Source organism: Narcine bancroftii, chromosome 1 (genome assembly GCF_036971445.1).
Source record: "Narcine bancroftii isolate sNarBan1 chromosome 1, sNarBan1.hap1, whole genome shotgun sequence".
NCBI classification, from domain to species: Eukaryota; Metazoa; Chordata; class Chondrichthyes; order Torpediniformes; family Narcinidae; genus Narcine; species Narcine bancroftii.
This window is the reverse complement of record NC_091469.1, coordinates 339,620,487-340,770,453: the sequence shown is the minus strand read 5'-3', so window position 1 is coordinate 340,770,453 and position 1,149,967 is coordinate 339,620,487. Positions and strand designations below refer to the sequence as shown.

General features: G+C 40.1%; 4 protein-coding genes, 5 long non-coding RNA genes and 1 other non-coding gene across 18 annotated transcripts; 2 read left to right on the top strand and 8 right to left on the bottom strand.

Annotated features, from left to right (window-relative positions):
- Positions 1 to 13,581: 13,581 nt before the first annotated feature.
- On the bottom strand, positions 13,582 to 103,640 carry LOC138752342 (uncharacterized). 2 transcript variants are annotated; one of them, XR_011350540.1, is made up of 5 exons: positions 103,574 to 103,640; positions 88,461 to 88,583; positions 71,057 to 71,134; positions 69,262 to 69,341; positions 13,582 to 13,703 (listed from the first exon to the last, which is right to left on the bottom strand). It is a non-coding gene; the product is annotated as an uncharacterized lncRNA (long non-coding RNA). The 2 variants fall into 2 exon arrangements; XR_011350545.1 differs by lacking the exons at positions 71,057 to 71,134; positions 88,461 to 88,583 and adding an exon at positions 94,297 to 94,389 and having other exon boundaries at positions 103,574 to 103,634.
- LOC138752120 (U6 spliceosomal RNA) lies at positions 14,521 to 14,628 on the bottom strand. Its single transcript, XR_011350392.1, has one exon. It is a non-coding gene; the product is annotated as a U6 spliceosomal RNA (small nuclear RNA).
- A 121,515-nt stretch (positions 103,641 to 225,155) lies between the features above and the next one.
- On the bottom strand, positions 225,156 to 227,569 carry LOC138748913 (uncharacterized). The gene is made up of 2 exons (XR_011348319.1): positions 227,375 to 227,569; positions 225,156 to 227,270 (listed from the first exon to the last, which is right to left on the bottom strand). It is a non-coding gene; the product is annotated as an uncharacterized lncRNA (long non-coding RNA).
- gmds (GDP-mannose 4,6-dehydratase) lies at positions 227,414 to 888,484 on the top strand. 4 transcript variants are annotated; one of them, XM_069909795.1, is made up of 12 exons: positions 227,418 to 227,482; positions 235,525 to 235,813; positions 361,818 to 361,862; positions 364,271 to 364,358; positions 369,405 to 369,514; positions 484,424 to 484,616; positions 485,381 to 485,485; positions 489,960 to 490,087; positions 769,125 to 769,243; positions 818,587 to 818,683; positions 885,611 to 885,679; positions 886,001 to 888,484. In XM_069909795.1, the coding sequence occupies exons 2-12, from the start codon at positions 235,715 to 235,717 to the stop codon at positions 886,061 to 886,063; spliced, it is 1,116 nt and encodes a 371-aa protein (XP_069765896.1). In that variant the 5' UTR covers positions 227,418 to 227,482; positions 235,525 to 235,714; the 3' UTR covers positions 886,064 to 888,484. The 4 variants fall into 4 exon arrangements, with proteins under 4 accessions (XP_069765885.1, XP_069765917.1, XP_069765896.1 ...); XM_069909784.1 differs by lacking the exons at positions 885,611 to 885,679; positions 886,001 to 888,484 and adding an exon at positions 873,485 to 873,898 and having other exon boundaries at positions 227,414 to 227,482; XM_069909806.1 differs by lacking the exon at positions 885,611 to 885,679.
- On the bottom strand, positions 642,471 to 645,670 carry LOC138752333 (uncharacterized). The gene is made up of 3 exons (XR_011350535.1): positions 645,537 to 645,670; positions 645,170 to 645,442; positions 642,471 to 642,974 (listed from the first exon to the last, which is right to left on the bottom strand). It is a non-coding gene; the product is annotated as an uncharacterized lncRNA (long non-coding RNA).
- Positions 832,158 to 844,817, bottom strand: LOC138752329 (uncharacterized). The gene is made up of 3 exons (XR_011350526.1): positions 844,615 to 844,817; positions 833,836 to 833,911; positions 832,158 to 832,556 (listed from the first exon to the last, which is right to left on the bottom strand). It is a non-coding gene; the product is annotated as an uncharacterized lncRNA (long non-coding RNA).
- Positions 862,252 to 900,507, bottom strand: LOC138748892 (forkhead box protein C1-B-like). The gene is made up of 2 exons (XM_069909773.1): positions 898,670 to 900,507; positions 862,252 to 862,550 (listed from the first exon to the last, which is right to left on the bottom strand). The coding sequence occupies exon 1, from the start codon at positions 900,237 to 900,239 to the stop codon at positions 898,818 to 898,820; it is 1,422 nt and encodes a 473-aa protein (XP_069765874.1). The 5' UTR covers positions 900,240 to 900,507; the 3' UTR covers positions 862,252 to 862,550; positions 898,670 to 898,817.
- A 128,093-nt stretch (positions 900,508 to 1,028,600) lies between these two features.
- On the bottom strand, positions 1,028,601 to 1,033,275 carry LOC138752317 (forkhead box protein F2-like). The gene is made up of 2 exons (XM_069915236.1): positions 1,031,950 to 1,033,275; positions 1,028,601 to 1,029,336 (listed from the first exon to the last, which is right to left on the bottom strand). The coding sequence occupies exons 1-2, from the start codon at positions 1,032,929 to 1,032,931 to the stop codon at positions 1,029,173 to 1,029,175; spliced, it is 1,146 nt and encodes a 381-aa protein (XP_069771337.1). The 5' UTR covers positions 1,032,932 to 1,033,275; the 3' UTR covers positions 1,028,601 to 1,029,172.
- Positions 1,033,276 to 1,053,827: 20,552 nt separating this feature from the next.
- LOC138748883 (uncharacterized) lies at positions 1,053,828 to 1,083,258 on the top strand. Of its 5 annotated transcripts, none has more exons than XR_011348297.1 (5): positions 1,053,828 to 1,054,106; positions 1,076,888 to 1,076,962; positions 1,078,668 to 1,078,757; positions 1,079,575 to 1,079,648; positions 1,082,017 to 1,083,258. It is a non-coding gene; the product is annotated as an uncharacterized lncRNA (long non-coding RNA). The 5 variants fall into 5 exon arrangements; XR_011348296.1 differs by having other exon boundaries at positions 1,079,859 to 1,083,258; XR_011348295.1 differs by lacking the exon at positions 1,082,017 to 1,083,258 and having other exon boundaries at positions 1,079,575 to 1,079,837.
- A 4,736-nt stretch (positions 1,083,259 to 1,087,994) lies between these two features.
- On the bottom strand, positions 1,087,995 to 1,089,869 carry foxq1b (forkhead box Q1b). Its single transcript, XM_069909746.1, has one exon. The coding sequence runs from the start codon at positions 1,089,587 to 1,089,589 to the stop codon at positions 1,088,627 to 1,088,629; it is 963 nt and encodes a 320-aa protein (XP_069765847.1). The 5' UTR covers positions 1,089,590 to 1,089,869; the 3' UTR covers positions 1,087,995 to 1,088,626.
- Between the last annotated feature and the right edge of the window lie 60,098 nt (positions 1,089,870 to 1,149,967).

Sequence of the window (1,149,967 nt, the reverse complement as noted above, 5' to 3'; positions counted from 1 at the left end):
GATCGACAATGAGATAGACAACAGACTCGCCAAGGCAAATAGCGCCTTTGGAAGACTACACAAAAGAGTCTGGAAAAACAACCAACTGAAAAACCTCACAAAGATAAGCGTATACAGAGCCGTTGTCATACCCACACTCCTGTTCGGCTCCGAATCATGGGTCCTCTACCGGCACCACCTACGGCTCCTAGAACGCTTCCACCAGCGTTGTCTCCGCTCCATCCTCAACATCCATTGGAGCGCTTACATCCCTAACGTCGAAGTACTCGAGATGGCAGAGGTCGACAGCATCGAGTCCACGCTGCTGAAGATCCAGCTGCGCTGGATGGGTCACGTCTCCAGAATGGAGGACCATCGCCTTCCCAAGATCGTGTTATATGGCGAGCTCTCCACTGGCCACCGTGACAGAGGTGCACCAAAGAAAAGGTACAAGGACTGCCTAAAGAAATCTCTTGGTGCCTGCCACATTGACCACCGCCAGTGGGCTGATAACGCCTCAAACCGTGCATCTTGGCGCCTCACAGTTTGGCGGGCAGCAACGTCCTTTGAAGAAGACCGCAGAGCCCACCTCACTGACAAAAGGCAAAGGAGGAAAAACCCAACACCCAACCCCAACCAACCAATTTTCCCTTGCAACCGCTGCAATCGTGTCTGCCTGTCCCGCATCGGACTTGTCAGCCACAAACGAGCCTGCAGCTGACGTGGACTTTTTACCCCCTCCATAAATCTTCGTCCGCGAAGCCAAGCCAAAGAAGAAGATATATTCATGTAATCGCCAATTCCACATAATAGATGACCACCCTCTCCCCTTTTTTGGCCCAAACACCAGGTGTTTTTTGATGACGTGTAAAAGTCGACCCCCTATTTTTCACCCCAACTGCCCACCCATCTAAGCTCCTGGTGCCCCATCAGTGGACCTTTTCCTCGTCCGCCCTCCCACAGGAACTTCTAATGATCCAACAGCAGATCGCCCTGGCCACCCACCCATTGGAGCTCCAGATGCCACGGCTGCTGCCCATCTGAGCTCCCGACCTCAGATCCTTGTGCTGGCCACCTGCCCATCTGAGCTCCCGATCGTGGATCCTCACCCTGGCCGCCCGCCCATCCAAGCTTCTGACACCTTGGACTCATGTACTTATAAGGTTAAAAGTTTGTTCTGTGTAAAAGTCAACACCCCCCCCCCCCCAATCTCTTTTGGGCCGAAAAAGTGGTCCAAAATTCAATGATTACAAGAGTACCTACAGTATATACCCACTTGATAGTCATCACCCTCTCTATATGTTGTCTATTATGAAATTTTGGCAATATTACACCAGGGCACTGCCAATATTGGTACAGATACCACAGAACCACATGTTATTGATTTGTACCAGTAATTCAGCTTATTTGAAGGATCCTAGTCATTGCTGAAATTTCTGGATAAAGAAAGGCTAAGCAAAACCCAAATGCTTCTCAATAATCAAAGCTTACTTTGATGCATCTTCTCACAAGTACTAAGAGGCATCAACATTGCAACTGTCGCTTGAGTGCATAATGGAGATTTGAAAGTTATGTGGTTGATTATGAGGCCATGAAAGAGAACAAGGAGCTGGTAATAACATTAAAATACACAAACCTTGCAACATGAATGTGGTCATTCACTTCCTTTTTATACTGCCCATCACTTCTCTCAAACAGCAAAAATAGTGCACAGTACATTGGCAAACCTTTGCCAGGCTAGCCTGCTAAATTTTCTTGGAGCAGTCCTAAGAATTTAAAATCCTTGTTACTTCACATCAATGAGGCATGTATCCAAATCCTTCTCTGCATCATAATTCCAGTCATGATCCATCATTCTTTTGACTGAGAAATGGAATTTTTATTACAAACATTTAAATAATTTACACACACAACACACAAATATACAAACATTTATAAGATTTGGGAAAATTAATATTTGGGAATTCAACAATCAGAAAATGAAAAAATTAAGGAAAGTACCACAGACTAACATTCACGTAAAGATTATTTAAGAAAAAATAAATAGCATTCAACACATTAAAAGAAACTTTGCAAAATAGGATGCTGTTACTTTAAAGCAGTGAATTTTAAACTGTCCCCTAAACCCATATTCCACTTTAAGTATTCCCTATGTCATTAGTGCTGTGATTAGTAAGGGATTGCTTAAGGTGGTATGTGAGCGGAAACAAAAGGGTTTGAAAACCACTGTTTTAATCATACCTAATTGACATATATGTGCACAGATTCATAACTCCAAAGGAAATGGGCCAATGACAATTTTTCTCCAGTAAAATATTTCAGTAACAATTGGGTCAGAGAACTTATGGCATAGGGATTGCTTAAGATGGAATGTGACTATAGGGGGCAGTTTGAAAACCATTGCTTTAAAGGATGCCATCAGCCAATGACAGGTTGTGCCATGTGAGTAGACTGGGTTCGTACACATGAAATTTGGCATGTCCTCACTGTCTGTCACTAATCTTTATTGATAAACCACAGAAAGTATTCTGTCTGGATGCATCATAGCTTGGTACAAGAATTGTGTCGCAAGACCTCAAGAAGCTCTAGAGTTTCCAAAGTTGCTCAGGCCATCACTCAAACTAATCATCCTTTCATTGACTCCACCTTCACATCCTGCTGCTTTGGGAGAGCAGCCACCTTATGAAAAGACACATCCCACTCCAGTCACACTCTCTTCCCCATTCCCATTTGACAGAAGAAACATTAGTTTCAGGCTGAAAGCATGAACCTCCAGATTCCAGGAGTGTTCCATTCTTACTGTTATCAGAACCTTGAATAGACCTCTCATGAGTAAAATATGAAGCCTGGAGCTGTTTAAATATACTTTTCTCTTTAACACTATACCATGCACCTCAAGCCCAAGTTCATTGTTTTTTACCATTTTATACCAAAGTGAAGTGAGAACATTTATTTTGAGAGCAATCAAGCTAGACATCCCATACACAGTGCAGAAAGAAAAACACAATACTGCAGACAAGAGATCAACTGGTACAGAGCAAAAGTAACATAATTTATGCATGTATTTTGTCTTATGTAACATTATGCCCTACACTTTATTTTATTCTTGAAAGACCTGCTATACTATGCATAGATTGACTTGCCTGAATGGCATACAAAAATAAATCTTTTCACTATATTTCAGTATGCATGAAAATGAATATTTGGTTCAAATTAAAAATTCAAAGCAACCCCAGCAAAAATAGTCTGTACCAAAACTACTCCGGCTCGTCTGCAGGTGGAAGCTGATCATACATCTCGAGGCTTGAGGTAAGAGATGGTTCATTGTGGAGGATGGAAGGTTACACATCAATCCTGAAGCTGGAATTCACCTGTCCACTGTTTCTTGGGTGAGACCAGATGCCTTCATCTAAACCTTTAAACAAAATCCCCAAATATGTTCCTTACCTTCCGACTCAGGTCCCATCTTACTCCCAATCTACAGTAACAATCCTCACCTGAATTGATGATCATCTAGGCAACAACTGATTTCTGGCATACAATTCTTCCACCCAGAGATTGGTCCCAGGCATCATCCATTGTTTCCAGCTCCGAGCTCAGGATTTACCCATTTTCCTCAGTGTGTTCCAACTTGCATAGTGTATGCGAGAAAGGCTTTACCTTGTGCAAGTCTGTGGGAGATTGGACAATGCTTTCAGCACTGCTGAATTTCCTATGTTAATTGACTGTCTATAACTGCTAAATGTTTCTTTCTGGGCACCAACAAAATCCGAGCAAGAGTGCCATTTGTGCAAAAGAAATGAGCAATTATTTGGTATGACTCTTCGTACTATACCACACGAGAAATGAACAATTTACTGGTTATTACAGTTTATGATAGAAATGTTTCCCATGTGGTCATTTTGGTAAAAAAATGTGTGATGTCTTATCATCAACATAAAAAAAGCTATATCACAGAAATTAGCCTTTTATCTTTTGTTCTGCATTCCTTCAATTAGTCGAGTCTAAATACACTGCTTTAAAACCAAAAATGGACTGGGCAGACGGACACAGAAACAGTTCAAGATGAAAGGGGGATTTCAGAAGCCTAATTAAAAGCAACTGAAAAACTGGTATATGATACAAAGCTTGCTCACCTGAAAAAATAAACGGAAACTGTAGCATGGGTTCAGTGAGGCAATCTGGGAACCCAAAATGAAGAGCTTTCAGGAGGTCAGTATAAGGCGCTGCTATGCTGGAGTGCAAAATAATTCCCGGTCCTTGCAGTTAAAGTCAAAAGAAGGTCAGATTTGCTTAATTCTGTATAAAATGAGAGGCTCACATAGCAAACCCAAGTAACCAAGAATGCTCGCTGCCAAAAGATTTTACTGTCCATGTATTCACCAAGCCTACTATTTTCAAGGCTTCTGACACATTGGGGCTTTGGGGGAATAAACCTCATGGTGAATTTATCTTCAGATGTTTGTCTCAGGGAAACACTAAGTCTGAGTGAGTGCCTGAGCTTTGCTTATTCCATTCATTTGAGAACTGCCTGCTGTTGAATCACGTTTCAAAAAGAAAGATACCTGTGGAAATTTTTCTCCTTTCTGGACATTGCCTTCCAGCGAATTTTCCCCATGCAGTTAAAAGATGTATCAGTACAGAAGGACATTACAATGTGGGTTTCTGCATTAGACTGCCCAAGGATTTCCAAAGGAGCTCATAACAGGATAAGGTGGTCACTGTTGCTCCTGGTAACTTCGTCAAATTTTCATCCAGTAATGACTGTTACACATCTGACTGAGGATGAATGTGCACATTCTGATATTTGAAATCTCAAAGCTTGCTGGATCTTGGAACACCAACTTGGTTGGCATGGATGAGTTGGATTGAAGAGGCTGTTCTGTACTGTACAATTCTATGACTCTGTCCAGAGACACAAGTTCAAATCCCTTCATGGAAGCAGAGAATGTAAATACATCGATTAAATAAGAATTGGTGATAAAAACCTTGGTACAGTAAAGGAGAGGGGTGTGTGGTGAGATCTAGATCCTGAAGTTGGCAGATGAGTTTGAAGGGAGTATGGCATTCATTTTGTTCCATAATCATTAGATTGCTTCTTTTTGTAAAAATAATCTCATCTGTCCAGGTACATTTTTTAGTCAAAACAGGATTAATGGCAGATGACAAAAAGGGGTGTGTTCATTTAAATTGCTGTACTGTTTGTTGACATGTAAAGGTAAAAGGCTTAATGAACAGATGTTTTTACTTACTGACAGTGCTACAGATAATTAAATCAAACCCGATTACCTCAAATAATTAAGTTAAACCCAACACATTTACATTAATAAGGATAAAAACTTCTTTGTTGGTGAAACTGAGGAAATTGTGGAAAAATGATTAAATGGTTCGTGAAACGTGTTTTATATTGCAGTCTCACAGTATTCAGCTCACAATATGTTCCAATGAGTGGTTTATGTTTTGCTGCAAATGACCAAAATGCAAGCATGTTTGGTTACAATTTTGCAAATTCAAGTCATTCTGGTTATTTTATATCAATGCATAAAATTTCTTCACTGCTTTGGTAAAGATGAGGTTGAATCTCTTTAACACAGACTTTACCTGGTGTGAAGTGTCAATCTCCCCTCTAAAAGATCCTGCTATTTTAAATGTTTAGTACTGGAGGTGGGAATGCCCAATGCTAACTGATCAGAAAATTATGCTTGATAATAGGGAATATAAATTAGAGGAAAAGAACCTCTGAAACATGACCTAAATCATGTGGAAGCCTTTATTCCTTATAAATTTGTTCCTGACTATTGGAAATATTTTGTGGCTGCTTATTCATCTCACCCAAAACTGTTTGACCCGTGACATACTACACATCAAATCCACCCCACCTCCACCATACTGCTCTCTGAATACATTGGCTCCTAATTTTAAAATATTCAGCTAAGCACTATCTGCTGGAGTAGCACAACAGGTCAAGCAGCATCGGTGGGAGAAAATGAATGGTTAACATTTCGAGCTGAAACATTTTATCGAGACGGGCAGGTGAGGGTTTAGAAGTTGGTGTGGAGGGTGATGAGAAAATGTTTAGTGGGCAGGAGAAAGGCAGAGAATGGGGAATTCATTTGAATTCCACTTAATTTAATGCTAGAGGCTGTTCAGCTAAGGTGGATAAAGAAATCTGCTCAAGATGTCATAGGCATTACAGAAACCCGGTTAAGAGAGTGACACGAGTGAACATTTCAGGGAACTGGTGCCTCAGGAGGGACAGAGGTAGGGGTAAAAGAGGAGGGGATGTTGGGTTATTGGCTAAGTAGAATGTTACAGCAGTGGTCAGAGTGATATTACAGACAGGGAAACTTGTGAGGTTATATGGATGAAGCTGAGGAACAAGATAGGCATGATCACCTTGTTACGAATGTAGTATAGGCTCCCAAATAGTCAACAGGAATTAGAGGAGAAAATATGCCAAGAGATTGCTGCCAGCTGTAAGTCAAATAAGGTTGTCATAGGGGATTTTTGCTTTCCAAATATGAACTGGGAAAGTCAGTGAGAAATGTTCAAGTGGAGTGAAATTCATCAAACATGCTCAGGAAAGTTTTCTCTGGCAATATGTAGAGAATCCCACATGGGAGAGAGCAATGCTTGATCTTGTCTTGGAAATTTGGAATGGCAAGTGGATGAAGCGTTCACAATAAGCCTATGGAGACCAGTGTTCATTGCTCTATTAGGCTTTAAATAGCTGTGGAGAGAGGCAGGGTGGGACCTGGAGTTAAAATTCAGAATTCAAGTTAATAAGACAAGTACTAACTCAAGTTAATTGGCACAGATTGTTTGAAGGAAGAGTAACATTAGGAGCATGGGATGTTTTTAAGAGTCCAGGACATACACATTACTATAAGAGTGATCCACATGCAAGCATTCGGAAGCTAGGATGAAGAAGGAAATAGAGACTCTGATAAAGGCCAAAATGACAGAACCTGCTACAAAACCTAATCCGGTGCAGGAAAAATTCACTCCCAAATGAATTCTAAGCCTTCTATGGTTGATTTGACCACAAGAAAAGGAAGAACCGCACTGTGCTCCCCTATGATCCTTGATGATCCTTTCCTGTCCGTATCTGAGGATAACGTGCAGGCTCCCTTCAGGAGAGTGAATCTGAGGGAAGAATCCAGACTGGACGGAGTACCCGGCTGAGTATTAAAAACCTGTGCTGACCAACTTGCCCATGTATTGATGGATATCTTCAACATCTCACTCTAATAGGGGATGGTATGCACCTGTTTCAAACCTGCCTAAATGACTATCAACCAGTGGCATTAACATTCACAGCGATGAAGTGTTTTGAAAGGCTGGTGGTGAAGCTTATCAGCTCCTGTCTGTAGTGGCAACATGGAACCATTCCAACTTGCTTACCATAGCAACATGTCTATGATGATGCCATTTCACTGGCTCTACACAAAACCCTGGAACACCTGGACAGCAAAGATACATGGCTACAGTTCAGCATTCAACATCATTGTCACCTCAAAATCAATCAGCAAACTCTAAGACCTCAAAATTCCACTGTAAAATTGGATCCTGGATTTCCTCACCACCAGACTACAATCAATGAGGACTGGTAAGAACATCTCCTGCACAATCTCCATCAGTACCAGAGCACCAGAGATCTGCATTCTTTGTCCCTTGCTTTGAAAGCTATTCTCCTATGACTGTGTAGTTCAAAGTGACAACAACACCATCTACAAATTAGCTGATGATACCACAGTAGTGGGCTATTCAAAAAGGGGTGATGAATCAGCATATTGGAGGGACATTGAAAACTTGGCTGAATGGTGCACCAACAACAATCTCGCACTCAATGTCACCAAAACAAAGGAGCTAATTATTAACCAGGAAGAAAAAACCAGAGATGTATGAACCAGTGATCATCAGGGGGATCAGAGGTTGCGAGAGTGAGCAAGTTTAAGTTCTTGGGAGTCACTATCTCGGAGGATCTTTCCTGGACCCAACACACTAATGTCATTGGGAAGAAAGTACGTCAGTGCCTCTACTTCCTCGAGTTTGCAGAGATTTGGTATGACATTTCTACAGATGTGTGGTGAAAATTGTGCTAACCAGCTGCGCCACGATCTGATATGGGGACACCAATGCCCCTGAAAAAGGTAGTAGACACAGCCCAGGACGTCACAAATAAAATGCTCCCCACCATCAAGAGCATCGACAGGGAACGCTGCAGTCAGAGAGGATCAGCAATCATCAAGAATCCACATCACCCAGCACACACTCTGTTCTCACTGTTGCCATCAGGAAAGAGGTCTAGGTGCCACAAGACTCACACCACCGGGTTCAGGAACAGCTGCTACCCCTCCACCATCAGCCTCCTCAATGACAAACTCAACCAGGGACTCATTTAAGGACTCTTACTTTGTCACTATTGATTGTTTTTTTCTCTCTGTTTTGCACAGGTTGTTTATATTACTTTATTTACATGTATGCGTATCTTCTTGAGTTCAGTTATTTTTTCAATATCAATAAGTGGGAATTCTGCCTCATCTGCAGCATAAAGAATCTCAGCTTTGTATGTGATCTCATGTATGTTTTCTGACAATACATCTGAGCTTGGAAGAGCAAGGAGGAGACATGGGACAGGTATAAGCAGCTGGGATCAAGTGTATAGCTGGAGGAGTTTCAGGAACTGAGAGCAAGCTAAAGAAAGGAAATCAGGTGAAATGGACAGTCTTTTGCTCAGTGTAGGGGAATCATTAACCAGAGGACATCGGTGTAAGTGAGGGGTAACTTTACATAGAGTGTATGGAATGGGCTGTAAAGGAGGTAATTGAGGCAGGTACTATTGTAATGTTTCAGGAAAATTTGGACGGATACATGGATAGGGTAGGTTTAGAGGGATACGAGCCAAACACAGGAAGGTGGGATTAGTGGGGGGTGGAAATTTGATTGGCATGGGCAAGATGAGCCAAAGAGCCTGTTTCCATTCTGTGTGACTCTATGACTTGAAGTTTTTGTTTTGGGGATCTCTTCAGATCCAAGGATATAAATATTTTCTTTTGTGTTCTGGAAAAACTCACATTAGTGAAGAGGAGGGACTCATTCTACTTTAGTGGTCAAGTTCTGTATAATCTTATCCACATTTCAGCATGCAGTGAGGCTAATCAGGCTCCCAAACACCCCTCTGAAGGAAGAAATAATACTCTTGTGGTGGTACGCTTGTAGGGAGTGGGCAGACTAACACTAACAGCTCCTATCTTGTGACAACTAGACACAACAGCCTCCTATCTACTGGCAACTAGCCACTACAGCCATGAGGCCTAGTGACTCAGCAGCACCTGTAGGTCTACTGAGGCACCCTGGGCTAGTCAACATAGCTATGTCATGAGGTCGTTAGCACTTCAGATGTCATGGCGCCAGGTCACATGTTGTGTGTCTATATTAAGCTTGATAAGACTGTAATAAATGCTCTTCTCTTAGCTGGCTGACAACTTCAGGTGTGGTCTCATTATTTCAACATGATAGCGCATGAGCTCAAACATCATTCGCCACATTCTTCACTACCATTCAGGGACTTAAGTGGCCCTTCCAGTTGAGGCAGAGATTCACCTCCACCACTTTCAACCTGGCCCGTTGCTTTGGTACTCACAATATTTAAATATTGTGACCATATTGTGGAGCAACTGCACTCTGTCTGTATCAACCACCTGAGTTTCTGGATGTGTGTCACATCAACTCCCCTTCCGAATCCCACACCAACTCTTTCTGTCCTTGGCCATCTCCACTGCTACAGTGAGGCCAAGCAACATCTCATATTCTACCTGAGTGGCTGACAACCCATGATAATAATGTTGCATTTTCCAATTTAGGCAAATCGCAGCCATCATCCTCCATGGTTCTCCCTCACTTGCTTCAACTTTTCAATCTCCCCTTCCCATTCCCTGCCTGGATCCATCTGCCCATCATTATCTGAATCCACCAATCCCCTATCAGCTCCCATCCCAACCCTTCCCTACAATGGCTACCTTTCCTCTTTCCCACACCAGTTCCAATGCATGATCCAAAATGGCAAAATCTCAGGACCAACGTTTGGTGCTCCTTCGGAAATCATTGATTTCCTCTTGCTGCCTATTTTAAAACAAAGATATACAAAGGAATCACAAACTCTAAATCTTTTGTAATCTCTAAATGTGAATGGTGGACTTATTCATATTTTGGAACATTGGTAAATTGATTGAGCCTGCTCATATTATTGACACGACCCTGATGAGAGCAATGACCTAATGCTGCAGTCATTGTCAAGGCTGAAAATAATTGTGTGCTTACTGCTGCTTGAAGCAGTGCTTGGTGATTTAAGACTTCAGACTTGAGTGTTATGACAGGTTACATAAATTGAGACTGGAATTGTTCAGTTATTTTGATTAAAATAAACTATTATGTTACAGTTCGTACGTTTTATTGATGCCAAGAGATTTCAGGTGAAGGTGCCAAGACAATATTGAGGGAAGAGGACTAGCTGTTTCAATTTGCTTCAGGTTTTTCACCATCTGATGCACAATTACTATTGATAGAAGTTTTATTTTCCCAGCTGAGGCCACCAGCTTGTAAAACTACGGGGGTGGAAATTCATCCGCTATTGTACTTTTACCCAATTATCACATCTTTATTCATATTTATACTGACATTGACAGACCTTCAGTGCTCTAGCTTTGATGAAAGAGGTAGAAAATGGTCCCAGTTGAACATGCAAAGTTTGGATCTCACCTTGAACTCTGCTTCCTTTAATTTCCACAGAACTGAATGTTAACCCATATGGTAAAAGAAAATATTCTGTTCCTATAATATTGAACTGGTAGTAGTGATACCCTGTATCAGGAGCGGCCAGTCTGACATATACCTACTATATTGGCATGTTTACATTCATAAGGAAATCTTGCACCAAGGAGCATAATTTCAATGTCTAGAGCCATTCCCTTTCACGGTGAGCCATATGCAAATTAGAGTTATAACATTCCATTTTCAGCCTACTTCATCTACAACTACAACCCTATGGCATAAATGTTGATTTCCACAATTTCAGGTCATTCTTACCCTCTGTGTCCATTTCTCTCTCCTTCAGAACTACCTGGGTTCCCTCACACACTCCCTTCTTTCCAAACAACCCTTCAAACCACTGTTATTCACTCTTCCCCATCACATTCCAGTTACCTATCAGCTATACACTCAACCCACTAGTCTCTCATCACTTCTCCCATCTGGCTTCCACACCTTATCACCATCCTTTTTTTTTAAAAATCAGATTTCCTAATCTGCAGCCCTTTATTTTCTCCACATCTCCAGTCTCTCTTGCTTTCTCTACCATTGCCCTCACCATTCTGGCTCCATCTGCCTTTCAAACCTTCCTCACCTTGATCCATCTATCACTTGCCTGTTGTTGCCTTACTCCTCCCTCCCTCTCCTCCTCTCCCTCCACCCATCTCTCTGCTGTCTACTGATGACCTCTCCTTTACACTATCAGTCCTGATGCAGGAACTCAACACAAAATGTCTCCACAGATGCTGTCTGACCCACTGAGTTCCTCCAGCAATTTCATTTTCCCTTTTGTTAGAGAATCATCAATTTGAAATGGAAATACAGACAACTCTCTTCTCTCAATGGACTGTGAATATTAGGAACCTTCTCCCTCAGAGGCTCAAGGAGACTGAAGGGAAAGACAGGGCAATTTTTGGTGTATAAAGAAGTCAGGGGTTATGAGGGTCAACTCTGCCACAAACTTGTTGAAAGGTGGAATTAGCCTTGAAAAATCAAATTACCTCAATATGCTTCTTGCATTCTTATGTTGCTTCTCTCCCTGCTGAAATTTCAGTCCCTCTCTCATGCCAATCCGATTGCAAACAATGTTGACACTCGTGTCACAGGAGTGATTGAACAATGCTGCCTGCACCAGTACTGACGGATCTTGCGGAGGCCCAACGGTGAAGTGGTGTAGCCTGGTGTGGCTGGGATCCAGTGAGTCTCAGAGAAATCACTTCTTGAATCCCACTCTTGGTTAGATGCAAGAATTGACTGATTGCAATGTGACTTGGCACATATTGAGGAAGAAATTTGCTTTTTATTTGGTTTACTAAGTTAATTGTTTCTGGGTGTTCAGAGACACCCAGAAAGTAAAGTAATTAACTTTACTTTTATAAAGTTTATTTATCTTTATTTACTCCAATAAAGGCTGTTTTTTTTTAAATCTTTTGATTTCATAGACATCTGACAGGATGAAAAATCACTGATCGCTTCAGCAAAAATAAACAGCTTTACCAGCTGTCAAATACTGTAAGGGGTATTTTGAAGCAAGGCATCACCTGATGACCAGCTTGGTCCTCTGCAGCATACCCATTTCATTCACACTGCCAATTACATGCAAGTTGACCCGGGTAATTTACCAGGTCCGTACCTGGTAATCGCACAGATTGAAACGTCCCAACCTAGCAGGGGGAGTTAAATTCAACCAGGTGGGGGAAAATGTCAGACCATGCCAGGTTAACTCACTAATCACCTTCTGCGGGCAGTGTGAAAGAACAACCTGCTCTTGCATTGTCACTGCTGGAGGCAGGGCCCCCCTTAAAATGCTGGATTGCCGAACAACCAGGTAAATCATGGTGCAGTGGGAAAGGCTCCCAAGTGCAGCATGCCTGGTAGGTTTTCCCACTCCTAGGGGGGTTGGCAGAGTGAAAGGGTCTATAACAGAATGAATTTACAGATGCCCAGTTTGCAGCTATTCTGAATCCGAACCACTGAGTTTGATGGAAGGTGTCCTGCTAACAATTTATCATATTTCTGTAAATACATAGTTCCACTTTGGACCTTAATACGCAATGAAGTATGGACCACAACAATACAGAAAAGCACCAGAAGAAGTCAACAGGTCACATAGCATCCATGGTAAGCAACAGACAGTCAACATTTCTGGTCTCAGGCCTTCATCAGCCCTAGTACATCTAATTCTCCAGCATCTGCAGACTTCTTGTTTATCAACATGGGTCATAGACAGGAGAGCAGAGTCTACCAGAAGAAAGCTTTATCTGAAGGGATTCTTACCTACAATGTCGTTGCTGAGAATATTATAGAAGACATTGACATGAGATTCTGCAGCTAAGGCTTCTATTTTTGGAAGACTGGAGGTCCCGGCTGATTTGATCATCTCCCTGGAGGGCCAGATTCACAACCACAATATCCAATTTAGGGTCAAAGAAGCAAATGCCTGTTTATGCTATGTGCAACGGGTTTGACCATCATTCGCCCACCAATGGTTTCATTCAAAATCTTGCTTTACGAGATCTACCTCCAATTGGCTGTTGTGCAGGTTAGAGAGCATATTGTGCGTGAACTCCCAAAATTGGTTAACGTGTGCAATTGTGCCAAATATCTGTGAACCACAATGCTTGGCAACATAATTATGCACACATGAACATCCAGCAGCCTTGGATACTGCAGGAGCAGAAGGCAATTTTCCACATTGTGGAGTAGATGTCAGAGTTATAATTTTACTGGAACAACTTCACTTGAGGTAGCCACACTGAATAATTTCAGCCTATGTTTTATTTGATGAGTGGATTGCTGCAATCATATTTAAACAGTTTATTGAGTTGCGTTTTGCTCCCATTTTGATTCTTAACTGTGATGTGCAAATTCTAACCATTCATTGTATTATTGACAGCAATCTTGTTGATTGTCCCCTGAAAGAAAAACAATGAAGAAATCAATGAAGGTGTTCTTAATTAGTGGATTTCCTGAAGTACTTGAGATGCTCTAAATTTATCAAATAATTACTAGACTCAGCTGCCTGAATTTTTCCCCCTCCCAGTTGATTTTAACTCCAAATTCATTCATAACAGCTGTTGAGGATTAGGGAATTCATAACAGCTGGTTTTAATTGTAGGGATCTGGACAAGTGCAATCTCTATATTCTAGAGATTACAGATAAATGTTTGATGCGGCATCTTAAAAAAAGGATTCTTTCTGAGTTAAAACCTAATACGGAGAGATGTTGAATTCTGGCAAGGTTCACAAAACAATCAAATCCCAACATCATCCAACATGGGAAGTAAAGGCCGGCTGTTCCTGCAGAGTTCAATAATATCATACAATTGCACATCACAATTTGATATTTTATTACTGGCATCGATATGGAAAATGAGAGGTAGTTAAAATCAAACTCATTTTTCAAAGAATGCAAGAGCAGGAAGATGGTGTGGATGGGGGTGTTGTCACCTTATCAAATGATTAATGGTCAAGTTTCAGTGCATGACTCGGTTGTTGTCAATATCCCCTCTTGCCCTAATTCATCATGATATACAGAAAGATCCTGATATTGGTGATATCTACTGATTTCTACTGCCACTTGCAGCTGCCTTAATCCCAAAAACTGCAAGCTAGGTTTGATCATAATTTGCCAATGCAAGCCTTAGTTATCCTAAATGCACATTCTTCCACTTTGCCTTATGTAAGCAACCCACTCCATTCACCTGGCATTTGCTCTATTTAATTTTTTTTTTAAATATGGAACGCTTCACGAATTTGCATGTCATCCTTGCACAAGGGGCAATGCTAATCTTCTCTGTATCGTTCCAATTTTAGTATATGTGCTGCTGAAGCGAGCACATATTTGCTCTATTGATGGCATTTTCCACACCAAAGCTTCTGAGGTATTCATTTCTTCCTCAACCAGGGCCCCCCCCACTGACATAGTGGCCAAAGTCCTTGATCACATCCCATCTATCTCCTGTTCTCACCCTTCTCCTCTTGGACAGTGCATGAACAGAAAAGAATCTGCTGGAGGAACACAGGGGATGAAAGACAAATATTGTTCAACATTTTGGGCCAGAACCTTTCAAGACTAGAACCTCCTGATAAAGGGGGTTTCATGTTCCAGCATCTCCTGTCTCCCCAGAGCAAGTATAGGCTCCTTGCTCCTCATCTCGCTGTCCTTCACCACCTGCTGGTCCTTGTGGTTTCATCCTCACCAAGCACTTCCCTCCCGACAGCACTCCCATGCAGCCACAGGAGAGGCAACGTCTGTTCTTTCACCTCTTCCCTTTCCACAAGCCAGTCACCAAATCTATCTTTCCATGTGAAGCAGTGATTCAATTGTACTTTCTTCTCATTGAATGTACTGCATCCAAGTCAAGTCAAGTCACGTTTATTTGTCATTCGTACCATAACCATTACAGTGTCGAGTGAAAAATGAGATAGTGTTCCTCCGGACCATGAAGCTGGTTATTTACATGGATAAATTACATCAGAAACTTTTTTAAAAGCAATAACATATCACATAAATATCAGGTTACATATGCTAGCTCTGTGTTCCCGGAGTTCAGAAACTTGGGGGAAGCAACTGTTTTGCAACCTGGTCGTGAGGGCCCGAATGCTTCGGTACCTCTTCCCGGGATGGCAGAAGGGATGTGTGGAGGGATGTGTGGAGTCCTTCACAATGTTTATGGCTTTCCACAAACAACAGTCATTATAAATGCCCATCATGGCAGGAAGAGAGGCCCCAATAATCCCCTTATCAGTCTTTACTATCTGCTGCAGGGATTTGCATTCTGGGATGGTGCAGTTCCTGAACCAGGCGGTGATACAGTTACATAGGAAGCTCTCAATGCATCCCCTGTAGAATGTAGTGAGGGTGGAATGTACAATGTGGTGTCCCCTCCAATGGAGAAATCAAATGCAGATTGGGTGATCACTCTGTGACAACCCAGATCTTCTGTTGTCCTGTCACTTTAAATCTCCATCCCACTCAGGCCTAGTTGTCTGTGGTTTCTTGCATTGTTATAGCAAGGCTCAATGTAAGATTCATCTCTGGCCTCAATATCAACTTCTGAAACTTCAGGTCACTTTTCTCTCTTTGTATCAGATCTCAACATTTCTGATATAACCCTTTGATCTTTGATATTGGCTCAGTTTCTCTCCATCAGCACAGCACGACCTGTTGCATAAGGCCCACTTTTATAACTTTTCACATTCCTTTGTTTCTGTTATCAGTCTCAGAGTTCCCCTGCCAATGACCTCACAATTTATCTACATTGCAGCCCTGGCCTCATCCTATCCCTTTGAACAAACCATTCCTGACCTGCCCTCTCTGTACTTTAAAAACTAATTTATTTTTTTCTCTTTCACAATTCCAACAAAGGAACCTCAACCATTTGTTAACACCATTTCTCTTACCACAGATACTAGCTGACCTGCTGAGTCTTTTCAATATCTTCTGCTTTATTTTAGATTGCTTGAAGTTAAAGATTTATGATTTTAAATGAAGGGTACATTGCCAGAACTTGAGTTTGAAGACAATATTTAAAATGTGTCAGAAAGTTTTATGGGGCACTGTCAAATTTTGGAAAATCTGGAAATTTTCTGCAAATTTCAGCTAAAAGGGATCAATATACTGTATATTATTCTAAACTCCTTTCAATTAACCATTTTATCAGATTCACCAGAATAAAAAAAAGCACTTGGACATCAGAACCAATGTTTCAGTTAACGGCACAACCTAACATTATTAAAAAACATAAGATGAACTCTTCCATTCTTTTTCAGCAATCCTTCCAAAAAAAATGTTTGTCTGTTTGATCACATTTCCTGGAATATAAAAGGTGCTTGTTATAAAATCGATATTGATATGTATGGCTGAATGTAGTAAAAAGTAGATCAAAGGTTATTCCAACAAAACGAATATAACAGCTTCTTTAGAAGGAACAGTTTACTCTTACCTCTTTCCATGTTAAACAAAAACAAAACCCATTGCAATTTGACCATTATCCATAATTATTTGTATGCACAAGATACCATCTAGTTTGAAGCAGAAGGGCAATATATTTTAGTTTCAGTTATTTCTGAAGAAAGCAGCTGTAAATTTGTTGCTGAATGCAATCAACCTCAGCGAAATAGAAATGTTTCAAAACTTGCTTTGAATTCAAGAATATTACCATTAGTGATAATACTATGGAATACAAAATATTATACACATTTATCATTTATGGTCACTTAGAAAGTCTTATCAATGGAAATCCTGCAGTCATCAAATTGCAATTATTTAAGTGTGCTTTCATTTATCAATGTCCTTTCCAAATATTATTCATCCTGTGGTACCTTTTAAAGCAGAGCTGCAAAGGAAAACACCGACTCGCATTGTAACCAGCAAAGAACTGTTTTAATCTCTCGTTAGACTACTTTTTAAGTCACGTGGTTCAGCCACTCTGAAACCAGACGTGACATCATAAGACTCCTGATGCGCTTCTCAGCCTGTGAGTTTCGTCCCAGAGGTGGAGGGAGTCCAGCGCCATTTCAGCGTGGGCCCAGCGCCATCTCAGCGTGGGCCCCCGGGACTAGTGGTTGGCCGACATTACAGGGACAATTTGAATGTGAAGCCCCGACCCTGGCTGCCGTTACTGTACCCGCCCCCCCCCCCCCCAAATCATCCCCCGGTACAATAGTCTGAGTACTAGGCTTTTTTTTGGGGAGGGGTGACCATGGTGATGCAGCAGTGGAAATGACACTGTCTCGGCAGTGTCCATGTGGGCAGGTTTGAGCCAGTCCATGTACACAGCTCGTGTTTCTTCCCAATGTCCAACAGCGGGCTGGACCTGTTGTTTTTTAGCACTTTATATGGTCCAATGATTCGGAGCCGAACAGGAGTGTAGGTATGACAACGGCTCTGTATACGCTTATCTTTGTGAGGTTTTTCAGTTGGTTGTTTTTCCAGACTCTTTTGTGTAGTCTTCCAAAGGCGCTATTTGCCTTGGCGAGTCTGTTGTCTATCTCATTGTCGATCCTTGCATCTGATGAAATGGTGCAGCCGAGATAGGTAAACTGGTTGACCGTTTTGAGTTTTGTGTGCCCGATGGAGATGTGGGGGGGGCTGGTAGTCATGGTGGGGAGCTGGCTGATGGAGGACCTCAGTTTTCTTCAGGCTGACTTCCAGGCCAAACATTTTGGCAGTTTCATGGCCCTCTACCGGCACCACCTACGGCTCCTAGAACGCTTCCACCAGCGTTGTCTCCGCTCCATCCTCAACATCCATTGGAGCGCTTTCATCCCTAACGTCGAAGTACTCGAGATGGCAGAGGTCGACAGCATCGAGTCCACGCTGCTGAAGATCCAGCTGCGCTGAATGGGTCACGTCTCCAGAATGGAGGACCATCGCCTTCCCAAGATCGTGTTATATGGCGAGCTCTCCACTGGCCACCGTGACAGAGGTGCACCAAAGAAAAGGTACAAGGACTGCCTAAAGAAATCTCTTGGTGTCTGCCACATTGACCACCGCCAGTGGGCTGATATCGGCTCAAAACGTGCATCTTGGCGCCTCACAGTTTGGCGGGCAGCAACCTCCTTTGAAGAAGACCGCAGAGCCCACCTCACTGACAAAAGGCAAAGGAGGAAAAACCCAACACCCAACCCCAACCAACCAATTTTCCCCTGCAACCGCTGCAACCGTGTCTGCCTGTCCCGCATCGGACTTGTCAGCCACAAACGAGCCTGCAGCTGACGTGGACTTTTTACCCCCTCCATAAATCTTCGTCCGCGAAGCCAAGCCAAAGATATGGTCCAATGTAGGGATGCTGTAGCTGTGTCCCGTGTCGAGCGATGGACAAACACGAAAGGTACTGTTGAGATCTGCCGGGACATGCATGGATGGTGAGCTATGACTTTGAACTGGGTTGGGGCCAATGCCCCCAGATGTTGGTGCAAGCATCAGAGTACTTCCAGTGCCATGTAATCATCACCATTGGGCAGGGGTGGAATGACAGCTGGCACCAACAGGGAAATGCCATAAACCAGCTCAGGTGACAAAACCTGCAAGTTCTCTTTGGAGCAACTATTTTCAGGATATCATCCAGGTAGATGAAAATGAAGGGAAGGTCTCTGGAAACTGCATCCATTAGACGTTGAAATGTTTGCGCCGCGTTTTTCAACCCCAATGGCATTCTCAGAAATTAAAACTGCCCGAACAGGGTTTTAATGGCCATCTTAGGCACAAAATCTGGGTGTACAGGGATTTGGTGGTAACCTTTCACAGGGACCACTTTGGAAAAGAACTGTTTCCCATGCAGGTTTGCAGCAAAATCCTGACTGTGCAATATTGGGTAGTGATCTGGTACCATTGCACTGTTCATTCTTCAGTAGTCTCCACATAGTCATCAGCCCCCGCTTGCTTTAGGGGAGACAACCAAGGGCTGTCAGAACGCCTGACGATGCTCAGCTCTTCCATCATTTTAAATTCCTCTTTGGCTTGTTGTAAACGTTCAGGGGGAAGTCTCTTCACCTTGGCATGAATGGGTGGTCCTTTGGTTATCACATAATGTTGGACTTAGTACAGTGGGGTGTTCATATGAAAATCCAGAGCAAGGATCTCAGGGAACTCAGTTAGGGCCTTTGCGAACTTGTTCGTAGTCAGGGTCTGTACGTGCAGGGCTGGCACGTACTAGGCAAGAGTGGGCATGTCTGGAAAGTGGAGGTATGGACTAACCGTCACCCCCTCACATCGACCAGTAGGTTATTGACCCTCAGGAAATCCGCTCCCAGGATCAGTTGGTGTACGGCTGTGATAGTGAAATCTCACCTGTAAGCCAAGTCTCCTAGTAGCAAACGGACTGACTTGATGTATAGGCGTCCCATTTGTCATGAATAGATTGGACTGCTTAGACTGGGCTTCTCGTTCAAAAGTGTTTGGTGGCAGGATGCTGCGTTTGACTCCCTTGTTGACTAAATACCTTTGTCTGGAGATTTGGTTGACAGTGCAGAAGAGGCCTGTGTGTTCACCAAGTGCCATGGCCATTACTGGTGGCTGGCAGTGCCGTTTCCCTGGGTGTCGGCTGAGTAAGTGCATGGTGGGATGCATCAGCGGGCATTCCGGCCCCACCTCCTATGATAGAAACACTACCCGTCCTGCTATTTGCCTTTGGACCCTCCTGCCTGTCTCAGGGTTGTGACAGTTGTCGAAATGAACTGTTGCGACAGAATTTTTGGGAACTCTGTATAGTCTGTCTGCTTCATTTGCCACAGCCTGAGGGTCAAAAAAGTCTGTGTTGAACAGGAACATGGCGATATCGTGGGGGAGGCATTCTAAGAATGCGGCCTTGAACATTAGGCACTTGGAGTATCTGTCATTTAGTGCGAGGATTTCAGTCATTAGCTCGGAGGAGGACCTGTCCCCAAGTTTGTCCAGATTATAGGAGACAAGTGCCTCTCTCCAGCTTGGTCACAGTGAAAGTTTGTAGGATGTGGGCCTTGTACTGACCTTCTGCAGAGGATTGCTTAGGAAAAGTTCAACTTTAGTGACCAACTCCTTGTCTAGCGATGTAACGACGTGCCAAAATTTTGTAGCCTCGCTGGTGATATTGCAGAGGTTGAATTGTACCTCCACCTGAATGAACAATGCACATGGTCTGTGTGGCCAGACCACTGGGAGCTTACTGACCACTGCGCTTAGCACTAGTTCATCGGCCATTGTCCTGGGTTCAGAGACAACTGAACTGTTGGGGTCACCAATATGGTGCCTTTTAAGACAAAGCTACAAAGGAAAACATTGACTCCCATTGTAACCAAAAAAGAACTGTTTTAATCTCTCTTTAGACCACTTTTTAAGTCACTTGCTGTTCGGCCATTCTGAAACCAGACATGACGTCATAACACTCCCGAAGCATTTCTCAGCCCGTGGGCTTCATACCAGATGTGGAGGGGGTCCAGTGCCATCCCAGCGTGGCCCCCCGGATCTCGTAGTCAGCCAGCATTACAGGGATGATTTGAACATGAAGCCCCACCCCCACCCCCCCATACATCCCATGTTTTCCAACCAAATTAATATACTATAGTAAAATATTCCTATTACTGACAAATTCTGCTTTTCAGAAGCAGTTGGCATGTAAGCACATTATGTTGCAAACATCTCATTGCCTTATTAGGAAAGGTTGTGTGCTCACCTAAAGGAGATAAACAAACAAATGGTACAATGGATTCTCAAAAAAATCCAAGTACTGGGCTCAAGCTGCTCTTCAGAGTGGAATTGAAGCTGTTCTATGAACTTGTGCCACTCTTTCTGACACCTCTCCCCTGCATGAGAGATCAGCCACAGAGAAGGGAAAGAAACAATGGTCTGATTGTTCAAGTTATCACCCCCACATAATGCAAAGACAGAAGCTAAATTCTCACAGGTCGGACCGTCGGAGAATGGCAGATGTGTTAAATTAGTTTTCGTAACCGATGACTGGTCAAATTCCTGGTCCAGTTTAAGCGATGTCTGGAATCTATGACCATATGTTGAGATCAGTTAGGAATGCATAACAAAAAAACTCCAAGATAGATAAATGAATTGAAAAGTGGTTAAAAAATTAAGTAAAGATGCTGAGAAATGAACAAGAGTCCATATAAAGATCAATATTAGGAGGCTCCTTTGTGCTTCCACACACATGCAAGAAACATAAGACAACATTAAAATGATCATTGTTGATTACATCTAATCAATTATCCAAGCAACAGCAGTATTGATAATTAAAAGTATCTGGATACTATGCCATTTAGGGTTGCTGACAAAGATACAGATACAGGCAGCCCAGTAACATCTGTATGCCAAGGACACCTACGACAGTCTGTTATTCATAAACTACAGCTTCCATAGTCCTTAATAAACTCATTCCCATATCTTAGGACCTAAGCCTCAGCGCACCTCCCCTCCCTACTGTTCCAAATCCATTTTCAAGTATGTTGAAGACATCACAGTAGTGGGTTAGGTATCAAATAATGATGAGACGGAACATAGGAAAGAGATTGATAGTCTCGTGGCATGGTGCTAAGGTAAAAGCCTCTCTCTGAACATCATTAAGATGAAGGAGATAATTGTGGAAGGGGGCACAATCTACACCCCTCGTGCTAAAGTCGAAGGAGAAGATGGCTTCAAGTTCTTAGGAATAAATATCTCCAATGACCTGACCTGGGACCAACACACTGACGTGATGGTCAAGAAAGCACAACAACTCCTCCACTTTCTTGGAATACTAAAGGAATTCAGCTTGTCTCTCTGGTCCTTCAACAGCCTAAATGGGTGCCCCATCAAAAGCATACCCACTGATTACATCACAACATGATATGGACCCACTCTGCTCAAGATCAGAAAAAAGCAACAGAAAGTAGTGAATGCAGCTCAGGACATAATGCAGTCATTCCTCCCCTCCATGGACTCGTCAAGTCACCTTTATTTATTGTTGATACCATGCATTACACAGTAAAGACAAGATAGCAGATTTACATAAACAGAAGTTAAAATATTAAGACATATACAATAAAATTCCACATCTGTTCAGAGAATTCAGGAGCCTGAAGGCTTGGGGAAAAAACTGTTGCCCAATCTGGGCATAAGGGCTTGAGTGCTACGGTACCTCCTACCAGATGGCAGAAAAGTTTATGTGAGGGGTGTGTGGAGTCCTTCACAATTTTTATTGCTTTCCGTGTGCATCGTGTATTGTATATGTCCTTCATGGTAGGAGGAGAGCCCCCAATTATCTTTTCCACTGATTTCACTATCCTCTGCAGGATCTTATGGTCTGAGGTGATACAAACTCCATCAACATATCCTACTGCCTATGCAAGGCTGCCACCATACTGAAAGACATGCATCCCCAACACACTCTCTTCTCGATCTTCACATTGGGAAGAAGGCTCAAGACTATGAAAGTGTGCACCAATGGGCTTAAAGACAGCTTCTTCCTTGCAGCCACCAGGCCTCTGAATGAAGGCTATAACAGTCCTTATGATTCTGCCGTTGCTTAGTGCAAAATCATCTTTCTTTTTTCATTGAAATCCCATATCTGTAATTGTGTTCTTTACACACAATATTAGATATAACCTACAACTCATCTTGCAGAAGAACCCTTCTTAGTATGAATTGTATGTCAGTTTTTAAGGGCAACCAGGTTCTAAGTTCTGAGAAACGAAACAGCTCTTTTGAATTCACCGATAATTAATGCTCATGTTTTTGAGGGGCTCATCACATTGGTTTGAGCTCTTCTATTGGCCAGACCAGGTAAGGATAGTAGATTCCCTTTCCTGTAGGATATTAGTGAACCTGATGGAGTTCTGTAACAATCTTGTAGTATTGTGATTCCATTACTGATCTTTTTAAAATAACCTGAGCAAAATTAGTTATTTAAGTTTAAATCTCCCAGCTGTCATGGTGGAATTCAAACTTGCATTTCTGAATTAATGATCCAGAGTTTTTTCCAGTGGCTGAGTAATTTGATCATTGCATTGCAGTTGAGGTTAGGAAGCTCAGGATCATTCTTAGAGGAATGTTTAGCAAATTGTATTCAATGTAAGGTAGAGTTAGATTGCAAGAAGGAAATTAAGACAAAGGCGTGTACAGCAGCTTCAAGGTTGAAAGGCGAATTGTAACGTCAGAGAGGGTACAATGGGAGATGTAAAAATAAAGTCACAGGATTTGGATAAGTCAGGGCCAGAAATTGGAATCTGCTATCACACCGGTGTTCTCCAACTTATGTTGACCCAAATTAATCTTTCATAACGTTCAGTCCCACCCTACTTCCAACTGTTCTCCCAACTGTAATATCACGACCTCTGCCTTTCTTACCAATCCCCACACTCCATCCCATCTATGTCAGTAGATATTTAATGTGTTTGACTCTAAACTCCTGAATATTCGTTTTGAGCTCTACTGCCTTGCAACCAATCTTGCCTTGGAATGTTCCCTTTCTTCCGATGTCCTCAAAGTCACGTCCACTGAATCTTGAAGGTTTATCTCATAATTTTTATGCTGTTGTGTTGAAGGAAGCATGTCTTTTAAAAATAATTCCTCTACATCCTGAAGAGACGAGCTAAGGATGCAAGGGTGGGCTTTCCCTGAAGGAGAAACAGGCTATCAGGTGAGCAGGGAGGAGAAGGGGAAATATTGACAATAACTGATCGCATCTGTTGTCTCTCGTGTCTCTGATTGTACAGCTGTGAGTTGCATGCAGGATGTACAAAGCAGGTCCAATGCAGGAAGTCAGTTTGTTGAAAGGTAGGTAAGAAATGATAATTTATATATTTCAATATGGGATAGTGGGAAGATGAGTAGCATTTGTAGATGAAGTTTGTGGCTATCCCAGCACCCGAGCAGATGGTTTCAGGCGGAGAGAAGGAAAAGTGCACCCTCAGATTAATGTTATCTAGAATGATAACAGGGCCAGAAAAGATTAGTAATATTATGATAATGAAATTAAGATCAGCATTAATTGCTCAATTGAAGTGGAACATGGAAATCCTCAGAATCTGTGATTGTAGTAAAAACATAGAAATGCTGTAGGAACTCGCCCATGTCCTACCCAAATCCAATTAAAACTTTTTGTCTGTTGATCTCTACTCCTCCCTCTCCCTTTCTTCCCTTCTCCCCAGCCATTTAATTAAGGTTCCTACCTGCACTTCACTCGTAAGAGGGGCTCAGTTCCGAAATGTCGGTTATATATCTTTACCTCCTGTTGAAACTGCAATGCCTGTTGAGTCCCTCCAGCATTTCTGTGTTTTTAATTACTCACTTTATCAATATTAACTAAATAACTAAAGAGTGATTCTCTCTGCCACATTCCCTTTTCACTCCCTTTTTGCTCTTCACTGATGAATTTTCTATACAATGACCTAACACAACATCTAAATTTAGCCAGGCAATGTCATTCTTTGTAAGTTTTTATTTGTTGGTTTATCTTATTATAAAGCAAAGCTTGCAATTCTTGCTGTAAACATGTACATTTGTGTCCTTCTTTCAGTCTGCCTTGTACAACGTGATTTTTCATGAAGTTCTGGTGCTAGTGGGAAGATTCAACTACTCCGAATATAGCCACAAAAATGTGGATGCATATATCAAGAAGATTGGATGATCTACACATAATAAATGGAAAATCCAGGAAGGTTTACAGACCAGTTGCTCTGCAAAAGTAACTATGGGCGTGACACTCAACATGTTTCCTGTAACATCAGTTTAAACCAGAATTCACACAGGCTGTTGGCTCTTCTATTGCTAGTTTCTGTTCACCCTACTTTTGAGTTTTTTATGCTTCTTGGTCCAAAGCAAAATAATTTCCTTGTTCACTAAATCCATACCTATTAAAATTCTTAGTTTCAGACAAATGAAAAAAAAACTCAGAATGCCTTTCTTTCAAGGCACTCTTTCATTTGAATTTAAAAGGAATAGTTTGATGTGAAGAAACATCTTTGGATCTGATATTGGAGAATACAATTCCTTGCGCTGTTCAACTAGCTGTGGGTGAAGTTTAAATAAATAGACTGTGCATGCAGACAATGTAACGTGGTATATTGGCCAATACTGTGTCACCGTGTCTGCTCAAGTTCAGCCTGTTACAGGACAATGTGAGAAATTAGAACATTCTAAACGTATTAGTTTTGGACTTGATTCAGATGTTTTACAGCTCACACATAACATTAATTAAACCTGGGGTCAGACTGGGTGCATAAGATTAGGCACAAAAGCTTCATAAACATTAAATGAATATAAAAGCAGCTGTTAGAAATAAAGGTTGTTTGTTTATGAAACCTATTTCAATGGATATGTCCGTTAAAGCTCAAAAGCTTGTTTGCAATCGATTCTTGCACAACACCAATAATCAGAAGCTGCTACAGACTGAAAAACAATGTTGGCTAGCGCCAGAGTGACCCTTCCAACACAATAATCAATACCACTTCAAGTTAGCTTACTATACGTAGCTAGGCAAGAATAGTGACAGTTGTTGCCAAGGTTGATATGAGTTGCTCTGGCATCGCAATCTACACAATAGGCTGAACGAGGAACTTACTGGATCACCCAAAATAATTTTCCAATTCTAGTCAATATATAGCCCTTTTTCCACTGGCATTCCAGTTAATTGACTGTGTAGAGTCCTAGGATAGGAAGCCCTTTGTGCCATTTCCATTGGGCCACCCTTAACTGGGACACTAATTGCTTTTCCACTGAACACAACTCATCCCCGGGGATCGGAGTGTTCTACTTTCAAGTAGAAAGAGATGACTTTCTGCAATCCCTTTTCCACTGGTTTTATCAGCATGCCACCGTCAGCAAAAGCCAGGGATATGAACAGTGGTAATTTCCGGCGTGAAGTGGCATCATTTGACATTGTCTTTTGGACAATGTTCCTTTTCCACTGGACCCCATTCCAGTAAATTCCCAGTTAATTCCTGGGACAGGGTACTGGTGGAAAAGTGGGTTATGGTGTTTATTAGATGCCAGGTGCAAATGCAAAACTTCTGTTCAGTTTTTTGTGAACAAACCCTTGATAAAATGTTTATGTAGAGTTCAGTTATGAATCAACTCTGATTCTACTGAACACTGGAGAAGACTTGAGAAGTTAGACTTAATTGTACACTTATGCTCCCATGTTCATGTAATTTTAAGACCACCTCAAGTCATATTCGATACAAAGACTGCCCAAATGTGAATCTCTCTACTGGTGGGATGTCCAATAACAATTTTTTGGTGTAAGGGACAGAGCTCCCTTACATTTGAGGATTGTTTGAAGCTGTCTACCAATTATTAAGAAAGAAACTGGAGCTGAAAAAAAGCAGAAACATTGATTTTATCCTCTAATTGTGAGGAAGCTTGCAGTTCCAATGCATGCATGTGCAAAAGCAAAAGCTCCAAACTGGCACTTGTTCCATCACTTTATTCAATAGTAAAAGTCGGTGGTAGCTGCTTTCTTTATTGAATTGGAACTATTTTAAATATATTTGACTATTTTTGAATATTTGTTATTGTTTCTAAGCACTGTGGTTTTCCTTTATTTTTAATGTTTCAATAATTTTAAGAAGTTTTAACAGTATGCATTATTTTTTATAGTTTTTGAAGCCACTTGATGCTTGACAGTCTGTTTCAATCAGTTATCAATAGACTTGTGTAGGTGTGCAATGAAAAAATGCTGGTGCAGACCTGTCTAGAGCAGGAAGTGGAGACACAGTGTTCCCATGGGGTCCAACTGCTGTCAGTTCTGCACAGGCTTTAAACACCTTGTTAATGGAGCCAATGATGGTTTCACTTTAAAAAGACCGCGGGCTCTGCACCCAAGATGGCGGTGCCTGTGATCGAAGCAGCCACGAGGGGTTGCGAACTCTGGGTAAACAGAGGACTGGCATAGGACACCAGAAAATGGGGGAAAACACCCTCCCCCCACTTGAGAAAGAGAAGCAGAGGAGATGACCATGTGACAGTGACCACAGCGACGGACCAGTGAGGGGTTCTGTGGCCGCGGAACACACAGGCTCTCCTCAACAGGTGGGCCTGTCTCCAACAGTTGAGGCTGTTGGAGACTTGAGGTGAGGAATTTGCACAGACTGCAGGCAACTGAAGTTGAGGGATTCACAGCGGACAGGACTTTGCGTGACTGCAGGGGCCGCCACAGACACTCGAGGACTCTCATTTGCTTCTCTTTTTCTGACTTTAAGAGGCAATTTCTGCTGATGACGAATCTGTCTGCCTTACGGCAGATTAAAGCAAATCCTGTGTAATATACGGTCTTTATTACATGTCAATAAAGGAATCTTGACAGCCTTACCACATTTATGGCAAGTTATCGATGAGAGGTCTAATCAAGGTTCAAGGAGATTTTGTAGGTGGACTAAGTAAACAGCTCTGTGGAAGCTCCAATAAATGTAGAATCAATAATGGCACTTCTCACAGTCAAATTATTTTGTCCTCATCCACAATCTATAAATGCCAATTTCTTAACAGTAGGATATAATATGAGGTATGAGATGTGCTGCAGCCACACAACATGTAAGATACACCAACTACAACAGCAGAAATTAAATTACTGTAGTGCACCATAAGAAAGCAAAAGAGATAATAAATATAGAAAACTGATAAATAAATATTCATAGTTCCAAAGTTTAGAGTAGATTGTGGTGGTTATGTGATCTCTCTGTCTGGAACCTGATGGGAATGTGGATTGCGGAGAATCATGTGGCCTCTCCATCTGGAACCTAGTTGGAAGACATCTCACCTGCCAATTAAGGTCAAGCCCTGCCCACAGTTTACTGCACACCTTGTCATTGGCTCCTTCAATTGCCTCATTGATACCTGGACTGGACTCTCCAGCTGATGGCACCTTAAAGCCCACCACATGTGCACTATCTGCCTCTTCTCTTCTGGGATGAACCCTAGCTCCACTCTAGGTTTTGAACCGTGGGTGATTCTGGATAGTCATTGGTATCGTATGTTGTAACTTAATTATAATGTTTTGTGTGTGTGTGTGTGTGTGTGTGTGTGTGTGTGTGTGTGTGTGTGTGTGTGTGTGTGTGTGTGTGTGTGTGTGTGTGTGTGTGTGTGTGTGTGTGTGTGTGTGTGTGTGTGTGTGTGTGTGTGTGTGTGTGTGTGTGTGAGAGAGAGAGAGAGATCCCTGTTGCGACTCCCCAATACATGTAAATAAATAAAAACACCATCATTCAGCCTCATTTCTCCTAGGGCTTGTCAAACTTGCTTCTTCACACACAATGCAAAGCAACTGAAAGCCAAGCAGCAATAAGAATATTGCCCAATGCTATTTTCCCAGTGAGACCGATGATTGTAAGTCTTGCTAACCTGATATTTTTTGATTCACTCATGAACTGTAGATATTGTTAACATGTATGGTTTTTAGATTGTATTGTTGGGAAAATTGCAGAAAAAAAACATAATTACTGCCCATGTGGTCATTCACACTGGGGGCCTTTTTAGATTGCAATTACCTGAGTGCAATGGTCACAATGGTTAGATGTGCAGTAGAGTGGATGACCGCCAACAAATTTTTCTGGTATGATTTACACTGCAGGCTTCTTCCAAAAAGTTGCAGGAGTCCTGCAGGATAAATTGTGGTGCAGGAATTAACTCAAAATTCCTGCACATTCCTTTTCAGACTGCCTGTGTAGTGGCAAAATTCCTTGATTGTGCTGTTACATGCCTGCAGTCTAAAAACCATAAAAGTCATCGCCTATTGCCCATCCCCAATGCTACCAGAAATACAATGGGTTACTAGACCATTATTCAAGCAGTTAAGGGTTAATCACGTTGGTAGGATTGGAGTCACTTGTAGGCTAGACCAGGTATGGACAGCAGATTTTCTTCTGTGAAGGGCATTAGTCATCCAGGTGAGTTTTTACAACAATTTAATAGTTTCCTGTTACCATAGCTGAAGCTAGCATGCTTTAAAATAAAATCTTCATTGATTTAACCACTGCAGTTTAAATTTCTCTAATTTCTAGGGTGGAATTTTAAACTAAGGCATTGGGAAAGATATCCTCAGTCTTTGCAAACCATCTCACCCCCTTATCACCATGCCTTTTGCCGAAGGGTATTGAGATCTGTTTGTTCAGTGAAAGTTGACATTTTTATGTACTGGCTCTTCAACAGACAGAATCCTAACTGGTAATGCAGCTCCTAAAGCAGACCCCAAAGTGAATATTGGAGAATTATCACCAGGTGTTACTGCCACATCACGAGAAGTGAAATATTCATTCTTGGCTGCAAATTTGTACTAGATGTTCTCATAAAAATGTTTTGTAAGAAGTGACCCCACCCACACGTCTGTGACTTCCTCAAGGCTGTTTTTGTAGTCTTGTACAATTTGGTGCAATGGGAGGAGGATAGCTCTTCCCAATAATATACTGAAACATTGACTGTGTTCCACTTTCCACAGGCGCTGCATGATTTTCTGTTTTAAAGTTTCTTATTTTCAGCATCTGCAGTTGTTTTGTTTTCATTTTCAGCCTTTTCATCACCCTTGAAGGCCTTAGGATGAAGGGTTCTGTGACAGCATGTTTAAAAGATTGGTTGCTTCTGTGAAAGTTCTAGGAAAACGATGTTTTGCACTCTGGTAGCAAGTGTACAGTCATATTCACCAGGGCTAGTATGTGGATCACTAATTCTCTTCAAATTACTTGTACGGATGTAGAGAGCACTATTTTCAAATGTGTAAATAGAACCAAACAATGAGACATTTAGAATAATAAGGGCGACAGTATTACATTTCGAAGAGAATCTGATAGGCTGGTGGAATGGGTTTTCATGGCTGGTTGCAGACTTTTGAACTGTTACTATTGGCCTAGTCTTGTCAAGATGACTTTGTGGTACTATGGTCAATATTGGTTCAGTGAACAGTGGTTGTGGAGCTACTCCAATAATCCAGGTCTCCATTGAGGTGAATGTTACTCATAAGCTCAACTCAAGGCTACTCAGGTTTTTAATGTTTATTTCACTCCCCTTTTTAATTTGAACCTTCAAATATAGACCAGTTTGGCGGGTTGCAAAATGAAATAGCATATTGCAATATGCAATGTATGAGGGAAAGAAATGGTTTTTTTTTCAGTGAAATTTTTGTTCTTGTGTCATTAATAAAGGCACTGAGTACAAGATCACAAAAATATCATAAAACCAATGAGCACTTCATTGTTTTTCTTTTTGATTGAGCATGCGACATTAATCAGAGTCATGGCAAATGGTGTACCTTCCTTGAATAGTTCCTTGGAATCAATATGTCACCTATCAAATCAAATGTCTTCCTATGGAGCAGCAGACTTTCATGCCTTCCCAGATTTTGGAAGCAATTTCAAGTTCACCACTTTCTTACAGAACAGGCAAGAATACTTCCAACTGAGTTTAACTGACACTTCTTGACAAGCTGGCAATGCAACAGTTTTGCATGTTAATTTCAAACCTTTACTTCAACTACATAAAGATCTAGGCCAAGTTAATAATCCACAAAAATACATGAAATATTCCTGCCACTATTCACTTGTTCTTTCATTCTTTTATTAATAAACTTGTTTTCCAGTTAAAGGCTAATTAGAACATCAACAACTTTAATCTATACATGTCCTTTAATATGGTAAAGTTCCCTAAAGCACTCAAACAAGAATGAAAACAAAGTTTGACACCTAGGCACATAACAAATTAATAAGACAGGCGCACAAAATCTCAGTCCAAGAGGCAAGTTTCAGCAAGCATCTTAAAAGAAAGGAGAGGAAGACATTCTTAAAAAGGGAATTCCGAGGCCTAGAGCCTTGGTAGGAAAAGGCACAAGTTCCAATTGTTTCCAAAATGTGTGTTATTGCCTTCCAAAGATCAAAAATGATCATATAATAACCAAAGTAAAATAAAGAGAGTTGCCTACTTCCTGACTTCATTAATTTAGTTGGATTTTCTGGCAGTGAGGACCTAGGATTAACATGTAGGGGCGGTCTGAGATACACAAATGTTGAAGGGCTGAGTGCTGGGAATGTCCTCAGGGCTTTTTGCTCTCTTGCTCTATAATTCTGGCAAAGATTCAATGGAAACCTTGTTTGGTTAGAGTTTTCAACAAAACATTTCCGAAAGGTACAACAATGGAAAACCAAACATCTAGACTTCAAAGGTGATATATTTGTACAAGTTCTACCCCCCAAGTTCCTCAACATGGTTATCCAACTGCACGAAAACCAACAAGGTCGGGTCAGATACAGCAATGAGCTCTCCGAACCCTTCTCCATTGAAAACGGCGTGAAGCAAGGCTGCGTCCTCGCACCAACCCTCTTTACTATCAAGGCTGCGTCCTCGCACCAACCCTCTTTACTATCTTCTTCAGCATGAAACAAGCCATGAAAGACCTCAACAATGAAGAAGACACTGTTTACATCCGGTACCGCATGGATGGCAGTCTCTTCAATCTGAGGCACCTGCAAGCTCACACCAAGACACAAGAGCAACTTGTCCATGAACTACTCTTTGCAGACGATGCCTCTTTAGTTGCCCATTCAGAGCCAGCTCTCCAGCGCATGACGTCCTGTTTTGCGGAAACTGCCAAAATGTTTGGCCTGGAAGTCAGCCTGAAGAAAACTGAGGTCCTCCATCAGCCAGCTCCCCACCATGACCACCAGCACCCCCACATCTCCATCGGACACACAGAACTCAAAACGGTCAACCAGTTTACCTACCTCGGCTGCACCATTTCATCTGATGCAAGGATCGACAACGAGATAGACAACAGACTAGCCAAGGCAAATAGCGCCTTTGGAAGATTACACAAAAGAGTCTGGAAAAACAACCACCTGAAGAAACACACAAAGATCAGTGTGTACAGAGCCATTGTCATACCCACGCTCCTGTTCGGCTCTGAATCATGGGTCCTCTACCGGTATCACCTACGGCTCCTAGAACGCTTCCATCAGCGCTGTCTCCGCTCCATCCTCAACATTCATTGGAGCGACTTCATCTCCAACATAAAGTACTCGAGCTGGCAGAGTCCGCAAGCATCGAATCCACGCTGCTGAAGACCCAACTGCACTGGGTGGGTCACGTCTCCAAAATGGAGGACCATCGCCTTCCCAATATCATGTTCTATGGCGAGCTCTCCACTGGCCACCAAGACAGAGGCACACCAAAGAAGAGGTACAAGGACTGCTTAAAGAAATCTCTTGGTGCCTGCCACATTGACCACCGCCAGTGGGCTGATATTGCCTCCAACCATGCATCTTGGCGCCTCACAGTTCAGCAGGCAGCAACCTCCTTTGAAGAAGACTGCAGAGCCCACCTCACTGACAAAAGACAAAGGGGGAAAAACCCAACACCCAACCCCAACCAACCAATTTTCCATTGCAACTGCTGCAATCGTGCCTGCCTGTCCCGCATCGGACTTGTCAGTCACGAACAAGCCTGCAGCAGACATGGACATACCCCTCCATAAATCTTTGTCCGCGAAGTCAAGCCAAAGGAAAAAAAAACTACATAACACATTATATCTATACACTATTTTTAATGTTAGTATAATTATCATGTTAAAACAGATTACAAACAAAAACAGAGGCAGAACAGTGGCTCTGAGGCTGAAGAATATATAAGAGGCGGGCTGTTCATGTCCCAAGGTGAGGTGCCCACGTAAGATGCGAGCACTGGCAACTGCTGGGGTCAAAGGACTCACAATAGACTGCTGGAGAGGTAGCAGGTATCGGAACCAGGATGTGAGAGGGCGCTGGAGGCTTCCCGATCGTGTCAGAGGTGTACATCTGGAGCTCAGGTTGCTGATGTTTGGACTGAAGGAAGGCTGCAGGAATGCAGGAGGTAAAGCCATGGACATTCAGTGACTTCTGGGGGACTCTCATTTGCTTCTCTTTCTCCAGCTCTAAGGGGCACTCAGCAATTTTTGTTGAAATCAAACCTTGTCTGTCTTACGGTAGACGAAATATCATATAATACATTTTCTGTTTGATTACATGACAGTAAAATAATCTTGAATCTGGAGACTAAAGAACCATTTATTTGGGCTCCTGCTATTCATATTGTTTGTGTACAGATTAGTGAGGAATTTTAAAGTAACTTTAAAAATTCTTGAACATTCTGGTCACATACTAAGGAAAGTAATATCAGCCATTAAAAACAGAACTAGTGTACTCTTTATGTGACTGTCTGTTCATAGATGAACACCACAATCTACTCTAAACTTTGGAACTATGAATATTTATTTATCAGTTTTCTATATTTATTATCTCTTTTGCTGCCTTATGGTGCACTACAGTAATTTAATTTCTGCTGTTGTAGTTGGTGTATCTTACATGTTGTGTGGTTGCAGCACATCTCTACCTCATATTATATCCTTCTGTTAAGAAATTGGCATTTATAGATTGTGGATGAGGACAAAATAATTTGACTATGAGAAGTGCCATTATTGATTCTACATTTACTGGAGCTTCTTCAGAGCTGTTTACTTAGTCCACCTACAAAATCTCCTTGAACCTTGATTAGACCTCTCATCGATAACTTGCCATAAATGTGGTAAAGGCTGTCAAGATTCCTTTATTGTCATGTATTGTCTGTTCATAGGGTATTTTGTGACAACTAAATTTAATTTAAAGACACCTATCAACTTTAGATAATATTACCTGAGAGAAAAATACATAAAAACAGGCTTCATCAACACAAAACCTGATGTTATTGAAATGTTGTGCATTCTTTACAAAACCTTTTAATATTCTAAAAACTTGGAAAGATAGTTAAGAATTTTGAAACTTGACACAAAACCATTGATTTACCTAAAAACACAAAATGCTGGAGAAAATCAGCAGGTCAAACAATGTCCTTTATGTCACAAAGGTAAAAATACATAACTGACGTTTCAGGATTGAGCCCTTCATCAAGGTATGGGAAAATGCCGGCAAGCGTCCAAAGAGAAGATTGGGTGGGGGTGGGGGGTGGGGGGGGTAATGGCAAAGGCAGGAGATGATATGTGGAGGAAGGAGGGAGGAGACAGTGGCAATGAGGGGGAGAAGGGTTGGCTGGGTAGATAAGAGGGAAGGAAGGGAGAACTGGAAAGAGAGGGAAAGAGGAGGGGGAACAAAAAGGCAAGGAGGTTTAGTAGAAAGTAGAAAAGTCAATGTAAATGCCACCTGGCTGGAGGGTGCTCAGATGGAAAATAAAGTGTTGTTTCTCCAATCTGAAGGTGGGATTGTACACAAGGCCATTGACTGACATTTGAGTGTGGAGTGTGATTCAGAATTGAAATGATTGGCCACTGGGAGGGTGGTTGCTGTTGTCGCAGATGGAGAGGAGGTGCTGAGTGAAGCAATCTCCCAATCTGTGACCAGTCTTTTCGATGTAGAGAAGGCCACAAAGGGAGCACCAGATGCAGTAAGTCAGTCCTGTGGATGTACAAGTGAAGTGGGAGGAAGTGTTGCCGGAGGTTTGGCACCTCCTGTAGGCACAGGGGAAGTTGCTGGGGTGGGGGAGAGGGATGAATGCATGAGGGAATCGCAAGGGGAGCGGTCCCTGGGGAAAGCCGAGAGGGGAGGAAAAGGAAAAATATGTCTGGTGGTGGGATCCTGTAGTAAGTTCCGGAAATTCCAGCGGATAATGTGTTGGATGTGGAGACTGGTGGGGTGGTAGGTGAGGATGGACGAGGGGGATTCTATGTTTATTGTGTCTGGGGGCAGAGGGGGGCCAGGGCAGATGAGCGGAAATTGGAAGAGATGTGGGTGAGAGTTGAGTTTTGGAAAAAAAGCCACATTTGTGGAAGAAGGCAGACATTTTGGACTGGACTAGAAGACCACATCTTGGGAACAGATGCAGTGGAGACAAGTGAAATTGAGAGAAGGGGATGGAATCCTTGCAGGCAACAGGGTGTGAGGAAGTGTAGTCCACGTAGTTGTGGCAGTTAGTGGGCTTGTAATATATGTCAGTGGAAAGCTTGTCTCCCAAGATGGAGATGGAGATATCCAGGAAGAGGAGAGTATTATTGCTGTTGGACCAGGTGAGTTTGAGGTCAGGGTGGAATTTGGCCACAAAGTGAATGAAGTTGACAAGCTCATCGCGGGTGGATGAGGCAGCACCAATGTAGTCGTCAATATACTGGAGAAGAGTTGAGGGGTCTTATCTGTGTAGGCTTGCAGCATGGATTGCTCCACAAAGCCCACAAACAGGCAGGCATAGCTGGGACCCATGCGGTACCCATGGCTCCTCCTTTGATTTGGAAGAACTGGGATGAGTTAAAGGAGAAGTTATTTAGAGTGAGGACAATTTCTGCCAAGCAGAGGAGGCTGGTGGAAGAGGGTGACTAGTTGGGTCTTTGGTTCAGAAAGAAGCAAAGTGCTTTTGGACTTTGTGTGGGGGATAAACATTTTTCCTTCTCCTCCCTTCTCAGCCTTCCACAGGAACCGCTTCCTCCACAATTCCCTCGTATACTCATCCCTCTCTACCCATTCCCCCCACCTGGCAACTTCTCCTAAGCTTGCAGGAGATGCAACACTTGCATGCACACCTCCTCCCTCACCATGGTCCTCAACCCCAAACAGGCTTTTCACATGAAGTAACACTTCTCTTGTACATCCACTTCGCATGAAGCAACACTTCTCTTGTACATTCAGACGACTTATTTACCATTCCCTTTGAGGCATCGGAGAGTCCGGTCACAGAACGGACCTGCTAGTGGCCAATCATTTTAATTCTGGGTCACACTCCTACACTCACATGTCTGTCCATGGCCTTATGTTCTGTCCCACCCAGACCATCTGCAGATTGGAGGAAAGACATCTTATTTTCTGTCTTTGCGCTCTCCAGCCAGATGGTATTAACATTGACTTTACTGCTTTCTACTAAACCTACTCACCTTTACGATCCCCTCACCCTTTCCAGTCTTTCCAATTTTCCCCTCCCTCCTCCCACTCAAAGCTGCTGTCCCCTCCCCCCTTTCTCCATCTATCATCTCCTGCTTTTGCCACTGAAGTGCTAGTTGATGAAGTAGACAAAGACGATGTGGTCAAACCATAATAATGGCTTTTATTAGCAGATGATACAATAATGAAAGACAATGGATGCATATACAGTTATATCCAAGGAGAATGTCCTTAACAGTAGAGATAATGCACAGCCAATGTTAGTACAGCAAGGCTCGCCAGAGGGGAGACAGGCAGCTTGGCAGACATTCACCACAGTCTCCCCCGGCAGAAGAAGGGTTAAAATCAAAAGGACAGCTGCTAGGAAAGACTGAAGCAAGCGATACATGGATACCATGTTTGGCCTTGAGCTACTCTAACAGCCAAAATATGGCAGTATCTAGTAAGCAATTGAAATATAATGAGATGTTTTATAAATATGTCAGTCTATCAGGTTGTTTACAAATTCTGGTGCTTCATCTCAAAACAGGTGGCTCCTTTGCAACCTTGGGAATTGGTACAGGTCCTGAGTCTGTAGTGTGGGAAGGACTGGCTTCTGGACCCACTCCACAATCGCTAGCGTGAGGCAGTGGAGCCTCAGCCTGGCCATCTGAAACCTTACTAGGGGTCACAGGCTGGGGGGGTGAATCCAACCTCTTAGGCTCACTCTGAGTAGGGGTGCAAGGAAGGAGTGAACCAGGCGAGGCCAGATCTTTTAGGGGTACAGTGTCAGTACTCTCATCTGGGAAGTTAACATGAGCGTATTTGGGGTTAGTATGCAGTAGCTGAACTGGTTGGACTAGGGAATCTGTTTTACATGCCCGAGCGTGGCTCTTCAGCAGCATGGTTCCAGGGTCAGATAAACAGGCTGGCCAGTCCATCACAGTTCCTGATTTCCTAGGAAGGGCAAACATACATTTGATTTGTTGCAGTACACAATAAAGACTGAATAGAATGTAGTGCCTCAGGCAGCACCTCCTGCCACTGGGTAACAGGGTAACCATGTGTTTTTAAAGCAAGATTAACAGTCTTCCAGAATGTAGCATTAGCCCTTTCAACCTGCCCATTGCCCTGCGGGTTGTAGCTCGTGGTACAGCTGGTGGCAATCCCCTTTCGAAGCAGAGCTCGCCACAGTTCAACGCTCATGAATGCTGAGCCTCTATCGGTAAGAATGTAATTGGGAAAACCAAAAATACTGAAAATTCTGTCAAGTGACTTAATGACAGACACTGACGAGACATCAGGGCAGGGTATCGCAAAGGGAAACCTGAAATATTTGTCAATTACGGTAAGGAAATATACATTTTTGTTGTTGGAAGGTAACGGCCCTTTAAAATCTAAGCTAATCCTCTCAAAAGGTTGGGTTGCCTTGATGAAAGTGGCCTCTGGAGCTTTAAACCATTGAGGTTTGCATTCTGCGCAAACAGGACAGCTTTTAGTTAGTTTCCTGACTTCTTCCAGAGAGTAAGGCAGGTCGTTAGCCCTTATGTAGTGGAAGAATCTCATGACTCCTGGGTGGTACAGTCTGCTATGGATCTCTTTTAGCCCCTCCAGCTGAGCACCAGCAGCGGATCGTGACAATGCGTCAGAGGGATCATTTAACCTGCCTGGTCAGTACTGGATCTCATAATTATAAGTTGAGAGTTCTATTCACTAGTGTGCCATCTTATCATTCTTGATTTTACTTTTCTGTTTAGTACTGAACATGTAGTCTACAGATTTCTTATCAGTGACAAGAGTAAATTTTCTGCTGGCTAGAAAGTGTCTCCAGTAGCGAACAGCTTCAATAATAGCCTGGGCTTCTTTTTCAATGGCAAGATGTTTAAGTTCAGGACTGCGTAATGGGCGGGCGAAGAATGCCTCAGGTCTGCCCTTTTGATTAAGGGTTCCTGCCAAGGCACAATCTGAGGCATCAGTTTCCACTTGGAATGGGACATCCTTGTCAATGGATGAGAGTGCATCTTTGGCAATATCAGCTTTAATTCTCTTGAAAGGCATCAAGGCCATTGGAGAGAGAGGAAAAGATTTAGTGTCAAACAGAGGGCGTGCCTTCATGGCGTAGTCCCGAACCCATTTGCAGTAGTAGGAAAAAAATCCCATACTCCTTTTAAGGGCTTTTACTGAATTTGGGGGTAGTAACTTCTTAAGGGGGACCATTCTTTCCGGGTCGGGGTGGATTTCGCCCTTGCGGACAATGTAGCCCAGAATGGGTAGCTCTGTCGCATTGAACACACCTTTGCCCTTGTTAAATATAAGGTTGAGTTCTTTAGCTGTTGCAAAAAATTTCTAAGTTGTTGTCGTGCTTAGCCTGTGTTTTCCCACAGATAGTGACATTATCCAGATAGGGAAACGTATCCTGTAACTCATACGTCCTAACAATCTTATCCATTTCCCTCTGAAACACCGACAGACCATTAGTGACTCCAAAAGGTACCCTTTTAAACTGGTATAACCCCCATCAGCCTCAAAGGCTGTATAGGCTCATTCCTTTTTTTTAATGGGGATATGGTGGTAAGCTGCCTTGAGGTAGATAGTGGAGTACACTTTGTATTGTGCTATCTGATTAATCATTTCATTGATGCATGGCAGGGGGTAGGCATCCAGTGTAACGGTTGATTGTCTGGCTGTAGTCAATAGCCAGTCTTTTCTTAGTGTAATTTTTCACAATTACCACCTGGGCTCGCCATGGACTCTTATTGGGTTTAATCCTCTTTGCTGTAAGAACGGCTCTTAGTGGCAATCGGCCGACATTCGGGGGATAAATTACTGAAAAGGGAGGGAGCTTTGATCTTTAATGTTGACAGACCACAGTAACTAGCGCGGGGGATGGTAAGCATGTGTATTGGCCCATGTTGGAATCTAGGGGTTAAAACAGTATGAAATAAATGATTAATTAATAAGTGTATATTTACTGCATGGTTCAGGGAAAAAGGAATGTGATTAAGTGGCAATCACAGTATGGAGCAAAGTTGGCTGAGCAAAATTGTCTGCTCCAAAATACAGGGAGAGGAAATGCATAAAACGATTTAGGAGGAATGCTCAAACTGAAGGAGGTGGTGAGTAGCACAGGAGACACAGGCCAGACCAGAACAAAGAATGGCCTGCAAGAAACAAAGGGAATGGAAAACCAGTCTAGGAGGAAGATTAAGGCATGAGGAGGTGTTAAAGAGAACAGCAGAAATTGGCCAGACAAGAACAGAATGGTGATTAGAAATATCTGGGGATGAATTAATTTCTGATCAACACAACAGGATAGTCTGGCCTGGAGGATTAAGATGGGAGTGCTACACCCCAGGTATCTGCAAAACAGGAGATGACTTGTGATAACCCTTATGCAAAAAGATCTAGCAAAGGAAGACAACTTTTGTTCTGTATGATAATGAAATCTAGCAAAGGAAGCCAACTTTTGTTCTGTATGATAAGGTTGACCTATATAAACTGAACCAACTGGACAATAGGGGTCAGTCTTGGGGAGTAGCTCACTGTGCAGGTGACCTATGAACTAATGAGTGACCCAGAGCTCTGTTAAGTTTTATTCTTGTGCTGTGTAATAAATTGACTGTTGAACCGAATACCTTCTCCTATCACTTCATTCAAAGAACACGCTGGACTCAGATTACACATAGACTAAATTAAGAGTAAGGTAAAGCCAGAGTCCGACACCCACCGAAATTTAACACTACACCGTTCATCTGAGATTGAATATCTAACCCCAGTACCACAGGGGCGCAGAGCTCTGGCATAATAAAGAGCCACACATCAGCCAGGTAATGTCCCTGCAAATTTAAAGTAACTTTACACTCGTCCCGTATAGTTTTTGTAAGTTCACTACAAGCCATCGATATCTTTCGGTTCGTTGGATATCTCCGCAAATTTAAGGCTCTGGCAACTCTCTCGTGGATGTTGCTGTCAGCACTTCCTGAGTCTATTAGACAATCAAGAGTCTCCCCCTTCATAGTCGACCATTCCAGTCCATAACATCCCCCAAGCTTTGGAGTCAATTGAGCTATCACAGGGGATCTCACCTCATCGTCACTTGAAGTCAATTCAGCCTGCTCGTCTGAAGATTCCCCCTTTTCACAGTTGTCTTCCATTCCTGTAGCTCCAGGATGCATTTTCTTGGTGGTTTTCTTCTTCTCCTTCTCACTGGGAATACTTTTCACCTTACACGCTTTAGCAAAGTGGTTGAGTTTCCCACAATAGCTGCAGGTAGCAAATCGAGCCAGGAATTTCTGTCTGGGGTGCCAGCTCTTATCACAGAAGTAGCATTTTTCAGGAGTTCACCTTTTTCTTTCCTTCAGGAATCCAGCACTCCTGGATGTTTCCTTTTCGGTTTCTAGCATTTCACTGGACCGTATGGCACTTCTCAGTGTTTTGGCTAGAGTGACTGCCCGGTCGTAGGTTAAGGGCTCCATCTCCAGCAGCCTCTGTCAGATGTAACTGGAGTCAATCCCGTTGACTAAAGCATCCAGATGCCCTGACATCACATTCATTTGTCAGTGAGTCGAGAGCCAGTGCATAGGCAGTGTCAGTTTCCCCGGGTTTCTGGCGTCTAATCAGCAACTGGTGTCAAGCAAGTACCACTTTCTGTGGCACTGCACAGTAAGCAGTCAGACGTTCCCGGGCTATAGCCAGAGTGGTAGCTCCTTGCGTTACGACGAAAGGAACCTCACCCAGCAGAGAGTTCAGGTGACCCCACTCTATCGCCTCATTGACCACGTTGTTTCAAGCCATGTAGTAATCGAAACAAGCAATCCAGTGGTTGAGAATTTCTCTGGCTCTTAGGGCAGACTGGTCGATTATCAGCTGCTCTGGTGCTGCATCCACTTCTGCTAATAAAATTGAAGTGCCAGTTGATGAAGTAGACAAAGACGATGTGGTCAAACAATAATCATGGCTTTTATTAGCGGAAACTCATGGTACAATAATTAAAGATAATAGATGCATATACAGTTATATCCAAGGGGAGTGTCCTTAACAGAAGAGATAATGCACAGCCAATGTTCGAACAGCAAAGCTCGCCAGAGGGGAGACAGGCAGCTTTGCAGACATTCTCCACAGCCACCCCCATACTCTTTTGTTCAGATACCTGACGGCATTTTCTCATACCTTGCTGAAGGGCTCAAGCCTGAAACATTTATGTATCTTTACATTTGCTACATAAAGGACACTGTTTGATCTGCTGAGCTTCTCCTGCATTATGTGTTTTTTTTACTTCAACTATGGTGTTTACAGATTTTCATGATTTACTTTCCATTGGTTTACCTGAGGTGCCCTCAATTAAGAAATTATTTTAAGGTTCAGGCTTATCCATTTTAAATAATGTAAAAGTAACCATTTGGAAGAGCTGAACCAGAGGAAGGCAGGGAGGCGAGAGATTGCGGGATCGTGCCAAGAAAGGATATGAAGAGAACAGACATCTTTTTAAAGTCTCACTAAAAGAATACTTCTGTTTTTCTGCAAAATAACCACACTATGGCCAGTACAGGTGAAAGTGCTACAATTAGCTCATTTTTAACCTGTAACTTGATGCAACTTTAATTACTTAAATCAGGATAGATCATGCTTGCCATCATTTCCAGGTGAAATCATGTGTCCAACAGAGAATTGTCCTGGACACTGCCATGAACTATTCACCTTATTGTGACTGAGATTTTCCAGCATAATATGTACACCAAAAACATCACAGGTCACATGGTGCACGTTTGTTCCATTGCCAGCATAAATTGACATTTTTGGCAACATGATCCTGACAGATTACTCGGAAAGTAATTTGGGTTACATCTCCCAGGGTTGGACAAGAAGAAAATGATGATGTGTCTGCATAAAGATGCCAATGACTTGTACATGACATCTGCCGAACCCGGTCTTGGGTTAAGGAAACCTTCATCATTTCCCACAGCCTCCTCACCAGAACGGATTTCCAGATTGACAGTGTTTTGTGTTACTGTATCTGGCTTAACTTGCTAAAATGGCCTGACTCAATATCAAACAATATATCAATATTGTCGAGTCAATTTAGACATGAAAATGGCTTATTGTTCATCAAAACCCGACAGTTTACTTCTGATTATATTAAAAAAAATCACAGGAAAGGCAAGTTGTGATGATGATATTCTGATTCTCAAAAAGGATAAAGAGAGATTGAATGGGTGAAAACTTGGCAAATGGAGTGCAATGTAGAAAAATGTGAAGGCATCTACTTTAGTAAGAGGAGTCAAGAGGCAAATTATTACCTAAATGGGGGAAAAAAATCTGCAAGTAACTCAAAGTGCAGAGAGAAGTGAGTGTTCTTGTTTTATGTGACTCACAAAGTTACAAGCAAATACACCAAGTAGGGAAAAGAGAAGATTACACATTGGTCTTTGTTGCAAAAGTGATTGGAGTTTAGAAGTACGATAGATTTATCACAATTGAGCAGGGTGCTGGAGTACAATACACACTTTTAGTCCCCCAATCCAGGAAAGGATGGAAAAGCCTTAATATGGGGAAAAAGTCCAACAGGGATTCACCAGGTTAATCATGGGAGAGAGGACGTCCGATTAAGAGATGGTAAACAGGTTGAGAATGCCTTCTTTAGAGTTTAGAAGAATGAGGTGTGATCCTATTGAAATATAAAAGATCCCAAAAGGACATTAGTAAGATCTAAAACCAGTGCTATGCCCAAACAAGAGAGTCTATAAAGGGCTGCGGAAGGAGTTGGCTAACATAAATTGGGAACTCAGGTAATATTGTGTGACAGTTGAGGACCATTGTATCATTTTCAAAGAGATTTTTCACAGGGCTCAACAAAATATATTCCAGTTCAAATTAACAACAGTAAGAGGAGGGAAGAAATGAAGGAAGGCATCAAATTAAAATCTTGTGCGTACAAAGTCATAGAGTATAGGGAGGCTGGAAGATTGAGAAAACAGTTTAAAAAGAAATATGAAACACTAAACAATCAATAAAGAGAAAGTAAACTACTACAGAATATAAAAAAACAATAAAGGTTTTTATAAATATATCATGTGGGAAAGGGTGTCTAAAGTTAAAACAGGTGAATTGGAAGAATAAAAGAAGGAATTAATTATGAGGAATGTGGAAATGGCTGAGGCCTTGAACAGCTTCTCAGTGGAAGACATAACATACCGAAATTCTGGAGGAACTCAGCTGATCTTTTCAGTATCTATAGGAGACAAAGATATATTGCTGACATTTCAGGCCTGACACCTTCTTCAAGGAAAAATCTGAAAATGTAGAAGCAGGATATATCAGACTCAGAATTCAGATAATGGAGAGGAATCCAGACCAGCAAAAGGTGTTAATTGGATATGATAAGGGACTAGATAGAATTTATCATGCCTGTGCAAAAGGAGACAGGTAATGGAGAGACGACGGGGAAGAAGGGGATGGATTTTTTTTAAAGCCTGAGAAATCAATATTGATGCCATCCATTTAGAGGGTGCCCAGACAGAAGACGAGGTGTTTTTCGCCAGTTTATGCATGGTCTCAGTCTGGCAGTACATGAGACCACGGACAGACATGTCGGCAAGGGAATGGGATGGAGAATTGAAGTGGCCGCCCATTTCCATTCTCCATCCCATTCCCTTGCCGACATGCCTGTCCATGGTCTCATGTACTGCCAGACCGAGACCACCTGTAAATTGGAGGAAAATCAGGGACAAAACATTTTTAAGCCAGGTTAGCTAATGCAATGTGTCAGTAATGTTTAATGTTTAATGTTTCTCTAACTTTTTCCTCAGAGAACTGGAATCTACAACTAGAGGCATACATTTGAAGTGAGATAGAAGGGATCCAAAGGACCCCCTTTTGCAAGGAGGGGAATGGGTTTATGGTACAGGCAGCCAAAGGAAGTGGTAGAGGAGGGTATACAGTCATTGTTGCATTTAAAAGATATTTAGACAGATATATTGACAAGAAATATTTAGAGGAGCATGGGCTAAAAGTAAGCATACGTTGACAACATTATGGACATGTTTTGCCAAAGTGCCTATTTCCATACTGTAAAACAGCATGACTCCATACTGACGTGTATCATTGGGCATCACCAAGCAGGTCAAGAAACTGAATCTTTGTTTTATTAAATAAAAACACAGAATTCAAGGGCTAGGTTGTCATGATGAACATTTATAAAACATTGGTTTGGCTACAATTGAACTGTCCAGGTTTGGAGACCATACTTTAACAAACATCTGATGCTTTTGGTGTAGGTGCAGAGAAGATTCAATGCAATGCTCAGTTTGGAAATTACTGAAAATAAAAACATTGCAATGTCCTGTATATTTTTGTCGATTTTTTTTTAAAGATAGTTTGAATTTACTGGAAACAATACAGTAAGTGATGATTATCGACATACTATGGAGAGTCATGCAGTGTTTGCTCAATTTAAATTATTAAATCATTTATTTCTGAGTAAATAACAATTTTACACCCACAGGAGCAAGCAGTGGTCTTCTAAATGGCACAATAAAAAGGCACTCCAAGTTCAATTCTGTATTAATTAAATAGCCACGCAGTGCTAATGCAAAGAAAATTTCACGTGTGTAAACAGTTACTATTATTTCCAGAAGATAGTTAAGTGATTATTTATTTAAGGTCACCGGAGGAATAAAAATACTTAAACGCCTCAAGCTTGGCTCTGATATCCATCTGTGGTCTTGTTTTTGTTGTAATCGCAGTGTTACTGTGACCTTGTTCTGAAAAGCACTCTTCTACTTTTTTTGTTCACGTACTGTAACAATTCTCCATGTAACAGAAGTTATTAAACTACAACAGCCACAGTAATCTGATTGTGGCACTTCAGTCTGGGATAGGTATGAGGAGGGGGGAGGAAGTTTGGGGTTTTCAGGATGCTGACAGGGTGAATGCTTTGGCTGGGTGCTGTGAAGGGGTGGGAGCATTATTAAACATTCCAGTGACTGACCTCGCTCGATATTATTTGAGCAGGGTTGTACCAGGTGATGAGGGAGTCTAGACAATTGTAGTCTACAACTGGGGCATGTGAAGGAAATAAACTTTGACTGATTATGGGATGAATATACACACATTGAATTTCTTGGGAGTCACTATCTCGGGTGATCTTTCCTGGATTCAACACACTAACATGAACAAAGCACGTCAGCGCCTCTACTTCCTCAGTAGTTTGCAGAGGTTTAGTATGACATCAGAAACCCTGGCAAATCTTACAGGTGGTCGAAAGTGTGCTGACTGACTGCATCATGATCAGGTGTGGGGACACCAATACCCCTGAGCCGTAATGTAACAACTACTGGTGCAGAGGCCAGGGCAACACTGGCCTCCTTCATCCCTATAGAATGTTTTCACTTGAATCAAAGGGCTTCATCTTCTGTACCAACCCATTCCACAGAGTGATAGAAGGTGTTAAATAGGCTGTTAAAATTATCAGGGTCACTTGTATGATACAGAACTCCATTTAACACAAGTAAGGACCCTGCCACCTGAATCAAGAATATCATAGTTACCCACATGAATCTGTGAAGGGTAGAAACCTTCCTTCCTTCTCCTACTGAGTTCACTCCTGTTTCACAGGGAGAAAGAAATTTAAATCAGCCCCAAAGTCATGAAATTTTAATATTTTCTTGGTTACTCGTTCCCTCTTTTTCTCTGCTCTTTTTCCTATAGCTTCCACTTCCTGCAGATTTTAAAACTGGTTACTCACTACATTCCAATGGTTTGTCTGAATTCCCATTCTCAAGTCTTGACAATGATTATGAGCAGCCTGTTCAACAGTGGTGGGCAAAGATGGCAAATATAAGATGCTTTTAGATCAGTGGTTCTCAACCATTTTCACCCCCCCCCCCCCAACTCACATGGCACCTTAAGTAAACCCTTACTAATCACAGAGCACCTATTGCATAGGATGTCATAGATGCTCTATGGTTAGTAAGGGATTACTTAAGGTGGTATGTCAGTGGAAAGAAAAAGGTTGAGAGCCACTGCTTAAATAGACAAATGGTTGGAGAAAGAACCGGAGCAGATTTCACTATTTCACCAATGTCTGGAGCTGTATATAAAAGTGGCACCAACTGGATGAACAGTCATCCAACAGAGATCAGCATGAATGCAGATGTACCAGCTTTCCAGTACCTTGCAGACCTATGTCATCTAACACTAAGTAACTTAATAGAATCAGATGAATAGGAATACCATTCTGAATCCTCCAACCACACCCCCCCTTCCCCCCCCCCAGATTCACCTGCAGTTACATCAACCTGATTTGGAAATAGAATAGCAGTTCTTTCACCGTCACTGGATAATAGCATGTTTCCCTGAAGGAAAATGATGACCAAGCAGAGGTTCAGAGATCTGAATGGCCTACTCCAACTCTTATTCCCTGTGCTTCCTTGTTTCTCTGTAGGTCAACAGAAAATCGATGATGGAAATTTCCCCCCCAAAAAAATGTTGCAGGCTAGACTTCAGCAAAATAAATTTGAGAAATAGTTCCTCAATTCCCTATCTCTGCTTTCTTTGGCTACACTTTATCCTCCATCCACTGAGGAATATCGCTCTCCATATGCTCCCTGCCCACAATGGGAGTAACTGTCTGAGGTGTCAGTTGATTACCATTTTTCCAATGGCAATTAAGGATGGTCAATAAATGTTGGCCGTGTCAGCAATACCACATCCTGTTACAAATAGCAGCTTGCAATATTTATGATAAGCTTCATTGCTGGAAATGTATACATTTATATCTTGCTCCGTAATAACAAGTTTTCATCCAATGTTGAAAAGTTGACGGAAAAATAATTGATGGAAAAACATGTTTCTTTCTGATCTGCACCAAATTTTGCACCTTTAACTGTGTAAGTCACCCATTGATCCATAAAGTCCATTGCTAACAGTCAGGATTCAAAACTCAACTTCATTGAGGTCAGTTTTATAGTTGCTCGCCCACAGACCTTGCAGGAACTGCACATCTGGAAAAGGGGGCGGGGGGTGAAAAGTTGGCAGCAGAGCATCCCCCGGAAAATCACTGAGGGCAGCTGTTATGAAGCCAATAACCCAAATAGTTCTGCCCACTAGGGATGGGGACGAAGTGTAGCCAAAGAAAGCAGTGATGGGGAAATGGGGAACTATTTCTTAAATGTATTTTTTTTAAGAAGAAGTCTAGTCTGGAAACTCTGAGGAATTTTCCATCAATGAGTTTCTATGGACTTCAAGATTTGATGACAATTTGTTATTATAGATAAAGACTTTTTGATGCAAGATATAAATTTATACATAACAGCCATGAGACATTTCACAAATATTACACTAGCTAGAGGCATGTGAAAGAAGGGGATTGAAATATATTTTTAAGCATAATTACTTAAGACTTGGTGGGCCACAATAACCAGTTTACAAGAGTAGTAAAATGAAATTTGGCAGCCAGGGTCAAGAGGGGTTCATTTAATTTTACATCAGAAAACACGCAGGCAAAATCTGATCCTGCTAATGGCTTTTTATTACTTCTAATATGCACTTCTGCTGCCAAACAGGTGAAACTGATTTATGCCAGGGCTGTGAACCTAAAGGCCAATTTCTGAATGGCAGTTTTGTGTAACGAGCACAAACCTCTTTTGGTTCCCATCCTGGGTCTGAAATTCTGGAGAATTCAATTTATGAAAAAAAATCCCTTTGAAACTTCAAGCTGATCCTGAAGACAAACTATATGAACAAAATCAAAACCAGATGTACTTAGCAGCTCTAAAGATAACAAATAGCATTTCGGGTCCTCTTGGAAGACCACCAGAGAAGAACTTGAAATGACTTTTCTCCATGACATTCTAGCACCAATACATGGATACATGTTGGTGCTTTCCAAATTTATAATGAGATTTTTTTTTCTTGCACATAATGTGCCTTGATGCAGTGACCAGTTATTTGAGAAGGTTAAAGCGAAATTGGAGCCACATTTCTGAAAAAGTGAACTCTTAAAGTGTGCCTACGGTAGAGGATGGTTTGTTTTGGCAAGGAAAGCAGGTGTCTGCCCTGCTCTAAGAACTGGATTGTCAGCAATGACCCCCAGGACTTGGGTGGGCCATTTCACACTCTCTTCCCCTCCCTCAATAACAGCCCCCTCACCCACCCCACCCCCACCAACCATCAGCGTAGCCATACCACCCACACTCAATGAGGCTGGGTAAGTTCAGAAGCACACAATGTGACTCAATCCAGTCAAGGTCTTTGGGGCTTAAAATCAATAGCTTTGAAAATCACACCATGCAAAATCCATTTCCTGATCTCACTTGAATTAAAATAATAGGGTAAATTAACTCTCAGATCTTAATGTCTTTAAAAATTCCATCTCCACAAAATCCATGAACATAAAACTTTTCAGAAATTAAGCATTTTGAAGCAAATTCAATGTTATTTCCTGAAATCCCCTGAAAAATCCCATTTAAAATTCAGGTAACATTTTTTTATTGACACAATAGCAATGACGGTGTGTATTCCAAAATGGGCTTCATGTACAAATGCAATCTTAATAAATTAAAACTAGATAATTCCCATTATATTGCAAATGCATACGTATCTGCAGCTGCACCTCTTCACTGAACTGATTGTTAATTCAACACAAAATCCACTGATTAATACAGGTACTGAAGTATTGTAGGATTTATATTTTTATGACAAAGAGTGATTGTTCAACATTTTGAATTTAATTTAGAGATACAGACCCTTTTGGCCCATGCTTCCCAATTACATCCACATGACCAACTAGCCTACTAACCTCGTATGAATTTAGAATATTGGAGGAAACCGGAGCACGTGGAGAAAACCCATATGGATATGGGGAGCATGTTCAAGCTCCTGACAAACAGCGCCAGATTCAAAGCCAGGTCACTGGCATTGTAATAGTGTGGTGCTAACTACTATCTGCTTGAACAAAAAAAGTGTTAAACCTCAACCTCAAGTCAAATATACAACACAGTTGGCTTCCAATGTTTGACAAAACCAGTTCAGGTTGCAGACAGCCAGATTAAATATTTTAATGAGGGAGGGGATAATTCTCATATTAATATTTTCTATAGATTTAATCTAAGTTTTCCGACAGAAACACATTCCCCTCTGCCCTACACCCCACCCACCACCTCATCTAACTCAGAACACTATGTTTCTGTCATTATCAGGCCACAGTGTAAATAAGATATGACCTTCAAAGAGTTCAGAAGATGTATTTTAAGGTGAAGACTTCAGATGAGTGCCTGGAGTTCTCACCCGCCTCCGGCAAGATGACATTTGTAAAAAGCAACTAGATAACATATGGACTAGATGCAATTCTGCAGATTGCCAACAATTTCTCGCTGTTCCTATGCATTGAGTTGCCTTGAAGCTCCAGTCTAGTACCTCCAGCTCAGCAGCTACAAGCAGACGATGCTCACCCCTACAGGTCATTTCACTTACCTTTTCTCTGCTGACCCTCATGTCTATCTATACTAATCCCACCTGCCTGCATTCATTCTATCTCCATTAATTCTATCATTCAAGTACCTGTCTGGATTCCAAGGTGAAAGCATCTGGGCCCATAGCCTGGCATGATTCAGATCCACTATGGGCTTTAATAGTAAATCCAATAGCTGTGAGGGTGCCACATTGACGTCCTGCTCAATCCTGACTTGCAAGTTGCAACACACTGAATTTGAGAGGGCAGGGGAGCTCAATCAGCTCAAATGCACATTATAAATTTTGATCTGATTCTTAGTTTATTTGTGCTGAAATAAAGGTAAATTGTGCCATTGACTAATTAACCCATTTTTCCTCAGTGCCTCAAAAACTGAAGAACAATTTTGTCTGTTTTCCTCTAAAAGTGAGTTTCTCCAAGCTTAGCATTGTTTAACATTCTTCATTAATTTTGTTTTTTCTACCTTACTCTTAAAAGTCAGTAATTTCTCTGTGCATCTTGACCTTTTATTTTGGTTTCACTGCTTATACATAGTACAAAAACAAATACCATAACCAAGAACGTTAAGAAAACATTGAAACAATTTTGTCTCTATTTTCAAAACTATGCATATTTAATTTATATAAAATCTACTGTTTTTACTAAGTTTTGTTTGCTGAAATGAATTAATTTTATTGTTAATAACTGATAATTGCTGTCTATGTCGGAGGAGAATTTAAAAAGTCAATTTTTCCTCTTTTCGATGCATCATTCAACTTTCTCTGCATCTCTAAGAACATCTCTCCTATATTTGAATATAGCTTCTTGATATCAAAAATAAATCTTTTAAATTTTTGACAAGAGTTATGTATTAAGTTGAGGAGATGTTTCAAAGAACAGAACTTCATAAAATCCTCTGATGTCATGAGACAGTTTCTTGGTAAATGATTTGAAAATATTAAATTTCATTTCAGGAATGCTTAAATAGGACCAATTGATTTTGTTCTATTTTTAAGTTCCTACTCAATTTATTCATTTAAGGGATGTCCATGTCATAGTTGAACCAGTTGCCTTGCCAAGCCTTTTTCAAGGGCAGCTAGAAGTCAAAACACATTGATGAGCGTGGAGTCACAGAAGCATCAAACTGTGATATGATAGCAGATTTCTTTGTCAATGAAGACATTTTTCCAACCAACCACTAGTTTCAAAGTTACCCTTTTTGAATTATATTTTAAAATCTATTCAATTAGTTAAATTTAAATTTCCACCTGCCACAAAAACAAAACATAGTTTTAACTTATTTTTATAGTCCAAGTCTTGAGGTTAATTGTTCTGCCATTCATCCAGCAAGTTACCATAACCCCAGGCTTCTGATGGCAGCTGTATCCTCCTAACACAGCTGGTCTTCTGGCACCATGGTGAGAGTTGATTGAGGAGTTGACAAAGTGTTGGTGTCCTGAGATCCTGGGAAATGGCAACAGATGCTGATCTTGGGGGTGAGGCTCAACACTTGCATTTAGTTGTTGAGGGCAGGTGTCCGAAGATGGATGAAGCCTTGAAATCCCATTCCACTTTCTCTGTCAATGCAGCTTCTCAAGAGTAGTTTTGAGCTCAGGTCATGTATTACAATGAACTGATTATTCATCAAAGCTGCAAAGGCTGCAAATATGGACACTAATTGTAAAGGATGAGCTACAACATTCCTGAAGATGGCTGAAGTCCAATGCTGGATCTTTGAGGATAAAAGCAGCATCAGGCTAATCCAACAACGTTAAGTAGATAGAACACTCTCTGTTGGAAATGCTGTCTTTTGGATGAGATGATAAGCAGAGGCCCCCTCAGGTGGATGTAATTACATTAGCTCGATGAAAAGTTAACACTTGTATCTACCACTAATATTAATCTACAAACAATTCAGTATCACAAGAGCAAATTATTGCTGTTTGTGAGTGCAAAGGTTGTGAGTGGGCAGCACGGTTTATGGCGGTTAGTGCAACGCTATTACAGCAGCAGTGGCCTGGATTCGAATCTGGCACTGCCTGCAAGGAGTTTGTACATTCTCCCTGTGTCTGTATGGGTTTCCTCTGGATGCTTGGATTTCTTCACGGGATTTGTAGGTTAATTTGTATTTTGACAGCACGTGTTCATGGGCAGGAAAGGCCTATTTACTGTGCTGCATGTCAAAATGTATACATTTAAAACTGTACGTAATTGCATTTTCTACCTTCAGCAGTAAAAAAGTTGAAGGTTTGGCATATGTCTGTCTTTTCCAAGGTACCGCACACAGGCTAATATTCCTGCTGGAACCATCATGCAAACTGGGAAGTGCTTTCTCCTCATTTTCAGCCATGATGGTGGAACTCTTTGATAAGCTACCATTTGCTTAAATGAACAAACCAAGCTGGGTCCTGAAATCTTGCCTCTTGTCAACTTCTATGGAAGTGGGTAAATGCTGCGCTCTCAGCTTTCCTCCTACCTTCAGTCCCTGCCATTCTACATTATTTTGTGGTTATCCACCATTGATTTTTTTTCATTTACACCTGCCAGATGATGATACACTGTATCTGTTGAAATTCCATGTTATATTAAATGCTGCTAAGAAGGTTATACATGGACAAGGGATATGGAAATCACCAGAAATTAGATACAGTAAAGTCCCTGGTATCCGGCACCTGTGGAGATTGGTATATGTCGGATAAGTATATTTTCCAGTTGGTTGAGAATCACTCTTACAAAGCCTGATTAATACACCTGCATTAAGAATCAACAGTTTAGAAAATGAAAGACAAATATACTATACTGTACTTGCACTGAACAAACTTCATTTGCATTAATATATAAACCTTAAAGTATTTTACTTTATTTTCAGTCACATTCTTTGAAAACATTTAATCGTCACTTCATCTGCGGGTTCATCCCCCTCCACGAAGTCACCTCAAAAAACAGTAACATTATAGATAATTAACAACCCCTCCCCAAGTTTACAGATAAAGAGTCTGACCAGGGCTACTCTTACTGAGCAGGCATAAGGAGACACTTTAATAAAAGAGTCGCCCCAACAGTGAGCAGCATCAACCATCCTGGGTGATGCCGTTTTATTCAAACACAACTTTATTCAAACTTTATTCAAACAGCTGCTCTGTGCAAAGCATGACTAGGGCGATCTGCTGGCAATCCTTCCCTAGGTCTCCTATCCGCTAGTTCTGTCTCACTCTCTCTTCCCTTTTCTTTCTACTCTGTTCCTCCAGCTCTGCTTCTACAGAATCAAAAGCAATCATTTAATTTTCACCTATCCCTTTTCTTGTGTCCCATCCATTCTAATTAACACCTTTTTTTTCTGTTGGTCTGCATTCCTCCCTCTCCCATTCTTCCCTCGTCCCTAGCTTTTTAATTCAGATGCCTGCCCGTGCTTTGCTCACACCTTGAAGAAGGGCTCAGGCCCAAAATGTTGGTTATACGTATATCTTCACTTCCTATGGATGCTATGCTGTGAGACACTTCTAGCACTTGTGTTTTTATCCAATCCATTTTGCTCTTTTTGGAGCCCACACTACAAGCTATGGGTTGAGGGCAAGGCAAGTACACGACCCACCATCCTTGTGGTGTTTAGTGTGGGAATGATGAGGGGAGGTGATGGTGGTGATAAAGAACATTTCTCAAGGTTGATTCAATGATCAACTGTTTTATTCAGGCAACCTCCTCCACTTCCCCTATCCCCCAACAACATGGCCATTCAAAAACCACTCCAATGTTTCAAAGTCCCAATAATGCATCTCTTAGTACCTTCAGTCCTCTCTCCAATAATCCTCTACCCATTACTTTCTTCCAGTACACCCTCCTTTCATGAAGGCATTCACAAATGTTAGGATACAGCTGTGAGGGCACAAGCCACTCGTGCTTCAGTGATATTCATCCTCCGTGAATCCATTTAGGATTAACAGCTGCACTTACTGATTTCACACACTCTGACTGGGCTCTCATTTTCCACCTTGTATAAACTGGAGGCCCAAAAGTTTGCAGTCTAAAACCTAGAGCGCGGAAAGTTTCATTCATCCAAGGTTTTCCCCCATCCAGCAACTCTCATGCCATGAATAGTCTTATTGAATCTGCTTTTGCCATTCATTCATCCAGTTCTTTCCAGATCATACATTTTGTGTCAGAACAAAGGGCTGCCAATTTTCTCTCTGAACTTTGCCCACAATAACAACTAGTTCAGACTAAGCTGTTGAATGTAAAGTATTTGGAGACATTTATGAAGGATATGATACAATACTGGAGAAATGTATATTCCTTCAGCCAGTGACCATAATAGAGATTCCAAACTGGCTTTGTTGAGGAAAGGAGAAATTAATTAAAACTCAACATATGATTTTTATTGGGTTATATTAAGAAATTAAGTTTGGAATTAAAATTAGGTAAGTCTCGAATTGCCTTTTATGAGATTGGCCTTAGCTGTGGCTAGAAAATGTTTGGCAGTTACTTGTAAAAATGAGACTGATTTGAGTATTCAATGGTGGCATTTGGAAATGAGGCCTTATATTCCATTGGAAAAGATAATGCACAATTTACTTAATAATTATCCTTTCTTTGTTAAAGTTTGAAGCCCATATGAGATATATGGGTTTGAATTTGTAATAGTATTTTTTCCCCCACGGTCGTTGGGGTTTCACTAAACTATGACAATATTTGAAGGTTGTTATGCAAGTTGTTGTCCTCTTCTACTCTTTTTTCTTTCTTTTTGGGTAGTTTAGAGGGGGCTTGGGAGGGGTGGGGGATTAGATGGGATAAAAAATATTATGTATTTACTTGTATTCTTATTTTGATTAATAAATAAAATTTGACAAAAAAACAACTCAACAGATAGCAGTAAAGCAGCAGCACTGTTAAGTGTTCAGGCTAGGCTAAGCAGCACAGATGCCAAAATGAAACTAACATTATTATTTCATGCCTATATTTGTAAAATATCCAAGGGTGCTTCATAGGAAATGATCAAAAACAATAAAGTCTGCAGATACTGGGGTTGAGTGCAATACCCAAACATGCTGGAGAAACTCAGCAAGTCACGCAGCTTCCACACGAGAGGAGAAGAACTTCTTCAGGGTAGGCCTCTCCCACTGCTCCCAGTCTGTAATCTCGGCTTGGTCTCAAGCCCTTTGGATGTTGCGAGACCTGCTGAGTTTCTGCAGCACATTTGTGTATTAGATGCTGGCATGCATTGTGAGGTACTGAGTCAAATGACTGCAAGAATGAAAGGGAGTGTGGTTAACCAATATTATACTGTGATTGGCTTCTGCCAGCTCGACACGCCTCCAGAGACTGATCCTATCCATTACCCCTTTGCATGCTCCCACTCTTCCTTCCTGAGGTTGGTTGTTGCTCCAGTTTAGAGTCAATAAAAGCCCATCAGATTCACAACCTGAGTCTTTTGTGGTAATTGATGGTGCATCAGGGAGGAAGAGAGAGTGGGGTTAAAGAAGCTGAAGGAAAGTGGTTCAACATAGGAGTGCTCACAAGACCTGAAGTTCAAGTTCATTTAGTATCATCTGACTGTACAAATTCAACCAGATAATAGTGTTTCTCCGGACCATGGTGCACATAATACATTTCTTCACAAAGTGTATAATAATCACATACATGCTCCAGCAAAACAAGTGAGTGAATGGGATGTCTGGGACTTGACGAAGTTAGAATATTGATGCCAAACGTTGGAATGACCACAAATAAAGTTCAAGGAGTAGAATAAGGGAGGATTGTAGGGGGACAAGTACAGAAGGAAAACAGTGGCAATTCTTTTATGAATTCTCAGTTTTCATCTTCTTTAGCAACCACCAATCAAATCCCTCCACCATTGGGGACTCCCCCAAACTATTTTCACTCCAGAACTCCCTCTCAAAATCTTTCCACTCAGTCTTTCCATTCAAGGCATTTCTTCAAACTTACCTCTTCTCCAACAAATGGCAATTCTGCCAATATCTACTTCCTTGACTGCTTCCAAACTTTACATCTCTCAAACACTTTCTTCACATGAGCAAGTTGATCACCCCCCCCCCCACCCCACCTCACCCAAAAACAGAACATTAAACTCAAAAAAGTCAGTTTGTTCTTTGTAAATTTTGAATGGCAAAACCCAAAACTGCCTCCAATGAATACATTAGTTCAGGGGATGCTGTGGAATGGATAGTAGATGCTGGAAACATTCTCATTCTATGAATACACGCAGTGAACCCATGGTCAAGTCTAAAGAGCTTTGAGGAGATATTGGGCAACACAAGGGACTGAGAAGAGTAACTTCAGTCTTCCAATATCTCTGTTACAGTTACTCAGAGAATAATAGCTTGAGTCATTAAAACATTATCTCAAGTTGTTTATCATTTAACTGACAAATGAATTCACAGTAAAATGGTTTTTGAATTTATAATCCGCGCTATTAGCACATTTGCAAATTTACTGTGCATTTTTCTTGCCCATCCTTTGAAGTCCTTGGCATGAATGTTGGCTTTAATGTACTGCAGTGCAGAGAAGAGTCAAGAAGGAAATGGTCAACTCTGATGGATATTTCCATGTTTTCCAGGTAGGAGGTCACCAAGAGTACCACTCCCTGAACTATCAACCTGTAATGCTTTCTGCTTTGGCTCCATCAGGAGCTTGTCACAATCTTAATATAATTCATCCCTGCCTCATACCAACCATATTGCAATGTCAACTTTGTAAAATACACAAGTTACAATCATGTGGTCCACTTTAGTCAGGAACACAAGAACAATCCTAAATTCAGTTTCACCCCATTGGTAGATCAAGTGTAGCATTCCAGTGAATGAGTCAACAACTGTCAACTTCTACCCCAAGCAGTTCTGAGGATGGGGCAAAACAAAAAACAGGTGTGAGAAAAAATACACAAGTTTGCAAATGTGATCACAGTGTTGATAATAAATTAAAAAACCATTTTATTGTGAATTAATTTGTCAATTGATTGATAAACAACTTGAGATAATCTTTCAATGACTCAAAATATCATCCTCTGCGTAACTGTAACAGAGCTAATGGGAGACTGAAGTTACTCTTCTTAGTACGTTGTGTTGCTCATGGCCAATATATCTTCAAAGCTCTTCAGACTTGACCACAGACTTACTGTGTGCACTCATAGAATGAGAATGTTAGCAGCGAAGCCAGCATGTATTATCCATCCCACAATACCCCCTGAACTGACACATTAATTGGAGGCAGTTTTGGGTTTTGCCAGTCAAACTTTACTAAGAACAAACTGACTTTTTTTTTTAATTTGATGTTCTGTATTGGAAAAAAAACTCTACTTGCTTATATGAAGAAATCTTAACCTTACAAACTATCTCAGAGATGTGTAGGTGTAAAATTTGGAAGCAGTCAAGGAAGTAGATATTGGCAGAATTGCCATTTGTTGATTTATTTTTTGAAAAATGCCTTGAATGAAAAAAAGAGTAAAAAGATGGAAAGATTTTGAGAGGGAGTTATGGAGTGAAAATGGTTTAAGAGGGAGTCACCAATGATGTAGGGATGCGATTAGTGATTGCAAATGAAGGTGAAATCAGAAAACACAGAATTCATAAAAGAATTGCGACTATTTTCCTTCTGTACTTGTCTCCCTCCATTCCTCCCTTATTCTACTCCTTGAACTTTAAATGTGGTCATTCCAACTTTGGCACTAATATTCTAACTTCATCATCCTATTCATCCCATTCACTCACTTGTTTTGCTGGAGACTGTCAATGCTGGGATTTTTGGGGTGGCTGTGTGCAAGGAGTTTGTATGTTCTTTCCGTGTCTGCGTGGCTTCCCTCCAGGTGCTCCAGTTTCCTCTCCCCCTACAAAACATACGGGGGACTTTAGGTTAATTGGGGTTTTTGGGCAGTGCGGGCTCATAGGCGGTAGGGCCTGTTAGTGTGTAGTATGTCTACATTCAAAAAAATGATAGTCTCAGGACATCATGTTAATGTCTTGAGATTTGCTGTAGAGACGCAGATTTTGATTCATTGAGGTTCTTCAGCCACTGAATTAATCTAGAGTAGCTTTGCTTCTGATCTTCTGTTCTACTGGAGATACTGTAAAAAAAATTGGAAGCAGAATGCAAAGCTCAACCACCGTAATTTGTGCATTTAGCACAAACAACTGAAGATGTATCTATAGGTCTGCAATAAGAATGGAGTTAAAAACAAAAATGTGAACACAAAGTACAAAATTCTTGAAAATGAACTTTACAAATTCATTCATTGTTAATTCTACTTCCTTTAAAAAGGAGCTCTGGGTTTGGTGCTAATTAAGTAGTATCAATGAACAAGGTCTTTGCAGAATGAATGAATTCAGCTTCTCAACATCTGGTATTTTGAAAGGAACCAAAGGAAAATGTAAAGGTGACCTGCAAACTGGGGAAGCAGATTTATGGATGTAAGGGAATGGAAACATGAAATCAGAGTGCCTGGAGTGAGTGTTTCTGCAAACCATGAAAGAAGCGCTAAAATATAATGGTACTTTTGATAATTGCATTTTGAAATGCAGACTAGTTCTGGGTATTATATGTTTTGTGAGATTGATCGGCACGGAAAGGTACTGGGAAACAGATGTGGGAAGAGATCCAAATTATGGCAAGAGAAACCAAGTTCCTAAAATTGAGGGCCAGATAAACCAAGCCAAAAGAGGGAGAGGGAGAGAGAGAGAGAGAGAGAGAGAGAGAGAGATTAAAAAACAGCGACATTATGTTGGCCTACAATATGAAAAGAAATGGAAAGGAATATGTATTTGTGTGAGCCCAGCTCTTGCAAAACAAGCTCAGCAGGATATAGATCAGATAAGGCAGGGCATTGACAGATGTAATTTAATCCAGACAAGTCAAATAAGGGTAGGATGTAACTGTAAATGATAGAGTAGCAAGGAATGTTAAAGAAGAGATGGACCTTGGATTTTGCCCATTGTTCAAGAGGCAATATGGTGATGAAGAAGCCATATGGAATGCTTGTTTTCATATGTCAGGGCATACAATATAACAGTTGAGATATTACATTGTGACTTTACAAAATATTTTGTTTGACCCACTTGGAATACTGTGTGCAGTTCTGATCACAACACTGAGGGAAAATATGAAGCAAGAACAGAGTAGATTCACCCGGATATTGGCTGGATTGGAGGACTTTAGTACAGGTAGTAGGAAGGGGTGCAGTGCTGCCGGAGCTCACCAGAGCATTGCTCCGGCCCCTCATTGAGCCGCTCTGGCAACTCATGGGGCCGTTCCAGGCAGCTCATGGGGCGGCTTGGCACCTCCTTGTCACCATTTTTGGTGACCTCTGGCACCTAAAAAATTAGCACTGCACCCCTGGTTGTGGGGAAAGATTGGATTGGCTTTGTTTGTCAAGTCAAGTTTATTGTCTTCGGATTTTACAAGTACAACCTGACAAAACAGTGTTCTCTGGTCCTCAGTACAAAACATGCAATCACACAACTAGACATAACACACATATAGGCAAATAATACATCTGCAGGACAAGTATTTTATCTATACAAATAAATAGAATTTGCATTGTACAAATGAGATTCTTGGATGGTTACTGTGACCAGTCCCTTTGGTCGTGCAACTTTCTTGAGGTTTGTTTTCCCTGGAGCAAAGGAGGTTGAGGTAAACTTCATAAAGGTACATAAAATTATGAAAGGCAGAGAGATGGTAACTATTAGAATCTTTATTTCAATGGTGAGGGTAACAAAAACAGGAGGGCAAATGTTTAAAGTGATTTCAGAGGGAAATGTTTTCACACAGAGTGGTTGATAACTGTGATATTCCCAGAGAAGATCACTACATTTAGACAGATACCTGAACAGGCAAGGCTTTGAAGGATGTGGACCTAGTCCAGGCAAATGGGGCCAGAGTAGATGGGCAAACATTTTGACAAAAACATTGAGAGCCTAATGGCCTTTTTCTGTATTGATCTGCAGCTTCGTGACTTCGATCTGACAGCTGTGCCTGCTCCCTTTTTGCTGCATTTTTTGAAAGACCAAGTTTTCTTCAACAATATAATGCCCTATTTAAAAGTTCCTAAGAAGACTCCAAATATTATCAATGGGTAAAGTTTGGCTCACAATGCCCAAGAGAGTGTGAAGTTTGGACTGAATTGGTCCAATTCAGCTGGACTAAGAAGAGTGGCAATCAATTTGACTCTCAGTGATGTGCAGCTGGGGAGAATAAATTCAATTGGCCAGTGTTCCTGTTTTTGGCTGGTTTTCATTGTCTAGACTCCCACATGAATGATGATCACTTGAACTAGTTATGGGTGGGCTGCAATTGGCTGTAGTGTTGTATCCCAGTAGGAGCCACCACTTTCAGGGAAGTGAAGTATATCTAAATTAAGCAGCGTGAATGCTCTTGTTGTTTAATATCAGTACTGAGCATGAAATAAGTCTGGGATAGGGAAAAGGTGCAAGTTATGGCTGGTTAACTCCATTTTTTTTATCTCTAGCTTTTTTGGAGAATCAATCGACAACATACTGTAAATCTATCCACACTGCCACAATTCCATTAACATTACATCTGTACTCTGGCAGAATAAAGTGAATTGCCTGTTGTGTTCTAATGCTGAGCAGTTACAGCGTATGCTGCAGAGATCTGGCAAGTCTTTTAAAGGTACATTGTAGCCTGCCGACTGATCCAGACACCTGAAATCTATCTTTGCTTGCCAAAAATCTGCATGATCAGACCCCATATGGATTGCTATGGCTCATTTATGTTCGGATTTATAACTGGATTTGGAAACTGGAAACTTTCTCATCTGGACAAAAGGAGTGGAGTGTCACCAAAACATTCTTAAACCTTTTGCCTATATTAGCTAATCAGAAAATAAAACAAATACACAGGGAGAGAAGGTTGAGAAAGAAATGTCTGCCATAAAATAAGGCTAAGTCATTTAGAAGTTAAGTCAGGCTGCTCACTGACATGTAACATGAAAGTCGAAGGCTTTCCTCACACTTTTGAGCACGTGCGTTCAACACTTATGGATCAAGTCCATTATAGATTACAGAATGAAGGCTGCTGGATAAAATTAAGATATTGTTGTAAATAATGGCAAAACAGTTTTGAAGAGCTAAACAGCATCCTCATTATACATAGTCACTCATTTTCTTCCTTTCAATGAGTAGCGATATCTAAAATTCAACAGGATCTCTGCTAGAACAGCAGTTAAATCAAAAGAACTCCAGAGGTTAGATTTCTGTAACAGTCTTCCCGCTTTATCACTGCTGCATCATTGGGTTACAGCAGACAAATTGGAGAACTCCAGAGAAATTAACCCCCAACTACTCCCCAATGTCCTTGTCTGAAATAAGAGAAATTGCAATGATTTTATAAATCCCAGAGCAATCCTGGGAAAGTAAGCTAATATTTATGGACAAAACGATGAAAGGTCTTCAGCCTGAAACCTCAACACTGTTTTTTTCTTTTTTCGGATGCTGCCTGGCCTGCTGTTGTTTTTAATCAACTCTTCTACATACATTTGGGGTCCATGTGCTAAAATAACGAAATTAAAGTTATGATATTTTTTCCTGATCAGTGAAGTTTTCCCTGAAGGTATAATAATTTTATGATATTTTTGAGGTGTCAACTGATGCATCTGAATTAATTATTTGTAATCATTTTATAATGAAATATCATATATTTTAGTTTTGGGATTAGACTCGTTTAGGGAAGGGTGGGTTAACAAGGTGTTTCATTTTTATTTGTAGTAAGTAGTTTTTTTTAACTTTCGTTTTTAGATATTAGATTTTAGGGTTTTTTTATATATACTTTCAGCATATATTTGTTAACATTCTATTATACTATTATAGTATATTGTTGTTAATTACTTGATATTATATGTTAAATAAATAAAATGTTTAAAAAAACTTCTACATATTAGGACAATTCACTATTTCATGAGAAAGTCTATGAAAGAAGCTTTGGCCAAAGCTGGTTTCAATGGCTTTCCTGCCTGCCCAGGCTGTATGCAACAACTTAAAGACCTCAGCTTTATTTGATTTACCAAATGAATTCCATTACAGAGAAACCACAGGTTTATTGCTGCATAAACTTTTTGAAATCCTCTTGATTACCAAAGACAAAGAGGAGATTTGATAGAAGCATCGAAAAAAAATCATGAATGGTTTAATTAGAAAAAAATACAAAGAAATTGTGTCAATTTTGTTACAACTGCAATTCTGACAGAGATCCCGAAGGTTCAAATACAAAAGACCACAAATTGAAAAAGAACTGGAGGTAAAACAAAGAAAACCTTTTGAAATAGTGAGTGGTACAGATTCAAAAAAGATTGGATAAATGATTGAAGGAGGGATATGGGAAAGAGGGGCAAAAAAATTTCTAATCGACTGTCATTAGTAATTCATTCATTTCAAGGCTCTCGGCCACCATTATGTCAACCTTCGACAGGAGTTATATCAAGAATGTCCCAGCTGACTGCATCACAGTGTGGTTCAGTTGCTCCGGAGATATGGATCGGAGGTCAATCCACAGAACCATCAGAGTGGCAGAGAGGATCATTGGAGACTCCATTCCGCCCCTCCCCCCATCCCACCATTGACGTGATCTACCAGGATCATTGTCTGAAGAGGCTGCTCCTGTCAGGAAAGAGATACAGCAGGATCAGAGCCAGCACCACCAGGCAGTGAGAATGTTGAAAGACCAAAGGAATTACTTATATTAACCATCTGCGACACTCATATTCAGGAAACAATATTTATTTATATATTTGTATTTATGAATAATTGTCCTCCATATGTATTGTTATGAATGTGTGTTATGACTGGTGGTGGATCTGCATGTTTTTCACTGAGGACCAGAGAATGTTATTTCGTTAGGTTGTATTTGTGCAATCAGATGTCAATAACCTTGACTTGACTTAATCTGCTCCTTGCTAATATAAATAGGCCAGCAGTATTAATCCTAACTGTTTAAATGGGAGGCCTGGTGACAGAGTGCTGATCACTGACTTTGCAAACTACCTAGCCACCAGTGAGGTTAATTCCTTATTGCCTCATTGAGAGCTGGAATTTTTTAGTACTTGTAATTGTTGGCAAGCAGCAATCCAGGCTGTGCTGAGATATTCTGGCACAGCTGGACCACTGAATGAATGAGCGTCTCTGACTAAATGAGATCCTAGGTATGAAAAATGATGTCTTCCATGCAAGATCAGCTGAGATGTCCTCCTTCTTAAAAAACATGGATTCCCCTCTACTGCCATCAACCTGGCTCTCACCCGCTTATCCTCAATTACCCACACATCGGCCTTGGCCCACACATCCACCCTGGACCCCTAACGTCCACGCACAACACAGACAAGATTCCCCTTGTCCTCACCTACCATCTCACCAACCTCTGCATCCAACATTTCATCCTCCACCATTTCTGCCACCCACCGAGTGATCCCACCACCTGGCATACCTTCCCCTCTCCTTCCTTCACAGCTTTCCTTAAGGACCAGTCCTTAATATCATAGGCATATATAGGGTATGGCAGCTTGGCCACTTGAAGGGGGATGCCATTGTCCTCACCTCACCTGCCCAATATCCGAGTCCCTAGCCCAACAATGAATCTCCATCCCAAGGGTGCAGAGCTGCTGGGGCTCATTTGAGTGCCCCGGACGACCACTCCGGCAACTCACTGGGTCGCTTCGGGCTGGCATCTCAATGGGCCACTTTGGGGCCGCTCCAGCACCCCAATGTTCAATGCAAGATCAATGGGTAAAAATGGCCATCTTCCTTACCCAAAATCCCCCATGCAAATGGAACTGTTCTGCTAGTGCCAGCACCAGGGAAACATAGAGCAGTACAGGGGACAACCACTGTACCTGCAGGTAGGAAACCTGGGAGGTTGGCCTCACCTACCAGCTGTCATTCACCGGCCTGTATAAAGACTCAAGCTGGCCCCTTCAGGGTCAGTCTGACACATGGAGCTAGCAAGATTCTGTACAAGTTTAAGCTAATTAAAGCCTGTTGTACAGTCTGTGGATTTTGCGTCAGAATTATTCGCGCAGTAGCGCTCACAATTTAATTAGCTCAAAATTAAAAAGATCACGGAAAAGTTCCTCACCATCAAGGGGCTGGATATTCACCCTCAACACCCAAGTGCTCCAGCATACTTCGAGATCTGGAAGCATGTGACTGAGGTGATCATCCACACACAGGCTGAGGTCGTCAATACAAACGAGAAAAAACTCATGGTACTACACTTCAAGCTGGGCCCGCGCACTTTCCAGGCTATGTGAGACTGCACAGATATCGAACTAGCTATGGTTGTCCTGGAAGCCATGTACCGGCCTCCGATGAACATACTCTACACCCGGTACCTGCTCAGCATTAGGGAGCACCATCCAGGAGAGATGGCAGACGCTTACCTGGAGATACTGTAAGAACTAGTACACCCATGCATGATCGAAGCTGGGGTGACTGCTGGGAGGTGGAACGACTTGTTCGAAATGCCTGCGTGCGAGGGTTGCAGTTGAGGGTGACCTGACAAAGACTGTTGGAGGAGAACAATTCATCTCGTACAAGGATCATGGAGGTGGTTCGCTCCCTAGAAGCTATAGCTCACCATGTAGAGCCCTTTGATGTTCACCTTCCCCAACTGCTGGCCTGGCCAATGCCAACAACAGCAGTTGCTGAGGAGCCCCCCATGGAGGAGAGAATTGCAGCCGCTGATGCAAGTACTGCAGGTTCCGGTGTGGGTCAGACAGGTGCTCCCGAAAGAACTGCCCTGCTCCTGTCCTCCTATCTATGTCTAATTATGGCCTTTAGCCTCTTGGCCTGTACTCCCCCACCCACTCTATTTTCCCTCTTCCCCCAGCCTTTTTATTTATGCACCTGCCTGCTTTTTGCTTTTTCTTGACAAAGGGCTCAGATCCAAAACGTTGGTTATATATCTTTACCTCCTTTTGATGCTACATGACCTGGTGAGTTCCTCCAGCATCTTTGTGTTTTCACCACATTTGCACACGTCCCACCTTTGAGCAAGGTTATCCAATGGGTAGTATGGCAGGGATGGTCAGCCATAGGAAATGGTGCACAGAATGCCAAATATTCTGGTTATCAGCTGGTATTGGGTGTCATGAAAATCAATAATTTTGACAATGATTTCTTTGAAGCCTTCAGTATTGACCGTAAGTATGCCTGATGATATCTAAACCTCAAGACCAAAACAAAGCAAAGCAGTTTGGGATCAGGCAGCAGTACAAGATTCTCAAACTGATAACTTTGTGTTTGGGGTTATCAGTAAACTGGGTCACTTAAAGATTATTATATTGTTTAAACCAGTTTGGAATGGATACAAACATATGGGAATGAGGCTATAAAGGAAAGGAAAGTTACTGAACTTGAGTTCTAGCCCCAAATTGCTCTGTACTTGGAAAAACATTCAGTATTTTCTATAGAAAGGTTGTATTCTAATTTGCAAAGAGCGGACATGATTTTAAAAGTTAAATTTTAATTCATTCTGTCCACTGCAATATGGCAGTATGCAAATAGGGGTCACAGACTTCATCAAGACCTGCGTGGATGAATGTGTGCCCACATGCAAATACCAGGTGTTTCCCAACCAGAAGCCCTGGACGAATCAGAGAATTTGCAACCTGCTGAGGGTGAGAGCAAGGGCGTTTAAGGCCAGAGATTGGGATCTTTACAAGAAGTCAAGGTGCAACCTGCAAAAGGCTATCACTGAAGCAAAGTGACAATTCCGGAGGAGGCTAGAGACAGAGTTAGATACACTGTTATGTCTCTGTGTTACTTGGGAGGGTTCTTAAAAATAACTTAGAGATATAAGATTCAGATAACAAAACAGATTTTACTTGCTGATGCCTTCCACCATGTCAGGAAACTGTTCACACACTCACATATACATATTCATACGTCCTACGATGGTGCACTACAGTTACTACAGTGAGAAGGGTGTATTCTTACACAGTTACAAATAGTTCACATTATCTAAACTATATAACATCCCTTCTTCTCAAGATAAAGAAAAATTTAGTGTTCTTTATCACTTTGTTTCCAATGCAACTTAAGTAACTGAACTTGGTACACTAGTTTATTTACACAACTATTTTTAAATAGTTTTTATTGCACTGGGGGCAGTAGATTGCTTCACCATCTTGTGGATTTGGCTGTGACTATTAGGCTCTGTGTTGCTGGTGCACATGCAGGTGATGTAGCTTGTTGTGCTCCACCTGACAACTGCTGTGTTGATGTTTCGGTATGAGTGGTTGTGGTCTCTTCACTTTATACCTCATTTTCTATTGGTGTTGCAGGCTTTGCTGGTATTAAAGCTTTCCGCTTCATCACATCTTGTGTCGGCCGGATGTGAATTCTGTTCCTCCTCAGCTGATTGCCAGAGTCTGTCTCGGCTATGTATGATCTTGCTGTCTCAATTTCTCTGATGACCTTAGTTCTGCTGAGATGTCTTCTAGTGTTGGTATTTGGTAGTGACTCCATTTTATTGCTTGATTTAAGTCTTTATGGTCCAGACATATTCTCAAGTGGCCATTTGGTTTGTCTTTGACCACTATGGAATTTACCCCGTCAGTCACTCAGTCACTTTGGCTTTGACTTGAATCCTTTCCATGTCCTTTAGTTCTTGCTCCAGCTTCTTCTTAAGCTCTAGTGGACCTTCCCTTGGAGCAGGGATGACGGGTTTGCCATTTGGATCTATGGAGATGTAATATTCAAAGTCTCCAAAACATCCAACTGAATCATCAAAACATTCTGGGTACATGTTGCTTGATCATGGGTCCACCATAGGCTGTTAATATGACATTTGCTGTTTCCAATGCACCGTCTTTTGGATATCCTTTTATTATGTTCTCTGGGAACATCTGACGGTAGAGTCTGAGTGGAAGGACGTTACTTTGTGATCCAGTCTCCAGCTTCACCTTTAGGCTAAATATCATTGGCTTGTTGCGGGTTGTCCTCTGTATTTGGATCCTTGTGTGCAACTCACTTCCTTCTTTCATCTCACCCAATATCTCGTGAAGGTGTATGGATTTTACGTCCAGTATCTGGGTGTCAGAGTTCTCATTGTTGTTTCCTTTTCTGTTTCCTTCTCCTTGTCTTTTTTCTTCACTGGTATTACTGTTTTCTTCATACCAATCTTGCATATCTTTGGCCAATGGTTTGCTTTACCACAGGCTCTCCATTCAGAACTGTAAATGGGGCATACAGTTTCGGTCATCAAAGGAGTGTTGTCTGCCGCACTTCCTGCAGGTCTTGGGGAGCTTGCATTTCTCTGATTGTGTTCTTTATAGCATCAACCCTTCCTTCTCTTTGCTGTGGGTGGGTCTGCATACATAGGGATTTCATTTGCGTCCTCATGGCTCCGAAGGCTCTGGGTGTGTCTATATCTTTAGCCAGCTTCAGGCTATCCTTCCCTATAAGAGACTTTTGCACTTCAGGATGGGCACTCCCCCAATATTAGTTGATAAACTAATCTTTCCTCTATATCCTTAAATCTGCATTTTGCAGCAACAATTTTTAGTCTAGTTTTATCAGTCTCTTGCATTAAGCCTTGAAATTCATAGTGTTTAATTCTATGATTAGACCTGGGTTCAAGGTGAGAAGCAAACTTTGCAAATATCTGCTCTGAATCATTTTTCTCCACCTCTGTAAGCCCCCAGCTATTAAATAAGTCAAGGCCTCACTCCCCTGTCCAGAGAAGTCTATAACTGATCTTCTCTCTGCTGTTGCATTTTTTAAAATAGCTTTTGAATGCTAAACTGTACTTCTGCTGAAACCTTTTAAACGATTCCACAATGTCTTCAGCCTCCCAGTCCATCACTGGGTGAACTGCTGATGCTCCAGCCATTTTTTCCAATAATGTTTTTCCTCTTCTTCCCCTTCATATTTCAGTGACTTACAATCAATTGTATGGCTTTATTCCTGTTCTCTTATACCGCTGCCACCATGTTATGTCTCTGTGTTACTTGGGAGGCTTCTTAAATAACTTAGAGATGCAAGATTCAGATAACAAAAGAGACTTATTGATGCCTTCCACCATTTTCACGTTCACATATACATATACAAACTCCCCACAGTGGTACACTTCAGTTACTACAGTGAGAAGCATGTATTCATACGCGGTTACAAATAGCTCACATTCTCCTGACTATATAACAAACACAATAGATGGCTGTGATGCTTCACTACCCAATGAGCTGAACACCTTCTATGCCCACTTTGAGAAGAAAGACTAGAATCCCTAAAAAAAGCTGACGACCCTGTGATATCTGTCTCTGAGGGCGACATTAGAATGTCATTCAAGAGGGTGAACCTTCGCAAGGCATCACACCCTGGTGGTGTGCCTGGCAGAGTAATGAAAATCTACACCAACCAACTAGCCGGAGTGTTCATGGACATTTTCAACCTCTCACTGCAGCAGTCAGAGGTTCCCACCTGCTTCAAAAGGGCATCAATCATCCTAGTACCCAAGAAGAGTAGCATGAGTTGTGTCGACGACTACCACCCAGTAGCACTAACTTCTACTGTAATGAAATGCTTTGAGAGGCTGGTCATGGCTAGAATTAACACCTACTAAGCAAAGATCTGGACCCACTGCAATTCGCCTATTGTCACAATTGCTCTATAGCAGATGCAATATCACTGGCTTCCACTCAGCTCTGGATCACCTTGAAAACAGCAATTCATACATATTCATACATATGAATTGGAAACAACATCTCCTCCTCACTGATTATCAACACAGGCGCATCTCAAGGATTCGTGCTTAGCCTACTGCTCTACTCCTTATACACCCATGACTGTATGGCGAAGCACAATTCCAATGTTATCTACAAGTTAGTCGATGACCCCACAGTTGTTTGCAGAATCACAAATGGCAATGAGGAAGCGTACAGGAGAGAGACAGATCAGCCTGTTAAATGGTGTAATGACAACCACCTTGCACTCAACATCAGCAAAACCAAGGTGATGATCGTGGACAAGGAGAAAGTCAGGGGAACACGACCCAGACCTCATTGAGGACTCAGTAATGGAAAGGGTCAAGAACTTCAAATTCCTGAGTGTTGACATTTTCGAGGATCTGTCATGGAGCCTCCATGTTGATGCAATCACAAAGAAGGCTCACCAGTGGCTATACTTTGAGAGGTGTCTGAAAATTCAGAATGTCACCGAAGACTCTCGTAAACTTCTACAGGTGTACTGTGGAGAGCTTTCTGGCTGGTTGCATCACTGACTGGTATGGAGGCGCCAATGCTTAGGACAAGACATCACAGGCACCAGACCACTCCATTGTGGACATCTATATGAGGTGGTGTCTTAAAAAAGCAGCCTCTATCCTCAAAGACCCCCACCACTCAGGCCACACCCTCTTCACTCTGCTACCATTGGGACAAAGGTGCAGGAGCCTAAAGACAACCACTCAACAGTACAAGGACAGCTTCTTCCCTGCTGCCATCACATTCCTGAATGATCAATGAACCAAAGGGACTGCCTTTCTTTCTGTGCACTATTTTGTTTATATAGTAATGTTGTAAGATGGTCATAACTTGTGTGTTTCCTCTATGTCGCTGCTGCAAAACATCAAATTTCATGACTTATTCATGACAATAAATCCTGATTCTGTTTCTGATTCAAAAACTGAATTTTAATCACAGAAAATGTTAATAAGTTTGACTAAGTAATATAAAATAATTATAAAACTTATACCTTTCTCTCTAGCTCCTTAGTCCAGAGGTGTTCTCATATTAGTTAGCTTAGTTCAAATGTGTTCATGATTTTCACCCAATCTGCCGAATGAAGAATAACACATTGAGAGTTTACAGGTGGTCCCCTATGTACGACCTATGCAACTTACAACCATCTGTACATGTGGCTGAAAAAAAAATACTGTATAAATGTTTTTAAATGAAGAAAAAAATAGATGTATATATAAAAATTGTATATATAAAGATCCAGGGGCTGTTTATTTTGACGGACCAGCGTGGCGGCGGCCACGTCCAGGAGGGCGCCGAGACTCTGCTGCCACCGAATATGTTCTATTTTCGGGACACAAAGGCAGAGACAGACCCAGTGTTTGAGATGGGAGAGGTGAGCGCAGGCCAGGTGCCGGTGGTGGTGGACAGTCTGGGCTGAGGACAAAGTGCCACGGCTCCAGTTTAAGAATGTGTTGGCCAAAAGGAACATATGTCTGATTTGCATTCATTTCAAGATCTGACCAGTCAGTCAGAATGGAACTTGAACATATGTCAGGGACCATCTGTATTTAATGATGGTACAAAATGCCGATGAAACATTTTATCACTGTTGCTAAAAATCCACTCTAGCTCCATGTGAAATGAAAAGCAGGAAGATGGTTATAACCATTATGTCAGTGGCCTGTGAGATGTGATCATTGATGATCAAGATTTTCCTTCTTTCACTACCACGATCATCTCAATGATCTCTTCACCAATTCTGGACCTCTCCTTGCCAATGTATATTCTATGGTTTTGCAAGTGAATTATGATAAAATTATGAATTCCTTAGTATGCAGTCCATGCAGTGACCATCAGCAGCTGGAAAAGAAATACGGTTGACAATCCAATGATCAAAGTGGCAATGGTATAAATTCATGGTGAATAATGAGAATACATGCAGGTGGGCAAGGTGGACAATATTTCAGTTATGCACTTGTTTAGTTACCTAAAACCTTTTTATGGTGATAGCAGGTTTATTCATTTTAATTGTAAGGCTTGGCCTCAGAGCACTCAGAAAAAACTCCAGGAAAGCAGTTATGGAGTATGAGGAAAGAAGGTTCTATATAATTTTCCACAGTCATTGTAATGATTTTCCTTTTAATTTTGTTGTTTTGAATGACTCCTGTCAATTTTCTCCATCCTCAGCAGGTCTGGGCTACCCAATCCCAATGAAATTGGAGCATACAAGTGAGTACTATTTCTGTTGAACTTTCATACTCAGATGAAGCTCACCCATAGTTATCATGTCATACAACTTTGTAGAATCTTTTTCTGGTCTACTTTCAGCTCACATTTCTAAGATAATAACAGGATCCTGGCTTCTCATTGCCACAAAATATGCAGCATTATTGGGTTAATATGATTTTATGGGACTGACTTGGGTTAGGGTTAGGGTTGGGGGGTTAGGGTTAGTGTTAATTTTGGAGTCTGGAATCAACAAAGTACCAGGACAGCAACTCGCATCTATTTTTAATTGAATTCCGCATTCAGCATGGAACTTCAGAGGCACGATTCTGCTTACAGAAACTTGTTTGGAAATGGTAAAAGAAAGAAATGTTGTAGAAGCAGCCGTTGAAATAGTTTTCATTCCTAAGAGATTATGAATTATATCCCATGTGTTTTATGTAATAGAATGCTCATAATTTTAAATATACTGAATTATTTCTTCTCTAGTATGAGAGGACCCTAGTGATTTCTCCCAGCTCTTCCAAAACAAATATATTCTATAAACCTTACACTAATAGTAGAAGTTAACAAAGGCTTACCATACTGCAGTAACACTATATCACCAGCCTTCTGCCAAAAAACAAACCAAACACCATCTGCAGATGCTTTGAAAGATTCTGTTTAATGCAGAACACAGCACAATTTCAGAAAACAAGATTAGGAACACAGAAGTCTGAATCAGGAGCACCACATTGACCAAATATCTAGCCCTCTAATTGATTACAATCTGTTAATTACACAAACAAAAAAATTGCTTTGGCAGGGGGAAGCAGGGATAGATCATTTGAATCTTGTTTCATTTCTTTATTAGGGTGAAAAATCAGCAAAAGTTAAGAAGTCTAAATCCACAGAAAGCATTGGGAACACAGTCAATAGATTGAGAATAAAAGTTACAGATTGGTGTGGGGCTGGACAAAGTTCTTAGGAAAGTGCACACATGAAGTATTTACTTCTCATTACCATGGCTATCAATCTTCATTATAGTAAGTGGACTGACATTACAATAAATATCTCACACTGCTAACATTCTGACTAAATCAGAGATTGGTGGTGTGAGAATCGTGTGTCTTGCAACTGCAGAAAATGTTTGTAATGTCCGCAGAGAAGAGAAAAAAAGCAATGTGAGGTTTATAAATTTGGAAGGGGTGGGTTTTGATGTCTCAGCTGCTATTTACTAGCTTTTTACATGTCAGTCACAGAATCCTCAGTTGTCCAATTTGGCATCTGATGATGTTAGGATGAAAAATCACCCTTCACAAAATCCAATTTGTTAGCTTCAAAAGAATGCCTGGCACCTGAATTCCTTTCACTATTTAGTAATATGGGAATAAAATTTTACAAGTTTAAATCAAAAAAAAAGTTTAATTTAGCCAAGTAAGGATCTCAAAAACTATGAGATTGCATGAAAACGCAATGACGATAATGAATTTGTTGTTATATGCATTGTACAATTTACATATGCACCAAAATTCTTACCTCCCACAGCACACTTTGGCCTCACCAATGCCCTATATGATTGGAGCAGAACCTCTCTGGTCTTAAATTCAACCCCTCTAACAATGAAGGCCAACACTCCATTTGCAATCTTGATTACCTGCTGCACCTACAATCAACCTTTTGTGATTCATGCACATACACTCCCAAGTCCCACTGCACAATAGTATGTGGCAATCTTTCACTATTTCAATTATAATCTGATCTTCTATTTTTACAGTAAGCATCATGGTTAGTGCAACACTATTACTGCACCAGCAACCTGGGGTTGAATCTGGCAATGTCTGTAAGGAGTTTGTACATTCTCTCTGTGTCTGTGTGGGTTTTCTCCAATGCTCCGTTTTCTTCCGATCCTTCAAAACGTATGGGGGTGGTAAATTAATTGGGGTAATTGGACAGCATGGATTCTTGGGCTGGAAGGGAAACATCCATTTCTCCCAACTCTCTGCCCTCTAATAGTTAACCAATCTTCTATCTATGCTAATACATTACCCCCAGCTCCATGCATGCTAATCTTATGCAGAACTCTTTTATGCAGCACCTTACACTAGACAACAGTTTTTTCAAGATGTTTGCTTACTTGAAATGAAATTGGGGAATATGATAGACAACTTCAAGCTGAACACAAAGATAATTTCTGATTTGCTGTATCAAATAGGAAGTTGGAGGAACATTAAATTAACTTTTATTGAATTTAGTTTGTTTAATCGCAAAATGATGCTGACATCAGTGTTCCCTCTCAGCTGTGTGTGTGTACACATGCACAAACATTCTGCATGCACGTGCGCACTTGCACAAAATGGACTGTGTATGTGCGCATGAGTTCAGAGGTACACGCAGTGATTTCCTTTGTGTGCGTGCATACTGATCATTTGGGCACACGCGCACAGCTTACAGGGAGAACTGGCTGACACATTGTGTTAGTTCAACTGACCTAAAAATGATCATAGCTTTGGCCAAGAGCTGACATATCCTGAACTGTCAGACACATTGCTAAAACCAATCCAAGTGAAAATTCAAAGCAACATTGGAAGGCTTGAAAGCCTTTTAACATTTGGTTTAGTCACTGTGGTTCTCTATTATAAATAAAGCTTTGAACTTGGATAAATTAACTCTGAGTGGGAATTGAGAATTATTCAGAGGAGTACTAGAAACTATTAACTTTTGGTCAGGTGATAATAGATATTGATAGACTAGAGGCAGGATAGTGATCAGCAACTAGAGTGGGTATCTCTGACTGCCTTTCTGATTACACTGGACAACAAGTTTTTCACAAAAGGTTTGCTTCCTGAAAAGAAATTGGGGATTATGATAGACAACTTCAAGCTCAATACAAAGATCATTTGCCGTATCGTGTAGGAAGTCGGAGAATTATTAAATTAACTTTTATTGAATTTAGCATGTTTAATCACATAATGGTGCTGACACGTTGTGTTAGTTCAGCTGACCTAAAAATGTTTGCTGCTGATTTTCATTTGTACTCAGCATCTGATGCCTCTCATGTCAGTGTCCAACAATAGTCAGTCAACATTGATGGATTCCAGATCCCCTGATACTGCTTTTCCATGCTCACAATGTCCTGATGAAAGCTTTCACCATGTTCATCACCGACTGCACCAAAATCAGCAGGGAAGGAGTCCAAGTACGAATGCAGAAAATGAATTTTTAATGACATGTTGTACTTCATGGTTTTGTATGCTTGAAGTCAGGGTTGGCACCATAACATGTTATAGGGGGGCATTAGTGAGTTAGAGGGGGCAGGGACTGACCTATTGGTGGGGGGGGGGGATGTTAGCAAGAGCATACCTATTATTGAGACTATTCCTTCGATGTTGGATAGGAGGGTGCTCTCTTTATTGTGTCAAGCTACTGATGCTTGACGCATGCTAGTGACACGACTGGAGGCAGGTGAAGAGTCGCTAGCATGCATCATCCTAGACGCTATAGATGCTACTGACATGGGACGGAGTGGGGCCAGGGATTACCATGACTGTATGGGGGGGGGAGGGCACAGGACTTTGTTGGGGGGGTGGGTGAAAGTCTGCAAATGTCCCCACAAGGTGCCGACCCCGTTTGAAGTAGACTTAAAATATGAAAGGAAATCACAAAAACAGGTTATATGTAAAAAAAATAATTCATGATAAGAAAATTTTAAGGTGATTTTTGTGATCACCAGCCCAAAATTCATAAAATGCACCCAAAAGTGTTCAGGAAGTAAAATCTTCATTGTCTAATGTTATTAAATGGCTTTTGGAAATCCAAGTATAAAACATCCACTTGTTCCTTCTATCCATATTACTAATTGTTTCCTCGAAGAACTCCAGTAAATTTGCCAAACATGACCTTTCCTTCCTGAATCCATGTCTGCCTGATAGAACAATTTGTATCCAGATGTCTCGCTATTTCCTCCTTAATGATAGCTTCAAGGTATTTCCTCAATGACAAACATTAAATTAACTTCCCTATTAACCTTCCTTTTAATTAACCTTCCTTTTTCCTTTATACTTTTTTAAACAGTGGCATTACATTTGCTGTTCACCCATCTGCCCAGAGATCAAGAGAATTTTGGTAAATTATTATGAACTCCTCTACACATACTTTTGTCCTTTTTTCAGTACCCTAGAATGCAATCCACTACCTCTTTAGTGAAAGTGATTGAATACTCACCTCCATTTTTATCTATAACTCTCTCTTTGGCATTTTTGATGTTACTTCCACTGCAAAGGCCGACACAAAGTAATCAATCAAAGCCTCAGAAATTTACACATTACCCAATATTAATAACCTTCCTGAGGCAAAGTGGCCACCTGTACTTTTCAGGGCACTCTCTTCCATTGCCAGGAAGCAAGTAAAAGAAGACCTTCTCTAGGTTGTTTATTGGGTATGAGTTACGGCTTTCTCCCTTTCTACCTCCTCACTACTCACTGTCAAGTCCAGGTGAAGCTGTGATTCTCTCACTGTTCTAACCTAATAACTATTTTTGCAACTTACAATGCTATCTCACCTGCGCCTGGGAGACTAGAGGCAGATTAAATAACGACAACACATCAGATCTCTCACTACTTCAATTCTCTATCATACTTAAGCCTCTGAAAATTATCTAACAAAATTTATTTGTTGCTTTAATTACCTCGTTCTCCCTGCCTCTCTCTCTCCCTCCACATTACTATAACTGTCTCTGCATTTTTCTCCCTCTCCCCCTTTACAACCCTTGTTTCTGACTTTGTCTCTGTTACTGTCACAAACTGTTTTATGCTTACCACTACTCGTCTTTAGTTCTGGCCATCTTAAAGACCTTAATACAGACATTGGCAGTGGAGGGCTGATTTTTTTCAGATTGGAGGCCTGTGACCAGTAATGTGCCGCAGGGATCAGTGCAGGGTCCACTATTGTTTGTCATTTCATTTTAATGATTTGAATGAGAATATAGTTAGCATGGTCAGTAAGCTTGTAGATAGTGAGGAAGGTTGTCTAAAGTTACAACACAATCTAGATCCCTTGGGGAGGTCAATCAAGGAATGGCAGATGTAATTTATTGTGGACAAGTGTGAACTGTTGCATTTTGGAAAGTTAATCTGGGGCAGGATGTCTACAATAAAATGGCAAGATCCTTGAAAATGTTGTGGAACAGAAACCCTTGGGGAATAGGTGAAGAGTTCCCTGGAAGTGGTGACACAGGTAGACAGGATGGTGAAGAAGGCATTTGGCACTCTTGCCTTCACCAGCCAGGGCACTATGTGCAGTGAACTGGAATTTAGTGTCTATATATAGATTAGATGGCCGACCCCTCCTCTTGGTTCCACCCCTGTCAGTCCCAATATACACCCTGTTTTCCTACCTTATCTCCGATTTACCTGGACTATTGTAGATACCAGCCATTAGTTGTAAGCTAATAAAACCATGTTTGTGCCCCTCACAAGTCTTCAAATTCTATCGATCATGTTACAATTTTAGTAGCTTATTTTTGAAGATGGGAAGGATGCCCTATTGAGACCAGGCATGCTCCAGGTCAATCCTCTGTCCCCAGAGGCCCCGGAAGAATTTGTCTACTAGTTGGAGTGCTTCCAGTCCTACAAAGTGCCCACCCAAGAAATCTTCCATTCTGACAGCATCTGGAGATCGACCCTCCTCTCTCAAGTCGGCCCCAAGGGGTATGCAATGTGTGAGATGGCCATTGAAGGCCTGAAGGCCCACTACATGAGACCCCAGAACGATATGCAGGTGAGACACTGACTCTCACAACGTCGGCAACAACTTGATGAATCACTGGACAACTACATCCTGGAACTATGATGAGAAGGTGCCACTATGAAGCAGTCTCAGCCAGGGTGAGGGAAGAAGAGCAAGTCCAAAATACACTCTTGGCAGGAGTGAGTTTGAAGTACGTGAGGCAGTGACTATTAGAATTGGGGAAGAAGGACCTTGCCAGTATGCTCGATCAGGTGAAATCCCTCGAATAGGCCCAACTGGGAGCAGACAACCTCGGTAATATAAGCAGCACCTTCTCAGAAAGCCAGGCCTGCAGAGCACAACTGTCCCAGGTACTGACTACCACGGCCACATGTGACTGGACAGGCCAAACACAATTGCGCCAGATGCCCCACGGAAGAGTCCATGAGTTCAGGATGCTGTAAGGGGGGCACTGGGCGAAAGTCTGGTGAACAAAGGGAAACACCAGAAAGGCTACCATGTACACAGCCCCCAAACAGTCGTACACCCCATGCCCAAGCCCAAAGTTGTGGGCCCTCTCCTCTCCATGCTGCCTGCCGCTGCCATCTTGCTGTGTCTCGTGGCAGAAACCACTATTGGAAGAGGTGCAATAGTGGGAGCGGTGGCCATCTTGCTGCTCCTTGTGGTTGACGCCACCTTTCCGGCCTTTGGATTAAGATGACATTGGCAGATGCAGCCTCCAGAGCGCTGGCATCAGTCTTCCTCGATCAAGCAAAACCTCATCAGCTGAGCAACTCGACGCTGGAGGAGAGGGTAAATGGACATCTGACAGACTGCTTAATAGATACTGACTTGACAGAGAGCTTTATAAACTCTTCGACTGCTAGGCAGTTCAGCTTAAAGATTTACCCCATGGAATATCATATCTATCTAGCATTGTAATCATATTTGGTGACTATTCAGGGGTATTTAACTGTGCACTTAACTGTAAAAGTGGGGGAATTTTACAAGTTCCGATTTGTATGTGTTGAAAGATTTGTGTGCTTCTGTGTCACCTTAAAAGCATGACCATGGAGTACTAAGGCCCACTTCCCCCAATCATGGTGCAGAACGGAAAGACCCAAAATCCAGACACTTCATGCGATCCCTCCACACTGAATATCGAAACCACCCCCCCACCCCCACCCCCCATTTCAGAACCTAATTCTCGACTGTAAGCCGATAGCTACAAAGAGCAGGCAATACAGTGCAGGGGAACAAAAATTTATTAGAGCTGAAATACAGTGCTGCTTAAGAAAAAATAAATAATTGAACATACCAACAGCCCATAGAGAGCCCAGGTGGTAATCGTGAGAGGGGAATAAAAGCCCAGGCTAGTGATTGACTATAGCCAAACTATTAATCGTTTCATATTCCTGGATGCGTACCCCCTCCCCCAAATCTCGGTCATGGTGAATGAAATTGCGCAGTACCGGGTCTATTCAACTATTGACCTGAAAGCAGCATATCACCAGTTACCGATCCGTTCCGAGGACCATCCCTACACAACATTTGAGGCAGATGGATGGCTTTATCGGTTTCTGAGGGTCCCTTTTGGTATTACGAATGGGGTCTTGGTCTTCCAGAGGCAGATGGACGAAATGGTAGATAAGTATGGGCTAAGGGATACCTTCCCCTATCTCGACAATGTTACCATTTGTGGACACAATTTGGAGGACCGCAACGCCAATCTCCAGAAGCCAAATCCCTGAACCTCACATACAATGTCAGTAAGTGCATGTTCAGGACCAAACACCTAGCCATCCTATGTGGTGGAGAATGGCATCATTGGCTTAGACCCTGAGTGAATGTGGCCCATCTTTGACTTCCCTATCCCAAGGACCATAAAAGCACTAAGGAGGTGCCTGGGCTTCTTCTCATACAATTTCCAGTGGGTACCTCATTACGCTGACAAGGTCCAGCCCTTCTTAAAATCCACCTCCTTCCCATTGTCGGCTGAAGCCCAGGCAGATTTTAACTACGTCAGGAGCTATATCGCAAAAGCCACCATGCATGCAGTGGACAAAAATGCACCATTCCAGGTGGAGAGCGATGTCTCTGACATAACTCTGGCTGCAACTCTTAACCAGGCAGGCAGGATGGTAGCTTTCTTTTCCCGCACCCTGCAACGCCATGAGTTCCGGAACCTGTCTGTGGAGAAGAAGGCTCAAGCCATTGTGGAGGCCATCAAGCACTGGAGGCACTACCTGGCAGGCAGGAAATTCAGTCTGCTCACTGATCAGTGATCTGTAGCATTCATGTTCCATAATACGAATAGGGGTAAAATAAAGAATGACAAAATCATGAGGTGGAGGATCAAACTCTCCACCTATATCTATGAGATAGTGTATAGGTCAAGTACTCTCAATGAACCTCCAGATGTCCTATCCTGAGGGAGTTGTACTGCTGCACACACCAGCCAGTTTCGGTCAATTCACAATGAGCTCTACCACCCAGGAATCACCCACATGGCCCACTCGTCAAGGCACGCAACCTCCCCTTCTCTATTGAAGACATCAGGGAGATGACCAGGTCATGTCATGCCAGGTCTGCGCTGAGTACAAACTGCACTTCTACCGCCATAACAAAGCGCACCTGATAAAGGCTTCCAGCCCCTTCGAACGACTCAGCATCGATTTCAAGGGGCCCTTTCCCTCCACCAATGGAAACATGTACTTTCTCAACTTTATCGATGAGTACTCACATTTTCCGTTCGCTATCCCCTGTCCAGACATCTCCACCGCTACAGTCATCAGAGCTCTGAACTCTATTTTTACCATGTTCAGGTATCCCAGTTATATTCATAGCAACTGGGGCCCATCGTTTATGAACAAAGAGCTACACCAGTACCTGCTCGCAAGAGCCATCACCTCGAGCAGGATGACTAGTTACAAGCCCTGGGGGAACAGCCAAGTTGAAAAGGAGAATGCAACAGTTTGGAAGGCTGTAAAATTGGCTCTCCAGTGTAAAGGCCTTCCAGACTCACGCTGACAAGAGGTTCTTCCCACCGCACTCCACTCCATAAGGGCGTTCTTCTGCACCACAACCAACGTGACTCCTCACAAACTAATGCTTGCTTTTCCAAGGAAATCCACGTCAGGGATCACTCTTCCAGCATGGTTAACAAAACCTTGACCAGTCCCGCTGAAAAACCATGAGGAGCAAAATGGATCATCTGGTTGAGAAAGTGCACCTACTATACACAAACCCTATGTATGCCTATGTAGCATATCCGGATGGCAGGAAGGACACGGTCTCGGTTAGAGATCTGGCACCTTCAGGATCTGAGGTCCCAATGCCCTCAATAGGCCAGAAATCTCCAAATACCCCGCACAGGGTTATTTACGACATGGTTCCAATGGAGCTACCATCAAATCTGGATCCCTTGAGTCCTCCTTTAAGCCTGACTATCCAAGAACCACAGGAGGTACAGGAAGAGCAAAGTCCACCAGTACTAAGGCACTCGACCAGAATAACCAGGCCCTCAGACAACCTCAATTTGTAAATAATTGTAAAAATTTGAGTTGCTGAACGTAGTCTCTGTTTTCACTCGCAGGTTCTTTTCTGAAGGGGTGAATGTATAGATTAGACCGCCAACCCCTCCTCTTGGCTCCGCCCTTGTCGGTCCCAATATAAACCCTGTTTTCCTGCCTTACCTCTGATTTACCTGAAGAATATTGTAGATATCGGCCATTAATTGTAAGCTAATAAGAGCACTTTTGTGTTCCTCACAAGTCTCCAAGTACTATCGATCACGTTATATTATGTACATAGGGATAAAACACGAGAGTCTGCAGACACCATGGTTGAAGTAAAGCACAATGTTGGAGATGCTCAACGGGTCAAACAGTGCACTTTTTATAGCAAAGATAAAAAGATACATAACCAATGTTTTAGGGTTGAGCCCATCAAAAAGATATGACAAAATGTTGGCAGACACCCAACGAAATGGGGGGGGGGAGGGCAGACCAGAGGCAGGAGGTAATAGGTGGCTAAGGGTGGAAGGATAGACCAGAAAGCAGGCATGGCATTGTGGATGGAGAGGGAAGGGAAAGGAGAACTGGAGGAAATATGAAGAAGGGAAAGGGAAGGGAGGGAGAATGGAGAGTAGGGTATCAAAGTCTGGAGAAGTAGATGTTAATGCCATCTGGTTGGAGAATGCCCAGACAGAAAATTAAGTATTGCTCCTCCATTTTATGGGGGTCTTGGTGCAACAGTACATGAGACCATGGACAGTCACGTTAGTGTGGGAGTGAAGCTTGAAATTGAAGTGGTTGGCCACTGGGAGATCCCTGATACTGATGTGTATAATGATGGTGCTCAGCAAAGTGATTTCCAAGCCTGTGCCCAGTCTCTTCAATGTAGAGAAGGTCACAGTGGGAGGACCCAATGTAGAAAATCACTCCCGCAGATACACAAGTGAAGTGTTGCTTCACCTGAAATGACTGTTTGGGACCCCGAATGGTGGCAAGGGAGGAGGTGTGGGTGCACGTGTGGCACTTACTGCGGTCACAGGGGAAGGTACCATGGGGGCAACTGATGAGATGGGATGACTAGACTCCTTCTCCTGTCCCTCCCCTCCACCATTTTGTTCGGGTCCCTTCCCACATTTTGTCATACATTGATGAAAAGCTCAAGACAAAAACATTGGTTATGTATCTTTCTCTATGATATATAAAGCACTCTATTTGACCTGCAGAGTTTCTCCAGCATTGAGTTTTTACTTTTCACTTAAGTATACAATTTGGGTCATCATGTTACAACTGTACAAGTCATTGATGAGACTGCATTTGGTGTATTCTGGGCAGTTCTGGTCATCCAGCTATCAGAAGGATATCATTGAGCAGAAAAGTTGCAGAAAGATTCATCCTGTTACCTTTGGTGGGTCAGAAGTCTTGTCTGACATCTATAATTGGATGAACGCATTAAATAATAAGGTTTGACACCACAAACTATGTATCCCAAACATCAATTTCATTGCTCACCTTAAATCTTGTCTAAGACTGAGGCTGAACCAGAGTGCTTGTAATTGTTCTAACAATGGTAAAAGAACCTGATATCATATTCCCTCCATCACTGAGATGGCCAACATTCATCTCCAATTCTTTGAATTATGTTCCTGCCTTAGAAAACCTGCAAACTCATCCATATCTTTGTTATTTCTTGATGTGACTAATATAGCAGTCTCCTGACCATCTTGTCCTTCCACATCTTTAAACACATGTAAAATGAGTCCTCCCTTTTGTCTGCAATCTCTTGACCACCTATGCATGTGTTCTCACTGACCTGCACTCCCATCTTTGTCTTCTGTCTATCATTCTTGACCAGGTCTTACACTTCCATGTCTCAGTCACATCCTCATCCTCTAATCCTCCGTGATCCTTGTACTCTTCTGCATCCTTTTTCATTCAGACTTTCATTGCCCCACCGTTGGCAGCTGTGTATTTAGAGCCTACATGTTAGTTTGCTCTCCTCTCTCATTTCTCTATCTCCCTGCTAATTTCTCTGCTTTTCAGCTCTTCCTTAACCCTTCCTTTTCAACTTGCTTTGTCCACCTGTCTCAAATCAGTATAAAATGTTATTCAATATCACTACCAGGAGGTTTTAGGAATTTTAACCAAATTATATGTAATTTACAAAAAGTAAGATGTTCATGAGTTTAATCACTCAGTTATCTCCCTTTCACAGAATGTTTCCTTTTGTACTTTCCCTGTCCTCTTTTTTCAGGGTCAATAGCTGTTTAAGGATTTCTTATCTCTAGTATCTCCCAGCTCAAAAGGAATATTGGGTTGATCTGATGCTCATTCTGTTTCTTTCTTCAGAGATTCTGCCTCAGCCGTTCAGAAATACCAGGCATGAGAGTCTAACAGCACATTTCAAAGACTATAATTTACCTCAGATTACATTGATCACTTATAGATGATCCACTGTTTAAAAATAAATGGTTTGGGAACATCCTCACACAATAGAGAGTTGCTGTGCAGAAAACACCCAGACCTGCTATTAGCCACGTTGCACTGCCCTTGATAGGTATGATCACTGCAGGGTGTGGTGTGATCTGTCTGTTCTCGTTTACAACTTATTTTTCCGAACTCTGGCTTCACGACTCGGCTGCTGTAGGTCGACCCTGAGTGCATATTTTGCACATCCTGTATGTTTGTAATTTGCTCAATTTATCAGATGTGGGCATTTTTACCAGGGCCAGCATTCATTGACTATTCTCTCATCTCCCTTGAAGTTGACTGAACAATTGATCTTTTGCAGCTGAATAACAAATTCATATTTGGTGTTTTTTTTGGGAAGTGTACAACTGACTAACTTGCTGAGCCACCTCAGAAAACACACAAGAGCGAAGCATATTGGGTCATGAAGTCACACAGCAGATTTAGTGAACTGGTCCAGAAGCAGGGCTTCAACCTACAACTTTGTAGGACCACTTTTCTGCATGGATGCTACCTGACCCACTGAGTTCCTCCAGCAATTTGCTCTGCTTTCCAACATCTTCAAGTCCCTTGTCTCTTGAGTGAACTGGTTATTATTTCATGACCATCTGATAGTTTTATGATCTTGATTTTTTTAATACAAGTTTTTCATCTGCCATGGTGGTATTTGAACTTGCTTTCTCTGAAACTCCGGCCCTGAATTACGTTTGGTAACATAACTGTTATAATAACAGTTACCATAAAAAGTTATATCTTGCTTCCTCCTCCCTCAGCAAAAATTATAACCAAACATTTATTTTCACAATGAAAATATCTATTTTGAAAACATCTGTTTTCACCTTTTTTTCTTGCTAATAATCTCTTAAACTAATAACAAAGAAATAAAATGTGTTTTGTTTCTCTCCCACCAATCAATAGAAGTTGCGCAATTTAAATTTAAACCTTTTTATTCAGAAGATGGGGTTCCAATCCAAGGTAAGAACATTAGTTTGACATAAGATTTGCAAAGTATACAAAATCCTTGATCTCCAAGAAGAGAAACAGTGAATGTGTGAACACAAATAATTCTGTCAGTCAGAATTCTATTTACTGAATGACCCTGTACCCAATGAAGCTCACAATGTAGCAATCCCATGAGATGCACATTAATAGAGTTGTTAACTTTTGCCCCTTGCCTTCCTAATTGGAAACAGGACAAACTATGACATGCTTTCAAAGACTTGTGAAATATGTATGTTCCATTTTCCCATGGTTTTCAATAGATAACAATGAAAAGAGAGATGCCGAATCCTTTCCAACTGGATTAACTCTCAGAAAATATTGTGAATAAATCACATTTATTTTCACTTTCAAAAGAAAATTGAGAGGTAAAGCTTAGAGAAGTCACTTTTGCTCTATTTTTTAGATCTACTCTGACACTGTTCCTTATCTTTTTGGGTATTCAGCAATAGGCCAAAAGCAAGATTCCAGAATTTGGATACCACCATGTAGGGAAATGTAGCGTTACTCAATATTTTAGAATCTTAAAATAATGAATTTATAAGACTTGGTTCCAGCCAATTGAATGAAGCTCTCAAGGAGACAGCTAAACTCCTTGCATTGTTGAAAATCAAAAGTAGCAGAAATAGAATGTCCACGAATGAATGAACTCCCTGTATCTTTACTCTCAGAAAAATCATTCAAGAACTGAGAACAAAGAGGTAGTTCTTTAGCTGTATTAAATATTTTCCTTATTGATGGCAGGCCCATAAATAATGTATAAGAAGTAATGATTATGTGTCACTGGGTGAGGCAATGTTGAGAAATGTTGTTATGCTAGATATCTTCTGTGTTGCAATTCTGGACTTTCAGTCCAAAATGGTTGTTTGCTGAAGTAAATGCAGATTGCCTTGTACAATTCGTGCAGGGATTAGTAGCAGGCTGTCAGAGTGGGGGGTGGTGGGGTGGAAGCGGGGCAGTGGGGTCAGGGTGGGAGCTGGTGGCAGGCTGTCAGAGTAGGGGGGTGGGAAGTGGGGCAGTGAGATCAGTGTGGGAGCTAGTGGCAGGCTGTCAGGAGGATGCAGGGCAATGGGACCAGTGCAGGTGTGCTGGTGACACAATACTAATAAAATTTAACAACTTTTGGTCATTACTAATAGAATTATAACTCAACCACGCTTAAACTGGAAGTTGATGCCATTCTACTTCCGGTCGGCTTGTTGGTTCCTAACTAGGTGTTGTTTGTAAATTAGATGTTTTTAACCTGAGGGCTGCCTGTATTCTTATAATGACGACTTGTAAGTTAAAATGGTTGTGATTTAGAATTAAACCAGATAGCTTTTTAAATACTCATAAATTAACAAAGGAGCATTAGAGGATGATCCTTTTCATAAAGATTGTTTTCCTCTCTAAGGAAATTAATTTTCAGAAATCACAGGCAAGACAATGTCATAAATCCATCATTTCCTTAACAGGTTAGGAATATAATGTTTCCCATTTGAAAAAGAAAAATTTCCAGCTCATATGTTTCATCTTTACATTTTATAAACAATTAGCACTGGTAATGAAAAGTCCAGTACTGCAATTTAAAAGGCAATATTTTCATGCACTTTTTCTCCTTGTTCACAGAACTTGCTGATTAAGGTGGCTTTTAGTTTATCACTCATCCAGATAATGATAAATTTTAGAAGCTCTACTTATATTCAGTAAAGGAAATGGAGAATTTGATCTGGTAATAAACAACCTCAGTTAGAGTAGTCTGTGTGTTGTCGGATGGTTTACAATTGTCCTCAGTATAACTAACTGGACTGCAGGAAATTTCAGCATCACTTTCTATTGATGAATCATTGCCCATTAAAAGCCTCATAGCTATTGAAGTGTGGAAAAAACTTGGTGTGGGTTCAAAGACAAACTTCACTTGGTGATTCTTTGCAGCATTGGGAAACCACATTATGAGCAGAGCCAAGTGAACTGTGCTTTCATGAGAAAATGAAATAAAATTGAGGGAATATGGAAAATAAATTGGTGGTCTATTATTTGTATTGCTGCCATCATTTACTCTTGTTCTCTTTCTCGCCGCTTCTTTTAGTTCAATCGCTGTTAGTCAAATATTTTTCCCTACATTTCTCTACACCAAATAACAAATTCATCCTTAAAATATTGCTACGGCTACGAAGGTGTACATTTGTTACTGTAGAATCTGAATTATAGAGGAATAATCCTCTCTGTATCAATCCTTTTTGCTTTTTTAAATGCAGGTAACATTAATATATGTGTTTCCAGATATAGATTGATTGCAGTGAAGGAAATTTTGAAAGCAAAGTATTTGGCCCTGAGAACAGTACAGAGCAACAGGGCTGCACATGAGAGTCTTTTTAGGTCTCTCCGAAAAGTGGTGAACTCCCAGGAGTGGTTACTGGAGCTAATAATATTCTGCAGAACCTAAGAAAAACATATTTTACAGAGGAATCTGCAGTGCCTAACCTTTTCTTCAGATCCCAAGTTCTTTGATCGCACTGAAGCGCTCGGCTCCTGTGTGGCATGACACTTGTTTTTTTTTACGCTCCTCACAGTTCAGAACATGCCATACTGTTTCACCCTGTGTGAAGCCTTCAGTTATGCCTTCCTGCTTCAGCCCTCATGATAAATGATTGCGTTTCTCCTATCTCTAGTGCAGTAGTGGAACCCCTTTCCCCCTTGACTAAGAAAAATAGATGAAGCTGCCAGGACAAATAACTGAAGAACAAAAAAAAATGTTAATGGTTCACAATAATTGCGGTGTTTATACATTCCCATGAAGTCCAGACATCAGCTCTGCAGTGCAGGATATCTGGGATGTGTAGCATTCTTTAAAAGTGACACAGTCTCTACAGCAATAGTGCAGCAGACAGTGAGCAACAAAGACTCAAATTTCCAGAGATACCTTGATATACATTTTAGTCCCTCACGTCCAGAGAAGACCAGGAATGTCAGTCTCAGAAGGACTGATGCAGACACCTGCCTTTTCACCTCTGCTCCCTCCCTAGAGACGCTACCTAAGATACTGAAAACTATATACAGCTCAGCTATTATTGCACTAATCAGTGTGATCCTAGAACTTCAGCTATTCCACACCAAAACATTTCACGGAAAGTGCTAATTTTAATGTAAATAATTCCTCCAAACATTGCCAGATGTATTCAGATATAGCATTTGCTACTTTTTAATACAAAGAATTAACCCTAAAAGCATTAGTAGCAGATGAGCATAAATATCCCTTGAGTTGCCCATTTTATTTTAGGGTCTCAGATTTACCAAAGCTGAAAATATTCTTTTATACCATATCAATCTCAAGTGTAATTTTATTATTGGACTAAGCTGCATTACATTAATACAGTAAAACCCCTGGTATCTGGCTCCTATGGAGATTGGCAGATGACCAATAAGTGTATTTTCTGGCTGCTCAAGACTTGCTCTTACCATAGCTAATTAATACACCTGCATTAAAAATAAACAGTTTAAAAGACAAAAACACTATACTGTACATACACTGAACAAACTTCAATTGCATGAATACTTAAACCTTAAAGCATTTTACTTTATTTTTAGTCACATTCTTTGAAAACATTTAACTGTCACTGCATCAGCAGGTTCCTCCCCCTCCACGGAGCCGCCTGAAAGACAAATCATAATATTATAGAGAATGAACCACCCCCCCCCCACCGACCCCCAAATTTACAGATACATTCTCTGACCAGAGAAACTCTTACTAAGAAGGAATAAGGAGACATTTTAGAGAGTCACCCCAACTGCGAGCAGCATCAACCAGTTCTTCATCCTGGGCAAAGTCATTGCTGTTTCATGCAACTTTATTCAAACTGCTATGAGCAAAATAGGGCCAAGGCAATCCACTGACTGAATATTTGCTTCCAACTTCATCAAAGATTTACGTGTTACTTCAGAGAACATTTACTTAATGTATTTTTTACCTTTTATTTCATTCTTATATATTTTTACAAAGGTATTTATTTTCCTCAATTTTTTTTTGCCCGTTCCTTAAGACTGCTGGACACTTGAATTGCAGATGACCAAAAGCAGTCAAATGGGATGAGCTTGGGTAGATGAATTAATGGCATGGACAATTAGGCTAAAGGGTTTCTTTCCATGCTGTAAAACAATAACTAATTGTTGAGTAATGAGTACTTCCATTAGACAACGTTGTGAACCGACCAAAAGCAAGAATTTTGTTCTCCTGTGAGCTTCATAATCTGTGGTATTCTGTTGTTTATTATAGTTAAGAGAGAATTATAAGAAGGAAAATGCAAGAACTATATATATGTACAGTAAAACCCTAAACCTTCCCTATCAATGTACCTGTGCAAATGTCTTTTAAATGTTACAATTATACTTGCCTCTACTATTTCCTCTGGTAGCTCGCTCCATACACCCACCACCCTCTGTGTGAGATAGTTGCCCTCAGCACCTTGCCAAATCTTTCTCATCTCACCTTATATCTATGCCCTCTAGCTTTTAGACTCCCATATCCTGGGATAAAGACTTTGACTATTTGCCTCATCTCTCCCTCTCATGATTTTATAAACCTCTACTCGGACCCTTCTCAGTTTCCTACACTCCAGTGAAAAAAGGTCCAGTTTATCGTATTGAGGAGTTTGAAAATGGTGGGCTCCACAGTTTAAGAAGTTGCTGACATCATAATATCATGAATGTCCAGTTAGATGAACCCCAGAGAAGTGACACTGACATGTGTATTAGTAACCTATTGACATCATTAAAGGATGAAAGATAGTGAGGACGAGCATGACTTTTGGTTTAGATGCTAAAGCTGTTGAAAATATGAAAAAATAATATTCTGGAAATGCTCAGTGCATCAGGCTATCTGTACTTATCCCACCTCTCCCACCACCTCTTCCCACCCCAGAAGCACATTGCCCTCAACCTGGTTTAAAGTCTCAGTAAGTCAAAAATTGAATATTTTTTTCATCTTCCACTTTACCAAATATTTATTAAAATATGTTGACAGCTTCTTCCAAACCTGCAACCTCTACTACCCAGAAAGGCAAAGACACTGAAACAGTACCACCAGATGCCTGTCTGCTTTTTGCCCATACCTTGAAGAAAGGCTCAGGCCTGAAATGTTGATACCTTCTATGAACGCTGTGTGACCTGCTGAGCTCCTCCATCCTCCAGTATTTTTGAGTTTTTACTGCTTTTAACCACCACCAACAATGGCTGGTTCTCCACTAAGTTAAGCATTATCTTGATACAGGGAGATTTTGCCCATCCCTTCTTCCAATGTGGGTCAAAGTATATAACTACCTACCTATCCAGCAGTACTGTGAGATGATCCCATTGCCACAAGAACTACCACAGCTCATGCAGGTGGCTTGGGGCCACCTCACTTTGAGCAATAACTTGTGACCTTGTCAGCGAATCTGCATCAAATCTATGAGCACAACAAATTACATCAATTGGAGCTATAGTTTTTAGCCAAGCAGCAAAATTTAACAAGAATAAAAACAGGAAATGTTGGAAATGCTCAGCGGGTCATGAAACACCTTCAAAGATGACCTGAAACATTGTTTTCCTCACCTTAGATTCTTGCAAATCTGTTTATAGGTCCTGTTTTTACCTTAGATTTTCAAGAACTGTCATTTATTAAACAAAAGTATTAAATCGTGAAGTTAATTTTGGCCTTAAGTATAAAACATAAAATATTAAACTGGCTATTCAATTTAGATGGAATGAAAAACTCAAAAAAAGACGTTAAATAATCACATGCTTTACATCCTGCTATTTTAGAACAAATCAGACAATTATCTAAAACCAAGGCACCCTATATAAACATTAAGTTTTCTGTAGTCACATAAAAAGTGATGAAATAAATTGGCCTTTTAGGTATAACCCAAAATTAACAATGGCCAAAATGAATGAGATTTTATTTTCCTCCCTTTAAGACCCAGGTTTAAAGCCAAACCATACAAAATGAATAAACATCTGCTGATTAAATGTTCTTGTATGAACCACTGAGTTTGTCACTAATTAAGAATCACTTGGAGGCCACACAGTGGACGTTGAGGGAAATGGAAAACTAATCATCCTTATGCAGTTGGCACAGTTAGTCTAAGGAGGGTGCTGCAGGATTTTGTCAAGCAAATCTGCCCTGTAAGTCTGGCTTCATTTTCACTTGGGACATAGCTATAAGACCCCTTACCTTGACAAGCAAAATAGCTGCAATTACAAAGGCAGGCCAAAAAAAATACATAAAAGGTGAACATTTTGTGATTCTGGATAAAATAACAGTCAATAAATTCTTTGAATGTCTTATTTGTTTGTTTAGTTTTTTGAATGCACTGATTAAAGAAGACTTCAATGTTTTTAAAATCTTTAATCAAGTGAGAAACAGACAATGGAACTCCAATGAACCCAGTAAATAATTCTGAATTATATCTTTAAAATTATTTTCAGTTATTTTTAATCTGATTGACCTGCACCAATTAAAAATGGTTCACCTTTAAGGGTATATCCAGCTTCTATTGCACTGGTAAACCTGCACCAAATGTCATTAAAATGCTTCTCTATCTTTTAAAAAAAATTCTTCAGGATTAACTGGTGGCACCAAACACTGCAGTCATGCAAGCTCAGCTTTCTGGTATGCAAGTTCAAATTATTTCTATTATGTGGATGCAGATCACAGGGTGCAAAGAGGTTTTACAGAATATCAATGTAGTCAGGATGTCATTCCTCCAGTAGATCATTCATATTGCCAGGAGCCATACTGGTTGGGGAGGGTGGGGGGTGGTGGTGGAAGTGTCAATATCCCACTTTCGCTTAATCGATACCTGTTAACCAACCAGGCCAAGTTGCTGCTGCAGTTGGGTCTTTTATAAGGAAAATATTTCTAGGTCATTCTCCATAGCCACCACAGTTTTACCCACCATCGGCAGCCTTTCACCAGCCATGCTAAGGTCACTTGGCTATGACTGATGGGACAGAAAAGAGCAAAGAGAAGACTTTTGCTGAAGGGATTATACAAAGGTGATTAGTTGACACATCTGTTTTCGAGCAGCTTTTATAGAGTCAAAGAGAAATTCAGCACAAGAAATCTTTGGCCTTCCGAGACCATGCTGACCACCCTACATTATATATAATTAATAACTTTGCACATTGCAGTACCTCTAACCAAATTCAATCACTTACCCACTCACCAAAACACAAGGGGCAATTTACAAAAGGGAATTAACCTCCCAACCTGCATGTGTTTGGGACACGGCAAGAAAGTAGAACACCCAGAGGAAGCCCAAACAACCACAGGGTAATATGCGAACTCCACATTGAACCTGAAAGTTTCAGATTCAAGGAGACACCTCATTCTATGGCTGTGCCACTGTGCTGCCCTTCCAGAGATGTGTCGGTAAAATTATGGAATATATTGGAGGTCAAATGTGGGCTCTTCTGCATCTCACCACCATTCCTGGAATCATCGTTGAGTCAATGTGTTCTGAAACCTACTGAACTGAGGAGCAGGATGCACATTGTATATGGCCCCTCATCTTAAAATCTTTGTTAGAAGACCATCAGGATAAATTGTGTATAGGCTCTCACTTCTGACGTTTGCAACACTGCTGACTGCTGACAACTCACTCTACTTCCCAATACACCACATGCTGTGAGCCTGGCTGGATATTAGGAGTTGTGCTCGACTGAAAGGTGAATGTAGCAGTGGGACCAGCACTCATGGCCAGGCTGGTGCATCGTGATCTAACATTGGGATGTCAGAAAGTGAGTCACCCATCACAGGGTATTCAGTCTTTAATCTGCTTTGGCAAGAGGATTCTTCAGTCAGAAGGTTGTGAATCTGTAGAATTCATTGCCATGTACAGTTGTTGAGGTGCAGTCATTGGGTATATTTAAAGCAGACATTGATAAGTTCTGGATGTGATAGTATGGGATCCTATCACCTCTGTATATATTTGTATATAGTGCTAATGATTGGCTGAGAGCCGTAGCCACACCTACTGGCCAGGTCATAAGGTGCTGCACCTAACCAGATCCAGGTCAGTCTGGACTGGTCAACCTCGATGTACTACATTCCAGTCTTTTGGTAAATCGTAGCGCATCAAATGATTCAAAGACTTGTAGATTCAAACCAAGGCATTTATGGATGTCTGGGACTGGTAAGTCTGCATTCGAGGCATCGGGAGTTTGGATGAGTGGGTGGCTGGGGTGAGGATATTGGGGGTACAGGTGGGCAGGCAGCCAGGGTGAGGGTTCACGGTTGGGTCATCGTGAGCTCTGGAGTTCATGTGGCTGGGGCAAGGGTCTGCAGTCGGGGCTTCAGGAGCTGATAAGTGGGCGGACGAGGTGAGGGTACGTTGTTAAGGCTCGGATGGGTGGGCAGTAAGGATGTTAGGTGCTTGGAATGGACAGGAGGTTGGGGCCAAAAATAGGAGGCTGACCTTTAGACAGGTCATCTGGAAAACAGGCAATTTTTGTGCCAAGAAGGGATAAACTAATACTTTCTTTTAAAAAATATTTATATTGAGTTTAACACATAGCATAAATACATAATTCATTTGTATACAAGAAAGCATAAAAAGCCAATGACAAAAATAATAGATAAAACTACTTCAATATTGCTTAAATACCTCAAAAACATTTAATTGAAATGATCTATGCAACTATGTCAAACCCAATTTTTGAAATAACTTGAATAAAATAAAGAAAAAGAAAGAACTAAAAGGGATTGACTATTACACAATGTTAAGAGCAAGGATGTAATGTTGGCACTGGTGGGTCCTCACTTGGAGAACTGTGTACAGTTTTGGGCCCATATTTGAGAAAATACATGCTGGCATTGGAGAGGGTTCAGAGAAGATTTACCAGAATGATACCAGGAATGAAACGGTGAGCATATGAGGATTGTCAGTTCTTAGACTGTACTCGTTGGAGTACAGAAGAACTCTGAGGTGGCACAACATCAAACACAGAGGGCTCTCCAGGACACTGGTAGTTTTGTTTTGTTTTTGTTAAACAGTATAATTAAAATGTTATTAAGTTACATAGTTTTAGTTTTCATATTACGGCCACCGATGGTATAGCCTACAATATTTAATTTTAAAATGTTTCTATTCACATCCAGGAAGATCTGCGGGATGAGCAAGGCGACCAAGGGCTGCTGCAGTGGCCTCGGGATCACGGAGAAAAAGGAAGCGGAGCATGAGGTGGAGGAAGTGCGGTAAGCGAGCAGGGTTCCATGCTAGGCTGAATGTGAACCTCTGCCGCCTGGCTCACCTGTCCATCCTGCTCGCCAATGTCTGCTCCTTGGAGAACAAAATGGATGACAATTGACTCTGGAGATCTGCGTAGTGTGAGTTCAGGGACTTCACAGGAACGTGGCTCAGCTACAGGGTCCCTGATGCCACCATTCAGCTGGACAAGCTCACTTTATTTCAGGCTGACTGAGATGCTGCTCTGTGTGGTAAAGTCCATGCGGTGGCCTGTGCGTTTACATTTAACATGGAATAGTCCAAAAGCTCTGCATGAGTCTCCGGTCACTACTCAATGCTTGTGGAATTTGTGACTGTCAGATGTAGACCATTTTATCTACCGTGGAAATTCACCAGAGTCCTCACAGTTGCAGCGTACATTCCCCCCACCACCCACCCCCCCCACCCCCCAATCTGGGAACTGTATGAGGCTATAAACAAACTGCAGACTGCATACCCTGATGATCAGTGATAACTGATCATTATCACTGGGGATTTCAACCAGACGAACCTTAAGTCAAGGCTACCTAAATTTCATTGCTATGCGGACTTTGCTATGGGAGGGGCAAACACATTGGACCTTGTGTATATGAACATTTCTGAGCATCCCTCCCCACTTTGGATACTCAGATCACATCTCTGTAATGCTGATCCCAGCATACAGACTTCTTATCAGATGCTCCAGACCAGTTCTGAAGCAAGTTAAAACCTGCCAATGGGGGCCATTCATATACTTCAAGACTGCTTTGAGTGCACCCACTGGAACATGTTCAAGAAAGCAGCATCAATCTGGAGGAGTATTACAGTATCAGTGACCAGTAATATTATTAAGTGTTCTGATCATGTCACTGTCCCAAGAGAATCAGAAGCCATGGATGAAGCAAAGGTACATGTGCTGCTCAGGAACCAAGGCACAGCCTTCAGAGCGATGACAAGGTAGCCCTAGCTATTACAAGAGAAAAGCTGTCTAAGGCCATCAGCAAAGCAAAGCGTGTGCATGCCCAACACATTCGTGGTCACTTCCTGGACAGCAAAGACACGCAAAACATGTGGAAGGGCATCCAAGATATCACAAGACCAAACCACCTGCCTGTGCTGGTGATGTATCCCTCCCAGATGCACTGAACTACTTCTACACTCATTTTGAGGTGAAAAATGTCATGGCAGCAAAGAAGACTCCTAAGAACTTAAATTTGCTCATCCTCTCTACCTCTGATTCCCCCACTGATTATTAGATTGTATACCTCTGATTTTCTCTTTCTGAAGTCAACAATAAGATCCTTGGTTTTGGTAACATTGAGTGCGAAGTTATTGTTGGTACACCATTTGGCCAAGTTTTCAATCTCCCTCCTGCATGCTGACTCACCACCCCTTTTTGTAGAACCCTCTACTGTGGTATCATCAGGGAATTTGTCATTGTTGTCGTACAGAGCCACACAGTTATAGGTGTAAAGCAAGTAGAACAGGGGACTAAGAACACAGTCCTGTGGTGTTCTGGTACTGATGGAGATTGTGAAGGAGATATTCTTACCAGTCCTCACTGATTGTGGTATGGAGGTGAGGAAATCAAGGATTCAATTACAGAGTGGGGTGTTGAATCCCAGTTCTTGGAGTTTGCTGATCAGTTTTGAGGGATGATGGTGTTAAATGCTGAATATAGTCAATAAAGAGCCTTCTGATGTATGCATCTTTACCGTCCAGATGTTTCAGAGAATTGTGTAGAGTCAGTGAGATTGCATCCACCATAGACCTGTTGCTATGATAAGCAAATTGGAACAGATCCATTTCATTCCTCAGATAGAAGTTGATATGTTTCAACACCAGCCTTTCAAAACACTTCAAATATTCATATATACAAAAAATCAAACAGACAGATAAATAAATACTTACATATTTCATGTGTGATTTCATAAAATCATGTCTGATAGTTGGGTTTGAGCTGCACTATTCACTCTTAATCCTTCTCACTTGTCACGTTTAAAGCTACATTTAAAATAATGAAGAAGTCTGTGGATTGATAATTGTGGTTTTGGTTTTTGAATTTGTTTAAACACATCTGTTTTCAGGTAGGTCATCCTATAGCAAATTGCTAGTGATTAAGTTTGGAGAGGCTTCCCCCAAAACTCCCCTCATAATAATAGTTATTATGCAATGACGCCATTTTAAACTTATCCACTTGCCAAAAGTATGGGACTTTGGTACGAAATTAATTAGGGCAAGGGAAGTGCTCCCCAAAATTTCCCTGCCTTTGCCTTCATTTACCACCCCTGAGAATCAATGCCATTGAACAATGCCTCACAGGCAAGAAGGGATTCAGGAAAGTAGAAGGTCACACAAGGATGCAAGATGGTTTTGCTAGATATCACATCCTCTGCTTTGAAGCTACAAGTTCTGAGCATTTAAGGGCATATTTTGTGAAACGTACAAAGAGTTTGAAAGGAACTGAGCTTGATTAAGTAATAGATATCCCTCTGGGAATTTCATTGTTGTTGTGCCTTTGAAGAAGTGGATGAATTGGACACAGAGAAGGAACGGATGGCTATACAAAAAGCAAGCACGTAGACAACAGCAGAATGCCAAGTACTCTGCACACTACAGAAGTCCTGTCCTATAGAATGTTTAAGGAAAGGCCAATTTTAATGTGGTGATTGACTTGTTCTTTTCCACCTTCCTTGAAAGCAAAATCTGAAATTGTTGGAAACACTCGACAGGTTCAGCAGAGAGAGAAGCTGCCAAAATGTAAGATCAATTACCATATCGTAAGTGCATTGATGTCAGAAATATAGGTGCAGCAGTGGGAGGGCTGTTAAAGTTGCAGGATTACAGAGATCATGAGGGAAGAAGTTGGAGAAAAAAAAAGGAGTGCCTGTGACAGCATATCGGCTGGCATCAACAAATTAACAATCACTTTAAAATCCAGCAGTTAACAAGAGAAGTGTCATGGAGTCTAGAGACTTAAAGCATAGAAACAGGCCCTACAGCCCAACTTGACCATGCTGACCAAGTTATCTACACTAACTAGTCTTAAGCCTATGAAATTTAAAGTTTTCCTGACCATTTTGGTATTTAACTATTTTAAAATTAAAATTAGGCATTCAGCAAACAATTTTGGTCCACGAGTCCTTGCCTCCAAAATTACACCCAATAAATCTACATCCTCAGTAGTTTTGAACGGTGGGAAGAAACCGGAGCGCCTGTGGAAAACTCATGCAGACACATGGAGAATGTACAAACTCCTTATAGACAGCACGGGATTCGAAACCTGGTCCCGATAACTAGTGCTGTAAAGACATTGCACTAACTGTTGCACCAACCATGCTGACCTTGAACTATTGTGCCTATTTCTACCACCTCCTGTGGCATTCTTTTTATATATCCATGACCAATGGATTCCCCTCAGGTCTCTTTTAAATCTTTTTCCTTTTACCCTCTGTGGTGATATGTAATTACACCACAAGGTCACCAGGAGTCATCCCATTGACCTTGTATATAAAGCAGTCCAGAGCTACAGTCTAGCCTTCCAGGTTCGTCTTGCAGAGAGACAAGACCTCTTAGTGTACATATTAGTTTATTAAAACTATCTTATACTTGCACTGCTGTTGTGGTTATTGTCAGTCTTCTTTCTTCTTTCTTCTTTGGCTTGGCTTCACGGACGAAGATTTATGGAGGAGTAAATGTCCGTTTGCAGGCTCGTTTGTGGCTGACAAGTCCGATGTGGGACAGGCAGACATGGTTGCAGTGGTTGCAGGTGAAAATTTGTTGGTTGGGGTTGGGTGTTGGGTTTTCCCTCCTTTGTCTTTTGTCAGTGAGGTGGGCTCTGCGGTCTTCTTCAAAGGAGGTTGCTTCCCGCCGAACTGTGAGGCGCCAAGATGCACGGTTTGAGGTGATATCAGCCCACTGGCGGTGGTCAATGTGGCAGGCACCAAAAGATTTCTTTAGGCAGTCCTTGTACCTCTTCTTTGGTGCACCTCTGACACGATGGCCAGTGGAGAGCTCGCCATATAACACGATCTTGGGAAGGCGATGGTCCTCCATTCTGGAGACGTGACCTACCCAGCGCAGTTGGATCTTCAACAGCGTGGATTCGATGCTGTTGGCCTCTGCCATCTCGAGTACTTCGATGTTAGGGATGAAGTCGCTCCAATGAATGTTGAGGATGGAGGGCTTCCACCAGGCGTTCTAGGAGCCGTAGGTGATGCCGGTAGAAGACCCATGATTTGGAGCCAAACAGGAGTGTGGGTATGACAATGGCTCTGTATACGCTTATCTTTGTGAGGTTTTTCAGTTGGTTGTTTTTCCAGACTCTTTTGTGTAGTCTTCCAAAGGCGCTATTTGCCTTGGCGAGTCTGTTGTCTATCTCGTTGTCGATCCTTGCATCTGATGAAATGGTGCAGCCGAGTTAGGTAAACTGGTTGACCGTTTTGAGTTTTGTGTGCCCGATGGAGATGTGGGGGGGCTGGTAGTCATGGTGGGGAGATGGCTGATGGAGGACCTCAGTTTTCTTCAGGCTGACTTCCAGGCCAAACATTTTGGCAGTTTCCGCAAAACAGGACGTCAAGCGCTGAAGAGCTGGCTCTGAATGGGCAACTAAAGCGGCATCGTCTGCAAAGAGTAGTTCATGGACAAGTTGCTCTTGTGTCTTGGTGTGAGCTTGCAGGCGCCTCAGATTGAAGATTGTCAGTACAATTTAATAAACTAATATGATAGCTACTAGGATGGAAGCTGCTTCTGCTCCAACTCGCATCCCCGACCACTTGGAGACTCTTCCTGAGGAATGGAATCCAGGGACGACTAGCATGCACATGCTTCCGAGGACTGAGACGGCGAGGAACCGCTGTACTGGAATCATGGTGGAATGCAGGGAAGACCACAGAAGTATGATAAGGCAGGTAAGAAACAGCCAAGAGCCCTGCCTGCCCGTGGGATCGCCAGTACAGGTGCTGCCAACCCTAAACCCCGGTCCGATCAGAAAGGGGCCACTACAAGTGCCGGTGGAAGGATCTCCACAAGTCGTGCTCCTGATTGCCACGTATGTGCAGAATTCCCAACCACTCCAGAGCCAGGGAAAGCAGACACCGTTACTGTCACTCCCCCAGCAGCAGTTTCCCCAGTACCACGGAGACCTGATGCTACCGCTGGGATGCCCCCTAAGCCCGCTGCAAATGTCCCAAAGCCAGAGACTCAGCCAACAGCCCCAAGCACCCAGGTTACTCCTCCAGCAGACACAAACCCCACAGAGGCTCTACCAGCAGCTCCCAGTACCCCAGGGTCGACCCTTGCAACACTTAAGGGACCAGAGACTGCGGTTTAGCCATATGCTGCAACCAGACAGGCTGGAGCTCGACCCCAAAAATCCCAGAGCCGGCGCGCACTTTGGCTGCTGGTAGAGATGCTCTCTGAATTATGTGGAGGGTGCTGAAGCATCAGATAAAGAGCTATTAATGCTGCTGTTATCCCAGCTGGGAGAACACCCTTACTCCCTTATACAGGATGCCAGGTCCTACCAAGAGGCAATGAGCATTTTACAGAGGCATTACAGTAAGGGGCATAGTGAACTCCACTCCCGGTACAGACTCATGACCAGGTCACAACAAGTAGGGGAGTCTGCCAGAGACTTTATAATCTCTCTGAAAGACCTGGCGAGAGGCTACAACTTTAAAGCAGTATCAGCTCAGGAGTATGTGGAGGACCTTATTAGGGACAGAGTTGTTGAGGGCATACGATCCACTGAGATGAGACATCAATTGCTGGAGAAAGGATTGGTGGGTATAGATGAGGCAGAGACTATTGCAGAAGCTTTAGAAAGCACCAGGAAAGAATTGGAGGAGTACTCACAGGTCCCTGGGGCTTGGACAAACGTCACACTGCTGGACTTTCTGGTCCCAAGAAAAGAAAAGTATGTTGCCTCACAGGAATTCACAGCAGCAGCAGCACCTTGAGGGTCCCAAGTGCTTTTTCTGTTAACAAAGAAAGCACCCCAGAGCCCTCTGCCCTGCCAGAGAAAATGTCTGTTCAAACTGTGGAAAACGTGGCCCATTCTCATGCTAATGAGAGGCGGGAAAGCTCTTCTTTCTCCACAGACAAACAGAAGAAGAAGAATGCCATGTACAGTTGGCCATCTTGGTCAAATGCTACAAAGCAGAGGATACAGTCTTCAGGAGATGAATATGACACCGAGTACTATCGGATGGAAGGACACAAAGGACACGCCAGACTTGCTTCCCTATGCATGAATCAGGCGAGTCCACACAATTTATCTGACGCCACTGTGTGCATCAAAATTAATGATGGAGGGTAAATTGCTTAATAGATAGTGGAAGCATTGACCAGGGGTTAGTCAACCGCCTTGCCCTCCCCACATGCCCGAATGAGCACCAGATCCTGTTAGCAGCCAGCAGCCTTGCGGCTGAGGTAAAATAGTTTTGCAGGGTTACTCTAGAAATTCAGGGCACAAAATACAAAGGGTTCAAGTACTAGTACTAGTACTCCCTCACCTCTGTGCCCCGGTACTATTGGGGTTAGATTTTCAGTGCCTGTTAGAAAGCATTACAATAGTGCACAACAGGCCTCACCCCCCACTACGCCTTACGAAGAAACAAGCCTGTCTGTCCTGAACATAGAACCCCCTCCACTGTTCACACACCTGACCCCAGAATGCACATCAATAGCCACAAAGAGCAGGAGGTACACCCCGAGGGATAGAGCCTTCTCTAGGACAGAGGTCTGCAGGCTACTACAGGAGGGCATTTTAGAGCAGAGCCCCAGCACCTGGAGAGCCCAGCTGGTTGTAGTAAAGTCAGGAGAAATCTGTGCATGGTAGTGGATTACATCCAGACAATCAACAAATTTACACAACTAGATGCCTACCCCCTGCCACACATAGCAGACATGGTCAACAACATTGCGCAGTATAAGGTGTTCTCCACCATAGACCTGAAGGCAGCATACCACCAACTGCCCATTAGAAACAGCAATCGCATTTACACGGCATTTGAGGCAGACGGCAGGCTGTATCAATTTCTGCGACTTCCCTTCGGTGTCACCAATGGAGTGTCCCTGTTTCAGAGAGAAATGAACCGAATAGTAGATGAGTTCCAACTGAAAGCAGTGTTCCCCTATTTAGACAATGTGACAATCTGTGGCCACACTCAGGAGGATCGTGACACGAATTTAAAACGTTTCTTCCAGGCAGCCAAAGAAAGGAACCTAATGTACAACAGTGACAAATGCGTCTTTAGCGCCAGGAAGTTGCCAATCCTGGGCTACATAGTACAGAATGGGGAAATCAGCCCAGACCCAGGTCGTATGCACCCTCTCCTAGACCTCCCAGTGCCACACACACTGAAAGCACCAAAAAGGTGTTTGGGGCTGTTCGCTTACTATGCCCAGTGGGTCCCCAACTACGTCGACTGGACCCGCCTACTTATAAAAGCCTCAATTTTCCCACTGTGCCCAGCAGCCACCAGAGCATTCAGGGTCATTAGGGACCATATTGCTAAAGCTACTATGCGGTCCATGGATGAGTCAATCCCATTTCAAGTAGAAACAGATGCATCCGATGTGGCTCTGGCAGCCTCCCTAAACCAAGACGGACGACTGGTGGCCTTTTTCTCGCGAACCCTACAGGGGTCAGAAGTAAGGCATTCAGCAGTAGAGAAGGAGACCCTAGCCATTGTGGAATCAGTAAGGCACTGGCGACATTTTTTGGGGTGCAAACACTTCACCCTCACCACGGACCAATGGTCTGTGGTTTTTATGTTCAATAACCAGAACAGGGGGAGAATTAAGAACAACAAAATCCTGCGCTGGAGGATAGAATTTTCTACATTTAACTACAAAATTCTATACCGCCCCGGGAAACTCAACGAGTCCCCGGAAGCAGTGTCTAGAGGCAATTGTGCCATCCTTAACCACACGTGCCAGTTGCAAAACTTGCACAATGAGCTGGGCCACCCGGGGGTCGTTAGACTGTTTCACTTCATTAAAACCCAAAACCTCCCATCTTCAGTAGAGGAAGTGAGGTCAGTGAACAAGAGCTGCCCCATCTGTGTGGAATGCAAACCACAATTTTACCGCCCAGACAAAGCCACCCTGATAAAAGCTACCAAACCTTTTGAGTGCCTCAGCCTCGATTTTAAAGGCCCGCTCCCGTCCAATAATAGAAATGTCTATTTCCTAAACATAATAGATGAATATTCCCATTTCCCCTTTGCTATCCCATGTTCTGATGCATCAGCAGCCACTGTTATAAAATGCCTCCAACCCATCTTCAGCATATTTAGGTACCCGAACTACATACACACAGACAGGGGTGCTGCATTCATGAGTGCAGAAGTACAGCAGTACTTGCACGAGAGAGGGATTGCTACCAGCCGCACTACAAGTGACAATCCCAGGGAGAATGGACAAGTCAAAAGGGAAAATGCCACTATCTGGAAAATGGTCCTCTTGACTTTAAAAGCAAAAGACCTGCCTGTTACTAGATGGCAAGAAGTGTTGCCAGAAGCCCTACACTCTATATGTTCTTTGTTGTGTACTTCCACTAACATGACCCCACATGACCGTATCTTTTCTTTCACAAGGAAAGCCATGACGGGCACAGTGCTGCCTAAATGGATGATGACACCGGGACCTGTTCTCCTCCAGAAGCACTGCAGACCCCACAAAGTGGACCCGCTGGTGGATCAAGTGGAGTTGAGGCACGCAAACCCTCAGTACGGCTTCGTCACATTCCCAGATGGAAGAGAAGACTCGGTGGCCACCAGGGATCTCGCGCCGGCCGGATGTGTGAACAACGCGGAGGAAACACAGATGTCTACGGATCAACAAGGAGCGCAGCAGCAGTCATTAGAACAGTCGTCCATCGAGTCACCCCAGAGGACGACACCACCCACCCCGGAAATCAGGACCCTGGGTATGCCTGCCCCACAAAATATCACCACCCTAGACTTGATGGCAGGACCTAATCCCATACAAGAGGATCCCCAGCCCACACGGCCACATGACCAACTAATACTTCCCACTCCCACACCTCCACCAAGAAAGGCTGAAAGGCAGACCACACTCCCACCCCTATTCCCACTACCGAGGAAGTTCAGAAGGCAATGAAAGCCACGAAAAAGTTTGGACTTATGAACTTACAAACAAGGGAAGGAGGACGGGGGGGTGGGGGGGGGGGGTGGGGGTGGAGAGATAATTTTTTAGGGGGGGGTGAATGTGGTGATATGTAATTACACCACTAGGTCACCAGGGGTCATCCCGGTGACCTTGTATTATAAAGCAGTCCAGAGCTACAGTCTAGCCTTCCAGGTTTGTCTTGCAGAGGGACAAGACCTCTTAGTGTACATATTAGTTTATTAAAACTGTCTTACACTTGCACTGCTGTTGTGGTTATTGTCAGTATACCCTCTTTGCCCTCTAGTTTTATACACCCCATACCCTGACAAAGATGATGAATATCTACGTTATTCATCCACCCTCATGATTTTGTAAACATTTATAAGATCCTCCTCAGCCTCCTGCACAACAAGGTGAAAAGTTCCAACCTATTCAACCTCTTCTTATCACTCAAGCCTATCAGTCCCTGTAACATTTTTTGTAGATCTTTTCTGCATCCTTTCCATCTTAATCCTCTTTACAAGAGTTGGGTAACCAGAACTACACACTATATTTCGGAGGTGGTCTCACCAAGATGTTTATAATTATAACATGATGACCCTACTCCTGTATTCGATGCTCTAACCAATGAAAGAAAACACTTCAAATGCCTTTCTCACTGCCCTACTTACATGTATCAGCACTTTCATGGAACTATATACCTATACCTCTTCCAGGACCAGATTGTTCACCACCTAAGTCCTGCCCTGGTTTAACCATCCAAAGTGCAACACCTTGCACTTACCTAAGTTAAATTCCACCTGTCATTCCATGTCCCATTTCCCCAGTTTATTTGGTTCTTGTTGTATTCTCAGATAACCTTCTTCACTGTCCAGAGAAAGGAGAGAGAAAGAAGAAGCAAAAAGAAATGGGGAGAAAAAAAAATCAGCCACATCGGTGGTGAGATTTTCTTTTTAAATGTGGTTTCTTTAAATTTCGATACAGCAAGAGCATCAGTGTGTCTGAAATGTGGATAATGTGCTGGAGATCAAATTCACATGGAGCACTGTTGGACCAATGCAGGAGACCAATAACAGATTCATCAAAGTTGAAGTGGGATGGAGAATTAAACTAATGGGTGATGAGATATTTAAGGTCATCCATAAGAGGTCTGGGAAATCTTAAGCTTCCAGTGTGTCACTTTAATTCTTCATCCACATGCAAGCTCAGGGAGCAGCATTCCTCTTTCCTATCAACACATTGCATCACTCAGGACTTACCTATAAATTTAGCAATTTCAGGTAATTGCCTTCTTTTCTCCATGGGCACAGCTGTCCTTGCTTAAAGTTATCACCATTGTCCCTCCTCTCTCTGAAACCACTTGCAGCCTTAACAACCCCTGCCTACTGTGCTTTTTTCATGTATTTTTTTTCACACCAGAAGCAGTAAATGCTGAAATGCCAGCAGTGCTTTAGAATCACTAAAGGTTTGGCAAGGAAAACAGTCAGATACAGGTTATACTTGTTTTAACCATCCCTCATAAAACTTTATGCCAGGGACACTCCCTTCACTGGTGTCAAAAACATCTTTGGAAGTTTATTTCTTGTGTGCACCTAATTCTCTGTGTGTTCTGTATTCTGATGGCTTGAAAAAGGTTTAGAAAAACTTTAAGACTTTAATTTTTCATTTTGTTTCTCCCTATTATATCCTTGCTACTTATCGTCTGCTGCAACATTCTTCACATAGTGAAGTGCAGCCATTCTCAACTTTTTTTTTTTGGCTATGGCCCCCTTAGGATCCTGTTCAAAGTTTATAGGCCCCCTTCCCTTTGAAGCAGTTGTTTAGCTGATTTCTTCCATAGTTCTCTCCTACCAGTAACATTAAAAAAATATGATTTCATCCGTGGTCCCCCTTTAAATGTTTGTGGCCCCTGGGGTGGAGGGAATAAAGGTCCATATCTCCCCTATTGAGAGTGCTGGTGAAATGACTCTTGCTCACCAACACATGGATCAATAATGTTATTGTCTTTAGCAGGAATGCCACTACATCCAGTGCAACCCCTTGCACTTACCTGGGGTGGAGGGAATAAAGGTCCCTATCTCCCCTATTTTCTAAGTAGACAGTGACTGAATACAAATGGAACCCAGAGAGATCAAAGAATTCTCAAAGAGAATATGGTGTTACACAACTTTGTTATACTTTGTTTCCACTTGTTACATAAACCATGGACTGTTCTGACACCACAAAAGGACTGCCTGCACTGTTGTAGCATTGTTTTTTTTTTCTCTTGCAACATGGCAACTGCTGTACAAATATTTATACTATAGTAGTTTCTTCATGCAGTACCTATTTGGCTACAGCAAGTCAGAATTTCAATGCATATGTACATTGTACAACATATATGATAATAAATTAATCATTATTTCAAAGTTCAGATTTATGGTCAGAGTACAAACATGACATCACATACAACCCTGAGATTCTTTTTTTTCTGCTGGCAAGGCATAATTTCTACTTGTAGGTAGCGGAAAAACTACATTCAAGAAAACATGTATACAAAAAAAGAGAAAAGTAAACAAAAAAAGTTAACAACCTGTGTGTGCAATATAGAAAAAAATATTTATTAATAAATAATGTGTAAAGTAAGAGTCCTTACTGGAGTTTCTCCAGTATTGTGTTTTTATGCCCTTAAATAAGTAAATGATTGAGTTTGCTGTTTAAGAGATTGATAGTGAGGGTTGGTAACTGTTGGACCTGCTAGTACGAGACTAATGGCAGCAACGAGAACAGAGCGTAGTCTGGGTGGTGTGCATAGAACATTACAGTACAGAAAACTGACCTTTCTCCCCTTCTAGTCTGTGCCGAACTATTATTCTGCTTCATCTCACTGACCCACACCAGTCCATATCCCTCCATACACCTCTCATTCATGTATCTCTCCAAATTTTACTTAAATATTAAAATTGTCCCGACGTTTATTACTTCAGCTGGCTGTTCATTTCATGTTCCCACTTCTCTCTATGTGAAGAAATTTCCCCTAGATTTCTCCCTAATCTTTTCCCCTGTGTAGTGTGTGTTGAAAGAACCAAAGACTTGTTGGTCCAAACCAAGGCTTTTATTAACTAAAAGACTGGAGTACATAGGTTAACCAGTCCAGAATGACCTGGTCTGGCAAGGAGCAATCATTTAAGACCTGCCAGTAGGTGTGGCTACACTCTCAGCCAATCACAGTCATCTGTACATATGTACATATACACATTGGTGATAGAATCTGTAATATCACACCATGTCCTCTGGTTTGTATCTCACCAAACCTCAATGTAAAAGCCTAGTTGCATTTACTCTGTTTATATCCCTCATAATTTTGTGAACTTCTGTCAAATCTCTCCTCATTCTTCTATGGTCCAGTGAATAAAGTCATAACCTGTTTAATCTGTCCCTGTAACTCCTAGTAAATATACATCCTAGTAAATCTTCTCTGCACTTTTTCAATCTTATTGATATCCTTCCTGTAGTTAGGTGACCAAGACTGTAAACAATACTCCAAATGTGGCCTCACTAATGTCTTTCCAACTTTACCATAACATCTCAACTCCTACGCTCAATATGATTTATGAAGGCCAAATGCCAAAAGCTCTCTTTACAACCCTATATACCTGATGACTGCTGCTGCTCTTCAACGGCAGCGTTCCATGTAGATTTTCTCGATGGTGGGGAGAATTTGCCTGTGATGTACAGAGCTGGGTCCACTACCCTTTTTGCAAGGCTTCCTGCTCAGAGGTATTGATGGCCTTGTGATGCACCCAGACAGGGCACTTTCCACCACACACCTATCGAAGTTTGCCAAAGTTTCCAATGTCATACCAAACTTCCGCAAACTCCTGATGAAGTAGAGGGACTGATGTGCTTTCTTCACCACTACATGTTGGGTCCAGGAAAAGTCCTCCAAAATAGTGATTCCTAGGAATGTAAATTTGCTCAGCCTCTCCACCTCTGATCCCCAGTGATCACTGGCTCATACATCTCTGGTTTTCCCTTCCTAAAGTCTACACTCAGCTCCTTGGCTTTGGTGATGTTGAGTATGAAATTGTTGTTAGTGCACCATTCAGCCAAATGTTTAATTTCATCACCCCTTCTTATATAACCGAACACCGTGGTATCATCTGCGATTTGTTGATAGTATTGAGCCACACAGTCATAGGTGTAAAATAAGCAGAGCAAGAGGCGAACTGTGAACTGGGATTCACTGTTGTGCTCTGGTACTGATGAGATTGTGGAAGAGATGTTATCATTATCATTACACAAAAAAATTATTAAACACATCAGAAAACAAATGACACATTGACCCTCATTAGAATGGGTTCGGGAACAGAGAAGTATTATTACAATTGTATAAGGTTGTGATGAGCCTGCTCCTGGAATACTGAGTGTAATTTTGATCTTTTTTTAAAGAAAGGATATACTCGCATTGGAGACAATCCAAAAGAGATTAATTCAACTATTTCCTGGGATAAGAAGCTTGTCCTATCAAGAATATCTAAAAAAGTTAGATTTCATTTAGTTGGAGTTGGATCTTCCTGAAACATGATGGATCCTTGGAGGGCATTACAGTATCAATGTAGAGATGCTTCCATTGGTGGGAGAGCTTTGAATGATGGAACAATGTTACCAGATAAATGGGCAGTAATTTAAACTGCATATGCCTGGGGATTTCTTTTTGCAGATAGAGGTGAATGCATAGAACTCTCCACACCAGAAAGTTGTGGACTCTAGAGGAGACTGATAAATCTTTGAAAGATCATGGAATGGTGGGCTTTGATGAACTGGCAAAGAAGAGGAGTTGAAGCCTGGAGCATAATCAGATATGATCATATTTACTGGCTTGAGTAATAAAGTGAATGACTCTCACTCATGCTTTCTTTTAATTTGTAAGTTTGTAACCAAATGAATAGGAACTGTGCAGTTATGAGTAACTCAAATGTTAATGCTCCTTTTTTGTGGCTTGTTGCTTCAACAGTCACATAAATTTAACCATCAAATGTTTGCTATGGAAGCTTTATATCATCTTCTTTTGTTTGAAAGCCACTGCATGATGTCTATGTATTATCTGAGTTGTCCTTTTCCATTTGAATTCTTAAAGTTTTAGAAGTCAAGGTCAAATGTTTTTCAGCATCCCCATGAATATTCTTGACATTTGGCTGACAGTACTCTTGCTATGAATCATATAACCATATTTTATCTTCACATTTTCAGATATGGTTCAGTTCCATTCAAGATAGGAATTCTATATCTAGACACAGATCCTTTGCTTTATCAGCAGAGGAGGAGCAAGACATAGATGATTTAAATGAAGTGACATTTGAAGTGAATCAGCCAACATCAATGGTCAGGAACTGGATCTTTGACTTCCTCATCAGAAGACACAGTCAGTACAAATTGGAAACATCTCCTCCTCACCGACAATCAACACAGGCGCACCTCAAGGATGCATGCTTAGCCCACTGCTCTACTCACTGTACACCCATGTCTGTGTGCAAGGCATAACTCAAATGTCATCTACAAATTTTCTATGGTCATCGGCAGAATCACAGACAGTAATGTGGAAGCATACAGAGTGATTTAGATTAGCTGGTTGAATAGTGCTACAACCTTTCATTCGATGTTAGCAAAACTAAGGAACTGATTATGGACTTCAAGAGGGGGAAATCAGGAGAACACAAAAACCAGTCCTCATTGAGGAGTCAGCAGTGGAAAGGGTGAAGTACTTCATATTCTTGGGTGTCATCATCTCTGAAGATCTATTCTGAGTGCTTCCATGTCAATGCAATCATGAAGAAGGCTTGCCAGCGGCTATACTTCATGAGGAGTTTGAGAAGATTTGGTACGTCACCAAAGACTCTTAGAAACTTCTACAGGTGTACCATGGAGAGTATTCTGACTGGTTACCAATGCACAACACAGGAAATGACTCAAATTGGCCAGCGCCATCATGGGCATCCATCTTAAAACCATTAAAGACATCAACAAGAGTCGTTGTCTCAGAAAGCAGTGTCTATCCTTTAGGAGCCAGCCTCACCACCCGACCATGCCCTCTTCTCACTGCTATAATTAGGAAGGAGGTAAAGGAGCCCGAGGACAAACACTCAAAAGTACAAAACCAACTTATTCCCCTCTGCCATCAAATTTTTGAATGGATAATGAACTGCAGACTCTATCTCACTTTTCTCTTATTTTGCATTAATTTATTTTTTAAAAATGTAATTTATAGCAATTTTGCACATTTAATGCTGCCATAAAACAATGAATTTTATGACATGTCTATTCTCTGATACCTCAGTGGTTAGAGCACTGGTGTAAACCAGGGGTTGAAAGTTCATTCCTAGATGGGGCCTCATTTCTGTGAGGGGTGCATGACTATGTAGTGACTCTTTGTTTTCATTTCCATAGACAAAGTTAAAAAAAAGTTCATGTATGCTACATTCTAAATGTAGTTTTACATGACAACAATGGAACCTTTACCTTTATGACAATAATTCTGATTCTGAAAATCTTGGAAAATCTTTTATTCCAGCAGGGGGCTATCTTACAAAAGGCTTCAATGATACAAGAGTTATTTAAAATATATGAAGGAAAATGGTGACCACAGGCATCAGTAATTATTTATACAACTATTTCACACTTATAGCTCAGCGCTTCAGAAGCATGGCTTTGAGGACATTAGGTACATGCACCTAAAAATTAGACTGCAACATAAATCAAATTTATATTAAAGCTCAAGTGTGAATAACTATTGTGGATTTAGATCATGGATCAAAAAGTCTGCAATTATCATTCCTTTTTTTCTGGGGACACAGGGATCTTTGGGTTCCAGCCAGAGATGTACAACACATGTCTGGGTTGCTCTTCATTCATGATGGAATGTCCATACAGTCTGGAGATAAGACCAGTTACATCCCTCAACATTCACTTGACCCAACCTAGTTTTCCTTCCCCTAGCTTCATCCTGACCTACTGATTCTAAGAGTGCCTCACTCCCAAACCCCAATCTAATCATCCATGATTCCCAGAACTCAGCCTCAAAGCTAGACATCTATCTATTTATTTATTTATAATAATATTATTTCCATACATTTTATTTATTTATTCACTAAATAAATATTTAACAAGGAAATTATTAATTTATTTCTAAGATGTATTACATATTCTAAAGTGAGGGCCCAAAAGCTGGCTTTACATAGGTTGAGGAAGCGATGGGAGCCGGCCTTGGGTACAACAATCAATGAAGAGTGGTGGCAAGACCTGTGTCTGGGCAGTGTGACAGGGGGGAAGGGGCAGGTCATCAATCCAGATACAGGTTGGTGCAGTACAGTCTCTTGCACCAGTTGTACCTTACACCACAAACATTACCCAAATCAAAACCAGAAATTTCAGAGATGTGTTTTAGATGTGGTGTGGAGGTAAGAACTTTTGTCCACTCCACCTGCTATGTGCAAAGGTAAGAACCTTCTGGGAAGACCTGGGGGACATTCTGAAAAAAATTACATAAGTGGATTTTCCATGGGATCTGGAGTTGTACCTCCTGGGGTGTACAGTTTAGTCTGACCAAATGCCAAATTTTGTTTGTGAAGGTCACCTTGGTGGTAGCCAGGAAGTGTACAATGGTTTCATGGAAATCTGACTCCCAACTAAATACCACATGATAGGATGTGGAAATCCTAAGTTGCATTCCCCTGGAGAAAATCACATATAACCTAAGGAAGAAACATGACACATTCGTTGGAGTATAGCAACTTTATTTGAGATATATCTGTACCCAAATGGATTAGTACCCCCTCTCTAGAAATAGAGATACTGTAATAATCAGACCCCAGTAGGAAAAGAGTGTACCTAATGAAACAGGATATGATGTGCTTTTTTTTTCGTGTTTAGGGTTTGTAGGGGTTGATGGCCCCAATGATGTCTTTATTAACATAAATTATTTGATGGTGTATTAAATTGTTTGTGGGAAGGGGGGAAGGGGGGAAGGGGAGGGGGATAAATACAGACTGTATATATGCAGGAATGTTGGAAAGATTAAATGATTTGTTAAGTTTTGTGTCTATGAAAATCATAAAATATTCAAACTGTAAAAAAAGAATATTGGCAATGTTTCTGACAACATCAGGTTTACATCTGATAGAGAGTTTGGATGACAATAAAATTATTTAGAATTGATAAATACAAGAAGTGTTATCCTCAGAAGATATTAAATAGATTGATGTTTCTGAAAAGCTGCATATACATCTGGCTGACAGATGAGACAGGAGATCATTGGAGAAAGAGAGAAAGGGTATAGTGACTAATATAACAGACAACATACATGCAGATTGAACAGGGTCCTCAGCTGTGTTTCCTTTCAGTTTGAAATCCTATTTAATAGCTCACGTGGGATTACTGTGCAATGATTTCAGTGGAAAAGGCTTGGTTAGATGAATTGGGAAAAGAGACAATTCATTGACTTTTACCAATACTCAATATTGAGCTTGGCAGTTTAATTTTGCTTACAATCTCTCTTTTTGTTTATTTCTCTGTTAATTGATTTTGTTAATTTCTTTCTTTCAATCTGCAGCAGTAAAAAATACAATTATTTATCTCCTCTGATAAAATTTGCCTTTGTCAAATGGTCATAGAAAGAATGAAAAAAAAACAAGAATGTTGCTTCTCCAACTATCTTCAAGCTGGGAACTATTTTATTTGCTCACTTGTTCAGGATGTTGAACATTCATTTTGGCAGGATAACTGAGAAAAAAATAACAAGATTGTAGGGTTTTTCACTCACTGCAACACATCTCTATTTCTACTTTGTGCCCATGGCAATAATGAGTAAATAAAAATGCCCATGCAATCAAAAGCTGTCCACATTCTCTGTAGTCTCCTACTGCATTACTGCTTGCTTAAATCTTCCACTCTCATTTTGTTTGGGTACTGATGTCAACACTGTTGGAGGTTTGCCTCCTGAGAGTTCTGTTAAGGAATTCTAATATTTGAGAACTGTCCCAACCATTCAAGGAAGGTTCCAATCTCAGGAAGGTCTTCATTTGTCTTTAATCGGAATTGGATTGTTTGCAATCTTTCTCCAGATATCCTCTGTTCTCAATGTCGCTTTTTGTGAATTTGGCCTGTTTCCCAGATCAATTAGTGATTCAGTTAGGCTTCATGTAATGGGCAATATTACACACAGTTAGTCGTGCATATCCATATAGTGGTAGTGGAAATTATTCAAAGTCGCTCATTGTGTGGAGGAATTATTGATCTTGCATACTGATTCTAGTTATGTTGCCCTTAAATTCAGCATGTGTAAATCAGGCAAAATGCATGAAACTATTTACCTTGGTATTTAGTAATATAGTTGAAATCTGCCAAAGACCTCCTATGATTAGCAGTCAAGTTCAATCAACTTCTGTGCTAGATTCATACTGATGAGCTGTGATTAGCAAACTCATTACTTTACTGTTACTGGATGACATCCAAGTTAACTTTTCATAAAGAAGTTTAAAAGGGCCACAAAGGAAAATGGTACTGATGAGAGAGTGGCAATAAATCAGATTTATAATTCTCTTTAGTTGCTGCCAAATCCCTTTAATAGTTTGCACAGTCCCACTTGGTCATCTATTTGTAAATTCACTTCCAAGTTCGTCACTGATTGTATCCATAATCCTTAAGTGTATATTCAATGGACGTCATGTAACTGAGGGCTCAGTTTTAGAGAACAGTGCTCAGTACATTATTGCCAAAAACACTGGAGGCTGCTGTTCGAAGTCTGTCAGTGGCGAGAGAGCTTGAACAAAAGAAGGTGAGCCTCAAACGTAAATGGCACTTTAATAACTTCTTGACCAATTATGGAAACTCTGAGGTCAGTTATGATTTATCTCAAAAATTTCTCAGTGGCATGAAGGAAGAAAAGCCATCTCTTTAATCTATAGTGTATGCTCAGTGGCAGTGTGCAGTGTGGGAATATGTAAGCTCATTCCATGGCAGAAAATAGTTGGCAGATAAAAAATTGAACTACATGATGCACTGAAATTTCTAGAACATTACAACTTAATTTAAGTAATCCCTTTATAAAATAAAGCATTTCCAGATTCTTCACAGTGGTGAAGGTTCATGGAGGTGATAGTCAGATATTTGAAAAAGAGATTATATACTAACCATCCAATAAAATCTGTGAATCTGGATAGGAGATGTCTTAAACCATTCAGAACCCAGTTACACTTTTTATAGTCTCCGATTTCATAACCACCATTATTGGTGCTTAGTTTTCATTTCACAAATTATGACTTTATCTAATTAAACTACAATGTTGAGATTTGAATTTACATCATCAGATCCTCAGTTGAGGCTGTTTGACTGCAAGAGCAGTGAGCATGGGTTTCCATGTCTTTATCAATTATGCTAATTTCAGTCAGCTGTGTTGACCCATGTGAGTTGACCCTTCATCTTTTGCTTGGGATGCCCCTTTTGACCATTTGGTTTACCATAAGCTATCTTTTCTCCTGAGCACCATCATTTTATTTGTAAATGCAATTCTTTATGATGTTGAAAAAGTCAAAAGTGGGAAAAAGGAAAAAAAAAAGAATTGAGCATTGTAGGTCAATATTTGGACATCTTTTTTTCTGACTCCCAAAACTCTCCATTCAACTGAGGATCGTTGGGGTAGATAATTTCACAATGATTCACAATTGTCTGAGAGGAGAAATTCCTTTCCATCTCACTTGAATATGTGACTCCATAATATAGGGCTCTGCTTTAGCTCTGAACATCCCACCAGGGAAAACATCAGGCTTAGAAATCCTTGCTCATAATTTCATGTTTCAATGTCCAGCTTTTTAATAGTTCTTAACATCAAGAATACGAAGTAGAAGTAAAGACTTTGCTATACGATGGACTTGAGAAATGTTACATACTCAAGACTAGATCTTTGGTTAAGAATTAAAACCTTGTGTCCTATTAAAGTGAACATGTTTAAAGCCTCTCATGATTTTAAGTACCGCCAAACCTTGAAACTTTTTCTGGAGGATCTGATAATGATTTAGCTGTGTGCTCCACCTAAACCCTGTGATTGTTTGACCAAAAGCACTGCCTTAGTGCACAAGAGGTGCAGGTGAATTATGGCAAGATAGTGCTATGGGAAAGTAGTGACCTCAGAGATGGGTAATGCAGGGTTTAAGCCCTGTCAGTGATCAGATGCAGACTGTAGTCACCTTTGGGGATGACCTGTTTTCACTGCAGTGGAGCAAGTTAGTTAGCAGGCCTTGCATTGTTATTGTGGTTGTGTAAGAAATTTCTGGCTATGTCCCCAGAGTATACAGTCATTGGAATGAGAAAAGTTTGGATGTCTGAAGTAGTAAAAATGATTTGGAAGAAATTACAAGGAAATGTTTGTTTCACTGCCTCATTTGTATTTTCTCTGTAAATTATTGGCATATTGAATTCTGATGGCAATCCGACACTTTGAATGCAATATAGCAACATGAGACAAAATTATCAATGGGTATGGGTTTCTTCCTGAAATCATTGATATCAGGAAGAAACCCATACCCATTGATAATTTTGCTTCTCTCTGGCTTATTAGACAATAGAAATAGTACATTTTGTATCTCTCAATTCACTTTTTAGAGAGATCCTGCAGATAGTATTTCAAATAACTGAGCCAAAGACAAAGGTAATTTGATAATGTCAATACACACAAAATAAATCATCTGTAAGTGTCTAAATAAGATGGAATATAATTATTCCATATGACAAATACAGAGGATTACAGTAAATATTTTACTTTATCTAAAACTTAAGTTGGAATCACAGGACTATGAGGACCACATAATTACTTATAAACAAAAATCAATATTATTTTACAACAAATGTAAAATAATTTTAAAAAGACAAAATAGCAATAAAATTAATTTAATTTAGCACCATGGATGTCACTTTTAAGAGTACACAAGGAGAGGGAGACTAAGCAATGATCATGGTTAAACAGATACTGTTTATTCCTTGGCAACTACATCAGAACAGCCTCCGTCTATTTTTTCCCTCTGAATGCCCCCAAAAATCTAAGTTAAGAATGGAAGAACATATTCAAAATCTAAGATCTTATTTTAAAAGAAACAACTGAGAATACATTGATGGTACAAACTAACAGAATAAGACTGAGTTTACTTCATCTAATGCTACTAGCTATTTCTAGAAACCTTGGGGGGGGGCAGAAAAAATAGTTGGTCAATTATCTTACCTTTACATTTCTATGCTTTCCCAGTTTCTCCAGTTGAGCCCCATAAATAAATCCTAATTCCTGGAATCATTTTAGAAAATTTCTTCTGCACTATTTCTTTATATCTGAACTAAAGTCTCAGACACTAGTGAACAAATCAGTGAGCTGTAACAATTCAACATGACTACCTTGCTCTTATGCTCAGAACCTTCTGCTCTGCACATGCGGATTACATAAGAACATCATAGGAATATAGGAAATAGGAGCAGGAGTACACCATCCGGCAATCAGGCCTGTACCCCATTCAATAAGATCATGGGCTGATAGATTAATTGGCTCAGCTCCACTTCCCATTTCATAACCCTTAATTCACATCTTATTCAAAAAATCTATTTATGTATGTCTTAAATACATTCAGTAAGGCAACTTGCACTGCTTCCTTGATCAGAAAATTCCACAGAATCTCTGCTCTCTGTGAGGAGCAGTTCCTCCTCATCTCTTGACTTAAATCTACTGCCCCAAATCTTGAGGTAATGTGCCCTTGTTCTACTATCACCTGCCAAAGGAAACAACCTCTCTGCTTCTGTGTTATCTATGTCTTTCATAATTTTATGTTTCCAAAAGATCCTCCCTCTAATAAGTGTGATTCCTCCTCCTGAGCTTAACTTTCATCTCAGGAATCCACCTGGTTAACCTTCTCTTCACCACCTCTAAAGTTAGTATATCCTTTCTCAAGAAAGGAGACCAAGCTGTACTCTAGCTATGGGCTAACATTGCCTGCATATACTAAAAATAGAAAATGCTGGAAATATCCAGCAGGTCAGGCAATTAACTTTGTTTCAGATCAAAGAATGGCTTCAGTGAAAAGCTTTTGATCCAAAATATTATCTGTTTCTCTTTCTGCTGAAGCAGTCTGACCTATTAAGTATTTTCAGCACTTTGTTATTTTATTTTACATATCAAGCATTTTGATTTTCACCAACCAATGCATGATCTCAATTTTAAGTTAAAAAAAAGAGTTGGAATTCGAAATAAATGTAGGTCATCAAAAATTCAGATAATTTAATTCATAAAAACTACCACCATGGATTCTGATGATGAAACAACCAGGCACTTATAACCTGAGAGCAGAGTGAAGACTATTTTGCCAGGTGGCTATTGAATGATCTGAGCTAGAGCTGGAAATTTTTGCAACATCAAATAATTAGTCATTTATTGTTACTTGACGAAAAACACTGTACAGTATATCTCCCATTTAAGTTGACCAGGCCAGTTATAAATTGTGCCCCTATCTATGTTAATTAGCCCCATGCTGAATCAGGGAGCCCATGAGCATCAAAGCTTGATACTGTAAAAACACAAAATGTTGGAGAAGCTCAGCAGGTTAAACAGTGTCCTTTATGTAGCAAAGACAAAGCTGCATAATGACATTTCAGGCTTGAGCCCTTCATCAAAGTATGAGAAAATGCTGGCAAGCTTTGAAACAAAAGAGTAGGAGTGGGAAAGGGGAGGGGGAGGGGGTGGCAAGGTAGGGGATGCTAGAACTCCATACTATGAATAAAAAAATGCTACACGTACTCAGTAGGTCAGGGGATAGTAATAGGTGTGGTGCACTGAGGAAGCAGCGAGCAAGCACAAACTCAGAAAAGACTGTACAACAGGCTTTATTCCAGTAAAAGTCTGAACACCAGTTCATACCTTGATGGCTCCCCTTGTGACTGGCTCAGGAGGGGTCAGTTCAGGTTTATATTCAGGTCAGCTGATTGACAGGTGGAGTTAGCCCTTTAAGTGGCCTTCCTGCAGGTACAGAGATCGCCCCCTGCAGTAGGCTGGTGGTCGTATCACCACATTCGGCCCCATCTTAAAATGAAGTCCTGGGTGTGTAAAATGGTGTCGGGTGGTATTTACAGATTCAGATGGTCCGGCGGCTGTCAGAGTATCTGGAACTGTTGCGGGGCTGGCTTCTAGTCAAAGGTTAGCAAGGGTTGGCTGGGTCCGGTGTAGCCATGGTGGGCGTCGGTGTGGGCAGAGCAGTGTCTGTCTGTCTGTATGTCTGTCCACAGGGGGATGGCTGAGTGGTTGTGGTCTGCTAGGAGTGGAGCCCTCTGGAGGAATGGAGAGAGGAGGTCAGAGCACGAATCCTGGGTGGGCCATGGTGGGGAGGTTGGGTCGGGTAGTCGTGATGCTGGGGGCGGATGGGACTCCTGCTGGCGCCAGATCCCTGGTAGAAATGGTGTCCTCACGACCACTGGGGCACCTGACATAGGCGTGTCTGGTTGGTGTGGAGTGGGCCCGCACATGTTTGCAGAGGAGCACCAGTCCTGGAGATGTGAGCCAAGTTGGGAGTGAGACCCCTGTTGCCGATTTCCTGGGGAATGAGAAAAGGTGCTTGTGAGTGGTCTGATTAGTAGCTGTGTACAAGAACGACCTAATGGCATGGAGTGTCTCGGGGAGGGGCTCTTGCTAGTAGTCAATGGACCAACCTTTGGATCTCAGGGCCAGGAAGACTACCTTCCAGCTCACCCCGTTTTCACACTCCACCTCCCATTGCCCCTCGGGTTGCAGCTAGTTGTGCGACAAGCTGCAATGCCTCGCACTACCAGCTACTGGTACAGCACCTCGCTCATGAAGCCGGACCCCAATCACTGTATCCGAACATGGTGAAGATCTGCACCAGTGCCATGATAACGGTGGCTGTGGAGGTATCAGGGCAAGCAATGGCAAAGAGAAAACGGGAGTATTCATCTACAACTGCGAGGAAGTAGATGTTCTTGTTTGTGGAAGGCAGGGGGGCTTTGAAATTGATGCTAAGCTGTTCAAAGGACAGGGTGGCATTGACGACTGGACCTGTGGCGGGTGGAAGAAATGCAGTTTGTACTCCGCACAGACCCTGCATGACTCCGTCATGGTATGGACTTCTTGAACGGTGAAAGGGAGGTTTCGGGACTTGATGAAATGCTATAGGTGCGTGATGACTGGCTGATAAAAGGTGTCATGCAGCACCTGCAGTTGGTCAGACTATACACTGGCGCAGGTCTGGACAGGGTGTCGGGGGAGGCGTTGAGCTTCCCCAGCCTCTACTGGATGTCATAGCTGAACGTGGCCACCTCAACTCTCCAGTGCACAATCTTATTGTTCTTGATCTTGCCCTTGTGCTGAACGTGAAAGTCACTACGCATTGATCAGTGAGGAGGGTGAACCTCCTGCCTGCCAGGTAGTGGCCAACTGCTTCCATGATTGCCTGGGCCTCCTTTTCAATGGCGGAGTGCCCGAGCTTGGAACTGTGGAGGGTCCTGGAGAAGAAGGCCACGGGTCAGCCCCCTTGGTTGAGGGTGGCCGTGAGGGCAACATCAGAGGCATTGTGCTCCACCTGTAATGGGGTGTCCTCGTCCATGGCATGCATCGTGGCATCGGTGATGTCCTGTCTGATATAAATGAAAGCTGCTTATGTCTTGGGGGGAAGGGAAAGGTGGTGGCTTGGGCCAGTGGGCAGACCTTGCCCGAAAAATGGGAGTAATAGGAGAAAATCCCAAGGCACCTGCAGAGGGCCTAGAGCAAGTGGGGGAAGGGGCAGTTCCATTAGTGGATGCATGTGTTCTGGGGTTCTGGGTCAGGACCAATGACACCATGTTCCACGATGTACCCTAGGATGGTGAAGCGGATGGTGCTGAACATGCACTTCTCTTTGTTGTAAGTGAGGCTCAGGTCCTGGGCCGTCCAGAGAAATCTCTCCAGGTTGTCATCGTGGTCCTGCCGGTCATGGCTGCAGATGGTGACATTGTCCAAGTATGGGACAGTCGCTCATAAGTTGTGTCAGTCTAGCATGCGGTCCATCTCCTGCTGACAGAGACCCCATTGGTGACCCCAAATGGAACCTGGTGGAAGTGGTAGAGGAGTCCGTGTGCCTCGAAGGTGGTATATAATTTATCCTGGGCATGGATAGGGAGCTGGTGTTAGGCCGACTTTAGGTCAGTTGTCGAGAAGACCTTATAGCGGGCTATCTCATTGACCATGTCGGCTATTCACGCTAGGGGGTAGGCATCCAGTTGGGAGTACCATATTTTTAGTCTGGCTATAATCAATTACCATCCTTGATTTGTTACCCCCTTTTACCACTAGGACTTGGGCTCTCTAGGGACTGGTGCTGGGCTCTATGATATCTTCCGCCAGAAGCCACCTCACTTTTGCCTTATTGAAGGCCCTGTCGGCCGAGGAATAGGGCCACCGTGGCATCTTAAATAAGAACATAAGAAATAGAAGCAGGAGTAGCCCATCCGGCCCGTCAAGCCTGCTCCACCATTCAATAGGCTCATCTCCACTTGCCTTTTCACATATGACTTATTCCCCTACTATGTAAATATCTATCCAACTTTGTCTTAAATATACTTGCTTCAATGGGTAGTGAATTCCATGGATTTACCATCCTCTGGGAAAAACAATTTCTCCTCATTCATAGTATTTTTTTAAAATTGCAGTTGCTGTATTTCTGAAACTAAAGCAGTTAATGTTGAAAACATGCAATGAGAATTATTTAACACTTCAGGATTGTCCTGTTAATGGGTCCCTCACTTGAAACATTTTATCCTTCTACAGATGCTGCTTGACTTGCGTGATATTTCCAGCATTTTCTATTTTTTTGCTTCAAATTAAATTTCTTTCTCATTATCTCTCTGGAAATATTTCTATTGTCTTATAGTCTCATCTCAGTAAGCAATTTCAGGTGGCCAAAATACCCCGATGTAAAGCCACATATTATACCCCTGTGCAGCTGTTGAGAGGCCACCTGAAAGTGCAGGTGGCGTTTGTGAGGCGAACTTTGTAACCCTCCTCTGGGAGGGATAATCGCCGGACCATTGAAGTCCCCCCAGGCACCTGAATGCAGCCACCTAAAAGCGGCTCCTAAGATGATGACAATCAGCTGGCGAGTGCCTGACAGCCCCCATCCCCGCTGCCTCTGCCCCCGGCGCGGGATGTCAGGGCTGAGGCGGCAGGCACAGGATGCTGTGGTGGCCAGCGCAGGCAGAGCAGTGGGATCAGTGTGGCAACTGACATGGGGCTATGTGGAGAGAGAAGAGCAGTGGGATCAGTGTGAGGACTGAGACAGGGCTGTGGGGGGAGCACGGGCTAGTGGGAACAGCGTGGGGACTGATACAGGGCTGTGGGGAGAGCATGGGGCAGTGGGATCAATGTGGGGACCGACACAGGCTGCAGAGAGAGAGCAGGGCAGTGGGATCAGTATAGGGACTGAAACAAGGCTGTGGGGAAAGAGTGGGGCAGTGTGATCAGTGTGGGGTCAGGCCATGCCAGCCGCCCCAGCGCTGACAGCCCGCGCTGGCTGCCCCAAGCCTGACAGCCCGAAGGGCAGGAGCTGGGGTGCGCTCCAGGGTGCCTCCTGTGCAGCGGTCCCTTTCAGGTGGTCAGCGCTGTGCTTTCAGTGCTGCCACCTGAATGACCATTCCACAGGTCTGAATCTGCTTCTGCAGGCACATTCTTAGCGGAGAATGCACCTGAAAGCAGCTATTGAGAGTTCCAGACTGGAGATACTTATTTAAATTACAGAAATATGAAACAACCATGGATATTCCCTTTGCAACAACAGTTACCCTGAGACAAAAATGAAATAAAAGCAGAAAGCTCTGGGAAAATTCAACAGTACAGGCAGTATCTGTAAAAGAGAAACAGCCAACATTTCAGGTCTGCCACCCTTCATCAGAATTGGGAAAGGGAGAGATATAGCTAGGGTTTTAGTAGGAGCGAATGGGGTGTGGGGGTGGAGGAAGAGGGTCCTGAATATTTCAGAGGGTGACTGAAGAATAAATATCAGCTTTAACATCAGTGGATAAACAGAGAGCTCTTTTTTGAAACAGGGCCCTGGGTATTAACCCAGCTGACACAGCCCAACTCTATCTTATTCAGAAGATATCTTGTAGGATGGTGAGTTAGAGACTGGGGTTGATAAGTTAGTTGCAATATAGGTATTAAGAACTAGTTGCAATACTAGTTGCAAGTTGGAAGTCCTTGACTGCTGTGGTTTAAGACTGTTTCATCACACAAAGTTCAGAATTCATTTTTGTGCATAGATTCAAGTTTTGGGCGTTAATTAAATGAAGACTACAGCCTTATATCAAATCTTTGGTATAAGGAATTCTATAGTATTGGAACAGCTCTTACGATGTAACCAAAGGAAATCCTTTGTGGCTCTGACCATACTTGTAGCGCCTGGATTCTCCACTGGATTTTGAGAAATGGTGCTGAACAAATTCACACATACATAAGGAACCGCTGAAGGCACTGCTGTACATTACAATAGCTCCTCAGCGATTGGCTTTGGAACCTTCTACAAATAATTTAGCAATTCAGACAACAGATATTGACATAATGCTTACAGAGATAGCAGCCTTAAAGTAACAGCCCCTTGCAAATAAAGGAAAATATGATAAATTATGTTATCCTTCGTAACATATCTGCAGCTGTTGACAAACTGACTATATCATCCTTGAGTAACATCTCTCCTCCATTGCCTAGAATTTGCTCTCACTAGTATTCATTCAAGTTTATCATCCGATTGCACAAGGGCAACCTGACAAAAAAAGCATTCTCCAGTCTCCGATGTGTTGTGTCACAGACCAACAACAATAGAAATTCAGCAATAAAGTGCAATTTTTAAAACAATATATTTATTAATAACTACTAATAATTTAACATCTTACTTAAATTTACCCCAACTATGCACAAATATATGTTGGTGTGTGTGTGTGTGTGTGTGTGTGTGTGTGTGTGTGTGTGTGTGTGTGTGTGTGTGTGTGTGTGTGTGTGTGTGTGTGTGTGTGTGTGTGTGTGTGTGTGTGTGTGTGTGTGAGTGAGAGAGAGAGATACCCAAACCATTACAGCTTAGGCACAATTCTGGAAAGTCATTCCAAATTTCAGTCTTAGAAATCCTGTATTGAAACTCAGACTTTTAAACTGACGCACAGAAGTAATCACGAAGGAGGTGGGAAACTGAGTGATCTGACTGCCGAAAACTCATGAATCCTTGCTGAGTTGCTTCCAAAGAAATGTCCCTTCAGATGAATGGTTGTCACAACTCCTGTCATCCTTGCATAGGGGAAACAAAATGAGTGACTTTCATGATGCTTCTGAAACCCAGGCACAGGTCAGACAAAATGAGCATCACAATGATCACGATCCAATGAAGTAATTCTCCTGCTTCTTTTACTCAGATATGGGTCAATCAAAATGACCATTACAATTGTCATGGTGGTTCAAGGAAAATTAGCAGAAGTGTCTTTTTCACACAGAATCACTTCACCTCTGTGTTTAGCAGATGGCTGGCTGATCAAAACGGAAAACTGTTTCTTGAAGTGACCCAATCACATGACTCTCTCACCATCTGTTTTTCCTGAATAAACAATTATTATTTTTTTCTCTTCCAGAGTATCAACTTTTGTTTATACTCAATACTTAATGGTGCCACTCCATCTCATCACAAGCTGTGAATGGTTGCAGCTTGCAATAATTCTTAAAATGACAGTCACTAAATGAAATGTGAGCTTGTAATAGATGCAAAACATGCAAACACACAACCAGACATAACACACATTCAGACAAGAAATAGATAACAGGACAAATATACATATATAAAAATAACTAAATAATGTTTATTAAATAGTAGCATCTCGGATGGTAAGTGTGAGCAGTTCATTTAGTCGTTCAGCATTCTCACTGCCCTTGGAAATAAACTGTTTCTCACCCTGATGGTGCTGGCTCTGATACTCCTGTATCTCTTTACGAATGAGAGTAGCTGAAAGATGCCCTGTAGGGTGGTAGGGGTCCTCGACGATTTTGTGTGCCTTATTCAAACAACGATCCCATCTGTCCAATTGCAAGATGAGCATCACCAGCAATGTTTCGCTACATTTATAACTTAGCTTGAAGAAACATTTGAACGTCTATCCGCAGGACTCCTGAATTTTTATTTTATCCTTTCTGACCCCAATGAGCCCAATTTGAGCCCATATTTGCAAAGGTTTAAGAAATCTGACAGTGATTTGAAAAGAGAATTTTGAACAACATAAATGTGAAAGAAAAATTATAGATTTCAGCCAGTGTATTAATTGAAGTTGCATTGTTTTGTCATTTGCTGTTTTGTTCACATATTTAACATCATGGCATCATGACTTAAGTCAAGGAGACTCCCAACCCACAAACTCTGGGCCACCCCTAACAATGCCATCACTGGACTCCTACTGCTATCTCCTCTGACATGAGAGCATCTCCACGGATTTGAGGGACCGTGCTTTAAACACTGTTCTGCAGTCATTCAACACAGGAACTGATGTGCCTGCTGGGCATCTGACCACCATTACTTCAGGCTCCAGACAGTACTTTGTGTCACCATAAAAAAGAAAGGTTCAATACTGCTGAAACCTAAAGGCCGCTGATCTGTCACAGGAAATAGATGCCAAAATCAAGTCATCTGAAAAGTATTTTAACTTAGGAAAAGGTGATTTTGGGTGTAACATGTTCTTTTAGTAAAGAGTATTACGTGCTTCCATTTTTAGTTCATTTTCCATTTGTGTGGGACTGTCACTTTAAGAAAACAAATTTAACAAAACCCCGCAGGATTTGGAGTTTGACTGTGAGCTGACAGACAGGCTGAGGACAGCGTGTTCCTAAAATGGATACATCTGAAGAGAGAGGAAGTGGCCCTGGAAAACCCAGGGGCAGAGACCATGTGACCAATAGATTCAAGACACAGTACACAGTTTACTTAGGGACCATTTTAAGGAAACAGTATTGTGGATCCGAGCTCTTACATGTAATACAGTACTGAAGTGGCCTCGTGTATGGTTATAGACAACTTGACTGATTTCTCCATGCTATAGGTGAATGAGTAGTGGCCATTTTAAGTAGACAGTACTTGAAGAAGCATCCTTTGAAGGGATACTGTGCTGAATGTGGCCTTATGTGGTGTGTTACAAACCATGCATAACAAGCAGCAATAGGCAATGAACAAGACAGTGATTAATTTTAAAACATTAATTTTATTTCTAACTCTTAAACTATAGTCTTAACTTTTAAACTATCCTGAACACTAAATCTATCCCCAGCTATGCACAGATGTCTAGTGTATGTGTGTGATATACCCAAACCATTACAGACCAGCCCATAATCCAGAAAGTTACTTCAAAGTTCAGTCTTTTTTATTCAATGTTGAAGTGTAGGCCTTTGAAGTTTGATGCCCAGAATTAATGTTGAACTGATGGGAAGACTGGAGTTGTGGCTGCTACAGACTCATGAATTCTCCTTGTGTTGCCTTTGAAGAAATGTCCATCCACCTGAGCTGTGGTCACAACACTCCTGGTCCTTTTGAAGGTGAGACTCGAACTGGGCAGCCACCATGAAGCTTCCAAGGCCCCGGCACTGGTCTCTCCAACTAATTTCATTGCTAGTCACACTTTAAATGAAGCGGTCTCTCCAAGTGACCTCCACTGTTAGTCACAATCAAAATGAAGCACTTTGCTTCCCAAAAAGACCATCCTGGTACAGGCCAATCCACCAAAAAGTCCAGTCATTCACAGAGCATGCTTTGCTCTGAATTCCACAAAAAAATGGCGGGCTATGAGCTGCTTCAAAAAGCTATTTTCTCTTCAGCAGTCATGCAAAATCACAATGCCTTTGCAAATGTATTGAATTTGGAACATACTGTGACAAACCTTCCTTCAGTTCTTTCATTGTATTGAATTATCACTTGGCTGTGACTTGTGTTGTGCTTGTTAAATGTTAACTGTGACCATTCAGTCCCTCCTGTCTCTACCATCTCTTAAGGTGATAATCCCATATCTCGTAATAGGTGATAGACAATTTGTCTGATTTCTCCATGTTATAACGGAATGAGAATACCACTCTGTGAGCAAAAAAGTGAAGGCTACTGTGAAAGACTGACCCACAGAAAGGGTTTGTGGAGGCTTTATGAAAATCACGTCCTCCATGCCAAGGAAATGCAGAGTTTAGTTGTCTGGAAAGGTTATTTTTCTGGAAGCAGCTCAACAAGGATTTCATGAGTTAATAAACAGTCCGTCACCCCGGTCTCTCCCAGTTACTTCATGAATTTCATTGCATCCATCGAAAGCCTGCATGTCACATCCATCTAAAGCCTGCGTGTCACATCAAATTAAGACCTGCATGTGTCAACATTGGATTTTCTGAGACTGAACTTTGAACTCCCTTTCCAGTATTAGGCAGTCACACACACACACACACACACACCACACACACACACACACACACACACACACACACACACACACACACACACACACACACACACACACACACACACACACACACACACACACACACACACACACACACACACACACACACACAAGTATGTTTGCACCTAGCTGGCATTAAGTGTAGATACGTTTAGAAAAGTGTAGATAAATTAGATAAGGTGTTATATTATTGTTAATTAATAAATAAAAATATTATTTTAAATATAACACTGTCTGGGTTAATTTCTATTGCTGCTGTCTGGTATGTAACAAAGAGGAAAATAGTACAATGACATTTTAATCAAACTATCTTTTTTTAGATTTTAAAATAAAACCAATAATTAAATGAAAATTGTTCCGAGTCCAAAGGATCCCAAAACCCAGCAGCAATAGATATTCACCAAGACAAGTAGTTACTCCAACAAAAGTTGTTTTTAATTATCTTTAAACATGAAAACAGAATAAAACTTTAACTTATCTCTATTAACTTAACTAAACCCAACTTAACCCCCTTCTAATTCTAAGTGCATGTATATGTGATGTGTGTGTAAATGTAAGAAAAGTTCTTTTGTTCACAGTTCAATCTCACTTCTCATTCTTCCAAGTTCTCTAGTTGCAGGCAATTCTTATACTGTGCACAGAATTTAACATATATAAAGTTCACCAGGCTTTGGTGCTCGAAAGGTAAATGGTTACTACTCAGGAAGGTTCTTGTAGGGTTTGCAGAGAGATATTTGTTGTTCCAGGATTTCCACAACTGAGGTACCACCATTAGTCACCTCAATGTCTTGCTGATGAAACATGCCCCATCAGGGTTCTCTAGATGATAACAGAGTTCCTTTCTGTTCCACTTATTCCAAGAGAAACATCAGTCAGATAGCACTTCCAGACATCTACCACTCTGGAGTTTTCTGTTTCAGTTCCAACAAGCTTCTTCTGCTTGTTTCAGCTCTCTGTTCAGTCTCTCTCTCTCTCCAACTGCAGAAAGCACATGCGACTCTCTCACTTGCAAAAGCCCTGACTTTCTCCAGCAAAAAATTGGAGTTAGTCTTCTTGGTCAAGCTGTGGTCTTTAGGTAAACAAAAATCCAGGAGAGACCTTTCTGTGCACTCTGTCAAAACCCTTGCAAAGAGCTTTTAACAGCCAGATTGTCTCCTGCTTGTTGCTTTAATAATGTCATTTCAATTAGCACCTACTTGTGAAATGTGCACAGCATTCTTCATAGTTTCTGTAAAGTTATTGAATATGAATTCTTCAATATTTCAAATAAGATCTGTTTTAAAGTGTGTGTATGTATGTAACCTACTCTAATTTTACTCTAGTATTTGCCAAAGCCCTTTCCTGCTCACGGTGTCGAAGGCTTTGGTGAGGTCAACAAAGGTGATGTAGAGTCCTTTGTTTTGTTCTCTGCACTTTTCTTGGAGCTGTCTGAGGGCAAAGACCATGTCAGTGGTTCCTCTGTTTGCGCGAAAGCCGCACTGTGATTCTGGGAGAATATTCTCAGCGACACTAGGTATCCAACTGCACGAAAACCAACAAGGTCGGGTCAGATACAGCAATGAGCTCTCTGAACCCTTCTCCATTAACAATGGCGTGAAGCAAGGCTGTGTTCTCGCACCAACCCTCTTTTCAATCTTCTTCAGCATGATGCTGAACCAAGCCATGAAAGACCCCAACAATGAAGACGCTGTTTACATCCGGTACCGCACGGATGGCAGTCTCTTCAATCTGAGGCGCCTGCAAGCTCACACCAAGACACAAGAGAAACTTGTCCGTGAACTACTCTTTGCAGATGATGCCGCTTTAGTTGCTCATTCAGAGCCAGCTCTTCAGCGCTTGACGTCCTGCTTTGCGGAAACTGCCAAAATGTTTGGCCTGGAAGTCAGCCTGAAGAAAACTGAGGTCCTCCATCAGCCAGCTCCCCACCATGACTACCAGCCCCCCCACATCTCCATCGGGCACACAAAACTCAAAACGGTCAACCAGTTTACCTATCTCGGCTGCACCATTTCATCAGATGCAAGGATCGACAATGAGATAGACAACAGACTCGCCAAGGCAAATAGCGCCTTTGGAAGACTACACAAAAGAGTCTGGAAAAACAACCAACTGAAAAACCTCACAAAGATAAGCGTATACAGAGCCGTTGTCATACCCACACTCCTGTTCGGCTCCGAATCATGGGTCCTCTACCGGCACCACCTACGGCTCCTAGAACGCTTCCACCAGCGTTGTCTCCGCTCCATCCTCAACATCCATTGGAGCGCTCACACCCCTAACGTCGAGGTACTCGAGATGGCAGAGGTCGACAGCATCGAGTCCACGCTGCTGAAGATCCAGCTGCGCTGGATGGGTCACGTCTCCAGAATGGAGGACCATCGCCTTCCCAAGATCGTATTATATGGCGAGCTCTCCACTGGCCACCGTGACAGAGGTGCACCAAAGAAAAGGTACAAGGACTGCCTAAAGAAATCTCTTGGTGCCTGCCACATTGACCACCGCCAGTGGGCTGATAACGCCTCAAACCGTGCATCTTGGCGCCTCACAGTTTGGCGGGCAGCAGCCTCCTTTGAAGAAGACCGCAGAGCCCACCTCACTGACAAAAGGCAAAGGAGGAAAAACCCAACACCCAACCCCAACCAACCAATATTCCCTTGCAACCGCTGCAATCGTGTCTGCCTGTCCCGCATCGGACTGGTCAGCCACAAACGAGCCTGCAGCTGACGTGGACTTTTTTACCCCCTCCATAAATCTTCGTCCGCGAAGCCAAGCCAAAGACTCTAATTTTACCAATTTATCTCCCAAATGTTCCATTAAAAAATTAATTAATTTAGCTGACATTTGCTTTTAGTTCAGTGAGTGTAGCTTGTGGTAGCACACAATATTGTCTTGGGCCTCCAATCCTTATCCTGGCCCAATTCCCCAGTTCCCAATATTTCCCAATCCCCTATTCTCCAATACTGTTCCTCATCCCCAACTTGGAAATATCCTTTACTCATAGCTGACTTCCGAGATGATCCCCTGAATCAAAAGTAAAACACAAAAGTCTGCAGACACTGTGGTTGAAATATAAACACAATGCTGGAGAAACTAAGCAGGTCGAACAGTGTTCTTTAAATTACAAATATAAGGATACATAACTGGTGTTTTTGTCTACAATTTGTCATGATGATCACAAGCAGTGGATGGATAGAAATTATTGCCAGTGAATATTGGAAAGTCTAAAGTGACTGCCTTTTACTTCTGGTCATAAACTTGGTCATCATTCCTCTCCCTAGCAATCAATCTTTTAGAAATCTTTCTATTTTCTTTTATCCCAAGATGAATGTCTGATCTTCCATATCCTCTCTAGTTTCAATGCTATTTTATTCTATCTTAATCACATCTATTTCCACCATTGAAATCCTCCTCTTTGCATTTTAAACCAAATACAACATTGTCCTGACCAGATAATCTTGTTGATAACTTATCCCCCAGTTTTATCCTATCATGGACATTCCCTCCCCTACCCACCCTGCGATTTTACTAGTTTATTTTCTCTCCTTCCCAGTTCTGAGGAAGGCTCTTCAACTTGCTAGTCCAAGGAGGAGTCACGTGATGGAGTAGTGGCCGGACGGTGAACTCCAGCCCTCTCCAGAAAAGTCGGGAAAAACAAGAGAAAATACAAAGGCACAGAAATACAAGTTAAAGAAAAGTGAGTATAAAGGTGGAAAGAAGATGGAGACAAAAGGAGAAAAATCAAAATCAACGGAAAGAAGAGAGGAAGAGAAGACAACGGAGGAAAAAGGTGAAGGCCTTACCTGTCCGAAGAGGCCCGCTGTGGAGAGAAGACCCCACTACCTCAGGTCGGTAGAAAGAGAACTACAACAATGGCTCACAGAGCCGAGTAAAAGTGCGCAACCGCGCATGCGCGAGGAGTCGCGCATGCGCGATGCGCATGAAAAAAAACACACCGACGGGAGGGGGGACCAGCTGGGGAGTCGATCTCCACAGCCGGCAACGACAGCTGCAGAACACCTGCAGCAAGAAGAGACCACAGAAGACAATGGAAACAAGAAAGAAGAGGAGGAAAGGGCAGCAAAGAAACAACAGATGGTCAACCTAGAGGAAGAAGAAGAGGAAGAATACAGTGAAATAGATAAAGGGAAAGGCAAGGTAAAGGATGTACTTGCTCTTGTTAGAGGATACATGGAGTCATTTAAAGAATGGCAAACACAGGAATTCAATGATTTAAGAAGAAGAATAAACAACACAGAAAAGAAAATAAATAAAATGGATATGACCTTAACAGAAATGGGGAAAAAAATGGACAAGATGGAAGAACGGGCAATAGCAGCAGAAATGGAGGTAGAAGACTTAAAAAAGAAATTGGAGGAATCTAATAAAAAAACTAAAGAGACACAAGAATTACTAGCCCAAAAAATAGATATAATGGAAAATTATAACAGAAGAAATAACATAAAGATAGTGGGCCTTAAGGAAGATGTAGAAGGCAAGAATATGAGGGAGTTTATAAAAGAATGGATCCCTAAGGCCCTAGGATGTCCAGAACTACAGCAAGAAATGGAAATAGAAAGGGCACATAGAGCATTGGCCCCTAAACCACAACCACAACAAAAACCAAGATCTATTGTAGTAAAATTCCTAAGATATACTACAAGAGAAAAGGTACTGGAGAAGACAATGGAAAAAGTAAGAGAGGGCAACAAACCACTGGAGTATAAAGGGCAAAAAATCTTCATTTATCCAGATATAAGCTTTGAACTCCTAAAGAAGAGAAAAGAGTTCAATGCAGCAAAAGCGATTTTATGGAAGAAAGGATATAAATTTACACTGAAGCATCCTGCGGTATTGAAAATATTTATTCCAGGACAACAAAACAGACTATTCTCGGATCCAGAAGAAGCACGAAAATTTGCAGAACAATTACAAAAATAGACTGAGGGATGAAGACGGGTAATGAGAGCAAAAATTATCACGATTGATATGTATGTGGGTAAAGACAAAAATAGACTGAGGGATGAAGACGGGTAAGGAGGGTAAAAATGACCACGATTGATATGTATGCGGGTAAAGAGGTATAAGAGTGAATAGAGACAATGGGCATATGTGAAAGTATCTGTAATTAGAGGAAAACATAGAGAGTATAGACAAGAATTAATAAGGGAAGGTAATGGAATAGAGAGAATAAGGAGGGAATTAAAAGAGTGACCTTTGTGACATATAAAAAGCGAAATCTTTTCTGGGGGGGGCTGGGTGGGGGAAAAGAGCGGTCACTGCAAAATCAGTTGACGCTTGCGAGTGGATTCGCAAATCCAAATGGAGAGGGGAGATGTAGTTGTCCGACAAGGGATAAAGGGCAACTCAGGAGGGGAAGGGGAGATTGGGGATAAAGAAGATAGAAATAGGAGAATAAGGAAAATGTTGGATGTTGTAGGAATGTTGTCTGGTAAAGAGTTGAAAATAAGAAAACAGAAATGGAAAAGGAGGAAAGGTAATGATGGAAAAACGGAAAGAGAAGATAAACAAAATATAAAATGGCTACGCTGAACTATATGACTCTAAATATTAATGGAATACATAACCAAATTAAAAGGAAGAAACTACTAAATTTACTGAAAAAGGAAAAAATAGATATAGCATTTGTCCAAGAAACACACTTAACTGAATTGAAGCATAAGAAATTAAAGAGAGATTGGGTAGGACATGTAACAGCAGCATCGTATAATTCAAAAGCAAGAGGAGTGGCTATATTAATTAGCAAAAATGTGCCATTTAAAATAGAAGAGGAAATAATAGATCCAGCAGGGAGATATGTTATGATAAAATGTCAGATATATTCAGAGCTTTGGAATCTACTTAATATATATTCACCTAACGAAGAAGATCAAAAGTTTATGCAAGATATCTTTTTGAAGGTAGCTAATACGCAAGGGAACATACTAATAGGAGGGGATTTCAATCTGAATTTGGATCCAAATATGGATAAAACGGGGGAAAAAATTAACAGGAAGAACAAAGTAACCAAATTTATAATTAAATCAATGCAAGAAATGAAACTTGTGGACATATGGAGGAAACAAAACCCAAAAGAAAAGGAATACTCATACTACTCGACTAGACATAAAACATACTCAAGGATAGACCTATTCCTGTTATCAGCCCACGTTCAAGGGAGAGTTAGGAAAACGGAATATAAAGCTAGACTATTATCGGACCACTCACCCCTGTTATTGGCAATAGAGCTAGAGGACATCCCTCCAAGAATGTATAGATGGAGATTAAACCCCATGCTACTTAAAAGACAGGATTTTAGAGAATTTATTGAAAAACAATTAAAAATGTACTTTGAAGTAAATACGGAATCAGTGGAAGATAAGTTTATACTATGGGACGCAATGAAAGCATTCATTAGAGGGCAAATAATAAGTTATGCAACCAAGATGAAGAAGGACTATAATCAGGAAACAGAGCAGTTGGAAAGGGAAATAATAAACATAGAAAAAAAATTAGCAATAAAGGAAGATACAACCAAAAGAAGAGAATTGGCGGATAAAAAAATAAAATATGAAACATTACAAACATATAAGGTGGAGCAGAATATAATGAAGACAAAACAGAAATATTATGAACTAGGGGAAAAAAACACACAAAATCCTAGCATGGCAGCTTAAGACAGAGCAAACTAAGAAAATGGTATTGGCAACAAGGAAAAAAGACAAACAAATTACATATAATCCAAAAGAAATTAAGGAAAACTTCAGAGAATTCTATGAACAATTATACCGAACCGAAAACGAAGGGAAAGAAGGGAAAATAGATGAATTTTTGACTAAAATTGAACTACCAAAACTACAAATAGAGGAACAAAATAAATTAACAGAACCATTTGGAACAGTAGAAATACAAGAGATAATAAAAAATTTACCAAATAATAAGACACCAGGAGAGGATGGACTCCCAATAGAATTCTACAAAACATTTAAAGACCTAATAATACCACCCCTCCTGGATGTAATCAACCAGATTGATGAGACACAAAACTTACCAGATTCATGTAAAACAGCAATAATTACAGTGATACTAAAACAAGGGAAAGATCCACTCTCACCAGCGTCATATAGACCAATATCTCTGCTAAACACAGATTATAAGATAATAGCTAAACTATTAGCGAACAGATTAGCAGAACAGGTACCGAAAATGGTAAATTTAGACCAAACTGGATTTATCAAAAAAAGACGCACAACAGACAATATTTGTAAATTTATTAACTTAATTCATGCAGTAGAAGGAAATAAAGCACCGGCAGTAGCAGTTGCTTTAGACGCAGAGAAGGCCTTCGACAGAGTAGAATGGAATTACTTGTTCAAAGTATTGCAAAAATTCAGTTTACCGGAGAAGTATATTAATTGGATTAAAGCATTATATAAGGGACCATTAGCGAAAGTGACAGTAAATGGACATGTATCAAAGCAATTTAACTTAAGCAGGTCAACGCGGCAGGGATGCCCACTATCACCATTATTGTTTGCGCTAGCTATAGAACCACTAGCAGAATCGATAAGAAGAGATAATAATATAAAAGGAATAAAAATAAAAGACAGGGAATATAAAATCAGTCTGTTTGCGGATGATGTGATAGTGTACTTAACAGAACCAGAACTATCAATAAAAGAACTATATAAGAAATTGAAGGAATATGGAGAAGTGTCGGGATACAAGATAAATGTAAATAAAAGTGAAGCAATGCCTATGAATAACGCGGATTTCTCAAAATTTAAGGAGGAATCCCCATTCAGATGGCAAACGCAGGCAATAAGATACCTAGGTGTGCAAATAAACAAAAATCTAGGCCAATTATATAAACTCAATTACAATCCACTAATGAAAAAATTACAGGACGATTTAGAGCATTGGAAAGAGCTACCACTAACACTGATAGGAAGGATAAACTGTATTAAAATGAACATTTTTCCAAGGATACTATACTTATTTCAGGCATTGCCAATACAACTGACAGAAAAATTCTTCAAAGAGTTAAAGAAAATAATAAGGAGATTTTTATGGAGAGGGGGGAAACCGAGGATAGCACTAGATAAATTAACAGAATGGTATAAACAAGGAGGCTTACAATTGCCAAACTTCAAAAATTATTATAGAGCCGCACAATTAAGGTACCTATCAGATTTTTACCAAACAAGGGAAAAACCAGACTGGACGAGACTAGAATTAGATAAAATAGGGGAAAAGATACCTGAACACATATTATATAAATGGGACGAAAAATTGGTACAACATAGAACTTCTCCAGTATTACACCATCTCTTCAATATATGGAAGAAGATTCATGTAGAAAGAAATAAAATAAATTACCAAATACCAAAACTAATATTGACGCAAAATAAGCTACTCCCTTTTACAATAGACAACCTTGCCTTTAGAAAATGGGAAAAAAAAGGGATTAAAAGAATAGAAAATTGTTTTTCAGGAAGTAGATTCTTATCCTTTGAACAAATGAGAGATAAGTACAATATAACTGGAGATACAGCGCTGGCATATTACCAACTGAGATCCTACTTGAAAGATAAATTAGGAAGCAACTTGAGTTTACCAGAGGGAAGTAACCTTGAATATGTGATTACAGATACAATGTTAATCAAAAGATTTATAAAAAATATGTATATTAAACTGCAAGAAAAGGAAATGAGGAAACAAATGGTAAAACTAAACAAAAATGGGAACAAGATTTAAATATAAAGATAAAAAAGGAAACATGGGAGAAGTTATGCTCTGGAACGATGAGAAATACAATAAATACGAGGCTACGTATGATACAATATAATTGGTTACACAGACTATACATTACACCGCAAAAGTTAAATAAATGGGACCCAACAGTATCTGATAGATGTTTTCGATGTAAAAAAGAAAGGGGAACAACAATTCATGCAATCTGGACATGTGAGAGAGTAGAAAAATTTTGGGATGATCTCAATCAGATATTAAATAAAATAACAGAAAACAATATACCAAAGAATCCAGAGATCTTTCTCCTAAGTAACATAAAAAATAAAGAATTTGGAATTGACTTGGAAGATGCACAAAAAAGATTTGTCAAGATAGCCCTAGCCGTAGCAAAAAAATGTATTATGTCAACCTGGAAATTGGAAGATAATTTGAAAATACAACAATGGTATATAGAAATGAATAAATGTATTCCATTAGAAAAAATAACATATAGTTTAAGAAATAATATTGAAATATTCGAACAAGTATGGGAGCCTTACATTAAATACAATAGCGAAAACCTACCGGGAACAAACATTACCTAAGTTGATGGAAGGAGAAGAAAAGAAAAGAATGGACTCAGTAGAATTTCTGGTGTATTTTTGTTGAATGACAACATTGTCTAACTGAATTAATGCAACCTAGATTGTATACCTAAAATGGATGAGAGGGGGGGTGGCTTGGGAGGAGGGAGGGGGGAGGGAGAAAAAGTCACTGTAAATGTGTGGAAAAGAAAAAGTGTATATCATGGCTATTGTGATTTATGGTGTGAAAAATAAAATATTTTTAAAAAAAACTTGCTAGTCCAAGATGGTGGCGCAGTAGCAGCCCCCAGCAGCTTCTCCAGACCTAGTGCGTCTGTAACTTTTTAAGTAAGGCACCATGCACAATTTTAAATTTGAATAAATGGTTGGTAGAGCATCATGATACATTGTTGCAATATGGAAATTTCCAAGCAATAACAAACCTTTAGGGAAGAAGCTACGAAGCTACACAGCGTCAACTGCTGTGGGTACCGAGCCTCCAGTCTTCGGCATTGTTTGTTGGTGGTGGTCGAGGTGGGGACGTCATGGCGTGTTCTGCAGAGGGTGTGTCATGGTGTCCAGAGTGGCTGTATCATGTGCCTGGATCGGGGCTTCTGGAGGTTGCGCCGTTTTAGATCGTGGGGCTCTGGAGGTCGGTTGAGAAGGTTATTGGGTCTTTCTTCCGCCATTGCTGGCATCCTTTTTAACGGGCACCATGTCCATGGAGGCTGGCAGCATTAAAGTGCATATCTTCATGAGAAGTCTTCTTCTTCTTCCTACTGCATAGGTGTTTAAACTTTCGGACTCCTATGGATTGTGAACTGTGTGACGGTTTCTTCAGTCAAGTTATCAGACTTTTAATATTCAGAGTCTATTACATTGTAACTTATCTCTACTGTGCCTATTGTCTAGTTTTTAATAATTACTGTATTGTTTGCACTGTTTTATTCACTTCATGTAGCTTCAAGTCTAGAGTAGTTTTTTTTGTTTTGTCTTGCGTTGTTTTTGTGTAGTCTCGTGTCATTTTACATAACTCCATGGTTTGGTGAAATATTGTCTCATTTTGTTTTACTGTGCACTGCATTTGCAGTTTGGTTTTAAAAGGACAAATAAAGGTTACTTGAACTTGAATTTAAACTTGAACATATATTAGCTGTTTCTTCACTCACAGATCTGGCCTGACCTGCTGAGTACTTCCAGCATTTACTATTTCTATTTTAGCTTACACATTCCCAATGGCTGTTAGCTTCATGAGTGGCAGACGAGTTTACTGCAAAGGCAAGTTAAGGATTGATTGGAATGATTTCATGAGACAGCAAGCATAAAACTAATTTCAATATTATCGTAACCTACTCAAATTGTTTTGGTGTGTCTGATGAAGACCTGATGCACTAACCTGACTGACTATAACAGGTGACACACTTTCTGTATGGGTTGGCTACACACTCAACATATCAGAAACTTTGGGGCTTATTTTATGCCTCGAATCAGTGCAACAGCAGCATGTGCCTAGGTCACGGTGGTCTTATTGAGTCTCTTTCAATACATCAAAATGGTTTGAAATGCTGTAGCTTTTTGTTTCAGTCACTAGGCTCATTTCCACACACCAAAGCATATCAACTGGTGTGCAATGGAGTGATTTATTGGTTTATGATAAAAAAAAACCTCTAGCTTGAGACACATCTTACTCCTAGATATTATTTTCGGCAGACTGCAGGGGCAATTTTAAAATCACCACTGACGCTTGTGCTTTCTGGAGAGTTATGAACCATGGCTCTGCATAGCTGCTATACCAGTTCAATGAGTCTGAGCACACTCAAATGATAATCATCAGCTTTCGTGAGAAGCTTTCTGTCACAAATGTCTTAATTCACATTTTAATTTGACAGACATGTTAAAATAAGGTGAATCCAGAATGACTTTGAAACTGCTGGAGGCAGTTTGAATTTCTAGTATTGCAGCAAATCTGCCGTTTAAAATCAAGCTCGCATATGGCATCTCATGATGGAAGTTCATTAATTTTCACATACACTCATCAACTCTGACAAGAGTTGCTATTGAGACTGCATTTAACAATGTATTTCATATATCTTAATTTTAGAATCACCTTTGCACAAAATTCAGCATTGAGACATTATAAAAAGGTGACGCTGAAATTGCATTCCTGACTATTAACCTCTTTTAATTTACAAGATGAATGAAACTATTCATCTAACATTCTGTAACCACAATTTATTCTGATCTATTCTACTCAGACCTAAGTAAATTTGAACAAGCTTCGAAAAATGCTCCTTTCTTTTTGATACAAGTAAACCAATGCAATGCACTGTGGTACCCATGTTCTTCCTTGTGCTAAAAGATTCTCATCACATCACCACATCATATTTCAAACTGTGTTGAACTAAATTGTAGAGTAAGAATACTAATCGACTGTTGGCAGTCAAGAAGCTACCTGTGAACAAATGTTGTCACTGCAGACTAGCATGCAGGTTCAGAAAGCTGTGAAGAAGGCTAATGGCATGTTGGCTTTCATAAAGAGGGGATTGGAGTATAGGAACAGAGACGCCCTTCTGCAGTTGTACAGGGCCCTGGTGAGACCCCACCTGGAGTATTGCGTCTAGTTCTGGTCTCCAATTTTGAGGAAGGACATACTAGCTATAGAGGGTGTGCAGCGCAGATTTACAAGGTTAGTTCCAGGGATGGCGGGGTTGGCATATGCTGAAAGGCTAGAAAAACTGGACTTGTATCCGATGGAGTTTAGAAGGATGAGGGGGGACATGATTGAGGTATACAAAATTATCAGGGGGATAGACAGGGTGAAGTCGGATTACTTGTTCCCAATGATGGGGAAGACGAGGACTAGAGGGCATAGTTTAAGAATACAGGGTAGGCCCTTTAGGTCGGAGATGAGAAAACATTTTTTTACTCAGAGAAGTGTGAATCTGTGGAATGCTCTGCCACAGAGGGTGGTAGAGGCAGATTCGCTGATTATGTTCAAAAGAGAGTTAGATAAGACTCTAGTGGGCAAAGGAGTTAAGGGTTATGGGGATAAGGCTGGAAAGGGGTACTGATGGTAGCGATCAGCCATGATCTGTAAAATGGCGGTACTGGCTCGACGGGCCGAAGGGCCTACTCCAGCTCCTATTGTCTATTGAAAATGTCATTGTAGAAATTATTAATATTTATTTTGCTGGTTTTTAATTCATCCTATTCTATTCCGATTTCAACAGCATAAGTGCATCTGGAAATAATTGTCCACTTTATGATGAATGATTTAGCAGAGCTAAAGGATGAAACTTAAAGCTCCATCTCTTCATGCATATTCCTTGGTAAAATTTTGAAAGCATTTTGATTGTGAAGCAACATTGCTGGAATCAGCATTGCTTAACTGCAATTGATGCTAATCATAAGTGGCCATTACATGGAGGGAAAGTGATTATGAAAGATCACTAGTCATCCATATCTTTTCTCTCCACCTATTTTTTTCTTCTTGTCAAACCCAAACATTTGATATATTCCGGATAACATTCCATGATGTTGTGTTCTCTCAGGTCTCTCCTTCAAATGACACTTTATTTTTGCATGCATAAAGAATTATCAAGGCACTCATTCACAATAGAACATTGCAATTGAATGTTTTCCTCTCCTAAACAACCTTCAAATGCGCACTGGAGTAAAACACGAAAGTCTGCAGACATTATGAACAAAGTAAAAACTCAACGCCGGGCATACCTTGATGAAGGGCTCATGCCCGAAATGCTGGTTATGTACTTTTATCTTTGCTACACTGTTTGATCTGCTGAGATTCCCCAGCATTGTGTTTTTACTTCATGTGTGCACATCCATCTGCTAATATGGAGCAAAATTTGGGAGCTGGACACTTGGTTCAGGGACACAAAATGCTTGCTGTCATTGTGGTGTGGTACCTTGGGTAGTGTGGAATTTGCATCATATTAGTGGATTAGTTACTAGGAATAATGAGACAGAAATCCTACCATACCAGCAAGGGAAAATAAATTCCATTAATTAATCTAAAACAAAACAGGTGACTGAATGCATTGAATCCCTAGTATTGCAGCAAACGTGCCGTTTAAAATGGAGGAGGTGGTGGCTTTATTTAAAAATTCTGTAACTGCGGGGTCTGTGCCTATGATTAGCAGCAATCACAATGGGTTGCAGACTCCAGGGAAGCAGAGTGCTGATGCACAGCATCAGAAAATGGGGAGAACAACTCTGTTTAAGAAGACAAAGCAGAGGAAATAACCCACAGATAGTGACCATGGTAGTGGACAAATGAGAGGCTCTGCGGTTGAAGAAATGCACAGTCGGTGGGCTGTTGGTGACTTGAGATGAGCTACGCACACGGGGTTCACACTGAGCTGTAGACTGCTGGAGACTGGCTTAAGAACTGACTAAAGTGGTACCAGTTACTGGAAATGGGATCCAAGAGGGTGCCAACGGCGCTGAAGGGTTTCCTGATCGCGTCAGTGGTTGGGTTCTGAGTTCGGGCTGCTGATGGTTTGCAATGGACTCTGTGCATCTGTGGCTGCAGAAGCTCTGGAGGCAAATCTATGGACACTCAGTAACTCTGGGGGGACTCTCTTTTGCTTCTCTTTCTCTGACTATAAGAGGCACTTCAGGCAATTTCTGCCATTGGCGAATCTGTCTGCTTTACAGCAGATGAAAACAAATTCTGTGTTTATTACATGACAATAAATTCAATCTTCAGAATCAGAATTTATCGTCATGAACAAGTAGCAAAATTTGTTGTTTTGCAGCAGTATAACAGGGCAAACATTCTTATAAACCACCTTACAAAAATAAATAAAAATAGTTCACGAAAAGGTGAAGTAAGACAGTGTCTTTGGTTCATTGACCATTCAGGAATCTCATGGTAGCGGGGAAGAAGCTGTCCTGGAGCCACTGAGTGCTCATCTTTAGGCTTCTGTATGGTAGCAGAGTGAAGAGGGAACATCCTTGAGGTTAGAGATTGCTTTTTTTAAGACACCACCTCATGCAGATGTCCTCGATGGAGCGGAGTCTGGTGCCTGTGATGTCGCAGGCCAAGTTAACAACGTTCTGGAGTATTTTCTTGTGCTGAGCATTGGCACCTCCACACCAGACAGTGATGCAACCAGCCAGAATGTAAATCACAAAATTCTGTGGACACAGTAGTTGAAGTAAAAAACACAAGGTCAAATAGTGTCCTTTATGTAGCAAAGGTAAAGAAACATAAACAATGTTTCAGGCTTGATCCCTTCATCAAAGTATGAGAAAATGCTGGCAAGCATTAAAACAAAAGAGTTGGGGGGGGGGGGGGTTGTGAAGGCAGAAGATGAGAGATGGAGAAAGGAGGGAGGGGACAGCAGCAATGAGGGGAGGGGGCTGTCTGGGTTGGGTGGATGGAAGAACTGGAAAGAGAGGAAAGGGGGAGGGGAAAGAAAAGGCAAGACTGTTTAGTGGAAAGCAGTAAAGTTGATGTTCATGCCATGTGGCTGGAGAGTGCCCAGACTGAAAATAAGCTGTTGTTCCTCCAATCTGTCGGTGGTCAGGGTGGGATAGCCAGAATGCTCTCCATGGTATATCTGTAGACCCTTTCGACAGTCTTTGGTGACATACTGAATCTCCTCAAATATCTCACAAAGTATAGCCACTGGCGAGCCTTCTTTGTGATTGCATCAACATGGAGGCACCAAGACAGATTCTCGGAGATGTTGACACTCAGGAATTTGAAATTCTTTTTTTTTTCTTTTTTTTCAATTTTTTATTTTTCACACCATAAATCACATTAACCATGATACACACTTTTTCCATTTCACACATATACAGTGCCATTTTCTCCCCCCCCCCTCCCTCCTCCCATCCCACCCTCCCTACCTCCCCCTCCCGTCCATTTAAGGTACAAAATCTAGGATACATTAAACCAGTCAGACAATGTTGTCATTCAATAAAAATACACCAGAAATTCCACTGAGTCCATTCTTTTCATTTCCTTTTCCTTCCATTAACTTAGGTAGTGATTGTCCCCGGTAGGTTTTCGCTATTGTGTTTCATGTAAGGCTCCCATATTTGTTCGAATATTTCAATATTATTTCTTAAACTATATGTTATTTTTTCTAATGGAATACATTTATTCATTTCTATATACCATTGTTGTATTTTCAAATTATCTTCCAATTTCCAGGTTGACATAATACATTTTTTTGCTACGGCTAGAGCTATCTTAACAAATCTTTTTTGTGCATCCTCCAAATCAATTCCAAATTCTTTGTTTTTTATGTTACTAAGGAGGAAGATCTCTGGATTCTTTGGTATATTGTTTTCTGTTATTTTATTTAATATCTGATTTAGATCTTCCCAAAATTTTTTTACTTTCTCACATGTCCAGATTGCATGAATTGTTGTTCCCATTTCTTTTTTACATCGAAAACATCTATCAGATACTGTTGGGTCCCATTTATTTAACTTTTGAGGTGTAATGTATAGCCTGTGTATCCAGTTATATTGTATCATACATAACCTCGTATTTATTGTATTTCTCATCGTTCCAGAGCATAACTTCTCCCATGTTTCCTTTTTTATCTTTATATTTAAATCTTGTTCCCATTTTTGTTTAGTTTTACCATTTGTTTCCTCATTCTCCTTTTCTTGCAGTTTAATATACATATTTGTTATAAATCTTTTGATTATCATTGTATCTGTAATCACATATTCAAAGTTACTTCCCTCTGGCAAACTCAAACTGCTTCCTAATTTATCCTTCAAGTAGGATCTCAATTGGTAATATGCCAGCATTGTATCTTGAGTTATATTGTATTTATCTTTCATTTGTTCAAAGGATAATAATCTATTTCCTGAAAAACAATTTTCTATTCTTTTAATCCCTTTTTTCTCCCATTCTCTAAAGGAAAGGTTATCTATTGTAAAAGGGAGTAACTTGTTTTGCGTCAATATTAGTTTTGGTAATTGATAATTTGTTTTATTTCTTTCTACATGAATCTTCTTCCAAATATTGAGTAGATGATGTAATACTGGAGAACTTCTATGTTGTACCAATTTTTCGTCCCATTTATATAATATGTGTTCAGGTATCTTTTCCCCTATTTTATCTAATTCTAATCTGGTCCAATCTGGCTTTTCCCTTGTTTGATAAAAATCTGATAGGTATCTTAATTGTGTGGCTCTATAATAATTTTTAAAGTTTGGCAATTGTAAGCCTCCTTGTTTATACCATTCTGTTAATTTATCTAGTGCTATCCTCGGTTTCCCCCCTTTCCATAAAAATTTCCTTATTATTTTCTTTAACTCCTTGAAGAAGTTCTCTGTCAGTTGTATTGGCAATGCCTGAAATAGGTATAATATCCTTGAAAAAATGTTCATTTTAATACAGTTTATCCTTCCTATTAGTGTTAGTGGTAAATCTTTCCAATGCTCTAAATCGTCCTGTAATTTTTTCATTAGTGGATAATAATTGAGTTTATATAGTTGGCCGAGATTTTTATTTATTTGTACACCTAGGTATCTTATTGCTTGCATTTGCCATCTAAATGGTGATTCCTTCTTAAATTTTGAGAAATCCGCATTATTCATAGTCATTGCTTCACTTTTATTTATGTTGATCTTGTAACCCGACACTTCTCCATATTCCTTCAATTTCTTATATAATTCTTTTATTGATAGTTCTGGTTCTGTTAAGTATACTATAACATCATCTGCAAATAAACTGATTTTATATTCCTTGTCTTTTATTTTTATCCCTTTTATATTATTTTCTGTTCTTATCAATTCTGCTAGTGGTTCTATAGCTAACGCAAACAATAAAGGTGATAGTGGGCATCCCTGCCGTGTTGACCTGCTTAAGTTAAATTGCTTTGATACATGTCCATTTACTGTCACTTTCGCTAATGGTCCCTTATATAATGCTTTAATCCAATTAATATACTTCTCCGGTAAACTGAATTTTTGCAATACTTTGAACAAATAATTCCATTCTACTCTGTCAAAGGCCTTCTCTGCGTCTAAAGCAACTGCTACTGTTGGCGCTTTATTCCCTTCTACTGCATGAATTAAGTTAATAAATTTACAAATATTGTCTGTTGTGCGTCTTTTTTTGATAAATCCAGTTTGGTCTAGATTTACCATTTTCGGTACATACTCTGCTAATCTGTTTGCTAATAGTTTAGCTATTATCTTATAATCTGTGTTAAGTAAAGATATTGGTCTATATGACGCTGGTGTGAGTGGATCTTTCCCTTGCTTTAGTATTACTGTAATTATTGCTGTTTTACATGACTCTGGTAAGCTTTGTGTTTTATCAATCTGGTTGATTACTTCCAGGAGGGGCGGAATTAATAAGTCTTTAAATGTTTTATAGAATTCTATTGGGAATCCATCCTCTCCTGGTGTCTTATTATTTGGTAATTTTTTTATTATCTCTTGTATTTCTACTATTCCAAATGGCTCTGTTAATTTATTTTGTTCCTCTATTTGTAGTTTTGGTAGTTCAATTTTAGTTAGAAATTCATCTATTTTCCCTTCTTTCCCTTTGTTTTCAGTTCGGTATAATTGTTCATAGAATTCTCTAAAGTTTTCCTTAATTTCTTTTGGATTATATGTAATTTGTTTGTCTTTTTTCCTTGTTGCCAATACCATTTTCTTAGCTTGTTCTGTCTTAAGCTGCCATGCTAGAATTTTGTGCGTTTTTTCCCCTAGTTCATAATATTTCTGTTTTGTCTTCATTATGTTCTTCTCCACCTTATATGTTTGTAGTGTTTCATATTTTATTTTTTTATCCGTAAATTCTCTTCTTTTAGTTGTATCTTCCTTCATTGCTAATTCTTTTTCTATATTTACTATTTCCCTTTCCAACTGCTCTGTTTCCTGATTATAGTCCTTTTTCATCTTGGTAACAAAACTTATTATTTGCCCTCTAATGAATGCTTTCATTGCATCCCATAGTATAAACTTATCTTTCACTGATTTCGTATTTATTTCAAAATACATTTTAATTTGTCTTTCAATAAATTCTCTAAAATCCTGCCTTTTAAGTAACATGGGGTTTAATCTCCATCTATACATTCTTGGAGGGATGTCCTCTAACTTTACTGTCAATATTAAGGGTAAATGGTCCGATAGTATTCTAGCTTTATATTCTGTTTTTCTTACTCTATCTTGCATACGAGCTGATAACAAAAATAGGTCTATTCTTGAGTATGTTTTATGTCTAGCCGAGTAATATGAATATTCCTTTTCCTTTGGGTGTTGTTTGAATTTGAAATTCTTGATTCCCTTCATTACCGAGTCTTTGATGAGGACTGAATTGTGTTCTCCTGACTTCTTCCTGAAGTCCACAATCATCTCCTTGGTTTTGCTACTGCTGAGTGCAAGGCTCTTGGCGTGACATCACTCAGCTATCTGATCTATCTCCCTCTTGTTCACTTCCTCATTGCCATTTGTGATACTACACATACCATGATAGTGGTGTCATCAAAAAATTTGTAGATAGCATTGGAATTGTGCCTGGCCACACAGTTATGGGTGTATAGTGAGTAGAACAGTGAGCTAAGCACACATCCTTGAGGCACACCTGTGTTGATCAGTGAGGAGGAGACGTTGTTTCCAATTCATACTGACTGTGGTCCTCCAATGAGTAAGCCAAGGATCCAGTTGTAGAGGGGTGTGCAGAGGCCCAGAGTTTGGAGCTTCTTGACCAGCACTGGGTGTTGAAGAATCTTGAAATTCCAGTCAGTATTTCTGTTCTCACTTAATCCTAAGGGCCAAATACTAATTCCTTCTTGATGAAGCATTTGACTTCATGTTGATCACTGTTGAATTTTATCCACCACATTTTCACAGATTAACCAGCAGGCCCAACAGGCCAGATGACCTACTCCTGCTGCTATTTCTTATGTTCTTATGTGTCATCAGTAAATTTGTAGATCAGGTTGGAGTTGAACTTGACTGTGCATCATGAGTGTGAAGGGAATAGAGTAGAGGACTAAGCATGCAGCATTGAAGCATCTCTGGGTTGATGGTTATGCAGGAGAAGGTGATGTTGCCGATTCATACTGATTGGGTTTGCTGATGAAGAAGTTGACAATCCAGTTCCAGAGGGATGTGATGGTGAGAACAAGTTTGGAGAGCCGAAGAAGTGACGAGTTTGAACATAGTTTAACCACAAATAAGGATTTTATTTAAATGTGGGGAATATCGTATCAGGGATTACATTAACACACATTGACATTGACACTACACACAATCCATGCACATTGGATGCTGGTTAATCACTGATAATCGCACCTCTCAATAAATCATTGATAATCTCAACTCATAATTATGAAGAAGGCTAAACAAATAGTACCCACCACCCATAGGCACAACTGTCCTTTCAAGGTATGCACCACAATAGCCCTTCAGTCTGTACTGGCACACACCTTACAACTGACTCTCCAGCATCACCAAAGGCTTGCAACCTGTAAAGGAGCTAGGGTTCATCCTCAGGGGAGAAGAAAGAGAGCTGCTCCACTTGGTGATCTTTATGAAGAAGCCAGCTGGAGGGGCTGGCTCAGGTATGCCCAAAATAGGGAAGGTGATTAAGGGAGCTAGTGGTGAGGTGTGTATACATTATTCGGAGCCAATGGTAAGGTGTGTGCCTACCCCTACCTTGATTGGCATTGGGAAATTACTTTCAATCTACCTTGTCAGATGACCTTCCAGGAGCAAGCACATGGATTATCCTTTGTTCAGAGCAGTTCCCTGTCCAACCTATTGGACAGGGAACAAGAGACGAACACACTCCCAGTTCCTTTAGCTTGCTCACATGCTTTGCTGCATAATTGTGTTGATGAACAACAGCCTGATGTAGGTGTTCCTGTGGGCCAGGTCATTTAAAAAGAATAGAAGACTAGTGAGATGGCATCTGTCATGCACCAATTGTGAGAAAAGGTGAATTGAAGTGGTCCAGGTCCTTCCTGAGATAGCAGTTGATCTGCTCCATATCCAACTTCTCAAAGCACTTAATTACAGTAGACATCAGTGCCATAGGCTAATCATTGTTGAGACAGATCACATTGTTCTTCTTGGGCCCTAGAATAATGAAAGTCTTTTTTTTAGGAATATAGGGACCTTTCACCATTGTAGTAAGAGGTTGAAATGTGTGCGAAAACTCCACCCAGTTGGTTCCATGTCTTAAAGACATGGCCAGGTACATTGTCGAGGTCAAACACTTTTCAAAACTTCAGCCTCTGGAAAATTCTGTTCATATCAGGGTCAGAAACTGGGAGCACAGGTTAATCAAGGGCTGTGGGGCTCATGAGGGTTCTTGATTGTTTTCCCTTTCAAAGCGAGCTTAATGATACAGCCTTTTCTCACCATGTGGGATGTAATGACATGCAAATCATGCCAAACTCTCTGGCATCTCTCTAAGATTTGATCCAGAATGGTGATGGCCTGCTGGAAGTCGTACTTAAGACCAGATATTATTATTTTGAAGTATTTCTTTCTTTAAATGGTATATCTATTTATTCTGCACCTTTGTCTCTTCTGATTCAGAATTTCCATTGCTGATCTGATAAACAAATAAAATGAGTGATGGGCTGTGGGAATTGTGGAAATTACTCCAAAGAATGGATTTGTTTATGCTGATCTCACCATTTCTCATGTAAAGATATCTCTCTTTTTTTTCTTAAAGTCATAAAATTTTCTTGGGAAAGCTTATTGGTCTGATGTTTGAACTTGGCAAGTCCAACTACGTTGGACCCTTCACTCAATTCAAACTTTAATCTGTCTGAGATACCCTTTATGGCTTATCCTTTGAGAGCTGTTACAAAGTGATGCATTCTTGAGTATGTTACTAGTCAAGTGAGACTGATTTCCTTATTTGGACTACAAAGAATCTTGATGTGTATGTCTGCAATAATCAAATATTTGACAATGCACACACCACTTGGAAAAATGAGCTGTGTTTTTGCTGCAAAATGAGGCCACCATCTACATGGATTATATGCCAGATCACTCCAATCTTTAAAATTGGCCAACTATAGTGAAGTAAGGATTAAAATATGATTTGCCATTTTGTAGTAGAGTCCAGTACAGGCAACAATATAAACACAATGCTGGAGAAACTCCTCAGGTCAAACAGTGTACTTTATATAGCAAAGTTAAAGATACATAACCGATGTTTTGAGGTTCAACCCTTCATCAAGGTATGGATCTGAGGTTCCTGCATAGCATTGACTGCTGCTCTCTCAGCTTCTCTTGCCTCTGCAGGCAACAGTATCCAGGGTAATTCAATGAATGCCTGGATGTCACATCCATGATTTTCTGCACTTATTCAGAAGCAGGTTTTCACCAAACTAATATACTCTGTTTCATTCAGTTTGTTGTTTAAAAAGGTATTCTTTAAGTTAAATACTTATTTCACTGCTCTTCCTCAATTCACCAACCTTGTGCCTATTCTCCATCTGAAGTCCCTGATAACTAAATTACGTTTAAACTCCTACCATCCCATCATGGCAACCCACCTCTTCCTATGGCCCCATTATCAATTCCTGCCCCTACCCCTTTATTTATTGCTTGTCATGACCTCTGAACCTCCTGCTACCCCATTGCACCAATCCTCTAATCCATGACTCCTCAGCCCCAACTCCAGACATAGCTGATTTTTATCGTGTTGCACAGCACATGGATGAAAGGCTTTTGACTGTGCTTTATTCAATATGTTTAATAGTTTATATTTTGAATGCCAACAAGCAACTTGTTGAGTTTCTTCCTTTGACACAAGAGCCAAGTTGGTTTGCGCAACTGAGCTGATTTCCTTTGCACTCTTGTATTTTGTAGAGTGATACAGTCTTAGATGATAGAACAAAACCATGATTTTGTTTAAAATCCATAGTTCTGCATGGGGGTACAGGATAAAATGAAACATGAATAAAGAAATGAAATTAATACTAGTAATAATTATCTCTCCCTGCTGTTGTGTGCCATACTTAATCACAACCACAGCGTCAGGAAATTTAGATTCTTTCCATCTTGGTTGCATCCAAATTGAGAACTTTGAAATTCTTAGTGGAACAAACAACAAAAACAATATAAATTCCTTGATCATTTAACAAGACTGGTAAATTTAAACTATCCAGCTGATAAAGCTTCTTTTCATCATTAATTGCACCAAAGACCAATTGAAAATATTGAGGCATCGCAACAGACGTGTGAGAATGAGACCTGGCTTACTGAAAACACACAGGACTCCACAATCTGACCAGAAGGTAAATTCACAGACTGGATCAGAACTTGGATTCTGGCAAAGAGAGAAGGGCGGTATGTGCTTCTTATTTAACACCAGCTGGTGCACGAATGATGTGGTTGTGTCAACCTTTTCTTCCACTCACTTAAATATTGATCAAATGCAGACCCTTCTATCTACTCTAAGAGTCCACATCAGTGATTCTCAGTGGAGATTATATATTTCCCAATGCCAATTACAAACAGACACTTGGGGAGCTGCATAATATGGCCAGTAAACAAGAGACGGTCCACCATGATGCACAAAAACATCATCACTGATGACTTTAACCAAGCCTGTCTCAAGAAAATCCTACCCAATTATCACCAGCATGTAACCTGATGTACCAGAGGTCCCAGCACATTTGATCACTGCTACATCAATATCCAGAAGGCCTATCGTTCTTTCCTGAGACTGCATTTTGGCAAGTCAGATCACTTGACGATGCTCCTTCTTCCTGCAAATAAACAGCACCTAAAAAGAGAGATTCCAGAGATCAGGACAGCCAAAACCGAGTTGCAAGAAGCTGAACAACAATTATAGGATTGCCTTGAGTCAGTGGATTGGGCAGTGTTCAAGAACTCAGCTGAGGATCTGAATGATTACACCAGGGCCGTAACAGACTTTATCAAAACAGCAGTGAATAAGGGTGTTCCCCACCAAATCCTTTAGGGTTTTCCCAATCAGAGCAATATATGAACAATGAAATCCAGAACCTGCTGACAGCCAGATCACAAACATTTAAGTCTGGAAATGTAAATCCTTGTTCTTATTCTTGAACTCAGAATATTGTTCCAAAAGATCTTCAGGGTAATCCTGAGCCCAATCATCTTTAGCTTCTTCATTGATGACCTTCCTTTCATCAATAAGTTTGAAGTGGGGATGTTAGTAGATGATTGCACAATGTATAATTCTACTCACAATTCCTCACGTAGTGAACTAGTCTATGCTTGTATGTATTCAGGCAATTTTCAAGCATGGGCTCAGAAGTGACAAGGAATCATCATACCACAAAAATGTGTCAGGCAATGACCATCTCTAACAAAAGAAAACCAAAGTTCAAAGTTCAGATTTATTGTCATCACAAACAACCCGAGATTCTTTTTACTGCAGGTGAGATAGAATTACCACTTATTGGTAGTGCAAAAAAAAAACGGTATTCAATGTACACATGTTAACAAATAAAGAAATTAAAACAAACTGAATGTTCGGTTGGAGAAAGAAAAAACCCAAGAAAGTGCATAAGAAAGAGTCCTTAAATAAGTCCCTGATTGAGTTTGTTGTTGAAGAATCTAATGGTAGAGGGTAGCAGTTGTGCCTAAGCCTGGTCGTGCGAGTCTTGTGGTGCCTAACCACTAACTCTTGATGTGACGATAGCACAGCCATGACAGAATCTTTTCTTTTAATATCTTGGGATCCACCATTGCTTAGAAACTCAAGATGACCACATGAATACAAAAGCAGGTTAGAAGTTGGGCACTTGGTGGCAATAGCTCACCTTCTAACAGTTCAAAGACACTGAATGATCTACAAGGCCCAAGTCAGGACTGCAATAAAATATTCTCCCATGCTTGGATGAGTGCATCACTAAGAATACTAAACAAAAACTAAACACCATCCAAGATAACAACAGTCTACTGATTTGTACACCATCAACTGCCCTTAGTATATAATCATTCTGTCACCTGTGCATAGTGGCTGCAGTGTGCACTTGCAGTTACTTGCTAAGCTGCTCCAACACCACTTCCCAAATACAGGATCTTTACACCTAAGGAAAGCAGCAGTCTGTATGTTCCCCTCGAAACTGAATGCCATTTTGTTTTGGAAATATTCACTGCTACTTTATGATCTCTGGGCCTAACACTTGGAAGTGTCTACTAAAAATTTCTTTGGAATATCTTCACGAAAAGGACTTCTATGGGTTACGAAAGTGGCTCTTCACCATCTTCTTAAAAGCAATTATGGATGGACAATAATGCTATGGGTCAAGATGCAAGATTTTTTATTGTCTACCATAATGTAGAGAAAGATTTGCTATCAGCAGAAATTGCCCAGTGCCTCTTACAAACAGAGTAAGTCAAGCAAAAGAGTCCCTCCAGAGTCATTGAGTGCCCATGAATTCACCTCCAGCTCTCCATTAGCTTCTGCAGCCACAGAAACTTTAGTCCAAACTATCAGCAACCTGAACTCCAGATCCAAACCTCTGACATAATCAGGAAGCCCTCAGCAGCTTCGGCACTGTCTTGCATCCCAGTTCTGATACCTGGTACCCCTTCTGCCACTCTCGAATCAGTCTCCAGCAGTTTGTAGCCTGGTGTGAGTCTTTGGACTGCATTCACCAGCATCACAGCCTACTTGGGTTCCTCACTTTGAGTCACCAACAACCCACTGCCTTTGTCTTCTTCGGCCTCTCACTGGTCCACTGCCGTGATCACCATCCTGTGGTCATCTATTCTGTCGCTCCTTCTCAAATGGAGGTGGGGAGGGGGTGTTCTCTTCCCTTTTTATGGTGCCCTGTGCCAGTCCTCTGCTTCCTCATAGTCTGCAACTCCTTTATGGCCACTGCCGAACACAGGTACCGCCATCTTGGCCCCAGAGCTTGTGTTTGTGGGATTTTAAAATAAATCAGTCATCTCCTTTAATAGGCCATTTAAAGCCTATACCAAGCCAACAACAGTCAGAATGGGTAGGTGGAACACACAGTGGAGTACTGTGTCTTTACTTCCTTCACTCCATGGGTCCGCACCAGCAGTGCCTCCTTTTCTCGGTCAATGACAGCCAGAACCTGAATTCATAAGGGAACAAAAGCAGTTATACATACCATGTAACAAAAACCTCTGGTGTCAATACCTTCAGAAATATGATAATGTTTATGAAGATCAGTGTGAGACAAAATTTTGTCTTACAATGTTTTAACTGCCTATCTGCCAAGCTTTAGACTTGAGCAGATGCTCAATATGTTCTCTGATAGTATCATGCATTATGTTTGTGAAACAGATGTAGATAAAAAATACACTGAATTTCACTTACAGACTGTAGCTTTTATGCTCTATTTAATCGCATTTGCATGTTCTTCTGTTCATTTGAGATTGGACTTTGCTGTTAAGTGAATTTCCAAAGCAGAATACAATGTGCAGCACTGCATTATTGTACATTTAGCTCCTCTGGTCTGGTTGAATTTCCATGTTATGGCGTTTAAACTAGTACCAATCCAAATTATGAGAATCATTGAAATAGAAAAAATAACAGAGAGCAGAGACACAGAGCTGCTCCAAAGGTTTCAATGGCCCTATCCCTAATGCTGATGGTTTTGTATAGCCTTTTAACAGGCTGTTAAAGGAGATGATGGTGATTTATTTTAAAATTTGACGTCTCTGCCAAAGGTGGAGGCCCCTGTACTCGGCAGTGGCCACGAGGGTTTGCAGACTCCAGGGGAGCAGTGGATTGGCACAGGGCATCAAAAATGGGAAGAACAGAAATAGAAATAGAGGAGACAACATTATAAGATGGAGATCACAGCAACAGACCAGTGAAGGGCTCAGCAGCTGAGAGACCACACAGGCTGCAGGTGATTTATGGTCAGGGGACCTGCACGGGCTGAGAGCTGCAGGACACTGACTCATGGAAACCAAGTATTAAAGCTGGGCTTAGAGAGATTGCTGAGGGGAAGAAGGGCTCCCAAAGGATTGAGAGCACTGCTGCGCGAATAATTCCGATGCAAAGTCCACTGACTGTACAACAGGCTTTAATTAGCTTAAACTTGTACACACTAGGTCTCAGTACATAACTGGCTCCACATGTCTGACTGCTCCCAAAGGGACTGGCTTGAGTCTTTATATAGGCTGGTGATTGACAGTAGGAAGGTGGGGCCAGCCTCCTAAGTTGCCTACTGCAGATACAGTGGTTGCCCCCTGCAGTAGGCTGGTAGGAGTGTGGTTAGTGTAGTGATTGTATCACCACAAGGACCTCAGGAGCAGATAGATTGAACAGGAGTCAGTGCAGCTGCAGAGATTGTGGGAGTTCTGGAGGTGAATCCACAGACACAGTGTCTCTGAAGGGACTCTCTGCTGCTTCTCTTTCTCTTGTACTTTATGGGGTGCCAAGAAATACTAATGACAACTCTTTGCCTTACAGCAGGCAAAAGTTAAAAAATATCATGTATGTTAAATTTTTAATGCATTGTTATGTGACAATAAAAAGAACCCTTTACCTTGGGTTTAAAAAGTATTTTCAAATCTTCAAGCCACAGTTAAATATTAGAACCACAGATTAGAAAAGTTCCACAACAAAATAGGTATTGGGGAACAATTTGAGATGTTAGAAACATGCCTTGGATATCTTAATTTATGTAGTACAGTAATACTTCCATAATTAAGATATGAGATTATGAGTTCATTTGTAATGGAGTTACTTTGGAATTAATATTTGAACTTACAATAAAGTTTTCTGCAATTTTGAAAGTTCTAAGGATTTGATAAGTATAATTTAATAATATTTATTCTACCTTTTACATCCAACCATAAAACAAATCTACAAAGCAAACATCTTGAGACAAGTTATCTTTGCATGGATGTTTTTTTCTGGAGTCATTTCCCTTCAAGTTTCTGTGGATTATGAAGCTGCATTTCCCAGTGGGTCAACTTCAGATAAGCATTCTGATTTAGCAATAATAGATACTCATTTGTGCATGTTTGAAGGGCATCTCAAGGGAATTTGGATTGGGGAAAATTCTTGGAGAAAGAAAAGCCACAAGTGCCTTTTCCTTAGATAGATAAAAGACTGCAGATGCTGGAATTTTGAGAGAAAAATAACAATTTGGTGGAGGAGCTCACAGCATCAGTGGAAGCAAATGAACAATTAACATTTTAGGTCAAGAGCCTTTATCTGCACTGAAAAAGAGATAAGGGCTACATCAAGACATAGGGGGAGGGTGGCGACAAGAGGTAGCATGCAATTGGTGGATCCAGGCACAGGATCAAGGATGCTTTTGTCCATAGTACAAATCGTTATCATTCTCAAAAGCTCCTTTTATCCATTGGAATGCTTCACAGAATCATTTCTGGATTGTTTGGAAAGTATCTATAAAAATGTTTTAACACTATACAGATGAGAAAAATCTGACATATGCATAGAAACCCAGTCTGTCCATTGTTTATGAGATTGATGTTGAATTATTATATTTCCTTGAGAAACCTGGTCACTAATTTTTGGATTATTGTCAGGAGATAATTGTCTTCCCAACTTTCCACTGAGAACTAGAAGTGCACCCTGCCCTCCCTTTCCATTTCCAACTCTCAGCACTAATCCTCAGCATCTCACCTCAAGGAAGGCCTTGTTCTGTTGCTGGCCTGCTTTCGAAACATGTCCCTTTAAAGAGGTGTTGCATTTATAACTATGTTACCTAAAAACTATTACCAAACCTCTCTCTAACTGAGCAACATTAAACAAATCAGGAATAACATTGTCAAACCAAACTTAGGCCACACAGCAAACAGGAACTTGAACTGAGATGGAAGTCCCTCCCCATTACTGGTGGGCTCACAGGGGTCTACTGTAGATGTTACCATCATCCTGCTGATCTGAGTTCTCTCTCTCTTTCTCTCTCCTCCCCCCCCCCCCACCCCCACTCTTTCCTAGTTCTGACAAAGGGTCACAGACCTAAAACATCAACTGTTTGTCTTTCACAGAGGTTGAGCTTTTCTACCATTTTCTGTTTTTATATCTGTGTCAGAAGCTTTGTTTTAAATGGAATATACCGGCTGCATTATAGAGCTGACAACGTGCAAAGGACAAACAAAGAAGGATGATGCAAGACAGGATATGTCTCCTGAAGCATAGCTTCTGGCATTGAATGTTACCCTGACATTGACCTTGACTTTGAGAGAGTGCAAATACTATTGCAGTTTTGCAAGATAAATCTTATGTTACAAAAAACTTTGCCTGTGGATCCTTGCAAACATTCCACCTGAGCCACCCCACATATGATACTTCACTGCTCACTGATTGCTGCAGAGGTCAAGGAAAACTGTACAGGTGATCCTGAAGTGAGAAGCCCTTGGTTTTTCATAATTGTAATAATTGTATTAACAACTGAATGGGGCACTTGGCTCCAATTTAAGACTGTCAAAATTAAGCATTTGCACAGGACATTCTAACCTTGACAGACAGCCACCTGTCAATTTCCTGCTAAAAGTGCAATTTTGTTTTTAGAGATGATTTTCTCCTGGCTTTTTTTTAAATGCTGAGATCATTTGGATGACTAGACATCATGAACAACAGTGCTATGATACATAAAATATGCAGGCCAAAAAAGTCTATTCTTATTAACTCAAAAACATAAGCAAAACTCACTTTCACCTTACTAATGTAATTTTTATCAGCATAACACTTCTATTGGGGCATGGCATAGACAGATTTCTAGGCCCTTTTCGTGAATTATAAGATTATAAAGTATTACCTTCTGCTAGTATTAAAAAACCCTTAGATATTCATTGTTCTTCCCCATGTTTACTTCAAGCCTATCATAAATCAAAATTGTGCAATGTCCCTTCTCTCAGACATCCTTAATGCTGCTTAAAACATTCCACAAAATTCTTTCAAAACAATAATTACTGTGAAATTTATGGAATAATTATTCACTGTCCCAAAGGAAGGCAGATGCCAGACAAGCATTTGCAGTAAATTCCATAATGCTGTCATAATGTTTTTAGAGATAGGACTTGTACTAACAAGAGAAGTGAAAAGGACAGGAAAAGTTCATCAAAGGTAGCATTGCATTAATTTTATTTGAAACAGTTGACAAAATAGTTGAAGACAACCCTGCAGGGAAACATAGTAGAATTAATTTAGGTGTCAAAATCTGATAAATTTAAATATACTTTGACATTGCACTTGTATTCTGCATAAACTGACAGAGTTTTGAACTTTCACAAGGAAAGTGAGATTAGAATAATGAATTGTTCATAAAAAATTTCTATAATCTTATTTTACATGAATTATTTATTTATTGATTATGTTTCATTGAAATTATCAACTAGTTCCAAACCCATTTGGATGGTATCTACAGCCAATATGGAAATTGTACTTTGCTCTTATATTGATTTACAATCTGATAATATATTCTATTCAAATTGCTTCACCCACAATTATGAGAAGAAATCAAATGTCATTGCTAACCTTTGCACAATTATCCTGTTGGCACAAAGTCAAACAGGATGTTTAATTTTCCGTGTCCCTCTCTGTGGGAACAGTGCTTTTAGGTGCTTTAAGATTCTAAAACAGGATTTCTCAGAATGAGAATGCTACTTCTTAAGAAGTCATAGAGTGATGTAGCACAGAAATAAGCCCTTCAGTGTAACTTTGTCCATGCCAACCAAACTGCCTGTGTGAGCTAGGCTCACTTGCCCACGTTCATCCCATCTCCCTTTTAACTCTTTCCTTTTCATGCACCTGTCATAATTGTTATCCACCTCTCCCACTTACTCTGGAAGCGAACCAGTCTCTGTGTGAAGAAATTTCCCCCAGGTCCCTATAAAATATTGCCTCTCTCACTTTAAACTCTGCTGCACGTTTTAGCCTCTGTTATGCTGGACAGAAGACTGTGACTTTTAATCTTATCCAGTCTTACCTTAAAACCAAACTTTTCAATCTATGTAACATCCTTGTGAAACTTTTTTTGCACCCTTTTCAGTTTAAGGACATTTTTCCTCTGGATAGGTGACCAGACTGCAAACAGTGATCCAAATATGGCCTTACCAATGTCTTGTATGCACATGAAAGCCGAAGGAACCTTTCTTTTTTTACTGTAACTTGTCCTAACTCCTGTACTTGATCTGAGCAATGAAAATAAATATGTGAAACATCCTGTCTACTTGCTTGGCCACTTTCAATAAACTATTTACTTATTCCCTTTGGTCAGTGGTTCTCAACCTTTTTCTCCACTCACATAGCACCTTACCAACCACAGAGCACCCCTGGCATCTTATGGTGGTATGTGAGTGGAGAAAAAAGGTTGAGAACTACTGCCTTGGGTCTCTCTGTTCTACCTTGTTTCCCAAAGCCATTCCATTTACTCCAAAAGTCTTGCCCTGGTTTAATTTACCAAAGTGAACCACCACACTTTTCTGAATTAAACACCATTTGCCATTCTTTGGCCCAATTCCATAGAATGCCACAGATGTTCTGTGATTAGTAAGGGATTACTTAAGGTGGTATGTGAGTGGGGAAATAAAAAGATTGAGAACCGCTGTCTTAACCCTTTGTCTCTTTCTTCTCTCATTATTTGACTTCCTGGTTTGTTGCTTATTTTGGTTGACATTTCTTGCTTCAGGTGTCACCATGTTTGTGAATAGTTCTTCAACTGGACTGGTTAGAGAAATGGTGGTAAGTTACCAGACAAGGAAGCATAATTCTGCACCATTAATCTGGTTGATAACTATTCAAATTCCAGCATACAGGTTGTGAATAAAAACTCAATCGATCACATAAAGAGAGTTAAAATAGTGTCAGTATCAATATTTATAAAACTATCAGATTACAGTTAAAGTCTGGTTGAATAACGTACTTCAGAGAAGAATATCTTTCATCTATGAGTCGAGATTCATCTCAATGCAGTTGTCCCCATGGTTCAGAGAGTTACACTGGACAACAATTTTTCAAAAGGTTTGCTTCATGAAAAAAATGGGGAATTTTGAGAGACAACTTCAAGCTGAACTCAAAGATAATTTCAGATTTGCTCTCATGTAGGAAGTTGGAGAAACATTAAGTTAACATTTACTGAATGTAGCACGTTTAATTGCATAGTGACGCAAACACATTGCTTTAGTTCAACTGACTTTAAAATGTTCTGCTGCTGATTTTTCATTTGTATCCAGCATCAGATACCTCTTATGTCAGTGTCCAACCATAGCATTGAAGGATTTCAGTTGCCCTGACACTGTTGGTCACAATATCCTGGTGACACTGTTCACCATGTTCGTAACTGACTGCACGAAGATTTGCCGGGAAGAAGTCCAAATAAGAACGCAGAAAATGAATTCTCAATGACATGTGACACTTCATGATTTTGTATGCTTAAAGTAGACTTAAAATATGAAGGAAATCCAAAACTAGGTTATATCTAAAAAAAAAAGGTACTGTACATGATTGGAAATTTCTTGATTGCAGCCCAAAATCCATAAAATATACCCAAAGATGTTCAGGAAGTAAAATCTTTGTTATCCAATGTAATTACTGATGGATAATAAATTTTGGTTTAAAGGATGTCCACACCCCATGAATTAATAGTCAAGTCAAATTAAGCTCATTGTCATCGGATTGTACAAGTACAACCCAACAAAACGGTGTTCTCTGGTCCTCGGTACAAAACACGCAACCATAAAACCAGATATAGCACACATATAGACAAACAAAACATATGCAGGATAAGTATTCATCTCTACAAATAAATATTGTTTCATGAATATGAGAGTATTGGATTGTTAGTGCAAGCAGTTCCTTTGGTTGTTCAGCATTCTCACTGCCTGTCAGAAGAAGCAGTTCCTCAGCATGGTGGTGCTAGCTCTGATTCTCCTGTATATCTTTCCCGACAGGAGCAGTTGAAAGATGCTGTGTACAGGGTGGTAATGGGTCCACAATGATTTTGAGCACCCTCTTCTGATAACATGAATGGGGGTGGGGGGGGGGGGGGAGGGAAGAAAGGAAGGGGAAATAGATGAAAAATAAGTTATTAATAACTCCACCTGCTTATGCCAATCCTAAAATATTTATGTAGATAGCAATATGCTGCTTGGACTTTTAACTTTCATTAACCTTTTAAAGCAAAAGCTCAGAGATAACATGGGAGCAAGTCCATCCATCAAAGTGTAATGCTGTTTGCTCACTGCTTGCATTTTCAATGCTGATTAATTTTGTAATAATCTTTGCATTAGACCAGCAAATTTACAACAGAAAAAAAAACAACTTACATTTTCAGGAAGTTTTATTTTGTCTCCAAGTTAAAGGCATATTATTTTCTTTTTCCTCACATTTGCAAATTCTGTAAGATAATATAGGAGAGGAAGTGAAATGTATTTCTCTTAGGGATCAGAAATTAAACACTTTTTCCTCTTTGCTTGAGTGCTGATAGTTTGTTTTCATCAACTTTAATCTCTTTTAGACATACTTATTAGAAACAATTAATATTCAAAATGTAATGACTTCAATGCAACCTAATTAATGTGCTCACTGCTTTAAAAATTAGCCTTCATCTTTGAGAGAGAAAAAAAATGCTTGTGCTATTTTATGAAAAGTGAAATTGTAAAATGCACTCCTTTAAATCTTTTGAGAAAAATAACAGAAAATTAAATAGATGAAAGGAAATATAATGAGTAATTAATCTTTTCATCAAAATGGAAATCGTGTGACATTTTCACTTTGTTGAGAAACAATGTCAAAAAATTAAATGTAGAGAAGACACTTGAATGCATTATTTTTATTCAATGATTCAAGCAATGCCACCACTTTCATTTTTAAGATGTTGTGATGTACCTTGTAATATTTATAGTTATGGTGCAATTTCACATCTGTTTCACAGATAAGATCTTAGGGAAAATTGGAAGTAACTGATGAACTTCATCATGAAAACTTCCTGAGGTGGCATTTCCTGTCCAGACGTTGCTGAGTTGATGGGACTATTTCAAAAACACCAACTCAGGCAAAAAAAAAGTGTAAAGAGTGGTAATGTTAGATTTCTAATGAGGAAACAGGACATGTTCTTATCGCATAGTCTCATTGACTGGGGACGATAATAAAAGGAATGTTTGGGCAAGGTTTTCTTGTGTCTCTGCTGGGGAAAATAAATTACAGAAAACTCTGAAAGCTATTCACAATCAGCCAGTTGATACTGGAGACAGAAACTAATGTCAGCTGAAAAAATGAGCTGGATAAACCCAAAATATTGATACTGATTATTTTTACCATTTTGCTCTCAAATATTCAGGGATTGGAACATTGTCTGAAAGGACACCAATATAATTAAACATAATAATAAATTAAATATATACTCTAAGATATTGTGTGAAGCTATGGTAAATATGTGGAAGCTCTGCAGAGATATTTTTAATGATAATGCCAATAATTTATTGTCATATATATCGTACAATGCACATATGCACCAAAATTCTTATTTGTTGCAGCCAAACAAGAACTTCAATAGCATACAGTACCTTAAATCACTTCAGTCCAGAAAGAGATCATAAGGATAGATATAAAATATTATATTCACAGTTACAGTTCGTGCAATAAAAAAAAAGTGGTGTTTCAATCATGCAGACAGATATTTTTGTGGTCCTGGAGTAGTTCATTTTGAGGAGAATAAAGGTGCTGAACCAGGCTCCTGTACCTTCTTCCCAAAGTTAACAGCAAGAAGAGGTTGTGACCAGGGTGATGGGGGATCCTTTATGATGCTGGTTGCTTTCTTCAGGCAGCATTTAACATAGATGTCTTCTATGGATGGGAGGTATGCGCCCATGATGGACTTGGCTAAGTTTGCTATTTTCTGCAGACTTCCTGAGTGATATTTGTATTACTGCTAGCCACTAATGAGGTGCCAGAAGACTGGAAGACTGGCCAATGTTTTGCATTTATTCAACAATAGCTGCCAGGGAAGCCAGTGAGCTTAATGTTAGTCACATGACCCTCCACAATACATTCCACCCCTTGGAAGTCACACCACTTGCCAATCATTTAAAAAACAAGTAAAAACACATTACAAAAAAGAGAAATTAATACATTATTACAAAAGGTAAATACATTGTTACAGTGCAAAAACCTGGTTAAAAAAAACAGATAGGCACAACAAAAGGGTGAAGGTATTGTTTCAGAAAATGACAACAACATACCAATTCCCCATGGAACAAAAATGTCGTTGTTTTCCCCATGGAGTGTCAAGCTACAGAAATATGTTATTGATGTGTGTATTTTTTTAAAATCAGCTGCTGCCTTTCATATGTGGTCTTGCCAATTTGCCTGAGATGCATATGCAGTGCATCTCACCAACAGCAGCACTGATACTGCTTTCATTTGCGATCAGGTAGCGCAAGATCATCTGGCTTTCCCTTAATCCGAAGTACCACAGCCCTTTATTTGCCACCAGGCAACCCCCCCCCCCGAGTAGGTATATATCATTGTCAAAACAGAGAGAGCTCTTTTTATTTTGGCAAGGGAGAGACCTGATGTAGTCTTTCTCCCAGACCTAGCCTGCTCCCGTGCTGTGGTGAGTGATCAGGTGGACCTGTTGGCCAGCCCCACAGGTTTGACCTGTGGCAGGTAGGGCAATTGCCCACCACAGATCTGGCCTTATCATCAGTGAGTATCACCCTTAAATCCTCTGCCTGCTGTCAGACACTAGATCAGTGGCATAGCTGGAGGAGGAGCAGGAGGACTGACCACATTCTTCAAAAGTGGCGCCTTTCCAATGATTTTTTAATTCTTTAGTTCCCTTGTGCGATAAACGCCGAACTTCATTATGTTTTATTTTTTTACTTTATCGCATGGCCTTGAAAGAACTTTCTTGATTCATTTAATACTTTATTTGACCAACCTCCTGGTGTTTTGAACTGTTTGCTCAGTCTCCTGTGGCTGGCCACATAGATCCCATTCTAGGAGATAGGGAACCTAGTCTGCACATTGGGTGGTCCTGTCACTGACTCCTTCTGGCGGCACTCACAAGACATTGTTAACTGTCTATTGTTAAGACAAACTGCCTTGAGCGCTTGCATCCTAATGAGACAGCCGGACATTGGGGGCCCCTCGTCCCACAGCCATTGCAGCCATGTGGCTAGTTGTTTGCTCAACCGTTGGCAGTGTTGGTACCCTAGCCCAGTTAGCTCCTTGGCAGAGTAGTTCCAGATCTCTGCAATTTCACAGTGACTGAATGCATGCCCATCCAAGGTCCTCCCATTTTCGGCTACCTCCTGTTTTGGAGGGTAAGCAGGGTGCCCTTGTGATAGGCCTGGGACTACGTGTTCACTTTTCAGGCATGCAAAGGTTCAGGCACACAATGGGGGGGGACGTGTCCAGTAGGACAGTTTCCTCATGGTCATCACAGTCCATCCACACATCCCCATCTCCCGACCACATGTTGACCCCTCTTCCTCCAAATGGACAATGGCTCGGACTTTGACAGTGTCAAGCTGCCAGCCAGTCTAAGGAGCTGCTTGCATTTTAATCAGCTTGCAAGCTGCCTCTATGCCTTTCATCTGTAGATTGGTCACTCTTGCTTGGGCAGTCTGTGCTGCCTCCTGTTGTGCACAACAGCATTGTTGGAGAGATTCTATCTCCCTATCTTTCAGCACATCTTGTTTGCCTAATTCTCCTATAATTTCTCGTTGTTGTGTCAAGAGAGATGCCATAACCCAAAGCCCCCCCCACCCCCATGACTCCCCTCAGTTTCTGAAAATCCCAACTTCTCAAAGAGGGAAGTCATGTGGTGCTCATTCTTCTCTCATGGGTCTAAACTGTCAGCCCAATCTGCAGGTCTTCTGTGGTCCTACAATAAACCTGCTAATGTACCTAACCCTATCATCGGCCCATCCGGGAATTCAACTTTAATGCCCTAAGGCTCCCTCTGCTGGTCCTGTTCACGAGGAAGTATGCCATAACACACACTCACCCACACACACACACACACACACACACACACACACACACACACACACACACACACACACACACACACACACACACACACACACACACATGCGCACGCGCGTTCAAACATCGTGACCGCGCGTGTCTTGCTGAGGCTCCTTGAACTCTGCTCGCAACTCCAATTGTTTGTGTGGGAAGGGCACAAGTTCGACGGCTTCAAAGAGCAATGAGTCTGATCATGGTGAACTCAGGATCTTTATTAAAATACGCATAAAAGGATCGCAACAGGGATAACACACACTAGTACTCTCAATCACACCACACAGTATATAATCAGTCACCTCTGACTTAACACTACTGATACTAGCTCCTGCTTACACTCATACAAACATAGTATAATCACTCATTTCAGACATAATACTACCAATAATAGCAACTACTTATACTCATATTAACTCAGTACAACTCAGTCACATCGGACTTAACACTACTGATACTAGCAACTCAGTACAGAATTTATAACAACCATGGATTACCAAACACAACCGTTGTTCCTTGTCTAACATGGGCATGGCTCCGATTCTATCTACAACACTAATATATAACAGCCCTGATCCCTATGTAGTGCACACCTTACCAATGACTCCTCCAGTATTGTCCACTGTTTGTGACGTAGAGTGGAGCAGTGTTTGTCTCAGGACAAAAGAGAATAAGCTACTGCATGTGGTGGTCATTATAGTGCAGTAAACTGGAGGGTCTGGCCCAGGTAATCACTAGGTGTGGTGCTAAGGGAAAGCAATATTGACTGCTAATATTATGGCGAGTTATTGAAACAAGGGTACTCCGTGTTTTCCTAGGTGAAAGATCTCATCTCTGGTACTACTTTAAAGAAGAACAAGGGAATTATCTCCAGAGTCCATGACCCTCTGACAACACCACAAGAACAAATTAGTTGACCTTTATCATGTTGCATATTACAAAATATATGTCATATTTTCAACATTCTAAAGTACTTCCTTGGCTGCCAAATGCTTTGGCAGAACTTGAGGCTGTGAAAGGTGCAGTATAAATGCATATCTTTCATTAACTTCTGGACTCCAGTTTGCTTAAAAACAACATAACCTGCAGGTGTGTGGGGCACTTTCAATTTGACAACATCTGAACTGTTTCTGATTTATATCATACATTTAGCTGTGGTTTCCTGGAAAATAAAAATGCAGAAGCTGAAAGAGACTGTAATGTAATTCCATTCCATATTATTCCACTTCCCTTAACTGGCCATTGGGAACTCATTGTGCCCCACAGTGCACCAGACTGTTTGCCCACTTGCTTCTGAAATTTGCAGCAGAGCATGATTCTGATTAGATCCCACCCTGTTTCTTGAAACTAGTCATTTCAACCCAATGGAATTTCCACCACTTTCCCACATTGGGGTACCTTTTTTTTTGATAGCTATATATACCATCAGTACATCATAGGGTGAAGAGCCTGTAATGCATTGTATTATTCTATATTTATATACATTACTGGGAAAGTTCTGGTTTCATTTTAGAATTCAATCCAATGGGTTGTCACGTGAGGAATTTTTGCCAGCTCAAAGCAGAAGCAACTTTCTGAAGAGAGACCAATCTTTTGGAAACAAAAGTCATATTCTGGCTCAATTCACTATAAATATGCAAACATATCTCCCTTGATGTCCAAAGATGAAAAGATACATCTTTGCTTATGAGAGAGAGCTTTCTAGACATTGCCTTCTGCTCTCAGAAAAACACAACTCCAATGTTCCAGAGACTATCAGGACAAATGTCATTGATGAGGCCTTCCAAATGATTCCATCACCATGGTGCTATTTCACAAGAAAGGATATTTTGACATCATTGGTGTCAAAGAAGCCCTTTGACACCATGATAATTAAATTCAGTTTATGACTCTGCAGTTGCTTTCTGCATGTTTGTTTGGTATATTTTTTATTCCAATGTCCCCCTAAGGAGAATATACTTTGGGATTGGGGCTTGTTGTTTTATGAGCAGAGGATGAGGCAGAGTTGAAAATGAATGTCAGCCCGCAAAATTGGTCAGACTCATGGAGGCTGACCCAAGCACGACCATGTTGCTAAGCACTCATAGAGTCTGAGAGCTATGCCACACAAGAGCAGGCAATTCACTCTGCTACTTTAGTGTCGACCGTTTTGCCTATCTACACTACTACTATTTGTTTGCATGAAGTTCATAGCCTTCTATGCCTTGTCATTTGAAACACCTGAACAAATGCCTTTTAAAAATAATGATTTTACCTACCTCCACTTCTATCTTTGGCACCACATTCCAGATGCAATATCAACCATTCTCTGGGTGAAGAAATTTCCCATTTGATCCCCTTTAAAGGGTGGCACAGTTGGTGTAGTGGTTAGCGTAACACCTTTACAGTGCTAGAGACTGGGACAGGGGTTCGAATCCCATACTGTCAGGAGTTTGTTCATTCTCCTGGTGTCTGCATGAGTTTTCCCCAGGGAGTTTTCCCCAGTTTCTTCTCACCATTTGAAATGTACCGGGGGTATAGGTTAATTGGGTTTATATTGGGCAGCATGGACTTGAGGGCTGTTACCATTCTATATGTTTAATTTTTTTTAATTTAAAAAAACTCTTTCCTCGTAATTTAAACCAATATCTTCTTGTTTTTGACAACATTGCCATAGGTGGTAAGAAAAACTTCTATCTATCCTACCTAAATTTTTTTATATATCTCTTTCAAGTCATCCTCAGCCTCCTTTGCTCCAAGGAAGACAAGCCTAAACTATTCAATCTCTCTTTATAACTGAAGTCCTGCAATCCAGGCAACATCTTTGTGAGAGACTTAAACAGGTAAATCTGCAGATGCTGGGACTGCAATAGAATACACAAAAGTACTGGAGAAAATCAGCAGGTCAGGCAACATCCAAAGAGTAACTAATATTTTGGACCTGAGTCTTTTGTCAAGGTATAAGCAAAAATCAGGCAGGCACCTGCATAAAAAGGTGAGGAAAGGGATGAGAAGAGGCAAAGGGGGGGGGAGGGGCAGGGGGAGAAGCATAGACTAGTAGGTAAGAGCTCATTAGTGGATATTGGTAGGAGGGTAGAAGAGAAAAAAGATGAGAATTGATGGGGGAAGGAGTATCTCTCTGGATCGAGATGTAATAAAAGTGGGTGGAAAGAAGACAGAGGGATAGAGAAAGTGAGCATCTTTAGGGTGTGGGTTCAATGGAAGGTGGAGAAATTGATGCTAATGACTTCTGGTTGGATAGTGCCCAGATGGAATCTCCTTGGCACTCTATCCAGTGCACTCCTTAGCATAGCTTTTGATTCATCTTAGACACTCAGAGAGTTCTGATGCCATCAAAATATTGTGCCATAGATCTTAATACCCAATATGATAAAGCTAAATAAAAATTTGTAGACTGAAGCCCAAAATCTTGACATCTGGGCCTAGGTATTCAATTGATTAGAACGAAAAAATAAAAATCCATGCATGACATACAATGGAAAATGAACCATACCTTTCTAAGCAAACAATGAGGTTCTGCATGAAAGATGCTGGGTGTCTTGTAGTGAAATTAGACAGTGTGAATAATTATCTGGGATTGCGCTATGAAACAATGGAAATCTGGCTGTACCAAGCTTAATTAGCATTCTTTAATTGAGACAGGTAAAAAGGTGATGGGAGGATCTATAGTTGTGTCATTGCTACTGTTTATTTTTTATTTTACTTTATTTTAATGTTGCTGTGCAAAAAATGAAAAGAGAAGCAATTGGTTGCTGATACAAATCATCTCAGTTGGTGAACTGTTTTCTATATTTACTGTACATTTGAACTGGGTGATGGATGACAAATCAGAGAAAAGGAGCATTTTTAAGGGGAAATACTTTTCCTGGTATATAAATGCTGCCTTCATTGGTGGATGTCCATGTATATTTAAATATTAAAACTCTATTGCAAACTAGATCATGCAAATGAATTAATTCAATATTATTGTAGTTAATGTTCAAAATGTGCAAAATATAATACTAATTACCTTGAATGAGTAGATGAAATTGAAGGTCTGTTGTAAATTTCACTTATTTTACTTCCAATTTTAAACACCTCAATTATAAGGACAAAACTTCTTGTTGAGCATGATATTCATGAAGAATTCACAATTCTGGGAAGACATAGACTTGAAATGTCAAATTGTACATTGTCTGAAAATTTGATAATCTTGGCTGATGTAATGATAGTTAACATAAAATTTGAATTTTGATGGGGAAAAAAATCAGTCACGGTTGTCTTGAGATATCACAAATCTGTCAGCATTTTTCCTGCTGAGCTGTGATTTCATTCATCAGTACAGGTTCACCATTTGGCTTGTGTGGCTAGTTACAATTCAAAACAGATGCTGGCTATTCAACAATGAAGCTAAAACTCCTCAGAGGAAGGTTTCAGTCAGACAGAAAACTCGGGATAGATCCACAGAGCCACAGACAGCAACACTAATCAGCTCTTTGGTTATGTTTGTTCTGCGAAGGACATGAGAGTTACCAAGCAGAACAACCAGAAGATTGCTTGGATGCGATTGGACAAGAATGCTGAAGAACAATTTAGATTAATTGATTAACCACCCTCTGGCAATGTGACAGAGATAAATGATTTGTTGAAACTCAACCTTGAATTTTCTAGTGTTTTTGACAAACAAGACAGACTGATTGGGATTATAAATTATATTGACATATAGAGCCTCTGTGGCCTTAACGTCTGCCCAGAGGTCACTGACATTGGCAGGCCAACATGTTCAGCAGATGATATTAAGCCAGCCTTGGGGCCTAGAGATGTTTCCTGTGGTCATAGTTCTAAAGCCATCCAGGAAGAATGCATTTTTGCACTGGCTATGGAAGAATAAGAGAGTTGACAAATGATAGAGTAGATGCCCATTATTTTATTCTAGAATTTTAGCACACTGAACAAGGTTTATGGGCTGTACATTTTGCTGACATCATCTTGCGTCAAAGTTTCACAAGTAAAACTAATAATTGTGAAATCCAGCTACTTGAATCAACCAAAACACATTGAAGAAATGAGCAGCTATTATTGTTTAATGGAATACTTCAAATGGGGGGAAATCAGAGAAGATGGAGGGAAGTGATCAAGATAAATTTAAATTTTTAATTGGAAAGCAAATGCTTCCTTGCTGGTATTAAGCCACATCTGGCAGAAGTAACTTGCAGCTTTAAAGTTTCTTCAGAGCTGCCAGGCCATTCCATGTCCTGAGAGGCCTGACAAGAAACAGAGCACTTGAGACAATGGAAGAAGAATGTGAACCGAGAAGGCAGCCAACAATCATAAATGACCCCCATAACCCAGGTCATAACCTGTTTTTGCTGTTACCTCTGGAATGAGGTGCAAAAGCCTGAGGTCTAGCACCTCTACAATCAAGAACAATTTTTAATCCAACAGATATCAGGCTTGAACTTCCCCGTACTACCCAAGCTACCAACTCTTTTGGGATCAACAAAAGATCTGTTTTCACCTTTGAAATGGTACATTTTTTTTCTTACACTAACCACAATTATCAATATTTATCTATGTATCCTTTTATATTTATTATCTTTTTATGTCTGTATATTGCAATAATTTAATGTATGCAGGGTACTATTTTAGTTGATCTAGCTTATGTACCTGTTAGGCTGCAGCAAGTAATAATTTCAGTGAATCTGTACATTATAATTTTGGATATGAGAATAATCTCTCATTGCATAATGACATTGAAACATTGTTCCATCACTTCTGATCAAATATAGTTTTTTCTTGAATGACTGCAAATTATTGAAGTGAAACATGAAAGTCTGCAGACACTGTGAATGTAGTGAAAACTTGAAGATGCTGGAGGAACTCAGCAGGTCATGCAACATCCACAGGAGGTAAACCAAGGTTTTGTTTGTTTGGAAAGGTAAAATATCACCAATAGCTACCTAGTAAAATTGAAGCAATTTTAGATACAAAAAGCTTGAGACTTTTTTGGTTCATCTAACTGCGTGTGGAAGTCAGGAAAGAGACTGACATACACTTTGAATGCTTGCCAGTTTTTGACTAAATGGTTTTGAACAAAAGAAAAGCATCAGGGAAAACCGAAACCATCACGTGTTGCAGGAGGTCGACAGACTGACTGATAAGGATTTCTTAAATATGTAGTCTTGCTTCAGATTTCAATATGCTCAAAATCAAGCAATTGCTTGCTGATGAAATGGAAAACTCACCTGATGTCATCAGGAATATGCCAGGCAATTTTAATTCTGAAGTAAATCACAAAAATCTGTAGATACCATGGTTGAAGTAAAAACATAAAATGCTGGTGAAACAGTGTCTTTATGCAGCAAAGGTAAAAATAAACAACCAAAGTTTTGGGCTTGAGCCCTTCATCACAGTATGAGAATATGCCGGCAGACATCTGAACAAAAGAATGGGTGGGGGGGGGGCAAGGGGTGTAGAAAAGGCAGGAGATGATATGTGGAGAAAGGAGGGAAGGGACAGGAGCAATGAGGAGGAAGAGTGATGGCTGGGTGGGTGGAAAGGAGGAGGAGAAAGAAAAGCCCAGCAGATTTAGTGGAAGGCAGTAAAGTCAATGTTCATGTCATCTAGTTTATGGAAAATAAGGTGTTGTTCCTTCAATCGATGGGTGGTCTGGGTGGGACAGTACAAAAGGCCATGGACAGACATGTGAGCACAGGAGTGTGACTCTGAATTGAAATGGTTGGCCACTAGCAGGTAGCTGTTGTTGCAAATGGAGAGAAGGTGCGGAGCGAAGTGATCTCCCAATCTGCGTCTGATCTCTCCGATGTAGAGAATGCCACAAAGGGAGCACTGAATGCAGTAGATAAGTCCTCTGGATGTACAAGTGAAATGCTGCTCCATGTGAAAGGCCTGTTTTGGGCACTGGACCGTGGTGAGGGAAGAGGTGTGGGTGTAAGTGTTGCACCTCCTGCGGGCACAAGAGAAGGTGACGAGGGTGTGATAGGTGGGGAGGGATGAATGCACGAGGGAATCATAGTGGGAGTGGTCCCTGCAGAAGGCTGAAAGGAAAGGAGAAGGAAAAATGTGTCTGGTGGTGGGATCCTGTAGTAAGTGCCAGAAATTGGATGCAGAGGCTGGTGGGGTAGTTGTTGAAAATGGGAGGGATTCTACGTTTGTTGCATTCTGGGGGCAGATGGGCCTGCAGTGAACTGGAATTCACTGGTAGGGTGTTGTGCTGATGGCTGGCCCCCATCTGCCCACATATAACCTTGGTTTCCTGCCTAAACCCAGAACCCTTCTGAAGACTACTGTTGAACCCTTCCCTTAGTTATAAGCTAATAAAAGCATTTGTTCTCCCTCCAGTCGTGAAAGCTTTTAGTCATGCTACAATTTTATTAGCTTATTCTCTAATGATGGAAGCGCTGCTCAAGCCAGGTATGCTACTAATAGACCCTCTGTCCCCCAATGCAGCTGAGGAGTTCACATAATGCTTCCAGGTCTACCTGAACATGACCAGAGAAGTCTTCCACTCCGATGAACTCAGGAGGTCTGCACTCATTTCGAGGGTAGGAACCAAAGGGTACGCAGTCATCAGGGACTGCTCTATGCATTATGCTGCTATCGAGGCATCGAAGGCAAGGTACCTGAAGTCGCAGAATTAGGTCGTAACGAGACACTGACTCGCTCTACGTCGCCAATGGCCAGGAGAGACCATCAATGACTACCTGCTGGATCTGTGGACATTTGTTAAGAAGTGCAGGTATGAAGCAGCTACGGGTTGTGTTTGTCAGGAAAAACAGATCCGGGACACTCTAAACACAGGGGTCTGCTTGAGGTGCATGAGGCAGCGACTGCTCGAGTTGGGTAAGAAGGACCTGGCTAGTCACATTGAGCTGGTCAAATCGATGGAACAAGCCAAGATCAAGAATAACGACCTCAAAGCCAGAGAGGTCACCCACCCAGGTGAGCCCTTCCAAGGACCGACTGCTCCTGCTAGCGTTACCTCTGCCCTAACGGCTGCTGCTTCCTGTGCCAGGGAGTGATTTTTTTGCGGCAAGAGCCAGCATCCCCGATATCATTGCCTAGCAAAAGACTCTGTGAGTTCCAGCTGTGACAAGAAAGGACACTGGGCGAGAGTTTGTCATGCGAGGGGAAGCCCAGGGAAGTCCTTGGCCTGTACTGCTCCCGGATCTGATTCCAGCCTCAAGTCGTCTGCCCCGAATTCACCAGAACCCGCTTCCTGCGGTGAGTAAATGGCACAAAAAGGCTTGGTGGCCATCTTGCGCGACCTGAATTCAAATTCAGCACTTTCATTGTTGGAGGAAGAAGGAGGCTGGCCATCTTGCCGCACCACGAGGTCAACGTCATCTTACCCACGCAGGGCAACCCAGGATGGTGAGGGCTACTTGAGTGAAGATCATGGAGTCTCCGGGGAGCTAGCCTTGATGGTCGTAGATTAGAACAGACCTCACCAGCTCAGCAACTCTATAGTGACTCTAAAGGTGAATGGACATTCCACTAGATGCCTAATTGACATGTGCTCTACTGAGAATTTTCATAGACTCACAGAATGAGCAAAAATACAATCTGAAGATGTATCCTTCTAATTACTGCATATTTTTCGCATCTCAATCACATTCTACATGTGTACAAAAACATTGACTAGTACCTCTGTTGTTCGTAGGAGAGGGTATTCTGTAAATTTCAATTGTATATTCTTGATGAACTGTGTGCTCCAATGTTGTTGGGTCTGGACTTCCTGTGTCACCTTAAAAGCATGACCTTGAAGAATTCTGGTCCCCTCCCCCCGTAACGGTTCGAAACGGAGGGTCCTTAAAATCAGAACCCACATGCAGCCTCTCCACGCTGAATATCGACCCCCCCCTCCTCTCTTCCCGAATCTGTCTGCAGACTGCAAGCCCCTCGCTACAAAGAGCAGGAAGAACAGCTCAGCAGACCGAGAGTTTATAAAGTCAGAGACTCAGCGTCTGCTGGAGGAGAGAATCATCAAGCCTAGACCAGTCCATGAAGAGCGTAAGTGGTAGTAGTTAAGGGGGAAAACAAGTCCAGGCTAGTAATTGACTATCGTCAAACCATTAATTGGTACAATCTCTTGGACGTATACCTCCTCCCTTGTATTTTGGACAGGGTGAATGTTATCGCGCATTATCAGGTCTATTTGACCATTGACCTGAAAACTGCCTATCATCAGCTGCCAATCCGTTCCGAAGACCATCCATGTACGGTATTTGAGGCTAACGGTCATCTCTATCAATTCCAGAGGGTCTCTTTCAGTATTACTAATGGGATTTCTATCTTCCAGAGGCTGATGGACAGAATAGTGGATGAGGATGGGTTGAAGGCAACCTTCTCCTATCTCGATAACGTCACCATCTGTGGTCACACCTTGGAAGACCATGACACCAACCTCCAGAGCTTTCTCCATGCGACGAGAGCCCTGAACCTCACTTATAACAAGTGTGTGTTCAGGATTAAATGTCGGGCTATCCTTGGCTACCTGGTGGATGGCACCATTGGCCCCAATCCCGATAAAATGTGCCCCCTGTTAGAGCTCCCTGTTCCTGGGACCTCAAAAGTTTTGAGGAGATGCCTGGGGTTTTTCTCATATTACACCCAGTGGATCCCTCAATATGCTGATAAGGTTCGCCCCCCTCTTAAAATTCACTAATTTTGCCCTCTCAGCTGAAGCCTAAACGGCTTTTAACTACCTCTGAAACCACATAGTAAAAGTCATTATACATGCAGTGGACAAGAATGTACCTTTCCAAGTAGAAAGCGACACTTTGGACATAGCTCTGGCTGCTACTCTCAATCAAGCGGGCAGGCCGATTGCATTTTTCTCACTGACATTACAAGTCGACGAACTCCGGAATCCATTGGTGGAAAAGGAGGGTCAAGCCATTGTCGAAGCTGTAAGGCACTGGAGACACTACATGGCTGGTAGAACATTTACACTCCTCACTGATCAGCGCTCAGTCGCATTCATGTTCAGTAATGTCAAGAGGGAAAAATCAAGAATGACAAAATTGTTAGGTGAAGGATCGAACTTTCCACCTACAATTATGACATCACCTATTGGCCAGGAGCTCTTAATGACCCTCCAGTGCCTTGTCCAGAGGAAGCTATACCTCAGCACACACCAGTCAACTGCAGTCTCTGCATAATGAACTCTGGCACTAAGGGTCACCGCATGGCTCATTTTGTCAAGGCTCGTAATCTGTCCTACTCTGTAGAAGACATCAGGGAAATGACCAGGTCTATTGCCCCGCAAAAGCGTACCGGATCAAGTCATTCAGGCCCTTTGAATGGCTCAGCGTCAATTTTAAGGAACCTCTCCTCTACACCAATGGGAACACCTTATTCCTCTCTGTCATTGACAAGTACTCCTGCTTCCCTTTCGCCATTCCATGCCGAGACATGTCAACCTCGTCTGTTATGAAGGCCCTAGACCCCATTTTCACTCTGTTCAGGTATCCCAGCTATATCCATAGTGACCGGGACTCAGCCTTTATGAATGACGAGCTGCATCAGTACCTGCTGGTGAGGGGCATCACATCCAGCAGAACTACCAGCTGCAACTCCCAAGGGAACGGGCAGGTTAAAAAGGAGAACGCCATGGTCTCGAACACTGTCAAACTGGCCCTGAAGTCAAAAGGCCTTCCAGACTCAAGCTGGCAGGATGTCCTCCCCATCGCACTCCACTCTATCCGGTCGCTACTATGTACCGCGACCAACACTACTTCTCATGAGCTTCTATTCACTTTCAAAAGAAGGTCAGCATTGGGAACTACACTCCCAGTATGGCTCACCACTCCTGGTCCAGTCTTTCTTAAGCAGCACATGAGGAGAAATAAGACCAACCCCCTGATGGAAAAGGTGAAACTGCTCCACGCCAACCCCACATACACCTATGTGGAGTACCCGGATGGCAGGGAGGACATCGTCTCCATCAGGGACCTGTCACCTGCCGGAAGAGAGGTTCCGTTGCTTCAAGTGCCTTGCGAGCCACAGAGCTCATTTTCACTGTCCCCAGTCAGGGCCTTGGGGGATCCGGTTCAGAAGGAAACTGTATCTCCCTCCATCATCGAGCCGGAGACCCAACCCACCACTCCTCCCTCACAAGGGGACCAGGAGACCCAATGAGCCCAAGGCCTCCCGGTGCTAAGGCACTTCACCTGGATCTCCAGACTGCTTAATCTATAAATATGTAAATAACTGCATATTTTTCAACCATTTTTTTCTGAACCTCTGTTCTCTGTCTTAATTCACAGACCCTAAATTCAACAGGAAGGGGTGAATGCAATGAAGTGGGATTCATTGGTAGTGTGTTGTGCTGATGGCTGGCCCCACCTCCAAGCTCCACCTCCATATAACCCTGGTTTCCCACCTAAACCCAGAACCATTCTGAAGACTACTGTTGAACCCTACCCTTAGTTATAAGCTAATAAAAGCATTTGTTCTCCCACCAGTCATGAGAGCTTTTATCCACACTACAGGGCCAGGGCAGATGAGCAGAAAATGGAGGAGATATGGGTGAGGGCTGAGTTAATTGTGGTGGAGGGGTTTTCTGGTGGCAGAGGGAGCCAGGGCACATGAGCGGGAAATGGAGTAGATGTGGGTGAGGGCTGAGTTGATAGTGGTGGAGGGGTTTTTGATGTCAGTTCCTGAATGCTAGTTCAACAAATATCTTAGAGCTATGCATCATTAAACAGTCTGAAAATGAGTGTTTTCTGTTCATTTGCTTTTTGAGTTCCCACCAAGTCGTCAGATCCAGAAACAAAATAGTGTCATTTAAAGCCAAGTTGCATTTCTCTTTTCCTGATTTGCATGGTTCAGTTAGTTACAAGAAGGATAAAATAACAGAATGAATTGTAGGCTGCTCACAGGTGTTCTTGAGATTCTACTGAATTAGGTCAAAGAACTAAGAGATGAGTTTAAGCTAAACAAACTCTGCTGCAGGAACTCTTCAGGTCAGACAATACTAGTGGGAGAAAAAGAATGGTCAATGTTTCAAGCCAAAACTCTTTATCAAGGATGAGTTGTAGTGAGTGCCAGAGTGTTGTCTACCAGATTGCAGATGAACTGTCTTCTTTCTTCTTTGGCTTGGCTTCGCGGACGAAGATTTATGGAGGGGGTAAAAAGTCCACGTCAGCTGCAGGCTCGTTTGTGGCTGACCAGTCCGATGCGGGACAGGCAGACACGATTGCAGCGGTTGCAAGGGAAAATTGGTTGGTTGGGGTTGGTTGGTTGGTTGGTTGGTTGGTTGGTTGGTTGGTTGGTTGGTTGGTTGGTTAATAATGCTGGAATTATCTATTTTTTTTCTGCCTTGTAACTGCTCATTATTTTGAAAATTATTATTTTTAACAATGCAGCACAGAAGAGGGCCCTTCTGGCACGTGAAATCCATGCCGCCCAATTACCCTACCAACCCGAGACATTTTGGAGGGTGGGAAGGCCCTGGAGAAAACACATGCAGGTCACAGGGTGAATGTGCAAACTCTGTATAGGCATCGCTGGATTTGTACCCGGGTTGCTGACACTATATTATGGCATTGAGCTAATTGCTATGCTAACCATGCCACTTCATTTTAGAACATCTCCTCCCTGCTACATTGGTTCCATACATTCTTCAAGGAATTGGGTGTTCCAGGTGAACACCTAATTTTGGAAACTCATTGATGTAGTGTCTTCCATAATATTTAGGAAAAATACACTTTTTTTCATTATTTGCCTCTGTGCTCCACGGTTTTAAATTTGCAATCAAACATGCAATTGAAGTGCACATTCCAAATATTATTCATTATTAATTGTGTACATTTTGGTTTGACCATGTAGAAATTACAAATTTTTTTTGTACAGAGACCCCTCAGTTCAGGGCAGCATAATGTTTAGGAGATTGGATTTCACAGGTGTTTGTGAGTACTCTGTGTGTTTAATTCCTTTATTGGTGCAGGTATAAGAGAGCTAGGGTTCCTTCTAAGCTGTTGATCACCTTTGGAGTCTCTTGTTACCATTTTTCAACATGAGTTTCAAAGTTGTGCCAATGAAAGAAGCCATTATGAGGCTGAAAAACAAGAATAAAACAGTAAGAGCCACCACCCAAACCTTTGAATTACCAAAATCAACAGTTTGGAACATCATTATGAAGAAAGAGCGTACTGGTGAGCTCAGTAATTGCAAAGGGACTGGTATTCCAAGGAAGACCTCCACTACTGATGACAGATGAATTCTTATCATAATGAAGAAAAATCCTTGAACGTATTTCTGACAGATCAGAATCACTCTTCACGAGACAGGTGTGGAAATGTCAATGACCACTGTCCACAGAAGACTTTATGAAAAGAAATACAGAGGCTAGAGTGCAAGATGCAAACCATTAGTTAGCCACATAAAGGATGGCCAGACGTATTTAAAAGACCCTGCAGAATTCTGGAAAAAAGATCCTGTGGGCAGATGAGACCAAGACTAATCTGTATCAGAATGATAGCAAGAGCAAAGTGTGGAGGCATAAAGGAATTAGCAAAGATCCACTTTGTATAGGTTTGCATCTTGCATGGAGCCTCTGTTTTTTTTTATTCATGAATTCTTCAGTCATTAGTAGTGGAGGTCTTCCTTGGAATACCATTCTCTTTGCGATTACTGAGTTCACCAGTATGCTCTTTCTTCTTCATGATGTTCCAAACTGTTGAGTTTAGAAATCGTGATGTTAACTTTGATCAAATATAAAGAAATGTATGGCAAATAATGTAAATACAACACATCTTTATTAGCTTTGCAAAAAAAGATGCTCTGGTACACAGGAAGACCTGTTGTAACCTGCAGCAGGATCTTTCTGCAAGAAATCCCATACACAGATGGGCACAAGCCTTTTTATACGGTCTAGCTTCCCATTTTTACAGCCTGTTCATGACTATTCACATGACCTATAATCATTTGTACTTTGCAGACTTTAGCAAAACATCTACCATGAGTTTCAAGATTAGCATGGCTTGCAGTTGTGCTATTAAAAGAAAACAATTTCTTTAACAGACTAATAATTTCCCATAAAAATGTTCTTTTTAAGACTTTTTCTTGCAGCTGAAATTTATAAAAAGAAAAGAAGCAAATAAAGCAATCTATATAATCTATGCTATAATCGATCAGTAAGATTTGGGTGATGTCTCTTACTACTTTATTCTTGTTTTTCAGCCTCATAATGGCTTCTTTGACTTTCATTGGTCCTCATGTTGAAAAATCAAAACTACAGACTCCAAAAGTGATCAAAAGCTTAGAAGCAAGCCTAGCTCTCTTATACCTACACCAATGAAGCAATTAAACATACCTGAGTAATCACAAACACCCACAAAGCCGAATGCCCCAAATATTATGGTGCCCTAAATCAAGGGGACACTGTAATAAAAAGTGCTGTAATTTCAACATCATCAAAACAAAATGTATACAATTAACCTTGAATAAAATCTGAAATGTGCATTTTAATTATGTGCACATTGTTTGATTACAATTTTAAAATTATGGAGCACAGGGGCAAATAAAGGAAAAAAAAAGTGTCTCTGTCCCAATCCTTATGGAGGGCGCTGTATTTTTGAAAGTGCACAACCACCTGAAGATGTGGCGCCCTGCTGGATTCATCATCTTTCTGTTTGGTAAGGTGCCACGGAAGAAAACATGCAGTGATTACAGCTTGGTGATTCAACTTCAATGAGCATCCATGACTTAAACTGAGCAGATGTCTCAGACACTGTACAAAGGACACAGAGCAGTTCTCCCTGGCTTCCACCCAGCTAAGGAGTTCCCTAGGTAACCCCCATAATTCCTTGAATTTGAGGTTACAGGCAGATAAAGCTATGAAAAAAGCAGCATTGATTTATTAATAGCAAATAATTACATTATCATTGGCTTTGAAGAAGATTAAGCATAGAGTTTGGGAAGTCATGTTGTTGTGGTGGAAGGTGTTGATTTCAAGATCTTCAAGGTTCCTTTATTATCTTGTGGTGGAGGCCTCTTGCAGCAGAAATCGAGCCAGCACTCTGGGCGGTGAGCGCAACCAAAGGCCAGTAGCCTGTGCAGTGGCACTGGCCCAACAAGTGAACCGGTGGGTGAACGGCAAGGGCAGCTTAAAGGCCAGCGAGCCCAAAATGGCATTGGCCTTGCTGTGCAGCCAACAGACAGGGACAATGCATGGGGTAGAAGGGCATTGTTATGCAGAAAAGTACCCGCGCACAGGAAACCCACTTTTGTTATGCATGTTGTGACACCAGCCAAGAGGGGGCATGGCAGGAACAGTGCAAGTTTAAAAGTTGGGCCTGAGCCCTAATAAAACTTAGAACTTAATCTGACTATGCTCTGTGTGTGTGTCTTCTTTCGAGTAGCATGCAGCTACAATTGGTAACCCTAACAGTTTAGATGGCTTCTAAACCCAGAGATGAGTGAACAAGCAGCAGTCAAAGTGATCGCTCTCAAGCTGCTGACCTTCTGGACGAATCAACCACAGTTCCAGATCCGGCAGAACACAGCAGAATTCACCCAGTACTACCACGTGATGAGCTCTCTGGACCAGGACACAGCAGGCTAGGTGGCCAACTTCATCCAGGAGCCCTCATCAGAAGGCGCATACTCCGCCTTCAAGGACCTGCTGATCGAGACCTTCAGGCTCTCCCAGTGTGAGAGAAGGGCACGTCTACTGCACCTGGATGGGTTAGGGGACAGGCCCCCATCAACACTCATGAATGAAATGCTGGTCCTCCTGGGCAAACACAAACCCTGCATCATGTTTGAGCAGGCATTCCTGGAGCAACTGCCTGAGGACTTACAACTGCTCCTGGCTGACGTAGATTTCAGCAACCCCCGGAAAGTCGCAGCACGGACGGACGTTCTGTGGAAACAGAAGAGAGAGTGCTTGGCATCTGTGGGGCTCGTCACTAAACCCTGCAGCCATACCCATGCAGAGCCGCCAAGAGAACAGCAGTGCCCCAGAGGAGGTGATCCACACGACCAGTGATGTTTTTACCAACAGAGATGGGGCATCGGAGCCCGCCGGAGCAGAGCACCATGCACGTTTCAGGGAAACACCAAGGGCAGCTGTCGCTAAAGGCCTTGACAGATGGCCAATAAGATAGCCTCCTGTATGTTTGGGACTGCCAGTCCGGACGATGCTTTCTCATGGACACAGGACAGAGGTCAGCGTCCTGCTCCTGATGGGAAAGGACACCAGGAACAGGCAATCGGGCCCCGCACGGAGGGCTTCTGACCTTTGGTACCCCCGCAAGGCCCAACTACAGTTGGGAGGCAGCCTCTTCTTGTGGGTGTTCATGCTGGCCGCAGTGGAACAGCCACTCCTCAGGGCAGATTTCCTACATACCCACAGCCTCAAGGGAAGGAGGTTGGTTCACGCCAATACTTTTTAAACTTTCTCCTTCAAAGGTACCAGGCCCCCAACACTCCACCTGGACTCCATACCAAGATTGGACAACGGGTACACCAGGGTCCTGGCCAAACTCACTGCAGTACTCACCTCCCAATTCACTATGGTGATGCCCCAACATGGAGTACAGCACCACATCCTTACTTAGGGGCCGCTGCTCCATGCAAGGGTTAGACACCTTCCTCTGGAGAAGCTCCAGCTGGCGAAGGAGGAATTCAGGAAGCTGGAGGAGCTCGGCATCATATGGCAGTCGGTCACCCCATGGGCTTCTCCCCTGCACATGGTAACCAAAACAATGGGAGACTGGAGACCATGCGCCGACTACCACACTGAATCGGTACCCCGAGCCGCACATCCAGACTTTGTGGCTATCCTGCATGGGGAAAGGATCTTCTCCAAGGTGGACCTCATGCAGGGATATCATCAGATCCCAGTACACCCCAATGATATTCCCAAGACCGCCATCATCATCCTGTTCAGCCTCTTTGAATTCCTCTGAATGCTGTTTAGGCTAAAGAATGTCACACAGACCTTCTAGTGAGTCATGGATGCAGTGGGCCAAGACCTGGATGGACCTTCATGTACCTGGACAACATTCTGGTGGAGAGCAGGAACCAACAGGAGTATATGGCATACTCCACAACCTCTACACCCATCTGAGCGAGTTTGGCCTGACGATCAGTTTGGATTGGAGGCCATCGACTTCCTGGGTCATAGGATAACCAGGGAAGGAGCCACACTGCTATCCAGTAAAGTGGAGGCCATCTGGAAGTTCCCCAGACCCAACATGACAAAGAGACCTTAGGATTTTGTGGAGGTGATTAATTTCTATCACAGGTTCATCCCCTCAGCTGCCCGGATCATGCGGCCCTTGTTCACCCAGATGATAGACAAGGCGAAGGACATCACCTGGGACGAGGAGTCAGCGAAAGCCTTCATGAATGCCAAGGAAGCCCTGGTGGATGCTGCTCTCTTGGCACATCCCACATCAAATGCTCCAATAGCCCTGACTGTGGATGCCTCAGAAACAGTGATCGGCGGAGTTCTGGAGCAGCAAATCGAAGGAGGTTGGTAGACGCTGGCTTTCTTCAACAAACATCTGTGGCCTCCAGAACTGAAGTACACTGCTTTCGTCAGAGAGCTACTGGCACTGTAATTAGCCATCGGCAATTTCAGGTACTTCCTAGAGCGCAGGTCCATCACGCCTTTAACAGATCACAAGCCCCTGACTTTTGCTTTGGCTAAGATCCCGGACCCTGGATGGCCCGCTAGCAACCACACCTGTCTTACATCTCGGAGTACACCACAGAAGGAAGGTACATCTTCGGCAAGGACAATGTGGTGACTGACACACTGTCCAGGCAAAGTATCCACGTGCTATCAAGGGGAGTGAACTTTGTGGTACTGGTGGAGGCTCAGCAGAAAGATGAGGAGATGCCCCAATATAGGACTGCCATATTGGGACTGCAGCACCAGGACATCCCAGTTGGCACAGGTAACACCACCCTCCTGTGCGATATGGGCACCAGTCAGGTCAGACCCATTGTCCCGGTGGCTCGGAGACTACAGGTTTTTGAATCCATCCACAGGCTGGCTCATCCATCCATCAGGACAACGGTCTGGCTGGTGGCTGACAAATATGTGTGGCATGGATTGCGGAAACAGGTCAGCGGGTGGGTGAAGGTGTACACGCAGTGCCACACAAGCAAGGTACAGCAGCACACCAAGACCCCACCTCAGCACTTTGAGCCTGCAGAACGAAGGTTCTACCACATCCATGTGGACATAGTAGGACCCTTGCCGATATCCCAGGGTTTCCGCTATCTGTTCACAATGGTTGACTGCTTCACTAGGTGGTCAAAAGCAGTCCTGCTGGCAGACACATCCACACCTCATGTGGCAGGGCCCTCATCTCATCCCACATCTCATCCGAAAGAGGGGCCCAGTTCACTTCCAGTCTGTGGCCTGACATCATCAGCCTGTGGGGTGCCCAGCTGCATCACACAACAGCCTACCATCCACAGTCCAATGGGTTGGTGGACTGCTTCCACAGGCACCTCAAATCACACAAGGACCAACAAAACCAAAGACCTGAGTATGTTTTCATTCGTAGGGGTCCACATTGTCCACTGCTTCAGAGGCCATACAAGGGTCAGTTCCAGGTCATCTGCAACAATGAGGCCATGTTCGAGCTGGAGGTTAGAGGTCTTCATCACAGACAGGCTGAAACCAGCATACCTGGACCAAAAGCACCACGTTGAAGAGGCAGGCCGAAGCTGCAGAGACTTTGTCTCCGCACAAGGACAATAACAAGGACAATACTGCCGGTTCTGCCGGTTCTGGGTGGGGGGGGTGTGTGTGTCATGTGGCGGCCCGCCGCACACAGGGAAGAAGGGCGTTGTTATGCAGAAAAGTACCTGCACGCAGGAAACCCGCTTTTTTACGCATGTTGTGACGTCAGCCAATGGGGGGCCAATGCAGGAGCAGTGCAAATATAAAAGTCAGAGCCCTAATAAAACTCAGAGATTAACCTGACTACACTACATGTGTGTGTCTTCTTTTGAGTAGCACGCGGTCACAATGTAATAATACAAAAAATACACGATATACATCAACTTTTGCCTGCCGCAAAGGCAAAGAGTTTCCATTAGCATTGTCCAAAAATAAGAGAAGAGTTCCTTCAAAGACATTGAGTGTCTGTGGATTTGTCTCCAGCGTTCCCACAGCCTCTGTAGCTGCACAGACTCCTATTCAATCCATGGCAACCCGAGTTCTAGATCCAAACCTCCGATAAAATCAGGAAGCTTTCAGCGCCCAAGATCCTACAGGAGCCTTTCTTGCCTTGAGCACCCTCTCGAATTCCGGTTCCAATACCTAGTTCCAAAGAACTAGTCTCCAGCAGGTGTGAGTCCTTCAACTGTAAATCAGCAGCCTGCATGAATCTCCATTTGAACATTATGTTCAGTTTTGGTCTTGGCGCTGCAGGAAAGATGTTGTCAAGTGGGAGAGGATGACAGAAGTTACAAGGATATTGCCAGGACTTGAAGGCCTGAATTCTAAGGAGAGGTTGGGAAGGGTAGGGATACAGGAGGATGAGGGGTGATCTCACTGTGTATACAAAAGCATGAGGAATAAATCAGATGAACACAGAGAATCTTTTGCCCAAAGTAGAGGAAATTGTCAACCAGAGGACATAGGTTGAAGGTAAGGTGGGAGAAGTTTAATGGAAATCTGAGGGGTAAATTTTTTTACTCTCCTGTTTGACAGCATCTTTCCTGTAGCACTGTGCTCCAAGTGGGTCTCAGACAGTCTGCAGGTTGCTGGCGACTTGCAGATGAAGAACTCACATCTGCTGAAGACTGGCTCATTGGAACCAGGTACCTGAACTGGGATCTGAGAAGGTGGTGAGTACATTGAATGGGCTGCCGTAGAAGGTAGTCGAGGCAGGTGCTATTGCAACATTCAAAAAAAATAACAGGTACATGGATTAGATAGGAAAGATTTGGAGGTACAGGTACATGGGCAAGTGGGACAAGTGTGGGAAGGAAATTTTGGTTAGCGTGGTCTACTTTCATGTTGTATGACTCTCTGACTCTACGTTGCAGAAAGGATTGGTAAATTTAAAATAATTTTGAAATAAGAAATTGGATGAAAGTGACAGCAGGAAGTAGTGAAAACCCTGCCAAATCACACAATTTTGAATATATTTTACTTCACAGAAAGCCACTAACCCAGTGGTTCTCAACCTTTTTCTTTCCACTCACCTACCACTTTAAGTATTCCCTATGCCACAGGTGCTCTTTCATTAGTAAAGGATTGCTTAAGGTGGTAGGTGAGTGGAAAGAAAAGGTTTGAAAATCATTATTTTTATTGTACCTAATAGACTTGTTATGTGCATAGTTTCACAACTCCAAAGGAAATAGACCAATGATCACTTTTCTCAAGCAAAATATTTCAGTAACAATTGGGTCCAGAGCAGTGATTCTACTCACCTACTACCTTAAGCAATCCCTTACTAATCACAGAGCACCAATAGGATAGGGATTACTTGAAGTAATAGGTAAGTAGAAAGAAAAAGGTTGAGAACCACTGCACTAACCAAAGCACAAAAATGTCTGTCCATCAGGTTTGTATCTCAGGGTTGTAGTGGAGCCACTGTGTAACGGTTAGCATTGTCTAATACAAATGTATTTTATGGGCTGGTCCGCCCACGTACCTGTAACTCCACCCCTCAGAATTCCCATAGAGGCAGTCATGCCCAATCCCCTCCCTTGGTACCTGTCTTGGAACTGGGCCAGAAACCTGCGAGACGTGTCTGCATTTTATGATTAAAGCCTATTAATTATGATTTCTGGTTTGACGTGAGTTATCGATCATGTATCAATTTAATCATTATAATTTCATGCCATGGACACCGACCCTAAAGCTCTGGAGGCCTCCATAAAATTCCATAAAATTCAACCAGTGGCTGCACTGCCTCAACGAGGTGCAGAGCGAAGAAGATAAACGGTACCTGCTCTTCGCATAGGTTGCCCACCATGTTTTTCAAATGATCTGAGACTGCAGTACTTACATGGCTGCTATGGAGTTCCTGCAGAAACAGTACTGAACCCCGATGAATGACATCTATGCCAGGTATCTTCTAGATCATCACAAACAACCACCTGGTGAGTCATGGATGAGTATATGCGGGACCTTTGGGAGCTGGTGCGAGCCTGTGACTGCAGAGAAGTTTCTGCTGCCATTTACATACAGAAGCTGATCTGAGACGCATGTGCAGCCAGCTTCAAGTCAGATCACATCCAACAGAGACTCCTAGAAAAAGGCAATCGGAGCCTACATGAAGTTGTGGAACTGGCCAAATGCAGAGGTCTTCTCCTCTGGCAATGTGGCCACTGCATGGGGAGCACAGATGCTACCATTGTGGGATACGGAATCCCAAGTAACGGCTGTCGAAGTGACATTCTACAGCCACGCGAAGCATCCACGTAGGAACTGCCCAGCCAGAGATGCAACTTGTTCCAGCTGCAGGAAGAAGGGGTACTATGAAAGGGTATGTAGGTTCAAATCTTCCTCCAGCAGCACTGTGTGCAGGTGGAAACCATCGCCATCTTGGACCACATCACTTCCAGTTGGTGGAGATGGTTTGGCGGGACCATGGGGATGACAACCTGGGATGGCACCACCCTGGCATCACTTCTGGCAGCGAGGAATAGTACCGCATGCTTGCCATGGGGGCCACCATCTTGGAGGGCACCACCGAGCCAAAACAGTATCAGTGAGTTGGACAGCGACCAAACATTGGCCTCAGTCATCCTGGACCAGAACAGCCCGCACCAGCTAGCCAGGTCCATGATGGACATTGAGGGAAATAGTGGAAAATGTTCAATACCGGGAGCACGGAGAGCTTCATACACCTGGTCACAGCATGGTGCTACTCTCTTGCAGTGACTCCAGTTAACTGCAAGATCTCTGTGGCCTCCAGATCTCACTTGACCGAGATCCACAGCTGCTGTACCATGCGTGACACTGAATTCAAAAACTTGAAACTCTTCATTGCGCACCGGTCATATTAGGACTGGAGTTTCAGTGCAAACTCAAGAGTATCCTAATGGAATATGATGGGCCTCACTCTTTCCTCATGGTCTGCAAAGACCAGTTTTTAAACCATCCACCCTCCTCTCCAAACACGGGCAATTGGCATCATGAAATCTGCCCATTGCACATGACTTGCGGTTTGTCCACCCTCCGAGTTCCACCACCACCTGTGCTCGCGAACCTCACTCCAGTCACCACCATAAGCAGGCGATGTAGTCCTGGGGGTAGAGCCTTCATTAGAACGGAAGTTAAATGACTTCTGGCTGAAGGGATTATAAATCTAGCACCAGCCTTTGGAGGGAATGTGGTAGTGGTAAAGAGTGGGGAGAAGCACCACATGGTCATAGATTACAGTCAAACCATCAACCGATTCCCCCCCCCCCACTGGATACCTACCCCCTCCCCGCATAGCCGACATGGTGAATGAGATTGCCCAGTACTGGGTCTTCTCAACCTTCGACTTTAAGTCCCGATCTGCCCAGAAGACAGCCAGTACATGGCATTCGAAGCACACGGCCATCTCTACCATTTCCTCCAGGTTCCCTTTGGGGTCACCAATGGGGTTTCTGTCTTCCAGAGAGAGTTGCTTCGGATGGTGGACAACCATGGGTTAAAGGCCATGTTCCCCTATCTGGAAAACATTACCATCTGTGGCCATGACCAGCAAGATCATGACACCAACCTATAAAATTTGTTTAGACGATCAAAAAAGCTCAACCTCATAAAACCAGACAAAATGCATGTTCCACACTTCAAGTCTGGCTACACACGGTTGCATTGTGCAGAATGGAACCATTGAGCCTGTCCCTGACCGCATGTGCCCCCTGCTGAAATTCCCACTGCCCCAGAGCCTCAAGATGCTGAAAAGGTGTTTGGGGTTTTTCTCCTATTACGCCCAGTAGGTCTTTAATTACACAGATAAGGCCCACCCCTTGGTGAAAACAACCACCTTCCCTCTGTCTACAGAAGCCCAAGTGTCTTTCACATGCATCAAGGACAACATTGCCAAGGCGCCGATGAATCCATCCCTTTCCAGGTGGAGAGTGATGTGTCCGACTTCACCCTGGCTACCGTGCCGAACCAGGTGGGCAGGCCCGAGGTCAATTTTTCCTGCACCCACCAGGGTCCCGAAATCTGGCAATCAGCCTCTGAGAAGGAAGCCCAGGTTATAGTGGAAGCAGTGCCTGGCTGGCAAACCATTCATCCTGACCAATGTGCAGTCGCCTTTATGTTTAATAACAAACTGTGTGAAATAAGTCAAGAATGACAAGATCCTGAGAAGGAGAATTGAACTAACAACCACCAACCACGAGGTCTTGTACCGGCCCCGTAAACTCAATGAACTCCCCGATGACTGTCCCAGGGGACATGCAACAATGTGCAGACTGACTGCCTCCAAGCCCTCCACAACGACCTCTGCCACCCCAGGTCACAAGGCTCTACCACTTCGTTAGAGCTTGTAACCTCCCTTACTCGGTCAAGAACATCAGGGAATTGACATGGAACAGCTTGGTTGTGCCGAGTGCAAACCACAATTCTATCAACCAGAGGAAGTTCACCTAATCATGGCCACCCGCACCTTTGAACATCTGAGTATAGACTTCAAGGTCCCCTCTCCTCCACCAACTGAAATGTGTATTTTCTCAACGTCCTTGGAGAGTACCCACATTTCCTGTTCGCCATCCCCTGTCCAGACATGACCATGGCCATCAAGTGACTGTGCAACCTGCTCACTGTTCATATACCCCTGCTATATTCACAGTGATCACGTGTTTCTTTTTTATGAGTGTTAAGTTGCACCAGTACCTGCTGGCCAAGGGTATAGCCACAAGCAGGACCATCAGCTACAATCCCTGAGGGAACGGCCAGGTGACCTAGCTCTCACGTTGAAAGGTTTGCCCATTTCCCAGTAGCAAGAGATCCTCTCAGAGGTGCTCCATGCTGCCAAGTCCTTCCTCCGTGCTGGTATAAATGTTACCCAGCGTGAAAGGCTGTTTTCCTTCCCCAGGAAGTTGGTGTCAGGAACCACGCTGCCATTCTGTCTGATGACCCCAGGGACAATTTTGCTCTGGAGACACACAGGAGCCATAAGACAGATGCCCTGCTCAAGAAGGTCCACCTCCTCTATGTGAACTCCAAGTATGCTTACATGGAGTACCAGGATGGGCAGAAAGACACGATTTCTGTCCAGGACCTAGCACATGCAGGAACCCCACAACCGACCAATCAGTACTCCCCCCAATGACTACCAGCGACACAATCGGGTACCCGGCCCCACCAATGGCAACCAGTGTCCTGCCCCAACCACAGAATGACAACCCACACCCTCCTCCCGATCCAATTAGCCCTTTTTAGCCACTGAACACCCAGCCTATCATGCAAACCAATGCACAGGAGCCAACAGCTGAACGACAGCTGACACTACGATGGTCGCAACCTGTCATTGACTTTGACTTCACCCTGGTGGACTCTGTTTTAAAAGGGGTGAATGTGGTGGAACCACTGTGCAACTGTTAGTACGGTCTCATACGAATATATTGTATGGGCTGGTCTGCCCCGAACCTGTGGCTCCTCCCCTCAAAATTCCCATAAAGGCGAAACCCCTCCCTCAGTACCTGCCTTGGAACCGGTTCAGCAACAAGTGAGACATGCTTGCAGTTTATGGTGATTAAAACCTGTTAATCATGATTTCTGGTCTGATGTGAATTATTGATAGCCTATCAAGGGTCCTCCAGTGCTTTTGCGGAAACTGCCAAAATGTTTGGCCTGGAAGTAAGCCTGAAAAAAACTGAGGTCCTCTATCAGCCAGCTCCCCACCATGACTACCAGCCCCCCAACATCTCCATCAGGCACACAAAACTCAAGACGGTCAACCAGTTTACCTATCTCGGCTGCACCATTTCATCAGATGCAAGGATCGACAATGAGATAGACAACAGACTCGCCAAGGCAAATAGCGCCTTTGGAAGACTACACAAAAGAGTCTGGAAAAACAACCAACTGAAAAACCTCACAAAGATAAGCGTATACAGAGCCGTTGTCATACCCACACTCCTGTTCAGCTCCGAATCATGGGTACTCTACCGGCATCACCTACGGCTCCTAGAACGCTTCCACCAGCGTTGTCTCCGCTCCATCCGCAAAATTCATTGGAGCGCTTTCATCCCTAACGCCGAAGTACTCAAGATGGCAGAGGTCGACAGCATCGAGTCCACGCTGCTGAAGATCCAGCTGTGCTGGGTGGGTCATGTCTCCAGAATGGAGGACCATCGCCTTCCCAAGATCGTGTTATATGGCGAGCTCTCCACTGGCCACCGAGACAGAGGTGCACCAAAGAAGAGGTACAAGGACTGCCTAAAGAAATCTCTTGGCGCCTGCCACATTGACCACCACCAGTGGGCTGATATCGCCTCAAACCGTGCATCTTGGCGCCTCACAGTTCGGCGGGCAGCAACCTCCTTTGAAGAAGACCGCAGAGCCCACCTCACTGACAAAAGGCAAAGGAGGAAAAACCCAACACCCAACCCCAACCAACCAATTTTCCCCTGCAACCGCTGCAACCGTGTCTGCCTGTCCCGCATCGGACTTGTCAGCCACAAACGAGCCTGCAGCTGATGTGGACATTTACCCCCTCCATAAATCTTCGTCCGCGAAGCCAAGCCAAAGAGATCAAGGGTCCTCCACCACGACTCTGACAATTGGGTGGGACTCTCCAAGCAGGTTTGCCAAATTAACAACTTCAAAAATTGTTGCCTGTATCAACTCATTGTGAACAACAGATCAGCTGCATGACAACCTTGAAAGAACCTACCATGCATAGCTGAGACACACGTCTCAAGATCACCCAAAAAAGGCTGGGCTCTGCAGCCAACTGAAAAGCAGCTGCCGACAAAGGAGGCCAAAGCTCCAATGTAGTACAAGGTCTCTAAAAGGTCAATATTCATACAGAAAATTGGGAAAGTTTTCCCCATAGCTGCTCAGTCCGGAGGAGCCCAGTGTAGGGGTGTGCAGTCACTATGGAGATGTTGAAGGTGAAGTCACACTGACAGATAGGACCAGTAGAGTTTGTCCCTAAATAACTCTCTCACAATTTTGTGCTTGCTGACAGATGAAGAATAATATAGAAGGGAATGTGTTTTTTTCTTGTCTTAATACAAGTTTTTCAGTCAGATTTTTAACAATAAATGTTTGATTTTGAAAACTCCAATTCTCACATTTGGTTCATAGCTGAAACATGAGGGAACATGTGTCTCTTCATGGAATTTTATGAAAGTAATTGAAATCACAAAGGACTAACCATTAAATGCGCAGTTGGTGGGGTGGAACCCGAGGACAAAGGGACACCTTTCGTCACCTGCTGAGAGGAGAGGGAAGAGGCACAAGAAATATATGAGATGTGGTTCAAGAACTTCATAAATGATGGTAGAGGGAAGACTTAGTCAATGGTGAAAAAAGATATCTCTGGGGTACTTGTGCAGGTCATCATCAGAGCATATGAAGTGGAGAATAGAATGGAGTGTTTACGGGAAGCAGAATAGGCATAAGTAAAGTTAGCATTGCTGCAGAAAGCTATGGGTTTATAATGGTTAATGAAAACAAGCCCTGAGATGGAGACTGAAAGGTTCAGAAAAGGAAGGAGAGATAGACTATGTGAAAATGAGATCAGGATGGAAGTTGATGTTTGACATTTTCAAATTTGTTAGGCTGCAGGAAGCAGCAATAAGGCAGTCAACAAAGTGTTGGAGAAAGTTTTAAGGAAGGCGTCCTCCGAATAGGACCAAAACAAGGATTGTTCTATTTATCCCAGAAAGACATCTTTGGCAGAGGTAATCCTGAGCTTGCAATTTTATCTTAATTTAATTATTTATCCACTTCTCACACTGATGTATCTGTCTCTGGCTTTCTGTTTTGTTCCAATGTGACCTAGCATAAAGCATCTAATCTTACATATAGGCCTATTAGAGCCTCTGGGACTCAATATCAAATTCATCAAACATAAAACATTACAGTACTGTACAGGTCCTTTGGCCATGATGTTGTGCCAACCTCCATTGCAATCAAATCCTTCCCTTGTTCACACTCATATTTTTCTTATATCCATGTGCCTATCTAAGAATCTTTCAAATGTCTCTATTGGATCGGTCTGCACCACCATCCCCAGCAATGCATTCCAGGCACCCACCATTCTCAGTAAAAAAATTACTTCTGACATATCCACTCACCTGAAGCAGATGCCCTCTGGTATTTGGTATTTCAGCCCTGGGGAAAAGATACTGGCTGTCCACCCTATATACAGTGTACACTTCATAATCTTATAAACCTCTAATGAGTTACCTCTCATCCTTCACCATCCAAAATGAAAATCCCTATCTCTGTCTACCTTTCTTTATAAGGCATGTTCTCTAATCCAGGGAACCTCCTAGTAAATCTCCTGTGCACCCTTTCCAAAGAACTACAGCCTCCCTGTAATGAGGCAACCAGAACTGAATGCTGTACTCAAAGTGTGGTCTAACCAGTTTTATAGGCCTGCCACATTACCTAATAGCTCTTGAACTCAATCCCCTGACTAATGAAGGCCTTCTTAACCACCCTATCAACTTGCATGGTAAACTTGATCAAACACTAACCCAAATCCTAAGATTCCTCTGTTCTTCCTCAGTGTCATTAACCATGTACTCAGCCCTGATGTTCAAAGTTCCAAAGTTAGATAACTCAGTTTTTCATTTTGCATCAGACCTAGTCATCTTGGTTATAAGAGTGTCAATTGTGTCCATGTATCTACCTAACAAACACAAGAGATAGCAGATCCTCCCATCGAGAGCAAAAATAATACACAGTTGGAGGAACTCAGAGGCATTTGCGGAGGCAAATGGATAGTCAATGTTTTGGGATGAGACCCTGCATCCAAACTGAGTGTAGAATGCCAGTTAAAAGAGGTGAGAGAGAGGGGTGAGGCATGGGCAGGCAGGTGATAGGTAGAAGCTGGTGAGGAGGTATTGATGTGTAGATAAAGTCAGGTGGAGGGTGGGGCAGAGCAGGAGGTGGGAGACAGGAGTCACATGGAGACAGATAAGGAGAAAACAATTGGGCAGAGAGAGTCAGGTGGGGGATGGAAAGGATGGAGGTAGTGGCTTGAAGGTGAAAAATGAAGACATGAGAGGCTGCAGATGCTGGAATCTGTTATTAAGAAAGGAGATAATTAGAACCTGACAGGGAGGGATGATGCACAGATGGAATCAGGTGAGGAAGTGGAAGTGGAAATGGTCATGACATTGGAAACCCTGGCAAATTTCTACAGACATATGGTGAAAAGTGTGCTGACTGGCTGCATCACAATCTGGTAAGGGGGGGGGGGGTCACCAATACCCCTGAGTGTAAAGCCCTGCAAAAGGCAGTGGACAGCCCAGTTCATCACAGGTAAAACTCTCCCCACCATCACATAACATTGCCGACGCAGAGTTGAGGCAATCATCAAGGATCCACACCACCCACAACATGCTCCATTCTCGCTGTTGCCAGCAGGACAGAGGTATATTGTAGGAATATCTATGTCAGGTTGTTGGTTATTGACTATAGCTTGGTGTTCAATACTATCATAGCAGCAAAACCTATAACCAAATTAAAGGATCTGGAACTCCGCTCATTGCTCCGCAACTGAATCTTCAACTTTCTCATTGGAAGACCCCAATCAGTTCAGATTGGCAACATCATCTCCTCCATGCTGACCATCACATGCTTCCATCACACCCAAGGCTATGTACTTAGTCCCCTACTTTATTTCCTGTGCACTCATGACTGAGTAGCAAATTTCAGGTCCAGCTCAATTCACAAATTTGCTGACAACACCATTGTTGTTGGTCAAATAAATGGAGACAATGAGTCAGAATACAGGATGGAGATCGAGAATTTGGTTGGGGAGGGATACCATAACAAAAATCACCAAGACTAAGGAACTTATTGTTGATCTCAGAGAGAACAGGCTGAGGAATCAAACAGTTGTCTGCATTGATGGGATAGAGGTAAAGTGCATTAGAACCTTCAAATTCCTGGGAGTCCATATTTCAGAAGACTTCTTTTGAGGAGTATGAGAAGATTTGACGTGTCTTCAAATGGTCTCTCAAACTTCAACAGGTCCACTATGGAATGCATGCAGACTGCATTGAAGCCTGGTTTGGGAATTCAAAAGCCCAGAAATGCAGAAGGCTTCAGAGGATAACAAACAGAGCCAAGTCCATCAGAGAGAGGATCTGGCCTCGAAATAGCAATGTGAGGTACTGCCTCAAAAAGGCCAGAAACACTATAAAGGATCTCCTTTACCATGGTCACATTTTCTCATTGCTATCTTTAGGCAAAAGGTCCGAATAATATCATCTCTAGGTTGAAGAGCAGTTTTTTTCCAACAGCTATCATGCTCTTGAACCTCATCTTTTTACACTAATCAGGGATACTCTGACACAACACAAGGAATGTTTGCACTATTACTCACTCACTTTTTTAGCATGAGGATAACTATATTATCTATCTAGTTTGTATTTATTTTCTCTTTTGAACTTAATTAAGTACACTATTGTTTCTTTTTAACTTGCAGCATGCAATGTATATTAATGTAGAAAATAATTTAGTAAGACAGCCAGATTGTAGAATTTGTTTCACAAGCACAGGCACCCAGTAATTCATGGGTCCTTTGGGGTTCATGAGGGTTACTCGGCTTTGAAAATTCTGCATTCCTTTTGTTACCATTGCTTTTGCTTTTTTTTTAAAATGTAGATATCAATCTTGACTTGATAAAGTAACAATTTGGCTGCAGCAAGTAAGAATTTTGGTGTTTGCAGGCATTGCACAATGCAGATGATAATAAGTTCATTATCAATCAATAACTTATCTAAGTGAACTTTGACTCCTAATTTTAATTTTCCAAACTGTAATACAAACATAAGCCAAAATGTGATGGATGATGTAGAGCATGAAAGTGAATAATGAAATGTGTGTGGTCTTTTCTATCCATCATTTACACTTGATAATCAATAGCTCTTTTTACACAGTGATCCTGCAATACTGGCGTAAAGAAGACTTATCATTAGCCTGCTTTGCTTGTTTAGACTGGAGCAAACAACACCAGCATAATGCTGGGCCAGTGTGTCATTTTACACAGCAAACAGGAATTCTGGGAGCAAAAGAGGCAGGATTTACGACATCAAGTATGATATATAACATACACATCCTGCCGGTTCACCCTTTTTACACAGACATCGATTTGGCGCTGTTTCTACCTCCTTCTTTTCTTTCTTCTTTGGCTTGGCTTCGCGGACGAAGATTTATGGAGGGGTATGTCCACGTCTGCTGCAGGCTCATTGGTGACTGTCAAGTCCGATGCGGGACAGGCAGGCACGGTTGCAGCGGTTGCAAGTGAAAATTGGTTGGTTGGGGTTGGGTGTTGGGTTTTTCCTCTTTTGTATTTTGTCAGTGAGGTGGGCTCTGCGGTCTTCTTCAAAGGAGGTTGCTGCCCGCCGAACTGTGAGGCGCCAAGATGCACGGTTGGAGGCGATATCAGCCCACTGGCAGTGGTCAATTTGGCAGGCACCAAGAGATTTCTTTAAGCAGTCCTTGTACCTCTTCTTTGGTGCACCTCTGTCTCGGTGGCCAGTGGAGAGCTCACCATAGAACACGATCTTGGGAAGGCGATGGTCCTCCATTCTGGAGACGTGACCCACACAGCGCAGTTGGGTCTTCAGCAGCATGGATTCGATGCTTGCGGACTCTGCCAGCTCGAGTACTTCGATGTTGGTGATGAAGTCATTCCAATGAATGTTGAGGATGGAGCGGAGACAGCGCTGATGGAAGCGTTCTAGGAGCCGTAGGTGATGCCGGTAGAGGACCCATGATTCGGAGCCAAACAGGAGCGTGGGTATGACAATGGCTGTGTACACACTGATCTTTGTGTGTTTCTTCAAGTGGTTGTTTTTCCAGACTCTTTTGTGTAGTCTTCCAAAGGTGCTATTTGCCTTGGCGAGTCTGTTGTCTATCTCTTTGTCGATCCTTGCATTAGATGAAATGGTGTTTCTACCTCCACTTCCAACTTAAAGGTGGGACTACAATGACCCTGCCGTTCCATGTTCGTAACTTTTATACAGAAGGCATGGCCAATAAAGGTGCAATATTCCCACAATGAAGTGGCTGTGTAAAAGGGGCTTTATGTTCATTGTGCCTCTCTCTTTACACATTCTTTCTCATGCATAATACAACAATGTTTTCTTTTCAACTTGCAGCATGCAATGTATTTTATGTAGAAAATAATTTAGTAAGACAGTCAGATTGTAGAATTTGTTTCACAAGCACAGGCACCAAGTAACTCATGGGTCCTTTGGGGTTCATGAGGGTTACTGGGCTTTGACGAATCTCCATTCCTTTTGTTACCTTTGCTTTTGTTTTTTTTAAATCAATTTTGACATGATAAATGAGCTTTTAACTGGAAATGTGAAAGAGAATATTTATTTCTTATAATTGACTTGCTTCAAATTGCCATAAAAGTTACAATACTTGTATGGTAGATTTAGAGCATCACTGATACAGCACCAGTGACCCAGGTTCCAACCTGGCACAGTCTGTAGGGAGTTTGCACATTCTCCCCGTGCTTGCGTGGGTTTTCTCCCACCCAAGTGGGGGGAGGGGGGGAGTTGCAGATAAATGGGGTATAATTGGGCAACACAGGCTCGTGAGCCTGTTACCATGCTGCATGTCTAAATTTAACATTAAAAAACTTAATATGGTTTAACATTTCTGAAATACAAGCTCTATTTTTGCACATTTGCGCAGTATCTGCAAACAATGCGGCAACACAGAGCATTTGTTTGATCTGAGAAAGCTGACAGCTTTGTTGGTTTTAATTTACTGGCAACTATTACAGTCACACCTCACAGACTAAACATGGTATGGCAGCCATCCAGTGTAATTTGAGCCACCTGCTAGAGACCTAGGGCCATGAGCCAAACCATTTCCTTCTAATTATGTAAAATATATTACATCCCAGCAATAAATTGAAGTAATTGTCTTAATTCAGTGCATTACATTACAGTATTATCCAAAGGCACTTACCTTTGTTTTTTTTTGCAAATGATAACATTTTAGTTCAGAATAATGAAGGCTAAGAGAGTACAGGTTGAGTATCCCTTATCCAAATACCCGAAATGATCCAAAATTTTAAACTTTTTCATCCATGGTCCCATAAGGTAATACATAATAGAGTTCAGAAATCCTGATCAGAGAAAGGTACATAGCAGACGTAAGTAGTGCATTATTGAGTGTAGACTTTTCAATATATGTCTACTTCAGTTAATTTTTGCAGATGTAAATATTTGTAGTGTAATGTGAATGCATGCATCTTTAAGTCTGAGTGCATTTTTTAAATGGTGTTCCAAAATCTGAAAAAAAAATCCAAAATACGTCTGCTCCCATGCATTTCATGATATTCCTCAGCGTGATTCTTTTTGGAGCAGGATATACTGCTTGATTTTGTGGAGCCATAATTTTAACTGTTTCTCCGATGGAGTCAGAGTGGGTATTTCTCATAGTTACATTCATTTCTTGTCAGATGTTTTGGTGCCGGTGTAGTTATACAGGGTTCTTTCAGATCCTATCAGCACTCTGAGTGGAGAGTTACAATCTGAGCACTTATGATTGAAAGCTACTTTCTTTTGGAACCAGGCATTAGAGGGCAGATCAGATAATAATGACCTTTGGGGAATCAAGCATCATGAGATTAGGAATTTAAGGGATTTGGGCATCAGAGAGTAAGGTAATCAGGGGATTGGGGCTTGGGCCAATCAGAAGGTTAGGGGTGAATTCAATAGTTGGAAAGGTTTGTACATGGGAGGGTGGGCATTAACAGGATCCCAGTCAAACATCATGTATTGAAAACATTAGCGTCAGCTGTAATCAATAATGTTTGTTCTGAGGACAACATGGATCAACAATTCCTGCTCAAGTCCAAAAGGAAATATCCTTTGAATTTTCAGAGACACACAGTATGATCTGGAAATACTCATTAATGTGTGTCATTCAAGCCAAGGTGCATTTTCCAATGTCTTGGTTATAAAATAAAATGACTTAGCTATTAAATCAATTGTATTGTATATATAATGGAAGATATGGATGGCACAGAATGAAATAGCAGGTGCTTACAATATCAGACTTTCTGATACTTTCAAGATTTAATACTTCATCCGCAATTTCAATTTTATATGCTTTTCGTAAATATTCTTGGATCCTTTGGTATTTTTATCTTCATAATTTGGCCTAATAATAAACTTAGTTCATTCCAAAACCTTTCCACTTTTTCACAAGTCCACATTCAATGCAAAAAAAATGGTCCCTATTTCTTTCACGCATCGAAAACACTTATTTGAATAATTAGGATCAAGTCCATTTAACTTATATGGAGTATAATGCAATTTTGATGAAGAAAATTATATTGAACCATTTGATATCTAACATTTACTGTATTTGTAACACTTTTGTAACATAATTTTGACCAAATCTCCTCCTGAATTGTATATTTAACTCTTTCTCCTATCAGATTTTTGATTTATATTAATCTTTTTTTCTTTACAGTCTCTTGTAATTTTATATACATATTAGTAATAAATTTCTTAACCACAAATGTATCTGTTATTATATCTTCAAATTGGCTTTGTTTAGGGAGTCTCAAATCTGCTCCCAGTCTCTTTTTCAAATACATTTTTAATTGATAATATGCAAAATTTGTATTATTATGTATATTGTATTCAACTTTTAATTGATCAAAAGTTAAGAAAAAAATCATAAAAACCCATCTTTTATTCTCTGTATACCTTTACTATACCAGTGATGAAATAAAATAAAATCAGTTTGATCTAAAGTTATTAATTAATTTATTAATTTTGGCAAAAATTCAATTAGCCTATTAGCTAACAATGTCGATACAATTTTATAGTCTGTATTCAATATATGAAGAAGGCTGTAAACAATTTTTCCATTTTTTTGGAATTACAGTTATTAATGCTGTTTTAAAAGATTCAGGTAGATCTTAAACCTCTTTCATTTGACCTAATACCTCCATCAATGCAGGTGTAACTAGCTCCTTAAACCCCTTATAAAATTCTGGTGGGAAACCATCTTCACCTGATGCCTTATTATTCTGTAGAGACATTAGTCTCATGAACCTCTTTTTCTGAAAAGTTCTCAGACAGTCTTATCTTTTAGTCCTCCTTTATCTCCGGTAATTTAATTTGTCTCAAAAAATCTCTTATTTTATTATCCTCTCTCTTAGACTCTGAACAATAAAGTTTAGCATAAAAGTCTTTAAAATTATCATTTATTTCCTCCATTTTATAAGTTATCTGTCCTGATAATTTCTTTGTATCAATTATTATTCTAGAAATCTGTTCCATTTTGAATTGCCATGCTAAAACTTTATGGGCACTTTCAGCCAACTTGTAATATTTTTGTCATGTTCTCATTATATATCTGTCCACTCTATAAGTCTGCACAACATTAAGACTTAATTTTTTCAACTCTAACAATATTCTCTTCTCATCTTTATGTACTTGAATTTCCTTCTCCAATTTCATTATCTAATTGAGTTATTTCTTTCATATATACTCTTTATTTTTGAAGTATAACTTATTATTTGACCTCTCAAATATGGCTTCATTGAATCCCATAATACAAACTTACTCGCAACTGAATCCTGAAAAAAAAATTATCTGTTGCCTCATAAAACCACAAAATTCCCTTTTCTTCAACAAAATAGTAGTTAACCTCCATCTATACCTTTTGTTCTTCTTCCAATGAAATACACAAAATAAAAGGTGAATGATCTGATAAAACCCATGCTTGATATTCCACTCTTTGTACTCTATATTGAAGTTGTGTAGAAATTAAAAACTTATATCTCTCCACGAATATGTTTTAAATTGAAAAGAATAAAAAGAATAATTTCTTTCAATTGGGTAGATTTTTCTCCATATATCCAGTAAATCCATATCTTTCATCAAATCTGTTACCATTTTTGCTATCTTATTTTTCATCATTCTAAATCCTGATCTATCTAATTTAGGGTCTAAAGCAAAATTAAAATCCTCTCCCAATATAACTTTTCCCTTGGCATTTGAAAAATTCATAAAGTCATGTTGCATAAATTTGCCATCATCTAAATTTGGTGCATATACATTTATTAAGGTCCATTGTTCCAAATAAATCTGACAATTCACCAGAATGTATCTCCCTGCTACATCTATATTAATATCCAATCTTTTAACTGGTATTTTTAAATTAATTAATATTGCTGTACCTTCAGCCTTTGAATTAAAAGATGATGCTATTAGTGTTCCTACCCAATCTCTTTTTAATTTTTGATGTTCTTTTTCCTTCAAATGAGTGTTCTGTAAAAAAGCTATGACTGTTTTAATTTCTTTTCATATAAACTAACATTTTTTATGCTTTATTTGATTCTGAATCCCATTATTATTAGCCATCTAAGCTCTCATAAAATCCAATAACTGTTCAACTTTCCATCTGCACTCCTCCTACATCCAAAATACTAATCAAATATTTCATAATACAATTATTAAATTTAGGTGTATTAAAGAGAAAAAAGAAACAAAGAAAAGAACAGAAACCCTCCCCCTCCCCCCAAGGCATATGCTATTAGCAGTGCGTCTTAATACCCCTGATCTATAGGAGTTGTGATCAGAAACTGCACCTGCCCAGTAGATTTTGTGGAGGCCAGGCTCATACTCTCACCTAACTTCCCCGAAATTATACTATCTCTTATGCCTCAAATCTACTCAAACTTACAATGATCAATTCATTTTTTTTTAAACACAGATCTATCAGGTAAAAACTGTCCTCTCTAATATTCTCTCCCCTCCTAAAACTTATATAATTTCATTATACATCCCCAACTGCAATCTTTCCACTTCCTCTCTCTCTTCAAATATCTCCCAGTTCTCATCTCATTTTCTCAGACAATGAATCTGCAAACACTTTTGCTTCATTGGGTTCTGTAAAAAATTTATTTCTACCCTCAGGAATAAAAACTTTTAACATTGCTAGGTACCTTAAATCAAAAGTGTAACCTTTTTCCATAGCACATTTTTAACAGCATTAAATTCTTTTATTTTTTTTCAACAAATCAAAAATTACATCAGGGTAAAAGAAAAACTTATAATTTTAAATCAATGGCGATTGTCTCTCCTTTGTTTGCTTCGCAGCCAGCTCCAAGATCTTCTCCCTCACTTCATAATGAAGCAACTTGACCAGAGTCGAACATGGCTTCTGGATCTGGGTGTGGCTTCTCGTTGAAATTATATTACTCCCACAGTTTGTGGAATCCAACGTTGTAAAAATCTCTTCATATCTTGCCCTTTGACATCTTCTTTAAGTCCAACAATTTTTATATTATTTCTTCTACTGAAATTTTCTAACATATCAATTTTTTGAGTTAATCATTCTTTTGTTGCAGCTGCCTCAGCTTGAACCTTCTTCATTTGCAGTTTAACATGCTGAATTTCAAATTCATAACCTTTAATTTTTGTGTCCATCACTTCAAATTTTTGTTCCATTTGTGACCGCATTTTCTCCACCTTCTTCGTAGAACCCTGATTTTCAATTATACCATCATTACATTTTTTAACTTCTATTGTTAACTATAACAAAGTTTGCTGGAAAGAATCCATATACTTCTTCATTTCAGTTGTAGATATGTAAGACCTCTTTATTTTCTCCTGTTTTTTTTTGGCCGAAACTCCCTGTTTAACGTACATTTCTTCTACCTGCTCCTCTTCTTCATCACTGGAGCTGGAGGCTTCTTGAGCTTTTTTTAAAAAAAAATTGCCTCCATTTTTTTGTGCTCTATGTATGCATGACTCCTCGCACATGCTCAGTGTCACTTCTTCAACCAAGGCAGTTGGCCATTGTCGGGGGAGACCTTGGACAGCGATGTAGAGTAGAGAATTCAAGTCAAGCCCCACATCACCACATGGCTCGCACCCACCCCCCCCCATTACTTTTAATTGTCAATGATTTTTAAGATAGAATTAGATCCTTGACTTGAAACTGCAGTTTGTTTTTTCACATGAAACAGATAATTTTTTATTGGGATCTATTAGAAAGGTTTAGCTTTTAGCACGTTGATAGCCAGATGGGCAATTTTAATGAAATGGAAAGATGAAAAATTAAATCCATGCAGACTTGTTAAGTTGGACATAAAATTAACTTGGTCACAGAAGAAAGGAGGTGAAGGATGGGTGCTTTTCTGACTGCAGGTCAGTGACCATTGCTGGGACCAGATCTATCTACGTAAAAAATGCAAATGATTTACCGTAAATATACATGCATAATGCGTTTCGAGTATAATGCGACCCTCATTTTTGAGGGGGGAAAAGGGAGAAAAATTTTACCCCCATGTATAATACAACCTCCCCTTTTTATTGGCCCAAAATCATCATGGAAGTGCCACTTTGACAGGTTGTTTCGAATGGTGGCCACCATTACCACACTACATTGTGGGAGAAAAGTGGCATGCTGAATGAAATTTCAGAAACATAATAGTAAACATAATCAATTTATTGTTCAAAATATATATGTAAATAAAAAGAAAAACATTATTTATTTTAAAATCAGATTCATCATCAGCTGCTCCAAAAAGCACTTCCCATTCTTCGATCTTTTCATCTGTGTCCCAGCCTGTTGTGTCTGCTATTTCATCCTCAAATTCATGTTCCTAGTCTGAAGTAGTGGTGGTACTTGCATCACCCCATAAAACATCATCTTCAGTCTCATCCATTTTGTTGCTGATTCCTGTCTTTAAAAAACTCAGGGAGACCATATTGCTTGGAAGTGAATCCCAGGCCTGCTTTACCCAGGAAACAACAGTGGATAGGCCTGGTTGCTTAAGATTTCCCCCTGCTGTTTTCTCCACTTGGTCTGAGGCCATCCAGGATATCTTGGGTCTCTGTCGTGTGGCCAGGGAGTGACTCTTCATAAACCTCTGACACCAACCATTTGACACCGTGAATGTGCCACTCACTCTAGATTTGCAATCTTTCTGCAGTTTCCTAGCTGGAAGCTGGATATGGAAACAGGTGACAATGTAGCCATTCTCTGGCTTTCTACCCAATCAACCAGTGCCTTCTCCAGATCTGGATACAGAGCCTGCTTTCCCCTATGAGCATGTTTGGTCGTAGGCAACTCGGCTATCTCTGATTTCTGCTTCCTCCAAAGCCTGGCATTACTCACAGCAACATCAGTTCTCTGGAGGCCGCGCAGTTGTTATTGCTTTCTGCGTATTTGATCACTTTCAGCTTAAATGATGCATCATAAGCATTGTGTTTTCTCTTCATTTTAGGAGAAAACATCATGGATAGAAATTAGAACAACAGCAAAATACACGTATCTAGAATAACTATTATTTTCCAGTTTAACGTCCATTTATATAAGCGACATTAATGTAATTACCTCTCTTTATCGTGTACTTCAAAGGTTAATGGATTTGTTACGAGTTTCTACTTATGTAGTTAATCGTAGATAGCTACATATGTAGATAAACGTGTCTTTTTTTTTAAATCTTGGTTTCATGTGACCATGTACCACCAATGTAAACAAAACCATGTGGTAAATCAGTCAATGTAGGCAGCTGCTAATAATCTTACTGATTGTTAATCCTGGCAGAAAAACTTGTTAAAATAATAACCTCATGTATAATGTGACCCCCTACTTTGAGCTCAAAGTTTGGTATAAATTTTTCACATTATACACAGATATTTACAGTAATTTTAATTTAGTGATACACTATGGTAACAGGGCCTTCTAGCCCATGAGCAATTACACCAATTAACTGGGAGGTGGGATGAAATTGGAGCACCCAGATGAAACCCACTCTGGCTTCAGGGAGAATGTACAAAAATCCCTACCGACAACGCCAGATTTGAACCCGGGTCACTGGCACTGTAAGGAGATGAGCTAACCACTATGCTAACTATGCCATGATCTGCTTAGTAAGTTTGCAGATGACACAAAAATGGTGGACGTATATAGGATAAGGATGATTGTCTCAGGATAGGGCAGGATATAGATTAGTTAGAAATTTGGGCAGAGAAATGGGAGATGGAGTTTAATTGGACAAATGTGAAGTGATGCATTTTGAGACATCAATTGCAAAAAGAAAATATCAACAAAATGACAAAACCCTTAGCAGCATAAGTACAAAGGCATTTTTTTTAAAAATAAATTTTATTTATAGATTTAAAACCACACAAATAAAGCACATAAAAAATAATTCAATTCATAACAAATACATGTGGCATATAAAAAGAAAAGATAAGAAAACCTCCCTATATACCACCCCCTCCCCCTTCTATCCCCCTTGAAAGAAAGAAGAAAAAAGAGAGTACGAAAGGGACAAGAGATCCTTAACCTGTAACTTAAAAGTTTCTTATATACTGAGATCTTAAGGAAAAATGGAATATCAGAGCCTCAATTAAATATTAACACCCATATTTTGTAAACAAGGGCTCCATATCTTCCAAAATATATATATTTTGAAAAAATTATAAGTAATTTTCTCAAGTGGTGTACAACTCTGAACTTCAACATGCCATTTTTCTACACACAGATCTGTGTCAGACTTCAAAGTTATGGGAATGCATTTTCTTGCTATTGCTAAAGAAATTTGAACAAACTTCTTTTGATACATATTAAACTTCAGTTTAGATTTCACACCCTTAATATCACCCAATAAAAGTAACAATGGATCATGTGGGAATTTAATCCCCGATATTTGTTCCAATAATTTATCTATTTCTAACCAAAAAGGTTTAACTTTAGGACACTGCTAAGTAGAATGCAAAAATGTACCAATTTCCTGTCTGCACCTAAAACATAAATCCGAAAGAGTCTGATCCAATTTTTAAAATTTATATCGAGTTAAATATAAATGATAAATAAAATTATATTGTTCCATTCTATTTCTCACATTCATTGTACTTTTCATATTTTCTCTATATATCCCAATCCAATCTTGTTCATCTATTTGTTTATTCAAATCTACTTGTCATCTTTGTCTAGAATAATGAAGCCCTATGTTTTACGCTTTAACCATATAACCATAGAACCGTTTACAGCACGGAAACAGGCCATGTCGGCCCTTCAAGTCCATACCTGTTCACTTGAACAACTTCTTTTGTATTAACCTATACATTATTGAAATATATTTCTTTATATTTCCATTACATAATAATTATTCAAATTCCGTCTCTACTGGTAATAATGACTCTTGACCATAATTTCCATGCCAAAATTTCATGACTTGATAATAATAACAAAATCTAGTATTTTCAGGTATCTTGAACTTTTCCTTCAATCTATTAAAGGAAATAAATTTTCTTGTTTTAAAAACATCTTCTATCTTCTTAATTCTCTGACCTTGCCAAATCTTTTAAAAAATTACTTCCCATGGAAAATGGAATCATTCTATTCTGAAATAATGGTGTTTTTCCAGACAACAAACCTCCACCCCCAATTTCTTTATCAACCTTATTCCAAAGCTCAATTAAATGCTTCAATATGGGAGATTCTCTATTCATTGTTCATAAATTCCATTTATAAATAAAATCTTGTGGGTTTGGTTTCCCTATTTTGTTAAGTTCTATATATACTCAAGCTGGAATTTTGTGTGTGCTTCTAGTTTCTCCACTCTAAGAAAGATCTCCAGGCCTTGGAGAGGTGCAGAATAGATTCATTAGGTATTGTGGATTGTCAAAGGTTGATGGGTAACCTGATAGAAATATATAAAATTATGAGAGGCAGAGAAAAGGTGATTGTCTGAATATTTTCCCAGCGTGGAAAGATCAGATACCAAAAGGCATAGGTTTAAAATGAAATTGGGAACATTTAATGGGGATTAGTGAGGCAAGCTTTTTAGTCAGACATATACTAATATGTTCCTGCAAAGGACCTCCAGGGAACATTATAAAAGCAGATATGATATCTATGTTCATGAGGCCTTTAAACAAACACACAGACAGCTGGGTGTGGAGAGATATGGGCCACATGCAGGAAGATAGAATTAGTTAGATTGCCATCCTGGTCAGCGCAGACATGGCAGGCAAAAGTGCTTGTTTCTGTGCTGTACTGTTCTATATTCTATGCTCTATTTTCCATGTCCTGTGCAACAGCTCAAAGCTAAAGAAGCAGACAGCCCTGAAGATCAATATATAGAGTTGAACATGTACCTCACTACTTTCAAGAAGTTCATTGCCAATGTGGTTAAGATCAATGAATGGATGTTGAAATTCTATATCCTATTAATGGAATCATTTATCCCATCAGTCTGTCATTGCTTTTTACATCATATCCATTTTCTTTTCTTTTAAAAATATTTTTATGGAGTTTAACATATAAGCATAAATAGAGAATTGACAATTGCATAATAATTCATTTCATACAAGCATGCACAAGAAAAAAAAGTTGACAAAACTATATCAATAATTGCTTATAATACCTCAAAAACATTTAATTGAAATGATCTATGCAACCATGTTAAACCTGTTTGTTGAAATAAAAAAGAGAAAAAAGAAAAACTAAAAACTAAAACTAAATCTAATATATCCCCTTCATCTAATCAAGGTCACCATATAATTAATTAAAAAATCAACAATGTGGAACCACTGGTGACCCCCAGAGAACAGGCAATGAACAGTAATTACTAATTCTTCTAATTATTAAAAAAAATTCTAAGAGGGGCTCCATAATTTCATAAATTGGAACTTTCCATCTTTAATATTATATTGTGGCAGTCTGCCACCGTGGAGATTGAGCCGGCCCTTCGCGTGGCGTGCACGGTAGTAGACAGCAGCATAATACACTGTAGCACTTCACTTAACCTAACAAACCGGCTTGGTTGAAAGCTGGAGCGGTACAAGACCAGCAGCCCTAAAATGGCACTGGCCAAGCTGCCCAGTTAACAGATCAATAACAGGCTATTCACATGCAAGAATGTTCCCGCAAGCTATTGTTATTCATACGGCTGATGTCAGCCAATCGAACAAATGGTGGGAACTCCAACTGTATAAAAGGACCCTTTCCAGTCTCTATCTCTATAAATCTCAGAGCTTAACCTCCCACACTGCGAGTGTGTGTTTCTAATTTTCTCTAAACTTAAATAGGACAATATGTCATATAACCACTCTGCATGAATAGGGGATGAATCATCTTTCAATTTCAATAAAATTGTTCATCTGGCTATCAATGTGGTAAAAGCTAAAACTTTTCATACCCACTTTCTCATCTTCCAACAACCTCTAATCCAGTTGGTTTTATACCTAACTTTCACACTCTAATGCACTTTTGTGCAAATCAATGACTGCAAGTCTCAGCCACACCTCACAAGTTGCACAAGCTACCAGTTATTCAACGATGACAGCCACATTACACAAGTATATTGCACAGCCCCCACTGATTTACTTCCTCATTCTTGCAGCGAAGGAGGTGCACAAAAGGTGAGAGCAGTAAGTATCCCAATGGTACAGGCATGCCTGCATGTCCTTATACCATGGAAAGCTGGTGGCCTAAATAGAAGCAGCATCATTGATGCTATGCCCTACAGCAGTGTGAGTCATCAATGATGAAGTATTTTTATTCTGTTCATACCTTAGCATACTCTTTTTATTAAGATGTGGTAAGCATGTATCTCTTACTTCCCCATTCTCAGTACCACATCCTTATCCATCTTCATAATTTATTTACTCAAGATCTGCAACCAGAAAACTAGGTTAGGGAGAGAAACAATATCATGATGACAAAGACATATCAGCAGTTGATTTTCTTTTTACTCAGTGCCAGCACACAGATACTGACATTGCATGTACCATAATTGAGAGGTCACTGCATATGTTGAGACTCGAGCTATGTATGGGATGTGGTCAGGGAATCAAGAAAAAAAAAAGAGCTGATGGCAGCATCCTGAAAGGTGAGGTCCCATGCAACATCTGCTTCAGAGGATTCAGATGAGAACTTTGAGGGCAGACCATAAAGAAGCCTTTTTATGTAATATTGACTCAAATGTAATTTGGTATACCATATATTTCTTCCAGACTTGACAATACTGGTTATCCAATACAATATATCACACATTTCCTCCTTAATGACATCATCAGCATGTCTCATATTTTGTCTTAAGACAGCTCCAAAGTATTCATTGAGATTTTAAATATCTCCTTCAACTTCACAGATGACTCTTTTAATTCCCTAGCTAACTGTACTCTTTAATTAGTTATCCTTCTGTACTTAATGTAAAATATCTTAAAATTTTCTTTGACTTCTTGTCAGTGTTTTTCTCATGCCTTCACTTTGTTCCATTTCCTTCATTCTTCTATCCTTCCTGCGATATGAAGCTATCTATATTCAGAATATTTCCTTTTATATAAATTCTTAAACCAGTGATGATTATTTATTTATGCATTGAAGTAAGAGTGTATTGGACAGATACAAGAATTTTTTATTTTAATAATTCTATCTGAAGTTAAAATTACAAAAGAGTTCATGAAATGATTGAAGACTCAAAGTTCAAAGTTATTGTCAGAGTACAAACATGACATCACATACAACCTTGAGATGCCTTTTCCTGCAGACAGAATTTCTACTTATCAATATCTATAAACTATACTCAAGATTTAAAAAAATATGTACACAAGAGATAACTGTAAACAAAGCAAGATTTAGAAACAAACAGTGCAATACAGAAGAAAACAAATATTCAGTATTAAATAATCTGAAAAGTAAGAGACCTTAAATGAGTGTCAAAATGAATCTGTTGTTTAGGAGGGGTAGCAACTGTTCTCAACCTGGTGATGTAAGTCTTGAACAACCTATAGCTCTTTTCTGATGGCAGCAGTGAGAACAGAATGTGTGCTGGGTGGTGTGGATTCTTGATGATTGCTGATGTTCTCCGACAGCAGTTTCCCTAAAGATGTTCTCGATAGTGGGAGATTTTTACTTGTGATTTACTGAGCTGTGTCCAATAGCTTCTGCAGGGCTTTCCACTCACAGGTATTGATAACATCATGCCAGGCTGTGATGCAGCCAGTCTTTCCACTTTCCACCACACTTCTGTAGAAGTTTGTCAAAGTTTCCAATGTCACACCAAACCTTCGCCAATTCCTGAGTAAGGAGAAGCACTTAATGTGCTTTCTTCACTATGCCATTAATATACTTCACCCAGGAAAGGTCCTCTGAGATAGACTCCCAGGAATTTAAATTTGTTCACCCTCCCCACCTCTGATTCACCCAATGATCATTGGATCATGCACCTCTGATTTTTCCTTCGTAAAGTCCACAATCAGTCCCTTAGCTTTGGTAACATTACGTGAAAGGTTGTTGTTCATTAACCATTTAGCCAAGTTTTTAATCTTCTTCCTGTATCTGACTCATCACCCCTTTTGCACATCCACTACCATCATCAGCAAATTTGTACATGATGTTGTTGTATTGAGCCACATAGTTGCAGATTAGGCCTTTTTTGAAACAGATGGGTATTATGCCCCGTCAGAGTAAGATGCTGAAGATATCTATGAAAACATTAGCCTTCTATTACCACAAAAGACTGAGGTGGTGTAACTGATAGGCTTTGATTGACTATAGACTGGAGCAGCAAATATCCTCATTGACTGATCATAGAAGGTAGAGTGGGAGCATGCAAAGGGGTAATGGATAGGATCATTCTCGGGAGGCATGTCCAACCGGTAGTATTCAGTCACAGTAGAACAGTGATGTGCAATATAATTTTCTGATCAAGCATACTGTGACAGATTATGTTGTGTTTGTATTGTGCATCGATATGCTTTTGGGAGATAAATTGGGGCAGGTTTTTTAGTGTAGGTCACATACAAATAACATCTGTTTTAAAATACTGGAACTCTGCTAATGCTAGATATATAGGTGCCAAGAGCCTTTGTAAAACCTTTGGAGAGTGCCCAAGAGACTTCACTAATGGATTGTTGTTTACAAAAATTCAACAGATGAAATAACTTGTGAGAGCCGCAGACTGTCTGGAGTAGAACTTGCTGTTCTAAGAGGGTCATGTGGTTTTGCAAGCAGTGAGAGTAAAACAGGTTTTCTCTCTCAGAGAGAGAGAGAGAGAGATCAGTTCTGCAGTTTTACAATCAGCAGCAGCTGCTGGGGCTGGTACAGGACAAGCTTGTGGAAAACACCATTTTGGAGGATGGATTGTGAGTGCTTAGTTCAGCCTGGTCAAAGCCCTTGTGATTCATGCAAGAGAAGAGGACTGGCTGTCTAATGTTTCCCTTGAAATAAGGAAAACAGAAAGGAACTCTGTGGTGACCTGAAAGGAAGAGGTTATCATCTGGAGAATCCTGAGGGGGCAAATTTCTTTAGCAAGACACTGAAGTGGCTGATTAAAAAATAATCAGTTGTGGGTGTCCAGCAAACAACAGATCTCTCACTGAAAACCAACAAGAACCTTCCTGAGCAGTAACCGTTTACCTTTCAAGCACCAAAGCCTGGTGAACTTTATAAATGTTAAATTCTGTGCACAGTATAAGAAATGCCTGCAACCAGTGAACTTGGAGGAATGAGAAGTGAGATTGGACTGTGAATCAAAGATCTTCTCTGAATTTACACACACATTACATACACGTGCTTAGAATTAGAAGGGGGTTAAGTTAGTTTAGTTAAGTCAATAGTGATAAGATAAAGTATGATTCTGTTTTCATGTTTAAAGATAATTAAAAGCAACTTTTGTTTAAGTATCCATTTGTCTTGGTGAATATCTATTGCTGCTAGGTTTTGAGATCCTCTGGGCTTTTAACAATACATATTGGCTGTTGTACCCGTGGGTCCTCCCCCCCAGGCTCTTGTATAAAGATGATATTCCACAGTCCCCTGCAACTCAGTGCAGGACAAATGAACAGGAGAGATATGCTTTGTTCTCAAGTGAATTAAATCCTATTGGTTTCTCCACAATAGTCTCCTGAGTGATTGAAGGTGCATCAATTTAATTCACTTGAAGTTTCTATAATGGAGCAGATCCTCAAACCAGAAAAAATGGAAATCGAACCTTAATCGCCTGAGGCATCTATCAGCTTTAAACTCTGGTTGCGCTCTTTTGAAGCATTCCTGCAGGCCTCCTCGACAATTGTGTGATCAGAGACTGACAAACTTCAAGTACTACACTCCCAAGTTCAGCACCCTTGTGTACTCCATGATAAGGGACGCCACAACGTACCAGGAGGCCATGGATACCCTCAAAGGCTATACCTGCATAAAATGCCACGTGACTAATTGCTTGTTTGATAGCAGGAGCACAAAAAGTTTTATACATCTGGACACAGTGCAGCACCTCTCTCTCACAGTATTGCCGGTGAACCAGAAGGTCACCTTGGCATCCAAGTCATTTACAGTGGACGTTAGGGGTATCTGTATTGTGATTTTAACAGTGCAGGGTATTGTGTATGACAGCTTTAGACTGATGGCAATGTTGCAGCTCTGCACTGCTGTACTGATAGGGCTTGATTTTCAATGTCATCGTAAAAGCATGATGATGTTTGATGGGCCCCATCCACCCCTTTTCATTTGTAACCAGCAATTCAATAGCCAACTCCCTGCCGTACACACCCACCAACCAAACCACTCACCATGCATGACTTGTGGGCTCTCCACACTTAAAGTCTCCCCTCCATCACTATTTGCCAACCTCACCCCCAACTGCAAACCCGCCACCACTAAAAGCATATGGTACAGCGCTGGGGATAGGCCCTTCATCCAGGCGTAGGTACAGGGCTTACTTAAGAAAAGGATTATTGAAGCCAGCAATAGCCCTTGGAGAGCTCAGGTAGTGGTAGTCCAGAATGGGGAAGAATAGAACAGTAATTGAATACAGTCAGACCATAAATAGATACACTCAATTGGACACATACCCACTTCTGCGAATCGCCGACATGGTCAACCAAACTGCCCAGTATCCTTTTCGACCATCAATCTAAAGTTGGAATATCATCAGCTAACCATCTACCCAGAGGACCACTAGTATGTGGTGTTTGAGGTGGATGGCCACCTCTACCACTTTCTGCGGGTACCCTTTGTTGTCATGAACGGCATCTCAGTCTTTCAGCAGGAGTTGGACAGTATGGTAAATCGCTATGAGTTGTGGGCCATTTTACTGTATCTCAATAATGTCACCATCTGCAGGCACAATCTGCAGGCCCATTATGCCAATCTCCAGAGAAACAAAACCAGGAGTCACAGTTTAAGGATAAGGGGAAAGTTTTTTAGGACTGAAATGAGGAAAACTTTCTTCTCTCAGAGGGTGGTGGATCTGTGGAATTCTTTGCCACAGGAAGCAGTTGAGCCCGGTTCTTTGTCAATAGTTAAGAGCAGGTTAGATTTGGCCCTTGTGGCTAAGGGGATCAAGGGGTATGAGGAGAAGGCAGGAACCAGATACTGATCAGCCATGTTCATATTGAATGGTGGTGTAGGTTTGAAGGGCCAAATGGTCTACTCCTGCACCTATTTTTCTATGTTTCTAGATTTCTCGAGACAGCCAAGCTCCTTAATCTGATATACAACAAGGCCAAGTGCATGTTCTGCAAAACTCACATGGCCATTTCCAGCTGTGTCGTCGAGAATGGCATCATTGGCCCAGACCTAGACCGCATGCAACCACTTTGGAACTTTCCCTCCTACACAGCCTCAAGGCCCTGAAGAGGTGCCTTAGGTTTTTCTCCTAGTATGCTCAGTGGGTCCCTAATTATGCAGACAAGACCTGCCCTCTAATCAACTCTATGTCCTTCCCTCCGTCGGAGGAGGCTTGGGCAGCCTTCAACCGCATCAAGTCTGACATCGCTAAGGCCACAATATATGCCGTGGACAAATCCATCCCTTTTTAGGTGGAAAGCGATGCATCAGACTTCGCCCTGGCAGTCACCCTTAATCAGGCTGGCAGGCCCAACGCATTTTTTTCACGCACCCTGCAAGTCCAGAGATTCGACACTCCTCAGTCAAAAAAGAGGCCCAAGCCATTGTCGAGGCAGTGTGGCACTGGTGCCATTACATAACATAACATAACAATTACAGCACGGAAACAGGCCATTAGGCCCTTCTAGTCCACACCGAACCAAACACCCCTTTCTAGTCCCACTTCCCTGCACAATGCCCATAACCCTCCATCTTCTTCTCATCCATATACCTGTCCAACCTTTTCTTAAATAATACAATTGTCTCCGCCGCCACTATTTCTCCCGGAAGCTCATTCCACATGGCTACCACTCTCTGAGTAAAGAAGTTCCCCCTCATGTTACCTCTAAACCTCTGCCCCTTAATTCTTAACTCATGTCCTCTTGTTTTAATCTTTCCTCCTCTTAACGGAAATAGTCTATCCACATCCACTCTGTCTATCCCTTTCATAATCTTAAATACTTCTATCAAATCCCCTCTCAACCTTCTACGCTCCAAAGAATAAAGACCTAATCTGTCCAATCTCTCCCTATACTCTAGATGCTTAAACCCAGGTAACATTCTGGTAAACCTTCTCTGCACTCTCTCCATTCTGTTTATATCCTTCCTATAATTAGGCGACCAGAACTGCACACAGAACTGGCCAGTAAGAGAGTCAACTTGCTGACTGATCAACATGCTGTCGCTTTCATGGTCAACAATTAGCAGTGGGGCAAAATCAAAAAGGATATAATACTCTGGTGGAAAATAGAATTATCCACCTATAACTATGACATTCTATATGTGGGCCGGGTAAATTTAACAAGCCACCAAATGCCCTGACCCATGGGACTTGTGCTCGCGCTTAGATTGACCAACTACTAAACCTCCAAAATTACCTGTCATTCCGGAGTTACCAGGTTTTTTCACTTCGTCAAAGCACGCAACCTGCCTTAATGCATTGATGAGATCAGGACCATGACAAAGAACTGCCAGGTCTGTGCTTAGTGCAAGCCGCACTTCTACCGGCGAGACAGGGCACAACTTATTAAAGCCACTTGCCCCTTCGAGTGACTCAGTGTCGACTTTAAAGGACCCCTGCCCTCCACCGACCGTAACATATACTTCGTTAACATAATCGACGAATACTCCTGTTTTCCATTTGCCATATGCTGCTCCAACATGACCGCTGCCACAGTCATCAAGACCCTGCACAGCCTCTTCACTTTATTTGGCTTCCCCAGTTACATCTACAGTGACCGTGGGCCTTCCTTTATGAGTGAGGAGCTGCACCAGTACCTGCTGGCCAGAGGCATTGCCACGAGCAGGACCACTAGTTACAGGGTGACAGACAAATGGAGAGGAAGAATGCTTCGGTCTGGAAGGGAGTCCTCCTAGCCTTGTGGTCCAAAGGCATCCCAGTCTCCCACTGGCAGGAGCTTCTCCTGGAGGCCCTCCAATCTATCAGGTCCCTGCTGTGCACTGACACTAATGTGACACCACATGAACACATATTATTCTTCCCCAGGAAATCTGTGACAGGGACCACACTACCGGCATGGCTGATGTCCCCAGGACCCTTCCTTCTCCGGAGTCATGTGAGGAACCAGAACACTGACCTATTGCTCAAAAGGGTCCACCTCCCCCATGCCAAACCCCAATATGCCTACATGGCATATCAGTTTCCATCAGGGATAGCTCCCTCAGGAGCCCTGGAGACCACTGCTAATCACCCTACACCATCCTCACCATTGACGCACACGATGCACCCGACCTCTGGTATCCTGCCTCCGCCCCGAGGGAGGATACACCAAGCATGGTGCCTACCCACAATATTGATAAATACGAACAGGCGCCCAAGTCCGTCCAGGACTCCACTGTTACACCGCAAGCAGTTCTACAACGGTCTCAACAAACGACAAGACCGCCTGATAGGCTGAACTTAAAACTTTTAAACTGTAAACCTGTAAGTTCCACTTCACCCCGTGGGTCTCTTTTTAAAAAACAAGGGGTGAATGATATAAACCACTGTAATGTACAATTATCTGGTCAAACATGCCTATTGGCCAGTTTTATCTGTGGTCCCTCTCCACAGGCTCCTATATAAAGGTGACTGTTTCACAGCCCCCTCAACTCAGCGCAGGGCAGCCAAACAGTAGGGATATGCTAAGTTCTCAAGGGAATAAAAGCCTATTAGTTTTCCGCAATAGTCTCCTGCGTGATTGACCACAACTACCTATATTCTAATTTGTACCAAACATTTTTCACTCATCAGCACTGTGCTAAATGAAATAGTCTCACTCCACTAATAATATAAATTTAAAACCATCAGCCTTGCTTAATCAATTCATATCCTCATTGCTCTCTGTTTCTGTAACTTGATTCATTTCTAACTTTTTCCGTGTTGCTCCATTCTGGCCTTTTTTAAAAAAAAATGTTCTTCACTGGTGGCTGTACATTCCTATCTCTAAACCTTTACATTTAGAAACACCTCCATGAAATCTCTGTGTCCCTACTTATGTCCCAAAAGAATGTTCTTTAAAAACTCTATCTCTGAATAAAACTTAAGGTCACCTGTCTTGATATCTCCTCATGTGGTTTATTGTATAATATGTCGGATTCTATTCCTCTGAAGCAGTTTGCGATGCATTGCCACGTTGATGGTGCTATATAAGTTTTTTTGTGGTTGAGGAATGGCATTATTATATGAACTGAAGATTCAATAGCTCCGTTAAATTGGCACTGCTTCTTTTATATATTGATTTAAAAGTCTCAAAACCACTTAAAATATAATTGAATTGAGATGCCAATGGATTAATGCATCTCAGAAGTATATAAATGAACAGAAATCATATCCAAATGTTGGAAGATAGAGAAGGGAGATGTCTAGAGGGTTGAACTTACCCAACTATAACATGTATATCTTCTGCAGTAAAGCATTTAATATAGCCTCATATGTTAGTCATGAGTATATTCAGGTTCATTTAACTTTAATAAATCTTCAAATATTTGGCTGCATGTTGAATCCATCCCTGGAATATATACATAGGACCACTGACTTTATATTGTACTACTACAAATTCATATGATAGTTCAAAGTCAGTTGAAATAACATTTTAATAAATCATGAGAAAAGATTCAAATGATAAGATAGTTACAATAAGATAAATTTGATTGAACTGAAGGCTTTTCAGATCTTGTAAATTTTGTTGTGAACTCATGCACTTGAATTGTACCAATGTAATCCAAATGTAAGAGAAATGCTGACTAATGGAATGCTGAAATATCGATACAGACAGGCGAGAACATAAGCAAACACTGGAAGAAATTGTACAGAGGAGTAAGAAGGGAGTGGAGAAAAGGAGACAGGCACAGGGAGAGGTCTATTTCTTGGTATATTTTGCCAACAAAGTATTTATAAAAGTCAGTCTGCTCAGGAATAATCCACAAAGATTGCAGTATTCTCAAAAGATTTAAGACATTTTCTACCATCACACAGTGGTGAACTATTTATTTTACCTTATGTACTTTTTTCAGTAAAATCTTACAAGATTATACTTCCTGCAATATAACTTCCTCTGGTTTTAAAATCTATCTGTAAGCCTGCAGAGTCAAGTTGACCCAATATATCAAATATTCAAGAGTAATAATTTATTTCTCCAGGTTAATGGTTCAGTTTTATTGTTTCTGATCTAATGGAAGAAATTATGATAAAATACACCAATACATTAAAATGTAACAGACTAATCAATCTCCTGTAGCCTTTCTCATGGGAACAACAATTTTCAAATGTCCTTTGTTCATTTCTTGTCTGAAAAACATGCCCATGGTATTTTTAAAAAAATGAAGCATTCTCTTCCAAACAAGATGCCTAGGCTCTCTGGATTAAAGTGTTAAAATTGGCTTAAAGTTGTGTTTAATATATCCACAATAAACAAATTGGTTTGCTCTCTGATTTATACCAACTGGGGACCAGTCTTACAGAGACTTGTAAAAACACAGAAATGTTGGAAGAACTTAGCCGGTCTTGCATTGTCCATAGGAGGTAAAGACCAATGTTCTGGGCCTGAATTTTTCTTCAAGATACTGTAAAAGTAAAAAAAAAGCAGAAGGCATCTGAATAAAGACTGAAGAATAAAAGGGGAGGAGTCCAGACCAATAAATATAGTTTATCGAATATGATAAGAGGAAAGGTGAGAATTGATTTTGGCTTTGTGAGAGGAGACAGAGGGAAAATGGAAGAGAGAGAGAGAGAAAACTCAGATCAGCAGGGTGATGGTAACATCTACAGCAGACCCCTCTGAGCCCAAAGGTAATGAGGAGGGACTTCTATTTCAGTTCAAGTTCCTGCTTGCTGTGTGGGCTAAGTTTGGAGTGGCAATGTTATTCCTGATTGGTTTAATGCTGCTCAGTTGGTGAGAGGTTTCAAAATAGTTTTGAGAACATAATTATATCATGCCCCTCTTTATTATTTATGTTTTAATAGTATCTCTGCAACTCCAACTTGTGTAATGGTCTTTGTTCTGAGCCATCATGGGAAACAGGAATTCTGATCTACAAATTTCCTGAGTTATCTTGTATGGAGTTCTTAACAAACTTTCACAATTCATTTGACTTTTACCTGGATTGCTTCCCTTATTGTATGCTTTGCAGGTTTACTTGTACTTTTCTCTTCTCAGAAACTGAAACTGCTGCTCAGTTTTAATGCTTTCATGATCAAACTTATATCAGGCCCGTTCTAGACTTATCATTCCCAGCTCACCTATTTCCATTTATCACATACCAACTCCTGTTTCACCTCACTCTCACCTCTTTATACTGTGTAGGGGGAGCATAGAGTATAGAGGGAAGATACTTTCAGTCCTTATTCAGGGTCCCAGGGTCCCATCCAAAGCATTGACCATTCCTTTGTATCCACAGATGCTGTTCAACACACTCAGCTTCTGCAGCAGATTGTTTTTGATCAATAACCAGTTTATTTTCAAGTTTATTATTAAATTGTGTATATTCAACCAAACGAAACATCTTATTATCAGACTAATACAAACTAATATAGCACCTAATAGCCTGAATACTCCTGAGATTGTCTGATTTCTGAAGCTAAGCAGGGTCAGGACTGGTCAATATTTGGAGGGAAGACCGCCAAGGAACACCAGTGTTGTAGATTTCTGGGAGAGGCACTGGACAAAGTGGTGACTCTCTGTCTGCTTTACGGTAGAAAAGTTAAAGAATTTCATTGTTACCTTCTAAATGTAGTGTTACGTGACAATAACGGAACCTTTGTGGCGGTGCATATCTCTTGTGGCGAACCGTCCCCTGCTTGTATGGCTGCATCGGCACGGCAGCTGCGGGAAGATGGCGCCATCGGGGTATCTCAGTGCCTCATTGCTCAGGCCACAGCGTGTGCTTCGGGCAATGTGACGAAGTCACTGCCCGCGCGGGGCGGAGCTCATGTTGCCCTTAAAGGGCACATGCAAAGTTCAAATAAATCAGTTCAACTCAGCATCCTGTGGTGTGTTTCAGAGTTTGTAGCTGCCACTACATTGGTGACCCCAGCGACATGAATTCAGCAGCAGTCAACGTGGTCGTGGTGAGACCCCCCCCACTTCTGGACATATCGCCCACTCACCTGGTTCGGGCAGGCGGAGGTGCAGTTTCACCTTAGACAAATTGCGTCAGACTCCATGATGTTTGACCATGTCATGAGCGCTCTCAATCAAGAAACTGCTGCCAAGGTGGATGACTTGATCAACTACCCACCGGGGGAAGGTAAATATCTCGCCCTCATAAACCTCCTCCTCGGCACCTTCAGCCTTTCCCGTTGACAGCGCGCTGTCAGGCTCCTGCACCTGGATGGCCTGGGCGACAGAACCCTGTCTGCCCTCATGAACAAGATGTTCACACTGGCAGAGGGCCACAAACCTTGCCTGATGTTTGAGCAAGCCTTCCTCGAGCAGATGCCAGAAGACATCCAACTCCTGCTGGTGGACGAGGACTTCTCAGATCCACGGAGAGTTGCAGTCTGCGCCGATGTACTCTGGCGGACCAAACAAGACCACCCAAGCACAAACCAGAAGAGCCCCACGCCACCTGGTGCTTCAATGCTGGGGGGCCCCAAGCCTGCAAGTGCAGGTAGTCCAGCTCGTTTCAGGAAAATGACCCGGTCAGCTGCCGTTGATGGCTGTGACAGCTGGCCACACTAACAGCCTCCTGTACGTAACTGATAAAACCAGCAGCTGATGTTTCCTGGTGGACACCGGAGCCGAGCTTCCCCCAACCGCCCTTAAGAGCTGCACCCAAGCACGAGACCCCATGCTACGAGCAGCCAATGGATCAGTGATCAAGACCTGGCACACGCAGCATCCAGATTCAACTTGGCAAAGACATATTTTGCTGGAGGTTCGTGCTGGCCACGGTGGGTACGGCGCTCCTGGGAGCTGACTTCCTCCGGACACACAGCTTGTTGGTCAACATAAAAGGCAAACGTTTAATGCATGCCCACACTTTTCAAACTGTCCCCTTCGATTCCATAGGCACGTGCAACTAGGGGATAGCTACCATCAGCGCTCCCAAAGATGAATATATCCACATACTTAACAAATTCTCCACCATCTTGTGGCCTCAGTTCACCTCCACCATGCCCCAACACAGCGTCTGCCACCATATCTCGATCCAAGGTCCTCCCTCCATGCCAAAGCCAGGTGGCTGCCCCCCGAAAAGCTACAACTGGCGAAGGAGGAATTCTCCCGACTGCAAGAGCTGGGGATCATCTACAGGATGGATGATCATCCCTTGGGCGTCCCCCCCTCCACATGGTCCCAAAGGCTTCAGGAGTTGGCGCCTATGCAGAGACTACCACCATTTAAATGGCATGACCACACCGGAGCGATATCCCATCCCTCACATACAAGACTTTACGGCTGACTTGCATGGCGCCAAAATTTTCTCGAAGGTTGATCTGGTACAAGGTTACCATCAAATCCCGGTCCACCCTGATGATATTGGCAAAATTGCCATCATCATCCCCTTTGGCCTATATGAGTTTCTGCAAATGCCCTTTGGCCTTAAAAACGAGGCCCAGACTTTCCACCGGTTAATGGATGAAGTGGGCAGGGATCTGGATTTCGTGTTTATTTATCTCATTGATATCCTCATTGCTGGACAGGACCACAATGAACACAAAGTCCATCTCCTCGCACTATTTGCCCACCTGGCAGAATTCAGCCTCAATGTCAACATGGCCAAATGCCAGTTCAGCAAGAGTCCTTGCAGTTCCTGGGCCACACCATCTCCGCAGACATGGCCGCTCCATCACTGGAAAAGGTTGTGGCCGTACGCCAGTTCCTGAAACCCTCAAGGATCTACAAAAATTCACCGGAATGGTCAATTTCTACCACTGTTTCATCCTGGGGGAAGCCCGCATTATGCGACCATTGATCGCATTAATCACCACCAAAAATAAGACCCGAGAGTGGACAAAAGAGGCTGAAACAGCCTTCGCCATGACAAAAGATGCCTTGGCGAGCGCCACCCTACTGGCCCATCCGTGGCCTGATGCCCACACTGCTCTCTCAGTGGACACTTCAGCCATGGCCATCAGGGGAATCTTAGAGCAATTGGTGAATGGCCAGTGGCGCCCACTTGTATTCTTCAGCAAGCACCTCCGCCCTCCCGAACTTAAAGACAGCGCTTTCGACAGGGAACTCCTGGCCCTCTACCTTTCCATCTGGCACTTTCGGTACTTCCTGGCGGGCACGCCGTTCATGTTCTTCACTGACAACAAGCCGCTCACCCAAACCCTCACCATGGCTAAAGACCACTGGTTGGCACGCCAGCAGTGATACTTGTCCTACGTATTGGAATTCACTACTGACACCGGGCAGGTAAGGACAACGTTGTTGCCGATGCGCTCTCGTGGACCACGATCCACAACCTGTCCCCCAGCCTGGACTACGACGAACTAGTGCAGGCGCAGAAAGGGGATGAGGAAACGCAGGCCTTTCGTACCACCATCACGGGCCTGCGCCTCGAGGATCTAAAGCTACCGGACAGCACTGACATGCTACACTGCGACGTCTCCACTGGCTTGCTGCGCCTGGTAGTCCTGCTGCAGCGACTTGGCTCACCCTCTATCAAGGCCTCGGTGCGCATGGTGGGAGAGCGTCTCATGTAGCACGGCCTCAAAAAGCAAGTGGCCCAGATGGTGAGGAACTGCACATAGTGCCAAACCTCTAAAGTGCAGCGCTATGTTAAAGCTCCGGTGTAGCAATTCGACCGGCTGGCCAAGAGGTTTGAGCACATTCATATTGATATAATGGGCCCCCATCGGTGTCCAGGGACTGCCGATACTTATTGACTGTGGTCGACTGCACAACGATGTAGCTGGAAGCCATTCCACTAAAAGGCACTTCCGCCGAGTTCTGAGTCAGAACTCTGCTCACCCACTGGATCGCCAGGTTCGATGTCCCAGCGCACACTACAAGCATCAGGGGTGCCCAGTTCACATCCGCCCTGCGGTCGCAGCTGTCGAACCTCCTGGGGATTAAACTTCACCTTACTACTGCTTATCATCCTCAGGCTAATGGACTCGTAGAGCGTTTCCACTGGCACCTCAAGTTGGCTCTCATGGCGTGCCTCACTGGCCCCAACTGGATGGACAAATTGCCCTGAGTCCTGCTCGGCATCAGAACAGCCCCGAAGGAAGACATACAGGTATCATCCGCAGAGCTGTTCTACGGCGCACTGTTGTCGTTGGCTGGGGTGTTCTTCAGCCCAAGCATGGGCTCCAGGACAGAGAACCAGCCCCTCCTGGCAGACTTCTGGGACAAGCTCGCCTCACTTGCACCCCCGCCACGCCAGGCACCTGACCTGCTCCCCCAAGGAGCTGGCTACAACAGGCTTTGTTTTCGTCCGGTGAGGCCTACACCCTGCACCACTGCAATGCCCTTACAGGGTTTCTATAAAGTCCTGAAACGCTCAGGCAAGACATTCACCTTTGACATTGGGGGATGGAAAGAGCTGTTTATGGTCGATAGATTCAAAGCGGCACACTTGGACCTTAGCCAGCCAGTGTTAACGGCCCAACCCAAACGATGGGATCAGCCATCCAAGCAGCGAGATGCGCAAGCTGGTTTTGTGGGGGGGAGGGGGGTTGTGTGACAGTGCAAATTTCTCATGGTGATCCGGCCTCCTCTTGTATTGCCACGCCAGCGGGGCAGCCATGGGAAGATGACGCCGTCGGGGGTATCTCAGTGCCTCGTGGCTCAGGCCACAGCACTCGCCTCGGGCAACATGATGATGTCACCGGCTGCGTGGGGCAGAGCTCATGCTACCCTTAAAGGACGCGTGTGAAGTTCAAATAAATCAGTTCAACTGAAACCCCTTAGTGTTTCAGAGTTTGTAGCTACCTTTTACCTTTTCCATGACACACACAGGAAAAAGAAACATATGATCCACAGTACATAATGATCACATAAATAATCAAAATAAACTTAAATTAATATTTGGAATGATTTACATGGTTGGTACCATTGAAAAGAACTAGAAGTTCTTTCTCAGGCCAATGTCATTTAATGTCTTCTTTAATTTCACAAACTCTTTTCCAGAGTTTAGGTTTCCAAGAAATAGTGTAAAAAGATGAATTACAGACTTCTGGATGTTGCATCATGTAGGATGCATCTTTGCTTTGGCATGTCTTTCCTTTGCTGTCACTTCCCACCTCAGGTTGGTTCATTTGTTTGTTTGGGTTTGTGCTTCTTGTCTCTACTCCACTGTGTTGAATCAAAGATTGTACTCATGATTCCGTTAAGAAGAGATCTGGTACGGTTGCTGCAGAGAAATGGATCGGAGGTCAATCCACAGGACCATAAAAGTAGCAGAGAAGATCACTGGAATCTCCCTGCCCCAAGAGAACACACAAAATCATTGAGGACTCCTTACACCCTCCTCACAGCATCGTTCAGCTACTCCCATCAGGGTATCAGAGCCAACATCAACAGGGTGAGGAATAGTTTCTTCCCACGGGCAGTGGGAATGCAGAACGACCAAAGGAACTGCTCACACTAACCATCTGAGACTCACGTTTGTACAAAACAATATTTTGTGGCGACACATATATTTGACGGCTAGGCGAACCAGTTCCATGTATCAAAGATAGAGCTGCGCAGCTTTCTATTCCGGCAGAAGCTCAGAGCCTGCATGCGCGCGGGTAGAATTCTGATGAGCCCACTGAGTTCTGGTCTCATTCATTTGCTCAGTTAACTCATTCACTACATTGATGACCCCGAAAAGTCCAAACATTTTTTTGGATTGCTCAACATGGACGCCGTAGTAGTAAGCGCTGTTGCACTAAAATTGCCCACCTTCTGGACACTACAACCCTGTACATGGTTTGGACAAGCGGAGGCATAGTTCCAGATTTTAAAAAAAATTCTTCCAACTCTACCAAATACTATCCCGTGGCCAGCTCCTTGGACCAGGAGATCGCAGCCAGAGTAGATGACCTCATCCAGGCCCCACCGGAGGAAGGTAAATGCAATGCGCTGAAAGCATTACTCATCAGCACATACAGGCTCTCCAGATGCAAGAGGGCAGCCAGCTTCATACACCTGGATGGCTTGGGGCACAGAACACCATCTGCACTTATGGATGAGATCCTCACGCTGGCAGAGGGTCACAAGCATGTTCAAGCAGGCTTTTCTAGAGCAGCTGCTTGATGACATTCATCTGCTGCTAGCAGATGCAGAGTTTGAGCAGCCCTAGAAAGATCGCTGCCAAAACAAACATCCTCTGACTTACCAAGTGAGAAAAATGAGTCCACTGTCAGTCAGCTGACCAGATCTCAGGTAGAGCCACAGACCAACCCCACTCATCCCGAGACCAACAAAGCCCCCCCTCCCCCAAGCCAATCAAGTGAGAAGACAGCAAATGGTGTTTCTACTACCAAAGGTGGGGAGCAGACGCCCGTAAATGCAGACAACCATGCATGTTTCTGGGAAATGCCATGGCCAGCCACCGCTGATGGCTTCAGTGGCTGGCCACTGAGATAGCCTACTCCATGTTTGTGATAAGATCTCAGGCAGTTGGTTTCTCGTTGACACAGGCACAGAAATCAGCATTATTCCACCAAAGGCACTCAAAACCCTTTCAAGACACCACAACCCCACCCTACAAGCTGCCAACAACAACCCAATAAAGACTTTCGGAAAACGACGGGTGGTGATGCGGTTAGGAAGTGAGACTTTCAACTGGGTTTTCACACTCGCCTCTGTGGAAAAGCCACTTCGGGGGCAGATTTCTTGAGGGTGCATAGCCAAAAGGTTGGTCCATGCTGAGACTTTCCAAACCTTCCCTCTAGGAGATGCCAGAATGCCAGCCCCTCAACTTACCTCAGTTGCATCTTCCACTTACAAATACAGCCACATCTTGGCTGAGTGCCCATCCATCCTCAGGCTGCAATTCACCTCTACCATGCTGAAACATGGGGTTCAACACCATATAACCACCCAGGGGCCATCCCCACCCCCCCCCCCCCCCCCCCATGCACGTGGCTGATTGCTACCACCAGATAAACTGCACCTGGTGAAGAAAGAGTTTAAGCTCATGGAAGAACTGGGCATCATTCGCAGATCTGAGAGCCCCTGAGCATTACCATTACACATGGTCCCGAAGGCCTTCGGTTGCTGGCAACCATGTAGAGACTATAGATGCCACCACTCCAGACCGCTATCCTGTTTCCCATATATACCATTTCACTACATGGGGCTCGCATCTTCTTCAAGGTTGACCTGGTGCACGGTTACCACCAGATTCCCGTACACCCTAATGACATCAAGAGACAGTCATAATTACCCCTTTAGGCCTCTGAGTTCCTGCGGATGCCATTCAGCATCAAGAACATGGCACAAAGATTCCAGTGCCTTATGGATGCGGTCGGTAGGGATTTGGATTTCCTGTTCATCTACCTGGATGACATCCCCATCGCAAGCAGAGATTGACAAGAACTAATTTCCCACTTACATCAGGTCACAAGATCACAAGACAAAGGAACAGAAGCAGGTCACTAGGCCCATCGAGTCAGTTCTGTAAATCTACACTAAGCTACTCTACACTAGTTCCAATTTCTGGACTTTTCCCCATATCCCTTGATACCCTCACTTGTCTATTTCTTGTTTAAATACTCCCAGTGATCTGGCTTCCACTGCAGTATGGGGCAGTGAATTCCACATATCCATGACCCTCTGGCTAAAGAAGTTCTTTCTAATCTCTGTTTTATATGGATAACCTCTAATTTTCAAACTATGACCCCTTGTCCTCGAATCACCCATCAAAGGAAACATCTTACCCGCATCCACCCTATCTAAACCTTTCAAAATATGAAATGCCTCTATGAGATCTCCTCTCATTCTCCTATACTCCAATGAATACAACCCAAGAGCTGCCAAACGTTCCTCGTACGTTAGCCCTTGCATTCCGGGAATCATCTTAGAAAATCTCCTCTGCACCCTCTCCAACAACATCACATTCTTTCTAAGATAGGGGGCTCAAAACTGCACACAGTACTCCAAATGAGGTCTCACCAACGCCCCATAGAGCCTCATCAACACCACTTTACTCTGATACACTATTTCTCTTGAAATGAATGCCAACATAGCATTCACTTTTTTCGCTACCAATTTCACCTGGTCATTAACTTTTAGGTTTCCCTGTACGAGGACACCTAGATCCCTTTGCACATCCGAGGTCTGAATTTTCACCCCATCCAAATAGTATTCTGCCTGTTTATTTCCACTGCCAAAATGTACAACTGTACATTTCTCTATGTTAAATCTCATCTGCCATAATTTTGCCCAGTCTCCTAATCTGTCTATATCCTTCTGCAACTCTACACTTCTTACTCCGCCACCTATCTTGGACTCATCCACAAAAAAAAACATTCATACCACAATCCAAATCATTAATATAAATTGTAAACAACAGAGGCCCCATAACCGACCCCTGCAGAAGACCACTAGTTACAGGCAGCTATCCAGAACGGAACCCTTAATTTCAGCCCTTTGTTTCCTGCCTATCAGCCACTTTTCTATCTAGTTTAATAACTTTCCTGTAATTCCATGGCCCTCATCTTATTTAGCAGCCTAATATGCGCCACCTTAATGAAAGCATTTTGAAAATCTAAATAAATAACATCCACAGCCTCTCCTTTGTCTATTCTACTTGAGATTTCTTCAAAAAAACTCTAATAGGGTGGTCAGACAGGATCTACCCTTTAAAAACCACGCTGACTTGGACCTATACTGTCATGCATCTCTAGGTGTTTCATCACCTCATCCTTGAGGATCAACTCTAATATCTTCCCAACTACTGATGTCAGACTAATCGGCCTGTGGTTTCCTTTCTTCTGTCTCCCACCTTTCTTAAACAGCAGAACTACATTTGCGACCAGCAAGTTCAGCCTCACTGTTAATCTTGCCAAGTGGCAGTTCGGGTTGGGGGTCATTTGCACCACATGATCACCAGGGATAGTGTCACACCCCTACCGAACAAAGTAGAAGCCATTCGCCAATTCACCAGACCTACCTCAGTAAAAGGCCTGCAGGAGTTCGTAGGTATGGTTAATTTTTACATTCGTTTCATCCCAGCAGTCGCCAGCATTATGCGCACGCTCTTTACCATGATGTCCGCAACAAAGAAAGATTTGGCATGCGATGAGGATGCTGCAGCATCTTTCCAACTTACCAGAGATGCCCTAGCCAACACCATGATGCTTGTACACCCAAGAACGGACCTCCCCACCCTAACTGTTGATGTTTCGAGCATTGCAATTGGGGGAGTACTTGAGCAGCTTGTGAGTGGCCTCTGGAGACCCCTGGCGTTTTTCAGCAGACATTTACGATCACCAGAGCTGAAATACAGCATTTTTGACAAGGAACTGCTAGCATTTTACCTTGCATATGGCATTTTTGATAATTCCTGGAGGGGAGGCCATTCATGGTTTTCACAGAGCATAAACCTTTAACTTACATGTTTTTGAAAGTTTCAGAACCCTGGTCAGCCTGCCAGCAGTGCCACCTCTCTACATCTCTGAGTTCACAATGACCATCCGACACCACTCAGGGAGACAACATGGCAGCAGACCCCTGTCTAGGCCTGCACTTCAGACGTTGTCACAGGGTGTCAATTACTTGGAGCTTGCACAGGCTCAACAGATGGATGTGAAGACTCGCAGTTTCCACACTGCAATCATCGGTTTACAGCTGCAGGCAACCACTTGGCAAGGCGACAGGACATTGCTCTGTGACGTGTCCACGGGCCACCCCCACTGTTGTTCTAGCACCGTGGAGAAAGAGGGCATTTGACTCAGTTCACTGCCTTTTGCATCCCCCCATCAGATCCACAGACAGGATGGTTTCCTCTCATTTTGTATGGCACACTAAAGCCCCTCTCCAGCAGTTCGAAACACAACCCTCATGTTCACTTATATACATATTGACATCATGGTTCCCCTGCCAGTCTCGAGGCTACTGGTACCTCCTCACTGTCGTCAACCAGTTCACCAGATGGCCTGAAGCTGTTCCAATCACTGAAAACACAGCTGACACCTGTGCCAGAGCCTTGCTGGCTACATGGGTATCCCGTTTTGCCAACCTGGCATATTTAACCACAGACCAGGGAGTGTAGTTCACTTCCATCCTTTGGTCAGAATTAGCCAGCCTATTTGGCATGCAGCTACACCACACCACAGTCTACCTCCCCCAATCCAATGGCCTGGTTGAGCATTTCTATAGACACCTCAAATCAGCACTCATAGCCAGATTAACTAGCCTCAACTGGGAGGATGAGCTCCCGTGTCCTTCTCGGAATCCACACGGCCCTGAAAGAAGACCTACAAGCGTCATCAGCTGAAATGGTTTATGGCGCACGCTCGACAGTCCCTAGTGAATTCCTGGCAACCAGGAGCCTGAAAACATCACAACCACGAGAAACTAAGTAACCTTGCACCAAACCACTGACCCATCATGGACAATCCACCTCCTCCATCCCCAAAGACTTAAAAACACTCCGAGTTTGTCTTCATCTGCAGAGGCATGCACCATTCACCCCTCCAACAACCTTATGAAGGCCCTTACAAAGTGATACAGAACAACGGTTCTACTTTAACTCTGGACATTGGGGGAAAGGAGGAGTTATTCACCATCGACCATTGAAACCAGCACACCTGGACTTAAGCCAGCCTGTCTCACTACAGCTGGCCAAGTGCAGGGGTAGACCCCCAAGTTAAAGACTGCAAACCTTGCACTCAGACACTAGCGCTTGTTCCGGGGGTGGGGGAAATTGTGTGGTGACCCACTTAATTGATGGCCAGGTGTACCAGTTCCAGGTGTCGCATGCGTGCATCAAAGATGGCACTGTGTGGCTTTTTTTTCCAGCAGAAGCTCGGGGCCCACATGCGTGCTGATAGCGCGCTTGCATCACGATGATGTGGTTTCCAGCATGCTGGGGCAGGAGCTTGGAATGCCTTATAAAAAAGCAGCACGCCAGCCAAAATAAAGTTCACGAGTTCAGACGAGCCCACCGACTGCTGGTCTCGTTCATTTGCTCAGTTAGCTCACTCGCTACAATTTATTTATTATATTTTGTATAGATAAAATACTTGTCCTGCATTATGTATTATTCAGCTGTGTGTGTGTGGGTGTGTGTTATGACTGGTTTCACGTCTGTATGTTTTTGCACTGAGGACCAGAGAATGTTGTTTTGTCAGGTTCTACTTGTAGAATCAGATGACAATAAATTTGACGTATCTATTTGCTTCTTGTCTCCTTCAGCACCCGTAAATATTGAGATCAAAATATTCAACTGATCTAATCCATTCCCAACCCATTTCTCTAGGTCTGGGTATGGCCAGTTATAATTAGCTACACCTTGATTTCACTGCACTTCATTCCAATCTTATACTTCAACCCTCCCTCACAACTTTCTCTGCAATTTTCCAGAGAATGTGCACAAGAGAATGTTGGTCTTAGTCACTGGGACCAGGATAACACTGTAAGAAGTTCCATCTCATCACTCCATGGTTCCTGCTGTATCAATTTCATTGCAAGGCTACGACCACTGAACTTGATAGTAACTTTAAATTTCTCTTTATGCGAGTGGTTTAAATGCTGCAAAAGTCGACATATTGAAGGACTCTTCTGGAGACAGGACATCAAGATAACTGTGAAGAGGGCACACAAGTGTTTCTACTTTCTCAGATGTTTGACAAGATTAGCATGTCATTGGTGTACCATGGAAAGGATTCTGTGAAACACAAAAATCAGCAGATGCCGTGTCCCTATCCTTTGAATACAGACACTTGTTTCTCTTTTTTACTCATACTTTGAGGAGGGTTCAGGCCTGAAACATCTGTAATATATCTACTTTCTATGGATGCTGAGAGACTTGCCGAGTTCCTCCAGCATCTGTGTTTTGACTATGGTGCATGGAAAGTATACTGACTGGTTGCACCAGGACCTGATTTGGTAATTCAAGTATCCAGGAGCACAGAAGGCTGCAGAAGGTACCAAGTATAGCTGAGCACATCACAAGCTCGGAACTCCAATCCATTGAAAACGTGTGTGAGATACTGCCTCAAGAAGGCAGCTAACATTACAAAATACCTTAATAACTCTTGTCACAACCTCATATCATTGCTACATTCAGGAATAAGGTATGGAAGTCCAGCACTTCCAGGTTCAAGAACAGTATTTTTCTAATGGCTATCAGATTCTTAAAACCTTCTCTCACTGCCTTCATTATAATACATTCTGATAGCACAAAAAGACCTCTCTAGACGATTGAGACACCACTTATTTTTCTTGCACCAATGTAATTTTGAATTTTTTTTATTTATCACATTTATTACCTCTTTCCATACAGTAATATTATAGGACTTTTTTTAAACAAAGTACTTGTTTGGGTCCAGCAAGTAGGAATATTAGGCACATGCACACACACACATTGTACATATGTGTACAACAATAAACATTATCATTAATATGTATTCCTTAATTGTGTTGTTTGATGAGGTTCCTCTCGAGATGTATTCAGAAAGGCATAGCTGTCAAATGATAAAAATATGGAAAAAAATTCTCAATGTCTGCCACACATTCAGTTTGCATTTGCAAACCCTTGCAAATTTCTTTCCCATTGCAAATAGTGCAGCGTGTTGTATTAAATGGCCCTGATGGCTTCCTTGGCATTGATCGTAGCTTTCCCTGCTTTTTCCATTCAAGTTCCTGTGGTTAGCTAGTTTCCTACTATCATTGACCTTTACCTTCATTTCCTAATGAAGAGGACACAAATGACACAGCCATTTCTGTCACCAGCTCATACTTGTGGTCTGAACTCTATTTGTTCACCACCCAATCCAAAAATATTGTTCCATATTTCTTTGCCGGACAATTGCAAAAGTCCAATATTTAGCTAATCCTATTAATGTTACAAAATATAATCATCAATGTATTATCTTCTCTGGATCAGTTTGAATGTGTGGTTTATGGGGTTCTGCCTGCACTTGTTCAAATAAGTAACTCACATAGAAGTATGTAGGTTAATTATTTACCTGAAAATAATAGGCACTCTTGGAAGTTAATATACTGTATATGAATCACATACCAACATTCACACATTTTTCTTTGGCCTTTCTTCGAAGTGAAGATGACTTGCCTTTCACTCTTGTTTGTAATTTCTGAGATGGTTAATGAGACCTCATTAGGGAACACAGATACTTCCACTGATGGTGGATGATGGAGCAGGCAGGTGGTGACATTTCCATCACTTATGCAGAATTTCTGTGCGTTCCCGATACAAGGCCTTGAGATTCTCCATACATTCCGAATGTTCCTTCTCTATTTGGAGTGATGAGCCACAGGTTGCCAGGAGTTAGCAAGTGCACTGCATTTCTTCAAGGTGGCTTTGAATACATTTTTGAATATTTTCCTCCACTCAGCTGTTCTTTCCATAACAGAGCTTGGAATAGAGTGTCCGTGTGGGAGACTGGCGTCAGACACAAAGTACATGGCCAGCTTAATATAGGTGAATGAGTGTAATTAGTCTTTCAATGTTGGAGACGTTTGCCTTTTGTAAGATATTTCTAATGAATCTGAAGGATGTTGCAGAGTCAGTAATTGTGGTTCTGTTCACTTTGAGATGACTGCTGAAAGCCAGTCTCAGAGGCATTGTGGCAAATCTGAGATATTGATTCATGAGCTTTTCCCCAGTTGATGCATTGAAGATTGTGGAGAAACTCATTAATGTCTCTTTTTACAGAGAGGTGGCCTCAGAGATTTCTGAATTAGACCACATTTTTCAGCCTTTTTGCTGTGGCCCTACATTATTAGAAGCCAAATGTGGTGCAGCAGGGGCCGTGGCTGAGGATCTTTGTCATGCAGATTTTGAGTGTAATGTCCACCTTCTTGTATGCTTCGTTGTAAATGCTTTGAACTTAACTTCTGAGTGTATGCAGAAGTTGATCAACTACATAGGTTCAGGAACCCGAAGGTAATACAGTCATCATGGGTTGAACACCTTCCCCTTAGTCTTGAAGATTTGATCCACTGCAACTGGGAATCTATCGGAAACCAGATACTAGAATCTGGAGCAAAATACAAGTGGCCAGAGACTCAGTGGGCGAGGCAGCATCTTTGGAGGCAAATGGAGAATTAATGTTTTGGGGCCCGTTGAGCCAACTGCGAGCTTCGTTGGTGTCCTCGGTGGGGGGGTGGTGGGGAATCGACGCTGCCGTTCTGCGCCATGTTGCATCCGCGCATGTCCTTTTCCTCTCTCGCGCATCTGGCAGTTGGCGCGGGTGCAGTGGGGTTCCCCTCCTGGGGATGGTTTGGCGCATGCGTGGAGGCGCGAGAGTTTGTGAACTGGGGTGGCGGGTTGTCCGGCCATGGTGGGCGAGTGGTGCTCGCGTATTTTTTGTTGTTGTTGACTGTTACTGATCGAACATGAAAGAAGATCGTTATTATTGGAACATTAAGTATTATATATAGATCGCTGCAAGTTCTTTGTGTGTTAATAAATAAACCATTTAAAACTCACCAGGACTTCGAGGTGAATCAATCGAAACTTGGCCCCCACCTAGCCTCCAAGCAGCTTTTCTGTGTAGTACTCGCTCCACCCTTCAATGAAGACATAAATTTGTTAGAGGTGAGACATCACATTCTTTTAATTTTATTTCCGCACACCATTCCCACTGACATGTCTGCCCAGGGCCTGTTGCACTGGTAAATTGGAGTAACAGCACCTAAAATTATGTCTGGGCATTATGCAAGCCTGTGGCATCATCATTGTCAGAAATAAAACTTCTCACACATGAGTCTCTTTAAAACTGATGACACGACAAGCTTTATTTACAAGTCTGCAGAGTTGGACTCAACTGGTTTCTCACCAGTTAAGCCCCGATACATACAGTGCATTGATTTTTATACCCTTATTGTTTGCCCTTCCCCTTCTTATTAATACTGTTTTAATTGGTTAGTATTGCAAAAGCATTCTAAGTATAACTGCATTTTTAATTATCACGTTCGTTACGTACGCTGTGAACTCTACATACACTAAATTCTGTTTCTCACCCTTCTTATCAATCCTTTGTCTCCTGCATGTCTCTCACTATGACCATGAAAAGATAGGTTTTTAAAAAAACATATTCAACTTTTGTCCTTGGCTGCTAGTAAGCTCCCTGTCCGTTCTGGCTTCCCTTTTTATGATTAATCATCACATTTTAACTTGAGTCATTTTAACCTAAATTCTCTATATAACAATCCACCCCTTTCTCTCTTTAAAATGTGTGTAATATATATAGATATGAATTCATCCGTGGACCCCCGCAGACCCAACAATTGGTTACATTAAAAGTTCCTGCAATTTTAGTTGCAAGATCTACAAAAAGGTTATTTCCCCCAACTGCATGACCGAAACTTTCATGGTTATTTGGATGGACTCGAACTAAGTCCGGCTGTCTTAAAGGGACAGGCAATTTCGGGTGTGGAGTGTAACTTCTCATTGGAACAGTACGTTGGTGTATGCAAAACCAGAGTCCATCAGGGCATGGTGGGCTTGAGTCACCTTTCCAACCGTTAAGAGGGAAAGGAGTGGTATTAGGAATCTGTATATAATGACCCATATTATTTCCTTCTTTTTCCACACAAGGGGTATATGGATGTTGGGTGGTATTTTCTGCCCAACATTTCTCAGGAACTGAGGTATGGGAAATGAAATTACCTTCCTTTCTTCCCCAAATGTGGTCCTGAAACAGGACCACTGTATCTCTGCATTTCTTACATTTCACACCTGATAAAGACATAGGCAAACTAAGAAAAATCAAAGAACATAACAATAACATTGTGAATTAAGTCTTTTTGCGAAATCGTAAGGTAAGAGGTTTTTCTCCAGGAATACAAGTCCAATCTGAGTTCGTATCAGGGTCCTGTGGCGCCTCTACAGGTCCCTTAAATCTGGATGCGTGTGTCCACCCCTTCTCTCTTGTTTGTGCTGCAGCTTCTGTAGTTAAGAGAACTTGGTATGGACCTTCCCACTGGGGCTGGAGTTTTTCAGTTTTCCAGGTCTTGATGAGAATCCAGTCTCCTGGTTCCACTTTGTGTAAAGAAAAGTCTAAAGGCGGTGTTTGTGCCAATAGTCCTCTCTTTCGTAAATCTGCAAGAGAGCGTGACAGTGCCTGTAAATAGTTCCTAACAAATATATCCCCTTCCCCCAAGGTGGGACACCCCTCAACTGTACTCCAGAAGGGAAGCCCAAACATCATTTCATAAGGGGACAGCCCTACATCTTTTCGTGGGGCAGTACGAATTCTCAATAAGGCTAGGGGCAGACACTTTATCCAAGGCATTTTAGTTTCCACCATTAACTTTGTCAATTGGATTTTTAGTGTTCCATTCATACGCTCGACCTTCCCTGAGCTTTGTGGATGCCAAGGGGTATGTAATTTCCAAGAGACCTGTAATGCATCACAAATCAATTGTTGGATTTTTGAAGAAAAATGTGGACCCCTGTCTGAGTCTATAGAATCCATTATACCATATCTGGGGATTATCTGCTCTAGGAGGAGGCGAGCTACTGTAGAGGCTGTAGTATTTATTGTTGGGAAGGCTTCTACCCATCGGGTAAAGTGATCTATTATCACCAACAGATATTTCCATCTTTGAACTTGAGGTAACTCTGTGAAGTCGATCTGGATACGTTGAAAAGGGCGTATGGCTAATGGTTGACCTCCCATGGTCCCTGTCCTCATTATCTTCTTATTAATTTTTGTGCATAGGTAACAATTTTGCACCTCTTGTTGGGCCAAGGTGTAGATTCCCTTACACACATATTCTCGAAGCACTGTGTCACATAAGGCTTGGGTGCCCCAGTGGCTCTGTTGATGCAGGTGTTTTAAAATATTGCGAGTTATTTCTTTATTTAGAACAATTCTTCCATCTGGTGTTTTCCATGTTCCATCAGGTAACTGGCTTGCGCCCAGCTGATCCATGTTCTTTTCTTCTTTAGCAGTGAAAATGGGAGCTGTCTTTATGCCTTGCCTTATTGGGATTAAAGTCAGCAAACGGACTTCTTGTTGCATGGCTGCTCTTTTGGCTTCTTCATCAGCCAGTCTGTTTCCAATTGCTGTCGGGTTATCTCCCCTTTGATGGCTTGGTATGTAGACCACTGCTATTTCTTGGGGTAATGTTAAGGCTTCTAGAGTCAGAGTAATCATCTGTTCGTGTGCCAATTCCTTTCCTCTTGATGTAATTAGACCACGCTCCTTCCAGATCTTACCAAAGGTATGCACTACTCCGTATGCGTATTTGGAATCTGTGTAAATCGTTCCAATTTTCTTTGCCAGTATTTTGAGGGCTCTCTGCAAGGCATATAGTTCACAGGATTGTGCTGACCAGCTTCCGGGTAGTCTCGTGGATTCTACTACTTTCCAAGTATTTCCTTCTATTATAGCATACCCATTTCTTCTCATTCCGTCAACACATCTGGCGGAGCCATCAATGTAGAATTCATATCCTTCTCCCAGCGGAGTATCGCAAAGGTCTTCTCGGGTCTTGGTCTGAAGATCTGTCAACTCGACACAGTCGTGCTCCACCTCTCTCTCTGTTTCACTGCCGTATAAAAACTGAGCTGGGTTGCAGCTATTAATCTTTGCAAACTGTAGATCTTCTCCGACCATTAAAATGGTTTCATACTTTAATATGCGAGAATCAGTCAGCCATCGATGGGCAGTTTGTGTTAATAAAACACTCACAGAATGGGAGGTGTACACAGTCATCTTTCCTCCAAAAGTAAGTTTACGTGCTTCCTCTACCAACAGAGCAGCAGCCGCTACTCCCTGGATACACGTCGGCCATCCGCGAGACACTGGGTCCATCATTTTGGAAAGGAAAGCCACTGGGTGTCGCTGACCGCCTTTTTCCTGTGTTAAAACTCCCACAGCTGTTCCTTGGTTATGAGTGACAAATAGCTGGAAGGGCTGTTTTAAAGAGGGCAGAGTGAGTACTGGGGCTCGTGTCAGGCGATGCTTCTAGTCCTCGAACCATCCCTCCTCCTCCTGGGTCCATTTCAATGGATATTCATTTTCATTTGTCAGTTTTTCATACATAAACTTCACCAAAGCTGAGTAGTCCTCTATCCATAACCTACAGTAACCTAAGAGTCCCAGGAATTGTCTTATTTCCTTCTTATTACGGGGTAACGGCATTCTAGTGATTCCCGCAATCCGTTCAGGGGTAATCCGTTTCTGTCCTTTACTTATCTGGTGTCCCAGATATATCACAGTTTTCTCAACAAACTGTAACTTGTTTCTGGACACTCGTAGACCCTTTTTCCCCAGATAATTCAAGAGTCTAATGGTCTCTCTCCTCATTTCTTGTTCCTTGGGTCCTGATAATAGTAAATCATCCACATACTGCATTAGTTGGGAATCATCAGATTGTGGATAGTCCATCAGGATTTGTTCTAGCATTGTCCAAACAGGTTTGGAGATTCAGTGAACCCTTGGGGCAATACAGTCCACCGAAACTGTCTCCGTCTACCTGTCCATGGATTTTCCCATTCAAACGCAAACATATCTCTACTTTCCTCTTCTAACGGACAAGTCCAGAAGGCATCCTTCAAGTCGATAACACTAAACCACTCATGGTCTGGGGGAATCCGACTCATAATAGTATAGGGATTAGGCACCACTGGGTGGCGGGTCTGAACAATAGCATTCAAACTTCTTAGATCCTGAACTAGGCGATAGGATCCATCTGACTTTTTTACTGGGAGTATAGGGGTGTTATAAGGTGACATGCATTCTTCTAATAGTCCGTCTCGTATTAAAGTCTCAATTACCGGCTGTAGCCCTTTTCTCCCTTCCAAAGAAATAGGATACTGACGTTTCCTTACCGGCTGATGACCTGGTATTAATGTGACATGTAAAGGTGGGATGTCCAGACCTCCTCGATTTCCCTCCTTATACCAGACTCTCTCGTCAATCTGCCGTTCATCCTCTTCCTTTAAAGCGCAAAGGTGGACTCGCACTTCTCCGTCCACAGGGAGAGCACCCAAACCTAGGAGAGCCTGTAAGTCCCTTCCTAGGAGGTTAAATCCAGCCGAAGGTAATAACAAGAGGTCTTGTACCCCTTCTCTTTCTTCCAGTTTCACTGTTACTTGGGGAATTATTGATACCATTCTGGGAGCTCCTTCTATCCCAGAAATTGTCAAATTACTTTTTATAGGCTCAGTTCCGATTGGCACAGTTATTACACTACTTCGTTCCGCTCCTGTGTCCACCATAAACACCACCTCTTCTCCCTTGGGACCAATTTTTAGTTTTACCAGGGGTTCCCTCTTGTATTTGGTCCCTAACATTTGGAACCCCTGACACCCCTAATCTTCTTCCATAAGTTCGAGGGCACGCAGTTCCCTCTTGTATCGGGGGCATTCCCTCTTAAAGTGTCCTTCCTCATTGCAGTAATAGCACTTAACGAACCTCCGGGGTCTTCCCTCTCTTGGATATCTTGGATTGTTTAGAGGAAGGTTTTGTTTTCTTTCCCCTCTGGATTCAGCATTCATCTGTCGGATAGTCTGTACCATAACCTTTGTCGCCCTCTTTTGATCTTCTTCTTCTCTCTGCACATATACTTTTTGCGCCTTTTTTAACAGGTCACTTAGGGGTTTTTCGCTCCAGTCCTCCTCCTTTTCTAGTTTCTTTCTAATGTCTTGCCATGATTTGGAAACAAATTCAATTTAAATAAGCTGTTCACCCATTGGTGTACTAGGGTCCACACCAGCATACTGTTGGACATTCTTTCTCACCCTCTCCAAAAAATCAGTAGGGGACTCGTCTTTCCCCTGGTGGTTCCCAAATGCCTTGGTAAAATTGTGACCCTTTGGCACAGCCTCCCGTATCCCTTTAATTGTCCACTCTCTATATTGTCTCATACTTGCCAATCCCTCGGGTGTTCGTTTGTCCCACCTGGGTTCATTTAGGGGATATTTTTGTTCATGGGGTCTAGGGTCCCCAGGTTGTTCATATTCCCACATGAGGAGGGCAGCCCGTCGAATCATCTGCCTCTCCTGGGGTGAAAATAATGTTCCCATTATTGCCTGCATCTCTTCCCACGTATATGTGTTTGGTCCCAAGAATTGGTCAAGCTGTTCAGCCAGTCCTATAGGATCTTCTAATAACTTTTTCATTTCTTTCTTAAATCCTCGCACCTCTGTACTAGTTAGGGGAACATTCACATATCCCGTTCCCCCTCCCGGTCCTCCCATAGGAACTTCCCTCAGGGGATTTAGGCTTATTGAAAATTTTGATGGTCCTGGACCAGTCTGGGATCTTGTCCAGGGTCGGTTTACCGGTGGAAGTTTAGGGTCCGACTCCCTTAATTCATCCTTTTTATCCCGGCCCCCTTCGGGGCAATCAGATTCATCACCTTTCCCCTCCGGTAATAAGCTTTCCTCGGGCGCAGTAGGCACCGGGGGAATATAAGGAGGGGGAAGGTTGTCCAGAGGTTCCCATTTCTTTTCTCCTGCCACTCTCAATTTAAAACATTCTGTTAAGGATCCTGGCCAGGGAACCCAACAAAATGCATATGCTGACTCTTCTTGATTCACCTTTGGTCTCGAATTTACATATATGTTTAATGCTTGTCTAACCCAATCCTCATCAGATCCAAATTTCGGCCACCAGACCGAGGAACCTTTAATAGGTTGTTTTGACCAATGGAGACAATATTGGACCATCTTTTTCTTGTTTTTGTCCCGATATCTATTACTATCCCAATTTTCAAACATTCTCCCCAAAGGGCTGTCAAGGGGTACTCCCAGGAATTGTCCTGAATTTTCAGACGAGCCCTTAGATTTTGATCCTCCCATTTTCCCACCTAGATCTGTTTATCGTTGCTGAGGACCCTCTCGTTCTGGACCCTACTCCCTTCTTCTCAGACGCCTCGTCGGAGGTACTGTCCCTCCTTCGGTTACCGCTGAGGTTTCCCTGGGGTTGACCCCTCTCTTCTCGGCACTTCGTCGGAGGTGCTGTCCCTCCTTCGGTTACCGCCGAGGTTTCCCTGGGGTCTATCCTAGAGTCCCACGACAGGGTCCTCATGCCACGACAAAAGCTCTATACCTGATCTATTATGTTAGGTTTTTTTATCCAAACAGGTGTATCCCGTTACACCTGTTACCCAATCCCCACACCACAATCGTAAGTCGTCACTTACCGGTGTCTTCCCGGGGATTGAACCGTCACCCTTCTCCTCTCCGTCTTGTCGTGTCACCCTGTCCGGATACCACTCACTCAAGCGGCCCGAAGCGACGAGCAAGGGACTAGGAGCCGCTGAACTCAGCGGGGTGCACCGCCTCCGATGTCCCTCTTCTCGCCTCCCCTCACGGCCGGAGTGTAGATCCCGGACAAGCCCCCATTTGTCAGAAATAAAACTTCTCACACATGAGTCTCTTTAAAACTGATGACACGACAAGCTTTATTTACAAGTCTGCAGAGTTGGACTCAACTGGTTTCTCACCAGTTAAGCCCCGATACATACAGTGCATTGATTTTTATACCCTTATTGTTTTCCCTTCCCCTTCTTATTAATACTGTTTTAATTGGTTAGTATTGCAAAAGCATTCTAAGTATAACTGCATTTTTAATTATCACGTTCGTTACGTACGCTGTGAACTCTACATACACTAAATTCTGTTTCTCACCCTTCTTATCAATCCTTTGTCTCCTGCATGTCTCTCACTATGACCATGAAAAGATAGGTTTTTAAAAAAACATATTCAGCTTTTGTCCTTGGCTGCTAGTAAGCTCCCTGTCCGTTCTGGCTTCCCTTTTTATGATTAATCATCACATTTTAACTTGAGTCATTTTAACCTAAATTCTCTATATAACAATCATCGTCTTCTCCAGTTTTTGTTCAGCACCCTTTACCCTTCCCTCACCACTTCTTGGCTTTTTAAAAAAATCCTCCCACTCATTTCCACCCATGACTTCTTGCCCGTACTCCTGCCCTGCCCCTTCCTTCCTCTTCTCACTTTTTTTTAAATTAAAGCGTCTGCCTGCTTTTTTTGTTGGTTCATACATGGGCAAGGGATCAAGGCCGAAACATTGGCTCCCTTCACTGCTTCCAAAAGCGGCGTGGCCTGCTGAGTTTCTCCTCTACAATGACCGGGTCAGCAGACTTTGCAGTTGAACTACATTTTTGAAGAAGGTGCCAAAATTTGGTATTTTCTTCCTTCGTCCCGCTTTATCAGCGTTTCCCCCCACCTTCAAAACATTCTTTAAAACAACTCATCTTTCATCCAAGCTTTCTGTCTATCTATACCTAGTCACATCCTGAAATCTTTAAAAATACATGATCCAATTAGGACATGCACTGCCCTGATGCTTGTTCCATAGAAGCAGCTATCATGTTATGTGTACATTTGCAGCAGGGTGATTTCGAGATTGTTTAAAAATACATGGAGCTCCAATATTTCCAAATGTACGTTATCCCGATAGTATCAAGTCAATAAAATGCATTCACTTTAAAGCAGAACAATTAATGATAAGAACCACAACATTCTATATGTCCTCGAAATTTTAACTCTCTTTCTCTTTCCACAAATGCTGCCTGATTTGCTGAATTTTCCAGCATTTCTACTTAATATTTCAGATTGTAGATTTTTTGATTGCAATGGAAGCATTTCTACTCCAGTAGGCGTCGCTGCCGTTGGAGGACCAGGAGTAGCTGCGGAGGCGGTTGGTTGCTAGGGTGGTTCAGTCCGTTGCCACTTAGTACCGGTCCGCTTCCTTCGCTACGCGGAAGTGCGAGTCGCATTAAATCGGGGAGAAGAGACGTGAATTAGGAGTCAGTGGCAGGTACTAGTGGGTCCGCGTTAGTCACAATGGATCAGCTGAGGAGTGCAACAGCAGCGAGCGGCGGCGATGCGATTGTCTCACCTGGAAGGAAGAAAGTGGCCATAATCACCGGCATCACTGGGCAGGTACTATCGAGGCACGTGCCTGCATCCCACCAGGGCTGTGACTGTCCTGGCGCAAATGCAGTAAAACTGCAGAAAAAAAATCATGTTTGATACTTGCTGTGCTATATCTGCTACTTACCGTACATTTGCTTTCATTTGTTCTCTGACCTGCTTGATTTCTTTGAAATGCCAACGTATTTTTCAGTACTGTACTTTGATAAAGTATATAGTTTTAAATTGGGATATTTTTTGGTGAATCTGCTCACCATCTCTTCCCCCCCCCTACCGCAGCACATGTAAAGTTTATGAATATGACTTAAAGTTACAGGCCATTTGTTTATTTGACTGCCCTTTTACTTCTGTTGCAGTTGTCAGAAAGCCAGTGGATTTGATTTTAATTGCAATTTTTACCTATTAAAACCTGAATGTTGTGTTTATTTCTCTCTTCTTTGAGAGAATGTGTTGATCGTCATAATTTATATTACATATTTGTTGACCTGTGTTGAGTGAGTATCCCTTTGTTCTGTATATTATATGTCATAGTTTGTATTTTAAATTGACTTTTAAAACAAAAAAAATCAAGAAATGGGGGTATGTGATCATTGGACAAGAATGTTGTCTTTTTATCATGCCAATTAGCACCTCTAATTATGTCAGTTAAACAAGAAAGTCAGCAGATGTTAGGGTTGAGTGCAATATACAAATATGCCTGAGAAACTCAGTGGGTCACTCAACATCCATAGAAAGAAAGGGTAATCGCCTGGAACCCGGGTGCGATTTCTGGGGTAAAGGTGCTGGAAGCACCTTTCAAGTCGCAGGAGAATCTAGCCACTAAATCGCCAACATGGTGATTTAAGGGGGGAATCCCGCCCCTGCGATAACATGTCATGCACTCACCCGAAGTACCACCGGATGTTCGGATGCTGGCTGTCCAGTGATGCACGCAAGTGCTGACGTCACCATAATAAGTGGGTCAGCCATTTTCCTGTTCAAATTGCCTGTGGATATGACCTAAGTTTAACTGGGTTCCCTGACCTCCTCTGAGGTAGGTCAAGAACCCGGTTGGATTCTGGTGGGGTTGACTGGGTTGGACCCTTTCTAACTACTGTGTAACTAGGGCAACTAACCAGGCAAATTGGCTGGTTAACTCCATTTTACACGGCACTTTGAATGGGCCGAATGTTTTGAGCTTGGGCTGTCAACCTATGTCCTCTTAATCTGTAAGCCTGTGATCTTCCTTCTACCCATTCCTCCCTCCTCTCCTCCTGCTGCCTCTCATCACACTTTTATTCAGGCTTGTTTTTGTTTCTACCTAATGAAGAGCTCAAGCCTGAAATGTTCCTTACCCATTACTTCCAATGGATGCTCCATAACCTGCTGAGTTTCTCCACTATATTTGTGTATTGCATCCTTATGTCAGTGCATTTAATGTGTTACCATTAAATGTTGATCTATTGTTGTTTTAAGTCTTTTTTTGCATTTATATTTTGCTCAATAAACGTGTTCAAAGGATATTAAGAATTGCAATGCAATATATCTGATTATGCAGTTGAACCATTTTCTATTTACATTTTTTAATCTAATAGTTTTCATTTACAAGATGAAATATTGAAACAATTACATAGAAAAGTAGATATTTGTGGCATTGAAATAGTTGCCAATAAATATCTTAATTTGATGGACATCATACAGCTAATAATAGCTTGTGGTGAATTAGAGCAGCCATCAGAAGCTGCAGGAGTCTCAGGATCAGTACCCATGGATTGGAGGGTAGCTAATGTTACCCCACTATTTAAAAAGGGGGGTAGAGAAAAAGCAGGAATTATAGGCTGGTGAGCCTTACATCAGTAGTGGGCAAAATGATGGAATCCATTATTAAGGATGTAATAGCGGAGCATATGACTAGCAGAGAAGGGAACGGACGGAGTCAACATGGATTTACAAAAGGTAAATCGTGCTTGACAAATCTATTGGAATTTTTTGAGATGGTGACAGGTAAAATAGATGGGGGAGAGCCAGTGGATGTGGTGTACCTGGACTTCCAAAAGGCCTTCGATAAGGTCCCACATAAACGACTGGCTTACAAAATCAAGGCTCATGGGATTGGGGGAAAAGTATTGATGTGGATTGAGAACTAGCTGGCAGGTAGAAGACAGAAAGTTGAGATAAATGGCTTGTTTTCTGAGTGGCAGGCGGTGACCAGTGGGGTGCCACAGGGATCTGTACTGGGACCCCAGCTGTTCACAATTTCATTAATGATCTGGATGAGGGGATTGGATGTAATATCTCCAAATTTGCAGATGACACTAAGCTAGGAGGGGTTGTGTGCATGGAAGAGGGGGTCAGGAAGCTCCAGTGTGATTTGGATAAATTGAAGGACTGGGCAGATACATGACAAATGCACTACAATGTGGATAAATGTGAGGTTATCCATTTTGGTCATACAAACCGGAGGGCAGATTACTATTTGAATGGCAATAGATTAAGAGATGGGGAAGTACTTGTACACCAGTCTCTGAAGGCGAGCATGCAGGTACAGCAGGCGGTTAAAAAGGCAAATGGTATGTTGGCCTTCATATCAAGAGGGTTTGAGCATAGGAACAAGGATACCTTACTGCAGCTGTACAGGGCCTTGGTGAGACCACACCTGGAGTATTGGTCACCTTATCTAAGGAAGGATGTTATTGCAATGGAGGGAGTGCAGAGGCGATTCACCAGGCTGATACCTGGAATGGCAGGAATGACTTATGAGGAAAGATTGCGCAAATTGGGATTGTACTCGCTGGAGTTTAGAAGATTGAGAGGGGATCTCATAGAGACATATAAAATTCTGGCAGGACTGGACAGAGTGGATGCAGATGGGATGTTTCCAATGATGGGAAAATCCAGAACCCGGGGCCATGGTTTGAGGATAATAGGCAAACCATTTAGGACCGAGATGAGGAGGAATTTCTTTACCCAGAGGGTGGTGAATCTGTGGAATTCATTGCCACAGAGGGCAGTGGAGGCAGGTTCATTAAATATATTTAAGAGGAAATTAGATATATTTCTTCAGTATAAAGGTATTAAAGGATACGGAGAGAATGCGGGGACGGGGTACTGAACTTTAAGGTCAGCCATGATCTCGTTGAATGGCGGAGCAGGCTCGAAGGGTCGAATGTTTTTATGAGTGCTGGATGCGAATTCATGGAAACTCAGCATTCTGAAGAGACTCTTTTGCTTTTCTTTTTCTTCTTGCTGGGGTGCCAGGCAATGCTAATGGTACCTCTTTGTCTTTACAGCAGGCAAAAATGGACTTTATTCAAAAATTGTGATATGTATTGTGAAAACAATAAAGCATGAATCTTGGATGACCCAGCTAGTAGAACATTTTAATCTTAACTCCAGGATTATGGATTCAATCCTGATCTCGAATGCTGACTAGAGTTTGCATAATCTCCTTGTGACTGCATTGGTTTCCTTTTGCGTACCATAAATATGCTGGTTGATAGGTTACGTGGCTGCTGTAAATTGGTCCTAGTTTTGGTGAGTGTTAGAATCTGGAGGAAATAGATAGAAATGTGGGGGAATAAAATTGAAATGAACATAGATTGGTGTGGACTCTGTGGACCAAAAGGCATGTTTTTTTGCACTGTGAAGATGTAATTTTACAGACTTTCACTCAGTCCCTGAGGATGATTATTTTTGTATAAAATCTTCAGTATAACTTTGTGCATGTGAAGTAGGACTAGATGTTAATGTCCCTCATTGCACTCCTGAGACTTGCTGCCTGGACTCTGCTGGGTAGCCAAGTGACTGGTGGAGTCTTCTGGGTTATCAAGTGGGTGCCCTCCTTCCTCAGTGTTTCGCTGATAGACCCACAACACCTCTGGAGGGTTCAGCAGTGAATCCCGGAGTCCTCAGCACATCCCTAGATGCCATTCATTCACTTGGGGGCCCATATAGAATCCTTGCTCCTCATCCAGAGCCACTGACTTACCCTTTTCAGCAGCTCTGGAAAGAACTGTGACTAATTATCAGTGTATTTTTCCTCACACTCCCAACTCCTTGAGTAGCCTTGATGTCGATGGGGCTATAAATCCTCTGCAACCTACTTCAACCAGTCGGACCCTTGTCTTCCAGCCATGTTGCTGCACATCAGCTGCAAGCTCATCGTACCTCAGTTTCTTGCGCTCATGGGCATTCTCCCAGGGCACTGTAAGCTCGATTATATAAACGAGATGAAGTGAGGCCAACCACAGCACAAGATCTGGTCTGAGGTTTGTTTCTTCATTTTCATTTGGAAAGCCCAATTTGGGAACTGAGGGAAGTCATCTAAGAGAGCCTTGAAAAAGGATTTGTAAACTTGCAGCAATGCAATACCAGTCATTTCTCTCTCCAATGTTCAATAAGATACCCTTGGTTACCAGTTAAAGAACTGAACTTGGACATTGAACTTTAAGATTGAATTCTGTGGACTCTTTTTGGCTGACTTACTTGACTGACTGACCTGGGTTGTTATTTTTTTTTCTTTTGAATAGTGGGCACAGATTGTAATGGTCTGGGTTTTTCACAAACAAACGTTTATAAATATATGATACTGTAGCTGGGTTGCTATGGTTATAGCTTGGATGGAAAGAAGACTTGCACACCAAGGGAGTGTAATCGACACTGACTTTATTGGGCTGCAGCTCTGCCTTTTATAGGCAGCTAGCTGTGTCACCACCGGGGCGTGGCTTGAGCAAGGCCAGCTGTTGATTGGTTGTCCTGGATGAACAGGCCTGGATTGGACACCCCTGCAATCCGCTGGCTGCGATGGGCTGATTCAACTGCTGTTCCTGCGGCCTATGGGAGTGGGTGTCTCCTCCCGCGTGCTGTCTGCCCGATTGCCGTGTTCGATGGCCGCTGTGCCTGTCCATGGAGTGGGCCGCTACAATATTACAATATCTATATTTGCTATAGATACTTATAGTGGGGTTAATTGGGTTACGACATTTCATTGTTAATAGTCATTAATAAATATAGAGTTAAAATTTAATCCTTTTGAATTGCATCTTCTGTTGTTGCTGGTTTAAGATGTAGCAGTGAAGATCATGGCATTTTTTTTAACTAAACCAATCCAATAACATTATTCTTGCATTATAATCGAACCAGATTGATTACTTACAAGATGTAAAATAGTTGGGGGAGAAAAAGGAGGCTAATCAATTCACAAGATTTACTCATCAATAGAATGCATTCTGGTCAAATAACCTGTTCTACAAGATTTTTTAATCTCGGATGGGGGAGGGGGGGAGAGAGAGATTATGGATAATATATAGCAAAAACACAAAATGCTGGAGAAGCTCAGCAGGTCAAACTGTGTCCTTTATGTAGCAAAGGTAAAGATATATAACCGATGTTTCGGGCTTGAGCCCTTCATCAAAGTAAGAGAAAATGCTGCAGTCGTCCGAATAAAAGAGTGGGGGGGGGGGGTGCATAGGCAGGAGATGATAGGTGGAGAAATGAGGTAGGACACAGCACAAGTAAGTCCCCTCAACTCTTCCTCCAGTATATTGACGGGTACATTGGGGCTGCCTCATGCACCTGTGATGAGCTTATCTACCTCATCTGCTTGGCGACCAATTTCCACCTTGATCTCAAACTCACCTGGGCCATCTCCAGTAACACTCTCCCCTTCCTGGATCTCTCTGGCTCCATCTCGGGAGACAAGCTTTCCAATGACATATACTATAAATCCTCCATCTCCCACAGCTACCAGGACTACACTTCCTCATATCCTGTTCCCTGAATGGATTCGATCCCTTTCCCTCAATTTCTCAGTCTCCACCTTTTTCTTTCTCCTCCTCTCTTAGTCTTCCGCAGGGACTGCTCCCTCTGCGATTCTCTCATGCACCTTCCCTTGTGCCTGCAGGAGGTGCAACACTTGCACCCACACCTCCTCCCTCAACACGGTCTGGGGCCCCAAACAGGCCTTCTAAGTGAAGCATTGCTTCACTTGTACATACAAAGGGCTTATTTACCGCATCTGGTGCTCCCTTTGTGGCATTCTCCTCATCGGAGAGACTGGCTGCTGATTGGAAGATTGTTTTGATTAGCACCTCATCATCATTGAGTTTACAGCTTTCCATTCTACCTGCTCACATTTTCTTTCCTCTCTCCCATTTCCTGTCTTTCCAGTTCTTCCACCCATCATTGCAGCCATCTCCCCTTCCTTCTCCACCTATCATTTCCTGCCTTTGCAACCCCCCCCCCCACTTTTGTTCGGATGCCTGCCAGCATTTTCTCATACTTTGTTGAAGGGCTCAAGCCTGAAATGTCGGTCATGTATTTTTACCTTTGCTACATAAAGGAGACTGTTTGATCTGCTGAGCCTCTCCAACATTTTGTTTTATTTACTTCAACCACAGTATTGACAGATTTTTTTGTGAGTTAATTATGGATAGTATATAGATTATTTGTATCCCATCTTAAGATTAACCAAAGCAAGGACTTAATTGAAGCATTGTGGAAGGTAATTGTGCACATACTAGATTCCTCAGTTGTGGAGGTAATGACAAAGGTACTTCAATAAAAGAATGGGAACACATGAAGTGGAATTTCTAATGTACTATGTATTTTAAAACCATGCAAGTCTTCAACAGAGCTGATCAAAAGTTGATTAGTAAACATTTGAAGCCTACTAAATGTTTAATTTTAATGATAGAACACAGTAGAAGGCCCTCTGGCCCATAAAGTGCATGCCACCTAATTACACCCAGTTAACCTACCAACCCTATGCATTTTTGGAGGGTGGGAGGAAACTGGGACACCCAGAGAAAATTAACACAGGTCGCAGGGAGAATGTACAAACTCCTTACATACAGTGTCAGATTCAAACCCTGGTTGCTTACGCTAACCACTATTCTAACCATGCCAGCTAAATGATACAGGTCTATGGGAGAAGCTAGAAAGTTTTACTTTTGGATTGAAGCAAAATGTAGTGCTGACCAATAAACAATGACCTGAATGATCATCTCTGTGTAATAACTATTTGTGTTCCACCTTGGTGGTTTAGCCCATGTTATGAAATTCTGAGTATTTGCTTTATTCATTGATGTCTAAATCCCATATCTTGTTCCCATTGTGATTCAGTTCTTTCAGCCCAATGTTCAATTCTGAAAGTTTTCCTTCTTGGACACTTTTTTATACTTCTAGTATCATGTCCAATGGCTACCATAGATATTGGGATTTGCATAAATTACCTCACTTGTACTCTCCAAACATTTCCTCTTGCATTGCACTTCTGACCAGCACTCTTTAAATATATGTGGTTCTTGTCTTCAGTATCACTTTTTAAAATCTTTATATGATTTTACAATACACATTAGAAATTCTATTTCTGGTGTTCTCCATTCTTTTAACTTTTTTTGGAATGTTGTATTAAATACACAATTTAAATGTTGGTTATACACAGTTCGTGTCGTCGTTAACACAATATCCTGGTGCATATTCGGTGCTGTCTATAAGGAGCTTGTACATTTTGCCCTCATCTGCATGGGTTTCCTTCAGGTGCCTTGGTTTTCTCTCACCCTTCAAAATGTATGGGGTTTGTTGGTCACTTGGGTGTAATTGGGTGGCGCGGGCTCATGGACTGAAATCTCCCCCTTCCGTCAACACTGAGACTAAGTTTTGAGGTGTGTCATGGTGGGCAAAGGTGAGCACTGTATTATGGGGCTGATAGCTTGTTGCCATTGTTCTTTCCATGACTCAGAAGGCCCAGTATACATCATTGCACTGATGTATACTGGGCCTGCAAAAAGTTTGACTCTGTTCTAAAGGCATTCATATTCTGCTTGCACTCTCATTTACAGAGTAGTTATGGGCACCACATTTTTCTCTCCTCATCTATAGTTTTTCTGTGCAGTTCATACTTCCAATAGAACTGGTCAGGCCATTGCTGTTTGAGTCATACTTTGATTTTTGGACAATTTGCTAAGTACTGCTGCAAGGTCACAGTTTTGTGCACATTGTGATTTTTTTTTTTGTTTGTTTCCTACTTAAATTCGGACAGCTTGCTCAAAATAGTATCAGCCTTTCAAATATGTTTTTAATTCTACATCTAGCGTTGGGTTGTGGTTTACCATGGACCCAGGGCAGCAGCAGCACTTGTTCATCGCTTCTGACTCTACTGTCAACCCTAATAGTTGTGCAGATTGAACCATTTGGTGTGTGTGGGGGTGGGGGGAGCGGAGGGTGGAATTTGGTACCTCCATGATTGGTTTCACCTCGTGTCACAAAATAAATTTTAGAGGCAAGAGGGAATGTATAGCAAAAATGTTTAAGGATGATGCTGGAAATGACAGGTGGTTGAAACCTTTGGGGAAAGCCTGTACCTAACCTTTCACTCTGGAAAACAGGGTTAAGGGTGGGTGTATGAGTTCCTGATACTGGTCTTGAAACGTGAGGAAAGTAGATGTACAATGAAAGATGCATTCAATGAGGAATTGCGTTCACAATTAAGAGAGTGTAAAACAGACTGCAACCTTGGCAAACTATTTCAATACATTTGAGGAGAAGCCAGATAAGTACATGTAAAAAGTTAATAGGAGGATCTGTAGATAGAGTTAAAGGAAGTGGGATGGGAGGAGTATCCTGCTGAGCATAAACATTGCCACATACTAATCAAACCCAATCTTCTGTTTCTCTGGCATTGTATTCTGTACTTTTTGTTTCTTCCTCATACATGATCCATTTGCTGGACATTGTAAGTCACAATTCTATATTATTCAGTACTTCGAAACAAAATTGCAATATAATAAATACCATGGGCTGAAAGTAACAAAATTATTTTACTGTTGCTGTTAAATTTGCACCTTGTTCCTTGAAATCATAATAAATAAATAAAAACAGAACTCTGGAGCGAAACTGGCTTGTAATATTTCTTAAACTGGTTGTTTATTTCCATTTTCTTATCAATTTTTTTTTATTGTGATCAGATAGCTCTCTTTGGATGCAAACTCTTTTCCTTTGTAAAGTTCCAGGCTTGCTAATAATTACTTGACACTTGGCGAATTCAAAGACAGTATCTAAGAAGCCTTGATCAAGATGTAGATACAACAGGTGAAATTACATATTTAAAGGGGGAAAAGAAGCTTGGGCAGAGGCCCAGAGATGATAAACGATAGGTGATGTGAGAGGTAGAGAGATAGGAAGAGCAAGAAACGATGAGGAGGAGGGGAGGAGGGTCGGGAAAGAAAAGTTGGAGCAAAAATGTAAGCACAGGCGTAGGTAAAAATGGGAAAATTTTCCCCCTCACTTCCTAATCATGTGGTATGTTTGGATTTGAATAAGAAAGCTTGATTCCTTCCTCTAACAAATCTGGTAGAAACATATTAAGTTCAGAAATACCCTAATTTTTGTGAGAAGTTTTTAAAATCCTGAATGAAAGCATATTAACGCTGCAATAATTTGTTATTCAATTATTTAGTGATACTGGTGCTTCAGTGTTTAACTAACCAGTTCCTGTTTCCCATGCTCCCTTGAAACTCATCAAAAAGCCTATTGCATTACAATGAATTAACATGGTTTGAAAAAAAAATAAAATAATCCATTGGAGTATAATGGGAATATTATCCAAGAGTTCAGAAAATCTGCTAGTTCAGCACTATTACATTTCCAATGTGCCAGATTAATGGGGTTCTCCTTTAATTGGTAAAAAATGAAAGCTTGTAGAAACATTCTTCCCTTGTGACAACTCCGTAACAAGTTGGATTTTTAGAAAAAAAATAAGATTTCTGCCTGACACCCATAAGGATCACTTTGCGTAGATACCATTGTAAATCCTGGGAAATGCAAGCAGGAAATATGATAACATAATCTAATTTATAATGTAATAAATTCAATAAAATGTTATGAATTTGTGGCAAACCATTTACAAAATGTATTGTTTGCACATGAGTTAGACACTAGATACATCAGAGTTCATCAAATGAATTGGATTTCCTCTATGAGAAATATAGTTTTTTGAATTTTTCATTCATTTTAATTTGGAATTTATTACCATCAATATTCTGACACGATGTCTGTGCAATGCATACAAAACTGAATTAACAGAAAATATGCTGTTGGCAACTTTTTGGACATTTTAAACAGAAAGCACAACTAAAAAAAATTTGCATCAAATGGTGCTCATGTCATTTGTTATAAAGATATCATTACTTCAGTTCTGATAGTTGCATTGGCCATCTGTCAGTTTTATTCTATAACCTCACCTTGTCAGACTAGTGTACTAAAATTGCAAGCGGGAAACCAGGACATTTATGAGGGAGTTCCTGTTATTGACTAGGCTTGAATGCCAAGTCTGGTCTGGGTTTGTTCTGAAGTGCAGTATTGAAAAACTGCTCTTCAGACTTTTTTCTTTGTTAAAGAAGTTGTGTTTTAAATGTTTGATTTGAGATTTATAGTTAATTTATTTGGAGCCTAATTCTGGTAGTTTAATTCTACCTGGTGATCTCTTCCCCCCCCCCCCCCCCCCTTTTGTGTTTTTGTGTTTTTAAAATGCTGGTACATTCATTATGTTTTCTTATCAGAGATTTTTGTTTTAATGACTCTATTGATTAATAGGCGTCACACAATTATGTTGAAACTCATAAATGTTAGCTTTTGAATCTTGTCATGAGTTGAGGATAAGATTACTACAATAAATTTTTGGGTTCCATGAGAAAAAATGGGAATCAGCCAAGATGGTTGTTCATGATTAATATCCGAAAGCTCGAGCAGCAAGCATATGGGTTGATGGTGGGGAGGATGAATTAGAGGTGGGTTGGAGAAGAGTTTTCAGCTGGAGCAGAATTGTGATAGGTGGGTGTGGGTGTATAGGGATGAACATTGAGATCGGTGCAATGGATTATGTTACATTTTATATTGTATATAGATATGTTTTAAAGGAGATAAATTGTGGGGAATTTTTTAGTATAGGTCACACACCAGGACTTCACAACACAGATCTCAGTTAAAATACTAGAGCTCTGCTCAAGCCAGACAGTTCAGACTCTCGAGTGCCTTTGCAAAAACTTTGAAGAGTACCTATAGAGACTTCACAAGTAGGTGTCAATTGGACAGGCTGTGGAGTAATGGAATATTATTTTGGAAAGCAACAGATGAACAGACTTGGAAGATTGGGTCCCATGCCACAGTCTGTCTGAATGCAGTTTGCTGTTCTAAGAGGGTCATGTGGTTTTATCTGTCTGTGTGTGTGTGTGTGTGTGTGTGTGTGAGAGAGAGAGAGAGATAATTCAGTTCTACAGTTAGCAGCAGCAGCTGGGACTGGAACATGACAAGCTGGTGCTTGTGGGAAAAACCCCATTTTTGAAGATGGGTTGTGAGTTCTTAGTTCAGCCTGGTCAAAGCCCTTGTGGTCCATACAAGAGGAGATGGCTGGCTGTATAATGTTCCACTTGAAATAAGGGAAACAAAAAGGAACTCTATGGTGACTTGAAAGAAAGAGGTTATCATCTGGAAAACCCTGATGGGGCAAGTTTCTTCAGCAAGACACTGAAGTGGCTGATCAGAAAGAATCAGTTGTGGGGGTCCAACAAGCAACAAATCTCTCTCTGAAAACTGACAAGAACCTTCCTGAGTGGTAACCATTTACCTTTCAAGCACCAATGCCTGGTGAACTTCATAAATGTTAAATTCTGTGCACAGTACAAGAATTGCCTCTAACCAGTGAACTGTGAGAAGTGAAATTGGACTGTGAATCAAAGAACTTTTCTGAACGTGTATACACATTACATACACATGCACTTAGAATTATAAGGGGGTAAAGTTAATAGTAATAAGTTAAAGTTTGATCCTATTTTCATGTTTAAAGATAATTAAAAGCAACTTTTGTTTAAGTAACCATTTGTCCTGGTGAATTTCTATTGCTTCTGGGTTTTGAGGTCTTCTGGGTTGAAATATTTAGCTAAATAGCAGCACAATTTTTTTGAATAGAAGTTTCAGTGACAAATTTGGGGAGCTTAACCTGTTGAAGGTTTCTGGTAAATGGGGTAAATATTTGACTGAGAATCATGCCATGCTGAAATGCCTTCTATTATTGAATGACCTCATGATGAATTGGTTTTCTTGTCTTTAATTTGGAAATATGTATTGGTTCAACTGCTTTTTGGATGTTTCAATAAACTAACACATCTTTATTTGTTTCTAACTACTTTAGCCTTTCTAGTAATTTTTACTGTCAAAATATAGATTCATTGCAAAATGGATTTAATTACATTTAGGATTTGGGCAATCTTGTAATCAGGCAATCTCTAATAGTATATTCATTTTTATAAGCATGCAAAGTGCTCAGCTTTGTCACAGTTTAATTTCAAACTTAAGTATTGATCTGATTGTGAAGTACAGGGTGTATTTGTAAAATCTCTTGTTTGGATGTAGCTCTCTGCATGAGTGAGCATTGAAAATTTAGGCACCAGCTGATTTCCTTTAATTTTATTTGGTTCTTGGGAGTACTTGTCCATATTCTCCAAAACAATTCTATTGGCTGATTTCAGAGCTTGGAGAGTGATTTTTAAAAAAAATATTATTACTATTACAAAATTACTGTATAAATTCAAGTTGGCCACTTGAGTTTTCTTGGCCAGAACATATGGATGCCAGGGCTCACATGGAACTCGTGGCAAACTTTTCCTCAATTAAATTCAACTTTGTGTTAACGAAGTAAATAGAATTTGTGGCCATTTTAAATGCAATGGCACCTTTTGTATTTCATACCCAAGATGCTTACTATCTCTTGCAAGTCAGTTTCAATCATTTTTGTAAGTCTTTACTAAAAGCAATTTATGCATTTACAAGAATCTGCTCAATTTCACTCATGCATTGGGAATGAACATGCAATTTATGCATTTACAGGAATCTGCTCAATTTCACTCATGCATTGGGAATGAACATGCAATTTATGCATTTACAAGAATCTGCTCAATTTCACTCGTGCATTGGGAATGAACATGCAATTTATGCATTTACAAGAATCTGCTCAATTTCGCTCGTGCATTGAGAATGAACATGCAATTTGAGCAGCAATATTTTGGAAGCAAAAAGTGTTATCTTCTCTTGAAGGTGCATGATTACATTCTAAATTTCTAATTTCTTTACAGTTGAAAAATTGTGTCCATACTGTGGAGTGCGGAGATGAATCTGGCCAAGTGATTGTTTTGTGCCAATCCATTGCATCAAATTCCAGAATCCATTCCATGATAAATTTCTTGGGGGGGGGGGGGGGGGGAAGAAATACTCTCAGGATAAAAATTGCAAATTTTACTTTAAGATCTCGTTCCACTCTTGACAGCCGAGTAAGTCACTATGGTGTACATCAAGATAGGAAAGATTGGGTTTTGACCCCTGCTGTATGCTGTGTTACCAAAAATATGAAGAGGTGCAATGGGCTACTTTGGTTTAGCCCTAGGGTCTAGCATCTGGGAGAATGCCAAATGTACTGTAATTTTAGAGGACTTCTTCAGGTTCTGATGTAACTTTATGCAGTTGTGAGAGATGAGAAAAACTGATATTGCAATATTAACATGAAGAAATGAAGAAAATAAAATTGATACATAAGTAAATGATATTAGAAGGCAGGAAGCTGACACTGTCTGAGTAATCTCCTAGAGATCAGCAAGTTCACTAACTGAAGGAGATAGGACAGACAATTGATGATAGAAGTAGAGTTAGTCTGAACGAGATAAGGGTCTCCATGCCCCAGATAGAATTAGCAAGGCTTGCATAAATAATTAGAAAACCTTAGACAGTATTAGCCAGTTCTACATATATAATTAGTAAGCCATACACAGATTTATCAAGTTATGCATATTTAATTAGTAAACCCTAGACAGGATTGGCGAACTCTGCATATGAAGGGACTGTAGCTCTGAGAGTTGGAAAGGTGTGAATGGGGACAAGGGCAAGGTTATCAATAAGGACAATGGGGATAATGACATGAGAAGACACCTACAGGATACCCCCTGGTCCTCCAAGTGCACAGAAACACCACGTAGGCAGGCAGGATTGCCTAATGCCAAACCTCTCCAGCAGGAGGCAGAAGAATGTATGGGGGGGGTTATTCCTATACTGAGATAAACTGTAAAAAAGTTGGGTGAGCCCCAGTCTATGTGTGTATTCCCAGGGTAAGGGGAAGCACCCAACTTTGCATTGTTGTATAATAAATGTTCTTTGTTCTCAATTTTTGTCTCGAGCAATTTCTTTAAAGGTAATTCTGTTTCTAACAGTTAAATTTGCTTTGCTGTTACTTTTGAATCAGCAATGCTTTAATTTATTGAAACTCATGGGCCAGCGTGGTGGTTCTCAGAATGCTATTACAGCACCATTAACATTTCAAATCCACTGCTGTCTGTCAGAAGTTGGTGTGTTCTTGTTGTGTTAGTAGGTTAATCCCATGGTTCGTGTGCTGTGGCCAAGCAAGCTGGGATGTGGCAGCGAGGTCCTTGGGTCGTAGGTTTTATATCGGAGTGTCCTTCTCCTATGCAGGTTTCTTACCCGGGCTGGAGGGGTCTGCCTCCCCTCTTAGGTCGGTCCATACTGCCCGGACCGAGGCCGAGGGCGCCGCTGCTCTCCCTGTGCCCTGACTGGGGCCGCCGCCTGGGGCCAGTACTGCGCGCACAGCACTCCACCTAAAAGCTCCTTTGCACAGGCCCGAGGACAGGTCCACGTCCTCCCCCTCCACGCCCTCCCCCTCCACGCCCTCCCCCTCCACGCCCTCCCCCTCCACGCCCTCCCCCTCCACGCCCTCCCCCTCCACGCCCTCCCCCTCCACGCCCTCCCCCTCCACGCCCTCCCCCTCCACGCCCTCCCCCTCCACGCCCTCCCCCTCCACGCCCTCCCCCTCCACGCCCTCCCCCTCCACGCCCTCCCCCTCCACGCCCTCCCCCTCCACGCCCTCCCCCTCCACGCCCTCCCCCTCCACGCCCTCCCCCTCCACGCCCTCCCCCTCCACGCCCTCCCCCTCCACGCCCTCCCCCTCCACGCCCTCCCCCTCCACGCCCTCCCCCTCCACGCCCTCCCCCTCCACGCCCTCCCCCTCCACGCCCTCCCCCTCCACGCCCTCCCCCTCCACGCCCTCCCCCTCCACGCCCTCCCCCTCCACGCCCTCCCCCTCCACGCCCTCCCCCTCCACGCCCTCCCCCTCCACGCCCTCCCCCTCCACGCCCTCCCCCTCCACGCCCTCCCCCTCCACGCCCTCCCCCTCCACGCCCTCCCCCTCCACGCCCTCCCCCTCCACGCCCTCCCCCTCCACGCCCTCCCCCTCCACGCCCTCCCCCTCCACGCCCTCCCCCTCCACGCCCTCCCCCTCCACGCCCTCCCCCTCCACGCCCTCCCCCTCCACGCCCTCCCCCTCCACGCCCTCCCCCTCCACGCCCTCCCCCTCCACGCCCTCCCCCTCCACGCCCTCCCCCTCCACGCCCTCCCCCTCCACGCCCTCCCCCTCCACGCCCTCCCCCTCCACGCCCTCCCCCTCCACGCCCTCCCCCTCCACGCCCTCCCCCTCCACGCCCTCCCCCTCCACGCCCTCCCCCTCCACGCCCTCCCCCTCCACGCCCTCCCCCTCCACGCCCTCCCCCTCCACGCCCTCCCCCTCCACGCCCTCCCCCTCCACGCCCTCCCCCTCCACGCCCTCCCCCTCCACGCCCTCCCCCTCCACGCCCTCCCCCTCCACGCCCTCCCCCTCCACGCCCTCCCCCTCCACGCCCTCCCCCTCCACGCCCTCCCCCTCCACGCCCTCCCCCTCCACGCCCTCCCCCTCCACGCCCTCCCCCTCCACGCCCTCCCCCTCCACGCCCTCCCCCTCCACGCCCTCCCCCTCCACGCCCTCCCCCTCCACGCCCTCCCCCTCCACGCCCTCCCCCTCCACGCCCTCCCCCTCCACGCCCTCCCCCTCCACGCCCTCCCCCTCCACGCCCTCCCCCTCCACGCCCTCCCCCTCCACGCCCTCCCCCTCCACGCCCTCCCCCTCCACGCCCTCCCCCTCCACGCCCTCCCCCTCCACGCCCTCCCCCTCCACGCCCTCCCCCTCCACGCCCTCCCCCTCCACGCCCTCCCCCTCCACGCCCTCCCCCTCCACGCCCTCCCCCTCCACGCCCTCCCCCTCCACGCCCTCCCCCTCCACGCCCTCCCCCTCCACGCCCTCCCCCTCCACGCCCTCCCCCTCCACGCCCTCCCCCTCCACGCCCTCCCCCTCCACGCCCTCCCCCTCCACGCCCTCCCCCTCCACGCCCTCCCCCTCCACGCCCTCCCCCTCCACGCCCTCCCCCTCCACGCCCTCCCCCTCCACGCCCTCCCCCTCCACGCCCTCCCCCTCCACGCCCTCCCCCTCCACGCCCTCCCCCTCCACGCCCTCCCCCTCCACGCCCTCCCCCTCCACGCCCTCCCCCTCCACGCCCTCCCCCTCCACGCCCTCCCCCTCCACGCCCTCCCCCTCCACGCCCTCCCCCTCCACGCCCTCCCCCTCCACGCCCTCCCCCTCCACGCCCTCCCCCTCCACGCCCTCCCCCTCCACGCCCTCCCCCTCCACGCCCTCCCCCTCCACGCCCTCCCCCTCCACGCCCTCCCCCTCCACGCCCTCCCCCTCCACGCCCTCCCCCTCCACGCCCTCCCCCTCCACGCCCTCCCCCTCCACGCCCTCCCCCTCCACGCCCTCCCCCTCCACGCCCTCCCCCTCCACGCCCTCCCCCTCCACGCCCTCCCCCTCCACGCCCTCCCCCTCCACGCCCTCCCCCTCCACGCCCTCCCCCTCCACGCCCTCCCCCTCCACGCCCTCCCCCTCCACGCCCTCCCCCTCCACGCCCTCCCCCTCCACGCCCTCCCCCTCCACGCCCTCCCCCTCCACGCCCTCCCCCTCCACGCCCTCCCCCTCCACGCCCTCCCCCTCCACGCCCTCCCCCTCCACGCCCTCCCCCTCCACGCCCTCCCCCTCCACGCCCTCCCCCTCCACGCCCTCCCCCTCCACGCCCTCCCCCTCCACGCCCTCCCCCTCCACGCCCTCCCCCTCCACGCCCTCCCCCTCCACGCCCTCCCCCTCCACGCCCTCCCCCTCCACGCCCTCCCCCTCCACGCCCTCCCCCTCCACGCCCTCCCCCTCCACGCCCTCCCCCTCCACGCCCTCCCCCTCCACGCCCTCCCCCTCCACGCCCTCCCCCTCCACGCCCTCCCCCTCCACGCCCTCCCCCTCCACGCCCTCCCCCGCCACGCCCTCCCCCGCCACGCCCTCCCCCGCCACGCCCTCCCCCGCCACGCCCTCCCCCGCCACGCCCTCCCCCGCCACGCCCTCCCCCGCCACGCCCTCCCCCGCCACGCCCTCCCCCGCCACGCCCTCCCCCGCCACGCCCTCCCCCGCCACGCCCTCCCCCGCCACGCCCTCCCCCGCCACGCCCTCCCCCGCCACGCCCTCCCCCGCCACGCCCTCCCCCGCCACGCCCTCCCCCGCCACGCCCTCCCCCGCCACGCCCTCCCCCGCCACGCCCTCCCCCGCCACGCCCTCCCCCGCCACGCCCTCCCCCGCCACGCCCTCCCCCGCCACGCCCTCCCCCGCCACGCCCTCCCCCGCCACGCCCTCCCCCGCCACGCCCTCCCCCGCCACGCCCTCCCCCGCCACGCCCTCCCCCGCCACGCCCTCCCCCGCCACGCCCTCCCCCGCCACGCCCTCCCCCGCCACGCCCTCCCCCGCCACGCCCTCCCCCGCCACGCCCTCCCCCGCCACGCCCTCCCCCGCCACGCCCTCCCCCGCCACGCCCTCCCCCGCCACGCCCTCCCCCGCCACGCCCTCCCCCGCCACGCCCTCCCCCGCCACGCCCTCCCCCGCCACGCCCTCCCCCGCCACGCCCTCCCCCGCCACGCCCTCCCCCGCCACGCCCTCCCCCCGCCACGCCCTCCCCCGCCACGCCCTCCCCCGCCACGCCCTCCCCCGCCACGCCCTCCCCCGCCACGCCCTCCCCCGCCACGCCCTCCCCCGCCACGCCCTCCCCGCCACGCCCTCCCCCGCCACGCCCTCCCCCGCCACGCCCTCCCCCGCCACGCCCTCCCCCGCCACGCCCTCCCCCGCCACGCCCTCCCCCTCCACGCCCTCCCCCTCCACGCCCTCCCCCTCCACGCCCTCCCCCCCTCCACGCCCTCCCCCTCCACGCCCTCACCCCTCCACGCCCTCCCCTCCACGCCCTCCCCCTCCACGCCCTCCCCCTCCACGCCCTCCCCCTCCACGCCCTCCCCCTCCACGCCCTCCCCCTCCACGCCTCCCCCCTCCACGCCCTCCCCCCTCCACGCCCTCCCCCTCCACGCCCTCCCCCTCCACGCCCCCCCCTCCACGCCCTCCCCCTCCACGCCCTCCCCCTCCACGCCCTCCCCCTCCACGCCCTCCCCCTCCACGCCCTCCCCCTCCACGCCCTCCCCCTCCACGCCCTCCCCCTCCACGCCCTCCTCCCCCCCTCCACGCCCTCCCCCTCCACGCCCTCCCCCTCCACGCCCTCCCCCTCCAGCCCTCCCCCTCCACGCCCTCCCCCTCCACGCCCTCCCCCGCCACGCCCTCCCCCGCCACGCCTCCCCCCGCCACGCCCTCCCCCGCCACGCCCTCCCCCGCCACGCCTCCCCCGCCACGCCCTCCCCCGCCACGCCCTCCCCCGCCACGCCCTCCCCCGCCACGCCCTCCCCGCCACGCCCTCCCCCGCCACGCCCTCCCCCGCCACGCCCTCCCCCGCCACGCCCTCCCCCTCCACGCCCTCCCCCTCCACGCCCTCCCCCTCCACGCCCTCCCCCTCCACGCCCTCCCCCTCCACGCCCTCCCCCTCCACGCCCTCCCCCTCCACGCCCTCCCCCTCCACGCCCTCCCCCTCCACGCCCTCCCCTCCACGCCCTCCCCCTCCACGCCCTCCCCTCCACGCCCTCCCCCTCCACGCCCTCCCCCTCCACGCCCTCCCCCTCCACGCCCTCCCCCTCCACGCCCTCCCCCTCCACGCCCTCCCCCCTCCCCCCCTCCACGCCCTCCCCCTCCACGCCATCCCCCTCCACGCCCTCCCCCTCCACGCCCTCCCCCTCCACGCCCTCCCCCCTCCACGCCCTCCCCCTCCACGCCCTCCCCCTCCACGCCCTCCCCCTCCACGCCCTCCCCCTCCACGCCTCCCCCTCCACGCCCTCCCCCTCCACGCCTCCCCTCCACGCCCTCCCCCTCCACGCCCTCCCCCTCCACGCCCTCACCCCCTCCACGCCCTCCCCCTCCACGCCCTCCCCCTCCACGCCCTCCCCCTCCACGCCCTCCCCCTCCACGCCCTCCCCCTCCACGCCCTCCCCCTCCACGCCCTCCCCCTCCACGCCCTCCCCCTCCACGCCCTCCCCCTCCACGCCCTCCCCCTCCACGCCCTCCCCCTCCACGCCCTCCCCTCCACGCCCTCCCCCCTCCACGCCTCCCCCTCCACGCCCTCCCCCTCCACGCCCCTCCCCCTCCACGCCCTCCCCCTCCACGCCCTCCCCCTCCACGCCCTCCCCCTCCACGCCCTCCCCCTCCACGCCCTCCCCCTCCACGCCCTCCCCCTCCACGCCCTCCCCCCTCACGCCCTCCCCCCTCCACGCCCTCCCCCTCCACGCCCTCCCCCTCCACGCCCTCCCCCTCCACGCCCCTCCCCCTCCACGCCCTCCCCCTCCACGCCCTCCCCCTCCACGCCCTCCCCCTCCACGCCTCCCCCCTCCACGCCCTCCCCCTCCACGCCCTCCCCCTCCACGCCCTCCCCCTCCACGCCCTCCCCCCTCCACGCCCTCCCCCTCCACGCCCTCCCCCTCCACGCCCTCCCCCTCCACGCCCTCCCCCTCACGCCCTCCCCCTCCACGCCCTCCCCCTCCACGCCCTCCCCCTCCACGCCCTCCCCCTCCACGCCCTCCCCCTCCACGCCCTCCCCCTCCACGCCCTCCCCCTCCACGCCCTCCCCCTCCACGCCCTCCCCCTCCACGCCCTCCCCCTCCACGCCCTCCCCCTCCACGCCCTCCCCCTCCACGCCCTCCCCTCCACGCCCTCCCCCTCCACGCCCTCCCCCTCCACGCCCTCCCCCTCCACGCCCTCCCCCTCCACGCCCTCCCCCTCCACGCCCTCCCCCTCCACGCCCTCCCCCGCCACGCCCTCCCCCGCCACGCCCTCCCCCGCCACGCCCTCCCCCGCCACGCCTCCCCCGCCACGCCCTCCCCCGCCACGCCCTCCCCCCGCCACGCCCCTCCCCCGCCACGCCCTCCCCCGCCACGCCCTCCCACCGCCACGCCCTCCCCCGCCACGCCCTCCCCCGCCACGCCCTCCCCCGCCACGCCCTCCCCCGCCACGCCCTCCCCCGCCACGCCCTCCCCCGCCACGCCCTCCCCCGCCACGCCCTCCCCCGCCACGCCCTCCCCCGCCACGCCCTCCCCCGCCACGCCCCTCCCCCGCCACGCCCTCCCCCGCCACGCCCTCCCCCGCCACGCCCTCCCCCGCCACGCCCTCCCCCGCCACGCCCTCCCCCGCCACGCCCTCCCCCGCCACGCCCTCCCCCGCCACGCCTCCCCCGCCACGCCCTCCCCCCGCCACGCCCTCCCCCGCCACGCCCTCCCCCCGCCACGCCCTCCCCCGCCACGCCCTCCCCCGCCACGCCCTCCCCCGCCACGCCCTCCCCCGCCACGCCCTCCCCCGCCACGCCTCCCCCGCCACGCCCTCCCCCGCCACGCCCTCCCCCGCCACGCCCTCCCCCGCCACGCCCTCCCCCGCCACGCCCTCCCCGCCACGCCCTCCCCCGCCACGCCCTCCCCGCCACGCCTCCCCCGCCACGCCCTCCCCCGCCACGCCCTCCCCCGCCACGCCCTCCCCCGCCACGCCCTCCCCCGCCACGCCCTCCCCGCCACGCCCTCCCCCGCCACGCCCTCCCCCGCCACGCCCTCCCCCGCCACGCCCTCCCCCGCCACGCCCTCCCCCGCCACGCCCTCCCCCGCCACGCCCTCCCCCGCCACGCCCTCCCCCGCCACGCCCTCCCCCGCCACGCCCTCCCCCGCCACGCCCTCCCCCGCCACGCCCTCCCCCGCCACGCCCTCCCCCGCCACGCCCTCCCCCGCCACGCCTCCCCTCCACGCCTCCCCTCCCGCCCTCCCCTCCACGCCCCTCCCCCTCCACGCCCTCCCCCTCCACGCCCTCCCCTCCACGCCCTCCCCTCCACGCCCTCCCCTCCACAGATGCTCACAAACTCAAGCTGGAACATCAGAACCATGCTAGACAAGGCTGACAGCCACCGACCTGAATGTCGGTCTGTCCTCATTGCACATGAACTCCTCAGACTTGACATCGACATAGCCGCTCTCAGTGAAGTCCGCCTGGCAGATGTAGGCAGCCTCCAAGAACGCGGCGCGGGCTACACACTCTACTGGTCTGGCAAGCCTTCGGATGAACGACGCCTATCATGGGCGTCATGGTCAAGAACTTCATTGCCTCCAAACTCGAAAACCTTCCGACAGGCCACTCGGACTGAATCATGTCCATGCGACTCCCCCTTCAAAACAAGCATTGCATCACCCTCATCAGTGTCTATGCTCCAACCCTCCAGGCGGAACCAGCAGAAAAGGACAAGTTCTACACTGACCTGCACAACCTCATCCAACGCACCCCTACAGCCGACAAGGTTGTTATCCTTGGCGACTTCAACGCTCGCGTCGGCAAAGACTCAGAAACCTGGCCAGGAATCCTGGGCAAGCATGGCGTCGGCAAGTGCAACGACAATGGGCGCCTCCTGTTGGAGCTCTGCGCAGAAACAGCGGCTTGTCATTACAAACACCCTTTTTCAGCAGAGGGAGAGTCTGAAGACTACCTGGATGCATCCCCGATCCAAACACGGGCACCTCCTGGACTACATCCTGGTGCGAGAAAGTGACAAACGAGATGTGCTCCACACCAGGGTCATGCCCAGCGCGGAATGCCACACTGACCACCGGCTGATTCGCTGCAAACTCAACTTCACTTCAAGCCAAAGCCAAGGAACAGTAAAGCCCCAGAAAGAGGTTCAATGTTGGAAACCTGCAGTTAGACGAAGCGAGAGAAACTTCAGGCAAACCTCAAAGCAAAGCTCGACGATGCAATCCGCCTCACGGACCCGTCCCCTGAAACCCTCTGGGACCAGTTGAAGACTACCATACTGCATCCACTGAAGAGGTACTGGGCTTCTCCTCCAGGAAAAACAAGGGACTGGTTCGACGAAAACAGCCAGGAAATCCAGGAGCTGCTGGCAAAGAAGCGAGCTGCCCACCAGGCTCACCTTACAAAGCCGTCCTGTCCAGAGAAGAAACAAGCCTTCCGTCGCGCATGCAGCCATCTTCAGCGCAAACTCCGGGAGATCCAAAATGAGTGGTGGACTAGCCTCGCCAAGCGAACCAGCTCAGCGCGGACATTGGCGACTTCAGGGGTTTCTACGAGGCTCTAAAGGCTGTGTACGGCCCCTCACCCCAAATCCAAAGCCCGCTGCGCAGCTCAGACGGCAAAGTCCTCCTCAGCGACAAGATCTCCATCCTCAACCGATGGTCAGAACACTTCCAATCTCTTTCAGTGCCAACCGCTCAGTCCAAGATTCCGCCCTGCTCCAGCTCCCTCAACAGCCCCTAAGGCTAGAGCTGGATGAGGTCCTCACCCAGGATGAGACATATAAGGCAATCGAACAACTGAAAAATGGCAAAGCAGTAGGTATGGATGGAATCCCCCCCCAGAGGTCTGGAAGGCTGGTGGCAAATCTCTGCATGTCAAACTGCATGAGTTTTTCAAGCTTTGTTGGGACCAAGGAAAACTGCCTCAGGTCCTTCGTGATGCCACCATCATCACCCTGTACAAAAACAAATGCGAGAAATCAGACTGCTCAAACTACGGGAATCACGCTGCTCTCCATTGCAGGCAAAATCTTCGCTAGGATTCTCCTAAATAGAATAATACCTAGTGTCGCCGAGAATATTCTCCCAGAATCACAGTGTGGCTTTCGCGCAAACTGAGGAACTACTGACATGGTCTTTGCCCTCAGACAGCTCCAAAAAAAGTGCAGAGAACCAAACAAAGGACTCTACATCACCTTTGTTGACCTCACCAAAGCCTTCGACACCGTGAGCAGGAAAGGGCTTTGGCAAATACTAGAGCACATCGGATGCCCCCCAATGTTCTTCAACATGATTATCCAACTGCACGAAAACCAACAAGGTCGGGTCAGAAACAGCAATGAGCTCTCTGAACCCTTCTCCATTAACAATGTCGTGAAGCAAGGCTGTGTTCTCGCACCAACCCTCTTTTCAATCTTCTTCAGCATGATGCTGAACCAAGCCATGAAAGACCTCAACAATGAAGACGCTGTTTACATCCGGTACCGCACGGATGGCAGTCTCTTCAATCTGAGGCGCCTGCAAGCTCACACCAAGACACAAGAGAAACTTGTCCATGAACTACTCTTTGCAGATGATGCCGCTTTAGTTGCCCATTCAGAGCCAGCTCTTCAGCGCTTGACGTCCTGTTTTGCGGAAACTGCCAAAATGTTTGGCCTGGAAGTCAGCCTGAAGAAAACTGAGGTCCTCCATCAGCCAGCTCCCCACCATGACTACCAGACCCCCCACATCTCCATCGGGCACACAAAACTCAAAACGGTCAACCAGTTTACCTATCTCGGCTGCACCATTTCATCAGATGCAAGGATCGACAACGAGATAGACAACAGACTCGCCAAGGCAAATAGCGCCTTTGGAAGACTACACAAAAGAGTCTGGAAAAACAACCAACTGAAAAACCTCACAAAGATAAGCGTATACAGAGCCGTTGTCATACCCACACTCCTGTTCGGCTCCGAATCGTGGGTCCTCTACCGGCATCACCTACGGCTCCTAGAACGCTTCCATCAGCGTTGTCTCCGCTCCATCCTCAACATTCATTGGAGCGCTTTCATCCCTAACGTCGAAGTACTCGAGATGGCAGAGGTCGACAGCATCGAGTCCACGCTGCTGAAGATCCAGCTGAGCTGGGTGGGCACGTCTCCAGAATGGAGGACCATCGCCTTCCCAAGATCGTGTTATATGGCGAGCTCTCCACTGGCCACCGTGACAGAGGTGCACCAAAGAAAAGGTACAAAGACTGCCTAAAGAAATCTCTTGGTGCCTGCCACATTGACCACTGCCAGTGGGCTGATATCCCCTCAAACCGTGCATCTTGGCGCCTCACAGTTTGGTGGGCAGCAACCTCCTTTGAAGAAGACCGCAGAGCCCACCTCACTGACAAAAGACAAAGGAGGAAAAACCCAACACCCAACCCCAACCAACCAATTTTCCCCTGCAACCGCTGCAACCGTGTCTGCCTGTCCCGCATCGGACTTGTCAACCACAAACGAGCCTGCAGCTGACGTGGACATTTACCCCCTCTATAAATCTTCGTCCGCGAAGCCAAGCCAAAGAAGAAGAAGCGTAGGTTAATAGGTTACATGTGTGTATTTGGGCGATTGTGGGCCGAAAGGGCCTGTTAGCATGCTGCATCTCTTGGTTGGGGTGGGGTGGGGGGGAGATTGGTCCACCCTTGTAGTATTTTGATAATGAATTTACTCAAATTGTGGTCCAAATAGCACAATTTTTACACTTTCATGGTGCTCATTCACTTCGGTAACTCTGTAGCTCAAGTTTTTAAACTGAATGAATCGTAGAAATCTTCAGTTTGTTAATAATATTTTGCCCCCCAGTATTCGTTTGCTAATAAGGGACCAAAGCTAATATGCAAACAGTGCATTTTATTATTATTGTTAAATTGAATTAATTATTGTGACAACCAAGAGTATAAAACACTAACAGGTGAAATGCTACTTGTATTCATTGAATCAAATGTGAGTAATGGCACTTTAGCTCTGGGCTTTCATGATGAACTTTTGAAATCCAAGATGTCATTTGTTGCAACCTTCCAACACATTGGCTGATAAATTGAATTGTCAGGGCTTCATTTTGGCTGCAATCAGTCCACTTCAAACACAATTCATCGTTAAAGGTAAGCACATTTACCAGAGTGTGAATGATTACTCCAATTTAATACAATAATAAAATGCACTATTTGTGGAATTAGGGCAATCCAGTCACTATCTACCAGAGCAGGCAGGTCATAATGACAATCATAGTGGACTATTTATGCTAACTCTTTCTCTTAACCAGCAAGGGTAAAAAGTGATTTGCAGCACAATATATACGTTTTGCTCATAAATGATCAGGAGATGACCGATTCAGGAATCAGAAACTAAATTAAAACATCTGGAAGAATTCAGCAGATTAAATAGCATCAGTGGGAGAAAAAGAATAGGTGACATTTTGAGCCAAAGTCTTTTATTGATTAAAGGACATTTTGGCTTGAAATGTCGACCATTTTTCCCCCATTACTGCTCGACCTGTTGAGATTCTCCAACAGATTTTGCTTGGGCTAGTACATCATAATTTATTAGTTGCTGGTCAATTTCTTCATGCTGCTGCATTGCTTTTTAAAATTATTTGGCACTGTTTATAATTGCATCACATTTTGTTTAAATCTACTTGGAATATTATGTGTTGTGGAGAAGTACTTCTTGCAGCTTTGAGCCTGTTACAAGTTACACGGAATTCCAAAAATCAGCATTTTTTTTTCGGAGATGACATTACGCTCAAGTAACATTAATGTCCCATAATGAAGTCCCTGCCACACCTACCCCCCACTTGGGTGGAAAGAAAACTCTCTGCTCTGAGCACTCAGTGGGAGAAAAGCAGGCAACAACTGGCTCAATTTGGGAGCAGTGGCCTTCCTTACCCATTATCTCCCACACATCTGGAATTACTCGAGTGGTGGCAGGGTGGTTCCAGCTTCATGGGGGATTATGGGTAATAAAGTCAGCCATTTCTCCAGCATTGAGCCATTGCCGTGATCTGGTGTGGCACTCCTTAAACTCCAGACTCAGCAGCACTTCACCCCCTCTGCTGTGTCGGGAGTTAAAGGGGATGGGTGCCAGACGGCGCTGCGCTGCCACGGTGTGCCTGAGGGCCAGCCTGACAAGCTGGTGGATCATCTGAAAACATCTGGTGCTTGGCACCATCATCCCAATGGCCCGGTCTTCCTGAAAGTCTGCACCTCGTGTATGGCGTTCTGGCACGATTGGCCGCTGGCTCCAAGCAACCAATGCTGACCGTCTTTTTGGATAAATTCCTGAGCCATCCCGTCACCTCTGACCTCCACCTGACCGACATGCTGGTCGAGAGCCTCCTGTACAGAGCACGTTGAACCCTGCCCCCGCTCTCAGCCTGGCCAAGGGTGCAAAATAGTCTTGCACTGGGGGACAATGGGCAGATGGGGGAGGGGGCGGCGGACGGTGGGGGGCGGCAGACGGCCAGGGGGGGGGTCGGTGGACGGCCGGGGGGGGTCGGTGGACGGCCGGGGGGGGGGCGGGGCGGACGGCCGGAGGGAGGGGGGGGGGGCGGGCGGACGGCCGGGGGGGGGGGGCGGGCGGACGGCCGGGGGGGGGGGGCGGGCGGACGGCCGGGTGGGGGGGGGGCGGGCGGACGGCCGGGGGAGGGGGCGGGCGGACGGCCGGGGGAGGGGGCGGGCGGACGGCCGGGGGAGGGGGCGGGCGGACGGCCGGGGGGAGGGGGCGGGGCGGACGGCCGGGGGAGGGGGCGGGCGGACGGCCGGGGGAGGGGGCGGGCGGACGGCCGGGGGGGGTGGCGGGGCGGCGGATGGCCAGAGGGGACTAGATGTGAGGCATTTGCTTCAAGGGACTGAAATCAAAATGATTCAGAAATCTGGAAGATTCCAAATAACAGCAGGTGTCCAGTCCCGAAGATTCCAGATAAAAGGTTAGGCGCCTGTATTCAACTTGAAAGACAGCATGTCTGAGAAACTAAACAGGCTATAGGATAAGGAGTGAGAAAGACTCTCAACTGAGAACCATATTGTGAAGTAGCAATTATTTTATTTATGAACTCAATCTGGATATTTAAAAAGGAATATTTCACGCAAAGAATTGTGGAACTAAACAGAGAAGGCATTGTCAATGACTGTCAAGGTGATGACTATTGCTCAAGTTTTATTAGGTTGGGGGGGTTACCTTTCTGCTGGATCTGCGTTAGTTGGTACATCTTGTTGGTTACACTATTTAGTAAGAACTGGTAATGTTATTGAACACCTCTAGTATTTAAAATAAATCTTTTTGAAATGTAGGGACAGCAGGAGCAGAGAGAATGGCTTTGTTTGTACTGTATAATTGCCCCATGATCCAAAGTGTCTTTGGTCTTGCAGGCTAACTTGGATGTATACTAAAAGCAAATTTTTTTTCATTCATATTTTTGGGATCTAGGTAACAAGATGAATGTGTATAATCCATTCCTAAATCCTTTTCAGAAAGTGATAATGTTTTGAGTCACTGCAGTCTTTCAGAGAAGGAATTCCAGGATCCATGTATGGATAATGCAAATTTGGAGTGGAGCAAGTAGGTGGCAGTGTTCCAAAATGCCTGATGCCCTTTTTCTTGGTGTAACCAGATTTTGCAGGCTGAAGCATAATATGAGTAGCCTGACCATGCAGTGCTATGTATTTTGTAGTTTGTGCATACTGCAGCCATCATGGACTGGTGGTAGATGGGATGCCAATTGAGCAGAATAATTTATGATGGATGGTGTAAGATTTTCTTGAGAATTATAGGAGTGCACTAATCCAGACACGTGGAGGTAATATTATCACACTGCTGACTTGTACCTTGTAGAAAATAGGAAGATGTTCCAGTTCCTTCAATATTCACTTGCTGTGCAATCAAAGACTGTATTACATGCCAAATAAAGCTGCCAATCAGCCAGCCTATAAGACAACTATCTGAGCAAGTTCCTTGGTGCGCGCGTGCGCGCTGATCTTGGAGGTTGTGTTAGACTTCAGCCTTTTTCACCATTCCAGTGAAGGCAGGGAGATCAGAATGGGATGAAAACTTGGTGGCAGAGAACCAGAAGCACAAAAAAAATGCAGATTACTTTTTTAATTATGCAAGTTTGAAAGGTGTTGGTGTTCACAGACTACTGGGTGTTTTCATACATGTTGGTGAAAGTTAATGTGCTGATGCAGCAAGCAGTTACAAGGCTGGGCCCAATTCTAAGCAGATTTGAGTCCAAGAATAAAGGTATCCTATGCAATTATACATTACCCTGAGGAGACTGGTATCTCTACCTCAGGAAGAACCTGCATGTGATAGAAGTGCAATAAATGTTCATCAGGTTAGTTCCTGCAGTTGGGGAGGAGACATTCCACACACAGGGTCTATATTGTTATTAATTTTGAAGAATGAAGGACTGTTTCATTTAAACTGAAAATAATTTTAAGAAGTTGGATATGGTTAGGTGGGTAATGTTCTAGAACCAATTTTTAAATAAAGGGCGGCAATACTCTGCTGAGAAAATATTTCTTTACTAGTTGAATAGTGAATCTTTCGAATTCTGTCACCATGAGAGCTTGGAGGCAAAATTGATGAGAAATAAGAGTTTATTATCATATGTAAGTACAACGAGCATATGCACTGAAATTCTTACATGCTGCAGCCAAACAGGTACCCAAGATGCACCAATTACAATAGTGTTGATTTAATTATCATGACATGCCAACACAGAAAAAGATAATTAATATAAATGTAGAGGTAGAAGAATCCACAGTTACATTTAGTGCAAGAAGCAAATGTGATACTTCAATAGTGCAAACACATCTTTTATGGTTATGATCATACGAGGAGGTTCAGGAGCCAGATAACTGTTATTGAACAGATGCTGGACTTCTTGCTTCTGCACCTGTGGTCTGAAGGTAGCAGCAAGAAGAGGTTGTGACCAAGGTAATGGAGCTCTACTACGATGTTGGCTGCCTTCTTGCATCATACATAAATATCTTCAAAGGATTATGGCAGGGGGAGGTGGGGTGGTGGTGGTGTCTTTGATGGACATGGCTTGGTTTGCCACTTTCTGCTATCTTCTACATTTCTGTCCTCTTTAGTTACCAAACCAGACCACAATAGAAGCAGTCACTATGCTTTCCACAGTGTCTTTGCAGAGTTGTTGTGACATTGATGAGATATTTCTGCTGAATTGAATCTTCCTTAAGACAATAAATGCTATTAAGTACAGAGACCATGCTATTGCTTGAAGAGCATGCACGTCAACATGCGTTCAATCTATATCAATGTAATGCACAATGTCTGTATATGAGCTGCTTTTGTAGCCTATCCTGACTAAGCATGCCCAAGCACAATACAACGTTTGCATAGCCCTGCACTGAGTGGATCCCCCAACGTGCGTGGACTGACCAAAACAGCTCGCTTTGTGGACAACATACAGACAGGAAACAACAAAAATAGGTTATAATCTTAAAGGTACTTGAAAGGAAAATATTAAGGTGATTTTTGTGATCAGCAATCTAAAATACACCCAAAAATGTTCAGGAAGAAGCATCTTCATTGTCCTGTGTTATAAAGGTATGTGCTAATGATTTGTATATCACATTTTTTGAAACAAAGCATTCAAAGATCAACTTTTTAAATCTATGGTTGAATGAAATATAATTTTGCTTGCTAATTTGTATACATGGACAAGTAGCTTAGTGCATGCTCTAAAGTACACATATTTCTCAGGTGTTTAAATGTAATTGTATCCTGACAGCCTTTTAGTTACCGTATATTTTGGTGTACAAGTTAACCATCAGATAAGTCAGGTCCCCATTTTCAACCTATATGGTTTTATCAATCCTCAAAAATCGTGATGATTGAGCTGCTGGACGTTGGCTGAGGGTGGTTGTTATCATGGAGACTTCAGCAAAATGATGAAAGTATGAAGCGAGTGGTAAGTTAAAAGTAATTGAAATGGCCAAGAAATCCAGCAGTTGAGGTGCTGGATAATTTAATATATATGAGAAGTTGGTAAGAGATTGGAGAAATAAAGAAGAGACTTTAAGAAAAATACCAAAATGGAAATGTTTGATGAGAAGAGGCCAGTTGGCCTGTTTGCTGCTAGAGCTGGAAAATCACGTCGCAGCATGGGTAGGTGAACAGAGGCGAGATTGCTACATAGTAACGGAAAATAAAATAAGAGCATTTGTACTGAAGTGGGCAAAGTTGCACCCAGAACACAATAAAGATTTTGAAGCTACAGTAGGCTGGCGCAACCATTTCATGAACAGGAAAAATCTGGTATTATGTCAAAAAACAAAAATTGCTCAGAAACTGCCAAAAGATCTTGATCATAAAGTTGAAAGTTTTCACCAGTTTATTATATGAAACCGGCGGAAACACAAATTTGCGTTGGAAAATATTGGAAACGTGGATAAAAACCCCATGAATTTTGACATGATAGGCAATAGAACAGTGGAATGGAAAGGTTTGAAAACTCTGCAAACCAGAAGTACAGGCAATGAAAGGACCAGGTTTACGGTGGGGCCATGCATGGCCGATGGGGCAAAGTTAAGACCCAAGCACAAACTTAAACCTAAAAAAAATCACAGCAGGTATTTTTGTACATTTTCATGAAAAAGGATGGATGAAAATGGAGTAAAACAATAGATTAACAATAGAACAGGAGGCCAAACGGTTTACGCAAGGAACAGTTTGCTGATCTGGGATATATTTCATAGCCACTTAAGTGAGAAGACTAAAAGTAGATTAGCACTAAATAATACTTGCATAGCAGTTGTCCCAGGTGGTTTGACGTCTCTAAAGCAATCCCTTGTTGTATGCTTGATCAAGCCATTCAAAGACCATGTGTGTGAAGGATGGAATATGTGGATGACGAGTGCAGAAAAATTGTTCACAAAATGTGGGGCAATGCGTGCTGCTTCACTTGATGTGCTGTGATTGTTGTGCTCAAAAACATGGGATAAAGTTTGAGAATGTAATAAAGTTTTTAAAAGAAGTGTACCTCTTGTGCAATTTATGGTATGGAAGATGATTTATTGTGGGACATGGAAGACAAAGCTGAAGCTACCTCATCAGATACAGATTGGGATCTGTATGATGACAGTTTAAACAGTGAGAATAGAGATGGTATATTCTAATTAGTATATATTATGGATATGATTTACAATTTATGTGTGTTAGTGTTAAATGGAATGTCTTATTTTGAAGGATTCTAAATGGTTCTTTTTTTTCCCCCTCAATACTTTTTTTTTGGTTTTGCAAGGGTTGAATTGTGCACCGAATTGGCATCAAGCATTTTAAAAATTGAATGTAAGGTCTCAAAAGTATATCTGGCGTGCAGGTCAACCCTCATTTTTGAGAGATTTGAAGGTTTCAAGACATGTACACTGTTATGTGTAGATTTATTCCATACCTCCAGAATAGTTGAAATGGCATGAATCTTTCAGGGTCATAAGGTTTTATACTGAAAGTGATGGTGAAGTTACTGGTTCATGCCGTTCATATTCCACAAAACTGCCGAATTTCCACAAACACACCACTTAATTATTTCTGTATAAATTTGCCCCATTGTTTCTGTGCACTTCTCGTGCTGTGATGTGGCAGCTTTTACTTTTGCAAAAAAGAACACTTTTATAATTGGCAATAATAATTATTAATGAACTTTTTAAATTACCAATAAACCTAAATACCATTATTTTTTGATTGTTTTTATTGGATACCAAGTAGGAGAAAATTCTTCTCAAGAAAAGTGCACACCATTTTAGTTCAGTCATAAATATTTCAAAGTAAGAGGATTTATCAAACTGATGGGTTCAATGTTTTGCCTAGTATATGATATTTGGAGTTAATGATTTGATCATAATGCAAGTTATGGATCCTTAAGCAAACATGGTTAAGAAGTGTAATGCAAATTATGATGGATTTCAGTTGATAGATGCTAAATATTGAGCACATTGAAACCAATTTTATTGCTCTCATATCCTCTTGTGATGAAATTGACCCATATATTAAAAATGAAGACATCAGTACCTTTTGCAATGCTAAAGCAGGACCCCAATGTAGCAGCATTCAAGGGGGGCGAAGTTTCAGTCGCCAATCATCCCCGTAATGGCAGCCAACCACACTTTCCAGGAGTCCGTGCTAAGATGGAGCTGGACCCCCCCTACACCTCTGGCATGAAGCTCGCGAACTGAGTAATGTGTCGGGGGTGGGGGTCATGATGTCACTTCTGGTTTTGGATGGCTGGACCAGAAGTGACATAAAAGTTGGCTGGAAAGAGAAAGTTTTTCCTGCTCATCTCAACCTGAGCCAGGCGTTTTCTTCTGTAGCTTTGCTATCTGTGGCGCTACACCCAACACCATCACTCCTTCGATCCTCAGCACCTGGCCTCCCATGACATCTGGGTGCAAAATCTTCAGTTTACTGTTCAAAACAAGTTTTGGACAAGTGATGATTGAGCACATTTGGCATCAATTTCATGCCCAGTATTTGTCATGCTTCTGCTTAATGTATGAGGAATTTGTATCCAATTTTACTGAAATTTGCTACTAAAACATTAGGTGCCCAATTATGATTAGCATAAATGTTGTTCTGCATTTATTATAAGATTTGGCATCCCGAATATGTCAGCTAGCCTAGGGCTTTCGACCTTGGTGATTGAGGAAGTTTGAGACTGTATAAATGGGTAAATACCAGTTCTTTTTGGATCTATTGGCAGATCTCTTTTTTTTCCCCAAAAGATTGACACAGCACCACTACTGTAACCTAACTAACATTTTCCCTGGAATACCATTACAAACCAGTTTGAGTACAATATTTGCAGGTGGTTATCTTTGCTGTTTGACAATATGGCAAATTTGAGATCAGAATCTCTATTACCATCTACAGGTAAATGACAAAAATAAGGAACATTCTGGTCTTCCCTCAAAGCTTCTACAGGGACATTGACTGTTAATTTTCTGTTTTTGTTCTGGGGGAATAAAACTAATATTTTCCTGTAATTAATTATTTTACAGGGCCCATTTTCTAATTTTACTTGCCACTGTTCATTTTTGATCCTGCCATGGCTTTTATTTTTTTTGAGGGGGAGGGCAATATACTGCATAAAAGAAATCTGTAAAGAGCAAGCCATCTCTGTCCATTCATTCACCTGTTCTTTCCACAAATTGTTAGTTGACTGAAATTTTGTACTTTTTACTTGCTTCAGATTATGTTGAAAATTTGCTCATTGCTTTTGAAAATGCCTTGTTCTAGGAGAGGAAGTGCATGTTTTGTTTCCTGGTGCTTTGACAGATTTTGCAAAAGAGCCTCATCTTGCATTTTACAAACTGGTTCGTTTTTTTTAAATTTCTTTTTTAAAATTTTTAATATTTTTTAATATAAGCTTGTCCTGTCCATTTTGCAATCACTCAGTGATAATTTGATGCTTTATAAACCCACTATTCACAGTTACAGTTGGAGGAATGTTTTGTTTTAAATTTATGATTATGTGTACATCATGAATTCTAATGTATATTTATGTTACTGTGTCAGTAGTAACTCATCTTTTTGAAATTTTAGATGTCCACTTTAAAAAAAAAAAAAAATTATTGTCAAGGAATGCCAACTTTCTTTTGAAAGCATTAATTCTGCAAACAAATAACTGGAGAAATTAATTCTGCTGCCTGTGGTCAAAACTATTTTCATTGTTGTCCAGAGGGAAAAACCTCAATTCCAGCTATCTTTTTTTTTGCATGTCAGTAGTAATTTGTTAAGTGCATTCATATTAGCTGAGCATTGAATCTCAGAATTGCACAAGGCATTTTGGGGTAAAATAAATAATAATTGCTTGCAAAGGACCTGAGTTTCATCTCATTTTCACTGGTTTATTTAGGTGGTCTGTTTAATTTGCAATATTTACGTTGAGGCAAATCTTGACCAAATGATGGTCACTGCTCATAGGACTCAGCTACTTCATTCCATATTTGTTTATATTGTGGTGGTATGAGCAGTGGAAGAAACACAGCCACCACCTTGAGGGTCATTAATGACTGTTTTTGTTCAAATTCACCACGCCCCTTTAGGGGCACATGAGCTCAGTCACCTGGTGCATTGTGACATAATAATCGCTGCCCAAGGTGCACACTGGAAGGGATGCTGGAGTCGGAGAGAAACCTCAGATGACGCCATTTCCCCATGGTTGCCCCACCATGTGGCGATACAAGCGGGGCCTGTTCGCCATGAAGGTGTGCGCTGCCACACAACCCCCACCAGAACCGGCTACGTGTCCTGTCGCTTTGGCGGCTGGCCCTGGCGCTTGGGCATGGCCGTCTGCACCGGCTGTGATGTCCAGATGGGCTGCCTTCAGGTGGTCCACCGTAAAAAGTTCCTCTCTTTCCCCCAACGTCCAGGGTGAAGGTTCCGCTGGACCAGTGCAAGACTTTGTATGGCCCCTCATACGGTCGCTGTAGCGGTGCAGGTTGTGGTCCCCTCTGCACAAAAATGAACTGGGCCAAGTCGAACTCTTTTGGGAGATTAAACGGCCGTGTGCCGTGGTGTACCAGGGGTGGGGGGGAGCTAGGGAGGCCTGTCGCCTGCGTAGGTCCACCAGCAGGTTTTTGTCGGTGGCCGTGGTGTCAGGGTCTCGGCTGAAAAACTCACCTGGCAGGGAAAGCGGTGCGCCATAGACCATCTCCGCTGCTGAAGCCTGCAGGTCCTCCTTGGTGCCGTCCTAATCCCGAGGAGGACCCAGGGTAGTTCGTCTGCCCAGTCTTGTCCAGAGAGCCTGGCCATAAGCAATGCCTTCAGGTGCCTGTGGAACCTCTCCACCAACCCATTGGACCATGGGTGGTATGCTGTGGTCTGGTGGAGCTTGACCCCCAGGAGCTTCGCCATCTGAATCCATAGGGCAGGTGAACTGTGCCCCTCTGTCGCTAGTGATGTGTGCCAGGACTCAGGCGATCCATTGGGTGACCAGAGTCCTGGCGCAGGTCTTTGCGGAGGCCGCCTTAATCGGGACGGCCTCCGGCAACCTTGTGGCCTGATCCACCACCTAAAGATCTAAAGATGTCACAGAGCAATGTGTCCGGGCTGCTGGGCACCCAGACATCCTTGAGTTTGAGGCCCGAAATGGTGGTCTGCAAGGCCTGCATCTCCGCGTCGTTCCTCTGTGCCTGAGCTAGTTGTAATCCAGGCCAGACGCGAGAGTGTTGATGGCTGGACGGGAGAGCGCATCCGCCACTACATTGTCCTTGCTGGCCTTGTGTTGGATGTCGGTGGTGAACTCAGACACGTACGAGAGGTGGCGCTGCTGTCTGGTAGACCACGCATCCTTGGCCATCGCCAGTGCTTGTGAGGGGCTTGTGATCTGTGAATGCTGTGAACAGCTTGCGGTCGAGGAAGTAGCAGTAATGGCAGATAGCCAAATACAGCGCCAGGTGCTCCTTGATGAAAGTGCTGTATTTGAGCTCCAGTGGGAGCAGCTGCTTGCTGATAAAGGCCATTGGGTGCCATTGTCCATCAAGCCACTGTTCCAGAACCCCCTCTCCCATGCTGTATCTGAGGCATCCATGGAGAGCGTCGTGGTGCCTCCGGCCGTGGGTGCACCTGCAGTGTGGAGCTGGATAGAGGCTCCTTTGTCGTGATGACCGCCCTGTCCGCCTCTTCTGACCACGATAAAGTCTTCTTTGGTAGCCATAAGTGCAAACAATGGGCGCATGGTGCGTGCGGCTCTGGGGATGAAACGATGGTAAAAGTTCACCATCCCCGCGAACTCTTGGAGGCCTTTCAGGATGGAGGGTTTGGGGAATCGTTGAACAGCCGCTACCTTCTCTAGTGCGGCCCCAGCCACCGAAATGGTGTTCATCGCGGTTGCGACTGGCAATGAGAATATCATCCAGGTAAGGAGCAGTTGGATGTCTTCCGACATCTGTTCCAGTAATATCTGACGTAGAGAAAACAAGGCTTGTGGTCTTCCGCCAGGGCCAGCATTTTGTCCATCAGCGCTGACAGACTACGGACCCCAAGCCCATCTAGGTGAAGGAGCCTAGAAGCCTGTTCCTGGGGAGTTGCTCCGAAAGTTCCAAGTAGCAGGTCTTTGAGGGCGGTGTACTTTCCCGTAGCCGGGGGGTGGTGGATGACATCATCCACCCTCGCTGCCATATCTTGGTCTAGAACGCTCACAACATGATAGAACATTGTGGCGTCTGAGGAGATGTTGCGGAGTTGAAATTGTGCTTCTGGCTGCCTGAACCACATTCTCGGTCGGTGGGTTCAAAAGTGGGGAAGCTTGATGCAGACATTGTTAACCTCTGGTGAATCCATGGTGTTTTGAGTCCAGAAAAATGACTGGACTTGTTAGGCACGGTGGCGGTGTGAGCAGTGGGAGAAACACGGCCACCACGTTGAGGGTCGTTAATGACTGTTTTTATTCAAATTCAGCACGCCCCTATAAGGGCAGCATGAGCTCAGTCACCTGGTGCATTGTGACATCATAATTGCTGCCCAGGGAGCACGCTGGAAGGGATGTTGGAGTCAGAGAGAAACCTCTGATGATGCCATTTCCCCATGACTGCCCTGCCACGTGGCAATACAAGTGGGGTTGGTTCGCCTTGAGGATGTGCTCCGCCACACTATCATATTGTCTAATAAGGCATAAGTAATATGCAAGAATTCTACTCAACAGTTCATGAAAAACTCTGATGTTAAAAGAGTTATATGCAAGATTGTCGGGCTTTGGTCCATAAGTTGATGAGGTTTTGATTTTGGTCACAAATGTGTCACACAACTTGTGTATCGACAGGTTATTTTTTTGCAAAGCATATTTCTACTTGGATATTTTTATTTCTTTATTGCAAAATACATGTTTCTGTATTAAAATCTGTTCGAATGCTGTTCAATGGAACTTCACAATTTTTTTTAATATGGATTTTATTATGCTGCAATGCTTGTGAGAATGTATGTACACGTAACATGATAAAATGTGTACAACATTATGTGCACGAAAGTGTTGAGCTATGTTTTAATACACAAACAACGTCTTGAAAATACAATAATCTGAATGTCACATTGAGCATCATGAATCGTACAAGGTAACCACATTTCTTGGACCAAAATATCTTTTTTTAGTTTGAATGAATTAAGATTTTCCAAGAATTTGCTTTGCTGAATTAAAATTAATTTGTGACCTTTCAATGATTTTATAAATGTGCTGATAGAAAAATAATACAATTTTTAAAACTTTCAGGATGAAACTCACAATCGCAGTTTGCATAAAATTGCTGGAGAAACTCAGTCGCACAGCATTTTTTATGTAGCAAAGATAAAGATGCATAACCAATATTTTGGGCCTGGGCCTGAGCCCTTCATCAAAGTTTGAACAGGATGCAGGCAATCACCTGGATAAAATGGTTGGGGGAAAAGTACAGGCCCACAGGTGAGGGAGGTGGTGTGGGGCCAAAGTTGCAACCTGCGGTCACAGGGATAGGTACCTTGGAGTGATTAGTGCGAAGGGATGAATGGACAAGGTAGTCATGGAGGAAGCCTTCCCAGTGGAAGGCAGAGAGGAGAGGAGAAAGTGCAGCACTTGCACCCACATTTTTTCCTCTCCACTATTTGGGGCCACAAACAGCCCTTCCAAATGAAGCAACATTTCACTTGTGAATCTGTGGAGTCATGTACTGCATCTGTAGCTCTTCTTGTGGTCTTCTGTACGTCGGAAAGACTGGACACTAAATGGCTTCACTGAGCACCTTTGCTCTGTCTGCATCAATGACCGGGATCTCCCAGTGGCCAACCATTTCAATTTTGCGCTCAACTCCTGTACCGACATGTCAGTCCATTGCCAAATCCATAAATTGGAGGAGAAGCACCTAATATTTCATCTTGGCCTTCTCCAACAGAATGTCATTAATATTGACTTCTCTGGTTTCCATTAGGCAACTCCCCTGTCTCTCTCTTCCAGTGTCTCCTTTCCTCCAGCTCTCTACCCCCTTCATTCTCTATTTCGAGGGCTTTCCCCTCCCCCTTTCAGTTCTTAGATTTTTTTTTCTCATCTGCCCTACCACCTGTTATCTATAGGCCTTGTGCTCTTGCCATAGCCTCTCCCCCACAATTCATTTCAGATGCCTCTCTGCATCTTGCTCATACCTTGATGAAAGGCTCAGTCACGGAAGGATAGTTATGTATCTTTACCTTTGCTACTCTAAGGTTACTGGTTGACTTTCACCATGAACTACAAATCGCAGCATATGCACTTCTTTGTTTAACTTTACTAAACTCACAACAGCAGTCCAGATAACACCCAAAGTGATGCAGCGTGATGCAAAGTGATCTTTTAAATTGTTTATTTGCAGTATGATGATTCTTTTTAGTGGTGTAGAATAAATTATGGAATTTTTTTAAATTGTCAATTTTTATTGGGAAAGTGTTGAAAGCTATATTTCAAAATTAGCATCACATTATTATTACATTTGCAAGAAAATTATTGTCTTGTTGCATGAACCACTTTTAAATATTTTAAAGAATATATAATAAATATTCATGGAATAATATGCCAATAATTTGTAAATAAAATACAGTCATGTGCCACATAATGTCCATTTAGGCAATGTCTAACCCAATATATGTGCTTTCAGAAATTCCGATAGGAGTAGCGGCTCTTTCTCTTATAGTTGAACCTGCTCAATTTGCTCAGTGACCCTCTCAGTCACAGCCATTGTTTGTCATGACTGCAAAATCGTCACAACTGCTGCCACAAGGCTGAAGAACTCTGGGCATCCAGCAGAAGTGTTGCAGAATATGAGCCCAAGTCCATATTTCCAGGCACTATGTTCCAGTTCAAAATTAATGATGTTCAAAACTGTAGCCTAGCAGGTGAAAATGTGCTGCAAAAATGATCCTCATACAGGAATACCACAGTACCAAACATGCTATCATAGAATGGTTTAATTATCCTGGCTCCCATGCCACTTCTAATCACCTGTCATTAGTATATAATATGGTGTTCACACAACGTCCAAATCTCATAATGTCCTATTTCATAGAACATATCATGGATGTCAAGCGATGCATGACTGAACACAAAAACAATGTTTTAAATTACCTGCTCCAAGAGGCTTGCAGGTGCTTTTGAGAAATTGCTGCTTTTTTATTACAAGCTCCTGCGTCACTTTGGGGATTGGTACAGGCTGCAAATATTCACTCAAAAATTTACATTTTTGAGTAAGCAGGTACATCGGATGTAAAGTATGAACTATGATAAGCCAAATGATCATGCTTGAAATTTTTATACAATCCATCTACTATTTTCGTACAAACAAAAAAAATATCGACCTATGATTTCATTTGATTTTTGAAATTACCATTTCTCTCACACTATTTTGGGGTTCACAAATCATGTCCATACACTAATATACAACTGGTATCACTTTTTTGGTGGATAATTCTTTTGTTCTTGACAAAATTTGTACGTGACTGAAATGTTCTTGAACTTTACTTCAACACCCATTTAATTTTTTTTTTAAAGAAGCGTACAAGGAGAAGAATTACAAAGGATTTCAAAAATCTCGAGCTTTTTCAAAATAAGTGATCCAGTTTTCATGTATTTTCATGGGTTTGGATTTAAAAACATGGCATCTATTTCTGCAGGGAACTTACTGGGAAATGTTTTAAATGCAAGTAGCCACAGAGTTAGTTAAATTGAATGTCTAGACAGCAGATAAATTTTACGCTTGTTACCAAAGAAACTAATGTGACAGCCCTCTGGTGATTTCTCAGGTGGGCTGAGTGCAAATCAGATATAATTAAACAAGTGAAGTCAGTTTCTGATGATAAATGACTTGCTGCTTTAATAATATGATCACGTCAGCCTGACATTTGTTTCCTGTGTTGCACTTTGTTTCTGCTATGGCCAGAGAGAAAAGTAAAATGTGGAATCTTTGGGAGATCAGAAAAGTAATTTTAAAAATATTCAGTGCGTGCCTTTTGATTGTTGGAGTGACAGGAAAGTTAACTAATTCAAAGAAGCATAACTTTGTTTAGGATGATGGGCTGATAACAATCAAGATCAGAGTCTATGGGTTGGAGCTTGGTATCAGAATGACCATTTCAATGTCAGTAGGGACTCAAAATTTAGTTGCACATTCAGAGCCAGCGCATGACGTCCTGTTTTGCGGAAACTGCCAAAATATTTGGCCTGGAAGTCAGCTTGAAGAAAACTGAGGTCCTCCATCAGCCAGCTCCCACCATGACCACCAGCCCCCCACATCTCCATCGGGCACACTGACCTCAAAACGGTCAACCAGTTTACCTACCTCGGCTGCACCATTTCATCTGATGCAAGGATCGACAAACAGACAACAGACTCGCCAAGGCAAATAGCGCCTTTGGAAGACTACACAAAAGAGTCTGGAAAAACAACCACCTGAAGAAACACACAAAGATCAGCGTGTACAGAGCCGTTGTCATACCCACACTCCTGTTCGGGTCTGAATCATGGGTCCTCTACCGGCATCACCTACGGCTCCTAGAATGCTTCCATCAGCGCTGTTTCCACTCCATCCTCAACATTCATTGGAATAACTTCATCACCAACATCGAAGTACTCGAGCTGGCAGAGTCCGCAAGCATCGAATCCACGCTGCTGAAGACCCAACTGCGCTGGGTGGGTCACGTCTCCAGAATGGAGGACCATTGCCTTCCCAAGATCGTGTTCTATAGCGAGCTCTCCACTGGCCACTGAGACAGAGGTGCACCAAAGAAGAGGTACAAGGACTGCTTAAAGAAATCTCTTGGTGCCTGCCACATTGACCAGCGGCAGTGGGCTGATATCGCCTCAAACCGTGCATCTTTGCGCCTCACAGTTTGGCGGGCAGCAACCTCCTTTGAAGAAGACCGCAGAGCCCACATCACTGACAAAAGAAAAAGGAGGAAAAACCCCAAACAACCAATTTTCCCTTGCAACCTCTGCAACCGTGCCTGCCTGTCCCGCATCAGACTTGTCAGTCACCAACGAGCCTGCAGCAGACGTGGACATACCCCTCCATAAATCTTCATCCGCGAAGCCAAGCCAAAGAAGAAAGAAGAAGGGATTCATAGGAACATAGGAAGTAGGAACAGGTGTAGGTCAAAAATGACCCATCGACCCTGCTCCGCCATGCAATACGATCATGGCTGATCTAACTTATGACCTAACTCCACCTACCTGCCATCTCCCCATATCCCCTAATTCCTCTATCATGTAAAAATTTATCTAACCGAATTTTAAATATGTTTAATGAGGCAGCCTCAACCACTTCCCTGGTTAGAGAATTCCAAACATTCACTACTCTCTGAGAAAAACTATTTTTCCACATCTCTGTCCTAAATCTACTCCCCCGAATCTTGAGACTGTGTCCTCTCGTTTTAGTTTCCCCGGCCAGCTCAAAAAACCTGCCTACGTCTATCCTATCCATACCCTTCATAATCCTATATGTTTCTATAAGATCTCCTCTCATTCTTCTGAACTCGAGCAAATACAATCATAGACGATTTAATCTTTCATCATAAGTCAACCCCTTCATCCCAGGGATCAACCTAGTAAACCTCCTCTGGACTGTCTCCAAAGCCAGTATATCCTTCCTCAAATATGGAGACCAGAACTGGACACAGTACTCCAGGTGCGGTCTCACCAGTACCTTATACAGTTGCAACATTACCTCCCTACTCCTGAATTCAATTCCTCTAGCGATGAAGGCCAACATTCCATTTGCCTTCTTCATAACCTGCTGCACCCACAACCTAACTTTTTGCGATTCATGCACAAGCACTCCCAAGTCCCTCTGCACAACAGCATGCTGTAGTTTTTCACCCTTTAAATAATATTCAGCTCTTTTATTTTTCTTGCCAAAGTGGATAACCTCACACTTACTAACATTGTACTCCATCTGCCAGACCTTTGCCCACTCATCCAGCTTAACTATATCCCTCTGCAGACTCTCCACATCCTCATTACAATTTGCTCTTCCACTCAATTTGATGTCATCAGCAAACTTGGCTACACCACATTTTGTCCCCTCCTCCAAGTCATCAATGTAAATGATGAACAGTTGTGGGCCTAACATCGACCCCTGCAGCACCCCTCTTACTACTTTCTGCCAACCTGAAAAACTCCCATTTATCCCGACTCTCTGCCTCCTGTCAGACACCAATTTTCAATCCAGGCCAATATACTTCCCCGGACTCCACTTTCCTGTAACTTACTGAGAAGTCTCTTGTGCAGCACCTTATCAAATGCTTTCTGGAAATCCAATATACAACATCAACCTGTTTCCCTCTATCCACCGCACCCATTATATCCTCAAAGAATCCTAACAAGTTTGTCAAACAAGATCTTCCCTTTCTAAAACCATGCTGCGTCTGCCTGATTGAACCCTTGTGTTCCAAAAGTTTCACAATTTCATCTTTAATGACGACTTCAAGCATTTTTCCAACTACAGACGTCAAGCTAATTGGCTGATAATTTCCAGTCTTCTGCCTGCATCCTTTCTTAAAAAGTGGCATGAGATTTGCTGTCTTCCAGTCTGCCGGGACCTGCCCAGAATCCAAGGAATTTTGGTATATGACCACCAATGCATCAACTATAACTTCTGCCATTTCCTTCAGAACCTTGGATGCATATCATCAGGACCAGGTGATTTGTCTGGCTTTAGTCCCATTAGTTTCTCTATCACTACTTCCTTTGTAACAACTATTTTATCAAGGCCCTCCCCAACATTCGCATCCTTAACTCCGCACTTTGGCATGTTGGACGTGTCTTCTACCGTGAAGACTGACACAAAATATTTGTTTAATGCCTCGGCCATTTCCTCATTTTTTTGCTACCAGTTTTCCTTTCTCATCCTCCAAGGGTCCTATTTTAACTCTGGCCACCCTCTTCCGTTTTATATATTTATAAATTTTTTTGCTTTCTGTTTTTATATTTTGTGCCAATTTACTTTCATAATCCTTTTTCCCATTTCTTATTACCCGCTTGTAATACAAGTATTGATGTGTAACTGCAGTGGAAAAAAAAGGCAAAGCTGTTAATGCACAAAATGAATGGGATAAATATTAAGAAAGCATCTTACTTGGCCTTTGATCAATTCAGTGGCTGAAGATATTTACACTCATATTACAATTAAAATTGAAGAGCATTAACATAAATAGAAACTGCATGCATTTGGAAATGAACTGCATGCAGAAAATGTAAGAAACCTGCGGTAGAGAAATTGTTTGAGAAATAGGCTGATCAGATCATTACAGTATTCTGGAGTAAGTTCCAGATCTGGAAAATTTCTCCAATGAGACTAATAGACTGGACTTGCAAATAAATCCCTCCTTTTTTCTAAACTCTGGAGATTACAGATCTGGTCGACACAATCTCTCCTTGTACTGCAAACCCATCATTCCTGGAATCAATCCAGTTGCACCCTCTCTATGGCAACATTTTTTTTTAGGTAAGAAGGCCAAAGCAGTGCACAGAACATCAGCTGAAGTCTTTATAATTGCTTTAGTAAAGAGTGGTATACCATTTGCTTTCCAAATTGCACGTTTAAGTGCAAGTTGTAAACTGAAATAATCACTTAAAGGAATTTCACTAGCTAGATGTAAAACTTAAGTGTTCTACAAAAGTTTGTTGGAGGAAAGCTTTCTGCAACAGCTAAAGCTGCTGGTACAGCATGTGCATTTGCTTATGTCTCCAAATGCAGCTGCAGACCACTTGAGAGTTTTGCTTTGGAAACTGACAAGGCAATTTCTTAAGAGGTGTTTGCTGTAAATCAGCAGTTGCCCTACTTTTTAAAAATCTGAAACACCCTGTAGGAACGCATCTCCACTTGTATTACGGGACTCAGTGGAAAATAATGTTTCATGTTTCAGAAAATCACAATAATTTTCTTTAAAATCTACTAGTTCTGTAATGTAGGGGCTGTCTGTGTGACCTTCGTTTTTCCCTCAGGCAGGTTCAGTAAAGCTAGAGCACAGTGAATGATTCTGTGATATTCTTGTGTACTCCAGCTGATAATTAATGTTCAATTTTATTGGTACATTGTCCCCCATCTGCGAGTAGACAAACTGCTGATGTGGACTTCATCACAAACCTTTTAAAATCCAAATACACATCCACTGATTCTTCATCTATTTTTTTAAAATATTTTATTTTAAAAGACTCATGCAAATATATACAAACAACATAAGACATTTCTTATCACAATATAATATATATTAAAAATAAAATATTTCCCCCTTCCCCAGATATTAAATTAACCATAAAAACACGAAGGGAAAAAATGAAAAATTAATAATAATGCCCTTAATTGGTATATCAGCCACTGAAACATGATTAGCATAGACCGGAATATAAAATAGAATACAATAAACACATACAATAAAAAAAATACACAATAAGACCACAATATTCTAAAATAATTTTTTAAAAAATTTACTGATTCTGAAATACAAGTGCAGCACCACTTCACACTGAATTGGTATTTAATGTGATCACAGCTTCATGAAAAAAACCTTTTCAAGTCTAGTAGTTCTACAGCGAAGGCTCCTATAATGTCTGCCTGATGGTAGGAAAGTAAATAGTTCATGGTTAGGGTGTGTTGTGTCTGTAATGATATTCCTCACCCTGTCCAAACATCAGATTTGATGGTAGGCAATTGCATTCCAAAAATCCATTGGGCAGTTTTCACTACCTGCTAGAGTGCCTTTCTATCTTGTGCAGAACAATTCCCATACCATGCCAAAATACTGTACATCAGCACACTCTCAATGGCTCATCTACAGAAATCCAATAGTATTCTATGGCGGAGGTGTAACTTCCTTGTATATCTCAAGAAATAAAGACGTTGTTGTACCTTTTTAATCAACGTTGATGAATTCAAAGACCAAATATGATGATCAGAGATTCTTAATTAAAATTAAACATTAAAACACATGTTGTCTGTACGCGACCTTAATTCAGTCTCCTTTTTTTTAATATCGGGGCGGTTTGTATATTTTTTTCTTAAGGAGAGAGTATAGATCATATCTGCACCTATGTGCCTCGGGTATGGCTGCCACACTTCAATAAACCTGTCAAACTTCTTTCTCAAGTTATAAGTAATCTTCTCCAGGGGAATGCAACTTTGAATTTCCATACTCCATTATGTAATACTAAGTTGAGAGTTGGACTTCCATGCATACACTTCTTGGCTATCAACAAAGTGATCTTCACAAATTGAATTTGGTGTTTGAATGATCTAAACTGTTCTTCACTAATATCTCCCAGAAAGAACAGTTCTGGGTCTTTTAGAAACTCCAGTATTGTAATTTTTTTTTTTAAGATGTTCCCCAGGTCTACCCAGAAGGATCTCACCTTCATACATAGCCAGGTGGAATGGATAAAGGTCCCAACTTTTTCTTCTTTGGCTTGGCTTCGCGGATGAAGATTTATGGAGGGGTAATGTCCACGTCAGCTGCAGGCTATTTTGTGGCTGGACAGGCAGACACGGTTGCAGGGGAAAATTGGTGGGTTGGGGTTGGGTGTTGGGCTTTTCCTCCTTTGTCTTTTGACAGTGAGGTGGGCTCTGCGGTCTTCTTCAAAGGAGGTTGCTGCCCGCCGAACTGTGAGGCACCAAGATGCACGGTTTGAGGCGATATCAGCCCACTGGCGGTGGTCAATGTGGCAGGCACCAAGAGATTTCTTTAGGCAGTCCTTGTACCTTTTCTTTGCTGCACCTCTGTCACGGTGGCCAGTGGAGAGCTCGCCATATAACACGATCTTGGGAAGGTGATGGTCCTCCATTCTGGAGACATGACCTACCCAGCGCAGTTGGATCTTCAGCAGCGTGGATTTGATGCTGTCGGCCTCTGCCATCTCGAGTACTTCGATGTTAGGGCTGAAGTAGCTCCAATGAATGTTGAGGATGGAGCGGAAACAACGCTGGTGGAAGCGTTCTAGGAGCCGTAGGTGATGCCGGTAGAGGACCCATGATTCAGACCCGAACAGGAGTGTGGGTATGACAACGGCTCTGTATACGCTAATCTTTGTGAGGTTTTTCAGTTGGTTGTTTTTCCAGACTCTTTTGTGTAGTCTTCCAAAGGCGCTATTTACCTTGGCGAGTCTGTTGTCTATCTCGTTGTTGATCCTTGCATCTGATGAAATGGTGCAGCCGAGATAGGTAAACTGGTTGAGTTTTGTGTGCCCGATGGAGATGTGGGGGGGCTGGTAGTCATGGTGGGGAGCTGGCTGATGGAGGACCTCAGTTTTCTTCAGGATGATTTCCAGGCGGGGAGGAGTCACGTGATGGAGTAGTGGCCGGACGGTGAACTCCAGCCCTCTCCAGAAAAGTCGTGAAAAACAAGAGAAAATACAAAGGCACAGAAATAAAAGTTAAAGAAAAGTGAGTATAAAGGTGGAAAGAAGATGGCGACAAAAAAAGAAAAATCAAAATCAACGGTAAGAAGAGAGGAAGAGAAGACAACGGAGGAAGAGAGAGAAGGCCTTACCTGTCCGAAGAGGCCCGATGTGGAGAGAGAAGCCTGCTTCCTCAGGTCGGTAGAAATAGGACTACAAAAATGGCTCGCAGAGCCGAGTAAAAGTGCGCAACCGCGCATGAAAAAAAACACACCGACGGGAGGGGGGACCAGCTGGGGAGTCGATCTCCACAGCCGGCAACGACAGCTGCAGAACACCTGCAGCAAGAAGAGACCACAGAAAACAATGAAAACAAGAAAGAAGAGAAGAAAAGGGCAACAAAGAAACAACAGATGGCCAACCCAGAGGAAGAAGAAGAGGAAGAATACAGTGAAATAGATGAAGGGAAAGGCAAGGTAAATGATATACTTTCTCTTGTTAGAGGATACATGGAGTCATTTAAAGAATGGCAAACACAGGAATTCAATGATTTAAGAAGAAGAATAAACAACACAGAAGAGAAAGTGAATAAAATAGATATGACCTTAACAGAAATGGGAAAGAAAATGGACAAGATGGAAGAGCAGGCAGTAGCAGCAGAAATGGAGGTAGAAGACTTTAAAAAGAAATTGGAGGAATCTAATAAAAAAACTAGAGAGACACAAGAACTACTAGCTCAAAAAATAGATATAATGGAAAATTATAACAGAAGAAATAACATAAAGATAGTGGGCCTTAAGGAAGATGAAGAAGGCAAGAATATGAGGGAGTTTATAAAAGAGTGGATCCCTAAGACCTTAGGATGTCCAGAACTACAGCAAGAAATGGAAATAGAAAGGGCACATAGAGCATTGGCCTCTAAACCACAACCACAACAAAAACCAAGATCTATTGTAGTAAAATTCCTAAGATATACCACAAGAGAAAAGGTACTGGAGAAGACAATGGAAAAAGTAAGAGAAGGCAACAAACCACTGGAGTATAAAGGGCAAAAAATCTTCATTTATCCAGATATAAGTTTTGAACTCCTAAAGAAGAGAAAAGAGTTCAATACAGCAAAGGCGATTTTATGGAAGAAAGGGTATAAATTTACACTAAAGCATCCAGCGGTATTGAAAATATTTATTCCAGGACAACAAAACAGACTATTCTCGGATCTAGAAGAAGCACGAAAATTTGCAGAACAATTACAAAAATAGACTGAGGGATGAAGACGGGTAATGAGAGTAAAAATGATCACGATTGATATGTATGTGGGTAAAGACAAAAATAGACTGAGGGATGAAGACGGGTAATGAGAGTAAAAATGATCACGATTGATATGTATGCGGGTAAAGAGGTATAAGAGTGAATAGAGACAATGTGCATACGTGATTGTATCTGTAATTAGAGGAAAATATAGATAGTAGAGACAAGAATTAATAAGGGAAGGTAATGAAATAGAGAGAATAAGGAGGGAATTAAAAGAGTGACCTTTGTGACATATGAAAAGTGAAATCTTTTCTGGGGGGGGCTGGGTGGGGGGAAATAGCGGTCACTGCAAAATCAGTTGACGCTTGCGAGTGGATTTGCAAATCCAAATGGAGAGGGGAGATGTGGTTGTCCAACAAGGGATAAAGGACAACTCAGGAGGGGAAGGGGAGATTGGGGATAAAGAAGATAGAAATAGGAGAATAAGGAAAATGTTGGATGTTGTAGGAATGTTGTCTTATAAAGAGATGAAAATAAGAAAACAGAAATGGAAAAGGAGGAAAGGTAATGATGGAAAAACGGAAAGAGAAGATAAACAAAATATAAAATGGCTATGCTGAACTATATGACTTTAAATATTAATGGAATACATAACCAAATTAAAAGGAAGAAACTACTAAATTTACTGAAAAAGGAAAAAATTGATATAGCATTTGTCCAAGAAACACACTTAACTGAATTGGAGCACAAGAAATTAAAGAGAGATTGGGTAGGACATGTAACAGCAGCATCGTATAATTCAAAAGCAAGAGGAGTGGCTATATTAATTAGCAAAAATGTGCCATTTAAAATAGAAGAGGAAATAATAGATCCAGCAGGGAGATATGTTGTGATAAAATGTCAGATATATTCGGAGTTTTGGAATCTACTTAATATATATTCACCTAACGAAGAAGATCAAAAGTTTATGCAAGATATCTTTTTGAAGGTAGCTAATACGCAAGGGAACATACTAATAGGAGGGGATTTCAATCTGAATTTGGACATCATCTCCTCAATATTTGGAAGAAGATTCATGTAGAAAGAAATAAAACAAATTATCAATTACAAAAACTAATATTGACGCAAAATAAGCTACTCCCTTTTACAATAGACAACCTTTCCTTTAGAAAATGGGAAAAAAAAGGGATTAAAAGAATAGAAAATTGTTTTTCAGGAAGTAGATTCTTATCCTTTGAACAAATGAGAGATAAGTACAATATAACTGGAGATACAGCGCTGGCATATTACCAACTGAGATCCTACTTGAAAGATAAATTAGGAAGCAATTTGAGTTTACCAGAGGGAAGTAACCTTGAATATGTTATTACAGATACAATGTTAATCAAAAGATTTATAACAAATATGTATATTAAACTGCAAGAAAAGGAGAATGAGGAAACAAATGGTAAAACTAAACAAAAATGGGAACAAGATTTAAATATAAAGATAAAAAGGGAAACATGGGAGAAATTATGTTCTGGAACGATGAGAAATACAATAAATACGAGGCTGCGTATGATACAATATAATTGGTTACACAGACTATACATTACACCGCAAAAGTTAAATAAATGGGACCCAACAGTATCTGATAGATGTTTTCGATATAAAAAAAGAAATGGGAACAACAATTCATGCAATCTGGACATGTGAGAGAGTAGAAAAATTTTGGGATGATCTCAATCAGATATTAAATAAAATAACAGAAAACAATATACCAAAGAATCCAGAGATCTTTCTCCTAAGTAACATAAAAAACAAAGAATTTGGAATTGATTTGAGGATGCACAAAAAAGATTTGTTAAGATAGCCCTAGCCGTAGCAAAAAAATGTATTATGTCAACCTGGAAATTGGAAGATAATTTGAAAATACAACAATGGTATATAGAAATGAATAAAAGTATTCCATTAGAAAAAATAACATATAGTTTAAGAAATAATATTGAAATATTCGAACAAGTATGGGAGCCTTACATTAAATACAATAGCGAAAACCTACCGGGAACAAACATTACCTAAGTTAATGGAAGGAGAAGGAAAGAAAAGAATGGACTCAGTAGAATTTCTGGTGTATTTTTGTTGAATGACAACATTGTCTGACTGGCTTAATGCAACCTAGATTGTATACCTAAAATGGATGAGGGGTGGGGTGGTGGCTTGGGAGGAGGGAGGGGGGAGAGAAAAAGTCACTGTATATGTGTGAAAAAGTGTATATCATGGCTAATGTGATTTATGGTGTGAAAAATAAAAAAATTAAAAAAAAAAGGATGATTTCCAGGCCAAATATTTTGGCAGTTTCCGCAAAACAGGATGTCAAGCGCTGAAGAGCTGGCTCTGAATGGGCAACTAAAGTGGCATCGTCTGCAAAGAGTAGTTCACGGACAAGTTGCTCTTGTGTCTTGGTATGAGCTTAAAGGCGCCTCAGTTAGAGGAGACTGCCATCCGTGCGGTACCGGATGTAAACAGCGTCTTCATTGTTGAGGTCTTTCATGGCTTGTTTCAGCATCATCCTGAAGAAGAACCTCTACACCGCATCTAAAACACATATCCAAAATTTCTGACTTTGATTTATGTAATTTTTTTTGCAGTGAGAGGTACAAATGATACATACTGGTGCAACACAATTTCCTGTATGTAACATTGATAATCTCTGTCATGCTGTTTAGACACGTCTTCCCACCAATTTTCATTAATTGTTGTACCCAAGTCCAACTCCCATCTTTCCTGGTAATCCTGGTTTCGGTCCCTCACTTTGGAGAGCAAAATACATTCTCGAAATAAATTTAAATACATTCCCCAGTCGAATTAGAATCACAATGGTGCTACACTCTGGCAGAGTCATTGTTTGTCCTAATTTGTCTCTTAAGAAAGATTCAATTATAAGAAGCGGAAGAATGTACCATTAGATAACCCAAATTTAATTCTCAATTGCTCGAATGACATCAGTTGCCCTTGATCAGAACTATCCTTGATCCCTTTCTGGCATCAGCTTCCCAGGATCCTTTGTCCAGCGTCATGAGTATTAAATTGTTCTGTGTCAAGGGTGTGTTAGGAGACAGCCCTACCTTAAATCCAATGCATTGATATATTTTTTGCTGCATTTGGTATATATTTTAATATGGGGTTATTTATCTTTTTGGAAATGAATTTGGTGTTCCATTTACATATAAATTCTTCTGCTGTTCTTTCCCCTAACGAGTGTAGTCCAATTTGTGCCGAGGAAGGTGGCCCTCCTCCCTCAAACAGTGAGGTGATAAATCTCACCTGGGAAGCCCAATATTATTTTTTGAAATCTAGTAGTTTTAGACTCCCTAATTTATATTCCCAAGTTAATTTTTTCATGGAGTCTCTAGTCACTTTCCCATTCCACAAAAAGTTTCTGATTTGTTCATTCAGCATTTTGAAGAAGCACTGGGGCATTGGAATGGGCAGCATTTGAAAAATATATTGCAGTCTTGCCATCATCTTCATTTTGATACAATTAATTCTTCCCAGTAATGTTATGGATAGAGCTTTCCATCTAGTCAAGTCATCCTCTATCTTCTGGAGCAAAGGGAGATAATTTAATGTGTGTTATTATATCTATCTATCTCTCTCTACCTGTCTCTCACTACCTCTCCCTCTCTCAAATCTTTTTCTACTATTTTACCCCTAAATATTTGATACTTTCTTGTTGCCACTTATATTAGCTTCCTTGTTGATATGGGTTGTAATCTCTCACTCAAAGGCATCATTTCACTTTTGTCCAAATTTATTTTAAATCCTGAGACCTTCCCATAATCTTTCAATGTGGTCTTTAGTCTGACCAATGACCCCTCAGGCTCTATCAAATATATTAACACATCATCAGCAAGTAGATTGATTTTTGTGTTCTACCTGGCCCACCTAATACCCCTTTTATGTCTGGATCCTGTCGAATGGTTTCCACCAGTGGTTCACTGGAACATAGTGCAACACAGGAAACAAATGTAAACAGAGCTAGCGACAAAGGACAGCCCTGTCTACTAGATCTACTCAACAGGAATTCTGGTGATATTTGTCCATTTATGATAATTTTGGCTTGGAGTTTATGATATAATGTTCTTAGCCAATTTATAAATCTTTGTCCCAATCCAAATTTTTCCATTACTTTAAACAGGAAATCCGATTCTAATTTATTGAAGGCCTTTTCTGTATCCAGCGATACAGCCATCCCTGGGTCCAACCCTGACTGTGCTAGATATATTAAGGAATCCAGGTACATTATCTGCAGTTTGCCTTTTTTGAACGAAGCCAGCCTGATCTGGATTTGTCATTTTTGGCAAATATTTTGCTAATCTATTGGCCAACGCTTTTGCTATAATTTTTATAATCTGCATTTAATAGTGATATAGGCCTATAGGATGTGGGTTTCAATGGATCCCTATCTTTTTTTGGATCACTATAATAGTTGCTGTCATAAAAGACTCCAGGAGAGTATGTGCTTTCACTGCCTGATCTACCACCTTCATAAGAAGATGCATTAAAGGATCGTGAAATTTTCTATAAAATTCCATGGGGAACCCATCCTCTCCTGGGGATTTATCTGCCATTCTTCATCTATCTATCTTCTCATCACATCCTCAAAAAAAGTGAATTTTTCAAACAGTGTTTTCATAAATTACCCATCTCATGAGTACTTATTTCAAAATGTTGTATTGTCATAGCCTTCATAATAATTTCCAGCATTTTCCCTGCTCGTAGTGGAAAGTTCCTATTTTCAATCTCCTCCTTTTTAAATAAAACTAATATTTTCTACTTATTCATTCATTCAAAAAGAACATTTATGGAAACTACTGAAATTTAATAATGAGCATTCACAATTTCTAAAAGTGATTATGGGATATAAATGATGAGGTCCTTGGGGCTTGCTAGTTTATAGATTTTCCAATTTTTAAATTTGTTTAATTTAGAGATACTTCACAGCAGCAGGCCCTTCCAGCCAATGAACCCATGCTGCCCAAATACACCCATGTAACCAATTAACCTACTAACCTTGTATGCCTTTGGAATGTGGGCAGAAACCAGAGCACCTAGAGGAAATCCGCTGGACACAAGGAGAATGTAGATAGTCCTTGCAGGCAGCGCTGCACTGAAATAGCATTACCTCATTCTGTTTTTTTTTTCCATTTCCTCATTATTACAAGATCCTTGGTTCTTTGTTAATTTTGGCATTTGTGTTTTTTAGATCTGTAAAGATGTTCACAAAATTTATTTAGTTCTGTCACATCCGTATTCTCCCCATTAGGGTCCCACTTCTGTTCTTGCTAGTCTTTTCCTAGTTTTTCCTCTTCCATGTGTTTATAAATTGTTTTTTATATATTTCTTGCCAGTTTTTAAATTTTTTTTAAACTATTAATCTTGTCAATTTCTGCACAAGCTGAGTTATAAGCTGCACAGACTTAGCCTTTCTGTAAGTTTTTAAGCCTAATTGGATTTAATACTTTAATTTTTTGAATTAGCCGGAGTTAACTCCAGGAGAATTCCTCCAATAGGCGGTCACACTCTCCACTGCTGACCTATCAATGAAGATGGGTGCATGGTCTCTTGACCTTACCTTACTAAAATCCACAAATAGTGTTTTGGCCTTGCCGGCAATGAGAGCAAGACTGTGAATTTCTAGATTACATTGGAATTGAACTGTGAAACACAATCGTGAGTACAGTAGACTATAGGGAGTCTTGAGGTGCCCTTGCGTTTATGGTTAGTGTGGAGGAGGTGATGTTGACTATTCAAACTGATTAGGATTTGCTGAAGAGGAAATAGAAGATCCAGTTGCACAGGGAGAGCAGAGTACCAGATCCCTGAGTTTGATTGAGTTTTGCTGGGGTTAAATGCCACGCATTTGAACAACCACCTTGCCTGGTGTTTTTGTAGTCCAAGTAATCTAATGCTCAATGTTGGGTCAGTGAGATGACATTCACTGTTGACCTTTATTTTTCTGAATGGTAAGTTGGATTAAAGAGCAAAGTTACTTTAAACTTCAATTATGTTCCTTCGATCTTAAAAAGATGATCTAAGAAAAGCCATTAAAATTATTTTGAAGAGGTTTAATAGGGCTGACACTGATAAACCAAGCCATCTGGTATTCGAGTACTGATTAAGAGGGCAAAATAAACTTAATATATTGTTTAGGAGTGAAATCAGGAAGCACCTTTTCACGCAGTGGATAGTCGGAACAGAAAAAATGAAATGATACCAAAGTAATTGAGTTTTTCAAGATTGGTGTAAATTTTTTATTGGAGTGAGACAGCAATGGTCATGATTAAATGAGATTGAATTGCAATTGAGCCATGATGCTATCAAATAGTCTTGAAGTGCTGGCTGGTTGACAGCTGTTTTTTGTTCCATTAGCTGAATGTATAGATTTTTAAAGAAAAAAAAAGTAGGTAAGGCAGAATTTTTAAAACCGAAGTCAAATTGGTTATCCCTGATGATTTCTCTACTTATGACTTCATGTGATCCAGCTGGAACCTAATATATACCATTCTCCACCAATCCCAATTCTCAGTCAGACGATAAAAGTAGTTGGACCAGGAGAAGCTTGAAGTGTGAGAAGATAGCAAAGAATGGTTAAAGAAATGACCAAGAAAATAAAATATGCACCAAGAATGAACTTGCAACAATGAGGCAAAGAGACAGGTAAAGCTGATCCACTATTGAATTATTGGTAATAAAAATTGACTACAAGTTGTATTAATGTAGATCAAATACTGGAAATTTGTAGTTATTGCATGCTTTTTGATAAGAACACACATTGCTTTTCTTCTATTGATAAGGCCCAGGCCAGGACTACAATGAAATACCTCCCATTTTCTTGCATGAGTATACTTGCAGCGACTCACCAAATATAATATTTAAAAAAAACTCTTTGGTTCAAGAGGGTAAAGCCTCCTCATATAGTCTGAATTAGAATATCAAGCTGCCCATTAATGTCCATTTTGAAAAAAAATACCTGTAAAACTTTGAATGTTGGGTGGATGATCTTTGGCTTGGCTTCGTGGACGAAGATTAATGGAGGGGTAATGTCCGCGTCAGCTGATAGTGCTTTGTGAAACAACCTACATGTGGGGTGCCTCAAAAAGGTCTTTATCACCAGAACCTTGTGAGGGTCCACTGTGTTTTACTGTATCCTGTATAAAATAAACAATTACCAGGTTGCTGCTGTGGATCTCCAAAAATTGCCCTTTTTGGCTGAGAGTAATTAATGTGATTTGAGGGTATAAAATAGAAAAGCTATTATTTTGAAGTACATCTTGTTTGAAGCTGCAATTGTAGCAAAACGTATAACCTACTCCTTCTATAAATGTTTATGATTGTTTCTGGAGTACTACAATTACAGTAGTTTTTTTTAGCTCTGTAAAATTGAGTAAGGGCTCTTAATTGGGAAAGCAAATCTGAAGTTTAATCTATTCACTTGTAAAATGGTTTCTCACAGGTTCATTATTTTTAAATAATTCTTCAAAGCATGTTACTGAAGATTAAGCAGAAATATTTGTTTAATTCCAAGGATATTTAAAAAGTCTGTGAATTTTCTGTGTTCATTTTCTTTTATTCTTCAATATGCCTATCCAGGCAGCACATATACTGTGATAGATGCCATTTTAGCTTTATGTTACATATGTGTTTATAATGTAATCAACAAGAATACAAGGAAGTAATTGGAGGGGTAGGCCACCAGGTCCTACCATTGAAAATGAGCCACCTGTTTTCACTGACTCTATGCCTCATTATTGAACGTAAAATCTTTGAGTATTTTTCTTGCCCTGCAACCTCTGTCTCATCCTCGACCACAGTCCCACCAACAAAATGAAATGTTTCAATTCCCTGAGGTGATCAATAATGAGATCCAGCCGATGTAAACCAAAACCTCTTACTCAGTTTTGCCAAGAACTAGGGGCTGTGAATTATAAGGAGAATTGAAATGAGTTGGGTCTATATTTTCCTGCAGAGACAATCCTAGAATGAGACAGCATAGGTTTAAGGTGAGGATGGGAGAGATTAAAAGGAGGAGCTAACAATGGAAACAGTAGAAGCGGTTATCATTTGAACGGTCACCTAACTGCAGGAGGAATATCAATAAGATGGGGAGTGCAGAGATTTATTATGATGTTGCCTAGACTTCAGGAAGTGAGTTACAGGGAAAGGTAAAAGAAATTAGGACTTGATTTCCTGGAGTGCAGAAGAATGAGGGAAGAATTGATAGAGATATTTAAAATTATGAGGGGGATAGAGTAAATACAGGTAGGTCTTTTCCACTGAGGGTAGGTAAGATACAAACCAGAAGACATAGGTTAAGGGTGAAATGGGAAAAAATTTAGGGGAAACATAAGGGGGAACTTCTTCACACACGGAGTGCTTGAAGTGTGGAATGAGCTGACAGCTGAAGTGGTGAATGCGGCCTCAATTTTAATATTTAAGAAGAATTTGGGAAGGAGCATGGATGAGAGAAGTATGGAGGCTATGGGCTGAGTGAAGGTCATTGGGACTAGAATGAAAAATAATTAGACATTCACTAATTAGACACACACTAAAGGGCTGAAGGGGTCTGTTCTACGGTTCTAAGACATTTGGACAAATATATGAATGGAAGGGTTGGGAAGAATATGGACATGTATAGGTAAATTGAACTAACTCTGAATGCCAACTTAGTCAAGTTGGGCCAAAGGCCTTTTCTCAGCTCTATGATTCTATTATGGTACATCAAAAAAGTTGGATTTTAACATAACATAAAAAACATAACATAACAATTACAGCACGGAAACAGGCCATTAGGCCCTTCTAGTCCGCACTGAACCAAACACCCCTTTCTAATCCCACCTCCCTGCACAATGCCCATAACCCTCAATCTTCTTCTCATCCATATACCTGTCCAACCTTTTCTTAAATAATACAATTGACTCCGCCGCCACTATTTCTCCCAGAAGATCATTCCACATAGCTACCACTCTCTGAGTAAAGAAGTTCCCCCTCATGTTACCTCTAAACCTCTGCCCCTTAATTCTTAACTCATGTCCTCTTGTTTTAAACTTTCCTCCTCTTAACGGAAATAGTCTATCCACATCCATTCTGTCTATCCCTTTCATAATCTTAAATACTTCTATCAAATCCCCTCTCAACCTTCTACGCTCCAAAGAATAAAGACCCAATCTGTCCAATCTCTCCCCATACTCCAGATGCTTAAACCCAGGCAACATTCTGGTAAACCTTCTCTGCACTCTCTCCACTCTGTTTATATCCTTCCTATAATTAGGCGACCAGAACTGCACACAGAACTCCAAATTAGGCCGCACCAACGTCTTATACAATCTCAACATCACCTCCCAACTCCTATATTCCATGCAATGATTGATAAAGGCCAGCATACTAAAAGCCTTCTTCACCACCCTATTCACGTGAGTTTCTACCTTCAGGGAACGATGTACCGTTACTCCTAAATCTTTCTGCTCTTCTGTATTCCTCAATGCTCTCCCATTTACCACATATGTCCTATTCTGATTCTTCTTACCAAAATGAAGCACCTCACACTTATCAGCATTAAATTCCATCTGCCATTTTTCAGCCCACTTTTCTAAGCAGCCCAAATCCCTCTGCAATCCTTGAAAACCTTCTTCATTATCCACTATTCCACCTATCTTAGTATCGTCTGCATATTTACTAATCCAATTCACCACGCCATCATCTAGATCATTAATGTATATAACGAACAACAATGGGCCCAATACAGATCCTTGAGGCACACCACTGGTCACCGGCCTCCAACCTGACAGACAATTATCCACTACCACTCTCTGGCCTCTCCCTTTCAGCCAATGTTCAATCCATTTGACTATCTCAAAATTTATACCTAAAGACTGCACCTTCCTAACTAACCTTCCATGTGGTACCTTATCGAAGGCCTTACTGAAGTCCATATAGACAACATCCACTGCGCTACCCTCATCCACGTTCCTAGTCACCTCTTCAAAAAATTCAATCAGATTGGTCAAACATGACCTTCCTCCCACAAATCCATGTTGAGTGCTCCTGATCAGACCCTGTCTATCCAGATGTTTATAAGTTCTATCTCTAAGAATTTTCTCCATTAATTTACCTACCACAGACGTCAAACTTACAGGCCGATAGTTGCCAGGCTTCCTCCTTGAACCCTTTTTAAATAACGGAACCACATGCGCAATGCGCCAATCCTCCGGCACTATCCCCATATCTAATGACATTTGAAAAATTACCGCCAGAGCCTCTGCTATTTCCTCCTTCACTTCTCTCAATGTCCTGGGGAAGATCCCGTCTGGTCCCTTGAGACTTATCCACCTTCATATTCTTCAAAAGCCTTAAAACTACACCTTTTGTAATCTCTATATTCCCTATATTTACCCAATTTGCTTTTTTTTATCCCACTTCTCCCAATATCCTTCTCCTTAGTGAATACCGAAGAAAAGAAACTGTTCAATATCTCCCCCATTTCTCTAGGTTCCACACACAGTTTTCCACTCTGATTTTCTAAGGGACCAATTTTGTCTCTAGCTTTCCTCTTACCATTAACATATTTGTAGAACTCTTTTGGATTAGTTTTCACCCTGCTTGCCATAGTTTTCTCGTACCTTCTTTTAGCTTTCCTAATTCCTCTCTTAAGATTCCTCTTACATTCAATGTATCTTTCAAACATCTCCTTAACTCCATGCTTCTTATATCTAATGTACGCCTCCCTTTTTCTTCGAACCAAGTTTCCAATATTCCTTGAAAACCACGGCTCTCTCAAACCTTTTGCCCCTCCTTTTAACCTAACAGGAACATAAAGCTTTTGCACTCTCAAAATCTGATCTTTAAAAGACTTCCATCTCTCTACTACATCCTGCCCATAAAACAAATTGTCCCAATGCACACCCTGCAAGTCCTTTCGCATCTCCTCAAATCTAGCTTTTCCCCAATCAAAAACCTCAATCCTTGGCCCTGATTTCTCTCTTTCCATAATGACATTGAAGCTGATGGCATTATCATCACTGGACCCGAAGTGCTCGCCAACACTAACCTCCGTCACTTGACCCATCCCATTTGCCAACAGTAGATCTAACACTGCTCCTTCTCTGGTCGGCACCTCTACATATTGTTGTAAAAAACTATCTTGCACACATTTCACAAACTCTAACCCATCCATTCCTTTCACAGAATGTGTTTCCCAATCTATATGTGGAAAATTAAAATCTCCCATAATTACAACCCTGTGCTTATCACAAATATCTACTATCTCCCTACAGATTTGCTCCTCTAGGTCTCGGTCCCCTCCGGGTGGTCTATAATACACCCCTACAAGTGTAACCTCTCCTTTCCTACTCCTCAGTTCCACCCAAATAGCCTCCGTGGATGTGCCCTCTAATCTATCCTTCCTAGGCACCGCTGTAATATTTTCCCTGACAAGCAATGCAACCCCACCTCCTCTTGCCCTTCCGACTCTATCACACCTAAAACAACGAAATCCAGGGATATTCAGTTGCCAATCACATCCCTCCTGCAACCATGTCTCACTAATCGCTACCACATCATACTTCCAAGTATCAATCCACACCTTCAGCTCATCCACCTTTTTTACAATACTCCTGGCATTAAAATATATGAATTTCAGGGATTTCCCATTTTTTAATCCCTGTTTTCCCTCATCTTTAAGAACAACATTATTTACTTTTCCTGCCAATTGCCCTTCATCTTCTTCCAGAGCATTTCCCTTCACTATCACCTGCCCATCCATATTCAAATATGTACTACAAACTTTCATTGTTTGCATTCTAACCTTCTCCTTACTGCTCTGTACTATTTTGTTCCCTCCCCCCAACCATTCTAGTTTAAAGGATCCTGAGTAGCCCTAGCAAATACCTCTGCCAGGATTCTGGTCCCCCTGGGATTTAAGTGTAACCCGTCCTTACTGTACAGGTCACATCTCCCCCAAAAAAGGTCCCAGTTATCCAGAAACTTAAACCCTGCCCCTTACTCCACCCCTTCAGCCACGTGTTAATTTTCCACCTCATTCTATTTCTATTCACACTGTCACGTGGCACAGGGAGTAATCCAGAGATTACCCCCTTTGCGGTCCTTCTTTTTAACTCCCTACCTAACTAAAAAAAATCTTGCCACAGTTTACCTCCCAAAATCATATATATATAAATATATATATAAATATATATATATATAAATAAATATATAAATGTAAATATAAATAAATATATATATATATATATACGAATATATATAAATATATATAAATAAATAAATAAATAGATAAATAGATATATATATATATATATATTTATATATATATTTATATGATTTTGTGAGGTAAACTGTGGCAAGATTTTTTTTAGTATAGGTCACATATAAACACTTCAAAACAGATCTCATTTAAAATACTGGAGCTCTGCTCAAACCAGACAGGCTGGCTCCAATAGCCCTTGCAAAAGCTTTGGAGAGTGCCCAAGAGACTTCACAAATGGATTTTTTTTTTTTCAAAAGCAACAGATGAAAGAACTCAGAGGATTAGTTTCAGAGTTGCAGGCTGTCTGGGAGTGCTGTTTGCTGTTCTAAGAGGGTCATGTGTTTTTTTGCAAGCAGAGGGGGGTGAAACAGGCTTTTCTATGAGAGAAAGTCCAGTTCTGCATTTTTACAGTTCAGCAGCAGCTGGGACTAGATCAGGACAAGCTGGCAAGCTTGTGGTAACCCCATTTTTCAGATAGGTTGTGAGTTCTTAGTTCAGCCTGGTCAAAGCCCTTGTGGTCCATATAAGAGGAGAGGACTGGCTGCCTAATGTTTCACTTGAAATAAGGGAAACAAAAAGGAACTCTGTGGTGACCTGAAAGAAAGAGGTTATCATCTGGAAAACCCTGATGGGGCAAGTTTCTTTGGCAAGACACTGACGTGGCTGATTCAAAGGGATCAGTTGGTGTCCAGGAACAACAAATCTCTCTCTGAAAACTGACAAGAACCTCCCTGAGCATTAACAGTTTACCTTTCAAGCACCGAAGCCTGGTGAACTTCATGAATCTTGAATTCTGTGGACAGTATAAGAATTGCCTGCAACCAGTGAAACTGGAGGAATGAGAAGTAAGATTGGACTGCGAATCATAGAACTTTTCTGAACTGACACACACATTATGTACATGAGCGCTTAGTATTAGAAGGGGGTTATGTTAGGTTAAGTAAGTTAATAGTGATAAGGAAAAGTTTGATTCAATTTTCATGTTTAAAGATAATTAAAAGCAACTTTTGTTTAAGTAACCATTTATCTTGGTGAATATCTATTGCTGCTGGGTTTTGGGGTCCTCTGGGCTTGTGACACTTTCTATACTTGGTAATTTAAACCTCTGTCTAAATTTCTCTTAAATGTAGTAATTATTATCCTTTTCTGTTTTTTGGCATGTTCCAGATGCAGACCACACACTGCGTATGTTTTAAAAAAAAATAAAACAAATGGCAACTGAAGTCCTCTGTGAATCTCTTCAGCACTTGCTCCAGCACAATTGCATTATTTGTAAAATGTAGCACAACATTCATTAACTGCACCCTATACACTGTGGTGGCCAAACCGCAGCTCATGAGTCACACGTGGCTCTCTGATGTACAATGTGCAGCTCGTGGAAAGATGTTGGCTGAGACAGGAATTGCACTAGCTGTTGCACACATTTGTAGTTTTAGTGGATATGGCTTGTGGTTGCCTAATTGTTGCAGCTCTCAAATATCTGAAGTTTATCCCATGCAGCTCTTGCGATAAGCAAGTTTGACCACCCCTACTATATACCATGCATCAGGGCATAGAATGAGAGAGCTGGGCCATTATGTTGCAACTTCACAAAACACTACTCAGGTTACCTTTGAAGTCAAGAATGGCACATGACAGATCCAAGATGACCACAGGAAGACAGTAAAAGGAAGTTAGAGCTCCCAAGATGCAAGACAAAATTTAAAAGAAGGTTCTCCAAAAAAGCACCCAGAAAGGAGGAGGATATAAAAAAAAAGGAAAAAATAAGTTAAAGAAGAATGGGCAAGAAGCTAAAAACAACAAACTCAAAGGAACAGAAAAATCAAGAAATGGAAATGCTCACCTCGTGGTCAGAATGGAGAGGCTGACCTCTGGCCTATCCAGGGGCCAACGGTGATGATGGGAATGGAGCATCAGACCACCCAGCTAGAAGAGAGGATGAGCGAAGGCACCCTTAGCAGTTCTGATGCACAAGGAGGCTGGGGGAGAGTCTGGATTGAGGCAGTAAGATTACTGTTGGGCGCATGCGGTGATGGGTTCATGGATGATGGGAGCGACCCTAGGTGGCGGTAGAAGAGGTGCGGTGGACTTCCCAGAAATTAAAGAACTTACCTGGTAAGGCCATTTCATCCGGGGGGGATTGTGAAGAATGTGTGATAGGAGCAATGTCGGGACCACAAGGCCTTGAGCCTGGTGAGCAGGGGGAACAGCGTGGCTAGGGAGGCTTCGGGACCAGAGGAGTGTGGTCGGGAGACACTACATCGGAGAAGGAGGAGGAGGTGGAAGAGGACGTAGAATATGGACAAATGTGATGGACAGATGACAGAAAAGAAATGAGTCAGTGGACTCGTTGCACTCCACCAGGGATATAATGGAAGCCATTGGACAGATTTAAAAAAAACTTAAAAAACATTGGTGGTGGGCCTGTGTAATTAAGGAAAGATTGGACAATAACTGAAAGAGTGACAGAAACAGAATAAAGAATTGAGAGAGTGGAGGAAAGATTGGAAAAGAGGGAAAGTGAAATGGATGTGTGGCTGAGGGAAAAGTGAGAGGATGTGGGACAAGATGGACTCCCTCGAGAACTATAGTAAAAGAAATTCCATTAAAATATGGGGGTGAAGAAGGGTGATGAGGGAAGAGATCTGATGGGATTCTTTTAAAAAAAATCCCAGAAGTATTGGGGAGGGACACAATTGTGGGTGAATTGGAAATTGAAAGGGCCCACCAGTCTCTCACTCGCGCCCCTTCTCCCCTCCCCCAATCCCACCCAGGTCCAGATCAGAGACCCCGCTCTGTCTTAGTCAGATTCTTTCACTACCAGGATAGAGAGTGAAAATGTCCCAATTGCCTTGGAAAGTATTTAAATGGACCAAGCTTGTAGATATGTAATGATAAATGGCAAACTTTACTCAGAATATTGGACGCTAATTAATATTTATGCCCTGAATTATGACAACAAAGCCTTTGTGAAGGATGTATTTTTAAAAGCATCAGAGGGAAGGCAAAATGTATTGATTGGAGGAGACTTTAATTTTTGTCTGGATCCAATCCCTGATAAATCAGCAAAAACAGTAACAAGAGCTGAAGCAGCCAAGTTAACTCTTTCATATATGAAAGATTTAAATTTGATGGATGTGTGGATACAGTCCAATCCTAAGGAGAGAGACTACTCATTTTATTCAAAATAATATGACCTGCACACAAGAATAGATTTATTTTTATTATCGTCAAATCTGAAAGACGAGTAGAAAAAAACGGAATATTTACCTAGGCTGCACTCAGATCACTCACTGCTAACCTTGGTAATACAAATCTCAGAGAAAGAGGAAAATAAATATAGATGGTGAATAAATACGATGTTACTGAAAAGGGAAGATTTTAGACAATTTATAAGACAGCAGGTTGAATTTTTCTGTGAAGCTAACTGGGGTTCGATTGATAATAGTTTTTTTAAATATGGGACACATTAAAGGCATACTTGAGGACAAATTATTTCATACACAAAAAAGATTAAAAGAGAATTTAATGCAGAAATAAGTAAACTGGAGACAGGAATAGGAGAATTAGAAAAAAAAATATCAGAATGGGAGACCAGGATAAATATAAAACAATGAAAAATAAAAAGATTCAATATAATACTTTACAAACATGTAGAGTAGAAAAGATAATATTAAACACAAAACAAATAATATGAATTAGGAGAAAGTGCACATAAAGTTCTATCATGGCAAGTGAAGGCTGAAGAATTGGCAAGAGCCATAAATGCTATACAGAAGGAAAATGATACAATTACATATAATCAAAAGGAGAAAAATGAAACTTTTCAACAATATTATAAAAATTTATATAAATCTGACTTGTCAGGAGATGACATTGAAATAAAGAAATTTCTGGATGGAGTGGAACTCACAAAGTTGAATGAGGAGGACAGGTAGGAATTAGATTTACACTTTTCTAGGGAAGAAATTGGAAAAAAAAAACACACTGGGAACACTTCAAGCTAATAAAGCCCCAGGTGAGGATGGATTTCCGGTTGAGTTTTATAACGAATTTAAAGAGCTGTTAATGCCTTTGTTTATGGATGTAATAGAGCGAGCAGTGAAAACTCAGAAATTACCGGACTCCCTCTCAATGGCAATAATCACTGTTTTGCCAAAAAACAATAGAGATCCTCTGATAACCTCTTCTTATCAACCGATATCTCTCATAAATGTAGATTATAAAATAATAGCAAAAGCACTGGCAAATAGGCTGTGACAGTATTTACCCAAACTAATATATACAGATCAAGTAGGATTTGTTAAGGGGTGACAAGTGTTAAGTAACCTGGTGTGAATATTTAACATAATACATTTAGCTCAATCACGAAGGACCCCAAAATAGTAGTATATTTGGATGCGGAAAAAGCATTCAATATACTCAAATGGCATTTCTTGTTTAAAACACTGTAAAAATTGGGAATAGAACGAGGATTTATAAATTGGATTAGGGCATTATACCAAAACACACAGGCAAAATTAATAACTAATAATCAGATATCAGGAATGTTTCCGTTGAGTCGATGAGTAGGCAGGGCTGCCCCTCCTCTCCAGAATTTTTTGTTATGGCAATAGAACCTCTAGCAGAAATGATTAGGGACGATCCTGAAATCAAAGGCTTCGAGGTTGGGTAAATTCAGCACAAAATTAGTCTGTTTGCCGATGATATGTTGCTGTATATATCTGAACCTGAAGGGTCCTTGGAAAGATTACAGGAAATATTAAGAAAATATGAGAGAATATCAGAATGCAAAATAAACATGGAAAAAAATAGTGAAAATATACCAATAACAAATCAGGACTATGAGTGCTTTAAAGTAAATGGTATGCTTAAATGGAAAAGGGAAGGGATTAAATACTTGAGAATTGTGCTTGATAACAATTTGAATAATTTGTACAAATTGAATTATTCTCCTCTGCTGGCAAAAATAGAAAAAAAGAATTGCAGAAATGGAAAGACCTGCCTTTGACGTTAATAGGAAGGGTCAATTGTGATAAAATGAAGATTATGCCAAAGATTCAATATTGGTTCCATTCAATACCAATGTATTTACCAAATGAGTTTTTCAAAATAATAAATGGTTTGATTAGGCAATTTTTATGGAATAACAAACTACCAAGAATAGCACTGGATAAATTGATGTAGGGCTACAAATCCGGAGGTCTAAGGCTTCCAGATTTTAAGAAATATTATCTGGCTTCACAGTTGAGGTTCTTAGCACTTTTCTTTGAAACTGACTTACCAAAATGGGTACATATGGCATTACATGAGATAGACAAAGTATTACCCAAAGATTTTATCTTTCAATGGAAACTGAAATTAATCAAGAAAAAGACTTTAAATCCTATATTGATTAATTTGATAAAAATTTGGCAAGGTAGTAATGATAGTATAGGAAGGAAAATTGGAATTTCTTTAATGTCTCCAATATGTAATAATCCGATATTACCCATGATAATGGGGAATACATTTTTAAATATATAGTCTAAAAAAGGAATTGGGTACCAAGAATAGCACTGGATAAATTTGAATACAGGCAATAAAGTATCAATTTAAGACATTGCCCACATCCTCTGGTTCCAATCATCAATTATGTCTTGGCCCTTTGGTCCTAAACAGAATCCTCTCTTTTCCAAGCTATTCTCTTGCTTACTGATTACTTTAGAATCTCTGTAATCTTGCCTGCCAAGGATATTTCATGGTCTCTTTTTGCCTTCCTAATTATTTTTTTAAGGACACTCCTACACCCTCTATTGTGGACTGTTATAAGGATGGAGTCTTAATGTCATTTGAGCAAATGAAGTAAATTTTTGATGTTCCAAATGGCACCTTTCTTTGCTATTTGCAATTAAGTGCCTTTCTAAGAGAAAGCTGGGAGAATAATACGACTCTACCAGGGAGGAGTCAACTGGAACACACATTATGGATGGGTAATATACCTAAATTTATTACCCAAATATATTATGCTCTGCAAAAAGATGGCAAAAAGTTTGGAATTCATAGGTCCAGGGAAAGATAGATGGCACAATGAACATATCGGAACAATCTCGGGCTGAATGGTGGAAGGATGGGATAACTTTGATTATTAATGCGAGGTATGGTTTGGTGCAATACAATTTTCTCCATCAATTATATTTGACTCAGCAAAGATTGCACATATCAAAGCCAGAGATATCAGACAGATGCTTCCGATGTGGAATAGAAGAAGGAACATTTTTCCACTCTGTATGGGTGTGTGTGAAAGTTAATGTTTCTGGCAAGAGCTATCGGAAGTGTTAACAAAAATTACTGGAGTCAACTTTCCAGGTAATCTAGAACTATATCTATTGGGGAACTTCATAGATATCAGTAACCACTTAACTGAGTTTCAAATATCATTTACTAAGATTGCACTGGCCATAGCTAAGAAATGTGTTGCAGTCACATGGAAGTCAGGCTCGTCGGTTTCTTTGAAAAGATGGATGGCAGAATTGGACAGTTGTATTCCCATGGAAAATATTACATAATTTGAGAAATATGACACATTCCTGAAGACTTGGCCACCGTATTTGAACTACATTGATGCAGATGCACAAGTATAATGTTGCGGCTGTAAATTTGTGATTTGCCCTTGATTTTATATTATTTTTATTAGTAAGATAGACTGTGAGCTCTGGCAGTGGACAGAAAGACTCCATATCCATTTATCTGGTGTAAGTTAAGGGGAAGGGGGAAATCCGGGGGGGGGGGGGGTGTGCTGGAATGTTTTTGCTTTGGGGTTTTATTTTGATTTTGTTATCAATATGTGCGGATGTTGCAGTTTTTTTATATTTAAAAAAAGATTTATATTTTGTAGGTAAATAGGCTATTTTGCTATATTTATGTAAAGGCTGTATGCCTGATATATGCTTGAAAACCTAAAAATAAAATTTGTATTTAAAAAAAAAAACATATAAAGTTTAAAAAGGGGCTGAAAGGGGTCAGGTGGTGTCATCCTCCTTTAGCTCCAGAGCCAATGAACAACCATCCTCATAGGAAAGAGTGTTCTGGTGGTGATCTGGTGCATGGTCATTGACCCGACTGGGTGATTTGTCATGATTCATTGTCAGATATACTCAGAATTATGGATACATGAACAATTTATACAAAATATATTTTTGTAAGTAACAGAAAGGTGTGAGAATGGTTTGATTGGAGGGGATTTCAACTTTCATCTGGATCAGATCTTGGACAGTCAGTGAGGAAAGTAACGAGGGTCAGAGCAGCCAAAACTACCCTGCCCTTTATCAAAGAGTTGAATTTAATAGATGTCTGGAGAAGGCAACATCTAAGTGAGAGGGATTATTCATTTTCCTTGAGACAACACAATTCCTATTATTGGCACCTGCCCAATTGGAATGTAGGATAGTGGAGACCGACTACAATGCTCGGTTACTGTCTGACCATTCACCCTCGACTCTGTCCATTATAATGTCAGATAAACAGGCCACGGCGTATAGATGAAGCCTTAATTTGATGCTGTTGGGAAAACCAGAATTTTGTCTCTTCATTAGAGCTCTGATAGATTTGTTCTGTGAGACAAACTGTCCCTCTCCTGCCAATAGTTTCTTGCTTGGGGTTACAAACTGGGAAGTCTGAAATTGCCAGACTTGAAAAAAAATACTACTGGGTGGACCAGTTGAGGTTTATTTCTTCCCTCTATGAAGGAAATGGTATCCTCTCCTGGGCAAAATTGGACTACATACAGTAGGAGAAAAGATAGCAGGATAGTTTATATATAAGTGGGACACTAAATTGGTATTAAGGGAAACGGATAACCTCATATTAAAACATGTAATTCAGACATGGCAAAAAAAAATCAATAAATCGGGCTAAAGGTGGGCTTATCTCCTAACATGATCTTGTCCCAGAACAAATTAATACTTATGACTCTATATAATCAGATCTTGGACCCCTTGTGCCGGAAAAGGATCAGGATTGTTATGAACAGGAGTGTCTCATGTCGTTTGAATAGCTGAGGAATAAGTATGATTTGCCGAATAAAACTTTCTTCTGCTATCTCCAGCTAAGATCTTCCTTAAAGGATAACCTGGGGCCGTCTCTATGTAGTGTCAAGAAAATTCTAATTTGAAGGGGTAAATGCACACAAATGTATCTCAGTAATGTATTTCCTATTCCAAAGTGAGGGCCCAAAGCCAGGCTTACATCAGGCGATGGAAAGGTGGGAGTCCAACTTGGGCACAACAATCATGAGTGGTGTTGGTCAGACCTGTGTCAGGACAGCATGACATCACTTATTAATGCCAGATACAGGTTGGCGCAATACAATTTCCTGCCTCAACTCTACCTCACACCAAAAAATTACATAAATCTAAATCAGAAAGTTTGGAAATGTGCTTTAGGTGTGGTGTGGACATTGGAACCTTTATCTATTCAACCTGGCTCTGTACAAAGGTGAGATCCTTCTGGGAGGACCTGGGGGACATTCTGGAAAAAAAAAGTATGAAGGTGGATTTTCTACAGGAACTGAAATTATACCTTCTGTGAAACATTATGAAGGTGTTTGTTTTTTTAAAATTGTCCAAGTACAAAATTCAGTTTGTGAAGGCCACCTTGACGATAGCCAGGAAATGTATAGCGGTCATGTGGAAGTCTGACTCCCAACTAAATATTACATGATGGAATATGGAAATGCTGAGTTGTATTCCCCTGGAGAAAATCACATGCAATTTAAGGAAGAAATATGACCCATTTGTTAGGGTATGGCAGCCCTACCTGCAACACATAGATATAATTATACCCCTTCTGAATAAAAGAGAGCTAATGATTTGGGCCAGTAGTGGAATGATTAAGATAAATGAAGTGGGTTGTGATGCAGATGATGTGTCTTTTTTTTATTTTAGGTTACTTACTTTGGGTTTTTCTTAAGTTCCTTTAAGGGTCCATGACTTTATCGATAATTGGTCTTTTATGTTTGTTTAATTTATAAAATCTTCTTGTGGTATTCGTGTATGGGAGGGAGGAGAGAGGAGCAGGGGCAAAAAAAAAACCCAAACTCTCAACCATTGTCCAGAGAGATTGTACTATTTGTTTGGATTTGTGTGAGTCTTTGAAAATCAAAATTAAAATATTTAAAAAAAACATGTATTTGCCAGACTCAACAAATGTTGTCACTTTCATCCCAACTTTCTGCTCTCTATGCTACTGCAACCTGAGGTGATCCTTCTTGCAATCCATACACTATCTTTCTTGCACTCTCATCAGGTTGTTAATACAGAAAATATCACAAACATCAAGGTTCTTGGCACTGATCCCTGAGGTACGCTGCAAGTCACAGACTTCCAATGAGAGAAACAACCTCTCACAAATACCCTCTGCCTTCTTGTAACCAAGACAATTTTGGATCCCATAAGTCATCCCTCTTTGGATCCCATATGCCTTAACCTCTGGACCAGCCAACCATGTGGACAAAATCTACTGCCCTACTTTCATAAATCTCCTTGAAAATTTTAATCAAATTTGGGAGGCAGGATTTCCCTCGTACAAAGCTCTGCTGACTTTCCCTAGTCAATGCAAATCTATCACTTGGAGTTTTCTCCACTAATTTCTATACCACTGACATAAGGCTCGCCAGATTGACATAATCTGGCTTATCCCTGCATCCTTTCTTCAGTAGCATCAGCTACTCTAGTTGTCTGGTATCCCAGAAAATTCCTCTCCAGTTTCCCATCACAAACTGGGATACATTTCATTCAGCCCTGAGATTTATTCCCGGGGAGTATTGTACTCTGGCATCTAACAGCTTTTCCTTTTTTATATTGACATGCTCCAGACAATTAACAAATCCCTCCACATTTGAATACAGGCAATAAAGTATCAATTTAAGGCATTGGCCACATCCCCTGGTTCCAATCATCAATTATGTCTTGGCCCTTTGGTCCCAAAAGGAATCCACTCTTTTCCAAGCTATTCTCCTGCTTCTGATATGCTTTCTGAATGATTTGAGATTCTCTGTAATCTTGCCTGCCAAGGATATTTCATGGTCTCTTTTTGCCTTCCTAATTATTTATTTTTTAAGGACTCTCCTACACTCTCTATTGTTCCTCAGAGGCTTGGGTTTTTGTTTCCCTGATCAAATATGCAATAACCTTTGTCAGCTAATGCTTGTCCTTTGTCTTTCATCCTGAAAAGGATATGCTGTCCCTGAATGGCTAACTCTTATAAAAGGCACCCACTTCGTGGATGTTGTTTTACCCAGAAAAATTGATCTGCAATCTCTTTTGCCATAACTGTTAAAATCAGATCCTCAATTTAGCACCTATACTCAAGTAAAAACCTTATCCTTTTCCTTAACTGCTTTTTAATTTGCTTTTAAATCAATCCTTGTACAGATCCTCCTGCCCCAGGAGCAATCCTAGTGATTCAAGTACCTAAACCCTCCCTCCTGCACCATCTCTTTTCCTCCTATTTTTACCCTTGCATAGCAAATGGGTCAGCAATGTGCAGAATATCAGCTGCCTCTGATGGATTGTTATTTTTTTAATCAAAAGGTAGCAATTGTGCAATTTAACATTCTATAAAATTGAAATGATTTAACTTTCATCTCATTCACTAGGTGCTCAGTTGTATGCAAAATCAATTTGGATCAATGTTTTATTTCAATTTATTTAAATTAAGATTGTTAATACACATCTACTAAGCTTAATTATTGATTGCCCATCATCTATTGCATGTAAATAGAGCAAGATTAGTGTTTTGTGCTTTTCAAGGTAGAGTATTGTGAATTGTTGTTTGTAATCACCTGGTCTTCATCAAGAATAATTAAAAAAAAATTTTACTTTTCACACTATGAACCATATTAACCAAATTACACACAAACATTTCCCTCTTGAATATACACAGTGTCATTTTCTCCTCTTTCCCCCCTCCCTTCCCTCCCTCCTTCCCACCCCCCTCCCTACCCACTAAACATTCAACATATACAATACAATAAACCCATTAAACAATGTCATCACACAATGAAAATAAACAAGAAAATTCTGTCATCTCCTTTTACACACTGGGTCAGTTCATTTCGTCCACTTCTCATTCTATCATTTTAGGGGGTGGAGATCTGCGGTAGGCCCTCTCTGTTGTGTTCCATGTACGGATCCCAAATTTGTTCGAATACTGTACTGAGAGTACAACAATGGTACATAGAAATGAATAAATGTATTTCATGGAAAAAATAACATATAATTAAAAAAATAAAGTCACATTATAAGAATAATTCTTGTAGCTATTTTCGTGAAAGATTTTTCTGGTTTGAGAGCTTAAAATTACGTGAGTTGATGTGAACTTGTATGAATTTACTTCAAAATATTGTAGAACTGCAGAACCAAGTCACTGATTCTGTGGCATTTGGCTGCATACATTTTATTTGATCTGTAACTGCTTTCTGTTTAAAATTAAATCATCTTACAGAGTTTGTTGTTTACTTATCATGCACAACATTGCTATGGAATTCATTGAGGTAGTTCTAATTAAGTGTTTTAGAGGTTTTCGAGCTTAATTTCCTTTTTTCTCTCCCTCAGAGAGCACAAAATAGGGTGGACAGTATTTTCTGTGATTAGTAATTTTTTGTGTGCATTTAAGGCAAAATTGTCAAAATTCATTTTTTGTTTCATAGTTGTGAAAGCAAGGAAGGGATTGGAAGGATTTAATGAAGGTGTATAAATAAATTTAGCAAAAGGGAAGAGTTGATAAAAGGAGGGTACAGATTTAAAACTGGCAACAATATAAAAGTGACGTGCATTTTAATTCATGAATTAATTGTTGTTTGGAATGCATAATCTGAGAGGATGGACGTAAACTTTTAAAAGAGATTTGGTTAAGTGCTTAGAAGAGGAAAAGTTAGAATACACTGAGGGCTGGGCAAACTGAATTGCTGGTTAAAAAAGCAGCATGGACTTGATGGACTAAATTGTTTCCTTCTATGTGAACTATTTAATAATATTAACCAACACTGAGTGCAACTAGTTTTTTTTTTATTACTTGTGCACGTCACTGAACTATGCTAAGTTTAGTAGTTATTTTTCACTCATTATTATTCATTAAAGTATAATTAATCATTTCTGAATTACCTTCTCCTTCCCCACCAATATCTTGATCTTGGGAAAAAATATTATTCATAGTAGTTAATCATTTTTGATTTTGTTTTGGATAAAGAGGATGCATGGTGCCTTTTGTTTTTATTGGGGGACAAAACCAAGTGATCAAAATTTATGTGAATTGGGTATAATAGAAAAGTTGGTGAATCTCCATTTAATTTTTAAAAATCTGAAATGAAGGAAGATTGGTGTTCAACCATGGATTAGGAAATAACAGCAAAAGTATTTGAGTGGGGTTTTGGGTTACACAATTCACTTGTTAGAGGCTATGATGAGAAGTACATAATTTCCATGTGGTCTGATTTTTTTTTTCCTCTCTGTTTGGATGGTCTCTGTTGGTCAATATGATTCAGTAATAATTCTCTCCTGCTTTATTTACCCACTTGAGAATGGAGAATTGTAACTGACGCCCAGCTTGTTAGAATTTTAACCTCGAGTTACCTAAATTTGCAGATTCTCAACAGTAATTTAGCATATTTTAATTTCTCATCAAATTATTACATTTGAACAATATACACTTAAATCTGTAGGACACTTTTTTTTGCCTTCTGTTACCCAGGTTTATATCTAAAAAATGTTGACGACTTTGTCTAAATCGAGCCATGTCCAATGGGAAAAAAACAGAAGATGATGGAAATCTGAAATGTAAACAAAAATGGCAGGAAACAATCCACAGGTCAGGCAGCATTTGTGGAAAGAAGCAATTAATATTTCAAGTAAAAGAACATTTTTTTCCAGAGCTGGGAAAGAGAAAATAAATTTAATTTAAATCACAGAGAAGTTGCGGCCAGGATGAAAGGGAATGGAATAGAGAGCGAGACCAAGATTTCTGTGGGGATAAACAATTGAAGCCACCTGTTTGATTGGTTTATGATAGTATCTGAAGAGAGAGAACACAAAATAACATGTAATAGCTGCAAAATGAAGGTCAAAGCCATCACAAAAGCTCAGTAGATCAGGTAGTGACGGCTGAAAAAAGACTGAGTTAATATTAGTGATGGATAACTTTCAAACAAAACTGACCAGTTCTTATTCAAGCAGAGAAGGAATATTATTGGAAATACTTTAATTCAATGTTGAATCCTGAAGAATGGCCTGCCCATGGACAAGATGAGGTACTGTTTCTCGTAACCGTGCAGGAGATTGTGAATAGACATATCACTGTGAGAATAGATGGAAGATTAAGTTAAGCGGTATTTCCAAGTGGTGCTACATTTTTGAGTTGTCAGTGTCAGCAAGTTTTCTACCCAGAAGTGGAAATCTAATTGAGGATTAATCTTGAGAGTTTTTTGACGTGCATTTCAATGAATGTATTCTTTCAGTTCATGGAAGTGTAAGTTAAAGAAAATAAAAACTGAGCCATAGATGCAAATTATAGGAAATCTTAAAATTATTTATCCCCAACTGGGTATGTATATAAATAAAAAGTCTGTTATACATTTCCAGCTTTAAATAAACTTCTGAAACTCCTCTGTTAATATGTGTGCAATGAGCCAGCACCTACTCGCTGTCAAATAGCCTCCTCTTGAAATTCTACTTGGTAATACAGTATTATTTTATTTGGTTTTTTTCTGTGCATGTTGTGTGGCAAGGTATATATTTGATATTGTTCAATTTACTGGAGGATCACTGCCAGTGATTTCCTTGCAATTGAATGTTGCAACTTGGCTGAAAGTGCAGTAGTATCTCTATTTTCATACTATAGAATTTGCATCGAATTTTGTTAGTTACCATTCCACAGTCCTTCATAGTCCTTAATTAGAGTTTAGTAAGGGAGAGGCCAAACTTGTTAATGAAAGAGCCACATACGATAAACTTCAGATGTTTGGGAGCGACAAGACATGAAAATATATTACACACATTTTTAGTCTTACATGCATATTTTGTTGCAAAAGTTTTATATTAATATTAAGAAACACATGTACATAATTATTCATGTATATAGTTTTTAAACTATATAAAATCAAAGAGTATACATACCGAATATTTTCAAAATCCTGATTGACTTTCTGTGGAAATCTTTGCCCAAGGAAGCAGTAGAGGCTGTCTCATTAAATATATTTAAGATACAGGAAAATATATTTTTACATCCTAGGGGAAGTAAGGGTTATGGGGGAAAGGTGGAGCTGGAACCACAGCCAGATCCGCTGTGATCTCACTGAATGTGGAAACCGACTCGACGGATGGACAACTCCTGCTGCTGTCTAAATTTAAATTTAGACCTACAGCATAGTAACAGACCATTTCAGCTCACGAGTTTGTGCTGCCCAATTTATACCCACTCAACCTACACCCAGTACGTTTTGAAGGGTGGGAGGAAACCGGAGCACCCGGGGGAAAACCTACACAGACACGGGAAGAATATAAAAGATCCTTACAGACAGTGCAGGATTCGAACCCTGGTACTAATTGCTGGCGTTGTTATTGTTGCGCTAAGTGCTACGCCAACCATTCCGCTGCCTAATCTGTTCTCTTTGGGAATGCTGATGCAATTGATCGCTGCACCATTGCAGCATCCACAGCCGATCATACAATGTGGGAAGTGACCTGATGCCAGGCTGCCTCCTGTGGCAGGGTGAGTCCGGGGCTCACAGCTCTATTCCTCCTTATCCCAGTCTCTGCTCCCCTCTTCCCAGCCACCAACGGGATGGGGAAGCGATTGCTGGGAGTGGAGGTTTGGATGTGGAGAGGTCTAATCTCTGTGTTGCTTGGTGCTGATTCTCCATCCGGTAGGCCCAGGGCTTACCCATGGCAACTGACAGAACCTTCACTGCTGCTGCCAATTCAGGCTTGATGCCTAGATGAGGTCCCCATTGAGGATCCCCTCTAGCCTCTTCCCCATCTCCATCATCTTGCTTCTCCCCCCACCATAGTGCCTGGACAGGCATTCCATTTCTGGGGCTGACCATACCTCATTGGAGCTCTCCTGGCCCAGCACTGGCTTTCCAACCTCTGCAGCCACTCCCTGCAGAAACCTCTGCAGCCACTCCCTGCAGAGGACCCTCTGTTTTGCCTGACCCTCCTATCACACACCCCATGTTGGCAGCACTCTCCTATGGTGTGAACCAGCCAGAATGAGGAGAACCCAATTCTGACGCGCTCTTGCTCTGCTCCTCTGCAGGGGCAGTTCCTCTTGTGCACACTCCTTTTCCTTCTCCTTGACACGCAGCTGTGACTGTCCTGGGACCCCTGGTCTGTCTGCAGAGACTAGGTATGTCCCTGGGCAGCTTCGGGACAGTTGGTATCTCCTCCATCCAACACATTTCTATGAGCCGCACATTACATGTCAAAGAGCTGCATGTAGCTCAGGAGCCACAGTTTGGCCACGCCTCATTTTGAACAACAAAATTATATTTGTGGGTGATGCTCTTATAAAAGCTGAAGTAGAACTTGGAGTTGAGGTCAGAAATTACATGTAGGATGTGAACTGAAAGACTTTTGACATGAAACATGCCAGCCCTTGCTGCTATCAATAAAATGAGACAAACGTGAGGTTGGAATTGGAGCAAAAAACAATCTGCTGGAGGAACTCAGTTGAGCAGCATCAGTGGGAGAAAAAGAACTGTTGATGTTGTGACAGAGTATGTTATATTTTATATTGTATATAGATATGTTTTAAAGGAGATCAATTGTGACACACACAGATACAAACACTTCAAAACAGATCTCATTTAAAATGCTAGAGCTCTCCTCAAGCTAGACAGTCCAGGCTCTCGAGGTGCCTTTGCAAAAACTTTGAAGAATGCCGATAAGGACTTCACAAGTAGGTGTTAATTGGACAGGCTGTGGAGTAATGGATTATTGTTTTGGAAAGCAACAGATGAACAAACTCAGAAGATTGGGTCCAGTGCCACAGTTTGAGTGCAGTTTTCTGATCTAAGAGGGACATGTGGTTTTGTGTGTGTGTGTGTGTGTGTGTGTGTGTGTGTGTGTAGAGAGATAATTCAGTTCTACAGTTAGCAGGAGCAGCTGGGACTGGAACAGGACAAGCTGGTGCTTGTGGAAAAACCCATTTTGAAGACGGGTTTTGAGTTCTTAGTTCAGCCTGGTCAAAGCCCTTGTGGTCCATACAAGAGGAGATGGCTGGCTGTATAATGTTTCACTTGAAATAAGGGAAACAAAAAGGAACTCTATGGTGACTTGAAAAAATGAGGTTATCATCTGGAAATCCCTGATGGGGCAAATTTCTTCGGCAAGACACTGAAGTGGCTGATCAGAAGGAATAAGTTGTGGGTATCCAACAAACAACAAATCTCTCTCTGAACACTGACAAGAACCTTCTTGAATGGTAATTATTTGCATTTCAAGCATCAAAGCCTGATGAAATTCATAAATGTTACATTCTGTGCACAGTATAAGAATTGCCTGCAACCAGTGAAATTGGAGAAGTGAGAAGTGAGATTGGACTGTGAATCAAATAACTTTTCTGAATTTGTATACACATTATATACATGTGCACTTCGAATTAGAAGGGGGATAAATTAGGTTAATAATAATAAGTTGAAGTTTAATCCTGTTTTTATGTTTAAAGATAATTGAAAGCAACTTTTGTTTAAGTAACCATTTGTTTTGGTGAATTTCTATTGCTGCTGGGTTTTGGGGTCTTTTGGGCCCATAACAATGTTCAGATCAAGAGTGTTCATCAAGACTGTGCTATCATTATCCCCTTTCATATTGCCAATCATCCTAGTAAGCAGGAAAACTTACTGGGCATGCTGCACTTGTGAGCCTTTCCCACTACAACATGATTTCTTTCTTTCTTTGGCTTGGCTTCGCGGACGAAGATTTATGGAGGGGGTAAAAAGTCCACGTCAGCTGCAGGCTCGTTTGTGGCTGACAAGTCCGATGCGGGACAGGCAGACACGGTTGCAGCGGTTGCAGGGGAAAATTGGTTGGTTGGGGTTGGGTGTTGGGTTTTTCCTCCTTTGCCTTTTGTCAGTGAGCTGGGCTCTGCGGTCTTCTTCAAAGGAGGTTGCTGCCCGCCAAACTGTGAGGCGCCAAGATGCACGGTTTGAGGCGTTATCAGCCCACTGGTGGTGGTCAATGTGGCAGGCACCAAGAGATTTCTTTAGGCAGTCCTTGTACCTTTTCTTTGGTGCACCTCTGTCACGGTGGCCAGTGGAGAGCTCGCCATATAACACGATCTTGGGAAGGCGATGGTCCTCCATTCTGGAGATTTACCAGAGGGTCAAACAGAATCTGTGGAGTCAAAAGATGTATGGATGTTTTTGGATGAGGCTTTGCATCAGGACTGAGAGAGGAGATTAAAATTTGCTGAAAGAGGGGGAAAAGTGTGATTAAAATCTCGTAGGTGGAGATGATGGTCGACAGAACTGAATGGGAAAGGGGATGATGAGCAGATGAACCAAGTGAAGGAGGAGATCTAAAGATGAGCAATAGAGAAAGAAAATTTGGTGGACAGATACATTTATGTGAGAGAAGTATAAATAAGGAGTGGTCCCATCTGCACATCAATCTCTTCCCATCTGGTTCCTCTGTAATGATACAGAGTATCAACCAATTTTCCCCTATCATTTGACTGGCTGAGTTTATCTAGAGATCTGGTTTTCTTTTGCCTTTATATCCCAGTGGGAATTATTTTCCACCTTAGCAGCAACCCATGTTGGTTTGCAGTGGCATCCTTTACAGAATCCCACACCAGTTGTGACTGCACTTGTGCTGCTCTAATGGGCTTGCAGTGGACATTTCAGTTTGAAAACTCTGAGCCAATGTTGAGTTAACCATGGCCCAAGTAACTTTGTCTTCATTCAAATTAATGGCTGATGTTGACTCATTTCAGGAAGATTATTGTTAATGTTTTTAAATTGGATTTTGTTTTGCTTAGAAATGTAAAAATATTCATTTTTTTTGGCATGCCTGAGTATTAGTAAAGAACAATGATATAAAATTCAGTATCCTAATCTCTGTTCTTAGTTTCTGAGGCTGACGAGAACAGAATTGTCAGGGTTGTAAATTTTTGTCAATGGCTGACCCAATGTACGAGTGTATCATGTCCTTGAAACCTGTGCAAACCAATGGGCTGCCATTTTATTGCAGGCCTTCTCAACCCTGCTCCAATAGCCAGAGGTCCCCACCTGCTTCAGAAGAGTGTGCATGGTTTTGGTGCCCAAGAAGAGCAAGGTGATGCACCTCAATAAATATCAGCATGTAATTCGTTCATCTATCATGATGAAGTGCTTTGTGAGGTTGGTTATAGAGCAGAGCAACTCCTGTCTCAGGAATGGTCTGAACCCACTTCAATTTGCCTATTGTCACAATAGATCAATGGCAGGTGTCAATTTCCTGGCTCTCCATTCTGCATTGGATCACCTGGACCACAAGAGCACCTATGTCAGGCTGTAGTTTTTTTTTGAATATTTTATTTTTGATTTTCAAATTCTTGTACAAATCCAAACAAACAACACAATCTCTTTCAACAATAATATGAACATACAGAGTCTAATTTTTCCCCTATCCTCTCCCCTCCCTCCCATATGCAACAAAGAAAAGATTATATAAATTAAATAAATACAAAGAACCAAATATCAGTAAAGTCACCAACATTAAGAGAACTTAAGAAAAACCCTAAGAAACATAAAATAAAAAAGATAAGGAACAAAATACAAGAGCACGTTATCTGCGTCACGACCCACTTCATTGATCTCAATCATTTCGTTACTGGCATGGATTGATACATTTTCTTTTATTCAGAGGGGTATAATTATATCTGTGTACCAATGTGTTGCTGTTAGGGTTGCCACACCCTAACAAATGTGCCATATTTCCTCCTTAAATTGTACATGTTCTCCAGGGAAATACAACTCGTATTTCCGTATTCCATCGTGTAATATTTAGTTGAAAGTTGCACTTCCACGTGACTGCTATGCACTTCCTGACTACCGACAAGGCGACATACACAAACTAAATTTGGTATCTGGACAATTTAAAACTCCTGTCCATAATCCTTCTCAGAAGGTACAATTTGGATCCTGCGGAAAGTCCACTTTTGTAAATTTCATTCCCCCAGGTCCTCCCAGAAGGATTTCACCTTTGTACAAAACCAGGTTGAATGGATAAAGGTTCCAATCTCCACACCACACCTAAAACACATTTCTGAAATTTCTGATTTAGATTTATGTAATTTTATGGTGTGAGGTATAGTTGATGCAGGAAATTGTATTGCACCAACCTGTACCTGACATTAATAAGTGCTGTCATGCTGTTCAGACACACGTCTGACCAGCACCGCTCATAGATTGTAGTGCCCAAGTCGGACTCGACCTTTCCCTCGACTTGTGTATGCCCGGCTTCGTGCCCTCACTTTGGAATAGGAGATGCATCATAGAGATGAGCTTCCCCTTTCAAATTAGAATCTCCTTGTCAATACACATGGGCAGGGCCATAGACAGTCCCGAATTATCCCTTAAGAAAGATCTTAGCTGAAGATAGCAAAAGAAAGTTTTATTAGACAAATCATATATATTACTTAGCTGTTTGAATGACGTAAGCTGTCCTTGTTCATAACTTTCCTCAATATACCTGACCCTTTTCAGGCACCAGGTATTCAGGATCTTATCATCCAGAGTCATGGATATTAATTTATTTTAGGTCAAGGACACTTTAGGAGATAGCCCCACTTTTATTCCAATACATAGATTTTTTTTTGCCACATCTGAATTACTTGTTTTAATATGGGGTTATCTATTTTCTTTCGTATCAATTTAGTTAGTATCCCATTTTTATATACAAACTCTCCTTCTATCTTTTCTTCTATCGTGTGAAGTTCAATTTGTACCCAGAACGGGAGATACCACTTCAAAGAGTGAGGCGATGAACCTCAACTGTCAACTTTTCTATGGAGATTCTAGCCACTTTGCCATCCACAAGAACTTCTGACACATCTCTTGAGCATATTAAAGAAGCCTTGGGGCAATAGAATGGGCAAGGACTGAAATAGATTAGTTTTGGCATCACCTTCATTTTAATGCAATTAACTTTGCCTACCAAAGTTATGATCAAGGTTCACCATCTACCAAGATCCTCCTCAATCTTCTGGAGCAAAGGGAGATAAAATTGAGTTTATATAAATTGCATAAATCCTTATCTACTTTTATCCCCAAATATTTAATGCCCTCTTCTGCCCTTTTAAATTGACTCCTTTGTTGGTATTATCTATAATTCTCCTTTTTTCAAGGGCATGATAACACTCTTATCCAGATTTATCATCTACCCAGAGATCTTGCCATAATCCTCCAGTGTGGTCCTCCTGGGTCAGTTAAATATACTAACACATAATCTGAGAATAAATTGATTTTATGTTCCTCCTGGCCCACTTTGAATCCATTTATGCCTGGGTCCCGTCGGATGGTTTCTGTCAGCGGTTCATCAGCTAGCATAAACAATGCTGGTGACAATGGGCAGCCTGCCTACTGGACTTACCCAACAGGAACACTGAAGACATTTGCCCATTTGTAATAATTTAAGATTGGGGTTTATGATGAAGTATCTTTACCAAATTTTTCGAATCCAAATCTCTCCACTACTTTGAATAAGAAGTCTCACTCCAGTCTGTGAAAGGCCTTCTCTGCATCCAGAGTTACGGCCACACCTGGATCTATCTTTGACTGTGCCAGATGCACTATATTGAGTAATCTACATATATTTTAAGCTCATTGTCTATTTTTTACAAATCCAGCTTGATCTGGATTTGCTAACTGAGTAGATATTGAGCCAATCTATTTGCCAATGCTTTTGCTATAATTTTATAATCTACATTCAATTATGAAATGGGCCCATAGGAGTTGGGGTTCAATGGGTCCCTGTTTTTTTCTTGGATCACTGTAACGATTGCTGTTGAGAAAGATTCTGGGAGGATATGTGTCTCCGCAATCTGTTCCACCACCTTCATAATAAGGGGCATTAAAAGATCCTTAGACTCTTTATAAAATTCAGTGGGGAACCCATCCTCCCCCAGTGATTTGTTAGCCTGCAATGAGCCCAGGGCTTTCTCAATTTCCTCTCTAGAGAAGGGGGAATTCAACTCCTTTTGTTTGTCTTGATACAAATTTGATAGGTCCAATGCAAGAAATCATCTATTTTAGCAGAGTCTTCCACTGATTCTGATTTATACAGCTCTGGATAGAACTTTCTAAATGCTTCACTTATCTCCTTTGGTTCATATGAAATCTTGTCTCTCTCCCCCCAATTTGAATTGCATTGATTGTTGTTGAGATCTCTTCTGCCCTCACCTACCAAGACAAGACTTTATTGGCCCTTTTCCCCAGTTCATAATGCTGATGTTTTGATCTTTGGATCATCTTTAATATCCTACATGTTTGCATTATGTTGTATTTGAGCTTTTTGTTCATTAAATTCCTTTATTTTTCCTCAGATAATAGTCTTTTTTCCAATTGGATTATCTCCTGCATCATATAATTTATCTCTCTCATATGCCCCCTTTTAATACCTTTGGTATATCCAATTATCTGGCCCATTGTATCTCATAGTAAGGAACTATAGGCAGTAGAGGGACAGTCACCTCACAGAAGAAATCTATCTGAACTCTAATGAAGCTACAAAATTCTGGTTCCCAACAGCATCAAATTAAGGCCCTATCTATACACTGTGGCCTGTTTATCTGGCATTAGATAAGGGTGAATGGTCAGATAGTAACAGAGCCGAGTAGTCGGTCTCCACTATCCTACCCTCCAATTGGGTTAATGCCAAAAATAAACCAATTCTAGTGTAGGAATCGTGTGGTCTCAAGTAAAAGGAATAATCTCTCTCTCTTGGATGTTACCTTCTCCAGACATCTATTAAATTCAACTCTTTGATAAAGGGCAGGGTAGTTTTGGCTGCTCTGGCCCTCGTTACTTTCCTCGCTGACTGTCCAAGACCTGATCCAGATGAAAGTTGGTTTGATTGGAGGGGATTTAATTCTCACACCCCTCTGTTACTTTAAAAAATAAAAATAAAATTATAAATTATTCATCAACAAAATTCGGGGCAAATATATTCATAAGTGTCCATGATTGAGTATATTTGACAATGAATTGTCTCCCAGCCAGGTCAACAACCACAACCGGAACATTTTTTCCCTTGAGGATAGCCACTGGAATTAAAGGAGGACATCACCATTTGGCTCACCCACCCCCTTTTTAACTTGCATGTTCCTTATTTGTGAAGTGGGTCTCCTGTAGAAATACTTTATCTGCTTGCATTTTTTAAGTGTGCCAAAACTCTTTTTCTCTTTATTGATCCATTCATCCCATTCATGTTAAAACTCACAAATTTAATTGTCTTATCCATTACCCCAGAGTCTCTCCATTATTTTCCTCCTTTACTACTCTTTCCATAATATTTCTCCTCCATCCAGCTTTTTTTCCATGGATCTCTGATGTTGACAGCTGTGCTCCAAATAAAAGCTAAACTAAGTAAGAAAACTAAAACCAACAAATCAGAAAAAGACAAGAAATACCCCCAAATAATATGCCTCCCCCATTTATAATGTCATTACCAGCAAAGCTTGTGACCGATCCGAGACTCCAGTACAATATTATCTCTGTTGTAGGCTGAAATGATGAGTGAGAATACAGGCTGGAGATCAAGAATCTGGATGAGTGGTGCCAGAACAACCACTTTGCTCTCATCGAGATCTAGAGTAAGAAGCTTGTTGTTGATTTTAGGAAGGGGATGCTGATTGTCCAAACACCTGTGCACATTGATGGGAAGAGGGCATACCAATACTTTCTAAGAAGTCTTTTTTTTATTTTATGTTTTAATTTTTCACACTATGAACCATTTCCCTCTTGAATATATAGTGTCATTTTCTCCGCTTTTCCCCCCTCCTTTACCCCCCCACCCACTCAATGTTCAACATATATGATACATTAAACCCATTAAACAATGTCATCACACAATGAAAATAAACAAAAAAAATTGTGTCATCTACTTTTACATACTGGGTCAGTTCATTTTATCTTCTCATTCTGTCATTTTAGGTGGTGGAGGTCCACGGTAGGACTTCTCTGTTGTGTTTCATGTACGGTTCCCAAATTTGTTTGAATACTGTGATGTTATTTCTTAAATTTTTCCAATGGAATACATTTATTCATTTCTATGTACCATTGCTGTATTCTCAGGCTATCTTCTGATTTCCAGGTTGACTTAATACATTTTTATGCTACAGCTAAGGCTATCAGAATAAATCTTTTTTGTACTGCATCTAAATCGAGTCCAAGTTCTTTACTTCTTATATTACTTACTAAAAAATCCAGAGATCTTTCTTCTATGTTGCTTTTTGTGATTTTATTTAATACCCGATTTAGATCTTCCCAAAACTTTTCCACTTTCTCACATGCCCAAATTGCATGTACTGTTGTTCCTGTTTCCTTCTTACAGCGAAAACATCTATCTGATACTGTTGGGTCCCATTTATTTAACTTTTGGGGCGTGGTGTATAGCCTGTGTAATCAATTATATTGTATCATGTGTAACCTTGTGTTTATTGTATTTCTCATAGTTCTAGAGCATAGCTTTCCCATGTTTCATTCTTTATCTTTATGTTTAGATCTTGTTCCCATTTTTGTGTGGGTTTACAGCTTGTTTCCTCGTTCTCTTTCTCTTGCAGTTTGATGTACATGTTTGTTATAAATCTTTTAATTATCATTGTGTCTGTAATCACATATTCAAAATTGCTTTCTTCTGGTAACCTCAGCCTGCTTCCCAATTTGTCCTTCAAGTAGGTTTTCAGTTGGTGGTATGCAAACATTGTACTGTGAGTTATACCATGTTTGCACTTCATTTGTTCAAAAGATAATAATTTATTTCCCGAAAAACAATTTTCTATTCTTTTGATCTCTTTTCTCTCCCATTCTCTAAAGGAAAGGTTATCTATTGTGAAGGGGATTAGTTGATTTTGTGTCAGTATTAATTTTGGTAGTTGATCATTTGTTTTTTTTCCTTTCTACATGAATCTTCTTCCAAATGTTGAGCAGATGGTGCAGTACTGGTGAATTCCCATGTTGCATCAACTTTTCATCCCATTTATATAGTATATGTTCAGGTACCTTTTCCCCTATTTTATCTAGCTCTAATCTGGTCCAATCTGGTTTTTCCCTTGTTTGATAAAAATCTGATAGGTATCTTAATTGTGCTGCTCTATAATAATTCTTAAAGTTTGGTAGCTGTAAGCCCCCTTGTTTGTACCATTCTGTTAATTTATCTAGCGCTATCCTCAATTTCCCCCCCTTTCCATAAGAATTTCCTTATTATTTTCTTTAGCTCCTTGAAGAATTTCTCTGTTTGGTGAATTGGTAACGATTGGAATAGGTATTGTATCCTTGGGAAGATATTCATTTTAATGCCTTCCTATCAGTGTCATTGGTAAATCTTTCCAATATTCTAAGTCATCTTGTAATTTCTTCATTAATGGGTGATCATTTAATTATCGAGATTATTATCAGGTTGAATACCTAGGCATTGGATTGCTTGTTTTGGCCATTTAAATGGTGATTCTTTCTTAAACTTTGTGAAATCTGCATTATTCATTGGCATCACTTCACTTTTATTTGCTTTGATCTTTTACCCCGATACTTCTTCATATTCCTTCAATTTCTTATGTAATTATTTTATTGATAATTCTGGTTCTGTTAAGTATTCTATGATGTCATCTGCAAATAGACTGATTTTATATTCCTTCTCTTTTATTTTTAGCCCTCTTATTTTATTTTCTGCTCTTATCAGTTCTGCCAATGGTTCTTTAGCTAACGTGAACAGTGAGGGAGATAGTGGACATCCCTGCCTAGTTGACCTGCTTAATCTAAATTGGTTTGATATATATCCATTTACTGTCACCTTCGCCAATGGTCCCTTTTATAATTCTTTAATCCAATTAATCCAGGTAGTCTTCAGGCTGTCCCTCTGGTGAAAAAGGGTGTTTGTAATGACAAGCCGCTGTTCTGCGCAGAGCTCCAACTGGAGGTGCCCGTTGTCGTTGCACTTGCCGACACCATGCTTGCCCAGGATTCCTGGCCAGGTTTCTGAGTCTTTGCCGACGTGAGCGTTGAAGTTGCCAAGGATGACAACCTTGTCGGCTGTAGGGGTGCGTTGAATGAGGTTGCGCAGATCAGTGTAGAACTTGTCCTTTTCTGCTGGTTCCGCCTGGAGGGTTGGAGCATAGACACTGATGAGGGTGATGCCACGCTTGTTTTGAAGGGGGAGTCGCATGGACATGATCCGGTCCGAGTGGCCTGTCAGGAGGTTTTCGAGTTTGGAGGCAATGGAGTTCTTGACCATGAAGCCTACACCAGATAGGCGTCGTTAATCCATAGGCTTGCCAGACCAGTAGAGTGTGTAGCCCGCGCCACGTTCTTGGAGGCTGCCTACATCTGTAAGGCAGACTTCACTGAGAGCGGCTATGTCGATGTCAGTCTGAGGAGTTCATGTGTGATGAGGGCAGACCGACGTTCAGGTCGGTGACTGTCAGCCTTGTCTAGCATGGTTCTGATGTTCCAGCATGCTAGCTTGAGTTTGTGAGCATCTTTTGAGGGGGAGGACGTGGTGGGGGAGGACGTGGACCTGTCCTCGGGCCTGCGCAAAGGAACGTTTAGGTGGAGTGCAGTGTGCGCAGTACTGGCCCCACCCTTTACACCCATTGTTCGTGTGCCGTGGCCAAGCAAGCTGGGACGTGGCAGCGAGGACCTTGGGCGTAGGTTTCATATCGGAGTGGCCTTCTCCTATGCAGGTTTCTTATCCCGGCTGGAGGGGCCTGCCTCCCCTCCTAGGTTGGATCATACCTGGTCGCAAATCACCTGTGGACATGGCCTAGGTAAGTTTAATTGGCTCGGACTGGGGCCGGGGCTGCCGCCGCCTTCCCTGTGCCTGGACCGGGGCCGCCGCCTCCTTCTTTCTGCCCGGACCGGGGCCACCGCCTGCTTCTCTCTGCCGAGGCCGGGGCCACCGCCTCCCCTTCGCTTCTGCTCGGACTGGGGCCTCCGCCTGCCTGGGTACATCCCCGATCCAAACACTGGCACCTCCTGGACTACGTCCTTGTGTGAGAAAGAGATGAACGAGATGTGCTCCACACCAGGGTCATGCCCAGCGTGGAATGCCACACTGACCACCGGCTGGTTCGCTGCAAGCTCAACCTTCACTTCAAGCCAATGTCCAGGAACAGTAAAGCCCCCAGAAAGAGGTTCAATGTTGGAAACTTGCAGTCAGACAAAGTGAGAGGAAACTTCCAGGCAAACCTCAAAGCAAAGCTTGAGGATGCAATCGGCCTCATGGACTCGTCCCCTGAAACCCTCTGGGATCAGCTGAAGACTGCCATACTGAAATCCAATGAAGAGGTACTGGGCTTCTCCTCCAGGAAAAACGAGGACTGGTTTGACGAAAACAACCAGGAAATCCAGGAGCTGCTGGCAAAGAAGCGAGCTGCCCACCAGGCTCTTCTTGCAAAGCCGTCCTGGGCAGAGAAGAAACAAGCCTTCCGTCGTGCATGCAGCCATTTTCAGCGCAAACTCCTGGAGATCCAAAATGAGTGGTGGACTAGCCTCACCAAACGAACCCAGCTCAGCGCGGACATTGGCGACTTCAGGGGTTTTTACGAGGCCCCTCACCCCAAGTCCAAAGCCCGCTGCGCAGCTCAGACGACAAAGTCCTCCTCAGCGACAAGATCTCCATCCTCAACCGACGGTCAGAACACTTCCAATCTCTTTTCAGTGCCAACCGCTCAGTCCAAGAATCCGCCCTGCTCCAGCTCCCTCAACAGCCCTTAAGGCTAGAGCTGGATGAGGTCCTCAGCCGGGAAGAGACATATAAGGCAATTAAACAACTGAAAAGTGGCAAAGCAGCAGGTATGGATGGAATCACCCCCCTAGAGGTCTGGAAGGCTAGCGGCAAAACTCTGCATGCCAAACTGCATGAGTTTTTCAAGCTCTGCTGGGACCAAGGAAAGCTGCCTCAGGACCTTCGTGATGCCATCATCATCACCCTGTACAAAAACAAAGGCGAGAAATCAGACTGCTCAAACTACGGGAATCACGCTGCTCTCCATTGCAAGCAAAATCTTCGCTAGGATTCTCCTAAATAGAATAATACCTAGTGTCGCCGATAATGTTCTCCCAGAATCACAGTCCGGCTTTCGCGCAAACAGAGGAACTACTGACATGGTCTTTGCCCTCAGACAGCTCCAAGAAAAGTGCAGAGAACAAAACAATGGACTCTACATCACCTTTGTTGACCTCACCAAAGCCTTCGACACCGTGAGTAGGAAAGGGCTTTGGCAAATACTAGAGCGCCTCGGATCCCCCCCAAAGTTCCTCAACATGGTTATCCAACTGCACGAAAACCAACAAGGTCAGGTCAGATACAGCAATGAGCTCTCTGAACCCTTCTCCATTAACAATGGCGTGAAGCAAGGCTGCGTTCTCGCACCAACCCTCTTTTCAATCTTCTTCAGCATGATGCTGAACCAAGCCATGAAAGACCTCAACAATGAAGACGCTGTTTACATCCGGTACCACACGGATGGCAGTCTCTTCATTCTGAGGCACCTGCAAGCTCACACCAAGATACAAGAGCAACTTGTCCGTGAACTACTCTTTGCAGACGATGCTGCTTTAGTTGCCCATTCAGAGCCAGCTCTTCAGCGCTTGACGACCTGTTTTGCGGAAACTGCCAAAATGTTTGGCCTGGAAGTCAGCCTGAAGAAAACTGAGGTCCTCCATCAGCCAGCTCCCCACCATGACTACCAGCCCCCCCACATCTCTATCGGGCACACAAAACTCAAATCGGTCAACCAGTTTACCAATCTTGGCTGCACCATTTCATCAGATGCAAGGATCGACAACGAGATAGACAACAGACTCGCCAAGGCAAATAGTGCCTTTGGAAGACTACACAAACGAGTCTGGAAAAACAACAAACTGAAAAACCTCACAAAGATTAACGTATACAGAGCTGTTGTCATACCCACACTCCTGTTCGGCTCCGAATCATGGGTCCTTTACCGGCATCACCTACAGCTCCAGAACGCTTCCACCAACGTTGTCTCTGCTCCATCCTCAACATTCATTGGAGCGACTTCATCTCCAATATCGAAGTACTCAAGATGGCAGAGGCCGATATCATCGAATCCACGCTGCTGAAGATCAAACTGCGCTGGGTAGGTCACATCTCCAGAATGGAGGACCATCGCCTTCCCAAGATTGTGTTATATGGCGAGCTCTCCACTGGCCACCGAGACAGAGGTGCATCAAAGAAGAGTTACAAGGAGTGTCTAAAGAAAGCTCTTGGTGCCTGCCACATTGACCACCGCCAGTGGGCTGATATCGCTTCAAACCATGCATCTTGGCGCCTCACAGTTCGGCGGGCAGCAACCTCCTTTGAAGAAGTCCGCAGAGCCCACCTTACTGTCAAAAGACAAAGGAGGAAAAACCCAACACCCAACCCCAACCAACCAATTTTCCCTTGCAACCCCTTGCGACCGTGTCTGCTTGTCCCGCATCGGACTTGTCAGCCACAAACGAGCCTGCAGCTGACGTGGGCATTACCCCTCCATAAATCTTCATCTGCAAAGCCAAGCCAAGGAAGAGTCCAATTAATATATTTCTCTGGTAGGTTGAACCTCTGTAGTACTTTGAATAAATAATTCCATCCTACTCTGTGAAAGGCTTTCTCTACATCTAAGGCAACTGCCACTGTTGGCGTTTTGTTTCCATGTACTGCATGGATTAAGTTAATGAACTTACAGATATTGTCTGTTGTTCATCTTTTCTTAATAAATCCAGTTTGATCTAGTTTTGTGAAGCTGACATCAGGAACAGGTCTATCCTTGAGTATGTTTTTTGTCTACATGAATAATATGCATATTCCTTCTCCTTTGGGTGTTGTCTCCTTCATATATCCAAAAGTTGCATTTCCTGCATCGATTTAACCATAAATTTGGTTACTTTGTTCTTTCTGTTAGTCTTTTGTCCAGTTTTGTCCATGTTCGAGTCCAAATTAAGGTTAAAGTCCCCTCCTATCAGTAAATTCCCCTGCGTATCTGCAATCTTCAGAAAGATATCTTGCATAAATGTTTGATCCTCTTCATTAGGTGCATTTACATTGAGCAAATTCCAAAATTCTGAATATACCTGACAATCTGACACTTTATCATTACATACCTCCCTGCTGGATCTATTATTTCTTTCTCTATTTTGATTGGTACATTTTTATTGATTAATATAGCTACTCCTCTGGGTTTTGAATTATATGATGCTGCCATTACGTGCCCTACCCAGTCTCTCCTTAATTTCTTGTGTTCCACTTCAGTTAGATGTGTTTCTTGCACGAATGCTATATCAATTTTTTTTTTTCTTCAGTAAATTTAACAGCCTCTTCCTTTTGGTTTGGTTATGTATTCTGTTGATATTTATAGTCATATAGTTCAACATGCCCATTTCATACTTTGTTTACCTCTCATTTCCGCTTCCTCATCACCACCTTTTCCCCCATATCCATTTCTGGTTTTTTTTAATGCACTGTAAAACAGCACCTCTAAGACATAAAATATTTTCACTATTCCCACATCTAAAATTCCCTTAACCCCATATGTCTCCCCCCCTCCCTGAGTTGCCCCTTGTCCCTTGCCGGGCAACCACAACTCCCCTCTCCATTTGGATTACGAACCCGCTCACAAGCGTCAACTGATCTTGCAGTGACTGTTATTCTCTCCCACCCAATCCCCTTCAGAAAAGACTTTTATCTTAACATATAAGAAAGCTCACCCTCTTAATTCCCTCCCCCTTACTTCCTTTCTTCCCTTTTCTTCCCCTTCTTAGTTCTTACTTATACATTATTTTTCTTCTTTATATGAAGTTTGTCGTCATTCTTGTTCTTGTTACATCTCTTCATCTCTCTTTCTGTTTTGCAGGCGTTCTGCAAATTCTCTTGCTTTCTCCGGATCTGAGAACAGTCTGCTTTGCTGCCCCGGGATAACTATTTTAAGCACCGCTGGATATTTTAACATAAATTTATAGCCTTTCTTCCATAGATTTGATTTTGCTGCGTTAAACTCCTTCCTCTTCTTCAGGAGCTCAAAACTTGCGTCTGGGTACAAAATTTTTTTTGACCTTTGTATTCCAGTGGCTTTTTGTCTTCTCTAATTTTTTAAATTGCCTTCTCCAATATATTTTGTCTTGTTGTATATCTCAGGAATTTTACTAGAATGGATCTTGGTTTTTGTTGTGGCTGTGGTTTTGGGGCTAATGTTCTGTGTGCCCTTTCTATTTCCATTCTTTCCTGTATTTCTTGCATTCCCAGGACCCTGGGGATCCATTCTTTTATAAATTCTTTCATATCTTTGCCTTCTTCATCTTCCTTATGGCCCACTATCTTTATATTGTTTCTCCTATTATAGTTTTCCATTATATCCATCTTCTGAGTTAACAGCTCCTGTGTTTCTTTAACTTTTTTATCAGTTTCTTCCAATTTTCTTTTTAAGTCATCCACTTCCATTTCTACGGCTGTTTCTCGCTCTTCCTCCTTGTCTACTCTTTTCCCTTTTTCTGCCAAGACCAGCTCTAATCTACTCACTTTTTCTTCTGTACCTTTTATTCTTCTTTTTATTTCACTAAATTCTCATGTAAGCCATTCTTTTAATGCTTCCATATATTCTTGAAATTTTTTTTATCTAGGTACTGTCCATTCCCTTTATCTTCTATTTCTCTGTGCAGAGCTTGAAGTTCTTCTTCTGTGTCTGCTCTAGGGTTTGTGTCTTCTACTTCTCTTCCTTTTATCTGTGTCTCTTCTGACTTTCTTGTTGGGCTGTTTGTCTCAGTTTGTTGGGTATTTTTTTTTATGGTGTCTTGATGTTGGTCCTCTTCTTCTGGGCTGGTTATATGTTGTGTATCTGATTTCCTTTTTTCATTCTCATCCCTCCCGTTCCCATTATTTTCTGCATCTTCCTGCTGGGAGTCCTGCTGTCGGGTTTTTCTCAGCTGGTTCCCCCTCCTGTCGGTGTTGTCTTTGTCATGCGCGGTAGCACACCTCTGTTTGGCTCCGTGAGCCATCTTTGCAGTCCTCCGTTCGGTGGATCGCGACCCTGTGGGGTTTCCATTGACCTCAGGTAGTGGGCTCCTCTTTCCACTGCGGATCCCTGCTTCTTCATATAGGTAAGGCCTTCACCTTTCTCTTCCGGCTTCTTTCCTTCTTCTTCCCATTGTTTTTGGCTTTTCTTTCTTTGGTGCCATTTCCTCCACACCTTAATTTTTTATTTGTTGTGATTTGTGTGTCTGGGGCTTTGCTTTTTCTTTATTTTTTTCCCTCTTTTTTGGAGAGGGCTGGTATTGTCCTACTGGCCACTACTCCATCACGTGACTCCTCCACTTTTTAAGAAGTCTGAGGATATTTGTCATGTCGTTAAATGGACTATCAAACTTCTACAGAAACACTGGTTTGGTAGTTTCAAGTTCCCACTTTCGCAAAAGAATGCAGAACGTAGCGGACCTACCTAGATCCATCACTGGCTCTGTCTGACCTCCATTCAAAACCTCCATGTGACGTGATACCTCAAGAAGGCAGGCAATCTCCTAAAGGATCTATCAACCTAGTGATAAACTCCTCTCGTTACTACCTTCTAGTAGAAGGTGCCTAAAGACAAGCACTTCTAGGTTTGAGCACAGTTTCATTCCAACAGCTATCAGGCTGTTGAACCTCCCATTGTTGTATTAATCATGAGCCCCTCGAGTAGATTTCAACCGGGCTCTAATACATGGAGGGAGTAAGTGTCAGAGCCCGGGTGAGTTAACTCACTAATCAGTTTCTGGTGGTGTGGAAAGTACAGCTTGCTCTCACATTGCCACTGCTGGAGACTGGACCCTCCCCCCACTAAAAATCCCAAGTTGCAGAAATACCCGCAAATAATGGTGTAGTTTGAAAGGCACCTGGGGTCAGCTTGCCCTGCAAATTTTCCAGTTTCCCAGAAAGGTTGGCAGTGAGAAAGGGGCTATAGACTGCTCTGATACCACAAATCGAGTATTTACCATATTGTAATTGAATATATATGTCTTGAAGTTGATATATGCTTTTGTAATTTTATCTGTTTAGCTGCAGCAAGTAAGAATTTCAGTGTATATGTATATTTTTACAATGTGTAGAACAATAAACGTATTATAATTCCTCCCATTTGCACCTTTTGAGAGCTGACAACTCCAGGGAGAGTGGGCAAAGCGACTTCTTAAGGAAAGTGTTGAACCACTCAAAAGTACTGGGAGCCAGACTTTCTGTGGAACACTGTGCAATGGTCATAATCTTCTGCAGATGGGCAATGATTTTGGGACAATGGAAGAATTGCCACACTCCTTGTCTTCATCCATCAAATCAGCTATTTATCTTTGTCAATTCAAAGGGATTTTGCTCCTTCAATGTGTAAGCAGCATGTTTATTAGCTGTTGCTGCAAGAAGCAAGACTCTTTCAACCTGATCGTTCAATTCCAGACTGGTTCGAGAATGTTATTGTCAACTATGACTTTCATAATTCTTACCATTTTGAATATTACATAGTGCCAACTTGTACAATAGCTATTGGATGCTTTGCACATTGATTTGCCAATTAACGAAGTTAGTTATCAAATGCCATCAGATTAGTGCTGCAATAAATCTTGGTCATCAAGACAAAATGGAGAAGTGTAATGAAAATAAATATGGTAAACAATCAATGGGTCAGATTGCATCTCTAGAAATAGTTAACGTTTCCAGTTGAGAGCCTGATGTTATTGATGCCAGAGTACATTTTACCCAACACAGCACACAACCAAATTACCAGAGATGTGAAATGACTCTGAAATGATTTATAAAATGTCAAATTTTAATTGTACAGTATATTCTCATCCATGGTGGTGGGGGTGGGGGGTGGGGGGGGGACTAGTTGCATGAAATTTGCTCAAAACAAAAATACTGTACACTTCTATCAGTGTATTGCTTTCCATGTCAATAAGACTAGTATTCCATGCATAAACTTTGATATAAATTGCCAAACTACATGCCATTTCATTACCCTATTACATTCTATATTTGAAGGCCAAGCAGTATTAATGTAAAATGCAGCAAAAATAAATCAAATGAATGACTGCAATCACCATGACATGAAGTGCCAAATCTTCAGAGGATGTTGCTCTTAATCAGCCTACATCTAAACTGCCCATGTGTATAAATGTAAATAAACTAAAAATTTCACACTTTATTATTAATACTTGAGCTTATTTTCATAAAAACATCTTAGACAGGCTGCATCTATACTTCAACATATTGCCTAGCATGGGCTGCATTACCAAAACCACTTAACTCCAAATGTCAAAAGGGCAGTGCAATTTACTCAGTGTTCTGGATTCTGTAATAGCATTTCACCAGAAATTAGGAAGTCAAAGGCAGAAAAGATTTGGAAAACAAATTAAACTTTATATGAATCTTTTTGCCAGTTGCATCAGTAGTTCATATGTGTAATACTGGAAAAATGAAAGTTTACTGTATAATGTTTTTTAAAAAGAAATTTGTGATCTTTAATCAGAAACTATAATCTGTAAGGTTTATAATGTGGTAGAGATATGTTTGTACTAAATCTGATATTTTTATCAATTTTAATCGCTAATCTAATTTTGGACTGGCTTGAGCTTGTAGCTCCAAAGGACTGGAATGGGTGGATTTGCTTCTTTTTTGTTTTCCTTCCCCTTCTTGCATTCCGAGGAAGAAAAATTATTTTATGGATTGTAATTTTCCAGTAGTCTAGATGAGACTGAGAACCAGTTGTGTTGAAAATCATGAATGCAACCCTTATCTCACCAGTAGCACTGGAGCAAGTTTGTGTGTTAATATGCCTACCATCAATCAGCCTGTGGAGGATTACCAAGCTATTTTAACCATTTTTTTTTCAAATTAGTGTATTGATGCTGCTATTTTTCCATGTTAATAGGCTATTCCATAAATTTGTAATTAAAGAATTGTAAATTATGTTGCACTTGGAAGATGTCATTTAAGTACTTTTGTATTTATATTATTCCTCTTCGTCAACCAAAGTAGATGTGGCAGAATTTGAATTTACATTCTGTTGAAATGTTAATATTTGGATTGACCATTGAGTCTTTTCAAGAACACTGCAATGATGTTACCAATAATTTGTGTATTGCAGAGCAAATTTCAAGAAGCTGGGCATGACTTCAAACTAGCTGAAGGGGTGATGCGGAGCAATGAAACTGCAGTCACCCAAGTCATAGCCCACTCAAATTGAATATGTATCCCTATTGAAAAATCTTTGAATTCTTTGGTTTGTAATCACAGCCATTGCTGCTACTCATGTCACTGCCTCTGCTATTTATTTTAGACCAGTCAATACTGTTATTACAATGTGATTCAGCAAAGGAGACTGGAATCTCCATGCTTGTGAAATGGTGACCTTTGGCTTTGTCTAACAAGTAGAAGACCGCTGTTAGCAACCCCTTGTTTCACTCCAGTTTATAAATTTGAAACATTTTAATTTTATTTCTGTGTTTGATATAGCATTATTAGTGATATGGGGGAAAAAAACTATCTCTTTTTGGCATATGTTTTTGTTCTTTCAGCAATTACATGAAAATTGAAATGGAAATTATAATTAAAGTTTAAAGAATTTTGCAGTAGGTTGAGAATTTGTAACTTTTCCTTCAAGGCCTGAGCAATTCTTCAGTGGACACTGCTTGATTGATTGAGGAGGAAATGCTGAGCCTATAAATTTTAAATTTATGTCTTAAGTGTTGGAAATAATGATTCCAAGCTAAACATTATGAAGCTGTAATGATTTTTCCAGAAATTACTTGTTATATCAGTTTTTGTTGGCAAAATATATGGTTTTAGGTGAGAACTAATGAAATAATATTGAAAGAAAATCACTGTAAGGCACACATTTGCATAGAAAAATATTTTTAGAATCTGATGTCTCAATATTGAAATGTTTCTTCAGAAAATATCTTTACAGTATATTTTAATGAAATATGAAGTTTAAAGTTTTTAAATCTATCACAAAAAAAGCAAATATAAACTACTCAACTGATTAGAAGTAAAAACAAGTCTTTACATGTATAAATTGATGGTTCAAGTGCTTTCTTACCAAAAATGTCAATTAAAAAACTTGAAATTCACACCATCGAGAAAGACAAAAATGGCAGGATGGGAATTGTGTTTATAAGGCAAATAAAAATCGTAACAAGCCATTTTTCAAATGGTTTATTATCTTGTTATCACTTCAATGCCTGTTGTGTGTTGAATAATCTTTTAAGGTAAGTTATAAATAAAATTCTCTTCTTCTGTGATACGATCAATGTTTACAATTCTCAATTAAACACACTTTTCTAGCATGTCACTTTAAAAAAAAATCCTCCCCACCCCCTCATAATCAAACCCCTCCCTTTAAACAAGGTTAATATATAAGTAATATGCATAGAGATGAATCGAAGGATGACATCCAGAAACTAGACAACACAGCTCAGGAGCAGATTAGCTTCAACTGAGAGGCAACTTGGATGTGTTTCAATTTGTCTACCGCAGCAATAGGTCTACATTAGATGCCATCTTACTGGCTCTACGCAAAGCTCTGGAACGCCTGGACAGCAAAGACACATACATCAGGATGCTCTTGATTCACGATATGTGGCATTCAACACCATTTTCTCCTCAAACTGATCAAGAGCTGGATCTCAATACCACACTGTGTCATTGGATCCTAGATTTTCTCACCTCCAGACCCAATCAGTGAGGACTGCAAGAACGTCTCCACAATCTCCATTAGTGCCAGAGTACCACAGGGCTGCGTTCTTCGCCCCCTTCTCTACTGTCTTTACACCCAGGACCATGTGGCTCAGTACAACAAAACACCATTTGCAAATTTGCTGACAGTACCATGATAGTGGGTTGTTTAAAAAGAGGTAATGAGTCAGCATACAGGAGGAAGATGAAAAACTTGGCTGAATTGTGTACTAACAAAAATCTTGCATTCGATGTCACCAAAACGAAGGAGCTGATTGTAGATTTCAGGAGGGAGAAGCCAGAGCTGTACGATCCAGTGATCAATGAGGGATCAGAGATGGAGATGGTCAGCAAATTTAAATTCCTGGGAGTCACTATCTCAGAGAATCTTTTCTGGACTCATCACACAATATTGTCAAGAAAGCACGTCAACGCCTCTTTTCTCAGGAGTTTGCTGAGCTTTCAGATAACATAGAAAACTTCATCAATAGAAAACTTCTACAAATGTGTCGTGGAAAGTATTTCTTTCTTTTCTTTGGCTTGGCTTCGCGGACGAAGATTTATGGAGGGGTAAATGTCCACGTCAGCTGCAGGCTCGTTTGTGGCTGACAAGTCCGATGCGGGACAAGCAGACACGGTTGCAGCGGTTGCAGGAGAAAATTGGTAGGTTGGGGTTGGGTGTTGGGTTTTTCCTCCTTTGTCTTTTGTCAGTGAGGTGGGCTCTGCGATTTTCTTCAAAGGAGGTTGCTGCCCGCCGAACTGTTAGGCACCAAGATGCACGGTTTGAGGCGATATCACCCCACTGGCAGTGGTCAATGTGGCAGGCACCAAGAGATTTCTTTAGGCAGTCCTTGTACTTCTTCTTTGGTGCACCTCTGTCGGCCAGTGGAGAGCTCGCCATATAACACGATCTTGGGAAGGCAATGGTCCTCCATTCTGGAGACGTGACCTACCCAGCACAGTTTGATCTTCAGCAGCGTGGATACTGACTGGATATATCACAGCTTGGTATGGGGGCATCAATACCTCTGAGTGGAAAGCCCTGCAAATGGTAGTGGACACTGCCGAGTATATGAATGGCAAAACTCTCCCCACTATTGAGGAAGCGTACTTGGAATGTTGTCATTGGAGAGCAGCAGCAATTATTGAGGATCCACATTACCCAGGACATGCTTTGTTCTTGCTCCTACCATGGGGAAAGAGATACAGGTGCCACGAGACTCGTACCACCAGGTTCAGGAACAGTTGTTACCCCTCCACCATCAGCCTCCAAAACAACAAACTTAATCAGAGATTTATTTCAGGGGTCTTACTTTGCACATGATATATTATTGAATTTTTATTTTCTGCATTGAGCGGTCAATGTGTGCATTGTTTGTTTGCATTTTTCTTTGTTTACGATTTTCTCTTTTGTATACAGCTCTTTTCTTGAGTACAGTTTTTTTGCACTACTGATAAATCAAGTTTCTGCCTAGCTTGCAAGAAAAAGAACCTCAGGATTGTATGTGATACATATGTTCTCTGACAATGCATTTGAACTTTGTTTAAACAATTTGGGCTTTGGCAGCTGTCAAGATTAACTTGTTTTTTTTGGTTAATCATGTATCCAATGAAAATTATGAACTCTTTGACTGAATTGGAGATTAGATGTTATGAGTGATCTGTCAAAATGAATTCAACATACCATAAAGTAATTTGGATACATTATGCCAAATTTTTGCACGTTTTTCTCTGTAATGTAGATCTATTCTTGAAAAGAAATTTAACTTCTGTAATGCATCAAAATTATTTCCATGACCATCTCTAAAATCACAGATAATTGATATCCTTGCTCAGAAGATTTTGAATATGGTTACAAAACAAAGAAAATGAAAATTTTATGTTTTAAAAGGAATTAAATTTAAAAAAAAGACCTTGAATATATATCAAGAATTTTTGTTTTAAATTGTTTATGGCTGACAAAAATGGAAGTGCTTATTAACTAACATGCTTTATTACCTAGATGTTAAGTTTTCAGGTTTCAAAACTGCTTTGTCTGATCCCAGATAAGGTAATGGTTGTGGCTACTCCAAATGGAATGTAGGGGAGAGGGAGGGAGAAATACATAATTCAGTTCCTCAACATGATATGTTGATATTTCCAGTTTTTTTTCATTCATCTGCAGACACCGGTGTTGCAATCAGGCAAATGTGAAAGGGGATTGAAATGACCCAAGTTTTACTGTGAGTGCAGGAAGAAAAGATTAAAATGAAGGTATAAACTTTGCCATGTGAAAGTAGCAGTGGGGAGAGATAGGAAATAGCAATAGCAGACAATTTTTAAACAGTGTGAGAAAATTTATAAAGACTGGGGAAAAAAGCAATGGTGGACCTGACTTCCCAACATGCCATGTGGCAGAGAAACCTCTATTAATGCTCCATATATGCAGCCAGGCATACAGTCTTTTCTCTGTCGCATGGAATTCCCCCACAGTATTTATAAATTTTATGCGATAGTGCTACCAACTTTCCCACGCTGTATAAATTGAGCAGTACTGCGCTACCAACTTTCCCATCCTATTTAAAAATTGTCCGCTATTAATATTTATTGCTCGTACCTCCCACGGTTCCTTATAAAGGTTTATATTAGTTGGCACAACAACAACAACAGGAGCTGAAGGGCTCATAATGTGCTGTACATAAAGCTTAATTATGTTATAATTAGGCATGATTAATTTTGTTCAAATATAAGATGCACCATCACTTGATGCACCATGATGTCACCAGTAGAAGGTAGAACAGTCCTAACCCTGGGGATGGCTCCTTGCAAGTGTGGAAGCATTCAGTGTCCCAGTTAGGAGGGGTCAAACCCCCATTCCTGTGCCAGGACAATGAACAGCCAATTTAATGGGGTGCAAGTTTGAAAGCGGCTTTTATCACTTGATCTTCCAAGCCTTTATACTCTAATGGTGAAAGGTTTGTGAAACTGCAGCTTGGCAATCAGGGCTGCAGTTCTGTAGGTGTTCAGGTCAGGCAAGATTGGCAATATGATCTTGGCAACTTTATAAAACTTTTGTTTTTGCATACTTCAAAATAGGATTGTTATTTCTTGATGGCTTGGTTATTGATAATGAGTTTGTCTCACATAAAGTATAGATGCACAAAAATTCTTACTTGCTGTTGTTGAACAGATACTTGTTCAAAAAAATAATAAAACTATAATAGTATATTAATTGAATTAAATTAAAAGAGACCATAAATACACAAGAGAGATGATATTCACAATGATCCTAATGCAATGCAATCATGCAGTCTGTTTGTACTGTTGGAGAGGTCTATCATTAGGTTGCCATGGGGAGGTTACAGCATCTGATCACTGTTGGAAAGGAACTGTTTCTTCTACTTGAAGATAGCAGAGAGAAGAGGTTATGACCATGGTGATTGGGGTTCCTTTGGATGGCTGCCCTCTTGAGACATGATGTTTGCAAAGGATGTTAGATCCTGTGACAGACCTGGCTGTTTTCTACCTTTTGCAGCCTTTTGCTTTTCTGATTGCCATACCAGGCTGTGATGTAACCAGCTGATCCACTTTCCATAGTGCACCTGTCAAAGTTTGATGGGAGTATCCAACGACAAATCTCTTCAGACAGCTTAGAAAGTAGAAGTGTTGGTGTGCTTTCTTCATGGCTTCCTCAATATGAAGTCTTTAGGAAAGATCTTATGAAATATGGACTGCTGGGAACTTGAATATTCTGACCTTCTCAACCTGCTTCCCATCAAGTGGTTTCTTCACCTCTTTACATCACATGTTATAATTTTGAGCCCAAGTAGATCAGAACCATATTTCCTCTTGCATTGAAACTTCATGCCAAGACTTTGGTTATACAATTCTGGATACTGCATTGAATCTTAGCTAATCCTCCTGTGCTTGTGGTGTCCATTTTTAATCAAAAGGATAAAATATTCACACTGAAGTGAAGCATGAAAGTCTGGAGATGCTGTGATTGTAGTAAAAAAACACACAAGTGATGGAGAATCTCAGCAGGTCTCATAGACCATAGGGTCTGAACCTTTTGTTCAGGTATTAATTTTCATACTGATTTGTTTTTCCAAGTCAAACATTTAGTATGTACAGTATTAGTAATCCAGTGAAGGTCCAAATGAAATGATTTAATTGTTACTTGATATTTTCCCTTTCAACATTGATGTTATGCATTTTTGATATTTGCTTTCATATAATTTAGATATAATGAAGGATTTATTTATTACTAAATGGTGAAAAATGCACACTGAATACAATCAGCTTGGAATTTTAAATTTCATTGCATTCATAAATTGATTTCTGTGCAATAATTCAATTTTATGATGAAAAAGATATTTGTTTAGAAATAGATTGCAGGTATTTATGATGTATTAAATATGGGGTAAAGGAAAATTATGAAAATTATGAAACAATCAAAGCATCTTGAAATTGGATTATTTCACATGCTTTCAAAGCTGTTGAAAACCAATCTTAGCATTTTACACATGCTACCACTTGCTGGGCTCACAACAGTGATGACATTTGTACATTGACATCTGGGTAGTGGGTTAATAACTGAACTAATTACTCAAGTTGTAGATCTTGGCTTTCTGATGTTGTTGAAACAATGTACTTATGATTTAGTGTATTGTAGTCGATGTTCACAACATGGTATCCTTTGCATTGAAGAAACCAACTGCATCCTTAACTTATAGAGAAATTATAGAAGTACTTAAATCAATGCCTAATGGCAAATCTCCTGCTGAAGATGGATTTGCATTTGAATTTTACAAAAAAAAATTCAAGATATATTAATGTCATTGTTAATGGATGTATTGAAAGAAGCAATGGAGTTCACTCTTTACCAGATTCTTTTTCTCAAGCTATTACAACAGTTATTCTTAAAAAAGATAGGAATCCTCCAAATACTGGATCTTACAGACCATTTTCTTTGTTAAAAGTTGATTTACAAAATTGTAAACTTTGAAGAACACCTGTTTGTTTTCATAAAACAGAATCTCCCTTTTCATACCATTCAATCTTCATGGCCTCCTTTTCCTTCCTCTTAAACTCAAGCTTTTAGATTGGTTATTCAAAAATTTCATTGGATTTTAATATTTGTTTCTTTTGCATAATTGCCCCTTAAATTTTTAGGATAATTTCTGTGGTTGTATGTGTTTGCATTTTTGCTGTAAGAAATGTAATGCCTCTGGGGGAAAAAAAATGGTGTGTGGATTGTTGGATGGTTTTAATTTAACTTTGTAACTGGCTGTAATCAAGTGTGAATGTACATTGTAATGCATTGCTAGTTAAAGAGCACTTTGTAAGAATATTCAATCGTTATTGCAGTGGTACATTCAGATGATGCAGATAACAGATTTATTCCTGACCAAAGAGATTAAATACCACCTCAAGCTTGACATTTTCTGCAGTGCAGTGAGTAGAAGTGTGGTTGATTATATCCAATCTCAGCTCAGGTATGCGCATTTAATCAAACTATAGTGCAGTAAGTTGGAATTGAGGAAGTAAGATGCTTCCTTTTAAACTCTGTGGGAGTCATTTAGGTGGAGTAATGGCGTAAATTGTAGACTTTGTGTCATAAGATTTTGCAACACAGGACACCCACCCAACTTTTAATTACTCTCAAGTACAAATTGTGGAAGTTCAGTCCATGGTTGGATTTCATTCAATTTTGCGTTTCTTTATCAGATGCCAAATTAATGGAAAGTCTGCCTGAAGTGGAGTTCCTAGTCCCTTCCTGTTCTAAAATGTAATCAAGGGGAAACAGAATAGAGGTTGCAGTTCAAATTATAGTAGATAAGCCACAATATCTGAGTGCAAGTTCTATTCACAGTCTCTAAAATCATGCTTGGCTGCAGCTAGCGTGCCTAATTATACCGTGCTTTGTAAGAATGCAAAAATGTAGTCGTGGCATTGGTTTTCAGCCTCTTTGTGGAGGTGTTTTTTTTTGCCTCTCTCATTCTTTGAGAAGGATTAGATATAAACTACACATTTCAACTATGGTTACTTTATTAATTCTGGAGTAAAAATGCGTGTTAATTCAAGAATGCATTTGGTAAAAGCTGCCTTTTTAGTCTTGGTGAAAAGCTTCCCTGATTCTGATTATAAAATCCCAAATTGTGTGGAGCAGTAAAGCACTAAACAACTATTCTGTCTTATAAAAGGTGGTTGGTGATTCATTTGGCTTTGACAATGGTAGCCTGATCTTTCACACCTTAGGACAATTGATAAGTGCTGTCGTCGGACAAAGAATAATGATTTTCTTCAGCACAGGGATATATTAGTTTTACTTTAATTTTTTTCAGGAAGCAGCATGGGCAATGTCTCATTAAGAAACATTTGTACCTCAACTGCTTCTCTAGATCAAGCCTGATGATCCAGCAAGGTACTGCTGAATGATTTGAAGTAATGATCTTTACATGGGATGGTAAACAAAGGCACAAAAATCTCAAAGCACCATTTCACTAAGGTAAAATATAAAGGAAAATCATTGCCAACATTTGTCCCAAAATCAATGTCAGTAAAACTTGGTCTAAGGCTTGATGTCCAGTGACAAGTGGCATTTAATGCACCCAAAGACCCTGCTTTCTGCAGGCCACTCAACAGAAATGTGTTGGAATATTCTCCATTTGATTGGATGGGTGCATCTCCAGCAACTTTCAAGAAGTTGGACAGCATCCATGATAATGTAGCCAGTTTTATAGGAACCCTATCAATCCCCCTTAATATTCAATTGCTCTACCATTGATATATTGTAGTTACTTGTTTAGCTATTCTAACAGCTGGTTCAGAAATCCACCGAATTTGCTATCAAGGAGAAGGGAAACAGGTGCATAGGAAATCAGTGCTACATACCATCCTGATTTGGAAATGCATCACTGGTTGTTCGCCACTGCAGATTCCAAATCTTGAAGTTCTTTATCCAACGGCTCTGTGAGTGTTCCTTCATCAGAAAGCATGTAAGTATATGAGAAGGCAAATCATCTTCCCTCAGGCTTTTAAGGTTGAATAGTAAATACTGGCCTTGCCAATGATACTTGGATCTTGAAAAAATATTAAAAGTAAGGTCAAATTGTTTCATTACATTTCTGCTTGTGGAGAAATGTACAGGTAGAATGGCATAGTGGTTAAGTTATAGGAGTAGTGTCTAAGGCCTGGCCATTTGAGAAGGAGATAAGAGTTTGAATAACATTGTGCCAGCTGCAGAATAAATAGCTATTTATTGTCTGAAATGTGACATGAAGAACTAGACCACTTGACAAACCGTTCTGGTTCATGAATGTCCCTGAGGAAATCTCCCATCCTTGCCTGATCTAGTCAACCTTCCCAATGATTGATTCTTAAGTGTCAGCACAGTGGTCCACTCAGTTCAATGGGCAACTGAGGATGGTCGGTAAATGGGATGGCATGTAGCCTTGCTTGTAAATGCTCGAGTCCTGTTAAATGTGAAATGAAAAAAAATCAAATTGGTTCCTGTATTTTCTGTAATACGATAATGTAAACATAGTACTTCATTCTTCATCAGCACTTTGGGGTGTGTGTAAATTAGGTTCCATTCACTTGTTTTTATTCAGTGTACTCAAGTGTTGTAGAATTCTTATTCTTTAAATTGTATGAATATAGAATCACATGAACAACATTCATACCAGAAAATTTCTGGAGTCAGTAAATAAAACAAATCAGGAAAAATCTTGTGCCTTCTCCCCAGCTCTTGTTGAATTTGTTGGTCTTTTCTACAGTGATATTAGAGGTATGCTATTAGGCTTTTGTGGACATGCATTAGGGTGGAAAAAGACATAGTACATTCTGAGTTCTATCCAATGAACCCTTACTGAATTGTGGATTTTTGGTTTCGACAGAATTGCATTCAGCTATGATTGCTATTTGAGTATTAACATAGCACCCTTGTATAAAATTAACAGAGCAGCTCCAAAAGCTCACTGCAGATGGAATATATATTCTCACCAGAGGAAGAGGTACAAAAACATGGAGGAAAAGAAAGTGAAATACTTTTGTTTTCTACAGTCATATTGTAGAGAGTTACCGTCAAAGAGGTAAACAGCAAGGGAACAGCCTTTTAGCACACAGTCTGTGCTAACTGACAACCACCCATTTACATCGATCCTACATTAGCTCATTCCTTTTTTTAAATTCTCTCTACATTATTCTTCCCAGGTTCTATCATTAACTTGTGTAATAGTAAGGGAATTATTAAATCTGTGAAGGGGATTTACAGTGACAAATTAAACCATCAACCAAAATCTCTTTGTGACATGGGAGGAAACCCATACAGTTGCAGAAAGTGCAAGACACAGAAGTGCTGGAGAATCTCAGCAGATCATGCAGTATCAAGAGGAAGTAAAGGGCAGAGCCCTTCCTGAAGATATGAGCAAAGAACAGGCAGGTGCCTAAATAAAAAGGTGGGAAGAGAGGAAGTTTTAGGCTAACAGGTCATTGGTGGGAGGGTAGGACAAAACAAAGCTAGTTTTATAGGAACTGAAAAGCTGAAAAGTTAGGGGGGAGGGGGTTGCTTTCTAAATGGGAAGGAAGGGGTTGGGAGGTGGAGGAAAGGAGACAGGGATAGGGGAAAGAGAAAGACTGGGGAAGGATTTACAGAAACAGAAGTCAATGTTAATGCCTTCTGATTAGAGAGTGCCCAGACAAAATATTAGGTGTTCCTCCAATTTGAATCTAGCTTTGGTTTGGTAGTGCGTGTTTAACAGTTACAAGGAAACTGTGCAAACTCCAGATAGATAGCACCTTGGGTCAGGATTGAACTTGGGTCTCTGATGCTGTTTGGCATGGAATATTCTGATAAGTTTTTATAAGGCTCTATGCCTAGAATTTATTTGAGGCATTGAATAGCACATTGCTAGGTTACTGGGGAGTGCACCAGTTACCATTTTTGAATCACTGCACTTTTATTACTTTTTGTGTATATTAGACATGATGATTGTGATTCACGTGTACTATTTTAAAAAAATGACCTTAAAGATTAATGCCATTAGTGAGTCTAATCTAATAATTAAATTAGTACACTGTTCACAAAGTGCTTAGCTCTTTTGATTTTGAATTTTAATTGAAATGCTGAAGAAATTTTTAATGCAGCAAGACAATCACCGTAATTGGGTTTACCATCGTGGGTGTGCACACCTGCTCTCATGCACCTAGACAATGAGTTAACCCCATCATGACCTATCTAACTACCGCACTTGATCTCACTGTTTTTAAGTTCTTGATTACCTGAGCTCTCAGGTCCCATTCCACAGTTTCAAGCACAAGAGCCTGGACTGAGATCAGAACAATGCTGAAAGTGGAGCTAAATTTCAGAAGAGTAGTTAAATCAAAGCTTCTCTGCTCTTTTTGGATGATTATGAAAGTTTATCAGATGTTCTTTTAACAAGGAGAGTTGTCACCAATCAATGTAATGTTAAAAGAAAATCTGGCCATAATTGTATGCAGTGAAACCCTTGTATCTGGCACCTCTGGGGATTGCGGATGCTGGATATGCAAATACTGTACTATAGTTGCCTGAGACTTGCCCTTACAATGCCTAATACACCTGCATTAAAAATAAACAGTTTAAAAGACAAATGACAATGCAAAATGTAAAGTTATTTGAAAAAAAGTATTCTAGTCCTTAATTTATTAAAGTTCACTTCCATCAGGTAATTCCCATAACTTATAAAATTTAAATTTGAATCCTGGTTGCTGCCGCTAACTGTGCCACAAACATAATTAACACCCACCTCCCCTCCCCAGTTTATAGATAAAGCCTTACTATTATTACTTAATATTTATTCATAAAGATAAAGACTCTTACAAGACAGGGATAGGGAGACATGTTGGGAGAGTCAACCTGATGGCGAGTGGCATCAGCCGGCTCATCGTGCTGGACAATGCCATTTTATTCGAACATAACTTTATTCAAACAGCTGTTCCAGGCAGGGCAAGACCTGGGTGCACTGCTGGCTGAATGTTTGCTCCCAACTTCACCAAGGGTGTGTGTGTTGCTTCAGCTTGTTTCCTTTTTTTTTGCTGGTTGCTTGTGGTGGCTGGTTGCTTGAATTCTGGATGACTGGGATTTTACTGTAGTTGTTGGGAGAAGCTTTTTGTTCGCAAATTGTCTGCTGCAATTTCCAGCAATACAACTTTGGAGCAGTGAAATACATTTCAAAGCTACAACTTGCTGTAAACCTGGAAGTAAGAAACATGATGGTTGGAAACTTGGAATCAGGAAATACGGATGATAGGATCAGGAATAAGCAATGTGCTGAACAAAATTTTTTCTGTGATTCGATATGTTCATGGCTACCAACTATACAGTACCTTATTCTTGCTCTCTCCAAGTACCCCTCAGTTTTTGAATCTAGAATATTTAACAGTATTTCCCTCTGCATCTGTTGGTGGTAGTGAACTACACAGCTTCACCTCCCTCTGAGTGAAGAAATTCATTTTATTGGCCCTGTAATATGAGATGGATGCCTCTTCAAGACACTAAAGCCAACCTTTTAATTTTTAATTTTTAATTTAGACATACAGCACAGTAACAGGCCATTTCGGCCTATGTGTCCGTGACGCCCAATTAACCTACACTCCTGGTACATACACGTGGCCTGAAATGACCTGTTACTGTGCTGTATGTCTAAATTAAAGATTAAAAATTAAAAGGTTGGCTACCCCTGCATTAAAGCGTAAGAATTTTGTGTTTCAATTATATCTCTCCAATGGATATAAACCTTGTCAACATAATTTCTTTTATTGGAGAGTCCAACTATCCCAGGAATCAGTCTGGTGAAACCTTAGCTGTACTTTTTGGCAAAAAAGGAAACCGTAGGTGTGCAAAGTATGGTGATCTCAATATGCCTTAGTTTAATAGTACCAAGATATCCTTGATTTTGTACTCAAATCCTCTTCCTGTTAAGGACAACACACTATTTACCATTTTATCTGCTTGTTCCATGTGCATGTTTGCTTTCAGTAACTAGTGTACACAGCTAATCAAGTCTCTTTGTATATGAATACTTTCTAATCTGCCACTATTTTAAATAAACACTGCCTTTCTGTTTTGTTTCTCAATTAGTCTTAGTCAGCTGAAAGCCTTTTTGTATCCTCCTCACAATTAGAGAGCCTCCCAACAACTACAGTAAAATCCCAGTCATCCAGAATTCAAGCAACCAGGAAAAAAAAAGTAAACAAGCTGAAGCAACACACAAACCCTTGGTGAAGTTGGGAGCAAACATTCAGCCAGCAGTGCACCCAGGTTTTGCCCTGCCCGCAACAGCTGTTTGAATAAAGTTATATTCGAATAAAATGGCATTGTCCAGCACGACATGCCGCTTGCTGTCAGGTTGACTCTCCCAAAATGTCTCCCTATCCCTGTTTTCTTAATTCAGTTGGTAGCACTGATTGTCCTAACATGTTATTTTTCCTTCCTATAGTGGAGAAAAAAAAACACATCTTCATCTTTTGTGCTCATACTTGCACGCTGGTTATCAATGACCTCTGCTTCCTCTGCCCTTTACCAGTTAGTTGGCAATTTTTCCTTCTATATCAGCATCCATTTTGTTACCCAAATTTAAATCCATTATCACTTTTGAGGTGCCTTCATTTATCTGACATCTTGTTTGCAATGTTTGAGGGCACCTTCTTCACATAGAAGATGGTGGATATGTGGAATGGGTTGTCAGAGGAAGTAGTGGATGCAATAGTGAGTCAGTAGTCAAAAGACATTTAGGCACTTCCATGGATATGAACGATTTGGAGGCCCAATTGCAGCCAAATAAGGCTGGCTTGGTCAGCATGGACAGGTTGGGCAGAAGGGCCTGTTTCTGTGCTGAAGAATCCTATGACTCTAATTTTGACATTTTGCTTGCTTCAATAGAAAACAGGAATCTTGATTTATTTATGGTATTTATCTGTTGACTGGTCTTGGGTCATATGGAGGATATTTTTGCAGGGGCCAGTCCTCTAAAATTTCACACTCCAGTCCTTGGAGGTTGAGTCCCCTTATCTGAATACCCGAAATCCATCTGTGTTTCCCTAAGGAAATACTTAATAGAGTTCAGAAATCGAGAACAGGACTTAGCAGATGTAAGTAATGCATTATTGAGTGTAGATTTTTCAGTATATCTCTACTTCAGTTAATTTTTGCATATGTAAATATTTGTAGTATAATGTGAATGCAAGCATCTTTAAGTCTGAGTGAATGAGTGCATTTTTTAAATGGTGTTTCCAAAATATGAAAAAAAAATCAAAAATCCAAAACAAATTGTGTCCTATGCATTTTGAATAAGGGGTACTCAACCTGTATTGACTTGCTCAACTGTTATCTTAGTTGCAGTTCATTTTTGTGATGTTGAGCTCTGACAGGTTCAACCTCAGATGTGATTAGTATAAAATAAGTTTATCAGATTTCAAGAGGAGGAAGGTGATTTGGGTTTTGTCCCACTTTCCTTTGTTCGGCTCAGTGATAATGGTCTGATCCTATTGCAAGAACTGGAAGATTTTAATGGGAAAATCTACAATATTTGCAGTTTCTTCCATTAGTATGTCAATAGTGTCCCAACTTATAAATACTTCAGTTACTATGGTAACTGGTACACCCAATGGATTTTCACCTCTATTCCCCAATACCCTCTGGTTTGATGAAAGCTAAATGTAAATTGTGATTTAAAATGTTTTTGACTCATCCAGGGATGTCCCAAGGACATGAAAGATTAAAAAAAAATTCCATGTTAAATAAACCTGTGAATGAAAAATCTCATGGCTATGTGTTACATTTTGTATGACAGCTGGGAGGAAAAACCCATGTTTTGGTTTTACATAACAGTAATTGCTTGATGTACTTCTGCTAAGAAAAATAGGTTGGAATTAAAGACCATTTTCATTTAAAAAGAAAAATTTCAGCCCTTGGGTGCACTTAAAGAAAATTGCTTCATCAAGAATTTTCAGATTACAATGAAATGAAACACGATAGTTTTAACACCCAACCCCAACTAACCAATTTTCCCCTGCAGCCGCTGCAACCGTGTCTGCCTGTCCCGCATCGGACTTGTCAGCCACAAACGAGCCTGCAGCTGATGTGGACTTTTACCCCCTCCATAAATCTTCGTCCGCGAAGCCAAGCCAAAGAAAGAAGAAGAATTCTGAGATATGATAATATAATTGCATATCTATTATTTTAGTCATATTGGAATTATAATTGAAATTGTGGCCTTTTGTCATGCAGAGGGATTTTTTTCTGGCTGTAGTCCTCTATGACTGACAATCAGGAATTGTATTCTTGTTGCAGAAAGTAATGATACAGTATTTTAACACTGTCTTGTGTTAGAAAGTAAGTATAATTTTCAAATTGTAGTTTCAATTCTTTACCTCAATGTACATTGTTCAATGTTGTTTGTTAAATTACATTTGATAACACATCACCTGAGCAGGCAGTTCTCTAGGTATCTCAACCATCAGTACTAAAAACAGAGGCAAAAGAATGGATGAAGTTTTGGGTCAAAACCTTTCATCATGTGGAGAGAGAAGATTGACAGTCTAAAAAGGAGAGGGGAAGGATTGAGATGGGCTACTGAGTGATGAGTGGACTGCGGAAGAGTGAAAGATGATAGACAGAAGGACCCAAATAGGGAGTTGGGAGACGAAGATTGGTAGGTGATTGGTGGCAGACAAATGGAAAGACCAAAAAAAAAGGGGAAAGGTTGATGGATAGGGTGAGATGGTGGACAGGGAGGGTGAAGATGGTTACCAGTGCTGGAATCAGAGCTAGGTGACCAATTTTCAGAGCACCTATGCACTTCTGCAACAGCCCTCCTGAACACCTGGTTACATATTATTTCAGCTCCCCTTTCCATTTCCACACTCTCCATCCATCCTTTACCTTCTCCACTGCCAGGGAGAGGCAATGCAGTGATGCACCCTGACAGGATGCTTTCAATGATGCACTTATACAAAGTGTTAATGGAGGCAGGTGACATGCCAAGTTTCTCAGGGTTTCTGAGGGAGTTGAGATGTTGATGCTCTTTCTTGGTCATTTCATCATTGTGGGCAGACCAAGGCCAATCGCTGGAGAAGTTTATTCCCAGGAGCTTGAAGCTGTGTACTGTTTCTAACTCAGCACTGTTGGTGCAGACTGGGGAGTGAGCTTCACTCCTTTTCCAGGAGCCTAAAACCAACTACTTAGTTCTGCTGATATGGAGGGAGAAGTTGTCCTGATACAAAGCCAAAAGTCCACCCCTTCGTTGTAAGAGATCCTGCCTATGGCAGTGGTGTCATCTGTGAAGTTATAGATAGAGTTGAATCGGTGCTTTGGTCACTTAATTGTGGGTGTACTGGAAGAATAGTGAGGTCTGGGTACAAAGGCCTTCCAGTACTCCAGTGTTCAGGGTGATTGCGGATGAGGTGCTATCCTGATTGTAGCTTGAAGGACACAAAATCATAAATCTAATTGCAGAGAAGGTTGCTGAGATCAAGGTCACAGAGTTGGGAATGAGTTATAGGTGGAGTTATAGTTGATAGTAGTCTGATGTAGGTGTCCTTGTTGTCCAGGTGTTCCAGGGTTGATTGCAGGACTAGGGAGAGGACATCCACTGTGGACAGAAATAAAACACATGTTTCGAGTCCAGAGGACACCAAAACCCAGCAGAAATAGATATTCACCAAGACAAATATTGCTTTTAATTAAAAAAGTTGCGTTTAATTATCTTTAAACATGAAAACAGAATCACACTTTAACTTATCACTATTAACTAACCTAACTTAACCCCCTTCTAATTCTAAGTGCACGTGTATGTAATGTGTATACACATTCAGAAAAGTTCTTTGTTTCACAGTCCAATCAGACTTCTCATTCCTCCAAGTTTACTGGTTGTAGGCAATTCTTCTACTGTGCACAGAATTTAACACTTATGAAGTTGACCAGGCTTGGGTGCTTGAAAGGTAAATGATTAACACTCAGGAAGGTTCTTGTTGCTTTTCAGAGAGAGATTTGATGTTTGCTGAACATCCACAACTGATTCCTTTTAATCAGCCGAAGAAATTTGCTCCATCAGGGTTTTCCAGATGATAATCTCTTTCCTTCAGGTCACACAGAGTTCCTTTTTGTTTCCCTTATTTCAAGTGAAACATTAGGCAACCAGTCCTCTCCTCTTGTATGACCGCAAGGGCTTTGACCAGGCTGAACTAAGCGCTCACAACCTGTCTTCAAAATGGGGGTTTCCACAAGCTTGCTAGCTTATCCTGTTCCAGTTTCAACTGCTGCTGCTGACCATAAAACTGCAGAACTGATCTCTCTCTCTTTCTCTCTCTGAGATAAGCCTGTTTGACTCCCTCTCTGCTTGCAAAAACCACATGATCCTCTTAGAACAGCAAACAACACTCCCAGACACCTACTTCTATGAGTTCTTTCATCTGTTGCCTTTCAAACCAACAATCCATTAGTGAAGTCTCTTGGGCACTCCCCAAAACTTTTGCAAAGTCCTTTCGGAGCTGGCCAGTCTATCTTGAGCAGAGGTCCAGTATTTTAAATGAGAACTGTTTTGAAATGTTTGTATGTAACTTACACTAAAAAAAACCTGCTACACATCCATATCTCCCAAAATCATATCCATATACAATATAAAACATAACATATTCTGCCACAACACAAAAGTCCGCAGACACTGTGGTTGAAGTAAAAACACAATTCTGGAGAAACTCAGCTGGTCAAACAGTGTACTTTATGTAGCAAAGATAAAGATACATAACCAATGTTTCAGGCTTGAGCCTTTCATCAAGCTATGAAAAAAATTTGGCAGGTGCACAAAATAGTGGGGGGGGGGGGGGGGAAGAGAGTGTTGAGAGGAGCAGGGGGAGGAGGGTGAAAGTCCCCGCTATGGCACAAAACAAATTTCCAGGACCAAGCCTGAGCACACCGTTGTAACAAGAGACACTAGGCCATTTCAGATAGCCCAAAAGTTGAATCTCACCGTAATAAAATATTTATATTTTGAAAAGGGATTATTAACTTTATCAGAAGCACATTCCCAAAGGCAGGAGGCAATAGGTGGATAAGTGAGGGAGGGCACACCAGCAAGCAGGGGAAGGAGGGATGGTTCTGTGAATAGAGAAAGAAGGGGGTGAAGAGCTGGAGGAAAGAAGACAAATGGAAAGGGGAGGGAGAACAGAGTGTAGCCTAGCAGAAACCGAGGTAGTCGATGTTAATTCCATCTGGTTGGAGATGGAAATTCAGTGTTCATCCAATTTACAGTTGGTCTTGTGGAATAATAGATATGGCCATGGACAGACTTGTGAGCATGGGAGTGGGGTGTGGAATTTAAGTGGTTGGCCACTGGGAGAGAGCTGTCACTGATGTGGACAGAGCAAAGGTTCTCAGCAAAGCAATCTCCTAGTCTGGGGCTAGTCCCGGAGGTTGAAAAGGCCACAAAGGGAGCACTGGATACATTAGATAACTCCTGCAGATACACAAGTGAGGTGTTGCTTCACTTGTTTGAGGCCCCAAATAGTGGAGAGGAAGGAGGTGTGGGTGCAAGTGTGGCACTTCCTGCAGCCACAGAGCAAGGTGGGGGGGGGGGGGGGGGACAATTGGTGGGGAGGAATGTGTGGATGAGTGAGTCACAGAAGGAGAGGTCCCTATGGAACAATGTGTTTAATAATGGGATCCTGTTTTAGGTGGCGGAAATTATGGAGGATAATTTGTTGGATGTGGAGGCTAGTGCAGTGGTAGATAGGAACAAGGGGAATCCTGTGTTGTGTCTGAGGGCAGAGGGGACCAGGCCAGATGAGTGGAAATTGGAGGAGATGTGAGTGAAGGCTGAGTTGATGGTGGTGGAGGGGAAGCTGAAAGTCCTTGTCTTCAGAACAGATGCGGAGGAGACGGATAAATTGCGAGAAGGGAATAGAATCCTTGCAGGGGACTGGGTGTGAAGAAGTGTAATTGAGGTAGTTGTGGAACATAGGAACATAGGAAGTAGGAACAGGAGTAGGCCAAAAATGGCCCATCGAGCCTGCTCCGCCATTCAATAAGATCATGGCTGATCTAATTTATGACCTAATTCCACCTACTTGCCTTCTCCCCGTATCCCCTGATTCCTCTATAATGTAAAAATTTATCTAACCAAATTTTAAATATGTTTAATGAAGCAGCCTCAACCACTTCCCTGGATAGAGAATTCCAAACATTCACTACTCTCTGGGAAAAACTATTTTTCCTCATCTCAGTCCTAAATCTACTCCCCCGAAACTTGAGACTGTGTCCTCTCATTTTAGTTTCCCTGGCCAGCTCAAAAAACCTGCCTACATCTATCCTATCCATACCCTTCATAATTCTATATGTTTCTATAAGATCTCCTCTCATTCTTCTGAACTTGAGCGAATACAGTCCAAGACGATTTAATCTTTCATCATAAGTCAACCCCTTCATCCCAGGGATCAACCTAGTAAACCTCCTCTGGACCGTCTCCAAAGCCAGTATATCCTTCCTCAAATATGGAGACCAGAACTGGACACAGTACTCTAGGTGCAGTCTCACCAGTACCTTATACATTTGCAACATTACCTCCCTACTCCTGAATTCAATTCCTCTAGCGACGAAGGCCAACATTCCATTTGCCTTCTTAATAACCTGCTGCACCTGCAACCTAACTTTTTGCGATTCATGCACAAGCAATCCCAAGTCCCTCTGCACAACAGCATGCTGTAGTTTTTCACCCTTTAAATAATATTCAGCTCTTTTATTTTTCTTGCCAAAGTGGATAACAACACACTTACTAACATTGTACTCCATCTGCCAGACCTTTGCCCACTCATCCAGCTTAACTATATCCCTCTGCAGACTCTCCACATCCTCATTACAATTTGCTCTTCCACTCAATTTGGTGTCATCCGCAAACTTGGCTACACCACATTTTGGCCCCTCCTCCAAGTCATCAATGTAAATGATGAACAGCTGTGGGCCTAGCACCGACCCCTGCGGCACCCCACTTACCACTCTCTGCCAACCTGAAAAACTCCCACTTATCCCAATTCTCTGCCTCCTGTCAGACAACCAATTTTTGATCCATGCCAATATACTTCCCCGGACTCCACTTTCCTGTAACTTACTGATAAGTCTCATGTGCGGCACCTTATCAAATGCTTTCTGGAAATCCAAATATTCAACATCAACCTGTTCCCCTCTATCCACTGCACCCATTATATCCTCAAAGAACCCTAACAAGTTTGTCAAACAAGATCTTCCCTTTCTAAAACCATGCTGCGTCTGTCTGATTGAACCCTTACTTTCCAAAAGTTTCACTATTTCATCTTTAATGACGGCTTCAAGCATTTTTCCAACTACAGACGTCAAGCTAATTGGCCGATAATTTCCAGTCTTCTGCCTACATCCTTTCTTAAAAAGTGGCGTGACATTGGCTGTCCTCCAGTCTGCCGGAACCTGCCCAGAATCCAAGGAATTTTGGTGTATGACCACCAATGCATCAACTATAACTTCTGCCATTTTCTTCAGAACTCTTGGATGCATATCATCAGGACCAGGTGATTTGTCTGGCTTTAGTCCCATTGGTTTCTCCATCATTACTTCCTTTGTAACAACTATTTTATCAAGGCCTTCCCCAACATTCGCATCCTTAACTCCGCACTTGGGCATGCTGGACGTGTCTTCCAACGTGAAGACTGACACAAAATATTTGTTTAATGACTCGGCCATTTCCTCATTTTTTGCTACCAGTTTTCCTTTCTCATCCTCGAAGGGTCCTATGTTAACTCTGGCCACCCTCTTCCGTTTTATATATTTATAATTTTTTTTGCTTTCTATTTTTATATTTTGTGCCAATTTACTTTCGTAATCCTTTTTCCCATTTCTTATTACCCGCTTTGTAACCCCTTGTTGTCTCTTAAAGTTATCCCAATCTTCCAGTTTCCCATTGCTCTTTGCAGCTTTGTACACCTGCGCCTTCAATTTTATACTCTCCTTTATTTCCTTTGTTAACCACGGTTAATTTTTCCCTCCCTTGCTGCCCTTTTTCCTGACCGGAATATATTTTTGTTGAGCATTACAAAATATTTCTTTAAAAATCTTCCACTGTTCCTCAGCTGTTTCATCAATTAGCCTGTGCTCCCAGTCTACTCTGCCCAATTCCTCCCTCATCCTATGGTAGTCAACCCTGTTTAAGCATTATATATTAGTTTTAGATCTAACTATTTCCCCTTCCATCAATCATACTATGATCGCTATTTCCCAGATGGTCTCTGACTATTACATCATTCACTCTACCTATCTCATTGCACAACACTAGATTCAGGAGAGCATTTTCTCTTGTTGGTTCCTTAACATGCTGTGTAAGAAAGCTATCGCGGATACATTCTATGAAGTCCTCTTCCAGACTCCCATGACCAACTTGATTTTCCCAATCTATGTGGAAGTTAAAGTCCCCCATGACTACTACCGTATCATTATTACATGCCTCGCTTATCTCTATTTATTTCCTGTGCCACTAAACTATTGTTATTTGGTTGGCGATAGATAACACCCACCAATAATTTTTTCCCTTTGTTATTCTTTATCTCTACCCAAATGGACTCAACATTATGCTCTTTAGATCTTATATCATCCCTCACTATTGCCTGGAGCTAATCTTTGATTAAGAGTGCAACATCACCTCCCTTACCATCCTGTCTATCTCTTTACACCACCTGATACCCTTGAAAGTTTAATTCCCATTTAGGGTCACCTTGAAGCCATGTTTCCGTGATGGCTACCAATTCATAGGCATGGGTACCGATTTGCGCCTCAAGTTCACTAACCTTATTTCTAATACTGCGGGCATTTAGATAAAGTGCCCTTATGCTCTTTGTCCTTTTAATATCTCGTGACTTCTGTAACCTTTTCTTTTGATTTTTCTGCCCACTATTAAGTTGGTGGGTTTGTAAAAGATGTTGGTGGAAAGCTTGTCTCCTGAGATGAAGATGGAGAGATCAAGAAAGGGAGAAAGTTGCCACCAATGGAACAGATGAATATGAAATCAGGATGGAAGTGAATGATGCTGACAAGCTCATCACAGATGAATGAGGCAGCCCCGATGTAATCATTATTATAGTGGAGGAAGAATTGAGGGGTCTTGGATGTGTAGGTTTGCAGCATGGATTGCTCCATAAAGCCAACTAACAGGTAGGCTTTCCACCGACATATTACAAACCCACAATTACCTCAATTACACTTAATCATACCCTGTCCCCTGCAAAGATTCTATCTGTCTCCCCTGCATCTGTTCCATAGATTAATCTTCCAGTCCAGATCATCTGAAATGTCTGCCTTCTTCCACAAATGTGGCTTCACCTCCACCACCACTGACTCAGTCCTTACCCGTATCTCCTCCATTTCTAGTTTATCTGCCTTGGCCCCCTCTGCCCCAGACGTAACAAACAAAGGATTCCCCTTGTCTTTACCTACCACCCCACTAGCCTCCACATTCAATACTTTATCCTCTGTAATTTCCGCCTGTTATAACAGGATCCCACCACTAGACACATCTTCCCCCCTCCTCCCGTAGGGTCTGCTCCCTCAGTCTCTCTTGTCCACTTATCCTTCCCCACCAATCGTCCCCCAGCTCCTTCCCCTGTTGCCGCTGGAAGTGCCACACTTGCGGCCACACCTCCTCCCTCAGCACCATTTAGGGCCTCAAACAGGCCTTTCAAGTGAAGGAGTACTACCATTGTGAATCCGTAGGAGTTGCTTACTGCATCTGGAGTACCCTTTGTGGCTTTCTCTACAACAGAAAGACTGGGCCCAGACTGGGAGATTGCTTCGCTGAGCACATTCACTCTGTTTACATCAGTGACGGGGATTTCCCAGTAACGAACCACTTCAATTCTGTGCCTCACTCCCATGTTCACATGCATGTCCATGGCACCGTGTACTATTCCAGCAAGGCCACCTGAAAATTGGAGGAATAACATTTGATTTTCCAACTGGGCACTCTCCATACGGCTAGCATGGACATTGACCTCCGATTTCTGCTCGTTTACTCTCCGTTCTCCCTCCATTCAGTTTTCCTTTGTCTCCTTTCCTCTGGCACTCCACCCACTTCCCTCTCCATTTGCAGAACTATCCCTCTTCGGCTTGTTGGTGTACCCTCCCTCCCTTATCCACCTGTTACCTCCTTACTTTTGGGACCATGCTTCTTGCCCTCCTCCCCTACCATTTAGTTCAGGCTCTTGATGGCATTTTTTCATATCTTGATGAAGGGCTCATGCCTGAAACCTTGGTTTATGTATCTTTATCTTTGTTCGATAAAGTACCCTGTTTGACCCGCTGAGTTTCTCCAGCATGGTGTTTTTACTTTTGTAATCAGTTGTGGACTTATTTTGCAGTGTGCAAAATGGTGAGGAATACGAGCAATACTGCTAGACGAGAATTAATGTGAGCCATACCCAACCTCTTCAGAATGATTCTTGATTCCCACTCAGGGAGCTTTTGTGTTTCTCTTTCTCACTATATTGCTGTGGGCTCCACTTTATCCCTCTCCTCCACCAACCTGGCTTCCTGTCACCCTCTCACTATTTTCTCTCCTTTGTTTGCCTTCCACCAATCACTTGCGTGTCTCAGTCTCCCAGCTCCGACCCCCTTGCCCACCTGGCTCCTTCTCTCCATCATCCTTCTCCAGTCCTCAGCCCATCAATCACCTGCTGGCCACTGTCTGATGTCTTCCCATCTTCCCTTTACAGTGGTGATCATCCTGACATGTCATCTATTCCTTTAATTTCAAAGCTGCTGTCTGATCCTCCTGCAATTTTTTGTTTTGCTTCTGGTTCCAGCATCTGCAGTCTGTAGTACTAAAAGCAGATTTTGTGATTTGTGGCAGTAGACATAGTGCAGTATCAAAATGAACTTAATAGTCAGAGATGACTTGATTGGTTGTAAAATACCTTGGGATATTGTGACAGAGAAAAGCTTTTGTGTAACTATAGTTAAATAAAACTCTTCATTTGCCTGATGAGTCTTGGGCTTGTGGTGCTGGGCTTTTTTTTTCTTATTCTACAGATGTTGTGAAGTGTACTGAGTATTTGGAACATTTTCTGTTTTTAATAAGCTAATTTCTTCATTGCTCTTGTCCAGTGATTCCCAATCTTTTACTTTCCATTCACATACCACTTTAAATATGTCTTGTCTGATTCTATCTTTCAGACTTGTTCACTGTCCCTATTTGAGTTGTTCTTTTGGATTTTACACAGAAATGGACAACCCCAGCATAAATAGCAGATAAATTAATAGTTTTCAGTTTGTCTCACAGGGTGGATTGATGGTGAGACGAAGTGTTGATTATTTTGCGATTAAACCAATTGAATTTCACTGCTATATTTTGGGACTGTGATGATTCATCATAGATTTTTTGTGTGTGGTGATATGCAAGTGCATATTATATGGAAAATTTTGTTTTTAATTTGCTTCCATTTTTCCCATTTCACTTATAATAAACTTTCACACACTTTTGGAGCATTAACTATGCAACAGTATTTTATTTTAACCAAGAAAGCTCTTGCAATTCAATTTTTCATGAACAGAGGAACCATGCTGTTGAAAAATATTTTTATTTTCCTAAAATAAGAATTGTTTATATTATTTGGGCATTTACTAAGAAATTAATGGAAGTACCTTTGTTAAGCACTGGTCCAACACTATAGCACACGTTTCCTGTACAGTTGGGGGAAAAAAAATTCTAATTCTCTGCTGCTCTTTTCTATTATCTGCAAAACAGTGGACCTTTCACAGACTAAAAAATAACATGAATATGAAGTAGGTGCCAACACTTTATTATTGATCCAGCATGAGTGGAACATTGAAAAAATGGCCAGTTTGGACGGAGAGTGAGGGAAAGAAACTATGTTGACCACGTGTTTTAAAAGTGGCAAATGTTAATTAATGCTTCCGTAAAATTGCTACTCCCACCTGAGATATGACCCCCTACTCACTGGAGCTCCTGATGCCTTGACTGCCGACATCCAGTGCTGGACCTGCAGAAGATGCTGGAGCCTTCTTCGCTGACTCGCACCACGGCTCCTAGCACTGACTGTTACCAGAGTCCTGACCTTGCTACTGGATCCCACTTACTTATCCTCCTCTACTCCTTCTCAATCCTCCTACACCACTCCCCATCAACCCCAACCCTCTCTTCTCTCCTACCCCAATCCTCAGACCATCTCTTTTCCCCCATCTCTCTAGTTACCCCTACCGTCCTCTCCCCACTCAGATCCCTGTCACATCCCCAAACCCACCCCCCTCCTTCCTCCAACCTCTTCCACCTTCCACTTCCACCTTTGGATCTCCCCAGCCCTCCTCTTCCTCCTCCCCCCAACACACTCCACAACACCGATCCCCACTCTAACCCCTGCTTTGTTTTTTTGCTATCCCCTCTGACCTTCCTTCCTTCCCCTCTCTGAGATGGAACATTTGGTCCTCAGCACAGGGCTCAACTTCTCCCTTTGCCCACGCCTCAAAGAGTTCCGTGCATGCCGTGATGCCGAATACTTCTTCCTCCTCCTCCAAGCTCGCTTCCATGTCTGTCACTCTCCATACACCACCCAAGACCCCTTCTCCCACTTCAAGCCTTTTTACTCATAGGCACTGCATCCTGGCCAAATGAATGCTCTAGACCTTTTATTTCCAACTGCCATTGAGCCATCAACTGTCTCAACTTCACCACCCCCCTCTCATATTCTAACCTCACCTCCTCAGAACGTTCTACCCTCCACTCTCTCTGCAACAATCCCAACCTCACCATCAACCTGCAGACAATGGTGGTGCTGTTATGGTCTGGTGCACTGACCTCTACCTTGCTGAGGACAGTTGACAGTTCCAAGACACCTCCTATTGACCCCTCCCACAGGACCCCACCCCAACTCATCAGGCCATTGTCCAACACCATCTCCAACCTCATCACCTCTGGTCACCTCCCCTCCATGGCTACCAACTTAATTCTCTCCCACTTCCGCACTGCCCGTTTCTACCTCCTACCCAAAATACACAAATTCAACCACCTCATTGTTTCTGCCTGGTCCTGCCCCAATGAACTAGTTTCAGCCTACCTTGACTCTATCCTTTCCCTACCTACATCTGCGACACCTCACATGCCCTCCATTCCTCAATGACTTCAGATTCTCCAAGCTGGACCATCTTTCATTCCCGATGGATGTCCAATCTCTTTATACCTCTATTCACCAAACAGAAGGTCTGAAAGCACTTTGCTTCTTCCTGGATCAAAGGCCCAACCAGTCACCCTCCACCACCACCCTCCTCCACCTGGCATAACTTCTCCTTTAACTCATCCCACCTCCTCCAAATTAAAGGAGTAGCCATGGGTCCCCCCCCATAGGTCCCAGCTGTGCCTGTCTGTTTGTGGGCTTTGTGGAGCAATCCATGCTGCAAGCCTACACAGGCAAGACCCCTTAACTTTTCTTGCAGTATATCGATGACTATATCAGGACTGCCTCATGCCCCCGTGATGAGTTTGTTAACAACGTTCTTCCCTTCCTGGATCTCTCAGTCTCGGGAGACAAGCTTTCCACCGATATATACTATAAACTCTCCAACTCCCACAACTACCTGGACTACACTTCCTCACACCCTATTTCCTGCAAGGATTCCATCCCCTCCTCTTAATTTCTCCTTCTCTGCTGCATCTGTTCCCAAGATGAGGTCTTCCAGACCAGAGCTTCTGAAATGTCTGCCTTCTTCCACAAACATGGCTTCCCCTCCGCCACCATCAACTCAGTCCTCACTTACATCACCATGTCTTGCTCATCTGTCCTGACCCCCTCTGCCTCCAGACGCAACAAACATAGAATTCTCCTCGTCCTCTCCTACCAACCCACAAGCACTTACTACAGGATCCCACCACCGGACATATTTTTCCCTCTCCTGCCATCTCAGCCTCTACAATTCCCTTGTGCACTCATCCCTCCCTAACCATTGGACCCCCAGCACCTTCACCTGTGTTCGCAGGAGGTGCAACACTTGCGCCCACACCTCCTCCCTCACCACGGTCCAGGACCCCAAACATGCCTTTCACATGAAGCAAAGCTTCTCTTGTACATCCAGAGCACTTATTTAATGCATCTGGTGCTCCCTTTGTGGCATTCTTTACATTGGAGAGAGTGGTCGCAGACTGGGAGATCAACTTACTCAGCACCATCTCTCCATTTGCAAGCACAGCCACCTCCTAGTGGCCAATCATTTCAATTCCGGGTCACACTCCCATGCTCACATGTCTGTCCATGATCTTGTGCACTGTACTACCTTGACCACCTGCAGATTGGAGGAACACACCTTATTTTCCATTTGGGCACCCTCCAACCACATGGCACGAACATCGATTTTACTGGTTTCCATTAAACCTGCATGCCTTTTCTTTCCCCTCCCCTTTTCCTGTCTTTCCAGTTCTTCCACACACCCAGCTCTACCATCCCCTTCCCTCTCATTGCTGCTGTCCCCTCCCTCCCTTCTCCACCTATCATCTCCTGCCTTGCCACCCACCTTCCCCCACCCCACCCTTTTGTTCTGCACTTGCCAGCATTTTCTTACACTTCGATAAAGGACTCAAGCCCAAAATATGGTTATGTATCTTTGCCTTTGCTACATAAAGGACATTGTTTAACCTGCTGAGCTTCTCCAGCATTTTGTGTTTTTACTTCATCCACAGTGTCTACAGAATTTTGTGATTTAATTCCATTCCATAATCCAAATCATTTGTATGCAATGTAAGAATAAGCGGCCCTAACACTGACTCCTGCAGAACACCAGTGGTAACCGGTAGCCAACCAGAGGAGGATCCTTTTATTCCCACTCCCTTGTTTCCTGCCGATCAGCCAATGCTCTACCCACGCTCGTATCCTTCCTGTAAATTCCATGGGCTCTTTCACCTTGTTGGGCAGCCTCATGTGTGGCACTTTGTCAAAGGCCTTTTGAAACTCCAAATTCACAACTTCCACTGCATCTCAGCTGTCTATCCTACATGTGATCTCTTCAAAAGATTGCAATAGGTTTGTCAGGCATGACTTTTCCTTTAAGGAAACCATGCTGACTTGGGCCTCTCTTTTCATGCACCTGCAAGTATTCTCTAACCTCCTCCTTGACAATCAATGCCAACAGCTTCCCAACCACCAACGTCAGGCTAATAGTCCGTAATTTCCTTTCTGCTGCAATTCTGGTACAATTGTGAGAATTCCCGATCACAGATGTTGACAAAGTAATACATAGTGTTTGCTAATTTAAAGAACATCGCTCTTCACACTATTTTGCCATTTGATTATAGCTATTATTTTGTACACTGCTCAGTTTCTGGTTTTATGGAGATTTTGGGAATTTTATTTTTACATTCCCTTTAGCAGGATTAATGATCCATCATGTTTGTTTAAAATTGGACTCTTTATATTCCTGATCTTTAAATCTGAGAAAAATTTAACAAAATATATAGTTTGTGTAGTCTGCATGAATATGATCATCTATATATTTTTGCTATTTGATTCAATTAGTATAGCACGTCATGAATATGACCATTTTAAAACAAATCCAGGACATTGTTAATGGGATCTTTTTGTTTTCACAAATGTTTGTTGCACAGATTTTTCAGACCTACTATGCCAAAAGTTGTCAAACTATTTATCACATAATGGTACAAGGCTGGACAAGGTCATTTAGCCCAGCACATTATTGGCTGAATTTTCTTCCTTTCTCTCCAGATCCCTGCAAATTATTTCCTTCTAGATACTGATCTAGTTCTCTTTTGAATGCAGCAGTTGAATGCATTTCTTTTAATCCTGCAAATTCATTCTAAATTCTTGGCGCTCGTCATGTTGCAAAGTTATCACACACATCACTTTGGGTTTTTTTTTGCTATTTACGATCTTTAGGCCCTTTCATCCTTGACCCTTCTACCAAAGGACACCAATTCTCTTTATCTCTTTATATCCTTTAAATATCTCCATGAGGTCCTCTTGGGGTAGTTGATGGGAATTTGGGACAAGTGAAATGGAATCAGTGTAGGATGATTTAATTAGGTACCTGTTGGCTGGTGCAGACTTGTTTCCATTCCATGTGTTTTGATGATTTCTGGTGCACCAACCCAACATTGGGGAGGAATTTCTGAGTTTTGGATTTGGCAGCAATGAACAAATGACAGTATACTTCCATGATCATGATGCTGATAAATGAGCAGTATTGGTGGGCAATAAGCCTCTGGATTCTGTGCCAATATTGTTTGGCAGGTAACTGGAGTGATTAACAACTATTATTTTGGAAATTAAATAATCTTTTTATTGTAAACTGATTCTTGTTCTGATATAATTAACTTGATTTGGATGATTTGTTCTGCTAATTGTTGTGAGTGAGAAAACAGTTTTGATGGGTCTTAAAAGCAAGGACTCTGAACACTGCTTGGTAGTAAATGGATGTATTTACAAAAGGCAAGTGTGGGAAAATGTTAACGGGAATAAAGCACATATGCATACTATTTATAGACTAGCATGGGGAAATCGCACCAGGAATAAAACATGGGGCATAATTTATAGTGAGCATAGGGAAATCGCAGCAGAGATAAAATATACACACATACACAATGAACTGGGTATAAACAATCAAGGAAGAACAATACGATACCCGCCACTCCTTGACTCAGTGCAGGCACAGCTCTATGCTACTAGGGACGCTAACCTAACCCTATAACAGTGCACACCTTACCAATGATTTCTCCAGCGCCATTCCATGGTACTTGGCCTGGAGTGAAGCAAGGTGGTCGCTCAAAGATGGCAAAGAAGGAGAGCTGAGCACATGTGGCACCCTTTTCGTGCCAATAAAAGCCAAAGACAAGGCTTCTTGAAGGAGCCAATGGTCAGATGTGCACTGATGGGTGGGGCCAAACCTTTATTGGCAGGCAGTGTCCCTTCCAACCAGGTAGTGGGCAGTGCTGTCACATGACAGCCAGGACCTTCCACAATACACTAATTCAGTGGTTTTTCCACTTAATATTAACTATCTAAATTAACAGGAAGGAGGAAGGATTTGTAAAGTACAGTACGTTTATTGTATGAAAACTTTTAAATGTGATTTGTGGATATAATCTGAACAAAAGGATGATAGAAAGTGGTGACAAGCCAACATCTTTAGGCTTGTCCCGAGTACTTGCTGTTCCCTGGTAAAATCAAGGTTGATTAAAATTGGTTAATATGGAATGTGTACATTTCCCTGTATTAGTAAAAACTTCAATGCCATGCATTCTTAAAAAAAGTAAATATTGGTGTTCTGCTGCAAACCAAACCGACTTTATCATGCTTCTTGCTTTCCAAATCATGTAATGCATTTACCATTGCCCCATCCATCTTTCAGATACCATCTCCTAGTGGGGACCTTGGAGAATATTCCATCATTATTCATTTGTAACTAATCACAAATCATTGGTGAAAGTCTCCATATGCTTTCTCTGCTGCCACACTGATGAAGAGTAGACTGTGCTAAAGTGGAGTGCATAGTCCCTTCACATCCTACACCAACAGTGTTACATTGCAGCAATAGAAATTCACCAAGACTGTTATTTTTAAAATAATATCTTTGTTAGTAAATACTAATGATTTAACCCCTTAATTAACTTATCTAAACTTAACCCCCAACCGTGCGTGTGTGCGTGCGATACCCAAACATTACAGCTTGGGCACAATTCTGGAAAGTCAGTTCACAATTCCATCTTGGAAATCCTGTGTTGAAACTTGGCCTTTTAAACTGATGCCCAGAAGCAATTACAAAGGAGGTGGGAGAGACCAAGTGACCAGACTGCTGAAAACTCACAAATCCTTGTCGAGTTTCTTGCTGAGAAAGGTCCTCTCATATAAATGGTTGTCACAACTCCCGTTTCCTTTGCATAGGGGAGACAAAACTTGTGATTTCCACGAGGCTTCTGAAATCCATGCAAGGGTCAGTCAAAATTACCATCACAATGGTCAGGATCCAATGCAGCAATTCTACTGCTTCCTTTACCCAGATGGGAGTTGATCAAAGTGACTTTTGGCCATGGCGGTTCACCAATTCCCCTTACAAGGAGAATTATCCGAATTGTCCATTGCACACAAAGTTATACCACCTCTAAGTTCATTAGAACGCCCGGAAGCCAAATCTGCTGTCTCCTTAAGAGTCCCACTCACCACCTATCTTTCTGGATAAGCAACAAATGCTTCTCTTCCTCCACAGGATAAACATTCGGGCACAGTCAGTACTTGATGGTTGCCACTCAGTTCTCCCTACTGTTGAGAAGGGTTGCAGCTGGTACTAGATCTTAAAGTGGCAGTCCCTAAATAAATGACAGTTCTAGATCCAATCCCAGCAATGAATGTTTCAAAAAGAAAACGAGCATGCTGAAAATCTTTGACCTGAAACATTAACTTTATTTTCCTTTCCTGAGTTGTTTCCTGGCTTTCTGAATGTTTCTGACGGTTTGACTTTTGTTTCACATTTGCAGCTCCTACAATTTATTTTTGGTTTTCATTTAGAGTTGAATTTACTGCCAGTTCTTTTCCAGAAACTGTGACCTTGAAGTTCTCTTAAAACTGAAACATTAGCTCTGTTTAACATTACATAGATGTTGCTTGATCTGCTGAGTGTTTCCAGCATTTTGTTTTTGATTCATGAGCAATGTGTGACCACAGTTTCCAGTTAAATCAATTTTTTTTTTAAATTAGATGTCAGTTACCTGACAAACTCTATTTTTGTATAGATATGAGAGTTTTCTATGTTTCCAAATGAAGAAGTTTGTGGGCCCCAGTACTCGCTGTCCACTAAATCAAGACTAATTAATATTAAGACAGTTGACTATTGGATGCTGCATTGTCCCCATGGGGAGATCCCTCCATTAAATGCAATGAATTTTGGTGTATTTCACAAGAATTACTGATGAAAGCGAAAAGATGCAGTCTGCTAATGTAGTGAATTGATAATTTATCTCCTGCTTGTTAACCGGCATCCCCAAGCCACGTATCTTTGACTGGTTTGGGTCTTAAGTGTTGTGGTGATGGAAAAATCCTAGTGGGAGGCTTGCCCTTCCATGTGACATAATGCAAAATGAATTTACTCTTTAGTTATTGTCGTGGTGCCATCGGTACTGCGTTTCTTTGTCTATCTTAAGTAATTCAACCATAAAAATTTGATTATGTATTTCATATTTACTTGTATGTATGTGATTTTGAACATTGGTCATGAGTTTCTAAGTTCTTACATTCTTTTTGTTTTGTTTTGTAGGATGGCTCCTATTTAGCAGAATTTCTGCTGGAAAAAGGCTATGAGGTGGGGCAATGAAGCTATCACTGGATGGTTTTAAATACATTTACTCCATTGCCTGTCTTTTCTCCCAAGACCTCCACCTTATGACTCGCTGCTCTGGGAAGGAATATTCAATGTGACTTTATATTAATTCAAGAACCTTGAGATGTCAACACCAAAATGCTCATTGGGGTTTGCAGCATTTAGTACATGGATGTAAACAAAGAATTAAGTCAGGAGCTGACCAGGCTGTATGACCTGGTGTGGAGTGGGTTGGTGGTAAGGGCATCTGGTGATGACAGTCTGGAAACAAGATCTATACTGGGGAAAGAGGGTGGGTTTTTGCTGATTTGGTTAATAATTAGCAGTGGTGGGGAGATGTGAAGATTTGGGCCCTCATGGTGAATCCAGGGGAGAAGGAACAAGATTTGGAAATGGGAGTCGCACAAAAAAAGGAATGGTAGAGAGGAGAGATTGGTGTGATTATGTGACAGGTGCCCAAAAGATTAAGGGTAAGCATTGTTTAGATTGTAATAACCTAGTTGTCTCAGGTGCACCTAATATTGGCCATTTGTGGGCTTGGATTTTTAAAAAAATTTCACCCATTCTGCTCCCAAAGGAGGGCTGAACAGGATCTTGTTTGCCATTGACATAGAAACTGCATCAGAGTACAGGGAATGATCTGGAAATTTCACTTTTGATCTCAAGTTAAATTAAATTAAATATTACCCACTCGCATCATAAACTCATCAAAGACCTCAGTTTTTGTTCCCTGATCAGGGGCATCTGATGTCCTCATGAATTTTGGATAGGAAGGAAGCCTTGAAGAAGGGCTCAGGCGCAAATCATTGGTTATATATCTTTGCCTCCTGTGGATGCTGCGAGACCTGCTGTGTTCCTCAAGCATTTTTGTGTTTTTAACTAGACTTTAATGTTTCACTCGTCTGATTATCTTATAAGATCACATTTAGACATTTGTGTTCGGTTCTGGACAACATGCCTCTGGATTACATGCCACATTAGCTTATTTTTATAACCCCCTTGTTTTGGAGTCTGATAACACAAATAGTCACTTCCCTAAACTTAAAAAAAAACCCTCCACTTGGTTTTCATGCTGCTGTGGTGGGATCTTGGTCCTCCTGTAGCAATTACTAGGTAATGTGATCACCACATAGCTTAACGTGAAGTGAAGCACTGTGGCAATGACAAGAGACTGCTGTAAGGTCTGTTGTAGGGCAGTCTGGGGTACGTGATACATCCACTAATGCTACAGAGCTCCAGGATGAACCCTGGTGGCACAATGAAGGTAAAGCATCGTGGAGAAGAGAAACTGAGGTAAGGGGTGGGGGATATGTTTGTGTAAGAGGTCAAGAGTTCAGTGCAAATTTACTGGTATGAGTTTAAGGGTAGGAGTATTATTTTAAACATGGAAGATCTTGCTTCATCCATGAGTTCTATTTTCTTGAATGCATATGGCATGGTTAATAATCCTGAGGTTCATTCCTTCCTGAAAAGGGATGTTGACTTGCATTTTAAAGATTGGGAATGAATATCCATTCGTAGTATACAGTAAGGAATCACTTCTTTCCTCAAATGCTATTGATAGGTATCCGCTCTTTTCAATATTGGGAGAGTGCACGGAGATCTTGCGTTATGATTTTGATTTGAAGGTACTGATTGGAAGAGTCATACTGGCTTCTTAACTAAAGTGTTGAGAAAGATAATCAGGAAAAAGAGCTCTTTCTTTGTTTCTTTAACATTGAGGAGTAGCATCAGATGACCTTCATTTAGGAAGAGCATGGTCTTCTGAGGAAGAAAGTTCCAGGTTTCCATCAGAATAAACCACAGAGATATGTTTACTTGGATGAATAGCTGCTTTCAGTCATTTAAATCTCAGCATGTCAGAGTCCCAGGCAGATGTGGTTGAATATTAAGCTTCATTACTTACTGAGTAACATCCTTGAAACATATTTCACCACAGTCCAGCACTGGATTTAATCTGTGTTCCAACAGCAAAGCCTCACTCACAATGGCATTCCTTCATATCACAATGGTGAATAATCTTTTCTAATTTTGAGTCGGTCAAATTTGGTTAAAATAAATGTCCCCATTTATTTAAATGAAGACTGCCAACCTGGGCATTTGAAAGTAAAGGATGTAGTTTTTTTTTCTCCCAGTTATGTTATTTCAATTTGTTTTTTTATGATTTTTAAACATTTTATGTATTTAAAAAAAATTATTTCCATCCAAGTTAAAGTTTATAATTTGTCAATCTGAATATGACCGTATTTCAAATATTTAAAATTGTTGTTCCATCTTTGACAAAAGATGAGGCATTGCCTCCATCTTTGCTCCTGACAGTGGACTGGGAGTGAGGGTCAATGAACAATGATAATATTTAATATTTATTTGTGTTGTATATTTTCTCTCAGGTGCATGGCATTGTACGTCGATCTAGTTCTTTCAACACTGGCCGTATTGAGCATTTGTACAAGAATCCTCGCACACACATAGAAGGAAGTAAGTCTGAGTTCGGCTATGGCTTACACTTTTATCATTGAATTGTTACTTTGCCCAATTTACTTTCCATTTCACCTACAACTCTGCTGTTGAAAACATTTCCTGTATTTAATTTGGTAATTTGATTGCTTTGAACGCATTTTCATTTACTATTTACATTTCTAATTATGCAGAGTTTTCTACCTTTGTTCTGCAATAAAACTGATATAGTGGTTATTTAATGCTGTACATTAGTACTGGTGGTAAAATAATTTTAGTTAAAATTCATGATATAAAATTGTGGATTGGCTTGGACACCATTGCCAAGTTATCTTTCAATAGTATGAGGAACTTTTCTGTCAGTTATCAAAAACTTAATAAAATATGAGTTCTGCTTGTTTGTTTTATTCGACAAAGCTGTTTGAACTAATTTGCATTGGTGGATTCTGATTGAACTTTATCTTTGAGAAATTTGATTTCTTGCCATTATGATATGCTAAATGAGTAGAGTGTCAGGTGGGTGTGGCAAGATGGCGTAGGAAGAAGACGTGTGGAAACACCTCTCCCCAGCTGAATAATTAATGCCCGAATTATAAAGAATTCAGGACTTTTAAAACTTTTTCAGAAGTGGCTTAGACTTTGTTTACAGCAATAATGAAGAAAACAAGAGGTCAACTAATGAAGAAACAACTGTTAAATGTGCAGAAAGTGCAGAAGAATTTAGGCCTACCTTCCAGAAAGGTCCACTAGAGTCGATTGGTGAACCCCCAAAACAGCAGAGGACCCTGCAGATTAAGTTGAGTGTTACACCAGCACCTTTTTTGTGTTCGGGGACGTAAGATGGTGCCAGTGCAGTGAGTCTCTCTACGGAGTGGGAAGGCGTGAGCGCGAGACCCGATGTGCACCCGATGAGGCTGGAAGCGACTGAGAGCATGAATGATTGTGCGTGGCCGGTGGCATCGCTGTGACTAGTGCAGCATCAGGGGACGTTCGCCTCTGAGCTTTGGTGGAACTGGGCTTGTGTGAAGACTCGCGCATGCGCACTACTCCTGACCGGGTCTGGACTGCGTATGGGATCGACCTCCGCCAGGCCGACGTTATGGGGGGGGGGGGTCCAAACCCGCAGCCAGGTTTCCCGGGCCAAAGTAGTAACGGCAGAAGAGGAAGAAGAGGAGAATCCTGCAATGATGGAAGAAGAGGAGGAAGCTATTCTTATTGAAGCAGCAAGAATCATGGAAGTTTCAACCTATTCCTTTACAGACTTTTAAAACTTCTGCTGCTGGAATTGAACCTATTAATCCTTTACCAGAAGATTTTATTATGAGAATGGATATGGCTGTTCAAGTGAGTCAGGGTTTTTCAGAAGTTAAGTCCTAATTTGCTGAGTTGAGAAGGAAAATGAACAATATATATGAAGTTTCTGCAGTTAAAATTGATGTTAATAAATGTTTGTGAGCTGTGGATAAGGTACAAGATAAGTTTAAATGAGTAGAGTGTCATTGAAAAGTCGGTCCATGTTTAAAAAAAAATTGGAAAATCACAACTTCCTGGTACAACCTATGAATTTCGCAGACATTGCATATTGCTGGTCTCAGAACACCAGTGGTATTAGCATGCTGGCCTAAGGGGAAAAGGATGAATAATACTGAAGACTTAATTTCTTAGCTGCATGCAGATTCCAAGGAGGAAAGGTGAAAAGATGGGAAATGTAGCAGGGAACAGAGAAATTTGTGGAAGAGATTGTTTTAATGGCCCATAGAACCTCCTGGAATCTGGAGCAGGCTGGTGGGTTCATGGGACAAGTGGTATGATGAAGTTGAGGAACAGGTGATCTTCCCATTGAGGCTGAGAGCCAGGGGATAAACATCCAGATGTCAATGCTGTGATGGAGCCAGAGGTAGGGGTTCGGGATATCGCTGTTGGAAATTCGCATGGTGTCAAATTCATGTTGTTGCGTCAAGTTCGCATAACGTCAAGTTCGCATCACGTCAAGTTCGCATCACGTCAAGTTCGCATCACGTCAAGTTCGCATCACGTCAAGTTCGCATCACGTCAAGTTCGCATCATGTCAAATATGAGTCGCATCAAATTGAGTGGTCTGAAATAAGCTAGTGGTTCAGTGCTGAGATAGGGTTGCATTTGTCTGCCATTATTGGGACCATGAAATGAATACAGTGATGGTCTAGCTAGCGGTTGCATGGTGACCTGGGGTCAGAGAGTCTTCTGTCTGACTGCATCAATGTATGTCAGATTGGACAGGAAGCCAATACAGAAGATCATCAAAACAGCCAAGAAAATCACTGTAGTCTCCCTTCACTCATTGATGATATTTACCATGAGCATTGCCTGAAAAAGAATTATAGAAGACTTTTTCCATTCAGCACACAGTACTTATAACCCTCTGCCATTAAGAAGCATCAGAATCAGGATGGCCAGGCTGTGAAATAGCTTCTTCCTACAGATGTGAGATTGATGAACTGGGTAAATTATCCCAAAATATTTATATACAGTATATTTATTTTAAATTGTATCTCTATGTACAAGTGATTATGATGTACAGTGTGCGCCCCGTGTTCCAGAGAAACGTTGTTTTGTCAAGTTGCGTATGTACAGTCGGATGATAATAAACGTAACCAAACTTTATTGCACTTATTTCCTGATGGTAGGTATTTTTAATTCAGTAACATACAAAGGACAAGTATATACCATTGAGAAGAAATAATAGTTCAATAAAGTCCCTTTAATCTTTGTGTGGTGTACTTCATGTTTTGTATGAATAAATTACAAAGGTCAAAGTTTGTTACTGATAGATACAAGTTCTGTAAAGAAATTGAAATAAACTACTTATTGGTGACATAATGTGCAGAAACAACTTGGATGTTGCTGGGTCTTCAGGTGTTGAGTTGTAAGGAAAGATTAAACAGATTAGGACTTTATTCCTTGCAGCAAAGAAGAATGAGAGAAGATATGACAGTTTACAAGATTGAGATCTATAGACAGAGTGGATGCTAATAGGCTTTTTCCACTTAGATTGGAGGAGATAAATACAAGAGCATCGTTTTAAGCTGAAGGGGGAAAGATTCAGGGGGAAGTTCTTCACTCAGAGAATGGTGGGAGTGTGGAATGAGCCACCATCTGATTTGGTGAATGTGGGCTTGATTGTGTGTTTTAAGAATAAATTGGATAGGTACATGGATGGGAGAGGCTTGGAGGGTTATGGAATTGGAGCAGGCCAGTGGGACTAGGGAGATGATGGTTGGCATAGACTAGAGGGGTCGAATGGCTTGTTTGCTGTGCTATGGAGTTCTATGGTTCTAAATACATTGGACAACTGAAACTTATGAAGAAGAATGACACCATGCTGTACCTAATTCAATTTCCTGCTAAGCATGTCTTCCATTTCTGCATTTTATAACTTTTATGTTTCTTTCTTTGTATTCTTACTTTCCTCTGCTCTCATGTCATAGCCTTTATGTTCCTTTATTTTGGTTCTATCTTTCTGACGGCTTTCAATAACCCATTGACTTGATGAGTTTGTTTATAATTATTCATGTGGCAATCCTGGCTGTACCCTTTCAGAGATATTTCAATTGTCATATCCAAACCTACTCCACCCTTTCAGTTCCATAAAAATCAATCTTTTGTTTTTCTCTTTCCAATCCTGAAATGTGAACTCTGTTTCTCTTTTCATAGATGCTGTCTGAACTACATTTGTGTGTTTATTTCTGATCTCTGGTATCTGCACTTTTTGTTTTGTTTTTATGAAGGCCAATCTCTGCCCATTGCTTCTGGCCTCCACACAATTGCAATGATTTTGTTTGGATACAAGGGAGCTGGGGCAACTAAATCTCAAGCAACATAATAAAGAGGTCCCATATCTGGTGTTCTCTGCAAGCTTTGACAATTGGCCACACAGCATTAAAATCTATAAATTGAAATGCGCAATTATCAAAAGTAAAAAATGTAAATTGTAAAACATTAAAATCAATTAAAATACCAGACTAAAGTGAAATAATTTAAAACAAAATTTCATACAACTTGCCACATACTTTACTGAGAATCTTCATTAAAATTAGTGGCATCTTTGATCATAAACTAAACCTAACATGGCATGTGGCCTGAGTGATTAACTCAACATGTTTCAAATTTGAACTTGGCCACTAGCTTTCACATGCTGTTCAGCATAACCGTCTGTCATTCAGTAAGTAGTGACTCTGTCCGTGATTTACTGAAGTTTACTTAAGGTTTTCTTTTGCCTCCAGTATATGTAGATTGAATACTTCAATTTTAAAATTGTTCTGGCATTACTTGCTGCTAATATGCTGTTACCGGCACAGGACCCTATGGACTCATATGGAGAAAGAATTCTGTTATGACCTGTATATGTCCAACATATCAGCAGTTGAAGCACATAAATTCCTACATGGAAAGAAGTGAAAATATTGATCTTTAGAACAATGGAAATAGAGAGTGTTGTAAATTATAAATGGGAAGTGTGGAGACAAACTCAACTGTGAACTGGTTTCAGTCCAGTCACCTTTCTTTGGATCACTCTCAGTATGGATACTGTAATGGTGACAAAATAATGTTTCTTGCAGATTTCTGTTGGCATTGAATTAGCTCCCACTCAATTTTATTCCCGATTTTTTTTTTCTTTTTTAATTTTTTTTTTAAATTTTAGTTACTATCTTGGTATATAGTGATGTGATTGAAGACTATAATAGTTTGTCTGTTCTAAATTCCACAGTGGCAAAAGACTCAGGTTTGAATGCTTATGACCAACTTTTCATTTTTATTGAATACTTTAATTTAAAAACAAATTATTTTAAAAAGCACTATCTTGCTTTTCTTTTTATTTCATTGACTATTAACTTATTTTGTTATTTTGCACCATAAGCTCTCTGATTCTGAGATGAACCACTATTCTTTAGTTTAATGCCACCCCTTATTATGGGTGTACAAAATAATTTGTCAGTAAACCTGATTCATTTGACTCCAAGTTGATGGACAATTGTTCACGGTTAAAAATAATGTACTGTTAATACAAACTTGGATTCTTGATTACAGATATGATGCTACACTATGGGGACCTCACTGACAGCACATGCCTTGTAAAGATCATCAATGAAGTGAAGCCTACTGAAATCTATAATTTAGGTGCACAGAGTCATGTTAAGGTACATCATTTTTCGTGGAATATTACATTTTAACTGGTGATTAGAATTTTAGCAAAATGTATCCATCAGTTAGAGGAGGGATGTGATTTTATTTGATCTCTGATTGAGGGAGAGAGTGGAGATGGTGGGGTAGGAGCTGTACTGAATCCTGGGTACACAGACATAAAGGGGATGCTAAGGATTAGGATTGGTTGAACAATTTCTGCTACAGATATGAGTTCAGATGATTGGAATATGATCATGAGAGAATTGTAAGTTTAAAGGGTTGTGGATGATGGTCCAAAATAAAACTGGTAAATAAATAACAAAAGAAACGACCAAATTTTGATTCCTTGATCTTGACTTGTATTTACTGTATTTGGAATATAGACTTCACAGTTGAGAAGTAGGTGAAGCATGCAGAACTATGCAAAATTTATTTGGTTGTGAGTACCTAAGGGCAGGTGTGCTTCAGATCGGCTTTACCCAATCAGTTCCAGCGTCATTTAAATGAGCTTTGCTCTAGGAAAAATGCCATGCATTAGTATTTGGTTGAAGTAGCTCATCCATTCATGCATGATACCTGGTTGAATTTCTGGACATCAACATTCTCTGTGAAACACAGCAATCTGGAAAGACTGTAATTCATGTAATTTGGGAAATCTGTTACCAACAATCTCAAACATTCAACCTTCCCCATGTTGCTGGAAAAAATGCAATGCTAGGTGACAAAGTTTCTGAACTGGGTTTAAACAGATAATGATGCTAAATATATAAATCTATCTGAACATGTTTGAAGAAACAGTTTTATTCAGGTGCTTATCCTTTTATCTGAGATACTTCTCAGTATTTGGATTATTCTGGATTATGGAATTAAAATGGCGTTGGTACAGATTTGAGCAACAAATAAGCCTTTATTTATGGAGCAATGCTGCATTGAAGCCAGCTCAACGAGCAATGGCTGTCTTTGATACCCATAATCCCCCACGCAGCTGGAACTGCTCTGGCAAACGCAGAGTGGTTCTAGTTGTGTGGGAGATTATGGGTAATGAAGACAGCCATTGATTCAGCATTAAAACAAAAAGAGGCTCACCCAGACGGACTCAGCCACTCCCTTTCTGCATCCTTCCAGCCTGACTTGGCTACTGTTGGGCTGCCTCTGATCATCTGGTCCCTCAGCACTGGCACAGATGCCAGGGGGATTCCCATCACTTGCTTGGGCTCGGCTGCTTCCCAGCAACCCCTCAGCTTCTCTCCCTCTGGCACCATCTTCTTCTTGGCGCCAGCTTGCTTTGTTCTTCCTTCCTCCTATGCCATGGAGCTCAGCACCCGGGTTCCTTGGCCCCCTGGCCCCGGCACCTTGGTGAGCTCCGACTTTCCTTGCCCCGCTGGGCCTTCACGCTCTTTGGGCCACCTTCTCTCTTCGATCTCTCCCTACTTGCTGCCCAAGCCACATTCTCTCCCCCCTCGCCCAACTGAGTCATACTGCTGCTCTATCCCTGCTCGCCGCCCAAGCTGCATTCTCTCCTCGCTCTCTCTAGAATGCCTGAAAATATACTGTACATGCAGTTAAAAAAAAAGTTCTGTTTTCCGAATGATGGATCAAGGTATAAGGACCTGCATGAAGATTTATTTTTTGACAGCTTTACTTCTCTCTAATTGTACTTTTAATCTCTGGGATATGGAGTCCTAAATAATTATGATACATTCTAATTCTACATGTGTGTAGCAGCAACTACACTGCTAACTGAAGGATTGCACAACCAGATGGGTTGAGTTCAGTGAGCAAAACTGATTTATTGCAGGCTGCCTTGCCTGGCTGGTGTTATACTCCCAGCCCCGAACTGGCTGAGAACCGCGCTGAGGGGGCCCGATGTCACCAGGGCATCACGTGGGTCCCCAAGCGCGGGCTTCTGAGTCCAATGCCAAGGTTGGGAGGTAACCCCCGATGGCGCCATTTTGGCCGGTTGCCCTGCTGCATGTGTGCCAAGCGGGGCCGGTTCGCCCGCCTGATGGCATACCGCCACATGTGCTTGTTTAAGTAGTAATCAATTCACCTGTTAATCTGCATCTGGCTGTCAAAAAGAAGCACAAGTTGTTTTTTGGTTGTCATTATTTGTTTATTTTTTGCCTAATCTCTTTCCTACGTTCCAAACATTTCACATTGAAACAATACTAGAAATGTGAGCAGATCTATGAGCATCTGTAGAGAAATGAGAAAAGAGGGGAATGTTTCCCATATGGACCCAAAATTATCTGTTGGTGTTGTTTTCTTTTTGGCGTTGAGATAAAACCATGTTTACTTTTGATGGTGTATCTGGGTGGCATGCAGAAGGTGCATAATGTGACCCGAACAGTGAACATGAAATGAAAGTGTTACTGCCATTATTGAGGGTGAAGATGTGATGAAAAATACTTACAAGACTTATTGGTCTTGCCAACAGGCGATGATGCACCACAATGACAAAGGAATGAACTATTGATACCATGTTGTTAGCTGTTGAAAGCCAACTATTCACTTTTTTTTAATGAAAGTAGCATATGAATGTGTTGAAGTCAAAGAATAATTGAACTAATTGTACTTTTTTCTGAAAAAGAAATGTGTTAATATATGGAAATTTTTAATATAACTCACCAGGATAATGAACATTAACTAAGAAAAAGGTGGCTCTAATGTAATGATTGTACTGGAATCCTCTTAACATCTTCTCTTTGCTTTTTGTGAAGGATGAACATTATATATAAAACACAAAACTTTCCTATTAAATCATATCTTTTGTATAGAGATATGATGTAGAATGACTACCAATCTATAAGTGTTATATTTTCTTCTCCCATTATAATTTAACTAAGTTATATATGACTTTTGAGTTTAACCACGTGCATCTCCTGTTTCAAAAATAAATTTTTTTCTGCAATATTTTCGCAATATGTTGGCTGCTCTCTCCAAAAATCTACAGTGCTTAATGAATGTTTTATTTCCAGTTAATTAAATTGGAACATAAGAAAGCAAAATAATAGGAAATTATCCTAGTTTCCCAAAGGAAGCAGATAGAGATAGAAGTGACTTTACAATATGATTATAGGTAATTGCAGCAATCAAACTTTCATAGAAGTATAAATGTCATTTGAAGTGTAAATGTTCTCTCATGAGGTACTTTTTGCTCAAACCTTTTGAGAATACTTTGAATCATTTACAATTCATTTTAATATGTTTACAATTTACAATATCAAATTAATTTGCTTATATATAACTTTTGTTATCAGGTTAGAAAAATTATAGAATTAGGTCTTTCAGGCAGAGCATGAGCATCAAGATCTTGCAAAATGGGATAATAGATCATGTTATCATGTTTTGAAATGATAATTATTTAATGGAGAAAATTCCCAACTCTGGCTGTCATGCTAGAGTGGGCATGGACAGTGTATTGCCTTAATAAATGATGACACAGTGAACCAGCTGATGGTTGATCATTGATAGATGACTCCAGATTATTTTGCATGAGACCCAAAGGCAGGTTACATTCAGCATGCAGATACTTCAGAAAGGAAAGCATAAATTTCAGAGATAAGGTAAGGAGAAGCCAAAGTTCACCCTCTTGTGTGTTGTTGCTGCAAATCCAATCAGGGTTGTACTGGGGGCAGCATTTTCTCCAACACCAAGTTATCAATATGTTTTACCTGTTTTAATGAGAGAAAGTTAGCGCAAGATTGTGTGCAGTAATTGATACTTAGTTGTTTCTGGAAGGCCATGATAAACACACACATTTGTAAAACCTATCTACAAAATTATCCAAAAATCTTTTGAGAGTCGTAATTGTACCCACTATAGAAGCAAGTTTAATTGAGGCACTGAAAACATACTTGGACAGATGTATGTATTGGAAGGGTTTAGAAGTAAATGGACCAAATGCAGACAAGTGGGACTAGCCCAGAATGTGAACTTAACTGGCATGGGCAAGTTGGCCTGATTGGCTTTTTCCATGTTGCATGGCTCCAAGTGCACCCATTTGTGGAAGTCTTTTATTATATTTTTTGGAAGAACTGGATTCCTACCAATTTTTCTCCTCCCTTGTAGACATTTTTGTGACTCAATATATTTTTGATACTTTGTTCACGCAGCATTGTAGACTTTGCTCCTTGTATTTGGGAATAAAAGTCATTGCCATGCTCCATTTTTCCACTACTGGTTAAAATGACAATAAAGCTGTATTGGTAAATTAGCTGCAATGGTAGAAAATAGAGTCATACAACATAGAAATAGGCCCTTCAGCCCAACTTGCCCACACTGACCAATATGCCTCATCCTCACTAACCTCATCTGCTGGTTTGGCCCATATCCCTCTAAACCCATCTTATCCATGTATCCATTCAAATTTTTTCTTTAATGATGCATTATCACCTGACTCAACCACCTCTGGCACTCACTCATCATGGTCTGTAAAAAAAAAAAAAATGCCCCTCAGCTTCCTGATAAATCTTTCCCCCTTCACCATAAACTTATGTTCTCTGGTCACCAATTATTCCCTTACTCTGGGCAAAATGCTCTGTGTTCACTTGACCTATTCCTCTTGTGATTTTGGATACCACTATGAAATCACCCATCCTCCTCCAGCACTCGAAGGAATAAAACCCCAGCCTGCTCAACATCTTCCACTAGCTCAGACCATAGAGTCCTGGAAATATTCTTGTAAATCTTCTCTGTACCCTCTCCAGATTGTCAACATCTTTCCTACAGCATGGTAACCAAAAGGTGACATAATACTCCAGATGGCGCCTCGCCAACCTCTTATGCAACTGTGACGTGACTTCACAACTTCTATTCTCAGTACTCTGACTTATGAAAATCTTTGTGGCAAAAGGCTTTTTGAGCATCCTATCCAACTGTGACACCCCTTTCAAAATGCTTTGTACCTGTACTCTAAGATCCCTCTGCTCTACAACTGTCCATAGATTCCTACCATTCACTGGGTACGTTCTAGCCATGTTATGACCTCTGAAAATGCAACACCCTTCGTTTCTCTCTATTAAATTCCTTCAACCAATCACGATCCTGCTACAGGGTTTGGCATTCGTCTTCACTATCTACAATGCCAGCCACTTTAGTGTTATCCATAAACTTGCCTATCATGCCACGGACATTTTCATCTGAATTGCTGTCACAGGCCTTCAGTCCATAGAAAGCAGAACTATATTTTTTTTGATGGAATAAGGACAGCAAATCTAGACATTTAAAGGAAGCATTCTCAGGAATTTGAAGAGGAGTTAAAGAAGAAGATGACCCATGGTGAAAATGGGGGATTTAAAGAAAAAGATCTGCTTGATCCAGAGGGGAAGTAGGCAGACTCTCAGAGTGCATGAAAAAGAAAGACAAAAGATTGCCTTTTTCACTCCATATAACTATTAATTTGCATAACTTCAAACATGGAGCACCTGAAATGCTTGTGTATATAGTTGTAGTCAATATTTTTTTGATTGGAAACTTTCTGGATGTTTTGTGATTTTTTTTTTTAATGGAATATTAGCATCATGTGTTGTGTCAAAGCAATGTGTTTTTATTTTCAAAGTTTCTACATTACCCAACAATTGGGTCTATTTCTGATTTTATGTTTGAAACCATTATTTGTCTTTTTTTAAAGTTTTTTGTGCAGGTTTATATGAGCTTCACCTTTAATACTTCCTTTGATGTGTTGGAGCAAGTTAGTTAATTTAGGGAGGAAGCGTTCACAGGAATCCCCTTTGTAATGTTACACGTAATCAAATACTTTGGGGAAGATTTTGGCTTGAACTGTACATAATAGTTATTTTTCAGTATTTTGCCTTTAACCTGATTTTTAAAAACAATATAGTAAAATCCCCATTATCCGGCACCTACGGTAATCGCAAATGCTGGAAATGTCAATTTTCCAATTGACTAAAACTCCTTTTTTCAATGTCTAACTAGTATACCTGCATTAAGAATACACCCTTTAAAAGACAAAAGGCAGTGCAAAATGTAAAGTAATTTGAGAAAAAAAAACAGAATTGTAGTCCTTAATTATTTAAAGTTAACTTTAATCAATAATTCCTTCAGCTTACAAAATTTAAATTCAAACCCTGGTCACTAGCACTATAACGGTGCTACGCTAACTGTGCCGCCATCAACTCTCTCGCTAAGTTGACAAATAAAGCCTGAATAATATACCTAAACTAATAAAGGTGTAGACACTAGGCAGGGTTAAGGAGACACTTTGGGAGAGTCGCCCAGCAGCGAAAGGCATCGGCTGGCTCTTCACTCTGGTGTCCCTTCAGACCCTTGCACCATTCCGACTCACCTCCATGTCAGTATCCTTGTCAGGCCCTTAGCACAACCCGACTCACCTCTATGCCAGTAAACTGGTCAGGGCCTTGGCACAACCTGATTCACCTCCATGCAAGTGTCCTGTCAGGTCCTTGGCACAGCCCAACTCATCTCACAAGTGTCTTGGATAGGCTCTTGGTGCACATTCCTTAAATTCTAACCCTGGTCACTGGCACTGTAACAGTGTTTCTCTAGCTGCTATGCCAACCATGCCACTGACATAATTAACCCCCTCTCCCAAGTATACACATAAAGCCTTATTAATATAATAATAATAATATACTAATCAAGATACTAGGTAGGGATAGGGAGATATTTTGGGAGAGCCATCCCAATGGCAAGAAGCATTGGCGAGCTCTTCATCCAAGGCGCTGCCATTTGATTTAAACACAACTTCATTCAAACAGCTGCTGTGGGCTGGGCATGACTGGGGTGTTCCACTGGCCGAACGTTTGCTCCTAAGGGGTTGTGTGTTGCTTTGGAGAACATTCACTTTTACAGTGTTAAACTGTTAAATAAAGGTTTAAATAAAAGTTTCAATATTATGTAATTTCTGGTGGGGGGGGGGGGATATTTATTTATTTATTTCTTCTTCTTTTGCTGGTTGAGTTTCTGGTTGATTGAGTGACTGTTAATGGGGAATTTATTTTACCATTATTATTTATTTCTGTTTTTTTTTTCCACTGACCATTTACTACACCTCATTTAATAACCACATTTTCCTCTCGAGACATATCATGGATCACTTCATCATTAGTTTGAGAATATAAATTTACTTTGACGTCTTCCTCATTTCCTGCACCTTCACACTTATCTGCCCTTTAGGAATAAAAGGTCTTTTCATGAAGATGTTTCATGAAGTTAAATGTTCAATTTAAAATGAAGGAAAGAGGTTTGAACACTTGAAAAGACATTGATGAGGATAGGCGGGAATAGCTAATTATCTTTCTCAGCCACCAGATAGGCAAACTGCTCAGTTTCACTGTCTGCATGACAGGACCCTCATCTGGAGCAAACATGGCTCTGACAAGTCTTTACGATGGATTTGATGAGTAGATGAGAACTAGAGCTGCAGCCATCAAAGGTTTGCACCTCAGAAATTGCGCCTGAGCCTTTTGGTTGCTGGTAGGACTCTTTTTTCTATGCATTGGAAAGAATTGCCTTTTATCTGAGATGCAAGTTTGGTGCTTTTTAAAGATCCATTCCTGACAAGGAGAGCCAGATAAATGACTATGCTAGAGGGTGGCCCAAATAGGTTGTGATGTGCAGCTTTCGCCTTCGATCAAGATTTTACGAGGCCGCCTGCTGAAAGCATCTGTAATGGCAAAGTCAGGGTTTGTGCACCCAATTTTAATCTACTTGTTTACTCTACTCTCCACCTGTTCTGCATTTTCCAGTTTTCTTCTTTCTTCTTTGCTATTCAGAGTCTTGAATGATTTGTCAGAAGATGAAGCAAAGCATTGGAATGATTTATTTTGGTTATGTAAAGATATGCATTGGGTCAGAGGGGCTGGAGGAAATCTCCACCCCTGTCAATGAGATTTATATTTTGCAAAATTAAATGTAAAAAAAAAACTAGAGGCCATAGATTTAAGGCAGAAGTTTTAAAACTTTTTCTTTCCACTCACATACCACTTCAAGTAATCCCTATGCCAACAGTGCTCTGTGATTAGTAAGGGATTGCTTAAGGTGGTATGTGGTTGGGAAGGGAAGGTTGAGAATCACTGCTCTAAACCCAATTGTTACTGAAGTATTTTGTTTGAGAAAAATTGTCATTGGCCCATTTTCTTTGGAGTTATGAAACTTCAATTAGATATGATTAAAACAGTGGTTTTCAAACTTTTTGTTTCCACCCACATACCACCTTAAGCAATCCCTTACTAATCACAGAGCACTTATAGCATAGGGAATATTTAAAGTGGTGTGTGAGTGTAAAGAAAAAGTTTGAAAACCACTGATCTGAACCTTTCCTGTTCATAAATCTGTCCAAAATTGTACCCAGTTCTCCAACTTCCTCTGGCAGCTTGTTGTTAACATGAGCAACCCTCTGAGGGTTAAACCTATGCCTGGAAATCTTGCATCTACCCTGGGGGAAAAGACTGCGAGCATTCATTTGATCCATATCCTTTTCTGATTTTATAATTAATCCTGGATTTTAAAAAATGATTGTTAGCACTAACAGTTTAACTCAACAAATACAGAAGATCCCATGATAAATGCAATAGTTATTTTTCTTTCATATCCAGGTAAATAATTATCAACCGTTTCTGCATTGATTCTCTTATCTGTGATTATAAAGTGTCATCTGTTCAAGTTGCATTCCACATTGTATAATTAAAATATTTAGTAGTGGCAAATCTTATTTCCTATTTGCAGTTAATTTAATTTTACGGTAATATTTATGAACAAAATTAACTTGAACTAGTTTTGCTTGATCAACAATAGTCTGTAATACTCTTATTTTATGTGGAATTGCTCTTGTGTACCTCAGAAGGAAATGCAGTGTAAGTTGTGCACATGCAATTCATCTTATCCCAGTGAAACTTATTAAGAAAGCAGATATGCACAGTGGTAATGGAAGTGTGATAAATGCCTGGCTAGAAAAAGAGGGATAATTGGATAGTTTTAGGCTGGCTCTCTTTGAGTAGTGGCATGCTTTTTCTTTGAATGGATATTTGTTGTGAATATGAAACATTAAACTAAATTGCTGATCATTCTAAACCCTGGGAGAGAGCAAATTGGAATTGAGGAATTGAAAGGAGAAAATCACATGTTATCAGCATGTTTGTATGATTTTGAAAGGATAAACAGTTAAAATGGAGATTATTTGAAAAAGGCTTAGACAGATACTTTGAAGGAATGCATTCATTAGAATGTTGTACCAAATAGGGAATGAGCTGTCATGTGAAATGAAATTATTTGGAATTGGGGAACATGTGAAAAGTGTGTGGAATTTCAATGAAAATGTGTGCTCACCAGTGTTTGGAGAATGGAAGTTTGGGGCTTTTATTCATGAGAGCAAATGTTTATACACATTCAATTTAACAAAAAAACTAACCACTACTTCACTATTATTTTCTGTTGTGCACATTCACCCTTTATAACAGGAGAAATTCTGAATTAATTCCAGTTGTTTTGGTACTTTGGTCTGGGCAGTGTTTGATAAATAAATAAATAAACTTCTCAGATTCATTCATTTGAATTGTTAGTGATCTTGAACAAGGGTGTTAAAACTACTTGACTAAAATGCATTTATCTAATCACTTCTCTTTTAATTTTTATTGGAAGTTTTTAAACTATTTAGTTTTGATATATTAAAAATAGGGATAGAGTTTCTCAATTGAGTGAAATTGGCAGTTTAAATGTAAAATGTGCTGAAAATTACACTAACTTCTTTGAGTGAAGTAATGGTTCAAGTTTTCACTAACACCAGTTTGTTTAATCACAGATAAAAACCATCCAAGAAATCAGTCCAATTACGAAGCACTTTAGAATACAATCATGTACTTTTTCCTCGAATTAAAATTTAAGAAAGGAGTCTGGTGGTGTTTGTCTAATACAGCAGAGAATTATTTGTTAAAAAATAAATGACAAATTATTTAATCCACCACCTATGCTTAAACAATTAAAAAAATTACTTAAAATTGATGGAGTAATTAGTTTCTGGCTATATTAAGTATTTTAAAAACTTTCAAAGTGTTACTGCTCATATTCTTGCACTATAACTCTTTAAGAGCTTCCTTGAAGAGTAAGAAAAGGCTGCAACCTGCAGGAAGTTACAATAGCGTTAAATATGATGTGGAGTATGGTCAGGTTTTTAAAACCATTGCAACATTTTGGTGATACTCTATATCTGAGTGTAGATCAGTGGTTCTCAACCTTTTTCTTTCCACTCCCATCCCACTTTAAGTAATCCCTATGCCTTCGGTGCTCTGTGATTAGTAAGGGATTGCTTAAGGTGGGATGTGAGTGGGAAGGGAAGGTTGAAAATCACTGCTCTAGACCCAATTGTTACTGAAATATTTTGCTTGAGAAAAATTGTCATTTTGGCCCATTTCCTTTGGAGTTATGAAACCGAGCACGTAACAAATCAATTAGATACGATTAAAATAGTGGTTTTCAAACATTTTGTTTCCACCCACATACCACCTTAAGCAATTGCTTACTAACACAGAGCACCTATGGCATAGGGATTACTTAAAATGGTATGTGAGTGGAAAGAAAAAGGTTGAGAACCACTGATGTAGATTGAACATAATTATTCTGAACATATTTGAATGATTCATGAGATGAAGGGGTGGATGAAGAGGGGTTAATTAAATTGGCTTTTACTCATTGGAGCTTAGAACAATTAGAGATTAACTAATTGGAACAATTATTGGAGATTTTAAGAGAATGTTTCCTCTATTGGGGTCTTTGAAATTTGTGGCATGTAGGGGAAATGATGCGTTGTTCATTTAGAGTGCAATGAGGAGGAATTCCTTCTTTCTAAGGGTTGTGAATTTTTGAGTTATGGAGGTAGTTCATTATATTTAAGGCAGAGATAGTCAAGCATTTGAACTACAAGAGAGTCGAGAGATAGGTGATGAGAGCAGGGACTGGTGCTAAAGCCAGGATTGGACTGGCCATGATCTTATTGAATAGAATAGTCTTAAGGGGCTGATTGGGCTAGTCCTGTTTCTCTTTCTTCGGAGATTTGCCAACATCAAAGTTGACTTCTGTGCCTGTGTATGTGATGTGTGCTCTGAGGCTGGCTGAGTTTTAATTTTGTGACCTAGTGGTTCGAGGGTCCCCAGCTCCATTAACAGAAGACTGCCTTTGCAGCTGAGAATTGAGAGATGGCTATTGATCCAATTCTGGTTCCTTGCTTCTCTTTCGTGTCTGAGCTCTCCCTTCCTGCATGGATGTAATGAGGACATGTAGACAATAAAAGGTTTAGAGCAAATGGATGAGGAGCACTTGGAAAAGGTGACTGAGAGGATAAAGGCATGATATTGCTTCTTGTTGATGCAGAGTTTGTTATGCAGGAACAGTTGGTATTGTTTCTCACAACATGTACAGAGAGGGATAGTTGTTGAAAGGAGTTGTTATCTGAAATAGGTTGGCTAACAAATGTGTCAAATTATGGATGAATATGCCACAGTACTTGCATCTCCTGCCCACTTGTATCATTAAAATGTCTTCTATGTTGAATCATGCAATTGTTACCTTCATTGGCAACTTCCAAGCTCATCTTTGTTTCATTTGCAGTGTTCTCTTTCTCCTCAAGTGGGGAAACATGTTTCCCTCTGGGTTTTCAAATATCTTAATACAAAATCCAGAAAGATTGCTAAGTGAGAAAAGTTTTTGCTCGTCTCAGTTCCTTTCTGCCATTTTCTTCCATAGTGCTCCCAAATTTGGAATCCATAAAATTGCCTATTTAATGTAACTTAGGAGTTCAAATGGACTCTTTATGGTTATTTTAATGTCAGCTCAAGCTGTCTTTTCAGTAAATATGGAAATGAGGGTGCAATGACTCTGTTATAGGGCATGGTCCATATGGACTAATTTCACTTCCCTGCTTCACACTTGCATTTGGACTCCAAACCAATCCATTTCATTACCTTATCCCATCAACCAACCAAGGCTTTCTTGAATGTCAGAAAATTAAGTCCTAGGGATGTGTTACTAATTTTACAGGAGTCTAATTAATAGACTTCACTTACCTGTATTTGGAAGGTAGTGTAAAGTGACATTTTTACTTTTGTAAAAAAAAATTCTGGACTTGCTTCCTTTTTTAATAGACAGATGGCAGCAGACGACTGTGTATTGTTTAGAGACTGGCGGGTGTGCATGTACAGTACTTGTTCTGCAGCAACAGCACGGGATACTATGAGTTTGTATTCATTTGTAGTCCAGTTTCATGAATAGAATGTGTTCTATTAAATCAGTCAGTTGAGTTGATAATTAACATTGAAGATGAAGTGGACAAAATAATTAAGGTGGGTTTCTGAGTGCAGAGCTGTGATTGTTCTTTCACCAGAGAACCTTTTCATCACATCTATCTCTCTCTCTCTCTCTTTTTCTCTCTGCATCCCAGGTTGGAGTGTAGATGTCAGTTTAACATTTAACATTTAGCTTAACTCGAAAATGTTGGTTTTCACAGGCCAAACTAGCAAGATAATATATTTGTAGAAACTATTTGTGGAACGTTCTGTTACTGAAAACATTAGACTGCCTCAGGTTACGTTATGGTTTGGCCAATATGGATAGCTTGCAGTCAAAGGCGTTTAAAAAAGGAAATGTCACCCTCTGAATCAGGCAGGCATGCCTTGGGAATATTCATTTGTTTCTCGCAAATCTTTGCCAACATTTCAGAAAATTTATCTGTTGGGTTGACAAAACTGAGAAGAACTAATTTCAGTTATCTTTCTCCTGCAATTATATGCTTGTTAAGAATAAGAGTTTCCCACCAAAAGATGATTGTATAGTAATTATATGTTAAGTATATTTATAAAGTATTTAGTTTGCAGCATTAAAACTGTAATTGTAGTTTCCCACAAGTGATTTTAGTGGTCTTTTCCATCCATATGCCTGAGAACATTCTCCTTGCTTGTGCATGTTTTTAGCTGCATAGAATTATGTCTGATTTTTTAAAAGGAAAAATGAGAAAACTGTATGGGAATATTTTTTTTTCCCCTGCCTGGCAAATAGTTTGTGATACTTTAATGTATCTATTTTTAATAGGGAATAACATTTTAATTCTTCCAACTCTTCTGGCCATTTGTCATGATTATGAAATTTATGCTTGGGAAAAGAATTTAAAAAAAATAATAATTGCAAATCTTTAATTGGTGATGCATGACGGAATGCTTGTGGAATTGGATGTGATTTTTGAATTCAAAAAATTTTAAGAATTCATTACATTTGTTGAAGATAAAAATACTTCTTGAGATTTTGAATACAGTCAATATGTAGCTTTGAAGAGCAATGTTGAAAGCATATTCAGATCCGTGAATTAAATTTCCATTTTGGAAATGGTATAGACTTTATTTGTCTTTCAGGCCTCTTCCATAGGGATTGAAATTAACTAGATTTGAGCAATGTTACCAAAAAAAATACATTTATTTATTTGGAAAGTAAGTTTCTGCAGATGTGATCGGTATTCACAATGCACTAAATGAATTTCATTTTCCAGAGCTCCATTTATAATCATGACGTTTTTTCTAAAATTAAAAGATCCATTTGCTGGTGTGTCTCCGTACTTTTTTTTTGGCTTGAATAAAATGGGTCACTTCGATTTAAATTCATGCCAACAGATAATGTAACACATTGCAAGGCTTAAATGCTCTTCTGCCTATTTCCTGGAAAATGGTGTATTATTAGTTGGCTATACTTGGGATTATTTTTGTGTTAAACTTGGTTAAAAAATATTTTGTCCGTATTGAACATTACAAACTAAATAACTGCAGTGTAACTAAAACAGTGTAACAAGTGCATAATCTTTTATTTTTTTTTCTAACTTAGCTAAAGTTCTTTGGATGCATAGTCTGTGAAGTCTATACTCTTCAAATACTTTCTTAATATTTTTATCTTGCATTAAATTTAAGCAAAAATATGTTATTTAATCTTACAAAATAAGATTGTGTCAAGTGTTTTATTTTATATATAATATAGATAGATAGATAGATATAGATATAATTGAAAGCTTTGCTATGCTTATTTGAACCTAATGTTGGTGAGTTCGCAATCTGAGGCTCACCAACATTTTAAATATTGATTCAATATTTTTAAAAGTAGTTTAACACTTAATGATACAATTTAACTGTTTTAAGAGAATATACACATTACATAAACATAAATTATAGGATTAGAAGTAGGCCATTTGGCCCATCAAGTCTGCTCTCCCATAATTCATAATATGAAGGTTATATTTTAAATATAACTTGTTTTTACTAAATTCATTTGTAGTTTTGTACATTGGCTGGTAGTAATTAATCCCTATTCAAAAACTTAAACAGTGAAAGCTTCACAACTAAATGAAATGAGCAAAGGCATTTTCTTCTGCAGATGTTGAATAAATATGACAATATTTATAATCTGGTCTAAACAACATTAAAATGTGGAGATTTTTAAAATGTGTGATCTATTTAAGATTGTTAACAAATTAGAGCAGAGGTGTGAACAAATTATTTGGCGGGGAAAATTTTAAAGAGCATAAATCTAAATCTAGGGTGGGATGATTAGTGAGATGGTTAGCCCAATGCTGTTACAGCACCAGCAACTGGGACCAGGGTTCAAATCCCACTCTGTCTATAAGGTGTTTGTAAATTAACCCTCCCAGAGGGTTTCCTCTGGGAGCTCTGGTTTCCTCCCATCATTTGAAACGTACTGGGGGTTATAGGTTAATTGGGTGTAGTTGGGCAGCACAGGCTTATGGGCCGAAATGGCCTGTTACCATGCCGTTGGTCTATATTTAAAAAAAAAAGACCTGTATCATTCAGTATTGTCAGAACACTTCTGCACACAGTGTCATGAAATTTTGGATGTTCCTCCCTTAAAAATCTGTTGAGGCAAGGTTATTTGAAAATTTAAAAAATATATATTTTGAGAGTATTTTGTTCAGGATTGATTATTCAGATGGATAGAAATGGAGGTTTAGGTATTAGTTATCCAGAATTTACCTGAATATCTGAATGATTTTAAGATGCTCAGTGGGATTATGTGTTCCCAAAGCAAAAGGTCACCAAATACTAACAGCACGAGTGTCAGAAAAATATATCCACATATTCAGTAAAAAGGCTATCATTATTTGACTACAATGCTGAAACAACTTGATGTATCATTTCAAATCTATCTGTGTTCACATCTGCTCTCTGCTCAATTTTGTTTTTCGTGTGACCCTCTGGTGGCTTGGAACTGCTGGGGGATCTGGAGCAATTAATGGAACATTTCACAGAATTGTTGCAGTAACATTTCATTCTTAGTAATCATGTTGCCAGTTATTTATTGCTAAAATAATAATTTTACATTTTAGGTAAAAGCCCTACTTTTTTCCTCAATAAGCATCCTTAGATTTCAGCATGATGTTGAAGCACCAAATCAAAAATATATTCCTTCACATTTTCCCAAAGCACCATGCTATAAATGCCAAATATCATAGATAAATATATAAAACACATACCAATTTCTTCCGAGGCATTCCCACAGGATAGATGTCTACTTCAATAGTGATAATTTTACTGACACCAAAAATGTCTAACCTTTAAATACCATCACTTGAAGATTTTGCAAAACCTATTTGCAAAAAAAGTATTCTTGTAATAGCAGCTCTAAAGTGAATTACAAAATATATTTATCTATCATAGTTTTAAGCAGATATATTAGTTGTCCTCTTCATGAATATGACTGATAACAAACTGCATATTTATTATTCTGTTTCTGTCCACTTGATATTTAAAGAATAACTTTTGGCACTTGAAAATGAATCGCCTGGAGAACACTTTCAGCAATCGGACGACAATAAACTTGACTATATAGATGAATTGGCTGTTCATAATTACCAGCAATGATGTTTATTACTGGAAATACAAAATTCAGCTTTACACAATGGAATGCTAAAAGCCAAACTGAAAACAATTTGGATAAATCACCAAGAATTTATTAACCACAAATGCAAATCAACCTGCTTCATTTGCTAAATGCAGGTGTCTATTTTTCTTGAATGGTACATTGAATAAACAAAAAAGATATTAATTTTCATTTAATTATCTCTGTAAGGAATAAATCTTTTTGACCAATTGATTTCAAAATTATTTTTGAGAATTTTTAGGAAAATATAATTTGTATCATAAACTGCTAGCTCAGGGTAAAGGGTATGGGTACTGAAACTGAAGAGTGTCAGTATTGAAATATTTCCCCTGGAAGCAGTACACTGTAATGTGTAATAAACTCTGATTAAGGATCAAATCAATAGTTTATGCCAGTTTGTGAATGGTATGTAAATTTACTTTGCATTTCAACTGCTGGTTTCTTTCGTCTAAACGCTTATAAGGCGATAGCTTGTTTACCTTAATAGATTGAACTCAATTTTCCCCCATTAGAAAAATAATTTAAATAACTTGCAACTTCAAAAATTTAGATGTGTGTTTTATCAAAACATTGTCAGATTCTGAAGCTGGATAAAGTTAATCAGATTAATTTTGAAGAGCAACTTTATTTGTATGACCTTGGTACTTTCATATTTTTGTAGTAATATCGATTATTTTATCTGATTTATTTTTAAAAGGTCTTTTTGTACTGATGTGCTGCTTGCTTTAAAATGTGGCTTTTGCAGGAGATCTTTAACTGCTCTGTATTATCCAATACTGGTTACAATAGGGTTCTCAAACAACAGTTTTATTTTCAATTTCAGTGTATATTGACATTGTTATTTTTGAAGTTGATAAATCTGAGCAATCTGTAAAGAAATAGTACCTTCCCAAATTTATAATCAATGTTTGTAATTGAATTTAAAATTTAATTGGTTCGCACTTCTATTTCAGTCCAAGTATTTAGATTGTGTTACATCACAGACCAGCAGCAATAGAAATTCACCAAGACAGTGTTATTTACTTTTAAAACAGTATTTTTATTAATAACTACTAATAGCATAACACATTAGTTTAATCAAAACTCAACAAAGTGCTAATATATGTATCTGTGTGTGGGTGTGTCATTACAACATAGGCACAATTCTGGAAAGACATTGCAAAGTTCAGTCTTAGAAATTCTGTGTTGAAACACAGACTCTTAAATTGATGCCCAGAAGTAATCTCGAAGGAGGTGTGAGAGAATGTACTGATCAAAACTCATGAATCCTTGTTGAATTTCTTGCTAAGAAATATTCTTTTGGATAAACAGTTGTCACAACTACCCCTTATGTAGGGGAAAACAAAATGTGTAACTTTCATGATGCTTCAACAACCCAGGCGTGGGTCAGTCAAAGTGACCTTCCATTTTGTCACGGTATAGTTCAATAATTCGCCTGATGGGGAGAATCAGCCATATTGTATATTTCACACAGTGTCACTCCACCTCAGTGTTCCACGATATGGCTAGTGGTCAATAATAAATGCTGTTTACTTCAGTGTCTCACTTGCATGACTCTCTTGCCATCGGTGTCTCTTCCTCCAGAGTATCATCTTTGGGCTTAGTCTGTGCGAGATGCTGCCACGCAGTCTCTCCACAGTTCTGAATGGTTCCAGCCAGTACTAGCCCTTAAAATAATATGCACACGAAATGAAATGGGAGCTTTAAAAAATTGTTTCATTGCAGATTCATTGTACTAAATTTGTAGATAAGGACTTTGTTTTAATTATGTTTATACATGTTACTTTGGGGAAAAACATCTGAGGTTAATTCTACACAAGTCTGCGCATGAATATGCTGTTCCTTCCTTTCTTAACATCTGTTTTCTTCAGTATCTTGAACTTCAACATTCTTATACAAATCTAGTTGTATAATGTATGTATTATTGTGTTTCATATCTCAAGAAGTTGGAATTTTGCCACTTTTCAACATTTACACTACTGCAATTTATCTACTTACTGTTACCCTTTCAATTTATTTGTCACTAGAGTAAAATATTAGTTGAATAAAATGTGAAAAAAAATATTGGCGAACTAGCTTCATACATTTAGCTATTTATTATTTTATGCTCCTTTTTTAAAAATGTGATAGAAACTAGTAGAAAAGAGAAGTGAATGTATATCGAGGGCAAGACATTAATCTTAATCCTTGCATTTCTACCTTTAAATATTGTAGAAAGTGATATGGGCAAATGACAAATCACAAAATAAAGTAAATACTGCAGTATTTTTCTAAATCAATTTTAAGTTAACTTTCTTGTCATTTCATTGAGCTATTGAAATCTCTTGAGCCAGGTGAACAAATATCTGTAAGTAAAATTCCAAAAAATACATATTTTAAATATTAAACCGGATTGACATAGGGAAGCATTTTTCGGTGTTTACACTTGGTAAATAATTGCGTACAGTAGGCACACTGTATCTACTACTTTACAGTTCACACCAATAAAAAAATGTATTCATTGCAACTGTAAATATGAAATCTTTTGGTCAGTGCAAGTTCCAACATCTGTGTAGAAGTTGGTATCTTCCAGTAAAGGACTAGTTGTAAAGTTGCTATTAATTTACTTTAGGTTTTTAAATAGGTGAATAGAATTCAGTTATTCAGTCATAAAATAGATTGATAAAATGACAAAAGTCAGGAGCATTGCAGGGCATTGTAAAGCTCTCAGCTTTTTCTGTGACTAACTCCTGTTTTATAAACTGATCCTTAATACTGTAATTGCAATGCATTGTAACTTTGGTGGTTCGAGAATATAAACTACGGTAATTCATGTAAAACAATTGTAAATTACATTTGGTGTATAGTTTTTAATTTGTAGACAAACAATATTTTCAGTGTTGATAGTAAAATAAACATGATGGGAATTATTGAACTTAAATCTTATTGTTTATAAATATAGGCAGTTCCTCAGTTTATGTGTGCCAAATATCATACACAGTACTAGGAATACTTTCTGCTTCATATTGACATTATTGATTTTTAGACAACAGTAAAATCCCAATTATCTGGGGCTTCATCTTGTGTTGTGACAAAGTAATGTGTTTGATTTTCAAAGTTTCTACCTTGGCCAACAATTAGGTCTACCTCTGATTTTATTTGTCCTTTTTAATATCCTTGTGCTTCACCTTTCAGTTTAAGTTTGTTATCTTAAATAAGGGAAGGGTGTTTAATATTTCCCTTGATGTGTTTTCATCTATTTAATCTCTCCGGAACAGGTTGTTTGGCTGCTTCGATAGTTAATTTAGGGAGGAAGCTTTCACAGTAGTCCCCTTTGTAATGTTATACTTAAATCAAATAATTTGGAGGTTTTGGCTGGAACTGCACAAAATAGTTATTTTTCAGTATTTTGTCTTTAACCTGATTTTTTTTAAAAATACAGTAAAATCCCCATTAACTGGCACCTACAGGGATCATATATGCAGGAAATGTGAATTTTCCACTTGACTGAGACTAGCTCTTACAATGCCTAATACACCTGCATTAAAAATACACTGTTTAAAAGACAAAAGGCAGTTTAAAATGTAAAGTAATTTGAAAAAAAAAATCAGTATTGTAGACTTTAATTTATGTAATGTACACTTTAATCAAGAAATTCCCATGACTTACTAGATTTAAATTCGAACCCTGGTCGCTGGCGCTGTAACATTGTTGTGCTAGCTGCTACGCCAACCCTGCTGCCGTTATAATTAACCCTCTCTCCTCAGGTTTACAGATAAAGTCTCACTAATATAATCTAATACTAATATAGTTAAAGATTCTTATGAGGCAGGGATAGGGAGACACTTTGGGAGAGTTGTCGATCGGCATTGCTTGGCTCCATCCTGGGTGCTGCCATTTCATTCCAACACAACTTGATTAAAACTTTATTCAAACAGCTGATGCGGGCAGGACATGGCCGAAATGCTCTGTTGACTGAATGTTTCCTCCCACCTTCACCAAGGCAACCCAGCTCACCTCTACTCAGGCCTTCGGTGCATCTTCCTTGCTCTGACAGCCTGACTGCCCTCCACACAAATGTCCCAGTCAGCTCCTAGGTGCACCTTCATTGCCCTGACAGCCCAACTCGCATCCACAGAAATGACCCGGTCAGGTCCTCACTGCACCTTCGTCGCGCTGACAGCCCGACTCGCCTCCGTGCAAGTGACCCAGTCAGGTCCTCGGCGCACCTTCCTCGTTCTGACAACCCTGCTCACCTATACACACGTTGCGACAGCAAAAATAATACACGTGTATTGAGGGGCTTTGCTAGTTCAGAAGTCCCAGCACTCCTCCTGCAAGAGCCATCACCCAGTCTTATTTATATGAATTTACTTACTTATTTCCTTGTTTTTTTTTTGCTAATTACTTGAATTTCTGGTTGATTGAATTCTGGATAATGGAGATTTTACTGTACCATGGCTAACACCATGCAACCACTATTGTACAGTATGATTAATGCAGGTGAATAAAGAAGAATTTGGATCCTTTGAGATTTATTTTCTTTGAATGTGTTAGCCTGTCTCTGGAGAAAATCAAGTCTTCATGTAGTGCAAGGATAGGCACGCATTCTGAAGAAAGCTAGTAATGTTACGGTGAATATTTTATGAATTTCAACTATTCTCTCAGACCTAATTTAAACCATTTGTGATGCATTTGCCCTGAATTTAATTCTTCATATCTCAAGGTCGACTTGGGGATTCTGTGATTTTCTTTTTATGAGTATTCTTATTGTTAAGAATATTAAATCATTTATTATCCAGGAAGCAAAATAATCACAAAGAATTGTGATAATATTTTTTTCAAGTTTGTGATTTATTTGACAATGTTTATGAATATAATTTGGATACATACAGTTAATAAAATGATACACTGAAGTAACTGATTGTTTGCTGTCCAACTTCAATGGAATTTGGAGACAAAGTAAAGTGCACTTACACAGTTATGTTGTAAGTTATCTCATATTTAATGTTTACAACTGGGAATGGATTTCAGAAAGAGTGCTTGATTCAGTAGCTTAAGTTTCAGGAAGTCGCTCACAAATGCTGATCTCCTGGAATTTGAACTGAAACAACACCAATGTATAAATAATTTAAAACTTTTACCCAATATAGGAGGGTCCACCCAATGATAGGCTATGGCATATCCTGGCCATTTACTATGAATTTATCCAGTTGTATAAGGTACATGCATTAACAATCTGCTTTATTAGAGAAAATGGAATACAAATAGGTTTACCATGGGTTTGTACCAAATGCTGTCAGGCTAACTACATAGTTGAAACTGCTACAATTTAATATTTTTCCATGTTTTTACTGTTTATGCAGTATATCTAGGTTACATTGATATATATTGTATGTTTTGGCTCTAATGCATTAGGGATGTCCTGCTGTGTCCAGCAAGAAAGGAGGACACAATGTAAGCACACGTCTTTCCTTGTATTGAAAAATCAGGCCAAAAAAATATGATTTGCTATTCTTGTCACATATGACCAGATATTACAAATATGCTCCAGATATATGAATGACGTTAATGAGAATTTCCTCTTATTCTCCCACCTTTATTATAAAGATGAGTAATTTTATTCTTTTTCTCAATGAAAATCAAAGATATTGACAGTAGAGGTAATTAACCATTAAAATGAAAATTAGTTCTCGTACATGATGCTTGGAAAGGCTTTGTATTATTGTAGTTGAGAAAATAAAGTGATAGCTCATTGTATAAGAGCTGATAAAGGTGTACAGTAGAAGTCCAAAAAGCCAGATGCCTGAAATCTGGACCACCTGAGAATCTGGACTTTTCGAAAAATCTCACATTTAAAATGTAGCGGGCTTTTGTATGAGTGTGCATACGTAAACTCCATAATGGCCACAAGTGTTGACTTTATTTTTCTTCAAAGCTGCTCATCTTGATGAACGAAGTCTGCTGTATTTGCTAATGAAAGAACTATCAAAATGTGCCTGTTCATCTCTTCCTTAAACTTGAATTTTAAAAGCATCCCCCAAGAATTTGTAAAATCTGGTCCAACCCAATCCCTGAGCATTCTGGATTTATGGACTTCTACTGAACAATTCATTTTGTTTGCATCGTGTAAGGATATTGTTGGTTGTCAGTGGCATCAATTTTATTGATTTACTTTTTGAGTAAAATGTGTCCTCATTTGTATGACAGTTCAAATTGGGAATGTATTCAGGAGAGTGTTTTAAGGTATCCAGAAGTTGATGTAAGATTGCTGTACATCAGTGAATGCACAGTATGGGTTTATTTTATTAATTTACATTTTTTGTATTAGATGTTTGTTTCTTCTAGCCCCTTTAGGATAGCATTAGCCAGTGATATGAGAGCAGACTGTAGATCGTGGTCGTAACATATGGTTCTGGTAAAATCCTTTTCAAAATATTTTTAAAATATAACACATTTGAGAGCAGAAAATGCTCTCCCTGTCCAGTTCCTATCAACAGTTCCAATTTGAGAGATGTTGTCAAGCAAATGCTTTCTTGGATCATTTTTTTGCCTCCTCTTGGTCATGGACAATTGTTAAGCCTTTTACTTTTGTAATTGGCGATAATGATCTTGCCTTAGCTTTTTAATAAATTGTGGTCACCTAACATTTATCCCCACAGTTGGATTAAAGTTTTTAAACACTTTTAAAGCAAATATAATTTTTTGAAATCTAATTGGTGTACCTGGTTATTTTCATGATAAAAGGAATGACAGGAAGATATTGCAGTAAAATTGTTGTTATCAAACTTTATGGTACATTTGTTATCTGAATATTCTGCATTTATGCCACCATATACACAAACCCTTTTACTCTGCAGTTTCTCACTTCATTGTTTAGTCTGTTTTGAAAACAAGTTTTGTTTTTTGGACCATGGTCTTTCTTTTGAAGCAATATATTCTGACTTGTTTCTCACTTTCTTTCATGATTTAAATTTTGTTTGCAGATGCTGAGCTGATTATAAGTCAAATTATTATTTCAGATATTGATTGTGCATTTAAAAAAGAAATGAACTCATGATATAAACAATATTAGCAACTGCTCTGTTATACCCTAATGCTGCCAGTCTGAAGACTGTTTTTCTGACCCAATGCAATCCTTGTTCTGTTGATGTTCCAACACTGATTTTAAGGAATATGAGGGTATTAATCAATGATAATGAAGTAACGATGATTAATTTAGTCTAATTGTAGCGGCCGTGTAGCTGGCTGAGCGAGCGCGCAGTACAGTGTCGCGAACCGTTGCCAACATGGTTCTGCGGGCCACAGAACAAATAAACGAACAGCTGAATACTCACCTAACAGAGCGGTATTGCGTGCTGGAGAATTGCAAGTTGTCTTGCTGAGTATCCTGCCAGAAGGTGCAGGACACTCAAGGATCAATTTAAACCTGCTGGTCCCATGGATAGAAAGCATTCCAATAGCAATGTCCCGCTTTGTCCCGTGGAGCCCGGGACATGCAAGGTATAAAACATTGTAAAACTTGAATAAAGTCAGTCTTGAGTTGACTAATCTGGTATGTATGTTTGTATTACTTTAGTAGCTGCTACATGATGGTGATTAATGATCCTGTGATCATGATTTTAAGTTTCCATTCAAATTTAGATGCAATTCTACTTATGGGCTAGGTTACTTTAATAGTAGAAGAGTGAATATAGCAGCAAATTACAGAGCTATTAATTTTGTTCCACTCCTGGCATAAGAGAGGGAAGCATCCAGAGAATTAATGGTGGAAGTTGCTCCATAAAGAATTACAGCAAATGTATTTTTGTGACTGACAATTTGCAAAGTTCAGAGTTCTTCCCTGTGGGCGAGGCACTGGATACAGCAATAGCTTTGGAAACAGACAGCATCCTAGCTATTGTATGAAGATGTGTGCTCCAGATCTAGCTGAGCCCCTGGCCAAGCTGTTTCAGCAATGTGAGAAATTGCTCAGGTGTGTTCAATCCACAAAAAGCATGACAAAATCCAATCTGACTAATAAACACGCATTGTCCACTCTCAGTCATCAGTAAAATGATGTAAACTGCTGTTGAAAAACTGACATTGTGTTTGAAATGGGTGGCTGAGCTCCAGCCTCATCACAATATTGAATCAAACATGGACCAAAGAACTGAATTCAGACATGAGATGAGAGTGCCCTAACCGAAAACAAGTCCTTGAATGAGTGAGGTATCAAGACACCCTAGTAGAACTGGAGCCATAATGTTAGATTTGAATGGACATCTGGAAAACAGACCAGAAAGGCTCAAGCCTGAAACATCAGTTATGTATCTTTATCTTTGCTATATAAAGTACACTGTTTGACCTGCTAAGTTTCTCCAGCATTGTGTTTTTACTTCACCCACAGTACCTGCAGACTTTCATGTTTTACAATTGTAATCATACCCCTTACAAAGGAAAATGGATGTATTTGGAGGTTAATCATTCTAGGCTCAGGACATCAATGGAGCAGCTCCTTATGCTAGTCTGAAGCTTAATAACATTCAACTGACTCAGTAACGTCCTTCCTTCTTTCAAAAGGTCTGAAATATGGATGCTCGCCAATGATTATGCATCTTTCTTTATTTATTTGAAAAATCATTAGTAATAGTACAACATACAATCAATAAAAACGATTTTATATAAGTATATATTTGTATATAATTATATATATATATATATAAAAATATATATATAATAATAAAAAATCCCCATCAGCCAGCTCTCTTAGGGAGAGCCAAAAAAAAACTAAGAATGTATAATAAAGAAAAAATTATCATGAAAATTATATATAACTTTTTCCAAAACAATACAAGCTTTCAATTCATTATTGCCATAGCTAACGACTCAATAGGCAATGCAAACAGGGCTGGTGACAATGGACAACCTTATCGAGTTGAATGTGTCAATTTAAACGGTAATGAAACTTGACCATTTGTCACCACCCTAGCAGTCAGGTTTGTATATAAAGCTTTAACCCAACCAATTAAAAAAAAGGGCCAAATTTAAACTTCTCCAGTACTTTAAATAAAAAATCACATTCGACCCTATCAAAGGCTTTTTCCGCATCAAGCGCAACCAATTGGGTGGTTGGGCTACTATCGATATGCATTGACTAAACTAATCAATCAAAGAATATTATCTAAAGCATTTCTAATAAAACATGTTTCATCAACATGTATCAATTTAGATAAATACTTAGCAAATCAATTTACTAGCATTTTTGCTATTATTTTATAATCAACATTCAATAAAAAGAATAGATCTATACGAAGATACTTTCCGAAAACCCATCACCTGGTGACTTTCCATTGGGCATTTCCAACATAGCCACCTTAATCTCTATTTCTGTAAATAGTACTTCCAAATCCATAACATCCTCCTCTTCTAATGGTGATAATGATAACTTAGATAAAAAGGAATCAATAGAACCATTATCCTGTTTCCCCTCAGAAGTATGTAATTTTTTTATAAAATGAATAGAACTGGTCATTAATTTCCTGAGGTTTATAGGTAACTTTTGAATTATTATTATTATTTTTTTTTTTTTTTTACAGCATATTATGTATTTTTCAAGCTCATTTAAAACTACTCAGAAAATGAATGCACCATCTAGACAACATTCAGATATGACCTTTCAGTGATGAGCAATATCTCAGTTGAACAGTAACCATCTGCCAATTTCAGCTATGCCACACAATATCTTCTCAGAAGAAAAAAAGGATAATTTGTAAATTCTGTCATTTAACATTTAGAAATTCTAACATTTAACTTTTTTTATGATGTTTTTCTTTGGTTGGGCATTAAATACAAAATCTACTCCACATTCTTAGTGTCCTTCTTCACCATTCATGTGGTATATGTTATTTATTTCTTCATTGTATATGTATCACACTTCATTTAATCTCCCCACCACCAATTTTTTTGTCCAGCTTATCTTGTCTAACCTACCTTCAAATCTAGTACAACTCATATTTGGGAGTATACTGAATTCACTGATATATTTTGAAACTTGATACAGTTGTAGGAGAATAAGGACACATATTAGTGAGGAGCAAAATAAGGAGTGGAGTGAGGAATATTTTTACTTCACTGAAACAAAGTTCTTGGACATGTTGAAAATGTGAATATTTAATGAGGACTCTGGATTCCCTGTACCCAGATAAACTTGATATGTTTAATGGCGTTATCCACTTCGACTCATTTGTAGTCTTAGGAATCTAACTCCCAAAAATAAAAGCCAATAAAGACATTGGCTGTGGAATTAAGCAAGACAATTTGCCAAAATTTTTTTGTGTATATAAAAAAAAATTATATCTGTTAATTTGATACAGGATTTAATTTTGGAAAATAAACCAGTTGCTACCCTTGGGAGGTTTCCCAGAATTTTGGTGGGATTTGTTAAACTGTTTTTGTTGTTTCACTTTCATCACTAACAAGCTTGGGCAGATAGAATGGCCACTTGAAATAGCAATTAATTATTTCTCAGTGGTTTAGATCAAAACAAAGGGAACCAAAAAGAAATGTGATTCCTTGCACTTTATATTATGAGCTTCAGACTTCGGTTCACTATTATAATGGGTCATCTCAGATACTGCATCCCTTCAACTATTCTTGCTACTATCCTCTTCCATTTACCAGATTTGAGGACATTTACATATCAAGGATAAGAGTTACTCAGCTTAATTTCAACTTCCAGCTTTGCAGTTCATGATTCACAAATACATCAAAATAATTTTTCATTTGTGATGAAGGTTTCGTATTGTACAGCCTATTCAGTTCCAAAGTCCTCCCATTATCTGGAAGATTTCAATTTACCTCCTTTTTGATCCTTCAGTTAATTACTTGTAATCTGTATCCACTAATTTTTAACACATTCCAATTTGTGCCATCTTGAGCCTTCATAATTTTAATTGCCTAAACTAAGTCTCCCCTCAGCTTCTGCTTTTACAAGAACTACAACCAGTCAATCCAATTTTTCTGAACATGATAGAAAATTTGCAGTCCTATGAGCATTCATATCTCTGCACCACTTGAATGCAGTTGTCCTTGTGTAACACAGTAAGTAAACCGGCGTGCAGTCGTACAGTTGTGGTCGAATTGCTGTAGCATTCAGTTTTGGCATGAACTCTCTCCTCGTGTTTTATTTTGTGGCCAACAAGCAAAGATATTCGGCATCCCTTTTTATCTAATTTACTGAGATGTCCTCCTAAATTTAAAGATTATGATCATAGAATCCAAGGTCTAGCTGTTTCCCTATTGCTCCTGTTAGTTATGCATTCCCTTACTTTGTTGCATCTTCCCAGGTACATTAACTCAGACTTCTCTGGTTTGAAATTCCATTTGTCTTTTCCCTGTCGATCTGACCAGACCATCCTTCTTATGGCTTAAAGCTTCTTCTCCATGCTGTAAACTATACAAATAATTTTTGTACCTTTTGCTGGGTTCTTTAATGAGATCTCCACATTCAAGGGTAAATGAAAAACCTATTCAGCAGACTGCAAGTCTAGGAGTACTGATCGCTGTGCCAGACCCTTCCCCTTAGTAAATAGCCTTCTATTCACAAAAAAAAAACACAAACTATTATCTTGATTCACTAGACATCCACTGAATTCGGCAAACTTGTTTTTTTTAAAATGTTCTTTGATAATATTTAAAAAATCCAGCCTGTTGATTATGTCAGGGATAGTAATGATTCTGATCATTAAGAATTATTCAAGTTTTGCAGATGTTATAGAGAAGAACCATGTTTCTTTTTTTAATTAAAAAATTTTTTTCACACTATGAACCATATTAACCAAACTACACACAAACATTTCCCTCTTGAATATACACAGTGTCATTTCCCCCCCCCTCCCTTCCCTCCCTCCTTCCCACCTCCTCCAAACCCATTAAACATTCAACATATACAATAAATCCATTAAACAATGTCATCACACAATGAAAATAAACAAGAAAATTGTGTCATCTACTTTTAGACACTGGGTCAGTTCATTTCGTCTTCTCATTCTATCATTTGTGGCAGTGGCCCATGTTGTCATGAAAGACTGGAAGGACATGGCTTTTCATTGTAGGAAGTAGGCAGTTCAACATTTAGAAAATAGTCTGCAGGAAAGGAAATCGTGGATGTGATAGTAAATGAGAGAGGTAAGAAACTGTAGATGCTGGAATCTGGAGTTTAAAAAAAAACAAATCATGAATAGAAAAGTGGGTTGAGTGGTATTTGTGGTGGGGAGGGAAGCTATCAATGCTTCAGGTTGAGACAATGCATTAAGATTGAAGAGAGATGATGTCCAGTTTAAAGAAGAGGGGTTATATGGGCCAGTAAATAATAGACTGAGGAGGAATGAAGGATGGAGGACATGGAGTTAGGGGTGAAGGGATGTGTGAGAGGAGCAGTTGGGAGACAGGGGCAGGTAAATTGAAAATAGTTTTATGATCAGTGGTCTGACTGGCATTCTCCCATTTTTCCGTTCATTTTATTTTGAGTAGAAGTGATTTCACAACTTGCCTGCAGGATTTGAAGTGACTGTGAAACTAGCAGCAAACTTTGAACACCATGTTCCTTTTACTGGATACATTTGCAGAATCAACACAGAAGCCAGGTGCCAAGACATGTGACCAGCTTCTTAAAAAGACAGTGCATTGTTTATTCAGGAGGCCATTTTAAGGAAGCAGCACAAGAGTGAAGACCTCTGTCTCCTTTGTGAGATTGAGAAACCCACTTGACCTCATTGTGTGAAACTAATTCTCAGGGTGCCTCCTTTTAGTATAAAGGGATGAAAGACCACTTTGACCCAAGTAAAGGGTTTTAAAGTTGCAGAAGAAATACTACATTCTACTTCGACTCACCCACAAAAAAGGGTTCTAACTGCAGATGAAGGACATTTGTTTGAAGCACCTCAACCAGGTTGTCGTGAATATGAATGTTCTGTCACCCTTGTTCTCTGTCACCCACTTCAGGAATTCCTAAATTCATCCTGAAACCTGCATGTTTCACTATCTTAAAGTCTGCATGTTTCAATCATCTTAAAACTTGCATGTCCTCAATGAATTTCTGAAACAGAACTTTGAACTGTCTTCTGAGAATTGAGCCTTGAGCTGTAGTGGCTGTATATTCCACACACACCAATATATTTGTGCATAGTTAGAGTTTAAATTAGATAATTGTATATAAATTTAGTTAAGTTTAGATAAGTTAGTTAGATTAGGTGCTCTATAATTGTTGTTTAACAATTTAAAAAATATTTTATATATAATACTGTCTGGTCTGATTTTTATTGCTGCTGTCGTTTATGTAACAGGATGCTTTACTTCACAAATAAATGTGAAATAACTTTCTAGATTAGATGGAGAAAGCAAAAATGAGAGTTTTAAAGCAGTTCCTTGCTATTGCAAGACAACCTTCGAATTTTTTTGGGATGATAAATAAGAGGCCTGAAAAGTCACCGTCATTCTCAACTGAGAGAAGTTCTTCAGAGAGTCTAGTGATTATGTTAACTACTATCTGTTTTGCTTGACTACAGTGATCATTCTTTCAGTCCCAAGACTGGAAGATGTAAGTAATTGTTACCTATTAATCTTTTTTTGCTTCATTTAGTTTATCTGACCTGTAACTTTACGTGATCCAATCAAATAACTAAATAGAGCATTCTGATCATTCCAATCCTGATCTTTTTCTTGTTGGTATGATCATACGACAAAGATCTCTTTCCATTTTATCCATTTAATAGCCTTGTTAAGCATTTGTGATTTTGAGATTGATGAATATTTCTATACATGTGATTGCCCAAGTCAAAAATGCTTTACATAATGGATTGTTGCTCAATGTTTAATCTCTTTCCACCGGTTTAAATATAGTAATACAATTAAATAGGAAAAGAATAGATTAGATCATATTGTGTGATCATATACCTGGTTGGTAGCTATTTGACATTGGGTGCTAAAAGGTTTATTGAGTTTGAGTAAGAAATATGATGAAAAAGTAATTCACAGATGGAGAATGCCATAAAGATCATTTATTGCCATCTCCAACTATCCTAGAAATAAGGGGCTTGCTACATCACCCAAATGGAAGTTAACAGTCAACCACATGGATGAGGATATCAATAGGCAATACTATTAGTTTTGGTGATCTTGTCACTGATACCAAAGCTCGTTTTGAATTTCATATTTTTAATTGCAAAAGGTAAAATAGATTATTCTCACCAGTAAAGAAGAAAGAACCCTTCATGGGTTTTCAAGAGGAATTCTGTTTTCTTTTCTCCCCAAAAAAATAGAAGATATGGGTTTATTCGAAATGCACTAAGAGAACATAGAGGATGGATAAGTCGGACAGGTCAGATAGTTCTTTGATCGAAACGTGTCTCTAACATAAACTCCCTCACTTGATAGAAGTGATACATCATTGATATGTGCTGTGGTTTAATCTTAGTTCATATCTTGCAAAACCCATCTCCCTTTCTCAAAATCTTTCTGCTTCAGTTTGCTCAAACCTCTCGGTTTTTGCTTTGATTCACAGATGTGCTTATGGCTCAACTTTGTTCTGTTTAAATGATACTCTGTTAGGCAAATAAAACAAAATAGGCAGTCAAAAAAGTGTTTTAGGATTACTTCAGCATCCGAGGTTAATTATAGTGACTCTGTTAATGAGCTGCTATCTCACACACTCATCAATTCTGCTGTTGACCTACACTAGAGGCAATTTATCATGGGCAATTAATCTATCAAATGTTTTTGGGATACAGGAAGAGCATCAGAGGAAAATCACGTAGTCTCAGGGTAGTCGTGAACAATCTGTGCTCAACAGCTCATGAGGTCTAGACTGATCCAGCATCCTAAGAGCTATACTGCAACAGCTTATAATATGTATCTGTGTGGCCCAATTTAGTGAATGTATTAAAGGGATGCCAGGAATAATATTTCCAATCTTCTAGCAAGAAAAGTACGTTATTGGCACTAGTTAGACATTGGCACCAAAGTTATTGGTGAGAAAGTCTGATTCTGTATCTAAATCACTATGTTAAGTCAACAGTATGACGGGTGAATAAAAAATTTTATCCCAGTGGGAACAAAAGTCAAATAACTCAATATCTAACACAGAATTTAGCGTAACATTTTTACTTGGATTGGAATATTAAAGCTAAAAAATCAACAAAGCTAATTAAACACAATGCAAATTGATTTTTGTTTTTCATGCGAACCTTCATGTTTATTGATTAAAACTAGAATCCTATGTTGCTGCTTCTTAGGGAATTCTGTGTTCTTTTCATTCAAGACATTGCTTGTTTTATCAAATACGATAATTTGCTTGATATTCTTTTGGGGGGGAAGGATTTAAAAAAAGTATCTGGAATTTATTATAAAATATGCATGCATTTTGATAGATTTTTGGCTGACATTGCCAACAATGTATTTTTCTTGACACCAAGTTTGCTGAATGTATTTATATTGGTTGCCTTTTAAGATAAATCTCTGTTAAACTACTGAACCTTGAACACAGTTTACAAGTTGTACAACAAATGACCCTTGATATACTGGTGCAATCCATATATTTATCACTTTAAAAAATCAATTTTGCTGAAGGACTTTCTGGTATAATATGCACCTAAACAGTAATCGGTCAACATATCTGTCAATAAAAATATTTACGATTTTAAATTATAACTCATTTTGCTTTTTAGACTGGGTAATACAAATGCTTTGGCCCACCAAGTCTGGTTGATCATACCACTTACTTGCATTAATCCTAAATTGATCCCATTTTTATAAAAATTCTTCCCCATATTCTCATCAACTCCTCCCAGATTCCACCACTAATGAAAACACACAGGGCAATTTACAATGGACAATTAACCTACTGATCCACATGTGATGTGGGAAGAAATCAGGGCACCAGGGCAAATGCACGCACACATTTTACACAGCCTGGATCCCACCCAGGTTCCTGTTGTTTTGAGGCAGAGCTGCACTGCTGTATCACCCAAAGTTAAAAAGTAAAATACTGCTTAAGTGTGCTTAAAAGTGTGCTTAAATAAATAACAACCATGACCTTGCTTGCCATCAGTTGTTGATCGAGGAAAGAGAATTCATTTGAGTTTTAAATTACCACAAAAATACAAGACAATAGCCACTGCTCCACCTTTGGGTCTCGTAAATCTCGTCCTTAATTCGTGAAACAATTTTCCATTTACTACACATTTAAACTAACAAAAGAAGTCATCTGTTAATTAATGTGGAAAGCATTCTCTTAATATCATGGTCATTTTGTTGACAGTCAATCAATGTATTTTGTTCAGAAACCTATTTTTTATTGGTAATTTTAAAATGGTCTTTTTAAAAAATTTCTTTGCTAGTTTACATTTCCTTTTAATTTCTTTATCTCTTAATCCAATCTATAATTTGGTTCCACTTTATGTACCTCATTTAGTCTACTCTATAAATAACTTTCCCTGTTTGTTTCTTGATCTTTTCATTTTATTGAACAGGCAGACATTATTTGCCCCAGATGCTCAATATTGCTTGCTGCATTGGCTTGCAAGTGTAGAAACACTGGTGTTTGTAATTTCAGTCTCTTTTCCAAGCCTTTCCTGTAAAGATATAAACTGTTCTATCTGTAAAGAACTTCAAATTCCTGGGAGTAAACATCTCTGAGGATCTGTCCTGAAGCCTCCATGTTAATGCAATCACAAAGAAGGCTCATCAGTGGTTATATTTTGAGAGATGTCTGAGGAAATTCAGTACGTCACCAAAGACTCTTGTAAACTTCTGCAAGTATACTGTGGAGAGCATTCTGTCTGGCTGCATCACTGTCTTTTATGGAGGTGCCAACTCTCAGTACAAGAATAAACTCCAGAGGGTTATTAACTCGGCCTGCGACATCACAGGCACCAGACTTCACTCCATCAAGGACATCTACATGAGGCAGTGTCTTAAAAAAGCAGCCTCTATCCTCAAAGACCCCCATCACCCAGGCCGTGACCTTTACACTGTGCTACCATCAGGGAAAAAAGTTATAGTAGCTTAAGGATGAGCACTCAGCGGCACAAGGACAGCTTCTTCCCTGCTCCCATCAGATTCCTGAATAATCAAGGAACTATAGACACTGCCTCACTTTTCCTGCTCTATTATTTTTTACTGTAGTATTATAAGATGGTTATAATATGAAAATTTGCTCTATGATGCTGCTGCCAAACAGAGAATTTCATATGTTCATGACAAATTCTGATTCTGTTCAATTACCTTTTCTTTTGATTAACATTGCACAAAATTAATCTCCACTACAAACATTGATCTGGCAAATCAGATAAATCTTGGTCCCTTTTGTCTCCTTCTCAATCATGCACTGGAATAGTAATATTAATATCAATACCAAAAAATATCCAAATGAAGAATATTCAAAATATCAATCAGGGATAAAACAATTGTGTTTGGAGGAAGAAAACTGCTTTATTCCGCAAAATTCAGATTTTATATTTGAGATTTATTGTCAGAGTACATACATGACATCACATACAACTCAGATTCTTTTTCCTGTGGGTGAGGCAGAATTACCACTTATTGGTAATTGGAAAAAACTGTATTTAATGTATACATGTAGACAAACTAAAAAAAAATAAGCAAGCTGTGTAATAAATACAGAGAGAAAAAAAATCAAATGCAAAAGTAAGAATCCTTAAATGAGTCTCTGATTGAGTTTGTTGTTGAGGAGTAAGATGGTGGAGGGATAGAGCTGTTCCTGAACATGGTAGTGAGAGTCTTGTGGCATTCATAACATCTTTCCCGATGGTAGCAGTGAGAACAGAGTATGTGCTGGGTGGTGTGGATCCTTGATGATTGCAGCTGTTCCTTGATAGCAGCGTTCCATGTAGATGGTGGAGAGGGTTTTGCCTATGATGTCTTGGGCTGTGTCCACTACTTTTTGCAGGGCTTTGCACTCAGGGGTATTGGTGTCTCTATACCAGATTAAGATGAAGTCGGTCAGCACACTTTACACCACACATTTCTAGAAATTTGCGAGGGTTTCTGATTCATAAACCTCTTCAAACTCCTGAGGAAGTAGAGGCTCTGATGTGCTTACTTCATGGTGCCATTAGTGTGTTGGGTCTAGGAAAGATCCTCTGAGATTGACTCCCAAGAACTTGAATTTGTTCACCCTCTCTACTCTCATTCACCAATGATCACTGGATTGTACAACTTTAATTTTCCCTTCCTGAAGTCAAAAATCAACTCCTTGGTTTTGATGACATTGAGTGCAAGAAAATGTCTGTTTTCAGAAGATCGGGCTTCGTGCAAATGGCAAGGATATCAGTGCACTGGTAAATAGTTAAAAGAAAAAGTGATCAGATATTTAAGAAAGACATATGAAGGAATCTTGATAATAAAGTTGGCTGAATTACTGGAAATGATGAATCAGAATGGAGATCGAGAATTTGGTTGGGTGGTGTCAGAAATACTGTCTTATTCTCAATGTCACCAAGTCCAAGGAGCTTGTTGTTGATTTTCGGAAGAAAAGGCAGAGACCACATACCTGTTCTCATTGGTAGGATGGAACAGAGAAGGTTAGAACTTTCAAGTTCCAAAGATCCATATTTCAGAAGGTACCTCTTGGGACCAGCAAATCGATGCAATGATGAAGAATGCCTCTATTTTCTCAGGAGTCTGAAATGATTGTCACGTCAACAAGTATGCTATCAAATATTTAGAGGTGCACGCAGGAAAGTGTACTAACTGATTCTATCACAGCCTGGTATGGGACTTCAACTGCACAGGAACATGGAAGGCTTCACAAGGTAACAAAAATTGCCAGGTCCATCACAGCCTCCAATCTCCCATCCACTGAATTCATCTACTTGAGGCACTGATTCAAGAAGGTAGCCAGCATCATAAAGGAGCCTATTCACCCTGATCACAACCTCTTCTCACTACTATTTTCATGTAGAAGATACAGAAGCCTGAAGACCAGGACCTCTCAGTTCAAGAATGATTTCTTTCCATTAGCTATCAGGCTCTTGACCTTCCTTTTGTTGCACTAATCAAAAACTCCTCCAACACCACAAAAGGACTGACTGTACTTTTGCTAAGTCACTTTTCTTTTGGACAAGAATAACTGAATATTTGTTATCTGTTTTTGTGAATTTATTGTCTTTAAAGTCATTAAATATTTAGTATGTAGTTTTGTATTTTTTTCAATGTACCTGTTGGAACAAGTAAGAATTTCAGTGCAAATGTACTTTGTGCAATATATTTGATAATGAACTTACTATCAAAAGGAAAGGTCATTGAATACATAGTACAAGTTGTATTTTTGCAAGAAGAGTGTGGAAAAGAGACTGAAATCAATTTATTTTGAAAGGGGAAGCTCTTCAAGTACAATTTACTTTTAGTTCTTGACATGGTGTTTGAAGGAAACAACAGATACTGTGATTGTAGAGCAATGCACAAAAGTGCTGGAGAAACTCAACAGTTGGAGAAGGATTTAATAAAACAATGACAGACTAGAAAAGACAATTGATAGAAAAAAAATTGAAATATAATACATTACATACATAAAGAGTAGAAAAAAGATATGAGGACTAAACAAAGATATTACGAGTTAGGAGAGAAAACACAAAATTCTACCTTAGCAGTTAAAAACAGAGCAAGCAATAGGAACTATTGTAGCAACAAAGAAGGAAAACAATCAGATTTCATACAAACCACAAGAAATTAAGGACAATTTTTAAACAAAATGATGAACAACTATATCAATCCGAATTTTTAGGAGAAAGTTCTGAAATAGATGATTTTTTTTTTGTCCAACATTGACCTACCTCATTTAGATTTGGAAGAACAATGCAAACTGTCAAAGTCATTGAATATTACAGAAGTTTATGATATACCAATGTCTTTATCAAATAATAAAGCACCAGGTAAAGATGGATTTTCCACAGAGTTCTATAAAGCCTTCAAAGAATTATTAATTCCACCCCTTTTAGAATTATTAAAACAAGTGGAAGAAACTCAACTTACCTGAATCTTGTAAAATGGCTATAATTTCAGTAATACCAAAAAAAAGATCCTTTATTGCCATCTTTGTATAGACCAATATCTCTGTTAAATACATATTACAAACTTATTAGCAAATAGACTAACAAATTATTTACCAAAATCAGTAAAATCAGACCAGACTAGATTTTTTAAAAATAAAAGATCAGCTGTGTGTAAATTTATTAACTTGATTCATATGGCACAAACAAGAAAAAAAACAAACAGTTGCAGGAGCTTTGATAGGCTTGAATGGAGTTTCTTGTTTAAAATATTACAGAAATTTAAAGTACCAGAACTGGATTAAGACCTTGTATAACTCCTAAAGCAAGAGTATTGAATAACATTAAATAAGTCAACTAGACTAGGATGTCCACTATCACTCTCCTTTCTTTTCAGCTATAGAGCTATTAGCAGAGTTGATAAGATCAGATAAAACAATTAAGGGAATAAAAGTAAATGATAAAGAATTTAAAATTAGCCTGTTTGCTGACAATATTATTATGTACTTAACACAACCCAAAAAGTCAATAAAGATGTTACATACTAAATTGAAAAAATACAGTGCAGTATCAGGATATAAAGTTAACACTAATTAAAGTGAAGTAATGCCATTGAATACAGCTGATTATACACATTGTAAACAGGAATCTTTTAAATGGCAGATGCAGGCAATAGGTTATCTAGGTGTTAGGATAGACAATAATTTAAATCATCTGTTTAAATTCAACTATCAGACACTATTTAAAAAAAAATCAAGAAGATCTAGAAAAATGGAAAGACTTACCTGAAACTCTGATAGGGAGGTTTAAATGTGTAAAAGTGAATATATTTCCAAGACCACAGTATTTTTTTTTCAATCATTATTTATTCCCTTATTAGGAATTTTTTTTTTCAAAACTGAATAAATTAATCAGAAAATTTCTATGGAAAGGTAAGAAATCAAGAGTTGCTTTGGACAAGTTAACATGGTCATATAAACAAGGGGGTTTGCAGCTACCAAATTTAAAAAAACTTTTATCAATTATGGGAAAAACTGGATTGGCTCAGGATAGAATTATATAAATTAGAAGAAAATATTTCTGAACATTTAATTTATAAATAGAAAAAGAAATTAGTAAGGAATAAAAATACACCAATATTACATCATATATTAAAATATGGAGTTGTAGCTAGCTGTTACAAGCTATTGCTCTTCAGAGTCTATAGTACTGGAGAGGTTATAGCTGTGTGCAGGTTAGCTTAGAAAGAACACTGTGTTTCCCAGAAAGAATGCCACAAACACCAGTTGAGTGTAATTAACAGACTCATCTCCATTGGGCTCAGAGCCTTGCTCTTATTCTCAAGCTGAGGGGCGTGGTCAAAACCCTCTCAGCACTGATTGGTGTGTTTGTGATCCACTTTCCCTGATAGGCCAGTTAAACTCTTGGTTGTGGCCAATTGGAGAGCAGCACTGTGGGCCTTATGCAGCCTGCTGGATCATCGTGATCATCCTTCATTTTGTGAAGCCCCATGGGGGAGCTGCAAAGAGCTGCCACAGAGTAATATATATTTAGAAAGAGGGATGGTAAACTATCAAACATGTTGTTAAAGCAAAATCAATTAATTCCTTTAACAATGAACAATACTTTTTTTTTAATGAATGGACAAAAAAAGGAATTAAAAGAATAAAGATTGTTTTTTTTGGGTAATATTTTAATGACATTTGATCAATTGAAAGATAAATATGAAATATCGATTGACACAATATTTTATTATCAATTAAAAACATATTTAAAAGAGAAGATAAGAACAAGTTTAAGGCTCCCTGAGCCAAGCTGTTTTTAGACACATTAATAGACATTACAAATATGTACATTAAATTACAAAATAATAAAAATGATAAAGAAATGTACAAATCAAAATAATGTTGAGAAGAAGATTTAAATATACAGATAAAAAATGAGATTCAGTCTGAACTATGTAATGGTATTATGACAAATACAATAAATACTATGTATCATATGATAAAATATAATGTGTTACATAGATCATATATTAAAGCTCAAAAATTTTAAAAATGGAATCTCACATTTTCATATAAATGCTTCCGTTTTAAACAAGAAATTGGTACAATGCTACATTCAACTTGGACATGTGAGAAAGTAAATTTTTTTTCTGGGATGAATTGAATCTAATATTAAATCAAATAACAAAAAATAAAATACCTACAGATCAAAAAAAATCTATTAAGTGATATAAATGATAAAGACTTGCAGTTAAAACTGGATAGATCTCAAAAACAATTTATTATGATTGCTTTAGCAACAGCCAAAAAAATCCATAGTGACAACTTGGAAAATGGAAACATCTTTGAAAATACAGCGCTGGTAAATAGAAATCGATAGCTGTATTCCATTTGAAAAAAAAAACCTACAATTTAAGATATAATTATGGACAATTAAAAAAAATCTGTTCATTGGTGATCGCCAGACTCAGACCTCCAACTCTTAAAGGGATACTATAATGTATGTTACCGAATATAATATATTATTCACTGAGTCAATAAAAATTGGATAATAACCAGATGACACCTTTTTTTTAAATTTGGGGTTAATGGGGGGGGGGGAAGAGGGATGGGAGAAAATGGAAACTGTCACTATATATATATATGAATTTATGTATGTAAAGCATATCATTTTGAATTATTGTGACTTATTAAATAAAAAGTAAAAGAAACTCAATAGTTTACACTGCATCGATAGGAAGCAAAGGATAACCAACATTTTGGGCCTCAGTCCTTTGTCAAGATGTGAGCAGAAAGCAGGCAGGTGTTCAAATGAAAAGGTGAGGCAAGGGGGTGAAGGGGAAGAACACAGGCTCAGGAGGTATGAATAAAAGGGCAGAAGAAAAAAAAATTGGGGAGAGGGTAGATCTCTGAATGGAGAGGGAAGAAGCCAGGGATAGGGAAAGAGTAAGAGAGACTGGAGATGTTGATGCCATCTGGTTGGGGAGCATCCAGATGGAATGTTAGTTGTTGTTCCTCCAATTTGAGGACATATAATTCTTCATACATGCAGAAACTATTTGCAGTGGTTTAAAATCACTAAACAATGGACACGAGATTTACAAAGGATCCGGAACTGTTGTGAGAATAAACCTTTTCAAGTCAAGTTTATTGTCATCTAATTATACAAGTACAAACTGATAAAACAGTGTACTCTGGTCCTTGCTGCAAAAATATGTAGACAACACACACACAGGCATTTGGAGGACAAGTATTAGGTCTGTAAAAAGAAATAAATATTGTTCTGTGCAGAAGAGAGTCTTGAATGGTTAGAGTGAGCAGTTTCTTTAATCCTTAAGCATTCTCACTGTCCGTGGGAAGAAGCTGTTCCTCAGCCTAGTAGTGCTGGTTTTGATACTCCAGTATCTCTTCCCTGATGGGAGCAGCCGAAAGATGCTATGTGCAAGGTAAAAGGGGTCCTCAATGATTTTATGTGTCCTCTTCAGACAACGATCCTGGTAGATCACGTCGATTGGTGGGTGTGGGGGGAGAAATGGGAGCTAATACTTGATCGGAAGGAGGAACCACATCAAGAAGCAGCATTGAGAAGGAAATTAGATAAATAGTTGAAGAAAATAATTGAGCAGGAAGAAAAAAACTCAGAAGTGGGTTGGTTTGAAGCAGTGAGCCCAGTGGAGGAGATTGATAGGTGATGGTAAAGGGGGGCGACAAAGATGGGGATAGTGATGGGAGTCAATATTCTTTTAAACCAAGAATTAATGGTGTAAATTTTTAACATTTATATGGAGGGCAGATTTCTAGTTTGTCTTTTGAAAGCTCAACTGGAAAGAAATGAGAATGGTTTGATCTGACTAAGTTAATACACCAATTACTTTTTGTTCCTCTTTAACAGAACATATAATTACATGTCATTTTTTTTAATTAATATTTTCTTCAAGGGAAATAAATGTTCTGACCATCTCCCTTGACAACTGTGGGTTCCAAGATCTCTTTATCTTCCATCTGTTTTTCAAAGAAGTGATTTAATGATCTATTGCATGATTCAAAATTAATATTATAAAGCAGGATGTGGTGATGCAAGATAGTCCAACTTTTAAAAGGTTTGTTATTATAAAGCACTTATGATTTGATGGTTGAGTCTTGATTCTTAAAGTAGTAGATGTGCTAATAGAAAATATGTTGATTGATGAGAGATTGACTCCCAATGAAACATTTGTGATTTATAATAATTATCTAATCTTATGTGTTCTTTGCCCTTGTTTGCCGTCTAACCACCTATATTTCTGAAAATGTGGCTAATGCAGAAGCTTAATAGCCTGAATATGCGTGAGATTGTCTGATCTTGGAAGCTAAGCAGGCTCAGGCCTGGTCAGTATTGGAAGGGAGACTGCACAGGAACACCAGGTCTGTAAAGGTTTCTGTGAGGGGTGTTGGACAAAGTGGCAACTCTCTGACTGCCTTACAGTAAGACAAAAGTCAAAGAATTTTGTGTATGTTACATTCTAAATGTAGTATTACATGACAATAATGGAACCTTTACCTATAGATGCAACAACAAAATCATAAATGTTCCACCATGTTTATATGCCAATAGTTTATTTTGAGTATTAACCAACATTAATTTGAAAACACAGAGAAGATTCTAGCTTGGGAAAATTATGAAGCATGATTTCACTTGTTTCTCTCGTCTTCAGAAGAATTGAAGAGTTGATATATGAGCCTTGAAATGTGCTATATTATTTCTATTTTCGATAGGAAATCTATTTAATTCTTGGTATGATAAAGTATATTTGTTGTACAAACAAAGACCCGTTTTGTCTGAATGTTTTTTTGGATATGGAGGTGAGCCAAGCTATTTGACATGATGACAGGTGTCATATAATTTATAGCTGGTCAATTTGAGGGTGAAGTTGTTCAGATGTCCAAAGAATGACAATAAGAAATCCATATTAAAACAAAATACTGTATTATTAAATGGAAAGCAAAGAAAATACTTGTAAGAGCAAGTCAAGTACCATAATTTTAAGCATATAATGTGTGTGTTATATGTGTATTTTACAAACCAGGCACTCCCCTGCATGTTATATGGGTGTGTGCGCTATACAAGAATATTTTTACATTTTGAAAGAATGCACACAGTTAATAACAGGTGTGGGAAAGTCGAATGGTAATTTATAGTGAGCATGGGAAGTTATGGCAAGTATGGGAATATAATAGCAGCATTGAAAGAATGTGCACAATTTGTAGTGGCTGTGGAAAAGACATGCCAACAATGTATAGTGAGCATGGGAATGTTATAACAGGCATGAGAATGTAATAGCTGCAATGAAAAAACATACACAATTTATAGCGGATGTGGGAAATTTTGATCTTAGAAATATCTCTTTGTACTGATTGGCATGTTATTCCTATAAACAGGATATTCAGGCTGGGGCACTGCACCTTATCAATGTTAGTTGCCCAGATCCATACCAGAGAAAGGAGGTTAACATATCAAATGCTTCTGATTTCAGATTACATTAGAATTAAAAACCTGCTTAATTCTGAAGCCAGCCTGCCTTCAATCTATTTACATAATAATTCCTCTTCAAAGCTTGTTAATGTCTTACAGCAGGATATCATCTAAATAATGGGCGATTGACACCTCTGCAGGGGTTGATTGGTTGTTAATTGCAGAGATTAACTGGCAGATGCTGGTATGTGCTTTGTCTCATGTTCCATTTAAATACAAATTGATTTTTGTCCATTGGGAGTTTAGAATACTACACTCACCTGTAGTGTGTTCGTGTTCACAAAAATATTTGTACACAATTTATGATTTTCTGCACATTTTATTTGTATGCATATTATATGCATGTGTGCATTATATGAGTGAAAATATGGTTGTTACTGCAATATGAACACTTTGTGAAAAGAATGTTGTTAAAAGGTATTAACATTTTTTTCTTGCCTGGGTATTGCTTTAAATTGTCATGGACACAGAAAATTTGATTAAACATTGTCATTCTGAGGTACCAAAGGCCTACTTAGCCCCGAGAAGAACACATTCAAGGCAATTTTAAAAGTAAGCAAACTGTCTATTAGTTATGACCAGAAGGACCAATAATGTAAAACCTCTACTTTGCTTATGTTTGCTTAAGGCTTGACCATTTGGGGGGGGGTTCCCTAAGGAATCCATCTCTAGGGCCTGCATCTTGACAACATTTTGCAGGGGTACAATTGGGTGTCCTGTCTGGCAGCACCATTTTGTGGTATGGCGGCTGTAAAGACTCGGACCAGCGGTCAACACAAGGGATCATTAAGGTAGTCAAGAAGATCACAGGTGTTTTGACAAAATTCACCAGGAGCATTTCTTATAGAGGCCACAAAGAATTATTAAGGAACCCAACTCAGTATATTTCACCTACTACCATCAGTAAGCAGGTATAGGAGCATCAAAACGATGAAAAGTATCCTCTTACCTTGGGTCTCTTATTAATGAAATTGAGTAAATTATTCCAGAATATTTATATTTTATATACCTGAATGTATATGATTATTATCTGCTGTATGAAGGTTGCATTATCTGTGCACTGTGCATTTATGTGTGCACTGTGTCTGGTTGTACATGTACAATCAGATGATGATAAATTTGAACTTGATGACTCATATTTATAAGTTGTCTTACAGGTTATCCTTAAAGGTACTGCATTTTAAGCTCGTCTTGAAATATATTTGCATAAATGTGAAAGAAGAGTTTTACTCCCTATCACCATTCTTAATCTTTTCCTCCCAATCCCAGCTTCCCCAGTTCAAAAACATCCCAGCTTTGATTTTCCTACTTCTTGAGTAACACAGTAAGGCCAAGAACAATTTGACTTCTAATTATGTTTCATTGTCATGGTGCTTCTTTTATTCTTCAGAAGAATTGAGGCTTAAGGTTCAGTACTGGGAATACTCTAATATATTCAATGGAGGGAAAGCCTGGATGCTTATGCCAAAATATACATAACAGTAGCAGGCTATTCATCCAAACATTCCATACAGATGTTTATTCCTAAATCTCCTGTCACCATATCCTTGTATTCCTATCTCTGTCTCGTATTCAGGGAGATTGCTGCTTTAAATGAATCAGTGAAAAAAATACAATGCACTTCGACTGCATCATCTTAAAATGTTGCTCATTTTTGATGTAATGTGTTCATTTTTTTAATGTTACCTTAATTATTTCTGTCAGTTACTCATGGGTTCTGCGTTTTTGCTGCAGCAATGATGGTAATAGTTTTTTTCATTGCAGAAACTTGAAGAACTCTCACAGGAAGAAGAAAGCTTTCAGTGATGTAAATTCAGTTAGTATTTCAAAAGTGCTAGTTTAAATATAAATCCTGAAAAGTGTTACATCCCTAAAGCATGGATAGATGAGTGCTGATGAGAAGTCTGTGAATGGGGCTTGTCTCTTTGTGAAAAAGGACAAGTCTGGGATATAATCACAAATTAATGTGACATAGATTCTTTGCATGCTTGGCAATTTAATATCTTTGGCTGATGATATATTTATTCAGGAAGAATTAGAAATATCATTGATAATTCTGAGTATTATGTGATCTCTCAAAATTACCACAATCTTATCCAGATCATCTGAAGAAAGCTCTGAAGACTATTTTGAACTTTCTAGTACATTTCAACCAAAGAAATATGCCTTCCTGCTCAATCGGGCTCTGATAGCTCAGTGGTTGGAGCACTGGTTTTGCTGGGGCCTCATTTCTGTGAGGGGCACTGGACAAAGTGACGACTCTCTGTCTTCCTTACGGTAAACAAAGTAAAAGAATTTCATTTATGTTACATTCTAAATGCAGTGTTACGTGACAATAATGGAACTTTACCTTTCACCCAATATTAGCCTTCACATCGAGGGGAAGGCAAATGATTTGTTTTCAGGCCAATGCTTACCTGCTACAAGCCAGCAGGTGGTGCAGAGCATTAAACTGCTGACTTGAATTCCTGCACTTGCACCCAGCATTTGCTTGTGATCTTTTATTTATTCATTTGTAAACTCAGAATTCTGGAAATCTAGTACTGTATTATAAATAAAACTTTAATGTTAATTAGATATTAAGGCAAAATCTCTCCAACATTGAGTGTAAAAAGAGCAAATTTCAATTGAGTTGTATTGAGAATAGGAGTTGCACAGTGAGCATAATGGTTTATTACAGCATCAGTGACCCAGGATTGAATCTGGTGCTGTCTGTAAGTATTTGTGCATTCTCTCCATGACTCTGTGTTTCCTCCCACCTTTCAAAACATACGGGGGTTGTAGGTTAATTGGAGTATTTGAGTTGCATGGGGGTGTGGGCCGAAATGGCATGTTATCGAGCAGTATGTCTAAATTAAATTAAACTTTTTAAGTTAATTTGGTTGAGAATTAAGAAATCATCCATTTTCCTTTTTGATTTTTAAAGCATTATAATGTACTTTGGTTCTGTATTTTGAAAGTGGCAAGACAGTTCATTAAGCCGATGAAAAAACATTTAGCTGACCTGGATTTATAAATAGAGACAGAGTGGTGAAAAGGTTTTAAAATTGTTTAAACTGTTGGTTAAATTTGAGGCATCTTTAAGTGGCTTGCTTTAGTATGAAAGATGTAACCTTGGGGATGATGCAGAGGGAATTTAACAGGATGGCACAAAGGATAGAAACATTTAATTATGTAGAGAGAATGGAGAAATTGGAGTTATTTCCCTTGGCTGGGAAATGTTTAAGGGGGAATTTAAGAGAGACATCCAAAATTATTGCTGAAGGTGAATTTAAGGAAATTGGCCAAATAACTAATAACAGCAAGAGCCAGATTCAAAATAATTACTACAAATACTCAGTAGCTAAGTTTTTTATATGTAAATAATTATTATGATCAGAAATGATTGCCTGAAAGAGTGAAGGAATCAAACACAAATAAAGGTCTTGCAAGAATGGAAAGAAGAATCAGAATTTATTGTCGTGAACATGTCACAATTTTTTTTTTTTGTTTTGCATTACAGTTGCAAAATTGCTATAAAGAATTTAAAGTGCAAAAAGAATTTAAAAATGAGCTAGTGTCTAAGATTCATTGTCCATTCAGAAATCTGATGGCGGAGGAGAAGGAACAGTTTTTGTACTGTTGGGTGTTTGTCTTCAGGCTCTTGAACCTCCTTCCTGATGGTAGCAGTGAGAAGAGGTTATGGCGTGGATAGTGAGGGTCCTTGATGATAGAGGGTGCTTTCTTGAGACACAAACTAATATAGATGTCCTTAATGGACTGAAGACTAATGCCCATAATGGCGGAGGCTGAGTTCACAACTCTGTACCCTTCATCTGTCCTAACCATTGGCACCTCTTTACTAGACAGTGATGCAACCAGTCAAAACGTTATTCATAGCATCGTTGTAGAAATTTGCAAGTCTTTAGTGACATATCAAATCTCCTCAAACTCATGAGGTATAGCCGCTGGTGAGCCTTCTTCATGATTGCATCGACATGGCGGCCCTAGGATAAATCTTCAGAGATGTTGACACCCAGGAATTTGTTCTTAACCCTTTCCACTGTGACCCCTCAATTCTCCTGATTTCACCCTCCTGAAGTCTGCAATCAGTACCTTGATTTTGCTAATGTTGATTACAAGTTTGTTGATCTGACACAAATCAACACTGATCTAACTCACTCCTGTAAGCTTCCTCTTTTTAAGCAGGTGGGAACCTCTAACTGCAGGAATGAGAAATTAGAAATGTGCATGTACACTTGAGCTTGTTGGTTGGCACAGATTTCTAGTACCCTGCCAGGAACGCCTTCAAAACATAATGCCTTACGAGGTTTCACCCTCTTGAAAGAAGTTCTCACATTGGCCTCAGACACAGGGTCGCCAGCTTCTGCAGGGATTCTTATTGGTACTGCTGAATGTTTCATTTCAAAGTGAGAATAAAAGATGTACAGCTCCTCAGGTAGTGAAGCATCACAACTATTTATGATGTTCAGGTTTGACTTAAAGGATGTAATGACCTGCAAGCCCTGACTCTGTTCCTATCTTCCCTCAGAATTGCCTCTTTGCTGCTAAGATAATTTTCTTTAGGACGTACCTGGGCTTTCTGTAGAGATCTGGATCACCACCCATAAATGCCATCAATCTTGGCCTCAGCAGGTTGTGAATCATTTGATTCATCCATGGCTTCTGGTTGGAGTACTTGGGTATGTGGATGTGGGTGAACACTCATCCACACAAGTCCTGATGAAGTAGGTGACAGCCATGGCATATTCATTCAGGTTTGAAGATGAGGCCTTAAATATGGTTTAGTGTAGCAATTCAAATCAGTCTTGCAAGCGCACTTCCATCTCCCTCAATCATAGCTTCATCATCTTCTCTACTGGTTCTGGAGTCCTCAGTTTCTGCTTGTACACCAGGAGTTACCGCCACGTGATCAGACTTTCCGAAATGTGGTCATGAGATGGCTTCGTATGCATTCTTCATGGAAGTGTAGCAGAGGTCAAGTGTGTTGGTTGCTCTGGTTGTGCAGGTATTATGTTGGTCGTAGTTTGTCAGAGACTGCTTCAGGTTGGCCTGGTTGAAGCCCCTTACAATGATCAGCAATTTATCTGGGTGTGTTGCCTCATGGCTGCTGATTACAGTGCTCAGGCCCTCCAGTGCTAGCTTGGTGATAGCATGTAACACAGTGACTAGGATGATGATGGAGAACTCCCTCTACAGATAGAATGAATGGCACTTGATCTCCAGAGGTTGCAGGTCAGGGGAGCAGGACTGGGTCATAATGCTCATGTTTGTGGACCACGATGAATTGTTGAAGACATAAACACCACCATCTCTGCCTTTTTTCTGATGCCAGTGTCCAGTCCGCGTGGTGGAAGGTGAAGCCTTTTGTGCCCAGAATGCTCTTGTTTATCTATGTCTCAGAGAAGTACATCATGTAGCAATACCCAATGACCCTCTGCTGCTGTAGTTTGGCTCTGGGTTTAATCCAGTTTATTTTATAAAGATTGTATGTTGGCCAGGAAGATGGTCAGAGCAGAGGTCTCAGGGCGTGGTATCTTAGTTTAACCTAGAACCCTCTGCATCCACCTGATTGGGTCTTCTTTAAGTGGCCCGTGCGCCAGCTGTTTGAATTGCCTTTGAACCAACTGGAGTTTACTGTTCTGACGTCGATAAGTTGTATGGTATGAAATTAGATGTCAAAAATAAAAGTGTTTTATATGTTTAAAGAGTGGTTTCCATTTTCATCAGTAATTAGAGACCAAAAGGAAAATTTTCCTTATTTTTGTTTTATATATAAAAGACATAGTCCCACAGATTTTCTTGTGGATTATGATCGACTTAACAAGTATTTGCCAAAGTGTTTCTGGATATACTGTATTTGAGAGACGAGTGTGACATTAAAAAATAAGCTAAGCATGACACTGGTTCCTTCAGGGGTTAAGGAAAAATAGGTATTCTGTTCTATTTTTGGGAGCCAGATTACTAGTAGAATGATGAATTCCTTTTAGTAGGATCCCTCTTAGTACATTATTCAGACCATTTGAATTGTGTGTTGAGTCTCGCCTCACATCTTAAATCCACGCACCATAACACCTGTGAAGAATTAGTGATAGCTTTCAGTAACTCACACCGACAGTGCAATATCGCATAGCTGAGAAAGTACTTTATTTCTCATGACATGATGTCATGGTACTTGCATGAAATCGCATAGATTAAAAAAAAAACACCGTTTGGCTGAAAAGTCTGTCATCCTTGAAGTTGGATTTTGAACAGCGTAAATACCAAAGTCGTCATGCCCAGACATGACAGCATGCTGCAGGATTCTTCAATAAAATCAGACATACAATACACAGCGAGCTGAAATGACAATAACATTATTGTTGCACAGTGAACCGCTAAGAAACTGACTTGTCAGTTTGATACCTTGGGAGTAACATTTGTTTGAACTTAGAAAGCTCAGTAATATATTTGTGTTGTAACTTGTTTGTATGTAAACATGTCAAAACAAAAGTGCCACACTACACCATTCTGTGGTTATTACAAAACTGGAATGTGTGCAAAATTATATAGAAGAAGCAACAGATCCAAAATTATAATTTGTGGCTAGAAAATCAATTTTCTTCCATTGACATGCAGTTCTGTACAAGTGTCAAAGATTTTTGTGAACCATCTTCCTTTTATAAAGATTAGGATATTTCTGCTTTTGCTTTCTGCAGAGAGGTTGGAATGAGGTTTCAAAACAAGTATTAATGTGAAAAGTTCATTTTGGATTATTGGATTTTGAAATCAATGGTATGTTTTTATTTTATGTAATGTAACTCAAATTGTAGAAGTGTCAATCTTCAACCTTATCCATACTGCTTTACACTGAGCGTTCAAATATATTTTCAGAAAGCTAAATAATTGAAACTCTCTTATTTAGAATGTTGTTTATTTCAGGAGTCCAAGAGGCTTTCATAACTCTACATTTCTTTGGCTTGGCTTCGCGGACGAAGATTTATGGAGGGGGTAAAAAGTCCACGTCAGCTGCAGGCTCGTTTGTGGCTGACAAGTCCGATGCGGGACAGGCAGACACGGTTGCAGTGGTTGCAGGGGAAAATTGGTTGGTTGGGGTTGGGTGTTGGGTTTTTCCTCCTTTGCCTTTTGTCAGTGAGGTGGGCTCTGCGGTCTTCTTCAAAGGAGGTTGCTGCCCGCCAAACTGTGAGGCGCCAAGATGCACGGTTTGAGGCGTTATCAGCCCACTGGCGGTGGTCAATGTGGCAGGCACCAAGAGATTTCTTTAGGCAGTCCTTGTACCTTTTCTTTGGTGCACCTCTGTCACGGTGGCCAGTGGAGAGCTCGCCATATAACACGATCTTGGGAAGGCGATGGTCCTCCATTCTGGAGACGTGACCCATCCAGCGCAGCTGGATCTTCAGCAGCATGGACTCGATGCTGTCGACCTCTGCCATCTCGAGTACTTCGACGTTAGGGATGAAAGTGCTCCAATGGATGTTGAGGATGGAGCGGAGACAACGCTGGTGGAAGCGTTCTAGGAGCCGTAGGTGGTGCCGGTAGAGGACCCATGATTCGGAGCCGAACAGGAGTGTGGGTATGACAACAGCTCTGTATACGCTTATCTTTGTGAGGCTTTTCAGTTGGTTGTTTTTCCAGACTCTTTTGTGTAGTCTTCCAAAGGCACTATTTGCCTTAGCGAGTCTGTTGTCTATCTCATTGTCGATCCTTGCATCTGATGAAATGGTGCAGCCGAGATAGGTAAACTGGTTGACCGTTTTGAGTTTTGTGTGCCCGATGGAGATGTGGGGAGGCTGGTAGTCATGGTGGGGAGTTGGCTGATGGAGGACCTCCGTTTTCTTCAGGCTGACTTCCAGGCCAAACATTTTGGCAGTTTCCGCAAAGCAGGACGTCAAGCGCTGAAGAGCTGGCTCTGAATGGGCAACTAAAGCGGCATCGTCTGCAAAGAGTAGTTCACGGACAAGTTTCTCTTGTGTCTTGGTGTGAGCTTGCAGGCGCCTCAGATTGAAGAGACTGCCATCCGTGCGGTACCGGATGTAAACAGCGTCTTCATTGTTGGGGTCTTTCATGGCTTGGTTCAGCATCATGCTGAAGAAGATTGAAAAGAGGGTTGGTGCGAGAACACAGCCTTGCTTCACGCCATTGTTAATGGAGAAGGGTTCAGAGAGCTCATTGCTGTATCTGACCCGACCTTGTTGGTTTTCGTGCAGTTGGATAATCATGTTGCGGAACTTTGGGGGACATCCGATGCGCTCTAGTATTTGCCAAAGCCCTTTCCTGCTCACGGTGTCGAAGGCTTTGGTGAGGTCCACAAAGGTGATGTAGAGTCCTTTGTTTTGTTCTCTGCACTTTTCTTGGAGCTTGCAAATGAAATGACAATTCTGCATTGTTTATATAGCAACCTCCATTAATTAAAATAAGATATTTGTTGATTAACCAAATTAATTGAGATGAAATACGATATTTTAAAGTTCTCATTTAAAACCCCAACAACCCCATTACTTCATAATATTTAAGGCATTTCTTTCAACCAAAGTAAGATTTGCTTGTCACATCAGAGTGCCACTTTTCAAATCAGGACAATGGGAATGATCTTTCGCTCTCTGCAGCTTAGTCACCCAGTCATAAACCACACTTAGATTGACAGTCAACATTCAGACAAATGATGTCTTAGTAACAAAGTTATGATTCAGCACAGAATTAGAAGGATGTACATTTCATTTAAAAATCTTCTTTTTCCTTCAACAAAATACATTAGAATCAGGAATATTTTGTCATCCTGTTGGCAAGTGTTTCTGTTCAATGGATTGCTTTCTTAGCCCTATTTGACACTGTTACGTCATATTTCAGTAGAAAATGGATGGGGCCATTCCTATTGCTGATGAACAATTCCATTCATCATCTTATAGTATTTCTCTCAGCTGTAAAGCTTCATACTGAGGGTAGGAGCTGAAGCAGTTGTAAGATTTAAAGAAGTGCTTGTGGATGAGGTGGGAAGCACAAGAAATCTAAATAAAAATATACAAGTGACATTCTTGTAGCATGTGGCACAGTGGTAACAGTGTTTTGGCTCTCCAATGAATTATGCCAAGAAATGGTTGGCTGCCGATTCAGACGGATACTCATGAAAGCTTAAATTGGTTTCCTTTCATTTTCTTGTTTGGAGTAGCATATGGGAAGTTATGCAGAGGGGGAAGGTTAAAGAAAATTCAAAATTATTTTTGATAAAGACTGATATGTCTAACTTTTTTCCATAGCAATGCCATCAGGGGAGGGAAATGTAATTTGGCAAGATTGATGTGGCAGAGGAGAAAATTCTATTTTAAAAATATTCTTATTAGAAGCATACAATAGCATTCATAAAATTACAGGTATTATTTTTACAGATATGGTATTAGTTTAGTACTGGATGTACTGATTAAAATAATTTGAAACAATCCCCAGATACCCCCTATTTTCTAAATTGCACATTCACGATATTGTCCCATTATTATGATTGTATGAATATTCAGTCTTCCCTGCATTTTCCGTGGAATAAAGATTTTTTTTCTTTTCTGAAGATGCTTCTCTCCAATAAAGTCATCTCCAGAAACCAAAATAAAGGCCCAAATGCATAAATCAGATGCTAAAGTTAAAAAAAAAGAACCAAAACAACAAGTTTGCCAAATTACTGATGAAATTTAAGGGATGTATGTATAAATGAAGGTCATCAAACCCTCAAACGTTAAATGGGCCATGCTTCACTGTTTACATGTTAATTCACCACTAAAGAATTTCTGACAATAGGAGAGAGAAAAATAGTTAACGTTTCAAAGATTCTTTTACTAGGCAAAGTTACAAAACAAGTACTGTATATTTTAAAAGGGGAGGGGCTACATATTGTTCTCTGATATTTTCGACATTGCATTTTAGTTCATATTTCCAGCATGTGTATGCTTTTTTGATGAAAGAAACCAAGATTAGAGAGTCTACTGTCTCCAACCTGATCATATTTATTATAATGAGTGAACTTTCACATTCTTTCAGCATATTGATGCCTGTACCTGTCCTGAATTTGGTTGCAAAATGTGTTGTCAAGCTTCTGTCCTGTTCAACATATACTATGTTTAAAGTAAAATATTCTCTGAGGCAGGTGTAGTTGCATATAATTTTACACTGATTTTGTCTCTGCACAGTTCATGGCCTTACATGGGAGCAAGTTCGCCAGTCTACTGTGTTGGTGAAAGAGTTCTAAATTTGAGCGGACCACCTACCCTGTGTGTCATCCAAGCAATGAATGATTTAGTGACATCTCAAGAGTTCAGGTTTAGTAGGTACAGAACTTAGACAATATTAAATGCCCACAGTTGCTGTATTTTATGCCAAATAGATGAGGCTAATAATTAAGTAAACAGTACATCTTGTTCAAATTTTCCATCTTAAGGTCAGTAGCTGCTGTGATATTGAGTGTATGTATCCTTTTAAAGACAGAGTTAAGACAGTTCAGACTTTGGTCACACATAACACGGTGTTCGATTTCAGTTTCTGTGCACTTCGTGTAACGGTTGCCATTGCAACGGTGTAAGAGAATCAGATCAAGTTTCATACTTTACTGTAAATGACATTTGTGAAGACATGGAATGGTTCATTCTTGATAATATCTCTCGGTTTGGAACCAGTCAAAAGCTATTAGCAAGTTTTTAACAAAAATAGTGGTGGGGGTAGGGCTGAATTGTGGAGGGAAGTGGGAGCTTAGCTTAGTACTCATGTCAGTGAAAGTGCAATGGTTTAAGTGACAGCCAAGAAATGATAGACTGTTTGGTGCCACAACACCAACATTCTTTTAGAATCTCATCGGTTAGCTTACCGTCCATAAAAACTAATGGGCAGTGCATAACTCATCAGACCTCTGAGTTTAAATTACAGTCTCTTATTAGTTCCATTGCCTTTGTAAAGCTGACTTCCTGGGGCTTTGCTCAAACCAAAGAAAAAAGGTCCCTTTTTCCAGTTGCCTCCCATCACATGCTCTCTCTATCCTTTTTCTCTTTTATGATTCCTCCAATATCAACATTGTTTTGTTTTCATCTATGTGTCTGCTTATGAATATTTTGCTTTGTCTTTTTAGCTTTTCTCAGTCTCCTAGAGCCTGTCTTTCTCTGATTCATCTTCTTTTCCATTTAATTGCGCATTTATTAGCATTTTAAAGATCAAAGCCAACAGTAAAAAGTGGCAACAAATAATGAAACGGTGCCAGTGTTTGGAAGAGTAAAGATTGTTGCACAGGTGATTGATCATTATGCAGGTTGTAGTCTGTGATGAAAAGGGCAATCCTTATCACCATAATTGCTCTTGATAAGAATTTATGAAGTTAGCCTTTGCCCTGCTAAAAATGGAAATGATATGCCTTATACTGTTGTGAGGGAGGGAATTCCAGCATTTTCACTCAACACTGATAAAGGAATAGTGATACAGTTCCAAGTCAAATCAAGTGCAACTTTGAGGAGGCTTAGATAACGTGGATTTTTTTTTCATGCCAATGATGTTCATCTACAGCTTGTAAGGGCTTTGAAATAGCCTTGGTAAGTCAATGTACATAATTTTGTACATATTAAATTTCTAGTGCATTGGTCCTTCAGAATTGAGAATAACATGCTTCCACTCTAGTTCTGTAGGTCCCCTAGTGACTGATGAAGCCATTATGGAAACTTTGGTCTCAGATGGGGCAAGAAATATCCAATAGGTAACAGGTGCAGAGGGTGATTTAAATTCCTGGGAGTCACTATCTCGGAGGACCTTTCCTGGACCCAACTTACTAATATTAGGATGAAGAAGGCACATCAGCACTTCTACTTCCTCAGGATTTTGCAAACATTCGGTATGACATTGGAAACCTTGGCAAACTTCTACAGATGTGTAGTGGAATGTGTGCTGCCTGGCTGCATCTTAGCCTGGTATTTGGGGTGGTGGGGGGGTGGGTGCCATTATCCTTGAACGAAAGCCCTGTAAAAAGTAGTGGTCACAGCCAGTACATCACCCCTCCATTGAGAAAATCTACATACAATGTTGTTGCCTTCAGGAAAATAGTATAGTTGCCACAAGTCTTGTATCTCCATGTTCAGGAACAGTTACCACCCCTCCACCATCAGACTCCTAAACAACATACTCAGAGACTCATTTAAGGACTCTTACTTGGCACATTATTTATTACTGATTATTTATTTTTCTGCATTTGTGTAGTCAGTTTATTTACATTTCTTTCTTCTTGAGTACAGTTTACAGTTACCAGTAATTAGAAATTCTACCTGGCCTGCAGGAATAACCATTTCTGGGTTCAATGTGATGTCATGTATGTACTTTGACATTGAATTTTATCTCTGAACTTGGGGAGCTTGTGAAGTAGTGTGCTCTGTCTTTTTTTTAAATTTTTTTTATTTTTCACACCATAAATCACGTTAGCCATGATATACACTTTTTCTTTTTCACACATATACAGTGACTTTTTCTCCCCCCACCTCCTCCCAAGCCACCCCCCCACCCCCCCCCTCTCATCCATTTTAGGTATACAATCTAGGTTGCATTAAGCCAGTCAGACAATGTTGTCATTCAACAAAAATACACCAGAAATTCTACTGAGTCCATTCTTTTCTTTTCTTCTCCTTCCATCAACTTAGGTAATGTTTGTCCCCGGTAGGTTTTCGTAATGTAAGGCTCCCATACTTGTTCGAATATTTCAATATTATTTCTTAAACTATATGTTATTTTTTCTAATGGAATACATTTATTCATTTCTATATACCATTGTTGTATTTTCAAATTATCTTCCAATTTCCAGGTTGACATAATACATTTTTTTGCTACGGCTAGGGCTATCTTAACAAATCTTTTTTGTGCATCTTCCAAGTCAATTCCAAATTCTTTATTTTTTATGTTACTTAGGAGAAAGATCTCTGGATTCTTTGGTATATTGTTTTCTGTTATTTTATTTAATATCTGATTGAGATCATCCCAAAATTTTTCTACTCTCTCACATGTCCAGATTGCATGAATTGTTGTTCCCCTTTCTTTTTTACATCGAAAACATCTATCAGATACTGTTGGGTCCCATTTATTTAACTTTTGCGGTGTAATGTATAGTCTGTGTAACCAATTATATTGTATCATACGCAGCCTCGTATTTATTGTATTTCTCATCGTTCCAGAACATAATTTCTCCCATGTTTCCTTTTTTATCTTTATATTTAAATCTTGTTCCCATTTTTGTTTAGTTTTACCATTTGTTTCCTCATTCTCCTTTTCTTGCAGTTTAATATACATATTTGTTATAAATCTTTTGATTAACATTGTATCTGTAATCACATATTCAAGGTTACTTCCCTCTGGTAAACTCAAATTGCTTCCTAATTTATCTTTCAAGTAGGATCTTAGTTGGTAATATGCCAGCGCTGTATCTCCAGTTATATTGTACTTATCTCTCATTTGTTCAAAGGATAAGAATCTACTTCCTGAAAAACAATTTTCTATTCTTTTAATCCCTTTTTTTTTCCCATTTTCTAAAGGAAAGGTTGTCTATTGTAAAAGGGAGTAGATTATTTTGCGTCAATATTAGTTTTGGTAATTGATAATTTGTTTTATTTCTTTCTACATGAATCTTCTTCCATATATTGAGGAGATGGTGTAATACTGGAGAAGTTCTATGTTGTACCAATTTTTCGTCCTATTTATATAATATGTGTTCAGGTATCTTTTCCCCTATTTTATCTAATTCTAGTCTCGTCCAGTCTGGTTTTTCCCTTGTTTGATAAAAATCTGATAGGTACCTTAATTGTGCGGCTCTATAATAATTTTTGAAGTTTGGCAATTGTAAGCCTCCTTGTTTATACCATTCTGTTAATTTATCTAGTGCTATCCTCGGTTTCCCCCCTCTCCATAAAAATTTCCTTATTATTTTCTTTAACTCTTTGAAGAATTTTTCTGTCAGTTGTATTGGCAATGCCTGAAATAAGTATAGTATCCTTGGAAAAATGTTCATTTTAATACAGTTTATCCTTCCTATCAGTGTTAGTGGTAGCTCTTTCCAATGCTCTAAATCGTCCTGTAATTTTTTCATTAGTGGATTGTAATTGAGTTTATATAATTGGCCTAGATTTTTGTTTATTTGTACACCTAGGTATCTTATTGCCTGCATTTGCCATCTGAATGGGATTCCTTCTTAAATTTTGAGAAATCCGCGTTATTCATAGGCATTGCTTCACTTTTATTTACGTTTATCTTGTATCCCGACACTTCTCCATATTCCTTCAATTTCTTATATAGTTCTTTTATTGATAGTTCTGGTTCTGTTAAGTACACTATCACATCATCCGCAAACAGACTGATTTTATATTCCCTGTCTTTTATTTTTATTCCTTTTATATTATTATCTCTTCTTATCGATTCTGCTAGTGGTTCTATCGCTAGCGCAAACAACAATGGTGATAGTGGGCATCGCTGCCACGTTGACCTGCTTAAGTTAAATTGCTTTGATACATGTCCATTTACTGTCACTTTCGCTAACGGTCCCTTATATAATGCTTTAATCCAATTAATATACTTCTCCGGTAAACTGAATATTTGCAATACTTTGAACAAATAATTCCATTCTACTCTGTCGAAGGCCTTCTCTGCGTCTAAAGCAACTGCTACTGCAGGTGCTTTATTTCCTTCTACTGCATGAATTAAGTTAATAAATTTACAAATATTGTCTGTTGTGCGTCTTTTTTTGATAAATCCAGTTTGGTCTAAATTTACCATTTTCGGTACCTGTTCTGCTAATCTGTTTGCTAATAGTTTAGCTATTATCTTATAATCTGTGTTTAGCAAAGATATTGGTCTATATGACGCTGGTGAGAGTGGGTCTTTCCCTTGTTTTAGTATCACTGTAATTATTGCTGTTTTACATGAATCTGGTAAGTTTTGTGTCTCATCAATCTGGTTGATTACATCCAGGAGGGGCGGTATTAATAGGTCTTTAAATGTTTTGTAGAATTCTATTGGGAGTCCATCCTCTCCTGGTGTCTTATTATTTGGTAATTTTTTTATTATCTCTTGTATTTCTACTGTTCCAAATGGTTCTGTTAATTTATTTTGTTCCTCTATTTGTAGTTTTGGTAGTTCAATTTTAGTCAAAAATTCATCTATTTTCCCTTCTTTCCCTTCGTTTTCAGTTCGGTATAATTGTTCATAGAATTCTCTGAAGTTTTCCTTAATTTCTTTTGGATTATATGTAATTTGTTTGTCTTTTTTCCTTGTTGCCAATACCATTTTCTTAGTTTGCTCTGTCTTAAGCTGCCATGCTAAAATTTTGTGTGTTTTTTCACCTAGTTCATAATATTTCTGTTTTGTCTTCATTATATTCTTCTCCACCTTATATGTTTGTAATGTTTCATATTTTATTTTTTTATCCGCCAATTCTCTTCTTTTGGTTGTATCTTCCTTTATTGCTAATTTTTTTTTTATGTTTACTATTTCCCTTTCCAACTGCTCTGTTTCCTGATTATAGTCCTTCTTCATCTTGGTTACATAACTTATTATTTGCCCTCTAATGAATGCTTTCATTGCGTCCCATAGTATAAACTTATCTTCCACTGATTCCGTATTTACTTCAAAATACATTTTTAATTGTTTTTCAATAAATTCTCTAAAATCCTGTCTTTTAAGTAGCATGGGGTTTAATCTCCATCTATACATTCTTGGAGGGATGTCCTCTAGCTTTACTGTCAGTATTAAGGGTGAATGGTCCGATAGCATTCTCGCTTTATATTCTGTTTTTCTTACTCTATCCTGCATACTAGCTGATAACAAAAATAGGTATATTCTTGAGTATGTTTTATGTCTAGTCGAGTAGTATGAGTATTCCTTTTCTTTTGGGTTTTGTTTCCTCCATATGTCCACAAGTTTCATTTCTTGCATTGATTTAATTATAAATTTGGTTACTTTGTTCTTCCTGTTAATTTTTTTCCCCGTTTTATCCATATTTGGATCCAAATTCAGATTGAAATCCCCTCCTATTAGTATGTTCCCTTACGTATTAGCTACCTTCAAAAAGATATCTTGCATAAACTTTTGATCTTCTTCGTTAGGTGAATATATATTAAGTAGATTCCAAAGCTCCGAATCATATCATAACATATCTCCCTGCTGGATCTATTATTTCCTCTTCTATTTTAAATGGCACATTTTTGCTAATTAATATAGCCACTCCTCTTGCTTTTGAATTATACGATGCTGCTGTTACATGTCCTACCCAATCTCTCTTTAATTTCTTGTGCAGCAATTCAGTTAAGTGTGTTTCTTGGACAAATGCTATATCTATTTTTTCCTTTTTCAGTAAATTTAGTAGTTTCTTCCTTTTAATTTGGTTATGTATTCCATTAATATTTAAAGTCATATAGTTCAACGTAGCCATTTTATATTTTGTTTATCTTCTCTTTCCGTTTTTCCATCATTACCTTTCCTCCTTTTCCATTTCTGTTTTCTTATTTTCAACTCTTTACAAGACAACATTCCTACAACATCCAACATTTTCCTTATTCTCCTATTTTTATCTTCTTTATCCCCAATCTCCCCTTCCCCTCCTGAGTTGTCCTTTATCCCTTGTCGGACAACCACATCTCCGCTCTCCATTTGGATTTGCGAATCCACTCGCAAGCGTCAACTGATTTTGCAGTGACCGCTCTTTTCCCCCACCCAGCCCCCCCCAGAAAAGATTTCACTTTTCATATGTCACAAAGGTCACTCTTTTAATTCCCTCCTTATTCTCTCTATTCCATTACCTTCCCTTATTAATTCTTGTCTATACTATCTATATTTTCCTCTAATTACAGATACTTTCACGTATGCACATTGTCTCTATTCACTCTTATACCTCTTTACCCGCATACATATCAATCGTGGTCATTTTTACTCTCATTACCCGTCTTCATCCCTCAGTCTATTTTTGTAATTGTTCTGCAAATTTTCGTGCTTCTTCTGGATCCGAGAATAGTCTGTTTTGTTGTCCTGGAATAAATATTTTCAATACCGCAGGATGCTTCAGTATAAATTTATACCCTTTCTTCCAAAAAATCGCCTTTGCTGTATTGAACTCTTTTCTCTTCTTTAGGAGTTCAAAACTTATATCTGGATAAATGAAGATTTTTTGCCCTTTATACTCCAGTGGTTTGTTGCCCTCTCTTACTTTTTCCATTGTCTTCTCCAGTACCTTTTCTCTTGTAGTATATCTTAGGAATTTTACTACAATAGATCTTGGTTTTTGTTGTGGTTGTGGTTTAGAGGCCAATGCTCTATGTGCCCTTTCTATTTCCATTTCTTGCTGTAGTTCTGGGCATCCTAGGGTCTTAGGGATCCACTCTTTTATAAACTCCCTCATATTCTTGCCTTCTTCATCTTCCTTAAGGCCCACTATCTTTATGTTATTTCTTCTGTTATAATTTTCCATTATATCTATTTTTTTGAGCTAGTAGTTCTTGTGTCTCTTTAGTTTTTTTATTAGATTCCTCCAATTTCTTTTTTAAGTCTTCTACCTCCATTTCTGCTGCTACTGCCCGTTCTTCCATCTTGTCCATTTTTTTCCCCATTTCTGTTAAGGTCATATCTATTTTATTCACTTTCTCTTCTGTGTTGTTTATTCTTCTTCTTAAATCATTGAATTCCTGTGTTTGCCATTCTTTAAATGACTCCATGTATCCTCTAACAAGAGAAAGTATATCCTTTACCTTGCCTTTCCCTTCATCTATTTCACTGTATTCTTCCTCTTCTTCTTCCTCTGGGTTGGCCATCTGTTGTTTCTTTGTTGCCCTTACCTTCTTTCTTGTTTCTATTGTCTTCTGTGGTCTCTTCTTGCTGCAGGTGTTCTGCAGCTGTCGTTGCCGGCTGTGGAGATCGACTCCCCAGCTGGTCCCCCCTCCCGTCGGTGTGTTTTTTTTCATGCGCAGTTGCGCACTTTTACTCGGCTCTGCGAGCCATTGTTGTAGTTCTTTTTCTACCGACCTGAGGTAGCGGGCTCCTCTCTCCACAGCGGGCCTCTTCGGACAGGTAAGGCCTTCATCTTTTTCCTCCGTTGTCTTCTCTTCCTCTCTTCTTACCGTTGATTTTGATTTTTCTTCTTTTGTCTCCATCTTCTTTCCACCTTTATACTCACTTTTCTTTAACTTTTATTTCTGTGCCTTTGTATTTTCTCTTGTTTTTCCCGACTTTTCTGGAGAGGGCTGGAGTTCTCCGTCCGGCCACTACTCCATCACGTGACTCCTCCATGTGCTCTGTCTTCCATGTACACCGAACAACTGGATGATTCCTTTGCATGGCTTTAAGGTTCCCAATGTCATCTTGAATGGTTTCTCTGCTTTGAATGGCAAAGAGCCAGGGATTCACAAGAGTTATTTTGAACATAACATAAAAACAGGAGCAGGAGTAGACCATTTGGCCCATCAAGCCTGCTCTGCCTTTTAATAAGATCATGGCTGATCTGTCTGCGGACTCAGCTCTACCTCCCTGCCTATAATGCAGAAGTATGTCTAACTATGTTTTGAATATATTTAATGAGGCAGCTTAATGGGGCAGAGAATTTCACAAATTCACGACTCTCCAGGAAAAGCAGTTTCTCTTAAATTCCATACTATATCTACCGAATTTTGAGGCTATGACTTCCAGTTCTAATCTCACCTACTAGGAAAAACAATATTCTTGTTTCAAAGTTATCTAGCCCATTCATAATTACGTATTTCAAAAAGATTCCCTCTCATTCTTTTGAATTCCAGCAAGTTTAGTCCCAGGTGTCAATCACTCCTTACAGACTATCTCTTAATCTCCAGGATCAACCTGATGAACCTCCTCTGTACTGTCTCCGAAGCCTGAATTTCTTTTCTCGAGTATGGAGACCAGAACTGCAAGCAGTGTTTCAAGGGCAGCTTAACCAGTACTCGGCACTGTTGCATTAGATCATCTCTGCTCTGAAATTCAATCACTCTAACAATGAAGACCAACATTTCATTCTTGATTATCTGTTGTACCTGCAAACCAACTTTTTACCCTTCATACAAAGTTGGTGACTGGACAATATTTCAAGTATTCATTATATTTGAATGAATATGCCACAGCTGTCACTGACTTCAGCACGATCTGTAAGGATGAGTGTGTGACCACGCATACATTCCATGAGTAGTTCAAGGAAAAGCAGTGGGTGAACCAAAGGATTCATGGCCTGCTGAGGGCAGGATCAATGGTGATTAAGACCAGTAATCCAGATCTCCATAAGAAGACAAGGTAAGACCTGTGGAAGGCTATCTTTAAGCAAAGAAGCAATCCTGAGTGAAGTTAGAAATTGAATCAGAAACATGCCAGCTATGAGAGGGCTTGCAATCAAGTTTATTCCTTCAAGGTGAAACCTAACATCAGAAATGGCTGTGATGCTCTACTCTCCGATAAGCTGATAATCTTTTATGCTCACTTTCAAAGGGAAAATTTAATTGTACCAGTGAGAATCCTTACAGATGCTTGTGACTTGTGATATCTTTTTCAGAGGCCAACATAAAAACATTCTTTCAAAAGGGAGCCCTGATGATATACCTGACGGTACTGAAAATCTGTGCCCGCCAATTAGCTGGAGTGTTCACAGGTATTTTCGATCTCTCACTGCTGCAAATGGAGGTTCCCACCTACTTCAAGAGGGCATCTATCATCCCAGTGCCCAAGAAGAGCAGAGTGAGCTGTTTCCCAGGAACATTCACATCAACTGTAATTAAATGCTTTGAGAGGTTGGCATGGCCAGAATTAACTCGCATCTAAGTAAAGACCTGGACCCACTGCAATTTGCATATTGCCACAACTGTTCCACAACAGATGCAATCCCACTTGCTCTCCAATCAGCCCTAGATCATCTGGATGACAGCAATACTACATAAGGCTGATTTTTATCGATTATATCTCAGCTTTGAACACCATCATCCGTTCAGTACTGGTCAGCAAGCTTCAAAACTTGGGCCTCTGTTCCTCCCTCTGCAACTGAATCTTTGACTTCCTCATTAGAAGACCACAGTCAATGTAGATCGGCAACAATCTCTTCTCCTTGCAATCAACAAAGGTTCACCCCAAGTATGTGCACTGAGCCCACTGCTTTACTTCCCCCTAAACCATGACTGTGTGGGTCGGCACAACTCAAATGCCATCTGCAAATATGAGATGCACCATGGTTGTCGGCAGAATCACAGATGGCAATCAAGAAGTGTACAGGAGTGCTAGATCAGCTGGTCGAATGGTGTCACCACAATAACCTTGCCCTCAACGTCAGTAAAACTAAGGAATTAAATCTGTGGACTTCAGAAAGGGGAAACCAGGAAAACATAAACCAGTCCTCATTGAGGCATCAGTGGGGTGAGAAACTTCCAATTCCTGGGTGTCAGTATCTCTGAAGACGTATCCTAAGGCAATTATGTTGATACAATCATGAAGAAGGCTTACCAGGGGCTATATTTTGTCAGGAATTTGAGGAAATTTGAAATGTCATCAAAAACTTTTGACAATTTTCTCCAGGTGTCCTGTTGAGAGCATTCTGACTGGTTGCATCACTGACTGGTGTGGAGGTGCCAACGCACAGGACAGGAGAAGGCTACGTAGAATTGTAAACTGGGCCACCATCATCATTGACCATGAGTCCACTTCATTAAGGGATGTCTTTAACAGGCAGTGCCTTAAGAAAGCAGCTTTTATCATCAAAGACCTTCATCATCCAGTTATAGCCTCACAGCCACCATCAGCAAGGAGGTACAGGAGCCTGAAGGCAGGCACTCAATGTTACAAAAGCAGCTTCATCTCCTCCTCCATCAGATTTCTGAATGGACAATGAACCAATGGACACTCCCTCATTTTTTGTCTTTTTTGCACTGATTATTTATTTTTATGTACCTGGTTCTGTGCATTACTGTTGCCACAAAACAACATTTCGTGACTTGTTCGTGACAATAAACCCGATTCTGAGATTTTGACTCCCAAGTCTTGTAATCTTACACAATTGAAATAATAATCCAAATTACTGTTTTTCCTTCTAAAATGAATGAGCTCATGTTTATCAACATTATGCTCCATCTGCTAGACTCTTAACCACTCAGTTGACCTGATAGAACAATTTAAATCAAGATATTGTGTTATTTCTTGCTGAATGAAAGCTTCAAGCATTTGCCCAATACAGATTAAGGAAACTGGCCTATAGTTGCCTGTTATTTGTTTGTATTATATATTTAAACAGTATACGCTTATCTTTGTGAGGTTTTTCAGTTGCTTGTTTTTCCAGACTCTTTTGTGTAGTCTTCCAAAGGTGCTATTTGCCTTGGCGAGTCTGTTGTCTATCTCGTTGTCGATCCTTGCATCTGATGAAATGGTGCAGCCGAGATAGGTAAACTGGTTGACTGTTTTGAGTTTTGTGTGCCTGATGGAGATGTGGGGGGGCTGGTAGTCATGGTGGGGAGCTGGCTGATGGAGGACCTCCGTTTTCTTCAGGCTGACTTCCAGGCCAAACATTTTGGCAGTTTCCGCAAAACAGGACGTCAAGCGCTGAAGAGCTGGCTCTGAATGGGCAACCCACACTCCTCTTCGGCTCTGAATCATGGGTCCTCTACCGGCATCACCTACGGCTCCTAGAACGCTTCCACCAGCGTTGTCTCCGCTCCATCCTCAACATTCATTGGAGCGCCTTCATCCCTAACATTGAAGTACTCGAGATGGCAGAGACCGACAGCATCGAGTCCACGCTGCTGAAGATCCAGCTGCGCTGGGTGGGTCACGTCTCCAGAATGGAGGACCATCGCCTTCCCAAGATCGTGTTATATGGCGACCTCTCCACTGGCCACCGTGACAGAGGTGCACCAAAGAAGAGGTACAAGGACTGCCTAAAGAAATCTCTTGGTGCCTGCCACATTGACCACCGCCAGTGGGCTGATATTGCCTCAAACCGTACATCTTGGCGCCTCACAGTTCGGCGGGCAGCAACCTCCTTTGAAGAAGACCGCAGAGCCCATCTCACTGACAAAAGACAAAGGAGGAAAAACCCAACACCCAACCCCAACCAACCAATTTTCCCCTGCAACCGCTGCAACCGTGTCTGCCTGTCCCGCATCGGACTTGTCAGCCACAAACGAGCCTGCAGCTGACGTGGACATTTACCCCCTCCATAAATCTTCATCAGCGAAGCCAAGCCAAAGAGAATATTTAAACAGTAACATGACATTTGCTATCTTCCAATCCACTGCGATATGCCCAGAGACGGGGAATTTTGGTAAACACGTCTACTACATTCTGTGGTTTCAACTTCAAAGTTTCTTGCAGCATTAGCTCTTCACTTATAAGGGTAAGCTGGATTTTCTTTCATCATGGAAATTCATTCACTGCAAAGAGCTTACCCTGTCACATACTCTTGCAACCATGAGCTGGGAAAGGTAATTTCTAATTGTAACTGATCCCATCTGGGAGGGGGATATTTAACAAGGCTAATGACAGTAAATGTAAAGATGATCTTAAGCTTTATCTTTTGTTTTCAGATCATTAGTGTATTTCAGGAGATACTCACAGTTTTCCCTGGTTGAGCCTCTCAATTTAGCTTAATTTGAGATTTTATTCAGTAGTATTTGTGCAGACCCCAACAATGAAGACGCTGTTTACATCCGGTACCGCACGGATGGCAGTCTCTTCAATCTGAGGCGCCTGCAAGCTCACACCAAGACACAAGAGAAACTTGTCCGTGAACTACTCTTTGCAGATGATGCCGCTTTAGTTGCCCATTCAGAGCCAGCTCTTCAGCGCTTGACGTCCTGCTTTGCGGAAACTGCCAAAATGTTTGGCCTGGAAGTCAGCCTGAAGAAAACTGAGGTCCTCCATCAGCCATCTCCCCACCATGACTACCAGCCCCCCCACATCTCCATCGGGAACACAAAACTCAAAACGGTCAACCAGTTTACCTATCTCGGCTGCACCATTTCATCAGATGCAAGGATCGACAATGAGATAGACAACAGACTCGCCAAGGCAAATAGCGCCTTTGGAAGATTACACAAAAGAGTCTGGAAAAACAACCAACTGAAAAACCTCACAAAGATAAGCGTATACAGAGCCGTTGTCATACCCACACTCCTGTTCGGCTCCGAATCATGGGTCCTCTACCGGCACCACCTACAGCTCCTAGAACGCTTCCACCAGCGTTGTCTCCGCTCCATCCTCAACATCCATTGGAGCGCTCACACCCCTAACGTCGAGGTACTCGAGATGGCAGAGGTCGACAGCATCGAGTCCACGCTGCTGAAGATCCAGCTGCGCTGGATGGGTCACGTCTCCAGAATGGAGGACCATCGCCTTCCCAAGATCGTATTATATGGCGAGCTCTCCACTGGCCACCGTGACAGAGGTGCACCAAAGAAAAGGTACAAGGACTGCCTAAAGAAATCTCTTGGTGCCTGCCACATTGACCACCGCCAGTGGGCTGATAACGCCTCAAACCGTGCATCTTGGCGCCTCACAGTTTGGCGGGCAGCAGCCTCCTTTGAAGAAGACCGCAGAGCCCACCTCACTGACAAAAGGCAAAGGAGGAAAAACCCAACACCCAACCCCAACCAACCAATTTTCCCTTGCAACCGCTGCAATCGTGTCTGCCTGTCCCGCATCGGACTGGTCAGCCACAAACGAGCCTGCAGCTGACGTGGACTTTTTACCCCCTCCATAAATCTTCGTCCGCGAAGCCAAGCCAAAGAAAGATTTGTGCAGAGTCCTAGACCTTTACAACACTGAAAATGACTCTTTGTCCTTGTCCATGCTGACCAAATATTCTCCATAAGCCAGTCCCATGTGCCTGTGCTTCATCCATTTCCCACTCACTTTTTCCTATGTTCCTGTCCAAATATCATTTAAATGTTGTAATTGAAACTGTCTTTACCACTTCCTTGGCAGCCCCTTCCACATACTTACCACACTCTCAGTAAAAGAGAAAGTTGACTCTCAGATCCTTTTAAAATCTAGCTTGTTTTTAACTCTCTACCCCGGAGTAAAAGACAAAGACCATTTACCTTGTGTATGCCCCAATGATTTTATATAGCTCCATAAAGACAGCCTCAGCCTTCAATGCTCCAGGGAGAAAAGTCCTAGTCTCTATTTAGAATTCAAGCCCTTCACTTTCAGCAATGCTTTTCTGAATCTTTTCTGCACACTTCCAGCTTGATGACCTATTTCCTATAGCTGAGTTAACTGAAATTAGTACATTCCAAGCATGGTCTCATCAATGTCTTGAACAGTGATAAAGTTGCCTCCCTGCTCCAGTACTCAATGATAAAGGCAAGCGTGGCAAATGTCTTCTTCATCACCCTGTCTACCTGTGCCACCACTTTCATGCAACAATGTACTTGTACTCTTTGGTCCTTCTAGTCTGCAACACTCTACAGGACTCTATCATTCATCATGTTAGTCCTGCCCATGTTTAACCTACCAGAGTAGAACATTTTACACTTATCTGAGTTAAAGTCTACCTGCCATTTCTTAGCCCACCTTCCCATCTTACCTAGATCCAGTTGTAATATCAGATAACCTTCACTGACCATCCTACCACCAATTGTAGTGTAATCTGTAAACCTATTAACCATGCAAACTACATTGTCATTAAATCATTAATATAGATGCCAGCAGTGGACCCAGCACTGATCCCTGTGGCATACTACTTATCACAGGCTTCCAGTATGAATAACATCAATCTACTTCAATCAAGTGGTTCTATATCCAAATGAGTAGCTCACTCTCAATCCCATGTGATCTAACCTTCTGGACTAGCCTACCATGCAAAAGTTTGTCAAAGACCTTGCTAAAATCTGTTTTGACAGTGTCTACGCCCTGCCATCATGAATCTTCTTGATCATCACTTCAAAAAAACATAAATTCATAAAGCATGTCTTTCATGCTGATTGTCCCAGTCAGTTTTTCCTTTATTAAATTCATGCCAATTTCGTTCCTCAGAATCCCCTCTCGTACTTATCACCAACTGATATTGCACTCACCAGCCTGCTTGTCCTTGCTGCCTTTCTTAGATAAAAGCACAATATTAGTACCTTCCAGTCCACTGGCTAATGTTGATGCAAATATCTCTTCCAGGAATCCATCCCCCCCACCCTGCCACAACCCCAATTCCTTTCCTAGATTCCCACAATGTCCTTGGATGCACTTGATCAGGCCCCAGGAATTCATCTACCTTTATGCTTTATTTGCTTCCAGCACCTCTCTTCAAGATATCTCAAGACATCTGTGGGGAAAAAAAGATATGCTGTGAATTTTTACTCTGTTGTGGTCTGAAACATGCTGAAACTTGTTGAAGATTTCAAATAACGTAATACATTTTTTATTTATCTATTATTTGGAGGTCGTTGAGTGGTTAATCATCTTCATGGTTCTGTGTTATAGATGAATGGAAAGCATAGATATATGAATTTGACATGATATAATAATCATTTCCTTGTCTGCAAACAGAAAATAAAGCAGCATTATGCAATAACAAAGAATCCATTAATCAGTTTTCATAACTGCAGACCTTGATGTGTCGGCTGGCACTACAGTGTTAAATGATAAGACTTAGTATATGTATTGAGATGGGTCCTATTTTCCTGTAGTGTAATTTTTCAAGACTATTGTTGGGTGCTTGTCAATTGACTAGAGGACTGTGTTATATTACCTAATTGCAGAAATTAAGTGGCCAAACATCTGTTTTTGAAAACTTTAAAAAACAATCTGAAAGAAAATGTACTTATCTGTTCTGCCAACTAGTGCAAATAGTAAAAAAATGGTTGACTAACTTGATAAAGTCCTTTGATTAAATAAGGCTTGTGTTTGGTGGGATGGGGCTGGGGGTGGTGAGAAGTGAGGAGAAGGTAGCTAATGTGAACATTCAAAAACTGCCCTGTAAAGCATACACAGGCCACAGGACAGGAACAGGCTCTTTGGCTGAAATGTGTGTGCCAGACATAAATCCCATTAAAGTAAAACTCTGCTGCTTGCATTTGGTATATTGTATATCCTTCTATTTTCTGCATATTCTTGTGCCCATCTTGAGCTTCTTCAATCCTACTATTGTATCTGTTTCTGCCAGTACTCCTGGCAGTCTGTTTTAGGGACTAATACAAAGCTTCCATCAAGTCATCCCTCTGCCTTTGACACTCCAGATAAAATAACCCAAATATATCCAACCTCTTCTTGCAGAGAAACATTCTGGTAAGTCACTACTGCACTCTTTCCACAGCTTCCATTGGGATGACCAGAATTGCACACACAAATACGACATAACTGAAGTCCATAGATTTAAAGAGATACATAGCAATGAAATTTATGAAAAATAAAGAATTTTGAATAGGTCTGTTTTTAAACTGAATAGGAATATAGGCCAGTGATCCTTCCCCACATGACAATTCTCATTTTAATATAGATGGCTTGCATCTAGCTGTACAAGGCATAACTGCAAAGGTTGACAACTAATTCTCAACTGTTTTCATTGGTGAAGAATATAACAAGAGCACTGAGTGAAGCAGGCAGACTACATGAAAAACCAATCTGTACCGAGTACAGATAAAACAAGAAGAAGAGATTTAAGTCATAATTCTATTGACGTAAAACCAGGCAGATGAAAACAAAAAGCTAAATGTGACAGGAAAAATTGATCTGGCTGTTTAAAAAATAACATTTACAATTGTTAACTTTAGCAGACTATACAAAAGTAAAGAAGTTATTCTGAATCTTTTGTAATCATTTTGATCATTAGTTAGGATCTATCAGATGCATTTTGTTCCATTCTGACTAAATTCAAGAAAAATATCAAAGCCTGAAAGAAGGTGCAAAGAAAGTATTCAAGAAAGACAGTGCAGAAACATGGATGTGCACAGACAATTTTCAGCAGAAACTATGAAACATTAAGCACGTGAATGAAGAATGTGTACCCTTTAAGCACATAATATATAAATTGTGTCCCTTCAGAAGTGATCAGTTTTAATTTCTAGCTTATGCCCTGACAGAAAGTTTAGATTAAGTGCAAGCAATTAGTCTATCAGCCTTTGGGGTGGGTCAGGAGACATAAACACCTGAGGGAAACCTTTGCTTTCACATTCAGAGCATACAACTGTCTGAGCTCAGCATTGAAATCAGGCCTCTCTTTTCCCTCCCCGCCCCTCCAAGCCTCTCTCCTCCAAATCATACAGACATAGAGCATTCAGCATGGAAATGGACCCTTTGGAATTCAGAAAATTGAAACATTAAAAAAAAACACTAATATTTGGGATTGTGTCAAACAAGGGGACACAGTCCTAAGGTAAGGGAATGGTTATTTAAAACAGGTACCTAGAAATTTCTTCTATTGGAATTTGCTATTTCAGAGAATTGTGGAGTATTGAAAGTGAAGGTAGGTAAGTCTTTAAAAGATGGGGGAATTGAAGGGCCTAAATGACATAGCCTGCTAATCCAGTGCCCAGATGTGCTCAATACCTTCTATGCCCAATTTGATCAGCAGAACAAGGAAGAACAACTATGCACTCCCACATCCCCTGAAGATTCTCTACTGTTGGGATGACACAAGTGTAGCCTTCAGGAGAGTGAATCCAAAAAAACACCCAATTCGGATGGAGAACCCAGCCATGTACTGAAATCCTGTGCTGACCAACTGGCCAAAGTTTTCACAGATAGCAATATCTCATTGACAGGTATCCACCTGTTTCAAACAGGCCTCAATTGCACTGGTGCCCAAGAAGTGTGTGATAACCTGTTTAAATGACTACCAATAAGTGGCACTCACCTCCACAGTGATGAAATGTTTTGTGAGGCTAGTGTTGAAGCATATCAGTTCCTGACTGAGTGGTGACTTGGATCCATTCTAATTTGCCTATTGCAATATGCCATCTCACTGGCTCTACACAAAACCCTGGAATATCAAGGGAGCAGAGATGCAAACATCAGGATGCTCTTTATCAACGACAGTTTAATATTCAACACCATCATCCCTTTAAAACTAATCAGCAAAAACTAAGACCTGGGCTGAAATGCCCCACTGGGTAACTGGATCCTGAATTTTCTCTCCTCCAGATCTCAATCAGTGCAGATTGGCAAGAAAAGTTCCTCCACAATCTCCATCAGCACTGGAGCACCACAGGGTTACATACTTAGTTCCCTTCTCTAATCACTTTACACCTATGACAGTGTGGCTCTGTATGGTAACAGCATTTACAAATTTGCTGGTGATACCACAGTAGTGGGCTGTATAAAAAGGGGCAGTGAGTCAGCATACAGGTCTTTGGCTTGGCTTCGCGGACGAAGATTTATGGAGGGGGTAAAAAGTCCACGTCAGCTGCAGGCTCGTTTGTGGCTGACCAGTCCGATGCGGGACAGGCAGACACGATTGCAGCGGTTGCAAGGGAAAATTGGTTGGTTGGGGTTGGGTGTTGGGTTTTTCCTCCTTTGCCTTTTGTCAGTGAGGTGGGCTCTGCGGTCTTCTTCAAAGGAGGCTGCTGCCCGCCAAACTGTGAGGCGCCAAGATGCACGGTTTGAGGCGTTATCAGCCCACTGGCGGTGGTCAATGTGGCAGGCACCAAGAGATTTCTTTAGGCAGTCCTTGTACCTTTTCTTTGGTGCACCTCTGTCACGGTGGCCAGTGGAGAGCTCGCCATATAATACGATCTTGGGAAGGCGATGGTCCTCCATTCTGGAGACGTGACCCATCCAGCGCAGCTGGATCTTCAGCAGCGTGGACTCGATGCTGTCGACCTCTGCCATCTCGAGTACCTCGATGTTAGGGGTGTGAGCGCTCCAATGGATGTTGAGGATGGAGCGGAGACAACGCTGGTGGAAGCGTTCTAGGAGCCGTAGGTGGTGCCGGTAGGTGGAATATTGAAAACTTGGCTGAATGGTGCACTACCAACAACCTCTCACCCAATATCACCAAAACCAAAGAGCTGATTATAGATTTTAGGAAGGGAAAACCAGAGATGTATGATCCAGTGATCATTGGGGGATCAAAGATGGAGAGGGAGAGCAAGTTTAAATTCTTGGGAGTCACTATCTCAGAGAACCTTTCCTGGACCCAACAAACTAATGTTATCGTGAAGGCAGCACATCAGCAATTCTACTTCCTCAGGAGTTTGTGGAGGTTCGGTATGACATCAAAAACCTTGGCAATATTCTTCGGATGTATAGTGGAAAGTGTGCTGACCAGCTGTATTACAGCCTGGTATGAAGGCACCAATATCTCTGAGCAGAAAGGCCTGTAATAGATAGTGGATGCAGCCCAGTACATCACAGGCAAAATTCTCCCAACCATCGAGAAAACATGGAGAGTAGCAACAGCAATTATCAAGAACCTACACCTCCCAGGACATGGTCTGTTTTCACAGCTGCCTTCAGGAAAGTGGTACAGGTGCCACAAGACACATACCACCAGGTTCTGGAACAGATGCTACCCTTCCACTATCAGACTGCTAAACATCATTTCTGGACTCTTAGTTTGCACATTATTTATTGCTGATTTTTTTTTCTTATTGTACAGTCAGTTTATTTACATTTCTTTGTTTACAGTTCTCTCTTTGGATACGTATCTTTTTCTTGAGTACAGTTTACATACCGATATATAGAAGTTGTACCAGACCTGCAGGAAAAACTTTGAATCTGGCTTTGAGGAGTTGTTGTGACCTGAGGCAGATCATACAAAATGGCAGGGCAGGCTCAACGGGCCAAAATGAAATTGTTCAAGAAGTTAGCTGACAACCACCTTGTCAAAGACAATGAGAGATGGGCAATCAATGCTGGCCTTGTCCAGTCCCCCCCCCCCCCCCAAAAATAATCAAATTGTTAAAGCTGAACAAATGAAGATTTCTCACCTCCATTATTTGTATATATTAGCAGTAAGTACTTATAACTATTGCCCGATGGTCTATTTTGATACATGCCTCCTCTACAGGGAGTAGTCTGTGCTGTTCAAATAGCATTGGGTGGGCTGAACTGACTGAATTACGAGATGTGAAACTGGGCAAGCTGTGTGAATAGAAGGGCACACAGACCTTCATATTTGCAGGATATGGACATTCTGGGCAAGGCAAACATTTAGTATCTGCCATAGGTTCAAGGATCCTTTTCTTTCACCTCAACTCCAAAAAAGATTAGGACTCGGTGTTAGTTTCTCTCTTTTTTTTTATTTTTTTAATTTTTTATTTTTCACACCATAAATCACAATAGCCATGATATACACTTTTTCTTTTCCACACATTTACAGTGACTTTTTCTCCCTCCCCCCTCCCTCCTCCCAAGCCACCCCCCCATCCCCCCCCCTCTCATCCATTTTAGTTATACAATCTAGGTTGCATTAATTCAGTTAGACAATGTTGTCATTCAACAAAAATACACCAGAAATTCTACTGAGTCCATTCTTTTCTTTTCTTCTCCTTCCATCAACTTAGGTAATGTTTGTTCCCGGTAGGTTTTCGCTATTGTATTTAATGTAAGGCTCCCATACTTGTTCGAATATTTCAATATTATTTCTTAAACTATATGTTATTTTTTCTAATGGAATACATTTATTCATTTCTATATACCATTGTTGTATTTTCAAATTATCTTCCAATTTCCAGGTTGACATAATACATTTTTTTGCTACAGCTAGGGCTATCTTAACAAATCTTTTTTGTGCATCCTCCAAGTCAATTCCAAATTCTTTATTTTTTATGTTACTTAGGAGAAAGATCTCTGGATTCTTTGGTATATTGTTTTCTGTTATTTTATTTAATATCTGATTGAGATCATCCCAAAATTTTTCTACTCTCTCACATGTCCAGATTGCATGAATTGTTGTTCCCCTTTCTTTTTTACATCGAAAACATCTATCAGATACTGTTGGGTCCCATTTATTTAACTTTTGCGGTGTAATGTATAGTCTGTGTAACCAATTATATTGTATCATACGCAGCCTCGTATTTATTGTATTTCTCATCGTTCCAGAGCATAACTTCTCCCATGTTTCCTTTTTTATCTTTATATTTAAATCTTGTTCCCATTTTTGTTTAGTTTTACCATTTGTTTCCTCATTTTCCTTTTCTTGCAGTTTAATATACATATTTTTTATAAATCTTTTGATTAACATTGTATCTGTAATCACATATTCAAGGTTACTTCCCTCTGGTAAACTCAAGTTGCTTCCTAATTTATCTTTCAAGTAGGATCTCAGTTGGTAATATGCCAGCGCTGTATCTCCCGTTATATTGTACTTATCTCTCATTTGTTCAAAGGATAAGAATCTACTTCCTGAAAAACAATTTTCTATTCTTTTAATCCCTTTTTTTTCCCATTTTCTAAAGGCAAGGTTGTCTATTGTAAAAGGGAGTAGCTTATTTTGCGTCAATATTAGTTTTGGTATTTGGTAATTTATTTTATTTCTTTCTACATGAATCTTCTTCCATATATTGAGGAGATGGTGTAATACTGGAGAAGTTCTATGTTGTACCAATTTTTCGTCCTATTTATATAATATGTGTTCAGGTATCTTTTCCCTTATTTTATCTAATTCTAGTCTCGTCCAGTCTGGTTTTTCCCTTGTTTGATAAAAATCTGATAGGTACCTTAATTGTGCGGCTCTATAATAATTTTTGAAGTTTGGCAATTGTAAGCCTCCTTGTTTATACCATTCTGTTAATTTGTCTAGTGCTATCCTCGGTTTCCCCCCTCTCCATAAAAATCTCCTTATTATTTTCTTTAACTCTTTGAAGAATTTTTCTGTCAGTTGTATTGGCAATGCCTGAAATAAGTATAGTATCCTTGGAAATATGTTCATTTTAATACAGTTTATCCTTCCTATCAGTGTTAGTGGTAGCTCTTTCCAATGCTCTAAATCGTCCTGTAATTTTTTCATTAGTGGATTGTAATTGAGTTTATATAATTGGCCTAGATTTTTGTTTATTTGCACACCTAGGTATCTTATTGCCTGCGTTTGCCATCTGAATGGGGATTCCTCCTTAAATTTTGAGAAATCCGCGTTATTCATAGGCATTGCTTCACTTTTATTTACGTTTATCTTGTATCCCGACACTTCTCCATATTCCTTCAATTTCTTATATAGTTCTTTTATTGATAGTTCTGGTTCTGTTAAGTACACTATCACATCATCCGCAAACAGACTGATTTTATATTCCCTGTCTTTTATTTTTATTCCTTTTATATTATTATCTCTTCTTATCGATTCTGCTAGTGGTTCTATAGCTAGCGCAAACAATAATGGTGATAGTGGGCATCCCTGCCGCGTTGACCTGCTTAAGTTAAATTGCTTTGATACATGTCCATTTACTGTCACTTTCGCTAACGGTCCCTTATATAATGCTTTAATCCAATTAATAAACTTCTCCGGTAAACTGAATTTTTGCAATACTTTGAACAAGTAATTCCATTCTACTCTGTCGAAGGCCTTCTCTGCGTCTAAAGCAACTGCTACTGCCGGTGCTTTATTTCCTTCTACTGCATGAATTAAGTTAATAAATTTACAAATATTGTCTGTTGTGCGTCTTTTTTTGATAAATCCAGTTTGGTCTAAATTTACCATTTTCGGTACCTGTTCTGCTAATCTGTTCGCTAATAGTTTAGCTATTATCTTATAATCTGTGTTTAGCAGAGATATTGGTCTATATGACGCTGGTGAGAGTGGATCTTTCCCTTGTTTTAGTATCACTGTAATTATTGCTGTTTTACATGAATCTGGTAAGTTTTGTGTCTCATCAATCTGGTTGATTACATCCAGGAGGGGCGGTATTATTAGGTCTTTAAATGTTTTGTAGAATTCTATTGGGAGTCCATCCTCTCCTGGTGTCTTATTATTTGGTAAATTTTTTATTATCTCTTGTATTTCTACTGTTCCAAATGGTTCTGTTAATTTATTTTGTTCCTCTATTTGTAGTTTTGGTAGTTCAATTTTAGTCAAAAATTCATCTATTTTCCCTTCTTTCCCTTCGTTTTCGGTTCGGTATAATTGTTCATAGAATTCTCTGAAGTTTTCCTTAATTTCTTTTGGATTATATGTAATTTGTTTGTCTTTTTTCCTTGTTGCCAATACCATTTTCTTAGTTTGCTCTGTCTTAAGCTGCCATGCTAGGATTTTGTGTGTTTTTTCCCCTAGTTCATAATATTTCTGTTTTGTCTTCATTATATTCTTCTCCACCTTATATGTTTGTAATGTTTCATATTTTATTTTTTTATCCGCCAATTCTCTTCTTTTGGTTGTATCTTCCTTTATTGATAATTTTTTTTCTATGTTTATTATTTCCCTTTCCAACTGCTCTGTTTCCTGATTATAGTCCTTCTTCATCTTGGTTGCATAACTTATTATTTGCCCTCTAATGAATGCTTTCATTGCGTCCCATAGTATAAACTTATCTTCCACTGATTCCGTATTTACTTCAAAGTACATTTTTAATTGTTTTTCAATAAATTCTCTAAAATCCTGTCTTTTAAGTAGCATGGGGTTTAATCTCCATCTATACATTCTTGGAGGGATGTCTTCTAGCTCTATTGCCAATAACAGGGGTGAGTGGTCCGATAATAGTCTAGCTTTATATTCCGTTTTCCTAACTCTACCTTGTATGTGGGCTGATAACAGGAATAGGTCTATCCTTGAGTATGTTTTATGTCTAGTCGAGTAGTATGAGTATTCCTTTTCTTTTGGGTTTTGTTTCCTCCATATGTCCACAAGTTTCATTTCTTGCATTGATTTAATTATAAATTTGGTTACTTTGTTCTTCCTGTTAATTTTTTTCCCCGTTTTATCCATATTTGGATCTAAATTCAGATTGAAATCCCCTCCTATTAGTATGTTCCCTTGCGTATTAGCTACCTTCAAAAAGATATCTTGCATAAACTTTTGATCTTCTTCGTTAGGTGAATATATATTAAGTAGATTCCAAAGCTCTGAATATATCTGACATTTTATCATAACATATCTCCCTGCTGGATCTATTATTTCCTCTTCTATTTTAAATGGCACATTTTTGCTAATTAATATAGCCACTCCTCTTGCTTTTGAATTATACGATGCTGCTGTTACATGTCCTACCCAATCTCTCTTTAATTTCTTGTGCTCCAATTCAGTTAAGTGTGTTTCTTGGACAAATGCTATATCTATTTTTTCCTTTTTCAGTAAATTTAGTAGTTTCTTCCTTTTAATTTGGTTATGTATTCCATTAATATTTAGAGTCATATAGTTCAGCGTAGCCATTTTATATTTTGTTTATCTTCTCTTTCCGTTTTTCCATCATTACCTTTCCTGGTGTTAGTTTCTCCAAGCAGCTTGTGACAGAAATCTGCCAACCGGTGCAGCCACAACTACAACCAGAAAGGACATGATAGCATCTACTATTCAGCTGTGGTTGAATAGCTGTCATTTTGTGCCAGTTGTTAAAGTTAATATGAAACTTACAACATGATAATTATGCAAGAATTAGGAATTAGCGAAATGATCGAGGTTGTTAGTAGGTGGGAGATGTACGGGAAGTAAATTAACCGAACAGAAATGCAGGTGGTACATTTCGTAGAATGTGTCATCAGAGCATACTTACCTTGAAACTCTAGATCACTGCACAAATTATTGCAAAATAATCATTTTCTTGGAATAAGACTTCTAGTATTAATATCTGGTGCTACTGCTTACTTTGGCCTCCTAAATAGGAAGATGTGTGGCAATCCTCAAAATTGCTCTTTCTTTCACAGCATGCACCAACACATTTTGTCTGCAGAGTTAAGTGCATTTTCTATTACATATTCAGTTATTTTCCAAATATCACAACCCACATTCTCTTGACTTGCAACAAGTAAACCTGCTCTTTTCATACAACACTGGCTGCCTTTGAGTAAAGTCTGACAGTTGCAATTTTGGATCCCTTGAAGCATGCATAAGTCTCAGAATAATTTTAAACAGCAGAGAGCACCAATTTAAATTCTTGTCTGCAGTACAACAAAGAACACAAGATGAGCAGACAAGGCAAGATAATACATGATAAATAGTAGGAGACTAAAAAGTGTAGAGGAACACTTGTAGTGTGTGTCCACAATTGCCTGAAGGTAGCCAGACAAATAAAATGGTGAAGAAGGTAGATGGAATGCATGGCTTTGTTGGCCAAGGCATAGAATGCAAAAGCATGAAGGGCATGTTGAAATTGCATAAAATATTAATTAGGCCACAGCTGGAGCACTGTGTAGTGTTCTGATCATTGTATTACAGAGGTAGAAAGAAGATTTATGAGAATCTTGCCAAGGACAGGGAATTGCAGTTATATGGAGAGGCTGTCTAGACTGGGGTTGTTTTCTTTAGAACAGGAGAGACAAAGGAAATATTTAGCTGAGGTGTATGATATTGAGAGACCTGGACAGGTTAAATAGGAAGGTCTTATTTTCTTGGTAAAGGTACCAGTAATTATGGGGTATAGAAAGAAGTTGATTGTTGGCAGGATTGAGAAATGAAAAACAGTTATCCAATTGATTATCGGGGTCTGGTACCTGAATAGGTGATGGAAGTGGAAACTTTCAAAGGATTATGAGGCAAATGTCAGGAATTGGGATTTAACAAAAAATCCACTTCTGGCTGCCATGAACACGATGGACAAAATATCCATCATTTGGTCCCGTAGATTCTATGAGCTCATCAACAGATTCTGCAACATTTACAAAGTTGGTTGATTTGAAGAACCATTGTTTTTAAAAGTATTTTTATAAAGTTAATTTCTTTCTTTTCAAAGTAATGAATTAAGAATACTAGAGAAATAAAAGCTCATCAAGATCAGTACAGATTTCTCAATTGTGGAGAGCATTACAAAAAAAAACAGGAAATTCAATGTTTGTACATGGGTGTGGCTTTTTGTATTGTCAAAACAAATTGAAACAGAGTTACATAAGGTACAAATGGAACATCGAATGATGCATTGTTGGATTTTTTGAGATAGGCAAGGCAATCATTGCCTATCACAAGTTCATTTGAAGTCATTAAGTTGCAGCCACATAGCATGGGATTACATTTGTGTGTCAGCCAAATCCATTGGATTTATTCCTTGTCCTAAAACATTTTGGTGAACCAGCAGTTTTAGTGATCATTGTTTCTGCTGCCAACTAACAGATTAATGTCCACTTCTTGGATCTTTCCCATCATCTATCAATTGACAGTAGTACAAACTAAAGTTGCAGGCCAAAGGTAGTACCACTGACTGGAAAGATGTGATGATTGATGTTCAAAAGGGACATAAAAATTCTAACCATGTGGGAGCTGCATCAAAAAGAAAATTGCTTGTGATCCCACGTTGTTTGACAAGAATATGAAAGAATGTAGGAGCATTGAAAAATGGCATTTAAGGATTCAATGTTGAACAACAAAATGCTGTATTTTTAAGTTAGAATAAAAACAGGAAAAACTGCCTGAAATTTAATCATTTTAAATGGACAGCGAAGCTTATGGCTATGTTGTAAAGAATTACAGGTGGCAAAAGATCATTAGGTCATAAAGCAAACAGTGGGATGCATGTTTTTGTATCTCAAGGGACAGAATAGAAAAAAAATGAAGTAATGAGAAACATATACAAGAGATTAGTTGCAATTGCAAAATGTGTTCAATAATGAACATCCCTTAATTGAAATGGTATAGAAGCCATGGAAAATCTCCAAGTGTAGGAAGTTAATAGAAATGAGGAAAGATGCCATAGGAGCAGAGAAAGTTATATGGTACCTTGGAGAAAAATCTTCAAGGTCCTGAAATGTTAGGAAAGCATTGAATAGATTTCATTTTCCTTTGAGGTGTTTATGAAAGAGGAAATTTTTAAGGTGGAAATCTGTGTAAGAGTTTTCAGAAATGGAGCAGTTAACAGATATATAATTCTCAACCATAAACTAAAACAGTTTTCCTGCATTAAAATATTTTCCAATCGTATAGCATGAAGAAAAAAAAATGCATACTTGATGGACTTCGGCTTCAGGTGCTGAAAGCTTCCCGATTGTGTCAGAGGTTTGGATCTGGAGCTCGAGTTACCAATGATTTAGATCATACAGCACGATAACAGGCCATTCAGGCCCATGTGTATGTACTGGGGGTGTAGGTTAATTAGGCGGCACCGACTCGTGGGCCAAAGTGGCCTGTTACTGTGCTATGTGCCTAAATAAAAATTAAAAGGTTGGCCACCCCTGGTTTGGACTGAAGTCTGTGTGGCTGCAGAGGTTACAGGAGCGCTGGAGGAGAATCTACAGAAATTCAGTGACTCTGAAGGGACTCTCTTTTTCTAACTGTAAGAGGCACCGGGCAATTTATGCTGATTGCCTGTTGTGTCTGCCTCACAGCAGACTAAATGCAACTCTGTAATATTTCATTTGTTTTATTACATGACAATAAAAAATATTGAAATATGCTGTAACATTCTGTTATCCTTCAATAAGTACAACATGTGAAAGCAGCCTATCTCAAGGATGTGAGATGTTTACAATTATGCTTTGTACACTACCCTTTCATTCTGGGACATTTTCTCCTTTTTCCTGGAATGCTTACTATGTAAAAAAACACCAAGCTGGAATGGGGGGTTGGGGTGGGTTCATTCCAGTCCCGTCTTTTTTTCCGTAAAGGAACCCAGTAAAATACTCGGAACGCCTGCAGCATAGACAGCACTTCTGGGGCCAACTTCGGTAACAAATATGATGTTTTGATGACGCGTTAAGTGTGCAACGTTTCAGCGAAGGATTTGAAACCAACAGTTAGTCTGTTCTCAGCATCCAACAACCACGATGTCTGCCAACTGGAGTGATTCAAAGATCCGCAAGCTCCTAACCATTCGTGTGGAGAACAAAAAAACTGCCACATAACACACACGGTGAGGGATGGACCGATAATAGATCGGGTAGCTCATAACAGTAAGAGACAGGAGCTTTGCTTGGGACAAGTCCCAGGTCATTAGCATGCTGAAATTCCTGCAAAAGAAGTATCACTAAGTAAATGACCATAATGGCAGGAGCGGCAAGGGGCAGTTGGACTGGGTGTATTTTGAACTGTGCTATGCCATCTGGGGCACAAGCCATTCAGCACACCCAGTTGCACTATGGGACAACATGGAGGATCCATCATCCCCTGAAATTGTTGCAGTTGCGTCCCCCTCTTGCAGCACCAGTCCTGATGCCAGGGTCCCGAGCAGCATGGAAACCGAGCGCAACATTGCAGGACTTGTGCCTCATGAGCAACCAGGTAAAGAATTATTTCTTCTCCTGATCAACAAATTTTGTCATGTGTTTTGTAAATGTGTCTGCCCGTAAAGAGCAGACTTGCTAATGTAGCTTGTGCTCTATTACTTTCTAGATACCAGCCCCCTAAGAAGAGACAGACCTACTAAGGCACAGGTGGTGACCCAGGAAATGAGGGAGATGTTGCACTCAATGTACCGTGATGATGTGGAGAGGGAGCATATTCGGCAGGAGATGCAAAGTGCCCGTGAAGAGCGGATGATGAGAGAGCCGCAGGAGGCAGAGCTGGCAACACGCGAGGTGGACAGATGTACCTGGTCAAAGGAGATGACAGGATTTTGACAAATGTTGTAAGATTTCCAACAGAAAATGCAGAACCAGGCATTACTCATGATGCACATGATTCTCTATTGTTATCCTCTGCTCGACAGCATCAAGTGCCTGCTGCACTGCACCTAACTCCCGTACGACAGTACCATACTCATCAACTGCATAGCCAGTATTTCTATCATGCACCACCGTAGAATGACTTCATGCAACACTCAGACGAGGCATATGAGTCTTTTCAATCACCCTTATCATCCTTCCTCCAGCTGCTGGAGTGATGTGACTTTTGCAAATGGTTATTGATGTTTGCTTTTATTGCACAGTTGTAAGTAGTTAAATATAGTTGAATTAAAAGGTTTTATTTGCACAGTTGTATATCAGTTGTGGCTGTCCCTCGAGGTCAAGGATGATGGACTTTGTTCCAATTTTCACAGAGTGAAGACGCCTGTGCATGTATTTGTTTAATGTGTACTTGATGTTGCACTCCCTGAAGCACACAAGACTTCACAAATCAATCAACTAATTTCAATGGTATGGAAACCACGATGATGGATTTGTTGCAGCCTTTATCTGCCTTCAGAGCTGTTGAGTTTGAAGTAAATTCATTTGCCTGTTCCACCATTGAGGTCTTGGTTGGATTGTTCTTTGTCAGGGACCTCGTCCTTGACCTTACCACCATGGGTGACCCTACCAGGAACATAGCTCCTGACAGCATCGCTCTTGGGATCTCAAGACCACAAAAACTTCTCCACCACGACAAGGTGACAATCCAAGGAGAAGACAGCCATAAATAAAGACAGTTGAATTAAAAGTTTTTATTTTCATTTACATGTCTCCTGTTCATAGCTATTCTTTCATAAATGCACTTTTAGTATACATTTCTTAAAAACTGTCATTTACCAGCTTAATTGCTTACAGAAGGGACATAATTGCCTTACAGATAGCCAGGTGACTGTGTGCTTAATCATCCTGATAAGCAATCCAATCAGACTCCTCAGGAAGATCGGATAGATCAGGCAAGAAGTGTTTCTTGTTGATCTCACATGTATTGTGTAGAACACAACAGGCAACAACAATGTCTGATACAAAAGTGGTACAAATATCAAGTCGCTTGGCCAGGCTACCTTTGAGATGTCCAAAAGCATTTTCCACCACCATCCTTGTTGTGCTCAAATGGAAGTTATAGCTACGCTGCTGTTGATCGAGTGCATAGTGGCTAGTGAACCCCTTCTTGAACCACTTCCTGAGTGGGTAAGCTGGGTCTCCAATTAGATGCACGGGGATCTCCACTCTGTTAACAACTTTGGATTCTGTGGGCAGAGCAATGTAGATTTATAAGTGCCTTATGCTACCTCTTGAGAATTACCCATAAATCACTTACTTCATGTGGGAAGAGGTAACCCCCTCCCTGATTCTTGGCCTTTCTGTAGATGGGCGAGTTGACTAAAATTCTAGCATCATGGGTGCGACCAGGCCAACCCAGATACACATCAATGAAGCTAGAATAACAAAAGTGTGTGTTAGATAATTGATAAAGAGCAATAATTGTTACTTAGGGCATGATCCTTATCAGTAGTTGTGGTCTACAACAGTTTGAAGAACAATGGAGGGCCAGCCTTTCTGATTTTAGTAGGCTAGTGGATCTTCATGGGTGGATCTGATGGGAATATGTGTGCCATAAATGGCACCAGCACACATTGGATACCTCTGCTCTGCAACTTTGACCATTGTCTTCTGAAGTTGTGCACCACTTGGCAGGTCAACAAAACATTTAAATAGGGCCCTCTTCAATGCTCCAGTAACTTAGTGTACCGACACACACACAGTGGTCACACCAACATGAAAAATACAACTTGTGGATCGATATTCACATGGGGTAGCATACCACCACAAAGGAATGGTGACTAAGCCGATGTTCCAGAGGCTGTCGCCAGTTTGTGGTCTTGTGTCTTAGGTGTGCCTCAATGAGTTCCAATACAAAGTCAAAAGTGTCCCGAGACAAGCGGAAATGACCCCCTCCACTCATCTTCATCAAAATTGTTTAGGATATTAGATCAGAACAAGGGCCTGTGTAGTCTCTCTCCCTCCACGTTTTTCTATCCAACAGCAACGTGAATTGATTCACGAAAATAAAACATCTCTGTCAACAACATCTAAGGTCCTCAAATTGCTCAATGCTTCTCTTCAAATTCTCCAGTATATGTCTGATTGCACAAATAGTTGCTCGCATGGATTCTGCATCCATCTGCACATCATGAAATCATGTATGAAGCACAGGAAATTAGCCTGTGCTCCAAGAGTGCTATACACGTTCACAGCTAGTACCTCAAGCACATCAGATCAACCACCATTTTGTTTTGAAGGATATGTCTGTGACACATATGCTATACATCACTGTAGACATTACACATCCTGCCCCTTTTGCTCCCGCAATGCCGGCTTGCTGGATAAAAATCCACACTGACCCAGAAAATTGCAGGATTTGCTCGTTCCAGTGTGAATGGCCAAAGATGGCATATTGGCGGGTCTTCATTACGGAAACCGTGGATTTCTGTGTAATTGATTGATTTTTTAGAATAAGACAAAATCTAACAAATTTAGATAAGAACAAAAGCAGAAGGAAGTGAAGAACAGCAGAGGTGAAACAGGGGACAAAACGGGATACCAGTAGGAACGTGGCTGTGCAATAAGCACATGGAGACAAAGTTAATAAAATTAAGAATACACCTATTCTGCTTAAAAAAAAGTTAGATTACTTTTACCCCTGGGCAAATGAATGGACTGCTACTTTTAGAAACTGCCTCAATAATTAAAAATTTGTTAGCTAGATGACTGTAGGAAAGATGATTATGAAGGCATTGAAAATGGTAGACATAGGAGGTCAGAATCACTGTTACTGCAATCTTCTTCTTTCTTTGGCTTGGCTTCGCGGACGAAGATTTATGGAGGGGGTAAAAAGTCCACGTCAGCTGCAGGCTCGTTTGTGGCTGACCAGTCCGATGCGGGACAGGCAGACACGATTGCAGCGGTTGCAAGGGAAAATTGGTTGGTTGGGGTTGGGTGTTGGGTTTTTCCTCCTTTGCCTTTTGTCAGTGAGGTGGGCTCTGCGGTCTTCTTCAAAGGAGGCTGCTGCCCGCCAAACTGTGAGGCGCCAAGATGCACGGTTTGAGGCGTTATCAGCCCACTGGCGGTGGTCAATGTGGCAGGCACCAAGAGATTTCTTTAGGCAGTCCTTGTACCTTTTCTTTGGTGCACCTCTGTCACGGTGGCCAGTGGAGAGCTCGCCATATAATACGATCTTGGGAAGGCGATGGTCCTCCATTCTGGAGACGTGACCCATCCAGCGCAGCTGGATCTTCAGCAGCGTGGACTCGATGCTGTCGACCTCTGCCATCTCGAGTACCTCGACGTTAGGGGTGTGAGCGCTCCAATGGATGTTGAGGATGGAGCGGAGACAACGCTGGTGGAAGCGTTCTAGGAGCCGTAGGTGGTGCCGGTAGAGGACCCATGATTCGGAGCCGAACAGGAGTGTGGGTATGACAACGGCTCTGTATACGCTTATCTTTGTGAGGTTTTTCAGTTGGTTGTTTTTCCAGACTCTTTTGTGTAGTCTTCCAAAGGCGCTATTTGCCTTGGCGAGTCTGTTGTCTATCTCATTGTCGATCCTTGCATCTGATGAAATGGTGCAGCCGAGATAGGTAAACTGGTTGACCGTTTTGAGTTTTGTGTGCCCGGTCCGGGCGAAGGGTAGACGGCGGCGGCCCCGATACGGGCAGGAGCAAGGGGGAGACGGCGGCCCCGGCCTCGGTCAAGTGAGGCAGGCGGAGGCCCCTGTCCGGGCAGGGAGTGGGAGGCGGTGGCCCCAGTCCAGGCACTGCAATAAGATTAATATTAATGATCAATATTATTCAACTCTGTGTTCGTGGCCCAGGCACATGTAGCAAATTAATTGTCTTTTGTGAAGAGTGCATCTTGATCAAATTATTTCATCCTGCATATTTTGCAAATTATTATCTAGATTGCAATTTTAAAATAAATCTTGTTAACTTGTTTATAAAAAAAAATCCCAAACTTGTTGATGACTCTACCATAGTGTAATTTTTTTGTATCTATGTAGTGTCTTTCAGACTCTTAACAGTCAATAAAGTGGCTTTGAAGTAATTTTCCAAATGCAGTTAGCATTAGAAATGAAAAATGAAATTCTTGCATGAAAATATTTTAAAAAATTCAGGAATCTTGCACAAAAGTACTAAACTCCTAACATTGAAGCAAAATAGTTATTGTTTCATATCTTATTGTCTCCTTCTTGTAACAATTTTAATGATAAGTCTTCTTTATCAAAGCACTTTATCAGAAAGAATTAGATGTGGGTTAACCACCCCACTCTGCTTTCTAACAATGCATCTATGAGTGCTTATCAGCAAATTGTTGTATGATAATTCCGAATGCAGACTTTCTGGTATTCATCAATTGAACAGCTTACAGGTATGCATGAGAAAATGCCTAATTTAAAGGGAAAGGCATGTAATGTTTGAACTTTAAAATTTTAAAAGGAAATTAGCATTTTGAGAAATATATTTCCATGTAGATCCAGGTGTGATGCAGATGAATGAGAAGAGCAAAGCTTATTATCAAGTTTATTATCATCTGATTGTATGTTTACAATCTGTGGAAACAGTAAGTCTGCAGACCATGATGGATGCACAAAAACACACAAAAATCCTTTCTGACTTTTCACAAGCAACATCAAGATACCTCCATTTTTATTTCACATAACAATCTGTGAAGGAATAATCAATCAATTAACAATAGACCAGTTTGTCCATTGTCAGTGATAGTAAAATATGGACACAAGAATTCAAGTCTAAATGAATGGTTCCTGGGGGTGGGGGGGGGGGGGAATCTCAGAGCAGCAATGTGTTAATTGAGTGAATTTTACTTAAAACCTTTCAACTTAATGTGCTTAGGTAGTGATTGTGTTCATTGTTGCTTAAATTCAGTCATGCATCATGTACATTCACACTGACACTACCTGGCATATTTGGTGATGAAAAGTGGTTTGAAACTGGAGAGCGCAGGTCTGCTTTGGGTTAGTTTACAGAGCTAACCATTCCAGGTGTGCTGCTGTGGACTCTAAAGCATCCATTTGTCTTTGAATAGTTTCTTTACATTCACTCCCATCCCCATGTCTCTTTCCATCACTGCTATTTTCCTTCAGGTTCCACTGATGGCATATTTGATATTTTAGCCAGCTCCCAGCCCCTTACTTGCCCAGTCCACCTTCAGCCTGATCATTTACAAATCTGGGCCAAAGGCTGAATATTCCATTGCAAGTGACACACCTCATGATCCCAAAGCCTTCCCTTCAGAGCCTTTGAGGTACAGATCTGGATTACAAATTCTGCCCACAATAAGAGAGACCAGGATCTGACATGAGTTGCTTGAATTGTGAGGCAACAGAACTATGTTTGAATTCCATTTCCCAGAAAGCTGTGGAGGCTGAAATGAATAGAGTTTTTAACATGAGGGAAACCAGGGTTATGTGCTTACGATTGGCTAGTGGACTAGAAATGAAATCAGTCATGGTTTTACAGAATGGTGGAACAGGCTCACATGACTGAATGGCCTATACCTGTTCAAGGTTCAAAGTTTAGATTTGTTGTCTGAGTATAAACATGATATCGCATAAATTCTTTTTACTGTGGGCCAGGCAGAATTTCTACTTGTCAGTAGAGCAAAAAAAACCTGTACTCGAGAAAAGATATGTATATAAAAGAGCACAATGTCAACCAAGAACTGTGCAATATAGCCAATAAATATTCAATGTGTAACACAGAATATTCAATAATAAATAATCTACAAGGAGCTCTTAAATTAGTTACTGATTTTTTTTGTGTAGAAGTCTGAACAACCCCTATTTTTTGCGGTTAGTTCCTTTGTGACATCGAAGATAATAATCCAAAATGGTTGAACTTTCCTCCATATCATTACATATTGTTCACTGTCACATTCAGTATTCAATTCAAAGTCCATCTGGCTGATGTAGACTATTTTGAACAGATGAAAATGAGATGCTTCGAGTATGTACTGCAGATACTGGTTCTGAAGTATCTGAAAATTTGTGCAATAGAATAGGTTCTTCCTTTGAACTCTCTCATCATGCAGATGGTGGAATTTGGGATAAGTGATGGAGATGGGGAGATGTTTTTGTGATTTATGCCAAAATAACTATAATTTACCATAAATGCTTTACAGAGACACACAAGATCAGAGGGCAAGTACTTAATGTACTGTAATATAAAGAAGTCATTTTTTTCTCTATTAAATTGTTCATGATTTGTTATATTTATGCCTCACACTGTTTAGCTTAGCAATTTCTACTTAAAAATAATATAAAGTAACAATGTTCTGCTTTATGCAAAAATCATTACTCCAAAACAAATGTCTTTGCAAAGAATAATACTCTTGTGTTGAGTGAAATGTACATGCAGTCTAGGATTTTATATTGGTGTTCGGTGGATTAGTTGCATGATGCCGAAACTTAGGGATGACAGCAGGAAAGAAGAGAGGACAAGTTCAGAGCCTTTGAGGTACTGAAATTGAAGAAAACATGATCATAGGTTCTGATCATTATAAAAACTGTCAGGCCATAATAAAAGTAATATTCCAAGCCGGCACTAAATGCCCTTTTGTCATTGTTACTGCAGCTGGTTTTTTGTTGTTGGATGATTACCCTGCGCTCAGAGTGGAAGCATTAATTTAAGTCAGGCTCAAATTGGGCATTTGTTAGCAGAGTTCCTTGAATATTAAAATTCTCTGTAGCTGAAGAGAGTTGAAAGTAGTTGTATGTTAGAAGTGGGTACATTCACAGAACCCTTGTAAGCAAGGAGAAAGAGAACTCGTTTGATTTCTTCTTCACAAAACACAAGTTTCTCTGCCTCACTATAACTTCATTCATCTAACCCCAGCCCCAGCACTCATGCTCCATTCTGCAACACCATTCCCTTCACCAACTCCTGTCCAAGCCCTGTTATCACACCACCACCCAACTCCTGAGTGCATGCAATTGTTTTGTTGCATCTTTAGCCACTTGCATTTCTGACAAGCAGTCAAGGATGTCAGGGTTTTACTTAACATAGCTAGAAATTATTTTTCTGCACATTAAAAAATACTCTCATTGGCGTAGTGGTTAGCACAATGCCATTACAGCGCCAGCGATTGGGGCCAGAGTTTGAATCCCATGCTGTCTTTAAGGAATTTGTATTTCTTCCCATGTCTGCATGGGATTTCCCCAGGGCTCTGGTTTCCTCCCACCGTTCGAAATGTATTGTGAGTTGTAGGTTAATTGGGTGTAATTGGGTGGCACGGCCTCATGGGCTGAAATGGCCTGTTACCATGCTGTATGTCTAAATTTAAAATTTTAATTAAAAATTTGATAGCAATGTTGTTGGCAGAGCTGTGGTTTGGGCCGAATATCATCACACCCTCAATGTTTGACGTATTGAGAATTCAACACTGCTTTGATTTACAAAAAAAAAAGTTTAAATACGACTTTGAACAGAAATGTTGCTAATAGCAGAATTAAATTTTAGAGAGGAAAGTATATGTACAGCATCTCGCCCAAAGCCACATCAGCTTGTATGAAATGAATGGTTTTCACATGCTCTCATTTCAAAGATGACTCAGGTGCACAATCATAAATAACATAGTCCCTTTTGATGTTTTATTTTTAAAGAATAACATCTGGCCGAAATACATGAAAGATTTGGTTATCTCTTTCAGCTTCTTATTCTTTCTCTTCATGCTTACATGCTCTATACCGGTTCAATTCGAACTGATAGGTAAATGAATTCCAACATTATCATCTTCAACTATTGCACTGAATTAAAAATATTCACTTTGTTATGGACCATGGACTGACTTTTTGGACTGTCATCATAAATGATGGAATTTGCTGGGAACTCTGTGTGAATAGTGCAGCTGAGTCGAGCTGTGCAGAGAGAGAATGGAATGTTCAGAGTGGCAGTTGGAGGAGCAGAACTGGAGTTGGAGTGATGGAGACATGCCTCATAAGTTAATGAAGTTCTTTTTAAAAATCACAATTTGAGAACCAAAAGAAGTCACGTAAGGAAGCCTTGAAAAAGGATTTGTACGCTTACAGCAACACATTTGTCATTTCTCTTTCCAATTTCAATATGATATCCTTTTGTTATTCAGTTAAAGAACTGAGTTTAGACATTAAGCTTGAATTCTGTGGATTGTGTTTTTGGACTGGCTTACTTGACTGACTGACCTGGGGTTTTTTGGGGGGAATTTTTGTTTTTTTGAATATTGGGCACAGACTGTAATGGTCTGGGTTTTTCACATACACACTGTTTATAAAGATATGATATCTGTATATTTGCTATAGATAATTATAAGAGGGATTAATTGTGTTAAGAATTTATATTATTAAATAGTCATTAATAAATATAGTTAAAATTTAACCCTTTGGAATTGTGTCTCCTGTTGCTGGTTTGAGATATAACAACTTGTATTAATGGATGAACTTAATCAGATGCTACAATTTAACTTTGTGGCTTGAAATGGTTTGAACATAAAGGCATCTCTCTGTGAAATATTTGCCTGGCAAAGCTCCCCTCTCCAAGGCCCAAGCTTATCTTTATCCATAACTATCTTGACATTTAAGGAATAATGATAATTCTTTACAAAATATTCCCCTACAAAAACTCCAATCACTTGGCCGGGCTCATTGCCAATACAAATTCTAGTATGGCCCACTTCTTGGTTGGGCTATCTTCATGCTGCTTCAAGAAACTCTTCTGGGCATGCTTAACAAATTCTACCCCATCTAAACCTCTGGCAGTAAGAATTTCCTTGCCAATATTGATGAAATTAAAGTCTCCCACTACCACAATCTTCTGGCTATTTGGAAGCAGATAGTATAGCCCTCTTAGAGGGATTGCACTTTTCTCTTTCTGGTCTCAACCTACACTGCCTCAGTATTCAAGCCCACCATTATGTCCTCTCTGACTGCAGCAGTGAAGCTCTCTATTAATAATACTATGCCTTCACCTCCTTCTTTATCCTGTCTAAAGCAATGAAACCCAGGAACATTTTAAAAACACAATGCTGGAAAAGCTCCACAGGTCAAACAGTGTACTTTATGGAGCAAAAATAAAGAAACATCACCAATGTTTCGAGCTTGAGCACTTCATCAAGTAAATACTTTTGCTCTTGCAGCCATGTCTCTGCAATGGCCACAAATCATAATTCCAAGTACTGATCCTGGCTCTAAATACTCCTTGCATTAAAATAAACATGGTTCAGCTCCTCAGTCTCGCTGTGACCATTCACCCATCTCTTGCTATTCTACCCTTTGGGCTTACTTGCCTTAGCATCTTCCATCCCCTCATTTCCTCCAGTTGCTGCCTTGCTGTTCGGGTTCCCAGCCCCTGTTTAAACATAAACAGAACCAGAGGACATCCCCATGAGGATATTGCCCACCACCCTTCTACTTCAGGTGTAACCTCTCCCTCTTGTGCAGTTCCCATCTTCCCTGGAAGAGCCCGTACCTTCTCAGAGAGATCCTGGGAAGCAACATACCAGCCTGGAGTCTCGTTTGCAGTTACAGAAATAACTATATATGCCCCTGACTGTGAAGGCTTCCACCACTATTGCTCCACCTGAGAGTGACTACACCTTTCCTATTTCTGATCTCAACCAACACAGTATTTAAGCCCAACATCTCGTCCTCTCTGATTGCAGCTTTGTTAAAGAAATGTTCAAGAATCTAGTGAATACTTCTGTCCTATGATGAAGTTCAATTAACTGATGGAAGTTTACACCAATTCCTCTCTACTGTCAAGGCCAAAATGCTCAGCTTACTGAGTTCCTTGGCGGTTTTCATTTTGGTCCAGATTCCATCATCTGCAGCGTCTTGAGTCTCCAAGTTCATATCCTCTCATGCTTTAAGTGAGCACTGTCTGTGGCCTGTTCAAATGCTTTGGAAAACCTATGTAATTTGGCTTTTAAATGTGTCAATGCAATTTTTGTTCTCCAGCTCATTAAGCTCATAATGGCCTCATGATAAATTTGGTTTGTCACGTTTACTATTCTCAAGATGTTTTGTTTAAGGCTGGGAAAGTGGGCACTTGGTTGTTTGAGTATCCAAACCATTAAGTGTGGAATGTTTGGGTTTAGTGTGTGTGAAAACAAAAGTTGACAGAATCCTTTGGGATTAATTTGCACTTCTCCAAGCCAAGCAGAGTTTAAGAGGTGTTCTCTGTAGGAGGCTTGAGAAAGACCAGATAGTAGCACTGCAATCATGCAGTATTGAGCTGACATTATCTTTTGTAGACATCTGCAGTTACTGTCATCGAGTTGTCAATTGATTTGATTGGGTTTTGAATTAAATTGTTACAAATGGTGACATCGCCAGGCATATTTTTGAAAGGACCTCAGTTTAATTGCCAAAAAAATTCTTCCTATCAGATAGATATTTTCAAAATAAAATTGATTAAAACAAAATAAAAACTAAGGAACATTTTCTTCAAAACAATGTGATAACATAAAGGTGTCACAAATGTGGATAATTGTATAATTTGACTGTTTGTAAAACTAGATTATTGGAAATTGCTACTTTAGTTGGAAGTAATAGGCCTGAAAATAAATCTGCAGAATTTAACATTCTAATGATTTGACTTTGCACCACATATAATAACAACTTGATTTCAAAGGATGTATTACATTATACATAAATCTCATGTAGTATGGCCAGAAATACCAGTAAAACCATGCTTTTGAGGATATATTTGAGATTAATATTACTTCATGCATATTTATTTAACTTTTGGTCAAATAAAGGTGCTACTGAGCCTCTGCTCATTTGGGAACAAAGATTCTTTTATCTCGTGTTTTAGCCCAACATGTTTTGAACCAAATGATTCATCAAGTGGTGAAGATTAAGCAATGGAATCTGCCAATTTGTAAAATTTGACTCCTCTTAATTAAAGTAAGGCAGCAGGATACGGAGTTCCTGCCCTGCACCTGATTAAAGCCAAATGCACCAAAAACAGCTGGATTTAGGAGGAGCAGTGAGCTGTACTCAGCTGGGGGTGTAAGAACACAAGAAATAAGGCTTATAAACTCAAGCAGGCTCCTTTGTTGACATCTTCTTTTGCATTTTCAGATAGCACCAAAGGAGTTCCATGCTGCTAGGATATACCAAAGGGGGTTGTTGTTAGTAACATTTAGCATCATAATATTTAATATGTTAAATATTTCCAGGAAAATTATCTAATATTTTGTCCATATCTAACTAGATTTAAAATGTTTTGTACATGAGGTAAACAAGATAAACTGGTTTATTACAAGTAACTTGAAAATATATTTTTAGGATTAAATATATTGTATTTGCATTGTTACATCAGAGATCTAAGCCACTTTTATCATAGGGTTACACTTACTGTACATGTTGTTGGTTAAAATGAAAGTTGTCAGGATTCCTTGTCAGGAGGAACTTATTTTTTATGGTCTTATTTTTGTGATGCAGATAAAATCTTAAATTTCAATATTTAAAATAAAATTGCAAATGCAAGATAACATTGCAACCTGGAAAGAATTTAAGAAATATTGCCAGCAGCCATTCTCAGTTACATTTGTAATTGAAGCCCTGCCTGGCTCACTGATCTCTGCTTGAAGCCTCCAGGTGGTGCTATTGTTGGTCAAAGCTTTTATTGCAAAACTTGTTGAAATAAATAATTAAAGCACAAATACTTGTTAAGCAATGCAAACCCATATAGTTTGTTAGTATCTACTATGCTTATTCACCACAATCTAATGAGTTGAATCTAGCTCCATCTGACGTCACCTGTGATAAACAACCCTCTCCTCTTACCTCCAACTTGGGTTCCAAAAATATCTGGAATAGACATAGAGGGCTCAGAGGATTTAAAAGGCTGCTCCTCTCCCCACTGATCAGAAGGTGTCTATCACAGTCCACTGAAGCCCTGTTACCAGAGCACTTTGACATCTGATTGACCAGAGGGGTAGTCTTATTTCCTGACAGAACTGAGGGGAGGGGAGGGGTGTATTTACCATTATTTATAACTATATTAATTATATGAAATAATTAAAAAGCAGTGATTAAAATATAAAAATGCAGTAATGCAGATAAATAATTAAAAGTATAAAAATAAAATTAAGTAAACAAAATAAATTGTTTCTCTCTCCCCTCATATCTACAGCGGAGAAACTCTTATTCAAATGAATGAGATTGCCACTCTTATCCCTGCTCTGAATGAAGTAGAGGAAAATGTGTATTGATGAGTATATTGTCGGGAATCCCAGCTCAGTCAAGCTTCGTTGGTAGCCTTCACACAAGTTCTAGCAATGAAGTGGGACCAGCTGAATGGAGGATTTATGCACATGGGATATTTTGTTATAATGTTTGTCCCAATAGTTTTAGATCACAACTCTGCATTAAATGAATTTTCATCAACACTGAGAGAAATAATTCCTAGTACAGAACACGATTTGTCAACTAGGACGATTGAATGATTTGTGATGAAAAATATAAATAAATATTGTTTGTTGAGAGTCACATTACATCCTTTTACATCCTTTTACAATCATAGGATGGTTAAATGTGATGTGAACTTACAATGAGATATGTAATTGAAACTTCTTTCTGCTGTTCCATGCAGTTTTTATCAAGAAAGATGCACATATAATAAGCTGTAAAATTATTTTTTATTTCCTCCATAAGTTGCATTTAATTTTAAAAAAAATTTAGATATCCCTCATGGTAAAAGACCCTTCTGACCCACGAGACTGTGCTGTCCAAATACACGAATTAATGTACAAATCCCATCCATTTTTGGAGAGTGGGAGGAAATCGGAGCTATTTCATCAGTTAATGTTACATTTCTGAAAGAGAAAGACAATTTTTGTTGTTTTGACAGCTAATAAATGACTAATTATCCTGCTCATTCTCTCCAGTTGCTGCCTGATCAGTAAAGTGTTTCTGGTATTTTCTCTTTCATCTTGAATTTCATTGAATTTTATTTTGAATTTGTTCTGCACTGTGAAATATATATTCTGCTACATCCAAGAAAATGTGTGGCACAGAAGCAAGCCATTCAGTTTATGTTGTGGCCTTTGAAAATGAGCTTCCTGATCGAATTCCATTTTACAACATGAGGTCTGTAGCCCAAGACAAGGCCCTCAAAGCATACATACAAAAAACGGTTGTTTATACAATAGAGCTACAATCTTGAGCAATGAGCAAAAAAAAGTCAAAGGAACTCAGTATATCATACTGCATCAATGAGTATAAATGGTCAGTCAGCATTTTGGGTATAAATCCTTTATCAAGACAAATAGAGAATAGATGAAATTACATATATGAAGAGGTACCAGAGGTGATATAAGGTGTGAGAGGTGGAGAGATGGATAGATGTAGAAACTATAAGGAAGGCAGGGAAGAAACGTTGGAGAGAGAAATAAATAAGGACAGGAGTAGGTAAAGAAGAGATGAGAACACTGGAATCAGATGGGGTAAAAATCATGTAAAATTATAGGAATCAATATTCCTGCCATTGGGTTTAAGGCTACCCAGGAGGTATATGATGTGCTGTTCCTCAAAGTTTATGATGAGGCTTGTCCCGAAAATGGATGAGGCCAAGGATAGACATGTCACTGCCAGAATGGTTTGGGGAGTTAACCCAACACACACAATATAAATGGCTTGCTGTTTTCTAAATTATGGTAGAGATTGGAGTCTCATTAAATTAATATATTTTAATTTGAACTCGTTAATGACAATAAAACTAAGTTAATTAAAATAATACAATTACCTGTTTGATTCCATTGCCTATGTTAAGCATATTGCTCGAATATGTATCAAACTATTTTGGATATTTAAAACAAAAGTGTAATAGGGAGCATACACAGAGATCTTCTGTGTTTAAAAAAAAATGATTGTTTCCATTGAACTATTTCCAGTGAAGAGTTGAAAATCGTCAAATAAATTACCAGGCCTTCAGAAGCATTTTTGCAAGCAAAAATATTTTTTGGGGAAGAAGTGGTTCAGAAATTTTTTTTGAGAAGTTGGCGTACGGATAAGTTCCAAGAGGATGAATTTGTTGGTCTAGCCAGCCTTTTCCTGTTAAGATTTCCTATGTTCTGAGTTCTGAATTTGTTGACAAGGAAATTGCACAGTTACATGGAAAGCTACTCAGTTCAACTTCCTTCCCAATGTGACTACCTTATTAGTTGGTGGGATGTTGGTTGGGGGAGGAGATTGGTTATTTTAGAAGATTTGCATTCCCTGATCATTGATGTATCCTTTATATCATACCAACTCTTATATATTTTTCTCATATTTGTTAAGACAGCTGATTTCCAGTTCTGTTAAGTTAAATATAAATTTAAGACTGTGAATTAACAATTCAGAGCAATGAATTTCTTCTATTTTAGTTGATAAATTCACATCCTCAATTTAAGATTATATTCATTACTTTTGTAACATCAGTTACATTTAAAATGTTATGAGTTTTTACAATATGCTTCTTTTTATTGTCTAATTTCCTGTCCAGAATTGTGAACAATGGAAACCAGGTTCAATCATTTTTTGGAAAAAAAACCAAAATTCTGTTTCATGCTTAGACCTTGAACAGCCTTACCTTGTTCTTTCATTGATAAATCTTCAAAGATCTCTAATCCCAATTTATGGGACATTTAATTTCTGTCCAAATGTTGCCAATAACAACTCTGCAGCATTCCTCAGATGACAAGAATGTGTAAAATGCGATTGAGCAATTATATCTTAGTGTCTTTGATAATGGTTCTTGTAAAAATTACATTGTCAGTTCATCTTCCATTTGTGTTATGGTGCAAACAAGGGGCTTCACAATGCATTTCACATACTGAGAGTGACATGATTCCAATTTAGTCCAGAAAAATGAAAATGATGACTACCAAACTCCAGAAGTAGATTTAATTCAGGGCTGAATCTCTTCAGTAGCATATCGTATAATTTAACAGTGGCTAAATGTATTCGTGTAAGAAAGGAGTGTATGCAGGAAGGCTTTGGATATATTGCAAAATGGCTCAAGGAAAGTTGCACAGGTTTCATTTTAATACCAATGAGTTTTATTAGTAAATGTGGCACCATGCCTGTCTTGTGTTATCACTCTCTTGAAAATTACAAAGAAATTCTGAAACTATACATTTTCTATAGACCATGAAGTGGATAGAAAATTAGTTTAATTAAGATAAGATGCATCTTTTAATAGAAGAAAATTTGTTTTTTTTAAATGAAGTCTCTTTCCTTCTCAAAAAAAATTACTGTATATTTTGGCAGATAAGACGACACTTGAAGCATCGAAAAAACACCCCCAAAAAGAGGTCATCCTATAGGCCACATACAGAAACTGTGACCTTAAAATTCTATCCAAAATACCACTTCATTGGTTCCATATCCCACCCAGACCTCACCCTATAACAATTTTCAAGCTACTGGTATACTTTTTAAAAAGTTGCTGTAGTGTACACAATTTTGATTTTGCTTTAAAATCCATTACCAATGTGATGTTAAACTAATAAAAGAAATGTAAAATTAAAAAAAAAACATTGCACACATTTAAAATCCTTGAAAATCACTAACTTCATCATCTGAGGCAAAGAGCTCAGCAAACACATCTGGAGTCTCACTGTTTACACTGTCATCTTACGGGTGGGTCGCAGTCTGAATCTGGCGAGTTGGCTTCAGCTTCGTCGTCAGTGTCCCTCAATAAATCATCCTCCGTACCATCCACTTCACTAGAGATACCACAGATTTTGAAAGATTTTATTACTGTCTCGCTTTGTGACCCACCTACCAGCCACACCCATCAGCTCAGTCAACACGACTCCAGCACAGTCAATACACATATGGTACCCGGGACGTTTGGGGGCCAACTTATATTACCGATATGAGCTAAGACCATGAAAATCAGACTGAAATTGGGGTCTCATCTAAAGGTCGTCTTGTCCACCAAAATATATGCTATTTTAATAAAGTACTTTATTTCCATTCTTATTAATGTAATTAAGTCTGAACATAGGTTTGAATTAGTTTCAGGCACCAATTTCCATAAATAAGTGAGATGTAGTGTACAGTTGTTTCTGGATGCTGTCTGGTGTAAGAATTTACTATTAAATGTTCTGAAATAAGTAGAAAGTGGAATTTTATTTTCTGTAAATTTTTCTGTTTTTTTAATTTTGTTTCATTTAAGTACATGGAGCAGTGAGGTTTGTAAATGGTGCAGTAGGCATTGCAATTGAGTGACAGGATTCAAGACAGATGTCTGAACCCTTCCATGCAAAATAATTTCGATCAGTTAAAACTGTAAAAGAATATTGAACAGAGGGCATCCTGCTGTACAGATTCTCTGGAGTTTTGCTGACATGGTTTGCAAAGAACACTTACTGCTTAATTCATCACCACTTAAGAACACTTCACTCTCACATACTTGAAAAATTAAAGCATTACATAGTTTCTCACCAGTGAAGGTTGTGCTAAACTGTTGCTGGCCTCCACAGTCTTACGATTCTGACCTTTTGGTCTGAGAATTTATCAGGCACAGTTACATCAATGAGGTCTGAACTTGTGGACTACTCTTCTTGCATGCTGCAGAATTTTAAATTCACAGTCTGTGTCTTGGAGTCTTGACTACCATTCAGGAGGGGAGAGCCCTGGAGTAGGCCTCAGGAGCAGGTGAGTTCAACCCAGAATCCCAATAGGGTGAGTCGGTCAAGAGGTTGGGGATCAGGAGGTAATAATCTTGCTTGTCCTGTCACATGCAAAGCTGTAAATCTCTTGGCTGTAAAGACACTTACCATATCCCCAAAGCTGTCATCACCTTGTTTCAGCTGCTGTGTTCCTTGAGGCCTGGGAAAACTATTCAACCAGAGTAAAACTAGCAAACCGGATTAAATCAGAGACTGCCAGCTATTTGTACACATTATTATGATAACCCACCTCATGGAACTGAGTGTACCACCAAATTTTACCACAACTTTTTAAAATGTAAAGATTGATGTTCTAAAGCTACTTCCTAATGTAATAGGATTCTATTTTGCAGTTTAATCCACTACCTCAATCCAAAGATAAACAGAGCAGTTTATGATATTACTCAAGTCTCACTCCGATTGTTAAACATTAATGTTCAAGTGACGAGGCCAGCAGCTAATGACCTGTGCCAAAAGGATGATTTTTTTTCAAAAATGCCATAGTTGGAATGATAGATTTAATTTAAATTTAGACATAATAGGCCCTTTCAGCCCACGAGCCTGTGCCACCCAATTAACCTACAACCAATTGACCTAGCATTTTGAATGGTGGGAGGAAACTGAAGCACCTGGAGGAAACCCACATAGATGCAGGGAGAATACTCAAACTCCTTACAGACAGTGTTGGATTTGAACCCAGGTCACTGGCTCTGCCTTTTTAAGCTTTTGGAACTTTGTACTTGGATACCTTGTAAGCTAGCACTATCAGTGCATGAAGCATGACCACATCAAATCAAACTTGGAGTAAATGGATTGTGATGAGTGAAATTTCAGATTGATGTGTTAAATAGGGCAGAGCAGAACAGGAAATTCTTACTTCTGTAACATAAAATCAAGCAAAATCTGCAGTCCAGAAATCTGAAATAAAACTAGAAAATTCTTGAAATAAGCACTATCTATGGACAGAGAAACAGTTAACATTTTTGGTCAATGACCTTCCATTTTGTAAAGGTGAAGAAACATATATGGGTTTAAATCCAGAAAAAGAGAGGAGTGGAGAGAACAAAGTTAATGTCTGTTAGAGGGTGGAGACCAAGAGAATCAACATGACCCATAGAGAGCTGATGTTCTCTGAGAGGGGATGCTAAACAGAGTTAACAACACTGGATGATGACCTTGCATCAAAACTGAGAAATGCTAACTCATTCTTTCTTTCTCCATGGATGCTATCTGACCTGTTGAGTATTTCCTGCATTCTCTTTTATTTCCAGCTCGTTTGGTATTCTGCATCGTACAAATCCAGCATCATTTTTTCTCTCCCTTATTCTCATTCACCCCCTTTATATACATGAATGATAATAGACAAATAGTGCATGTTTAATATTATGCCTATGTGATCAAAAACTATGAGAAGTGGGAGTACTTTGTAAACAAGGATGACCAAAGTATTTCTGCAAAATAAGAGTTTTGTGAAATTAAATTATTGCAGGCATACTCAGACCTTTTATTCCCTGCCTGCTAATGAACTCGTTAGTGAACAGCTGCTGGTTCACACGACTAGCAGGTTAAAGCTATGAGCCATTAGCGCCCCGCGCCTTTAGGCAGGGGCTTCATCTGATCCACTCGCTATAATTTGGTGCCCAGCACTGCTAGCCTGCAATTTGTCAGGTAAGTCTGTGAACTGACGGAGGCGGTTTGCAATACCGCGCTGTGCCTCACATAACATGTTCAGCCACTGGCCCCATCTTGCCGACCTAAAGAAATGTTTGGTTCCTTACCATTATAAGTTAACAAAATTGGATTTTGTCTTTTTACAGCCTTCCTTGCTTTTATTGTCCTTCATCTTGGCTGAAAACTACTCCTCAGTGTCTGTTTCAGTTATTCTGTTATCTTAGTAGCTGGCCATTGGAGCATATGGCTTACTCATCAAAGCCTTGTATATTGCTGCACTAAAGCACAAGAGAAATGCTGCTCCTCTTACTAATTTACATTCTTTCTTTTCTCCCTCAACTGCTCTCATGGATGTGATCTAGATCATGCTGTATCTGAATTTCTATTTTATTGAAAATGCTAATTGTGTTTGGTACAGCTCATCTTCAAAATATTGTATACTGTAAAGTAAAATTTGCTGCAACAATGAAAGACATTTTAATTAGGATTGATTTTTAAACAAAAATTTTATAATTTGACTGAGTGGAATATAGTAGATTCTATCACTATTTGAATTAAATCTCAGAGTCTCATTCTATCTCTTTTGCCTCTTGATGTACAATTCAATCTAATCTGCAGAAATTAAACAGAAAGCAATATTTTCCAATATAAAGTCAAAACAGCAAAAAAAATTTCAGTCTACAATAAAGAATTACAAAATGTGCAATTTTTCATAAGATACTTAGTGACGCAAAGCCGAAGATGGGTCACTGCAGAGTTAATTATTAAGTTATTCACAGTTGTTTAGAACAACTTAGTTCATTGAAGCAACAGAGGATGAGTTCTGATTTCATGATCTCTGTTAAACTCAGGAGTTTATTTCACTAAATCTAACAAATTTTAGGCTGCCAACAGAAAATGCTTTTGGTAAAAATCCAATTTGATACTCTAATGTCCGGATAGGGCAATCAAGTATATGGGATGGTGCTGGTGGGGCCAGTGCAATGAGTGCCAACTATACAGTGTTGCTCAGAAACTTAGAAGACATTCTTGTTTGCAAAGTTAAAGTGGAAGCTTCAAATGCACTTTACATGTTGACAGTCATTCCATCATAAAATTGTATTGATTGCACAGTGAAAAGTGAGACACTGTGCATGGAATATAATGTCTCTTGTATAACATAAATCTTTCAACTTCAGTGCTGTTGAAAGAGTTGAAAAATCAGTTTGAATTATTTGCCAAGCCTATAGAGAACTACAAGGTAATTTGAAACCCTAGCCTTGACAAATTTACATTATCCCTTCATTGCTTTTCATCTCCCACAATGTATATAAATATGTATACTATCTGATTTCAGATGATTGTCAGAATTTTTTTTACATTTGGAGGCCACTGTTTCTTTCAGTGCCATTGCATGGTTAGTAGAATTGATACATACTGAAAAGTTATCAATAGATCCATGATTAATCCAACCTTACTGAATAGATTTTGGATAAGGTAGTATGTTGTGTTGTGTTCTACAGCAATTCCATGTCAATGGGATGACTCAATGTCAACAAGTTTAGCACCACACGACTTTGTAAGAACCACTTCAGAACATGGGTGCAAGGTTTGAGAGTGTGGAACACAAGATCAAACCAATGCAAGCAACATTCAGAATTTTTGTTTCCCCTTATTTGTGTGACTGCAGATGTCAATTAGTGATGAGTATGTTAATGTGATTAGCAACACAGCAACAAAACTGGTTTACATTCTTTAAAGCCAGCCTTTAACTCTTAATGGTCTGGTACCCTGTAGCTTCAAGACTTGGCTTGAATAAGTGTAGTGTTCTGTATGATTTGGTCTTACAAGTTTGGCAATGAAACAGGGGAGAGTTGGCTCTACTTTTTTTTCCCAGAGCTGTACAGGAGCTATTGATTGAGGGGAGAGGAGGAAATTGGAGAGACAATCTTCATCTACAGGAGATCACAAAGCCACCAGATAAATTGTGAAGTAGAAAGAGGTAGCTTATGAGGTGATTTCCTGGAACCAACAGCTGAAGACCTGGATGCAGCAGATGAATTCAAGAGCCTTACATATAGAATCAATTTCCTCTGCCATATTTTACCAAAAGTACTACTTGCCAATGCATCTCTCACCAAACAAAGATCTTTAGCATTTATTACCTCTGCACATGAGTAAGGTACTATTAATTGACACTTCATATTCTTGAGACAACACATTTACAACAATTTCATTTAAACATTCTTGCAAACATGTATCTTTCATTTTTGAGGTTGAGGTTAATCGTTGGTGACAACATCTCTTGACCATAGAAACTATATTGCCTGCCTTTATTTTGAGAAATTGGCGGGGCTGTGAGGCTCTCACTAAATTCTTTCTTTTGATTTCTAACTTTTCCCTTATCCCATAAGATTTATAAACAGCAGATGGTATAAGCATCCATTACTTTCCAGTTATGTGGAAAGCTCATTCAAAGTTCAACAACATGATCCTCACCAATTTTAAATGATGTAGAACCTGCCGTCTGGATGGTAGTTCTACAAGCACTAGATGAGAGCCACAACACTTGATGATGAATCCCCTGGATTCAATTTAGCTGGTAATAGTTGATGCAAGTTAAAAACTGGATCTACACTTAGTGAATCACTGGCCACGAATAGCTGACATTCTCTGTGTTAACTGCATTGTGGAGGACAATGAGACGCAAACTGCATGATGTCTTCTAATAATAGATGGAGTCATTGATCTCCCTTCAAAGGTGAAGGCACAAAATTAATTACCATAGGTCAGCTTGATCTTGTGCTGTACACCTGGCTCATTTTACCTGATCAAACAATAAGCAGATGGAGAGTTAAGTTCAAAAAAGCCTTGCAGCCTACCGAGTTTGAAAGAAGTCTTGGCGACTATGTCAGAGAATGCCATCATACATGACCTTTCCGAAGCTGTGAAAGACAAAACCTATGGTGATGTTGGATGTTCTACAAGCAACATTTCCATTAAATGAAAAGCTTGTGACCACCCACAACAGATCATGGTTGTCATTTTAGACATTTTAAAAACTTTGTTTGGTATTACAATTTGTTATTTCTCCATTTAATTGCTGTTTTGTTTCTGATTTCTGTCATCATTTGGTGTTTTAATTTTCTCTGATGAAGCACAAATTGGCATTATCATGTAAAATTCGGTTTTCTGTTGCGTTAAGACTCTCCTTAACCCACTGAAATAAATTAGTTAATAATTCTTTAGAAAAATACCATGTAAAGGAATCTTACATGATCACATTAGTCCTGAACCATCAGAGGAAATTAAACCTCCTTAAGTTACCGGTGACTCTTATTACTGATAAAGCTGCAGAGTTGTACATTTATTACCAGAAATTGAATGAAGGGGAGATGTTAAACTCCCATTGACAATTTTGTTTTATAACCAGCTTAATGAAGAGAAGGAGTGATATGATACATTCTTGAAAAAGTAAATTGATAGTAGAAGCCATTTTCTGATATGCTGATATTCTTCTCTAAAATATGTACGAAATTAATTAACAATATGAATGTGTTTTCTTTCCCTGGTCCAGCTAATTATCTTTGGGTCATGTTTTTAGATTTTAAGGTAGGTGCTTGGCCATTGTGCAAAAATAATTGAATAATGCCAGATGAAAACGTAACTAATAAAGTACAGGCCTTATCTTGTTCCTTTCCCCGTGCCCACCCCCCCCCCCCCCCCCCCCCCCACTTTGCCAAGCTGGCATGCATGGAACTCTTAAAACCTTTCAGCAGTTGCCAAGAGAATGCTGGGAAGTCAAGTTGCATTTAAATTTGAAGCTAAGGTTGTGCCCTGTGTCGAGTAACTATTAGAAAGTGAAATGCTCATCCTGAGTGCTAGAAAGAGTGCAGAAAGCTATTAGTAGTTTTTAAATCATAAATTACAAGGAAAATATCACTTTTGGAGAAATTATATCAATTCACTTTGTGAAAAGTGAGAAATAAGGAACCTGGTCTCCTATTGCACTTCACTTGCATTTGTTCTGTTGATTTTAAATGGAAAGTAAAACATTTCAATGTATAAAATTGGTGAACCTTGCGATTGTACTTATACTTGGCCAGCAAGATTCAGTTGATATTGCCGCTTGCATGCATTGCTCATTCAAATATGGTTCTGGATATGTATTCTTTATTCATTTTTCCATAATGCAAATTTTGACATGAATTGTTTGGTGAAAAATTGCAAAAGCTGCTTTAGATTTGCAATATGTCCAGATAACAGGTACTTCAGTCTTTTTAAATTTTGAAGGTGTACAAATGTATATGATTTTATTGGTTGATAACATTAGTTGTAAAGAATATGGATAGCAGAATTACAATACATTGCAAAAGAGTTCTCTGTGAAATAGTTGAATGGATGCACAATCAGCTTTTGTGTTTTAGTTTTTTTTCTATGGGATCAAGTTGAAAAAATTGTTAGAAAGCCAGAGTTGCTCACCTCCCACCTTTTACACTGAGTCTTCAACTCCCATGATGCATATAAAGAAAAATGAATTGGATATCAATTTACATCTTAGCACTGCAGCTCTCAAGTGACTATGCTCTTTTGATTTTAGTTGAAAGCTCTGGACACAGCTTGAATTTTACCTCCTAGGCAAACTTTTAAGTTACAATAGTGTCACTGATCATTAACATCATAAAATTTTTAGTTAGAAGGTTCATTTGTTCTTTTGCAATCCATTACTTTTTTTTTAGAATGTACCCAAGCCCCTTATGGTCTTTAGCGTAAAGCCAGCAAAAAATGACTGGTAATTTTTGTCTCATTTCAAAACTGCAGAGATTGTGAACAGTAAATTGAAGATTATAATGAAAGATAAACAGTTTGAGCTTTAGAGTATCATAACTCCCCCACTCCTTCAATTTAAGAATGAATGGTTGAGAGAAAAGGAGAAATTCTTGGGAGGGGATAGTTCACCGACATGAGTTTATGGACAAACTGATCACAAACTGTGCAATTTCATCTCTCTCAGTCCTCCATTTCATGCCCTTATCTGATCTCTTCATTCCACTAATGAAGCAAAATGAAAGTTTGGGGGCACAAGAGACTGCAGATGTCAGTATCTGGATCAAAAAAAAGGAATGGTTTGCTGGGGAAACAGCATCAGGTCAGGCTGCATCTGTGGAGGCAACTGAAAGGTCAACGTTTTATCAGGACCAAACAAAAGTATAGTTGGCAGAGAGAATGGGTGCAAACTCTTGCAAGCCACTTCACTGACTGCTGATGTCTATATGTGGCAGTAAAACTCATTGTGCTGTAGTCACTTCCTAAAAAAGAATTAAGATTGAAGACAATTTCAAGCCAAAAATAAGTTATCTAACATGAGGACAAATGGTTAGCCAAATAGATAATGGATTGTAAATGTCTGTCATTACATGCTTAATGGAGGGCCTAGACTGGCAGTAATTTTAGCCTGCAACAAAAAAATGAATGCGAAGGGATAAGGTTGACATATTAATGCACTTAAAATGGGAAATCTAAATTGAGAAGAGTTAAATGGATGCTAAAATAAACTAACCATGTCTACCGTATATCTATTAGCGTCCACATGTTAAAATGATTAAGATATTGAATGTGATAGCTCTGTCTTTCAGTCAGGTAGGCAATCTGTAAAAGCTCAATGTTTTTGATTTTCATAACTATTTTTCAACTATTTTATTTCATTTACTTGTTCTCTTTGGGTAAATTCCACTCATTTGCTTTATTTTGATAATTGTTTGCTTGAATGCATAATAAGCATTGGAAGAAAAACCCTCTAGATCCAGATAATAGATGAAAAGAAACATAAATGTCAGGGGAAAAGATGCAAGGAATTTCTTCTGTAATCTTAAACAATTAAACTAATCCAAGATATCACTGTTGGGCCAACAATTTTGCATTGAACTCACTTTTTATTCTTCCCTCCTGTACTAGTAATGTACTGTAGTTCATTGGGATGAGGGCTTTTGGGAACATACCTAAAACGATCTCTAGGCAAGGGTGTTGATTTTCTCAAAGCTGTTTAATCACCAACAACTCGTCTTTTCTCAAATCAATTCTGATGGACTTGTTTTTGGATGTATTGAGGCAATAATTTTGACAAAAAAATGCATTGTCTAAAGAAAAATACTCCAGTTGCCAGCCAGCTGAAATTAAAACAGAAAATACTGGAAATATACAGCAGCTTGCAGAGCATCTAGACAGAGAAGCAACGTCAATGTTTCAGGTCAATGACCTTTTATCTGACACCTGACTTCCTGAGAATTTCCAGTGTTTTCAAAATAGTTGGTAATCACTGCTTTCTCTGGAATATTATGAATATACAATATTTAAGGTTATGTTTCAAATTACTGGACATACTAATATGCTATAGTAGAAGAAACGTGAGAATGATTTAAAAAGTCAAATGGATCAATAAGCAGCAATAAGATAAATATCAAATTAGTTTATTTTTGGTGGTACTTATAGAAGGCAAGACCGGCACTACCCTTAGGCCAATTAGGCAGCTGCCTAGGGCGCAGACCACGGAAGGACACTGTTAGGGTAGCCAGACAACCGGTGTAGGACCCAATTGTGCAAAGGTGTACTTATCTTGATAGTCGCCATCCCAGAGTCTGTTGGGTGGGCGCGGCCATATTTATTCTTGTGCATGTGCGTGAGTTCCAGCTGGCACATGCGTGGTAGGTTGCCTTTCAGGGGTCGATTGATGCATGCATGGTGGGTTTGCGTATAGTAGTTTGGTTGGTGCATGCTTGATAGTTAAGGACACAAATTCAGATAATTAGAGCATTGATCAGCATGGCGTAGAGGAGTGAGGGTGAGTGAACCTCACATTTTTTGTTGACCATTTACATGGACACTTACACAGATGTTTGTTGTTACAGATTGTCATCAAAGATTGATATTTCATGGAATGTTAAAGAAGATGGTTACAAGTTTTATGTGCTAAAATAAGGAATTAAATATGTTGGACGTATTGGAAATGATTAAAACGTGTCACAAATAAAGAGCCTCACCCAGTCTCCAAGTGGCTTTTGTGGATAGTAGTCGCTACATCCGGTTTTAGGCCAAATAGTCTGGATTTTGAGGCACCCTGTCCTCTGTCTGGTGCCACCTCGAGCAAAATGTTAATTTGTCCTCCATTTAGGGGTGTAGCGGCAGAAAGGGCAAAGGAGGAGGCACTTACATTACCTTGTTAAATGTGGCATCCTGGGGTCAGTATGTCTTGCCCAGCCATGCTTCTTCTTGCGCACATGTGTGAGTGCTGGCTTGTGCATGCGTGTTAGATTGGAGGGGTTGGGCTGGCTGGCACATGCATGGTGGGTTAGTTATTGGGGCTGGTTGGCATGTGCGCGGTGGGCCCTCAGACAGGGGATTGTTTTAGCGCAGGCCCATAGTTCTGGTGCAATTTGCTGCGCTTCAGTTAGCCCAGTGGTTCTCAACCTTTTTCCACTCACATACCACTTTAAGTATTTCCTATGCCATAGGTGCTCTGTGATTAGTAAGGGATTGCTTAAGGTGGCATGTGGGTGGAAAGAAAAAGTTTGAAAACCACTGTTTTAATCGTACCTAATTGACTCAATTTGTGGATGGTTTCATAACTTCAAAGGAAATGGGCCAAAATGAAAATTTTTCACAATCAAAATATTTCAGTCACAATTGGGTCTTGAGCAGTGATTCTCAGCCTTCCCTTCCCACTCACATACCACCTTAACCAATCCCTTACGAATCACAGAGCACCAATGGGATAGGGATTGCTTAAAATGGTATGTGAGTGGAAAGAAAAAGGTTGAGAACCAGTGAGTTAGCCCATCAACATCGAGTGGAGTAGTGTGGTGGGATTTAAAGGAGAGTGAGTGAATATTCATTTCTATCTGTTCTTTATTGATATTGTATGAATGCATGTACGGTATGACCTTTTTTCTTTTTTTTTAATTTTTTATTTTTCACACCATAAATCACATTAGCCATGATATACACTATTTCTTTTTGTATGACCTTTTTTCTGTGCTGTCATATTCTATGGGTCTAGGGTCTAATTTTCTAAGGACTCAGATTGTGAGATAAATATGATGACTGATTTAAAAAAAAGACCTTCTGGAGCTCAGTACCGCAAACAAAAAGCAGAAAAAGCTAAGGAGCAAGCAAAGCAAGTGGGGTATTTCCTGAAATACTTTTGTGCACAGGAAGCAAATGAAGAACAAGAATATGACTGTACTCTTGTTGAATCTAGCACTGGGGGAGCTGAATGCGGTGCTCCTACTACAAATGATATAATCTCTAAGATAGAAGTTTCGCAAATTGGAAAAAGAGGAGGGAAACGATTGGGATCAAAGAGGTGGGACGTGGTGCAGATGATGTACTCTTTTTTTTGTCCTTTACCCCTTTGTATTTAAGTACCTGTTTTTTTTTTCAGTTTTTTTGCAAAGGTCGTTGACCTCAACGATATTTATGTTTTTTTTTGATTTTGCATAATTTATATAACATTATTCTCGGTTGTATTGGGGCATGGGGAGTGGAAGGGAGGGCGTAGAGATGGGTAAAATGGATTCTGCATGTTATACATAACCATTGAAAGAAAGTGTATTGTTTTCTGAATCTATATAAGTCGTTGAAAATCAAAAATAAAATATTCAAAAAAAAGAAAAGTGAGAGTACTGCAAAGTCTGCAAATGAAGATGGTATTGTGCCTACCTGACTTGAATAATTGCAGTGATCCTGCAACTGGCCCTACTGTTGCAGTGATCATTTGCGACAGCTTACAATACAACATGGACCACAGGAAGTTGATTCACATGACTTACCCAAAGGCTCAAACAACAGAAGATTTTCTCCTCTATACGAGCAAATGGTGAAGAATTGTTCCGTCAATGTTTGATATATTCACCCTCAAACGGTGTGGTGCTTTGTTTTTGCAGTAAGTTGTGCAGCAAATAAAAAAGGTGCATCATTCCTACTGGAAACAGGTTCAAAAGATTAGAAGAACATTGGAGCAATTCTTTCTTCACATGAAAGGAATACTGACAATTTAGAAAACTATCAGATCTGGCGTGAATTGAATTGTACTTATCTAAAAGAAAAACAATTGATTCTATTAACCAGCAGAAAATTAGGCAAGAACAATATCGGCGAAAAATCTTGCAATGCCTGATTGCTTTGGTCAGAGTTCTTGGCATGAAAATCTTGTCATTCTGTGGTACAAAAGAAAAGTTAGCAATATAATTTTTTTGCCTTTATGTTCGTATCATGAATGAACATTTTTGCAGAGTTAAAGATCAAGAAACAATAGTTCACTACCAAGGAAAAGTTATCCAAATGAGCTTATACAACTTCTAGCAGGTGCTATGAAGCAGCAAATTTTAACACATACAAACTCAGCCAAATATCATTCAATTATTCTGGACTGCACACCTGATGTTAGTCATATTATGCAAATGGAAATGATTTTGCTGATGTCATCAAACCATCAGTTAATGAGATGTCTGAGTCTGAGGTTATTGTAAGAGAACATTTCTTGGGATTTGTTCCACTAAAGGAGACTACAGGTGCCTTTATTACAGAAACTCTTCTTGGACAGCCTGAGCAAATGGGATTGTCAATTGAGAATCTGCTTGGTCAAGGTTATGATAATGGGAGTAACATGAAAGGCAAAGAAAATGGCGTACAAAAAGAGAGTCCTGGATATAAACCCACATGCCTTTTTTGTGCCCTGCAATGCACACTCTTTAAATTTGGTAGTCATTGATACTGCTAGGTGTCGTCTGGAAGCAACTAATTTCTTCAGTTTTGTTCAACAGATCCATAATTATTTATCTGCATAGACTCAGCGTTGGGAAATTCTAACTTGCCATATATCAGACTTGGGCATAACTGTTAAGCCACTGAGTGAAACAGGATGGGAGAGTCATATTGATACATTGAGATCACTGAGATTTCATCTTGTTAATATATATGATGGTTTAATAGAGATATTTCATGACAAAAGCCTAAAAGGTTCATCTTGAAATACTTCCCGAATTGAAGCTGAGGCACTTAGTTTTTTTTGTTTTTTTTTTTAAAATTTTTTATTTTTCACACCATAAATCACAATAGCCATGATATACACTTTTTCTTTTCCACACATTTACAGTGACTTTTTCTCCCTCCCCCCTCCCTCCTCCCAAGCCACCCCCCCACCCCCCCCCCCCTCATCCATTTTAGGTATACAATCTAGGTTGCATTAATTCAGTTAGACAATGTTGTCATTCAACAAAAATACACCAGAAATTCTACTGGGTCCATTCTTTTCTTTTCTTCTCCTTCCATCAACTTAGGTAATGTTTGTTCCCGGTAGGTTTTCGCTATTGTATTTAATGTAAGGCTCCCATACTTGTTCGAATATTTCAATATTATTTCTTAAGCTATATGTTATTTTTTCTAATGGAATACATTTATTCATTTCTATATACCATTGTTGTATTTTCAAATTATCTTCCAATTTCCAGGTTGACATAATACATTTTTTTGCTACGGCTAGGGCTATCTTGACAAATCTTTTTTGTGCATCTTCCAAGTCAATTCCAAATTCTTTATTTTTTATGTTACTTAGGAGAAAGATCTCTGGATTCTTTGGTATATTGTTTTCTGTTATTTTATTTAATATCTGATTGAGATCATCCCAAAATTTTTCTACTCTCTCACATGTCCAGATTGCATGAATTGTTGTTCCCCTTTCTTTTTTACATCGAAAACATCTATCAGATACTGTTGGGTCCCATTTATTTAACTTTTGCGGTGTAATGTATAGTCTGTGTAACCAATTATATTGTATCATACGCAGCCTCGTATTTATTGTATTTCTCATCGTTCCAGAGCATAACTTCTCCCATGTTTCCTTTTTTATCTTTATATTTAAATCTTGTTCCCATTTTTGTTTAGTTTTACCATTTGTTTCCTCATTCTCCTTTTCTTGCAGTTTAATATACATATTTTTTATAAATCTTTTGATTAACATTGTATCTGTAATCACATATTCAAGGTTACTTCCCTCTGGTAAACTCAAGTTGCTTCCTAATTTATCTTTCAAGTAGGATCTCAGTTGGTAATATGCCAGCGCTGTATCTCCAGTTATATTGTACTTATCTCTCATTTGTTCAAAGGATAAGAATCTACTTCCTGAAAAACAATTTTCTATTCTTTTAATCCCATTTTTTTCCCATTTTCTAAAGGCTAGGTTGTCTATTGTAAAAGGGAGTAGCTTATTTTGCGTCAATATTAGTTTTGATATTTGGTAATTTATTTTATTTCTTTCTGCATGAATCTTCTTCCATATATTGAGGAGATGGTGTAATACTGGAGAAGTTCTATGTTGTACCAATTTTTCGTCCCATTTATATAATATGTGTTCAGGTATCTTTTCCCCTATTTTATCTAATTCTAGTCTCGTCCAGTCTGGTTTTTCCCTTGTTTGATAAAAATCTGATAGGTACCTTAATTGTGCGGCTCTATAATAATTTTTGAAGTTTGGCAATTGTAAGCCTCCTTGTTTATACCATTCTGTTAATTTATCTAGTGCTATCCTCGGTTTCCCCCCTCTCCATAAAAATCTCCTTATTATTTTCTTTAACTCTTTGAAGAATTTTTCTGTCAGTTGTATTGGCAATGCCTGAAATAAGTATAGTATCCTTGGAAAAATGTTCATTTTAATACAGTTTATCCTTCCTATCAGTGTTAGTGGTAGCTCTTTCCAATGCTCTAAATCGTCCTGTAATTTTTTCATTAGTGGATTGTAATTGAGTTTATATAATTGGCCTAGATTTTTGTTTATTTGCACACCTAGGTATCTTATTGCCTGCGTTTGCCATCTGAATGGGGATTCCTCCTTAAATTTTGAGAAATCCGTGTTATTCATAGGCATTGCTTCACTTTTATTTACGTTTATCTTGTATCCCGACACTTCTCCATATTCCTTCAATTTCTTATATAGTTCTTTTATTGATAGTTCTGGTTCTGTTAAGTACACTATCACATCATCCGCAAACAGACTGATTTTATATTCCCTGTCTTTTATTTTTATTCCTTTTATATTATTATCTCTTCTTATCGATTCTGCTAGTGGTTCTATAGCTAGCGCAAACAATAATGGTGATAGTGGGCATCCCTGCCGCGTTGACCTGCTTAAGTTAAATTGCTTTGATACATGTCCATTTACTGTCACTTTCGCTAACGGTCCCTCATATAATGCTTTAATCCAATTAATAAACTTCTCCGGTAAACTGAATTTTTGCAATACTTTGAACAAGTAATTCCATTCTACTCTGTCGAAGGCCTTCTCTGCGTCTAAAGCAACTGCTACTGCCGGTGCTTTATTTCCTTCTACTGCATGAATTAAGTTAATAAATTTACAAATATTGTCTGTTGTGCGTCTTTTTTTGATAAATCCAGTTTGGTCTAAATTTACCATTTTCGGTACCTGTTCTGCTAATCTGTTCGCTAATAGTTTAGCTATTATCTTATAATCTGTGTTTAGCAGAGATATTGGTCTATATGACGCTGGTGAGAGTGGATCTTTCCCTTGTTTTAGTATCACTGTAATTATTGCTGTTTTACATGAATCTGGTAAGTTTTGTGTCTCATCAATCTGGTTGATTACATCCAGGAGGGGCGGTATTATTAGGTCTTTAAATGTTTTGTAGAATTCTATTGGGAGTCCATCCTCTCCTGGTGTCTTATTATTTGGTAAATTTTTTATTATCTCTTGTATTTCTACTGTTCCAAATGGTTCTGTTAATTTATTTTGTTCCTCTATTTGTAGTTTTGGTAGTTCAATTTTAGTCAAAAATTCATCTATTTTCCCTTCTTTCCCTTCGTTTTCGGTTCGGTATAATTGTTCATAGAATTCTCTGAAGTTTTCCTTAATTTCTTTTGGATTATATGTAATTTGTTTGTCTTTTTTCCTTGTTGCCAATACCATTTTCTTAGTTTGCTCTGTCTTAAGCTGCCATGCTAAGATTTTGTGTGTTTTTTCACCAAGTTCATAATATTTCTGTTTTGTCTTCATTATATTCTTCTCCACCTTATATGTTTGTAATGTTTCATATTTTATTTTTTTATCCGCCAATTCTCTTCTTTTGGTTGTATCTTCCTTTATTGCTAATTTTTTTTCTATGTTTATTATTTCCCTTTCCAACTGCTCTGTTTCCTGATTATAGTCCTTCTTCATCTTGGTTGCATAACTTATTATTTGCCCTCTAATGAATGCTTTCATTGCGTCCCATAGTATAAACTTATCTTCCACTGATTTCGTATTTACTTCAAAGTACATTTTTAATTGTTTTTCAATAAATTCTCTAAAATCCTGTCTTTTAAGTAGCATGGGGTTTAATCTCCATCTATACATTCTTGGAGGGATGTCCTCTAGCTCTATTGCCAATAACAGGGGTGAGTGGTCCGATAATAGTCTAGCTTTATATTCCGTTTTCCTAACTCTCCCTTGAATGTGGGCTGATAACAGGAATAGGTCTATCCTTGAGTATGTTTTATGTCTAGTCGAGTAGTATGAGTATTCCTTTTCTTTTGGGTTTTGTTTCCTCCATATGTCCACAAGTTTCATTTCTTGCATTGATTTAATTATAAATTTGGTTACTTTGTTCTTCCTGTTAATTTTTTTCCCCGTTTTATCCATATTTGGATCCAAATTCAGATTGAAATCCCCTCCTATTAGTATGTTCCCTTGCGTATTAGCTACCTTCAAAAAGATATCTTGCATAAACTTTTGATCTTCTTCGTTAGGTGAATATATATTAAGTAGATTCCAAAGCTCTGAATATATCTGACATTTTATCATAACATATCTCCCTGCTGGATCTATTATTTCCTCTTCTATTTTAAATGGCACATTTTTGCTAATTAATATAGCCACTCCTCTTGCTTTTGAATTATACGATGCTGCTGTTACATGTCCTACCCAATCTCTCTTTAATTTCTTGTGCTCCAATTCAGTTAAGTGTGTTTCTTGGACAAATGCTATATCTATTTTTTCCTTTTTCAGTAAATTTAGTAGTTTCTTCCTTTTAATTTGGTTATGTATTCCATTAATATTTAGAGTCATATAGTTCAGCGTAGCCATTTTATATTTTGTTTATCTTCTCTTTCCGTTTTTCCATCATTACCTTTCCAGCTGAGGCACTTAGTGATGCAGTTTGTAAGTTCAAGTTTGTGGTATCCCTTGTTATATAGTACAACAACCTTTTTGAAGTCAATCTTACAAGCAAACTACTAAAAAATAAGGAAGTGGATTTAAATTCAGCGACAAGACAAGTGCAAGCGACTAAGAATGACCTTGTGGACTGCAGGAGTGATGGGGGTTTTCAACGAGTTTTGACAGATGCTACTGAGATTGCAAAGGAACTAGAGATACTACCAAACTTTGTGACAGAGCAAGTTAGAAACAAGAGAAAGAAACGGCAGTTTGAGTATGATGCCCAGGAAAAAGCAAAGCAGAAATTCAAAGTAGGTTTCTACATAGCCATATAATCTGTTGAGGAGAGATTCCAACAGCTACAACAATATAATTCCCTATTTGGCTTCCTTTATATCTACATATAAAGAAACATATCTACTGAAAATGTATTTAAGGGCTGCAAGAATTTAGAAAAATCTTTGATGCATAATGGAAACAAAGATATTGATGCTGAAGATCTATGTTGTGAACTTATAACAATAGCTTGAAGACTTCCAAAACCTATGCTTCACATGACAACAAAACCTCCTGGATAATGCTCTAAGGATTCTTCTCACACTTCCCGTATGAGTAGCAAGTGGTGAACATAGTTTCTCAAAGCTCAAACTTATATAAACTTGCATATGCTCAACAATGTTGCCACAGAGACTTGATGGCTTGGCATCTATATTAATTGACCATGCCCAGGCATTAGCACTTGATATGATTGAATTAATGACAAAATTTGCAAAGGAAAAGGCTGGCAAAGTGAGATTTTGATGTGCCTGAAATTGAAACTTTTATGGGACTTAAATTTTAACAGCAAAATTCAAAAGATTATTACCTCCGACAAGGGGATTACCTTTTTAACCCTGTTTGTCAGTTTTTTGTTTGTTTCTCTGTCTGACTATAAGCCAAATATTGTCCTAACATGACAGGTTGGTTACACCGAGTAACCTGAAAAGGTGTATAGACTTAAAAGTGTGTAAAGTAAAAGGTTTTAATGTTGTGTTTCCCTTTGTGGAGGTCTGCATTCTACTGAATGCCCTATAGTTCAAAATGATTTGTGTGCCAAAATATTTTCTTTTGTATTTGAGAAAAATAACCAAAGATTGATTTATTATTTATTCTTCCAATTTAAAATAAATTTAGTAGTTTCAAGTTTTGTGCTTTTCATTTTTTCTATCAAGCATCTGTTTTTGAAAATCAAAGCTGACAATTTTTTTTGGGGGGGTTGGAAGTAGTTGGCCTTGCCTATGGCGCAAAATAGTCTACCACCAGCCCTGAATGAAAGATAAATATCGGCAGGGCACGGAGAGAAATTCTTTGCTCTTTTCCAAAAAGGTAAGTGTGGACCTGAATTTAACATCGAATCTGTAAGATAACACCTCATGTTGCATGCTTAATCTTTAGAATGAGAGTTGACCTCCCAATCTTCTGACACAGACAAAAGTGCTAGTTCTATCATTAAGGGAATATTTGTCGATAAAATAAACCAAAAGGATCACTTTTATGATTTTATTCGCATCAGTATAAAATCTGCCACGATGAATTAATTTTGAAATATTGCTAATATTTTGCTAATATGGATGAGCGTGCTGACCATGGTTCTGGTTATGGGGACACAAATACCCCTGAGCATAAAACCCTGCAAAAGGTAGTGGACACAGCCTAGGACATCATGGGTAAAATCATCGAGAATATCTACAGGGAATGCTTCCATTGAAGAACAGCAGCAATCACAAAGACCCACACCACCCAGCACACGCACTCTTCTCACTGCTACCATCAGGAAGGAGGTATCACACCACCAGATTCAGCAACAGTTGCTACCCCTCCACCATCAGACTCCTTATCAACAAACTCAATCACAGTCTTATTTAAGGACTCTTAATTTTACACTTTCTTGATTTTTTTTCTCCTCCCTGTTTTGCAGTCAGTTTGTTTACATTTCTTTATTTGTTGACATGTGTTTTTTTGCACTGCCAATAAGTGGTAATTCTGCCACACTCACAGGAAAAAGAATCTCAGAGTTGTATGTAATGTCATGTATGTACTCTGACAATAAGTCTGAAATCGAGTCAATTTTTAATGCAAATTTGATTTAACACTTCTTTAACCAGGGGTAGCAGATTTTGCCTAATGTTGCTGGAATAATTGAACTTGATTTGCAATAAAATCCCATTTGCTTTTTAACCAAGACTTTTCTTTTGAAGAATATATTTGTAGTGATATTTAATAAGCATTTATTTTTGCATTTCCTTTAGATCTCTTTTGACCTGGCTGAATATACTGCTGATGTTGATGGTGTTGGTACACTGAGACTACTGGATGCCATTAAAACCTGTGGCCTTATAAATTCTGTGAAGTTCTACCAAGCTTCCACCAGTGAGCTTTTTGGCAAAGTGCAGGAAATTCCACAGAAGGAAACTACCCCTTTCTATCCTCGTTCACCATATGGCAAGTACCGTAATCTATTTGTGTGTATTGAATCCACGTCTTTGTGCTGAAGAACCTAACTGAAATGCAGCAAATGGTACAAGTGTTTGGATAAGTTGAGAGATCAACCTGTAGGTTGGAAATTAAAGTTAGCTAAGAGGGTGGGAATTATGAAAAAAGGCTCAGATGTAAATTAGTAGGTGTTACATATTTTCAAGATGAAAAATATTGCTGCTAAGTACTGTGTACCAAGACTGGGTTCATGATTATTGCACCAGATTCCAGCATCTTCAGCCCCTCGTGTGTCTCCAATCTCCAACAAGTATGTTGTCTCTGGTTTTCAGTAAGTTAGTTAGGTCCAACTAGTTACTCTTGGAGGCTTGAAACAGCCATGTGGAATTCAGACAGCAGTCAATCTGGCTTCATGTATGATGCTCCTTATAGTTGGACATTCTGCTGACATTTGTCAACAAGGCAAATTTTTGACTACAGTAATTCAGGGAGGGTGTCAACAAATGTTCAGTACTAATGGTATTGTACTCCAAGGTACAAGGTACAAGGTAGTGATCTCTCAAAGAATAACAAAAACCTGGAAGTTGGAAGGCAAGAAAAAGCTGGGCAGCTTGGATTGCCTGCAAGCTCTTCTCGCTTGGATTTGAATCGTTTCATCTGATGTTACCAGAGCATTTGTTATTGTCAAATTATTGTTTGTCAGATTTCTACTCAGTTCACATCTATTTTAAAAGTGCACACTGTTGACTTGCAGACTGTTGTTTATTCTACAGGGGCGGCCAAGCTTTACGCCTACTGGATTGTGGTGAACTTCAGGGAGGCGTACAACCTTTTTGCTGTCAATGGCATTCTTTTCAATCATGAAAGTCCAAGAAGAGGTTAGAAAAACTAATACATGATCCGTTTTAATATATTTCTAAATTTAGTTCCTTTGGGATATTGTTTTATATATGACAAGTAAGGGTATTTAAATGGCAGTGAAAATATAAAGAATCTTTTTCATCTCAACAAAATTTTGATTAATATTTGAATGATTTTATAAAATAACATTATACTGAAGACTGATAAGGAAAGTAAATTAATTGTAATTTCTATTACATTGATTCATCCAAAGTAAACAACTGATGTACTAGTGTAGAAGCTCTGTGGCATCATAAAGTGTGTGGTCCAATAACAGTAATATGGAAGAACAACCATATCTGTTGCATCACTTCAACATGTGAGGGCAGTGCCTCAGTCGTCAATTACTGGATGTTTCACAATTCCACGACAGAGTGGGTTGATGGGGGAGCTTTGTGTCAGCTATTTACCATTATCGGCAATGTTAATTCTATTGGGCTGGTAAACAGTGTGAGTGCAGTGCAGGAAAGGTCGAGAGAGAGGGAGAGAGATTTCTGTGATTGGCTAGTGGGCAGGCAAATGTTTTGAGGGTAACAGAGTGAAGGGTTCGGAGACAATACTAGTGTTGGAGGTGGTGGTAAAGATTGGAAATACTGCTGGAGTTGGAGGATTAAGCATTAGAGAAAATATTGGTGTTACAGTATGAGTATCAGAAACTGCTGGAGTTGGAGAGTAAGGATGAAAAATACTTTTGGTGTTGAAGGTAATGGAAGCACTACTGATCGGAAGCACTGAATGCGTTGGATGAGAAACTACCTCTTGATATGTGATCCAAAAACTCACCAACTTTAAGATTTGACAGAAGATTTTCCTCATCAAACATGTGGTTGCTATTTATATTCCCTTGCCACTGCTTGTGAAGTCTAAACATAAATTTTATGCTGCTGGATCAAAATAGTTTTATTACATCTCTATTATATCACTGAATGGGATATGGAATTTCTTGCATGATCCAAATAAATTTGCCAGCATTCCAAAAGTATCTGGACCCATTCTTATAAATAATATTGCCTTCTTGCATTTGTGCATTGTCTCAAAGCAAAAAATTTCCACTTTAGTCGTCAATTATCTTATGATCCAGAATATCCTCCCCATCTTTCAGATAGTGAAACATTCCCAAGCTTTTTTATGGTGTCTTTCGGTGTAGGTCTCGACTGTCACTTTCGATTGTCTGCTGCTCCAATCCATAAATGGGTGATTATACAGTTAATGAAATACCTTTTCTCCTTGTGCATAGTTTGCACTTCAATTGGCTTCATTTGATGAGTTCTCGCATTCACCATACAAAATGCAAGATGACCTTGTGACTTTTGAGAACAATAACTTTTCCATTTTGCTCATGTCATCAATATAAGGTTTAATGATCTCTATGTATTTTACTGAAGTTGTTGGGAGAGTTATTTGTTAATTAGGAAGTCTTCATATTGTTGGCGAAGTAGAAATTTGAATGACATTATTTAGTGAAAGACTGAAAGAGAGCAGAATGAGATGAGATCATTTTCAAAACTTTGGAAAAGTAATGGAAGTAAGAGATTCTGTTGAATTTAACAAAGAGAAGCTAAGGGTGGTTTGTGAGGAGAGGCTGATGGCAGTTTGAGAATTGAGAGGTAGTTGTTGATACTAAGAAACCATCTTGTCTTAAAGGGATTTGGAAGGATAGATGGAACAGCACTATAAAGATGTCCCAAGAATAATGAATGAGTTTTATTTGCAATTTTCTTATTCTTAGAAAAATAAAAGTTCCCAAACAGAGCCATTTGAGTAGCTGTGTTTACAAACTGAAATTAGTTAATGATTTCAAAGCACTTTAGCAGCTCTGTGCAATTTAATTTGGATCAAAATTGCCCTTTGGTCCAGCTAATGCTAATTCCAGGATCTTTTCCTGCATTTTTGTTTCTCGTGCTTAATCTTTGCCAGTCTTGCAGATGTGTCCATTTTGGATGAAAATGTAAATTAATGACTATGTTTGTACGAAATGGAATGCAATGCTCTTTCCAAAGTCACCAGTGACTGCATAAACTTGACCTTATTTTATTAATTTGATTCATGAATTTTACCAGTATTTTGGAAAGTGTTCACAGGGTAGTCAAGTGATCGACTAAAATGAGAAGATAAATGCAAATTTTGATTGAATTAATTATCATGCAATTGTAAAGGATTTGCACTTTATCTATTGAAGGAAGGTGGTTCTTTTTTTGAATATTTTATTTAAATCAGGTGGTTCTTAATTTAAAAGATATTTGGATGTTTGTGGAAATTCATTTTTCAATGATATTGCTTGATTTTCCTTCTCTCTGTGTGGGAAATCCATTCAACATTAAACTGTGACTTCAAATGAGATGCCCAGGAAAGAAAATTCAGAGTGAATTATGTAGGACCAGTCGAATATACCACCACATCGTTTTAGTCCTTTGAATAACCAATTATTGGAATGGGGAGGATGGAAACTTTACAGACATACTTTCAGACTGTTGTTTGTATTTGAAACAGCCTGGATTGGAAAGAAAGACCATAGCAAAATTGTGTCATCAAGACAAAATAAGATGTTTAAGCAGTAGGAAATCCTCTTGGCTTGTTTTAATATCATCTGTCTTGCATATATTTGCTGTCAAACTGGGACTTAGATCAAAAGCCTTTGGATATTTTTTGAGTATAATAAAATTGCACAAAGGACATATTTATGTTGTTGAATGCCTGCCTGCCAGTATTTTTTCCAAGTGCAATTGTAATAGGGCTAATTGCCAATCTTGGAAAAGAAATACTATTTTGATTCTGCAACCACTTCAACAAATAACTTTAATATAGTTATTATAGGCCAAAAAATTAAATACAAAAAATTCGCAGTTAAGTATTTTTTTCTCTGAGAAATTAATACTTTTTAGAAAATTTACCAATAGCTTTTGAGTGCCAGCTGTTAAATTCTATTGATTTTGGCATCACTTGGCAAATTAGGTTTAATCCCTCTGATCTCAGTAGTCTGTTCAGTCAGCCATGACATTCTCAGTGTCCATCCTTTCTGCTTCCCGGCTGTTCAGAGCCATGGCTGAGGTATTTCTCTGCGGGAGTGTTGAAGATCACCCAGTTTAACAGCAGATGGCGGCTGCAGAAAAATGCAATGATGTAGTAAGACAAAGTTCAAATTGGGTTCAGAAGCAAAATGAACTTCCCTTCTTTTGAAAGACCCTGTGTTAAATGTTATTTATTTCATCAGGTTTGAATTAAATTCAAAACTACACTTATTTCAGGGGAAGTGCATTTGTTATTTTCATATATTTGTACTGAGGGAACCTGAAGGTGAAAGATTATTTTAGAAATAGGAATCCAATGAGCAATTTAATAAGTGATTTAATATCTGAAGGAAATAAAAAAGTTTACAATCATTAGATTATAGTAAACTCTAATATGGCAAACTCAGCTGTTCAATCAGCTGCGTGCACCTAGTTAAAGTGAACTGACCGTGGCTACTTAATATTCTGCTTTTAGTGTGTTATTATCACAGTTCGTACAACATTAAATATGGCTTTCAGATAAAATAAAGAATGAGCTACAACAGGAAAATAGATCTCCACAAATTGATGACCTTCTGAAGTTGTGGCAATGGAAATCAGAACAGCATTCTGATCTGTCTAAACTCTAAATCTACTGTTGTTAACTTAGAAACACATAAACAGATGTTCACTGGCATTTTTTTTTGTTGTGGCAAGCAAACTCTTAAAAAATGAACAAAGCCAGTAAAAGTGATAGGAAAATGTACATGAAGAATAGTAAATTTGATTTGAGGCTTAATTCTTACACAAAGTATTGTTAATTCGCTTGTACTGTTGTTACATTCTAAATGTAGTATTATATCCCAATAATGGAACCTTTACCTTTACTTTATGTTACTGAATATGAATTTGCGACATTGACATAATTTCAATTGTTATAATTTTTGAAAATGGGGGTCATCAACAGTTTTATGTAAAATCTTTTACATGTCACTTCTGATCATTGAGGTTATAATCTTGCTGGCTGATCTCAAGAATTGTTTTGATTTTTCGGCTAGTTTGATGTGAGGTAATATTAGAAAAGTTAAAACTTCAATGTTTCAATTCTTTGATCTTCAAACTTCAGAATTAAAAAAAATAAATTATTGTAGCCTGGAGTATTTGGTGTCTATCAAATTATAGTTGCATTAATTTTAATTAGCTTGGCTTCTGAATCAAAGATCTAAATAATAAGTTAAAATATTAAGTAGTTTCCAAACAGGCTTTAGAAAGTTGTTTGCTGTGTAAATGGAGCTCTTGGCTGTTTGGTTTGAAGCTTCTGGGTTTACTTAAGTGACAGATGATCCCATATTGCTTAAAAAAACCAGAGTAATTCTTAAAATGTTAAGTTAATTTTTGTTTCTATTTTGGTACAGTTAAACAGCCGGAATAACCATACTGATGTTATCTATTATCTTTGTTTCAGGGGCTAATTTCGTAACTCGGAAAATTAGTCGGTCAGTAGCTAAGATTCACCTCAGACAGCTGGATTGTTTTAGTTTGGGCAATCTCGATGCCAAGAGAGATTGGGGTCATGCCAAGGACTACATTGAGGTAGGCCATTGGCCTCAGGCTGTTCAGAAGTATTTCCCTGCCTGGATGATACGTTTCACGCATCATCTCAAAAAATTGCTTGATCTTTATGTGTATCTTGTGCCAGAGGAGAGTTGCTAACACAGTGAACAGTCAATTGCAGCTGAGGGAATTCAGTTCCATGGTGGGCTACCCTAGTCCTGACCTGACTAAAAGACAATCTTCCTCTTCATTCAGAACAGCTATAAGTTTACATCTCATTGGTTACATACTGCCAGAGAGTCACTCTGACCTCCTTAACAGCATTCTCAATTTTTCTTCTCCCCTTTTACTTTTATTTTCTTGACTTTTGATAAATGGATAAAGATACAGCAATATGGGCAATGAAAAATATTTTTAGTTTTATTTTCTATTGTATAATATGGAACAATTGAGACTGTATTCAACTCTACTAGACAGCAGCAAAAATAGTGTCTGGACTAGGCGAATTTGTTTCCCTCTGTTGGGTCCTGACAGATTTTCTGTGCTTACAATGCTATTTCTGTCTTTTTGAATCATACATCCCTCGGACACAGACACTGGTTTTCCAGAACTATTTACATAATTTAAACAGAAGCAAGAAAAACTTACAAAGAATGAAAATCTGACAGTTTAATAAGGGTTCACCAACAAGTTTATGGTAAATGCCTCTGTGTGGGTATACTTTCTATGTGAAAGATCACAGCAAATCCAGATGTCTGCTACTGGTTGTACAAACACCGCAGAACTTTATACTGATGATATATTTGGTTCCAATTGAAATTTTAATAATGGACTTAAGCTCTGCATTTAACAAATGGTATATATTTAGACCAAACATTTATCCAATTTGAAAGGTCAGCCTGTTATTAAAGATAGAGGGAGGGAAAATTATAATTTCCTTATATTATGCTGCTTTTTCACAATTTCCCTGTGTTAAACCTTTGCTAGTACATTGTAAGCTTTGGCTTAGGAATGGCTCTGAGGAATTTTGGGCAATTTGCTTTCTTACATCTCAAGTTGAATATTAAACAACGAGCTTAGCAAATATCTCTTTTACCAAGTTGTATTAAATTCACTGAAGATGTATGTTATTAACATTAAGTAATATATAGATTTTTTTATTATTGCTTTTCATAATTTTCATGCAAATCTAGCACATAAAAAATGAATAAATGTTTTAAGATAAATACTTTTGGTGCTTTGCTGTCCATCTCCAGGTTCTTGTCACTTGATTCCTACTTGTTAGCCTTTAACCTTGCTTAGTGGTAGGCATTCTGATTAATAATTTTTTTTGCATTTTTGGTTTTTTTCTCTTCTTTTGAATTTTACAATACAATATATAACTGTACTGTTCAATTGTGCATAATATAAACATCAGTAAAAATATTTTAAAAAGAAAGAAAGATAAATGATGTTGTTGCTAACAAATGACAGTGCAGGAAGCCAAGAAAAATGTAAGAGAAATTTTTTTAAAATTAAATTTTGCTAAGTCCACATTTTAAAAAAAAAATCCTGTAGTCTGCTGTGATCTTACTATAGTTGGGGCAGGAATCAAAGCTGCCAATGTCAGACACATTTTACTACAGTGTCTAGTATCTAGTTTTCCTGCTATTTGAACTCCTAGAGAGGAGTAAATAAAATTAATAGAAACAACATCATTGTTACAGTTTTACATGTCATTGAGACAAATTTAAAACATGTTATAATTACTGCTACCTAATCAATTTATAATCTATAGTGAGAACTAATTTAAAGTTATCTGCACTAACCATTAAAATGAAGGAATCTGATAATAAATTCTGGCATTTGTATCTATTCAACAAAAAACTAGAAATCCAGACTTTGTCATTCGTGAATCTCTGCTCCTTCACAAGAAGCATTGCTTTACAATCCTACATGAACTTTAGAATTCAGCGAATTGATGTATTTACAAACTATTCTTGCTTTTGAAAACATAATCCCCGTGTCTGCATGGGTTTTCGTCAGGGCTCTTGTTTTCCTCCCACTGTTCAAAACGTACTGGTGTGTAGGTTAATTGGATGTAAATTGGGTGGCACAGACTCATTGGCTGAACTGGCCTGTTACCATGCTGTATGTCTAAAAAAAACAAGTTTCAAGGTTTTTAATTGTGTTTCACTACTTATCAAGCTCTGTACCTCTAAAAATAGAGTAGATTGTTTTCTTTCCGATAAATATATTTGTTATAAATCATTCCTTGAGATTGCATTATATATTTTGATTGTATTTTAGATAATGCTGCAAATTTTCTTGCGTTCAATATATTTTATATTTGCACTTTGCACCTTTGGTTTCCAAAACCTAGCATTTTACATTTTTAAAAGCAAAAAAAATGGAAGGTACCTGAAGTAAAACAAAAATTCTAGAAATATTTAATAGATTAGTCATCATCTATGGAGAGAGAAATGGAGTTAACGTTTCATTTTTATGATCTTTCATGAACTTCAGGTTATTATTTTGATCCTTATCCCGTTTGAAGTACTGCCAATTGCTATAGCCTTTAACCTTAAGTTTTGGATATTGCATAGTGGTTCATTTCAATGATTTTTTTAATATATAGACTGAATTAACTTTTTTTAAAATTGCAAATTATGTCCAAATTGAAATGGAGATCAAAATTGCCTCAATTTGCTCCAATACAAATTTGGGTACAGATGAGAAAACTACCACTAACATTGTCCACAAAAATGCAATTCTTAGCAGAGACTGTAATGGTTATTGGGCAATTCTGACAATAACATTTCTATAAATTCTCTTGTTCCATTTTTCTCTATTAAATCTTCTTAATCTGTCCCTAAGCATAATTCTGTAGGGAAAGACAACATACCTTTTCTTCTTCCATATAGCTATTCTCAATCTGTAAATCTAATTAGTGAAGGCCAAAGGAAAGAAAAGACGATTGATATTTATGTAGCACCTTTTACAATTTCAGCACATCCCAATGTTCTTTACCAAATCTGGACAATGTTGCTTTGCAAGAAGCTCAGCACTTAAATGTACCTATGTTTCTACAAGAACAATGAGAAACTTCTGGATCGATCATGGAACACAGATTTATAAATATAATAAAAATTAACCAAGCTTCTATTTCACATTGTAAATTTCATATTCCTGTGATGCTCGGAAAGTACATTTGTATTCGTATAGTTTTGGATTAAGTTTGAGATTTACCTGACAGTAAATTCTGGTTTACTTTTAACTCAACCTTTTTGATTACTTTGGTTGAAATGGTATAAAGAAATGGAAACAAATAGGAATAGATAGTGATTAATTAACATAGACCATCATAATCCAATCAAATGAATTAGTAATTGTTACCCAGTAATGAAAATCCTTCTGTAGTGCAACTGACATTTTCCATTTTCTTTTTCTGAAAAATATGACATTGTCCTTTTCTTGCATGGTGTTTCATGGCAGAGTTTTGTGGTAATGTAATCCTGTTGTCATTATCATAATTTGCTGCTCCAAATAAGTCATTATGAGATTTAAAGAACACTTTTTTGTTGGTAGTACTCAGTTGAAAGCTGCATGTTCAGGTTAAATGTGATTGAAAATTTTTTAAAAAGGTCAACCTTTCTTGGTTCAACATATTTCTTTGTTTTAAATTATTACTTATTTACTACTACTTAAACTAAATAAGTACAGAGAAATGTCTAACATTAAAAGAAATATGGAGAGGGGGATGGGATATGGTGGAAAAGCCCTGGAGATGTAGAAATCATACCTAATTTACAGCAGACCCCCATGTGAAATCTTAATGTTCTTGGGGAGAGGTGAGGAAACTGCAGTTGAAAAAGTGGGATGTGTGTTGGGAGGAGTTGTTCAATTGGCCAAGAATGAGGTGGTTCCTGCTCAAGATATAAATTAGTTGGCGAAAGTGCTCATACATTGCTGCTCACAAGCTAAATTTATAAGATGTCATCTTTTTGAGCCCTGGAAAACACGTCATTAAATCTCAGACAATTTTTTTCAGGCTTGCTTCTTCAATACCATAAATTAATAATTTTCTTTACCTATTAACAGCAGATTTGAAAAGGGTGTAAGAAAAATTCACCAGGACGTTCTTGGAATAGGACGTTCTTGGAATTTGAGTGCTTCAGTTGTAGGGAGAGGCTAGGTAAATTTGGTCTTTATTCCCTGGAGCAGGGAAGCTTTACAAGTGATGTTATAGAAGTATATAAAATCATGAGGGCCATGGTTGGCCTAGCGGTTAGCACAATGCCTTTACAGCACCAGTGATCGGGACCAGGGTTAGAATCCCACGCTGTCTGTAAGGTGTTTGTACATTCTCCCTGTGTCTCCGGGGACTCTAGTTTCCTTTCACTGTTCAAAATATACTGGGGATGTATGTTAATTGGGTGTAAATTGGATGGTCCGGACTCGTAGGCAGTAATGGCCTGTTATCATGCTGTATGTCTAATTACTTTAAAATTTAAAATATTTTTTTTTTTAATTTAGATTTAATTTAAATTTTAAAATAAATGATTACCTTTTGATTCTAGCTCAAGATGACATAGGTTTAAGTTGAGGCGAGATTTAAGAGGGATTTGAGGGGGAAAATTTTCACTCAGAGGATGGTTTGTTTCAAATACGATCAGCCAGAGGAAGCAAAATAAGTGGATATGATTTTTAACATTCAGAAGCCATTTGAACAGAAATATGGGTAGAAAGGGTTTAGAAAAGGTCCTAGCCAAATACAAATAGCCAACTTACCCAACTTAGTCAGCATAGATGAGTTGGACCAAAGGGCCTACTTCATGTTTTATTACTCTCGTCATCTGACACCAATTTGACTTACAAAAAATGGTAGAGGATAAATTACAGAATTGTACTTGGAAAGCAATAGCTGCTTTTGAATATATCTAACCATCTTGATTTTTCTGTCTATTTCTTTGGTTTTCTTTGCAGTGTGGTCGGGTGTAAATAAAAAAAATAATTGTAGCATGGCAACAACCTCTGCTGTAGGCTGGGTATATCCCTGTTGTGCACAATAGAGGAAAGCAAATCAGGGAAATGCTAAGGTGATAAGATGACTCATTTGATAATCTCAGCAAATATGTGACATTTAATTGGAGAAAAGATAGAATATTTTTAAAATTCGATTGCCAATACCAGCTCTCAAATTTAAGAAATACATTCTATCGTCCTTCAAAGAAAATCTGTATTCTTATTAGACTTTTTTTTGCTGTTTATAAATGTCTAATATTCCCAGCTTTAGCTGCAGAGTTTAAAAAATGTATTGTTGGATCAGCCACTGGCGATGACTATTGCAAATCAGCTTCAGATTCCCAGACTTTGAAAATAGTGCTATTTACAAGTTGTTGATCTGATGACATGCAAGGAACAGCAAATGTGTAGGTCATTGAGAATTTTAAATCTTCCTGTTTCTGTGATGTGATAATGATCAATTTAAGCTTTTTCACACCTGAAAATGTAACATTGATCTCATGGCAAGGTTTGTATACCTTCTTTAGCAAGTCTTTCCTGAGAGCATTGTGCACCTATATAAAAAGACAAAAATATGTTTGGCTGGCTTGATGTGTTGAAGTAGCCTTTCTGCTACATTACAGTTTCAAATGTGGGTAATAATTTTTGTTTTACTGCATAGTTAATTCAAACAGCATGTTATTTTGCAGCTGCAATTTCATGCAGCAAATCATTCAGTCGAGAAATTCCTAAAGCATAGATAAAATTATTTTTCCAAGATTTGGAGAAGAGAAATGAATTGATAAGGCCATAATGAAGCAAATGGGAGCCTACTTCAGAGATTATGCTCGCTGTTATCTAAGGAACATTCATTGGTCTAGACGGTAGATGTAAGCATGCTTGGAAGATTATTTATATTTCCCTTTCTTTCTGAGGCATTATTGAGCTGTGTCTTCTGCTTCATGTTTAATTGCATTTTAAAAAAAAGACATTGATCTCTTAATATGAAAATAATTGCAATGTGCTTGACTGAAACAGAAAAGTGCAAACTATCTGATGGATAACCTCTAAATTATCCAGTCTTCGGTCCATATTTGAGAAGAGGTGGAAAATCTCATGAAATGGTGCGAGAATAACAGCCTGACTCTCAGAGTGGTCAAGGCGAAGAAGATGATTGTGGACTTCAGGAGGACCAGGGACGACCACCCTCCACTCCAAGCTAATAGTTCAGTAGAGGACAGAGAAGCGAGCACCAAGTTCCTCAGAGTCCACTTAAGAAGTGATCTATCCTGGATGCACAGCATCTTCTCTCTTGTCAGGAATGCGCAACAGCAGCTGCACTTCATGAGAAGACTGAGGTGGGCAAAGCGACCAGCCACCATCCTGTCAACTTTTTAACAGGAGCTCTATTGAGAATGGCCTGGCTGGTTGCATCACAGTTGCAGGTATGGTTGCTGTAGACATCAATCGTAGGTCAATCCACAGCAGCAGAGAGGATCATGGGGGTGTCCCTTCCTTCTCCCCCCCTCCAATCGATGTTATTTACCAGGATCATTGTCTAATGAGGGCTTGCAGAATCAGTGAGGACCCCTACCACCCTTCATGCAGCATCTTCCAGCTACTTCCATTGGAAAAGAGATACAGGAGAATCAGAGCCATGCTGAGAAATACAGTAGTTTCTTTCCATGGCACTGAGAGTACTGAATAACGGATGAACTGCTCATACAAACACTCCGTGACTCTACTATTCATTTCACAAATAATATTAATATATTTTAATATTTAAAAATATGTACTGTACATATGTATCTTTTGTCTGTATGTGATTTGTGTGTGTAGGTATGTTTGCTGTGTTCTGCACAGAGGACCAGAGAATTCTGTTTCGTCACTTTTGCCTCATGAAATACTGCAGAACTGGACAAGGTGAAAATATTTTTCCAAGTATCAAAATTCTTGAGTTTTGAAAAAGTTTAGATGCATCAAAATGCAGGTTTCCTTGTTGTCAATACCATAATCTTGAAGTATCCTCATAGCTTCAGTTATAATCTGCATTCTTTCAACTATAGTTGTAAAAATGGTCGTCTTAACAAAAAGAAAATAATGTGGTTGAACAAACACAAGATGTCACGGATCTCCTGTTAGGTGATATCACTGACAGGTACCGAGGACTGTTGGAGTGATCATTGCTTAATCAATTCAAAATGGGGAAGTGTTTAATCAGGGAAGGGCTAATTACAATAGGATGAGGCAGGAACTAGGGAGAGTAAATTGGGAACAGATGTTCACGGGAGAAAGCACAGAAGTAATGTGGGTGATGTTTAGGAACCTCTTGGGTGGGGTTCTGGATAGGTTTGTCCCACTGAGACGGGAAAAAAAAAGATGGTAGGAAAAAGGAACATTGGTTGACAAAACAGGTAAGGCAGCTAGTTACAAAGAAAAAGGAAAAGGAAAACATTAAACAGAAACAGGAAGGGCTCATGGTAGCCAGAAAGGAACTTAAGAATGACTTACTAGTCTTGAAGTGGTCATGAGAAGGCCTTTACAAGTAGAATTAAGGAGAACCCCATAGCGTTCTCTACGAATGAAAAGAACAGAAGGATGATGAGAATGAAGGTGGGGCCTCTTAAGGATAAAGGAAGGAATGTGTGCCTGGAGACAGAGGAGGTTAGAGAGGTACTAAATGAATACTGTCCTTCAGTATTCTCCAGAGAAAACCCCTTGATCTGGGTGAGGTCAAAATTAAGCAGGATTGTGTGCTGGACTATGTTGAGGTTAGGGAAGAGGAAGTGTTGGATCTTCTTAAAAACATTAAGATTGATGTCCTCGGCGCTGGATGCTATATAACCAAGGTTACTGTGGGAGGGAAGGGAAGTCATAGCTGGGGCATTGGATGTTTTCTTTGAGTCTTCCTTGGCCACAGGGGAGGTGCTGGAGGATTGGAGAATGGGAATTATAGACCAGTGAGTCTTGTGTCAGTGGTGTGCAGACTATTTGAGATGGTTCTTAAGGACAGGATTTCTGAGTATTTGGAGAAGCACAGTCTACTCAGGGATAGCATGGCTTTGTGAAGGGAAGGTCGTGCCTCACAAGCCTAGTTAAGTTTTTGAGGACTTAAAGAAAAGAAATTGATAGGGCAGGGCAGTAGATGTGGTCTATATGGATTTTATTAAGGCATATGACAAGGTTCCTCCAAGAAAGGCTCATTTAGAAAGTCGAGGTATGGGATTCATGGAACCTTTGCTGAGTGGATTTTTTTTTTTAAATGGCTTGCAAGGAGAAAACAGAGTAGTAGTGGAATGTAAGTATTGTGCCTGGAGGTCAGTGACTAGGGGAGTTCTGCTCCTTGTGATTTTATAATAAACCTGAATGAAGAAGCAGAAGATGGGTCAGAAAGTTTTCAAATGATACAAAGATTGGATGAATTGTGGATGGTGCTGAAGCTTGACAAAGGTTACAAAAGTGTATAGACAGGATGCAGAGTTCGGAGGGAAGGTGGCAGGCATTCAATCTGGATAAGTGTGAGGTGATGTATTTTGGAAGGTCAAAACTGAAGGCTGAGTACAGGGTTAACAGTGTGGAGGAACAGAAGGACCTTAGGGTTCAAATCCATACATCTCTCAAGGTTGCCACACAGGTTGAAAGGATAGTTAAAAAGGCCTATGGGATGTTGGGCTTCATTAGTTGGGAAATTGAGTTCAAGATTCAAGAGGTCATCTTGCAACTCTACAAATTTCAGGTGAGACCACACATAGAGAATTGTATTCAGTTCTGGTCGCCTCATTTTAGGAAGGATGTGAAGAGGGTGCAGAGGAAATTCACCAGCATGTTGCCTAGATTGGAAAACAAGTCTTATGAAGCAAGTTTAGCAGAGCTAAGACTTTTCTCTTTGGAATGAGGAAGGACTACAAGATTCTGAGAGGCATAGATAAGATGGACAGTCAGTGTCTTTGTCTCAGGGCAGGAATATCAAACACCAGAAGACATCTATACAAAGTGAAGGGATGAAAGCTTAGAAGAGACATCAGGGGTAAGTTTTTTTTTTACACAGAGAATTGTAGGTGCCTGAAATACCTTGCCAGGGATGGTGGTGAATGCTGGATATGAGGGGCATTTCTGAGACTCCTAGACAGGCACATGGATGAAAGAAAAATAGAGGGTTATGAGGTAGAAAGGGTTTCATTTTTATTGGTAGGAATATGTGGGTTGGCACAACATTAAGGGGTGAAGGGCCTAGACTGCACTGTAATGTGCTATGTTCTATCTCCATCAACCTAATCCCAAAGCTTCAGTTTCAATAGTTACATTTGGAAGAAAACTAATAGCGAAACTCTCAAGGAGACTACCAAGGATGTTCTTTTCTGACAGAAAGCTTATCAAATACCATCTTACAGGAATAGCAAGTTCTCCACAGCTGATATTTTGCCCTAATATCAATGACATTTTTTGCAGGTAAATGGGTAAGAAAGAGTTGGAGAAATATGGGTCAGCATAGACAAATGGCATGTCTTGGAAGGACAACTTGGTCAGCATGGGCTCGACTGTGACTCAAATCATGATTGGCATACATAAAGAGATCCTTGACTTCTCTATCAAGAAGATCCAGGACCAGTTTGATGTGAATGACCATGAGATTAAGGAGCTAATTCATCTCAAAAGTAAGATGTTCCTGGATTGGAAACTCCCCCTTTCCTCACAGAGAAACAGAATAGCTCTTATAGGCACCTGAAGACAGAGTTCCAGCAGAACACCTGAGATCTCAGTAACAGATTTTGGATGTAGGAGCTTCATCAGCTTGCTGACAGCTATGATTCTTGTTATTACTTCAAGTATGCAAGGGCCAAAGATATATGTGAACCATCAAGAATGTGGAGAGGTGGTCAAACCCTGCTTTGAAGAATTCCTCAATCTTGACTTATTAACACAAGTACCCTTAACTTCATCCCACAGTAACATACTGAGACAAGCTTGGTGTCTTTCCTGGCTGACTAGAAGTTGCAAAGTCCATGTTCCAACTGGACTGGAATCAAATCATTCTCAATCCCAAAGGATTTCCTGAGAAAATAAGAGTAATGGGAGTGAATTGGTCCCCATATTGTGGCTGAAATGCATATGTAATTTGTATTTGGAGTTACTGACCACTGGATTGATAAGGGTATTACATATTGTGATCTTGATATCAGTTAACTTGTAATGCTACTTTGGTGCCAGCTTTCCCCAAAGGGAGTTTTATGTTCTAGCTGATATTCTCTTTAATCTTGCAGAGCTGAACACATATTCATTCACCAGAAGGACACCACACACACAAGTGGTAAAGGGAACTATTATTTGCCAGTTGATGCCCTTCTGTATAATGACTGCTCATAGGTTTAATTATTTGAAATTACTAAAATCTGTAGGGGGTTGTACAGCAGGTACTGAAAACTTTGATCCTTAATTTCAGCTTCCAATTTTTGTCAGACACCAATGCATTAGTTGGCTTTACCTTTCAAAGGTAGTTTTTTTTTCTTTGGCTTGGCTTCGCGGACGAAGATTTATGGAGGGGGTAAAAGTCCACGTCAGCTGCAGGCTCGTTTGTGGCTGACAAGTCCGATGCGGGACAGGCAGACACGGTTGCAGCGGCTGCAGGGGAAAATTGGTTGGTTGGGGTTGGGTGTTGGGTTTTTCCTCCTTTGCCTTTTGTCAGTGAGGTGGGCTCTGCGATCTTCTTCAAAGGAGGTTGCTGCCCGCCAAACTGTGAGGCGCCAAGATGCACGGTTTGAGGCGATATCAGCCCACTGGCGGTGGTCAATGTGGCAGGCACCAAGAGATTTCTTTAGGCAGTCCTTGTACCTTTTCTTTGGTGCACCTCTGTCACGGTGGCCAGTGGAGAGCTCGCCATATAACACGATCTTGGGAAGGCGATGGTCCTCCATTCTGGAGACGTGACCCATCCAGCGCAGCTGGATCTTCAGCAGCGTGGACTCGATGCTGTCGACCTCTGCCATCTCGAGTACTTCGACGTTAGGGATGAAAGCGCTCCAATGGATGTTGAGGATGGAGCGGAGACAATGCTGGTGGAAGCGTTCTAGGAGCCGTAGGTGATGCCGGTAGAGGACCCATGATTCGGAGCCGAACAGGAGTGTGGGTATGACAACTGCTCTGTATACGCTTATCTTTGTGAGGTTTTTCAGTTGGTTGTTTTTCCAGACTCTTTTGTGTAGTCTTCCAAAGGCGCTATTTGCCTTGGCGAGTCTGTTGTCTATCTCATTGTCGATCCTTGCATCTGATGAAATGGTGCAGCCGAGATAGGTAAACTGGTTGACCGTTTTGAGTCATGATTATCCAACTGCACGAAAACCAACAAGGTCGGGTCAGATACAGCAATGAGCTCTCTGAACCCTTCTCCATTAACAATGGCGTGAAGCAAGGCTGTGTTCTCGCACCAACCCTCTTTTCAATCTTCTTCAGCATGATGCTGAACCAAGCCATGAAAGACCCCAACAATGAAGACGCTGTTTACATCCGGTACCGCACGGATGGCAGTCTCTTCAATCTGAGGCGCCTGCAAGCTCACACCAAGACACAAGAGAAACTTGTCCGTGAACTACTCTTTGCAGACGATGCCGCTTTAGTTGCCCATTCAGAGCCAGCTCTTCAGCGCTTGACGTCCTGCTTTGTGGAAACTGCCAAAATGTTTGGCCTGGAAGTCAGCCTGAAGAAAACTGAGGTCCTCCATCAGCCAGCTCCCCACCATGACTACCAGCCCCCCCCACATCTCCATCGGGCACACAAAACTCAAAACGGCTCAAAGGTAGTATGATTAGGAGAATGGGCAGAGCATGTACATGACAGGACAAAACACTGGGCTCTTGAGGATTGTCTATGTCTCTCTAAGATATTCAAGGAACAATTCTTCAAGTTAAATATTAAGAAGAATGGTGGTGGCAGACTCAGTGAGGACACCAATGGTATCCCTCTGCTTTTCCACTCACAGAAAACAGAATAATAATGGCTTTGTCAGTGCATGTACAAATTTAGGACTGTGTGAGTGGTACTTTCTGTGTACTTTCCAACCACCTCACGTTTGTAATTTAATTTGGTGATCAGATTTCCAATCCAATGCCAGTATTAAAATATGTATGCATTGAATACAGGAAATGTGATTGGTTAGATTGGGATGAGCAAGTATTTTTCCAAGATTTGTTTGTCACAATAAATGATGGAAAACATTCATTCTCCTGCACAGGCAGGTGCTTTCTTCTGAACAGCATGAATAGGGGCATCCAAGACATTACCATTTCGAAAGTCACTTTATTTCATATGTATGTTTTTCACTACTATTTTCTTGAATGCAACTTGCATAATTAATTGGCTTTAGCAAATAACAGTTGCATCTTTAAAGGTAAATAACACCCCAGTGAAACTTACTGTTGTGTGATTTCAGCTCCCGAGGTCCCAATACCAACATGCTGGGCAATAGTTTGCGTTCAGTGCATTTGCACAGGTAACCACATAATATTGTGCTTTGAAACATCTGATAAATCAAACCCTGTGTTCCACACCCCATCCTATCCGACCGTACTCATGTTATTTCGAGTACTTTGATACAATTTCAAAATATGTTGTGTTATATTGATTGTAGCACTCCTCATTAAATGCCAGACATATTTGAATGCTCTGTACAATTTCAGTCTTCCTAAAATAGCCTAGACTTTGTCGATTCTGAGAATGTATGGCCTGCTTCATGAATTATTACACAATTCTCAAAAGAATCATTTTATTTTTCCTTTCCCATCTTGGTTATTGCAAGACTTACTGTTCCCATCAGCCTAGAACTCAGTGTTGCATTTGTGAGGGGTAACAAAGTTTCTTCTGTTTTGCCAATCCACTCTGCTTGCCAAGTATAACATTTAAATTTTGCTTTTGTAGTTGTGTGGATTCTCTTCGTGATTACCTGTGTAGATTATAACAAGATGAGCTTTGTTACCTTCATAAGGAGCCATTTTTTTTCTTAAAGCCCTGAAGAATGCAAACTGCTATTGAGGCAGCAATAATTTTGGTGGAACTTTCAGAAATTATATTTGCACTAACAAGCAAATTGTTTGATTAAATTTATTGTTTAAGATGATTGAAATGCAGCTTGATCATTGGGAAATCGATGTATTGATTCAGTTAATGTCTTTGGGTTTTAGGTCTTTGATTTATGACTAACTGGCATTTTGATTTTTGCTGACAGCATTCAATGGGTTTTACCCAAAAATGTAATGTTTGTCAACTTGACAGAAATCATAAGAACGATAATGAGTATTTTCACAAAACTCCTCATCCATGTCTCTGAGATGGTAAACAGGCCGTTAACTCATTCCCCCCTGTAGACCAGAACTTTCCTTGGTAGTCTTGTACAACACACGATAGTTTCAGAAGTGACTTAAGCCATTCACTCACGAAAATAGCATGCATTGCTATAATCCTCTGCTATGCACCCTGTTTCTCAAAGGTTAAAGGATAATGAGTTAGCCACCAACATAATTTCACTTTACTTTCATTGAATATCCACCAAAACCTACTGCATTCCGAAGCTGAAATTTTCAGATAGAATTGGTGTTGAAGACACTGTGCATTAACAGGGGAATTTGAATTCCCTTGCCCATAGAGAATGATTATCTTGCTGGAAAGATATGCAGGACTTGATAAGGAACCCAGAGATCTGTCTTTTGTAATTTATTACCAGAATTTATAGTTTGGGCTATTTTAAGGACAATTGAAATTAAAACTTGTTTTAATCTTGCAAGTAATTACAAGGAAGTTATTTCAGCGCTTGCATTCTTTTATTACTGAAGTCATGCTTACGAGGCCATGATGAAGCAGAAATTAAAGCCTTGGAAATGCACCAACAAAAACATGGACAATAGGTGACACCTCATAATCTAAATGGGAAATATATTCTATCAATAATTTGCTTGTAGAAAGCTTCTAATAAAAACATCCTTTCCTCACTTTCAATAAATGACAATTTGGAATATATTTTTAAATATTTTATTTTCACAGGGAACCTTGCCTTCTGGGGGCTGTACTGTAATGACCACTACATTTTCTTAACCAATTTAATATTTCAAAGTAATTCTAGTGATGTGAATCTCTTCATTTCATCAGGAATAAATTTATGGTCCAATAAAATGAGATGTAGAGGTGAGCAATCAAAATTTGCAACTTATCATTACTGTTTCTCATGTTTAAGCCTGGTGCACAAACCTCATCAGTTTCATGAATAGAATAAGATTTTAGTCTCTAAACATGTGCACAGTGAGTGATACAAGCTATTCTTTCCAGTGTAGAATGCATGCCTTCAAAATTGCAGGCATAAATTTTGTTCATTTCAGGAGACCTGCAGGGTGGGGAATAAAAATGACTATACCTATTTCACCACAACTGATAATCTATTTCTGTAAACTGAGAACAGGTCAAAAACAAAGAAACTTGCATGTTACACAAGGAATAGTTTGAGAGGACATCAGTAGTATCAAGTTATCGCTTGGAGAGTAAATTGGAAACCAACCTAGCAAAAGTGTTCAAAGTTTAGGGCAACATGGTTAGCATTGCAGTTAGCACAGTGCTGTTTCACCACCAGCAACTAGGCTTTGAATCCAGCATTGTCTGTAAGGAGTTTGTACATTCTCCCCATGTCTGCATGGGTTTCCTCTGGGAGTTCCAATTTCCTCCCGCCCTTCATAAGCATACAGGGGTTGTAGGTTAATTGGGTATAATTGGGCAGCATGGACTTGTGGGCTAAAATTGCCTATTATTGTACTAGATGTCTAATTTTTTTTTTAATGTTAAAATCTTGGCATTATGCAGTGCATCTTCCACATTTTGGTCATTGAAAAAGGATTTGGTGTTCAACTCATGCCTCCCAAATTCCAAATCGTGACTGTTTCAAACAAGTGGAAGCCAGTCCATTTATGCTTGATTTTTCCAAGTAACACCACTGCTAAGTACCGCACAAGCTTCTGTTGATTAGAAGCTCAACTGCACTTGACCATACTCACAAGAGCAGAAGCTGTGTACTTTGTGACAGGTGCCTTATTTTCAAGTGGTTTGAATTATTTTGCACTGTTGATAAAACGGTTTAGTCGTAAAATAAGCACCTTGCACCCAAATGCAATCAAATTAGCACTCTCGGATGAAAGCTCACCATCATCCTAACCAGAGGTATTTGCTAAATTAGTGCTTCTAATTGAATTAACCTGGATTTGATTTCATTCCGTCTACCAATGTTGTCCCCTTTGTGAAGCAGAGAGAAGGCAGCAATTCTCCACCGTTTGTTGAAAGCACACCACCATGCAGCAAAGTATGCACATGGACAGTCCTGCTGGACTGCTGAAATCTGGCCACTGAAATTAGGCATAGAAAAGTAGTATCCATCAAATTGAGCAGCTTTATAAAGTCCTGTCAGGGAAGTTAATATAAGCAATATTTGTTATTGAATTATTTTAGATATAACCTATGAACAATTTATTTCTTTAGTGATGTTTAACTACTTCATTTAGTTTTGGAACAAAACAGAAATGCAGTCATAACATCCAGTTAATGCCAGGTGACATCTACAACTCAATTAGCAACAGTCTTACTCTGTGTCCAAAAATGCTGGATTGCGATGAGAACAAAAACATGTGTAGATTAACACTTTAATCATGTTGCTGAGGACTATCCTGTGGGTCCTTCCCAAAATTTAATCTTTTAAACTAACAGATAATCATATTGCTCCTTTAATTGTTTAGTCGGTGAAAAAGGTTAATACAGTGTTGGCATTAATTACTAGAGGAAAAACATAGAAGAGCAGAGCTGTAATGTTGAGACTCTACGGGACACTGTTGAGACCTCACTTGGAGTTCTGCGTACAGTTTTGGGCACCTTATTTGAGAAAGGATGTTGGAGAGGGTCCAGAGAAGATTTACAGGAATGATGCTAGGAATGAAAAGGTTAGCATAATAGGATTGTTTGTCAGCTCTTGGACTGTACTCGTTGGAGCACAGAAGAGTAAGGGCGAACCTCGTAGAGACATTTCAAATGCTGAAAGGCCTGGGCAGAGTAGATGAGGTAAGATGGTTTCCCATGGTAGGGGAGCCAAGGACAAGAGGCCTTCAGGATAAAAGGGCATCAATTTAAAATAGAGATGAGAGAAATTTATTTAGCCAGAGGGCTGTGATTCTGTGGAATTTTTTGTCACAGGCACCTGTGGTAGCGAGGTTGTTAGGTGTATTTAAGACCGAGATTGACAGGTATTTGATTAGTCAGGGCATCAAGGCTTATGGGGAGTGGGGCTGAGTGGAGGGATGGATCAGCTCATGATAGAATGGTGTGGAGTAGAGTTGATTGGCCAATTAGCCTACTTCTGGTCCTATATCTTGTGATAGCAACTTGTGTACAAATTGATTGCCGATGTTTAAAAATTAAAGAACATAGACACAGTAATTTGTAGCACATTACAGATTCTTGCTGCCTGCAGCTCAGCAATGGTCACAACTAAAAAGTACATACATATAAACGTAGTTTCCAGCATCAACCATGGCGGGGGATCCAGGACTGGCCCATTGTGGTCAGCCCTCTGGTGCTGTCTGCAGCCTGTAATTTAGGGATGGTTTGAAGGCAACAGCAAGCAAAAGGGGGAGGAGAGTGAGGTTGGGGGGGGGGGGGGTGGGGAGCGAGAGAGGGCCCATCCATGTGACCAATGAAGAGCATCATATGTCAACCTCACCTGTGGGCAGATCTAACCATTGACTGGCACCTGCAGGGCCAATTAAGTCAGCTGCCAGGGCCAATCACACATCAGCCTCACAGGTGGGGTGATCTAACCCCTGATTGGCAGGTGAGGTGACTTCAGACTAGGCTCCAGTCAGAGAGGTCACATGGCCCTCCACAATCCACATTCCCACCAGGTTCCAGAGGCTTACATGACTCTCCACAATCCATACTCCTGCCAGGTTCCAGATGGGGAGGTCACATGATGCTCCACAATTCACATTACACTAAACCTAATAAGCTACTCAAACAATTGCTTAGAATTTCTCAGCTGCGTAGCTCTCCATTTTTCCCAGTTCCATGTTCCTATCTAAAACTCTCCTGAGAGTGGTGAGTGCATCCCATGCACTCACCACTCTCACCTTCTTACATCTGCACTGTACTGACTTCCAAACACCTTAAAGCCTAGTGTTTGGGCCTCTGGCCATCCACATGATCCATGCCTCTCATCTATCCCTCATCCCCTGTCATTCCATAAGGTATGCTTTCTGATCCAGGCAGCATCCTTGTAAATCTCCTCTGCACCCTCTCAAAAGCACCAATGTCCTTCCTGTAGTGAGGTGACCACAACTGAGCTAAGGTCTGCAACATTATCTCATGACTCTTGAACTCATTTCAGGGTTAATGAAGACCAACACATCATATACCTTTTCAACAATGCTATCAACCTGTGCAGTAGCTTTGAGTGTCCTATGGACATGGACCCCATGATCTCTTAGTTCTTTCACACTGCTCAGAGTCTTCCCATTAACATTGTATTTGGTCTTCAAATTTGACCCATCAAAATGAACCACTTCACTGCTTTCCTAGATTAAACTTCATCTGCCACTTCTCAGAGCAGCTCTGCATCTGATCAATGCCCCAATGTAACCTCTGGAAACCCTTCTGACTATGCACAGCATCACCAAACTTCATGTCATCCCCATACTTACTAACTCACATTTCCACGTCCTCATCCAGGTCATTTTTAAAAATCACAAAAAGAAGGAGTCTCAGAACAGATCCTGGTCACTGACCTCGATGCAGAAAATGACTCATCTACAACCACCTTCTGCCTTCTGGGGGCAAGTCAATTCTGCATCCATAAAGCAAGGCCTCCCTGGATTCCATGCATCCTTACCTTCACAATGAGTCTTGCATGGGAACCTTATCAAATACCTCACTGAAATCTATAGATACTACATCCGATGCTCTACTTTAATCAATGTGCTTTGTTACATCCGCAAATAATTTAATCAGGCTCATGAGACATGGCCTTTCCCTGACAAAGCCATGCTGACTATCCCTATTCAGATTATTGCCTCTCTGTAAATCTTGTTTCTCATGATCTTCTCCAACAGGTTGCCCACCACTGAAGTAAAACTCACTGGTTGATCATTTTCTGGGTTACCTGAACTCCCTTTCTTGAACAAGGGAACAACAATCCTCTGGTACTTCTCCCATCCCTAGTGACAATGCAAGAATCATCACCTGTGGCTCTGCAATTTCCTCCCTTGCTTCCAACAGTAGCCTTGGGTAAATTTTATCTGGTCCTTGCAACTTACCTCACTTCATGTTTTTTTAAAATCTCCAACCAATGCTCTTTCTTAATGATAATGTGCTTATGCATTTCATTCCACTTTATGTCTAGTGATTAGTGAAGGAAAGTACTTATTAAAGACCTCCGCTACCTCCTCCGACTCTATGTACGCTTCCACTATCTTCCCTGAATAGTCCTACTTGTGGAATGCCTTGTGCTTTTCCTTAATCCTGCTTGCCAAGCTTCTCATGGTCTCAAAGAGAAGAGTAAGACACAAAAGTCTGCAGATATTGTGGTTGAAGTTAAGGCACAATGCTGTAGAAAGTCAGCATGTCACACAGTGTTCTTTATACAGCGAAGATAAAGATATAAAGTTTCAGGCTTGAGCCCTTCAAGGTATCTTCTCATGGTATATTATAATCGTGCTTTTACTTGAAAAGTACTTAATTGGCGACAAAAGGTGAGATATAATGATTTTTTTTTACAAATACGGTACAATATAGAAAAGTATTTATCTTCCATCCTTCATATTAGGGACAGCAGTTAGCGTAGCAGTTGATGCAGTGCTGTTACCGTGCCAGCAATCGGGACCGGGGTTCAAATCCTGCACTATTTGTAAGGTATTTGTACATTCTCACTGTGTGCGTGGGTTTTGGGCTTCCCCCCAGGGGTTCCAGTGTCCTCGCACCCTTTAGAAAATGTTCTAGACGATGATGTTTTACTGACTCCAACTCAAAACCAAATTTTATCTTTTACTTCATTGATAGCCAGACGTGCAATTTTGATTAAATGGAAAGACAACACTCCACCTATGCGCGTACACACACACTTTAGGTTTAGAAAAAATAGAAACGCCATTAAAGAATCAGATATTAACTTCCATGAGACTTTGGGCCCAGAATTAGGGTTGTTCTGAAGCTTTGATGCTGTACTGACCATCTCCAAGTTGTTGTCACTTGATTCCTACGTGATAGCTTTTAACCTTGCTTTGTGGTCAGCGTTTTGAATTAAAAGGTTTTATTAAATTCTTATCTTTTGAATTCTACATTACAATGTATAACTGTACTATTTAATTTTGCATACTATAAATATCAATAAAAAAAATATTTTTAAAAATAGGTTGATTGGGTGTAATTTGTGAGCACGAACTCGGGGGCCGAAAGGGCCTGTTACTGTGCTATATGTCTAAATTTAAAATTTAATGTAGTGTAATATGAAATGTTGTTAGAACAAAGGTTATGGTTTTGTATAAATTTTTCAGTATCTTAGCATCACTGGAAAGGCCAGTAATTATTATTAATTTTGAATTGCTCCTTGAAGTGAGAGTCTATCATTTTGATGGGTCTGGCATCATATAAAGGTCAAATTTCACTCTCTGAAATACACAAGATAAATTGAGGTGTCTTTACAACAATCCACAATTTTTGTGTTTGCCAACACCAATTATTTTTTTTTTAAATTCCGTAATTCATCTTGGCCTGTGAATTAATTTGGTAACTTAATCATTTCATCATCGTGCATCATTGACCCCTTCCACCCGACATTATAATAAACTTTAAACTCATCTTTGTAGCAGTATGAGTAGATTTCCCACAGAATGCAGAGTGTAACTTCAAAGATGATGATGACTTCATGCCTATACAATTTTTGTAACATAAAAGCTACTGATCCCTTGTAACTGCCTTTCTGAGCTATGTCATATATGTGCATTTAAAAATCACCAGTATAGTGTAGGAATTTCTTTGCAAAATAGTATTTGACCACAGTATTTTCTACAGCTCATCCTAGCTTCACACCAGTGGCAATTTTTTTGGTAGCATTTCACCATTTTCTTGTTCTCTTGATTTCACTGCTCAGTCCTACATTTACTTCATAGTAATGATTTTGGATTACTCCCTTCTCCTTGGCAAATGCATCAGGTGGATTTTATATGAATCCATTTAACTCATGGGGTCTGGCCTAATTTGGTACCCACAACTGATTTGTTTTGTAAACTAAAGAGGAATTTCAGGAGTCACTTCTCCAACCATTTGCTTATTATCTTTCCTATTCAATGAAGTCGTTCATCTAAATCCAGTAATCCTATCCATTTGATCTGGTCCCATTCTTGAGATGGCCATCAACTACAGTCTATTGTCTGATAGATTACTTACATTTTTGATCTTGAACTGTAATTGTATGAGTAAAGTCTAAATTTTACTCTGATTAACACTTTTTCTTTTAAAAACTGTAAATAATTTTGGTAAAACAAGATAGTACAGATTAGCATTAATTGTATTGACATTGGTCACATGAGTAATTGGCATCACTGGATAGAATGTTGAATTTATGTTTATTTCTATTATTAGTATATATTTAATAAAATCCTTTTTTACAGTGCGGCAAATAATTATGTGAATATAGTGGTTCGTATGTATTATTTTGGGATTTTTCTCACACATGTTTTTCACAATTATACACAGTTCTGAAAGGGCCTTGTCTCGCTGCTTTTACTGCAGGAAATAATTTACTTCAAGTTGAACATTTTGGCCTGCCAAATTGTTGGCTCTAAATGCTTCTGGTTCCGCTTCATAGCTTTCTCAGAATTTTTTAATGCATGGTGTGTCTTCTAGGCTGCTGTGCTTTGTGTCTTGGTATGTTTCTACCACATCCTTTTATGGATGAAAAGGAAAATAATACCACAAAGCTGCTTTTTTCCTCTCAGTGAAAAAAAAAATCAGGACATTGTAAAATATGTTTTTCTTGTGAAGAAAATAAGATGCAAGTTCCATTAGCTGCATGCAAGCATTAAATGCTACAAGAAAATAAATGTTATGGTAAAGTTTTTATCATAATTATTATTTTAGGATTGGAAATTCCTTAGGTGAATATTATAAAACTGAGGAGATCCCAGAGAGAGTTAAGCAAGCAATATTAAGTATCTAACCTCCCTCAATATGGGAAATGTTTTCCTGAAGTTGTGTTGAAAAGGCATTGAACTTGGCTTTCTGGCAAAAAAATACTAAAGGTACAGGTGGTAAAAATTTAGTGTCCCATTGGGTAGGATGTGGGGCCCATATTCAGTTTTAAATTATATGTTGGTTAATCCCTGCAATGCATAGAATGTTGGTACTGTATTTTTAGATTGGTATAATATCCTGCAAACTTTTAATTTAAACTTTGCACACTGCTCCCATTCACGATGAAATTCACTTATGGCTTCAGTCTGCGTCTGATGGTCCCCCACATCTCAAATGTTTTTGTATAAGAAGCTCCTTAATTTGTTTATTTTGCAAGTATAACATTGGCCTAAAGCTGACAAGTAGATTATTGAGAATGCATCTATAAACCTTGTTGATGTAAACTTTGTAAAATAATGTACTTAAGCACTCACATTCCATGAATTAGCTAAGAACTAGAAGCTGGCTACTGGGTAGAAACTGAGGCTGCAGAGTTATGATCTTCATATGTTGCAGGTGCTAGTTCTGAATCAGATCACTTCAGGGCTGTTGGAATAAACAAAGCAGAACATTATGCTCATACTGCATTGTTGTCCTTGGATATATTGCTGTGCAATTAAATTCAGTGATGTTTATATTCTCTTGATTCTTTGTTGATTCCCGATGCTGAGGCTCACCAATTCTTGAGAATTTTTGATACCTGTGGCACCTTGCTGCTTACCTCTTCTCTATATTTTCCATCCTCCCCACCCCCCCACCCCCCACAACCATTTTCTTTCACTTTAGGTATACTTGACATCACCCTTTCTTATTTTAGTCTCAATAAAGAGTTCAAAGCCAAAACACTGACTAACCATTTCTATGCATGGATACTGCGAACACACTGAGTTCCTCCAGCAACTCATTGTTTGCAATGTATTTGGGATTATTTTGGACATTTTTCAGGAGAAAGTGCACAGGCAGTTAATTAAAATTCGAATCAGTCTTCAAAAATGGTCAGGCAGTGTCCATGGAGAGAGATGGACAGTTGACCTTACAGGTTGGCATCCTCTTTGAGACCAAGATGCATTAGAGCAGTTTAAAATTGGTTTGGTCATTTAAAGCAAAAGGTAGAGTTGGGGGTTGGGGGAGAGGTGGGTGTTTCTCTGAAAGGAGGTCTGTGCCTTGATGTCAGGAAGGATTAGTGCTGGGATCTCTATTGGTTGTGATATATTTTACATATATGTATGTATGTTGTATATATGTGTGTGTGTTTGTATATGTATGTTTGTATATGTACAGTATGTATATACACACACACACACACACACATACACACGCGCGCGCGCGCGTTGGGACAGGGCCCATTTCGGATAAATGTTTTTGTTTTGGAGAACCGGTCTTTTTTTTTTAAACGGCCCAATAGCAATAGCAAATCACTTGTAATAGTGTTTAAACAACAACAAGAAGGGAAGGCTTTTTAAGCATTAAAATAATGTTTAATTCTCACCAAAAAAAAGCTGGCCACTGCTGACCACTGAGGCCGCACTGCTGCAGGGTGCCTGAGGTTCCTGCTCCTGCCAGGAGTCCGACATCCCCGGTCAGTTCAACTCCAAAAAAAATTCTGATAAATGACGCTTTCTGATTTTGCTACATCTCGGCATGACCGAATGTCCGGCAGTATAACTGGATGGGTAGGCTGGGTTCATTAGCCTTGCTTGGCAGCCAACCTAAGAGAAGGAAAACTCTGAGTTAAAACTCAGGTGTATGGGGCCCGTTAGCCTTGTCAGGCCATCCTTCTATGTCAGTGTCCTTCAAGGAGAAGGACATTCAGATGCAACACCCACGACCCAAGGACCTGGCTGTCACCGTCCCAGCTTGCTAGCCCATGGTGGATAAACCCTGGGTCTAAAGGGTGGGGCCAGTACTGCTCACACTGCACTCCATCTAAAAAAAATCCGTTGTGCAAGCTTGAAGGACATGCTCATGTCTATGATCCTTCCTAAATCTGTTTGTGAAGTGAGGCCATGACACATACATATAAATATACACACACACACACACACACACACACACACACACACACACACACACACACACACACACACACAAACGTTTTATATATATACATATATAGGTGGAAAATGGAGGTGTCTGATCAGTAGGTTTGCTGATGACATGAAAATTGGTGGATTTGTGAATATTAATCAAGGATACAGCAGAATATAGATCAGTTGAAAATTTAGGCAGCAGTTTTGAATTTTTGGAGGTCAAATGTCTGAGGAAAGTAAGTAATGAATGCCAAGATCCTTAATAGCATTGAGAGATCTTGTGATGCAAAGCCTTCAGCTCCATGAAAGTAGCAACACCAGAAGAAAAGAATAGTAAAGGAGGTGCACAGCATACTTGCCTTCATCAGATGGGGCAGAGAGTAAAAAAGTGTAAAATTCATATTACAGCTGTGTAAAGGTTTTGAGAAGCCACATTTAGTTAGGACACAGTTCTGGTTTCTGCATTACAGAAAGGATGTGGAGTCTTTGGAGTGGGTTCTGAAGAGGCTCACCAGGATTATTTCCTGGATTGGAGAGTATCATCAATAAGGATAAGCAGGATTGTTTTTGCTGAAGTGTCAGAGGTTGAAGGAAGACCTGATAAAGTGGACAAAATCTCAAAAATTTGTAGATAGGGTAGATACTGTAGTCTGAAATTTTTTTTCCCCTAAGTGGAAATGTAAAACACTGGAGGACATAGTTTTAAGGTGAGAGAGAAGAAAAACATTTAAAAGAGATGTGGCAATTATTTTTTTTAACAGAGAATGGTGGTGCCTGAAATGATAGTTGTCCCAGTCCCCTAGGCTGACTTGTCATCTTTATCCATCTACCTGAAAGATGAGTGTTCAACTTGTCCACTTGTTTCAAATGAAATTGCATTTCAACATGCAAATAAACGTACAAAGCCTTCCTTCAGGGCTCATCTGAACAATAACAGAATATAGTAGATTTTCTTCTCAATTGAAAGTATTTGGCGGAATCAATTTACAGTACAGGTTGAATCACTGTGCCTGGTATCTTCAAGTTAATATTTCCAGAGTTTCTGATTTGAAGCAGCAACAAAACTGCTCACTGTTTTCATTCCCCATTTTATACTCATGTTTACAATCATAGAAGATGAAGATAGGAGCAGGAGTAGGTCATTTGACCCTTCGAGCCTGCTCCGCCATTCAACGATTCATAGTGTACTGTTAATTGAGAGTAGAAATCATTTTCTTGTTTTTAAATTGTATTGTATGCTTGCTTGTAGTTTTATGCATGTTATTTCTGCAAATCTGGGAATTGTGCATTCAAGAACACTTTGAAACCAGCTATTCTGGGATATTCCACAGTTATATTTGATTTACTGGCATTTTTCACTTCTTGAGAAAGATGTGTTTTATGCCATCTCTGAAGTAGATAAATAAACATTTGGCAGCTGTGAGACCAAAACCTATTTCTTCTCCCCCATGTCACAGGCAGTAATGGCTTAGCAATTAATTGCAAGTGAAACCTTAGACCCAAACGCATAATACAAGTGCAATAAAGTTGGAGGTTAAATGGGCTGACTAAGCTGCCTTGTCATTAAAGGTCTTCTAAGCCTCAACTCCCAGCTCAGTGTGGTCCCCATCTCTGTAGGCTTATGAACGTTTCCCCGTTGTTTTATTTTGAAACAAATATTGTGGTTATTTACACAGCTTCATAGTGAGCTGTTGAAAGAAACCACAAACACTAAGTATAATGTTGAAGAGCTAATAATTCATGTGCTGTATTTAACTCTGAACTCATTATGTGAGAATCATTGTTCTAAGAGATATCTTGGATGATCCTAATACACTTTATTTTACTTAGATATCCTAAAACACAATGAGTGTTCATCATTTCTTTGCGTGTGCTGCATAGAACACCTTCCCCCATACTTGAATAAAATGTCCACAAAATACTTTATTTTTGAAGTTTTCTCATTTTCCCAATCTTTCCATCTTTGGGCCAGAATGATCATGGAACAATGCATGTGTCTCAAGTACAGAAATTTTTGAGAGGCATAGATGGAAAAAAATCACATTTATTTAAATTGAGCAGGGAAAACTTAAAGGAAATGTGCAGGGCAAGTTATTTTATACAGTGATTTATCCAGGGATTGTAGTGAAAGCAGATAATAGTGGTGTTTTAGATGATAGACATGTCATTAATGCAGGGAATAGAGGGAAATGTATCATGTGGAAACAGCAGAGTTTTAGTTTAATTTGGGCACCATGTTTGGTGCAAACATCATGGGTTGAAGACCCTTTTCCTGTGCAGTACTATTCTGTGTTCGAAGTACTCATGAAGAGTGCCCTGAGGATTTTTTAAATGACGTGGACCCTTTATAACTGCTAGTTCATTCATACAGTTGAGGAGAGGAAATGTTAAGCACAGTGTCACTTGGGGCAGATGAAAATGAGTTTGCAAACTGTTCAGAGATGACAATAGAGTAAAGTATAATTGAATCACGAATTCAAAGCCACCCAACAGGGAAGTTTCAAAGGTGTGGGTTTTTAAAAAAAGTTCATCCAAAACAGTTGTCAGTCATTACGGTTTGCTTGCATCCAAATATTATGTTGGACGGATTGCTCTGGTTCTCCCTAAACTTTTATGATGAAGCGCGGCCATGCTGTGCTTCCTGTATTCAGCTGCTACAGTATGTGCATTGTGTAATTAAGACCACCCTCAGTGTAGTAACAAGTGATGCAGATGGTCCTCAAAATGAAACTAAGATAAACAGCAGGATGGGCAGAGAAGTTGTGCATTATGGTGGTCTTATAATTCTAATGATTTTTAAACAAGTTTCTCTGGTTTAACAAGTCAATCATGAAAATCTGTAGACACCGTGGTTGAAGTAAAAACATAAAAAGCTGGAGAAACTCAGCAGGTCAAACAGTGTCCTTTATGCAGCAAAGGTAAAAAGACATAATTGGCATTTCTGGCTTGAGCCCTTCATCAAGGTGTGAGAGAATGTCAGCAGGCATCCAAATGAAAATATTGGGGAGAGAAGGGGGGGAGTGGCAAAGGCAGAAGATGACAGGTGGAGAAGGGGAGGAGGGATGGCTGGGCGGATAAAGGGGAAGGGAGGGGAGAACTGCAAAGACAGAAAAAGAGGAGGGGAAAGAAAAGGCAAGCAAGTTTAGCAGAAAGCAGAGAAGTTGATGTGAATGCCATATGTCTGGGAAGTACCCAAATGGAAAATTAGTTGTTGTTCTTCCAATCTGCGGGTGGTCAGGGTGAGGCAGTGCATAAGACCATGGACAAACATGTGAGTGTGAGAGTGTGACTCAGAGTTGAAATGGTTGGCTACTGGGAGGTCTGTGTTGTTGCAGACAGAGTAGAGGTGCTGAGCAAAGCGATCTCCCAATCTGCAACCAATCTCTCCAATGTAGAGAAGGCCACAAAGGGAGCACCAGATGCAGCAGATCAGTCCTGTGGATGTACATCAAGTGGTTTGGGTCCCCAGACCATGGTGAGGGAGGAAATGTGGGCACAAGTGTTGCACCTCCTGCGGCCACAGGGTGCACGAGGGATTCCGGAGGGAGCCGTCCCTACAGAGGGCAGAGCAGGAAGGAGAGGGGAAGATATGTCTGGTGGTGGATCCTGAAGTAAGTGCTGGAAATTCCAGCGGATAACATGTTGGATACGGAGATTGATGGGGTGGTGGGTGAGGGGGATTCTATGTTTGTTGCGTCTGGGGGAAGAGGGGGCCAGGGCAGATGAGTGGGAATTGGAGGAGATCCGGGTGAGGGCTGAGTGGAGGGGAAGCCACGTTTATGGAAGAAGGCTGACATTTTGGAAGATCTGGAACAGATGTGGCGGAGACTGAGAAATTGAGAGATTTTGTTGCATCTCGGGGCAAAGAAGCACTTCCCTGTCTTCAATTGTATCTTTCACAAAAAAAAACATAATGCTGAGGGAGGCCAGATGATTTCTGCTGAAATTTCTTAGGTCAATATTCTAGACTTAACTATCTTCACCTGTTTCATAAATGTCCTTTCATAAACTTGTCCATAGGTATGTTTGCTAAAAATTTAGTTCCTTTCACAGATAACAAATAATTTCTGGTTCAGAAACATTTGGCCAAGATTCAGACATGGATTGAGATGAAACATAGAACCATAGTTCAATACAGCACAGAAACAGGCCCTTACGAGCTTCTTGTCCATGCCAAACTATTATTCTCCCTAGTCCCACTGACCTGCACCTCCAATCCATGTACCAGTCCAAATCCTTCTTAAAAATTAAAATTGATCCTGCATATACCACATCATCTGGCAGTTCATTCCATACTCCCACCACTCTCTGTGTGAAGAAGTTTTCCCGAATGTTCCCCCAAATTTTTCCCATTTCACTCTTAACCCATGTCCTCTGGTTTGTATCTCACATCCTTAGAGGAAAAAGCCTCTGCCTGGACCCTTAATAATTTTAAATACCTCTTTCAAATTCCCCCTCATTCTTCTACACTCCAGGGAATAAAATCCTAATCTGTTTAATCTTTCTCTGCAATTTAGTTCCTGAAGTCTGGGCAACATCCTAGTAAATCTTCCCCGCAATTTTATTGATATCTTTCCTGTAGTTAGGTGACCAAAACAGTACACAATATTCCAAATTTGGCCTCATCAATGTCTTATGCAACTTTATCATAACATTCCAACTCCTATACTCAATACTTTGATTTATGAAGGCCATGTGCCAAAACCTCTCTACCTGTGACGTCACTTTCAGAGAACTATGTATCTGTTCTACCACACTCCTCAGTGCCCTACCATTTGCTTTGTATCTCCTACCTTGGTTTGTCCTTCCAAAATGCAGCACCTCACATCTGTCTGCATTAAATCCCATCTGCCATTTTTCAGATCATATTTCCAGCTGGTCTAGATCCTTCTGCAAGCTTTAAAAAGCTTCTTCGCTGTCCACAACACTTCCAACCTTAGTGTCATTTGCTGATCCAATTTACCACATTATCATCCAGATCATTGATATAGATTACAAAAAAAAACTATGGTTCCTGCACTGATCCCTGAGACCTACCACTTGTCACAGGTCACCAGTCAGCGAAGCCTTTTTCTCCCGTGTAGACAATGTCGATTCCAGTTGACTACCTCACCATGAATACAAAGTGTCTGAACCTTTCTGACTAACCTCCCATGTGGGATCTTGTCAAAGGCCTTACTAAAGTCCATGTAGACAACATACTCACCCTTTCCTTTGTCAACTTTCCTGGTAACCTCCTCAAAAAACTCCATAAGATTGGTTATACATGACCTACCATGCACAAATCCATGTTGACTATCCCAATTCATTCCCTGGCTCTCTACATACTTGTATATCCAATCTCTTAGAATATCTTCTAGTAACTGGCCTACTACTAACGTCAGGCACATCGGTCTTTAATTTCCAGGGTTACTTTTGGATTCTAATCCTAACCCTAATGTGAACTGCCTTCCAATCTTCCAGCACCACACGATTTCTGCCAAAGACCCTGCAATTTCTACACTAGTCTCCATCAAGGACTGAGAGAATATCATGTCAGGCCCTGATGATTTATCCACCCTTATGTGCTTTAAAACAACAAGCACCTTCTCCTCTTTAAATTCTATAGGTTCTATGACCTCACTGCTTGTTTTCCTTACTTCCTTAGATGCTGTGCCAATTTCTTGAGTAAATACTGATGCAAAAAAAACATTTAAGATCTCCCCCATCTCTCCCCTTGATTTTCAAGGGGACCAAATTTGTCCCTTACTATCCTTTGCTCTTAATATACCTGTAAATACCCTTGGGATTTTCCTTCATGTTGACTGCCAAAGCAACCTCATGTCTTTTAGCCCTCCTGATTTCTTTCTGTAGTTTTCTCTTACATTTTTATACTCCTCGAGTACCTAATTTGCTCTGTGTTGCCTATACCTGCTACAGTTATACACCTCTCTCTTCTTCCAAACTAGATCCCCAAAATCTCTCAAAAACCAAGGTTCCCTAAGCCTGTTTACTTTGCTTTCTCTGTGACTGTATTGACATGGAAGCTTCAGGACAGATCTGTGGAGATGTTGACACCAGGAATTTGAAGTTCTTGACTCTCTTCAGTACTGAGCCCTCAATGAGGAATATTCTCCTGACCCTCCTGATGTCCATAATGATCTCTTTGGTTTTGCTAATGTGGAGCACAAGATTGTTGGCTGATCTATCTCCCTTCTGTCTGCTTCCTCATTGCCGTTTGTGATGGTGCTGTCAGCTGTGGTGTCGTTGGCAAATTTGTAGATAGCAATGGAATTGTTCTGGGCCACACAGTCATGGATGTATACTGAGTAGAGCAGTGGGTTAAGCACTCATCCTTTAGGTGTGCCTGTGTTGATAGTCAGTGAGGAGGAGATGTGTTTCCAATTTGTACTGACTCTAGTCTTCCAATGAGAAAGTCCCCCTCCAGTTGCAGAGAGGGAAGTGCAGGGTTTAGAGCTTCTTGACCAGCACTGAGGGAGTAATGGTGTTGAAGGCTGAGCTGTAGTGTTTGAAGAAGAACCAAATATATCAGTTGCTGTTGTTGAAAAGTGATCCAGAGCTGAGTGGAGAGCCAGTAATATTGCGTCTGCTGTGGAGAGATTGTGATGATAGGTGAGTTGCAGTGGGTCCAGACCTCTGCGTACATATGTGTTTATTCTGTCTATGAACAACCTACCAAAGCATTTTATCCCAGTAGATGTTAGTGCTACTGGGCTACAATTATTGAGGCAACTCACTCTGCTCTTCTTGGGCACCAGGATGATTGATGCCATTTTGAAGCAGGTTGAAGAATCCATGCATTCTGGATCCTTTCTCATTTTCTCAAAATTGACCTTTCTCCAATTAGAATCTGAACCTGAGGCCCAGAACCATCCTTCTCCATAATTCTTCTTTGGCTTGGCTTCGCGGACGAAGATTTATGGAGGGGTAATGTCCACTTCAGCTGCAGGCTCATTTGTGGCTGACAAGTCCGATGCGGGACAGGCAGACACGGTTGCAGTGGTTGCAAGGGAAAATTGGATGGTGGGGTTGGGTGTTGGGTTTTTCCTCCTTTGTCTTTTGTCAGTGAGGTGGGCTCTGCGGTCTTCTTCAAAGGAGGTTGCTGCCCGCCGAACTGTGAGGCGCCAAGATGCATGGTTTGAGGCGATATCAGCCCACTGGCGGTGGTCAATGTGGCAGGCACCAAGAGATTTCTTTAAGCAGTCCTTGTACCTCTTCTTTGGTGCACCTCTGTCACGGTGACCAGTGGAGAGCTCGCCATATAACACAATCTTGGGAAGGCGATGGTCCTCCATTCTGGAGATGTGACCTACCCAGTGCAGTTGGATCTTCAACAGCGTGGATTCGATGCTGTCGGCCTCTGCCATCTCGAGTACTTCGATGTTGGAGATGAAGTCGCTCCAATTAATGTTGAGGATGGAGCGGAGACAACGCTGGTGGAAGCGTTCTAGGAGCCACAGGTGATGCCGGTAGAGGACCCATGATTCAGAGCCGAACAGGAGTGTGGGTATGACAACGGCTCTGTATACGCTAATCTTTGTGAGGTTTTTCAGTTGGTTGTTTTTCCAGACTCTTTTGTGTAGTCTTCCAAAGGCGCTATTTGCCTTGGCGAGTTTGTTGTCTATCTCGTTGTCGATCCTTGTATCCGATGAAATGGTGCAGCCGAGATAGGTAAACTGGTTAACCGTTTTGAGTTTTGTGTGACCGATGGAGATGTGGGGGGGCTGGTAGTCATGGTGCGGAGATGGCTGATGGAGGACCTCAGTTTTCTTCAGGCTGACTTCCAGGCCGAACATTATTAACTTGAAACTAATAGCATTATGATCACTTGGCCTAAAATATTCCCCTACACTTTCTTCTGTTACCTGTCCTGCCTTATTCCCAAATAGGAGATCCAGTACAGTACGTTTCCTCTTATCCGAAGTTCTGTTAACCAAAATGTTCCATTCGCTGAACTCTTCTGTGGCACCTACATGATGTCACAAGTTGAAAACAATTTATCTCCTGACTTTCACATGTGGGGCTCTGATGCTCTGTTGGCACCAGTTTAGTAACAACAGAGCTCAGAACCAGCTGGAAAGACAGGCACTGAATGGTTGGATGCTGGCTCAGAGAAGCAGGCTGGAATCTCGAGTATCTGTGAGAGACTGGAGGATGTCGGCAGCTCAGGAAGTGCATGGGGAGAAATTAGAATGTCAATTTTCCTCGTTTCAGTTAACTCCCTCCCCTCTCTATTTCCATTTCTTCTTTACCCTTTGCTGTACTTGGTTTATAAACTGCGTGCTGCTGTATCCCAGCTGCTACCGGTCGGAAGAATCCTTTGTCCTGGCGTCATCAAGGAGAGTGGCCTCCTGGATAGGAGCGGAGACCTCAGGCTCCCAGGCAGGAATGGGGATTGTAGTTGGGACCGGCGGCAATGGGGAGATGCCGAGGGTCAGTGGCAATGATGGGGAGGGTCAGGAACTGATGGCAGAGGAGAGGTGTCGAATCAGCAGCAACTGATGCTACTGTGCTGTTTTTGGATTTTTCGGTTTTGTTCCGTTAACTGAAAAAACCCAATAACTGAAAATTGTCTGGTCCCAAGCTATTCAGATATGGGGAAAAATACTGAATTGCACTCTCTCTAGTTGGTTCCTCTATATATATTGATATAGAAACTTTTTCTGAACACATTTGATAAACTCCAAGCCATTCATCCCTTTTACAGTATTGGGGTCCCAATCAGTATGTGAAAAGTTAAAATCTCCTACTATCACAACCTTATGTTTCCTGCAGATGTCTGCTATTTCTCTTGAGATTTGCTCCTCCAATTCTTGCTGACTATTGGGCAGTCTATAATACAACCCCATGAGTGTAGTCATACCTTTCCTGTTCCTCATACAGCCTCAGTAGATGAGCCCTCTGTTCTGTCCTGCCTGAGTGCAGCTGTGATATTTTTCCTGATGAGCAATGCCACTCCTCCCCTTTTAATTTCTCCCTTTCTATCGCATCTGAAACAACGGAAGTCCGGAACATTGAGTTCCCAATCAGGCCTCTCCTGCAATCAAGTTTCACTGATGGCCACAATGTCATAATTCCACGAGCCAATCCATGCTCTAAGCTCGCCTGCCTTTCCTACACTATTTCTTGCATTGAAATAGATGCATCTGAGAAAGTTGCCATCATGTGCAACCCTTTGACTTCTGACGTTACCTGCAATCTTCACCTCATCTTTTACCCCCTCCACTCCCCTATCTACTCTGGTACCGTGTTTCCCATTCCCCTGCAAATCTAGGTTAAACCCACCGAAGCAGAATTAGCAAACCTTCCCGCAAGGATATTAGTTTCCCTCCAGTTCAGGTGCAAATCATCCCGTCAGAACAGGTCTCAACTTCCGTGGAAGAGAGCCCAATGATCCAGAAACCTGAAGCCCTCCCTCCTGCACCATCTCTTTAGCCACATGTTAAGCTGTACATTGCACCTTTTTCCAACCTCACTAGCACGTGCCACGGGTAGCATTCGTGAGATCACAACCCTGGAGGTCCTGTCCTTCAAACTAGTGCTTCACTCCATGAACCCTCCTTGCAGGACCTCCTCACCCTTCCTACCTATGTCATTGGTCCCTTCATGGACAATAACATCTTGCCTCTCACACTTCCTCCTGAAAATGCTATGAACTTAATCTAAGATATTTCAGACACTGGCAGGGAGACAACATACCATGTGGAGTACTTGATCTCTTCCACAGAACCTCTAATCTGTCCCCCAACTATGGAATCCTTTATCACTACAGTTCGCCATTTCTCCTCCCTTCCCTTCTTAGCCACAGGTCTCCATGCTGGAGTCCAAACTGATGAGGCAATTACCTGGTAGGTTTTTCCCCTACAACCGCATCGAAAATGGTACACCTGTTATTGAAGGGAATGGCCACAGGGGTGCCCTGCACTGATGGTTTTATGCATTGTGTTGTAGAAACAATTCAAATAAAGCTGGAAATTGTATTTCTGTAAAAGAAAGCAGTTTCTTGATCTCTCATTTAACTTCCCTTCACAGAGAGTTCAACAGTTTCACCTATCAAAAGTCTGAAGAAACACAAAGACACCATATTCTGCTCATATTTTAAGATCCCCCTAGATTGTGCTACTGTAAAGGTAGAACCTCAACAGGAGAAGTTAACTGAGTAATCTGAGCAGCGTAAAACCTCTCCTGGGAATATCCTGCATTAGTGAGCCCATACGAGTATCTGCAGAAAATTAGATTGAGCATTGAACAAAAGTAACTTCTGTTAACTTCACCATTTATTTGCACTGGCTTGATGCTAACAATTGTTCTTAAGAGAGATCTCCTCCTGTGATAACATCTTTACTTCTGGAGAATTCACCTTCCTAATGTATGGCTTTCTCTTCCCAGACCTCTATTCCTCTAGATTTTTTTCTCTCGCCCCTTCTAAAGTGTCTTTTTCTAGCTCATATCTATCCAGACAAAATGGATTTTTGAAACATAGAAATGGACTTTTCCAGAGTTCATTCTTTGCATGAGATGTCAAAAGATGTGTTTTTTTTTAAACCATGGAAATTATCAATCACAATTATTCAACTTAAAGAAAAGAAAGGAATTCTCTTTCTTGGCCCAAACCTACAAGAGTTTCTGAGTGTCAACTAATTAATCTTTCACCTCTCAATTGGTGCTATTGACTAGCCCATGTTGATACTGACTTATGCTACTTGCACTATCAATATTGAATGTGGTTATTTACATGAAATACATGTATGAAAGAAGATTGCTTTGCTTGACTGAATAATACTTCCCCGTGTAGATTTCATTCAAAGAAATCATGCATTTTAGTTCTACAATTTTCCATGATTACAAGTTAAAATACTTAGTGTTAAAATATTTAGTATTAAAAAAGACACATTGTTGCAAATTGTAATACATTCTGGTGATAGTGATATCTTAGATTTTGAATATCAATGCCTTTTGGAAAATTGTATGAATTTAGATCTATAAAACATTTGAAAAATAATGGAATTGCAAGCAAAGTTCATGAAACTGAAAGTTGATCCCCTTTCAAAATTGGCTTTGCACAGATTCCTGATCAAATAATTCAATTCTGAGTGGAAAAGCACTGCAGTTTTAAATGTGCAGCATATCCAGATGTAGAAAAGTTGCTTAACAAAGCCATGCATCACGTTGTGTTGCAGTGTGCTAATCTGCTGTAATGCTCTTAATCCTTCAGTTTGTACTCTCACACCTCTTGGAGGCACATGTGTTCAGATTGCACACAGAAATAAAAGAAACCTGGCATGACTATTGTTCATGGTGTTGCTGCATGCAGTGTGGATGCAAGAATTCAGTAATAAATTGCCCCATGATTGTGGTGGAAAGGCTACCATTGAGTTGGTGTTGGACAGGTGTGAGAATAGTACACAAAAGTGCTGGAGAAGCTCAGCAGGTCAATAGGAAGCAACGTAATATAACCATACGTTTTGGCCCTGATCCCTTCATCGTGGTATGAGCAGAAAGCAGGCAGACGCCTGAATAAAAAGGTGGGGGGAAGGAGGGAAGAAGGGGCAGAGGAGGAGGCAAGAGGGCATAGGTGCATATGGGTGGTAGGGCAAAAAGAGTAAAAAGCTGAGAAGTGATGAGGTGCTGGTTAGCTCTATGAATAAAGAGGAAAGGGTGTGGGGAGCTGGAGGAAAGGAGACAAAGGGTGTGGTAAAGAGAGAAACATAATGGAAACTGGAAATGCCATCTGGTTGATGAGTGGCAAACAGAATATGAGGTGTACTTCCTCCAATTTGTGGGTGGCATCAGTTTGGCAGTGCCTCAGGCCATGACCAGGCATGTGAGCATGGGAATAGTGTGTGGAATTCAAATAGTTGGCCACTAGGAGGTCTCTGTTATTGCAGTAGACAGAGTTAGGTGGTCAGTATAATATATTGGATGCAGAGGCTGGTAGATGAGGGAAAAAGGAATCCTATTCTTGTTGCATGTTGGGGTGAAGGGAGCCAGAGGCAGATGTGTGGGAAATGGAGGAGATGTTGATAAGGGCAGAGTTAATGGTGCTGGAGGGGAAGCCTTGTTTTTTTTTGAAGAAAGATGATATCTCGGATGATCTGGAATAAAAGATCTCATCCAGGGAGCAGATGCAACAGAGATGAAGGTATTGAAAGGAAGGAACAAGCGACAGGGTGTGAAGAGGTGGAGTCGAAGTAACTGTGGGAATTGTTGGATTTGAAGAAAATGTTTGCAGAGAGTTTGTCTCCTGAGATGGAGACAGAGAGATCGAGAATGGGGAGACTGTTGCCAGAGGCAAACCAACTGAATTTGAGGTTGGGGTGAAAGTTGGTAACGAAGTGGATAAAATTGACAAGCTAGTTATGGGTGCATGAGGCAACAACAATGTCATCATGAATGTAGTGGAGGAAGAGTAGAGGAACCTTACCTGTATAGGCTTGTAGCGTGGATTGCTTCACAGAGCCAATAGCTGGGGTCCATGGCTACCCCTTTGACTTGGAGAAAGTGAAATGAGTCAAAGGAGAAGTTATTTGTAGTGAGAATGTAATGCTAGGCAGAGGAGGGTGGTGGTGAAGGGAGACTGGTTGGATTTGTACTTGAGAAAGAAACAAAGAGCTTTGAGACCTTCAGTCTGGGCAATGGAGGTGTATAGAGATTGGACGTCCATGCTGAAAATGAGGTGGTCGAGTTCAGCGAACTCAAACTTTTTGAACTGACAGAGGTCTTGTGAACTATCGTGGAGTAAAATTAGTGTTTGACCTGCTGAGTTTCTGCAGCGTTTTGTGTTTTTACTTCAACCACGATGTCTACAGATTTTTGTGATTTACTTTTGAACTATTGCGGATGTAGGTAGGAAGGGTCTGGTCCAGGCAGAACAATATGGAGTCGAGGTAAGATTATACTAGTTCGATGGGTTGACAAGAACAATTGGATTTGTGGATCTTGCATAGGTGATGGAATTTGGCAGTGCAAGGATGGAAAGCAATGAAGTAGAGGCCATGGGATGGAGATTACCAGAAGTAATGACAGTAACTTGATGTTTTTTGGTGGGCTCCAATTCAAGGGGTAAGGAGGAGGATGTGTCTGAGAGCTGTCATCCGGCTTTGTCAGGGTAAAAGTCAGTGCCTCAGACCTCAGCAGAACCCCCCTTGACTGCAGCTTCAATCATGAGGTTGGGATTAGTTTGCTGTGAGAATGGAGGGCAGAGCGTTCCAAAGGGTAAGATTAGAATGTGAAAGGAGTAGTGAAGTTGAGGCATTTAATAACTCAGAAGCAGTTGAAAATGTCAAGGTTGAGAGTGGACAAACAGCCATTACAAGGTGTCCATGAGGAGAAAGAAGAATTAAGGTGGGGGAATGGGTCTGCAGTGGGGGGAGGAAGTTAGAGAATCCTGGTGGAAGCATTATGCATTGAGACTTAGACAATAGAAGGAGAGTTCAGGATAGTTGTGTGCATAGAACTCATTGAGGTGTGTGCAAAGGGGAATGAGGACAGAACCTTGTATCTCTGGGGGGGGGGGGGGTGGTCAGAGGGTATAGTAAATACCCAGCAGAGGTTAGAGAGGAGGCCAGTGGGGCCAGAGGGGTCAGAGGGACCAGTGATAGGGTGAAAGGGCTAGTGGTTGGATGGAAAGGCAGAGCTCAAAGGAGTAGATAGGGGTGTGTAGGGAAGGGTGTGAGAGAATAAGGAAGTGGTGGTGATGGGAAAAAGGCAATGAGATACAGCAGTGAATGCATCCAAGGTATCAGCCTTGAATAGTCTGAGGTTGGTGTGGGAACTGGTGAAGGAATTGTGAGGCCACTGTGATGGGGGTGGTTGTCTCTGGAAGCATTGGAAGCACTGGCCTGTGGGCGACCAGTGGACATGGCTATTCAGTGCTGAGATGTGGAGCTTGGGTGTTCCTGACCAGCACAGTATGTGCAGGACATTGCTGAGACTGGTAGTCACTATTTTGTATACTGACAAAATGCCAGGATCCTAGTCTCTCATTATCTCCTGTTATAAGAAATGAATATTGCTTTCTTCCTGGAGAAACCTTTGGGCTAGAAAAGTTTGTGCATCCAAAGAACAAGAATGGAAGATGTACCTTCCATTGTAATCAAACAGTACTGATGAGAGAGATCTGTTAACACCAGGAGCAGATACTGCCAGTCCACAATAATGCCCTGTATTCACTGTGCTGACCAAGATGCAACACTGAGGTCCATATCTCATTGCTGATTGGTTACACCACTTGCTTGACCAGCACAGCACCAACCCTCACAACCAACAATTGGGTGATTTATGCTGTGTTTCCAGCATAGTACTGGGCAGGGTTGGGATTTGTGCCAGGTTCCTAGCACAACATTGCTTTCAGTAACACCTCTCTCTTTCTAATGTTATTATGTCCCCTTTTAGACAAATAAGAGACATCAGATGCTAGAATTTGGTGCAAAAAAGAACAATTTACTGGAGGATGAGTAGCATCAGTGGGACCTTCATCAAGATGGGTGAACAGTTCAGACACAACACATTGATCATTCCTTTTCTCCCTCCCACTGACACTGCTTGACCTGCTAAGTTCCTCCAGCAGATGTTTCATGACCCTTTTTAGCACTGATATCATTAGCGCTTTAGTTCCAGGGAACACCTCAGTGTATTGCTACAGTGATGCTGCCTGTTGGTTACAAATAGTTACTGTCCTTTGTAATAATTTCCTTGGTTAATTGGACTTTGTACATCTCCAAGTGGCAATCATATGGTAATAAACTGCTTGCTAGATGATTAATTATAATTATAATGATCACAGATAATTATAGAGTCAACATGGTTAACGTAGCAGAGAGCACAACATTTTTACAGTTCCAGCGATCTTTGTTCAAATCTGCTGCTGTCTCCATGGAGTTTGTACGTTCTCCCCATGTCTGCAGGAGGCATTTGCTCCTGGTGCTCGGATTTCCAAAAGCATATAGGTTTTGAAGGTTAATTGGAGAGCACAGGCTTGTGGGCCAGAAAGGACAGTTATTGTGCTATATATCTAAATTAAAAATAAATGTGTTATCTCAGTGAGCGGAACCAGAAATAGTGTTAGCTATGAAGCACAGGCACAGTAGAAATGAGAAAGGCTAATTAAATTGGAAGTATACTTAATAGCAGGAAAATTGACCAGAGAAATCTCACAATCAGATGCAGATCCTATCACAAGCTTCTGAAGTGATTTCCAGACAATGAGATTGGAATTAATTGCAGTCAAATTATAGTTTACATAATTTATGCATGTAGAGTGCTATCCAAACATTTAATCCAGTCCCTCGGGCGCTGTTCTTTCAGAGACAGTTGATCTTGTAGTGAATCCTAAGTTCATTGGTGAGACAATTGAAGTATAAATGTGATATGATCCATTCAATAACCTTTATCCTTTTTTTTATTTGGGACTGGAAAGCATATATAGTCAGTATTAATACCTTTCAATGTCATTCAAAGCTGAAACTGAATCAAAATCTAATTTTGATTTCAATTATGGCATTTTTCATAATGCACAGGCAAACAGTTTAATTCAGTCCATAATCCATTGTATAACTTAGATTCGATGATTCAATTTTCACAATTTTATTTGCAATCATAATCTATCCTAACAGTGACTGAAAGTTATTGACAGAAATATATGACAGATGGCCATCATGGTCATTGAACTTTACAACTTTGAAACTGGCCCTTTGTCCCAATCTGTCCATGCGGACAAAGTTGGCTACCTAAGCTTGTCCCATTTGCCTGCATTTGGCCCTATCTCTCTTGACCCTCCATAACTATATACGGGTTGAAACACCTTTTCAATGTTACTATTATACGAGCCTCCATCACCTTCTGGTAGCTTGTTCCATGTACCTACCACCATCTGTGATAGGTGCCCATCAGGTCCCATTTAAGTCATTCCCTTTGAATCTATGCCCTATAGCTCTAACCTCCTCTCGCCTGACTATTTACCCTTCATAATTTTACGTACCTTAATAAGGTTCCCCCTCAATGTCCAACACTCCAGAAGAAAAATCCCAACTTAGCCAGTCTCTCATAATTGAAGCAAGAGTATAACAATGGCATTTTTTAAAAATTGTTAAACATTATTGGCCAGGCTCACTGAAATGATGATCAACATAAACATAGCAAATCATCGAAAAAATTATGAACAGTCAATATTGTATATTTCTGGATCTGCATTTGTGCTGCTAAAGAATAACACTTGGCAACTTAATGATTGAAGTGATTCGTTGTCAAGTCGATTTTCTTCAAGCAGAGAAAGTTGAATAGAGACAAATCTGATTCTCTTGTATGCTACATAATAGTCATAAGGATGGAAATAGTTGTCTTCACTTTTACCCTATGTATTTAAGTCATGATGAGAAAAAGTGAACAAATGCTAACTGCAAGCAGTTAACTGCCTGTACTTGTTACTGATCTACAGGATAACAACAAAATTAACCACTGCAGATTCTCTGATTTTGAATTACTGATTTGACCTGAAATTGCATGGTGCTGTAAAGCAGCAGGATACTGCACCACATAGTATCACCCTGTGAGCAGGACACAAGAAGTCTCACCCATGAAATGTCTGGAACAACTTTGACTGATTTAGATTTCAGATTCAAATTTCAGATTTATTGTCAGAGTACATACATGACATCACATACAACCCTGAGATTCCTTTTCCTGCAAATGTGGCAGACTTACCACGAATTAGTAGTGCAAAAAGTAAACTGTACACAACGTAAACATGTAAACCATCAAAAGAACTGTAAACAGAAAGTTAATGTAAACAACTGTGTGCAATACAGAGAGAGCAAAATCAAAATCAATAAAGTGCACAAGTAAGAGTCCTTAAATGAGTCTCTAGGCACTTTCAAGCAGGGAAAACACCCATCTGTAAAGGTGGAGGTTCTTTGCCCTTCTGCCTAAAGACTACATCTCTGAATGCACCATGGCCAGCTCTGATGCACCGATTCCAACTCTTCTTAGGGAAGGATAATCAGCAGAGTGCTGCTATCCGCCACCTGACCTTAATGTACAGCCACTTCAAGAGGCTGGTTAGGGGCGGGGTGATGACGCTGTCAGCCCGCAATCCATCTCCCCACTCACCCTTCTCCCTCCATGATCCTCTCAAGGCAGGGGCAGTAGATGGGAGCCTTCAGGCAGCGGGGGCCGTCAGGAGCCGTTGGGGCGGCGGGGGCCAGCAGGAGCTGTCGGGGCAGTGGGGGTCAGCAGGAGCCGTCAGAGGGCGACTGGTGCGGGCTGTGACAGCCTCACCGGGCCACTTTGGCTTTCGGGGCTGCTCTCTGCTCAAAACGTGGTATAGCAATGGCCATCTTCCCTACCCGTAATCCCCCATGCATCTGGAACTGTTCTGGGAAACTCAGAGCTGTTTCAACTGCATTGGGGGATTATGGGTAGGGAAGCTGGCCATTGTTCTGTCAAGTGATGCTACGACACAAGTCGCTCCACCTCCATCAGATCCGGAGGGTGCTACGAGGCGCCTCTCGATATGAATACATCACTGGAGCAGCTTTTCAGGGCTGCTGTCTGAAAGGTAAGTTTTAAGTTTTCGATCCGCTCTTGTAGCCAGCCTCCAGGCGGAGGCCTGACATGAAATGGCCTTGACTTGCTTTTCCTGACATTACCAGTTGGAAAGGGTATGAAGGACTTTTGATGCTTTGGTAAGCACTGATATTGGAAAAAAAATGAAACAATTAAGCATAATTCCACAATCAGAAATGTTTAAATTATTGGAAGACTTACAATTCACTTGGAAGAGAAGTGGCAGTTATTTGTCAAGGAGGGATGAATGAACAGTCCTGAGGATTTTTGAGGACGAGTCAACATTTTGAACTTGTAGTATTAACAAATCTTTGAGCATTTTTCAATGTTGGTGACTGTTCATTGTTTACCCTGAAACAGTTTCAGAGACCTGAATTTCCAGCGTTGAGGAATGCATTATTTGTGCTCCACTGAGTGACTCTATATAGACTCATCACATGAACAAGGCAGCACCATGCAGCCCTGCACTGCAATTCAATAAGACAGATCCGATCATTGACTTTAAAACTCTGCTCTTACCTTACCCCTAACAATCATCATCAACCACAGTTTTTAGGTGTAATGATTGACAATCCTTTGTGAGCTGAAATTCCTTCTTATCTCAGTCTTTATCCCAAGACTATACCCCCTCTCTTCCCTCATTTCTGGATTCCTACTCTGGGAAACCATCCTCACTGAATCTTTGTTGTCAAGTAATCTCAAAAAGTAGGATCACACATCATTATTCAAAATCCAGAGAATATAGGCCAATTGACCAAACCATTTTTAATTAGAAAATCTCTTTACCTCAGGAATCCATTTGCACTGTGTCCAAAGCAAGTATATTCTTTCATAAGTAAGGAGACCATAACAGTGCAGAGTGCTCCAGGCATGGCATTTCCAGAGCCCTGTAGCAGATCCTTCTTGCCTTTCATCTCAGTCACTCTTGCAATAAAAATGATCATTGGAGTGCAACAAGGAAATGACTATTAAAGCTTGACCAGCAAGTTTGGAAGTTACACAAGTCTTGTAATTGCAGATGCTTTAAGGGTATGGAACATTGCTATTTCTTAGCAAGTTCCAGTCCATCACTTTCTATAATGGCACATTCTCTATGTTGCTTTTTCCAGCTATTCTGAATAATCAGCATATTATGACGGTTCCCTCAAAAATCAAAGCATTGCTAAGTTTATCCCCGTTTTATGATACATAAAGTTAGAGACACTGTATTTAACTTATTGCTTTCTATTTCTTACTGTGCCTCCCCCAGTTAATCAGTGTTGGGTTCCTAGGTAGATCCAACAGACTCAAGTGATTTTCATATCAGTGTGATCAGAAATTAGAGTACAGCGAGAGAAAGGCAAGGACTTCAGGCCCTGATATGATTTATGAGTTTTTTTTTTATTAACGAGAACTATTGTGGTGAAATCAAATGTTTATTTAAAGGAGCTGTATCATCTTGCAAAGCAGTGTCTCTGTGAGGCCAAATCCGGGATTTCTTTGTGACAGCTAATGGAGCTTAACATAATTTTGCTAATCTTTTGGAACATGAATCACAGTTTACATGCTGTTGCAAGATGATGTACTCCTGGTAAACATTTTTAAACCTGATAGTAAAGTGCCATAAAAGATTTTGTGTGCAAAGACATAACAATTATTAGTAATGGTGCTTTGCATCAGTAAGTAATAATCTTGAAGAAGATCTGCTTAGTCGATACAGAAACCTTGCTTCCTCAGACCCAGTCAGAGACTTGTGTACTTACGATTTTATTCAAGCTTTTATCCAAAAGAAACTGATAAGTAGATTCATCAGAACCTCACACCCTCCAACCGATATTACCCCATCTTCTCTCAAGCTCCTGCCATTCCCCACGCATGCACATGCATGCACACACACACTTCTGTCTGCTTCACGTCAGGACTTCAGACTTTCTAATAATTGTTGTGAAAACATTACCTCTCAACATAAACTGTTGAGATTACTTAGGATTTATCGATCTGCTGCTCTGACTTTAAAAGACCAATTGGCAGTGTTCTGGGCATTTTAAAGGGGTTAAGCGTTTAAATATTTCAAGGCATATTATTGGTTTATTATGTTGCTTAAAATCCATGTCCTAGAACGCTTCCACCAGCGTTGTCTCCGCTCCATCCTCAACATTCATTGGAGCGACTTCATCCCTAACATCGAAGTACTCGAGATGGCAGAGGCCGACAGCATCGAGTCCACGCTGCTGAAGATCCAGCTGCGCTGGGTGGGTCACATCTCCAGAATGGAGGACCATCGCCTTCCCAAGATCGTGTTATATGGCGAGCTCTCCACTGGCCACCGTGACAGAGGTGCACCAAAGAAGAGGTACAAGGACTGCCTAAAGAAATCTCTTGGTGCCTGCCACATTGACCACCACCAGTGGGCTGATATCGCCTCAAACCGTGCATCTTGGCGCCTCACAGTTCGGTGGGCAGCAACCTTCTTTGAAGAAGACCTCAGAGCCCACCTCACTGACAAAAGACAAAGGAGGAAAAACCCAACACCCAACCCCAACCCACCAATTTTCCCCTGCAACCACTGCAACCGTGTCTGCCTGTCCCGCATCGGACTTGTCAGCCACAATTGAGCCTGCAGCTGATGTGGACATTTACCCCCTCCATAAATCTTCGTCTGCGAAGCCAAGCCAAAGAAAAAGAGTATCAGATCAGCAAGAGATGTCTTGTCCTTATCAGTCATCATTGTTGGCTTTGATATGTGGCATAATGACGCACTGTATTCTATTTACCTTGAAAAAGTTTGATAACAATCTAACTCTGTTTATACCTGAGGCTACAGTGGCAAAATATACCTTCTTAAAATACTAGGATATCTCTGCTAAAAATGTATATTTTACTTGTTGCCCCATAATCAAGAGCCATGTTATAATTTCTTAGTGTTCCCTGTTTTTGTTCACATCTGAAGAATTATCTTCTTCAATCATAGAAAGGAAAACATTGGGCTTTGTGTGCATGCTTTGGTGTGATAAATTAATCTACCTTTCTAAGTGAGATATCTGCATATCCTGAGTTAATTACTCAGTGGTTTATCACTGTTAAAGAGCAAAGGGTTTATTTGTGGTGATCCAACCTTGATAAAATGGCAGATAATGAGGAACATCCTTTTCAAATGCAGTTGTTTAATAGCAAACTTCAAACTGGGTTTCCTGTGGCTAACACACTGCAGATGACTTTCATGATTAGTCCTAATGAGTGACCAGGGATTTATTGTTTTGCAAGAGATAAGCTATGATGAGCTTCATTGAATGACATATAGGTCTAAAATCTGAAATCTTTTCGAACCATACTGTGTAGTTTCTTTCAGCTGTCTTTCAGTACTTAAGCCTGAAACCCCTGTTTAAATCTTAGTTATCTGGAGTGTTTATTATTTGGCAATTTGTTTGAGCCGTGGAATGTGGAGGTACTTCCTATGCTGACATCCACTGCATCCAATGGTGCCTTTTTGTTCACTGCTGAACCTCCCTCCCCAAAGATGAAATAAATCAAAGTTAGTTGAAACTCAGCCACAATAAATCAAGACCTGTCCGAAATTGGAGCCTACCCAGTCAAACTGTCACGGCTTGGCTTTCACTGAGGATTAATTAAAGGACTGATATAAAGCCCAGATGTGCTTAGGCAGAATAGCAAACTGCTTGGTAGTGGCTGGACTGGAAACGAGTCTCCCTGCTAATCTGCCCACCCAAGGAGGAGGATAAGAGCACTGAGTCAAACATGTTCTTACTGATTTTATGGAATTTGACTTCAAATGAATAAAGTGACCTGGTAATAAATTTCCAATAACAATAAATCCAATAAACTGCTTCTAGAAAATTGTCCCATTTCTCATAAATTGCTACACTCTATGTAACAATCTATCTTTGAGCCATAAAAACTGGAAAGATTGGGTCTCAGCTTAATGAATGGAAGATTTTGAAACATCCCCTCATACAATCTGTTCAAGGTAAATGCATCTGAGTGTATACTGTGGATGAAGAGGAGAAAAATAGATATCAAACAAATAAAGCAAAAGATGGTGATGTTTCTATTCATTGGAGGAATACAACCAGCTTTTCTGGACAAGCCTTCATTTTCTGAAGATGTAAGATTTACTTTCCTGATGGCTTTCATAACATGCTCTCCACCTCAATCTCCTCTTCCCCTTCCATAACTGTTCCAAACATTTTAATTTATTCCATCCCATTCAGAGAAATTCTAATATCTTTACAGCAAAATTATTCCTTCCATGCTATTTTGTTGCCTTCTAACTGTTGAGCTTATTTCTTTCCTTGCATTTTATTTTCCGAAATGAGGTAAAAACCTTGTGGTAAGAATGACACATTGTTCGATGAGGTATTTTTGTATCGCTTCAATGTGCTTGCTGGGCCATTTACCTATGCTTTGGATGTTGTCTGTTTATTCCTCATTTGTGCTTTTAAAATATGTTTGTGGGTGAATTAATTTGATGATGGAATTGACTGCTGGTATGTATGAGTCTGTGACCTGTAATTGCAATCAATATTATAAATTTTGTTCATAGTTATACAACACAGATGTAGGTATTCAGTCTATTTTCTGTTCTTATTCTTTTCTGCCATAGTTGAAACAATGTCTGCTGGCTTTACCTCCATGACTTTAGTTAGCTTCTAATATTTACTAATTCCTCATTGAAGCTGGGAGGGACTCTGTTTCAATTGTGTCTTTCAGTTTGAGCAGTGATTTTCAAACTGCCCCCCTAAACTCACCTTCCACCTTAAGTAATCACTATGCCACAAGTGCTCTGTGATTAGTAAGAGATTACTTAAGGTGTGAGTGCGAAAAAAAAAGGTTTGCAAACCATGGCTCTTGGCCCAATTGCTACTGAAATATTTTGCTTGAGAAAAATTGTCATTAGATCATTTCCTTTGGAGCTATGAAACCGTGTACATAACGAGTCAATCAGGTTCCAATAAAACAGTGGTTTGCAAACCTTTTTTTTCGCACTCACATACCTCCTTAAGTAATCTCTTACTAATCACAGAGCACTTGTGGCATAGTGATTACTTAAGATGGAATGTGAGTTTGGAGGGGTGGGGTGCAATTTGAAAACAGCTGAATTAGAGCACAACTAACTGGAAATTGAATGACGTAGCATGATGTTTGTACATTACATGATCTAAAGTCTTTGAAAAATAAAACACAATTAAAATTTGGGGACTTGCAGCGTGGATCCAGAAGTCCGCAATTTTTATTTTAGCTCCTCTAATATCTCGTGTGCTACCCCTCAAGGACCTGACAACCAATATTACAGAATGTAAATTTTTTCATTATGTCTTTGTTTTCAAAGATGGATAACTCCAGGGCTTTCATGTGGCTTGTGCTGCTTTCTTCTGCATAATTTAAAAGGAACTTCTTTTTTTTTAAATTTTTCACACTATGAACCATATTAACCAAATTACACATAAATATACACAGTGTCATTTTCTCCCCTTTCCCCCCTCCCTTCCCTCCCTCCTTCCCACCCCCCTCCCCACCCACTAAACGTTCAACATATACAATACAATAAACCCATTAAACAATGTCATCACACAATGAAAATAAATAAGAAAGTTGTGTCATCTACTTTTACACACTGGGTCAGTTCATTTCGTCTTCTTCTCATTCTGTCATTTTAGGGGGTGGAGGTCCGTGGTAGGACCTCTCTGTTGTGTTCCATGTACGGTTCCCAAATTTGTTCGAATACTGTGACGTTATTTCTTAAATTATATGTTATTTTTTCCAAAGGAATACATTTATTCATTTTGATGTACCATTGCTGTACTCTCAGGCTCTCTTCTGATTTCCATGTTGACATTATACATTTTTTTTGCTACAGCTAAGGCTATCATAATAAATCTTTTTTGTGCTTCATCCAAATTGAGGCCTAGTTCTTTACTTCTTATATTACTTAGAAGAAAGATCTCTGGATTTTTTGGTATGTTGCTTTTCTTGATTTTATTTAATACCTGGTTTAGATCTTCCCAAAACGTTTCCACTTTCTCACATGCCCAAATTGCATGTACTGTTGTTCCCGTTTCCTTCTTACAGTGAAAACATTTATCTGATACTGTTGGGTCCCATTTATTTAACTTTTGGGGTGTGGTGTATAGCCTGTGTAACCAATTATATTGTATCATGCGTAACCTCATGTTTATTGTATTTCTCATAGTTCTGCAGCATAGCTTTTTCCCATTTTTCATTTTTTATCTTTATGTTTAGATCTTGTTCCCACTTTTGATTGGGTTTACAGCTTATTTCATTGTTCTCTTTCTCTTGCAGTTTGATGTACATGTTTGTTATATTAATTATCATTGTGTCTGTAATCACATATTCAAAGCTGCTTCCTTCTGGTAACCTCAGCCTGCTTCCCAATTTGTCCTTCAAGTAGGTTTTCAGTTGGTGGTATGCAAACATTGTACCGCGAGTTATACCATATTTGTACTTCATTTGTTCAAAAGATAATAAATTATTTCCCAAAATACAATTTTCTATTCTTTTGATCCCTTTTCTCTCCCATTCTCTAAAGGAAAGGTTATCTATTGTGAAAAGGATTAGTTGATTTTGAGTCAATAATAATTTTGGTAGTTGGTAATTTGTTTTTTTTCCTTTCTACATGAATCTTCTTCCAAATGTTGAGCAGATGGTGCAGTACTGGTGAACTCCTATGTTGCACCAGCTTTTCATCCCATTTATATAGTATATGTTCTGGTACCTTCTCCCCTATTTTATCTAGTTCTAATCTGGTCCAATCTGGTTTTTCAATTGTTTGATAAAAATCTGATAGGTATCTTAATTGTGCTGCTCTATAATAATTTTTAAAGTTTGGTAGCTGTAAGGCCCCTTGTTTGTACCATTCTGTTAATTTATCTAGCGCTATCCTCGGTTTCCCCCCTTTCCATAAGAATTTCCTTATTATTTTCTTTAGCTACTTAAAAGGAACTTCTTGAAGCAGGTCTCAGGTCAGTGCAGGGAATTTGACTTGGGTGTGTCTGGTGTAATTTATTTATCCTGCACTCATTCATTTCCTCCAGCCACTCGCAGTATTGATCACAGCTGACTTCATTTCATCCATTAATCCAGTGTCCTACCTGAACCCACCATGGTTCATACCATTCTTTTCAACTACACCCTTGTCACTCTTACCAATCACACCCACTCACTTTTGGTTCCTTCTTGTTAACACTTTCACACTCCAATTCAACTGCTGACATCCTCACAGTGAAATGATTCCAAACAGCTTGCCTGGATATTGATCACCACTCTGATCCCTCCACTTATCAAACAGCACCAACCTTCTATCCCCCCACCCCCCCCCCCACTTCCCTGGCACTCGTCCAAGACCCTAACTCTTGTGTCTTTCTCTCCCCTATGATACTACACTGAACTGGGCCAGGAGTTGCCTGATTTTGTTTCCACACTGACCTTGCCTTATGTTCGGTTTTGTCAGTAGTCCTAGACTTCATGTACTGCTGAACAATTGCAAATCACAAATGGCGAATAAATTTAGGTAGGCACATCTAATTTTCCAGGTGTTCATGTCCTTGTAAATCCTCTGTAAAAGAAAGTCTTCACTAATCTTTCTCTTGACTTTTGTGACAACTTTACTATTTTTTGTCCTCCTCAGTGATTCACACAATTGAAGCAGATGTTTGTTTTTCTAAATATTGCTGTGTATTTTGAAACTCTAAATTAACCTTCATCATCTGATGTCAGTGGGAATATTAGAAACTTCTCAAGGGTTTTCTCATGCCAGTGTTTGACATCATTGACAATCCCATGTTATGCGATTTAAGTAATATAATAATAATATTCTTTATTTAAATGGATGCTGAAAGCTCGAATCGGCACACTAATGTGGTTTAATTATCATATGCACAAATTATTCAAAATCACTTTGCTTTTGTAGTCTTTCTCCCACATAAAATTAAAACTTTTATAACAGCTTTATCCAATTGCACTTACAAGGAATTATGTTTTCGTGCTCCAGGTAGTTCAATCCTTAAATATTTAGCAGCGCTTCCTTAAATGGATACTCCCATTTGTTGCTTTATTCAGGATGAGGTAACTGAGAGCTGTGGCTCATCTTCCAATTCATTTCACTATCGCATATTCTCCTTGAGAATTGTATAATTGCATCCTTTTCATCCCTGCATCTGAAGATACTGTCCCTTTGCTTCCCATTTTGATGTCAAAATCCAGAACAAAAGTGGATCAAGCACACATGCAATACATATTGTGTCCAAATCCTCTTCAATTAAAGCAGTCGATCAAATTTCTATTCACATATCATATTTTCTTATATATTATGCACCATACACCTGTAATGATGCCAGGATCTCATTGAATGAAGTCAGAACACTCATTGTTTATATATTGAGTCAGCACTTACACTGTAAATGGGATTACTAGTATTGAGTTGCATAGCAGCAGTTGGAACTCCATCTTACTATTTTGTGAGGTATTGCTTCACCATCCCAACTAATATGATTGAATGAAGAATTTGACTAGCCAAGACCTTGCTAATTCCAGAATTATTGCTTGTGATTACTCTCAATGTGCTTTTGAACCTGCTTTAGATGCTTTGTAGTGTTCTGGACTGATAGCAGCAGGTGTTACTGGGCCTGGCAGCAGATTGCAGTAAGGGCAAGTGTTACTTAATTTACATAAATTTTGGAGACTGGAATGGCAGATCCAAATGTTAGATGGTGTCATACAACCAAGTTATCCTCTGAAATTCCAGGAAGACACAGCCAACTGTTTGAGTTTCAAAGATAAACTATAAATGCTTCCATCATTTCTTTAACAAAAGTAGTCACTGACTCCTCTTCAATTCAAGATGGATGGTGGAAGAAATGAGGAAGAAAATGTGGGTGAATTGAGAAACAGCTGAAAGCAAAGGTTCAGATACCACCTCATGTGAAATCCATGAGACATGCAAAGGGAAAGCAGGTTTCAAAGATAAACAGAAACACAAAGAGATCACAAATTGGTGAGTGGGAAAAAATAAGTAACTGTTGAGACAGAGGCAGTGTTTGACTGAGAGGAATGCAACATGGGATGAAATTTATTCTCGAGCATTTATTATAGGTATGTTATGTGCTCATTGTAATGCAAAATAATTTTTTTATTACAAGTAATGCAAATGGATTATTTAATATCTTTTACAAATGGAAATGGATCATCTTGAGTAAATTCACAGTAAGGTTCATAATCACAAGCATGTTGGAATTGATGATACCTTTCATTAAAATGAATGAAATTGATTTCCTGAAAATTACTTATTAAATGAATTTGTTATGGTTTCATTTGGAGTCTACTAAAGTTCACATTCAAATTTATTGAAAAATAAGAATGTCACTGTTTGATGTCTATATATTGACATTGTGAGTGGTGTATTGAGCACTTTCTGAGCCCCAACAACATCAAATCCTTTTCTAATGTCTAGCTACTGCAGCGACTGATCCCCTATAATTCAGCCTAAGAAATGAAACATGGAATCTGATGGGGCTCAAAAAAGCAACATGGTATTGAGAGCTTTCTTGAAAGATGTTGAAACTTCAAAATGTTGGTAATTTATTATGGTAATTGAGTGTTTCAGTTCCCCTAGTTATGGCATGATTTCTTTGAGACAAAAGCAGAAAATACTGGAAATACTCAGCTGGTCATGACGCTTCTGAAAGAAGAGAAACCAAGTACACATTTCAGGTGCATGATTCCTTGTAAGGACTTAGAAATGACCTGCTTGGTGTTGGCAGCATATAGTTCAGAACCCAGCTCTAATGAAGGATGTTTCCACCCAAGATGTTGATTCTGTTTCTCTTCCTACAGATCTGGACTGACTGGCCCAGCATTTATTGGTTTACTTTTAGATTTCCAACATCTGCAAATTTTTTTTTGATTTTTCAGATCATTCCTCTGAAATTATTTATACTGATTTCCTCTTTCAGTCAAGCTGAAATAATACTTAGCAAAAAGCAATTAGGAAGATACTGCTTTGCCTGCCTGGGTATAAGCTTGTTTGTGTTCTGTTCAATTCTTGAAGCCTGTGACAGAAATAAATTCTGATACCTGATGTGGTCAGATGATGCAATACATTTTCTGTCTGTATATGGCGACTTCAGGGGTTTCTACGAGGCTCTAAAGGCTGTGTACGGCCCCTCACCCCAAGTCCAAAGCCCGCTGCGCAGCTCAGACGGCAAAGTCCTCCTCAGCGACAAGATCTCCATCCTCAACCGATGGTCAGAACACTTCCAATCTCTTTTCAGTGCCAACCGCTCAGTCCAAGATTCCGCCCTGCTCCAGCTCCCTCAACAGCCCCTAAGGCTAGAGCTGGATGAGGTTCCCACCCTGGATGAGACATATAAGGCAATCGAACAACTGAAAAGTGGCAAAGCAGCAGGTATGGATGGAATCCCCCCAGAAGTCTGGAAGGCTGGCGGCAAAACTCTGCATGCCAAACTGCATGAGTTTTTCAGGCTTTGTTGGGACCAAGGTAAACTGCCTCAGGATCTTCGTGATGCCACCATCATCACCCTGTACAAAAACAAAGGCGAGAAATCAGACTGCTCAAACTACAGGGGAATCACGTTGCTCTCCATTGCAGGCAAAATCTTCGCTAGGATTCTACTAAATAGAATAATACCTAGTGTCGCCGAGAATATTCTCCCAGAATCACAGTGCGGCTTTCGCGCAAACAGAGGAACCACTGACATGGTCTTTGCCCTCAGACAGCTCCAAGAAAAGTGCAGAGAACAAAACAAAGGACTCTACATCACCTTTGTTGACCTCACCACAGCCTTCGACACCGTGAGCAGGAAAGGGCTTTGGCAAATACTAGAGCGCATCAGATGTCCCCCAAAGTTCCTCAACATGATTATCCAACTGCACGAAAACCAACAAGGTCGGGTCAGATACAGCAATGAGCTCTCTGAACCCTTCTCCATTAACAATGGCGTGAAGCAAGGCTGTGTTCTGGCACCAACCCTCTTTTCAATCTTCTTCAGCATGATGCTGAACCAAGCCATGAAAGACCCCAACAATGAAGACGCTGTTTACATCCGGTACCGCACGGATGGCAGTCTCTTCAATCTGAGGCGCCTGCAAGCTCACACCAAGACACAAGAGAAACTTGTCCGTGAACTACTCTTTGCAGATGATGCCGCTTTAGTTGCCCATTCAGAGCCAGCTCTTCAGCGCTTGACGTCCTGCTTTGCGGAAACTGCCAAAATGTTTGGCCTGGAAGTCAGCCTGAAGAAAACTGAGGTCCTCCATCAGCCAGCTCCCCACCATGACTACCAGCCCCCCCACATCTCCATCGGGCACACAAAACTCAAAACGGTCAACCAATTTACCTATCTCGGCTGCACCATTTCATCAGATGCAAGGATCGACAATGAGATAGACAACAGACTCGCCAAGGCAAATAGCGCCTTTGGAAGACTACACAAAAGAGTCTGGAAAAACAACCAACTGAAAAACCTCACAAAGATAAGCGTATACAGAGCCGTTGTCATACCCACACTCCTGTTCGGCTCCGAATCATGGGTCCTCTACCGGCACCACCTACGGCTCCTAGAACGCTTCCACCAGCGTTGTCTCCGCTCCATCCTCAACATCCATTGGAGCGCTTTCATCCCTAACGTCGAAGTACTCGAGATGGCAGAGGTCAACAGCATCGAGTCCACGCTGCTGAAGATCCAGCTGCGCTGGGTGGGTCACGTCTCCAGAATGGAGGACCATCGCCTTCCCAAGATCCTGTTATATGGCGAGCTCTCCACTGGCCACCGTGACAGAGGTGCACCAAAGAAAAGGTACAAGGACTGCCTAAAGAAATCTCTTGGTGCCTGCCACATTGACCACCGCCAGTGGGCTGATAACGCCTCAAACCGTGCATCTTGGCGCCTCACAGTTTGGCGGGCAGCAACCTCCTTTGAAGAAGACCGCAGAGCCCACCCAACTGACAAAAGGCAAAGGAGGAAAAACCCAACACCCAACCCCAACCAACCAATTTTCCCTTGCAACCGCTGCAATCGTGTCTGCCTGTCCCGCATCGGACTTGTCAGCCACAAACGAGCCTGCAGCTGACGTGGACTTTTTACCCCCTCCATAAATCTTCGTCCGCGAAGCCAAGCCAAAGAAAGATGGTGCACCAAGCCTGAAGTTAAAATCACTGGAAAAAAAAGCACTCAGTGCACCAGGAATCCCTCACTTGAAACCTGAACCATAAACTTGCAATTATCAACCTGCTTTTGGACATTTCAATGGTGATGTGGTGGTCTTTCAGATCTAGGATGTAAGAACTGTAAAGCTGTAATATTAGTGTGCCATTCATGTCAGACTGGACTGTGAACTAGTTTGAGGAATATACTTTATTTTTGCCAGAAGACTTGGTAGTACCGGTAATTAGACATACTTTTGAAAGTCAAAATTAAGGAAACTGCTGGGAAAATCAGTAATTCACATTTCAAAATATAATTGACTGTACAACATAAATTTTGTCAATTTACTACCTGCCAGTTAAAGATTTTGTTTAATACATTACTCATTGCAACATGTACAGTGTTTATCTAATACAAATCTTGCTCTACTCCCAAAAAATGCCATAAGTCTAACAAATGTATTGAAGCATTCCCATTTATACTATGCAGCCATTTATACTGTGCAGAGTAATTTTACAATTCTTCATACAGTAGATTCCATTCCTAAAGTTAGACTTAGAAATACATCTCAATCAGGAGAAGTGCGTGAAACCAGAAGTACATAGCTAGTTTGTGGAGCAAGCCCGGTTAATCATGGGCTGTTGATTGCAGGCTGTGGGAAGAGGTGGGTGATGGTGGAGGGTGCCATGGAGGTGATGATTTCAAGCTGTAAACTTGAAATTTATGTTGGATCAATGGACTAGGCACCAGCTCAAGATTGTTTCAGGTGGGTGAAGGTCAATGCAGTGAGATGCAACATTTATTTATATTCTAACTACAATGAAAATTCAAAACCTTCAGGCAACAAAAACTGACAATTGCTGGACAGGAGAAGCCAGAGCATAGTGGTGGATGATGGCTTCTCACACTGGAGGCCTGTGACTAGCGGTATGTCTCAGGGATCAGTGCTGGGATCATTGTTGTTTGTCAATGATCTGGATGTTAATATGGTAAATGGAATCAGCAGGTTTGCAGATGACACTAATATTGGAGGTGTTGTGGACAGCGAAGAAGGTTTTCAAAGCTTGCAGAGGGATCTGGGCCAGCTGGAAAAATGAGCTGAAAAAAATGCAGATGGAATTGAATGCAGACAAGTGTGATGTGTTGCATTTTGGAAGGACATGCATGGTAAATGGTCGGGCATTGAGAAGAGCAGAAGAACAGAGGGATCTGGGAATACAGAAACATAATTCCCTGAAAGTGGCATCACAGTTGGATAGGATTATAAAGAAGCCTTTTGGCATATTGGCCTTCAGAAATCAAAATATTGGGATGCTACGGTAAAGTTGTATAAGACATTGTTGAGGTCAAATTTGGAGCATTGTGTGCAGTTTGGTTACCTAACTACAGGAAAGATGCCAATAAAATTGAAAGGGTGCAGAGAAGATTTACTAGGATGTTGCCCGGATGGCGGGGACTGAGTTACAGGGAAAGGTTAAACAGATTTGGACTTTATTCCCTGCAGCATAGAAAATGAGGAGAGATTTGATAGAGGTATTTAAAATTATGAAGGGCCTAGACAGAGTAAATCCAGATTGGCTTTTTCCACTGAGGGTAGGAGAGATACAAATCAGAGGTAAAGGGTGAAAGAGGAATATGAGGGGGAACTTCTTCATGCAGAGAGTGGTAAGAGGTGGAATGAGCTGCCAGCTGAAGTGGTGAATGTGGACTCAATTTTTAACTTACAAAGAATTTGGACAGATACATGAATGGGAGAGATATGGAGGGCTATGGACTTGGGGCAGGTCAGTGGGACTAGACAAAAAAAATGGTTCAGCACAAACTAGAAGGGCTGAAGGGTGTAATGTTCTTTGGTGTATGATATGAAATGTTGATTTTGTTTCTCTTTGCACACTTGCTACCTGACCTGCTGAATGGTTCCAGGATTTTCCTGTTTCCATTTTAGATTTTCAATCTCAGCAATTTTTTTTTTCTTTATCCGTTCAAGGGAAAATTCGGAACTCTCCTCCTTCTCTCTGTGTGTCTTCCTCTCTGTCTCTTTCATTCATTCATTCACTCTAGCACCAAAAGAAATATTGATTATCTCTATACATGTGCTGAAGTTACAACACTCACTACATTAAATCATTCTCTTGACAACTTTGAAACAATTTAGTTTCATGATGAAGCAAATATTTTTCTTTCAACGCCTATGCTATAACCTTCAATTTCATTTGGTTCAAATATTTGTATAATTCCTTTTTCGACACAATGTCCCGACCATTTTCACTTGGCATCTGTTCAACATGTGCATTAATCGGTGAAAGGGCAAAATAATCTGCTCATCTCTGTTATAAAAAATATGTACTCTTTGTCTCCATGACAGTAACTGCATTTGAAAATGTGCTTTGTGAAAAGCTATGAGATATTTTTCAGAAATCTGATAAGGTGCTGCATAATAATGTCTGTCATCTTTTCTTTTGTTACCTTGTCATTTAATCATTGTAAATCTATGTATATGAGCTTTGTCACATTCTCAGTTAAGTAGGCTGAATGCAGCTATGTAACAATATAAAATTGTGTTACATATGATTTTCCCCAGAAGGTTAAAAAATAAATCCAACCTGTTAATACTTTTTAAGTTCCACCCTCAGTGCTGGAATCAGTCATGTGTTGTCTCTCTTGTTGAGATAGGGGTGAACAAGAGGGTAGATGGTAAATTTACTGCACTAACACAGTGACGTTATAGACTAATCTTAATCCTCTACTGCTATTCATTGCAAAATTTGCTGTCAATTATACAAAACAGATAATTGTATCTGTTGTAAAAAGTGAATGAGCAAATTTAGAAATCATTTGTTATGTTTGACATTCATGAGTTTTGAAATAAATAAGCAAAGAACACATGGAGATTGCTGTCCTTGTGTACTTAAGAAGACATTGAGATGAATTTAGCCTTACAGATTTTTAGAAAACAGGCCAATAAAAACTGGAGCCCAGGGAGAGCCGTGTTTCTCAAAATATACAGATGTACTTTTCATACATATCTGTAGTCAGTGTTGCCTGGGACTAGACATTCCTATTGTATGCTAGTTGGTGTTCTTTTTGTATCTTTTGTCATAAAACTGTGTGGTTTTGATTCCATCGTGGATTCGCTGCCTTTTAAGGATCTGGCTAGAAAATGCTGCTGATCGTTTCTGGATAGTATTCACCATACCAGTCTCGCCTACAGCTAAGTCTTGATGCCCGATTTTTACATGTATGGAAATTCTGTCCTTCAATGAGTTCAACCTTAGAATGAATCATCAATGTCTAAAATCGGTAGTAGGTTGCAGAGGAGGCAGAGGGCCTCTGTGAAGTCCTTAGGAAATAGCCAGAAGAGAATCTTTTTGGGGAAAGTGTTCCGATCTATTTGAATTTATGTATCTGACAATATACTCTCATTACAGATTTGTAATTTATAAGCTGGTGTTTGGATATTAATAGTGTGATTAGCTTATTAAAAGTAGATAAGCTGGTGAACCTTTTCATGAAAAAAAGTATTTATTTTATCTGCACTTTTTTTAAATGCAAGTGTTTAAAATCAATCAAAATACCTATGTTTGAGGCAAGAATTCAACATTTTATTTGAGAGACTTTCACTTACCTCAGTAAGTTATCAGTGCTAGAACAAGAAAGGAATTAGAAGAAGTATACATAATTCTATATTTGCTTTTGTGATGCACTGATGACATTTGATCATCCAAATCTAGCTTTATCCTGAATCTGTGCACGGATTTGTTTGAGTTTGGGCCGCTGCATGTTTAATCTTGCTGATGTTAAGTTTACATCAGTGGAGATACTATTTTTGGCTCAATTATGAGCATTAATCTCAGTTAGTTGTATTAAATTATTGTTGAACTGCAATGAACATTTTTATCAGTGTTTACTGCTGCTGGTGCCAATATCACACAAAGCTGCTCTGGAACAGGCCTTGCTCTATTCTTTTTTACCTTTAAGGAAAGTGAGATGCTGAACTGGTGAAGTTGTGGGCAATTGGTTTCAGATGGGAGAGTGATGCTGATGGTTGTTAGAAGGCCTTCAATTGGTAAGGTTGGACGACGGGCCAAGATCTGAAGAGTGGAAAATGATGGAAGCAGCAGGGTGACATGATGGAGTGGCAGCGTAGGGTCAGTTTGAAAGTAGTGCAGATAGGGTCAGAAAGCACAAGGGTTTGCATGGGGTCATGAGAAAGGGTTGGTGGACATTGATATCAAAGTTGGAGAAGAGTTGGATAAGGCTGTCAGTAGCCACAGCATGCACCAAAGGTCAGATAAGGACATCACCAAGGAGTTTTCCTGAGGAAAGCTCAAAGTTTCCTAATTCCTGCTCAGGTACTCCCCCTTCAAATATCACTGGAGGCCTCATAGCACCATGAAGTCCATGGCCTAGTTGAGTAGCCCCCTGACATGGGTTTTGGATGCATGGATGAAAATTTGATGTGTTCATCGAATATCACTTCTCATGTTCAAGTTCTCTACATGAGAACACTTAATCTGGAAGAAAAATTACACACTTGTAACAAGTTCCTGATTTTATTTTATCTTTGATTTTTCAGCAGTGTTGAATAGCATAACATTAAAAAAAAACACAGGGAAAGTGCATGTGACCCAACAACTTCTTGTCATTCAATATGGTGGCACTGGAAAGTGTGTGTGGAATTGCATTGATCGTTTAAAACAATTTCCTTCAATTTTGTGCAGGTTATTCGCAAAATTTATACAGGCTGGTCAATATCAGTTACAGTGACCAGCCCACACTAATTGCTCTGTGGCTTGCTTAAAGGGCTACACAGTGTAGCCCAATACCTAAAATACGTGCACTTACTGTCTCCTTTTAATATCCAGGATGTGAGTAATAGATTTCAGGGAATTTCTCAGCTTTCAATCACATTAATTCATTTTGAACTACATCATTATTGCTATTAATTTCAAACCCCACTGGCTCACGAGATTTTGTTTAAGATTTCTTTTGCAGTAAATGGACTTCACTGGTAAAGCCAGCAGTTATAGCCTATTTTTATGATTTGTCTTTATGGCAATGATGTCCCTCTAATTCTAATGAGAAAGTTGCATGGAATATAGAAGAGTACAGCAGAGGAATAGGCCCTTCGGCCCATAAGTCTGGGCTAATCATGACGCATAAATCAAACTAAAACTTGATTGATATCCCTCCATCCCCTTCATATTTATGGATTTATCTTGAAGCCTCTTAAATGCTATGATTGTGTCGGCTCCCATCACGCACAATTCTTCCTTGAAGTTCCTCCCCCTCACTCTAGTAAATCATTTTTTTTACCTCGGGAGGAAAAGATTCTGACTGTCCACCCAATCAATTCCTCTCATGATTTTATAAATCCCCATTAGGTCTCCCCTCAGCCTCTTGTGCACCAGAGAAAACAATACAAGTTTCTCCAATTTCTCCCCATAACTCATATCCTCTGAACCATGCCACATCCTGATAAACCTCTTCTGTACCCTTTCCAAAGTCTCCATGTCATTCTTGTAATGGGATGATGAGAATTATACATAGTATTCCAAATGTGGTCTAACTAAAGTTTTATATTGTTGCAAGTTCCTTACTTTTATACTCATTGCCCCACCCAATAAAGATAATCATACCATTTGCCTTCTTTATTATCCAATGGACTTCCATGGCCACTTTCAATGAATGATGTACCTGAACCTCCAGATGCCTCTGCACATCAATACTTTAAAGAGCCCTGCTATTAACAATATACCTTCCCCTTACACTTGACCTTTCAAAATACAATACTTCACACTTGTCTGGGTTATACTCTGAGTTGCTTTAAGTGTTTGACCTAGCAATGTTGAAGGAATAACGATGTGTTTCCTAGCTTGAGTAATATGCAACTTGGAGGGGAACATATTAGTGACTATGATCCATTTGCCAGCAGCCTTTATCCATAGCTGGTGAGGCCAAAGGTTTGGGAGGTGCTATGGGGGCTTGCAAGGCAAATAACTGCATTGCATTTTGTGAAAAATACATACCATGGACTTGGTGTACTGATAGAGAAGGGGATGAAAGTTTAGGATAGTGAATGGGGAGCCAAACAAGCAGGTTGATTTGACCTGGATGGTATCAAGCTTCTTGACTGTTTTGGGAGTCAGTTCATCAAGGCAAAAGTCTCCTATCATACTGCTGATTTGTGCTTTGTAGTTTGTGGTAATGCAAATGAATTGGACTGAGTACTGTGCAGTCATCAGTGAAGATACTGACTTTTGACCAATCAATGAAAGGTCAATCAATGAAAGAAACAGATGAAGATGGTTTGTTTCAGGAAAGGTCCTCGAGGAACTCAAGTTTTTGTATGAGCACATTAAAGCCTGCAAGATTCAATACCTATTTTTTTTTGGCTTCAGGTAGTTTGCTTCTTCTTCCTTATTGGTCAATTCGGCTTGTCATCATTTTGGCTCGGCTTTTCTTCTTCTGCAGAGTCTGTACTGCTGAATATGATCTACTGTCCCACCATTAGCAAACCATGATACTAAGAAGTTTAATCTCTTTCAAACTGCCAGGGTATGGTCTCACCTTATAAGAGATGGTTTCTCTTGTTATACCCATCCCTGTCCCCCACTTTCTCTGCTATGTTAAACTAATTTGTTTTATTCCCTTTTTCCCTGTTTGGATGAATAGTTCTGCTTCTGCATGATTGACTGACTTTTTCCAGCCTTTTTAATTTTTACTTCAAACTTGGAGTTGAAAGCACTGGTCCCAAACAACAATGTTTTTGATGGTATGAATCAAATCTTCCACTTGATCCCCACAGATATCAATTGGCTGACATGTGTTAGCATCTAAAAATCAACTCTTTATTTCCTTTTTGAACTAAGGGCATATCAGATTTGAAGCCATATTGTCTTGATGAGGTTCAGACTCAGCATTGGTGAATAAATGTAGTTTTATTACCATCTTCACTTTGTTGATAATTGAGGGAATAGGCCTGATCAGACAGGATTTGTCACACTTTGTGACCAGGGATATACCTGGTCAATTTTTCACATTGGAGATGCCAAGTTTTAAATCTGTACCTTGAAATGGTTAGTTCAGACCATGGTATTACTCATGCCATTATTTTCACTGTTTCAATGTTCCTTTATATCCCATTTTGTTTGCTTATTTGTGTATTTTTTTGTGAAGACGGACACCAAAAACCAAAGTTATATATTTTTCTTCTGACTCTCTTGTGGACCAATGTTTTCTTTTCTGAAAAATAAAAGGTTCTATGATTTAATTTTATCCCTTGCCAGTTTATTCAAGTTACTTTCTCACTTTCAGTTTCATATTCCTTCGCACATTCCAGAGTTGCCCCAATCTTAATTAAACTTTTGGCCACATTTTAGGCTACTTTGATTATCTAATATAACCAATATCATCTTTTCTGAGTTCCAGTTGGACTCTTCTAACCCAAGAGGGTGTCATTTAATTTTGCAAAGTTATGAGATATTTCTGTAAACAATTTTTTTTTAAGTTTTAATGATCTAAACTGTGTTCTCACCAGAATCAGTTTTGCTTATGGGCCCATGTACTGATCGGTCATATTTGTGAATTGTCTAGCTTGGCATCACTCAGTGCTGAGATGGATGTTCAACTGCAGTAAATGTACAAGTTGCGAACTGCCCAGTAGAGAGGGTGATTTGTAAGCAGCAGTTATAAATCATACATAGTATTTTGGAGCAAGTACGAAGCAGCAATTGTCACAACAAATGCCTTAGTGTTGGGTTTCTAGAAAGAATATCTTGTTACTAAAAATATCAAGGCATTTCTTTTTTTAAACATTTGGAAAAGAGTTCAGTGCTTTAACTTCACACATGCAGTTGGAATGTTTCCAGTAAAAGACTGTGGTCAGCCGATCAGGTTTCATTTTTTAAAATCTGTAATAATCAGTCGAACAGATTTTGTTTAGTTTATCCAATCATCTATTTTACTCTGAAATAACAAAAAGATTGTACACTAGGCCTGGGAATTTCTAACAATGGCAATTACATCAGTCAAGAGAAGCTTTGGGGTACCTCATTGAGAAAAGTGATTCATCTTTCTGAGATGTCCTGAAATGGCGACTAAAATAAAGACTTAAAATTCATTTCACAGCCATGCACTTTTGCCACCCTCTCTGGGACGTTTCTCTTTGGCCTGTGCTTAATTGCAGGGCTGATATAAACAAGAGACTTAGTGTGAAACTCTCTACAAGGAGCTGGCAGCACAGACAGATCAGGTTTAGAGCCATCGTAAAACTGCACAAGTAGGTGATATGCAAAAAGCAGTACAACTGTGCAATGAACAGGCATACTTAATCCATTATTAAAACTGGTAAAAGAAGCAAGAGTATATCCCTCAAACTCTATAATATTTTATGACCAGGACAAGAAATAGCAGCAGAATTATATTCAAACTAATTATTTGCATATTCCTATGGCAGGGTAATTGTGAAAAAAATATTTTCCTTGTGCATTTATAGACATTATAAATGTGTCATGATTTATAGTGAAGATTTTGTTTTAACTTTACTGTTGAGAAAGTACCTGAATTCAAAACATTGACCCTGATGAACTGATCAGTACCATCAGTGGATCACTTGAACAAAATAGGGATTACATTTTTTGACCTGCCTGGCTTAGACATTTGAAAGATATTGCAGGTTTCTCATCACTCCATTCTCATCTCTGAGAAGTTATTCAGCACTTCTTAAGAAAAGATAAAAGTTCTTTCGGCCGTTCAGCATTTTTAATTATCTGTACGGCCATGTAGTGCATAGTCTTTTCATATAATTTTAACCTCAGTGATTGGAGTTTAAAAAGATTTTGAAAGATATCTTTATTCACAGCAGAATTTGAAACCTTTCCTTTAAAATATTTAGCAAGCATATACCAGATTTCTTTCTCATTTTGGAATCAGAATTACTATAATATTAAACTGCATTTCCAGATTGATGGTCTCAGTAAAATCACAGCACAACTCTTACTACACAAACAGTGTACACCTCAGTTCCATCATATGATCGCAGCTTTATTGCTGTGTCATCACATATTGATTCTAGAAATTCAGCTCCTGTGCTTTGTAAAGACATAATTATATGGAGTAAACTTTAATTCTGCATAAGACATTGGGGAGACTATACTGGGTGGATTATGGGTCACTTTGGTCACCCAGGTATGGAGAAGATATGATTAAGCTGGAAAGGGTGGAGAAAATTTTCCCAAGAATATTACCAGGACTGATAAGTTTGATGTAAAGAATGACTGGACAGGCTGGAATATTTCTCCCTGAATCCTAGGAGGTTATAGGGGAACCTTACTGAAGTTTAGAAAATCATAGATGAGGTAAATAGTCAAAGCCATTTTCCCAGGGTAAGGCAACTAGAATCAGAGAGCATAGGTTTTAGGCGAAAGGAGAAAGATTTGAAAGGGACCCGTGGAGCAGCTTCTTCACTTAGAGGGAGATGGGCATACAGAATGAGCTATCGGAGTGGAAGTAATTGTAATATTCAGAACACATTAAGAAAGTTACATGGAGAGAAAAGGCTGATGGATATGGGTCAACTAACTTAGCCATTGTGGACAAGTTGGGCTGAAAGCCCCATTTCCATTTTGTGGAACTCTATGTCTCTGTACCCTGACAGAAAAAAAGACATTTCATTGCACTTAATGAGATCACCTCATTCACCGTCACAGCCAGACAGTAGCACACGTGGTAATGTAAATGTCATTTGTAGATCATTTCAAAAATATGTAGTAATGATAAAGCAACATTGTTGATGAGCAGATTTGGCACACTTCATGAAGCCTCAAACATAAAGTGCTTTGTTCTTCAATTAAACAAAAAAAATCTGCAGATGCTGAGTTATAGTGTAACACACACAGCGCTGGAAAAACTCAACAGGTCGCGCAGCATTCATAGGAAGTAAAAACCAATCAATGTTTCAGGCCTGAAACAAAGTCTCAGATACTGTGATTATTATTAATACACAAAAGTGTTGAAAAAACCTCAGCAGATTCTGCAGTGGCATTGGAGGCAAAGATACATAATCAAACTTTTGGCCAAGAGGATATAGATGGACATTTTATAGGTCAGGAGCGAAAAGCTGAGAATTCATCATGAGAGGGGCATAGCTCTGTGAACACAGAGCTGAAGGAAGGGAAACAGAGGGATAGAGAAATTAAGAGATGGGGGAAGAGGGGTGGGGGTTGAAACAGAAACGGGAGGTTGATATTAATACCATCGGGTTAGAGTATGCCCAGACGGAATATGAGGTGTACCTCTAATTTGCGGGAGGCCTCTGTTAGGCAATGCATGAGACAATGGACAGACGTGTCAGCAGGCAATGGGGTGGATAATTGAAATGGAGTACCACTGGGAGATCCACAAGGTGCTCAATGAAACAATCTTCCATTCTGGGTCCAATCTCTCCACAATGAAAGAACCAGATGCAGTAGATGATCCCTACAGATTCAGAAGTAAAGTGAAGAGAAAGGAGAAGGGGAGGAGCACAGGCTATCAGGTAAAGGTAATAGATGAGGAATCACCTTCTCCAGTCTGTTAAGGCACAGCAATTAAGAGGTGACCCCTTCCTCTTTGCTTTAGCCCAATGGGAGGAGTTGTTGGTTCCTGAGAAGTCCTTATGCAGTAAACCTTCCTTGGAAAATTTTACCTATATGTGGTGAATGAAAAGCTGAATGTTCATGGTAGAGTGGGTAGAGTAGGTAGACTTTGGGGAATGCGGATGAAATAATAGTGTACTTGAGGAGTATAAAAAATGCAAGAAAAAAATCAGAAAGGCTAAAAGAATACATCAGGTTGTTTTGGCAGACAATGTGAAGGAAAATCCTAAGGGTTACTACAGAAAAAGTAAAAGTATAGTAAAGGATGAAATTGGTCCCCTTGAAGATCAGAGAGGTCAGCTTTGTGTGGAGCCAGAAGAGATGGGGGAGATCTTAAATGTTTTTTTTCATCTGTATTTACTCAGGAAATTGGCACAGAGTCTAAGGAAGTAAGAAAAACAAGCAGCGAGGTCATAGAACCTATACAGTTTAAAGAGGAGGAGAAGGTGCTTAAAGCAAATAAGGGTGGATAAATCCGCAGAGCCTGACAAGATATTCCCTTGGATTTTTAGGGAAGATGATGTTGACATTGCAGGGGGTCTGGCAGAAATATTTAAAATATCCTTAGCCACAGGTGTGGTGTCAGAGGATTGTTGTCCAGTTGTTTAAAAAAAAGACTTGAAAATATCCCTGGAAATTGTAGGTCAGTGACCTTGACATAAGTAGTAGGTAAGTTGTTAAAAGATATTCTTAGGGATCGGGTATGCAAATATTTGGATAGCAAGGATTGGTTAGGTATAGTCAACATGGCTTTGTGAGTGGTAGGCCATGTTTAATCAATTTTGGAGGAGTTTACCAGGAACGCTGATGAAGGAAAGGCTGTGGATGTTGTCTAAATGGAACTTAGTAAGGCCTTTAACAAGGAAGGTTAGGAATTCATGGGAAGATAGTCAACTGGATTCAACATTGGCTACACAGGAGTAGCCAAGAGTGGTAGTAGTTGATTGTTCCTCACACTGGAGGCCTGTGACTAGAGGTGTGTCTCAGGGATTGGTGCTGCGACCATTGTTGTTTGTCATCTATATCAATGATCTGGATGATGATGTGGTAAATTGGATTAGCAAATTTGCAGATGATACTAAGATTGAAGGTATTGTGTACAGCTAGGAAGGTTTTCAAAGCTTGTAGAGGAATCTGGAGCAACTGGAAAAATTAACTGAAAAATGGCAGATGGAATTTAATGCAGACAAGTGTGAAGTGTTGCATTTTGGAAGGACAAACCAAGGCAGGACATAAACAGTAAATGGTAGGAGTGTGGTAGAACAGAGGGATCCGGGATTACAGGTACATAATTTCCTGCAGGTGGCATTAGAGGTAGATAGGGTTGTAAAGAGAGCTTTTGGCATATAAATCAAAGTATTGAGTAGAGGAGTTGGAATGTTATGATAAAGTTGTATAAGACATTGGTGAATTCAAATTTGGTGTATTGTGTGCAGTTTTGGTCACCTAACTACAGGAAAGATATCAATAAGATCAAAAGGGTGGAGAGAAGGTGTACTAGGATGTTGCCCAGATTTCAGGAACTGAGTTACAGGGAAAGGTTAAACAGGTTAGGACTTTATTCCCTGTAGCATAAAAGAATGAAGGGAGATTTGATATTTAAAATTTTGAGGAGTCTAGGTGGAGTCAATGTAGGGAGGATTTTTCCACTGAGGGTAGGTGAGATACAAATAAGAGGACATGGGTTAAGGGTCAAAGTGGAAAGATTTAGAGGGTATATTAGTGGGAACTTCTTTACACAGAGAGTGGTGGGAGTGCAGAACAAGCTGCCAACTGAAGTGAATGAAGGCTCAATTTTAGCATTTAAGAAGAATTTGTGCAGGCATATGAATGGAAGGGGTATGGATGGCTATTGTCAGAATGCAGGTCAATGGGACGAGGTACAATAATAGTTTAGCACAGACTAGAAGGGCTGAAGGGCTTATTTCTGTGTTGCAATGTTCTATGGTTCTAAGTAATTTGAATGTTTATTTATGACTGGGTAAATGTCTTTATGAGAGAATAATGTTCATTTTTTATGCAGTTAACCATGTGAGGTCAAATGATTCCTTGTGGCATTGCTCTTTTGACTTGGGCTTTCACATCTGGAGGGTATTGTCTCCACACTGGGAAGTTTCCTGGCCCTGCTGACAGCAGAATATCCCTTCTGTTTTGTATTTCAACTTATGAGCACTTTGTACGCTTTTCAGAAAATCTGGGATCTCACTCCCTCCTCCCTGTAACCCCTCTCTTTTCTAAGGCGACCCATAATATGTTACTGTTGTCAGGTCACCATGGAGAGTATACCATAAAATGATTGTGGTATATGCATTTAAGAGCTGATTTGTTTCCATGATTGGTGTGCAGCAAAGTATTGATTGAAACACTTATGGAAGTAAACCAATTTCATAAACTTTTGAGCTTTTCTGCTGGTACTAATAACAACTATATCTTGAGATATCATAAGTAAATGAAAGACATTTAGTAGGTGAATATACATGGTTTGCCAATTTATAATGTTACATTATCTAGATATTCCAGAACAGTTGCTCTCTAATTTGCCTGCAAACTACATGTTTATAGATTCAATTCTGTGAATATTCTCTGTACTGCCTCAGTATCAAATGCTGGTGTTATATTTATAGGTGAAAAAGAATAATAAATCACATTTAGATTTCACAGTGAATACAATCAAACTTGCAGGGAAATTAGACATGCTAGTAATCAAAATTGAACACTGCCTAAAAATCATGGGATTTAATGAGTGCCTTCAAGGAATGGAGAAAAATATGGAGGTGGAAAGGTTGAGGGAGAGAATTCCAGAATGTGGGTGCTCAGTGGCTGAAGCATTCTTGTCTATGATGGATTGTTTAAAATCAGAAAGAAATTCAGAGTAGAATCTGCTAATGGTGAAGTTTCCAATACAAGCAGGTCAGCCCATGAAGCTTCAGTGTTGGTTATTAAGAATTAATGGGGGATTTTTTTCATTCAAAGCATTTTCATTCACTTTAGTCCCCTCTTGGGTGTAGATTATTGTATGATCAGCGATTAGCAATTAGAAACACACATAGAAGTAAATTAACTACTGTAAGAAGCATAATTGAAGGATCACAAATTTGTGGCCAGAGCATTTCACTAAGTTCAATCTTTTCCCATCCCTCTACTCTGCAAACATCATAATATTTTAATGATTTTTTGATCTCTTTGTGCTCCTTGGTGTTTTGAAGACTTGTAAGCAGTCAACATGAATATTAATAATATCATTTTATGGAGAAAATGCTTTAAAAGTCAGCTTTGATTAAATGCTGATTAAGATTCCAGTTTTCCCCAATCTCAGTTGAGTATCTTCCTGTCAGTTTGTCAGCTGGTGATTAGTGTACAGTGTAGACCTATGCTCACTAAGAACTCTGAGACCACCCAAACTTGTTTTTGTAAGAGGAGAGACTTCCCAATGATCATTCTCAGTGGATTTGAAACCTGTGCTGAAAGGTTAATGTATTATATTCCAAACCCAAGTTTGGTGTCTTGACTGAAAAGGCTGTATTAGATAATTTGCAGTTTCTGCTCCACACAATGCTTGTTTCATCTGCCTTTATGAATTTGTTGCATCTCAAATAACATGCCAAATCATAGAACGTTATTTGGGTAATCACCTTTGTTGACCTCACAAAAGCCTTCGACACCGTGAGCAGGAAAGGGCTTTGGCAAATACTAGAGCGCATCGGATGTCCCCCAAAGTTCCTCAACATGATTATCCAACTGCACGAAAACCAACAAGGTCGGGTCAGATACAGCAATGAGCTCTCTGAACCCTTCTCCATTAACAATGGCATGAAGCAAGGCTGTGTTCTCGCACCAACCCTCTTTTCAATCTTCTTCAGCATGATGCTGAACCAAGCCATGAAAGACCCCAACAATGAAGACGCTGTTTACATCCGGTACCGCACGGATGGCAGTCTCTTCAATCTGAGGCGCCTGCAAGCTCACACCAAGACACAAGAGAAACTTGTCCGTGAACTACTCTTTGCAGATGATGCCGCTTTAGTTGCCCATTCAGAGCCAGCTCTTCAGCGCTTGACGTCCTGCTTTGCGGAAACTGCCAAAATGTTTGGCCTGGAAGTCAGCCTGAAGAAAACTGAGGTCCTCCATCAGCCAGCTCCCCACCATGACTACCAGCCCCCCCACATCTCCATCGGGCACACAAAACTCAAAACGGTCAACCAGTTTACCTATCTCGGCTGCACCATTTCATCAGATGCAAGGATCGACAAAGAGATAGACAACAGACTCGCCAAGGCAAATAGCGCCTTTGGAAGACTACACAAAAGAGTCTGGAAAAACAACCAACTGAAAAACCTCACAAAGATAAGCGTATACAGAGCCGTTGTCATACCCACACTCCTGTTCGGCTCCGAATCATGGGTCCTCTACCGGCACCACCTACGGCTCCTAGAACGCTTCCACCAGCGTTGTCTCCGCTCCATCCTCAACATCCATTGGAGCGCTTACACCCCTAACGTCGAAGTACTCGAGATGGCAGAGGTCGACAGCATCGAGTCCACGCTGCTGAAGATCCAGCTGCGCTGGATGGGTCATGTCTCCAGAATGGAGGACCATCGCCTTCCCAAGATCGTGTTATATGGCGAGCTCTCCACTGGCCACCGTGACAGAGGTGCACCAAAGAAAAGGTACAAGGACTGCCTAAAGAAATCTCTTGGTGCCTGCCACATTGACCACCGCCAGTGGGCTGATAACGCCTCAAACCGTGCATCTTGGCGCCTCACAGTTTGGCGGGCAGCAACCTCCTTTGAAGAAGACCGCAGAGCCCACCTTACTGACAAAAGGCAAAGGAGGAAAAACCCAACACCCAACCCCAACCAACCAATTTTCCCTTGCAACCGCTGCAATCGTGTCTGCCTGTCCCACATCGGACTTGTCAGCCACAAACGAGCCTGCAGCTGACGTGGACTTTTTACCCCTTCCATAAATCTTCGTCCGCGAAGCCAAGCCAAAGAAAGAAATTTGGGTAATTCAGCCTTTTGAGAGAAAATTGGTAAAAGTAGTGCAGCAGATTGGTAGGAAGATGAAGAGGCTATGAGTTGAACTATGGAAAAAAAATTAAGTTGTAATTGTTTTTAATTGAGCTGCAAAGAATTGTTAAATGACCATAATGGTGCCTGTCTGAAAAAATATTTATATAGGTTTATGGAAAAACAAGTAATTTTACAGAAATGTCAACATAGGAGGTTATTTTGACCATAGAGATGTATAGGTGGAAACAGCCCCTGCTACCAAAGTTTGGCCATCCATTTACACAAACTTTGAATAATCTTGTTTTCTGTTCCCCCCATATTCTTCTCAACTTCAGTCAGATCCTACTGCTCACATACATACATAGTTATCTCCTGTCTCGTTTACAGTGCCCTCCATAATATTTGGGACAAATAAATCTTTTCCCCTTATTTGCCTCTGCACTCCACAGTTTTAAATTTGTAATCAGACAATTCAGATGTAATTAAAGTGCACATACCAGATTTTATCCAAGGTTATTTGTATACATTTTGGTTTGACCATGTATAAATTACAGCACTTTTTATGCATATCTCCTCATTTCAGGGCACCATAATTGGCTTTGTAGGTGTTTGTGAGTATTCGTGTATGTTTAATTGCTTCATTTGTGCAGGTATAAGAGAGCTAGGGTTAATTCTAAGCTTTAGATCACCTTTGGTGTCTGTACTTGCCATTTTTGAACATGAGGACCAGACTTGTGACAATGAAAGTCAAAGAATCCACTATGAGGCTGAAAAACAAGAATAACCATATAACCACTTACAGCACAGAACAGGCCAGTTCGGCCCTACTAGTCCATGCCGTAGCAAATCCCCACCCTCATAGTCCCACTGACCAGCACCCGGTCCATACCCCTCTAGTCCCCTCCTACCCATGTCACAATCCAGTCTTTCCTTAAATGTAACCAATGATCCCGCCTCGACCACGTCTACCGGAAGCTCATTCCACATCCCCACCATCCTCTGCGTAAAGAAATTTCCCCTCGTGTTCCCCTTATAATTTTCCCCCTTCAATCTTAAACCATGTCCTCTAGTTTGAATCTCCCCCTTTCTTAATTGAAAAAGCCTATCCACATTTACTCTGTCTGTCCCTTTGAAAATCTTAAACACCACTATCAAGTCCCCTCTCAATCTTCTACGCTCCAGAGAAAAAAGCCCCAGTCTGCACAACCTTTCCCTGGAACTCAGACCCTGAAATCCTGTCAACATTCTCGTGAAAATCAGTAAGAGATATCGCCCAAATCTTGGATTAACAAAATCAACTGTTTGGAACATTATTAAGAAGAAAGAGTTATCTGGTGAGCTCAGTAATCACAAAAAGACTGGTATTCCAAGGAAGACCTCCACTGCTGTTGACAGAAGAATTCTCATCATAAAGAAGAAAAATCCCCATAATTATGTCTGACAGATCAGATACACTCTTCAGGAGGCAAGAATGGATATGTCAGTGACTACTGTCTGCAGAAATCTTCATGAACAGAAATACAGAGGCAAGATGCAACAATAGCAAAGGTGGTATGCTTTGGATCTTGGGCAGTTCCTTTACACCTCCACACTTTGCTCTTGCCATCGTTCTGATACTGATTAATCTTGGTCTCATCTGTTCAAAATAAAACTTTTTCCAGAATTCTACAGGCTCTTCTAAATATTTGGCAAACTGTAATCTGGCCATCCTTTCTGTGGCTAACTAATGGTCTGCATCTTACAGTGTAGCCACTGTATTTCTGTTCACGACATCTTATGTGGCCAGTACTCATTGGCATATCCTTACCTGCCTCCTGAAGAGTATTTTTGATCTGTCAGACATAAGTTTGGGGATTTTTCTTCATTATGATGAGAATTCTTTTGTCAACAGCAGTGGAGGTCTTCCTTGGAATACCAGTCCCTTTGCGATTACTGAGCTCACCAGTGCGCTCTTTCTTCTTAATGATGTTCCAAACTGTTGAATGTGGTAATTCCAAGGTTTGGGCAATGTCTATTACTGTTTTATTCTTGTTTTTCAGACTCATAATGGCTTCTTTGACTTTCATTGGCGCAGTCCTAGTCCTCATGTTGAAAAATAGCAACTACAAATTCCAAAGGTGATCAAAATCATCGAAGTAACCCTAGCTCTCTTATACCAAATCTTCCAAATACTATGGTGCCCTGAAATGAAGGGACTATGTATAAAATGTGATGTGATTTCTACATGGTCAAGCCAAAATGTATACAAATAATCGTAAATAAATTCTGGAATCTACATTTTAATTATATGTGAATTGTTTGATTACAAATTTAAAAATGTGGAGCATGGGGTCATATAATTTTTTTAATGTGTCTTTGTCCTGAACATTATGGAGGGAACTGTATCTTTGGGAGGTAGAAGAAAAACTGGAAAACTCAGAAGAAACCCACACAGTCTCAGGGAAAGGAACAGACTCCACACAAGGTCATAATAGAACAGTGGCTCTAGTAGCTGTACAGTACCACTGTGCTATCTCAATTTTATTGCAAACATTTGATTTTGCAATCAGTTTTCCCTTTTTTGTTGATGCATCTCATAGTATACTCATATTATCTTGACTAATGAGTGAGAGTTTTGAAAAAGGAAGGATGTCAGGTTAGTGAAACATAATTCAGAATATGCCTTGATAAATATTGCATAAGGAAGAGATTTCTTTTATTTATGGCTTCCGCTAGTTTTGCAATGTAGCTTAAATTGTTCAGGTTATTTTTTTATTTTATGTGCTAAGTCATTTTACATTTAAAGTGGTGCATATTCCATCATATGAATGGTAATTTATAACTAGTGGCTTCAAATAAATTGTTTGACAGCCTCAAGCCAGCAAATAAATGACTAACTTAAAATTATACTTCTAACAGCAATGAGCCTCTTGGTCAGGTTCTCTCAAACAATCATGTTTAATGTGTCATCTTTCAACTAGTAAATCAATGCTGACTGCAGTTCTCAATTTAACTTATTTGGATATATTTGTAATTTGCAGTGTGTAACAGTAGTTGACTTGAGGTATTAGAGTTTGGGAACATCAACTGATAGACACGATATAAAATGTTGAACTTGTCAGATTATTTGCATTTTTGCTTAAGTGATCACATAATAGTTGCAGGACTTCAATGCAAGACTTGGCAATATATTATGAAAAACACAGAACTGAATGCTAATATCTCCTCTTTTTAAATTCCCAGCCTTATTTGGCCACTTCAACTATTTTCAGTCCCATGAAGGTTGCCAAGAATCTCACTGGCTAAAAAGCCACTTTGGTGAAAACATGAGTTGATCAGCAACCATAGAAAGCCTTCTCGCTATTTTAATAACATTATTTTCTCTCAATACTCAAAACCTTTTTTGTGGATGCAAAAGCCTAACATGCAACACAAAATAGTCTCCTTTACAAGCTTTAATGCTAACATTTGATTAACTTTTGGCAAAGCAGAAATTTGAAAGTAACAACTGGAGTCTCAATGTGGACCAGAAAAAGAGATGCTTGTGGAGTTCAGGAGGGCCAGGAATGAACACCCTCCACTACACATCAATAACACTGTAGTACAGTGAATAGAGAGAACCAAGCTCCTTGGAGTCCACTTTACTAGTGACCTATTGTTGACACACATCTTCTCACTTGTTAGTGCAACAGCGACTATACTTCCTGAGAAGATTGAAGTCGGCAAGACTGCCGGCCACCATCATGTCAACCTTCATTTGAGAGCATCCTGGTCAGCTACATCTCAATGTAGTACGGTTCCTGAGAGAAATAGATCAGAGGTAAATCCATGAGACCATAAGTGTGGCAGAGAGGATCACTGGAGTCTCCCTTATTTCCCCCACCCCCTCCCATCCCACCCCCACCAACCATCGATGTGATCTACCAGGATCATTGTCAGAAGTGTGTTCACAAAATCGTTGAGAACCTCTTCCACCCCACACTCAGCATATTTCAGCTATTCCCATCAGGAAAGAAATACAGGAGTACTAGAGCCAGCATCATCAGGCTGAGAAGCAGCTTCTTCCCACAGGCAGTGAGAATGCTGAACGACCAGAGGAACTGCTCTCACTAACCATCCGAACTCTCACATTTACGAAACAATATTTATTTGTTTATTTCTATATTTGAATACTTGTAATGCATATGTATTGTTTGTATGTGTGTTACGCCTGGTTGTGTGCTTGCAGGTTTTGCACCAAGGACCGGAGAATGCTCTCTCTTCATGTTATGCTATGTGCAATTAAATGGTAATAAACTTGACTGAGCTGATAGCCAGAGACAATTTTTGTTTGATTCATAGATGAGGGTGTATCGTCAAAATAAAAGTTTTATTTGTACAGTTTTATCTAAGATCAAAGCCTTAAAATTTACAGTGCATCTCTCTTGTGCTTAGTTGAACAGCTTGAAATGGATGTGAAACTTGTAGATAGGATCATGGGTTTGATAGTAGATAGGAAGTATACCATCACTCTGTTAAAGCATCACATTAAGGGCACATCAAATAATTGCAAGTTTATTGCTGATTAATTTCAACTAATTTTTTTACATTGATTAGATGATGGTATGGTTATTTATATCCTTTTTAAATTTGTCAAATACTTCAGGGAATTGCCAAAGGACTTTGTCTTGATTTCAAGGCTTCTGCACTAGCTAGCTGCCCGTAGACAGAGGGTGACTGGCAGGCATTCCCTGAGAGTGCACCATGACAGGGAGAATAAGCAGAAGGCACAAAATGCAAAAGAGCCTTGGGCAGAAGCGGAGGAAGGATATGGAAAGTACTGAAGATGGGGAAGTTTCTGAGCAGAAGGTCATGTAACTAAGAAAAGATGCGTAAGAGATGTTTCCTACATGAGCTCCATTGACTGGCTGTATCCAGATCCCACCTCAATGCCAACCTATGTTTGCCAATGTCATCTTCTGAATGGGTGAATGGAAGAGTTAGATCACCAAACAATACACCTCCATCTTTTGTACCAACAGCTATCCACGTTGCAGTTCATCATTGTCCAAAAAGAGAATGATGAACTGCAACTGAGATTGAAGAGTAGACAAAGCAAGTAAGAGATGCTTGCATAAATCATCTGCAGCTAACAAATCAGATGAGGAAGAAGTAGAATGTGAGAAAATGAGCCATAAAAATATTTTAAGATCTTATGATTCCCAAATGCTGAAATCAAGCCTGAAATGATGGACATCTCTCCTCCTTAAGCCAAGATGGACTTGATCTCTGCTGGTTAATTGCTGTTACTTCTGGTTGTGTGCTATCAAATTGATCAGAGAGAGGGAGAAGGAGTAAACCTAATGCAATGTTTTAAATGATGTTCCTTTCATGGTTAAATACCTGGCAATGCATACAAGTTGTAAGCGCCATTCGGATCACAACACTGCTCAGTGTTTAATCCTGATGGGTTTTTAGGTGAGTGCATTGAGTAGTGACTGAAGCAGCTGATATAACTGATAGCATTTAATATGTGAAGAACCATTGCCTGACCCTAATTGTGTGTGAAACCATTCAGCTTCCTCCCTTACTGTTTCGTGGTCTATGGAACTCCATCCAAGATAGACTGTATGAACTAAATCTGCCATCTAAGTATGTGCACTGCAGGATCCTAAAATAAATGTTGTGTATTTAGTGTGCATGAAAATAAAGAAGCAACAATATATCTCTTAGTTAAAAAAAAACCCACAAAATTGATGAAGGAGCTCTGCAGGTCTCACAGCATCCATCGGAGGCAAAGATATATCACCAATGTTTCGGCCTTGAGCATTCCTTCAAGTTCTTATGATAATCATATCATCTTCAGTCTTTTGTGTTTCATAGCATATCATTTGGTGTCTCTTATCCAGCAGCAGTCAACGTGAAGGCAGCGATCTCTAGTTTTTCGAGAAATCTTTTTGGGAATAACTTTCATTTCCTGGTGAACCCACAACAATACCCTTCTTTGGGAGCTATAACCTGGTTAGAAACAGTTCAGAGCTAGTTTTTAAGCTGTGTTAGCTCTTCATAAAAGCTAATGGGCTACTCAACTGTAGTTATCCCTGGATGTTACTGAGATCATTACAAAGGTTAAGCAATCTGGAATTCTCTTGCACCTGCAGTGAGTGGGTTGAGCAATCTGAATTAATCTATGCTCAAAACCAATTCAATTTATCCTCCAAATTAGATGCTACTGAGATTAATTAGGATCATAAAGAAACTCCCAGCAATTGTCCTGAAGGGTCAAATAAATGATTTGTTCCTCTTTGAAAATTTGAGCTCTGTATTCTTGGTAAAATTTGTCATTTGCGCCTTCAGCCTTGTTGATTTTCTTTTTGGTCCTAAAGCCGTTTATACTTTGAAGTTGCTGACTGTTACAAACTTGTGATGCCTTTTACTGTTTTCCTGTACTCCCTGTTTTCCTGTGAGAGATCCCAGCATTGTAGCTAAATAAATGTGCAGAATGACTTTTTGCTGGTGCTCGGAGGAACATCACATTTTCCTTGAACGAAATCTGCATGTTCAATTAGGATAACTGGATACCAGTCAGGAGGAGGAACCCTGGTTATCCTTTCTCCTAAACTAGCCCGACATTGTTGAGACCAACTGTGATATCTGAATTGCTGTGGTTGCTGATGTATGCAACAAGAATGAAAATAAATAAAAGTAGCTCTATTTCCAATTGACCTACTAATTTATCACCAAATTAACACTTGCAGTGGGCTTTATCCTTCCCAAATCAAGGTGCACTGACAGCACTTTGTCTTTATGGCGATGGATGCTCTCTACACACTGAACTTTCTAATTTATTCCATGAACTTTTACCAGTCCTCTTGAAAGTTCTCTCTACTTAACTCTGTTTCTCTGGAGATGTTATCTGATTGTCTGGGAATTTCCTGCATTTTCTGTTTTAATTCATTCTTTGAAACTTGTTTTCTTCCTATCCCTTCCTTCACATCTTGCATTTTTCCCCATCACTTCTGCTGAGATGATAGGTACTGAGTTCATCCTGTGATATGCAAGTAATTTAATTTCAGTTTTAACAACAAATTTCCATTTAACCAAAGAGAAAATATGAACAATTTGGTTAGTGTGGTGAATGCAATCAAGAGCAGTAATTTTGTTCTCTGTACAAAACAGAGCTGACTTAAAAAGATGATAATGCTTATTATATGCCACCAGATGTCATTGCAAGCTGATAACAGCATGAGATTTTTCATGACAGTGTAAAATCTTTAATATGTGGCAGTAATTTTATTCTTGAAACTTAAATATCCATGCATTTAATGTCCATGGAAAATTATTGTCAAGAAATTTTCCTGAAGATATTTCTTTGTGAATTACCTGCTGCAGTGGCCAATATAATGCATTTTTGTTACTGTGAGCTGCCTTAAACATTTCTCAATTAAAAATAAATCTCAAAGAAATAATAAATCTCTATGGATTGATTCCATTTATTGCTTTGACAAAATCAGCATAACTCATGTTAATTTTATGAGCAGAAAATGAAAATTATTACCGATAATTCCTGTGTCTGAGACCAATGCTGATTGGTGCCTATTTTAGAATGTTTTTTAAGTAGCTAAAATAATTGTATGCCTGCTTGAAACTGGCTCATTATTAGCTCCTCTGGCACTAATCTTGAAATTTTTATTTGGAATTTGCTGAAAATTAGCATCTCATGCAACGCAAAAAATTTGAGTTGATGCATGTATGATAAAGAGAGCTGCTTTATTAGTTCCAATGACAAATGATGTAGCTAGCTGAAATAAGAAGATTGGACGAAGAAGATTAACTTTAACGGGGAGATGCATACCAATTATACTTTGGTAGGAGAGGGACAGAATCTCTGAGTTGAAAAATATGAAAGATTCTGGTGGGGGGTAATGGGTGGATTGGTCCTGATCTGTTCCACCAAAGTTATAGAGATGACTGAGTTCGTCCCAAACAAGGCTGAGTATAATAGACCAAGAATGGACTCTGACCATCTAAGCCTGGCATTAGAAGTTCGCTGGACATTGCAAATCTAAAGAATTTAGGACATAGCAAATCTGAAGAACTTGGACATACTTTATAAAGAGGTTATTGTCATTTAAGTGAACAAACAAGAAGCTTAAGTCTCCATTGGTCCTTGAAGAATTAAATTTGAACTGTTGCGTATTCTATGGCTGAAATGCTATGTACATTTACTTGGAATGTTTTCACAAAGTTGTCGAACATTCTATCATAAAATAATTTCATGTGGCATTTCAACTGTAGATACACACTTTATTATTACTATACCTGTACTCAAATTAGTTTTCAAATAGAAGTGTAAAATAACAAATTAACATGTTAACTGTTTAAATAATGTGTTGGAATATTTGTTCAATTAAAAATATTTAAATTAAGATGAATATTCAAATTTCACAGGTTCTTCATATCTGTTACATGCACCTAACTTCCAGTGCTCCTGTTTCCTATCCTGGTTCATTTTCAGTCCATCTAGTGATACTCTTAGCTTCATTCGGGGAGAACCATCAATCATCTCTTAAAATATATTGAATTACAGTACCTGATTTTTCTCAGGTCAAATACAAATAAGATTTTAATTATATTAAAAATGAATATCATAAATGCATAATGTGTATACAGCCAATGAAGAAAATTATAACTTGAAGGAGATTTTCTGCAGCATGTCTAGTTTGACACATTTCTTGGATCCGGACTTGACTTGCTTCTCTCTCCACACACTCTGGTACTTGGGGAACTTCCACATTTTATTTCAAATTCCACCAGCTGCACAATGTTGCTTTTGATGGTCAGCTGACATAAAATAGTCCTTGACTTCTGAACGTAATTATGATCGGAGGATAGGTTGAAACTCAAATTGGTTATAAGCTGGGCTCACCATTCCGAGCATGTCCAAACCAGGTCCTGAGGCAATTTTTCAAAAACATTTTCAACAAAAGAACTGTTAATGAAGAATCTCAACATATGTACATTACAGAACCTTTAATAACAATACACAACATATGAACCAAGTAACTAATAAAGAATCTCAACATATATACAGTAGTTTTAATGCTGTATTAAATATGTACCTATACCTTGTATAGTGATTTTAATAACGATTGGCCACATTTGACTTTAATCGGAAGTCTCTTCATCTGAACTTGATCCCATCATGGTTGTTGTTGCTCTTGTTCTTGTTGTTCTTCGTCTTCTTTTTCTTTTTCTTCTTCTTCCTTTTCATCAGTTCATGGGCAGGGGATTGATGAAGGATATTTGAAGAACATGCCTAAATCCGTTTGCATTTGTTTCTTTTTTTTTCATCATAAAATAAGAACTTAAAGTGTCCTGAATTTGGCCATCAATCTTGGCAAATCTTTCAACATCTTGGTCCATGCTTTCAAACTCAGCAATGGCCTTATTCATTTGCAAAAATGCACTGGACAACCCCTTAAATGTGAACCTCTTCTGCTGTTCCTTGTCCTCTTTCTCTTCCTCTTTTTTCTTTTCTTCATCTGCAATGTATTCTTCTTCTAATTCAAATAAGTCCTCATTGGTCAATTCCTTTGATTCAAGATCTAATAACTGTTCCACATCTTCAACCAAATCAAGATCCATTGTGAGCGTTTCAGTGTTTTCTCTAATCTTGTCAAGCACATCCCCCTCATTCAAGCTTGTGTGAGCGAAGCGTTTAAGACATTTTTTTCCAAATTCATATAACCATATAACAATTACAGCACAGAAACAGGCCAATTTGGCCCTTCTAGTCTACACTGATCCAAGTACCCTCCTCAAATCCCACTTACCAGCACTCTGCCCATATCCCTCCATCCCCCTCCCATCCATATACTCATCCAACTCTTTCTTAAATGACAACATTGACCCTGCCTCCACCACCTTTCCCGGAAGCCCATTCCACACAGTAACTACTCTGAGTAAAGAAGTTCCCCCTAATGTTACTCCTAAACCTTTGCCTGTCAACTCTCAACCCATGACCTCTTGTATCCATCTCTCCTACTCTCAATGGGAAAAGCCTCTCCAAATCAACTCTATCCCTCTCATTATCTTAAAAACCTCTATCAAATCCCCTTTCAGTCTTCTACATTCTAAGGAACAAAGACCTAATTTGCTCAATCTTTCCTTGTATTTCAGATGCTGAAACCCAGGCAACATTTTTGTAAATCTTCCCTGCACTCTCTCTATCTTGTTAATGTCCTTCCTATAAATCGGTGACCAGAACTGCACGCAGTACTCTAAATTAGGCCTCACCAATGCCTTGTACAGTTTCATCATTACTTCCCAACTCCTATATTCTATGCACTGATTTATATAGGCAAGCAGACTAAAGGCCTTCTTCACCACGCTATCCACGTGTGCTCCTACCTTCAGGGAACAATGCACCGTTATTCCTAGATCTTTCTGCTCCACTGCATTCTTCAATGCCCTCCCATTTACCACATATGTCTTTCTTGCTTTGATTATTCTTTCCAAAATGAAGCACCTCACACTTATCAGCATTAAACTCTATCTGCCATCTTTCTGCCCACTCCTCTAAGCAGTTTAAATCCCTCTGCAATCTTTGAAAACCCTCTTCATAATTCACAATTCCCCCTATTTTAGTATCATCTGCATATTTACTAATCCAATTTACCGCCCCATCCACCAGATTATTAATATATATGACAAACAGCAACGGTCCCAATACCGAACCCTGAGGTACACCGCTTGTCACTGGCCTCCATCTTGACAAACAATTATCTACTACTGCTCTCTGGCTCCTTCCTTCCACCCACTGTTGAATCCATTTGACTATCTCCAAATTAATACCCAAGGACTTAGCGTTCCTAACTAACCTCCCATGCAGAACCTTATCGAAGGCCTTACTGAAGTCCATATAGATAACATCCACTGCTCCACCCTCATCAACATTCCTAGTCACCTCTTCAAACAATTCAACAAGATTGGTCAAACATGACCTTCCACGCACAAATCCGTGTTGAGTGTCCCCGATCAGACCCTGTCCCTCCATATACTTATATATACTATCTCTAAGAACACTTTTCATCAATTTCCCTAGCACAGATGTCAAACTTACAGGCCGATAATTGCTAGGCTTGCTTCTCAAACCCTTTTTAAACAAAGAAACAACATGCGCAACATGCCAATCCTCCAGCACTATACCCATCTCTAATGACATTTGAAAAATCACTGCCAGAGCCTCCACTATTTCCTCACTAACTTCTCTCAAGGTCCTGGGGAAAATCCTGTCAGGACCTGGAGACTTATCCACCTTTATATGTTTCAAAAGCTCCAGTACTACCTCTTTCTTAAACACTATAGTCTCCATATATAACACCCTTGCTTCCTTTACCCTGCACAATTCAATATCCTTCTCCTCAGTAAATATTGAGGAAAATAAATTGTTCATGACCTCCCCCATCTCTTTTGGATCCACACACATTTGTCCTTTCTGATTTTCTATTGGACCAATTTTGTCTCTCACTTTCCTTTTGCTATTTACATATTTGTAGAAACCCTTTGGATTTATTTTCACCCTGCTTGCTATAGCCACCTCATACCTTCTTTTAGCTTTTTAAATTTATTTCTTATGATTCTTTTTACATTCAATATAGTACCCAAACATCTTTTTTCCCTGTTTCTTATATTTATTGTAGTACTCCCTCTTCTTTTGAACCAAGTTTCCAATATCCCTTGAGAACCATGGCTCTCTCAAACTTTTGACCTTACTAGGTTTATAAAGATTTTGTACTCTTAAAACCTCTCCTTTAAAAGACCCTCCATTTCTCTATTACATCCTCCCCATAAAACAAATTGTCCCAATCCACCCCTTGTAAATCCTTTCGCATCTCCTAAAACCTTGCTTTTCCCCACTCAAAAACCTCAACTCTGGGCCCGGACCTATCCTTTTCCATAATTACCTTGAAGCTAATGGCACTATGATCACTGGTCCCGAGGTGCTCCACCACACATGCCTCTGTCACCTGACCCATCTCATTCCCCAACAATAAATCCAACATAGCTCCCTCTCTTGTTGGTACCTCCACGTATTGATTAAAAAGCTATCCTGCACACATTTTCGAAACTCCAACCCATCCAGCCCTTTCATGGAATGGGTTTCCCAATCAATATTCGGAAAATTAAAATCCCCCACAATCACTACCCTGTGCTCATTACAAAGATCTGCTATCTCCCTACTAATTTATTCCTCTAATTCGCATTCCACATTCGGTGGTCTATAATACACCCCTATAATTATAACTTCCCCTTTCCCATTCCCCAATTCCACCCAAATAACCTCCCTGGACGAGCCTTCTGTTCTATCGCACCTAAGCACTGCTGTAATATTTTCTCTAACAAGTAGTGCAACCCCACCTCCTCTTGCCCCTCCCTCCCCCCACCCCCCCCCCTCCCCCCCCCCGGTTCATCACATCTAAAGCAGCTAAATCCAGGAATATTTAGCTGCCAGTCACATCCCTCCTGTAACCATTTTCCACTAATCGCTACCACATCCTACTTCCAAGTGTCGATCCATACCTTCAGCTCATCCACCTTCCTTACAAGGCTCCTAGCATTAAAATATATGCATTTTAGAGATTTCCCACTTTTTACTTCCTGCAGGCCCCTATCTTTACCAACAGCTCTCTTATGATCTTTTGCAATCGACCTCTGTCTATTGTCGTATAGAGCATCCCCCTTTTCTATCACCTGCCTTTGCCCCCTCAAACACTGTATACAAGCTTTCTCTGATTGCACTCTAACCTTCTCCTTGCTGTTCTCCTTCATTTGGTTCTCTTCCCCCAGCCATTCTAGTTTAAAGTCTCCTGAGTAACCCTACCAAACGACCCCGCCAGAATCCTGGTTCCCCTGGGGTTCAAATGGAACCTTTCCATTTTGTACAGGTCATACCTACCCCAAAAAAGGTCCCAGTGATCCACAAACGTTAATCCCTGCCCTTTGCTCCACCCCTTCAGCCTCGCATTCATCCTCCATCTCATTCTATTCCTGCTCTCACTGTCGCGTGGTACAGGCAGTAATCCCGAGATTACTCCCTTTGCGAGATTACTATCTACCTAACTCCCTATACTCACTTTTCAGGATCTCTTCTCTATTCCTCCCTACGTCGTTGGTACCTACATGTACCACGACTTCTGTCTCATCTCCCTCCCCCTTTAGGATGTCCTGGACTTGACCAGCAACATCCTGGACCCTAGCACCAGGGAGGCAAACCACCATTCGGTTCTCCTTGCTCTGCCCACAGAATCCCCTGACTATCCAGTCCCCTATGACTATTGCCCTCCTTTTCCTTTCCCTACCCTTCTGAGCCTCAGAGGCCGACCCAGTGCCAGAGGCACAGCCACTGACGCTTTCCCAGCTGGGCTGTTTCCCCCAACAGTACCCAAAGAGGAGTACCTATTGTTGAGGGCCACAGCCATAGGGGTCCTCTCTACCACCTTACTATTCCTCTTCCCTCTCCCAACCATGACCCATCTGACCTCCTCCTATGACCCTGGCTTGACCACCTGGCTGTAACTCCTGTCTATGATTACCTCATTCTCCCTGACCAGAGCGAGGTCATCAAGCTGCAGCTCTAGTTCCCTAACACGGTTCCTGAGGAGCTGCAGCTCAGCACACCTGGTGCAGATATGGACGTCAGGGAGGCTAGAAGACTCCATGACTTCCCACATCTGACACAGAGAACAGCAAACTGCTCTCACACTCATCCCTTCTCTCTCCTCCTTTCTCAAATTACTAAAGAATACAAAAGTAATTAAGCAGTCTTACCTTAACTTGACAAGCTCGACCTCAGCCTCTGCTCGCCGAAGCCTCTTGAGCCAAAACCTGAATTCCCACTCCTTCCGTGTCCACGCACTCCATGCCTGCACCACGCTGGCCGCTCTTTTACCTTACCCTCTTAACCCTGTCAGTCACTCCTCGCCTCACGTCCCCTGAACGCCTCTGAGCCCGACTCCAATGGCTCCCTGCTTGACCTGCTAGACCCGAGCCCTGGTAAGTACTTTAATTACAGTACTTGCCTCTCCTCTTGCCGACCTCTTGCTCCTCGACTCCTCGACACACAAAGCCCATTCATGTATCTTCCTGTAACTTTCTCCCATGCTGCCACGATGTTCTTGATGCAACTAAAAATACTGTTCTTTTTTTCTTTTTTTCTTTGGCTTGGCTTTGCGGACGAAGATTTATGGAGGGGGTAAAAAGTCCACGTCAGCTGCAGGCTCGTTTGTGGCTGACAAGTCCGATGCGGGACAGGCAGACACGATTGCAGCGGTTGCAAGGAAAATTGGTTGGTTGGGGTTGGGTGTTGGGTTTTTCCTCCTTTGCCTTTTGTCAGTGAGGTGGGCTCTGCAGTCTTCTTCAAAGGAGGTTGCTGCCCGCCAAACTGTGAGGCGCCAAGATGCACGGTTTGAGGCGTTATCAGCCCACTGGCGGTGGTCAATGTGGCAGGCACCAAGAGATTTCTTTAGGCAGTCCTTGTACCTTTTCTTTGGTGCACCTCTGTCACGGTGGCCAGTGGAGAGCTCGCCATATAACACGATCTTGGGAAGGCGATGGTCCTCCATTCTGGAGACGTGACCCATCCAGCGCAGCTGGATCTTCAGCAGCGTGGACTCAATGCTGTCGACCTCTGCCATCTCGAGTACTTCGATGTTAGGGATGTAAGCGCTCCAATGGATGTTGAGGATGGAGCGGAGACAACGCTGGTGGAAGCGTTCTAGGAGCCGTAGGTGGTGCCGGTAGAGGACCCATGATTCGGAGCCGAACAGGAGTGTGGGTATTCAGCGCTTGACGTCCTGCTTTGCGGAAACTGCCAAAATGTTTGGCCTGGAAGTCAGCCTGAAGAAAACTGAGGTCCTCCATCAGCCAGCTCCCCACCATGACTACCAGCCCCCCCACATCTCCATCGGGTACACAAAACTCAAAACGGTCAACCAGTTTACCTATCTCGGCTGCACCATTTCATCAGATGCAAGGATCGACAATGAGATAGACAACAGACTCGCCAAGGCAAATAGCGCCTTTGGAAGAATACGCAAAAGAGTCTGGAAAAACAACCAACTGAAAAACCTCACAAAGATAAGCGTATACAGAGCCGTTGTCATACCAAAAATACTGTAATCGTTCCAAAAATCACGTAATTGAGCAAAGGTAATATGCTTTAAAAGTTGCAATTGCGACTTGGTCCAACGACTGAATGATACAAGTAGTGTTTGGTGGCAGAAATATCATATTAACGTCGGGATTAAGGTCCGACAATTGAGGGGGATATGCAGGTGCCTTATCTAAGATTAATAGAATCTTGAAAGTAAAACTATTTTCTAAATAATATTGCCAAACATTTGGAATGAAACAGTTAGCAAACCAGTCTTCAAACAAGGCCCTAGTCATCCAGGATTTGGGGTTGGATCTGTAGTGCCAGGCAAGGTGTATTTGTTAATGCTTTTAAATGCATGTGTGTTCTTGGAGTGGTAAATCAGAAAAGGCTTCATCTTAAAACCAGTAACAAGGTCACTCGATCCTTAAATGATTTAAGTCCTGGCATCGTGCAAGCTTCTTTGTGGGTGTACATTTGTTCCAGCATCCTCTTCCAAAAAAAGTCCTGTTACATCCACATTGAAAATGTGCTCTGGTGGATAACCACCATCACAGATGAACTCATCCAGAATTTCAATGAGCTTTTTAGCAGCTTACTGTTTCACATGAGACTCATACGTTGTGCAGCTGGACCTTCTTTAAATCTACTCTTTGGCTTGGCTTCGCGGACGAAGATTTATGGAGTGGGTAAAAAGTCCACGTCAGCTGCAGGCTCGTTTGTGGCTGACAAGTCCGATGCGGGACAGGCAGACACGATTGCAGCGGTTGCAGGGGAAAATTGGTTGGTTGGGGTTGGGTGTTGGGTTTTTCCTCCTTTGCCTTTTGTCAGTGAGGTGGGCTCTGCGGTCTTCTTCAAAGGAGGTTGCTGCCCGCCAAACTGTGAGGCGCCAAGATGCACGGTTTGAGGCGTTATCAGCCCACTGGCGGTGGTCAATGTGGCAGGCACCAAGAGATTTCTTTAGGCAGTCCTTGTACCTTTTCTTTGGTGCACCTCTGTCACGGTGGCCAGTGGAGAGCTCGCCATATAACAGGATCTTGGGAAGGCGATGGTCCTCCATTCTGGAGACGTGACCCATCCAGCTACTAAACCAGCCATTACAGGTAATGAAGCCCCCAGTATACTCCTCTCCTACTTGCTCCTTCAAAGCCTCAAAAAGACTTCTTGCCTTCATTTGAATTGTCCTTAAATTCAGTGGCATGCGTTTCTGAATCAGGTCTTCCAACCACACCATTAATAACGAATCCATCTCGTGAATGGGCCATCGGCATTGCTTAGTTAAAATTGTTCTCATCAAACTTACAGATCCTCTTACAGCCTCGCGTATTCTCTCTGCATCCTTTAAAATCCTCAACACGGTGGAATGCGACAACTGTAGACTGCGTGAAATATCATTGACCTTTTTACCTTGGTCATGTTGGTTAATGGCTTTTACTTTTACTTCCAAAGTTATGGTTTTCCTCAGTCTCTTAGCAGCTCTATCACCGAAGGATGTGTTTTTCCTCTTGCTTGCCATGTTTCTAGTGCGCTTACAGAATGGCAACTGTGTACATGGCCCTATATAGTGCCATGTTGTGCATGCACAGATGTGTAATTTTTTTTAAATGTTGGTCGTATGTGCAGATAGATGTAACTTGCATAGGTCGGAAGTCGAGGACTACCTATATTTCTTCCAAAATGTCACTGAATCTGAATCTGTTGCGGTTTCTTCATTTTCTGTCCTGAATTTAACTTGTCAAAGGATGTGTCAAGCTCCTTTATCTTACTCGACATGACTGATATTAATGAGTTCAGAAAAAAAGATCAAATTATGTCCCATAATAATGATACTTTCATGCTTCTAGTTGATGAATAACTTGCATAATTTGCACAGCAGAAACAATAGTGAAGATATTATAAATTTATTTTACAAAACAAGATGTGGTGAACTGGGTAGAAACTGTGGAAGCAATATTCATGTTAAACCTATAGGGATAGCCTGCTAGTGTTTATAATATGGTGGAGACCGACAGATGAGAGATGCTATGGCCACTTCTCTCTCATTCCTTCGACTCTCACTCGTGATCAGATTGCTACCGCATCTGAGGTCAAACTGAGGTCAAGCAGATCTGTATCAGAATATAAGCTCTCCACCAGGGCAAATAAAAGGAAATTGTTCAACTTTCATCCAGAACCAATTTCACACCATTCTCAGGCATCAGATTTGAGCAAGCTGGTGTATACGAACATCTTAGACCAAGATTTTCAGGACATCATTCACTTCTTCACTGAAGGGTATGGAAGGATGGACCTTACACAAAACATTTTCACTGACTGAAGGGAATCCTTGGTCCATGTCTGCTTAAAATTGAGAAGAATATTTAGGATAGTATTGAGCTTGTTAAATCTCTTCAGCAGAGCCACAGACGGGGCATGTGAAGACCATGAAATGAGCCCTTAGCATTCCTAATTTTACCAATTCCACCTTTGGCAGGATTTGCTTGACAATCTACCTCAGAGCCGAAAGATATGAAGCAGCAGCAAAATTATCACAAGAACGAGAAAAAAACAACAAATGAATGAAATTGTTGAAAGCTGCATTCTAAATTAATTCATTTTGATCACTTCAAGAGGCAGGTAGCTCTCCCATGAAGAGAATCAAATGTAGTCTAGTATATTTGGGACAATAGTGAGAATTAGAATGGGCAAAGTTATCCTTTGCCTGCTGAAGAGGGCTGATGGCTAATATCAGGTACGTAATAGGAATTGGCTCTTTCTATAACTGCAGCTGTGTGTGTGAATGGCTGTGTTTAAAGGGTGATATTTTTTGCCTCCTTTTATTGATTCACACACTTCTCCCAGACTGCCACTCATCTTCTCCTCATACCATTGCTTCAGGTCTCTGACCCCTGCTGCTGACAGGCTGCATATTATGGGCAACAGCTTCATCTTTGCATTGCAGCTGTTATCAATCAATTGGGGTTTTCCAGTATTGGCAGCAGTGGCAACAGGGCTCTGGGAGGATATAGAGTTATAGAGTATCAACAGCAACTGTGGGTAGGATGGCAGCGAGTGGTGAGCCATATGGTACATGAGTGGTACAGGAAAATGCAGTGAAGGAGAAATAATGTGTTGTTAAATTGATGGGAGAGAGTTGTATAGAGTTCCAACATGATCTGAAAGGTTTAAAGGGGTGATGGATACAACTGAAGGAGGTTGACTATATCAATTATAGGAAGAGGTTGGAAAGAGAAAGACCATGTAGAATGACCTCTAATAATGTGGCTGAAGTACAGAAATCCTCTTGTTTGCAAAGAAGAAATTGTCAATTTCCTGTCTGTTACTTGCACCCTGCAAATTAAGAGGATGGATTCCAAAATGTCAAAATTTTCTGGAGTCATGCATCTGGCTGCATGCTCCTTTGCAAGGTCTTTATTGATTCATAGAGTCATAAAGGATAGAACAAGCCCTTCAGGCCAACTAGTCCATGCTGACCAATATGGTTTTCTGTACTGATCCCATTTACCTGACCTTGGTCTGTTTCCTTCCAAATCCCTCTTATCCATAAATCTGTCCGTACCTTTATAATGTTGTTAAAATTTCTTCTGGCAGCTCATGGCACATGCAGACCACCCTCTGAGTGAGAACATTTCCTCTCAGATCCCTCCAAAATATTTTCCTTTTCATATTGAACCTATGTCCTCTTGTTCTAGAATCATCTACCCTGGGGGGGGAAAACTGTGAGCATTAACTTTATCCATGCCCCTCATGGTTTTGTAAACCTCCATAAAATCACTCTTCAGCCTTCTTCACTCATGGGAATAAAGACCCAACCTATCCAAACTCTCCAAATACACAACCCCTCCAGTCCCAGCAACATACTAATGAATCTCCTCTGCACCCCTTCCAATTTATTGATGTCCTTACTATAGTTGGGTGAATAGAACTGTACACTGTACTCTAAGTGTGGTCTTATCATTGCCTTGTACAGCTGAATCAGTAATTCCCAAATTAATTATGTTGCTATCCAAATCATTAATATAAACACTATGATATAGCAGCTGTGTAGCGGGCCAAGCGGGTGCTCAGCACGGTAATGCGAACTGCCACCGTCAGTGCAGTACACAGATTTACCTAAGGGCTGGCATGCTGGCAGTACTGAGTGCTGAGGGATGGCATGTTGATCAGCTGGGTCCCCTGCTGAAAGGCACGGGACGTTAACAAGTCTCAATTTAAACCTGCTAGTCCCGTAGACCAGCAGCTGTCCCTTAACAAGGTCCCACCTTGTCCTGTTGAGCCTGGGACAGGCAGGGAATAAAAACCACTTGTAAAGCTTCAAAAAAACAGTTTTTGGTTGACTAGCCTAGTGTGTGATTGCTTTTTTCTCAGTAGTTCTACCATAGTAGCCGCTACCATGTTTTCCTTGTAAAAAAAAATATTGGTTTTGTTTATTGTTAAAATTACATGTGCACCCCACTTCATTTGTACTTTAATATTAACTTGTGAAGTTTGGGGATTTCATTTACCCAGTTAATTGGATCATCAAGTCAACACAAAATACCAATGGATTAAAGTTCCGTAATCAAACAAAATGAGCTATCCCCTCAATGGCTAAGTGATACAAATTAATTGGTAGCCGATACAAAATAACAGGAATCTCCATGTTCATGGACTGGACGATATTCAATTAGCTTTTTTCTGCCAGGATGAGAGAAAAGCATCTGGAAATTAACTTCAGTGTCATTGGGTACAGGAGGAGGAAAATATGCTCAGGTTTTCTGCCCCTATAGCTGTCCAGAATTACAAGTTTGTGCTTGAGCTTGTGATTGTTAAACAGCATTCAAAATGAATATAGTCAATTGGATAGGTACAGAATTGCATATGACACTTGTGGAATATTGCCCCAGGGTCAGGACTTCATCAAAAAGGGAGAGAAAATTTGCAGCAGGACTTGAAGAAAAAAAATGTACTGATAATCCACATAGCATGAACTCAAAATTAGCAATATATATAATTATTGCCTAAATAATTATCTTAAGATAACATATGCATATTATTGTGAAGGGCACTGGCTTCATTGAATTTTCATTGTGCCATAATGAATTGAAAGCAGACTTTTTTTTGCATTGAAGCTATTTTGTGCAAAGCAAACTTATAATTGTATATGTATGCAGGGCGACACTGAAGGAAATTATTTGTTAAATTTAATTTGCTATCCATGTAGAATTCAGGATCCGGATTATGTTGGAATGCTGTGTTTTATTGCTGTCACCAGCTCATTACTATTGATTAAATGTTGTCTTTCAGCAAGCCAGCAGGTATATCCCCCCCAGTTTGACTCTAATGCTAACCTCTTACTTCAGATGTCTAACTATATACAGTGTACCTCTCTAGCTGTGTACCCTCCACATTCATTCTCTCATTCCTATATACCACGGGTGTCAAACTCAAATTCACAGAGGGCCAAAATTAAAAACTTGGACTAAGTCGTGAGCCAAACTAAATATTTATTGAAAATTTTCAACAACATCTGCATGTTTTCTCTTCTTTCAACATATGTAATGTTAAACTTTTTCTTATTAAAATAAATGTTTAATAATAGTTTTGGTTAAACTCTTTCCAGAAGAAGCATTAGCAAATGAGAAATAAAATATTCAATAAATAATATTTCTCTATAGCCTTTAAGCTCCTTTTAAATGTATTTTTTTTCACAAGCCAACAAGTAAAAAAACATAACAACTTGCTTCAATGACAAACAGGTTTGTCTTTTAAAATGATGAACATATAGTCTGCCTCCCACCTGTGTTGTAAGGTCCTGTTTTCTTTCTTTCATTTGGCCATTTTCCGTAAGGGGTTTATTACATGTGAGTTCGGCGACAGGTCGCAGATGCTGATGAAAGTAAAGAGAGGAGGTGGGGGCGATTAGCGGGCTGACGGGCCGGCGCCAACACATTTGCAAAGCATTCTGGGATTTGTAGTATTAGGTGTGCATGCGCTATACTGGCGCGGCGGCCAGCAGGCCAGCTCTAATACATATTTGATATGATCTTGCGGGCCAAATATAATTATATCACGGGCCAAATTTGGCCTGCGGGCCTGAGTTTGACATGTGTGTTATATACAATCACCCATCAGTAAATTCATTGTATTTTCTCTCTGATTTTGTTATCTCAGCTTATCCTTTCAGTTATTCCATGCAGGAGCAAATTAGCATCTGCTTAACATCACTCTTTAATGCACCTTGTCACCACACTTCCATTAATTTCTTTGTATGCTATGATCTATCCATCCAATAAACATTTTTTCATTAAAATATACAATTTTTTTTAAATGAAGCATGTCAACTCAGGGTAAATTCATAGCTGCTGTGTGTACTTCACATTATTTTCAAGCTGATGCTTTGAAGTAGATGACAGTTTAAGAACATCAATAAATTCCAGCATAAAGCTTTACATCGGCCTCATACTGTGCAAGCTAATTGCCTGATCTTTGACTTAATAGGAGTCACTGGACTAAATAATTTGTCAAATTTGTAGTCCATCATAAATATTCTGACTGCCCAGTTTATGAGTCCTTTTATTGTGAAGTTGTATTGGTCCCATTTGGATACTGTCATTTGCAGTTAGCAGCAACTTTGTCAAGAGCTGGCATTATTCTCCGGTTAAGTATATGTATATACACAGAGTCTTATTGTGTACAGTTACATACAACTTGTACATTAAAACTATATATAGCTGAAAATAAAGCAGGTATTTTATTTACAGTGAGCGGCTCAAAGTATGACCAATTGAAAGCATATGTTTAAATTTACAGTGTAATAGCCTAGCAATTCTGTTGGTATATTTCTTAGTTTGAACTGTTTCAGAAGTCCTAGTTTCCTATTTAAATATATTGCCACCATGTAAATATCATCAATATGTATTTGCCTAACTTCAAACTGAAAATTACCTGTAACATTTTTTCATATGGTGGGATAATTGTATTATATGTTATGTAGCTGTTCAGTATATTGTTTTTCAGTTCATAACTACTCGAAAGCTGGCAGCCGTAGCACATTAGATACCAGCTCGTATTCAGCCTTACTGTACACAAGGAGTCATTGGGCCTTTGAAAGTTCATTAATGGCCAATGCTTATTCCAATGCGTTTTATGCTAAAATTCTATTTTAGCTATCTTTCAGAATACTGGCACAAATTTTATGAAATGTTATGTGCTTTTTTTTTGGGGGGGGGGGGGAGAGTGGAGAACACATTGCCCATCTGAAATGCCCTGGAACGGTGGTGGTGAAATACAACTTTGAATGACAGTTACCCTTCTCATGCATGTATTCCCTTAATTGTGTTGGAAGGAATTTATTAGGCCCATAGTATGAAGAAATGGCAATATATTTCCAAGTCAAGTTGGTCTATGACTTATAATGGAAGCTGGAGGGCATCTGTTCTCCTTACCCTCTTTGATTTAGAGGATTTGGGAGATGCTGTCAGAATATTCTGGGCAAATAACTGATTTCGTAAATAATACTTATTGTATCCTCAGTGAGTGTTTAGAGTGGTGGATTTACATTCGTTATTTGTTTATAGTTCTTTATTTGTTTACGCCGTGTACAGTTTTTTCTGCACTATCAATCGGCCATGCCCGCAGGAAAAAGAATCTCAGGGTCGTGTGTGATGTCACATACATACTCTGACAATAAATCTGAAATCTGGATAGGATACCGATCTTGTGGGATCTTTTGTCTTGAATGTTCTTGATATTTGCTGGAGCTGCACTCATCCAAGAAGGGGAGCGAATTCTATTTTACTCCTGACACCTGCTTTGTAGACAATGAAAAGGTTTTTGGAGTGCCGGGATGTGAATCATTTATCATGGTATACTCAGTCTCTAATCTGCTCTTGTAACCACTGTATTTTTTTATAGCAGGTCGAATTGAGTATTTGATGAATGGTGGTCACTAGGAGGGTAATTGAAATACTATTTAAATTGCACTGAAAATCAAGGGAGGGTTACCAATCTCTTTTGTTGGAAAGAGTCATTCCCTGACATACTGCGTCACACATGGCATCATTTATTAGTCCATGTTAGAATGTGGACCAGCTTTTGCAGGGACATACTGCTCTTTTGATGGGAAGTGCCAATTAAATTGAACATTGTGCCATCATTAACAAATAACTCCAAGCCTGACTTGATGATGGAAGGAAGGTCAACGATAATCAGTAATATCCTGGAGCTGACTTAAAAGTCCTTCTTCAACTATGACAAGACTGTAATGTGAAGTGTGTCTCCAATCATTGGATATTTCCTCATTGATGTTTGTTGGTATCATTTTTAACAGGTCTGCTTAAGTCTAGCCATGTTTTGGGCTTGGCTTTGGTGAAATTTGGAATAAATGGTCATAACCTAATCTGAGATTACGTGAACAATTTATTGAAGAGCAAGTGCCACATGTTAATACTATCGACAAACCTTTCGATCTCTTTGCTGATAATTGAGAGTAAACTCAATGGCCCATAATTGAGAGTAAACTCAATGGCCCATAATTGAGAGTAAACACAATGGCCCATAATTAATGATTAGCATTTATGACACTTTGTTGGCAATATTGCACATTGTCAAAAAAAATGCTCATATTCGGGCTAGTGTGGGAAGTTGCATGGTCAAGCTCACCCAATCTTTTTTCCTGACCCTTTCCCACCATATTCCTGAACTTCCTTGAAAGTTAATCTCCCTCAGTTAACTTTTAGATCCTCCTCAATCTTTTGGACATCTCTGACTGCTCTTTGATCAAATGTTCCACAAACCCATCCTCTCCTCATCAATCTCACTCTTTTGCTGTCTCAGTCCTATTCTAAACCAAATCAATTTTCTTCTAATGCGATTTGACCTCCCTGACCCCCTCAATAAGTCCCTTTCATCATCGTTCTGACCTTTTTTAAACTTTTCTCCAACTCTCCCATAGTCCATCCACTTCCCACATCCTCCTTGATCCTATACCTGTCCTCCCTCATTGGTTTCAACTATCATCCCCAATTTCCTACTGTCTCCCCCTATTTCTTTCCCCCACTGTTCTGCACCTGATTGCTTTCCCTGTCTTCTCTCGCACCTTCCAAAATGTTAATTCCCCACTTGTGTCCTACTACCTTTCTACCCTCCATCATGATCTTTCCCTTATAACTCTTCCCCACCACCAATAATCACTTTCTCAATATTAAATATTGTCTTCTCAGCATCCCAAACTTTTCCAGAGCACTCATCCATAATGCAACCATAAACTCCAGTGTTCATAATGAGGTCTCATGGAGTAAAGACTTCTGTGCACAGTCATCGTGTCAAGCCAACTCTATAGTCTTTGGATTTGTGAACAGTTAATTATCATTACTGGGGATCTGAGGAAAAAACTGGGTAGAGATTCACTGCAGTGCTACATTGAGCATCATTTTTGATATCTTACAAATTCCACTATCCCTTCATGTGATTCATTGTCCTTCCATAATTTTTATCCTCATAATACAACAATAAATCTAGCACATTTCAGAATCTGCCTTTCTAATGTTGAAGTTCTCCGAAACACTCTTTATTATCACAAGTAAAAAATAATCACTTCAATTTTATGATTATTTTTACCAAGGCATTCTTTAACCTGATCTACTTGACCATCTACTGGTGACCTCTTAAATTTAAATTCTGTATCGTCGAAATTTCATGTGCACTTAAAAATGGGTTCTGTTTACTGTCTGCAGTCAATTTGGAATTAAATATTCATTTGCCTGTATAATGTTAATGATACATTAATTTTCTTTGATGTTGAAGTCATTGATAACTGCATTATTTGAACTGTACTGTCTATCTATACACTTTGTTGGCCTTGAGATTATATCGATGGAATATTCCTCCTCTTAGATTCTTCTTCAATCATTATGGTTTCAATCTTCACTGCTCCAAGATCAGATAGGTTCTTGTATTACAGTCCGAGTTTCTTTTGCATACAATGTTACAATCTCTCAGCATTTTTAGCTCTACAATACCAGTATCTCTGCACATTTATCTAAGAATTTTTATTTTGAAGCAAACCAATGGTCTATGTTATTCCAGTATTGCTTCATCTTATGTAACGTGTAAGAGGTTGTATCCTCTGTTTTATTATTCCTTTGTTCGCATTCTTAGAGGGTGCACAGTCAGGAACTATATCGCTAACTACACTTGAGCCTGTCCAAATTCACTCATGAATCATGAAACTTTTATTTATTTTCCCCATTTTCCTTCTTAAATGAAGTATGTTTTCATCTTCCTTGCACTTATATTAAATCATTCCCTAAAACTTTATTTAACTTCTATGTAAATATCAGGAATTAAATTTTCCAGCAGTACATTGTAAAATTCACAAATTGAAATATTTCTTCTGTGCCTCTGCCATATCTAGTGCATAACAGCCTTTGAAATCTTGTATTTTAATCTAGATTCTTTTCTCAAACTATTTCAGTATGTCATCCTTTCTATTCATAACTTGATACCACGTAGAAGGAGCCATTAATCATCCCTCCGATTCTCTGAAGGAGCCATCATTCCAACTTCCCATTCCCTTGCTCTCTTCACACAGCCTTGGAAATGTTTCATCTTCAATTATTTATCCATTTTCCTGAAGGAATTTGTTTTTGATTTTGTTTCCACTATCCTTCAGGCATTCTGGATCCTAACAATCTGTAACATTAACATTTTTCTGTTTCTCCCTTCAGTTTCCTTTGCTTTGAACCTGTGTCATTTAGTTTCCAATCTGCTACCACTGGAAATGGAAACTCATTTTTTTATTCAAGCAAAACCCTTCCTGATTTTGAACATTATTTGTAAATCTTGTCAGAACCAGCTCTCTCCTCAAAGAATAATTGTGAACTTGTCCCTGAATAAGATGAATTAGTCATTCGAATACACCAGTAAAATATGCAATTTTAAAAGAAAGGAAAGGGGCTCCAATTTTACATGAAAATAAGATGCTTGGTATTGCAGAGAAAACATGAGGGGAGAAACCCAACTAACTCAACAAATTGCAATTATGTTGTGGTGGGCATTGATTTACTGACCACGACACAGTCTTGTCCTAACAGCATTACTTGGCAAATAAATGTTCTGAATGTGGGGAAAAAAACCAGCTGACTTTTGGTTTTTCTTTTTGGCCATCCAAATTTCAAAATATGCCAGAAACAATAAAAGAAAGCTGCCAATAATGGGAAATGTGTAAAGAAAAAACATCAAACCCTGGAAACATTCAGCAGGCTTTAGAGCATCTGTGGAGATAACATATGAACTCACATTCCAAGTGTTCAAGGGTCTCCTGAAATATTACCTCTTGTGTGCACCCCACAGATGACAAATGACCTGATTTATTTCCATAATTTATTTTCCAAAATTTCACCAGTGGTGTTTCAAGGAAGCTCGCAAGAAGAGTGGATGAGTGTGTCTGTATTTTCCAGAAGATTAAAGATATTTAAGAATAAATTGGATAGATACATGGATGAATGAGGTCTGGAGGGTTAAGAAATGTGAGGTCAGTGGGACTAGCAAGATGATGGCCAGGACAGAGTAGAGGGGCCGAATGGTCTGTTTTCCGTGCTGTACCGTTCTATGACTTTGCATTCAGACTTGAAAATCCTTCCACCTTGTCAAAACTGTGTGCTGGAAGGACAATCTGTACCCCTATTTTACATTCTTAACAAATTCCCAAGTCAGGCATTTGATATATTTTGTTGGAATATGTTAAACATCCTATTATATGTCCTTCTATTAGCAAGTTTATAGTTTATTGTTCCTTGCTGCAGCCAAATGGAAACTTTATAAAAATAGACTGTAATAGTGTGGTGATACATCCACTACTATAGCCACACTCCTACCGGCCTACTGCAGGGGGCAACCATTGAACCTGCAGGTAGGCAACCTGGGAGGCTGGCCCCACCATGCCGGCTGTCAATCATCGGCCCACATAAAGACTTGAGCTAGCTCCTTCCTAAATCAGTTGGGCATGTGGAACCAAAGGCTACTCAGATCTGGTGTTCATCTTTAGGCTGATTAAAGCCTGTAGTATAGTCTATTCGAATTTTGTGTTTGCTGCATCACAGCGCATTACAATTTAATCAGCTTAAAATTTTAAGGGCCATGGAGAGATTCCTCACCCTTGAGAGGCTGGTCATGATCCTCAGTACCCAGATGCTCCAGCGTACTTTGAGATCTGGAATTATGTGATCGAAGTGATCATCCACACTCAAGTAGAAGTCATCAATACGAAACAGAAAAGGCTCATGGTCCTTAGGACCAAGCTGTGCCCCAGTGCTCTCCAGGCCATCAAAGACTGCACAGACCTGCAATGGCCACCCTGGAAGGTATGTACCAGCCCCCAACAAATATACTCTACACCCGGTATCTGCTCAGCATCAGAGTATAGCAGCCAAGTGAGATGGCTGACACTTACCTGGGGGATCTGAAAGAGCTAGCATGCCCGTGCACCGTTGAGACTGGCATGACTGCTGGGAAAGTGGAGTGACTCGTCTGAGATGCATGCATGCGAGGGCTGCGGTTGAGAACAATTCAACAGAGACTGTTGGAGGAGATCAGTGTCTCCCTCATCAGGATCATGGAAGTGGTCCGCTCTCTCGAAGCTGCAGCTCACCACGTGGAGGTCTTCGATGCTCGTCTTCCCCACTCACCAGCCTGGCCAACACCAACAACAGCAGCAGTTGCTCTGAATACTGTGGGTCCCAGTGTGGATCAGACAGGTACTCTGTAATAACTGCCCTATAAGGAACACGCACTGCTCCCGATGTGGGAAGAAAGGCCATTTCACTAAAGTGTGCCTCTCCAAACCCACCAGGAGTGCTGTGGTCCTCCATGACCAGCCAGGCGTGCCTCCTGACCCTCTGGGCCCCTCCATGTGTGATTATCGGGCGATGCCATTACCCTTCCTGTCACTTCCACCTGCCCCGACATCACTTTGTGCTCACCACAGGTGCCGCCATCTTTCGTCACCCAACTTCTGCCCACACCAAAGATGTCACTTCCAGCCGGACCTCCACCCACACCAATGATATCACTTCTGCCTGCACTGATGATGTCACTTCTGGCAGAACTTCATCTTGCAACGGTGATGTCACTTTCAGCTGGGCCGAAGCTGCATGCGTCCCCTGGGCACCGCTATCATGGGCCAGTCAACCCCCAACCGCACTGGCACGCGGACCATACAACGTGATCAACACACGCGCACACAGGACTGCGGCCTCATCACATCCCACGCTCCAAAGGCCACCCACCAGCTGCTGCTTGCCACAACTGTCGGAAAGCAGCGACTCGGATCCCGAGGTGGTCCTAGAGTCCACCTCGCTGACGGAGCACAATTCCCATGGACTTGGGCGCTCAATGATGGACATTGCTGTTAACAGGAAGGTAACAAAATGCCTGTTTGATGGCGGTAGTACTGAGAACTTTGTGCACCCGAATGTGGTCCCGACAATGAAAGTTAAGGTACACCCAGCACACTTCCCCATTGCTTTTGCACCCAGGACCACTCGATCATGGCACAGGGGTGCTGCTCCATGAACTTTACAGTGGGGGGTAGGGGGGTGGTGGAGACATACCAAGGGTTCAGGCTACTGGTCATGTCCAAGCTCTGTTCCCCAGTCATCCTGGGACTAACTTCCAGTGTCACCTCCACAGCCTCACCCTTGCCCACTCCCCCCACTCACTCTCCACAACACAAAGTCCAACGACCGTTCCAAATCCACCTGCAGAGTCTCCACCTTTTGGGTATCCCCGCCATCCCTTTTAATTTACCTAATGCCAGACTGCAAACAAATAGCAGCCAAAAGCGGGCACTACTATACAAGCGACAGGACCTTTATCAAGGCCGAGGTGAAACGACTCCTAGCAGAGGGAGTCAAAGAACCCAGCAATAGCCCCCGGAGAGCCCAGATCCTAGTAGTAAAAGGGTGCAGCAAACCAAGATGGTCATCGATTATAGCCAGACCATCAACCGGTACTCCCAGCTGGATGTTTACTCCCTCTGCCCCACATCGCTAATATGGACAACGAGATAGCCCAGTACCAAGTCTTCTCTCCTATTGTCCTGAAGTTGGCCTTCCATCAGCTCCACATTCAAACCTTATACCACTTTTGAGGCAGATGGAACATCTCTACCAGTTCCGTCGGCTCCTGTTTGGGCTCACAAATGGAGTCTCAATTTTCCAGCAGGAGATGGACAGTATGGTAGAGCAGCACAACCTAAGAGCGACCTTTCCATACCATCTGCGGCCATGACCAGCAGGACCACAATGCCAACCTGGAGATATTTCTACAGATGGCAGAGGCATTAAACCTCACCTACAACAGGGAGAAGTGTATGTTCAGCACCATCCACCTCGCCATCCTGGGTTGCATCGTGGAACATGGTGTCATTGGTCCCGACCCAGAACGCATGCGCCCCCTCATGGAACTGCCCCTCCCCCACATCCTCAAGGTCCTCCACAGATGCCAAGGGCTTTTTTCATGTTACTCAAAGTGGGTCCCCACTTCTCTGACAAGGACCACCTACTGGCCCAAACCACCACCTTTCCCATCCCTGCAGAGACCCAAGCGGCCTTCGCCCCATCAGACTAGACATCGGCATCGCCATAATGCATGCTGTGGATGAGGACACCCCATTTCAGGTGAAGTGCAATGTCTCTGCCTTGCCCTCACTGCCACCCTTAACCAAGGGGGCAGACCCGTGACCTTTTTTCTCCAGGACTCTTCACAGTTCGGAACTCGGGCACTCGAAAAGGAGGCCCAGGCGATCGTGGAAGCGGTCCACCACTGGCACCACAACCTGGCAGGAGGTTCACTCTTCTCACTGACCAGTGCATGGTGGCATTCATGTTCAGCACCACTGACAAGAACAATAAGATCTTGCGCAGTATATGACTCCCCTAATGCCCTGTCCCAGAGCTGTGCAGTAGTGACTTTGCAATGGTGGTGACACGGTAGTTCATGATTAGTGTTAAAAGGGAAAGTTCAAAAGCCCAAAAGAAAATGTTCTTGAACATTGAGGTGCTAGTCTTCAAGCTTCTGTACCTTTGACCTGAAGGTAGCAGTGAGAAGAGGTTGTGTCCAGGGTGATAGGAGTCTTTGATGATGTTGGGTGCCTTCTTGAGGCCTCATATTGGTGTCTTCAATGGATGCGAGATTGGAGCCCAAGATCAATGGCTATTTTTTGCAACCTTCTGCATACCTGGGCATTCAAATTACCAAACCAGACAGTGGTGCCACCATTCATTATTCTTTCCATGGTGCACCTAGAAGTTTGATAGATATTTGATGGCACACTGAATCTCCTTGGACTCCTTAGAAAGTAGAGGCAGTGGTGTGCCTTCCTCATGGTTCCTCAATGTGCTGAGAGGTCATCTGAAATATGGACTCCCAGGAACTTGAAGGCACAAACCCTCCCCACCTCCATTCCATCTATGTAGACAGGTGTGCGATTCCCTCAGCCGCCCTAAAATCAGCAAATATCTCTTTGGTTTTGGTGATGTAGAGAGCAAGATTGTTGTACGGCACTACCTAACCAGATCCCCGATCTCTATTCTGATCATCATTTTATAAAATTCAGCCAACATCTGTGGCATCAGGCAAATCTGTAAATCAAGTCAGAGCCAAACTAGGCACGCAGTCATGAGGATACACAGTATAGCACAGGGGACCAAGTGCCCAGCCTTGGTGTGCCCCTGTGTTGATGGTTATCATGGAGGAGGGGTCATTGCTGATGAAGTTGAGGATCCAGTTGCAAAGTCGCAGATGCTTTATTTTAGTCATGAGTTTTTCTGGTATGTATGATTTTTCTGGTATGATTGTGTTGAATGCAGTCAATGAACAACAACCTGACATTGCTGTGGTTGAGGTGACCTAACACACAGTGGAGAGCCAGGGAGGTGGCATCTGCTGTGGTTGTAATGACAGGCTAATTGCTATTGTTTTGCTTTTTGGAGTGAGAAGAGAAGGCACTGAGCTTGTCTGAGAGATGATAGTTAATGATTGTGCCTTGTTTCAGCTTATAGGATGTAATTGTGTACGAGCCCTGCCACAGTTATTGAGTGTCTATCTGAGACACCAGCTTGGTCCAGAATTTGTGTTCTTAATGGTCTCTTCCATTAGATCTCTTGTATTTGTAGTCTTGTACATGATTTCTATTTCTCTCACGCTGCCTCCTAATATCACCTATTCTGATCTTCTAAAGGTGACTTCTAGAAAGAAAGAAAATGGTAAACAAGTAAATGCAGGCTTTTAACCATCTCTGGGATGTATAAAAGGCTTGTGAATAGATCACACATCATATCTAGAAAGGAAAGAGTTGTTTCCTAAGGAAATGGAAGGCTCAAGTATTGCATGCAACAATGAAGGAATGAGAAAGGGAAAAAAACTCATTAAAATGGGCTCTGAAGTTTATCTGACACTCAGAAATGTTGTAGCATCAGAAACAAAGCTACAGATATCCAATTTGCAGATTTACTTCAGAGAATGAAGCGTTGTTTCCACTACAGTCGCTTGTGACAGCAGAAACCCGCATCTTTGATATATGTAATCAGAAGCTGCGAGAAAGTGTGAGTAATGGCAACCGATCAAGATATTGTACCTTAAGAGAGTTTTTAGATAATGCACAGCTCATGCAAGTGCTCTTCCAAAGAGTGTCAGTGCTACTCATGTCAGGAGATGGGCCTAAAAGCAGGTTTATTAAAATTAAAAATAAAAGAGGACAACTGATAAAGGTTTAATTTTGAATGCAAAAAACAATTTCTCATAAGAAGCAAATGCTTCATGGTTACTCTGGCATTAGAATGAATCATGAATGAGCTAACCTTTTGATTAAATACTGCATGACTCCACACTGCTACTGGTTTTACTCTGCCAGAACTATTAATGAATCACCAGCTTCACATGAAGAGGAGAGAAATAGAATTATTGCAATTGAAACAAAATTTTCAAGGAAATGAACATCCATTTAATCTGAGTGGCAGATTGAAAGTTATAAGACCAGTGAGCAAGTATTTAATTAGCAAAGGGACCTGGATGAACTGGCCCAAACTTGTGGTCTATGATGGTACCTAGTATATTGAAGAAATCATGTCAGAATATCCATGTAGATCAAATGATTATCGCAAGAGACAAACCTGTCAACATTGAATTAATCTGTGATGATGGATCTATTCCTGATGTACTTCACCAGGTGCTCTCTGCTCAAGCTTCACAGAACAGCAGTGATACAAGAAGTTGCAATTTCCTCAGTACTTGGAATGAGTGTAAGTCAGAGACAAGCATCTAGTTGAGCAGGTCAAATCCACATTGGAAATCAGTCAACAGGCTGAATCTGCAAGAATACGGTTGCCTGGAAAGCATTAACACAAATATTCTTCTCAGTCATGTATTTGTGAACAGTTATTTAAATAGTCATGTGGTCAGAAGATTTAGAGATTTCATCATATGTGTATATTATAAAATTGTATGCAAGCACTATGTGTAGATAGCTAGAGTAAACACTCTTGCTCACAGTTCCTGCATCCTGTAACTGTTATTGCCAGTAGTACTTTTTTTAGAACTGCAGTATCCAGTCCTACTTTAGCTTACATTAGTGGTAACAAGATTAAATGCAATAATTTCTGCACACCTCATCATTGTTAGGCTCTAATGCATGCAGACTCTCACAGTTCAGTAAAAGAGTGAGCCCACAATGTTCTGCATTTATGAATAAAATGCAAACCAGTGAGGAAGCCATGGGAATAGAAATTGTTATTTAGGAATGAGCAACACCGATTGGCAGAATCAATGGAAAATGTTGTGATGACATTTAAGAAATGCAAAAATTAGAATGTTTGCGTTTTGTGAAGAACACCTTCCCAGTACGTGTCTATGGCAGTATATCATTAAATAACATTGCTATTAATGACAAAGTTGAAATGTGACTAAACCCTAAAATGGCATTTCCATTTGAAACAATGTGGGTGATTGAAGGGTGCTCTGATTTAATTATTTGGTTAGCATGTAATGCATAATTAGGTTTAATTTAGTACCGTATATTTTGGCATATGTGAAACCTTAAAAATTTCTCAAAAAGAGGCAGGGTGGGGGGGGATCAGCTTATATGCCAGATATACTTTTGAGACCTTAAGTTCACCAAGAAAACCAGATTGATGTCGATTCAGCGTACAAGTCAATACTGGAAGCACCTCCCCACCACTGGCAACATCACTCCCTGACACCTCCCCATCACTGGGCGCAGCCTAAACCACTCCTACCTGAGACCCTGTGATTGCCATTGCCATTCCTGCCTGATAGGCCAAGGTTGCTGCTCCTGGCAGGAGCACAATGTCACCGCTCCGGATCCATGGGCCATGGCCGCTGCTGCCTGGTAGGCCACGGGTTTTTTTTTAACCTCAGAAAAATTGGGGTTGACTTTTACACCGGATATAACATAAAACCATTAAAATGAGGCTAAAAAAAATGGGGGGGGGGGGGGGTCGACCTAACTTCCCATCGATTTATATGCCAAAATATACGGTAATTAGTTTTAACAGTTTTGGATCAGGTATGATAGCTCCAGTTCGAGAATATAATCTTGCATTTTCCTCTTCCAAAGAGTGTTCTTCTGGAACTAATACCACCAACATTTTGTAAACTTTTAAAAGGTAATCTCTGCATTATCTAAAAATACAAGGATGATCGCCAACTCCAAAGCACATAGGAACTTATGAGGCTAAAATGACAGTAAAATTATGAAAATTAAGCAAATAGACCTCAGTGATCACCTAATCTGGCATACTGTATATAAAAATTACTTTCAGAATAACCTGATTATGTTGATGGATTTGGGCATTTGGGTTGAAAAGGGAGAATATAAACACAAAAGGGAGAATATATCACTAGGGAAACCTTTCTATTTTGGCTTTTACATAGGTGAAGTACCATAAGCCTGTTTCATTCCAGATGGTGGTGTTTCTTGCATTGCAGTCATCCAGCCATAAGATAAAATTCTGCCAGGCTTCTGCCATGTGATAGAAAGTTTTTTGGGATAACACTCGCGAGAGGGTCTGACCTGCTTTATCAATCTGGCCATTCATTGGAAAATATTCTGTCTTCTATCCTTATGATGGAAGAAAGTTTGTTGATGAAACAGAAGAAGGTTGGGCCTAATACATTTATCTGACGAACTTCTGCTGCAATGTTATTGGGATAGACTGTTCATTATAAGGATAGAATGGATGCTTCAAATTGGATTAATTTAGAAATTAACTCTATTAAAAAGTAGTATTCTCTTTTTTTCAATAGTTGTACCATTTTGTAGCTCCTTTTTCTGCTTCAAAATTATCGATAATTTTGTTGTTAAGCCTACTTTGAGAATTTGGTTTCAGATTCGAATTTTTTGGAGATCATAGATTTTTACTTAATTTTTTCCCACCTTCTGAGCAAGATTCTGCTTTTTGTGAATGGTTTAAGTTGGGTATCTAATCTTTTCAAGATGTATTTATTGATGATAAACTTCATTCGAATAACTATCTCTTAAATTTGAACTTCCCAAACATCATTTCTTTAGATACCTGCAAATTAGGAGCTTTTTGAACTCTGTCATGTTGAAACTTCCTCAAGACTTGTTATAAATAGGATAGGGATAGTTGATATCATCTAACATAACATAACATAACAATTACAGCACGGAAACAGGCCATTAGGCCCTTCTAGTCCGCACCGAACTAAACACCCCTTTCCAGTCCCACCTCCCTGCACAATGCCCATAACCCTCCATCTTCTTCTCATCCATATACCTGTCCAACCTTTTCTTAAATAATACAATTGACTCCACCGCCACTATTTCTCCCGGAATCTCATTCCACACGGCTACCACTCTCTGAGTAAAGAAGTTCCTCCTCATGTTACCTCTAAACCTCTGCCCCTTAATTCTTAACTCATGTCCTCTTGTTTTAATCTTTCCTCCTCTTAACGGAAATAGTCTATCCACATCCACTCTGTCTATCCCTTTCATAATCTTAAATACTTCTATCAAATCCCCTCTCAACCTTCTACGCTCCAAAGAATAAAGACCTAATCTGTCCAATCTCTCCCTATACTCTAGATGCTTAAACCCAGGTAACATTCTGGTAAACCTTCTCTGCACTCTCTCCACTCTGTTTATATCCTTCCTATAATTAGGCGACCAGAACTGTACACAGAACTCTAAATTAGGCCGCACCAACATCTTATACAATCTCAACATCACCTCCCAACTCCTATATTCCATGCAATGATTGATAAAGGCCAGCATACTAAAAGCCTTCTTCACCACCCTATTCACGTGAGTTTCTACCTTCAGGGAACGATGTACCGTTACTCCTAAATCTTTCTGCTCTTCTGTATTCATCAATGCTCTCCCATTTACCACGTATGTCCTATTCTGATTCTTCTTACCAAAATGAAGCACCTCACACTTATCAGCATTAAATTCCATCTGCCATTTTTCAGCCCACTTTTCTAAGCAGCCCAAATCCCTCTGCAATCCTTGAAAAACTTCTTCATTATCCACTATTCCACCTATCTTAGTATCGTCTGCATATTTACTAATCCAATTCACCACCCCATCATCTAGATCATTAATGTATATAACGAACAACAATGGGCCCAATACAGATCCTTGAGGCACACCACTGGTCACCGGCCTCCAACCTGACAGACAATTATCCACTACCACTCTCTGGCCTCTCCCTTTCAGCCAATGTTCAATCCATTTGACTATCTCAAAATTTATACCTAAAGACTGCACCTTCCTAACTAACCTTCCATGTGGTACCTTATCGAAGGCCTTACTGAAGTCCATATAGACAACATCCACTGCGCTACCCTCATCCACATTCCTAGTCACCTCTTCAAAAAATTCAATCAGATTGGTCAAACATGACCTTCCTCCCACAAATCCATGTTGAGTGCTCCTGATCAGACCCTGTATATCCAGATGTTTATAAGTACTATCTCTAAGAATTTTCTCCATTAATTTACCTACCACAGACGTCAAACTTACAGGCCGATAGTTGCCAGGCTTCCTCCTTGAACCCTTTTTAAATAACGGAACCACATGCGCAATGCGCCAATCCTCCGGCACTATCCCCATATCTAATGACATTTGGAAAATTACCGCCAGAGCCTCTGCTATTTCCTCCTTCAGTTCTCTCAATGTCCTGGGGAAGATCCCGTCTGGTCCCGGAGACTTATCCACCTTTATATTCTTCAAAAGCCCTAAAACTACACCTTTTGTAATCTCTATATTCCCCATATTTACCCAATTTGCTTTTTTTTATCTCACATCTCCCAATATCCTTCTCCTTAGTGAATACCGAAGAAAAGAAACTGTTCAATATCTCCCCCATTTCTCTAGGCTCCACACACAGTTTTCCGCTCTGATTTTCTAAGGGACCAATTTTGTCACTAGCTTTCCTTTTACCATTAACATATTTGTAGAACTCTTTTGGATTAGTTTTCACCCTGCTTGCCATAGTTTCCTCGTACCTTCTTTTAGCTTTCCTAATTCCTCTCTTAAGATTCCTCTTACATTCAATGTATCTTTCAAACATCTCCTTAACTCCATGCTTCTTATATCTAATGTACGCCTCCCTTTTTCTTTGAACCAAGTTTCCAATATTCCTTGAAAACCACGGCTCTCTCAAACCTTTTGCCCCTCCTTTTAACCTAACAGGAACATAAAGCTTTTGCACTCTCAAAATCTGATCTTTAAAAGACTTCCATCTCTCTACTACATCCTGCCCATAAAACAAATTGACCCAATGCACACCCTGCAAGTCCTTTTGCATCTCCTCACATCTAGCTTTTCCCCAATCAAAAACCTCAACCCTTGGCCCTGACTTCTCTCTTTCCATAATGACATTGAAGCTGATGGCATTATGATCACTGGACCTGAAGTCCTCGCCAACACTAACCTCCGTCACTTGACCCATCCCATTTGCCAACATTTGCTCCTTCTCTGGTCGGCACCTCTACATATTGTTGTAAAAAACTATCTTGCACACATTTGACAAACTCTAACCCATCCAGTCCTTTCACAGAATGTGTTTCCCAATCTATATGTGGAAAATTAAAATCTCCCATAATTACAACCCTGTGCTTATCACAAATATCTACTAACTCCCTACAGATTTGCTCCTCTAGGTCTCGGTCCCCTCCGGGTGGTCTATAATACACCCCTACAAGTGTAACCTCTCCTTTCCTACTCCTCAGTTCCACCCAAATAGCTTCCGTGGATGTGCCCTCTAATCTATCCTTCCTAGGCACCGCTGTAATATTTTCCCTGACAAGCAATGCAATCCCACCTCCTCTTGCCCCTCCGACTCTATCACACCTAAAACAACGAAACCCAGGGATATTCAGTTGCCAATCACATCCCTCCTGCAACCATGTCTCACTAATCGCTACCACATCATACTTCCAAGTATCAATCCACACCTTCAGCTCATCCACCTTTTTTACAATACTCCTGGCATTAAAATATATGAATTTCAGAGATTTCCCTATTTTTAATCCCTGTTTTCCCTCATCTTTAATAACAACATTATTTACTTTTCCTGCCAATTGCCCTTCATCTTCTTCCAGAGCATTTCCCTTCTCTATCTCCTGCCCATCCATATTCAAATACTTACTACAAACTTTCTTTGTTTGCATTCTAACCTTCTCCTTACTGCTCTGTACTATTTTGTTCCCTCCTATATATGATTAATTATTAAAATCTAGGGATAATTCCCGAGATAAGATTAAAAAATTATGGAAGCAATATCTTCAACTTTCATTTTCGAATACTACATGGGATTCTATCTTAAAATTGGTAAATTTATCTTCTTTGTGTGCCCAACATTTGCTTTTCTAATTTAAGGTAGTACATCGAGCTTACTTTTCTAAAGTTCAATTGACTACATTTTACTCTAACATTTCCTCAAAATGTGACAGGTGTAAGAATGAAGAAGGTACAGACTTTATTACATATGTTTTGGTCTTGTTCCTCTCTTTCCATTTTTTGGGAAAATATCTTTTGTTCCTTATCTTTAGTTCTCATTGTGAATTTGATACTTAATCCTATAATGGATCAACTAAGGTAACTGATTTGAATTTAACTATGTCTCAATCTCATGTAGTCTCTTTTGTCTCCCTTATTGTTAGACATTAGGGTAGTACAAGATGCTGTCCCTCCTACTTATACTTGATGGCTAGCCGATATGATGGCACGCCTAACTTTAGAAAAAAATCAGATATTCTTCCACTGTAATGGATTTAAATTTTCTAAGATTATGGGGTCCTTTTATCAATTATTTTCACAATTTATAAGATCACTTGGATCTTGCTTTGTGAGTGTGTAGTTTCTTTTAATGGTAATTATATGTACTTACCAGATAACTTCAGAAGAGAAGGGGTTCGAATTTGTAGTATAGTATAATTGTTTTTTTTAAATCTTTTTCAATTAGCCGTATGTGGTAATTGTTTAAGTGTTTACTAATTTTTTTTTCTGATTGACTGTAATGATATTGAGTTTATATAATAGCTTTATTTGTCTTAAATAACTTTCTGTATATTCCTTTTTATATATTGCTTTTAATTAATGGCTTTTACTTGTGTACTATTCTGTAAAATCCAATAAAAATATTGATAAATAAAGGGAAAGATTGTAAAACCATAAGATGTAGGAGCAGAAGTAGGTTATTGAGTCTGCTCTTCCATTCCATCATGAGCTGATCCATTCTCCTACACAGCCCCACTCCCCTGCCTTCTCCCCATAAACTTTGATACCCTGACTATTCAGATATTTATCAATCTCTACCTTGAATGCAGCCAACGACCTGGCATCCAAATTCTAGAGGTTCACCACTCCCTGGCTAAAGAGAATGAATGACATCTGGCAGCCACAACTAACTCCCGTTGTGCAATATACGATTCCAGCAGTAAGAGGAATACATTATGTAATCGCCCATATTCACAAGGATGATATGTTATGATATGAAAGTTTATTGTGATATACAGATGCATCAAAATTAACATGTAAGATACACAAAAGCCGTAAAAATTAAATTGCCAAAATGTTCCATGAGAAACAATGGCAACAAATATCTTTAAATTATTAATATTCACAGTTGCCATTAATACAAAGAAGGAATTATGTTTAATTTTTGCAGATTGGTGGTCCAGGAGTATTTATAATTAGGGTAGTACAAGGAGGTTCGATAATCTGATAGCTGTTGGGTAAAAAAGTCTTTCTTAAACATGGAAGTGCCAGACATCAAAGTTCTGTGCCTTCTGCCTGAAGGTAGAAGCGAAAAGATATTGTGACCAGGGTGAAGGTTATCCTTTATGATATTGGCTGCCTTCAATTGACCAGAGGTCATTGCCCATTATGGTCTTGGGTAGGTTTGTCACTTTCTGCAGCTTCTATATTCCTGGGCAACAGTTAGTGCAATCCATTTACAGCGCCAGTGATTGGGACCTGGGTTTGAATCCCGCACTGTCTGTAAGGAGTTTGTACAAACTCCCTGTGTCTGTGTAGGTTTTCCCAGGGGTTCCGGTTTCCTCCCATCTTTCAAAATGTACTTGGGATGATGGTTAATTGGGTGCAAATTGGGCGGCATGGGCTCATGTGCCAAAATGGCCTGTTACCGTGATGTATGTCTAAATTAAAAATTTAAGTTTCCAAACCAGCCAATTAGTAACTGAACTTTCCACAATATTTGATGATATGTTGAATTTCCTCGGACTTGTGAGAGTAGAGGCATTTGTGTGCTCTCTTCATGATTACCTCGATGTGCTGGTTCCAGGAAAGGTCTTGCAATTTGTGGATGCCCAAGAACTTGAAGGTACTAACTATCTCCACTGTTGTCCCACCAATAAAGACAGATGTGTGTTCCTTTAGCCTCTCTTTCCTAAAATCCACAATCAGCTCCTTGGTCTTGCCGATATTAAGAATAAGATTGTTGTTCCAGCACCCAGATCCTTGATCTTCATCCTGTATTCTAGCTCATCATTATTCAGTCAATGACAGTGGTGTAGTTGGCAAATATAAAGATTGCATTGGAGCTGAACTTGGCTCTGCAGTCATGGGTATGAGTTGGGGGAGGGAGGGTGTAGAGCAGCGAATGATATAGCCTTGAGGAGCATTAAGTGTTGATGGTCAGTGAGAGGGGAGGTGATGTTGTCAATTTGCATCAATTAGATTCATACAATAAACACGAGGTTACACATGATACAATATAATTGGTTACACAGGCTATATATCACGCCCCAAAAGTTAAATAAATGGGACCCAACAGTATCAGACAGATGTTTTAACTATAAGAAGGAAACGGGAACAACAGTACATGCAATTTGGGCATGTGAGAAAGTGGAAAAGTTTGGGAAGATCTAAACCAGGTATTAAATAAAATCACAAAAAGCAACATACCAAAAAATCCAGAGATCTTTCTTCTAAGTAATATAAGAAGTAAAGAACTTGGACTCGATTTGGATGGAGCACAAAAAAGATTTATTATGATAGCCTTAGCTCTAGCAAAAAAATGTATTATGTCAACCTGGAAATTACAAGATAGCCTGAGAATACAGAAATGGTACATAGAAATGAATAAATGTATTCCATTGGAAAAAATAACATATAATTTAAGAAATAACATCACAGTATTCAAACAAATTTGGGAACCGTACTTGGAACACAACAGAGAAGTCCTACCATGGACCTCCACCACCTAAAATGACAGAAGGAGAAGAAGACGAAATGAACTGACCCAGTATGTAAAAGTAGAAGACACAAATTTCTTGTTTATTTTCATTGTGTGATGACATTGTTTAATGGGTTTAATGTATCATATATATTGAACGTTGAGTGAGTGGGGAGGGGAGGTGAAGGAGGAAGGCAAGGGAGGGGGGAAAAGGAGTGAAAATGACCCTGTGTATATTCAAGAGGGAAATGTTTGTGTGTATTTTGGTCAGTATGGTTCATAGTGTGAAAAATAAAAATAATTAGTCTGCCAATGAGGAAGTTGAGGATCCAGTTGAACAAGGAGGACCAGAATCTAGCTCCCTAAGCCTGATTGTTAGTTTTTCAGGTCTGATGGTGTTTTAAATACTGAGCTGTAGCCAATGAACAACAGCCTGACAGAGATATTCATGTGATCGAGGTGGTCTAATGGAGAGTAGAAGTATAGCAAGATGGCAACAGTGATCTCCTGTGGTCCTGTTGTGATGGTAGGCAAATTGAAATTGGTCCAGGTTCTTCCTGAGACAAGAGGCGGTCTGCTCCATAACTAACATCTCTAAGCTCATCATCGTGCTGGAGGTAAATGCAAATTAGCCAATAATCATTGAGGCAGGGTCCCTATTTTTTTCTTGGGCATCAGTATGATGGTTATCCTTTTGAAACAGATGGGAACATCATACTATCACACCAGAGGTTAAAAATGTTTCCAAAACTCCAGCCATTTGATCCACACAGGTTTTAAGGATGTGACCAGATACACAGTCATCCTCGGTGACTGCACATTATAGTTACTGGAGCTTGAGGCTCGTGAGGGTGAATCACTCTTTTCCCTTTTGAAGAAAGATGAGCTCGTCTGAATGAGGTGCTTCATATGTACAGATGCTGTCTGGTATAAGGAACTACAACTATGTGGGGGAGAAACAGGGTGGTTAAATTCTAAACACATAAGAAGATCATGTAACACTTAGGTTGATATAATTCCTAATGTAACTTCCAACATATTTCACATATGAGTTGAAAAAAAAATGCCCAAATGATGAACTTCTGGCTAAGCAATGACATTGTCAGTGACAGAGACAAACTTATGAGGAAAGATTGCGCAAATTGGGATTGTACTCGCTGGAGTTTAGAAGATTGAGAGAGGATCTCATAGAGACATATAAAATTCTGGTAGGAATGGACGGAATGGATGCGGAAGGGATGTTTCCAATGGTGGGGGAGTCCAGAACCCGGGGCCATGGTTCGAGGATAATAGGCAAACCATTTAGGATCGAGATGAGGAGGAATTTCTTTACCCAGAGGGTGGTGAATCTGTAGAATTCAGTGCCACAGAGGGCAGTAGAGGCAGGTTCATTGAATATATTTAAGAGGGAATTAGATATATTTCTTCAGTATAAAAGATTTAGGGGTTACGGAGAGAAGGCGGGGACGGGGTACTGACCTTTAAGATCAGCCATGATCTCATTGAATGGTGGAGCAGGCTCAAAGGGCCGAATGACCTACTCCTGCTCCTATCTTCTATGTTTCTATGCCAACAGCAATTTTTGTCTGCCATCTTCTGCTTGGTCCTGAAAATTCCTCTCCTAAGATCAAAGTTTGGGCACTCCTGATAAGTAGATCAATGGCTTTTATAGCTCATTCATGCTGTTCAGGTTGGGTACAAGAGAGGTATCTTTCATCTTCTTCATTCCCATTCAGAAACAAAACTAGAAGATTTCATCATGATGTATATTACAGAGTTGAATCAGTTGAATATCAGAAACAATTGTTCAGCCTGTCTCTCTGGCTGAGCAATATAGAAAGAGCTGACAGATTTTAAAAGAAGAATGCAGAGTTCCTTAAATTTGTAGTCGTGTCACAAATATCCAGAAGGAGCCAGATAGGGCAGTAGAGTTTGGGTGAGAAACTAGCCTGTTCCAGCCCAATGGTATAAAATTGCTTTTTAAAAAATCCCTTACTTTGAATGATTCATGAAATGGTTGTCCAAAGAGTTTCAGAGAAGAGCCTGCAGCAAACATTGTTTACATAGTGTATAGTTTATTGGTTGTTTAGTGAAGCTAATAGTTTCCACTTATCTAAGGATAAGTGCTTGAGTTCTGCCGTTCTCTTTTTCTTTCTCATCATGATTTGACAGGCCAAGGTACACAAGAGATATATCCATGCTATGCATGAAATAAAACCTGAAAGACATAGATATGTACACTAACAAGCAAGATATCAGTTTCATCCAGAGTTGGAGGAATGTTTTTTGTATGCCTGTGTTCGCTAAGGCTCAATGCATTTAAGTCTTTAGCCCAGTAACACACAGAAATAATGTATACTTATGGGAGTTACTCACTAAATTGCCAATATGCTCTCCTGCCATGGGGAGAGGATGTAACCTGATTCTTCTCAAAGTTGTGGATAGAAGGAGTGAGGCAGCTTCAGGTGATTTAATAGTAAGGTGGCCAGGACAGACAAAAAAAAGGCTCCCTCTTTCTCCAACATGTAATAAATATTGATAGGATGGATTGGACCAGTTTTCTGCTTTTGTTCTGTTCTGTTTATTTAACAGTGACATTTGCATTGCGTGTAAGCTGGCCAAATATCTGCAGATTGCTCAGTTTCCACACAATTCTAATTCCAATTGTGTGCTTGTGTGTTAGAAAGTGTTATTTGCATTTAGGGCCTGATTTTACACTTCAATTCAAATACATTTCTTTTAAAAAATCAATTGAAAACATTAGCCATTTACCAGTACATTATTTGGGATAGTTATAAATAGCAAATGGTTCAATTTAATTATCAATGCAATGGATACAAGTGGTCAGATTCAACTATGGGTGTATGAAAAACTCTATTATGATTCAACTTTTCCAGAGGATGAGTAATGGTAGAAAATATGTACAGGAGTAGGCTATTCAAACCTTCAAGTCCACACCACTATTCAATATGATCATTGCAGATCATGCAACTTCAGAACCTAATTCCTACTTTCTCTTCCTACCCCTTGATCCCTTTCGCCACCCTTTTGAATATTTCTAATTAACTGGCTTCAACAACTTTCTTCGGTGGGGAATTCCACTAGTTCACAACTTTCTAAATGAATAAGTGTCTCCACACTTCAGTCCTAAATTGCTTACTTCTTATCCTGAGACTGTGAGCCCTTGTTCTGGACTTCCCCAACATTCAAACTATTCTTCCTGCATCTAACCTGTCGAGTCTTGTCAGAATTTTGTACATCTCACTGAGATCTCCTCTATACTTTTAAATTTCACTGAGTATCCAGTCTCAGTCCTATTTCATTTTTACTATCCCAGAAATCAGTTTGGCAAAACCTCCCTGCACTCCCTCAATATCAATAATGTTCTTCCTTGGATTACAAGACCAAAATTATATACAGTACTCAAGGTGTGGCCACATAAGCCCTGTACAATTACAGTAAGACCTTCCTGCTTCTATACTGTATTCAAAACCTCTTGTAATAAAGGCCAACATGTGATTTGCTTTCTTCACCGCCTGCTGTACTTGCATTCCAACTTTCAATAACTGATGCACCGTGACATCCAGACCTTGTTGCATCTCCACTTTTCCTAATTTGTCACCATTCAAATAATAGCCCGCTTCCTATTATTGGCTTCACATTGGAAAACCTCACCTTTATTTACATTACCTTGCAACTGCCATGCATTTGCCCATATTCTGAATTTGTCCAAGTCACCCTGCAGTCTCTTGGAATCTTCCTCACAGCTAATGCAGTAACTCAGCATATTTAGAGTTATGACATACAATTCCATTGTCTCAATCATAAATATATATTTAAATAGCTGGGGTACCCGCACTGAACCTTGTAGTCCCCCAGTTATACCTGTCTGCCAATACGAAGACCTATTTATTACCACTCCCTGTTCAATTGTTAATTTGTTGAGAACATTATCTCTAAAAGATTGTGATCTTGATTAAGTGATCGTTAAGGGCAAGTTTATCCTTAATTCTTTTAAATTTTAAAATATCTTTAATGTCCACCTTAAGACAAGAAAGACCTTGGTTTGACATTAATCTGAAAGCCAACAACCTTTAGACTCCATTGGCTTTTTGTTGTCTCATGTGAGCACTTTAATTTAAATGAAATCTAATAAAAATATGGCAGTTCATTTAATTAATGTTATATAAAAAGGAAGCCTTTTATTTATATAATGCCTTTCATAACCTCAAAGTCCCAATGCACATTGAGCAACTTTTGAAGTGTAACTGCTCTTGTGTTACAGGAAATCGGGTAGCCAGCTTAGGTACAGAAAGGTCCCACGACCGCAAAGTAATTTATCTTTCTTGGTGACATTGGTTGAGTGATGAACATTACGTGGTATACTGGGGTGCTCTCCTTTTCTTCAAACTCGTACCACGCAATCTTTTACATCCACTTGAGAAGAGGGTTCTTGCTTTTATGTGTATTTTGTTGCAGCATTGTTGCTGGGATTTCATTCCATCTTGGCACTCATTCTCCAACCAGATGGCATCAATATCGACCTCCAATATCTACTAGCCCCCTTTCTCCAACCCCATCTTATCCCCTCACCCCAGATCCCCCACCCCCATTCGCCCCCACTTTCCCTTATCTCTCTGTCCCCATTTCTCCTCTTTTTATTTCCCTCACCCTATTGCCTGTTGCCTTCTTCCAGCCCCTGATTTTTCCCCTTCCTTCCATCTATCAGTGTGCATCTTTCTAGCCCTTGGCTCTTCCCCCCATCCTCAGCTGCTTTGTTTTCTTCCCCCTCCTGCTTATATTCACCCGTCACCTGCCCAGCCTGGGCTCCTCCTCCTACACCACCTGCACCCTTTTATCAAGGGCTTTTGGTCAGAAATGTTGACTATCTTTTCCTTTCATTGGATGCCACCTGACGTACTAAGTTCCTCCAGTGCTTTGTGTGTGGCCTTGGTTTAACTTCCCATCTTTGAACCTTCAACCACTGCACTCAAATGCAGTATCAGCCTAGATTCTGTGCTCAAAACTCTGGAGTGAAATGTGAACCCCTAACCTTCTGACATCAGAGTGCTACCACCAACTCACTGCTGATACTTGCAAGGCTGTGGGGTCGAATTTTGTCCACTGAGACTGTACAATCTAATATAATCATCACTTTTAAGATAGTGGTAATTTTATACCTCATTGCAAGAAAGTGTAACAATGAAATTCTGAAGTACAGGAAGGATCATTGATACAGGAAAAAATTGTCACCATATGAAAGTGAAAAATGAGCTGTTCTCTTTATATTGCATATTGGTACCCAGGGCAATGTACTGCAGCAAAATATATATTAATCCAATATGAATCAAAGCTATTATAAATTATGCTCCAACACAATACTACCACCAAGACATCAAACATCTCAACTTCACCTCTCCCCTCACTTATTCTAACCTTACCCCATCAGAACGCACTGTCCATCACTCTCTCTTTACCTATCTCAGTCTCACTATCATGCCCTCAGACAAGGGAGCCACAGTTGTAGTTTTGCGCACTATTCTCTGCCCTGCCGATTCCAGATGACATCTTTCAGACACCTCCTCTTACTTACCCCTTGTACAGTACCACACCAAAATATATCAAGTCACTGTCTCATGTACCATCTTTGACCTCGTAATTTCCAGTCATCTCCCTCCCATGACTTCCAAGCACATTGATCCCCAACCTCACATAGCCCGGTTCTACCTCCTACCAATGATCCACTACCCAATTATCATGGTGGACCCATTGTTTCCACCTACTCCTGTCCCATCGAACTGGTATCAGCTTACCTTGACTCCAATTGTCCCCCTGGTCCAGTCCCTCCCAATCTACATCCGTGATATCTCACATGCCCTCATCACTTCATCAACTTCTAGTTTCATGAACCAGACTGTTTCATTTCACCATGGATGTTCAATATCTATACATCTCCATCCCCACATACTGAAGGTCTTAAAGCCCCTTGTTTCTTTCTCAGCAACAGACTCAACCATTCCCCTTCCTCCACCTGGCAAATGTTCTCACTCTCCATAACCTCCTTTCTCATCCTACTTTCTCCAAGTCAAAGAGATAGCCATGGATATCTGCATACTATGCCTGCCTTTTTGTTGGCAATGTGGAGAAATCCATGCTACAAGCCTAGACAGTCAAGCCTCCAACTCTTCCTCTGCTGCATTGATGACTACATTAGCACTACCCATGGTAAGCTTGTCAACTTTAGTCACTTTGCTGCTAACGAGCACCCCGACCTCTGATTCACTTAGTCCATCTCTGGCCACACTCTGGTCTTTCCCAATCTCTCTGTCTTCATCTCAGGAGACAAACTCTCTGCAGACATTTTCTACAAATTCACCAATTTCCACAGTTATTTCAACTACACCTCTTCACACCCTGTTGCCTATTCCTTCCTCTTAATTCCTTCATTTCCATCAGTTCTGCTCTCAGGATGTGCTCTTCCATTCCAGATCATCCGAGATGTCCTCCTTCTTCAAATAAACATGGCTTCCCCTCTACTGCCATCAACTCAGCCCTTACTCACATCTCCTCTATGTCTCACATATCTGTCCTGGCCTCCTCCAGCCCTAGATTTGCCAGGATTCTACATTCTACCCCACCAGCCTCCACATCGAACATATTATCCTCTGCAATTTCTGTCACCTACATTGTGACCTCATTACCAGATACATCTTACACTCTCCTCTCCACTCGGCTTTCTGCAGGAATCACTCCCTCTGTGACTCCCTCGTCCACTCAATGTTTCTCACTAATCACCCTCTTGCTACCTCCCCCTGTGACCACAGGAAATGCTACACAGGCACCCATAACTCTTCCCTCGCCTCTATTTGGTGCCCCAAATTATCCTTACAAGTGAAGCAACACTTCACTTGTGAATCTGCAGAATTCAAGTACTGAATCCAATGTTCCTATTGTGACCTCCTCTACATCGAAGAGACCGGATGAAGACTGGGAGACCATTTTGTTGAGCACCTTCATTCTGTCCGCTGCAGTTACGCGGAATTCTCAGTGGCTAATTATTTCTATTCTGCGCCCCATTCCCACATCGATATGTCTGTCTATGACCTCATTCACTGCCAAACTGAGGCCACCTGCAAATTGGAGTAATAACACCTAATATTCTATCTAGATTGGACACCCTCCAACCAGATGGTATTCACATTGACTTCTATGATTTCCATTAGGCCTCCCTCCCCATCATTCTCTTTCTCTATCCCTCTGTCTCCTTTTCTCCACCTTCCTGCCCCAATTCCTTCTGCATTCAGAGAGTTATCTCCCTCCCCCATTACAGTTTTTTTTCTCCTGCTCTCCCACCCATATCCTCCTTTGACCTCTTGCCTGTTGGCTTGTGCTCCCCTCCCTGTCCCTTCTTCTCTCCTCACCCCACCCTTTTATTCAGGCGCCTTACTGCTTTTTGCATGTACATTGATGAAGTGCTCAAGTCTGAAATGTTGGTTGTATATCTTTGCCATAAAGAATGTTGCATGATCTGTTGAGTTTCTCCTGAACTTTTGTGTATTTAACTTCAATCACAGCGTCTGCAGACTTTCTTGCTTAAGCCATTATTGAAACCGGTTTTCTGTGCTAAAGGTGTGGTTGTGTCTGATTTATTGCATTAATGAAATTTTGAGCTGATTAGACTCCCTCAGCCCACTTCTGGTAACTCTAAGTGCTGAGTTTGTGGTGTGAGGAGAGATGAAACAACATGTTCTGACTTCCATACCACACAATGTAGCCTCTGTTGCCCAGAGCTCTACTTCCTGTATGATTGGGTTGAAATGGTTTCGTGAGGCCTAGGTTCAAAGCTCTTGATGTCCACATATATCAGTTTTGAATTTTTATGGATTTGTGTTTTTAAAACATCTGTGTGTTTTACTTTTCCTTTTCAGTCAGAGAGTCATAGATTTATGCAGCACGGTTATAATGATAATAATGACTTTATTCTCTTGCTCTTAAATACAAAGTACAAAAATTCTTATTTGCTGCAGCAAAAGAAACTGTTCTGAATCTAGAAGACAAGCAATCACTTCTCGGTTCAAGATCAGTTTCTTTCCAAAGGCTATCAAGCTTTTGAACCTACCCTCGTTTCCCTAAGCATAGACTGTTCTGACACCACAAAAGGACTGTTTGCACACTTGAAAAACCATTTATTTTACTTGCAGTATGATAGCTGAAGAGTTATTATGTTTCTTTTATATGTATTATCTGTTTAATTTAATTTAATGTATGCTATTGTAATTGTGTGTCCTTAACATAGTACCTCTTTAGCTGCAGCAGGTCAGAATTTCAGGGCAAAGGTACATTTACAAGGCATATGACCATAAATTCATTATCAAATAGATAGTATTTTTAAAAAGAAATTACTCTAATGGAATACATCAAACTACCCTGTACAAACAAGAAAATAAATATTCACAATTTCATTTAGTGTAAGAAGAAAAAGGTAGCATTTTAATAGTACTGACTTTTTGTGGTCTTGCTTTGGTGCTGAAGTAGTTTATGATTCAGGTAGTAAGGGGAGATTTAAGAGTTGGCTAGCTGTCGACAAAAAAAATCTGTTCTTCTGCCTCGAGTTGCTGGACTTCAGTTTTTTTTTTCTTTTTTCCCAAACCTTCTTCTCAAACAAGCCCTTGGGCCCAATTTGTCCATGCCAATCAAATTCAATACTTAGGCTAATCTCCTATGCCTGTGTTTGGCCTATATCCCTCTCAACCTTTCCTATCCATATACCTGTCTAAATGACTTTTAAATGTAATGGTACCTGCCTCTACCATTTCTTCTTGCAGCTGATTCCACATATCTGTGTGAAAAAAAATTACCCTTCAGGTCCCATTTAAGTCTTCACCCTCTCACCTTAAATATTGTTTTTTGTCTTCCCTACTCCTGAAAAAAAGAGTATGACCATTCACCATATCTATGCCCCTTATAATTTTATTTACTTCTCAGCTCCTGTGCTCCAGGAAAGAAAGTCCCAGCCTTTCCAATCTCTTTATGTATCCTAATCCATCGAGTCCCAGTTACATCCTTGTGAATCTGTTCTGCATCCTTTCCAGCTGATTGACTTCCTGCCTATCGCTACGCAATCGGAACTGAACTCAATGCTCTTAGAGTCGTGAATAAGATAAATATGGCTGGGGAAATAGAAACTGTATGGATAAGAAATATTTCAAACAATATTGGAATAAATGGAGGCAAATGGGACTAGCTTGATTGAGTCTCTAACTTTTTTATAGATTAGATTCAACTTTATTGTCATTGTGCCAAGTCAAATACAAAGCCAATGAAATGCTATTAGCATCCAACCAGAAATGTTAAAAATAGTGCTATATACAAATAACTATGTGCAAATAAAAACAAGTGCATTTAGCAAACATACAATTAAAAAAGTACTGACAGTACAATGTGAGTGCAGTACCAGACAGCGCTGCGATTTAAGATTCAGCAGGGTCACAGCCTCAGGGGGGGAAAAGGCTCTTTTTGAGCCTGCTGGTTCAAGATTGAAGGCTCCTGTAGTGCCTACCGGATGGGAGAAGAGTAAAAGGTCCATGGTTAGAGTGAGATGCATCCTTGATGATGCTCTTCGCCCTGCCCAGACAGTGTTCCCAATGATGGATAATTGAATGCCGATAATCTGCTTGGTTGGCATGAAGGACCTGTTTCAGCGTTGTAAAACACCGATTATATCACTAATTTTTCTGTCATCAGCAAGCTTGCATGCCACATATAGTTGGAACAGTTAGTAAGTCTGTACTGTCATTATACCTTCTGAGCTGTCATTGTCATTCCAGCTGCTCAAATGACCACTTTGATATTTAAATTTCAGTTTAGCAAGCCTGTACTTGAATATTTTGACTATTAGGGTGGTACTGATAGTGTAGCTGTTTGCACGATGCTATGACAGCGGCAGTGACCCAGGTTTGAATCAGGCACTATGTAAAAAATGTGTATGTTCTCCTGTGCCTACGTGGAATTCCTCCAGGTGCTCTGGTTTCCTCTCACCTTTCAAAAATGTACCTGGGTTGTAGGCTAATTGGTGTATTGGGTGGGTTGGAAAGGACTATTACTGTGCTATATGTCTAAATCAAATTAAAAATTAAAATTAGAAGAAGAATTCAATTAAATTGGGAACTCCATTCAGCTAATATTGTAAATGCACTCTTAATATTGTAAAAGATATGAGGTCACACTTTGGATTTTGCCTTTGAAAATGATCTTTTCTTCTGTTGCCAACATGTTCTCCAAGATTTTCTCTCATAATTCCTTAAACAATATGGAATCAAGAGTTGTTTCACAAGTTCCTTTGAAGAGGAATAAATAGAACAAAATTGTTGCCAAAGTTGTTGTGGCGATCTAGGCAATTTCTAATGCCATTAAGAATTTCTGGGCTTTCCTATCTCAGATGCAATTCCTCAGTGCACTTCTGGAAAGATCTATGCTGTTGCTTTGTCTGCTCGCACATAGTATAGATTTTCCGTTCTGAGTACTGCACTGAAAATGATCTGCAATTACAATAAATTGGCATTTCGAAGCTTACAAAATTAGTATCAAGTCATAAATGCAAGGAAAGCAATTGTCATTCATTCATAAGCCCTTTAATGATGCTCCACCCAGCTGTCCAAAGAGTGTGGATGCTGTTTAGAAGGTATATTCTATATTTTGCATTTCAAGCTGCTCAGTAGTCAATAGTATCTAGTATGATATTAGTCAGTAGTCAGTAGTATGTGATTATTAAGGTTAAACAGAGCCTGAAAATGTTGAAAATCACTCTACAGCATCAGGCTGAAACCACCAGGAAAATTGCACTATGGAAATGGTGCTTCTGTAACATGCTGTTTAATTTCTCTCTCTAGTAGATGTTCTTGGGAGTTCTCTGTTGCTCAACTAAAATGCTCACCAAAACCAATGTTGATCGCCATAAATTCTTCTACCACAATAACATATTTATGCTACTTATATCTTTTGTTGCTGGCTTGATTAAAAAAGTATTGGCATTGCTGATAAGAAACTGGTATATTTCTCCCAGCTTTCTCCAACAGAAAGAAAACAGGAAACAAATGGACTGGAATGCTTCATTCCTGCAGTTTGCAAATTGCTCTTGGGCTTTCATCATGAAGGAAATATTTTCACAAACCCAATCTTTCCTTCATTTGATGCATGAACCAGAAAAAATTGTATTTCCACTAGAAACTATACCAAATGACCTAGAAGGAAAATAGAAAGGGCCTGGTGGCCGACTCTTTCTCCTCTTTTCTTGTGTTCATGTGTTCACAGAGGGATGATGCATTGAGGCACCTTGTCTACAGATCAAATAATTCTTAAAGCAAAGATCATTTGAGACTCACGAAGACAGCAATTAGATCTGTCTCAAAAATACACCAGGAGCTTCTGAAGCTGTCAACCTCTGACAAGTCCTTGTCAATATTTCCTTATTACAATTTCCCTACATTACAAACTGTATACTCTTCTGCAATAAAATAGAGGTTGACTTTGGGATTCCTGAACATGTGAAATGTCTATACAAATGCATGCAGGACTGTAACTTACAAATAATTTCAATCATTTTTGGAGATTCCCCAATCAGAGTCAGCTGATGCATAATCTTGAAAATGGTGCTTGAACCCCAACCACAAATAAATATTACCAGTGATAAGGTAAAGTATTTGTGTCTTTGCTGGTGCAATGTTCAACAGTATTCATGACATATCCATGTAACAGATTTTGATTTTAAATCATTGCTGATTCAGTTCAGACAGATCATTCTAATAGTTTTTCTCTCATGGAAGAAATATCATTAATTATTATCCCAAATTCATTTGTTTTATGTGAGATGGAAACTTCAGGGTAAAAAGGTCAGTGTTCAAATGAGGTGCTTTTTTTTATACCTTAACATTCAATGTCTGTATTTCCAGTTTATTTTGTGAGAGAATAATTTAAATAGTCAGAGAACGTTCACTATTTCTGTTTGTAAAATAGATCCCAGAATTGTTATTGTGAAAGGGTAATATTTGAATATATTACCTCTGGAGACAAGTCAACATTCTTGAACTATAATGTTAACGCAAATGAACTGGCATCAAGAACCTCTGAAAGTAAGGACTTGTTACAACAGAAGCTGATTCCTCCATCTGACTGAGTTAGGAAAATGAAATTGTTTAAGTGCTGTTTGGAGAGGCTATGGGAAAGTGGAAGTATTGGTATCATCATCGATTAGTATCGCTGAGGTTATCTAAAGCAAATTTGCATCTCTGTGTCACAGATGTTTATCAAATTTTCTGAGCAGTGAGACTGATATTACTGTGGAAACAAATCTAGTTCAGTCAGGAATTTTCAATTGTTCTTGAAACTCCCTATTTTGCGTGTTCATGTATTCTGTAGATTTTATTACGATGTTTTGACATAATTGTGAGAATAATGCTGGTAGAAGAGCAAGACAAAGATGAAAAACACAACCAATTTAGTGAGCCCGATGGGAAAACTAAAGATATCTTTCCATCCCTCTGTTCTAATTGTCACTTAAAACAGAATCACAATCCTAACCATAATGTGAACATAATTCTCAGCTGAATGTGATGTTACAGCACAGTGCAGGTTCCTACGGAATCTTCTGAAAATAATAGTTTTGTGAAAATTTTATTTTCATAAACATTAGGGTCAGGTATTTTCAATGAGAGTTTCCCGTGACAGTCTATTTTGTGGGCAGAGCTTGTCTTATTGCCTCCATGTGATTCAATTTTTGTGCATATTGCCTTGCTGTTGTCCAGAATCTTTATGAATTCATGGAGATATTTAGTAATTATTCTCTGGAAGTTTACAGCAAACAAATGATATCTTGCCACTGCCATGAATGAATTCTACATTTTTCTCAGTTCTTCATGTTCTTCTTGCCTATATGCTATGCTGATTCTTCTCAGTGTTTGTATAATATCTGTTGTTATTTCTTGTGCAACTTCTGTTTTCCTCAGCAAATTTCAAAGTTATATACCCTGAAACCAATTTTGAATAAATGTATCAAGAGGGATCTGGTGTATGCCACTTTCAGACCAAGTAGCTCCATTTATACAAAATCTTTGTTTCTCATATATCAATTTACTTTATATCCTTCTTGCTACATTTCCTCATATCACATCTTTAAATTTTTGTGAGCAGTCATTTGGGAAACACCTTACTGGAGATCTAGTATATTCCGTTTATACCGTTGGCCTTTTATTCATAAAGCTCTTTTTATATTTGCTAAACATTGCTTTATTCAATTTCATGCTGGGTAAGCATTCATTAACTCTGTATTTTTAAATACTCACCAGTTGTAACTATGTTTTTCAGGAGTGCTGTCCTTGCCATTGTGATAGACTCAAGTAGGAGTGCAAACTGACACCCATTCCCTCCTGCAACAGTTTACATCAGAATTAATATTTTCCACAAATGTTAGCTTTATATAATGTCATTGAAACTTTCCAGTGTAATAAACTTGACACATCAAGAATGTACTCTAACTCAAGTGAAATTTTCACAGATGTTTTCAATAAAGCATCTGTAGTTTAATATATCCCATAACATATTGACAGTGGGAACACTGTTGCCTTTTATCCATCTAAATAGTGCAGTTTAACAGACCTGGGATTTAGAGGCTTTCTTTGTGGTTTTGTGGGTGATCCTGTCAAAACTTCCCCATCCCAAAAATACTTTGGCCATCATGCTTGTGTGTCCTTGTATTTTTTAAATAATTATATTCATTTGCTTTACTATACTTCTTGGTTATTGTAATGCACTGTTGTACATTTCGGAATTTGTATCATTTGAGGATAATCACATACATTTTTGTCAGAAATCCTTGCCCCACATATCAACAGTAATTGTACATAACATAATCTGGGGTTAGACAAACATGGAGGCAGCTTTAGAATAGCTGCATGTATGTGTTATATTAAATCTGTAGTTACGTAATTAGAAACATTACACAAGACATTTTGAATGTTTGATTTTTCTTCTTTCACATGGAGGCAGTAGTCTTACAACATTTGGGCTTTGCACTGACTGGATTATAACTGCAACTTGTGTTTTAGTTTAATTTCATTGGGCAACTGGTGTAGGGAATTTTTGGGTAAAAGCATGAATGAAAGTGTTGTAACTTCTTGGTAGCAGCTGCCTGCACACTGATTACAAATTGTGATCAGGTTTTAGGTAAAATTCTACTGCATAACACAGAGTGTTAAGTTTTCTAATATTAGCACAGGGTTGTGTTATAAAACACCTATTCCATCGAGTAACTCCACCTTTTTTCCATATTTAAAGAAGTAGAATAATCTTGATTAATGAACATAAATAAAATGTACAAATAATAAATCCAGGTTCTTACATTAAAAATAACTTTTGTCAGTAATTTCAGAACATGTGAATTCTTGATGAGAGTTAACACTTCATTTTCATTAGGCAGAATATTGATTTTGACCAATATTATGTTTAATTATGATATATGAATGTGTGTGTGCATTTTACTGTCAGTATTAAACATGCACAGTGTTGTGCTAAGGGTATTCTAGCATAAATTTAAAAATATTTCTAAGAAATTTATTTCATCAGCCTGGATTTTCCATTGTGGGCAGGATTTGAATGTCTTTTCTCAAAGTAAAGAAAATACTGGAGGTGAATGATTTTGAATCAAGTAAAATAACAGGGCTAAAACAATTCCTCTTAAGCACTCAAAGCTTTTGATTGATGGTAAAGACAATCAAGGTCTTTCCATTCTTCAGAATACTCTTGATACTTTGAAAAATATTAAAATGATTAAAAATAAAATGAATTTTGCAGGTTGCTTGTTAAAAAGGCAAAATGATTTAATATTTTTTTAGCACATAGTAAGTCCATGTGGCGCAACCAGCAAAATTCAATCCAAGACATAATTTGTGATCAACAATTTCTTTATGTCATTTATAGATGGTTCATTAATGAAAAGAGTAACTTGCTGGTCAATTTCATAAATTTGGTCGTAGGAATTGCATTTCTGGTGCTCATTTCTGATTCTGAAGGAGGATGACCACTGAATCCGATGGGATGCTTTGTTCAAAATTCTGCTGCTAGGTGATTTCTCTGTTCTTGCAGGAGGAAAGGAACAAAAAATCCTTTTATTCTTACAGTCCACTTATGAGAGGTTTTTTTTTTGCTTCTTTTACCTCTCCTGGTTTATAATTATAAGATTGCTGCAATGAAACCTGATATTAAAAATGAAATGAATTACTTTGGAACCTGGGACCAGGATTTAATGAAGTTGCATATTTTTGTTGATTTTAACATAAACAAAAAGTGTCCCAGAATAAAAGGAGACTCCGCAATTTAATTTTTTCCAATCGCTCAGCTTATTTTATAAAAAACAAATACTGTAGCAGTTATTCAACTTGTATATTTGTAGAGTCAGATGAGAGGTCATTTGATGCAATGAGGAATATAATGAAAATTTAATACAAGTACTTTCTTTTTAAAAAAGCGAAAACTAATTTTTTTCAGAGGATATTTTTGGCTCTCGTCTTGTAATTATTGGTAGCTGGTCTTAAGCTGCACAGCTGTGTATAATCTTTGTCAGTCAGAACCATGCTAGATGAGTTTCCAACTCCCTCAGGGCTCTTGAACATGCAGCATGGTGTTTGTTAACCTGGTCGTGTGAAGTTAAATTTTGTTGTTGGCTGAAGAGCAAAGCCTTTGGTTCCTTACCATTTTTTTTTTTTTGCATTTACATTAATGGCACAATGTGATTATTTTGAAAATTTGATTATGGGGAAAAAAATGTTAAAACTACTGTCTGGCAATATCCCTTTACCATACTTTGAGTATCGCCTCCTACAGATTATGGTCCCATAATGTATATGTACATTATGTGGGATTAGGTTTTTCATAGCTGTATATAATTTCTGAGGACAGAAAATTCTACCCTTGGATTCAGTGGAGTGGATCATCTTGCAGCAAGGTCTGTAAGATGATTTTTATCTGTGTATTTTTTAATCAAGTTTCACCAATAAATTACCAGGACTCCTTATTGTCAATTGCTGCAAGATTTTCCTTTTAATTGATTAATGCATTCATACTTATTTTACCATTATCTTTGCAATCAACTCTGGGCCATTGTGTGACCATGTAAATTTTTTGAGAAGGAATAAATGCTGGAACAAATATGCCCATTAAGCCTTCCAAACTTGGTTTGGGTTTCAGAGAGATCACAGCTGATCTGCAATCTATTTCATTCAATTGACACTGATTAATAGAGACTTAAACTAAAATAATGTCCTGGCATCAACTGTTTGGAAGAGTTTTGAACTTCTGGTATTCTTTAACTGTGAAACTGTTCACAAGTTAAGTTCCTGAAAAACCTGACCCTAATGTTTATGAAATTCTGCCCTTATCAGCTCCCCAATCACTGGAAATAATTTCCTTCTTTCTACCCCAGGGGTGGCCATACTATGGCCCCCTGGTCAACTATGGCCCATTGCCCATTTTTAAGTGGCCCTGGGTGAATTTTAAAAATCAAATGGAATATGGTCCATTAGAACATAATCTCTAACAATAAATTGCACTGTACTGTATGTACATTGCACTTTTCAGTTTCAACACTAAATGTTGCTGCCATTTTGAACAACTACCAGACTGACTGTTGCAATGTTACTCATTGATAAAAATGCTTACCTCAGTTTACTAAACATTGCTAAACTGAAAAGATAGAAAATAGCAAGGAGTTCCAAAAATTTTAGACACGGTGGGAAAATTAATACTTTTTCACAGAAGTCATGGGGAAGTGTGTTTGTTTGATATGTAAGGAATCTGTTAACTTTAATAGCCTATCTACAGATTTACATATTGCATCATAATCATTAAGGTGGACACTTGGGCCATGAGTTGTATTCACTGAGAGTTGTGGAGGAATGTTTAAGACTGCATTGTCCCTTTCTTGATCTTTTCTCCTTTTCTTATTTTGCACCAAGCTTTTTATTTTGCACTGCTTTTTGAATGAGAGTTTTAAAGAATTTTATTGTATTTATTTAAATTAAATTTAAGTGCAGCAGATACGGAAATACCTACTCTAATATGTGAGCACATCAATAGACTACTCAAATGTCAACAGTTAAACTGTTTAGTAGTCATATGGATATTTTGAAAGAAATTAAATTTTGATGCCATGGAGGTTTTCTGGTCTAAAAACCATTTGCCTTGCAGCATAACTGATTGAAAACTGCCAAGCTTAATATTGTTTGGCCCCTGACTCCTTATATTTTTCTGTATGTGGCCCACAACTAAAAATGTTTGGCCATTCCTGTTCTACCCCATCAGTTTTTAATGAATAGACAAGCAATTAAATCACTCCTTAGTGTCATAAATTTCAGAGATTGCAATTTATTTGGTCATGAGTCTGTTAGAAATAATTAATTTACAAATCTTTCAGTACATTCATGTTCAGCATTTGCTGGAATATAATGTACTTTTTTTTAAATCGATTAAGCTAGACAGTGTGAATGAGCTACATTAGTAGATATAACTGAAGAGATTTTTTTAATTAAAGATTATTAGTGAAAGTAGTCAATTAGTTTTTGCTTCTTCACAGAGGGGCTCTATTATTCCTTTAAGAAAATATCCCCAATAATGTAATTAGCATACCATGTTTAAACATTAACAATCTTCATATAAAACTTAAGTGTAAAGAAAAAAAATTATTAAAATAAATTTTATAGGATTCCATTAAAATTACATTTGGTATTTAAAGATAGCTAAATCCATGATATTGTTATGAAACTGACAAACCACATTTATTTTTTACTATTATGTTATTGCTTTTGTTTTCTTAAAGTTTTAAAACTTCCTCTTCAAAAAGCAGTAATTCTTGCAAGGATACATGTCCACCAACATGAACATGATGTGGGCACAAAGATCAGCATACTTAATAAAAACTAAATATTTAAATGGATGCATTCTAATCTGTACGTTTCCTGAAATATCAGAGGTAATGTTGTATTCTAATTTATTTAGTGGATTCAGGAGATTCAATATGCACCTCCCCATCCTGTCATAAGAAATTGGTTGGTTCTGCTTTAATCACTTTCAATTTAAAACCATTAAGTTGGTTACTTCCATAGACTTTGTGATGGTGTGTCTTTTAACTACTATTTAAGAGACAAATTTTTAAAAAATGAGTCAGCACAGACTAGAAGGGCTGAAGGGACCTGTGTCTGTGCTCTAATGTTCTCTGGTTCTAAATTGAATGGAAGTGATGAGAAGCTAAATAATTAAGAAAAAAATTACACTAGATCACTTCAATCTTTAAAGGAGGTAAAACAAATTGGGATGAAGGGGTGGGAGAGTAATACACCATCAACAGGCAGATCTTTCTGGAAACAGCTTTTAAGATTAGGGCATTGCACCAGTGTTGTAAGCTTTGCATTTTTGGCTTGCATTGACTGAGTTTATTGGGTCTCTTTGAGGGAATGGAGGAAGGTTTGGTCAAAAATAGAAGTGCTGTAACAGCACTACTTGCAGACCATGAAGAGCAGAATGGCTTACCCCAGGTCTAAACATGCTTACTTACTTGGCCTCTGATCTTTGCCAACTGCTCCCCTGCATTCATCCTCAGCCACTGGCATCATGCCATCACCCTGATGATTAGTTTGCTCCCCTAACCTTTACCTAGTCTTCTTCTTCTCTCACATGTCCTTATTGCAACTCATTCCCTTCACTACACTCCTCCCAAATCCCCAGCTCCAAACTCCTCCCAAATCCCCAGTTTAAAGATTGGGAGGAATAGTCTTTTGACTAGGCACTCAAATTTTATAAAGGGAGAAATAAAGCTTTACAATCAAGTTAAAAATCACTTTTGACGGCATAAATTTAGTTCAAAACTGTATTAAGTTTGGGAATGCTGAGTTGCCCTTTAGCATTTATATGAATGAGAGATCTGGTTTAAAATTTCGAGTAAATAATGTAATATAGTGACCATGTTTTGATGAGTTGAGACCCAGCGTGAATTTCAACACTTTTGGGTTTCCCCATTTCTCTTGTGTATAATCAGAACGCAGCAGATCATTCTGCTTTGGATCTGTCAACTCCAATGCTACTGATTTAAATGAAGGTATAATTGTATGGATGTCAGTTTCATTATCAATTTTAATTTATCCATTGCAGGCTTTTTATTGCATTGGGTCTTGACTTGCACACTAAGCTGCAAATCACTTGCTTTTTGCTAATTAATAATTTCATAGCTCTAATCTGGCATATTTTTGATGGCTGATTCGATAATGTTGATAGCAGCTTTTCCCATGCATTTGACTCTCATGATGACACAGGTTCCTTATCCAAGCTCCCATTTAGCTACTGTGGTTTATTTCAGAATGCATTTGGTGTATGATGAAAGTGTATTTTGGGCATATAGTTCCTCCTTGGTTGTCAAATATCTGGGCGATCCTGAATTTGTGAAAGGTTATATAAAAGCTTTGTCATAACATACTGGGTTAACAATGTCATGATAAACTCCCAAAATGAGTTAGTAATTTTGAAACCTATCCCCAATGACATGGTGATTTTATATGCATATTCAAATATTAAATCTCTCATGTTTAATCATTTAAGTTCAATAGCTCATGTGCAAATACTTAATTGAGAAAGGGGGCAAAATTATGGCATTGAGACTTCTGCAGCAAGTGAAAGGAGCCATTGCCTCACAGTGGGAGAAACCTGCTTTGAATACATACTTCAGTTGCTGCTCAAGCACAGTTTGTATTTTCTCTCTGTCTTGGTTGTCCTCCAGGTTTTCCAGTTTCCTCCCACATCCCAAAGATTAGTTAATTGGCACTGTACATCTCCATGGCATGTGCTTGGGTGTTAGAATCTGGAGAAATTGATAAGAATGTAGAATTAGTGTAAATGGATGATGGATACTTTGCATGGACTCAGTGGCCTTAAGGGTTTTTTTTCATGTGCTGCTTGACCAGTCAGCTTGGATCAGGAGAAGGCGTTCAACTGGATATTGTACGTAGATGATGGATCTGATATCCAAAATTGGCTTGGAGGAGGGAATCTGAAATTGGATTAAACTGCTCTACATGAACATCCATATCATAGTTCAAATCAATGGCTGGGAAATGGATAGCTTCTCCAGCGTCTGGAGTCAGGCAGGGCTGCCCATTCTCTCCAGTCTGAATGATATGCTGAATCCATCAGGAAGGATGAGAGCATAAAAGGAATGATATTGCCAGGCAGTGGAGGGACTTGGATCAAAACCTCCCTGGGCATAGACAATGTTGTGTTCTGTTCAGACACAATCAGTTTGCAGACTGATCAGAATCTGCGGCTATTTTGAGCCTGCATCAGGTGCCAGGGTAAACCAGAAGAAGAGCAAGGCAATGCTCCTCAGTATCTGGTTCGATGAGTCCACCAGTCCCTTTACATTCAGATCTGATTATCTGAAGATATGCGGATCTGATTTGGAGGGACGTGTTGTGCAACAAAAATTGGTCAAAGCAGATTGCAGAGGTCCACCAGAAATTATGTCTGTGGGTGTGCACTCCCTCTCAATAACAGGAAAGAACTTGGTCATGAGGTGCAAGGTGCTCTTGATACTGCTGTGCATGGCGCTGTTGTGGCCTGTTCCCCCTGCACCTCTGCCTGGGGGGCTACCAGAGCAGACATCCCGCTTATGTGGAGATCCAAGATGAAAAGGGTTCAAAGGGTCACCAATAATGCCAGACAATGTGGATAAGGTGTTGTGGAGGATTGGCCTGGTCCCATTGCCATGCAATGTATCAATCAGCTGGACTTTGCCACCTCACCTACCCACCATGGAAAAGATTTTTTTTTCCAGACAAACACCTTTGACCACAAGTCCATCAAGCAGTGGTCAGCACAGAATGTCCTGCAGACACTGATAGATGTGTACTTGGTAGGGTGGATCCCTGAGCAAACTGTCCAGGTCATCTGATGAAATGGCTGATCGCTGGTGCTCACAAACAAGCACCAGGACTTGGTTAGGCGGGAAGTAAGAGGAGGCCTCCCAGTCAGATCCTTCTACAATCGGAACATCACCCACAACGTTAAGCCACAGGTTAAAAAGGTTACTGTGAGATGAGTGTAATACACCAAGTTGCATATAACTCCTTTTCCCTTTGCATGTTCCTCATCATGGGGTGAGGATAATTAATAGAGAAAAGTAGTGAAATTGGAAAAGGTCAAAAGAAAGAGAAATCTAAAAATAAATCTATACAATGACAAGTGAAGCACAGATTTAAAAGGTATTTTTAGCCAGGTTATTTTTTTGCTTGGTACACTTATGTTGTCTTTTTTTAAATTTACACAGGTGAGTAACCTGGGGAGAAGAGAATCAGCATGAATAAATTCAATCAATCTTTAGTAAATTTGTGAATACAGTAGCTGGAGTCATTTGTGAAAGCTGTATTGTCTATATTGGAGCATTCTTTATCTGTTATCTGCAAAAGCACCCTTTATCTGCAATAGCTTCCTCCTTCTAAGATAGAGAGTTTGATTCATGAGGAGCTAATAACACTTCGTAGCGTTTGGCAGTCTTGGCTGCTTAATGGATATTTAACTCAATGTTTATCATTGCTTACTTTGGTGTAATCTGTTGGATTGTACAATGGTTGGTATATTACTGAAATTTCATTGCCTACCATAAATATGTGCTCCACTATTGGCTGTTATACTTCAATAATGTTGCGGTTGAGCAAGAGTGTGGAATGGAAAGGAGTGAAACAATGCCTTGCCAGTTCAGTTAAAGCACACTCAGCAAACAGGCTTCAACAATAACAGTGTTTCTGTGCTTTGGCTAATGACAGTTAAGTGAGCTTGGTCCTGATAATGTAATATATACAAAGCAGTTGCAGATCTGGATCCAATAATGTATCATTTACCATGTCTGGAATAGATCGTCTGGGTGAATTAACTGAACTCTTGCCCTGCTGTGCACGTTTGCTCTCTCCTCATTTGTTTGTTAGCCTTCTGCCCCATCATTTGACCTCATTCCCCTCTTGCACGAATGCAACTCGACCTTGGATCCTTGAGATGCTGCTATCTCACGTGTTTCCCCACTTCCATATGATGTGATTCGGAAATAGCTTGGAATTTTTGAATGTTTTCCCCAGGCAAAATTGACAGGTGCTTTGGAGAGCAAAGGGAAAAAGTTCACAATTTGTGGTGTACAAACTCAGCCAGGTGAGCAGAGTTGCCGCGTTGAAATTGAAAAGGATCACCAAATAAATGTTAATTTGGCTGGAGGTGGAAAAGAACAGGCGGTGACAGTTTAGCACTGTAAACTATGTAGGTCATGAGATCCTGCCTTAGCTTGTTCCGTTTCTTTCTACAGCACTCAAGAATAGTAGAGCCCTGCAAAATAAGTCAGAAAAAAGCTTTACGTGTCATCTGACTGCTGGGCTTATAAGCACCGAGTAAATAAATTGGGTTGAAAATATTTAATAGTGCAAGCTTGCACCAACGATATCTTTAATAGACGTAAGTCTGCCTATCCATATAAAATACCATGGAAAAGTTGCTTCCAAATTAAGTCATTGAAATTTTCATTCAATCTGTTTTATTTCATTCATTGCATTAAATAGTTGGAGTCATTTTTAATCAAGAAATCATTTTAACAGTGGATTTTGAAATTGCAGCCATCAAATAAAATAATGCTCACCCTATAGTTGAATTCTTCAGCATGCACAAATTCAAGGCATTCTCCGAACATGCAGTGGACTGTCACTGGTAATATGGTCTATAATTATTTTAATTGACAAAGTTAATTGTTTAAGGAAGTTAAAGAAATAAACCCAATAAGTCTTACTGCATGATAACCCAGTTATATTTAATGTTTTGGTAATTCCACTTCTCAGGGAAACATTTGGTGTAATTCTGGCAGCAATTATGCTATATTCCTCAATGGAAATGCCCCAGGCCCAGCCAAGTGGATCATGGAATATAGGAGGGAAAATGTGAGATCATGCACTAAAGTGTAAAAATATAAATGCAGAGCATTTTTGCAGTGTGAACAATTGAAAGATCTTCAGAGGAACCTGAGTGTCTTTGTGCACAAATCATTGAAAGATATTAAGCAGGTACAAAATTCAACAAGGAAAGAAAATTGTACATTGGCCTTTATCTGAGAGCATGAAAGGTAACATCTTGCACCGGTTGTTGGGACCCCTGATAAGACTGCAGCCGGAATATTGTGCACTGGCGGAACCTCCTTGCCTAAGGAAAGATGTCCTTACCATAGAGGAAGTGCACCCGTTTCACCAGGTTGATTTCTGTATCTCTAAAATTCTGTATCGAGAAGGGCCATAGAAATACTGTGGCTGATTATGTTCAAGAAAGAGATCGATGGATTTGATGTCAAGGAATGAAGGGACTGGGTTTAAATAGGAAGTGGCATTGCATGGTTTTATTAAATGGTGGGGCTTGTATGAAGGGCCAGTTTCTTCTATTTCTATTGCCAAAAACATGGCATGCCATGAAAACTGCATGCAGGCCCTGGAATGGAGAATGGCTGCAAAAATGAACTGGTATCAATTTTAGAAGTTCACGTTGCTTGTGTAAGGAATGGAAGCTTTGGGTGAATACCATGACCCAAGTCTCAATGATACTAATTCAATACTTATGATTAAATGACTGAGCTATACAAATGGATCATATCATAAATTAATATTACCAATCAGAACATCTCAGGAGTCACTGCATGTTGACAGATAAGGAGAATGACATTCATCAGCCTGCTGTGAAAGATAGTAAAGATGCAATTGGACAATGGAATATCACTCCACCCTCTATGAAGTTCTTAGAGGTTGTTCTGGGCCATTACTTTGAACAGAAAAATTTCAACTATGTATTTGAATTCCATATTCTCTCTGTCACAGTAGCCATATATATATATATATATATATATATGATTTTTCACACTAATTTCTCTAAATCTCAGCCTTCCAGAGAGAAAATGGACTGTTGATTAGGAACATAGAACATAGAACAATAAAGAAAACAACAGTACTGGCCCTTCACCCTTCGATGTTGTGCCCACCCATATATTCCAATTTTAAAAATCCTTCCTACCTCGTAACTCTCTTTCTTTCATCCATGTGCCTATCTAAGAGTCTCTTAAATGCCCTTAATGTTTCATCTACACCATCACCCCTGGCATGGCATTCCAGGCACCCACAAGTCTCTGTTGAAAAAAACATCCTGATGTCTCCCCTAAACCTATCTCCCTTCCCTTTGTACAGATGTATGCTGGTGTTTGCTACTACTGCCCTGGGAAATAAGTGCTGACTGCCCACCTTATCTACACCTCTCAGAATCATGTGGACCTCTATTGTCACCTAATGGAAGGAAAATTGTTTAGAAACCATTGAATGACTCCTGTTCTAATCATAACTCAAAATAAAATCATTTTCCCATAGAATTTAAATTTTCACCCTTCATCTCTTATACCTTATATTTGTTCAATTATCCAACTGTCTTGAATGACAAATATCATCCACTCTGCAAAGCATATTTTACTTGTTTGAAGGGAATTGAGTAACATTGATAACGTATGATCAAACCTCCAGGAATATTTGAAAATAAAAGGATCTTTTTGTCATGATAATGAATATGTATGAGATGTACCGGAAATCACGTGGTATGAGAGAGAGATAAGAGCACAAGCAGGAGAACAAAGGAAACTAGAAAATAAAGACCCTGAGAAGTTTACCTGATAAAACTTGTGTTTAATGTTTTATTAACTTCACATTTCGGGCCACAAATGTGACATTGGCGACGAGGATGAAAGAAACTTGAAGAAAATTAAAGACTAAAGAAGATTACAGAGGATTACAGACAACTTCAAGGTGATAAGAATTTTCTCTTTGACTCAGTACTTTTGGGGCTGGAATATTTCCTCATGGCTGGGGCAGACGGTGACTTTCTAACACATAGTGGGATTGCTCATTTTGACCCAACGGGTGATGCAAGCACTGTAAGTGTGAAGTGGAAGGCTTGGCTGGAAGAATTTGAATCCTACGCCGACAGTCGTGGCCTATTTCTAGATACTGGTACGGTTGAACAAAAAGCGCAGAGAAGGGCATTACTTCTTTTCACTGCGGGATCCGCAGTTCGGGAAACATTTAAGACACTTTTGAATACTGGAAGGAAGGATGAGTACCGGAAAGCGGTAAATGCATTAAATGCACACTATGTAGTGACACCGAATGCTACATTTCAATGCCATTTGTTTCGGAGAACGAGACAAGAAGATGGCCAGACAATTGCTCAGTACGTGATGAGACTAGCCAGCTAGCTGTTGGATGCAATTACATGCCAGCTGATTTGAACAACCAATTACTGGATCAAGTCGTACAGCACTGCAGATCAGATAAACTCAGAAGACGTCTACTGGAAAGAGGGAGTGAGTTGGAACTCACCGATGCTTTAACCATTGCTGCTGCATTAGAGGCTGTTGAGGGGCAATTTCATACCATGACCCTGAAAGACAACTCAAGCCAGCAAATTAAGAGGCTCTCACATCGCCATAACCAGCCAAGATATACATCGACACAGGACGTGGAGTGTTATAGATGTGGAAACCGAGGTCACTTTGGAAAAGACCCATATTGCCCGGCCAAAGGCAAAGTTTGCAGAAAGTGTGGAGGTAAGGAACACTTTGCAAAGAAGTGCAAAAGCAAGTCCAATGCAGACCAGAAGAGGAAGAGTACAACTTCCAAAGGCAAAGCCTGGGGGAAAGGAAAGTATCCCGGAAAGAAAGATACCATTTGCCAGATCGACGGTGACGATGATGATACCTAGGAGGAACAGAGTTGTTACCAATTTACGTTGAATGAAGTACATCATGAGAAGGTCCCAGTGATCATTGGTGGAGTGACAGTGCAGGTCATTGTAGACTCAGGCAGTGACAGTAATGTGATTGATCGACATTTATGGGAGAAGTTGAAAAGGAAAAAGATCATCTGTACCTCAAAGAAGTGTTCCAAGAAACTGTATCCATGCACAGCAACCAAGCCATTGCAGACCATTGGATGTTTTACTGCAACTGTTGAAGCTGGAGATAAGTACACCGAAGCAGAGTTTATGGTCATAGAAGAGAGGGGAGAACCATTGCTGAGTAGAAGCACAGCGCAAGACCTGGCAATACTTCATATTGGAGCTTGTGTCAATTCAATTCAGTCATATGAGGATATGAAGCAAGAATTCCCCGCAGTCTTCCAAGGAGTGGGAAAGCTGAAAGGTCGACAATTGAAGCTAGTGGTGGACGAAACGGTCAAACCCAAGGCACAACCAATGCGCCGAACTCCGTTTGGACTTCGTGGGAAAGTCGAAGCCAAAATTAAAGAATTAATCGAACAAGACATTATTGAACCGGTGGAACATTCGACACAATGGGTCAGTCCCGTAGTGATTGTGCCCAAACCAAAGGGTGACATAAGACTATGTGTTGACATGAGAATGGCCAATGAAGCTATACTTAGAGAACGACACCCTATACCAACAGTGGAGGAAATACTTCAAGAACTAACTACCAGCAAGGTATTCTCGAAAATTGATCTGAAATGGGGCTATCATCAATTAGAGCTGGAGCCAGGTTCCCGAGATGTAACAACATTTGTGACTCACTGTGGATTGTATCGTTACAAGAGACTATCATTTGGAATTAATGCAGCTTCGGAGATCTACCAGTATGAAATCCATCGAGTGATTCAAGGCATTCCTGGAGTTGCCAACATTTCTGACGACATCATAGTCCATGCACCAACGAAGGAAGAGCATGACAAACGGTTGAGGCGTGTACTATCTAGACTACAGGAAGCAGGCCTTACCGTGAATGGAAACAAGTGCCAGTTCGGTGTGTCAGAAATGGACTTCATGGGACACAGACTTACACGGGAAGGACTAAACCCTGCAGAGGCCAAGGTGAAAGCTATTGCAGAGGCACGTGCACCTCAGAACGCAACAGAGGTGAGGAGTTTCCTGGGATTGGTCAATTTTTGTGCAAAGTTCATTCCTAATTTCGCTACAGTTGCAGAACCACTAAGGAAACTAACCAGGAAAGGTGTACCATTTCATTTTGGATCTGAGCAGAAGAAAGCGTTCACAGCGCTGGAAAGAAGATACTCTCAGACAGAGAAAGAAGCACTCGGACTTGTATGGGCCTGTGAGAGGTTCCATGCATATTTATACGACATTGAATTTGAACTCATCACAGATCATAAGCCATTAGAGGTGATCTATGCACCTAGATCCAAACCATGTGTCAGAATAGAGAGATGGGTACTCAGACTACAACCCTACAAATATAAAGTAATCCACATTGCAGGGAAAGCAAACATTGCTGATCCGCTGTCCAGATTGGTGAAGGATGGTGGTCCACAATCCAAGTCAGAATTGGGAACAGAAACAGAGAGCTTTGTACGCTTCGTAGCTATCCAGTCGACACTGAAAGCTGTGACTACGAAGGAAGTAGAGAGAGAATCCGAACGTGATCCAGAACTCATGGAAGTAAGAGAATGCATACAGAGTGGACAATGGGACAAGTGTACTCACAAGGCTTACATTCCCATTAGAGACGAACTTTGTTGCATCGAACAGTGTATATTAAGAGGTTGCAGATTGGTGATACCGCAAAGATTGAGACCGAAGATCGTATCCTTAGCACATGAAGGATACCTAGGTATTGTTGGCACCAAGCAAAACCTCAGGACCAAGGTATGGTGGCCAGGTTGTGATAAGGACGCAGAGAAATTTGTTAAAACTTGTCACGGATGTCAAATCACAAGAAGGAGTAATCCGCCAGAACCGATCCGGAGTACGCAACTCCCGACAGGACCATGGATCGACGTAGCTGTTGATTTTCTTGGACCTTTACCGACGGGTGAATCAATTATGGTAGTGATAGATTACTACAGCAGATACTATGAGTACGTGCTGTTGAAGTCCACAACCACTGAAAAAACAATACAAGCATTAGCAGAGATATTTGCAAGATATGGATTACCTGTTACATTATACTCTGACAATGGTCCACAATTCATTTCAGAGACATTTGCGGAATACATGAGGACCACAGGTATCCACCATCATAAAGTAACTCCGAAATGGCCACAAGCCAACGGAGAAGTAGAGAGACAAAATCAGTCCATTGAAAAACGATTGAGGATTGCACACGCAGAAGGACAAAATTGGCGAGAAGCATTGCTATCTTATGTGGCTTTCTATCGAGCAACGCCTCATGCAACCACTGGAAAAAGTCCTGCAGAAGCATTTTTTTGGGAGAAAAATCCGCACAAAAATGCCAGAAATAAAGGAAATCCGAGATGACCAGGAGATGAGGGACCACGATGCTGAAAAGAAAGGTGCAGCAAAGCTGCACACAGATTCGAAGCGTGGAGCCAAGTACTCAGACATCATGCCAGGAGATAATGTTCTAGTGAGGCATGAAACTGGTGGTAAGCTAGACACACCTTATTACCATCAACCCTATACTGTCGCATCCAGAAGTGGCAGTATGGTGACAGTCAAGTCTCCGACTGGAGTCCTGTATAAGAGAAATATATCAGGTGTAAAAAGGTACCAGTCCAGAGATACATCGAGCGAAGAGATTGAAAGGCCAATACGAGATGCTGAAACTGAGAGACCTGATGATGTTCCAGAGGCAGTTACCAGCACTCCTGATGAAGTGACTAGAGCGCCAGAAACACCCGAAGCCGTGGCGAGCAGTATTTCCGACGCTGAGAGTGAACAACCGAGAAGCGACGACAATATCGCAGGCAGGCCGAAACGAAACCGGAAAGTGCCCAAACGATACGAAGACTTTGTGCCATGGTTTTAATAAGAACTTTGGGACAGTATTTTAATCTTATATCATAAAGTGCATGTATGAGTGTTGTAGGAAGTAAATTTTATGTAGTAGAGTTATAGTATTACCATTAGTTACGATATTTGTATGTTTCAGAGGGATATTGGTAAGTGAAGGTAAAGTTTATTTCTGATTAAAGGAGGGATGTCATGATAATGAATATGTATGAGATATACTGGAAGTCACGTGGTATGAGAGAGAGATAAGAGCACAAGCAGGAGAACAAAGGAAACTGGAAAATAAAGACCCTGAGAGGTTTACCTGATAAAACTTGTGTTTAATGTTTTATTAACTTCACATTTCGGGCCACAAATGTGACACTTTTCTTCCTCACCAGAGTTGTTAAGACTGCTTTGACAAAGATTTTTCAGTGGGCTATTTTAGAAGCTCAGCAATATCATGTTTTGCAATTTTGTCCTTTTATAGTTGTTTTTGTGGACATGACTGAACATTGGGACCAGTGGCTGCTCTATCATGTGGAACATAGGGATTTGATATCTTTCAGTCCTTCACATATTATCTTTAAGCAGCCTCAAAATGTTGGAATGGCCAAAGCAATAATTTTTAAAACTTTAATATTTTCAAAACAAAAACTTTTACAAAGTCCGAAGTATAAAAATAAAAACTACAACTATCCCACCCCCTTCCACCCATCCTCAGCAAACACCATAAGGGAAGCATTAAGAAAATAAAAGAAATACATACAGCAGTTTAAGATATTACTAAATGCATACATTTCAAATAAGGGACCACATCTTAACAAAAAAGTCATAATTATCATCCAAGTTATATGTTATTTTCTTCATATAAATACAGGACCTCAACTCATTGTGCCAATGGTTTACAATTATCTCAACTTTGTCTTTCCATGAAATCGCAACACATTTATGTGCTACAGCCAATGCTAAACGAAAAAATGCTGTCTGAATCTTATCTAACCCCAAATCCATAAATGGAGCAGTATAACCCAACAAATTTTTTTTAGGATCTAACAAAAATTGGACCATAAACAAATTTTGAAGAAATTCCCTAATTTTATGCCAAAATGACTGAACCTTATCACAAGGCCAAACTGAATGTAAAAATGTTCCTACACATAATCCACATCAAAGCAATATTTGATTGTGGAAAAGAATAAAGGGAAAAGAGACAAATTAGTTGAGAAGAAGACTTCGATGGAACTGAGAAGCTGTAAACCTGATCTCTGTGCTTCCTTTAATGGACTGGTTCATCATAGCATTTAAAAGCTATAGGAGATTAATTAACCTTGTTTGTTTTAAGTAGTTGTCTTTTTGAGTACCTGGCCATTTTCTTCCAAACCTGATATACAGTATGTGTATGTATGCACCTGCAGTCATCTGCAAAATGGTATATTATATTAACGAGTTGTTTTCATGATTTGTTTGAATGGAAGATCTTTCGTACTAAAGCATTGCAGTCAAATATGTACGATGATAACACTTTAAATCTGAAAATGCATATTTTTGTGCATCTTATGAATTGTTCTCTCACAACTTTAAAGTGAAGGCTTCAGTTGGATTGATTCTCCCCCAACCTCCTCTCCCCCCTCTCTGCCCACCCCTCCCCCTCCTCCTCCTATCTTTCCATTCCCCACTCCCTCCCCCTTCCCCCACATCCCACTCCTGCTCCTTCCCCTCTCCCCCCCTCTCCTCCCCTCTGCTCTCCCCTCCCCACTCTCTCCCCTTCCTTCCCTGTACCTTCTCACCTCTCCTCCTCCCCCCTCCACACTCGCTTTACCCCTCCCCTCTCCACCCTGCCCCTCTCCCTCTCCATGGTTCACATGGAATTATTTACTTGGCATGAACAATTTACATGCCACTGAAAGCATATGCAATATAGTTATTAACAATATAGTTACATTCTCTGTGATGTATTTAATGAGAAATTGATGCTAGCAATCTAGCAAATTCTTAAAAATTACGGAGAAGCTAAAGGCAAGATGGTGCATGTATAAAACAAACCACAAAGTGGGAAAAAAATTTACCAGAAGGCTCTTAAGAATTTGCATCTCACAGCAGTTTTCTTTATCCTCTAACAGCACTTAGTTATTATGGACAGCACTTTAGTTATTAGGCAAAACACAAATTTGTTGGGTTTTTTTAAAGAATTAGTTTATCTATTCTATTTCATTATGTCACTTGTATTGAACTGAATCTTATTGTTGAAGGCTAGTTTGATGAGCAGTTTAGTTATCGATAAGGTTAGTTTAAGACTTGGATTTCTAAGGCAACACGAGAAAAATTGAGAACTCTGGCATAAAAAAAATTGCAAAGGACTTTGCTGTTTCCAAGAAGAATGTTTACAAATTTTCAGAGAATTGAAACAGCATTAGTAATCTGTAGTGTTATCCAGAATGAGATCTTTTACAATCTGGCATCTAATTAAAACACGCCTTCTTTCTTTTCTTTGGCTTGGCTTCGCGGACGAAGATTTATGGAGGGGTAATGTCCACGTCAGCTGCAGGCTCGTTTGTGGCTGACAGGTCCGATGCGGGACAGGCAGACACGGTTGCAGCGGTTGCAAGGGAAAATTGGTTGGTTGGGGTTGGGTGTTGGGTTTTTCCTCCTTTGCCTTTTGACAGTGAGGTGGACTCTGCGGTCTTCTTCAAAGGTGGTTGCCTACAAGCAGCAAAACCATGCATAACACTGGCAATGTCTTGGATCTCAAGTGTTTTATAAGATATATAATGCAGAAGTATCGTTGCTTCTGAAGTAATTTGACCTCAATTAATGATTAAAACATAATTAATTAAATAACTGGTCACAACAGGAATAATTGGCATTCTTAATTACTGATTGTCACATTTCTTCAGCTCAAATGTTTGAAATGCTTTAATTAGATCTAATTCTCCACAAACAATAATCAATATAGAACAGTAACACCCTCATTTTAATTTTGTTAGTTTTCTAGATAACTTAATCTTTCCACAAAAATATTAGTTAAAATATGTTCTAAATATTTAGATGACACTTTCAACTGAATTCTTTAACTTCTGCACAGCATAAAACTGAATGATGTGAATTAACCTACTTAATATTTAATTAAGTGGTTTCATCCACTCTTCAATGTTTCCATAAATGTAATTCTCCCTGGAACAGTTTCTCAAAGAAAAAGTTGCTGGTGGAATACAATTTACTGTTGCTAGGTCAGCCAGAGTACACAGACCCTACAAGTTGCTTCCTGCTGAATGTGAGTTTGTTGAGCTGAAACTTGAAAATCCTGGGGATACAACTCAGTTGGCGGTGGGGAGAGGGTTGGCAGGTGATGCAATTTAATTCCGGATGAATCAGCAACACTCAGTGAACAACTTTCAAAAAAAAGTAATAGAATTGAGCCACAGTCATAGGATACAACCAAATTCCAGGCTTGTGTCAAAGCTGTTAGTTGCTCCAGATTCCAGCATCTACATTCATTTGTCTCCATTGTAGATACAGTAAGAACCCCTGTTATCCAGAATTCAAGCAACTTACAGCCTCAAGCAACCTGCAAAAAAAATTGAGCAAAATTTTAAAGTTTAAAATTTAAAAAATTAAAATAAAATAATTGGTAAAAATATGCAAATTTAAAATAGCAAAACTAAATGTTCTATGAAATAACACATCAACCTTTGGTGAAGATGGGACCAAATATTCATCTAGCTTTGCTCATTGCAGCTATTTGAATAAAGTTTGAATAGAATAGCACTGCCGAGGTTGAAGAGCTGGTTGATGCTGCTCACCATTGGGGTGACTCTCTTAAAATGTCTCCTTATCCCTGCTTAGTTGAGTCACCCAGTCAGAGGCTTTATCTGTTAACTTGGGGGACAGGGGGTTAATTATCTATGAAGTTATTGTTCAGCCCTGTGGAGGGGGAGGAACATGCAAATGCAGCGACGGTTAAATATTTTCAAAGAATTGGACTGAAAATATAGTAAAGTGCTTTAAGGTTTATATATTCATGAAAATGGAGTTTGTTCAGTTTAAGTACAGTATAGTAATTTTTGTCCTTTAAACTGTTTATTCTTAATGCAGGTGTGTTAGTTAGGAATTGTAAGGGTAAGCCTCAAGCAACTGGAAAATGCACTTATCCAGCATCTACCAATTGCCATAGATGCCAGATACCAGGGGTTTTATTGTAATTACGTTAAGGATCCAAGAATTAAATGGGTTGTATTGTACAGTAAGATTAATAATCTGGCTGTTAAAGAATCTTCAAGGAAGAGCGATCATAATATAATTTAACTTGAAAGAATGATTGTGATAAAATTCAATGTGAAAGAAAGGGTCTTAAATCTAAATGAAAGGTATGAAGTATGAAGTTACGGTAGGTTAGTAACCATATGGAATGGTATTAAATGTACAATGGCTAATAATAAATAAAACCCAAGCAGGAATATTGCCCATCTCTGGCAAACAAATAAAACATTCAAAGAAAAAGACATGATCATGCCAAATCGAGCAATAAGTCCAAGGATGAGGAAAAGTAAGAATTATTCAAAGAAGAACAATAATCTGAAAAGGAAATAGAAGGTCAAACATGATTGTAATCCAGCAAGAGTTGAGAAATTGATCCATGAAGACAAGTTAATGAGTCGCTTACACCATGAGAAGGGATAAATTATATTGACAGATAAGGAAATGGGAGACAGAATGGACAATTTTGTTTCTGTCTTCACAAAAAAAGATACTAGGCCTTTTCACATCACCGGCGAATGGTGACTCTACTTGTACCTGGGTGAAATTCCCGGGAAGGTAGGACCTCCTGGCCTTTCAGACCACAGTTCAAATTCCCTCTAATTTGCCCTCCCCAGCAATTTAGGGGGGTCCTGTCCCCCACCAATGACATATCATTCACTCACAGGATTAAGATTAAGTCACCCCCTTCCCAGGTCACCCATCTGTCGCTATCACCCACCCCCCTCAACACTGCACTATAACCCCACCCCCGGACTGTCCATCACCTGTCCTCTCTTTCTTCCACCCCCTCACTCTGGGGTCACTTTGGCATGTCGTGATGGTAGCACAATGTGGGATCAATGGCTGACTTCATTACCCATAATCCCTCACACAGTTGGAAACACCCTGGGGAATGCAGAGCTGTTCCAGCAGCATGGGAGATTGAGGACGGCCATTGATCCTGCATTGTGCTGCTGCTGTGAGGTGCCGGAGCTGCCCTGAAACAGCCTGCTGTTGTTAGGATTTCTGTGGTATAATTCTTTAGTTTAATCACCTATATGATGCACCACACAAGTGCTGATGTCACAACTCTTCCCCAGCTTGGCCATTTGCCTTTTCAACACTGCAGGGAGACGGTGGCCTGGGGGGCCCTACCTCAGAGGTAGGGCCACGGACCCAGGTAATTTTCCCGGGCTGACATTTTCACACCATTGGTTCACAGGAGGGTTCCGAGAAAATTTCCCGGGAATCCCCATTTTACAAGGCGGTATGAAAAGGCCAAAGAAAAAAAAAATGAAAAGGCCTACAGACAACCTTCCAGAAATAATGAAGAAAAAAACTGGCTTACAGTGAAGAATTAGTATTAGTAAAAAAAAAAATTAGAGGAATTAATGTAATTGAAAGATGATAAAGGTGGCATGGATAAAGGTAATGCTTATATTGTCACCTTTGAAAAGTCTATATAACCTAGAATGACTTTCCTAGATTGGAAAGCAGCAAATGTAATCCTATTTTTTAATTAAAGAAGGGAGAGAGAAAACCGAGATCCACAGACCAGTTAGCCAGACTTCAGATGAGGGAAATGCTAAAATCTATTTTTTGAGGAGGTGTCAATGCCCATTTAAAAAGCAATGACACAATCAGGCAGAGTTATGAAAGGGATTTTTTTTTCCAATTAAAGCTATTGGAGTTTCCTGAGTTTGTACAGTTTCCTTCAACTGAATGATTCGTGATATCCTGAATGCATCATTAACAGATATTTGGATTGTGATAACTGAGAAACAACGTGCATAAAAAATAAAAACACAATGCTGGAGAAACTCATCTGGTCAAACGGTGTACTTTATATAGCAAGGATAAAGACGCATAACTAATGTTTCAGGCTTGAACCCTTCATCGTTATGAAATAAAATGCTGGTAGGCGCCCATATAGAATGGTGGAGGGGGGGAAGGGGAGGAGGGATGGCTCTGAAAGAAGCCATCCCTCCTTCTCATGCTTGCTAATGTGCCCTCCCTTCCTTATCCACCTATTATCTCAGGCCTTTGGGTCCTTGCCCCTCCCCGTCCCACCATTTTATTCGGGTGCCTACCAACTTTTTTTTCATATCTTGAAGGGCTCAAGCCCAAAACATTGGTTATGAATTTTTATCTTTGCTATGTAAAGTACAACGTATGACCAGATTAGTTTCTCCAGCATCATGTTTTTACTTCAGCCATGGTGTGTGAAACCTTTTGTGTTTTACAACTTGCATAAAAAATACACCTTTCATGTTATAAACATCCTGAGACCTTTACAGAAAAATTGTCAAACAAAAGGCTTTTTCAGGTGGCCTGAACACTCCAGTGTAAAGCCTCATAATCTCCCCCCATTGCGGCTAAAGACATACTCACCTGAATGCAGCAAAGCACCTATGATGCACTGAAACCAACCCTCGTTGGGGAGGGATAATCTCCGCCGAGTCACCTGATGACTCTATCAGCCAGCGACCCATCTCCCTGCTGCTAACTGACATCCCCACACCCCACTGCCTGCCAGTCCCCACCTCACTGCCTGACAGCCCCCCACTGCTCTGCTACCTGACAGACCCCACCCCACTGGGGAGGGGTGGCCGGCGAGGAAGGGGCAGTCATTGGGGGACATCAGGGTAGGGGCGGTTGGCAGGGCAAGGGCAGACGACAAGGGACGACAGGGAAGGAGTGGCCAGTGCAGGCTGGCACAGCCCAGCTGGCCGCTCCCGACCGGAGCCACTCTCTGCAGCTCAAAATGTGGCATAGCGATGGCAGTCTTCCCTACCCATAATCCCCCACGCAGCTGGAAATGTGGGAAACACAAGAGCAGTTCCACCTGCATGGGGGGGTTATGGGTAGGGAAGATGGCCATTGCTACGCCGCAAGCAGCATTTCCAGCTGTCACCTGAAAGGTGAGTCTACAAGTTCAGATCTGCTCCTGCTGCTGCCCTCAAGGTGGAGGGTCCACCTGAAAGGGCCTAAAGTTAGTGACTGAACCACTTTAGTGGATAAGGGTCTGATTTCCATGTTATTTTTGTCAACAATTTCATGCATGCTGTTGTGTACAAGCAGCTTTTCAAACTCCTGCATGTAAACAATTGAAATTTGAAGCATCTGGGTTTCAGATTCTATATCAAGTCTAACCTGGTGCATGATCTCTGACCCCCTTCATTTAAGTGGAAACATTTGGCTATGATGAGTAAAGATTTACATATAATATATAGTTATTCAGAGATTTTCTTTTAAATTATGTATGTGAGCATTGAGTGTAATTATTTCAGAACCCGATTTCCTTCACTTAAGGTTTCCTGATCGTGTTGGAGATTTAGATCTGGAGCTGCAGTTTCTGTCTGTAGGAAATGCAGGGGCTGCGGTGAGTTTAGGGGCACTCAGTGGCTCTGAAGAGACTCTCTTTTGCTTCTCTTTCTTCCTTATTGTAAGTGAAGCAAGGTCACACTAATAGTGCTCCGTCTGCTTTACAGCAGAGAGAAAACAACCTCGTGTCATATTACATGTTCTGTACTATTACATGACAATAAAATAATCTTGGATTTTGGTTTAAGTGTTCAGGTGAATTTAACATTCTTCTAATTTTTTAAATATTATTCTCATTTGTAATGTGAGGGACAACAAAAAGCTTTGGAAATTCTAAACAGCTAAAATAAACAGAAAATGCTGGATATAGTTGGCAAATTGGGCAGCATCCAAGGAGCTAGAAACTAGATTCCATATCAATGATTTTCATCAGAGCTGGCAAGAAAAACAACTAAAAGTTGCATAAAAAAGCAGGGAATGGGAGTAGGTTTACGATAGATAATATGGAGACCAGAAAAGTTTAAAGGATCAAGGTAGTGGTGGTACTGGCTGAAAGAGGGCAGTAGAGCCTCATGAAGAAAAGTATGTCTGTCTGGAGAAGGTGTACTGAGGAGAAGAGGAAAATGGAGAATATCAGAAAAGGAGGGGGAGAGAGAAACGGAGTACCTCAACTGAATGATGCAAATGTGAGCTACAAGGTTGCCATGGCTGACTGTTTGTTGAATTCATTGTCGAGTTTCGAAAAGTCTGGTGTGTCAGATGAGAAGATGAAGCACTACACTTCAGGCTCACTTTGGACAATGTTGAACAGAGTCAAGGATAAGACGGTGGAGTGGGAGGAAGAATTACAGTGATAAACAACTGGCAATGCACCTTGAGGTACTCCCCAAAGAGGTCACCTAATCTACATTTGGATTCTCCACTGTAGGGACCACATTGTTCAAACAAAATGCAATGTGCATTGTTTCTTGATAATGAAATGATGGGTGTTACATCTTCCGTTGTTGTGTGGGAATGTGTCGTGACAAAGGAGAGTCGGTATTAATGGAGATGGAAGAGTGGATCAAAATATCACGAAAGGAACAATCCCACTGGAATTTTGAAAAGGGAGGAGAAGATGTGTTTGATGATTCCACCCTTTTGAAACTTTTGGGAATTACAGAGGATGTTCCATTGAATATGGAGGTTAGTGGATCATTTGAAAAGGTCCCTCATGGTGAGTTGATCCAGATCCATAGTAAATTTATAGTTCAGATTCGGAATTGGCTTTCAGAAATCTCTATTGATGTTATGGAAGGAGGAGATGACAAATAAAGTCCATGGAATTATTTGAGAATATGGTTGACAATATAAAATCAAGGTTTACGGGTCAAGACCCATGTTTGAAACAATATATGAAAGAAACATGATGTGATTAGATAGATTAAAATAATGGGAAGTATTAGCTGCTCCAATGGCAAAATGCACTAATTCAAAACAGTGGATAAAAGGAAAGCTAATTTATATAGATACTACTTTATGCTGTAAAGCTTACTGCTTGTATAAGATGGTAGAAACCTAATTCATCAAAGCTTTCACAAACAAATTAGATAGGTTCTTGAGGGAAAATCAGCTGCTGGCCATCAGGGGAAGAACAATGAATGGCAAATGTTGCTCATCAAGGAGCCAGCATTGACTCTGAGTCAAATGGCTCTTGTGTTTTTCTGTGTGGATTATTGAGGCCAAATGTAGGAATGAGGGACACTTGGTGCATGTTAACGGAGAGCTGAGTTTTAGTTAATGGCAAGTTTTCAGAAGATTCAAGACAGAAGGAATTGTCAAGTCAAGAAGTCCCAGCATTAGTTCTGCATAAACATGGGGTGGGGGGGAGGTGATAATGAATTGCATTTTTAAATATTTATCTGTTGAGCCTCACAGATGTATTCCATAAACAGTAAGTTTCCTCCAAAGTACATAATTTTATATTTCCTGTCTTTTTCTATGGTGAATGGAGATTCAAACTGTGCTGTATTATGAGCTCCTGTTTCATTTAGTGTATCACCTTAAGGGCTAGTACAGGCTGCAACCATTCACAGCTTTGGAGAGACTGGATCACATCAGCTAGTACAGGTTTTACCTAAATTCACTACTTTTTAGAGGACACAGGTAATGAGAGAGTCCTGTGTGTGGAACACTGAAGGAACAGCACTTTTTGACCAGTGGCCATCTCATTGAACATGGAGCACGAATGACTCTGTGTGATAATAGACAATTTGACTGATTCTCCAAGTCAGGGAAATTATTGAATCTCCGCTTTGATTGACCTGTACCTGGGTATTGGAAACATCGTGGAAGTCACGCATTTTGTTTCCACTAGGCAAGGAAAAGGGGAGTTGTGACTACTGTTCATAGGAAAGGATATTTTCTCTGGCAGAAACTCGATGAGGATTTGTGAGTTTTTGGTGGTCTGATCACTCGGTCTCTCCCAACTCTTTCGTGATCACTTCTGTGCATCAGTTTAAAAGTCTGCATTTCGACTAAAATTTGGAATGACTTTCCAGGATTGTGCCTAAACTGTAATGGATTGGATCTCTCTCTCTCTCTCTCTCACACTCACATTCACTCACTCACTCACTCACTCACTCACTCACTCACTCACTCACTCACTCACTCACACACACACATTCATGCATAGTAGGGTTTGATTTGACTAATGTTTTAAATTATTGGTAGTTATTAATAAATATGGTGTTTTAAAAGAAAAACAATAACACTGCCTTGGCGAATTTCCATTGCTGTTGGTCTGCGATGTAACAGCTGTAATTTCATGTTTAACTAAAAACCCCTGAAAGAACTAGTCTTTAATTTTGATTGTGGACAATAGTCTCAAAAAGCACTGTTTGTAGAAGAGCTGAGCCATATGATGCTTTTGTCAGAATCCACAGGTGCATTTATTCACGGGAAAGTGATCACAAGCAGGAAACCAAGCTGACTTTTCCCTCCCTCGCCTTGGGACATTAACGTCAAATCCAGCATCATCTACATGTTATCCAAGCAAAGATCACTTAATTCAATCCAGACCAAGAATCAGACTTGGCATTTTACTGGTGTTTGAGGCACAATAGCACATCAGCTAATGTGTGTTGCCCTATATTCTTGTTCTCTCAGAAGATCATTTTATTTTTCAAATGTGGCATTTATGTTTACAGCTTAGAATAACATGATGCATGCAGTGCCAGATTAACCTCGTAGCAAAAGTAGCATGTGTTATGGTTTTCACACTATCTTAATCTGGCCCTAGATGCAGATGGAATTCAGTGGATCATGTGTATAGATGGGGACTGAATGCCACTCTCCAACTCATTTTTGTGTGTATATCTTTTATAGATTATATGCTTTGCACTTTTCAGTTTTTACACTAAATATTTTAAAAAAAATTGGTTGAGGACAAATATCACATGAGTGTTAAATCCTTCCTCTAAATATTAAAGAGAATGACTATATTGTGCATGAGAGAGCAATTTTCTTTTATCCAGTGGATCACAACATACTTAAAATCGATTTGACATTTGAATTTTGAAGTTTACCTGTTAAAGTTGCCTCTCTCATATGGAAGGCCTATCCATTCATAATACAAAGAATGGATGGAAATCCTTCATTTTATTTTCTACATATTGTGCAAGATTATTTTATTTCATCAGATTGCTTATTGCTATTTATTTGTATTTCCATCCTTATGATTGACTATTCAATGATCAATCCATTCTGTCAAATAGAAATTATTTAAATATTGTGCATTTCAATCATTTACCCCAAAATAATACCCTCAGTCTAGTGTTCTAAACTGCATACAGCTGTATTGTGTAAAGCACCATTGCAATCAGTCCTTCAAATTGTGTATCCCACCTGGGACCATATTTTTAACTGGAAAGCCTGTCCACAATTAAATCAATGAACGAACAGACAGAAGGCAAAAAGTCACCACCCATGTGGTGATAAAAATGTACCATTACAAACTGGCCTGCTCCTCAGTGCAGCTGTGTACAGCACAACATCAGGCAAAGAGAATAAATGGCTCTCTAACATTTGTAGGTCTTGGTCAGATTTATACCATATGTGAATGTTGCAGAAGTGGTTTATGGATATTGACTGTCATTGAACAAAGTGGTTCCCAATTGTAAAGGGCATCTCTCCACATAATCCCTTCCCAAGTTAACATTTTTTCAGCCTTTTTTCTTTCCTTCTCCATTACTTGCTGATTCATCTTTATGGTTTAATTTTATAGTTAAATGTTATGCTGATAGCTCTCAGTACATCTGTTCAAATAACAATGACATCCCACTGAGAAGATGAATAATATTTCTGAGCAGTTTTCTGGGGGAGAAGATGAGTGCCTTGGGCACCTTTCATCTGGCTTGTGAAAAATCAGTCAAAATATTCCTGTTTTCCATTTATCAATGAATATAAAATATGGAAAGTGTGGGCATAAAAGAAGGACAAGATCAGTCCTTGTTTGGATCTCAACAGTGGTTAAATAGAATACCATTTTTGTGGCTGAGAAATATAATGCATATTTTGGTATGATACACAGGATGGAACTTTCAGGTGCCATTACAACTGTCCCATTTAGAATCAGAAATTTAGGAACAATAAAGGCAGAAACAAAAGAAATGGCAACGTAAAAAGAGGCTCGGCTTGCAACATATTTATAGTAAAAAAGGTCTATTCAGTTCACATTTAGAGTCAGCATATTTTACATTAGGGATCACTTTGAGTTTGACCTGGGGTCCTCGTTAATTTATGAAATTTGCTCAGGAATCCATCCTGCGCAAGCTCCAGGCCACTTAATCTCAAGCCTGCAACCAACTGTGGTCCATCTAGGCCAATAGTGGCGCCATTTGGTGTTTGTTTGTGTGTGGTCACCTGACTTCAGGTTGCATGTACAATAGTTGTAGCCTACAGCCTAACATCTGTATCTTCAGTTTGTATGTGGGAAAGTGCCTTGATATACTTCCTGCCATCACAAAGGTGGGAGGGCACCAGAAGCTCCCCGTACAAGTAGAAGGGGAAGAGGTTCTGCAAACATCAATACTCCATTGTTCCGCCAACATTTATTTGAAGTAGATAAAGAATTGCTGGAGGAACTCAGGAGATCATTCAGCATGGCTAGTCAAAGTTTCAGATCTGGACCCTTTATCATGACTTCTCAAAAGATTCCAGCGTCTGGAGAATTTGTGTTTCTTTATTTGAAGTATTTTCCTCATCCCATAACCTACCCACCACCACGCCTCTGGTTTCTGTTCATACGTGTATTGATAGTTTCAATCTCTTCCCAAGCTGATATCAGATAGCTGATTTTTTTGTCATAAAAGACTTTATGCATTTAATTAGGTGCAGTTTGATTAATACAGCTGAATGTTGCAAAAGAAAGGCACTTGTAGTTATCATTTTCAATCCACAATCAATGAGGAACACACTGTTAATTAAATAAAAATAACCCACATAAAATAGTTGTCCAGTTGGATGAGGGAAAATTAGTTCCTTCAGTATTTTTTTCTAAAATGCATTCAAAATATTTCAGAATGTGCCTTGTACCCAAAAGATCCAAGCTTACTTCTTAAAGCTTGATAGCCTGCAAATGAGGCAATTAACAGAAACTATGAATGGTGATTGATTCATTATGTCTGGTTTATAGATGGGGCCTACTTTTAATTTGTACAGAGATTTTTGGCCTGAGTTATGCTGATATTGAGGAATTGGACCAAAGAGACCATCATAATTAAAGGAATTTCTCTGTCACAATTGTTTTGAAAGAATGGTTATGCTAACACTATAATAAGTTTGTTTATTTTCATTATGTATTTGGGGAGAGACAACTGATACATTGGTGGCCCAGTCTGGGAACATTACCCCAAAGGAATCTATAACAGTAGTACAAGTTTACCAAATGTATAATATAAATGATAACTCTAACCGGCATCTGAACAAAAGGTGGGGGGGGGGGGAGGTATGATCACAAAAAATCGCTACAATTAGCTAGTATTTTAATTTTACCTAACTATTTTGATATGCCAGAACTGACTGAATTAATTTCAGTTGCCAGTTGAGAGCACTTTAAAATACAGCAGGTGTTTATATAGCAAAGCATCTTGAATTACATCTTCATTGTGGACTTGGAGCACCTGGAATAATGAAACTAAATGCAGACTATATCATTGAGGAAGGAGAAAGCACCATTTATTATGCCATTTGTGGTAACCATGTGGTGGAATTCACAATACACCCAGGGTCAATGGAAACCATTGGCTCTAGTTTGCATATTGACAAGAAGATTGCAGATGCTGGAAAACTGGAACAACATACAAAATGCTGGAGGAACTCAGCAGGGCAGGCAGCATCCAGGGAAACCAATGATGCTTCAGGCCAAAAACTCATCATCAGGAGATTGACTATAGACTATTTTTTATTAAACGTTTGTGCAGTCATCCTTAGGATCATGGCATCACTCAACGTGCTATGTCTGTCTCATCAAACTTGAAAACTGAAAAGGGATGCAACTTTTTTTTCATCATAGTTATTTATTTCAATCATTATAAATGTAACAATGCTGAGGTGTTTACTACATCAAAGCTTAAGTTTTTCTTCTGTATTGATGCTCCATCACCTTTCATTAAAATGTCTGAGATGATGGGAACTACAAACAATTACTTTGTAATACATGAGTCTATATTGCCAGGCATAGGAGCCAAGAGTACCAGGAACAATAATAGTCTATATTCTATTTTGTACATTAATGTCAAAATTGTTGGGAAAGCTTCCAAAGTTATTTTTAATCAACATGAAATGAACTATTTGCATATAATTCTGTTAACTAAATGTCTCCATAAATAGTATATTTTGTGAGGAAAATAAGGATCTGAGCAAGTCTGCACCTTACTGGACCTGTTTCTGAGAACATTGTGTTTCCTCTGTATGAGGCCCTGCATTATTTCCACTGGGCTCTTAGGTTCAGGTCGCCTTTTCATAAGGCAGAGTTGATCTGGAGATCCTGTCCAGGCCTGTGGGAAAATACAACAAGGCAGCAGCTATTACTACTGTTCCTTTCCCACTCTTTCTCAAAGGAACTCTCAACAGGAAGATTTCAACACAACCTCCTAATAACGGCCTCTTACTTTAACCCTTTTGTTGCTCAATATGTTGTGCTTTACGTGGTGCTTTTCTTTGGATTAGAGTTCCCAGTATGCTTTAAATATTTTTATTTAATACTGTTACTGCCAAAATTGCTTTATCTTGACATAATTGTATTCCACATAATGTGAATCAGACTCAGGGGAATAATTTCTTAACTAAGCAGTTACCATTATGACAACAAAATGTGTAAGTGAACAGAAATCTTTTGCAATCTGAACAATTAGATATAGTGCAATACAACTTTTTTTTAACCAGGACAGTAACAACTGAGACCAAGGAAAGAGCATCTGAGATCAATTAACTCATCACAGTAGGGAGACAACCCAGGAATGCCTTGATTTGTTTGAATCAATTGTATTTAGTTTATCAGCTGAGCACTGCTTTATGTAAAGAAGTAAAAACCAAATTAGGATAGATTTTCTTGTAGACTAAATGTTGCATTACAAGTAATTGTCTCAGTAAATGCTTGAGAGCTACTGACATAACTCACAGGGTACAAATAAAACAAAGATTCTTTGTTTGGTTAACATGCCTGGACAATGGCTAATTTTTTTTCACAGCATATAAAAATTAGTGGATCACATTCAGCATTGTTCACAAGTAGGCTCGTGCACCTAATTACAATTACAATGTTTCTTTGGGGATATTAGTCAAGTGCACCCTATGGAAAACTCAGCAATTGCAGCTGTTTTACATTCCTATGATTAATTACCAACCTCTAATTTTTTAAGTCCAAACTCCAAGGCAAAATTTAAGTGTTTGTTTCATTCAGAATTCTTTTGCACCACTAACTGTGGCCGCAAAACTGTCCTCAGTTGAGTTCTTGATTTTTGTGCCTCAAGTATTATTAATAATCCAAAATGGTGTCCGCAGCATGTAAGTTACGCTGAATGCCATATCTTTGAGAGTTTCACTGCATCTGCCGTGAATGCAAACTATAGATGACACAGTATAATGATTAGTGCTCTTGCTAACACCCTCTGTCAATTTTCCAGCTGATTATGCATTCTGAAGCAAGAAGAGCTTCATATCAGTGTCAGTTAAAGGCATCACCTACCTCTTTAAAATGGAGTTTATGTTTGATTTCTTTGACTTATTACTAAGATTTCGGAAGTGAATTGTGTGGGCTAGTACCTGACATTCCATTGTCAGACATGATGCAGTTCACTGGGCCAGTCCAATTTAAACTCTGATGAATCAACTCATCATCCTTGTTCTTTTATCATGTGCATATGTTATTCATCCTGCCATTTATGATTAGGTCCACATATTTTAATAAAGGTGCCAGCCAATTCCACATCACATAAGATAGGATTTGTGTTCTTTCCAAAATTTGGGTCTGACTTTTGTCTTTAAACTCTGACTTCTTGGCAGTCTTCCCAGTTATACATACCCTCCAGTTCACTTTTGTAGTTTGGCCCATCAAAATGATCATGAACGTCCACATTGACACTCCAGCCAAGAAAGCACATCAAAAACTCAGAACCCACAAATCAGAAAATTCAGAAGCCTAATGATATTAGGCTTATCCCCAGTCTCTCTTGCCAATTTTTTAATAGTTGCACCATAAAAGTATTCTGACCAGATGTATCGCAGCCCAATTCTGCAAGAAACTGCAGGGAGTTGTGAGCACAGGTCAGGCCAACTTCCCCTCCATCAATTCCAGCTGTGCCTCCTGCTGGCTCAGGACAGCTGCCAAAGGATCCGTTCCACCCTGGTCACATTCCCTTCTCCTCCCTTTCATCATGTAAGAAGATGAAAATACAAAGACAGTTTCTTTCCTACTGTTATCAGATTCTTGAAGGGACCCCAGATTGGTATAAGATGATGATCCTGCACTTTTTAATTGCACTTTTGTCCATACCCTGCAATTTGTTTTAACACTATACCCAGCACTTTTGTTCCACCACCTGCAACAAAAATTAATTACGTGTTAAATTTTGTGAATGGCACACAAAACAAGGTTTTCCCTGTATTCTGATTCACGTGATAGTAAACAATTCAATTCAATTGCTCTGCAGCAGAAATCTTGCACCTTGCCCTCTTGGGTGCTCACACTTACCCGCATGCTCTTATTGAATTTCACTCTTGCCTGGTGTTTTCCACATGGAAATCCTGCCTCAATCTTTTCTTTAAATAACTTGTAGTACAAAAAATCTGAGTTCATTTGAGCACTTGTAAAACAGGCAGATGATATATCTTTATCATCATTCTTTTTCTTGTTCTCTTGTCTGACATGATTGCAGTGCTTGGGCATCTTAAAGAGTGAAGTTGCAAGGGGTCGAACTGCTCAGTGGCTGGGAGACAGGGTTCATCGTTACACTATCTGAACTTACTGTGGAATGAGAAAAAATGCAATTCAATGCTTGTGCCTGTTTTCAAGGCCAAATGAATTTTGCATCTTTTGTGTAATATGTGAAACACAATACTTAGACTATCTTTTGATGTGCAGAGTTTAATGTATTTGAAGCACCGTGAAAATCTGGAGGCCTCATTCTTCGTCATGCACAATGGTCCTATACGCTTTTCATTTGGAAGTTCAGAAAGACGTTTGTAAAGTCTACACCATCTTTCAAAATTGGAGGAAAGAAATATACAGTATTAATTTAGGCAGACATGATGTATCGTTTTTTTATAACTGAATTTCAATTTGTTTCAAAAGAACAAGATCAGATAAAAGAAACAGCTATTCAGAAGTTTTAAAACACTTAAAATAAAATCAGTTGCCTTTCTTAACATTTAATTCAGGTTTATTCCTCAATCTTCAGTGTTTCTGTAAATGTTCCAAAATGAATATTAGTGGGATGCAGAAGTACAATCGAAGGTATTAAACATCAGCTATCAGAGCAGTCACAACAGTGAAATTTAAGAATGGAGTAAATCTGAATCTGAACGTTTTTAGATATTGGTGCAATATTAATGAGCTACTTCTGGTTAATGTTAAAATTAATGATATCCCATCTTTCATTTTTCCTGTTTGATTCTTCTCTTCCACTCTGACTTTCTGATTAATTTTAGGCTTCTGGTTCTCAGAATCTCTAATGCAACAGCTGTTAGTGCAAAACAGCGATGAAGGCAAAAAATACCAATTTGATTAGATATGGGTCAGCACAAGATCGAGGGCCACAGCACTACTGTGCTGTAGTGTTCTATGTTCTATGAGGTGATATCTTTCTCACTTGAACTGTCAAAATGCTTCTTAGCAGAGTTAGTAATCCTACTTCATCAATAATAAGAGTTCCTTTTAAAAATATGGCCTATATTCCAGCAATGGAATGGACAATATTTGAGACCATGCTGACCATCGTATGGGAGGAGATGGTTCCTCATTTAATTGCTGGCTGTAGATAAGGATAATCTGGCCTGGGAAACTGTATGATTGCTTCCAACAGCAAACAATGAGCTGGAACTCAGCTGGAAAGCAATGATAGGAACTCAGCAGGTCTGGTAATATCCATGGGTGAAATTTCAGGTCAGGGCCTTGAATGCTACCAGACCCGCTGAGTTCCTCCAGCAGCAATATTGAATTAAGGGAAGAGAGGGGAAATTCCACTCTTAATGTTTATTTTCACATTTCTATTTTGATAAGAGATATCGACATATAATATGAAATATGTGATATGAAATATTAAGTTGCCATATTAACAAATGCCCTTTTGAATTTATTGGTTAAAATTATTTTCAATGTAATTTCATTTTTATAGGTTTTTTTCTGGTGTTTTCAACAGTAAAATCCATAAACTTCCTGCACAAGTACATTGTTCTGTGCCTTTTTCTGTGTGGTCAGCATGAGATTTTGCTAAGGTTTCATCATAGGGCTTGGAAAAGAACATTTTCCACCCACAATTTTCCCTGCTGCTCATTTTGTATGTACACATCCTCTGAGTCTTTGAAATCTCAAAAGAAATTATTTTTGAATGTTGGCTCTTAACGCTATTTTTTTTCACCTGCTGGTGGAAGGTGGAACTGTGTCTTCACTAATCTCTTTCTTCAAAGGTGAATGCACAGTTCTGCTGTGGCTTGCCCTTACATTTTCCTATTTTCTAAAGATAGTTGTTTTGGCTGGGATATGATCCCATGAATTTAAGGCTGTTGGTGCAATAGAGCACATGATTAAGAAGTTGATTTAATTAATTTAAACAAAAGGCTTGCTTTGAAATAATATTTTTATTATATCTCTTCGAGTGCTCTCAACTACCAAATTATTTTTAATATGTATTTGGAACAGAGGTCCAAAATTAAAAAGAGTATTCTTTTTCTTTTGCAGTTAAACTTTTTGTCATATCTTCTCAAAAAACCTTTTAATGATGGTCTAACAGCTTGTGCTCACATCTCCAGGGAGCTGGTTTCCTCCTGATCTCAAGTGTTGTCTTGTGAGGTTTCCCACCATGTCCTAAAAAATATGCTAGTAGTTAATTTGCTTCTGTCATTTTAATGGTAAAAGGAATCAAATTGGATAAGTATGTGTGGCAGAGAATAAGTTAGAATAATACAGAGAAATAATGAGAAAGGCAATGGGAATTGTGGACATGAGAGCTGGCTTGGACAGGATTGATGGAATGGGATTCTTCTTTGTCCTTATGTAAAAGAAAGGCTAAACATTTTATTAGGTAGAGTTTCTTCCATTAATAGTGTTGTTGGCCCAGAATCAACTCATCAGCATAAATAATGATGGATAATAAATGCTAAGATTTATGGCCAGAGTTGCTGACATTTGATTTTCCTCAATATTTGCATTCAATTGTTGGACTGTATCATTTGCATTGATATGAAAATACTCAATGTTTTCTTAAACAGATATTTTTAAAGTTTCTTCATATAAAATACATTGCATAATTTATGACAAAACTGTCCTTTCTATATATGAATAAATAATTCCATCGCATGGCCAACTTATTTTCCAAAATCCTATTCAAAGCTTATTAATCTAGTTGGTTGCAAGTGGCGTACTGGATACCTTTAGCAAGCCTTCTTATTTTGGATGATAACCCCTTTTTTCAGCATGTTCAATAAATCTGCACACGAGTTACTTCTATTGAATACAGAAAAAAAATATTTTGAATGAAAACAGCTGGAATCTTATCAAGCTGCCCAATTGCACTAGGTGATTGAGGATTGGAGTGCCTGTAAATTGAAGAGAAATCTTCAATTTGTGCAATTTTGTGATCATTTTGGACACAGCTCAATGAAAGCTCAAATTGAAGTTCATCATTAATATCCTTTCTATAAGCTCTTTTCTAGGATTATATGGTATATTGCATAGGCCCTGACTATTTGATCACAGATACATTTTCACAAAGGCCAATTATGGAATACACCCTTTCAACCTCACAGAATCTGGCTCACCGCTGGAACCTGCCAGCTGCTGTGTTTGCCTGCCCGCACTATCCTATTATGGATACAGAGGGACAGCCAAGTCATTCAATGAAGCAGAGTGAACTCTGAGCTGCAAATAGTTCTCAGACAGCAAATCTAGACCCTGTCCTTGGAACATCCTGACAGCCTTCCGATAACTCACAGCTGTTGTATGCCATTGAAAATCAGAAATATTCATAACTATTCAAATGTATCTAACTTCCATTTTAACTATTTTTATAATGCTAATAAAATGTTACTTGACATACTGGACATACAATAAGACAATGTAAAATAAATACATTGCTAACCTGGGCTTATCTTTTCATTCAAGGTCATGCTATTGGCACCAGTCACCCTAGATGTAAAATTATTGTGAACTGCAAATGGTTCCTCTGCTCAGTACATCCAAGCTCTGCTACTGGACAAAGAGATACGTCCAGCAGTGAAGCAGGAGATTGGATGTGTCAGCATCAGACCTCCAGCTTGTCAACATCTTCTGTAGTTCAACTGATAAAGTCAGAATTGAGCTAAAAAGCAAGTGGCTAATAAATGTGGTCCAATCACTTAAATTCCCATTCTGTCAAGTGCAATGCAGTGTTCTGATAAATTGTGTTATATTTTTAAAAGTGGAACTCTAAAGGTTCATAGCATATTAATGTGTTTCTTGTCCTACTTGCCCTTAAATGGTAAAGATATCTTAGCTGTTCCTAAATTTGATGTGTTTTTTTTTAAATCTACTACTTTAGTGTTCAAGAAATTAAAAATAATTTCAGTAAAAGTTGAGCATCAACTTGAGCACAATTATGCCAGTGACTTTTATTTGAAGCTTTGAGTCTATTTTCAATTAATAATTCTCATTCCTTTATCCCAGAAGATTGAATCCAGGCTAAAGTTTGATGTGCATGAACCTTAACGAAGTGTGTGATTTTTCTCACAAACCCCTGCACTCAGAGACTACGCAAGATCAACCTCGAAGGCCCGTTGCTGAATTAGTGCACATTTCTTCCCTGGCACAGTTCCAGGAACTGCCTGGTCTGGAAAATCTGTTGCTCTGCCACCCTTTTGGCCCCTGGAGGAAAGTTGTGCTGTGGCAGAAACTAAATCTGCTGCAGCGTGTGCTTTCACAATACAGCTTTTGTGTTTCGTTTTTAAATTAACATTTCATCATGTCAGACTTGAGTGATTCTGCTGTGCCACATGTATCTGATCAAATCTTCATATCTTCAGTTTACCCTTTTTCATAAAAAATGTCAATGTGTGACTTCCTCCTTATCATATATAGAATGATTAGATTGATAATTCTGTAACAAGTGAATATGTGTTGCAGTATCCATTTGTCACTGTCAGGGGGACAGTTTAATCACAGCAAACGCTGAATTTGTATGGCGCCTTTAACATAGTAAAACGCTCCTAGCCACAAATTGTTATCAAACAAAATTTGACATTAAGACATTTTAACAGAATCTAAAACAACTGTTGAAAACATTTAAATGTTGCAGGAGAAGAGAATAGTGAAGATGGTTATGCAGGGTATTTTAAATATCAGAAAACAGTCAGCATGGATGGCATTAATTAAATTAGGAATTTGGAAGAGACCAGAAATGGACTAGGTCAATGATCTCAATGGATGTAGTGCTTGAGGAGGTCACAGCAATCAATGGGTGAATAGGATTATGAAGGGTATGGATAGGATAGATGTAGGAAGGTTTTTTGAGCTGGCCGGGGAAACTAAAACAAGAGGACACAGTCTCAAGATTCGGGGGAGTAGATTTAGGACAGAGATGAGGAAAAACAGTTTTTCCCAGAGAGTAGTGAATGTTTGGAATTCTCTAACCAGGGAAGTGGTTGAGGCTGCCTCATTAAACATATTTAAAATTCAGTTAGATAAATTTTTACATGATAGAGGAATTAGGGGATGTGGGGAGAAGGCAGGTAGGTGGAGTTAGGTCATAAATTAGATCAGCCATGATCGTATTGAATGGCGGAGCAGGCTCGATGGGCCATTTTTGGCCTACTCCTGTTCCTACTCCTATGTTCCTATGTTCCTATGTAATGGAAGGATTTGAAAGGAACATTGAGAATTTTTCAGAAAAATCTATTGACAGGAAGAATTAATATAATTTACTAAGCATAGAGACAATAAATAAACAAGACCTTGGATAATGTAATTCACAATTGAAAATTCATTCGTGTGAGAGTCTGGCCAAGATTAATTTTATGGATAGCAATATTGGCTGTGAGAAGGATGCAGTGGAATATGGAGTGAATGGGCAAGGGTGTAGTTACGCACTACTCGAAGGAAGACACACACACGTGGTGTAGTCAGGTCATGCTCTGCTTTTTATTAGGGGCTCAGACCTGACTTTTAAACTTGCTGCTTTCCCGCCGTTTCCCCCTTTTACTCACGTCATGACCCGCAAAACAAAAGCGGGTTTCCCACGTATGGGTGCCTCCTTGCATAACAATCCCTTCTTTCCCGTGTGCTGTCCTTGTCTGTTGGCTGTGCAACAAGGCCAGCGCCATTTTGTGGTTGTTGGCCTTTAAGCTGCCCTTGCTGTCCGCCCACTGGTGTGCTTGTTGGGGCCAGTGTCGCTGAGCAGGCTGCTAGCCTTTAGTTGCGCTCAGCATCCAGACCACTGGTTTGATCGCTGCCACGACGTACCGCCACATGACCCCCCCCCCCCGCCAGAACTAGCGGTATTGTCCTTGGTGCACAGAGGCAGAGTCTCTGCAGGCTTCGGTGGCCTACTTCTCCAGCGTGGTGCTGGTATCTCGACCAGGTGTGCCGGGTCCAGCTGTGTCAGCTTTAGTCTACCCATGGTGAAAACCTGCGTCTTGCCTCTGACTTCCAGCTCGAACGTGGCTCCAGAATAGACCCTCATATAGCCTCTGCAGCGGTGGACAATGTGGACCCCTGCGAATGAAAACCTACTCACTGACCTGTATGTCTTTGAGTATGTTGGTCCTTGCATGTCCATGCCTGGAAGGTGGAGCCGGGGCTAGGTTGCCAACTCTTTCCCTCAGCCTGCGGAGGAAATCTGCCAAGACAATCTGCTGTCACCTGAGGATAACAAAAATTCCCCCTGGACCACCAGAGGAGCTCCACAAACAAGTTCAGCTGAAGAGGTGTTGAGATCCTCTCTGGGTGCCATGTGGATACCCAACAGTGCCCATGGTAGCTCGTCTACCCATTTAGGTCCTTGGAGTCTGGTCATGAGCACAGCCTTTAGGTGCCTGTGGAAGCACTCCACTAACCCATTTGACTGTGGGTGGTAGGCTGTTGTGTAGTGTAGCTGGGCGCCCCACAGGCTGGTGAGGTCAGACCACGGGCTGGAGGTGAACTGGGCCCTTCTGTCAGACATGATGTGGGATGGTAACCTGAACCATGCCACCCAGGACAAGATGAGGGCTCTGGCAGCAGGACTGTGGATGTGTTTGCCAGCAGACTCCCTCTGGCCAGCTGGTGAAGCAGTTGACCATCATGAACAGGTAGGTCAGTTCACGATAGCTCTGACCTGGCTGATAGCCACGTTGCACAGGAGGGTGGTGTTACCTGTGCCGACTGGGATGTCCTGGAGGTGCAGTTCCGACATGGCAGTCTTGTATTGGGGCATCTCCTTGTGGCTCTGCTGTGCCTCTGCCAGTGCCACAAAGTCCACTCCCCTTGATAGCGTGTAAATACTTTGTCTGGACAGTGCATCAGCCACCACGTTGTCCTTGCCAGAGACGTGCCTTACACCTGGGGTGTACTCCAAGATGTAAGACGGGTGTTGTTGCTGGCGGGCTGACCAGGGGTGAGATTTTAGCCAAGGTGAAGGTCAGGTGCTTGTGGTCTGTGAGGGCCGTAAAGGACCTAAGAAGAACCTGAAGTGGTGGGTGGCTAAATACAGCACCAGTAGCTCTCTGTCGAAAGCTCTGTACTTCTGGAGGCCGCAGATATTTGCCGAAGAAAGCCAGTGACCACTAACCTCCTTCGATCTGCGGCTCTAGAACTCCGCCTATTGCCATTCCTGAGGCATCCAACGTCAGAGCCTTTGGAACCTCTGCCTTGGGATGTGCCAGAAGAGCAGCACCTGCCAGGGCTTCCTTGGTTCACAAAGGCCTCAGCTGACTCCTCGTCCCATGTGATATCCTTTGCCTTGCCTGCCATCTGTGCGAACAAGGGCCACATGATCCAGGGAGCTGAGGGGATGAACATTTGGTAGAACTTGATCATCCTCATGAATTCCAATAGTCCATTGGTTGTGCTGGGCTTAAAAAACTTATGGATGGCTTCCATTTTGCTTGGTAGTGGTGTGGCTCTTCCCTGGTTATCCTGTGGCCCAGGAAGTCGATGGCCTCCAACCCAAACTGGGATTTGGCTGGGTTGATCGTCGGGCCGAACTCGCTCAGTTGGGTGTCACTAATTGTAGCTGTGTGCTACTTGAAGGAAGGCACACGCTCATGTGGTGTAGTCAGATTATGCTCTACTTTTTATTAGCGGCTCAGACCTGACTTTTAAACTCACCGCGTTCCCACTGTTTCCCCCTTTTACTCATGTCATGACCCACATAACAAAAGCAGGTTTCCCATGCATGAGTACCTTCTTGCATAACAATCTCTTCTTCCCCACATACTGTCCCTGACTGTTGGCTGTGCAGCAAGGCCATCACCATTTTGGGGTCGCTGGCCTTTAAGCTGCCCTTGCCGACCACCCACCTGTTCGCTTGTTGGGGCCAGTGCTGCTGCAAGGGCTGCTGGCATTTAGTTGTGCTCACTGCCGGGATACCAGTTTGATCGCTGCCGCGGTGGGCCACCACAAGGGCATAGCAGATCAGATGTAACGTGGAAAATATGAGATTATTTGCTGTAGAACAAAAGAAAGAGATGAAGTATTTTTATAAAATATAAGAGATTGAGTGGTTGATGTTCAGAGGAACCTGGGGAGTCATTGAAAACTAACACTGAAAGCTAACATCCAGTTACAGCAGTGGTTTTCAAACTTTTTCTTTCTACTCACATACCTCCTTAAGTAATCCCAAAGCCATAGGTGCTCTGGAATTACTTAAGGTGGTATGCGAGTGGAAAGAAAAAGTTTGAAAACTACTGTTTTAATTGTAACTAATTGGCTAGTTATGCACAGGGTTTCATAACTCTAAACGAAATGGGCCAATAACAATTTTTCCCAAGCAAAATATTTCAGTAATAACTGGGTCTGAAGCAGTAGTTCTCAACCTTTTTTCCCCACTCACATACCACCTTAAGTAATCCCTTACTAATCACAGAGCATTTATGGCATAGGGATTACTTAAAGTGGTACGTGAGGGGAAAGAAAAAAGTTTGAAAACCACTGAGTTACAGCATGTTATTAGGAGGATAGATTTTTTTTATGCAAGAGGATTTGTGTTTAAGAAATGGACATTTTGTTCCAAGTTATGTAGAGTGCTGCTGAATCTCTATTTGGAATATTGTGTACAGGTTTGAATTTCTAATAAGGATGTGCTACCAGGTTGATTCCTGGGATGGTGAATTTGACGTAGGAAAAGATAAAGCAGATTGATTTTATAGCTAATACAGCTTAGAAAAATTAGATATGATCTCATTAAATGTACGGAATTCTTAAGGAACGTGCCAGGGTAGATGCAGTGTTGATGTTTCCCCTGACTGGGATATCTAGGAGCAGGGTTCCCAATCTCAAAATAAAGAATCAGCCATCCAGGACAGATTAGAAGATTTTTTTTTCACCAAAAGAATAATGTAATTCGCTAAGCAAGAGGCTAAATTGCCAAGTAGTTTAAGGACCAAGATTGACATTTTAAAATATATTAAAAGCACTGTTATCTGGAATTAAAGCAACCAGCAAAAACTAGCAGAAAATAAATAGATAAAAAGTACCTACATTTAAAAATTGCGCCCCCTAGCAGTTAGTTCACCAATCTCAAGCAACTGAAAAATTCACTTAGCTGACATCGACCAATCTCCATTGGTGCTGGATACCAGGGGTTTTCCTGTATAAAAGTAATCAAAGGATGTGGCATTGCTCGCCAGCTGCTATACTTGGTGATGAATTTGAGGAGATTAGTATGTCACTGAAGACTCTAGAAAACTTCTACAGGTGTACTGTGGAGACCATTCTATCTGGTTGCATCACTGTCTGGTATAGAAGTGCCAAAGCTCTGGTCAAGAAAAAACTCCAGAGAGTTTTTTAAACTCAGTTTTTTAACGGGGACCAGACACCTCCATTGAGGACATCTACAAGAGGTGATGCCTTAAGAAAGCACCCTCTATCCTTTAGGACCTCCACCACTCAAGCCATGCTCTCTTCACTGCTATCATCGGGAGAATGGTACAGGAGCCTGAAGACAAGTACTCAGCAGCACAAGGGCAGCTTCTTCCCCTTTGCTATCAGATTCCTGAAAGAACAATGAACTACAGATATTGCCTTTCTTTGACATTTTCTTTACTATTTTTATTTTGTCAGGTGGTTTGTATAAATGTTTGCACTGTGATACTGCTGCAAAACCACAAATTTCATGACATGTTCATGATAATAGATTCTGATATTGCAGGGAAATGGCTTTCGAGCTAAAGAATGAGTCATAATCTTCATGAATGAAGGAGCAGATATGAGATTCTAAACGGTGTGCTCCTGATGCTGTTTCTCATTTTTTTTTAATGATAAATAGGAAAGAGAATTTTTTACTTCCCTTCCAGCCATCACTATCAGTTGAACTGAAAGGACTCGCTGATCTGTGGCAATCTAAATTGGTGAGCATGAGGAGTCCCGTATCAGAGCACAGTCAGGAAATCACAAGCAGGCACCCCTCAGGAAGCTCAGGACTTCCACCTTTATGCAGGCTTCTGCAGTAGCCCCTTGATTTCTCACGTAGAGCGGCTGCACTAAATTGCCAGTGTTCCTGTGTCTGGTTCAGTAAGTTGGATGTTCTCCATTTCTAACTGGCATTGTAGACAATTTGAAAAGCAGTCATTTATTATGTCCAGTTGTGAATTCATCATTATAATTGTGCATTAAAACTGCAGAAAAAAATTAAATACAGATGAAAAATGCTGAATAATAAATTAGAAAACTTCCTTTAATTATTAAGATCAATGCTGGCTTTTTAGTTTAAATGGAAAATATATATGGAAGCAATAAGTCTGACAAAATAAGAATGGGGTGAATTTCCTGCCTCAACTTAAAAAAAAATGAATGTGAGTAAAATCTATTAAAGTTAATGAGCTCCAATCACTGAATCCATAAATCCCTCCGGGCTTCACCAATGAGTTTGGTTTTGGGTCAGCAGACTTGTCAGGGCTGTATAGAACTTTTACTCATTTCTACATTTTTAATGCTGAAGTTATCAATGGGAAGAACTTTGGCCCCTTACCATTTCTGCAGCAAAATGCTATAATTTGTAGACAAAAGGACCGTCTCCCCCTTCCCCATGCCACCATCAAACTGCTGTCAGCCTCTGCAAACGATGGATCCCAACTGCAACAGACTGACAGACTTACATAGAAGTCATAACCTGCTGCCTCTGACATTAAGTTAACCCCTTCTATCCCAAGGGATTTGGCAGTTAAATTATCAAGAGTTACAGAAATGCAACACTGTGGGTCTGTGAATGTGCAAGGGCGAGCTTAGGGGAAGGAAGGTAGGAGGAGGAAAAAAAATAAATCACAGATGAGAGCTCTGTTCCACTGCCTACACTGCCATTAATCTGGCTGGTTGTGAACTAGATCGATTAAAAATCTGATGTTCAAAGCAAAAAAAAATTCATAAAAATCAAATGTTCAAAGCAACAAAATTCAGAAGTAGCCCACCTCTTGGTCTATCTTATGCCATCAGAGGAGAAATTAAAGTTGATTCATGTACACAGGCAGCTATGTATTATTCTTAAAGTCAATTATTCTTAAAGTCAAACTAAGCATTCAGATTTAATTTACTATGCTGGTCCAAGCAAATCCACTTGTAGTGGAATTAAATTTTGACTATGTATTTTCAGACTGATGATATTTATTTATAACTGTACACACAAGCCTTGCTGTTAAAACACATTTTATGAACAATGACTAAAAATATCTTTTCTGAAAAAGGCTAGGAAGTGCCATTGAGCTGGATATTTTTTCTGGGACAGTTTTCAGGCCCAGAATCAGTGCAACCCATGCCCAAACACTGGGAACTAAAATTGAACAGGTTGTCTCATTAACACTGTCCTGGCAGGCTCACAACACCAACCTTACTCTTCATTAGCACCTTGCATTATGGAGAGCTTTTGTTAATAGCTAATTAAGAGGTGGATTTTAATTTCTCAATAAAGCTGACCAAGCAGGAGCTTCAAGCTACTTAGTTATGCATTGTGAGAATCTATAGGCTGGAGGGCTCTCAAAGTTTGAATGGTAGAAGTGTGCCACATATTACAGGGGAATGTTGGGGTGCAGTTGAAAAGGGTTACATAGAAGAGTACTTCCTTGCCTTACTATTAGAGTTATAATTATGTTCTTTTGGGTCTGCATAGTTCAAAATACTAGTTCAAAAATAGTTCCCATTGTTTTATTCTTCTATTTCTTTAACCCACCCCCTCCCCCATAACAAATCAAATGTTCAGCCATTCTGAATTGCACAGCATTGTGCCCTGCTGTATGTGGCATTCTCAGTGGCAACCATAGCCTCATTCACATCTTTCCCTGTGCTGCATCGAGTAAAGTGACTGCAGCACTTCTAAGATCAGCAGCATTCAGTATTAAGTGTCTCCAAACTCAGTCAAATGATGTCAACATTAGCTGCCAAGCAGACACAAGTGATTATCCAGAGACTTACCTTAAAATAGGTTGGGAAACCACTACATGTTGCTGATTGAGCAGACTATGGAATTGCTAGAACTCTGCAGGTCAAACAGCATCCATGGGTAGAAATAGTTAGTCTTGATAGGGCATCCAGACCTAAAACATTGATCTTTTTCTACTGTAAATCACAAAATTCTGTAGACACTGTGGTTGAAGTAAAAATCGCACAAAGCTGGAGGATCTCAGCAGGTCAAACACAGTGCTTTTTATGTAGCAAAGGTAAAGATACATAACCAACTTTTTGGGCTTGAGCCCTTCATCAAAGTATGAGAAAATGCCAGCAAGCATCCGAACAAAAGAGTGGGGGGGGGGGAGGGGGTGGCAAAGGCTGGAGATGATAGGTCGAGAAAGGAGGGAGGGGACAGCAACAATGAGGAGAGGAGGGATGACTGGGTGGATGGAGGAACTGGAAAGACAGGAAAAGGGGAGGGGAAAGAAAAGGCAAACAGGTTTAGAGGAAGGAAGTAAAGTCAATGTTCATGCCATCTGGCTGGAGTGTGCACAGATGGAAAATAAGATGTTGTTCCTCAAATCTGCGGGTGGTCGGGTGGGAAAGTACACAAGGCCATGGACAGACATGTGAGCGTCACATGTGAGTGCGACCCAGAATTGAAATGGTTGGCTACTGGGAGGACATATGGTTGCCAACGGCATGGAGGTGCTGAGCGAAGCAATCTCCCATCTGTGCATAAGTCCTCTGGATGTACAAGTGAAGGTTTGCTAGCAGTGATGTTAACATGCTGAGTTCTTCTGGCGATTCTGTGTCCACTCAAAATACCAACGTCGATAGCTTTTGCATTTCTCACATATTGCTGATTCCAGAGTTACTCATGTTTTCCTGGATGAATGATCAAATCAAACACTCTCCGACATCAGTACATCAGTTTTACAAAATATCCTTGAAAAAAAAATTGTCCCGTTTTTAATATCCAGAGGGGCTCAGAATTCTAGTTTGGCCAGTTACCGTGAATTCCGAAGAAGGCCTAACCAGCGTGGCAGCAGTCGCATCATGGAGCAGAATACCACACTGTTTGAAATGCAAATAAATTTCTGCTTCCTGTGTACTTTTAAATTAGCCCCACTGAAGAAAAAAGTTAATGCAGCTTTTCGTATTTGCTGCCAAATGAAATTACTACCAGTCTCTTCAGAATATTTGCAGTCCCATTTAATTTTCATTACTACTCCTACCTTTCTTGGCTCATTCAATTATGAATGGCACATCGTTGTCTCTAAGTGCTTCTGCAGGTTTCACATTTCATCCTGTCACCTTCTAGATGAGCTTTCCATACTGCGTCAGGGAGGATATTTGATTCCTTTAATGTTATTCTGGTGCGTCTCCTTGACAAAGAAGGCAATCTTTCCAGTCGCTTATGCTGTGAAATTAATGTTGTCAGCATAAGCCAGCCAGAAGCCTTTTGCCCCAGATGATTAATGCACGCAGGAACTCATACCATCCCTCATCTTCCTCCAATGCATTCGTTATCATGGCCTGGCATTTCGTATTTTCAGCTGTATGATGACCTGAACTGAGGCCTGGTGGCGCCAGCAACTTTCCGTCCTTTGTACAAGGATCCAGAGATTGGTGCAGGGTAGCTGCCAATGACTTTACTCAGTACTGTTAGGTCATCTTCACTTGCTAAAGACTTCCTTCCTTCACAGAGTTTTACAACAACCATCAGTGCAATTTAGCTGATAACAGTAAAGCAAGATGGGGAGAGATTTCCCTGAATGTGTCAAATTCTTACTGTAAATATTTCCTTTGTAACTTAACTAAGATATGTTAAATATCATGCTTAACCAGACATTCAGTTCATAAAAAAAGTTTTGAAATCTGCTTTGACCTTTTAATCAGTCAGGTAAAATTAAAATCCTTGGTTGTTTTTGAAATGACATTAGCCATTAAAATGATCCTTCATGAGCTTAATAACAAAACAAATATTTAAGTGCCCAACTGAAATAGAATCTTTAATACCATTAACTATCTTTGCTTGAAATTGTGTCAAAATAGAAGTAAAATAACTTAGATTTCCATGATCAGGAACAGCTATATATCGCATGTATCATCAATTCATTAACAAATAGTATTATGTTTGAAAATATTCTATACATTTTAAATCCTTCATGTGCCTGACATTAAAAAAATTGTTTCAAAGCAGTGCATCCTTAATTAAAGCGGTTCACACTCCAGGGATAAGTCAAACTGCTTCCCTTATTGCACCTATTCTATTTTTTGAACAAAAAAAAACAAACTGTTGAGAGAAGTCAGCATCTATGGAGGCAAAAGGATAGTCATGTTTCAAGGTGAGACCATAGATAAATATAGAGAGCCATAATAAAATGGTGAGGGAAAGAAGAGGTGCTGGTAGGTGTTAGGTGGAATGAGGCGAGGAGGGGTTGATGGGCAGGTGGTGTTGGATGGGGAGAGAGAGGGATAGAATTAGGAGATAGAAAAACATCAAAACGACTCATATTCCACCTGGAGAGCCTAAACCCAAAGCATGGACGTTATATTTTCTAATTTCACCTAACCCTCATCTCTATTTGTTTCCATTTTATATCTGACCTTTACCCCTTCCTGTACTCCCTTTTTTCTCAAATCCTCCCCTCACCCCTCCCCACCCCCTTCAGTGGTCTCCATCCTTCCTGTCTCACCACTTCTCCCAGCTTTATTTGCCCAATATCCAATTATATCTTGGCCCATTTTCAGCCCCTCCCCAATTTTCCACTTTATGCTTGATATTTTCCCATCCATTCCTAGTCTCATAAATGGGTCCTCATGCGAATACAGACAGTCCATTTCTCTCCAAGATGCTGCCTGACCTGTTGAGTCCCTGTAGTTTCTCATTTTTTGCTCAAGATTCCAGAAGTCTATAATTGTTGTGTTTCTCTAGCCTATTTGGTTGGTCATCTCTGACCATCCAGGTCCAAGGCCCTTCAGGGGAAGTTATCTTGTGTTCTGTTGATGTGTTCCCATATGGCTGAGTTTTGTCAAAAGAAAGTATGAAAGGCAATCAGTGATTTGTTGTAAATTCATTGAATTGATTTTTTCATGTGTACCCTTGCTGCATGTTGGACTCTGTGACATGTATTGGAACATAATACCCATAGATTGCTAAACAACTTGTGCAGAAGGCAACCTTCTTGTGGCTTCCAGAAACTATCTGAAAAAAAAAATCTCTGTCCATGGAGTTCAGTACTGGAACCTGCCTTAAGAAGATCAATTAAAGAAATCTATTTACCAGACTCTTGATGCCAATGCCATCCATTCCTGTAAAAACCTCCATACTACTCCCATTTTTTCCTGTCTAAGGAACACCCATACTCCTTCCTCCTCTCCACCTGTGTCCTCCATCAATGAAGGAGGGTAACAACATTATCCAGTGCTTGTCTGTAGTCTTTTTGGTATGATACTCCTTCTACACTCATGACTATACAGCTAAATACCATTCCAATTCCATCTTTAAGTTCGCCAATGATAGAACAATAGTGGGCTGGGTATCAAATAACAAAACTGAATGCAGGAAAGAGGTTGAAAATCTGGTAGCATCATACCAAGATAAAGATCTCTGTCAGTTGAAGGGGATGTTCATTGACTTGGAGTTGGGAAATAGATCCCATCAATGGTGATGAATTAGAAAGAGTGGATAGCTTCAACAATGGATAGATTTGAGTTATTAGAACCTGACCTGGGATAAGCAAGTTGAAGTGAATACACCAATGCCTTAGAAGACTAAGGAAATCCTGAATGATCCTCTTGACCCTCAACAAGTTCTGTGTGCCCCATTGAAACCATGTTTACTGGATACAGAGTGGTATGGGAGATTGGAAGAAACTACAGAAAGTAGGATAAGCAGCTCAGAACATACTGGATACTTCCCTCCCCTCCATGGACTCCATCTACATCTCCCACTGTCTAGGAAAGGTAGCCAACATACCCTGGATATACTGTTTTCCTTCCTCTCATTGGGAAGAAAGCTCAAGACACAAACTTGCTTAAAGATTACTTATGTTTTGAAGCCATCAAATTCCTGAACGAACCCTAGAACAGTGTTATCGTACTGCCTTTTGCTTGGTACGAATTGTTCTTTCTTTGTAACTCTCTATTTTGTATAGTATGTTCTTTGCATGAATGTATGAATGTTAGAGGTAACCTGTTAGACTGCTTGCAAAAGAATACTTATGGTATAATGTGAGAAATAAACAAACATCAAAGGGATACGTGCACATCTGTGCACTATAAATATATCAAATTAAATGAATGCTTAATATTCCTGCATAAGGTAATTCTTTCAAATAAGTGATGAACTGCTCAACTTAAGAAAAGGTGTCAGTAATCCAGCCTTTTCTGAGTTTTTTGGAGAGCAAAAGTACAGAAAAACTGGAAGCAGGCTCTGCCAATTCTCAGTAAGTAGATGGCTATTGGTATTAATATTGCAAAGATACCAAGTTACTATTAAAGTGAGAATGGGAAATTTCAACCTCCTCATCACTTTTACAATGTTGTTCTGTGGGCACTTTTGGCTTTTGTTATTGCTTTTTATCTTTTTGGATTTTTTTAAAACAATGGGTGAATTTCAGTCCTTTTATTATGAACTGAAGATAAAATGTAGTTTTAAATTCTTCACAGTGCTGAGACATTAAGAAAGAATATTTGGAATTGAATGCAGCTATTAGATATTGCTCAGTGGGAAAGTTGAATCACAAAGTGGACATTTTTTACTGGAGCAAGCTGTTTTGCTGTACCACCCAATGGGAACTGCATTTCAATCAGCAAGGCAGATTAACTCCAAGTGCAAAACTGCATAGCTGCTGAGAGAGGACTAAGGAAATGTGAGAAGAGACCTCTATGTTAAAAATGTTTCCAGGTTTGAAATGTCTTTCATAAAAGGAAAGATATGTACATGTTTTGTCTATGGAGGGACTTTTAATTTTATTTTTGCATACATTGCATACTAATTCTTATGCCTTCAAAAATAAAAATATATATATATATTTATATATATATAATATTAGAGGCAAGGTGGGACAATTGCTACAGTGCTTTTGCATCAAATTTCAGAACCTTCCAATATAATATAAAACATTAATCTTTTTATAAAAAGTTGGTGATCGACAAATAAAATTAAAATGCTTCTAAATCATTGAAGAAACAAATAAAGTGTATTTAAATATGTTGAATTTCTTTGTGTATTCAAGGCCACCAACCCACATCAAAATAATAGATTTTCACTGTAAACCTTTGCGATAGCAGCTCTACTCATCTCAAGAGGTTCAGACATTAAAAATGTAGTTTATATTCAAGTAAAATTTAAGTTGAGGTTGGATGATTATGAATCAGCATTCAGAAGGGCCTTTTTACACAGAGATCCTGCAATAGTGCTGTAAAGAAGACCCATCATTAAGTCGGTTTTGTTCGTTTACACTGAACGAAAAAACACAGATGTAATGCTGGGCCACTGTGTCATTTTACACAGCAATCTGGCTTTCTGGGAGCAAAAGAGGCGGGACGTGTAACACAACAGCATCACCATCTAGTGTGATGTATAACATACCATATTTGATGGCATATAAGACCCACTTTTCTTCCCCAAAAACGGCTCAACAATATTCCTCGGGTCTTGTATGTGAAGTTGAAATTTGGCTGATAATTGTGAGTAAGGCCAACAGTGATAATCATCGTTGCGTGGCTCACTAGCATCTATCTTTGGAAGCTGGTGGCGGGCTGTAGGGGTGGGGGTGAATCAGAAAAATGGGATGAATGTGGGGGCTGGTGGCTGGCTGTTGGAAGACTCTCCCAGCACGGGGCTGCTCGGAGAGAGCAGGGAAGTGGGCTGCTGGGAGAGAACAGGCAGCAGGCCATCAGGAGAGAATGGGACAGTGGGCCACCATGAGAGAGTGGGACAGCGGGCTGCCAGGAGAGAGCAGGGAAGTGGGACCAGCCTGGGGCCAACAGTGGCAGTTTGTTTTTATAAAATGTTTTCTGCTATAGCTAAGCTGCTTTTATTTTCTCTTGTAAATTATAGCAGTATTATTAAAAAGATTTTTCATGTTGTTATAGTTTCATATTTTGTCCAAGTTTTAAATCCTTAACCATAGATACATTTTAAAAAATTCTTAATATTCCCCACTGAAATGGGTGGACCCATGGGTCTTATATGCCATCAAATACAGTACACATACACATCCTTTCCCATCCTGGTCCCAGGCTGTCGGATCGCTTTTTTTACAGCACTGTGACTACCTCTGCTGCCAGCTTAAAGGAGGGACTGCAACGACCCTTCCCCCCCCCCCCCACCCACTTCCGTTTTCATACCTTTTACACAGAAGGTGTGGCGCAATAAACGCACAATATTCTCACATTGAAGTGACTGTGTAAAGTGGGCTAGACTAGAGAGACCTTGCTTCATCTCCTTAAGGTGGCATAACAAGATGCTGTGAGAGGTGCTGCAGCAAGCACAGATATCTCAAGTTTAATGCTGGTATTTGTTGGGTTCAGAGAAGGCCTGAGGCTATTTTGAGATATTGAAAGACAAGTTGCAAGTCCTCCTTGGCCTAATGCCTATTCCAAGAAGCATGCCTGGGAGTGGGAGCTAACTTATTTGAAGGAAGGTAATGTACGTTATTTATAAAAAACAAATTATAACTAGCCTTTTTACCAAGTAGTTTGGTATTCCATAAGCAACATGCAATAACTTTTAATTACACTTGAATTGGAATAACAACAAAGCATAGTCAGTTACACACACACACACACACACACACACACACACACACACACACACACACACACACACACACACACACACACACACACACACACACACACACACACACAAAGTTAAAAATGTCCTCAGATCATTTCAGCTGCATGATATGATACTGAACCATTAACAAAAAAAACAAAAGTTCTGATTTTGGTTCCCGGTATTTGTCAATGTCAGCTTCTGGGGTAGTTATGACAGTCCAGTTGCCTTTGTTCATGGATAGGGAGAATGAAGATCAGGGTTTGCACTCGAATAAGCACAAAAGTTGACGTAAGGAATTATGTGATTGGCTGAGAAATAAGGGACCCTGCAGTTGGAGAGCTGAATGATATTCATGAGAAATAGTTACTTGAGTACAGTAATAGAGGATGGCTGTTTTTTCAGGTTGTTGCAAAATTGGCTACCTCCTACCTCTATACCAAAGTAAGAAGGAAGGGTTAAGGATAAATAAAACAACAGGAATGATTTTTGTACAAGTTTTGCTGTTTATTTGTAACCAATAAAAAAAACTTCAAAGATGTAAATTGGCATGTTTTACACCTGCCATAACATCAACATGATGGAGGATGAAATATTTTACACTATAAAAATGCTGTACAGAAAAAAATCTTTTTTCATTGTTATTTCATCAAAAAAAAAAGAAGCTCCTTTTATCTGGCTTATTCATTCTTTATTTTGCTCCAAGAAGTAAAAGTCATGAATGAGCAGGACTACAGCTGTTAATTGTTTAGACAATAACATATGGACTATATTTGGAATGCACAAGCAATACTAGAGCGGGAAGACAACAGTTCATAAGACATAGGAGCAGAAATAGGCTATTCAGCCCATTGAGTTTGCCCCACCAGTTAATCATGAGCTGATCCATTTTCTCAATCAACCCCACTGCCCTGCCATGTTCCCATAACCTTTGGTGCTCTGGCTAATCACGAACTTATCAATCTCTGCCTTAAATACATCCAATGATCTAGCCTACACAATGGCCTATGGCAACAAATTCTGCAGATTTATCACCCTCTGGCTGAAGAAAATCCTCCGCTTCAGTTCTAAGCAGACGTCCTTCCATCTTGAAGTTGTGCCCTCTTTTCCTAGACTCTCCCACCATGGAAAACAACCTTTCTACATCTACTTATCTATGCCTTTCAACATTTGAAATATTTCAGTGAGATCCCCCCTTCATTCTCCTAAATTCTAATGAGTACAGGTTAAGACCCATCAAACGGTCCTCATATGATAACCCTTTAATTCCCGTAATCATCCTTGTGAACCTCCTTTGAACCCTCTTCAATGTCAGCACATCCTTTCTTAAATGAGGAGCCTAAAACTGCTCACAATACTACAAATGAGCTCTCACCAGTGCCTTATAAAGCCTCAACAAAATATTCCTGCTTTTGTATTCTATCCCTCTTGAAATGAATGCCAGTTCAGATCATTAAAAATCAACACCAGTCAGACCTTTTAATCATCTAATCCAACAGTATGATATCTCTAGGTCACAATTTTGGAGATATCTTCAACTGTTTCATATGCTACAGAGAACCTTTGGTTCTATACAGCAACCTCAACAAGATGCTGCCAAACCACTATTATACTGGCTGCATATAGCAAAGGTCATGGAACCTCACTTTATTATTCATCTTAACACAAATCTCAGGGGAAAATCTTTTGTTGGGTCTTCAAAGAGCATGGGAAATAGGCCTGAGTGTGGTTTTTGAGATGGAAGAATGGGACAAATTTGTAAATATATCAAAATAATGTCAAGAGACCTGAGAGTGCGTCTAATTCAGTTTAAGATTCTGCGCCCTTTTTATTGGAGTCCAGCAAGGTTATAATACCCCTGAAAGCTGGCGCTGTGAGGTGGATAAAGGGAGCTTAGAAATGCGCTTTGGTCTTGTCCCAGAATTCAAGAATTTTGGATAATGATGCATAAGTATATTGGTGAAGTTTCAGGTATTTAAAATCCTTTATCCCCCCAGACTCTTTCTTGGGAGACACACTTGGGTTATTTGGAGATAAATATTGGATTTGAACAAGTTTAAGAGTAGGAAGGCAAATTATACTTACAAGTTGGAAGAATTTGGGGGTGGGGGAGGGATCCAAGATTCTTCAGGGGTGGGCCTTAGTAATGGCCAAAGTGGCAGCGTTTGAACTCATTTCTTACAAAAATGGGGCAAATATTAAGGTTTCTGGGGTAGATGTTGTGGTGAAGCATATTAATGAATGGCAGTTTTTTCTGTTATTAGAAGTCTAAATAGACACATATCGTTATATTGATATTTTTGCTGCCGTGTTTGTTTCTATTTTATGGATAATTTTATGTTTTGTAACATGATTTACATAACTTTTCACTGACAGTATTTAAGGGTTTAGGAAACTTTTTAAAAATAATTCAATAAAATTTAAATCATAAAAAAAAATCAATACCAGTCACTTCATTCCATGTACATTGCTTTTGGGAAAAAAAACACTTTTATTATATGTGGTCTTTCCCACTGATCTTGGCACAATAGATTTGGAAGAATTTTTGAGCTGATCAGTGATGTAAATTACCAGCTAATGTTAAGTGTGAGATTTTAGAGTTAGCTTAAAAAAAAATCCCCTCCCCTATCCCATCTCCACCCCCACCCCGCTGGCCCCAAAGCTGAATTGAAATAGACAGGAATTAAATGGCTGCCAATCATTTATATTGTGAACTCTTGCATTCTGTAACAGATGAAACTTCCTTGTTTTGCTTTTGAAGGGATACGATGCATTAAAGGAAAAATGTGTATGTTGCCTTCACAAGACGAGAGACCAAGTCAAACCTTGCACCTCAAGGTCATTGCACAGTGAGGTGTGGCGTCAATTAATAAAATGCAGCGATATTTTAGCAAATATCTATTTTTGATCTGTACAGAGAAATCTGTTTGCCAGTTATGCCATTCTGTAGTTGTCCTTAAGAGTTTAAATGAAACTCAGCAAGCATTTCCTTTCCTGATTGTCATCTAGTGATCCAATGAGGAAAAATGCATATTTTGAAGCTCTTGAGAAATGAGCAGACTGGATTAACTTTGATACCCTGACCTCCAAACATATTGCATACTCTCTATGCTTAGCCATGTGGCTAATTAAGAGATACTGGAGAGCTGCCAGTACTGATGAACTGTACCTTACCACAAACTATCACCTTAAAAATAAGGTGAACTATTTGTAAATATGGGACACCATTAATCCCCTACTACCCAATAACCTATTGAGACATCTTTATTTTTAAATTTGTTTTATTTAGACATGCAGCACAGTAACAGGTCCTTTGAGCCGACAAGCCTGTGCCCCCTCAACATACCAATTAATCTACTATCCCCATATGCTTTTGAATCTTTCATCTTTGATTCCATTTATCAATTTTTTTCAAGAACAAACCTAATGAAAAATAATATGATTAGAAATGTATAATTTTCTTTTAAAAATACCCAATATTCAGTGAATTAAAGAATTATTCTTTTATACATGTTAACAAAAATAATTGGGGAAGTGGGATGTAATGATCTGAAGTGTTGCAGTGGCCACATTTTGTTTAAAGTTGAATAATTTAAGTGGAGACTTCTCCAATAAGTACACAATTCTCATTGGGCATTGCGCAGCAAAGCAATGATCCTTAAAGGAACAGTTGTTAACTTAGAAAATAGCTACATGCAGCTATTCCACATCTTTTTAAGGAATGGAAAGAAGCAGAAGTGCTCTTCCTGGCTGAGCAAACATGGTCTCATCCAGCCAACATTCCTCTGGTCCAAAGCCAGTAAACTGCTGTGGGACACCCTTTTTATCATCTGCTTTTCAGCTAGATTTAAAACAAGGCTTTGGCCTCAAAGTCAGACACCCAAAAGTTTTTCTATGGTTATTTGCACAATATCCAGTTTAATTGTTTAATCCCTTATCATTGTGGAAGTCAGTAATGCTGCCTTTCTCTTTTCTTTCATCAATCTCTTTACAATCCAATCTCTCTGAGACATCAAAATTATCGTGATTTTGATCATTTAATCAAATAATTAGGTAATTCAGGTGAATCTGCTAATTGAAATTACTGTTCCCAAATTACTCTCACTATCCAGCTGCAATGTTCCAACAAATCCAACTGGAGAATATTAATGTCCCTCAAGATTTATTACATTCCAATTTTCATTATAATTTGAATAAGTGCATTTATTAAATCAAAATGCCAGTTGAACTATGATAATATGTAATTGCTATGTTTACTGAGTAATTTAAAACAAATGAAAATGATTGACATTGAAAATTTCACTTTAGAATGAAGGAGGTGAAAAAAAATGATGGCGCTGTCGGAGATGCTGTAACAGCAACACTCCCACTGGTGTGGACCCAGGGGAGCAGGAAGTGGAGACATAGTGCTGCTCCATAGAGTCTAACTGCCCATTCTTAATGTTGTTGGCTCTGTATAGGCTTTAAACGACCTGTTAAAGGAGCTAACGGTGATTTTAATTAAAATCCTGCAATTGCGTGATCTGTGCCCAAGATGGTAATGTCTGTGTTAGGCAGCAGCCACGAGGGGAAGCAGACTCTACAGGGAGGGTGGGGTGGGGGGGGGGTGGTGAGCGTAGCGGACTAGTGCAGAGCATCAGAAACAGGGATAACTCCCCCAAGTTGAAAAAGAGAAGTGTAGAAGACAACCCTGCAAGGATGGTTGACCAACGAGAGGTTCAATGGCTGAAGAACCTAAACATGTTACAGGCTGCAGGCATCTTGAAGTTGATGGATGCACAAAAGCTGCAATCTGTTGGAGACTGGTTCATGGGAACAAGGTATTGGAACTGGGATTTGTGAAGGTGCTGAGGGCAAGAAGTGCTCCTGAAGAGCCTCAGGGACTGAAGGCTTCCTGATCGTATCTGAGTTTGGATTTGGATCTTGGGTTGCCAATAGATCAAACAGGGGTCTATGCAGCTACACAGGGTGTGGGAGCAATGGAGGAGAATCCACAGACACTCAGCATCTCTAAAGGAACTCTATTTTGCTTCTCTTTCTCTTACTATGGGGGGGGGGAGGGGGTGGGGGGCTCCATGCAATGCTAATGGCGATTCTGTTTGCCTTATGGCAAGCAAAAGAACATTTTGAGTAATATTACATTTTTGGTATTATTGCATGATAATAAGAGGAATCTTGAATCGTAATGAATTCTTCTGCCATTAGCTTCATACATTGGTCTACACCTTCAACAATCATTGGTAAATTGTATTCTCCAAGTAATTGTATCTATTGTGGACCAATGAAATGTTCATTTTGGGACAAAAAATTAAGTCATTCTTTTATAGATACTCCCCAACTTACGACCTATGCAACTTACAATCGGAAAAAAATATTGTATAAATTTAAAAAAATAAAAGTTACACTTGGTCGTATGTCCACCAGTGCCAATGGCTGCGAGCGTACAATAGTGACCGTCAAACAATATCCTGGCATTGTGTACATCACAGCATTTCTTTAAGTTCTCAGGATTAAAAAAGCTGTACAGGTATAGTGGGCTGTGGGATCAGTGTATGGGAACTGAAAGCAGACTGACGGGAGAGTGCAGGGCTGTGGGATCAGTATGGGGACTGATAGTGGACTGTTGGGAGAGTGTGGGGCAGTGGGATCAGTGCAGGGACTGATACCATGGGGACGACATGCCATGCTAACATACTTCTGTCCATACTTACGTCCATTTCAAGGTACGACCAGTTGGTCAGAACGGAACTTGGACATCTGTTGGGTAGTACCTGTATTTGTGTATGTTATTCTTTTGATAAAATGCCACGTAATTGATAGATTAAAATTGATGAAAGTTCATATAAAATTAGTCAAAAGATTGAAAGCAGAGATAAAACAGTGGTGAATAGTTTGTTTTTATCAAGAAAAAAAACATGATGGTTTCTTCATTTATAATGAGAGGCTTTGAGTGCAAGGAAATTACTGCATATGTTATCTTTTATAATGACAGTTTAGGTCACAGCTGAGGTTTTAAAATGATTTTGGATGACTTAGCAGGGGTGTCCAACCTTTTAATTTTTGATTTAGACATACAGCACAGTAATAGGCCATTTTGGCCCAAGAGTACATACCAGGGGTGTAGGTTCATTTGGCGGCACCAACACGGGGCCAGAATAGCCTGTTACTGTGCTGTATGTCTAAATTAAAAGTTGGCCACCCCTGACTTAGGGTGTTAAAGCCTAAGTGGGGGCAAAGTACATTTGCCATGCTGGAAAATAATGGTTGTAGTTATGTGGTGGAAAGAAAGAAAATGGGGCTCTTTTTTTGCTGAAAAGATTAAATAGATGTTGAATGGAGGTGTCTGATATTACAAAGCAGAGAATAAAGAGCATTCAAGGGGATATAGACAAATGGCCAAGAATGTGGCAAATGGAACTTGTATAATGCACCTTTGTGCACTAAAAGGAAAATTAGTATTTTAAAATTAATATTAATTAAACTTGAAAACATTACACAGATTTCTGAGTAAAAATTGGAACAGACACATTATTAAGATAGAAACTGAAATTTCATAATTACATGACTTATCATTTTATATTTTGAAATCTTAATTCAGTAAATTATATGCATGATTGATTTTTTTTAGTCTGACAGTTAACAAATCAGTTATTGTGTGGTGGTTGAGATGTGGATAATTTTTGAATGCCTCCTCAGTCCAAGGTCAATTAGAGATGAACAATAAGAGCCAGCCAGCAATGCTCATTATTTTCACATCTCAAGAAGAAAATATAAAGACTATGAACTCATCTATTAAAATTAACTAGTCTCAACCTCAAGTTATGTTTTGATGTGAATGCATGTTTCTGTTTAATTATATTGTTAGTTTATTTACCTTGGCCATAGAACAGTGTTTGATCACTGGTGTAATATCTTCTCCATATGACATTGCATTATATTGATTTAGGATGCAGTAGAAGTTTGAAAGGGAAGAAATTATCCATACACCATCTGATATAAATTAATTTTCATTGAACCATTCAGTGTATGACTTTTAAGAAGCTAAACAAAATATTAGTATCTCAATTTGTATGTCAGGGATTTCAATAGATTAATATTAGTAAGGTAGAACATTTTATTATTCATGCATAATTAGTGTGATGGTTCAAATAGTCAGTACTGCCTATTCCTAAGTTCAATGCATTGGAAAATATTTTCACTGTACTACAGGGATTTGCAACAAAGGTATGGCAAGTCAGGATGACTATATTTCCTTACTCCTGTTTCATTGTTTTCTTTGATAGAAAGATTAGAGGTTTGCAAAGTAAGTAAAAGAAGCTTTGGTTAGTTGTTGAAGTACATATTTTTACTAGTAAATTCTACATCACTGTATAGTGATAGGATGGAATGGTTGTCTGATGTGGTAGATCAGTTCACATTCAAATGTAATGTTTTTCTCTGCATGACATTCAGTTGCATGAATCTACAGGCCTGGTCCTTGAATTAGTTAATATTTTTTGGACTTGATTGCTTGAACATGCTCCTGTTGTCCTCTCTGATTCTAAACTCCATGTACTCACTCAGACCATTGACTGTAGGTCAGTATGTTTACTGATCCACTTTGCCACCTGATCAATTCACACTTTGATTTTAAAATTCTCATTCATGATTTCAAATCATGGCTTTGACCTTCCCCGTCCCTGTATTCTCATCTCATCTTTATGCACCCTGAGGGATTTGCACCATTGACCGTCAAATGGTTAGTGTTTCCCTTGCTGGTCACTGCCCTGATCTACTGAAATATGAATGTAACCTGTGACTTCACAGACAAGTGCTGAATGCCATAGATATCTTGGAGTCATGAGTTACTTCATTATCTAAGGAGTTGAATTGAATACTTCACAATCAGAAGTGAACATCCCCACTTCGAATCTTTTGAAAGGATGAATAATGTCAATAATGTTCTTGCATAAGAGAATTTACTAACATAAATGTTCTTTAAAAGAAGCTATTGTTATTGACATTCTGAATGCTTTGTTTACTTAGGCTTTTTCCCCTCTTGACCTGTGTGTGTTGTGGCAATACCATTTTTCGTCAAGTGGCAATCTGACATTCACTGACAACAAAGGCAGAGGAACTTCTGTGCTTAAAATCTAAATTGAATTAACCTGAAAAAAAAATCCCCTGTATCATTCTGGAACTTACTGTGGGATAACTGTATTCTTTTCGGCAGTTCCTTGGAGTTGGTGATGTTTTGCTTCCACTTTAAGGTGGTTAATAATGATAATGAGTTTATTGTCATATACAATGTACCGAAATTCTTACTTGCTGCAGCTGAACATGTGAAGATAAAACTATAATAGTAAACTAATTGAATTGTTAAGAAACAGTAGGTACATAAGATAGATAATAAATGTTCACAGTAATCCTAGTGCAAAAAAAGTAACTCGCAGTAGTGCAGTCATTCCTTTTGTGCTGACAGAGCAGTCTATGATCGGTGTTGCAAGGGGAGGGTCACGAATCTGATAACCGTTGGAAGGAAATTGTTCTTCAGCCTAGACGTGTCACTTTCCGGGCTTCTGTACCTTCTGCCTGAAGAGAGCCATGTGAAGAGGCTGTGATGGGTAAGGCCAATGTGGGGCTTGCTCAGATGGGGCAGGTGATGAGCTTGATCATTTGGAAGGAGATAAGCACACTTTCCATTAATTATTGTCAAGGTTGTGATTAATTGTCTCAAAGTTCTTAATATGTTTGTTAATCTTCTTTTCCGTTTTGAGTTATTCACATGTAATGGATTCTCATGAATTAATGGAGATGCTGCATATTTGATAATTATAATGTTTATTTTTATATACTTTATACAATGACTATATGCACCAAAATTCTCGCTAGCTGCAACTGAACAGATACTTTGTTTTTTTTTAAAGTACAAAAATAACAAAAAAAAACCACAGTAAAATACATAATTGAATTAAAAAGAGACAATGTATACCAAAGAAGATAATTTTTAATTTTTTTTTATAATTTAATGGGCCATTTCGGCCCACGAGTCCATGTTGTCCAACTTACACCCCTTTAACCTACACCCCGGTACGTTTTGAAAGGTGAGAGTAAACCAGAGCCCTCATAGAAAACCCACGCAGACATAGGGAGAACATACAAGCTCCTTGCAGACAGCACAGGACTCGAATCCAGTCCAGACTCAATCGCTGGTGCTGTAAAGGCGTTGCACAAACCACTACATCAACCATGCCGCCCTTATAGATGATAAATATGCACACTCAGACAAAAAGGTGACTTTTCAACTGAGGTAATCCTTTTGTGGCCATTTTCAAGGAGGCTCTGAGAACACCCATCAATCCTTTCCTCTTTCTACCTAATCATTTCTTGCTATGACAGACATCAAAATAGAGGAGCCTGGTATCAGGCATGCAAACAATGCAGGCTGACATTGGAGCTTGTTTGGTTGTTATTTATGCCTCAATATTAGCTTGAGAGAGGATGCTGAAGGTAGTTCTGATTATTTTGTCATTGCATATTGTAATTCTGCCTTTCCCAGGCAATGCTTGACAATTATTTCTCTTGTTAATACTCAAATGAAATATTGGACAAGGTGATGAATATGGAAATATTTTTGTTTAATATTTAAATAAGACATAATACTTCTCACAAGCCATGGGCCCAAACAACCCTTTTAGGTGAAGCAGCAAGTCACTTCTATTCTTTCCAACTAGATTGGGTACCTGCAATGTAGCCTCCTTGTCACTCAAGAAACCAAGTGCAAACTGGGTGACTTCTTCATGTGCTCAAACAGGATGGGATACCCTGAGCTCCCATTTACCTATCACTATACTTCCCCATCCCACTCTCACCCTGATCTCTCCATCTTTGGGCTCTTGGTTTTTTTCTTCATCTCATGCTTAGGATCAAGGATGCTTGTTTTGTTTATGCCATATTTTGTCTGTTCTGAAGTGACTGTAGAGACCAGTGTTCGGATTGCAAATTATTACACAGATGAGACAGGAGGTAGCTGAAGGTGAGGAGTGGGGTACTCTGTGAGATGATAAACTCCTTTTTTTTGTTAATAGTTGGCCTCTTCAGCCCAGCCCACGGATGAATGGTTCTCAAAACCATCCCAAATTCTCTTTCTCCACTTTCAACAGTCGTAGGCTGGGGATACTCAAGAGGCAAGTGTGGGTTTTCAAGGAGGATTGGTACATACTCTCAAATTCTTTCTACTGCCTGTATGATAATAGAATCCCATGACCGAACTGGGAAAAGAATGTCAATTTCAGAAGCCTACAACCAGATGTCTGATGAAATTTAATGGAAAGAGATGAATGAGAACAGAGAAATAACTGGGAGAAAGGATCAATGCTGTAACTGTGTGAATCCAAACTCTGCAGTTGTTGGAAATCTGAAAGTAGAGCAGGCAACACTTGTGGAGATAAAATACCGAGTTAACATTACAATGGAGCCAACTGACACAGTCCAAAAGATCTCCAGTGTAGGTTTCAGAAAGAGCAACTAATTTTTCAACCATGTATCTAATAGATGAACTGACTCACTATTGTTCAAATAACTTCATTTAACCAACCTTTCCTCTTTGTATCAGAATTGGCTAGTTCTGGTGAATTGTCATCTACCTAAGTATGATATTACACATTTTCCAGTTAAATTTGTCCTAATTTTATATCCTCCTCAATGTATTATCAGAACAGCTGATAACCCATATGCAACAAAGGGGACAAAAATGCACTAAAAGAGGACAGATGTAGTTTTTGTAGTATCAGAGAAACCAATCATCTGAAAAAAAAATAGTGTTTGCTTTATTCCTTGCAAAATAAGTCAGTGCTATTTGTTTGGAACATACATTTAAATGCTGAATCTTTTTGGCTTGCTTGGTTGAGTTTTTATGGGAGCAATTATGAAATTGCAGCTTTGTGATAGGATAATCTGAATTATTCCAATGCTTTAACTACTTGCAAATTTTGATTGTCGTAACCAAGAAAATTACAACTTGCAGCTGGGGTAAACCCTGGCTTCTTCCTTTTAAAACAGAAAGAAAGGATGAAGATGACTGGTGATTTGGGCAAAACCAGGAATGCAGACTAAGCCAGCTCTGCTCTTGCTTACATCTTGTAGTTCCTTTTTCTGCCACCCAGCAGTTGATTTAAATGGACTATCTAGCCTGCGCTGAAAACAGTGGTGCCTAAAGTTGCATGTTGGGACTTTTAAGAGAGAGGTGGTCAGTCAAATGTGTGGCAGGACAACTGTAGTCAGCAACCAGGAAGAGATAGATGGCTGTGAATTTTAGCTCTGGGAAGCACTACTGAAGATTGAGGAAGTGGAAGTCTGAGGACTCCCTTGAGAGGTTACAGAGTACAATTGTGTTTCTCCAAAGCTCTCAAGAAAAGCAGAAGAGACAATTTACCTGTGGAAGCTGGCACAGCATACATCTATTTTAATTGTAAAGTTTCCACAGCCTTTAGCAACCCACAGAAGATGCACATTTGAAATTGAGCTGTAACTAAGTGCAGGAGCATGCCTTAGCCATGTTGACAATGGTCTTGTCTATCCATTTGCCAATGCAATACCACATGGCATGATAAAGGCCAAATCATATGAATTGCAATTTCAATTAAACCTCACTTATTATCTTTTGTTGTTCATTGTGCCTGTGAAATGCAGAATACAAGTCAACTTTTTACCATTTATGCATTAAAAGAACTTTATGCTTTTTAAAATGCATCATTTTAATTTTGCATTTCTTCTATGATATGCAAATGCACAAAATAGTAATGGAAAAGAATTGTATGAAAGCATGAAGTGTTCCAAAGGACCTCAAGAAACAATTCAGGCATTTGATTGTTGGCTGGGTGACTTCATGGAGAAAATTATGCTGCTAAAGACTCTTGGAGGTGAAATCAAGAGCCTTCACTGTCGAGTGAATTGTCTATTCTTACCCACCAATGTAGTGCAACAATAACAGCAAATATACCACCAGAATGTTCACAGCTGAAGGAGAGCAGAAATGAGGTCATTCAAAATAGCATAGTGAACACTTTCATTTATTACTAGTCACGATTTATCTACATCTCTAACTATTTGAATTAAATTTTGCATTGTTCTGGAAAGTATCTGAGCAAAAATTGGCAAATGAAATGGGGGCTAGTTAAAATGAACACTATCCAATTTTAAGAAATCAAAAAATAGTTGAAGTTCCATTGCCTAAAACAAGAGATGAAGTTCGTCTTGCATTTTATTTTTACCCCTGCCTATTTGATTTTCAAATAATTCTCAATTATCTCCCAAAGCTGAATTCACTAACAGTACATATTATTGTGCATAGATTGCTGTTGATAAACCTCTGTCCTCAACAGATAATCTATGCACAGATTTCTTGTGAAATCCAATCCAATATATTATAGATCGGTTGCCTATTATTTTGCATTCAATAAACTTTGTGTGTAATTTTGTAGCTCCTTGTCCTATCGACACTCCTCAAAAATGGACCAGTAAAAGATAAAACAGACGGAAATGCTGATGTTAAACTTGCAGTATCCTTTTTCCTGAGCTTTCTTTCTACACTGCATTGAAATTTGAAAACAATAGAGGCAGTTTGTCCACAATTGAATTCATTTTGATCTGCCATCTGTTTGTTGTCTTTTAAGGTTTTAACTCTTTCTCTTTTCACTTTTTGTATTTCTCCTTCACCCAATGATTTTCAATTTGTGTAATAATTCCCTACCTCTTACTGCTTCCATTTCATTTGTTTCCCTCCACATCATTATTCACAAGCACTTTTCCTAATGTGAAAACATTGGTCAATTTCTCGTCCAGACATTGTAGTTTTCAAATGGATAACTAAATCCCAGCAATGCTCTGTTAAAAATGAACAAATTATCTCACGTTCTCAACTTCACATTTGGTGCTTGTGATCCGTAAACATGAATGTGCAGACTTTGGTTTTGCTTCACAAGATGCTTTTCATATTCACAAAAAGCAAAAATGACAGTACACTTTATTAATGTAGAAGCTGAGTTTGAATAGATCCAATGCTATTGTAGTCACTGTGTCAAAAACAATTATGTCCATTGGATGGAGATTTAGAAGTTTTATGCATTAAAATCTACTGTTTGACTTGTTTATACACAAAAAAAAACAAAGCAACTGGAAGTTTGAACTTGATCCACTGCCAGCTCATTAAATTGATGGAAAAGAAGATCCCTCAGGCCAAAAATTGATTTTGCTGGCTTTTGCAGGAACTTTTATAATACATATTTAAGTGTCTATTAAAAGAAAGGTTATTAATATCAAAGTTGATGAAATTGCAAAGGTGGGACTTGTTTACATAATTTATTGGCAACTCATCAGAAACCCAAGCTGCTTGCTGGAAATCACACCTTGATTGCAGTTGTGATAGAAATGACACCGTAGAATTCTTTTTTAAATCATGATTACATATTAAAATACCTTCATGCACAAAAGCTGATAAAAGCTCTCTGCTGATAAGCGTCATAAACAGTTTTTATGTTGTGTCTTCCTTTTCATTTCAAGGAACATATTTCACATTTCAGATGACTAACTTAATTTATGCCATGTGTTGTTACGATTAATGTATTAGGTGAGAAATTCATCTCTCAGGCTGAATTCTTTTCACTACTTCAGATACATAATTTAATTGAAAGAAGTAAACAGAGTTAAATATTCTAAATATTGGAAAATTCCATTTTATCGATGGAAATATTATTCTTTCATTTGTAACTTAATACTAATATTACCAGTTGCTATTTCCCTCAGGTGCTTAAGGGCTGTGTTCAATGGTGGGAACAGGATTTGCATGAATATTAGCAATAAGGGGCATTCTAAATTGATGTTGGAAGCTCTGATGAGAGAAACTGGATATTGATGTAAAGTTTGCATTCTGCTTTAAAAAAAATCCAGCTCAGGGAGCACTGACTAGAGGAAAAAATATACTAATTGTTACCAGATAAAGGTAAATTTGATTCAAATGCAAAGTATACTACATTTTAAATGTGATAGTGCTTGAACCTTACATTTTGAAATTGAAATAGAAGACACAATTATGTGGAAGTGACAACAATATTAAGATGTAATGCCTTTATTCGCTGAGACACTTATTTGTGCTGTCACAATTTTATTTTGTTCCTTGTTTTGTTATTTTGCAATGCCACATTGTAAAAATCAAAGTTAACTTGAGCGTGTGAAGTGGGTGTGGGTGTGATAGTATTAACTTTTCACATTGATAACCTTTGGCAAAACTCCCCATAGCTAAGATAATTGCAAAGAAAAGGAATATGATTAAGAGAAGGGCAAAGTTTCTCGCGTTCTTGGAAAAGAGGCAGCAGTGAGTAATGAAAATGCAGATGATGCAAATCAGAAATAAAAATATATCTGAGCAGTATGCTCTGTTGTGTTTCCATCACAGCTGGAAGTTCACTGATATGAAGTCAATGTTAGCTGGAGACAACCAGATCCAGAGCTGGAAAATTCCAGGCTTTGCTGGCATATGCTTGTTATTGTGCAATTTCTGGGTTGTAGGTATGGGATAGGGGCATTGGAATAAGGCATTATATTTATGGAATAAAGACAACTAAAATTCCTGCGTTTTGGCTTTCATTCAAGAACGAGAAAAACCTTATAAAGCTGCCAGAAGATCCAAGATGGGCAGGAGGACACAAATTTGTCTTGTACGTGAGCCTTCATGGGCAACCAAACCACTGTTCTTTGGCACTTCCTTACTCATAACATTAGCCCTCTTTACAGAGTTCCTATAATACTGCCATAAAAAGACCCGTCATGAAGCAGGCTTTTCTTGTTTACAGAGAACCAAAGAAAGCTGGCATAATGCTGGGCCAGTGTGTCATTTTACACAACAAGCCGGAATTCCAGGAGCAAAAGAGGTGGGACATGTAACACAAGTGTCAGCACCTAGTGTGACATATAACATACCGTATTTGACAGCATATAAGACCCACTTTTCTTCCCAAAAAATGGTTCAAAATTATTCCCTGGGTCTTGTATGTGAAGTTGAAATTAAGATGATAATGGTGAGTGACACCAACAATGCTCATCGTCGGTATGTCGCTCACTAGTATCACCCCTATCTATTGTCAAGGGCTGGTGGCGGACTGTTGGGGGTGTGGGGCAGTGGGATGTGTGAGGGCTGGGGACAGGCTGACAGGAGATTCTTCCGGAGGCCCACTGTCGGTCCCCACACTGGTCCAACTGCCCTGCTTCTCCCCCCAGGAGAGAGAAGGGCAGCAGGAACAGCGTGGGGACTGACAGCAGGCTACCGGGAGAGAGCAGGCAATGGGACCAGAGTGGGGACTGACAGTTGGCCGTTGGGAGAGAGCAGGCAGAAGATTGCTGAGAGCAGGACAGCAGGCCACCAGGAGAGAGCAGGCAGAGGGACCAGCACGGGGACCAACAGCAGCAGTTTGTTTTTATAAAATGTTTTCTGCTATAGCTGAGCTGCTTTTACTTTCTCTTGTAAATTTCAGCAGTAATTATTAAAAAGATTTTTTCTGTTGTCTTTTAAATGCATGCCTGTAAGCCCTCATTGAAATGGGGGGGGGGGGTGTCTTATATACCCGTTAGTCTTATATGCCGTCAAATACATTACACATACACATCCTTGCCTAGCCTGCTGGTTTGCTCTTTATACACAGATGTCGATTTGGCCCTGTGACTACCTTTGCTGCCAGCTTAAATGCAGGACTGCACTAATCCCTGCATTCTGTGTTCATACCTTTAACACTGAGGACGTGGTGCAATAATGGCGCAATATTCCCGCCTTCATGTGTCTGTGTAAAAGGGGCTTTAGTTTCACATAATGGATTAGGTTGAACTGATTAAAGCTACAGCGCCAGAGTACATCCCAGCACTTGCTGTTATATAACCCTTCCTCACACTAATGGTTGCACTTCAGGACCAAATCTATGGTAATCAACTAATCTCTGAATCTAAAATGAATCAATTATTTTTATATTTCCCAGGAAAATATTTATCACAGGCTTTAAATTGTCAATTACTGCACAGAAGATTTCATTCCTCGCATGAACCCCTGTTTCCTCCACATTCTGAAATTTATGATGAAACATTTTTTAGTAAGAGCAAAGGTCACATATTTCCATGTTAAAAAGTGCAAGAAGTTGGAGAATAAGACTAAATAGAGTTCATGGTAAGAATACTTTATTGAAAATAACTTTCCCCTGGTGAACGTTGTTTTAGCATTGCTTGTAAAACAATATAATCAATACTATTTTTTAAAAATACATACTATATTTTCCAGTAACTGTTATCTGTGACAGATCTCACAGCATGAAAAGAATTAGAACAATATGTGGGTTTGAACTTCCAGAAAGCATGTTTGCCCCAGAAAATGCTCCTTCCATGCTGAATACATTACAGTAAACATCCTGCAAACCTAGAATGGATTTAATGAAATTTTGTGGTTCAAAGTTGGTCACAGCATTGGAATTTTCATGCCAGGATTAGCATGAGCAGGAAGTGAAGTTGAATCCAGTAAAATGCTCCACACTTTGTAATGTTGGTGTTGTTTTACAGAATTTAGTATGGCATAAGATTTGCAAGTTATGTAGACCATAGTAGTTAAGTGTAGTCTACTGACATGAGCAAATAAAAGTTTTATATATTTTCATGAAGAAGCTTGCATCTGTCTTATTTTTATGTACCAGTCCTTTTGCATGAACTTGAGCTTGGTTTTTTTTTTGGCCTATTAGAGAAAAGCTAGCCTCACATTGTTAAGTCGCTTTCCAATACAAATGTTAGCACAATTTTCAATATTGCATGAATTGTTTATACTTCTGTTCCATTATGAAAATTATATAAAGCATTTTCAATGTAAAATATTTATATTGCACCATTCACACCTGAATATTCAAATAGTATCATAGTTGGAGTATTCTGTTTTGAGTGCAGTCATTGTTGTAGCACTGTCCACCAAAATGCAGAGGGATGAACTTCCAGTTAATTTGCTTGACTATTCTTAATTTGTCCAATTAATGGGGTTGGTTGAAGGCGGAACGTTGGACTGGAGTAGTTTGTTTTTAGTTTTTTGATCTTTTCATGTTCCTCATCTCAACAGGGTGAATGCACCTAATGTAGACGTTTCTTCTCTGTAGTACCATGAAAAGAATGTTGTATGTTGCCCTTATACTCGTCTTTCTTGGAAGTCTAACAAAATCACAGTTTTCAAATATGAGATTGACTGAATAGTGCAGTCCGTTGTTGACATATAAACCTGATCTGCGTCAATCTCAACGTAAAATATTGAAACTCCTGCAATTGCTGACATTTACCTTGACGGAACAACAGAAAAAAAAGATAAATCTTCAAGCTACTGAACAGTGCTGTTACTTCAGGAATGGTTCCAAAACCTGCTCACTTTACACCTATGACCGTGTGGCTTGGTATGACAACATTATCTACAAATTTGCCGATGATACCCCTCTAGTGGGCTGTATAAAAACAGGTGATGAGCCAGCAGATAGGAGGGAGATTGAAAACCTGGCTGAATGGTACACCAACCACAACCATGCACTCACTATCATCAAAACCAAGGAACTGATTGTGGACTTAGGAAGGGAAAACCAGAGGAGTACAATCCAGAGTTCATCGGGGGATCAGAGGTGAAGAGGGTGAGCAAATTTAAATTCCTGGCAGTCATTATCTTGGAGGACCATTCCTGGACCCATCACACTAATGTCATTGTGAAGAAAGCACATCAGCTCCTCTACTTCCTCAGAAGATTGTGGAGGTTTGGTATAACACAGAAAACCATGGCAAACCTCTGCAGATGTGAAGTGGAAATTGTGCTGACTGGCTGTTTCACGGCCTGGTACAGGGGCACCAAGACCTCTGAGCAGAAAGTTAGGTGAAAGGTAATGGAGACAGCCCAGTACATCTCAGGCAAAACTTTCCCTACCTTCGAGAAAATCTACATGGAACGTAGTTATCAGCGAGCAGCAGCAGTCATCAAGGATCCACACCACCCAGGACATTCTCTGCTCTCACTGCTGTCATCAGGAAAGAGTTATAGGTGCCACAAGACTCGTACCACCAGGTTCAGGAAAAGTTACTACCCCTATATCATCAAACTACTAAACAATAAACTCAGAAACTCATTTAAGTACTTCTACTTTGCAAATTATTTATTACAGAATATTATTTTCTGTATTACACATTCAGTTTGTTGGCATTTATTTCTTCATTTGCATTTTTCTCTTTTGCATATGTATCTTTTCTTGAGTGCAGTTTCTTACACCTCTTATAAGCAGAAATTCTGCCTGGCCCACAGGAAAAAGAATCTCAGGGTTGTATATCTTGTCAATCAATCTGAACATTGACTTGGAACTTTGATTTTGAATGCTCCATAGATGGGAGAAGTAAGGGACAGTGTTCTGATGAAGTCAGAAGTACTTGGACAGCCTGTAGAGAAAGTTATGGGTATACTCCACTTTATGAAACCAGAGCGTTCCTATGAAACCTTTCATAAGTTGAAATGGCATAAAGTGAAGAAAACCCATTCACTATAAAAGCGAAAACTCATTCAAACCCCATTCAAATCCTTTTGTAATAGTGAACACGGCTTTCTTCATAAAGGCAAATTTTTGAAATTTGAGTATTCGTAAAGCAGGGTATACCTGATTCTACATGCAGCAAGTTCTTTGCATAAGAGGGAATTGAAGCACTCCAGGGCTGCAACCAGGTGCTTGCAGTAGGGAAATCTCTGTGAAGAATTCTATGAAAGAAACATAAATGAAATCAACATGGTAGAATTCCAGATACATTTTTCAGGTGTTCAAGCAGAGATCTCAAATTAAATCACAAAGTGTGAAAGTAATCAAGTCCAGAGTGGATGGCTTAAAAAAAATGTCTTGAGAGATGGGTCAGTAGATTTTCAAGCAATTACTTCATAATGCTCAGCAGATATTTATCCCAATTAGAAACTCAGATGCATGAAAAGGATGAAACATCTGTGGTTAAAAAAAGGAAATAAATGAAAATATTGAAACAAAAACTTAAGTGTCCAAAATAGCAAGGGGTAGTGTTAAGCCAGGAGAATGGGAGAATGGGAATCTTTCAGGAACCACGGCAAGAGACAAAAAACTAATAAGGAAGGAAAAGATACGAGGGAAAGTCATATGTAATATCAAAACTAACAACAAGGTCTTCCTTGAATATACAGGAATGAAAAGGAGTGGAATGAGGACTCAATAACAATAAATAAGGAAATGGCAGATAAGTTTAACCAACTTCATTCTTTACAGTCAAAGACACGACAAATATCCAAAGGAAATACCAGGGGACTAATTTCAACTAACATGGAAAAACTTGCAACAATTCTGATCACAAAGGATGTTGTGTTGGTAAAACTAATGAGACTAAAGGCCGCCATGTCACTGAGATCCAGTGATGTGCGCCCAAGGATATTAATGGAAATTGCTACAGAGGTATTGGAGCCATTGGACGAAGTTTTCAAAATTCATTGAATTCTTGGAGGGTGCAAGTGGTTTGAAAATTGCAATATGACTCCCTTGTTCAAAAGGAAGTGAGACCAAAAACAGGACGCTGCATGCTGTTAACTTAGCATATGCTATTGACATGTTAGAGTCTATATTCAAGGAAGAAACAGCTAGGCATTAAGAAAAACATAAAAGCTGCAGATACTGGAATCTTCAGCAGGCAAATAATTTATTGTCAGAGTACATATATGAACATCACATACAACCCTGATATTCTTTTCATTTGTGCTAGGCAGAATTTCTAATTTATATAGAAGTATAAATATACACTGCAGTAATAAATGAGTCTCATAAATGAGTCTCTGAAGTAGCAGCTATTCCTGAACCTGGAGGTACAAGTCTTGTGGCACCTGTACTTCCTTCCTGATGGCAGCAGAGCACACAGATCATGTCCTGAATGATGTGGATCGTTCACAATTCCTGCTGCTCTCCGACAGCAACATTCCATGTAGATGTTCTCAGTGATGGGGAGAGCTTTACCTGTGATATACTAGCTGAGTCCACTACCTTTTGCAGTGTTTGCCATGCCTAAATGATGCAGCAAAATATAGATCAAGTTACTGGACAAAAATATAGTAAAACAAGCCTAATAAGGCTAAATGTGAGTAAATGTACTTTGGATAAAGGAATCAGAATGCAAATTATTATTTAGAAATGGAGGAAGATTGCAAAAGAATCGAGTACGAAAGGATCAGGTGTTCTTTTGCAGGAATCAGGAAAAGTTAGCAGGTGGTTTCATCAAATAGTTTTAAAAGAAAATGTTATATTGCCCTTTATTGCAAGGGTATAAAGTAGGGAAAGATTGTTACGATTGCGCAGGTTATTAGTGAGGCCATTACTGGAGTACTGTACCTAATTTTTGTCCCTTTATTTTATAAAGAGTATACAGTATACGTTCCGGCAAACTCATCGTAACTTCAAAAAATCATAAGTCAGACCATTATAAGTAGGGGAGCACCTGTACTAACATTGGAGGTGGTTCACAAGGGTAATTCCTGGGATGGGAGAGTTGTCCTGTCACAAGCAGCTAAAGACATTGAATCTGCATTCTGTGGAGTTACGGTTAGGAGAAAAACAAGGGATGATCTTACTGAAACATTTTAGATCCTTAGAAAGCTTGACAGGGTCGATGGTTGAGATGTTCCTATTTGTGGAAGGAAGCACAGTAAAAAGGTAAGGAGTGATCATTTAAAAACTGAGCTATGCAGTTTTTATTCTCAGAGTTTGGTGAATCTCTGGAAATCTCTACCTTTGGGTATTCTGTAAGCTGGATCACTGAAGATCTTTAAAGAGAGGTTGGTATTTTTTTGAAATATCACAGGACTGAGGAGTTGTGGTCTGGAATAGAGCAGAGATGCTTATACAGAAAACAGAGAAGGGATGAGGTTGATTATTCTTTCTCATACGTTTTTTGTACTCTTTACTGAGTATGGAGTCTGGGTGACTTCCCTAATGCAACAAAGGGATGAAGATCATAAGATGTGGCGAAGATCACGTTTCCTCAATTCAGGAAATAGAATGGCCAGGACCTTGAGCTTCACAAGCAAAATACCCCAGGTATGGTTGCAAGGCTATATTTAGTGTGATTAGGAGGTCAGTGAGGATTGTCTTTTTAAAGCGAGGCCTCTGAAGCTATTGCTCTGGAGAGAAGTATAGCAATGAGTATGGGTTCGTAGGCATGTAATAAATCAGGTCTTGAATGATGAACTCTTCTATTTATCATTTAACGTGTTTCCCTCTGATTCTCCATGTTCCATCTGAATGCTATTGTGTTTCAATTTCAGGGACAACAAATACCCATGAGAAGTAATTTTTCTGCAGAAGGGTAATTAAAGGTGTCAGGAAATTGCTGATAACTGTCGGCATGGTCCAGAGTGAATAGTAGGATTACACAGCGTTGTTGAGGGACCTGGCAAAGAATGCAGCTTTAGTTGTTGGTACCTTAATCAGCACATTTCCAGGGTAAATCATGGTAACAGCTGATGGGTCTGACAGTAGACAAAAACTTGTTTTTGCAAACCAGTGAGGTTGCAAATCACCCAAGAGACAAATGTTGTGCATTGCTCTATTGCTGGATCATTTGAGTACATTTTATAGTAGAATGGTGTTTCTGGCAATAATAAAAAACTTGAAAAGAAGTCAGGAATCAAATATCCCATTGGATGGTCATTTTCTGATTATGTAAATCAATTGAATTTGTTAACTCTTAAATTAACACTAAATGTAAAACTTGATTCAGCATGGTTGGCATAGCGGTTAGCGCAACACCTTTATAGCGCCAGCAATCGGGACCAGATTGGGATTTGAATCCCGTGCTGTCTGTAAGGAGTGAGTGCATTTTCCCCAGACCTGCGTGGGTTTTCCTTAGGGGCACTAGTTTCTTCCCATCATTCGAAAAATGTACTGGGGGTGTAGGTTAATGGGGTATAAATTGGGTAGCACAGAGTCATGGTCCAAAATGGCCTGTTACAAGCAATTTTTAAATTAAAAAGTTTCTTCCTTTGAATTGTACAGCCTCTGTACTATTTGATAGTGGTCTTCCAAACACCAAATTTGCACAGATAATATATTAAAATTAACCAACTTGTAACTACGATATAGTTTAGCCTATAAGTTGACCTTCAGATAAGACTAATCCCTTTTGCAGCCTCATTTTAATGGTTTTATCATATGTCGGGTGTATAAGATGACCCCTCAAAAATCATATTGACTGAACTGTTGGGTGTGGCTGAAAGGTGGTAGTTATCATGGAGCCTCAAGCAAAAACGACAGAAGTATAAGGCGATTTTTAAGTTAAAACTCATAGAAGTGGCCAAGGAATCTACTAACTACTGCTGCAAGGACATTTGAGATAAGTGAGAAGTTGGTAAGAAATTGGAGAGAGAATGAAGATGCTTTAAGAAAAATACCAAAGAAACTGCTCGATGAGAAGAAGACTCCATTGCTGGTCAGAGTTTGAAAATTACATTGCAGAATGAGTACGTGAGCAGAGAGAGGCAAGATTGTTGCATAGTCAAAAGAAATAAAATTTGTTGTAGGTTGGATTCTTTTTTGGAGTTTCAGGATTTACATCGAGTGGTTTTTTTTTGAGTTGAATTTAAGGTCTCATTTTTGTATCTCTTATAAAAGACGACCCCTGATTTTTGAGTGCTTTTTGAGAGTTTCAAGGGTTGATTTATACGCCTAACTATACAGTATATTAATCAGTAAGAGAATACAATATTACCAAGTCCACTGTGTAAAACTGACATTTGGAAAATTAAGTAACTAAAATTTATTGGCATTATTTTGATTAGAATAATTATTTGAAGAGAGATTCAAATTAAATGGCTACTTAATTGAGATGAGATATATACATTCACCACCTTAGAAATTACATCAGCATACATAGTACACAAAGCTCGTTGCCTGTTTTCATTAACTAACTCTCTGAAAGCCCTTACCATACCCATAACATTTTAATAAAAGTAGCTTTATGGAAAGAAGCATTTCATTGCCTCAATGCACCAATTGCTAGGACAACTGTTGGCTTCTTTGTCACAAGTGGATTGCTTATTTATTGATATATAGATAGTTAGAAAAAAATGTTCATGGGGAAGCTGAGTTTTACAGAATGAGTATGAGATTTCAAATTGCAGCACCCTTTTAGCCCTCCTGGGACCCGAGTGTGATTACTGGGTCGTGGGTGCAGCATGCACATTCAAATCTCTTAAATCACCAACCTAATGATTTAAGGGAGATCCCACCCTGCGATGACGCGGTGAGTGATGTGTCATGCACTCACGGGAAGTATTGGAGGTCAGTCTTCCCCCCCCCCCCCCGCCCACCAGCCGTCAGTCACCACTTCACCCTCCTGTCAGTCACCACCGCATCAGTTGTCCCCCCCATCAGTCGCCACCACTGTCATTCGTCATCCCGTCAGTCGCCCCCTCCCATCAATTGCTTCCCTCATTAGTCATCACACCATCAGTCACCCCTCCTTCAGTCACTCCCCCTCTCAATCGACAACCCCCACAACGATGTTTTGCTGCCGCGAATAGGGAAGGGGGATGGTTGTTGCTGAGACGTCCCGCTCTGATTTGCAGCAACAGCTCAATGCATGAGTGCGGGAGCAACGGCCGTTACTCCCGCATTGAGTTGTCACTGCTAATGAGAGTGGCATTCGTAGCAACCACCTCTTCCCCCCCCCCCCCACCAATTGCAACCCCCACTCTTCCCAAATCATGGCAGTGACTACTCTTCCCCACCACTGATTGCACCTCCCCACTCTCCCCCAATTGCAGCCCCCCCACTCTCCCCCCACACCCCCCCCCCCCGATTCCGGCAGCAACCTATCTCCCATTTTGCGGCAGCGACCAATCTCCTCCCCAATCACGGGAGTGACCACGATCACAGCAGCAGTACCTCAGCTAGGGGCTTCCTTGTGACACACGCACGCAAGCACTGAGTAATCAGCTTGGCTATTTTCCTTTTCAAACCGCCAGTGTAGGATGCCTGGATAAGTTTTACTGGGTTCCCTAACCACCTCTGAGGTAGGTCAGGGACCCAGATGGGTTCTGACCAGTTGAGCCAGTTGGACCCTTTCAAATCCCCATGTACTTGGGTTGCTAACTGTGCAAATTGCCTGGTTAACTCCATTTTACATGTCAGTTTGAAAGGGCCTAGTAATTGCTACAAGCCACTCAGTACTCATTGTTATTGTAGATAGCATCTGATAGTAGACTCTTTCTTCCAGACATGAACAATTAAATAAGGATGTCTTTTGTTGTCCTTTTTAATAGCCTCACCGAGTACATATTCATTGGAGAAATACATTGGGCAACTGAAATCAGAGTGAATAATATGTCAAGTCAAGTCACCTTTATTTGTTGTTCATACTATGCATTGCACGGTAAAGATGAGATAGTGTTTCTCCAGGACCACGGAGCATATTTACATAAAATTTAAGTTAAAATAGAAGTTAAATATTAAGACATATACAATAAATGTCCCCACTATCCACAAATGTTCAGAGAATTCAGGAACCTGATGGCTTAAGAGAAAAAACTGTTGCCCAATCTGGACGTAAGGGCCTGAGTGCTACAGTACATCATACCAGATGGCAGAAGGGAGAAAAGTTAACATGAGGGGTGTGTGAAGTCCTTCACAATATTTATTGCTTTCTGCATGCAATGTGTGTTGTAGATGTCCATCATGGTAGGAAGAGAGCCCCCATTGATCTTTTCTGCTGACTTCACTATCCTCTATAGGGTCTTATGGTCTGAGGTGGTACAGTTTCCAAACCAGGCTGAGATGCAATTGTACAGGATGCTCTCAATAAATCCTCTGTGGAATGTAGTGAGGATGGAAAATGGGAGATGGAATTTCCCCAACCTTCGCAGGAAATAGAGATGCTGCAGGGCTTTCTTGGCTATGGAGCTGGTGTTAAGGGACCAGATGAGATTCTCCGCCAAGTGCACTCCAAAGAACGTGATACTCTTGACAACCTCAACAGTAGACAATGGTCAGCGAAGAGTGGTCCTCCTGGGCCTTCCTGAAGTCAACAACCATCTCTTTTGTTTTATTAACAGTCAGATACAGGTTGTTGCCTCTGCACCAGTCCATTAGCGACTGGACCCCATCTCTGTATGCTGACTCATCATTCTTACCAATAAGGCCTAACGTGGTCGTGTTGTCAGCAAACTTGGTGATGTGGTTCGAGCTGTGTTTTGCTGCACAGTCACGAGTCACAGAGAGACAGTGGACTAAGCCCACAGCCCTGGGGGGGGGGGGCCCTCTACTCAGTGTGATGGTCTTGAAGGTGCTGCATCCGATCCGGACTGCTTAAGATCTTTCCGACAGGAAGTCAAGAATTCAATTGGATGTGAATCCCATTGAGTAGAAGAAGAAAATCAATGTTGTGGGTTATATGACATTTTTTTTTAGTTTTTCTGCACTTCGCTTATCTTTACCCTTTAATCTTGTCACTATGCCTCAATCTTACTTTAATGTTCACTGAATCATATGTACTCTATATTTCCTGTTTTTTTTTGTTTTTAATTCCTGGCTTGCACTCTGCGGCTCAGTGAAAATAATTAAAGCTTACTAATCGAACCATTCCACTCTTTCTTGTACTATCTGTAATTGCCACAACTTCCCTGAAGTGTGTGCCACACTGGGTCATGCACCAGCTCAGTGAAAATATCTTTGGCATGTTCACAAAATGACTCTGGGAAATATCGAGCAGCAAGTCTTGTTTCCTTTCACCTGGAAGTACAGTGTGGGCCTGTATCTGACAAGGGTTATGTTGACTATAACTTTGGAAACCTTCAATAGTGAGTACCATTTAAAAAATTGCTAATAGCAAGTGTGTAAATGCTAAAATGTACTTAAAGCCTTTGGATACTTCATTCTCCACACGTAGTTTCAAAGGCTAATGGGTTCAATGGTAAGTTGTGATTGTTCATGAGCTGTGCAAAACAGCAATGCAAATTAAGCAAGGGGTTGTTCTATTTTTGGTACTGGTTTTCTTTCTTTGCTTGGCAAAGCAATGCATTGTGAAAAAATAATGTTATTTTACTGGTGCTTCACGTCGCACTCCGTCAAGGAAAAGTGGAGTTCTTGCTGATAGTTGTGCATTGTTTTATTCAATAGAATTCAAATGCCAATGGGACTTTTAACTTTGGTAAAAAGCTGTTGTGACAATCCAATCCCACAATCTGTCTGGGAACTTCATTCAACCCACTGTCCAACAGCTCATGCAAAGCCACCGCAGCCTGTCAATTCTTCATGCTATTTACTTAACAAGCATCAGTTCTGAACTGCATGAACAACGTGCATTATCACAAAGCTGGAAGCAGCTTCAATGAGCACAAGCTCTGCAGTGCAACTTTCCTGTGAATCTCATTTTAATTTGGTGTGTTTCCTCTTGCTTTGTCTGCATTTTAATCATACCTGAGTTATAATAGATAACTATGAATATATCCAAAATGCAAGCCATAATAAATATGTATGATATACTCAGACAACATTATATTAACAGTTAGTTTAATATAACTGTTTAAATTAGTAAGAGATGTGGTTTTTCAAACTGGAAAAGAATAATTTAATTTTGGGATTCTAACCCATTATTTGATGCCCTTTTGTTAACAAAATTGTTCATTCACATTGGGTCTGCAAGGGGCAAGTTACAGAGCAGGGTTGATCCCACGATGTATTTCGTAGTTTTATATTGCATGGTAATTGACTAAGCAGCAAAGAAATTGGAGGCCAAAGTTCAGACAAAAACAAGGGTTTACGGTAGTCTAAGGAAAACATACAGGAGCTAATTTTAGCTTTTCAATCAAATTGACCCAGTCTTTAACCCTGGCAAACATAACTGCAACATACATCCAAAAGACAATAGTTTGCATACCAGCAATACACTGGAAACAGATGTCAAAGAGGAGTATGACAGCAGAATTCCAGTGGAGTTTGGCAATGTAAGATCTAGTTTTTTCCTTAATCTGTTTTTCTTTGTATGCATGCATAGTTCTTGTTCTTGGAAATGAACAAAAATTGTTTTATGTCAAGATAATGTATGAATCAGATAAGCTATAAGGTGAGAAGTTTGAAGATAATTAATAACAAATTGTGTAGAACAATTGTTTCTCAGGGGCTATGGTCTTAAAATTACATGTTGGTGAATCAGTTATTATCAGTCACAGGTGTATGAAATTTGTTGCTTCCAGTATTTGAGCATGAAATAACAGAATTGAATATTTAATAGCCTGAAGAATAGGTACAATTATTTTTTAATGTTGAACTGAAATACTTCATCTGAATATTAATTCTCTGCTTGTTGTTGCACATGGAATAAATACACCAAAAAAGTGACAACTCCATGAGATTTGATTGTTTATACTTTTATACGGTAAAACTTTTGATTTCAAGCAAATATGTTTTGTATGGTGTGTGCAATTGCTATCTACTCGATTAATGAGAAATCTGGGAATACACCATTAATTGTGAAAACAGATATATGAGTGGGGAAAAAAGTAACTTGCACCTAGGTCAAACGAAACAGGAAATTGTAATCAGCAGAGAGGCTGTAATCATGTGATTCTGTAGGTGCCAAGGAGACAGTGGAATGCTAAACTAAATAAATATAAGGATAATTGGTTGGTGCATTTTGAATGATGCAGAAAGTTATGCCGTTGGCCAATGAAAGCATTGAATATACAAATTAAGAGAAATGGGATATTAGGTTAAAACTCTTCATATTCTTTAATTAGGTAATCATGGTAACATGTCTGTATTTTAACTAAAAAAGAGGTTGACAGGTGATATGATTGTTTTTAGGTGATGAGATATAATGGACTGACTATTTTATCTTGCCTGGAGCAGTAAAATAAAAATAGTGCAGCCTGAACCTGCAAATTGATAATTTCAAAATTAATCTGCAAAAACAAGGACGCATTTCTTGTTTATCTTCCAGCAAAAAAAAATCTGTAATTCCAATCAGAAATCTTGGCTTTTACTGATGGAAATTCTAAACCGAAAATGGAAGCCTTCAATTCTACACTCATCCAACTATCAATCCCAGGACATATATTTTCTGTCATGAGACTCTTCGTAGACTGTAGGAGCATAAATTACCCAGCAATTGGCCTGTGAATCCACAGAGTGAACCTACCCCAGGTTAATTTGGACAGAAGCAGATAGTAATTTCCTTGAGACACATGGGAGATTGCAGATGCTGGAATCTGAAGCCAAACACGACCTGCTGGAAGAACTCAAGCAGCATCAGTGGGAGAAAAAGAATGGTCGAGATATTCCCCCAAAACTCTTTATCAAGACTGAGGCCAGAATAAAATTGAGAATTAGAGAAGTGAGACAGTGCCCCTGTATGAGATTGGTAACCTTTCCTTTCATTTTATTTAATTGAGCTGAGTTAATTATTTTTAATTCTACTTGTACTTGAAAGGGCTTATTTTAAATTTCTTAATTTTTAAAATGAATTGATAGTTTTTTGTCAGGTATCGAGCATTCTGAATGCTTGTGAATATTGAGAATTTTTACAAAATAAAATCAATTACAATAAAGACAAATAACAGAAGACTCTCAAATCTGCCATTCACAAATGGAAAAACACTGCAATGTTCTGAATCTTTTTGATCAATTTGGACCTAGATTTCTAAGGAAGTTGGCTGCCCCAATCCCATTCTAGGTCAGAACAAGCTTCAAAGGTCAGATAATTGATAAGATCTGATGGCTCACCTGTCTGCAAATAGAAGAATCTGACAATATTTTATACAGCCATTAATAGTCAGTTTATGGAACAGGCTTCATTGGGAGTTAGTGAAAGTGGGTAGTACAGATCGAGTTACACCCTTATTCAAAATGCTTGAGACCAGACTTTTTTTTTGCTTTTTGGGTTTTTGTTTTGGATTTTGGAACCACAGTACCATCAGCAGAATACCTGAATCAGTGGTTATAATGGAAAATTCACATGAAATAATGTTTAGTACTTACCAATTAAAAACTTGATCTCTGCTTACAAAAGAAGACCACCTCTCTGCCACTGTCACCACCAGTACCCAACACCTCCCCTCTACTCCCACCAGTCCCCAACTACCCCTCTCCTGTTCGGGAGTCCAAGGACCCCACTCCTGCCCGGGAGCCTGAGGCACTGCACCTGAAGTTGAGAATGGAGTTGCAGTCACCGACTCCGGCTGCAGCCGATGTTGAAGAGTTGGACCGAGCTCCATTTGGCATCTTCCTGGCCAGAGCAAATATTTCATTTAAAAAAAACTGTTATTGTAATCAAACTGGCACCAACGGAGCGTCAGAGCCTCAGATGGGCAAGTCAGGAGTTGAATTTTTTTCCACTTGTGACATCATGTCAGCGCAAAAAAAAAAAATTCAGTTTTTGGATCTTTTCGGTTTTCAGATCTTCAGATAAGGGATACTCGACCTGCATTCATAAATTCAAGTCAAATCAGATAGATTTCTTTCAGAAAAGATTTTGGGACACAGTATGTAAGTAATTTGCGACATGACATGTTCACTTACGTATTTGTAAAAACACACAGAAATGCTGGAGAAACTCAGTCGGTCTTGCAATGTCCATTGGAGGTAAAGAGATATTACTGATGTTTCAGGTCTGAGCCCTTCTTCAAGGAAGAAGCATGCAAACATTCATGTTTCATTTATTCAGTATATTTGTACTCAAATGCTTGTGAGAAACAGATGGCTTTGAAGCTATTGTTTCCAAATTTCCCTCCACTTTTTATTGACATAATTTGTTCGAATCCAGCCAGCCATTCCATCATCTTTCCATCACCATCAAAATTAATTATTTATATTAAACTGTCAATTGCAACATACATAAAGTTGTGTTTACTGAGTCCAGTATGGCATGTGTGGGGATGAAAGGCACATTCCAAACATGTGGTTCCTGCTTTAAATATCATGCTTTGAAGGTGGTTTAGCATGTGAAAAACTCGCAATGAAACATCAATTTTCTGTGGTGGTCTGTTGAGTAATGTTAATGCACTCAGCAGAATGAATTAATCATAATGAATGCTAGGATTGTATATTGATACCATAATAATTATCTTTACGAGTAGAAATTTGATTCTGATTGAAGCCCTCGAGTAAATATCCAAATATTTAAGGTCATCATACTATTCCTTTGCAAAATAACTCTGGTGTCATCATATGATAACTATATTCCCTGACTCAGTCCATCAGTATTAATCTACATCAGTGCACACGTCTGTTACATATTTTCTTCTATTTTATGGCCAACTCTAAACAACCTTTCCTGAATGCTAACGTTTGACTCGATCTGTGACCTTTCACCTTCTCCACTCCAGCTGTGATCTTTCCCACGCATTTGACCCCACTTCAAGGCTCAACTTTCCCATTCATTCAACCCTATTTATTTGTAGTCTCTGTGCAGATCTACATTCGTCTTCATTATATGGTTTTGCTTCCCCATTTATCAATATTTTTAAGCAAGCTTTTCCTTTCCATATTTATTTTCTGTTGACTATCCAGCCACCTAATCGTAACTCTGGCATCACCTTTCATCTCATCTTCAGGTTAAAACTACATTTATGCCATCTGAGTAGGAATTAACTGACATGCTATTCAAATCTGTAATATATCAGAATTGCCTCGACCTTTAAATGTGGTGATACAATCTAGGATGGATGCTTCCTACCCTGATTTCTTAGATTATTTAAAATTTTGTCCTGACCTGTCCAAAATACAGAATATGCTTCCAACAGGAATTTTCTACCTAGAAAAGATCTTTGAATAGGAAGATCAATCTCAGATTGTCAAGGGCAGAGTCATCTGGTATCTGCTGTTAATCATGTGTAATGCCTGTGGTCAATACCAGCTATTCTCAACCTCTTTCTGACTATGGCCCTGTGGGACTTGCTCAGTGTGAAGCAGTCATATAACCATATAACCATTTACGGAGCGGAAACAGGCCACGTTGGCCTTTCGAGTCCGCACCGGTTCAATGATTTTGTGCGCCCTCTTCAGGCATTGGTCCCGGTAGATCTTCATTCAATAACGATGGACGAATTCAATGCAGGTGGAATCAGTCGTAGAAATGTTTGTGAAACGTGCAGTTCAATACTTCAGATCATCTATGCCAGCTAAAGATGTAAAAATAATATATAAGCAAGAACTAAAGAAGGGAAAGAAAAGGGAAGAAAGGAAGTAAGGGGGGGAAAAGAGGGTGAGCTTTGTTATATGTGAAGATAAAAGTCTTTTCTAGAGGGAGTTGGGTTGGAGAGAATAACAGTCACTGTGAAATGTTTAGTTGTTTTCTTCCATCCTACCAACTACATTAAAAACATTACAAATATTTTATGATTTCAGTCCGTGACCCCATTAAATGTGCTTTAGCCCCCATTGAGAATGGTTGAGAATGGCTGATCGGTACAATGGGTACTAACCTTTAATTGTATGTGCACAGATTTAGAGCATCAATCATGATATTTTGCAAAATTTTATGCCATGTTACATGTCAGTCCTAACCTCATCACAAATGTTTATTTTTCAGTGATTTGAATTTTTCTTTTCATTTGTAACATTTATGCTGTAAAGCAGTTTCTTCATTATTTATTCTCCCAAATATTGAATGTCCCAACATAGCGCCAAGGTACATAATCTGAAAGTATGACCACATGATCATTTCAAATATCTGTCTCCATTTCCAATCTGTTATTTTATCACTGGAGGCATCAATTATCAATATGAAATAAAATTGTCTCTACACAACTTGTTTGCTTCACTTAGTGAAGAACTGAAGCAGTACTCCCTTTTCCAATTACTTAGAAAATACAGTGCAGCACACAAAGGTGCTGGGGAAACTCAGCAGGTCATGCAGCATCAATAGGAAGTAAAAAAAGCAGTTGATGGTTCAGGCCTGAGCATTTCCTTAAGAGTACCGAAAATTACCTAGATCCCAGAACATAGAAAAATACAGCACAGTACAGGCTTTCAATGTTGCACCAATGCATATATTCCCTCCTAATAAAGAGAAAAAATCACTAAAGCCTCCCTACCCCATAACCCTATTTTTCTTTCATTCATGTATCTGTCTCTCTCTTTGGCTTGGCTTCGCGGACGAAGATTTTAATCATACCTGAGTTATGGAGGGGTAATGTCCACGTCAGCTGCAGGCTCGTTTGTAGCTGACAAGTCCGATGCGGGACAGGCAGACACAGTTGCAGCGGTTGCAATGGAAAATTGGTGGGTTGGGGTTGGGTGTTGGGTTTTTCCTCCTTTGCCTTTTGACAGTGAGGTGGGCTCTCCGGTCTTCTTCAAAGGTGGTTGCTGCCCGCCGAACTGTGAGGCGCCAAGATGCACGGTTTGAGGTGATATCAGCCCACTGGCGATGGTCAATGTGGCAGGCACCAAGAGCTTTCTTTAGGCAGTCTTTGTACCTCTTCTTTGGTGCACCTCTGTCTTCGGTGGCCAGTGGAGAGCTTGCCATATAGCACGATCTTGGGAAGGCGATGGTCCTCCATTCTGGAGACGTGACCTACCCAGAGCAGTTTGATCTTCAGCAGTGTGGATTCGATGCTGTCGGCCTCTGCCATCTCGAGTACTTCGATGTGGGAGATGAAGCCGCTCCAATGAATGTTGAGGATGGAGCGGAGACAATGCTGGTGGAAGCGTTCTAGGAGCCATAGGTGATGCCGGTAAAGGACCCATGATTCGGAGCCGAACAGGAGTGTGGGTATGACAACGGCTCTGTAAACGCTAATCTTTGTGAGGTTTTTCAGTTGGTTGTTTTTCCAGACTCTTTTTTGTAGTCTTCCAAAAGCGCTATTTGCCTTGGCGAGTCTGTTGTCTATCTCGTTGTCGATCCTTGCATCCGATGAAATGGTGCAGCCGAGATAGGTAAACTGGTTGACCGTTTTGAGTTTTGTGTGCCCGATAGAGATGTGGGGGGGCTGGTAGTCATGATGGGGAGCTGGCTGATGGAGGACCTCAGTATCTGTCTAAGAATCTCTTAAATCTCTTAAAGGCCCCCACTGTTTCAGCATCCACAATTATCCCTGGCAAGGCATTCCAGGCACCCACAACTCTCTCTTTAAAATAAAAAATCCCTGATATCTCCCCTAAACTTGCCTCCCTTAACTTTGCACATATGTCCTCTGGTGTTTGCTGATCCTGACCTGGGAAACAGGTGCTGGCTGTCCACCCTATCTATGCCTCTCATAATCTTGTAAACATCTATCAAGTCACCTCTCATCCTTCTACGTTCAAAGAAAAAAGTCCAAGCTCTGCTAACCTTGCCTCATGACTTGTTTCCCAATTCAGGCAACAATACTGGTAAACCTCCTCTGTAACCTCCTCTGTACCCTTGGCTATAGCTTCCACATCCTTCCTATAATGAGGTGATCAGAACTGAACACAGTAAGTGTGGTCTTACCAGAGATTTGTAGAGTTGCAACATGACCTCTCAGTCCCCCTATTAATGAAACCCAGAATCCCATTGGGCTTCTTAACTATCCTATCAACCTATACAATGACCTTGAGGGATGTATAGATTTGAACCTCAAGACCCCTCTGTTCATCCACACTCTTAAGTAACCGACCATTAACCCTGTACTCAGCCTTCTGGTTTGTCCTTCCAAAATGCATCACCTTACACTTATCCGCATTGAAATCTATCTGCCACTTTTCTGACCAACACTGTATCCTGTCTTTATCCTCTTGTACCTTTTGACAACCTTCAGCTCCATTCACAACTCATCCAACCTTTGTGTCATCTGCAATCTTACTGATCCATCCTTCTGCCTCTTCATCCAGGTCATTTATAAAAATCACAAAGAGCATTTGTCCCAAAACAGATCCTTGCTGCACTTCACTAGTCACTGACCTCCAGGCAGAAATACTTTCCTTCTTCTTCCACTCTCTCCTTTCTTCCAACAAGCTAATTTTTTTAAAATTCCACACTGCCAAGGTTCCACTGATCCCATGCCTCATGACTTTCTGGATGAGTCTCTAATGGGGGACCTTGTAAAATGCCTTGCTAAATTCCATGTAGACCTCATCTACCACCCTATCCTCGTCAATTTCTTTTGTTACCTCCTCAAAAAACTCATTTATACTCATGAGGCACGACCTTCCCTTCACAAAGCCATTCTGACTATCCTTGAGTAGATGGGACTATAAAAACGCTTGACTTTCCCTTCACAAAGTCATGCTGACTATCCTTGAGTAGACTGAGGGATAGAAGGAGGGGAAAGAGTTGAAGTACAGACAAAGAGGTAAGAGGTAACAGATGGATACAAGCAGGAGGATAGAAAAGAAAGAAGCTGAGAAATTATAGGTGAGAAGGCAGAAGGCTAGTAAGGGTAGCACTCTGATAGGAGAATGACAGGAAGGGAGCTGAAGGAAGAGATCAGTGGGATGAGGGAAAAGGGAAACTGGAGGAGGGGGTTAACGGAAAATAGAAAAGTCGATATTGATGCAAACTGGTTGGAGACTGCAGAGACGCAATATAGGGTCTTCCTCCAATTTGCAGATGACCTGAACTTGGCTGTCCATGAGGCCATGGACAGACATCTCCTTGTGGCAATGGTGTGTGGAATTGAAGTGGTTAGCTACTGGGTGGTCAAGTCTTTCCACAATCCTCCATTAATCTTACCAAATAATTTTCTTATAAAGTTTTGACTTTAAGAATGCAACTAAATGTGAGAGTTAATATGCTTGGAATCAAATATCTTGAAACATCTGTTTAATCCAACAATATTACCAGACATAAGATGTATCATGATTCTCTACTAATTCGTTGTCAAAGTTAATTCAGTTCCAACCATAAGATTACTGTTTTCCCTAAAAATGTGTGGTGCCTTTAGGAGAGTGAATTCAAGGAAAGCATCCAGCCCGGATAGAGAACCTGGCCAAGTATTAAAAATCTATGTTGACCAACTTAACAATGTATTCACAGATATCTTCAATATTTCACTCCAGCGGGGTATGGTGCCCCATCTGTTTCAAACAGGGGGTCCATCATACCAGTGCCCAAGAAGAGTGTAGTAACCTGCCTTAATGACTATTGCGCAGGAGCACTTAGATCAACAACGATGTTGAAGCATATCAGATCCTGTCTTTACGGTGACATGGATACGTTCCAGTTTGCCTATTGTAGCAACAAGTCTATGACAGATGCCATATCACTGGCTCCACACAAAGCCCTGGACAGCAGTGATGCATACATCAGGATGCTCTTTATCAACTACAGTTTGGCATTTAACATCATCATCTCCTCAAAACTGATCAGCAAACTCCAAGACCTGGAACTTAGCACCCCACTGTGTAATAATGGATTTTCTCACCTCCAAACCACATCCTGTGAGGATTGGTAAGAACACCTCCTCCACAATCTCCATCAGTAATAGAGCACCACAGGGCTGGATTCATTGCCCCCTGCTCTACTCACTTTACACCTACAACTGTGTGGCTTGTTACGACAAAAACACCATCTACAAATTGGCAGACGATACCATGGTAAAGGGTTGTATAAAGAAAGATGATGAGTCAGCATACAGGAGGGAGATTGAAAACATGGATGAATGGTGTACCAACAACAACCTTGTACTTAATGTCACCAAAACTGAGAAGCTGATTGTTGACTTCAGGAAGGGAAGCCCAGAGATGTACAATCCAGTGATCACTGAGGGAATCAGGTGTGGAGAGGGTGAGCAAATTTAAATTCTTGAGAGACACAATCTTAAAGGATCTTACCTGGACCCAACACACTAATGGCATCATGTAAAAAACACGTCAACCCTGACAAATTTCTACAGATGGAAAGCATGCTGGCTGGCTGCATCACAGTCTGGTATGGGCAAACCAATACCTCTGAGCATAAAGTCCTCCAAAAGGAAATGGACACAGCCCAGGACATCACAAGCAAAACTCTCCTCACTATCGAGAACATCAACAGGGAAAGCTGCCACCAGAGAGCAGCAGCAATCATCAAGGATCCACACCACCCAGCACACGCTCTATTCTCACTGCTTACAGCAGGAAAGAGGTATAGGTACCAAATAACTTGCACCATCAAGTTCAAGAACAGCTACTACGCCTCTGCCATCAGATTTCTCAACAACAAACTCAATCAGGAACATTTAAGGATTCTTGTTCACTTTATTTTTTTTTAAATTTTCTCTGTATTGCACAGTCAGTTTGTTACATTTGTTGTGTTTACAGTTATTTTATTTGTTTACGTATGTACGCTGTGTACAGTTTTTTTTTGCACTACCATTAAGTATTTATTCTGCCTCACCTGCAGAAAAAATAATCTCAGGGTTGTGTGTGATGTCATGTAGGTATGCTGACAAGAAATCTGAAAACATTTTTAGGTCTCATCAGTGAACAACCTGATGAGATACCTATATAGTGTTACGGAGTCCAGAGGACCCCCAAAACCAGCAGCAATAGATATGCACCACAACACAGGGTTACTTAAACAAAAGTTGTTTTTAATTATATTTGAACAAGAAAACAGAATTAAATTTTAACTTATTACTTAACCTACCTAATTACTTCTTCTTTGGCTTGGCTTCGCGGACGAAGATTTATGGAGGGGTAATGTCCACGTCAGCTGCAGGCTTGTTTGTGGCTGACAAGTCCGATGCGGGACAGGCAGACACGGTTACAGCGGTTGCAAGGGAAAATTGGTGGGTTGGGGTTGGGTGTTGGGTTTTTCCTCCTTTGTCTTTTGTCAGTGAGGTGGGCTCTGCGGTCTTCTTCAAAGGAGGTTGCTGCCCGCCGAACTGTGAGGCGCCAAGATGCACGGTTGGAGGCGAAATCAGCCCACTGGTGGTGGTCAATGTGGCAGGCACCAAGAGCTTTCTTTAGGCAGTCTTTGTACCTCTTCTTTGGTGCACCTCTGTCTCGGTGGCCAGTGGAGAGCTCGCCATATAACACGATCTTGGGAAGGCGATGGACCTCCATTCTGGAGACGTGACCTACCCAGCGCAGTTTGATCTTCAGCAGCGTGGATTCGATGCTGTCGGCCTCTGCCACCTCGAGTACTTCGATGTTGGAGATGAAGTCGCTCCAATGAATGTTGAGGATGGAGCAGAGACAACGCTGGTGGAAGCGCTCTAGAAGCCGTAGGTGATGCCGGTAAAGGGCCCATGATTCGGAGCCGAACAGGAGTGTGGGTATGACAATGGCTCTGTAAACGCTAATTTTTGTGAGGTTTTTCAGTTGGTTGTTTTTCCAGACTCTTTTGTGTAGTCTTCCAAAGGCGCTATTTGCCTTGGCGAGTCTGTTGTCTATCTCGTTGTCGATCCTTGCATCTGGTGAAATGGTGCAGCCGAGATAGGTAAACTGGTTGACCGTTTTGAGTTTTGTGTGCCCGATGGAGATGTGGGGGGGCTGGTAGTCATGGTGGGGAGCTGGCTAATGGAGGACCTCAGTTTTCTTCAGGCTGACTTCCAGGCCAAACATTTTGGCAGTTTCCGCAAAACTAATTACTTAATCCCCCCTCTAATACAAGCGCAAATGTGTGTAATGTATATTTAAGATTAGAAAAGTTCTTTGTCTAATGTCACTGGTTGCAGGCAATTCTTGTACTGTGCACAGAAGTTAGCATTAACAAAGTTCACCAGTCTTTGGTTCTTAACAGGCAAATGGTTACCACTCAGGAGGATTCTTGCTGGTTTTCAGAGAGAGATTCCTTTTCCAGGACATCCACAACTGATTCCTTCTCAATCAGTCTTACTGACGAAATTTGCCCCCTTCAGGGTTCTCCAGATGATCCTCTTTCTTTCAGGTCACCTTTCAGATCTCCAGTCTTCTCCTTTGACCAGACAGCCTTCCAAAGTTTGCCAGCTTTGTCCTTCTGGAAATAATTTCTGTAACTCCTCTCTCTCTGTTTTGCACCCTTCCTCTCTAAGAGCAAAACTCTTCTCCCCTGCCTGCAAAGATCACATCCTCTCCCAGGCAAGCTGCTATCGATATTTTGTTGCCTCCTGCAAAAAGCATTCTGCAAAAGTCCAGCAAATATTCTGTGTTTTAAAATGTGTGTGTGAAAGCTGCTCTAACAATTCCTCCCAAACCACCTCTAAATACTCTCTCACCATAGTCATTCAACTTCTTGAGTAGGATGGACTCATGACCGAACGTTAGTAATGAGCTCCATCTTCTTATCATTGGCCACACTGTCTACATCATCTACTCAATTGAACAGTGAGTAGTTGCTTTCCCTTTGATTAATGCCTCATTGCCTGATCTTGTGAGTCTTTCACTACCTTCATGTTATCAAGACTAATCGAAAAATTAAAATTAAAATTAAATGGTGTAGCTTGTGACGCATTAAGCCTTGTCTTATGAGCCTTCACGCTTATTACATAGAGAACTTCCATACGGTCCATAAAATTTGAGCAAAAGCATTTCTGTTTTTTGTGAAGAAAATTCATTATGGATTTATAAAATTAGATTTTTAGGACTAAAGATTATGTAATTAATTGTACAGACCTCTTTTGACCATGTTGAACAAAAAGTAAGATTTTTAAAGTGTTTTAGATTGTGTATATTAAAAGTTCATTGCCTATTCCGATATATTTCTTGAGTGCATTGATTAGCAACTTCTAGATTTCCACATTAAAGTTTTGTGCTATAACTTTGGAAGCAGCTAATGTAATTTTATACTTCATTTGCCAGATGCATCCCACTTTCTCAACACTTACTTTATGAACCCTTTGTCTCTTTCTTACTATTTGCTTTTTTTTTCCACCTTTCTATTATCAGCACATTTGGTTACCATACACTGAGTTCCTTAATCAAGTCAGTGATATAAATTGTAATTGTATGAATACCAAGCAGTGATCCTTGTGACACTCCACTAGTTACAGCTTGCAAACCTGGAAATTACCAATTTATCTTGGTTTGATATTCACATTCCCACATCCACACCCATGTATCATGAATTCTTATCTTTAAAGTAACATTTAAAGTGGCATTGTATTGGATACCTTTTGAAAATCAAATAAACAGGTTCCACTTCATCCATCCTGCTCATTAGGTCCTTCATGAAATGTAATGAATTTGTCAAAGGCAATTTCCCTTTCATTAAGTGAAAATAAAAAAAACTCCCGATGGTGGAAATCGACAGTGGAAGACTGCATCTGAGGGAAGAGAAATGGAGTTGTCAAAAACTATGCGATTAAATAAAAGAGAATAAGCATAGAAAAAAATAATTTCTATGTTTATTCTATTTCATTAAACCAGTTTGACACTACTTGATTGTATTATAATTTTCCTTCAAAGAACTTCAAGTACTTCCTTAATAATGGAATCCACCTACCCAATGAAAATCCCAGCCTAAACAGCGTTTCCCCTTAACTATAATTATCCAGCTGTGGCAACATCCTCATCCATCTCTCTGATGCTATCACATCCTCTCTGTGGTGTGATGACCAGAAGTTTGCACAGTACACATCTGTTGCCTAACTCATATTTTATGCACTTTCACCAAGTCCTCCTTATTCTCCTGTTCTGTGCCTCTTCCAATAATAGCCAGTGTCCTGTGTGCCTTTTTATTCATCCTCCTCCCCTGCTTACTACCATAGAAATTTGTGAATATGCACTTTAGGATAATGACGACGTATCTATTCTGATGACAAAACTCCAAGCAGAGATGTTAACTCTGCTTCTCTGTCTCACCGGCTGAAGGTTTCCAGAAATGTTTTTTTTTAATCATTTATTGTGTGTTCCTTTGCCTTGTTTCCCCTTATATCCCTCTTTTCTGAATTGGACTACTTATCATGTTTTTTTTGCTCATCTAACCCTTATGAAATCTGGACAAGCCATCAGAATATTAGGCACAAACTCAAATTTTTAAACTTAGATATGGAGCACAGTAACAGGCCCTTCCAGCCCACAAGCCCATGCCACCTAAATACCCTAATTTACCTACAACCCCTTCAACCTTTTGGAGGGTGGGAAGAAACCAGAGCAAACCCATGAAGACACGGGGAGATCCTACAAATTCCTTACAGGCAGTTCTGGATTCAAACCTAGGTCTCTGATGTTGTAATAGCATTGTGTTAACCGCAACGCTAACCGAGTGGCCCATTTTGCAAAAGAATCCAACAGAATGCCATTCCCATCAGGTTTTCAGATTTCTGTGCTACAAGTGCCATTGTATTGTAAAATTTACCTTAAAGATATGTATAAAGGTCAATGGAGATCAAATGTAGTTTATATATCTTTCAGTTGCTGTTGTTATGTATTCATTAGGGAAACCCCTCTGGTCAGTTAATGATCAGAGAAAATATAAAACATTATTGTGCCTTTCAAAGTTGTCCCAGAAAACATGTCTTGCATTATTCTTCATGACTTCTGCATTTTTAATACTTTTTTTTGTCTTATTTGTTTTCTTCCTTTCTCACCTTAATTGAAGGCATTGATTCTTTCCTGCAATATTGTTTGCTGTTTCCTCTCAATGACGAGAGAGCATGGCTGACACTTCGTAATTCACAAAATTAGCAAAGACTAATGCATTTTCATAAAATCTGACAACCAAAAGCAAACCTGAATATAGGGTAAAAATATGCTCTTCCACTGAGGCTGCTCTGGGACCAGGCTTGTCACAATATAAGCTCCAAGCATATAGAGTCCTGCTGGGAATAGCATGTGTCTTGCTTGCAAAACTCATAGCCAAAATCAACAGTTGGAAACTGAGGGGGGCATGGTGGGGATTGTAAGTGGGGGAGGATTATAAAAATGAAAAGTTTGAAGATTTTCTTCAACTTTTTTAACAAAGCTGGATTGGTGTGGACATGCATTGGCTATTTTCCTATCAGTATGTGCCATTACAGTGGCATTAAATCATTTTGCTCACCCTTCCAAAAGTGGCAGGACATGAATTTTCATCTGTGATTTCTCACACTGTTACCAGTTCAGTGGAGGCCAGACTCCCAGAGGGAGGAAGGAAAAAAAAATCAGTTACTCTGTGGCATTATCGTATGTCCCTGGAGCTAGCTGTTGAGAATCATTGATTGTGGCATGGGAACTGATCTCTATTCCATTCTCTTTGCCTAAAAAAAGTGCCCAACTTTCAGAACTTAACATAATTTTTTTTATAAATTATGGTTCTGAAGTCAACATAAATGGAAGCTCAAAAATTCCAACTTGCCATAACTTGATTGCTGAAAAGATGCCAGCATATATTTTGGAAAAAAAAATTAAATACTGAAAATTTGAATCTAACTTGCATCCTGGCCATGCATGGCTTGAGGCATTTTTATTGTTCAACACAATGAGATAAAACTTTATACAATAGCAAAGCTGAGTGCCCCTTTGCAGTACGAGCAGGAAAAGGAAATGAGAAGCTGATCAAGTCCACATCCCTTTCGCACAAGGGCATTTGCGATGAACCCGTTGTGCAGAAAAACAAAATATTCTGATTAATTGGGGATACTGAGATAATAAAATTTTTGGATATGCAAGTTATTTGTTTATGACATGAGTTGTTTTGTGCCGAAGTGCTGGCAGTATATTTTGGTGATACAAAGTCACCTTCGTGTGAACATTGTTTTGCTTATTAGTTTGCAAATCTGGTGATAAGTGACTTGTCAGCAACTATTGTTACCAACAGCAGAAAGCTTGAAATGTTTAAGCTCAGCCAAAAGGAAGTTTGAAAACACTTTAAAACAGTTATGATTATCAACACAACATTGTGCGGCTTGCTTCCCATTGCCTCCACCCCGATAAAAACACCACCCAAAACAAGAAATGCCATTTGTAAAAAAAAAACTGCGATTTAATTTGACCCAGAATAACATAATCAAGAGAAACCATTTAGCATAAAAAGAAATTTGTCCCTTGAGTTTTCTCATATGTTCTACTGATTGATATGTAGATCATGCAGAGTGGAAAAAATGGATTAAATCCCACCAGCATTCCCTGTGAGAAATGTAGGTGTTTGTTGCTATGCTACATACTGTTATCTAGCAAAGGTTTCTGAAATCTAGGCAACAGAAAATTGGTTTCATTTAAGGATTAGTATTCTGCTATAAGTGCACTGTTGCAAATTTTCCAATTTGGGAAAAATGTGGCTCTCTTTTTCTTATCAGTTCAGCAAAACCATTAATTGTTGCAGCTTTCAAGGGTTCTATCAGTCTCCGATCAAAACAGTTGGTGCATTTTACCTTCCAAGGAAGTGTATACTGAGCCAGATGGAGCAACAAAAATGTAGGAGCTGGCGAAAGTCATAATTGAAACAGGCGACTGCTGTGCTACAGACAGGAAATAAAAGGAAGACTGGCTTTTCTATGGATTAAATTAGATGTTTCAGATTCAGACAGTATCAGGAAAAGAAGACTTATGTTATAAAAGGTAACAGTAAGTTCATTCCATTGAACCCCCACTGACATGTGTTCTGTTGAACTCTCACCGCAATATACTGGTTCGCTTAAAATTGACTGCGGAATCTGTCTTACAGACAAACAAACCAGTTCAGTTGAATTACTGTTTTGGGGACATAAAATTAACTGCAAGAACTCTTGAATGTTAATGGTTGACAAAGCATTTAAAAGGAAAAGCTGAGGCCTAAATGCAAAGCTGTTGAAATATTCCTCCTTATTCAGCAGGAAAGTTTAACTGCATTAGCATTGATATTTTTCTTATTCTTCCACACCATACATACTCGGATATATAAAGTTTGAAAAAATGAATATCATAACAAGGTTGGAATATGAGCCAATGTTCTTGTTGTGATGTTACTTTAATAGTAATAAAGGTGTTTTCATTTCTATTGTTCCAATTTCTTAGTTCAGAATTTTGAAACAAATGCACCAAACCAGACATAGCAAAATTGTAAATTTATCATTTGATCTTACTTGTAGATTTCTCATATTCATCACATGAATGTGTGGGTTTTCTCCAGGGGCTCCAGTTTCCTCCCACCATTCAAAAGCATACTGGGCGTGTAAATTGGCAGAATGGACTTGTGGGCAGAACAGACTCGTGGGCTGAAATGAGCTGTTACATTTTTTATTCAGAAATTTTCAAATATGCTGTTTTGTACATGTTATTAAAGAGCTGTGCTGTTTTATTTTACTTGAAACAAAAAGCTTTGCAGCACCCAGTTATGCAAATTAAACTAGAGGAGCTCCATGCATTTGATAAACCACAAATTCCTGTGAAAGTTGTTGAGACAAATGCCATTCTGATTTTTGTGGTGTTGTAATCCATTTTCTGAACTAATTTATTTAGAAGTTGCAGAGTTAGCTTCAATAGAATGTTTTTAACCACAATTATTTCCTCATCTTTTGCAGCAGATGTAAAGGCACATTGAGCATATTTGTGGGTATTATGTTTGAACTGAGCCAATTCTCCTCTTCCTCCTCACCCACAACCAGTAAACCAGAATGACTGCCGTCTTTGAAAATTATGGAGATTTATTTTAAGACTCGGATTAATTAAAAACATATTATGCTCAATTAACTATCTTTCATTATTCCTAAACAGCATGTCATAATAAAGCATATTTTCTCTTCTGTCGGATCCATCCAAAATGGCTTTCATTCTCACAGAATACTGTGAAAACAAGCCATTTAATACAGTCATCTTTAAAAAAAAGACAATGAAAGTAAAGACTTGCAATTTTTCCCACCTTTTGCAACCTCAGGGCTTCCCAACATACTTCACAGCCAATTAACTGTTTTTTTTAAGAAATGAAGTCGTTATTATAATATCGGAAAACAACAGCCAATCTGCAGACTGGGAAATCCTACAAACAGCAATAAGATTAATAACCCAGATAATCTCTTTATAAGATGATATAACAATGGAATGACAGGTCCACCAGGTACTGTGAAGAATTCCTTGGTATTTTTCAAATAATACAAAGGGAGTGTTATGCCCATCTATGATGGCATACAAAGCCTTGTTTAATAGCACGTCTGAAAAAAGGCAGAGAACAATATGCTTCAATACAGAAGTGATAGAAATTTGATTAGTTCCAAGAAATTAACGTAATTTTAAAAAATATTAATGATAGATACAACACATTTCAAGGTTCTTCCTGTCCATGCAGGCCATGCTGCCTAATTACACCTAATTAACCTAACAACCCCATCTGTTTTGGGAGGGTGGGAGAAAATCAGAGCACCTGGATAAAACCCACTCAGGTCATCGGGAGAACATGCAAACTCCTTACAGAGAGTAGCAGATTTGAACCAGGATCTCTGGTGCTGCAATAATGTGCTAACTGGTATGGTAATAGTGCTGCTCTAATTTCAATGGTACATTTACAGAATCACCAGATAAATTACAGTATCGAAGGAGATTATTTGGTCCTTTGAGACAGTGTCAGCTCTATACAAGAGGAATCTATTTTTTCCCAAAGCTCCTGCCCTTTCCCCATAGCCCTACAATATTATTTTCCTTTGTTATACTCATCCAATTCTCTTTAGAATATCATGGAAATCCATATCTTTAATATACTAAAGGAAAATTTGCGAACAGTTTCCAGGACATTGCTGTGTAACATGCCTTCTAACGTGGCTTTGTCAAACTTCAGATGCTTATCATGTAAGCAGGGCAATGTATATCAATGTATCTTTGGCTTGGCTTCGCGGACGAAGATTTATGGAGGGGTAATGTCCACGTCAGCTGCAGGCTCGTTTGTGGCTGACAAGTCCGATGCAGGACAGGCAGACACGGTTGCAGCGGTTGCAAGGGTGTTGGGTTTTTCCTTTGTCTTTTGTCAGTGAGGAGGGCTCTGCGGTCTTCTTCAAAGGAGGTTGCTGCCCGCCAAACTGTGAGGCGCCAAGATGCACGGTTTGAGGCGATATCAGCCCACTGGCGGTGGTCAATGGGGCAGGCACCAAGAGCTTTCTTTAGACAGTCCTTGTACCTCTTCTTTGGTGCACCTCTGTCTCGGTGGCCAGTGGAGAGCTCGCCATATAACATGATCTTGGGAAGGCGATGGTCCTCCATTCTGGAGACGTGACCTACCCAGCGCAGTTGGATTTTCAGCAGCGTGGATTCGATGCTGTCGGCCTCTGCCATCTCGAGTACTTCGATGTTGGAGATGAAGTCGCTCCAATGAATGTTGAGGATGCCCATGAAAAGGATGAGTAACAGAATGTCCTATTTAATAGGGGCTTTGTAAACTTAAGAGGCAAAATGATTTTATTTTTAAAGTAATATAAAGTAAACAACGTTAATAATTTTAATCTGCTATGTCATGTAATAATTAGCACGCTCCTTCCTACCAGATAGTTCAAGATATCCTCAAATTGATAGTTTCATTTGCATTTGAAGTGCACATTTTTTTAAAATATATTTTCATTCGAACTTGCTTTTTTTATTGCTAAAAAATACATTTTTAAAACATTCCTTTTCAATTTTGCCATGATACATATGTTCCCCTGGATGAGAAATATGGTCCCAGAACACACCCTTTCCCATTCTATTACTAGATGGCCACTATGACGTGTGTTCACGGGATGTTTTTTCTGGCAAAATTCCCTCCTAACTATTCTTGTAGAGATACAAGAATATAATTTTAGGTTATGAATCTATTACTGGAATATTCAATACATGCCGTACAGCACCATTTTGTACTATTAATTATAGCTTATTGCATTTCAACATTTCTGCCAAGTATCCTCTATAACCATGCAGAATAAAAATAGGTATCAATTGTGTGTATCTTATGTTCTCAAGTTATTCTCATGTACTTTATGATCAATTCATCAATATTGAATTGCATTTTGTGGTGTTCAGGTAGAAAAAGGAATGTGGGCAGAACATCAGAAGAACACTGACCTTTGGCCTTGTCTCTGCAGCTTTATGTGGAATCTTTTAAATATGTGATCTGAGAACTACCTCTTGAACTTGTGCACCCTATTGGGGGAGATTTTCTGAATGACAGGTGGTCAAATGGCTAATGGCAAATTAACTGCACACCTCCAAAAGCCAATGGGACGGTAAATGTTTGGAGATACTTGCCCGATGCAGAGTAACAGTGGTCAGGGCAGCTGAGGAGAAAGGAAGAGGACTTTTTAAAGAAGGATGACTTTTAGATAGTTCTGGATGAAGAATTGGGTTTTTCTCTGCCTGACTCTTAAGAAATGCCCTGGATTAAAGTGCATCTTCAAAATAATGAGATGATAGGTCTTCATCTTGTCCTAGCCTCCTCCTGTAATTGAGAAACACAACATTTACAAAGTACACGTCAGAATTATAAATCATCAGAATCATGTCACTTGTCTCAGCAATCTGTGAGTCCTGACACAGCACAATTTCCAGAATCACACCATGTAATGATACTTAAGGATTAAGCTTTACTTCATGGTACGTAGAAATGTTCCTGTATGTGAGAGTAATTGTGAGCTATTACCTCCAGTTGTTTCAATGTTCAACTGAAAGCTTAAACAAGTGATTGTACTTGCAATTTATCTGAACCTAAAACTTTCCAGTTCAGGCAAGAGCCAAACATGTACATGTAATAGGAAAAAGGATTCTGTTTTCCTTAGAGTCAGTTGGATTTTTTTTGTATTGAAGATGAGCCTATCAATGGTGATTTTTTTTCTTTGGTTTAAATCTGCTACGAAGACAAAATAATTGAAGAACTTGTACAATTTGCAACATACACAATTGAACAGGTCATTTTTCTGCTGCACACTAGTGGATAATTTTACCCTTCTTTACTCATCTGCTGCCAAATAAAAACTGCAAAGTCATATCCATTTTCTTCAACTCCATTTTTTTCCCCATCCAGTCCCTCCCTATCAAAATCAGTGATATTTCACATGCCCTCCATCACTTCAACAGCCTGCATTCTCCATACCGAAGGCTTCCATGCCCTTTGTTTCTTCCTTTACAGCAGATCCAACCAATCTCTCTCCAGCACCACCCTCTGGCTGGCAGAGCTTGTACTAAATAACTTCTCCTTTGACTCATTGCACTTCCTCTAAGTCAAAGGGGTAGCCATGAGTACCTGCATGGGCCACAGGTGCGCCTGCCTTTTTGTTGGTTTCATGGAGTAACCCATGCTACAAGCCAACACAGGCAAGGATCCTCAACTCTTCCTCCTCTTCATTGACAACTACTTTGGTGCTACCCCATACACACAAAGATGAGCTCATCAACATTATACACCTTGCTGCCATCTTCCACCCTGACCTCAAATTCACTTGGTCAATCTCCACCAACACTCTCCCTTTTCTTGATCTCTGTTTCCATTTCAAGAGACAAGCTCTCAACAAACATTTTCTATAAACCAAGCAAGTCCCGCAGCTATCTTGACTACATCTCTTCACTCCATGTCCACTGTAAGGATTCCATTCCTTTCTCACAAATCCTCTGTCTCCATCACTTCTGCTCCCAGGATGAGGTCTTCATGCCAGATCATCCAAGATGACCATCTTCTTCAAAACACATGGCTCCACTCCTAGCATCAACTCAGCCCTCACCCTCATATCCTCCATTACCCACACATCTATCCTGGCTCTTCTGCCCCCATGTGCAACAAGGACAGGATACCCCTTCTCCTCGCCTACCACTCACCCTCATCCAAAATGTTATTCTCCGCCAGTTCTGCCATCTACTACGTGATCCCACCACCAGGCACATCTTTCTACCTTCCACAGGGACTGCTCCCTCCATGGCTCTCTCGTCCACTCCTCCCTTTTCACCATCATTCCCTTGGCACCTATTCCTGAGATCACATGAAGTGCTACACTTGCGCCCACACCTCCTCTCTCTCACTGCCATTTGGAGTCACAAACAGTCCTTCCAAGTGAAACAATACTTTGCTTGTGAATCTACAGGAGTCATCTACTATATCTGGTGCCCATTGTGGTCTCCTGTACATAAGAGAGACTGGACACTGAATGGGAGATCGCTTTGTTGAGTGCCTCGGCTCTGTTCACCGCAAAATCTCCCAGTGGCTACCCATTTCAAACACCTGCCCCATTTCCCATGCTGACCTGTCTGCCCATGATCTTATGCACTGACCCACTGAAACCACCTACAAATTGGAGGAATAATACCTCATATTTGGTCTCAGCCCCCTCCAAGCAGATAGCAATGATATTCATCTCCAGTTTCCGTTAGCAACCTCTCCCCTCCCCCATCTCTCTGTAGATCTACTTTCCTCCAGCTCTCTCTGTCTCTCTCTTTGCTTGTTCCTCTGTCTCCTTTCCTCAAACTTTGCATTCACAGAGGCACCCTCTCCCCCCAGCAATTCTCTCCTCTCCTGTCCTCCTATCCATGTCCAATATCGCATTTTATCTCTTGATCTGTGCTCCTCCCCCTGACCTTTCTTTCTTTTTCCCCAGCCTTTTAATTTAGGCAAATGCCTGCTTTTTCCTCATACCTTGAAAAAGGCCTCAGGCCTGAAGTGTTGGTTATATACCTTTATCTCCTGTGGATGCTGCCGAGTTACTCCAACGTTTTTTTGTGTTTTTACTACAGTCTAAAGATTTTTTTGTTTCACTTAACTTTCTGTTCATTTACTTTAACTATAAATCTGACCATCCTCTTTCCCTCCCTTGCTGATTTTGTCAATTTTTGTACTGGGAAATACTGTTTTAGTTTCACCTGACGTGAAAATAAAATTTTGCAGAAACAGAAGTTTTTGTTTCTTTATGTGGTTTGATCCGCAGTGGATTCAGCCCATAATAATGATGTATAATCTTGTAGTAATAAATGAACAGATAAAGTACTCAATTGTATCCTTCAGCCAGAAGCCACAGATTTTCTGCATGAAAAGCCACTGCTGTTGAGGTTATGCACGAGTGCAGTAGTTTATGAGTTTACTCCTGATTCAAGTAGTTTAATGTCTTATGTACTGCATGACAGATCTTTTGTATATTTTAAAAAAGTTGACAGTTATTAGTTTGGTGTTTGATTAATAATCAATGCAGAACACAATGAGAAAATGTAGAAATTATACGGGATAAAGAACTAGCAAACTTGGAAAATAAGTGCCCAAATAAACTTTGGGAGAAAGTGCTTTAAATATAATTTAAACAAACCTTGAAAACAATACAAGGGCAGTTTCTGCAGAGATTATCACTGTTGATTTAGAGGCACAAATATGTGAAAGATTCTTAGCAAATGCAAAAATAAAATCATCTATTATGGCAAAATAAGATGCAACATATGTTGCTCAGTTAGTATTGCAGTTGGCACAACACTATCACAGCACCAGTGACTCAGGTTCAAATCTGCAGCTGTCTGTCAGGAGGAGTGTGTATGTCCTTCCCATGACTGCATGACTTTCCTCCAGGTGCTCCAGTTTCCAGTTTATTTGCATGGTCCTTCTAGGGGAAAGCCAGAGATATAGTATATCTCTTTACCCTCTGAAACTGCAAACTTTCAAAAGTATGTCATCACATTTTTTTCCACATAGTTCTAAATCTATTTTGGTTGCCTCATGGAAGTTCTAAATCTATTTTGGTTGTCTCATGGAAGTCATCGGATCTTTTTCCTTAATTTATTATATATTTAGGATCCAAGTCCTCAATGCCAGTGTGTACTATCCATTCTTATTTATACTTGAGAGGAAATGGTGAGCCCCTTTCTTGAGCCACTTTCTTATACCACTGGTCACTCATTGCTAATAGAAATGAGTTGAACCTGATGACAATGAAGGATTTATGACATATTTCCAAGACAGAGTGGTATGCCTCCGAGAAGGAAATGTGGTGGTGTTCCTAAAGTCTTTGGTGAGAGAATTCATGAGTTTGGAAATTATAAGAGTAATTCACCTCTAGTGAATGTTGCAGATAGCCAACACTTCAATCACTGTGCATTATCAATGTGTGTTTCTGCTACAGGGGGATATTGAGGATGAGGATGGAAATGGGGCAGCACTCAAGCACATATCTTTGTACTGGATGGAATCAGGCTTCTGTGGAGCTGTAGTCATCCAAGCCGATGGAAAATATTTTATCATTCTCCTGATTTGTTCCTTTGAGCTAGTGGAAAAGTTTTCAAAAGAAAGGAGATGAGTCACTCACAGCAGGATACCTATCCTCTGACAATCCTTTTGGCTATAAAATCAAGAAAATTGCAGGACTGATTTTTCGAATGTGGATTTCAGACAAATAATCTTTACATGGTTTCACATATTTCTCGGTATATCTATTGTAAGACATTAAAGTATTTACAGTTTGAGAGCAGGTGATAAATAAATTATACTGGAAAGGGGAGACATTGGAGTAATGCAATGAAGGAGCACTAATAATATTGCTTCATATGAATTTATTTGGATGTACACAATGAAACTCTATGAAGTCATGATTCTCCTATCACTTTTTGATTGGTGCAAGTGATGCTGCAGTATAAATTTACAATCATTTTCTTTGTTATCTCATCAAATCAAGAATTTTACAGAGTAGGTCAAGATCAACACTATGAAAAAGCTATTTGACTGTGGTTACCATCAGAAATTATTTAGAACCAGTTTTCATTTTTTTTCCATCCTTATGGTCATTGAGGTCACTGAGTAATCATTAGGGGGAAGAAATGTTTTATTTTTAGTTTCCAACCCTGGGTCACAGGGACAATTAAACAGCATCATTATAGCAGACTCCCTCTACCTTTAAATCCATTGCAGACTGGGCAATTAATATAAAATGCCATATTGTATTGTTCCATTCCATAATGTTTAAAGGGACCATGACTCACCCATGTTCTTTGTGAGGAAAGGCAGGTTCCTTCAAATTCCTGGGTGCAAAAACCTCCAAGGATCTGTCCTGGAGCCTCCACATTTGACGCAATCACAAAGAAGGCTCACCAGTACCTATACCTTGTGAGGTATCTGTAACCAAAGACTCTTGTAAACTCCTACAGGTGTCCCGTGGGGAGCGTTTCTGGCTGGTTGCATCATTGTCTGGTATGGAGGCACCAACTCTCAGGAGAAGAATAAACTCCAGAGGGTTGTTAACTTGACCTGTGACATCACAGACACCAAACTTCACTCCATCAAAGACATCTACATGAGGTGGTGTCTTAAAAAAAGCAGCATCCATCCTCAAAGACCCCCACCAACCAGGCCACGCCCCCTTCACTGTTACCATCGGGGAAAAGGTACAGGAGCCTAAAGATAAGCACTTAGTGGCACAAGGACAGCTTCTTCCCCGCTGCCAACAGATTCCTGAATAATCAATGAACCAAAAGCATTGCATTACTTTCCGTGCACTGTTATTTTTATTATTATTTCATTTTTTAGAGTAATTTCGTAAGCTGGTAATAATATGTATGTTTGCCGCTGCAAAACACCAAATTTCTGACTTGTTCATGACAATAAATTTGGATTCGGATTCTGATATCTTGCTGCCTTCTTTCTCAGAGTGTAATTAAGCTATTTTGTATTTCCAAAATAACTTTTGTAAAATTTCCAGCACTTTCTTATGTTTGCTGGGGAACTAACATTCCATTTTCAATATGTTAATAATTTTCTGTTGCAGATATTGTCTGATTAGCACAATAGTTACCTTTATACCACACATTTATGCTGTAACACATGATTTTTTTTCAAGAAAAAAAATCTAGATTTGTGAATTTACAGTTTAAGAAACCAAATTTTAACAAAAAAGATTGAATAGACTAAGCCATCTCTTGCAATTGTGTATGCAGTTTTGGTTTAGGATCATGACAGCTAATTAAATCAAATATTTGCTTTTGAAACACTCTTTTCTATCAATAAGATGAGCCTAATGCTATTGGGAAACAAACACAGAAATTAATTATTGGAAGAGACATATGTTTCCATTAAAATGAAAGATGCATTCCATTATTATTTACCAACCAAGCAAAGGATGTTTAGTGTTCATTTTCACCACCAGGTAGCTTCTTTATTACTGCATAAAAATGTTTCTGTTCCTTCACAAAGTAAGTTTCTCATATGAAGGAGTTTAACCCATTTAATAGGTGGTTCTAAACAGAGTTTTGTCACTTGAGAGGTTCGTTCACTTTGCATCATTTTATTTTAATTTTTTCCATGTGACACAAGATTTTCTTAGCATCCGAATATTAAAGCAGAGGTTTCTAAACCAATTTAATCTGCTAAACTCATCCTCCCCCACCACTATTGCAGAATTCTAAAAGCATGTAGATTACATTGAAACAACAGGGAAAGAAAAAGACTCACGGTGTAGAAATAAGGAAAACTAATTAGTAATACATTCTTCCAAAGTTGAAAACTGAAAATTATTTTGGTTTGATTTGGCTTTAAATTAAGTGCACAAGCAGCAAGACTTCAACTTCTTTTCTGTTTCTCTGACTCTCCTTAATTGCATGTAAAAAAAAGCATTCAAACAAAAAAATGTAATCTATTTGAAGCAATTTCTAATGCTGTCAGTGTGCTTCACACCACATGAAAGTGGGATCCACAATGATCAGCACATTTTAAGTGAATTAAATGCAACTAATGATCATCAATGTGCGACACCAAACCACTTAGAAAGATTACCGCTTGTAAAATAACTAGAAAAATTGTGTTTGAAGTCTAATAGACCAGATGTCTGCACAAAATGTATAATCCCCTGAAGTATATGGTGAATGAAGCAAAAATAGATTCTTTGCACTCTGTTGCTTTGTACTTCTATACAAGAGCTCTTTTTGGGTATACTAAGTACTAATCCCCATTGCATTTGTTTGTCACATTTTTAGACTTGTTCAAGTCACTGCAAGTTCTTCATTTACTAACTGGCAAGGATTTTAGAAGTCTTTGTTTCTGCATTGGGGGACAATATTTTCAATAGCAATTTAATCTGTATCGTAATTACTTCACTGAGTTAGTTTTATTTTAAAATATTAGAATCACAATGTGTTCTGGAGATAGGGGTGTGTGTGTATGTTGTACGTGTGCATGCACACACGCATCATCGTGGCTATCCCTCGTAGTTAAGGATGATGGCCTTTGTTCCGTTGATCCCACAGAGCAAAAACTCTGATACATGTATTTCTTTAACAAGTACTTGATGTTGCACTCCAAGAAACACACAGTATTTCGCAAATCAATCAGCTAATTTCAATGGCATGGAAGGATTAATTGCAGCCTTTGATCGCCTTCACAACCATTGAGTTCAGAGTAACTTTGTCCGTCTGTTCCACCGTTGAGTACTTGGTTGGATTGTTCTTTGTCAGGGACCTCACCCTCGACCATACCACCATGCATGACCCTACCAGTAGCTTAGCTCCAGACACCATCACTCTCAGGATTAAGGACCACACAAGCTTCTCAACCACGACAAGGTGACAATCAGCGGAGAAGATATATACATGCTGTATATATAAATGTGTGTGTGTGTGTGTGTGTGTGTATGTATCAACTCATGGGTTAAATTTTTATAAGCATTGTGGGAATTGAATATCCTCACACACTGAGCCACACAGATAGTTGCTGAGATTAAACACAGATCCCTGTGAGAATTCTGCTGTGCAGACATTCAAAATAAAACATCATGAAAACTCATAATACTTCAATTTTTCTAAGTTCACATATGCTGCACAGTTAATTCCAGTGAAGAGGAAATTTACTTAGCCAGGAGCAAAAACAAAAATTCAAGTTTTGCTCTCAACAGAAATCTTCTTTGCACTTTTGCTAATTAATCGCATGAAAGTAAATTACCTTAAAAAAATGTTCGATATTGTGAAAAGTAACTCAGTAATCGTGTCTGAAACCTTCAGACCAGTCTCCTAATCACCTCTTCTGAATGCTGTGACTTATTCCAAGGCATTGGGAGCCATCTGGTACATCAACCAAATGAGAGATCATTCTTATTGTTCCATTGTTTTTATTTGGACAGTTCATCTGAGGGGTGATGAGCTTCTGAAAATAAATTTGTCATCATTCTGAATGATTTACATATATTTGCTGATAAGTGCACATCTCTCTCTCCCTCTTGTGTGTGGGCGTGCACACACACTCAATTCTTCTACATTTTGTAAACATAGCTGCATTCTGCTATGGGCATCACTTGTTTCACTATTAATCAGGATATTCAGAGAGCTTTTTACTCTTTATTAAATTGTTCAAAGAAAATATTTCACATTTACTTGAATGTTTATCACCTCCAATCGTGAATTATCCCTCAAAAATGCATAAAGGTGTCAAGCCCAGTTACCTGAAAATAGTGGGAATCTTCATTATCAGAGGTATTAGTGCTAATCTGACAAGAATTAACACAATTTAAAAAAAATAATGCTACCAGATATAAAACTCAGTCTTCTCTAAAACTTTATAATGTAAACAGAATTCTATTTTTTAGAGTTTTTAAAGAATAGAAATGGACTTAATGTGTAAAATGTATGTTCCAAAAAAGGGATTGTCAATGCAATAATCTGCATATTGGCTTCAAATGTTTTGGAAATAAAATAGTATGCCTCACAAAAAAATTAATATATTGATAGATATTGCTGTTTATAAATGTACTTTCTATGCTTTTATGACCTAAGAATGATGCTTAAAAAAGGTTACATATCAACCCAGACTTTGAACAGAATCACCAACAAATGCTGTTTTTTCTCTCTTCTATCCTTCCATCTATATCCACCTATGACCTCTTATCTGTTAGCCTGTGCTCCTCCCCCTGTCTTTTCCTCCCTCCTCTTCTCTTCTCCCCCTTTCCCTCCACCCTTTTATTCAGGAGTGTGCCTGCCTTTTTGTTCATACCTTGACAAAGGACTCAGACCCAAAACATTGGTTATCTTTTTCTTCCTATAGATGCTGCGTGACCTGCTGAGTTTCTCCAGCATTTTTATGCATTGGTCACCAACAAATGTAATTTCTTGGGGAAAAAAACTTAGCTGACTAAAGCACATGCATAATTAGAAACATTAAATTAAAACAATTTTTTTCTCAGAAAAAAGATAACTTACTTTCCCATTTTTTCCCCCTAATCCACAACCCTCCCTTTGGAGTCAACATGAGTTATCCAGTGCGAGGGGTAGCCTGTCACAGATTCCAAGAGATAACACCTCTGTGTAATGCTAGGAGATCCCAACATGTCTGGGATCCAACGGTGGGACAGATTGACGGATTTGATGTTCTAACTCTGTTAATAACTCCAGGATTTTCAACTGTGACTGTGCCAGATTTGCTTAAAAAGCTAAATGCTGGTGGTTCTCTTCAATTTATTTTGGTTTGGAGACCATTGATTGTAGATATTAACAAGTTCCAAAGGACATTCTGCTCTCTCCCAAAAAACTTTCAGGTGCGTTGAAACCTGTTGTTTCAGCAGGAAATTTATTTTGTATGCATCTATTAAAAGTTTGTTATTAAATGGGGAAGGAGTTGGAGGAGTAGCAAATTCGTCTGACGTTCTTACAGTGTGAAAATATGCCTGGCCCAAAATAGACATTGATGGCCCTGTAACTCCCTGGGATTTTATTACATTCCATGGTTTAAAAAGCTTTGCCTTATTTCAGCCAATACATGATTCCATTTTGCTTCCAGGTCAAGTATGATGATAGATAAGCCAATTGACAAAGTTACAGTTTCCCAAGCCCACACACGTTGAGAGAAATGGCCTTGGCTGGGTAGCAGGAGTGCAACTCAAATTAAAAATATATAATGTTTCAAATTATTTGTTGAGTTTCACTTTTGGCAGTTTATCTGTTAAACTAGGAAATATGACTCCTTTAATTTCCTCAATAGATTTGTTGCAGGATGACATTTTGGGTTGGACAATTTAGAGAAGCAGGAAAATTTACTGAACTGCAGATACATTTAATTTTGGCAATAGGATTTCACAATGAAAGACCATCTGACCCCTGGACATATACCATTCAGCTGACACTGATGCTTTTCTGCTTCTTTTCCTTTTGCCAACAGCTATCCACCTGTCCTCGGTTGAATGTTATTTCCTTCTCTAGTTTCTCTCTTACTTCCCCACATGCATGCCTCACCCAGCCTGTTTGGAAAACCACCAGCTTCCTTCTCAATCCAATTCCCACTAATCTGCTGATCACCAAAACAGACTTCCTGGACATCATACTAACTGGTATTTTAATTGGTTCCCACAACTCATATTCTTCTTTCAAAGCTGTTGTGATCACCCCTCCTCAAATAAAAACACACCCTCTATCTTTCCAAATCTCAGCCCATCAGAAACCTCTTTCTTTCCTGAAATCCTTGAATGCGCTATTTTCTCACAAATCAACCATCATCTTTTCTGTGGTATACATTTAAATTTCCTCAATGAGGTTTCTGGCTCTACCACATCACAGAAATGATTCCAGTTGAAGTCAGCTAAGTTATCCCCAGGAGCTAACCTCATCTTCCTTTCTACCATATTTCCGCAACCTTTGACACAACTGACCTCACCATCTGTCTTGAAAATCTAGCCAGTGCTGATCATCCCAGCCAGACTCTCTTCGCTTGGCTCAACCTCAGTCGTAGCCACGTCAACGAAGAAAAAAGTTTCTTTTCCAGTCCTTGCATAATTACCTACAGAACTGACTCCTTTCCCACTTTGTCCACTTGCAACAGTATATCTCCTCCCACATTCCCTACCTTACTCCATCTGGTGAAATTCTCACCTTGTGTCCCTTTTATCCCTGTTTTTGACAATTGACAAAGCATTTTTACTGACCAACCTTTCTTCCTCCAAACCTCATCGATTTCAATTTGTTCCAAGTTTTAATCTCTCCTGTCCTACACTGATTTTAATTGGAAAATTTTTGTTGTTCTGTTGAAATTTGTCTGGCTGCTTTCTCCCGCCAGATGCCACACTCCAAGTACCATCTCCCACACTCCATTATTCAAATTTTGTTTGCAGCTTGCCCAAGATCCCAGCATGGAATCCCCACACTAAACCAGCTTGCCTCTCATATTATCTGCAGTTTTATGAAAAGTCTGAAGACAATTACTTTAACTCAGAGTGAACAAAGAGAAACTGTTCCCTTTGGCTCTCTTTATTCTCTCAAGATTCCAGCATCTGCATTTCTTCTTATTCTCTACTTTAACCTTTTTTACTCACCAAATCTATTCTGTACCTCTTCGACAAGGTGTCTGGGTTTTTTTTTTAATTAATGTAATGTGAGATAATGAAATGGCATCCTGTTGTCTTTGTTGATAGTTAAAGAATAAAAGTACCAAAATATCATACTGGGTGACCAAAACATATATATGGTGTTGGTTGTAAACATGACAGATTATTGTACGTTTGTTGTGATAAGGGCTTAAAGTTTTGCAAAAAAAAAGGTATGGAGGTAAGAGGCAGCACTGGAATTTTACTGTGTTTGAGGTTTGTATCCGGCTAAACATAAAGAATACATTGAACTTACTTGAGGTGGTGTGATGTGTGTTTTCCAACTTGTATTAAAGATTGAATTGGGCTTCCTCCTTCGTGACCAGTGAGAGTACTCATACTGTATGTTCTTCAGAATGCAACTCTCATGACTTGTATTCAATTATTGATGCTTTTTCTTGGATCTTTTACTCACTCACTAGAAATTGGTAGATAATGAAGTGATTAACCTCAATAAGTAGCTAATTATATCAAACTGCCAGTTTTTCAGTCAGTCTTTTCAATCTGGGTATTACATGTCCAGAATAAGCATGTCCCATGATACTGCCCCTTACCTGCCATGTAAGTAATTTCTCTACCTCAACAAGACCCAAGGGAGTTGTTGGTGAGGTGTTGAGAAGTGCAGTTCAGATTGATGGAGAAACCCCGTGTTTGACCCGAGCTGTGATTCATTACTCATGTAACTTTTCACTCATCACTTTCAATATCATACAGTAACAATATAGCCATTAAAGCTGCAAGGCTTAATTCATTTCAGAGTCCATACCCTGTACACTATCACTTTTAAAGTGTGAATAGATTTTATGAATTGCCCAGTCATAGTTTTTAATTAGAGGAAACGAGTTGCTTGTTATTGTAGCTTTAAAATGATACAACAAACAAATAAAATATTCCTACCTTTGTCAAAGGATGCAAATACAGTAGCTATATGCCAAACATAAATTAGATCTCTATATTCATCTCAGTTTGTGCGTCATTTGGACAGTTCAAAACTGGCAAAAGAATAAGGTTCTTCATTGTTCAAGTGGCTCTATCTTGAATTTATTAATCCTTGTGAAAGATTTCCTGTGGGGAAAAATAAGATTTGTTTTTGAACCAGAGTCACCATAATCCAGTTACATTATTTCGATCACATTCTCCAACCATCCACCTTTCTGACCATACACCGTTTGCACACCTTCATGCAAACCCCACTGCTCACACTTAATGTCACCAAAACCAAGGACTTGATTGTTAACCAGGAAGGGAAAATCAAAGATATACGATCCAGTGATCATTGGGGGATCAGAGTTGGAGAGGGTGAGAAAATTTAACTTCTTGGCAGTCACCGTCTCGGAGGATCTTTCCAGGACCCAACACATCATGAAGAAAGCACATCAGTGCATCTTGTTTCTCAGGAGTTTGAAGAGGTTTGTTATAACTGGGAAACTTCCACAGGTATGTGGTGGAAAGTGTGCTGACCGGCTGCATCACGGTCTGGTATGGGGACACCAATATCCCCGAGTGTAAAGCCCTGCAAAAGGCAGTGGGCACAGCCCAGGATATCATAGGTAAAACCCTCCCCACATCTACAGGGAACATTGCGTCAGAGAGCAGTAGCCATCATCAAAGATCCACATCACCCAGCACACAGTCTGTTCTCATTGCTATAATGTGGAAAGAGGTATAGGTGCCACAAGACTCATAGCACCAGGTTCAGGAACAGCTGTGACCCCTCCACCATCAGACTCCTCAACAACAAACTCAGTCAGGGACTCATTTAAGGACTCTTACTTTTGCACTTTTCTAATTTTTTTCTTTGTATTGCAGTCAGTTTGTTTATATTTCTTTTATTGTTTACATGTGTATGTTGTGTAATTTTTTTTTGCACTACCAATAGTGGTAATTCTGCCTCTCCTGCAGGGAAAAAAAAATCTCAGGGTTGTATGTGATGCCATGTATGTACTCTGATAATAAATCTGCAATCTGAAATATTCTTAACCCCACTACGCAGCTTCTCCTAATGAAGTTAAATACGCAAAAGGACACGATTCCAAATGCAAAGCATGCATTGGTCAAAGAGTTGCCTGGATGATAGGTATATTGCAAAAATAACACCAACACCATTTCCACAAGGTCATCCAAGTTCACTGGAAGGATACAATTCAAGCACCATAGTATTAAGCAATTTGGATAACTAAATATCAAAGGCCACTTTCATTCTCAGTTAAATTCAGGACCAACTAATCTAGCAACAACTTCTCAAGTTGTGATGTTGCATTTATATTCAGTGCACAAAATAATTCTTGTGTATCCAAGTGTAAATACTGATAAATGCCATAATTTAGTCACACTTTAGTAGGAATGCAGATTCATGAAGATATTTATTTTGTTCTGCTGACATAACCTGCATTGTTTTCCAAAATTACTTATTCTACAATTGGTCAGCTGTACTTAATACTGATGAAGAAAGCTACATGTGAACTTGAAACATAATATGGACACCACAAGCCTTGTCCCAATTGTATATTTATAAAATAAATTAAGTAGAATGTGTGGTTGTAATGGTTCTTGCAGGTTGTGAGTATAGTCTGGTGATGCAATCCAAAAAGGCATCGTGGGATAATAAGTAACCCAACTGTTCAGGTCCACCACACTTTCCTTGACCCACATAAACATCAGGGGATGCACGCTCTTCACAGAAATTTAGGCTTAGTTTTTTTTTAAGATTTACAGTGTTTGCAAACCATGGTTACAATTGTTTCCAATGGATTTAACATTTTATTAATTTTAGAAAGCCACCTAAATCAAATCAGCAGGATTTTGCTTCCAGGTGGAATTCAGTTTACAAACTGGTTTGCCTTACAGCATTAAAAACACCTCAAATGCTGGAGGAACTCAGCCAGTCTTTCACTTTCCATAGGACACAAAGATATATTGCCGACGTTTAGAGCATGAGCCCATCTTCAAGGAATAAGCAGAATGAGCAAAAAAACAGATCTCAGAATACAGACACTTCTGGCTGGGGGAGGAGTTAAATAGATATGGCAAGGGAGAGGTGAGAATTAATTATGTCTGTGTAAAAGGAGTCAGGAAAAGGGAGAGACAGAACTGAGCGGAGGGGGATGGGGAAGAAGTCGGTGGGGGGGGGGCGGGGGGGGGGCTAACAAAACCCAGAGAAGTTGAGGTGTTCTTCCTCCAAATTGTGGGTGGTCTTAGTCTGGCAGTACAAGAGATGTGAACAAACATGTCAACAAGGGAATGGGATGGAGAATTGAAAAGGATTTCCACTGGGAGGTCCATGCTATTGTGGCGGACAGAGCTGAGGTGCTTACCAAAGCGATCTCCCAGTCTGCGCCCAGTCTCTGATGTACAGAAGACCACTAAGGGAGCACCGGATGCAGTAGATGACCGCTGCAGATTCACAAGGGCAATGTGACTTTGCATTGAAGAATTATTTGGGGCCCTGAATAGGGAGAAGGTGTGGGTGCATGTGGAGCATCATCTGCAGTCACAGGGGCAGGTACCAAGGGGGAGATTGATGGGGAGGGAGGAGTGGACAAGGGAGTTGTGGAGGGAGAAATTCCAGCGGAAGGCAAAGTGGGGAGGAGAGGGGAAGGTGTGTCTAATGGTGGGATCATGTAGTATGTGGTGGAAATTGCAAAGGAGGATGTGTTACAAGTGGAGGCTGGTGGGGTGGTAGGTGAGGACAAGAGGATCCTATCCTTGTTGTGCCTAAGGACAGAGGGGGCCAGGGCAGATGTGCGGGTAATAGAGGATATGTGGGTAATGGCTGAAGTGGTAGTGGTAGAGGGAAAGTCACATTGTTTGAAAAAGGGGGACATCTGTAATGATCTGGTATGGAAGTCCTTGTCCTGGGTGCTAATGCGATGGTGACAGAAGAATTGAGAAAATAGAATAGAATCCTTACAGGGGACAGGGTGTGAAGAGGTATAGTCAAGGTAGCTGTGGGAGTTGGTGGATTTGTAGAAGATGTCTATCAAGCATTTGTCTCCCAAAATGGAGATAGAGAGATCAAGGAAAGGGAGAGTGTTGCTAAAGATGTAGCAAGTGAATTTGAGTTTGGTGTGAAAGTTGGCAGCAAAGTGGATGAAGTCAATGAGCTCATCATGGGTGCATGAGGCAACACCAAAGTAGTTGTTGATGTGGTAGAGGAAGAATTGAGGGGCCTTGCCTACGTAGGCTTGTAGCATGGATTGCTCCACATAGCCCAACAAAAAGGCAGGCATAGCTATAGGCCATGCAGGTGCTCAAGGCTACCCTTTTTACCTGGAGAAGATGGGATAAATCATAGGAGAAATTATTGAGGGTGAGGACAAGTTCTGCCAGCATGAGGAGGGTGATGGTGGAGGGGGACTGGTTGGATCTATTGTCTAGAAAGAACTGAAGGGCTTTGATGCCTTCAATATGGGTGATGGAAGTTGTTGGAATGATGGATGTGAGATGTGTCCTGTGTGTAGGTGGGACCAGAGTTGAGGTAAGTGGAGACCAATTCTGTGGGGCCACAGCATGCAGACCCGATAGGTCTGCCGTGACAATTGGGTTTGTGGATTTTGGGTAGGAAGTAGAAACAGGCGGTGCAGGGTTTGGAGGAACAACATCTCATCTTCCGATTGGACACTCTCCAAGCAGATGGCATTAACATCAACTTCTTTGGCTTTCGTTAACCCCTCCTGAGCCCTATACCCCCCCCCCCACTTTCCCCATTGCCTTCCCCTAACTCTGTCTCTCTCCCTTTGCCCTGTTTCTTTTTGCACAGACTCCACTCCATCAAGGACATCCACATGTGGCGGTGACTTTAAAAATCAGCCTCTATCCTCAAAGACCCCACCACCCAGACTATGCCCTCTTCACTCTGCTACCAATGGGATAAAGGTACAGGAACCTAAAAATGAGCACTCAGTGGCACAGGGTCAGCTTCTTCCTCACTGCCATCAGATTCCTGAATAATCACTGAACAAAAGACTCTGCCTTATTTTTTGTGCAGTACTATTTATATTTTTTTTATATTATTGTTATAAGATGGTTCATAACATGAATGTTTGTGCTGTGATGCTGTTGCAAAACACCAAATTTCATGACTTGGTATTGACAATAAATTCTGATTCTTATTCTGACCTCTCTCCTTATCATATTTTCACCTCTCCCCTCATCATATCCAATATTGATCTGGACTCCTCCCCCAGCCAGTAGTGTCGGTATTTTGAGATTTCTTTATTTTTGCTCATTCTGATTATTCCTTGAAGAATGGCTCAGGCCCAGAACATCAGCAATATATTTTTGTCTTCTATGGATGCTGAAAGACCCACTAAGTTCCTCCAGCATTCACTGTGTTTTTACTATAATAACAGCATCGGCAGATTTTTGTGTTTCATCACGTACAACATTCTTCTTTGTTGTTTCAGTGTGCAGTAACCTCAGCATTATATTGAATCTTTGTAAATTTAATGAAGTGTTTACTTCCATTGAAGCTGTTAATTGAACAAATTTCAATGCATTGCACAGCACATTTGTATCTCAGCCGAAGGACTGGTCTCTCTCCTTCTCCCTCTCCCCCGCTATCTTGTTTATTAGATAAACAGACAGATTCTTACAATAAAATATAACATACTAAGAGAAGGTGGACATAATTTGTTATTGATCAGGATTAAAGAAAGGTAGATTAGTGAATGGAGACAGAAATGTTTATTTTTAGTCACCTTTCTCAATTTCTCTAACTTCCAACGCAAGTCATTTTTTCCCTGCACATATAGTATTATTTTCTCAAAAGAAATGTTAGGTTCAAGATGTAAGATGCCCCAATATTCGTGGATTTAAATATCAGCCAGAAGAAAAAAAAATCAACATTAAAATTAAAGTTCAAAATTCAGCATCATGCAAGATCAACTTGCAACTTGATGATGTCTTTGCAGAATAGTAGAACCCAAGACACCACACATAAGTGCATTTGGATAAATATGTCATAATTGTGATGGGGACATACATGGATTGACGACAAAGCTGTGATTAGTTAGGTAGGGAATGAAGAAACACCTTAGATGTGTAGAATCAGTGAGATCATTTGGAGATATGGCCCTTAGTTGTGGCCAAAGGAAGTTCAATATGTGGAAGTGCTCACATTGGAAGAGTGCACAATTTTCTGAGAATGCATAACTAGAAAAGGCCTCAACAATAAGGGGAAATTCAGAATGAGTGTGATAATAGTGCATGCTCCAAGTAATATTTTTTCTGGATAGATTTGCATTGTATTGTAATTACTAAAATATGAATGAAGAAACTTACCAGATGTCATCTGAGAATGTGATAGAATAAACTACCGTGTGTCTTGAGAATCACTCGTAGATATTTAAATTTAAGAAGTCAGGTTTTGTAGTTAAAAATTTGAAAAAAAAGTTTGAAGTGTTGGCAAAGAGTGTTTACACTTCATATATTGTAAACTGCTTAGAGAAATCTTAAGATTGTGGAAGCCCCAATATAGAGTGCAAAACAGGGCCATCAATCTATGATGTCTGCACTGAGCATAATGCCAGATTAAACCAAATCTTATCTGCCTGAACATGACCCATATCCCTCATTTCCTGCATATTCAAATGTCTATCTAGAGGCTTCTGAAACTCTACAATCATGTCTACTTCCATTACTACCCTGGTAGCCCATTTCAGGTATCCATCACTCTGTGTTTAAAAAAAATTGCCCTATATATTTCCTTTGCATGCTCCCCCCTCACTTGAAATTCATGCCCTCTAGTATTTGACATTTTTGGCTTGAGAAAAAGATTCTTGTGCAAAATGAGGAATCATTAATCAAGCTGAGAGTAGAGACCAATCTTCATCCGAAAATGTTACATTCAAGTCTCTTTCCCAATCTCTTTGATCCCAGCCATTGGGACTGAATTTAAGTCCAGAAAATTATTCTAAATATATGCTGTTAGTCGTATGTTAAAAAACCAGATCAAGAGTCTTAGTATTAGAAAGTTGCAGTAAAACCAGAAGTTTTGACTTAACGAAATGCCTAATTTGTAAATATCTAAAAACATGCCTATTGGAAAGATAATTGTTTCAAAGAAGCAAAATTATTTTGAATTATTTTTGACACTTTAAATATCTTTTCTATGCCATTCCTTGAAACCTGCATCCAACAAAGATGGTTGAGAAAGGATGATTATCTATATTTAGACTAGCCAGTGAAAAACCATTAATTCCAAAGTATTTCCTAAACTGAGCCCAAATTCACAATCTATTTCTCATCAATGGATTATTTGTTAATTTGGATTCCTCATTTTGTGCAAGATATGGCTTATTACAATTTGAAGTGGTGCACAGAACCCATATGTCTAAACTTAAATTAGCCCATTTTTATGCAGACATTGATATTTTTTGTGAGAAATGTAAAATTTTTGAAGCCTGATTCATATGTTCTGGGAATGCTCAAATTTAGGGAGATTTTGGAAAGAGATTTTTTTCAAACTCTATCAACAATTTTCAAGGTTAACTTGGAATCCTGTCAGTTAATTGCTCTGTTTGGTTTATCTCGTGACTCAGATGAACATTTATCAGCATCTCAAGAAAAAAAGTGTTGGCTTTCTCTATGTTGATAGCTTTCACTATGTTGATATCCAAATTATTTATTTTATTGAAATGGAAAGGAAATTCATCCCCTGCTCCATGTGCAGTGGCTGTGTGCCTTATTTCAGTTTTGAGAAAATCAGATATAATATTAAAGTTAGAAAGTTTCAATTTCTATAATTATGGGGCCATTTCTTGAATTTCTTTTATAATTAGAAATAATAATTACTTTATGTTCTGGTAATTCTTTGCCTGCTCTCTGGGCGGTGGGGGGGGGGGGTGCAGTCCACATCATTATTGATTTTTTTTTCTTCATTACGAACATCTATGGTAACCTTGATTGGAGGGAGGGGATAGATTAGATTAGTTTTTTTTTCCTTTTTTTTAAATCTTTCTTATTTTGTTAAAACATTCCAATAAACAGATCCTACATGGTTGCATACATGCATACATTATGCTTATTACCAGATTGAGTTATTATAAGTAACCATTGAAATAGCTATGCATAGTTTCTTATTTACTCTTTATTTTTATCTCCTTCTGTACATATTTACTTGTATACAATTGAATCATTATATAACCATCATTTACTATGTATGCTTATATGTTAAACTCAAAAAAAAATATTTTAAAAAGAAAGAAAAGATTGTGACACTAATACATTTGGTGACGCTGCCGGAGCTGCTGTAAGGACAGCACTGCCACTGATGTGGATCCAGGAGAGTGGAAAGTGGAGGCAAGGTGCTGCTTCGCAGGGTCCAACCACCCAATCTAATGTTGACTGCTCCATACAGGCTTTAAGTGGCCTGTTGAAGGAGCTGGTGGTGATTTTAATTAAAATCTTGCAACCCCCAAGGTGCCTGCACTCATGCTCGGCAGTGGCCATAAGCTGTTGCAGACTCCGGGGCAGCAGTGGACTGGCTCAGGGTACCAGAAAGAGAGAGAACATTGCCCCGTTAAGAAAGAGACGCAGAGGAGTTGACCTTGCAGGACGATATCCAATGGACCCGCCAGGAACTCAGCAGTTGGAAGACGCTACAGGACAGTGACCATGGCAGCCATTCAGTGAGGGGCTCGGCAGCTGGAGGACCCACACAGGTTGGAGGAGGTCAGTGATGTGGTTGAAGGTCTCATGGTACCTGCATTGTGAGGTTGCTGTGGGCATGATGGGCTCCCGAAAGGTCTTGGGCACTGCAGGCTTCCTGATTGTGCGGGAGCTTTGCAACTAGAGCTCAGGAAGCTGATGGATCGAATAGGGTCTATGTGGGGTGAATCCACAGACACTCAGTGTGTTTGAAGAGATTCTTTTTTACTACTCTTTTTCTCTTACTGTAAAGGACACCAGGAATACTAATGGAAATTCTTTGTCTCCCTTAGGGCAGGCAGAAGGAAATTTTCTGTAACATTACATTTTCTGTATTATTACATGACAGTAAAGGACTCTTGAATCTGGAATGTTATGAACTTCTATCAGGTTTCCTCTCAGTCTCTGACACTCCAGAGAAAATAATCCAAGTTTGTCCAATCACTTCTGATAGTTTATACCCTCTATTCCAACAACATCCTGATAAATCTCTTCTGCACCACTAATTAAACTTCTTGAAGAGCAGACTGCATGCCCAGAATGTAATCTTCCATCCAAATGCTTTCATTGGGAAAATGTGGACTTGTCAATTCCATAGGGGTCCCCTTCAACTATTTTTAGATCAAGACATCACTTGTAGCCAAGACCAAAATTTGAGAGGCAACAAATTTTCTGATAAGTGCTATTATTTCTATTCTCAATCATGCAATGCCATCTCTTCAGAGTGGTGTGAACAAATTTCTTGCCCACATTGTTTATGTTGGGCCTTCAGTGGAGTTCAGTCTTAATTTATAAATGATCAACACCATGTTAATTTCTAACTGTAGTAAAATATTGGCTATAAAATTAGTGTTTGGCTCCTTGTGAAACTCCATGAAAAAAAATCATAAGGAAATAGTCCCACCATTCACCTTCCTCCTCAATGTATTCTGTTAGATTATTCCTTTAATGAGGAACAATGTGCTATTTATATAGTGTGTTACTTCTGGAGAGTGCTCATCTTCTCTGAGGCATTGAACTAACTCTTTGGATTATCAATTGGCTGCTGCAGACTGTGGCCATAATTGTTTTGTTAATATACCTCTCTTGCCCTTCTCTCTCTCTCTTTCTCTCCCCCTCCCTCCCTTACACACGCACATACACTATTGTTCAATGCAATAAAATAATTATCTGCAATATAACAGAGATTTTGAAGATAAAACATATTTATATAAAAGAATGAACTACAACAGCAGAGAAAAACATTTTAAGAACCCAATCTTTTACATTTTTATTGACAATCACTACGCAAAATAAAACTCACCTGAGGAACTTACCAGAGGTTGAATTCAAATTGTTAATTCACAACAGTGAGATTTGATAAATTTAGCGATTAGAACTTCACTCGAAATGTCTGCCTGTCGTACTGAAGAGTAAGTTAGCTCATTTAAATACCTTACTGGAGCAAACTTAATCCCTCCCCATTAGGAGCACAGTAGGACTAAGAGTAAAGAATGCCAGTGCCATTAGATGAAACTGCAGGCTACTGATAAAATAATATTCCTCTTTCTTATGGATTACAAGAGTCCAAAATGAAGAATTGCCCTTGGGGCACTCAAAATAAGGCAAGCAGACCCTCTACTGTGAAAGAAACCATCAAGATTATGATTTAAAAGTTTTAGGCCACAGATGGCAAAGCCCTCACAGCAAAGGGAAGATGAAGAAAGTAAAATGGTGACAAGCCCATTGGCCTTCTGCACTGCTGAGTCTCCCAATGTATTACCAATCTCTGTTGTCAACACAAACTTAGTATTTCACTTTATAACACATTTAATATTAGCATCCATTGTAACACGTTTCTGTAATAGATTTTCACTAAGCATTCAGTGCTCTTCAACAATTCAACAGAAAAAATGCTGAAGTTGGCTGGAATAACATGTGTGTACTCTCAGAGACAGTAACAGAAGTGATGGTTCCTGTGGAAGTATGCTCTGTGTTATTAAGGAAATGGCCTCTTTTCACAAGTCAAGGATGCAATTGACTTTCTAAAATCTCTCAACTCCATTCCATGAAGGTCTTTGATTTGGAGCCAGTTTTATATTGTTGTCCTGGATTAGATAAATTTACTTAAAGCAATCAAGGCAATTTTTATTTTTAAACATTTTTTGTGACTGTAATCTTTCAAATTTAGCTGAGACCATAGCCTGATCGAATAATTTCATGCTCATGCAGAAAAATATATAATTATTCTGTGGCCCAGAATTTGAATGATGCCATCAAATGTGCAGCTAATGAATGTTTTGTTAAGAATCCGTTTCCAGAATTCACTGATGCACAAGGCCCAAGGTGTTGTGCACTGGTGAATCGGTGTTATAAATCCTAAAGTCTTTGCAGAGCACGCAAAAGGCACGACTTTCAGGAGTGGGCCCAAGGATGAATCCTCTCAAAGAGTCACCAAAGTCAGGTTTCCAACAGCATGCTCCAAGGTGTGGGGTCCCTTTAAGTGACACTGAAAGAAGATACATTTTCTGTATCAGTGTCCATGCAATAATCATGAGTATGCAAAACTAGGGAATAGTATCTAGATTGTATATCACCTTAGCCTTTGAGATGTACAGGAAAGAGATTTTCTGACTTATACAGCACCTAATTTGATTTACCTGTTGATCTTTTCCATATAAAGATTCTTCAAGATGAATATGATCCAGTTTCAGATTTATTATCAGAGTACAGGCAACCCCGAGATTCTTTTTTTCCTACAGGCAAGGCAGAATTTACCATCTATTGGTAGTGCAAAAAGAAACTGTACAAATGTAAACAAATAAAGAAATGTGAACAAACTGACTGTGCAATACCGGGAGAAAAATAAATCAGTAAAGTCCAAAAGTAAGAGTCCTGAAATGAGTCCCTGATTGAGTTTGGTGTTGAGGAGACTGATGGTGGAGGGATGGCTGTTCCTGAACCTGGTGGTGGGGGGTGAGTCTTGTGGCACTTATACCTCTTTCCAGATTATAGCAGCACAAACATAGCATGTGCTAGGTGAAGGGAATCCTTGATGATTGCTGCTGCACTTCGAAATCAGTGTTCCCTGTACATGTTCTCGATGGCGGGGAGGGTTTTGTAATGTGCTGGGCTGCGTCCAATACCTTTTGGAGGGCTTTGCACTCCATACCAGACTGTGATGCAGCAGTTTGCGCAGTTCCCACCACACATCGGTTGAAATATGCCAGAGTTTCCAAGGTTTTACCAAACCTCCACAAGCTCCTGTGGAAGTAGAGGCACTGATGTGCTTTCTTTGCAATACCAGTAGTATGTTTGGTCCAGGAAAGATCCCCTGAGACAGTGACTCCCAACAACTTAAATTTATTCACCCTCTCCACCTCTGATCCCCCAATGATCACTGGATCGTATACTTCTGGTTTTCCTTTCCTGAAGTCAACAATCAGCTCCTTGGATTTGGTGACATTGAGTGTGAGGTTGTTGCTTAGTGCAGAATTCACCTAAGTTTTCAATCTCCATCCTGCATGCTGACACATCACCCCTTTTTATACCACCCACTATTGTGGCATCATCAGCCAATCTGTAGATGGTGTTCTGAGCTGTTCGGTTTCAAGACCTATTTAAACCAAGACGTTGACTGGGAGATCAAAATACAAGGATAGAGAAGTCATCTTCATGTCCAGGCCCATTTGGATATGAAAGGTGAGAACAGCTTCCAAGAGGTGCCTTTACAACATTGCATACAATGTTCAGAAGCAACAGATGTGTCCCTACTCTCTCCCTACTAACAATCAACTCATAAATTACAATCCTCCCACACCCACCCAACTTCAGATGTGAGTGAATCAACAAACAAACCAAAGGACATCATTGCAGTTAAACAGAGATGAGGAGTGATATTACACATAAACAAGTGTATAAAAAGAACATTCAAGGCATCTGACTAGGGAAAAGTGAGTCAACTGTGTGGACTAGTAGAGAAACGGAGGTATCTAATGCAAGATTACCGATAATATGTTTTTGAAATTTACATGTGAAGTATCAGGTTATTTGTGATTTGATTGGCAACATGTCTTTGGTAGTTGAGGGTAAAGAAAGAGGCATAAAGTGGTTACTTTATGATCCATTTTCATTCAGCAAGAGATTTCCCAGAAGCCTCCAAATGGGGCTAGATGGCATGCAAGGACAAGAAGTGTATTTATAAAAATAAGATCATTTGATCACAACATTTCTTTATGGAATGCAGCCAGAAATTCAGAAACAATTAACAAATATTATTGTGAGTTCATGAAACTTGAAAATAATTACTGCTCTATATTTAAACAAAGTTGTAGAAGATATGTTGATCAAATTTAACATAACAAACTTAAATAAATGTTAAAACACGGGAGTTAAAGTGCCAGATTCTTCGATAATTAGCGAGCAGCTTGAAATCGCTATTCACATGCCCTGCTTTCTGTTTCTACTACATGGTCATATTCCCATCTTAATCTTATGGTTTAAGTTCAATTGTCATATAATACCAGTACAGTGAGCAGCTTCTTCCACGAGCCCTCCAACAAGTCATCTATAATATTCATTGAATATTATAAAATAGAAGAACAAGAGCATATTTACAGACAGTGTTACAATGAAACAAGATATCAATTAAAAAAGATCAATTAGTACATAGTACAAAGCAAGGGCAACATGAGAGCACTGTTCAGGAGACTAAAAGCTGTGGGGAAGCAATCATCTTTAAGCCTGTTGCTGAGTGATTTCACCATTTTTGTGTCCTGGGTGGGATGAGTCCTTCAGTATGTTAGCTGCTTTGCTCTGGTATCAGGAGATGTAGGGGATGGGAGGTTGACTCTTATCTAATCAAAAGGGCTGTATGCTGTGAAGTGCCTTCCATGTATAAATGGCCAGACCTGTTCCTGAATGTCAGATTGGTTTAGTAGAAGCTGTGTATCCAAAGGGTGGTAGAAGACAGGGAAATACACTGAATGTCAAAAGGGTTTGGACAGCCTAGCGATCAGAGGCTTCAGAGGCTTGAAATCCACCTCATAGGAAAGGCTGAAGGTGTTTTTCAGGTTATGAATCTGTGTCATTGCTCTGTCTTGTCAGTGAACAGATAGATACCCAGATTGACTCTCCAATTATACAAAAGGAAGACACTGCTGGAAGGCTGAGCTCTGTTTCTCAGTGTCATACTAGAAGGTCTGTTGAGTTGGCCCATTGAGTCTGCTCTACCATTCAAATCATGAATGATATATTTTTTCTCATTTTCCTGCCTTTGGCACCTTTGCAAATCAAGAATCTATCAAGCATCACTTTAAATGTACCCATAGTTTTACTGACGTTCTTAAAAGGAAAACATACTACAGGAGTAACAATTGGTACAGCTTTGGAAGAACTATCCGATGGGAAGGATCAGGATTAGATCATACAGCCCTTTGTCCCTGCTCTGTCATATTGGCTTGTGACATTGAAGACCATTCATCCCATTGAGTTCAGGCAGGTTCACAAAGCTATCAATCCTTGTCTTTCACTCATATGCCCATCAACCTCATCCTGGTTCTCCTATATCTTACTCTCATGATGAATAATTAACATCAGCCAATTAATTTTCCTACTAGTATGTCTTTAACATGCACACGGAAACTGGAGAACCCATAGGAATTTTACAGTTACAGGGGGAACATTAGTTTTACATAGAAAGCACCAGAAATCAGGTTTGAACCCAGGTCACTGGACTTATAAGACAGCTGTAGGACGTGCACCACCACTGTTCCACCCTTATGTTTAAATGAGACCTCTTCTCATTATCCAGAACCCCTAAAGATCATCCTACTTAATTCTTTCTTTGGCTGCAGCTGTGCAATATATACTTTAGGCTTGTTTCAATTCCAAATGTCTTGGTAATTGTAGATTTATTTTAAAATATAGCAATCTTTAAATAGCTTGTAGCTTATTATTTGGTTAAAATAATAATTGCTATATTAAAAGAGGTCTTAACAATGAATAAACATCAGTTATGGCAGTTTGCATCAAGAATTCTGGTTTGCATGTTGTCATGAAAAAAGGAATTTTGTATTATACAAAAAAAAATATAGATTAACACAGGAAGCAGAACACCTGGGAATGACATTTTTTCAAGGTGGAACTCAAATATCAGTCATATTTTTTTGGGAATTACAATGGGCTATCCAGTGATAGAGTAATGAATAAAATTATATTGGTTTCTATAACCTCTTTCCTTACACCATGGCAATTTGGAGTTTATGAGTGGGGGTTTTGTAACAATCAAGGAGTTGAACCAGAGCTGGTGGATAGTTATGGAGGAGAGGAATGGAGCCCGTATGGCTAAGGAATGAGGGCTGGCAGTAAATACACTGGGGAATGGGAAACAGGGACGAATGGATGAAGTCTGAGAACTTGGCTTCAGACAGCTGTCATTGTAGTTCTGAATGGACATTTGGAGCCCTGGTTCCAGGGAGAAAACAGACAATCAGGTTCATAGTCAGAGAATACAAAACAGTGTGTCTTATGGTGATTCGAGGGATGGGGAGACAGGCCACCAGTCATGGCCTGAGTCATAGTATGATTTGGGAGATCAGGCATTTTGGGTCATTACTGCAAGTCGGTGTCAGTGGATTAATGAGGAATAATGAAACTGAAACTGGTTGAGAGCTTATGGATAAGATCGATGGAGGGTAAAGGGAAAGTAGAATTGTGGGGCTAGGACATCTCAGGGAGTAATCAACACATGGCTGTCCTGAGAGTGTATAATGATGAGTATGCCTCAAAAATACAAAAGCTGCTTTCAATAGCAATGCTTTGCTCTGCATAGGGATATTGTCATTCCAAGCTGTCATCAGTATAAGTGTGATTTGTGACTGGAACTGCCTGGTTGCATTTCTGGAAGGGTGTGATTTGTTCTTGTGGAAATCATGGTGCTCGTATTCCTCTCCTCGAATAACTGGTGTGAAAATAAAAAAGCAAAAATGTCTATGCTAGCATTCCCCTCAGCAAAGAAATATCTTAATATGCAAAACACGACTGTATTTCTGTTCAACAAAATATAATTTACCTATTTGTAAGTTAAATATTGCTGTAAAATAGAATCAAAATGAATGGAATGTTGGCATTCATCCCAAGGGGTCAAAATACAAAAAGAAGGAAGTTATGTTTCAAATGCCTAGATCTCATCTGGAGCACAGTTTTTGGCACAACACCTCAGGAAGGATAGATACATCAGCAGTTACAGCACAGAAACACAAGAAGAATACAGGAAATTTTTTTTAAATCCTAATGATTGAATTAGAAGAACAGATTGCTTACAATTGGTTTGTTTTACCTTCATTATAGCAGATTCAGGTGCTTACAACGATTGATCACCTCCAGTGTTTAGATCCAGCAAAGCAGGTTAATCTGGTGGGAGAATCGAAAACTAGCAGAACAGAATAAAAAAATTAGCATCAGTGCATTTGGAAGAAAATAACAGCCACCTAAGTGAGTAAAAGAAATCACAGACCAGGAAATAAAAATAGAAACTGCCGCAAGGGTTTAGCAAGTCAGACATCACCTGTGGAGAGAGAAAAACAAAGGTTAATACTGCAACAATAAGAAACCTTGGAAGGATTCATCTGCTTGTCCCTAGTTTAGAATTGTATTTATTTCTGTCTTTAACACTGGAAGTGCTTGAAAAGGGAGAATAAGCATAAATAAGAATATTTGCCTTAAAAAATTTATTCTTAAACACCCATACAGGAATACGTGAGTCCTGCTGCAAGGTCTCAGCCATAAATATCGACCATCCCTTTACCGCCACAGATAGTGCTTGACTTACTGAGTTCCCCCAGCAGTTTGGTTTTTTTTGCTCTTGATTCCATCCCCTGTAGTTCTTATGACTCCCTAATAAAGTGTATTTTCAAGAGGTGATGTGTCTTAATTTTATGAAAGTGTCAATTTCTCAGGTGTGACATTTGAAAACAGTGGGTGCCATGGCCCCATAGGCAGTTTAGGAATAGGAGTGAGCCATTCAGCCTTTCAAGACTATTCCATCATTCAATTAAATATTTAATTTGCAGCACCACTCAACTAGCTTTGATCCATATCTATTAGTGTCCCTACTAGAAAGAATAATCTGTCTTGAAAGTTTTAGTTGACCAACATGTAATGCTGTTTGGTGGAGATAGTTCCACATCATGTATTTTGGATAAAGAAGGCTTTTAGATTTTATTCTTCATTAACCAGTTCTACTTTTAATCTTGTGGTGCCTTGTTCTGGAAATCAAAATGACTGTTCTCTTTGTATCTACTTGACCAAAAACTTCTCTCATTGTAAAGAGCTCGATTGGATCACCTCCTAGTTTTCTCAACTCAAGGAAGGACAATCCAAATGCTTGAGACCAGTACTCCTAATTTACTCTGGTCTCATACTGGTGAATCTCTGCTGTACCAGCTCTAAGACCAAAGTATCTTTCTTAGAATGCGCTGCCAAAAACTGAATGCAGTACTCCAGGTGAGGCAATAACCATGGCTGTGTACAGTTGAAGCACAATTTCCTTCCCTTCCCCATCCCCCTTACTCTTGCTATTAAGACCAAAATTCCAATTGTCTTTTTGATTACATTTTGTAGCAACACATGCCAAAGCGATAGTCAATATTTGGATCAGAACAATCTTAACCCATATTGCAATGTAATTATTGGTGCAAATTATAATAACGCTCCACCCATCATCGGTTGCTACACTAATTAAAAATGCACTTGATTTGAGGCACTTGCAGAACTCCTTTTGGTACGGTGAGAGTCAGGGATAATTTCTGCAGCTGTCGAATAGGTATTATAATTGTGCCTATTCATTTGACTTACTTTCCTGATGACGATATCAACAATTATACAACAATGTGATCTTGACATTTTGCCCATAAACCACAAACTGCAATTTCCTTCACTTAAGAATAATTATTAAACCAGATTTTGTTCAGACATTGAAGGTCTGTATTCCATTAGTTATAGGATACTGAATGAAAATAATCAGTTTTTAAAACTGGTACTGCCTCTTTTAAGATGTAAATTAACAATATGAAAAAAAACACCTGAATTTTATATAAAACCACACAAACAAAATTTCTTGCATCATTTTTGAATTTATTAAATTCCTGCTGCTCTGAAAATACATTCTGTTCCTATTAATGCAAAAAAATATAATTTTATTGAAGAAAACAAGTGGATGCCAAATCGTCCTATTATCTTTGTCATTCAAAATCCCAGTACGATTAATTTCCAACCTCAGCTAAGTTTTCACAGAACACTATCAAGTTTAGGCAAAATGAGTTAGACTAAGGAAACAAGAAAATTTGAGAAATCCAGCTGTTTCATGCCCATTTATGGGTACCAATTACTCCACAAAGACCCATTATTGGAAATTGAGAGTTTGCACACATTTCTGCCATGTTGAAAAGCAGGTTGCTCTGGTGAGAATGACAATGAGCAAAATCTGGTTGACCGAGCAGTGGTCCAAAGGTGGTTTCATTTGTACTGTTTGGACAAGGCTCACTTCAGAGAAAAGGAATGTATTTAAATTATCATCATGTGGCTTTTGTAGGTTTTATTTTCTCCTTTAAAGAGTCAAGCATTTCATTCTCTACATTCCAAGGGCACTCCACCCAAGTAGCAATGTAGCAATGTGTAAAGGCATCATGTGGTTTAATATTCCTGGTTACAACACGAATTAAAAATACTTTTGCTTTGTTCTATCAGTCTGTAGGGTTCACACTTGTTACTCTTTGCCTGAACAATAGCTTATAGACATGACCAGTTTTATAGGGCAAGGAAGGTGAAGTAAATAGAATTTGTCAAAAGAGCCCCCTGAGTTTTAATATCTTATTCACAGAGGGTTTCCAACAAGTAGATCCTCCTTCACAATCTTACTTGGGAATAATGTATGAACTGCCTTCACTTCACAAGAACATGTGTCAACCACAGAGTATGGCCAGCATAACTTACGGATGTGGCAGTTACCATTCCTCACAAACTTTCAGACTACAGCAAATAACATGGGTAGTATGTCACAGCTCAGTGTGGTTCATTTTAGAGTCAGAGTTGTGCAGCATGGAAACAGACCCTTCAGCCCTCATGCTAACCAATATGCTTTCCTAAGCTAGTCCTATTTTCCTGCATTTACCCCATATTCCTCTAAATCTCTCCTATCCAAAAACAGTCCAGATATCTTTTAAACATTGTAATTGCACCAACCTCTATCATTTCCACAGATCCACCACTCTCTGGGTGAAAATCTTGCTTTTCATTCCTCTTTAAATTTTTCCTCTCTCACTTAAGTCTATGAGCTCCAGTTTTAGGTTCCTTTGCCTTGGGGAAAAACTGTGACTGCCCTCTCTACTTATCTATTGTCTTCATGATTTTATAAAATAACTTAAGATCAACATCAGACTCCTTCAATTCAGGGAAATCAAACTCAGCTTCTTCAATTTCTCCTCATAATTCAACCTTGCCAGTACTAGCATTATCTTAGTGAATCTTTCCGCACCCTTTCCAGCCTAATTATAGCCTTTCAATAGAAAATTTACTAGAATGGAACATGGGATGGCATGGTTAGCGTAGCAGTTAGCACAGTACTGTTACCACACAGTGATCGGGAGCAGGATTCGAATCCCGCACTGTCTGTAAGGAGCTCGTATACTTTCCCTGTGTCTGCATGGTTTTCCTCTGGGGGCTCCGGTTTCCTCCCACTATCCAAAAATGTACCCGGGGTTGTAGGTCAATTGGGTGTGATTGGGTGGCACAGGCTCTTTGGCTGAAAGGCCCTGTTACCGTGCTGCATGTCTTTAAAAAAATCCAGATGACCAATGTTCAAAACAGTAAATATGGAATCCCATCTCTTGTGCTCAAAGTTCCATCAGATGAAGGCAATCATGTCATTTGCCTTTTTCACCACTTTGTCTACCTATATTGCTATTATCAGGGTACTATGTTCTTGTATCCCTAGCATTCTGTTCCACAGTACTCCACAGGGCCTTGTTGTTTACCATCTAAATCCTACCCCTATTTGAGCTTCCAAAAGTACATCAATTGACATTTGTCTGAGTTAAATTCCATCTGCCATTCCTTTGCCCACTTCCCAAGTTGATCTAGATCCTGTTGTAATCTTTGAAATTTTTCTTCACTGCCCACTGGTGTTATTCACTAATTATGCCATCTATATACACCCCAGATTGTTAATATTATATGACAATTAACAGGGGAAGCATCACCAGTTCTTGTGGCACACAATCATTCGCAGTCCTCCAACCTGAACAACAACCCTCCATTATCACCCATGAACACCTACCACCAAGTTGTACTCAACTGGCTAACTCACCCTGGGACCCATGTGATCTTACTTTCCCAACCAGTCTGCCCTGTATAACCTTGACAGAAACCTTGCTGGTAGATGATGTCTGTGATCCTGCTCTTGATAATAGTCCTGGTCATCTCTTTTTTTAAAAAAAAACAGTCAATTTCATGAGGTACTATTTCTTTTTTTTTTTAATTTTTTATTTTTCACACCATAAATCACATTAGCCATGATATACACTATTTCTTTTTCACACATATACAGTGACTTTTTCTCTCCCCCCCCCTCCTCCCAAGCCACCCCCCCACCCCCCCCCCCTCATCCATTTTAGGTATACAATCTAGGTTGCATTAAGCCAGTCAGACAATGTTGTCATTCAACAAAAATACACCAGAAATTCTACTGAGTCCATTCTTTTCTTTCCTTCTCCTTCCATCAACTTAGGTAATGTTTGTCCCCGGTAGGTTTTCGCTATTGTATTTAATGTAAGGCTCCTATACTTGTTCGAATATTTCAATATTATTTCTTAACCTATATGTTATTTTTTCTAATGGAATACATTTATTCATTTAAATTTAGTAGTTTCTTCCTTTTAATTTGGTTATGTATTCCATTAATATTTAAAGTCATATAGTTCAGCGTAGCCCTTTTATATTTTGTTTATCTTCTCTTTCCGTTTTTCCATCATTACCTTTCCTCCTTTTCCATTTCTGTTTTCTTATTTTCAACTCTTTATAAGACAACATTCCTACAACATCCATCATTTTCCTTATTCTCCTATTTCTATCTTATTTATCCCCAATCTCCCCTTCCCCTCCTGAGTTGTCCTTTATCCCTTGTCGGACAACCACATCTCCCCTCTCCATTTGGATTTGCGAATCCACTCGCAAGCGTCAACTGATTTTGCAGTGACCGCTATTTCCCCTCACCCCGCCCCCCCCAGAAAAGATTTCACTTTTCATATGTCACATAGGTCACTCTTTTAATTCCCTCCTTATTCTCTCTATTCCATTACCTTCCCTTATTAATTCTTGTCTGTACTATCTATATTTTCCTCTAAGTACAGATACATTCACGTATGCACATTGTCTCTATTCACTCTTATACCTCTTTACCCGCATACATATCAATCGTGATCATTTTTACTCTCATTACCCGTCTTCATCCCTCAGTCTATTTTTGTCTTTACCCACATACATATCAATCGTGATCATTTTAACTCTCATTACCCGCTTGAGGTACTATTTCTCACACACAAAGCAATGCTATCTATTCCTAACCATTCCTTGTCTTGCCAAATGGAAATAGATCTCATCTCTAGAACTTACCTACTTCTGATGTTATGTTCACTTGCCTGCCGTTCCCTGGCTTGTCGTTTCCTTCCCTGCATGCATCAGGCTCCTGAATGAACCCCACAACTCTCATTGTGCCCCTGGTTTTTACAATTTCATTTTCATTGTAACTCTGCTGTCTGTAATGGTGCTCTTTATCTTCAACTTTATGCAGTTGTATGGATGTTAGAGTTGACCTGTTAGACATCTAGCAGAAGAACCTTTCTCACTGTACTAGGAATAACAAATAAATGTAAAAAAACTTAAATTTGCAGCCCTTCTTAAATAAAAGCACATTAACCACCCTCCTGGCCTTAGGTACCTCAACCCGAATGAAGAAGATGGAAAAATCTCTGCCAGAGCCCCAGCAATTTCTTCGCTTTCTTCCCACAATATCCCAGAATACACTTTGGCAGGCTTTGGCAAAATATCCACCACTTCATTTATAATATTGATAAATTTCAGGACATCACTGAATTTCTTAGCTTTTGTGACCTTCTCAATGGTAAATAAAGATAAATTTGCCTATGCTTCCTCACATTCATGGCCACGCTGATCCATAAGGAGAATATTTTCTCTGCTAATTACCCTTTTTCTCTTGATAATTGTAAAAACCCTTAGTATTTGCCCTTAACAGTATCTTGTGTCCCCTTTTTGCCTCCCTGATTTCCTGTGGACAATAGGAAATATCCCACATATTCTTAAAGGGGCTAATTTGATCTCAGTTGCCATTTTATATTCCTCCCCCTTTATTCTGACCTCAATATCCCAAATCAACCAGGGTTCCCTAATCCTGCCAACATTGCCTTTCACTCGAAATGGAACATTTTGGCCATGAACTCTCCTTATCTCTCTTTTGAATGCCTCCCACTTGCCGGATGATCAACAGAACCAAGTAGGATAAGAGTCTAATCTTTTATCTTGGATTTCATAACTTCCACTGACTGTGTTTACATTGTTTTTCATCATCTTTATCATCTGCCTGATATCTTTATTGACTGAAGGAGTTTCTGCTCCCTCTGTGGAGAAATTTATTTTTGACCATAAGCAATCACCCCAGATATTGGCATATCTCTCTCCTCTAAGGAGTTTAGTTAAATTGTTGATTTTTTTCCCCTTTGTGGGAGCAATGTTCTTGTAGAAATGCTTCTGATATTAATGTATTTGTATCTAGTTATTTTCTCTCTCAGATGATTGGTTGGAGAAATTGGTTCCCCACCTCCCCCCCCCGCCCCCCCATCAGAAAGGATTCCACTGTAGTCAGCTGTTTCTTCCATTCACTTGTCTTGCACATAAATGGGTCCTTTTAATTCACTTGTACTGCAGCACATAAATGGGTCCTTTGGCTTACCACATCCATGGAAAGATATCAGCAACTAAGTTCTTTAAGAACTTCACTCTAGATTCCCATCATTGACTTTCCCTGATTATTGTGCAATTGACGACATAATATGATTCCTCGTAATCAACTTGTGCTGCTATCATTGGTTGGATTGGTTCAGGGTTCTCTGTGCCTGTTTTTGAATAGGATCGAATTTTTTTAATCACAGTCTGTAGCATTTGTGTGATTTAAAATGTCATACATAAGAATCCTTTCAGCCAGTGATAGGATTTATTTCATCCATCACCAAACCATCCTTGATCTATGCAGATCTGAAAGAATTTAGATAAAATTAATATCACAAAAAATGGATGGAAACAAAATGCAGACTCAAGGTTTTGATATGCTGAGATTAATGTGTGAAAACAGATTAGATTCTCTCAGAGCCAGGAATTACTATCTGAAGTAGAGTGAGGTCAAATTATATGTTTCGCATATTTTTTTGTTTAAGCATATTTATTAAACTGCACAACGTTGCTTGGAAACATATCACACAAAAAGAAATCTCTCTACTGCAGTTTTACAGATCCGATTAGCTTGGATCACCCACTTCTCTGAGATTGATCAAATTCTCTCCTGTATTTTTATGTTTGGATGAGAATCTAAACTTATCTCATGCTAATTTCGTTTTCCAGTGCCCTCTAGGGAAGTTAGATAGGCCATAGCCCTCCTTGAGGGAAACATGCAGGGATGTAGTGAATTAAACATTCCTGAGAAATTGCAAAGCCACAGCCCCCAGAGAATTCAGACATAAACTGGCTCCAGACGAGCTGCCTGAGACCTTAGTCACCTTTTCAGCACTTCTTTGACATAGTCACCAATCAAGGCTGGGCCTCCTTGGTCAACAGGGAAAGTAGCAACAGGGGAAAGGGGGTGGAATACTGGGAGGTCTGCAAGTTTCTCAATAATTCAGCCAAGTTTATATGTTGTAAAGGCCAAGCCCTTGTCAAGAGTTATGGGACATGGGAGACATTTCTGTCGCAAATCATCGCAAAAAGTAATAAATTAATTTTATTGTGATAATAGCAATGAGATCAAAGTTCCAATAGTAATAAAGAATTGTCCAAAATAACAAGAAAATTAGAGAATGTGCAAAGGATAAACATTATAATCTGCATGACAAAAAATGTTTTATAAAACTTTTAATGATTTTTTTACAAAAGGACAGAGAAATGGATCATATTAATAAACTGCAGGAACATTATTTCACCATTTCTTTGCTATTTCCAAGGTGCAGTATGAATTTCTAAGTTGGCTCACATTATGTTGTGAAAATAGGTATATTTGAAATACATCAATATCTGTACCAGACCAGGTTTAAATATTTAATGTGAGAAAACTACTATGCATGTATTTTTCAAACTACAGGGGAATCACGTTGCTCTCCATTGCAGGCAAAATCTTCGTTAGGATTCTACTAAATAGAATAATACCTAGTGTCGCCGAGAATATTCTCCCAGAATCACAGTGCGGCTTTCGCGCAAACAGAGGAACTACTGACATGGTCTTTGCCCTCAGACAGCTCCAAGAAAAGTGCAGAGAACAAAACAAAGGACTCTACATCACCTTTGTTGACCTCACCAAAGCCTTCGACACCGTGAGCAGGAAAGGGCTTTGGCAAATACTAGAGCGCATCGGATGTCCCCCAAAGTTCCTCAACATGATTATCCAACTGCACGAAAACCAACAAGGTCGGGTCAGATACAGCAATGAGCTCTCTGAACCCTTCTCCATTAACAATGGCGTGAAGCAAGGCTGTGTTCTCGCACCAACCCTCTTTTCAATCTTCTTCAGCATGATGCTGAACCAAGCCATGAAAGACCCCAACAATGAAGACGCTGTTTACATCCGGTACCGCACGGATGGCAGTCTCTTCAATCTGAGGCGCCTGCAAGCTCACACCAAGACACAAGAGAAACTTGTCCGTGAACTACTCTTTGCAGACGATGCCGCTTTAGTTGCCCATTCAGAGCCAGCTCTTCAGCGCTTGACGTCCTGCTTTGCGGAAACTGCCAAAATGTTTGGCCTGGAAGTCAGCCTGAAGAAAACTGAGGTCCTCCATCAGCCAGCTCCCCACCATGACTACCAGCCCCCCCACATCTCCATCGGGCACACAAAACGCAAAACGGTCAACCAGTTTACCTATCTCGGCTGCACCATTTCATCAGATGCAAGGATCGACAATGAGATAGACAACAGACTCGCCAAGGCAAATAGCGCCTTTGGAAGACTACACAAAAGAGTCTGGAAAAACAACCAACTGAAAAACCTCACAAAGATAAGCGTATACAGAGCCGTTGTCATACCCACACTCCTGTTCGGCTCCGAATCATGGGTCATCTACCGGCACCACCTACGGCTCCTAGAACGCTTCCACCAGCGTTGTCTCCGCTCCATCCTCAACATCCATTGGAGCGCTTACACCCCTAACGTTGAAGTACTCGAGATGGCAGAGGTCGACAGCATCGAGTCCACGCTGCTGAAGATCCAGCTGCGCTGGATGGGTCACGTCTCCAGAATGGAGGACCATCGCCTTCCCAAGATCGTGTTATATGGCGAGCTCTCCACTGGCCACCGTGACAGAGGTGCACCAAAGAAAAGGTACAAGGACTGCCTAAAGAAATCTCTTGGTGCCTGCCACATTGACCACCGCCAGTGGGCTGATAACGCCTCAAACCGTGCATCTTGGCGCCTCACAGTTTGGCGGGCAGCAACCTCCTTTGAAGAAGACCGCAGAGCCCACCTCACTGACAAAAGGCAAAGGAGGAAAAACCCAACACCCAACCCCAACCAACCAATTTTCCCTTGCAACCGCTGCAATCGTGTCTGCCTGTCCCGCATCGGACTTGTTAGCCACAAACGAGCCTGCAGCTGACGTGGACTTTTTACCCCCTCCATAAATCTTCGTCCGCGAAGCCAAGCCAAAGAAAGATGTATTTTTCAAATTACATATAGTTATAGAAACTGTAACAAATGAATGTAATTAGCCCAGTGTTAACAATTTTTCCACAAATGATAGTGATTTTACATTGAATCCAATTCAACATTTATCCTGCATTTTGGTGGATTAAATGTAATGTACAAAATTTCCATCTGTTTATTTTAAAAACTTTACAATTATTAAATAATCTCACATAAATATCCAAATAGACAGCTGTTAACACCTGTTATACATTATATGGCATTTCTAATCTGAATTAGACTTGTCTGAGTGGGATGCTGGTATGAGCCATAACACTTGCTTTTATGCTTACAAGTTATGTGTATTGTGTACTATTCTTAACTACTACAATCTTGTGCAATATTCAGTTGGAGAGATGCTGTGTTTGGACCAATATAACATTTTCTTTGGAAGAATTGGTTAAAATAATTTGCAGCGTGAATTAGAATATTTTGTTAGAAGTGTTTAAAAGATAACATGCATGTTTTCATTTCCTATTCCCCTTCAGGCTCTAACAATAGGGGTAAGATTCTCCCATACATTTATTGTTACTCTCTCTTACCGCCTACTCCTGGGGATCTAACATTACTGCTCATACACTGCAGGAGCTATGAAGATTTATGGCTAATGCAATTACAAAGACACCAATTAAGGGTTCAAGATTATTATTTTGATGACATCTTTTTACATCTTGTCCTTTGGTAATCTAATAGATTAAAGACAGAGTTATTCAGCAAATTTACAGAGATTCAGAATGCTTGCTAGGGTTTTTTAAAATTAGGAAAAGGAAATTTTGCATAATTAAGTAGCTCCATCTAAATACAGTGTAACATTCAAAGGGTGCCAGTCATATTCCAAACAATACATTGCTCAATGTAATTCCTTCTTTGTTAAGATTATTGGTTAATGAATTTTTATGTTAACTTTCCTTGGTGTCTTTTTTTCAAGTGGCCCAATATCAATTATATGATACCAGCTTTACCTAATAAGAACCGATTAATCTTCCATTACTGCTGAAGTCTTCCAATCGTGCAGAGATTGTCTGAATTTAATTGCATAAACAGCACACTTATCTCAATGCTTTAATCTCAAAACCCTCTGGCAGCATCACTTTATTCTCAATGATAGAAGCAGTTGGCTAAACAAAGGAGGTTTGCACTCCAGGCCCAAAGTGGCCTCTGCTACCAATCCTCCAAATTAACTTGAATGCATTTATCACTGGTGTTTCAAAATAGGCCAATTAACAGACTAACCAGTTGAAAAAAAAACTGAGTGACAGTGGCAGAAGGCAGTGATCAGTTGAGCAAGATTGGATCCTGAAGGAAGGGAGAAGGAGATTTGTAAAGATTAGAGTTAACATTGAGTGTGGGAATCCAAGTTATACACTACTTCAACATTAGTAATTCAATTTTTAATTTGTGATGTCCATGGGAACAGCTCAATTCAAACTACCGGATTTTAAAACAATTATTTTGTTGAAATCATCCAATTGTTCTTTTTTTTATGCCCAGAACTTAACTCTTTGGATGTGGGCCTTAAAAAAAACTTGTCCTTGTGAGATCTTTTCCAGCATAAAGCGAGCAGATTTTAATGTAATTCTTGCCTCACTGCAAGCAAAGACAATCATGTGTTCGACTCCAATGCATACAGAATCAACTGTGGAACTCCAGAACCTAGTCACATGTGCTTCTTTCTATTTCTACTCTAAACGGAGATAAACAAGGCTGCATGTCTAGAAATTGGTGAGCAATTCAAAAGGTACATTTGTCAGGAATTTCATTGCAGACCAGTGAGTGTTTTGATGAACTTCAGTAGCATGTGAGGCCTGGTAGGGTATATCCTCAGTTATTGAAAGAAGCAAGTGAGGCGGTTGCAGGGGCCTTGAGAAAGATCTTTGTATCTTCACCAGCAATAGGAGAGGACTGGAGAGTGGCTAGCTAATGTGTACCTTTGTTCAAGGAGTGAAAAAAATTATAATCCAGGAAATTAGAAGCCAGAACACCTCACAAATGCAGTAGGAAAACTATTGGAAGGAAACACAGAGGTAAATTTATGCACATTTGGAAAGTCATGGTAAGATTAACAACACTTATTATGGTTTAGTGAGGTACGGATCACGACTTACCAAATTGAGTTTTTGAGGAGGTGGCAAATTCAACAGGTCAATAGCAAATACAAATTTTTAATAACAAATATAAAGATACATAAACAAAGTTTTTGGCTTGATCCCCTCATCCAGATAAGATTTATGCACATGCTTAGTTAGCATGAGCAGTGAATGTTATATACATGGACTTTAGTAAAGCATTTGAAAAAGTTCCTCATGGCAAGATGATTCAGAAGATTCATCTTTATGACATCCATGGTGAATTGTTAGTTTGGATACAGAATTGGCTGGCTCATGTAAGGCAGGGTAGTTTTGGAGAGGTGCTGCTCAGACTTGAGGGTCTGTGGCTAGTGGTGTTCTGCAGGAATCAATGTGTCTCTTGCTGTTTATATATTACATACATAGGTGTGTGCAATATATATATAGCTATACTCACACACACACCAGAATTTATAAATATCTATATCTAGAAATACATATTTACACACACACAAACAGAATGTATAAATATCTATCTAGAAATGCATATTCACACACACACACACACACACACACACACACACACACACACACACACACACACACACACACACACACATCAGAATGTATTAAAACACAATATGATTAAATGTGATCATGTGGAATTTTTTAACATGAAATATTTTAACTTGTAATCATGGAAAACCAGAGAACTAAAAAATGATTTCTTTGAATGAAATTTACCCTAGAAAATATTACAGTAAAATCCCAATTATCTAGAATTCAAGCAACCATCAGCCTCAAGCAGCCAGAAAATAAACAGGTAAAAAATACGAAAATTTAAAATTGGTGCCCTCTAATGGTTAATTCTCCAATCACACAACATGCAACTGGCATCGACCAAATCCCATAGGTCACAGGTGCCGGGGGTGTTGCCCTTTATATATATGACTTGGATGAATACGTTGTGGGTGTGTTAGTAAATTTTCAGGTGATTCAAAGATTGTGGATTTGTGGACAGTGTAGAGGGATATCAAAAAAAGACAACAGACTATAGATCAAAGTTAGTTCATATTTATTGTCAGAGTACATACATGACATCACATACAACCCTGAGATTCTTTTGCCTGCAGGCCAGGCTGAATTTCTACTTATCAGTTGTCCAAAAAAAAACTGTACTCGGGGTAAGATGCTTATGCAAAAGAAAGAAAGAAATGTAAACTCACTGTGCAAATAAAGGAAAATAAATATTCAGTAATAAATAATGAGAAAAGTAAGAGTCCTTAAATGAGTCTCTGATCAAGTTTGTTGTTTAGGAGTCAGATAGTGCTGGGGTAGCAACTGTACCTGAATCTAGTGTACAAGTTTTGTGGCACCAATACCTCTTTCCTGATGGCTGCAGTGCGAACAGAGCATGTCCTGGGTGGTGTGGATCCTGATGATTGCTGCTGCTCTCCGACGGCAGTGTTTCCTGTAGATTTTCTCGATGGTGGGGAGAGTTTTGCCTTTGATGTACTGGGCTGTATCCATTACCTTTGGCAGGGCTTTCCACTCAATTATTGGTACCCTATACCAGACCATGTTGCAGGAGGTCAGCAAGCTTCCACTACATATCTGTAGAAGTTTGCCAATCATTTTAATGTCCTACCAAACCTCCGCAAGCTCCTGAGAAGGAAGAAGCACTGAAGTGCTTCCTTCACGAAGATATTCGGGTGTTGGGTCCAAGAATGGTCCTCCAAGTTCGTGACTCCCATGAATTTAAATTTGCTCACATTCTCCACCTCTGATCTCCCAATGGTCACTGGATCATACACCTCTGCTTTTCCCTTCCTGAAATCCACAATCAGCTCCTTGGTTTTCATGATGTTATGAGGTGGTTGTTAGTACACTTTTCAGTTGAGTTTTCAATCTCCCTCTTGTTTGTTGTCTCACCCCTCGGCCCGCTCCCCCCTTTTATATAATCCAATGCTGTGGTGTCATTGCCAAATTTGTAGATGGTGTTGTTGTCATACCAAGCCACACGTCATTGGTGTAAAGTGAGTAGAGCAGGGGTCTAAGAGCCTCTACGGTGCTCAGGTACTGCTAGAGATTGTTCAGGAGATGCTCTTACCAATCCTCACTTATTGTGGCCTGGAGGTGAGGAAATCCAGGATCAAATTACACAGTGGGGTATTGAGGCCCATCTCTCGGAGTCTGCTGCTCAGTTTTGAGGGGATGATGGTGTTGAATGCCAAACTATAGTCAACAAAGAGCAGGCTGATCTTTGCCATCCAAGTGTTCCAGGGCTTTATGCAGAGCTAGTGAAATGGCATCTGCCATGATCTGTTGCTGGAGTAGGCAAATTGGAACAGATCCATGTTGCCCTTTTGACAGGGGCTAATATGCTTCCACACCAGTCTCTCAAAGCACTTCATCATTGTGGTTGGTAGTCATTTAAACAGGTGGTAACATTCTTGTTGGCACATGTATGATTGAGGCCTGTTTGAAGCAGGTGGGTACCATGCCCTGATGTTGACGATATCTGTGAATGCATTGGCAAGTTGTTCAGCACAGGTTTTCAGTACGAGGCTGGGTACTCGGTCCGGACTGAATGCTTTCCTTGGATTCACTCTAGTGAAAGAAGCCCCTTCAGCTATAGATAATGGCAGAGGAGTGACAGATGAAGTTTAATCCAGACATTTGTGAGATGTTATATTTTGTGAGGTCAAATAAAAGTGAAATATATGCAGTTATTGACATGTAAATTATCAGTTCAATTATCAGTCTGTGAGAACATTCTGGGTGAGGAATGTAAAAGGTGACATTACAAGGTTGACATTACAAGTTGTGGTTGGTGATTGCTATGAGGGAAGTTTAAAGGAGAACCATATCAGCAAAGGAACTAACCTACTCAGGTTCCCAAATCAGGCATGTGATTGGCTGAGGTCAGTTACCAGCAACTTTCACAGACACTGGAGAAAATATGCTTCTGCATGAGTTGTCTGTGGATCATAAGCCATACAAGCAGCATTAAAAGTAATGGATTGAGTATCAGACTAAGGGATCAGTGCTGAGACCATTATTGTTTGTCACCTATATCAATGATCTGAATAATAATATGGTAAATTGGGTCAGCAAGTTTACAGATCACACAAAGATTGGAGACATTGTGAACAGCGAGGAATGCTATCAATGCTTGCAAAAGGATCTGAACCACTTGGGAAAATAAGATGCAAAATGGTAAATGGAATTTAATGCAGATGTTGTGTGAAGTGTTATATTTTAGAAGGACATACACGGTAAATGGTAGGGCACTGAGGAGTATGGTAGAACATAGAGATCTGTGAATACAGATACATAATTCTCTGAAATTGGCAACACAGGTGGATAGGGTGTGGAGGGAGCTTTTGTCATATTGGCCTTCATAAATTAAAAGTATTGAAAATAGGAGTTGGGGCATTATGGTAAAGCTGTATGTCATTGGTGAGGCCAAATTTGGTGCATTGTGTGCAGTTTTGGTCACTTAACTACAGGAAAGGTAGCAATAAGATTGAAAGAGTGCAGAAAAGATTTACTAGGATGTTTCCTGGACTACAGGAACTGAATTACAAGGAAAAGTTAAACAGATTAGGACTTTATTCCCAGGAGCATAAGAATGAGGGGAAAATTGATAGAGGTATGCTAAATTATGAGGGAAGGAGATGGAGGAAGTGCAAATAGGCTTTTTCCACTAAGGGTTGGTGAGATACAAAAATCAGAGGACATGGGTTAAGGGTGAAATGGGTAAATTTTAGGAGGAACTTATTCACATAGAGAGTAGTGGGAGTGTGGAATAAGATACCAGCTTAAGTGGTGAATGCGGTCTCAATTTTAAAATATAAGAAAAATTTGTACAGGTACTTGGAGGCAAGGGGTATGGAGAGCTAGGGACTGGGGACAGATCAGTGACACTGGACAGAATATGACTTCAGCACAGGCTAGAGGGGCTGTTTACTGTGCTCTAATGCTCTATAGTTCTACGGGACTAAACATTGCATACTGTGTAACGTGCTGTGTAATTGAAATTTGTGAGGCCTTTTTTTTTAAATCTTTACTATAATTAGATTATATAGAGTTGTGAAGCCAAGCTTCGTCAAGCAGCATAAGTGCAAGATGAAATGACAATCATTTGGTGACATTTTCCTCAAACAGCTGTAAATGGAGAATTAATTTGGTTAAAAAAAATAAAATTTCAGATGTGGGAAATCTGAAATAAAGATAGGAAATGCTAAAAACACTCAACTATGAGGCAGAATTAGCAGAAAAAGAAATAAAGTTAATATTTCATGTGAAAGGTTTTTCATCAGAATCGGAGAAACGAGAAAGCGGAGGATCTTTCCTGGACCCAACATATCAATAGTATCATGAAGAAAGCATGTTAGCACCTCTACTTCCTCAGGAATTTGCAGAGGTTTGGTATGACATCAGAAACCCTGGCAAATTTCTACTTTTTCTTTGGCTTGGCTTCGCGGACGAAGATTTATGGAGGGGTAATGTCCACGTCAGCTGCAGGCTCGTTTGTGACTGACAAGTCCAATGCGGGACAGGCAGACACGTTTGCAGCGGTTGCAAGGGAAAATTGGTGGGTTGGGGTTGGGTGTTGGGTTTTTCCTCCTTTGTCTTTAGTCAGTGAGGTGGGCTTTGCGGTCTTCTTCAAAGGAGGTTGCTGCCCGCCAAACTGTGAGGCGCCAAGATGCACGGTTTGAGGCGTTATCAGCCCACTGGCAGTGGTCAATGTGGCAGGCACCAAGAGATTTCTTTAGGCAGTCCTTGTACCTTTTCTTTGGTGCACCTCTGTCACGGTGGCCAGTGGAGAGCTCACCATATAACACAATCTTGGGAAGGTGATGGTCCTCCATTCTGGAGACGTGACCTACCCAGCGGAGTTTGATCTTCAGCAGCGTGGATTCGATGCTGTCGGCCCCTGCCATCTCGAGTACTTCGATGTTGGAGATGAAGTCGCTCCAATGAATGTTGAGGATGGAGCGGAGACAACGCTGGTGGAAGCGTTCTAGGAGCCGTAGGTGATGTCGGTAAAGGACCCGTGATTCGGAGCCGAACAGGAGTGTGGGTATGACAACGGCTCTGTATACGCTAATCTTTGTGAGGTTTTTCAGTTGGTTGTTTTTCCAGACTCTTTTGTGTAGTCTTCCAAAGGCGCTATTTGCCTTGGCGAGTCTGTTGTCTATCTCGTTGTCGATCCTTGCATCCGATGAAATGGTGCAGCCAAGATAGGTAAACTGGTTGACCGTTTTGAGTTTTGTGTGCCCGATGGAGATGTGGGGGGGCTGGTAGTCATGGTGGGGAGCTGGCTGATGGAGGACCTCCGTTTTCTTCAGGCTGACTTCCAGGCCAAACATTTTGGCAGTTTCCGCAAAACAGGACGTCAAGCGCTGAAGAGCTGGCTCTGAATGGGCAACTAAAGCGGCATCGTCTGCAAAGAGTAGTTCACGGACAAGTTGCTCTTGTGTCTTGGTGTGAGCTTGCAGGCGCTTCAGATTGAAGAGACTGCCATCCGTGCGGTACCGGATATAAACAGCATCTTCATTGTTGAGGTCTTTCATGGTTTGTTTCAGCATCATGCTGAAGAAGATTAAAAAGAGGGTTGGTGCGAGAACACAGCCTTGCTTCATGCCATTGTTAATGGAGAAGTGTCCAGAGAGCTCATTGCTGTGTCTGACCTGACCTTGTTGGTTTTCGTGCAGTTGGATAAACATGTTGAGGAACTTTGCAGGGCATCCGAGGCGCTCTAGTATTTGCCAAAGCCCTTTCCTACTCACGGTGTTGAAGGCTTTGGTGAGGTCAACAAAGGTGATGTAGAGTCCTTTGTTTTGTTCTCTGCACTTTTCTTGCAGCTGTCTGAGGGCAAAGACCATGTCAGTAGTTCCTCTGTTTGCGCAAAAGCCGCACTGTGATTCTGGGAGAACATTTTCGGCGACACTAGGTATTATTCTAGCTAGGAGAATCCTAGCGAAGATTTTGCTTGCAATGGAGAGCAGCGTGATTCCCCTGTAGTTTGTGCAGTCTGATTTCTCGCCTTTGTTTTTGTACAGGGTGATGATGATGGCATCACGAAGGTCCTGAGGCAGCTTTCCTTGGTCCCAGCAGAGCTTGAAAAACTCATGCAGTTTGGCATGCAGAGTTTTGCCGCCAGCCTTCCAGACCTCTGGGGGGGGATTCCATCCATACCTGCTGCTTTGCCACTTTTCAGTTGTTCAATTGCCTTATGTGTCTCTTCCCGGGTGAGGACCTCATCCAGCTCTAGCCTTAAGGGCTGTTGAGGGAGCTGGAGCAGGGCGGATTCTTGGACTGAGCGGTTGGCACTGAAAAGAGATTGGAAGTGTTCTGACCATCGGTTGAGAATGGAGATCTTGTCGCTGAGGAGGACTTTGCCGTCTGAGCTGCGCAGCGGGCTTTGGACTTGGGGTGAGGGGCCATACACAGCCTTTAGAGCCTCGTAAAAACCCCTGAAGTCGGCAAATCTCTACAGCAGTGTGGTAAAATGAGTGCTGACCGGCTGCATCATGGTCTAATAAGGAAACACCAATGCCCCTGAGCGTAAAGCCCTCCAAAAGGTAGTGGACACAGCCCAGGACCTCTTAGCAAAACTTTCCTAACTATTGAGTGCATCTACAGGGAGCACTGCCATCAGAGAGCAGCAGCAAGAATCAAAGACCTTCACCACCTGGAACATGCTCTGTTCACGTTGCTGCCAACAGGAAAGAGGTATAGGCGCCACAAGCCTTGCACCTCCTGGTTCAGGAACAGCTGCTTCCCCTCCACCATCAGGACTCCTCAACAACAAACTCAATCAGGGACTCATTTAAGGACTCTTGCTTGTGCACTTTATTGATTTTTATTTTTGTTCTCTCTCCATTGCACAGTCAGTTTGTTTATAGTTCTTCATTTGTTTACATGTTTACACTGTGTACAGTTTATTTTTTGCACTACCAATTAGTGGTAATTCTGCTGCACATGCAGGAAAAAGGAATCCCAAGGTTTTATGTGATGTCATGTATGTAATCTGACAATAAATCAAAATCTGAGTTACTTTCAACTGCAGAGAGATGTGAGGAGTTGATAGAGAGGACAATGTGAATATTGCTGACAGTACATGGCCAGGGTTGCTGAGAAGATCTTAATGTTCATGGAACCATAGGTGAATTGGTTAACATGGGCAGATAGAGTAAGAGAGAAAACAAACAAGTGACAGAATACTGGTTAATATATTAAAGGGACAGTTCGAATACAAATAGTAAAACCAAGTTATTTGCAATCATTGACTCTGTGTTCGTGCTGAAAGCTGCAATGTGCTTAGATGAAAGATGAAGTGGTATGACAAGTTTACCTTAGGCTTTATTGTAACACTCCAGGAGGCCACAGAGTGAGATATATTTAATCAATCTGTTTTAAAAAGCAGAGATATTGAGGTGGTTTATTGCTACTAGCTCCAGTGAAGGAAAGTGGAAAGATAAATTATTTCCCATGTTATAAAAAATTGTTGTGAATGTTTCCATAAAGCATCTTATTCCTCTGCTCCTTGGTTATGGCATTTGAGGGCCCAGGAATATTTTAGCCTCTAAAATATTAGTGCTGTGAGTTTAGTTCCTTTGGAAATTGCCCTTCTTTATTATCTCCTTTGCGACTGATGATTTGAAAAGTGGATTCCATGTATTTACAGATAGATGAATGTGTACATCAAGTCAAAGTTCACATTTATTGTCAGAATCCATACATGACATTACATACAACCCTGAGATTCCCTTTTTATTGCAGGCCAAGCAGAATTTCTAAACAAAATAAATAAATGTGAACAAACCGTGAAAATATAGAAAAGAAGAAATAATAAAGCAAAGTACATCCTTAAATGAGTCTCTGAATGAGACTGTTGTTTAGGAGTCTGTTGGTTGAGGGGTAACAACTGTTGCTGAGCCTGGAGGTACAAGTCCTCTGGCACCTGTACCTTCTTCCTAATGACAGCAGTGAGAACATGTCCCAAGTGGTGTGTATCCTTGATAATTGCTGCTGTTCTCCAACACCAATATTCCATATAGATATTCTTGATAGTGGGGGGAGCTTTTCCTGTGATTTACCGGCTGTGTCCATTACCTTTTGCAAAGCATTTTGCTCAGAAGTATTGGTGCTCCTATACCATGGTGACGTACAGAACTTCCAAAAACCCCTGAGGAAGTAGAAATGCTGTCGTGCTTTCTTCACAATTAATAAGATGGGTCAAAAAAGGTCCTCCAAGATAGTGAACCCCAAGAATTTGAAATTGCTCACCTCCCCACCTCTGATCCCGCAATGATCACTGGATCATATACCTCTGGTTTTCCTTTCCTAAAGTATACAATCAGCTCCTTGGTCTTGGTGACAGTGAGTGAGAGGTAGTTGTTAGCACAGTTTTGTTGTCAATTTGTTGTTGGCCAAGCTTTCATTTTCCCTACTATATGTTGACTCATCGCTCCCTTTTATATAGCCCACTGCTGTGGTGTCATCAGCAAGTGTTGGTGTCATGTACTCAAGGTTAACAACATAATAATCATGAACATCTATTGTAGGATCAAATGAAGAGAGCAAAGAATAATTAGTCTTGAGAGCTTCTAAACATCGAAAAAGATTCCAATGGTTAATTTAACTGTGCTGCATGTTAATTGCAATGGCTCAGAAATTGCATAGTTTAGACCCAAGCTTTTGTTCTCCTGATGATTCAATCTCAGTGAAAGGTTGAGCACAATCCCATAAATGCGAACATCATGAAGTTCATTACTTTCATTCCAGGTGCTTGCGTGTCTTATGTTCTGAACCTTACAGAAACCTAGATTGCATACAGTGGAATAGTGGTTAAGTTAATGGACTAGCAGATAACATTCTGGACGATTGATCCAGAAGTACAAACTTGACTTCAATCAGGCATCTGTGGAATATAAATTTAAATCATTCAATACATCTGGATTTAAATATTATTCTCTGCAACTGTTTACAACAGATCTGCTAGCATGACTTCATCCCCAACTGTCAAGCTTCCCCTTTGATTGACCTCCTGACTGCCAATCTTTGCCAACTCAGCTATCCAGGTAATTTCTCTTTCTACCAATCCTGCCAAATGCCAGTCTTTGGAAGTCACCATCTCCTTGAACCATCCATTTATCAAAAGGCACTTATCCCTGATTTGAACCACCCAGCTGCTTTCCCCTTTCCATACTGGTCTCTCTGCCACAACACCCCAGACCTGACTTCACAAATCTGATTTCCTTGTATATTCCATATGAGAAGCTTAGCCATTAATTTAGTCCTGCTCACATCTCTGTCCCATACCCACATGTTCTATCCTTTTCACTGAACAGGACAAGACATAAATATGGTGTCACATTTGAAACTAATAAGATGTGCAGACCTCATATCTTAGCAACTGAATGACTGCTCATCTTCATCCCAGTGCCTTCAATTGATTTCATCCTTGTATCTGTTCATGTGTTATGCCTTTGTTGTCTCAAAACCATATTATCTACTCTCCTTGTACTACACTCTGAATCATTCATCGTTCATGTTCACCGATTGCCCTCCATTTGCCAAACAACACTAGTTCCATATGCAACAGCTCAATTTTAAAATTCAGAAGAAGACCAATACCACTCTTCTGAGCCATGCTAACTTCCTGTGGAATAATTCTACCCGTCCTCTCCCCTTCTAATCTTTAACCTAATTTTCCATGAACTTCCTTTTGATCCTTTTTCCCCACCAACATTAAGGGATTATTTACAGTCATCAATTAGCCTAGAATGTGGAATGTACAATACAAAGTCAAACTGCGACAATGTGTAAACTCCACACAGACAGGACCCAAGGTCAGGACTGAATCCGATTGCTGGGACTGTGAGGCAGTGATGCTAACTCAATAGATTTACCTGCATCTAAAACCTTCTGACATCTACTCTCCTCTATCTTAGTCCTATTGCTCCTCCATGAATTTAATTACTCTTGCACTGAGGGCTCTTCCTTCACAGCTCTACCAACTTGATCAATCCTTTGAACTTGTTTTGCAATACCTAAATTTGTGGATTGATGCCAAGATATGTGGGTTAACATAGGTGCAAAGCGAGGTTCAAAGTACTGTATAAATTGATATTATTATTCCAGATCAGCATGAGCTTCAATTAGATGAAAAGCCAATTAATATGATTTGATATGTTAGTTGAAGATAAAGCTTTTGTTAAGCAGCTTAGGAATCTTTTTATTCATTAACACTCCATTGTAAAAGAGACAAATGAAAGTTAGTTTAATGTTTTCAATAAAGTGCTCATCCTATAAGGTGTTTGGAAAGAGAAGGCCAATAAACACGACTCTTTTTCATCTTTAGCAACAAAGGGGAAAAGGCCCAGTAATTACCTTGGAGACATATAGAATGAAATGCAATCTACATAAAAAAATATAATGATGAAGCCAAAAATATATGATTTTTCTCAATGAAACATGCAATAACTTGCTTTCATGTAACTGATTTTTATGAGCTGTTGTCATAGCTAAGACATCTGATTTTTGAAGCTCATTTGACCATGCACAAGTTTGAATTACTGGCTTTGGAGAAAACTTGGAAAAACCACAAGACATGAGTTAAACACGAAAGCCTGCATCTGCTGTGATTGCATTAAATAATTATAAGACACATTGGCTCAGGTAGGAAGCACTTCAAGCTATAGGCTTCTTCATTATAGGCAGTGAGTTATCCAGACAAGTTCACGAGGCGACATGCATCACGTCACACTGCTGTTCTGACATGTACACTTGTATAACCTAATAATGGTATAGACTTGACTAACGTGAATCTGAGTCCGGGTCATATATTGGACCATATGACCTCTTTTATTGTGATGTAGCCTCCATTTGTCACATGAGTTATTATAAATGTTAATTATCACCAGTTTCTACACTGCTGTTCAAACAATACATTATGACATTTCTATCCAGTGTACAGAAGTATTACAAAAAAATGAACAATTCTTGATGAAAATTTCCTCATTATTATGAGAAAAGCAGTGAAAGTCATCAAGGCAATTGACTCCTGATCATTTTAAATTTCCCACAGTGTCGCACTGACATTTCCAAAATAACACTGGACAACATTAGGGTTAGGGTTTGCCGCTGATTTCCGTTTATACTCAGCACCTGATGCCTCTCATGTCAGTGTCCAACAATAATCCAGTTGCCCTAATACCGCTTTTCCATGGTTGCAAATGTTCTGGTGAAACCTTTCACCATGTTTGTCACCGACTGCACCAAGATCAGCAAGGAAGAAGTCCAAGTGTGAATACAGAAAGTGAATTTCCAATGACATGTTGCATTTCATGGTGTTGTCTGTTTGAAGTAGACTTAAAATGTGATAGATAATCTCAAGAATAGATTATATCTAAGGTGATTTTTGCAATCAGCAGCCCAAAGTCTATAAAATACACCCAAAAGTGTTCAAGAAGCAAAATCTTAGTTGTCCAGTATAATTCTAGGAATGTACTAGTAAAGCGATTGATAGGAAATTTCTAAAAAAATGGCAGGCATCCTTTGTGTATTTTTGAAGGAACAAATAGTTCTCAACCATTGAGTTCGTTTTGGAGAAATCATTCTTAATTTCATTTAAATATTCTGCAGTAATGTTCTGTGACAACTCACAGAAGTATATGTATTTGTCTTTCCATGACCCAGTGCAGTTATCCACAACAGTTGAGGCAAGAACATGTGAAGGAGGCAATGAAGGTGCAATCAATGGACAGTCTGATCTGACAAGAAATGAATCAAAAAATATACAAATCTTTAATCCTTTTCTTCACTCTGATTCATGTTCGCATAACGCAACAAAAATTTGTGCTGGCACACAGGGAATTCAGTCAAAAGGAAAATGACAAAAAAATTCATAGCTCAAACTTATGTCCCCCAAACTTGATTCCATCTGCAAAAAAAATTATATTCTATAAAATAATCCAATTTATTTTCTTAGGTAAATGTATTTAGAAAACAATTTTCTAATCCATCAGTATAATTTGCCTAAATATAAAATGTAACAATGTAATTTTATTGCACATTGTAGTGTGTGGGTTAAGGAATTAATGCTTGTTAAAACATACTCTATTTCGGCAAATAAGTGAACCCGTGGAGTTTTGGGATTCTAGATTGATTTATGGGATCAGTTCGGGTAAAAGTCAGAAACCTGAGTGGTACAGGTAAGATATAGGGTGTCAAAGAGAAAGCACACTTCCTTTCAAAAATAATCTGTATTCATCGAGAGATATTTTTATTTCAAAATAAACTTTATTCATAAAAATATATACAAGAAATAGAAAATACGCTGATTTTTTTTACTGTTGTCATGTCATTCAGTTTATACAATCATAGTAGATATTTGTGGTATAAGCATGTTCTGTGTACAGAACACCATTCCTACTTGTGTGGCTCCCTTTGGACAATATAATGATTCTTGCTTTTAAGAGGTTTTTACACAGCACCCCAATGTCAAGTGGCAGAAGGCCTTCGACAGCTTTGTTTAAATTTCAAAATAAATTCTATTCTCCTTAAAAAAAATATAAATATAACAGTGTTAGGTCTATTTAAATTTGTAGTATCCTGTTCATTGATATGCAAAGAAAAACAATGCAAAGTCTATTAGCATTCATCATGCCATAATTGTACAATCTGATATTGTACCTTTTGTAACACCATTGTCACTAATGTGCCCCCAGGGTTCCTCTTCTCTCTGTACTTGAGGGGCTATCCCACCAATCTTACCCCTCAATGTCTGATTACCGAAGGATCATACACTCTGTTATTTCCCTTTGCTTCGGCTGCATTAAGCTTCAGTGCAGACCTCAGCACGTACTCTTGCAGCCTGGAATGTACCAGTCGACAGCATTCCCTCACTGCCCTATCACTGTTGTAGCAGGCCAACGTGTTTTGGTCTACAGGGCATCTTTCGTTGAGTTGATGATCTTCCTGCAGCACTGGATGTCTATCTCTGCATGTTCCCTGGGAAGAGCCCATAAATCAGAGTCCTCTGTAATAGTGTTGCTAGGAATTAACCTTGCATTCTTCTCTACACACTCTCAGTAAATCCACAGTCTGTAAAGAGTTAGGCGACTGTAACCTCCTCGTCGCAGTTATTTTGAGGGCAACATGCTTTGAAGGTGATATTCCATCGGCGGAGAACAGATCTGACCAGAAAGGCTCCTTTCACCACCAGCCAGGCCAAGTGAGGCATTCTGCCAGATTTTGATCCAAGCAGTCTGCTCAGTGAACCACCCAGCAGTATCTTTCGAGTCCTTGTCCTTCAATATCTGCAGGATATTCCTTGCTGACCACTGTCTTGTGGATATGGTCAGAGGTGTTTTCCTAGCAAAATGTTTCTGCATTCGATAAGTGGCTGGGACATTGCGTCGCAATGGGGCCAGGCCCATTTTTCACAAAACATAGGACAAATAAAACTTCAATGCATAGAGGCATATGGTGCCCTCGTACCTTGGCTCCATGCACAGCAACTTGGATAACTGATGTACTTAAAAATGTCCTACTTGAATAGGGCTGTCAGCATTGGTCCAAAACCTATGCAGGCTGGTTCCCTTTTAAGCTACACTGACCTGTCCTCACTGATGCTGTGAAGGTAAACTTTTACATGAGTTGCAGTCCGGCATTCTTACCAGAAAAATGCAGACGTGACATTCAGATTTGTATTAAGCCAATGAACACAAAAGCTTAGATACAAAAATTCAAAGAAAAATTGCTTGTGCACATGCTTCCTTCACATCATGTAGAATAATGAGCAAGCCATTAGTCTGGGCAGATATTATGACATATTACATCATAGTCACTATGGTAACACAACAAACAATAGTTCTCTTAAAAAGACAGGCACAAAATTAACTAAGAATAAAAAATACAAGGTTTTAACTTTTACATTCCCCTCTCTGCCTTCCACAAGGACTGCTACATCTGTGATTCCCTCGTCCACTCGTCCCTTCCCACTAATCACACCTTGGAACCTACCCCTGTCACCGCAGGAAGTGCTACACTCGCACCCACATCTCCTCCCTCACCAGTCAGGGCCCCAAATAGTCCTTGCAAGTGAAGCAACACTTAACTTGTGTATCTGCAGTGGTCATCCGATGCTCCTGTTGTGGTCTCCTCTACATTGGAGAGACTTGACTTAGAGTTGGAGATCGCTTCACTAAGCACCTTGGCTCTGTCTGCCACAATCGTGGGGATTTTATAGTGGCCACCCATTTCAGTTCCCCACACCGTTCCCATGCCGACATATCTGTCCATGGTCTCATGCACTGCCAGACCAAGACCACCTGCAAATTGGAGGAACAATACCTCATATTCCATCTGGGCAACCTCCAACTGGATGGCATTAACATTGAATTCTCCAGTGCTCATGAGCCTATTCTGTCCTTATTTCTCCTTTCCTCTAGCTCTGTCTCTCTTTCCTTTTTCCCTTTGCCTCCTTTTCTCCAACTGTGCATTCAAAGAACCACCCTCTCCCCTGACCAGTTCTCTGCGCATGTTGCTGTCCTATTCAAGTCCAATTATTACCTTTTGTCTGTTGTCTTTACTCCTCCCCCTACCCTTTCTTTCCTTCTTCCCAGCCTTTTTATTCAGATACCTGTGTTTAGGCTCAAAGCATTGCTTATATATCTTTGTCTCTTATGGACGCTGCAAGACCGGCCAAGTTCCTCCACCATTTCTTTGTTTTTACTACAATCACAGCATCTACAGATTTTCATGTTTCACTCTGTTTGAAATAGTAGCAAGAACAATAATGGATATAAATAACAATATAAAACAGTTTGGATTTTATGCAAGGTCTCCTGACTCATCAAAATAAACCACCACAGTTCTCACTCAATGAGCATTTAGACAGGACACCTGCTAAGTGTAATATCAAGGCTCACATAATGAATAGGCATGCAAGTGAGCACTGGGTAATTCGCAATGCCCAAGGAAACATATCCCAATGTGAGTTAAAAATCCATAAGTAATCAAACAGGAAAAACTATAAAAGTAAAAAATTTGCAAACCAAACATAATTACTCCCAAAGAAATATATTCTCCAAACTTTAATTGCAAGTACCTGTATTTAATATCTGAATTAAGAAGTTTTGTCTACATTAGCCACATACACATTCTGTCTTGTGTCAAATCTACAAGCTACTGCATGGGCACATTAAGAATTCTGATTTTCCTTCTACTGCAACTTAAAATGTAACCTCATCAAACTCTTGACCTTGCATTTTCTTGCTATTTCCTTTTGGAGTTCCCATTATATAAGACGTCAGGCAATAAATTGTGCTAGTGGTAGGGAGGGATCCCTGCAGCTCTCAGTTTATTTATCATTACTGAATAGTTTACCAGTTTTAACAGGAGGGACACTTTGTTTAAAGTTCTACAGAGGATAATTAATGGTTATTGACTGTTAAATGAAGAACAGGTGACAGCCCAAATCAGAAGAAAAACGATCTTGTGTTTTAGCGTGATAATGGCTTAGTAATTGCTGGAAAGCTGAAGCCCATTGAATCCCATCGTAATGCCAGATCATGCCCAGAACACAAAGGCCTCTGTGTGAAAGGTATTCAACCCTCCACATCCTTACACATCTGCTCTGTTGATTTGGTCCATTTATTCTCTGATGGGCTGCATGACAAAGGCAAAAGTTCACTTTCCTCCCCCTTCCTGTTCAAACTCAGTGTCACATGACTTTTGCCATTGCTATTTCAAGTGCACCTTTGTCTGTTCACAGACCTCGTACTTGTGATAGATTCTAGATAGATTTTATGCCTTCGTACTGTTGACAGTTTTAAAATGTTTAGGCCTAAATCTATTGGAAAGTTCAATTCCAAGGAAATAGCCAACTTATATAAACTAAATATAATCATTAATATACATCAAGTTAAAAAATAGCAACTGACTGAATCAGGAGGCTATTTGGGCCAAAAATCCTGAACTGGCTCTTTGGAGCATTTTTAAATTTGTTCTGATTTCTCAGATTTTACATGTAGCTTTGCAATTTGTTTTCCCTGTAAATACCATTTTCTTTTGATAGTTGCTCTTGTATCTACTTTGATCATTCTTTCAGGCAGTGCTTTCAGGGCTACCACAACTTATTGTAAGTTGTGATATGTTGGGATTTTTGGTACTTTTTATGAAGTGGTGGATCATGTTGGTCATTCCCACAGAAGCCACTGACAATACATTTGACAGTAGCAAGGATAACTGGTGGATACATTTTTACTTATCTTGCACTGGATATACTGATATTGAACATGCAACCAATTTTCATGCCAATTTAGAGTCGGTGAGAGATGAGAGAGGTGTGGGTGAGATGAAGGTAGATAACTTGGATATACAGGTGGCAACTTTTGATAATGTTGCCAAAAAGCATCATAGGAATGAGAACAGGAGGGAGGTTTGGGATCAGTGATAAAATAGTAAGTATGTTTACTTCAGAAAGTCTTCATGTGTTTGTTCATGACAAGTAAGACAAGTAGAACAATAACTACAAATTGTCTCCCAAAGTTTCCTCATGGCTTATATTTAACTGGTCCAGGCAGAGATTTTCTTATTGGTCTGAAGTTCCTGGATTCCAGAAACATGGCCCTCAACAGCACACAAATGAAGTCAACCCTTGAAGCAACCTAAATTACTTTGTGAAATTACTTTGTACTTTGTGACCCAACATGCTAATGGTATCATGAAGAAACCACATCAGCACATCTGCTTCCTCATGGAAAATTTCTACAGATGTGTGTTGAAAAGTGTGTGGACTGGCTGCATTATGGTCTGGTATGGGGACACCATTAACCGAGTGGAAATCCCTGCAAAAACTAGTGGATGCAGTCTAGGACAGCACAGGGAAAACCCTCCCCACCATCAAGAATATCTACAGGGAATATTGCCATTGGAAAGCAGCATCAATCATCAACGATCCACATTACCCAACCTCTGCTCTGTTTTCATTGCTACCATCAGGAAAGAGGTAGAGGTGCCACAAAATTCATATCAGCAGGTTCAGGAACAGCTGCTGCCCCTCCACCTTCAGACTCCTCAACAAACTAAATCAGAGATCCATTCAAGGACTCTTACTTTAAACTTTGTGCAATGCAGAGAGGGAAAAAAAATCAATAATCAATTTGTTTACATTTCTTTATGTGTTTACATGTGTGCATTGAGTACAGTTTTTTTAAAATTACCCTTAAGTGGTAATTCTGCCTTGTCTGCAGGAAAAAGAATCTCATGGTTGTATGTGATGTCATGTCTGTACTCTGACATCTGAAAAGGTCAGTTGATTCAAATATCTGTTCAAACCCAACTTTTAAATGAACAATAAATGCAACCATCAAAGGAGAAGAAAACAAACAACCTTCTATATTCAATTGCTAACTGGTAATCTTTGACTGCAGGACACCATAATGTTTGGGACATTTGGCTTCACAACGTGTTTATGAGTACTCATGTTTCTTCATTGCCTTCATTGGTGCCAGTAGAAGAGAGCTAGGCTTGCTTCTAAGCTTTTAATCACCCTTGGAGTCTGTCATTGCCATTTTGGAACATGAGGACCAGAGTTGTGTCAAAGTTAAAGAAGCCATTATGAGCCTGTAAAACAAAAATAAAACAGTAAGAGGCATCACCCAAACTTTAGGATTATCAAAATCAACAGTTTGGAACACTATTAAGAAAAAAAGATCATACTGGTGAGCTTCGTAGTTGCAAAGGGACCGTTATTCCAAGAAACACCTTCACTGATAATGACAGAGGAATTCTCATCATAATGAAGAAAAATCCCCAAACATATGTCCAACAGATCAGAATCACTCTTCAGGAGGCAGGTGTGGATGCGTCAATGACTACTGTCCACAGAAAACTTCATGAAAAGAAATACAGAGGCTACACTGCAAGATCTAAACCATGGGAAGGGTGGTATGTTCTCGGGCAATTCCTTTATGCCTTCGCACTTTACTCTTGCTATCACTCTGATGCACATTAATCTTTGTCTCGTCTGTCCACAAAGCCTTTTTCCAGAATTCTTTTAAATATTTATTTGCAAGCTCTAATCTGGCCATTCTTTCTGTTGCTTGCACAGACTCCAAAGGTGATCAAAAGCTGAGAAGCAAGTTGAGCTCTCTTATACCTGCACTAACGAAGGAATTAAACATATCTGAACACTCACAAATACATGCGAAGCCAAATGTCCCAAACATTATGGAGGGCACTGTATGCATATATCTAAGACACCAAATTTAATGTTAATAATTTAATTTTTATGCAGCTATTTCCTCACATCACCTTTACAGGAAATGAAAAGAAAGGGGAGATGTTTTGTTTTAATAAAAAGCAGAAGTAGCTTTGCCCAGAATTAGAAAACACAAATATTGTTTCTATACAAAAATCAACAAAGAATGCGAAATATGCAATTCTTGGCATCTTTCTCTTTCAATCTTTTTATTAACATTTCATAATATACACAGCATAAGGAGAATAGAAATAACTCAATTAAAATGGTATGTCCAAGTCTACATCGTATAAGTATCATATATAAATTCCAAAGATTGAAGATGTGACATATTAGAAATAATTTTCCTAACAAAGAAAACAAATAAGGAAATAATTATATTTATAAATAAAAAAAACAACTAATCTACTAAAAATATGTAATAAAATAAAATTTAAAAAAAACAACTGAGCGGACTATCCTGAGAATATGTGGAATAGTTTAAAACATAGCTCCAGTCTACACCTACAGTTAACAAATATGGCAGGAATTATACTACGTCTGGAAAAGAGCTAATTCATAGAATAATGCCGTGAAAGTAATCAATAAATGGTTTCCATATATCTTCAAATTTAGCAGTTGTATCTAAAGTACGACTTCTGATTTTTTTCTAGATTTAAGAAAGACATAACATGAGAAAGCCATTGAAATAATGCAGGAGAATCAGAGTCTTTCCATTTAAGTAAAATAAACATTCTAGCTAATAATGTAAAAAAAGCTAAAGCTCGATATGCAGAAGTAGGTAAACAACCTACATCTGTAATTCCAAAAAAGAGCAGTTAAGGAGTTAGGTTGTAATTGAATAACCAGTATCATTGATAAGAGTTTTAAAAATATATTTCCAAATTTATTCTAACATGTGTGTCAATTAAACAATATCATAATTGCATCTATCTCAAGTAGAGCTCTAATAAGGAAAGATGCGAACTAGTTTATCTTTTGACATATAAGCTCTATGAACTATTTTAAACTGTATTAAAGAATGACATGCACAAAGTGAAGAAGTATTAACTAGTCTAGTAATTCTTCCTCATGTTTCAGGAAATAATGTTAGTTGAAGTTCCGATTCCCATGTTTGTCGAATCTTATCCATGGGGACTGATCTCAAATTTTATTTAAGAGTATAAATAGTACCAATTAAATCCTTCTGAGAGGAATATAACCAGAACAGTGTCAAGTAAATCTGGTTGTTGTGATGTCAGATAATTAGCCATTACCGTATTCAGGAAATTTCTAATCTGTAATTTTTTTTTTAAAAAATGCATGTATGGTAAATTATATTTGGTAGAAAGTTGTTCAAAAGATATCAAACCACCATCAGCAAATAAATCTACAAAAGAGATAACTCCTTTAATCTTCCAATGACCTCTGAATATTAGTTGTCTGCTGCAGTTTTGGGGTAAAGTCCACTTACAGAACATAAAAGAAAATAATTTTATTTTCCTTTTTTTTCTAAGAACCATATTTTCAATTGAGTGGAGTGAATGCAGGTTTTAAGCTCCAGTTGTCTACTTTGAAGGATGATAAAGTTCAAATTTTTATGTTGTGTACTAAAGACAAGTTATGTAATTATTTTGCAAACTTCTATCAGCTTTTAAAAATTCTATCAGTTTCTGTTTCTCCAAGTTCAATCAAGTCATAGTGCACTAAATATGTGTCTTAAAATGTCAGATTAATGTTATAAGAATAAAGCCAGTAAAATTAAAATGAGGATTGTATGAACATGGTCAGAGCTGGAAAGTTAGAAGGAAGTGTACATAAGTTTCCAAACAAAGATTCTTTGATGATTTCTGACATTGCTGAATGCAAGTATCATTAACACTTGTGAAAATGGAAACTACTATACAATAATCACGTATTTTCAGGCCTTTTTGCAAATGGGACAGTGATCTCGAACAGTAACATGCTGGTTTAACTGAAATTAGAAAGTAAATCTGTAATTAGGAGACTACTGATGATTCACTACAATCTTTTTTTCATTTATCAGGCTATGTGGTTGATGCTGCAACAGGATGAACCAGAAGATTATATTATTGCTACTGGTGAAGTGCACAGTGTTCGAGAATTTGTGGAAAAAGCCTTCAAGCACATTGGCAAGACCATTGTGTAAGTATCAAAGTTAGCCGCGGGCAATGTAATCCACTGATATACTCAATTGCCCTTTAATCACAAGAACACAAGATAAAGGCCTTCGGCCCATTGAATCTACTCCACAACTCCACCCTGTGCTAAACTGTTCTCACATCTAGTTCCAAATTAAGGCCTTTTCCCCATATCCCTTGATATCCTGACTAATTAGATACCTATCAATCTCCTTAAACCTGCGCCCCCCCCCTCCCCCAAAAGATCAGGCCTCCACAGCTATATGTGGCAAAGAATTCCACAAATCCACAACCCTCTAGCTAAAGAAATTTCTCCGCATCTCTGTTTTAAATGGGTGCCTTCTAATTCTAACACTATGCCCTCTTGTCCTGGACTCACCCACCAAGGAATACATCTTATTCACATCTACTCTATCCCATCCTTTCAGCATTCGAAATGTTTCTATGATATCCCTCTCATCCTTCTATACTCCAATGAATGCAGTCCATTAATTGTATATGTTTTGAATCTCATCAAGTATTTATCTACTTTGAGAAATGGTTCCAAGTAAACAAGTGTTTATTTTAAAATCAGTAGTTCATTGTTAATTTAATGTTGTGTTGCCAACATTTTATAAATATCACTGTCTAGTAGGCAAAGCGAGAAATTTTGTTCAAAGATTTCATCTTTCTGTAAACTACATAGAAACAAAATGGATGAGATTTTGGAGCATCTACCTGTTGAAGTGATGTAATGTCAAGTTTCAGAATAATCCAATTATTGTACATTATGTTATAACCTAATCACTCTTCTTCAATTAATTTGGCAACTACTGATTAATTGCTTCTTATTTGAAGTTTGATCATTGAACTCTGAATTGGAATAAGTTGTCATCTTTGTTTCTCATTATGTAGCTATTTGCACAGGCAGTTTTAACGTGGTTTCTTGACATTAAAATGTATTTTATTTTGTCTGCTTTCCTGCTCCAAATATTTGTTTATTATTTTATTGCATTTAGTTCACATGATAGTACTGATAGATCAATAAAAATCAGATTTAGTGGTTAAACTGTATATTACACACATGCACAGAAACTCATCCTTATCTTTATCTATTCAAGAAGCATTGTGTTTAGAACCAGAGAACAACAATTTCACCAATCATTGCAATCTAAATTGTAATTTTTATGTACAAGACAGTCATATATTTAAGTTTTTAAAGAAATCTATCCTCTTACATGCTGGCATTTGGGAACTGTATCAAAATTAGAAGATGAGATCAATAGGTCAAGTCTTTCATTTGAACTCTCTGCACTCAGTTTGCCTAGACAATATTTCTATTGCTGTTTATTCACTAATGTAATAAAGTAAGTTAAGAATCAAGCATGTTTTTACTTTGGGGGAAAATAATTTGAGTGATTAAAAACCAGCAAATTTATGTGAGTTTTCCAAGTGTTGATTGGTAGGAATAGGAAGTGATCAAAAAAAACTAGCATTTTATTGCGCACAGGAACATCTTGTGAAACTCTATCTTGCAGAATTTTGGACATAGGATACTGTTTCCCTTCACATTATTCTACCTGTGCATAATGATTTCTTCTTATACCATGGCATTCCTTTAGATGTCAATTAAAATCACATTACAGGATGTTCTCAAGGAATGAACAGAGTCTGTTTTTACAGATGTCAAGAAGTCAATTTTGTATCGGTTAGTTCAATATAATTTTATTCATCAGTTATATTTAATACCACAAAAGTTACATAATATGAATTATATTTATTCAGATTTATGTTTTAGATGTGGACAAGAAGTTGGTACGTTTTTGCATTCAACTTGGCAGTGTTCCACAATTAAACCTTTTTGGCTTGATTTGGGTAATTTATTAGAACTAATAACTGGAGTAAGATTCCCACAGGATCCAATATTATTTTTACTGGGAGATGTTAGAGGGATTAAACCTAAATTAAATCTAAATATGTATCAAGTAACATTGTTCAAATTGCCTTTGCAAAAAATGTATTGCTATAACTTGGAAGTCAGATACTGATCTGGAAATGGATAAATGGCATGGAGAGGTTCAGAGTTGTATTCCACTTGAGAAAATTACTTATAATTTAAGAGATAAATATCATATATTTTGTGAAATATGGACCCATATTTACAAACTGTTGATATTAAAATTTAAATGAATCTCAAACATTCCCTCTCTCTTATAATTCTCTATAAATATTTATATGTTTAAAAATATAGGAAAGTCAAGTTCTACTGTTGTGGCTTTCTTGTCCCTCTTCTTTTTCTTTTTCTTAGTTTGGAGGGGGTTGGGGGGGATTTATACGAGGTTTTTCTTTCTTTTGTATTTCTTTACTCTTTTTTCTTTTTTTAATAAAATACCACATGTATTTGGATTAAGTTTGAAATATTGTGATGTTTGTAAAGTAGTTTTATATTAAATAATGTATATATATTAAAAAGTAAATTTTGTTCAATTGTTAGAAAATACACAAATATCACTCAATAGGGTAATCATATTTCCAGTGCTGTATTGAATGGCATCAGAAGTTCATAGGATTGATAAGAAAGAACAAATAATAAAAGTGCAGAGAGGGAGCAAATATTGTGGTAACTTGTTTGTATATATGTCTGTGAGTTGGGTTTAGCAAAGGCCTATAACTTAAATAAACCTTGACCATTCTGTCAATTACAATAATTTAACAGGTAATATTTTGATTTCATTTAAATATTCTTACCCATGTACCTGATGATCATTTTAGATAAATTGCAATTGCATATGTCAATGGCTTATAAAAGAAAGTGGTGCATCATTGTAACAAAGTATTAGTGTGTCAAACACTGATCTGAGTCAGCCACCAGAAATTGCCACCCCTGTTTTCCACATGCTCACGGTCTCTTGATCCAGATGCACCAAGGTTTATCTTAACAGCCTGAATAGTCCGACATTCCACCTACATAGACTCAGCCACAGCACCAGAGCCTTTGACAGCACACAGAGGAAGCTTCCCCTTTAAAACACCTCTGGTGGCTTCTGCAGCTGGCAAAGCCCTGCCTCCCAAAACTGCAGTAAATTCAGACACATTTCAATACTGTAAAATATATAATATATAGCTAAAGAATTTTAAAAATAATGATAATGAGTTTATTGTCATTGTACAATATACATAAGCATCAAAATTCTTTCTTGCTGCAGCTGAATAGAAACTTTGTTTTTTTTAAAGAAACAGCTACAATAGTGTGAATTAAAAAGAAATAATGGGTAAAAAAGATAGATAATAAATATTCACAGTTATTGTAGTGGAAGAAATAAATAAATAAATAAATTGAACATTCCTTTTGTTCTGTTGGGGCAGTCATTGGTGAGTATAATAAAGATAAGTTCAAGAGAGTGATAGCTATTGGAAAGAAACTGTTCTGGAATCTAGCACCCAGTTGTGCTGGTCTTCCGGCTTCTGCACCTTCTGTCCAAAGGTAGCAGTGAGAAGAGGTTGTGACCAGGGTGATGGGGCTCCTTTATGATGTTGGCTTCCTTCTTGTAGCAGTGCCTCAAATTGATGTACAGTATTCAGTAGATGTATACAAAGTAACCTTAACAGCTAAAAATGCAAAATAATTTTAAAATTAAATTAAACTGATCTAATTTTTAAAAGGAATTTGTGTTTCCCTTTGCTTTATCTGATGTCAACATGGAAATAAATGGGGACTCAGGTCCTGCTCCAGATTTATACCAGTACAAGATTCTGAGAGGTGATTTCTTAGGGAATCTAAGCAAGATGAAACACTGCTCTCCACTGCACGCCAAGTGGAGCCCACCAGCAGAGTGAGCTGCCAGATTCAGCATTCTAAACTTATAATCACACTTTGGGACTTCCCTGTATTAAAATTTTATGTGCAGATATACTGGACATTTTCATTTATGCCAGTGTTTCAATTCAAAAGCATTAGCACATACTAAGACCTCTTTACTTAGAAAATATTGCTTATAGGTCAATTAACTTTTCACCTGCTTTTTACTCAGATACCTGGTATGGTTTCCAACATAGGTGTTTTTTTGTATCATATCTCATCACTTTTGCAATTCAGGAATTGGCTTTATAATCCTGAAGTCATAATTGTCACCCCATGTTTTCATTTGTTTTGATTCTACAATTAAGAGAGCCTATTTTAGCATGTAAATGGTATGGGGTAGTGCAAAGACCATAAATGACATAAGGTAATGAGGTTGCTTTCATGTGATTGAAACATTCTGACAGTGATTTGGTGATTTGACATTTACCTATTTATATTCATCTAAAGCTTTTGTAATTTTTCTGAAACATCTAAAGAATACTTTGCCAAGTGTACTCCCATTGATACAATGGGTGTGTATGACAAATACTTCATGCCTAAGGTAAAAATGACTTGCATGAGCACTCAAACATGTTTGTTCTCAGTGGAACAACAGGTACTTATTGCTATCACTGACAAATGGCCAGAATTGTTCTGCTGGCTTTGTGCACAGAGTACATCAATTCTGCACATAAAAGCTATTAGTGGACTGATGTTGGTAATGAACACAAGCATTTTCTATGTTTTTGTGCCATTAAAAATTAGTATATTTAACTTGATAAACAATTTTTTCTATATCAAAGTGCTTTAATCAAACCTGCAACAGGGGAAGACAGGCCTGCACAACATGTTTTGTTGATGAGCTCATGCCACATGCAAGCACACAGTTGAACTCCTAATGCCCCCAAATCATTGTTGATGTTAATATTCCCTAGATCAGCCTAATGACAGAATAGTATGATTTCTACTCATTTTATATTTGCTTTTCTCTTAACCTGCAAACTTCTGCGGTTCATGACAGCAGCCATTTATCTTTTACCAATATTAATGGATGATTTCATGTTGTTATTTACCTTCAGTTCCGTACCTTACTGATTTTAAAAAAAAGACTTTCTTTCATGTCACAGTCCTAAGAATAATAGAGTTCACATTTAAATTTTCCATGTTAACAACTTCAAGATATTTTTCACTGAAATTGTCTGAGATTGAATTTTCCTGATGTGGATATTTTTAGTCATACCAAACTTGGATGAATAAAATATTCCTTTCTCTTCCATGCAATTATGTAAGCTCATCATCCAACTTTTTAATTCAGGGTGAATTTGCTGGTTGTGTGATTTAAACCTGAGTGATTTGGTAAATATTTAATGATCTCTATTAATCAAGACAAATGGCAAGATTATGTTGACAGCTAGCTGATATGTTAATTTAGAACTGGTGGCTAGCAACATGTTCTGAACTTCCATGCTTGCACCATAGTACAGAAATACAAAGCACATTGGACTTCAGATGCCAGCACGACTGATCTCTCTTTCTCTCCTGGACTAACAACCAAGTCCAAAGGTAATATTGAGTGGAAGGATCCCTCAGCCTATGGCACATCAAGTGGAATTCCATGCATTTGAAAAGGACTGCTCGACATCGATAAAATAGTAAATTTGGGAAGTTCTAGTTCCATTTTTTAAAAAGTGTTTTGCACTTCTATGGTTTTATCAATGGAAGAGCAGTATAAAATTATTTTAAAATCATTATTTTTTTCAAATTACTCTTTTTATCATATGTTAAATGAAATTATTTTATTTGTTTGTCTCTGATTATCAATGAAAAAGACATATAAAGCAAGGTTGAAGGGTAAGATGAATACCTTATGAGGGCCATGCACAGCCTCACACATTGCCTCAGGTGGCAGCACCCAAGGCATTCTCCCTCTGCCCATATTCTTGCCAGACTCCAAATTCCTATGCCAGGCTCCTGTTGCTTGACACTGGATTTCCCAGACCCCAGTTGCTTGGCTCCTGAATCTTGCTGCCAGACCTCCATCTTAAGAAGCCTTTCCTCACTAAAGAGGGAGAAAATTGAAGAGAAAGGAAGAGAGAGAGAGATAATGGGCAGTGTGAGGCTGATGGAGAGGGGGAGGAAAAGAGAGGGAGAAGCACAAAGAGGAGACACTTGCATATAACACTGAATAAAGCTGCAAACAACTCACAATTATTTCATTTGATTTTAAAGAATATCAACAGAGAAAGGAATTGCTTTTAACTTGGACAGGCTACATGTTGAAACTTGTCCATTCTTGGCTTGTAAGACTGATGCATGCATAAATCTGTCATTTTTATTGAATTGTTCAAGATCAGTTTAAGTTAGCTAACATGTCTGGAAAACTTTTATGAAATTGAAATAATTATAAACAGAAGCCATGGCATGATTCTTTTTAATGTACCAAGAGATAATCAAAAGTGGCCTTGAGTGAGATATTTATCTTCTGAGATACATTGACAGTAATTCAAAGATATAAAAGATCGAAAAATTTATTTGGTTGTTCTGAACAGTAAAATCAAGGTGCAAGGCTCCTTTCATGGTTATGTAATAACACAAAAAACCTAACATACATGATATTCTTCAACTTTTTCCTGCCATAAAAGCAAGCAAAGAATTGCTATTGGCATTGCCTGATGCCCCCAATAATAAGACAAAGAGAAGTAAAAGAGAGTCGCTTCAGAGACATTGATTCATTTCCAGCGCTCCCGCAGCTTCTGCAGCCTGACAAACTGCTGTTTAATCCATTGGTAAACTTAGTTTCAGATCCAAACCTCCAATATGATCAGGAATCCTTCAGCGCCCTAAGCTCTTTGGGAGCCTTTCTTGCCCTCAGCATTACTCTTGAATCTCATTCCAATACCTAGTACCCATGATCCAGTCTCCAGCAGCCCATAGACTCGTGGAAGTCCACATCTCTCCTATAATGAGGCAGCAAGAATTGAACACAATACTCTAAGTGTGGTCTAACCAGAGTTTTGTAGAGTTGTAAGCTTACATTAACATGCGCAGCTACCTGGATGGACTAAGAACCCTTGCATTGCTAAAGATCCACCTTCAGGTTCAACCTTCCAAAATGCATCCATTGACATATTTTCAGATTGAATTCAATATGCCACTTCTCTGCCCACTCTGCATCCTGTCTTTTTTTCTTTGGCTTGGCTTCGCGGTCGAAGATTTATGGAGGGGGTAAAAAGTCCACGTCAGCTGCAGGCTCGTTTGTGGCTGACAAGTCCGATGCGGGACAGGCAGACACGATTGCAGCGGTTGCAGGGAAAAATTGGTGGGTTGGGGTTGGGTGTTGGGTTTTTCCTCCTCTGCCTTTTGTCAGTGAGGTAGGCTCTGCGGTCTTCTTCAAAGGAGGTTGCTGCCCGCCAAACTGTGAGGCGCCAAGATGCACGGTTTGAGGCGATATCAGCCCACTGGCGGTGGTCAATGTGGCAGGCACCAAGAGATTTCTTTAGGCAGTCCTTGTACCTTTTCTTTGGTGCACCTCTGTCACGGTGGCCAGTGGAGAGCTCGCCATATAACACGATCTTGGGAAGGCGATGGTCCTCCATTCTGGAGACGTGACCCATCCAGCGCAGCTGGATCTTCAGCAGCGTGGACTCGATGCTGTCGACCTCTGCCATCTCGAGTACTTCGACGTTAGGGATGTAAGCGCTCCAATGGATGTTGAGGATGGAGCGGAGACAACGCTGGTGGAAGCGTTCTAGGAGCCGTAGGTGGTGCCGGTAGAGGATCTATGATTCGGAGCCGAACAGGAGTATGGCTAGGGAAGATGCAAATATCATTGCCAGCATCTCTACAATCTCTTCCTTCACTTCCCACTGTAACCTGGGGTAAACTCATCTGGTCTTGGGGATTTTTCTATTGGAATGCATTTAAGAAGCTCCAGTGCTTCCTCTTTCTGAACCTCAACATGCTCTAGCATATTAATCTATTTTTCACTGTCCTCACATTCATGAAGTCCCTCTCGCTTGTGAATACTAAAGCATAGTATTTATTAAGTACCTCTCTTACTCCCACTGCTTAAGGCTTGAGCACTCCCACCCTCATTCGGTCATCCTCCTGGTCTTTGCATACGTGTAGAATATTTTAGGGTCTTCCTTAATCCTTGTCAAGGTATTCTTGTGCCATCTTTGCGCATTCCTAAGTTCCTTCTCTAGTCCCTTCTTAGCTACCTTATAATTCTCATAAATCCTCCAGACTTTTGCTTCCTTAAGCTTATGCATGCTTCCTTCTCCCTCTAGAGTCTAGACTAACTGTTTTCTTGTCAACCATAGTTCCTTTACCCTACCATCCTTCCCCTGTTTCAGTGTGGAAAAACCTATCCAGAATTCTGTGCAAGTGGTTCCTTAACACACACCATATTTCTGTTGTGCATTTCCTCAAGAGCATTTATTCTCAATTAAATCACCAAAGTTTCTGCCTAATACCATCAAACTTAGTCCTTCTCCAATTAAACACTTTCCTATTTTGTCTACACCTCACCTATCCTTGTCCACAGTTATGTTAAAGGTCAGAGAATTGTGGTCATGTCTTCAAAATATTCGCCCACTAGGCGGTCTGTCAGCTGACCACTTTGTTACCCAGTACTAGGTCTATTATGGCCTCTCCTCTAGTCAGACTGTCTGCATTCTGAGTTAGCAATTCTTCTTGGACACACCTCATTAATTCTGTCCAATCTCATACTTTTTCACTTTGGAGGGCACGCTCAATATTAGGAAAGTTAAAGTCACCATGACAACAGCCATGTTATTTTTTCACCTTACCAAAATCTGCTGACTTATCTGCACCTTAGTGGCCCGGCTATTGGGGCATCTGCAGCAGGGGTGGGGGGGGGGGGGGGGGCAGGAGAGCAATCTCTCCACAGCATTATCCCCTTCTGCAACTGTGATAGTATCCCTGATTCCCTTCCTCCCCAAGCCTTTTTTTTTTAAATCTCCTTCTCTATCCCTTTTGAAACATTTAACTCATGGATCATCAATCAGTCAATCCTGCTTCCCACAGCCAAGTCTTTGGAGTGGCCACAATATCATAATTCCATGTACTGATCAATATTCTGAGTTCATTGCCCTTATTCTTAATACTTCTCACATTAAATACATTCAGCCCATCCAACAGACTGCATTTATGCCCTATTTTGAAACAGAATCAAATGCGCAACTACCAATATTGTGCTTTATGTTCTTTCCACCTAAGTCCTACTGCTCAGCTCCCACCTTAGAATCCCTGGTGTAGGAAGATGTGGGGCAGTGGTGGTACTTTTCATCAACTTTTTCAGAGATTCGTAATCCAAGATGATGGCGCCCATTGTTGGCAGCCAGCTATCACCAGTCACCGGTGCTAATGAAGTGATGGATCAGAGCAGGGTACCAGACTGGGACGATACCTTCTCCCAACCTACCTAAAAGGAGGAGCTCTGAAAATAAATCTGCAGAAAAGAAGAGCCTCAGTAGTGGAACACATTGTGAGAGCTGAGCCAGAGAAATGCCGCAGTCAGGAGATTTCTGTCGGGTTTTTGGATGGTGTCCAAACATCTAAATGTGGCGGTTGCGGCAGTCGCTCATTTTCGCTCAGCAACTGAAAGCTTCACAATAGCAACCGGCTTTGGGAACCAGAAATTGGATCCAGGAATCGTGACGCTGCAATGGCGGCCTGGGCTCCTAAAAAGCCTTGGGTGCCAACGAGGATTAAGAACCTGTGGTTGATCTAAGTAGGGGTCCCCAAATGGGTTCTCTGCTGAACAACATGTTGGGCAGCCACAAAGGTTGTAGGGGCGCTGGAGGTGGCTGAGTCGGAGGAGGCAGTGGTGAGATCCATTTCTCTGAAGGAACTCTCTTTTAGCTTCTCTTTCTGTAAAACAGCATAGGATTACTTGGCAACTCTTCATTTGCCTTTGAAAGGCAAGCAATGGAAATATTTTTATTTATCTTGTGTACATGACAATAAATTGCATCTTAAGTGCAATCAAAGACAAATTTGCTCTCTATATGTGTAATAATTTAAATAAATCAGTTGTATAAATCCTAAGTTGTAAGCTGTTTGGGATTTCAGAGTTTTAGTGTTAGCCCCACTAATTTCCATTTTCCCAATAACAGGCCTAATCACTTCGAACAGTGCTTAAATTTTTATCCATGGTTTTATCATCTTAATTCTTAATTTTTTTTGTTTGTTTCCCAAGTCTCAATTCGTCCAGAACTCTCAGTCATATTTGTTACATTGCAATGTCCTTTAAGGTAGAGATAGTCAGCTTCAGTCAGGTGGGTATATTCCATGAGGGTGAATGTGAGGAAATTAAAGACAGACATCCCCAGATAACCAAAATGATGGAAAATAAAATTAAATGGAAAGGAAGCCCAGATGCCCAAAGGTGAGTTGTCAACAGAAGAGCAAGCTTCATCACAGAAAACTTTGAAGGGAAATGAAAAAAAGGAAATAAGAGAAGCAGGGAGAGAGCATCAGCTGAACATTTGGAGGAAAAAGGGAATCCAAAATATTTCATAAGACTCAAATTTGATTAATGAGGTGGATCCAGAGAAGCAAAAAAAACAAAAGGTAAATCTACCCCCAGAGCAAAGGACATTGCTACATTACTAAATATTTGTATTTGACGAAGTTTCAACAAAAAGAAGATATATTTAAGATGCTGGATTGCTCAAAATTCTGAGAAAGGCAAGCTCAATTTCACATGTATCAAAGAGAGGAAACAAACTATAGAGATCCTGGCTAAATCTTCTAGTCATCAGTAGGTTCAGGAGTAGTTCCCGAGGATAGGAAAACAGTAAATGATATATTTTGTTCAAAATAGAATGGAAGAGTTAAACCCATTTTGTTGGTGGGGCAAATTCTAGAAACAATAATTTGAGACAGAATTAGGAGTCACTTGGATTAATTAGGCAAAGCCACGTGACCTGTTAAAGGCAAACTATCTTAAGAAGGAGACCCAGTTTGTAAAGTCAGAGTGGGAGTGGGATGGGTAATTGTCAGGCAACTGAAAGGTGATGGTCACTCAGTGGAGTGAGTGCAGGAGCTCTGTAAATTGACCACAGTCTGTTTTTGATTTCTTCAGCATAGAGCTAGTCTCATTATGAACACTAAGTTCAGTGCAGTAAATGGGAAGAGATGGAAGTGAAAAGCTGCTTAATTTTAGCTGTCTGTTTGGCCTTTGGATAGTTGGAAGGGCAAGAATTCAGTGCAACCACAGGAATCATGGTGCTCGTGGCTTTGGACAGATGCAGGGTGAAATGGATGAGAAATCAGGTCTGCTCTGGTTTCCATTAGAGTCTCTATCCCTATGTCTCATTTCTTCCTGCTCTGTCTCTCTTCCCTCTGTCTCCTTTCCCTCAGCTCTGCATTCACAGATCCAACCCCCACCCCCATCAATGCTCAACTTTCCTCTCTCCTGTCCTCCGATCCATATCCATTTTAGACCGCCTGTCCATTACCCTTTCTTTCCTTCTCCAGCCTTTTAATTTAGGCACCTGCCTGCTTTTTACTCATACCCTGAGGAAGGTAAAGATATTTAACCAACGTTTCAGACCTGAGCCCTTCTTTGAGGTAAAAGTGAAAAGCAGGCTGACAGATCTTGAAAGAGGGCTCAGGCCCGAAACGTCAGCTATATATCTTTATCTCCTACGTACTCTGCGAGACTTAATGAGTTCCTCCATCTGTGTTTTTACTACATTTGCAGCATTTGCAGACTTTTGTGTTTCACCGCAGGAAATTATGGTCAGAATTCACCCACATTTGGTGCAGGTGCTAATATTAAGTCAGTATTATAAGAGTAGATTAAACCAGATATTTCAATCACTATCAACTCATTTCAGAAAAGAATCAATTTTCAACTCTGCAATGCTGATTAAAAGCAGTTGGACAATAGATTTATTCTGGCAATTGACTTTAATATGTCTTGAAGATGGTTTCAAACAATATTATCTGATGTATTGTTATACAAATAGTGCCTGAATTGTAAATTGATGCATCTTGCTTTGTTAGTGTGTGTATCTGTATTATGTAGTGCTCAGGTTGAAAGTGAGCCATGGGAAATCTAAGTGTTTCACTTTTTATGTCCATTCTTTGTCAGTAAGCATAGGGTTACTGACAGGATAGACAAAGAACAAAATGAGTATTAATGCATGCATACAATCATGTGTGCAGACACCTCAAAATTCTTTTACTTGTAATCTAAAATATGTAGTTAAATGTTGTAAGTTGCTCCAACAAACGAATGCCACTGCTGAGTTTGCACATCGTATTAGGGCAGCATGGTTAGCTTAGAGATCATGGCAATGCCATTACAGCAGCAGCAACCGGGGTTCGATTCCAGTGCTGTCTGTAAGGAGTCTGTACATTCTCCCTGGGTCTGTGTGGATTTCATCCGGATGCTCCGGTTTCCTCTCACTCTTCAAAAGTCACTGGAATTGTAGGTCAATTTGATGTAATGGTTGCCACAGGCTCATGGACTGATAGGGCCTGCTACTGTGCTATATGACTAAAACAAAATTTTCAATTCCCCATGCTGTAGACTCGTCCACTGAAGCCGGTTTCAGCATACGAGCAGACTAGAATTTCGTTAATGTAATTGGGAAATAAGGTTGACAACCTCTGATCTAGACCCAATTGTTTCTGAAATATTTTGCTTGAGAAAAATTGTCACTGGCCCATTTCCTTTGGAGTTATTAAAACCGTGCACATAACAAATCAGTTAGGTATGATTAAAACAATGGTTTTTAAAACTTTTTCTTTCCACTCACATATCACTTCAAGTAATCAATTACCAATCACAGAGCACCTATGGCATAGGAATTACTTAAGGTAATATGTGAGTGGAAAGGAAAAAGTTTGAAAAACACTGGCCTTATCCTTAGGATTACCAAAATCAACAGTTTGGAACATCATTAAGTAGAAAGAATGTACTACTGAGCTCAGTAATCACAAAGGAGATTCTGCTGGTGACAGAAGAATTCTCATCATAATGAAGAAAAATCCCCAAACATATGTCCAAGAGATCAGAACCACTCGTCAGGAAACAGGTGTGGATATGTCAATGACTACTGTCCACGAAGACTTCATGAAACAAAATACTGTACAGAGGCTACAATGATAAATTGTCCATAATCTTAGGATATAGTTTGATGATTGGGAGATAGGAGTCAGAGAAGCCACTTTTTGGTAAAATGTAATTAATGTTCCCCAATGTCCCTTATATTTTTCCACTGCTAAATTGATGATTTGGAAGAAGGAATAGAAAGATGTACAATAAATTTTAAAGATGAACCATGGAAACATATAACACTACAGCACAGGGAGAGGCCATTCGGCCCTTCTATTCTGTTCCAAACTATTTTTCTGCCTACCATATCCCTCCATGCCCTTCCCATCCATATACCTGTCCAATTTTCTCTTAAATTCGAAATTGAGCCTGCATTTACGCTGCTCATTCCGAACTCCCACCATATTGTGTTAGGATCTTCCTCCAATATTCCCTCTAAACGTTTCACCTTTCACCATTAATCCATGTCCTCTAATTTTTTTTAATCTCTCCTAAATTCTGTGGGGAAAAAAACCCTGCTTTTAATGACTCAGTCTTTACCCATCATGATTTTGTTTACCTCTTTCAAATCTCCCCACATTCTTCTAGGCTCCAGGGAATAAAGTCCTAATCAGTTTAACCTTTCCCTGTAACTCTGTTCTTCTGGCAATATCCTTGTAATTCTCTGCATTCTTTCAATTTTATTGATATCCTTCCTGTGGCTAGATGACCAAAACTGAGCGCAATACTCCAACTTCTATGCTCAATACTTTGATTTATGAAGGCCAATATGCCAAAAGCTCTCTTTACAATTTCCAATTGATGCCAATTTCAGAGAATTATGTATTTGTATTCCCAGATCCCTCTATTATTACATTCATCAGTGCCCTGCCTTTTACCATGTGTCTCTTTCCTTGGTTTTTCCTTTTAAAGTGCAGCACCTCATATTTGTATATATTAATTTCTATTTTGCACCCCATTTTTCCAGCTGACCCAGGTCCCTTTCAAAGCTTTGAAAGCCATCCTGGCTGACCACAGCATCTCCAATCTTTGTGTCATCTGCAAACTTAATGATCCAATTTGCCATGTTGTCATCCAGACCATTGATATAAATGACAAACAACAATGGACTCAGCACTGAACCTGGAGGAATATCACTAGTCACTGGCTTCCAGTCAGAGAGGAGGTCATCCACTACCATACTCAGGCTTCTCCCTGAAAGCTAATGTCTAAATAAATTTACTACCTCAACATGAACAATTGAACATGAGTGACTAACCTCCAATGAGGGGCCTTATCAAAGGCCTCACTAAAGTCCATGTAATCAATATCCAGAAAATTCTGTAAGATTAGTTAAAAAATGGCATATCATGCACAAAATCGTGTTGACTCTCCCTAATCTGTCCCCATCTATCCAAATACTTTTATTGGAATGTGTTCTAAGAGATTGGGTATACACGTATTTACCCACTACTAACATCAGGCTCACTAGCATATAATATCCCAGATTATTTTTAGAATCTTTTTTAAACACCAGAACAACATGAGTTACGTTCTAATCCACTGAGTTACGTTCTAATCCACTGGTACCTCACACATTGCAAAGGAAATGTTAAATATATATATCTGCCAGGGCCCCTGAAATTTCTACACTAGCCTCCCTCAAGATCCAAGGGAATACTTTGTCAGGCCCTAGGGATTTATCCAACCTCATTTGCCTTAAGACAGCAAGCATCTCCTATTTAATATATGGGTATCATGAGCTCACTGCTTGTTTCCTTATTTCTATAGATACTGTGCCAGTTTCATAAATAAATACAGACGCAAAAAAAACCCATTTAAGATTTCTCCCATCTCTTCTGGATACATACATAGCCCACCAATCTGATCTTGTTCTTAATATATCTGTAGAAGTCCTTAGGACTTTCCTTCAACTTGTCAGCCAAAGCAGCCTTACATAATATTTTTTTTTGCATTTCCTATACTCCTCAAGCAGCTTATTTGCTCCTTTTTGTCGATACTTTCTATACACCTCTCTCTTCTTCTGAACCAGATCTCCAATATCCCTCGTAAACCAAGGTTCTCTAAGCTGTTAACTTTGCCTTTAACCCTAACAGGAACATACAGTCTCCGACTCTCAAAATTTCACTTTTTTGCCTTTAATCCTGACAGGAACATACAATCTCCGACTCTCAAAATTTCACTTTTGAAGGTCTTACACTTACCTGGTACATCCTTGCCAGAAAACAATGTATCCTAAGCCACGCATTCTAGATCCTTTCTCATTTCCTCCAATTGGATTTTCTCCAGTTATTATGAAAGGAATGATCATTGGTCCCAAAGTATTCCCTGCACACATTTCCGTTACTTGTCCTGTCTCATTCTCTGATAGAATATCCAGTATTGCACTCTGTCTCATTGGTACATCTAGATATTGATTCAGAAAACTTTTCTGAATACACTTGTCAAATTCAAAGGAATCCAGCCCTTTTTCAGTATGGGAGTCCTAGTCAATATGTGGAAAATTAAAATCTCCTACTATTGCAGCCTTGTGTTTCCTACAGCTGTCTGCTATCTCTCTCTACAGATTTGGTCTTCCAGTTCTCTCTGACTATTGGAAAGTCTATGATACAACCCCTTGAGTGTGACCATACCTTTCCCGTCCCTCAATTCCACTTATATCACCTCAGGAGATGAGCCGGTCCTGTCTAAGTAAATAATGTTTTAAGAGTAAATATTATAACTGCAAGCAAGGTTAAAAAATGTACTGCATAGATTAACTAGGTGGTAACAAAGGATAGATGTAGTTTATTATGAGGAGAGACTATTTGAATAAGAAAAAAACAAATCAAAACTTTTTCATAACAATAAAACACTGAGATCATATGTAGAAGCAGCAAAAGTGCACACATCTAAGTACAGAAGATTTATGGTATATTAAAATTCTTCCTAATTGTGGGGTCTGTGCCCAAAATTGTGGTGTCTGTGCTCGGCAGTGGCCATGAGGAGTTGCATACTGCAGGGGAACAGTGGACTGGCACAGGGCACCAGAAAAGGGAGAAACTCCCACCCCATGTGGAGGAGGCAAAGCAGAGTTGATGACCCTAAAGGACCGTGACACGGCGGTGGACTAGTGAGAGGCTCATTGTCTGAGGTGGCCCACACAGGCTACGGGCAACATGATCGGGGGACCCACGCAGGATGCAGACGGCTGGACACTGGCTCATGGGAACCAAATATCAGAACCAGAATTTGAGAGGGTGCTGAAGGCAAGAAGGCTCTTGAGTGGCCTCCAGCATTGAAGGCTTCCTGGTTATGTTGGAGTTTTGGATCTAGAACTCTGATTCTCCCTTAAATTTTCCTCCCCTCACCTTATACAGATAGGCTCTGGCATTTGCTGCTGTCATCCTGGGAAACAGGTGCTGGCTGTCCATCTTATCTATGCCTCTCATAATCTTATAAGCTCTATTAAAGTCACCTCTCATTCTTCTTTTCTCCAAAGTGAAAAGTCATAGCTCTGCAAAGTATTCCTCTTAAGACACATTCTCCAATCCAAACAACATCCTGGTAAATTTCCTCTGCACCTTCTCTAAAGCTTCCACATCCTTCCTCTATTGAGCCAACCAGAACACAATATTCGAAGTGTGGTCTAAGTGGAGTTTTTTGAGCTTTAACATTACCTCATGGCATTTGAACTTAATCCCCCTTCTAATGAAGTTCAGCATACTGTAAGCCTTCTTATCTACCCTATCAACCTACGCGGCCACCTTGAGAGTTCTCTGGATTTGGATCCTAAGATCACTCTGTTCTTCTACATTATTAAGGATCCCATCATTAATCATATACTTTGCCTTTGTGGTGATACAACCACTACACTGGCCGCACTCCTACCAGCCTACTACAGGGGAAACCACTGTACCTGAAGGAAGGCAACCCGGAAGGCTGGCCCCACCTACCAACTGTCAATCATCAGCCCGTATAAAGACTCAAGCTGGCCCCTTCGGAGTGTCAGATAGGTGGAGCCAACAAAGATACTGAGACTGGTGTGTATAAGTTTAAGCTAATTAAACTGTGGGCATTGCTGCACGAATAATTCTGATGCAAAAATCCACAGACTGTACAATAGGCTTTAATTAACTTAAACTTGTACACACCAGACTCAGTGTACTGCTGGCTCCATATGTTTGACTGACCCCAAAGGGGTTGACTCGAGTCTTTACATGGGCCAGTGATTGACATCCAGCAGGTGGGGCCAGTCTCCCAGGTTACTTACCTACAGGTACAATGGTTGCTCCCTATTGTCGGCTGGTAGGAGTGCAGCCAGTTTAGTGATTGTATCACCACAGCCTTCAAGTTCAACCTTCATTACTTCATACTTATCCAATTGAACCCCATCTGCTACTTCTCCATCTAATTCTGCATCCCATCTATACCATGTTGTAATCCATGATACCCTTCTACATGATCCAGCACACCTCCAACATTCATGTCATCTGCAAACTTACCCGTCTTCAGCAGGCAGAAGGCAATTTCAGGTGATATTACTTGACAATAAAATAATTCTGAATGAAAAAGTCAACTGAAAGACCAATAAAATATTGCCCTTTCTTCAAAAGAGTATGTCTCAATTGTGTGGAATCTTAATTATATCTCATTTCAATTTCAGTTTTGTTCACCGTGCTGCATTCCTCTTTGACATCTGATACATTGGCTTGAAGAAAACTGTCGTATGAAATCATTAAAATGATCTTTTGATAATTTAAAACAAACACTAAATGATAGGATCAAGTTATGTTATTTTGGCAAATTTTCCAGTGAGTTTAAGAGGGTCTGGCAGATGGAGTGCAATATTGGTAAATGTGAGGTTAACACCACTATGTGCAAATTTATATGTGTGGGTGGGTGGGTGTGTATGGGTGGCAGATCCCAAACCATTACAGTTTAGGGACAATTCTGAAGAGATGATTCAGATTTAAAGTTAAATCTTAGAAATCTTTCATGTTAAAAATCAGTGTCTTTAATCTGTTGTTCAAAAGTAATAATATAGTTGAGACACCAAGACATAAGATTTCTCAAAACTCACAAATTATTGTAGAGTTGCTTTCAGATTTTTTTTACATGAATATCTTTTTTCACATTTCCCCTCTCTTGTGTGGAGATTACAGAACTTGTGATTTTCATGATGATTTCACAAACCCAGGCAAGGGTTTTAGATTAAATGAGCATTACAAAAGGCCCAGTCCTGCTCTCTCTTAACAAAAATAGATAGTTGAAGTAGCCATTTTTCGCAAGCCACTTTGATTCTGTATTCCTCCCTTGACGAGAATACATTAGCAGTTCTTTTCTCACAGAATGTTACTGCATTTCTGACTTCAGATGAATCTGGTTGAATACTTAAAATGCAGCTTTTCAAGTGTCTTTAATCACATGACTTGCTTTGATCATCACTGGCTCTTTTTCTTAAAACACAACTTCTGGCAGTAGTCTCTGACATATCTCCACGGGTCATGAAGCAAATGGCTGTTTGTTTAAACAGGTGCCTCTCTCAGCAACTCCATTGTTTCTAAATTCAATGGAACTCTCATTAGGCTTTTCATAGCTTCTGGATGACTTTGAATTAGCAGACACTTTGTCTCTGGAAGACCTTTCTTATCTGCTAATATAAATGTGTGAGGTGTAAATGTCTTTGTGTGTGCTTCCCTGTCCAAACCCATCCAGTAACTTTATTAAGAAATATATATACAATATAACCTAAAGATTAATAATAAAATAAGTGTCTCAGGGATAGATAAGCTAGAAGCAGGAAAGTTGTTTCCACTGATAGATAAGACTGGAATTGGGGAACATGCCTCACAATTTCAGGAAATGACAGAGATGAGGAGGGATTGCTTCTCCCAATCCATCATAAATTTGTTGATTTCTCTGTCCAAGGAAGCAGTAGAGGCTGTCTCATTAAACATATCTAAGTTACAGATGGTTAGATTTTTGCATCATAGAGATACAGTCAAGTTGTGATCCAATAGAATAGCAAAATGTTTGACTAACTATCTCCTGCTCTTTTGAAACTTTCACAAACCTGTGATATTATGGTCCAAGTTACTTGAGGGAAATGTGCATCTGGAAGAATGGAAATTACATGATATTTTGAGGCTGAAAGAGGAAAACATATTAATATTAGAAATGTACACAAGAGTAGGCCATTGTTCCCTCAATCCTACTCCATCAATGAGGAAGATCATGGTTGTTCTTCTGCCTTAAACACCATTTTCCTGACCTATCTCCATATCATTTTCCATATATTTCAGTGTATAAGTTGAGTCTTGAAACCCTCAAAAAGCCCTAAAAAATCAAGGGTCGACATATACCAGGTACAAAAATGAGACCTTAAGTTCAACTCAAAAAACCGCTTGATGTAGATTTGGCATATAAGATAACCCGGAAGCACCTACCCACTGCCACTCCCCAACACCTCTTCACTGCCACCATAACCTACCCAGACATTTTACAATTGTAGAGCTCAAGGTCATTGCTCCTGCCTGGAGCCCGAGATCACGGCTCCTGCCCAGGAGCTGACGAGTAGCTATGGTTCCTGCATTGAGTACGCTTGGGCAGCAAGGCAACTTCTTTGATGTGGATGGCACCACAGCCAATGTTGAGAGTAGAGTTGCCTTCACCAATTCTGGCTGTAGCCTATGCTGAAGACTTGGACCCAGCACCATTTGTCATCTTCCCGGCCAAGAGCAAAGGGGTTTTTTTTAACTTTTTTTTTTACTTGCTTGCTTAATTTATAGATTTGTTACTTGGCAATTGGGATGTTGTAACAAAATTTAGGTTGATCTTTGGAGGCCTGACACCAGTCTCCACACGTTCCTTGCAGAAAATTGAGGGGTATACATAAAATGAGACTGAAAATGGGGACCCGGCTTTTCTGAAGGTCGACTTATACACTGAAATATGCAGTAGTTACTCTGGCATATTGAAATCTTATGAGTTTGTGTTTTGAAAACAATCAATGGTTGTCTCCACAATTCTCCAGAATAGAGAATCTCAAAGATTCATCACAATCTGAATGAAGAGGCTTCACTTCATTTCATTCCTCAATTCATTTTTGACCCTGTGACTCTCTGATTTTAAATTGCTTAGTAATGCCTTATAGAACTTCCTAAATATTTGCATGTCTCAGTGAATTTAAATTTAAATTTAGATATACAGCATGTTGATTGAAATAGGTAAATGGCATGGTAACAGGCCATTTTCTTCCACGAGTCTGTGCTGCCCAATTTACACTCAAGTCACCTACACACCCGGTACATTTCAAACAGGGCGAGGAAACCAGAGCCCCTGTGGAAAACCCATCCAGACACAGGGAGAATGTACAAACTCCTTACAGCGAGTGCAGGATTCGAACCCAAGTCTCAATCAGTGGTGCTGTAAAGGTGTTGTGCTAATCACTACGCAAACCGTGCTGCCCCAATTAAAAAGGTGCAGCAGGGTGACCCACGTGGGACATGAACCCACAATTCACAGCACCTCACCTTTTTCTAAACTCAGGAGAATAGTGGTACAGTGTCTTATGACAAACTAGTCACCCCAGGAACAAATTTGATGAATCTTTGCTGCACTCTTTTCCTGAAAAATAATAATTGGAATTGGTTGGCTTGGCTGAGAGACCAATGCACATTTTCCACTCTGCAATAGCTGTCATACACATGTTAAAGACACTCAAACAATATGCTAATCTGTGTCAGCAAGATTTATCCAAACATAGCTAACTAAGCAGAGGATAATTCAAAAGGCGGCAACCATTCCTGTTAAAGCAATGTATTCATATGGTGTTGACGATGCCTGTCCCCAAAAGGCAGTTTACGTGTAATCTTTGAAAGTGACAGATTCAAGAAACATAGCAACTTTGTGGGGATTTTCAAGTTTTGGCCTTTGTCCAAAGTTTCTTAATCATGGTTAAGATCATTGACATCATTTAAGAGTCTGCACTGACCATGTGATGAAAGATTTGGCTGGCAAATTGCAACTTTGATTTTTTTCTGCATTAGCAGTATACATTTTATGTGCGGTGAAAACTCTGGATTCTTTCTTTCAACTCAATAGAGTTGCATCATAATGTCAAAGATTTAAATTAAAACACAGTCTCGAATTAAAACATACTGTTATAATAATATTAGGAATTACTTACAAGCTATCAAGTTCAGTGGTTTCAAGCATGACTGGAGGAATGTTTTTATTTTTATTCTTGCATGAAAGAAGAACACTATTGACAATTTAACACCAAGCCTAATTTTCTATTTCATTTGGAGTCAGGAGTGCTGGAGAGCATGCCAGAAGATTGAACCTTGCGAAAAGTGTTAGATAATTTGAATCTTGAGTTAATTAAATAATTGATCACGAAAGATCGAGCTAAATTGAGCAATGCTATGGAGGTGGAATCATTGGTCGAATTGACGAATGTGATCTGGAGATTGAAGCTGAGGTCCAGGTCAAATGTGATTTCCCATTATCTGCTTACTTCTTGTAGATTGTTGTGCGCTATTGATCAAAGATATGTCTTTTGTGGTGGAAGAAAGTTCTGATTCGTCTGCAGCCTGATATCAGATGGGACTCTGATAAAGCATTGTTGATTGCATCCTGCAAGAAAATCGTGGAATGATGAAGCGACATAAAGGGCCTATCTCATTGGCCTGGAGACTAGGTGGAGACCTGGTGGCGACTCAAGTCTCCGCTGGTTGCGGAGACTAGCCGGGTCTCCGGGGAGTCGCGGGAAATTCAAACATGCTCGATTTTCTTGGAGACTTTTCCAGTCTCCAGCAGGTCTCGGAGACTGAGACCAAGGAGACTGAGGAGACGTTGCGGCGACGTTGCGGAGACGTCTCCCCCAGTCGCGGACAAAATTAGTTTCCGCGACGTCGCCGCAACTGCTGGGCGAATTGGTTGTCACCTTGTCTGGAGACGTCACGGAGACGTCTCGGACGTCGCGGAGACGTCTCGGACGTCGCTCTGGCATCGCCTTGGTGAGAGTGCAAGCCATTTTTTGGTCTCCCGAGTCACCCAAGTTGCTATCAATGAGATACCAATGTAAAGTCATTATATTTGTATAAACAATTGCTGCAGAGGATTAACATGAAAATTAGGAAAGCGAAAAGATTAAGTACAACATAAAATACACAGGAGTTATCACACAGAGGCACACATAAGATACACAGGAGACTGAAGATGCTGGAATCTGAAGCTAAACAAAATTTGGTGGAGGAACACAGCGAGTTAAGCAGCATCAGTGGGAGGAAAAGAATTGTTGACTTTTTGGGCCAAAACCCTTTATTGAGTCTCCACCCTCCCACCCTCCCCACCTACCCTAAAGCTTAATAAGCTCATTCTCAGTTCTGACAAAGCATCTTCAGCCCAAAATGATAGCTCTCTTTTGCTTCCCAGGGCTGTGGCCTTACTTGCTGAGTGTTTCCAGCATTTTCTATTTTTATTGTAGACTTACACTTAGTGACCGGAAAATTGTGTTTGGCAAATGTGTTAGAGTTCTTGGAGGACCTAACAAATCAGATGGATGAAGAAGAAACAGTTTTTTAGATTTTGAAAAGGTATTTAGTACAATGCCAGTTTCAAGGTTAGTTTCAAGATGAGAGCTAGTGGCATATGGGTGTTGTGGTTGAGGACTGTAAACATGCAAACCCATATAAATGGATAATTTCCAGGTTTGTAAGCTGTTATTAGGGAAGTGTCACAAAGATCAATGTTGGGTTCTCCACAAATCACAGTTGATTTTAGATTTTTAAAAAATTTCATCATAATAAGTTGCAATACTAGATAAAACTAAATGGGTGGAGAGTAGCCAGCAGTGTTTTGTTTTATTGATATACAATATAAGTGTAAGCAAAATATTTGGATTGTTCTTGGAAGCAAGTGGACTTGAGCAGTTGCGCTGTCCACTGACCAACAGGATCATTGAAACAGCCTTGACAACTGCTTCCTGATTGTATTGGCGATTTGGAATTAGGGGCTTGCATTCACCACTGGAACAAACAGGAGTAATACAGCTGCAAGAAGTGAATCACGGACACTGTGTCTCTGAAGGGACTCTCTTTTGCTTCTCTCTCCCATTGTTGGGTGCACCAAGCTAGTGGCACCTTTTTATGCGCTCTTTCGGCAACCAAAAGTTGACAATTTTTGTGCATTTATGTACAGGACAATAAAGGAACCTTGAATCTTGCTAAGTGTGAAAGTAATAGAAAATTAAAACCAAACTGCAGCTGCTGAACATGCTGGAAATACTCTGCATCGCAGACAGCACCTGTGAAGAGAAACAGAGTTAATGCTTCAGTTTGATTTCCTCTCTGGAAAGCCATGGCACTGAGTAGAAAAATGTGTTGTTGCCAAGGGCTCATGATCTGGTTTTCAGCAGAAAGTAAAGAGACCATCATCAAAATGTTGCTGCAAAGACATGGCAGAGTACCTGGATACTTTGATTGATATCATCCTACTCGCAATGAACTTCATTGAACACATATCTGTAAAGTGTCTGCAGCAAGGTGAGTGAAGAAACAAAGATTTACTTTTTCACAATGACATCGAATGGTTTTTAGTTCAGACCTGACAAAGAAAATCTGAGCTTTCCAGATAAAGCAGGTTGTGTGGATAATAAGCTCAACAGTAAAAGAATCAACATGTTTCTGAAACCTTCTCAATTCAGCAAAAAGAAGAAAATCGATATTGCTCGTACGGTCAGACAACTATCAGTGAATACCCACGATTTCTCTCATTTCTTTTAGTACTGAAAGGCACAATTCATTCTACAATGAAGAGGTCTAAGTGTGCAAACTGAGCAGAGAATGTTGCTTTAATAGGTGTTTGAGTTCATTGTTGCATTGTTTATTTTCTTTACTTTTTTTGTTTATATGTGGTTGTCCCTTATTGAAGTCTAGAACAGTTTTGTGGTTTCTCTCAATGGGTGTTACAATTTAAAAGCACAACTTAATCATTCTCAATAACATCAAAATTCTTCATTGAAATTGATAAAATAGCACACCCTATCTGAATAGCAGATTCGAGGAGGTGCGACATGCTCCACTTAATCTCGAGCTGCTCAACTGAAAAGAAAGTTTTGATTACGCTGTTCAAGATTGAAAGTAGAAAATGCATTTTAAATGTGGGAACCAGACATGATTTTCATTTAATCCAAAAAAAAAAGTTGTTGATTATTATACTGGGAATACATTGTACCTTAGTTCCTTTTACTTTAATCCATCCAATGCTGAAATTTTATAAATTCAACCTGTGTCTTGCGGACATGAGATGAATGTTGGTGAGGAAGACTATCTAATGCAGATTCAATCTGGAGCTCTATCTGCTCAACCATACTCTAAGACATAAAAGAGAAACAGAGAGTGAGACCTGACAAGCAGTGGTAGGTGAATGGGAGCAACCAGAATTGAAATTAGAGAATGAGTAAGACAAAACATATGTTGGTCATTGCAGATGAAGTGCAACTGCAAATTACATAGCAATAGATGAAAAATTGTATTGAAATAGCTGAAGATGAAATTGAAAAGCATTTTTGGTGTTTTATCCACTAGAGATCACAATATATGCACAGTTTGGTTTAATGTAGAAAAAGCAAGGCATTGAAGAAATGCAGAAAATGTGAAACCAAGTGGGAAACAGAGCAAATTCAAAGCAAATCATTGTCAAAGAAGATCATTTTACTGAGCATAATGACAAGGAAACCGATGGTGAAAATACAAGATCCTATGGCCCTACACAAAAGAGGAGCAAATAAGCGAGAGACTAGAGTCAGATAAAGTTAAAAATTGAATGGTCAGTACTTATGGCTGAATGAGAATGCATAGTAAGGAAAGTAGGTAAAATCCATAATGGAAGTAAAGATGTGATGCATGAAGGGATCGCATGCTGATACAGATTGATCAGGTGATCAAGGTACAACAGAATAAAATGGCTCAGCAATATACTAAAAAAGCCAGCATTTATGAAAAAAATCAAAATACGAAGGAGAAAATTAAAATGTTCAGTTCTGAGTATGCAATTTGTTTGATGTGGGGTCAGAAACCCAATACAACTTGGAACAGAGCATCAAATGTATGAACAGCTGGTTTCATTTTAGACAGTGAGTAGGAAATGAAATTGAAATCTGTGGTAGAAACTAAAGACACTGAGTTCAATTGTTTCAATGCCTAGCTAGCGGAAGTTAAGGTTCAATCAAAACAGAAATGCTCGAAATATACAGAAGGTCAGGCAGCATCTGTGATGAAAGAAAGAGCTGAAATTTCACAATGTTTAGTACACTTCTCTTTATGTTGATGCAATCATTCACACTTCAATTTCCAATGTTTCCCCTACCTGCCATTTTTATTTAAGTAAAATTCAACGAGGTCTCCATGCAGACTTGGAATTAGTCTTTCAACTGAGAGTCAATGTGAACGTTATACAGAAAAAAAGCTGGAGGTGCACATAAAAGTTGCTTCTGCATTGGTAGGATATATAAATAAGTAGCAAAAAGTCAAATTGTAATGTGGATGTGGAATACCAGAATTAAGTTGCTCACCAGATTTTAATCCTGTATTCAGAGACCAAAACACTAACATCCAACTACTCTGTTCCTGGAGTGGACCTCACCTCATTATCATCTAATTTGGAGATAGAAATGCTTAATGATGAGTGAGGGTTCATTCTATTCCCAGTAATAATATTTTCAAGGCCTGTTACAATTTTTCAGTGAATTACTGAAAGTATGTCATAATATCAATGAGATACAATAACAGTGGAAAAGCCCCAATTTAAGTGCTGATTAATCATTGAAAGTTAGTTTTAACAAGTTCGTCATAATTTCTTGTTATGTTCTGCTTGTTTCTCATGTTCTTGATTCACACCCTCTTCAACTTCTCAGTTTTAATTAAGGTAAATGGTGAAATTTTGAGAACACAGAGTTTTTATGTTTCTGTCAGGATTAAAGGCAAAGTTAGCGGGCATATAGAAACTTGATTTTCGAGGGATATTAGGAATCTGGTTCAGAAGGTGTTTAACAGGTATAGGCAACATGGAGCAAATGAGGTGCATGGGAAGTATATAAAATGAAAGGAAAACCTCAAGAAAAAAAAATCAGGAAGGCTAAAAGAAGATGATATTTCTTTGGCAGAGAATGTCAAGGAAAATCTTAATGGTTTCTACAGGTATTTTAAGAGCAAAACGATAGTAAGAGACAAAATTGGTCCCCTTGAAGATCAGAGTTGTTCGGCTTTGTATGGAGACAAAAGAGATGGGGGGGGTTCTTAATGTTTTTTTTCATCAGTATTCACTCAGGAAATTGGCACAGAGTCATGGGAAGTAAGGAAAATAAGCAGTGAGATGATGGAACCTACAGAGATTAAAGAGGAGGTGATTGTGGTCTTAAAACAAATAAGGTGGATAAATCCCCAGGGCTTGACAAGGTATTCATTCGGGCCTTGAGGGAGGCTAGTGTAGAAATTGCAGGGGCTCTGGCAGAAATATTTTAAATGTCCTTAGCCACGGGTGTGGTGCCGGAAGATTGGAAGGTAGCCTGATGCCATAGTAGGTAAATTATTGAAAGGTGTTCTAAGAGATTGGATATACAATTATTTGGATAGCCAGGGATTGATTAGGGATAGATAACATGGCTTTGTGAGTGATAGGTTCGGGTTTAACCAATCTTATGGAGCTTTTTGAGGGGGTTACCAGGAAAATTGATGGAAGGAAAGACTGTGAATGTTGTCTACATAGACCTTAGTAAGGCCTGTGACAAGGTCCCACAAGCGAGGTTAGTCAGCAAGGTTCAGGCACTAGGTATTCATGGTGAAATAGTGAAATGGATTCAACAATGGCTGGATAGGAGAAGCCAGAGTGCAATGGTGATGATGGCTTCTCAGATTGGAGTTCCTGTGACTAGTGGTGCGCCTCAGGGATCGGGATCATTGTTGTATGTCACCAATATCAGGATGATAAATTGAATCAGCAAGTTTGCAGAAGACACTATGATTGGAGGTGTATGGACAGCGAGAAAGGATTTCAAAGCTTGCAGAGGGATCTGAACCAGCTGGAAAAGAGGGCTGTAAAATGGCAGATGGAACTTAATGCAGACAAGAGTGAAGTGTTGCATTTTGGAAGGACAAACCAAGAAAGGACATACATGGTAAATAGTAGGGCACTGAGGAGTACGGTAGAACAGAAGGATCTGGGAATACAGATACATAATTCTCTGAAATTGGTGTCACAGGAGGATAGGGTTGTAAAGCGAACTTTTGCATATTGACATTCATAAATCAAAGTATTGAGTAGAGGAGTTGGAATGTTATGATAAAGTTGTATAAGACATTGGTGAGGCCAAATTTGGAGTGCTGTGTGCAGTTTTGGTCACCTAACTATAGGAAAGATATCAATGAGATAGAAAGAGTACAGAGAAGATTTATCAGAATGTTACCTGGACTTCAGGATCTGAGTTACAGTTGAAAATTTTATTCCCTGGCACATAGAAGAATGAGGGGAGATTTGAAAGAGATATTTTAAATTATGAGGAGAATATTTTTTTTTCCACTGAGGGTAGATGAGATACTAACCAGAGGATATTGGTTAAGGGTGAAAGAGAAAAGCTTTAGGGGAACATGAGGGGAAACTTCTTCACGCAGAGAGTGTGGAACAAGCTGCCAACCGAAGTGTTGAATGCGGGCTCACTTTTAACATCTAAGAAGAATTTGGACAGGTACATGTATGGGAGAGGTATGGAGGGCTATTGTCTGGGTCCAGGTTAGTGGAGTAGGCAAAAAAATGGTTCGGCACAGATGAGAAGGGCTGAAGGGGCCTGTTTCTATGCTGTAATGTTCTAGGATACTATGAATCTAAATAACATGGCTATTTTTCTTCAATGGAAGATGTAACAAGCAAGAAATATGAACCAGCTTCAATAATCCTAACAGTGAAAATATAAAAAAGCACAGATGCTGAAAATTTAAAAGAAATTAAGAAAATACTGGAAATACTCAGCAAGTCAGACTGCATCTGTGGGAAGAGAAAGAGAGCTAACATTTCAAAGCATTCATCGGATGTGGGAGGAAGCAAAAGATGCTTGTCATGCTACATGAAACATTAGTGAAAAGATGTCTCTGGGTAAAACCTATGTGATCATAGGGATAAGCTGTAAACATGGTTATCTTGTCAATGAGTGAAAGTAAACAGCTAAAGAGTGAGAACATAGATAAAATGCAGAGTAAGAAGACATGCTAGCAGGTCAGACTGGTCATGACCTCCATTCCTAGAGGGGAAAAGTTAAAAATAAACTGAGCCAATATCACAGTGGACATCTCTTACAGATAGAAATCCCAGTGCTCAAAGTTGTAGAATTCAACGTGTCAAGAAGGTTGCAACATTGTCCAGGGAGAAAATGAGGTGCTGTTCCTCAAGCTTGTCTATGGCCTCATTGTAGTACTGCTGAAGGCCACAGATAAATACGTTAGTATGGAAGTGGGACAGAAAGTTAAATGACAGGCAACAACAAGAAGTGAATGTTCACCACTGTGGACTGAATTCAGAGGCTCTGCAAAGCAGTTAATAAAGTACATTTGGTCACTGTCAAGGAGATCACATTAAATGCAATGGAAGTGAGTTGTTGCTTCCATCTGGTGAGACTGATTTAATCTACAGATTATTGGAAAGCAAAAGGTGAAAGATCAAGTTTGAATTGCCTGCAATTGCAAAGGACAATGTCTGAACAAGGGGTCGGTTGGTGAGAACAGGAGAGTGGACCAGGGAGTTTCAAAGGAATGATTCCAGTAAAATGCTGAAGGGGAGTTATGGAGACTGATTTGTTGAATATAAATTTGGGAGGATGGAAGGTGAGAACCAGGGGAATGCTATCTCTTTGATCTATCTAAAATTGATATATTATCTGATTTTATTGGCCCAAGCTGTGGAAACTATTTTTGATATGATGAATCCATTCTTGCATCTTTTTCTTCAGTAAGTATAATTTGGAAATGTTTCCATCTAACTTTTTACAAATTCATATTAATGTTTCTTGAGAAGCTCACACATCCATAAACTGCCATGAGAGAAAGACGCAACAAATGATCATTAAAATAATTGCTGAAAGAGAAATGGAGGGTCACTTTGGATTAAGAGTCAAAATAAAAGGAGGTTGAAATGAAAAGTAAGACGGTTTTAAAAGCCTCTTGGAACAACTCTGTAGGAGTGAGGGTTGTAGATCTAACTGTTCCTTTTCAAGGCCTCCACAGTTATGTTTATGTCAAGACCATGAATTCTATTATTATTCTCATTAATGTTATCCTTAATATCCGTTCTTTTTTTTTATACTGTTCCTTTGTGTTTGTGTTGTAAATCATGGGTAATCACAGAGCAGTTTCAAGCAAGGTCCAATTTTTATGAAGTTCATAGCAAAGCTGTGCAAATCAGCCGGCAATATATATCAATTTGGAATTCATGGCGTATCTCTGTGTCTTGCCAAAAAAAGATGATTTAATGATTTTATCAGCCTTAATAGTGGTAGGCACAGTTGGAGCATCATTATTTTTATTGCAATTTCTGGGTCATTTTTCCAGGTTTATGTACTGCAAGCTAGTTTGATGCCACTTTGTATCTGTCCAGAAAATAATTATTTGTTTTTAAAAAATATCATTCTTAATTTCACACTAGATTGTCAGCCAATTAATTGCATTATTTGCATCTGTGGCCATTATGTGATTTCTCTCTTCGTCAGAGTCCTGCCAGTTTCCCTCATCGGTCACTTCCACTTCTACCATTGCTTTGAAATAATCTTGCTGTTCTATAAGTAATATATATATATATATATATATATTATATATATATATAAAGCCATAAACATCCACCATACTGAGTAGATCCAAATCTCCTTTGTGTCCTTCATTATGCATTTTGCCTCAACTAACAACTTCTTTTCCTGAATTCGTATCACCTGTTTCATCGATTTTTTGTTCATATTACACATACATTAAATCTTATAATAGAGTTTCAAGTATTTTTTAAAGAAAAAAAAATCATAGATTGTCTGCCATTTATTTAACAGATCAACCTGGAAACCAATGGGGTTAATTAAGCAATTCTCTAGGAGACCAAATGTAGCCATAATATTAAATTAAAACACCACCTAATTTTCACCACTTTATCATCAGATTTATGAAGTCATGATGAAACACTTGGTACTTTAAGACTTCTCAAACTATCTTAGAACCATGCACATCCTTAATTATTTGCATGTTGCATTAACCCCTCCTCTGATCTTAAACATTTGATCCCTGGCTTGGACTTACTTCCCTCCTCTTCCTGAATAAAAGACCAGTGGTTAAAATGGAATTTCCTAAGAACTAATCATCATCCTATCCGTTGTAATTTTAGACCTTGGTGCAGTGAGAGCTGCTCTGTTTATATTTCAGGGCAGTTTCCACAGCAGCTGGAAAAACAGAAAAATGTGCACATACAGAATAATTTTGTGATTGACCACTGTAACTTCCCGAGTGCCTGGAAACAACATATACAGGAGGGAAAGGGAAAAAGCGATTCATCTGACCAGTTCAGGCAGTCTGATGTGTGCTGCTAGAGGCTCTCACATACCATTTTTGCTGGTGGTCATAAAACAGGATTTCCAAATGCACAGGAGTCTCGGGAATGGGAGATTCATCTTATGGATATTGCTAGAACCAAGCCAAAAGGTTAATTAAAATGTTCTATTTTATACTTTAAAGATAACATATAATTTAAAAAGTAAAGTCACATTATTTGAACAAATTTGGGAACCATACGTGGAACAGAGAGGGCCGACCGCGGACCTCCACCCCCCTAAAATGATAGAATGAGAAGAAGACGAAATGACCTGATCCAGTGTGTAAAAGCAGATGACACAATTTTCTTGTTTGTTTTCATTGTGTGATGACATTGTTTAATGGGTTTATTGTATTGTATATGTTGAACGTTTAATGATTTGAAGGGGGGTGGGAAGGAGGGAGGGAAGGGAGGGGGTGAAAAAGGGGAGAAAATCCCACTGTGTATATTAAAGAGGGAAATGCTTGTGTGTATTTTGATTAATATGGTTCATAGTGTGAAAAATAAAAAAAATTTAGAAAACCATTTTTTAGACATGCAGCATGGTAACAGGCCCTTCCTGCTCTTGAGCTTAGCACCCACCCCCCCCCCCCCAAAACTAATTAATCTATTCTTTTTCTTTCTTTCTTCTTTGGCTTGGCTTCGCGGACGAAGATTTATGGAGGGGGTAAAAAGTCCACGTCAGCTGCAGGCTCGTTTGTGGCTGACCAGTCCGATGCGGGACAGGCAGACACGATTGCAGCGGTTGCAAGGGAAAATTGGTTGGTTGGGGTTGGGTGTTGGGTTTTTTTTTGAGGGGGAGGACGTGGAGGGGGAGGACGTGGAGGGGGAGGACGTGGACCTGTCCTCTGGCCTGCGCAAAGGAGCTTTTAGGTGGAGTGCAGTGCGCGCAGTACTGGCCCCACCCTTTACACCCATGGTTCGTGTGCCGTGGCCAAGCAAGCTGGGACGTGGCAGCGAGGTCCTTGGGTCGTAGGTTTTATATCGGAGTGGCCTTCTCCTATGCAGGTTTCTTACCCGGGCTGGAGGGGCCTGCCTCCCCTCCTAGGTCGGTCCATACTGCCCGGACCGGGGCCGAGGCCGCCGCAGTTCACCCTGCGACCACATGGCAAAGTTCAGGGATCGTAGATCAATTGGTGTGGGGAAAACCCACACAAACACAGAGAATGTATAAAGTCCTTTGAGAGAGCGCCAGATTCAAGCCCAGGTTGGTGGTGCTATAATAGTGTTGCAACTCTCATGTTATGCCCAAGAAAATAGATTTAAATGCTTTAATTAGCTTTCTCCCATGATGCAGCAGAAATATTGTTATTTATTGATGAATGCACAATGCTAATTGCCATTTGCATTTCCCAAACATACAAAGAAGCCAATATCTGCATATAGCAAGACCCAAACAGACATGGACTGACAAGTGATGGGAATGCGAGATGATGGTCATCCCAATAAATGAGAGTCTAAGCATTCAATCTTAATTGTTAACAACATTCTCATTACCCAGTTCTCCATCATTTGTATCCTTGTGTCACTGAAACTCAACTTAAATGAATCAGGTCAGAGGCTGAGTATTCTTCTGACACCCCAGAAACTTTCTACCAGCAATAGCATAAATATGATGACATTCCCTCCAGTTGACTGGATGAAGCAGATCCAACAATACTACAGCTGCTCAATATTATGCAGAACATAGGGGTCTTCTTTAAAGACATCCCATCCAAACCCTTGGTATTAATTTCTTTACCATTGGAGTACATGATAGCAGCACCCACTGTTTACAGCTGTACAGCAGTAACTCACCCAGGCCACTGAAACAATGAATTCAAAATCCATAATTTCAACTGTCAAGAAAGACAAAGATTTCAGGTACTTGGGAGGTCCTCCATCCCCCTCAATTATGCTCCAAGTTATATACCATATGAGCATGTTACAATTCCTTCATGATTACTGAAGTAAACCTTGGAACATCGTCTCAACAGAACCATAGGAGTATCCTCTCCAGAGAACTGGTGTGGTTAAAGAAGGAAGCTCTCTGCCATCTTCTGTATGGGGAATGAGCAAAGGGTGATAAATGTCATCTATGACTGGATCCCAAAAAATAAAGATTTGTCACTATGCTACTTCCAAGCCTTTAAAATTAAATTCAATTATAATTCTTCTGTATCTTCCCACTTTTGTTTCCCTTGATTGCTGAACATAAATCTGTTTATGTTTTAGTATCTAATCACTTTAGAATCTTGGGGCACACACAAAATGCTGGAGAAACTCAGGAAGCATTCATGGAAGACAGTACACAATCAGCATTTCAGTTCGTAACCCTTCATCAGAATAGCAAGAAAAAAGGCAGAAACCCGAATAAAAGAGTGGGAGGGGCTGGCAGGTGAGAGGGAGGGAAAGAAGTTAAAAGTTAGGAGGTGATGGGAGGAAGAAGCAGAGACCACAGTAGGTAATGAAATGAACGGATGGGGGTGGGGAGCTAAAGGATCTGGATGACAGGCAGGTAGAGAGGATGGGAGAAGGAAGAGTCAATGAGAAATGGGATCTGAGAGATTAGGGAAGGAAATAGATGGGGCGGGGTTGTAAATCAAGAGAGGAGGTTATCAGAAATTGGAGGTCGATGTTAATGGCAATTAGTTAGAGACTATCAATTCAGTAATTAAGGTGCTTTTCCTCCAATTTTTGTGTGGCCTCAACTTGACCATGGATAAAATGCCTTGTTTGCCTCTAATTTTGAATCTTTGTAGCTTTATAAATTGTGCATTTATCCATAAAACATTAAAAGTCAAGTAAGCACAATCTTTAACATTTTTTGAAGTTGCTTGACAAGTGTATTTTGTAAGGTTTTCATCATTCCTAAACATATTTTAAAATTTGGGAGTAAAGTAAAAAAAACTAGTTTTTTTTTTAAAAACTTTGAATAAAATGAAGGGATTTCTCAATAATTTATTGTAGTTAAAAATGAAAACTGCAGCAGTTCCCACCCATGTTGACCGTTTACTTATTGTGCGCTGACTGGATGCATTTTGACTGTCTCCTCCAAAACTTAATTCAAATTTTTATGTAGTAGATCTGCATAGTAAGAGTGTATTTAAATTATTATTTGAACTTTTTTTGTCTATTATTAGTGAGAAGAAAATAAGAGAGGCAGCTTTACGTCCAGGTGGTTAGTTCAACGATCTCAGTTACAAATATTGAATTCTAAGTTTTCCCTAAACCTAATGTAGCCACAATATTACAAAATACTCCATCAAGTACAGGGGTGATTGTGTGAAATGAACCAGGAAGCAATCATGTACTATTTCTAGGAACAGGCAATCCTGCTCAGTTTTGTTGTGATTTCTTTTTTCCAGTCACTAGGAAAGTAACTCGTCTTTCTCGCTAACATTTTAGGTATTTTCACACTTCCAGAGCTGCAAAATTTTCATTTCTTGCTGTCATTTGTTTAAGATACTGATAATTAGCAATGACCAAATAAAAGATAGTAATGGCTATGCCTCATTTAGGATATTTAAACCATCACATCTTCTGCAGAGGCTAAAAACAATTTTTTTTTACTTATCGATTCTGAACGTTCCTTTCTGTGTTTTGATTTTTTTGCTTAAATATAGATTCTGAAGTTGGATTTTTTTTTTCATTTTCATTCAATACAGCCATGTCTCAACTTTAGCAAAATTTAAATTTTTGTTTCAAAAGCCACATTTTCCTCTAGCCCTGCCAGACTGCAGAAATGCATTGTTTCCCTCATGCAGTGAATAATGCACTTATCACATGATCCAGCTTAGCCTCTTGATTCCTTCAAGTGATAATGATGGTAATTTTTCCCCCAAATATAAGTGGGTTTGGGTTAATCCGAGGTATACATTGAAAAATGTCAGAACACTACAAACTGGAATCTTTAAACTTTAATGGAGGGAGAACAGATGAGTTGGCATCTATTTCACACTCTTGAGGCAAATCTGTCAGCAAATGGGTTTTAAGGTGATTTAAATATTTTTTGAATTTGTAACTTTAAAAAAAATTAGATATCAGCACAGTCCACAAGCCCATGCTGTCCAATTGACCTTCAACCCCGTAAAGTTTTGAAGGATTTGCATATTGGTATCTATAAGCAAATGTTCTGCAGTGATTCCATTGGGCACATTGACTACAGTTGGTAAATTGGAGAGTTTGTTTCAACTCTCACCCTATTTCTTGCATCTTTCTATTGCTATTTCCTTCCCTTTCTCTTATGTCAGATGGCACTCCTCATTGCTGCTCTCTCTCTCTCCCTCTCTCTCAGAAAAAAAATTTAAAGTAACATCAGTGTACGCAATTTATATATTTTAATAATATCTATATGACATGGTTCTGACATTGGTAGTAAGAAATAACAATGAACATATTAGCTTTCACCATTACATTCAGGATAATCTGGCAACAATATCCGGTAAATGCAAATGTGTAGTTTAATGTAGACATCCAGAAGTTTTGATGCTGATTATGTGTTTCTAGTGTGAGATGTTATACGTCTTAAGCCATACTTAGAGCTGCAGAACCAAAGATCTTGAAAAATAATTGTTCATTCGCATCTAATGATTTTTGAAGTTCCATACATGATAAAATATATATTTTAACATATGACATAGAACTCTACAGCACAGTACAGCCCCTTCGGCCCTCGATATTGTGCCATCAACAAGTTATTGAAAAAGTATATTTATGGTATTTCAATTTTCAGCTTCTTCTTTGGCTTGGCTTCGCGGACGAAGATTTATGGAGGGGGTAAAAAGTCCACGTCAGCTGCAGGCTCGTTTGTGGCTGACAAGTCCGATGCGGGACAGGCAGACACGGTTGCAGCGGTTGCAGGGGAAAATTGGTTGGTTGGGGTTGGGTGTTGGGTTTTTCCTCCTTTGCCTTTTGTCAGTGAGGTGGGCTCTGCGGTCTTCTTCAAAGGAGGTTGCTGCCCGCCAAACTGTGAGGCGCCAAGATGCACGGTTTGAGGCGTTATCAGCCCACTGGCGGTGGTCAATGTGGCAGGCACCAAGAGATTTCTTTAGGCAGTCCTTGTACCTTTTCTTTGGTGCACCTCTGTCACGGTGGCCAGTGGAGAGCTCGCCATATAACACGATCTTGGGAAGGCGATGGTCCTCCATTCTGGAGACGTGACCCATCCAGCGCAGCTGGATCTTCAGCAGCGTGGACTCGATGCTGTCGACCTCTGCCATCTCGAGTACTTCGACGTTAGGGATGAAAGCGCTCCAATGGATATTGAGGATGGAGCGGAGACAACGCTGGTGGAAGCGTTCTAGGAGCCGTAGGTGGTGGCGGTAGAGGACCCATGATTCGGAGCCGAACAGGAGTGTGGGTATGACAACGGCTCTGTATACGCTTATCTTTGTGAGGTTTTTCAGTTGGTTGTTTTTCCAGACTCTTTTGTGTAGTCTTCCAAAGGCGCTATTTGCCTTGGCGAGTCTGTTGTCTATCTCATTGTCGATCCTTGCATCTGATGAAATGGTGCAGCCGAGATAGGTAAACTGGTTGACCGTTTGGAGCTTTGTGTGCCCGATGGAGATGTGGGGGGGCTGGTAGTCATGGTGGGGAGCTGGCTGATGGAGGACCTCAGTTTTCTTCAGGCTGACTTCCAGGCCAAACATTTTGGCAGTTTCCGCAAAGCAGGACGTCAAGCGCTGAAGAGCTGGCTCTGAATGGGCAACTAAAGCGGCATCATCTGCAAAGAGTAGTTCACGGACAAGTTTCTCTTGTGTCTTGGTGTGAGCTTGCAGGCGCCTCAGATTGAAGAGACTGCCATCCGTGCGGTACCGGATGTAAACAGCGTCTTCATTGTTGGGGTCTTTCATGGCTTGGTTCAGCATCATGCTGAAGAAGATTGAAAAGAGGGTTGGTGCGAGAACACAGCCTTGCTTCACGCCATTGTTAATGGAGAAGGGTTCAGAGAGCTCATTGCTGTATCTGACCCGACCTTGTTGGTTTTCGTGCAGTTGGATAATCATGTTGAGGAACTTTGGGGGACATCCGATGCGCTCTAGTATTTGCCAAAGCCCTTTCCTGCTCACGGTGTCGAAGGCTTTGGTGAGGTCAACAAAGGTGATGTAGAGTCCTTTGTTTTGTTCTCTGCACTTTTCTTGGATCTGTCTGAGGGCAAAGACCATGTCAGTAGTTCCTCTGTTTGCGCGAAAGCCGCACTGTGATTCTGGGAGAATATTCTCGGCGACACTAGGTATTATTCTATTTAGTAGAATCCTAGCGAAGATTTTGCCTGCAATGGAGAGCTTAATCCTATTTAAATGTCAGAAATTTTTAGCTCTGCTTTCAGTGAAATATTATTAGCCTGAGAAAGAATACATTGGTGGCACGGTTGGTGTAGTGGTTAGTGGAACACCTTTACAGGGCCAGTGATCGGTACTGGGTTTCGAATCCCGCACTGTCTGTAAGGAGTTTTTTACACTCTCCCCGTGTCTGCATGGGTTTTCCCTGAGGGCTCTGGTTTCCTTCAACTATTTGAAACATTCCAGGGGTGTAGGTTAATTAGGTGTAAATTGGGCGGCACAGACTCATGAGCCAAAGCGGCCTGTTGCCGTGCTGTATGTCTAAAATTATTTTTTTTTTAAATTAATTGCTGCTGAGCCCTTGAGATTTCCCAGCCAAGTACACTGACTGTCAAGAAAGATGAAATCCCCAATTGCTAAATCTTTATGGCAGCTTTCCTTGGATTGTTAGCACCATCACCTTGCTAAATTCAAACCATTGTTCAAAAGTGCCTAAATGCCTAAAGTTTCCGTAACCTAGATAACATCTGGCAGAGTTCCTGGAGCATTGCGCTAAGTGAGATACAAGATACATTGTTTTGCCCTTCCTGTGACTAAAGTAAAGAGCACTCTGGCAAACTTCATTATACATCCAAAACAAAATGAAAGATTGTTTAAAACATTGAAACTAAATTTACATTTAAATGACAAATGTTGAGAAAGGCATTCTTAACATTCAAAATCTGTTAAAAACATTTGATGTGTATAATGTATTTATGAAAAATGAAAATTAAAATAGTCAAAAAAAGACTGCTAAAACATTAAGAGATTACGTGCAGAATAATGATTTGGCAAACACCTTCATAAGTTCCAAAGAATTACCTTCATTTGTACTTGTGGAACCTAAACCTTGATACTCACGATGACCATGGAATGCAAATTTTTTTTCAAAATAGAGAACTGCATCAAATATATGGGTTAGAATCATCCTATTTTTCTCTATCTCTTTCCTTTCCACTGTTAGAAGTCCAGCCAGGACAGTTCTTTCATTGAACAAATGAAATTTGGTAAGCAAAATGTTTATTCTTCTTAGTGTTTTTCTCCATGGTATTCTTTATCAGAAAAAAAAACTATGACTACAGAACCAAAAGTTGGGGAAATGATGATTACACCCACAGTCGAGGAGCAAGGAACGTGCATAGGCTAGGCTACAGGTGCCAAAGTTTTTTGGCTTGTAAATGCATGCTCATTTCTCTTATATGTGAAATATTTAATTACCTAACTATGATATACATAGTTGTATTCTACATTCATTAATTTCATGTTTCAGTAATAGTGTCATTATGTATGCAACTTACCTATCTCTGGGGTTGTGACTTGTGACATGAAAAAGATGAAGTTCTATTGGATCATCCAGCTTCAGAGAGGAGGCAATGGCATCACAGTTTTTGTTCACCAGATGCCAGGCTGCCAGTGGCCAGGAGACTGAGTACACCGTTCCGAGCACTGGGAGGTTGGTTGAGTAAAGTAATGAATGAATCCAGAGAGTTCTTCGAAGGCCATGTGATAAAGTTAAAAAAAAAATTTAAATGAGGTTTGACTTTAATGCACAAGGGAACTAAAGAGTTAAAAAGTTGTTGAAAAGATGCCACTTTTTAAGAATGTGCTTGGGGGAACAACCGCACCCCCTACTCCTCCTCTAGCTATGCCACTGCCCCCAAACTATGCTGGAGTCCATGCCACAACCCTGATATGAAGGTAAATGGTGGGATACAGCAGTGTCATAGAACAGAGAGATCTGGAAGTACAGATACATAATTCCTTCAAAGTGGTGACAGAAGTAAATATGTTTGTAAAGAGAGGTGTTGACATATTGGCTTTCATAAAACAAAGTATTGTGTACAAGAGTAGGGGTGTTATGTTGAAGTTGTATAATACATGGTGAAGCCACATGTGGATATTGTGTGAAACACAAAAGTCTACAGATGTGATTGTAGTTAAAACACTAAAATATTGGAGGAACTCAACAGGTCTCACAGCACCTATAGAAGTGTTGTGTGCTGTTTTGATCACTTAACTGCAGGAAAGACATCAATAAAATGAAAGAATTCAGAGAAAATTTACAAGGATATTGCTGGGTCTTGAGGAGCTAACTTTAAGTGAAAGGTTGAGAATTTATTCTCTGAAGTGTCAGAGAATGAGGGGAGAATTCATAGAGTTACATAAAATAAACATAGAAGAGATATTTGGATAGGTACAGTAAAAGTCCTAAAATCCAGACTTTTTGGGAATTGGGTCGGTCTGGATTTTTGGATTTTCCAGATTTTCTGCCAGTACTTTTAAAATTCAAATTTATGGAAGAATAATAAAGAGATGAACAGGTATATTTTGATATTTTATTCATTAGCAAATACTGCATTCTTCATTCTTCAGACCAAGCAGTTTTAAAGAATAATATAGTCACCACTTGACAAAAATGTAAACATAAAATTTTTCACTACAAAGAAAGTGTGAAATGCTTGAAATTATGCTTAAAAATTCTTTCTGTTTTCTTTGGCTTGGCTTCACGGACGAAGATTTATGGAGGGGTAATGTTCACGTCAGCTCCAGGCTCGTTCGTAGCTGACAAGTCCGATGCGGGACAGGCAGACACGTGAATAACTTTGTGATAAGATTAACTGTATTAAGCGTGGTCATTTGTTGCCGTTGTGCATCTGTGGCGCTTATGCATGCACATATGTTTGCACCCAAAAGCTCCCAAAATTTAAAAGGTTTGAGAGTCCAGATTCTTGGGTGGTCCAGATTTCTGGCATCCAGACTTTTGAACTTTTACTTTACTTGGATAAAAGTGGCATGGAGAGCTATGGTCCAGGAACGTCAATGAGACGAAGCAGGAAATAGTGTGACTGATAAGATGGGCCGAAATACCTGATTAAGTTGTGGATTGTTCTAAATTCTATGAATTACAATTTGAGGTGATTAAGAAGGCACTGGGCATGCTTACATTTGTAGGTCATTGCAAAAAATATAAGATTTGGGATGTCATGTTCCATCTTTACAAAAAGTTGTTTAGGTTGAAGATGGAGCATTTTGTGCGGTTCTGGTCATCATACCTATGGGAAGGCCATGATTGTGCTGGAGGTAGTGTAGTGGAGAGTCACTAGGAGATTTCCTGCATAGGTGCAGCTTGTTTTTTTCCTGGAGCCAAGGAGGCTGAGTGGTAACTTCTTAAAATTATGAGAGGGTTGAATTTTTCCCTGATAATGGTATCAGATGTAAGAGGACATATTCCTTAAATAAAACTCTTGATTGTCCATTTCACACTCAAATGAGCTCCATTAATTTTATTGGCCTAAGCACTGAAAAGATAAAGATCTGCAAAAAAAAGTTTATTTCAGTGGATGTTGATGTTGGACTGGTGAACTCCAGAATCGGCACAAAGCCTACCTTTGCTTTCAGCTGGCCAAAGTGATTTAGAATTGGCCATAAAGGATACCATCTGAGGTTCATTTATGGTAGATTTCAAGTGGAGACTGTATCCAAGAAAGAAGAAGTGTTCACAACAACATGGAATGAGAATGGGACATTGTGTAGCCAGCAATTTAAGGCCAATGAGGGTGAGGAAGCAGGAGGCATATTTCATGGACAAGAGGAGCTCGTGTCTATAACAGAGTTTTACCTAGTTTCAAAATGGAAGGTTTTTGGAAAATAATATTCACCAAGTAGCTACATGGGTCAGATAAGTAGCTCAGTGATAATGTATTTAGCTCTTAGTTGGAAATATGTGATTGTAAGCCCCATTCCAGAGAACTGTGCTTGTAATCCAAGCCTCACTGATTGTTCATGTACTGGGAGAGATCCATTGTCAGAGATCAGATGAGGCATGACATCATGGTCCCAGGTTCTGAGGGATGTAGCTATAGAGATTGTGGAGGCTTTGGTGAGGATCTTTCAGGAATCAATAGATTCTGGCATGGGCCCAGAGGACTAGCAAATCACAATGTAAATTCAAGAAGGGAGGGAGGCTGCAGAAAGGAAATGATAGACTAATTAGCCTGACATCAGTGGTTGGGAAGATGTTGGAGTTGATCATCAAGGATGAGGATACAGGGCACTTGGAGGCACAAGATAAGATAGGCCAAAGCCGGCATGGTTTCCTTGAGGGAAAATCTTGCTTGACACACCTATTGGAATACTTTGAAGTGACAAGCAGGCGGTGCGGTGGAAGTTGTGTATTTGGATTTTCAGAAGGGCTTTGACAACGTGCTGCACATGAGGCCAGTTGACAAGATGGGAGCCCATGGTATAACAGGAAACATACCAATGTAAATAGGCCAATGGTTAATTGGCAAGAAGCAGAGTCAGAATGCAAAGATCATATTCTAGCTGGCTGCCAGTTGTGTGTAGTGTTCCACAGGGGTCAGTGTTACGGCACTTGTTTTTATGTTTCTATATCAATTATTTGAATTCTGGAATGAATAGATTTGTGGCCAAGTTTGCAGATCATACAAAGGCCAGTGGAGGAGCAGATAGTGTTGAGGAAACAGAGAGGCTGCAGAAGCACTTCGATTCTGAAAATGGGCAGAGAAGTGGTAAATAAAATACAATGTCAGAATGTGTTCTGTCATGCACCATGGGAGAAGAAGTAAATGGACGGACTATTGACTAAATGGAGATAAAACTGAAAATTCCCTGATGCAAAGAAAGGGATCTGGGAGTCCTCATACTGGATATTCTAAATGTGCGGGGTGGGGGGGAGGGGGCGTGGCAAGATGGCGTAGAAGACAGACGTGCAATTCCACCTTCCCCCAGCTAGCTTTTTAAATACTCAATTTTAAAATTTATAAAAGTAGTTAAAAGTAGTATTTACAGAGGATTGCAATAGCTACCAATGTGAAAAAGTCAAAAGCTCAATTACAGAAGAAATTACTTATAAAAGTGTTGAAGGATTGAGGTTGAAACCACGGAGTAGTCGATGGGACCCCCAGGCCTCAGAGGGCTCCTGCACAGCTAAGTATTACACCGGCGCCAATCCTGCATCCACAAGGTGGCGCCGGCTCGATGACAAGCTCGGCTGGTGCTGACTCACGCACCCGTGAAGTTAGGCGTGCGGTTGGTCCAGCCGAGAGAGGAGCCTTCGAGCCCGCGATGTTGCCTAGTGGTCCGGGGGCACGCAGTCTAGCGTCGGAGGACACACCTGTGCGATCAGTGGTTCTGCCAGGCATGCGAGGTGCTCCGAGGGTGCATGAATTACTGGAAAAGGTGTGGGCTGTGGGGCAAACTGAGCGACGGCGGCCTGATGAGGTCGGTGTGCCATCATCGGGTGTCCAGACCCGCAGCAGCACCGGAAAAGGACCAGTTGTGGTTGAAGAAGAAGAGGATTTAACTTTACTGGAATGTACATAGGAAGAAATAGGGGCTGAGTCTAGAGAAGGTAGGCCTCAAAGGGAGGTGATTGAATCTGGACTGGACTCTGTGTTTACTGTTTTGGAAGGGATTGCTTACCAAATGGAGACTATGTCAAAGCAGATGACTCAAGGATTTTTGGGAGTGAAAACTAAAATGAGTACTATGTGTGAAGAAATGACAAATATGAAGCAAGATATGACTGTAGTTAAAAGTGATGTTAATAGATGTATAAAATCAGTAGACACTGTAAAAGATAATTTCAAAAAAATTGAAGCAGCTTTTTTTGAATGTAAAAATCAAGTGGAACGTAATAGGGAAAAAATGTAAAAAGTGCAGGATTCTTTTGTGGACTGGGGGATTCAGAAAAAGCAATTATTGAAGAAGATTGATTCATTGGAAAATCAAAGTCGGAGGAATAATGTAAAAATAGTGGGTCTTCCAGAAGATATTGAAGGTTCTGATCCAATAAAAAATTTTAAGAAATGGATCCCTGAGGTGTTGGGCAAGGAGTTTTTTCTGGAAGGTCTGGAGTTGGATCAAGCACATAGAGCATTAAGGAAGAAGTCGTTTCCAGGACAGTCACCACGGGCGGTTTTAATTCATTGTTTGAAATACCAAGATAGAGAAATGATATTACGACTGGGGTGCAGAAGGCCCGACAACGTCAATCTCCAATGATGACTCGAAATAATAGAGTATTCTTTTATGCGGACTTGAGTCAAGAAATTGTTAGACGACGTCGAGAATTTAATTCAACTAAAGAAGTATTGTGGGGGAAGGGTTATAAATTTGCTTTTCGTTATCCTGCGGTGTTGAAAGTTTTTTACAGAAATTTTCTATCCCAATTTTTTGAAAATGATCACGATGCATTAATTTTTGCTAATTCATTGCCAGATTTGTGAGGGAGTAGTCGGTCTTCATTGTTGTCACCTAAAAGAAGGGCAAATGGAAATGGGAATGGGAAGAATGGGAAGCATGGAAAGAAAGAAGAATTGACACAAAATCTTCTTGATATTGAAGACCCAGAACAATCATTGGGGCTGGAATCACTGGGTTGAATATACTTACTATATTTGATTAAACAATGTATATAAGTCTGGCTGGGAGGGGGGGGGGAGTTTGGATGGCACTGAAATCTTTGAAAGTCATCTGCCACTAGTGGGCTTTACCACACCCAGATTTTTAGAGCGTTACTACCTTTGGGTGGTTTTTTTTAGTGGTGATTTTTTCTTTATTTTTTTCAATTTGACATTTTATAGGGGGAAGATTTACGATTTTAAGGATTTATAAGGGGAGCGATATTTTGTAGTGTGTGAATATATTATTAGTTTGTAGGAATGTCTAATTTGAAATTTGCAACCTTTAATGTTCAGGGGTTGAATAATCCAATTAAGCGGAAGCGAGTATTGGCCTATATAAAAAAAAGAAAGTTGATATTGCTTTTTTTGCAAGAAACACATTTGACTGAAAAAGAACACTTGAAATTGAAGAGAGAGTGGGTTGATCATGTGTTTTCTTATTCATTTAATTCTAAGGTGAGAGACGTAGCGATTTTAATTCATAAAAGTTTTCCATTTGAATTAGAATCATTGGAAGGAAATGCTGGGAGAGCTTTGAGGGTGAACTGTAAAGTTTTTGCTGAATCTTTGACTTTGCTTAATGTTTATGCACCTAATATAGATGATGAACAGCTTATTACAGAAACTTTTTGGTTGTTAAATAAAACTAATGAAAATATTCTAGTCGGTGGAGATTTTAATTGTGTTTTGGATCCTTTATTGGATAGATCTCTGAAAAGTATAAGGAAATCAAAGATGGCAATACAAATTTGGGCCTTGATGAAAGATTTAAATTTGGTGGATATTTAGAGAAGAGTTAATCCTACGGAGAAAGATTTCCCTTTTTATTCATCTCAACATGATTCATTTTCCAAAATAGATTTTTTTTGGGTATCGGCACATTTACAGGATAGAGTATTATAGGCTGAATATAAAAGTAGGGTTATATCAGATCATTCTTTATGCTCTTTTCTTGTGTAAGTTCGGAAGTGGTACATTTGTCTTACAGATGGAGGTTTAATACAATGTTATTGAAAAAAAACCAGATTTTGTTACTTTTGTTAAAGAACAGATTACTTTGTTTTTGGCTGAGAATGTTAATTCTGTAGATAGTTATTTTGTACTATGGGTTGCTTTGAAAGCTTATTTGAGAGGGCAGATTATTAGTTATACTACGAAAGTTAAGAAACAATATATGGCAGAAAGTTTAGCATTGGAGAAATAAAATGCTGTGTTAGAGAAAGATTTTCAGAAAGATGTGACAGAAGATAAAAAAAAGTTGTATTATAATTATGTTATAATACATTACAAACTTATCAATTTGAGCATTTAATTAATCGATCTAAACAGCGTTATTATGAATTGGGCGAAAGGGCACATAAGGTACTTGCATGGCAATTAAAAACGGAACAGGTATTACGGACTATTTATACTGTTAATAAGAATTCAATAGTTTTCTACAAACCTCAGGAAATTAATGACCAGTTTTATTCATTTTATCAAAAATTATATACTTCTGAGGGGAAGCAGGACAATGGTTTTATTGAATCTTATTTATCCAAATTAACATTACCGGTATTAGGGGAGGAAGATGTTATGGAATTGGAATCTCTGTTTACAGATTTTGAGATTAAGGAAGCTATACAGGAGATGCCAAATGGAAAGTCACCAGGGGATGATGGATTCTCTGTGGAATTTTATAAAAATCTTTTATGAAGTACTTACCTAAGTTGATACATATTAATCAAACAGGTTTTATCAAGAATAGGAATGTGTCAGATAATATTCTTTGGTTGATAACATTCATCAATGCATATCAAAAGCAGCGTTGGATGCGGAAAAAGCCTTTGATAGGGTTGAATGGGATTTTTTAATTTAAGGTGTTAGAGAAGTTTAAATTTGGCCCTTTTATTATTGATTGAGTTAAAGCTTTATATATAAACCCAATTGCTAGGGTGGTTACAATTGGTCAAGTTTCTTTGCCATTTAAATTGACACATTTGACTTAACAAGGTTGTCCATTGTCACTATTGAACCGTTAACTCAGACAATAAGACAGAATGATAAGATAAGAGGGATGAGGGTTATGGGTGATGAATATAAGATTAATTTATTTGCAGACGATGTGTTGATATATTTGACAGAACCAAAACAGTCATTGTCACAGTTGCAAGAATGTCTATTGCAATTTGGAGAGCTATATGGATATAAAGTTAATTGGGATTAGAGTGAAATCTTGCCAGTTGGAGAAGGTGATTATTCAGAATATAAAAATATAAAATTAAAATGGTCAGATAAAATTAAATATTTAGGAGTAATTGTAAATGCTGATTATCAATCTTAATATAAATTAAATTATGTTCCTTTATTAAAAAGGATTAAAGTGGACTTAATTAAATGGAAAGATCTTCCATTAACCTTAATTGGTTGGGTAAATTGTATTAAAATGAATATTTTTCCTCAAATTCAATATTTGTTTCAGTCGATACCGTGTTTCCTTTCAAAAGGTTTTTTTTCAGGATTTAAATAAAGTGGTGAGGGAGTTTTTATGGAAAGGTAAATTACCTCGAGTAGCATTGTATAGACTCTCATGAAAATATGCATTAGGTGGATTTCAGTTACTTCATTTTCAAAACTTTTACGAACCAGCTCAGTTGAAATTTGTTAGTAGATTGGTGGACTTGGATCAACCCCCAAGTTGGGCAACAGTGGAGATGGCTTGTATTTCTGAAGTTGAGGTACATCAATTTATATTTCGATGGAATATGAATTTGCTGTGGGAGTGTAATATGCCAGTATTAAAACATTTGTTAAAGGTCTGGAGTAAAAGAAATATGGTTTTAGGATCAAAAGATAAATTATCAATTTTAACTCCATTATATAATAACTAGCTTATTCCCTTTTCAATGTTTAATAATCATTTAAAGGGTTGGGATTCTAAGGGTATAAAAATAATGCAGGATTGTTTTGAGGAAGGACAGTTTCTTTCTTTTAATCAATTGAGGGAATGATTTGATACGTAAATTCTTTGTTTGAGTACTACCAACTTAGAGCTTTGGTAAAAGATAATTATGGTAAAGAGATTAATTTACCTATATTGACAAAATTTGAATCTTTTATTTCCTCTATACCAAAAAAGGGTTATATTTCAGTTATGTATCAAGTGTTACAAGATAGTATAGATAAACTGGAATGGGAGAAATCTAGGCTTAAATGGGAAAATTATTTAACATATATTTTTTCCGGAAGATAATTGGGAGGATATGTGTTATGATAGTGTAACTAAATTGAAGAATGCAAGATACGGAATGGTTAATTATAATTTTCTACATCAGTTATATTTAACTCCGGAGAAATTGAAAAAATATGGTTTTCGTAATTCGGATTCTTGTTTTAGATGTGGTTTATGTACTGGAACTTTTTTACATGCTTTTTGGTCTTGTGTTAAAGTACAACCATTTTGGGAAGGAATTAGGTTAGTTTTGGAAAAATTGTATAACATTAAATTACCATTAGACCCATTGATTTTTTAATTGGGTGATATGGTCTCTTTGAGGGGATTAGGGTTGGATAAGTTTCAAATTGCATTTGTGCACTTAGTGTTGTCTGTAGCACAAAAATGTGTAGCTGTATTATTAAAGATAATATAGAGATTAATATAGTATGCTGGCATAATGAATTGAAAGCTTGTATTATTATGGAAAAGAATTACATACAACTTGCATGACAATTATTATTTTTTTGTTAATAAGTGGTCTCCTTACTTGGAGTAAATGCATTGAGATATACTTTGCTTTATTGTAAATATTTTCTGTTTTTCTTTTTATTCATATCGTTGGCTCTTCTTAAGAGAGCTGGCTGATGGGGTGGGTGGGTGGGGTGGGGTTTTTGTTTTCTTTTTTATACTTATACAAAATTGATTTCTTTTTGTTATTGGACTGTATGTTTTTTTAAAGATCTTTTAATTTTTTTTTTAAAAAGGGTATTCTGAACATAAACTTTCAGGCTGAGCCAGGAGTGAACAAGACAAATGCAAATGCTGGTATTCATTTCAAGAGGAATAGAATGCAGGTATACAATCCTTTATCCAGAACTCTTGGGGGACAGTGTGTTCCGAATTTTGGATTTTTTCCGGATTTCAGAACAAAAGCCAGCTGCCCCAGATTTAAGCCCACCCAAATTGTGCAGCCGTATCCACCCCATTCCAGTCGCACTGCTGTCCGCCCACCCGAGTCACACTGCCGTCTCTCTCCCCCTCGCCCACCCAAGTCGCGCTGCTCTCTCCCCCTCACCCGCCCGAGTCACGTTGCCATCTCTCCCTCCCCGCCGCCCGAGTCATGCTGCCGCCTCTCCCTCCCCCGCCCACCCGAGTCACGCTGCCGTCTCTCTCCCCCTCGCCCACCCAAATCGCGCTGCTCTCTCCCCCCTCACCCGCCCGAGTCACGCTGCCATCTCTCCCTCCCCGCCGCCCGAGTCATGCTGCCGCTTCTCCCTCCCCCGCCCACCCGAGTTGCGCTGCCGCCTCTCTCCCCCCTTGTCCTCCTGAGTCACACTGCCATCTCTCCCCCACATTGTGCTGCCATCTTTCCCCCCTACCCGCCTGAGATGCGCTGCTGTCTCTCTCCCCCCCCTTGCCCACCCAAGTCATGCTGCCGTCTCTCTCCCCCCTCACCCACCCGCGTTACGCTGCCATCTCTCCCCCACCCTCCACCCCCCGCCCAACCTACTTGCGCTACAGTCTCTCTCTCCTTTCACTGTACCAGCAATGGGAAAAAATGCAATTTTTTGGAGCTTTCCGGATTTTAGATGTCCGGATAAAGGATTGTGTACCTGTATAAGAGCAAGTAAATGATGTTGAGGTGTTATAAGGTACTGGTGAGACCTCAATAAGAGTACAGTGAGCAGTTTTGGGTTCCTCATTTCAGAAAACTGATATTGGAGAGAGTTCAGAGGAGGTTCACAAGAATGATTCCAGGAGTGAAAGTGTTATCAGATGAGGAGTATTTGACACCTTTTGCCTGTACTCATTGGAATTTAGGAGAATAAGTTGTGGGGGGGGGGGTGGTTGGAGGGTATCTCATTGAAACATTTCAAATGTTGAAAGACATTCACAGAGTAGATGTAGAAAGATTATCTGTGGGAGAGTCCAGGATTGAAGTGCGTCCACTTAGGACAGAGATGCAGAGGAATTTCTTTAGCCAGAGGGTGGTGAATCTATGGAATTTGTTGCCACAGGCGATTGCAGAGGCCAAGGCGTTGGGTATATTTAAGGGAGAGATTGATAGGTTCTTGATTAGCCAGGGCATCAAAGGTTATGGAGAGAAGGCCAGTCAGTGGGGCGAGTGGGAAAATGGATCAGCTCATGATTGAATGACGAAGCAGACTCAATCATCTGAAAAGCCTATTTCTGCTCCTATGTCTTATGATCTTAATATCTTTGATTGGAACAGTAATTTTAACTTAAGTTAGAATATAATAATTTAACATATTGCTGTTTTTTTAAATCTTCAGATGCACATTATTTACCCTTATTTAGAGCAGTGATCGGCCTTAAGATGTACTTCATTAGCTATGATTTTAATTGATGCATGCTCAGATTGTGAAATACATTCTACACGGGCAATTTTTTTTTTCTTCTGTTAAATTGTATTCGGATAGCATTGTCAGTTATGCTTGTTAATATTAAAGTCATGCATTTGGACAATACATGAACAGATTATTTTGAGAAACATTTTCTAGTCTAATAGCAGAGTAACTTCATACATTATGCCTGAGAATCTGCACTCTCATAAAATGTTTGTGGTTAAATATTTAAATATACAATTTTTTTTAAACTACACTTTTATTAACATAAATAACAAAGTAACAATTTCTGGCAAGAGAACCAGCAATTTGAATTGATCCATTCTTTCATATATCAGTTTCACCAATCAATTGCATTCTCTTGAGACATTTTAATAATCCTGCCTTTTACTGAATGCTCCTTTTTCCACCACCTTGCCAGAGATCTGCTCCGAATCCATGTTGAAAAATTATATCAGTTTGTCCACGTGCACATAAGAAATGTCACAATATGTTTTGAATAAGTATTTTTATAGTTAAAACAGTGCCTACTTCTTTCTCTAGATGGGAAGGTCAAGGTAAAAATGAAGTGGGCAGGTGTAAGGAAACGAATCAAGTTCATATAAAAGTGGATCCCAAGTACTACAGACCTACTGAAGTGGTAAGTACATTCAAAAATGAATGAAGAAAACATGGTTTTGTTAGCATGAATTGAATCAACTAAATGTTTCTGGTCTTTCTTGCTAAATCATCTGAAATTGCAATTCTGTTCCAAAAATGCTAGAGGTCAGCAGGTGGTGTTAGCTGCATTTCCACAGTCAGTTATACACCTTCACTTTTTTTGTCATTGATGAAAAGTATTACATTATGGTTTACTCTTGCCTGATTATTCTTCATGATTTAACGCTTATGTGGCATTTTGTGTTTAATTCTACTGTATTTTTAATTGTTGAAATCATTTCCTCTCGGGTTTTAATTTTAGTTCTTTTTTTTGCATTTATTCATTTACTTTCCTAAAGTGGTTTATTAGTTAATCTATGATTTTAATACTTTTTGACAAACCTAAACAAGTAGCAAAAATCAGCCTCAGCAATTATTGGCTGAGAGTCGACTCCCAATCAGCAGGATCTTGATGAAAAGTGTCATCCCCAGTAATGTTAGACATCACAACAGATTTGGCTTGGTGGTTGTGGAAAGTTGTTTCTCAGATTGGAGCACTGTTCCCAGTGATGTATTGCAGGAACTGATGTTTAGTCTGCTGTTGTCTGTCATCTCCATTAACCACTTGGGTGACAAGGCAGTTCACGCTGTTAATAAATTTGCAAATGTGGTATGGTGGACAGTACAAATGGTTATCTAAGATCAGAACAGGATCTGGATGAATTGTGAAAGTGGGCCAAGGAACGGCAGATGGTATTGCACTTTGGAAGGTTAAACCATGTGACTGGTAAGGCATTGTAGAGATTTATAGAACAGAAAGACTTGTGGGTACAATGAAAGTGCAGATTCAGGTAGACAGGGAAGTGAGCCAGATGATTAGCACACACATTCGTTGGTCAGAGCAAAGAGGTCATGTTACAATTTGTACAAGATGTTAGTGAGGCCACACTTTGCTATGTGTTACGTTGATGTGTATTGTGTGCAACTTTTGTCACCCAACTCTGGAAAATATATCACTGAGCTGGAAAAAACTGCAGAAAATATTCTTGAGAATATTACTGGGACTAGAAGGCTTGAATTATAAGGAGAGGCTGGGATTGATCTCTCTGGGTCCCCTTACTGAGGTTTATGGAATTATCAGGGTCATAGAAATTAAAGCATGAAGTTCTGGAAATATTGAGCAGATCAGGCAGTATCTATGGAGAGAAAGTTAATGTTTCAGATTGATGTGGGCATTATGGTTGGTGTAGTGGTTAGCTCCAGTGATTGGCATTGGGGTTTGAATCCAGCGCTGTCTGTAAAGAGATTATACATTCTCCCTGTGTCTGCATGGTTTCCTCTGGGGGCTTTGGTTTCCTCCTTTTAAAACATACCAGGAGTGTAGGTTAATGGGCGATATGGACTCATGGGCCAAAATGACCTGTTACCACGCTGTATCTCTAAATTTTAATTTAAATTCATGACTTTTCCTCTGAACTAGGAATATTAGAAATCTACCACTCATTTCAGACAAGGGGTACAGATGTGAGATGGGGGATGTGATATAGTGGTGACAACTAAAGATTGAATGACGCAAAAGATGAGTGTGTCGGCTGATAAAGGATGGTGATGATTTGTTATTTACAGCTGATATGTCTGGAGAAGTTGTAAATAGGAGATGAATAAAAATAGAAAAATATTAGACAATGATTGTATGAAAACAAAAAAAAATGAATGATGGAAGTGCCTAGGAGAAAAAAGCAGTATTCAAGAAAAGAAAAAAACTGGGTTAACATTACAGATGTATAACCTTGCATAAAAACTAGCCAGTTAAACCAGAAACTGGAACGGCTGATTATCTGAAATTGTTGAATTAAATTTTGAGTCCTGTGGGCTGTGACATGCAAAATTGGAAAATGAAATTATGCTTCTTAACCTGACAATGTACTTCAATGGGGATGTTAAGAGGCCAAAGACCCTCCAGTGAGATGGAGAATTGATGTGACAGGCCAATGGAAGTGCAGAATCACTCTTGCAGAATGAGCAGAGGTTTACTGAACCTCAGTTAACCAAACTGCATTTCATTTCCCCAGCTTGTCGAGAAGATCACATTATGAGCCCTGAATCCAACCAATAAATTGGAAATATAAATAGATCACTGTTTTGGCTTGAAAGAATGTTAGAGATCTAAATGATAGGAAAGGAAGTGGTAAACAGACTGAGGTTGGGAAGGCACCATAAGAGGGCAATGTCTATGGATGAAAATGGGGTAAGGAAAGGCCCTTCAGAATGCTGGAAGTTTGTTCAGGAGGTGGGTGACAGCAAGAACAATGATGGAAAATGTGCTTGTAATAGCATCTTCTTTGTATCGTCTTTGCAATTATGTAAAATATACTGAGGTATTTATTACTATATTTTGAAGTTTACAAAGAAAAAACCAAGATCTTCTTAGATCCAAAAATGTTCAGCAGATGTTCCTCAAACACAATCAAGTGTCAAATATAATGAATACAATCTGAAGATAACAACTTCAATACTTATTTATTTTTCATTATTTTTATTGAAATTGAAGTTCCACATCAAAATATCAAGTACATAGAATACATATTAAAAGTCAAAAAATAGTACATTACACTTAGATCATACCAATTCATCCAAGGTACCCCACCCCGCATTCTCTTTAATACTTAAGGCAGTATGAAACAGGTAAAGTGCCAAAACAATGATCAACAGTCATGTATACTGGCAAGGCTGAGGTTTAACTCTTTAATCCATGCAAGGTATATCAGAAGTAATTCTAACCAAGAATGTTGATAATCCTCTATTTATACAGGCTAGATATGATTTAAAGAGCTTCTGTTGCCCCAATGCATCCTGCACACCTGGCCACTTTCCTCAACAATAGTGGTGCTGTATGCAGAATAGCATATAACTGCCTGTCTCTCTGAGGTTAAAAAAAATTAAGAGGTACACTACTTTTGTTCTGCACCAATTGTAAATAACCATGCACCTGAAAGTTCTCTAACTTGCAACACTTCTCCACGGCATTCTACTGTGTGGTTGTTGCTGACAACCCTGTGGAAGTTTAAACTGCATGTAGAAAATAACCGGTCATGTTTATTTTGACCTCAGAGGACCCATGGAGATCCATGCCTAAGATGGCAATGGCCATGTTTGGCCACCCTGACCACAAGGTTTGAGAACTCTGAGTGAGCAGTGGACCAGAGTGGGGCACCAGAGCAAAAGAACATCCCTCCCCACCCACCTGCCTGGGAGAAGTCCTTACAGGATTGAAGAGAGACCACAGCAGCTGGCTTGATGGCTGAAGGACTCACACCAGGCTGCAGACACAATGGCGACTGCTGGCAACTGGCTTGTATGTCCAGATATGGACACTGGGATTCATGAGGGTGCTGTTGGAAACCAGGGCTCCTAAGAGGCCTCAGGCATTGACAGCTTCCTCATTGTATCAAAGGTTCTGAACCAGAGGATGACGAGGGTGACTAGGATGCCTAGATCTCGGGTTCACTGGTGGAATGAGTGAGAGATGGTATAATTACACAGGTTGTAGGAGTGCAGGATGTGGTTCATCAAAGAAGGTGGTGGGATCCACATATAATAAAGGTCTCTAAACAGACTCTCTTTTGCTTCTCTATCTCTGCTTGGTAGGGGCATTAAACTAGTGGTGCCTTTATGGGCAAATAAAAGTAAACAAAATTTGTATATTGATGTAGTGAAACACAAAGTCTGCAGACGCTGTGATTGAAGTAAAAACACAATGCAGGAGAAACTCAGCAGCAAACACAGCATACTTTTATAGCAAAGATAAAGATATATAATCAACGTTTCAGGCTTGAGGCATGAGCAAAATGTAGGCAGGTGTCTGAATAAAATAGTGGAGGGAAAGGCAGGGAGAGGACACAGGCAAGAGGTAATAGATGGATAAGGGAGGGAGGGCACAAGAAAACATGAGGAGGGGAATAGATATGTGAATTAAGAGAAAAGGGGGTGGCATGCTGGAGAAAAGGGACTGGTCTAGCAGAAACTGGAGAAGTGAATGTTAATATCCAGATGGAATATTAGGTGTTTTTCCTCCAGTTTACAGTGACCTATGTTTGGCAGTGCATGAGGACATGAACAGACGTAACGATCTCCCAGTCTGTGTCCAGTCTCTCCACTGTAGTGAAGGCCACAACAGGAGCACTGATGCAGTAGATAACTCCCACAGTTCACAAGTGAAGTGTTGCTTCACTTGGAAGGATGTTTGGGGCCCAAAATAGTAGTGAGGGAAGAGGTGTGGGACAAAGTGGGACACTTCTTGAGGTCACAGGAGAATGTGCCAAGGGAGTGGGAAGGGCTGAGTGGATAAGGGAGTCACAGAGGGAGGAGTCCCTATGGAAGACGGAGAGGGGAGGAAATGGGAAGACGTTGTAGGTGACGTAAATTATGGAGGATAATATGATGGATCCGGAGGCTGATGGGGCAGTAGGTGAAGACAACGGGAATCCTGTTTTTTTTTCCATCTAAGGGTAGATGTGCGAGAAATGGAGCAGATTAATGGAGTAAAACATGGAAGTCTGCAGATGCAATGATTGAAGTAAAATTACAATGCTGGTGAAATTGATGTATTGATGTACATGACAATAAAGCAATCTTGAAACATTCCAAATACACTCCCTGGTATCTGGCATCTCTAGGGATTGGAAGATGTCGGATAAGTATATTTTCTGAATGCTTGAGATTCACTCTTACAATGCCTAATTAAAACAGCTGCATTAAGAATAAGCAGATTAAAAGACAAAAATACTATAGTATACTTACACTTGCATGAACAAATAAATCTTCAACCAGGATTATGCCATCTTATTTGAGCACCATTTTATTCAAAGAGCTGCTACAAACAAGCACGACCAAGGCACTTCACTGGCTGCATATTTGCTTCCATCTTCTCCTAAGGTTTATGTGTTATTTTTACAATTTAAAATTTTTATTCCTATATATAAAAAAATTATTCGACTTTTTTGTCAGTTGTTTGAGGTTGCCAGTTGCTTTAATTCCAAATAGCAGGGTTTTTTCTATAATTTATGTTGGTTCTGTGGTGTTACTACTTAATGTTCACAGTGAAGACTGAGAAGCTGGAGGGACTCAGCAGGACAGGGAGCACCTCTGAAGAGAAATATTCAGTGCTTCAGGTCAGGATCTTTGATCAAATCTCAATAAAGGTCCCCAAACCAAAACATTGATTGACCATTTTTACCCTTGAATTGTACCTCTCTGGTGGGCCCCTCCAGTTTCTCTTTGTTCATTCAAGAGTCCATCTTCTGCGGTTTTTGTTATCCTTTACCAGTTTACCTATCTCGGCTGCACCATTTCATCAGATGCAAGGATCGACAATGAGATAGACAACAGACTCGCCAAGGCAAATAGCGCCTTTGGAAGACTACACAAAAGAGTATGGAAAAACAACCAACTGAAAAACCTCACAAAGATAAGCGTATACAGAGCCGTTGTCATACCCACAGTCCTGTTCGGCTCCAAATCATGGGTCCTCTACCGGCACCACCTACGGCTCCTAGAACGCTTCCACCAGCGTTGTCTCCGCTCCATCCTCAACATCCATTGGAGCGCTTACACCCCTAACGTCGAAGTACTCGAGATGGCAGAGGTCGACAGCATCGAGTCCACGCTGCTGAAGATCCAGCTGTGCTGGATGGGTCACGTCTCCAGAATGGAGGACCATCGCCTTCCCAAGATCGTGTTATATGGCAAGCTCTCCACTGGCCACCGTGACAGAGGTGCACGAAAGAAAAGGTACAAGGACTGCCTAAAGAAATCTCTTGGTGCCTGCCACATTGACCACCGCCAGTGGGCTGATAACGCCTCAAACCGTGCATCTTGGCGCCTCACAGTTTGGCGGGCAGCAACCTCCTTTGAAGAAGACCGCAGAGCCCACCTCACTTACAAAAGGCAAAGGAGGAAAAACCCAACACCCAACCCCAACCAACCAATTTTCCCTTGCAACCGCTGCAATCGTGTCTGCCTGTCCCGCATCGGACTTGTCAGCCACAAACGAGCCTGCAGCTGACGTGGACTTTTTACCCCCTCCATAAATCTTCGTCCGCGAAGCCAAGCCAAAGAGAAGAGACTTAATATTAGCAATTAGCATTGTATCTCTCACCTTGTCTCTTTATCAATCTTTCTAATAGCTAGAAATTGAATCCTCCAGTGTGTTGCTTCAATATGTTTTTAATTCATTACTGCGATTAGGTTTGAATTTTTCATTGCATTTTACGATGGTCATCCGTTTACTATTTAAACAAGTATAATAGACAAAGACACTTTTTTTCCTTTATTTGCCTTTGTGCTCCATAGTTTTAAATTTGTAATCAAACAATTCACATGTGATTAAAGTGAACATTCCAGATTTTATTCAAGGTTATTGGGATGTATTTTGGTTTCACCATGTAGAAATTATAGCACTTTTTATACATAGTTCCCTTCGTTTCAGGGCACCATAATGGCTTCACAGGGTTTGTGATTACTCAGGTATGTTTAATTGTTTCATGGGTGCAGATATAAGAGAGCTAGGGTTACTTCTAAGCTTTTGATCACCTTTGGAGACTGTAGTTGTTATTTTTCAAAATGAGGAAAAATGTGCCAATGAAAGTCAAAGAAGCCATTATGAGTCTGAAAAACAAGAATAAAACAGTAATAGACATTGCCCAAACCTTAGAATTACCAGTCAACAGTTGGGAGCATTATTAAGAAGAAAGAGCGTACTGGTGAGTTCAATAATCACAAAGGGACTGGAATTCCAAGGAAGACCTCCACTGCTGTTGACAGAAGAATTCTCATCATAAAGAAGAAAAATTCCCAAACATATGTCTGACAGATCAGAAACACTCTTCACAAGGCAGGTGTGGTCATCTCAATGACTATTATCTGCAGAAGACGTCATGAACAGAAATACAGAGGCTACACTGCAAGATGCAACAATAGGAAAGGTGATAAGTTTTGGATCTTGGGCAGATCCTTTACATCTCCACACTTTCCTCTTGCCATCACTCTGAATCAGATTAACCTCAAGACATTTTTCCAGAATTCTGCAGGTTCTTTTAAAATACTTCTTGTCAAACTGTAATCTGGCCATCCTGTTTCTGTGGCTAACTAGTGGCTTGCATCTTGCAGTGTAGCCTCTGTATTTCTGTTCATGAAACCTTTATGAGGATAATAAGCTCTATCCTGCTTGATTGGTGCCCCATCCACCACTCTGGGGATTCATTCCTGCATCACCTGGGGACTTTTGGTATGGTTTGTGCCTGTGGCCCCGCAATTACTCAATTCAAGAGCAGTTGTTTCTTTTCCCCCAACCCATAATCTCTACTCCCAAAATATCAAAGGTTTCAGACACGTGGGAACACCACCACTTGCATGTTACCCTTAAATCGCACAACATCCTAACTTGGAAATATATCAGAATTCCTGCATTATGAATCATTCTAAATACTGAAACGCTCTGTCTCCAACAATATCATGGGAATACTTCAACGAGCCTCATACTATTAATATGAACTCAAAGCCATCTGTGGTTCTGCCCTTCAGCATAAGAGAGCTTGCACAATGAAAAGGGCAATGACATAAATCAAAATTTATTGAAGAAAAGAAAATGCATCCCTATCTTGCAGTAATTCAAGAAGACAACTCAAAACCAAGGATATTTAAGAATGGAAACTAAATGTTGGCCTTACTTGCAATTTTCAGATTTCTTGAAAATTATTTTTAAAACTTTAATTCGAGAGCTTTCTGTTGAAGTTACTTTAATATGATTGTGTAATGGTCTGCATTGTCAGCTCTTGCTCAAGATTAGAAACTTCATATTTTGCTCCATACCTTGTATGTGGAACATAATTATTTCACCCACAACAATCTGCAATAGAGTGAAGGATGAGGTCAGTGCAGCTTTTGATTCCAAGAAGTTAACATTTGTAGGTGGCAATCTGCCAGAAATATCTTGTAATTCCTGGCTTCTCTGGTTTGATAGGGATGGTTTTTCTTTTACGTCATCCATGATTTCAATTTATGTCATTGCCCTTTCCATTGTGTGGGGCTCTTATCCCAAAAGGCGGAACCACAGATGGCTTGGAATTCACATTGATGGTGTGAGATGAGTTAGACAAGGCTGTTGTTATACTAACAGTAGGCAAATTCAACTGAACATGCTGAGTTTCACTATTCAGTTCATCTATATTTTCAAGGTTGGTTGGTTTGCATTGGCTCTAGTCATTTAGATTAAGTGTTAGAATTCACTACCTCCTCAACAGCTGATTGATTACACAGTATGAAAGTGATCCTTCAGGATAAAGTAAAAATTAATAGGAAAATATATTCTTGTTATTCAAAATATGAGCAATTCCATTTACAATTTATTCACCCACATTGCAATGTTCATTCTGAATGGAAAGTCTTTAACTCAGGATTAATTGGGGCAAGAATTTCATTACTCCATTAGAAGAGAATTAAGACCTCAGAGCACTGTTCACTTGCATGGCTTCAGATTGCAGTCTCGGTGCAACAGGACAAGCATATGTTCATGAGGCAGCATTCATCAAAAGAAAGTTAGGACTCACAACTGTTTGATCAGATCAGTTTCACACAGCTTGCACTGCTGCAAAATATGCTGTAAGGAAATTGTGGAGAGAGAGTTTGAAGAAGTTGGGTCGTGCCCAGGTTCACAGAGTCAGTATCTTACAATGTAGAAGGTGAAATTTTCTCCCTTGGGGAAATCTATAAGGTCAATATGCTGAAGGAATTGGCAGATAGTGTTAGATCTAGATTCCACCTGACAAGTGCTCCCCAAAACAATTGACTATAGCCAAATGAATCATGCTTAGTAAAATCAGTTCATTTTGTGAATTCCTTGCTAACAGAACAAAAAATAAGTAAGTTTTACAAAGAAAGAAGCTTCATACCTTACAACAATTTATTTTAAAGGAATGAGTAGGATGGCTGCACCAAGGAAGTCTGAAACTAGTTGACATTAAGAGGAAAATAATGACCTAATTGTGCTCTCCTTTATGCCTATTATAGTCCTTCCTGCACCAAAAGGAAGTTTTGAAAAACATTTAAACATGTATAATTTGTTATAATTAGAAGAGATAAAAATGCAGTTTTAGAGGATTATCTGAACTTATTTGACAAGGATCAGATGATGAAAAAAAATCTTTTCAGATTGACTTTTCATATAGTTTTCAACAGCTTGAAAAATATATGTAATCACTTCCAGAAGTTATCTTTACCCTGTACTCAGCTTTGCTTTGTTCCAGGATTCACTTTGTTTCAGCTGTTTTTGATGCACGAGGCTCAGGCTGTCAATACAAAATTAAGATTGTGCTCCATTGTACTATCATTTGTACAATAATTCTTCAGTAATCCACCAAAGCATCAATGCGGATTATGTGGTTGCATAATATTCCTGCTCAATATCTCATCATAAATTTTTCCAAATTGTTTTTGTAATGAAATCGTAAATATTATTATTATAAATACATTAAATAAACATTGGTACATTCTAAATTTTTGAAAAACATAATGGGAGGGAAATAATAACTTCAGATATCAACAATTAGAGTTGAAGCATTTGTAACCAACATATCAAGTATTAAAGGGTTGATGTCCCCACCCCAACGACTTGGTCACCAAATCTAAGTTGATACATTAATGGAGGACTGCACTAGAAGAGATGGCCTCTTCAGAGCATTTGAAAAATCAATTTTCACTATTCAAAACAAAGTTCAGGAGTCTTTTAAGCTAGTCAATTATGTGTGTTATATTCCAGAATGTGGGATGTTGTTTTTTTTCCCCTCCTAAACTACTACACATCAAGGCTCAGCCTGTTGTCACTGTACAACATATTACTGCTAGGTCCTAAGCAGTAGTTTACAATGTTTAACGTTAATTTACTGCTTTTATAACTGGTACATCTGCAAACATTCCATATGTTTTTTATAAAACAATCTTCTCAACTAAGTTCTTGATCCTCCAAAATATTCCATATGGAATTTAAATTGGAGGTGACCACAACAGATGGGCTAACATAGCTTCCTGCACTAGTTGGAGAACCTTGACTTGTTATTTCCATTTACAAGTAGGTGAAGAGCGTAGTCATGTTGTTCAAAATATTGTGACAAACTAGTGGCTGTTTAATGGTGTAATGATTCACCCAATAACATCTAAAATCATCCTTCATGCTTTTTCTGGGTCCTACATAATGCATTTGGGCCAATTCATTACAAAATATTATAAATCAAAATGTTAACCTGTATTTCTGTAAATATGTTTGTTTGAGAGCTGTGTGAGCTGGTTAAACATCTTTCAAAAAAGATTTTAGTTGTTTGAGTCAGCAATACTCTGTGGTGTTGTCCCATTAACCCCTTTTTATAGCTCTCAACCTACAAACACCCGACTCATTCAAAATATAACAAGCTGTCAAACTCATAACTGAGCAAGTTTCAGAGAATGCATATTTTTGAAAGTAGCATATTAGAGGCTTTAGACTGTTATAATGCCAGTCATTGCAACAAGATTTACTGAGTTTATAGTGAAAACAGTTTAAGACTACAGATGGATTTCTTATACAGAAGGGGTCTGCTACTGGACCAAAATAGGATAGAACAGTTTTATAGTTTTCATGGATCCCATCAGAGGATTGATCTTTTAAATTCAGTAGATGTTAGAAATCCTGTGAGTAATACTGTAGAATGTTGCTACAGCAGAACTGGTAAATTCAAAATCTAGCTGAATATTTCCAGCAGTGTCTTTTATTTCAGAATCCCAGCAACTGCTTTGTTCTGTACTTTGTAGCTTTGGTTTTGTTTTGTGTTTCTTTTCTTTCTTCTGCCCACTTTGATCTCCAACTATTGATATCTTCAAAAGTCAGATGATCTCCAATTAACATGTCACCAACCTCTCTGTCAGCACCACCTTCTATTTGTATCACTCAGTCTCTCTTAGCCTCCAGCCTGACAAAGACGTCACATATGCTCTCACCACACCACATTCTTTTCTTCAACTTAAAATATGTTTGGTTTCAAACTTTTATTGTTCTCAACCTGTACTCTGTTCTTACCGATACTGCCTAACCTGCTGGATATTTCCAGCATTTTCTGCTTTTATTAGCAAGATTTATTTTTTTTAAGTTCCAAGTGCATATCATTGAAGCCTCTTCCTTTTAGAATTGTTTTTGCTGAAGTCCTAATCTGTATCTTTGATATTTCAAGATAATGATTCCAATACTTCACTCACTCTATCCTCCATAAATGTGAGATCACACAAAACTCAGAATTTGTACCCAAATGTACATTATCACGTTCACTCTTTGCTGCTATGCTCTCTGACCCACTGTGGTGCCTGGTTCAGTCAAGACTTAATTTTAAAATCCAAATACATATAAAATTTCCCCAGAGCCTTTCCCTCTCTTATTCTGTAATCTACCCCCTCTCTGAACCCTCTGAGAAATAAACAGTTGCCTTATTTAAGCCTCCTGATTATCCTGAGTTTAATCATATCAGAACTGAGTTCTATCCCTTCATCTGTCAAGTCAAAATTCTCACCTTTAACCCTTTCCTTGTTCCTTTATGGTGCTAAAAGTTTGGTCATGTCCTTTTTGTAGCTTGCTGCCAAATTCAGTTTTATAATGCTCCTTGGAACTGTCTTGGGACATTTTTGCAATGTTAAAAATGCCATGTGAATGCAATTATTTTGTTACATCTCCAGTCATTTCATTTTATTGAATTGGAATTATTGAACCAAATTCAATGAGTTTTATCAGCAGTTATCTGGTGTACTGCTATGTACATAGCTTCTGATTAGTCAAGACTGTATTCAAAGAGATAAAGTAGGTTTAACCTCATCGTTCTTTAGAACAGATTAATTGCCCTATTTTACATAATTCCTTTTTTTTTTCACATTTGGTCCAAGATATTGCTTATACTCAATGGTCAAGTTTTGGTATACAGTCCTTTTTAGATCTATGTATTGACCAAAATCTTGCTTCTTTTGAACAATTATCTATTAAATTTAAAATACCTAAGCATCACTTTTTTTAATTATTTGCAGATTATGTTGAAGCTTCTGCAGGACTTAGATCTCAATCTTATTTGGGAAGTATAAAATTTAAAAAGTAATCATAAAGGATTGCTTTCTGCCCTTTATGAACTACTTTTAAGATCTTGGGATAGTTCCCTGGGTGCTATTAAGAAATTATGGGAGCAAGACTTTCAACAACCATTTGCCAAAACTACATGAAACATGTTTGAAACATGTTCACTCATCTTCTCTTTGTGCTAGGTATTCATTAATTCAATTTAAAGTAATACATCAGGCCCACTTTACCAAGATTCAGTAGCCAAAATTTTATCCTAATATTTCTACTAAATGTCAAAAATACTTAACTGAGGAAGGTACATTGTATCAAATGTTTTGGTTATGTTCTCTTTTTAATTTCTGGCAAGGGATAACTTCACTCCAAGCCCTTTCTTAGCTACCTTTGGATTGAGTGTGCCAATGGATTTAACATTGACCTCTTCTCAATCCCACGTAGTGGCTTTTGCTTCCCTCATTGCTAGAAGGGCTATTTTTCTCAGATGGAAAGATGCTGTCCCACCCATTCATACTCAGTGGTTGTCAGATGTGATAGCATGTCTGTCTCAAGAAAAAAAATAATAGGTGTTCTACTACTAAAATGGATTTAACTTGCTTTTCCTTTGGAGTTCTTTTCTCAATTATTTTGAAAATGTATAGATTATTTTTGCCTCGACCCCATTATTATTAATATTATCAGTAGTGGACTCCTTAACTTGGCCAGCAGCCCTCATAGGATGGGGTTAGATTCTTAGTTTAGCAATACAGTATGTTTTTTTTTCTTTCCCTTTTTTTCCACTTTAATAACATGGGTTCATATGTACTTTGTTCACTGTTATTTGATATTAATTTACTTTATCATTATTATCATATGTACCTATGTAATTTGTGTATGTTAATACCAATAAAAAGATTGAAGAAGAAAGAACAGAATAATAGGATAGAAGATTTACACAATTCCTACTTTGACAATATTTCCAGAGGCGAAACTCTTCAGATGTAAACTTATTAACTCTTTTAAAATCTCGGCAGAATATATGATGTATTATAATGAACATATTACACATTTGCAAAATTTTTGAAGATGACATTTTTGCAAGGTGATCTTTCAGTCAGAAGATCATGCAACATACATATTTTTAGAGAAAGATGAGGATTAGCAGATCAATGTATTGTGCCAATTAGAAAGGCTCCTGATCTCCATCATTTGGCTTTTTATACAATACAATCAACAATTTGACTAAAAGAACAATAGTGAACCATCTTGAAAATTATTACATTAGTAAATTTTATGCAGCTTAGAAACCAAGGCTATAAATAAGATCTCTTTAGACTGATTATGCAAACAAACATGTTCATATTATGACCAAGTATAATAGGGCAATTCATTTAAGCAATGCAAGCAAAGCAAGATCTTGACATTAATTCATAGCAAGAGTCAGGCTCAGAAGACTAGAAGTTCATCACCCATTGTGAAGGTGCATGGCAATCTGTCACATATTAACTCGTGTTTTGGTAGAAAGAGGTCATCAACCCTGTGTCAGATCGCAAAGTATTCCCATCATTTTCAGCAAGTCGGTCAGCATTTGTGGACGGGGAAACAGGTCACTTTCCAGGTTCAAAATCCTTTCTCAGATCCCGAGAGATGGGCCCAAGTTATGCCTGTCCCTTTGTGGGATATATAAGGCTGTCATTGTTTCAGATCCCCTCCATCAATTCATTTTCTGGTACATTGACAACTACATTAGTGTTGCTACCTGCATTATACAAAATTCAAATATTATGTTAGGTTTTTTCTAACAATATTTAGATTACTAGACCTAAGTTGACACACTTCATATCTTTCTGCCTCTTGGAAAAGCTCCATTCCTTTCTCCCAGCTTCTACATCTCTGTCATATTTGCTCCTATGATGAGGCAGGTGCTAAAGGTGGGTAATGTTCCTTCTTTCGGACAAGTATTCCCCTCTATAGTAGTGGACGGAGCCATTGCCATGTCTCGTAAATTTCCAGCTATTCTCACTCTCTCCTCCTGATCAGAGAAAGAGCATTCCAGAGTGATAGCTACTGCCCTCAAAGGGCCATCCTTCATAGTTTCCAAAACATCTCCAACAAGATTCCACCACCAAATTTCCTTCCCCTCCCCTTTCAGGATTTTGAAGGAATAGAGCCTTAAAAAAAACTAGATTGCTCCCTTCATAATCCCTGGTCCATTCTTCAGTCCCCAAAGACCATAGGTGATGTCTTTCCCTTTGCCTCCTCATCCCACTCTCACTTGTGCTCTAATCTGTTGCTTCCTGTACAATTGCAACCAGACCCAATGCAAGTATTAAGAACATCAGTTGCAACCTCCTTGACTCAATATGAAATTCTCTAAATATATATATTTTGCTTTCTTTCTGTTTGTATCAGAAGTCATTTCTCCATGTCATTATCATTTTGGGTAATTTTTCTTTGAATAGTTTGGTCTGGGTTGGACATGTAATAGCCGTGCCATTGACGTTAAACCATGTAGAGAAAGAAATATTTCTGATCCTAACTGCTATATTAAGTCACTTTGTTTCACCCTTTCAGAAATATTGGCTTTCTTCTGCTCCAAACTAGCTTGTTTACCCTCTTTGCCAGTTCTGTTGAAACGTCTCAGCCTCAATCGTTATCTATTTCTCTCTTCACCTTCTGCCTAACTAATATACCTGCATTAAAAAATAAACGACAAAATACTATACTTTGTGGCATGGTTGGTGTAGCAGTTGGAGCAACGCCTTTGCAGCAATAGCAATCAGGACCAGGGATCAAGTCCATTTCTGTCTGTAAGGAGCTTGTATGTTCTCTCATGTCTGTGTGGCTTTTCCCCAGGGCGTCCAGTCTCCTCCCACTATTCAAAACATACCAGGGTGTAGGTCTATTGGGTGTAAATTGTGCAGCATGGACTCATGGGATGAAATGGCCTGTTACCATGCTGTATGTCTAAATTTTGAAAAATACTTATATTGAACAAATTACACATGCATGAATATATAAACATTAAAGTATTTTACTTTATTTTCAGTCACATTCTCTGAAAACATTTCACCGTCACTGCATCTGCAGGTTCTTCCCTCTCCAAGGAGCCACCTGAAAGACAAACAATAACATTATACTGTAGATAATTAACTCCCCCTCCACCAAGTTTACAGATAAAGCCCCTGGCAGGGGCAACTCTTACTAAGCAGGGATGAGGAGATACTTTAAGAGAGTCATCGCAACAGTGAGCGGCATCAATCAGCTCTTCATTCTGGTCAACGCCATTGCTGTTTCAAACAGCTGTTACAAGCAGAGCACTACAAGGCACTCCACTGGCTGAATGTCTTCATCAAAGGTTTATGTGTTACTTCAGAAAACATTTACTTCTACAATTTAAAATTTGCAAACTTTTTAATGTATTATTTTATTCTTATTTATTTTTAAAATTTATTTTCTTCAATTTTTTTGCCAGTTTTTTGAAGTTGCTTGAATTCTGGATACGAGGGATTTTACAGTAATTGCATTCCATTTTAGGAAACATCAATCTTTACACTCCTACCACTGAAAAAAGAACAAGTGTTCATTTATCAAAAAGTCTTGACTAAAAGCACTTAACCAATACAGAGCAAATTATCTCTAAGTTGTAATATTGAGTGCTTCAGTCATTATGAGTAACCATGTCTGGAAAAATGACACACCGAAAGGAATATTACATTTTTTGTCTGTCTCAAGTTTCCTGAGGGATAAAGAAGTCTAGTGTGTGATAATGATTGCACTTTGCCCTGTAGAATGCACAGATGTGTTGGAGATAGGAAACAGGATACGTGCAGAGTTTTTACATAGATTTGAACTTACAAAGCAATAAGACATTATAAAATATTTATCTCTCACAAAGTCACAAATTTACTTCTTCTATCCCAACAGATGAAATAATATAGGAAAACAGCACACTGCTAACCGATTTGGCTGAAATAATCTGTGCTCTGTCCAAACATCCTTTGATCTTTCCTCATCTAAATCTACTAATGTACCCTTTACTCTCAACCCCTCATTTCTTATCAAGCCTCGCCTTAAAGGTGCTTATACTATTCATATTAACCAGTCCATCTATTAGCAAATTCCACATTCTCTTCAGAAGTTTCTTCTGAATTCCAATGGATTTCTTTGGTTACTATTTTATGGCATGTCCTCACAAATTTCTCTTCAATCATTCCATAAAATCTCTTCATAATTTTTTAAACTTCCATTGGGTCTCTTCTAAGCATTTTTCAAGGGAAAATACTATTGGGTTTGTCTTCCCATTTTTCTCTTACAAATTACACTTTGCCAGAGGTTTCTATTCCCTTCCACTCTGTCATTGAAGTCATCCAAGTGATTCAGTTCATCTCCCTTTGGATTGCCAACTAGGATATTTTCAAAGTAGATTAAAGTCAGTCAGAATTCCTCACCTACATTCCAATCTTTCAAGTAATAAGTGGTCTCTTAATTTTTTCTGCCAAAGTTAATTACTTCATATTCATTCTTCATTGAGCAACATTTGCCAATTACTTTATATTCTGCATATTTATTAATACCCTCCTTTCACTTAAACAAAAGCTGAAAATGTTGTAAGAATTAGCAGGGCAAGCAGCTTCTGCGAAAAAGGAAATAGTCTGATGAATGTGAAACACTGGAGGAACTCAACCAGGTTGAGTCTTAATGAAGATGTCGCCATTCTTTTTCTGATTTTTTTTTTCTCCCACGGTGGTGTGTGTGTCTGCGTCTGTGGGGGTGTGCGCATATGTATGCCTACCTATGTAGTGTGACTCCTTACTGAATAACATTTGATTCATGTGTTATACAACCATTCACTGTATGTGGCACAAAATCGAAAAATATACTAATATATGACCATAAATCCTTGATTTCTATTGAAAGATCCCCAATAATTCACAACAGTGGAGGCTTTTAATGGCATTTTTAATTACCCAACTTCTGACTATTGATGCTATTGAAAATTTCTGGTAACTCATTAATCACTGTTGTTTCCTGTTCAACAACTATTAGGATATGAGAGTCATACACATAAATATAATGTGCAGATACACCAAAATTCTTTCTTGCTGAAGCCATATAGATACATAACTATTCTTCTTCAAGTGGATAGTAATCAATTTGACTTTCACCCTTAGCATAACCAGGCAAACATTAATGCTGGAAGATAGTTATCTCTCAAATCCAGATCAACTTCAATGTGAAATTCACTCTCTGAATTCCAGACAGTGTTATTATACTGCTTCCTTTCTGCTCTAAACTCTGCTTTTGCACCCTTTACCCTATTTCTGTAACTTGCTATCTTCCTGTCTTACAACTTTTTATTTTACCTATCAAGAACCTTGCCCCAATTCTGTTAATCTTTACCCTTATACCACCGTTGCAGTGCAACATTCCTATTGCTATTCCAATATATCAACATTCTATAGATAAGTGCTTGTCATCTCTCTGTATTATCTGTAGCTGGTAAATTATATCCTTAACTACAGCCATACCAGTCTCATAACTCAATAATCCTCTCAGCATACCTAATGAGGGGTAATATCTTTCCCATCTAGTGTCCAAATCCCCACTGCATTCATGGAGTATGAACAATAAGTCATACCTAAAGCTACTCACATAAAGTATCCTCAAATGTTTCATTCTGAATATCCCTCTTCTAGCCCCAAGGAATGTTCAAGTTGATACCTCTCTAAAAATGATTGGTTTGGAATTGGCACACCATAAAAATACAACCCTCTTTTCTCTTAAAGTCTGTGGATATGACTAGTATCACCGGATGTACTGTTTCAGCCCTACACTGGGTCTCTCTGAGAGCTAGGAATGTGGAACGTCCCAACGTGGGCAGTCCCCAGCCCACAAAGAAAAGCAGTGTCTGGCTCTGGCAAGACTAAACAGAAATTCCACTGCAAGGCTGGGACCCTCTGTGGCTTGATCCCAGCCTGAATTCCCACCCTTCTCGTGCACTCCTACTGAAGTTATGGTGCAAGAATGTCAGGAAGGCTGCAGAGTTTCTGCACCATAAAGTTTAAATGAATGTTTCTATTCATTTGCACAAACCACCGGTTAGTGACGAAAACATTTCATGATATTCAGAATTAGCATTTTGCCATCAATAAGGCGATCATTCAAGGAAGGGATCTTCCGAACCCTTATATCCACAAATATCAACCAGGATGCAACTTAAAATTTGAAACAAATACAAATCACTCTGATGTTCTTGAGCTTAGGTTCAAAGGTTCAAAGTCTAAGGTGAAAGAAGTACAGGTTCAAGAGTCTGGTAGCTGCTGGATAAAAAAAAAGATTTTTGAACTTGGAGATGCTGGTCTTCAGGCTTCTGTATCTTCTGCCTGAAGTGTGTAGCAAGAAGTGATTGTGACCATGGTGAGTCGGTTTCTTTATGATGGTGGCAGCTCTCTTGAGGTAGCATCTCCCATTGATACTTTCAATTGACAGATAGTCAGTTCCTGTACTAGATTTGGCTTGGTTTGCTACTTTCTGCTGCCTTCTGCAATCCTGGGTACTTGTGTTTCCAAACCTGATTGTGATGCAACCAATCAGTATACTTTCCACAGTGCATCTGTAGATGGTTAATAGAGTATTCAACTACGTGACAAATCTGCACGGATTTCTTGAAAAGTAGAGGCATTGATATGTCTTCTTCATGGTTGTCTCAATGTGCTGGATCTAGAAAATCTTGTTTTCCTTTGCCTTTTGTGCAGACATTTCGACCAATGAGGAGCTGGTAGGAAGCAGTTTGCCTTCCTTCCTCACTGTTATGAAGGACTATAGTATGAAAAAAATATCTGTTTCAAGAATTGGGAAAGGCTGAAAAATATGGTACAAGTTGTAGCAAGATCTAATGCAATTACTTTAAGTCAACCTTTTGAAAAAAATGTATTCATCATATGTAGCAGTGGGACTGAGTTTTAACAATATAATGAACCCTTTTCGAGTTAAGCAAGGCCGAATGAAATTTTAATACTTATTTTAATGCTTATTTTAATACATATAATTACATTATCAGATAATGGCACAGTTAGTATAGCAGTTAGCGCAACACCATTACTGTGCCAATGACTGGGGTTCAAATCCATTGCTATCTGTAAGGTGTTCTCCCCGTGTTTGTGTGGTTTTTCTCCAGGTGCTCCAGTTTCCTCTCACCCTTCTAAAATGTAAAGAGGTTGAAGGTTAATTGGACAGCATAGGGTCGTGGACAAAAAAGGCCTGTAACTGTGCTGCATTTCTAAATTTAAAATATAATTTAAAATTTAAATTTAATTTAGATCATATCTCATTGGGTAATATTTTGAATCAAATAATGTAAACAGAATGTCATTCAGTATGTCAGGAATTGTCAATCCATCAGATTTGCTGCTTTTTTATATCATTTGTAGCTATGCTATTTCACAAAGTTTCAGTGATATGTTAAATATTGGCAAGTTTCTGAAACAATTTTTTCTGTCAATTTCTGAAGATTACCCAAAATATGAAATTTCACATCTCAGAGTGTTTGTGATGTGTGCCTGGATGTAGAGGGAGAACTAGGGGAATAACTTCCTATGAACAAAAAGTATGAAATCTATTTAATCTGCAATGTACTTTTTTTTTAAATTCAGGATTGACATTTTTGGTAAAATGACTGCTAACCTGTTTACTGTTTTGTTTCTAAATCCTGACATTAGACTCAATGGAATCTAATTATTGTGAAAATGGGAAAATAAACTTAAAAAAATATTCAAATAGCATATAAAAAATAATATCAAGAAGTTAATTTAGTTCCATACGGCCATCAAAATAAAATAAAATAATCTTTCAATGAAGTTTTTCTGAGGTTTACAGACTTTGTCACTTAAAATTATAGCAAGTATTCTGGATGCACTGTACAGAAATCTAGTTGACAATCATAGCCCAAAATTAAGGGAGTCAAATTAACATATATTTCAAATTAATTAATATTGATGGCTGTTCAACTCTACTGTCCTTGTCATTCAATAAAATTTAATTAAAACCAATCTTTAGAGTATAAACAATGTTTAAGATGTCATTTGCCAAAGGACAATGTAGTCATCCATATGCTACATTGATAGAGATTGGTGTATGTATGGCCCAAATATTCCTAAATATTTAGTTTTGTTCCTTTACATTTTTATTCCAAGGGAAGTTTTCAAAGACTGCATTGGCAAAACATTTTAAAAGTAACTTTTGCTCTGATAAATTTTCTGCTCTAGATTTTAAAAAAACTTTTTTTTTAATTAAGTAATTGAAATGGATGAAGTTGTCAACAAATTAAAGAAGGTTGACATATTTGCCTGATAACCTATTGCTTCAGGGATTGCTTGGCTCCTTAATTGACACCACAGTGGTTTTGCTGAACCTTGAGGCTCTTTGTAACTTGTTGTCAATTACAGGGAAATGTTATCAATATGTAAAGTAATGAAGTGAAGGAAAGGAGTTAAAAGCTGCAGTGTTTGTTGTGAAGTGTGTCATAAGGAAACAGAATTTCTAGTGTAGAATTTCAATAAGCCCTGCAGCTGCACTCAGACTATCAACCTCCACACACACTCTTCCCCATCAATAAATCCCCTCTCCAATCACTAAAGGGCTGCTGTGAGGTCACGTCAGTGAAGATCAGCTTCACAGCTAGATGTTTGTCAAATGGACACCAGAAAGGCAAAGAGAAAAAGTTAAGTGAAATACTCAAAAAATGCTGGAGAATCTCAGCAGGTCAAAGATAGAGGTTTTTTTTTTGAAGAGGGAGTAAACTCATTTCCATAAATGACATGAATTATATTTTTTATGAATCTGCTGTTGTGTGGAATTACGTTAAACAAAACATTTCTGTTGGTCTGTAATGTGAAACACCATAGCATTTTTTTCAAATTTAAGAATCTATGAACATTGACATTCCTGATATTTTTCTTTCCTTTCCTGATCAAAGAATTCTATACAATATATACATATATATATATGTAAAAAGAGAGAGAGAGAGAGATGTTTGTAGATTTATTTTGTAAAATAACTTGAAGTACCTATTTCGGAAAGTGTTTTTGAAAGTCACTTTTGAAAGCAAAGAGTTTGAGGCAGTATAGTTTATTTTCAATAGAGGGAGCTTGGACAGTGTACCAGGTAATGGTGAATATTTTCACTAATATGTTGTACAAAGAGTGTATTCATTGACCCTGCCCTTTGGAGAAACTGCCTCCTTAGCTGTGGTTTGTAATAAAATGTTTTCCTGACTGCCAAACTGGTCTCCTTCAGCGTACATACCAGCAATGTTCCTATGATGTACCAAAAAATTGTTCTGTTGATTTAAAAGTATTATAATACTCATATGGTCCACTGAATTTGCCTGGTGTATTTGTAACAAGCTAAATACAAATGGTTTCATTTGCTTCTTTGCTTTCATTCAATATGAAAAATATCATCTGTTCTAGGATACAATACACAGATCTAAAAACATATTTCTTCCACTGCTACTAAACACTGCCTTCACAGCTTTGTAGTCAGAGAGCTGAGACACTGTAACAGCTTAAAGCCATTTCATTGATGCTGGGAAGCTTTTCTTGATGAAAAGTCTTTTTATCTACTTTTGTGTTTAAACACAAGCTAAATTACATAGCAAATATGACAATGCTTTAAAGTTTTACTTATTTATGGAGTGTTTTCCTAAGTCTCCAGTTCATGGTGTTTGTTTTACCTTTCCTAACTGAACAGTTAATTATATATTAAAAAAACAGTGGATTCATTTTATAAAATAACTGGAAGCGGCTGTGCATAGGTGGCTGTGGTCATGGAGAATGATGTAAAGACTGAATGTAACTTGAACCCAAATTTAATATTTTTTCAAGTTGATAAGTATTGAAACAGTAAAGCTCTTCCTACTTTTTTCTCTAATTGTTCAGTAGATATTTTCTACATTTTTTTTGGCCTAATCTGAGTTTATTCTAAAATTCATTGCTAAACTGAATGAAATATATCCTCAAAATTTGTGGAAATGAAATTTGAGAGGATTAAAATGTCTTTAGAGCCCTGATTCTTTCATGAAGCCAAACATTTAACTTAATTATATTTAATCATTTTAAATAAATCTCCACATCATCAGGGTCTCAATGCTGCTTATAAATACTTGGGATTAAAACTTCAGCTTGTCCCTTTTCACCCTGAGCCTAGAGGGAGCCTGGGAAATAATGTTTATACTGAACTTAAATTGATTGGGCAAGTTTAATGTAATCAGGTCAAAGGTAAAACTGCTTAACTAAGCTCATCAGCAACTCAGATTTCACCAACAATGTATTAAAAAACAGAAAGAAATGTAAAAGGCACATAATGATAACATCTGGCTGTGAGCATGAACATTTTGTGCTATGATTGAATGGAAGTTAATGGTAGGGAGGGGCAATCTGCAGCATTTTCATTCCTGAATTATGATTGAGTACTGATAAGATGGAATGCCAGACTTTGATCAATTGTGGCCCCATTATAAGGCCATCTATAGGGTGGTAGGTAGCTTTAGGTCCTGACAGAGTGTTTCCTGTGCTGGCCTGGGGTCTTGCATGCATGAGGCTCTTCCTGGGTGTTAAACAGCAGTCAGTCAGCCAATGCTTTGTGTGTGGGCAAAACCGTGAACAAGTCAAGCCAAGAGCCAAGATTATACACACTGCTCCATGTCGCTATGTACAATCTGAACTTGCTAGCAAAATAGAAATAATGAAGTATGAATATATTTAAAGATGCTGTATGGTGTTTGCCGTCTGATTTGATTGGAAACATTTTGAGTCATTGCTAAACCTTTCTAAATCACACACTCTTTCACAAATTTCCAAACTACAAGCGCTGAGCAAAAGATATATATTACTTTTTTTAAAAATGTGGTTAATAGAATACAAGAAAAACTTCAATTTAATTTTCAGGTGGCTACGCGGCTAATATATTGTCTACTGTGCAAAAGGCATAACACAAATTATCCCCTTTATAAAGTACCTTTAACATGGAAAAACATTCCAAGGTGCAAATTAGATTCTAAATCTAGATTGGCTTGCTGCTGTAACTTGATCATGCTGGTAGGAACCTGGAGTTTGGTTTTCATAGTGGTGGGAAACTTTCTGCCCAAATGGGTGTCATGCTGCAACTCTCACAATGGGCACCATATCAGGAGAAGAAGGCAAGGAAAATGTATAGGGTCAGTAATTGTATGTGCAATGGCACTCATGTATTCTGGTAGAGCACTCCTGTTTTTCGTTCCTGGCAAAACTGGGGAGACCACAAAAAGAGCATGTAACACTCCTTTGAATTCCATCAGCTTCTCCTTAAGTCTCAAAACTGCAATTATTTGACAGGAATGAAGTTGCCATTTCATCCATTCAGGTAGCCAGGTCACACCATGAAGAAAACATGAAATGATACTGCAAAGAATGTCTATTCTGCCTGTTGCATCTCTTTGCCAAGGATGTTCTTTCCCTCGAACTTTATCAAACTTTTCCCTTCAGAAATGTATCTGTTTTTCTTTCAAAACCTACTGGTTCCACCTATCAACCTGAGGACATACTCCAGATCATAATCCACTGCAAAACAAAATTTTTAACCTGTTTCCCCACCCCACCCACTTGTAACATTGCATGCATATCCTCTTTGCCACTAAAAAACTTTCTTCTTACAAACTTGCTTGAAGTGTATCGTGATTCTGAGCTCCTCCATCTCAACTCTGCTTAACTGAGATGCCATTAGAGTGCAGCAGTTGAATATTGTTCAACATGCAGAATTCAGTTCAATTCACTAGAAGCCAGAATCCTAAAGGTCGACTGACGTCTCAGCTAGAGAGAAAATGGATGCAGTGCGGATCACTACAGCACAACAAGAACAGCAGGAGACATCACTTAATGTTTATACTTCGGGTGGCTCTCCCCAGAAAACAATGTTTTATATGGATATGGACAGCCAAGCTGTGACATTAGACAAAGCTCCCCATCAAGACTCTCCCATTTGACCTATTATTTGGTCTTCTGAACTTGTCCGGTAAATTAAATCAATGCTGTCAAAAGTGAAAAGGTAATAAGACAAATACTGTAGCAACTCAGACCCTTGCAAAGACTGTTCTGAAGACTCAGAATATTTTCCATCAAAATACTGAAATCAAGTATGCAGTAACAGCAATGGAGTGTCTTTAAGACACAAAATTGAAATAAAATTGTAAATTGAAATAAATAATTTTTTTTTTCAGTTCTTAAATGGCATTTTATAAGGATTAAAAAGTAAATATTTTTCAAAATTTACATTTGTGTGAAAATTTGGCTTGAGGGGGTAAAAGACTGTTTACCACATCCTGTGTTTATAACTGGCATTAAAAATGTGTGTCCTTCAGCAAAATCTATTTATTAAATGCAGGGCAATCTCTAAACGGTTGAAGAAGCCATGTGTAAAATTCCTATGAAGATGCTTTGCCAGCAGAGTGTGGCAGAGCAGGACTAAGGACTATCCTATAAAATGCCAAAGTTATTTCATATAGCTTCAGTCAACAAAGAGTGATCAGCGCTTCCACCCGAACTGAGGTTCAAATATCAATACTGTACCAGTTTTTGTCATTCTTAATAAGCCAGATTAACTTGAAGGGGTACAAAGGATCAAAACAGCTCTCTCCTTGCATTTTCTAGAGGACCTGCAATATAGTCATAGCCTACAGAATTCCTCAAGATTATTTCCCCTATTTTACCGTGGACTTTGCCAGCTGGGCCCTTGAGGAACCTAAAACAGCTCTTAATTTGAGTAGGTTATGTCATGCCACATTTCATAGAAAAGCTTGAAAAAACTCAACTATGCAGTGGAGGTCGAGGGTTTTCAGCTTTGTTCACAACCTAGCCCACCCCTCGGTGAAGATTTCGGTGCGAATGGTGGCAGAGCGATTTGTGTGGCACGGGATCAAAAAGGAGATGGCCGAGATGGCAAAGAACTGCATCAGGTGCTAGGCCTCCAAGGTCCACTAGCATACACAGGCCCCAATTCAGCAATTTGACCCGGCGGTGTGGAGATTTCAGCACATCCACGTTGACGTCGTAGGCCCCCTGCCGGTGTCTAGAGAAGCATGCTACCTTCTCACAATAGTCGATCGGACCACGAGATGGCCGGAGGAATTCCCATCAAAGAGGCTTCCGCAGAGACGTGCTCCAGGAACCTAGTCAGTCATTGGATCGCTAGGTTCAGAGTCCCAGCGCACATCACCAGTGACAGGGGCTCCCAGTTCACCTCTGTGGTCTGGGCTCAGCTGGCAAACCTCCTGGGGATTAAACTCCACCACACTACAGCCTACCACCCACAAGCAAATGGTTTGGTGGAGAGGTTTCAACGTCATATGAAATCCGCCCTCATGGCTTGCCTCACCGGCCCAGGCTGGGCAGACGAACTGCCCTGGGTCCTCCTTGGCATCAGAACAGCACCCAAGGAGGCCCTACAGGCGTATTCTGTGGATCTGGTCTATGGTGCGTCGCTCTCGCTGCCCATTGAGTTCTTTAGCCTGGAGCCCAACATCACATCCAAGCACGCAAACCTTTTGGCGGATCTCCATAAGAAACTATCCTCGCTAGCCCCCCTGCCTCCCTTGCATCATGGCGCCCGGCCGACACATCGTTCCAAAGAGCTGGACTCAGCAGAATTCGTATTTGTTCTGCGCGGCCCACATACGGCACCTCTACAACGCCCGAATGAAGGTCCATACAAGGTCCTCCAGTGGTCTGGACATAGGGGGTAAAGATGAACTTTTCACCGTGGATCGTTTGAAGGCGACGCACCTAGACCTCTCATGGCCGGTGCAGACAGCCATGCCCAAACGCAGGGGCCACCCACCCAAGCAGCGGGACGTGTAGCTGGTTCTGGGGGGTGGGTTGTGTGGCGGTGCACTCTCTCATGGCGAACCAGCCCCTCTTGTAATGCCACATGGTGGGGCAGCCATGGGAAGATGGCGCTGTCAGGGTTTTTCTCTGCCTCAAGTCTCCTGCCCAGCACACGCCTGGGGCAGTGATTATGATGTCACAATGCACGAGATGACTGAGCTCATGCTCCCCTTAAAAGGACGCGCGCTGAATTTGAATAAAAACAGTCGTTAATGACTTTCAATGTGGTGGCTGAGTCTTTCTTGGCTGTGTCCAGGACTACAAAGCATCAATTCCCTCAGATAAAATATATATTAATTAGAGGACCATGCTTTGAGCAAAATTGATAAAAAGCTCATAAGGATGAGGCTTAACTTTTAAACAGTGAAGTGTTATAATCTGAGACTACTGCCTAAAAAACAGGGAAAGATAATTCAATAGTAACTTTTAAAATACAATTAAATAATACCTAAGAAATTGAGGCAGAATGATGGGCTGACTACCCTTGGAGTTCAGAATATTGAGGCTGAGGACCTTATTCAAACATTTTAGATCCAAAGGGAAGTTGACAGGGTAGTTGTAGAAGTGTTTTCACTATTCATGAACAAAGAGACATCGCAGCAAAATAAGGATCTGGCCATTTAAAACAGAGGTGTGCAAAAATTTCTTCGCAGTGAGTGGTCAATCTCTGGAATTCACTTCCCCCAAGGGTGGTGGTGGCCAGATCATTAAGTATGCCGTGTAAATGTCAACTACCCTATTTTTGATCCCAACCATCAGCCCATCTGAGCTCCTGACACCCCAGCTACCAGAGCCCCTGATGCCCCGGCTGCAGAATCTCGCCCCTGCCACCTGCCCACCAGAGCTCCTGACTGCAGATCCTCGCCTAGTCCGACCACCCACCAGAGCTCCCAATGCCCTGAATGCAGACTTACCACTTGGTTCCAGCAATCCAAGAAACAGTGTAAAAGTCAACCTCCCAAATTTGACCCAAAAAATTGTCTCCAAAACTCAACTCTAACATGAAGATATACACTATTTATTTTGGAGAGAGGTAAATGTTTGGAAGATTGAGAAATTGAGGTTAATGGGGAACTGAAGCAGACGAGGATTTGAGCCAGCATAGATTAGACATGATCAGATTGTATAGCAAGTTTGAAGGTCCTGATGTCCTACTCCTATTTTCTTGTGCTCTTGTATTTATGGTTTGATACTGCCTTTGTCTCATTTCAAGTCAATATCTCATAGTGTAGCAAAGAGATATTTCTTTTTTTGCAATGGACAGGAATTTTAAATTTTCACCAATATTTCAGGAATTTATAACTTATGCAATGTTGAGCAGAGTTTTTTTTTCAGAATTAAATTTTGCAAAGTTTCTATTTAAGCTTAATGATTTTGATCACCATCAGCTGTGTTTTAATTTTAATTGAAATAAACCATAATCGTTCAAATCAATTGCACCAGTGCCAGAAAAGCATCAGCTTCCACCTAAAGCAAGATTAATACCTGACATTTATGCATGTCAACACAAAGGCAAACCTAAGATGGCAGTGGGCTGGAGAAATTTAGAGCTAGAAGGAGATAAGAAATGAAATAAATAAAGTCTTGGGTCTTTTTGCAATTCCAGGAACGATCACTGATAATGCTGCTTTGACATTTAAGTGTTTGAGGGTTTTTGTGATTCATATTCTCTTGTGACTTAGAAATATGCCATTCAGTCTATTTAGTCTATGTTAGCTCTGTGGGATTCCCATTCATCCCATTTCCTCATTTATTTTTTTCCTGTAACCTCTTCTCTTTTGTCACAGCTCTCCCCTGATCCCCCTGCCACCAATTCACAATGGTCAATATTGTCAATCAATTCATCTTTGGGAGGTGGGAGTCAGCTGGGGTACTGAAGGGAAATTGATGGTCACCATGCAAGCACACAAGCTTTATGCAAGCAATATTGGAGGTCAGGATTAAACCTGCATCACTACCTGCTGGCACAGTTGTTGTACATTAGAATGCATGAGTAATGGCGAAACTTGCTTTGGCCGATATAGATTTCTGTAACTGACAAATTCGTAAAAGTAGCATAGGATGGGATGCAATGGCAGCACTGTGGGGTGAGGGAGGAGGTAGGATTGGCAGTGATCATGAGGTATTGGAGTGAAACACGAAAGTCTGCATGCGCAGTGATGTAGGAAAGACACATAAAAGTGCTGGAGGAACTTGTCCGTCTCGCAGCATCTATAGGAGGTAAAAATATATTATCATTTCGGGCCTGAGCCCTTCTTCAAGGAATAAGCAAAGAATAGGAAGGCATCAGAATACTGTAAAGACAAGACTGGATGGGGAAGGAGTCCAAGCCAACAAAAGATGTTAATTGGATATGATAAGAGGAGAGGTGAGAATTAATATTGGCTCCGTGAAAGGATACAGGAGGAAAAGGGAAGAGCGAGAGAGAGAGCGAGAGTGTTCGGCGTAGACGAAAGGCGACAGAGAAGAAGAAAGGGGGGCTGGGTTTAATGGAAGCTAGAGGTCGATGATAATGCCATCTGGTTGAAGGGTGCCCAGATGGAAGATGAGGTGATGGAAGCAATATTTTGGCACAGGAAGGAAATTTCAGCCTCTAAGAATCCCCGTCCAGCAGTATGAATCAGGGTGATAATTGTCAGTGTCATACCTTATTAGAAAGGGGTTGTGGGAGTAGGGAAGGGTTAACTCAGGACCCTAGGAGCATTGAAAACAGAGGTCTTACAGGTCTGTGGACTGGGCCTGGATTAATGGAAGGGAACTCCTGAGAAGCAACACAGGAGATGGAATCGTCCCTGCAGTCCCGATAACCATTTTCACCATTCATTGAGATCATGGCTAATCTGTATTCAAATTCCATTTATGTACCTTAGCCCAAAAGTACATAATGTTCTTAAGTAGCAGAAATCTAGCACACTCAGGTCTGAAATAATTAATTGAACCTGTAGTGAATTGTTATACAAGTGTTCCAGTAGCAATGGAAAAATATATCCCTATCTACTTGTCAATGCCTTGGAAAATTCTACAAAAATAAAAGCAATGAACTTCTGTAATGAAAAGAATATATTTCATTCATGAAGTTGCTTCATAATTTAACTCTTGGTGTGCTAATTATATTCTGCTATTTATGTACTGCATTTCATCCAAAGTAAATATAATTTCATGGTTCAAAATCCTGAACATGAACAATAATCCTGATGTGGCCTAACTGGGACCTTGTACAGCTGTAACAAATCTTGTTCTCTTTTGTAATCTAGCCCTCTAGATATAAAAGCTGATATGATATCTGGCTGTGTGATTTTTTTTGCCTGACCTCAATGCATAGTAGAAAATTGCACAATGCAAAATTGGAGGAAACTGCAATGACCAAAACTTAAGAATGTTTGATTTTTTTTAAATCTTTATACCATTTGATTATTTAGAAAATTATCATTTAGTTTTGGTTCAAAATGGATGGCTTATAATAACGTGTTGATCCATCGATGTGAAACTCTCACATAATTTATCATTGTCTCTCAATAATTTTAAGCTCCTGTTCACAATATTTGGTAAGTCATTTATCCTTGCAACTATGGCAACTCTGAATATATAACTCTCTATTATGTTGTCTAAGTTACTAATAAATATAATGAGTTCAGATTCCGCACACATCCTTGGGGGACATCAGTCATCACTTTCTTTCAACTTGATTATACACCAATTATTATTACTCCACTTCCCATTCTAAAACTAAGTTTGCAGTCAGGTCAATAACTTCCCTTTAAAAGATTCCCTATGAAATCTCCTATTCAATCCTATTGAATTCTACAATCTAGGAAAACTGTATCAATGTGAATTCCACTGACCACCATGGTAAATCATTTGGCAGGATACCCTGAAATTCTCCCAGTAATTTATTATTTAAATGACCCAGATTTTAGATTCATGAAAGTAAACTGTCATGTTGTTACCAGCATGTTGTGGGAAATAAATCAGGGCAGTGATTTTAAGTGAAGGTTGGCCGGTTGTTGGGGTGGGGGGTGGGGTGGGGGGTGGGGCGGTGGGGGGGGGGGTGTGAGGAGGGGATGATTAGGAACAAAGACAACCCATTGTGGAAAGATTTCAGGAACAAAGGCTAGCCTGTTGTCAGAGAACATCAGGCCAAGCCATCTGAAGAAGAAAGTAAAAGCAGACTTGTCATAGACTGAGTTCAGCCTGTTATAAGGGGACGTTAGGAGCAGTGGTCTGATTTGTTGTGGGGGTCATCAGCATCATAAGATCACCTGTGGCAGGAGAACATTGGGAACAAAGATTGGTCTGTAGTCAGACATCATCAGAATCAGGGGCCAGTCTATTGTTTGGGATCTGTCAGGAGTAGTTTGTAGAGCAGCATGGCCATTGGGGCCCCTGTTGTAGAGGTCAGTGTGTTACAGAGGGTCATCAGGAGAAGAAGTTGACCGGATATAGGGAAACATCAGGAGCTGAGATCTCCATGTGGTAGAGCTGACAGTGAAATGTAACAGGCACCCTGCAATCATGTTGCAGCCACAGAGGGGAAATACAATGTATTGTGAGGACATATAAATCCACCTGTATGGTTGTTAAAGAGAAATTGGACCAGAATAGGCTGACAAATATGTTTTGTACTCATGTAATATTTTGCTTCACTTTGCGGTATTTAATTTTGATCGCACTGACAATGTTTATGTGATTTCTTATGTAGACTTGAATGCAGAGGTAAGGCAGAGGAGTGTTGCAATTGTAGCCTTTGTTGCATACCCTGCCTCACCTGGGTTGCTAACACAATGCATTTTATGTCTTCTGGCTTGAGCAAAATCTTGATTGCCAGTGGACACTGAGGAATGTTTTTTTTTCCTTTAAAAATGTTGGTTTCATTGCATCAGAGCACATAATTGTGAAATAACATGCTTGCCAAGAAATTGCAACCTCCAGCATGAGGTTGATACTTATCTCACAATGCTTCTCTCCTCCTTCGTCTGCCATTATAAGACTCATCTGGGTATGCTGTGAAAGTGATTCCGAAAAGAGGATGAGAAATCTGAGCAATTTCACATAATGAAATGAGATATCCGCTCTCGGTTGCCTATTCTCTACGAGGTCCCCAATAATATGTAGGATTGGAAGCAACTGGAAAACCTGAGTGAGCTTTCATGAAAAGTGAGTGATTACTTTTGCAGGAAAGAATGATTGAATGTGATTACCACCAGTTGTTGTGAGCTGAATGAAATGTGATGCTTCCACTGCTGTTGATCCCTCATTAGTTCTTTCCCACTTGAAATGCCCAGTTGGTGCAATGCAGTTCCATGAGTGATTTCCTATCGTTGGTTAAGTGTATGAATTTCATTGACTTGAAATTTTAACCCAATTTGCATCTTCCAATTCACAATATATATTATGCTGTACTTTATTCTCACCTGCATTCGCTAAAATAGTAACTTGTCACTATCAATATTGAACAGCAACCCAAATTCTCTTGACCACTTTTACAGCCTCCGGGATAAGTGCGGAGGTCTGACTTTACCTGATGCACCACTCATTGGGAGCCATGCAGCTAAATGTTGAAATACTCACAGCTGGCTTTAGCACACTCGATATTCTTTGGAAGGAGTCTGAGCAGTCAGTTTTGAATGGGCTCCATCGGCTGTCCCAGCATCAGCAGCGTCTGTTCAAATAGCAGGAAGATCATGAATGCATCGAATGCTCCTCATTCCATTGAGACAGTCCACAACAGTCGTCACATGGAGCCCTGTGTTCCAGTGTATGTTGATGCAGCAGAAGCTGATGTTGAATGATGACTGACATCCTTAGCTGCATTATTAAAGATTTGAAAAATTTGAAGCACACCCAAAGAATGTGATTTAATTTCACAATTGCCTTGTTTCAGATGGAAATGATTATAAAATGATTAATTCTGGGTAAGATTAATTGCACAACCATTTAAAAACCACTATAATCTAGTTTCAGATCCAGAATGTGTACAGATACCCCACGGCATTCTTTTTCACAATGGATGATAACACCATTCAATAAAAGAGGAGTCATCAAAAATCCATAAATTATACCAATCCTCATTAGGATCAGAAAATAAAAACAAATCACAAGAAAACATTCACTCATGCTTGATATTGAGGCAGGTCCCTATTTCAGAGCTCTTAATGGAAACAAATGATGTGTGATAATATAGCCTTTATGGCCAAATAATATAAAAGTACAACTCTTCAAACACCTTTCATCAATGGTTCTCAACCTTTTTCTTGCCACTCACATACCACTTTAAGTATTCCCTATGCCATAGGTGCTCAGTGATTAGTAAGGGATAGCTTAAGGTGGTATGTGGGTGGAAATAAAAAGTTTGAAAACCACTGTTTTAATCGTACTTAGTTGACTTGTTATGTGCACAGTTTCATAGCTCCAAAGGAAATGGGCCAATGTCAATTTTTTTTCAAGCCAAATATTTCAGTAACAGTTGGGTCTAGAGTAGTGATTCACAACCTTCCCTTCCCACTCCCACCTTAAGCAATCACTTACCAATCACAGAGCACCGATGGCATAGGGATTACTTGAAGTGGTATGTGAGTGGGAAAAAAGGTTGAGGACCACTGCCTTACATCACGGAAAAGAGGGTTTTTCCAAACTCTTTTCTAACTTCTTATAGCTAATGCATTCCAATCCAGGTAATATCCTGGTGAACCTTTTCTGAACCCTCTCCAAAACCTCTACGTTCTTCCTAGATGTGGAAATCAGAACTGCACCCAATTCTCCAAATGTGTCCAATCCAAAATTTTATACAACTCCATTGTGACTTATCAACATTTATACGCAATGCCCCAATAATTAAAGGCACACATCATATGCCTTCTTTGCCATCCTATCGACTTATGTTGCCACTTTCATAGAACTATGGACTTGCACCCAAGACCATTTTGTACATCTGTGCTCCTGAATAATATAGCCTCAAAACAAAGGGATGTCCTTTAGAACAGAGATGGAGAGAGAAAGGCGGGAATCTTTGGAATTCATTGCCACAAACAGCTGTGGAGATTGTATTTAAAGTGGTTGTTGATAGGTTCTTAATTAATAAGGGTGTCAAGTGTTATGGGGAGAAAAGAGGAGAAAAAATTATTTGAATGGTGGTGCAGACCTAATGGGCCAAATGGTCTAATTTTGCTCCTATGACTTATGACAATGCTAGTTATTTGCATTATTTATCTTTATTGCTTATAGGTAATATATAATAAATATAAAAAGAACCATTTTAACCCATTGAAAATATTAAAATTAAAGGTACTTCGTCTGCCCCTAGGTCTGCAGCCTAAATCTTCTCTTCCCTCTCTGATTACCAACCTGAGCCAGTGGTTCCATTTTTCCCTGTCAAAGGTCTCCTGCCATACAGTAGTCCGATGTACATTGTGTCAGTTGGAAATCTTGTCTGCTAACACAACCTTGAAGATTCCTCACTCCCAGTAGTGAGATGAAACATCAGCTTCTCAGCAAGCAAGCAGTCAGAATGTTAGCAGTTTAGCAATTATGGAAAACTCCACCAATCCAGCCATCTTCTGATCCAAAATAGGAAGAAATATCAGGTGTTGTTGCTAAAGCTGATTGTCCAAAGATTAGACACTCCTGGCTCAACAGCAAGTATTTTTCAGTGATAGTCATATACCTACACTTATGTTGGGCATTGTGAACGCCAATATATTATCTGCAGATTTGATTTATGGCCATTAAACAAATAAATAGTGCTGAAATAAAATTAGAAATGCTGAAAATTCTCAGCAGGTCAGGCTGCATGAATGCGAAGAGAAAAATATGAGATTTTCAGAGCAAAGACCCTATGTTGAGGAGGAGAGAAAAGAAGCTTTTTAGCTGCAGAGAGGGTGCATGGAATGGTGATGTCTCTGGCGGTAAAATTAGAGTGGCCATGGGGATAAATTCTAAACAAGGTTATTTGATAAATGAACGAGAGTGAACAGTCAGAGAGTGAGAGCACAGATAAAAGAATGTAGGAGTTGTGAAATGCAGAACATGAAGACATGCCTGGCAGGTCAGGCAGCTTATGCTCTCCACATATGGAGTCCTAGTACAGAAAAGAGGGGAAACAAAACAAACATCCTGAGCCAATATCACCGATGGACGGCAGATACAGACAGCAAGATCGTTATCTGAAGTATCAGATCTCAATACTGAGTACCAATAGTGCTCCCAATGCCAGAATTGTGATCAGTGATGGTCTCCTGTACTAACTCTGTCAGAGTTTGCAGAATCACCCAAGTGAGAATAATGCACTAGAGGTACCTCTAATACGTTGCTTTCCACCCACTCCTGGCAAAGACTTGATTCCCGTGTTGGGTAGTTGACCTCCTGTTCACATGTTGGGTCGTTGCTCAGGTTCATCATCCACAACCAGATTCTATCAGTCAACGATAATGCAGATTGGCATTTGTTTGGCTAGTTCCAGGCTAGGATTCAAGTTTGAACCACATTCCTGGGGCCTATGTACACCCTTATGGAGCCTCTTATATGCACTTACCTAGCCTGCGAGCTACCTCAGCAACGCTGGGACCAGGATGTATTCCTGGCCAAGACAGGCTCTGTGTAGAAAAAAATAAATCCTAATTTTATGGTTGAAAAAACAGAACCTGACTTTCATTTTCCTGTCAAAGTTTTAAAAGAATGGAAAGAATTCTGTTTTTATGAGATTTAAACATGTGGCACACTTTATTTTGCAGTTCTCAACGATGGTGATGGCAAGAAATAGATAAGTTATCTGTTCCCCACTGACAACTTTTCCCATAAATGAATGGATTCATTAAACAGTGCAGCCTATATCAAGCAGTGTTAATGGGTTGCTGTGCAGCATGCCACTGGCGAATCTACTTCTGGTGTGGACTTGGCACTATTAAATTCACCTGTACCTGAGGACCCTGACAATGGTTGCAAATGAATCTGCCTTCTCAAGGGGATGTCCTTACCTGTCCACGCCGTACCAGGCCAAGACAATGAGTATTGGTACCATATATTCATATTGCACACAGGCAGGCCCTTCAGTTTCTTACATTTTTCACCACTCTTTCTGGGAAAGTATTTCAAATTTCAACCATCCACAGGGTAAAAAAAAAAGTTCTTCCTCAGATTCCCTTTCAACCTCCCAGCTGACCTCAAAATTATGCCCTTTAGTTTTATGTATCTCTGAGACAGGAGAAAAGTTTATTACTATCCACCTGATCAATGTGCTTTATTCTGTGAAAATCTAGTCGTGATGAGAAAGAACCACATGAATTAACATCTCCATACAACATGGGAAATACGTCATTGAGCTTTGCGTCCCATACATAAAATCGCTGACTGAGCAAGGTGTGACAGGAGAAGATTCCCAGAGTGGAACAGGTCAACCCAGAGACCATTGTATCTATAATCCTCTTCTGGGAAGGTGTTGGTATTTATGCATATAAAGTTAATACCAAATTATTACTTGATCAAGTTTCCAAGCCTCTGTGAGCTAAATGCTCGAATCTAACTGCATCAGGGACATTTGTTCAATACTTCATCACGCAGCTTAATGTAATATAAAATATTATTTTTTGATGATTTTATAAACCTCAATTTTCATTTAGAAATGTACTGTAAAATCTTATGGTACATCAAAGAATGAGCATATTCCTTTGGGAATGAGACCGAGACACATGAATGCTCTCAGCACTGACATCAAATTAGCAACCTTTTTCTGACAGGCCACCTGAGACAAGGATAATGACCAGTTGGTGTGATACTGAACTTTATAAGAAGTATTTTTAATGATACTTTAAAAAACCTTGATTATCAACCATTTATTTGGACCTGACAACCCAGTGGAAAGGAAAAATGAAAGATTGAATGACAGTTCACTGTTTTGACGACTACAAGTCTGTATGTATGTAAAATGAAAGCCACATGGTAGAGACATTTATTGTGGCAAAGGGAAATCAGTGATCCAATTATATTTCGGACTCATATATATGAACTTATACACAATGTTCAGTGTCAAATACTCTCACAGAATTGCAAGCACATGTAAACATTCACCCTAAAGATCTGGTCATATTTCTCTAAAACAACATTGAAGTTGCATTGATTTTTTTATTTGGCGCTGTGCAAAATTAAAAGTGCATAGGAGGTTAAATGTTTTTTTTTCGGCCTCCCAGAAGCTGGTGCAGTCAGTGAACATTGTGGCTGTGAAGTCATGCTCATCTGGGCTTTTGGACAGCACAGTTGGTGTAACGTAACATGGGTTCAAATCCCGCACTGTCTGTATGGAGCTTGTACGTTCTCCCTGTGTCTGGGTAGGTTTTCCCCAGGACTCCAGTTTCCTCCCACCGTTAGAAATGTACTGGGGGGGACATAGATTAACTGGAAAGCATGAATTCGTAGGCCAAAATGGCCTGTTACTGTGCTGTATGTCAAAATTTATAAGTTTAGAAAGCTTTCCTACCATCGCTGGAAGATTGAATAGTGCATTATGTGGTCACAGCGTCAGCAGTTTCAGCCATCTTCTTACAATCCTGAGGTTTCAGAAGCTGGAATAATTGAGAGAAAGGTTGCCGTCTGCAGTTCAGACTGCTTTTAATGCTTCACTCTTCTCAGCATTACAGTATGCAGATAATTTAATTCCCTCAACTGCAGTAAACCTTAGCCACCCAAGCAGCCGTGCTGAAAAAAAGTTGAACAGTCAGAATTGAATTTGCTGCTGAATTATTCTGTGGACTTCCACTCCTGCTTTGACAACTTCTAAATATTTTAATAGGAGAATTGGATGCCTTTTTTATCTATAAGATGGTGTCCAAAGTTTTTTTGAACAGCCTTTTGGATGAATAAATGGTTCCAGAATTCATGTATTATAGAATTATGCCACACAGAGAGACATCATTCAGACGGTTGTGCCTAGAAAAACAGCAAATCAGACCTATTACTTTCCTTTATTTCCAAATACTTTTTTTTTAAGAAAACTAAGGTTTGAAATAGAGCCTGTTGAAGAGGGAAACTGATGTAGGGCAATGACCCTAGTACTGAATAAGATTAAAAGCAATTTCTCTCATATGCCACCAAAGTTTCTTCTGGAAGAAATTGAGAAGAAGTGAGTTGTGCTGAAATAGGAATGGGCAAGAAGTTTATTCTTCCCTGTTTTCTTCTCCAACACCAGTTGCTGCTCCTGGTTTTTCACTGACTCCCTATATGGTCTCCAATTGATGGGTTACTTTGATTTTTTTTGTACTAAAACATTCTAAACTATCCTTTTAGCTTAAGATGCTGTTTTGGTCACCTCAGAGAGGGGTTAGTATCATGTATATCTGAGGAAAATTGTTCCCATTGTATTTGAAAAATAACACTTTTGAATTTCTAATTCTCTTGTGAAGTAAAATAATGTATTTATTGCATTGAAAAATGACAGTTTTGGTGAGTTTATTGACTTTGTGTCATCAATGTTGGAATAACCTGGAAAAGAGGTGAAAGTGTATTAAGACCAGGACAATATTTTAGTTAAAGCAAAGTCTTTATCTCTCTGCCTAACTGAAGCAGGGCAGTCAATGCACCAGCATTTAGAAAGCAAAGGGAACTGAGCTCTTTCAATACATAGAGAATGTCAGAGAATTAGAGAGATATAAATGAACATTCTCCCCAAATAAAAGGGTGTAAATTTGTTAACTGCAGACTAGACAGCTTTATATTAGGCTTCATAAACTTGCATCGCTCTTATTTTTACACTGCTTTTCCTAAATAAATAAATTTCTGCCACAATAAGTGGCTTAACAGGAGCTCACCCATCAGGAGATCAGGCCTTTACATTTGCCTACTAAAGGGGAATGAATTCATTTATAAAAATTGAATGAAAATAACAACTTCACCAGAAAGATTTCTTACAGAGATTGTTGTTGATTTATGAGATCATTTAGTTCAATAAATTATATTTTGGAAATTATCAGAACAAATTGCATAGATTGTATGGGATTAACCTGCAATCCTTTAATCTTCATAGCTGTATTTAAATTCAATTTAAACTTGGATGAGATGAAAGTTTCCTTCCCTTACTGTGGTAAAGATCCTGAGGGAAATGAGTCATTCTATTGTCACAAACCCACCGCATAAAACTGCCTATAATTTGCCACTTAGTGGAAAATGGAAAACTTCACACTGATGCAATACTGGGTACTTTCCTGGTCTGACTCCAAGTATATGGTTTTGCCAGAAGTTTGCTGTAGATAACATAGATAACTGCAGATAAGGAAGTAGTAATGGAATTCAAAGTGGAAAAAAAGTCCTGATGGTTTTCATCCTACAATTCTGAAGGAAATCAGAGAGCAAATAGAATACAAACAGATGGAACTCGTATGAGGGAGCTGTTAATGCAAGATCTCTGCTCAGAGAGGGAAATTGTGATAAAGATGTTAACTCTAAAGGAGTCAATTTTACATATGCTTTGCATAAATTTCTCAGATGCATGAATTGTAGAAATATAAAATGATGGATTTTGGAAGCAAGTATTATTGGAGAAAAAGTACCCTCTGGACCTTTAAAGAAGGAAATCTTAACAAGTGGTGAAGTTGATAAAATCTAAAATTTATGCAATCGCTTAGTTTGTAAAGGAGGCATGGAAGCAAAGAGTGTAAGTTAAATTAGTTCATTCCATTGGTCAGGTCATAGATGGAAAACCTTGTCCCATTCATGTTGTATTTTAGAAGGCATGTCAAGGCTAAAGAGAGAGAAAGAGAAAGAGTACATAATATGTCCAATAACATGATACCCCATTAAGAGTTGAAAAGTGAAAAGAATTAAAAGCATTAAAAAAAATCCTTGCTCTGTTCGAATGGATGTCGGCAGATGCAGTAAATGTGTTCTAAATTGTGAAGAGCAGACAGGGAAAACTGTTCTGTGTAGCTGATGATCCTGCAGCTGGAAATAAAAAACTTAACGTGGCCAAAAATTATAGAGAGGTTAGAAGCTTTTTTTTTTAAGTACAGTTATGCTGGGACATACCAGAAATGATTGTGGAAACAAGAAAAGCATTTTTTTTTTAATCAAATTATTATAAAAAACACTCAAAGACATTTTCACAATGGAATGGAAAAGCCAGAGACAGTACCGAATCAGAATCAGAACTTATTGTCATGAGAGTGCCCAAAAAGTAAGGCAGTGTCTTTGGTTTGAATCTGATGGCAGCGGGAAAGGAGCTGTCTTTGTACCATTGAGTAATCGTCTTTAGGCTCCTGAACCTTTTTCCCATGGTAGCAGATTGAAGAGGGTGTGGCCTGAGGCGTGGTGGTGGTGGTGGGGGGGGGTCTTTGAGGATGGAGGCTGCTTTTTTTAAGACACCACCTCATGTAGATTTCCTCAATGGAGTGAAGTCTGGTGCCTGTAATGTCGCAGGCCAAGTTATCAGCCCTCTGGAGTTTATTTTTGTCCTGAGAGTTGGCACCTCCATACTAGGCAGAATGCTCTCCAGAAGTTTACGAGAATCTTTGGTGACATACTGAATTTCCACAAACACCTCACAAAATGTAGCCGCTGGTGAGCCTTCTTTAAGATTACATCAATGTGGAGGCTCCAGGACAGATCCTCAGAGATGATGGCCCCAGGAATTTGAAGTTTTGTTTTTTAAATATTTTATTTACATTTCTTAAAGCCAAATATGCCATCAACAAGAAAAAAAGAGACTATTTCAAATACTGAAAGGTGCTAGTGATCTATGATACATGATGACTATAATCCCTCAACCCACCCACCCCCAAAGAAAGGAAAAGAGAGAATTAGTAAAGAAAGAAGAAATCCCAAGGAAAAAAAGAAAGTAAGAAGAATGAGAAAGAAAGAAAGAAATTGTCGGGAATCCGTTGACTACTCCACAGGCTTCAAATTTCCATAACTTACCTAGATCTCGAGGGGATGCTGACGCAGGTCTCAAGGGCAAGGGGGACACAGCTAAAAATTTGCACCCACATTTTGTAAATATGGCTGCCATATTTTTAAAAATATGCCATATTTATTGCTTCGGTTTTAGGTATTCTTCTCAAGGGGGACACAACTATGCATTTCTGCATTCCCACGAGTTGTACCTAGATGGGAACCAGTGTTCCAAGTAACCACTATAGTTAAAAACACAAAATGCTGGAGAAGCTCAGCAGGTCAAACAGTGTCCTTTATGAGCCAAATTCAAAGATACAGAACAGACATTTCAGGCTTGAGCCTTTCATCAAAGTGTGAGAAAATGCCGGCAAACACCAGAACAAAAGAGTGGGAGGAGAGAAGGGGGGGTGGTGGCAAGGCAGGAGATGATAGGTGGAGAAGGGAGGGAGCGGACAGTAGCAATGAGGGGGAGGGGAAGGCAGGACTGTGTAGGTGAAAGAATTGGAAAGACAGGAAAAGGGGGGGAGGGAAAAGAAAGGCAAAGCAGATTTAATGGAAAGTATGCCATCTGGCTGGAGGGTCCGCAGATGGAAAATAAGGTGTTGTTCCTCAAATCTGTGGGTGGTTGGGTGGGACAGTACATAAGGCCATGGACAATAATGTGAACACTGGAGTGTGACCTAGAATTTAGATGGTTGGCCACTGGGTGGTAGCTGTGGTTGCGAAGCAATCTCCCAGTCTGCGACCAGTCCCTCTGATGTAGAGAATGCCACAAAGGGTGCACCAGATCCAGTAAATAAGTCCTCTGTATGTATAAGTTGCTTCAAGTAAAAGGCCTGTTTGGGTCCCTGGACCGTGATGAGGGATGAGGTGTGGGCACAAGTGTTGCACCTCCTCTGGGGAAGATCTCAGAGATGCAATGGGCTGGGTGAGATAAGTGCATAAGGGAGTCATGGATGGAGCAGTCCCTGCAGAAGGCCGAGAGACGAGGAGCAGGAAAGATCTGTCTGATGGTGGGATCCTGAAGTAAGCACTGGAAATTCCGGCGGATGATGTGTTGGATGCGGAGGCTGGTGGGGTGGTGGGTGAGGTCGAAGGGAATTCTATGCTTTTTGCTTCTGAAGGCAGAGGGGACCAGGTCAGATGAGCGTAAAATGGAGGAGATACGGGTGAGGGCTGAGTTGATGGTGGTGAAGGGGAAGCCAAGTTTGTGGATGAAGGCAAACATTTCAGAAGTTCTTGACTGGAAGACTTCATCTTGGGAACAGATGTGGCGGATTAGGAGAAATTGAGAGAAGAGGATAGAATCCTTGCAGGGGACAGGGTGTGAGATTTTAATATTATTCCTTCTGCTGATGTTTTCTAATGTATCCAATTTTTCAAATTTTTTTTTTCTTTCTGCAGACCATCCAATAATTTTGTTCTCTATTTTTTCCATTCTATCCATTGCATCCTCCATTTTCTCCTCCACGTCCTTTACTCTTTCGTTCAGGCTTCTAATAACTCCTTCCAGTTTGGTCATGACAATTAAAATATTAAGTTTTTTTTTTAAATTTTGTTCTTTTCTTTCTTATCCAAAGCCTTCATTTCATCCTCAATGGTATATTTAACTTTCCTTTCTTTCTTTGCCCTTTTGCCCTTACCAGATGCAGTAACTGTCTCTTCTTCATCTTCTTCATCTATGCTGGTGTAGTTCTCTTCACTGTCACTGTTTCCATTACTGGATTCCTCCTCTGGTTGTCGCTGCTGTCATTCTCCTCTAGTAGTGCTACCAGTCCCGGCAACATCGGCACGTTCATTCAAATCGCACATGCGCCTGCTTGTGTACTTGTACATGCACTTGAGCTCTTCTTCGGCTGCGTCTCCTTATCTGATCAACAGAGACATGCCTCCATTTGTCCCAACAGGCAAGTCACTTACGTGGGGGGGCAGGCCAAGCCTCATCTCCAGGCTTCTTCCTCTGAGCAGGCCTCTGCTCCTGACTTCCGTCTTCTATTGGACCCAGGAGGTCATTACTGCAGGGTTGTTTTCTTTGGTGACATTCTGATAGAGTTTAAGTATATTTTCCTCCAAAATATATTGCTGGATGTTGTTTTCCTTTCTCTTTTTTATTGATTCTCCAGAAGAGTTGGGACTTTGCCTCCTGTCTCTACCACATCACATGACACCCCCAAATTTGAAGTTCTTGACCCTTTCCACGACTGAGCCCTCGATGAGGACTGGATCGTGATCCCCTGACTCCCTCTTGAAGTCCGCAATCATCTCCTTGGTTTTGCTGACGTTGAGTGCAAGATTGTTGTCGTTACACCATACAAAGAGCTAATTTATCTCCCTCCTGAACAGTTCCTCATTGCCATTTGTGATTCTACTGACAACTTGGTGTCATTGTCATACTTGTAGATAGCATTGGAATTGTGCCTGGCCACACCATTGTGGGTGTATAACAAATAGAGCAGTGGGTTAAGCAGACATCTTTGGGGTGTGCCTATGTTGATAATTAATGAGGAGGAGATGTTGTTTCCAATGGGATAGGGATTTGGGGGGAGGTCAGGGTTACTTGGGGAGTTCATGTTTAGATTAATGGGGGGGGGGTTTGGGTTGGGTTGGTATTAGTGTTGGGGAAGGGTTTGTGGTTGAAAGGGTTAGCTGGGGGGGTTCAGGGGGTTCAGGTATGGCTAGTTGAGGGCTTTGGGTTGGGATTAGGTTTGGGTTTGGTTTGGGCCACCGAATGACTCAGATAGTACTGTCTCCTTATTCACCCCTGGTGAGGTGGGATGGGGGGGGGGAGGTGTTGGTGTCGGTCCTTGGCATCTATTGACCCTTGGTCAAAACTAAGGCTGCTCAATTGCCTCTTGCCCTGGACCACCATTTGGTGGGTTAGTATTTGGGATGGTGGGGGCATGTTAGACTGGGTTGGGTATTGGTTGGGGTAGGATCAGTTTTAGGGTGGAGTGGGGGGTGTTTAGAGTTGGGTGGTTAGTATTTGAAGTAGATGCTTGATTTGAATCAGGAACTATTTTAGAGGGTCTCTGTCCTTCAGATATCTCTTTCCCCTTTAAAATTGGGGCCTGTACTTCCCTGGCAGTAAGTCCTGGTTCAAACTAGGGCTGTTGTTTTTTGGGCTTAGTTTCCTGGCTTAGACTGACCACCTGCTGTTAGGATGTTAGTGAACTATGACTAGATGTTCTCCCCTCCGCTTGTGTATCCTTCTGTGTACTTGTCAGTCATGAACTATTTTAGAGAGGGTGCTTGGGGCTCTGTCCTTAAGCAGTCCCTTTCCCCTTTAAAATTATTGCCTGAACTTCACTGGCAGTAGGATCCGGTTCAAACCAGCGGTATTGTTCTTTTGATTCTAATGTCATGGGCTTGTCTCTTGGGTGGGAGTTACTAGGGGTCCTTTTCCCTCTGAGGTGTGTTGCCCACTTCCTCTAGGTAATTTTCAGGTTTCCCTGTATGACGTAGGGCCTTTCTCCTAGGGCAAGGAAGGAAAGGTTGCTTGATTAGGAAGAGCAATTCAACATAAGTTTGAAGAAGAATTTATTGATGGCCTTCAAGGATATAAGATATACACTGCCCTCCTTAATGTTTGGGACAAAGACATATTTTTCCTTTATTTGCCCCTGTGCTCCACAGTTTTAAATTTGTAATCAAACAATTCACATGTAATTAAAGTGCACATTCCAGGTTTTATTCAGGATTATTTGAATACATTTTTGTTTGACCAAGTAGAAATTACAGCACTTTTTTATACCTAGTCCCTTCATTTCAGGGCACCGTAATGTTTGGGACATTTGGCTTCACAGGTGTTTGTGAGTACTCAGGTATATTTAATTGCTTCATTGGCCCAGGTATAAGAAAGAAAGGCTTGCTTCTCGGCTTTCAATTACCTTTAGAGTCTCTAATTGACATTTTTCATCATGAGGACCAGAATGGTACCAATGAAAGTCATAGAAGCCATTGTGAGGCTGAAAAACAAGAATAAATCAGTAAGTGACATCACCCAAACTTTAGGATTAACAAAATCAACAGTTTAGAACATCATTAAGAAGGAAGAGCATACTGTTGAGCTCAGTAATCACAAAGGGAGGCCAAGGAAGACCTCCACTGCTTATGACAGAAGAATTCTCATCATAATGTAGAAAAATCCCCAAAACGCCTGTCCAGCAGATCAGAAACCATGTTGACTTTGGCCTATCTTGTCATGCACTTCCAAGTCCTTCGTAACCTCATCCTTGACAATCACTCCAATAACGTCACAACCACCAATGTTAGGCTAACAGGTCGTTAATTTTCTTTCTGCTGGCTGATTCCCATTGTAAATTGCAGAGTGGCCTTTTCCAGTCCTCCAGAACCATTCCAGAATCCATTGATTCTTGGAAGACTATTACTCATGCCTCCACAATTTCTATAGGTTCTTCTTTCAGAACCTGAGAGTGCATTCCATCTGGTCTGGTAGACTTATTTACCCTTAGTCCATAGAACCATAGAACATTACAGCACTGAAAACAGGCCCTTCAGCCCTTCTAATCTGTGCCACACTATTATCCTGCCTTGCTCCACTGACCAGCATCCATCCTTCCAAACCCCTTTGATCCATGTACCTGTCCAAATTTTTCTTAAATGTGAAAATTGAGCCAACATTCACCACTTCAGACGGCAGCTCACTCCACACTTCCACTATTCTCTCTGTGAGGAAGTCCCCCTAATGTTCCCCCTAAACCTTTTCCCTTTTCATCCTTAACCAATGTCCACTGGTTTGTATCCCACCTGCCTTCAGTGGAAAAAAGCTTACCTGCATTTACTCTATCTAAACATCTCATAATTTTGAATACCTTTATCAAATCTCCCTTCATTCTTCTATGCTCCAAGGAATAAAGACCTAACCTGTTTAAGCTTTCCCTGTAACTCAGTTCCTGAAGTCCCAGTAACATTCTGGTAAAACTTCTCTGTGCTGTTTCTATCTTATTGATAGCTTCCCTGTAGTTAGGTGATCAAAACTGCACACAATATTCCAAATTTGACCTCACCAATGTCTTTTACAACTTTACCATAACATCCCAACTCCTATACTCAGTAACTTGATTTATAATGGCCAATATGCCAAAAGCTCTCTCTACAACCCAATCTACCTGTGATGCTACTTTCAGAGAATTATTCTGTTCTACCATACTCTTCAGTGCCCTTCCATCTACTGCATATATCCTATCTTGATTTGTCATTCCAAAATACACCTCACATAATGTTTGCATTAAATCCCATCTGCCATTTTACTGCCCATTTTTCCAGCTTTCCAAATCCCTCTGAAACCTTTGAAAGCTTTCCTCATCATCTACAATGCCTCTAATCTTTGTATCATCTTCAAAGTTGCTGATCCTACTTACCACATTATTATCCAGATCATTGATAAAGACGACTGTCAACAATTCTCCCAGCACTGATTCCCTGAGGCACACCACTAGTCACAGACCTCCATTCTGAGAAGTCATCATCTACTTCTACTCTCTGGCTTCTCCCATGTAATCAATGTCAAATCCAGTTTACTACTGAGCGTCTGATCCTCTCTGATTAACCTCCCATGTGGAACCTTGTCAAAAGCCTTATTAAACTCTAGGTTGACAACATCCACAGCATTTCAATTTTCCTGGTTGCCTCCTTAATAATCTCCATGAGTTAGTTACACAACCTATCATGCACAATGCCATGTTGACTATCCCTAATCCCTAATCCTTACCAATAAACAATTTATCCCAATCTATGCTTTCTAGATCTCTTCTCATTTCTTCAAAATTGGCCTTTGTCCAATTTAGAATCTCAACCTGAGGACCAAACTATCCTTATCCATAATTAACTTGAAGCTTATGGCATTATGATCAAAATGTTCCTCTACATGTACTTCTGTCATTTGCCCTCTCTGGTTCCCTGATAGGATTTCCAGTATTCAACTCTCTAGTTGGTACTTCTATTTATTGATATAGAAAACTTTCCTGAACAAATTTGACAAACTCAAAGCCATCAAGCCCTTTTACAGTATGGAAGTCCCAGTCAATATGTGGAAAGTTAAAATCTCCTGCTATCACAACTTTATGTTTCCTTCAGTTGTCTACTAGGTCTCTACAGATTTTCTCCTCCAATTCTTGCTGACTATTCAGCGATCTATAATACCACCCTTGACTTTGGTCATACCTATCCTGTTTCTCAGATACATACATTCATATTGTATCAGTAGATGAGCCTTCTCGTCTGTCCTGTCATAGTTGCAATATTTTTCCTGAAAAGCTATGCCACTCCTCCCCTTTCATCCCTCCCACTCTATCGCGTCTGAAACAACGGAACCCTGGAACTTTGAGCTACTAGTCCTGCCCCTCCTGAAACCAAGTTTCACCAATGGCCATGTTGTCATAATTTCATGTGCTGATCCATGCTCTAAGCTTGCCTGCCTTTTCAAGAATACTCCTTGCACATTTCCACCACATACAATTCTTTGACTTCTGATTTCATATCCACTCTTCACATTATCTTTTTCCTCCTCCACTCCACTATCTGCTCCCATCCTCTCTACAAATCTAAACCCTCCAATGCAGTATTAACAAACTTTTCCTACAAGGAATTAAGACCCCTCCAATTAGATGCAAACTGTTATGTTAGAACAGGTCCCACCTTCTCTGGAAGAGAGGCCAGTGATTGAGAAACCCAAAACCTCCCCCCCCCCCCCACCCCCTGCACCATATCATCAGCCACATGATAAGCTGCATTACCCTCTTACGTTTACCATCACTAGCATGTGGCATAGGTAGCAATCCTGAGATCACAACCCTGGAGGTCCTTTCCTTCAACTTCAAGCTAAAATCCCTGAATTCTCTTTGCAGAACCTCATCACCCTGCCTACGCATATCCTTGGTCCCTACATGGAACGCTACATCTGGCTGCTCACTCTCCCTCTTAAATATGATGTGAACATGATCTGAGGTATCTCACACCCTGGAACCAGGGAAGCAACATACCATCCAGGATTCTTGATCTCTTCCACAGAACCTCTTATCTGCTCCCCCCCCTCCTCCCACTATGGAATCCCCATTCACAACAGCTTGCCTCTTCTTCTCCTTTCCCTTCTTAGCCAAGGACCAAACTCCTTGCCAGAGACCTGACTGCCATGGCTTGTGCCTGGTAGGTTATCTTCCCCCAACAGAATACAAAATGGTATACATTTTATTGAGGGGAACGGCCACAGGGGTGCCTGCATTGACTTGTCGGTTCCTTTTTCCTCTCCAGATTGTCATCCAGCTACCTTCCTCCTGCCTCACGGTTGTGATCTCATCCCTGTAACTCACCCCGTCAGCCTCCTGAATGATCCAGAGTTCATCCAACTCCAGCTCTAATTCCTTAACCCAGTTTGTAAGGAGTTGCAATTGGATGCACTTCTCACATATGAAGTTGTCAGGGCCAGTGTTGACTTCCCTGACTATCCATATTCTGCAAGAGGAGCATGCCCTGGCTGTCATTCCCACTATGTATGAAATAGAAAAAAAAGCTAGAAAAATATCTGAGACCTTTCAGCTTTCTAATCACCTTCTCTCTGGTGATCATGACTTCACTCACCTACCTATCTTCCCTGACATCTTTGAAAGTCAGGTATACTGCGAATACCTTCCGCAGTGAAGACTAATGTAAAATACTCATTCATTTCCTCTGCCATCTCCTTGTCTTCCATTACAATTTTACAGCATTCAATTTCTAAAAATAGATATTTCTATATCTATTCTGGCCTCTTTTTTTACACTTAATATACTGTACTTCAAAATATGTTTGGTATCCTTTGTGATATTATTTGCTAGCTTCCTTTCGAAGTTGATCTTTTCCTTATGACTGTTTTTAGTTGCCTTTGTAAGGTTTTAAAAGCTTCCCAGTCCTCTACCTTCCCACTAATTTTTGCTTCATGTACACCCTTTCTTTTGCTTTTACTTTGGCTTTGACTTCTCTTGTCAGCCACAATTGTGTCATTTTTCCATTCCAATGTTTCTTTTTTTTTTGGATTAAACCTGTCCTGCAAATTCCTTATTTCTCATAGAAATTCCAGCCATTTCTGCCCTGACATCCTCCCTGCTAGTGTGCCTTTCCAGTCAACTTTGGCCAGTTCCTCTCTCATACCTCTGGTACACTGGTACATTCTCCCTTCTGATTTTAGTTTCTCTGTCTCAAATTGCAGAGTGAGTTCTATCATATGATATTCACTGCTTCCTAAGGGTTCCCTTACCTTCAACTCCCTTGTCAACTCTGGTTCATTACACAATTATTCTTTGGCTTGGCTTCGCGGACGAAGATTTATGGAGGGGGTAAAAGTCCACGTCAGCTGTAGGCTCGTTTGTAGCTGACAAGTCCGATGCGGACTGAATCCAAAATTGCCATTTTCAAGTTGGTTCATCCACAAGCTGTTCTAAAAAAGCCATCCTGCAGGTATTCAATAAACTCCTTCTCTTAGAATCCAGCACCAACCTAGTTTTCCCAATCAACCTGCATGTTCAAATCCCAAATGACCTATGTAACATTGCTCTTTTTGCATGGCTTCTCCATCTCCCTCTGTAGATTGCACACAACATCCCTGCTACTGTTTGGAGGCCTATATACAACTCCCATCAGAGTCCTTTTACCTGTAGTTTCTTAATTCCACCCACAGGAACTCTATATCTTCTGATTCAATGTCTCCTCTCTCCAAAGATTTAATTCCATTTTAAAGCAGCAGAACCCCCTCCCCTCCACCCCCCCCCCCCCACCTGCCCCATCCCCTCTCTCTTCATTCCTACCTGTCCTTCTGATACACTGTGTATTCATGGATATTTAGTTCCCAGTTGTGGTCTTCTTTTAGCCACCACTCAATAATGGCTACAATGTTTGATATTATCAGCCTTAATTCTCATACTGTGGGCAATTAAGTGCACGATCTTCAGGGCTGTATTCATCATTTTTCTACTTTTGTTTCCAAAGTACCCCAAATTGAATCCTTAATCCTACACTTGCAATTTTGCTGTACTGACTGCCGATCTTTTCTAACCATCTCATTGCACAGTGTATTCATTTGTGTATCTTCTGCTCTATTCATTGCCCTCTCATTCTAACTCCAATCCCCCCTGACAAACTAGTTTAAACCCTCCCCAACAGCTCTAGCAAATGTGCCCACCAGGAAATTTGTCCCCCTCCTGTTCAGGTGCAATTCATCCTTTTTGAACAGCTCAGAAGAGATCCCAATGATCCATGAATCTGAACCCCTGCACCCTGCACCAACTCTTCAGCCGTGCATTAATCTGTCACAACTTCCACTTCCTGCCCCATTGGTGTGTGGTACAGACAATAGTCCAGAGATTACAACCCTTGAGGTCCTGCTTGTTAGCTTCCTTCCTAACTCCCTTTTTTCCCTATTCAGGACCTCATCCCTACTCCTATCAATGTCATTGATACCAACATGGACCATGACATCTGGCTTCACTCCCACCTGCTTGAGAATGCTGTGGACTCATTCTGAGTCACCCCTGACCCTGGTACCTGGGGTGCAACATGCCATCCTAGAGTCTTGATCTTGTTCACAGAACCCCTTATCTGTTCCCCAAACTATCGAATCCCAATAATTAGTTCTCCTTTTTTCTCCCCCACCCTTCTGATCCAAAGGGTCAGACTCTGTGCCAGAGACTTGACCACTTTGAAGTCCCTGGTAGATCATTTCCTACCCCCCCCCAACAGTGTCAATACAGTATACTTATAGCTGAGGGGAATGGGCATAGGAGTTCTTTGCGCTGACTGCCTATTCCCGTTCCTTCTCCTAACAGTCACCCAGTTACTACTTCTTGCCTCTTGGGATTGACTGTCTCCTTATAGTTTTTGTCTATTCCCTCCCCTAGCTCCCAAATGATCCAGAGTTCATCCAGCTCCAGATCCAGTTCCCTTACACGGTCTACAAGGAGCTGCAGCTGGATGCACTTCTTGCATTTGTGGTCATCAGGAACACATGTCCCAGATTTCCCACATCCTACAACTGGAACATACCACTGCCTTCGCTGCCATTTCTACTAACTGGGTCACTTTGAAAAGATCTTATCTAACCTTACCTGTACCTGTAGCATGTCCTCAGCCTCTGCTCACCTTATTAGCTTCTCAAGCCAAAACTTCTAACTCCCCACTTCTACACTGGACCACTAACACTCGGGATGCTTCAACAAAGGCTGCTCCACTTGTGCCTACTTTCTTTTTATTTGTTCCTGCTAATGAATCATAATTTGCTTGGACCCCTAAACCGTCAAGCTGCGCAAAAGCTCCTTTTTCAACTCTACTCCCCGACCTGTGCTTAGTTCTCTCTCCTCGCATTTCCATTGGTCCGCTAAACTGGTACATTTTTTTGAAGTATGTTGCAATCTTGGAAAAAACGGGAACTGGTAAGAAACACTTTCAGTAAACCGAGATGGTGTGAGTAACCTTTTGTGCTTTGATATTATATGATTTGCAAGATCTAGGTATATTACTCTGGTCTACGAGTGTTGATAACAGTATTTACATCAAGAATCAGCAATTATGATGGATGCCATGATGGAAAGCACAAACTGACAAAGTATATATTTTAAATACTTCTTTATTGACAATCTCATTATTATTGCATCAATGATAATCCTTTCATCATTCCAATTAGTGACATTTGTGGAAAGTAATTGATTACCATATTAACATACAGAATGAAGTAGGAACTTTGGGTAATTAATGAGAGATTAATGTTGATTTTGTATTCTGTTGGTATTGTAACATGAGTGCTGACAATTTCAAAGAAAATCGTAAGTTTCCTTGTCCAGAAATGTTAAAATGCCTTCAACTCCTTACACCCAAGAACAGTAATTGAATTAAGCATGCTCAAAACCAACAGGGACCGACAGCTTTATTTTTAGGTACCAGAAGAAACTTTCTGCCCGTATGAAATGTATATAAATGAGCAAATAAGTCAATTCTTTTCAGAAATCTTGACCAATTTGCTCATTTAAATACATGTCACATGGATAGAAATTTTCTTCTGGTACCTAAAAATAAAGCTGTTGGCTAATTTGACTGGCTACCCTTGGGTATAAGAAATAAAAGGCACCTTGTCCTTAACAGTCCAGCGATAAAATGGAAGAGCCTTTAGCAGGACCACAATTACAAGGACAACAAGAGGAATTGATAGGATGGTACTTGCTTCTGTTAGGAAAAGGAATTTATTATTCATGCTAGTTTTCTAAAGAGGAACATCATTGGCCCCTTTCACATTTGCAAGTGATCCCAGGAATTAACCGTCAATCGGCCTTTAAAGTGCCCAGTGTGAAAGCAAAATCAGCTGAATGCCGGCATCAAATGACATCATCTCACACCGGGGATTTGACAGCCTCGTTCCCTAATACAATCCGTTGCAATCAGGCAAATGTGAAATGGGTAATTGCATTATGGGATTGAAATGACTGAAGTTTTTGTGTAAATGCAGGAATGTGAAGAAAGAAAAGATTAAAATTGCCGTGGGAATGTCTCTCTGATAGAGGAAATAATTAGCAATAGCGGGCAATTTTTAAACAGGGTGGAAAAGTTGGTAGTGCTATACTGCCAATTTATAAAGGGAAAAAATAATAGCGGACCTGACTTTGCAGAATGCCGTGCATCAGAGAAGCCCTTCCATGAATGCTCTGTGCATGCAGCTGGGCATACATCCCTTTCTCTGCTGTATGGAATTCTGGGAGGGCAGGTCCCCCATTGCTTTTTCCATATAGTATTTATAAATTGTTCACGATAGTGCTACCAACTTAACCCATGCTGTTTAAAAATTGTCTGTTGTAGCTATTTATTTGCTAGCACTTTCCCCACGGTCCCTTGTAAAGGTTTATAGAGGTCGGCACAAAAACAACGGGCATAATTAAGCATGATTAATTTTGTTCAAATATAAGGTCATAACGCATTGATCAGGATTTAAGGCAGGCCCACCATCACTCGATGCGTCATGATGTCACTGATAGAAGGTAAAACAATCCTAACCCCAGGGATGGCTCCTTGCAACTGCGAAAGCGTCCACTGACCCAATTAGGAGGGGTCAGTGTGAAAAGCTCCATCCCTATCCTGGGACTATGAATGGCCAATTTAGTGGGATACAAGTGCAAAAGGGGTGATTGAGTGTGAAGAGCTGACAAATGGGTTTCAATGGACAATGGCTGAGCAACAAATCTCATGAACATCACCCAGAGAAATGCCTGGTCTATTGCAGTTGCAACAGAGATAAAGACACACTTTCAACATTGACTTTTTCTTCACTTACCAATTTTAAGAGTTCATCTTGATTTTAACAAATTAATTCCATTTTCTATGAATTTTTAGAATCTATGTATTTTGCTACTATTTTTGGCACCTTAAAATCTGATCACACTCAATACCGTATTACATTTACTTGGTTTAAACTCCCTAAAATATATTTGTATATCTGTTGTGCCATGGCCCCCATCGGGGTGGGGGGGGAGGTGGGGGGGGGGTTGAAATATTAATATGTTTAGATTTTTTTTAAATAATGAATGACCCATTCAATTCTCAAGTCCCTTTACCATTTATTTAAGGTTGATATATACTTCAACTTCATTGAACTAAATATTTCAAATAAAAATCATGTCAGTCAGAAACATGTTTCAATCCACCCAGTGTTTACTGTCATTTGGGGACTAGGTTTAAGTTTTCTACAATGCAATGTGTGAAACAATGTGTCCTGTTTTCACCTCTGAATGTCTAAAGTTCCAATTTCAAAACTGTGGCCCTCTCACCCCTTGTTCTAGAGCAATGGTTTTCAAACTGCCCCCTTAAGCAATCTCTATGCCGTTAAGTGCTCTGTGATTAGTAAGGGATTGCTTAAGGTGGCATGTGGGTGGAAAGAAAAAGTTTGAAAATTACCTAATTGACTTTTATGTGCACGGTTTCATAACTCCAAAGGAAATGGGCCAAAATGACAATTTTTCTCAAGCAAAATATTTCAGTAACAATTGGGTCTAGAGCAGTGTTTCTCAACCTTTTCTCTCTCAATAACATACCACTTTACGCAATCCCTTACTAATCTCAAAACACTTATGGTATAGGAAATACGTAAAGTGGTATGTGAGTTTAGGGGGACAGTTTGAAAACCACTGTTCTAGAGACTATCTAGACCTTCCTACCAGAGAAAAATGTTTATTCGCATGCACAATGACAAAATCCTTTAATATTTAAAACATTAACCTAGAGTCTTTAAAATCCAATAGCAAACTTCCAATAGAATACAATCATAATTTAACTGTTGAAATCTTATGTTACTGTGCTGATTTGGTGCCACGCATTAATTCTGTCGTTCAGTGCTCCAAATTGAGCACAGTATTCTGGAAGTTCAGTTGGGGCCAAATGGGGCCCTTACATTGAAACATCCTATTTTCTTTGTTCTTCCTATGATTAAATAACATTGTTCTATTCAGTTCTTTAATAATATTTTATCCCATGCAAATACTTTGGTAGGGTCATGGAATTGCACAGCACAGAAATGGACACTTTGGCATGCTTTCTCTATGCTGATGTGATGCCTACCTATACTTGTCTGCTGGACTGTATCTCTCTACTCCTTTCCTATCCAAGTAACTGTCAAAATGGCTTTTTAAACTTTGAAATTGTATTCATTTCTACCGCTTCCTCTGACAGCTTATTCAATGTTGTCATCATCCTCTGAGTGAAGAACTTGCCTTTCAAATCTCCTTTGAATTTCTCTCCTCTCACCTGACTTCTAGACTCCTCCACTCCAGGAAAAAAAGAACCTGACAATCTACCATATCTATGCCCCTCTTAATTTTATAAATGTTTGTAAAAACACCCTTGAGCCTTCTACATTCCACTGAGAATAAACTTAGTCTATCTAATCACTCCTTATATGTAAACCCCTTCATTCCAGATCACATGCTGGGGATTCTCTTTTGTACTCTTTTTAATGCTAGCACACCCTTCCTGCAGTATGGTGACCAGAACTGCACATAATACTCCAAGTATGGGATGATCAATGTTTTGTACAGCTGCAACATGACATCCCAACTTATACTCAGAGCATCAGCTTATGAAAATAAACATGCTGAATGCCACCTCTACTGCCCTATTCACATGTTGCCATATTAAGAAGCTATAACGTGCACCCCAAGGTCCCACTGTACATCACACTCCTGAGATCCCTGCTATTTACTGTATTTGATGTCCCAAAATGTATGACCTCACACTTCTCTGCATTGAATTCTATCTGCCACCACACTGCCCAATTTCATAACTGATCTAGGTCCGTCTGTATCCATTCAAAACCTTCTTCACTATTTACTACTGCATCAGTTTTTATACTGTACTCTATATGTGACAAACAGTGATGATCCCAGCAATAATCCCCTTAGTACACCACTTCCAGTCAGAAAGACACCCCTCAACCACTGCCCTCTGCCTCCTGTAACCAAGAATTTTTGTTTCTCCTTCATAGAACCATGAATCATTAGGTTCCTCCATGATTCTTAGATTTTTGCTGGATAGAACTATATTCTAAATTGTCTTTTTCAGTTTTTGATATTCAACTTCACCTGCCATTTTTGTAAACTCACTGAATCTGTGCAATGTCCAGACTAATTCCATGCAGTTTAATGTGCCTCTGGGATTGCAATGATATAAAAGCATAAGGGCCCCAGGTTGTATGTAAATATGTGTTAGTGTGTGTACCACTGGTGTGGACCTGGGAGAGTGGAGACACAGCGCTGCTCCAAAAGGTTCAACTGCCCAGTCCTAATGATGTTGGGTTCATACAGGCATTAAATGGCCTGTTAGAGGAGCTGACAGTGTTTTTAAATTCTAATCCACCCATGACGTGTCTGTGCCGAAGGTGGTGGCACCTGGGCTCAGCAACAGCCACGAGAGGTTGTGGACTTTGGGGAATCAGCAGACCAGCGCAGGGCACCAGAAAAAGGGAGAACACTTCCCATTGAGAAGGAGAAACAGAGGAGATGACCCTACAGGACGGTGACCACAGTGGCGGACCAGCAAGGGGCTCAGTGAATCCACGGACACTCAGTGACTCTGGAGAGACTCTCTATTGCTTCTCTTTATCTTTCTGTAAAGATCACTGATGCAACACTAATGGTGACTCTTTGTTTGCTCTACGGCAGCCAGATGCAATTTTGAGTAATATTACATGTTCTGTACTATTACATGACAATCTTACTTCCAAATCTGTGTCCATGTGTTTTGCTAAGAGTAACATGACATACTGTAATCTGCTTTTGTTTTTCAACTTGGACTGCTCACAAAATGAATTTTTCTTACTGTACCATGTGTAATGTAATGATAAATTTGAACTTGAATTTAATATCTTGTACAAAGCTATATTAAACTAGATTTCCCATTGCCATGATTAATTTCATCATTTCATTTTTACCACATAGTGTTCTGTGAATTTTTAATATCTAAAATGGCAAAATGTGGTGTCATTTTTTTTGTGATGCCTGGATAGCATTTAAGTCTAAGTTTTTCATTGTATCAAGTCAAGTTTATTGTCATCTGATTGTTCAAGTACAACCCAACGAAACAACGTTCTCCAATCCTTGGTGTAAAAGACGCAGATACACAACCAGACATAACATACATACAGACAACACATATATAGGACTTATTCATAAATACAAGCAATATTCATGTATCTTGTCTGTGTGACAAACAATAAATGTATATCAAAATCTAAATGCCTTCTGAAAATCCATATTGATGATATCCATAGATGTCACCCTTACCTTAATGGTGACCTCTTCAAAAAGTATAAATGATGTTATTCCAACATAACTAACTTCTCTTGCTCACTTGTTTCCTCTTCCATAGCATATTTGTTCAAATGCTCAGTTCACTTTCTCCTGTGGGTTTTGCAGCAGCACTCATACACCTGGGGTTTTCTTTTTATTCCTACCTGTTTAGTTTTCCTATGCATCTCTAATCCAAAACTTCCATGTTGGTACCTTGTGACAGCAAAATATTGTGGTACAAATGAATCTGGAAATCCTAGTACATAAAATGCAAAACGTTTCTAAGCAGCTGCACAAAGTAATTGGTAACCCTGCTTGGAATGTTGGCCTTCATTGTGAGGGGTATGGAGTGGATATTTAAAAAAATAATGCCACTTTACAAGGTGCAGAGTACTGAATACTATCATGATCTCCATATTTAAGAAAAGAAGAGCTTGCTTTGAAGGAAGTACAGAGTTTCCCTAAATGTATTCTTTGGATATGAAGAAATGTTGGCCCTAAACTTATTGAGCTCGGGAGAATGGAAAATGATCTTGTTGAAACAGCAACTTGAGTGAAGCAGCATCATGTCTGGTAGAGGGAAAATAGGTAAAGGGTGAAAAAGTCACCATAAAGTACTTCATATAGGGATTGGGGGCAGTTTTAGGAAGGTGTGCAGGATACGTTTTTTTCAGACTGGTAGGTGTCTGAAAGGGGCCACGAGAGGTAGTGGTGGAAGTCGATATGTTAATAACATTCAAGAGGCTTATATTCACCATGAATATGCAGAAAATTGAGAAATATGCATCATATGCAAGCAGCAGAGATTTAATTTAATTTGGCATGTTCGGAAGGGTCTATTCCTGTGCTGAATTATCCTATGTTCTATATCGGATTCAGAAGAGAATTAACTGAGAGGATATTACCCATAGTGGGGGTACCTATAACTTTGAAGCATAGTTTGGAATGAGGAGGAATTTCTCTTTTAGAGGTTTATGAATTTTCAGAATATAAATTTGGCTCAGATTAGATGAGAGGAATGGCCTGTTTCTGTGAAGTAGTGGTCTGTGGTTCTCTGGTTGTAAAGACAGAAACATTTTTTTTTTTAATTTCTAATTTTAACCCCATATATTTTTCTCTTCCCTGCTAGTCATTATGTTTTAAATTACAGAATAAAATTTTCTCACAATGGAACCACAAACTTTTTTTTAACTAATCTAAACAAATTTTGAAATGATATCATGTTAATAGAAATAATTTGGGAGAAAGAAGTATCATTCACTTGGAAACTTAACCATTCAGGTACCAAAAGAGTTATACATACGCTGGCTTTTGTGAACATCTTGGCAAACAGTGTAGTCTGCCCAAGAATTGCTTGATATTTTAAACTATTATGCGTGACCATTTCTGTCATCAGTCCTATCAAACTCCTTACAAATGAAGATAAGAGTGTGCCAACAACTAACATCAACAAAAAGTTATCAGAACAGTCAAACCATGATGGCAATTAATGATTGACACAATTGTAGTACTGTCAACTAGACCCGACGGGCCAGAAGTCGAGATTAATAGGCTTTAATCACTATAAACTACAGTCATATCTTACATACTGTTGGCCCGATTTCAAGACAGTATTAATGGAGGGGATTGGACGATTCCGCTTTTATTCGAAATCCTGAAAGGGGAAAAGTTACAGTATTATGGGACGGGCCAACCAGTACAATGTCTGTAATACAGTGTCCCACCACAGCAACATGATTGGATCCGCAGATGTGAAAGGAAATTGGCTACCTGGAAGGATAGACTCCACGCCCCACAGAAAGGCCTGAAATTAATTGGTGTTAGATTTGTACTCCTTGGTAATGAGTGCAAGCTTCTGAATTCACCTTGGATTTTTATTGTGTATACTCATCAGTTGCCTCTTCATTGTACATATCTGAAATCTCTCTGGTGGAATATGTGTGAACATGCTCTTTGATGAGGTGATGTGAGTGCTACTCTGTAACTGCCTTTGCTCATTATTTTACACCAAATATCCTCCATGGTTCAATTCATTGTGTCAATATTCAAGTAAATGGATTAATACGGCTTATCAGCAACATCTGCTTTCCCTTGTAATGCACAAAAATTGTTGCTTTAGCTGTGACTGAGAAGTAAGTTGGAAAGGATTACTTTCATTTTTATGGCATCTCCAGATATTAACATAAAGTTGAATGACTTTATAGAGTTGGATTTATTTCATACCAAAATTCAAATGCATTTTCTTCCACCACTTTACCAAAAGTATTGACTCTTCTGGTACAGGGAGCAATTAACAATTGCTTTCTTCTTTCTCACTCAAGAGACCTTCACATTAATGGAAAAGAAATGACCTGTGGAGGACATGATAGCTAAATGCTGTCTTGTATGCTTCATCTTCTTGCATGTGCACTTCTAGCAAGGGTTCTTCTGTATTAATCTCAGTTAAGAAGAAACAACTTGGACCTGTTCATTGACAGATTGGGAGCATTTGAGGGTCAGAGTTAAAGAGATCCTTAGTTTGTATGTTTAGTATGTCATATGTCTTCTGCAACAGTCACATGACCTTTCATTATTGTATGATTTCCCATCCAGTTAAATTATTTTATAGCTAACCAATGTGGTGACTTGCATCAGGATTGAGCCTGTCACCAGTGATCATCTTTAACTACAAGCTATTTCTCTTGAATAGATCTTGAAAGGCACTTGTGTAAGTTTACAGTAATGGTGTCAGAAGCTGGACCTTGATACGGAAACCTTTCACTGAAGTAAATCTGATTATTTTCCACATGATTTTCCTGAAAGGATGTTATGATTTTCTCAATGTATGTTGGCTGGTGATAAATGAGGCTTTTATATGATGTAATGTGAAAGGTTGGTGCCTTGACTTCCTCCTTTTGGAGCTTAGTAAAGAAAGCTGTCTGAACAGCCTCTTAGGTTTTACTTTTCCCAAGATTGACCCATTATCAAACTTCTATCAAACTGCTGCCAAATGCTAGATATGAGGCACTTAAATCTGGGTTTTACGGGATTTCTCCAGCTGCTGCATTCGATGAAGCAAAAGCAAAGACCACGTTGACTAACATAACAGGCTGCTGTGCAATTGGCATTCTTTTCCAGTCCATATCCCAGCATTCTCTGTTTTGTCCTGTTTGTGGTTTATCTCTTTTGTCAGTATGCTTGTCAAAGCCAACGCTGACTGACTTCATTTCCCCAAAGTGGAGCTCAAGCATTGTTTGGGCATTGACGGCATTCTGTCAGCCCCCCGATAGACAATACCACTGATTCACAATTTCCTGTGTAGACCAGACATCTAGCTGCATATTTCCCCCACCCCCCCAAACACTCATCTCTTATCACCATTGGTCATTAAGCAGGCTCTGTTTCCAAGCTTATTTTGTACTTGTACTGGACCATAGAAAGAGTGAAATCATTTTTATTATGAGCTTGTATCCCTGTTTAGACTTGGCAAAATGTGAGATTATTATGCCGATAAGATAAGTATGCTACCATAAAGCTCCCAAGAAACTACTGGGAAGGAAATTACTGCCCGATCTAAATCAGGTCATGTTGATTTGTGACAGGCTTGATGTAAATACAAATGTGTGTTTTTATGAGCTTTCTATTGGCAAGTACAAAAGGAAAATTAAATACTAAAAACTGAGTATTGGGCATGCTGTATATGAGCACCAATTAAAAAAAAACATACCAGCAATCCTTCATTTCTTTGGTGCCTGGTGCATCCCACAGCTTTGCACTCATGAAAGGAAGAAAATCCAAAATGAATGCTATTTGTTACTGTTATCACAGAATAATTGAAGCACTTTAATGAATTAAAGAATTTGTCTTGCAGGCAACTCCTACATGAAATATTGATATATTTTGAGCTCCCATATTAAGCACGTTACTAATTTATGTGAGCCATCTTTAAATACTCAAGGCTCACATAATTAATTATTTGTTTAAATTATCAATGAAATGCAGTATTCACCTGACGGGCTTGTCATTTATATTTATTTGAAAGAGTTTTGGCCTTCACTTTCAATTGTTAATTAATAATTGTTTCTATTATCTTGATACCTGCTCATCTCTTTCTCAGAAGTAAAGCCATACAATGGAAAACAAGGATTGAAAGACAAAGTAAATAAGTTTAAGAAACCTCTGAATTCTGGAACCTCATGAATAGACATCATGATATAAATGGCTGAACTGATTCATACTGATCGTAATCTGCACAACACAGTGATAAGTGTGTACACATATTGTTTTACAACCTTGAATTCTAAACTGGATGTGTAGATTCTTGAGAAATTACATTTGCTTTGAATGTTTAGAATTACCAGAAAATAACCGGCCAAAGCTCTTTTAACTACAATTGATCCTTTAACATTGAAATTATTACCACATGCTGAATCCAGTGAAGAAACATATCCAACCAAATGGCATCCATTCAACTTGAATTTTAATGTTTAATGTTACTAACAAGTTGCATTATAACATAATACAAAATTAGGTTTCAATTTTGCACTGCTGTTGTCAAATGTATTCACTACCTCAAGGATTATTTTATATAAATTTCTAGTCATGGCTACTTTTAATCAGAGTACAAAATCTGGTTGCAACTACTAAATAGTTATTTTTAGTGTTCACTGAATAAGCAGGATTTTAAGATTATTTTCTCTTCTTGTCTTCTGTTTTTCTTGCACTTTTAGAACTTGTTCTGCTCAGTTTTCTATCATTTATGGTCTCATCCGAAAGGCCAGTGGTCAGTGGTGGGAGGCGGGGGCGGGGGTTGGTGAAGATGATGACATTGACGATTGCTACATGAGTTCAAGAGGCAGCATCGATGCAGTTTGAACAAGGATTATTCCATGTCGCCAACAAAAAGACAAGCTTACCCAAGGCCCATATGAGTATGCATGGCTATCCCTTTGATCTAAAGAAGGTGGGAAGAATTAAAAGGCAAGTTGTTGAGAATGAGGGCAAGTTCTGCCAAGTGATGACAGTGTTAGTGGAGGGACAAGGAACAGAGGGTCATAAGACTTTCCTGATGAAGAATGGAGGTGCATAGGGATTTGATGTCCATTGTAAAGATGAGATGGTTGGGTCCATTGAATTGGTAGGTATCAAAATAGTGGAATATCTTGTTGGTATTACTGGGAAAGGAACCAGAAGATAACCATATGGAATTATATCTTGAACAAAAGGTCAAGGTGATAAGTCAAGTATAACATTAAAAATGTTGTATTTTTGTAATGGTTCATCTCAAAGTAAGTGGAAGTAACTGGACTAGAGGAATCAAGATACAGTCCGTATATGAAGAAATTAATTCAGTGGGACAAGAGCAGGAAGAGATAATAGGAAAAAACACACAACTGCTGGAGCAATTCAGCTGGTCTTGCAGCATCCATAGGAGGTAAAGATGTTTTACTAACATTTCAGGCCTGATCCCTTCCTCAAAGTGCCAACGTTTCAGGCCTAATCCCTTCCTTAAAGTTCCAACATTTCAGGCCTGAACCCTTTCTCAAGGTGCTGACGTGTCAGGCCCGAGCCCTTCCTCAAAAAAATCAAAGCATCGGCACTTTTGTGTTTCACTCCAGGCAGAGGCAATAGGCCTAGCAGGGAAATGCTATTTATGGATCTTAGTTAAGGAATAAAAGTGTGGAGTTGCAACACTGGGGTTGGAGGCTGTGTAGAGAACATCTTGAAATCTGCAAAAGAAAGTATATAACAAACTGCTACTCGGCTTTTGGTTGTTTTGTGTTTTGTTTTGTTTGAGGCACCTTTACACTTAATGTTTTAGATTATTTCTGTCATCCACACCCAGTATAAAAATATTATTTTAAAAAATATTTTAAAAGTTGCTAGTGTAATTGGATAGCTCAGTTTCAATTCAGGGCTTCATCACCTTGATTTTGTTGGAGCTATAGTTCCACAGGGATCAGTCTCCTTCTGATACCTTTCCCAGGTGTCTTTTACACAATCATGAAAATCATTGGATATTTATCCATAAGGAGCACTACAGCAGAACCAGTCATGTCCTTACTCTTTGCATATGCTCGAGGCCACGGGGTCTATAGTTAGCGATCAGTCATTGCCACATCCCTAATATTAAGGGGACTACACTTAATTAAAAGCAGCCTTATGACCACTGCAGCTGAAGTCAATCTAGTCTGAGTAATAAATTTGTCATCTGCACATTTCATGTTCTTCTAAGCTAATACTTCAATTTTGTAATGTAAAAAATGACTCCATCCCTCCATTTGCACCAATATTAATTTACAAATGTACAAATGTTACAAATTACAGGAGGGGTACATGTTTGCACTAAATTATGCAAGCAGAGTACTCTGCTTTCCTCCATTCAAGTAATCAACTCTTAACTCACACCATACTAAACATGGTAATGCAGTTGTAAAAACACAGAAATGCTAGAGGAATTCAGCAGGTCTCTCAGCATCCATCGAACCATAGAACATTAGAGCACAGAAAAACACGCCATTTGACCCTTTCTGGCCTGTGCTGACCAATAAAACTAGCTAGTCCCACTGACCTGCTCACATTCCCTAACTCTCCAGACCTCTCCTATCCATGTATTTATCCAATTAATTTTTAAAACTCAAGATTGAATTAAAGATATATAACCAAAATTTTGGGGCTGAGCCCTTCATCAAGATATGAGTAAAAAGCAGGCATCCAGGCCTTTCATGTTTCACCCCCACCCCCCCACCCCCCCCCCCCCCCCACCCCCATAGCAGTTTAGTTCAACCAGTATCAGCTCTATTTATCAGGCATAGATTAGGAATAATATTGTCATGTAATTAAAATCGGAAGTTCATAAAACATAGAACAGTACAGTACAGTACAGGCCCATCAGCCATGATCTTGTTCTGACCTGTGTAAACCGACTCCATAACAATCTAATTTTTCCCAACCTCACACCCATAACTCTCTATTTTTCTTACATCCATGTGCCTACCAAGAGTTTTTTGAATGTCCTTGTATCAAAGTCAAACTGTGGCATGGTTTTCAATGTTGGACTGTACCATATCACAAAATGTGGGCTATGGGACTATGTACATATTCCTTTTGTGTTATTACAGTTCTACCAATAAACCATCACCCAAATACTTAAGCATCTCAAGAAACTATGAGATAAAACTTACCATTAATTGACAGAATAATTAATGAATACAGTAGTTTGAGGTAACCATAAATGAAAGTTAATTTATTCCAAACAATTACTTTGGAGAGAATGTTGCCAATGAGCAATGTTAATTCTACCCAATTTTATGATGTTTGTTATGATGCTCCACAATGTAAACTTATTTGTCACTCATTCTAAATGGCAGATGAAGCCTCAAATGGGGGGGGGGAGATTATTATTATGAAGCAAGCTCTCATGTTTTGTCACATTGAATATAAGCAGTTTATTTTTAGAAGTTAAGCTATTCTTTCCATTCAGATTGGAATCATATGCTGGCTATGTTTTCTCAAAAGTGATCCATAGTGGACCAGCTCTTTTAAAAACTTTGCTTAAATGCAGTCACTCATTTTATAAAGTATGGGCACAGATTAGGTTTTGATTTTTCAAAAGCAAAATCTGAAATAAAAACATAAAATCCACAGATAACATCTATAAAGAGAGAAACAAGTTAACGTTTCAGACCTATAACTTTTTATCCAAGCTAGGAGAATTTTTTTTTTAATTTGTGGAGAAAGACAAGAGGGAACAAAAGGGCACATTTATGATAGGATGGAGACTGGAAATTGAATGAGAGAAGTAGTGTGGTGCCACGGTTAGGTCACAGGAGGAGTGGGATGGAGAATTAAACTGACAAGCATCTTAAAGCTCTGGCTCACCCTGCATTTGGTTCCCACAATGTAGAAGAGACCACATCATGAGCACTCAGTGTAGTAAACCAAACTGAGAAAAGGTACAGGTGAATTTAAATTCTTATTTACTTAAATCACATAATGCAAAACAAAAACTTTAATTCAAAGGTAAAATTATCCATTTGACGGATACCTTCCTCAGCCACGCCCCCTGGCTGCAGTGCTTCTTCAGAATTATCACATGCCATGGTCATCACCTGGAAGGTCAAGGGTGGCAAGAACATGGAAATGCTACCATCCTTACATTACATTCAAACTCCTGGCATGGGGATGTTTGGCCCATATTTCCTTAACAGCAGTGAAGGGTGTTTTCATATAACAGGTTACTTGTTTCATAAGTCAGCCAACACTCTCAGATTAACTGGGTGTATCAATGATGAGCATATGCCATGACTGTATTTAAAAAAAACACAATTAATTTCTGTCCCCCTTGTTCAAATTGACCATTAGTTTTCTTCAATTGAGGCTTCTTAACCCCTGGATTTCTTCCAGCAGAGTGCTTTTACTTCAGATTCCATCATCTGCAGTCTCTCATGTGCCACTTTTTTCACAAATAGTCTCCAAACATTGATTAACCAGTTAAGAGCCTGTACTTAAATCCACATCAATTGTACAAGTTGATGTGGTACAATTTTCTCCACTTGTGTGGAGAATTTATCGTGGCGTAGCATGTAATTTGGAAGAGGTTTAAGTGTGAAACAATTTAAAATAATAATTGGTGTGCAGCAGGTAATGAAAAATAGTGCAAATTTTACCTGAGAAATTAACAGTACAACACAGTGAATTGTACTCATCTTGATTTTATTGTGATAAACACACCAGTGATAAACTCGATACTTTGCATACACCTTCACTCCCCCTGGATGTGATATATCAAATAATTAAAGAAAGAAAATATTATAATAAAAGTAGCCTTTAGCCAAACAAATTTCTTGAAATTATTCAGCTGAAATGATCTTCATGATAAATAACTGTGTTGTCATACTTCCAGGTTTGTGTCTTTGGTGGGGGAAGGGTGGGGGGGGACATACTCTGGGCCAGATACACATCTCCAGATTAAAAAAGCATAGTAATGGATTCTGCATGAACTAATTAGTTCTGAACAAAAATCCAATCATCCTTCATGCAGTAGAAAATTGATACAAAACACTTCAGCAGCTAATTATTTTAACGTTATAGAATAACATTTTGAAAGATATTAGCTGTAATGCAATAGCTCAGGCATCACTTCTGCATTAAACAGCTGGAATCACCATGACTAATTGCACCAAATTCTCTGTAATGCTGAATTAAATAAAAGACATCTAATGAATTTGATTTTAAAGTATAATTTTGGACAACAGTTCAAACCATTGTGTGATGTCTTTGTTAACATCATTTAGATGTTTAAATTAGGCAATGCTCTGAAAGGGGATAGGAGGAATTCATTCTGTTAGTCCACTTGGTTTCATAATGGATCATTTGTACCGTATCTACTTGCTTTGCTCCATATTCTTTGACACACTTTACAAAAATGTATCGATTGCAGTCCTAAAATTGTGACACCTAAAGGGTGCATATCCTTATAGAAAAGCAAATTCCAGATCTTCCTTGTCACTTGAAGAAATAATTTACAATTCCATTGTGTGATTGTATGCTGTATATTTTAAGATTGCCCTCTCATTCTGCATTACCGCGGCAGCATTTCGCTAATTTGCTGGTTTAAGTTTGATATATTTGCAGACAAAAAAAAGGTGAATCTCCTCAAGTCATGACAAAATTAAAATGGTCTATCAGTTTTTTTTTTTGCCTTCATCAGATGACCCCTAAACTGTTGTAAACTCAAAGCAAAACAGCCAAATATATGTAAAATAACTTCAGAATTTAAGCCTGAATCTTTATGGAACCTAGAGAGCTAATCTGTTCATCCTATAAAACCCCAGAAGTGGTTTTATCACCGCCGCCAATCAATACCTCACCACCTCCCTGTTGTGTTTTAGAATGTTTATAATTAAGGTCAATGTTCCATTACAGATTTTTTTGTACTTCAGCATTCGCTTCGTGCAGATGTTAATGTTCGAAGTTACCCTTTGTAAACAAATAACTGACATAAAAGCCATAAGTCAGGAAAATTCTACCCGTACCTGAGAAGTAAATTTAGCCAAGTTCAGTTCTGGTCCTGTCGGGACGTACTTGTTCTTATTTTCTGGCGCCCATGAATAAATAATATTCATCTCAGGTTCGAGCTAGTTCTCCACTGAATGCCCAGTCTGACCCCAACTCGAGATAACATGGGCAATTATATTGTTTAAAAATGTTCATGCAAAAATAAATGACTGCGTGTTAAATAAAAACCATTTGCTGCGCAATCAGAAGACTTAAAAGGAAATGTACTGTATCAACATCACATTCTGTCGGCAAATAATATATCTCACACATACATATGTATAATATATAAATGAAACCAATACATTTGACTGGCAAATGCAAGTCTCGTTGAAATTTTGATGAGCCCTCTTAACCTCCTATATTGTTTTGACCTGAAGGTGGAATGCATTGCTTGTTGTTAAAACGTCAAATGTAGGTAAAAATGCAAAATAAAAAGGTAATTTTAATTGAACGCTTCCAATATTCTGGAAGGGGACTGTTTGTTGGTATAAACACAACTGGATCCGTTGGGGCTATTTTTCCAAAGCAAGTTCAAGCTTATCGCTGACTGAAAATTAATGCCGAATAAATACAGGGTTTGGAAGTCTGGCAATCAAACGATCGAGAGCGTTGACTAGTTCAGTATTTCTGCTGCCCAGTTTTGGTTTCAAAGATGAAATTGCCGTTTCGCAGGGTGAATGGAGACAAATTGATCCCACTTGCTCTTTTGGGAATGTTATGGAATCTTTTCTTCTGTCACAATCGTTTGAGCAGCTAAGATAATCACGAGTAAAATGTTAAATTCTGACTAAAGGGCGCTACTTAGTCTAAGGTTGACACACTAGGGCGAAAGAACTGATCTAATTTGTAATAGCTTTTCGGGTAGTTTTTGCTGTTTGCCTTAAAAGGAACAAAATGCATGTAACGTCAAGTGTATAATACCGTCTCCGCGAGTCCAGGGCGCCAGCGGGAGTTCGGTCAGGGTGGTACCTGTCAGTAAATCGACCCCTAGTTTACCCCTGACCTTAAACCTGCAACATCCCAGAGAGACTGTGTTGCCGCAGGGCTCGATTACTACAGCGCTTTGTGCAGATTCTCGTGAAAGAAGCAGCAATAAACCTTTTTAAAAACAACAGGGCGAAAATCATTAGACAGGGACGTTGACGTTGACTTGGAGTTTTTTTTTCTTTTTGAAGGATTTTCTACAAGGAGATAGCACCAAAGCCCTACAGAAGCTGGGATGGAAACCAAAAGTTTCATTTACTGTAAGTTTTCTTCTGGGTTTACACACCTACACAAAATGAAAACAAGCTTGTGTTGTGGAGACCTGGTGGAGCCCATGCGCCACAGGTTTAATCTACTGCAGCACGTTAATAACTGACCAGGTTTCTCAGTTTCATTTTGACTTACGTGTCAAGAAGGAAAAACGTTCTCAATATCACAACTGACAATAATGTTTCTTTTTTTAAAAAATGTCTAATGTAGACCTTTCCTGATCAAACGTGCTCGCGTTTTCTTCTTCCTCTGATCGCTGGTCTGTGCTCAGATACTCCCATTGACTACGCTCTTGATGTGCTTCTGTGCAGGAACTGGTGAAGGAGATGGTGAATGCTGATATCGACCTCATGAAGGCCAATCCAAACGCTTGAGGCCGGATACTATTGCACAGCGCAGAGCCACCAGACTTTCTCATGGAACATTGGATGAAATTCAATAATTGGGGAGAGATGATTTGCGTTTCAAATGAGCAAGGGAAAGGGAATCACATTCATACTATGTTGTTTTTAAGCGGCGTGTTAAATTATGTACTTTGATTCCAGAGCACTACAAATTAATCCGTGCAATAGGTGATGAGAATTAACTTTATGAAATATTGATGATTTTGATAATGAAACTTTTTTTTTAAATTGGGTGAAGCATTCAATAGGATTCAGGGTTAATCATTTTTTTAATACTTTCTGTATTCTGTAAGATACTATTTAAAATCGGCCAGTTGCTAGAAAATGACGCCTGCCTCATTAAAATACGACGGCGCCGATTTCTAACAATTCAGCGGAGGTTTTTTTTGAGAGGTTTACATAAATTCTGAAACCGGAGATACGGATCCATTCCCGTGTGATTGGAATTATGATTTGTGTTTTAAATAGGTTTTTTTTTAAGTCTGAGGTGTGGACAGTTCTATAGGCCTGTAATAGCTGTCTGCTTTAAAGAGTCGATTTTGTACAGATTACATGCAGTGCAAAATGAACAACACCGGCTTAGTTTAGCTGGGGCACAGTGAAGAAATGTTCCTTGGAAACCATAATGAAAGCTTGTGGACGTAAGAAGGAACAATTTCAGGGGGTAGGAAAGGCAGTCTGGTTAAAAGAAAATCTTCTGTAGTTCAACCTGCAGATCTGTGCCCTTGCAGTTCCGCTCCCTGCTTTCAATAATTAAACCCTACTCTGTCTCTGGGGTGGTGGTTCTTAAAATAAACGTGACACATACTTTAAAGTCAGAATAATTAACTCATTTGTTTAATTTTTTTGCACACTGGAAATTAATTTCATATTTTCCTGAGGCATAAGAGGCGATTATATTGGGTCCCTCTCCCTGTATGCTTTCACTGTTGAACCTTATCCATCGAATCTTGCAGTTTATGCTGGATCCGGAACTCCCACCCCCACTCCCAAAAAAAGAGATCCTTCCTTCCCCAGAAACCACCACAACTCTTCACCCCGCTTAATGTTGGTTTCAGCATTTATCTTCAACTGTTTAAACAAAGTTAGACCGGAACCTTTAAAACACGAATCGAGTAAATTATATTTTCAGACTTGGTCAAAGTAAATTCGGGAACGCTGCCGGGCTGGAGATAACTTTCCAAACGATGTCGAGTTAGGATTAAGCTGATTGTGAAATAGTTTTTTTTTAATAAAAGGTGTGTCATTTCCCCGATGCCTGATCGGCCACAAATATCCATTTAAACCACTGAGGGGATTTGAGTGTCAGTGGGTTGGCGTTGTGATCACTTGAATGAAGAAGCTACCTAGTGAAATGTGGAGCGAGGCGAAGGAAATTTACTGTTTTCCCGGGGTGGGGATGAGAAGTTAATCTGTGCAAAACAAAACGAGTTGCTGGAAGATCTCATCGGATCGGGCAGCATCTATGGGGGGTGGGGGAATGAAGAGACGCTTGCTTCACTGAGACATTCCATGTGATTCCGTTGTAATAACTCGAGTGGACAAGTAAAATGCACATATTCGCAGTAACCTCTTTATTCGTCCAACTCCATTTCCGTTAACAATTCGGTAAAAACAAATGGTCAGCACATTTTCTTGCCGTGGAGCAAAATTGAACACCCTGAGTTATTATGGCGAGTAGTGAGTTATACTCGACGCATTTAAAATAAACTGGACATTTTTTGTGCTGAGATCTGGTTGATATAATTTATTAACTGTACACCTTATAACAGGCTACAGTTCCCAGCAGTCAGACAGTGGAACTTGTTGAGTGTAATTGGGAACATATGTTCCTATGCATCGCCAAAGTCTGGGAAAAAAGACACCAGCTTGCAGCAGGCTTGATGCAGGTGCAAGCAACTTTTTTTTTCCAAAGCATTTAATCGTTGACCAGAGCCTCTGCAGTTTCAAATGTTTGAATTCGGTTATTCAGACAATACATAAAATAATAGGAACCCTCCCAACTATATCGTAGTCTGAACATCAAGCAAAACAAAATTGAGAGGCAAAGCAAGCGACCTATTTTAAGGGATGGTTGGCGGGGGAGGGGAAACGGAGATATCGATCTCTCGTGGACTGTCTACTGTCTGCGAAAGTATTCCTCAAATTCTAACTGACCACAGTTGCCCTCAGCTGGTGAAAGAAAGCCTTGTCCGTAATGAACAGGTTTACAAATGAGGGTATTGCCACAGGTTTATTTAAATCTCCCTGATATTCATTTTTGTTGCTTTCTTTGGGTTTAATTGTTTGCAAGAAATGTCGCTTAACGGCCAAATAAATAATCGTTTGATTGCAGATTTGAGGGTGGACAGTTTTGTAAATGTCAAACATTTCGTATATTAGTTGGGGGGGGGGGGTAACCATGTTGTTTCGTTGTTTACATCTTCGCAGAATATAGAAGGGGGGGGGAGTAAAATTAGGATTGAGAAGCCACATGTGTAATTTCCAGAATCCCCTTCAAAAACCAATGCACCAGACGCTATCTTGTTGAACAGAATGTAATACTTCATTCAGAGTCAAAATTTGCCGCTTGGCAAATCTATTTGCAATATCTGTTGCTGTAATTTTGGCTCTCTTTAGATAAATTAACGCCACATTGATTGTAAAAAAATCAAAGCAATGATGAATTATATTAGTTAACTTGTGAATAAACGATTTTTAAAAAGCTTTTCAAGTGACTTGATGTTTGACGTTGAACATTTCACCTAACAGTTTACACAAGACAGCGGGCTTGCCCGTGTTAGCCTTAATTTAACTTTGTAGAGGGCTTTGATCAACCCTAGATTGATCGATAAAGACGTTTGTCCAATTATTAGTCGGAATCTCTTCACAATGTGAAAATGGGAAACAATGGTTTGTGTTCATTCTTAAAGTCGAATACGGGGAATATTTTGTCGCTATAAATTTTGATTCGAGAAAGTTTGTCTAACACTTAATATTTCTGATAATTTAATGCGTGGCCCTTCAATTTGAAAAAAAAAAGTCATGGGATACACAAAGGGAAATGCTTTTATTTTAGGTTTTTTTTCTCGGAAAGATCAATAATACTCAAATCTCTGGTGTAAGCCTTAAATTGAACTAATTGTAAACTATTGGTTAAGAAGGGACGCTTACATCAATAACTATGACGTCGTTTAACAGACTAAAATTGTGCCCGAACGATGAGAATAAACACCCTGTATCTCTCTCCACTTCACTAAAGAGAGATGCCAGACCAGACTGCAAAATGACCAGGTCCATCAGTTTTTAAGTTCGCATGACATAATATTGTCAATAACTGGCATTCTCTGGGACGTTTCCCATAGAAGAGCACAAGCTCCATTCTATTTAGATGTCCCTGTCCAGTTCCTACTGATGCCGCAGAGTCCTCGAAAATCCCAGCCCTGAACGTAGACATTTCGAACAGTTCTGTTAAAGAGAAAGCATGTCCTCTTGTGCATTGAACGCATGGCTTAAGCAATTGAGGGAATATTTGGGATTTGTTCATAATTATGTGCTCCAAACTAAGTTCACTTTTAAATATCTGCTGATTGCCACTTTTTTAATATTTTGTTGTGATATATACGCAATTCGCAGTTTTGCCATTTGGTCTGAAATATCGATATATAAACTAAATATTTTATGAACTCTCGAAAATTTAACGTTCATGCCGAGTTTTCTCTCCAGGATTACACGGCAAAAAGAAAGTATAAATAGAATATGTGGAAATACTCAGGTCAAGTCCAATGACGAGTTCCAATTATCTGATGTTTCTTCAGATTTTGCGGTACACTATTTTACAAGAAAACACTAAACGGAATTTAAAAGATCTATTTTGTTCTGCTAGTATTCGTAAATTATGTTAGCGTTTTACAGTCAAACCAATGCTCAAGAACCTTGTGCAGCTGTAATAGGGTTTTTTTTTAAAACATCCGGCATTCCACTAACCTAGACCATTTAACCCGAGCCTTAAAATCACTACATTTCTCACTGCATATACAATTATATTGTTTTTTTTTGTGGGAATGGGTATCAGGTGTAATTTTAAAGTTAAGGTAGGGTATATAAGATTTTATTGCATGCGTTCATTTAATAACCATTCAACTTCAGACTTTTCTTGCAGCCAGCTTCATTGCAGTTTTGTTCGATAAACAATTTTGTAAACTATTTTGTAAATACTATTTGATAGCTTTATAAAATATATCCAGGCATTGGGGAAAGTAACACATAAAAATAAATATTCTATGAAAATGCAAATATTGCTTTAAAATGGAGCAATATTTCTTGTGAAATATTTCTACAAATACATACACACGTTGGGGGGGGTTATGCAATACTAAGGTTAAATGTGCCAGTCGCGTTGAAATTTCAAAACTTCCAGCGTCCCTTTAATGTGAACAATCTGCCCAGGTGCTGCTACGCTCCAACTTGTAGCTGTAGTCCTGTCATCCTGTCCTTAACATGCAGCTGACTTTGACGGCATTGAACGAGTTTCCCAGCCGCAGGCTTGTATCGAAAGGAAGTGTGTGCAGTGGCGACATTGAAAAGAACTGCAGTTCATGAGTTTCATCATCAATATTATCGCAGACCACGCTAAATAATAGTGTTGGCAGCGAAAATTAAACTGGGCCCATTTTGTTGAACAATAAAGCGATCTAAATTATATTTAGCGTGGTGCCTGATACAACCGAGACAGACACCTAGCCGCTGATAACTTATGCATCTGGTGACTTGTGCCGATATCTCCGGTTATTACCGAAGTTCGTTCTTTTGATCTTCCTAATTATATTCAGACAAAGAATACTGCTCGATTTAAAAATAAAACACAGGGTAAATCGAGTCTCATTAGAGTCGTCTTGCCGAGGAAAGGGGCTGACGTGCAGGACCGCTACTGCCATCCCCACATAGGGTTAACCAGACAATCGGTCGTGGAGGCTGCAAATTTTCACCTCTGATTTTGCTCTGTCGTTAGACAAAATGCCTCAATGAGTCTGAGAGCAGATGTACTTCGCATTTCGATCTCTTCAAACACCACAATTATAAACCGCAACATTTTGAATCTTTTTTTAAATTCGTTTGCAAGTAACATTTGTTTCCCTTCTCTCTAATTTGACTGCAAGTTGCCTATCTGTGTTCCGCATCGAATCTGAGATGCAACATTAATTAAAACCGCCAGTGATCAACAAAAACCATCGTTAGCTCCTTTCTAAGTACAAGTAGTAGGTTTAACGATGAACCAGCTGAATAATATACTTTGCCTTAGTGGAAATATGATGGTCTGTTGTGTGGGAGAATTGAGTAAAGCCTCCCAACTTCAAACTAATCAGAAGTTAAAGCAAGTGTCTCTCCGGGGTTCCAACCTCAAGAAAATTGCACAAAACAATTATTTACCTTTAGTATTAGAGAAAAGCATCACACCATATCAAAGTTTCCGCGTCAGTCAACACCTCCTGGATTCCAGTTTGCAGTCGGTTTTCCCATAGGATCGGAAAGGCAGTAAATGGGAAAGTGAGTGGCCGTCACCTCGTGTTCATTATCTCTGATGAACTGCGACTTGCGCTGTTTGTAATTCACAAGAATTTCCCCCAATTTACAGAATAAAGCGGGACAATCCTCAAATCCAATACCGTGCCCAGATTAACTACGCAACGTTTACTTTTGAAAGCCGATAACTCTCATTGAAAGGGCAGAGGGAAGTTGGGGTACGGGTGGAAGGGGGTTGGGGGGGTGCGGTTAGCGAGCTAAATCGTTGTGACTAAAAATATTGAAAGACGACATCCCTTCGCGGGTCGAGTGTAAGCTGAGATCAAAGTGGCCATGAATAATAACGCACCAACGCTTTTAATAGATCTCCCTATGGTCCTGGTCTCTTCGTGATGGTGGAAGAACCATTTGGAATCTACACCCTGCAGCGTTTAAAATAAATGCATGGGGGTAAGAGGAGACGTGACCTCGAATTATATTTGAGTGAAGGAGGCACTTTTGGGCTGGGGTTGAAATATTGTCTGAACCTAGAATGTAAATGGAGTGCGATAAAAGGGGAGAGACCTTGTCTTTAATATTTTTCTATGCATCTAGTTACTGGCTGGATCCGTGTTAAAACAAACGGCAATCTCAAAACCAAATGCTTCCGAAACAAGAATATCTGCAGGCGCTGTGATTGGAGTAAATACTGTACACAAAAAATGCTGGAGAAACTCGTTTCAATATTAGTGTCCATAGGAGACAAAGATATATAACCAACTTCCAGACCCTGAACCCATAATCTGCATTTTGGTCAGGAGTGTCGCCACAATTTATTTGCAGATCATATTGTAGTTATTTAAAACCGAGGTTATGAGGTCCCAACTGTCAGTCCATCGATTTCAGATTTTAATTTGTTTTATTCGCACCCGTCCCGCGCGTTGGCTTTTCCTCTTCTATAGACACAGCGAAAACAGAGTTTGCCATTAAAACGAGTCACGTTGTCTTCATTTCATTGTCGAGTCCCTGGGGGTGCTGGAACTTGCCATGAACTTTACTGCTTGTCAATATTTCTCGAGCATATTGCTTGCCTGTCTCTGCGCTGACGTTTTCTACGAGAGTTCTCTATTTGGACGGGAGCTGCTCATCTGTTTGTCGAACACAGGTACCTTTTAGTCCCCCGTTGTGCTCTCTCGCGGCGATCCCCACACCACCAAACACTACCCCACCCCCCACACCCAACCTTTCCCAAAAGTGTTTGTGAAAATTGGCCCGTTTGCCCACCCATGTTGAATCAAGCTGTGTTTATTTAGGGAAAAAAAAATTGTCGGCCACCCAACCCTATAATCAGCCCTGACCTGGAGCTTTCCAACGTAAGTTTATTCTGATGCTTGAGTTACAGCGCAATTGAAACTAATAGCAGCGGAGCCAACTAGTGGTTTTGCATCAACTAAAATCGAAAGTAAAATCTTGACCCTTTCACCCAATTCAGTCGCATGCGAATGGCATCAGTTCAAGACAATGTGGAACACATCACTGAATACACTTCAAGAATACACGGGACAATCTGCTCCAAAAAAAAAGCACAGCAGGCTGTCACTGAACCCGGGGAGCAGCCCCAGAACAAATCAGTCCCTATCATTTACTAGAGCACACGGACACCAGTAACAGGACAGAAAATGCCGAGAGCACTGCAAAATAAAGACTAATAATTATTATGACTAATTTTAAGAATCTATTTAGAAAAATACTCATTTCGGCGTCAAACTGCCATGACTTTTCAGAACGGTGTTAGGTTCAAATGGTCTGTGATAAAATGTGGGCAAAATTATTTAGAAATTCTTATTTTAAATTATATGTACTAAAATGTCATTTTAAAACAATTCACTCAAGTGCAGAATAATTTTAAGAGATAAAGCCCCTTGTCGGTCTCTTTTTTTGGTGATGATGTTCCGCTGACATCCCCTGCACTGACCTCTGGCTGCATTGTGCCCTGTGCTTTTCCGTTCAATGAAAAATGATTCCGCGCCCTGATTGAATTTTATTTCTTCCTGGACTAGTCAGATTTGGTTGCATGTATTCAATCAATCTTCTTACTAACGCGACGTTTGTTTATTAGACTGGGGAGAACTAATGGTTTTATAATTCATGTTAGTAACCAAATTTCTAAGAATGCGCAAGCTTATAGGAATGCGTGTGTGTGTGTGTGTGTGTGTGTGTTGGTGTGTGTGTGTGTGTGTGTAGGGGGTGGGTGTGGGTGAGTTTATGCATCTATATACATACAAAGATATTGGAATGCTTGGAAATGAACAGCGTCGTCTCCTCCGTTGCTCAATATTATACATAAACTGAATGATACAGTCGGGCAGTGTAAGAGATTAATCGGAATGAACAAAAATATACCAAACCCCACATCTGCATTAGACAAGAACGTTTATATTTAACCTGAAATTTTAACTAAATGTGTTTAAATAAGTTTGTACAAATGTGCGTATAACTATTATTTCCAGTTTACATAAAATTGTTCCACAATTATTCTTTAAAAAAAACAATAATATTAACATTGCCCCAAAACATACTAATAAAAACCATGCGTATACGATGCATTGATATTTGTTTGCAGTAAGATTGTCTTAATACCCATCTTTTTCCTAAATGGTTCCTTCATATCACATACTACACATAACTTTTGTGTTTGTGTGTGTGTGCACTGCGGAACTCTGCTACGGCTATCGATAAAATGAGATAGGGATTAAATAATTGAAATAGACGCACAGAGAAGGATTCAATTGCCAAACATATCAAACAATTGTCAAATTGTCCTTCGCAAGTTGTTTAATAAATATCTCCCATTCGTTATATGGGATATTTTCCCTAATAACAGCCAAAATATAATTATAGCGTTTTTATTTTAAAAAAAAATCTACGTGGGAGAAGAGACAGATTATTTAGTCCTGGTAATTTGAGAAAGGATTTCTTATCTGGTGTTTGAGATAAAGACTGTAAAGCCAAAATAACAACATATACTGCGATGCCGTTTGCCTGCTATTTTTTCCTGATGTTTAATCTATTCTCTTAATGTTTGGGCAGATACAGAGCAGTATCTTATATTTTAAATATTACATCCTATACGGAACCAGAAGGGAGTATTTTTTTTCAATTTCTGATCTTCATATTCCATATTCTGATCGAGAAGTATTTCTGAAAATCTTTATTTTAAATGCACTCCCTCATGAGCAATGGGGATGCTCCCACTTCCGAAATGTCGTATAGGCCCAACCTTTGCTACTGGCAGTTATCGTTTTAGCCCCACTCGAGAAATATTTATCAAATGTCACTACTGATATTGACATTGACCTCGTTATCTAACTCCTTGCTTGTTTATATCGTGTGCATATTATTCTGTAAGAGAGCTACACAAAAAACCAGTTGATGAAGATGACACAAAATATATATTAAAAAAATCACAGATTACAATATACACCAGATACTCCAATTTCTTGAAATTAGTTAGAATCAGATCATGTCATTGAAACTAGATCGAGCGGGATCATTTGAATTTAAAAAAAAGCAAAACTGAAATTGGGGATCATTTGCAAATCACTTTTACACGGTGCATTAGATTATCCCCATGGCACTTATTTTCTTCTCGTGTCTCAGCTACGCTATGGTATAGTTCGGTCTTTTCGTATGCATTTAGTCTAAATTTCTAATAATAATCTTAATCATTTTGCAACATTTTTAACAGGTAGTTATCACAATTGTTATTTGAATTTAAGCGGTTAAACTAAACAAATAAATACCATATTCTCAAGTTCCAATTCATAAAACATAGTTCCATTATTCATTGTGTATCACTAGAATTCGGCATATTTTACGTCATGGCATCATATTGTACAAACGACATAGAATTCAATGTTCTTATCAAACCTTCTCCAGGGAATCTACATGTCAATTCTACAGCAGCTCTTGAGTTGGATTTTTTAGGCACATACAATTCAATATTAATACACGACTAGTGATGGTTTTAGTTTTATAACTGCAGTTAGAAGTTAATCCATCGTTAAAAATAATGTCATTAAAAACAAAGTAGCAATGAATCCATGATGACATTTTACATTTGTTATCTATGTCGCACCCGACTACTCGGTTATTACCGACATTATGATTGCAATATACTTCACATTTTGCTCAAAATGCAAAATTAATTGACACCTTAATTAAAAAAAATATATTAGGAATTTAAAACATTAATCATCATTAAAATGGAAGAACTATATTTTCTATTCAACTTATAGAATTAAATAAACAATTATATGGCATTGGATTTATTGGTATATCGCTGAGATATTATCGTTTCCATTCTTCGCCCACGCATATTTTTAAACCGTGGCGATTTACATATTCTCGTCATTATATATTAGGTGTGTTTATTTAACAAAGGAACCCAACGTTTAATTAGGATGGGGTTTTTTTTTGCACTTTAGGTTACAGAATGGAGTTTAACTTGGCCTGGTGGTTAACTTGAAATGCAAGGATTGATTTCAGATTGAATTTTGCTTTGCATACAGGTACAATAGGAATTGTTTTCCTCAGTTCAAACTGGCCCTATCAGTTACTATCAATCCCTTGGGGTTATTTGCTTGTGAAATATGTTTCCTTATATCGAGAGAATCGACGCACTTCAGCTAACACATACAATAATAATTGTAAAATTATATCATCAAGGTAAACGTCGAACATAATGGAATCAAAATAGGAATAACATGTTCGTCGTCATTAAAATAACGCATCTGGTTCCGTCTATTACCTCTGGAACGCCAGCAACGACAACTTTTTAAACTTTACAACTGTTTTTAGGTTCTTAAAACTCACGTGTGTTTTAAATAAACTATAGCAAAATGATGTGTGAACAGTTAATCACAGAACGGCTCCGTGTCTAATAGAACTCGATTAACCCAAAATGATCACATTACACAGGCCTATCTCAGTGACCTCAATCACGTTAGTTCAAGCAAATTAATTGTCCTGCAAAAGAGGAGGTGGATTTTAATTTAACAGTCCAATTATCTCCCAAGTAGATCATGCTTCAAGTATCACTGATCTTTTTTTGTGTGTGTAGCAGTGGTGATTTTTAATAACATTGAAAATATTTGTTTAATGGTGCAGGAATTGAGGGAGGAGGAAACGTCTCCCAGGGTTTCTTCTCTCAGTGCCTAACGCTCAGCCTGCCCAATTCTGGAGCAATGTGAGCTCAGTAAATCTTAATGTTGCTCATGCCCTTGGTACTGTTTGGGAGGCCTTGGTACAATGTTGTCCTCTTTGCTGCTGCACGGTGTTAAATACAACCCCCCCCCCCCCCACCCCACCCCCACACACACTCATAACAAGAATATGGGTTAAAGATGCGTCATTCGTGAAACAAGGGACTCAAATTCTGACTTAAAATATCAGATACATTGAAATTCAAACAGCAGCGTTTAGTTCACTTTCATAGCTAGGCATTGTGGGGTTGGATGAAGGGGCATGAGTGATGTTCTGCAGATCCACTGCTAATTAAATATCCTGCAACTTAGAGCAGTAGCGTTACTTTATTATTTCCAGAATGGGCCTTGTTAAATATTAAAACGCGGGGATAACTAGAAATGGCAGAGCCCCACTTTTGCCTAGGCCCTACCTGGCTGCATTTCCACAAAGGATTTTAAAAAATCTTGTTAACAGTATCGACCAGTGCCAGCCTTACAGTAGATTTACAAATCAACAAGCTTTGGTAGTGAAACACTGTCAAAACTGCCTTAGATTTCTAGTAAAAACGAACTTCTCATAATTTTGCGTAGGCTGGCATTACACTTGCACTGAATTTGAGCTTATTTTTATTGGGTGAAAATAACTGACTGGTAAGCAGAATTTCAACGCCAGTCAATTAAAAAATACTCCGATTAGTACAACTTCAATAGCAGACATTCCCATAAACCTGAAATTGTTCTTGGATCGGTCAATTTAAGGCAAGAACATGTTATCAACTTCATATGAAATATTTGGCAATTAAAACGACTCTAATTGAGCAGATTTTTTCCTTCCTTTTTTTAAATGGTAGAACGAGGACAGCGATCTTAGAAATGGCCATTTCTTTCCGCGATCTTTGTATTCATTTAGGGAAAATCAAAGTGGCAGCGAAATGTGATAAAGGGCAAACTCCCTCTCCGACTTGGCAAGTTTGCTGGGCAATCAACTGAGTATTCCAATACAGCCTTCGCGAAGCGGTGGATTTATTGAAAGCACAACAAAGCGTTGTGTGAGTTTGATGTCAGTTTTTATAAAGCAGTCCAGATGTGATTATTGTGTCTTTTAATCGCCGCCTGATTGCTCTAATTTGGTAGCAATCAAGCAAGAAAACAATTGCAATTATTGGCTAATTGCTGTCGTTAGATAGCAGAATCGATAAGGGACAGTTTCATCCTGAATGTCAACTGCGGTTGAAGGGAGCTGAACGCATTCGGCATCTTTTTGCTTCAGTTTCGCATACCACGCGTACATTTTGTTTTCCCAAACGCGAAATAATTTGAGATTGGAAACTTTTGGGAGGCCGCATGTACCTACTTCAATTCTTATTCAATAAACTCGTAAATGATGTTGTTTTCCTACACTCGCATTGTGGAGATGCAAACTCTCGCACTGTCAGTCGTTGAACCAAAAGTTGCAAAGCAAAAGTCGATACACGGATCGAGTTTACAACAGACATGGTTAGCACTCGAATCCAATCGGAATTTATTTATAAACAAACAACGCAATGCCTTTAGAATATTTTCAATAAAACGAGAAAGAGCGTCGCATAATACAGTTTCCCTTTTTATAATGAAAAGTGTAATATCGAGAAGAAAATAAAACATTCGAGGGAACTTTTCGAGTCAGCACGGGAACACTTTGGGCAGTTTGGTCCACGTTTCAAAAGGAATATCCTACTACAAGTAAAAATAAATTACTATAAGACAATTTATAACAAGTTCAAGTCAGCTTGCTATGATTTTTAATAGATTTGACACACACTTTTAATATTTTAAACAACATTTATCCCCCAAAATAAAAGGAACTTACGTTTCATTTGGAGTAACACTTTCCTTTTACTCACACTTCAAATGGAATTTGTTTTCTGTTTATGTACATAATATGAAATAGATATATAAACCCAGGATGTTGTTGATTGTGTATTAAAGAAACAAAACATAGTTTGTAAACGTTTCTGTCAGTACTTGCTGCAGTCATGGATAAACGAACCTGAAGTGCGGTAAAGTGTCTGGGCCCCAGGAAAGGACATTTGGCAACTGCTATTCCCATTGACATGTGCGGAACTGACGGCCGAGTTACTGAGGCCGATCCTCTGCGATTCAAATATTTCTCGGACCGCATGAAAGTTCTGTTGCTGGCCCGGGTAAGCGCTGCCTGCCAGATGACTGAGATCACTAGCCTGATTGAGGTACCAAGTTGCCAGGCGCCCAGCTCCAGGTCCCTCCTGGCCATTGCTCAGGCCGTGGGTTAAAGAAGAAGGGACGGCGGTCGTGGGGATTGAATAGTCTGGTAAAGTCTCGTCCACCGCGCTGACGCTGGCGGGCATATGAACAGCCCTGTCCCCGGAGTAGAGGCTCATCGCCTGCATATTGCAGTGGTAAGTCGCAGCGCAACCCCCGCCGCTCGCCCCGGTGCTCATGTTCTGATTGCAGGAAGAGCTGTAGATAGAAGGCTGGCTGGACGTGTAGCTGAGAGATATGGAAGGATTTATACCTGTCCTAGAAGAAGCGACCAGGCTTGTGTTAAGTTCAGTGGTGTTGTGCGGCGAGCGCCTGAGAGAAGTCACCATGTTCTCCACGCTGAAGGCCTGCGGGTGGTGCTCGGCGTTGTCCATGCTCAGAGACCTGTTGGACGGGATGCTGTGCGGACTGCTGCTGGACAGGCTGCTGCTGTCGGGGCTCTCGATTTTCGGCACCATGCTCAGTGCGGGTGAAGCGGCCAAGGGAGGCGACGAGGCGCCGTTCTCCGTCTTGATCTCCTGCACCCTCATGGGCTGAGAGTTGGCGGGTTTCTCCGGCTCCTGAGCCTGCTGTCTGGGCTGCGGCTCCTTGCACTGCCGATCCTTTTCCTCTTTCTCCCGGATGGCGTCCTTTTTCTTAAAACGCCGCCTCCTCCTCAAGAAGCTGCCGTTTTCGAACATGTTGTAGGAGTCCGGGTCCAACGTCCAGTAGCTGCCTTTACCGGGCTTCTTGTCATCGCGGGGCACTTTGACAAAACATTCGTTCAGCGAGAGGTTGTGGCGGATGCTGTTCTGCCAGCCTTGCTTGTTCTCCCGGTAGAAGGGAAACCGCTCCATAATAAACTGATAGATCCCGTTCAGAGTGATCTTCTTGTCCGGGGCATTCTGAATGGCCATGGTAATAAGGGCGATGTAACTGTACGGCGGTTTCACCATGTCCTTGGGCTGAGGTTGTGGACTATAGTGTCCATATGGCCTGGGCATGCCGGCAGCGTACTGTTCGTGGGCTGGGTGTGAATACATACTCATTGGGGCCGGCATTCCTGTGTATCCCGGACCTGCTCGGTAGTAATTCTGATCGCTGATATAGGGTACAACTCCCAGAGAGTTGGGACTCGACACCGAGTAGCGAGCTTGCATCGCTGCCTTCCGCCTTCCACAGCTAACCTCTGGTCCTCCCACGCCGAAAATACCCTCTCTCTCTCTCTCTCTCGCTCTCTCTCTCTCTCTCACACACACACACACACACACAAAATACGCGCGCACGGTCACCCACACACAAACATACACACGCACACACGGACAAAGAGAGTGAAAGAGAAATCCAAACTTTTTCCAAGCTGCACGGAAGTTTAACTCTTCTCGTCAAACTTTGTATTTATATATATTTCTTTTTCTTCCCGCGGGGTGGCAGACTGAATTGGAAAACTTCTAGACTTTGAGCATCCGTCACTTGACAAGACTTTTACGCAGTTAGTTTTTTTTAACCCAGCCGCAGCCCCTCCCCGAGGCATCAGTATCCAATTGAAGGCGCTACCGCCTCTCAATGGAGCACAAGTTGCTGTTTCTGGCCCACACACGCACACGTCCCAGCACCTATGTGGCGTCTCAATGCCCCATCCCACTTCGAACACCAGCCCCTCGTTCAGTACGACGCTTCAAAAGACAATGTCCCCTTTCTGGACATTTTACCCTTTCATTATTTTTCTTGTTTTTATTGAGCTCCTTCTTAAAGATGATTGCTGCTAACCTAGATTTGTAAAGTGACAGAAGAAATATAGGTAGGAAAACCTTTCAAAGTGATCGAAATAAATATTTTCAGTGCGATCTCTATTACAAAGTTAATAAGAAAATAGGATCTGTACTATAGATAAAATAAATAAACGCGCCAAGCACAACACAAATAAACCGCATGATTTCAATGAAAATGTTCACAGTAAATAATAGATTTAGCTGAGCTTAAAAGAACTACGTCTTGAATATTTCGTAGATTAATTGTCTCTTTAATTAGAGATAAAGACCTCTTTTAACTTTGAAGTAGCAAAACTGAGCAAAGAGCTACTTCAGTGGTCTGTGGCAGACTTGAGTTCGAAAAGTGGAAACTCCTTGAGCATTGAGGTGTGTTATATGTCTGGAGGTCTAACGTAAAGAATCTTTCACACCGCAACTAATCGACAACAGCACTCTGAACTCGTGTAAAACCGTGGTACTTATTTTAAAGTAGATGAAATATTAAGATGCAATCCAAACAGCTGAATGCAATATTAAACAGACAAAGAGCCCAATTTGGTCGAAATCTATTTCTGAATTGCTGAGGTGTGATAACATTTGCAGACGTCCCCCGTCTCTCCCTCTCTCTGTTTGCTACTCTCTCTCTCTCTCTCTCTCTCTCTCTCTGTGTGTGTGTGTGTGTGTGTGTGTGTAGAATGTATTCGCGATTCGTCACTCGGTGGCCAATTTCGTTTGATATCAAACAACAGGTCCCAGTCGCACCTTAATTTAATCTTGTTTGTTTACTATTTATATCTTTAATAACCGAGGGGTGTGAAGTACAAGGCGTTTTAACTTTTCTCCCAACAGTGGGATGGTTTTAATACGAAAACTGGCACCGTATACATCAAAATATACCATTCATATTTGTTATCAGAGTAAATGTGTCAAAATACTCTCTCCGTCATAATTATTACAACATTCTGAAAAATCGAAGGGGTTTAGTTTTAAGAGATACAGCTGTTCCTACAAATGCCTGTATAAAGATGCAGTAGTCGCTTCACACAAGATGGACCGATTTTCTTACATTTAATTTATATCTTACACCTTGAAGGATGAATTATTGATTTCTGAGCTATTTCACATCTGTAATGGTATACTAACCAATAGGAGTGGACCTCCCAGCGTGGGAATCTATTCATCGCCACCTCCAGCTCATCCCCAAAATTCATTTGCAATCGCATCAGGTTGTTGTCCCAATCCGGGGGCAACATACCGGAGTAATGACCGAATGAGTAAGGAAAATTCGAGACATTCATCCGTTATAATGGCAAATATTGTTAAATTTCAAAACAGATAATAAACAAATGCACGGCATGCTATAAGTTCTCATGGATGCAAATGGGTATGCTTTGTAACAGTCTTGCCTGGTATGGTTTTAATTCCGTTCCTCTTTTACTTTCGAAGCAAATATACTGCGTGGGCACAATGCAACTCATTGTGTTCCTATTGGGAATCTGCAGGTGGACCTGACATGTTCTTTAGGCCATTTTCCACATGAAGACCCCTAAATGAACTTGGTTCCACCTCAGGCTATTTGTACAGTTTTTTAAAAAAAGCTTCATAATCCCGACTCTATCACAATCTCCTCGTTGTCAATATGTATTATATGGGCTGATTATTTTCGGTGCAAAAGACGCGCCAAAACGCCAGTTCCGTGAAATTAAATTCAGTTAAAGTTTTAAGTATCAAATTAATGTTAATTAATAAACTAAAATGAATGAAGAATAATTGTACAATGCAGATTACTCGGAAATGTTGGCAATTCATTCTGCCACCACATCTTTAATTTTGCGACATTATTAGCCATTCCTTTAAAAGTGTTTAGCTTTTCCACGTCATTGCTATTTATGATATAGTGATTCACGGACGCGTTGATGCCAACATGAAGTTGACTTTGACTTGGTATCAGTGTGGCGTTACCGTAAGTAAGGATTTAAATTCCTACCTTGTTTTGATATTCCTGATACTTTATTTTTATTTGATATCATCCACAGGGGCAATTTATACGTCATTATCTCAACACTTTAACGGGACAAGAAGTTCCACTGCGAGGGATCAACAGATTTTGTTGAACTGACAGTTAAGATGTTCAGGTCCAACAAAATGTTTAATTCTAACGATTTCATTTCCGTCACGATATGTTAAAGATGAGTTCTGAATTGTGAACTCAGAAGACTAAAACCGCAAGAAAGCAAAGTGCTCGTGAAAATAATTGCAGTGGATCAGAAGAGTGCGTCAAAGGTGGTTTCATCCTTCCTGTGTCGCGATCATCCTTCCACTCCACGTAATTCTAGTTCAGATATTTTCTGTAAAAGTTCTGCACAAATACACAAAACAATATTGCAACTCTCCTACTGTTTGAACGAGGGCAGCTGGCAACGATTTGTTGCTGCTTTAAGAAGCAAACCGTTGGATGGGAAAATTCCAAACTCGAACATTTTTAATGATTGTTTATTCGCAGGGTCACAGACGGGGGGATGGAGGACCCACGCCGCGGCTGCTTGTATTGACGATTGTAGAAGCACGACATTTTCCCCGTTTTAAACGAGCTATATAGCAAATTATGCCAATTAAATAAATGTAACGTTGCTCCGAGGGGTTTTGACACTGCACTTGTATGTGTGCGTGTGAGTGCAACATATAAATCGCTAATATAAAAACACACCACTGTTTGAGTTCCTGCATCATTTTGATGTATATATGGCACAGGTAATGAATTCGCATTTTTTTAAGCAACAAGGACATATCGAAATAGACGATATGTTTCCAAAAAAATGTTATAAATTGGCAATTTATCGTGTTTTATGTAGAAATTTTGTTGTGAAAGATACAAAGCGCGGGACTGATAGATTTATTTGTTTATACTTAAGTCAACCTCTTTGTTCCCATAGCTCAGAATCTGATAAAAATCTCAGTCTGATCTGGTTGGTTGTGTGAACTACATTTCGATGTACGTGAGGCATGCAAATATGAGTTGATCCAATGTTATAAAAATAAACTTGTCTAAACTGGAGAGAAAAAAAGAGACTGACCTGTAAAAGATCAAGTTAATTAGAAGTGCGAAGGGGCACTGAATTATAGTGTTTAAGTGAAATGTATATGTGCAGTATTCATGCAATTAATTTTGGAAGGACTAAAGGGATATTCAATAGGACATAGAAAATCAATAAAATGAGAACTGCAATAAAAAATGAAACTATAAGATTCCTACAAACCTGATACTTTTGTAGCCATTGGCGATACGATAAATATACTTTCATATTACACTTTATTAAAGTCGCCTCCGGGTCTGAGGTTTTTAATTCCTTACTCTATGTGCTAAACATGATTGAAGAACTAATTCACGGAAACGTTCACCAAATTGGATTGACGTACAGTGTATATGTTTAAACAAAAATCTTCCACAGAATACACGAGACACATAGGACACCTGGGCACGCTTGAGCAGCCACAAGTCTGATGGCCCCACAGCGAACAACCGCATCGTGTGCTCCCGGCGCCCCCTACTGGACTTTGCAGTTTCTGTCTCATCAAAACTATTTAAAATCTGCCCGCTAATTCTCTCAGTCTTACCCCATAAACACACACACACTTTACAGTATTAAAAAAATTAATAAATGTCATTCCGTTAACATAATTACAATTAAAATGCTCTCGCGCAGCAATGCACAAACATCGAAAGATTGTAAAATCTCATGCAAGATATTTACTTTCCAAATAACATTGTGCAGGTGTTCAATGCACCCAGAAGCAGCGCGCTTTTATCCATATTCATTTAAAATTGCAAAATTGATTACATTTAATTTTGATTTGTTGTGTTGCAATTAATCAAGCTGCATTGTATCGATTGTTATCCGCCCAATTCCAGCGATTAATAGAGAAATTAGGTTGAATTTCAACAACTACTCTGTACAGGGTATTTAATGAATGAGGATTATCAATCTCAGTTGTACATGCGAGTTTACCTTCGAAACATTTCAAAGGAATTTTAATTTTGTGTATATTAACGAACATGCACCATCTTGGATTAACTCTCCCTTTTACAGTACTACAAAATAATCATAAATAGCTCCAGAAATTCAGGAAAAATAGCTCAGAAATTTCCCTCGCCGAAAAAAGTGAACACATCGAAGTATTTCGTTTACTTTAAAAATACAAATATCTAAAATACGACGTTGAAAAAGCATGCTTCCAAGGCTTATCGATACCTTGAAGACAACCCCTGACATTTTGTGCTAAATTTATGCGCCGGGAGGAGCTGAACCCTTTGATGGAAATCCCCGCATTTCGTGTGGTCCCAGAGACAGGGCTGCGTTTGTTTAACGACGTGCCCTTCAAACTCACACTGCAGAAAAATTCAGGGGAAACTGGCAGAGGCGAGAGGGGCGAGCAGATTTCACTGCTATGGTTAACTGCGGGTCGAGTGATGATTTCCGATGACTGCTTTCTACTAGAATAGCTCCAAGCAAATTTAGAAATAGGCGTGAAACTAAAACAATAGACAGTCAACGAAATACTAATGAATAAAATATTGTGCATTATTTGATTTTTATGCCTTTGAACAACGAATAACAATTCAGGTTACAAGTTATCAGGTTGTGTTGATTTGCACAGATACTTCCCTTACATGTATATTTCTTCCTGCAATGGTGTCGTTAAAATACAACTCCCGAATAAAATCAAACGTGCTGGCGTCGCACTTCTTCCTTGGATAAACCCAAATAATAATTTTTAAAAAACCCTATACTGTTTGTATTTCAGAGATTACGTTATTTCATGTTCTGGATGTTGATATTAACCCGTCCCGTTATACGAACCCTGCTTATCACCTCGAGTGGTCTAACGGAGGCGGGTTCAGTGGATCCACTTCGTGCCCTGCGATAACGCAGACTGCAGCATTGGTCGGAGGTCATTTATGAAAGGGACTGAACGGAAATTGGAGAAAAAATGTCACCGCGCAAATGAAGGGAACACACAAAAGATCGTGCATTATTTGGAACAGATTTATTTTGAATTGAGTTTCCAACGTTTGGGATCCCTCCTTCTCGCATGGAAGTAGCATCCAATTATTCGCCTTGAGCCCAACCCTGGTGAGCGTCATTCCCCTCTCTGGAAGGCTCATTTTAAACGCGAGGTTGTTTGGCAATGCGATCGCACTACATTTCGCCAACAAAGTGGAAGTTAACATAAATAGAGACCTGGCTTTTAAGGCGCTTATCAACTGCAGGGTCGTCGTGCCATGAACATGAAATGGAACCCCAACTATGAGAACATGCTCTGTCAGCAAGATCAGTGGGACCATGCGATCAAAGCCTGCACAACAATCCCACTGAATGTTTTCGGGTGTTTAACTCTGGGAACTGTGGAATGTCGCCATCAGGTGGCAGCCAGTGTGAACATACGGCCAGTCTGGCTGTGCAAGGAGGGGAATGAACTTCTCCCCCTCGGGACTTTGCAGAGCTTGGAAAAAGACCTTTATTTTCTTTCCCCCTCCCCCCCCCCCCTTATGTCCGCTGAACGGCTCAACTCACCCGCTGCAATCTTATATTCATCTCCTCTGGGTTTTTTTTCTCTCCCTGAAGGTGACAAATTAAAATTTGTGTCTGCTCACATTTTAATGATGTTATTGTCAAATGCAGTAGGGGGTTTGAAATCGCCCACACAAAACCAGCAGATTTCCAAGCCTTCACATGACTTGAAAGAGATCCGGCGGATAAGGACTGATGAAAACGCACGCCTACATTCAAAGATGACACTTTGATCCGAGAAAGACTGAAATTTGAACGAATATAACCAAGTATTCAAACTATCTCGTTGTCCCACTGTCTCGTATCAGATCTCACGGTGCCCAGAATGACCAGCATTAAGGAGTTTGCTCGGAGATGTTAGGATTAGACAACAGCCTGACACGGGCAGGTTCAAGAAAGTGGGAGTAACATGAAATCGCGCCGTGAGCTTTCTCTTTGTGTTGCTTTCATTCGCTTTTCGTCAACTCTGCGCCTTCCACCGTGCTGAACTTTGAAGATTTCTAACTTTTAAAGCAAGGTTGGCAGGTCTGGCCGTTCACACAGCGGTATAAAGCAGGACTGGCTTCCCGTCCCTTCCAGCAGCGGAGGGAGGCCGACTGAGCGTCTCCATAGAAATAAGGGACGGAATAAAACAAACACCCTCAATCAAATAATATATGCTATAAATCTGACCCAGCCGTATATGTCGAAATGGGGTGGTGGTGGTGGTGGGGGGGGGGGGGGGGTCGTTATAATCCATTCTCATCGTCATCAAATCTTTCGAGGATGAATCAAAAGGCACTATATCAATGAAGATACACCTCTCGGATCGGAGCCCTGGATTGTCCGCGCCCGTAGAAGTTTCCTTTTCCAACGACCTGCAAGAGGGCATGCTGGAAACGACACTTGCAAGGCACCTTTTCACGGTCTTGGCGCTCTCCTCAGGGTTTGAGCTGTTGGGATGTTCCAGAAGCGCGGTGGTTTTCAAACTGTCCCCCTAAACTCACATTTCACCTTAAGCAAACTTTCAAACTTTTTCTTTGCACTCACATACCACTTTACGTTATCCCTGACTAATCACAGAGCACCTAGGGATTATTTAAGGTGGGTTATGAGTGTCAGATGCTAGATCTCTGAAATAAAAAAAAACCTCCCCGAATGAAGTCAACAGGTTTGGCTGTACGAGGACAAGGATCAGATGGTGAGCCAGGCACAATCGCCCACTACACCAAGCACATTTTGGAAACAATGGCGAGATATTTCACATCTACCTAAATGAACTAGAGGCCCAGTTCCTCATCAGTTTTTAATTCCTGGTCACAGTCCCTTGCTGACATGACTGTGCATGGATGAGCCAAAAGTGGAGGAACCACACCTAATCTTCGATCTGGGCACCCTCCAACTGGATGGCATTAACATCAACTTCTCCAGTTTCTGTTAAACCCACAACTCCCACCTGTTTCACCCCCCCCATCTCCTTTCCTCCAGCTTCATCTCTCACTCTCTCTTCCTTTTTCCCTCTGTCTCTCTTCACAGAGCCAAAATCACTTCTCACCTTTGGCCTTTGGCCTTATCATATCCAATTAACACCTTTTGTTTGTTGTTCTGGACTCCTCCCCCTTCCCATTCTTCCCCCCTTCACCCTGAGTCTTTATTTAGACACCTGTCTGCTTTTTGCTTCCACCTGGAAGATACGCTCAGGCCCAAAAGGTTGGTCGTATATCTTCACCTACTATGAAAGCTGCGAGACTGGCTGAGTTCCTCTAACCTTTCTGTTTGTTTTCATTCCTTATCTGAAATGGGGTATTGCTCTCTACGAAGCACTTTCTCAGAACCATGTTGGAATATGTGTTCGGGTATTGTGCTCAAGTTTCTAGAGTGGCGACTGTTACCAGTCTTCCATTAACGATTGGAAAGGGATGTATCTGTCAGACTAAGATTTCCAGCATGAGAACAGAAATGGATCTGTTCTGCCAGTCAATGAATTATGCTTGACACTGATCTCCTTTTCCCCTCCTTTCCTCCAAATTCCCAATACACTTAATCTGGATTTTAACAATTGCAATCCACAACACACTTCCTATCCATTGTGTGCAGACTGTAATCTTTGATTCCACATCCAAAGACCCCAGCTTCTTTTTTTCATATTTGTTGTTCAAGTTTCAGAACTGGGCAAAATAGATTGACTAGGTTTACCCTTTCAAATTGTTTCATCACTTCATTTTAGCAAGCTCAATGAAATATTTTAAATTTAGACAGTAATAGGCCATTTCGCGCTGCCTAATTTACACCCAAATAACCTACACCCCTGGTTCATTTTGCATGGTGGGTGGAAACTGGAGCCCCTGGGGAAAACTCATGCAGACACGGGGAGAATGTACAAACTCTTTACAGACAGTGTTGGGTTCAAACCCTGGTCCAGATCGCTGGTGCTGTTAAGGTGTTGCACTAACCATTACACCAACCGTGCCGGCCTAAATATGTTAGCATAAAGACTTTTTTTACACTTAAAAAAAGGATATTGATCCTGTTCCACTTGTTCAGAGACATCGTAACAGAACTCCATTCTACATATATCTAGGTTGGCTCCATAGCACTCCAAACTTTTATCAAGCAAAAGTGTAGCAACATCACATTTAAAATTATAAGAATATAAGAAATTGGAGCAGAAGTAAACCATCTCACCCTTTGAGCCTGCACTATCATTCAATTTCCTGACTGTTCCCCGTTATCCCTTAATTCCTCTATTTTTCAAAAACCTATCAAAGTGTATGTATCTTAAATACATTCAAAGAGGCAGGTTCTATTTTTTTTCCTTGGGAAAAGAATTCCACAGATTTATCCCTCTCTGCTTTAAATCTACTCCTCGTTCAGGAGGAGAAGCTGACCCTCCAAGCTGGTGACCATGGCAGTGGCCCAGCAAGAGGCTTAGCTGCTGAAGGACCCACACTGGCTGCAGGCTGTTGGCAACTTGCAGTTGAAGGACCCTTACAGACTGCGGATTGTTGGTAACTTGCAATTGAAGGACTCCCAAAGGCTGCAGGCTGTTGGTGTCCATTTCATGGGAACAAGTCTATGCAGTGGGATTCAATAGGGTGCTGAGGGCACGAAGGGCTCCCAAAGTGCCCCGATTCTGAAAGCTTCTTGATTGTAGTGGAGGTTTGAAGCTGGTGCTCAGGTTTCCAAAGAATTGAATAGGGCTCTGTAGGCCTTTTTATGGTGCAATGCTGCCTTGAAGGTGCTCAACGAAAAAAAAAGCTGAATTTACCTTTATGTGGAGAAGGCCTATAAGTCTGATCCAGTGTCACTTTCTTACTGAGCAGCATTGGGAGCTGTCTTTTGGAGCTGAGGGAGGCAGGATGAGTTGCCCAGTTGCCCTGCCCATCATCGTAACATCATCTATATGTGCCAGCAAGTGAAAAATTAATATAGATATTTCCTCCTAACCAAAAGTAAATTCTTACTTACTACAGTCAAACAGATATTTTGTAGAAATAAATGTACAATAATATACATTAAATTAAGTATTTGACTACAATGAGCACTTTAGAGTGAGCTTGAGAGATTGGGCTCACCCCCCCAGCCTGTGACCCCTATAAAGCTTTCAGATGGCCATGATGAGGCTCCACTGCCTCACGCTGGTGATTCTGGAGCGGGTCCAGAAGTCAGTCCTTCCCACATTACAGACCCAGGACCTGTACCAGTTCCCAAGTTTGCAAAGGAGCCACTTGTTTTGAGAAGAAGCACCAGAATTCGTAAACAACCTGATAGGCTGACATATTCATAAAACATCTCATTATATTTCGTATTTTGGCTGTTAGAGTATTCTCGATGCCAAACATGGTATCCATGTATCACTTGCTTCAGTCTTTCCTAGCAGCTGTCCTTTTGATTTTAACCCTTCTTCTGCCGTGAGAGACTGTGGTGAATGTCTGCCAAGCTGCCTGTCTCCCCTCTGGTGAGCCTTGCTGTACTAACATTGGCTGAGCATTATCTCTACTGTTAAGGACACTCCCCTTGGATATAACTGTATGTGCACCTATTGTCTTTCATTATTGTACTATGAGTTTCTGCTAATAAAAGCCATGATAATTGTTTGACCACATTGTCTTTGTCTACTTCATCAACTGGCACTTCATTTGGGTCACGGGGTGATGACATCATTGTGATGTCTTCAGCCCGCCCCTATCAATGGCATTGCCTTAATGGAGGTGGTGGAGAGAATCGCTCTACCTCTGAGTCTACTGCCCCCCCCCTCCCCCCCCACCTGGCCTCCTGAATCAGCCTTCAGAGCTTTCTTCAAGGTAAGTGAAGTGATGTAAAGACAGAGAATATCCGCCTTTACATTCGCTTTCTGTTCACTCTAAAAAGGCCTAGTGTGACTGAAGAGGCTGTGGGAGCACTGGAGGGGAATCCGCAGACACTCAATGTCTCTGAAGCTTCTCTTTCTCTTACTGTAAAGGGTGCTAGGCAAGGCTAATGGTGACTCTTTGTCTTAAGGCAGGCAAAAGGAAATTTCATATAATATTACTTTTTTATTATTACATAATAATAAAAGGAATCTTGAACCTTGAATTTCTTGAATATTGAGGCAATGTCCCCTGATTGTAATCACAACTGCCAGTAGAAACTATTTCCTCACTTCTATCTTATCTATTCTATTTTTTGATAAGATGCCCCTCTTTCTTCTAAACTGACAAATTTCTTGGATTAGTTTGGGCCAGAGTATTCTAGAGAAGTAACTGAAGCCATGTGCTATACTATACAACCTCCAAGCCTCCAGTCTAAATTAGCATTGTATGACTACATTTTACAGTAATAACAGGAGCATCAAATCAGGACTAGCCAACACAACCCCTTTCTACCCTTTCAATCCTGGTTCACAAATTCACTTTCTTGAAACTTATGTTTATCGTGAAGGACAATTCTGAATGCAGGCCAATCCAGAACTAGGAGGCACAGTCTTCACATCGACTAAGCCCTCGAGGACTAAAATTAGGAAGATATTGGTGGGAAAAAAATGCGGAATTCCTTCACCCATTAGAGGCTGAGTTTTGAATGGAGTGGATTTCAGCAACTGAGAATGTTGCCAGGATTTAGGAACCCGAGTTACTGGGAGAAGTTGAACGGGCTATGGCTTTATTCCTTGGAGCACAGGAGGATGAGGGATGGTCTCGTAGAAGGTTATATAAAATCATGAGAGGAATAGATTGGTGAACACAGAGAGTCTTTTGGATGAAACATGAAAAATGGAGATGCAGTGATTGAAGTAAAAACACAATACTGGGGAAAAGAGGCCATCTACCTCCCATGGCCTCCAACCTCATTATTTCCCATACCTGCACTGCCCGGTTGTATCTCCTACCCAAAATACACAAACCTAATTATCTAGGTAAACCCTTTGTTTCCACATGCTCCTGCCCCACCAAACTGGTATAATTTTACTTCTACTCTAACTTTTTCTCCCACGGTCCAGCCCCTCCCTACCTACATCCACAATACTTCACATGGGCTCCATCTCTTCAATGACTTCCAATTCCCTGAACTTGATCACCTCATTTTCACTTTGGCTATTCATTCTCTCTACACCACCATCCCTCATACAATCAAAGCGCTTTGTTTCTTAACAGCAAACCAAACCAGTTCCCCTCCGCCACCAAACTCCTGCGCCTGGCAGAACTTGTTCTCACCTTCAGTAACTTCTCCTTTGACTCATCCCACTTACTCCAAGTTAAAGGAGTAGTCAAGGGTACCAGCAGGGGTCCCAGCCATGTCTGCCTTTGTCAGCTTTATGGAACAATCCACGCTGCAAGCCAACAGAGGCAAGGCTCCTCAACGCTACATTGCAAACTACATTGGTGCTGCCTCGTCATGGGGTCATCAACTTTATTCACTTTGCTGCTAACTTTCATGACAACCTCAAGATCACTTGGGTCCATCTCTGGTGATACTCTTCCCTTTCTTGATCTCTCCTTCTCCATCTCAGGAGACAAACTTTCCACAGACATTTTTTACAAACCTACCAACACCCACAACTACCTCAACCACACTTCTTAACTCCGTGCATTGTAATGATTCTATTCCTTTCTCTCAAATCTCCCATCTCCATCATATCTGCTCCCAAGATGAGGTCTTTCAGTATAATCCGAGATGTCCTCCCTCTTCAAAAAACATGGTTCCCCTCTACCACCATCAATTCAGCCCTTAATTGCATCTCCTCCATTTTCCACACATCTGCTCTGGTCCCTCTGCCATAGACATAACAAACAGAGAATCCCCCTTGTCCTCACCTATCACCCTACCAGCCTCTGCACCCAACACATTAGCCTCTGCAATATCCGTCATTTATAACATAATCCCACTGCCAGACACATCTTCCCGTCTCCTCCCCTCTCTGTGCTTTGTTGGGGCCAGCCCCTCCATGACTCCTTTCCCATTAATCATCCCCTTGGCACCTACCCCTGTGCCACACTTCTGCCCACAACTCCTTCACCATAATTCAAGGCCCCAAGCTGTCTTTCCAAGTGAAGCAATACTTCATGTGAAATCTGAAGGAGTCATCCACTACATCTCGTACTCCTGTTGTGGCCTTCTCTGCATCAAAGAGGCTGAGAGATCACTTCACTGAGCACCTTTGTTCTGTCCACATCAATGATGGGGATCTCCCAGTCGCCAACCATTTCAATTCTGAGCCCCACTCCTGCACCAACATGTCTGACTAAGGTTGTATGCCCTGCCACAACAAGGCTATTCATACATTGGAAGAGCAACACCTAATATTCTGCCTAACAATTCTCCAGCTGGATGGCATTCACATCAACTTCTGCAGTTTCTGTGAGATCACTCCCCATTCTCCCTCGCTTTGTATGTCTCTTTTCCTCCAGCTCTCTGCTCTATTGTTTCTCCATTTACAGAGCCATCCCTCCTCCCCCAATTGCTGGTGTCCCGTCCATCTCTCATCCACCTATACTGACTGTGCTCTCCTGCCTCTACCATTTTATCCAGGTGCCTGCCGACATTTTGCTCATACATTGATGAAGGGCTTAAGTCCAAAATGTTGGGTATGTATCTTTGTCTTTGCTATAAAGAGTACGCTGTTTTACATGCTGAGTTTCTCCAGCATTGTGGCTTTAGTACAGTGAGTCTTTTGTCCAGCACAGGGGAATCAGTAACCAGAGGACATAGGTTTAAAGTGAATAGGGAGAGATTTAACAGGAACCTGAGGGTGTTGGGTGCATGGAATGCACTCCCAGAGGAGATGGTTTACTACAATAAATGGATATGTGGAGAGGATAGGTTTAGAGGGATATAGGCCAAACACAGGTAGGTGGAACTAACATGGAATAGGTCAGACAGGAAACTGCTCTGAACAAAGTATAATCCAGGTGCTTGCGTTGAGGAGGGTCATCTGACCAGGTAGGTCAAAAATCATTTCCACATGTCAATCAAGGTTAGTCCATCTACAGGTGATGGTTTACCTTACAATTGGCTCTATTGAACACCTTTCCTCATTTTGGCACACCTGAGCTGACTCCTCCAGCCAACTACAGTAAAACCCTCACCATGCTGTAGTGATAGAGTACTATCACCAGGAAGAGTCAAAGATGGAGTCTGTGGCATCTGGGGAATGTTGCATCTTGGGAATGCTGTTGCATCTTGGGTAAATTCAAGATGGATGCCTCCACATGAAGACCTGCCTGTGTGTGTTTTGTACTTAGAGCTGTTGCTTTAGTTAATAAATCTAGTTGTTTAAAAAGAACCCAAGTTTCTTGATTGTAATAAAAGAAACACCACATGGTACCAGGAGTGGAAGAAATACCATGAGTGTGCTGCTGTACACAGAAATGAAAGAAACACAACAATGTGCACAGTGAGTAACAGTCAAGATCAGCAAAGAAAATATAGAGAGTTTAAAAAATCCTGAAGCTGTAAAATGGACTGGAAATGTCGACCATGAGTGGAGGCTGTTTAAACAAAGATGTATGTTGTACGTGCAAGCCAATAGAATTGATAGTGAACTAGATACATGGAAGATTGCATTGCTACTTACAGCGGTGGGATCTAAAGCTATAGAGATTTTCAACACATTTATTTTTGCTGAGGCAGAAGACCAGAGCAAATTCAACAAGATTATCGAGATGTTTGATGAACACTGTTCACAAAAAAAATGAAACATTTGAGAGGTAAGTGTTTTGCTTGTGTACACAGCTGCAGAGAGAGAGCTTTTTTTTAAAAAAAAACTTTATTTAAAAGATAAGTAAAAAGTATAACATACAATTTAAATATTCAAACAAAGTAATTTTACAAAGATTTATATATAAGGAAAAACAAAACACAACAAACATAAAAAAAGAAAAAAAAAAACAAAAAGAAAACAAAATCTCTCCCCCCCCCCCCCACCCACCCCTGATGGATTTGGATCAACCTCCTAGTTGGGCTAAGGTGGAGATATCATGTCTACCTAGAACGGAGATACATGAATTTATATTCTGTTGGAATTTGATTTTATTACAGGAACATGATATGCCAATACTGAAACATTTATTAAAGATTTGGATAAAAAAAATAAAATTTTAGGGTCGAAAGATAAATTACCAATTTTAACTCCATTATACAATAATCAGCTTATTCCTTTTTCAATGTTTAATAGTTACTTAAAAATTTGGAATTCTAAAGGTATAAAGACAGTACAGGACTGTATTGTAGAGGGACAATTTCTTTATTTTATCCATTTGAGAGAATGATTTGAAATACCTTTAATTTTTTTATTTGCGTATTATCAGCTTAGGGCTTTGGAAAAAGATAATTATGGTAGAGAGATGTATTTACCTATTTTGTCAAAATTTGAATCTTTGACTTCTATTATACCAAGGAAGGGTTATGTTTCAGTTATGTATAATTTATTACAGGACAATATGGATAAACCAGATTGGGAAAAATCTAAACTTAAATGGGAGGCTGATTTAGTGTTTACTTTTCCTGAAGATGATTGGGCGAACATGTATCAGGACAATGTAATTAAATTGACTAATGTAAGATATGGTATGGTCAATTATAATTTTTTACATCAATTGTATTTGACCCTGGAAAAGTTTTAAAAAAATGGGTTTAGTAATTCAGATTCTTGCTTTAGATGTGGTTTATGTGTTGGTACTTTTTTACATGCTGTTTGGACTTGTGTGAAAGTCCAACCATTTTGGCAAGAAATTAAAATAGTTTTGGAAAAATTGTATAATTTTAAATTACCTTTGGATCCAATGATTTTTTTGTTGGGAAATTTGTATTCATTAAGGGGAATGGGTTTGGATAAAGTTCAAATTGCTTTTGTATGTTTGCTGTTGTCGGTAGCGTGTAAATGTGTTGCTAGTACTTGGAAAGATGATGTAGAAATTAATATAATATGCTGGGATAATGAATTGAAAGCTTGTATTGTTATGCAAAAAATCACTTATAATTTTCATGATGATTATTCTTTTTTTGTTGATAGGTGGTCTCTGTATTTGAAATATATGCAATTGAATGTATTTTGAACTGTTGTTAACATTTATAAATTTTTTTAGATATATATGATTTATATTTTTGGCTCCCTTTAAGGGAGCTAGATGAAAAGGAGAGAGAGAGCTTTGATGCTTTTTTTTAAACAGAAAAATTAAAAACAATAGCATGCAATTTTGGATTGCTGCAAGATTCAATGATCTGTGATCAAATTGTATTCAGGATTAATGATAAGAAAGTGAAAGAGAGGCTGCTATGAGCTACAGATCTTAATTTAACTGGAGCTGTGAAGATATGGCACACCAGTAAATTAGCTCTGCTGCATGTGAAAAAGTTTGGTGATAGTGTAAAAGCTAATGAAAATGAAGGAATAGTCATAGCCACAGTGCCTGGACACATACATAAACAAAAAAATAAGATACAAGAAACAACACAAAGATGGAGAGACATTCAAATGTAAAAGATGTGGCACTCAACATGTGCCAAAGCAATACTCAGCTGATGGGAAAGTCTGCACAAGTTCAAAGGGCAGAATCACTGTGCAGAGCAATATTTTTACAAAGAAAAACAAGACAGAAATAAAAATGTACACAGTATAGAAGAAACTGCTATCAGGATGAACTTTTCGAGGGCATGGTGGTGCACGGTGAACAGTGTTGAACAGGGTAAATGGACTGTTTCATTGCATACAAATGGAATAAATATTCCTTTCAAGCTGGACACAGGGGCAAAGGTCAATTTGATCTGTGAGTGCGACATCAGGGCAATGAAGATAAAGCTGTACATCCATGCAAATCCTGCACTACTCAAAGCCGACAACGGACAAAGCATCAACATGAAAGGCACATGTAAACTCAAGGTGAAAGTTAAAGATAAAGTCCTCAGGTTCACAGTGGCCCCAGATGGACATCAAGCACTGCTTCGTGACAAAGCATGTAAAAACTTAAACCTCATCAAGAGGGGGTATCACATTTACAGAGACAATGCACAAAATAGTGTAGGGGAAATACTGGATCAATTTCCAGTCATCTTCAAGGAGTTTGGAGTTCCACAAATCATCTAAGATTCAGAATATACCCCGAGGCAGGTTCTAGCACTACTGAAAGAAATGCTTAAGCAGGCACTCGACCGAATGATGGCACTAGGGGTCATAAAGAAAGTGGAGGAGCCCACTGAACAGGAGAATTCAATGGTGTGTGCCAAAAAGAAGAGCGGTGACCTATGCATTTGCATGAACTCAAAAGACCTGAACGCCAATATAAAGAGGGAACATTATCAGATTCTAACCAGGGATGAAATTATAAGTGAGATGGCTGATGCCAAGTTTTTCACTAAATTGGATGCATCCCAGGGCTTCTGGCAAATAAAACTCCATGATGATAGGTCAAAATACTGTACATTTAATATATTGTTTGTCCAATACTCCTGCCAAGGATGCCTTTTGGAATTTCCTCAGCTCCAGAAGTGTTCCACAGAACAATGGAACACATTGTAGAAGTCATAAATGGGGAACGTGTGTACATAGATGAAATGATCCTATGGGGATCTACACAAAAACAACACAACGAAAGGCTCATCAAAGTGCTACAACACAACCAGAAGTATGAATTAAAGTTGAACAGAGAAAAATGTCAGTTTGGTTTGAAGGCAATCACCTTTCTGGGAGATAAACTGAGGAAGGTGTAGAGCCAAACAAGAGCAAGATGAACACAATTTTAGAGATGTCCAGACCCACTAACAAAAACAAGTGTGCTGGGAATGACCAATTTCATTGGTAAATTGATAACAAACCTGTCTTCCAAAATAAAGTATGTTGTTACAGGACAAAAAAAAAATTCAAGTGGATAGACAACCACGAGAAGAATGGGGACTACTGAAGACCATTCTAACTACAGAACCAGTGTATTTGACATTCTTTGACAGATCCAGAATGATGAAGTTATCTACAAACACTTCAAAAGATGGAATAGGTGCCGTACTACTTCAGGCTGTGGAAAAGATTGGAGGCCAGTAGCATACGCATCAATGATGTTGACAACTTCTGAATGTCGATATGCACTGATCAAGAAAGAGTTTCCAGGTCTGGTCTAACAACTTGAGAAATTTTACAGTTATGATCTACCAATATCCATAGCAGAGACAGACTATGAGCCATTAATAGAAATAATCAAGAAAAATCTCAGTGAAATGTTGCCGAGAATCCAGGGGCTGATGATGAAGCTACAACATTATGACTGAATTGGTGTATACACCAGGGAAACTTATTGTTTTAGCTGATGCATTATCCAGGGCAATGACACAGTATGAACCACACAATGAGAGTTCCACAGAGACAGATGTGAATCTCCACGTGAATCTGATCACTGAATCTCTTCCCGTATCTGGCATGAAATCTAAGCAGATCACAGCTTAAACAGAAAAGGACACAGATCTACAGAAGGTCATCAAGAATCTGAAGAGAATTGTGGTGAATGTCTGCCAAGCTGCCTGTCTCCCCTCTGGCTGTGCATTATCTCTACTGTTAATGGATAGTATAACTTGGGTATAACTGAATATGCACCTATTGTCTTTCATTATTGTACCATGAGTTTCTGCTAATAAAAGCCATGATTATTGTTTGACCACATAGTCTTTGTCTACTTCATCAACTGGCACTTCAATTTTATTAGCAGAAATAGATGCAGCACTCAAGCTAGAGCAGCTGACAATCAACCAGTCTGCCCGGAGGGCCAGAGAAATTTTCAACCACTGGATTGCTTGTTTCGATTACTACATGGCTCGAAACAACATGGTCAATGAGGCGATACAGTAGGGCCATCTGAATTCTCTGTTGGGTGAGGTCCCTTTCACCGTAACGCAAGGAGCTACTATTCTGGCTACAGCCTGGGAACGTCTGACTGCTTACCATGCAGTGCCACGGAACATGGTGCTTGTTCGACATCAGTTGCTGACTAGACGCCAGAAACCCGGGGAAAGTGATGCTGCCTATGCACTGGCCCTCGACTCGCTGGCAAACGAATGTGATGTCAGGGCAGTCAATGTGCAATAACACCGCAATGCCTTGAAGCCAAATGCTTTTGTTAATGGGATTGACTCCAGTTACATCTGACAGAGGCTGCTGGAGAGGGAGTCCTTAACCTACGACCAGGCAATCACTCTAGCCAAAACACTGAGAAGTGCCATGTGGCCAGTGAAATGCTAGAAACCGAAAAGGAAACATCCAGGAGTGCTGGAACCCTGAAGGAAAGAAAAGGGCAAACCCCTGAAGAATGCTACTTCTGTGATAAGAGCTGGCACCCCAGACAGAAGTGCCTGGCTTGATTTGCCTCCTGCAGCCACTGTGGGAAAAAGGCCACTTCGCTAAAGCGTGTAAGGCGAAAAGTACTCCCACTGATAAGAAGAAGAAGAAAAGCACCAAGAAAATGCATCCTGGAGCTGCAGGAATGGTAGACAACTGTGAAAAGGGGGAATCTTCAGGCGAGCAGGCTGAATCGACTTCAAGTGATGGCAAAGTGACATCCCCTGTGATAGCTCAATTGACTGTAAAGCTTGGGGAATGTTACGGACTGGAATGGTCAACTATGAAGGGGAGGTGAATGGTGAGACTCTTGGTTGCCTAATAGATTTGGGGAGTACAGACAGCTACATCCATGAGAAAGTTGCCAGAGCCTTAAATTTGCGGAGATATCCAGTGAACTGAAAGATATCGATGGCTTGTAATGAACTTACAAAAACTGTACAGGACAAGTGTAAAGTTTCTTTAAATTTGCAGGGACATTGCTTTGCTGATGTTTGGCTCTTTATTATGTTGGAGCTCTGCGCCCCCATGTTACTGGGGTTAGATATTCAATCTCAGATGAACAGTGCAGTGTTAAATTTCAGTGGGTCACTACCCACACTTACCATCCTCCGTGCTAGTTACTGCGGTCTGTCCGCATTAAAGATCAAAGCTCCTTCCCTTTTCAGTGATTTATCCCCTGAGCGTCAGCCGATTGTCACTAAGAGCCGTTCTTACAGCAAAGAGGATTGTGAGTTTATCAAAGCGGAGACCCAGAGACTGCTTAAAGACGGAGTAATTGAACCTAGTAAGAGTCCGTGGTGGGCCCAATTGGTAGTTGTGAAAAAATCACACTAAGAGACGACTAGCTATTGACTACAGCCAGACAATCAACCGTTACACTAACCTGGATGCCTACCGCCTGCCACGCATCAATGAAATGATTAATCAGATAGTGCAATACAAAGTGTACTCCACTATCGACCTCAAAGCAGCTTAACACCAAAGAGCTACCCATTCTGGGCTACATTGTCCACTAGGGCGAAATCCACCCCGACCTAGAAAGAATGGCCCCCCTTAAGAAGTTACCATCCTCAGACTCAGTAAAAGCCCTTAAAAGGTGTATGGGATTCTTTTCCTACTACTGCAAATGGGTTCGGGACTACACCACGAAGGCACGCCCTCTGTTTGACACTAAAGCTTTTCCTCCCTCTCCAATGGCCTTGAAGGCTTTCGAGAGAATTAAAGCTGATATTGTCAAAGCTGCACTCTCATCCATTGATGAGATGTCCCATTCCAAGTGGAAACTGATGCCTCAGATTGTGTCTTGGCAGGAACCCTTAATCAAAAGGGCAGACCTGTGGCATTCTTCTCCTGCATGTTACGTGGACCTGAACTTAAACATCCTGCCATTGAAAAAGAAGCCCAGGCTATAATTTTTAAAAATTTTTAAAAAATTTTCACACTGTGAATCATATCAACCAAAATACATTTAATTATTTCCCTCTTAAATATACACAGTGGAATTTTCTTCCCTTTTTCCCCCTACCTTCCCTCCCCCCTTCCCACCTCCCTCCAAAACCAATAAACATTCAACATATACAATACAATAAAACCATTAAACAATGTCATCACACAATGAAAAATAAACAAGAAAAATGTGTCATCTACTTTTAAACACTGGATCAAGTCATTTTGTCTTCTTATCATTTTAGGGGGGTCGAGGTCCGAGGCAAGCCCTCTCTGTCATGTTACATGTATGGTTCCCAAATTTGTTCAAATAATGTGACTTTATTTTTTAAAATTATATGTTATTTTTTCCAATGGAATAGATTTATTCATTTCCATGTACCATTGCTGTATTCTCAGGCTCTCTTCGGATTTCCAAGTTGACATTATACATTTTTTTGCTACAGCTAAGGCTATATAATAAATCTTTTTTTCTCTTCATCCAGTTTGAGGCCTAATTCCTTACTTCTTAAATTACTTAGAAGAAAGATCTCTGGATTTTTTGGTATGTTGTTTTTTTTTTGTGATTTTATTTAATACCTGATTTAGATCTTACCAAAACTTTTTCACTTTCTCACATGCCCAAATTGCATGTTTCCTTCTTACAGCGAAAACACCTATATGATAATGTTGGATCCCATTTTTCTAACTTTTGGGGTGTGATATATAACCTGTGTAACCAATTATACTGTATCATGCATAACCTTGTGTTTATTATATTCTTCATAGTTCCAGAACATAACTTTTCCCATGTTTCATTTTTTTATCTTTATGTTTAAATCTTTTTCCCACTTTTGTTTGGGTTTATAGTTTATTTCATCATTTTCCTTCTCTTGCAGCTTGATGTACATGTTCGTTATAAATCTTTTTATTATCATTGTGTCTGTAATCACATATTCAAAGCTGTTTCCCAATTTGTCTTTTAAGTAGGCTTTCAGTTGATGGTATGCAAACATTGTACCATGAGTTATTCTATATTTGTACTTCATTTGTTCAAATGTTAATAAATTATTTCCCCAAAAACAATTTTCTATTCTTTTAATTCCTTTTCTCTCCCATTCTCTCAAGGAAAGGTTATCTATTGTAAAAGGGATTAACTGATTTTGCGTCAATAATAATTTTGGTATTTGGTAATTTTTTTTTCCTTTCTAAGTGAATCTTCTTCCATATATTGAGTAAATGATGCAATATTGGTGAGCTTTTATATCATACCAGCTTTTCATCTCACTTATAAAGTATATGTTCCGGTACCTTCTCCCCTATTTTATCTAGCTCTATCTTAGCCCAATCGGTTTTTCCCTTGTCTGATAAAAATCTGATAAATACCTTAATTGTGCTGCTCTATAATAATTTTTAAAGTTTGGTAACTGCAAACCACCTTGGTTATACCTCTCTCTTAATTTATCTAATGCTATCCTTGGTTTCCCCCCTTTTCATAAAAAAATCCTTATTATTCTCTTTAGTTCATTAAATAATTTCTCTGTTAAGGCAATTGGTAACGATTGAAATAAGTATTGTATCCTTGGGAAGACATTAATTTTAACGCAATTTACCCTGCTTATCAACATTAGCAGTAATTCTTTCCAATGTTCTAAGTCTTCCTGCAATTTCTTTATTAGTGGCTGATAATTTAATTTGTACAAGTGGCTTAAGTTATTATCTAACCTAATACCTAGGTATCGGATTGCTTGTGTTTGCTATTTAAATGGTGATTCTTTTTTAAATTCTGTATAATCCGCATTACATGTTGGCATCACTTCACTTTTATTTGTGTTGATCTTGTACCCCGATATTTCTCCATATTCCTTCAATTTCTTATGTAGTTCTTTTATTAATATTTCTGGTTCTGTTAAGTATACTATGATGTCATCTGCAAATAAACTGATTTTATACTCCTTCTCCTTTATTTTTATCCCTTTTGTTTTATTTTCTGTTCTTATCAGTTTTGCCAATGGTTCTATTGCTAAAGTGAACAGTGAGGGAGATAATGGACATCCCTGCCTAGTTGACCTACTTAATTTAAATTGGTTAGATACATATCCATTTACTGTTACCTTCTCCAATGGTCCATTATATAATGCTTTAATCCAATTAATATTTTTTTTCTGGTAGATTGAACCTCTGTAATACTTTGAATAAATAATTCCATTTTACCCTGTCAAAGGCTTTTTCTGTGTCTAAAGCAACAGCCACTGTTGGCTTCTTATTTCCTTGAACTGCATGAATTAGATTAATAAATTTACAGACATTATCCACTGTTCATCTTTTCTTAATAAATCCAATTTGATCTTGTTTTACTATTTTTGGTACACAGTTGGCCAATCTGTTTGCTAATAATTTTGCTATTATCTTATAATCTGAATTAAGTAGAGATATTGGTCTATATGATGCTGGTGTTAATGGATCCTTCCCCGTCTTTGGTATTACTGTAATTATTGCTGTCTTACATGAATCTGGCAAGTTTTGTGTTTCATTTATCTGGTTCATTACTTCCAGGAGAGGAGGAATTAATAACTCTTTAAATGTTTTATAGAATTCTATTGGAAATCCATCCTCTCCAGGCGTTTTATTGTTCGGCATCTTTTTTAATATATCCTGTACTTCCTCTATTTCAAATGGTTTTATCAGTTTGTTTTGTTCTTCTTCTTGCAATTTCGGCAGTTCAATTTTACCTAAAATCTCTTCTATTTTATCATCTTTCCCCTCATTCTCAGTTTGGTATAATTGTTCATAAAATTTCTTTAAGTTCTCCATTGGATTTTCTCCAAATGTAATTTGTTTGTCCTTTTTCCTTGATGCCAATACAGTTCTTTTAGCTTGTTCTGTTTTAAGTTGCCAGGCTAATATTTTGTGTGTTTTTACTCCTAGTTCATAATACTTTTGCTTTATTTTCACTGTTTTTCTCCACCTTATACGTTTGTAATTTTCATATTTTATTTTTTTTTTGTCCGCCAATTCTCTTCTTTTTGTTATCTCATCCCTTGTTGCTAGTTCCTTTTCTGTACTTACTATATTTCCCGATTGTAGTCCTTTTTCATCTTAGTTACAGAACTTATTATCTGCCCTCTTATGAAGGCTTTCATTGCATCCCATAATATAAATTTGTCTTTCACTGATTCCGTATTTATTTCAAAGTATATTTTAATTTGGCGTTCAATAAACTCTCTAAATTCCTGCCTTTTAAGTAGCATGGAGTTTAATCTCCATCTCTATATTCTTGGTGGAATGTCCTCCAGTTCTATTGCTAATAACAGGGGTGAATGATCAGATAGCAACCTGGCTTTATATTCAGTTTTCCTAACTCTCCCTTGAATAAGGGCCGACAACAAAAACCTATCAATCCTTGAGGGTATGTTTTATGCCTACTCGAATAATATGAGTATTCCTTCTAACTTGGGTGCTGCCTTCTCCATATATCCATAAGTTTCATTTCCTGCATTGATTTAACCATAAATTTGGCCATTTTATTCTTTTTACTGTCTTTTGTCCAGTTTCATCCAGCATTGGATCCAAATTAAGGTTAAAATCCCCTCCTATCATTATATTCCCTTGCGTATCTACAATCTTCAAACAAATATCTTGCATGAACTTTTAATCCTCTTCATTAGGTGCATATATATTGAGCAAATTCTAAAATTCTGAATATATCTGACACTTTATCATTACATATCTCCCTCCTGGATCTATTATTTCCTCCTCTATTTTGATTGGTGCATTTTTATTAATTAATATAGCTACACCTCTAGCTTTTGAATTATATGATGCTGCCACTACGTTCCCTACCCAGTCTCTTTTTAATTTATGTTCCATTTTAGTTAGATACATTTCCTGCACAAATGCTATGTCTATTTTTTTCTTTTTTCAGTAAATTTAATAGCCTCTTCCTTTTAATTTGGTTATGTATTCCATTAATGTTTATAGTCATATAGTTCAACATGGCCATCTCATACCCTGTTTACACCTCATTTCCACTTCCTCACCACCACCATCTCCCTTTTCCCCATTTTCATCTCTCAGTTTTCCCTTTTTAAACTCAATGTATGACAACACATTTAAAACATAAAATACTTCAACAACTCCCATATCCCATATTCCCTTAGCCCCAAATATATCCCCCTCTCTGAGTTGTCCCCTATTCCTTGCCGGGCAACCACAACTCCCCTCTCCATTTGGATTGCGAACCTGCTCACAAGCATCGACTGATTTCGCAGTGACAGTTATTCTCTCCCACCCAGCCACCCCAGAAAAGACTTTTTTTATGCATATAATAAAGCCCATCCTCTTTTTTCCCCCTTACTTCGTTTCTTCCATTCTCTTTCCCTTCTTTTGTTCTTACATATACATTATTTTTACATCTTTATATGTATTTTATTGCCATTCTTCATTCTTGTTATATCTCTTCATCTCTCCTGTCCTGCAGGCATTCTGCAAATTCTCATGCTTCCTCCGGATCCGAGAACAGTCTGTTTTGCTCCCCAGGGATAAATATTTTAAGCACAGCTGGATGTCTTAACATAAATTTATAACTTTTTTTCCATAGGATCAATTTTGCTGTATTAAACTCCTTCCTCTTCTTTAAGAGTTCAAAACTTATGTCTGGGTAAAAAAATATTTTTTGACCCTTGTATTCCAATGGCTTATTGTCTTCTCTAATTTTATTCCTTGCCCACTCCAGTATATTTTCTCTTGTCACATATCTCAAAAATTTTATTAAAACGGATCTTGGTTTTTGATGTGTCTGTGGTTTCGGAGCTAGTGTTCTGTGTGCCCTTTCTATTTCCATTCCTTCCTGTATTTCTGTCATTCCCAGGACCTTTGGGATCCATTCCTTCATAATTTCCTTCATATTCGTGCCTTCTTCATCTTCCTTTAGGCCCACTATTTTTTAATGTTGTTTTGCCTACAATAATTTTCCAACATATCAATTTTCTGAGCTAACAACTCTTGTGACTCTTTAACTTTTTTACCACTTTCTTCCAATTTTTTCTTAAGTCATTCACTTCCATTTCTACAGCCGTTTCTCATTCTTCCACATTTTCTAATCTTTTCCCTATTTCTGCCATGACCAGCATTATTCTATTCACTTTTTCTTCTGTACTTTTCATTTTTCTTTTCAGTTCATTAAATTCTAACGTCAACCATTCTTTTAATGCTCTCATTTGTTCTTGAAAAAAACTTTATCTATATTCTCTTCTTCTTCCTCTTCTTCTGTGTCTGTACCTGTGTTTGTGTCTTCTTCTTCTCTTCCTTGTATCTGTGTCTCTTCTGACTTTCCTGATGAGTTGTTTGTCTCACTTTGATGGACTTCTTCTTGCTTGGCTTCTTGCTGTTGGTCCTCTTCTTCTGGGCTACTCATCTGTTGGGCCTCCTGCTGCTGTTCTTCTTTCCTTTTAATCCCTTTCCTGTCACTTTCCTCTTCTTCCAGCTGAGAGCCCTGGTGTCGGGCTGCCCTCAGCTGGTCGCATTGTGTTTGCCCGCTCCTCAGTTGAACCCCCCCTTCCGTTGGTGTTCTCCTTCTCCTTAGTAAGCGCACTGCGCACTTTTGTTTGGCTCAGAGAGCCATTTTTGCAGTCCAGTGGTCGGGGTGGTCATGACTCTGTGGGGTCATCACTAACCTTGGAGAATGGGCTCTCTTCTCCATGATGGCTCCCTGTTTCTTCATGCAGGTAATGCCTTTTCCTTTCTCTTCTGGTGTCTTTTCTTCTTCTTTTCCCATTGTTTTTACTTTTTCCTTCTTGGGTGCCATTTTCTTTCTTTTCTCTACAACTTTATCTTTTATTTGTTATGTTTTGTATTTCTTGAACTTTGTATTTTCTTCACTTTATTTCTTCTTTTCTGGAGAGGGCTGGTATTCCCCTACAGGCCATTACTCCATCACATGACTCCTCCCAAGCCCAGGCTATTATTGAAGCTGTTCACTACTGGAGACACTTTCGAACCAGCAGAAAATTTACTCTTGTCACTGATCAGAAATCTGTAGCTTACATGTTCAGTACTAAACACAAATGTAAAATCAAGAACGATAAGATGGCACGCTGGTGAATAGAACTCTCAACTTATAATTATGAGATCCATTACAGACCGGACAGGTTAAATGATCCCTCTGACGCATTGTCACGATCTGCTGCTGGTGCTCAGCTGGAGCGGCTAAAAGATATACATAGTAGACTGTGCCACCCAAGGGTCACGAGATTCTTCTACTACATAAGGGCTAACAATCTTACTTACTCCCTGGAAGAAGTCAGGGAACTGACTAAAAGCTGTCCTGTTTGCACAGAATGCAAACCGCAATACTTCAAAGCTCCGGAGGCCACTCTCATCAAGGCAACCCAATCTTTTGAGAGGATTAGCTTAGATTTTAAAGGGCCGTTACCTTCCAACAACAAAAATGTATATTTCCTTACTGTAATTGATGAATATTCTAGGTTTCCCTTTGCGATACCCTGTCCTAACGTCTCGTCAGTAACTGTCATTAAGTCACTTGACAGAATTTTCAGCATTTTTGGTTTTCTCAACTACATTCATACCGATAGGGGCTCAGCATTCATGAGCATTGAACTGCGGCGAGCCCTGCTATGAAAGGGGATTGCCTCCAGCCGGACCATGAGTTACAACCCACAGGGCAATGGGCAGGTCAAAAGGGCTAATGCTACAGTCTGGAAGACTGTTAATCTTGCTTTAAAAACACATGGTTACCCTGTTACCCGGTGGCAGGAGGTGCTGTTTGAGGCATTACATTCTATTCGGTCTTTATTGTGTACTGCAAGAAATCAAACACCTCATGAAATCACCCTTGGAAATCAGGAACTATGATGGACTGGCCAGCCTGTTTATCTGAGTCTGGAACCATGCTGCTGAAGAGCCACGCTCAGGTGCATAAAACAGACCCCCTAGTCCAACCAGTTCAGCTACTGCATACTAACCCCAACTACACTCATGTTAAATTCCCAGATGGGAGTACTGACACTGTACCCCTAAGAGATCTGGCCTTGCCTGGTTCGCTCCTTCCTCGCATCCCTACTCAGAGTGAGCCTGAGAGGTTGGATTCACCCCCCCCCCCCCAGCCTGTGACCCCTAGTAAGCTTTCAGATGGCCATGCTGAGGCTCCACTGCCTCACACTGGTGATTCTGGAGCGAGTCCAGAAGTCAGTCCTTCCCACATTACAGACCCAGGACCTGTACCAGTTCCCAAGGTTGCAAAGGAGCCACCTGTTTTGAGAAGAAGAACCAGAATTCATAAACAACCTGAAGGGCTGACATATTCATAAAACATCTCATTATATTTTGATTGCTTGCTAGATTCTGGTGTATTTTGGGTGTTAGAGTATTCTCAATGCCAAACATGGTATCCATGTATTGCTTGCTTCAGTCTTTCCTAGCAGCTGTCCTTTTGATTTTAACCCTTCTTCTGCTGGGGGGAGACTGTGGTGAATGGCTGCCAAGCTGCCTGTCTCCCCTCTGGCGAGCCTTGCTGTACTAACATTGGCTGAGCATTATCTCTACTGTTAAGGACACTCCCCTTGGTTATAACTGTATATGCATCCATTGTCTTTCATTATTGTACTATGAGTTTCTGCTAATAAAAGCCATGATAATTGTTTGACCACATTGTCTTTGGCACTTCATTGATGGCCTAGAGGTGAATGTCAGCCATACTACAACATCAGAGCTGAGCTGAGTGTTGTCAATGGACTTCTACTCAGACAGATCAGAATTATCATTCCTCAATCATTGTGACGAGATGCTGAAAAGGGGGCATGATGGGCACCTTGGAATTGAAAAATGCAAGTCGAGGGCCAGAACTGCTGTTTATTGGCCAGGGATAAACACTGACATTGACAGGATGGTTCCAAGCTGTGAGACTGTTTGAAACATCACACAAAGCAGGCAAAGTCATAATAACTGACATACCAGCATTATCATGGCAGAAAGTTGGGACTGATCTTTTTCACATGGGTGGAAAGAATTACTTACTGTCATTGATTATCTATTGAACTATTTGGAGACTGCATTGCTTCTTAGCATTTCTGCTGCTTGTGTGATCCAATATATGAAATCAATCTTAGCAAGTTATGGAATTCCTTAAATTATCTACAGTGACAATGGACCATGCTACAGCTGTAGAGAATTCCGGAACTTTGCAGAAGAGTATGATTTTCAACATGTGACTTCAAGTTCTCTGCATTCACAATCAAACGGCAAAGCAGAGAAAGGAGTTCACATAGTTAAATAGTTGCTTAAGAAAGCACAAGACAGTGGCTCAGTTTTGTATCCAGCTCTATTGAGTTACAGAGCTTCACCACTTGAACATGGCTTGTCACCCGCTGATCTTCTGAAGGGATGTAGACTACACACCACACTTCCAACTCTGCAGACCCAAGCAAGAACTGAGATGTTGAAGGTGTTGGATGGAAACAAAAGCATCTGCAAGGGAGTCAAAAGGCAAACTATGGCAAGTCAGCGAGAAGCTTAAGGCCACTGGAACAACATGACCCAGTGAGACTCAGAGATTCTCACACTTGGGACAAAAAGGTTTCTGTTCTGGAGAAAGTAAATCCAAGATCCTACACTGTCAGAACAGAGGATGGTCAAATACTGAGGAGGAAGTGAAAGAGCCTGCTGAAAATGCAAGAGATACTGCAGAACAGGCAGATGCAGAGGATTCAGCATGCACAGCAACAGAGGCAATACCATCTCTGCTAGATAGTAGTGGACCAGCAGAACCGACACAAGCACCTACAGAGACGACACAAACAGCTGTGTTAAGAAGATCAAGATGAATTGTGATAGACCTGAAAGACTGAATCTATAAAAGATAAAAAGAAATGCACACTTAAAAGTTTGTGCTGCTGATGTTCATGTTATGTTTGTGTTGAACTTTAAATTGAAAAAAATACTGTATTGTTGTGTCATGTTAGATTGAACATCTCAAGAAAATGTAATGATAAAGTGTTACTACCAGGAAGAGTCGGATACAGAGTGTGTGGAATCTGGGGAAAATTGCATCTTGGGAATTCTGTTAATCTTGGATTCAAGATAGATGCTTTCACATGAAGTCTGGTCTGTGTGTGTTCTGACTTAGTGCTGTTTGCTTCAGTTAATAAATCTTTTTTCTTTGGTTTGGCTTCGCGGATGAAGATTTATGGAGGGGGTAAATGTCCACGTCAGCTGCAGGCTCGTTTGTGGCTGACAAGTCCGATGCGGGACAGGCAGACACGGTTGCAGCGGTTGCAGGGGAAAATTGGTTGGTTGGGGTTGGGTTTTGGGTTTTTCCTCCTTTTGTTTTTTGTCAGTGAGGTGGGCTCTGCGGTCTTCTTCAAAGGAGATTGCTGTAAGGCGCCAAGATGCACGGTTTGAGGCAATATCAGCCCACTGCTGGTGGTCAATGTGGCAGGCACCAAGAGATTTCTTTAGGCAGTCCTTGTACCTCTTCTTTGGTGCACCTCTGTCACGGTGGCTAGTGGAAAGCTCGCCATATAACATGATCTTGGGAAGGCGATGGTCCTCCATTCTGGAGATGTGACCTACCCAGCGCAGTTGGATCTTCAGCAGCATGGATTCGATGCCGTCGGTCTCTGCCATCTCGAGTACTTCGATGTTAGGGATGAAGTCGCTCCAATGAATGTTGAGGATGGAGCGGAGACAACGCTGGTGGAAGCGTTGTAGGAGCCGTAGGTGATGCCGGTAGAGGACCCATGATTCGGAGCTGAACAGGAGTGTGGGTATGACAACGGCTCTGTATACGCTTATCTTTTTTTTAAGGATTTTGGAGGCAGTTTATTTTGAGACATTAAATACATTTTAATCTCCAAGTTTCTCAATGTCACGTACCAGTGAGTTCAGAAATAAAATTCACTTTGCTTCCACAGATGTTGCCTGACCTTTGGAGTTCCTCAGTTTTGCTTTTTGCTCCTGGTTGTTCTATCAGTGGTCTACATTTTACTACTATCTTCAGTGATTCATCTGGTAATACTTGAAATTGCAAGAATTTAGTGGTAATTTCAAAAGTCCATACAAATACTTGCCCATTTTAACTGCCATATGCCTCCTTTTCTTTTTAAAGTATTTTATTGTTTAGCATACAAACATAAATACTGAATTGACAATTACATGATGATTCATTTGTATACAAATAAACACACAAAAAAGCCAATGAAAAAAGTAGATAAAACTACATCAATATTTGCTTAAGCCTCAAAAACATTTAATTGAAATGATCTTTGCAACCCTGTTCGTTGAAATAACTTGAATAAACAAAAAGAAAAAAAAACAACGTAAAACTAAATCTATCCCCTTTTTCTACTCAAGGTTACCTTATAAATTCATTTTTAAAAAAATCAATAATATGGAACCAGAGAATAACCAATGAACCATCAGAACATACAATAATTGTTAATTCTTCCAATTATAAAAAAATTCTAAGAATGGGCCCCACTATTTCCATCTTTGATATTATATCAAATTTTCTCTAAACCTAAATTGGAGTGAGTAGGGGATGAGTTATCTTTCCATTTCAGTAAAATTGCACGTCTGGCGGGCAGCATGGTAAAAACGAAAACTTTTTCCCAAGATGTCAATTTATCTGAATCACGAGTAAAAGTCAAACAGAGCAATTAATAGGCAAGGTTCCAAATTAATCTTAAGCATCGATTGATAAAGTTTAGAGAATGTTTTTTTCCAGAATCTCCCTAAATTTGGCCACTCCCAAAACATATGGATCAGGGAAGCTTCAAAATTGTTACATTTCTCACATCAGGGATCAACGTCGGCCCAAAAACGAGATCATTCAAGTTTAGACAGGCAAGTTGTGTAGTCTTGCACAAATTGAGGGATCATTAATCAATCTGAAAGTAGAGTACAGTTTTTATTTTCGTGGTGGATTAACATCGTGTATTTATAATAATTTATTGGATTTACATTCAGCTCCCACGGCTCGGATCAAGAGTGATTGGGAACGAGATTTGAACCTCACATTTTCAGATGAAGATTGCCAATATGCCTCCGAACCAACTCAGAAAGACCATCGCCCACGACTTGGCATTTTCTGTGAGTTTTTAATTTCGCCAATATCTTGTCCGGAGTTAAGATCCCACCAACGTTTCGCTCCCATCCCACAGTGACCTCGTTAAAGGAGAATGCGCAGAACTTGAACTTGTGTTTGAAATAGCAAGGCACAAGTTATCAATGAGTATCATTTTAAAACTGGGAACGGAAACACAGACTTTCCATGTCTTTCTTCTGGTCGGAATGAGCTACAAGGAGCAAATCACCAAACGCTTCCCAAAGTACGATTAAAGCACCCTCGATTGTCTGCTAAATTTGGTGCTTAATACCTGAAACGTCAAACACAACAACCAAGCTCCCTGACGTGATCCCAACACCGGACTCGGACAATATTCCCTTGTGTCCCCTCACCCAGGGGGAAACAGTCCACTCACCTGTCCACGTCTTCTGCTCAGGGATGTAATAATACTTGTTCCCCAAGTGATCAGTACCCTCGTGATGTTTCACGAGCCCAAATATCTTTTGCATCTGTGTCCATAATCTATTCATGGCTGAGACCCCAACAGTCTCCCCAGTCCTTTGCCGTATACGCTTATCTTTGTGAGGTTTTTCAGTTGGTTGTTTTTCCAGACTCTTTTGTGTAATCTTCCAAAGGCGCTATTTGCCTTGGCGAGTCTGTTGTCTATCTCGTTGTCGATCCTTGCATCTGATGCAATGGTGCAGCCGAGATAGGTAAACTGTACAAAAACAAAGGCGAGAAATCAGACTGCTCAAACTACAGGGGAATCACGCTGCTCTCCATTGCAGGCAAAATCTTCGCTAGGATTCTCCTAAATAGAATAATACCTAGTGTCACCGAGAATGTTCTCCCAGAATCACAGTGCGGCTTTCGCGCAAACAGAGGAACTACTGACATGGTCTTTGCCCTCAGACAGCTCCAAGAAAAGTGCAGAGAACAAAACAAAGGACTCTACATCACCTTTGTTGACCTCACCAAAGCCTTCGACACCGTGAGCAGGAAAGGGCTTTGGCAAATACTAGAGCACATCGGATGCCCCCCAAAGTTCCTCAACATGGTTATCCAACTGCACGAAAACCAACAAGGTCGGGTCAGATACAGCATGAGCTCTCTGAACCCTTTCCCATTAACAATGGCGTGAAGCAAGGCTGCGTTCTCGCACCAACCCTCTTTTCAATCTTCTTCAGCATGATGCTGAACCAAGCCATGAAAGGCCTCAACAATGAAGACGCTGTTTACATCCGGTACCACACGGATGGCAGTCTCTTCAATCTGAGGCGCCTGCAAGCTCACACCAAGACACAAGAGCAACTTGTCCGTGAACTACTCTTTGCAGACGATGCCGCTTTAGTTGCCCATTCAGAGCTAGCTCTTCAGTGCTTGACGTCCTGTTTTGCGGAAACTGTCAAAATGTTTGGCCTGGAAGTCAGCCTGAAGAAAACTGAGGTCCTCCATCAGCCAGCTCCCCACCATGACTACCAGCACCCCCCCCCCCCACATCTCCATCGGGCACACAAAACTCAAAAAATAACCCAAGTTTCTTTCTTGTAATAAAAGAAATATTATACATGTGGATCAGTTCTCTCTCTCTTTTTCCCCTGAGAAGGAATGCTAATTCCACTCAAAGTTGCAAGCTGGGGGTGATGCTGAAGAGTTAATTGTAAGGTTTGTGCTGGGACAGGGTGGATGGGGTCTATTCTAGAGCTTACTTAGAAAGGACTGTTTTGCCTTTCCCTTGCTATGTGATTAGATTCTGTACATAAGTGGGATACCGTCCTTGTGAGTGATAGGTATTGTATGTTTAACCCTTGTTTCACAATTGGGAGTTGTAATATCAGTGATTTATTGGGAGGTTCAATTATCAGTGATTAATCAGGATCCAGTGCTATGAATTGTGTGTGGTTTCTTTGTCTGTGCGTGTGAGATCCCTGTTGCAGCTTCCTCTGCATGTAAATAAAGACCACTGATTTCTACTATCACTTCTCCAGGACTAGTCATTCTTTGAACCCATCAAGCCTATACTTCCCATTACGTGGGTGTGTAAATGGGGCCAAAGGGCTTGTTTTCATGATGACATTGGTCATTGAGGTGAAATGCAGAAGTCTGCAGATGCTGAAATTGAAGTAAAAACACACACAGATGCTGGAGGAACTCAGCCAGTCTCTCAGCATCCACTGGAGGTAAAGATACATTAGGACGTTTTGAGCCCGAGCACCTCTTCAAGGTACAAGCATCTTAACTAAAGACTAGAGATTAAGGGGGAAGAATGGGAGGGGGAGGAGTCCAGACAAACAGCCAAAAGATGTCTATTGGACATGATTAAGAAGAAAGGTGAGAATTGATTTTGGCTTTGTGAAAGGAGATGGAGGGAAAAGGGAAGAAAGAAAGAGAGGGACAGAGAGAGAACTAGAGGGAAGGAGATGAGTACGAAGAAGGGGAGGATTCTTAATGGAACATATCGGTAATATATCTTTACTTCCTTTAGAAGCTGTAAGATTGGTTGTGTTCCTCCAGCATTTCTGTGTGTTTTTACCACATTAGTCCTTTCCAAGATTGTGACTGGGGAGAGATTTCTGGGCACTAATCTGCTGCACAGCGCCACTTGATGATTGAAGATAGCAACTGCTCTCACTTTCTGTTGTCAAAAAAAAAGAATTCTACAGTGGTTATAAACATAATGGGGGCCACTATTCACAGACAGATTGAGAATGACTAGGTAATTCCAAAATCATTCATGCCTAGAGACCACACTGCTGTAAGTTATCCTGATTGAATGTATGGATATAATCTGTGTGACTTTTTTAAAAATAGACTGCTTTAAATCACTGTTTAAATGAATTTGGTTTGTTGAGTGAACAGACGTTATTTGTATAACATTGACCATTGCATGGAGTCCTACCCTAGGTGCTGCCCCACCTCCCTCTCATTGGTTGCTGTGTTTGTGTCAATAGATATCTATACCTTCACTGTTGTTTTAGCAGTGAATTATACAATGCTTAACATTGAAAACCTTCGCCATAGATCTTGAATCAGGCATCAGGATATTGCAAGAAAAAATTGATACTCCAAAATGACTTTCCCACAGACATAGACTAACTATTTTGAGTTTTCAGTGTAATTTGATCTGGACTGCAGTGGCCCCTTTTGTAATATACATTTTACTTCATACATATACATTTACACAAACAAAAATTCTGTCGGAAATCACTTTGAAATGCAGCTGAGACTGTTAATAATCATCTCTGGTTAGCAATTAGTAATTGGAAGTAAGATTTGAAACACTGTTTTATTGTCCTTTTCAGTTTTGTTTCTTAAACATAGTTAGTCTAGCTGTGAAGCACAAATGAACAACACAACTGATCAGGTGAAATAAGAAAGCCGGCAGACACCGTGGATGTAGTAAAACCATAAATATTCTGGAGGAATTCAACAGGTCCCACAGCATCCACAGTAGGGCCGACGTTTCGGCCTGAGCTCTTCCTCAAGGTAGGATCAAAAATCAGGCAGGTGAGGCACCTGAATAAAAAGTCTGGGGAAGGAGGGAAGGGACGGGGGAGGAGGAGGGGAGCACAGACCGGCAGCAAAAAGGCCATAATTGGATGGATCGGAGGACAGGTGAAGGAAAGTGTGAACTGATCAGGGGAGGGGGTGGCTGTGAATACAGAGCTAGCAGAAAGGAGAGAGAGAGAGAGAGAGAGAGAGAGATAGAGATAGAGAGAGAGAGAGAGAGAGAGAGATAGAGAGATAGAGAGAGAGAGTGAGAGAGAGAGAGAGAGAGAGAGAGAGAGAGAGAGAGAGAGAGAGAGAGAAGGGGAGAAACATACTACTGGGAGGTAATGGAAACTGGAGAAGTCGATGTTACTGCTACCCGTTTGGAGGGTGCCCAGATGGAACATTAAGTAATGTTGCTCCAATTTTCAGGTGCTTCAGTTTGGCAGTGCTTGAAACTATGGATATACTTGTCAGCATGGGAATGGGGTGGTGAAATGAAATGGGTTGCCATTGGGAGATTCCTACAATTACAGCAAAGATTCAGTAGGTATCCCAGTCTGCATTCAGTCTCATCTGGTGTGGTCTCCTCGACATTGGAGAAACTGGACACAGACTGGGATATTTCTTCGCTCTGCAATGGTGGGGATCTCCTAATGGCCATCCATTTCAATTCCCCATCCCATTCTCATGCCAACATGTCTGTCCATGGTCTCATGCACTGCCAGACTGAGATTGCTTGCAAATTGGAGGAACATCACCTCATTCCATCTGGGCACCTTCCAATCAGATGGCATTAACATCAACATCTCCATTATCTGTTAGCTCCCAAGCCCCTATCTCTAGCTTTCCTTTTCTCTAGTTCTGTCTCTCTTTCTTTTTCCATTTCCCTCTGTCTTCTTTCCTTCAGCTCTGCATTCACAGAGCCACACTTGCTCTGGATCAATTCTCATCTTTTCTCTCCTGTCTTTTATCCATTTACAATCATGGTCTTTTGGCTGTTGGTCTGTACTCCTCCTTGACCCTTCTTCCATCCTTCCTCAGCCTTTTTATTCAGATGCCTGTCTGCTCCTTGTTCTGATCTTGAAGAAAGGCTGAAACATTGGTTGTATATCTTTAGCTTTTATGGACCTGTGTAACCTGCTGATCATTACAGTACAGAAAACGGGCCCTTTGGCCCTTCTAGTCTGCACTGAACTATTATTTTGCCTAATCCCGCTGACCTACACCTTGTCCGTATACCTCAGTACCCCTCCCATCCACGTACCTATCTAAGGTTTTCTTAAATGGCAGCTCATTCCACACTCCCACCTCTCTCTGTGTGAATAGATTCCCCCTAATGTTCCCCCTCAACTTCCTCTGGTTTGTACCTCACCTAACCTCAGTCAAAAAGACCTAGTTGCAATTACTCTATCTCTACCCATCCTAATTTTGTATACCTCTATACCCGTTTAACCTTTCCCTGCAACCCCATTCCTCAAGTCCTGGCAATATCCTAATAGATGTTTTCTGCATTCATTCAATTTTATTGATATCTTCCCTGTAGTTAGGTGACCAAAACTGCACACAATATTCCAAATTTGGCCTCACTAATATCTTATCCAACTTTACCATAACATTCCAACTCCTATTCTCAATATTTTGATGTATGAAAGCTAATGTACCAAAATATCTTTTTACTACCCTATCTACTACTCTGATGCAATTTTCAGGGACTTATGTATCTCTATTCCCAGATCCCTCTTTTCTACCATATTCCTCAGTGCCCTACCCTTTTTCATGTATATTCTTCCTTGGTTAGTCCTCTCAAAGTGCAACACCTCACACTTGTCTGCATTAAATTCCATTTACCATTTGGCAGCCTATTTTTCCAATTGGTCCAGATCCCTCTGCAAGATTTGAAAGCTATCCTTGCTGTCCACTACACCTCCAGTCTTTGAGTCAGATACAAAATTGCTGATCCAGTTTACCACATTATCATCTAGATCATTGATATATACACTCTCAAAATTTCATCTTTGAAGGCCTTCCTCCAACTGAGCACGTCCTTACCAGAAATCAACCTAGCCCAATCTGGATCCTTTCTCATTTCCTCAAAATTGGCTTTTCCCCAATTTAAAATCTCAACCCAAGGACCAAACTTTTCCTTATCCATAATTAATAAAACTAATGGCAGTATGATCACTGGACCCAAAGTGTTCTCTTACACATACTTTTGTCACCTGTTCTGTCTTGTTCCCTGTTAGGAGATCCAGTATTGCCCTCTCTCTAATTGATACCTCGATATATTGATTTAGAAAACTTTCCTGAACACATTTGACATACTCCAACCCATCCAGCCCCTTTTACAGTTGGGAGTCCCAGTCAATATGGGGAAAGTTAAAATCTCCTACTGTCACAACTTTCTGTTTCCTGCAATTGTCTGCTAACTGATTATTTTCTCCTCCAATTCTCACTGACTATTGGGCGCTCTATAACACTATTGTGGTCATACATTTTCCCTTCCTCAACTCCACCCGTTCAACCTCAGTAGACCAGTCCTCTTGTCTGTTCCGTCTGAGCACAGCTGTGATATATTCACTGATAAGCAATGCCACTTCCTTTCCTTTCATCCTTCCTGCTCTATCGTGTTGGAAACAATGGATTCCTGGAACAGTGAACTGCCAGTCTGCCTTCTCTTCTGTATCCAAGTTTCACTAATAGCTATGATGTTATAATTTAATGTGCCAAGCCATTCTCTGAGCTCATCTGCCTTTCCTACAATACATTGAAATAGATGCACTTGAGAACATTCCTTCCAGTGTGCACAACCTTTTGTTTTCTGACTTTATATATATGAAGTCTTAACATCAAGCTTTTCCTCCTCTCCACTATCTGCTCTGACACATAGGTTCCCATCTACTCGACTAGTGAGCTCTCAATGAGGACTGGGTTGTGTTCCCCTGACTTCCTTCTGAAGTCCACAGTCATCCCTTTGGTTTTGCTAACATTGAGTGCAAGGTTGTTGTCATTACACCATTCAACGAGGTGATATATCTTCTTCCTGTACTCTTCCTTATTGCCATTTGTGATTCTGCCAACAACTGTGGTGTCATCAGAAAACTTGTAGATAGCATTGGAATTATGCTTGGCCACACAGTCATGGGTTTATAAGGAGTAGAGCAGTGGCTAAGCACACATCCTTGGGGTGAGCCTGTGTTAAAGCTAGTTTAAACACCCCAAAGCAGCACTGGCAAAGTTGAGAGTACCGTCAAAACATCATTCAAGTGGGTGAATTCTCACAAGGCTTCAGGCCTTGACAACGTACCAGGCAGGTTACTGAAAATCTGTGCCAACCAACTAGCTGGAGTGTTCATGGACATTTTCAACCTCTCATTGCAGCAATCAGAGGTTTCTAGTGATCCCGGTACCCAAGAAGAGTAGCGTGAGCTGCCTCAACAACTACTGCCCAGTAGCACTAACTTCTATTCTGATTAAATATTTTGAGATGCTGGACATGGCCAGAATTAACACATATCTAAATAAAGATCTGAACCCACTTCAATTCGCTTTTTGTCATAATTGCTCCATAGCAATATCACTGGCTCTGGATCACTTCAAAAACAACAATTCATACAATAGGCTGCTCTTCATCAACAACAGGTTGGGCTTCAATACCATTAATTCCTCAGTGCTGGTCAAGAAGCTACAAGTTCTAGGCCTCTGCAGCTGGATCCTTGACTTTCTCATCGGAAGACCACAGTCAGTATGAATGGGAAACAATATCTCCTTCTCACGGATTATCAATGGTATTGAAGCCCAAGCTGTTGTTGATGAAGAGCAGCCTATTGTATGAATTGTTGTTTGTGAAGTGATCCAGAGTCAGTGATATAGCTATGGAGCAATTGTGACAAATTTGGAAATGCAAAGTTGTGTTCGACTTGAGAAAATCACTTACAGTTTGAGGAACATATATGATGTTTTTTATCAACAGTTGGCGTTCATATTTACGGCAAATATTTGTAAATCTTTAGTTTATCAGCCCTCACTTCAGAGCGCCCATCTCTACCATCCCCCTGCATCACCCCCATCCCCACAGATCTAGAAAAGTTAGGTAATTGAAGGCCTGGAAGGTGGATGGTGCATACCTGACAACCTCTTATTTTAGTCTTGAATGGTCTTGTTTTCTTGCTCTCTATTCTTTTTCTATTTCTCACAGGGGAGAAGAGAGAGAGGGGAGGAACGGTTAATTATATAGTTAGACATGTAATAGCTAGTAATGGATGTATATTACTATTTCTTTTGGAAACTTATTTTGTCTATTGCATTGTTTGACTTTAAAATTTGTAAATAAAATAAAAAAGGAATTTCAAATACCTCAAGTCAATATCTCCGAGGATCTGTCCTGGAGCCTCCATGTTGATGCAATCACAAAGAAGGTTCACCAGTGGCTATACTTTGTTCTGAGGAGATTTGGTATTCACCGAAGACTCATAAACTTCTACAGCTGTATCATGGAGACCATTCTGTCTGGCTGCATCACTGCCTGTTATGGAGGGACCAACTCTCAGAATAAGAATAAACTCCAGAGGGTTATTAACTTAGCCTGCGACATCACAGGCACCAGACTTAGCTCCATCGAGGACATCTCCCTGCGGCAGTGTCTTAAAAAAATAGCCTCTATCCTCAAAAACCCCCACCACTCAGGCCACCCCCTCTTCACTGTGCTAACATCGGGGAAAAATGTATGCGAGCATAAGACAAGCATTTAATGGCACAAGGACAGCTTCTTCCCCGCTGCCATCAGATTCCTGAATAATCAATGAACCAAAGACACTGTCTTACTTTTCATGTACTATTATTTAAATTTTTTTTATGATAAATTTGTAAGATGGTTATAATATGAATGTTTGCAATAAATTCTGATTCTGAATTCTGATTCTGAACGTTCCCACAATAACATTAGTCCTCCAGCATTTTTGTGTATGTACAAAAATGAAAAACTATGAAACTTTATGTGAAATACTCCTCAATTTGCTCTGCCAATTCTCTGCCCATCTCCTATGACATATTTCAGTGTCATTGAATTTTGACCCTTGAATTTGACCATTGACCCTTGAATTTTGCACAAGGACAGAATCAGGTTCAATTAAGTAAATTTGTTATTCCTTCCCCTATTTAAACACTTTCATTATTCTTTTAATGAACTCTGGAAAAACTGGAGTCTTGATTCTGGACTTCTGACAATACTTGATAGCAAGACAAGATTTGCTGGCCAAATTTGCTTCTCAAATTTCTTAGTGCTCTCACTATTTAACAAGTTATTTTCAAAGTGGAGATTTTCAGTTGAAAGAATCATGCCTTATCAATCAGCTTAACTATGAAGTGCCTGAGTGTAATGTAAGTAACTGAAATGAATTATTCTTTCATGAGGGTAGAGCTGATTGACATTACATCCTACATCAAATGATACCTAAAAAATTGACTTTCTTCTGACAAAAGAACAATGCATATCATGTAACATACAAAATGAGGTCAACTCAGTTTCAGTTCTCTAGAAAAGTTACGGAGTTGCAATTTGCCAGAAATTGCAGGTGATTTATGTCCCTCCACTGCTTCTGTGACAAAAAAAAACAAAATACACTGTAAGTTCATCAGGAATTTCCTGATTGACTCTTATTGTGTGTGAAGGAATTGCTGATTCACTTTGTAAATGCAAATAAATCTTGTTCCAGTCATTTACAGTAAACTATTTATGTTAATATGACCTTGTCAAAGGTACAATTTATGGTCCATATTTATGACACTGAAATCTGGAGGTTCATAAAAGGAGCATTTCAGCTTGAGAAATCTCAATTGAAGATCTGTAAGGATGTAGAAATGTAAATCTGTATTAATGATTTCTTTGCTTTATTAACTGTCTCTTAACACTCTCCTGCAAGATGTTCCTGATTCTGTATTTGAGTAATGAGTGGTAAAGGAGCACAAACTGCAGCTCATTCCCATCAGAATTATGGTATAGGATGACTTGGTGTTGGAAGACCGTACTTCAGCAAGGAAGTAATTTGCATCCTCTGATTCACTTGCTGTGAGGATCTCTGAGGGCAGTTTGATGGCCTGCATTCAGCATGCTTTATAAGTTTAATTCTGAAGAGCATCTGACTTTATCAAGCTTAGATCTATCCCAAGTAATAAAAAAGGAGAGCACATTGCATTCCAATTGATCACTGCTTTCCGCAGAGTTCTACCTCTCCAATGTGAATGGAATGATAACTTGATAAACTCAACTGTGGAACAGGATTGTTAATGTTCTTTCATCCTCCTTAGCAGGTCTACTTCACGAGGGAGGGATGAGAAGATCCATAATACTTGTTTGCTGAAGGCATGGTTAACCAGAGGACATAGTTTTAAGGTGAGATGGGAGAATGTCACCAAAACTAAGGAGCTAATTGTCGACTTCAGGAAAGTAAACCCAGAGGTATACAATCCAATGATCTTTGAGGGATTAGAAGTGGAGAGGGTGAGCAAATTTAGGTTCTTGGGAGTCACTATCTCATAGGATCTTTCCTGGACCCAACACACTAACGGCATCGTGAAGAAAGCATCTCAGTGCCTTTACTTCCTCAGGAGTTTGCATAGGTTTGGTATGACACAAGAAACTCTGGGAAATTTCTACAGAGGTGTGGTGGAAAGTGTGCTGACCAACTGCATCACAGTCTAGTATGGGAATACCCTGAATGTAAAGCCCTCCAAAAGATAGTGGACACAGCCCAGGACATCACAGGCAAAACCTTCCCCACTAATGAGTTCATCTACAGGGCATGCTGCCATTGGAAAGCAGCAGCAATCATCAAAGTCCCACACCACCAAGCATATGTTCTTGTTGATGCCATCAGTAAAGAGGTATAGATATCACAAGACACACACCACCAGGTTCTGGAACAGCTAATACCTCTCCACCATCAGACTTCTCAATGAAAAACTCAATCAGACTCATTTAAGGACTCTTCTTACTTGTTCACTTTATTGATTTTCTTTTTCTCTCTCTATATTGCACAGTTTATTTACATTTGTTATCTGTTTACATTTCTTTTATTTGCTTACATATCTACGCTGTGCACAGTTTATTTTTTCCACTACCAGTTAGTGGTAATTCTGCCGGGCCTGCAGGGAAAAAGGAATCTCAGGGTTGTATGTGATGTTGTGTATGTATTCTGTCAATAAACCTGAAATCTTATTCATTCCACAGGACGCACAAAACAGTATGGAGGGATAAGATTCAAACTTTTAACCATTGTTATTGAAATTCAAGTTACTCAATTTAATATGGAAACAGAGAAAGCTGGAAATGCTCAGGAGGTCAGGTTACAACTTTCTAGAGAGAAGTAGAGTTCATGTTTGAGGTCAAACATCTTCTGTTTGCGACCTTCTTCAATGCCATCAGTCTTATTTTAGAAGGATCCCAGATTCTCTGATGAGACCCCCCCCCCATCTCTGCTTCATACAAGGAAGCTCATTACCACAATGACTTCTTTTTAAAAAAAATTTATATTAAAATTTGATTTAAAAAAAATTAGACATACAGCCATTTTGGCCCATGAGTCCGTGCTGCCCAATTTAATCCAATTAACCTACACCCCCGGTATGTGTCAAACAGTGGGAGGAAACGAGAGCCCCCAAGGAAAACCCATGCAGACACGGGGAGAATGTACAAACTCCTTATAGACAGTCTGGGATTTGAACCCTGGTCCAGATCGTTGGTACTGTGAAGGTGTTGCACTATCCGATCTATAACCTTCTCATCTTTCATCTCCTTTTGAAATATATTGAACATCAACTTCCAAAAATTATATTTCCTTGGAGAAAGTGAACATGGAAAATATTTTTAATTCCTTTCTAAAAGTTAAATTCAAATAACGCTTCGGCTTACTTTTAAAGAAGTTTTAAGATAATTTCAGGTTACAACCAGCTCATTTCTCAATCCAAATTCATATACCTCTCCATGAGATTCATGATTCCTTTATTGTCATGTAATAGTACAGAACATGTAATATTACACAAAATTGGTTTCTGCCTGCTGTAAGGCAAACAGTTGCCATGAGTGTCCTCTGACACCTTTACAATTTGAGAGAAAGAGAACCAAAAGAAAGTCCCTTCCAAGTCACTGAGTATCCGTGGATTTGCCTCCAGTGCTCCTGCAGCCTCTGCAGCCACAGGGAATCTCCGTCGATCCATTGGCAACCAGACCGCCAGATCCAAACCTCCAATCAGAAAGCTTTCAGTGTCCGAGATCTTGCCATCCTATTGGGTCATCTCCTGCTTTTCTTTCTCAATGAGGTGTGTTCACCCCATTTCTGATGCCTTGCGTTAGTCCACCACTCCTCCAGAATCTGCAACCCCTTCTGTCCACTGCCATCTTAAGCACAGACCTCCGTGGCTGCAAGATTTTAAAAAAAAACACCGTTGGCTCCTTAACAGGCCATTTAACACCTCTGCTGTGCCATCTGAATTAAGACTGAGAAGTGGAAGTTTTCCAAGCAGCGCTGTGTCTCCACTCTCCCGGTGTTCACAACAGCAGCAACATTGACACCCTAACAATTTCTCGGCTAGACCCTTCCTCGAAGAAGGTTTTAAACATGCTTCACTTAGAGTATAATAGAAATATTTTTAATTCTACCAATATTTCCACCAGTTGTTGCGCAAATATAGTTTTACACTAATTTCCCACACTTAATGAAAAAACAGAGTGCCCAGACATGGTCTGTGACTGAGACAAAAATAGGAACCAATTTCATTTCCTTTATTACCATTGAATGGAACAGGATGTAAGGCAGCTTTAGAACAGAAAATACAGGTCTTCACATTTTCACCAAGACAACAAAGAACTGTTTTGGAATCATGGACTGGAACTGGAAAATTTTGTTTTATCAGGAACAAAAATCAAGGAAATAAAGTTGACATCATTTATAGTGCTCTCATCTGGAATTAAAAACAGAAAATACTGGAAACAACAAATTTGAAGTATAATTCAGTAGGCCAAGCAGCATCAGTGAAGGAGAAACAACACTGATGCTTAAGCCAAATGTACATTTTTGCCCTGATCTGGCAAAAGACTGTTAAGTCAGCCCGCGCTGTAAGAAAACAAACAGCAAAAACCACAGCAGAACCAAGTAAATGTACAACAGCTTCTTTATTAACTCTTTGTAATGCTAGCAGGAATGAGGGGGATTCAAGATAGGTTTCAGTGACTCGTTCCTTACACTGAGCCCCATACACTCAAAGCATATTTGTAAAACTTATTCCTTCACAAGGCTTATCAGTAAAATGTGTCAAAGTGAAAACTCTGAGTTACATAAATGCAGAATAATGTTGGATCCATCTAATGTCTTGAATCAGATTCCAAAGTCCTTACATACTTTTTTCCACTTGGATCAGAGGCCATCATCGAGCCATACAACACAGAATAGTACATTTATTTATTTTTTTAAAATGTAACCTATGGCAATACTTGCTCTGTGATGCTGCCGCAAGACAATGAATTTTGTGATATGTTCATGACAATAAACCCACACAGACACGGAAGAAAACCCACATAGACATGGGGAAGAACATACAAGCTGTTTACAAACAGTGCGAGATTCGAACCCTGGCCCTGATCGCTGACGCAGTAAAGGCACTGCAATAACCGTTATGTCAACCGTGCCACCCAAACTTATCCATGTTGACTAAGTTGCCAGTCTAGGCTGAGGACAATTCTGGGTTGGATGGAAAGGTCCAACCATGAACGGGGCCTCAGGCAGCATAGGTACTAGAACACTCACACTGCTATCCCAATACTCTGATATGCAAAGTTGAGAACCGGGTTTGGTCTTTTGCCGAACCTGTAAATATATCAAACTTTTTTAGCTCAGCCACTAAGAGGCACCAACATATTAAATAAATAATTTAAAAGTTTTATTTATAAAAGTTTAAAATAATTAGAATCACCCAGAAATAATAAGATGCATTAAATTAAAACAATATGAATATAAGATAAGATACCTTGAGCTTTGCTACTAATTGGCAGGCTTGGGGTTTCACTGATATCAATTGTATTTAACTCCAACCCCATGTCCAATATGGGTTAGCATATGTGGAAGACCATTACCAACCCATGTAATATCCAGCAAAGCAGAAGAAGGTAAAATGGAGAGATGCAATCTATATTTCATGTTAACAGTTCTTCTACCTTTTGGCTTATTCAACAATATATTCCACTCTACCAAGGAATGGCTTCAGAAGCATATGAGTGGTACAATGTGATTTGTGGAATGGTGAAGGGGATATATGGGTCAAATTATGAAAAAAGGTTGCTTAGAGTTTGAATTCCTTTCAATGTAGAAGATGAAGGGTGATGTCAATAAGGCATTTGAAATACTTAAAGAAAATGAGAAGGTTGATAACTTTTACAAAACCAATAATGCATTGGGAGAAGAAGGAAGTAAGCAAAAGTTACAATTTTCTGACTTTGCTTCCTAGTCTTGGCCGTGGGAAGAACTTATTTGGAAAGTTGGACACACTGAACAATTTTTGAATCATTGATATGAATGGCTGGAAAATAGTGTGCAGCATGTATCCAAGTTTCCCTCAAGTGCTCCAAATGGGCAATGTTCCCTGCTGAAAGCACAGAATCTGAAAAATACTCTGAAGAGCTTAGTCTTTAGGGAGGGTCATGAATTTAAGCAGGATTTAGATCTCTATACTCTTGGAAGATGAGTTAATGTCAAGAATTTGGACAGTGGAGGATTTATTTAGTTCAAATTCAAGTTCAACCAGTATCATCTGGTTATTGTTCTCTTGTCTTCAGTGCAAATCATGCAAGCATACAACTAGTGTTATGAGCACAGAAGACCCCTAAACCCAGCCACAATAGAAATTCACCAAGGCAAATGGTTACTTAAACAAAAGTTGCTTTTAATTATCTTTAAATATGAAAACAGGATCAAACTTTAACTTTTACTATTAACTTAACTTAACCTAACTTAACCCCCTTCTAATTCTAAGCGCATATGTATGTAATGTGTGTATAAGTTTAGAAAAGTTCTTTGATTCACAGTCCAATCTCACTTCTCACTCCTCCAAATTCACTGGTATCAGGCAATTTTTGTAATGTGCACAGAATTTAACATTTATGAATGTCACCAGGCTTTGGTGCTTGAAAGGTAAATGGTTACCATTCAGGAAGGTTCTTGTTGGTTCTCAGAGAGAGATTTGTTGCTTACTGGACCAAATTAATTCCTTCTGATCAGCCACTTCAGTGTCTTGCCAAAGAAATTTTCCCCATTAGGATTTTCCAAATGAAAACCTCTTTCTTTTAGGTCACAACAGAGTTCTTTTTTGTTTCCCTTATTTCAAGTGAAACATTATGCAGCTATTGATCTCCTCTTGTATAGACCACAAGGGCTTTGAACAGGTTGAACTCAAGATAATGAATTTTGTGACATGTTCATGACAATAAACCCACACAGACAGTCAGAATAAACACGCCAATAGAAGACAGAGAATAGTGATGGAAGAATGTTACTCCATGACTAGCGGTGTTCAGCATGGATTGATGCTGGGAGCCCTGTTGTTGAAATATACTTCAATAACCAGAATAAAGAAGTAGATGGGTATATTAGTAAGTTTGGGAATAACACAAGGATTGGTGAGTTGTGGACAGAGTATAGGCCTATCAAATGATACAGAAGAATATATATCAGTTACAGATTTGTGTGGAGAAATGGCAGATGGTTTTTAAATCATCTCACAGGTCAAATGTAAAGGGTAAGAGAACAGTTAATGGTAGTACCCTGAACAGCATTGATGTACAGCAATACCTGGGGGACCAAGTTCATAGCTCCCTGAAAGTGGTCATGCAGGTAGATAGTGTGATTAAAAAAAAGCCATATGGTATGATTGCCTTCATTGGGAGGGGCATCAAGCATAGGAGTAAGGAAGTCATGTAGCATCTATGTAAAACTTTGGTTAGATTGTACTTGGAATATTGTGTGAATTTCTGGTCACCACATTAGAGGAAGGATATGTCCTAAAACCAAATGTCTGGCCACCATACCCAGCTCCATCCCCCTAATCCAGCCTCACCTCCCCATTCAGCACCCTCCCTTCCAGCCCCCTCATCACTCCTCCCCCATCCAGATGCATGCCCCCCTCTCCCATCCAGTGCTAGGATTCCATGCCTGGGGGTCAATGAGGGACCTCATAGTCCCTGAAGGGTTGAGGGTCTAAATGTTTTGGGGACCCCTGCCCTAGAGGATCCCCCCTTATTATGTGTGGAGCTTCACGTAATAGGGGAGATCTTAAACAGTTTTTCTGCATTTGTATTTAATCGCAAAACTGGCATAGTGTATAAAGAAGGAAGGCAAACAAACAGAAATGTCTTGGAACATATGGAGATGAAAGAGGAGGAGGTGCTTGCTGCCTTACAGTGAATAAAGGCAGAAAAATCCCCAGGGCCAGATATGATATTCTCTTGGACCTAGGGGTACTAGTGTATAAATTGCAGGGGCCATGGCGGATATATTCAAAATATCCTTAGCAACAGGTGAGGTGCCAGAGGATTGGAGGATAACTAATGTTGTCACTTTGTTTAAAAAAGGCTCCAAAATTAAACCAGAAATTATAGGCTGGTGAACCCAACATCAGGAGTAGGCAAATTATTGGAAGGAGTTCTGAGAGATAAAATATATAGGTATTTGGAGAGCCATGGCTGATTATAGACAGTCAACATGGCTTTGTGCATAGTACGTCATTTTTAAAAAATCTTGTAGAGTTTTCCGTGGAGATTACAAAGAATGTAGATGAAGGAAAGGCTGTGGATCTTGTCTACATGGACTTTAGTAAAACCTTTTACAAGGCCCTACATGGGAGGTTAGTTCAGAAGCTTCAGACATTAGGTATCCATGGAGAGATTATAAACTGGATTCAAAATTGGCTGAGTGGGAGAAAACAGAGAGTGGCAGTGGATGGTTGCTTCTCAGACTGTAGACCAGTGACTAGTGGAGTGCCTCAGGGATCTGCGTTGGGACCAATGTTGTTTGTTGTATATATCAATGACCTGGATGATAATGTGGTAAATTGGATCAGCAAGTTTGTGAATGACAGAAAGATTAGAAGTGTTGTGGACAGTGAGGAGGATTTTCAAAGCTTGCAGAGGGATTTGGACCAACTGGGAGAATGGACCAAAAAATGGCAAATGGAGCTTAATGCAGCCAAGTGTGAGGTGTTGCATTTTGGAAGGGCAAACCAAGGTGTGATATACACAGTAAATTGTAGGGCACTGAGGAGTGTGGAGGAACAGAGAGATCTGGGATATACATTGTTCCCTGAAGGTGCCATCGCAGGTGGACAGGTTTGTAGAGAAAGCTTTTTGTATCTTAGCCTTCATAAATAAAAGTATTGAGTACAGGAGTTGGGATGTTAAGTTGAAGATGTTTAAGACATAGGTGAGGTCAAATTTGGAATATTGTGTGCAGTTCTGTTCAAAAAAACTACAGGAAGGATATCAATAAGATTGCAGAGTGCAGAGAAGGTTTACTAGGATGTTGTTGGGTCTTCAGGAGTTGACTTACAGGGAAAGATTAAACAGGTTAGGACTTTATTCCTTGGAACAAAGAAGAATGAGGGGAGATTTTATAGAGGTTTACAAGATTATGAGAAGTATAAACAGAATAGATGTGAGTAGGCTTAGATTGGGAAGATAAATACAAGAGATCATAGTTTTAAAATGAAAGGAGAAAGGTTTATGGGGAAAATTAGGGGAAGGTTCACTAAAAGAGTGGTGGGATTGTGGAATGAGGTGTCATCTGATGTGGTGAATGCTGACTCGATCTTAAGTTTTCTTTCTTTTTCAATCTTTTTATAGGTAAACAATACATGAGGAGAATAAGAGTACATAATCTAAAAGGGAAAATAAAATATTATATGACATCATATGCTCTCATCTCTTCAAACTGAAATTCTTAAAAAAAAGAACAATTTCATTATCGAAAACCCCACCTAACTAAGGAAAAAAAGACTGGGCAGTCTATCTTGAAGATGTATTAATAAAAATTAATTATCTGGTCTTCACCAACAAAGAGAAAAGAAGTAAAATTAAATACTGTCAGGAAGGGAAAATAATTATACTGTCATGTGGAAATAATTTCTAAAATGTCACCAAGTCTCTTCAAATTTAACAGAAGTATCAAGTGTTCAACTCCTAACTTTCTCTAATCTTAAACATGACATAATTTGAGAGAATAATTCAGTCAAAGTAGGTGGATTAAAATATTTCCATTTAAGTAAGATAGCTCTTCTAGCCAACAATGTAGAAAAGGCTACCACCCGATATGTGGAAGTGGGAACTCATCACACTTCTGGAAGTATAACTCCAAAAAGAGCAGTCAATGGGTTAGGTTGTAAATTGATATCCAGTATAGCTGGAAAAGTCTTAAAAATATCTGTCCAGTACCTCTCCAAAACAGGATATGACCAAAACATATGAATTGGAGAAGCCATTTCTGATTCACCTCTATCGCAAATAGGATTAACATTAGAAAAAAATTCAGGCCAATTTGTCTTTTGACATATGAGCCCAGTGTACCACTTTAAAATTAATCAAAGAATGACAAACATATATTGAAGAGGTATTAACCCATCCAAAAATCTTCTCCCATGTTTCCTCTGGAAGATGTAACTGAAGTTCCTCTTCCCAGGCCTTTTTAATTTTGTCATGAGAATTTGATGGCAATCTTAATAACTTATTATAAATGTTACCTATTAAACCCTTATGAGAAGGGTTAAAATGAAAAAAGTATCAACTAAATCTGATTGGTAAAATGTTGGAAAGTTAGGCAATAAAGTATTCAAAAAATGCATAATTTTGAAGTATCTAAAAATGTGACTAAGATATATTATATTTATTAGATAATTGTTCAAAAGACATTAAGCTATAATCTATAAAGAAATATGAAAAAAAAAATTCCTGACAAAAAAAAACAATTCCTTTAACTTTCCAAAAAGTGAAGGGTTGATCAATTGTAGACAGTTGAAAAAGAAAATTAGGAATAATGGTGCTGGATAAAATAAAAAAATTAAAGTAAAAAAACTTCCAAAATTGAAGCCAAATCTGTATTGTATGGGTTGAAGGTATGGCTACTAATCTTAGAAAGCGTGAAGGGAAGAGGCGGTCCCAATAAAGAGGCTACTGAATACCCATGCATGAAATTCAATTTGAAAACTACCTAATAAAGATGTTCAAATTTATCAGATTAGTAGATCTTAAATTTTAAAATAAATTGGATAGATACATGGATGTGAAAGGTTTGGAGGGTTATGGAATTGGAATAGGTCAATGGGGCGAGCAGAATAATGGTTGGCACAAATGAGAAGAGCCAAATGGCCAGTTTTCTGGGCTATAGCTTTCTATGGTTAATATAAATATATCATATTCATATCTGACATTATAAATTTTATATTCATATACATTTCAAAGGGCCACTTTATAATCATTAGAAACAATCATGAAGAATATTAATTGTATATGGTATTGGGAAAGATTATTTGCATTTCAAATGTCTGCATTCAAAGGCTGGATATTCTACTCTGCTTAATTTCACAACAGTATGTCTGAATTTGAATGATAATTAAACATGATTCTGAAATATTTATCTTTTTTCCTTCATGGAGACAAAGGCGTAACCCTGAATTTTTCAAAAAATCAAACATTTTTTTCCCATATATATATAAATTTTTCTTTACAAAAAAACAAACAAAACAAAACATTCCCTCCCCCCCCTCTTTTTCACAATATAAATGCACACACTGTCAGGGCTCACATTTATGTTGACCATCAAAAATTCTATATGGGAAAGTTATTTGTATTTATACTATGGCATCATTTTTTTAATTATCCTTTTTATTATTGTATTTAGAATTACAAGTGGGCCCATATATGATCCAATAATGGCTGCCATATCTTAATAAATATGACATATTTGTTCTTTAAGTTGAATGTAATTTCATTCCTTAGGTAATCAACTATTCATCTCAATAGTCCATCATGTTATATGTAGAGGAGAGTCAAATTTCAAAGTAATCGCAATAAATTTCTTAGCCACTGCTAAAGATACTTTAACAAATGAAATTTGGAATTTAATTAGTTTATCATTTATTTCAATTAAATTTCCCAAAATATAAAGCTCTGGGTCACACATGAAGGCCAGCCCTGCCAGAAAGGTTTCACCTTCACACACAACCACGTAGCTTGAAAGAACATTCCTATTTCTGTCCCACACCTAAAACACATCTTCAATATTTCAGATTTTGATTTATGCAACTTCTGTGGTGTGAGATATAATTGGTGTAGGAAATTATATTGCACTCATCTATCTGTATCTTGCATTTATAATGGACATCATGTTATCCAAACACCAATCATACCAACATCTTTCCATTATTGCAATACCTAGATCTTACTTCCATCTCTCTCTCGATCTCTGTAAACCTGGTTTTGCCCTTTAATTCTGGAGAGCATAGCACATCTTAGTTATAAATTTAGGTGTATTTTCCAGCTAAATTGTTAGTTCCTTTTCACTAATTTCAGGTGGGGCCAAACTTGGCCCTTATCTTTCTCTTAGGAATTATCTTAGCTAGAGAAAACAAAAGGAAGTCCCATTACCTTCTCCGTATTTATTTCTTAATTGTTCAAAAGACATAAGAGATCCCAACATATAAAAGTCATCAATATATCTTATTCCTTTGTCATATCATGAATTCAATATTTTGTTGTCCAGGTTCATAGGCAGCAAGACATTTTTATGTAATGATGTTCTTATTTTTTTCAATACACTAATTTATTTCTTTCAATATTCTAATCATATGCATTAATATAGGGTTATCTATCTTTTTATTATTAACAGCATTCCACTAATAAATAAAATCCTTTGCTGTTTCTTCTTCTATTGAATTCAATCCATGAAGAGGGACTGTCTTCTTCAAAAAATGATAAAAATCTTGCTTGTCTTGATAGGTAGTATTTCTTAAAGTCTGGAAGTCTAATTCCTCCCAGTTTATAAACCCATGTTAGCTTTTACCAACGAAATTCTCAACACTTTATTATTCCATAGGAATTTCCTTATGTAATTTTTCAATAATTAAAAAAAATATTTAAAACTGCAATTGGCAATGATTGAAAGGGATACTGTAAGCTTGGCCTCACATTCATTTTAATACAATTTACTCTTCCCACTAGTGTGTTTCGCAGGTTTTTCCATTTCTGTAAATCTTTCTCTATTTTTTTCTAAGAGTATAATTAAATTTATATAAATTCTGTAAATTATTATCTTTAATTTTTCCTAAAAATTTGATTCCATTTATCTTCCACTTAAATCTAGTACCTTTTTGATATCCTTCATAGTTAAAAATTTTCAATGGTATAATCTCACTCTTGTCCATATTTATTTTATAACTTAATACTCTTCAATACTTTTCTAATGTTGTTTGTAATTTTATCAAGGATTCAGCTGGGTCAGACCTATATAATCGCACATCATCAGCAAATAAGCTAATTTTATGTTCTTCCTATAACCATATAACCTTATAACCTTGTACAGCACAGAACAGGCCAGTTTGGCCCTACTAGTCCATGCCGTAACATATCCCCACCCTCCTAGTCCCACTGACCAGCACCCAGTCCATACCCCTCCAGTCCTCTCCTCTCCATGTAACTATCCAGTCTATCCTTAAATGTAACTAATGATCCTGCCTGAACCACGTCTGTCGGAAGCTCATTCCACATCCCTACCACCCTTTGTGTAAAGAAATTTTCCCTCATGTTCCCCTTATAGTTTTCCCCCTTCAATCTTAAACCATGCCCTCTAGTTTGAATCTCCCCCACTCTTAATTGAAAAAGCCTATCCACATTTACTCTGTCTGTCCCTTTTAAAATCTTAAACACCTCTATCATGTCCCCCCTCAATCTTCTATGCTCCAGAGAAAAAAGCCTTAGTCTGCACAACCTTTCCCTGGAACTCCAACCTTGAAATCCTGTCAACATTCTCGTGAACCTTCTCTGCACTCTCTCTATTTTGTTTATATCTTTCCTATAATTTGGTGACCAAAACTGATCTACCCCTGACAAAACCATGCTGATTACTCTCTATCAATCCCTGTACCTCCAAATATTTGTAAATACCATCCCTCAGAACACTTTCCATCAACTTGCCCACCACAGATGTCAGACTCATGGGCCTATAATTCCCAGGCTTACATTTGGACCCTTTCTTAAACAGCGGAACCATATGCGCCACCCTCCAATCCTTTGGCACTACCGCCGTGATTAGTGACATCCTAAATATCTCTGTTAATGGTACCACTATCTGTCCACAAGCCTTCCTGAGTGTCCTTGGGAATATTTTGTCCGGTCCCAGAGATTTATCCACCTTTATCTTTTTCAACACTGTCCAACTTTGAAGGCCTTAACATCCAGATCTCTCCTTAAAGTCTCTGCCAGTGATTCAATAGCGAGGATAAAAAGTGCCAGAGACAGAGGATACCCTTCTGTCAAGACAAAAACTGCTGACATCTGATAGTTGGTCATAATTTTGGATTGTGGTTTATGATAGAGAATTCTTATCTAGTTTATAAATTTTCTGCCTATACCAAATTTTTCCAACATTTTAAATAAGAAAGACCATTCTAATTGATCAAATCCTTTTTCTGCATCTAGGGAGATGGTTATACTTGGATTCAACTTTAATTTTGACATATATATTATATTAAATAGTCTACTTAGACTATTTGAAGAATGTCTTCCTTTGACAAATCCCACCTGATTTGTGTGCATTAATTTTGGTAGATATTGTCCCAGTCTATTAGCTAATGTCTTTATCAAAATTTTATAATCAGCTTTGAGGAGTGGTTTTATGGGTCTCTATCTTTCTTCGGTAGCACTGTAATTATAGCAGTTGAGAAAGATTCTGGGAGGGCCTGAGTCTCCACTGCCCAGTCCAATACATCCATCATTAATAAATTCTTAAGTTGACTATAGAACTCAGGTGGAAACCCATCCTCCCCCAGAGATATGTTAATTTGTAAAGTACCCAAGGCTTTCTCAATTTCTTTGCTTGTGAAAGAGGCATGTAAATTAATTCATTCTCTATCTTCTAATTTTGAAAGTTCAACATTTGTTAAAAATTTGTCCATCTCATTTTCATCTCCTAATAATTCTGATTTACAGTACAACCCCAATTATCCAAAATCGGATTCTATGAAATTCTCAATTATCCAAAATTTAAAAAAAAATCAGATAACTGAGGATATCCGAAGCAGATCTATAATCCTCATTTATTCAAACATTTTCAGAGCCGAACTGACTGAGGACCTTGGGTTCCCAGCAGCAGCAGCAGCTGACCTTGGGCTCCTGGTGGCAGCAGGAGAGGGACTGTCAAGCTTCTGGCATGAACAGAGTATCGGTGGGGAAGTGTCAGTGATAGGCAGTGGCCAGCATTTTTTTGGTGAGAATTAAACTTTATTTTAATGCCTAAAGGTTCTTCTCTTTTTGTTTGTTGTTGTTGTTGTTTAAACACTGTTACAAGTGATTTGCTGTTGCTACTGGGCTGTTTTTATAAAATGACTAGTTCTCCAAAAAAAAGCATTTATCCAAAATAGATTGGTCCTGACCATTTTGGATAATCTAAAAAAGTTTATTTACTTTTATGTTATAATATCAGAGTCTGTTTTTTTTTTGCATTTGTCATTCTAGATGTTTCCTCTGCTTTTAATTGCCAAGATAAGACTTTATATGCGCATCCTCCTAATTCATATTTGTTTGTTTTTAAATATTTTTTCCCATTCGATATATTTGTGATGTGTTATATTTCAATTTTTTATTCTCTAACAACCTGTTTTTCTTGTAACTCTGTTCTCTGATTTTCTTTTTATAATATTATTATACTTTTGTCTAGACCCATCCAGCTCTGTAGCATAGTCTCTCAAGATTTTTTGTATGAGAATTAATTTGTTCTCTTAGATCATCTTTAAGCATATTTCATATTAAAAAAATAAAGCTATTATCAGTTAAAGAAAGGTTAGTTTCACAGAATAGTTCTATCTGTCTCTTAATAAACTCACAAAAGTCCTTCCTTTTCAATAGCATGGCATTGAGACACCACCTATACACGCTTTCTTGATTTTCCATTATCGCAATAGTTAAAGTTAATGGTGAATGATCTGATGAAAGTCTCACCAAACATTTTGTTTTTACCACTCTATTGTTTAACTGCGCAGACATTAAAAACAAATCAATCCCTGTATGTGAATCATTTACCTTTGAATAGAATGAATAGTCTCTTTGTATGGGATTAAGCTGGCTCCATCTATCAATCAAATTTAAATCCTCATAACAGATAGTGTCATTTTTGCATCTTTTGCCCTTGACACTGTTCTGGCTGATTTATATTGTATTGGATCAAGATAAAAATTGAAGTCTCCTCTGCTGTTGTTTAAAATAAAAGATATCTTTCATAAAGGGTTCATCATCATCATAATTTGGTGCATAGATGTTCATAAACACCCATGATTCTGCATAAATTATGCAATGTGCCATTACAAATCTTCTAGCTTGTTCAGTCAGTGTCCCTTCTATCATTAGTTGTATATTTTTGTTAATTAGAATTGTTACTCCTCTTGCTTTTGAGCCAAATGAAGATGATATTACTTGTCCCAACCATCCTTTTTTTAAAAATTTTGCATATCCCAATTTTTGTTTCTTGTAGAAAGACCATATCTGCCTTTAATGTTTTTAGATGTGCCAAGACCCAGCTCCTCTTCACCAATCTATTTATCCCATTAACATTAAGACTTATACATTGTAATGTTCTATCCATATTGATCTTTTTAAACAAATATCGTTTAGCAATAAAAACCTTTTTGATTGTTTAAATAATACAGTGATCTTTTCCCTTTAAAAAAAATATACAATGTCCCTGCCCTGATGGTGACGTAAACAGGAAACCCCAAAAGCCTGCGTGAAAAGCCCATGGAATCTCTCAAGGAAGAAGAACCCCTCCCTTTAGTACCATCTTTTATAGATACTAATTTCTGGGCACCATTCTCCCTCTTAGATTGGAATCTCTACTCTGCTTATACTTTTCCTAAGTTTTCTCTCTTTTGTGAGCTCTCCTTGAATATTTCAACAAAATTTACTTTTCAACAATAAATACAAGATGGTTTTTAAAAACATGCAACTTTAACTTAGTCCCAATGTAAATATTCTTCACAGTCTTCCTCTTTGACAACCTTAGCTTTTCCATAAACCACATAGGAAGTTTTTCACCTCATTTTTAGTCTTTAAAAATTGTTGATTATACTTTCTGCTACTTTCACCCTCAGAGTCAGGGGTATATCATCGAATAATTCAAGTTTTTGCAAAACAATTGTCTTTTTACATCATCAAATTCCTTCCTTTGCTTAATCAAAGTAGGACTAAACTCTTGGAAAAATAGCATTTTTTCATGGTTACTCCCGGGTGAACCATCGTTTTGCTCAGTGTATTCATATGCTGCTCCCAGAATTGTCTCCCATTCCTGGTAATTCAAAAGTCTTACCAGGTCCGGTCATGGTCGCTGATGGCTATCTTAGATCTGAGGTTACGGTGAGCCCTTTCAATGTGCATTTTTCTCTGAATATCTCTTCTCTCAGCACTTGCAGGATCCATGTTTCAAAGAAGTTCACTGGATTTCTTCCCTCAATTCCTTCTCTCAGTCCAATGATTTGGACATTATTTCATCTGCATCTGGTTGATCTTGTCCAACTGATCTTGTCTGTCCGAGTCCCATTGCTTCGCATCTTTCTCCAAAGCTTTTAGGTTATCTTGTGTTTTTACCATGTCTGCTTCTGTTTGGATCATTTCTTTAATTTCAATGATCCTTTCGGTCATGCCTCTCATTACATTTTCAACACCTATAAGATCGGTTGCTCAAGTTTTCCATTTTCTCCGGGATAATATTTAGTTCTTGTCCCGATTCCCCTGTCTGCTGGTCCCGAGGCCACTCTTGCACCACTCCCTTTTGGGCTTTCACTCCCTTTTGGGCTTTCCTGGCTGAGTATAAACTTCTTCATTTTTTTTCTCAGCTGACTTAGTACTCATTTTCTCAATTTTTTAATGAAAAATTCATAATTTAAAAATTTTAACCATCTTTTTGACAGTCTTCATGGAGAACTCGATCAAAATTCATCTGCCTAGGTCCTTAGTATGGCCACGCCTCCCCAGCGTGTCCCTGATTTCAACATCACAGAAACATTCACTTTCCATCTCAACTCACTTCCATTTTATTTCTGAAAACTTCCTTGCTGTCAGGTATTTATTGAGTTCTGCTGTGAAAGAACCAAGCTATCTTATTCCAATATTTTCAGCTCAGGATGTTGTCCCACTCTAGGTGGGAGTTCAAGTGTTAGTGATGAGGATGATGGAGGTAGAAATAATTTGAAAAGATGATTGGTGATTATAATTTTACCTATGCTTGTGCCTTGATGAAGGGCTCAGGCCCAAAAATATATCTTTGCTTCTGATGGATGATGTATAATGCGTTGAGTTTCTCCAGCACTTAGCAATTGTTTCTGGTGTGGAGGTCAGTGGTAGAACCTGGGGGAAATTTCTTGAGAAAGTAGGGAGAATAAAATGGGAATGGTGTAAATGGGTGCTTCATGGAAGAATAGGCATACTGTGCTCTAAGGGTTGTTTTTATGCCATTTGACTGTCTATTTAGAATAGAACTACAGTACAGCTCCGATTATCCAAAATCAGATTATCCGAAATCATTGTTTATCCAAAAGTCTATGGACCAGGAAGTGACGTCTCTTTGGCTGTGAAATTATTTTTGGGTTTTTACCCAGGCTCAGAAAAATCAGAAATCTGCATTTATCCGAAAAACTTTGAAGCCAAAATAATGTAATTCTGCCCTAAAAAAAAATTAAGATAAACAAGGATATCCGAAACTATCAGAAATCCTTAGTTATCCAATTTTTTTCAGAGCCAAACTAATGAGATAGGTAGAAAAAAATTTTGAATTTTGGAAAATCCTCTGAGTAAAATTTCAAGCTTTTGGAGTTGGATTTATCTTATTTTGTTCAGGTTGTTTTTTGGTGAGAATTAAACATTATTTCATGCTTAAAAAAGCCTTCCCTTGTTGTTTGTTGTTTAAACACTGCAGTTGCTACTGGGCTACTTTTAAAAGAATGACCAGTTATCTGAAAATATTGTTCATCTGAAGTTGGACGGTCTCAACCATTTCAGATAATCGGGCTTGTACTGTAATTGGTGCATAATGCAGTCAAACAATTGATTTTTCTCGGATAATTCTTGAAAAGACAGTGCCTGAAAACTTGATAAGTATGTGTAATTTATATAATTTCAGAACTATGTGATTGAAAATGGATTTTACCCAGGCTCAGAAGCAATTATAACTCTTTTGCTTATTTTCATGACTCTCTAGAAATCTACCTGTCCTATCATGATGTGAGTCCATGCTTATGTGCCTGATATGATGCACATTTAAAAGGTTTATCAACAAACATTATGCAAGATGCCTTTTGGAGCATTGCTAAGCAATGCCTAGGAGACCCTGACACTGACAATTGTTGTTTGCTCCAAAACAAACCCAGTTACAGTAAGTCCCATTACTGTATATATGAATGTAATCATTGAATTTTGTGGACTAATTTTTAGGGTAAGTTTGGGGGTTGACTATTGCACACATTCTACTTTTAACTGTGGTAAGTGCTAGGGTCGTCAAGAGCTTGGATGGGCAGGTGGTCAGGACTGGGTGGTAGTCTGTGTTCAGGGCATCGAGAGCTCGAGTGGGAGAGTGGGGGGCCAGGACTGGGTGGTAAGTAGGTGCTTGGGGCATCATGTGCTCAGATGGGTAGGCAGGCAGCCGGGGCCACGGCGAAAGACCACGGTTGGATTGTCGGAAGCTCCCTTGGGTGGGTGGCCTGGGCCTGGATATGAGTCAATGGTTGGGGGATCAGGAGCTCAGATGGGTGGGTGGCCAAGGAAAAAAAAAATAGTGGGAGGAGGGTCAATTTTTACACTTAATTTATAGAAAATACCTGATTTTGAGGTGAAAAATAGGGGCTCGACATTTACATAGTATTAACTATTACACACATATATATATGATATTTATCTTTCTTTGTTCTTTCATTCTGTATTCTTTGCATCTCTCCCATTCTCTTTCCAATCATTCATTAACTGAGTCGTTGATTCCCCATTCACTGATGCTCAGGACTCCCAATTTTCAACTCCCCCAATCCCTAATTCTCTGGAATCCCAAACTATCTAATCTCCTAATTTAAACTCCCAAACTCCCAATTCCCAGAAGGTGACTGAACCCTGATCCCAGTCCCCATGATTAAAATTTACCTTGAGGTTCTGAAACCCCTGACTTTCCTAAACTCTAAATTTTTGTATCTCCCATTCCTGATTTTCCTAAATCTAGGGTTGTACCCCTTTGATCACTGATCTGTGGAACATCCCAAGTTCTTGATTTTCTGAATTTTTGGTCGCTGATGTGCCAAGGACCCAGAAACCACTAATTCATCAATTGACAAACCCATCAAATGCTCTAATTAAGACACTTATCCTTACCCCATCTCCAAAATAAGAAAATTTCAAGATCTCTGCCTAATCAAATGCATCCATTGCCAGGTCCAATGTTCACATCTTCTGCAGGCATTTACCAATCAGGCCTCTGATGACTCCCTAATCCCTGGAGCATGTTTGCTTCTCTGGATCCCTGTTAACCCTCTTTCACTTGACTCACCAGGATCTCACTTAGTGGACATCACCTCTTCCTTTGCACAATTAGCCTTGGACAGGTGCAAAACTGGTGCAACAAGATCCACATAGCATGTCCTTCATATGGTTCACCACAATTTGATTCAGAATTGTGCAAATTTCTATTCTGAGCCTTATTCTTCCTAGAATTTTTTGTGGATAATTATATAGAATTTAGCTGTGGAAAATCATGCATAAATCCTTTTGATTCATGAGGGTGAAACTACTGTTGATAATATTGTATACTCTGTGTCCTATAGAAATGGCAGAGCATTTATGTATTAGTATTATGCATGAGCAATAATGGGACATTCACACATTTTAGCTTATGGTCCCAAAACACTTATGAAACCTGAAATGGGTCAATGTTAGAGGTTTGATTTGGAATTGCTAAAACATGTTCAAAAGTTTTTAAATCTACAAAGTTGTATGTGCTCATCTTTTATCCAGCTCCACTTTAACAAGGCTCTCTTAAAAAGCAGTGTTATTGCAACAGATAGAGGTGGCAGAGGTTCAGCTTGGAGCAATATGGAAGTGATTGAAAACAGAAGTTGACTGTTTCAGTCCACATTGTAACACATGGCAAGCTTTGCCTAGAAGTTGGGAAAGAGATCCTGTGCTCATATATCTGGGATTTGGCACCAATTATGGTTGGTTGCATGGATACTGAAGTTTTACCTGATGGAGCCTGTTAGCTGAAGGAACATAGTGTATATTTGTCAAGAAGATCAATGACATGCACTCAGACTTTCCTCTGATAAGTTCAACCATATTTGGCAGTTACCTGGTGATTTATTTCTCGGGGAGAAAGTGATCTGGGGTTGTCTCCAATTTGACAGGCCTGGCATTAGAAAATTTGAAAGAATTGATACATTTGATAATTTGATACTTGAACTGAGTGTGTCTACAATATTTTTATTTAATTCATATTGCTATGTAATTCAACCCAATTCACTGGAGTCATTACAGTACAGTATTTGGCAATGGACTGATAAGCCAAATGTTTAGTTGTGAATTTGAGATAAATAAATTTGGATACTTTGAAGCTGGTGGGAGAAAATAACCACAAAACCATTGTGTACAAAAACCTAATTCATTGCCTTGTTCATCTCAGGAGAGAACATATTGGCCTTATTCAGCATCACCATAACAGTTTTAACATGGTTAACTCTTTCTACACTTCAGTGTTGAGCTAATTTCCAGACTCCCAGTTGAAACTGTTGGAATATTCTTTATTAACCCTTCTGATATGTGGTATTTTGACAGTTATTAGACACTAATAGAACCTGTCATTCAAAAATAGTGCATGCTCTAACACTGTATAAGTTTGATTCACTGAGAAGTTTTCCTGGTCATCCTTGAGAAATTTGCCTGCTATAAGTGACGATTGTTCTCATAGACCTCAAGTACAGAGGCAAATTCTCTTATTATTGGTGCTTCGGTCAGTAAATTCAAAACCCTGAAAAATCAGCTTTAACTCTTGTTGGGTTAAAACATTTTTATGTGTCATTTCTGCAGAGATCCTGTAAATTGTATGTTCCTCAACGAATATGATCACACATCTAAATCTTTTAAGTAAATTAAAAAAAAAAGATATTAACTTAGTGATTTGCAGAGCAATTGTAACTAATGGCCACACAGTTTTGAAATGTTGGTTAAAGAATAAAAATCTCCAGCACTATGTAAATCTTTGGCACAGATGACTGGAAATACTTTTAGACAAGTTATGAACCTGTTTACTTGATCAGGGAGCCAAAATCGCAGTTCACATGGAGTGAATCTGAATTGATGTTGGTGAATCAAGATCGGGGGACTGAAGAAAATCAAAATGTTCCCAAGAGTTTCACTGAACTTACAGCAGGTAATCAAGATAACAAATGTGGATATTCAACTTCTAAATATTTGAAATCTGATAAAGTAGACAAGTCTGAACTCTGATAAATTTAAATAAATCTTAGAAAGAAATTCAACATACTATATGAGCTCATGGCACGTGAGATGATGAAAATTTGTAAATCTTTGATTTGAATGTAATCAGTTTGAATGTAATACATGAATGAATTGCAGGATATTGAAATTCCTTCACCACAGTACATGCATTCCTTTGCAGGGGTTTAATGAGATGAAAATTATTCATAAATGAAGGTTCTGAAAAGCCACACAGCTTGTTTGACAGGGAAGCCTTTATAACCACCATGGTTGGCAAAATCTCTAACAAGAAAGAAATGGAGTACAGTTGAAAGACTAGTGGCTTGGTGTTCGGACAACAATCTCTCTCTCAATGTCCGCAACACCAAAAGGCTGGTTATAAATTTCCAGAGGAGGGACGAAGATCACTTCTTGGTCCGCATCAACACTGCTGAGATGGAGATAATAGGCAGCTTTGTTCCCATGGGTAAACATCACCAGAGACTTGTCCTGGCCCACACATATTGTTAAAATGACCAAGAAAGTGCATCAGCACCTGTACCTCCACAGAAGTCTGAGGAAATGTGGCATCCCTTAACATCTCTTACTGTGTACCATTAAATGTATCCTATCAGGATACATGACTGCCTGGTATGGGACTAGCTCTGCCCAAGTTCACAAGAAAAAGCAGAGGTTGTTAAGGTAGCTCAGGACATTCCCCCCCTACCCTCCATAGACTTTATCTATAACTTACACTGCCTTGGAAAAGGCAACATATTAAAAGACTCATCTTACCTTGGCAACATTTTCTTCCCCACACCCCCTGTTAAGAAGAATATTGACAAGTCTAAGACCATGAACCACCAGATGCAAGGACAGTTTCTTTCTTGCCATTATCAGGCTCTGGAATGATCTCCCAAATTGTAAAATTATGTTGTCTATGTTCCATAACTTTGTACTTTTGTGCATTTTGTGCTGTTTTACTTATTGTAGAATGAGATGTCAATTAATCTACTTGCAAAATAGCCGCTTTCACTGCATTTTCAATACATGAGAAAATGAAATTGAATTTAAACTTGATTTACAAGGCTTTTATTATTGATTTTGGTTATTTTTGGAATAGGATGGAGCTTTTGTGGAGTGGACATTGTTGCACAGTAGGACAGAAGGGGAAAGCCCTTCTTTTTTCCAGCTGGGTACTGTTAGAGTCTATCTTTCCCATACTTGAATGAAGAAGACAATAATGACTTACAGTCTCCAACTGTACACATGTACAGAGCGACCTACATTCTGTAAATCCATAACTTGGTTCTAAAGTGGAGATGACAATCAGTGAGCAATTTCAAGTTCATTGTAACATAATGCCTGGTGCTGTGAGAAGGGTTCTTCTGTAAGCAGGGTAGCAAGTCAAGTCATGCATAAAACCATATAAAGTTGGAGTGCAAAACAGCACACCAGTGCAATGGTTCATGCAATGCTGTTGCAGTGCCAGTGACCTGGGTTCGAATCCAGCACTGCCTAAAAAAAGTCTATATGTTCTCCTCATGGCTGCGTGTGTTTCCTCTGAGTGCTCTGGTTTACCCCAACCCTCCAAAAACATACGGGGTTTGTAGGTTAATTGGTGTATTTGGTTGGCACGGTCTCGTGGGCTGGAAAAGCCAGTTATAGTGCTGTATTTCTAAATTCAAATTTTTAAAAAAGAGCCAAATTGCACAATAGAGTGTCAGTGATCAATTGGTATATGGCAAGAGTAGCACGAGAGCATTGTTGTGAGGTTCATTCAGGAGCCTGAGGGCTGCGAGCGCTTTGGTGAGCGATTTCATAGTTTTGAACTTTCTTCCTGATGGGAGGAAGGAGGCGAGGTTGCAGCCAAGGTGCATGTGTCTTTCAGTATTTTGGCTACGCTCCTGACATTATGGGAAGGGTCGATGGAGTTTATAGAGGGGAGGGAAGTGTGTCTGATGTTCTGAGCTTCATTCATGACCTTTTGCAGCTTCTTATTTTAATGGGTGGAGCAGCTCCAAGACCTTAGTGTGAAGCTTCCAGGTAACATGCTTTCAATGCTGCACCTGTAGAAGTTGAGGGACATGGTTGACATGCTGAAAGCCTTTCTGGGACATTGGTGCCCTGACAACCATGGTGTCATCTGTGAATTTTAGTTGAAGTGGTGTTTAGCTACAGAGTGTAAGAGTGCAAGGAGTATAGTAGAGGGCTGAGTACACAGCATTGCACATCACCGATATTAAGTATGGTCATGGAGGAGGTGTTGCCACCAATTCTCACTGATTACCATTTGTAGTATGTAATTAAAGAGGGGAGTTGCTGAGCATAATGTCTCAGAGTTTGGGCGTGATTTTATTTGGGTGTTGAAAATGGAGTTGTAGTCAATGAATAGTAGTCTGACGGGATTCAATATGTCATTGGAGAGGCAGTAGGTGAAGAGAAGAGCTCCTCAGAAGAAAGATGGAAAAAGACAGAAAAAGCAGAACCCCTTATAAAAATGTAAAGGAAGAAAGAAAACATTGAACAAATATCAAGAAAATGGGAAGAAAGAATAAAGCAACAAATCAAGATAGAAAAGAAAATAGGAGAGGATCGCCTCATGCTGGAAGGGAGAAGGAGGACGACCTCAGACCTACAGGCATTGGAGTGACAATGGCAGGAGTGGAGCCCCGGAATGTCCCATGGGTCAAAAGCTAAGTGAGATCAGCGTGGCAGAAACAGGAGCGCGAGGTGGCCAAGAGAGGGCCACAGGCATGGAGGCAAAAGTGCCACCAGGAAAACTGTTAGGCGACCATGGAGTGCAGAGGGGCGTGAGTAGGGAGGCAGGAGCGCCGTCGGGTGACTGTGGCAGTGCGGCGGAGGCCAGCGGGCAGCATAACTGACTTGGACCCAGAGGGGTGGTGAAGGTGATGGCAGCGGTGGTGATAACAACAGGGAAGAGGAATAAAAGGCACTTCCCTGGTAAGGCCGATCCATGTGGGGACCTGAAGATGGACGTGCCATCGGGCACATAAGGCATATGGAATGGTGGGCTGCATGACCACAAAGGAGCTGGGACATTGAGGGCAGTGGGGAGAGGCATGTCACCATTAGCCCAAAGACTTTGGTGGAAGAAGGGGAGGAGGAGGGAAGAGAGGAACAAAAGGGAAAAACAAGGAGGAAAGAAAGTCAAGGAAAAGGGAGGCAGAGTGCACAGTGCTCTCTGCCAAGGACATTATGGATGCTATCCACCAGATGAAAAATACATTTAAAAATTGGTGTCAGGCCAGAATACCATCAAAGAGAGACTAGATAATTTAACCAACAGCATGGAAATAACAGATGAAAGAATATAAAGTGGAAGAAAAGCTGGAAAAAAGGGAAGAAGAGATGGACATGTGGGGGAAGGAAAAAGAAAGAATTTGGGAGAAAATGGACTCCCTTTAAAATTTCAGCAGGAGAAATAATATTAAAATTGTGGGGGTGAAGGAGTGTAAGGAGGTAAGAGACCTGATGGGGTTCTTCAAAATCTGGATTTGTTTGGTATTGAGGAGGAAGAAAATTGGAAATGATCTGGAAATACAGTTGGCCCACTGGTCTCTTGCACCCCACCCAAGTCCAAATCCGTGATTCTGATCTGTATCAGTGTAGAGCTCGTCGAAAGAACCAAAGACTTGTTGATCCAAACCAAGGCTTTTATTAGCAAAAGACCGGAGCTCTTCACAGGTGGCCGACCAGTCCGGAATGATCCGACCTGGCTAGGGACACAACCCTTTAAGGCCCAGACAATAGGAGTGGCTTAGCTCTCAGCCAATCGCTGTAAGCACAGTCTAGGTACAGTAACTATATACACTATGTACATTGGTGATAGACCTGTACTATCACAATCAGTGAGGTTCCTTTGCTACCAGGATAAGAGAGAGAGTTTTATAGGCTGTTATGAGAGGGAGCGAAGAAGAGAGGGGTTCCGGTGGAGTATGGAGGAGTGAAAATCCTCTTTTATCTGGATATAAGTGCTGCGCTTTTAAGGTGCAGGAAGGAAGTCGACAAGGTGAAAAAAAAATCTTAGGGAAAAAGGGACCGGATTTATCTTCCTTCACCCTGCATCGTTGAAGATATTTAAGTTTTTTTTGCAGACTCTCAGAGGCACTGGTTTATGTGGAAAACTTATTGCCCTCCCAGGTCTAAATATAAATGAAGGGAAAAAGAGAAAGGGGCATTGGTGGAATTATTGATTGTATATACTGTAAATGGTATGATTGAGGGGCATGTTTCATTATGTTTAACTGTGTTACTGTCTAAAGAAGAATGGCTAAATTTTTAAAAGAGGAATGATTACGGGGAGCTCAAAGAGAAGGGGGATAGACTAGGGTAAGCGTGAGATGGGTACATTGGGCATGCCCCAAAATGGCGGGCGAATGGGCACTAATATTTCGGGCATTGGCGCAGAGAAAGGTATGAGTAGATCCAGGGAGAGAAGGGAATGGGAAACGATTAGTTGGGGGTACTTTTTGCATTTCTTTGAATTGATGGTTCTAGTTTTTTTTAGTTCGTTTGGAGCATGGTCATCTGCACCAGATGTCTATGAAAGATAAACGGGAAGGAAGACATGTACCAGAGGAATAGAAGGAAGGATAAGACATTGGAAGGGCTCTGGGATAATGGACAATACAATTAGGTTTGTAAGTTTTTACATGAATGGGATTAACGGAACAATAAAGAGAAAGAGTTTTGGCACACCTGAAAAGGATACAGGCAGACATAGTGTTTCTGCAGGAGACCCACCTTACAAAGCAAAAGCATATAAAATTAAAGAGGGGGTGGATGGACCAGGTGGGGACATCCTCCTTCAGTGGCAGGGCCAGTGGAGTGGCTATCGTGATTGGGAAGAATGCTCCAGTGGTGGTCTAGGGTGTGGTCGCTGACCGGCTGGGAGATTTGTGATGATGCCTTGTCAAATATACTCCAAATCATGGACACTCATGAATATTTATGCCCTACATTTTGATGACAAACAATTTCTACAATATATATTGTTACGAGCCCAAAGAACTCAAAAACAATCCACGGGTGCTGCTGATCAGACCTCTATCGGGACAGCATGACAGCTGTTATTAATGTTAGGTACAGGGTGGTGCAATACAATTTCCTGCATCAACTGTACCTTACACCACAAAAACTGCATAAATCTCAACCAGAAATCTCAGAAATGTATTTTAGGTGTGGTGTGGGTTGTGGAATGAAGAAGGAAACTTGTTCTAAAAGACAGAGGCTAGGTTAAGAGATTTTTAAACTGCTCATCCTTGCAGGCACCAAATAGTTCTTGGTCTTTGATAAACTTTCTCAGTCTTGCCTCTAAGTAGGGTGGGTGCTTGGGTATTTGATTGTAGATGGCAGTTTGAAGAATTTATATAGGTTTCGGTTGTAAGCAGGTTGCTGGATATCCTGTGCTCTTTCTGTCCACCATGTGTTTTTGTTGGACCTCAACCTTCAGATGTCTGAAGAGCTTTATTGCCCCTTTGAACATGAATGGAACTTTCATTTCAAACCAACTTGGATTAACACCTTGTATTAGAACTCCTGGTCATTCACATCAAACTTCAAGCTGCATCAATAAAGAGGTATTAGTTATGGTGGACTTCAGGGCAAATGGATAAAACATGAGAAGTACTGTGCACTTGCAACTCAGTTAGTTAAGTTGTTCTGAGGGACAAATTACTAGAATCTATTTTAATAAAGAGTAAAGAACACTTATAAAGGCACAGTTATCAGGGACAATCAGCATATATATGATTGGGCAAGCTGTGCTGTCTAACTTGCCAGTATTTTTTGATGTTTGGAGGTCAACATGTTTAATATTGTCTGCATAGCTGTGGTAAGGGGTTCAACAAGGGCCCAGATGCAATCCAAACAAAAAAGTAAGAGGCTAGGGATTGCGAGAGAACTTTGAAAATGGAATTCAAAATTAAGTCACTGGCAGTAAGCAGATGACCAGGGTTAATGCGTCATTTTTGTGACAGAAAAATGATCAGTCCTGGGTTTCCCACATTTTTTGTAATATATATTAATAATCCAGACTAAATAAAGAGGGCACGATAAAGAAGTTTGCAGATGCTACGAAAATTGACAGCGCAATTGACAGTGATATGTCAAACCTTAGGCCACAGAAAGATACAGTAAAAATTGGATGGTCATTTTGGCAGAAAAATGTCAAATGATGTTTAATCTAAAACGAAGTGAGGTAAAGCACTTAGGAACATTAGAAAATACTCCCAGGTATACAGATTCAAGAAGATTCTCAGATTCTCCTTGAAACATCCACTGACGTCTGGGAAACTTTGAGGTTTGTGACTACTTGAAGTAAAGAAGAAGCATCAGGAATTGTCCCTGATGACCTTGCATTGGTAGTACACAGAAGCTTTGTGTAAAAGCAAAAGAAGTGCTCAACTAGCACATAGTCTACCAATTGCTCCTGTTTCACCTGTGGAAGAGTTGGACAGTTCCCTTATTGGCTCCACTATCCACCTCAGAGGTCACAAAACTGGCTTGATCCTGAGGGATGAACAAAGAGGAAGAAGAAACATGTCCAAAGATATATTCTTGGAGAGGCATTTATTTTTGTGTTCACTCATTGGACAAAATAACATTGTGGACTTATAACTGTATAGTTGAGAAAAATCCAAAATATTTGAAGACACTTAACATTTAAGATACTTTTGGACTACTTTATATAAAAAAAATTATATTTATAAAAATAGCCAGCATTCTATTTTGACTTGAACTGTGAATCTTTGTCTTACATGTGGTTGGCACAAGCTCCCCAAACTTTAGTAACTCACTTCACTAACCTCTGTGCATTTTGGATAACTAAAACAGTCTGAAAAGTCATTTGATCTGTTTTGACTGGATGATTGCCTATGACCGCTCTAATAGTGAGAGCTAGTATTTTCAAGCACATTTTAATCAGCTTAAATGGAAAAAAATGCACCCATGTATTTTTCCCTTTCCTGATGAGAGATTTAGACCACCCTGTAGGCCAGTGAATTTTGATCCCTTCTCTGGTTGAGAGGAACAATCAGTTCACTGTTCAGTGAGAAATTTTGTTAAAATGCAGAAGGGAGTGTTAGAAGCGGAGTTAGCTCCTTTCAGAATACCAAAAACACCAATTCACAAATTTAATAAGTCCACATACTTGTTGACCATGCTCCTTTCAACTTTATTTTGTAGAAGTGCCTGTTTCCAAGCAAGAAGGTATCAAAAGTTGTAAAGCTGAAAGCAAATAAACGTATGCACAGGCATTGAAAGAGGCCTCACCACTTCACAACTACCATCAAAATAGTACAGTATTTTGATTTATTAGGTATGTTAAATCAGTGTTGGCTAAAGGTTGAATTATATTCCACCAAAAAAATCTGATCTATGCTGCCATTGACTCAAAGTTTTGTGCAGAATTCCAGAATATGCCATCTTTAAATACACAAATAATCTGTACCTTCCCCAGAGTGGATTTAATGCTCCAAATGCAAAAAAAAAACAACTCAATCTTTGATAAGATTTTATTTTTCTGTCAATATATCATCATTTTTTTTTGACAATTCTTAAAACTCCTAAATCAATGCTGTCTCTTAAAATTTTAAATTGCTTCCAGAAAAGAATTGAATGCTTAGGTAAATCCCAACCACCCCCCCCCCATCCCCCCACAAAAAAAAAATCATTTAGGAATAGAAATTGACATTCGTGAAAAAAAAACCTAAAAGATGTTGACGGACGAAAGAGCTATTTCATGTCTTCATTATGTCCCAAAGTACTTCACAGATGAAGTTATGTTTTTAGTGGTATTTTAGACTCTCTGCAGTAAATATAGCAATCAGTTTTCATTCTGCTGAGATTCCACCAACAGCAAAAGAGATAAAAGAACAGTTGGAGTGAAACAAGAATGTTTGCAGATGCTGTTATTGTAGTATATACACAAAAGTGTTGGAGAAACTGAGCAGATTTCCCAGCATCCATAGTGTAGGCTAGAGACACTCCCAACCACTAGAGGGAGTTGGAGGCTAGTTTTTTGCAGCTCAGTTGAATTCAAGATGGCTGATTCCACACGGTCCTGAGTGAGTTCTTTAGCTAATAAAGTATAGTTGTTTTAAAAGAACCCAAATTTCTTTATTACAATAAAAGAAACATCACATGGTACCAGGAGTGTGCAGTGTGTACAGGAATGGAAGAAACACTAGGAGTGTGCAGAGTGTGTATCGGTTGATAGGACCAGAGATATGGAGAGTGTTTTTTTTCTCCAGGCTGTGAATTTTCTGAGTGCCGGTCTACATTTTGTACACTGGAGCTGCTATAATGGCAGCACTGCTGCTGCCATGGACCAGGGAGAGCAGGGAGCTGAGACACAGATGCTCTGTAGGGTTTGACTGACTGATCCTGATGCTGACTGCTCTGTACAGGCTTTAAATTTATGTTAGAGCAGTGGTTTTCAAACTGTCCCCTAAACTCACATTCCACCTTAAGTAATCGCTATTCCATAGGTGCTCTGTGATTAGTAAGAGATTACTTAAGGTGGTATGTCAGTGGAAAGAAAAAGTTTGAAAGCCACTGTTTTAATTGTACCTAATTGACTCGTAATGTGTACAATTTCATATCTCTAAAGGAAATGGGCCAATGACAATTTTTCTCAAGCAAAATATTTCAGTAACAATTGGGTCTAGAGCAGTGATTCTCAATCTTCCCTTCCCACTCACATACCACCTTAAGCAATCTCTTACTAATCACAGAGCACTTATGGCATAAGGAATACTTAAACTTAAATGTGAGTTTTGGGGGGCAGTTTGAAAACCACTGTGTTGGAGGAAGTGTGGTGTTTTTTTTTAAATCTTAAAACCATGGAGGTCTGTGCCCAAGATTGCGGTACCTGTCCTGAGTGGCATACCACAAGGGGTTGCAAACACTGGGGGAGCAGCAGACTGGCGCCGGACACCTGAAACAGGGAGAACACTGATGGGATGGAGAAGCTTGGGAGACAATCTAACAGGGAAGGTGGACCAGTGAAGGGCTCAGTGGCTGAAGGATTCACACAGGATGTGGGCTGTTGGTGATGCAGTTGAAGGACACTCAGGCTGCCAACTGCTCATGACGTGGTTAAAGGACCTACACAGGCTGTGGGCTGCTGGAGACTGGCTCATAGGAATCAGGTACCAGAACTGGGATTTGAAAAGTTGCTGAGTGCAAGAAGGGCTCCTGGAGGGCCTCAGACACTGAAGACTTCCAGATCTTATTGAAGTTTTGGATCTGGAGCTTGGGTTTCCAATGGTTTGAACACGAGTCTGTGCAGCTGCAGAGATTATAGGAACACTGAAAATGAATTCACGGATACTCACTCTCTCTAAAGAGACACTCTTTTGCTTCTCTCTCTCTTATTGTTAGGGGCAAAGTTCATAGCAACTCTTTATTTGTCTTACGGCAGACAAAAGTTAAAGTATATGAAGTTTTTAGATTTTTTAATGTTTTATTACATGACAATAAAAGGAACCTTGAACACTGAAAGTTGAACCTACCACCAGTTTTTAGAATCTCCTTCTCATGTATTCTATGACCATATAAAAGAGCTTTTTATTCATCAATGTCAATTAATCTGGGATCTGGACGAATACCAAAGACCTCCTTTCAAAGTCTATTCACAAAAAAAATATATTCTTTTGCTAAAAACAAGTGTTTGTATTCAGCTTTCAGCACCAGATAGAACTGATAGACAATAGACATTAGGCACGATGGTTACACATGACACATGTTTTGATTTGCGTGCTCTGGGTGGAATGTGTTCTCTTAGGTGATACGAGTAGCATAGCAGTTAGTGTGATGCTATTACAGCGTTAGCGACCTGTGCTTGAATCCGGAGCTGTCTGTAAGGAGTTTGCATGTGTTCTGTGTGGGTGTTCCTTGGGTGATATGTTTGTGTCCACCCTCCAAAACATACAGGATTGTAGGTTAAATTGGGTGGCACATGTTTATACTGTGTTGCAAATAAAAAAACACTAACTTATGTCAGATCTTGCACCATCCACCATTTTAACAAGAATGGATGAGGCAGAAAAATAGTTTGCCATGGAATAGATGGGCCAAAAGGGCTGGGTCTGTACTTTAGTGTTCTATGGTTAAAATCAACATTAATTGACTGTTATGTTTATTGGTTGCAGAGAAATCCTGGCTCACTTTTGCAGACCTCATCGCAGGGTGGTAAATGGCAGAAGTAAGATTTGTGCCTTAATTTTCAGCATTCCAAGTAGAATGAGAGTGTACTGAAGAACAGGACTCCAATTTGGAGGTTGAGGAGGAGGAGAAGAAGCAAAGATTTCTATCTGCAATTTTTTTTTTGTTGCTGGCAGCAATTATCTACTGCACCAATGGGAGACCTGTTGTTAGATTCAGTGACATTACAGGCCTGGAATTGTCATATTGATTTGATTGCAAATCCTAAAATTCAAAATCAATTGCAGGTTTATTGAAAATTAAGGCAAACAATCAGTACACATCAATCAAACAAGGTTACAATCTCTGCAAACTCATCATCAATCATGCGTTAGTCAGAGGGCTCTGGCCTGCAAATCTTAACATCAATCTTCTGGCTGAAGTAAGTGTTGGCATGAATACTGCCACTCACCAGCTGCCTGGACTGGACTAATTTGTCTGTTCACTATATTGCTTACATCATCTGCCAAACAATAAAAGATCTATTCAATTAATCTCCATGTCCATGGTCTTGTGCATTCCACCTCTTCACTTATCTTTTCAAGTAACACTTAAATGTTTCAGGAATTCTGCCTCCTTCAATCTTCCAGGAAGTGAGTTCACCCCTCTCACTGGTGAGAAAACCCATTTGTTATCCACAGCCCATTTGCTAAAATCTTTGGCGTCGTGCCAGATAATCAGGTTTTCACACATGCTCCAAAGTGGGTTTGACCAAACTGGAAAGACTTGTGGGATGATTTCTAATATTGGTCGCAGCCTTGAAACACTCCCCTTGGCAATTGACTGTAATCTGCACGAGCCAAACTGAAATAATGCTGGTCGTTGAAGGCACTGGGCTCACCACTGGTGTGCCTCAGTCTGTAACTGTGTGATCATCAGCAAAATGCTGATAATTGCCTTGTAGCTACTGGTGCAGCTTGCATCAGTTCAAATCACGTATTTTGAGTGAAATAGTCCCGGCTGACATAATATTCCTTTTCAATTTTTCACGTTCTGCCAAGAATGCTAACCACTTAGACATGCTAGCTTCATCGTTTCACCAGTAGTTATTATCCCTTCAACCATTCATCATTTTTTTTGAGCTCTCTGCGAAGGTTTGTTCACTTATTATGTAGCTCGACTAAATAGCCTATTCCTTGGCCTATCAGTTCTACCATAGAGCCCCTGGATGGTTATAATACCAACAATTAAAGGCAGAAATTATAAATCTCCTCCACACATTCCAGCTCTTGACACTTTTAGTTTCTTAGCAGTCACGTTTTTCTCAGAAGGAAGACTTGGCTGACATCCAAGTGACCAAATTAGACAATTTGGCCAATCATCCAGTTTGGTAAATTGCCTGTCACCAGATCAAAGTCAGAAGGAAGCTTTGCAGTCCTCTAGCTATTTCCTGTGTGGAATTCTCATAATGCCCTGGATCTGAGTTAGGATTGTGACATCTGAAGTAGAGTGTAAGAACTGCATTAATTGAACAGTGGATATAGTTTCTTCTCGTGATAGTTTCGATGAGTTCTATATGGCAAATACTGGTTCCTCACAGAGCATGCTAAACTTAATGGCATAGAAATTTGTTGCGTGTCAGGTATGCCCTTGGTGTAAAGGGGAAGCAATCATGAATGAGAGGAGGAGGGAGGGGGAAGGCACTTGGGAGGGAGAGAGTCATGGGGTCAGATTACCTTCAGTATTACACTGCAGCAGGAAAATCATACAGAGAATTGTAGAATCATAAACATTGAGTATAAAATATGTTTGATTCTTCTCTTCCATTCTTTGGCTTTCTGATTAATTTTAGTCTCCTGGTTCTCAGAAACTCTCATGCAACATCTGCTAGTACAAAAGAGTGATGAAGTCCAAAATACCAATATGATTTGAGATGGGTTGGTCCAACATCAAGGGCCAAAGGGCCTATACTGTGCTGTAGTGTTCTATGTTCTAAGTCATTGTCCACATATCACTAAATGGTCACAGAATGGCATATGACCATTCATCTCATTGAATCCATACCAGCTGTGTGTAAATCTATGAAGACCCAGTCTCTTGTTGTCTTCCTTTGACTCTTCAAATTAATTCCTTTCTGGTACCTATACAGCTCCCTTTTGAACCAGCAATTGTAGCTTCCTCAAGTCAAGTCAAGTTTATTGTCACCTGATTGTACAAGTACAACCTAATAAATAGCATTCTCTGGTCCTCGGTATAAAACATGCAGACGTACAACAGACATAACATACATACAGATAAATAATACATATGTGGGACAAGTATTTTATTATAACAAACAAACAAACAAACAAATAAATAGATAGATAAATAAATATTGTTTTGTATAAATGAAAGTCTTGGATAGTTAGTGTGAGTAGTTCCTTTGGTCATTCTGCATTCTCACTGCCCTTGGGAAGAAGCTGATCCTCAGCTTGGTGGTGGTGGCTCTGTATCTCTTCCCCAATGGGAGCAGCTGTAATATGCTGTGTACAAGGTAGAAGGGATCCTCAATGATTTTGTGTGCCCTCTTCAGACAAGGATCCTTGTAGATCACACCAATGGGGGAGAGGTAGGTGGGGAGACAGGGGAAGGAAGAGAGTAATTCCAGTGATCCTCTCTGCCACTCTTATGGCCTGTGGATTGACCTCTGATACATTTCTCAGCAGCGATCATTCCTCACTGATATGCAAAGGGCCAGGACACTCTTGATAGAGCTCCTATAGAAGGTTGACATAATGGTGGCCAGTAGCCTTGCCCACTTCAGTCTTTTCAGGAAGTACAGTCGCTGTGGAGCCTTGCTGACAAGAGAGTAGATTTTGAGGGTCCACAATAGGTCACTAGTTAAGTGAACTCCAAGGAACTTGGTGCTCTCCACTCTCTCTACTACAGAAATAGTACTATTACTCCACTATTATACCCAGTAATGTATTCCAAATTCAATTTTTTTCCCCCTGATGTCTCATGGTTCTTTTGACATTCACCTTCATTCCTCATCCCATAATTCATGACTCCTCTGTGAATAGATCCAGTTTCTCTCCACAAACATGGGCAAGTTAGGCTAAAGGGATTGTTTCCTCACTGTATGATTCTATGTATTACTCTATGGAGACTGCTTATGCAATTTATGATTTTAAATAGCCCTTGCTAACTCCTCACAAGCTCTTTTCTTCCAAGAAAAACAACTCCAACATGCATGTCCATTCATGTATCTGAAATTCCTCATCCCTGGAATTATCTCTGCACCTTTACCAAAGCCAATTGCAGAAGCATGGTATCCAGAAATAGTCACAGCATTGAGGTCAAATGAAGATTTTATCGGCATCATAACTTTCTTGCTTTAATGGTCTGTAATATTGTGGCCAAAAATAAATTTTGGGTTAATCCTTTGAAACATAATGCTCTTCAAATGCTATGTTTTAAATATATCTCTGTTACCACACTCTATTCGGAACTGTGTATATGCCCCCACCATATGTTGACCCCCAATATTCACCACTCCTTTACTCCTGATCTCTTCATCCAGTTAAATTGGGTTTAGATGTTTCAAAAGGTTCAGAGAAGGAGGTGAAAGAAGGAGGAGCGGCTTTGCTAATCAGGGAAAGTATTAAGCTGCAGAAAAAGAGGTTGTGGAGTGATTGTCCACTGAGTCAGTGTGGATAAAAGTCAGAAACAGGAAGGGAGCAATCGCTCTTTTGGGTGTATTCTGCATGCCACTGAGGAACAGGGAAAAGTTCAAAAAACAACAAGGTTGCTGTTCTGGGAGACATCAAATTCCCTCATATCGACAGGCATATCCTTAGTACAAAAGGTTGAGATGGGTCAGAATCTATCAGGTATGTCCAGGAAGAATTTCTGACAAAGTATATGGACAAACCAACTAAAGGGTAAAGTGATGCTTCTTTTATTGTAATAAGAAACTTGGGTTATTTTATAACAACTATACTTTATTATCTTTAGTTCTCACTCACATTCTCATGGAGGCATCCATTTTGAATCTACTGTTAGCTACAACAACACATTTCTGACTCCCTTTCATGGTCTATCATTATATCACCTTTCCTTGAGATGCTTAATCTAACAACATGACACACTAATACAATATTCATTAGAATTTAAAGTTCAACACAGAAGTAAACACAAACATTAGCACCACAAACTTTTTAAGTGTGCAGTTCTTTTAGAGATTCAATCTTTCAGGTGTTTTGATTACATGTGGATCTTCTTAACACAGGTGCTTGTGTCAGCTCTGCTGATCCATTGCTGTCTAGCACTTGTGGTGTTTCCTCAGTTGTTGTGCAGGCTGGATCCTCTGCAGTTGTCTGTCCCTGCAGTGTTTCTTGCAATTTCAGCAGGCTCTTTCGATTCCTCTTCAGTATTTGACCATCCTCTGTTCTGACTGTGTAGGATCTGGGATTTACTTCCTCCAGAACAGTTGCCTTCTAGTCTCAAGTGTTGGAATCTCTGAGTCTCACTGTGTCATGTGGTCCCAGTGGTCCTAAGCTTTTTGCTGAATTGTCATTTGCTTTTTGTCTCCATTGCAGACACTTTTGTTTCTGTTCAACATATTTGATATCTCTGTTCTTGTTTTGGTCTGCAGAGTAGGGAATTGTAAAGCATTGTCTATGTTCTATCAGAAGCTCAGTGGGTGACCTGCCATGTTTAAGTGGTGAAGCACTGTAACTCATTAGAACTAGATAAGGATCTGAGCCACTGTCTTGTGCTTTCCTGAGCAACTGTTAAACTAGGTGAACTCCTTTTTACTGCTTTACTGTTTGACTATGGATACAGAGGACTCGAAGTCACAGGTGAGAAATCATATTCTTCTGCAAAGTTCTGGAATTCTCTACAGCTGTAGAATGGCTCATTGTCACTGTAGACAATTTGAGGAATTTCATATCTTGCAAAGATCAATTTCATATATTTGATCACACAAGCAACAGACATGTTAGGAAGCAGCACAATCTCCAGATAATTTATAGGTAGTCAATAACCAGCAAGTAATTATTTCTATCCATGTGGAACAGATCAGTCCCAACTTTCTGCCATGGTTCTGCTTGTAAGTCAGTTATTATCCTTTGTCTGCTTTGCTTGATGTTTCACAGCTTGAAACCACCCTGTCAATGTCAGCATTTATCCCTGGCAAATAAACAGCAATTCTGGGTCTCCACTTACATTTTATTTATTCTAAGGTGCCCTCGCGCACCTTTGCAGCATCTCTTGTCACAGTGATTGAGGAATGACAATTCTGCTTTGTCTAAGTAGAAGCCCATTGACAACACTCAGCTCAACTATGATGTTATACTATGGCTGATATTTACCTCTAGGCCATTCTTCATTCAGATTCTTGATGACCTTCGATAGAACTGTGTCCTTTTCTGTTTCAGCTGTGATCTGCTTGAACTTTCTGTCAGATACAGGAAAAAGTTCAGTGATCAGGTTCACATGGAGATTCACATCTGTGTCTGTGGAACTCTCTCTGTGTACTTCACTGTGTGTCAATGACTTGTATAACGTATCAGTTAACACAATAGTTTTCCCTGGTGTGTACACCAATTCAAAGGCACAACAGTGTAGCTTTATCATCAGTCTTTGGATTTGCGGCGCAACATTTCACTGAGATTTTTTTCTTGATTATTGCCATTCATGGCTTGTGGTCTGTCTTTGCCATGAACGTTGGTAGACCACACACATTTTGTGGAAGTTCTCAAATCCATTGACCAGACCTAGACACTCTTTCTTGATCTGTTCAAATCAACATTCAGATGTTGTCATCATCTTTGATGCCTATGCTACTGGCCTCCAATCTTCTCCGACAGCCTGAAGCCATTTTTTGAAGCATCCATGGATATTTTCATCCTTTTGAATGTGTCAAAAAACATCAAAAGCACTGGTTCTGTGGTTAGAATGGTCTTCAGTCTTCTCCATTCTTCCTTGTGGTTGTCTGTCCACTTGAATTCACATTTGTCCTGTAACAACTTCCTTAGGTACTTTGTTTTTAAAGGACAGGTTTGATATGAATTTACCAGTGAAATTGATCATTCCCAGCACTGTCAATATGCCTTTTTTTTGTCAGTGTGTCTGGGCATCTCTAAAATTGCTTTCACCTTGCTCTTGTCTGGCTCCACACCTGCCTCTGACAGTTTATCTCCTAAAAAGGTGATTTCCCTTCACACTAAACTGACATTTTTCTCTGTTTAATTTTAATCCATACTTCAGGATGAGTTGTAGCACTTTGATGAGCCTCTCATTGTGTTGCTCCAGTATGGATCCCCATAGGATCATGTCATCCATGTACCCCACTTATGCCTTCTATGATGTGCTCTATTGTCCTGTAGGACACTTCCAGAGCTGGGGAAATTCCAAAAGGCCTCCTCAGACTGGAGTATTGGCCAAAGAGTCTATTAAATGTACAGTATTTTGTGTTATCATCAGGCAATTTTATTTGCCAGTAGCCCTGGGATGCATCCAATTTGGTGAAAAAAACTTTGCACTGCCCATCTCACTTGTAATTTCATCCATGGTTGGAATCTGATAATGTTCTCTTTTTATATTGGCATTCAGGTCTTTTGGGTCCATGCATATGCATAGGTCACCATTCTATTTTCTGACACACACCATTGAATTCACCCATTCTGTGGGCTCCTCCACTTTCCTTATGACCCCTAGTCCCATCATTCGGTCGAGTTCCTGCTTGAGCTTTTCTTTTAGTGGGGCTGGAACCTGCCTAAGGGCATGCACTACTGGCTGAGCATCCTCTTTTAACTGTACTTTATAGGTGAATGGTAGAACTCCAAACCCCCTGAAGATGTCTGGAAATTGATCCAGTATTTCCTCTACCAATTCCATGCATTGTTGCTGTTAAAGTGATACACCCTCTTGATGAGGCTTAAGTTTTCATGTGCTTTGTCACCGAACAGTGATTCATATCCATCTGGGACTATTGTGAACCTGACGTCTTTATCTTTAACTTTCACCTTGAGTTTACATGCACTTTTTTGTTGATGCTCTGTCTATTGTAGGCTTTGCGCAGTACAGGGTTTACATGGATGAATGCGTTTATCTTCATTACACTGATGTCATGCTCACAGATCAACTTGACCTTTGCTCCTGCATCCAGCTTGAAAGGAATATTTGTTCCATTTGTATGCAATGATACAGTCCACTTATCTTGCTCAAATCTGTTAATGCTTATCTGTTCAGTGCCTGTTGGTTTATAGTCTTTCTGCTCTACCATGCCAACAAAGAGTGCATCACTGAGAGCCCTTTCTTCTGTAGCGTGTATAGTGTGCACACTTTCACTCTGTTTTGTTTCCCTTTGGAGAGACTTTGTTTTGCACAGTGATTCTGTCCTTTGCACTTATTACAGGCATAGGCTGGGCATTATTTTGGTGCATGTTGAGTGCCGCATCATTTAAAATTTAATGCCTCTCCACATTTTTGTTGGTTCCTCTATCTCATTGTGTATGTGTGTGTGTGTGTGTGTGTCTCTGTGTGTGTGTGTGTGTGTGTGTGTGTGTGTGTGTGTGTGTGTGTGTGTGTGTGTGTGTGTGTGTGTGTGTGTGTATACACTGTGGCAATGACTATGCTTTCATTTTCATTGGCTTTTGCACTATTACCAAACTTTTTGCATGTTGAAGAGCTATTTCACTGGCATGGCATATCTTCACAGCTCCAGCTAAGGTAAGCTCTGTCCCTTGCAGCCAACCTCTCTCTCTCTCTCTCTCTCTCTCTCTCTCAATTTCATATCAATAATTCTGAACTCAATTTGATCATGGATCATTGAACCTTGCAGTGGTCCGAAATTGCATGTTTTGCTTTTAATTTCAAGTTTGTTAAAAAGTATCAAAGCTCTCTCACTGCAGCTGCATGTGTGAGTGAAACACGTCCCCTTCGAACATTTAATTTTACTTTGGAGAAGTGTTCATGAAACATCTCAAGAACCTTGTCGAACTTGCCCTGTTCAGCTGCCTTGGCAAAAACAAATGTGTTGAAAACCACTAGTGTTTGAGGTCCCACCACAATAAGTAGCAGTGCAATCCTCCATGTATCAGGTTTGCTAACCTGTCCAATGGTTTGCAGATACAGCATAAATCATTGTTTGAACAACTGATTCACACTCCTGATGTTTCTTCCACTCCTGCTACCAAGAGATGTTTCTTTTATTGTAATAAAGAAAATTGTATTATTTTATTTCAACTATACTTCATTGGCCAGAGGTAAGTACTCATGACCTTGTGGAGGCATCCATTTTGAATCTACTCCTAACTATAACTAATTTCTGACTCCCTCTGCTGGTCAGTGTAATGATAATGTGTTAGTGAACTTAACGATCTGAATATTTTTCAGAAAAAAATCCAGAACTTCCTCCTTCTTAACCTTGGCTTGCTCCAGCACATTAATTTGTTCTACATTTAAAAAAATAAATTTCACACTATGAACCATACTGACCAAAATACACACAAACATTTCCCTCTTGAATATACACAGTGTCATTTTCTCCCCTTTCCCCCGCTTCCCTCCCTCCTTCACCCCCCCTCCCCACTCACTCAACATTCAACATATATGATACATTAAACCCATTAAACAATGTCATCACACAATGAAAATAAACAAGAAATTTGTGTCATCTACTTTTACATACTGGGTCAGTTCATTTCGTCTTCTTCTCCTTCTGTCATTTTAGGCGGTGGAGGTCCTTGGTGGGACTTCTCTATTGTGTTCCATCTACGGTTCCCAAATTTGTTCGAATACTGCGATGTTTTTTCTTAAATTATATGTTATTTTTTCCAATGGAATACATTTATTCATTTCTATGTACCATTTCTGTATTCTCAGGCTATCTTCTAATTTCCAGGTTGACATAATACATTTTTTTGCTACAACTAAGACTATTATAATAAATCTTTTTTTGTGCTCCATCCAAATCGAGTCCAAGTTCTTTACTTCTTATATTACTTAGAAGAAAGATCTCTGGATTTTGTGGTATGTTGCTTTTTGTGATTTTATTTAATACCTGGTTTAGATCTTCCCAAAACTTTTCCACTTTCTCACATGCCCAAATTGCACGTATTGTTGTTCCCGTTTCCTTCTTACAGCGAAAACATCTGTCTGATACTGTTGGGTCCCATTTATTTAACTTTTGGGGCGTGGTGTGTAGCCTGTGCAACCAATTATATTGTATCATGCGTAACCTCGTGTTTATTGTATTTCTCATAGTTCCGGAGCATAGGTTTTCCCATGTTTCATTCTTTATCTTTATATTTAGATCTTGTTCCCATTTTTGTTTGGGTTTACGGCTTGTTTCCTCATTCTCTTTCTCTTGCAGTTTGATGCTATAAATCTTTTAATTATCATTGTGTCTGTAATCACATATTCAAAATTGCTTCCTTCTGGTAACCTCAGCCTGCTTCCCAATTTGTCCTTCAAGTAGGTTTTCAGTTGGTGGTATGCAAACATTATATCGTGAGTTATACCATATTTGTACTTCATTTGTTTAAAAGATAATAATTTGTTTCTCAAAAAACTCTTTTCTATTCTTTTGATCCCTTTTCTCTCCCATTCTCTAAAGGAAAGGTTATCTATTGTGAAAGGGATTAGTTGATTTTGCGTCAATATTAGTTTTGGTAGTTGATAATTTGTTTTATTCCTTTCTACGTGAATCTTCTTCCAAATGGTGAGCAGATGGTGCAGTACTGGTGAATTCCTATGTTGCACCAGCTTTTCATCCCACTTATATAGTATATGTTCAGGTACCTTTTCCCCTATTTTATCTAGCTCTAATCTGGTTCAATCTGCTTTTTTCCCTTGTTTGATAAAAATCTGATAGGTATCTTAATTGTGCTGCTCTATAATAATTCTTAAAGTTTGGTAGCTGTAAGCCCCCTTGTTTGTACTATTCTGTTAATTTATCTAGCGTTATCCTTGGTTTCCCCCCTTTCCATAAGAATTTCCTTATTATTTTCTTTCGCTCCTTGAAGAATTTATCTGTTAGGTGAATTGGTAACAATTGAAATAGGTATTTTATCCTTGGGAAGATATTCATTTTAATACAATTTACCCTTCCTATCAGTGTTAGTGGTAAGTCTTTCCAATGTTCTAAGTCATCTTGTAATTTCTTCATTAATGGCTGATAATTTAGTTTGTATAGATGGCCTAGATTATTATCTAGTTGTATACCTACATATCAAATTGCTTGTGTTTGCCATCTAAATGGTGATTCTTTCTTAAACTTTGTAAAATCCACATTATTCATTGGCATTGGTTCACTTTTATTTGTGTTGATCTTGTACCCCGATACTTCTCCATATTCCTTCAATTTCTTATGTAATTCTTTTATTGATATTTCTGGTTCTGTTAAGTATACTATGACATCATCTGCAAATAGACTGATTTTATATTCCTTCTCTTTTATTTTTACCCCTCTTATTTTATTTTCTGTTCTTATCAGTTCTGCCAGTGGTTCTATAGCTAACACGAACAGTGAGGGAGATAGTGGACATCCTTGCCTAGTTGATCTGCTTAATTTAAATTGGTTTGATATATATCCATTTACTGTCACCTTCGCCAATGGTCCCTTATATAATACTTTAATCGAATTATTATATTTCTCTGGTAGGTTGAACCTCTGTAGTACTTTGAATAAATAATTCCGTTCTACTCTGTCAAAGGCTTTCTCTGCATTTAAGGCAACCGCCACTGTTGGCATCTTGTTTCCTTGTACTGCTTGGATTAAGTTAATGAACTTACAGATATTGTCCGTTGTTTGCCTTTTCTTAATAAATCCAGTTTGATCTTGTTTTGCTATTTTTGGTACACAGTCGGCCAATCTGTTTGCTAATAGTTTAGCTATTATCTTATAATCTGTGTTAAGTAGAGATATTGGCCTATACGATGGTGGTGTTGGTGGATCTTTCCCCATCATCGGTATTACTGTAATTATTGCTGTTTTGCATGAATTTGGCATGTTTTGTGTTTCTTCAATCTGGTTCATTACTTCCAGGAGAGGAGGAATTAATAAGTCTTTAAATGTTTTATAGAATTCTATTGGGAGTCCATCCTCTCCCGGCGTTTTATTGTTCAGTAGTTTTTTTTTAAAAATATATCCTGTATTTCCTCTATTTCAAATGGTTTTATTAATTTATTTTGCTCCTCTTCTTGGAATTTCAGTAGTTTAATTTTAGCTAGAAACTCATCTATTTTGTCTTCTTTCCCTTCATTCTCAGTTCGATATAGTTGCTCGTAGAATTCCTTGAAGTTTTCATTGATCTCCTTTGAGATATGTAATTTGTTTGTCCTTTTTCCTTGATGCCAATACCGTTCTTTTAGTTTGTTCTGTCTTAAGCTGCCAGGCTAGTATTTTGTGCGTTTTTTCTCCTAGCTCATAATACTTCTGTTTTGTCTTCATTATGTTCTTCTCCACCTTGTATGTTTGTAGTGTTTCATATTTTATTTTTTTGTCTGCCAATTCTCTTCTTTTTGTTGCATCTTCCCTTATTGCTAATTCTTTTTCTGTACTTGCTATTTCCCTTTCCAGCTGTTCTATTTTCCGATTGTAGTCCTTCTTCATCTTAGTTACATAACTTATTATCTGCCCTATGATGAATGCTTTCATTGCATCCCAAAGTATAAACTTATCTTTCACTGATTCCGTATTTATTTCAAAGTACATTTTAATTTGTCACTCAATTAATTCTCTAAAATCCTGTCTTTTATGTAGCATGGAGTTTAATCTCCATCTATATGTTCTCAGTGGGATGTCCTCCAGCTCTATTGCTAATAACAGGGGTGAGTGATCCGATAACAATCTCGCTTTATATTCAGTTTTCCTAACTCTCCCTTGGATGTGGGCTGCCAACAGGAACAGGTCTATCCTTGAGTATGTTTTTTGTCTTCCCGAATAATATGAGTATTCCTTCTCCTTTGGGTGTTGTCTCATCCATATATCCAAAAGTTCCATTTCTTTCATTGATTTAACCATAAATTTGGTTACTTTTTTTCTTTCTGCTAGTCTTTTTTCCAGTTTTATCAATCTTTGAGTCCAAATTAAGGTTAAAGTCCCCTCCTATCAGTATACTCCCCTGCGTATCTGCAATCTTCAAAAAGATATCTTGCATAAATTTTTGATCCTCCTCATTAGGTACATATACATTGGGCAAATTCCAAAATTCTGAATATATCTGACACTTTATCATTACGTACGTCCCTGCTGGATCTATTATTTCCTCCTCTATTTTGATTGGTACATTTTTATTGATTAATATTGCTACTCCTCTGGCTTTTGAATTATATGATGCTGCCGTTACGTGCCCTACCCAGTCTCTCCTTAATTTCTTGTGTTCCACTTCAGTTAGATGTGTTTCTTACACGAATGCTATATCAATTTTTCTTTCTTCAGTAATTTTAACAACCTCTTCCTTTTGATTTGGTTATGTATTCCATTAATATTTATAGTCATATAGTTCAACATGCCCATTTCATACTTTGTTTACCTTTCATTTCCGCTTCCTCATCACTACCATTTCTGTTTTCTTTATTTGAACACACTGTAAGACAACACTTCTAAAACATAAAATATTTCCACTATTCCCACATCTAAAATTCTCTTAACCCCAAATGTTCCCCCCCCACCTCCTGAGTTGCCCATTGTCCCTTGCCGGGCAACCACATCTCCCCTCTCCATTTGGATTGTGAACCCGCTTGCAAGCGTCAACTGATTTCGTAGTTACTGTTATTCTCTCCCACCCAGCCCCCTCCAGAAAAGACTTTTATCTTCACATATAACAAAGCTCACCCTCTTAATTCCCCCCTTACTTCCTTTCTTCCCCTTCTTAGTTCTTACTTTTACATTATTTTTCTTCTTTATATGAAGTTTATCGTCATTCTTGTTCTTGTTACATCTCTTCATCTCTCTGTCCGTTTTGCAGGCGTTCTGCAAATTCTCGTGCTTTCTCTGGATCCGAGAACAGTCTGCTTTGCTGCCCTGGGATAACTATGTTAAGCACCACTGGATATCTTAACATAAATTTATAGCTTTTCTTCCATAGGATCGATTTTGCTGCATTAAACTCCTTCCTCTTCTTCAGGAGCTCAAAACTTATGTCTGGGTAGAAAAAAAAAATTGACCTTTATATTCCAATGGCTTTTTGTCATCTCTCATTTTTTTCATTGCCTTCTCCAATATATTTTCTCTTGTCGTATATTTCAGGAATTTTACTAGAATGGATCTTGGTTTTTGGCTGTGGTTTTGGGGCTAATGTTCTGTGTGCCCTTTCTATTTCCATTCCTTCCTGTATTTCTGGCATTCCTAGGACCCTGGGGATCCATTCTTTTATAAATTCTTTCATATTTTTGCCTTCTTCATCTTCCTTAAGGCCCACTATCTTTATATTGTTTCTCCTATTATAGTTTTCCATTATATCCATCTTCTGAGCTAACAACTTCTGTGTTTCTTTAACTTTTTTATCAGATTCTTCCAATTTCCTTTTTAAGTCGTCCACTTCCATTTCTATGGCTGTTTCTCGTTCTTCCACCTTGTCTATTCTTTTCCCTATTTCTGCCATGACCATCTCTAATCTACTCACTTTTTCTTCTGTACCTTTTATTCTTCTTTTTATTTCACTAAATTCTCATGTCAGCCATTCTTTTAATGCTTCCATATATTCTTGAAATTTTTTTTATCCATGTACTGTCCATTCCCTTCATCTTCCATTTCTCTGTGCAGAGCTTGATGCTCTCCCTCCTCTTCCCCTGTGTCTGCTCCAGGACCTGTGTCCTCTACCTCTCTTCCTTGTATCTGTGTCTCTTCTGACTTTCTTGTTGGGCTGTTTATCTCAGTTTGCTGGGTATTTTTATTTTATTAATGGTGTCTTGATGTTGGTCCTCTTCCTCTGGGCTGGTCATCTGCTGTGTCTCTGATTTCCTTTTTTCATTCTCCTCCCTCCCGTTCCCATTATTTTCTATATGTTCCCGCTGGGAGCTCTGCTGTCAAGTCTTTCTCAGCTGTTCAAGCTGTGGAGTTCCACTCCACAGCTGGTCCCCCCTCCCGTCAGTGTTGTCTCTGTCGTGCGCATCACGCACCTCTGTTTGGCTCCGTGAGCCATCCTTGTAGTCCTGTGGGTCGCAACCCTTTGGGGTTTCCACTAACCTCAGGGAGTGGGCTCCTCTTTCCACGGCGGGTCCCTGCTTCTTCATACAGGTAAGGCCTTCACCTTTCTCTTCCGACATCTTTCCTTCTTATTTTCTTCCCGTTGTTTTTGGCTTTTCTTTCTTTGGTGCCATTTCCTCCACACCTTTATTTTTTATTTGTTATGGTTTGTGTGTCTGTGGCTTTGCTTTTTCTTTACTTTTTTCCTTCTTTTCTGGAGAGGGCTGGTATTTTCCTACCGGCCACTACTCCATCACGTGACTCCTCCAATTTGTTCTGCATTGAAGTCACATTCACCGAGGTCCCTCTCCCTACTGAACACTAAAAAAGCTATTAATTTAGGACATCCCATACATCCTCTGCCTCCAGGAACATGTTCCCCCCTTTATCCTAATTAGTCCTACCCTCACTTTAGTCATCCTTCTGTTCTTCAAGTGTATGTTGGGTTTTCCTTAATGTACTTACCAACGACTTCTCATTCTCCCATCCAGCTCTCCTAAATCCATCCTAAAGACCATATCATTTTCATAAGCCCTTCATGACTTTTGCTTCTAAATCTGATATATGCTTCCTTCTTCCTTTTGTCTAATTGTCCCACCTCTCTTGTCAAAAATGGTTTCTTTACCTTGCCATCAAGTCCCTGTCTGTAAACTGAAGGGTTGCAGCACTGCCCCCTACTTAGTCAGATGACACCCCAGCTGCCAATCAAGGTTTGTACCCCACCCCACCCCACAATTACTATACACCTTGCTGTTGGACCCATGTAAATTACTTGGATTGGATTCTCTTGCCTGCCTGTAATTGGATTTACCCTCCTGGCACCGAGCCATTGGTTCCTGTTAACAAGCTGGGCTGGAACCTCCAAGATTATAAAGGTGCCATGTGTTCTTTATTCTCTCTAATTGCCAGTTTGAGATCACCCTGCTTCACTCCAGGTCTAGAAATGTGGAAGGTGCTGGAGAAACTGTTGGTAAGATGTGCAGTTAAGAGGGTTGGGAGTGTTTAATTAGTGTCCTTTGTAGTATAGACCTGTGCCTGCACTGAGTCAAGGGGTGGTGGGGTTTTGTAGTGATTTTTCCTTTAGCATTGTATGTTCCAGTTCTGTGTGTGTGTGTGTTACCATTTCCCACACTTGCCTTCTGTAAATATAACCCTTCCCCATCAAAACTGTGTTCAGAGTCCTTGCCTTTGAAACCTACCAAACCTGCTTCCTCACTCACACACTGTCTCAGTGGGTCAAACCTATCCAGGACCCTGCACTTGGTCCCTGAAAATCCTCCACATTTCTGCTGTGAATTTCCCTGAGAACATCTATTTTCAATTCACTCTCCCAAATTCTTGTTCATCCCATTGTAATTAAGCCTCTCCTCAGCAAAACACTATCCCATTTTGTCTACTCCTATACCTGTCCATATCAATGTTAAAGGTCAGGGAATTATGGTCATGGTGTCCAAAATGTTCCTCCACTGAGAGGTCTATCACCTGACCAGGTTCATTATCTGTAATGTTAGCGTGCTAGTGATGTTTATTTTATTGTAATAAAGCTTGGGTTATTTTATAACAACTATACTTTATTAGCTTTAGTACTCACTCATGACCTTGTGGAGGCATCCATTTTGAATCTACTGAAAGCTGTGACAACTTGTCTCCAATTCTATCACTAGCATTCTATCATTACATCCCAGGTTACTACAGGAAATGAGAGAAGAGATTGCTGGGGCATTGGCAACCTTCTTTGCATCCTTGAAGGCCACAGGAAAAGTACCAGAGGATTGGAGAATGACAAATGTAGTCTTCTTGTTCAAGAAAGGTAAGAGGGAAAATCCAGTGAGTCTTAAATCAATGGTGCAACCACTGGATGGGCAACCGAGGGGCAAACTATTGGAGAAGATTCTTTGGGGCAGGATTTATGAGCATTTAAAGAAGCATAGCTTTCTCTGGTATAATCAGCATGGAATTGTGAGGGCCAGGTTGTGCCTTATGAACCAATTGAGTTTTTTAAGGAGGTTCTCATAAACTTCATTTAATTTTTTGAGAAGGTGACACAAGAAATTGGTGAAGGCAATGTGGTATGTATGGATTTTAGTAAAGAATTTAACAAGGTTCCCCATGATAGACACATTCAGAAGTTCATGAGGCATGTGATCCAAGGGACCTTGGCTGCTTTGATTCAGAATTGGCTTGCCTGCAGAAATCTGAGGGTAGTCATAGATGGAACATCTTCTGTCTATATGTTGATGACTAGAGGCATTCCACAGGGTTCCATTCTGGGACCTCTTCCCTTTGATTTTTATAAATGACTTGGATGAAGACGCAGAGGGGTGGGTCATTAGTCTGCAGATGATACAAAGGTTGGAATTGTTGTGGATAGTGTAGAAGGTTGACATTAGGTTACAATGGGATACAGACAGGATGCAAAGTCAGGCAGAGAGGTGGCAGATGGAATTTAATTTGGATAAATGTGAAGTCATGCACTTTGGAAAATTAAACCTGAAGGCAGAGTAAGTGGTTAATGGCAGGATTTGTAACCGTGTGGAGGAACAGAGGGATCTTGGGGTCCAAGTCCATAGATCCCTCAAGGTTGCCATGCAAGTTGATAGGGTGGTTAAGAAATCATGAGGTGTGCTGACCTTCATTAGTCAGGGGATTAAGTTCAAGAGCTGTGAAGTAATGTTGCAGCTCTATAAAATTCTAATTGGACCACACTTGGAGTACTGCATCCATTTCTGGTTGGGTCTCTAGAACAAGGATGTAGCTGCTTTAGAGAGATGCAGAGAAGATTTACCAGGATTTTACCTGGATTGGGGAACATGACTTGGGATGCAAGATTGAAGCAATGAAGATTGAAAGTTGACTTAATAGAGGTAAAAGATTGAGGGGCATAGATCGTGTGGCAGCGAACACCACCTTCTCAGGGCATCAGTAACAAATATATCTTTTTCTCAGGACAACAACAGCAGAGAACATCTATTGAAGGTGAATAGAGAATAGTTCAGGGGAGATGTCAGAGGTGGGTATGTGGAATGCACTGCAGGGGTAATGGTGAAGGTTGGTACAAGAGGTGGTTTTGGGGGTTAGGTATGGAAAGAATAGATTATTGTGGAGTAGATTTTCATTGGTTGGCACAATATCGTGGGCCAAATGACCTGAACTGTGCTTTAATGTTCTATGTTCTAAATCTTTTTTTTAAATGTGCTATTTCGATTACAACCTTTTTTGGTTTCTTTCGGTGCTTCTGAATCTGGGCTGTTTGGTGGTGATTTCATTAATGATGCACAAGGTCCTCAAGCTTGCTTTCAGCTCCTCATTTGCATAATTTGTTTATGGAATAGATCCAAGCAGGCTGTTGGGCCTTTGCTAATAGGGCAGAAGACACTTTTCAGCATTTATTTTGTGAGCATTTACTTAGTTCCCGAAAAATATTCTCGACACCATCATCTGGCCAGATCCAGCCCATTTGTTCACACTATGGTAAATTTTCATTCAATGTACCCCAGAAATGACACAATGACTTTGCCAATGACTGACGGTTACCAAACTCCCTTCTCGTAATTCTTTATGACCCATTCACATTGGTTTACTCATCATTCAAACGTTTCAAAATTTTTAAATGTACACAGGCCTATTGGTCTCTGATGTGAAACTGGTGGATTTTCAAAACTGTGCCCAAACAAAGGCAATGGCATCTTGGTAATAATGGACCATATTGGTTTTAGTTTGCTTATTAGAATGAATGCAGATTCAAAATGTTCCTCCAATCTTCTAGGAAGGGTGACATTATCACAAAGAATAATGGCATACATACTATACACTGTAAATCCTTAATTGGGTATAGCGAATAAGTTAACACAAAAACTGCCAAATAGGTTTTGGACTGATTTATGATATTAAACTTTATGAAATTACTTTTTTAAAAAATCCATCAGCCACTATATAATTAGAGCTCTTGCTTTGATAATCTGGCCTCTAATTTACATCATTGATAAAAAAGAAGTATTCTAGTTATGACACAGTGCAAACAACTCCTTCAATTCCTGCTCCTCTGTTTGCATTTAATCTTCGGCAAGCCTTGCCTTTGTTGGACTCGCATTTGTATAAACAATTCTGTTGAAAGAACTCCTGTAAAATTTCAAACTTGCTTTTAAATCCCTGGGTGTTGAATGTACTTTCCTGTTAACTCCTTGATGAAACTGTTCCGGGCCAATTGAACAACATTTTATGTACAATATAAACATTCACAGATCTGTTCTAAGCTTTTGGAAGCTGTTGTTACCCTCCAAAATATAAACAACTTTGCTGCAAGGAAATAGTAATTTTGGCACTGTCCATTTTGTTATTAAATCTGAGATTATTATTCCAGCTGTTCTATTCTCTGGAAGCCATGTCATGTAATAATATCCATCTTAAATCTTTTTTGAAGATCAGGCTTATATTTAGCAATTTTCATTTTTGCTTCATGGTAACAACCCAGTATTAGGATGTGGCTTTGCAAAAACAGGCAACAGGCATTTACAAATTTTCTGAGCACTTTGCCAAATATTTTCTTCCAAAGATGAACCAGTATTGATCAGTGAATCTTTACCTTCCCTCTGTCTGCCCAGCACCACCAAAAATAATAAGCAGTGGCCCAGAAATTCAAATGTCCTGTTTTACTGGCAATTAAATATTGTTGCATCTCCCTAAAGTATTTTTGAATAGTTCTGAAAACATTGTCATTCCATAGCAATGTTGTCAGCCTTCCAACTTCCGAGTTTTATGCCATGATGTTTCCAAAACAGTTGGCATTACTGAAAAGGGCCAAGTTTTTAGAGGTGCCATCACTCTAACCACGCTACTGAGTGCTTAAATATGTGCTCGCATGTACCCATGCCCACACTCGCACATAAACCACACCCTCATACAAACACGTGTGCACACTCGCACATGCATACATAGGCACACTCACATGCGCATGTGCATGCACACACGTGCCTACACGTTCACACCAGTGGGTGTGTTCTCCCTCTCTGGTGCCCTGCACAAGCCTGCTGCTTCCCTGCAATCATTAAGGACTAGACTCTCTGAATCTTTGATGTTAATAAAAAAAACACTTGTTTGCATTTCAAGAGGATTAGAACATAGATATTTTACTGCATTTTAAGCATTGGGAGTCTTGTGCAATATTTTGGCCTTTGTATCCAACAAAGGATATACTTGTCATAGAGGAAATGTGGAAAAATACACTAGTTCTCAGGATGAAGAGAAATTGAAGTGACTATTCCTGGGTTCCCTAGAGTTTGGAAGTATGAGAAGGGATTTCATTGAGACTTACAAAATGCATACATATCTTCACAGTTGGCAGAGTAGGTCCTCTGGCTGTGGAATGCAGATCAGAATGGTATCCATTTAGGAAAGGGATGGGAAGAAGTTTCTTCGGATCCTAGGAATTCTCTAACCTGAAAATTTGTGGAGGTTCATTCAAAATAGAGATACACTAGTTTGTTGATGTTAAGAGAATTAATGAATTTAAGGATAATGCAAGAAAATTATGTGGAGTGGAAGTGCAGCCATGATTTTGATGAATGACAGAGCAGTTTAAACAGGGCCAAATGGTAAATTCTTGCTCCTATTTCTTCTTAATGGAGGCCACATTTCAAAAATCTGAGCACTGGTAATTGCTTTGTAAGCTTTCTTTATTATTCTAAGATGAATGTAGAGTGAGCATCCAATGTTATGTCCTGTGTTGCCGCAGGACAAAAAAAAAATTCTAATATATCAGCAATTTCAGTTCTGTGAGCTTTCCTCTGAATACCCACCCCCCCCCCCCCCCTTAGTATGTTTTATGGTTTTCATTTTGGACTGAGAGTGTCTTCTCGGGGTCAGAACTTGAGCATAAATCTATAAGGGGAAAGATGACTCTGACAGAAGTTTAAAATACCTATCACCTATCAAATTGTGGTAATTTTGGTTCTACTGCCTCTTTTATATAATTTTTAAAAAAAAATTCTTTGGTAGGATCTATTATAGGAGCAGTTCTTATTCATTCTGTGCTTAAAAGGTCAGCATTTATGACAGACTCCAACTTCCCATGGGTAGTGAGGCTGCTAAATGACCAATGAATTGCTATAACAACTCTCCCGAGACTCCACTATTCTTTTATCAATAATATTTATTTAAAATATATGTATACATGTTCTGTACCTGTCTGTATGTATATGCACTATTTTGCACAGTGGTCCGAAAAACGCAGTTTCATTGAGTGTACTGGTACAATAGGATAATAAATGGACTTGAACTGAGAATATGGTGGTGAGCTCCTTCCTTGAACAACTCACAATGCTTTACTGGATTATTTCGGAGTGCATTCTGCAGTCTGGAGTTGCTGGTTGCCAGATCCACTAAGATCAGCTGAATTCCTTCCTTTATAATTCAACCAGACTGGCATTTATAGAAATCCAATGGTTTCATCATCACCGTTACTGGGAATATTTTTTATAAATATTTCTGATATATTTAAATATCAAATTGAATTTAAATTTCCTAGGATCCATGGAAAGATTTGAATTCATTAATAATTTGGTCATAGTATTAGAATTATCAATGCTAAACCTCAGTACCTAAGAGTGACTACAAGAGCTTCAGATTGGTATGTGAAGGCTGTAAGAAATAAAATTAGATGATATGGGTTCTGCTGAATTTCTCTTTTGGCACCTCCACACAGCTGCTGAGAAGCAGAAAATTTTTGCAAATTTTCTGTCCCACTGGCAGTGTAAAAAATATCAAGACCAAATTTATTATATAAATTCCATCCCATAGCATTTCTACCAGGATCCCAACACATTTTTATGGAGTGGCTGCAGTCTAAATTGACTGCTGGCACTCTGTAAAAATGGACTTTATCCCTGACTGCCTTACTCCAGCCCCTGACAGTCCATCGCCCCTGCCCCATTTAACTCCAGACACGACAGCAGGGGGTGCTGTGCTGCCGAGCCCAGAGTTCACCTGAGCACTGCACCAGCTCACAATGAGAAGCGGGTAGTGATGGCTCAAGTGGGAGCAATGGCCATCTTCCTTGCCCGTGATTCCCATGCAGCTGGAACCACTCTGTGGATCTCTGGCAGTGCGATTCCAGCTGCATGGGGATCGTGGGTAAGAAAGACTGCCATTGATCATACTACATCCTAAATCATCCATCACCCATTGAAATGTATGAGTGGCATTCTTTAATCTGAATGGCATTTTTAAAAATGTTAACAAACCAAATGGGGTAATTATTGCTGTTTTTGGAATGTCTTCTGGCTCTACTGGTATTTGGTGATGGCCATTCACCGTCTATTTTGGAGAAGATCTTCGCTCCATGCAAATTAGCTGAGAAATCCTGAATATGAGGTATTGAATAACGATCTGAAATGGTGGTGTCATTAAGCCATCTGTTATATCCACAAGGTAGCAAATCTCCATTGTGTTTCGGGGCCATATGTAATGGTGATGCATTAAATATTAAACCTCTTGGCCCACTTATTCCAAAGAGAGCAAGGAAAAGATTTGGAGTCAAATTAACATTAAGAACTGAAGACAAGGTACAAACTATCACTTCCCAAAAAGTGGAAAAAGAATGACATAACCATAACATATAATACAGTGTACCTTCTTCAGTTATACATTTATCAGATTTAGAAGAGATTAGAAAAGAATTTAGCCAATTGAACTTTGGAATAGTGGGCCTGGGGTATGTCCTTAAACTTTATTAATGAGTGTCTAGCACAAAGAGGATGAATGCACTCATTTAAAAATAGAATTCCATGTAATTTAGAAGTAATTCATAGAGGCTAGTTACCACCCCTTAAGGTGGAAAATTATAAATCATCAATCATCTCAATCGTATTAGGTTCCAAATCTTCAGGAAGCTTCAAAATTAAAGAATTCTAACCTGTAAATAATTTTAAAAGTGATGTCTGGGTATTGTAAATTTGTGGATAATTATTCAAAAGATGCAAGATTTTGATAAGTAAAAATATCTCAAAGATTGGTCAAATTTAGGTATCCAATATTGGAAACAGATTTCTTGATCCACTGGTTTTAAAAAAAAAACCTAATAATAGGACTAATGAATAAAAATCTTTGATACCTTAAATATTTCCTAAATTGAAATGAGTTACTTGGTGCTCCAAGTATCTAAAGAAGAGAATACCTTTCGGTAGATTTAATTTATAAATTAATCCATCTTGAAGCACCTAAATTTTCCTTGAGATGAATGCAAAAATCAATATATCTAATATTATCTGCCCACTAATAAAACTTGAAGTTGGGTAATGCCAAGCCCCTATTCCTTTTAGTATTTTGAAGGAAAACTTTTTTGAGGTGGGGGGCCTTATTTTTCCATACAAAAGATGTGATAGAATCCAAAGAATTGAAGGATATAGGAAGAAAAACAGGTACAGCTTGCAAAATGTATTAAAATTTAGGACAAATATTCATCTTGACAATATCCAACTTCCTAAAGCATTTGATAGGTCAGAGTGGAATTTTCTATTTAAAGTATTGGAAAAATTTAGGTTTGGACCAATAGTTGGATTGAATCCTTATATTTAAAAAAAACGCTCTGCCAGAGTGGTGGCAAAGGGCCAAATATTGTTTTTTTATTAGAAGGCTCTACTAGAGATGGTTGCCCTTTGTCTCTGGTATTGTTTGCATTAGCTATTAAACCTTTGGCTCAATTGATAAGACAAGATACTAATATTAAATATATTAAAGTGAAATCTGAGGAATTTAAGATTAATTTATTTGGTGATGTCTTGACTTATTTAACAGAACCTCAAAATTCCTTAGAATTTTATAAGGTTGGAACAATATGGTGAAATATCTGGTTATAAAATTATTTGAGAGAAAAATGTTGATTGAAGATGATTATACTTATTGTAAAGGCATCATTTAATTTAAATGGTCAGAGCAAATGAAATATTTAGGTATTAGGATCGACAATAATTTAGATCATTTATGAGTTAAATTATTTACCTTTACTTTATAAAATTGAAAATGACTTAAGTTGATGGCAAGATTTATCTATAACATTAATAGGTAGAGTTAATTGTATCAACATGAATATTTTCCCTAGAATACAATATTTTTCAATCTAATCCTCAAGTTCCTCAAAATTCTTTTTTAAAGATTTAAATTTTGTAGTTGGGACACTTTTATGGAAAGATAAAATGGTTAGGGTATATTTACAAATATTGTAGATATAAATTGGGAGGTTTACAGCTTAATAAATTTTGAAAATTCTTATAAAGTTTATTAATGGAATGCTTGATTTGGAAAATCCATTGGTATGAGCTAACATTGAGTGAACTAAAATTGATGAGAAGAAAATGGACCAATTTATTTATAAAAGGAATTCCAATTTATTATGTATTTATAATTTACCTATTTTGACACATTTAATTGAATTATGGAATATGATAAATGAAGAAATAGGTACACAGAGGAAAATTTCAGGTAGGACATCTTTATATCAGGAAAAAATATTTTCCTTTCACACTTGATAACCAATTTTTGAAAAATGGGATCAGAAAGGAATTAAAACTGTACAAGATTGTTATACGTGACTGTGATTTTCTGACTATAAAAGCCCATAAAATATTGAATGATGTCACTTTTAATGGTCTATAAAGGGGGGGGGGGGGGGGGAAAGCTGCTGATCAATCTCTCCACTGCCAATGATCTGATTTTGCATTTTGGTGTAATATTCACTCCATACTCTGTTAATATACTCCTTATAATTTCAAATCTTATTTTCAGCAAAGTTTAATATTTCTACTTCTCTCTTAATCTTATGTGCCTGTCCAAATGTTTACTTTCTGTGATATGATTTATAAAAAGAATTACGATTAATGTTTATTACTTTTTAAAATGCTGCTTGCCTGCTTGATGACTTCACTATTCTTGGATTGTTGGAAGTTCCAGATAGTTACTGATTCCACCTGCATTGAATTTGTCCATCATTATTGAATGAAGATCTACTGGGACCAATGCCTGAAGAGGGCGCACAAAATCAGTGAACCGGTGCGGACTCGAAAGGCCAACATGGCTGTTTCCGCTCCTTAAATGGTTATATGAAGCTAGTTATTTTATGTATTTTCAAAGAAATGAAAGAAAAATACAAAATTCTACAAAATTTGCTTTTTTATTATCAAGTTAGAGCTTTATTATTGGATAATTTTGGAAGTACTTTAAGGTTGCCAAGACTGACTGAATTTGAAATTTTTCTTATGGAAGATGGGAAGAATAAAATTGTATCTGAAATGTATTCATTATTATAGATTAAAATGCCAAAGTTAGATTTGCATATATCTAGATTATAAAGGGAAAATGATTTGGTGATAGTAATTAACCAGGAAGATTGGAGAAATTTATGTAAAGCTATTATGACTTAGATTGTTAATGTGAGATGTAGGTTAGTTCATTATAACATTATACATCAAAGATTATATTTAACTCCTGAAAAATTAGATATAATTTAATTTCTTCAGATTTATGTTTCAGATGTCATAAGGAAGTAAGTTTTTTTTTACATTCTACTTGGTTATGTGATATTGTTAAACCTTCTTTGGGTATGACTTAAGGAATTTATAGAGAAAGTTTTTAAATTGCCAATGGATCCAACAAAATTTTTTATTAGTTAAAATTAAAATGCTGAGTTTGAAATTGAGATTAGCTAGGTACCAAATTGTGTTTGAGGCTAGCGTTGGCTATAGTGAGAAAATGTGTAGCAATTGCTTGGAAAAATTAGATTGATTTGAGTTTGCAAAGATGGCATATGGAATTGAGATCATGTATTCCATTGGAAAAAATAATGTATAATTTATGTGATAATTATCTTTTGTTATTGGAAAACTGGAGCCCTTATTTGGACTATGAGTTTAAAATTTTGAGCTTTCTGGACACATTGTGGTGGCGTTACTCTAATCAGTGGTATTTAGTATTTTTTTTTAAGTTGTTCTAAAGCCAAATTAAATAATAATGAACTTAAAGGACATCCCTGTCTGATACAGCAGTACAACTTAAAAGGCTTACATTTAATTGATTTAATAAAGATTGAAGCTGTAGGAGATGAATTTAACAATTTAATCCAATTTATGAATTGGGGACCAAAATTGAATTTCTCTAGTACACTGAATAAATATTCCCATTTGACACTATCAAAAGCTTTTTCAGTGTCTAATGAAATAAACCATTCAGAGGATGAAACTGGGGGAGAGTAAAGAATGTTTAACAAATGACTAATATTAAATTGTAAGTAATAAACCCAGTTTGAGCCTCATAGATGAGTAAAGATATGATATTCTTTAATCTATGAGTTAAAATTTTAGACAGTATCTTGATATCGATATTTAAGAGGGTTATTGGTCAGTAGGAGGAACAGTCTAGTGGGTCTTTATGCTTTTTAGCAATGAGGGAAATTGAGGCTTAATAAATTTTCTGGCAACTCTCCAGTAAATAAGGATTGAGTAAAAACAATGTAAATGAGGTAGCAATAAATTGGAAAATTATTTATAAAACTCCATTGAGAGCTGCTGGGACCAAGGACCCTAACAGACTGCAGAGTTGATAGCTACTGCAATCTCCTGCTAGGAGACAGGTTGTTCCAACTTTATTCTGTGAGGAAACAGAAGGAAGAGTCAAATTATCCAAGAATTGTTGAAAGAGTTTCAATCAACTGTACAATTTAAAATGAAATTGAGAAAGTGTCATTTATTTCAACATAATCATTAGTATTCTTACCATTATCTTTACAAATCTCAGTGATAAGCCTTTTAGTTGTATGATTTTTAATTTGGCTAGCTAAAAGCCTCCTTGTCTTATCACCATGCACGTAGAACTTGGATTTACTCTTTAAAAGTTGTGCCTATAAGGTTATTAAGAATCAAGTCATGTTTAGTTTTAGGTTTGACCCTTCTTTTGAAAAACTCAGGTTTTGGAGTTGAGGCATATTGTTCGTCAATGCACTTCAGCTGATTGGCCAAGTCACCTCTCAAGATTAGCCTTTTTAACGTTAGCCGAAAATGAAATTATCTGACCTCTGATATAAGCTTTAAAAGCACTCCAAATTATTAAAACAGAAACCTCTGGAGCAGAGTTTGTACTTAAAAAAAAAAGGCAATTTGATCTTTCATGGTAAATCTTGGATATTAATAGACAAAATCACTGGAGTGGTCAGAAATTAGTATGCTTTTGTAAGGAAAAAAGTCCACAGAAGAAATAAATTGTCTATAAGAAAATAATCTATACAAGAATATGCATGGTGGTCATTGGGGAAAAAAGAGAATTCTTTATCCTCAGGATGAAGAAATCTCCATACATCAATAACCCTGGATTGTAACGTAAAATAATTTATAAGTCTAGCTGACTTATTTAAATTAGTAATCTTATAAGATGAGTGATCATGTATTGGATCAAAGAATATACAGTACAACTCTAATTATCCAAAATCGGATTCTCCAAAATCTTCATTTATCCAAAATGCTTAAATTTTTTTGGATAAATCAGGATATCAGAAACAAATCAAAAAATCCTCATTTATCCAAACATTTTTTGGAGCTGAACTGACCTCCCAGGTTGAAAAGAAATTTCACCTGACATGAAATTAGAATGACGATTGTCCTAGTTTCAGGTAACTCCCCTCTCTTTCCATTTCGTCTTTACCTTCCCTTATTGACTTTTTTCTCCTCATCTCCCTCTCAAATTGAGTGCCACTGTCTCCCAGATGTAAGCAGTCAAAAAAATCCCTTGTCCAGGGGTCATCAAAGAGGGTGGGCTCCCGGCAGCAGCGGGGCCTCAGTTGGGAGGTGCTGGTGATTGGTGGCAGACAACTTTTTTCTGAGAATTAAACATTATTTTAATACTTAAAAAGCTTTCCCTTATTTGTTGTTAAACACTGTTACAAGTGATTTGCTGTTGCAACTGGGCTATTTTTAAAAAAAGTCCAGTAATCTGAAAAACAGTTTGTCTGACATAGGCCTGCTCCTGACCATTTTGGATAATCAGACTTGTACTGTATATTCAAATCTGATAAGAGTAGGGACCTTAAATTTAAAAAAAAACAATTATCAGTATTGGGACCATAAATGTTTGCAAAGACATAGTTTATTATAGTTTACTAGACAATATAAGAAAATTACCATTCAGGTCAATGTTAATCTCAAGTTTAATAAACAACACTGACTGAGCAATCAAGATTGAAACAGTCCTAAATTTAACCAAAAATGCTGTGGAATTGCTGTCCCTTCCAAAATTTCTGAAATTTTGAGTTATCTGGCAAACAAAAATGTATTTCTTGTATGAGAATAATCTTAGGTTTATACTTTCTAATATGAGAAAAGACCTTAAGGCATTTAACAGGATGGTTTAACCCCACAATATTCCACAACAAAACCTTAATACAGTCATCAAAGAAATTAGCAATCAATAATATAAATTAAAAAATTATGGCATGCTCAATAAAAAATAGGCAAAAATGCTTGTTAAACTAACAAATCCTTCTTTTCACCCCCACCCCCCCCCCCCCCCCCCCCCAGGTGAGTATCTCCAGTGATAAAGGCAGGCACTAACAAACATATCCTCAAAACATGCTGGTGGCAGTTATTCCAGAAATGAGCACACAAAATGAGAGAGCTCACACAGATGCAGAACTGTAATGACTACTTATAAGAAAATAGTAATGTTCGAGTGGATTCAACAACTAATTATAATTAACCAAAAACATTACCATGTTAAAAAAAGAAACCAGAGGTAAACCATCTTTGTGCTTTCCAGCCAAATTGAGAATTACCTTACTAGACAATAGCAAGAAGTGGTTGATTTCTCCCAAGGCTGCGACCGATTTTCTGAAAGATTATCACCCTTTTTCAGTGGATGAGTACATTTTGTATTTGCAGTTATTTTTATTCCTTTGTTTGTTTCTTTTTGGTACCAATACTGGGATTGTTTTGCCTACTTTGCAATAAAACTACAGTTGTTTTATAAGACCTGTATGTTTTTAAAATTTTCTTGAAGATATTAACCTAAGAAAATTAAAAAAAAAACATACAGGTCTTATAAAACACAATAAAGCACTATTGTTCTGTTAAGTTGCTCTTCTTTTGATACTTGCAAAAAGAGAGATTCTGCTGAATTTGAGACCAGAGACTCTTTCAGCTGTGATTTTTTTCCAGCATTTTATCAGAAGGCATTTGAACCAGATTTTTTACAAAGGACCTGCGATGAAATTGTTTGTACTGGAGTACAACTGGGCTGAGCTAAACAAAAATACACTAAATTCATTTGCTGCTCAGGTTGGATTGGCACAATGTACTTTCTCCCTATAGTTTTAGCATTGGTCAACTAGATTTTTAAAAAAAACTCCATCTTGGAGGTTTTGACATGTGTCGATCTCTTCTAGAGGTTTATAGTTATAATTTGCAGAGACAGTACATTTTCCAGTGTTGAAATTGGATATGTATAAATACATATCCCAAAAAATGTATTGCCTCATTTGTCATTTATGCAAAGTAAGTAGGTTATACTGCTGTATTGTGATCAATAAACTATTTCAGTTTAAAAAAAATCCACCCATTCAATTTATCAATGAAATGCAAATAGATGTTTCAACTGATAGCTAACAATGAGTTTTAAACTAGCAGCATTGTCACATCCATAAAATTGATTTCCGATGGTTGAGAGATGTAGAACACACATCAGTTATCTTGCATGGAAACAGCACGCAACATTTATGATATAATCAATTCACTACATTAGATTTCCATCTCAATTAAGAATTCTAGTCTTGGAATATTTTGGATCACACCCCCTTAATGGTCCCATCTCTAAATACTTGATTGGGCTTGCATTTGATCCTTGACTTTGGTTATTTTGTTCAACATATCAAACCTGACAAGTGTATCTTTTCTCACCCTCCCTCCCCACCCACCCCATTAATGCATCCCAGACCTTGAATGTGCTAATGGAAAAAAAATTGTGAAATCTCTGCTATTTAGGAATTCCCTTAAATCTCACCATCCTAACTATTGGCTTGTTGGCTATGGATCAGCCCAAAATAACTAAAACAAGGCTCTTCCAATAAGATCAGCGGGCCCCACAGATCTTTGGCCTTTGAATTATTTGCAAATACCGAATTTATTAACCCATCATCCAGGGTACATTAATGTTTGTTTGAATCTGCTCAAGCCAATGAAGTATCAAGTAAATATATCCAGTGCATCCAAAGTTTGGAGACAGAAAAAACTCTATTTTACTTCAGGCCTTCTGAAGTGCTTGTACAAGTTGAGGATATGTTCACTTTTAGAGAAAAGAAGTTACAGATGTAATTTAGTCAAGTATTTAGTGGTTGATAAATTGAATTGCACTTCCAGCAAATTCTCAAAGTTAGAAGCTGAGAAGAGAAAGGTCTTCAGATTTTTGAGTTTAAAGGTTAGCATTTAGCTTAACATCAGGTTAAACTAAATGGATAGCAGAATGCAAAGCCATTGAGGTACATTGTTTTTGTGGGAAATGACCAAGTTAGCTGCAGTCTTTTTCCAGCCATGCACTTTCCTGTGTTCCTAATGAGTTGTGAGCATAATTTACTTGTAGAACCCAATAATAAATCAGGGTTCCTGTTAAGTTAATGAGTGCTAAGCTGTCTAGTACTGCATCTATTTAGAACATGCCTGCTTTAGAGAACAGTGAGTTCATTTGCTACCTCTGTTAAGACACCTGATGACTGGAGGAATTCCTAACATTAGTAAAAAGCCAACTATCCTGTCAGCTCCTTGCAGCCATTAAAAATGTAAAGGTGGTCCAACAATGTCACTGATATATAACAGATGACAACTATTTGTAGAAAGCAAATAGCCAGTGGAAACCATCATTAAACATGGTATAAATAGCATATCCCTGGGGCCATGTTGAATAAATAAAGGTCTCCTTGTAAGAATTGACTTGCACAACCCATGCGGTGTTCTGCCATAGATCTGTTTGGAAATCACAGTCATATTCAGTCAATGCTAGAAATCTCTACACAGGTTTTCTTTCTTTTCATTAAGGACTGGTATTCAGAACAAATGGAAATACACCTGTGAGAAGACACAGGATGAATGTGTATTATCAGCCAGAGGCAGGGAGGTGTTCGAGTCATATCCTGATCCTGAATTGTCATCTGTTTCTATAATAGCTTTGAGCTTTTAATATCTGATAGATTTTGCTGTCAATTTTCATATTTCATGCCTCACAAATTCTGTGCAGGCTTATTGGTGTGGGTTTAGTGTAAGATTATAGTTAATATGGAAGGGGAGACCTAATATGAGAATATAAAGCAAAGGAAAATGCAAGTTCATTTCTTGTAATAGGGTGTTATAAGGTGAAGCAATTTTTGGAGGCATCAACCAGGCAATGACCTGGTTGAAATTAGCCAATGTCTGTAACAAGTTTGTTCTCCCCATGACCCCTTGAATTTCCTTTGGGTGCTTTGATTTCCTCCAATATTCCAAAGATGCACAGGATTAGTGAGTCAATTGATCAACTTGGTATATTTGGGCAGCGCAGGCTCATGGGCTGTGAGGGCCAGTTACTGCTGTATCTAATGAAAAACAAGGTCACACAAACTGTAACTACTTAGAAAAAATAAAAATACTCCTGATTGCTGGTGTTATTAATGAATCCCATATTGGTATAGGCGAACCAGTGAGTGATCTCGCTGTAGAAACTAAGAACATGCTGATCAGAGTTGATCCCTCTGTTTTGAATGGTAAAACTGGTCAGTAAACACAGCATTTTTTGCATTCATTGAAATTTCTGCAATAAATTTTCCAGAGAAAGTTCAAGTCTAAAGAGAAGGAAGGAGTGTGAAATAAATTAGAAAGGAGTGGCTTAGTTAATTTTGAAAAACTGATGGTTTGTCCTACAGTGTCAAAAGGTGCAGTAGTATTTAATGGTGTTAGACTCCTGCAACTTTATTTCTTTTTAACTTGTATTTTTTGTTTATTTTGTCTCTTTCCCCTTCCTTCCCCTCATTAATTTGAGTTCAATTCAAACCATTTCCTTCATGTTGATTTTTCTTTCTTGATCCTTAACTTCCATTGGGTAAGGAGTCTTGTTTTATCCGAAGGACCCAAATGCTCATTGACCCTCTCACTGTCTACTATCAATAATCCTCAGCTTGAGAATGGGAATGGAAAATAATCAGCATGGAGGTTGGTACACTCTCCACACTGCAAGTTTTGCACATTCCCTTGCAATGCTCTATTGTTTAGCCATGATGGATGGATGTCAAAAAAACCTTTTTAAATAATTCAATTAAAAACAGGCTTTGATTAATCAGTTTTACATCTTTACATCTGTACTGTGAAAAAAAATATCAGATCTGCAGTATGCATTTTGGGGATTAAGAATGGTTTTTGCTACATGTACATGCTTGTGAAGTCGGTTGCATCAGATAACATCTTGGCAGTTCATGGTGCACCCAAGCCCACAATGCCTCTTTGAGGTATTTATTGTAGCCAGGTGATGTTCTTAATCAACATGCACTGTTGATTTGACATTATTGATGCTTCCATTATATGTATATCACTTATTTGGATGAAGGAACAATAACATGACACTGTATGGGATGACAAGCCATGAGAAGAATGGGCAAAGATGTATCAAATGCAGAATAATATGGATAAATGTGAATTTATTCACATTGGTTTGATAAAGAAAAAAAACAGAATATTAAATGCTGATAGATTTGAAAATCTTGATGTAAAGGGAGCATGGTGTCAATGTGCATAAAACACAGGCACAGCTAGCAGGTGAATGGGATGTAGCCTTCATTTAAAGATATTTTGAGCATGGAAGCAGAACTGACTTGCTAAAATAATACAGGGGCCTGCTATAATGTGAGTAGTTTTGGTTTCCCCACTTAAGAAAATGTATACTTGCCACAGAGTGCAATGAAGGTTCACCAGATTGATTCCAGGGTTGGAGGGACTGTATTTTGAGGAGAGATCAGTAGCCTAAGATGGTATTCACTGCTTTAGCAGAACAAAAGGAGATTTAATCAAATATACAGCATTCTGGGAAGGCTTGATTGACAGGACACAAGAAGGATACTATACTCTGCTGGGAAAAGTTGTGGGGTGGCAGTTGTCTGGATAATCGCATGAATATCCAAGTTTCCTATTATTCCTTTCTGAAGATGAGCTTGGATTTCATGGAGTCTTCATGTAGCTGAGCATAGCAATGCAAAGGTATGCAGTCTGCCCACTAACAATGATAAGAATCTCCACAACTAGAAGCAACCCTGGGTTACATCTACTGTAGTGAGCTCCTCTCTATTAACTACAATATAGAGGAATTAATGTAAAAGTTAGTATTACAAATTTGTAAATGTTTGACCTTACCTAATTGTTTCTGGTCTTCTGTTTCATGACCTTGCCTATTTACTTAATCTGTATATTTCCAGATGTTTCCCAGCATCTTGCACACAGTCTGGTTATACACTGACTGGTTGCACCTTAGCATGGTTTGTAAATATGAATATCCAGCAACAGAAGGCTGCAAAATTCCCAGAGATAGCCAAGTCCACATTGGGCACTGACATCCCAGTCATTGAAGACATCTATGTGGTACTGCCAATGTCATGAAAGAAACCTTAACTTTCATTTCATGCAGAAGCCTGAGGCCTGTGATCTCTGGTTTTAAGAACTGTAATTTTTTTTTTCCCCAACAGCTATCTTGAACAGGATCATGAACCTCCTCGCATTCCCTTTGCCATAACTCTGGCACTATTTCCAGACCACCAAAGATCTGTTTGTACAACTGGCTCGGTGTATTTCTTTGAATCATGATTTGTTTCCTTCTGTGAATATTTATAGGAGCAGGTGTAGGTTTCTCTCTAGGTTAACCACTATTTGGAATTGAAAGTATAATATTGGCCCTTCATTGATCTAAATCCTGAAACACTCTATCCCATAAACAGTGCAGGAGTTTCTCCACAATAGGGGCACCATCAGTTCAAGAAGGTAAATCATCTTTGCAAGGGAAATTAGACAAGAGCAATACATTGCCAGTGGCACCTAGACCAGAGAGAAAATGTAAATTAAAATGTCAGAAGTGGATAAAATTACTGTGCTGTTTTTAAAGTATTAATTTTTTTGTTGCCTGATTTACATCATTGGAATTTCCAGACATCCTCCTGAAAAATCAAAGGGACAGGTCAAAAAGCAAGCAGATGTTCACCCTTATGGAAACCAGATAACATCAGCACCTGATAAAGATCAGTCTTTATCTGTGTGGTGCATCAGATATTTGTACATTAACTAGGCACGTTCTAAAATAAGTAAAATAAAGTAAATGGTGAGCAATTAACTATTTTATCATGTTTAATGTGAACATGAAATGTAAATAATCCAACAGGTGCCAATTCCATCAATGACAAATATAGGACCCCTTGGCATTCCCTTTCATGACAAACTGCAATAAAATTAAAGCTATTAAATTTATGCATCGCCTTTCATAAGCTGGAAACATCCCAAAGCAGGTTACAATCAATTAAGTACTTTTGGAGTGTGATCACTGTTATGCTGTACTACCATAGAAGACATACTTTTCCCCCAAAAAATGGCTTAAAAGTCCCTGGGTATATATGGTATTTGATTGGTTAATGTTTACCCAGACACCGTACACTACCAGTACTTGTACTTGGCCTAACTCCATAATGCTGTACAATTATTTACTCAAACATCATTATTTTTACTATTATTGATTCAAAAGGGAAAGACATCCTCCAATATATCTGAGGGACTGCATACAATGACTTGCCCACTTGGCATTTTTCACATCAATACATTTAAGTTGTTGCGTTGGATAGCAATGAACACGATAAGTTATATTTGTATTCTTTAGTTTGATCATAGTTTAGTATTCTTACTAATATGCCATTATATTGTGAAACCTTTATATTTTGTGGGGGTGGGGAAGTGTGTTGTGGGTATGCAGGTGTGTGACATCACATAACAGCATTGTGGGGCTGGGAGAAACCATTTTGATTTGAATAAAGAATGAACAAGGCACAACACTTCTCCTCGTGCGAGTGTCTTTTTAAAGAAAGAATACACAACAATCATTATTACAGGTACTTTAATTAAAGGAATTGAAGTTGGATGTTCATAGACAAATATCTTTGTTTATCACCCAACTTTAAAAAGTTGAGCAGTAATAGTTTCTGAGCGCGTATGCATGTTACTGTCTTATTTATCTGTGACATATCTTATGTTTACATTGAAATGTCTTTTAGTTTTTAAAAGAAACTTGAAATTAGGGTGATAATGGTGAGTAATGCCAACAGGGATCATCGTCACTGCGTGGCTTTACTAGCATCACTGCCAACTTTGTGCATCAAAAACTCCGACATGCTCGCGAGTCATTGCAATTTTGTGCATTTGGTGTTTATCGTAATAAGGGCATCTTAGAACAATGAGTATTATCACAACATCAGAAATACAAATGCATCATGATAGCAGTGGAATATTTTACCATAAAGATGGGTACAGGAGTTGTTATTTTTTTTCCAATGGAATACATTTATTCATTTCTATGTACCATTGCTGTGTTCTCAGGCTCTCTTCTGATTTCCAAGTTGACATTATACATTTTTTTTGCTGCAGCTAAGGCTATCATTTTTTTTTGTGCTTCATCCAGTTTGATGGATTTTTACTACTTAAATTACTTAGAAGATAGATCTCTGGATTTTTTGGTATGTTGTTTTTTTGTGATTTTATTTAATACCTGATTTAGATCTTCCCAAAACTTTTTCACTTTCTCACATGCTCAAATTGCATGTACTGTTGTTCCCATTTCCTTCTTACCGTGAAAACATCTATCTGATAATGTTGGATCCCATTTATTTAACTTTTGGGGTGTGATATATAGCTTGTGTAACCAATTATACTGTATCATGTGTAACATTGTGTTTATTATATTCTTCATAGTTCCAGAGCATAACTTCTCCCATATTTCATTTTTTTTAATCTTAGTTTAAATCTTTTTCCCACTTATGTTTGAGTTTCGAGCTTATTTCATCATTTTCCTTCTCGCAGCTTGATGTACATGTTCATTATAAATCTTTTTATTATCATTGTTTCTGTAATCACATATTCAAAGCTGCTTCCTTCTGGAAATCTCAGTCTACTTCCCAATTTGTCCTTTAAGTAGGCTTTCAGTTGGTGGTATGCAAACATTGTACCATCAGTTATTCCATATTTGTACTTCATTTGTTTGAATGTTAATAAATGATTTCCCCAAAAACAATTTTCTATTCTTTTAATTCCTTTTCTCTCCCATTCTCTAAAGGAAAGGTAATCTATTGTAAAAGGGATTAGTTGATTTTGCATCAATAATTTGGTCGTTGGTAATTTATTTTTTCCTTTCTAAGTGAATCTTCTTCCATATATTGAGTAAATGATGCAGTACTGGTGAACTTTTATATTTCACCAGGTTTTCATCCCACTTATAAAGTACATGTTCTGGTACCTTTTCCCCTATTTTATCTAGCTCTATCTTAGTCCAATCTGATTTTTCCCTTGTCTGATAAAAATCTGATAAATACCTTAATTGTGCTGCTCTATAATAATTTTTAAAGTTTGGAAACTGCAAACCACCCTGTTTGTACCACTCTGTTAATTTATCTAATGCTATCCTCTGTTTCCCCCCTTTCCATAAGAATTTCCTTATTATTCTCTTTAGTTCATTGAAGAATTTCTCTGTTAAGGGAATTGGTAACGATTGAAATAAGTATTGTATCCTTGGGAAGACGTTCATTTTGATGCAATTTACCCTCCCTATCAATGTTGGTGGCAATTCTTGCCAATGTTCTAAGTCTTCCTGCAATTTCTTTATTAATGGCTGATAATTTGTATAGGTGGCTAAAATTAATATCTAATCTAATACCTAGGTATCAGAATGCTTGTGTTTGCCATTTAAATGGTGATTCAGCAGATACAGACAGAGATTGCTAAAGCAACTCCCAAGACAACAGACCGGCGGGGGTAGAAGCTGGGGCAGCATCAGACCATCAGCCCTAAAATGGTGTTGGTGAAGCTGCCCAGCTAAATCAGCAGAAACAGGCTGGGGAAGAAGGGCATTCACATGCATGGATGTTCCCTCCCGCTATTGTTATTCATGTGGGTGACTCAACTGTGGGTGACTCAACTGTGGGTGACTCAACTGTGGGTGACTCAACTGTGGGTGACTCAACTGTGGGTGACTCAACTGTGGGTGACTCAACTGTGGGTGACTCAACTGTGGGTGACTCAACTGTGGGTGACTCAACTGTGGGTGACTCAACTGTGGGTGACTCAACTGTGGGTGACTCAACTGTGGGTGACTCAACTGTGGGTGACTCAACTGTGGGTGACTCAACTGTGGGTGACTCAACTGTGGGTGACTCAACTGTGGGTGACTCAACTGTGGGTGACTCAACTGTGGGTGACTCAACTGTGGGTGACTCAACTGTGGGTGACTCAACTGTGGGTGACTCAACTGTGGGTGACTCAACTGTGGGTGACTCAACTGTGGGTGACTCAACTGTGGGTGACTCAACTGTGGGTGACTCAACTGTGGGTGACTCAACTGTGGGTGACTCAACTGTGGGTGACTCAACTGTGGGTGACTCAACTGTGGGTGACTCAACTGTGGGTGACTCAACTGTGGGTGACTCAACTGTGGGTGACTCAACTGTGGGTGACTCAACTGTGGGTGACTCAACTGTGGGTGACTCAACTGTGGGTGACTCAACTGTGGGTGACTCAACTGTGGGTGCGTGGGTGCGTGGGTGCGTGGGTGCGTGGGTGCGTGGGTGCGTGGGTGCGTGGGTGCGTGGGTGCGTGGGTGCGTGGGTGCGTGGGTGCGTGGGTGCGTGGGTGCGTGGGTGCGTGGGTGCGTGGGTGCGTGGGTGCGTGGGTGCGTGGGTGCGTGGGTGCGTGGGTGCGTGGGTGCGTGGGTGCGTGGGTGCGTGGGTGCGTGGGTGCGTGGGTGCGTGGGTGCGTGGGTGCGTGGGTGCGTGGGTGGCTACTTATGTATATCAGGTTAATACTGAAGTTGTGGCTGAATAAGAATTTTAATATTACATATTTGCTTTACTATTCTGTCCTTCTGTTTATAAAGTTCAAGAATGTTTAATCTGCTATATCAACTTGATTGAAAATGTCAGTGACCTCTCCATATACACCCTAAAATAATTCTCAAAACTTCTTCTAATTATATCATAGACATTTCACTGTCTTCTCCTTTTATCTCAGACTCGGTACCCAGTTAAAATGATGCAACTAGGAGAGACTCTGAATGTATTAAATTAATAATAAAATTCATTTTGACAGGTATAAACAAAATTTAAACAGGTACATAGTTGAGAAAAGTTCAAAGGATATGATAAAAACAGGCAAATTGACTAGTTTGGGTAGGCAACTTGGGTGTCATGGATGAGTTGGGCTAAGGATCAGTGCTCTGTGACTCTTGACTCTAAATTGCATTTGAAACAGGACGCTTGAATTTAGCTGTATGCAATCACATCATTGTCTGGAATCTTAACCGTACAGGGTATTAGTGAGTCTATACCTGGAATACTGAGTTTAGTTCTGGTCTCCTTACTTGAAGTGAAAAAAGACATTGGCTTTGAATGTGACAAAGAGAAGGTTCTCTGTTGATTCCAGAGATGAGGGGATTAGCCTATGAGGAGAGATTTAATCACCTGGGATGATACTTTCTGGAATTCAGAAGAATGAGAGGGAATCTTATGGAGAAAAAAAGCTAAGGTTACAAAAGGGACAAATAACATGAAAGCAGGCAAGTTGTTTCAACTGGTAAGTGAGAATGGAGCTAGATGACATGAGGTGATGGAATTGCTTTTCATAGAGTAGTGAATCCATGGAAATCTCTGCCCAAGGAAGCAGTAGTGGCTGCCTCAGTAAATATGTTTAAGACACATATTTGAAATAAAATTTTGCATAGTGTGTGTATAAAGGGTTATGGGGGAAAAGCAGGTGGAAGGAGTTGGGTCCATGGCCTCATCAGGCATGTATAATTTCTGGAGCAGGCTCAACAGGCCAGATTGCCTCCTCTTCCTTTTTTTTCCAAATGTTCTTGTGTTCTAAAACCCAATTTCTCAACAAGAACTGCTTCAGCTAGTGTATCATATCAGGTAATCCAACATGCATTGAAGGAGGCCATTTTTTCATTGCTGAATTGGACATTATTGCAGTGCCACCATAGTAAATGACTGTGGCTAATCCCTGCCTCCCAAAATAAACTAGAAAGCTCCCTTTGATCATTCCACTGAAGAAAATCCATTGTTGTCTTTCATGTTTAACCCTCCAGGGAAGGACAAGATTTTTAAGAAGAACTAGTCAGCCCACATCATCAACCAGGGTCAACATCCACAGTTTATTTCTTTGTTGAAGCTGTAACGTCAAGCATCCATGAAGATCAATGACACAGCCACCTGCCCAGTGACATCTTCACCGATCCACCATACATTTGGAACTGCAGAATTTAAAGGTATATTGCATACTACCTATGCTAGGAAATGACCATCATGTTTAGCAATTAATTCTCCAAATCAGTTCTATTAATGTTAATGATGCAGCGCGGCAGAAGGCCTTTCCGGCCCATGAAACCTGTGTTTCCTGTTTACACCCAATTAACTGACCGTCAAATTAACTGGGTTGGTTTTGGAGAGTAGGAGGAAGATAGGGAGGGCACCTGGAAAAAACACACAGGTCACGCGAAGAATGTACAAACTCTTTACAGAGCAGTGGACTCCAAACCAATCCCTGCTGCTGCATTAGTTTTGTACTTTCTTTCTTTTCTTTGGCTTGTCTTCGCGGACGAAGATTTATGGAGGGGGTAAAAATCCACGTCAGCTGCAGGCTCGATTATGGCTGACAAGTCCGATGCGGGACAGGCAGACACGGTTGGACAGGCAGACACGGTTGCAGGGGAAAATTGGTTGGTTGGGGTTGGGTGTTGGGTTTTTCCTCCTTTGTCTTTTGTCAGTGAGGTGGGCTCTGCGGTCTTCTTCAAAGGAGAATGCTGCCCGCCAAACTGTGAGGCGCCAAGATGCACAGTTTTGTACTAATCGCTACGCTAATGGAGTGGCCTAATATTCTATCTCATGGCAAATTTAAATGTGTTATCCAGTTGAATTTCTTGACTGTTGCTTGGTTATTTAATTATACAGGTATCATCTTGTTTTTAGCCATGGTAAAACATCATATTCATTGATGGAGAATGTCTTCGACTTCTGGGCCCATGTAATGTACTGCTCTTTTCTGACAATGATATAAAGCAAATCTTTAATATAATTTTCTTATGGAGATGCACATGGGTTTATTTTATACCCAATAAATTAATTTCTTGGCGTAAAATTTCATTCAACGTTTCCCAACACTGGATCACGATGATGCCTTTGCTAAAGCTGTCAGTTTGACCCCAAAGTCTATGAGCGCATCATCTTGCCCCTCCTTTAAGATGCTTGTCTTTAAGTTTTTTTCCCCCAGTCAATGGAAACCAGAGCAATCAGAACTTATAAACTGAGGTAGAACATATCTAAAATAGCATCAAAATGTAGAGTAAAATATAAATGTGCTGCATTAAGAATTCTGTGTAATTGCATATTATTGGTGTTGTTGCCTGCTTTTATAAATCCTGTTCTTTTGTAATGTATGCTTTCCAATTCTCAATCATACAAATAAATATCAGTCATGGCTCTGTTGCAAGCCCTGAGGCCTCATAAATTAGCAGCAACAGAAATTCACCAAGACGATGGCTATTTAAACAAAATTAGTTTTATTTCTTAATACAGAATAGTATGATCAATAGTAACTTATCATTATTAACGTTATTTAACTTTACCCCCTCCTAATTCTAAGCATGTGTGTGAAGATGGTTCTTTTTCACTGTTCAGTCATTTACTCTTCACTTCTCCAAGTTTATTGATATCAGGCAGTTTTCAGTACGGTTCACAGAATCAGTCATTACATTCAACAGGTTCTGACAGGAAGGTCTTTTGGTAGGTGCAGAGAGGTTTTTGTTCACTGGACATGCAAACTGATTTCCTTCAACCAGCAACCAAAGTGTCTTTCCAAAGAAACGTGCCTTCTTCCTAGTTACCGCAGAGTTCTCCTTTTCCTCTATTTAATAACCAGGCACGACCGAGATTTCAAATAGGCTGAACTTAGAACTCAAAGTCCTTCTTGAAATGGGGTCTTCTCTTTCCCCCCCTTTCTGTTTTTGAAATGTGATGCTTTTTTTTTCTTGTGAAAAGTGCCCTAAACTACCTAATCTTATTCCCCCTTTTAAACATGTATTTCATTAATTTATTCCATTACAGTTCAGACATTTACAGTTAATTATCCCTATCATAGAAGGATTTAAAAAAATACCATGAATATTCAATTTGATTAATTGGACAAAATAATGCAACAAATGTTTAACAATTTGCCAGAACAGAGAGAATGCAAACAAGTTTAGATTTGCATTTAAACGTAAACCTTAATCTGAAGTGGTATAATCAGATTGGAGAACTTACACTGATGGGGATAATTCAGGAAGGATCAAAATATTCATTCTCATCTGCATGAATCACAAGGTTGGTTTTCAGGTATAGCAGACTATCAAGAAGGCAAGAATGTGGGCCTGCTTTGTTAGAAGCATTGCATTTAGGAGCAGAGAGGTTGTACTGCATCTGTATGAGGTACTGGTGAGGCCACATCTGGAATATTGTGTGCAGTTCTGATCTCCTTATTTGAAGGAGGATGTGCTGGGTTTAGAAGCAGTACACCAGAGGTTCACCAGGTTGATTCCAGGTGAGGGGTTTAGCCTATGAGGAGAGATTGAGTCATCTGGTACTGTGTTTACTGGAATTTACTTTGCAATATTTTTATTGGTTTCATCAAATAAATGTTACATAGGTACAAGACAATAAAATAAAATATTAACAAATATTATAGTAATAAATATGACATTGAAACCTATGTTACATTGAAAAGAAGTAACAAAAAAAATATATGCTAATTATCTTATTAGCAATCACTCCCTTTGGAGGCTACTGCTTTAACACACAGTTCACTAAAACTAATAAAAAGAGGTAAACAATGGGGTCAAAAAACAAACTAATTAATCTCACAAATTGAAAATACTTAAGAAAGGAACCCCATAACAAAATAAAGTTCAGATTCATTTTGATCATCTATTTTTTTTTCCCCAAAGTCAGTCATGCCATCATATCAGACGTCCATTGATTGTGAGTGGAAGGGACAGCATCTCATTAATATGGCCCTTCTAGCGATAAGGGAGGTGAGGGCAACTACGTGGGATTGTGAAGCAGTCAATATCAAATCTGTTGGTCCACTTATTCCAAAGAGAACGATAAAAGGATTTGGATTCAAAGTAACATTAAAAACTAAAAACAAGATACAAAATACCCCTTCCCAAAATTTGGAAAGAGAGGGCCATAACCAGAACAAATGATACAGTGTACCTTCTTCAGTTACACATTTATCACATTTAGAAGAGAGATTTGAGGAGAGGGTTTGATTCGCTTTAGTTTTTTTCTTTCTTCCTTTATTTATTCATTATTTCAATCAATTGGTTTAATATGGTCACGCAGATCATTTCAATTGTGTTTTTGATATATAAGCAATTATTGATGTAGTTTTATCTACTTTTTTCTCTCATTGGCTTTTTTGTGTGCTGTCTTGAATACAAATGAATTTCTATGTAATTGTCAATTCTGTATTCATACTTGTACGTTAAACTCAATATAATTTAAAAAAGGAATTGGTATAGAATTTAAGAATGAGGGGGAACTGAATGAAACATAAAATTATGAAAGGCATAGATAAATTAGAAATGGGTAAGCTTATTCCATTAATGGGGGAGACTAGAATTAGGGAACGTAGCCTCAAGATTCAGGGTGTGTATATATCTATCTCTCTCAGTAAATGTATTTAAGACCAGGTTGGATAAATTTTTACATTGTAGGCGAATTGAGGGATATGGGGAAATAAATGGAGATGATCATCAAATCAGCCATCTTATTGAATAGTGGAGCAGGCCGGAAGGCCCTATTCCTACTCGCCCTATTCCTACTCCTATTTCTTATGTACCACAAGTTTTTTTTTCTTTGGTAACTATACTGGAGCAGGTGAAAGATCATACCTTAATTGATGTTTTAGTTTCTTTTTAATACTGATTGAAACATTGTGCACATGTAACTTGTTTTGGATTTCCATTTCCAATATTTTAAAAATCAGTCCGTTTATTTAAATTATCAGGCAAAGCTATTAATAATGAGTACATTTTACAATTTAAGCAGCAATTTATCTGGAACCACCACCATTTGTTGGGTCAGCATGGCATTTTTGCTGGATCATTCATTCTCTCATTAATATTTCCAATGCTGCCTTTTTCTTTCAGGCCACCTTGTTGTACGTCAGTAGAAAAGTGCAGGTAAGAGCTTCCCAGACCTCTGCTCCCTGCTCCAAAATGTACAATAATAATTTGTAGCTCTAGCCTTCAGTCTTATTTTGAGAAAAGATGGGCTCCTGATTCCAATAGCACCTCCTGACTCCTAGGCTGAGCCTTAGTAAGGCCCCCCCACACCTGACCCACGGCCCCCACACTTCATTGAATAGAATAAAGGGTGGAAGAGAATTCTGATACCCTGGCTTGGTTCTCTGCTCTGGAAATAGTTGACCACCAGGCTCCGACGCAATCAACATGGTGGCAAGGCAGTCCAGGCCAGCTCCCTGTACCCTTCCCCGTTGTTACATATCATCCCTGTGCTCTGATCTGCAGCCTCTGGGCATGAGCAGGGCCCGTAATACAGAGAGATCATGGCTGCGACGAGGGGAGTAGCCAGTTTCTGAAGTTGGGGGAGCGAGAGCACATGAGAAAGGTGCCACTTGGCAAGTTTTGTTGGGGGGGGGGGTGGATTGGAGCAGTTATAGGTAACAAAGTTGTAGATACATAGAAATGGATATTAAGAGGATTCTCTCATGGTGTGAGTGTCCCAGAGAAAAGAACTGGGGTTGAAGATTACTAGCGCAACCGAATGTTAAGAGGAGATTGGGGAGTGAGCTTCTTTTGGTTGTAAACTGGTATGCACTGCCTGAGGAGATGATGGAGGCAGGACAATGCAGAAACACACTGGGTGGGGATCCAACCAACAGTACACACGCCCAGGAAGGAGGTCACCTTGCCACTGCCCTCCAAAGCCCAGAAATCCAACTCCAGGCTGTGGCAGAGTGGCAATTCCATGGAAGTGAAGGCTGTGGTGCCATGGGTGCTGCTGGGCTGGAAATGTTCATTCCCCCTGATTTTTTTTTCCCCCCTTTTAGCTATGTCCCTGGCTGCGAGTCAGGCCTGCAACCAGACTGACGAGCTCAGCTAGAATCACCGGCAAATTTACAGCAGATGTGGTAAATACAGAGCAGGGTGGCACATGGCTTCTGAGAGTCTGCGGAGACCACTGCCATCTCTGCCCACTCTGGGTGTGGATGCAGCCCGATTTCAATGGGGCACCAGTACTCATCTTGCTCCATGCCCAAGCTGTTGATGGGTAACAGTCTCCATGGCTACCATGAATATGGGATTTATTCTCAAGGCAACCGTTGTTACTGATGTCTATTCACATCATTGGCTGAACAGCGTTACTAACCCCACACCCCCACAATATCTAATTTCATTGGCTGTACATTATGACCTCTGAGCTAGTGCTTCATTGGCCTGTCGGGTAATCAATCAAATCACCCTTACCTTCTGAGCCCCTAGGCTTCAGTCTAGTTAGCCTAATGGGTAATCTACCACTGGAAGCAAGAACAGCACTGCAACCTGGGATTACACCTAAATGCCTTTCTTCTACCATTGGAGAGCTTTGCATTTCCTTTGGGATGGGGAACTCCTTTCTCTTGAACACCTCCTTATCTGAAACAGATGACCTATTTTCAGTCACCCCTCAATAGAGTAGAATTGTGTTCCCTAAAAAGGTTAAAATTGCAGGTCTTCTGCACTTTTTGCAATCGCTTTAGCAATTCCAACAGGTCCTTACAAACTTGCATCTTTGATGGAACAATCATTACTCATCCTTTTTCTATCAATAGTCTTGATGTTTGGTCTTCATTCCTTTGTCATTTCTAATGGTCACTCCAAAGGCCTTTCAAACAATTCTGGAATCTGTAGTCTCTTGTATCTCTGCTTATGTTAAAAAAATCGGTCTATTTCAAAATTTAGTCAAATTAATAGTTTCAATCTATCTCTGTTGGTGTGTATTTATATAAGCAATCATTCTAATTCTCAAACAGATCTACTCATAAACCCTTTACTCCTTTACTTAAACTACCTATTTAACAGAATCTTATTAACCCTTCTAATGTGATGTGGATTAGTTAAACCTTTATCATTTGGACTCTGTGTCCATGTTTTCAGTGACAACCAACAAGTGCATATACTCCATGTCCCCATTTTCTGGAACTGGTTTTGTATCCAAACACCAGATGGTTTGTACTGATGTTCTTGCAGTAATTTACCCATGGACCCAGTCTGGAGTATATAGAATATTATGAAAGGTTAAATGGCTGGAGGCCAAAGGGTTAAAATAGTTAGAGATACATTTTCTACTTCTCTCATAAATATGCCTTTTTCTGCAAAATGTGTTTTGATCCCTGCACCAGGAGAGTATCACATTCTGAGGGTTGCAGATCTTTCCGTGTGCGTCAATTGTAATGTTTACAAGATTTCTGTTTTAATCACTTTTGTCACAATCTCACCCAACTCTTTGTGATACAATGGTGTTTATTCCTTCATTTATAAGATGTGTTTTCCTTGGCAAGGTCTGCATTGTTGCAATCTCCAGTTGAACTGAATTTTTTAATGGTATTTCAGTGGATATCTGGGCTAGAACAAGTAACAAGACTCCAATTAGACCAACTGATAAAGCTCATGATATAATTTGAAAAGTTTACACTTATTTCATTGGTTGGAAGTCAGACGTGTGGAAAGTATGTTACAGTAAAGTCCAAAAATCCAGATGCAGAAATTTTAACCACTCGAACCTGGACTTTTATTTTTAAACTCTCAAAGGTTTTAAATTTAGAGGGTTTGTGTGTGTGAGAAAGCACCACAGATGCAGAGTGGCAACAAGTGACCATGCTTGTTGACTTTATTTTTCTTTAAAACTGTTCATTTTGATCAATGATGCATCGTATATTTGGTAATGAATAAACCATCTTTTTTTGTTCTTCAGATTTGAATTTTAAAAGTACTGCCTGAGAATCCATAAAATCCAAAAATCCAGATCAACCCAATCCCTGAGTAGTCTAGATTTTCTGACTTCTGCTGTATATAATAATGTAATCCATTGGTCAGCCCACATCAAGAATATTGGGAAGTATACCTCTGGAAATTAGCCCTGAAAGGTAAAGACATAGAGTAACATAGTATGGAATAGGCCCTTCAGCCAAACTGGTGTGTCAACCAACTTGACATTCTGGGCTAATTCTATTTGCTTGCATTTCATCTGTATCTTTCTGTGACCTTCCTATCTATAAATCTGTCTAGATTTTTTTGAATATGAGAATACTGCCTGCTTTGACAGTTTCCTCTAGTATCCCGCTCCAGATATAGACCACCAAATGAGTGAAAAGATTATCTCTCAGGTCCCTCTTAAATCTCTCATCTTAAATCCATTTCTAGTTCTGGAATCATCTACCTTGGAAGAAAGACTGGGAGCATTAACTTTATCTATGCCCTTCACAATTGTATAAACTTCTAGAAAACCCATTTCTTCTATTTCCTGGGGAATAAAGTCCAGCCTAGCTAATCACTCCTTATAAGCCCTCTAGTCCCAGCAACATCATGGGGAATCTTCTCTGCACCACTTCCGTTTTTTTTGTGTCCTTTCCATAGCTGGGCAACCAGAATTGCACAGATTACTCTGAGTATGGTTTCACCAATGTTTTGAGCAGCCAAATCATGAATCCTTTGTACTTCCCTGCCAAATGAAGGCAAGTGTATCCAATGCTTTCTTCACTACCTTGTTATCTTGAGATGCCATGCAGTAAATAGTAAGGTGTCCAGTGAATATTAAATACGGTATCCCTGATAAAAAGGAGCACTACAATAGAACAGGCTGCATTATTTGGACTTGCACCCTCTCATATCAAGTAAATTAATGAGTTGTTATTAGATGTTTAATTGAAATATTTGAAGCAGTGGTGGCAGAGAAATTATTTGGTCTGGTGATGGATAAGAAATATGTTGTAATAGTAAAATCAGAGCTCGGCTATCTGGGAGAAATTTTTCTGTCTTTCATTCAAAAAGCAAAGATCAATGAAAAATAATAGAAAATTTCTGAAATATTGTTAAGAAAATTTTGGCAAGCAAATTAAAATAAAGCTTAACCATGCTTTAGATGTATGGTGGAACAGACTCAATAGGCTGAATGGCCTACACCTGTCTCAAAATAATTATTATTGGTGATATTAGAAAATGAATGCTAACAATGAATGAAATATATTTGACCTCTCAGTGCATATTTTATACACTGAGTAAAATATGCTGAATTCACTGGAATGAGCCTTTTGCCTGGAATTAGCATATACAGAGAACATCTGGGTATAGAGGATCTACCTTCCTGGCTCAATGCATTCAATACTCCAGTAGCATTGACTGGTTTAAAATACTCTTGCCTATGAAAGCTAGTAAAGGTTCAGGCACCAGCTTTTTTAGGTTTTAATTATTCAGAAATATTTAGTGTATTGAACATGGAAAAAATAATCTAAAAATAATAAAATGTCATCTTATGAAGATAATAAAAATAAAATTAGCTGGAACACTCAAAACTTTCACATAATTACATACATTAAGTGATGCAAAAGAAAATAAGGAATGCAATTTACCTTACCTTGCATCGTTGTAGCACAAGGCCATTAAAAAAAAAACATGATTTTGTGGATTCTGTACCAGGTACTGCAGAACCTAAAAGTGATTTCCTTCTATAAATTTAATTAAATGGTAAAGCAAAGTGATAGATATTGCATTTCAAATATTTTGCATTTACCATCAAGTTCTGACCCATAATGTTCAAATAGTTATTGTCTTAGGATTACCATACCAATACTTTGTTGAGGCTGTCAATACAAATTTCTGAAGTGCATATTTTATAGACAGATTTTTGAGGGAAATTAAAGTAGATCACTCAAAGCAAGTATGTATTGAAGAAGCAAATCATTTGTTTTATCAGTGGTAAAGTAGCAGCTCCAAAAGTATCACAAATGATCAGATTACACAAATGATCTTTGTATTAAACATGTGACTTTAAAATATCATCTACACTTTAGATGCTGCATTGAATTCTGGTCTTTCCTCAGTTGGATATTGCAATATAAATAATATGTATTGTATATCTAATTAGTTATCATCTTTTGATCTATCTTTCTTTCATACATTCACAAAAATATACAATCTCACCTGAACAATGCATGTTTGCATTTAATTATACTATTTAAATTTTATTTTTATTCTGCTGAGCATGTGCAGTAATTTTGAAACAAAGATGGGAATGTCATAAGGTGCATTCTCCAATTTCCACATTAGGTGGTGCACTTGGCTTAAAACTGAGGGGAAGTTGTTAAAGAACTAGGAACGCAGTCTTGAATGGAGTAAGCATGCAAGATTGAAGTGCTAATCCACTGTTCAATTTCATTGTAAAGTACAGTTTTAAGGATAACAGAAAAGTCAAATTGTTGAGTATTCAAATATTACACAGGGAGAACATGATTACAGCAAGCATATGATGACATTAATGTCTTTAAATGGGAAAATGAGCAAATTGGAAGCAAAGTCTTGCATCTGTGACCTGATGAATCATGTACCTTGTTAACTGATCAATGCAAATGGTTGTGAACTAAACTGCAGGAAAAATAACTTTGTGTGTGAGAGAGAGAATAAGAGGCTGAAAGATAAATACTTAATGGTTTAAAATCTCCAACATCTGACACTAAATTAATGAGACTATTCATGTTTTAATAGTTAATTTCTGATGTCATAGAAGTTGGATTTATTAGCATTGATTCAAATAATATTTAGATTGCGTAGACCAAATTTAATTTACTGTGGTAAGTTGCGTTCATATTTATTTGGGAAAGTATGTAATATCTCAGTGTTCAATGCATTTCGAAGAAGACAGTAGGATATAATTTTCATGGAAATAGTGGAGTATGGTAAGTGTTCATCAGTCTTTGGATGTTTGAGCTTAACATCTTTTTCATTGAAGTTTCCATAATATTTATGCATAAACAATAAAAGCACCATTTTGCTCAAAATATTTTAACAGGGTCAACACACAAGCTTTACATTGAGGTTAAAGTAATGATTGGCTTGTTTTTCTTCTGACTCACTGTACGGGAATGCAAATTTGAATTAAATCTCAAGGCTAAAGTTAGTTTAAGGCAATTTAAATTAATTTCCCCCTGAGTTTCTCCCCATCTCTTTTGAAGGCTTTGATTACTTTCTGAGATAAAAGAATAATGTTTGCCATTCCCTTTTTTCTACTTTGACAGTGGCATGGATTTTGATTTTTTTTTCTGAGTACTGAAGATAACTGCCAAAGTTACCTTTATATTTAAAAAAAATCTCAGTTTAGGACTTAATTTTTTAGAGAAGAACCACTCTATCAGCATTTTCACAATTGAACATTGATGATTTTCCACCTGTGCAATGTCATGCTTAAATTATCACTGATGGAATGATTGTGACTGAAAAATTGATGGTATTGATAGCCATATTGTACAATGTATGACAATAAACTATGCACTGAAATTGTTACTAGGTGCAGCTTATCAGATATGTTAAAAAACAATGACAATAGTATTCCTAACAGCATTTAAAAGAAACAATAAATACAAAAGATACTTGTGTTGATATTGTTAATATTGTAACTGATTGCATGTCAATACAGTGAATGAGCACAAATCAGCAATCTGTGTAATATAACAGTATATTTTGTATGTATCATTTTGGGTGAAAAAATGTATCCAGGCTCAAATTCTGATTACTGGTAGATTCTTGCCAGTAAATTTGTCACCCTATTCTGCCATTTGAATCATAGGGGTTGCTTACAAAGCATGAACTTGCTATTATATCCCAGCAGTAAAACAAAAGAATCTGTTCAATGATCTTTACAACAAGGTGTACACAGGTTGTGTTATCTTCAATCCCATTCAATTAAAAGGAAAACTTACAGGAATGCAGAGAAGAAAGAGAAAATGTTTTCTTTTTAAAATAGTGTTTGCTCTCAATGATTTAATAATTTAAAAGATTTTTTTTAGATGCTTCAGCTAACTCTTGTTGCTTGATCTTGATTTAATAGTTTTGAAAGCTTTATGATGCTAGAGAAACTTAGCACTGACAGAAATATCTTGATAATTTTACCCAAATCAGTGAGAGCTAGGAATTTTCCATCCACCAGATTTTTTGTCATTTCATGAGATATTGGGGTTCATTCTCACCTGTCCATTTTTTTGTAAAATTATGGATTGTTCATAACATAGTCTTGTACATTGTCTTCAGTCAATGTACTGAATATCATTATTCACTTATTACATTAAGCCAACATGACATCATTATTTCAGTTTCAAACCTTTTATCACAATAATTCTGACAGGTCTACATGGGGCCAAGCTGCCGGTATCCATTTAGAAAGGCCCCATACACTGGTTTTCCATAATTCCATTCTGGCAGCTTCACCAAGCTTCAATATATTAGCAGATAGTCCTGCACTATAACATGTGCCAATCTACAGGACATGGTTGTGCATAACTCCTTGCACTAGATGACCAGCAAGCTTTGGGCAAATCAATGCAGTCTTTCATGTGTTGATTTTCCCGCAGTGGTTCTCAACCTTTCTCTTTCCACTCGCATATCACTTTAGGTGTTCCCTATGTCAGAGTTGCTTCAGGTGGTATGTGGGTGGAATGAGAGAGTTTGAAAACCACTGTTTTAACCATACCTAATTGACTCATTATATACATGGCTTCGTAATGCCAAAAGAAATGGGCCAATGGCAATTATTCTCAAGCAAAATATTTCAGTAACAATTGAGTCTAGAGCAGTGCTTCTCAACCTTTTTTCCCTAATCACAGAGGGCTGATGACATAGGGATTACTTAAAGTGGTATGTGGAGTGGGGGAAAGGTTGAGAACCACTGCCTAACGTTTGATGTTTCAGTACCAATGGGTTGTGCACAGAGTCCTTTGACAGGGCAACTGCTCTGGATGAAGCTCCATTAAGAGCATTGTAACTGGTTTCCCCATAACCACGCGTTCTGCAACAGACTTCCAACGTCACACAGAACCGTGTCTTTCATGTGCACGGGTTGAAGCAGAAGCAGTGTCGTTTTGATCAAGCGTTAAGGTAAATGCAGGATAATTAGATAATCTAGTGGCAGGCCCGCGTGAGATACTCTACTGAAAATCCGTGAACCGGTAGAGTTACTAGCCCAATGTTACTGTTTTGTCAAATGAAAGATCCCTTCAGTGTGTATTTTGTATGTAAAGTGCGGCTGAACCATCTTTACTGATGTCAGATCAGTTGATATTCACACGGTGGCGCTCCTGTACTTTTGACTGAGTAGAACACTGGTAGATTATTTTTTAAAAAAGCAAATTGTGTGTGTGCTGACTGCGATGTGGGTGGCATTGTTCCGGTATGCTCTATTCCAAACATTGCTTTACTTTTCTAACGCTTGACGTAAGAACAATTATCACTTCGGAGCATGGAACATTTCATCTGTCCAATATACGGCAAATTCCTTTGGAAATGAGTGCACCAGCATTTGTAATTCCACTATAAATTACACGCACACCAACACTACCATAATAATTACTGCTGCTTTCCGAAAAGAGTTTGAAATCCTTATAATTTATAATCCCCATTTAATACATTAGGTTCCTATTATTGGTTAATGCCTCTGTCATTTGTCCTGTTCATTTCCACAATGACAGGTGGTATAGGACATTCATACAGTTTGGGACGGGAGGTTTCACGTTATTATTTCGATACAGCAGCCGATGATTAAGGTGGGCTGAATTTAAGTCACGGAGACAAGCAATCTAAATAAGTGCTTCGACAGTGACCGGAGACATTTAAAGAAAAAATGCCCCTTCAACAATTATTTCGCTGATTAAATCACATCAGGCTTTAAAAAAAAACATTTTAAAAACAAGAAGACCGATATTATTTCTGATACTGTTCCTAAACCTGAGATAATGTGGGGAAAATTTGTTCCGGAGCATTGTTATGTGGGTCTATTGCTGGTGATCCTATAATATTAGTTCAATTTCTAAAGGCCCCCGGGGCTGGGTGATTCAATAAATGTGCCCTCAGTCTCAATATCCAAACATTTTCCGTGACCGGTCTCATTGGAGCTTTTACTCTGTGCAACCAACGCGTACTGTAAGCTATATGCCATATAGAAATGTTAACTTGATAATGCTACTGCATTATCAAAGAAGGCCAATTTGCCTTGAGAGAAGCGAAAAGGAATTACAAACAGCCGGCAAAACCTATCCAAGTACTAAGTTTTAACACTTCTTATTGTAATGCTCGCGTTTAATTTAGATCTTATAACTGGGGTTGAGATTTGGACTTAAAACTTAATCTAATGGAATTTGATTTACACTTAATGTGGTTGGCGACGGGTAAAAGACATTTCTGGAGTCACTCATTGCATCCAATCAACACGTTTAAAACACGCCTGTTAAACATTTACTGGCATGCACACATTCTCCAATATCAGTTGTTAATCACTTAATCAACTTTTAACCTGCTGACGTTTATTTTCGTATTTTGAAACATCTTATTTTACTTTTAAATCGTTGAACGTTATTATCATCCAATAATAGCCTTATTTATTTTGAAATGTGGTTTATAGAAATGTTTGCACTGCATTGCCTCCGCAAAACAACGAATTCCTTGACATGTTCATGACAATAAATTTGGTTCTGATAAGACGGCGAGATAAGGTTTTTTTTAGGCCAGCAGACAAGGAAACTTCAAATGTTGCAGCTTGACTTTTAATATAAATAACTAAATTAATTTAGCGAAGAAAACCTAGATGTCGCTCATCTTCCAGTAGTCACCACACAGGTTAGTGCGATTCAAATTACGTAATTTAATCTAATCGCAGGTTTGAAGACGCAGCCACCTTGCGGATTTGGAGCACTGGCCGCCCATTTACCTGAGTCCAGCACTGAGAAGCAAACCGCACGTTGGAATTCCGCTACAATGTCAAAGATGCGTCAATAAAAGGGAAATGGTGATCGACATGGTGTAACTCGCAGCGCGGCTACTAAATGCACTTCACAGAGCCCAGGCAGGCTCAAAAGGCTCCGTGGCCATTGATGTAATTTTAAATGCTGTGTAATAGCAAATCTAACCACTCTCCCGTGCCTTGATCAGGAGGGAAAGATAATGCAATATTGTAATAGACAGTGTACCGAACTATGCGCCGAAATTCTGACGATGCAGTCGAGCGTATTTCGTAAAGAAAAAAATAAATAAAACAGTATACATTATAAAACAGTATACAGTACACAAAATAAAAAAAGATAATAAATTGTATCTGGAAGCCTAAAGGGTCGCTTCTCTTTATGCCATTCCCAGTTTTTTTTGTCTGTGTTGGGTTTAAAATGTTATTTCTGTACCCGAATCCTAAAGGTTTAATGTTTTCATTCGTTATCCAATGCAAGTATATTTGTAAACCGTTATTAAGCGCATCTCTTGCTTCTAACATGTTAACATTTTAGAGTAGACAACGAGAGATATTTGTTACCGTCTTGAAACATTCCATGCATGAATTTAAATATTATTTGTGCTTCTATGTTTTTCGTCGGTGTGGCCTGAAAGTTGTTGTATTTTGTGTTAAAGAAGAAAAAAAACGTTTTACTTAGGCTACAAAAATCACCCAAAGTTTGTTTGTCTCTTGCGCAACGGCCAGATTAACTCTGTTATGGTTACGTTGGGGAAAGTTTGGAATTAATAAATGCTAGTGGTTTGGCAAACGGAGTTTTGAATACTATTTATCGTAATATGGAGGTCTTTGAACATGCTGCGATACAGTGCCTATTCCCACACATCCTCGCTCTTCCCTTTTTTTTATTCGTCCTTTTTTGGGGCGGAAACGCTTGTGTGATTTGCTGGATCTCTTCAGAAGACCGTTAAACGACGGACACTGCTGCTGACTGGTTCGGTCGGGACCAGGTTTCCCTCTCTGAGAGGGTTCAAGTAAGCGGTTACTTCCGCTGATAGTTGCTTTTTGGATTTTTGTGGACAGCCCCCCTGATCATTGGTCATTGAATAACATTGTCGTGTCGTTTAGAATTCCGACATTCAATAATTGCGCTAAAACGAATACTTGTAGTTTTGAAAAAATACAGGCAATTTGAAATATGACCTAGGTCTTGACCGTATCCTAATATAAGGGTATTCACGACATGCCTTCTTATTAAAATTGGACCCATTGCCTTGACTTGGTTGGGGGGGGGGGGGAGGGGAAAGGAGGGGGCGCAGGGAGATCAATAATGGAGAGGTGAGAAAGATTAGATGTAAATCACAGAGGAAAATGAAAAAAAACGTGAAAAAATAGCTGATTTTTTATGTACATGTACAAAATGAACAAATTTTAAAAATATGTTAATATATTTGGAGGAATTTGGGTGCGATTTATTACGCCTGGAAATAATATTCACGCGTTGCTGGATAGCAGGTGCTGTGATTATGAAGCAGGCGGACTCAGGAAGCGCTCCTCAGAGTCCTGGAGCGCCAGCCAGTTGGCTGGAATCTCAACCTGTGTCTATGACCGAGGAGCGATCGATTGCGGTCCCTTGTCCAGGCCAGTGCACAACTTTAATCTAAATCAAATGTTTTCAGATTCCCACTGATATAAATAGTTGAAATAAACGGAATCGTGAAGTGTTGCCAAACAGAACAGAGCAGAAAAAAAAAGTCCTTGTCCTCTTTCCAATTAAGAGAGTTTGTAAACCTGATTCTTACCAGGTTATCATTTTGTGTTAAGAGTGCACTAATTCTCCCGGGGCCCACGTTGACAGAGGTGCAAAATGGAGTTCAAAAGGCGTTAAAAATAAACAAAGTTATAAATTAAAATCTACTTCATGTTAATAAATATGCAACGTATATTTAAAATGTTGTTTAATAATTATGTACAAGAACCCAAAGCAATGATTGGAATGACCTGAAATATTTTAATATTCCGACCTTTCATTTTTTATATATATTATGGAATTTAAGATTTCCGGTGAATATTGTAATGGACCCTTTTGGTGTTCTTTAAAGGCAATGATTATTTCAGGATTCAAGTTAGATCCGCTGAGAACATAGGTTTTTAAGTACCTCAAATTTGAGAATGATAACATCATAGATCCGGTGCTGGTTAAATAGTTAATTCTGGTCAGAAAAACAAACATTAATGTTATGCAAAGAGATCAAGAAGCAGTTTCTGTTCTTTAGTTATAGAATGTGGGAAAGTGCCGTGCAGGAAAAGGCACTTCTGCCCACAATACCATGATGGCCTTCGAAACTACAGGTTTACATCCGCTTGCACGTGGTCCTTATCCCTCCATTCCGCGTCTGGTCAAGTACCCCTTAGACATAATTATTTTATCTGCTTCTAGTGCCTCCCCAGCACGAACAGGGCACCAACCACTTTCCGTGTAAAAGAAAGTGCCTTGCTCGACTCACCTTAAATTGATGTCCTTTTGTACTTGGCATTATTACCATTTAGGAAGAAACAAAAAGAGTCGATTAACCCTCTTTTTGCCTCTCATAATTTGATACATTCCATTAGAATGCCCCTCTGTCTCTGACACTCAAGAGAAAACGATCCAACCTCTCCTTATGTCTATTACTTTCTGATCCAGGCAATATCCTGGCGAATCAATGTCATTTATTTTTACCGATTTGCATTCATGCAAGACTTTGGAATGCTGAGTCTCCATAATGCAAAGTAGTGTCAGTTTTCTAAACGATGTCCATTGGAGCAGCTTTGTGAATGCTTAATATTTCTGGGGTTTTGTTTTTGCATCATTTAAACGATCTACTAGAAAATCAAACATTGCCGTTGAAGATCGGAGCCGCAAACAGCGTTCGTTGAGCGTTCTGCTGCATCTCGAAGAGATGAAACGATATCAATAATTCTGAATGTTTATGGGGTGGGTAGGGTGAAATGCGCCGAAGAACACAGCAAAGGGGCGAGGTACCACGAATAACATTTACACATGTTATTTTGACAACAATAGCGAGGAGGGAAGGGGCATCCAATGATCCCTCGACCTTCCTTTTGGGGACAAGTGTGTGGTGCTAAATTTAATCAAACTCGTGCCCTTTCTGTCTCGGGGTCACTGTCAAGCGGCTCATCCCAGCCTTGGACACCTTCCTTACTTTCAAAAATAACCAGTAGCTTGTTTTGGAGTTGGCAACTTTACAAAGTCTGTGAATTTAATGCCCCATAATACCCAACCGTGTTTGCAAAAGCCAAAATCTTAAATTGTCCTCTTGCCATTTCTTTGTCTCACTGCCTTGCGCTTTAACTGAAGCGCTGGAACCCTATCTGGACCAAAAGTAATTCTGCCTAAACGATACAGCTATTGTCAATTGCTTCTCCTTGGGATGGATTCTTAAAGCCAATCAATAATGGGGGGGGGGGGGGGGGGGGGAGGAATCATCTTTAAGAATACAGTTAAAATAGATATTTTTGGATTGTTAGGCTCGTCGCTAGTGTTTCGAAATCTCACATTTTTAGAATTGAATGTTTACACAGAAAACAAGGACCTTAACGCTATGTGCCACTGAGCCGTTATGCCACTCCGCACAGAATTATTGCTTTAAAATCTGTCAAATTTGCTTCTGCGGGTTTTAATCAAGTTATCTAAAATAGACGATTGTGTTGTTTTTGGAGGCAGTGTTTTGGAATCAGGCGTTTACAAAATCTGTAGATTGTACATATGGTGTTTATAATATCAAGGCCCCAGAGAAAGAAGACAAACACAAGAAACACGACTGGAAAACAGGAGTCACTCCGAAAATTCCATTGGATTGAAAACAGCGGCCTTATAACAGCCGGGTCTTGGATGGATAGCCCAAGTTTCACTCAATTATGTTAATTACAAGACAAATGTAATAAAACATTATTCCTATTTTTTATTGAAATTAGATTTTAACATCAAAATCTTTTGACAATGATTCATAAGTATACATTTTCAAGTGCAATTATATTCAAAGATATTTATTTATAAAAGCATAATGTGCGTGCATACATGTGCCTTACTACAGTTTATGACAAATAGTATCGTCTATTCCTCGCAAAATATTTCGAATCAGTATCATCGTACTGTTCATGGGGTCAAGTTTGACGTTCGATTTCAAAATCTATGTATAAATAGGATACACCTAATGCTCCTCACTAATCATCTTACTCTTTAATACTGATATAGGAATCCAATGCTGCTATAAAATAATTAAGACAATTGTCATGCGCACAATTTCTCCATTCTTTACTAAAGGTAAGACTCAACCGGACAGTTTGACATCGTAAATTATGTTTTGTTTTGATGGAAGGAACTCAAGCAAAGACGACGATTCACTTTCTTTAAGAGAAATCGGCTGCATTGTCCCAGATCTAGACATACTAACTATCCCCAGCGACTTATTTATGTGCCAGAGCAAGGGTCGACGTGTAACTTGCAGCTCTACCATGCTGAGTCCTGGCTTGGTATTAACATTAATAAAGGTAATGTAAAAATTAAATATGCACTAAATTGAAGCTGACTTAAAGAGGAGTTTCACATAACACAAGGTTTGATGTCTTGGCACACGCTCTGATGGTGATGATGGTAGAATGATCCACTGGCCGAAGGATGGAAAGATGAAATTCCATTGAAATTAAGCACAAAATCTTTTCTGTCACACACGGGCGACGAGTGAGTCTGATAGCGAGGTAGGCCCACTGAAACGGCAAAGAGCGAATTATCACCTCTTGTAAATGAATAGCAAATTTCCACAATATTAATTGCCTCTGTAGTTCAACTATTTCAGCGAACATGTTTGATGGAAATTGTAGATAGATAGTTATTGATTCTTATTCCCCACAATTTCCTGTATTCTAATTTATAGTTTTTTTTAAAAATATTGTGGAAAATTGAGATTCCCTCGAACAATGAATTCTATTGTGGGATCCTGCCACTCGTTTAGGGAGTTGACAGTTGTTTCCCAGATGTTAAATGCACATGTGCACTCAAATCTACCAACTGTATAAAAGATATTTAATTTCATTCTTGTTGAGAAACATCATACAAACATTGAATACCATTTGAACCAACTGTTCTCAACCCAGTCCTTCCCCCATATCTCTAAATGTATTCGTTAAATTTGCAAAATATACGCTGCTTGATTCACTGTATTCCCCTAATTATTTGCACCGACAGAGGGTTTTCATTAAAAAAATAATTTCAAGAACCAAATTGCCAAGAAGCTGTGATTGGTGAATTTTACATTTTGTTTACAATGAGATTGAGTGGAACCCGTTCTTAATATGCAATTCCCTTTTACAGGCTGTATTTAGAACACAGATGAGAATCTGTTTTACTGTAAGGGGAAATCATTGGTGCCAGTAATCAACAATTTAACTCCATCTGGAATCTGCTATTGTTTTGAATAACGGTAAACCACTGAATTACACTTTTCTCCGAACAAGTTCTGAAAAACACATCAAGCATCCATAGTCTTCATCCACATTTGTATATTTTCTCAGTTAGTAGGTTTATAATCAACTAATACTGAAACGGAAAACTGCTATTTTCTGTTTGAACCACATTCTACGTTTCAAGATAATACCTAGTTTCCATGACACCTTAAAATAATAAGTCAGAATGCCATTAATTAATGAGCCGACGGTATTGCATATTATATTAAATGCTTTATGAGATCGGGCTGGGTTAATATTCCATCCGAACTTCAAATAAAACTGTCAGTGTTAATTATAACTTTTTGGCAGTGATTATTTGAAAAATATACTCAAATATGATGTAATAAATGGGATTACGATACGCCTTGTGTAAGTTACAGGCTGTGCAGTTGAACCCAAGTCGTACAGAAATATTAACACACCGGACAACCTGTATAGCTCCTCTGTCTAACTCTGGACACACAACTCTTCTCTCTGTACTTTTTACTACTCTTGGCAATGCCCCCACCCCCACCTAGGTCCGTCTTTCCACGTTTTTTTTCCCCCTGTTATTTTAATAGTCCGAGTCATTGCGAAATCAAAGACATTTTAAAAAAAGCACAATTTTTGCTCGGTTCGAGAATGAATGGAGTCGATACAGATGTCTTTTTGTTGGCAGTTGCCGACCAGCAGTTCCCAGAACATTTTTAACAGCATCAACTCTCATCTGGGTTAAGTCAAGCTAAAATCCTCTTCAGTGTGGTCCGGCCGCGACTGTCTTTGTTTAGTTAACCTCCCCGACCCACATTTTCAGCGACTGTTTGGAGAGTTCTGCCTCAAGTCTCCACGGTTCCTATACATCTTGTAGACGTTGTTATTTTTCTATTTCGCCATTTCAGCAGAAATTTAAAAGGGGCAAGAAGGTGGTGTGATAAAATGTTACGCGATAACCTTAGATACGGGAAGCGTTTTACTGTTGAAGTTAAAGTGAGACACGGAAAATAAATTAAACAGACGTAATAGCCTTTTCTGCACAAGGTTATGAGCTGCTGAACATGCTGTAGATTCAGGGTTTAACGTTATTAAAAATACTTTTTATAACATCATTAAATATGCCGTATTTGCTTGCCAAGAATGCATTTATAATCTATTTTCTAAAAAAAAATTTAAAAGCAAGAATATTATAATGCTGTATAAAATCTGATATATTAAATAATAAAAATATGCCACGATATTAAGCCGTTCTCCAGTGCATTTGGGTCAACTACTGTTAATATTTTTAGTTCTCTAATTGTGAGTCGCATTCGCACACTGTCTTTCACATGTGGTTCAACTAAAGGGAATAATTGAAAATCTGTTATGAACAATCAAGTTTCTCTCCAGTTTAAACTACCAGCCGTCGTTCGTTCCCCTCAGATTTGAGGGGAACCCGGTTTATTAATTACATGTTTATGATTTGCTCTTCGGACATCAGACTGTATTGTTTTGTAAAGGAATGTTGTGTATTTGATAGGACAAACATAGAACTGTTTGGCGTAGCGGTCAGCCCAGCGTCTTCAGAGCGCCAGCGTTTGGGTCTGGACCGGAGTTCGAATCCCGCGCTATCCTGTAAGGCGTTTGGACGTTCTCCGGGGGCTCCTTTCTTCCCACCGTTCCAAACGTACGCGGGGTGTAGGTTAATGTTGGGCGAAGTGGCCTGTTACTGTGCTGTATTTTTAAATTTAAACACACACATAATGCTCCATTTTTGGACCTGCTAATCTCAAATATTTAAAAAAATGAACAATAGATATAACAATTACATTTCGAAACAACAACTAACCATTTTGTTCTGCTTTCTAGATACGTGCGGAAAACAAAAGATGCAAACATAGGAAACACGCATAAATGTTATACCTGTGATTTCTGCGGGGTCCCGAGAGTTTTGGTGCAGGTAACTTTGCTCCAGCGAATAGGACGACATGCTGGAGTGAAGACTGGAAGGGACAGAGTTGATGGGGCCCAGACTCTGCTGCTTAATATATGGAGACCCTCCTGAGGATGACCATGGAGCAGCTGAGGCCGAGTATGGAGAATGGCATTCCAATGCACTGGCCACGGCGGGGGAGGATGGCACTGGGCTACTGCTGCTGTCGGGGCCATACTCTCCACCGGAAGACACGGGGCAGCTGGCCATGTAAGTTGAGCCAGGGTTGGGGGACATATGGGGGACGTGATGCCCACTGCTGAGTCCATCATAGTTCCCTGATAAGGAGTTACTCATCATGCTGAGGCTATTCTCCAGATTGTAACCGTTGGCATGACACGAGAGGGAAGCCGCTGGACTCTGAAAGTCGAAGGTTTGGGGGATAATGGAGGGGCCAAACCCCAAGCTATTCATCATCCTATACATAGGTTTGAGGGTCTGACATTTCCTACGGAACCCTCTGGGCCGACGCCGAAAGGAGCCTTCCTCAAACATGAACTCACTGGCAGGGTCAATGGTCCAGTAATGTCCCTTCCCCGGCCTGCCAAGCCCCTTAGGCAACTTGATGAAGCACTCGTTCAGCGACAGATTGTGGCGCACCGAGTTCTTCCAACCCTGGTAGGACCCTCGGAAGAAAGGGAATCTGGTCTGAAGGAACTGATAGATCTCACTCAGAGTGAGTCTCTTGGTCGGGGAACTCTGAATAGCCATTACAATCAAAGCGATGTAAGAATAAGGAGGCTTCTCCGGCCGCCTTAATCCACCGTTGGTCTTCTTGACTTTGGCCAAGGCGGACGTTTCCATGGCCGGAGACTGCTGGCTGATCAAGGCCGATTTTAACACTCCGGGAACCGGGCTAGACTTTATAGACACCGGAGGATCCAGATGCTGTTGCGGACTCTCAGTCGTCATCTCTTTTCTTTAAAGGAAAAGTATGTAATCCGTCGAGTGTCGTTGGGCGGGTTGGGGTAAAGAAATAAAAGTCTTTTTTTAAAATAATGATTGCTGTAGACGCTACGCCCTATTTAATTTAACTGGACCACAGGACATTTATTCCACTGGAAATACGTCAAAACACAAGACTCCTATTTAATCGGCTGCACACAATCGCTTCATTTCTGGAAACCTCGCTCCGCACGCTCGGTCGGTCGCAGATATGGACGATTCGCTTTCAGATTCGCCTTATTCTCGAGGTATGCTTGCCTGCTCCACACAGGCCTCTTCTTTGAGGTGGCGACTGGTTCAGATGCCGACGCTCGCTTATGTTCCCCTCTTGGAAACTTTAAAAAAACCCACTGAATCCTGGCAGCAGTTCAGTGGCCCTGAGATGGTTGCTCGGTCCTCCACCTGGTGGCCATCGCAATACCAAGCCCTTTAAGAAGAGGAAGCGCAGAGAGGTCTCACTGTACTTCCCCCCCACCCCCAACCCCCCTCTACTCCTCGCAGTGGTTGTTCAGCCAAAGAAAACCTGGCCACCTATCAGTGACTAAATCTCTGCCCTAAGCCTCCTCCTCCCGAATGAAATCAGATTCCAGACGTCCATTAAGCACACTCCAACCGTCACCGATCGCGAATATATTGTTTTAATGTAATGTACCAGACTATCCCCACCAACTATTCCATCCACGCATTTAGCCCATGAATCAATCTCATTTTAACAGTTCCATCACGACTGACACACGTCAAGGAAAGTGAGCATTCCATTTTATTGGCTGTACGACCAGGCTATCAAAATATATTCAAAGTGTCTTTTGAAGTATTCCAGACTTAGGGGGAATTGAATCTCTTAAAAAACAAAACTGCAACACATTTGCCCAATTTCGGAACGGCTAACGGAATGCAAATGAACTGTATTCCTATCATTCTCGACGCAGTTTATCTTAATTCCCTATTCTTCCACATATTGCATGTTTCATTTGCCGCATGTTCCCTTTGACTTTAATTTTGCATACGTCTGCACTGACCCTTCTCTGCTAAGGACCAATGTTGACGCAATTGGTTCGAGATTCACACTGTCATGTATTATCATAGAAAAAAAAGGCTCACTGATAGTTCTAATAAATAATTTTCTGGTCTTGTTAAAATATTGGCGCCATCGTCACATTATATTAATGTAACAAGATTTTAAAAGAAGGGAAATGAGAAAAAAATAATGAAATAGACGGATATCCTAGTCTGATCATTCTGTCACCATTGATCCTCCGATCAATGATCATATTGGACTCTCCTCGGCAACCATTAAATGCAACATTCAGTTAGTTGTCTTTCGAAGGTGTTTTGTCGTAGCAGCTGATACGCGAATGATATCGAAGACATATATCCGAGAAAGACGCAACAAGTTGTTTTTCATTAACCCCCTAAATCGTTCCCAGATTCACACATATTGACAAAGCACGGCCACGTATACAAACACACAGACCACATTTACATTTGCATTCACAAAATCGCTATCGTACTGGCATGCTCACAAACATCCCATTTGCTCCCAAGTTCACACAACCTGCATTCTGTTCAAACGCTCGAGTAGATTCTCAGGAACCGAGTGCAATTTGACAATCACTATTTTATGTTGGAGTTGATTTTAATTGCACATTTATACTCAACATTGTGCTTTCCTCGACTGTCAATTTTGAACCGGTATTTCTATGTCAGTTTATAAAGAAAGAACGGCACAGATAAAATTAGATTTTAAAACCCACCTAAGTCGTATATCCTCGAACGAGTATCTATATTCCATGGAAGATGCAGAAATATTACATAATTTATGATATTTATCTTTGTTTTAAATCGAATCTACGAAAATTTCATCGATATACCACTACTTTATCCTAAAATAATACCATAAACACAGATTATTAAAATTAGTGAGATTAATTCACACATTTCGTTTTACAAAAAAAAAATTGTTTTTAATCATAGCGTGGCACTATTGCCTTAAATGTCGACGAAAGCATCTGTGAAAATAATGCAAAGAACAGGATTTTAAATTTCGGGCTTCGCTGAAGAGCATTATCGGAGAACGAAAGATGTAAGCGAAAACAGGGAGTGGCTAAATCAAAGAACGAATGGGCGAAAGGACATGGAGATCAGAGAGAAGCGGGAGCTAAAAAGATAGATCCAGAGATGGAGAGGAAAGGAGAGAAAATTTTGAAGGGGTTGGTTTGTGAGAGCTGGTTCTGTTGTAGTATGTTGCTTTGGATGAGACCTATCTGTATGGGGTATTGTTCTGGATAACTCACTTTGACATGAGTGGAAGCAGGCCCTCTCCATCAAACTTTGCCTGTACCACACACAGAGAGCCGGTGTCAGTTTACTGCTCCAGTCCTGCAGGCAACTTTCCCCTTGAGCGCTACAATAATTAGACAAAGAAAAGCAAAATTAACTTAGCAGGCGTCGACAGCTTCCTCTCGAGCGCAGCCAGCATTTACAGGGATTTACGCAAAATGACTCGATTGTACTTAAACTCAATCAACAATACTTGCATTAGTAGAAATTACACACCTTCCAGTCACTATAATCCGCGTATTGACATTTAGAATTCCACAATATAATCTGAAGATAACCGTTTTGTTTTAGTATCTGCATTAATCTTCCACTCGCTTTTAAACAGAGATAAGAACAGATATGTTTGCGGCTTGGCTAGGTTAGGATGGATTATTATTTCCTTTGTGATCCTCTTCGGGACTGTCGCACAAATTCCATGCACCTCCGGCAACTCCAGAGACCCTTCAAACTTTGCAGATTGCACATTGTAAAATATTTGTTAACATTCGGATGATTTATTTAAAAGAAAATAATCAATCACCGAAATATGAAAATAACTCCTTAATGACTGAACAACTCGCACATGGATACCGTAAAGCTTAGGACCAGCTGTCATATTTCATAGCTCTGGGCAGACAAGGCGAAATAACGTTGTTTTGCTTATCTGGAGATTAATGGTGTACAATTGTGTGTACACGGTGTTGGTTTGATTTGGATGTTTTATTGAAAATCTGGTGGTCTTTAGCTCGCTTGTTCTTCAAAGACACCATGCTTCACACACCATACTTCAACGTTCTCCAACAACGTGACGGAAAATGAATCCATCTTTCCCACTGAGTTGTGTGTCTCAGTATTTGACGATAGTGTAAACTCTACATTTGAATCTTGTAAGCGCAATTTAAAGTCGAAGTCTTTGTCCAAATCAAACGGAAGTTCAAATAAATTGGTTATATTAGTTAATTTCGCTTCTTGTGTTTCCTTTCTCTAATGTTAGATTTTAGCTTGAGTAGAACCCTAAACTCTTCGGATCAGATTCTGACCCGCGCAAGTTAGACAAAACATAAACATAAGCCGTATTGTCTGGGAAGAATTACACTGACATTATTTTGAATGGAAACAATATTGTAAACTCTTCAATGCTCATATAAAGCTACGATTAAGATAACTTGTAATGTGACAAACATGGGCTTGTATTTTATGCAGAATGGCGCTTCGAATTAATGATGGTTAACGTTAGTTTCAATTGCATAAGGTGTTAAAATTGATGTAAGAACCATTGAGATTGTTTAGTTAAAAAACATCAGCACAAAGGCCCTGAAAAGGCCCATATTCTGAAGGTATCTGTGCACGTTATCAGTCTTAAAACGGGCAGTTTTAATTTAAGAGTAAAAACACCGAAATGCAGGAGGAACTCATCTGGTCTTTTCAGCATCCAGAGGAGACAAAGGTATATTGCTGACGTTTTGGGCCTAAGCCCTTCTTCAAGGAAAAAAAAATCAGAAAATAATGTTTACTTTAAGAAGGAGTTTTACTTTAATTCAAACAAGTCGCCCGCATTCTAACACATGATACTTTGCAAACCATTGACTTACTATACTTTGTCTTAATTCAGCGTGATTTTTGGAAAATGGAAATGGTCAAATATAGGAAAAGTCAGTATTTTCTTTCAGGAAATCTCGTAAGGTCTCTGAGTGTCTAACTAGCCTTTTTTTTTTAAAAAAACCCTTTTTATTGAAGAAACGGCTAGCGATGATTCGTGTCTCTTTTATGATAAAAACATAAGTATTTCACAGTCTGTCAGATGACGGGAGTTTTCTTTTTGTTGCATAATTCTGACAAATTATCTAATTTCTAAATCACCAGGGACTTGGTGTTAAAGGTTGTCTCCAGCTTTCAAGCAATTTTGAACCATCCCTTGCTCATAAGCACAGCACCAATCAAAAACTGTGCCGAATCCTATCTGGCCACCTTCACTCTTCCGCCCTTCTCTTATCGAAACTGAATTCATTTGACAACACAAGCAGCTCTCTTGGCTTTAATTGCCAAGTGTCATCACTTATTTATTTCTGGTTTGAGTGATTGGTGATGGTAAAGTCTCAGTGCACATAACTGCCGCAAATCTGGTTACAAAACTTGTACTTAGGGATATCTTGACAGAACTGTCATTTGTCTGGAAGCAAGTCTATAAAATTTAGATGCGTTTATATATTTCATAGTCAAGAGCAGCACTGCGATTTATTTTGAAACTAAACAAGTTTAGCAGCTACCCTGAGTCGCTGCCCAATCTGCTTTTCCCTACATTCTCCATTATGTTAACTTCCTTGGTTGGCGATGGTGTACGTGAGTTGACAGATTCTTGCACTGTCTCACCACAAGGTTTTTATGCACCACTCGTTAAAATGTAACCCTGTCACGATCGCTTGTCAAAACTAAATGGAGAAACAAAATTTGGGCGAAAAGTCTTTCACACCTGTAGCAACTCATAGACAATTAAGAATATTAATTCGAGTCCTCTTGAAAACTCCAAATCCATTTCTACAACTGCCTTGTAGTTTGGAATATCTCGTAAGGATTTACAATTCATTTGGAAAAGGGTAAATACGCCAAACGCTTCATGTTTAAACTTGTTATTTCAAATGGGGTTGGAGGGCCAGAGAGCGTAGGCGATTTCACTGGCAATCTCTCTGGCTCATTCAACCTTCTCGACTTGGCAGGGAGTCCGGCTGAGACCAGCATTGAACTTGGGCATTGTTTGTTACTTCTTTTTCGACATCCTCCAGGGATCTATATCTTTGACAAAACAAGCGAGGAAGTGCAGCGCGGACAAGTACTGTCGAAAATTAAAGTTAAGGTCTTAATTTCTACATGGTTTAACCAATCTGGATAATTTACGAATGGCTAATAAAGAGCCGCAGGGGTAAAAAAAAAAGACCTTTCATGGAGGGATGGTGGTGCGTGATGCAAACATATTGGCAATTAATTTCGTTTCATATTCATTGGTGCTGAGGTACTCGTGATATACCTTCTTCTTTCTTCTTTGGCTTGGCTTCGCGGAGGAAGATTTATGGAGGGGGTAAATGTCCACGTCAGGTGCAGGCTCGTTTGAGGCTGACAAGTCCGATGCGCGACAGGCAGACACGGTTGCAGCGGTTGCAGGGGAAAATTGGTTGGTTGGGGTTGGGTGTTGGGTTTTTCCTCCTTTGCCTTTTGTCAGTGAGGTGGGCTCTCCAGTCTTCTTCAAAGGAGGTTGCTGCCCGCGGAACTGTGAGGCGCCAAGATGCACGGTTTGAGGCGATATCAGCCCACTGGCGGTGGTCAATGTGGCAGGCACCAAGAGATTTCTTTAGGCAGTCCTTGTACCTTTTCTTTGGTGCACCTCTGTCACGGTGGCCAGTGGAGAGCTCGCCATATACCACAAGAATGCTAAATGCCATTCCCAGATCTATGCGCTCTCGAACACACTAGTACTGACGTTAAGGCGCTATAATTCTAAAAGCCAATCGCAGGATTATGCGGTGTCGATCACATTGCCACGGAAGGGCTGAGGTTATGGTACCATTACGCTCTTTATCAATTACATTTAATGATCCCGTGCTGTTGATGGGACTGCAATGAAGCAGTCCCGTTGATGTTGACTCGTGCATATTTGGAACATGAGTATAAGTAACTCGCACAGCGGTTAACTTGAAGACAAATAAACGCGTGGCCCTGTCATGAAAAAAAGAGGATGTAGTTTAAAAGACATTGACGAGTCAAATAACCAATACACCTGTTATCGGCCAAGTGCTCTTCGCGTTTCGTCCAAACATTGTATTCACTTGCTTCTTTTTGTCACCTGCGCCTGATAAATGTATAGGCAACCCCCGTCTTTACAATAGCAGTAAATGAACCCTATGGAGCAAACGTCGCAGCAGTTGCTGTTACCCCCCATCTAGTTTAACTAGATGGAATTCGTAACTTTCTACTAATCATTTATCGGTTATTCATATCTGCTGCCAAATCAAAACGAATAATAGTGTTCCAATTATGATCGGTTGTTCCGAACTTCGGATTCATTGGGAATTTTAAATGCTTGCTGACCATATTGGAACAAGTTTCTTATATAGAGGAAATGTATCCCATCAACTATCAGGTGATTGTGACTTACAAATACAAAATCTTATACAACATTCAGTTGCCTGAGATTTCATTACTTCAATTTTACTGCTTAATTTAGTAACGGGAACTGGTCTGTCATTTGTAATAAGAACGATTCTGGATAAACCATTCCCTGTAATAGCTGAAACGGAAATCATATTTTTCTTGCAGTGAAAAAAGTATTTTATATTCTTTGTTTCCACGGGTACTTAGGATGTGCATCTTTCGGCTTCACATTGTTTGGTTTGAATGACTTGGGATGTGACAGGATCATGCTTAGTATTGGAACCAGAATCAGGTTTATTTTCATGAACATGTGTTATGAAATTTGTTGTTTGCGGCAGTAGTGTGATGCAGAACAAGGACAAAAATTACGATAATATGACAATTACGTAAATACAAGATTTTTAAAAAATAGTGTAAAAAAGAAGAGACAAAGTGAAGTCGTGACTATAGGTTTATTGTCCGTTCAGAAATCTGATGGCGGAAGGAAAGTTTTTTGTAACATTGAGTGCGTGTCTTCAAGCTCCTCTACCTCCTTCCTAATGGTAGCAGCGAGAAAAGGGCATGACCTGGGTGAAGAGGGTCCTTGCGGATAGAGGCTGCTTTCTTGAGACACGCTTCTTAAAGGGAAGACTAATGCCCATGATGGTGCTGGCCAGGTTTACAACCCTCTGTGCATTGGCACCTCCATACCAGACCACCGTCTAGTGGTCTAGTCAGAAATTTGCAAAAATCTTTGGTGAAGTACCAAATTCTAATGAAATATAGCCGCTGGTGTGCCTTCTTCAGAATTTCATAGCCGTGTTCCCTGGATAGATCTTCAGAAAAGTTGACACCCAGGAATTTGAAGTTTCTCACCATCTCCACTGCTGCGTCCTCGATGAGGACTGGTTTGTATTCTTTTGGCTACTTCTTGTTTTATTGACGTTGAGCGCAAGATTGTTGTTTTGACCCCACTCAACTAGTTGATCTATCTCCTTCCTACATTGGCATCTGTGATTCTGAAAACAGCAGTTGCGTCATGAGAAAGTTTATAGATGGCATTTGAATTGTCATGCCACACAGACATGGGCGTAGAAAGAACAGAGCAGTGGGTGAAGCACTCATCCTTGAGGTGTGCCTATATTGATTGTCACTGAGGAATGTAATTACCGGCGCTGAGTATGGCCTTCCGACGACCAAGTCAAGAATCCAGTGGCAGAGGGAGGTACAGCAGCCTGGAGTTTGAAGCTTGCTGAGGGGGCGATGGTGTTGACAGCTGAGCTATAATCCACGAAACGCAGCCTGATGAGGGTATGGATGTTGTCCAGATGATCCAGGTCTGAGTGGAGAGCCGTGGTTCATATATAAATGTTCTGACTAATATCTTTATTCGTACAAGAATTTATCAAAACTGTTCTGTGACAATAGACCATATTGAATGTTTCCATCCTCTCCCTGACCTGTCGGCCATGTCTTTTTGTTCTACAGTTGGAAAATCCGACACTTTCTTGTTGATGTTATTTTTGGTCCACATTCTCACAATCTTACGGGTTGGAGACGAAATAACGTCCTTTACATCTAATTCCCATCGGTTACTCTGGTTTTACCCATCCGATACACCCCACTCCGGTCACCTTCCGTCTGCCTTAACACGTGTATCTTCTCTCAAAAGCGCATTCGATTTGAAACGCTGGCTTTGCTTTTTTTTCCTCCAGAGATGCAGTCTGACCAGTTGAGCATCCCCCTCATTTTCTGTTAGTTTTAAACTCGTTTCTTATTCAGGATTTCCTCATTCGAGTTGGCATTTAAGATTAGAGAAGAAGTTAACAGATTTAAACCATTTAAAAACTGATGACATCGTTGGTTCCTGGAATACGTTGAAATAGACCCCTCACGTCCTTCTTCCTTTATTCGGGTGCAATGGATTTTATTCTGAAAAATAAGGAACATTAAACAACCACAACCTTATTTTTGGTATACCTTGCAACAACGAAACGCTGACAAATAGTAATTTATTGTGAACTGAGCAAAAAAAAAATCAAGGGGATTAATTCAAAGGTTAAAACGATTTAAAAAATTAGCAATGAGGCTCAAGGTTCAATTTGGTTCCCCAAATTGTCCCAAATACCATTTTCCAAACGTTCTTAAACTCTCTCCCCCAATTTATCCCTTGGCCGACTTGATCGGTACTTTTGGCAGTAGAAGATTTGTTTGTAAATACGGACCCACATCACTGACTTGATTTTGAACCACGGACGGCCAAACTCATCCTATTCATTGGATTAAGCACAAGCACAATCTCACTGTTCCTTCTTTCTACATTTTTCCTGTAGTCCCTAGAATTCCTTTGCTTTTTATTCAAAATTTGAGATGTTCTCTCTTTATCCACAGTTTCATCTGTATTTAATGTGTCCAACACTTCGCCGTGTTCCCTCTTCACTTCAGGAATCTCCCTCTCTTAATTTTATAGAAGTAATTCGCAATGATATATTTTATTGGAATTCTTTACAGAACAGGGCGAGAGTTGCAGTACCCAGTTCAGAGAAAAATCAGTAGGCGCCAAAGTCGTTAAAATAAATTCACGGAGCACCTTTTACACGTTAAGTACCATATCTGGGATATCAGGAGTTAATCGAGTACACAAAATAGGCTTTTGCTATTGATGTTAGCCTAATTTTCCCCGCTCACAACTGCCTTGACCATGTGCTCCCCCCTGCCTCCCCATCGCTCCATCCTTTCGACACAGCTGTGCGGACAACTTGTTGCAGACATGAAAGAACACGCTTGGGGGCGCTTGTCCACCCTGGGCTTGCATGTGATTCTCTGCGGGGGATCCAGGGACGACAGCATGCTCATGTGCGGAAGCATGATCCTGCTGTTGTAAGTCTCGTTGGATCCCATCATTTCCAGCAGAACGAAAATAGACCGACATCCTGTGGGAACCGGACTGAGTGGAGAGTATTCGTGCATCCATCCAACACCTGAGGCGGAGGCTCTTCCTTGCATCCACCACCTTCCTTCACTGGAGCGAACAAACCCATGATATCAACATGGAGAGGCACTAAGATAAGAACATACATTTTCAAGTCTCTCGCACATCATCCAAACAAGGATCACATTACAATTATATGAAACTGATTCGATTTCGATGTGTCATATTATTCATAATTAATAAGGTCGCCTGCTCTGCCCGCCCAATGCTGGAGAAAACACGCCTTCTCTTTATTTTTTTGTCGCGGCTGCTGTGGTGTTGTCAGATAGGGAGACGCAGGGGTTTGCTCAGGGATCAGGAAGCCAGGACGATTTTAAGCTTGTTGCTGCCTCGCTATGTTCCCGAGTAATAAAATAGGGTTGGCCATTCACGACTGAGATGAGAAAGAAGTCTTTCCGCAGAGGAAGCTGAACATTTGGAAAGCTCCCTCCATTACTGGCTCAGTCACATACTATATTTCAGACGGAGTTCGATTGACCATTGCATATTAACGGAATCAAACGATATGTGACCTTAAATATCAGCAACGGGGGACGACGGATAAGAGGCCCAATAAATAAAATCTATTTATTTTGTATTTGCATTTTTTTTTGTTGAACGGGAGATAACCACTATATAACGGGTTGCTGGTAGTGGACGCTTGGGGTTAGGACTGCCCATCGGGCAGAATGGACTCGTCAGGCAGCTTGTAGCGTCTTTAGGAACCATTCCGTTGGAGAGTATTTCATCTATTCCCTGTAGATGGTGGAGGTCTTGGGTATCAGTTCCCCAGAATAAGGGGCAAGCTTTAACAAGGACCCGTTAAATTTCCGGTCAAAGATGACGCCTAGGATCTTGTGTCAATGGGGTTGATGCATTCAGCACCCAAATGAGACGATATATTTATTAATCATCTCCATTCGCACAATAATTCCGTTAGATCTGTGCGGCATCTGATAAACGCGTGTGACTGCACAAATAATAATTTAATTTCACCTGTAATGGTATTGTATGTATGACAATACATTAATATAATATCGCATATACATAATGACCTGAAAGCACACGCATTATATTTCTGAAGTATCCCTCAAATCTTAGGAAAAATCACATTAATCAGTTCATGTGTGAGAGGGGTGTGTTTATAAATTCTGGAGGAACTGAGGCGTACACTCTTTACACACGCTGTTTATTTGTTAATAACCTATATGCGGACTCGAAATGTTTCGAGTTTCTCGCAGTACAAAAGTCACAATGTAAATATGTGATTGAATGTAAAGAACTCGAAATCATGGAGAAAGCTCAGGGAATGCAGGACCTCGCGTTATCGTTAATGTACGCAACATACACCACAAAAGTGTAGAGCATTTGGGAATTTAATAAAAAAAAGTGGAGAAGACAGATGGAAATGATCAGTTGGTTAAGGAAACACATAAATAGAAATTGCGGGTTGACGGGCCGAATGTCTGAGCTACTCCCACGGTGTCTGAACTCCGTCCGGCTGCCCGCGAGACTTGTCCTGGGCGCTGCAAAAGCCAGGCAGATTCACCTGGGTCTGGGGCGCAGCCTTTCAACCAAATCAGGTCTCTGTATTGCAGCAAGCCAGTGAAATGTACCGGGATATAAATATTGGAGAGTAAATCATCGCCACTGAGCTAAAGCAATTCCAGAAGCATCATTCAATGCTATTTTAATGTTTTCAAAGTACTTATTTATTTCAAGCTGTCAGCCCTTTTCCCAGACGCGAGCATATTTACAATTTTTTTGTTGTTGCAAATTGCCGCGGATAATAATAAAAAAAGATTTTCCACAATTTTGAGTTCGTTGTCCACAGAATCCCATCGGCCATTCGCCTCGGGAGGATCGCGCACCCATGAAACTATTTTCAACCTGGAAAGTACATGGGAATTTATTTTCGTTCCTTATGCTGCTGCAGCTAAAATGTGATTACAATTCAGTCCTTGCTATTTTTCCCGGGGACCGATATTTGATCGCCCACAGTTGATTAAATCTACCGCGGGGACGGGATATCGACACCCGCTGTAATTGAAGATCATTAATACACCGTAGTGGATGGAGCACTTGCGCGCTTCAACCGGTGACCAAGATAGAGCGCAAAAAACACCCTGGTGCAGAACAAAGACAATCAAATCAGATTCCTGAAAGACAGCGAACAGAGAGGAAAAAAAAGAGGTGGTGTCCCGGGTTAGTTTCCCGCACAGTTCACTTGAAATACAAAAATACAACAACCCGAATGCTCGTTTGAAGTTTGTCTTTGGCTCTGGTCCAGGCGAGTGAGACAGCCGTGATTCTTAACCCTGTCATTGTTGTCAAGGGGTGAGCGACAGGTCAGGGCATGGAGAAGGTAACCTCATTTTGTCCTGGGATTTTGAAGATCACTTATTCACACTATGTTGCCACCAGATATATGGAAACCTTGTCAGGGGGCCTTGACTGGTGTCTGGGCACGGTGCCCGCAAGGCTGGTCTCAGCGCCAGCCGCTCCACTTTGAGCCAGAATGGAGCAAGGAATCAAAGGTCAAAGCTGAGCTCCTCCGAATTTGGAAAGTGAAGAGACATTCACTTTTCCTGTTATTTATAGCCTCACTTAAAAGAAAACACTAAGAGCACTAGTTAATACAGTGGCAGGTTAAGAAAAAAGCTAGCACCATTATAGAAATGTCCAAAGAAAGACAGTGTCAAGCAAATATGTTTATTTTGCTTTTTTTCTCTCTGATGAATTAGAAATCCTTTGCATAGTTTCCATTTTTCGAGGGAAATATCAGCTTTTTCAATTATTGGGTAGGACATGGCTGATTATTGTTATAAAATAAATTATATATAATTGGCTTGCACAAATAGCCCTTCTTAATATCATTTAACTATGTAATTGAACAGTTTTTAACAGTGCAATAATTAAGTGCAATGATCCAGCAAAAAAGTTTCATATTAGCTCTGCAGAAGTGAACATAGCCCAGTTCTGAATCCTATGCGAAGGAGTCTCATGAGATCAAGTGAACCCCTATCAAAATCAGAGCCCTTCTCAGAAATATCCTGACGTTGGTGAAAGTATAAGCCAATACACTAATTTTTAAATGGTGTATATTTTGCTGCAGATTGCTTTTAATATGCTTCTGATGTTGGTCACAGACTGGGAGAATGGAGCCATTAAAAGATACTGTACTTGTATTCACTCATGGATACCCAGATTTCACTTTTAAAACATTTTATCAGTATTTATTTTGTGGGCAAGAGTGAAAAATGTCTGCTTTCAAATTAATGCTGAAGAGTAAAAATGATAAAAGTCTTCAATGCTGTTGTTGGTTTTACTATTGATGGACACAATACATGATGATCCTCCAAGCCTCCAATGGGTTATCATAGGTTTTTATCTTCATCTCTGATAATGTTGGGAGCTAAATCTTTACAGATACCCAACTTTTAGAAGAGATGAGGCAAATGTAAACCAAGTGGTGTGATGGTGGAGTGGAAGATAATCCTGATGAAACAAAAAACTGTGCAGAGTAACTAAATCAGTTTGGAAATCAAGTAGGTACAATACATTTGTGCAGAGATAAGAAACAGAAAGAGAGAAAATATAGGCAGAAATACTCCAAACCAGAGTTGTAATACCTGGTAGTAATGAGATGCTCTTCTATGTACAATGGCTCAAAGTCACAATGGCGGTGTTCATGTCACTGTTATTATTGGTTCTTGTGTAACAGCAGCTGGATGCTTTGGCTGGTGCTATATTTCTTTTTCAATGTTGAATAAAAGGTATTCAACATTTAATTATAAAATAGACTTTGCTTTTGAAAAAATTGTCCAGCTGAAGGCTATGATATTCAGTAGTTGCAGTATTCTTTTATGACTTATGATTTTCCAGCTTACGATGGCTTTATTTGAATACCTCATCTTAAGTAGAGAAGCACCTGTATATAACAAAGGTAAAAATGTCCTTGTTGCAACAAAGGGAGCTCAATGACATTGTAACAACTTTCCTGGTAATCTCCCCCAAAAAGTATTAGATGTTGATGTGACCTATCATACACAAAGTCATGTCGACTGTCCCTAATAAATTCCTGTCTATCCAAGTACTTCTATGTCTGGTCTATTATGTTTCAATAACTTATCTACTACTGAATCCAGCCTGACCAGCCTATAATTACCTAGATTATTCCTAGAGCCTTACTTAAACAATGGAAAAAAATATTAGCTTTCCTCTAATCCTCCGGCACGTCTCCCGTGGCTAGGGATTGCATGATTAGTGTAGAGGTTAGAGAAAATGCTACTACAGCATCAGCAACCCAGTTTCAAACCTGCTGTTGTCTTTAAGGTGTTTATACATCCTCTCTGTGATTCATGAGTTTTCTCTGGGTGCTCCAGTATTTTGCCACCCTCCAAAAATATATGGGGCTGGAAGGTTAATAAGGTGTAATTGGGCTGAAATGGCCTTCTACCGTGCTCTATCATTCAACAAGAATAAAATGAAAATACCTCTGCTAGGGCCTCCTTTAAGATCTGAGGGAAGAAATATGCATATATATATTTCTATAAGATACAAAGAAAAACAGGAAATCCAGTTCAAATGTGGCAAAAATAAAATAGAGTCTTGTCAAGAAGAGCAGGAATGTTAAGGATTAGGAAATTTGGCAGTAGAGGATTATGCCATTGATAAGGAAAAGTAGGAGGGGTGTGGCAAGATGGCGAAGGAAAGAAACGTGAGGAGACGCCTCTGCCTGACTGAACTATTCAATATCCGAACTTTAGTAACTTTTTTGACTTTATAAACGTTTTGAACAGTAATTTAATATTGGAGGATCCTTGAAATGAAGAAAGGAAAAAAAAGCAACTTATAAAAAATATTAGTTTTTAAACCAGTGAAAGGTACAAAAGAAGCAAGGCTTACCTTACAGAAGGAACCTTGGGAGCAGATAGAGATGGATCTGAAGCCTCAACATGGAAGTCGGGAGCAATTGGAAGAAACATCGGCGTCCTCTGCGTATCCGGAGATGCAAGATGGCACCTACGTCTTTGGCCTGGCAGTGAGCCAGGAGGAGCGCGAGCACGGGATCTAACGCATGCTGGGCTTAACTGAGGATTGTGGGGGTAGGCACCCGAACACGAGCACGAGTTAGTGCGCAGCGGCGCATCTGGAGACGCTCCCCTGTGTGCTACTGAGTTTTGAGCATGTGCAAAATTCTGGATTAGGCCCAAACTGCAGGGGGACCCGATACACATCGCTCTGGCCAGGTTGGAGCGATGTGGCAGATGGTTCAGACCCACAATAGGGCTGCCAAGTAGCAGAAGAAGAGGAAAAGGAAGATGTTTCAGAAGTTTTAGAAGAACAAGCAAGAATTACTACTTGCTGCAGCCAGACTCATTGAAGGTAGGCCTAAGGATTTATAAAAATCTACTTCTCCAATGAAAACTGTTTTTACACCAAAGACATCTTCCCCAGTTTTAAAGGCCCTTGTAGCAGGGAGGGAAGTCATCCTTATGTATGAAGAACTTATTAAACAAAATGAAAGCATGATGTCTTATATGACCCAAGGTTTAGAAACTTTTAATATTCAATTTGCTGGCATGAAGGAAGAAATCACAGCTATTAAAGTTGATATGAATAAGTGTTTAACAGCAGTGGACACTGTACAAGAAGATAGAAGAAGCCTTTTTGACTGTAAAGACCGTGTGGATCATAATGCGGAGAGAATGAATCATACTGAGGATTCATTTACAGGCTGGGATGTTCAGAAGAGAGATTTGTTACAAAAAATTGATTCGTTGGAAAATCAAAATTATCGCAATAATATTAAAATAGTCTGCTAGAAGATATTGAAGGTTCAGATCATGATAAATATTTTTGGAAATGGATTCCAGAGATGTTGGGAGTCAAGTTTTTTCCAGATGGACTGGAATTAGATCGGGATCATAGGGCGTTTAGGAGAAAATCTTTTCCAGGTCAATTGCCGAGAGCAGTTCTTTTAAGATGTTTGCGATATCAGGATAGAGAAATGATCTTGAGGCTTGCGGTTCAGAAAGCACCTCTTGATCAAAGCAATAGGGTGTTTTTTTATGCTGATTTAAGTCAGGAGATTATTAAGAGATGGAAAGTGGTCAAAGGTCAAAGCAGTGCTGTTGAAGAAAGAGTATGTTTACTTTTTGGTCCCCAGCAGTATTTAAGGTGTTTTATGGGCCAAATCAGTTTCAATTTTTTGAGAGTCCTTATAATGCATTAACCTTTGCGAATTCCTTACCAGATTTGAAGAAATCGATGGGGAAAATGCCTGAGGTTAAGATTGGGAATGGGAATGGGAAAAATAAGTTGAAATCAGAATCATTGATTGATGTTGAAGATGAGGCTCAAGCTCAATGTTGGGTGGAATCACTGGGATGAACTAAAAGGGATATATGTATTTTAATGTTCAGTTGTGGGGGTGGGGGGTGGTGGTTGACTCTGCTATTTCTAAAGTCATCAGCCACTTGTAGTATTGACTGCACCCTGTCAACAGAGTGGGGTACTACTCTTGTAGTAGTAGGTGTTATTTTTAAAGGTTTTTTTTCATTGTGGGGTGGGGGGGTTAAGGGTTTTTATTATATATAATTGTAATTGCTGTATGAAGTGTCAATCTTAGGAGGGAATTAAGTTATGGCTATTAAATTTTGTGACTTTTAATGTTAAAGGACTTAATAATCCAATTAAAAGGAAGAGAATATTGACATACATAAAGAAAATGAAGGTTGATTTTGCTTTTCTGCAAGAAACTTATTTGTCTGAGAGAGAACATAAGAAATTGGTAAGAGATTGGATAGGACATGTTTTTGCATCTTCATTTAATTCTAAAGCTAGAGGTGTTGCTATTTTAGTCCATTTCAGTTGGAATTATTCTCTGCCACATTAGATAGAGTGCTTTTGGTGAATTGTAAAATTTTTGCTGAAGCATGGACTTTGATGAATGTTTATGAATAATTTATTTCTGAAACATTTTTTGAATCTGGGTCAAGCTAATGAAAATATTTTGGTTGGTGGGGATTTTAATTGTGTCTTGGACCCAATGTCGAATAAATCCCGAAAATTGTAAAAAAGGACCAAAATGGCTAAACAGATGTTAGACTTAAGGAAAGATTTGAATTTGGTGGAAATTTAGAGGAAATTAAATCTGACAGAAAATACTTCTTTTTATTCACCCAGACATGATTCTTTTTCTAGAATTGACTTTTTTTTAGCGTCAGCACAATTAAAGGGTAGATTTATACATGCAGAGTATAAGAGTAGGATTTTATCTGATCATTCCTTATTGTTAAGTACATGTTCAGCTTTGGACAATGTAGAGACCCCATATTGGTGGAGATTGAATGAGATGTTATTGAAGCAACCAAACTTTATTAATTATATTAAAGACCATATTCAGTCTTATTTGCAAATTATACAAATTCAGTGTAAAGTAAATTTGTTTTGTGGGATGCTTTAAAAGCTTATTTAAGAGGTCTGATAATCAGTTATTCTGCAAGAATTAAGAAACAGTATTTGGTAGAGAGATGAAATTTGGAGAAGGAAATAACTATGTTAGAAAAGGAATTACAACAAAATTCAACTGTGGATGAAAAGGCTTTTTTGACTAAGTTGAAATTACTTTATAATACAATGCAAACATATAAATATGAAAAATTAATATAATGATCCAAGCAGCATTATTATGAATTAGGAGAAAGAGCACATAAGGTTTTAGCTTGGCAATTAAAGACTGAACAGGCATCAAGGACAATAAATGCTTTAAGAAATAATACTGGAGTTACTTTTAAACCTCAAGAAATTAATGACGAATTTCACTCATTTTATTACCAGAAGTCAGGGCGAGGAACGTGTTGAGTCATTTTTAGCTGGTTTGTATTTATCGGTTTTGGAAAATAAAGATAGGACAGAATTGGAAGTTCGTTTTACTGATTTAGAAATTAAAGAAGCTATATTGAATATGCCAAATGGAAAATTGCCACAAGAAGATGGGTTTTTGGTAGTGTTTTATAAAGAATTTTATGAAATTTTGTCTCCTGTTTTTATGGATGTTCTTAAACAAGGTACAGAAGAACAAGCATTTCCAGAATCTTTTTCTAGAGCTATAATTACAATTATTCAAAAAAAAAGAAAGAGGCCCATTGAAAGTTGCCTCATATCAACCAATGCCTTTATTGAATGTTGTAATGGAGGATTTAGATCAGCTTATGCAAGAAGGGATGCAGTTGCATCAGAAGACATAATCTAAATTCCACCATAGGGCCCAGGGATGCAGTTGAATTGGAAGACATAATCTAATTTACACCATGAGGCCCAGGATGCATATGAATCAGTAGACATTATCTAATTTCTACCATGAGGGCCAGAGATGCAATTGTCTTTTATTGGTCGCAGACTGTCAGGAAACCTTGAAGATAATTAAATTATTTATTCAAAGAGATAGGCTATGAGTAAACAATTTTTGGGTAATATAAGCCATGGTCCCACTGCTGAAGTTTGAGACTCTCTGAGGGGTGGAAACATCTCTCCTCGGAATGGACTGACAGCCTTCAAGTTGATGGTCGAATCGACCTGATACTGTGCAATATCATTCACCATGTTCAAAATTTGAGGAAGGGGTTATTCATCCAGGAGTGTGAAATCATTAATTGTTTTACTAGTCAATTACTAGGCTGGACATATTTCCCCTTTTACTACTGTGGTGGTACACCACCGGCCTACTGCAGGGGGAAACCTCTCTCCAGAGTGTAAGGGGACAGGACAACACCTGGCCGGCTGTCAATCAGTCGGCCTGAATGGATCAAGCCCCTCCCGGTCGGGTGTCAATCATCCTCCAGGATATAAGCCTGCGCCAGCCTCCCGAAGTCTCACTCAGAGTTACTGCAACTTACAGGCAGCCTGGCTCTGTGGAAGTCTTTGTGGATTAAAGCCTGTTGTACAGTCTTTACCTTGTGTAAGTCTGATTCTGGCCAACAGCACACCACAACTACCACCACTTGTGCTCTCCATGGGCGAGTGCTAGGTTCAGTGATTTTTCTCGTTGAGCAGGTGTTGAGTCTTTGATTTTATGAACTCTCATTCAGCAGCCCTGTTCCACCTGCTCTTCGTAGCAATCGGCTTGCAATCTGAAGAGGGGTGTGGGGTCGATATTAAGTTTGGAGAGGCTGCATGTGGGCTCTGATTTTAATGGCCCTCTGTTCTGAATCAGAACAGGGGACCAGAATACTCCAAGGTCATGCTTTTAAGGTGACACAAGAAGTCCAGACCCAACTGTACCGGATCACATAAATCATTAAGCACATACAACCAAAGTTTACAAAATGTCCCCACTTCAAAAGACAAATGTAGAGTACAGTGTTCTTGAATACGAGTAGAGTGTGAAAGAGACTCTAAAAATATATGGCAATTAGAAGAATACAGTTTACTTTTGTATTCCCGAAGATAATCTCTCTGTAGAGCTAGTGTCAATTAAGCATCTAGTTGACAGTCACCATAAAGTAGCTGAGTTGATGTGGTCTGTCTTGGTCCAGACCATCGATGCTAGGATCCTGGAGACTCCATAGTCCTCCTCTCACGAGTAGTCCCCTCCTTCCAGAGGAGAGATGTTTCCACCCCTCAGAGAATTTCAAACTGCACTAGCAGACAAAATGGGGTTGATTTCGTGGTGCAGAAAGATGGCCACCCTTCTTCCTCCTCTGACGATGATGGCGCTAGATTCAAATCACGACAAGATGGCCACCCAGACTTTTCACGCCATTTTCCAACTGCCACCCTCCTTCCGTGAGTAGCACAGCACGTAGGCTCTGGTGAGTTTGGTGCTGACGGGCTGGATTTGGAACCGTGAACTGTGCAGGATGTGGATTTCCCAGGGGTTCCCTTCGCGTAGCAGACCATTGCCCAGTGTCCCCTCTTACTGCAGCTGGAGCAGACAGAGTCCTTAGCTGGGCATCGAGAGCAAGGATGCTGGGTTCTACCGCAAAAGAAGTACTCCCTAATGCGGGAGTGCTCCCTACCATGGGAGGTGGCTGCCATTAGGGCAGGGGTAGCGGAGGCTGCCGGTCCTGGGAAGGGTTCGCTGGGGAGACTGTTGTCGTTGACTTCGAGGTTGTCGGTCTCAAACTGGGCCTGTTCAAGGGACTTGGCTAATTCAATGTGGCTGGCCAAATCTTTCTTACCCGACTCAAGTAGTCGCTGCCTCATATACCTCAAACGGATCCCCGCAACTAGGGTGTTTTAGATCTGGTCTTCCTCATGAACATGACCAGTAGCCATTTCACATCGGCACTTCTTGGCAAGAGGTCACAGGTTAAGCAGATAGTCGTTGATGGTCTCTCCAGACCATTGCTGATGTAGAGCGAGTCAATGCCTCGCTAGGACCTCGTTTTGTGACTTCAGGTACTGAGCTTTCAAAGTCTCAATGGCAGCATTATAGGTTGCACCGTTCCGAATGGCTGCATACCCTTTAGTTCCAACCCTGGAAATGAGGGCCAACCTCCTAAGTTCATCCATGTTGAACATGCCCTTGGTCACGTTCAGGTAGGCCTGAAAGCAGTCCAGCCAGTAAGCAAACTTCTTGGCGGCATCTGGCATACTCGGCTTGAGCAGCGATTCTATTTTCTCACAACTGGAAGGAGAACACATGCTCTTATTAGTTTATATCAAAGGGTAGGGCCTTACAATGGTCTTAGGTGGGAAACCTGGGTTATAAATGGGTTGATGGGGGCAGAGCTAGCCATCAGCACAACTCATCACCAGTGAATCTCAATTCACTGAAGAATGGGATGAGAATTTTATTTTGATCCAGAGGGTAGTAACTCTTTGGAATCATCTGCTAAAAAGGGTCTGTTGTTATATTCAAATTGAAGATTAATAGATGTTTGGTTATTAAATGTGCAAATGAGATCTTAAAGAAAAATAGCCATGAACTTAAGAATACTGGAGCAGGCAAGAGGGACCAAGTGACTTGCTCCTGTTTTTAGTTCATATATTCAGACATTACCTCCATAGCCAAATATTGCCAGTTCCTCTTGCCCTCGCACTATAAATATCTGTAACAAGATGTATAGTGAGACAAAGCCATTTATCTAAGATCTTCCCCAGAATCCCAGTAGAAAAATGAGTAAAGTAACAAATCAATGTCTTAGTCCTACCGACTAAGCCTTTGCTCAGTCCAAAATTTTGTGCAAATGCACAAAATAATGTACAGCCATTTTAACTCTTTGACTTAAAATGAACTATTGGGGCAGCACACTCTCTCATGGTGAACTGGCCCGCATGTAACGCCACAAGGCGGGACAGCCATGCGAAGGTGGTGCCATCAGGGGTTCTTCCTGACTCAAGCCTTCCAAGCAGCATGCACCTCGGGCAGTGATTATGATGTCACCACACACTGAGCCAGCACTCCCCTTAAAGGGGCACATGCTAAATTCAAATAAAACAGTCGTTAACGACCCTCGGCATGGTGGCTGTGCTTTCTTCAGCTGCGCCTAGCATCACATTGCTGAACCCGATGAGCCCAGACGTCTTTCTGGTCTCCGCGACATGGACTCGGCTGAGATTAATGCTGTGGTAATCAAGCTTGCCCCCCCCCCTTCTGGACCCATCGCCGGCGGATGTGGTTTGGGCAGGTGGAAGCGCAGACGCCACGATGTTCTACCACGCTGGACCAAAAAACAGCAGCTAGGGTGGACAACCTCATACACCATCCACCGGCAAAGGGTAAATATACCACCCTCAAGACGCACCTAGGCACGTTTTGCTTCATCCCCCATCAGCAGGCTTCCAGGCTCTTGCACCTGGATGGGCTTGGGGATCGCAGCCCATCAGTACTAATGGATGAAATTCTGGCCCTGGTGGAGTATCATAAGCCTCGTTTCCTCTTCCGCCAGATTTTCCTTGAACAGATGCCTGAGGATATCCAGCTGCTCCTGGCAGACAAGGATTTTGCGGACCCACATAATGTCATGGCCTGGTCGGATGCCCTCTGGTGTACTAAGAGGGAGAAGGGGATCATATAAACATATAACATTATGAAAGGAATAGATAGATTAGAGTCAGGAAAGTTATTTCCATTGCTAGGTGACACAAGAACTTCGGAATATAGCCTCAGGATTTGAAGGAGTTGGTTGAGGATGAAGATGAGGAGAAACTGTATTTACTTGAGAGTGTTGAATCTCTGGAATTTTCTGTCCAAGGAAACAGTGGAATCAGCTTCACTAACAGTGCCAGCGTACTGGGTTTTGATATGATACTGTCTGTAAGGAGTTTGTATGTTCTCGTTATCTGGTTTCCTCCAGTTGCCCTTCCCTTCAAAATGTACCGGGGTTGTAAGTTAATTGGGAAAATTGGGCGGCATGGGCTCATGAGCTGGTAGGGCCTGTTACTGTGCTATATGTCTAAATTTAAAATTTAAAATATTTAAGATACAGTAAGATAGATTTTTGCATGGGAATTTAGGCTTTTGTAGATATGTAGAGCAGAATCCATGGCCAGATCAGCCATTATCTCATTTAATAGCAGAACAGGATTGATGACCCCGATAGCCTACTCCTATCTGCTACTTCTTATGTTATCATTCGCTAATGCTTAAGTTAATAGTGATAACTTAAACATAATCCTTGTCAAATTACTGCATATGTTATAGAAATTTAAATTTAAGCATACAGCACAGTAACAGGCCCTTCTGACCCACAAGACCATTCTGCCCAAATACCAACATTAATCACTGAATGTTTTGAAGGGTGGGAGGATACCAGAGCACCTGGAGGAAATCCATGCCGTCAAGGGGAGAACCTACAAACTCCTGACAGACAGTGCTGGATTCGAATCAGGTTGTTGCTGCAGTAATAATGTTGCACCAAATTGCTACAATAACCATGCTACTCACAGTTTGAGGTGAGAATTTCATCTTGGATTCAGATGGCAAATTTGAACCACTCGAGATTTGCTTTCATAGATTCACGTTACATCACAAATTCCCTCAGTGGGACTGCAGTTTGAATATTTAAATATTTGGACAAAGTTTCCTCCCTTTTCATTGGCTGGGGAGAGGATTGAAAGTCTGCTCTCTGAGAGATATTTTGAAATTGGCTCTTGGTTAGTTGATAAACTGGGAAATCTACTTCCACTAGTTAAATACAATCTGGAATTATGTTCCTTGGAGCATCGAAACCAAGAAATGTCAACCATTCTGATGGAATTTGGAACTGCTATATTCCAGACTTCTGTTGGGGTTTCAATTTCAACCTGTACTGCCAAAACTGCATTGTTACATTGCAAAAGCAAAACACTCGAGGCACACTTTAAAATGTAGCAGTGTAACTGCAATGGCCTTGATGTCCAGAGTTCCAAATTTAAAAAGTGTGCTTCCACTCTTTGTCTGTTCAGTTATTAGAAATGTAATATTCCAAGTTTGGTGAGAACCAAGCAGATGCCTAGGGACATGCAAGGACAGGATTCTCTTCCAAAAGTTAGAAAGTTTTAAGAAGCAGGAAGGAAAGGGAAAGTGGTACTCCAGTACATCAGTGAGGAAGCATTGCAATGTTGGAGATGATTGAAGCATTACACTTAGTGCAGCGGTTAGTAGAATGCTATTGCATCGCAAATGTCCTGGGATATAATCGAGCCCTGTCTGTGAGGAGTTGGACATTCTCCCTGTGTCTGGATGGGTTTCCGCTGGGTGCTCTAGTTTCCTCCCACCCTTTAAAAACATACAGGGTTTGATGGTTAACTGGTGTATTTGGACCAGAAGGGCCTGTTACCATGCTGTATTGCTAAATTAAATTTAAAAACATGTAAAATATTTAACAGTGAGATTTTGAAGAGAAGGGGATTTCATCTCCAATTCTCTGGTCAATGTCTATTTCTCCATCAACATAACTAAAACTGAAGCAAACAATGGGAAACTGGAGGCACGAAGCAGGTCAGGCAGCATCCAAGATAGAAATGATCAGTTAGTGTTCCAGGTCAGGACTCTTTATTAAGAGTATGAAGCTTGTGCATAAATCAAGACTCTGTTTTCTATATCACGCTAATGATTGCATTTGAAAACATACTTAAATGGCACTAAATAATGTACTAATGTTACTTTTTCATAAGGCTTATGGTATGTTAAAACTCTACATCCCTTGAAGTGATCTATTTTGAGGTAATAGAGCTGGATGACTAATGTGGGACTGAATATGTGGGGAGGCATGATCACTATGTTGAGAAATACTGTCAGCCAGGTGGATAAGGTGTGCCAAGCCTCCTCCTGTAGGTTGCAGTGTTGTCTTACCTAAATGGAATAGGTTTTACTTTTAAAGTCCTGATGTCTATTTTGTTTGCTTAAAGGCTAATCAGGCTAAATCTCTGCTCATCGGCAGTTATTAATCAGGGTAATTATATTATATGCCTTTTCAAAAATACATATTGCTATGATTCAAATTAGAAATGTGTGAATCATGTTTTTTAAAAAAAATTGATTCTAGATTTTGTTATTGAGCTCATGAAAAACATAATTTCACAAACCTTAGCACTGTAGAATTGATTGATTTCCTTGAGATTTCCCAGATTCCATTGCAACTGCAGCAGACAATTTGCAAGAGGAGTTACTACATATAAATGCAGGTAGCTCAAGGGGCCTAGAGAGTTCAGCAACTGTGCTTTTTTGAAAATTAAATTCACTACTTCAAAATTATCACAATTTATATCCATATATATCTATCTCTATCTACATACCTAGCTATATATATATATATATATATATGTTGTGTTGTGGGAGGCGAAGGCCCCAGTCCGGGCACAGAGAGAGCAGCGGCGGCCCCGGCCCCGGTCCGGGCGAAAGGTAGGCGGCGGCGGCCCCGATCCGGGCAGGAGCAAGGGGGAGACGGCGGCCCCGGCCTCAGTCGAGTGAGGCAGGGGGAGGCCCCGATCCGAGCAGAGAGTGGGAGGCGGAGGCCCCAGTCCAGGCACAGGGAGAGCTGCGGTGGCCCCGGCCCCGGTCCGGGCGAAGGGTAGGCGGCGGCGGCCCCGATCCGGGCAGAGAGTGGGAGGCGGCGGCCCCAGTCCAGGCACAGAGAGAGCAGCGGTGGCCCCGGCCCCGGTCCGGGCGAAGGGTAGGCGGCGGCGGCCCCGATCCGGGCAGGAGCAAGGGGGAGATGGCGGCCCTGGCCTCGGTCGAGTGAGGCAGGCGGAGGCCCCGATCTGAGCAGAGAGTGGGAGGCGGAGGCCCCAGTCCGGGCACAGGGAGAGCTGCGGCGGCCCCGGCCCCGGCGAAGGGTAGGCGGCGGCGGCCCCGATCCGGGCAGAGAGTGGGAGGCGGCGGCCCCAGTCCGGGCACAGAGAGAGCAGCGGCGGCCCCGGCCCCGGTCCGGGCGAAGGGTAGGCGGCGGCGGCCCCGATCCGGGCAGGAGCAAGGGGGAGAAGGCGGCCCCAGCCTCGGTCGAGTGAGGCAGGCGGAGTCCCCGATCCAGGCAGAGAGTGGGAGGCGGAGGCCCCAGTCCGGGCACAGGGAGAGCTGCGGCGGCCTCGGCCCTGGTCCGGGCAGTATGGACCGACCTAGGAGGGGAGGAAGACCCCTCCAGCCCAGGTAAGAAACCTGCATAGGAGAAGGCCACTCCGATATAAAACCTACGACCCAAGGACCTCGCTGCCACGTCCCAGCTTGCTTGGCCACGGCACACGAACCATGGGTGTAAAGGGTGGGGCCAGTACTGCGCGCACTGCACTCTACCTAAAAGCTCCTTTGCGCAGGCCCGAGGACAGGTCCACGTCCTCCCCCTCCATGTCCTCCCCCTCCACGTCCTCCCCCTCAAAAGATGCTCACAAACTCAAGCTAGCATGCTGGAACATCAGAACCATGCTAGACAAGGCTGACAGCCACAGACCTGAACGTTGGTCTGCCCTCATTGCACATGAACTCCTCAGACTTGACATCGACATAGCCGCTCTCAGTGAAGTCCGCCTGGCAGATGTAGGCAGCCTCCAAGAACACGGCGCGGGCTACACACTCTACTGGTCTGGCAAGCCTTCGGATGAACGACGCCTATCTGGTGTAGGCTTTATGGTCAAGAACTTCATTGCCTTCAAACTCGAAAACCTACCGACAGGCCACTCGGACCGAATCATGTCCATGCGACTCCCCCTTCAAAACAAGCGTTGCGTCACCCTCATCAGTGTCTATGCTCCAACCCTCCAGGCGGAACCAGCAGAAAAGGACAAGTTCTACACTGACCTGCGCAACCTCATCCAATGCACCCCTACAGCCGACAAGGTTGTCATCCTTGGCAACTTCAACGCTCGCGTCGGCAAAGACTCAGAAACCTGGCCAGGAATCCTGGGCAAGCATGGCGTCGGCAAGGTCAACGACAATGGGCGCCTCCTGTTGGAGCTCTGCGCTGAACAGCGACTTGTCATTACAAACACCCTTTTTCAGCAGAGGGACAGCCTTAAGACTACCTGGATGCATCCCCGATCCAAACACTGGCACCTCCTGGACTACATCCTGGTGCGAGAAAGTGAAAAACGAGATGTGGTCCACACCAGGGTCATGCCCAGCGCGGAATGCCACACTGACCACCGGCTGGTTCACTGCAAGCTCAACCTTCACTTCAAGCCAAAGCCCAGGAACAGTAAAGCCCCCAGAAAGAGGTTCAATGTTGGAAACCTGCAGTCAGACGAAGCGAGAGGAAACTTCCAGGCAAACCTCAAAGCAAAGCTCAACGATGCAACCCGCCTCACGGACCCGTCCCCTGAAACCCTCTGGGATCAGTTGAAGACTACCATACTGCAATCCACTGAAGAGGTACTGGGCTTCTCCTCCAGGAAAAACAAGGACTGGTTTGACGAAAACAGCCAGGAAATCCAGGAGCTGCTGGCAAAGAAGCGAGCTGCCCACCAGGCTCACCTTACAAAGCTGTCCTGTCCAGAGAAGAAACAAGCCTTCCGTCGCGCATGCAGCCATCTTCAGCGCAAACTCCGGGATATCCAAAATGAGTGGTGGTCTAGCCTCGCCAAACGAACCCAGCTCAGCGCGGACATTGACGACTTCAGGGGTTTCTACGAGGCTCTAAAGGCTGTGTACGGCCCCTCACCCCAAGTCCAAAGCCCGCTGCGCAGCTCAGACGGCAAAGTCCTCCTCAGCGACAAGATCTCCATCCTCAACCGATGGTCAGAACACTTCCAATCTCTTTTCAGTGCCAACCGCTCAGTCCAAGATTCCGCCCTGCTCCAGCTCCCTCAACAGCCCCTAAGGCTAGAGCTGGATGAGGTCCTCACCCTGGATGAGACATATAAGGCAATCGAACAACTGAAAAGTGGCAAAGCAGCAGGTATGGATGGAATCCCCCCAGAGGTCTGGAAGGCTGGCGGCAAAACTCTGCATGCCAAACTGCATGAGTTTTTCAAGCTTTGTTGGGACCAAGGAAAACTACCTCCGGACCTTCGTGATGCCACCATCATCACCCTGTACAAAAACAAAGTCGAGAAATCAGACTGCTCAAACTACAGGAGAATCACGCTGCTCTCCATTGCAGGCAAAATCTTCGCTAGGATTCTCCTAAATAGAATAATACCTAGTGTTGCCGAAAATATTCTCCCAGAATCACAGTGCGGCTTTCGCGCAAACAGAGGAACTACTGACATGGTCTTTGCCCTCAGACAGCTCCAAGAAAAGTGCAGAGAACAAAACAAAGGACTCTACATCACCGTTGTTGACCTCACCAAAGCCTTCGACACCGTGAGCAGGAAAGGGCTTTGGCAGATACTAGAGCGCATCGGATGTCCCCCAAAGTTCCTCAACATGATTATCCAACTGCACGAAAACCAACAAGGTCTGGTCAGATACAGCAATGAGCTCTCTGAACCCTTCTCCATTAACAATGGCGTGAAGCAAGGCTGTATTCTCGCACCAACCCTCTTTTCAATCTTCTTCAGCATGATGCTGAACCAAGCCATGAAAGACCTCAACAATGAAGACGCTGTTTACATCCGGTACCGCACGGATGGCAGTCTCTTCAATCTGAGGCGCCTGCAAGCTCACACCAAGACACAAGAGCAACTTGTCCGTGAACTACTCTTTGCAGATGATGCCGCTTTAGTTGCCCATTCAGAGCCAGCTCTTCAGCGCTTGACGTCCTGCTTTGCGGAAACTACCAAAATGTTTGGCCTGGAAGTCAGCCTGAAGAAAACTGAGGTCCTCCATCAGCCAGCTCCCCACCATGACTACCAGCCCCCCCACATCTCCATTGGGCACACAAAACTCAAAATGGTCAACCAGTTTACCTATCTCGGCTGCACCATTTCATCAGATGCAAGGATCGACAATGAGATAGACAACAGACTCGCCAAGGCAAATAGCGCCTTTTGAAGACTACACAAAAGAGTCTGGAAAAACAACCAACTGAAAAACCTCACAAAGATAAGCGTATACAGAGCCGTTGTCATACCCACACTCCTGTTCGGCTCCGAATCATGGGTCCTCTACTGGCATCACCTACGGCTCCTAGAACGCTTCCACCAGCGTTGTCTCCGCTCCATCCTCAACATCCATTGGAGCGCTTTCATCCCTAACGTCGAAGTACTCGAGATGGCAGAGGTCGACAGCATCGAGTCCACGCTGCTGAAGATCCAGCTGCGCTGGGTGGGTCACGTCTCCAGAATGGAGGACCATCGTCTTCCCAAGATCGTGTTATATGGCAAGCTCTCCACTGGCCACCGTGACAGAAGTGCACCAAAGAAAAGGTACAAGGACTGCCTAAAGAAATCTCTTGGTGCCTGCCACATTGACCACCGGCAGTGGGCTGATAACGCCTCAAACCGTGCATCTTGGCGCCTCACAGTTTGGCGGGCAGCAACCTTCTTTGAAGAAGACCGCAGAGCCCACCTCACTGACAAAAGGCAAAGGAGGAAAAACCCAACACCCAACCCCAACCAACCAATTTTCCCCTGCAGCCGGTGCAACCGTGTCTGCCTGTCCCGCATCGGACTTGTCAGCCACAAATGAGCCTGCAGCTGACGTGGACTTTTTACCCCCTCCATAAATCTTCGTCCGCGAAGCCAAGCCAAAGAGAAAAGAAAAGAAAATATATAGCTATATATATAGATATATATATATATATTGATATATATCTTCACACACACACACACACACACACACACACACACACACACACACACACACACACACACACACACACACACACACACACACACACACACACACACACACACACACACAAAACCCTGCTTCTATGTATGCACTGGTGTCATTTAGATGAAATGATGAAGTGAAGCTAAGTGTAGGACAGTTATCCAGGATGGTGGCATGTTACATATTTATCCTTCAATATGTTACCAAAACTAATACAACATATCAAAAGTGTGCACACCTCTAAAATAAACAATTTTTAAACATTGTGAGCACCTAGATGGGATCATTTCTGAATTCCTTCTGATGCAAATTCTATGAGTTCTGTGATGGTTAATGTTATTAACGTGGGATTTAATGAGTCAGGTAGATGTGGTCCAGGAGATGGTTGATGGAATGATGGAACAAGTCTGGGCCGGGGGGTGGGGGGGTGGTGGTGTGTGGGGGATGAGGGGAAGCGGAGGGAGGGGCTTAGTTGGGGAAATAGTGTACTTTTTCTACCATAACATTTCTGCTTGCTCTCGATGAAAGACTTCAAATTTCTCAGACCCATCTGAAATGATCCATCTTTGTTTTGAGCATTCATGTGGCAGGGATTTCCACAACTTTTTATACTTTTTATACTTTATATTTTATACTTCAACCAAGCTTTCAGAATATTTTTAAATCTGGTAATCTCTTGGTTTGAAAAACTTGGAATGCAGTTTCTGATTTTGAAGGTTATTTTCAGGAATGCAAATGATGTTGTTTTCTCAAGGGAACTAGTTGAGTGTCATTAGAGTAGGGATCTTCAAAGTGGTTGATATCGACCCCAGGAGTTGATGGAACTATTCAAAGAGTCAAAAATGCCAGGGTGTCAAAAGAAAGGGTGGATAGAGGGGAGTCGATAAACAGTTGGGGGGAGGGGGTTGATTGAACATTTGGAGTTGAAAGATTTGTGAAGCCCAAGCTCCCCGCTCCTGTCGGGAGCTTAAGGTGACTTCTTTGATGTGGACAGCACCACAACCGATGTTGAGAATGGAATCACCGTCACCGATGCTGAAGACTTGGACCCAGCTCCGTTTGGCATCTTCCCAGCCAGAAGCAAAGGATATATTTTACCGTTATTGTAATCACTTGTTTGCTTAATTTACAGATTTGTTATTTGGTGATTGGGGTGTTGTAACAAAGTTTGGGTTGTTACTCGGAGGCCCGGACATCACGCATATGTTATGCAGTTTCTCTTATTAATGTGTCTACTTATTTATTGATCTATTTATCTATCTATTTATTTACTTCTACATGCCTGGGGGTCTATGAGGGACCCTTGGATTAGGGTGTTGATACTGGAAATGTTGGCTTGGGAGAGGATGTGGCCTTTCATCTGTTGTCTTGCCAAAGTTTTTTGTGTAGATTTCTGGTGGTGTCTCTACAGTACTTTAAAGTGTGTGCTCCATGTAGTCCATGTCTCAGATGCATACAGCAGGATTGGAATTACTATTGAATGATAGACCATGAAGTCAGGTATCGGACATTTTAATGTTGGAGAACAAATTTGGTCTAGTGATCATAACTCTGTTAGTTTTAGGGTAGTTTTAGGGAAGAGCAAGGAAGGCCCTAAAGTTGAGGTTCTGGATTGGAGAAGAGCAAATTTCGAAGGAATAAGAAGGGATTTGGGGAGTATTGAGTGGGTCAGGATATTTTCAGGTAAGGATGTAAATGAAAAATGGAGGATATTCAAAAAAGAAATTTTGAGGGCAAGTTCATCTCCAATTCTCTGGTCAATGTCTATTTCTCCATCAACATAACTAAAACTGAAGCAAACAATGAGAAACTGGAGATATGTCCCAGTGAGGATCAAAGAAAAGGCTGGAAGTCATAGGGAGGCTTGGTTTTTGAGGAATATTGGAAATTTGGTTAGGAGAAAAAGGGAGGTGTACAAGAGATATAAAAAGCAGGGAGCTGAGAATTTGAAGGAGGACTACAAGGAGTGTAGAAGGAATCTTAAGAAAGAAATTAGAAAGGTCAAAAAAAGGGATGAAGAGGTTTTGGTAGACAGAGTATAGGTACATTAAAAGTAAAAGATTAGTGAGGGATAAAATTGGACCCCTTGTAGATAGCGAGAGTAGGCTGAGCGAGAAGTCAGAGGAAATGCGGGAAATTTTGAATGATTTCTTTGCCTCGGTATTCACTAGGGAAAAAAAAATATTGAACTAGTTGAAGTAAAGAAAAATAGTGGGGAGGTCATGAAGCATATAAGGATAATGGAGGAGGAAGTGATGGCTGTGTTGAAAAAGATAAAGGTGGATAAATCTCCAGGACTGGACAAAATATTCCCAAGGACACTCAGGGAAGCTTGTGGACAGATAGTGGGGCCATTAACAGAGATACTTAGGATGTCACTGCCCACAGGGGTAGTGCCATAGGATTGGAGGGTTGCGCATGTGGTTCCGCTGTTTAAGAAAGGGCCCAAATGTAAACCTGAGAATTATAGGCCCGTGAGTCTGACATCTGTGGTGGGCAAGTTGATGGAAAGTGTTCTGAGGGATGGTATTTACAAATATTTGGAGGTACAGGGATTGATAGGGAGTAATCAGCATGGTTTTGTCAGGGGTAGATCATGCTTGACAAACCTGATTGAGTTTTTCAAGGGGGTTACAAAAAAGGTTGAAGAAGGGAAAGCTGTGGATGTTGTCTATTTAGACTTTAGTAAAGCTTTTGACAAAGTTCCCCACAGGAGGTTAGGAAAAAAGGTGGAGGCATTAGGTATAAATAAGGAGGTAGTGAAATGGATTCAGCAATGGTTGGATGGGAGGTATCAGAGAGTAGTGGTAGAAAATTGTTTGTCCAATTGGAGGCCGGTGACTAGTGGAGTTCCTCAGGGATCGGTCCTGAGTCCACTATTGTTTGTTATATATATTAACGATCTGGAAGTAGGGGTGGAGAATTGGATAAGCAAGTTTGCGGATGATACAAAGATTGGTGGTGTTGTGGACAGTGAGGAAGATTACCGTAGATTAAAAGGTGATTTAGGAAGGCTGGAGGTGTGGGCTAAGAAATGGCTGATGGAATTTAATACAGATAAGTGTGAGGTGTTACATTTTGGAAAGGCAAATCTAAATAGGTCATATGCATTAAATGGTAGGCTATTGAGATGTGCAGAACAACAAAGGGATTTAGGAGTGATGGTAAATAGTACCCTCAAGGCTGATACTCAGGTAGATGGTGTGGTGAAGAAGGCATTTGGAATGTTGGCCTTCGTAAATCGGAGTATTGAATTCAAGAGTAGGGAGGTTATGATGAAATTGTACAAGGCATTGCTGAGGCCAAATTTGGAGTACTGTGTACAGTTTAGGTTATCAATTTATAGGGAAGATATAAACAAAATAGAGAGAGTGCAGAGAAGGTTCACGAGAATGTTGACAGGATTTCAAGGTTTGAATTACAGGGAAAGGTTGTGCAGACTGGGGCTTTTTTCTCTGGAGCGTAGAAGATTGAGGGGGAACTTGATAGAAGTGTTTAAGATTTTAAAAGGGACAGACAGAGTAAATGTGGATAGACTTTTTCAATTAAGAGTGGGGGGGATTCAAACTAGAGGACATGGTTTAAGATTGAAGGGGGAAAATTATAAGGGGAGCATGAGGGGAAATTTCTTCACGCAAAGGGTGGTAGGGATGTGGAATGAGCTTCCGGCAGACGTGGTTGAGGCGGATCATTTGTTACATTTAAGGATAGACTAGATAGTTACATGAAGAGGAGAGGACTGGAGGTGTATGGACCGGGTGCTGGTCAGTGGGACTGGGAGGGTGGGGATTTGTTACGGCATGGACTAGTAGGGCTGAACTGGCCTGTTCTGTGCTGTTGTACAGACACAGAGTATACTTTTAAAGTTAATATTAAGTTTGATGTTTTGACCTTCATTCATTCTTTTTCACAGACAAAGTCTGAAGATGAGGGAAATCTCATTATTAAAATTAATCTTCCTTGGAAGATGGCTCCTGAAACACGAAAAGTGGTCAATGTATTCCAGGGTCTCATTGTCAACTTTAACCCTTCAGGACAGTGTTGCTCAGCAAAGTTGATTGTGAGAGGACTATAATTTTGCCAATGTCCAATTTAACACTCATTTTCTTGTATGCTTCAGCAAATGAATCAATAATTATGGAATTTAGTCACTGAGTGTGATAATATAAAAAATATCTGAAATTGGGATGACCTTAATTCTGGGTGGAGGCAAAATAAGTTAAGGTGTTTCCTATCTGCCCTAAAGATTAGGTCCATTCAGGTGTGTTTTGATGCAGCCCTGCTTGACATAAATTGCCACTGAGATTTGATCTGTTACATACATTATATATAATTTTGTAGAAGATGTAGAACAGAGAAGAATTATTGAGTGAAGACACATTGAGGACACTCTACATTGTCTTTTGATTGACAGTCAAAGGCTAATGAATAATTTAAAAAAACCTGATATCTCTTGAAGATGTCACATAGTGAAGATTATCCCCTTTAAACATGTACTGACCATCTCCCTGAACTTGATACAGTCTCCTCCATTCAGCATGGAATGGTTGTTTCAGCTGTAGATGGCTTTGACTACACTCAATAGTTTGTGCTTGTCTTGGTTATTTGCTGGATCTTGTATGAACCTATTCACCAGTTGTGTTTGGTGCCACATGTTTTCTGTTGGACATTGGCCTTCTGATGCATTTAGAGCTTTCTTTTCTCTTGAGGCACGTTGGAGTTTCCGATCCAAGATACGTTGCCCTTTCAGTTCATGTGCTCTTGCTTTCTTGGTTTTTCCTCAACAAACAAATCCTGGTATTTTTCGGTACAGAACCCAATTGTTAATTATGGCAGATGTCAAGTCAGTAGTGATTTTGTAGATTCTTTGCAGCTCCTACTTATTATTGAATTGGCACTGATGTTCTTTTTGAGAAGGATATTGGTTTCAATGACCTTGAACCCTTCAAGGCTGATTGTTTTGTGGCAAGGTTCATGTGACAGATATTCTAGTAAAGATAACAGAGTGAATTAGGCAGTGGTTAGTCTAATAGACTTGGCATGAGTGATGCAAAGATCTTTGTGGCCTTTTGTTCAAAGACATAACCAAACAGATACCTACACATCAATTGGGGTGTTGCTGTGAGTTTTCTTTTTTCTTTATTTCTTTGGCAAATAAAAAAATTGGTTTAGACAAGTTTACATAGTCACCATGCTCCAAATTTACTTAATTGATTATCAACTGCTTTTGGATATTCTGAAGTCATAACAAATGCAATCGAAATCTAACTCCAAGTTTATTGGAAGTGTTCATGAAATAGGGTGGTAAAGAAGGCACATGGAATGTTTGGCTTTATTGGGTGTAGCATTCAGAATAAAAGTAAGGAGGTCCTATAGTTGCAGCTATACAAGACCCTAAGACATAGGAGCAGAAATATGCAATTCAGCCCATCATGTTTGAAACTTTGATGAGGCTAAACTTGGAATATTGCATGCAGATCTGTTGTTTCATTAAAGGAAGGATGTGGAGATTTTAGAAAAGGTACAGATGAGGTTTGCCAGGATGTTGGCTGGTTCAGAGAGTATGAATTATGGGGATAGTTTGGACAAATGTAGGTCATTTTTCTCTGGAGTGTAGCAAGCTGAGGGGAGACATGATAGCATTTGTAAAATCTTGTATCCAGGGCAAAGTGTCACATGATAGAGGACACTTTTATTTGTTTACGTTGAGGGGTGGAAATTTAAAGGAAATGTGCGGGGAAAATATTTTATACAGAGAGATGAGTGCTTGGAATGGACTGCCAGGAGTAGTAGTGGAAACAAATAGTATAGTAGCATTTAAAAGGCTCTAGATAGCCACATGAACATGAATGGAATAGAAGGAAGTCTATCAAGTGCAAGCAGCTGAGTTTTGGTTTGAGTTTGATTTGGACATTATGTTCGGCAGAGACACATTTGCCACAGAGACTGTTCTTGGGTGGTACTGCTCTATGTTTATGAACTCCTTTTATAAAATTCTCCATTTGCCTCTCAATAGATATGAGCATCAGGGATTCTCAGTGATCAGCTATAACATTCAACTGTTTTCTCAAATTTCTCAATGGATGAATACAATAATAGCTTTTGGAAATCTAATTTAGATTAAGTTTGGCAAAAGGGGGGTGGTGGAGAGGGGGAAATGTCATGTGATGTGGTAGAGACAGGAAACAGAGTCGCAGCTCTCCTAAAAAATTGATAAAAAAAAAAGAAAGAAAAAACAACATTTAAAAAATCAACTTGAAAGGAAACATAAATTTAAAACTTACCAGAATATCACCAAGGAAGGATAAACTTGCAGCAAAGACCTTCGGAGTCTAACGAGTTGGAGATGACAATTGGGAGTGGAGTCCTCCTCATAGAAGAAAACCTGGGGCTGAGGTTCAACACGGCCCCATGTGAAGGCGAGTCACGTGATGGAGTAGTGGCTGGTCGGGAAAACCAGCCCTCTCCAGGAAAATAGAAAAAAAAGCCAGGGAAAAGCAAAGCATAACAGAAATAAAGTACAAGAAATAGAAGATAAAGATACACAGAAGAAAAAGAAGATGGCTTCCAAGAAGGAGAAAGTAAGAACAGCTGGAAAAAAAGAAGTAAAAAAGTCCCCGGAGAAAAAGGAAGAAGGCCTTACCTGCAGGAAGGAACAGGACGCTGTGGTGACGAGAAGCACCCGACCTTTGAGGTCAGTACCTGCCCTGCAGGGTTGCGACCCACCATCCAGTACACTACAAAAAATGGCTCTTGGAGCCAAACAAAATTGCGCAGTGTGCAATCAGAGGAGAAAGAGGACACTGGCAGGAGGGGGGCTCAGCAGAGGAATGGGCTGTCACAGACTGAGCAGCTGAGAGACTCGACACCAGGGCTCTCAGCTGGAGGATAAGGAAGACAGCAGAAGAGGGTGCTACAAAACAGACGTGGAAGACAGATGGAGGAAAGATCGACAAGATGACCAAGATCAAGAAGCACAACAGATGAGCAGCCCAAGAGGGGAGGAACAGCAACAAGAGGCCCAGCAAGAAGAGGCCCAACAAAGAGATACAAGCAGCTCATCAGGAAAAACAGAAGAGACACAGACACAAAGAAGTGAAGAAGACACAAACACTGATACAGACACAGAAGAAGAGGAAGAAGAAGACCAAGATCTTCACTGAGAAATGGAAGGTAAAACTGATGGACAAAGAGAAATAAAAAGTAAAACTGATGAACAGAATATAGATGAAGTCTTTTTGAAGAACAAATGAGATCAGTAAAAGAATGGTCGTCATTAGAGTTTAATGCAATTAAAAGAAAAATGAAAAGAACAGAAGATAAAATGCAAAGGTTAGAAATGGTAATGACAGAAATAGGGAAAAGAGAAGAGAATGTGGAAGAGCGGGAAACGGCTGTAGAAATGGAAGTGAATGACTTAAGAGAAAAATTGGAAGAAAGTGACAAAAAAATTAAAGAGACACGAGAGTTGTTATCTCAGAAAATTGATATGTTGGAAAATTATTGTAGGTGAAACAACATAAAAATAGTGGGCCTGAAGGAGGGTAAAGAAGGCACAGACATGAAGGAATTTATAAAAGGATGGATCCTGAAGGTCCTGGGAATGATAGAAATGCAGGAAGAAGTTGAAATAGAAAGGTCACACAGAGCATTAGCTCCGAAACCACAGGCACATCAAAAACCAAGATCCATCATAGTAAAATTTTTGAGATATACGACAAGAGAAAATATATTGGAATGGGCAAGGAATAAAATTAGAGAAGATAAAAAACCATTGGAATACAAGGGTCAAAAAATATTTTTTTACACAGACATAAGTTTTGAACTCTTAAAGAGGAGGAAGGAATTTAATACAGTGAAATCAACTTTATGAAAAAAAGGTTACAAATTCATATTAAGACATCCAGCTGTGCTTAAAATATTTATACCCGGGGAGCAAAACAGACTGTTCTCGGATCCAGAGAAAGCGCAAGAATTTGCAGAATGTTTGCAGGACAGGAGAAGAGATGAAGAGATGTAACAAGAATGAAGAACGGTGATAAAGTATATATAAAGATGTAATAACAATGTATATGTAAAGAACTAAAGAGAGAAAAGAGAAGGGAAGGAAGGGAGTAAGGGGAAAAAAAAGAAGAGAGAGCTTTGTTATATCTCAGCTGCTCAGTCTGTGACAAAGTGTTTTCTGGAGAGGGCTGGGTGGAGGGGGAATAACCGTCACTGCAAAATCAGTTGACACTGTGAACAAGATCGCAACCCAAATGGAAAAGGGAGTTGTGGTTGCCCGGCAAGGGGTATGGGGCAACTCAGAGAGCAGGGTGGGGGGCGGGGGGGAGCTTTGGGGTTAAGGTATTAGTGGATGTGGAAACTGCAGGGGTACTTTATGTCTTAAATGTGTTGTCATATATTAAGTGTAATAAGAGAAAAATAAGAGATGAAAATGGGGAAAAGGGGGATGGAGGTGGCAAAGAAGTGGAAAAGAGATGTATGCAAGAACATTTTGGGAAGAATTAAACCAGATACCAAAATAAAATTATAAAAAATAACATACCAAAAAAAAAGAGATATTTCTTTTAAGTAACATAAGAAATAGAGAATTAGGCCTCAAATTGGATAAAGTGCAAAAGAAATTCATTATGATAGCCTTAGTGATAGCAAAAAAATATAAAATGTCAACTTGGAAAATGGAAGAGAGCATGAGTATACAGCAATGGTACATGGAAATGAATAAATGTATTCCATTCGAAAAAAATAACATATAACTTAAAAAATAAAGTCACAATGTTTGAACAAATTTGGGAACCATACATGGAACATATCAGAGAGAGCTTGCCTACGACCTCCACCCTCTAAAATGAGAATGAAAATGATAAGATGACAAAACGACTGGATTCAATGTGTAATGAATAGATGATGCATTTTTCTTGTTTGTTTTCCTTTGTGTGAAAATATTGTTTTATGGTTTTATTGTATTGTATAAGTTGAATATTTATGGGTATTGGAGGGGGGTGGGTAGAGGGGAGGGAGGGAAGGGAAGAAAAGACCACTGTGTAAATTTAATGAGATACGTTTGTACGTATTTTGGTTGATATGGTTCACAGTGTGAAAAATAAAAAAATATTTAAAAAAACTCAGCCCCATGTAAGTGGTTCACCCATTTGCTGTTGGAGCAAAAAGACGCCGCTGAAGATGAACATGCATGCATGCACGTACGCAGGTGCATGCGTGAATCCATTGCAGGGGCCGCAGTTGCTGGCACCGCTAGCATCACAGTAGGCAGACGGCAGCAAACTGACCTGGAGGAAGAAGAAGCAGAAGAAAATACTGACAACAATATTACTGAGAGTGAAGAAAGCTGTACAAGTTTGGAAGATGAGGAACAACAAATTGATATAGCATCTGGCAAGGGTTAAAAAAAGGAAAAAGAAGGACTAAATACACTTTGGACAAGGCTTTGGACAAGAAAGAAAAACATAGAAATAAAAATACTTACTCTCACAAATGGAACTTCCAAATTTAGATTAAGAATAACTGGAAGAACTCAATGCTCCCTTTACCCAGATGGTGATAAGGGAAGCATTGAGATTATTTCAGGTTAATAAGTCTCTGGGGGAGGTTAGGTTTCCCCCTGAATTTGATGCCTCATTTTATGGAGGTGTTAGATCAGGTGGTGGAGACTCATACACTCCTGGAATCATTCTCAACATCAATAATTACACTGATACCTAAAAAAGATAAGGAGCCACTGAAACCATCATCTTACAGACCTATTTTATTATTGAATTCTGATTATACAATCATTGCCAAAGCCTTGGCAAATAGACTGGCAAAATTCTTACTAAAATTAATAAATATGGACAAAACAGGTCTTGTCAAAAAGAGACAGTCTGCTGATAATTCAAGCAGATTGTTTAGTGTAGTTCATCTGGCTCAAATGAGAGGTGATTTGAGTGTATCTGTGCCCCTAGATGCAGAAAAGGCATTTGATAGATTGGAATCAAACTTTTTATTTAAAGTGCTAGAAAGATTTGGATTAAGACATCATATCATGAACCTAAAGCTAAAGTAGTAACTAATGGACAAATTTCTCCAGCATTCCATTTATCTAGATCCAGGCAGGCAAGGATGTCCACTACCTCTGGCTCTCTTTATACTGGCTATAGAACTCAGGATCCAGACACTGAGGGTTTTAGGGTTAACCAGGAGAAATACAAGATTAATTTATTTGCAGATGATGCATTGATATACTTGACAGAACTAGCAACATCATTACAGAAACTGCACTCAAAACTGGAAGAATATGGAAAAGTCTCAGGTTATAAAATAAATTGTGATAAAAGTGAAATTATGCCGCTTACAGTTGGGGATTATAGTCTTTGTCAAAGAAATACTCAATTTAAATGGCCATTAAATGGCATAAGATATTTAGGGATCAAAACAGATAATAATTTACAGAATTTATATAAATTAAATATCTCCCCTTGCTTAAAAAAGTTGAAGAGGACTTGAACAGGTGGATGGTTCTGCCTATAATACTAGTTGGCAGTCAATTGTGTAAAATGAATATATTTCCAAGAGTACAATATCTCTTTCAGACATTACCTTTATCACTACCTCAGAGGTTTGTTCAGGAACTAAATAAACATGTCAGAAAATTTTATGGAAGGGTAAGATGGCTAGAGTCTCCATAGAAAAGTTAACATGAAAATATGAGTTGGGAGGTTCTACAGCTCCCAGACTAAATTCCTTACCTCCCTATTTAAGGGAGGAGGTGAATCTTCATGGGTAAAAATAGAACTGTATAAAGTGGGAGAGAAGATAGCAGAAGATTTTATATATAAATGGGATCCAAAATTAATCTCTGGTGAGAAAGAAGCCCTCTTGTTAAAACATTTAATTAATATCTGGAGTAAAATAAACCATCAGATGGTGCTAAGGGGGAAATATCTCCAAAAACACCCCTAAGATAGACTTATACCCCAAACAATGGGGAATAAGATTTTAGATATCTGGTTCTGAAAAGGGATCAGGTTAGTTGAGGATTGTTAAGTGCAGGAGCAATTTATGTTATTTGAACAATTAAAAGCAAGTATGGTATTGTTAATCATACAATATTCTGCTATTTTCAATTAAGGGCATATTTAAGGGATAAACTGGGCCCAACAATGACTCTATCAAAATATAGTAATGTGGAGACTATGATTTGAAAGGGAAATATGAAAAAAATTTACTTCAGCAATGTATGTATTACTTCAAATGGGAACCCCTAAACAGGGGGTAAGCAAGTCTAGATAGAGATGGGACTCAGACTTAGATATAAGCACTGGTGATCAAAATTGGTCTGATTTATGCTGGGACTGAATGACAAACACAATAAATATAAGATACAGATTTGTGCAATGTAACTTTCTGCACCAGTAATATATCACACCGCAAAATAAAGCTAAATAAATTAAAGTCAGATATGTTGGCTCAATGCTTTAGATGTTGTGAGGAGATAGGAACTTTTTTACATTTGACAAGGATATGTTCCAGGGTAAGACCCTTTTGGAAAAATCTAGGGAGCCTTTTGGAACAAATTACAGGAACCCAATTTCCACAGAACCCAGAATTATTCTTAATGGGGAATATTTGAGATTGTCCCAACATCAAATAATATTTATTAAGATCGTACTGGCAGTGGCCAGGAAATGTATTGTGGTTATCTGGAAGTCTGATTAACACCTAGGTGTAGCCAATTGGAATGCAGAAATGTTCCCCTTGAGAAAATTATCTATAATCTGAGAAATAAGTATGACATTTTCTTACAAATATGGCAGCCATATTTGCAAAACACAGCTGTAAATCTTTAATTGCTTCTCATCTCACCCATGAGACTCATGCTGCTAACCCCTTGAGATCTAAATAAATTTTGAAAATGTGAAATTTGTGGGGTGGATGACGGACTCCTGACAATTCCTGTTTATTTATTTCTTTCCTTTCTTTTTCTTTCTATTCTTTTCTTCTCTTTTTTTCATCTCCTTATTTCTTTCTTTGGGGCTTATTTCTTTTCTTTACCTTATTTACTTTTCATGGGAGGGTGGGGGGAAATAGGGATCATAGTCATCATGTATCAAAGATTATAATTTTTTACTTTGTATCCAATTTTTATTCTGTTCTTGTTGATTTCATGTTTGGCATATAAAATTTAAATAAAATATAAAAAAATATGTTTGCCAGTAGGATTTCAATTTAGAATGACTCTTTCCTAACCCCAATACAAGTCTTTTAAACAAAGTCTGGTGGGGTGGTGTGGCTTAGTGTTCCTTGCAGTTTCATAGTCCCTTACAGATTCAGCCTGTCTGCTAGTCTTGTCTGTCACTGCGACTGTCGCAGGATCTGGTATGGCATAGTTATCAGTTCCTGGCTGGTGTCTTGTGCAACAGTTGGTGCCGTGGTGCTGTTCGGGTCAGTTGGAATTTGGGCGCTGATCGTGGGGCCGGTTGGTTAGGGTGACTGGGGGAAGGATTGGCCAGTCGGTTGAGGGGTCTCCTGCAAGTGTCAGGTCCCGGATGGAGATGGTGTCCTGTTGACCACCCTGATACTTAATCAGAGAGTCAGTTTTGTGGTGTCTGATGTGTCTTCGGAGCAGCACAGGCCCAGGGTTTGACAACCAGGACAGTAGTGTGGTTCCAGATGCCAATTTCCTGGGGAAGGATAAGAGCCTTTCACGCGGTGTTGCGCCCGTGACCATACAGAGAGGGGACCTGGGAGCATGGAGAGCGTCGCTGAGGGTTTCTTGCCACCAGGAGGTGGGTAGTCCTTTTGATTTAAGGGCTAAGAGAACTGCCCTCCAAACGATGGCATATTCCCTCTCTACCTGTCCATTCCCCTGGGGGTTATAGCCCATGGTCCTGCTCATGGCTATGCTCTTGGCCAACAGGTACTGGCACAGCTCCTCACTCATAAAGGAGGACTCCCGGTCACTATGGATACAACAGGGGTATCCAAACAGAGCAAAGATGCAGTGTAGTGCTTTTATGTCTGTGGCCTTGTCATATCTTGGAAGGTATACATTCCTGTTGGTGGATGGGAGGGGTTCCTTAAAGTCCATACTCAGCAGCTCCTAGGGACAGGTGGCTTTGATAAGGTGGGTTTTTTCCAGCCAGTAGAACTGGGGTTTGCTCTCGGTATAGACCAAGCAGATGTGTGTCAACTCCCCGATGTCTTCGACACAGTAGGGGAGGTTGCAGATTCTAACAAAGTTGTAGAGCCTGGTGACTCCAGGGTGGCAGAGGTTGTTGTAGAGGACTCAGAGACAATCTAGCTGTGCGTTGGCGCATGTCTCCCGGGACATGGCATTGGGAGGCTCATTGAGCTTCCTGGGCTGGTACAAGATTTCGTGGTTGTAGGTGGATAGCTCAATTTTCCCCCTCAGTATCTTGTCATTCTTAATTTTTCCCCGCTGTTTGTTGTTAAACATAAAAGGGACTGCATGTTAGACAGTCAGCAGGATGAATGGTTTTCTGGCAAGGTAGTGCCTCCGATGGGCCACAGCTTCCACTTTGGCTTGGGCTTCTTTCTCAATGGCTGAGTGCCAAAGCTTGGTGGCCTGGAGGGGGATGGATTTATCTACAGCATGCATTGCTGCCTTGGCGATGTCGGCTTTGATGCATGTTAAAGCAATTTGGGTTTCTGCTGACAGGGGGAAAGTGGACAATTTCACCAGGGTGTGGGCTCTGTCTGCATAATCAGGAATGCACAAGGACCTTTTCAGGGCCTTGAGGGTCTAGGGTAATGAGACTTTCAACAGGGGATGCATGTGGTCTGGATCAGGCCCAATGATGTCACTCTCACCACGCAGCCCAGGATGGCCTGCCTTGAAGGGCTAAAGACATACTTCTTTTGGTTTTAGGTCAGATTGAGGCTTTTGGCCGCCTGGAGAAACTTGTGGAGGTTGGCATCATGGTCCTACTGGTCATGGCCACAGGTGGTCATATTGTCCAGATAGGGGAATGTGGTCTTGAGTCCATATTCATCGACTATGTAGTCCACTTCCCTCTGAAGGAATGCAGAGGCAGTTGTAGAGGTGGCTGCCTGCCTTGAAGGCAATGTATGGGCTGTCTTCCAGCCAGATTGGTAGTTGGTGTTGTCAACTTGAGGTTGATGTTTGAGAAGACCTGTAACTGGCTGATCTCGTTGTCCATGTTGGTGATGTGGGGGAGTGGGTAGGTGTCCAGCAGGGTGAAGTGGTTTAGGGCCTGATTATCACTACTTGGGCTCTCCATGGGCTGGGGCTGGGTCGTATGACCCTTTCCGCTAGGAACCGTTTGACCTCTGCTTTAATGAATGCTCTGTCACCAGGGCTGTACTATCTGTGAGTTTCTTGAACAGGGCAGTAGTGGAGAGTAGTGAGACCACAGGTCGTATTTAGGGAGGTTGGCTGGTTGGTGTTGCAGACTGTGAGGGGCAGGTGGGGGCAATTGAACTGCATGCGGATGCTCTGCAGCTGGCAGTGGAAGTCCAGTCCCAGTATGAGGTGGGCATGATCAGGAGTTTAAAATTCCTGTACTCGGTGCCCTGCACAGTCAGCTGATCTCGGCTGAGTGGGATTGGAAGGCTAAGGAGACTTACATTGCATCGGGGTTACAACGAAGGAGTATTGCTGTACAGAATCCAGGTGGATGCTTCCTGTGTCAAATAAACTGTTCGTAGGGTGGCCATTTACCTTGACACTCATCATGGCTTTGGCCAGTTGGTGAGGGCTGTCTTAGTTGGGGATGATGGAGGCAAGTGTGTGGTCACTGTCTGGGTCGCACTCGCCAAAATGGCTGCCCCCATGTAGTGCATGCAGTGTTGTCCCTTGTCGCCGGAAGTGAAGCTAGAAGTGGTGCCACCCTGGCTATTGTTGCTGGGGCCCCATCAATCCATCTCCGGTCACCGTAAGTGGCGTCTGAGGTGGAGCCAGAAATGGGGTGATCCAAGATGGCGACAGCTGTCAGCCGCATGTGGCGCTGCTGGGGAAGGTTGGAACCTACACACTTTTGTATCGTGCATTTCTGGCACTCGATAGCGGTGGCAGTGATGTGGGACCCCATGTCCCAAGATGACAGTGCCCGCGTCCCCCATGCTGTGGCTGTGTTACCTGAAGAGAATGCTTTGGCATTTCATTGCGCTGTCTCTAGCGATTTAGCCACGTCCACTACTTCCTGCATGCTCCGATCACCCTTTTCTAGTAGCCTCAGTCTGACGTAGTCAGAGCTGAACACATGCGTCCTGTATTAGGCCTTCGAGATGGGCAGCAGCAGAGACCTCCTGGCATTTGCAGATTCGCCCCAGCTGCCACAGTATCCACATATATTCATCAATTGACACATTGGGTGCTTGTTTTTAGCTTCCTGGGAGGAATCGTGAATATATGACGTTAGTCGGTGCCTGATTGATTCTGCAGGAACTCCACCACTTTAGAGTAAGTAGTAAAGTCTCTTATCATTTGGAAAACCCAGTGGCCGACTTGAGCACTTCCCTCTTGTCTTCCTCACCTTTTTGTGTATTGATAGTGTGCCTCATGAATACATTGTGGCAGTGCACCTACTGGTTGAATTTAATCAAGACCTCCGTATCCTTAAGGTCGGTGTCTAATCTATCCGCCCATACTACCTTGTCCATAGCCTAAAATTAAGGTGATTAAATTGTGCTACCAATCAACCACAGACAGAGAATCATGATTAATAGGCTTTAATCACCTTAAAGTGTCAGCACAGCTTGCTTGTTGCTGGCCCGGTTCTAAGGCAGATACTGAGTTGGGGGGGTTTGGGCATGACAGGTTTTATGGGGATATCTGGTAGGGAGGAGTCACAGGTTCAGGGGGCAGGCCAACCCATACAGTACACACATACATCTATACATATAATGGTAGTACCACACTATTCAAACATCCAATCATGTCCCTCCACTAAAGTGTATTGATTTCCCCTCTTCCTTTGTGAGATAATTTGATGTTACCAATCTGTCAAAGTATGCTATTTAAATATGCTATGTTAAAATATTTTAATAAGGCATGACATGGGCCACATTAAGTTTCGGAATCTGAATTGATCTTCGTTATGTAGGGTAACTTTGAGTTTTTTTGTTAATCTCGTCTATTTCTATAAAGATATAATTAGGAAGATTAGAATTAAATGAAGCAAAGTACAGTACATCTGTGACATGATTAGGATTAAGAAAAACATATCAGGGGATCCATGATATAATAATTAGTTTTCAATGAGATAATCATTTGATTCATGTTGTTATTTCATCTGAATGGATAAAATGTTTTCATTGTTGAATGCAGACCTTTCATTTTTGTTTTGGTGATCTCAAATGATGGGCATTATTGTCTTTGAGGATAATCTTTGATTGAATTTTATTTTACTGCAGGATTTCCCTCAGCTCTTTTTGAGAACAAGCTGACTGCCTTCCGTTCATTTGGTTACCTATCCACATTACCTATCCCGTTGCTGGGGTCCTAATAACTATGTTACCTCATTTGCCCCTCTGTTGACCATTTTCCTGTTCGTTATAATCTCCTCTTGTCATGGACTTGGTGATCTGAGTATCAGATTCCCTGTGCAGACTGCTTAGTTATTTGATTGTTTGCCTTTCTGCTCACAATTACAAAAGCTACTTCCTCAATACTCATCCTTGAGTTATTTGTCTCCCTATTTACATGATGTTTACCTGTCCACTCCATTCTTCGCACTTCCTCCTTCTGAATCCCTGCTTGTGAATTCTAAGATGCTCTATTATCTGTGCTGATTTATCCTCTTCTATCCCAATGGACCACGATAGTGATTTATCTGTTTATTAAGCCTCTTACTTTGAACATTACCCATGTGACCTTACATCTCACTATTGAGATTTAACAATTGAGAACAGAGAATTTGATTGCAATATTGTTCCAGTAGCAAGACTGTGATATGACAGTATGTTGTTTTAATAAACTGATATTGGACAGATTGCTTATATTATTTAAATGTTAAAAAAATTAAAATTTAGCTGATAAATAAATCAATAATTTTAATTATTTAGGCTGAGAAATTAATGTTGATAGTTGGTAATAATTTTATATTTTTTTAAATGTTCCTTAAAACTATCTTCTTTTTACCAAACTTAATCTTCTAAATTCCCAGCTCCTTGTATGACTGGTGTCAGATTTTGTTTGACATCTCTCTTGTGAAGCACCTTGGGATGTCATACCTTATAAAGGAGAATACATAAATGTAAGTTGTGTTTACATCATATGCACCGAAACAATATGTGGCATTAAGCATCAATGTCAAGATAGCAATATGTAATGTTTATATTTTAGTATATTATATAAAACCACACTGTTTGATTTTACACATGTACATTACAGTTAGTCATGAAATAATTTTTTTTGTGTATTAATAGTGTTCACTAACAGTTAATGTTTCATACTTTATGGTACTGAAAATAAACCTTAAATAACTGTTAACATAAATGTTTGGCAGCTCCAGGTAATTCCAGACTCCCTGGGGCAGTCATAAATTCCAGCTCCCACAGTTGAGATTATTTAGATGCCAATAAAAATGATCCTACTGAAGTATTAATACAGCATCACTAAAATAGCGACTTAAGAACTGACTATGAAACTTGTATTTGTTCCAAATTTTCAGTTGTGATCAGTTGAATGTTATAAAATCAATGTGGATGTTGGAAATCTAAAACAAGAACTGAAATTGATAGGAATGCTTTGCAGGTGAGGCAACAATAGTGACAAGAGAAGTTGAATTGACATTTCATTCAGGTCAATGACCTTTCATAAACACTGAGAATGCATTTGACCTCGATGGCTAACCCTGTTTCTCTTCAAATGCCAGTCAACCTTCAGTGCTTTTCTGGTAAACTTTGTCTGCACTTTTCCACTAAGGCATGTTTAGCTATTCTTACTTTTTGAATGAAACAGTTGTGATTGTACTTCTTCATTATTGCAAGAAAAAAATTATGCAGATAGCCATGAAATATGATACAAGGTTTTGTTTTCACTTGATAATCTGTCCTTCTGTGTTTACAAAGCACCGATAATCAAATGGGATTGAAGAAAGGCTGAGTGAAAACGGGATCTGAGATTAGCTGATATGATGGCGAAGGTATGGCGCACTGACGCTCTGATAATAAAACATGCAAAAAAAAAAAATTGGATAATGTTTCATGATATGTTCTGATTAATCTATTGTTTGAGATATGGGTACTTCCTTTCTCTTCAAATACTGCTATATCCAGATGTTCAGTTAATTCTATTTATTACTCATTAAACACAGATGTATTCATTACAATGTTTATTTTATTTTTTGATTTAGCATAAAGTGGTCAGGATTTTAATATATGCCCAAACTGCCTTCGACTTCCATCTTGGATATGTCAACCATTTCCATCTTTGCATCAATTCACCAAGCACTGAAACTTTAATTCAAGCCTCAATGGTAGAAACTCGTAGGCAAAGAGCTCACGCACAAACTCCTTTCTCAGGAACATATAATCTTGTCTGGAACTGCAGTAAAGTACAAAGGCAAGTCTTCCTTTTCATAATTGAACTTATCCCCAGGATGAGAATTAAGATCCTTTTCATGAAGTGGAGGGGAGGTGAATATTATATTTATCCTTCACTACCAACAGCAAAAATCATTCTCTCACTGCTGATTGTGAACAGTGGTTTACTGTACTTTTCCACATTAACACAATGACTGCACTTCAAAAATACTTAACTGTGCTTGAAGAAATCTTGAGACATTGAAAAGTGCTCTATGTTGCACCATATTTTTAAAAGATTCAAGAGCTCACTAAACAAAATATTTGACATTTCCAATCATATGCTTATGTTGATCATTATCACTTTGTTTTGCGACCTGCTTCAGATCTGCAACATCCTCAACACTATTCTCTTGTTCATTTTATCTTCTTTTTCTCCATAGTCAGTTATGCATTCAGATGGTTTGGAATTAAGGCACCTGATCAATGATCTGGAAATTTAACTGCTGCACCATCCTATCCACTGTAGCATTCAAAGTGCAGATGGCTAAGTATCTGCACAGTGCTGTGGAGTGGGACAAGATAGTTTGTCAGTGGCAAGGGAGTGAAGGCAAATATTGCATATGCAACAAACAATCCAGTATATAAATCAAGGTTGTAATCTGATGAGAAAATTCTCCATAAACAAGGTTCAATATTTCTTTATTGTCATGAAATGATACAGAAAATGTAATATTACACAAAAATTCCTTTTGCATGGTGTAAGAGATGCCATTAGCATTGCCCAGCATCCCTTACAGTAAGAGAGAAAGAGCAACAAATGAGAGTCCTTCAGAGACATTGAGTGTTTGTCGATTCACCTTCAGTGCTCCTATTCAATCCCATTGGCAATCTGGCCTCAAGATCCAAACCTCCGACATGATCAAGAAGCCTTCAGCATCTGAGGCCCTTCGGTAGTCCTTCTTGCCCTCAGTACCCTCACGAATCATGGTTCTGATACCAATACCTGGCTCCCATGAGCCAATATCCAGCCGCTCACAGCCTGTGTGGATCTTTCAACCACTGGACCTCATTGATCAGGTGCCACTCACAGCAAAACACAAGAAGTTCCAAATGTGGTCTAGTAAGGGACTTGGACTTGCCAGCATCTTTTCCTTCCCTTTTGTCTGTGGTTTGTTACATAGGGTTCGTGGTTTGTTACATAGGGTCCATGGTGAGTAAAGGAGCATTAAAATGGTATGTGTGAGGAAAAGAAAGAGCCTTAATTAATTAATTCCACATCAGTCAAGTTTATGTAACACTGGCAGACAGGCTGAGATTTACCTTTTATTTTTAACCTTCCGGAGGCTCGAGGGTTTCCATTCTAAAAATGACAAAAAAATGCAAGGATTGAAACATTTTTTTTCTCATTGACCATAATTGATGTTGCGACCACATAAATCTTAAGTTTCTATTTAAAAGCAGCAATGTGTCATTGGTTCTATGGGACAAGTTCTATATTCTTTTCATTCTCTGTCTAAAAGACATCTTTTCTTTGATCAGACAATGACAGTCATATATATTATGTTCCCTTCCTACAAGATTTCTATTATGTTCACTTAACTTTTCTATCCCAGAGAAATTGCTCCAAATTGGTTCCATGTTTATTGATTGTCTTTTTAGTTTCAATGACAATGAATAATGAGTTTATTGTCATACACATTATTACAATGTACATATGTGCAAGAATTCTTATTTGCTGCAGCCAAACAGGTAGCTGTAAAGAAAATCTATAATTGAATTAAATTAAAAGAGACATTAGATATATAAATAGATAATAAATATTCACATTAATCCTTGTGTATAAAGGGTGTGCAGGTAGTTCTTTTGTACTATTGGAAAATCTATGAGTCAGTTCCAAGGGGAGGTTCAAAGTTTGACAGCTGATGGAAAGAAGCTGTTCAAACCAGGAAGTACTGATTTTCACCCTTTTATACCTTCTACCTAAAGGTAGCTGTGAGAAGAGGTTGTGACCAGGATGATGTTGGCTGCTTTCTTGAGGCAGCGCTTCCCATCAATGTCTGCAATGGTTGGCCAGTCAGAGCCTGTGATGGTCTTATATATATATTAGCTACACTCTGTAACTGTTTCATTCCTGGGCATTTGTATTGCCAAAGCAGTTTGTGATGCAACTAGCCAATATACTTTCCACAATTCACCTGTAGACGTTTGATGGCGTATCCAATAGCATGGCAAATCTCTTCACACTCCTTAATAAGTAGTTGGTGTGCCCTCTTCACAGTTGCCTCAATGTGCTGGATTTGGGAAAGGTTTTCTGAACTATAGACTCCACGAACTTGAAGGTTCCGACTCTCTTCACCTCCTTTTCATCAATGCAAAAGGGTGTGTGGCCCATGTGTATCTCTTTCTTAAAATAAATCTTGGTCTTGGTGATGTTGAGAACAAAATTGTTGTTCGGACACCACCCAGCTAGGTTCTCGATCTCAATCCTTTAGTTTGACTCATAATTTCTAGTCATTTTTCCAACAATGCAGGTATCATCAGGGAATATGTAGTTTGCGTTGGTTCTGAACTTGGCTATGTAATTATAGAGTCACCTAGTGGACTAAACACACTGCCTTGGTGTGTCCCTGTGTCGATAGTCAGTGAGAAAGTGGTGATGTTTCTGATCTACACTAACTGGGGGTCTGGTAATGAGGAAATTGAGGATCCAGTTGCAGAGGGATGGACAGAATCCCATGTTCTATTGGCTATGTCATGAGATTTGCTGTGGTGATCTGTAGTGAGTGACAAACAGCCTGACATACGTGTTCCAGTGATCAGGGTGATCTAACACAGAGTGGATGTACAGCAAGATGGCATCTGGCATTAACCTGCTTTGTTGATCGGTGAACTGAAGTAGGTCTAGTTCCTTCTAGAGAAAGGAACTGATTAATTTCATAACCAATTTCCTGAAGTACTTCATCATGGCAGATATCAATGCCACCAACTCTTAGTCAGTGAGGCATGTCACCTAGCTCTTCTTGCACACTGGAATGATGTATGCTCTTTTGAAGCAAATGGGAATTCTGAACAATGTAGCGGGAGGCTGAAAATGCTTACAAAAATTCCAGCCAGTTGGTTTGTACAGGTTTTAAGGCCAATCGCTTTCTGAGGATTTGCCCCCCTGAAGATTCTGATCTCTTCAGCTTCAGCCTCAACTGGAGGCTGTAGTGGGGTGGGGGGGGGGGGTCATGATGGTTCTTGTAACATTGGTTTCATTAGCTTAGGAAAGGGTGGACAAACATGGATTGTTTTTGTTGGAGCAATGAGATTGAGGGAGCAACCTAATGGAAGTTCATAAGATTATGAGAGGCATAGGTAGGATTGATAGTCAAAATAATTTTCTCAAGTTGTAAATGTCAAATATTCAAGAACATTGGAGGGGGAAACTTAACAGAGATTTGTGGGACTTTTTTTAAAATAGAGAGTGCCTGGAAAATGCGATTCGGGAAGTAATAGAAGCAGATACAGTAGCAACATTTAAATTATTTTTAGACAGACATTTGAACAGAGAGGGAAGAGAGGGAGATGGATCATGTGCTGGCATCTGGGCTTTGTTGGATTAGCATTATGGCTGGTGTAGACTTGATGAGCCACTGGCCTGATCTATTATCTATTATCTATGTCCTATGTCCTTTCTTCAATGGAGTGTGAAAATGTGATTTATGATGTAATCTGAAATTTATGCCATTCTCAGATGTTTATTGTGTTAATGACTCAGAATTTTAAGGCTTATAGAATGTAATGTACCTCAAAATCCAATGGACAAAAGAAGGAGTGGTGGAGCTAAAAACTATTTTGTTCTAGTGTTATTGACTGTGCATTGTACATTTTGGTTTGTATTGTTTGAAATTATGTAACAGTATTAAAATATGAATTGCAGTCTGATCCACATATATATCTTTCAAATAAAATATGGAGATTTTTTTCCATGAATTTGCTAAAGATTTGCTGTACTATGTTGATTAAAAAATGGCTTCGTAACTTGTAAGGTTTCCATGCTATAGTCTCAATCCTCCCTGGATTGTAAGATTTGACTTCAGTTTAAATCTCAAATGAAAGACAGTACAATAGTACCCGAATTTTGTATTGGGCCATCAACCTGAACTTTGTGGAATTGAACTTAATACCTCAAACCTCTGACTAAAAGTCCAGAATCTTACTCATACACACTTTCTCAAATACTGACAAAAGCAAATCTTACTCATTGAAATTAAATAAATTACATTAACAAAAAAAAACCCACACCAATATGAAGTAGTTTAGTTGTTTAGGAGGTACATCTGGATTGCATGCTCCACATTTAGGTTGAAGTGAAACCCAAAAGTCTTCAGATCCTGACTGTAGTAAAAACACAGAAATGCTAGAAGAACTCAGCAAGACTCACAGTGTCCATAGGAGGTAAAGACATATAACCAACATTTCGGGCCTGAACCCTTCTTCGAGGTATTATTTCCACCAGTATTTCTGTGCTTCCACATTTAGGTTGCCTCTTGCCTCTGGGATTGCATTAAAAAATATCAAAGTCACTTTACTCAGTAGACAGACTATTTAATGAGAGGGGGAATGGAATTTACACCAATTTATGCGAACAGAAGCAGAGTAAATTTATTAGAAAAGTGCTGAGCAGAGACCTGATAAAAGCTTACAAAATTATAAGGGGCATTGATATGCAGACATTCATAATCTTTTTTTTTCCTTGGTAAAAATGTAACATATCAGAGATATGCCTTTATGTATAGGAGTTCAAAGGAGATGTACAGGGCAATTTTGTTTTCACACAGGTGCCTGGAATGGCTGTCAGGAGTGGTGGTGGAATCAGATACAATAGTTTAAGAAACTTCCAGGTAGACACTTAAATACTTGTGGGATATGTTTCATTTGCAAGTAGCACAGTTTTACTTTAAGTTGGGGATCATATTCAGCTCAGACTTATGGAATGAATTGTCTGTTCCTATGCCCTACTCTTCTATGTTCCACACAATCACTGTTACTATATGGAAAATCTCTCAGAAGATTTGTGTAGTTACTATAGAAAAATCCAGCTCAACAAGATTGTGTAATTTATCAGCGTAGATTGAGGGCTGAATTATGTTTGGACACCTGAATAAATTCTACTTCAAAATCATGTATGAAATCTCAACCATTTAGCAGAAAGAGGAAGTGGGACACAAATTTATTGTCTGATTTAAAAAAAATCTTCTGACAATGTAGATCTTTTTGAGTTATGTACTGAAATGTCAGTCTATGTTTCTTTGCTTTCAAGTCTCTTTGGTGAGCCCAGGACTCACAAAGACACATCGGGTCTCAAGTCCTATCCAAGGAATAGAGCAATGTTTTTTTTTGTGCATGCCTTATCATCCTATGTTTTACTTTAATTGTTGTAACTCAATGCACAAACTCAGCAACAAGTCATTAGAGACAAGTGTTGGTGCAAGATTTAAGGAGTTCCATCCTCTTTTGATTTATTAATTTCTCCATATGCATTCATTCTTTAGAGTCAGTTCTAATGCAGGACAAATGTTTTCGCTAGATTTTCACAGCTGGAGTGACATCTCTGCTGATCTGCAGAATTTGACAGAACTCCTCAGATAGGTCAGAAAGTTCACCAAGTAAAATCTGTTAAAATATTTTTGCAGACTTTATAAGGTCAATGTAAAAAGAGGGAAAGGTGAAAGCAGATCCAACAGTTGCTTTGGGGTATCCTCATTAATTTAAATTAGACATTAAAATCAAATTTCTATCATGTTCGATTGTCTTTTGTGTAGAATGAATTTGCATTTATGGATGTTTTTATTTCTGAGGGAACTGCACGGGGAGCTCAATGTATCTCATGTGAGCAACAACTAATTTCAAAGGAAGGTGTCACCATTTGGGTGAGGCAACTAGCATAGTTGGAACAAGATAATGGAATCGTCAAGGATGACCTTTAAAATGAGCAAGGTCAGGTAAATGGTCCAACCCTGGGCGAGCCGTGATGAATGCCGTTTGGCACAACTTCAAAATTATTTGATGTCTCGCTTTATGCCAACACTGACATCACTGGCCCTCCCAGTGACTGATTAAACATTCCTTTGGCACCGAGAACCTCCTTTTCATGTGCACAAGGCACCACAATTTAATAACAAGTTATTTAAAATAATCCCAGCTCTCTTTCATAAGCGGTTATCTTAATTGTTTAAACTGTGGCCAGGTACTGAATCACCGCAGTTCTATATTCTACATTGTTGCCTTGAGTAAACCATCTTAACTTTTTTTACAATCACACCTAGTCAAATTTGCAAGGGAGGTGTAACATTTACTGAAAATGAACCATATTAACATCCCAACAAATTCCAACATGGTGCTGGTGGAAGCATGTTGGCTAGGCCTTGTTGATCCAAATAAGAACTCATCTGGAGAGTGTCAGTCCAATTTCTAAATGTCTGAGCCCCTTTCCTGATCCCTGCTGTTTGAACAAATACCTTTACTATTCAATACCTCGCCTCATGATCGCCCTCCAACACTTGGGATACATTTGTTAAACATGTGTACATCATATCCACTCGAAATTCTTTAATTATTCGCTGAACAAATTTATTTTTCAAAGTAAGATAAATATTGGGATCTTCCTACTATCCTATTTTACATGGGAGCACAATGACTCTGCGGGAATACTCTGGTCTCGAAGTATTTGTAAAGGGAGTGCCTGAGAAGTGGTTAAACGAGATGGGCCAGTGAATGAATTGGAGAACGTGCACTGGTTATGAACTGCAGGGCAGCATACAGCTTGAGGCCCTAACCAGATACCTGTCCATGAGTTAGCTTGCACGTTTTTAAACATTCATTTCATTTTAAAAAATTGGAGCATATATTTGCGTGCTTTTCAACCTCGTGTGTGTCATTTCCATACTTGTACAGTTTTCAAAGCAACAGCATGAATTTTAAAAAAAGTCACGTGGAATATACACATCTCATTCATGTGTCAGACAGAATCCAACACCTTGGCTTGTAGACCAATTTAGTCAGATAAATGAACAGCATTTCAACTTTGCAGAAATCGTTAACAAAAAAAGAAAATGCTGGAAATATTCAACAGTATATATGTACATTAAGGAATTAATAGGTGGATTACCTCCACATAGGCTTTGAAGTTGCGATAGAACATGTCTACATTTTCAAATCTCATTGACTCGGAATTCTAAGTGTGATCGATTAAGAATGTATTATTTGATAATGGGAAAATAAAATATCGGAATCTTTTAAATGCCCGCATCCTCTCGATTTGTTTGTATACCGACCACGAACTTGGACATCCTCCCGATACCTTCTCGTTAAAACTCTGTTAAGAAAAAAAAATTCTTCACAGTTTGGGATGGAATGCCCCCATATTAATCTCTGATGCGATCCACCCGAAAACATCTCCAGAATTTCGATCACCTGTGTGATCTGGAGGAAGTCTTCACTTTGTGAAAAGTTTCACTGATCCGCCTCTTGTTCATTTCATTCCCCCAGTTCAAATGGAATGAAAATCAGTACAATAGGATTCTGTGTATTTTTTTTTGTTTCGCGCTGATCCGAGGGTAATTTTTTTTTGCCATTCAAATTCGTGAAAATATGCTTAAGGAATCATTCACCACCCTTTCGTAAAGTGCTGGTTTGCAATAGATAATGACTGAATACACCTTTGGAAAACTTTGCTGGATTTAAGATGTAAACAACCTGCTCTGATTTTTCCAAGAGTTTGGCTCCACCCCAAACCTTTCAAGGCAGCCGTGTTTCATAATCTGATCTCTTGTATTTCAACACGCACAGGCGTTTATAAATAAGTCTCACGCGAATCCGATTCCTGTTGTTTAACTTTTTAAAAATATGATTGCCCCTTATCAAATCACAGAGATGAAACCGATCGATTGTCAAATTATTGCACGCAACAAGCAGCAGGGTTTATTATCAAAGCTTTTTTTTATTCGAAAATACAACGCCTCTGCGTCACCTCATAGAACAAAAAAAAGACACGAAAATCACCTGCTTATATTGGCAGTGGGGTCCCGTCTTTAGTAACAGGTCTGAGATTCATCAAACATACTCTCTCGATTCGAGCATGGTCAGTAATATTCTACACGAGATTGCTTATAAAAACAACATGATGAAAATGTTATCGCCAGTCTGGTTTTTTTTTTGTTGATTTTGGAAAACAAAGTTATAAATAGTTCTGTCTTTAAAAAAATTCGCAGCTACTTATTTTGGCACGCAGCAATGCCATCGTTCGCGGCAGAAATGATCTCACATTCTCGCTTTTTAAAAACGATTGATAACTTACTATAAATTCCCTTAATATACACACATATATATATATATATATATATAGTTCCTTTTGATAACGACCAGAGCAACTGGTCTTGTCAATATACACAACAGCAGGCAAATATCTGATCTAGCAATATTCGAACCGAGGCATTTCTCAGGTTCCTAACGGTGCTCGGGGTAAATTGCTCTATCATTAAGGCTCTAAACCAACAAAGGTGCACAAAAGAAGCTCCATATCTTCTTCCCTTAGAATTTTACAGGCAATCTTCTAAACAATCAGCGATTCGATTTTGTAAGGGTTATAGGGCGTAGGATGCACTGCCGTTGGCACTCCAATGCAAGAAAAAGTGTCTGAGATGGCAATCCTGTTCTGAAAAACCTTTGAGTAGAAAGGGTTGGCTCGGTGCTCCAGCAAGCTCTGCTCTGACGCAGAGAACCTGTAGGGCTGCAGCAGAGAGGAGGTACCCGGGCTAATGGGGAACAGTGGCGGCACTGGGGCTGCGGGAGGGTAGGAAAGGTACGGATAAGTTATCAGTGGTCTGTTGGACAAGAACAGTCTGCCAACATTGCAGGGCACTTTGGTTTCTGACACCTTCTCTTCTTGCCTTTGAAAAGGTGTGCTCAAGATGCTGTCAATTGCAAAAGAACTGGAAAATTTGGCATGGGATTCTTCTTCCTTAGTGGATGTCGAGAGAACTTCAGGCACGTGTTGGTCGCCGGGTTCCTTGAGGGGTTTGCGGCCAATGCGCTTCCTTCTGCGGCGAAACACCCCGTCCGCGAACGTGTACTCGCTATTCGGGTTCAGCATCCAGTAATTGTCTTTGCCCCAGGGTCTGGATGGATCGCGGAGCACTTTGACGAAGCAGTCGTTTAAGGACAGGTTGTGGCGGACTGAGTTCCTCCAACCTGTGTAGGTGCCTCGAAAGAAGGGGAATTTCTTCATCAGGTAGTCATTAATTTCGGCCAAGGTGAGACGACCTGTAGCCGAGTCCCTGATGGCCATGGCGATCAGGGCGATGTAGGAATAGGGCGGCTTGGGACGCCTGGTGTAGGTCTTGGATTTTCCCTCGGAGCACGAGTTTGTCGGTGGCGGACTATTCGCCACACAGTCTCCATCCGATCCCAGTTCCTCTGCCGCAGAGAGGGGCGAGGGTACACTGCCCTCCGAGTCGCTGCAAACTTCAGCGGGTTTACTCCCGAATCCCCTCTCCTTGAAAACTTCCAAACTCATGGTCGGGTTGTGTTTAATTTTTTTTCCCCCACAGAGACTTCCACTGATTCTGCTGAGTACCACAGGTATCAATGACCTTGGAAGACCGAGAGTCTTATTAGAGGATTGTTTCAATCAACATGGATGGTTTCGCTTCTGTTTCAGACAGCTCCTGTCCACCGCCACAAGTGAATGGAAAGCGGAGATCGCTTTCAGCTGAGATTGTTTTTGTCGAGACAGTTCCAGGAACCCAGGTAGTTCTTTACTGTCAGGGACAAATCCCTCAAGTCTCCAGAGACTCGCTCAGACCTGGGTAATATCAGCATCCGAGCCGTCCAACTCACACGGTGGGAAGGGGGGGGGGAAGTGGAATTGGAATCGAAGAGACACCAACTCGCTCCTGGCACTCTACCACTCACCAGACAGCTATTGATCTTTATTAGGAAAAGCAGTATATCGTGAATACCTTTCATCGAAGGGCTTCCGATACATCTGTTTTGAGATTGAACTTTATTATATAGCTCTCCCCCTACACCTGTTATGTGGACTCGCCCAAGGTTGCTGTGTGATTTGAATAGCGTGAAATTGACTGGGGTTGTTTCATATTTTATTATAGTAAATAAACCAGAAAGCGTGGTCCTACTGCACATCAGTCGCCCCAGTGAAAACAGTAAATAGAACAAGTAGAATAGCGTGCCCCGTCTCACTTAGTATTAAACTAGAAACTTCGAGGCTGCGAATTTTCTGTTCCATTTTTGCAAATAGTTATTTTTCGTGACTTGAATTAAGATATGGGTGGGAAACGGTAGGATAGTAATTTTAACATTTTTTTTACCCAATCACCTGAAAATGATCATGAGAGCAAGTCTGATCGGGTTATTCCTGGACAGGTTCTCACTTCCCAGCCTGTTGCTAAAGTTCCCCAATATTATGTATCAAGTTTCCTTGCATCAACAACTCATTCTGAATGCCTGTTTGCTGCTTCATACGGTTTGCCAGAAGGATTACGTGCGCGGGTCCGATATGTTTATTGATTTGTCAGTGTTCTACTCATGTTTGGTTTTCTTGTTACTTTGCAATTCATTAAAGTGCTTGAAGTTATTTTTAACAACGCCTATTATGTAGGGGGTTGCTACACAAAGAAGGGAATTACACCCTTCATTAAGTCAAGGAGACATATGGATAGACTGTTTATCCCACGAAATCAGTGCATTCAATTACCCACCGCCGTCTTCACGGCTCATGTATGTTGATCTCTGGTGCATTAATCATTCCCAGGTGTGCCCAGGGATACAGATTCCCGATAGGTTCTGTGCAAGTTTGCGGAGGCGACCGATGAAGAAGTGGGGCCGAGGAATTCAAAGCATTGAAAACAACATCGATGGTTGGCAGGGATAGTCAGTTAAAAAACACGTAAGCACCGACGCATACAGAAACATGTACCGGAATTCGTGACACCTGGAAGGCACAAGAAATTCCCACATTTATCCTAAATATCTAACGCAGAAAATTATTTAATACAACATTATCTCCAGTCGTTACTGTTCGAGATGTCTTGTGCATATTTTCTGCGGCGGCTATAAACGTTACTTTTCAGAACATGGTCGGAATGTAATTTCGAATTTCTCAGGCTTCGTCAGCAGGCTTGCCTGCGCTTTGAAGGTTGAATTGTTTTAATGTTGTTCTTAGTAATACATTGAGCTGTGGGCGTGTTGTGCTTTGATCGTTAACCTGCGGAGTGTTTTTGGTGATACAGAAATGTCGCCCCCTCCAAAAGCACATCATTCTCAGTCGATCAAGAATGAACATCGCCTGTCCCTTAATTCGATTAAACTGATCTCTACCGAATTAGATCCTCGGTTTACAATCCATTATTTTGTTAAGTTTATAATGAGCGCATAGATAAGGCTGATCCTGCATTTGACCGTATAACTAGATGACAATTACAAAACAGAAAGAGGTCATTTTGGCCCTTCTAGTCCATGTCAAATACCTTCTTCCACCTAGTCCCATTAACCCGCACCTGGCCCATAACCCTCCATACCTCCCTCATCCATATACCTATCCAACTTTTCCTTAAATATTAAATTCAAGCCTGCATCTACCACTTCCGCCGGAAGCTCATTCCATACTCCCGCCAGTCTCTGAGTGAAGAAGCTCCCCTTCATGTTTCCCTTATACTTTTCCACCTTCAATCTCAACCCATGTTCTCTTGTTTGAATCTCCCCTACTCTCAATGGAAAAAAAGCTAATTCACATTTACTTTATCTGCCCCCCCCCCCCACTAATTTTTACTCATTTAAATACCTCTATCAAATCACCTCTTAGTCTTCTATGTTCCTGGAAATAACGTTTAACCTTTCCTTGTAACTCAAATACTGAAACCCAGGCAACATTCTTGAAAACCTCCTCTGCACTCTCTCTATTTTGTTGATATCCTTCCGACAATTCAGCAACCAAAACTGCACATGATATTCCAAATTTGGCTTTCCCAATGCCTTGTACAACTTCATCATGACACCCTAACTCCTGTACTCAATACTCTGATTTATGAAGGTCAACATACCAAATGCTTCCTTCACCACTTTCAGGGAATTATGTTCCAGAATCCCTAAATCCCTTTGTTCCATTGCACTCCTCAATTGTCTACCATTTAACATCCTGGATGTTTGGTTAAAATGTCTGAGAATATTACCAATTAGATTAGATTTTATTCTTTGGCTTGGCTTCGCGAAATTGACTTTAGTCTGTCAGAAGGCAGGTACAGATTTGCCATTAGTATTAACATTCCTCTGTGCCCCTTACAGTTAGAGAAAGAGAACTAAAAGAGAGTCCCCCAGAGTTTCCATGGATTTGCCTCCAGTACTCCCACAGCCTCTGCAGCACCCAAGACTCCAATTCAGTTCAAACCATTGGCAACCAGCACCCAGATCCAAATCTCCCACACTGTGAGCAAGAATCCTCTTTGCCCTCTAGAATTCAGTTCCCAACAGCTGGCTCCCATGAGCCAGCCTCCAGCAGCCTATAGTCCCTCCACCTCAAGTCACCAGCAGCCCACAGTCTGTGTGGTTCCTCGGCCACATGTCACCAACATTTCTCCACCTGTGGGTGTTCTTCAGCCACAGAGCCCCTCACTGGTCCACCACCATCGTCAGCATCTTTAGGGTTGTCCCCTCTGCTTCTCCTTCTCAACGGGAGGACATTCTTCCCGTAACTGGTGCCCTGCACCATTCTACTGCTCCCCTGGAATCTGGAGCCTCTCAAAGCCACAGGTGCTGCCATCATGGGCCCAAGTCCCCGCCATTGCAGGATTTGGCTCCTTTAACAAGCCATTTAAAGCCTGGACAGAGTTGTTACAGTAGGATTTCATGAGGGAGTTCTATGTCTTCGCTCCCCGCTCTCCTCAGGTCTGCATATGCGGCAGCGCTGCCATTGCAGCAGATGTGGTGCCACCTTTTTTTGGTGACAATAGCTCTAAATGAATGGTAGATAACAGTGGTTCGAAACAACAGCCCTCCAAAATGAAAATGAGACATTTAATTGATCTTGTTATTTGGAGTCAGGCCTGAAACAAACTTCATTGGTGCTAATATGTCAGTTCTTTCAACTGTATTTGCAGTTGTCGATATCTAGTTATTCTGAGCCAAAACACTCTCATAAATGGCAAAAGGCTCTGCACACTTTCCATTGTAGCCTAAACTTTTCACCTGGGTGAAGAGCAGACTGTCTTGTGGAATGTCTCCTGGCAGTAAAAATGCAAAACCAGTTTAACACCTTTGTTAAAGGAAACATTCCACTCTTACTTACTGGGTTACCTCAGATGGCTGAAGAGTTCTACATCTAAATCAGAAAGTTTTGGCTCTAAACTGCACTATAAACTTGTATGTATAGTCTGGTGTAAGTACTCTACCAGGAACCAGAACCATGATATGTGTTGATGCATTGTGAAAGTAAGTAAGCATTCAAAAGCATGCAAGCCAGACTATCAAGCATTGTTTATGTTTATGAATTGTTTCTGGGCACAGCATCATGTCACACATGGATGTGTGTTTTTATATCACAATGCCTGTTAAAAGATGCAGCCAGCAATTAAACTGACCTGAAAGAATGCAGCTATTATTATTATGTTCGCAGCAAGATATTACAGAAAGCACCACAAAAATAAGCAGAAAGTTTGTTGTAATACAATCATTGAGAAATACAATATAGAAACTGACAGATCTACCGTGACCATCAAGCAGCTTTTTACACATCCTACATGAAGCTGTATTCCCTGCATTCCCCTCAATCTCTCCCCACCATCCTCATCCCTCTGATTCTACCACTTCCTTTCGAAGGATAGTCCCACAATAGTTTTGTGCTAAAATCCCTTATTTTATTTTAAAGCTATAAGGCAGAAGTTTTGACTGTTGCTCAGGACTGCATTCATGTGTCAGTCTGGATCTTCAGGTCCTCATTGAATCTCCTGACCACAATCACTGAGGACTAGTAAGAACATATCCTCCACAATTGCAATTACATAGGGCTGTGTACTTTGTCCCTTGCTCTACTCACTTTATACCAATGGCTGTGTGGCTTGGTACACAGCAACACCATCAACAAATTTGCTGACGATATCATTAAAAGTGGGTGATGAGTCAGCATGCAGGAGGGAGATTGAAAACTTGGCTGAATAGTGCACTGACAACAACATTGCACTCAATGCCACCAAAACCAAAAAGTTGATTGTGGACTTTAGGAAGGGAAAACCAGATGTGTACAATCCAGTGATCATTGGGAGATGAGAGGCGGAAAAGGCGAGCAATTTTAAATTCCTGGGAGTCAATATCTCGGAGGACATTACCCGGACTGAACCACTAAAGACATCCTGAAGAAAGCACATCAGCACTTAGACTTCTGAGGAGTTGAGTCGGCAAACTTCTATAGATGTGTAGTGTAAAGTGTGGTGACTGGCTACATCACAACCTGGTATTGGGGCACCAATATGTCTGAGCAGAAAGACCTGGAGAAGATACTGGCTACAGCCCAGTACATCACATGCAAAACTCTCCCCACCATCAAGAAAATCTGCATGGAATGCTGCCATCGCAGAGCAGCAGCAATCATCAAAGATCCACACCACCCAGCACATGCTCTGTTGTCATGCTGCCATCAGGAAAGAGGTGTAGGTGTCACAAGACCTGTACCACCTGATTCAGGAACAGTTTCTACCCCTCCACCAGCAGAATCATAGACTCATTTAAGGAATCTTACTTTGAACATTATTTATTTCTGAATATATACTTTTTCTTCTGTATTGCGGAGAAAGTTTATTTACATTACTTTTTTGTTTATATTTCTCTCTTTTGTATCCACAACTTTTCTTGATTGCAGTTTTTAGCACTACCTTCAACTAGAAATTCTGCCACTCCTGCAGGAAAAAGAATCTCAGGGTTGGCTGCCACACTGAACCAAACAGAAAGACCAGAGGAATTAGGGGATATGGGGAGAAGGCAGATAGGTGGAGTTAGGTCATAAATTAGATCAGCCATGATCGTAGGGAATGGCAGAGCAGGCTCGACGGGCCATTTCTGGTCTACTCCTTTTCCTACTTCCTATGTTCCTATATTATATATGTACTCTGGAAATAAATCTGAACTTTGAAATATTGAACTTTGAACTTGGAACCTTTGAAGTTTGTATTATGTGGCCAACTCCATGGAGAGTGAACATAAACCCCCAACCATATGAATTGGTGTCTGGACTGATACCACTGCAAGCATCCAGTTAAAGTTCAGGAAATGGCTTGTTTGGAAGGACATTAATCATTTGTTGTTTGTCTTAACAATAGAGCACATTGGTAGGGGAAAAAAAGCATTGACAAATTGCCATTCATGATACTGATTCTCCTTTTGCAAATCTGGGGACATTGGATATTTGAAGAGAATGATGAGCTGGTAAAACATATAATAGATACGTTTTTATGAGTAAAGAACTGTAATACATGCATTGTACTGGTTTGCCTACCCCGATAACTCCTCCCCCCTTCAGGATTCCTAATAAAGGCACTATTGCCCAATTCCCTCCCTCAGGACTGCCTTGGAATCAGGCCAACAGCATGTAAGATATGCCTGTAAGTTTATAGTGAGTAAAGCCTATTAATCTCGACTTCTGGCCTGGCGGTCTAATCGACAGTGCTACAATTTAATCGCTATAACCCACATGCCATGGACAAGGCTATTAGAGTGGAGAAGCTGGACACTGACCCTGAGGATCCAGGGGCCTCCGTAAAATTCAATCAGTGGCTGCACTGCCTGAACGCCTTTATAAGGCGATACAACATTTGGGAAGAGGTTGATAAAGAAAGACTGCTGTTTGCACAGGCTGGCCACCGCATTTTTCAGATGATTAGAGACTGTGAGACTTACTCAGCCACCTATGGGGCTTCTGCAAAAGCAGTACCTGGATCTGAAGAACGTAATCTATGCCAGATACTTCGTGGGCAGCTGTTGACAAGTACATAGAGAGTCCGTTGACGAATACATTCAGGCCTTGCAAGAGGTGGGACAAGCTTGTGGCTGCACTAACATTACAGCAGCCATCTGCCAGGAGGAGCTGATCAGGGATGCCTGTGTGGCCAGTCTCAGGTCTGATAATATCAGACAAAGGCTCTCGGAGAAGGGCGATTGGATCCTGAAGATCATCGTCGATCTTGCCAAGGCACTAGACACAGCCCAAATGATCACGGAGGCTTACTCCTCTGGCAATGGAGCTGCCAGATGGGGAGCATGGGTGCTGCCACCTTGGGATGGGGAATGCATCCCAAATAGTGGGCACTATCGATGAGCACCCGAGGTGCTATTGCTGTGGCCAGAAAAACAGCCACAGAAGAGTTATCCTGCCAGAATCAAGACCTGCTCCAGCTGTGGAAGAAAAGGACAATACGGAAGGGTATGTAGGTCCAGACCTCCGCCCTGCATTGCCACATGCAAACAATTGCTGTCGCATCTTGGATCATGTTATTTCCGGCTCCACTTCCAGTCACGGAGAACAGCACAGCAGGAATCCAGACATGACAGCCAGGATCGACGTCACTTCTGATGGCAACCGTGTGTGAACCATGGGGGTACCCATCTTTGGGGTGGACATCGTGGAGGTTGCCAATATGCACATACAGTAGCAGTAACTCAGACAACAAACTGACACTCGTATCTATTGTTCTGGACCAGAGCAGCCCACATTAATTAGTAAGGTCCACCATGGACATTGAGGTAAACAGCTGCATTACAAACTGTCTGTTCAACATGGAAAGCATTGAAAGCTTTATACACCTGGGCACTGTACAGCACTGCTCCCTCACAGTGATCCCAGTTAAGTATAAAATCTCATTGGCCAAGTCCCATTCGACTGAAATCCGAGGTGGCTGCACAGTAACGTTAACTGTGGATGGCACCAACAACAAGAATTTTAAATTGCTCATGATGCCATGACTCTGTGCACCTGTCATACTAGGTCTTAACTTCCAGTGCCAACTTAAAAATGTTGTGATGGAATATTATGGACCCCACCCCTACTGCCGTAATAACCAAATTTAAAACCACCAGCCCATCTCCCCGAACACAGACAATCAGCAACCTGAATATCACCCACTGTTCACGACTTGCAGTCTGTCCACCTGCCAGGCCCCACCACACCCCATTTGAAAATTTCACTCCCAACTGTTAGCTAGTGGCAACAAAGAGCAGGTGATATAGTCCTGGGGATAGAGCCTTTATCAAGGCTGATGTTAAGTGACTCTTGGCAGAGGACAGCATAGAGCCCAGCACCAGCCCTTGGAGAGCACAGGTGGTGGTGATAAAGAGTGGAGAGAAGCACAGGTTGGTCATAGACTACAGCCATCTACTGGTTCACCCTCTTGGACATCTATCCCCTCCCCTGCATAGCCAACATTGTGTACAAGATTGTCCAATACTGGGTTTTCTCCACCATCGACCTCAAGTCGGCCTATCACCAGCTCCCATTCCACCCAGAGGACAGCCCATACGTGTCGTTTGAGGTGGACAGCCACCTCTACCATTTCCTCAGGGTCCCCTTTGGAGTCACGAATAGAGTTTCAGTCTTCCAGAGGGAGATGGACTAAATGGTGGATGGCCACCAACTAGAAGCCACGTTTCCCCTACTGTACAAAATGACCATCTGAGGCCATGACCAACAGGATCATGATGCTAACCTGCAAAAATCTCCAGACAGAAAAAGCCCTGAACCTCATGTTACACATTTCACATCTGGTTATACTAGGGTGCGTGGAGTCATTGGACCCGACCATGAGTGTATGCAGCCCCTGCTGAACCTCCCACTCCCCCATTACCTCAAGGCCCTGAAAAGGTCCCTGGGGTTCTTTCATACTATGCACAATGGGTGCCAAATTATGTCCCCCCTCAGCAGAAGTCCAAGTGGCCTTCACTCACACTCACTCACGGCAAGGCAGTGAAGCATGTTGTAGACGAATCCATCTAATTCCAGGTGGAGAGCAATGTGTCCGACTTTGCCCTGGCTACCACACTGAACCAAACAGAAAGACCAGTGGCATTTTTCTCATATACCCTCCAGGGCCCCGAACTCCGGCACTCAGCCATTGAGAAAGAGACCCAGGCCATAGTGGAAGCTGTGTACCACTGGAGGGATTATCTAGCTGGCAAATTGTTCACCCTGCTGACTGACCAATGTGCAGTCACATTTATGTTTAACAACAAACAGTGGGGAAAAATTAAAAACAAGATCCTGAGGTGGAGAACTGAACTGTCCACCTACAACTATGAGATCTTGTACCAGCTCGGGAAGCTCCACGAGCCCTGGGATACCTGCACCAATGTGCAAGCAGATTATATCTAAGCCCTACACAACAGCCTCTGCCACCCTAGGGTCACCAGGATCTATCACTTTGTGGAGGATATCAGAGAGCTGACTATGGAGTGCAAGCTGCACTTCTACCAGCCGGAGTAAGCTCAAATGATCAAGGCTACCTGCCCCTTTGAACATCTAAGTATGGACTTCAAGGGCCCCCTCCCCTCCATGAACCAGAACGTGTATTTACTCAACATTGTTTTTTTAAATTTTATTTTAGTTTTCATCTACAATGTAAACAACATTTTAAATAATTAAATAAAATTTTAATCATTTATACATTTAATCCCCCATCCCCACCTTACTAATACACAATCTTCATAACACAATGTCATATATAGATATATCCCTCAAGGAGTATCCAATATAAAAAGTAAATGCATCAATTATTACTCATTTATACATTGCATTATATTTAATCCCCAATAAAAAAAACAATAAATTTTAAAAACAAGAGTTACTCCAAAAGCAGTCATAAAAAACTCATTATCATACATATATATAATTGAAGTCTTACTTCCAATAATTGGTCTTATTTCTAAATTACTCCCATCTATTCTTGAAATCCAAACACAAAACAAAATTACCCCAAAAGTGTTATTAACAACACAATATCATATATAAACATCTTAAAAAAAAACCTCTAATTAATATTTAATTACAAATATAACTCTACCTTGCAGGTAATCTCATATTAATCTTTTCATCTCCAAATATTAATAAGGCCCAGAAAAAAATCCTCAATTAATAAAAAAAAAAGAAAAAATAAAACAAATAGAGAAAAAATGGATTTTCCCAGAAATACTTTACACAATACAACTCAAAATCATATGTATATATATATATATATATATATATATATATATATATATATATACATACATACATATATATTTCTTAAGGAGGATCATATATTAAAAAAAGTCTAACATTTAACTCATACAGGCACCCCTTTTACAAAGTAATCTCATATTAATCTCTTCATCTTCTAATATTCCTCTAGAATAATTAAAATAATAAATAAGCTAATTTTTCCATTTATAATATATATAAATATGCTATTCCTTTTTTATTCAACCAAACTTTCCTACAATAAATCAAATCTTGTTTCTAAATTACTCCCAAATTTTATTGAAATCCAAAACATAAAATAAAAAAAGATAAATAAATCCCCCTTACACGTGCTGTTAAATATACGGCATCTCTCACCCCCCCCCCCCCCACTATTGTTCGTGGTGTGGGATCTGCCACTAAAAGAACATGGTCATAGGATCCCAGACCTTGATACCCCTAACCTCCCAGGTATATTTAAAAAAAAATAAAGTATCAACCTTAATAATTAAATAAATTGATTTCATTCCTTGAATTCATTAATAAATAATATCTCTACAAATTTTACTGATTATTTACAATTTATGAAAGAAAATATCAGGTAATGGAATCTTCAACATTGCTGGAAAACAAAACAGAAATTTATAACTTTTTCCTCTTTCTCAAAGGGTTTTCTTAACCAAATTGAACTCCCTTCTTCGATTCATTAATAGGTAATGTCTCCACAAATTCCCCTGCTTGTTTATAATCTTTGAAAAATATCTTATTACCATCAGGTAATAAAATCTTCAACATAGCTGGGTAATGAAGTGAAAATTTGTAGCCTTTTTCCAAAAGGATTTTCTTTACCAAATTAATTTCCCGTCTTCTAATCAACCATTGTACACTAATGCCTGGATAAAACAAAATCTTTGATCCATGATACTCAAGTGAGTTTTCTCATTCTTTCAGATGGCAAAGCTCTGAATTTTTTTCCTTAACCTGTTATTTTGAACATTTAACCACTATAGAGCGAGGCTTTTCAACTGGTTGTGGTCGTGGCTTAAAGGCTCTATGTGCCCTTTCAATTTCAATAGGACTTTCAAATTTATTCACCTCCAGAACTTTAGGTATCCATCTTTGTAGGAATCGAATCATATCTTGTTCCTTTCCCTCTTTCATTGCAACAATATTAATATTACTTCTTCTACTAAAGCTTTGTATTCATATGTTTATCTTGGATCTCAAATATAATATTTTTTCCTTCATTTCCCTCTTCTGTTGCAGAATTTCTCTTACAACCCCCTTAAGTGGATTCTCTTTAAATTTAGTTTCCCCTGTAACCCTTTGTATTATCCCATATTTAGCTTGCTCTTGCTTTTGTATCTTCTTGTTTCTCTTCTTATCTTTTTTCTTGTTCTGTATCTTCATCAATGTCACTATCTAATTTCATCACTTCTCTTATTTCTTGAGCATAATTCCATTCCATTACCTCTTGTACCTTAGCGAACATATACTGAAACGCTGATTTGGGTGTGCACGATGGCACACTTCCTTCCTGTCAGATACCATTTTTCCTAGTCTTCGGGAGGGACGCATCCACAGGTGTCCCCTCCAAATCAACCCTTCATTGGGTCCTCATCACAACCCCAGGACCAGGCTCCTTCTGCGACAGAGGCCTCCCTTCAATCACCCTGGAGATACCAGCAAGCATCTCAAATACGTCTGAAAAGGTAAATATGTTCCTTTTGCAATATTTCTTCCTGTTTTTACTTTGTTTTACTTCATTTAAATATTATTTTCTTTATATTTTCCGACGAGTTAAGATCCCACGTTTTACATTCCCCCTTTCTCAACATGGTTGACGAATACTCCTCAGCTTTCTTTCCTTAGAGAAAAGAGACCCACTCAGTTCATTCCTTTCCAATGTATGTGTCTTTGTGTTTCTGTATCACCCTCGCATAATTCTTTGTGTGCTATTCAATCCTTTTGGCCCATTTAATCACTCTTTGAATAAAGTAAATAAATAATGAGAAAATCTTGCAATAAAAACTGTGTTAATTTAGGAAAAATGCTTTAAAAACTTATTGAAAACATTTATTTCAAATGGAACAGAATATTGAATGAAATAAATACTCACACTTGTATTACACATTTCACTGCCTTAAGTACTTCAAATCAAAGTAATTCAAATCAGATGAGATGCCAAATGACAACCCATAATTATGCCACATATTTGGGTGACAGGCTGACTTCCCTGAGGGACATTAGTCACCCAATTGGATTTGGGTGGCTCATGTAGCTTACGTTATCGTTCTTGCTGGCAACTCTAGAACATGCCATCCACAATGAATTACGTCTGCATATAATTCCATTCTTTCACTGAGTGGCTGAGTCTTACAGCCTTGAGGGCAACTGGGGATGGACACTGAAGTCCTATCTCTGGAACCAAAACAAAAATGATTGTGAGGCATTCTTTTTCCAAGTACGATGTTGCCAAATTTAGTGTGTCATATTGGACACAACTGGTAGAGCTGTTGCCTCACCGACCCAGTGACCCGGATTTAAACTTGACCTCCAGTATATTCTCCCTGTGATTGCATTGTTTTCCTTTGGTTCCTGCAATTTCCCCCTCATATTTGAAAGATTCTGTATGTAGGGTTAATTTTGGTGTCAACCACAATGTTTTGGGCCTCACCACCTGCATTGTCATTCAAATTGTGAATATTTATGAAAACCAACAGAGGATCCAGCACTAATCACTGCAACACACCAATGGTCACATGCCTCCAACCTGAGAAACAACCCACCAGTCTGCCTCCTTCCACCAATCCAATTTTGTATGCAGTTGTTGAACTCACCCTGGATCCAATGTGATTTGATTTTCATGTCCTATCTACAAGGCAGGATCTTGACATAGGCCTTGCTAAAGTCCAAATCTGGTGGACTGAAGTGCCTGTTACTGTGTTAGCTCTATGAATTTCTGGTTCTGCAATTGAAATGCCAGAACATTTTCACCCAATCCCCCTCTATTCACCTCGCCATCCCACTTTTCCTTGCTTGTTGCTGTGCCCTCCCTCCCTTCACCTTCTATTACCTCCTGCCTTTGTGTCCATGCTTGTTCCGCACGCCTCCCCCTCACCTTTTTATTCAGACACCTTTCGTTATTTTTCCCTACCTGAAATGTCAGTTATGCATTTTTATCTTTGTTATATCAAGGACGCTGACTTGTGGAGCTTCTTCAACTTTGTGATTTTATTTTAACCACGGTGTCAGCAGACATTCGAGTTTTATTTCTCGCCTTCACCTGCTTCTATTTTCTGATTGTAGTACCATAGGGAGTATTGAGGAACAGAGATAAATGGGCACCACTTGGTCTTTAAGGTAGTAATGAAGTCAGACAACATGGTAAGATAGGCATATGGGGTACAGGCTTACATTAGGTGTAAGTAGGTGAATATAGGTGAGAGGTTATGCTCCCACTTTATTAAACCTTGGTCTGACCTCAGTGTAGTTCTGTGTAAAGTTCTGGTAACCATGGTATGGGAAGGATGTAACTGCACTGGATAGGGTGGAGAAGATTCTCCGTAATGTTGTCAAGAGTAAAGCAATTCAGTTATGAGGAGGGATGAAGAAGGTAGGTCATTCTCTCTGGTGCAGAAGAGGGGAAGTCCCGACTGATGGAGTTAATAAGGTAGGGTGCCCTGTGGTTCACATGGATGAGATGGGCCAAGTAGCCTATATGCATGCTATGTAATTCCATAACACACAATTCTATGAACAATTATTAAACAAGATATTCTGTGGGGCTTTTTCCTGGAGAAGCAACAATAAAGCAGGAAAAATAGCAACAGAGAATGTGGTACTGCAAAATGATGCTGATATATAGTCTAATAAATGGTGCATTAGTGAACTAGTTTTGTGCTGTTATAGTATGCCTGACTATTTAATTGCCCAAGGCATATTTGTATGGATATTTGCTGATGACTTATTCATGAGTCTCTCCCTGTTGGCACTATTTTCTGGTATTAAGGTGGCAGCCTCTACAGCAAATTATGCTGGCACGCACCCATATTTGTTCAAATTAAAAACAGGTATTTTGGTATTTTCCAGGGGAAACTACTCTCATTAACAAGGGAGAGATTAACAGAGACCATAGACTACAGCTCCACTGAAGGTTTATTTTCCTGAAATGCATTGTACAACTTAAATAGCAGCACATAAGTTGAGATGACTGGATAAAATGATTCAGAGTGCAATTGTGTGACACAAAAAGAATTCTCTTTCTGTTATTTCTCTTAGTTTTGGGATTCACTATAAGTTACTATATACATTATATTTCACAATATTTTCCTCCATAGATGAAGTCAATATTTTAATTGCTACATCTACCTACAGTACCAGAATGGATCATAGGACTGAGCACCCCAAAGAATTTGGAGAGTGAGTTTTAAAAGAGTACTTTAAGAACAGCCGAAGGTACAGTTCAACCCTTCCTTCTGTAGTGATGTGAAATTGGTAAAGTAAATGAACACCAATCCTTGAGTACCTGCAGGAATGGGTAACAGACTTAAAATTTTGTTTAACATATTTTGCATGCTTAACATCTGTTTGGCTTTATCCAGCCACTGGACCAGTTAATTTGTTTTAAGTGAATAGCACTAAAACTGAAACTGGGAACATTTCAGGAAAGTGCACTTTAATAAACTGGAAGATTCTGAAAACCAAAGAAGAAATTAAAAGGAACAAAATTGATTAATGCTGAAGCATTATTCACTTAAATGCCAAAAAATTTAGCAGGTGTAACAGCATCCAGGAGGGTGGACTGTCCTCATAATGGCGGCCAACCATGCATTCCGGGGGTCCTTGCTAAGATGGTGTTGGACCCCCTCCACCTCAGGCAAGAAGCCGTTGAACTGAGTAATGGATCGGAGGTTGTGGGGGGTGGGGGGGGGGGGCCGGGAAATTCATGACATCACTTTTGGTTTCAGGATGGCCGGACAGAAAGTGACATAAAAGAGAATCAAACATTTTTCCTGCTCATCTCAACCTGAGGCTGGCATTTTCTTCGGTAGCTCTGTCATCAGTGGTGCTACAGCTGGCATACTATATTCAAGGAATGAAGAATAATACTGTTAGGAGAGGAGCATATATTGTTCCTCTTACTTGCCTGCTGCTGTAGATGAGTGTAGTTAGTATTTGTGGTGCAGATTCCAGAAGATCCTCCAGCCTAAGAAAATGGAAGGCATTGAAGCCTCCAACCTACTGAAGTAATGAAGTGTCTACGATGGAATCTCAATCCCACGCATAGTCAGAAATCACACACACTCTTGAAACTATGGTGAAGCATTATGACAATGGTGCTAATGCAATCAAAGATAGTAAAAACAGTGATGCAGTTCTGATTGTTTAGATTGCACACATAACATCCTTACTCTTATTCTGAACATTGACTAATACAGGAAAACCTTTGTGTATTTGTAACCACTTTTTCTGCACATTCCCATCTGTTTTAAAATTGCACTTATGTACCTTCCTAAATATATCAGCTCACTTTCTTCTGCCCAGCTAATCAGACCATATTTTCCTCCTGTCAAATGTTCCTCCCTCAGTTTCCACATAGACAATTTTTTGTATACATCTGCTATTTACAAGTTCTGAATACTGTGTCTATGGAGTCCAACGAGTAATACCATTCCAAGCATTAAAAAAATTGTTCATTTTTTCCACCCATTTTGCTGCTTTCCCTTATACAGACACTTTTTACCTTCCCGAGTCTGCCGTGTAACTCGTCTTCAAAAGCCTTGACAAACTCCATGCGGATTATACAAAATGTACCACCACAAATGACTCTCCTTTGTATATTAAAAATTTCAGTGAAGTTAGTCCAATGTAATCTTCCCTTGACAAATGCACGCTGATCATCCCAGATTAACTTGTAGGTTCCTCAATCCTTTGGAATGGATTCCAAAAATTTGGCCATTACTGAAGTTAATTAGTGTAAAAAAAAACAAACTCAGCAGGTCAGGCAGTGTCTGTGGAGAGAAACGGACAGTACTAGTAATAAATTGCATTGGGCTACATGAAGCACAGGAGCTGTTAACATCAGGTGCTCAAGAATATTCTGACTGAGATTATCCAAGAGATGTTTAATTAAAAATAAAAACACAATGCTGGAGAAACTCAGCATATCAAAGAGTGTCCTTTATATAGCAAAGGTAAAAATACATAACCAATATTTTGGGCTTGAACCCTTTATCAATGTATGTGCCTTATTAAAATATATTTTTAAAAATAACCTATTTTTGAACTTTATTGCAGATATCTGCACTTGCTTCTCACTGCTAATTAGAGGGTCAGATCAGCCTCATATTTCCAACCCCAGAGAGTGTCTGAAGAAGGTATAGCATTCCTAATGGATATGTTTTCGATGTTTCTTCCAGGTGTCACCTGATGTCCATGATTGCAAATGATGTCATGACAGAAAATGAACAGGATAAAGGAACCCTCTGTTTATGGCAATAGACTTCAGTTATATCTCATACTGGAGGTGGCCTGTCCTGTTTTATTTCCCATGCTCCAGTAAAGTTTGCTCTGAGCTAAAAGTAATAGATAGGCCTGATGTCTTCTTCAGCCTCTTTACCAGATCATGATTTTCCTTCCACTGTGCTACCCTGTTTTATGAGGTGGAACTGAATGGAGGCAGCACAGAGGATAATCCCCTTTAAAGGGTGGAAGGTGATGACTGTGTGGTTCCTCAAGGGTGCCACAGTGAGAGGCAGGTGGCAGCGAGTAATCTAATAACAGCAAGAAGCCAATAAATTTATCATATGATAAGGCAGAAATTAACTCAAGAAAATTTCTTCTCAGACACGTTGATCCCCTTTTAATTGCTATGGATGCTGCATAACCTGCTGAGATTCTCCAGTACTTTTGTGTATTGCAGTCAATCTCAGAATCTGCACATTTTCTTATTTGTCTCAATCTGCTAGATGAACTCAATGAGTTGAACAGTGGGTGGCACAGTTGGCATATTGGTTAGCGCGACGCCTTTACAGCACCAGCGATCGGGACCGGACTGGGGTTCAAATCTCGTGGTGTCTGTAGGAATTTGTACTTTCTCTCCATGACTACATGGATTTTCTCCGGGGGCTTCGGTTTTCTCCGCCCTTCAAAAACGTATCAGTGTGTAAGTTAATGGGGTGTAAATTGGGCAGCACAGACTTGTAGGGCCAAATAGGTCTGTTACAATGCTGTATGTCTAAAGTTTAAAAAAGTCTTGATGAGAGGGTCTGACCAGAAACGTTGACAATTTTTCTCCCACTGATGCTGCCGATGTGATGAATTCCCCTAGCAGATTTTATTTTGCCAAAATTCAATAGTGTATTTTTGGTCATATGTTCCACACTTCCTTTATCTTTTATCACAATTGATTTATCAATTCTGTTGAAATCTGGGCACAAAACTAATGAAATCACACCATTGGCGCATCTGTCATTTAAAGGGTCTTGAATAGTGCAATAGGAAATTAATGAAAAAAAAATGAAGTAGATCACCTAATGGCTTGGATTTTCAATAATGCTAATGGTGGAGCTCATTGTTATAAAGATATCAGTCAACAGTTTCTAACATCCAGCCTTGAATAGGTAAACACAGATATCTACTTTGCAATTCAGTGATAACTTGATGAGATGCCATTCTTTCAAACAGATATGAAGCATTTGATGTAACTAGACAATCACTAAACAAGATGTTAGGGCTTACCTTATAAATGTAAGTGAATTTTATCGGCATGCTAAGAATTAATTACTGTTGTACAATCTCTTCAGCTACAAGAACAATTGTTTTTTTGCATGCAGCAGTCACTTTCTTTTAAATTTTCATTATTGTTTAAGATTTTAATAAAATACCATTTTCTGTTAGCTTTATTTCACTTTTTTAATCCAAATTTTCTGTCCCTGCTTTATTTTGATTTTGGTAAATTAAATGTATTAATTTATACTTTTTTTTAGATTGTGCACAACTTTGTGAGAATGCTTTGGTTTAATGTGTTGTTCATGCAAGGCATTCTTTTCCCTGTAAGAAATATGAAGAGCTTTGACTATTGGAAAGCAGCAGGTGGAAAGAGAACATCTCACTTTTCATTGCCCCAATTTCTACACTCTGGGCTATGCGGACATGTCCAGAATGGACCTAACAACATTATTCTGGGGGAAGCCACTAAAAAAAAGGAAAACTATTAACCAAGGTGAAACACTGCCCCTTTGTCCACAACTCATGTTTAAATTGAATGTTTGTGAATGTCTTTGACATAAACAAACGTTCACAATCACACAGAGCTTGTGAAAAATGAAACAAAATATTGAAAGATTTAAAAGTTCAAAGATTAAAAAGTACATGCATGTGCACACACACAACTAAAACATTGAAACGAATCAATTAAATAAATAAAGCTAACACATCTCTTTCCCCAGTGATTGAATTCTCCCATTGATTTCAATAAGCTTATGTCAGACTAATGTGAAATGGATTTAGTAGGTGGGCTCCTCGACCGGAGCTGAGAGATCTTCAGAAGTTCATACTATTGGACTCCATGAGAAGTATACATAGGCAGCACAAGTTTCATGACTGGTGATGTCAAGTGATTGATTGTACTAAAACCTTTAATCTGGAATGGCTGAGAAATGGGTATTCCTGCTGGTAAATCTGTTGCTATCCCTGATCTTGATTAAGCGTGATGGAACTTAAGGACTATTATTTCACTGTCAACTCTAAAACTTGGGACATTTTGCTATTTATTCTTGCTTAAATAGTTAAGAAAGTGTAATTACTGTCAAGCCCTAATTGGAATGAAAGTTAATTTCAATCTTCCTGCCTTTAAGGCAATTTTAATGTTGCTACCATTCAGACAGATAAACAATGAAATGGCAAGAACTTTGCTGGAATTTGATGAAGTCTCAGATTGTATTTCAAATTGTGTTAAGATGTTTGGTGAGAAAGATCTAATGAACGAGTCATTTTCAAAGCATTCCCTTCTAATCTCAACATCTTTCAGTAATTCGAATCATGTTTCCTTTTTAAGCATTGATTGTTGCTATGAATTGTTCTGAAACACTAATGGAAGAAATAAACAGCGCTGTAAGCTCCAGCACAAGGAATAAGGTGCAAAAAATGAAAGAATCTTAGTTAACAATGAGCCCAGATTTTTCATGAATTTTCATGATTGACATGTCTAAAACAGGAGGCAAAGGTTTAAGTTGAGAGGGGAAAGATTTAAGATGGACCTGAGCGGAAATATTTTCATATAGATGGTGGTAGGGAACTGAAATGAGCTGCAAGAAGAAGGGTAGAGACAGGCACATAAAATTTCAATGTTTAAAAGACATTTCAGCAGGTGCATCAATAGCAAAGTTTTATAGGTATATGGACCAAATGGAAGGGAATGGGAATAGTTTAGGTCGACAAATTGGTTAGCATGGACAAGTTGAGATAAAGGGCCTGTTTCTGCACTTAAAACTATATTACCAATGTCTATGTTTTAAATTGAAATAAATTTTGTTCAACCTAGCTCGAAAAAGCCTGGAATTAGTTGAACCCTTAACCTACCACTTACTTTGTTAGTTATCTCACTCAATGACAGTGATATTGCTTGATTGGAGGTTGCTGTCTGGGAAATTGAGCCCAGCTAACACATCATCACAAAACAGCTTCATGACCTCTATTGTACATCTGATGAGTTAATTATATCTCCCAGAATGACACTCAGGGGAAAGTTATGAGAGGCAACAAAGCTGTTGAATGGATCCACTGTGGAGTTACTCTCAATTACAAATGGTGCACATGGCAGAGTCCAAAGTGATTGGGTGTGGGATTCGTTAACTGCATCTGTCAATTTTGCTCATGAGGAAATGTGAATGATGGGTTTCCTGTAGCACCACAATCGACTTCACAGGATTTTTCAGGTCAAAATGCCAGAAGCAGGATTTGGGGAGACACAGAAAAGCAGAAGACTGGAAAGATGAAGATGCTCTGGGGCATTTAGTAGCTCCTTCAGCAGATTGCATTGTTGCAGGGAAATCTAGGTCTTTGAAATGGTTATATGTAAAACTACTGTGGTGTTAATTCGATTATCTGGGCACCTTTATCCATTATATATTGCACTCGACAATGAAGATTATGCTTCCTGAACACTTTTGGGTGTATTTTATGGATATTGAGCTGTTGTTCACAAAAATCAACTTAAAACTTTCCTATCATGTATATTTTTTTTAGAGATAACCTATTTTTGTGATTTCCTGTCATATTTTAAGTCTACTTGAAGCATGTAAGACCATGAAGTGGAACATGTCATTGAAAATTAATTTTCTGCATTTGCACTTGGACTTCTTCCTTGCTGATCTTGGTGCAGTCAATGACGAACGTGGTAAAAGGTTTCACAATGTCATTGTGACCAGCAGTATCAGGGCAACTGGAATCCATCAATGCTGGCTGACTATTGATGGACACTGACATGAGATGCTGAATATAAATGAAAATCAGTGACAAAACATTTTTAGGTCAGTTGTCAGCATCATTTTGCAATTGAACATACTAAATTCAATCAAAATTAATTCAATGTTTCTCCAACTTCCTACAGGACACAGCAAATCTGAAATTATCTTTGTGTTCAGCTTGAAACTGTCATTATAATCTCCCATTTGTTTTCAGGAAGCAAACCTTTAGAAAAAAAAGCTTGTCCAGTGTTTTTACAGTCCCACTCCAAGCACAACCATTGGAGGAATTTAGTTTTGATGCTCGGAAGTGTCAATTCAGGTGCTGACTACTGAGTTCAAAAGTACATTTGTAGAGCGTGTCAGGAAAGTTTCAGTAAAGTGGCATGTCTGTAGATTGAAAAACTTGTCCATGTACATTCAATGGACCCATTACTGAAAAGAATGAGCAATGGATGATTATTATATTTCCCACTCTTTTCATCATGATGCAAAATTATAAAAATTGACTAGTTCAATGAGTGCAATTGTTTATTGTTGCTTCAGACTTTCAATGGAAGTAATGAGGAAGTAATAAGGAACAAAATAGAAAGGGGTTGCACCAATTGCAAAAGTAGGCATTCTTGTTCATGTGAGTGAAATGCAAAAACTTGGCCTGCTTGACACTGAAAATCCAACAATTCAATTATGTGAAATAATTACACATGAACTGATAGTTTCAAGTGAAAGAAATGTGGTAATGTTAATTAGAGATTTGTTTGGACTGATGTTTTATAAAATGGTAATTATAATTGTTTAGTGGTTTTGAAATTGCACGTTAAATCTACATTCATTTCATTCTTTTCGAGGTGTTGTTTCAAGTAAACAAAAAGAATACGGCATTCTTAAGTGCACAATGCCTCTCACAAATTAGATTAATGCACAGATTTTATCAAGCACCTTGTAACATTGCATTTTCATTTTCTAATCTGACCACTTTATCACAAAGACTACTAGAAACCACAGTCTCCACTCATAAAGTATCAAGAATCAATACACATGATATTTTGCATTAACGATGCCATGCACCCATGCCTGTTTGCTGCACAATTGCCCTGTTGCTATGTTCACAAAATCAAAGATGAATAGAATAGAATAGATCTGTGATGGCACAGAAGGCCCATTAAATCCATGTTGATTTTTTGCAGATCAATTCAATCAGTGCCATTCCCTACTGTTTCCCATTGGCGTTGGATATTATTTCTCTCAGATGACTAACCAACTGGATTTTGAAGGTTATGGTTTACTCTTATTCCTCCAGTCTTGCCAATAACTCCAACACATAATTTACAGTCTGCACAAAAATAGCTTTTCCATAATTCTTTTCTGAATCATTTGGCCAAGACTTTAGATTTGTATCTTTGGGAAAACAACTCCAGTTTTGCAAATCTAATATTGCAACTGAAATTCTTCATCCTTCAAATCATTCTCATAATTTATTTCTGCATCCATTTGTAGAATTGTTACATACTTCCTAAAGCTTGGTGACAAACACTGAGCACCATCATCTCAGTTTTCACACACCTATACTTCTACTATTAAAGTGTCAGGGTGGTAGAGACTTTACTAACTGCATATTTGATATGTCCTGCCACTTTTAAAGTTTTTTGCACATATTCACCATTATTTTGTCCTCCTGCTTCTTGAGTATGAATGTGCCATTTATGCTATGCTGACTCAGATTCGGCTGATCCCAGCTCATCTCAGGTCACTGCTCATTGATAGTCCAGTAATTGCACTATATTTTGTGGTCTCATGGATTCAATGCATAGCTAGTATTGCAGCTCTAGTCCTTCTATGGGCTACCACAGACCAAGAGCTCTGACGTTTTCAAAGACAGATGAAACTGGGGATCTCCCCATGGACCTTGCAGCTCATGCTCTTGGGCCTTTTTATTGTTTAACTGATGAGCAAAGATAGCTAAAAAACCGTCAATAACAATCTAAAGTATTCAAAAATACATGCAATCCCTGATAATTAATAAAACATAAATATATGGTGAAATCAAGAAAAAAATAAACAAAGATCTGACCTAAACTTAATTAGAACAGAATAATACAGTGCTGGATCACAGACCCTTTACCCCACGTGTCTGTGCTCAGCATGATGTCCCAATCCAACCAAAGCTCTCCTCCTTGCACATCATGGATATCCTTCTGTCCCCTTCATATTCATGTGACTATAGAAACCTCAAATGTTCCTATTGTATCTGGTTCCACTTTAACTCCTTTAAACTTCCTTGTCTTATCTTAAATGCACATCTCTAGTGTCTAAAAATTTTATCCTGGGGAAAAAAATTCTGACTAACCACCATATCAGTGCCTCTCATCACTTTATAAACCTCTATCAGGTCTCCCCTTGCCTCCTATGCACCAGAGAAAACAACCCAAGTTCATCTAATCATTCCTCGAACTCGTACTCTCTAAATCAGACAACATCCTGGTAAACTTCTGTACCCTTTCCAAAACGTCCACATCCCTCCTGTAATAGGGCAAACTGAATTGGACACAGTGTTCCAAATATGGCCTCACCAAAGCTTTACATAGCTGCAAAATGACCTCCTTACTTTTAAACTCAATGAAGGCAAGCTTATTAGAGAACTTCTCTATCACCCTATTTACTTGCATGGCCATTTTCAATGAACTACGTATCTGGACCTCCAGACACCTCTGCACTTCAATACTTTTAAGAGTCCTGTCATTAACTGTATATATTTGATCTCCCAAAGTGCAACACCTCACACTTGTATGGATTACACTCCATCTGTCATTTCTCTGCTCATATCTGTAATTATCTATATCTTGATCTATTCTTTGAAGCCGTCTATACCAATCACAACTCCACCAATCTTTGTTTCATCAGAATTGTGCTCAATGAGTCCACTCAAATGAATGGGGTATGCCTCTGCTCTTGGCTAATGTTAAGCTCAAATGCCAGTGAGAGTGCATTTGCTCCTTTGGCTCAGCAATTTATAGAATGCTCTTGGATTCAATAGTGAGCTTGAGAGCAGAGCAATAGATCTGCAGGCACTTGATTTCCAAAGCATCCTCAATCTCTGGACTGTCATGGGCAGGCCCAGATATTCAGAACATACTGTCGTGCACATTAACCAGTGATTCTCAGCAGAACTTTCAACTAACTATAGTCCCATTGGCATGACTCAGTCCATTGTTGTCCCATTTTTAAAAATCTGCCACAATGCATCAATACAGTCTTAAGTTTACATCTTACACTGTAATGATGAAGTATGCAATACATCCAAATAATTCTGTTAACATGATTAATTTGTTATTTTACATTTGTTCTTGAATGAATATAACATTAATGAAACACACTATTTCAATTTAACTTCAGAACCATAGAACCACTTTTTTTTTAAATTTTTTTTATTTTTCACACCATAAATCACATTAGCCATGATATACACTTTTTCTTTTTCACACATATACAGTGAACCATAGAACCATAGAACATCACAGCAAAGAAACAGGACCTTTGGTCCTTCTAATCTGTGCCAAACTAATTTTTTGCCAAGTCCCTCTGAACTGCACCCAGTCCATATCCCTCCATACTCCTCCCATGCATGTACCTGTCCAAAATTTTCTTAAATGTCTAAATTGAGTCCGCATTTACAAATTCAGCTGCCAACTGGCTCCACACTCCCAGCAATTTCTTCATGAAGAAGTATTCCCTAATGATATCTTTAAACTTTTTCCCTTTCACACTTAACCCATGTCCTCTAGTTTTTATCTCACCTCACCTCAGTGGAAAAAGCCAACTTGCATTTATTTTATCTATGCCCATTATAATTTTAGATTTCAGATTTCAGATTTATTGTACGTACATAACATCAATTACAACCCTGAGATTTATTTCCCTTGTGGGTGTGGTGGAATTACCATGCAAAAAATAAACTGTACACAGCATAAAACATGCAATAAACAGATAACAAATGTAAACAAATTGACTGTGCAATACAGAGAGAATAAAAAAAGATCAATTAAGTGCACAATTAAGAGTATGTCGTTGAGGAGTCTGATGGTGGAGGCCTAGCAGCTGTTCGTGAACCTGGTGGTGTGAGTCTTGTGGCACTTATACCACTTTCCTGATGGCAGCAGCGAGAACAGAGTATGTGCTGGGTGGTGTGGATCTATGATAATTGCTGCTGCTCTCTGACAGCAACGTTCCCTGTAGATGTACTAATTAGCGGGGAGGGTTTTGACTGTGATGTCCTGGGGTATGTCCACTACATTTTGGATGACTTTACGGTCAGGGATATTGGTGTCCCCATACCAAACTGGGATGCAGCCAGTCAACACACATTCCCCCACATCTCTGTAGAAATTTGCCAGGGTTTCTGATGCCATACCAAGCTTTCACAAACTCCAAAGGAAGTAGAGGCTCTGATGTGCATTCTTCATGATACCATTGGTGTGTTGGGTCTAGGAAAGATCCTTTGAGATTGTGACTCCTAAGAATTTAAATGTGCTCACCCTCTCCACCTCTGATCCCTCATTGATATTGCAGGCTTTCCTTTCTTGAAGGACATTGAATGCAATTTTATGTACCTCTATCAAATCTCCTCTTATTTTCCTGCACCCCAGGAATAAATTCCTAACTTGTTTAACCTTTCCCTGCAACTCAATTCTTCAAGTCTTAGAGACATCCTTGTTAACTCCTCTGCTCACTTTCAATTTTATTGATATCTTCTTTGTAGTTAGGTGACCAAAATGGCATACAAAACTCCAAATTTGGCCTCACCAATGTTTTATACAACTTCACCATAATATCCCAAATACTATACTCCATGCTTTGATTATGAAGGCCAATGCGCCAAAAGCTCTCTTTTGACCCCACTTTTTGACACCACTTTCAGGGAATTATGTATCTGCATTCTAAAATCGCTATGTTCTACCGCACTCCTCAATGGCCTTTCTTTTACAGTCTATGTCCTACCGTGGTTTATCCTTGCAAAGTGCTATACCACACACACTTATCTGCATTAAATTCCATCTGCCATTTGCAGCCCATTTTTCCAGCAGGCCCAGATCCCTCTGCAAGCTTTTAAAGCTTTCCTCACTGACCATAACACCTCTAATTATGGGATTCTGGATATCTGCTGAGAAAGGTGAGGAGTGAATTAAATGTGTTAAATTTATGGTAATTTATTTTAATTTTATCACAGCTACCCTTTCCAAATATGAGTGAATGATTCATTTTCTGACCCTAATGTCTACCATGCACCTTTTTATGTTTGAAAATGACAACCAATTATGTGATTTATTTCACATATTTTGCTAGCAATGGTTCATGCCTACTTTGGAACTTAATTGGAATGCAATTCATGGAAGTTAGTTACAGGAAGGGTGTGTTTGTATGCTATTGACATCCTGATGATGACTGACACAAGCATGGTTACACTTTCACATAAAATTCTTCAGTTTATATTTCATCTGGTAAATAAATGGTTGTAACAGTTTGATTTTCACATTACTATATTTATCAATATTTGAATTATTTGAATACTTGTATTGTTCTCTGAGGCCCAGAAACCACTTTTCCTTTTTATGGGTATAAAATGGAAAAAATAAGAGCGCTGTGCCTTTTAAAAGCATCATGACAGATGAATAGCTCACAATTAATCATACATGATACTTGGGAATTCCCATCAAAACAACACTTGTGTAATCATTCAGATAATTATTGTGTAATTCTCGGCACTGACAAGAATTATTCTTGTTGTTAGTCATCCATCACAGATAAACATTCTCTAACAAACAATAGAGCAAGACAATTCATTAAGCTATTGTCCATTGCATACAAAAGGTGATTATGTTGGTAACTTTAAGATATACTGCTGAATTCTCCTCATGTTGTAGATGAGTGATTGTGTGGTCACAGTCCAATTTTGCATATCTTTGGCAATCCTGTACCAAAGTAAACACTGGGAGAAAATTCAGCACCCAACCTTATATTGGATCATTTTAAAATTACTCCTGCTGAATCATTGTTGGTGAAGGAAAAGTTGCAATACTATGGAGAAATGGCCAGGGGGGTGAAATATCGAGATGCTTCACTGGAGAATCAGTATAGCCATGATAGATCAAATGGCTTCATTCTATGCTATAATCATTCTTTGATTATATCACTCCAGAGGACAAGCACTCTTACTCTTCTATCATCTCTGACAGCAACTTATAATATTTGTAGTTTGTGCACCCAAAAAAATATCAATATTAGCAGTTGCTCCTCACCTCATAGTTATTTGGTTCTAATGATCAAATCCACAATTCTGTGATGCCTTTGAAGGAGTGTCATGGAGATAACCTCGTGACATTTTTGCCTAGATTATTTGACTTGCTTTCCTATGAGTTTTGCTTCTGTTGGAAATATGGATTTTATAAAATTAACACTCAAATGGTCTAGTATGTAATTTGGATTTAGTAGACTAATGGTTGCAGTAACAGATGTTATGTATTCTAATCATATCCATGGAACTTCTGAAAGCAAAGCATAACTAGTCTTGAGTTTGCACCATAAATAGACAGAGAAAGTGTAGATTTGTGGTAAATTCCCAACTTTTTCATCATGTATTTCAGAGACATAAACACATCACCTCTGATGTCATGCATGACTCAAACTCAATGATATTTGTTTGAGTAATAATATCCTTGGAGCTAAGCAGTAATTATGTCCTTGTCAGTATTGTTCACACAAAGAAGGACTGGGCATCTTGAGTCTTGCTATTAATGTGTACCTTTTCTCTTGAATAGAATTTGTGCCATAACTTGTGTGAAATGGCAACAAAACATCTTGGTACAATAAGACAATAAATGCAATTTCTTAATTATATGATTTTGGAGACAGAAACAAGAATGGTAAAGAAGGACAGTGGGTTATAATCAAGACTAAGCAGAGAGAAAAACTGGTTAGACCTCAAAAAATAATTTGCAGATATAGGATTTAATAGTTCATATGCAGGTGGTATACCCTTTCTAATTATGAAGATGCCTGACAGATGAGGTAACACATAAGGCCATATAGGTGGAATCTGGGGCACATTTGCTCAGAGTTGGAACAGTGAGGGAAAGACAAGAAGGGATATCTGGACTCAGTGAATGATGGGACCAGCAACATATTTAACTGGTAAGAAAATATTGACAGCATAACAATGGAAAGAATTCAAGTCAAATCAATTCAAATGAGAAGTAAAGGAAGACTCATATCAGGGAGAGAGGGAGAGAGAGAGAGAGAGAGAGAGAGAGAGAGAGAGAGAGAGAGAGAGAGAGAGCATGCATTAAAGCAGGAAGAAAGGAAATGAAAGAAAAATGGTGAAATATTACAAAGGAATTTAAAAAAAATACTCAGTAGAATTTATGATTTGAAGAGATTAGATTTGAGTTTCAGATGTTTCTTTTCATAGCAGGTTTATTGGCATTGCATTAACTTCATTAATCATATGATTAAAAAGTTACACCGTCCATTAAGCAGCAGATAAAACATACTTTTAATGTACAATTGATATGAAAATGCAATAAATCTTGACATCAATTGGAAGGATGTGGAAAGCAAGTTCAATAGCAAATTGAAATAGACAGTTCCAGAAATGTACAAGACCTAGTGTAATTTGTGACCCTGATAATTTACCAACAAATATTTGTGTTAATAACATTAGAGATTGCTTTCTTGCCATTATATTTATGGAAACCTGGTTAAGAGAGGGGCAGGACTGGCAGCTCAACATTCCAGGGCACAGTTGCTTCAGGAAAGACAGGGTAGGGTAAAAGGGAAGGGAGTGTTGCATTATTGGTTAAGGAAAATGTCACGGCAGTGGTCAAGGGTGACCATAAAGACAGGCTGGCTTGTGAGGCAATATGGGTGGAGCTGAGGAAAATGAAAGGTATGATCACCTTGTTGGGCAAGTACTATATACCCCCAAATAGACAAAAGGAACGAGAAGAGCAAATATGCCAAGAGGTTGCTGCCAGGTGTCAGTCAAATGAGATTGCCACAATAGAGGGTTTTAACTTTTCAAATATTGGGAAAGTCATAGTGAGAAAGGGTTAGACAGGGTGGAATATGTCAATTATGTTCAGGAAAGTTTCCTCCAGCAATATGTAGAGGGTCACATATGGGAGAGGGCAACATTTGATCTAGTCTTGGGAAATTCAGAAAATCAAGCGGATGAAGTGTTTGTAGATGAACACTTAGGAACCAGCAATCATTGTTCTATTTGGTTTAAATAGTTCTGGAGAAATAAATGGTGGGACCACAAGTTAAAATTTGGAATTGGGGTAGGACCGATTTTGAAAATACAAAGCAAGAATGAGCTTGAGTTAATTTGAACAGGTTGTTTGAAGGAAGAGGAATGTTAGGAAAATGGGACGACAAGGATCAAGGATATGCACATTCCTGCAAGAGTGAAGTCAGGCATACAAACATAACAAGTATAGATGATAAAAGAAATTCAGGCTCTGATCAAGAACAAGAAAGAAGCATAAGGCAGCTGGTAAGGGAGAGTGAGGAGTTGATAGATTTAACTTTCAGGGACATAGTTACCCCAAAACCAGATGTGTCAGGTAAGTGGGTAACTGTCAGGGGAGGGAAGAAAAATACCAGGAAAATGGAGAGCACACCTGTGAATATCCCTCTCAGTAACAGGTATATTTTGTTAGATGCTGTTGAAGGAGATGACTTGGCAGAAGCTGGCAGCAGTGACCAGGTCGCTGGCACTGAGCCTGGCATGGTGGACCAAAAGGTAAAGATGAATGCAGTGGTCATTGGGGACTCCATTGTTAGAAATACAGACAGGAGATTCTGTGAGCCAGATAGGTATGCCCGCATGGTGTGCTGCCTCCCTGGTGCAAGGGTGCGGGATATCTCAAATCGGGTCCAGGGTATTCTAAAAGGGGAAGGCGAACAGCCTGATGTCTTGGTACATGTGGGTACCAATGACATAGATAAAAAGAAGGAGGAAGTACTGAAAAAGGATTACAGAGAGCTAGGACAGAAACTAAGAAATAGGACAGCCAGGGTGGTGATCTCTGGTTTGCTACTTGTGCCAAGTGCAACTGAGGACAAAAATAGAAGGGTAAGAAAAATGAATGTGTGGCTGAGGGGCTGGTGTAAAGGACAGGGTTTTGGCTTCTTGGATCATTGGGATCTCTTTTGGGGAAGGCATGACCTCTACAAGAAGGATGGGTTACACGTAAACCCAAAAGGGGTCAATATATTGGCAGCTAGGTTTGGTACAGCTATCGGGTGCGGTTTAAACTAATTTGGCAGGGGGGTGGGAACCTATATGATAGGGCAAAGGACAGAAAAGGTAAAACAGGAAAAGTTAGGTTAGGCAGCGAAAGTAAAAAATCAGAAAGAGCAAGGAGGGTGAAAAAAGCAAATCTGAAGGCTTTATATCTTAATGCAAGAAGCATTCGGAACAAGGTAGATGAATTAGCTGTGGAAATTGAGATAAACAAATATGATTTGATTGGGATTACAGAAACATGGCTGCAGGGTGGGCAAGCCTGGGAACTTAACATCCCGGGGTATACGATATTTAGGAGGAATCAGCAAGAAAGAAAAGGGGGTGGGATAGTATTGATGGTGAGAGAAGGGACCGACATGATTGACAGAAAGGATATCAACTTGGAAGATGCAGAATCTATATGGGTAGAACTGAGGAATAGCAAGGGGCGGAAAACGTTAGTGGGGTGGTATATAGGCCTCCAAATAGTAGTGTAGAGGTGAGGGAAGGCATTAAAAGAGAAATTAGAAAAGCGTGCAATAAGGGAACAGCTGTCATCATGGGAGACTTTAATTTGCATATGGATTGGACTAGCCAAATTAGTAAAAATACTGAGGAGGAGGAATTCCTTGAATGTTTACGGGACGGTTATCTAGACCAATATGTCGAGGAACCAACTCAGGAGCAGGCCATTTTAGATTGGGTATTATGCAATGATAAGGGGCTAATCAACAATCTTGTTTTACGAGGCCCTTTGGGTAGGAGCGATCACAATATGATCGAATTCTCATTCGACATGGAGAGTGATGAAATTAAAACCGAGACTAAGGTCCTGAATTTAAATAAAGGGAATTATGATGGTATGAGACGGGAGTTGAGTAAGATTGATTGGGTGGTGTTCATGGGGGAGTTGACTGTGGATAGACAATGGAAAGCATTCACAGATCTAATGGAGAAATTGCAAAAAATCATTTATACCGGTTTGGCATAAAAATAAACCAAAAAAGGTGACTCAACCGTGGATAACAAGGGAAATTAGAGACAGCATTAGGTCCAAAGAGAGAGCATATCAATTGGCCAAAAAAGTACCACAACCGACGACTGGGAGCAGTTCAAGATGCACCAAAGGAGGAAAAAGGCATTAATCAAGAGAGCAAAAATAAATTACTAAAGTAAGCTTGCGGTAAATATAAAAACCGACTGCAAAAGCTTTTATAAATATGTCAAGAGGAAAAGATTGGTGAAATCCAGAGTAGGTCCTTTGCAGTCAGAATCAGGGGAATATATAATGGGGTATAAGGAAATGGCAGACCAATTAAATTCTTACTTTAGTTCTGTTTTTACAAGAGAGGATACAAATAACCTCCCTAGGATGTTGGGAAACATAGAGACTAATGCAAGGGAGGAACTGAAAGAAATCAGTATCTCTAAGGACATGGTCTTGGGGAAATTGATGGGATTGAAGGCAGATAAATCCCAAGGGCCTGATAATCTACATCCTAGGGTACTTAAGGAAGTGGCCATTCAGATAGCAGATGCTTTAAGAATTATTTTCCAGAACTCGATAGACTCAGGATCAGAACCCATGGATTGGAGGGTAGCTAATGTTACCCCACTATTTAAAAAGGGGGGTAGAGAAAAAGTGGGGAATTATAGGCCGTTGAGCCTTACATCAGTAGTGGGCAAAATGATGGAATCCATTATTAAGGATGTAATAGCGGAGCATATGACTAGCAGAGAAGGGATCGGACAGAGTCAACATGGATTTACAAAAGGTAAATCATGCTTGACAAATCTATTGGAATTCTTTGAGATGGTGACAGGTAAAATAAATGGGGGAGAGCCAGTGGATGTGGTGTACCTGGACTTCCAAAAGGCCTTCGATAAGGTCCCGCATAAACGACTGGCTTACAAAATCAAGGCTCATGGGATTGGGGGAAAAGTTTTGATGTGGATTGAGAACTGGCTGGCAGGTAGAAGACAGAGAGTTGGGATAAATGGCTCATTTTCTGAGTGGCAGTGGGGTGCCACAGGGATCTGTAGTGGGACCCCAGCTGTTCACAATTTACATTAATGATCTGGATGAGGGGATTGGATGTAATATCTCCAAATTTGCAGATGACACTAAGCTAGGAGGGGTTGTGTGCACGGAAGAGGGGGTCAGGAAGCTCCAGTGTGATTTGGATAAATTGAGGGACTGGGCAGATCCATGAAAAATGCACTACAATGTGGATAAATGTGAGGTTATCCACTTTGGTAATACAAACCAGAGGGCAGATTACTATTTGAATAGCAATAGAATAAGAGATGGGGAAGTGCAGAGAGATCTAGGGGTACTTGTGCACCAGTCACTGAAGGCGAGCATGCAGGTACAGCAGGCGGTTAAAAAGGCAAATGGTATGTTGGCCCTCATATCAAGAGGGTTTGATTATAGGAACAAGGATACCTTACTGCAGCTGTACAGGGCCTTGGTGAGACCCCACCTGGAGTATTGTGTGGAGTTTTGGTCACCTTATCTAAGGAGGGATGTTCTTGCGATGGAGGGAGTGCAGAGGCGATTCACCAGGCTGATACCTGGAATGGCAGGAATGACTTATAGGGAAAGATTGTGCAAATTGGGATTGTACTCACTGGAGTTTAGAAGATTGAGAGGGGATCTCATAGAAACATATAAAATTCTGGCAGGACTGGACAGAATGGATGCAGATGGGATGTTTCCAATGATGGGAAAATCCAGAACCCGGGGCCATGGTTTGAGGATAATAGGCAAACCATTTAGGACCAAGATGAGGAGGAATTTCTTGACCCAGAGGGTGGTGAATCTGTGGAATTCATTGGCACAGAGGGCAGTAGAGGCAGGTTCATTAAATATATTTAAGAGGGAATTAGATATATATAAGGGTATTAAAGGTTACGGAGAGAAGGCGGGGATGGGGTACTGAACTTTAAGATCAGCCATGATCTCGTTGAATGGCGGAGCAGTCTCTAAGGGTCGAATGACCTACTCCTGCTCCTATCTTCTATGTTTCTATGTTTCTATAAGCAGTTGGCATCAAGTGTACATCTGGAGGAGATTTGGGAACTGAGGAGCAAGATGAAAAAGAAAATCAGGAGGGCGAAAAGGGGACAGGGAGATAACTCTGGCAGCTAACATTAAGGATAATCCTATGAGATTTTATAGATAATTAAAGGGAAAAGGGTCACCTCAGAACAAAATGGGACCCCTCTGGAATCAATGTGGCCATCTCCATATGAAGCAACAGGAGATGGGGCAAGATCTTTCATGAGTACTTCCCTGTTTTTACTGTGGAGAAAGACAGGAGGACTGGGAATTTTGGGACAGTCAATTGTAGTGTCTTGAGAACAGTTGTTAATACAATTGAGAAGGTGCAAAATGTCCTGATGCATATGAAGATAGTCAAATCTCCAGTGCCTGGTCAGATTTATCAGAGGACACTGTGGGCAGAGGAATAGTTGATAGAATTTATTAGAGAGAAAGGTGACCTCTTGCATTTTGGGAAGTCTAACGTGGGTAGGACCTAAATAGGAAGTCTTCAGATGCTATGACTGTCATGCAATACACCAAAGTGCTGGAGAAATGCAGCAGGTCATGCAACATCTATAGGAAGCAACATGTCCTACACAGTGAATTGTAGGGATATGAGGAGTGCTGTAGAGCAGAGGGATCTAGGAGTACAGGTACGTAATACCTTGAAAGAGACATCACAGGGCTATCAGCACATTAGCCTTCATTAGTCTGAGTACTGAGTATAGAAGTTGGGAGGTTATGCTGCAATTGTATGAGATAAATGAAGCCCTATTTGGAATATTATGTACAGGAAAGATATTGCCAAGATGGAGAGGGTGCAGAGAAGATTTATGAGAATGTTGTCAGGACTTGGGGTCCTGAGCAATAGGGAGAAGCTGATCAGGCTTAGTTCTTGGAGTGCAGGAAGATGAGGTGTGAGCTCATTAGAGATATGCAAAAAAATCAAGAGAGGAATAGTTCGAGTGAACGCAGGGAGTCTTTTGCCTAGAGTAGGGGAATTGGTAACCAGAGAACATAGGTTCAAGATAGGGGGAAAGAGTTTTAATAGGAACCTGAGGGGTAATTTTTTTAGAGAGAGAAGATGGTGGATGGACGGTATGGGTTGCCGGAAGAAATGGTTGAGGCATGTTCAAGAAAAAATTGAAAACATGAATATGATGGGTTAAGGGGAATGTAGGCCAAACACTGAGATATGGGACTTGTAGGGAGTGGGACATTTTTGTTGTCATAGAGAAGTTCGACCAAAGGGACTATTCTATATTCTATGACTCAGTATTTTTAATCGCAATATTATAATTCAACTAAGTGCATTGAAATCCTAATAATTATTCCATATTCCTCATGGTAATTGCATTACTTCAGGTCCTCCAACTGTAATTACATTCTTCTTAGCTTTGGTTGTTGTTTTCCAACATAAAGTTATTGCAAGTACTTTCTGAGGCCTGGGAGGAGGTATCTGCATATTTGTGTGATCATGCTTGATGAGTAGTTTCTCAGAAATGTATTCAGTGGATGTTTACGTAGGCTGAATGCGAGTTCATCTTCAACTGACATGCCATGCATGCTTTGAATTCTCCTTCATGTTCATCAGATAACACTTCTCTGCAGACTATAATTATACAACTCCCTGTAACATTCTATTGTTGCAATTGTAGGATTGGCATGTAACATTTTTTAAGTATAAAGGATTACTATGTTTCTCTCCATTACATGACAACTAATTTAAATGTTTGGAATAACATTGACTATCTCTTGTTTGTTCTCTTAGTGACATCTTTGAATAATCTAAATCCAATTATCGACCATGTGCTTTGACCTTTTGTCAGAGGTTTACTTATGTTTAGAATTCATAACAATAAAACTTCTTACACCCAAAGATAGTCTGCTTTCGGATCCTTGTAAATTTAGCTCAATTGAAGCCAATGTCAAATAAATGAAGAAAAAAAAACATTTGTTCAAAGTCTAATTGGAACAAATTCTGTAATTTTACTTTCTGTTATAATAATGTAAAAATTATCAGCACAAAAATGCATTTTGAATTAAAATATGCATTTATAATTTTAGAACAAACATGACAATTTGTGAATATGAGGCACTAATGCTAAGAATGCCTTGTTAAATTTTGAAAATCATACCATGATCCTCGAGCCCACATATGAAATCTGTAGATTTTAACCAAAGAAGAATCTTTGCTGAGTCTGTTTGACCTAAATAACAGATATACCTCCTCTTATGGTCCATAATATGAATGGATTGCGCTATGATTTGCTGCGAAACACTGAGTGTCACTTGTTCATGACAATAAATTCTGATTATATTCTTTAATAGCCTTCTGCAATGTCCGTAACTCCCCCAATGTTTTTGTCCTGCCAAGGTACTCACCCATCTACATTTTCTTCCAAGTCACTTACATAAATCACAAATAAATGGGTTCCCAGCACAGGTCCCTATTGAGCACGACATGTCATGGACAAACAACCAGATTAATACCCTTCCACCACTACTATCTGTCTTTTATAAGCAAACCAATTCTGAATCCAACCTATCAATTTACCATGGATCTCATGATTATCTTCTATATCACCCTCTGTCAAAGATCTTTCCAAATGTCTTAGTAAAGTCAACATAGACAAAATTGACAGCCCAGCATTCATTACCTGCCTTCCTCACCCCCCCTTCCTTTTACCTTGAGTAATTATACTCTTTCCTTAGTTATCCTCTAATTTTTTAATGTAAAATGTACAAAAAGCCATGGGATTCCCATGATCCCTCTCTCCCAAGTTCATTTCATGACCTTGCTTGGCTTTCCTAATTCCCATCTTGAACTCTTCCCAGTAAATTCTGTTTCTCCTTCTGTAGCTACTTTAGAGACTGTTGCATGTGTTCTGAATTTTCTATTTTAGTGTCAGATTTCTGGAAGCTGGAGTAATTTGATTTTGTCATTTTGACTCTCATGCACCAGATTACTTATGAGGATTTGATTGTAGTTGAGGGGTTAAAGGATTGAAATATTTTTCCTGAGTGAAATAGTTTGCATCCTTTTCTGAGTCATATTCCATTTGTTTTTATAGTTTTAAAGTGCTGGAAGCATTTAACTGAAAACTTCATGATTAAAAGGAAACAGGAATACACCTGATCTACCTCACCCTGTTACTGGGTGAGTTGATCACTTTCTCTTTCAAGTATGCATCATTATTTCCAACAATATTATTGTTGATTCAGTAATATGACTTTATACAGTACGTCTGTCCTATATAATACATTTTACCTCAGTTTATTTGAAAAATAGTGCATGCCTTCAATTAGACTGAAATATTCTTGTTCATATTTTCTTGAACCAAATCCTGGCTCGATCTCACCACCAAATTCTAATTAGTTACAAAAGCAGGCAAAATTCATGGCCCTAATAAGCCCATGACTTTTATTTTCAGTGAATGTTCATTTCCCAAATATGATGGGGGAAGTAGCAGGGCTTTGATATTCTCTTGCCATTTACAAGTTAATCAGCTGTGATGCTTTTGGGAATTCCTGGGAAGATTGTAGGTACCTAAAGTTGGACCAGGCACAATCAAGTGGTATGGAAATAAAAGAGATTGGGCTTTTAGCGGTAACTGAGATGTGTTTTCACTTTCTCTCGGATTCTTGGGCATGCCTTCAATCAGTCTGGCCAATTATTGGCAACTGAACCTTCATCTATCAAAGGCCTAAGCCTCTGCCATTCCTTGCTTGGCCTTAGTTTTTCCATGCTTTATTTTTCCTTAAAAGTTATTCCTTTAACTGAGCTTTTGTTTTTCCCCCTATGTAGAGCTCGTCGAAAGAATCAAAGACTTGTTGATCCAAACCAAGGCTTTTATTAGCAAAAGACAGGAGCTCTTCACAGGTGGCCGACCAGTCCGGAATGATCCGACCTGGCTAGGGACACAACCCTTTAAGGCCCAGACAGTAGGCGTGGCTTAGCTCTCAGCCAATCGCTGTAAGCACAGTCTAGATACATTGGTGATAGATCTGTTCTATCACACCCTAATATCTGCTTCTTCAGTTCAGTGTTGATTTTACTTTAAATTGCCATGTGATAGTTTTCTAAAATACAGATATCACAAAAAGGCAAGATGTTATTCTTGTTTTGTAGTCAGATATTCTTATGGAGCAGAGTCAAACTCTTAGACTCAGCAGACCCTCAGTCTTACAATGAAAGAACAAGAATGAATGAATTGAACAGGAATAGGCTGTTCAAATTCCTTGAGTTTGCTCAGCCATTCATCAAATTCTTCTGCTTCAGTGGTATTTCTTGCACCATCAGTGTCCGGAAATCTATGGATCTCTATCTTGAAAGTAATCAGCGACTGAGGCTCCACAGAATTCCAAACATTCATCACCTTTTCTCCTCAAATTTCTCCTCAATTTAGTTCCAGGTGGTTTATCCCTTAGTTCTATATTGTTTCTGGTGTTTTTGTTTGTACCTTTTTCTATGCAGACAAAGAAATAATTTTTGTTTGTTTTCTCTGCAAATCTTTATTTCCACCATCATTTCTCTCATATTTGTCTGCAAAGAATATGCATTTGCCGTGACTGGTTTTCTTTTTGTGTAACTACATGCAAATATGTGACGACAGGCTGTTTTTAGTGTTTTTTTTTGCCAATTTATTCTCATGCTCTATTTTCTCCTTTGGTACATTTTAAAACCCTTCCAATTGTCAGGTTTGATGCTTTATATTTGTATAAGGCCTTTCCTTTGATTTAACATTGTCTTTAATTTCTCCTGCACCACTGTATTTTTGTTGGAACCCTTCCTGTTTCTGTACATTGAAGGAATAAGTATTTGTTACAAATCATGAATAATTTCTTTAAGTTCTAGTTATTGCTGGTCTATTATGATGTCGTTTGATGCTCTTTCTCAATCTTTCACATTGGTCTGGACTCTTCCCCCAGCCAGCCCTTTCTTTATTCTGAAATTTCCTGTTTTTTGGTTACTCTTTGCTTATTTCTTGAAGAAGTGCTCAGACCTGAAACATCAGCAATATATCTTTATCTCCTATGTTTGCTGCAAGACCAGCTGAGTTCCTCCAGCATTTTGGTGTGTTTTTACTTCAATCACAGTGTCTGCAGACTTTGGCGTTTCACTCAATCTTCCACAGCCAATCTTTTCATACCCTCACAGTTCCTTGCAAAAGTCTCTAGTTGATTGAAATCGGAAATGCTGCTTTTTTTTATCCAGGGTAAATCACACATCTGTAATAGAGAATATCAGTTTTGTACTCTAACTTAATTCCACAAAATTGTCTCAGTACCTTTTCTGTGCAATGCAGACATCAGTCCATTAAATTTTAAATGTAAATGAACTTCAGTCAGTTTAGTGCTGAAAAAATGTGTTCTCAGCATTTGTTTTCCTTCTTGAAATTCTATTGTTTGTGCTTCCATGGCTACAGTTAAAATCAATCTTTGAAGGAAGAATATTATTGAAGGTCCTATTCCAATTGAATTGAAATAACTCAATTTCACATGACATTTCTGAAAGGAGGCCCAGGAGTTCTCCATATCAGATTTCAGATTTCTGATTTATTGTCAGAGTACATATATGACAGCTGTGAGCTTGCAGGCGCCTCAAATCTGAGGCGCCTGCAAGCTCACACCAAGACACAAGAGAAACTTGTCCGTGAACTACTCTTTGCAGACGATGCCGCTTTAGTTGCCCATTCAGAGCCAGCTCTTCAGCGCTTGACGTCCTGTTTTGCGGAAACTGCCAAAATGTTTGGCCTGGAAGTCAGCCTGAAGAAAACGGAGGTCCTCCATCAGCCAGCTCCCCACCTTGACTACCAGCCCCCCCACATCTCCATCGGGCACACAAAACTCAAAACGGTCAACCAGTTTACCTATCTCGGCTGCACCATTTCATCAGATGCAAGGATCGACAATGAGATAGACAACAGACTCGCCAAGGCAAATAGCGCCTTTGGAAGACTACACAAAAGAGTCTGGAAAAACAACCAACTGAAAAACCTCACAAAGATAAGCATATACAGAGCCATTGTCATACCCACACTCCTGTTCGGCTCCGAATCATGGGTCCTCTACCGGCATCACCTACGGCTCCTAAAACGCTTCCACTAGCGTTGTCTCCGCTCCATCCTCAACATTCATTGGAGCGCCTTCATCCCTAACATCAAAGTACTCGAGATGGCAGAGGCCGACAGCATCGAGTCCACGCTGCTGAAGATCCAGCTGCGCTGGGTGGGTCACGCCTCCAGAATGGAGGACCATCGCCTTCCCAAGATCGTATTATATGGCGAGCTCGCCACTGGCCACCGTGACAGAGGTGCACCAAAGAAGAGGTACAAGGACTGCCTAAAGAAATCTCTTGGTGCCTGCCACGTTGACCAATGCCAGTGGGCTGATATCACCTCAAACCGTACATCTTGGCGCCTCACAGTTCGGCGGGCAGCAACCTCCTTTGAAGAAGACCGCAGAGCCCACCTCACTGACCAAAGACAAAGGATGAAAAACCCAACACCCAACCCCAACCAACCAATTTTCCCCTGCAACCACTGCAACCGTGTCTGCCTGTCCCGCATCGGACTTGTCAGCCACAAACGAGCCTGCAGCTGATGTGGACATTTACCCCCTCCATAAATCTTCGTCCGCGAAGCCAAGCCAAAGAAAAGAAGACATACATGACATCACATACAACCCTGAGATTATATTTCCTGTGGGCCAGGCAGAATGATCACTTATTGGTAGTGACTGAGTTGATTTGCTCAACCAAAACAACCATGATAAATAAGTTTTTCTCATTGCTGATTGCGCACTCTTAATATATCTAAATTGATTGCAATATGTTCTATATTATATTAACAGAAAGAATTTATAAATGCTCTAATGTGGCATATATTCTTCATCATAGGTTTAACCTCTTACTACCTTTGGTTGGTGGTTGGTTCATCTGAAGGTTGCAATTGCTGAATGGTGGTAGGCATAAGGTTAGGGTCTGGACATTCAATGAGTGCTGACCATTTCTGTTCAGAGTTCATAATTCCCTGCAATGCAAGTTGTTGCATTAGTTGTTCCTTGAACCTTGGACATCCCTGTTACAATGGTGTTTGCCTATCTTGTGAAATTGAATTATTTGCCCTCCTAAAATTACTTTTTACCCTACACATAATATAGCCATATAACAATTACATCACAGGAATTGGCCAGTTCAGCTCTTCAAGTCCATGCCAAACACCTTCTTCCACCTAGTCCCATTGACCCACACCCAGTCCATAACCCTCCACACCTCTCTCATCTATGTACCTATCCAAATTTTTTTTAAATATTAAAATCGAGCCCACATCTATCACTTCATCTGGAAGCTCATACCATACTCCCACCACCCTCTGACTGAAGAAATTCCCCTTCATGTTTCCCCCTTCAATCTCAATCCATATCCTCTTGTTTGAATCTTTCCTACTCTCAATGGAAAAAGCCTATCTACATTGACTCCTCTGTCCCCCTCATAATTTTAAATACCTCTATCAAATAACCCTTCAACCTTCTACGCTCCAGGGAATATAGCCCTAGCCGGCTCATCCTTTCCCTGTAACTCAAACCCTGATACCCTGGCAACATTCTTGTAAATCTCCTCTGCACTCTCTCAATTTTGTTGATATTCTTCCTATAATTCGGTGACCAAAACTGCACACAATATTCCAAATTTGGCCTTACCAATGCTTTATACAACTTCAACATGACATCCCAACTCCTGTATTCAATACTCTGATTTATGAAGGCCAACATATCAAATGGTTTCTTCACCACTCTATCTAAATTTGACTCAACTTTCAGGGAATTATGTACCAGAATACCTAAATCCCTTTGTTCTACTGCACTCCTCAATTGTCTACCATTTAACATGTACGGCCTTTGCTGATTAGTCCTACCAAAATGTAGCACCTCACACTTATTAGTATTAAACTCCATCTGCCATCTTCTAGCCCACTCTTCTAATTGCCCTATATCCCACTTCAAACTTTGATAACCTTCTTCTCTGTCCACAAAATCACCAATATTCATACCATCTGCATTCTTACTAATCCAATTTACCACCCTATCATCCAGATCGTTAATTATATGACAAAAAAAAACAATAGAACCAGTACCGATCCCCGAGGCACTCCACTAATCTCCAGCTTCCAATTTGACAAATCATTTTCCATCACTACTCTCTGGCTTCTCCCATCCAACCATTGTTGTATCCATTTCCCTCTTTCAACATTAATACCTAATGATTGAACCTTCCTAACTAACCTTTTGCGCTGAACCTTGTCAAAGGCCTTACTATAGAAAACATCCACACCCTTTCCTTCATCAACCTTCTTCGTAACCTCCTCAAAAAATTATATGAGATTTGTTCTACCATGATCTACCATGTACAAAACAGTGTAGACTACTCAATCCCTGACTTTCCAAATAATTGTATAAACCATCTCTAAGAACACTTTGCATTAATTTACCCACCACTGATGGCAGACTCACAAGCCTATAATTGCCAGGTTTACTTTTGGATCTTTTTTTAAACAGCGGAACAACATGAGCTACCCTCCAATTCTCCTGCACCTCCCCTGTGGCCAGTGATGTTTTAATTATTTCTGCCAGAGCCCCCACTATTTGTACACTAACCTCCCTCAGGGTCCTAGGGAATATCTTGTCAGGACCCAGAGATTTATCCACCTTTATTCTCTTTAAAATAGGCAATACTACTTCCTCATTAATCTTCATAATATTCATGACTTCACTATCAGATAACTCTCGCAATGTGTTCAACCTTTAACCATGACTGTTTGATGGAAATCTTTTGAATAATATTTAATTGCTGTTTTCTGTTCTACAAATGCAAGCCTATCTAAATCTTTGACTTTGGCAGCAGGTGGTTAACAATACTTGATGCAGCTCCTGACTGGTTCTTTGTAAATTAGTCTTCCAGAACAGTGTTTATCACAGCCTTAGTCCAAACGTGCACCAACAAGGTGAATTCAAGAAGTGAGGTGAGTGACTACCCTTGACATCAAGACTGCAATTGACCAAGTGTATCATCATGAGTACTTAGTAGTTTAAACTCAATGGTCATTAACAGAAAAACACTCTAATAGTTGGAGTAATATTTTTCACAAAGGAAGTCAGGCATGATTGTTGGAGGCTATTCATTCCCACCCCAAAACAAAATGCAGCCAACTGTCCCATCTGCCTTCAGCTGCTTTATCAATGGCCTTCCTTCCATCACAATCCAAGAGTGGGCATGTGCAATGTTAAATTCCATTTGCAACTTTTGACCAAGTTCCCATCAACATACAGGAAGAACTTGTGTCTTAACAGTGACAGAAAATGATGATCTCCAAAAAGAGATATTCTAACTACCAACCTGAATATTAAATATATTAACATTATTCAAGTCCAATCTATTGCAATGTGTTGATTCATTCCAGTTGCCATTTTAAAACATATTCTTTGAAAGGTGCACCAGTTTTTGGATATAACTTCCTCCCTCTGGAGTTTTCAAGAAGAAAGAGTGGAAGTACGTTTGTGTGACAATGCACAAAGGAAATGGAGACCACCTATGAGTCTGGGAAAGAGAATTCATCTGAAATTGGCTATTTTCCATCCAGTTCCTTTGAATTTTGGGTGCTACAATGCTATCTGATACTACTGCTGCTTCAATGAAAGAGATCGCACATCCCATTCAAAATCAAAAGACCTATTTGCGCCACAGCTGCATATCTGCATTTGAATTCATAATGTAAACTAAGTTTAGTTTATATGCTCTCTGTTCATTCTGTCAAGTTAGAACACTTGTCAAGAATGAAAACTTTGGACACCAAATCTAAATTTAACAATTAAACATAATATCAAATCTATCTAATATCCAGAAATTCTATTACATGCCTGAAATTCAGAATTTCCACCGCCTTTGAGCACATGAGTAAAAAAAATTCCAAAATTGCCAAGAGCCTCAATTTTGCTTTGAAATAAGCTTTGAATTCAAGTCCCCACACTATCTTACTCCATGAGATAGAAATTGCTTGTTTATAATCCTAAAATATCTTACCTCACAGCAATGCATGATAACTTTCGCCACATAAGTACAGCAATTCACAAAAAGAATTGTAAACAAGATTGTCAGCACAGCTGATATTCCAAAGTGAATACAAAATGTTGCATTTCTGGCTAGCATTAAAATGTTTTTCAAAATAATTAATGTCAGTGTGATTTCCCATTATGGATATCTTATTTTCTAAAAGGGAGACAGCTTCTTATTCATTCATTTTTTTTAGCATCTGACCAGACTGGCAACACCAACATTTTTGCCTTCCCTCTGTTGCCTTTAGCAGGATAGTGGTGAGCCCCTTTCCTGAATAATTGCAGTCATTATGCTGTAGGTGGACACACAATGCCTTTCCAGTGAGCTTTATTACTTAGACATAATAATGCTGAAGGAACAACAATATTTTCCAGTTCCAGACATGGAGAGGGATCCTTCAGGTGGCTTGAAACTCCTGTCCTTTTTGGTCATAGAGGGCAGTGGTTTAGGAGCTACTATAGAGTTGCAGTGGCAAGTACTGGCTGATCAGTTTGTAGATGATGCACACCGCAGCCATACTGTACAGTTGGTGGAATAAGTGAATGCTTAGAGCGCCGTGCATGCACTTGTTTTGTGAAATTAATGTACGCACACAAAGGTTAGTTACTTAAAATAATGGAGTAATTAATAATTATGTTATTGAATGCAATCATACTTGTATTATATTAAAATATGTCAATACAGTTTTATTAGCCATGAACGATAGGCTGTGTCAAAATGATCTTGAAACAATTTCAAGTTTACGTTTGCACAAGCATTCAGTGTGCACATGCTTTTGTCACAGGGGGAAAAAAATTGCACAACCTAAGGTTTTTGTGCAAACTGACTACTAAAAAGTAGAGGGAACATTGGTTTAGAATGGTGGAGAATACTTACAAATAAGCTGCTTTATCCTTGATTTATTTATTTTGCAAGATGCAGAATATTCCATCTCTTTCTTAATTGGAGAGGCTTTGGAGGAATTGAAAAACTCAAAACAGAATGTATAGTCTTCAAAGTCCAGACATGGAGAGGGATCCTTCGGGTGGCTTCAAATTCCTGTCCTTTTTGGTCATAGAGGTCATATTTATTATCTGGTCCAGTTAATTTTAGGTGCTCAACAATGTTAATACTGTACATTGAATGTTCAGGTTGGTAGTTAGAATCTGTCCTATTGGAGATGGTCATTTTCTGGCACTATTATGGCATAATTGCTTTCTGTGTTGATGAAATCTTGCTAAACTTACCAAGAAGTTGCAAGTGTAATTTAACATTCTACATCCTCACTCTAGGATTACGATGGAAGGAAAGCCATTGATACAACAGCTGAAGATGGATGAGCTCAGTCAGCTGTATTTTGTTTTGGGTGGGGATGAAGGACCTCCAACAATCATACCTATATTCCTTTGTGCAAACTATAGAGTGTTTTTCTGTTAATAACCATTGAGTTCAAATTTCAGAGAGCTTCTTTTTTTTTGTATTTTAAAAAAATTATTGCATCATGAATCATATCAGTAACAATATATACAAGTGTTCATCATGAAAATATGCACAGTGACATTTTTTTTAAAATTTGGAGTGCTTCTGATGCCACATTGGGTCAATTGCTGCCTTGATGTCAAGGGTAGACATTCACCTCACCTCTAGAATTCACCTTGTTGGACCATGTTTGGACGAAGGTTGGGATGAAGAATAGAAGCAAGAAACCAGTAATATCAATAGGCAGATTATTGATGATTATACACCACAAACTAACTCTATTGAAAGCATCATTCGTAACTTTACTGAGGCTGACTGGATAGAAATTAACTGGATTACACTTATCTTGCTTTTTGTAACCAGGACATATGTTAGCAGTTCTCTATATCATTATGTTGATACCAGTGTAGTTACTTTTCTTGAGCAATTTGCATTAAGAGACAGTAGATTCAGGAGTGTAGGACTTCAGTACTAGAGTTGAGATGTTGTCTGGTTGCATGGCTTTGATTAAATCCATTGCTTTCAGTGGTTTATTCATATGGAGTGAGTCAAATTGATGAATAACCATCTTTATCAATGGTGGGCATATCAGGATCAAGCAGAGATGGATCTTCCAGAGAGTTTTATACAGAGTGTGGTGGGTGTCTGGTACAATATGGACATTGAAAAGACTCTTAAATAGTAAAAAAAAATAGAGGGTTATGGGCTGTGAGGTTGGGAAGGATTAGATTGTGGGCTAAAGGACCCATTCTTCTTCCACTGTTCTACGTTCTATCCATTCAGTACTTCTGGTTAAAATGGTCACTAATTCTTCCCTGCTTTTCCTTCAGCACCTACATGCAGAGTCTTGGCATCATGAAGGATGAGTATAATTTTGGAGGAAATTCCTCCTGTTACCTGGTTATTTGTTCACCTCATTGATACGAATAATCTAATCAGGAGAGAGGATGATCAATTGTTTCCAAATCTCCAAATGCGTCATTAACATTGCTGTATATTTCAGCAAATAAGTCGACTGGTGTATAAGTTGACACTCATTTTCAGCCTAATTTTAAGGGTTTTATGGTATATCCTATGTATAAGTTGACCCCACTTTTCTGGATACCTGAGTTGGCCCGTTGACCGGCAAATAAGTCAACCCCTGAAGATCATGATTCCTGAGATGGGCTGTAGACCAATGTATATGTCGACTCCCCCCCCCCCCCCAAAGATTGGGATAATTTAATCAGGATAGAGGATGATCAATTGTTTCCAAAGTCTGGGATATGTTTTGTAGCCACTTAACTGAGAAGACTAAAGTAGATTAATGAATTAGCATCTTTGGATGCTTTTGAGCAGTGCTGTCTAGTCTCCGAATGTCTCTTTCATTTTCTATATTAGATATGCAAGTTTCCCTTGATTAGAGGGAGGGGTTTGATTAATAGGGTTTTTTTTCTTTTTTCCTTTTTTTTGTTTTATCTTTCATTTTTAATCTTTTTTTATTAGAAAAAAACAGTTTAATATATGGAAAATGTGAAAAAATAATATATATTGTCCTTGAATATAACAATCAAGTACTTTCAAATTAATTCAACATTTCCATACATTAACTGTTGTTTTAACATTATTTCTTAAAAATAATTCTGGATAGAAACCAATTGAGCTACATTATACCAACCCTTGTTCAAAACACAGAGTAATATCTTTCTAATTTGATGATACGATAGAGGACAACCATAATTAAACCTGCATGTAATCAATTAATCTAAAAAAAAGACAAAGAAAAAAAGGAAACAAAAAAATCTAAAACTAAATCTAATCTACCCTCTACCTCTAATCAAGGTTACTTTGTGGGAAAAAAAAGGTAAGGATATGGATCAAATAGCGACCTTCAGAAATAAGACAGAGAATCGCCTCTGTATTTCTGTTCATGAAGTCATCACGGACAGTAGTCATTGACATATCCACATTTGCCTCCTGAAGAGTTCCTGATCTTTTGGAGATAGGTTTGGAAATTTTTCTTCATTCTGATATGAATTCTTATGTCAAAAACATTGGAGATTTTTCTTGAAAGACCAGTCCCTTTTTGATTACTGGGTTCACCAATTACCTCTTTCTTCTTAATGATGTTCAAATTGTTAATTTTGGTAATCATATGATGTGGGTGATGTCTCTTACTGTTTTATTCTTGTTTTTCAGTCTCATAATGGCTTATTTGACTTTGGCACAACTCTCGTCTTCATGTTGAAAAATGGCAACTACAGTCTCCAAAGGTGATCTAAAGCTTAGAAGAAAGCTTATCTCTCTTATGCCTGCACTAATGAAGCAAGTAAACATACCTGAGTACTTACAAACACCTGTGAAGCCAAATATCCCAAACATGATGCTAACCTGAAATGAGGGGACTATGAATAAAAAGTGCAATTTCTACATGGTCAAACCAAAATGTATTCAAATAATCCTGATAAAATCTAGAATGTGTACTTTAATTACATGTGAATTGTTTGATTACAAATTTAAGACTGTGGAGCACAGGGGCAAATAAAGAAAAAAGTGTCTGTGATATTTTTATAAACATTATGGAGGGCACTGTAGGTCTGCAAAATATTGAGGGCCAAAGGTGTTTAATCTTACATGCTCTAACCCTCTCAATCTCTGCCACATCAATGTAGTCAGGTGTGTAGTCCCCTAGCCCCTTCGTCCTAAAATTAACAATAAGCTCCTGAGTCTTGGTGACATCAAGAGCAAGATTATTGTTCAGGCACCACCGAACCAGGTTCTTGATCTCCCTTCTGTATTCTGACTTATCATTTCCAGTTATTTGGCCACAAAGGGTGGTGTCATCAGCAAATTTGTATGTCGAGTTGGACCTGAATCTAGTTCACATTCGTGGATGTACAGAGAGTAGAATAGGGAACTAACCTTGGGATGCCCCTGTGTTAATGGTCAGCATTGAGGAGGTGATGTTGCCAATTCACACTGACTCATGTCTGCTGATGGGGAAATTGAGGATTCAGATGGTTTAGTTTGGTCATGAGTTTTGTTTGTCTGACAATGTTGAACTCCGAGCTGCTGTTAATGAGCAATAGCCTGATGAAGGTGTTTCTGTGGTTTAGGTGACTTAACTCATAATGGAGTGCCAGAAGGACGGCATCTGTTATTGATCTGTTGTAACGATAGGTGGATTGAATTGGTCCAGGTCTTTCCTGAGACAGGAGTTGAAATGGTCCATAATCCACCTCTCAAATAACCATGGTAGATGTCTGTGCCACTAGTTGATAGCCATTGAGGCAGGTCACCTTGTACATCTCAAGCCACTTTCAGATGGCCACAATACCCGATTGTAAAGCCACACATTATACTCAGGTGGCCATCTGAAATGGGAGAAATCGGCCAGGAGGTCTACTCACCTAACCCTTCTCCAGGAGGTATCCTCTGTTGCAGCTGAAAGCAGCCAGGCTGCCAGGGGGCAGGCTGATGATGTCACGGTGACGTCGTCAGCCGTCAACTCTTGGCATGATTTTTTGAAAATCCAGTCATTTAGCAGACTCGTGGTGATCAGCGTAGTTTAGGATTTGCAGCATAATGACCAGGTATGGCTTCCAACTGGTCAGATGCGGAGGTCAGACTTCTTCTGGACAATTTACCTCAGGAGGCACAGGAGAAGGAGCTGATGGGGACTGTGAGGGATGGTCCCACATATGAAAGAGTGGCCACTGCACTCTCAGCCAGTAGCCGTGCCTGCACAAAGACTCAGGTTGTGACCAAGCTGAAAAATCTCAGAAAAAAATGTCATGCCGTGCTGGATCACAACCATAGGAGTGGCAGTGGTAGAATTGACTGGCAGTACTTCCAGCAATGCCAAACTATCTGGGGGTCCAGGTGCTCAGCTAAACCATTAGGCGTTGCCAGTGCCATAGAGAGCCCTTATTCACAGGATCTCATCCCAGAGGCATCTCAGGTTGCAAACAGCTTTGCAGAGTCACCGGAGATGCCGACCCAGGAGGTGCAGGACTCTGTGGAAGACTCAGCTGGCACAGCCCTGGATGGCACTCAGGACAACAGTTCACCACTTGCTGACCATGCAAGTAGCGAGGCGGCACTCGCACCGGTGGACACAGGTATAGTAGCATTAAAGAGGATTTGTTTATTGAGAACTACATTATTTAAGTGCTATTTCACTTTTCATGATTTGACCCTCAGTACCCGGTCCAAGGTGCAAGAGGAGGAGGCCAACCAAGGTGCCAAGGAGCTGAAGAGTATGTTGTCAGCAATGGACCAGGAGAAAGTGAAGAGGGACCACCAATGTGCAGAGTTGGCTCTGGAGCAGCAGAGAGAGCTGCTTGCTGATTTGAGGAGCCATGAGAATGCTGTTCAGTGGTTCGAGGGTGACAGGTAACTGGAGGTGGGGACATGCCCATCACCCGGGCTTGAGCACCTCAGTGCAGCATTAGATAGGCAGTCCTCCACCTTCCAGCAGTTTTTTGCCAAAATTGCCACCTGTCAACCCCAGCTCCCACACCTCGATGGATCACTGTGCATGTACCTTCTCCCTCATGCTGGCCCACAATATCGTTCCACACCATTGTGTAATTGTACTGGGCACTTGGAGAAGTTGGAGATGCTTGGGTGCAGCAGTGTTTCCCCACCCCCCCCCTCCTCCTCCTCCTCCTCCTCTTCTTCCCCCCCCCCCCTCCTAATTCATTCATCTCATTTTTGGAATGAGTTGTGTATCTGCCTGTAATGTTATTGCTGCCCCCAGTCACCAGCCACTTTTGATGGTAATTTGTGCAATACTCTAAAGCTTAATGTGAATTAATGGGTGCCAGGTGGTGAAATTGTAGTTGTTTAAAAGTTTATTTTCTCCTTTAGTGACAAATCTGCTTACCTGCTGTATGGGGTGGATTTGCACTGTCTTTTCTCCATTCCATGCAACAAAGCAAGTCTTTTGCACTGTTTAATGTTTACGGCATGTTATCTCCCTCAGTTGTATATCAAAATGTACAAGTGTTATTGAACAATTTTTTAAATTAAAGTTTTTTTTTTAATTTTTTTTATTTTTCACACCATAAATCACATTCGCCATGATATACACTATTTCTTTTTCACACATATACAGTGACTTTTTCTCCCCCCCCCCTTTCCTCCCAAACCACCCACCCACCCCCCCCTCTCATCCATTTTAGGTATACAATCTAGGTTGCATTAAGCCAGTCAGACAATGTTGTCATTCAACAAAATTACACCAGAAATTCTACTGAGTCCATTCTTTTCTTTTCTTTCCTTCTCCTTCCATCAACTTAGGTAATGTTTGTCCCCGGTAGGTTTTCGCTATTGTATTTAATGTAAGGCTCCTATACTTGTTCGAATATTTCAATATTATTTCTTAACCAATATGTTATTTTTTCTAATGGAATACATTTATTCATTTTAATTTGGTAGTTTCTTCCTTTTAATTTGGTTATGTATTCCATTAATATTTAAAGACATATAGTTCAGCGTAGCCCTTTTATATTTTGTTTATCTTCTCTTTCCGTTTTTCCATCATTACCTTTCCTCCTTTTCCATTTCTGTTTTCTTATTTTCAACTCTTTATAAGACAACATTCCTACAACATCTAACATTTTCCTTATTCTCCTATTTCTATCTTATTTATCCCCAATCTCCCCTTCACCTCCTGAGTTGTCCTTTATCCCTTGTCGGACAACCACATCTCCCCTCTCCATTTGGATTTGCGAATCCACTCGCAAGCGTCAACTGATTTTGCAGTGACCGCTATTTCCCCCCACCCCGCCTCCCCCAGAAAAGATTTCACTTTTCATATGTCACAAAGGTCCCTCTTTTAATTCCCTCCTTATTCTCTCTATTCCATTACCTTCCCTTATTAATTCTTGTCTATACTATCTATATTTTCCTCTAAGTACAGATACATTCATGTATGCTCATTGTCTCTATTCACTCTTATACCTCTTTACCTGCATACATATCAATCGTGATCATTTTTACTCTCATTACCCGTCTTCATCCCTCAGTCTATTTTTGTCTTTACCCACATACATATCAGTCGTGATCATTTTAAATCTCATTACCCGTCTTCCTCCCTCAGTCTATTTTTGTAATTGTTCTGCAAATTTTCGTGCTTCTTCTGGATCCGAGAATAGTCTGTTTTGTTGTCCTGGAATAAATATTTTCAATACCGCTGGATGCTTTAGTATAAATTTATACCCTTTCTTCCATAAAATCGCCTTTGCTGTATTGAACTCTTTTCTCTTCTTTAGGAGTTCAAAACTTATATCTGGATAAATAAAGATTTTTTGCCCTTTATACTCCAGTGGTTTGTTGCCCTCTCTTACTTTTTCCATTGTCTTCTCCAGTACCTTTTCTCTTGTAGTATATCTTAGGAATTTTACTACAATAGATCTTGGTTTTTGTTGTGGTTGTGGTTTAGAGGCCAATACTCTATGTGCCCTTTCTATTTCCATTTCATGCTGTAGTTCTGGACATCCTAGGGTCTTAGGGATCCACTCTTTTATAAACTCCCTCATATTCTTGCCTTCTTCATCTTCCTTAAGGCCCACTATCTTTATGTTATTTCTTCTGTTATGGTTTTCCATTGTATCTATTTTTTGAGCTAGTAGTTCTTGTGTCTCTTTAGTTTTTTTATTAGATTTCTCCAATTTCTTTTTTAAGTCTTCTACCTCCATTTCTGCTGCTACTGCCCGCTCTTCCATCTTGTCCATTTTTTTTCCCATTTCTGTTAAGGTCATCTCCATTTTAATTATTTTCTCTTCTGTGTTGTTTATTCTTTTTCTTAAATCCTTAAATTCCTGTGTTTGCCATTCTTTAAATGACTCCATGTATCCTTTAATAAGAGCAAGTATATCCTTTACCTTGCCTTTCTTTTCTTCTTCTATTTCACCGTACTCTTCCTCTTCCTCTTCTTCTTCCTCTGGGTTGACCATCTGTTGTTTCTTTGGTGCCCTTTCCTCCTCTTCTTTCTTGTTTCTATTGTCTTCTGTGGTCTCTTCTTGCTGCAGGTGTTCTGCAGCTGTCGTTGCCGGCTGTGGAGATCGACTCCCCAGCTGGTCCCCCCTCCCGTCGGTGTGTTTTTTTTCATTCGCATCGCGCATGCGCGAAACTTCGCGCATGCGCGGTTGCGCACTTTTGCTCGGCTCTGCGAGCCATTTTTGTAGTCCATTATTTACCGACCTGAGGGAGCGGGTTTCTCTCTCCGCAGCGGGCCTCTTCGGACAGGTAAGGCCTTCACCTTTTTCCTCCTTTGTCTTCTCTTCCTCTCTTCTTACCGTTGCTTTCGACTTTTCTTTTTTTGTCGCCATCTTCTTTCCACCTTTATACTCACTTTTCTGTAACTTTTATTTCTGTGCCTTTGTGTTTTCTCTTGTTTTTCCCGACTTTTCTGGAGAGGGCTGGAGTTCACCGTCCGGCCACTACTCCATCACGTGACTCCTCTAAATTAAAGTTTAATAAAGAATACAAGTATTATCTACTTTCTCATTGTTCTGATCAAACAATAAGTCTGTAATTTGGGGCCAGGCAACTGGTTCCTGTCACAGCCTTTGCTCCAGGTTGGGGGAGGGGGGTGGGAGAAGGTGGTGGTGGAAGTTGTGTTGTTGGGTGTAAGGGACAAACTTGCCCTCAGATACACCCCCCTACAGGAGGGACATATTGTCGAACGTATGACCTGTACTCCATTGGGTTGGGGATCGTTACAGTCCTGGGTGTTGGGTGCAGGGTGATCTGCTCGAACCAATTGCCACTCTGGCAAAAAGTTCTCCTTGTTGAGCTCACATATATTGTACAGCATGCAGCAGGCAAACTCAACAACTGGGATGAAGGCAGTCGCAACATCAAGACGCTTGAACAAGCATTGCCAGTGGCTTTTTAGACAGCCAAAGGCATACTCCACCACTATTCTAGCGGAATTCAGCACCTTGTTAAATTTTTGCTGCTCTGCATCCAGTACTTGATGTTGTGTGAAGCCCTTCATCAGGGGGCATGCCGCATCGCCCACAAGATGAACTGGGACTTCCACTCCATCAACATTTCTGGACACCTGTGGGGACAAAAGTGCAGAGATGCCATTAGTTCACTGACCTGCCCGTTTAACAATGAGGCATGAACAATGTCACCCCGAGTAGAGTGTAAGGGTTATCACTCACGTCACGTGCAAAGAGCTATCCACCCTGCTCCTCCACCTTTCTGTACAGAGGGGAGTTGGCAAGCACACATGCATCATGCGAGCAGCCAGGCCAACCCACAAACATGTCCGAGAAGCTGCAACATAACGAATAAAGTAGCCTATACCAGTGAACATGGACAAGCGAGATGCAAAAAAAAAGTCAGGCTTCAACTCACCAGAAATTGTGGTCAACAACCGCCTGCAGAACCACTGAGTGCTATCCTTTGTGATTGTAGTAGGCCGCGGAATCCACGCTGTGGGTGATAATGGGAATATGTGACCCATCGATGGTGCCAGCGCACATTGCATAGCCCTTTTCCGCAAAGCTGTTAATTGCCTCCTGGAGGCGCGTTCCACTTGGCAGGGAGATGAAATGCTTACCGAGGATGCTCTTCAAGGCTCCTGTCACCTTCCGTAGCACCAGACACACAGTACTGATGCCTATCCTGAAGATGGCACTGATAGATCGATATTCACAAGGGGTTGCATACCACCACAGGGCCACAGCCAGTCAAATTCCCGGGACCAATGGATGCAGCCCATCTGGTCTATGAGGCTGCAGGTGAGGTTCAATGAGTTTTAGCATGAAGTTGAAGGTGCTCCACATCATACGGAAGTGCCTCCTCCACTCATCATCATCAAATTTGGTGATGACATTACTCCAGAATGCAGCCCCCGGGATCTGTTGAACCTCCATAGAAACTGATTTATGATTACGGCCAGATGAGTGAAATGCAGCATTTGCATCTGCATCCATCTGCGGCGCCTATACTCCGCAAGCCTTTCCACCTCCATCTGTTGCCTACTAGCCAACAACTTTTGCAGGAATTGTACTCTGATTACACTTATGCGCTGTTCAGATCGCATGGAGCTGATAAGACCCTCAACAAATTTCATGATCTCACCAAGGATTTTGCGCATCTCATCCTGGACATAACACAGGCTGACAACATCCCCATATGCATTTCCCTTCTGTCATCCATGCTCCTGATTCTGTGTTCTGCATCAGCCTGACGTGCTACTATGATGTCAGGGCAGTGTGGGCAGGACTAGGCCACTGTCCTGAATAGCCGGCTTTCGCTGCTAGACAGCTATCAGTCAGCTAGCACGTTCAAGTGCCAGAAAGGCGTCCACTCTGTGGCCACCTAAATGTGTCAGCTGAAGTCCGCTAGCTGCGCCTGGCGGCGCATAATCTTCCTGGAAACACCTAAAAGTGGATTCAGGCATCGGAATGATAGAGACTCTTTGACACAGGTGTGGACCTCTGAACGTTGGAGTAAGATTTAAGATGTGCTCAAAAACTACAGTCAGTGAGTTCACACAGGTTTTAATGACACAGTCAGCTACATCGTCTAGGCAGGGCACTTTCTGAGGATTCAGCCTCCTGAAGGTTCTGTTCACAACATCCTCAGAAATTGGAAGTGGAGAGGCATCAGGGGATATGGGAGATTGCCCAGGTTCTTCATTGTATTCCATTCAAAGCAAGTGTAGAAGGCATGGAGCACGTTCTGGAAAGATTTTCCTCAGTTGCGAGAAAGATTGCAAACCTCATAGCCTGTGCAGATGCATTGAATCTTTGACATTATTGGAATTTATGCTTTAAATTTCACATGAATTAAATCCATAAATTACTATTAGGTCAGTGGTTTTCAACCTTTTTTTCCCACTCACATATCACCTTAAGTAATCCCTTACTAACCACAGAGCACCTATGGCATAGGATGGTTGTGGCTGAGTTTCTTCAGCATTGTTTTTTTCACTTCAACCATGGTGTCAGCAGACTTTTGTGTTTTACTTTTAACATTTAGGGTGATATGTGAGTCAAAAAATAAGGTTGTAAACCTCTGTTCTAAACTCTAGGGTGTATCCGAAGAGTCTCTCTAATTTCTCCACACAAGAGTCAGACCACTGGACTATTATTGCATTTTCCTCTATTGTGAACCAGTGGTTCTCAACCTACTTGTTTCACTCACATATCACCTTAAGTAATCCATTATGAACCACAGAGCACCTATGATGTAGGATAACTTAAGGTGGAATGTGAGTGGAAAAATAAATGTTGAGAACCAGTTTATTAGGTTCAAAGTAAAATGGAAATAACCCTTGAGGGTTCTCCCATTGTTACTACCCCAATTTTTGGCTAATTGTTCATCACTGTTGAAGTATATATCTTCTTGAGAGTTGGACTCATGTGCCTTTTATTTTCACAATATCCCTTCTGAAATCTGGCAAGAAAACATTGGAAGCTCAATATAAGTGATAGATCAACTGATCTCTACTGAATTTGCATTGAGAAGTTTGAAATATTATCCCAATGAATGTGACTCAGCTCTAAAAAAAAATCAAATTCAGGATTTGAAAAAAAAACACATTTTGAAGGCTTTAAATAATAAATCTCTTTGATTGCTTTTCATTGTAAAAATTAATTGTAATTAATTGTGAGAAACTCCTGGAGGACTGACAAAATAGAAGTGTAGAAGTAGAAAAGTACATTTCACCCAGATCCTTAATGAATTGATCACAAGGTATCAGGACAATATTTATGAAATATGACATAATAGTGTTTGATTAAAGTTCTTCCCTGCTTCATTCACATTTATCATGTTGTTCAAGCATGTGGCACATTGTTTTGGTATTTGCATTAAAATTATTTCTGTCACAAACCGTGTCTATTCTATAATTATAGACTTTTACTTCTCACCTATCAACTCTTCAATTTCTCACACTATTTTAGGTGAATGCATTGAGTACTAATGGAATGTGATGAGCCGCAGGTGACAAAGATATCCATTATTTATAATTTCTTAAGAAGTTGATAGTTACTGATATTTTTACTGTTACTATGTTGCTTTTTGCAATATTTAGCAGTTAATGGTCCATATTGAATTATCTCCTTAATGTATTTTATTATACCTTTCACATAAACTTCTAAACATTATTGGAATATGATCATTGGGAATATACCACAGCCTGATATGAGAGAAAAGATTCCTCTTAAAAGTTTACCATTTGATCCAATGTTATTTTTGTTAGAAGATATTAAGTCGATTGCTTTAGGGTTGAGATTGACTAGGTACCAAATTGAATTTTTACATTTGGCTTTGGCTGTTACTAAAAAATGTTTGGCTATTACATGGAAATCTGATTTGGTTTTAGGAATGCAAAGATGGCACACTGAAATGATATCCTGTATTCCCTTAGAAAAGCTACGTATAATTTGAGGGATAAATATCATTTTTTTGTAAAAGTATGGAGCCCATATTTAAAAATTCTTGGTATAAAAATTTAATCTCCCAATCTGCTCCGGGGGACGTCTCAGTGTACACAGCTAAAAAGTTGATTATTGTTTTCAGTGATGATCTCCTTCTTTCCTTCTTTGTAGGTGGGTAAGGGAGGAGGGAGGGTGTTAGTGGGGAGGACGAAGGAGGTTGGGGGGGTTCATTTCATTATACAATGTTTGAATTGATGTATTATAACTAATGTCATATGATTTAAAATTGTGAATAAAATATTTTAGAAAAAAGATCTTACATTTTTTGATGAAATTAGCAATCAAGAATTGCAAAACTTTATGACATGCAAAAGCTAAGTTATACACACATAATTTTTTTCAACATCACTATTTAGTTAAATAGGTGGCTACAGAGCAGCCAGGCAGTGACTTGAGGCATTGTGCTTGTTTAGATCATCAGCCCTAAGTTTCAGAAGGATTTAATGCTAATTACCATTCACTCTTAAGCATCTAAGTTAATTAGAACCAATCACTAAAGTCTAACAGTAACAAGTATCAATTGATATACAAGATTCTCATTCTGATATTCTAAAGAACTTTGGTATAAACATCAAGGAATGAACACTTCCCAAAAGTACCTTCAATTACCATTCATTTTGGCATATGTCGAGTCATGAAACCCTAAAAAAAATTCTTAAAAAGGGGGATTTGACTTATACCCTGGATATAATTTTGAGACAAATTCAATGAAAAAAACATTTTGGCATTGATTCAGCATAAAAGTTGAAGCTGGAAGCCCATCCCTACCGCCAGCGCCACCGCTCCCCACTGTTAGGCTCCAACATAACCCACCCAGACATTCGACAATTGTAAAACCCTGCAAAAGGCAGTGGACACAGCCCAGGGCATTACTGGCAAAACCATCCCCACTATTGAGAACTTCTACAGGGATCTCTGCTGTTGGGAAACAGCAGCAATCATCAAGGATCCACACCACCTTTGCTGCCATCAGCAAAGAAGTATAGGTGCCACAAGACTCGCACCATCAAGTTCAGGAACAGCTGCTACCTCTCCACCGACTCCTCAACAAGAAACTCAATCAGAGACTCATTTAAGAACTCTTACTTATGCACTTTATTTATTTTTTAAAAATCCTCTGCATTGCACAGATGGTTTGTTTACATTTGTTATCTGTTTACAGATGTTCAGAGTATTTGTTTACATTGTAGCAGCCTGCGAACCAAGTCGCAACCTGGCTCACAAAATGGTTGGCAAACGTAGCAATCGTGAGGGCCCCACAGGGACCAATGGCTGTCGTCCCACGTTACCTCTTGCATGGCAGGAATCAATGGGCAATGGTGGGAACACTGACCAGTCAGAGGCCAGTGCTGCGATGATGTCACTCCTGTCATCAGAGGAAGGGAGTGAATATCAACAAAGCTGGCAGTGCAATAAATCAGTCTTTGACCTCGACTGGACTGTGTGTGCACCATTCTTATTCAACACTTCACATAGTGCTCATGCTACATTGGTGACCCTGGCAGGTCCAACCGGTAGTTGGACCTGAAGATGACGGACCAAGGAGCACTCCACATGGTCTCGCTAAAGCTGCCAACATTCTGGCATCGCAGTCACTTATGTGATTCGAACAGGTTGAGACCCAGTTCTATCTTCAACAGATCACCACCAACGGCACCCACTACTACTATGTAGTGAGCTTGCTCGACCAGGTCATGGCAATGAGTTGTCGATTTCCTATGGCAGTCTCTGGAGCAAGGCAAATACGATGCCCTCAAAGAACTACTAAACAGCACTTTTGGGCTATCACGGCACGAACATGCTGCCCGTCTGCGACACTTGGACGTTTTGGGGGATAGAGCCCCATCCTCCCTCATAAGTGAGATGCTTGCACTCACTGAGGGGCACAGGACTTACCTGCCCTTTGAGCAGAATTTCCTGGAGCAGTTGCCCAAGGATATCCGACTTTTGTTCACTGATGAGAACTTCAGTGACTCGAGGAAAGTTACAGCCCGGGCGGACGTGCTCTGGAGAGCGCAGAAAGAAAACGGCGCCTCAGTGGAACAGATCACCAGCCCAACCCCAGACAGCATCAAGGTCACAGCAGACAGAATGGCAAGTGGATCCCCATACCCAGCCATTTTGATATTATCATCAACGATGGGTGTGGGGGCCTGTTGATGCCACCCACCCTGTGCGTTTTTGGGAAACACTATGGCCAACCATTGTTAATGGCTGCAGTAGTTGGCCAACATGACAACCTCTTCCACATGTGGGACTCTCTGTCGGGAAGGTGGTTCCTCATGGACACCAGTGCCAAAATAAGTGTCCATCCCCCCACGGCCTACGACACCTGGAATGCCAAGTCGGGCCTGACACTGAGGGCAGCGAACAACACTTCTATATGAACTTATGGCATCCACACCATCTCCCTACGATTTGCTGGCCATTGACTTAAGTGGACTTTTACCATCGTGGCAGTGGTGCAACCGCTCCTGAGACCCAATTTCCTGCACACCCACTGCCTGCTGGTAGACTTAAAAGGATGGCACTTGGGGCATGCCAGAACTTTTTAGCTGATGCCCCTCCCCATCTCGACTCTGTCACGTTGTCTGTCGAAGCCTACACACATGTCCTGGTGGAGTTCCCCATAATCATGGTGCACAATTCTCCTCTGCGGAACCAACCACACCAAGGGCCCCCTGCTCCATGCCAGGGCCTGCCACCTGCCCCCCAAAATCTTGCCCCAGTCAAAGAAGAATTTAAGAAAATGGAGGAGTTGGGGATAGTGTGCCGGTCGGACAGCCTATGGGCCTCCACCCTAGACATAGTCCCAAAGGCAGGAGGAGATTGGAGGCCATGTGGTGATTACCGATGCCTCAATGAGGTCACCACACAGGACAAATATCCTGTGCCCCATAGCCAAGACTTTACTGTCAACTTACTAGGGACACGGGTGTTTCAAAGGTTGATTTAATCAGGGGTTTACCCAATCCCAACCAACCAATTTTCCCCTGCAACCGCTGCAACCGTGTCTGCCTGTCCCGCATCGGACTTGTCAGCCACAAACGAGTCTGCAGCTGACGTGGACATTTACCCCTCCATAAATCTTCGTCCGCGAAGCCAAGCCAAAGAAGAAGATCATCAAATCCCAGTGCAGCCCAAGGACATACCCAAAGCCACCATAATCAACCCCTTCGGTCTGTTTGAATTCAAGAGGATGCCCTTCAGGTTGAAGAACACTGCTCAGACTTTTCAGCGGCTGATGGATGTGGTGGGACAGGACCTCCCATTCACGTTCATCTACCTGGACAATACCCTTATTGCCAGTTGCAAACATTCAGAGCACACGGTCCACCTCAGGCAACTACTCATTCGCCTGGAGGGGTTCAGACTGACCATTAACCCCATCAAGTGTCAGTTTGGGCAGAACACAGGTACAGGGTGAAACCACTGCCTGAGAAGGTGGATGCCGTTCAGCAGTTCACGAAATTTCACACCATGAAGGGGCTGCAGGGGTTCGATTCATAGCAGCAGCAGCTCAGATCATGCTCATGGCAGGGAAAAATAAAGATGTTGCCTAAGACAAGGAGGCCTCAGAGGAATTCCAGAAGGCTAAGGATAGATGCCCTAGCTAACACAACAATTCTGGATCATCCTAGGACAGAGCTGCCGACCACCCTAGTGGTGGACGTCTCCAGCACAGTGGTCAGAGGGGTCCTCAAAGAGTTAATCGACAGGCAACAGCAGCCCCTAGCCTTCTTTAGCAGGCACCTCAGACCATCTGAACTTAAATATAATGCCATTGACTGGGAGCTATTGGTGCTGTACCTGGTCGTCAGGCACTTCTAATACTTTCTGGAAGGCAGACAATTCAAAGTCTTCATAGACTGCAAACCACTAACTTTCGCCTTCCACAAAGTGTCTGACCTGTGGTTGGCCAGGCAGCAGTCAAAATTCACCACGGACATCCAACACATCAGCAGCTAGAACAACATGGTGGCCGATGCACTCTCCTGTCCTCCCATTGAGTCTGACCATGCCCTGTCCTAGGGCATAGATTATTCAGCTCTAGCCAGGGCACAGCATGATGACCCTGAGATCCCGTCATACAGGACGCCAATTTACGGGCTGCACTGGAGGATTTCGTCATCTCCCCTGGCAACCAGATGCTCCTCTGTGACGTCTCCACCCACGAAACCTGCCCCATCGTGCTGGCAGCAAGGTGACAGCAGGTCTTTGACGTGGTGCACAACCGGGCACATCCAGCCATCAGAACCACTTTGAAGATGGTGGCCAGCAGGTACATTTGGCATGGACTCCACAAGCAGGTTAGTCAGTGGGCCAAGACCTGCACAATCTGTCAGGCGTCTGAGGTGCAAAATCTCAATAAAGCATCTCCCCAGAATTTTGAGTGTGGCGTAGGTTCAATCACATCCGTGTCAACATCATGGGGCCACTACCGGTTTCCTGTAGGGTGAGATGCCTCCTCACTATGGTTGACTGCTCCATGAGGTGGCCAAAGGCAGTCCTGATGGCCGACAAGACCACAGAGATCTGCACCAGGGCACTAATCAACACCTGAGAGTCCAGGATCAGAGTCGTGGAACATCTCACGTCTGAGAGGGAAGTGCAGTTTAACTCGGGGCTCTGGTGGCTCTAGCCAAAGTGTTGGGAACCCAGCTCCACCATATCATGGTATATCACCCGCAGGCCAATGGGTTGGTGGAATGGTTCCACAGGCACTCAAAAGCATCCCTGATGGCCCAGCTCAAGGGGACCAAATGGGCAGATGAACTGTCTTGGGTCCTTCTGGGGATATGCTCTGCACTAAAAGAGATCGTTAATGCCCCTGCAGCAGAAGTGGTCCACAGCGCATCCTTGGT

Bases quoted from the DNA above. Each gene is read 5' to 3' on its own strand.
- gmds (XM_069909784.1), top strand. From the start codon at position 235,715: ATGGATCAGCTGAGGAGTGCAACAGCAGCGAGCGGCGGCGATGCGATT. The intron at 369,515-484,423 runs GTACATCATTTT...CATTTCCTTTAG, and splicing joins GTGCACAGAGTCATGTTAAG to ATCTCTTTTGACCTGGCTGA. The intron at 484,617-485,380 runs GCAAGTACCGTA...TTTATTCTACAG, and splicing joins CTATCCTCGTTCACCATATG to GGGCGGCCAAGCTTTACGCC.
- LOC138748892 (XM_069909773.1), bottom strand. From the start codon at position 900,239: ATGCAAGCTCGCTACTCGGTGTCGAGTCCCAACTCTCTGGGAGTTGTA.
- foxq1b (XM_069909746.1), bottom strand. From the start codon at position 1,089,589: ATGAGTTTGGAAGTTTTCAAGGAGAGGGGATTCGGGAGTAAACCCGCT.
- LOC138752317 (XM_069915236.1), bottom strand. From the start codon at position 1,032,931: ATGACGACTGAGAGTCCGCAACAGCATCTGGATCCTCCGGTGTCTATA. The intron at 1,029,337-1,031,949 runs GTATAACATTTA...TTGCCGTTTCAG, and splicing joins GGACCCCGCAGAAATCACAG to TGGGCCTACCTCGCTATCAG.